Genomic DNA, 1,153,433 nt, shown 5'->3' on the forward strand with positions numbered 1-1,153,433 from the left:
GATGGGTCTTGCTTTTTTATCCACTCTACTACTCTGTTTTTTGATTGGTGCATTCATACCATTTACATTTAGGGTGATTATCAATAGATATGTACTTACTGCCATTGCAGGCTTTCGATTCGTGGTTACCAAAGGTTCAAGGGCAGCTTCTTTACTGTCTAACTGTCTAACTTAACTCACTTATTATGCTAATATAAACATAGTCTGATGATTTTTTATTTCTCACCCATCTTTTTCTTCCTCCTTCACTCTTTATATGTTAGGTGTTTTATTCAGTACTCTTTTGGGTTTCCCTTGACTGATTTTGTAGATAGTTGATTTTATTTTGCATTTAGTTAGCATTTGGTAGGTCTACTTTCTTTGCTGTGGTTTTTTTTTTCTGGTGACATCTATTCAGCCTTAGGAGCACTTCCATCTAGAGCAATCCCTTTAAAATACACTGTAGAGTTGGTTTCTGGGAGGTAAATTCCCTCAACTTTTGCTTATCTGGGAATGGTTTAATCCCTCCTTCAAATTTAAATGATAATCTTGCTGGATACAGTATTCTTGGTTCAAGGCTCTTCTGCTTCATTGTATTGAATATATCATGCCATTCTCTTCTGGCCTGTAAGGTTTCTGCTGAGAAGTCTGATAACCTGATGGGTTTTACTTTGTAGGTGATCTTTTTTCTCTCTCTGGCTGCATTTAATACTTTGTCCTTGTCTTTGATCTTTGCCATATTAATTATTATATGTCTTGGTGTTGTCCTCCTTGGGTCCATTGTGTTTTGAGTTCTGTGGACTTCCACGGTTTGAGAGACTATTTCCTTACCCAGATTAGGGAAGTATTCAGCAACTATTGCTTCAAAAACCCTTTCTATTCCTTTTTCTCTCTTCTTCTTCTGGTACCCCTATAATGTGAATACTGTTCCATTTGGATTGGTCATACAGTTCTCTTTATGGTCTTTCATTCCTAGAGATCCTTTTATCTCTCTCTGCCTCAGCATCTCTGTATTCCTTTTCTCTGATTTCTATTCCATTAACAGTCTCTTGCACCTCATCCAGTCTGCTCTTAAATCCTTCCATTGTTTGTTTCATTTCTGTTATCTCCCTCCAGAATTCATCCTTTCGCTCTTGCATATTTCTCTGTAGCTCTATCCGCATGTTTATAACTTTTATTTTGAATTCATTTTCAGGAAGATTGGTAATTTTGGTCTCACTAGGCCCTCTCTCTGGTGTTTGAGGGATTTTGGACTGACCAAGGTTCTTCTGCCTTTTCATGGTGATGGAAGTGATCGCTGACAAGTGGCACATGTGTCAGCTGGGAGAACAAAGTCCCTTCTGCTTGCTGGTCATCTTGCCCATCGCTGCTGCCTGTGTCAGTCAACCACACTCAGGGAGTAGCCTCTGGGTTAATCCCAAGCTTCCATGCATGGGGTGGCCCTCTGGGTGGCCTACAGTTTCTAGTCTCTAGGTCACTTGCAGGGGTCGCAGGTGAGCAGCGAATGTTTACCATGAGAATAAAAGCCCCTTTGTGCCTTCCAGACTCTGTGCTGGTCTCTGCTATCATGGCAGTTGACTGCAGGCAGAGGCAGCCTCTGGGTCTAGCCCACTTATCCGCATGCTCGGAGAAGCCTCTGTATGGTTGCTGTGGGCAAGGCTGCTCCCCATCTGCTCCACAGTAATGGCTGGTCAGCTGGGTCACTTGCAATGCCAACAGGGGGGAATGAATGGCAGGCTGCTTATTGCTGTGACAGATTTCAGTGCTGCATTGCCACCCAGGGGGTTAGGGCACCTGAAGTTCCTTAAAGTTCCCAGCCTGCTGGACTGAGTGTGCCAGGACGATTTTGTCCACCTGTTAAACCCTTGTCCCTTTAAGACTTTTAAAGCACCCGCTTTTCTTTTGTATAAGGGCAGCCAGCTGTGGGAACCTGTTCACAGTCTTAGTCTCAGATTTTGCTTTTCTATTCCTCCAATATCCAGGACACTATGCAATGTGTGTCTGTGCTCCCGGTGCAGATTACTAGGGCTGGTTATTTATAGGTCCTGTACTTCCACTCCCTCCCCACTCTGATTCTTTTCCTCCCATCGGTGAGCTGGGGTGAGGGGAGTGATTGGGTCCCTCCAGGTCACGGCTTTGTATCTTACCCTTTTTGTGGGATGTTGAGTTCTTGAAGATGATGTAGCCTGGCTGGTGTACTGTATCTTCTGGCCAGTCTTTTAGGAATAGTTGTATTTGCTGTATTTTTAAAAAATATATGGTTTTGGGAGGATATTTCTACCACCCTACTCATGCCACCATCTTAAGAATCCACTCTCTTCCTTTATTTCTAGGCTGTGATTTTTTTCAGCCTCACTTTTAATTCCATGAGCTATCCAATATACTTCCAACACAACCTTCCTCTTCCTGCTCCTACATACACACCCTGACATTAAACAGAGTTGATTCTTGATTGTTTGGAACCAAACCATACAAGGACCTTGGGATGGGCCATGACCCATATACTCTCACCCTTCCAGACCCCTCATCTCTTCCTTTACTTTTCTAATAGTTTAAATAACTATTAATTCAACATTTCAACCTTCACTATTCATTTCCTTCATATCAAACTCTAGCCAGTATCCTCAACTTACCTGTGGGCTATCTTTATTTTATTTCACTGTTTGCCTAGTAAAAGCTGCTTTCTCTACTCCTAGCACTGGGGGCTGCTGGAGAAGACATTACAACTATTTAGATTATTGTCAGCTCATTTACAGTTTCTAGTCTCAGTTGGATCCTCCATACCGCTCAGAAATCTTTCTCATTTTTCTTGTTCATTTCACTTTCTTATTCTATACAGTTATTTCAGGAGTGCCTCTACTTTCCTCAAGTCTCCAACTAAATCACTGCCATCACAGAGAAAGAAAATTCACTCATATTCCATCCAGGAAACACTAAGACCAGGCTGTGTTGAGCCCATTCTTGCCTCCCACTCTTTACTAAAGTGGGAACATGAACTTTTCTCATACTTAAAAACTAGTCCTCAGAATTGTGCTCTAGATTCCATTCTTTTCTACATTCTGAGAGAAGTGGATTTATCAATTACCTGTGGCTCTTCTATATCTTAACCTCACCACCTAGATTGGTACCATATCAAAAATAGTTCTTTCCTGATGAATCATCTTTAAACTACTCCACTATCTTTCTCTTCTCATTCATGACTAAAAAAAAATAGTTGTGAGGGGCGGAACCAAGATGGTGACGAGTAGCCCAGTGGATATCTCCTCCCAAAACCATATATATTTTTGAAAATACAACAAATACAACTATTCCTAAAAGAGAGACCAGAAGACACAGGACAACAGCCAGACTACATCCACACCTGCGAGAACCCAGTGCCTTGCAAAGGGGGTAAGATACAAGCCGCGGCCTGGCGGGACCCAAGTGCCCCTCACCCCAGCTCCCGGTGGGAGGAGAGGAGTCAGAGTGGGGAGGTAGAGGGAGCCCAGAACTGCTAAATAGCCAGCCCGAGCCATCTGCACCAGACCACAGACACACAGTGAATGGTGTGCTGGATACTAGGGAAACGGGACAGTAAGACCTGTGAGAGGGTCCCTGCAGCTGGTGCCCCAGGGACAAAGAAAAGAGAGTGCTTTTTGAAAGTTTTAAAGGGACAGGGAACCCACAGCTGGACGGAAGCTTCCCAGGACACTTACCCCAGCAGCTGGGAATCCCAGGGAACTCTGGGCACCCTAACCCTCTGGGCGGCAGTGCAGCTCGGAGGCCCCTCACGGCAATAAACAGCCTCCCGCCTGTTTCCCCTCGGATGTGGCTCCACCATTTTGGAGCAGCAGACTGAGGCTGGCCATACCCACAGCAACTGCGGAGCTTAACTCCACAGCATCCGGGCAAGAATCAGAGGCCCCGTCTGTGTGCAGCTGCCCAGCACAAGCCGCTAGAGGTCGCTGTTATCCCAGGAGAGGAAGCAAGATAGCAAGATATCCCACAAAATAGCAAGAAGGGATGTTCTCCCAGCCGACACACGTGCCAGCTCCCCACTACTACCTCTACTACCATGAAAAGGCAGAAGAATTTGATACAGACCAAAATCACAGAGTCAACCCCTTAGAAGGAGATAGACCTAACCAATTTTCCTGAAAAAGAATTCAAAATAAAGGTCATAACCATACTGACGGAGCTGCAGAGAAATATGCAAGAGCTAAGGGATGATGACTGGAGAGAGATTATAGAAATGAAACAATTTCTGGAAGGATTTATAAGCAGAATGGATAAGATGCAAGAGGCCATTGATGGAACAGAAAGCAGAGAACAGGAATGCATAGAAGCTGACGCAGAGATAAAAGGATCTCAAAGAATGAAACAATATTAAGACAACTGTGTGACCAATCCAAAAGGAGCAATATCCACATTATAGGGGTAACAGAAGAAGAGAGAGAAAGAGGAATAGAAAGTGCCTTTGAAGAAATAATGGCTGAAAACTTCCCCAAACTGGGGAGGAAATAATCAAACAGACTATGGAAGTACACAGAACTCCCAACAGAAGGAATCCAAGGAGGACAACACCAAGACACATAATAATTAAAACGGCAAAGACCAAGGACAAGGAGAGAGTTTTAAAGGCAACTAGAGAGAGGAAAAAGGTCACCTACAAAGGAAAACCCATCAGGCTATCATCAGACTTCTCAACAGAAACCTTACAGGTCAGAAGAGAATGGCATGATATATTTAATGCAATGAAACAGAAGGGCCTTGAACCAAGAATACTGTATCCAACACGATTATCATTTAAATATGAAGAAGGGATTAAACAATTCCCAGACAAGCAAAAGTTGAGGGAATTTGCCTCCCATAAACCACCCCTACAGGGTATTTTAGAGGGACTGCTCTAGATGGGAGCACTCCTAAGACTAAATAGATGTCACCAGAGAAAATAAAATCACAACAAAGAAAGCAGACCAACCAAATACTAACTAAAGGCAAAAAATAAAATCAACTACCCAAAAAAGCAGTTTAAAGGAAACACAAAAGAGCACAGAATAAAACAACCAACATATAAAGAATGGAGGAGGAGGAATAAGAAGGGAGAGCAATAAAGAATCACCAGACAGTGTTTATAACAGCTCAGTAAGCAAGTTAAGTTAGACAGTAAGATACTAAAGAAGCTAATCCTGAACCTTTGGTAAGCACAAATCTAAAGCCTGAAATGGCAATAAGTACATATCTTTCAATAATCACCCTAAATGTGACTGAATGCACCAATCAAAACACACAGAGTAATAGAATGGATTAAAAAGCAAGACCCATCCATATGCTGCTTACAAGAAACTCACGTCAAACCCAAAGACATGCACAGACTAAAAGTCAAGGGATGGAAAAAGATATTTCATGCAAACAACAGGGAGAAAAAAGCAGGTGTTGCAGTACTAGTATCAGACAACACAGACTTCAAAACAAAGAAGTAACAAGATATAAAGGACATTACATAATGATAAAGGCCTCAGTCCAACAAGAGGATATAACCATTATAAATATATATGCACCCAACACAGGAGTATCAGCATACGTGAAACAAATACTAACAGAACTAAAGGAGGAAATAGAATACAATGCATTCATTTTAGGAGACTTCAACATGCCACTCACTCTAAAGGATAGATCCACCAGACAGAAAACAAGTAAGGACACAGAGGCACTGAACAACACACTAAAACAGATGGACCTAATAGGTATCTATAGAACTCTACATCCAAAAGCAACAGGATACACAATCTTCTCAAGTGCACATGGAACATTCTCCAGAGCAGACCACATACTAGGCCACAAAAAGAGCCTCAGTAAATTCCAAAAGATTGTAATTCTACCAACCAACTTTTCAGACCACAAAGGTATAAAACTAAAAATAAATTGTACAAAGAGAAAACAAAAAAGCTCACAAACACATGGAGGCTTAACAACATGCTCCTATATAATCAATGGATCAACGGACAAATTAAAATAGAGACCAAGGAATATATGGAAGCAAATGACAACAACACAAAGCCCCAACTTGTGTGGGACACAGTGAAAGCAGTCTTAAGAGAAAAGTATATAGCAATCCAGACATATTTAAAGAAGGAAGAACAATCCCAAATTAACACTCTAACGTCACAATTATTGAAATTGGTAAAAGAAGAACAAATGAGGCCTAAAGTCAGCAGAAGGAAAGACGTAATAAAGATCAGAGAAGAAATAAACAAAATTGAGAGGAATAAAACAATAGAAAAAATCAGTAAAATCAAGAGCTGGTTCTTCGAGAAAATAAACAAAATAGATAAGCCTCAAGCCAAACTTATTAAGAGAAAAAGAGAATAAACACACATCAACAGAATCAAAAACGAGAAAAGAAAAATCACAGCAGACTCCACAGAAATACAAAGAATTATTAGAGACTACTATGAAAACTTATCTGCTAACAAGCTGCAAAACCTACAAGAAATGGCCAACTTCCTAGAAAAATACAACCTTCCAAGACTGACCAAGGAAGAAACAGAAAACTTAAACAAACCAAATATGAGCAAAGAAATTGAATCGTAATCAAAAAACTACCCAAGAACAAAACACCCAGGCCAGATGGATTTACCTTGGAATTTTATCAGACATACAGAGAAGACATAATACCCATTCTCCTTAAAGTTTTCCAAAAAATAGAAGAGCAGGGAATACTCCCAAACTCATTCTACAAAGCCAGCATCACTCTAATACCAAAACCAGGCAAAGACCCCAACAAAAAAGTAAATTACAGACCAATATCCCTGATGAACACAGATGCAAAAATACTCAACAAAATATTAGCAAACTGAATTCAAAAATGTATCAGAAGGATCATACACCACGACCAAGTGGGATTCATCCCAGGGATGCAACGATGGTACAACATTCGAAAATCCATCAACATCATCCACCACATAAACAAAAAGAAGGACAAAAACCACATGATCATCTCCATAGATGCTGAAAAAGCATTCGACAAATTCAACATCCATTCACGATAAAAACTCTCAGCAAAATGGGTATAGAGGGCAAGTACCTCAACACAATAAAGGCCATATATGATAAACCCATAGCCAACATCATACTGAACAGTGAGAAGCTGAAAGCTTTTCCTCTGAGATCGGAAACAAGACAGGGATGCCCACTCTCCCCACTATTATTCAACATAGTACTGGAGGTCCTAGCCACGGCAATTAGACAAAACAAAGAAATACAAGGAATCCATATTGGTAAAGAACTTAAACTGTCACTGTTTGCAGATGACACGATATTGTACATAAAAAACCCTAAAGACTCCACTCCAGAACTACTAGAACTGATACCGGAATACAGCAAAGTTGTAGGATACAAAATTAACACACAGAAATCTGTAGCTTTCCTATACACTAACAATGAACCAATAGAAAGAGAAATCAGGAAAACAATTTCATTCATAATTGCATCAAAAAGAATAAAATACCTAGGAATAAGCCTCACCAAAGAAGTGAAAGACCTATACCCTGAAAACTATAAGACACTCTTAAGAGAAATTAAAGAAGACACTAACAAATGGAAACTCATCCCATGCTCTTGGCTAGGAAGAATTAATATCATCAAAATGGCCATCCTGCCCAAAGCAATATACAGATTTGATGCAATCCCTATCAAATTACCAACAACACTCTTCAACGAACTAGAACAAATAGTTCAAAAATTCATATGGAAACACCAAAGACCCTGAATAGCCAAAGCAATCCTGAGAAGGAAGAATAAAGTGGGGGGGATCTCACTCCCCAACTTCAAGCTCTACTACAAAGCTATAGTAATCAAGACAATTTGGTACTGGCACAAGAACAGAGCCACAGACCAGTGGAACAGAATAGAGACTCCAGACATTAACCCAAACACATATGGCCAATTGATATACAATAAAGGAGCTGTGGACATACAATGGAGAAATGACAGTCTCTTCAACAGATGGTGCTGGCAGAATTGGACAGCTACATGTAAGAGAATGAAACTGGATCACTGTCTAACCCCATACACAAAAGTAAATTCGAAATGGATCAAAGACCTGAATGTAAGTCATGAAACCATAAAACTATTAGAAAAAAACATGGGCAAAAATCTCTTGGACATAAACATGAGCGACTTCTTCATGAACATATCTCTCCAGGCAAGGAAAACAAAAGCAAAAATGATCAAGTGGGACGACACCAAGCTGAAAAGCTTCTGTACAGCAAAGGATACCATCAATAGAACAAAAAGGTACCCTACAGTATGGGAGAATATATTCGTAAATGACAGATCCGATAAAGGCTTGACATCCAAAATATATAAAGAGCTCATGCACCTCAACAAACAAAAAGCAAATAATCTAATAAAAAAAATGGTCAGAGGAGCTGAGCAGACAGTTCTACAAAGAAGAAATTCAGATGGCCAACAGACACATGAAAAGATGCTCCACATTACTAGTTATCAGAGAAATGCAAATTAAAACCACAATGAGATATCACCTCACACCAGTAAAGATGGCTACCATCCAAAAGACAAACAACAACAAATGTTGACGAGGTTGTGGAGAAAGGGGAACCCTCCTACACTGCTGGTGGGAATGTAAATTAGTTCAACCATTGTGGAAAGCAGTATGGAGGTTCCTCAAAATGCTCAAAATAGACATACCATTTGACCCAGGAATTTCACTTCTAGGAATTTACCCTAAGAATGCAGCAGCCCAGTTTGAAAAAGACAGATGCACCCCTCTGTTTATCACAGCACTATTTACAATAGCCAAGAAATGGAAGGAACCTAAGTGTCCTTCAGTAGATGAATGGATAAAGAAGATGTGTTACATATACACAGTGGAATACTATTCAGCCATAAGAAGAAAACAAATCCTACCATCTGCAACAACATGGATGGAGCTAGAGGGTATTATGCTCAGTGAAATAAACCAAGTGGAGAAAGACAAATACCAAATGATTTCACTCATATGTGGAGTATAAGAACAAAGAAAAACTGAAGGAACAAAACAGCAGCAGAGTCACAGAACCCAAGAATGGATTAATGGTTACCAAAGGGAAAGGGACTGGGAAGAATGGGAGGGAAGGGCGGGATAAGTGTGGGGAAAAAGAAAGGGGGCCTTACGATTAGCATGTATAATGTGGGGGGGGCATGGGGAGGGCTGTGCAATACAGAGAAGACAAGTAGTGATTCTACAACATCTTACTATGCTGATGGACAGTGACGGTAATGGGGTTTGTGGGAGGGACTTGATGAAAGGGGGACCCTAGTAAACATAATGTTCTTTATGTAATTGTAGATTAATTATAACAAAAAATAATAGTTGTATAGCTGCCCTGCTTGTGGAAGAGGCACAGGAGGAGGAAAAGTGGGCGCAGCATGTCATTCAAAGCCCATCTGATACAGGGTGAAGATGGCTTCACACAAAGGTCAGTGCAGAGTGGAGAGGGTAAGCCTGAGCTGGGTGAGGAGGATACGTCCATGTGAGGTGCAATCCTCACAGGGGAAGAATGCTTCTATATAGGAAAGGGGATAGCAGTGGAAATGAGAGATTGATTACTTACATGGGGATTAATCAAATAAGTATATCTCATTAGACCAATGGGAGCCAGGCTCCCAGCATCAAGGAAGGGGTTCACATACAGGAAAGGGAGAAAGAACAAACCCTGGGGTGCTACATTAGAACTGATTGATGGTATCAATGTGCACTCATGGTTTGAGAAAGATGAATAGCTAGATGCAATGCAAAACTGCTTATTTACATTCATATATACAGGCATATATAGCCTGGCTCTTTCCATTGACAGAGCTCCAAAGCACAAAACTCCAAAGGCAAAAAGCACAGCTAGTGCCCAGATCTTGTCTTCTAAATGTTATTCTCCACTATAAAGACTCAGGGCTAAAATAACTGATTCTAGGGCTAGGACAGAGAAAGTACAAGATGAACTTGTTATTATCTTGTGCTAGAAAGGAAGTAGTCAGAATGTGATGGAGTCAAGAGAACACATGAGTCACCCAGAAGGGGTTTCTACTAGCTAAATTAGGAACCATTTGAACATCAAGATAAATAATGACAGTAATGAGTTATGGCCCATATTAGTCAAAAGTAGTACAAATAAACAAATGAGTAAATTGGAGTTTGATTAAGAATGGGATACTTGGAAACTTACCAAGAACTTCCCCACAAAATATTAATTACTAGGGGAGAAAAACAACCAAAAAAAAAAAAGAAAGAAAGAAGAAACTTAATAGTTGAGATTACTGACAAATTCTTAATCAAGTGATGATTAGTAATGGGACGAATCAAAATTGTATGTCATCTGACAGGATTCAATGAGAAGAAACCAGCAACATTTTTTAGGTGTTCCTGTCAAAAATCTAGTAATGCAGCCTTTTTCAACTGAACTACAGAACATAGTGACTACTTCTTCAACTCTCAAGAATACCACATACATAATTCAAATCATTCAAGGTATACTGCCTTAGAATGGTAGGGCTTAATTCTCTCTCAGGACACTGCTTAGAAAAGGCACAAAGGTACATTCTACAAAACAACTGGTCTCTAATTAAGGTCATTAGAGAGTAGGAAAGATTGTATAGCTGCTCCCAACTGAAGGAGACTAAAGAGGCATGACAACTATATACAACAGGTGATTCTGAGATGACACCTTTTGCTTAAAAGGAAAATACTGAGACAACTGACAAAACCTGATTGGAATTTGAGGATTAGATGGTAGTAATATATAATGTCAATGACTATTTTTCATGGTTGTAGTATGGTTATGTAAACAAATGTTCTTATTTGTAGGAAATACACAGTAAAGTATTCAAGGGAAGTGAAGCATCATACTGGCAAATTACCCTCAAATAATCCAGTAAAAAAAGGTCTGTTTACTGTGCCTGCAAACTGTCTGTAAATCTTTTATTTGAAAATATTCTAAACCAAAAATTTTTAACTGGACAACTACAAAGCTGAATAAATATAAATTCATCATCATCCTTATTCCTTCCCGTTCCTCATTTCAGTGAATGACTCCATCATTCACTTACCAATTTGCTAAGCCAGAAATCCAGTACTATCCTTGATTCCCCTTTCCTCACTACAATATACATCCAATTAGTATGTTTCCTCCTGTACATATCCAATTACATACCAAGTCCTATTTATTTTACATCCTAAGTATCTCTTTAGCTTATTCATTTCTTTCTAGTCATTCCGAAAGTACACAATTCTGGCCACCATTGTCACTCTCCTGTATTACTCAAACAGCCTCCTAAAATAGTCTCAAGTGCTCCAATCCATTTTCTACACATCAGTCTAAATTACTCTAAAACACTAATCTGTTCATATTATTCCCCTCTGGTGTTCTTTTTTTTTTATTTTTGTATCATTAATATACAATTACATGAGCAACACTGTGGTTACCAGATGCCCCCCATTATCAAGTTCCCACCACATACCCCATTACAGTCAGTGTCCATCAGCATAGTAAGATGCTATAGAGTCACTCCTTGTCTTCTCTGCTATACTGCCTTCCCTGTGTCCCTACTACATTATGTGTGCTAATTGTAATGCCCCTTATTCCCCTTCTCTCCCCCCCCCCGCCACTGATCCCACTCATCCTCCCCAGTCCCTTTCCCTTTGGAAACTGTTAGTCCATTCTTGGGTTCTGTGAGTCTGCTGCTGCTTTGTTCCTTCAGTTTCCCTCTGGTGTTCTTGATTGCTCCTACAATGAAGTCCAAACTCCTTACACTGCCATACATCCTGGTTTCCCCAAGACAGCTGATTTGAACCAACAGTTATCAGCCTCCCTTTTGCTCTCAAAAGTATCCCAACTAGGACAATTAGTTACATGTTCTAACTAGCTCTAAGGTTCTGACAATCTGGCCTCTGTTTACTTCTCTAGATTGATCATTAAGCACTCTCATTTCCCTCTCTTCTCTACTGAGTCTCAACTTCTCTGGGAAGGCTGTGCCTGAGCTCTGGATCAGGATTCATTACCTTTGCCCACTGTTCCCTAACACTGCACTGAGCCTATCAGTCACACACACTATCTACAGCACACATACATCTATTGTAGCTATTTGTTTATATTCCCTGTTAAAGTCTAAAGTCTGTAAAGGTAACTCTGCCACTTAGGGTGTGACCTTGAGTAAGTTACTGGCTCTCTCTGAGCCTCAGTTTCCCCATTGTAAAATGAGGACCCTTTGCATTATTGTTCAGTTCAAATGATATTAAACATGTAAAGAGCTGAGTCCACCATCTTCATCATTTTGTTTTAAGAATTACATAGTCAAATGTACTTTTTCCCTCCAGAGCTCTTTTAAATTTGTCTTCTTTTCCTATCTAATTTTTTAATTTTGCTTTACATACCCTATTTAATAAGCAGGTAGAAACAAAACAAAAGATTGTTTCTTAACACAAATAGTAAGTTTCTCCATGATAGTTATTTTTCTTGTTATTTCCTTTTTTAAAGAAAACACAGGTTCTTACAGAAACTTATCTTCTGGAAAATGAGAAAATCCAGAAAACATTAGCACTACTCAAGCACAGAATATTTCTTTCTTCTCTGTCCTAGTGAGTAAATACACGTAAGTCCCCATAGCAAATTCTACATATACACTGTATAGTAAATGTATTTATTAAAATATATACTTTTAACATATTACATAACAATGTAGGCCAAATATATAAATTTGTGGAAAACAAAGTTTTCTATCACTTAAATAATTATTAAAAACTAAATATTGCTTTGAGGAAGAAAGACCTAAAGTAAGAAAGAGTAATGATTCAGTTGTGTGATTGTGTGATGGGCCCTACACTGACAGACCACACATTGTATATAACAGATTTAAAGCTCTTTTGAGTCTCATAATTGTGAAGAAAAATATATATTTCCTAACTCTCTATCTTATATTGTGTTTCATTTATAAATTTTAAGCTAAAAGTTCTGGCTTCCAGAAGTGAAAATTTAAACTCACATTGATTATACTTTTCTACTGACTGACCACACTTTCTCTAAATTTAACTATCATGTTTTACCTTTAATTGTATGATTTTATCTTAGATCTCTGTTGTTTAGAAAAGTATATGAGATTATACACTAAACAAACTCCAAGAGCTTTTTTTTTAATTATTAAAGAAAAATTAATCCATTTTTTTTCTGGAGCTAAATTTATACAAACAAATTTAATCCACAGCACTGTCTACTGCTCATGCTTTCTAATAACTTCTAAGCACCTGGAATGTTACATTGTATTCCCATTCACAAATCCATAAAAATTTGCTGCTCTACAGCAAATACTGAATATTTTTAAATGCATATAAATATTTTTTTTAGTTATACTTTTAGTGACCAGGGTTTCACATACCTGATCAATGAATTTACCAAACCTATTAATGAAAAGTACTTTTTTTCAGAAATGTTTTTAATGACTCTACTTTCTAAGAATCAACTATATACAATCTCAGTATATATAAGTAAAATATTATATAATCAAGACTTTTGAAATTAAGTATCTTTCTAGTACCTACTTACAAATCTGTTCAGAATACTTGAGTATCAGCTGTAAAATTACGTTAAAACTCAGATAAACAGTATTGCAAGTCTCACTTAACTTGCCCAAATCCTTACAGTTGCTCTCTGCTATGGCACATAATAGCATATTTCCTAAGCCGTCAGAAGCAGGGTGGAAGACTCTTTATCAGCTGTAAATATAAGTAATATAAGTAGAAAAATGCTGAAAGGGAGTATCTGTATTTTTAATAAGGTTAATATTTTACAGCATAAAACTTCATTTAGCAAAGGCCAATAATCTTCATTCACTTGAACTGGGATTGCCCAATACATCATGATGGTGACCTTGTGGCAATCACACACATTTATAAAATGACAGCTTGAATTAATATCTTTTTAATTCATCAGTCTTATGTCGTTTCATGTGGTTATCTAGAAAAACTTCCCATAAGACTCTATAACCTTACAATGAAAAACTTCTTTAAGATAACATATCAAATATCAACAAACATACATTGAGTAGTATTATTTGCCAAACACTATGCTAAGTGCTGGAGATACAAAATGGATTAATACTCATGCACTAGATAAGACACGGAGAGTGACCTTGAGAGGCTTGGAGTATTATGGAAGAGATAATAAATGTACAAACTACATAAAAGACTGTGAAGGAATAAGGTGCTGTGAGCAAAGAGAAACACATAATCCAAACACATAATCCAAACTTCTTGGGTGAGATACTAATAAATAAGTCTATTGACTTGCTTGCAATATGGCCTAGTGATTAACAGCACAGGTTCAAATCCTAGCACCATCTGTTACTAGCTGTATGAGTTTGGACAAGTTACTTCACCACTCCAAGTCTGTTTCGTTTCCTTGTTTATAAAATGGATATACTAGTGTTTACTTCATAGGGCTGTTAAGAGGATCAAAAGAGATAATGAGTAGAAAGCACAGTGGCTGCCATATCATATGCTAGTATCCTGGTTGTTATAAAGATGATCTCTTTCTATTTCTCACACACATACCCAACTTAGCATACAACCTGGTGGTTTCTGGACTCTGTGGCCAGTGTATGCATGTCCTATACATCTACATCTCACCAACCCTCCTCCCCCCATCTTCTGTTATCAGCTAGGCTTACCAATCCCCTGGAAGTCTTCTTGACTTGCTGTCATTACCTAACATGTCTGAGGATACCCACTCTTTGAAAGTGGGCTTGATCGCTGAGCATCTCTGGACTGCCTGTCTACTGTAACTGTCTCCTCATCTTTCTCTGTCCCCACAACCGCCACAGGACAGATCTCTTGCCTTTCATCTTCTCATTACTCTCTGAAGAGTCTTTCTTATTCATGTTTTGGTGATTTTTAGGAAGTTTACCTAATCAGCTTAGTCCTCTTTTAGCCACGACTGTCTCAAAAGCCAGTGACGAACATTTCATTTCATCTGGCGTGAACTTCACTGTAGAGTGAGAGATATGGAAGCAAGCACTGCAATTAGAACACAAAACACTGAGGTTTGTGATGATGAGAAAGGCTAATTCTAGAAACAGAGTAACTGTATGGCCTTTCCTTCTCCCCCACAGTCCCTATAAGATCATGACTGTATTTTACATCAGCCTTGCAACACTCTCCCATTTGCTGCTTGCCTATCAAATGACTCTTTCAAACGGTTCTTCTCTCCTTCCGCTCCATTTGCACAAAGACCAAAGGGGAGGTCCGAGCTCAGCTAAGTTTCTTCTTATACATTCACCTTTCTGAAAGCTGCTATCAAGTTTCACCAAAAAGGACCCAAATATAGCAAAAATAATAATACTAATAAATGAAAAGCTAAAGTTAAAAGACTTCTTCCTATTCAAGTGTCCTTTATTTCTAACAGTGTAAAAGCTATGATTTGAACATTAGAGTTATTATGTAAAATGGTATCTACTGTAGCTTCCAAATTTTGTTTTTAATGTGTACCTTATAAAATTATTTTGGCTTTATCAAAGCATTACTCCCACTTTCTAAAGATCAAGACAGCCTATATTATTTTAACTTGTAAAATATTCATGATTTAATTCTGTTCCTCACTTTGGATAATGTTTTGTGCTTCTTTACAACAGCATGAGTACTTCCATGTCCACAAAATCCTTTACATGTTTCACAGTCCAAAATACTAAAGCATTTAATTTCTTTTATCAGATTCTCCACAGCAAAATACCTTGAAATTCATACATGACTAAAGAAATGTTCTAACAGTTTGGGGAAAAAACATTTCAGTTGCCTCATGCTTCCACTGAAATACTTTAAATAGATTATACATGAACTAAAAGGGTATTTATGTTACAAAAACAACAAATACAAAACTAATCGCTGATTTTCCACATGTGAATTTACTAGATCATATTTTAAATGTGTGATTTTTAAAGTTCAGCTATCACCTGACCTGTTTCCTGACCCTAAAACAAAAGGTCATTTGAAACACTTAGAAATCTGGAGGCAGTGAGCCCTCCACAAACTTTTAAACTTAACTTGCCCCTCCTCCTCACAGCTTTTCCTGACAAACACTTCCTTCACCATAGCTACTTCTTCAATTTGGTAGCAAGTAGAATTCCCCAACAGGAAGGACAGTAACATGAAAACTGAGCCAATTACAGATGCATGAGAGACAGTAATTTTCTCTTACAGTTTTTAAGTTATGGTATCATAAAGATAATAATTAACGTAAATAAAGCTAACCTTAGGTGGCAGACCCTTGGAAAATGCTTCCATTAAACAGCATTGAAAAGGTAGAAGCAGTAAATAACAAATTTGGGGGGTTTTAATCATTTAAAATAATGATCCTCTTCATCAACTGAGAAAATGCTGACAAGTGGAAGTGCAACATTGTCCAGGTAAGATAAGGAATTTTATATTCCAGTTAGTCAAATAATTTGATGTAAGAAACTGGGAACAAAAAAAATAGAAACAAAAAAATACTGGGAACTAGGGAACTAGTTTCTTTCAATTATACTTTGCCACTAGAACTCAATATCCATCTGAAAATATTAGTCATTGTCATTACAGTTTTTTTACTCCAGTTACACAAGCTGTGCCTGGTCAAAAGTCATAATAGTTCAGAAAAGAAATTAAGCATTTCTGATCCTTCTTACAGGCCTCATCTCACTTGAGCCTGGATGAATACATTTTGCCAACTCATCTAACTTAAAATGTGTTGCAAATTCATTCAAAAGACCATCCCTTGACTCTCCTCATCATATCTGTTGTCAAAAAATTCTACTTGATTAGAAGCATTGTCATAGCTTAACTGGCAATGCTTTTCTTACTTAGTTGTACATCTATATGGAAACATACCAAAATGTAACAGTGGTATCTCTCTGGGTTGACAGAATTATTTTACTTTAAATCAAGAAATCAAAAAATAAAAGATTAAATGGCATTCATATAACACTCATCACATTATTTCTTAATGAGGAAGAACAAAAACCATATTGGTACACAAAATGTGAATGTCTATTAAATACCAAAAACATAACACCAAATAATTAACTATCAAATATGAAAAACACATCTTACTCATTTTGCTAACAATATAGCAAATCATACCTTCAGTTTCCATATCAAAGTCAAATTTGTTTCATTTTAAAGATGTTAAAGAGTTGTCAGAGTTTCAAAATCTTGAAATACAGAATTAAGACTTAACAAAAACTTCCCTTAGTTCTACAGCACTCAAGCCTGTGAAGTATTAGTTAAGATAAGGATTAAGCATGGATTTCACATTTTTCTTTAAGAAACAGGTTCTAACTGCTGGTCTGGTTTGTCTTACCACACAGGAAAACTTTCAGTTAAGATGGCTTGCTTTTTTTTTTATAACAATACTGAGCATTTTGATATGTGAAAAAGTCCAGACTTGGCAATAATTTTGACATATCACCTCAATGTTATATATCTTGATAGCAATCAGCATTGATCAGTTTTTGACAGAGTTCTCAAGAGCAAACTTAAACCTTTATACAGCAAGATGGAATAATCGTTGTTTAAAATTCAAGAAACAAATGCCATATAGATTCCTATGTTAGTTCTGAAGAAACTATAAAAAGGGGAGGGGAAGTCAGTTATTCTGTCTAGTTGGGATTTTATTCATTTGCACCAATTGAACCTAGTGGAGGGGTTAGAAGAAGGGGAAGGAGATAACACAGCAGTAGAATGTTGTTCTGGGCACAGAAAGCAGCATGTAACTGCACATTGGCAACAGTAAGACACGCTAACAAAAGGGACAGAAGATGTACTTGACAGGAGTATAGAGAGTTAGCAGATGAGTAGGAGGAGGTGGCATATGAAACGTAGGCTGGGGTGCAGTAAAAGAGCCTTGGTGGTAAAGACGAATAGCTTAAATTTTAATGCAAAACACAGTAAGGGCCCAGTGAAGCAAGTCCAAAAGTCCAAGATACTGGATACACTGCAGCCATTTCAAGCTGAGGAGACTGAAAAGGAGAGGTTATAAAAGTCACAAGAGAAAACATTCAAAATGTAGTCCACTTTCTTTCTTTTATAAATGAAAGCATAAACAAGGATTTAGGGGTGCCAAAACTGCTGGCTGAAACAAATAGTTTCTGGTATTTTCATAGTTTGAATAAATAGGAGGAGGGAAAAAAAATGAAGCAAGTAAACTCACGTTCAGGCACTTAAGAAACAGCCGGTCACCAAATTCAAAGAGAAGAAGGTGATAATTAAGGCAAGTAGGAGCTTAAGTAAACATGATAGCAGATAAGAATTTCTTGGCATTTACTAAATGTTTAGAAAGATACAACAAAAAATAAAGAGAAATAGCAAAATAAATAATAGAGATAATGATACCTAACATCCAAAAAGCTTCAAACACAAGGAAAAATGTAATATAGTGACAGGAATGAATCATTTAATGTGCTCAAACAATTCTCCAAACTACAAGTAAATCTCTTGGGATTATTTTTGGTTAAATGCAATTCTAATGTATTCACACAACTGATTCTTACTTTTTCAGAGATAAGTAATATTCACCTAGAGAACTTTAAAAACTCTGAAGAATTCAGCCATTATTCACTAGTACCTAATTTTTAAAAAATAGTAACTTCAGGCTTCATTGTGTACTGCACTTTTAAATTCGTTCCTTGCCCAATGGCATATGAATGCTTAATACCTTAATGCTAAGACGCTGACATTTTAGCAAATTCATCACTTTTACCACTAGGTGGCGAAAAAAGCCTAGTAGTATCGTTACCAAAGTTAGCACAAAATCCCTTAGTACCTGACCAACTAGAACTTCCACCAGGTGTCAATCAAGAGGGGGACAAAAAAAAAAAACTTTTGCCCACTAAAATACGCGAATTCATAGTTTTAAGCATAACCAACTAAACTCAATTTAGAGATAAATGGCCCCCCATTAAACTGTCCAAATAGTTTTCATATTTATACTCTATATTTAATGCTGTTGAGTCTAAGCTATCTAAAATCCAACTAAATAAATTTTGGAAAACATTTGGGAAAAAAAAGCAAGCAGCAAGACCAATTAGTTTAGTTTATTGCGACTCATAGGTTCAACGTATCCAAATATACTGCACAAAATAATCTAACATGTTTTAGACATAGCCAAAAATCTTCCAGTGTATTTGGTTATGTATATAGTTTCAAATTCACTTTTTTCTGTATTTCTCTTATAAAAAAGTTCTCGACTGCAAAAAATCAAATAGGTTTATGCTGCTATACCTCGAATCCCAGTGATTTTATGAAAGCACTGCCACTTGTTACCAAAACGTTCACAATGAAGAGACAAATGTACCAAACTAAGATGTAATAGAATTACTGTTGAAGAGTCCAAGGCTGAAAATTTAAAGTCTTACAGAATTAAGCCCTATTTATATACAAAATCAAGCTTTTTAACAAACATCTTATGTGCTTCAGTAATTTCTAACAAAGATTTTTCTATCTTGTGTTTGTCAGCTAAAACACTATGTCATACTGCCTCTTTAAAGGCCGAACTCTATTCTTAATTCTCTGGACACAGGAATTATAATCTTGTCATACCCTGCAAATTTAGCTGTAGGTGGTGTCTTTAAAAAGGACTTTTTCTTCCTTCTAGGAAGTGGTCAAGCCCTTTTCTCCCCCAGGTGTCATCATGCAAACAACTTGGTTGTTTTTCGTTGCTAATTAAGAGGTGGAAAAGAAAGCAGTTAAGGAGAAAGCAAAACCTATTGATTAAATCATACTTGTTTGCCCTACTTGTTCCTTTCATTTTTTTGGAGTTTCCCTTGGCCTCGACTGAGTTCATTTCCACTCTGCCTACAAAGCAATGGCTTTCTAAAATCTCCAAGCCAAGAATGCTCTTGTCTATGAACACTATTTCTTGTCTGGCTTTTATTACGTTTTCTTTTGAAATTCGTTAGATTATGCTCAGCAACCAGCCGCTTGCCCAACCGGTTCCTCCCCTCCCCCATCTCTCTTCACATCACTTTTTCCTCCTCACATCCAGGCAGTGGGCAAAAGCCTTAAGTGCCGGTACCGTACTCTTCGGGCCTGTCACTCGGCAGTTTATCCTTACTTGGCTTTGCAAAGGACTTGCCACCCAGTCCTCGTCCCCAAGAGCCCCCTCGGCCGTTATCTTTCTATTAGAGTGTGCGCGGTAAGGGGTTCCAGATCCCACGTCGAGAGTTTACGGTAGCCTGCCTACCAATAGGAGCGCACAATGAAGAGAAGTCAGTTCGGCCTCCCAGCCGCTCCAGTGTCTTCCTCCCCTAGCTGTACACCTACTGTACGAGCGAGCGAGCGAGCGAGGGAGCGAGCCCGGCGCGAGAGGGGGCGCGCAGGGAGGGCGGACAGCAGCCGCGGCGTGCGCATGCGCACCGGGGTTGTTTTTCACAAAGCTGCTCTTAAAGTGAGCTGGCAGCCTCCAGCCGCCCGTCTTTGTAAGGAGACCACTGAGACTAGCGGGAGCGCCGAGCAGCAGCCTCTCCGCTGCCCTGACTTTTTAAGAAATCTCAATGAACTACTTGTAAAGAATCACTGATCTGCCTGCAAGCTTTCTGCACGGCAAAGACATCGATCAGTGTTAGGTGAAGATCACATTTTACGTGTGATCTTGACTTTTTTGTCTTACATTATATTTTTATAGATTTTGTTATAAACATGGTGCTGGGAAAGGTGAAGAGTTTGACGATAAGCTTTGACTGTCTTAATGACAGCAATGTCCCTGTGTATTCTAGCGGGGATACAGTCTCAGGAAGGGTGAATTTAGAAGTTACTGGGGAAATCAGAGTAAAATCTCTTAAAATTCATGCAAGAGGACATGCAAAAGTACGCTGGACCGAATCTAGAAACGCCGGCTCCAATACCGCCTATACCCAGAATTACACTGAAGAAGTAGAATATTTCAACCATAAAGACATCTTAATTGGACACGAAAGAGGTAAGTTTTTATATTCAGAAATCATTAGACTTTTTCTATGGGAAAGTACCTTTTCAATTTTTCTGAGTTAATGTAATTCTCCTCCTAGCCTAATACAGCAGTTTGATAAAGATTAGCAAAGTTGGAAGATTTGGGTTCTCCTTGACATTCATCGTGTGTTAAGCCGTATACCTGCAGGCATCTGCAAAGAGACTGCAAACTGCACTTACTCAACTACCTTTATCTATACCAGGGTTGGTGTATGCTATACGCACTTGCAACCCATTTGCACCTTACTTTAAATTCGAACTAGTAATTTTACTAATTTGCCCTCAAATGAAATGTTAAAAGCTGCAGTCCATTAGATTTTTTCCTTGTATTCTGCAGCTTTATTTTAAAAACTAAGGTTCAATGAAGAAATGAAATAACATTTTTAAGTGGGTTAATAGGTGTATTTCATTTTTAATACATGCACAGGACTAGAAAATTGAGCATTGTTTTTTGATAAAGGGTTTCTGTGGCTTATTTTGACATATGGTATCAACATCCCACGTGTTTTTTTCCCTGTTCTCTCCAGTCCCTTTAGAAATTTACACAAACATTCAGTCTTTTAAAGAACAGTATCTATCATTATGATAGGTTTCAAATCAGTAGTAGAAGCCATTTCGGGTAATTTTCTTTTCCGAGCATCATGCCTAACTTTGGGACGTGCATTCAGTGAAACCCATGCCAGTCAAATGGAATTGAAAAGTATTCAGCACATTGGACTTGATTTTTGGTTAGGAAAGGGAGATAAAGCGTTGCCAGAGGGAGAAGGGGTCCTGAGATTTCCTACCTATTGTTTAATGGGTTACATTGTGAAAATATAGGAGGCTCTAAGCTTGTTTTTCTAAGTTTCCACCCTTTGTTAGAAGCGGTTCAATCCTGTTTCGGACCAGTTCTGGGGGGTGGTGAGGAGGGGCGCTTGTTCTGCTCTCAGCAGATTGGTTACACGCGTCAGGTGGTGGCGATGACTTAATTCCTAGCCCAAGAAGAATATAATGTTAAAACTGGTTATGTAATTTTGTGCTTCTCCTTTATAATGCAGTATGTAGTTCAAATGTTGACGATTTTTCCAAGTATAAAGCATTTTTACCTTTTTTGTATTAAAACTATACATCCATGAGGAAGTGCTAGTAACTAAGGCAAGTGTAGAAATCACGGATGCTTTGAATTACAGCATCAATGCATTTTTTTAAATATTAAGATGAACCCAATTCTTTAGTTGGGTTTTCAGTTATACGTAGGTAGTTTGCTTACTGAAATAACTTCCAGTTAATCTCTCTAAGCAGTAACTGATAAAAAACACAAATGTCTAATGACAGTCCTGCTGTTTGTTGAAAAGCAGACGCATAAGTTTGTTTTAACCTTTCTGGACATTGTAGTTTTTCATAAAATGAGTGAGAAGAAACAAAGGTTTTTAAGTAGTTGAGGTTTGCAATGGGGTAAAAGTATGATGATGACTTACGTGGACAGACACAAATTCATTAGTTGCTCCATGAATTCACGGTAAAAAAAAAAAAACTATATGCCCCGCACCCCATGAGATACCCCTGAACCCCTGCAAAGCGTGGACGAGCCCGTAGCCTGGAATAGTTTCAATGACTTAAAACTGGGATCTCTCAAACTAGCCTGGTGCCTGAGACCCCGCCCCGTGCGGTTGGCGATAGGCGGAGCCGGGTTTGTTAGCCTGTTGCTAAGGCGATGCCAGGCTCTGATTGGATTGGGTGCGTGCGGGTGGGGAGAGAAGGCTCGCGCCGGCTGGGGCGAGACTTAGAACCGGCGTGCGCCGGTAAAGGTCCCTCCAGAGCTGCGCCCCCGCCCCTACTAGCGTCCCTTCCCGGGCTGCTGAACGCTCTCGGGACTTGTGTCACATAGCAAGCATGTCGCCCCTCACTGCGGGTTGCACTTGGCTTCCCTAAGAAACGACTTGGGGTTTAACAGAATAAAGGGGAAAAATCTCTTGCTGGCCTTACAGGTGCCTGATGGCCCTGGGCGCAACTTTTGCTGACAACCCTTTAATGAAGGAACGTGGGGGAAGGCGACAGTATTAGGACCCCATTTTATTTTTCGGGTGGACGATACCAGATGGCTTTTGTAAACGCTCTTTTTACGTTGGCTGAAGCAAAGCGTGTTTCCTTACCTGTGCAGCTTCCTGATTTGACCTGAGAGGAGAGACAGCAAAGGCTGGCTGGTAGGGGCGGAGGAAAAGTGACACTAACATCGGGAGATGGGTGGGGGCCGCGGCGAGTGTTCCCCGCTCCAACTCCATTGTTGACTGGGCCTTCCCTCCCCTATTCCCCCTACCCGCTTCACCGCCCCACTTTCTTCTGCCGCAACTGTAAAGGTGTCAGGGTGGCCCGAGCCAGATCGAACCGGTCACCGGCTGGGGCGTGTACAGCGGAAGCGCTGCGACGCAATGGTCCCGCCCCTCGTCCAGCAGGCTAGGGTGTGCGGGCGCGAGCGCGAGCGCCGCGCGACGTATGCCGTATGTATAGCGGGGTGCGCGGGCGGCGGCGGCGGCGGCGCGCGGGCGGGCCGGCTGGGATCTGCTCGCGCCGGTTTAGGCCGGTCCTCTCCTGCTCCGGTCTAGTTCTTGATTGACAGCCCGCACTTGTTTACCACGGCGCGGGCGCCGCCGCTGCTCTCCTCAATGAGACTGCTGAGCTGGCACAAAAAGCGAGAAGGGAATAAAAGGAGAGGGGAGCAAACTTTCGTGCGCTTCGAGAGGGCGAATTTAAATGGCCCCCAACTCACCCGTTAGTTTTCGGTGCTGAAGTCCTCCAGGGGATTTGCACAGGAGAGGCGAAGAGTAGTGAGATATAAGCGAGTCATCCGGGTTTTTAGAATATAAGTACCCACGTATAGGCACTTTTTTTTCCCGTCTTCCCTTAAGATAGAAGGGAAGTGTCACGTTTTTTGGGTATATTCACTACTTTTGGTAGAGGAAAGTTAATGCTACATCAAAAAACTATATAGATACGACGCTGTAATTATATCATTTAGTCAAAACGCTAAAAAAAAATCTAGAATTCCCTCCCACATTTATTGCTAATATACCTGTGTTGGAGGCATTTAAAAAATAACCTGTTTGGCCAAAATAAATTGGTCATAAAAGGAAAGGTCATTCATTTTTGCTGACAATTGGAAACGACCAAACTAGACCTCGTTTTTCAAGGTGTGGGACGGTGGTGGTTCCCAGTAACTGGCAGGCACCTTTTAAATAAAAGGTATATCCTTTATATATGCAAATCTTTAGCTGTTGCTAGGATTAGACTGAGGGCGTTGTCATCATTTTAGATTCAATAAAGAGTTTTTACTTTGTGAAATAGAAATTAGTTTTTTTTTTAAACTCCAGCATCTAATGTGACAACATTTTCTAATGGCTTTAGAATTGTAAGTAACATTCACATCTTCTGCATCAAAACTGACATTTTAAAGGGTTTACATGAATAGTTTTCATTTTACATAGTTTTAATATAAATTTAAGCAAATTATTGGAGACAATAGATAACATCTTAGTATGAAATTTGTTGAGATCTGAGTCTTTTTTTTTTTTTGATGAAAAAACTGCCTGTGGAGGTAGAAGTATTAATTATCTCTATATTACAGATAAGGCAATTGAAGACTGGGGATTTTTATTTTACCCAGAGGGAGTGATGAAGTTGGGATTGGAGCTCAGATCTTTCAGACTCTAGAGCATGTGGCTTTAAGCATTTTTAAAGTTATGACACCATGAAAAGTGTGTAAAGTTTTAATGACAGGATTTTTTGTTTTCTTTTTCCGTTTTAGATGATGATAATTCTGAAGAAGGCTTCAACACTATTCATTCAGGAAGGCATGAATATGCATTCAGCTTTGAGCTTCCACAGACGTAAGTATCTTAAGTAACAAACATTTTTCATAAATATCCATTCTTTCAAAATAATTATAAATTTAAATATTTTTAGCTAAAAAAAACCCTTTTCATTACTGAAACATGCTGGAAGAAAACAATAAACTAAAAAAAGAAGCTATTTTTTAATCTAGTGTGGCAAAATTATAGAAAGTACAGCTCAATTCTTAGAATTGTGTCTCAAGATTTATGAGGTTTTTAAAATTTGAATAGTACTTCATTTCAGGTAAGTAAATTGGAAGATGCTAGCCAAATAATAAGCACTTTATAAATACTTGGCTTATCATCATCAGTCAACATTAGCAGGAAATGTAGAACACAAAGGGAACTCACATTTTTTGGGTATATTCTCTACTTTTGGTAGAAGAAAGTTAATAGTTTTTTGGTGGTTAATACAAACTGCTACATCATAAAACCATCTCATGGTAGAATACCATCTCTTATTCAGAAATTCATAACAATCCAATGTTCTATCTTTTCTGCTAAAACTAGCCAATAGCAGTAAGCTAAGAAGGTAAAAATAATTAGGACTATCCTAACTCCATAAGTGGTGTTCTTATATGAATTCAATAGCTTCAATACAAAGAGCTCTTGAGGTCACACAGATACTATGACCTGGACTTCAAAGGAAATGTCCATTAAAGATACTTTCAGTAAGGCTTGGAATCTAGTATGAAAGGAAAGAGGAAGGTTATATATTTTACTATAATAACAGATAGACGAGCTCTACAAATGAAGCTTTGTTAAATGCCTTTAACATATTAAAACATGCAAAGTGGCACTTGTAAAGATTATTTTTTGTATTAATAATAATTTATCAAGTGCCAAATGTACATAATTCTATATTCTTGTTAATTCTAGTGCTTGGGTTGTTAGGCAAATAGAGTTCAAAAGTGATATTTTTCAGAGTGTTTCTATTGACCATATTAAGAACATTCTGAATATAATCTGCTTTCTGAGAGAAGTATTCTATGTCTGTGAATACAATTAGGGTAATATTAGGCCTAAATATTAAGGATGGAAGTAATTTAGTATGCTTTTAAAAAAATCTATGTATAAATCAAAATTATTTAAAATAAAATCTAGAATAGTAGCATAAATACCACATTTTATTTCGCTGTGCTACAGAAGTTAATGCAGGAGTCTATAATACCAAAATATTGTAAAAACACTCTAAGCTAGTACTCTACCTTGTAAATAATTTAAACATCAGGCATTTTTCTAATGAAATTATAAAAATATTAAACTCACTAAAATAAAACCTTTCTCAAGTAATAAAATGTGGGAGAACTGAAAACACAGTTCTGATTGTCTTGATATACCATAGGTATATTTTTCTTTTTAAGCCCATGGAATAATGTTAGAAAACAGTGCCAAAGAGTTAGAACATGAGTAAACTGGGAAATGTAATAAAACAGTTTAGAGTTTTAATGCACTTTATGAAATGTGAAATTTTTGAAACGATAATTATTTTAGGCCTTTTCTAGACCTTCTTAATTTGTTGCTATAAAAAGAGATAATAATTCCTAGCTAATGAAAAGTAGAGACTACAAGGAATTCAGTCTGAATGTTTAACCAGTGTCTAGAATTTCTCAATACAATTAGGTGTAAACCATTCTTAACTCTTACTTTTAAATTAAATTCTTGACCTTTCCCAGAATTGTTCATCTCCAAACTTTAATAATTTTGCCACCAGCATTAAAAGTAGCCTCTTTGTTTAAAGAGATTGTATTCTTCTGGCTTCTTACAGCAAAATTTCTATAATATTTATTTACTACATTGAAACAGAAGTTTTTTTTCCCCAATGACTTATCCCTTTGGAAATCTTTAAAAATTGCATATTGACATATTGATGGTAAAATGGATAAACAGTACAGTGTAGTAGCAGTTCTATGCTGACCTTTGCATAATTATTAGAAAGAGGTATAAGAGTAATATATTGCCCTTTATATTCTGCACAGACCACTTGCTACCTCATTCGAAGGCCGACATGGCAGTGTGCGCTATTGGGTGAAAGCCGAACTGCACAGGCCTTGGCTTCTGCCAGTAAAATTAAAGAAGGAATTTACAGTCTTTGAGCATATAGATATCAACACTCCTTCGTTACTGGTAAGGATTGACATAATGCTTCACTCCTTGTTTTTGGCATATAAATACTAAAGAATAACTACCTAAACTATGCAGTCTTTGTAATTTTTAAATAGTGGTTTTATTTTAAAACTCCACAGATACTTTTTTTAAAAAAGTATGGTCAAGAGCACACAATTTAGTGAAGGATGTGCTCATATTTTCTGATAATGTAATAACTAAGTAAATTTGAATAGTAAGAACTAGTATATGGTATGAAATCTCTCTTACTCAGAAGGTAACAGCAATAACAAAAAAAATAGGTCTGTTCCCTGGATAAATTTAGTAGCGGAGGAACAGTAATATAAATTATTATAAGATAATATCACTTACCTTGAAAGTATCATAATCTAAAGTTTATACTGCTTTGTATTATTCCAAAGTAGGGATAGTTGTCAAATGATGGGGAGATAATCATTTTCATAAAAAAACTTAATTCCATTTTAAAAGAAGTATTTTTAATTGTATTTTTCACAAGATTCAAATTTGACTTTATTTGGTTTTAACCAAATGATAACATCTTTAAGCAAATACGAATTCATTTTAAAAAGCTTTCCTCTTTTTTTTTTTTTTTTTTACAAATATTTATTTTTGCATTCTCTAAAAAAGATGTTAACATTTGGGATTATAACCAAGTTACTTTCCAAGCTGCCTTTTTTTTAAGGCAATTAAATGAAATGTGGAAAGGGTTTTTTTTTTTTTTTTGGTTGGTTGGTTGGTTTTTAATTAGTATATATGTAAATGTGTGGGCTAAAACTGTGTTTGTGGAATATGGCATTAAGCCCTGTACCCTTTTTTCTTTAATTGAATGAACTTACATAAAGACAAAATAATAATATAATTCAGAAGTCATTGGTTTAGTTTTTTTTTCAAATGTATATTTGAATACGGAAGGGAAAAAAAGCAACCCTGCCTTTCCTTTTAAATTCTCCAAGAATTTAGGATTGTATTTTAAAACATTGAATTACTATCCCAACATACATTGATGTTTTTCTCTAACTTTATTTCTTACAGTCACCCCAAGCAGGCACAAAAGAAAAGACTCTCTGTTGCTGGTTCTGTACCTCAGGCCCAATATCCTTAAGTGCCAAAATTGAAAGGAAGGGCTATACCCCAGGTATGTATGAGGTGTAGTCCCACAAAAAATTGTCTTTCTTCACTTAGCTTTTGTATATAATGTTATAGTATTTCTACTAAATGCAAGCATGGTACAGTATTCTGTGATAAAGTTTAACATAAATTATACATCCAGTTTCCTTTTCTAAGTTGGAATATAGTCTCCTTTTTTAAGTAGCAATTGTAAATGAGTAGTTCATTTTACAGCTTCAAGTTACTTGTCCTTAGGACAGTTTTTCACCCACATAGTTCTTTAAACTTTTGAATGTTAGCCTAAAAATTTATATTTGGTTTCAGTTTGGGTTTTGTTTCTTTTTTAATTGTAGATATGTATTTTTTCCCTTTAGGTGAATCAATTCAGATATTTGCTGAGATTGAAAACTGCTCTTCCCGAATGGTGGTGCCAAAGGCAGCCATTTACCAAACACAGGCCTTCTATGCCAAAGGGAAAATGAAGGAAGTAAAACAGCTTGTGGCTAACTTGCGCGGGGAGTCCTTATCATCTGGGAAGACAGATACATGGAATGGCAAGTTGCTGAAAATTCCACCAGTTTCTCCCTCTATCCTGGACTGTAGTATAATCCGTGTGGAATATTCATTAATGGTATGTGTGTAGATTTAAGTTTTGTTGGGTTTTAAGTCAAAGTCATGAGGATATAATTACCCAGGATTTGATTTTTATATTCCATGTATGATCTATGCAAATACTTATAAATCTTTATCTAATTTAAGTTAAACTATTAATTGTACCTTAAATGATGATGTAAATGTACCTAACAGTGTGGTACATAATGGAGAAACTTCTTGAATATCATATCATATGCATATAAGTAAAAAATGAAGTAAATGAGGGCCTCAAATAACGTTAAAATTGGGTTACTAATTTTTAAGAAGGAAATAATACTTGGCATTCTTAACCTAAAATCTCCTTTCAACATTAGGTATATGTGGATATTCCTGGAGCTATGGATTTATTTCTTAATTTGCCACTTGTCATCGGTACCATTCCTCTACATCCATTTGGTAGCAGAACCTCAAGTGTAAGCAGTCAGTGTAGCATGAACATGAACTGGCTTGGTTTATCCCTACCTGAAAGACCTGAAGGTAATTTGATAATATATACCTAAGCTAAATCATTTGTGATTATTTTCAGTAACATAATTTTGCTTCTGATAATTTGATTAGATAAGCATTGTCTGTTGTCTATACCCAAAGAGAATATGTATGTCCATAATGTTAGATTTAAAATGTATATCCCCCTAGTTTTGATCATAAAACGAATTATTATTATTTTACCTTGACATTCCTTTTTAATACCTACTATTCTGTGTATTTTGACATGCATAAGAACGTGCTGTTCGAATTGCGTGTATCTTTTTCCTTTAGCACCACCCAGCTACGCAGAAGTGGTAACAGAGGAACAAAGGCGGAACAATCTTGCACCAGTGAGTGCTTGTGATGACTTTGAGAGAGCACTTCAAGGACCACTGTTTGCATATATCCAGGAGTTTCGGTTCTTGCCTCCTCCTCTTTATTCAGAGGTAAGCACCAATTCCTCAACTGTGAAATGGGCTGGCTTTCTTGGGAAAGAGCACTGCAGACTTTTTAAAAAATACAGTTGGGTTTGATTAACATGATAATAGAAAAGCAAATAACAACAGATTCAGATACAACACATTAAAAATTTGATTACGGTTGTCATCAATATTTACTAAATTTGACCCAGAAGTAGGACTCTTCACTTACATTATTGGGGAAATAAAGATAATGATTTAACCTCATGCTTGCAAAATGCCAGTTAAAGGAATAATTAATATTTCAAATCATCCGTAGAACTGGAATTTTGTAAGCATTGACTAAATAGCTAGAATTTATCTTACTCATCACCCTTTCCAATTTAATTCTTGCGTATTTTAACAGTCTCAGTGATAGGGGAAATAAAATTTGAAATAACATCTTAAACAACATTCTTACATTGTTGGATTATTTTTATTCATTTCATTGATGACAACTAAGCACTTAAATGAATTAAACATGGCCCTTACTTGGGAGAAGCTCACAGACCAATGAGAGAAAAAACTTAGAAGTAAAATAATACATTGAAGAATAAGTAGTCCTCATGAGGTGGTTGAGTCCAGGCAGAAAGACTAGCATATGCAAAGGCAAGAAGGCGAGGGAGAACAGCAATTTTTAGGACACTTCAGAATGCATGTATACACACAGTACATGTGTATAGAGGGGCTCTAAAGTTGGCCTGGATAATACTATATAATACCAGATAATTTTGTACATCATTAGAATCCGTTTTTTCCTTCTGGCTCCTGTAGTTCAGACAGCTATTCTACAATGAAATATTACTCCCAAATAAGACATAAGAGGGATTATTTCACTCTTGAACAAATTGCTCTTTTTTATACTGGAACATTCAGTTTTCCTTGAATGTGGTTAATAGGAGATCCGCTTTATTCATTGATTATAGGATATTCAGAACCTGTTCTTGCGAATTCTTGATTAGACGTAATTTTTCTATCCCAATTCAAAAATGTTCCATTAGATGTTAAGCATTCTCCATCTTGTTAGAAATTTGAGATTGCATTTTTGTTCTGACATTTCTGATTTGATCTGAGGCTTCCTGGCTGGCCGGCAAGCATTTTTTAAAAATGGCAATCTTAAGTATCTACTTTTAAGTAATTTGTCATAAAATTCTACTTCCTCCTTTAAAAAGGAACTGAAGATAATTAAGTGAATTAAAAAGTTTCAAAACTTCGGATTCTCCCACATTTAAGTGCAAGTAAGTGGGTCTTGTCCAAAGGTTCTTTCAGTAAAAGTGATTTATTAGACCCAACAATTTGCTTTCCTGTACCCATTCTGTTTATATCTGAAAAGCTACTAAAATACATTCACTTATATGAATATATGTGCACATGTGTATATGAAAGTCACTCCAGGGGTAAAAATGGTGGGAAACCTCTGGGACATTTTGGGTTCAGCATTGAGGGTTCTTGAACACTGTATACCTAGGCCCTCTCTGGGGTTTTACACCCTTTAGTTACAACCTCAAATAAGCACCAGAAACATTGTTTACACAACTACACTCTTCCCAAAGCATAGAAAAGAGTTGACTTTTTGTAGAAGAATGAAAGGAATACTTTCAAGACACCATGGCCATGAAAACGTTCTCCATTGTGTATATATGAGTCTTAAGTACTACTAATTGCTGAGTAAAAACTCCACCGTCTGATAAAATTTTACCATTAGCTTTGTAAAAGAGAACTATTGAACATACCATTTTAAATATTATTAATCTAATAACTGAATATCAGGCACTTAATAACAGAACCCTTTCCTCCCCAAATTGTGTACTTTCTGGTTCCATTTCTCAACTAGTACTCAAAATCTTCATTATTTTATTCAAGCTTTATCAAATAACTCTGTAGATTTTTTCTGTCTTCTTCCTAGATTGATCCAAATCCTGATCAGTCAGCAGATGATAGACCATCCTGCCCCTCTCGTTGAAGGAACACTTGGTTAAATCAAGTTGATGTGGTTTCCGAACTGTATCTCTTCCCGGCTGAAGACAGAAGAATCTTGGAGACACGTTTTCAGAGGAAGTGGAATTGCTTTTGCCCAGAAAAATGGCGAATATATGAAACAACCAGTGATCATGCTTTAGAAGCCTACAGCAACATTCTGGGACTGCTCCAATATGCTTGAAGATCTAAGCTTTTCTCCTTTAAAACTGGCACATACTAAGAACAGTCTTCTTAGCCTATGGTTATACGTGTCAACACACCACGTTGTAAAGAGGGACGATTTCCTTCTTTTGATTTGAAAATTTGCACATGCTCAATGCTTACATTGTGCAGTTTGATGTCACTACAGCTTTTTTTTTTTCCATTTATGCCAGACTCGATACTCTTAAAACTTGTCTGTGGTCAGCACAAGGAACAAAAGAAAGCTTTGAAAAAACTTTAACACGAAAAAAAAACGCACTGACATTTTTTTTTCTAACTTAATATAGCCTGGACTTCACCTGCGTATGCACATGCTCAGAATTGTCCACTAGGCTGACCGTGTATCACCTCTTCAGCTTGGATCCTATTGTGGATTTATTTACAAACATCAAATGCCTTCAAGCCAATCCTTCTTGCTGTATGTTTTGCAGCCTACTGTAGTAGATACGCAACAGATCTGTGGGAAAAGAGATGAGAGGAGGAAGCTAATACGAGACTGTCAAGATTGTATACCTTCTTGATTTCTTTTAAGAATTTGTTGCCTTTCTACTATTACAGCAAAGCAGCATTTTGTTACTGACTGCCTAAAATCACTTAATCTCAGGTGAACGCATCACTTGCCAAACTGTTGGAATGCTATTTGTGTTTTGTTGCACTGTTATTTTTTTGTTTGGTTGGTTGGCGTTTTGGAGAGGGAAATTTGAAAAAGGGACATACACAAAAGTGATAGCCCACCCGCATTCCCTTTTTATCATTACATATAAGAAGAAACTAGCAGAGCTAAGAATGGAGTAAAGCAAGGCAGTATGGCAGGCACCAGCAGAGAGTTAAGGCTGTTGCTCTTAAAAATTACTGTTGTTTTTATTATGATTTTCAAAGTGTGAAAGTTTCCCAGTCACTGGAGAAGAGGGAAAAGTACATTTATTTTTATACAGTTACTTAATTACCTCCAAAACATTAATGTTGGAAATCATTTTTGCTGGTGCAGAGTATTTTAATGAGCAGGAATATATATATATATGTTTGGGTTATGATTAGAGAGCTCAATTTATGCATTTCCTATCCTGCTCAAGCTTGACAGAGCTTGAAAACCCAAGTTGATTCTACAAGTACATAACTTCAAAATGACAAATACTACAGTGTGTGCTGGAATATAATAACTTTTGTATTTTTGTGGGGTTTTTTAATGAAAATATTTTTTCTCATTACATAACATTTTGCTGAACATGAGAAATCACTCACTGAGTATATGTAGATAAGATAAAAAAGTGAATACATTGGTAAATTATAGTTTACATTAAAGATAATTTACAGTTGTCTCATACCAGCATTCATGATAACACTTTAAAACTGCTTTTTACAAAGTACCAAGTGTACTGATTGTCTTATTTTAGAAGGAATTCAGCTCTGATGTTTTTAATGGGAAAATTCACATCTCGGATGTTGTAACATACATGTGAAATGGGTGTTACATCTATCCTGCCTTTTAACCCCACAGTTAATAAAGTGGCTGAAAATAATAGTAACTCTGGCTTGGTGCTTGACCTGGTTAAATACTGTCTTAAAGCTTCATACAAAACAAATAGGCTTTTCCATAAGTGGCCTTTAAGAAAACATGGAAGACAATTCATGTTTGAAAAACGCTGACAGGGTGAAGAAAGCCCAGTGTAAAAATGAATCGCGTTTTAAGTGATTCAGTTAAAGGGTTTGGGCTCCCGTAGCAAACTAATACTAGATAATAAGGAAATGGGGGTGAAATATTTTTTTATTGTTGTTAAATCATTTTGTGAATGTCCCCCTCAAAAGAAGCTAGTGGAATATTTGGCATAAAGGGCATTTGGTGGTTTTATTTTTGTTTTGGGGGGGATTGTCTGAAAATCCCTTTTCTCTCATGTCTAACTGACTAGGGAACAATTGTTGATATGCATAGCATTGGAATACTTATCACCACATACTGTTATAAATAACACAAGAAGCAAGAATGACCAATATTCTGATAATTGGCTTAGAGTCACAAAATGTGATAAAATTTTGAATACATAAAACTTTATCAAAGTTTTATTTTTCCCCATTAAAGTATTTCTTTACTTTTCTTAGAGGCATTAACTTTACTCTTTTCTAAATATTGGTCAATTCCTGACATATAAGATGTGAGGTTCACAGTTGTATTCCAGTATTCAAGATAGAGTCCTGATTTTTCAATTAGGAAAAGTAAAATCCAAAATGTTAGCAAAACAAAAGTGCAATATTAAATGTTTGCTTTATAGATTATATTCTTTGGCTATTTGTAATTTCTCTTTTTTTTTTTTCCTTTTTTATTTGGTGCTGAATATGTCCTTGTAGGCTCTGTTTTAAGAAAACAATATGTGGGAAATGATTTAATTTTTCCTATTGCTCTTGTGGAAAATAAAGTGTTTTTTTTTCTTTTTTATAAAATGGTTGAGTTTTATTTGAATATTCAGTCATATTAGTAACTCATCATACATGCAAGACTATGATTAAACTCTAAGCCATTCTGTGTAAGAATTCTAGATCTCTAAAGGAAATTACTGAAGGCTTAGAATTTTAATTTCAAATTATTGTTTTAGTTAATTCATTATTATGCATGCTTTTTTTAATAAATAACTTAAAGTTAGAAATATATGAACCAAACTTTTACCCAGGTACTTTAACATACCAATTCCCTCACTGATTTGTCCATGTTTCTAGTATTTCATGAGCACATAAATTTAAAAGTTACATTAATCAATCTTAGGAAAACTCAACTTTTCTAAGTTTTAAAGCTAAGTATTTTTGTCAGAACATTGAACTTCATTTTAAGATCAGAAGTACTTTTGGTCTCACATTTAGAAATTACCTTTTTTTTAGTGTTTATACATTATGGATGAGCTATCAAGTTGCCTTACTATATGATTCTCCCTTATTTCTCAAATGTATACAAAAAACATTAAAAAGACACAAATATATTTATAATCAATTTTGTAGAAGTATACTGTCATCCTTGTTAACTAAAAGCCAGCAATCTGCATGTCTTAACAGAGTTAAAGTGGCTGGTGGAAGAGGAATTATAACATGAGAAGGGGAGATGTAGATTCTGGATTCTCTGATATTAGGTGTAGTTTTGAAAAAACACAAGTTTTGATTTCTTCATCTACAAAGTGAAGCTGTCCAAAGTCCTTTTCATCACTGCAGGCATGAGATTGTAATACATCTTCAAGTAAAGAAATAATGTACTTTAACACTGGTAATTAAATATACTGTTTCTGAGTTTGCATTAAATGCATTTGAGTTCAGTACATGCTTCAAGTTACGCGTGACACAGTTACATGGCTCTTTTTCACTGAATCATCTGTACTTTGCAAATTTCCCTGGTCATTAATAATGACAATGAATTAATGGCTGAGTTCTGTATATTTATCAAGACTTGAGTGTAACAGAAAGACTAGCTTAAGCAAAAAACCATTAACTAGTAATTTCGGGGGTGAACTATATAAAGTATGTTTGGATCCAGAAATTCAAATACTTACATTATTGTTTCTAACCTTTGTCACTTGCCCTTTTCATATTAGCCTTACTCTTTCCTTATCTTTTGTGTTAGACGGGCAAGGAAAGATGACTCCAGCTTTTACAGCTCACAGAAGGAATGCCATCTAGAATCCCCAAATCACTTGTTACAGGAGATTGATTGGCCAATCCCTGGGTCATGTTTCATGCCACAAAAATGGGCTTCCTAATAGAGAGTTCTGTCACCAGAAAAAGGGAGAAAAGAGCTCACTATACCCTTGCTATTTCAAGTGTTGTCCAAACCAGCATCAATGACAACCTAGGAACTTGTTAGAAAAGTAGATCAAGATCTATCCTAGAATATTGACCCCAAATACCTGTTTACATGATTCCTAGGTGATCTGTAAGTATAGTAAAGCTTAAGAAGCTCTGTGGCACATCAAAGAAAAGACATGAAAACATTGAATAAGTAACTTTTCATGAATCCCAAGCTGTAACTGAACTGAGGATTTGGGACACTGAAGTGAAAAATAATCATGCGTTTTTAATCCCAAAGCATATTTATGGCTTAATATTTTTGAGACAGAAAACTTTGTGACTGTACTACTGAGATGGTGGCAATTATACCTTCAAAATTATGATGTTAACAATCAGCAGTTCTCAAAATTTACATGACTGAATGACTAGTTTGTCTTTTTCATTCCTTGATTTCAAAATCAATACAGAGGGAAGACACATCATTGCAATTTATGGGAAAAAAATATTGATATAAAAACATTTATTTTGGCTTTTGAGGAATGCAGTCTGCAATCTTTTTATGATAAAAGACATTTAGGAAAATAACCAGGAGATGTGGTAAACCCATGAACATTGAAAGGTCACTTCAAATTCAGACAAATTAGTTTAAAAATCCAAAAGCGCATGACCAACTGGCAACAGAACCAGTATCAGTTTTTGTTGACCATCACAAAGTTAAACATACAAGGAAAAGACTTGTTCAAACCAGCCTCACAGATACCAATTTAGACAAATGATATTAAGATATCACATAGAACCAAAAAACAAAGTTGCTTTAGAATAGTTTTTGGCATTTACATGTTAAAAGTTTGTAGCCTAATGTGATTGAAGAAAATAAATGTTTATGCCATTTACATTAAGAACTTCTGCTATATCAGAACTACTTCTAACTGGAAACAGATTCTTGCTACTTCTAAATTCAAGACATATCAATTTCCAATTCAAACAAAATGATTATGACCTCTAGCAATCATAGGTTTCTAAGAACATTAATAAAATTAAAATACTGAGTTAGAACATCACTTTGTATAGTTTAGAGGTCTGTTTACTAGTTCTATAAACAGTCTGACTAGTGAATAGAGGGATGTGAAAGATTAAAATACACTGTCCTAATTTTTAACCTTATGGAATGATGTCTATTTTGCCAACTCAGATCTAACAGTGATGATACAACTAATGAAAGTCCAACTAATGAAAGTAACACTGTTACTACTTTACATGATATATATTTTTGCCAAAAGGAAAAGCTATCTAATCCTTATTCAATATAGGAATGTATACTTCTTCGGTCATTTTTTCCCAAATGAATTGATAGTTTAAATAATGATAGAAATGCAAAAAATTATTAGAATAAACAGCCAGTTTCTGCTTTATTTGCTTTTTTTTTTCTTTTAAAGGAAATCAACATTTCCACCATCTAGTGCAAGGCACATTTCATAATCTAGACATCTTAACAGGTCTGAATCCCTAAGAGTATAACTCAAAATGTTTAGAAAAACAGGAACTAAGATATAGCACATGCATCACACAAACAGGATGCTGGCAGCCTATACAACCATACCCAGAACCTATAAAAACTAAATCAACATGCTAAATTCCAAAATGACAAAAGAGGAGAAGCTATTCTTTTGCTGAAACTATCCCTTCACTATTCTAGAAAACTCTTGTGAAGAAACAGCCATCGGGGTATATGCTGTGCAGAGAAGCAGTAGACAAATGCTTCCGGCTGGTGAGCTTTTTTATCAGTGCCTCAAGCAGACCGATCAGGGAAAGTCCAATAAATTCCCTCATTACATTGTCCCCTGTGTTAGGTTCCTATGGCTGCCTTAACAAAGCATCACAAACCAGGAGACTTAACAACAAATGAAATTTATTCTTTCACAGTTCTAGAGACTGTAAGTTCAAAATTATGGCAGGGCTATGTTTCCTCTGAAGCCTGGAGAGGAAAATCTTTCCTTGTTGCCTCTTGCTTCTGGTGGTGCCTGCAATTTTTGGCATTCCTTGGTTTATGTATGTCACTGGAATCTCTGCCTCTGTTGTCTAATGGCCATCTTTTCCTTTGTCTCTTTGTCTCTTCACACTGCATTCTCCTTTCTAAGTCTCTCCTCTTCTTATAAGGACACAGTCATGTTGGAATAAGTGTCCACCCTACTCCAATAGGACCTTATATAAATAATTACATCTGCAATGACCCTGTTCCAAATAAGGTCACATTGTGAGATAGTGGAGCTTCAACATATCTTTTTGGGAGACACAATTCAAACCAGAACATCTTCCTCCCCTCCAAAAAAAGAAAACATGTTAACAATGTGGTATCTGCAAGGAAAACCTACCTCTTTAGGGAAAATACAGTTAGCTATTTCTCATTTTATATAGCAGATTTAGTCCTGAACTGTAAAATCAGTAGAGACCAAAGGAAACTCCCCCTCTCCCCCAACACACATACCTTTTTTCCTGTGGTGGGTGAGCACTCATCTGGGAGCTAAGAAACCAAAATTCAGTTCTGCAGATACTAAGTGGCTGAATGAACTTGAACAAATCTGGGGCCTCGTTTCCTGTTTCCTCATGTAAGAAACAACTCTTCCAGCAATACCTTTCTATTTACAGTACCTGATGTAATTGAGTTCAAATACCGTAGCTTGTGTTCAGGCTCTGGTCTTTAAGATTTTATATTACTGTAAAATTTATAATTTCCCTCTACTTAAACCAATACCATAGTTTAAAACTTAAACAATTGAATTCACTCTAGAAAACAGTTTGGAGTATTAGATAGGTTGGTACTTTATTTCAAACAGTAAAAACAACCCTTGTTCTTTTAAAGCTAGCCACAATATCATCCAATAACCTCAATTTTTTTAAGAAAACAATGTGTCAGGAATCAAGAATCCTAGGTTCCCCTCTTCCTCTAGCTAGTTGATCACTGTGTACATGTCAGTAAATCTCTGGACCTCAATTTCTTCATTCTATATCAATAAGACTGAAACTTCCCCATGACTTCTGTGATTTCTTCTAGCCACATAGTCTACCTTCTATTCAATAGGGGTGAAATTCAAGTAAGATTCTACTTTTGGAGACTGGTTTGGTTATTTAAGCTTAAGTCACTTTTCAATTCTAGAATGAAGATATGTAGTTTTACCTAGCATTGAGCAACTTTACTATATACTCTTAATGCCATGATATAGGTACAGACTTTAAAGACCTCAGGACTTGAGTAAGTCTCTTAATAAGGAATATATTTAGTTGCATAAAACTTAAGACAGCAAACACTATTTCATAGGAAGAACAGTTGAGTCTTATTTATAAGAGTCAGAAGACAGTAAAACTTCTGAAGAAGATTTGGCTAGTGCTGAGGAGCAGCTGCAAAGTCACCTGTCCTACTTATTTATGGTAAAGATACTGGTGACTCTGGCTTACATAAGTGGGGGTTGGAAGACAATAAGGCAAGTTGAAATGTTCCTGTCCTTTGAAGGGAAGTTGCATTGTTTCTCTGTTCACCTTAATGTTGTTTACTTCAAAGATAATCTCTAATTTAGTGTCAACACTGCATACTCTCAGGATGAAAAAGTGAACATGGATATTCTGCTTGGGACAATGCTACTAAGGTATAAATAAAGAAGGAAAACCTGGAGAAAAAATGCAGTACAACGTTTTAGCTACAGTCCCCCCTTATTACACAGTGAAATTTCCTTCCAAAATACCCTTGGCTCAGCTCTAATGGAATACAACGTAATAGAGTTTTGTTACCTTAGGGTATTAGCTACACCATTCTATGCTTCTTTGACAGTTAGTTTTCTTGATTCAATAAAGGAGAAGAAAATTGCTCTGATTTAAGGAAAAATCTATTAACTCCTTTAGTTCTCTAAGGTACTATTCTTCAGTACGCTGAAGCACTAGCTTACAAAATAACATCATAGAAATCGAAAAACTCTGACCAAGTAGAACCTGGAGTATATATTCCCAAATTAGGGGGAAGATTGTATGTCTGTCTGCCTTAATCTTCCTCCTAAGGCCATGTAGAGTGGTTTGTATAAGAGAAATGGCACACATATATTTTTCTTCAGCCTTTCATATAAATACCATCCTGCAGAGCTCCTACAATATGGCAGTTACTGTTCAAGGTCTCTTTATGTATATTTATCTTATTCACCCTAACCGTCATTTTCAAAGATCATTATTACATCTGCTCTTTATTTGGGGAAACTATTTTCAAGGGCTGAGCAACTTTCTCAAATCACACACCTATCAAATTAAAGACTAATGATTCACATCCAGGATTATCTGGATTTAAAGCCTGACATTTTACTATCACACTACATATATTATTAATTAACCCCTTATCGGAACCAAGGCTTGTCTTCAGAAGTCCCAGTTTGCACAAAATCCACTCATCCACACCAGAGACCCATAAGAAGTAGACACTAGAATGGTAACTATTGTTAGTAGAAGAGGAGAAGAGGTTGGAGGATCTATAATAGTAGGTAGGTATGACTGTGAGCAGCTCTGAGCCCCTAAGGGAAGAGGAGGGAATATACAGGCATACCACCACACATTGTCTTCACAGATATATCGAGATCCAACCATCAACAGTCGCTGCTGTTACAGGGAAAAAGGTCAGTGAGAGCTGAGCTGACAAGGGGAGAGGACCAGATAGGCCCAGGAGAGAGGACCTGATTTCAGGGGGAAAACTAGGTCACAGCACAGTGCCATGCTCTCCCAGGCACCTTGCCCAGTGGGCATGCCTCATGATGGTACCTGGACTAGTCTGACAGTCAGATGACTCCTCTGAAAACTGAGCTAACTAACCCCTCATGTGAGGGGAAAACCATCTTAGCTCATCAGGTCTTTGGTGTATGAGTGATAAACAATGCTCAAAACATGCAATTAAATGGAAGTGGGAAAGACACTTGACTTTAAAACATCTCTGAGGCACACTAGGCATTTTGGGTTTTAAACAACTAACAATTATCCATTCAGTCATCAAGCTAACCACAAATGTTCATTCCTGAGAAAATCAGAATGAAATCCATTAAATTTCCAAGTCTTCAAGCCTTACACCATTATGTCGCTCGCTATTGCTCAATCCTTCAGGGTGATGATGACACTATCAGCTCTCTCCTTCCCATGCACCTCTCTATGCATTTTCTCAAGGAGATCATTCATTTCCTTAGCTTTGATTGTCAACTCTATGACAATGATTCAACTCTCCATTACATCCAGCCCTACTTTTCTTATCTCTCTGCCCTTCTCGATGGCATTACTGATATTTTACTCAGTAAATTCTCCATTCTCTAAAAAACTGGTATTTCTAAAATGAGCTCTTTATCCTTCCCCATGTACCTGACTCCACTCCCATGCCTTCCTCCTTCTGGAGTTTCTGATCTCTGTCAAAAGAGCCACTCTCCTCACCCATTCACTCCCTGCCCCAAATCTTCTCCATTCCAATCATTTTTTAAAGTTTTCTGTCTTCTCTGGGAGACCACTATTATACCTGGTCCTTTCCCTGCATTCCCATTGCTACCTTACTGGTCTAGGTATTTATCCTATCACACACTTCTTACTTCCTTCTACCCATTCCAAAAATCCCTGCTTAAGCCTCAATTCCTGCATGAAGTTTTTTTTTTGACCCATCCAACCCTCATTGATCCCTACCGCTCTGGAATCCCCTCCGCATTTATCTTACCTCATAACATTTTTTCTACTTTCCATTTGCCTCCTCACTAAGTATTTCAGCCCATCCCACCCCACTCTCAACTATGACAATGCCTGGTCCAGCCTGAGTACAGGACAGATGCTCAAAAAATTTCTCAACAATGGTTAACATTTGGACACTGTTATATATAATGAGTGTGTCCCCTATCCCTCCATTCATAAACCTTAATGCCCAATGTATCTGAAGATGGGGTCTTGAGAAGGGAATTAGGGATACATGAAGTCATAAGAGGGAGACCCTAATCTGATAGGACTATGGCCTTATAAAATTAGGGTGAGAGACCTCTCCCTCTGTCTCTCTGTCTGCCATCTGAGGACACAGTGAAATGACAGCCATCTGCATGTGAGCAAGAGAGTTCTCACCAGAACCCAACCACCATGGCACCCGAATTTGGACCTCCCAGCTTCCAGAACTGTGAGAAATTAATTTCTGCTGTTTAAGCCACAGGGTCTAGGTATTTGTTATGGCAGCCTAAGCTGATGAGACAGGCACTGAGGAAAACTGGTGTTACCAGTACTGCTTTCATTCTCCTTTGACTGTTTCATCCTCATGAAGAAAAGGGAAGAAGGACTACCATGTGACAATCCTAATTGATGACATTCCTTCCTGGCTATGCAACAGAAGTGTTTCCGTCCAGCTTTCTACCTCTCCTTCATGATAATAGTTTTCTTTATGCCACACCTTTCAGCCATGAGAGTTGGATGAGCTAATGAAGAGTAAGCCCTGGTTAGCTTAGTCTTGTTACCTTGGCCACAGTGAATCATTCAAGGATGAGCAAATAACCTAGTGCTGACCAGAGGGATGTAAGAAGAATTTTTTGAGTATTCCTGGAAAACTTCCTTGCTCTCACCAAAAACTTGGCAAGACAGACATTCTCTCTTTCACAGGAAAGTGTTGTATGTGGAACTACTTCAGCTGTTCATTTATTGTGTAGGAAGCCAGGCTAAAAATGAAGCCAACCCTGAGAGGCAGATCTGAGAGATTCAAAAGAGAAGTAGAGCCAGAGCCTTGATCTGACATGCCTGAAGCCTGCATGACCTCTCCCCACACTTGCACTAATAAATTTCCTCCATTGCAAACTTGAGTCTGGCTTTCAGTTACTTGCAACCAGAAACATCTTTCTTACAGAAGAGAGAGTTAAGCCCATGACAATGAGGAAATTATTATTCACAGGAGAAAATTCAAAACTTCTCACTGTGTGTCAATCTGACCCAATGCAAACCCCAGTGCTATATACAGACATTTGCAGCTATTCCCCAGTACTGTATCTCTGTGAGCGCTGTTCCAGCCCACAGCCTGACACACTTTATTCCAGTACACTGTACTGACATTATATTAATTTGCCCTTTCAGAACAGCAAACTAAAATCCCTGACAGAATAAATAGAACAACAGAATGAATACTTGGAAAGGCAACACAAAGGCATATATTTAGGAGGACCAAAACTCCACTAAGAACTGAGGAAAGACACAGAAAATCCTGAGTTCCACTTTCTTAGCCGTAGAATAGGAGTCAGCATTTTAACAACTGTGGGAGCCAACTGCAAGCAGCTGGACTTTTGTTGTAGTTGGGATAATACCCCTAGCTAAGCTCTGTTAATGATTCAGGAGTCAGAAGCCTAATTTTTTTAAAAATTATTTTCATCAGGAAAGTCCAAAGGAGGGATCTAATAACTGCAGATTAAGATCTAGGAAGAAAACTTTAAAGCTGGACCCAGAGATTATAACATCAAATGCCTTTAGAGACCAGCCAGGTACTATGTAGTGAGTTGTGTGCAGTGAGAAGTGAAATGCACGGAAGCTACTGCTCTGTCCATAGTGCCCAGGGGCTACTCAGATCCAGCTGAATGGTGCTCTGTACAAATAACAACCTTGTGTTATTAGACTTACAATTTTTTTCAGGATAAGTTGGAAACGTGTGTGTGTGTGAGAGAGAGAGAGAGAGAGAGAGTGAGTGAGAATGAGAGAGAGAGAGAGAGAGAGAGAGAGAGAGAGAGAGAGATCAGCTATCTGAAAAAAGCACTGTTCAGTACAGAAAAGGAAAGAAAGAAAAAGAAAGTCAGTGAGCTATTGCTCTGAGTGTTCCTTTAAAGAAGTCATTTTAGAGGAATCTGGGGAGCAGACCACCTGAGCATCATTTGCAAACTATGATCTCTTCTCTCCCCACACACCTTGAAAATACTCTGTGCAGAGCACATAAAGTTGGGCAGGAAACAGCCAGCACTAGAGCAGGGCTGCTTTACCATCAATGTGCAAATAAGAACTCCCTGAGAATCTTGTGAAAATGCAGATTCTGACTCTAGCAGGTCTAAGGTGGAGCCTGAGATTTGCATTTCTCAGGAGCTTTCCAGAAGCTGCTCCTTCACACTTTGACTGGCAGGTTTGTACAATAGGTTTTTACAACTTGTTTTGACCACAACCTAAACTGAGAAATACATTTTACTTGGCAAGCTAGAACACATATACAAAATAGGCATATATTTGAAACAGAGATAAAAGTTATTTTATTACATGGGTTGTACCTTGGTATTTTTTATTTGACTTTTCTTTTTTACCCTACCATGTTTTATTATATTTTATTCTTTTTAAACTCTGGTTGTGATTCATTAAGTAGTAGTTTTCATGACCCACCAATCAGTTATGATACAATGTTTGAAAAACAGTTCTATTAAAGTTTCATTCAAACCCTTTCTATTACATTTTCTTTGATGTATCCTTCTATCACTCCAAAGGACAGAACAAAAAAGAAAAACTGTAACTGTTTTTTGAGGAATGTAGGTCTGCTGAGATGAGCACTTACTATTTTCCAAGAGTATGATTAAGCACATGAGCCCTAGGACCACCCTACAGGATTCTAATCCTGGCAGAGCCACCCACAAACTGTGAAGCTTTGAGCAAGTTATTTAATCTTTCTTTGTCCACTTTCCACATCTGTAAAACATTCAATAATACAAACTCCCTATGGGGCTTTTGTGAGGCTTGCTGTCTATGTAAAATTGTGTATGTATAGGAGAATGTATTGCACACAGCACATGCCATTGACGTGGCTGTCATTGTCATCACTATTACTAATTATTTTGTAGGAGTTATATCATTTAGCTTTCAGTAATCTTATGGGATAGATAATATAACAGAACTGTTAGATGGCCAGTTTACAACCATTCCCATCTACTTCTTTATTGAATTCCTATTTATTCAGGGCTCCCATCCCTCACAAGTGACTCAGGAGTGAATCCAAGCTGGTAAAGTGAACACAGTCAACCCTCTCCCCTTGCCAGCGATAGGTAAGGAAGAGCATGTGAATCAGTTCTGGCCAATGAACCACAGGGTATCTGGGAAATGTTTCCTCTCCCTTAAAGTAAAACTGAAGGAAGAAACATCCTATTTTCTTTCACTGTATGCTTTTATGTCTAGATGTACAGAAACTGCAGCATGTATTTGGCAACTATGTGGGAAGCCAGTAGAAAACAAAGTGAAAGCCATGCTCGTGGATACAGGTAGGCATGGTTATCCTCTCCAGAACAGGTGGGGAAGGTGAGGGATAAAACAGGTGTAGGAAATTTCCAGAGGACACATTCAGGAAGTTGCCTATTCTTTATCCACCATTCTACAATAATCCCACTTTTTAAAAAATACAATTATTTTTTAAAGTGCCCTGAAGATATTAATTGATGGATATGGAAAGCATTTCCGGAATCAGCTGTCCACCTTAAGATTGTTAAGGTCAGTTAAGATGGTCATTTGTTGAGGGTAGGTAGGATGTGATCCTGTTAACACTATATATTTACTTTATGCCATACTCTGCCAGTCTGTACATGTTTATTACTTTGCAATTACTTTTTTTATTACATGTCTATGGATTAGTTTCTTTCTAACTAGGCTGTTGATTCCACAATTATTCTGATAAACAATCTTAACCAGAGCTGTTATTGACTAGTAACAGGTTAACACATCCCTGTTTCCACACTGTTTTTAACATGCATCTTCCTTAAAAGAATTTAAATTCTTTGGAATTTCAGAGACTGTGACAGGGATATAAGAGTTATTTGGGGACAATGTAACCACTTTAAACTCTAAAAATAATACCCTATAAGGAGTTACTGTGGACTCTAGGTCTGAAATTTTTCTCTAAAACCTATCAGGCATAATATTCTTCATAGCATCCTGTCTTATTATTCCAGTGAACACAGGAATATCTAAATATAAAAAGTATTATATAGGCATGATGTTTAAAATCTATTAAGTCCCTTTACTAATTTACAACCACCTCACTCAGTTTCTTGAAACAATATTTTGATTCTAGGAATTTTATTTCATATTTCAACTTCTCTGAAATTGGATAGTATCTTGTAATCTTTGTTGGCCATGTAGGAATCATGATGCATTTTCCAATGATTGTATACAAACTTTTAGTTCATCTGGAGGCAAGACTGGAAAACTATGAACCCATGTCATTTTAGGATGACTTGAGTCATGGTGATTGTCTAAAAGCCTTCTGCTGACACCATTTGGTAAGACAGAAGAAAGCTACAGCGTCAAAACTTGTTAATAGGTGTCAGAAGCTTGGAGGAAAAAAAGCATACTGAGCATAGTAGGGCAGACTTTTTGAAAATGCTGCCCCATCATCTACAGGCATTGATAAATCTGATTCAAAAGTGAATTTGAAAATCTGGACGCCAAGGAAATTTTAGTAGTACCTTAACTAATTATTTGGTTTCCATTTTCCTTTTTTTATACACAAGCGTAAAATGTGACAAAAGTCTTTAAGTCTAAAAACACTCTTCCAAATAGCAAAAACAAATAATAATTCTAGGTGATAAAAAGAATTGTGTCATCATTTAATTGGCATTATGTTTTTCTTTCTTAATGATAGCTAAGATAATGGTGCATCTTCACGTCAATGGCTAATTGAAGCCTATGAATATGATATTATTCATAGAAGAGAAAACATGATCAGAAAGGCTAAATGACTCATACACACACACACACAGTTTCCATAGGATTAGAAGACAGGTCTTTTCTGTGCACTGCAATATTTTGCCTCTCCTTTGATGGTTATCTGGGTATGAACCAGTTCCCTAAGGCTCATTCGAGTTAAGCATTCAATTTGGAGATGATGTTTGCCACCCCTGGAATGTTAAGTGTATTTTTTCTCTAAGACACAGTGCATATGAAATGTAAAATGACATGGCAGGGATGTTTTCTCTCAATGTAAACTACTGTGAAAGAACTTGATTGTCCAGACTGTAGGCAGAAACTGCAGTCCTGTGAGACAGAGGCTGTATATGTTAAAGGGAAAACCACATTGTGCACACATGCTCAGTCTGCTAATACACATATGTTCTATCAGAGCCTATCAGCCCATGAAGAAAGTCGCAAGCTTTTGCTAGGTTAACATGCAAGGCACATGGTGTAAAATGTTCTGATGTCTAGATTATGTTTTAGAGTTGAGCTTCATTGATCAATTGAGTAAAGGAGTGATCAAAATTTTCCAAGGTTTTAAGATCTGAAAGTGCCTGAAAGGGAATTCTAGTCTGATCCCAGTGTTTGTAAGCTCAGATTATTACAAGCCCCTGCTGGACCATAAGTAAACAATTCCTTGAAAGAAAAAAATGTTCTGGGAGAAAAGTTGGAAACAATATACAAACTCCTAGACTGTGTGGTGGTGCTGAAGACCTACCAAGATTTAACTTATACCCTATGTTCAGAATGCAATGCTTTAAATTAAAAACAATAAATCTTTCTAAACTCCAGTTTTCTGCCAATAAAGATTTGGAAACTGAATCACGAAGCATTCAATTGAACAGATCTATGGAAGGGAAAGAACAAAATCCAAGAGAATTTACCCTGCTGGGAGGCCTTTAAAAACAATTTCAAAAACAATTTGCCAAAGGGACAGTTTATGGGTGTGCTGACTTGGGGAAGGGAGAGGATTTTTGAGGAGGGTGCAGACAGGGACAACAGAGAGCTTTATATACTATAAAAATACTAACAGAACCACTCTCAATCAGACCAATAATATTAAAATCCTTATACTAATTTAATTTTACCTTCTTTAAAGCAAGTAAAGAACTATTTTTTTTTATTTTGGTATCATTAATCTACAATTACATGAGGAACATTATGTTTACTAGACTCCCCCCATCACCAAGTCCCCCCAACAAACCCCATTATAGACACTGTCCATCAGCGTAGTAAGATGCTGTAGAATCACTACTTGTCTTCTCTGTGTTGCACAGCCCTCCCTATCACCCCCCCATTATACATGCTAATCATAATGGCCCCTTAGTTATGAACTATTTTAATAATAAACTAATTTAGGGCTAGATTTTTTCCCAAGGTGATTTCAATGGCTAGTCAAATTTAGAGATTTTGAGGTAGTCACTTATTCAACACAATTTTTTGCAAGCCCTAAGTTTAAAAGTGTTAAGTGGAATCTCTAAACATTGATTATTTCTTTATGAATTATTTTTCATGTAAATCTAAAATATCCAGGCCTTGCACTAAAACATCTGCTTAAGTTCTTTCATTTGTATTATTCCTTCAAATAATTTGGTAACCTTAAAGCAAACAAATAAATAAATAAAATAAAATGAAATATCCAGGCCCTATGTCCAAGAAGAGGAAAAAATAATCACCGGCCTAAACTGTTCTAAGTTACTGTCTTATATACATTTGCAATGTTCCTGCTTCCTCTTAAGGAAATATTATGTAAATAATCAGAAGCATATCTCAGTCATTCAGGGAGATTATGTAGAGTTGAAAGAAGACTTTGAGAAATATGTTCTTATAAAGTACAGGCAAAAAAGATTTTTGTTGTATTTTTTTTCTTATATTGATCCAAGTTTGTAGAAAACAAGTTTGAAATAATTAAACATTAATTTTGATAATGGAAAAAACCCCTTTTCCAAATCAGTTTCCATTTTTCCTTAAGATCCACACAAATTGAAATGTTATCATAGAATGCTCCCAAAAGAATTCAATTTTGTTGTGATTTTTCTATCAATTATTTTCAGAGAAGCCAGTCTGGAAATTTTTCACATTTCATGGATAATTTCAAACAAATAGTATCTACGTTCATATAGACCAGTGGTTCTCAACAGGGGCAATGTTTGCATCTCCTTTAATCTTGCTAAATCACAAGGGACATTTGGCAATGTCTAGATGCATTTTTGGTGTTCATAACTGGGGAGAGGAGGAGCCATTATGACATCTAGTGGGCAGAGGTCAGATAAACTGCTAAACATCATACCATTCACTGCACAGTCCCCGTGACATAGAATCACGCCATAGAACGCTGATAGTGCCCGGGTTGAACAACCTTGATATAGACATATACTTGTTTCTCTTTTTTTGAAACATGCAGAGTGCCACAGGGCCCCTGGGACATAACTGCATGCACAGAGAAAACGATCTAACACACACCCTTTCTACTGTGTGTACTATCGGCACCCTAGACTATTCTACCATAAATTCTTGCTTGGACTTCAACAGCCTCCCCATTGGCCTTCCTGTTTCTGCTTCTTCTCCCTCTAGTCCATTCTCTCTGGAACCAGCCAGAGTGGCTTAAATGACGGGTGGTTTCCCTTCTTGTACTCTGCATTAAGATGAATATCCTATGAGACCCTGTGGGGTCTACCTCCTGTCTCTCTCTGTAGGGTCAAACCACACCAGCCTTTTAGTTGTTCATAACGCCATGATTCCTTGCACCTCAAGCCTTCCAGCTTTGCCCCTTCTCTTACTCCTTCTTACCTTTCAGATCTAATCTCAGTTCCAGGAAGCCTTCTTTAATACTTCTTCACTAGATGAGGTAAATCTGCTAGATACTTTCAATATCTTCATAATTTCCATTATATACTTGTATAAATTTTTACAGATAGCACCCATCTATGCCAATTGACCATAAGGTTGTGAGTTGCAGAGTCACTACCTAATTTTCTCATTGTTGCCTCTCCAAGACCCAACACAGTACCTCATACAGTGGCTCAGTTAATGTTATTGAATGAATGAATCCCAGGTTTTATCTTCTAGGATACATAACACAATTGATGGAGGTTGGAATAAATGTCTCTTGATTTATCAATATACCTTAATGCTTCTGATTGCTATGGAAGGGGAAACATTGAAAGCATAGTTTAGATAGGTAAAGTTTAGTTCAAGTATTAAACTGCTTTGCATAATGAAATAGGAATTAGAAAGTTAGGGGATGGGAGGCTATGTAGAAGAGGAGAGACCTGGGGCCTCAAAAACACAACTGGAAGCAATATATTAAGGAGACATAGGAAATGATATGACAGGAACTAACTGCTAGACTTTAGGAGAGTGATGGTAATGATTTTGAAGTTTCCTGCAATATGCAGTGCTGTAACCCTTTATTGTTGACACAGATTCCAGTAAAACCTTTGCATACTTGACCTTCTAATAGTAGTGCTTGGTGAAATGAGAGTAATCCAGGCTAATGTCTTATGTTGGGAACAAGATGGAAAAAAGAAATCAGAGTGGGGAGAGCCTGAGATCTGAGCGGATAACAGCAAACTGGAGTAGAATGAAGAGAAATGGAAGTTTCTCGAGGGTCACTGAAGATACTGAGAGAGAGACAGATGCTGAGTCCCCTGGATTTATGGAAAAGGTTTGAGTCAATTTTATGTCAATATTAAAGGTCTAGTTGCTCCCAGACGGGTGATACCTGGACCTGGCATCTGGGTTACATAACAATGTGGAATGAACAAAGGAAGGGTTAAACGAGATGATACCTAAGGTCACTTTTGAACACTTCCCCTCATTATTCTTTCTAACATAATTAAAGGCTGCAGCATAAATCTGAGAATAATTGCTTTTAATCTTTATATTTGAATGTGTGTACATTTCCTTTGGCATGTCCAAGTGTTATTTCTTTTGTTCCTTCAACACTCATCTGACAAATAAGCAAATGGAAATCATACCCTTTATTCTGAAGTTCCCAGAAAGGTTTACAACTTCCTAACTAAAAGTCAGCAAGTGACTCATTATGGAAAGAAATGGGAAAAACCAGCTCTAATGGGGTATGGGAAAAAGAGTTGCAACTTCTTCACATCTGGTGTTCAAATTGTACTGCTGGCTGACATCTATATGCCAGGTTCTATTTTTAAGTACTTTCATATGTCAATTCACTGAATCAATTCACTGAGGTAGGTATTATTATCCCCATTTCACAGAAAAATATTCTGAGGCACAGAGAGGTTAGGTAAATTTTTCAGTGTCACAAAGCCAGTAAGTGGTGAGCCAAGATTAGAACCTACACAGCCGGCCAAGAGGCTGACTTAACCAATGGGCATTCAAACTTCAATTTGATTGAGTTCGTATTGATTGGTAGGTTTTTTAATGTGGTGCAGTACTATATAAAATACAGGACGACACCTCAGTTAATGCCACCTGTGTCTTCTGTTCAATTGAGCAATTGAGAGAAATGTCCTTGAATTCTTTCTCTTACATCCCACATCCAATTTGTCAGGAAAATTCCATGGCTCTGCCTTCAAAATATACCTAGACTCCAGCCACTACTCACCATCTTCACTACTACCATCCTGGTCTCAGTGACTGTTACCTCCCCACTGGATTACTACACTAACCTTCCAAACATTTTGTGCTTCCACCCTTGCCCTCTAACAAGTCTTCAAGGGCAGTCAGAGTGATCCTTTAAAAATGAAAATCATATAAGAACAAAGGAAAAACTGAAGGAACAAAACAGCAGCGGAATTACAGAACCCAAAAATGCACTAACAGGTACCAAAGGGAAAGGAATGGGGGAGGATGGGTGGGCAGGGGGGGATAAGGGGAGGGAAGAAGAAGGGGGGTATTAAGATTAGCATGCATAGTGGGGGAGAAAGAGGAGGGTGGGCTGTACAGCACAGAGAGGACAAGTAGTGATTCTACATTTTGCTATGCTGATGGACAGTGACCGTAAGGTGGTTTTTAGGGGGTACCTGATATAGGGGAGAGCATAGTAAACATAGTATTCTTCAAGTAAGTGTAGATTAAAGATTAAAAAAAAAAAAAAGGAAGAAAGAAAAGGGGGATTACTCCTTGATAGGATAAAACAATTGGTAAATTAAAGATTAACGCATGCTTTAAATATCATTAATGTTGATCACTTAAAGGGTGTCAGATGATCAGGTATGGAGGTACTCTTTTCTGATATTATTCCTTTCTCTTAATAAAAATTAAAATAAATAAAATAAATAAATAAAATAAAAAAAGCAGTTCCTGTGTGCTGACCTCCAATGAGTTCTTCACAGTGGTATAGAGGGCATGTCAAAGTGTGGGCAAAGGGTCTGTTTGTTTCTGTGCAGAAGATCAAGGCCTAGCTTGGCTACCCAGAAAATGAACTAAGATACGATATGAGGAGGAGCTTCTGGCATCAGCACTCTCTGGAGGACTCGTGCCAGGGGATGATCATCAAAAAGCCTCCACAGGGATTCGGGCGATGCTGCGGTTATGGCTGCGTCCACCCCACCGTTTCCTGGACTTGCCATTGGAATGAGGAGGGAGATGTCTAGGCTGGCATATGCATACAGTGAGACAACGAATTTGACCAGATCTGAACTGTTGGAACACAATCAGGAGTTGGGAGGGGTGCAAGTTGTAGCACTCCAAAATCCTACGACTATAGACTATCTACGGTTAAAAGAACATATGGGATGTGAACAGATCCCAGAAATGGGTTGCTTTAATTTGTCTGATTTCTCTCAGACTGTTCAAGTACAGTTGGACAATATCCATCATATCATAGACTAATTTTCACAAATGCCTAGGGTGCCTAAATGGTTTTCTTGGCTTCACTGGAGATGGCTGGTAATTATAGATTTGCTTTGTTTATGTCACCGTATTCCTATTATGTTAATATGTGTGTGCAAGTTAGTTAGTAGTTTAAAACCTATACATACTTAAGGTACTCTACAAGAAGATATGTCAAAGAAATAATCAATCCTCCCATGTTTTCTTCCATATGCTACCTCTATAGCTTTTCTTCTTCCTTCCTAATTACAACCCTTAAATAGAATTCGTGCCTCATATCGAATTTACCGAGTATCATAATTCATTCAGGTGGTAAAGATACCTCGAGACAAGTGCTGGGCATAGAAGCCACAGGGGATAAATCTGCAAAGAAGTAAAAAGCTAACCTTTTCAAACAATATGGCTTCTCTCTCACTTACCAACTTTACATTTCCCTGTATCGCCCCGGAAGATGACTGGTTAGCCAGAGACGGGTAAGATTCCTCAAGGGAGGAACAACCTAAGACAGGCACAGTCGCAGGGGGGCCATCAGGTGAGAAATTGGGGATCAACGGTGGTGAAGCTTAGAACCTCATCCCCCCCCACCGTGTGTTGAGAGAAAGCTTCTGCATGCATGGATGTTTTATTGCCCTTGTCTAGCTCAGATTAGCACATAGTCTACAGGCACACACCTGATCATCTACAATTGCTCTCTTACAACACTAAACTATATTTTCTACCTTTATCTTGCATCTACCTACCACTTCAGCAGTTTATTAAAAATAAAAATAATAATAATAATAATAAAGGGAGAAATGTGGGATCCACATATAAATGAAGTATAAAAATCAAACGAATATTCATATTTGACTTGATTGTTTATAGTTCATAATGCGTGATCAGAACCGAAAGTTTCTGTGATGAATGCCCTTGTACTGTTCACCATGTAAGAACTTATTCACTATGTAAGAATTTGTTCACTATGTAAGAACTTGTTCGTTATGCTTCAGAAGATTGAAGACTGACGAGAACTAGGCTTGAGATGGATTAATGATTGTGCATTGAGCATTGACCCCCCTATACAGAATTTTATTGTTGTTAACAACCATTTGACCAATAAATATGAGAGATGCCCTCTCAAAAAAAAAATGAAAATCATATCAAGTCACTTCTCTGCTCAACTGTTCAATGGCTCCCTACTTCAGATCAAAAGCCAAAATTTTCACTGTGGCCTAAGAGGCCTGTGCTCTTCTTTTTCATCCTCTCCCCACCACTGTCCCTCAGCTGCATCCTGACTACTTGCTCTTCCTTTCCTTGAACATTCCACACAGGCTCTCTGCCTCAGGGCTTTTGCACTGGTCAGTCCCGCTGTCTGCAATTCTGCATATGGTCATTTTCCTCACTTCCTACAGATTTTTATTTAATGGCAGACGTACCACGAAAACCCTATTTAAAATTATAAAATACAATTGCCCATCTCTGAGCCCCATCTCTCTTTCTCTTTCTCTGTATATATTTTCCCAGGGCACTCAATATACCTTCTAATACAATATATAATTTATGACTTATTTATTATATTTATTGTCTGTGTTCTTTATTAGAACTTAAGCTAATCAACATAATGTTTCTTAAGTGCCATACAAATTTGTTGAATGAATGAATAAATGAGAGAGTAAGTGGTCATAGTTAGTGACCCAAAGGAATGAGTATCAGGTTTTTAAAATCAGGAAACTGTCCGTAGAAGCAAGTGAGATACATTATTATTGGGCACATCAGTATTTTGGCATGCAGATATAAGTGTATGCTATTTTCGGGACTTATTTTTTTCCCCATGAAGCACCAACATTAAAATATAGGTATAGAAGCAATTTAGATCACTTTAATCATGGAATGCCCCATTCCATCATAATACCTGCATATCCGCTTTCCATTTGCTTCACAGGCCCCCAAAAGGAACAGGAACAGTTAAATTAAAAAATTGTACACAAATTCTGTTTTCAGAGTCCTTTGACCTCCCAGTCTGCTCCACACACCCTTATAAGTTTTATTCTCCCAGAGAAGCACTCCATTTATGCATTATATCCTTGGGATAATGCCTAAGAATGCATTCAGATGAGTGGTGAGGAAGGGCTCTGTCAGCACACATCACAGCTCTCCAGCCGACTGCGCCCCCCCAACCCCCGTGGCATCAGCCCCTGAAGTGTGGCCCAGGGCAGTCTGCATCAGGATTCCTGGGACCCCAGCTATTCTTACTGGGTTAGAGTCCTGGGAGGTGGGGCTGGGCCTTTGAATTTTAGCTTGATTCTGGTGTGATTTGTAAATCCCACTGATGTTTAAGAACAACTATCCTGGTCTAGACCTTTCCTGACCTTTCTCCCAGGTACAAATATGCCTTTCTTGATTCATACTTCCTTGTGTCTCATTCTTTGCCAAGGCTAATCGTCTGAGAGATGTTTAAGCAATAATTATGGATAATACTTTAATGTCTTAATTCCCAAGATCCCTTCTTAACAATTTCATTGACACCCTTATGCACATTAGTACCCAGCGTCAGGTACTGTCAGCATACTTGCAGACGCATAGGGAAATCTGTGACACCTCTCTCCCATTCAGTGCAACTGTTCCGCTTTAATATCCTGTCCTGGGTGTAAGTTTCACTGAGAGGAAGGATATCTTTCTCTGTAAGGAATATTTCATCTTTCCAAAATGCCTTCTCATTTAAGTCATCTATTTGGAAATAAAAACTATGTTCTTGTTTATCAAGTTTATGTTTTTATTTTACTACCTACCAGGTTGACCTACACAAAACCAGGAGAAACCTAGTTAGAGTGGCATAAATCAATTTTGGCCTTGATCCTTACTATTTGCTGCATTACATCAAATACTGCTATAGAAAGAAACTTGTGCCTTTGTAAGAATAAAGCTACTCTGAAAATTGCTTGTGTAGAATTCAACCAAATAGCAGGTGTTTTTAAAACAAGGCTGCAATATAAATACAGTTGACTTTCATTATTCATGGTAGTTTTGTTCTATAAAATCACACAAAAAACATGAATTAGTGAACACAAAATCACTGCTCCTAGGGGAAACTCAGGATTAGTTTCTTGTAAGTCTTTGGTCACAATATTTTTATCAACTGATCAATACATAACTGTGTTTATATGTTTCCTGTTTACAGACATTAGTAATAATGTCATGGCCATTGACATTGTAATTCATGCCTCCCTGAGGCTCATCTAACATGTAAGACACATCACAGCCTTCTTGCATTTAGTAACAGCCCTTTGGCACTATGCTTGTGGTCCACTTTAAACAGTTAAATCTCTAAAAAAAAAAAAAAGCACAATAATTAGAAAAACTCAGCACTAAATAGACCATGAAAAGGACATTTGTTTACCCTATGAGAACTGAAACAAGAAGGCATAGTGTCACCTCGTTCAAATTCAGTTAGGAACATGCATTTCCAGTAGCTCCAATTTTTACTGCTCTGAGGATGCACATGCCTAAAAATAACAGTGGAAGTGCCACAAGTATTGTAGGGTTACAAATAAATTGTAGTGAGTAGCCAAATTTGTAAATATGGAATCCATGAATAATAAGGATTAATTATATTTCAAAAAGAAAACACTAACAATCATAATAATGCAGCTACCACTTATTGAGGGATTATGTTATGCCAAGCACACTCATGAACTCAGTTAAAATTTAAACAACCCACATTTATAGCTAAGAAAATGTGATTCAGCTAGATTATTAGTTTTCTCAAGATCACAGCTCTTTGAATAGGAAAGTGAGATTCAAGAATTCAAGACTTTCTAAAGACAACTTAAATATTCTTCCAAGACCCACAAAGGGCTTGTTTGGCTTCCTTTGTTTTGTTTTGTTTTTTTCACTCACATTTAAAACCTTAATTCAAACATCATTCATTTGAAGTTAATAGAAGGAAGTTTTCTGACATTTCTTTATATAAGTGGGAAAATCAGAGCACAAAGACATTAAATTACTAACTAGGCTCACAAATTCAATGTGTAAGAACAAGAGTTTCAACATCCTATTGAAATGGCACAGTCTGGACATAACGACAAACCATGCTCTGTGGATAAAAACAAGTGGTACTTCTACAGAAAAAAGTGGCATGTCATTTAAATTTGAATTTGCCAAACTATTCATAAAATCATATTAAATTAGGCCTGTAATGCTTTTCTGAGGATGTATGAAGAATCATTGTAATCATAACAGAACAAAAGCTTCACAATTTAGTACTTTTACCAAATCAAGATACTAGATAAGATATAATACTGTTGGTGAAATTGTTCATTACATATTTCAGAACGAATTCCTCTCTCTGTGCCACTTCCACAGCATTTTGTAGCCATCTCTATTTTATCATGCACTGCAATGGTACTATAATTACATGCCCACAGTTCTTACTGTCCCACCACGATATGGGTGCCTCAATGGCCAGAACCTTATTTTACACACTTCTGCATTGCCTAGTACAGTGCTTCACTCAAAGTAGATACTCAGTGAATGTTGTTGGGTGGATTTGTGAATGAATGGGGAGATGAATGGGTTAATGATTGACTAAATGAAGTTTGTCTCTCATCATATTCAAGGTCTTGAAGAGTGAGACTGGGCCAAATGTTTCTTTCTACTTTGTTCATATTTTGAACACATATTTCTTGAGCACTGCTATGTCTTGGTCACTGCACTAGACACAGGAGAGAACACTGTGCAAATGTTCAAAGGTCCCTGTCTTATGACACCTAGTATTTTAATATTTTTTTAGTTAAGAAAACAATAAGTAAACACACCAATGACTTCACAGAGAATGGATAAAAAAACCAACAAAGTCGTATGAGCACAGACTGGGCTACAGGTGAGGGGGGTCCCTGAGTGGGTGGCATTTGAGGCAAGGCCCAAATGGTGATGGGGAATCAGTCATGCAAAAATCAGAGGGCCCTCTGCCTTGGCTCAAAAGTGATACATCTTTCTTCTGCTCACATTTCATTGGCTCGTCATGGCCTCATGGCCTCAACCGACTGTAAGTGAGCAAGGGAGTAGTGTCCTGTGTGCCCAAGAAGGAAGGGAAGACAGATTATAGTGAAGGAGCAATATCTACCCAGTGGCTCAAGAAAAGGGAATGGGTAAACAGTAACTTCGCTGTTTGAAAATGCAAGCAATATTTAATACTTAATGTGGCTTTAAAAATCAGAGGGACAGTTGTTCCAGGCAGAAGAAGTGGCAAGGACTGGCCCATTAAAGGCACAGGGAAAAGGCAGCAGACAGCTGGGACAGGAGGAGCTAGAAGCTATAGCACAATGTGGGCCCCACCAGGGGGTATGGCCTTTCCTCTAAGTACAGTGGGATGCCTTTATGAGGTTTTGAAAAGGGGAGTCAGGTAATCTGATTTAAGCTTTTAAAATATCTCTTTGGCTATTGTGGGTATAATAGATTACAGGAAGCGCAAGCGTAAAGATGGGAAGACAGTCAGGGAGCTCTACATGACTCCAGGTGAGAAAGGGTGGTAACTAGGTCTGGGGGACAGTAACAAAGAGAATGAAGGGTAGATCGAATACCAAACAGACAGGACTTTTTGGTAGATTGGGTATGAGTGGGTGGAAAATGGAAAAATCCTTTACCCATTAGTGGTGCTGGACACTTGCTTTCCTCCCCATCCTTACATCCACCTATTCATAAACTTGAGGTTGCCTGAACAAGTGCTGTGCTATGATTCTCACTGCAAGGTTTATGAACTGAATGACAAAGTACCTGAGACACAGTAAAGAGTGGTAGCAACCGATTTCAAGCTCAAAAGTGAGTTACTCATCCTGACCAAGCCAATTGGTATCTTAAAAAAATAGAAACTATTTCTGAATTTGGATTTTAAAATACACCTTATCAGCTTCAGTAGTGAGAGGAAAAAAAAAACATATATACATATATATACTTTATGACTTGGGGTGCACAACTGCAGAATGTTTGTATTGAATGTTTTCTAGAAGTTAGTTTATGACTCCCCCACGTGCTCCAGTATTAGAGCAGCAATTGAATTCTTTAAATCTCTGCATTCATTGTCAATGCCAATCACATGCTACAAAGGCAGCTTCCTATCTCACTACGACCATTGGTGACTTTGTAATTACATTATAAGAGCAATGTTCCTAACATTATTTTTAGAAATGCCAACTATAGTCTTTTATCCTTTTACATTCTGTATAGAAACAAGAGGTTATTGTTACCTAACATTTTTATTTACTGTTCACAGTTTTTAATGAATGGGGATGTAGGTAAAATGAAATTTAAGCATGGTTCCTCAAATATATTTAGGTTTACATTTGTATTACATTAAGGTACAACAGAACAGGCTATTTGCCTCACAAACCACAAATATATGAGACTAGACTGAAGTAGAGCTATGGAAACAATGTTAATTTTGTTGTGTAAGGTGACCAGATGTGTTTAATATGCAACAGAAGCTGAGTCAGGTCTTCCATGAGGCTGAGCACCAGTGTGAAGCAGCTGTATGATGCTACCATAAGACAAGGCTCACAATAAGAGGCTGCAATATTTTACCTATTCTTCCATATTTTAAACAAGGATTCCCCCAGTTCTGGATCTATCTGTATGCATTTTTATGAAGCCCATTATGAACCCCTTTCTTATCAGATGTGGAAATTGTTCCAAGAAAGCAGAGAGGGTCCCAGACAATCCAGAGACATGCTGTCCCATCTTGCTGTTTGCTGGTGAGATCCTGGCTGAGTCTTGGAGTTAGCAGAGATCATTCTGTTAAAGGACCACATTGCTCCCCAGGTTGCCTGGCTTGTGCTGGTGAGACTAGACTGGTTTCAATAACACTGTCTATGAGAAAAACTTTTTAAAAAATTAATTTAATATAGTGAATATCTAAGGGGATTTGCCAAGATGAAAGATACAGTGGGAAGAAAAATGAAATGCCAACATTGAAGAGGAAAGAGAAATTAGGGAGAGGAGACACTCCAAGTTTTGAGGATTTTGTTTTGGTTTGGTTGGTTCTTTTGAGAAATGATTTTGAGATTCATTTGGGGGGAATTTTATATCTTCCTCTTTTTAAAATTTGGAATGTGTATTTCTGTGAAGTAAATAGGAGCTACTGTAAACGCACACATCTATTCCTCCTCTGTTTGCTAAGAAAATTGCCATTAAACATGCCACTGCTGCTCCCTTATTTGGCACCAAGTAAATGTTTAAATATTTTAAAATAAACATGTTTCAGCTGACTGCTGGGTGAGATTCATTACAGCCAGAAGGAACTCGGTGGAACTGTTCACGGAGATCTGGTTAATACCCCACGATTTATGCCTGCGGTAGAAATTTCACTAATATTTACATGAAGAGCATGGTTTGGGGCAATGGCAAGGCTTGACTGAAGTGGGTATCTTCACAGTCAATGCCCACTAATGAAAATAGCTACAGTTCAGTGCCCTGTCCAAAAACATAATTAGACCCTTCAAATGACATGGTATTTTCACATTTTTACTCTTTAGCTGCAGCCTTTTTCTTGCCATCCAGGGGCTGCATTGAGATGATTACTTTGCAAAAATAATTAAGCAAGATAATACTAGGCTACTGGATAACTTTTAAAAAATGCATTCTAGTTTTCTTTTAGAGGCTTTACCACTGGGGAACAACATCATGATTTTCGTAATAGTTATATTTCTTTTAAAAAGTGATCTATGAGTTCTCTTTATAGTGCCTGGGTAACATTGTAGCAGTACATTTCTTGGTACTCTAAACACTTGAATGAGTTCCATGTGGGTGGAAAGAAACTTCAGATCAAAAGTTATACTGAAAACATAGCTCTGCTGAAGTCCTTAAAGGTTTCCTCGTTTATGTGATGAGTGAGCCAGGGGAAATCTCTGTGACACTGGTTGGCTATGTTTTTATTTTTTTTTGTTCTTGCTTTCCAAGCTCAATGGTTCTCTAATGTGCTTGGGAAGCAGAACATCCTGGAAGGCAAGGTGCTCTTCATGTTGCATGATAAACTATATACATATTTATTCCAATCCAAAAAACTGACTGAATACAAAAAGACTTATCTATGTATCTGTATCTAGATACAGATGTCTATTAGATATGTAAATATTTATGCATATTGTATTTATTTTTCCAGAATATCCAGTGTTGGTATTGTAAATTACACTCCCTTGCTCTTATATTTATAAATAAAACAAGGCTGCTTCCTGGTTTCCAATTAGGGCAGTTTCCATCTTTTCCTGTTAACATTAACAGCCTGTGTTGGCTACATGTTCACTCACTTTTGTACCCAGCAGATAAGATGTAATCGCTGATGTTTTAAGAAATATTCATGAGAAAAAAAAATCTAAAATTTTAAAGATTTTATCCACTTATTTGAGACTTTTCTGAGAGTTGGGAAAATTCCATTATTTGATTTTAGCACAGAAGCCATCACTCCAGATCATAGTCCATCAATAATAGGTTTGAGCATAGCTTGAGAACTGTTCTTCTAGTTTTGAGAGCATATTACAATATCTAACTGCTGCTCAAAGATAGAGGATATTAATGTAGACTAAGGTTAACCAGAAGTCAGCTCTGGATAGCTTTTTTTTTAATTTAAAAATCTTTATTGAGCTCTGTGTGCCAGGCATGATTTAAACTTTTTACATGTATTAATATTTTTAATCTCCAGAACTTTAAGAAGCAGGTAATATCATTTGTTCATTTATTAATATAGTCATACTAAGTGCCAGGCACTATTCTATGCCCTGGGGCTAGAGCACGACCAAAACAAAGCCCCTATTCCACTACGGTTTATAATTCTCATTGGGGGTATAATTCTGCATTTCAATCTCCGTCCATTGCTTGCAAGCTCTGTGACCTTGGGCAAATTACAAAACCTCTCTATGCTTCAGCTTCTTTATCTGTAAAAAGCAAATAAAAACAGATTGATATGAAGGGATATGATACAGTATTAATGAGCTAATAGCTGTAAAGCTCTTAGAACAGGGCCTGGCAGACAGTAAAGCATCACTTAAGTGCATGGATATGGTCCTCATCACTGTTGACATCAAGTGCTTCGTCTGCGCCAGTCACTTTTCTGAACATTCAACACATACATGTGGTGGTAATAAGTGTTATGAAGAACAATAAAACTGGGCAAGAGAAATAGAGAAAGACGAGAAACAGAAGTGAGGGGCTCATTTTATACAGGTGGATGGGAAAAACCTCACGGTGGTGATGAAGTCTGAACAGAGGCCTGACAGAAGTGAGACAGATCATGTGGCCTTCTAGGGGAGGAGCGGTCCAGGAGGAGGGAACAGCATGTGCAAAACAGAGGAGTGAGTGTGAGCATCGTGTTCCCAGGCCAGCAGGGAAGCCAAGCCAAGGGAGAAAGGGAGTGTGATGGGAGATGAAGAGAAGGAACAAGCCTTGTATCAGGCAGAGCCTTGTATGAGAACTTTATATTTTAACCAGAACTTTACTCTGAATAAAGTTAAAGTCCTCAGAAGAGAACACCAATAAATTGTACCCATTTTCCCCATCCAGATTTTAAGTAGTTGATGAAATATAGCAAAGGGTTTTTATGTTTTTCTGAGCCTCCCCTCCTTTCATGTATCCCAAGAGCAGAACAGCATCTGGCAAATTACAGGCTTTCAAAAAATACTTGGTGAGTGAATGAAGGAAGAAATTCTGTTTTAAAGCAAAGATGGCCTCTGACCTAGTAGCTTTATTACTGATGGAGGTGCAGTTGTTAGATGCTGCTTTGTGTTGGTGAGCCAAGTAGACTTGCTAATACTGAACCTGAATATTAGGCAGAAAGCACCACTGAGCAGTACATTTATTGACGGGGGCCAAGGCAGCCCAAGGAAGACATAGAAGGTGGCTGTTCTTCTAATTTTAAGAACATATTACAGAGTGAGTGCCCACTCTCTGCTGGTCAGCTCACTCCCAAGGGGTGACGTGCCAGCCTGGAGCTCTGTCCCACTCTCAGCAATCAGCTGAGTCAGTCCATCATCCCAGGAGCAGTGTCTAGAGGGAGGAGCGAGGGAATTGTTTAGGAATACTACCCCCCTGAAAGAAACGTTAAGAGGGGAAATGTATGTCCCACTGATCATCAGATGGCACACATTTAAGGGGCTGGCATAGGGAAAGAAATTCTCTGATTTATATTTTTAAAGGATTCCTTCTATTTGCCCCTCTAGATGTACTCTCTACTCTCCTCCTCCAGCTGAGCACCCAGATGAACAGGATGGGACTCTAGGGAGGGCATGAGAGAACTTGGGCTGGCTGAGGGCTGGGTATTCCCCTTTCTGGATTCTGGTAAGCACATTCTGCTTCCTGGGATACCACCTTATTCCTTTTTGATTTCCCTGAAACCTATCCTTACCTTTTAAAATTGTTCCATTATTAAACAATAAAAAAAATAGCCAATTTATGTACTGCATCTGTTTCCTGCCCAGATCCTGATATAGAGATATAGCTGCCTTGGCTGTTCTGTGGGGAAAAGATTATTTGAGTGTGTGGGGGCCAGGTGGGGAGGAGGGACAGGTCAGGAGGAGGCAGCCAAGTTTGAAAGTAGACCAGTTAGGAGTAGCCAGCAACATCAGGTGAGCGGTGGTGCTGTGCAGCACAGTGGTAACAAGAGAGGTAGTGGTAAATGGGCAGAGTGGGGATTTAATTTGAAAGTAGAGCCAACAGGACTTGCTGATGCGATGGATATGGGCTCTAAGGAAAAAAAATGGGTCTGAAAAGACTCCTCATATTCACAAATCTGTGAAACAGAATGGTGCTATTTAGAGGCCTGACAGAGAGGGAACTGCCTGTTTTTTTCAGAGGTGGGAGGATATCCTCCAAGAATTAACAAGACTGCTTTAGCAAGTTTTTTCCTCCTAGTAGTATTCATCTCAAAACCGTAATTCCTAGAGCCTATCCTTTGGCTTTTTGCGATTTCTCCAATGATCTCTAGGTGGTTGCAGATATTTCTACCCAAGGGAATAAGTTTTTATCCACTTTAATTAAAAAAGCAAACCTGTATATATGCCTTTTAGCCTTTTTAGGAGAAAGAAGGAAAGGGAGTATTTTAAACCATGTTACCAATGGATACTGCAATTGCAAAACTCTTGGTAGCCCACAGAATAAAATCCTAAATTTCTGAGTGCTGAATCTTCTCACTAGACTACAAACTTCTGACTACTATTGTCTACTGTGACTATGCAGAGTATATTTAGCAATAACCTAATAATATATAAGATGGACACACACGTGTGTGTGTGTGTGTGTGTGTGATGAAACAAAAACCAAAAAGATAATAAACTGAATTGCTAGGATTATAAGTTACTTTAAATTTTCTCTTTATACTTGTCCACAAGTTTCCTGAAATAATCAGATATTAGTTTAGGAAACAGTTTGCATTTTGATGTTGCATCTTTATAGTGGGCTTATATAACCCTCTATCAAAATTAGTGATGCATCCTCCCCACCCCACTTTCACACAATGCATGCACACACTGCTTTACTCTTCTTCACAGCTTATATCACAGTCTGAAATAATATTATTCGCCTATTGTTCAATTCCATCAATAAAATTTAAGCTGAGACAGGGTCCTTGCCTGCCTGCTCACTCTTCTACTGCCCGGAACACTGCCTGGCATTTAGGAGGTTCAGTGTTTGTTAATTCGCACACACACACACACACACACACACACACACACTTTTATTATAAAGGTATTTGGCAGCAGAGATTGTCATGGTGATTCTAAAATATCTATATTCTTATAGGAGTATAAATTGATATACCTTTTCTAAGGAGACATTGTACCATTTATTAAAAAGAACTTAAGAAAAATCATGACCTTCAATTCAGAAACCCTGCTTGTAGGGTCTGAGTAAGAGATTCAGACAAATATTTATTTACAAAAGTGTCTTTGTAGCATTCATATAATAGTGAGAAAAATAAGGAAGACCAGTTAACTATATTATGAAAAAAGCCATAAAATAATAAATCACTATAGCAATTAAGTTGCTATATTAAGAGGTTCATCACCTATTATTAAACTTCAAAAGTAACAAAGTAGTATGTTCAGTATGATTCCTTGTACATGGAAAAACTTTGGGAACTCCAGAATATTAATTGTGGTCATTTCTGGGTTGTGAGATTGTAGATGTTTCAGGGTTTCTCTGTATGCATATCTACATAATTTTAAATGTCTACAATAAACTCATGAAACAGTGTTGTTTTATTTTATTTCACTCTTCAATAGAGTTAAAAATTATTATAAGCAATCCAAAATGGATTTCCTAAGGATGCCAAACCACTGCATATCTCGAAGGAGAAAAAATGAAATTTGCAAGTGAATTAGAGTCACAAAAACATCTGAATATTTTCTCTCTTTATTTCTGTTACCCAACATTTATCTCAAGTGGAACATTTCTCTCTAAGCTCCAAAAGGGATTTGTAGAATTACACCGTTTGCCAAGTGAAATTATTATTGCAAATAATAATTAAGTTGACGATGAAAACCCTGGGGGTTAAACACTAAAGCCACAATTCACCATTATCGTTGCATGCAATCTGCAGAGGTTGTAGGCAGGTGGAGAGGTCCTCTTTCAAATGCAAATCAAATGAATAATAGTAAGTACCAATACCTGTACTGGACCTACTCACCTAAGCTCTGAGGAAAGACAAAATGTGTGAGCAAACCCTTGCTCGCCAGTGACTATACTGGTGTGGCTGAGAAAATTCTCATCAGAAAGGCTGTTTTGAGGGAGTGGGAAGATGGTATTAGAGATGAAGAGCAGAGTTTATAGACAGTAAGCATTACTTCCTTAATTTGAACTAGGGGTTACAAAAATGTGATCTGAAAGTTGAATCATCCCTGCAGGCGTTTAAACAGAGTGCTTAATTAAAAATAAAAGCTTCAATCTTAATTCTTTTCAGGCATAGCACTTTGCACAGCTAGTCCAATTCACAAATTTAATTTATAGAATCCCGCAGTTACAGTTTTTGACCCTTATGTTTGTGCTATTCTTGGATCCCAAACTTGAAAGCTGGCCAGCATTTGTCAAACAGAAAATCCAGACAACACTGCTTTTTAGTGACCAATATAAAAGGGTGTGCTGCTAGATTTTAATAATGGTAACTTCTGCAATTCTCAGGAAACAGCTACTAGATAGGATTTCCTCCCAGGCCTCTTTCTTAAAGTTTTGTCCTGCTGCTGTTTATCTGCCAGGGACAAAAACAGAGAAACAAAAATGTAGCAAGCCAGTGTTAAGGGAAAGCAACAAATAAAACATAGTGAGACAGGGACAGTGAGATTAGGCAGAGTAGGGTGAGGGCCTCTGGAGAAAAAAGCAGAGCAAGATAATTACCATCAGAACAATGTAGCAACGTGCAAAGAAGTCCCTATTGAAACTCTGTGATAAGCATTAAGCAAAGTCAGAGTCACACTAATTCTCTAGGGTAAAGATACCAGACTAGGATTATAGACATCTTCAGTGAGATCAGTTAAAACTCAAAAGGCCAGCAGCAACTTGGCCTGGAATGTTTGAGTGTTCTGCAGATAAAGAAAAGTGTCTCAGCATAACCCATGACTTCATTGTATCAATTTAAATCATGACACTGTAAAATTTACCTTAGCCTGCTAAAAGACCCAGTTTATTTTAACCATACCTATGTACTATATATATTTCCTTCTCTGATCCTAACCAAGTAATCTGCAACCTAGGAAAAAGACTAATTTAGTAAGCAAGCCCAACTATAAACAACCCAAGAAGTTAAGAAGTAAGATTCTTAATTTACTTCAGCAAACAGGCAACAACCCAGCCCACCTTTGGGGCAGGGTAGGCAGTCTTAATTGACATGCTCCCAGAGGGAAACTGATTATCTTGAGAAAGAATCAGAGCAGAAAATTTCTTCTGTTACTCACCAAGAATGGGCATTCTGGGACCACTCAACAAGTCTGCACCCCTAACCCTTTACCCTCATTCCTGAAAATCCTCAAGGGCGCATAAAACCCCTAGACAACGAGCCAACCACGGACTCTCTTGTCCCCTCCTGGAGTGAGCCGGGAGCTCTGTCCTCTCACTTTCTCTCTAAATAAAAGCCTGTACCTTGCTCTCCTACCTTGAGTGTTTGTGAAGCTCATTCTTCGGCTTCGTGAACAAGAACCCCGTCATCAATAGTTAGGAACTACGGTACTGAGAAGGTGCTCCTTTATTAGTTTCTGCAGGACCTCAATTGCCAGGATTTTGACTTTATCCTGAAGACAATCAAAAGTTCTTAGTAGGAAGATAAAATAAAAATGTTAAAGCAGTTTCTAAATTTCAGAAATGGAACCCATTGTTAAGTCCATTTTTCAGAGGAGCCTCTACACTTGAGGCATAAAATTTTGCCAGTCAAGCAACTCACCTACCTCCAGATTACCACTGGGTGACTGGGCATCCCAGTTGATGGGCTGGCAAGAAAGGAGCTATCAAGTGTCATATCAGAGACCGCCACAGACACCCAGGGCGAAGGGATTTGTCACTTAAAGCAGGAGGCAGCCTAGGAGTGTTCCATCCTCCCGCTGCTGAGTCATCGCACTCCGGTAGCTGTTTAACCAGAAGCCTCCAGCAGACACACAATCAACACGCCACTCAGACAATGCCCAGACCTCCAGAAATCCTGTGTCCGGCTTGGACTGCCCAGAAGTGCAATTTTCAAAACGGTTTCCACCCTCTTTTCCCCACATTGTCACACTAGGAGTTCTTCTGACTTCTGACTCCTTACCTCAAAACAAGCTATCCAGCCCGTGCTCCTAGGGGACCTGGGCCTCAGAAGCCCCCTGTTTCAAATTTTCTCATGGTCTTTCTGGCTTCAACTTCTTGTATTTCTTTCCTGTTAGCAAACATTGGTTGAGCACCTGTTATGGATTAGGCACTGAGCTACAGGTAAGGGTTGGTTAAAGGATAAAACACATTCCCTGCCTTTAGGGGCTCACAGTCTAGTGGAAGAGACAGGTACCAGGCAACCACAAGATATGAAGTAATGGCTCTAAGACAGGTAAGTACAAGATGATGTTTTCGACCTTAATTTTGGGGGTGGAGAAGGGGACTACTCTTTTCTAAAAGCCATCACCCTCTGTGTATGGCTATCTGGGAGGACCTGAAGGGCTATGGAGGCATCACGGGGTTATGGGAGGATGGATGTTGCCGAAGAGTTTTTCAAATCTAACAGTGCGTTCACATTTCTGCCTGTCTGCCAGCCGTCGCCGCCCTACGTGACCTGGGTTCTCACAGCTGCTCTGTCTGGCCTGTCAGTGCTCTTGATGGTTCTCTTCCCTGCCCTTCCTCTAGGTGCTGCCTTCAGTGTGTCAGATAAGGACTCCCTTCACACTTGGCTGTCATCTATCAGACACAGCTGTCCTGTACAGAAGATCTGGCTTTGGCTTTAAAGGCTGCTTCCTGGCTGGGCTGCTCCAGCACTCCATGAAGGATGCCATTTGGGATCACATGTGCTGCGGGCGCTGTTGATGAAAACGCTAATGGAGCTGGACGGGACTGACGTCTGAGAGAAGGACGAGACCTAGTGTGCTCATGCAGCTGGGTCCAAGTGCTGTTCTTACCTCCCAATAGAAAGGTATTGTAAATAAAGAGAAAGGGCACAAGTTTATTTTAAATACCAAATATGAGCTAGGAGCTGTCCGAGGCACTATGTAAAAGCTATATTTAGTTTTCTCACAGTAATAGTGTCCTTATGCTAGAATCCCATTTTACAGACTGAGAAAACTATGGCCCAGAGAGGTTGAGACTTACCCACGGTCACACAGTTCTACAGTTTTTTTCTTGAGCTTTAATCTGAACACAGGTCTATGTGTCTTTGAATCTTGTATTCTTTGTTGGAATAGTTTGCAGAAGGAACTGTGGAATATTAACATGGCAGTAAGATTTCTGATTCTAGACTGGTTGTCAGTCTTCTAAGAGTGATTACAAATACAGGATGTATGTATAATGTGAGTCTCTGAATCTTAGTTCTAAATCATGAACCAATCTGAACAAATTGAAGTAGAAGGGAGCAAAGAACTCAAAGTAAAATCTAATTAGGCAGATGAAAATATGGATAAATATGTTTCCATTCCCAGAACTATATTGAAGAATAAAAGACACACTGGGAAAAGGATGGGGGGAAAATATGTCTGTTTTTATGACTTGTTGATATCCATGGGGCTTTTCTTTAAGCCTCAAAACAATTTACAGCATTGCCAGCAGCATTCAGTACATTCAGAACAGGATCATTTCACCCACGGCTGAACTAGGGCCATGCCTGGGACAGCACCAGAGCAGCCTTCCAGCAGACGAGGTGGGGAGTAAGCCAGGGTCAGGGAGCGAGGAGAGCAGGGCCATTTAAAGCAACACAGTTTATATAAGTGTGATCTAATTGCTTCCACTGGAAATGGGTCAGATTCAAGTCAAGAGAACCAGGGACCTTAATAACCCCAGTGAAATCTGATTATGGCTTTTCTTTCAATCTCCTGGGTGAATATGGCTCTCTGATGAAACAGTGATGCCTGGATTCATTTCAGTTTGCCGTGTTTCCCACTCCCTTCTTGCCTCCTCATAGTTGATTTGCTATTTTTTTTTCTTTTCCTTTTGGTTAAACACATTAAACTAAACAGGATATATCATATGACAAACTGTGACAAATTTACTATTGGGAATAGGGAAAAACTGGGATAAAGAAATGGGTCTTTTTTGCCTCTCACGGCCATGATTCAGTTCTGACTCAAAAGGAAGTGTGCCACCTACTGAATCACGGAAACCACTTCCTGTAGCTGTTTGGTTTATTCTGGAAGGGCATCAGGCCAACTACTGCCCTGCCCTGACCCTGACTGGCTCTTCAGAGCCAAGACGTTCACAACTTGAGGTGGTTTGGCCTCAGAGTCTGAGAACATTACATATTAAATTACAAGTGTTTCGTTTCCTAGCACGGAGTCTTTAGCAACATGGAAATGAACATGTGTTATTTGCAAACCAAGTGTGTCATTACTTAACCTGAATAGCCTTACTTTTTCATGGGTATATATTCTGGATGACCACTCTCAAGATCTGAATGTACACTCGTTCTGTTTTTCCTGAGGGAGGGCAACTTGGGCAGCCTGAAGGGTGGCATTAACCAGATGAAGCTTCAGGAGTACCCTCTCATCAGTGAAGCAATGCTAGACTGGTATTCATTCATTCAATGTATTTTTTGAGCACATGTTCATTGCCATGTATTATGCTGGGCAGGTGCACAGGATACATGGCAAACAAGACTGTGCAGCTCCTGACCTCATGGTGCTTGTACTCTGCACTGTACAGAAATTATGTTCTCCCCTCTAGAGGTAGAGGTCTTCTACACCCTTAAAAGGAATATCAGCTGAAGGAAAACTGTTGTTTTCCTCTCTACTCATAGAATACTCCTGACACCAAATGTGTGGGTTTTTCCACACCCAGGAATTCTTCAACTCTCAGCACATGCTGAGTATTCTATGATTTAACTCAGTTGTGATACAAACGACCTGAACTAGCATAGAATCCTCAGACTTAAGGGCTCAATCCCATAGGCTTGCCCCCCAACTTCAGATGCCAATCATAAGACCCGTATTGTCACTTGTATTTCTGACCGACTGGGTATAAATTGAGCTTTTCCACCATCCCCTCCTCAGGTGTAATAATTAGCTGGAATGGTCACAGAGTGCAGAAAAACACTTTACTTTTGTTTACTGGTTTATTATAAAGGATACAACTCAGAAACACCCAGACGGAAGAAGCATACAGGGTAGGTTTGGGGCAAGGGAGCGTGCCTCTCCGAATGCACCACTCTCCCAGCACTGTGATGTATGTGTTCACAACCTGGAAGTTCTTTGAATTCCATAGCTTAGAGTTTTATGGATACTCCATTACATAGGTGAGATTGATTAAATCATTGCCTCTTGGGGATCAAGTCAATCTCCAGTCTCTTTTGCCTCCCCAAAGGTGGGGGGAGTTGGGGATGCAAGTTCCAACCCTTTGAACTCAGGGTTGGTTCTTCTGGTAGTCCCATTCTCCAGTAACCACCTCCTTAGCATAAGCTCAGGTCTGACTGGGAAGGGCTTATAATGAATAACAAAAGATGCTCCAGTCACCCCCATCAAGAAATTCCAAGGGCTTTAGGAGCTCTGAGCCAGGAACAGGAGAAGACCAAAACATATGTTTCTTAGTACATCACAATCACACCGTCCCAGCGTCTATCATTAGGCCTTGGTACAAAGAAGCCCCTCAGTACTTGCCTGTTGAATAGATACACAGAAGAAAGGGAGGGAGGGAAGGAGAGAGGGAGGAAGAAAAGAAAGAGAAAGAGAGAGAGAGAGAAAGGAAGAAAGAATGAAAGCAAGCCGAGGAGGGAGGGAAAGAAGTCACCTCACTATCATGTTTTGGTGTATTTGCAAGATGACAGCACCTAGTTATTTGTTTTATTCTGGAATGAATATTTGAAATAAAAGTTTTCTGATCCTTGGTGGAACAAGAGAGCCTATGGTGCCTCAGGACATATGTGGGCTCTTAATTAGGGAATTTCTGGAAACAAGGAGGCCCATTCTGAGACCAGGTCAACAGTAGAAGTCCTGAGAACCCCCTCTAAAAGTAAAGGCTTTTTGTCCTCCTCAGAATGGGCCAGAAACCCTAACAATAGAAAATCTATTATTCTTCTGGTAGTCCAAGGGATGTGTCAAAGAATGGCTACAAATCTGCATAACACTGAGCAAGTAATTCACCCACCTCACAGAAGTGTGAGAATTCAACGAAGTTACCTCTAGAATGGTACTTGGCCCAAGTAGACTGCGTGGAAGTAGAAGCCATCACTACTGCAACTTTGCTTATTGTCATTACCATTACTATTTCTACTGCTATTTACTCAGCAAGTAAGGCCAGCAGTTTTCCAGGTGTTCTGAAGTTTAATAATAGAATTCCATGGTTCAGTGTGTCTCAGCTTCCCTAAACCACTTTCATGCTCTTCTTTTGACAATTATAAAAACCTTAAATTGGCCTCCAGTTGAAAATCCTTGTCAAGAAGATACTGTCTAGGTTACTTACAATGTCTAGTTTATGAGAACAATATTTTTTTTCCCAAATATAAAATTATAATATTGAATGTTTAAAAAAATTATACCTAACCCCACTATAACTAGTGTTATAAACAGAGGCATATTAAAAGTTTTAGAGTTTATTTGAATAAAAGTCAAATCAAATTGGCCAGTGCCAAACCAGAAGTGATCAGAAGCACTACACCCACAGGAGCTAGGGGCAAGATTTTTTTTAGAAAACAGTGAAAACAATGCAAGGAAACCATTTGATTGGCTGTAACTTAAGTGCTTACATTATTTGGAAAAGCCTATTGGCTGTTTGTGGTCGTTAGGTTTCCATTTCTTAATCTTGAGGCATTACAAACTTTGGTTTGCTTACGTAGGCTGCTAAGGCATTAGACATACGTCAAACTAATGGCCTCCAGTTTAAGTAAACCCACATTGTTTTGCCCCCTGCCCTAAGGATATTCTCTACATGTTTGACATAAAAAAAGAGGCACCTGCAACAACATGGAGGGACGTAGAGGATACTATGCTAAGTGAAATAAGCCAGGGGGATAAAGACAAATGCCATAGGATTTCACTTGTAATGTGGAATCTAAACCCAAACCAAGACAAAGTGAACAAAATAGCACTCCTAGACACTGAGAAGGGACTGGTGGTTACCATGGCGAAGGGGTTCAGGGTGAGGGCAATGAAGGAGCACAGAATCTCAATCATAATATAAGTTGGTCACAGGGATGGAAGGGCAGCATGCAGACTACAGCCAATGATTCTGTAACGTCTTCCTATGTTGACAGATGGTGACTGCACTAGTAGAGTGAGGATTTAATAACGTGTGTCGCTGTTGAATCACTGTGTTGTATACTTAAAATCAATATAAATACTGTGTATCAACTATACTTCAAGTAAAAAAAAATAAGAGGAAGGCGAAAAGGAAGAAGAGGAGAAGTAGGAAGAGATATAAGGAGGAAGAAAATCTCTGTGACAAATAATGGAAAGAGATGGAGATTTTATTGACGTTTTCTTAGGTACTGCAGAGCTATTTGTAATATACCTCACACCACAATGATAACTAGTAACTTGTTTCAACTTTGGCCAGTTTCCCTCAGAGCTCCCCTTTCTATAGAAATCCCAACATTTTCTTGCACATAGATTCTTCCTACTTGAATGACACTTTTCTACTCCGTTTCCTCCAAATTATTGCAGAGTCCATCCCGGTTTCTACAAAGATCCATTTAACTTCTCTGCTTCCCTCGTTTCCCTCACTTATATCATTTGGCTTAACAAAGGGCAGGAAGTTAGACCCTAACTGAAGCTCTCAAAATCGAGGCAAGTTGTTTAGCCAAGAACTATGACGGCAAGTACAGCAAGCAAGTAAATCAGATCACATGAGGGGTCCCCAAAACCAAACGATATTTCCACATATAATTTTATTACTGTTTTTGTTTTGTTCACTGGTATATCCCAAGTGCCTATAAGAATAACTAGCATAACTATTTATTGAGTAAATAAATAAGCTTGAGAATTAACATTCAAATTAAAACAAAATACCATTAAACTACCTTTTCTACTTTTTCTCTTAAATGTTCTACATGTGACAAATAGTCACATACATCCACAGGAAAGGATACAATTTCCTGTCATTAATTTTTTATTATGTCACTTTAGGTCAAGTGTCACAGAAAATTATATTGAACTCTTGACCAATCTATCTATTTTTTCCATTGGAATATTGGCCCAACTAAGCAATAACATCAAGGAAAAATTATTTTTGGCAGGAAAATATCTTCTCTAAATTCTTGTGTGTTTTGTTTTGATTTTTCCTTAGTGACTAGAGGTCAGTTTCAATCCACTGAAATGCAGATTCCAAATTTTCAATCTGGTTTTCTTGAGTACTGACTGAGTGCCAAGAATGAGGCAATGACATCACCACAAAGACACACACACACACACACACACACACACACACACGCATGCACGCACACACACACACCAGAGTCCAGGGCACGTTCTGGCAACATCCCTTTAAAATTTACTCCCCAAATCATACTTTTAAATTTCAAATGGATCTATTCCCTCTCTCCCTAGCCAGTTCTTATGAAATTTTTTGTCTAATAAAATGGCCAGAATGTTCCAGACAGTGAAAAAATACCATAATGGAATCATTATTGATTAAAAATCATGTGTCCTCTACTTATCCTTTCTAGCTCTTTTTTAAAACTTGAATTTTAATATGCTTGGGAGTGGATTGATTATTATAAACATTATTATTGAAGAAACAATCATTTTGTTTTAGCCTAGTAAAAAAGGAACTACATATTTGTTGGCAGCCTTGAAAGGATCACATGTTTTGTCTAGTGGAGGGCAGTGCCCTCCAGGAAAGGGTGGCATGCCAGAGAGCCAAAGAACAGACGTCCACTACAAGTAATATGAGCACCAGGTCTGGATGAGACCCATCTTTCCTGAGACTGGAGCCAAGTCACTTAACCTGAGCCTTTGTGTCTTCAGCTATGACAAGGTATCAATACCCGTCTACCTATTTTGTGAATCTTCTTACTGAAGTTAACTGTATCCACTGTTCTGTGATTCTATAAATCTAAGAAAATCTTTTCCTGTTATAGCCAAGTTCTCCATCATAGCTTCTCTATCCTGCTTGTGAAAACACTTCCGAGGGAACTTTTGGTCAGGAGCTGACAATGGCACTTAAGGTCACTTCTGCTCTTAGGAAAGAAGGAAAATTTGAAAGGAGACCAGGATCTAACTACCAATAATTAATTTTTTTATTGGGACCTAGGGACTTCTCTGATAATTATATTAAGCTTGTATTTGTTACATCATTATTAATACCAAGACTTTGTATTACCTCATTTAATTCTTACAGTAATCCTTTAAGATAGGGTATCAGTAAGAGTATTTGACTATAAGTTATATTTTTAAAAACACTCCAACTGATTAAAACAATAGGGCCCTTGTTGGCTCACAGTGTCCCAAGGCCCCAAGGTCCTGACGCTGTCCTGACATGCCATGCTGAATTCTCTCTAACACCAATTTCCCTCAGCAGTGCTGGCCATCAGTAGGGAACATGCCTCTTTATATATATCTAGCAAAGGTGAGAGAATGCCCCCACAAATAATGAAAAAGATGAAGAAATGGCCTTCTCCTCCTTATCCCTAACTTCAGTCAGCTGCTTATCGCTGAAACAGGAGCCACTGGGAATAGAGATAGGGGAGAAGAATTACTATAGTATAATTAACTCATCTTCCTAAACCCAAGATGATTAGAATTATTTTGATTGATTTGGATGACTTAGAATTTATTCCTGCAGCTAGGGCAATTCTCTAAACCACACTGCCTACTATACAATGGAAGATGGATAGATCAAATTTGAGGATACCAACTACAGAGTACAGTGCATATAAATATTAATTCCCAATTTACAGATGGGAAAATTGAGGCATGGTGGAGGGAGGTTAAGCAATCTACCCAAGATTATAATTTAACCTGAGCAATCTATATCCATTCTGGAAATTCAACTATCTCCTGTATGCACTTCTTGAAAGCTTATGATGTATATAAGAGGAATTCCAAGATAAGAAGACAGTAAGGCAAAGACCACGGCACTAGGGTTCAAGAGATGAGATTCCAGTCTTGACTCTCCCACTTACAAGCTGTGTGAGTATTTTGAAAATGAGAATAATGAAACCTATTTACTCAAATAGAAACCATGCAGAAGAATGACATCACTTGGGAACTTGTTTGAAATGTAAATTCTCTGTCCCACCTCAGACCACCTAAATCAGAAACTCTGGGGGTGGGGCCCAATAATGTGTACTTTAAGAAGCCCTCCAGTTGATTCTGATGCTTACTAAAATATGAAAGCCCCTGGTCTAACACATTGTGTGGTGCATAAATTTATATATTTGCTATTTTGTTCTAAAGACGATGAGTATATTGACTTCTATTTCCAAGAGTTCACAATCTAGGGAAAGACAACATTCTGCATTTTCTTTAATTCAGGTCCATACTGATTTGATAAAGCTCTAATAAAGGTTTAGTGCCCTTTGAAAGCTTATAAGGGGTTGAGTCTATTTCAAACAAGATGAATCTCAGGAGATTAGGTTAGATAAGACATGGAAAGGCAGAAAATATGAACTGCAAAGCAGTACAGATAATTAAACTTTTAGGGGTTACTGCAAGTTGTATCTAGAAAGTTAACATGTTTAACATATATCAATACACACTAATAGATTAGAGACCTCATATTGCACAGAAATAAAAAACCATCATATGTCAGAGGATAAGGATTTAGTCTTGATGTTACATTTACCAGCTGGCCCTCCATGTACTAGTTCATTAAAAAAGAAAGATTGGTCTGGATCCTTGGTTCTAAACCAAGGGAAAATAAGGTGAGGCTAGGGCCTGTGGAGACTTAAAGTTTCCCCAGGGGAGTACAGACATACCCTCAGTAAGGAGCCCTGGACTAAACAGTCTCTGATTTGTGAATGTAGATTCAGTGTCAGGTTAATATACCTAAGGAAGCATGTAAATATTATTCAAAACTTATAAGCCAATCCCTGTTGTTTTTTTTTCCTTAACATCTCTGAAAGTACTCCAGTACCTAAACATCCAATTAATCAACGGGAAACATTTGTAATATGCAGCAACTAAAATGTCACCTTCCCTGTGTGGATCACAAAGTCCTCGGCAATTGTTTCCATACCAGACTAGTGACCATTGTTGTTCTTATTTTCTAGATGGATGAATGGAGGATAAAGGCCTTGTTCAGTGTCACACATTTCAGTCACCAAATGAGACACAATGAATGTCAGTCCTCTCATCCCTTCAACAATAAGGAGCTTTCAAGCTCCCGCAGTCCAACAAGAACTTTTGGAAAGCTTACACTGGCAGAAAAGCCATATATATGGATGACATCCACAAATAGGAGGAAAATTAGCTTGAAGCTGGGTGTCTAACATCACTGACTCTTAGAAGAGACAGAAGAAAAGTAAAGTTTTAGTGAAGAAGGGGCTAAAAGAAAATAAATATAGCTAATTATCAGGTGCTGTTTTTACACAGTAAAACAAGGGCAAAATTACTCTTTAAGTAGAAATTCTTTTTTCTTAATTAATTGGTCATCATTCATTCATTCATTCATTCAATAAATGCTTATTGATTGCCTTTTAGGTATCAAGTACTCATCTCTCTACTTGAAATGCAACAATGACCAAAGTGGATAATAATAATAACAATAATATAGCAGTACCAACAATATTCTAATAAATAATAATTGTTTGTTGAATAAAATGTCAAAATTCAGTGAGAACTAGGATTCTCTTTGGGCTACATCTATTGACTATAATACAGCTCATGTACTCTGAAATTCTCCAGTATTGGGCTGTCAAAAGAAGCTGTTGTTGGACCTGCCCGGTGTTGATGCATCCTTCAAGGAGAGTGGACTTAAGCTCACTGTCCTTGGAAAGGCAACTGGAACTGAGAACACTGTGACCTTTCTACTGTGATTTTTAAATTACTAGAACCAGCACTCCTAACTTTCTTCTGTTCCCTACTTACTCAAATACTGTAAAAGATACATAAAATAAAAGGAAGGCCACCTCAATATTGATTTAACACAAAACAACAGTGTTCATTTCAACTCTTTTTGAGATGGAATAACATACAAGCATATCTGAGATTAATTTTCAGTGGTAAATTCATTCCATATATGATTTTTAAGAGGAAATACTTTGGAAGTTTTAAAAAACATCTCTTCATCTTTTTAAATGTCAGTTTATTCACACTGATGATGCTCTCAGATGTTAGGAAATCCTTTGAGACAGAAAGTGGGAGGAGTATGAGGGGGGCAGGGAGAAAAGTGAGGCAATATTTCTGAGTGTCATGTGATTTCACAATTTGTTTTTCAATCTGTTTGGACTTCCAAAAAGGAAGAGTCTCATATGTCAACAAGCATATGAACTGAAGCTTTAAATACCAGAAACAAAACCTTAAGAGTTTCAAATATATGACATGTATATATTCATATTCTTTGATAGGATGTTGGCTGGCATTAATGCTTGATCTCCTGAGAAATGTGAATTTTTCCCCGACAGATGTACTAGCTTGCTTCATCTGAACACGGGAACCATAAACAATGCCTAAAAGAAAACTCTCTGTCTTCTCCAAGGTCAAAGTTGGAACAAGTAGAGGGAGTTTAGTTTTCCTTACTCATCAGCATTCATCATTCTTATAGTCAGTATGCTCGGGAAGAATGCAAATCTCTTAGAGTAAGTACAAAGATTCAGCACGTTTTCAGAGCTGAAATATAAACTGGTGAAATTGAGAAGATGTAAAAATTCAGTTGTTATCCTCTTACAGTCCCAGATTTAAGGTTTAAACTCTATGTTCTCACTGTTAAGATAAAGTCAATGGAATTGTAAACAGAAGAACAGATTCTTGTTCTTTCATGTTGCGCCAGTCCAAGCACCTATGAGAATTTTTGTGGGTACTTAGCTGTTAAACTATTTATGCTTTCCAGGGTTCTGTGTATTTTTTCTACCTTCTGTTGAGCAGTTCTGGTACAATATAGAAAGCTCAGTGATAACAGTTAAGTGAGGAGGGAAAAAAAAGTTGAGGTTCTGAAATGGCATTAAGAAGAGTAACAATAAAACATAATTGTCTGGAAATGACAGCCTTGAAGGCAGGCTGGTCAAATAAAATGTGTACTTGGTTTGTCAGATGGTTGGAGTTTGTCTCTATTGAGTATTTATTGGGCAAACTTTAGCCAGTTAACTTCTCTGTGACTCTTGATTTTTAGAAAAAACCTAAAAGTAAATGAAACACAAATTTATTTTTAAAAGTGAATTTGCCAATTAAAAGTAAAATGGCATGAATAGAGTATATCAAAACAAAATGCAAGTTTAGTACTTTGTTGCCAGATCCAAAGCAAGGCTTTGAGATAATCTTCATTATTGTAATCATAGAATCCTTCACTATGTATTCTTCCAATATTCTTAGATTTTTCCTATCATTAGTATACCCCATTGTATTAAGGGGTACCTAAACATATTTATTTCAAGTCATAGTCAACTTTTCCATATAGATTACAAATTATTCTCCCATATAGCTTTTCACAGCATTTTAAGTCCTATGCATTTGATACTTCTGTATAGAAAAAGAACACCACCACACTAGAATTACAGTGATAGAATGAGCCACATGTCAGTAGTAACTTATATGAAGTCTTAAGCTCGTAGAGTAGATAGGGTACTAAAAATAAAATCCCATCCCCCCTAAAACTCTTTTAGTTGCCAAGGCCATCATTTTAAAATAAATGCCACATGTATTTCTGTCATATCTTGCTATTGTAAGATCATTATTACACTTTGCAAAGTGTGCAATTCTTTACCAGGTAGTAACTCGAGCAAAGGAAGAAATCTGGCCTGAATCACAGGAGGTTGGTCTTTGGTGTAACCTCTTGCTCCAGAAAGTAAGAGGTGGTGGTCCAGTGAGCCAGAAATTGCCTGGCAGCATCAACATCCTGGCTGTTGCTCAGGGTAGGTTGCATTTTTTGGCTTTTGCTCCTGAACCAGAATTTCAAGTGTGAAAACCAGGACCGAAGAGTCTTCTGGGCTGGGGCCAAGACACCCCCAGTTCAGCCAGAAGTTAGTTTGAGGGTGTAGTGACCTGGCATTCCAGGAGCGGCACATGCCAGCGGGAAGTGTGCCAGGGCTGTGTCCCAACTGAACTGGGCTTGCCACACATCCTTCATTTCATTTATATACTAGGTTTCTGGGCAACTGGGCACAGATACTGTTGAGACAGAATCAAGATGTGACTTACATGCTGAGTCTATTATCTCAGCTTTGGGAGGCACACATTAGTGAAGAGTCAGGGTGTTGCCTGCATATTTCAACCTCCTTCTCCAGTGTACCCAAAAGCTTCTTCTGTACCCTTTTGTTCCATCTTGAGAGTAAAAAGCTCATGTTCCTCCTTTGCTCCTTTTGTATACTCAGAAGGTATACAAAGGCTTCTACAATAGGGGTTCCCATAGCTGATTGAATTAGAAGGAAGGAAACACCTCCCAACTTACCCTTCTGACATGACCTGTCCCCTTATAGTGCTGGCTTTGATGTTCTCCTTCATAAAAACAATTTTTAAAAAATGACAATGTAGACTGTACTTATGGGTCAAAAATCATAACAGCACAGAGTTGTATATAAACAGAAAGCAGAAGTCTCCCTTGCTGCCCTTCTGTACCCCTGTCCTCTGACAGTAATTACTGGTAACATTTTGGTGTGTTTTTCTAGACCTTTCTCTGAACTCATGCAAATATATATATGCATGCAGGTATTTGTATGAGTTTGTGCTTCTTTGGCTTGGTTTTGTTTTTACAAAAATGCGCTTGTGCTGTTCTCTTTATCTGCTAAAACGTCTGTGCAGATGGCAGCTGGAGCCACTGCAGCTGCAATTTGCCTTGTTCCCCTCTCTCTCAGGCTTGCTCCACTCCTGGGCTCTGTATGATCTCACAACAGAGGAGAGCTTCCCCATGTGGCATCCAGGACCTGCACCATGCAGCCGAGGCATGGCCTCTGACACCAAGAACATCTGGTTTTCAAATACATGTCATACAGCCGAGACTCAGGTACTTGTGTTCCAGAGCCTAGCACAGTCCAATATCAGATTGGTTTTAATTAGTTAGTGAAGAACATATGAATGAATTTGTGATACATGATTCAGCTGAAAATGTCAATGATTGGCATGCAATGAGATTGGAACGAACCCGCCTAGTGGGTAAAATTTTACAGCTCCGTTTTGCACGGCTGTTAGCAGAAAAAGCAATTATGCTGCATGTGCCAAAAGGTAGCCTGATGAGTTGTTCACACACATACACAATACAGTGCTTTTCACACATCTTAATTGCTTTTCTGCTAAGGAATGTGTTACTGCAAATCATGAAAGTATAGCATCCCCTTACATATTAGTTCCATTTCTTTAACAGGTAATATTCCTGAATATTGTTGAAAAGTGAGTACAAGACACATATTTATAGGGAAAGTTGAAGTTTAGACAACTACAAAGAATTACTGTTCACACTCATACATATCTCTGTACAGAAATATTATGAGTTACTATTCTGAGATTATGTCTGAGGTCTTTCTTTATTGTGTTTCTCTAGTTTGCCCACATCAACCAGTAGGTTGAGGGGGAATGTTGCCTCAGAAAGAGGCAGGACACAGACTAAAGAAGTAAATTAAAGAAGTCAATAGTTTTTCTGAAGGCTAAGATAAATAAAATCATCTTGAAAGCCAACACTTACAAGAAAAGAGTAAGTTTTAAATTCCATAAGACTTAGAGCCTGAAGGAGCCAGAGCCCATGGGTAACACAGCTCGTTTCCTCACCACTGAAATGGGAGATAAACGTTTCACTAGCTTAAAGGAGGGAGAGGCTCAAAGGGAGCACTCATTAGTGCCTGCATTTCACCTCTGAGAGAAGTCCCTGAAGACTTAGGAAGACCGGAGATGGAGAATGTGGGCAGTCTGCTTCAATTTTCAGAGGACAGCCAGAGGGGACTCCAAGCCTTTCAGAGAAATGTCACATCCCACAAGGCAACAGACACGACAGACGAAAGAGGATCCGGCTGGGTGGCACTGAGGGGAGCCTCATCCTGCACAAGGGGGAGAGTACATACAGTTTTCAAGAGGACCACCAAGGCGGCCAGGAGTAGCCAGGGATCCAGAGGAGCCTGGGGTAGATGAAGAGGATGCAGAATGCCTGGGTATGGGTAGAGGAGGCACTACAGCATGCAGTCATCACCACGGGGGAAACCGGATGATGTGTACCTCAGAGGGAGAGCTGGTTAGTGCCCACATGCGGCCTCAGTAAGATGAAGAGGATACCGAATGGGTGGTCATGGCATCTGCAGTGTCTGGACTGTGAGAAACAACAGCGGAGGTCAGCTGGGCCAGACTGGGTTCTACTTCAAGGTCAGCAAGGACAGGGATGATAGAAGACAAGGCCTCCATTTCCACGGGATGTCTAAATGATATGTATGCATGTATATTCTCCTTCTCCCTCCACTATCTCACCCCTAGACAGAAAAGGGGATGGGAAAAGAGAAAAAAGAGCAATCCTGCATTAAGGGAGAATTACTCAAAAGAATATGAGCTTCAAATTAGCAGAGTGCAGTTTTCTACAGGCAGTGGCAATGGAGCAGTGGAAATAGGCTAAGATCAGTGATAGAGAAACAAAGCTACATGTTAGCATACCTGAGTCTATGTCTGGAATTCTCATGCCCACCATCTATATACACACATACATATGTGCATGACTAAACAAGTATTTCGATCTGAGTCTTTTTTCCATAGTATCATAGATGCTAGAGGCAAGCACACCTGGGCTGGAATCTTATCTCATCCTTTTAATGGCTGGGTGACTTTAGGCAAATTTCTCAATCCAAGATTTTACTTCAGTGAATGAGGAATGATCATGTTTTTGTAGGCTTGTTGTGAGGATTAAATGAGATACAGAGGTTACCCTAAAATCTAACTTATGGTGAGCCCCTGTAACTCCAGGCAGAAGATATGTTCCCAGCCCAGGGCAAATAAATGTTTGAAACTGAAATCAGTCAAAGGAAGAAATAAAGTGGGAGAAACCCATTTATTGCTTACAAGCAGTCATCTACCTCTGCTCGCCCATGTCTCTCATGCCCTGGCTGCAAAAAGTCCCCACCTGGGTCCATGGGCTCACTTGCCCCTCACCCCATGTTGTAATCACCTATAAATATGGAAATGAACTAAGGCCAGACAAGAGATTCTGGAAATACTGCAATTTTACCCACAGTCCCTAAGAAATGCTATTTGTTATTATCATGATCATGATAATAATAAAAATTACTGTTTGCTCATTGTGACTATGAATCTGAACTTTTGATTGGCAGGACTTTATTACCCATTGTACACAAAGCATGGTATATCCAGCTACCAATACTGTAAGTGCTTAGAGGCTAAGAAGACTGTCCTTAACGATAGTATTTAAGATGCACCCTGTATTACATGTTTATTTCTGTATTTGTGTGAGTTTGCTTTCGGGAAGGGATATGTGCCTCTAGGTTTGGGGAAATCTGAGGCAAAATTTCTTTAGAGCCAAGATAGATACCTAAGTTTTAAACAAGGAAAGTCTGTTCCCCTGCCCCATTTCCTGTCACTTAGGTGGAAGTATGGTGGGTGGCCCAAAGTTTTGGGTTACTCTTTGCCAAGCTCATCAGAAGCACAGTGCCCTTGAGCCTCACCCTAACACTCACTGAAGAGCCCACTTTGTACATGGGATCCTGAAGTTTCCTCTAGGAGATTCAGTCATGTAGTAGTTTTATTAATGTAACAGCCCGTATATAGTAACTGAGTATTTACTATATTTCAAAATATTTGATGTGGCAGCAACATCTACAGCAACGTCTCTGGGGTTTCCTTCTGATCTGAGAGATTTCACTAGACAATGAGTCCAAGATGCCTGAGCATCCTACACCTCTTACTTGAGGGTGGATCGGCAGTCCTAGTTCCATCCCCTGAAACTACTAAGTGCAAAGCCTGTAGAAAACCTGTCCCCAGTAATAAAGCAACATGGGTAATAAAGTAATAAAACAACACAGCTGCAGGGGCTAGTAGGGGCTAGTAGTCCCTGCTGTATTTGGCATAAGAGGCAGAAAAACATCTCTGCTTGATGTCTGGGTGGCCTCAAATAAAGAAGCTAATCTCTTGACTCAGTTCTCTTATCTTTAAGAGGGGGATAATGACATTGTGCCAGTTTGCCTCAAAGGGCTATTACGTAAAGTTAGAGATTGCTCTGTTGAAGGACAAACCATTGCGCAGAGACTGTGATTATCGCTAACCAGCCCTGGCTTTATCCATAAGTGAACCAGTTTGTTCAGCCATTCCCTGTATTTACATAGTATGGGCAACAGCATTTTCACTGTGAGCCTCTAGATTTTATTCAGGATATAGACCTAAAATTCATTTGGGTCTTTGAGCCTTTATCCAGATTCTGAAAAAAAAAAACATTATTTTCCATTAAAAAAGAGGTTCTGTCCTATGAAGTGTGCAGTGTAGAGGCATAGCCTTGGCCAGATGCAAGAGGGTAAGGGCAAGCGGCCACTGTCGGCTGAATTAGGCCTACCCTCACCCACTGATCTTTTGCTTCATCTGTTTATATGGGTGAAAAGAAAATTTGTGCATGTATCAACATTTGGCAAGTACGTTAGTGAGCAGAACTGTGTTTTCTTACAATTATTAATAAAAAGAATGTTCCTTGGCATATACATATGTTATTAGAATACAGAGAAGTTCCTGTGTCTTCAGAACTCAACTAGAAACGTTGGTGAATTTTCTCCAGCCACACTTACAAAGACATATGTTGTGTATACTTGTAAACACACACCAAGTTGCAAATGATCGCTTTAACTGTAAAGGCAACTCCTTGACATTTGAAACCATGAGAAAGTCTGATTTTTGCTATTACTCAATTTTCCTCAGGGTCTGTGGAATGGAATTGCTGAGGAGACTTAAAAGAAGCCCTGGTCTACTGGGACAAATGCCAGCTTTATCCTTTCGTCTGGCTGTGGAAAACCCCAGAGTTCATCTAGGAATATCTTGGTTTGGGATGCTAATTAGATCACTGCCATTGTCATGCTTCTAGTGCAGAACCCTCCCTCCAATATTGTTTCTTTCTCACAGGGCTCTCAGGAGGCCTTCATCCCGTTAATGCTTCCCATACTGACTTCAGACCTGAAACGCAAGAAGGCCTAAAAGGCTGAGTGGCACCCAGGCCTGCCTGGCTTCACAGAGCACCCTCAGCAATACCATTTCAGGGAGCTTATTCAAGGGACACACGATAGTCAAGGATGGTCCTGTTAGGCCCTACAATTCCTTTCTTGACTTTGTTTCCTAAAGTAGATTACAGACTCCTGCAGGTGGGCGTCCATGGTGATCCTTCATGCATTTCAAGGGCTGGCCTTCTCTGAGGAAAAGTGCACTCTGGGACAATTCATAATTCGAATTCAGGGCAGGCAGCTGTTTGTTCTTCCTTGGAGATAGTGATGATGTGAACTATCATTATTCCTTGTTGATCTAATGAATATAATTTTTATCCTTCTACTTTTCTCAATAGACTGCCTTACAAAGTTTTGTTCATACAGTACATTAACTACCACCCTGGTAACTGGTGTATTCCCACAATTATGTTACTGTAATCTTTATGGGATACTTGTCTTTTTTTTTTTTTGCCATTTTATTATGAAACTAATTGTGGTTTCCTTAATTAACAGCTATTGGTTTTAAATACTGGGTGGGTTCAGGACACACTATTCCAAAATGTGACCTATGGCATACTGAATTTGAGAAACGTCGTAAGTAGGAAGTACTCTCTGACCTTCCCGTGAAGCAGGCCACAAAAACCTAGGTGAGGAGTGCCCTCCCTGTAGCTGGAGAAAAGGTACAGCCTTATCTCCAAGACGCTGAGAAGAATCCAAATGAACAGGCCTTGTTGTTTCCTCCAATTTTCCACAGAAGTTCACACCCCTTTTTGTCCTTTCACATTTTCCCACAACTTTCCACTCTTCATCAAACTTAGCATAAATGCACTCAGGGTTAGCATCTTCAGGTCTTCATTTCCTTATGAAGGCTCCCATGTCACATGACACTTACAATAAATAAATGTACAAAGTTTTCTTTAGTGAATGAATCCTTTGCTACAAGAGTTCCAACAGAGAGCTTAGAAAGGTACAAGAAAAAGCATTTTTCCTCCCTATATCAGCAAAGTAGTAACCAGGTAATAAGTTGTCAACATTTGCCAAGAAAGTGGAAATTTTTAGAAGGTGAAAATAGTCCCCCTGTGTCAAGTATTAACTGTCAAGGAGAGAAAGATTATTAGTAGTGGGGGAATGATACCACTCTCAGAAGTGACCTTTCCCATCTCTGAAGTCTCCTAGTTTGCTATTATGCATTAGAATTGTTCCCATGTGTTTTCTTCGTGATCAATACACATGGATGATTTTGTACACCATAGCTAGAACATTTTTAATAATCACTGAGTAATAACTAAGCTTGGTTGAAGTCTTGTATCATCAAATCACCAAACACAATAGCCACATCTTTCATAGTTTTGTTAGGTTTAATCTTTCTGTAGTCAATTTTTAAAGATGTATTTTTTTAAAAAACAGGAAAACTTTTCTAGTTACATTATATGGACTATCATGGGTCTCTAAATTCAAAGAACTATGTGTTAGAAAATGTTCCCCTCCACATTCCCACATTCATGGGTAATCTCTTGCTAATTTTTAACATAGTAAAATAAACCAAGGAAAACACTTTTGGAGTATATGTTGTTTCTTTTTTTAGATATAATTGACGTATAGCATTATATTAGTTTTTGGTGTACAACATGACTCTACATGTGTAGGTACTTGCCTTTTCGCTGACTTCTACTTTGAATTGGTGAAGCATAGATGTACTTTGGAAAACTTTTTTAAACTAGACAATAAACTCATTTATTTATTCAACCAACACAATCAGCTATATTCATTGTTGAATTATATTTTACACTAATATACTCATAGAAATAAGCTAGAACAACCCAGATCTAAATATTCTTTGGTATAATAGATATCTGAAGCATATTACAAGGAAGAGAGCTGGTATTGGAATCCAGGCCTATTTCTACCAGTTCCTGAAAGTGAAGTTCTGGGTAAAACATCTAACGTTTCTCAGTCATAGACTCTCTGAAAAAAGGAAGAGTGTAGAAACGAGGCATAACAGCATCATGATTAAAATCTAAGCTTTGCAGTAGGACAGGATGATTCAATCCAATTATATTCTGCTGCTTACTAGCTGAGTACCTTTGAGAACAGGAAGGCAATGGCAGGGTGACGCAGAAAGAAAGTCTGAGCTAGCTTGACCAGCTGGACATGGGAACGCCGGGCCAAGCTGGCAGAGGGGCTTGAAACTGACAGACAAGTTGGGGAACACACCAGGCGGAACTAGGCCAAGCCCTGATGGCTCCCAGTTTTACTGGGAATAAATCTCTGACTTCATTAGAATCTCATGCCATGCCCATCAGCACCATGACAGTTTACAGTTGTCATGACAACCCCTGGAAGAGACCTAATAAGGGAAAGACCCCATCTTGTAAGAATCATCTGGGAGATTCTGCCCCATTTTCCATACCTTTTATACTTCCTATAAAGGAGCTAGCTAAGGGGGTTGGGGAGATGTACTCTGCCTATGAAGTAGTCAACTCCACTTTGCTATATAATCTATATTTTTCCTCTTAATAAATCTGCCTCATACTGTACCTGGAGCATGTTTGATTTACATCCTGAGCATAGCCAAGAACCCTCTACTGCCATGGAGGCCCAAGCTCTAGGGCCTCCCACATTCTCCTGTAATACCCTTGGACAAATCTTCCTATTTAGTAATACCATTACTAAATCTTCTTATTTCTTAGTTTCCTTATCCGTGAAAATAGGAATAATACTGCTTCACCTCACTAAGTTGTCTTATAGGAATTAAATAAAAGGATATCTACAGTGCTTAGTTCAGTATCTGGCTCATAACAGTATTCAATAAACTGTGGTTTAAACAAGAAATCCTGAAAGACCTTTTGGGATCATGAGGTATAAACCACTTCATTTTTCAAATTAGAAATGGAGGCTCAGAAGCTAAGGATCTTGCCCAAGTCCTCTGAACTCACAGGTTTGTGATCTGTATACTTACTAAACTTTTATTAGTTCTATGATGGAGACAGAGTGCTATCTCTTTATGACCTATATCCCATTTACCAAATATATGGACCATTAACTGAGGTGAACACCTAGTTTCTGCCCATGTAAAAATGCCAGCGCATTGCAATTTACTGAACCCCTTCTTTCTTCAGGGCATCCTACCAGATATTGTGGGTATGTGAGATTCAGTCTCTGGTCTCAAAAGAGTTTATAGTTTAGTGGGAGGGACATTTATATAGACATTTATGAGATATATAAGCCATTGGTGTAGCCACATGACATGACCAAAGTTCTAGTGTCAAAAGAACTGGACATGGACAGGGGATGTATATTACAAAGTCCTGCAGAGAGTGAGATCCATTTAGCTTGGGAGTTAGCGATGGCTTCCTAGAAAACATAGAACGTTACCTGTGCATCAAGTTGGAGCTGGATTCGAATGTAGAAAGACAATAAATCAGGGCATTATGTGACTTGCAACAGCTTGTGCAGAAGTACAGAGGCAGAGAAGAGCACCATTAAGTGTGGGGCATTCACTTAAGCACTGGTTCAATCATTTCTTATATCAAACTTAGTCCTCTCAGTGTGAACCTCTACTTTCACAAGTGCCAGAGGGTGTTTTCATAAGCATGCGCGCATGTGTGTGTGTGTGCATACATGTGCCAGAACTCTTGACTTTAAATATTGGCCAGGAAAACAACACCAAGACCTTGTAACTTTCCAAATGCTCAACTCAGAATCTAAGTAGAGGTCATCTTTGATTCCTCTTGCTCTTGACTCTCCCTCCAATCTATCAGCTCATTTTGGCTCTTCTATCTCTAGCATACATCTCACATACCTTCACTTCTCTTTACTTCTACTGATTATCAGCCTTCACTATCCACTCTTGAATCTGTGCTACAGATGTCCTCATTCCACTCCTGTCCCCTGCAATGCATTCTTCACATGACAAGTCTTCTGACAATGTAAATCACATCATGAAACTCCCTGCTGAAAAATCTCTCAATGGCTGCCAATTCCACTGAGCATATAATCCAAACTGTGTATTACGGCCTTCAAGGCTTTGCAGGATCTGGCCTCCTTACCACTTAGAACTGCCATGTTACGCATCCTCTCGCTTGCTGCTCTTTGAACAAGCCAAGGTTCTTCCTCACTCTAGGTCTGTGTGCTTGCTCTGTCCTCTGCCTGAAATGTTATTACCCTGCTTTTGCAACTTCCTTTCCCTTCAAGCTTCAGCTTAATGTCATCTCCTTAAAGAGGTTTTCTTTGATCTGTTTAAACTATTTCCCTGTGCTATTCTCTAATACAGCACTCTATGAATTTACCTTTCTAGGATTTACCAGTGTTTTGAGAATTTTCGATACTTACTGAATTTGTCACTTAACTTTCTTAATGTTTGTTTTCCCTAACAGAACATAACCTCTCTGATCATATTTTGTCTGTCTTGCTCATTTTTCAGTCTCCAGGCTCTAGTACCAAAGATTGCAGATTACTGAATGTATTATGAAAGGAAATAAATGGAAAAACATTATAGCAAATAATTCTCATCAAATATAGTTGCTTTCATGACCATGTTCACCTGTTGATTCTGTAAATAGGAGACTACTGTCATTTACAAAGCAGTTGGAATTCTAAAAGAAATGTTTATCTTATTATTTCAAGGAATGGTTGCTACGTCTTATGAGCAGGGAGCTCAGAGCTCCTTGCAGAGGTTGCTGGGAGAGTGGTCACCAACCTCCATCAATAGCTAAGCAGCTTTACACTCAGAAAGAACCAAATTTCTGTCTCCACAAAATGATGAATTACTACATGTTAAGGGAATTAAAGTATAATTTAAAGGGCAAATGTTGTGTTCTCTCTGCTTAGTGACTGCTATGCTGCTGTTAAGTTGTACTCTGAGGACAGAAAAAAAGGGCTCTTGCCTGGATGACTTACCACTTTTCTGGCCAACTGAAGCTTGTAGGCATTCTTTTGATTTAGATTTTTTCCCTTCGTTCTCTCTCAAGCTCTCCTCACACAATCAAATGGTATGAAACGCTCACCCATGTATTTTACCAATTTTATGCAAGGATCTTGCCCAAGATTACTGAACGAAAGTGTTTGTGATATATATTCCCAAAGCTTTTATTACCTCTGTGATCTAGACAACTAATACATCTTCGTGACCCAATCAACAGTTTAACTGAGTTCAGTAAAATGACAATAGGATACAAGCTTTCATTTACTGAGGGATTTTTCTTTAATGTGCCTGGCATTGTGCTAAGCCTTTTATAGGCATCATCTATTTCATCCTGCCTACAAGCCCATGAAATAGTGAGCATAATCTCCATTTCACAGAGGAAGAAACTGAGGCTTACTAAAGCTAAGTAACTAGCCCCAGTTCACACTGTTATAAAGTGAACTTGGGTTGCAAACTGAAGTTGGTCTGCTCTGTAAGTGCCAAGGCAGCATCAATATGGTTAAGCTAGTAACAGTGAATCTGCCTCAGGTACATTTTCTTGAAACATCAAATCATGTATATACTTAAGTTTTAAAATATTTCATATGAGAGCAATTTGACACGTATTTGTTTTAAAGGGTAGCATATAAGTTTATCTCTGGTTATGAACAGTTCAGTAGACGATTCCATTTCTGGTCCATACTACTCATTCTGCTTTTCTAGGCTCTCTTTCATGTTTCCTTGTTTTATTTAATTGGTGGCTTTTCACTCCTTTTAAAAAACTGAGTAGTCATGCTGCTCTGCAACATTGGTGAGCCAGTTCAATCCCTAATTACTTGTCTCCTTCCCTGTAAGAAAAGCTGTCAAAATACAATACTCTCATGTTCTGCATCATCTCACGCTCACGGGGATAGGGAGGGATAGACAGAATTCTCCCAAACCAGCACAACTGGTAACAGCTGGCACAACTTCTAAAGACTCTGAAATTCAGCCTCTAACTGCCCCTAAATAATTACTCCACCTATACCAGATTATCTGACTGACTACGCTTAATGATGTAATACCTGCTATCAACTTTCAGCATAGATGTAATCATTGCCATTAATACTTTTTAAGACCAATTAAGTTCATTTGTAAGTCAGGACAACTATACATAAGTTAAGGTATAGGACACACAGAGACACAGCACCCTTGTTCTTTGTTTACCCCACATCAAATATAATTTCCAATCTTTAGAATAACAGCTATTAGAAAAGATGACTGGAAAAGAATAGCAAAGATATGAGATTTTTTTTAAATTAAAGAGACAAATCGTATAAGAGTTAAAACATCTTCCCCCGCATTCCAAGTTATAACTGTAGCCACATTAAAACTATTTTAGACCCCAAAGCAGTGTGACGATTTGACGCACGCTTTTCAACACGTTTTATTAATCCATTCTTCCTGTGCTTCATTTTTAAAATACTGGAAACTATAAAAAGATAAGCGTGTTACTCCACTGCCAGGAAAACGATAAGAAAAAAAAAAAAAGCAGCAGCAAAAAGAAATGAAAAAACCTAACAGATACTAAAAAAGCCAGAGCAACTGGAATCCAGATTTGAGGAAATGAAAAAACCTAACAAATACTAAAAAAACTGGAGCAACTGGAATCTAGTTTTGAGGAAACACATGGGATTAAAGCATCCGCCGAAGCTGCGTAGCCGACTTTCACGTGGGATCTTCCCCTCGGGGTGAATGCTGGACGTCACCGGGCTGGGGCGAGGAGGCCGTGAGTGCGGGCGCGCGTGCGGCCGCGGGGGCCCCGGGCGCCCGGGGAGGGGACGCCGGCCCCGCGGCGCGGGGGAGGGTCTTCCCGGAAGCCGGGAGCTCTGTCCACAGCGACTGCGGGCCTGCGGGCCGCCTCCGCCGGCACGTAGCGCCCAGCGTGAGTCAGCGCTGACTCACCAGCCGCGCCGTGGATTTCCCCCGTCGGCGCGCGTCCGTCCGTCCGTCCGCGCAGGCGCCGCTGCCCCAGTGCTTTCCTGCACGCCAGACGCGCTCGGCCGCAGCGCGCGGAGCCGCGCAGTTTTACAGCTTTTGAATCCAGACCAAGCAGGGAATTGACTGGCTTTGTTTTAAAAGCTAAGTAGTCCACTTATCAAACTCATCAGACGCTTGTTGGAACCAGTCCCTCACCACGTCCCTCCACAATGACTTAGAGATGACCTCCACTCTGATTTTGCTTCTGGCTTACCAGGCTCACATCTTATTTTTGTCCTACATTTTGTGAGGTTATCTTTTCAATATGCTTGATAACTGGCCTTGGCACAAACCCACAATGGCGATGATGTAAATCAGGTTGGAACTTTGGCATCATGTGCAGGCTTTGGGTGACTTACTGTAAAAGCCAGGGTACACTTCATAAGACATTCCTATCTGCCATCTCAGTTGCTGATTAGATGCCATGCTCATTTTCAGTCTGTCACTAACCTCTGAAAGATCCTGGGATAAAATCAAGTTGGAAAAATCTGGATTCTTGAGTGATCACGCTCATTTGTTCCTCTCCGGGATTTGACATGGAGAGCAACAGGGAGGCAGGATTGCTCCATCTGTAGCCCACCGACCACCCAAATGAAGAATACCGTATATATTTGCAAAAATGCAGGTTCTTAGACTCCACTCTAAACTACAGACTCAGAATGTCTTGGGGTGGGGCCTGAAAGTCGATCTTATTAAGCAGCCAGTGAGGGATTCCTATGTACACTCAAGTTTGAAAATCACTAGCCAGAGGGTGAGGGTTTGAGACGTTATTATGTGAAGACTCTAGAAGAAATCCTTACAATTAAGAACACTTTGTTCTAAAATTGATCTTGATGCCAGGCAATTATACTTCTAAAATCGACTTTATATATAATATTGTATTTGCTTTAACTGTGTATTAATAAAAAGTTTCCTTTTTAATTAGAAATTTGGGCATAAATGAAAATGAAGTACCTATAAATTTTCATCTTTCAGACCAGTATTTCCCAAACCTGATTTTGAATTACCCATAGTGCTTGAAAACACTAATTCCTGGGCCGGACTTCTGGTTAAAGAAATGCTGTCTCTGAAGGTAAAGCCAAGAAGGGGCAGTCTGAAAAGCTTTGCAAGTTACTCTCTGACCTTTGCAAATATCCACCATTTCAAGTACAACAGAAACTTTCTTGCCTCTTTCTAGCTTCTAGTGGAGGCCGTGGTCCTTTGTGTTCCTTGGCTTATAGCTGCATCAATGTCAGTCTTTGTCATCACATCATCTTCTCCCTGTATATCTTTGTGTGTATAGCTCTTCTTATAAAACTGGACAAGGGCCCACCCTAATGAACTCATGTTGACTACTTCTGCAGAGACTCTTATTTCCAGGTAAGTCACACGCACATGCACTGGGGATTAGAACTTCAACATACTCATGAGTTTGAGGGACGCAATTTAACCCGTAACAGGGAGATTTGGAGATTCTGTTTTTAACAAGTAAAAATATACTAAGTGAAAAATTACATTAAAAATAAGCATTATTTTAAAATAACATGATATTTTATAAAAGAATTATATAGCATTCTCTCCTATTGACTGTATTTCACACTTTTTATCTTGTATTCTTTCAGCTATGAAGTCTTTTTAAGGACAACTTTTTTTGCAACCTTGTAGCATGATACTGAGTTTATAGTAAGAACTCAGTAGTTATTACTTCTGATAATCAAGCTATGAAATATTACTGGACAAATAAACAAAAATGCCATGTTTTTAACCTATGGCACAAGATAAGACAAAATTCTATCACAAAGATTAGTTTCCGTAAAAATTAATTCCTAAAATAAAGGAAAAAAATAACTATAGCTCCAAATATAACCTGAAATATCTTAGGATCAGGGCAAGAATGTGAAGGGAATGCTTATAACAGCAGGAAACGATAAGAGTACACCAGAGAGGCAGCTCCAAGATAGTAATGTCTTTTTAAAAGCTCTTGACAATCTGTAGTGGGCATCTGTTTTTGTTTGCCCAGCATTCAATCTCCTGCTATCCTTCAAGAAAGCTCTCCTCATCAGTCTAATGTTTCTGTGCAGGGTGTTAACCACAGTGTTTCCCTTCCCCCTTCCTCCCAAGGGTGAAACACATGACTCTTTACTTTCTGTCCTGCGCACCTAAATCTGGGTGAGTCTCCAAATGTTGAAAGTGGTTGAAGCTGAGTCATTTCAGTGGTAGTGCTCAAAGACACCAACCATGTATTTTGTTTGTTTTACCACTAAGAAAACCAGAGTAACCCTAGTTGCTGTCCTCTGTAAGTCCCATTACTTAACACTTCCTTTTGTTCTAAGACCTACCCAGTATCTGTCCAAATATTTATTACTTCAAAAAAATTTTTAATTTCAAGGTTTTTAACTTAATTTTGGATTTTATTATTTTAACTTATTGCTAGTTATTTTTTTATGGAGCCAGGAGTTAGCCACAGTCAGTATCTATCGCTTACAACCAAAGGAACTTCACTGCTACACAGATATTGCTGGGAAGAACACATAGTGCCCCTAGCCACCCCACTAAGACAGCTTGAAATGGTTGTCTTCATTTATGTAAGTAAAATATGGATTCTTGAAATAAAACGAAGATCTTTTCCATTTCTTTCAAGTGATTTTACCAGCTATCCTGACTGCCCTGGATTTCTAGCTGAGTCATTCTTTCCATCTGAACCACTCAAATTGCCAGGGAGTACAAAAGAGAGAATCACTCTTGTTATGCTACTTGTAGACACCAGTAATCTTCTTTATGATTCCTTTGATTCCTCATTGGGGTTTTCATGATATTTGCAATATTAAAGAGATTAAAGAAAAGTACTCCATGGTTTCTAATTAGAGCTCTTTTACCAGGGAGCTAATTGGCAAAGTCAAGTCCCTATTATGCCAGGCTAAACGTGACCTTTTCTTTGCAAGCAAAGATTAGCCTGAAGCCTTCATACTGGCCAACTCTAAATACAGGTCTTCAGAGAACAGGCTGGTGGTTGCCATAGGTGAGGGTGGGGGTGAGGGGATGGGTAAAACAGACTGTTTCAAAAGCTTGATACCTTCATCTGGGTGATGGCTACATGAGTGTATACAAATCTTAGTGTACAGCTTGATGAATTTTGACATATGGGTCTATCAGCTTCTCAAAACCCTTACTCTTTGCTCTCATTAATCTCCCTCTATTCACATGCTTATGCCAATGGTAGATATGGTCTCATCTGGCTGCAGTAGGGGGCATACAGGAAAAGCAAGCTCAAAATGTAGCTGTTTTGAAATTATAGTTGATCATGACGATCCTGGTGAGGACTCTGTATTTAAACATAATTCTTTAATGGTTTTTGAACAAGATATAAAAGGGACATATATTGAGTGACTATTATGTACCTGGAACTACATTATCCATTGATATCCTGCTTATGAAAGGTTAGCACTTAGCTTTCTTATACCACCTATGATTTTAAGTAAAATGTATTTAAGCATCAAAAAGACTTTTTTGATCAATGACAAACAGTATGACTATGCATTTTGTTAGAAGAGAGTATATGTTCCCCATCTTTCTCTTTATATCCTTTTGTCATTTATATTTTTAGTTCCCAAGGATTCATACTTAGTGACTGATTGTTCTTTTATTATAACATCCTATCTGCTTGAATGTCTCTGATAAACTTATTAGAGCCTTTTTAAAACAAATAGAGTTATTTGTTTCCTGAATTATTTATGTTTCTTTATGCCAGATTTTCTGTTGATGGATTCCTTTCATTTTGCAGGTTTTTCTCAAATGTCCACATATCCTTGGCTATGTTTGTATATTTAGAATGAGGTAACAGAAAGGCATCAGTTATGATACATAAGCTCTTAAGTCCTCAAATTCCAGAATGATTTTATTTTAGGGCATCAATAACCCACTGTAACACTCACTGTCCTAGTTTCCCCCAAACAGTATTTTCAATGCCTCTAGATGAGAATCTTCAGTTTTTGTGGATCAGGGCAAATTCCTGACTGTCAGATGTTCTAAACTAGGGGGTTGGAAGTAGGGAAAGGGAACATATTCACTGTGGTTCACCATTCTCAGTAAAGGCCTTTAGTTTATCTGGATGTTTTGGTCCCATTGCTATTACCCTTTTTTACATCTCTCAGTCCCTGAGATGGGAGGCTTTCTAGGTGATGCATGCAGGCAGCCTTCTGCATTTTCTTAGAAAGCTCTCAAAAAGTATAAATTCCTGGGCTTTACCTAGGGATCCTGATTTAGTGCTTCTGGGATGGGCTTAGATATCTGTATTTTTAAAAATACCTTCCCTGGCTTATGTATACATACAGTTTTGGATGCCAAGAAGTTACTAGTGACTTGGGGAAGAGGTAACTATACAAGACAAAGCAGAGATAGACGCTTCATGTCCTGGCAAATGACTGGTCCAGGGAGAAGGGGAAGAAATCAAAAACATCTACCAGGTTTCAAACCTGAGTGACTCCACGACTGCTAATTCCATTAGCATGAATAGGAAAGAGATAAAGCAGATTTTACATCCTTCTTGACTTTTTCTTCCAAATATTATACTAAATGCCACTCCCACAAAATATTACTGAAGTGTTATTTATATAGAAAGATTGTAATAAGAATGATATGTTAGATTACAATACAATGATGAATAAATAGATGTATAAATACATTTTCTGGCTGGAGAACCTTGAATTTACTTGCACAAGCTAAAAAATCTATCCACTTCTTACAATTTATGAAAGTAGTTAAAAACATGCATAGAGCATTCCAAAACTGAACATGAGCAATCTACAGGTGGAAAATTCCTGGTCTCCTTTTAGTCAAGCGTCTTCATTTCTCAAAAGTAAAAGAGCAAAATCAAATTTTCAGTACCTCTTATGCTTCCTGTATCTGACCACAAATGCAGGAAAGCCCACAGTAGGATCTATAACTCTTCATAAAATGTATATCCTTACTAAAATACTGCTGTTCACACAGCTCAGCTTCTATTAATAGAACAACCCGGTGACTCATTCTGTACATTTAGAGTCTAAGGAGGATTTTTAGATTTGCAATACCTGTGATGACTATTTATAGCTCCTTCACATTAAAAACACATTTATTTTTGGAAAGAGTTCTATGAAAATATTGATCTTTTTTAAAATTTAATTTATAGACAGTAACTTTTAGTCTTTTTAGTACACAGTTCTGAGTATTGAAGAATGCATTCATTCATATAGCCATCACCACAGTCAAAATACAAAGCAGTTGCATCACTCCTCAAAGTTCTCCTGATACTCATTTGAAGTCAGATCCTAACCTCTGCCCAGCCCCTGGCAATGACTAATCTATTTCTTCTATGTGTAGTTTTGCTTTTTCCAGACTACCACATAAGTATCAGGCATATGTGTCTTTTCAATTTGATTTCTTTCATTTAGCATAATGCATTTAAGATTCATCCATTTTCTTGCATGTATCATTAGTTTGTTCCTTTCCATTGCTGATAACATAGCATTGTATGGATGTACCACAGTTAACTTACTCAAATATTGATATTTAACCACTTATCAATAACTTTGTTTTATAGAAGAGGATGGTTTCATGACTATGAAATGATGTATTTATCAAGGTAAAAAGTAAGGTAAATTTCTTTTGTGCCTTCAGTTCTTTACTTTAGATTTGTTTTACTATATATTGGGTGTGTTTTAAAAAACATTTTTCCTTATAACTGAAAAAAGTATAGATATTTTTCCTACTCTTTAATTGTGGGTATGTATTTGAAGTATGTGTTTTGATTCAAAAGGTTTTCTCTACTTCGAATGGGAAATAACACATACAATTATTATTGCTAACACCAGATAATATTTTGCTTAAACTTCTGAAAATAAGTGCTCTCTGAAGACCCTATTCAACCTAGACCTCTGAAATGGCTCACTTCCCACTGAAACCCTGTTAATCTTGTACTCCATGGAGGAAACAGGTGTTTAGAGAATAGCCAATAAGAGAGACAATTCTTATCCTTCTGGGATTGATGCCAGTGGAAAAAAAATGACCTGAAATACAGATCTCTGCCCTGACAGATGAAAATCTAATGCCACAGCTGTTGTCTCTCACAACTGTCACTCATCATGGTTTTAAAAAAATATTTTTTAATTGAAGTGTAATTGACATATATTAGTTTTAGATGTACAACATAATGATTCAATACTTATATACATTGTGAAATGATCATCACAATAAGTTTAGTTATTGTGGGTTACCTTAGACCTACAAGTATTTTTTCCTATGAAAGATCTTTGTTAAGCAACTTTCAAATATGCAGTACAATATTATTGACCACAGTCACCATGCTATCTATGCATTATATCCCCATGACTTATGTATAACTGGAAGTTTGCACCTTTTGATCTTTTTCACCCATTTAGCACCCCCACCCCCACCCCCCAGCAACCACCAGTCTGTTCTATATATCTATGAGTTTTGTTGCTTGTTTTTTTTCTTTGAGTCCACATATAATGAAACCATATGGTATTTGTTTTTCTCTCTCTGACTTATTTCACTTAGCATAGTACCCTCAAGGTCCATCCATGTTGTCACAAATGGCAAGATTTCATTCTTTGTTTATGGCTTAGTGGTATTCCATTGTATGTATATACCACTTGCTCTTTATCCTTTCATCCACTAATGGACACTTAAGTTGTTTCCATGTCTTGGCTATTGGAAATAATGCTGCAGTGAACATAGGGGTGCATGTATCTTTTCAAATTAGTGTTTTCTTTTTGTTTGGGTAAAACCCAGAAATAGAATTGCTGGGTCATATGGTAGTTCTATTTTTAATTTTTTGAGGAACCCCCCTCCATACTGTTTTTAATTTTGGCTGCACCAATTTACTTTCTCATCAACAATGTGCAAGAGTTCCCTTTTCTCCACATCCTCACTGACACTTGTTATTTCTTGTAGTTTTGATAATAGCCATTCTAACAAGCATGAGGTGATATCTCATTATGGTTTTCATTTGCATTTCCCTGGTGATTAGTGGTACTGAGCATCTTTTCATGTCTCTGTTGGCCATCTGTATGCCTTCTTTGGTAAAATGTCTGTTCAGATCTTTGCCTATTTTTTTAAATTGGATTTTTGTTGTTATTGAGTTACGTAAGTTCTTTATGTATTTTGGGTGTTAACACCTTACCAGAATAATTTGCAAATATCTTCTTACATTCAGTAGGTAGCCTTTTCATTTCTTGATAGTTTCATTTACTGTGCAGGAGCTCTTTAGTTTGATGTGGTCCCATTTGTTTATTTTTGCTCTTCTTGCCCTTGCCTTTGGAGTCAGCTCCAAAAAAATCACTACGAAGACCAATGTCAAGGAGCTTACCACACGTTTTACTCTGGGAGTTTCATGATTTCAGGTCTTACATTCAAGTCTATAATCCATTTTGTGTTAATTTTACTATATGGTATAAGGTAGTGCACCAGTTTCATTCTTTTCTGTGTTCCAGTTTTCCAAACATCATTTTTGAAAAGACTGTCCTTTCCCCATTTGGGCCTCCTTTGTCAAAAATTAATTGACCATATATGCATGGGTTTATTTCTGAGTTCTCTATTTGTTTTATTGATTGATGGTCTATTTTGTACCAATACCATACTGTTTTGATTACTATAGCTTTTTTGTTTGAAATCAGGGCTTATGATGCCTCCATCTTTGTTCTTCTTTCATAAGATTGCTTTGGCTATTTGGGATCTTTTGTGGTTCCATATAAATTTTAGAATTGCTTGTTCTATTTCTGTGAAAAATGCCACTGGAATTATGATAGGGATTGCACTGAATCTGTAGAATGCTTTGGGCAATATGGACATTTTAACAATATTAATTCTTCCAATCCATAAGCCCAAATGTCTTTCCATTTGTTGTGTCTTCTTCAATTTCTTTCACCAATGTCTTACTGTTTTCATGTATGGATCTTTTACTGCCCTGGTTACATTTATTCATAAGTACTTTATTCTTTTTGATGCAATTGCAAATGGAACTGTTTTATTAATAAATCTTTCAGATGGTTTGTTGTTAGCATATAAAAATACAACAAATTTTTGTATATTAATTTTGCACCCTGAAACTTTACTGGATCTGTTTATTCTAACAGCTTTTTGGTGGAGTCTTATGGTTTTCTATATATAAAATCATGACCATACACAAATGGTAACAGTTTTACTTCTTCCTTTTCAATTTGGATGTCTTTTATTTCTTATTCCTACCTATTTGCTTTCACTGGGACCTCCAATACTATGCTGAATAAAATGGGAGAGTGGACATCCTTGTGTAGTTCCTGACCTTAAAGGAAAAGCTTTTAGCTCTTCACCATTGACAATAATGTTAGCTGTGAGCTTGTCATGTATGGCTTTTATTATGTTGAGATATATTCTCATTCTGTCTAATCCACTTTGTTGAGAGTTTTTATCTTAAGTGGATTTTGAATTTTATCAAGTGTTTTTTCTGCATCTTTTTAGATGCTTGTATGATTTTTATACATTTTGTTAATGTGATATAATCATGTTGACTGATTTTCAGATATTGAACTATTCTTGCATCTCTGGAATAAATCCCACTTGATTATGTTGTGCAATCCTTTTAATGTATTGTTAAATTTTGTTTGCTTATATTTTGCTGAGGGTTTTTGCATCTATGTTTACCAGGGATACTGACCTGTAATTTTCTTTTCTCATGGTATCTCTGTCTCTGGTTTTGGTATCAGGGTAATACTGGCCTCATATAATTAGTCTGGAAGCAGTCCCTCCTTTTCAACTTTTTGGAAGAATTTGAGAAGAATAGGTATTAAATCTTCTTTGAATGTTTGGTAGAATTCACTAGTGAAACCATCTGGTAATACACTTTTGTTGAGTTTTTTGATAACTGATTCAATCTCCCTACTAGTTCTGTCTATTCAGATTTTCTATTTCTTTATGATTTAGTGTTGGAAGATTGTATGTTTCTAGGAATTTATTAATTTTTTCTAAGTTTTCCAATTTGTTGGTGCAGAATTGTTGATAGTAGTGTCTTAAGAATCTTTACATTTTTTATATCAGTTTTAACTTCTCCTCTTTCATTTATGATTTTGAGTCCTCTATGTTTCCTTTCTTAATTAGTCTAACTAAAGGTTTGCCAATTTTGTTTTTCCCAAGAACTAGCTCTTACTTGCATTGATCTGTTCTATTGTTCTTAGTCTCAATTTCACTTATTTCCACTTTGATCTTTATTATTTCAATCCTTCTAATGATGCTGGACTTCATGTGTTCATCTTTTTCTAGTTCCTTTAGTTGTAATGTTAAATTGTTTGATATTTTATTTTATTTCTTAAGGAAAGCATGTATCACTATAAACTTCCTTCTTGAACTGCTTTTGCTGCATCCCATTGATTTTGGTATGTTATATTTTCATTTTCATTGTCTCAAGGTATTTTCTAAGACTTCTCCTTTGATTTCTTCATTGATCTATTTGTTGTTCAGTAGCATGTTAATCTCCAAATAATTATTTTCCCAATTTTCTTCTTAAAATTGATTTCTAGTTTCATAACAGTGAAGTTGGAAAACACCCTTGATATGGTTGCAGTCTTCTTAAATTTATTAAGACTGCTTTCTGGTCTAACATATGACCTATCTGGAGAGTGCTCCATATGCACAGGAAAAGAATGTGTATTTTGTTGTTTTTGGATAGAATATTCTGTATATATCTATTAAGTTCATCTGGTGTAATGTGCCATTTAAGACTGATATTTCCTTATTGATTTTCTGTTTGGGTGCTCTATCCATTGATGTAAGTGAGGTATTAAGGTCTCTTCATTTTATTCCTATCAATTTCTCCCTTTAGGTTTGTTAATATTTGCTTTATATATTAAGGTGTTCCTATGTTGGTTGCATAAATATTTACAAATGTTTTATCTTCTTGTTGTATGAATCCCTTTGTCACTATGTAGTGACTGTCTCTGTCTTTTATATAGTCTTTATTTTTAAAGTCTATTTTGTCTAAGTATAGCTACTCCAGCTTTCTTTTGATTTCTATTTGCATGGAACATCTTTTCCTATCACTTCACTTTGAGTCTGTGTGTGTCCTTACATTTGAAGTGAGTCTCTTATAAGCAGTATATAGATGGGTATGTTTTTTTATCCATCCAGCCACTCTGTACCCTTTGATTGGAAAATTTAGTCCATTTACATTTTAATCAATTATTCATAGTTCTGTACTTACTGCCTTTTGTTGTTTTCTGGCAATTTTGTGTTTATTTTCTGTTCCACTTCTCTTGGTTTCTTCCCTGTGGTTTGATGACTTTCTTTAGTGTTCTTTTTACTAACTAGTGTCCTTTCTTTTCACCTTAAATAAGTCTCTTTAACATTCCTTGTAAGCCTAGTTGAGTGGTTATATATATATATTTAGCTTTTGCTTATATGGGAAACTTTTTATCTCTCCTTCAATTCTGAATGATAACCTTGCCAGGAGTTCTTGGCTGGAAATTTTTTCCTTTCAACACTTTGAATATATCAGTCCACTCCCTTCTGGCTTGCAAAATTTCTGCTGAGAAATCTGTAGTCTTATGGGGGTTCCCTTGTATGTAACAAGTTGTTTGTACTGTTGGTGCTTTTAATCACTCATCATGTTTTAATTTCACAGTTTTGATTTAATCTTTTCTAAATACAGTAACTGGGTAAATAAAGAATAGGATAACATGAGTTCCCAGTAAAGGAGCCAGATTGGTATTAGCACGATTACCCTTTCATCACAAGGGCCAGAGCTTCTGTACTACCTCATAAGCTTAACAAGAATCATAGACTTTTGATTTCATGGTGACTTCTTTACCTTTATTACCATGCCAACCAGAATACTTTCACTAGTCATTTTAAGGTGTAACCCAGACTGGAGTTGAGTTTGAGGATAAAACATCAGATTTGTCAATGGTTTATCCTAAGATTCCTCCCTTTTCTAAGATCTATAATTGAAAATACTGTCTTCAGCCATGGATTACATTCTTTTCCTCATGAAACCACCATTTAAAAAATTAACCCCATACTGAATTATACCTTACATTCAATAAAGTACACTCACTCTAAGTGTACAATCTTGACAAATATATATACTTGCATAAACCATCACTACAAATGTAGAGCACACCCCTGACCCACTCAAAGCCATCCTGGTGCCCTTTTCACCCATTCCTCCCTTCACCCAACCTCAGGTAATTGATCTGCTTTGTATAATGATAGATTAGTTTTGCTTTTTCCAAAACTTCCTGAAATAGCTGTGTTCTTTTGGATATGGCTTTTTAACTTAGCATAAACTTTTTGAGATTCATCAATGTTGTAGCATGTATTTGTAACTACTTCATTTTCCTTGAGTTGTATTTCTGTTGTATGGATATACCACCATTTGTTTATCCATTTGCCTGTTGATGGACATTTGCATTGTATCTATTTGGGGGGGGTATTATAAGTAAAGTTGCCATGGACATTTGTGTATAAATCTTTGTGTGCTATTCATTTCTCCTGGGCAGATATCTAAAAGCAAATGCCTAAATTATATGATTAAGTACATGTTTAAGCTTTTAAGAAACTGAACTGGTTTCAGAGTAATTGTATCATTTTAAATTCCCACTAGTAATTGTGGGAATTCATGTAGTTCTATATCCTCAACAACACTTGGCTTTCTCAGCTTTCTAAAATAAATTTAGCCACTTTAGTGAGGTTGTAAAAGTATATCTCTGTGATTTTAATTTGTAGTTTTCTGAAGTCAAGGAGATGAAACCATTTTTCATGTGCTTATGGCCCTTTGGATAGCTTCTTTTGTAAAATTTCTGTTGAACTATCTTGCCAATATTATTTTGGATTGTGATCTTCTGAGTTGTAAAAGTTCTTTGTATATTTGAAATACCAGTCCTTTTTCATATGTAAGTACAAATAAATTCTTGCACCTTTGGGCTTGCCATTTTTAAATGGTGTCTTTCACAAAGCAAGTTTTTAATTTTGAAAAAGTCTAATTTATCAACTTCATTCTTTTTGATTTGTGTTTTACACCGTAAGCAACCATTGCCAATCCCATAGTTGCAATGAACATTTATGCTTTCTTCTAGAAGTTTTATGATTTTAACTCTTATATTTATGTCTCTGATCAATTGACTAGAAGAGGCAAGGGTGAAAATAGGCAGACCACTTAGATGGTTATATACAATTGCCCAGGTTGAAGACTGGACCAACACAGTAGCAGTGAAGCTGGAAAGAAGTGGTGGGATTCTAAACATATTCTGAAGGTAGAGCTCACAATATTCCCAATGGATTGGAAGTGTCCTGTGAAAGAGGAGTCAAACTCAGGTCAGTCTAATTCCAAACCCATACTTCTTATAAGTACAGGGTAAAAATCCATTTAAAGAAGAAAAGGAGAAAAAAATGCAGTTTGAAGGGTAATTCAACTGGTAACTAAGTTGAAATCAGGGTCACTGGCAAATCCAAACTGCTTTAAACACTCAAAATATCTTCAGTCTAAATAGCTCAATGTGTCTACCTGAAGTAAATATAATGTTACAGAAAACTGTAATATACATATTATATGCCAATTTATGAACACTCAGAATTCTGAGCATATAAGAATACTTTACTCAACATTTAGAAAATAATAATAAAGTAAACCAAGAATCATAGCAATCCATGAAATTTGAGTTGAACAACTATTAGTCCTACTATTCCATAGGTTATAAATTTAAAGTCCAGATAAATATATGGCCCCTTTGGTTCAAATCTAATGAATCAGTAACTATGATCAGCATCTACCAATTAAATTCTAGCACAGATATTCTCTTTGATCAATTGCTGACTCCTGCTCAAGGCTGCTTTTCTGCCTGTTTTAACTAAAAATATCAAGCATCGATACCATTAATACCCTGAATATATACATCCTGAAACACAAGTAGATGATTATATGAAGATCTTACTTGATGTTATCAGATTTAGAAGGGTCCACCAAACAATATCTCAATAAAGTACAAAGACCTTGGAAGAACCAATTTCAAAGAAAACTTTATGATCTACATCAGTTACCTTCAGTATTTTGAAATATCTAACGCTGCTTTTATTGTATAGATTTCTTTACACTTCTTTTGCAATGACAGCATGTCTTTAAATATATATGTGTGTTGTAGGTATGGGGATAAGGGAGGTTCACAGAGAAAGAACATTTGCAAATATATTTAAACAAAGATTTGGAAACTGTAATTATTACTTCTTTGATGCTGAGTATATGACAATTACTTTTCCTCTTGAAATAAAAGGAAGGGGGATGTGCTGTAGAATTTATCTGTACCAAGGCATTTGGGTTGTGTAGATTCTTTTATTCCATGGTAAATATTTTATGTATGTCTAGAGCAAGCACCATTAATGAGGCCATAATGGTAACTTGTCACTCTTAAACACAACAATTGTGTGTATTTGGAAAGATTAATGACAACTACATTGTACAGTAATTCTGGGAGGCTTATTTACCAAGCTTAGATGGCCATCAAGACTCCTACTATTTACTTGATATGATGTAAATATATTTTATTGAATATTAAATATTTAAAACTCATTTAAAATTTTATAAAGAAAGCTTTTTACCTCATTTTGAAGGAATTAAAAGACAACTATTTATTTCTAAGGCTGCAATTTTAACTCTCTTTATAGTGCCTAATAATGTGCCATATACAGTCTGATGCTTGATCATATTTTGGGTACTCAATCATGACTCATTACATCTATAAACACATGTATATTTTAGTATTAGAACTGGTTTTCTTGGTTGTTCCTTAAAACTATTCAGGAGATACTATTTCTATTTTATAGACAGAGGTATAAATACTTAAATGCTGTAAAACAGGCTGAAAATCACATATGTGGCAGAATGAGTACCAGAACATGATTCATTAATTTTGTATTTATAGATCAGTAAGCCCCAAAAATCTCTGTTTCTAGGCTGTTCTTTTGGCAAGATGTATGCTGTGTTTATTGATGTAAAAACTCCAAATGCACATTTTATACTGATATAAGTTGAGAGCAGAATAAATTGTTAGTGGGAAGGACTACCTTTTCAAATAAAATCCAGGCTTTGCACAAACAAAATTGGGGTTCATATAATTCTGGAACATCAGAATAGGCAGAATAAATAAAATGACAAATAAAATAATAAGCAAAATAAAGTTTCTTAGTGACTTGTCCAATTGATATGGCTGATTGCACATCATGCTCATTTTTATAAACAACTTTGGAAAACTTACTAACGACCCATCTTAATATACATTCACAATACACAGGTAGTAAATTTCAATAAAATCCATTTTAAATTGGAAAAGGTGAACCCATTTGGAAACTGCTGTCAATTATTTAACCGACAAGGGCATTGAACATCTATTTTATGCCCATGAATGATCTAGGGTGATGGAGAGTGAGAGAGAAAATGAAATGTTCTTTGCCCTCAGAGGATTTATAATCTGGTTTTATATGTCAAATTCCAGACAATTTTGTTTCAGATGGGTAGGTAAAAAGTTTAGGTATTCCTTGATAACCTTTAGAGAACCAAATTTTGTCAGACACACACAATTTTTGGTGGTATCATGGAGTGAATAAACAATACTGAGAAAGTTTATTGCAAACAGGATCCTTGTTTTTATTCAGCGAGCGAACATTCAATACTCCTATTTAAACATCTCAGTGTGGAAAAACCCTGACAAGCCAAGTGACCTCTGAGAACTTCTTCACCCTCAGAAAGGAAAGCTAATACTGGTCCTGCCTCCTGGTGCCAGCAAGGAACACATGAGATAATGAGTGTACAAGCGCATACCAAAGACTTCACTGTCATTTCTAAACAGATTTCCAAAGCATCAACAAGCCAAGCATTTTAACCAACTAATTAAATTTTAGGAAAATAGCTTAAACATAAAATTTGAGTAATTTTATTCAATTTTGTTGGACACGCTGTCCAATCATCTCTCCTAGTGCCTACACACTCCAAACTGCTTCCTCTTGGTGTTGCTTAGAAAAAAAAATTACAGGCATACCTTGGAGATATTGTGGGTTTGGAGCCAGATGACTGAAGCGAAGCAGGTCAAATGAATGTTGGTTTCCCAGTGCATGTAAAGTTATGTTTACACTATATGGTAGTCTATTAAGTGTGCAATAGCATATGTCTAAAGAAAACAATGCATATACCTTAACTTAAAATACTTTATGGCTAAAAATGCTAACTATCATCTGAGCTTTTAGCAAGTTGTCATCTTTTTGCTGGTGGAAGGTCTTATCTCAGTGTTGATGGCTGCTGACTGATCAGGGTGGTGGTGGCTGAAGGTTGGGCAGGCTGTGGCAGTTTCTTAAGGCAACAGTGAAGTTCGCATCATTGATGAACTCTTTATTTCATGAACGATGCTGTTTGATAGCCTTTATCCATGAAAGAACTTTTTCCAAAATTGCAGTCAATCCTCTCAAACTCTGCCAGGGTTTTGTCAACTAAGTTTATGGAATATTCTACATTCTTTGTTGTCATTTCAACAATCTTCACAGCATCTTCATCAGGACTAGATTCCATCTCAAGAAACTACTTTCTTTGCTCATCCATGAGAAGCAACTTCTCATCCATTTTAGATTTATCATGAGGTTGCAGTAATACAGTCACATCTCCAGGCTCCATTTCTAATTCTAGTTCTTATGCTGTGCTCTTTCCACCACATCTGCAGTCTCTTCTTCCACTAAAGTCATGAACCCCTCAAAGTTATCCATGAGGTTTGGAATGAACTTCTTGCAAACTCCTATTTTTGTTGAAATTTTGACCTTTTCTCATGAATCACAAATGTTCTTAATGGCATCTAGAATGGTGCATCCTTTCCAGAAAGTTTTTGATTTACTTTGTCCAGATCCCTCAGAGGAATGACTAAGGCAGCTGCAAATGTATTTTTAAATAATAAAATACCTTACAAAATGTGTTCTTAAATAATAAAAGTTGGAAGCTGAAATTACATCTTGATCCATGGGTTGCAAAATGGATGTTGTGTTAGCAGGCATGAAAACAACATTCATCTCATTGTCCATCTCCATCAGAGCTCTTGAGTGACCAGGTTTGTTGTCAATAAGAAGTAATATTTTGAAAGGAATCTTTTTTTCTGAGCAGTAAGTCTCAACAGTGGCTTTAAAATATTCAGTAAACCATGTGCTTTTATAAACAGCTGTGCTGTCAGACTTTGTTGTTCCATTTATAAAGTATAGGCAAAATAGAATTAACATAATTTTTAAGGGCCCTAAGAATTTTGGAATAGCCAATGAGCACTGGCTTCAACTTAAAGTCACCAGCTGCATTAGCCCCTAACAAGAGAGTAAGACTATTTTTTGGAGCTTTGAAGCCAGGCACTGACTTCTCTCTAACTAACTATGAAATCCAAATTGTCATCTTCCAATATAAGGCTGTTTTGTCTACAATGAAGAATCTATTGTTTAGTGTAGCCACCCTCATTAATTATCTTAGCTAGGTCTTCTGGATAACTTGCTGCAGCTTATACATCAGTACTGGCTGCTTCACCTTGCACTTCTATGTTAAACAGACAGCTTCCTTCCTTAAGCCTCATAAAAACCAACCTCTGCTAGCTTCAAATTTTTCTTCTGCAGCTTGCTCACCTCTCTCAGCTTTTATAGAATTGGAGAGTGTTAGGGCCTTGCTCTGGATTAGGCTTTGGCTAAGGGAATGTTGTCACTGGTTTGATCATCCCCCAATTGAGTTTGCCATATTATAGGGGTTCGTGACACCCCAAAGCATTACAATAGTAACATCAGAGACCACTGACCACAGATCACCATTACAAGTATAATAATAATGAAAAAGTTTGAAATATGGCGAGAATTACAGATATGTGACAGAGACATGAAGCGAGCAAATACTGCCAGAAAAATGGTGCTAAGACTAGTTCAATGCAGGGTTGCCACAAATCTTCAATTTGTGAAAAACGCAATGCCTTTGGAAGCTCAATAAAGTGAAGTACAATAAAATGAGATATGCCTGTAAATCGTTTTTCTGGTGCCAATTTTTTAATAAAAATTACCTGAAGACTATTATTAGACTATTATTCATCTGTTAGATAGCATATATAATCCTGACTCATGATCATCTTGCTGAATATCAGTTGTGCTTCAACAATCATTTACTGTGTAATTCCCTGTGCTACATATGGGGAGAAACACATGAACATAGTAACTTATATTTGATGTCCAGATGCTTACCATCTAGCAGAGATAAAGTCACAAAACTTTAAAATTAATTTGTACTGTTAAAATGTATCTGAAAGTTGTACTTTTGTTTATCAAGGGAAACAAGCTAATATTTTCATTCTTATTAATTAAAAATAGCACAGAGACTATAAGGAAAACACAGTGTTTAGAGCTTGCTGGTTGTCTACCTACCATAAAAAAAGCAATTTAATATATATTAAAGTATTTTGGTGAAAACAGAGTTAAAAATAACTTCGCTTACACAGTGAAATAATCTCTTACTAAATTCAAAATATGGTGGAAATTATGTATAGAATAATTCAGTTTTAGAACCTACATAATGGGAGGGGAGCTTTTTCAGAGTCAATTTAAGAAATCATCAACTGCTATAAAAGTTAATAATAGCTCAGTAAAAAATTGAAAGCCAAAAATAGAATTCTCCACAGTTTACTGAACCCCAAATAGAAGTTAGGGGTTCCATGCTAAAAGCATTTTAAAAGATATCTATCTTCAGCTATTTTATATAAACCTAATACCTACAGTTTAAGATTGCTCAGTATAGAGCTAAATAATGACTAGTGAAGATTAGACTACCAAGTAAAGAAAAAGATAGATTACATATACTTTTGTTTGCTACCTTTCTATAATCTCACCAAAACCACAGAAAAATGATTTAAAAAGAACGAACTCCTAAAGATGGAAGAGGAGTCAATACAAGAACATTTTAGGACCTTAAAAGCAGACACAGAAGTGGTGACCTATTAAAACTTCAGAAAGTAAGTGTAGGGAAAGTCAGGACACAAATTAATTTACATTTCAGATTTCCTGAAGGCTCAAAATTGTTGGCACTAGGTGCTTTTACACTATGGTTAATATGAGGCTATACACAGCAGAATGAGTCAAAACCGTTTGTAGGCTGCAGTTAGACATCTACCCACCTGAGAGCTCTGCCCCTGCTCTGTAGAATGGATCATCTGTACATCCCAAACTAAGACAAGAGATTGCAGGTTTATTCTAGAGCAGATCTTTGAAATGGAAGATACCAGGCCAAATAGAAATTAGGGGTTCCATGCTAAAAACAGTGGAATCAGATGAACTTTAACATAAGGAATTCAGCCCTTTTGTCTTCCTGCACTTGGTTCCTAGAATGCTCACTTCCAGCCTCTACCTTCCAGGCCTAGCAATGGAAAAGTCACCTCTAGGGAATCTCATCAGCCAAGAACTAAAGATCCTGATGTAAGGGTGCCTTCAATGAAATGGGTCACCCAATTCACCCACAAAGAGTAAGTAAGGCCTCTTTGACATACTGCAACCAAAGGTGCTAGAGCTTCCCGTCAGCTTCCTAGTCCCCCCATTTAGAAAACTGAAGGTCATTCAATATATGAGGGGAGCCTGTGGGTGAAAGACAAAGAATGGAAACAAGCAGATAAAAACACTGAAGAGATGGGCCTCGGCCAGACAACAAAAACAGAAATACAGTTGACACTTGAACAAATTGGGTTTGGAGTGCATCAGTCCACTTAAAAGATTTTTTCAATAAATATATTGGAAAATTTCTTGGAGCTCTGCGACAACTTGAAAAATTCACAGATGAACCTCGTAGGCTAGCAAAGTCAAAAAATTTAAGAAAAAGCTAGGTATACCATGAATGCATAAAATATATGTAGATATTAGTCTATTTTATCATTTACCAACATAAAATCAGCAGTAGGGTATTAGTAGTTATGTTGCTGGGAAATCAAAGTTTATATATAGATTTGCTATGGAGCCAGGGGTCAGCATACCTAATCCCAATCTATCTAACTCTTAAAAGAACAAAAAGGACTTTTAAAAAATTTAAGTTAGGAGAGTAGAACTTTTTAAAAATTGTAATTAAAGGCTTGAAAGATAAAGATATGTTGAGGAATTCTCTTTGAAAGTAGAGCAAGAGACAATGAGAGGCTATGAGAGAAAAGATCCAGAAATCAGAGGACTAAAAGACCAGTCCAGGAGGTCCAATATCTGAATAACTAATTTTAGAAAGGCAGATAAGAGAAAATGGATAGAAGAAAATTATCAGATAAGTAAATCAAGAACATTTTGCACAACTGAAAGACATGAACTATTCCACTAAAAGGGACTACCAAGTGCCCAGAACAAAGATTTCTAAAATTTTCAGTGTTCTTTTTTTTGAGGTGGGTGGTCTTAGAGGGTTGATAATTCTTTGCCCTGTTTTAGAAAATTTGCTAATTTTGCCACTTCTGGTCTTTGAAGCTTTTGGCATTTTCTATTGACTTCCTAATGTGGCAGATATGGATTTAGTGTTGTTTTCCTTTGTACATCTTTGCACCTTTCTCTTCCCATCCTCACCTCCACCTCACATAATTATTGCAACTCTGATTAAATCAATATTTAATATCTACGTTATTATGACTGTGTAAAAGCTCTCACCACTGAACCATGTAGCATTTTATAATTTGTTTTTCTTTCTTGCATAACCTTTTGTGTTCTTTAGAGTTCATTTTTGTCTTGTTTTTTCATTTGCAAAATTGTGAAGTTCATGGTTTGACCTATTTCAGATACAGTGACTGGTCTGCTTTCTTCTGAACTGCCTTCTTTCTCAGGCAAGCATTCCTAGCAGACAGGCTGTAGGCAACTCCAAATTGACACACCAGAGGCTTAGAAACCCCAGCAGATAAACAGAGTCTTTTTCTCAACAGCTCCAGTAAGAGAAACAACCTCTTGCCCAAGAGGACGTACTACTCTTCCTGCTGTCCTGAGTCACCACTTCAGCCAGGGGTGGCGTCAGTTTTATCTGAGCCTCATAGATTTAGACTGAGAGGGGTCTGGACAGACAAAAGAGATAATAGACTTCAAAACACTTTAATGCATTTTACATTTACACCTATAATTATAGTATAGCTCAAACTCAGAAAAGTCCTAGAATTGGACAGGCTAGAAAGACAAGAGCTCATTTAGTCCATTCTTCTGATTCAGTCAGGATCATAACCAAATTATTCCAGATTTAGCACCAAAATTCACTAATGTTGAGTTCCTTAAGTGAAGCTCTGTGAAAACTTGTCCAGTGGATAACCACATTATGATTTTAGAGCTAATTCAGAGATTTTGTACTAATATTCAAAGGGTAGAAATTAATACATAAATCAAAATTAGGACAATATGCATTTATGGCATCCTTCAATATCATAAACATGTTTTGAAGTTCAGTTGATCTTTTAAATATTGGATCTAATTATTTTTGAAAAGTAGTGTGACCTATGCAACTGTTAAGGCAACCATTGACTATATGAAATTTAGTATTTAGGCTACTCAAATGGTTTGTGAGAATTTAGCTAAACAATTTCTGTTTGGTAGAAATAACTACAATTTTGGTTTCCAAGGAGGCAAGGCCATCTTCATATTTTCCCTTTTTTGGTCATGTATTTTTTTTAGCAAACCAAAAGTCCTTAAGCTGTATTTCAAATACCTTGTACAGAAAGAAGGATCAAGAGTGTTGACTGAAAAAACAAAAAACAAAAAAGACCACAGTAGGAGTATTTCAAAACTAATGAACAAATCTGTAGTTGAGAGATCCTTTGAGTACTATTATGCATCAATCTTTAGTGTTATCATATTTCTATTTGTTTTAGGGTTCTTTTATTATTGCTCTGCAGTGTGATTATGCTTTTAAGCTTTCAAGTAAAAATTCTCATCATGCATTGATTGTGTTAGAGGATTATGATGACCACTTTCAGTTTATGACAATACAACCCTGTCACTTGCAAGTAGTGATAATAATAGCTACCATTAACTCTCACAAAACCCCTTATAAGTTAGGCACATTATTATTTCCAGTGTACTGATGAGGAAACTAGAAAAGAAGATAGACAGAACCTTACACAAGGCAATACATCTAAGTGGCCAGACGCCAGCTGGTCTGAACCCAGAGCCTACACAAGGTAATAGACTGTAAGAACATAGGGACAGCAATGGTCAGGTAGGTGGTGGCAGCCCGCCTACTGCTGATGCAGAATGCCTAAAGAAAGACTCCAGCATGAATTTTGAATGGCGTAATGGAATAAGCCAAGAGGTTTATAATTTGACAGAAAAGACCATGTGATAGTTGTTTGTAAGTGGAATCAATTACTCACTGAGTCCAACTGCTTAGGACTGTACCTATAAAAATGATAAAGGTAAGTTGTTAGAGATCAGAGCCCACCACGATAAACAGTATTTTTAGATGTCAGAAGGGAAAAAGTGTTCTTTAGTGTGCCATCCCTCATTCTCTCTTTTGCCACATTACCTCCCCTCCCAACCTTTATTCTTTAAAATTTTTTAAAAATATTTTATTATAATACATATTTATATTACATACATTCATATTAACAAAATGCATAATATAGTATATAATTTTATATAATCATATATTATTATAATGTATTAATATAATTATATACATGTATTTAATATGTAATATAATATAGTATACATTATATCTTAATGTATACGATATAGATTTATATAGTCATAATATATAAGTATAGAAAAAGTAGAGAATAACATGACATACATGTACCCATCATTCAATTGCATCATCCTAACATTTTGCCATAACTGCTAATTTTTAAAATTATTCTTCTAAATTATGTGATAGTTTAGACAGTTTAAATAGTACATAGAATGTATCTGTATGCCTTAAGGAATAATAAAATGAATATTTATCCATTTTATATACTCCCCAGAAAACCTAAAAAAATAAAGCATTCTCCCGGTTTAGGAGCATCCTGTGTTTCCCTCTCTAATGCTGATAGTTGAAAATCATTTTACTGCAGAATTTTGAAGACACTGTTTCATTGTCTTCTGGCTTCCAGTGTTGCTATTCATACAGCTGATGCCATTCTGATACTTTATTCTTTGTGTGTAACCTGCTTTTCACCCTTGATATAAGTTCTTTTATTCCATTATTTTGAAATGTCACAGTGATGAATCTTGGTGTGAATTTATGTGTACCCATGTGCTGAGCATTCTGTGAGCCCTTTTAATCCGGAAATTCATGAACTTCTGCTCTATGAAGTATTATTAGATTATTTTGTGATGATTGTCTATGTTCCCTACTCTCATGTAAAGTTCTGATATGATGGGTTGGTGTCCTTTCTTTATTTTCTTATTTTTTAAATCGCTTTTTGCTCTACTTGCTGGGAGAATTTTTAAATTCTATCTGTAAGCCCTTCTAATTTCTACCATGTTTATAATTTCTAGTGGCTCCTGTGAGATAAGAGAAAATACATATGTTCCTGGCTCAGAGCTCCTAAAACCCTTGTAAATTTCCTAAGTGATAAAAGCAGTAGGCACATTGCTTGTTCTAATATCTGGTCTTTGACCCTGTCCATAATTCAGGGCTCCTAAAACCCTTGTAAATTCCTAAGTGATAGGAACACTAGGAGCATCTTCTGTTCCAATGAGGTGGCTCTCAGTGGGCTCCTGGATAGAGACTAGTCACCAGAAAGACCAGCCATGAATAGAAGTTTGGAATTTTCAGCCCCACCCCCCAACTTCTCTAGAAAGGAGAGGCTAGAGATAGGATTAAAAATTAATCATGCCTAAGTGAAGAAACCTCCATAAAATTCCAGTAGTACAGAGTTTGGAGAGCTTCCAGATCGGTAACAGCCACACCTGGATTGTAACCTACTCCAACGCCACAGGGACAGAAGTTCCTGTGCTTGGGACCCTTCCAGACCTCACCCTATGTTTCTCTTCACTTGGTTGTTCATTTGTGTCACTTATTACATTCTTTAATAAATTAGTAAATGAAAGTGTTTCCCTGAGTTACATGAAAACTCTAGAAAATTAAGTGAACCTAAGGAGGGGTCATGAGAGCCTCCAGTTTGTAGCCAAATTGAACAATAGTAAGGTAACCTGGGGACCTTCTACTTGCAATTAGCATCTGAAATGGGAGGCAGTCTTGTGGGACTGAACACTTAAACTGTAGGACCTAACACCGTCTCCAGGTAGACAGTGTCAGAACTGAGTTAAATTGTAGCGCATCCAGCTGGTGTCCTGGAGAACTGCTTGGTGTGGGAGGAAAACCTCCACACATTTGGTGACCAGAAATGTCATTGAGTTGGGTTTTTTTCTCTACTATCATTTTGGAGTAGAAAGCTTCTTGAGATCTGTCAAATTCATCTAGTTTTCAGATTCCTGTTCAGATCTTCCATTCGTTTTGTTCTTGTGAACAAATCTTTATTTTTGTTTTTGCTGTTTTGCAGCTTAACTATGACAAGTTTAGGTGTGGGTTTCACTTGTCTTGATTGGGGTTCCTTTTGTTCTTAAATGTAAAGAGTTGTATCTTATCAATCCTACTATATCCTGAGCTACATTTTTAAAAATTATCTTCTACTCACAGTTTAATGGATGTATCATTGTGCAGAATTTTGGGTAATTTCTTCAGATTAATCATCTAGTCCACTAATTCACTCTTCAGCTTTGTCTATAAGCTACTTTTAAACTGTTAAGTCGAATTTCTAGTTTTAATTACTATGTATTTTATTTCTAGAACTTCTATGTAGTTCTTTTAAAAATAATTTATTTAAACACATTTAACATGTTTATTGGCACGTATTCCATGGCCTATAATTTTGGTATCTATGGCCTTTACATGGTCATGCCATTTGTTTTCTTGTTTTTGTTTCTCCTGCTTGGAGTAGTTTGTCTTGTTGTTATGTTTAGCAGTTTTTAAATTCCATGCTCTTATTTTTGTATTCTGTGAGGACTCCTTGAGACCTAGATTTAAAATATCTACATCTACTTCTTTTAGTGCTGTGTAGGAACATTGTCAGCTAAGGACCACTTTAATGTAAAATTTAAAGTTGGGCATTTTGAGCTATGCAGAGAGTGTAAATTCAGACCCAAACTCAGACTGAGGTGTGGCTTGAGGTCGAACATTATCAAGGAAGACATCCTCACTGAGAGTTAAGGCCAAGGGGGACAAGTTTCTTCACTATTTCTATTTTTCCTAATTATCTCACTGAGAGGAACAAATATTATTATTGTTGTTGGGGAAGGGTTGCAAATAAGAATTTCTATGTTCAAAGGGCCTAAAAGTTTATTTTCATCACTTGTATGAAGCCAATAAATCTGAAGCTGTAGGCTCCCTGGAGTTAGAACAGTCTACCACACCCCTGCTTGCCCAGAATTCAGGAAATTAACCAACTCCTTGATTGACCTCATAGCCCTGTTCTTTAGTTCACATTATTGTGAATAGATCACTTGAGTTATAGGGGAAGAGGAAGAGATGATCTCTAACCTTTTATCTCTAAAGACATATAAATACATCTAAATACATATACAAATATACAAACAAGGTATATTTATATTTAAATATATGAATACTTATTAAGCATAAAGGAGGGAAAGTTGTTGCTGACTGGTAGACAAGGAAACCTATAATGTTAGGCGACTATACTCAGGCAACTGTGGCAATGTACCCAGCCTGGCTGTCCTCATTTAACCCTCAGCTGCATGTTGACAAAAGATTCACTTCCTTTGTTTGGCAGCTGGAACATTTTTAGCAGCATTGGAGTCCAGATATACATACATTTAGCTCTTCAATGCTACCCCTGATTTGACAGTCCCCAAATGGAAATCTCTGGAAATTTGGTCATTTATGAGTCTAATGTCTCACCGGAGACAACTAAAAAGTAAAAAGTATTGTTCCATTTTCCAGGCAATGTTATTCAACTACATTCCTCTACCATGTAGCCTTAAAATTATATAGTGCTAAGCATGGATTTTCCATTGAATGAGGAAATCTTAACTGTAATGTTAGTCTGTTTTTCAATGACCCAAGTATTAAGGAACAGTCTCACCATCTTTGGAGACAAAGAGGTGGAGTTAGCTACTAGAAAGAAACAACTTTTCCTCTGAAGGAGTTGAACTTAGAGGAAAAAGGAACATCTGTTTTTTGTTTTACTTCTTTTTGCCTGATATGACTTAGCAGAGTAGTATGAATTTATGTGTGTGGATGCTTGGACCACTATAACTTGATACGTGCCCCACAAAGTCACCCAATCTCTTTTCCTATTTTCCCACCTCCCATCCCAATTCGAGTGTGTGTGTGTGTGTGTGTGTGTGTGTGTGTGTGTGTATAACTTGATAGGCTGAGTCTCTGATTTCCATGAAAATGCAAAAGGTCAAGTGTAACTAAGACATGAAGAACAAGATGAGAATTCTGGTATACATCACACGAGAAAATACAGTGTAAGAAGTGGGAACCTTCAAAACATCAACTCTTAAAGAGAAGGTTAAAGGAGAAAAGCATTCAAAGGGAATTTCATATTGAACCCTTAGAATTTGGGGAGAAGGCTATAGCAATAGTATCTGAAATACATAATACTTTCCAACAAGCACTTAGAAAATGTTTGGAATTTATAGTAAAAAAAATAATCTGATTTTCAATTCTAACTAGTCACATGTCACAAGCTTTCTTTCATCCCATGTAAAATGGGGATGATAATTCTAGAATCACTAGAGCAAACATACTTTAAATGAAAAGTATTATTATTATCGTCATTATCATTATTACTCTGTCTCCTTTGAGAAAAGATCAGTAAGAGATTTAAATGCATAACTTTTATGGGAAATGATGGCTAGTCTGCGAGAAAATTCTTTGAAAGTATTTGGGGTGACAGGCCAATATAACTAAATGAATTTTTTCCACATTTTTCAGATAATTTTATTGGACATTCTAGATGGAAATAATTAAACAAATTAATACCTGTCTAAAAAACATAACAGATAACTAAAATTGTTGTGTTTTGGTCTATCTCCAGTTCATAGTTCAAGTAGTTAATAGTTGAAATGAGAATAATTTTTGTATTTCCAATAAGTATGATATTAACAAACATTTTCTAAATAGTTTCATTGCCAGCTCAACACATACAACCTTCTATGTGTACGTATTGCTTGTGTTTGCATGCTGCTGTGTGACACTGATACACAGGCCACTATCAACTATCTTGTCTCTCCCACTTATATGCAGGGACTACAGTTGGAAGGTCATACATCTGTGCAATGACAAAAAATAGTGTGATTTCATATGTAATTTATAAGCATGACATGGAACTTAATGTATTATGTAATATTTTGGAAGTTTAAAATGTTGCTATTTCTAAACTCAGTTTGCCAGAATTGTCAAAACATGTGTTATTGGAGATTTTGTATAAAATTACAAAATAACTCGTTATGAGTTATCTTCAAGAAAAATACACTTCTCTCCTTCAACAATGAAAAAAACCCAATGTGATTATAATTAAATCTTGCTATATTTATAATACTTTCTCTGTTAATCATATACTGGCCAGCTGATGGTGAACTGGCTAGTACTTCTGTGTAGGGATTCCAAGAACAAAATTTCATAAGGCCTTTACCTCTCAACAAGAAATATAGTTTTTTACCAATTAAGAATGGGTCTAGGGGAATTGAAACATCAGGAATTTATAGTCCAAATAAATCTTTAGTTCTTTCTTTTGAAGGGTAAAATTATCGTAATAATCATTATTATTGATACTAAAAAAAAATTGTACCTGGGCAGTTGTCTTGTTTATAAACTAGATACCAGATCCAAATATCTTATGTTCAATCTCCTCTACTATAACACAAAAGGCTGCCTGAAATAGTTAAACAAAAGTTTTTCACAGGTCAAATTCTGTGGACCTTTCAGTGGGATGTAAGAAGGTATGTTATGTTAATGGTGTGCAATGCTGATACAAACTGACTCACAAGAATTGATTGTGAGCATGTCTTTCCAACTCCTTTTTCAGTGATATCATATGGGTAGTTAGAAATTAGCCATGGCAGGAGTAGTTAAACCTCAGAAATGGGAAAATACTATAAGCGAGATCTTACCCTGGAGCCCCAGCTATTAAACATTCATTAGCACACCACTATTTGAGGGGGATGGGCAGGATAAAAAGAAAAGGAAACACGGATGTGGTCTTAGTACTAAGAAGGCAATGGAATTTGGAAATGGAGTTCAGAATGACTAGACAGATTTAGAATTGGAAAATATTACTCAGAATGTCACGTATTTGAGGAATATTTTCATGTTTTATGAGAGCAGCTAGTCTTAGAAAATTTGGAAACAGTCTACTAGGAATTTTAAGTTATAGGAAGTCTTGAGAAATATAGTGTAAAAGGGATACACAATATGATGAAATGAGTAATCAAGTATATCAATTCTAGTCTGCTCCAGGTTATCCTAATTTGAAACAAGAACAGTCTTTCCTAGAACCAGAGCCAAATCTGACACGAAGGGCCGAAAGACCTTCAAATGTAGGATGTAGGTTGGTGTAACTCTGGAAAGTAAATGTATGGTATCATAGGCAGGGGTCAGCTTATTATATTCTCCACTTTGTAGAGCTGACAAAACCCAGTTTTCACTTTAGAGCAATGAACATAGACAAAAATATTATAATTTGACCCCAGATGAGTTCCATAGAACTTTACAAAGAAAAACATATTCTTGTTATTATAGCTCATCTTCAATATGTAATTTGATTATGTATAAAATATAGAACCAGTTATTCTGAATATAATGAAACCAGAGGACATCCTAGCTTTTACAAATACTTATAAATAGGAAATAGATGTATTGTCAAGTATATAAAGCCACAGTGATATCCAGATGATAAGTGGACCTATTCTTGTAATTACCATTTTATTGTTACTCAATACACCATATCCCTTTCTTGGATTACTTTTTCTTCATGCATTTATTCACTATGTCATACTACATATTTTTCTGAGTATTCTTGTACTACCTATTTCCATCCACTAGAATATGCAGCCCTACGTAGGGAAGGGCCTTTTCATTACTTTATTCTGTTTATTCATTACTTTATCTATGCTGCCATGTCCTTGCTCTGACTGGCACGTGATAGATAACAAATATTTGCTGACTAAATGAATTAACTAATTCACACAAAGAGAAGTTCCAATGATTGAAACTACTTTGTGTGAGATTTCACAGTAAGCATTAAAGTCAGAAAAAGATGCATAGACAATCTTGATATAAAAAAAGTTACTCATTTCTACCTAGTTTGCTAAGCATTGTAGTATTTGAAAGTATCTTTCAGTTATCATGTCTCAACAGAATAAATAAGAAAATATCTTGCTAGCATTTTAACTAATAAGAAATGGTAACTTCCTACAGTGAGATGAGATTAGCATTAACTAATCTGATTTTAAGGAACCAACTCTGCCATCCCTAAAAATCCCAGGAATAGGACACTTTTCAATAATGAAATGAAATAGGATGGTTTTGCTTCCTTATTTTGGAGGTACACATTTTCACTGAGTTTCTTTAAAAATATTTAAAGGTGGCCTCAGTGAAATTTATATTCCTACATAAATATGCTTTTATTTTCAACAACTTTCCATATTTACTTATTCTTATAGCTATTATATTATAAAGGAAATTTACAGAATAATTGTAGATCCACTGTAGAAACAGGTTAAGAGAAAACGGATGACTAATTAGCAGATAGGGGTTGGATAGTGGGAAAATAGCAACCCAGATGAATTCAGATTATCCAGATTTACAATATATGATATTAAAATCAATTAGAAAATAGTCTTTAAAAAAACTTGGCTTTGATTATATAAAGCTAGCAGTAAATACAGCTATACTTCTACCTTCCTTAGATGATATTTTTGAAGTTATATGTATGCATTGGGACGTGGGGGACAAATTGCTGAATTATTAACAAAAAGTCTGTATCTGATAATCTGATAATAAGTTCCTTGGAAGGCAATGGCTTTGTCATCCATAACATCTAACATGGATCTGAGACCATAATCAGTTCTCAATAAATGTTTATGGGATACACATTGCCTAACTGATTTAATAACAAAGTGTCTTTCCAAGTAGCTCTATAGCTTTGAATTGAGTGCTAGGCTGGAAATTTTGGTCCCTAAAACCCGTTGTCTTCACTGATCTTCCTTTTATTTGTTTGCTTTATGAAAGAAATGTAGACTCTGGAGCCAACAAAGGAAATAGAAATGTACAAAATATTATTTTTAATTCAAGCATCCATGTGACCTTTAAGAAGAGCCCAAGCTCAATTGGCTGAAACATTTTCTGTGGGCAAAGCATTTTCCCAAGGTCAGGAGGGTTCAAAGAACACAGAAAACTTTGAGGAACATGCCAGTGAATTTTGTAAAAGTTGTTTTTGTGTGTGTGCAAAGACACAGGGCTTGGCTGGTCATTCTGGTCTCCAGATGGTCACAGGATGCAGCCAGTAATGACCGTGAAACATCCTGAAACAGATGATTAGTTTAATCGAGCAGCACAGTCTCATTTGTTTGCTTGTAAGAGAGAATTTGTCAAAAACTTTGTCTGTTCTCTGTCATTCCTTCTACCACCCCAGGCTAAGTGACCATTGCTTTTCATCTGGATTATTGAAATGCCTTCCTAACAACTTGCCTCTTTAATAATCATGCTTCCCTGATATTTACACAGTAGCTGCAGAATCTTGTCATTTCCAGACTTTAAAGAGTTCTTAGCTTTCAATTGTAGTTAGGTTACAATCCAAAAATCTTCACCATAATCTACAAGACCCTGCTTTTTAGAACCCCACCTTCTTCAATTTTTTTCTTATGCCACTGTTACTTTGACCCAGTGTTCCAGCCAAAATATATTCATTTACAGTAGTGAAACTAAATCTGCTTTAGGGGCGGAAGGAGGGTGATACTGAAATACAGTTTTTGAGGGAACAATTAATGAAACAAAATATTGCAAGATGGAGTAGGGGATCTGCATTTGAACCAAGAAGAATTAACTTTTAGTGGAGAGGCAAACTCTTGAGATAGAAAGAAAAATGAGTCATGGGTTTGTTACACATCTGTTCACTGCCCTTCTCTGTGAGGTAGGATATATGATCACTGCTAAGAGGCCGAAGATGTGAAAAGTAGCAACTTGATCTCCATAATTTTACTGATATATCTGAATGGTACAAAACCATAGTGGTTTTATTTGTCCCTGGTTTATGGTTTTGAGTACTTGACTGACACATAAATATTTGCACAGATACATGCACATACCCTTGTGCAGTCTCTGCTGGATCAGAAAGAGGCATGCAAGGCCAGAGGTTTGAAAGTCAAGGATGTGAAAGTAGCTGAGATAGTCGGTGAATGCTCTGAGCTGTGAACACCAACAGGCTGATTCTTCTTTGATGTGGGCTCTGCTACTGCCTTCTTTTTGCCATTAGAATACATTTAAGAATCACTACAATTCTAGGCCACTATCTGATAATGCTCGACTGTACCTCATATTTGAGCTTTTAAATGTTTTCAAGTAACCATTTAATTTTGAGAAGAATGAGAACTTTTGGGTGAGGGGTGATATACTGAATTGTCTATCATTAAAATAAATAGCCATGTCATCCTATAGTTCTCACTGGGAAGTAACAATTAAAACATTTATAGAGTAATTTATCAATATATTTAGCATACGTTTGATAGGTACACTTAGTTTACATCAATAGATTGTAGCTGTGAATGATTCTTTACTTGTTATATCTGAGAACAAGTACTTATTTCCTACTTGTGGTACTCAAAGTTTCTTCAATGTAACATAATTTTTTAAATTCAGTTTTGTTATTTTGCCTTTTTTTTTTCCTTGCTTCTAACTTTTTTCCTTTGCCTGTGTTATCCTGCTGATTTAACAGCTTCTGGACACAAAATAAACACTGGGTAAGTACCTGTTGATTGACTGACCCAAATCCCAAAGCAGAATGCTCCAGTCACAGGGTCCAATCAGGAAAATGACATTGCCAATTTAAACTGTCTTCCCAGTCGCTTCAAGCCACCCATTCGTGGCTGAGCATCTTGCTGAGTGTCTTGTAGCATTGCTCACAGTGGCCATACTAATGCTGTCAGGAGGAGAGTAGGGAGAATTTACTGGTGTAGAAATCTCTGGCTGCGGTTTTCTTTGTCTCCAGCTGTTAATCTTAATTACACTGTCAACCTAAAGGATCACTGACACACACCATTTCTTTCTTTCTTTTTACCTGTAGTGTCATTATCAGAAACAAAAATTCTTGGGATGAGGCCAGTGGGTTAAAGCTAAAACCATAGGATGAGAAATTGTCCAAAGCAACTGTATCTGAACACCTACTTTTTAAAAAATCATCTATTAAAAGGAATGTTTTGGGTGTTTCTATCATAAATAGTAAGCTAAGGGCTTTCCCTTTCTATGTATTTCTGTCAAAGGTATGCTATGTATTACTCTGCTGTGTTGTATTTTTAGCACACTGTTTGACTTAAAATGTTACTGACTTCTAAAAAGTTTTTCTTATGCTTTTTAATATGTAGTTTAAAAATTTTTGCCTGTTGTTTCATGGCAATTTTTTAAAATCATGTATGGCTTTTTAAAAACAATGTCTGGAAAGCTAGAATTTTTTTCCATAAGAATGTGCTAAACTACAAGACAGACTAGATTCTTGCTCTTATGGAGTTATCTTCCAGTGGAGAAGATGTTTTTAGAAGAACAGTAAATGATAAATATATAATATAATTTTATGTGGGGATAAGCATTATGAAAAAGAATTATAAAACAAAGTGAGAGGATAGAGTGACAGGGTGTGGGTGGGAGTGAGAGGCTGTTTTAGACAAGGTGATCAGAGAAGACTTTTGTGAAAAGGAGGATTTTGTGCAGAAATCAGAATGAGGTGAGGAACTGAGATGTGAGATTTGGGAAAGCTGACTCAAGCAGAAGGAAACCACATGCACAGCCCTTGGCTTGGGAATGAACTGGGCACAGTGTTTTAAAGAACATCAGAGGGCAGAGGGCCTTGGTGCTAAGGGAATGTGGGAGAGGCTGGTCACAGTGTAATGTTGGGCCCTTTAGGTCACAGTGAGAATTCTTGATTTTATTCCACATGTGAAAGTCAGCTCAGGCTGCCATACCAAAATACTATAGATTGTGTAGCTTAAACAACAGAAATTTGGTTTCTCATAGTTCTGAGTCTGGAAGTTCAAGATCAGGGTGTCAGCATAGTCAGTTTCTGTTGAGGACTGTTCCTGGTTTGCTGATAGCAACCTATTCATGATGTCGTCACATGACCTTTCCTTAATGTGTGTAGGGGGCAGGGCCGGGGTGAGGGTGAGGGGATCCTGCAAGCACATGCCAGCAAGCCCCAGTTTTACTGAGACATGATTGACACATAACATTGAGTGAAATTAAGGTGTACAACATGATGATTTGATATACTTATATATTGCAAAATAATTAGCACAATATGGCTAGTTACCACCTCTATCAAGTCACATAATTACAACTTGTATGTGTGTGTGTGTGGTGAGAACATTTAAGATCTATTCTCTTAACAATTTTAAAGTATATAATACATTACTGTTAACTATAGTCACCATGTTATACCTTAGATCCCCAGAATTTATTCATCTTCTAGCTGGAAGTTTGTACCCTTTGAATGACATCCTCCCATTTCTCCAGGCCTCCAGCCCCTGGCAGCCACCATTCTACTTTCTGTTTTTATGAGTTCAACTTTTTTAGATTCCACACATAAGTGGAATTGCACAATTTTTATCTTTCTCTGGTTTATCTCACTTGGCATAATGCTCTCAAGATCCATCCATGTTGTAGAAAATGGCAGGATTTCCTTCTTTCTCATGCCTGAATAATATTCCATTTTATGTGTGTGTGTATGTCAGTATATATACACACACCGCACCTTTGTCCATTCATTTATTGATGGACACAGGTTGTTTTCGTATCTTGGCTAGTGTGAATAATGCTACAATGAACATAATAGTGCATATATCTCTTAAAAATCCTATTTCCATTTTCTTTTGATAAATACTCAGAAGTGGCATTGTTGGATCATACGGTAGTTCTACTTTTAATTTTGAGGAACATCCATACTGTTTTCTATAGTGGGCCTTATCCTTATGACTTCACTTAACCTTAATAACTCCTCAGAGGCCCCATCTCCATATGTAGTCATACTGAGTTTTACGACTTCAGCATATAAATTTGGAGGGGTGGGGACATAAACATTCAGTCCATAATAGGAATGATGATACGAATTAAATTTCTAAAATGTCATTTTGGCTGTTATGTGCTGGATAGACTATATGGGGAGATAGTCTAGTTAAAAGTCTAAGGCAATAGTCCAGGTATGAGATGACAAAGCTCTGAATAAGATGATAGCAGTGGAAACTGGAATGATATGTGGTTTCAGGTCATATTTTGAAAGCAAAGCTCTAAGGACTTGTTATATGTGGGTGGATAAAAGAATAAGAGGAAGTAAGGAAGAAAAGACCATGGTTTTGAGTCTGAGCAACAGGGAGCATGGTAGCTTCATAAAAGACTGGAGGAGGAAAGGTAGAAAAATCAAGAGTTATAATTTGGACATGTTAAGATTAAGATGCTTATTAGATAGTCACCTGAGTAAGCAATCAGATGAATATTCAATTTGTGGAATGTTGATTCATAACCAACCTTCATAAAAGCATCTATTTCATAAGGTTACTTCTTACTTAGTTACACGCACTTAAAATTAACACTAGTTGGATTAGGCAGTACAGTAGCATATTGAGTAGCTCACATAATCATTGGGGAAGTTGAAGTACCAGAACTAACAAAATAATCAAGTAAATGCCCCAAAACACCACAATAAAGAACTAGCTCTGAGAAGAAAACTGCTAAATACATTATTTAGGATGATATTGCCCGCAGCTGGGCTTGAACTACCAACATTTCAATTGCTATCCTATCTGGAGATTAGCCAGCCTCCTGGTGACCTATTGATTAATTGAACTCCTTCCATAATGAAGAGAATAATTATTTGGGAATAGATTATTAGACAACTATTCATATTTTATTTGCTTTGCCCACAACGTTTTGCCAGACTCACCATTCATAGACTTACCAAATATATTCTCCATCATGAAGTACCATACAACATAACTTTTGATCAAGAAATTTACTTTATGGTGAAAGAAGAAAATGGACTAATGTTTATGGCATTACTGGATTTACCATGTAATTCCATTATCCAGCAACAGTTGACCTTACAGAATTTTGGAATGGCACACCAAATACTCAGTTCTGGTACCAGCTTGGAGAAAACACTCTGTGAAGTTGGGGTGCTTGTCTATAAAATAGAGTAGTATGTGTTTTGAACGAGTAACTATTTATGGTACTGATGCTGCCATAGCCAGAATATGTGCATCTGGTAAACAAGGAGAATTGACAGTGACACATCTCAGGAATTGACATAATCCCTCACTCACAAAAACTCTGCATCCTAATCCACTCCCTTTAGGCTCCGCTGGTTTAGGAATCTTGGTAAGAGAGGACTGCTTCCACAGGGCATAAAGTAAAGACTGCTCCAATTGATTTGGAAGCTGAGATGCTACTTTTTCATTTCTGATTCTAAAATCACAGGATGAAAAATCCACAAGGGGATTATGGTATGACAGGAATGATTGATTCTAGGTATAATGAGGAAATAGCATTGCTTATTCCATAGTGGGTTTCAAAAGGTGTTAATAGAAACCCAGTGATCTTCTGAGATGCTGCTTAATACTGCCATTTCCATGGTTAAGAGTTAAAGGGAATCCACAACCACCCAATATAGGAAAGCTGGTTAAGGGGTCAGCTTTCTCAGGGATGAAGGTAAATAGATAAAAACACTTTGCTGAGGGTAAAAGAAACATGAAATTGATAGTAGAGAAGGCAAGTTAATAACACATATAGCACCAAAGATGAGTGGTAGAAATAAGGACTGTAGCATCTACCCATATTTTCTGTCATGTGCATATATTTTATCAGGTTTTCCTACACCTACCTTCCATTTCTCCTTTGACTTATATAGTGTATTTTAGTGGTGGTTAATTTAAATATTTGTACAGAGTTTATAGAATATTGAGACAAGGCCATGGCACAACTCCAGGAGAACAGGATATCTTCCAGAAAACAAGGATTTCAATCTGGATGAGACTTGAGATCATTCCTTTTATATGGGGAACAATAGTTACTTTAGGTTAAGTCAAGCATTTTTTTCCTGAACTTTCAGTATGAGAAGCTTGTGAGTTGAGGTTGAGCTGCAAAATGTTTGGCTTATAGTGGACATCTGTGATTCATTTTGGCTACAAAGCAACCAAGCCCCTTTCTATATTTGGGGAATTATGTCCTTAGGAGTCTTGATGTGGGGCAAAGAAAGTCTATTTCTACAAAGGCCAAGAAAGCTAGGTACTTAGCAGCTTCCCTTGAAGACAGAACACTTTCATAAGCCTTAAGTTCAAAGCTGGACCTTGACCAAGGAGTTAGTGATGCAAGAAACCAAGAGCAGGAGTTGTGTGTGTGCATGTGTGTGGCCTCAGCAATGATGGCAATTATTTCCTTATGAAAAACAAGGCTGAGACTTAAGTCTGGTGCTTTTCCTTAGGATTTTTGACCTGAAATTGGGCTCTCCAGCCCTCCCAGAGTGTCTATAAACTATACCCTTTTAATAAAGTTTCCATATCCTTTTAGTGAACTCCTTTTCTGCTTAACTCTAGCTAGAGTTGTTAGAAATCAAGAGTCCTAACTAATACAGCATTTGTTGAGGTAGTTCTCAGCATTATGCCAATGTTATGAATTCCCTTTCAAATAATCCCTTTTTAAAAAATGTCTTTAAAGGCCAGTTATGGACCTCATAATTTTGAACTATTTTAATATTTAAAAAAAATATGTTTATTAAGTCTGTGCAACTTCAACTCAGGTAAAATTAAATTGTGTTATTCATCAATGTAAAAATTTGAAAATAACTTATATGCCTTCATCATAGTTTTTAGTGGCTCTGGGCCGAGGAACACCAGGTTGAGATAAAGCACACTATGCAATTAAACCTCATTAATTCAAATGAAATGGGAGGAAGGACTGTCTGCCTCAATGTAAAGTATCAATTTTTAAAGCAATGAAGTTTTATAATTTCCAAACACTTACGGCAAGTAACTGCATCTAAATACCAAAAAAGCATTACTAGAAATGCTATGAATCTATTAGAAATTACTAGAAATCTGCCAAGCTAGAGTTACAGAGTATATGATCATACAATCAAGTTTTGTTATAGGGATCCTATATTATTCAGTATTATTTCTTTTTCAGATAATAGAAACTCAACTCAACTGCCTTAAATTTAAAAAAAAGGAACATGTTGGCACACAGAATTGAAAACAGTGTTAGTCTGGCTTCAGGCTTTGCTGAACGTAGGGGCTAAAAAGAGCACCAGGACTCAATATACCTCTGCATCACTTGGCTATGCTCTCTTCTGTAACGATGTCATTCTCAGGCAAGCCTGATATACACCAGCTAGCAAGGTGGCTGCCAGCAGTTCTGGGCCTACATCTCATTCTTTTAGCAAAGGATTCCTGTCAAGACAAGACTTTCTTTTCCCCAGCAGTTTCTAAAAAGTTTTAGGACTGACTCAGAGTTGCCTAGCATGACCCATGTGCCATTCTTGGTTAAGAATATGGAAGATGCTGAATGCCTCTATCAGAATCACTTTCCCATTACTGGATCCTGAGAATGACTTTAGCTCAATCCAACCTCAAACCTCATAGAAGTAGAGGTGAGGTGGTTCAACAAAGAATATTCGAATGCTATTACCAGAAGAAGGAATGGGATGCTAGCCATATAGAAATAACAGCCATTTCACTAGAGGACCTTGAATTTCCGGCACCACCCTATAGCATCAAGCTCCTCTACAATGCCACTGATTGTTACCAAGCTCTGACATGTCTACTCATTGGGTTGGCATATTTTCTTTCTCACTTGGCAATCTATTCTATTGCCAATAGTGTTAAAGTTCTTCCTTACATTAAATTAAAATCGCTTCCTTGGATTTTAAAAACATTGATTTGCCTTTGCTCTGCTCTCTGGTATACAGTATTTGCCCCTTCCTACTTAAAAATGATACTCTTTCAAGTATTTGAGGTCAGGTATCACCAAGTCATGCTTCCATTCCAGTATTCTTGTTTCCTCAGCCATTGCTCAAATAACACATTTTCCATGACCTTCACTGTCTTGGACACCTACTTTTCCTCAAGGCATTATCATATTCATCTATGTTCTTTTTACTAGAGTATCCTAAAAATGCACTTTCCTAAGAGAATGTTTTGGGGGGATAAACAAAACAACAAAGAAACAAGATTATACCATGAAAACACAGACTATCACTGGGTTAACTGTGACCTACCTATCTGCAAACAGCCCAACTTGGTTAGAATACCAATCCCTGGATTTGGAGGTAAAGCCAATGCAATAAGCCACTTCATATTTTGTCCTGAATAGAATGACCTCAGTCTGCATTGTCTAGGATAGGCCCAAATTCAATTTATGCCTATTAGCCTAGTGTCAACATTAATGGTGTCCCCTTTCACTTTCAAAATCTCATTTTGGTTACTCTAGTCTTGAACCACTATCTGCCACTGCTGGGTCATGTATCCCACAGATACATGTGCACAAGGATATTAACTACCTGAGAAACTGTATTTTATTTGGCTTTGTATTCCTAGAGCTTAGCTCAGTTCCAGGTAAATAGTAGATAAATATGGAGATGAATAAACCCAACCATATTAAGCTTAAACATAAACTTTGCACTTGTCCTTTAAAAGTATGTATATAACAGATACATGCTTTAACACAAGTGATATGCTTTGATATGTTTAAGTGCTTAAAAATATTTCTCTATATATTTTTCAAAATAGCCCTGATATTTCATAGATAAGGTCATAGACAATGAACAATGACCAAATAAATGAAATTGAACCATAAAAACTTAAGTAGTAGAGTATTCATAGGCCTAGCATAGCTTTACAGATACTAAATATTAAATAAATATTGGTAGAATCAAGACTCTCTTCAAAAACTTAATTATCACATCTACAGATAATGATGGTAAAGTAGATATTGAATAAAGTGAATTCCTTTAGATATCTATGAGGTTAGTTTAATACAGACAATGCAGAAGTGTAGAATCAATAAAACATTGGTTTAAAAAATGGTTTCAGAAAGTAGCATCTAGACCCACAGATTCTCACTCAAAAAGACTGTAGAGACCACTTAGTTCAAGTCACTTTTTGCAAGGGAGAAAACTTGGGTCAGAAAGGTTAGACTTCTAGTTCAAGATTTCCTGATTAGTTACAGCAGAAACATAAAAGAATGCAAATCCTCAGCTGGAAAGTTTGGGGTTTTTCACTTTTTTTAAAAAGTGGGATTTTCTGTATTAATAGAGTTAATCAGAAAAATATTTTAGAAATTTTGTTATTTTGTTTTTAAAAAAGAAAGGTTGATTGACATTTCAATGATGGCATTTTCCTGAACAGTTATAGGAGTGTTCTAAATAACTATGGAGTGTTCACATTCCAATCATGAGGTTTCCCTATAGGTGTTGAAACACAGATTCTGTGAGCTATAAGTAGGGTGTCAGATAATTTATCACCCAAACTGAAACACTTTTGAGAGTGGGAAGGGGTGTTATTAATAATTATACTGCAACAAGAGGGACAAACCAGGCCTGTCCTGGGCAAACCAGGATGTATGTTACCTAGACAAATACGTACTTGTTTTGCAGTTGTTTGCTACTAGGGAACTATGGGCAAGAATTCTGAAAATGGAAGTTGGGGGAAGGGGCTTTGTTGTATTTGCTTTATAAAACATGTACTTTAAATAATAAATGAATTTCAGGATTTAGATTTAGTCCAAGCAAACTATACCTCCAGAATTTACACATCCAGAAATTATACATCTACTATCTCATTTGGGAGCATTAGGTTTAGTAACTAGAACATGAATCAGGTCTCAAATAGGTTGGGAAAAGGACAAGTTGTTTTGAGACATCTCAACCCTTCTCTAATCCCATTACTAATTATGAAAGCAATGGAAGTGTTTTTGTTTTCTTCTTGACTTGGGTCACATTCCATTGTGGGATGATATAAGAGTTTTAACCGAGCACAGAATAGTAATGAGTAATTTGGGATACAAAGTTCTAAAACCTTGCCTTTGGTCACACACAGCAAGCACTTAGAACATGGATCCACTTGATTTGCAAGGTTAATCATACACCTGTTTACTTTTGGCATATTTTCTAAGAGGTTAAACTGGAAAAGCAAAGAGTAGGTTATGGTCCACTTGTCCAAGAAAAAAAAATATAAGCCCAAGAATCTTCTAGTATTTTTCCTATCACACTGAAATATACAGGCTTGGCCACTATAGCTCTCCTCTGCAGACAGTTGACATCTCTTGACTCTTGCTTGTAGCCAGTACTTTCCAGTTTGGCTGCACATTAGAACTACTTGGAGGGCCTTTTGGAAATCTTGATGCACAGGCCACACTTCAGGTCAATTAAATTATCGCTAGTGGTCCCCAGGCATCATCATTTTTAAAACACTACAGATAATTCCAATGAGCCAACAAGGCTGAGAACCTCTACTGTAGACTCAGTTTCATCCCCAGGTTTGCAGTCATTTTAGGGCTGATTTGAGGAGTTCCAGCCCAGTGCTCTGAGGGGTCTCCAGGACTAAAAAATCAAGTTACAAAGTTAATAGGACTTACTAGTTCCAGGGACTATTGTAGAGCTGCAGACCACAGTAAGAAAAAAGAGAGAATTAGTTTTGGACTTAGGCTTTCCTTTTAAACCGGATTGGGTACTTAATTAGCTGTATGGCCATGGATATGTTACTTATTCTCTCTGAGCTTCAGCTTCCTCATCAGTAAAATGGGCCAGTAGCAACTGATGCTGAGCGGCTACTATTGCTTGTTAATGAAACCAAGCCTCCTCTCCCATTGGCCCTGGCTGTGGAGGCTTCCGTTCCTAGAATTATCTGGAGCCTTGTCTTGATAACCTTGTATTCTGGGACTTGGCCTTGCCTTGTTTACGTGGATGGCTTCTCTATGATCATAATCTCTCCCTGACACCGGCCTAATGTAATTCAGCTACCCGCTGACAGATTGTCCTGACTCTCGTTTTCCAAGTCCATATACATTTGTGTGTAGATTTCTCCCTTCTGGGCTTCTGACACCTGACCACTGGCATGTTCCAAAGCTTCTTTCTGGATATCACTGATAGCCATTGCCTCTAAGTACACACTGAGCACCAACCTCCATTGGCCTAATTAGATTTGCTCTGAGTACCTCCAACTGGGCTGACTCCCCAAATGTTGCCTCAACACCAGGGACTATATTGGGTTTGATTAAATCAATGTCTGCAGATCATTTATCAAATCTAAGCACTTTGGTTCTCCACTCAGACAATTCACAGATAGTAGGAGCAAGTGAGTGACAAGAGGTGGAGTATGTACAGTGGCAAGGGGCCGTACTAGGCCCCGGTCATCCCTGTATCTTCTTTCTCATTCAAATTTAACACTTCTATATTTTTTTTATGTCACAAAATAGGGTCATTGTTTAAAAAATTATTTTAATATTTTGTTGGGGGAATGGCACAGAAAATAGTTATTGGCTATATTATACTGGATACTCATTTTTCTCTATAGGATTGGAATTATTTGGATTATTAATTCTGTTCCGATAATTTTTCAGTTCATTTGCACAGGGCAAATATGCCCTCAGTTTTATTTTGGGGCCATGAGTGTGAATCTAAAGTGAATTCCAACTTTTCTTTAGAAACAATTTAGTATGCTGTATGGATGAGGAAACCTCTGGCTCTTTAAGCACTAACTAATCTGGTTCCACCTACTAATTTTTATTAAGACCTTACATGATAGTGGTGGAGGTGATGGTGGTGGTGCTGTTGTTATTTTAGCACTTCATAGAACTGAAAAGTAATCTGCTGCTTCCTGGCCTCTCTACTTATGACCAGTTAACCTCGAAGTTGTCCCATTTGCTCTGTGGTGATCAGGGCTGGTTTAGCAAAAATTACAAAGGAGAAAAAGGTTTAGTAAATCTGTTTCCACCATTATGTATCTAATCTCCTCATGCTGGTTTCCTAGGGTGCCCTCTGCTGGGCTCCAACCAGGCCTTCTGATTCTGGGCCATAGCCCACAAAACGCACGCCTCAAATCTCATTAAAAACTTAGCCATTTTATGGCATACGTCATGGGAATCCTAGTATTTGCCCAAAGGTGACAATTAATCCAGGTAAACTAATCTATGTCAATGAGTTAATGTATTTTGTTGCATAAATGGGGGGAAAAAAACCTCTCCCAGATCACTTGTGTATATTTCCACAGTGACTTTATGGGGATAATACTTTTACTTAGTGTCTAATTTATTGGTGACTAATGGAGAGAATGGAAGCCAGGCATATGGGGAAGGCTATGTCTTGAGAAATCAAAGAGGAAAATATTTCCCACCAGCCAAAGACCTTATAGCTCCCCTCATATTAAACTGTGTGGGCAGATGTCTACTCTAAGGATGTATATGGTCAACCCCACAAAGGTAATTTTCACTCTGAAAGCAGGAAAAGAATGAATATTATTGTTTACTTTTAAGTTTATGAAGAATGCCCTGAGCCCTTTGGAAGGTATTATCTAAATCCGAATAACAAGTGACTATGTCTGATGGATCAGTTTGTCCATAAAGATGTGCATAAGGTGTACATTCATTGGCATGACCTCTGTTCCCCTGTGTGCTTTCTTGTCTGCTGAAATCAGTTAAGCAATCCTTGTCTGTAAGCACATTTCCCAAGAACTGGTTAAAGCCAGTCTTCATAAGAGGAACCTATTATGAAACCAGCTCCAGAGGATATTTACTTTGTTGAAGATCTCCTGAAAGATACACTTACTTGAAAATGGAATTGCTTGCTTTTGGCTCCTACCCACCCCTTGAAAACCAGAGGCCCTTGGGGCTCAGTTAGAATTACATAGAGAAGGGAGATGACAGCTGGAACTGGTCTGCATTTTTTGATAAACCTTGTCATTATTTAAGCTGGTATTTTCACAGCTGTTGAATGCATGCATTTCAAGAATATCAGCTAAATTAATAACATATCAAGTTAATAATGTGCCCTAAACTGGCAACTTGGAGGACATAGCACAAAATATTTTGAAAGCCCACCTTTTTTTCTTAAAATTTCATGTGAATTTAATCTTTCTTTTTAACATATCCATGATTAAGACAAAAATAACATTTTAGGTTGCTTTCCCGCTATTGAATCTTAAGTTAAATAGATGTCTTAGTAAGAAACATCATCTTTATCTTGTGGCTTCTGATTTAAAATTGTGCATCCCAGGGATATATGCATTCAAATCTGAGAGGGATGAGCTCTGAGGAATGGTGAGGGAGAGCATCTAGTTGGACAAGAATGTGTGTTCATGATCTATCAGGAATCTGTGCCTACAGATTCCCCTTAGGTAATTAATTATACTTTGTTTTTTTCTCACTCAGTAGATAAGGAAGATTGACCTGAGATTCATTGTGGGTGACTTTCACAGGGAATCAGGGGCATGTGATAAGATCTAGTACATAGTTATAATGAGATAGGGATGTTAGCAGACTCTAGATAGCACTGGAGTTGAAGAGAGAACTTAAAAATAAAATAGTCATCAAAATGGATGTGAAAGAGGCAGAAATGTGATTAAAGTAATGCAGATTTCCTGGGTTCCTTATAGACCTATCCTAATTGTGGATGCATGAGGTTAATGGTACTGCAAATAAAAAAGAGGAAAATTATGCATATTAATATTGGCGTGATGGTATCTTTTTCCTTTCTGTAATTCTAAAGTGACTATCCTTTTAATCTTTGAAATGCTACATATTTGTTATGAATAGTGTTTTATATTTATTAAGTGGAATATATTTATTCCAGAAGTTAATTTATCTATAGATCATTTGAAACTCAGAGCATGTTTTCCAATAGAAACTGTCTTTTTAGCAGTGAGTTTTCCATGCCAGTCCCCTAAGTGTGTTTAATACAAAGTATCTGGAATAGGTAAGGGGAAAAGTCCTGAGTATCTGAAAAAAAAATTTTTTTGTAAACACTCTGAAGCAAATGATCTGAATAATACTGTTAGAAGCACTATTATAAGAGGTTGAAAACCATTGTGATAAAGGTAGAAGACTGAAGACTGAGACACTGGCTGAAAGCCCAGGACAAGGTTGCAAGGGGTGTAGAATATTAAGCTGGGTGTCTGGCCCACAATACCTGGTACCTATCCACACATTCCATAAGAGCAGTTACTTTGGCAATTAGGCCAGGACTGATGGCAGCATAGGTGGACACCAGACCTAACCTAGGTCAACTAGATATTATGACTTGAAAGCTTGCACCTGGAGACAGTTGAAAATAACCCGTGCTGGTTATTTGAGATGAAGAGATTTCTAGGGGCTACAGTCCTGTCAAGAGAATGGACTGGCAGAGGGCCAGCATACAGAGGAAAGAATAAGAGACACAGAGAGATGAGGAACCATGTGTTGGGGGTAGAGAGGGAAAGGGAGAAATAACCAAAAAAAAAAGAAAATCAGAAAGAATTTTCCTTGGAGCCTGTCAGTTTGTTACTGTAGATGCCAGTCCCTCCTGTGCTTTCCAGAAGATAGTGTGTCCTTCCAGTACTGAAGCTAATTTGAATGTGTTCCTGTGGGAGAGCACAACCAAGAGTTAGGGAAAAGAAAAGACTGAGTGAGATGTATCTTATTCTCCCCGCTGCCTCTTCCCTCCTGTCTTTCTGCTTTCTCTCTTCTCCCTTTCCTCTCTCTCCAACGTCTTGATCCTTCAGATGTTCTTCTATTCCTAGTTTTAACCTCTTCTCTCCTTCCTTCCAAAGAGGAAGAGAACCTCCCCTCCTGTTCCCACATCTGTGCCTGTCCAAGCCTTGACCATCTCTGCCCGAAGTAGAGGTGAATGGCCAGGATGGAGAGAGCCGAAGGACATTCCTAGGACCACTTGGGCACAGAGAAGAAAGTGACTGCTTATACTCTGTGGAGCATATTTATTTAAAATAGCACATTTGTTAAGGACACTGCATTTTAAGAGGCAGCTTCAGGCTAGCTTGAGAGTATTTATATGTAACAAATAAAAAATGCTTATTACTTCCTTTGAAATTTAACCTTATGTAACATTTTACTTGATGAAACACTTCTCTGTTCCATCAGCTTGAGTTGTTCTAACTGGCCTTTAAAATTAGATGCTCTTCATTGAACTGAGAGAAAGAACTGCAGATGAGGAATAAAGGCCTAGATTTGTTAATAACTTGAAATATAGTAGAGCAGACATAAGACTTATGACTTCATATCACTATGCTGTGAAGGCTGAGCTGAAAATGCTCCAGTTTAGGCTTGGGTTCATTTTATGCAGCTATGGGCTGAGTCATAAACTCACCTGATCGGGGAAGACAACATCTTTGCCGGAAGAGGAACTTCAGTGGGTTTTCCTCCCTGCTTTTGTATGAGAACAGGAGAGACGGAGCTTACTGTGAACTGACAGAGAAGACAGCTTTGATTCTACCTCAGTTCTGCAGCTCCCTGGCTGACCAGAGGAGTCTGATTCCTCCACAATTTCTCTGGGTATAAATTTTTCTCATGTTTATAAAATGTGAAATCATTTCTTTAAACAAAGCCACAAAAAAGACTTTTAAGTGAACTTGTGGTCTAAGTGCTCTAAAAAAACCCCACTAGAAGTGCTAGGTTAAAATGCAAGACTATCCTTTAAAATGCATATCTGATTTTATAGGAAAGTAAGAGAAATCTCCAGTGTTTGGAAAGAACTTAATTCCATCTACTGTTTCTATCTCCCCTGCATGCCTCTGTCAAAGGACCACAATCTCCCACGCTGACCACTTTATGTAAAAAATCTGGTCTCCCTCAACAACTCTTGTCTCCTCCAAACCATTCGCCTAGTTGTAACCAGAATGGCTAAAATGTTTAAATACAAACAAAATCAATGGACTTCCTTGTTTAAATCCCTTCTATAATCTGCTGTTGTTAGGATAAAGACCAAAATCTTATGGCGCCTGCCTCCAGATGGTATAGCCAGATTCCAGCTATACTGGTTCTTGGTGGGTTTCTGAGCAGACCCCTCTGCTGAGTCACCCCATACTCTCTCCGTCCTGCCCCACCTTTCTCTTAGTTACTCCAGCTCGTCCTTCAGAGCTCTGCTCAGTGTCATTGCCTTTGGAGTCTTTCCCTGACCCCCTCAAACCAAGACATCACCCTTGATTATATTTCTATCAGTTTTCTGTACTTCTTCCTAGCATTTGTTTTAAGTCCAATTAAACAAATAATTAAGAGTTTAGTTGTTTTATATGTGTCTTTCCTGCTAAAATTTAAGCTCCAAGAAGGGAGAGACTGTATCTATCTTGTTCTCTATAATAATCCCTGTGCCAAGCATGGTATCTTTCACAGGTGATTAAAAATATGTTGAGTGAATGATCTACATGTACATGAGATTAGAATTTATATTAATTCCTCTCCACCTCACCCCTTACATCCCACCCACTGCTCTAAGGTAACAATCTCTTTAAATAAAAAATTGTTACCAGTTTCCTTTTAGCTTTTCTTAGAATGCACATATAAAGAAATTTTTGCGCCATCCTCCCCTGACAAACTTTGATCACTACTGAAGGAAATATCTAGGGCAATATACTTCATACACTGTAATTGTTGGAAGACCTATTATTTTAAGCTCTTATTTAAAATCACTATGAGTAAGTTTAATTATTTAGGTTTTTCTCTGGACAGTAGTTGTGGTTGATGTAATTGATTTTACTTTATATCTGAAGCAAGTGTGTGGTCATAATTAAAATATTTAATTTTGCATTATAAGCAAATTGTGTATGTATGTGTATGTGACCAGCTCCCCAATTTAGGATAGCATAATTTACTAAGTTTTTCCTTGCCTATAATCCTCTTATTTTATCAATTCAGATATGATATTCAAGATGTTTAAGATTGGAGACAATGGAAGAAATGATTGTATAGAAACAGAAGAAATTCCGCTTTGCAATTACATAAACCATTCTCATGTTTAATAATCCTAATTAATGCAAAAGACATTCTTCAGCATATTAATAACCCATTTACTCATGTAATAATTTTTTCTTTGTGCCATGTATGTATGCTATGCTATGTATAACATCTGTCATGTAAAGTACACTATGTAATATTCTTGAGATTGTTTACAAGTTCAATGTTCATGGGGCCTATTTCTTTCAAGCTACATTATTTGCCTACAAATTAGCATCAGCAACCAGATGAATGCAGAATTTTTTAATGCATATGATAAAAAAGTCAAGTGTATAGACTGGAAACAAAGGGCCAGTGCTAAAAGTAATATCAATTATCCCATCTTAACTCTCAAACCACCATTTGCAATGTAGTGGGTCATTTTATTATACCTTCATTATCCTTGTTTTCTGAAACTTAGATTAAGTAATTTTCCCAAACTTCATAGATTTAGTGTATGTTAGGGTCAGGAAGCAAACTCAAATTTATCTACTTCCATAGCCCTACTATACTCTGGTACTCATATATAAAATCCCTATATTGCCTAGTATTAAGATGTGTAGGATTTATAGCCATGACTTTTAATTAAAATTGAAGATTAATTCAATTTTATACTTGTTCGGTTACGTTGCTTGTATCAGAAGCACCCAAGTGTCCTGATTCCCATCCCAGTGTTTTTCCCATTATACTATGCTACTACCAATTACAGAGCTTATTCATGTACATTTTCCTTGTGACATATACTAAAGCAATATTACTGTGCTCTGTGTTTAAAGAGGTATACATGCCAGAAATTTCAAAAAATAATTTCTAATTTGAAGTTTTCTAAGTCTTACTTTTACATATTTAATTGTCATTAAATTGGTTAACATGGAATTCTAAAACCCTTGACCATGATGTTGGAAAAAGACATCTTCTGGGACTAAGACCTCAACCTCAGAGCTTTAGACCATCAAGGTATCAAGCACTCTCTCACTCTCTCTTTTTTCTTCCCTCTAACTCTCTCATACCAGAGGGAGAACTGCTAGAGAGAAGAGAATCATATAGAAATTCTACCCTAGTTCATGATGCCTAAATTTTCTATTTGTTGCACAAAGAATCACTACATAGCATGAAGGAAGTGAACTCCTATTTCAGATATTATTTTTAATCTGAAAACTTTCTTTCCAGCACTTAAAAAAATGATAAATATCTCTCTGCCTGGCATATCCAAAGATCCATAGATATGGTGTTATATGAGATGTACATATCATGACCTTCTTTAGCAAATCTCATAGAACCTACACATTTTTAAATAATGTCATAAATACTATTTCTTGTTAGGAATCCTAGTTCTACCCAAAAAATCCCTTTAACAACCAACAAAGAAAGTTTGGTGGTGGAATAAGTATAATATTTGAAGTATTAGGCTTTGATAAATTTTAAAAGCATCATGAATTTTTTTCTCAGGCTATTTTATTTCATGAAGAACTAGTCCAGAACCTTTCATTGTGCCACAGAGCATTTCCAATTCCTTAATAATCTCTTCTTGTTCTCTGATCTCTCTCAGTTCTCTATGGGCTTCTATTTTATGGATTATTGTTCTAGCCTCCTCAATCCAGAGAATTATAAAATCATTACCTTGTATTCACTCATTTATTCAATGACTCTGGGTCAGGCCTAGGATAGGCAGTGGTGCTAGAGATTAAAAGCAGTAGGTAGCTTTAGCAGAGACTGGATGACTACCACCAAATCATCTCCTTTTCTTCCTATGTGCACAGCTCAACTATTTTTCCCATCCTGTCTAGGTGTGGCCATGTGCCTGAGCCCAATAGCTTGTGGGCGTAAGTCGTGTGTGACACTAGCAGTCCTGGCCCATAACACTTCCTTCCCCTTTTTCAAAGTAAACATGTATCGAAACTGGCTGAGCTACGATAAAATTTGAGACCCCAGCTCATGTTTGGAAAGAGCCACCTGACAATTAAGAACATTTGTTTTGGATTTCTATGAGCAAGAAATAAATCTCTGTTGCATTAAACTACTTAGAAGTAGAAGTTTATCTCCTACAATAGCTAGCAGTGCCCTAACTGTACTCTAGACCATAAAAGAAAATAGATTGAAAAACCCCTATGCAGTACAGTGTTTTTTTTGAAGTACTGTTCATATATATTATGTTGTTTTCAAATGTACAACACAGTGGTTCAACAGTTACCCATATTATTAAATCCTCACCCCCCTCTAGTGTGGTTACTGTCTATTAACATAGGAAGATGTTACAGAATCATTGTACAATATAGTGCTTTGGTAGAGGTAAGACATGCTCTGATCCAAGTATAGAGGGAAGCCTGGAGAGTTAGGGTTGGGTAGGTAATGTCTGAACTAAGTTTTGAAGGCTGAGCATCAGGCAAGCTAAGCCAGGAAAAAGTAGTGTTCAAGACAGAATTGTGTGTACAAAGGTCTCTAGCACCAAGAAAGAGCAATTTCAGAGGACTAAAAGTTATTGGGGAGTTTGCTGGTTTAGGCTTACCTTAAGGAGAATGGTGAGACATGAGCCTAGACAGAAGCTAGCTAATGGAGGAGGAAAAGACATTGGACAGGCAAAGAACAGGTGTGCATAGGGCATTCTGGGCTGAAAAAAAACCCCAGAAGGCCTGATGTCCAGAGTTTTTCAGGTGATCTCTGGAAGTGAGACACAAATTGGCAGAGATGGAGTGAGGAAGGAGTGGAAAATAGGACAGGCAAGAAGGTGAGACCAGATAAATGGTAAGACCTTTGTTCTCCTTATCTCAATTCTGAAGACAATAAAGTGTGGTTGAGGGGTTTTAAGCAGGAAAGTAGGGGAACATATTTTCACCTTACACTCCTCTGGCAGGAAGTCATGTGGAAAACAGTTTCCAGCTTATATAGCCTCTTAACACAGCGGTGTTTTTTTTTTCCTACCAAATGTTATTGTCATGCATTTCCCATTGAATTCTACCTTATCACTGGTAAGATATAATAGTTTCAATGCTTAGGGGTCATCATCAGGATGTACTGGATTAGGAAAGATTGAAAGTTGGGGAACAAGTTAGGAGGCAAGCAGTACTGCCCAGAGGTGTCAGCTCTGGACATCCTGAACCAGGGTGGAGTCAGAGGAAAGACAGGAGGGGGAAGAATCTGAGAAACATATTAAACAACTGAAAGAGGGAACTTAGGTGGAAGCAAACAGCAGAAATGACTTAAGTTCTTCATCGTGGACAAATAGGGAAATGGTAATGCTATTCACCCAACAAAGGCCCAAGACAGGAAGAAGACAAATTGGGGGAAAAGAAAAGTTTGGTTTTTGGAATGCTGAGTTGAGGTGACCACAGCACATCAAGTGGAAATGCTGGGTTTTCATCTGGAAAGAAATACAGGTTTAGTCTCACAAAGATCAGAACAGGGGAGGATAAATTATGGAGTGTCATCAGGGTGTAGAGGTCCTGAATGAAAGCAAGAGAGTGTCCAGGGCGAGCAGAGAGAGGAAGGCCAAGTACTGACACTTAGGAGCCATGGACATTTCAGCACCCAACCAAATAAAAGGCGAGACAGAGGAGGAGGAGGCAGGCAACTGCGAAGCAGGCTCTGCATCCAGAACGGCGCAGTCGCCACATGTGATCAAGCAGTTTAAATGCTGCAACAGTCAGGACCAGAGGCTTCTGTATTGCTCACACAGTAGTCCTTGGAGAACTTTTTGGGGAAAAGTTCAGTAGAATGGAGAAGTGAAAGCCAGATTATGGTGAGAGGGAGGCATTGATAGGGAAGCATTGAATGTCACTATTCTTCCTAGAAATTTTGCAAAATGCTTGGACATAGGTAGGACAGAGAAAAAGTTCTAAGAGGAAGAAACACTTGAAAAAGTCTGTAAGGATAGGGGTTTGTTGCAATGCAGGGGACAGCAGTGAAGATGAAAAAGCCTGTGGGCCAGGGCAAACTCTTAAATGAGCCGTGGCGTGCATGAGGCCTCTTTTTCCATTGCTCAGAGTCATTTTGGCAGCTTCCATTACTTTGGCTCTGAAATGAAACCGCTCCTGACTGAGGGTTCCACAGAGAAAGTCCCTTCTGAGCTGTCGTGTGATGTGGCCAACTTTGGAGCCAGTTGGGCCACTAGCATATAACTGAAAATGGGGAAACACTTACCAGAAAGAGATACAGACTCAGCATACGCATTGAACATTGACTGATTGGATACACCTGACTCATCTGAAAAGGAACCCGATTTCAAAAATCTGAACTTAAATGAGCTTAATGTGGAGAAATTAATGGTGAAAGGATTGTTTTAAAGGCCAAATAGAAGTAACACATTTCTTTTTCTGTTTTCTTTAGTTTTCACAAACCTCAGAAAAAATGTGTATCTGAGGTATAAACCAAGTGTATTTTATATGTTTCTTTGTTTTGAAAATTAAAGTTGAAGAAATAGGCCATTTTTCATGGGAAAAACAATCCCTTTTTAGACTATCTGTGGATTCATGTTGCTTCCTTCCTACTTTACAACTGGTTCTTTAAGAACTCTGTTAATATAATCCATAATTTAAAGAAAAATATTTTGTATTTTAGTGCTACTAACTTCGTGTGATTTTCAAGTTAATAAAAAACCTAGCTTATTCTATTTTTGTCTCTACTTCTCTATGTTAAAATAGGTTACCTGCTACTTAACCTGCTCTGCTGAAGTAGACACTTAAGATAATTTTATTCTAGTTGTAAATGCTTCATAGAACAAGAGGTGACAAGGGATCTAGAGTCAGAGAATTCAGGGTTGAGCCCAGCTCTCACACTAAATGTAAGCAGGTTCCCTGTTGGTATCATAGGAATGATAAATAAACTTCCAGACTGGACTACTGTGAGAAACTATCTGTGAAAAAGGACTATGTAAGTTAATTGAGACTTCTACAGTTCTAAAAAAAGTAATGTGATAATAGCCTTAATAGTCAAGCAATAACCTCATTTCTAAAGATAATATATATTTCATGAGGCAAATAACAAAAATCAACCAGCAAAGTTAATTGAGTTTCAACAAAACCTCCTTTGAAGTTCCCCATGGGGATTGCTGATATCTAAGCGCATATAAGGAACATGTGATTTGGACAAAAAGCCTTTATCCTTCAGATCAAAATATTGACATCGGTGAGGATTTAAAGCATAGATAAAATATAAACACATTGATCCAAAGAAATTAAGCTTCTTTGTGGCTTGACATTTTATGTATTTTTTTTACATAAACAAAAATTTGACTTAAGGATTACCTTCATTCCTTATTTTTATTCCCGTTTAAACCCAACACTTGACTCTATTACATCAGCTGCCCCAGAGCTCATTTCAACTTTGAACTTCAAACAATGTATATGCTTCATCTCACCTATTTATTATCTACTTGTTATCTGTTTCTTCTTTCACTGCCTGGAGTCTGTGTTTTTATTTTCTTAGAGGGCAAGGCAACATGTGTGACATAGGCAGCTTGATACATATTAGAGAATCTTAACAAACTCATTTCAATCAAGTTTATTTGCTTTTACAAATGTTCACATTTATGATGCAGCTAAATCAGTCATTCTGATTATTATCGTATGAAATTAGAACAGTAGTATGTAGGGCATATTTCTAGGTTTATATGTTTAGGACAATCTATTCTTGAACTAAAATGAGCTCATACTGAGATACACTCCCAATATTGGGCTCTTACACTTAAAAAAAAAAAACATAGATCTTTACATATTCCAAAATCTTGATCAAGTTTCCTGGGAAAATACCTGTTGGATTTTTATTGAAACAAAAATTTGTGTACTTCACCTTTTCCAATTCATAGTGTACATTATAGTCATATTCATCTTCTGGAAATGATTTAATTATCTTTTCCAAAGGGTCTCTCAAGTAGTGTTTGTGTTTTCTCCAATTTATTGTTGGTATTTTGCTCTTTTTGGGTTGCCTAGTTACATGTTGGTGCTGTTTGTAAATTATTTTCTGAGAAGTTGTGGTATGAAGTAAGGACTTTGAATGTAGGATGGGCTCTTGATTTTTAAAAGAACTGTAAGCCATTCTATGGCTTAAAGGACATAAGTTTATCAGCTTTGAAAAGTGTTAGCACCCAACATGACTGGATCCCAAGAGAACTACCTTCTTTAGAATCCCTTAGATATTTACAGGGTTTTTTTTTTCTTTTTGTTTTATTTGGTGCATGCCTTTGACTATACCCAAAGATTCCTTGGATAAGTCCAACCCACACTGGTCTTTCCATATTTTGAATTTCTTTACAAGAACCACTGCTATTCAACTGCTTATCTGTTAACTGTCTTATTCTTGCCTCTCACATAATCTCCTTGAATGCAGCATAAACATTTTCAGGGTTTCCCACCATTTTCAGCTCATTGCTTTTTACATATAGTAGTATGTAATATATTTAACTGTAAGCATTTAACTGAGTTTTCCCACCCACTAGTGAAAGCCTTAACATTCCTACTAGTACTTGAACATGGCAAGATTATTAGTACTTGCTCAGACTGGCCAAGCACAAGCTACAGTGGCTGAATAACGATTCAGTGAGGCAGCCCAAAGAGAGGCTAGATTCGTTGGATTACCAGTGTTAGTAGGCATAACACACAGATGCCTAAAATATCAGTGGTTTAACACAACCAAGATATGTATTTCTCCCTTGCTCTCTGGTCTGATACAGATCTGGTGGCTTCCACCATCTTACAGTTAAACAAGTGTTCTGGTGCCTTCAGGGGGAAAGCAGAGAAGAGCTGGGGGATGGGGCGTGTCAAGGAGCCAGAAGCTAATCTTCCTCTGCCCTCATCCTATGTGCAGGTTTGGTCATCTGGCCTGGATATGTGAGGAAGGTTGGGAATGTGGAAAGCACACAGACACCGACCACTATAGTTTCTGATCCTCTCGTCCAGACCTCACCTTCTTTTGTTTTTTTTTTTTAAACTGAAATTGAGAGAAGCAACCTTCTCACTGTAGCCCCTTTAAGATTGAGCAGCATCAGGAAAGGTCACTTTCCATCTCAGAGGGTTCCCTGAGCTAAGGGTCTGGGAGCTAATAGAGACAGAGGCACATGGGGGCCGGGGGCAATCCTGAGTTCAGGACCGCACAGACGGCATCCAGAGCGCTGCATCTTAGGACCCCTTCAGGTTCTGTGCTGACGACAGGAGAGCAAAGCTCGACGGAAATCCTAGATTTGGGGCTACCTGTCAGCTTCTCAGTGACCTAGGATCGGTTGGCCAGTGAATCTGGGCTGCCGGCTTGACGACCTCTCATTCTTGAGGTCAAAGGCGCCACTTGACTCAGTACTGGGAAAGTGATTAGAAATCGATTGTAATTCACTTAATTTGACAGGTATAGGATTCTTTTCTTTCAGGGATCTGGATTGAGAAATAACTGGTTCAAACATCCAGCAAAAAAAAAAAAAAGATTTTTTTTCAGGCCTCTGTACTCCTCAGAAGGAAAAACAGATACTGGGTGCACTGATGTGAAACAGGCACCCTAGGAATAGTCTAGAATAATAATGTACCTGTGCTCACTACAGCCTCGTGGTAGCCTGCTCCCCAAAGTGTGCTCACAAAATCAGGTAGGATAAGTCAGCCTTCTTACAGTTTTGCTTCACTGGGAAATTTAAATAGTTTAAAATTAACTGATTTGATTTCCATTTGATTTAGACTCACTCTGTTACATAGTCCAGCAAAGAGATGGGCAGCTGGCACGTGTCTGTGGAATCACTCTCCAGGCAGTAATAATCATCACAATATCACCTTTCATTCACAGCAGGTGTCTCTGAGGAACGCCAGTACCAGAGTTCTGTTTGACGGGTGGAAATACAGCCCTTTAATGTGCTCTGTGCGTGGAAAAACAAGTGAGGCACGACTGTGATGATGGGCAACCATTTTATGACATGGCTATTGCATTATCTCTATTGCTGCAATGGCATATCATTGGCTACCACTCATCAATAGATTTTTATGGCTCAGAGTGATCCAATAAATAGCAGCAGATGGAGTTTTGAGTCTCCTTAGAGAACTGACTAATCCTATAACCTGTAGAACTGCTCTCTTTACATTTATGGCTTGGCCTTTTTCAGAGACAGAAAATGAATATGACAGGGAAACTGACAGAAGGAAAACTAGTTGCCAGGGCTTAGAAGCTGTTCTTCTGTCTGTACTCTTTGGGAGCTGAATCTTATTCAAAATCATACTAATTTCTTTCCCATGCCAAGCAAACTCACTACTGTTGCTCACATTGGAAATTAAAACTCTACATGGTGCCAGATCAGCTAACTCAGTCAGGGGTTATTTCTGGTCCCTACAACCTTCTGACTGTATCAGCCTGCTCAAGCTGCCATAACCAATACCATAGACGAATTGACTTAAACCACAGAAATCTATTTTCTCACAGTTCTGGAGGTTGGGGGGTATGAGATCAGGGTGCCAGCATGATTCAGTTCCTGGTGAGGGCTCTCTTACTGCCTTGCAGGTGGCTGCCTTCTGCGGTGTTTTTACATAGCAAAGGTAGAGACAGAGAATAAGCTCTCTGGTGTCTATTCTTCTGAAGGCTCTAATTCCTAATTCTTAATTCTTATTAGGGCCCTACCCTCATGACCTCATAAACCTAATTACCTCCTGAAGGCCCATCTCCAAATACTTCACAATGAGGGGGTTAGAGCTCCAACGTATGAATTCTGGGTAGGATACAATTCAGGCCACAGCAATAACATAATATATAAATAGCAGTACTCTAGTACTCTCCTGAAGGATCTCCTTGTTCCTCACCAGACCTGGCAATATATTCTCAACAGACATACATTTTTGAAAAACATAAATGAGATAATCACTCCCCTGCTCAAAATCCTCCAGTGACTTCCCATCTCAATTAGAAAAAATACTCCATGCACCACAAGGCTCCATATGGTTCAGGCTTCTCTCCCTTCCAGTTCCTTCATTGTTCCCTTCCCTCCTACAGTACCAAGTCCCTTGCTGTTCCTCAGGCCACCATGCTTACTTCTCCTCCAGGCACTTTACAGTTGCTCTCTCCTTGGTCTGGAGCATACTTTTCCAGAGCTTTGAATGGCTTGTTTTCTGTCTTCATTTTCAACTTAATTGTTACCTTCTTGAGGTACTCTTCCTTTTCTAATTCTAACTGTATATTCTGGTTAGTGTATCTACTGTGTCTTCAAAGGACTTCATATATGAAACTTCATTTTTTCCTTCTTTACATTTTCAGTGACCAGAACGGTGCCTGACATATAATAGGTACCAAATCAGCATTTATTACAAAAAGATAAATATGATGCACATGCCAATAACTTCCACATATGTATTGTCATCCCAGTCTTCTGATTTCTAGCCATGCATACCCAACTGCCTACTTGATGGCCCCACTTGGCTATTTAATAGGCATCTCAAAAGTTTTCAAAGTTGATTCATCTATCCCATGAAACCTGTATCTTCTATGATCCCCTTCATATAGTGATTCAAGCAAAATCTGGAGTCTCCTTTAATGTTTCCCTCCTCCTGACCTCCTCACTCCAGCCAATAACCAATACCATCATTTTCTCTGTAAAACATTTCATGACTCTGTCCTCTGCTCCATCTCTGCCACTGCCACTGTCTTGCCAATGGGTTTCAGCCCCAGGCAAGTTCACTATGGATTCAGTGTGACCAAAGAAATGACAGTCGAATGTTCTTGGGGTAAAAGAGTTATACCCAACTTTACTTCCCTGGTGGCAGGTCAATCACTAAAATCCCGTTCACTCAGAGCGAGCCTGCATGTAGCAAGCCCGTCTCTGCCTCTGGGCCTCTGTCCTCCGTGCTGCCACCACTCCAGCCTCTGCTGTGCTCTCCTGCAGCTGTGCCACCACGTTGCCCAGAGCACTGGGCAGAGCTCTTTATAGAGTCAGTAATGACATACTGCCCACATGTGTGTAGTGAGCTAGCCAACCAGGGCCAGGTGAGAATCCTGGCCACAGGAACTTTCATTTTATCCACAGCCACCCTTGTCCAAAATGCCACCATCTCTTCCTGGAGCACAGAGTCTTACAACAACAGGTCTCCCCACTTTCACTCTTGGTAAACACACCCCTATTTTCTAAGTGGTAGCCAGTGATGCTGGGTATGTATTTTAACAGCAATAGTAAATGTGCCTTGGCTTCTACTATGTGCTTCTCTGTTGATACTTGATGAACAAGCCAGAGTCTGGGCCTTCTGAAGAAGAAGAAAAACGCCAGTCTGTTCATGTCATGACCTTACATGAAAATCCTTAAACATGTATTCTCGTTGCCCTTAGAATAAAAGCCCACATGCGTTCCTGGCCACCAGGCCCTGTGTGACCTAGTCATACATACCTCGCTGCTCTCAGCTTATGCACCTCTCTACCCACCTCTCTGGATTGAGGTGGCAGTGACCCTTTGAAACTGCCATCTGCTTTTCCCCTTTAGCATTTTCATGCATGATCTTCCCTGTCTGGGAAGGTGTTTCCTCCACTCTTGCCCTGAGTAACACTGCTTCTTTTAGGCATCACCTAAATGTCATTCCTCAAAGAATGCCTCCCATGAAATACCTATCAAAACTGAGTTTCCCCAGCACAGTCTGTTCACAGCACTTCCCTTTGGTTCTGTCACAGTAATTACAGATTGTGGATAAAATGAGAGTTCCTGTGGCCAGGATTCTCACCTGGCTCTGGTTGGCTAGCTCACTGCACCTGTGGGCAATTTGACTCTATAAAAAGAGCTCCATCCAGTGTTCTGGGCACAACAGGGTGGCAGGGCTGCAAGGCTGCAGGAGAGCAGAGGCTGGAGTGGTGGCAGCACGGAGGACAGAGGCCCAGAGGACAGCTGTGCGGACAGAGCGGCCCAGAGGCAGAGACCAGCTTGCTGCATGCAGACTCACTCTGAGTGAATGGGATTCTAGTGACTGACCTGCCACCTGGAAATAAAGTTGGGTATAACCCTTTCATCCCAAGAACGTTTTGCTATCAATTTCTTTGGTCCAACTGAATCCATAGCAAACTTGCCCAGGGCTGAAACCCATTGGCAAGACACACATTTATCTGTAACTGCCCAAGAGCTGCCTCTGCCATTGGATTGTAAATACCGTGAGTTCAGAAGTCATGGTCTGTTTTTTCAACTGTCGTATCTTCAAGAGCTGAGCAGAGTACCAAATACACAGTCGGCATCCTATAGATATTTATTATTGCAGCCAAAATAAGTGGAAAACTCTTCCCAACCCCAAAAGTATCCTCCAGGCTTTTCCCTGTGGTCCCTGGAGTGACCTAAAATAAGACGAACCAACAGGTTGCTGCAAAATGTACAATATGCCAAAGCACCGAGACAAGGGGGGAGCACTTAGCCATGGCTTTCATTGAAATTTCGTTTTCTGTTCAAGAACAATACTTTTCTATAAATAATATGAAATTACCATACTTTCTGGTAAGAAACTTACTTGCATTTGGTAATTATTTGTCATCAGTTTTTCATTTGCAAAGCATATCTTTTAAATCTATTCTTACAATAAACTCCCGCTTCATTAAGGAAGTGTTGGCATTTCATCAAAGTGAAAGGCTGCTGCGCCAAGTATGAAGAACACTGTTCTAAGCAGTGATTCAGTTATTCTTAGCTACAACTACATTGCCATGTTTAACACAGGACTTTGACACAGATTTTTAAAGCCCAAAATACTGTTTTGTTTTGACAACAACAATCATTATTATTACTAACAACCACAAAGGGCCTCACCCTCTAAACCCAGGTGTTTTTAATCAAAATACAAAGGATGAAGTAGCCAATCATAACAGGAGACTATTTTGGGACTAAGCCTGAGGCAATTGGTTGTAACTGAGTACATCAAATTGAGGGTCAACTCCACGAAGGTATCTTAGGGTTGGTTTGCAATTTACACAGGGCTCATGGGCTACCAATGATCTTATATTTTTACATGGTTGAAGAGCAATCAACAGAAAATATTTCATGACATGTAAAAACTATATGAAACACAAATTTCACACAACAATGCCTATTCATTTACATATTATCTGTCTACTTTCACACTATAACAGCAAAGTGAAATAGTGGCAACAGAGACCTTTATTTTGACTGTAGCCCTCAGTAATATATTTCTCATTGATAGCTGCACATCCACATGAATACACAGCTGAAAATTCACAAAACTATTTATATTATAATGTACTGTACTATGTTTTTCTGCTCGTTTCTATGTCATTAAAACAATATTTTTAATGTTACTTCAGAATCCAACCCACTAATGATTGCTACTCAGTTTGAAAAACCTTCATTTGATTTGTTTTCTCAATCCTGGTAACATAAATCACCTAGAAGTTCTTTTAAAAATACCAGACCCCACTCCAGACAAGTCAAATCAAAATCTCTGGGCACCTGGGTGGCACCTGGGTATTGGTCTTAAAAAACAAGCAAGCAAACAGCCTCTCAGGGTGGTCTTACTGAGGAGCATGGGCAGAGGGCTGATTCCCTTGCTACTCGAAGCTGCTCTTCCAAGCAACATTATCAACACGTGGGGGGTTGTTAGGTGACTCTCAGGCCCAGACCTAGCCCTACTGAATCAGAGTCTGCATTTCAACAAGATCCGCAGGTAATTTACCAAGAGCATTAAAGTGAGAGAAGCACTTCTCTAAACCAAGAAAGATAGGTTAAGTGCTGCAGTAGGAGGCTACACTCTCCACTTTGTCAGGGAAAGGAAAATTAACATATTTGTGTTAAGTATTGGATGTGAACCTACAAGGCAAAGTGTGAAATGGCAAAGAAAATGCATCCAGACAAAAGCTATTTCATATGTGGGAGTTCCTACCTGTAGGAAGCCAGCTAACTCCACAAAAGGGGAGTCCAAGCTGGATTCCATGAAAATAACAGAAGTAGCTTTCATGTGCCAAACCCAACCGGACTCTAAGCTGGGTCCAAGGGTGTGCGCCCCGCCCTCCCTCCCCCTGCAGCTGCAGTGGGACCCGTTACACAGCTTTCTCTCATCTCAACCTTTGCACCTGGGCCAGAACCAAACTGACTTCTAGGAATCACAGTGTAGGCTCCGCTACTGTCTATTTGATCAGAAACATCCGTGTTTTAGAAACCCAAGCTCTCTGGTGCACTTCATCCCAGGGAGATCAAAGGCTGAGTTTCTGAGAGTTCTCTGGTTGCTGAATCTGAGGCTTCCCAGGGACACAGTGAGTCACAGAGGAGGCACAGAGGGGTGAGGTCTCCAGCAACCTACACAAACTCCTTGGCAACTGGAACCTTGGACGGAAAGTTTTCCCTCTGTAATTTCCTCCGGCCTCTTCTACAGTTTAAACTATTTGTGTTCTCACAGCATTTCCAAGTGCTGGTTTTACCCTCTACTGACCTGAGCAATTCTGTTTGGCCCTGTTGTTAACTTTTTAAGTGCTGGTAAGAGATCACAACATTTAGTTTAGATTTTTTGCTTTGTTTTATTTCTGCTGGAAGGAGAGGATGTGAGCAGAGGTACTGGATTTAGAAGCAGGCATTGACAGAGATTTAATCAAATAACACTAGGTCTAGACATGTGTATTAGAATCCATCTCTTTTTTTCTTTACTACTGCCTTCCAAAACAAACAAACAATAAGAAAACAAACAAATAAAAAACAGATCTAATTTTAAATGACCACATCTTAACCTCTCTGGGGATGTTTTTACAATTTCCCTTGGATGTTATTGCCCTTAGTCCTACTGGTGAGAGAGAGCTTTCCTAGGGCAGTGGTTCTCAAAGTGTGGTGCCAGGAAAATCCACTTCACCTGGGAACTTGATAGAACTGTACATTCTTGGGCCTCACCCAGACCTGCTACATCAAAAGCTCTGGAACTGATGTCCAGCCCTCCGGGTGATTCTGAAGCATGCTAACATTTGAGGACCTCTGTTCTAGGGAACAGCTAAATTCATACTAGCTACAATTTAAGTTGGTCTTAAAGACATATTGACCTGTTTTGGAAAACAGCTCATTACTAATCCATACTATCTTAAATAAAACAAAGGTGAGTTTATGAAAGAGAACTCTTATTCTGAGTCTAAAGATTGACTTTTTATGGCCACCATAGCACTTTCCCAAGAAGAGCTTAAATAAAAAGTAGTACAGAACAGTACCAAGCCTTGTTTGTCTTCAGTTACCTTTGTGTCGATCACCTTTTGTTGAAGATGATCCATTCTGATGGACATGAATCTGTCAAGAAGGAAGAGAACCCATTGCTCTAGCTTGCATTTGAATGATAACTTCTAATCAATAAACAAGATAAATTAATGCCTGTCTGGAAAGAATTAAAATGCCTCCAAACAAGACAAAGTTCACCTGTCAGGATTCAGTTAGCAGAAAGAAACCTGTTCCCACAACTGGTTCTTTGAAAGCTAGAAGCTAACATGCATATAAATACAAAGACACAGGCTGTGTCTGAGACATGTTTGTTCAGTGAGCCATAAAATGTGCCCTAGCAGGGATTTCTGAACAAAGTGAAGGCTGGAGGTTGCTGCCCAATCCTCTGGGACAGCTGCAGTTCCTAAAGGATCCTAAACCCAACATCTCTCTAGGCACTAAGTAGACATATCTCAAGATGACACTAATATGTATTAAGGATTGCTAAAACCAAAACAAAAGAATTAGAGGAAAAGTTTTAAAAATGATTTTCCATTTAGAAAAATCAAAAAGAAAACAAAAACAAGGGTTAAATTTTGGGTAATATTTTAAACAGAACACCCTACATGGCTCAGGGGACAAACAGCATGAGAATATCCAAGTGAAGAGAATTCCTTCTTAAACTTTACATATCCTGTATTACTTCATTTGCCAGTCTTTTATTTGTTCATTCCTTCTCTTCATACTTTGAGCTCTCCTTGCCTAAGGAATTGAAAATCATCATTGGTGATAAGCATTCCGACCTACAATTATTGATCACCAAGGAAACACAAAAGGCATGGCTATAAGCTGTGTGACCTTGAACAGTTTAAGTTCTCAAGAGCACATCACCATCAGTTCTGCAACAATTTTTATAAATTGTTGGATATATAAAGGAAAAATTATATTTCCTTTAAATGGTTCTTGGTAGTAGACGTCCTGTACATTCTACCGATTTCCTCCCAAGGGAGAAGAACATAGTGAAGAAACACGGGAAATGTTTATTTGGATATTTTGTTTTGCTTTGCAAACTTAATGTGGATATGCTGAATTTGTTTATTCTAAGTATCCTTTAAATTCAAAGTGTCCAAAAAGAAGTTATTCCCCACCTCACAAAGCCTCCTTTTTGTAAAAAAGAAAAGCAGTGTTTACCAGCCATATTCCTATTGATCAAGCTAATCATGTCTTTTGCCCTCTTTACAACCTGACAAGTCCAAAGAACACCACAGTCCTCTGGTATCTACCTCGCCTACCCTCTGGCGGCTCCTGCTGCCTCATCCTCCGGGGGTCTGGACTATTGCAATGCAGTTACATAGTTGTCCTGCTTTCAGCATCTTTCCTAGTCAGTCCAGCCTTGATGGGTGGTGGAGGATCAGACAATCTTCAGCACTATTCTGCACGGGTTTGACTCCACCTCTCCCCTTTTATGAACTTGGGCAAATCATTTCAACCTGAATAGCTCCCATTTCTTCATCTGGAAATGGTATTATAAAAGCAACTATTTTGCATATTTTTTTGGAAAATTCAGTGATATTATTGATATAAAATACAGTACTTGGTTCAGAGCACACATTATATAAATATTAGCTTGTTATTCTATGATTCATTGCCCAACTAATCTTACTATAGCATGTTTTATCATGCCATTGTCCACTCAGAAAAATCCAAAGTTGCTTCCATGGTATACTAGAAATTCTATAGAGTAACGCTCTGATCTTAAGCAACCATTTCAATTAATGTAGAAAGGGGAGCTATTATTTGGACACTAATACAGGAGAGAAAAATAGATAAATCAAGAACACCTCATAATCCAACCTGGAGGTTCCATGTGCGAGGCATCCTCTCCATTTCTTGCAGGGCTATGCCATCATTGCTCCCAGCTGACCACTGCTTAAACCTCTACCTTCTCCAGTTCTAAACCCCCAGTTTCCTGCCCCTATCACAGCCTGAAAGTTTGTTTGTACTTCACCCGCTTCCAAAGCATCTGAGGCAGCTTACAAAAATGTGTATAGCAAAAGGAAAAAAAAAAATACCCGGTTAAGTAAAATTAAAATTTAAGATGTAGCCAAATGAACCATCTTAAAATCTGGAGTTGTCAAATGAATTTCCCCTGTATTATCTATGTTCGAATTAGGCCCAATAAAATGCAGCCCTTTACCTACCTACCTGCCTCCATCTATATTTCTACATCTCTACCTATCTATATGTAAATTAGGGGGGCAAACTGAGATTAATTTTGGGATATCTAATAGTGAATAGTAATTTGCTGATGTATTCAGGTACTCAAGGTTTCTTCTAAAAGGTAAATCCACCGCTCTAATAAAAATTGGAGAATTTTAGAGAAAAACTGACACTTTGCCTCCAAAATAAACTTTGCTGTGTTCAAAATAAAGCTAATTATTTTTGAATAAATGTTGAAATAGTGGGAAGGACTGCAGGTATTTTAAAATAATCTTCTGGAGGGTTCACAGAAGTTTAGATACATGGAAAACATACATCTCAGTTTCACAGAAATAAAATGTGATGTTCGAAACAGACTAGCTGAGACCAAAAATGTAGGATTATTTTATAAGAAAGTGGAACAAATCTTATAAGAAATGAAAGCAAAAAAAATATTATGAGGAACAGAAAAAACTGTTTCAAATATGCATATATGGGTGGGTTGACACATGTCCTGTTTTGCCCTGGATGGTCCAGAAATATATCTGTTGTCCTGGTTGTGACCTTTCACTCTTAAAAATGTCGACTTAAAAGATAAGCTTTAGGCTCACCCTAGATAGATAAAATTAGATGAACATTTTATATGTTGACTTATTTGCCTGATTTGCAAAAACAGAGCTCTAACTAAAACTACCTGCTTGAGTTAGAAGCAAACCAATTTACCTTTCTAAATGGGCGTTGCTTCTAGAAGGTGTGAGGACATCCCAACTTTGTTTTACATGTATGTAATAGTAATGATTCTGTGTGGATCTGGAAATCCCAGTGTCCGGTAGGAATTATCATTTTGTTTTTCCATTTGATAAACCACCTGTAAAGGACTTCTGGGAAGGGCTGGGCCTGCTGGGAACAGGAGGCTGAACACGAGTCCCCTTGAGATAGAGATTAAGGGTAATGTATTAATCTCATAAAAGTTTTCACAAATCCTAGAGATGCCAATGTATTCATAGGTCACAAGCCAACTGTGAAGATTAATTAAACCCTTAGGTTAATGCTCCTTATCCAGTTCCCCAATTTTCCATAAAAATAAGCCTTTCCAAGTCCTTGTACCTTTAAGAACATCCCCATTTATAAGCTGTCTAGAAAAGCAGTAGACTTCAAAGAGGTTATAGCGAGAGATCTTAAAAGCAGCCAGTACAGTCCAACATTTCTGTGGAATATTGTCAACTTGTATCTATTGGGGGAAACTACCCATGGCTCTAAACAGGTGTCTCCACAGAAACGAGGGCCACCAAGTCCTTTCTGTGTTTCATGAAACTGCATTAGAAAACTATTAAAATGGACAAAAAGATAGGATTTTTTTCAGCAAAGTCTAAAGCTATTTGAGGTCTCAAGCCATCTTCACTTTTAACTCAAACTTAATTAACGTAAACTTCAATGAATAAGGTAACTTAAGTGATTATATGAGATGACATGTGAGAACAATTTTTGTAAAGATATTATACAAATAAAAGGTATTATTATTAAAATTTCACGTTTGAATCCTCCAGATTCCTTGGGGTATTTGGCCCCAGGCTAATACAGTGTTAAGAACTGAATGGCAACTGGACCAGTAAGGTGATGTTTACCATCCTGCTCTCTGAGAAAGTGGGTGGGAAGTGCACAATTATTTTGCAAGGCTAACGTGCTCACTTCTCCCTCCTCAAACTTGTTTTGGCAGTTGGGTGGGTGAGCTAGCCAACTCCTCTGGGAAGAAAGTAGGCTAGTGGGGCCGGGGCCGGGGCCGGGCTGGGTATATCATCGTCCTGTTGACCTGGCTTTTTACCCCTTTGCACAGCAATTTCACGTCACTCAGGTTGTACTTGTCTTTTCTTATTTAAATTCAACACTTATGCTTCTAAGACTCTGAACTCTTTACTCCTGAAGCCCCAAAAGGCAAAATAAAAGGAAACCAGAAAAATGAAGGTGGAACAGAAAGAAAGCTAGAAAAGAAGATATAGAGAGGAACTGATTGAGGTGGAAATAATTATTGGGTAAAGTTCTTAATTGTTCTTGGTTTCAGTTTCTCTTCTGTAATACAGATAACCAAGGAAATAGCTTTTAGGAAAGTTGGGCGAATTCTGTAAGCATATAAAGTACATGAAGCAGTACCTGGCATATTAGTGGTGATCAGGAATTATTGTTAACAAGAGACTTGGAGAATAAAGTATAATTTTTAAAGCACAGTATTTTCATCAATCCATCTTTGGCTAAAGATAGCTCCATTACTTTTTCTTTTCTTTCTCTCTTTGTTGTTGTTGGTGGTGGTGGGAGAGAAACCATAATCCCCACCCTTGCTGAAATGTGTGGTAGAGGTGATCTGACCCTTTCTTTCTGGTCATCATACTTGGTGCCTTTGATGGAAAGTGTACATTAAATATACACAGATCTGCTTTCCCCAGGTCTCTATTATGAACCTATGATTCTTATGTGTGTGGCCACTTTCAATAAAAAAAAATGTGTGGTTTACTTTTCAACAAAAATCACATGATTCACCAAGCAATTCAGGGCCTTTTGCAATGGAAATAATTAGAAAGGAGCCAGAGATGCCTCATGGGTTACGGCTGATCTCAATGAAGAGTCAGGCCCTGTGTCCCTGGGCTTGTTTGATGCCAGGCCTGAGAAGCTGCCACCTGGATTCTGGATTCAGCTGGTTTGATTTTGGATGGTGTAAGAGGCAAAAGAAAAAGACATATCATAAAACATCTTAAGAAATCCTTTTCAATTGTAGGTGTGGTGTTTTCAAAATTACTGTTTTCAGTGAGTTCAGCTCCACCCAGAGGAGAGGAGTCTGTATCCAGCCAAAGAGAGATGACTTTGTTAAAGTTCTGCGTATAGAAACAGGGAAGAAGGAAGCTGGGGAAAGAAGCTGATGCCTCTATCTTTATTCTCGGGTGCAGTGTTTATATGAATCAGGCCGTCATCTAGTTATATGCAAACCCCAATAAATGTATTTAGGGAATACCAGGTCCTTCCTTATGGTAAATCTCTGAAGGATACTTTCTGGTCTCTTGAATTCCTGTTTCTATCCCAGCTAAGAGAAATTTTATGCCTCAATTATAATCTTAGTCACAATCTAGCTATAGAAGGAAATGCAAGTGGTATCCAGGATATTCTATCAAAGGAAAGAGTTAGCAATTGGGAATGTAATTTTCATATACCAAATATCTAAAGACACAGTGTGCTGGGAGATGGAGAAATACCTATTATTATTTTCTGGACTGTCTCTTGGACTTTCTTGGGTATAGATATATCCATTCTTGTATACGTCGTGCATGAGGGAACTACTATAATGCCAGAAAACATATGAAACAATAAATCAAGGAAAGTTGGAGCTGAAAAAGACACCCTAAATTATCTAGTTTAGTGGTTATTGTTGCTAGTTGAACATTAGAATCACCAAAGAAATTATACAAAATACCAACACCTAGCCCTACTCTCCAAGAGATTTTGATTTGTCCTGGTTTGGGGTCCATGCTCAAATAGCAGTTATTAAAGGAAAGGATAAATAGATTAATAAATGCATAGTTAGTACACTTAACTCATTAATAATAAACATGTAAATTAAACATTTTTCTAGAAAGTTGCAAACAAAAGCAAATGTTTTGAGATATCTTGATTTGCTCCTTCTTTTGGTGTTCCCAGTTTCCAACATAAGGGGGTTCCCCACCAACAGTTCTCTGGGGACACAGCTACAATTCAACTCAATTCTGACACTTCGTCTTTTCAGAGATAGCATCAGATTCCACAGAATGGCTCAGTCCCAAAAGATTGCTCTAACTGCCACCCAACATCTCCCACTCCGCACCCACTTCAGATGTCAGTAGCAAGCCTAGGTTGTTAAATCCTGTGCTTTTGACTGACCATCTATAAAGCCGAGGTTCCCACAAACTCCTCCTTCCTTGGGTTTGAATAATTTGCTAGAGAGGCTCAGAGAACTCAGAGAAATATTTTACTTACTGGATCACAGGTTAATTATAAAAAGATAAAACTCAGGAACAGCCAGAGGGAAGAGATCCACAGGACAAGGTATGTGGAAAGGGCAAAAACCTTCATGCCCTCTGTAGAGGTAACGCTCTCCCCAGTCTCCACATTTTCATCAACCACCAAACCCTCGCCTCCTAGGTTTTTATGGAGGCTTCATTACGTAGTCATGATTGACAAAATCACTGGCCATTGGTAACGGACTCAAGCCACATGCTTCTCCCCTTCCAGAGGTTGGATGGTGGGACTGAAATCCCATCTCTCTAATCCAATGGTTGGTTCTCCTGGCAACCAGATCATCCTTAACTGGAGTCAAAAGGTCACTCATTAATGTAATATGCGACACCTTTGTCACTCTCATTAGGCAATTCCAAATGTTTTAAGAGCTTTGCGCCAGAAATGGGGGGAAAGACCAAATATATATTTCTTTTTGTAAGTCATGACATCACACTCCTATGCCTCACTTTGGTGAATTGTACAATGCAGTCAATCAAAAAAATTAGAAATTGAGAACCAGCTCAAAGATAAACTCTGAAGATGCCATTAAAAATTAATGGTAGTTTAAAAAATATGTCCACAGATTCTTTAATATTCCCATCTTCATGAGGTCAAGCCTAATGTCCCCCCACTTGACTATGGGTTGGATTTAGTGCCTTGCTTCTAACCCATAGAATAAAGCAGAAGTTGTCAGGTAAAAGGCACTGCGACGTGCTCCCCACACTCCCCTCCCTCTCTCTTTTCCTTCTTCTCCCTCTCTTTCTCCCTCATTAATTACTCTGGGGAAAACAGCTGACATACCTTGAGCATACTCAGGCAGCCTGTGAAGCCCACGTAGTGATGAACCGAGGCCTCGTGCCAACAGCAATCTGAGTGAGGCACCTTGGAAGTGGACCCTCTAGGTCCAGCCAAGCCATCGGATGGCTTCTCGAGAGATGGCAGCTCTGGCTGACAGCTTGAATGCAACCTCATGAGATCCCTTGAGCCAGAAGCTCCTAGCTAACCTGATCCCAGATTTCTGGCCCTCAGAAATTATGTGAGATAATAGATGTATGTTCTTTTAAGACACTAAGTTTTTGTGTAATTTGATATATAGCAACAGATAACTAATACAGTAATACAGGATCCCTGGCCTCCACAAGACTGCAATGCAATTGGACAAGTAGGTTACAGCACAAAAAACCAGCAGGCTCTAAATGTTCTATCATAGGAAGAGGGCTGCTGTGCAGGAGCACTCCAGAGGATGTTATCCACTCAGATCACAATCTTCGTGAACTGAGAGCCCTGAAGCTGAGCAATCTGGAACCTGTGTGGTGGTACAGAAAAGTGGACTAGATAAATAAAGATAGATAGATAAGTACATAGAGAGATATGTGATATGGACAGACAATGATATATGGGCTATGTCTTTGGGAGTCTTCCTCATAGTTGCGAGATGTCTGAGGAAACCAATAATGGAACTAGGACATTAACCTGTATTTTTAAGTAGTTTGTTGAGATTTCATGTAGCATGCTGCTACAGCAGTTACTCTGTCAGATTAATTATAAAGTTCAGTTAGCTGCTTAATCATAGTGTAGGTTTACTTATCCAGTGTTTAATGCTAACATCATTCTTGCCATTGTTTATTGCTATCTATCATTTTCCTTGAAGTGCACCAGCAGTGGGCTATTAATCCCCATTTGTATGAAATGACCTAGCCCCTGCCAAAATTCACTGGAATAGAGGTTGAGAACCTGATTCAAAGTGGACAACCTGATCCATTTGCAAGAATTGAGAATTGGGACTTGGTTGAGGTAATCTCTTAAATGGAGGAGAAGTTGGTATTTGTTGTCAGCCACTTTTCTTGCTTATCAACCCAGGAAGCACAGAAATCTAGTCTGGAAAGAGACAGAGGCAGAATAATAGAGAAGAGAGTTCCATGGCATGATCTGTAATTTTATAATCAATTTCCCCTTATCACTAAAGCTGATTACAGGTAGATCTTTTCTGGTACTGTCAGAATCCAACTATCACATTATTCATAATTTTATGGTTCAGACTACTGACACTGAAAACGACTTGAACTTTGTCTCTTGCATATTTTAATAAGGTCCTGATGGCAAAGCATCTATTCTTTTGCACTTTAAATGATTTTCTTTTTCCAAAATTGAATAACTTTCCAGAGAAATGGCACAAGTGAAAGAATTTATAAACAACATCTGTCTAGCTCATGTTATGGGTTATTTGTGTGAAAATTTGTCTTATTACTCACACAAGTTTTTTTTACCCTTTGGAAAAGAATAATCCATGATTTCCTGTAAGTAAAAGAGCTAGGGAAAACTTTTATTCTGATCTAGGTTGTTTCTTTACTTTTAATTATAATACCTACTATTGTCCCATCCAGCCAAGAAAAATCTGACTTGGCGTAAAAGCTTTAGAATAATTTTTATTTTAAAAAAGTTCCAATAGCAACATCTCAAATTAAATCAAAAGTATAACTCACATTATACTTCCATAAGTCATTAAAGAGGTATAGATTAAAAAACTGATAAGCTAAACCTAAAAAAAGTCTGGAGAACTATAACATGCCCTGAAAGAAAACGTGTCATTATACTATAACTGAGTCAAATAGGAACATTTTTATTTCACTGTATATTAACTGGGCGGATACCAGCAAAGACTAAAAAAAGACCAGCAATACTCTATTATTTCTTATTCTGTTTATTTTTTCTTGCAGTGTTGAGATGATTCTGAATTCCAGAAGGGCAGTGAGGTCTTTTCATTACAGGGTTTTTTTTCTTTTGTTTCTGGGGAAGAAAAATATCCGGCTTAGCAGTGATGTCTAGTGAAAGAGATTGTTTTTCAGAGTATTTCAACTCCGCTTTGGGTCACTGACCTCAGGTCTGAAAATCGCAAGACGTCTCCTCGTGCAGCCTGTTCTCTGGCGCGCTCCTGGCGCTTTCCGGTAGTGTCTATCCCTGGGCTGTGTCTGTTCTGGCACAGAGCAGTTTCTTTTCATCTCAGGGAATTTTGAAGGATTCTAAACATGTACCAGAGTATCAGAAATTATTGTGTTAGTCTTTTAGGAAAGATGATTCTTATTACAACTTCTGTCTTCCGTAGATTTTTCACTGTAGTCATTTTTATTGTTTCTTATACTTTTTATTCATGTCTTCTTATGGTAGGCAATGATGATTGTTAGCTTTTTTCTATCACATTTTTTCCCCAAACATTGAAGGAATGCAATCTGAGGGATCGATATTAACTTTGGAAGCTTTTGATTCCTATTGGAAACCTGAGATAGAGTGGTGAGGTAGATGGCAGGCATTTATTTTCTCAGATCCTTGGAGTAGCTCTGGGTGAGTTAAAATGATGATACCACAGAGGTAAGACAGAGGGAGCAAAAGGGTGGCGGGAATGGTCGCATGAAAACATGCCCTGGATAAGGGCTGCTCACAGGAGATGGAGAGCGAGTGTGGAGGGCATCAAGAGGCTCACCACGTGGTAGAGCCTGGTGGTGTTCACCTATACCTGCTCCTTCATGGCACACAGCTCAACACATTTCCTCAGTAGGGCCATCTGACTGAGTCCTGGTCCGCGAGCTTCTAGTTCTGATCACAACATATTCCATGAAAGCTTCCACTCTGTCTCCCTTTCCCCGGCCACCCTACTAAAAATGGACTCTAGATGCTGCACAGGGTCTAAAATATGATGTGACCACAGACAGAAGGAGCTGGGCCTCCTGAGTCATTGCTTAGAGGAGAAGCATACTGGACTTCGCATACAAGAAATAAACTATGTTAAGCCACTGAAAATTGGTGTTTATTACAGTAGCTAGTATTACGTATCCTGACCAATGTAATAGCTCTTTGGTTCTGATATTGTGTTTGATTTTGTTGCAATAAGAGAATAAAGGAATAAAGAAGCAGAAAGTATTACTCAGCAAGTGGATATTCAAAGGGGGGGAGGAGGCGCAAGAGAAACAGATGGCATTGGGCATGGAGGGCCTCCCAAGATAGAAATCATTTTGTGGATGTACTGATCTAATTTTAGAACTGAGCAGGACACCTCTAAATGGGCCTCAATTTGTGTAAAAGTAGACTGACATATTTTTAACAATTACAAGGATACTTATTTGTACAACTGTAAGTGCAATACAATAAATCATTTATTTGAAAATATGGGACAAATCAGAAATCAAATATCAAGTTCTTAAATATACATTTTAGAAGAGAATTTTGAAAAAATTCTCAAGTGCACTACATGTATTTCAAATTACCATGGGGAGAAACAGGAAAGACGAACCCCCTGAGGTTGCTGAACGGAGGGTGCTGTGAGGGTGGGCACTGGGTGTGGAGAATGTTTAGATTGTGTGCAGGTAAACATGAAGGGTGCTGAGCCCGGGAGACCACAGAAAGTGGCAGGAGAGAACTAGTGATTCCCTTTGCTTTTTAGTTCTTAAGTACAGTGACTCAGAAGTCAGTTTCTATGCAACAAAAGAAATACTTAGTGATCAGCTTTGGAGTAATTATTTGAAATATCCAAACATCTGAAGGGTAAAAATTTAAAGCTAAAACTTCCTTTGAAATATAGCATAGTTTTTTCTGGAACATGGACTAAATCCGTAAGTCTGAAATAGTACCTGAAGTGTGCTCACTTATCAGTGAATGATTCATCAGTGGCTACTATGTAGATGCCTTTATCTGACACTGTGATGCCAGTTAATGGGGATCGAGCACTCCTTTGTTTCTTGTATAAACTGCCAGGGAGAAATCTTTCCTGTGGCTCCAGGGCTCCCTCTTCTTTTCCCCCTTCTTTTCCATGCCCGAAGTAGATTTCCTTAGGCCCAGGGGAAAGTCTCGGATTTCACAAGGAGAGATGCCACAGGCTCTAGTACCCGCAGTTCCTGTGGTCCCGAGGCCTCCAGTGGTCACTGGCAGTCACTCATGGTCATGTAAGATCATCTATGGGCAGAGTATACAAGCATGGCTTTTGCACTAGCAACAGAGTGCCCAAGGTCTTCAGACTCCAAACATCTCACCAGCCAGGAGCAGGGGCCAGTGGGGGAGGGATAAATGGAGCACAGAGGATTTGGGGGGCAGTGAAAATCTCTGTATGATTTTATAATTATGGGTTATGTCATCATACATTTGTCCAAACCCATAGAATGTTCACCACCAAGAGTGAGCCCACAGGGAAACTGGGTGATGATGTATCAACAGAGGCTTATCACTTGTAACAAATGTACTATTCTGATGAGTTGTTGGTAATGGGGTTAACTATGCGTGTGTGGGGGCCAGGGAGTCTATATGGGAAATCTTTGTACCTTCTGCTTAGTTTTGTTGTGAACTTAAAACTTGTCTAAAAACATTCTTAAAAAATAAAAAAATCTCACTAACTGTAGCTGTTTCATTAGAAGTTGACTGAGGAAAAAAATAGGCACCTTAAACCTCCCCCATGCTAAATTCAGGGCTTAAATAACTTCCAACCAACTTCTTTTTATGCTTTTGAAGATAGTACATGTTCTTTGTAGAAAACTTGAAAAAATACAGAAAAGCCAAAGAAGAAATTGAAAGTATCTGAACACTATTAAGGACTTGTTATAGAGACGTGTACATGTGTATTTATATGTATGTATGCATTTGTATGTATATGAAGATGTATATATATTTACATTATGTGTTATATATTTATATACATAACTGTATTTATATTATATATTTACATATATAAATATATAAAATTAAATTATACATATTTTTGTTAGCTTTAAACTTTGAGTTGTATTATAGAAATCATCTCCTTTATTAATATTTTTAACTGTAAAAATACTTTCTCTCAAGTGACTGTCTTCCTACATTTATTTCATTCTCCAAAATATTTGTACCACAGAAGGGTGTATTTAACTGTGCAGACATCTAATCTTACCACTGTTACATGTTTCTTTAAAACAGATAATATTCTCTTCTTTGAAATAAAGCTTTAGAGTTATCAGGTAGGCCTGTGAACTCTAACTCACTCATCATCAAAAGGAGGCTTATTACTTCTTTTATCATGTGCACTTCTTTGTATAACACAGGCATGTGTACTGCCATGGGGGGTCATTGCAGAAGCCATATTTTAAAAAGACTATGCATTTGGTAATGAATTTAATAGTTTGGGCCACTGTTTATGACTCTTTTACAGTCTTTGAAGGGTCAGTTATTGCCTGAGGGGAATCAGTGGTCTTTCTGTTCTTCCCATACTGAAAATAATACCTGGTAAACCATTTTAATGGTTTCCTGTTTCATTGGAAACCTTGGCACTCTCAAAATCTATTTATAAAGAAAGCTCATATAAGTCACTTGAAAGTGTGTGATGACAGGCTGAGCTGAATTTTTACTTTGCCTTGAAGCAGGCAGAGTGTAAGCAGTTCCCGTCACTGCTTCATGTTACACAATTTAGTCTGAAAACAGAAAGCAACTATTGTTTATTCTGAGAGCCATACAGGGCCTTGAGTTCTACAGGTTATATATCACATGACAACTGGAATCAAGATGATGAAATGCATGAAATTTATTATAGTTCTAATTGGCATTTTTCCACACTGAAGTTCTAAGTCTTTAACTATGCTTAGGTGAAGGTGTGAATGCAAAGAGAAGTACGAATCACTGACGTTAAAAGGCTTGTCATCTGTAGAGGGTTTCTAAATTGTGGTCACAGTATTATTTATTACAATCTAAATCCTGTGAAGAAAGTTTGTTCTCCAGGAACAAAATTGGTCAAATAGTTTAAATACTGAAGAATAAAGGCATCTTATCATGCTGGATGGACAACCTTGTATTCTAAAAACCTCGTATTCTAAAAACAGTATTTGAGAAAAATACAAAATCCACTGAACGTTGACTATAGACTTCTATTGGTTGGATGAAATAGGAGCTTATAATCTCAAGTACAGCATCAAAAAAACCAAGTAAAGTATGTAGTCATATGTGTTTTGTTAATAGAAAATATAAGCAAATCTCACTGTAAAAATGAAGCAGCATCTGAGTTCACTTACATGGAATCATGGCATACTAAATGTAATGTAGTTTTAGAAAATGTTGGGTGTTTGCAAAGGAAGGTTTCCAGAGTAATCATTTAGTAAATAATTCTGTCTTAGTAAGATCACCTGTAAGTAAAATAGGCAGACGTTAATCTAGAGTTTCCAATCTCTTAGTAAATCTTTTATGTTCCAAAATTGCCAAGTGTTTTCCAGTGCCTGTGTCCTTTACTACTTGACTTCAATGTTTGTGTTGCAGAAGAAATCTAGTTTATCTCTTGTCTTTAAAGCATGTTCAATTCCTACTTTATTTCTAATAGTTCCATCTATTTATGACCCTTCAGGAACTAATTTTTCCACCTGATTAGAATTCCTTTTATTATTTGCTCTTAATATAAGGCCTATTATGAAAATCCAGTATATGTTCTATACATTTTCCTTTAGTTGTAGAGTTCAGAATTGGTTGTATTTATTTGTGTAAATTCCTTTGTTTTACATTCAGAAAAGTACTCTCCTTTATAGAGTTTTCTTCACTATCGGCAGGCAGGTCTATGAGTCTGAATAACAAAGCGAACTGATTACTGTGTAAATAAAACATTCCTGAACCTACCATGGATAATTGTTTGGACTTATCTTGTTACTAACCTCTAACAGCTACTTCAGACTAAAAATTTTTAGGCTTGTGTTGATTCCAGAAAAAGAATCACAAAACCTTTCTGAGTTGAGGATAGAGCAAAAACGTTCATCCCCTTCTGCCCCTCACCTCTATCTTATATCAAAATAATTTACCCATATACAAAAAAAAAAATCCCCTGCCTTTGCCACAAATTTAAGTTGCATTGAGAATACTTACAGTTGAGTGTTTTTCTACCTCATCTTTGCTGAAAATGGGGAAAACATTAGAAGGTAGAAAATACCAACTGCTCTCCACTTCTCTAAAGGCAGGAACAGAACTGGTATTTATTAAATGACTTTCTAAAAGTCCAGTATTGAATATATAACTCATATCTCAGCACCTGATGGGGAGGATATACGTGGGTATTGTGTGAAGAAAAATGTATTCCTATGTCCAGCTACAAAGTAGAAGGGATGTGTATAAAAAACATGTCTGAGGGGTGAAAATATGCTGATCATTTTGGTTATGCCCAGGAGCAGTGCTCAGAAGGGGGATTTCCCCAGGCTGGCACATGCCAAGCACCTGAAGCAGGAAAGCAGGTGGTGGCACAGGGGTGGGGCTGAGCGGGGCTAGACAGGAGAGTCTCATTCTGTGCTGCAGACCTCCAGACTCAACTGTTCTCTGGACTCAGAGGACCTTATTCTCCATGAAGAATTTAGTGACTGAATACTCTGAGCCTCAGCTCCAGTGGCTATTTCATCTGCATCAACATCTCTGGTTTAAGAAGTTACTAAAACATTTTAGAGCTGCTATTGGTCTTAAACCCTGGTAACAAGATAAAAATACAAAGAGGGACATATTTTTCATCACCCCCCTTTCCCCGTCTGGCCTGTGTAGCCTCTAATCCATGCCTTAGCACCTGAGTCTACATACCATCTTCAGCAGCTAAATCATTATAAGGTGCTGACTTAGGCCCTGAGAACTGGCTAAACATCACCCACCTTCATTTTTTTGACATTTCTTTTTTCTTTTTGGTGAGCAGACAGATGCACTTCATCTCAGTGTAAGTTAATCTTTTATCAGAATCCTTATTCATAGTAAGATTTTCCCATATAGAATGAAAACTGTGATAAGCTTTAATAAAAAAAATAGAGAGATTTTGTAGGATTAAACAAATGTTTTTGCTCTTTCAAGATATTCTATACTGTTTTAGTTCACACAGTTTTAAAATACCTGGTCCAAAGATAAATTCAAATAAAATCTGTTCATCTTCTTGTTCAGCCCTCCAATCTGGCAGTTCCGTTGTACACACTATACTCTCTTACAATGGCAAATTGTGATTTTAAGCAATTTATCAAATTTTGGTTTCAGCAACTTTAAAATGTTTATTTTTTAAAAAATTAGTTGCTTTTTTCAAACATATATTGTGTCCTTTGCCAGAAAGAAAGTCACTTTCCACAGTTCAGTCTTTTATCTTGGCGATAAGCAAGAAGCAATGACTTTTGATTCATAGCCTTTGTGTTACGTTGAGAAATCACAATGTAGCTAGATAAGGGAAGGTCTTGACTCTTATTAATGATTACTTCCTGAAAGCATGGGATGGAGGCATCGCTCAGTTATGAAGGTGAGAGTATATTCTTCAGAACCTTGGACACTGATATCTTAGCTTCAGATTACAGTCTTCTTTCCTTGGCTCACTAAGATTAGAAATGACATTATCTAGGTTTGAGTGTTATAATATAGACTGTTATTTCAAATGCATTTAGTACAGACATAATCAATCAACTATGAAATGACAAATACACACTTCTTTGACATCCTACTCTGGAACCACATTTAAGTATGATAGAAATTGTAGATTATAAACCCTTTGGTTACAAAATATTCATGAATATGTAATTTTTCACACACAATGCCCTTATGACTGACTAACAGGCCATGGAATAATAATGAGATATAAAGAGAAAATATTATCTCTTGTTTTCTATTTGCTCTTCGTTTTACCTCCCCCCTTGCCCAGTAATCCTTTAAAAACTACCTTAGTTTGAAACTTGTTATATAGACAACTGCCAAATGAAAACAAGTTTATCACAGGTCTTCAGTAGTTTTCAAGACTCCTTGGATAACTAGGAAGCAGAATGAATTAGATATAATTCAACAATTTACAGCTTTGTAAATGAAAACTGTTTAATAACATGAAGATGATATGGCATCTGACATGTTCAATAACTACTAACCATTTGGATTTTTAAAGGTAAAACATCTGTAATTAAATCTACAAAAGATTAATTAATTATACTCTTATTTAAATATCAGGATAAAGATGAGTTCTTTTTCAATATAAGCAAATATTTATTGGGCATCAATTTTGCTCCAGGCATTGTGGTAGGTGCTTAGAATATGAAAACAAGTATGATGTAGTTCCCACTCTTCATGAGCTTAGGGTCTAGTATGGGTTTCCTAATTGGGGTTCTGCAGGTATCATTAGAAGTTCTGTGAGAGGTTTCCAGTAGGAGTTCCAGAAGAGATTGGAAAACATTTAAAATACTGAACTTCCTTCTCCATTCAATGCCAGCACTTACAGTGAATAATAGTGATCAAGGAGCTCTGTCAGAAAATTTACAAATTTTTTTTATGTTACTGTGGTAAGAACATTTAACATGAGAGCTACCCTTTTAACAAAATTTTAAGTGTACAATAAAGTACTGTTGACTATAGATACAATATTGTACAGCAGATCTCCAGAACTTATCTTGCTTAACTGAAACTTAATGCCCACTGATTAGTTAACTCTCCATTTCACCTTTCCCTCAGCCCCAGGAAAGCACCATTCCATTCTTTGATTATGTGAATTTGACTATTTTAGATACCTTACAAAGTAGAATCATGCAGATTTATCTTTCTGTCACTGGCATACTTCATTTATCAAAAGGGTAAAAAGGCAACCTGTGGAATCGGGAGAAAATATTCACAAACCATATATGTGATAAGAGGTTAATCTCCAAAATACAAGGAACTCTTAAAACTCAATAGTAAAAAAAAAAAAAACCTGATAAAATTTTAAAAAGGGCCTAAGGACTTGAATAGGCATTTCTCCACATAAGACATAGAATGGTCACAGGTATATGAAAAAATGTTCAACATCACCTATCATCAGGAAAATGCAAATCAAAACTACAACAAGACGTCACGTCACACCTGTCAGGATGGCTCTTACTAAACTACCAAAAGACAACAAGTGTTAGTGAGGATGTGTAACTCTTGCACACTGTTGGTGGGAATGTAAAATAACATGACACTGTGGAAAACAGTACAGACGTTCCCTCAAAAAAATTAAAAATAGAACTATCGTAAGACCAAGCAATCTCACTTCTTGGTATTTACCCAACAGAACTGAAATCAGTATCTCAGAGATACTAGCACACCCACGTTCAATGGAGCTTTATTTGCAACAGCCATGATATGGGAACAACCCAAATACCCATTGAAAGATGAATGGTTAACGATTGTGTGGCATACACATATAATGGGATACCATGAGGCCTTTAAAAAAAGAAAGTAAATTCTGCACTCTATGACCATTTGCATGGGCCTATAGGATGATCTTTTAAAAGAGGAAACCATTCATTAACTACATCCCATTTACTATACAATACCTGTGTATTATTTGATAGGAGAGAATATTCAGGAAAAGAACCACGACGCCCCTGATAGCTCTTGGGCACCTTTCTAATTTGTCTTACTGTTCTCACTACTCTTTCAGCTCTTTTATTAAATGATTGCTTACTTCCCTCCTGTAATGTGGCAAAAGTCTTCAGAATGATTTTGATGTAAGGACATATACTATAGGGCAGGATGATGGACAGTTTCATACAATTCATTAATCAGCTTTTCAAAGTATCTTTAAATCATGCATTGTAAAAGGTAATGGAAATTGTTATTATCACGATTGTCCTTGCTTTTCTTTCTCTGAATTCCAAGAATTCATTTATGCCATCTCTATTTCTGACACACACTCAAGTATACACCCTTACCTTTCAAATGAATGTCATCATACTCTAAACCCAAAATGAGTGATGCTGAAATGGCTTGCACTGTCTCCTTCCTTCATTCATGGTAGAAAACAAATGCTTTCAGTACATTCCTAAATTTAAAGAATAAAACCAAATTTCTGGTTTTGCTCATAAACTCCTAAAGGCTGACCACAGGCATAGAGAATGGTTTACCCTGCTTAAATTGGAATCCTCTTACTCAATTAGAAAAGAGTGATTACTTATGTTTTTTCTCAGGACTAAAACATTATTTCATGCCCTGAAAGTGCTAACAATTTCTTTGAGCTGAGTCATTTTTAGGGAATTCACTTTAATCTTGTGCTCAGAGCACAGTCAAAACAGTTAGGCCCAGCTCTTGCATCCAGGCCAGGCGGGGAACTGAGCTGAAGCATCCAAAGCACTCCCAGAGACCGTGGCCACAGTACTCGATAACCACATCCCAGTGTCACGGGGAAACATGACAGAAAACAGAGTTATTTTCCAGTTGCTTCTTCTCCTGAAACGATGTAATTTACTTAAGGAAAAGATGTCTGTTAACCATAAATCAGTGATACTGAAGTGTTAAGTGAATATCTTGGTTGTTTTAAATATATTTCTTGTTAAACTTCTATCTCCAGTGTAGTAAATTTCTTATTAAGGGGGTTGCTGAACTTGTCAAGGTGATTTGAATAGTTATAGTTACAGACTGCAATACAACATTTCCATAGGAATAGTGTGTATGCATTCATTGTATGTACCAGCTAGCATGTGTTATAGTTACATAAAAAATCTGGGGTTTCCTGAATCTTTGTAAAGGTTAGTTTTCCCACTATAGTGTTGAAATTATTTTTATGGGATAAAAGTTTGGTTAGGAGAAATGCATTAGATAAGAATTACTTCAGTGTACCAGTTAAATCTTACCAATAAGAATGTTACTCATCTGAGTTGTACTTTATTTCATTAGAGATTTGAGATACTGGAATCTCTGGCCTCAGTGGCTTGGTCCATTCTTCAAATGCCACTTATGGAGAGTATGGTCCTTTGGCTTACATCCCGCTAGAGAAGTATCGGGGAGACTGGATCCATGCCATTAACAGTTAAATGGCAATATGAAACACGGACAGGAATGTGCTTGCTGCTTTGTTTCCACCAAGGTCAGGCTGTGCAGAGGAGATCCACTCTGGCGACCCAGCAGCTTTGAAAAGGTCAACACCACTTATCTGATTGAGACCTATGCTCACTCAGATCTGCCCAGGGGCGTAAGGCTTAACTCAAGGAGGATCTTAAGCACTGGTAAATACAAGATGAAATTTTTGGGAGTGATTTTCCTGAATAGTATTTTTTTTTCCCACTTACATCCCAATTATGTGTTTAAATTTAAATCTCTCTGGTCAGATTTGACAGATACAGAAAGTATTGATTAAACTCTAGAACACCTCAAGAGTTTGAACATCAACTCAAAGCTAAAGTTCCAGAGTAAAATCCTGTGTTTTACTTACTAAGATTTTCATTTGCCTGGTCTCCCACCTTAGGGATCCAACCAACCCCACTGCTGCCTGCACCTCGATGACATACCTGTCTGCACTTGCTTCCAAATTAGGAAATCCCTTTTTTTTCAACATTCTAAGAAATGACAGTTGAAAAAAAACCTAGAACAGAAAGAAACACAAGTTTAAAAATCACAAAAATACAGAAGCAGGGACAGTGTCTACTGACAGAGGAAAGAACATGTCGTGGAGATGGGAATAAAGTGTTTCTCTTTGGGGTGATTAAAAAGTTTTAGAAATAGAGGTGATGACTGCCAGTTTAAAAATACACTTAAAAGTGGCTAAAATGGCAAATTTTGTTACATACATTTTACCACAATTAAAAGAAAAAACCCCAATGGTGTCATATACCCAGTACCGCTGAATCGCACTTTAAATGGGTGAGTTGCATGGAATATGAATATATCTTAATAAAGCTGTTTAAAAAAATGTCTTGGAGAAAAAGAGGGTCAGATTTTCTGAAAAAAGAAAGACAACAGTTGTAGTGTTATAGTCCCAGCCTTCCCGTTTTCATTTTAAAGAATTTGGTCTGATTTGCTTCTTCCTACATAGTACTGTAATTCCCTGGCAGATGTCCCATTTATTCTACATATGGAGGAAACAGGACCACAAATTATTGCTGCTGTTTGAATATGAAGCTTATTTGTTTTAGCGCTGCTGCTTCTAGAGCTCTTCCTATATTTAAAAGAATCATGCTGAACAGTGGCAGGTGGCCCTTTGATTCCTTATCAAGAGGGTGTTTCTGACAGTAATAGAAATCCAGTAATCAGAAGAAAGATGTCCTTGATTGATCATGTTTTTGGCCAGATTTCCCCAAAATCTGACATGTAGAAATGAAAGTAGCAATTGACAATTCATGTTGTTGGAGAATTCATCATTGGTGAAGCTATAATCCTTTTAGGAACATTAGAAATGATGGTAATAAGATTGAATTTGCTTTAAGTGACAAATAAGAATCTAGTCATCTGCAAAATGTTACAATAATTATAATTCATGGATTCCACACAATGAAATCTCACATTTCTGTAATGATGACCTATGCCACACATTCATTAAAACCTATTAACAATTTAGAATGCTTACTCATTTCATTGTTTTCATCTCTAATTTTAAATATTATAACCAATTTCATCCGTTGCTTCTACCCTATCATAGAACAGACTGCAATGCAATGCTGTAGGTTGAAAAAGACAACCAATCTCTTTCACTTAAAATAAACTCGATCTTATTATCACAGTTGCTAAGGTTCTGAAAAAGGATTATAACTCCTCAATGATGCAGCCTTTGTCTTGCTGTTGGCTTTTTGTCATTGTAGCTTTTGTTTTCTATCTACAAAGACAATCCACTGATCAAACTCAATCTAAGAGGGAGGAGATGGAAGTTGGGGAACAGGAAGAGGAGTCATTTTATAATTTATCAAGATAAATAATGCCACCTCAGGTTTTATAAAAAATAAATCCACTTTTAACAATGATGATAGAGGACTGATGTTTTAATTATGTCTCTAAAGGAAATTAACAGAACAAAATTATTTTTTATTTTAATTTTTTCTTGAGATCATACTGATTTTCTCAAAACTACTTAAGAACTCCAAAATAAAAGGTCAAAAAGAGTTCCTTAGGACAAACGTGTTCTGTTCCTAATGATTCTTTTGGAACCATAGTCAATGAAATCATCACGAACACAATAGTGTTTGTTCTGGGATAGACTTTCTGATTTCTCATTCCAAGACAAAGGAAGGCTGGAAAATCCAAACCAGAAAACATTTCTCCCAAACAAACTGTACTGTTTGAATCCTCCTCTTTTAAGCTGTGCTAAAATGCTTGATGGAGTTATTTTTAACTGGGAACAGAACATTTATTCTGGAAAATGTTCAGATCCCCAATTTTATCATGAGCAGAAATACATACTTTTGATGAAAGACTATGAAAAATACAGTAACCCTATCAATCCTTAGGTACAGAATCATTAACAGACAACAAATTTTACGGTTTTAGGAAAGAACACTTTCTAGATGTTGTTTAGTCTTGATTCTGGATCACCTGTATGTATCAATGCTGGAACAGGGTGCTTGACATCATCTAAGAAGGGTTTGTTTCTTCACTCATGCACACCATTTCTTCATAAATAATGAGCCGGGTGATGCCAAAAGGATTCTATGGTTTTTATTGATTGTTATTACTTTTATTAAACAATGTTAGCCATGTAGGATGACTAAAAAACAACTATGGAATATGTGCATTATTAACTATTAATTGACAGAAATCAATCCAGTCTTTCATTATAGCAGTAAGCTGTTGGGTTTCACAAAAATGTAAGTAATTTAATATTCCAAAAACAACAGTCACTTCTGGGTTAATCATCCAGTACAATCCATGTATTTCTGTTATGTGGCTGTATCTACTTATGAAATGTTAGCACAAAGCCAATACAAATACGAAAGTATCCTCATTCTGATGGTTACTGAGGGGCTAGAGGTGGGTGTCGGCGATGGGTATCCTCCGGAGTTCTACGATCTGGGAGTCAGTCAAGGTACCGCCCTCCTGGCTGCCTTGACCAGATTCATTGTCACTGACACTGAGACCAGCACCTACAGTAGGAAAAGAACACGTAACTCCCAACTCTTAGTGCAGTGAATTAAGGGTCAAGTCACATTAAGCTAACACAGATTTATTTCTATTGTATTAGTAACAAGTGAGCTATAGAATAAATATTAATATTTAAAAATTATAAAATTATATTTTGAATTTCTTTCAGTAGTTTTTATAAGTGAAAATTAATTTCTGGACACAAGTTTGGGCTTTCAATCTTTTTTCCTGTTTCTACATGGTTGACAGGTATAAATACTCCCAAGAACGGCATTTCCCAGTTATGAGCTTACTACAACTAAAAAAAATTATAGGGCAGATTGTTAGGATTTTTCAACAAGGAGGATAGGATTTGCTGTTAGAAAACAACCTCCAGGCCCACATGTACTAAATCTGGTAGATCCTTCAGCTGAGACTCAGTGTGGGCAGAGATCTGAGCAGACAGACGGCACGGACAATACCTGCATCCTCTCGGCACCTGGAAGACACTGGCTCTGACTGACTCAGCTCTGATCCCACGATAAAAATAATTACATAACCCAGTGCCAAAACAGATCCACACAAGAATCCCACACGGCTGGCTGTTCATTACAGATAGGGCTCAGAATCTGTTTTTGAGGAAGCTCCACTATTCACTTTGTTTTTTACAACTCAGAATAATTTTTAAAATGTAACAGTGTGTCAGAGTAACACCTTGTTCTTTTCTTCTCTACCACACAGAGTTTATGTACACTCTCCAGGGCTTGTCCCCTGCCTTTCACACACAAAGGCAGAAAGGGGATGTGGTTGCAGGGCGTGCTGCTGGTCTCAATCACCAGAGATTACAGCTCCCAGCTCCTCCCTCTCTGCCACCAGACTCTGTGAACAAGGAAAGTGAAAAACCAGTTGCTGGGCACCTCAGCTATCTTTCTGTCTGAGACATAGGTAAGGTGATTCTGCAGCACTGGTAGCTGTAGGAAGATGGTCTTAACCTCTTTGGAGATGGAAGCAGAAGCCCACTAACAACCTTCTTCCAGCCAAACCCTCCGTCTTCTGGATCTCTGTCTTTGGCACCCTCTCTCTGTTAAAGGCTGCTGTTGAAACCCCACTTCCTCTCTCCACTTTCCTGACACAGCACTTGTGCATCTCATCTTCTGATCTGCTGCTTCTTTCCAGAGCTCTTCTGCTTCTCTTGAATCTCTTCCTGTCTCACCACGGGAAGCTTTCCTTGCCTTCCCCAAACGATCCGCCTGACCCCTGCCTGCTCTCCAGCTTCATGTCTCACTACTATTTCCACACGTGCCTGGGATGCTCTTTTCATTCCCTATCTCCATCATCTGGCTGCCTCCATTCTTCCTATAAATACCAACTCAGGTATCACTCCTGCTACCCATGGAAACATGATGATTCTCTTTTGAAACTTCTGACTCCCCCACTGGATTATGTCCTTTATATCTTTGCATCTCCCAGCTCACAGGACAGTGCCCAGCCCACGGGGGGTGTTCAATAAATGTTTGTTAAATGTATTAATGAACTATGCTCTGCCTTCTAGCTCTTGAACATGCCCATTCCAGCTTTATTGTCTCTGTCCCTCTGATCCCTGCTGCATTCCAGGGCCATCTCTTTCTCAATAACAGACATTCGTTCCCCTTGCCAGTGGCATGAAGTATGGAACCTTGTGCACTGGCTTTAAAGGCACTTCCTAATCTGCTTCCATACTACCACACAGACATATTTCAACCTTTGCCCATTGAGGAGCTTTCTCAAAGTGCAGGTCTTTTGGTCCTGCATGTATCACGTTAATTCCAGCTTGAGTGTCTTCCCACCCCTTTATCGAGGCCCATTTCCACAGCCTTTCACAAACACGTCTTTCACCATTCCTTCAAAATGAGGAAGAGGATATTTGAAATTATTCAAATAATATTTGAAGAGAAAGCCCTAGTTTATACCTGAAAAAATATTAATCACATCCCGTTTACTCTCTCAAATTGCCCTGGTTTGGATGACAAAATAAATGGTACCTCTACATACAACGTATATGTAAACCATGAAGCAAAATGTGCAACAAACACCCTTGAACTCTCTTCAAGTTAAGAACTAGGTAGGATATTGCCACTGACAATGTAGTTTAAAAACAACTTAGTTACTTGCCAAAATTAATACATGTCACATAAAAAATACCAGATTTTTGTTATTTCTTGAAAAAGCAGAAGGCAACACAGGGCCTGCATTTCTGGATTGAAGAAAAAAAAAAAGAAACAAACACACAGATCTGGTATTCCTTCTGATTTGCCACTGTTTTCATCCAACTCTCTTGAATCATTTATGGTATTTGCTTGGCCCTTGAAGGGAACCTTTGAGTCCTCCATCATGCCTTAGAAGGACACAGGGCCCATGCTTCTCTGCCAGGGGAGCAGGGAAACTGTCCATCTTGTAATAACCTCAGTGGTTAGGTATGACATTGGCTGCTCTGTAAGGAGAAGGTGACTGAGGCCCAGAGGCCTATAGCGGCTCGATCTGAGTGAGAAGAACTAAAGGGCTAGGTAACAAAGTTGCCCAATACAGGATCAACTACAGAGAAATAGAGAGGACCCCATGATTATCATCAGGGCAAAGTGGGACTTCCTGACTGAAACTACTGATTTCCGTGTTGCCTGCTCTAAATCTCATTAGGATTACATATGCATTTGCCTGCCCTGGGGACACAGTACACAGGGCTGGGAGGTTATCACAGCCTGCAGCTTTGCAAGTGAATGGGTATGACTGGATTGGTTAATAGCCCAGAGCCCTGTGAGCGTCACCAAGTTTTAGATAGAGCCTCCCATTGAACTACCACATCTCCATGGCCCACCTCATCCTCCTTCTCAGTTTCAGCCCAGTTGAGAAAAAATGCATAATACTCAAATCCCAATCCCTCATTGAGACTCAAAAATGGCACATATTACACACAGTAGTAACATGACAGACTGGGAGCACAGTACATCTCTCGTCTGCTTGTAATTCATTAGTCTAGGAGGGCATTTTGCAGTGAGTATTGTGATTTCCTGAAAGGCATTTTGAGCTTAAATTTTAAGCCAAAAATTCAAGAAAAATCCAGTAATTGTGATCATGGTAAAAGTTACTCTCCCTTTGGTAGACAGACAAGGCAATATCAAAGGAACTAGAAATGATCATTTACATTTACCTAGCATCTCGCCTTTCCTCAACATTTCAACATGCTTTAGTCAGGAAAAGGGATGTTTATTAGTCCTGTTTTAGAGCTGCAGGGATTGAATCAGGATCAGACGTGTTCATGGAGTTATTCACATCATACAGCAGGAAAGTCACAGAATGAAGATATCCAACTGGCTTCTGATCCCAATGGAGGGTATTTTCTTCTACATCATTTATTGAAGTATTGTTGATAGACAACCTTACATTGGTTTCAAATATGCAACATAGTTCAAGAGCTACCCATATTATTATCACCCCCTCTAGCATGGTTACTATCTGTCAACATAGGAAGATATTACAGAATCACTGACTATATTCTCCATGTTGTACTACTATCCTCATGATGAATTTGTATTGTTGTTCCTTCTGCTTTGCTTTATTTTTATTTTCCACAAATAAGTGAAATCATATGGTATGTGTCTTTCTCTGCCTGGCTTATTTCACTGAGCATAATACCCTTTAGGTCAATCCATGTTGTTGCAAATGGCAGGATTTCCTTTTCTTTTAATAGCTGAATAATATTCCATTATGTATATGTACCACATTTTCTTTATCCCTTCATCTACTGATGGATACTTAGGTTGCTTCCACATTTTGGCTACTGTAAATAATGTGGCAAGAAACATAGGGATGCATATATCTTTTCAAGTCAGGGATTTTGTTTTCTTTGGGTAAATTCCCAGAAGTGGAATTACTGGGTCAAATGGTATTTCTATTTATAGTTTTTTTGAGGAAACTCCATACTGCTTTCCACAGTGGCTGTACCAATTTACATTCCCACCAACAGCATAGGAGGGTTCCCATTTCTCCACATCCTCACCAACACTTTTTTCTTGTCTTTTGGATAGTGGCCATTCTGACTGGTATGAGGTGATATCTTACTGTGGTTTTGATTTGCAATGTGGAGCATCTTTTCATGTGCCTGTTGGCCATCTGCATTTCTTCTTTGGAGAAATGTCTGTTCAGGTCCTCTGCCCATTTTTTTAAATGGGTTGTTTGCTGCATGTTGAGGTGTATAAGCTCTTTATATATTTTGAATGTTAACCCATTATTGAATGGGTTTATAAATATATTCTCTCATACTTTAACAGGATGTCTTTTTGTTCGGCTGATGGTGTCCTTTGCTGTACATAAGCTTTTTAGTTTGATGTAGTCCCACTTGTTCATTTTTGTTTCCCTGGCCCTAGGATATGTGTCCAGAAAAAAACTGCTCATACTTCTGTTCAAAAGATTTTTGCCTATGTTTTCTTATAAGAGTTTTATGGTTTCATGACTTACATTCAGGTCTTTGATTCATTTCAAGTTTACTTCTTCTCTATGTGGAGTTAGACAGTAACCAGTTTTGTTCTCTGGCATGTAGCTGCCAGTTTTCACAACACCAGTTATTGAAGAGGCTTTGTCTTTCCCCACTGTATGTTCATGGCTCCTTTATCATATATTAATTGACCATATATGAATGGGTTTGTATCTGGGCTCTCTATTCTGTTCCATTGATCCATGGCTCTATTCTTGTGCTAGTACTGTACTGTATTGATTACTGCAGCTTTGTAGTATAGCTTAAAGTCAGGGAGCATAATACCCCCAGCTTTGTTCTTCTTTCTCAGTACTGCTTTGGCTATTCAGGGTCTCCTGTGGTTCCATACAAATTTTAGGATTATTTGTTCTAGTTCAATGAAAAATGCCATTGTTATTTTGATAGGGATTGCACTGAATCTGTCAATTGCTTTGGGCAGGATAGCCATTTTGTAAATATTAATTCTTCCTATCCATGAGCATGGGATAGGTTTCCGTTTACTTGTGTCTTCTTCAATATCTGTCATCAGTGTCTTATAGTTTTTAGAGTACAGGTCTTTTGTCTTTTACCACCTTGGTTAGGTTTATTCCTAGGTAGTTTCCTTTGATGAAATTGCAAATGGAATTGTTTTCCTGATTTCCCTTTCTGCTAGTTCATTGTTAGAATCCAGGAACACAACAGATTTCTGTGTATTAATTTTGTACCCTACAAATTTGCTGAGTCCAGTTTTAGGTTTAATTGGTTTTTTTTGGTGTAGTTTTTAGGGTTTACTATATATATAGTATGTCATCTGCAAAGAGTAACCATTTCCTTCTTCCTCACCAATTTGGATGGATTTCATCTCTTTTTCTTGTCTGATTTCTATGGCTAGGACTTCCAGTACTATGTTGAATAAAAGTGATGAGAGTGGACATCCTTGTCTTGTTCCTGATCTTAGAGGAAAGCTTTCAGCTTTTCACCATTGAATATGATATTAGCTATAGTTTGTCTTATGTGGCCTTTATTGTGTTGAGGTATGTAAATCTATACCCATTGTATTGAGCATTTATATCATGAAAGAATGTTGAATTTTGTCAAATGATTTTCTATTGAGATGATCATATGGGTTTTATCTTATCTTTTGTTGATGTGGTGTATCACACTTATTGATCAATGAATATTATACCATCCTTGCATCTCTGGAATAAATCCCACTTGGTCTTGATCTTTTTGATGTATTTTTGACTTTCGTTTGCTAATATTTTGTTGAGTATTTTGCATCTATGTTCATCCAGGATATTGGTCTATAATTTTCTTTTTTTGTGGTATCTTAGTCTGGTTTTGGTATTAGGGTGATGCTGGCCTCATAGAATTTCTGAGTTTGGAAGTATTCCCTCCTCTTCTACTTTTTGAAATACTTTAAGGATGGGTATTAGTTCTTTTATAAATGTTTGGTAGAATTCAGCTGTGAAGCCATCTGGTCAAAGACTTTTGTTTGTTGGGAGTCTATTACCAATTCAATTTCATTGCTGGTGTTAGTCTGTTCAGATTTTTTCTTCCTGGGTCAACCTTAGAAGGTTCTATCTTTTTAGGATTTTGTCCATTTCTTGGGAGGTTCTACAATTTATTGGCATATAATTTTTCACAGTATTCTCTATTAAGTCTTTGTTTTTGTGGTATCTGTTGTGACCATTCCTTCTATATTTCTGATTTTGTGTACTTTTTTTTCCTTGAAAAGTCTTGAATGGGGTTTTCTATTTTGTATATTTTCTCAAAGAACTAGCTGTTGGGTTCACTGATTTTCTTCTGCTCTATTTTATGTTTTATTTCTGCTCTGATCTTTATTATGTCCCTCCTTATACTAATTTTGGGTGTCAATTGTTCTTCTTTATCTACTTTAATTGCAAGTTTAGACTATTTGAGATTTTTCTTCTTTCATGAGGTAGGCCTGTATTGCTAAGTACTTCCCTCTTAGTACCACTTTTGCAGATCCCACAAATTATGGACTGTCAAATTTCTGTTTTTACTTGTCTCCATGTATTGCTTGATTTCTCTTTTAACTTGGTCATTGATCCACTGATTATTTAAAAGCATATTGTCTAGGCTCCTTGTGTTTGTAGGCTTTTTTTCCTTGTGGACTTTATTTCTAATTTCATACCATTGTGGTCTGAGAAGCTGCCTGAAGCAATTTCAATCTTTTTGAATGTATTGAGGCTCTTTTTGTGATCTAGTTATGTGATGTATTCTGGAGGAAGTTCCATGTACACTTAGGAATGTGCATCCTCCTGCTTTTGGGTGAAATGTTCTGTAAATATCTGTTAAGTCCATCCAATCTAATGTATTATTTAGTGTCTGTTTATTTTCTGTCTGGTTGATCTGTGTATTGATGTGTGTGATGTGTTAAAGTCTCCTAAAATAAAGGTGTTGCAATCTATTTCCCCCTTTAATTCTGTTAGTAGTTATTTTACATATTTGGGTGCTCCTATGTTGAGTGCATATATATTTAAAATGATTATAGCCTCTTGTTGGACTGACCCTTATCATTATGTAATGTCCTTGTCTTGTTACTTTGTTTTGAAGTCTACTTTGTCTGATATCAGTACTGCTACTCCTGCTTTTTCTCCCTATTGTTTTCATGAAATATCTTTTTCCATCCCTTCACTTTAGTCTGTATATGTCTTTGGATCTGAAATGAGTCTCCTGTAGGCAGCATATAGATGGATCTTGTTTCTTTATCCATTCTGCCACTTTGTGTCTTTTGATTGGTGCATTTGGTCCTTTTACATTGAAGGTAATTATTGATAGGTATGTACTTATTGCCATCTTCTTAATTGTTTTTTGGTTGTTTTTATAGCTCTTTTCTGTTCCTTTCTTCTTCTCTTCTCTTGTTATTTGATGATTTTCTTTAGTGCTGTGGTTGGATTTCTCTTTTTTAATTTTTTGAGTATCTATTAAAGGCTTTAGATTTGTGGTTACCAAAGGTTCAAGGATAGCTTTCTGACTATATAGTAGTCTATATTAAGTTGCTGACTGCTTTATTTCAAGCACAATTTAAAAGTACTTTTTCTCTTCTTCCTCCTCCATACTATATTAGATGTCATAAACTGCACTTTTTGTGTATCTCCTGATTTTTGTGTATAGTTTGTTTTACTACTTTTGTTTCATTTTAATTTTATACTTCCTTAGTAATTAACTGGTCTCCTTCCTTTAGTGTGGGTTTATTTTCACTGGATAAAATTATTTAGGCTTAGGAACATTTCCATCTACAGCAGTCCCTTTAACATATCCTGTAATGCTGGTTTAGTAGTTATAAATTCCCTGAGGCTTTGTTCATCTGGGAATTGTTAAATCTCTGCTTCAAATCTGAATGATATTCTTGCTGGGTAGAGGAATCTTGGGTGAAGGTCTTTCTGTTTAATAAATTAAATATTTCCTCTTTTTCCTTCTGGCCTGTAAAATTTCTGCTGAGAAGTCTGATGATGGTCTAATGGGGTTTCCCTTGTAAGTAATTGTTTTCCTCTCTCTGGCTGCTTTCAATATTCTCTATATCCTTAATATTTGTCATTCAAATTATTTTATGTCTTGGTGTTGTCTCCCTGGGTTTCCTTTTGTTAGGGACTCGCTGCACTTCCAGGACCTCAGTGTCTATTTCCTTCCCCAGATTAGGGTGTGGGGTTTCAACAATTATTTCCTCAAAGAGACTTTCTATCCCTTTGTCTCTTCTTCCGGTACCCCTAGTATACAAATATTGCTTTGTTTAGATTTACACAGCCCTCTTATCATTCTTCCTAGAAATTCTTTTTTCTCTCTGTTCCTTAGCTTCGTTGTGTTTTTGTTCTCCAATTTCTATCTCATTGATTGTCTCCTCTACTTGTAGTAATATATTATTCATTACCTTCATGTTGTATTTCATTTCAGGTGCTGTATTCTTAAGCTCTGAGTGGATCTTTTTCAACTCTTGTATCTCTTTTGAAGTCTTTCCTGAGATCTTCAATACTTTTCTGCAGATCTTTGAGCATATTTGTGACTTTTACTTTGAAATCTTTATCAAGAAGATTGGTAATCTCCATTTCGTTTAACTCTTTCTGGTGTCTTATCCTGTAGTTTTGGTTGGAACAAATTCCTTTCTCTTCATTTTGTCATGGTTTCTGCATTTCTTCCTTTGTAGTAGATAGATATGCTTTGCTTCCTGGTCTAGAGAGTAATGACTTTGTGAAGAAAGAGTCCTGTGGTGTCCAGAAGTTCAAGACTCTTTACTGTCCAGTGCATGGTTCTCTTTTATAGTGGAGCCCCAGTTGCTGTTGGTGGGCAATGTGAAGGCTGACTTCCTGTCTGCTGGAAATGCTCTCCGTCTGCTGTAGCTGGCAGTTTGCCTCAGCCAGCCCTTTGCGATCAGGACAGTGGCTTCTACTGGGATCATTGTGGGTTGGGTGAGGCCTCCCTCTGTCTGCTGTGCAGTGATGGTGGGGATGCCCTGCAGTGAATGCAGGGTGGTGGTGGTAGCTGGTACTTCTGGGGCAGTTTGGGGCATGGCAAGTCGCAAGGTGATATGGTATGCTGTGTCAGTGAGTTACATGGGTGCCCCCTGGTGGTGGTGAGGTGTGCAAGATGTGGGTTGGTCACTGGTGGGGAGGAGGAGCGCTTGGAGCTGGCTCCTTCAAGTGTCTCCTCAGTTGGGTTGAAACATGGCCTAGAAAGCTGGGAGAGCCTTTATGCAGCAAAGTGTGATGCTGATGGTCTGAGTGGGCTGGTGTACTAGCAGTGTGCAGAGAAGTGCCTTGGGGCTGAACTGCCAGTGAGGGGGATGGAGCCTCTGGGAGTTCTGGAAGTGCTCAAACTTTTGGACCAAGGGAGGGCTGGGGAGATATGTTCACCTACATTTTCTCCTACTTAGAGAGTTCTATCCAACCTTCACTATTCTGGCACTGCTCCCACTGCTGGCAAGTCTTTCAAACTGCCACCTCTGCTTTGAGTCTCAGGACCGGTGGAGCATGCCTGTCCTTCACAAGCAGTTGGATTCTCATCTGCCCAGAGTGTTCCATCTGTCTCTGGTGTCCAGCCCCACTAATCACCAGAACCCAGTGCAATGAGGACTCATGTTCCCAGAGCAGATCTCCAGGGCAGGTGAGTGGAGTTCCTGGACTCCTATCCCCTCCCTGCTCTGTTCCCTCTTCTTCCTCCCGATAGACTGGAATTGGGGAAGGGCTTGGGTCCTGCTCAGTTGTGGCTCTTCCACTTTACCCTTTTCTGTGTGGTCTCCTCTTCTTCCACAGGTGTAGCTGGTCTGTTCTGCAGTCTTCAGGTCATTTTCAGGTTTAGTTGTATTTGCTGTAGTTGCTTCCTTGGGGTGTTTGGGGGAGGAAGTTTCTGCCTTACCTTCCTACTCTGCCATCTTAGAATGACTTATAACTGGTTTCATTTAAAACTATTTCATTGCTTAGGGAACAGGCTTGACCAAGTGTTTGTTAATAAGTTTATGCAAATACTCAAAGCTCTAACAATGGTTACTCCCAGGATGATCTGAGTATCTGCCAGCAGAAGTTAATACTCTGGGCTGCAGTTCTTAAAGTTAAATAAGTCATTGTGATTTTATGTGGTACCTCTGAAAGAGAAATTTTTAATGAGTTTTTTGAGTATTAGGGTCTGGATTCTGAATGTTTTTCACTTGTGTTCAAAGACTTGTTATTTATCTTCTTCTGAATGAAACAAACCATTTAAAGGAAATGTTTACCATGACATTTGTGTCATTGGTCTGCTGTAAAACCAGTAAGTTAAAGGACTAGGGATAATGGGGAATCAGATTAGTCTTTCTGGGAGAAGCCTTCTGTGAGGAAAGACCCTAAATCTAAGCCCATTATGCCCCAAAACTGACATATTCTAGAATCTTGTCAGAATTGGGTTGACAGAATTGCCAAGTTTTTGTAGGCCAATCCTACATTCTTGTTAGGAATGTAACTAGAGTACACGCCTTTCCATTCTACCCTCACTCTCTGGTAAACTGAGTCTCTGAAGGCTGTCCTAGAGTGACTGTTCTGGTTCTCCTGAAGTCTTGGTTGGGGACACTGATAATACCAGGACACCACTAGTCTAGAACTGAGTTGTCTAATTCACCTGTGGAAAGGCTGATGTGTTTCAAAAGCAATCAATTGAAGGATATTATGTTCTTCTTTTAGAGTGAAATGTAGATTTCTCATAGTAAGACAAATAATTTATTTAACAAATTAAAAAAGTCAATAGTGTTTTCTCTTTCCCCTTCTTCACTCCCTTTCTCTCTCTCCCTTCCTTCCTTTCTTGAAATCAATATGGTTAAAATTCAGATAGAAAAATGTCCATGACTGCTTGGGACCAGGGTTCCTGTTTTATACCAAATCATTTTAACATACTTGCCTTTGTTATTATTTTAAAATATGCAAAAAAGTGTACTCTAACACACTGGCTTGAAAAACAATGTCTTGATCACTTTGGAATTCAACTGTAGCTGTTAAACAGGACCTTGGAGCCTGCTGACACATTTGTAAATGCTTGTAAAGAAGTGATGGTTTTCCAATTTGGAAACTGGCTACCTGGGCTTTTCCTCTTAGAAGTCCCCTAGAGCAATGGCATTCTGATATTTCCCTTTACAGTACCCAAGATGTTTTATCTACTATGTTAAAAGTATTTTAGTATGTGTTTAAATCTCTCAAAATTATTCCAGGTTGAAAGCTGATGAGTTCTGAGAGTGATTAAAAGGGTAAAGAAATGGTATCAACACAGTTACTGTTAAAGACCTGAGTTATCCCACTGCCTGAAATAATTCCATGCATTTATCCATTCACTTATCTATCTATTCATCCTATACAGAGCATCAACCCAGCACTGTTATATATCCAGGTTTACTGAGATGAATTCTAGTCCTGTGTACCATATGCCTTAGTCCATCAGGACTAGCCCTGAATTTTATTTCAATGTGTTCATCTGGCCAACCTTTCCGGCTATGTAGATTTTGTGCTTAGATGGATCATGCTTCCTAGGCTCTTCCAACTGGCCTTTGTGACTTATTTGTGGCTTACTGACCTCTATTCTGCCTGTTATATACTCTGTGACACATATTTTAGTGCAGGACCTAGAGAAAGAGAAGTACACAAGACAAAACTGATGTGTAGGTGCAATTCAGAGGGGACAAATAGATCTCTTCCCACCTCGTCCTACCAGTGCCTGAAGTCCCACAATTAAGGAAGCACTTTCTTTTTTCACCTTTAAGGTAGTTCTTAAAAGAGTTTTCTATTAAAATACAAAAACACAGAAAATGCTTTTACCTACCACCTGTGCATAGAATGCTTTATTGTGAATGACCCTAAAACTAAAAAATAAGAATGTTAAAAAGAAGGGTTATCTAATGCCAAAGGCCTATTTTTATCTTACATTTCCAGTATTGCCAAAGGTCAGCTATAGATCTAAGAAGTGGTGGAAGGCCCAGAAAGCCTGGAATGCAGGGAGCAACCTGTGGCTGACTATTATATAAACTCTCAAGGAGAATATCCTTAGGTACACTCCAGAAATTATTGAAAATAAGAAAATATTCTCAGGTACAATTTTTGAAATAGAAAGGAAAATAGCAGTTTGCTAGCCCAGCTATTATAGATGAGAAAGTATGTTAAGTGATTTAGCTAAAGTCTATGCTAAATCTGGGAGCTGGCTGCCCCACCTCATACTATAATGCTATACTGTGCTCCAGGTTAGTGCTTTTGGGGTCCTTCATAAAGTGGCTAAAGCAGGAGCTTCAAATTGAGATTCCTTTAACTCGTGGTATATGAAGCATTTACAAAGGATGCAAGGTGACGTAGCAAGTACAGCTTTCAGAAAATACACTCCCAGATATTTAAACTGCCCTATTCACTCTTCTGAAGAGAATTTTTAAAAATAATTATTTGCCAAAACACCTAATGTTTTTGTTATCAATGCTGATTTATTCAACTGTAGACTAACAATAATTTTAACGATAAGTTCATACAAAAGAAATTTTTGATACTTTGAAGTCTTTAAAAAAATTTAAGTTGAAATATATATATATATATAATTGGAGAAAAGTATGAGTGGGTGAAGATTAAATGAACTTGCAAGCATTAAGTATATTCCATTAGGTTAGGATAAAATTCTGTTGTAGGAGTGGAATGGAATACAAGTTCAAGTAGAAAAGAGAATGATGCAAAGTTTCTGACTGTAAAAGAAAAGTCTGCTCATATATTTTTTAAATGAAATCATTGACAGTGGGTATCAAATTGCCATGGTATTTAGGCTGCTTTGAATTTGTTTAAAAGAACAACATAAAATACCAAAATTTATAATACAGTGGAATTACATTATTTGATTCTATTTGAACTTCTGATGAAAATCTTCAGATATTCATTTAAATATATGTAAAGGGTTATATAGCTTTTCAAATTTGGGGCTCAAATAAAAAAGACTTAAAGACTACTCTTCCTAGTACTTAACTTGCAGTGGCCCACAGGTAAGGTGGACCTGAGACAGATCAAGGTTTGCAAACCCAAATGTCACAAAGACCAGGGAGGCTGGCATAAACCAGGGATACACATCTGACGAGAATCAGGCAAACTGGAGAGTTCATATTCTGTCTCAAGGGGCAGTCACTACTCAGCTCCAATCAAGCAGTGTTGTGCTAGATTTATTTATTTTTTGAAGAAATTCTGGGTTTTTAATGAGCTCTCAATGTCTACATTTTTGCTCAAAAACTGTTAAAATGCTATAAGGATTCAAACAAAACCCCTGTTGTTCCAAATCTGGCATATGTGTCAATGGCAAATTCTGCTGTAGATGGAATGACATGTGGACTGCTCCTTTGATTTGACCATATTCCATGATGGAAAGTGTCTAGGGGGTGGTGCTTGATTATTATAGTACCTTTTCTAAAAATAGAGGTAATGAGTGTTACAGTCTGCTATTTTGGTTCTTTTAAGAATTTAATTCCTAACTAGTTTAGTGAACTCTAAGGAATGCGAAACTCAGTATATAAGTAAGCAAGTCATTCCATACATTCCTGAACTGAATGCATTTAATACTTGGTTTTATATATATAGGACCCACACTAATTTAATTATGCTACAAGAATTTCTTTTATGTTTCCAGTATTATAACATCAACAACTGACCACTTTGTAGTGTTGGGGACATAATCTTCCCTGAGGATTATTTGTAATCTGAAAGCTTCTTTTTAGTCCAAACACTAATGAGCATTTTATGCAGTTGTTCCTTCCCTCTGGCATGAAACCCTCTTCTCTCTAGTTCTTTTTCTCACTGAGGGACCCTCTTGTCATTTAAACACGGGTATCATCTCGAGTGTTCTTGTTTCCCTTCCTCACTCACGTCTTTTCTTTCCCTCTCAGCTCTCTCTTTCCACCCTCCCAGAGCAAATTTACTCATCCCCATAGCTTCAAATATAATCTTCACACTGAGACATTTCAGATTAATACCTCTGACCCTGATCTCCTGCTTAAGATCTTTTAATCTGAACATTTAAGAGCTACAGGTCTAACAATCAGTATGCCCAAACCTGAACTCACCAGTCTCCCCCTGCGAACAAATAAATGAATGACTGCTCTCCATACAATTCGTGTTGTGTTGGTGACAGGCCTGAGCCTTGGCCGACTGTCCTCTTAGGGCTCTGCGAGTGTTCCTCTTGTGCTCATCTTCTTTTTTATTTCTAATTCCCAAATCTGAGGTCTGAATCTCATTCCCTTAGACAACTGTAACAACCTCCCGGCCTTCCTGATTTGGCTTCTAAGTTTATTCTTCATACTTTCATAAGAGTTATGTTGCCTCAAAAACCAGTGGGAACATGCCATTCCTCTCTTCAAAAACCTCCATGGCTCACTAGGTTCTATAAAAATTCCATTCCATAGCATGGCATCGGAATAGCATTTTAGTATTCTACAAAATACCAGTAAGCTTTCTGCTCCCCTAAAATAAATTTATCACCAAATGTGTTTCAGAAACACCAAGTTAAATTAAGTGAAGTGGGTTTCTTTACTGTCGAACTTTTTAGAGCTGCTAATATACCGATGTGAATTATGAATCTCTGCAGTTTCTCAAATATATTCAGTTAGAGGATCCGCCCATTGAGGATGACTAGAAATGTCTCAGGGAGGGTGTTCACTGAGACCCAGCTGGGGCACTGCAGTAAATTATTAACAACGCATTTCAGGCCTTTCTCCTGTTGCCTGGCCCACTCACCCTCCACCTCAGCCACACTGTAGTGCCTGTTTGCCCTAAGCAGGCCATGTACCTGCAGGTGCTGGACTTTGGCTAATTCCATGCCATCAGTCTGTAATGTCTTCCCCTCTACTCTTACCTGTTTAAAACCTACATATTTTTCAAGAACTCTCAACTGAAAATTAAAGAAAAAAATCTTGATCTCAATAATTAATAACTCTTTACACTACTTATTTTACTCTTTCTTCTTCCAAGAAAACTCTAAGTTTCTTTCATTCATTCATTCACTGACTCTCCAACAATATCTACAAAAGGTTTACCAAGTACAAAGCAATATTCTGAATACAGGGACATATATATATAAAGTAAAACATACTTTTGAATAATTATTTCAACAGGTTCATTTGACAATGGGCAAATCTTGTTGCTTGTTCGTACATCTAGAAATGAAAAGTTCACTGAAACTTTTATAACAGTGACAGTTCAATGTTTTTCTGAGACAAAGAAATAACAAAAAACTGCATTTTTGATTTGAAAACAACTATCCATTGGAGTCACAGTTGAGTGTGGTGAAACATATAGGAAGAGCCAATTAAATACTATATGTGTTGGCACTTCGGAATCTGTAAAACTACAGGAGGCCCATTATGTTGCCTTTCAAAGTTTCTGCTTCAAAAATACCCCGTAAGAAAGTCTTCGGCAGGTTGGAGGCAAAACTCGGTCCCTACGAGATTGCCTTGTAGCGCTGAACTTGTCTTAATAGTATCTTGGGGTTCTAGCAAGATCCCAGAACAGAGAGATTTACATTTAGTATGTCTTTTCCTAAAAAGCAAACTGTATTTTTAGGTTGTGTTATATTTGGTGCCAAGAACAAAATATCCTAGAGTTTGGCAGGGGTTAGGAATTGATCATGAGAATCAGGATGTGCTCAGGGCGACTGATTATACTTCTGCAGCTTCATGGGAAGAAGACAGAATTTGTAGCACAGCAAGACTGCCTACTTCTAATGTGGCTTGTGGGTTCATACGTACCAGTTTTTAATGCAAATATCAAGTCATCAAACTCCTGGGACTCTTCGTCAGCTATTAGTGACCCATGGCCATATCCTCCAGAGGAAGGGAAAGTGGCACCATTCTGTGGACTTGGCTTTAAGTCAGAGCTGGCCTGTCTGGCTTGTTGGAAGGATGCTCTCTCCCAGTCAGGCGGCACCTTTTTGGGTTGGGGTGGGGAGAAAAGGAAATCATAATATGAGTATGTACATACTTACTCTGAAATCTATATGAACAATTTATCTTGCATCTCATCACAAAGGCCAAATGAAGGGGCTGTTGAACTGTTTAGAAGTGAGACCATTTATTTACACCTTTGTTCTTTAAAAAAGTATGTCTCTCCATGAGATAGTCTTAATCTGCTGATTCTAAACGCTTTCTCTATTTGAATTACTTGTAGATTTCTGTGCTGTCATGTGCAGGTGAAGAAAATAATTTTTTAACTCAATCAAAACTGGTTTTTTGTAAGATGTGTGCAAAGAAAATTGCTAAAAATCTAAGAACTGGAGAAGAACTCTCCTAATGTTTAATCAAAGGTACAACACAGAATTTTAAATAGAATAGCTATCTATAAGGACATACTGAACTGAAAAATAAAAGTTCTTTGATAGTATTCTAAACTTTCTTTTAATTGAATGATTAAAAAGATAGTTCTATCCTAAAAGGATTAAAATACATTCACTTCCTTCTTGGTGACTGATAAACAACCCCTTAATCCTTCCTTTCCTAATGGTTCCCTTCTCCTGGATGGCTTTCTGGCATGTCCCGGACAGTCCCTCACTGACAGCTGGATCAAGGCCAATTCTAAGCCTCTGAGGAATGTAGAGAACACTTTAGGGTATGTCATTGTGCAACACTCTAAATGAACAGTCAAGTAATGGCTCAGGCCCAGGAACTGAACTGTCACAGCTGCTGCCTCTTAATGCATGGTTTTCTGAGATTGCAGGAGGGTCTCATACTGAGAAAAGGGACCTAAAGATTGTCGAAATAAATATGTGAGAAGATACCTTAAAAATTTCACTTAGAAGTCGCACATCCAGACCAGCACTGTTCAACAGAACTTTCGGTGATGGTGGAAATGTTTTATATCCGTACGCTCCATTTGGGGAGCTACCAGACACATGTGCTTACTGAGCGCCTGAATGTGGCCAGGGTGATCAATGAACTTAATTTGTAATGTTATTTAATTGTAGTTAGTTTAAATTTAAATAGCCACACATAGCTAATGGTTATTGTATTGTGTACTTCAGATCTAGACAAAGGGTAGCTTGGCTAACCAATCAAAAGACAAAACAAAAAAAATTTACTCCTGAATTGCTGATGCTAAAGGTTTCCATTCCTTTTGGCATCTACTGTGATGTGGAAATAATTCAGTTTTAAGAACTTTGGAGTACAAATGAGACAGGGACCATGGGCTTAGACAGAGTAGGGTGAGGGCCTCCAGTAAAAGCAAGGCAAGACATTTACAGTCAAAGCAGTGTAACAGTGTAAAGTCCCTGTGTTCAGCATTATGCAAAGTCAAGGTCACACTAATTCTCTAGGGTAAAGATACCAGACTAGAATATAGACATCTTCAGTGAGATCAGTTAAAGGTAAAAATGCCAGGAGCAGCTTGGCTTGGAATGTTTGAGTGTTCCCCAAGGGTATCTCAGCATAACCCGTGACTTCACTGTAAACAGCCCTAGCAAACAGACAACAACCCAGCCCACCTTAGTGGCAGGGCAGGTGGTACAAGCCTTAAGTCCTCAGTTCCCCCAAATCCTCAACTGCCTATAAATTCCCTAGAATATATTTAATCCTTTCAGGATAGAACTATCTTTTTAATCATTCAGTTAAAAGAAAGTTTAGAATACTATCAAAGAACTTCTATTTTTCAGTTCAGTATGTCCTTATAGATAGCTACTCTATTTAAAATTCTGTGTTGTACCTTAGATTAAACGCACCATCCCGGGCTCTCTTGTCCCCTCCTGGCGTGAGCCAGGAGCTCTCTCCTCTCACTTTATTTCTAAATAAAAGCCTGTACCTTGCTCTCCTACCTTGACTGTTTGTGAAGCTCATTCTTCGGCTTCATGAGCAAGAACCCTGGCATCACAGAGATGGTTTTAGATTTTTAAACATTAAACAAAGGGCACTAAAGACACAATAATTTTTAAATATTGTAGTTGATTGGTGATCACTTACCTTAATTATAACCTGACATGAATAAAATTACTTTCTATATTAACACGGAAGACAAAAATATTGAGCAGGTAGATTATCTTTCTTTCTTTCTGCCAACCTGCCTACTTACTATTTATCAACCGTTTCTTTTTTAGACAGATGTACTTAGATTTCTTGCCAATTTTCAGGATATAAACACAAATACTGTACCCCCTGGTTCTTTAATACAGAGGGCAACATGAGCTATGTGAGGAGCGGTGGGTAAACACATGTCAGGCACTGCAGAAACTGTTAGGGACCTGCACACCACCTCTTCCTGGATAAATGTCTTCAGGTGTGTTTTAAAATCCGAGCGGCCAGAGCTGACGGTGGCATTACTGACAGGTTGGTGGCACTGTGATTTAGACACAGGAAACCAGAATGCAGAGACAATGGGAGGTAGATTTGCCAGCGAACATCCTGCAGAGATTTTCCTGGTAGTGCTGCTGAAGCACCCTTCCAAGCCTTTATCCTAAAATACTCCTGGTATTTAAAATAAAGAGTTTTGGTGTATTTTCTTTTCACTGAGCATTTGCTGAGATGGAAGGAGTGAGTTGGGATAGCTGAAGCAGGAGAGTTGTCAAAGTATTTTAGGAAGAAAAGTATTTAAAAAACACTTTCTGAGGCAGATTAAGTCACTGCCATGTCCAATTAGGACGACTTTGAAGAAAGAGATAATATATGATGCTATGACTTCCCAGTACAAACTGTGGGGTAGTATAGGTCACAGGGGCAGGGAAGAAAAAGAATTAAATAAGAGGCCTGATACCACATTTTCCCCAGTGGCATCTGGGAAACCTGCCCTTTAACAAACCCATTTTTATTTGGTTAAAACATAAAATGCAGATTAGCCAATCAAATACCATGGATCAGAGGATATCAGTAGGGAAAGGATTTATAAGTCACCTAGCGCTGTTTAACTTGAACCCTTTGTGAGACAGGAAAGCTGTAGGGAGAGAAACAAGAGGGCATGGCCAAGGGCAGATACCTCCTCCACAGCACTGATAAGATTCTGGGTGGACTTGTTGATTTCCCCTCCAGCAGGAGGCATTCCACTCCCCGGTGTAAAGAAGGCCTCGCTGGGTCCTGGGTGCCCATTCATTTCCACTGTGTAGCTGGCCTTCATAGGGCAACATGTCTGGTTGTGTAGAATGAAATAAACCACAAAAACATAAAGTCCCTGCAACGAGAATAACACTTGCATGTTAAAGGTCATGTTATGTCCCGCATACATAACTGAAAAATAAGCATGGTTGTAAGCAGAGCAGATTTACTACAAGTGTTCTCCAATTCCACCTAAAGTTGGGAGTTACTGAACATGCTAGAAGTCTAGCAAGAGACCACCGTAATTTCTGAATGTCAGAAAAATGTTATTCAATGTCATTTGGGAAAGCTGCCCTCTAACAAATCATTTTTACTTGGTTAAAACATTAAGTAACTCTGAAATCTGGCCCAAACACATGAAAACAGAGTTGCAGAAGTATATCTGAGTAGCTGTATATGTTTTGTTTTAGAAAGCAAATGTCTTGCTTTCCAAAAAATTACTGGTTTTTCACATCTCATTTTTTTTCTTAGCAAAATGGTTGAAGTGAAGTACTAATGTTCCAAGCACCTTGTAGGCTTCTGGAAGGGCAACACTAAATAAGCCTTCTGATTTTATTTATCACCTTTTTATCTCGTTTGGAAACAGAACCACTGGGTAGGGACTCAGAGGAATTCTGTGGATTGTTTAACATTTAGCACGCTTTGCATCCCAGCAAATGTTACTTAAGAACAATAAAGCTATCTTGTACTTTCTTAAAGATCTGCTGGCCCTTTAAATTCTTTGCAACTTAGTCAAACTCTTGACAACTGATTCCGTCAGAGACAACAAATGAAATTTTCTATTTGTCTTCCAGACACTGCCTACACTGCCTTTCCTTCTTGATTTCCACAAGGGATCTACTGTATCCTTCTAATGGTGCTTCTATGAAGCTTGGTAATTTTGACCTTTACAGTAAGCCAATAAAATATGTTAAATTGTGCCTTTTGTGTCTCTCAGTCCTGGTGTTTAAGTTTTGGAAGAAAATAAGGATCTCCTTAGTTACTAAAAATTTTAAATTAATCCACAAAAATGAAAGCAAGACACTCAGCTTCTTTAAGAAGGAAAGGAGTTAATGTCAAGATTTTTTATAAAACAAATAAGTATCTTCATTTTGTGAAGTTTGAATTCTCTCATGGTTCTTTACATTTCTAGGAGTGTAGAAGGAACAAAGCAAATAAAGTACTTGTGAGTTTGCAACTCGGTTGGTATAAATAATAAAACATCTATTAGAAAATACTCGAGGAATAAGAATTATAATAAACTTCTAATGTAAAATGAAATTAGGGACAGTCTGCAAGGCAGGTATGCTAGCATTTATCTCTGTAGCCATTTCTGGAACACTTACAAGTTAGGCCTTTCTCCCCTCACACAGAATGGCCCCTTTTCCAGTTGGCATCTAGCCTATATAATTAACAAACATGTTGCAAAATCAGTGGTTTAACTGCTAAAAAATATTTTAAAATGTAATTACTCTAACCATGATATAAAATTAGTATCAGAAACATTTATTTCCTTTTGTATTAGGGTTATTTCGTTATTTTGGGAAACAACATTAATATCTTGAATTATGTAGGACAAGTGAATTAGTTTCATGTGCAAAAGGTGTTGTGAACATTAGCAGAAACAAATCTTCCTGAAAACACATATACACATCCGAAAATTTTCTCATACAAGTAATTTTTCACATGGGTACAACCTAATTACACAGGCCACACTAGAAAAAAATAAAACTGTCAGCCTTGAAAACTGAGAATGTCACTGATTTATTTCAGAATTTCTCTAAGTGTTACAAAGTGATATGGTAAAAGTTAGATTAGGAGGCAAAAAAAAAAAAACCCCCAAAAAAACCTATGCTTTAAAATTTATCTCTAAGGACCCATTTGTTAAAACAGTAAATTATCTTATGTTTTTTTAATATCCAGCCTTTCCTGCTTCAGGAAAGGAACTGCCTGCAGAAGAAAACTTGCATGTGAAAACTACATGTGCTTTTTTTCTTAAAAGCACATTTACATATACAGTAAATAGTTTGAGTCTTTTAGATGTGCTCTAGGAAAGATAAACACTTAAAATGGGAAGAAAAAAAATGTTTAAATGCAGGTTGTATGACATTTGCCTGTGTCCAGCCCAGGCTGGGCAAATACAGAAAAGCAACCTTTATTATCTAAAGTATTCAGTTGTAGAGGTTTCTGATCTCAGAATAAAAACATGTCCCTATTCCAAATGCTGCATCTTAAATCTCAGTGTCTTCTTTGTATGCTGGTCTGTAAGAGAATTTTAAGAGAGAATCTGAGAATCTCAATTTTTCAATACAACATGCTCACTGTCCACTATGTGTGGGCCAGACACTGAGATGCATGGATAAAACATTAGGCTCCTACTTTCAAATTGCTTACAAACACAGCAATATCCTACAAAATAGTAGGTTAATTATTTTAGGAGAAAGATACACTTAATTTCTCTGTTCTTCCTGTTCCTTATCTAGCTCAAGCTTACACAGAAAGGAATTCTTTTTAGATTATTTTGTTGGATCTCCTACTACAATGATGAAAAATGCTTTCAAAAATCTAGGGATTATATCTGGATTGACCATACCCACTGGCCAATTCTGTATTTCTTTTGATTCAGGGACTTAAATTCATTAGCAAACATCCAGTCAGACACAAATGAGACTATAATATTCTAATGAAATTAATAAATGCTCTTAACATCATCAAGGAACAAAGTAAGTCCAGATTTTTGCCACTTATGTCAATAATTTCTGTCAGTTCCATAAGAGGTGGGAAAGAATAAACATTGTCATTTGACAAATTTAACTGAGAAGCAGTGGCAGAAGAGAACTGGATAAGACAAGAAGTTGACTGAGCTGCCTATTTCTAAAGGAAAGGAAATATCAGGGCTTCACACAGATTTGGAGAACTCATCTGAAACCAGAACGCCCCCCCACCCCCAGGACTGAAATATAGCCCTCAACTCAGAGCAGTTAAGCTTTGTATGACTTAAAAAAAATTCTCAGAAGAGGGTAAAACCCAGATATTCAGATGTTGAATACCCAGATATCAATACCCAAGTATTGATAACAGATTCCTTAATACCAAACCACAGCCTTAGTAACTTTTGAACTTTAAGATGTTCAAGCAAGAAAAAAAGCCAATCTTTTAATACATGTTAAAATTTAAGCTTGCTACAGACTTCATGTCAATTTTCAGTGTTAAAGGACAATGGAACAATATCTATCAAGTTCCAAAGACAGAAATGGTCAAGAACAATAATATTACACCCAGCCAATGAGTATTTGAAATGATTAAATGTAAGAAGAATGCAGCAACCATGGATCTTCTTGGGGAGGAAACCCAAACTACATGGTAGTAAAATATAACCAATAAAGAAGAACCCATACAGAAGAAAAGACAGAACTCAGTACTGAATATGGCAAAAGAATCATGTAAAAGGACCTGAACATATGTACTTAGATATAGGACCAATACTGAAAAACTATGAGAATTACAGTTACAGAGTCAAATGTAAATGTTAGGTATCTAGACAATGTAAAAAGCATAATATTAACTAAAACAATATATCTTAAGTTGGGAAGAGTGGATATGGGAGGAGATCTGAGTATTGATGACTATCATCTCTTATAGCAAACAATCAATACTATAAAGTTGAAATACCTAGGTGATAAAAAACAGTGATTCCAATTCCTTTATGTATTTATAATTTCTTAACTTGAGACCATTTATCTTGTAGTGATTAGAATGTCTTCTGTAGTATAAAAGTGTTTTCTGATATTCAACAATTACTTCTCTACCATTTTAGTTTTTCTTGTGAAAAATTCAAGTAAATTGAAGTTAAATGTACATTATAGCAACCATAACATGGTCACATATTTAATACCTACTTATAATTAGGTACCCAATCATACTTAATTTGCCTAGAAAGATGTCTGGAATGATGTTCACTTAATGTTATTTTTCATTTAGAAAAGTAAATAGTCATTCATTAAGGAGACTTAACGACACACACACACACACACATACACACACATGTATAAAATAGGAATGATTTTCAAAATGATTTTAGTTAATGACCTATCTTTTTTCTGGTATTCTTTATTCCTTTCTGCAAAATCAGAATTTTCTTCTAACATTTCACTTTTCTACAGAACTTATTATTTCTTGTAGTTCAGATGTGTTGGAAATGAGTTCTTTCAGCTTTCATCTGCCTGAAAATGTCCGTATTTGCTTTAGAGGAATATTTTCACCAGATGTATATTATTCAACATTAACAGGTTTTTTGTTTGTTTGCTTCTTGGGGGACTTGAAAGATGTCATTCCATTGTATTCTGGTTTCCAGAGTTTCTGATGAGAATAGTGTTCATTTTTAACACTATGTTCTTGTATGCGTGTGATATTCCCTTCACTGCCCTCCTGATTTCCTATTTAGATTTCAAAATTTCAAGAGTTTGAGTATGATATGCTTATGCATGGCTTTTTTTTTTCTTTTTTGTAGTTTTGCTGTCGAATTAAGACAATTCCTAGCCACCATTATTTCCATTATGGTTACCTAATGTTAATGAGGGTTACCTATAGATGAAGTGTGAAGGCATTTAAAAAGTTTTTAATCTTTATATTTTTAGTAATTTATAATAAATATTTATAATTTTTTCCAAAAATGATAGTAATAAAAAAAGTTCCAAGCAATTTTGTCAGTATATTAGTAATGATCAATTGTATTTAATGGGAACATGGAAACATGGACCATTTATTATTGTTTTTTCTCTCTAGTTTTAAAACTCTGAAACACAGAGATATTAAAATAATAGGAATATTGCTTTCAAGACAGGAAAAATGTATAATTTCAAAATCTCCAGGTATGTTAACTCATTTATGAAAAATAGTTAAGAAATAGGCAGTGGACTCATAAAAGTGGATCAAAACTTGTTACCTTTCAGATAGCCTGAGAAAGTACAAAAAACAATGCAGAATAAGGGACTGAGAGGGATGAGATGAGATCTTCATTAAAATTAGCCTTTCTTTAGCTAAAAACTTCCAAATTTGGGATTAAAAAAAGACTATCTTCCACTAAACTCTAACTTCCTAAAAAGCAAGAGACTATGTCCAGTTCACGGTGGTATTTTTTAGTTTATAGCATGGTCCCTAGCACACAGAAGGAGTTTAAGAAATATTTATTAAGTGGTTTAAAATTTCATCAGTAGGATGTGATGGGGACTGACATGGGCTGAGGCGTGTGTTGGCTTTAGTCTTCTAACTTTCTCATTATAGTTAGATAATTCAGTAGTTGGTCAATAAAATTCTGTTTCGGCTTAGTTTTTCTGTTTCACATTTTGTGCCAAGACTCTCACGGGAGAATGAAGCATCCACTTCCGGCTGGGTCTCTGCTTTTCTGGGTCGGTGCCCCTCTGGTGGTGGGCTTGCTTCGCACTGGGACCAGGTGACTTCTGGCTCCTCTGCTGGGGTTGGGTTTGCCCAGTTCTGCTACTCCTTGTGGCCACTTCTCCTTGAACGGCTTCACAGCTTTCTGCCTTTGCTTTTCCCTTGACAGACACCCGAGAAGTGTCCACGATATTGTATCTGGCTCTGTGCTGCTCGTGGGATGCTGGCCCACTGTTGTTTTGTATCACTAGTGACTTAGCAGAGAAGACAATGGATTTCATGACAAGGACAGAATTGAAAAGACAAACATGGTATTTTGTGCATTGCTACATTTTTTTTTCACGTGCGAGAAAAGTAGGAATCTTGTCTTTCATTGCTTCATAATTTTTGACTCTTATTTTTCACAGTTGAAGTTGCGTTAGCTAATGTTCTCATTTATAATAAGAATCCACAATCTAATGTGTACATTAAATATACAAAGAAAGGAAACAAGTGAGTTCACCTTGATGGCCATTGGTTAGACAATACAATTCAAATACTTAGAAATCCATGGAATCTTTATAGCCCAAATGCTTTTAAAAATATATGGAAGGTACAGGTAATTCTCTAGTGTTCACCATGGGTTACGTCAAGTTCTTCGAATACTTCTTCTTAATTTAAGGAACACTTTCCCTTCAGAACTAATAGAGTTAACGGAGGTTCCATTGGCTTAATCTGCTGCCTTCAGACATGCGTATGACCAAAGTATCTGGATATCAGGTCTTCACTTTCAAGGTCTAGGCTTAGAAAGATGTCTATTCTAAATTTTGTAATCCCCAGGAACAAAAATTTCATGTTTTTAATCATAAATATCCAGAGTATAGACAGACTTTTTTTCTTCTTTGTAACCAAAGTTTTAATCTACAATTTAAGAACATATTTCTCTGCATATCACTTATGGACAGAAGACATATTTGGTCAGTCTGCTTTGTCATAAATATTCATGAATCTAAAGACAGTTTAATATTAGGTCATTCTCAGCAATCTCCTCTCTGGATGAGGTGATCTCCATTGCTGCAGCTTTTCCTCTTAAACTTTGTTTAATAGTGCTTCATTTCTGAGACTTTCAATAGTCTTCATTCGTGAAGCATTAGTCAGTCGTGATATTACCTATTAGGAGCCAGACTATTTCTGACAAGATAGAAGGAACTGAAAATTAAGTTAAAAAAAATTTTTTTTACAAGAACACAAACCCGTGACCCCACCAACACCCTGCTTTGAGTTCCTAAGTTAGAAAATTTTCAGAGGTACAAACTGAGTTGGGTGGTAGGACTGAGGGGTAGAGAGGACTGGAGGGTATTGGAACTAAAAAGTACAGAGATTGAGAGATGTAAATGGATGGAACTAAATAGTGTAGAAGAGGTTTGGAATATGAGAGTAACTTTTTTTAAGGTTTTAATAAAAAGTGGAGAAGAGAATCAAGTTAAAGTAAGCTCTGAATATGAAAAAGAATTAAATTAAAATTATTATAAAAATACCAAACTGTACCATGATTATGTATTTAAATCTTGTTATATTTGACTACTTTTAAAGATTTTAATTTAAAACCAATCTTTATTTTGTAGTTGATACACATTATATTTGTTTTAAGTGTACAGCAAAGTGATGTGACAATTATATACATTACAAAATGCTCATGGTAAGTGCAGTTATCATCTCTCATCATACCATGTTATGAAAATACTATTGACTATATTCCCCATGCTGTACTTTTCCATCCCTGTGACTTACTTATCTAATAGCTGGAAGTTTGTACCTTTATATATCCTTTACCTGTTTTGCCCTTTCCCCTTTCTCCCTCCTTCACAGCAATCACAAATTTGTACTCTGTATTTATGAGTTCTATTTCTTGAACTCACCTTTGTTTATTCCATAAACACTGGAAATACTCAAAATCTGTAGGTTGAAATAATATTCATAATAACAGAAATAATAAAATAGTTAAAGTGAGTTTTTTTCATACTCTCTAGGGTGGTTTTTCTATGCAGAAAAGATTATCCAGCAAACTGTGGCCATGGGTCAAACTGGCCCACTGCTGATTTGTATATGTATCTCAAATCACCATGAGGCACACTTTAAATATCTTACACTTTCATTTGTCAGTAATTCCTCAATAAAGGTATATATATAAAAAAAAAGACCATAACAATAAATAGGACAAACTACTGACACAACAACGGGAATGGATCTAATAAAAAGTGGCGAAGAGACTCAAGTTGAAGAGAATTGGTATGCTAGATAAAAAAGAGCAAGACACAAACAAGTACTTACTGTATGATTCTATTTATACAAAATTCTAAAAAATACAAATTAATATTCAGTGACAGAAAGCCGATCAGTGGTTGCCTGGCTTTGGAAGCAAAGGGAGGGATGTTCTACAAGGGGACCTGGGGGATCTTTTTTGGGGTAATGGAAATGTTCTGTATCTTTATTGTGGTTTCAGGAGTGTGTAAGCACATGTTTTTTAAAAACAGAACAAATTTATTTTATAAATTGAGCATGAATTTTTTTTAACAAGGGTCAGCAAACGTTTTCTGAAAAAGAGTCACATAGTGAATGTTTTAGACTTAGGGCATGGGGTCTCTGTCAAAACTACACTGAAATTTAAATTTCATACAATTTCCATATATCACAAAACAGTATTCTCCTTTCTATATTTTTCAACATGCATAAATGTAAAAACCATTCTTAACTCTGTAAGTACTTTCAAACAGTTTTTGTCAGCATCCTTTAAATTGCCTTTATGTTTAGACATCTGCTGACCACTCTGTGGATTAAGCTGAATTGTCTGGGCCGGTGAGAGCTGACCAAAGAACAGTATTGATGATGATGAAAAGGGAAAATTGGGTGACACAGTGCCAATAAAAATAAGAGAGGAAAAGGAATCACTTTGTTGTGGAAACTAAATTAAATATTATACCTATTAAAGTGAAAATAAGTCAGATTATTTTAAGTACTAGACTGGAGACCAGGAGAGAAGGCAAGGTTAGAGACATACATGTGGAAATAGCTGGGCACTGGCAAAAGCTGAAGCCATATGGGCATATAATTTTTCTAAAGGAAGACACTATGTTGAGAAAAAGCTGAGTGCTCAGAATGAAACACAGCTGGAGGACATGAACAGGAAGAGGAACCAGTGAAGTAAACAAGGAACAGTAGACTGGTCAGGAAGGTCAGATAAGAGGACAGCCACAGCTAACCATGCTAGGGGCACCAAGAGAAGATGCTGTTCCAGAAAAACGATGTGGTCTGCATTGCCAAAAACAGATGACACAAAAAGATGAAGCAGAAAGAGGCATTTATTCATTTCAGCTATAACTGTCTTTGGGAAAATCACAGTGAGAATACAGAGAGTAGTGAGAATAGATAGAAATATATATAGAGAGATGTCAAGAAAAAGGTGCACTTAAGTTAGGGAATAACCTGAGTCATGACATGAGACCAGCCAGTTTAATAACTCTAGGTCAACACTCCATGGGAGTGTTTTCCTCTTTCCACCCCACCTACTTCATTCATTATTATTCTTACTCAGAGCAAAAGAGCAAAGAATTCAATTCTTTAAACCACAAACTGAATTGGGCATTCCATCTGGAGATACTGAACATTTCACATTTTCTACCATGCTGGATTAATGTGGGTACCCTCCTGTCATTTATGTTTTCAGTGACACCAAGGTCCCTTCTGGAGATGCCCCATTTTTGTATTCCTGACTTATTCCTGTCCCATAAGTTGCTGAAGACAGACTGTCACCTAAAGACATAACTACTGGCTTCTAAATCTTTTATATTGCTTTTAAAAGCGAGAGAAAAATCTAGTAAACTTTAAGAAATTATTCATTTCATCATAACATGGTTAATCAAATATCAAAGATTATCTAAATGACTTTGTTTTAAAAACATTCTCAGATGAGTCAATTCCAAAATAATGATATAGTCTGTGTAGACTTATAGAAATATGGAACTCAAGGTCCTATGCTCTGCTATATTGAAACACAGGTATAAATCAGGCACTGAGAATACAGGAAGAGTTTCTCATGATAACTGGCAAATCTAGAAAATTCTGGAACATTTCACCAGCAGTTAAAAACTTCCTGAGGTATCACAGTTGTGGGAATCTTTGCATTTATAGATTTGAGATAGTATAGCATTTAAACAGAAATCAATAATGATTCCAGATATTAAGAACCAGAATATACTATCAAAATATATTTTGTTATTTTTTTCAAGTACTTTTTCCTGACAACTAACAAGCTATATGGTAGTGACAAGTCACTTAATATCTCTTTGTTGCAATTTTTCTAAACAGTAAAACAGGACACTAGTGTTTCTCCAGGGATGCTCGATGGACTAATAACTGGTTCACTCACAAAGCTCTAAAAAGTGTATGGATAATTTTAAAAAGCAAAAATTTAGAGTGGCCCAAGTCCACTGTTAACATTTATTTCAAAAGGAGGGAATAAAAGAAAATACAGAGAAGTAAAACAAAACAAAAAACAAAACCCTAAGATTTATACCAAATCTTAACACTCAGAAATAATACTCTATCCTGTATATGAGCTTTCTTACAACTACAATTACTAGAAAGGGTTTATTTTCCCCAACTTATTAATTACATAAGGACAAGTTTTCGTATGTAACCATTTTTACTGGAATTAAGAGCAGATGGTTGGATTTGTAGTTGGGCAGTATCTAGGGTAACCTCAGATCCTGGTTTGATTGAGACAGTCCTGGTTTACTTGGGATTCCTGGCTCAGCCTGTTTTCTCAGCATTTTTATTAACATCATGCCCTTTCACTTACGTGCCATTGAGAGTGAATTATATGGCAATTTAGTAGGGCTGATAGGACTCAGCCAGGGCCCAGCACTGTGGAAGCTGTCCTATTCGATGCAGCAGAGCTATCAAGAGGATACTAATAAAAACCTCGATTCTATACCCAGTCCTCTTTAAATGACAATGGCCTGCAACTTAAGTTCCCTCCTCACCACCCCACCCATTCACTGAGTCAATACATGACACCTGAGGGTCCACCTAGTCATGCACCGCAGCTCTGTGGGGGAGTGAACAGGCATGCTCAGTCCTTTCCTCAGAATCCTTCCTTCCCATTTGTGTGCTTCAAGGCTTGGAGCTCTACGGGGAGTTCCTCTGCTCCCCAAACCTCGGATCTCAGATCACTGCCTGAAGGGGGAATCAGTAAAGTGAAAGAGGGATCCAGTAATGGGCCCTTTCTGAATTTGAGATTTTTCCAAATATTTTATCTTTCTCCAACAAAATAATTTTGTATACTATTCTTTTAAAAGTTTTTGAAAGTCTAATGAATGGGACATTAATTCTGTGATGCATAAAATAATGTAACAGAGGTAGTAATCAGCTTTAAGGAGCTTACACTAGTGTAGTCGCTACGTGCTAAATACTGTTATGTTGACCTATATGCTTCATTTATATGAACCTTAGTTTTTCATCTGTAAAATGGCCATATCAACACTAGTTACCCCAATGGGTTAGTATGAAGCTCATATAAAATAAATGTAAGGCCTGTATTTGTAACCTGTCAATCTGCTTTAGAAAGGTGATACTGTTTTTCTTGATGAACAGATTTGCATTAAGTTAGTCTCCTGCTTAACCTGGTTGGTTTATTTCTTTGTACTGCACTCTCCTACCTGCCAGTTAAGGTGGCCTGCCACAAGGTTGTGTTCCCAGAAATAATATAACACATAAGGCTAAGCAGGATCTTCACAGTCAAATATTTTACATAGCTGAGAACCACTTCTTTCCCAGAATTGGTAAAGAATAGAAACAAAGGTGTTGTTCTGCCTGAAGTGTGATTACATACACAATTATTGACCATCTTTCTTAAGGCATGGGCATCAGTTTCTTCACTGATAGGGTTTATTCTTTATTGAATCATTTCATCAAGTGGCTCGGGGGAGGGTGGTGTTAATGCTTCAGTGGTTCCCAGACCTTCGGAATAGAGAATATAATTTTGTGATTTAGCTTCTAATTTCAGAGTGGAAAATATAATTTTGTAATAAAGCCATCTGTTATAGGTCCTTGTCTGTCACCACTCCCAGAGTGTAGCCCACACCAGGTATACTCGAGTGCCAGGCTCGCCAGTTCTCCAGACGTGCTGCACTGGGTCTCAGGCTTGCCTGCGGTGGCGCTGCTCCCTCCGCGGCTCTTCCTCCCTGCCCGGCTAGCCCCAGCCGCGAGGTAAGTACCAGCCTCCTTCAGGACCTTAAGATGAGTCTCTGGCCTCCCCTCCACACTGGGTCAGGCAAACATGCCCTCGGTCTCCACACCCTGCACTCCCTTGGACAGCACTTCTGCTCCATCCTAACTGCCAGTTTCTAGTTGGTCTCCTACATCCCCCTGTAGCCCGGGAACTTCTTTAACCGAGACAACTGGATTTCCTCACTGCCGTCAGTGCAGCGCAGTGCCCTACGAGAGCACGTTCATCATAAATACTTGTTGAGTTGATGAGCAAATATATATCAAGTCCAAAAAAACTTGTTTTCCCGGGGCCTAGGAAGACACAGGCAAGAAAAACGAGGATTCTCTATGAACAGCTTCTACACCTTAAGGGCTTACTCTTAACTAAGAAGTGGCTATAGTTGCACCATCAATGCCATTTCCTTAATATATCTTCCCAGAAATTCTAGAAGACTTAAATTGGGTGTTCTCTTTGCCAGCTGCTCCAGTGACTCAGATCCCAAGTAACTAAGGGTATGAGGGTATGTAATCACAAATTTTTATAGGCTGTTAAGTTGGAACAAAAACCACCTACAGTGGGAGGGGATGAAAAGCATGTTATGGGAAAGGCAATAAAAGTTGAACTCCGTGTGTGTGCGTATGTGTTTAAAGGCTTTGGAATATATGTAAAGGCATGACACATTTTACTATTTTATTGGTTTAAAAATAAATTTAATTTATGTCTATGAGGCAATAGTTATGTCTGAAAAGAAAATTTGCTAAAATTAGGGAATAAATTCCAAACCCCAAATTTTGGTTTCCTTTAGGTAGTTTTGCAAATTTTTCATGCAGAGATTGGTTTGTACCTTGGCTTTAAATTTTACCACCCTTATAAGAGTATGCATATTTTATAACATTATTCTAACCTATGTTGTAATTTTTAGAACAAATAAAAATGTGGGATTCTAAGACAAAGAAATAAAGTCCCATATTCTCTGAAAAGATAATCTTAAATCTGTAAGGAAATATTCTAGGTTTGTGTGAGGAACTGTTCTAACAGTTAATAAAAACAATCTAGGAATATTTATTTCCAGGTTTTTGGGGAAAAATAGTCTGTAAATTCTACCACATGGCAAAGGGATGATTGTGATTCTTTATATGACTTGTCAATAACAACAAAGTCCAGACAAAGAGAAACAACAGGCTATTTCTTTAAGATATGTTACACAGGGAAAATAGATTTCTATATTTTTGCCTACTTTTTCTCTGAGAAATCACAGACACTTATCTGCACAGTTTACATACTGTTGCTTTTTTCCTACATATTTATGCATATATGTAAAATTAATAGGCTTCAGATATTAGTTGGCTCTTTTTCATTTTATTAGATCTTTAATATATGAAGGTGAAGACAGTGGTATACTGGGCATTTCTTTTTTTTTTTTTAAATGGTAGCTACATTTTAGGAAAGGGTCACCCTCTTGGAGCTACAAGCAGAGCTATTGTGATTTATAGTAAGAAATACGTATTTGGTCTGTGTCCCTGTTTCTGGCACAGAGCTCCTAAAACCCTTGGAATTTCCTTGGTAATCAGAGCGATAATTTATTATGTTACTCAGGTGACTTTTGGAAAGCACCTGAGGATGGGGGCTGGTTGCTGCCAGTGGAGCCAACCATGTGATCAGAAGTTTGGGGCTTTCAGTTCCACCTCTTGACCTCTGGGAAGGGGAGAGGGGCAGGAGGTTGAATCAATTGCCAATGGCCAATGATTTGATCAATCACTCCTTTGTAATGAAGCCTCCCTTAAAATCCAAAAGGAGAGAGTTTGGAGAGCCTCCAGGTTGGTGAACACATGGAGATTAGGGAGAGTGGCAAGCCTGGAGAGGGCATGCAAGCTCTATACCCTTTCCCCATGCTCTACCCTATGCATTTCTTCTCTCTGGCTGTTCCCAAGTTATATCCTTTTATGATAAACCAGTAATCTAGTAAGTAAAATGTTTTTCTGCATTCTGTGACCTGCTCTAATAAATTCAATGAACCTGAGGAGAGGGTCTTGGGAACCTCTGATCTGTATTACTGTTTGAGCCTGATAAAATGAGTGTTGTATTAAAAATATATTAATTTGTTGGAGCAGCTAATCAGACAATTTAGTGGGATTTCCAGAATTGTAAGACACAAGAACCAGCACACAAAAGAAGAAAGGTCATTTCTATCTCGTTGCACTTCTGTATGTGCCACACATCATATTAGAGGCTTTGCAAACATTGTTATTCCAACAATTTTATGAAGCATGTATTGTCATCATTCATCCTATGAGCCTTCCTTCAGAAAGTTCAGTAACTTCCCCAGGTACACAGTTCTCCTTAGCAGGCTCAGAAACCTAGATATGAAGGGGCTGGAAGCATAGGGGCTTGCACTTCCCTTATGTTGGAACAGTGAAGTAGTTCAGGATATGACAGTCTGGGTGGGACCAGGTGGCATCAGTGTGGCTGGAGAGGACCAAGAACTGTGGAAGGCAGACGTCTACACACACTGAAGTCACCCTGGGTGACTCCTTCTCTCTCTTCCTTCTTATCCTCCCACAATCCTATCCATCCCAACATTATCTCCAAAATATCTGTTGAACTTGGACCCACTGCTAATATGCTAGTGAAAATCACCACAATCTCACACCTTTACCAAGGCAAGAATCTATCAGCATAAGCTGACTCTCTTCCCCTCTTCTCCTGCAGTAATTCTCCATAATAGAAGGTATCACTTCACTGCTTAACAACCCTTTAATGCTTGCCGCTACTTGAGATAAAGGCCCCAGTCCTAAGATGTCTGTAAGCCTCTGCGTGACCAGTGTACCCACTTTTCCAAGCTGACTCTGCTGCCCACCTGCACTCTCCACATCCGGGTGCACTAGTCCATGTTCAAGGCCTGTGCATACTCATTTCATGACCATTCCATGAATGCGTCAGGCACAGTCCTAAGTGCCTCTCCCTCACATGCTGCCTCCTTTGACTAGAAACCTCTTTGAGAACCCATAATCTCTGTGGGCCTGGCACCGGTCACTCCCAGCCTTCTGGTTTCACTTCCTCAGGAATCCCCCAAAGAAAGAAAGACGGTTTGTCTAAGCTTTCACAGTACCCTGTACTACTCTCCTATAGAACTCATCACAACTTTTAACTATGTTAAAGTGATATTTTTATTGAAATCTGCCTCCTGCAGTCGAGCAGACCCTGGTCCTATGCATTCTGTTTGGGACCATTCCTGCTGGGCTCTGCACTATGCCCTCAGAGCCTGATGTGGTGACTGACTTAATGTCTTTGAATGAAAAAATGATGAGAGAGACTGTTAAAATCTCAGAAATAACTAAGTGTGATTTGTAAATGTATTGCTGATGAAGGTAATAAAACTCAAATTTCTCAGAAACTCTAAAGGGACTTCTAATTAAAGACTCATTGATTTACAATATAAATAGTTAAAACAATTTGTTCTATAAAGATAAAACATTCAGGAAACCCATGACAAATGATACTTAGGCAGCCAGTGAGAGTCAAGAATCTCTCAGAGATTCTTTACCACTAACCAGTGACCCAGATGTTATTTTTTGATGTTCTCTTTCATTTTTAAATTTAGAAATTTACCAGTCCCTCTACCCAAAGTGGAGACAAAGACACTTTATCAGATGACTTGGGCTTAATGGAAATATTCCTTTTGAGCCTTTTTTTTCTTGTTTAATTTTAAAAGTCACTGAAGAATTTAGACCATCTATAGGTCCAACTTCTCACGACCCATCCCACTAAAAAATCAGGTAGGCAGCAGGGGTTGTGAAAAGTACATGCATCTCTATCCAGGAGACCTGGATTCCAGATTCAGCTCTGTCACTGAACAGTGATGATGACCCAGGGTCCCAATTTCTCATCTGCAAAATCAGGATATGCTAGAGACTGGATTATATGAATCTTTCTAGAATTAAAGTGTGTTTTTCGGAAATAGATGCAGAACATAGTATAGTTGCCGGTATTTTGTCTCCTCTTGTGGTTTATCACAAAGAAGGTCAAACCTATGAATTTACTTTTTGTAAACAACAGGTCCATTTGCCCAGCTACACACAAATCTCATTGTAAATTAATGCACCATGAACACTTGATTAGTGAATTAGCTTTCTTGAGCCTTATCAAATTCAACTTTTTGAGCCTTCAAAGTTAAGGATCAAACTTTGACCTATGGTGCTCCCCAAAGATAAAGGCTCTAAAATATATTTGAGGGAAAACAAATAAAATCACATCCTACACATCATTAAAATACTGCTGAATACAATCATGGCAAATAATTATAGCATTCATAGGAAGGAAAGAATTCTTTCCTCTTTCCCAAGTGCTTTCTAATTTAGCCTGGCTCATGGCTTACATGAGAATAGTAGTAAAGGAAAATTAAGAAAATAGATTTTTAATAGTGATTTTTGCTCTTCTTGCTACAAAGATCACAATTATATGTGTTACAGAAGAGCATCTCTAGTAAATGTTGACCACATTTGTTTATAAAGGAAGTGACTTGCAGAGCTAGCTTTAGCCCATAAATGCAATAGTGAAACAGTTTACATATATCTGTCTAAATAAGTTTGATACTACAACACCCACAACAGTCTGCATCAATTTCTTAGTCCACAGAAAATGAGATATCTTAATAAACCTAGGCTTTTCCTATTTTAGGTTGACTATTGTTTTTCCTCATCTGTGCTTTTGGTTTTAATTACAGATATATTGTTTTATTTTTCCAACACTAAAGAATCCTTGCCTCACTCTGCAAACTTTAAGGGAACATTAATTTCCCAGATCTGTCTTTTCAGATTTGCTTAGGACTGAACAATGAAATGATTCTAGTGCTAATATCTGAGTACCTGGAATAGACCATTCTGGAATTAGTGTGGTTACCATCAGTTTACAGCAAGAACAGCATAATGGGCCTTCAAGTCTTCACTGTTTTTTTCCCCAGTGTGTGTGGAGAGGGAATGGTGGTGGTAGAGTCATTTAAATTTAGGATACATCAATATATGTCAACATGCTGGAAAAGTACAATACACCTTTAATTATTCTTAGCGTTCATTCAAGTTATTTATTCAGTCATGGATCCATTCATTCATTCAACATTTACTGAGCATAGGGATTGTTAGAATTCAAAACAGAGAGATACAATACGTAATACCTGTCCTCAAGTGGTTAGCAGGTCAGAGAAAAACAAAAGTACTGATAATATAGCATATGAATGCCATGATAAAGAGAAAAATCATATTGTAGGAGTTCAGAAGACATACGTCAAAAAGTGTTGGGGCAGGTAAGAATCCTTGTAAAACTTGACTTCTAAGTGAGTTTTGAAAGAACAAATAGGAAGCCAGGCAGCAGGCAGGAGGGAGCAGGACAGGTCTTCAAGAAGACCAGATAAAGTGTCCGTGCTAAAGTAATAACCAGTGGAGAAGAGCAGTGACGCTTCTTCTATCAGACTGGATAAATCTTCAGGTAGCACTTTATCTTCAGTGTACAATGAAAGGGATCAGAGATGTTTACATAAATGGGCCAGATGGGTTCCCACTGAGTATATTTCCATCCCCAAATGAATCCTGTTCATTGTTCGATATCATAACTGCAAAGTATGATCAGATCTTAAACTATTGAAGAATGCTGCTTTGAGGGGGCACGAGGGACTCTGAAGACCTGTAAAGCTAGTACACTTCTAGTGAGTTCAACCTTCAGTGATGTTACTTAAGAAAGAGTTAACAAAGTAGTTTAAGTTGTGATCAACAGCATGACAGTCCTTTGATTTCGAAAGTGATTCAAATTTGTATTATGAAAACAGAAAAGACTTAAAATGGTTCAGAAAGTACTGGTGTCACCTATGAGGTTAGCTTCCTAAATTTTACCCAGGACTCAAGCTGCCAATAAGATCTTGCTTTTGCTTTGTCTCCTGTGTGACTACATGGACTATTTACTCAGCTGAAGAGGTGTTTTTTTAAGACATAAACTCTTTGGCAGTCCTTTTTGTAGTAACACAAATCTTTTAGTAAGATTATTACTAGTTAACAAAGTCTCAAATGCTTTCAACGATGCCTGCAGAGTAAATTCAAGGAATAATAATAAATAGCCCTGACTGGTGATGGACTTCCCTGGTGTAATGGCTAGTTCATCTCTGACCCGAGGGAGTTTGTATGAAGGGTCAAACCATAGCACCTACAAGACAGCACAAAGGTGCTCTTTGTCCAGGTAATCGGAAATCCATTGAGGTGAAGTGAGGTGATGTCAGGTATTATCTGGTTCCCACAATTCTGGAAACAAGTGACTGTAGAATCTATCAGATGGACACCTGGGCATTCAGCAAGGTTGGCTGCCTGCCTGCAGATGTGAGGAAGTAAAAAAACTTTACAGTATGGGTATGTTGCTTGCTGCCTCTGTGAGAGGCGCAAACATTCAAACACCAGGCATTTCTCCTGTTGCTGCCAGACACCTTCCGTACAGAAGTGGCCCATAAATGAGAGAGCCAACCAAGTCACAGAACAAATCCTGTTTCCAGTTCAATGCTGCAAACACAGATTAAGTCATATCTTGGAATGCTTCCACTGAGAAAACTTACAAGAAGCAAAGCAACTTTTCAAAGCATAGCAAAATAAACATTTGCTTCATGACTTACTGACTTTGGCACACAGAAGATACGTACTTCCAGTAAATGCAGTGACTTAACTGAGGCACCAGCTTCACCTTCCTGGTTGCTTAAGGCCACCAGACTGCTCTGGGAGGTTAACCTCACTTCTACCCCTAGCCCCACTATGGAGTCCATTATTTGAGGCCAAGCATGTAACCACTAGCTACTTATACTTGCAAGTGGGACATTGCCGCCGGCTATCACCACAGTGCTTAGGGCAAAGGCTAGATAATTAAATACGTTCTTTTAATATAAACGCTGTTTTGGTAGCACACACTGGAAAACTATGAAACATGTAAACAATTTGGAAATGTCAGTTTGGGATGAGGTGCTAAAACTGGTGAGTCATTTCAAGAGACTTCCTTAAATTGAGGGGATTTGTGAGAGGGGAACAGAAGCATTGGAAATTTCAAATAAGATTTAATTCAACAAGAATTTACTGAGGACCTTGTGCCAACCCTGTAATTAAGCTTTCCGGGCAGCACAAAAGAAGCAGGGGAGTGGGTCTTCAGGGAACTGGTTGGGGAACAGCCCCAGGTGGTGGAGAAAGTGCCAAAGGAGTGGAAATACCAATACTATGTGGGATTTGGCACTGGAAGAGATTACAGTAAACTAGTGAGGCACAGAAAACGTCAAGAAGTGGCACATTTAAAGCTGAATCCTTAAGCAAGGTAAGATTAGGAAAATATCTTAAAAGGGGATTAGAGTTACACATGAACATAGCATCATGGTTGAAGGTAAAAAAAAAGATAGGAATGAAATAAAATCCCTCTATATCATTCATATACAACTACAGCCTCAGTATTTGTTCATTCCAGACAATATATCCAAGTAGTAAAAGCTCTAGCACAAAATGCATTCACTTAAAATAAATTTGGGGAATTATTTAAGGTCATGTAGCTTTTTTCCTCTTCTTTTTTCTTTCAAAAACAAATTAGGAAAACTGCTCTTTATTGAATGTTGACTTACATGAGAACAACTTTGAGTGTTATTTCATTTACTAGGACTGAGGGATGGCACTGCACCTGAATTCAAACTCAGGCCTGCCCAATTCCAAGTCCTTGACTCTGTGTTCTGATTCACCAAGACTGTATCATTACCTGGGTTCTCTTGGGGCCTTACAGGGTGTCAGAGCATTCTCATGGATATTGTTATTTATCCTAGTAACTCTGTGATGTGATAGCCCAGATTACAGCTTTCATTGTCTTCTGAATGCACTCCCGACCCTTTCAGAGAGGTGTATTAACATCTACTTTTTGGGCAAATGGCATTACACTACATGACCCACTCAGAGTGAGTGATATGCACTTTTAAAGACCAATATTTATGTGTCATGTCCACAATATAGTTTAAAAGATTGTCCATCATTGGTTGCACTTCCCTATTCCCACAGATTTAGGGGGGTCAGGTTGTGAGTTGAGAATACGGGCATTAGGGAGTAGAGAGAAAAGCCGTGTGTGATGGCCCCTCTGTCCACTCTGTTGGTTTTATTTTAGACGGCCCTACTGAATCCTGGGCTGAGCCTGGTCACTCTGAGGTCTGCACTGCCCACTGACAAAAGGTGCCAGAATCCCACGTCTCTGAGGGACTGTCTTCAGCCCTCCCTCTTCTCCCTTCTCCTCTTTTTCTCACAAATATAGACAGTCCAGTTCTGGAGATTTAAAACCTATAAAAACTCAAACTCAAAAGAGAGCATTATGGAAAATGCTGGAGTCACATATTTTCATGTAATTTCTCTGAACTAAACCAGTCAATCTAAGTTTGTCTTCCTGACCTGTAATGAAAATGCTAGTTTGTTATGAACAGATTTTTTTGAGGCAAACTACATTTTACCATGAAGTTTGGTTTTGTCCCATCTGTCAGTCTCTTCTACCCTTCTTTATGTTAACTTCGGGTGTCTACACCAGAAGGCTACAGTTTTTACTACTACAGCCAAATTAAAGTCACCCCTGGGACTCTCCAACCTCCAGATCAGGTATTTTTGTTCTACTTTTGCTCACATTACACCCACTTTGGTAAATGATGTCAAGCAAGTAAGTTTTAACTTCCTTTTGATGCAGCAATATTAGATTGGCCTAAGGTGGTGATGAAACCTTACATAATGAACCCTACTTAACTGTGAGAGAAAAACAAGACAAACATTTTAAATTTGTAGTGCTTGTGGATAGATGAATGCAAAATATACAAGAAAATAAATGCAACAGTAAATTCTAGAAAAGAGGCCACAAAATACAACAAAAGAGCTGGTCTAAGAGACATTCACTTTGTGATACTAATAATAGAGTTCACTGATGGCTACTCAAAAAATACAAATGAAAAGTTCTATTCAGGAAAAATTTAAAAAATAAATATATGAGTCAGACAAGGAAGTAACTGCAACTGATGGACTCTGAGACCTTCCCTTGTTCCCATCTAGATGTGGTCATCACCTGCCTTCTCAAGGAGCTCTGCCAGCACCTATTTAAAACCTATTTAAAATTGCAACCCACCTGCCTGCCCCTCACTCTCTAGACCTTGGCATATGTCACCTTCTAACATACTACATAATTTCCTTATTATGTTTATTTGAATAATCTATCTGCCCCCGCCTCATTAAAATTCAAGTTTCCCAAGGGCAGGCACTTTTCTCTGTTTTGTTAACTGATCTGTCCAAAGTTCATAAAACAGTTCCTGGAACAGAATAAGTAAGTAAAAAATTGAAGTTAAGCATCTTCTAGTACTAACTATAATAAATTCATAGTTCAGGGAGGAAGAAGTAATTATAAGTCAGTTCAGTAAATATGGTTTGTAAAGTAGGAGTGGGAACATTGGAAATAACAGTAATAACATAAACATAATTCCCATTTATCAAGGGCTTACTATGTTCTACTGTTCTTAAATGCTTTATGTATTGTGTCTCATTCAATCCTCACAACACTGTGAGACAGGTCTCATTATCATTCTTATTTTATAGGCGAGGAAACTGAGGTACAGGAATGTCAAGTAACTAACTTGTCTAAGATCCTAGAACTAGCAAATGGCAGGGCCAAGGTCTGAGCCCAGGAAGTGTGGGGGAGACTGTGTGCTTGCCATCTGCATCCCCTGGAAGGTGGATTACTGAGACTGAGGCATGTTCACTTTCTCTAGAGGAGTAGGAGAAATGAGAGGAGTCTGAAGTCCCTTTTTAAAATGCCAATAACCTGGCAAGAGGCACCCTGGAAACTAGCACTGTGAGACTGTCAGTGGGGGATTAACTGACCTGAGCCACACTTGGCAAAGGAGCACAAAGGAGGGGGCAGTGGGCAGGAGGCAAGAAAAGGAAGAAGATGGGAAGGTGAGTGGAGGGCTACTAAAGGCAAACTGTTGCATATTGTACTTTGAAAATGTCGCCAGAATGTGTTCTTCAGTGATAGCAACAATCACTTCCTGACCTACATTTTGCCAGACCACTCTCAGCCTTTGCAATAGGATTAGAAGATGCAATTGAATAGAAACTTAGTTTTGCACTGTTAAATGATGCTGTTTTTTTATTTTTACTTTAAGAGTAAAAATTTAACAAAGAGGTTAAAAGGTTGTAGCACATCATGACCAGGTCAAACAGTGCTAATAACAATGGTTCTTTGGAAATAACCTAGAACAAACAGTGCTTTCTCTTTAGCTGGGTATATGACCTTAGTCTTCTATCACTGGTTAGGAAAAGGAGATGACTTCTCTGCTTAAGGAGCAAGTTCCTGGTTACCATTTGGTAAATGCCACTATGAAATGTATTCATTAGAAGAACTTTTATTTCCACAACTATATTCTCCTGAAGACCATCAAAAGGCAGAAAAGCACATGGGGAAAATTATAATGTCCCACCCACATGACAACATATATTCCAGATATATGTACATATAGAGTAATCTAAATAACTTGCTGTCAGGCTAGTTTATTCCTTGTTGTTTTCCACTGAAAGAGGAGGATTGTAAGACAAAGTCATTCACTTTATTGCAATCTAGTCTGTCTTGTTTCAGAGCCACCAAAACATTTTTAGATTAAATTTTACTGGTAAATAAAATACTTCTGAAGTTCAGTAACTTTAGAATGGTCCAAGTTTGGGCTACTTTCCCCCCTCTTTAAGCCATATTGACCTTTATAGAAGCAAATGAACAATATTTGACATTTTGTAGAAAATAAATATAATTTAGCAATTTTTAACCAATTGCCACTCTCTACAGCTTCAGAGTTGCTCAACTCTTTCCAGACACAAATGTCTCACTAGCATGCTTCGTATTCTTTCTAAACTCACAAGCAAATAAACAAAATCTTAATTGGATGAGCCTGCATTGCATATTTGGCTGATGTCATCCTCTCCTCTCAGGGGGAAAAAAAAAAATTCGTTAAAAAAAAAAAAACACAAGACACAGATGACAGCGGATGAGCAGGACGTGCTCTGGTTCCAGAAGCCATGCTGCAGTTTTGAAAGGCTGCTCGGGAAGCCAGCCCTGTGGGTCCTGACTTGGTTATGCAGACTTCTGGCCTGGTTCCCACACCGTAAAACAGAAACATGCCCGTGAGCTCAGGGGCTGACATTTCTTTTGACTTGCCTCACGTTTTTATCTGTGCATGTGGCCTAGTCCTGCATGGAACAAAAACAGTCTGTTGTCTCCAGCTCAACGGTCGGGTCACTGGCATTGCTTTTATTTTTGGTGAAGATTTCCAAGAGCCTGGTGGATGGATGGGCACATTCACGGCACACGTTAGGAAGGAGCACTGAACTTTTCCCATGGTCTGATTACTTAGCTCTTCTAATTTTGATGGCTTCCTCTTACAGTTGAGGAATAGGAATAATTACTATTCCCCTCCACTGTTCATGCTATGCCTCCTTTGTATTTTCTGTCTTCCATAGCCTCTCACTCCCTTCCAACACAGACACACCTCAGAGTACCAAGCACAGCTGAGGAGGTTCTGGCCCAACTTATGCCCGGCATGAGCCTTTTCTCCATCTGTCAAGGGGAACTGGATGTGTGCCTGCTTTGGGGGGCAGACCTGGGCAAAGTTGAGCCTAGTGATCGGCAGTTGTGCAGAACAGGCCCAGCACGGCCAGCCTCTCTTTCCTTCCCCCTCAGATCAGTCATGGACTAGAGGTTACTTGAGGGCCTGATCATCTTGAGGCCACCCTGGGAGTTGGGGTTGTTCCAGGCTATGCTCAGAAAAGGGGTCCAAGAATTCTTAGAACAACTTCTATTTTTTTTAAATGTTCAATATAAAAAATTTGTGAACGATAGACAAAGCCGGAAGAGTTGCTTTTCCCTGATCCACACACACTATGAGGGAGGGCTTTGGTCCATTATAAAATCTTCAGTCAGTGCCTACTAGGTAAGCCAGAGGTCCAAAACTGGCAGCTTGAATAGCGCCTGCCAACAGGTTTTGATTGACCTGCACAGTATTTAAAGGTTGTCTTTGAACAGCTGCCTACATTAACAAATTAGAAGCTTTCACATAAAAATCTGATTTCTGGCTTCTCTAGCAAAATCAGAAGATCTGGCTGACGCTGCATCTGCTTCCTGTCTAGCACATGCTTCACTGGAGCCAAATGGCTGCCCCCCCTTTAGACAAAGCATCCTGGCTGTTGACCATGGGCCCCAGCCTGGCCTGCCTTCAGCCCCGGGGGACCTGGGAGTGTGCACTTCATGCGGAGGCATCCGAAGTACCTGGTACCATGTTCTCTCATCAGCAGATCTCGGGCAGGCTTTGGCTGATGCTGTTCTCTCGCCCTTCCTGTCCCCTTCCCACTTGCCTCTGGGCTGCCCTGACGCTGCAGGCATTCACTACTAAGAGCGTTTTCCTTTGCCAAAGGGTCAGAAGGCCAAGCAAAGCCAAAATGTGACTCTTCTCTGATGTCCCTGTGTCTGTGAATCCAATTTGTGCTTTGGCTGGAAAAGACCTATTACTGAAAAAGATATATAACTCATATAACTGAGCCAATTATTTGCCAATAAAAAAAATAGCTGTGACAAGGGAGAGAGTTCTATGGGCCAAGGGAGAAGGGAGTGTGTGTGCGGTTTTTATTTTATTTCATGTCTTAGTGTGTGCCCAAAACTGGGCTGCAAAGTTGATAAATATAAGGCATGATGTCTGAAGTCAAGATAACAAGGGCTCAAAGATTTCCTTTGCTCCAACCTGAGGCTATGGAGGTTACATTTAGCCTCCATATGCAGGCCAGTTGCCAGCTTTCTACTTCTAAAACAGCAGAAGCTGGCTATTGGTCACACACAGGAGGAAAACCACTGCAGGGCTGGGTGTTAAGTTAGTAACACAGAGGCAAAAGACAACTAGGGGCGATTTTCAAAGTGCTGCAGGGCCTGCAGCTGCAGGACACCTGTGGCTTGCACAGCAGTGGTGTAGCTCCATTTCTCTCTCTCACACAGCTCTAAAAACATGAGCAATCAACTCTTGGCTGACTTCAGTGATCTGGTTGCCTATGTATGATTCCTCACAGCACCTGCCACTATTAACTGCTATTAGGAATGTGCACCAGCCTTCTAAAGTGACACAAACCTGGCTTTGTGGTTCTTTTTTACCCTTTCTGAACTGGGAAATTCACCATGTCTGCAAAAACAAAATAAGGCCTGGGTGACCACTAGTTAGGGAATGTTTTGGTGGTGTTTGTCTTCTTCAATGCGAAGAGATGTGTCCTTGTGCACAGAAGGCTTGCCTTCTCAGAGGATAAGCCCTACATAGTTAGCTCTGGATTACTGACATGTGAGAGAGCCCTGAATGTGTGAGAATGAGCAAGATAGATAAGAGATGAGAACAACGGGATACAATAGAAAACAGATGCTGAAAGGGAAAGAAAAATGGCAAGAAATTCCAGCTGATGAAATAGAGATGGAGATAGGAAGAGAAAAAAAGAGAACTGCCAGTGATTTTAGAGGAATACCCACAGTGCTAAATTCAGAGGGCCCCTACATGGAACCGTTCTCTAGCCTTGAAAATTAGACAAGAAGGTTCTTGTGCTTCAGCGCCCATTGTGCAGTGTCCCAACAGCAAGTGCTCCCGGAATTCAGTTCAGTAGGTTCACACTATGGGAGGGGCTATGGCTGGGAGATGCATGGCAGATTTATAAATCAGAGCCCCCAGTCTCAATATTACACTCTGGATTATGATTTTATTTTATGCATTTATGTTTTATTGATTTACAGTCTATGGCTTTCAAACTGTTCTGAGCTCACTCCTTTGGAGTCAGTGACAGGAAGAGAAGCAAGAGCATCTGTGATTATGCTTCTGTGTTCCAGCAAAATAAACTCTCTGGTGGCTGTCTTTGAACTTGTCTTTACAGATGGAATGCAAGAGGCCGAATTAAAATTTGAAGTATTTAAGGTATTAACAAAAAAATGATTTTTTATTAGTTTTTTTTCTTTTAGCTCTTTAAGCTCTTTAAGCTGTTTTAATAGTCCTCATAATAAGAGGCACAAAGGCTTTGCTCATATCACTCCACTCCCTACCTCAGGGCCTCGGGAAGGCTATTTGCTATTTGCTACTTCCTTTTATTCTTCTACATGGAAGTTGTTCCAGCTAGACAAGGCTAACCCTTCTCCCGTCTTGTGCCTTTGCTCATTCCTTTCTTCTGCCTGGAGAGTCAGAAGAGACTTTCCCTCTTCTCCAAACTTGTTCCAAATTTAGTTTCACTTGCAGCCCAGCTCTAGAACCACACCTTTCATGAAGCCACCTCTGGTATTTCTAGACCTTTTTATGAACTTCTCTAATTATGATTATTAGTACCAAGATTAATTACAAATAGCACTAGATAACAACCACCATCACAATGAAAGTAACCAGTATTTTCTGAGAGTTCTTTCAGCTCCACACAGTTGGCCATGCTTCACATACATTATACTATTCATGTTGATCCTATCAGCAATCCTAATGCGGGTGTTATCATCGCCATTCTTCAGAGAGTGAGAGAGATAAACTCAGGCTTAGAGAAATTGTTTCCCAATGTTATCTATTAAGTGCTAGGGAATTTTGTCAGTACCATCAATTTAGCATTTAATCTTGAAGTAATCATTTGCATCCCCTGAGTTTGCGATTTGTTGCCCATTCATGCAACTATTTTAAATGTTCTGCTTGGGCGAAGAGTTTTAGTAAAAAGCAAAATCTGGGTTTCAAATACAAAATGTACTCTTCTGCAAATCTCATGATTGGTATTTCAGGGTTCTGGGAGATGGAATTTTGAGATATCCGAGATGAGCAGAAATCAACTCAGGGAGCACCTATGAATGAAGAGAGAGTGGAATCCCAGATCACTGGGGCATCACCAGGGCCCAGTGGTTGTTGCTGGGAATCCAGGTGTAGTTCCCAGACCTGTGCTCTCCTGTGTGATGGCACACTCTTTCAGGCCTCCATTTCCCAATTTGAAACAAAAGAACAGCAGAGAACATGTATACTTGCAAAAGTTACAAAAAGAATGAATGGCAAAAACAATGTCTCTGAACTTTTTTGGGTTCCTTACACAGATCATTTATTCATTTTTATGCTGTTGGAATGGAATCATGAAGTTCTAGGGTTAGGTAAGGTACTGTCTGATTCCATTCATTTTATAGACAAAGAAATTCTAGCATCATGACTTAGCTAAAGTCACACCATTACAGTGACACATTTGTGCTTCCTAATTCATCATGACCTGCATGTATAGCTCATTCCAGTGGCGAGTCCATACTTGTCTGTATTTGGGCTCTATAGTAATAAACTTGCAAATGATTTCCTTTTACAATGGTGTTCCCAAAGACAATTTTGGCCCCAAATGAAAAGAAATAGGAAAAGTAGAAATTTTAAGAAGCAACGTTAATGACTTAAAGCAAGTCAGTCTCTCCCAGCCTTGGTTCCTTCATCCATAAGATGAAACAGTTGATTCAAGATCACGAAGTCAGTGACAGTCTGACAGGATGACCAAAACACTTTTGGTGCCTAAGAATTACCCAAGTTATTGTAGGGAAAGGAGCCAAAAAGGCAATACATGTCATGGAAGATAATAATCCAGAGGAGCAGGAAACAAAGAAGGAGGTTAGGCAGGGGCTGGTGAGTGCTACAAATGGAAGAAGGGAATTATAAGAAGTTTGGGTACCAATAAAGAGAAGTGTAGGACCTCCCAGAATTCCAGATGTAGATGATGAGAGTGAGGCCTCTTCAGAAGAAGAGGAATGTGCAAAAGGAAGAATGGGGCTGGAACGAATCCTATAGATGTGAGGGTGGTACTGGCAGCCAGGGAGGATTCACCGTGCAGGCAGAGGGATGGGCATAGCCCCACGTATAGCATGACAGAACCAGCCTCTTTCCCTCAGGTCAGTAAAGAGAGGCAGGAGATGGGAACACTGTTACTTAGCATCAAGATAGGAATCCATACGATTCTGACAATTAACACTGATTAACGAACCCATTTGGTGATTCAGAGCCAGAATTTCAATCTTGGCTTCTATTCACTTTTGCATTAAAAATATGCATCCCATGCTTGAGAGAGGAGCATATGATGAAATTAAACATCAAGGACTAGTGAAATGAGGGTTGTTTTGGTAGAGGGTGACCTGCTTCTCTGACTCTACTTTTCCTAATAAAACATTTGATTTATATGGTTTAGAGGCAAAAAAAAAAAAAAAACCATTGTGGACTTTTTCCAAAGATTAAGTACTAAATTACAGTGGACTGAGAGAAACCTACCAGCTGCAAAACACTGTGGCTTTTATCATTTATATGTAAATAACATATTGAGGTATAGAAAAAGAGGACAAAATGAGGATTTTACAAGCACATCTTATAAAATCAACAAAAATTGGGGGGATAAATACAGCAAGTACAGAAAATTGGCAGCAATGATTCAGAGGCACCCATTCTTCAAGATACCTATCTTTTCCAGTTTCCAGTCATGTCTGTATTATGCTTTTACATAATGTAAAATGTTATTCAAACATTTTTCTGATAATTTAATTTTGAAGTGGAGCTCACAGGTAAAGAACAGAAATGAGAAGGGGATTTAGTATAGAACCTATAGTCAGCTACTGCAGTCAAAAGGAACTTGTCAATCTTCACTTCGTTGTAGAATATTACTTCATTTTACTGAAGACTGAACACATGTAAAGTCAGATTGGCAATGCTGAGAGTCATCCAAACACTTTATCTTAAGCCAGTATGTATTTAGAAATAAAATGGTATTTCTCAAAAGCATCTCATAGGAATATAATATGATACTGAGAAGCTTTCACAGGGATAATTATTTTTCTTAAAGTTGTTTCAAGCATGAACATTTCCAAAAGACCCTGAGAAATACATAAGAGTATTAATAATAGGGACATTATTAATAAACTTATCACTAACATAATTATTATAATAAAATAACAGAGACACAGATTCCTCATGGACTCGGGAACCCCCAACTACATTTTTATACTTGGGATAAACAGTGGAAAAGGTGGGAATCCATATACAACCTCCCTTTTCTTTTTATAGTGCATCTTCATGAAAAGTAGACAACCTAAAAGCATATCCTCTGAAATTCAGTAACATTTATTACAATTGCTATAAAATTCATTTAGCAAGGCTTTACCACCTCCAACTCATTGTAATAGCTCTGGTTACCACAGGAATTGTTACTCTGCCAGACTATGAAGGGGAAAAAGTATTCAGGGGCTTTTTTTGGGGGTGGGGGATAAATTATTCAGGATTAATTTGCCTACTAATCTTCACTGAAAAGAGAAAAAAATCTCTTGAAAAACTTCCTTCTAGACGATGATCAGGTCACTGACTCTGTTCTAAGGAGCAGGTTGGCCAGTTCCGGTGAGCCTCTCTTCTGCTCTCTTCCACCTGAGACTCTCCAACTCTTGCTAGTACTGGAGATAGAGGTGAACACTCAAGGGTAAAAAACAACTCCTCAGTACAAAATGGACAACCACACCAACAAGAGGCTTGCACATACGCCCAAAGAGAGAAAATAGAGAAGCAAAAAGGAGACAGCGACTTCTCAAGCACCAGTTTTCTCACTCCATTTTAGGAGAGCCAAGGCATTTGGGACAATTGCTCACCAACTTGGACAGATGAACACAGCCAGTGAATCCACAGTTTCTGCTCTCTTTTTTGCAATTTCCTCATTTCAGATGGCCTGTCTAGCCCCAGTTAGTGTTAAGTTCACTATGTCTTTGTCTTCACACATCAGTAATCAATTAAGTAGAGAAAACTAAAGCTAGAGACTTCTAGTGTTTTACTAGAAAAATGTTAACTGGTGACTATACTGTGCATTTGCTGCCATGTTTAAACCCAGCTGTTATTTGTTGAAAAGTAATGCGTGTTAGGGATTTCAGAAAATAATGGAGTTCATCGGTAAGAGTTGTACCAGAGGTTTGGGAAACTGACCCCATCTGGCCTGTGTAGCTCAATGCATATGGCTTGGGGTCCCCTCCCAGGCATCCTTCCAGGTGCAGAGAGCCCGGGCCACATGATGCAATGCTTGATTTCCTCTAGCCCTACCTCGGTCTCTAACTGTGTCTCATATGTAAGTTTTTTTCTCCCCAGTAAGGTCTATATGATATTTAAAGAGACAGATTAGGCAGTGGGTCTAGGTGGAAGGCAGCAGCTAAGAGCATGGGCTTTAGAGAGCCAAGGGGATGGTGAGACATGGGCCAAGAAGGCAAGGAGACCGGAAGGGAACCTAGACTCAGTACTGGCTTCACACTTGTTTCAGAGCTCTTCTTGCCTTTGGGGGCAGGACTCATGTTTTTATTTCTGTTCTAGCTTTTTCAGTGCTTATATATAATGTCCTAAGCAAGCAAGAGGAATCAGACTTACTAACTTGACTTGATTTTCAAGGTCATTTCTCTTAAGACTGGCTAAATCACTGAACTAGGGAAATGAAGGATGTAAGGTAACTTAGGGGGAGCATACTGACTGTGGAGTCATCTGTCTAATCTGCAGCCTGCTGCGTGGTACTGCTGCCCACCAGCTCCCTCAATAAAGATCTTCAGCTAAGCCAAAATGAAACTGCTCTTTGGGAGAATGTGACTTTCTAATGGTTATACAATGTTAAAATAAGAGTATTTGTTGAAATGCATTGATTTTTGTAAGTGAAAGATAACCAAACAATAATTCATATGTTAACTATACTTATTCATTTAAGCTCATTTTACTTTTTAATGCATTTTAATTTAGCAAAATTGTTCATTCAACAAGCATTTGTTGAATAGCTACTATAAGCACAGATTTCTGCTAAGGTACTGTATGATACATAAATATAAGACATTCAGTGGTCTAGCAGCATTACGTAACCTAGGAGGGGATCTGATCATAGTTGATAGAATCCCAGCTCATGAGTTACTGGGTATGTGGCCTTGCCTAAGTTACCTAGCTTCTCTACATAACTGTTTCTCTATATGTGAAATGGCAAGGGTAATAATCTCTACCCTGCGGGACTGTTGTAAGGATTAAATGGAATAAGTACAATTCCACATAATAACCACTTAATAATTATTAGTTATATATTTTTTACCTGTTATATATTTTTAGTATAATATATATGGAGCATAGAGGCATGGGGATGTGTAGACTAATATATACATACATGAATACATTCCAGATAGGTTCATGTTCTTGATGAATGAATGTAGATTTCCAGTGTTAAGATGTTGGCTCAAACATTATGGTAAAATATATATAATCTAACATGTCTGTACTTTTATCGAAACGGACAGAGTCTAAAGTATCGCCTGAAAGTGTTTCAAATTGTTATGGAACAAAGGACAACGATAACTAATAGATTTTGTCTACATCACTCTTATATAGTATCTATACATTGGGGTCTTATAGCCAAATACAGCCACTGAGATGGTAGCTCAGTGAATGTGGTCTGTGACATCACCGGGGTTCTGAACAGAGTGAATAAACAATTAGAGAATTAATAATAACTGATCTCGGTGATATGCTATGAAGATCTGAAGCTTAGACTTTTTGTTTGTGTGAAAATAATCTTAAATTAAATCCATGTGCAATTACGGCAATAGATCTGTTTTTAAACTAAGCACTGTGATGGTAGATAGAGGGAGCTACAGCATCTGCATGAAGGTAACATTTATAAGGGAGTAGATGAGATCATTCAGGACAACCAAAAGCTTAAGGGAGGGTTTAAAGGCAAAGCTTACAAATCTCCTCTTTGGCGTCTCATTTGTCTTTATATAGCTCCTGAGACAACCATTTCTTTTTGTCCATTTATTCTTTTGTAATATTCTGTATTTGTAAAACATTATGTAATTTACAAATTATATGTTTATACATGTATTTTTACACAATCTTTAGGATGAAACGTAAGGCAAGAACCAGCACCTCTGTTTGGAAAGCAGATAACTAAAGCCCAGAGATGTCAAGTCACTTGGTAGAATAGTGGTTATGTAACACATAATTGCATGTACCTGTCAGCTCACCATGAATGTCACCATAGAATATGCATATGAAGTACTTACAACAAATGTATTCTCCCTACCCCAATATCTGAGTACAATAGATAGGAATAAAAGTTTAGACCCTGGAAATAATTATAAACGAACACTAAAGGCACAGACTCTGAATGACCAGGTGAAAACTGGCCCCAGATGTCACCTGCTTACTTTTTTCTCCCAAAACTGTTTTAATAAGAAGAGGTTTGTGACTTGTTTACTCTAATTCTTGCAGGCTTGCTATTTCAAGAATCAGAATGTGGTAGTTTTTTTCACATGGAAAGGACCACCGAGTCCAGGAAGGCCTGCTATGTGGTTAAAATGAAAAAAATGTGGTCACAGAGGACACAGGAAAAAAACTTCTCAAATGGAAAAATCATGGTGTAAGAAATTAAGACAGGATTAGGGAAGGAGAAGGAGAAAGGGAGACACCTGTTTTGCAAGTATGAAGCCAAGTATGAAGGTAGCCTATACAATCCATTCATTATAAAAGCTGTATTCGTGGATGATAATCACTAGCAGATCAGACCCTGACACTCTCACTTAGGAAACTTAGCCCAAACAAAAGTGAAAATCCTGCCATCTATCTGAAAAGCCCTGCCTGGCCAATCAACAAGCCAAGGAGGAGGCAATGCCAGATGCTGTCATTCATTGTCAAATGGAGTCAGAAGCTTACTGCGTGAAAACACAAAGACATTTCACCAGCCCAGATTCTACTAGCACTGGGCACAGTGGCAAGGCCTAATCAAAACAGTTTAAATATACCTCCTTGTCTCAGCTTCTGTGTATTTATCTGTAAAGTTGTAGAAAAGTTTTGGGATATTCTGAAGAGCACACAAGGCATTCATTAGTCTCTCATTCTCACTCTACAAGTGTAGAGATTTATTTTTGCACTGAACTTGGCAAACTAGTGATAGAGTTCCAACCTCCCCAAGCTTCTACATGTTTATTCCAGGTTTTCTGGGAAGATGCCTTTCCCCTTTTCATGAAAGTTCATGTGCTAATCTCCAATGGAAACAAAGTGACATTTCTTATAACTGCTGGCTGTTGGGAAGCAATTGCAAAGGGAGTGCCTTGAAACAATTAGTTCTCTGTAACTGATTATTTAACAATGTGTATTTCCCAAGAGCTGTTTAGCTTCAAAAGGAAGCAGCTAAGACTAAATATGTACTGCATCTAAGCAGACACCTGCACTAATTCTCACAGAAGAAAATTAAAGGAGGATCATTAATTTTCTATTCCATTTGCAATGAGCTCTATATGTTTTCATGAGCAAAGAAACATATTCCATTTGTTATGATACCTCAGGACTATTTGCATTTGGGAAAATCTCTTCACAGAAGATGGCTTTAGTTTTAAAACTGAAATTCAACACATAACAAGAGATACACTGAAAGCAAGGAAGGAAGAAAGCAAAGAAGGAAGGAAGAGGGAAGTTAAGGAGAGAGGGAAAGAAAGGATGGGGGAAAACTGGAAAGAAACACTATTTTTCTGTGTAAGAAAAATGGTTTAGGTGTTGAAGGTATGCTAAGTGGCCACCAAAGAACAGTAAAAAATGTAGAAGAAACTGTTCCCACCTTTGAGTCACTGATCTTCCAGCCATTTAGCCATTTAAGACATGAGGCTGGGAGTGAGAATGATTTTAATTGCCGATCTTAAACTGAACATAGGCTGCATATTTTTAGCTACAAATTCCATGTTGTAACTCCCTTCTCTGAAATAGCAAATGATTCGAAAACTGCCAGGGAACAAACATCTCGAGACCAGATGCTTTCATAAACAAGCCTGTGTAAGCCTGTTACAGAGACAGTCAAAGAGGACTCAGAAGAATGTGGTCTCATAACTCATATCCTGAGAAGTGTCATACCCAACACGTGGAGAGTGCTACTCCCTTGCCAGCTTATGCATTCTAAGAAAAGTGCATTTCAGCTTTCGGAAAGCTTCTTCTATGTATATGAATCTTCTCCAAAAACGTATTTTCCAGCATCTCTAAGGAGCTCATTCCTGGTACTGCTGGCTATCGTCTTTCATGGGATTCCCCACATGTAAGAAGAGTGAACTTTTGACATAGCAAATGTGAGAAAGTCCTAGAAGAAAACCTGAAATAAATGATATACATAATAAGCCTGAATCTGCCTAGTTCAGGTTAAAAATAGTAAACTATTTCAGAATGTAATTAAGGTAGCAGTGACATGTAAAATGTGCAATGAGTAGAGCATAGGCATGGACCCATCAGCATGGCTGTAGGAGCACTGGAGGAGGGTCCTTGTGGCTCCCAGGCTGCCAAGTCGCTTTAAAGTTCTTAGAAGTCTGGAGATGCTTCTAGCTTAAGTGGCCTGAAGCCTGGGACACATGCAGGGGGTTTAACCAGTAGCTTTTTCAAAATTTTAAAAACTGCTAGGGTTCTTCCTGTGCCTACCAGCGGAGTTATCAGCCTTGGTGATTACTCCTGTTAACTGTTATATGAATTTAGAAATACCCTGCACTGAAGAGTTTAAGAAAGTTGTAACCTGTAAGTATTAGCATAAATCTTCTTAGATATGACAAATGCATTTTTTCAAAAAAAATAGAGGTTATTGGATTACTGGGTTAAGGAATTAAGAAAAATATTAAAACACTTCTTTCTAAATTTCTTGTGGACCATATAGAGACATTTGGTTATATGATGGATCCCAAGGTTATTCATAATAAAGTGATGTCACATGGATGCAGTTTCCTAGTGGCTTGAAAAATAGCTGTCTTGGCCTTGTCCAAGCTTGTATCAGTGAACAAGAAAATTTAGGAAATATGTATAGTGGGCTACTGTTACTTTGGCCTGCCTAGCACTGTTGCCCCCTTTCACTGGGAAGGAACCCTTCCCCCTGGGGGGAATTCCATTCCATGTGGTTTTTGTGAGATTAGCTCAATCCCTCCCACCACTGGAGTCTGCTTATGAGCCAGTCCTGGCCAGAGTATCTGTCACCATGTGGCTGGCTTCTGGATGGACTATTGCCTGTGCAGTGGTTTGACAGGTTGCATTGGCTACCATTTTAATCTTATGGTTTATATTTATTTAATTCCCACTGGTTGGTTCAATTTCAGATTTCAGGTGTCCAAACTCCATTGCATCCCACTAATCTCTCTCTAAGCAATTTTCTGGCCATCTTCCAACCTACCAGTCTGTTATTTACTCTCTGCCTAAAAACTGCTCCACACTTTTTAGATTTAACTTGAGCTTTCAACTCATTCCTCTCAACAAATGTCTTTGCTTTCTGACTTTCTAGAGAAAAGCAAGGACATTAGATGCAAATTCCAACTTTCTACATCTTTGCTCCAAAAAAGTTTTTCCATGTTCACCTATCCTTCCTTCTTTCCCTAGCCTCAGAAAAAGAAACAGCTCTTCTCCTCCCTCACATAAGCTTTCTATCACTTCTGTTCGGGCTCTGTCCATGAGCTTGCTGGGCAGTGAGTCTTTCTTCTACTTATCAGTTTCTTCTTCCGTGTTGGTTCTTTTCACAAGAAAACAAAAATAGTCACCTTTGAACCAACCAACCAACTTTCCTTCTGAAGCTATTTCTATTTGTATTCTCCAATAAACTGCTTGAATAATACAGAAGAACTGTGCTTTACTTCCATTATGCCATTCAATTAAATCAAACCATAATTCTAAATGGCATTTATCCCCATTTCACTGTTGAAGAAAGCAGAACTGAGGGAGTATCCATGACTCAGCTGAAGTCAACCAGACCTAGGCTGGTGGGGGTAGGGTCACGCTCTTCTATACCAGTGGTTCTCAGACTGTCCCTAGGCCAGCTGCATGGGCTTCATCACATGGGAGCCTATTAGAAAGGCAATTTCTCAGATTCTACCCAAATCTACTGTATCAGAAACTCTGGCTGTGGAGTATAACAATCTGTGTTTAGTAAGTCCTTCACATGATTTTGATGCAAACTACATCCAGGGAATCACTGAACTAGACCACGTTGCTCCTCAGTTCTCATCTTATTTATCTCTCTGCTATACTTTGAAGTTAGATATTCTTTTATTTTGAAGCTTTCTCTCCTAGCAGCAATTTAAAAACACCCTATCTTGATTCTTATTCTCTAACAATCTCTCACTCTCTTCCTATACCTCATTACATTGGTAGCTTTATTAAGTCTCCCAAATCTCATCATATTGGGATCCATCGTATAACCAAATGTCTCTATATGGTCCACAAGAAATTTAGAAAGAATCGTTTTAATATTTTTCTTAATTCCTTAACCCAGTAATTCAACCTCACTGCATATTGGCTAGGACCCTGCTCCTGATGCAATCTCCATGCTGACAAAGGTGTCAGTGCCCAGCCATTCACCCAGCCAGGCATTTCTAAGTGACGTCACTCTCTGGCACTCCACCTGCCTACATTTAATGGGCTAGCCAAATTTCATTAATATAATTTTTACAACAATTCTCAAACCTGTCACCTACTCTGTACTCCCAGGTGTGCCAGAACATCATAAACTGGACAATGGCCATAGCCTACCATGCCTGGAGCTTCTCCCCTTTTCAGTACCCTCCTGAACAATGTTTCCAGCTGTTCTTCCACAAACTAGGTATGAGCATGCCATACCAATTTAACATTAAAATTTTTTTAAACTAACAAAAATTTAAAAATCAGAACAAAGTAAACAAAAGCCCCAACTTCAATGGCTTTTCACTGCTTGAAAGCTGAAGTTTAATATCCCATTTTGAGTATGGTAATATGGCACTGAAGCCAACCTAACATACTGTCTTCCCCTCCCACAACTGCCTTTCTAACTACAACCCCCTCCATCCCCCACTGTAACCCTTTGTTTAACCTATACAAAATTAATCACTTTCTCTGTTTGCAGCCCAGGCTAACACTGTTTTCTCTGCCTGAAATACCCATCTCTAACCACACACTCATCATTTATTTCATGAACATTAAAGGTGTTACAAACTCATGAGCAGGTAATCTGAATGAATGAAGCCTATTAGATGTGATGAGGTCACACGTCCCCTCCAAGGGGTTGGTGAAGGGTCCCCACCAGTAAGATGGCGAACTTCCGGCTTCTTTTCGGGGTCCTCGGTTCCCGCCGGCGCCACCTGAAGCCCAATCACCTCTCGCCCCCCTCCCAATCCCAGCACCTAGCCAACAGCCACCAGCCCTGTAGAAGTAACACCACAATCACCCTATGCCCCATCCTATATAACCCAGCACCTTTCCCTAATAAAGTGGAACTCTCCGGTGAATTGCTGTTGTGTGTCGCTCCTTTCCTTTCATTGGTGCCGAAACCCGGGAGACGGGACACCCCAACTGGGCCCCGTCTTCCCCCAACACCAGCAGCAGCTTGCCCTCGTCCTCTTTTTCCGGCGCTGGCTCATCACTCTCACCACTCCTCTCTGGCCTTTAGGTAAGTCCCCCCCCGCCACCCCCCCCCCCGGGGTGGGCCACTCTTCCCTGAGCTATCGCAGTGCCATTGACCGTGATCGTCCGGCAAGGCCCTGACGCTCGGGGACGAGGAGGGAACGCTCCCCGCCTCAGGCCTTCACGACTGCGGCGGACCCTCAGGCCCCTCCTCCAAAAGCCATAAACCCCCGCCTCAGCTGAAACTTTTTAAGCAAAATTTCCCCGGGGTGGGCCACTCTTCCCTGAGCTATCGCAGTGCCATTGACCGTGATCGTCCGGCAAGGCCCTGACGCTCGGGGACGAGGAGGGAACGCTCCCCGCCCCAGGCCTTCACGGCTGCAGTGGACCCTCAGGCCCCTCCCCCGACAGCCATAAATCCCCGCCTCAGGCCTTCACGGCTGCAGCAGACCCTCAGGCCCCTCCTCCAAAAGCCATAAACCCCCACCTCAGGCCTTCACAGCTGCAGCAGACTCTCAGCCCCCTCCCCCTCCAACAGCCATAAATGAGGTGACTCCTTTGCGGATGAGAACGCTCCCTTTCCCGCCCCCTCCTCCTTCTGTTCCGTCCGCAGAAACCTGTTCAGTCTGCCGAAAACGCCTAGCGCTAGGTACCTCGTGACTCCGGCACTCTGCCTTCTTAGGGAAGTCTGGGTGACGACCCACACTTCCCAAGAAATTCCGACTCGTATACGAGTTTCCGCAGACCACCAAGGATCATTGGGGACGCCCTTTGTCTCCTTGTGGTCTGCCTCCAGTCCGAGGATCCCCGTTCGTCTTCCCCTGTTTGTCTCCCTCTCTGTCCTTTAGCCATTTTGTCTCCTTGTGGTCTGCCTACAGTCCAAGGATCTCCGTTTGTCTTCCCCTGTTTGTCTCCTTCTCTGTCCTTTAGCCATGGGAGCCTCCTCATCCCTCCCTGAAAGTTCACCTCTTGAATGCCTGCTTAAGCATCTGGCTACCCTCTCCCTGACGCCTGATATAAAACCAAAACTTCTCCGTAAATATTGCTCCCAAGATTGGCCGACATACCCCCTAGACAATAACAACCAATGGCCCGCAGGGGGAACTCTTGATCCTAACATCACTCGCAATCTCTTTAACTACTGCCAGCGCCTGAAAAAATGGAAGGAGATTCCCTATATCGAAGCTTTTCGCCTCCTAGCTCAAAATCCCAGCCTCTGCACCACCTGCTCCCCGCCCCAAGTTCTCCTAGCCTGCAAGCCGTCTCCCTCCCCTCCACACACTCCCAGTCCCTCTTCAATTACCTTTGACCCGGCCGACGAGCCTCCGCCATACAGACTTCCCCCTTCAGCCCCTCCCCCTCCTACAACCCCTCCACCCTCCGCTGCCGCCGCCTCTTTCCCCATGGCAGAAGCCTCCCGTCCTCTCCCTTCCCCTTCTTCTCCTACAACAGCCCCTCCCCCTTCCTCTACCGCCACCACCGCTGCCGCTTTCCCCCCGGCAGAAGCTTCCCATCCTCTCCGTTCCCCTTCTCCTCCTACAACAGCCCCTCCCCCTTCCTCTACCGCCGCCACCGCTGCCGCTGCCAGCTTTACCGCCGCCACCCCCGCGGCAGAAGCTTCCCATCCTCTCCCTTCCCCTTCTTCTCCTACAACAGCCCCTCCCCCTTCCTCTATCGCCGCGGCCACCTCCACCCCCGCAGAAGCCTCCCATCCTCTCCCTTCCCCCTCCTCCACCATCTCCTCCTACACCTCACCACCTCCTCCTCCGTCCCCCTCACCTTACCCCCTCCCGCAAATCGAGCCTGAGCCTTTCAGCCCCCCTCTAACTAAGTTCCAAGAGCCTCGTCCGTCTTTGCCCCCTCAGATTCGGTCCCGAGAGCCTCCCAAAATTATCGCGGCTTTGCCCCCATTACCTGTTTCCCCTGCAAAGACTGAGCCAGAACCCTTCAGTCCCCCTCAGACTCGGTCCTGAGGGCCTCCCAAAATTATCGCCCCGCTCCGGGAAGTAGCAGGATCCGAAGGCATCTTGCGCGTTCACGTAACTTTCTCCTTAGGAGATTTAGCCCAACTAGAGAAACGCCTAGGTTCCTTTCCCACTGATCCCACGACCTACATCAGGGAGTTTCAGTGGACCCTCAGTCTTACAGCCTCACGCATCATGACATTTTCATGCTCTTGGCCAATACTCTCCTCCCTGAGGAGCGTAGACGAGCTTGGGACTTCGCCCAAATGCATGCTACCGAAACCCACAGGACTGACCCCACCTGTCCCCCTGGTCCCACTGCTGTCCCCGAACAAGACCCACACTGGGATTATAACACCGCTGTGGGTCTCCACTCTCGAGATATTTTTGCCTCCTGCTTAATAGCAGGTCTAAAAAAGGCAGCTCGTAAAGTAGTCAATTTTCAAAAGCTCCAAGACATAATTCAAAAGAGAGACGAAACCCCCTCCGAGTTCTTAGATAGACTCACTCAAGCCCTATTACAGTATACCAGCCTGGACCCAGAAACACCTGAAGGAAGACAGGTTCTTATGACATACTTCCTAGCTCAAAGCTACCCCGACATTAAAGCTAAACTCAAAAAGTTAGAACAGGGCCCCGCTACCCCACAGACTGAGATCGTAACAGTGGCCTTTAAAGTCTTCCATAACCGGGAGGAGGAGAAAGAACGCCGTAAACAAAAAGCTGATCAGGCCAATTTCCAGATGTTGGCCCAGCTGATAAAACCACAACCTGGGCGCCCCTCTACAGACAAGCCCCCCCCAGGAGCTTGTTTCAAGTGCGGAAAAGAGGGACATTGGTCAAGGGCATGCCCCTCCCCCAGATCTCCTACCACCCCATGCCCCAGATGCCACAAAAAGGGCCACTGGGGGTCTGATTCCCCAACCACCCGAAGGGGAGGCTGGACGAACAACCCCCATCCTAAGCCCACCCTAGTGGGGCTGGCAGAAGAAGATTGACGGGGCCCGGGGGCTTCTCGCCCGACCATTTCCATCACCAAACAGGAGCCCAGGGTTACTTTAACAGTAGACAGTCGCCCCATCTCCTTCCTCCTGGTTACAGGAGCCACCTTCTCAGTCTTGCGAGAATATCGGGGCCCTACCACGCCAGCCATTACTCCTATAGTCGGGGTAGGAGGTAAACAGATTTTCCCATTAAAAACCCCCCCCTTTTATGCACAATCCTAGACAGTCCCATACCTTTCTTCCACTCCTTCCTAGTTATGCCCCAGTGTCCCATCCCTTTACTAGGACGGGACATCCTTTCCCTCCTCCACGTTTCCATAACTATATCCAATCCCACAGCCCCCAGTACTCCCTTTCTGATGGCCCTCATAGCCGACAACCCCCCTCTACCCAATGAAAGCTCCAGTTCTGCCCTTATACACCCTGTAAATCCCAAAGTTTGGGACATTACAAGCCCCTCCATGGCCCTGTCCCCCTGCCTCTATCAAATTACGTGACCCCTCTCAGTATATCTGTCAGGCCCAATACCCCCTAACCACTTCAGCCCTCATAGGCCTCCAACCCATCATTCAAGATCTCTTAAACAAAAACTACCTCAGACCCGCTCACTCCCCATTTAAGACCCCCATATTAGCTGTGAAAAAAAACAACGGATCTTTCCGCCTTGTCCAAGACCTTCGCCTCATCAACATGGCCGTTGTCCCTATCCATCCCTTAGTTCCAAATCCATACACCCTTTTATCACAGATCCCTGCTTCTGCATCCCACTTCTCAGTCCTAGATCTCAAGGACGCATTTTTTTCTATTCCTCTAGACCCTTCCTCCCAAGATTTTTTTGCCTTCACCTGGACGGACCCATACACCAGACATTCTGTACAGCTTACTTGGACAGTTTTACCACAAGGCTTCCGAGATAGTCCCCATATTTTTGGACAAGTCCTAGCTCAAGACCTCAAACAGTTTCACCATGATCACCCCGAGTCCACTTTATTACAATATGTAGATGATCTTCTGCTCTGCAGTCCCTCGTGGGAACAGTCTCAACTTGACACTGCGTCTCTACTTAACCTTCTAGCTTCCAGAGGTTACCGAGTATCCCCTGTCAAAGCTCAAATCTCTTCCCCTTCTGTCACTTACCTTGGATTCCTTCTGTCTCAGCAAAGAAAGTCCATTACCTTAGACAGAAAACGACTCCTCTCTGACCTGCCCGTTCCCAAAACCAAGACAGAAATCCTTTCCTTTCTAGGCTTGGCTGGGTATTTTAGAGCGTGGATCCCTAACTTCTCCCTGTTGGCAAGACCCCTATACGACCTCAGCAAGGGCCCCCCTGAAGAACCATTATCATCCTCACCCCGACACTCCTTCATTAAGCTCCGTCAAGCCCTTGTAAAAGCTCCAGCTCTCCATCTCCCTGATTTGTCAAAACCCTTCTCATTATACATTCATGAGAGGTCCAGTCAAGCTCTAGGAGTCCTAGGCCAATATTATGGCCCATCCTTTGCCCCAGTAGCTTATCTCTCCAAGCAATTAGACCCCACAGTTCGGGGATGGGCCCCCTACCTACGGGCATTAGCCGCTGGACAGCTCTTGCAGAAAGAAGCTCACAAACTAACATTCGGAGCGCCCCTTACCATTCTGTCCCCACATCACCTAAAAGATCTCTTAACCTACAAAAGTTTACAGACTCTCCCCCCCTCCAGACTCCTGACCTTACTGTCCTCTTTCCTCCAAAATCCAAACATTTCTTTCCTCCCCTGCCCGCCCCTAAATCCGGCCACTCTTCTTCCTCTGCCCTACTCTCCTCATACTCCCTCGCATGATTGCCTGGAAGCCCTTCACAACTTCCTTCCGTGCCACTCCACGATCTCTGAAGGAGCCCTCTCACACTCCGACCTCATCTGGTTTACTGATGGGTCCTCCTTTAAACATGAGGGCATCCACTACTCAGGATATGCAGTAGTCTCCCTCGAAGATGTCATTGAAGCACGAGCCCTACCCCCTGGTACAACCAATCAGCAGGCTGAACTCATTGCAGCCACCAGAGCTTGCACTCTGGCCCGGGACACGTCTCTCACATTGTACACTGACTCCAAGTACGTATTCCACATTCTCTTGTCCCACCCGGCAGTATGGAAAGAACGAGGCCTCCTCACCACAAAAGGGAATTCCATAACTAATTCAGCCTTAATTACTAAACTTTTAGAGGCTTCACAACTCCCACACCGACTAGGCATAGTCTACTGCAAATCACATCAAAAAGACGACTCCCCCATTGCAAGAGGTAACAACAAGGCCGACAGAGTAGCCCGGTCAGTTGCCCTATCAGAAAACGCACCAGACAACAATCCGTCTGCCCTTGCAGTTTTAGCCTTATCACAAGACGCCCTCTGCTCTCAGGACAAAGAGTCTCTCTTCCGCCTCTTACATGACCTGTTCCATCCCAGCCCCCAATCCTTAATTCATTTTTTACAATCTTTTTTTCCTCTTTCTCCTGAAGACAAAACCCTACTTAACCAAATCACCTGCAAGTGCACCATCTGCCAACGCACTAACCCTAATACCCCCGTCAAAGCCCGACCCTTCCCAGCTCATCAAGCAAGGGGTAATGTCCCCGCTGCAGATTGGCAAATAGACTTCACTAACATGCCCCCTGTACGACGTACCAGATACCTACTCGTGCTAGTAGATACATTTTCAGGATGGGTCGAAGCTTTCCCCACCACTAACAAACGAGCATCCGTAGTTGCCTCTATCCTCCTCACCCAGATCTTTCCTAGGTTCGGGATGCCCACTTCCCTCCAATCAGATAATGGCCCTGAGTTCACTGCCCAAATTATCCAAAACCTCTCCAAGTCACTCTCGCTCCCCTGGCATTTACATTGTCCTTATCGACCACAAGCTTCAGGAAAAGTAGAAAGAGCCAATAGGACTCTAAAGGACATCCTGACCAAACTATCTCTAGAACTACACCTTGACTGGGTTCGCTTACTTCCCTTAGCTCTACTCCGCATTCGAGCCCTCCCAAAGAAACCTTCCTTCTTGTATCACCCTTTGAAATCATGTACGGCCGCCCGATTCTACCCCCGGGGCTCCCTTCCCACAAAGGACCAATTCCTCCCAATATAGCCCTTCCACTACTCTCTCTCCTCCGCACCGAATTGTGGAAATATCAAGATTGGCTCCTTCCTGATCCATCCGCCTCCCAAAATCCTCCTGTCTTACAGCCCGGCCAACTAGTGTTTTATAAGCCGCCAGAAGATCAGCCCTCTCTCACCCCGAAATGGGAAGGTCCACACCCAGTTATTCTCTGCACCCCCTCGGCCGCCAAGCTCTCACTGCCTGATAACTCTGTCACCCCTTGGATTCATATCTCCAGGTTGAAACCAAATACCCAAGACTCACCTTCTCTGGACACCCAAGACCCATCAGTCACAATCCAGAGTCCTTCGGATACAGCCCAAGACGCTGTCTACTCTACCACGCCTCATCCCTCTGATCCCTTGAAGCTCTGCATATCCCGTGCACCCTCTTTGCCATCCATACCTGAATCATGACTTTTTCCTCCTTTACTGCTCTCTCGCTTTTTTCCCTCATTCCTATTATCTTCCCTGCCGCCCCACCCTCCTTTGTATGGCGATTCAAAGTCAAGCAGACTTACGCACAGCATCAAACAAAAGTTACTGCCCTCATTGCCACATCAGACTGCCCTCTGAAAGGCTGCTCTGAGCCTTTGTACCTCCACTTTCCTCCCTTCACTGAAGTATTCATTTACAGCTACCTTTATTCTCCCTACCTCTGCTTCCTCTATGACCAAAGACAAGCCTATTGCAGGCGATGGCAAGACACCTACGGGGGATGCCCCTACTGGTCTTGCACCATTCACTACATGGGTGACTTCCAGTACCCACAGTATTACTCCTCCAACCGTTTCATGAAATATCCCAACGGCTCATTCTCCTTATTAATCCCAGATCCCTGGGACTCTCGATGGGCTGCTGGAGTAACAGCCTCAGTTTACTACAAGGGGTCCTCGACCCCCCATGGTACCCTTCATATCTCTCGAGAGTATGTTCCCTCTCGCTCCCAGATCTCTCAAGTTGCATCAGATATCAGACATTCCGAAAAAGTCATTATTCAAACTCTTGACGGCGCCTCTTCATCTTCTTATTCCTCCTACTCTTGGTTACAGCTCATTCAAGACACCACCATCTTTCTCAACCACACCCTCAACACCGCCAATTGTTTCTTGTGCGCATCACTACAGCGCCCACTGCTGGCCGCCGTGCCCCTCAATATTTCCAACTACTCCTTCCATGCAGAAGGACAACCCCTCCGTCCCCTGGCAGACATACCCCTGTGGGAACCAGAATACCCAGATAATCTCACCATCCACCACTGTGTAGGCCCAACTCCACCCCCCTCCAGTGCACTTCACTGCCTCTCTATCTACACCCCTACCTCCGGCTCTAAGACTTTTACGCAACCAGGACACTTCTTTTGGTGTAATGGCAGCCTTTTCAACTCACTACCTCTCAACTCTGATACACCCTGCATTCTCGTCACCCTAATCTCACAGCTTACACTTTACAGCATGGCAGAATTCCTTGAGCTCCAACCTCCCTTGCACTCGCGCACAAAAAGGGCTGCTTTCCTTCCCATCATGGTCGGTATCTCTTTAATCACCTCAGCCATTGGGGTGGGGTTTTCGGGAGGAGCCTTGGGTCACTCTCTATGGGCAGTTAGAGATCTCGACGCCAAACTTGAGGGAGCCCTGACATCCACTGCCGATTCCCTAGCCTCTCTCCAAAGACAGGTCACTTCGCTAGCTAAAGTCACCCTTCAAAACCGGCGGGCCCTAGATCTGCTTACAGCCGAGAAGGGCGGCACCTGCGTCTTCCTCCAGGAAGAGTGCTGCTATTACATCAACGAATCCGGCATTGTAGAAACTGACATCACCAAACTCACTGACCTTGCCTCCAGCCTCCACTCTGCTTCCAATTCCAACCCATTCTCTTCAATACTAACAAACCCCCTCCTCACCTGGCTCTGGCCCATTGCAGGCCCCATAATAGTCATTCTTCTCGTCTGTCTCTTCTTACCCTGTATAATAAAGTTCATCAAATCCCAAGTCGGAAAAATCTCTAATCAAGCTTTCAACCAGCTTTTACTCAGGAACTACCAGCTTCTGGCCACGGAAGACCCCTCACCCTCACGTGACCTCCTCACCACATGCTGAGATGGACCCCTCTCTCCGCTGGAAACTGTTCCTGGAAACAACGGCCGCAGACGCCTGGCTCCTGACACCCGTATCCTCTTGGCACCATTGGAATCAACAGGTCCTCGACCTATGGTTACAGGGAACCTTCATTGATTTCCAACCTGAAGAAGTCCACATCTACTCATCCTTACTGTGGGGAGTCCTATCAACCCTTTCCTCCCAATCCTCAAACCCTCACTCCCTTCTCCGCCCCTGTTCAGCAGGAAGCAGTCAGAGAGAAAGCAACGTCCACAAACCCACAGAGGAGAAAGTGGGGAATGAAGGGTCCCCACCAGTAAGATGGCGAACTTCCGGCTTCTTTTCGGGGTCCTCGGTTCCCGCCGGCGCCACCTGAAGCCCAATCACCTCTCGCCCCCCTCCCAATCCCAGCACCTAGCCAACAGCCACCAGCCCCGTAGAAGTAACACCACAATCACCCTATGCCCCATCCTATATAACCCAGCACCTTTCCCTAATAAAGCGGAACTCTCCGGTGAATTGCTGTTGTGTGTCGCTCCTTTCCTTTCAGTTGGTACCTACTCAGGACTCAAAACCTGCTGCCAAGCAAGCACAGCTGTTAAAGAAAGGTCAGAAATTCAAGTTTTTATGTGAAACCTCTCAATTTAAAAGGTTTGCAGCAAATATTTAAAAAAATCTAAAACACTGTGTGCCCACCAAATAAAATGCATCGGCAGGCTGCTAGCGCGGACCTTGGCGTTGGTTCCACTGGACTCCAGGGATTCAAAGGTGGCTGCAACTGGGCCTCTGACCTGAGCGGCTCACTTCTGGGGCTCACCTCAGAGGCTAGCACGGGCAAGGGTAAACGGGCTCTTATAACTCAAACCAAGCACTCGGCTCTCACAACACTTTGTTTACATGGCACCTGACATAGTCGACTCACACAGTTAATTAGTCATCAGATCATAGAGGAGCAGGGCCTAGTCTTCCGGCAGCAGCTACCACACTGTGCTAGTAGTAGGTGCTTAATTACCATTATCGCTGTTGAGAACCGTCTAGGTATCAACTTGAATCACCTTGATTCCAGACTTTTAGGTTACTTTTTGTTTTTCTCCTTCCTAAATCAATACAATGTTTGATTAGGCATCCTGCTGTAAGATATGATCTCACTAAAGAATTTGTCTCCTAACAAGCCTACCTAAAAATGCTTTTAAGTGGTATGCTATAATTAGTTGTATGCTCTAATACTAATAAGTTCTTCTACACATGCTCCTATTGCAAGATGGTGGTCAAAATAAGGTCTGTTTAGTGGTATCTCTGGTAAATTCAAGAAATTATTTTGGTCGAGGACAGATCTTTTCACTTTGGAAAGTATGGAAAATGAGTTCATCTGTTCCATTTGTTAATTTCAGGGTGCGACTTTTTTCCATTTAACAAAAGCACTAAACAAGTCAGCTTTAATTTTTGCTACAGTTATATAATTTCTAGTTATGCTATCCAATTACCCTCACAAAACGAATTTAAGCTGGGCACTGCCAGACTTAGAGGGTGTCAATCATGTTTCAGTGAACCAAAACACTCTCATTTCACTAAGCACCAGGCTTAAGAGAGGACTGCTTGAACATCAATGTCTATTCCGTTCCTCAGCTGATCTAATTTCTACACAACCAAAGATAGTGTGTAGGTTCTCCATGGCTGCTATCTGTAAAGTTTATAGCCATCAATCCTGCTGGAAAAGAAATATGTTTTTTGTAGTTACTCAGATGTTCTTAAAGGAGGGTAAATATTTTAAGTCTCCCCTATTTGTATAATCAACAAGTTAGCAGCTCAGCCATATTTTAGGTGTTAAATATTTAGCCCTCTACTGTTTTATTCTACAATTGTGCATGACATTACTGTGTGCATGAATTCACTGTTTGGACACTTGATTTCTTTATACTGAAACCCCAGGCCATGTTTTCTTTAGGGTACATGTGTGCCATTAGTAACCAAACCGTAAGGCTTACCTGCAGACTGTTGAAAATGACAAAAAGGACCAACATCCAGAAGTGTCTGTAAGCCATGTGCAGGCCTCCCCAAAGCCATGTCATAGAAATCAGGGCAAACAGATATAAAACCAGTGGAACTTCTGGAAATGATAAAGAAAAGAAACAAAATTTTTGAGCTTTGGAATTCTGCGTAGTCACACATATACCTAAAATTATTTTTGGCTCTGTTCCTGTGCTACTCTCTATGCCAAAGTACTCATTTTGAAAGAACAACCTTGGAAATCTAGTTCTTATGCCCAAGAAGAGAAGGCACATTGCTGAGTCCACATTCCTTCTGTTCTGCTGGTAGGCAGGGGGAAGGGGAAGAATGAGAACTGTTCCTCTCCTAGATCCCCACCTGCTGGAGGGTTCAGGAAGTGCCACAAACAACTGTGGACTGCAGTCACATTTCAACCCCAGGTAAATCTCCTTGAAAAAGGACTCCACCAGAAAATGGTAGGCAGCAGTGTGCTCCTGAAATTAGTGTAGTCAAACCAGACATTTTAAAACAGAAATAATACAAAAACCTGTTTGTGTGTGTTGGGAAAGTATGTGCCTGTCTCTTTTTTCTGACTGAAAAGACACCAAACTTCAAGGTTAAAAGCAAAGATGAAAGGACGGGTTCCCTACTGCCAACACTAAGCTTACTCTACCCAACATTTTCTCGTTCAATTTTGTTGAATAGTTTTTAGAACAGATTTCTTCAGGGCCAAGGGATTGTAATACCCTTCACACCTGTCTTTGATATCTGGGTTTTAGAATAATAACCTTAAAGAGGAGATTTTAATATTTAAATGACAAGCTGTATAAGATCCAGAAAGTGAATCAGATCTTAGCAGTTGCAAATAAACACATTTTCAAGCCATTGAAAGACAACGGGATGATGAACACCACCACCCCACTGCCACTCTCATGACAAACCTCAAAATCTACATATACCCACCTCTATTAGTTCATGCCTGAAATCCACATGTCCTCTGGAAATGTGACAATTAAATACAACAGTAGCAATTTTTAAATTATGTTTTGAAACTCAGAGTTACAGAAGAGTTGCAAGTACACTATGACAGTTTTTTTCCCCTGAGCCATTTGAAATTTGCCAACCTGATCTCCCATCATCCTCTGAATACATCAATGTGTATTTTCTACAAATACTTAATGTTTTCCTACATAAACACACTACAACTATCAAATCAGGAAAGTAACACCGATACGTTACTACCATCCTTTGATCCCATTCAAGATTTGTCAATTATTCCAATAATTTCCTGTGGCAGAAGGATTCAGCTGACATCACCGAGTCTGCTTTCACAGCAAACGGTCTCTCATTGGACTTTGGCTTTCCTGACTCTGCCACTTTCGAAGATTACCAGTCAGTTTTTCTTCTAGAGTGTGCCTCAATTTGGGTTTGTCTGGTGTTATGATTCAGATTATAAACTTTGAAAGAAATCACAGAAGTGATGCTGGGTTCTTATCAAAGCATTCTGCTGGGAGTCACAAGCATTTAGTGTGTCCCATTACTTAGCATGCTCATTGGGTCATTTGATTAGGGTAGTGGTTACCCAAATTCTCCACCATAAAGTTAGTCTACTTTCCTTTGTAATTAGTTAAGTATCTATATGGTATACTTCGCTAAGGGTTATGTAATAATAATAATGCTCAAATTGTTCTGAGCTTGATTGCTGAGAGCCTGTTCAAGATGGTTTCTGTGACTTTGGCTATGTCCTGTGGCATTTAGAAACCAAGATCTGGGGCTACATTGGCTCATTGCTCCTGGCGTGGTCCTGCTCTGTAGCCCTCTCGAGCAAGAGAATAAATGTCTGTCCACCTTTGCATTCACACACATACATTTTTATCTATATTTCTGTATCTATCTCTATATAATGAAAATCATTACTTTACACCAGTACTTCCAATTCCAATCCAACACCAATGGTTAATTCTAATTTTTCCCCTTTCCATTTTTGTAACTCCCTTCTCTGTTGTTAAGAAATCTCTTTCTCATCATTCTTAATATATTTACCTATTTGATCACCTGCCCTATTTGCCTGTACCTATCTCCTGATGCTGTCATCCCTTCCCTTGTACAGACGGCCTCTTAAACACACTCAGAGCCAGGCTGCACCCCTCATACGAGTGACTTCCTCACAGTGATGGGCTTCTGACACTCCATGCTTGAACACCCCCTGTGGATGCATACCCGGGATGGAATGTTTGGGAAGGGAAGAGAAAGGAAAGAAGGGAATGAGGGAGAGGAAACCTGGGCACTTTCATTTTTTTGAGAAGGAAAAAGAGGCTTTTAAAGGAGACCATGCTGATACCTTGTCAGATAGCCCTTCATAGAAAAATATGAAATTGTCTGAGTTATTATTATAACTGCACAGAGAAAATAAGAATAATACAAGACAAGGTTTATACAGATGAATAGTTACTTTGTCATTAATGCTGTATAGCAGGACAGGATTTAATTTTTATAAAATTTCATTTTTGTTTAATGAAATCATACAGTTTGATACAGAGCCACAGGCTTATTTTTACTTCTGACAAGATACCCAAATACTTAGGAAGCTGCCTCAGTGATGCTCACGAAATTTTTCAAAGATTAGGTATTGAGTATGGCAACTGCATTCTTTGCTCCGACAGTGAGAGTACAAAATTCTATTTATGGCTCTGTGCAGAGTACAAAAGGACATACGTATTTTGCATGAACAAGTAGGAACCAAATTTCCAAAATTTGGCCTGCATGGTTCTGTAAGTTTCTAGAGCCAAACAAGGGCTGTGTGCCGACAGAGCTCAGTGGGGAAGCCAAGGGTTCATACGGGGCCTGGCTAGAAACACCTAGGGCGCATGTTTTTCTGGAATTCTGAGAAGTGTGGTAGCTTGGTACCCCAGGTCAGAAAGTCTGCAAGGAAGAAAGCCAGTCACAAATAACTCAGCATACTGAACAATACACCCTGGGCTGCTTTTCTAGCAGCACAACAATTAAGACATTGTTTCAGGTAGAAAAAAACATACATATCCAGAGGCACATGCAGATTTCATAAAGTTTACAAAACTTGGAGAAGCTTCTTAAAAAAAAAAATTGCAAAAACATAATTAGGTATAAGATCTTGGGAGAGGCCCTGAAACTTAAGCTTTATCAGCTTTACGGTAAATCCACCCGAGGAGGCACCTTACCCACCTCTCTGGGACCTAGAGTAATAGTGCCCAAGGTAGAAGGCCTGCTGAAGTTGAGGGGGCGCTGAGGGCTGGGGGAAGGAGTGGTGATGGGGGGAGGCTGTTGTTGAACAGCTACTATGAATTTCAAATTGAAAATTAATGCTCAATTTAATGAAAATCATTTCCCATTTGCAAGCTGACATTCCACATTTGGTGAACTAGTAGTAGTAGCTTTTCAGTTGTCTATGTAAGTGAATGCTTAATGAAACAGGCATTTATAATTGGCAATGTTAGAAACTTAAGTTTAGTGCTGAATTAGTTAACAGAAAACAGAATCATTTCAATGGTTCTAGGTAGTTTTGCCTTAAGCATCTTTGTCGCAAGCAGTTCGCAGCAAACATTTTTGCACCATAACTAATTGACCGTAAGGTAATTTTGCCATAAAAGATTAAAAATAACCAGTTGACAGTTTGGTTTGACAGTTTGTTGGTGACATCAACTGGCTGGTAGCTGGGTTTCATTCCTCCATTGACTCAAGGCTCCCATGCTCATATTATATAAAGCTTAGCCCTCATCATGGTCTGCACCGTGGAGAAGAGTTCTGGACACACATTTCCCATAGAACTCTGGACTGTCTATCAACAGACATGTGATAATATGCCAAGAACAAACAACAGCTAGAAGGTTTTCACAATGCCTACAAAGCTCAATGACAAATATGCATCCCAGTATTTAGAAAATGGTACCTCTTTTAAGAAATTCAGATGGTCAACAGGCACATGAAAAGATGCTCCACATCGCTAATAATCAGATAAATGCAAATTAAAACCACAATGAGATATCACCTCACACCAGTAAGGATCACTATCATCGAAAAGACAAACAACAACAAATGTTAGCGAGGTTGTGGAGAAAGGGGAACCCTCCTACATTGCTGGTGGGAATGTAAATTAGTTCAATAATTGTGGAAAGCAGTATGGAGGTTCCTCAGAATGCTCAAAATAGAAATACCATTTGACCCAGGAATTCCACTCCTAGGAATTTACCCTAAGAATGCAGCAGCCCAGTTTGAAAAAGACAGATGCACCCCTATGTTTATTGCAGCACAATTTACAATAGCCAAGAATTGGAAGCAACTTAAGTGTCCATCAGTAGATGAATGGATAAAGAAGACGTGGTACATATACACAATGGAATATTATTCAGCCATAAGAAGAAAACAAATCCTACCATTTGCAACAACATGGATGAAGCTAGAGGGTATTATGCTCAGTGAAATAAGCCAGGCAGAGAAAGACAAGTACCAAATGATTTTCCTCATTTGTGAAGTTTAACAATGAAGCAAAACTGAAGGAACAAAACAGCAGCAGACTCACAGATTCCAAGGAGGGACTAGCAGTTACTAAAGGGAAAGGGGTGGGGAGGGAGGGAGAAGGAGCTCAAGGGGCATTATGATTGACACACATAATGTAGGGGGGTCATGAGGAAGGCAGTATAGCACAGAGAAGACAAGTAGTGACTCTGTAGCATCGTACTATGCTGATGGACAGTGACTGCAATGGGGTGTGGGGGGAGACTTGATAATATGGGTGAATGTAGTAACCACAATGTTTTTCATTTGAAACCTTCATAAGAGTGTATATCAATGATACCTTAATAAAAAAAAGTAATAAAAAAGAAAATGATACCTTTTTTAATGAATGAAGAAATTTTAGTGAAAAAAGGAAAGTATGATACCAGACAAGGAGATGAATCAACAAGAAAAAAAGTTTTAAAAAGGTATAATACTATAAACAAAAAACAAAAGACTTTGAAGACAAGTGCTTAGGTACTATCGAATCCACAAAACCAGTTATTTGTTCAGTATTGCCATGAGTCATCATATATTTTAAATGTATTTAAATACTTTGTATTTTGCAAAAAAGTTTTTAATTTTATTATTCATTTTCCATGTTTCATTATGTCCTTTTTAATGAATGATCCTCTTTTATTTTTGTGATTTTATCTCTTATGGCAAGATGCCTTATAACCAATTAGTTATATAGCAAAGACACTTATGGCAAGCTGCTTATGAGGAAATACCTGTGAAAATATGCAATTCAATGTTCTCACTAAAAGGAAGCTCTAAAAACACAGTATTAAGGTAGGGCAGGGATATGGGACAAGCATGATGATTAACTTCTCCTGCCTATGATGAAAATGCCAAGATATACACATTATAGTAAGACCAGGAGGGACCCATCTTAAGACTAAGATTCCATTTTAAAAACCAGGGAGTTAGGAGGTAAGATTCCTAACATACTTTATGGTAATCAGCCAATAATCTACTCTATCTTAAGGTGGGGCAAGCAGTCCTAAATAATATATCCCCACTGCTGAGGGTAACCACTATCTTGGAGAAGAACAGGATCAAGAAAATTGCTTGTGTTTATCTTACAGAACATCTAGAGGACAGACTATGGATGGTGACACAATGTCTGCCACTGGAGAAAGAGGTCACGAGACCACATGTCATCCTACACCACCCCCACCCACCCTTTGCCCCATTCTTGAAAGCCTTAAAGACAGAATGCTAAGCCCTTAAGTGAGCCTCCTGAGGTTTCCTACACTCCCCTTTCTTCAAGTGTGTACTTTTTGCCTTAAATAAGGACTTCTCACTGCTCACCTTACTAGGTTTTGTGTCTGTGCTTTTCTGCAGTAAACACCTTTGTTACTTCATTCAATTTTCTAGACTTAAGTGCAAGTCTTCTCTCTCTCTCTGTCCTACTTCAGACAAGAAGGGACAAGCTACTAAGATCTCTGCTCTGATTTGGGGTTGCCAGTTCCTGTCACCTGGGTGACCCAGACTGGACTGCAACTCTATGATCATGCTCTTTAGTATCCTGCCTGAAAATCTCATTTCTCTGCTTTGGGATGTTCTCAGAACATAATCTCACTCTATCCAGTGCTCTGTGGCTCCCCTAAATCCTGGGGTGGAAGGGGCTTAATTCCCATGCTGTGCAGATTCAAGTGGACACAAACATCAGGTGACTCTGGCTTTAGGAGCTGGCAAGGGATCTGCCCTGTGCCAAGCAGGAGTACAATGAGGTTCCCTTTCCTCCCTCCCTCTGTTCTTCCTTGCTCTCTGCTGCCTGCACAGCTGCTGCCATTCACTGGTACTCTCACATTAATGAATTTCTTCCTTACCTATGCTTGTCTGAAGTGTTTGAGAATTCTTTCTCCTTCAGAGGCAAGAACCCTCCCCTGTCCAGGTTGAAGTTTCACCTAGTGTACGTACAGAGAGAAACCTCCCCAGATGCAGATGCCTGACAACGGTATTGGGCCCAAGGAATAAGGGTATCTGTATAAAAGACTGCTATCCAGAATATATGAGTAACTCCTACAATTCATCAAAAACAACCAGCCCAATTCAAAAATGGTCAAAAGCTAGAACAGACATTTTTCCAAAGAAGATAGACAAATGGCCAGTGAGCATATGACAGGATGCTAAACATCCTTAAGTCATTAGGGAAATGCAAATCCAAACCACAATGAGGTATCACTTCACACCCACTAGGCTAAAGTCAAAAATTTAGACATTTACAAATGCTGACAAGAATGTGGAGAAATTGGAGCCCTTGTACGTTGCTGATGGGAATGTAAAATGATGAAGCTGTTGTGGAAAGAAGGTTGGTGGTACCTCAAAAAGTTAAACGCAGAATTATCATATAATCTAGAGATTGCATTTCAAGGTATATACTCAAAATAGTTGAAAATGGACTCAGAACTTGTACATCAATGTTCATGCGCATCATTCACAGTAGCCACAAGGTGGAAACAACCAAAATGTCCTTCAACAGATAAATAGACAAAATGTGGCATATACATATAATGAACTTTTTTTCAGCCTTAAAAAGGAATGAAATTCTAGTACATGCTACATGCATGAGCCTTGAAAGTATGATGTTAATTAAGTAAACTAATCCAGACATAAAAGGACAAATATTGTATAATTCTACTTATATTAAGTGCCTAGAATAGAATATTTTACTTTGAGCAAGTACAACAGAGGTCACCAGGGATTGGGAGGAGAGGGGAATAGGGAGTTTCTGTTTAAAGGGAGCTAGAAGAGTTTATGTTTGGGATGACGAAGAAGTTCTGGAAATGGACAGTGGTGTTGGTTGTACAATATTGTGAATGTGCTTATTCCCCCTGAATTTTACACTTAAAAATGGTTAAAATGGTAAATTTTGTTCTGCATATTTTATTACAACTAATTAAAGGCAGGCTAGTGTCATGATGAAATTACACAATAGGTAGAAAAAAAATCAAATGCACAAAGGACTTGATTTAAATACTTAAATTATCAGGGAGTCACTAATGTGAAAAATGCAGTAGTTTGAAGAGGTTTTAATGAAAGAAATTACTTGTGGAAAGGAAAAAAAAAACAGCAACTGGATGTGTCAATTCTATCTTCACTACTACCATTAAGACAGTCTACTTATGGGAGTCAGTAGATTCCACTGAGAATACACGAAATCTGTATTTTTTAGTGGAAAATATTATTTCAATGAATTTAATTGCCATTTTTAAAGAAAGTATGGTGCTGTATTCTCTCTTTTCCGTAATTGCAGCCTTGGCTTTATTGTTATGCACCAATGACAACAATAATGTCTTTATTATGGAAATCACATCTCATTTACGTGCCTCTGAAATTTATTCTGTGTTTACAATCTTCTAAAGTACTCGTTTTAATTTTACCTCATTGACCTTCTGATTCTAACAATTTGGATGTGCTATGAAAACAAATTCATCAATGTAAAACAAGGAACACAGTTGTGAAATAATGCGGATTTAAGATATTTATCGGCCTATTTCCAACAACGGGCATGCATTTTTCTTAAATTAGAAATGAAGGTAATCAAAAAAAGGTATCAAGAGTCCTTATTTCCAAATTGTGGGCCATATTCTGAAATTAACAGATACTTGGAGGCAAAGAAGTTTCACTGGTCTGACCCATTTCTTGGTGAGAAAATATTAATTGTATTCTTGAGCTTTCTTAACAAGGGTTATCACTAATCCCATAAGGTATGGTCACCACTGGTGTTCTTAACAAATAAACCTAGCATCATAGAAGAAATATAACAGGACACATATTGCAAAGAACTGCCAAATCAGCATTATGCAATTATAGGTGAACTGTATGGATTAGATTTGCAAATTGAATGTTCTAAGAAACACTCCACACCTCATTTGGGCAGCTTACATTCTTAAACTTTGGTTACACTAGTGCTATACTTGGTTCCAGTTTTAGAATTTTCTTCCTGCTTCAGGATTTCAACACATTTCCATAAGTGCTCTTAAAAACCCATATGGAGAACAGGGAACCCACTCTAAATACTGTGGCTTTTGTCTGTAGATATAGTTGCAAATGTTTATTGCAGCAGGCTAGAGTTTGTATATTTCCATTCTTCACTATGTGCCAGGTTCACTTAATGTAGCCATCCTTACTAAATTCATGACCTATTTATGGCCATAAGGACATTAGGGCCAACAATTTCCAAATATGCATCTCCCCTGAGCTCTAGAACTCTAGATCTCCAGATGCCTGGAGATCCCCAAAGCTTCTCAAATTCAGTTTATTCAAAGTTGAATTTAGTATCCTTCCTCTGGATCGTTCTCTTTCTTCTGATTACTAGCACCACCATTCACACAGATTTACCCTATGCCTCATTGTCTCTCATGCTGCACCTACTAGGGGGATAGAGACCACCACATAAAACTGTTAACACAGAACCCGGTGCAAAGCATATATTCAATAAGCCTTACATACCATCATCCTCATCTAATCATCATCATAACTTCAGTCAAGTTAAGGAAATAGTGCTAGTGCATGGCTACAGACAACCCCTTCTAACATATCTGAAGTGTCAAAATATCACATAAACATGCTGAACTTCTTTAGTATCCGAACTTCCCAAAGTAGTTTGGCTACAGAACCCTTCTGTTTGCTTGATATAACCTGAGGATAACACTTGGACAGCTGCTTTCAGTGTGGAGACTCTTAAGTTCCATCACATCCAGACTGGCACTGGAAACTTCCTGACCAACCTATTTAAAGTGAACCTCTCAGCATCTTCCACTTTCCTGCCTCTTCCTTTGGTATTTTCTTTTCATTTCTATTCCATTCTACTATATTCTGTTCTATTTCATCCCATCCCACTTAAAAATGCTGACATGAGTCTCACCAATGTGGTGTGACCCACAATTTATAAACTTCTCTAAAAGGTAATTTAAGTAGCTTGAGGGTATCTTAGACATAAGGTCGGTACAAACACACATAACCAGGGTGGATGCCTACACCCACTACCTTCTGACATGGATTTATCGTGATTCTTACTGATATATTGAGGAAGCAAACCTAGTTTGGAAGGAGCTGTACAGGTGAGAACCTGAATCTACAGGAAGAGGAGATAGTCATTACTGGCTTAGAGTAGGTCTTCCAGAGGTAAAAAGGAAGAATGTGAGCAAATTATTAAGAGTAGTCTCAAGGTCTGCTGAGAATCTAAATAGCAGGACTTTGCCCATCGCTGACTTAGGGCTTTCCTGGACGCTAAAGGACAGTCCAGTGTCAGGCCTACTTTGAGTGTAGTTTATTGGGATTGGAAAAAAAGACAGTATAAACCGAGAATTATGGTCTTGCCTTGCAAAAGCTATATATAATTTTCAATTTGCAGGCTATAATTATGAATCTAAGGAGAATAATTGAGTTAGATGAGATACACCCACATGGACCTTGCACAAACTGTTCTTAGAGTAATTCCATGTACAGCATGTATTTCAAAGTTGCTAAATAATATGCCACTGAGGAGGTCAAACAGGTCTGTGATTCTTAAAGGAAAGGTTAAACGGCCTTTCTTCTTCTGAGGAGAATGTTTGGAACTATGGGAAGGAGAGTTATCATTTGGGTTCACAGCCAACAGAATGATTCATAAAACATACTTCATAAATGCTCCATAAAATGACATTATGATGAAAGTTTTTAGAAGGTCAGAGATCTAAAACAAACATGAAGTCAGCCAACTAACAACTCAAGACCAGCTTAACTTTTTTTTTATAAATTTAATTTTTATAAATACAATGAACATGTAGAATGCATCTTTCAACCTGCCTAAATCTATATTTTGAATCTTATTAGATGGCCTCATAATTTTTGGAAATCAGGTTACTATTTATTTGGCCATGAATAGCCAGTTATGTTTTATAGACAGTTTCGTAAGACACCACACAGCAGTCAGTAAGACTTAATAGGCTCAAATTCAACAATGCAGTTTTGAGTCAATTCTGACACAATGTCTCAAAAAAATTAACGCTAAAAATAACTCTGTGTCTAAGAAAATATTTTCAGTGTGTTAAATTTATCAGTTCCCAGAACTGTTATCCAGACCCTCAATCTATATAAATGTCAGCTCACCTCAGTATTTTTTCCTTTCTTTACTTTAGTTCTCAAGTTATTACAAAACTGTACCTCAAATTAAAAATTTTATTTTACTTTCATTTCCTTTGCCATGTCACTACTCTAAAAATTCTACTTGAGTGAAATCCTTTGGTTTTTTCCTGTTGACATGATGAATTGCATCTCTTCTTTCAACAGCTATCAGATTATCAGGGCATTGTCTCATTTTAAAAATAATGTTATATATTTCACAGAAGCTTTGAGGATATTACTTACTCTCTGTTGTGAAATAACTTTACCTGTAAACAGAGAAAATTAATACTCAACCCACACACAGAGCTGTTTTCAGAAATATACAATACCAGACCATAAAGTGGTATGATATGTGTTATATAAAAACTTATCATTATTCATTTAAACAATGGCACAGTACCCACAGGTGTGGCTGGGATTTCATGCCTATGAGAGTGAACTAGTATCTTATTGCTCATTCTTACTAACAACCTTGGACCAAGACCTTACAGAGAAAAGAAAGGGAAACCATTGTAATAAGAAAGAAAGGCAGTCTCCAGGGTGAATGTCATGTGTATGATCTAGGGAGAAGGAGGCTGTACAAAAAAAAAAAAAAAAAAAAATTCAATGACATCTGCATTCACAGTATTTGTGTTTACTGATCACAGTATTTTGATTGGAGTGATGTGTACCTGATGATACCAACTGTGAACATTCTCTTTGTGCATCTGTTTGTTAGTGTCATATGCAGACCTTAAAATGTGTAAGATTTTAATTTCAGCTTTTTTTCTCTTTTTCTCCTCTTTCATTTGGAATTGAAACTGTTAATGGTTAGATTGGTTCACAGGTATTGGATACTTAGCAGCAAATGTAAGGCAGATGATCTAACTTATTTTTTCCCTAGGCTCAAAACTGTACGTTTCCACCTTTTTTTTTTTTTTTTAAGAGTGAGGGCACTAGAATTTTAGCTCTAGGCACATGGGGTTGGCATTAGTAAGTAAGACTAATGAATGAGCATTTTTGTTGTTGTTGTTACAGTGCTTTTTTACTGTGGAACTATTTTTACTATCAATTACATCTTTAATAAGCTAGACAGATTCTGCTACATTTTTTGTTTGTTTCTGTTTGTTTTTTTCTCACCAGGTAGCTTATTCTGTTAACAGAGTTTGCGAAACACATCTGAAGAAAACAATTTTTTTTTCATAGTGGTAAAGCACCTTTAATATAACCATAGGTTAAGTGCTTATTTGTAAATACTCTGGCCGTGGGGAAGAGAGAAATGATGGAGAAAGGGAAACTATCACACTTCTAGGAAACTGTATAATTAAATGAGTGTAAGACTCAAAACTGGTCATTTCAATTACTTATTTATTTGTAACCACAGTGATTTACCCTGTCATTATGAAACTGTGCAACAGGCTTTAAATAGCTCTTTGACACCTTTAGTTACTTCCTACAGTCCGATTTCTACTTCTTTCTGGAAGTTGACGCATCCTAATTATAAATCATATCATTTACTTTTAATAACCTGAGGGTTATTTATACTAAATTTTGTAACTTGCTTCTGTCAAATTCTATTAAAAAGATCTGTTTTGTATATGGGCCCTCAGCCCACTACATTTTTTGAAAAAGCATGTACTGAGGTTAATTGAGTGGAATTTATCTGTAAAACTGGCCGAATGGTAGAGTTATGAACATAGACTCTGGGGCCACATTACTTGAGGGCCATTTACTAGCTATGTGACTTTGGTAAGTTACTTAACTGTTCTGAGACACAATTTCCTCATCTGTAAAATGAGAATATTTTCAGTATCTCTCAAATAATGTTTTGTGGATTCAGTGAGGATTTAATGGTTCAAATATAGAACACTTAGGACAGTTTTGACTTTGACTGCTATTTGTAATTCTTAGAAAACATCACAACTGTGTGATAGATAAAAGGACGAATTACATGTATACAGACTCATACATCCACCCACACCCTGTGATAAATGGTAGAAGGCAAGTATTAGAAGAGAGAGACCAAGTTGTATTAAAAACCCAGGTAAAGCAGCAGTTACTTCCTGTTGACAGCATCACGGACATCTTTGTGAGGAAGAAAGAATTTCAGCTGGGCCCTGAAGATGAGCTATATCCAAACAAGTCAGTACTGAGGCTAAGGCAGTGACAACACCATAAAGAGAGGTGAAAAATGCATGGGCTAATGTCAAGTAGTCCTCTGATTGAATTAAAGGTCCAAGAAGATAAGGAGTGAGAAGAATGTTTGCAGCAGCAGCTCGTGAAGGGCCCTGGAGGGCCAGGTTCAGCATTACAGAATTATTTTATAGGAAATGGAGAGTCACTTCTTTTGAGAAAAGGTGTGGTCCAATAAAAACAGAGCTTAATTTCACAGGAAAGTAAATAGATCAGAGGGAATGCTGGAGGCAGGGATATCAGTAAGGGGACTATTGCAGTGGTCAAAGTGAGCGAAAATGAAGGCCTGAGGTGAGGGGATGGCTGAAGAGCAGGTCCCACAACGGAAAGAAGGGGACGGACACAAAAACATGAGAGTGCGTGTATGGTGGTACCCCCAAATCAGAAAACAGTGAGAAACTTTAAAACTATACAGATATTGGGACTTTATTACTGGAGATTCAGTAAGTTTGTAGAGAAACTCATCAAATTATAAATTACTGAAAGTGTAATTTCGATGATAAGTCAGTTTTGACAACTTCTGACCTGAAAGTCTATGACTAAGAGTGAAAGCACTACACTGGCTTCAAGGTTAGGGAAATCAGAAAAGAAGGGAATGAAGGGGGAGAAGGAGTAACAAGAAATCAGAGCTACTGGGGCAGGCAGAGGAGCAAAGCTGATGACAATTTTTGTACTTCCTGAGGACAAGATATTATTCTCAGGAAGATGATAGAGGAGAGAGATGGAGAGAGAAGTTGGACTCAGGCTGATGGATTTGAAAATTACCATTCTGACATAAAATAGGCAAAGGAAATCCCTGAAAAACAATATTCTCCAGAGTTATGAGTCACAAGAAGAATGAGGCATGACCTGGGACTTAGCAGGAAAAAAAAAAAAAAAAAAAGAGAGAGTATCATAAAAACCAAGGGAAATAGCCTATTAAAGGAAGGGCAGTTATCAGTATTAATTTATGCAGCCAAGTTCCAGGATAAGGACATGAGAAGAGAGGTCAGAAGACTTGGTCTCTAAGGCTACAGGTAATGAATGAAAGAGAATAACAAGCAAGGGACTCCCAAAGCTTAGCAGTGAACAGAAGGGAAAGAGCATAGGGAGCTTGTATGGACTTCTCTTCAAGAAATTTGTTGGTTGAAGGAGCGAGGCAGGGAAGTAACTTGGTAAGGCAGCAGTGTCATGAATAAGCACTTTTAGGTAGTGAGGAGAGAGGAATGTGTTTAGACGGAGAGGAAAGGCCCAAAGGAGAGATGTTTAAAAGGTAAAGCAATTGTGGGAAATTTAATGAAACAAGGTCTGAGAGAAGGAAACGTAGATGAAGGGTACAATAAAGGTTGGCTTTGGTGACAATTATTTACTTCCTTATCTAAAATGGGAGGAAAGAGGCTGAGAAAGGAGACAAAAAGAGAAAGGAATAGGAAATAAGGAAAAAAAGAGTGAGAAAACACCTTATTAAATGCAAAATTTAAGAGCAGTGGAATCTGTTCCAAAGGTTACTTAAGAATCAGTGAAAGATAATCCATCTGAGAAGAAGAGATGGCTCAGTTTAGGTTACTTAGAATAAACGAGTATCTACCACAGAGTAGCAATAGCTGCCTGGTACAAAAGAGATGTGTAGCACAGACTTGACCAGTGATTGGTGAATTGCTTAAGGAAGGAGCCAGGTTGGTGAGAAAATCAAGTGAAAAATCAAAAACCTAGTGAAAATGTCTTTGGAATGCTCAATCAGAGGGTCGAGGGAAGGGCGGTCACAGTGAGGATAAAGAACAAGCAGGGGCGAAGAAGGAAAGGGGGACAGAAAGAGGTTGTGTCCACAGAAGATCTGGAGAGGGAAATGGCCCCCAAGGGAGGATAGCATGAGAAACGGTGACCACAATAAAATGAATAGGAAAAGGGTGGTGTAAGCAAAACCACATTTAAAAATAGGAAAAATTATTAAGCAGGGACATTGTGACCTTAAAGTGCAGGAAAGAGCAAAAGTATTTTTGACATCCAATTAGTGGAGAGGAGTGGCCTCTTTCACCCAGTTTTAAGGAAAGTGGTCTTTTACAAGACAGGCCATTTCAGTTACAAGGCAACTAAAAGAGTCCTTTTGTGAAAGGATCAGACCAAGTCTGCTGGTGTCCTGGCCAGGTCTGCCTCTGGCCCAGAGAAATTCAAACTTCACCTTTGATACAGTGTAATTTTCTTCTAAAAGGAAGCAGTTTATCATAAATATGTCACTTTCAACTTTCTGAGTTTCATAATATGTAAACTATTAAGTATGGCATCATCGCAGGTATTGTGCCAACTATATATTTTAAAAGAAATTTATGATGCTGTCCAGATTTCCATCCCCCTTTTCTATTTCTCTAGTCCTAGAAGCCCTATTTTCTTTTATTTCTGGATCTTCTTTTTAAGACAGTACCAGTTAATTAAAGTGTGATCAAACCACTATTTTGTGACTATATACTTTTTAAAGAACTGTATACACCCTATCCCAGTTAACCATTAAATTGGAAGTATCTCTAAATAGGGAGAATGGCAATAAATAATACATGGAAATACTTGCAAATCAAAAATGGAACTTATAACTGAGAACTGGGGTTTGGCTAATTAGAGACAGTGTGGTGCATTGTAAGCTCATCATACTGATACCAACTGAAGTGGCTCATAGATAAGATCAAGGGGGAATACAGGGTTTTCAATGCCATAAATATGCTAAGAAAAAACAGTCTTGAAAAACTGACTTTTCTACTCTCTAGTAGAGTTTTATATATATATTCTTGGCAATGGACTGAAAATAAATTTTAGAGAGCAACATAAAAAAAAATCAGAAATTATCTTTCATCAGCCAGGAGTTGAATGGAAGACTTCAGCCATCCATTAAAAAAAAAAAAGTGCTCTTAGATCAAAGCAGTAAACATGAGTAACTGTTTTATGTAGCTTTCAAAGGAGTTCAAAGTAATGCCTCATCAGGAATTTTTCCAGAATAAAAAGAAGGACTTGAGGAGGAAAAAGTCCTTTCAGAATAGAGTACTCCAGCAAATTTAAAATATAAACTTTTTATTGATTTGGAGAAAAAGCCCCAAGGAAATAAACTGGAAACTCACTTAGCCTATATACAAAAATGATAAACAATTGGGTATTATAAAAAAATATCAACAATCATTAATTCTCTGGGTCAAGCTAAGGCCTGGCAATGGGAGGCATGCCAACAGGAGATGCCAGACACACTGAAGACCATAGTGCGCAGCACTCCAGCGCAGCAAGGCCCCTGTAGTGCTCTTAGACCCTGGCTCTAAGTGTACACTGAAGTCCCACTGGAGCTGATTTACAATGCGTATCAGCTGGAAAGGAATTTCAATTCCATTCCCTCTTCTACCTGGACACCATACATGAACTCAGCAAGTGAGAGTGAATTCATTGTGCCGTTTGAGTCCAGACTTTTAGGCAACAGCACCTAGTTCAGTATGAGAGTACTGAGCATAGAGAGTTTGTATGTGCAAGTAGTGGAACTTCTTTTTTATTCTACAGTGTAAGGATTGCTACTGGATGATTTTAATGTTGTGATCAATTTCATATGATATGATGGGGGATAGAATCCAGGTACTATGGACTGAATTGCATCCCTCCAAAATTTGTATGTTGAAACCCTAACCTTCAATGTGATGGTATTTAGTGATGGGGCTTTTGGGAAGTAATTAAGTCATGAAGGTGGAGCTCTCACTATGGGATTGGTGACCTTATAAGAAGAGACAAGAGATCTCTCTCTCCCTTTCCCATGTAAGGATACAGCATGAAGATGGCCATCTGCAAGCCAGGGAAAGGGCTCGGATCAGGAACTGAACTGCCAGCACCCAGACTGTGGGACTTCTTAGCCTCCAGAACTGTGAGGAATCACTTCTGTTGTTTGAGTCAGGTAATCAATGGCATTTTGTTATGGCAGCCTGATTTGATTAATATACACCAGGTATAATCTGAAGAAAGGAGGAGAGAGGCCTACTTGAGAGACATTTAGGAAGGGCACAGAACAAAGGAGTTAATATCTGACTCTATTCTGCACCAATTACGCACTGAAAGAGTTGTTATACTAATCAAATTACCAACACACATTGAGTGCTTGTTATGTTCCATAGAGTGTACTAAGGACTTCATATGAATTGACATTAATTCTTCAAACAGCTCTATAAAGTTAAGTATCACTATTACACCTGCACCACATACGAGAATGGTGAGGAAAATGAGGCATGTTTTAGGACCGCAAAGAGAAGGGGCAGTCATCCTTAGATATCTGCCCATTCTTACCCCAGATTCTTTCTGCAGAGTGAGGTCTGACACCTACTTTTATGGAATTAGAGTTCTCCAGGTTTAATTTAATGTGTACATGTTGTTTTTCTCAATGAAAATTCCTATTTAAAATAGTAAGGAGTGAAGTGTTGACACCAGCAGCAATGGCAGCTCGGGAGAGTGTGAGAGTCAAGCTGTGGTTCTAATCCCAGCAACACAATGGAACGACTTTGCAGACTTGGGGGACACTTTTCTAAGCTTCTCATTTCCTTGATTTTCTTGTCTGACTGTGAATAATAATACCTGCTTCATAGCATTCTTGTAAAAACTGGGATAGTACATACAAATGCTCAGCACAATGTCTGCCAGATGGGCGTCTTCACTAGTAGTGGTGATGGGGGTAATGATTACGACCACCAGGGCCTAAGAAAGTTTCACCTGCCACTTACACTGAGTCCAGCCCTTTACTCTTTCTTCCAAACCTACCATTTTTATAAACTATGCTATCTGCCCAGTAGAAAACAAATGTACATGGATCTTGACAGTTTAACACTGAAATAGCCTTAATAGAGAACTACCCCTGTCCTAATCAGTATTCAGCTGAGATTAGCTAAAGGCCAGTTCACTGGGGTAATGTTTAGGAAACTTGAGATCTAGGAAAACCCAGCTTTGCCACAAATTATCAGTCCCTTTTCTTCTTTGGTTACATGTGTAAACCAGGAGTTTAAACAGCAATTTCAGCTTTCTTTCAACTGTAAGATTTTATTTTTTATCTGGATGGCCTAAGGCTCAGTAAACTAAGTCCTGATGTTATTGTTCTAGGAGTTTTTAATGCACAACATCCAACCCTAAATGTTTTCAAAATCAATAATGAAGAAAATAAATGAACACTGAATGACTACAAATTATCTTTCAGGCTTAAAAGATTTCTGATTTGAATCTCTGAAGACTGAGGTCACAGATACAAAGCTAAGCAGAGGGTGAGCAGCCATAATAATTCCTTAAATATTTTGAATTTTTCCCACTACTACTGGCGAAAGGTGGGAAGACTGAGCTCACAAAGACTTTCCAAGTTCAAGGGGAAGAACTGTTCAGGGCCTAGTGAGAAGATCTGGGGTTTGCTTTAGGTCCTTAGGCATTGTTTTTTTATATTTTTTCAGCAGTGGAACTGATAGTAGACTGCAAACAAGCAGCTTACTGCCAAGGACATGTGAAACCTGTTATGTCGGTCATTCTGGATCCTATTCAAGCATGTCCTGTTACTAGGTAAAATTACTTTTACTTTGCTTTACTGGAAGCCTTAATTTTGCTTTAGGAAAAAGAAATTATTCTATTTTTCCATTTTTATTTATAAACCACATATGTTTCTGCAAGCAATAAAATTTAAAGTGCCGATGACATACTTGCAGTTTTGACATGGGAATAATAAGGATACTACTAGAACCACAGTGCTTCAGTTATTGATCGCTGTATACTAACCACCGTAAGATTTAGGGGCTTAAAATAATTTATTATTTCTGACAATCCTACAGTCTGGCTGGGTGCATGTGGTATATACTTGGGCTGGAACCTTCACGAAGGCTTTTTTACTCACATGTCTGGAATCAGAGCTGGGATGCCTGAAACAACTAGCCAAGCCTGTGGAGTCACATGGCCACTCCACACGACTGGCTTGGGGTTTCTGACATCATGATGGCCTCAGATAATTGGACTTCTTACATCATGGCTGCCTGCCAAGAGAAAGGAAGTGGAAACGGCTAGTCCTATTTTTAAGGCAAGACCCATATCCGTATGGGACAGTATCATGTCCATCGTGGTACATGGGTCTCAGCACATCGGTCTCAGCATGCCCAAAGCCAGCCCAGATTCACAGGGAAGGGAAAGAGATCCCACCAATGACGTGAGGACCGGCATGCGTGCAAAGGGAGGGAAATCATCGATGGAAGCCATCTTTGGAGAAGGACACAGAGTGTATTGCATTTACCAGAAGCTCTCGCCTTTTCTTCTTTTTCCTTTGGATTTCAATGAATTCCTCTGAACTCTTCTTGAGATTTTTTAAATGTCAGGAGAAAAATTAGAAAAATTTTAACATCACTTAGCATTAAGGATGAATATTAACTATAACAAGTTTTCAATGATTTATATAAAAGCAATGTAATCTTCATTTATATTACCATTGTTTTTACTCTGAATATAAAGAAATAGAGCTCAGAAAAAATGGAAGTATTCATCCTCAAGTATGTCCCCAAATAGGAAAGTGGCCTTTAGAGGACCAGGAGATTCCAAATACTTCAGATACATGTTATACTCAGCTAGCTGGATCAATCCTTTTACATTTGTATAAATCATATTGAAACACATGTGTGGGATTCTTATAAGAAAGGGATTTGTAATCACCTACTTCCTTTTTTATTAAAATTAATTTTCCTTCCCTGATCCATGAATCATTCCTCGCTGAAGAACTGGCTGATGAATCAGAAAGGAGCCAGTAAATTCTGAAGGGTCCCCACCAGTAAGATGGCAAACTTCTGGCTTCTCTTCAGGGTCCTCGGTTCCCGCCGGTGCCACCTGAAGCCCAATCACTTCTCGCCCCCTCCCAATCCCAGCACCTAGCCACCAGCCACCAGCCCTGTAGAAGTAACACCACAATCACCCTATGCCCCTTCCTATATAACCCAGCACCTTTCCCTAATAAAGCGGAATTCTCCGGTGAATTGCTGCTGTGTGTCGCTCCTTTCCTTTCATTGGTGCCGAAACCCGGGAGACGGGACACCCCAACTGGGCCCCGTCTTCCCCCCGACACCAGCAGCAGCTTGCCCTCGTCCTCTTTTTCTGGCACTGGCTCATCACACTCACCACTCCTCTCTGGCCTTTAGGTAAGTTTTCCCCCAGAGTGGGCCACTCTTCCCTGAGCTATCGCAGTGCCATTGACTGTGATCGTCCGGCAAGGCCCTGACGCTCGGGGATGAGGAGGGAACTCTCCCCACCTCAGGCCTTCACGGCTGCGGCGGACCCTCAGGCCCCTCCTCCAACAGCCATAAACCCCCGCCTCAGGCCTTAAACTTTTTAAGCAAAATTTTCCTGGAGTGGGCCACTCTTCCCCGAGCTATCGCAGTGCCATTGACCGTGATCGTCCGGCAAGGCCCTGACGCTCGGGGACGAGGAGGGAACACTCCCCGCCTCAGGCCTTCATGGCTGTGGTGGACCCTCAGGCCCCTCCTCCGACAGCCATAAATCCCCGCCTCAGGCCTTCATGGCTGCGGCGGACCCTCACGCCCCTCCTCTGACAGTCATAAATCCCTGCCTCAGGCCTTCACGGCTGCGGCAGGCCCTCAGGCCCTTCCTCCAACAGCCATAAACGAGGTGACTCCTTTGCAGAAGAGAACGCTCCCTTTCCCCCCCCACCTCCTTCTGTTCCATCCGCCGAAATCTGTTCGGTCTGCCGAAAATTCCTAGCGCTAGGTACCTTGTGACTCCGGCAAACTGCCTTCTTAGGGAAGTCTGGGTGACGACCCACACTTCCTAAGAAATTCCGACTCGTATACGAGTTTCCGCAGACCACCAAGGATCATTGGGGATGCCCTTTGTCTCCTTGCGGTCTGCTTGTCTGCTTCCAGTCTTCCCCTGTCTGTCTCCTTCTCTGTCCTTTAGCCATGGGAGCCTCCTCATCCCTCCCTGAAAGTTCACCTCTTGAATGCCTGCTTAAGCATCTGGCTACCCTCTCCCTGATGCCTGATATAAAACCAAAACTTCTCCGTAAATATTGCTCCCAAGATTGGCCGACATACCCCCTAGACAATCACAACCAATGGCCCGCAGGGGGAACTCTTGATCCTAACATCACTCGCAATCTCTTTAACTACTGCCAGCGCCTGAAAAAATGGAAGGAGATTCCCTATATCGAAGCTTTTCGCCTCCTAGCTCAAAATCCCAGCCTCTGCACAACCTGCTCCCCGCCCCAAGTTCTCTTAGCCTGCAAGCCATCTCCCTCCCCTCCACACACTCCCAGTCCCTCTTTGATTACCTTTGATCTGGCTGACGAGCCTCCGCCATACAGGCTTCCCCCTTCGGCCCCTCCCCCTCTTACAACCCCTCCACCCTCCGCCGCTGCCGCTGCTTCCCCGCAGAAGCCTCCCGTCCTCTCCCTTCCCCTTCTTCTCCTACAACAGCCCCTCCCCCTTCCTCCACCGCCGCCGCTGCCTCCACCCCCACAGAAGTCTCCTGTCCTCTCCCTTCCCCCTCCTCCCCTCCCTCCACCACCATCTCCTCCCCCACCTCACCCCCTCCTCCTTCATCCCCCTCACCTCCCCCCCTCTTGCAGATCGAGCCTGAGCCTTTCAGCCCCCCTCTAAGTTCCAAGAGCCTCGTCCGTCTTTGCCCCCTCAGATTCGGTCCCGAGAGCCTCCCAAAATTATCGCGGCTTTGCCCCCATTACCTGTTTCCCCTGCACAGACTGAGCCAGAACCCTTCAGTCCCCCTCAGACTCGGTCCTGAGGGCCTCCCAAAATTATCGCCCCGCTCCGGGAAGTAGCAGGATCGGAAGGCATCTTGCGCGTTCACGTACCTTTCTCCTTAGGAGATTTAGCCCAACTAGAGAAACGCCTAGGTTCCTTTTCCACTGATCCCACGACCTACATCAGGGAGTTTCAGAGGACCCTCCAGTCTTACAGCCTCACACATCATGACATTTTCATGCTCTTGGCCAATACTCTCCTCCCTGAGGAGCGTAGACGAGCTTGGGACTTCGCCCAAATGCATGCTACCGAAACCCACAGGACTGACCCCACCTGTCCCCCTGGTCCCACTGCTGTCCCCGAACAAGACCCACACTGGGATTATAACACCGCTGTGGGTCTCCACTCTCGAGATATTTTTGCCTCCTGCTTAATAGCAGGTCTAAAAAAGGCAGCTCGTAAAGTAGTCAATTTTCAAAAGCTCCAAGACATAATTCAAAAGAGAGACGAAACCCCCTCCGAGTTCTTAGATAGACTCACTCAAGCCCTATTACAGTATACCAGCCTGGACCCAGAAACACCTGAAGGAAGACAGGTCCTTATGACATACTTCCTAGCTCAAAGCTACCCCAACATTAAAGCTAAACTCAAAAAGTTAGAACAGGGCCCAGCTACCCCACAGACTGAGATCGTAACAGTGGCCTTTAAAGTCTTCCATAACCGGGAGGAGGAGAAAGAACGCCGCAAACAAAAAGCTGATCAGGCCAATTTCCAGATGTTGGCCCAGCTGATAAAACCACAACCTGGGCGCCCCTCTACAGACAAGCCCCCCCCAGGAGCTTGTTTCAAGTGCGGAAAAGAGGGACATTGGTCAAGGGCGTGCCCCTCCCCCAGATCTCCTACCACCCCATGCCCCAGATGCCACAAAAAGGGCCACTGGGGGTCTGATTGCCCAACCACCTGAAGGGGTGGCTGGACGAACAACCACCATCTTAAGCCTGCCATAGTGGGGCTGGCAGAAGAAGATTGACGGGGCCCAGGGGCTTCTTGCCCAACCATTTCCATCACCAAACAGGAGCCCAGGGTTACTTTAACAGTAGACGGTCGCCCCATCTCCTTCCTCCTAGATACAGGAGCCACCTTCTCAGTCTTGCGAGAATACCGGGGCCCTACCACACCAGCCATTACTCCTATAGTCGGGGTAGAATGTAAACAGATTTTCCTATTAAAACCCCCCCCTTTTATGTACAATCCAAGCCAATCCCATACCCTTCTCCCACTCCTTCCTGGTTATGCCCCAGTGTCCCATCCCTTTACTAGGACGGGACATCCTTTCTCTCCTCCACGTTTCCATAACTATATCCACTCCCACAGACCCCAGTACTCATTTTCTGATGGCCCTCATAGCCGACGACACCCCTCTACCCAATGAAAGCTCCGGTTCCGCCCTCATACACCCTGTAAATCCCAAAGTTTGGACATTACAAGCCCCTCCGTGGCCCTATGTCCCCCTGCCTCTATCAAATTACGTGACCCCTCTCAGTATATCTGTCAGGCCCAATACCCCCTAACCACTTCAGCCCTCATAGGCCTCCAACCCATCATTCAAGATCTCTTAAACAAAAATTACCTCAGACCCACTCACTCCCCATTTAAGACCCCCATATTAGCTGTTAAAAAAACCAACGGATCTTTCCGCCTTGTCCAAGACCTTCGCCTTATCAACATGGCCGTTGTCCCTATCCATCCCTTAGTTCCAAATCCATACACCCTTTTATCGCAGATCGCTACCTCAGCTTCCCACTTCTCAGTCCTAGATCTCAAGGACGCATTTTTTTCTATCCCTCTAGACCCCTCCTCCCAAGATTTTTTTGCCTTCACCTGGACGGACCCATGCACCAGACATTCGGAACAACTTACTTGGACAGTTTTGCCACAAGGCTTCTGAGATAGTCCCCATATTTTTGGACAAGTCCTAGCTCAAGACCTCAAACAGTTTCATCATGATCACCCCGAGTCCACTTTATTACAATATGTAGATGATCTTCTACTCTGCAGTCCCTTGTGGGAACAGTTTCAACTTGACACTGCATCTCTACTTAACCTTCTAGCTTCCAGAGGTTACCAGGTATCCCCTGTCAAAGCTCAAATCTCTTCCCCTTCTGTCACTTACCTTAGATTCCTTCTGTCTCAGCAAAGAAAGTCCATTACCTTAGACAGAAAATGAGTCCTCTCTGACCTGCCCATTCCCAAAACCAAGGCAGAAATCCTTTCTTTCTAGGCCTGGCTGGGTATTTTAGAGGATGGATCCCTAACTTCTCCCTGTTGGCAAGACCCCTATATTACCTCAGCAAGGGCCCCCCTGAAGAACCATTATCATCCTCACCCCGACACTCCTTCATTAAGCTCCATCAAGCCCCTGTGGAAGCTCCAGCTCTCCATCTCCCTGATTTGTCAAAACCCTTCTCATTATACATTCATGAGAGGTCCAGTCAAGCTCTAGGAGTCCTAGGCCAATATTATGGCCCATCCTTTGCCCCAGTAGCTTATCTCTCCAAGCAATTAGACCCCACAGTTCGGGGATGGGCCCCCTGCCTACAGGCATTAGCCGCTGGACAGCTCTTGCAGAAAGAAGCTCATAAACTAACATTCGGAGCGCCCCTTACCATTCTGTCCCCACATCACCTAAAAGATCTCTTAACCTACAAAAGTTTACAGACTCTCCCTCCCTCCAGACTCCTGACCTTACTATCCTCTTTCCTCCAAAATCCAAACATTTCTTTCCTCCCCTGCCAGCCCCTGAATCCGGCCACTCTTCTTCCTCTACCCTACTCTCCTCATACTCCCTCGCATGATTGCCTAGAAGCCCTTCACAACTTCCTTCCGTGCCACTCCACGATCTCTGAAGGAGCCCTCTCACACTCCGACCTCATCTGGTTTACTGATGGGTCCTCCTTTAAACATGAGGGTACCCACTACGCAGGATATGCAGTAGTGTCCCTCGAAGATGTCATTGAGGCACGAGCCCTACCCCCTGGTACAACCAATCAGCAGGCCGAACTCATTGCAGCCACCAGAGCTTGCACTCTGGCCCGGGACACGTCTCTCACATTGTATACTGACTCCAAGTACGTATTCCACATTCTCTTGTCTCATGCGGCAGTATGGAAAGAACGAGGCCTCCTCACCACAAAAGGAAACTCCATAACTAATTCAGCCTTAATTACTAAACTTCTAGAGGCTTCACAACTCCCACACCGACTAGGCATAGTCCACTGCAAATCACATCAAAAGAATGACTCCCCCATTGCAAGAGGTAACAACAAAGCCGACAGAGTAGCCCGGTCAGTTGCCCTTTCAGAAGACACACCAGACAACAATCCATCTGCCCTTGCGGTTTTAGCCTTATCACAAGACACCCTCTGTTCCCAGGACAAAGAGTCTCTTTTCCGCCTCTTACATGATCTGTTCCATCCCAGCCCCCAATCCTTGATCCATTTTTTACAATCTTTTTTTCCTCTCTCTCCTGAAGACAAAACCCTACTTAACCAAATCACCTGCAAGTGCACCATCTGCCAATGCACTAACCCTAATACCCCGCTCAAGGCCCGACCCTTCCCGGCTCATCAAGCAAGGGGTAATGTCCCCGCTGCAGATTGACAAATAGACTTCACTAACATGCCCCCTGTACAGCATACCAGATACCTACTCGTGTTAGTAGATACATTTTCAGGATGGGTCGAAGCTTTCCCCACCACTAACAAATGGGCGTCCGCGGTTGCCTCTATCCTCCTCACCCAGATCTTTCCTAGGTTCGGGATGCCCACTTCCCTCCAATCAGATAATGGCCCTGAGTTCACTGCCCAAATTATCCAGAACCTCTCCAAGTCGCTCTCGCTCCCCTGGCATTTACATTGTCCTTATTGACCACAAGCTTTGGGAAAAGTAGAAAGAGCCAATAGGACTCTAAAGGACATCCTGACCAAACTATCTCTAGAACTACACCTTGACTGGGTTCGCTTACTTCCCTTAGCTCTACTCCGCATTCGGGCCCTCCCAAAGAAACCTTCCTTCTTGTCGCCCTTTGAGATCATGTACGGCTGTCCGATTCTACCCCTGGGGCTCCCTTCCCACAAAGGACCAATTCCTCCCAATATGGCCCTTCCACTACTCTCTCTCCTCCGCACTGAATTATGGAAATATCAGGATTGGCTCCTTCCTGATCCATCCGCCTCCCAAAATCCTCCTGTCTTACAGCCCGGCCAACTAGTGTTTTATAAGCCACCAGAGGATTGGCCCTCTCTCACCCCGAAATGGGAAGGTCCACACCCAGTTATTCTCTGCACCCCCTCGGCCGCCAAGCTCTCACTGCCTGATAACTCTGTCACCCCTTGGATTCATATCTCCAGGTTGAAACCAAATACCCAGGACCCACCTTCTCTGGACACCCAAGACCTATCAGTCACAATCCAGAGTCCTTCGGATACAGCCCAAGACGCTGTCTACTCTACCACGCCTCATCCCTCTGATCCCTTGAAGCTCTGCATCTCCTGTGCACCCCCTTTGCCATCCATACCCAAATCATGACTTTTTCCTCCTTTACTGCTCTCTCGCTTTTTTTCCTCATTCTTATTGTCTTCCCCGCCTCCCCACCCTCCTTTGTATGGCGATTCAAAGTCAGACAGACTTACACACAGTATCAAACAAAAGTTACTGCCCTCATTGCCACATCAGACTGCCCTCTGAAAGGCTGCTCTGAGCCTTTGTATCTCCACTTTCCTCCCTCCACCGAAGTGTTCACTTACAGCTACCTTTATTCTCCCTACCTCTGCTTCCTCTATGACCAAAGACAAGCCTATTGTAAGCGATGGCAAGACACCTACAGGGGATGTCCCTACTGGTCTTGCGCCATTCACTACATGGGTGACTTCCAGTACCCACAGTATTACTCCTCCAACCGTTTCATGAAATATCCCAACGCTCATTCTCCTTATCAATCCCAGATCCCTGGGACTCTCGATGGGCTGCCATAGTCACAGCCTCAGTTTACTACGGGGGTCCTCGACCCCCCATGGTACCCTTCATATCTCTCGAGAGTATGTTCCCTCTCACTCCCAGATCTCTCAAGTTGCATCAGATATCAGACATTCCGCAAAAGTCATTATCCAATCTCTTGATGGCGCCTCTTCATCTTCTTATTCCTCCTACTCTTGGTTACAGCTCATTCAAGACACCACCATCTTTCTCAACCACACCCTCAACACAGCCAACTGTTTCTTGTGTGCATCACTGCAGCGCCCACTGCTGGCCGCCGTGCCCCTCAATATTTCTAACTACTCCTTCCATGCAGAAAGACAACCCCTCCGTCCCCTGGCAGACATACCCCTATGAGAACCAGAATACGCAGATAATCTCACCATCCACCACTGTGTAGGCCCAACTCCACCCTCCTCCAGCGCACTTCACTGCCTCTCTATCTACACCCCTACCTCCGGCTCTAAGACTTTTACACAACCGGGACACTTCTTTTGGTTTAATGGCAGTCTTTTCAACTCACTGCCTCTCAACTCCGATACACCCTGCATTCTCATCACCCTAATCCCACAGCTTACACTTTACAGCATGGCAGAATTCCTTTAGCTCCAACCTCCCTTGCCCTCGCGCACAAAAAGGGCTGCTTTCCTTCCCATAATGGTCGGTATCCCTTTGATCACCTCAGCCATTGGGGCAGGGTTTTCGGGAGGAGCCTTGGGTCACTCTCTCTGGGCAGTTAGAGATCTTGACGCCAAACTTGAGGGAGCCCTGACATCCACTGCCGATTCCCTAGCCTCTCTCCAAAGACAGGTCACTTCGCTTGCTGAAGTCACCCTTCAAAACCGGCGGGCCCTAGATCTGCTTATAGCCGAGAAGGGCGGCACCTGCGTCTTCCTCCGGGAAGAGTGCTGCTATTACATCAACGAATCCGGCATTGTAGAAACTGACATCACCAAACTCACAGACCTTGCCTCCAGTCTCCACTCTGCTTCCAATTCCAACCCATTCTCTTCAATACTAACAAACCCCCTCCTCACCTGGGTCTGGCCCATTGCAGGCCCCATAATAATCATTCTTCTCGTCTGTCTCTTCTTACCCTGTATAATAAAGTTCATCAAATCCCAAGTCGGAAAAATGTCTAATCAAGCTTTCAACCAGCTTTTACTCAGGAACTACCAGCTTCTGGCCACAGAAGATCCCTCACCCTCACGTGACCTCCTCACCACATGCTGAAATGGACCCCTCTCTCCACTGGAAACTGTTCTTGGAAACAATGGCTGCAGACGCCTGGCTCCTGACACCCATATCCTCTTGGCATCATTGGAATCAACAGGTCCTCAACCTATGGTTACAGGGAACCTTCATTGATTTCCAACCTGAAGAAGTCCACATCTACTCATCCTTACTGTGGGGAGTCCTATCAACCCTTTCCTCCCAATCCTCAAGCCCTCACTCCCTTCTCCGCCCCTGTTCAGCAGGAAGCAGTCAGAGAGAGAGCAACGTCCACAACCCCATAGAGGAGAAAGGGGGGAATGAAGGGTCCCCACCAGTAAGATGGCAAACTTCCGGCTTCTCTTTGGGGTCCTCGGTTCCCACCGGCGCCACCTGAACCCCAATCACCTCTCGCCCCCCTCCCAATCCCAGCACCTAGCCAACAGCCACCAGCCCCGTAGAAGTAACACCACAATCACCCTATGCCCCTTCCTATATAACCCAGCACCTTTCCCTAATCAAGCGGAATTCTCCGGTGAATTGCTGCTGTGTGTTGCTCCTTTCCTTTCAAATTCTAATGAGCCCTAAAGGATAGACAAGCTTATCATTGCCAGAGATCAAAACCAAACCCTCAAATTACAGGCTTTGTTTAATGCTGTTTGAGGCACTGAAATTTAGCGCAGGGAATGTACCTTCATCCCCACTCATTCTCACTGCACATTCACCCACTGAAGGGAAGAGGAGGCCAGTGAATCTCATTAGGAGCCACTGACCTGTGAAAATGTGTTTCATAGCAGTTTGACAGCAACAAGGCCAACCTGTCATCGCTGCCCAGGCCACACTCAGAATGGGAAGGGATTGATGAGACCATCTTTGGGCGATTACAGCACCAGGTGTATTTTATTTACTACCAGCTCATTCTCTTTTCCCCCTTTCCTTTGGATTTCATTGAGTTTATCTGAACTCTGAAATTAAGGAATAGCAGGAGCAAAAGTATTAAAATAAAGAGATTGAGAATTAGCAGTCATAATAACACAAGTGTTGATATAAAACTGCTCTTGTTAGGCACATTTAATCTGCAAAAGAATGATTAGTTTGGAGAACAGTTCTATAGAACTATGGAAGATTCCAGGCCTAACAAAATGAATGATGCAAGCTCTTCAGTTATTTAAATACATGTGATTCTGATGCTAACTAACTGCATCTGTTTACCAAAACTCAAACTTAAAGGTAAATAAATAATCATAATTATTATAGCTTCTAAAGACAAAAACAGCTTGGGTATAAGGAAACTACAAATTGACTTTTCTTTCTCTAATGCATCTTATGTGCAGTTAAGAGTGATTTATAAACAAAGAAACCCTTGAGAACATTTAATAAAAAATACTCAAAATTTAACATAATTTGAAAACTAGGAAATTGTGCTTTTGTAAGAAAAGGGGATTTATTTTCAATTCCTGATTTAATACTTGAGCATATATTTCTCATAATAATATCTGATATATGTAAAAATGCTCATTCAATTAAAAAATGCAAGGCAAACTACACTACAAACCATCTGAGTTGCCTTAAGAAAAAGAGCTACTTTTGTATGCTTGGAATTGCAGAGAATTAAGCTGGATCTGCTTGAGACTAACAAGAACTACCCTACTTCTCTGGTATTAAGTGGGGTGTAAAAAGCGCAGTCTTCTCAGAGGAAAGTGAAGAGGCTCGGTACCAGTCTGTGTGTTACCTCTGAAGCTTAGGTTTGCAGAGAACTAGCTTCCTCTGCTTGTACGACGTAATCTGAACTGGGGTTTGTAGCACTTGTAACAAGAGAATATTAAAAGCAAAGGTACTCACTACCCAGGTTTCAAAAACACAGAACTTCCAAAACATACTGCATATTTTGCTTATAGACTATATTCAGCATTCTCCTACCACCCCCATTTTTTTACAATTATTTATTTTATGTGTAGTTATGTGAAATATTTTCTTTAATTTTGGAAATTCTGAAAAAATTACTTCTTTAAGTCTCACATTTTCTTCATTTCCTGTATTCTTTCCTTTTGGCAATCTATTCTTATACCTCTTAGGCTTGTTTTCATCTTTTCCATTTTTGGTTCTTTGGTGAATTCCCCAATCCTAGCTTCAGATTCTAATTCATTAATTCCCTCTTTTCTGTGTCCCACCTAGAGTTTATCTCAAATATTAAGATAGTTTAGAGTTTCAACTTGTCTATTTTCATTACCAAGATCTGAAATTATTTCATTTTCATATTTGTCTGTTTTTATTTGCTTATATCTATTTTTGTTTTTTATGCTTAAGTGCTTTTAGTGGATATATCTTCCTTTCTATCAGGAGTTAGTCAATCAAACTTTTCTGTAAAGGGCCAGATATCAAGTATGTTAGGTTTTAGAGGCCACTTGGTCTCCATTGCAACTCTGCATTCTCAGCTCTGCACTCTGAAAGCAGCTGAGGATATATGTAAACACATAGGTGTGGCTGGGTTCCAAAAGAAACTTTACTTACAAAAACAGGTCACTGTAGCCACTTCGGAATACAGTTTGGCAGTTCCTCAAAATGTTAAACATAGAGCTACCATATGACCCAGCAATTCCACTTTGAGGTATACACCCAAGAAAAATGAAAACATATGTTAATATAAAAGCTTATATATGAATGTCCACAGCAGCATTCTTCATACAGTCAAAAGGTGAAAACAATCCAAATGTCCATCAATGGATGAATGGATAAGCCAAATGTAGTATATTCATAGGGTGGAATATTATTTGGCAATAAAAAGGAACTAAGTACTGACACATGCTATAACACAAATGAATTCTGAAAACATTATGGTAAGTGAAAGGAGCCAGACACAATTGATGACACAGTCTATGATCCCATCATATGAAATGTCCAGAACAGACAAGTTTATAGAGACCAAAAGTTGACTAATTGTTACTTAAGGCTCAGGGAAGTGGAGAATGGGAAGTGACTAATGGGTATGGGTGAAATGATGAAAATATTTAAAATTAGGTTATGGTGATAATTACATACCTACATAAATATCCTAAGGACCACTGAACTGTACAATTTAAATAGATGAACTTTATGGCATGTAAATTATATCTCAATGAAGCTATTAAAAAATAAATAAATAAAACTGGGAAACAGGTGAGTGGCTGATAATATCATAGTTTGACAAGTCCTGCTTTACATTTTTGAGGGTCTTAATATACCTATCAAAGTTATTCATAGTTTATTCTATTTCAAATTTTTTTCTGGATTAAATTAATCTCTTTGATTAACTGGCTGATTTTAAGTACTGCCTTTTTTAGTTTTCCTCCAATGTTTGGCACTTTTATGTTGTAGCTAATCTTGAGTAGAAAGCATCTGTTTCCTTGCTTGTTGTTCTCTGCCTATCTTTTCTGTCTAATGGTTCTGTGCTTGCCTCCACTCAGCCCTCCTGTCCAAAGAGGACTAGCTGATGTCCTGGGCCTCCAGTCCACATGGTGACATATGGAACTGCAGACAGTCTGAACTCCAGAAGGCTTGGCTCAGGTATTTATTTAATGAGATGCTTTGTCTACTCTCTCTCCTTGGACTCTCCGATTCCTGTAAGCCACAGCCCAAGCTCCTGTGGCAGCTCATTTTCAGTCTCCTTTTATGCAGGTGCTATTGCTCCAGTCTGCCAATCCTGGGTGGGACATTTACTTCCCGAATTACTACCACAGCAGTTGAGACTCCTGCATCCACTGGCTTGCGGACTCAGAAAATGTTGGGTCTGTGGCTATAGCCCCGCTTCCCAGTTTGTATTCCTGCTCTATTTCTGACCTGCTGAGATATTCATCTTTAAAAAAATTTTCCCTCATTTATCTTGACTTTCACTGTCATGGACAAGGAGCAGGGCAGTGGGCAAAACATGAATTATAGTGCCATCTTGATTGATTATTTTTCAGGTCAATGCAATGGAATTTTATAATCAAAGAGAGGATCATGTGCTCCTCGATAAACAGACTTTGTTTTCCCGTAAATTTTGAATTTGAAATAAGTGGAGTATATCCAAGTAGAGGTGAGTTATAGTAGGTTGCAAATAAAATATGAAATATCAGGTCAGAGGTCAAAGCTGAACACTTAGTTTTGGGAATCACAGAAGTGAAGGAAAAAAGAAAAGTTCTAATAGTAATAACTTTCAAAGAGATATCTAAAAACAGGTGGGAGAAATCCTTTAATTTCTACTTTTTATGATATAGCAGATTTCTCTTTTTAATGCTATATTTAGCTTGGGGATATAGCCTATACTTATAAAATTTTTATAGTGCATTGATGATCATTAATTTATCTAACAAATATTAATTATGCCCTGCTATCCACTGAGTACTCTCCAAGGCCCTGGTGACATAAAGATGAGTAATAAATGGTCCTTGCCCTTAAGGAACTCGTAATTTATTAAGGAAGTCACCCCAACACACCAAAACAGGTCACCATTCCATTCTAAGATAAGTGCTATGATGGCTGTAGGGACAAAGTGTTTTAATGGCATAGATGAGGGAATGAGTAATTCTTAATCGGTGTGATTCTTGAAGGCAGTAATTCGAAAGACTGTGCAAAAGAGAGAGCATACTGAGAGCTTCCAGAATTTCTATAAAGGTGTGAGCAGTTATCTTGGACAGGGGCATGTAGGGGAAATTAAACTGTATTTATCTAACACACCACTTTTACTAGATTATGGGCTTACTTTTATAACTGTGGGGAGATTATGAAGAATATGGGAGAGTGACAAGACCCTTCCACCTCCCTCATCCACATTCTCCCACAAACCTTAATAAGCACACGGGTTTTATCTACTAATGGTGACAAGGTCAAAGTAGAGGGCTTGTTACATGAGCAAAGATGGTGGTAGTGGGTCAATTTTAAATACATGCCCTGGTCAGGATACAGGATAAACGGTAACTAATATAAGGATAAAAAGATGGCCCAGAGGTGGACTATAGAGACTCTTATACTGGTGGCTGGAGAGACTGGACCTCTTTTGGGCAAAGAAAGAGACCCTGAATGACTGTCATGATGGAGAGTGAGGGGATCCACCTTATGCTTTTGAAATGGAGACATCTGAAGAAGTGAAATGGGTTAGAAAAAGACTAGAACTAATGACCAATCAGGAAAATATTGTAAGAGTACAAGTGTAAAATAATGACTATTAGCTTGAATTATCATGAGAATAGAGGAACTAGAAATATCACACATATATTGTTTTTGAAAAGCTACAGTAACAGCAATGTTGTGAGAGGTTTCCCTAGTCAAGATACAAATGTGCTAGAGATTTTAGCATTATATTAGTTTGAGGGCTATGTTTTCTAAAAATCAGAGTATTGTTTTACCTACTATATCCATGATGGATCAAATCTAAAAGGCACAGGGGTGATTAGGGATGAGAAAGATTAACTCATTAGGTTAGGCCCTTCTGTTATCAGCACTGAAACATGTGAACATTGGCACTTTTATGTTCTACAGAAAACAAAACAAATCTTGTCACGTGGGGAAAGAAACAAACTTTCCCTTCAGAAGACAAGATGCATTTAAAAAAACTAAATCCCGAGTTGAATAATAAAGCATAGCTTTTGGATAAATTCTATGTCCCATGAAAAAGTAGGATTTCTACATTAAATCTTGCATTGTTATTGGAGAATTTAAGATTAATCATAACCTTACATGATATTTCTGCCCACACAATGTGTGTTAAATGAGAGAGAATAAAGAAGAGCTGCCTAGACACAGCTGTCCTACAAGTTACCCCACAAACTAATATAAAAGAGTCCCTTCTCTTTACAACAAACAGGAGGAAAATCTTTTCATATCTTCCCTGACCCAATTCAGGAACTAGAAGGCTTTTCTTACATGAGAGTGACTCCTTTTATTGTAAGTGATAATATCTACTGAGCCCCTAATAATGTATTAGATGCTATTCTAGGGATTTCATATATGGTACCTTGCTTAACTCTGTAAAGCACTTAAGATGTGAAGAATTCCTCTCATTCATTTGGCTTTAGACTTGTAAAAGCTTAGAAAAAAGGAGACTCTTCTTCTTCATTGTCTCAAGAGGGATCCCCACACCCAGCTTGTAAGATTGTCTCTAACATCCCAGTCCCTCACACCATTTTAGAGAGAATTTTCTATATATAGGTGTGTGATTATTGTTCCTTGTTAAGAAAATTCCTAAGAGACTCTAATCTAACAACAACAAAAAAGAATCACATTATAAAAACCTGTGTTAAGTATGATTCAAAGGGAAAAAATGAGCTGCACTGAAAGCCAGTTTGAGCTGGAAACTCTTGCACTCTTAAGTAACCAGACATGTGTAGCCAGTTATGAAGCTGTCTGATCACATGTGTTTTTAAACATCTGTCAGCACAGTCAGAACTTCACATGTAAAATACAGCACTCACAAGCCTTACGAAGGTTTGTTTTGATGAAGTCTCAGAATCTGAAAGGAATGTACAGATTTTACAGGATGAACACAGGCTGTTATTGCTTGAGTTGAAGAAAGCTTGGGGAGCAGTTCCCAAAGGCTGTGAGTCATTTACTTGAACATTAGTGTCTTAGGGACAAAACTGGGACCAGTGATAAAACCTCGGGAGCCCTAGAGAGAGAGAGAGTTGTTACCAAGTACCGAGAAGCAGGAGAAACTGGAGAGCTATTGGTTAACTTAGGGCTTCAGAGCCGAAAGCAGTCTAACTTCATTCCTTTTTGTGATAAAAAATACTCGGTGACATTGTCCCATCATTAAAAAGTTCCCATCTCCAAAGTACAAACACAGCTCCTTCCAAACCTGTAGCATTTGTTCTTCCTCTGAAGACGTCATCGTATGCCTTCCACTGTGGCTTCACCTGGTAGGCGTGGATGAACACCACAAACACCACCACAAGGCACATTAAAGGAACAAGGGCTGCAGTAAATAGGGCTGCGTAGATGTTTGGAATGAAACACCTGGACGAAAAGAGAAAAGATAACAGACAACTTTAATGCAAACATTTCTAGATTCAGAACACATTACATCACTACTCTATACTAACTTGTTGTTCCCAAATGCTGGCAAAAGCAAATTTTTGGCTTGCTAAATCGAAGCCTTCTTTACTCGTAGAGGCTACGTGATTAAATCTAACCCACTGCTTCAAAAAATAGGTTCCGGGGAACCTATATGCTTTTCCAGCTTTATCTTGGTGGCCTAATGAGACCAAGGTCTCGGTGGGGACTGCACGAGAGGAAGTGTTAGGGCAAATTTGAGGACTTCCAGGACTCAACTCTATTTCCACAATCTTGTTTTCTGACTGAATGACAGTTTTGTCATTATTAAGCTAAACATTTCCCCAAGAACCATTAATTCTCTTGAAAATGATGACAGTTTTCCCTTTAGTAGCTATACTGCACAACAGGACCTATTATTACTGAAGTTCATTTAGATCAATGAGTCCCAAGGTAAACTTACATTATTTATTTTGGTAATGCTGCAATTCTGTGGAAAATGGTTCTAGAGATGTAACTGGAAATTTTTACTCATGGGTCATAAAATGCTCTTGTGTTTTACACAAAGTCTTTCACAAAAACATCTCAAAGTGGAGGGCTTCGGAAGAGTTTCTCAATATCTGAAACTGGTTTTGAGGTACTTTATAAAGGACATACCTCCTACAACTTGTAAGACTATACTACTTTTAATTACAAAACATTTTAGCAGTAGGGAGTGTCTCTTTGCAAGTATTTTCTCCAACTAGTACATTTTTTAAGTACCTAATATCTATAAACCTAGATTACAATGCAAACAAAAATAATAGATTCTAAAGAAAACTCAAGGAAAAAAAATAACCTGTTTAGAAGGAAACCTCAAAGTCCGAATACAGGTAGTCAGGGGAAACAGCCATTCTGACAACTTGGGAAAATAATGTTTTGATTTGAGACACATTATTAAAGACCTTAGTCAGATATTATTTCTAATTAACATGACCTGCTAAATGCAATCCTCATGTAAATAAAACACATTTCAAGAAATACTTCAATACACATTCTGCATCTTCCCTGAACACCCACCTGTATGTCAAAAGACCTGTATCTTCCAGGTAGAAGGCATATGATTAAATAAAACAGGCAAACATGAATGGCCTTGATTTGAATATATTTCTGCACTAATAATAGTGGGCATGCTGGCTACTCACTTTTGTGCACATTGGCATGAAATGCTTTCTTACTGCTTTCATCTGATTTATGGATTCACAGCCATAGTCTGGCCTAAAGGTACTTAGACAAATGAACTGACAAAGGAACTCACACAGGCTTCGCTGCTTTACTTTTACTCTGAAAACTGTCATCACAATTCAATTTCAGGCTGTAAAATGGGGATAATGACAGAATCTACTGTGAGCTGCTGGAGGAATAACAAACATTTTTCACAGTCCTATGGTCCAGGTTTGTATCTATACTTTCCAATGACTGACCAAGTTTGGTTCCCACTTTTCTATTTGACGTGCTCTCCTAAAAACTTTCCTGTACTTCACAGGATAACCTTTGAAAGCTGAATCCCAATGAATGGCACACCTTCCTGGTTAAACACTTATGGGCAAGGTTAGTAGTGACCAGGCATGCTGGCAGTGGCTCTGGGGAAGAGAAGTGAATTTCCTAAGTGCCACAGCTCTTAAAAATCTCCCTTGCAATTCTCCCTGCTTGTACATGACTTGGCTATGCTGGCCCATTGTTTTTTCAGAGAAAGGGGCAAGAAAATTATCCTATCCTGAAGTGACCCACTTTCCTCCCCGTTTCTTCAGAGCACCACAAGTCCTAGCCTCTCCTAAGTACAGGCTGCTGAGAGGGCCCTGTCTGTCCCTCACATGGTCAACACGGCACCAGGTCATTAATGAGGGCTTTGGACCCACAGCATAGCTGCCTGTGTTGGTGGCCCTCCTACCTTCCCCTCTACCAGGCGCTATCGTACTCAGGGCCCTTCCCTGGCCCACTCCTGTCCAGCTATAACTCCATCCCAGGTTCCCTGCAACAAAAACATACCACCTCTCAGGGACTAGGGGGTCAAACAACTCTTCTGAAACACTATTCTTTGCAAGTGAAACAGAGCTGAAGGGGTAACCCACAAGCATAGACAGCAGTTAGGACCCCACACTTTGCATGACCCTGTCCTGGGAAGTAGGTGAAGCAGACTGTTACTCCACACCCCACATTGTATCTCATATAATAACAACTGCTTGTTCTACATTACTTATATTTTAACTTTTCTCTTAAAGCTAGTAGGTATTAGTCTAATTTTCTGATCACTATTGTCTAATGGGATTTCTACTGGTCCAGAATAAAACTTCCTATGCATATTTAAAATTACCCAAGATAAACGGAGCATATGCTATCTTAAAAGAAAAACAAAAAGGCAGACCTCATCAGCCAGAATTTCCTTCAGTCCAATCAAGTAAGAGGCACAGTACATTCACGTAGTTTGAGGATTAGATCACCTGGAAGTGATGTGGGAAGTTAGGAAATTGTGAATATCACATTAGAAATAGTTCCTGAAATAAGGCTGAGAACAAATTCTTGGAAAAACTGAGCATAATGTAAGAAATGAGCAGGCAGGATGCTCTGCACACACAAGGGCTGTGGAAGCAGTCAATTAACAGGCTGGCAGCTATGGCTTCAAGAACAGATCTGGCAGTCACCAGACAATGAGACAAAGGCCGTGTGGATTTGCTTTCTTAAAAAGGGCGAGGAAAGTGTGTTCCTTGTAATTACCAGCTCATCCAGCTTCAAAGTACTCCTGAGACCTTTCTTTTGGTGTCGAGTATTCTTCTGGGTTCTTACAATCACACAACTAACTTTTGCTGTTCCCTTTTAAATGTCCATGGGTAAATTTTCTTTCCTATTATAACCCCAGACAATCCTAGTTTATTTCAAAATCTTGTCAGGACTTCATTTTTAGTTTTAGCCAGATGAAACGAGTAAAAACTGTTTCCCAGTTTTTCCTCTTCCAAGTCTACCCTTGGAGCTTGCACAAAGCCAGACGTCACTTTCTTAGTAAGAGGATTACCTCCCCTAGGTAGCACTTTGCACTTACGCATTTTCAACTTGCAGTACCTAACTTGATTTAAAAAAAAACGTATGTGGGTGGCATGAGGTATTTCACTTTCCTTGTTACTGCAGGAAATCAGAACAAGTGGCAGCCCAGAAGCAAAGGAGTCCAGGAGAAACATAAGCTCCATTTAACAGCTGCTGGAAAGTACTGGGAGGGATGCCGGGGACTCCCTGTACATGACACTGTGATTTGAGTCCACTTAAATTATATTTTAAAGAACAAGTTGATCCTGGCAAATGGGAGGACTTGAAGAAATCCAGGCAGATGACATCTGGGTTACATCTGGGTTACACAGGTAATGAAAAAGGATCTAGGTAATGAAACAATGATAAATCTCTTTTTTCCAAGTTCTTCTTTACAATAAGAATGATAATAGTTATGATTCACAGGCTCATGTGTCAACCGCCCCAGGTAGGTTTCAAGATTTCTTTAATGATGGCATCTGTACAATAGCTACACTTTTTGCTTCAACTTTTTCCTCTCCACATGGAAACTGATGGTGAGGCCTACTTTATCTGGAGATAAGATAAAGGAGATAGTCTGTTTATTCTAGAAACATATTTAATGTATGGTGGATCAAGAATTGTACATTTACTGCAAACTGGTTTCTACTTTGTGTAGAAACTACAATATATCTGTTTATTGACCCTATTAGTTGAAGAATACAGATGTTATTCATTTTGAAGATGCTTATTATTTGTAAATAAAATCTAAGCCAATACTTACGATTTCAATATTCCTTTCCTTTCATGCCCAACTTCCTTCCTTCCCAAATAAGATGTTTTCTTATCACACACGTTTTTATTCACCTGTGAATTTATGTATATATGTATGTATGTATGTATTTCTGGGTGTATGTATTTCCTGTTTCATCCAAAATGGCTGGAGAGAAACACTTTAAGCACATTAACTGTTCCTAGTGAATAAATTTATGATGACATCAGAATGAAGAGAAAATAACAGTCTGGGTTTAACAAGCTGCAAGGTAGGAAAATATATCCTTTTTTCTTTCTGTTGTAGAGCATACAGAGGTTTTTGGACCAAGGGAAATCAGTTGAATTCTAAAATGCATTTTCCTTTAAGTTTAAACTTTAAACAAGTTAAGATTACAGATAAGCCTTAAATTGCAGATAAGCCTTATAAAGTGAAATCACATATTAGGATGACATATGGGCTTAAGAGAGGAAGGAGAGGAACAAAAGAGTTCCCTAAGCTGAATTAGCTGGATAACACGAGCTGTCTTAAATATCAGTACCATTCCTACTTTCATCACCACTGCTGATAGTACCAGCAGTGATAGTTTACTATGTCCAGGCAAGAAGCTCCACCCTCAAGTGAGTCGTCACACACAAACGTCACAATGAACCCATGAGGCTCACTGTACATATCGAAAAATGACACCTAAATTACAAAAGGTCAAATTGCTAGTAGCATAAACAGGCTTATTTGCTTCCTACAATTCTAATATTATTTCCACAATTCTAGTAATGACATATTAGAGTTAGTGGCAAACAAGACAGTTTTCTTGAGGCTCATGACACTAATATTGTCTTTCTATTTCTCCTAGGGCTCTGCATAATCAGACCCTTAAGAAAGGCTTCTTGAGCTAATTTTCAGCAGTCTTTGAAAAGCATTCACTTAAAAAAAAACTAGGCACAGAAAGTCCTGCCTTTCAAAAGTGCACTCAGTTCAGTCACAATCCAAGCAACATTTGAGTATCATATCCAAGGTGTGTGGAACATAGACAAGGAAGGGCATATGAAAGTGCCTAAGGCATGGTCCTTCCTATCTAAAATATTATATTTACAATAAATGTATAGCACTTCAGAATTGAGTCTTCTATGCAAAGTGTTGTCCTTCCATCAGCATCATCAGCACGTTCCATCATTTGGAAGCTTGTTAAAAACACAGAATCTCCTGCGTCATGACAGAGCTCCTGAAACTGCATTTTAACAAGATCCCCAGGTGTACATTGTACATTCACGTGTACAATGAAAGTTTGAGAACATTCTTTTATCACACTCATGGGACATAAAGGAGCCTAATGTAATTAACAAATTAATCCATCTTTACATCTCTTTGGCAATGAGCCAAGGGACTATGTAGCTCCAAGAAGAATAAGATCCAGAGACTTCACAGCACATGGTGATCACAGCAGCCTGAAGAACCAGGGGGAAAGCAAAGCAGCTGGAAGCAAAAGGAATAGAGAAGCAGAGATCTGTCATATTTGGAAACTTCCGTTAGCAACCTGAACATTCTAACAGCAGAAGTGGGGAGTGCCCGCAAATAAAGTGAGAGAGGACACCACACATCTGCAGACTGGTGGAAGGAAAGGAGAAGGGGTGTGCTGGGATGGGGGCTTGAGGATGGAAGGTAAATTTCAGCCCTGTTGCATCTGAACAACCCTGGAAGGAATGGATTTCTGTGAGAGTGCAATAGACATGCTCCACAACTGCCCACACCACTCAAGGTTTCCTGAAAAGGTCATCCCATGTGCCACGTGCCTCTATCCCCACACCCCACACACAGGTGACTAGCTCTGAGATGGATATCTGGCCCAAAGACAGCCATCCTTCTGGCTTGTCCTGACTTGTAACTTGGTGACTCTACCCTGAAAGTTGAGCAGAACCAATTAGCTATTTGCTCTTGAGAATTTGCATGGATAGTTGCCAGTTAATAGTGGGCACTAGAGCTGATGTAAACTCAGGGCAAACAGCCATGCAGTAGTAAGTACCTGATGAAGGTACCGATGAAATGGACAGAAAAAGGAAGAAGAGCAGAGGGTTGGGAGGAGCACTCGGATGTTCCCCACAGGAAGTGAGAGGCCGTGGTTGCTGGGAGATGAAGAATGAGGTCTTGGTTTTCCCATTCCAGTTTTGGGGTCTCTGAGGACCAACGGTACCTCATTTCTTGCTTTTGAATGACTACAAGAATGCCTGGAGGTACACGTGCTTCAATAACCCCCTCCCCTTTACTTGAGGTAGTTTTGGTGGATTTTTACATGCAGCTATAATGGCTATAGTAAAAACAGAGCTAGTGAGTGAGTGATAAAGAGAGAAAGGGGCATGAACACACAATTGTTCTTTAAAACAATGCTGCTCTTGAAGATGGAGAAGCCTATCACTGCCATGTCTACCAGTTTTAGAGCTCACTTTGCACGGTTAGCGTGGCTCTCTAGTTCTATGCGTTGACAACTGCCACAGAAGCAGCCAGAGGACCAAAGAGTAATAAGGATGAGGCTCATCTTTTAGTACTTAAACTGTACCCATAAGCTTATATAACTTGAAAAGATGGAACAAAGAAAAATGCGTACATCTCTGAGAAATACTTCTTCATCTACTTCAAAACAGATTATTTTAATTCATTGAATATTAGATTGTCTAAATTTTGGAGTAGTCAGATACACTGTATACACTAAAATACAGTTGTCTATAGTATGTAATTAGCTCTTGGTCGATGAGACCATTGCCTGGGCTCATTAAAAAGGTAACATACATTTATACCTCAATTCCAAAGATGAATAATGGGCTCTAAGTATTAACAGAGTAGTGACAGTTGATTAAAAATAGTCTGCAAATCCTGATACCCCAAATGACCTTTTTCTTTTTCTAAGAAACTCAGGTCTGAGCAGTTCATTGCTGGAACAACTTGACAGCACTGGGACAGTGTTTGCCAGCTTCATTCCAGGCAGATTCTAGTGATCAAGCCCTTTCAGAATTTAATCACCTTAAGGTCAGGGTGACTTCTGTTTTTTGCATGTCCGTATGCTCTATGTTCTAGTGCTCTATCAAACAAAATTGTTTGGTACTGGAAGATGTCATTGTCCTAAGGCATTCAAAGCTCTCCTTTCTTACTTCTTGCTCACCAAGCCTCTGAATAAATGGCTAAAAAGTTTTTTCTGACTAATCATATCTCCTTCTCATATCTGAGGAAAGTTAAATTATAGGTTTCCCAAGCTTATAAAAAATAGATTTACAAAGGTCACCATGGGAATACAAGATTCACGTCCGAAAAAATGTATTTTTTCCATACCCCACTCTCCACTTCCATGTATCATGATTGCCCCTATGGACAATGATCCTCAGATCACCATCATGAGCAGGAAAGCATCTTCAGGTGAGGCTAATCCCTCATTACACAAGGCAGCATGCGGTACTTTCTGATCTTAGGCTAATGTTGGAAGTGCAATTTTTACTTTTAGTGCCTTAAATCTGCGATTTCAATAAACTCAAGTGTTTAGGCATAGCTTAGAAGAAATTGGGGGCCATGTATCATGTTAGCATAAAGGTTACTTCCTCTTACTGATGAAGATGTTGTGGGCTTTTGAAGTGCTCCCTCCCAAAATACTTTCATAATACACTTGTATATGTTTCATTTAGAACCTGTGAAAAATAGAAAACAGAAATGTACATCTATGTTGACAAGAGAATCACTGTAGCCACTCTATTAATGATGTAGATGTAAGTGGCAAAAATCCTGACAGCAATGGTGGTGATTTCTCAAAAGGGCAAAAATCAGTTGGGAGAAGGATAATCCAACTTTTATTCAGCTATATTTTTCTGGACAGTAACTATATTACACTGTCTGGAAATTATGGTCACAGATTCCTCTAGCTTTATGTGAAAGATGCAAATGTTCCAAGGGAAAAAAGAAAAAAAAACTTCTAGAGCATTCCCTTCCAGAGGAACAATAAGTCATACCTACATCTTGTAGTCATATTAACATTTACAGCACATTGCAGTAGCTGATGTTCCTAAATGTTGACTTAAAATCATTAAGAAACTGTTAACTGAAGTTGGTCATATTCTGTTTAAAATATACTATACCCTTCTTTGCACCATTAGTAAAATTTTAATCTTAAAATTCTGAAAATAACAGGATTAACTTTTAATTATTGAGAAAACAAGAATCATGTAAGTAGATGAGGTAATATGTCAATCATTTTAAGGTCATTACCTCAAGTTGTAGATAACATAGTTTTGTTTCAACTCCAATACTCAGCTTTGTTGCTGAGCTCACTTCAATCCTGATATCCTGATTTTTTATTGAATAAATATTTAAGGATGTTGGTCTTCAGAGTAAGGAGTTTACAAAAAAGATGTGTTTCAAGATTATCTGAACACTCTTAATATGCTCATACTAGGTGGTTGCTAGAGCTGGCTTATAACACTACTAGTAATTAGTATTTATTGAATTTTTTTATATGCCCTGCAATGTTGCAGTTATAGCTGGAAACTTAAGAAATGTAAATGGCATACCTCCTAACCTGAAGGATCTTGGAGCAAGAAAAATACAATGTAATTATAAGAGAACATTACACAATCCTATAAAACACTGCCAACATGTGAGGGATATCTAATAAATGTTTATAAGGTTAAGAAATATGGACCAAAATACCTGGGGAAAATGAAATAGAGTTCATAGATTAGTTTCAGAAAAGGAAAGTAAAACTGGAAGTAAAGGATACAAACGTCAAAATTCTATTCACTCTTTGGGGAATCCCAGTGTTGATAAGGAAATGACACATTTCATTTTCCTTGAAGTTCTGGTATCTTCAGGATCAGATAATACAGACTGAGAAGCAACATTTGAAAGTCCCAAGTTGGAAAGTCCTAAGCTAGACACCAGACAGGCAGATATCCTTTATGATTTATGTAAAGAAGTTTGTCAAAAGAAAATGATGTTGTTATTCATGGTATATGTATTTTGGGTGGGGGGGAGGGAGACAAAATGGGTAGAAGTCTCTTACTGGATTAGGATAACGCTGCCTACAAAAAACATGTACTGTTGAGAAATGAAGGCTCTGGAACCAGACTATATTTGACTCTATACTAGATTCTCAATCCCAAATCCTCTTGTGTACTGTGGATAAAATGAAGGTTCCTGTGGCCAGGATTCTCACCTGGACCTGGTCGGCTAGCCCACTACACACGTGTGGGCAATATGTCATTATTGACTCTATATAAAGAGCTTTGCCCAGTGCTCTGGGCGACACACAGTGGCAAGACTTAAAGGCTGCAGATCAGAGCAGGGGCTGGAGTGGTGGCAGAGCAAAGGACAGGGACTGGGACGGCTGCGCAGGCTGAGAGGCCCAGAGGACGGCTGTGCGGGCAGAAAGGCCCAGAGGCAGAGACCGGCTTGCTGCATGCAGACTTGCTCTGAGTGAACGGGATTCTAGTGATGACCTGGCACTGTGGAAATAAAGTTGGGTATAACCCTTTCCCCCCAAGAACATCCTACTGTCATTTCTTTGGTCACATGAATCCACAGTGAACTTGCCCAGGGCTGAAAACCATTGGCAAGACATGTATATACAAGACTTAACCTGTATTTAAAATAGAAAATACCAAATCGTAGAGAGTGAAGTGTGAACATCTATCATCTTTCTTTATGGGTCAAGGAAAAGTGCTGAACAGTATGAGTTCTATGATAGAAAAATCCTTTCCCCAAACAGGGAAGACTTCGTGGAAGAGGTGGGGTTTGATGCCAGCCTTTTCCCTCTTGAATTCCTTACCAATCAGCAGATATTTACTGTGATTCAGTCATGCAAATATTATGACCTGCCTGTGTCCATAATGGCTCTGCAAGAGGGGAAAGAGGAAAACTTTCCCTTTGCAGCTTTTCCCCATGACTCATGTGTGTTCCTGCAAAACCAGTTGTTGAATTTTGGTTTTAATTTGAAAAGTCAAGGTAATTATAGGGCATTCAAGAAAGAGGCAGGTAATACTCAAAGAAGTCCAACAAAACATGATGGCACCCCACAGGGGAGAAGCAGGCCTGGCCTAGAAGTGTCAGCAGCAGTAGACTGAACTGTTGGTCCAGGGGCTTCTCTAGGGATTTGAAGTGATGGCTTCTTGCCTGCTGTACACCTGTCCTCATCCCCTCTCAACACTTCCTCCAAACCCCAAAAGCCTCCAAGGAAAGGGCAGATGGTGCTGGAGGGGAAGGCCAATTTCCTGATGGTTTTTTAGGAAAGGAAGAATGTTTAGCCTCTTGGAAGCCTGCATTCCAGACGGGGTGACGCTAGATGTTTCCCAATGTTGATGGCTAGAAAGCAAGGCATTGAGAACATCCCCATCAACTCGAGTTTCCCCGAGAAAGGTGACTCCACTTCCTCCTTTAATTGACCAATGTCTTTCCTTCACAGAATCTTAGAGCTGGCAGTGCGGAGGTCAGCCCATCTTCCCTCTAGCTTTATGGGTCAAGAAACCGAGATGCAAGGACTTCGACAGCTTGCCCAGAATCTGCCCGTCTGAACTCCTACATAAGTGCTCTACATAAAGCCCGAGCAGAAGTCAGACTCTAGAGAAAAATAACCAAAAATGTTTTCAGGGGCAATATTCTATGAATAATCTAAAAATCCCTTTAGGAAGTGTTCCCAGTGTTTTATTTCACTTTGCATGAGAATTCCTAGGGTATAGGTGTCTCCTGAATAAATCATTTGAGTCCAACAGTACGTGCCCATATTTCTGAATATAATACTCAGTAGTAATGACCCAGGCAGCTAGAGCATACTCACTCCACCCATGGAAGTTTTTAATGATACCACACATTAAAATTTCTGGAAAATATAAAAATTCATACAAAAGAATAAATTTCATTTCAGAGATATAAAAAAGATATGAGGAAAGGGCAGTGAATCCAAAATGATATTTTGTCATTCATTAAGCACCCCCTCCCACGGAGGGCTTCAATCCCCATCCAAAAAAAATTGGCTTTAGTTGAATCAGTATTTTATCATTAGGAATTTATTTTTGACAACAGGATGTTCCTGTTATTTTTCAAGTCCTGTAGTTTCAACAATAGGATTTCAGGGGAGTGAAATGAGATGGGAACAGCAGAGTAATATTAATTCCTGAGCATAATTATGAATGTGTGTGAAAAATTCCAAATAGTCTACAACCTGCCTTAAAAATCTAACACTATCTCATGAACTTCCTGAATTTCTTTTAATTAAAAAGAAATCACAATCTAACATGCAGTAAAGATTTTCTGGGTGACAGTCTTAACTTTTTAATTGTAGTTAAACTTACTTGTAGAGCTAGGCCAGTTAATGTCTTCAAAAACTTCCCTTTGTGATGGTGACCTTGTTTGTTCTTTTCTTTATTTCTTTTTCTCTCTCTTTTCAAATAAATGTTCCATGTGCCACAAAATGGAAATAATTTTTAAAACATGCTGGAAATTCAAGAGTAGGATATGCATGCCATCTGGGAGGGTATCCCAATCTCACCAACTGCAGGACTGTCATTCACGGCTCATTTGGAGCCTATTCCTTAGGTGTGTGGAGAGGAGTCAGGAGAAATCATCTCCTCTAAACTAAACCCTTGCTTTAAGATTCTGCTACCTGTGATTACCAAGAACAGAGATAATCTAACTGGGTTTGATTATGGATGAAAATGCGTCAAAACCTACTACTGCATTAAAAAAAAAAGCAAAAATAGGATGATTTCACAAAACAGAGACTGAGAAAGCCGAGTGCGTACGGACATGGACTTTGAACCTTGGCCCTGCTGTTTAATAGATATGTGACTATGGGTGAGGGAAATTACCTCTTTGAGCCTCCGTATCCTCACTTGTAAAATATGGATAAATCTATTTTTTTCATAAATGTGCTGTGAAATTACATTAGATTAATTTGATTAAAGGGCTAATCATAGTGCCTAGCATGTAGTAAGGACTCAATGAAGGAAAACTATTATCATTCACCTTAGCATGTGAATTGGTTTAATTACTTCACTGAAACACTGTAACACTTACTCATGTATAGAAATTATACATGGCATTTAACTGTATTCATATTCCATTTCATATGATACCCAAATATTTATTTAATGGATCATTGATTTTTTTGCAACAGCAAGCTTATCTACAGAGTCATCACCTCTAACACAGTATCTAACACTATTTCTCAGGAGAACAAGCATTTCTGTGAACACCAACAGCAGTGACTTAAACATGAAGGCTCTGGTAGATGTTCAGTCATTTGAAAGCAAAAAAGACATACAATGTTTAAAAAATATGCATGCGTTTAAATCTCTGGTTGGTTCTGCTAAGGTAACCTAAAATTGCCTATACTAAATCCTAGATTGAAAATCACAGAAAGTTATGATTGAATCTTTATGCTGGAATGTTTCTCTATGGTTGCTGTTTGAAGGTTAAAGAAGCACACACCATCCCAGTGGCCTCCTCTGCTATGACTGAGCTATTATTTTTACAACTATGTTGGAAGACATTTGTTTTGCCAGTTAAGGCAACTTTGTTAAAGGTTCCTATTATGTTATTTCAATATCTGGGTAACAGTAAATAGCATCTTCATGACAATTTTTTCTCCTATTTTCCTCCTCAGTAAAGAGATACTGAACCTTCCTTATGCTTCCTTATTAATTCTATGAAATACTGAAGTTTAACTGATGTTCTTAAAAGGGTTTTAAGTAGCTTATTAGGACATATATGCTACATAAAATAAAAACAACTAAGACTGAATCAGGAGTGGGGTACCAAAATGTTATTTACTAAAAATGGGCTATACAATTCATCCCAGTGTATTCTCTCTGGCACAGGAGAGAATACTACACACACAGTAGTTCAAGAGAAGCACAACTCTTTCCAACATGAGAGAAACATGCCTACTATGTCATATAATGGACAGTGTTCTTGATCTAATATTCACTGCAAATCCAGTATTGACTTTCACATGACTGCTGTTCATTCATTTACATGCTTTTTTAAGCAGCAACTATTTACGTGCTGTTTGCTATGCTCTGGGCCTACAGTGATGAATGACACATGCCTCCTGACCTAGAGAAGATCAGTCTGTGTAGAGGAGAGGCTAATGCCAAATCTTAATGCAATGTGTTAAGTGTGACAGCATAGCCACCTGGAGAGGTGGCAAGAGCTCAAAGGAAGGAGTGAGTTATTGTCTGCCGGGGAGCTGGACGGTGAAATCATATTTTCCAAGAAAGAAAAGAGATGAGAATCAAGAAGGACATTTGTTACTTAAGTGACCTGATAGGAAAATGATCTGGACAGCCTTGGAAGAGTCACACTACCTTCTTGGGACAATGGCAACAAAAAGACAATACTCAATAACTTCTCAGCTTTGTTTCCTGTTGCTTCAGGAATCATCTGTGCTCTTAAAAGGGGAAGCAGGTCTTGAGATTTTCAGGAAGAAACATAATTAGGATTAATCTTTGTTCCTCTGGGGCTATAAAACTTCCAAGGCCAGGGACTTGTGTATATGCCATGATTTTAGGGGGCAGGGATCAGAATTAACAATCACATAGCATTAAAAATACAGGTTTGGTTGGCACAAAGATACATGGACTATGTATTTCACTAACTTTAGTTAGAAGCCCCAAGTGGAAGGGAGACCCTTCATTTCACAACCTTCCCAATACAGTCTGTATGAAGGACAACCATGAAGTAAGGCTCAAGAGAGCCGCCACATAGCAATTTCAAAAGAACCCCAGGCAAAGAGAAATCACAGCTGCATCAGGAAGGAAGCAGTTCCTGAACCAATACTCTCCCCTCCCAGGACCCTTCAACCAAGGAAAATGACCAGCTATGTCCCATTCAATCAGCTGAGGGGAGGGGGCTTGGGAAGTGGAGCAGAGGTATAATTCACCACCTCTCAAAAAATTCCACTTTCCTTAATTAGCCTAAAAGTAAGCTGTGGGTAAAATTGTAATATTTCCAGACTATCTCCCCTGGCTTTGGTACATCTGCATATCAACAGGCATTCAGAGGTGTAAAGAAGTAGGCTTTAGTGCATTTGCATCTTTCATCTCTATATCAATAGATAATTACCTGGGTAACAGAGGGCTTATCTGTACCAGAGAGGTGAGGGGGGCCGGCGGGGGTTGCTGCTTGAGCAGGAGAGAGAGATGGGCCGGATGGCAGTTTTGTAAGACCCCTTCACCCCAAAGAGTGTTTTATGGTCAATTTCGTTGGTCACACTGAATCCATAGTGAACTTGCCTGGGCTGAAACCCATTACCCAGACAATTGGTGTAGTCGGCAGGATTCACTGTTGACCAAGGGAAAAGGCAGGCTGCCCTTATGGGAGGGGTACTTCAGTGGGCTGCCGCTGTGAATGGGGAAACAGTGGATTGTCCCCCAATGGGTATGTGGTCTGAGGTGGCTTGCCTCCTAGAGGACAGGGCCCCACCCCAGGACTGGAGGCAAGTGGAGGTGACACCTGAGGCAGTAGGGGTGGCTCTTAGTATAGTGAGCCAGAGCCTTTGAGAAGCAGAGTGCCTGGGAGGCAGCGGGGACTGTGGGTTGGCTGATTCTCAGTCTTAAAAAGGTCTACAGAGGAGACTCAAGAAATGGTGGCGCGAGAACGTGAGCTGCAAACTTCAGTAGATTCCCCGAGGAGGGAAGTGGCATTGTTGCAAGAGGTGACATGAGAAGGCGAGCTGCAGACTTCTGTGGATGCCCTGAGGATGGAGATGGTATTGATGCAGGAGGAGGTGGCACGAGAGCGCCAGCAGCAAGGAGCCATTGGAGATGAGACAGCAGTGCTGCTAGGTGTTCTGAAGGAGAAAGAGGCCATCAAGGAAAAAGACAAGCTCCTTAGGGAAGCACAGGTCGAAGTGGCAGGAGAACATCAGCTGCGAAGAATTGAGCTGAAGGTAAGAGAGCTGCTGAAGACTGAGGCAGCATTGCTGCGAGGCACAGTAGAAAAGGTAAAGGCTGTAGCAGAGGAGGCACTCAGGGGAGGGGAGAGAAAGGTGCCATCAGCCCCAGAAATGGGGGAGCTGGGGAAGGATGAAGAGGTGGTGCTGGAGGCACTGGCGCCTCCTGTAATGAAAGCACGCCCAGTGGTTGTAAAGAAAATAAAGACCCAGCAGCTGAAAGTTCCCAAAGGAGAGGAGCAGCCCCCTCAGCAGGTCATGGAGCACTCTATGGTCCGCCCCTATACTCAGGCTGAGCTGGTGGATTTGGGCTCCCGGTTTAGGCAGAAGCCCTCGGAGTCAACATCAGCTTGGCTCCTGCATCTGTGAGACTTAGGGGTGGATGGAATTGTTCTGTCAGGATCAGAGATGGGAAAGCTGGCTTCCCTGACAGTGCAGCCTGCCTTGAGGCAGCGATTACAAAATGCACATCAGACCCCAGGGAGTCACCCATTCCTTGACTGGCTTATGGCTACACTTTGTGCTGTGTGGCCCAATCCGAGTGATCTGCCATCCTCTCCTGTTAGATGGCAGACATATGCTGAGCTCCAACAGGTGCTACAAGAGCTAGGCATAAGAAGTGCCATCTATAGTCCAGACAATTATGGCCCAGATGAAGAGGTTTTCACTACTGGAATGAGAAATACTGTACTTCAAACGGCTCCTACATCCCTCTTTGGGTCTCTAGTGGTCATTCTTTCCCCTCACTAAGGGCATCCCATAAGCGAGGTGACACATACAGTAGCAGACTTAGGAGAGGCAGAAGCAATGAGAAGCTGGAAAGAAATAAGACCTGTTACTCACAAGAAGAATTTACAGGGCCCTATGAAGGTTACGAGGACACAGATGTGGGTTGATTTAATATGGGCAGGAGCAGATGGAAAGAAATTAGATGGAAAGTCCAACAGGATCTTACTAGAGCTATGGCAACAACTGAAACCAGAGCAGCAGTTCCAGCCATTAAGACCAAAGAGGCAGAGGTCAGAGACAGAGCCACAAGTCAGGCCTGTGTGTTTGCAAGAATTCCTGCTGGAAAACGAGCCAACCTCACTTGAGCCCACACAGGAAGGTGATCGGGGAACACGGTGTGACTGAGGGAAAGGTCAAGGTATCTGCCCTGAGGAACCAGGGGGGGACCGGAGGCCACATGTTGAAATAGCTATCCATTGGTCCCCAGTGAACATACAACATGTCCTGGCTCTAGTGGACACAGGGGCTGAATGTTCACTGATTCATGGTAACTCTGAGCAGTTCCCTGGGACCCCCCACTATCATAGATGGATATGGGGGGAAGGCTATCAGAGTAAAAAAAGCCCAAATCCCTTTGGAAATAGGGCATCTACCCCCAAAGGACTATACTGTGTATGTATCTCCTATTCCTGAGTATATTTTGGGGATTCATATCCTACAGGGTCTATGGTTGCAGACCACTGCAGGTGAGTTCAGATGGAGAATATGTGTGGTGAAGGCAGTTCTGAGGGGACATGCTAGGCACCCGCCCATAGCTTTGCCTGTGCCTCAGTGGGTGACTAATACCAAACAATATAAACTGCCTGGAGGACATAAAGAGATTGGAGAAACTCTCCAGGAGCTGGAAAAGGTGGGTATTATAAAGCCCACCCATAGTCCTTTCAACTCCCCAGTGTGGCCTGTGAAAAAGCCAGATGGCTCCTGGCATATGACTGTGGATTACAGAGAACTGAATAAAGTCATAGCCCCTGTGCATGCTGCTGTCCCCTCTATTGCAGGCCTGATGGATACCCTCAGCCATGATCTAGGACCATACCATTATGTGGTAGATCTTGCTAATGCCTTTTTTTTCCATTGACATTGAGCAGGAAAGTCAGGAACAGTTTGCCTTCACGTGGCAAGGATGGCAGTGGACTTTCACCATCCTCCCACAGGGATACCTCCACCGCCCCATCATCTATCATGAACTCGTAGCCCAGGACTTGGCTACATGGGAGAAACTGCCAATGGTGCAGCTATACCATTATATTGATGATGTCATGCTCACGTCCCATTCTTTTTCAGATCTAGAAGGTGCAGCACCTAGACTGCTGCAACATCTACAGGAGAAAGGATGGGCTGTTAACAGCACCAAGTTTCAGGGACCTGGCTTGTCTGTTAAATTCCTGGGGGTCTTCTGGTTGGGTAAGACCAAAGTTATACCAGAAGCAGTTATAGACAAAGTCCAGGCCTTTCCTACCCCTACAACTGTAGCATTGCTACAGGAGTTTCTGGGTCTTCTAGGCTACTGGAGAGTGTTTATACCACACTTGGCACAAATTTTGAAGCCCTTATACCAGTTGGTACGAAAGGGTGTCAGGTGGGACTGGGATGAGACATGTGCATCTGCCTTTACTACCGCAAAACGGGCAGTTAAGGCCGTCAGGCCTTGAGTGTAATAGGCCCATCAAGGCCCTGTGAGCTGGATGTTCATGTCACTGAAGATGGTTATGGCTGGGGTCTCTGGCAGCGGCTTGAATGAATTCACCAACCTGTTGGATTCTGGTCACAACTCTGGAAAGGGGCAGAGGTACGATACACTTTGATAGAAAAACAACTGGCTGCCGTGTATCACACCTTGCTGGCTACAGAACCCATCACTGGAATGGCCCCAGTAAAGGTAATAACCACCTATCCCATCTTGGGGTGGGTACGAGACTGGAACCAAAAGCGAAGGAGTGGTGTTGCACAAACACCCACACTAGCTAAGTGGGGTGCTTACCTACAGCAGCATAGTGCCCTCTCTAGTAGCCCCTTGAGTGAAGAACTCCAACGCTTGTGGGGCTGGTGACATATACTAGTGAAAAGCAGGAAGAACTTGCTTTCGAACCATTAGCAGCAGAGAGTCCCTTAGTAGCAGAGTCCCTTTCGGGAAGGAAGAGCCCCTATACCTGAAGATGCATGGTACACAGATGGCTCCAGCCATGGGCATCCCCCAAAATGGAGGGCCGTAGCCTTCCATCCTAAAACTGAGACAATATGGATGGAAGATGGTGAGGGGAAGAGCAGCCAATGGGCAGAGTTGCAGGCTGTTTGGCTTGTGATCAACAAGGAGCCCTCCCCTATAGTTGTCTGCACTGACAGCTGAGCTGTCTATCGGGGCTTGACCCTGTGGCTACCAACTTAGTACCATGCCAATTGGCTGTTTGGTCACCAACCCCTTTGGGGGCAAGAATTATGGCAAGATTTATGGGCCTTTGGTCAGACTAAAATAATTACAGTATACCATGTGACAGGTCACTTGCCACTGGCATTCCCAGGAAAATATGAGGCAGATAAACTGGCCCAGATACATTGGTTAGAAGGAAAGCCTGCCTCTGATGTAGCCCAATGGCTACATCAGCATTTGGGGCTTGCAGGTCAAAAGACAATGTGGGCTGTAGCCCGTCGGTGTGGCTTGCCTTTGACCTTCAAAGAAGTTAGTAGAGCCCAGCAGGAGTGTGTCATGTACTCCAAAAGGGACTTACACTGAGTTCCACAGCATCATGGGACAATAGCTAAGGGGCCTATACCCCTCATCAGGTGGCAGATAGACTATACTTGGCTTCTACCTGTGTCAGAAGGATATCGGTACGTGATGACTTGTGTGGTCACAGCTACTGGACTTCTGGTTGCTTTTCCTACCTGTTATGCAGACCAGCAGGCAACCAAAAGAGGCTTGGAGCATCTCTTTGCTGCGTATGGCCGACCACAGGTGATTGAGAGTGATCAGAGCACCCATTTTACTGGACATACACTGCAAGAATGGGTATGACAGCTGGGAGTCAAGTGGAAGTTTCATGTGCCATACAATCCTACTGCAGCAGACATGGTAGAGAGGCACAATGGCTTGTTAAAATCCGGACTAAAGTCAGATACCAACAGTCTGCAGGGATGGTCAGTCTGCTTATGGACCATGCTACAGTGTTTGAATGAGAGACCCCGAAAGGGAGCCCTGAGCCCCATTGACACGTTACCACATGTTGCTGCCTCCCCTATACAACTGCAAGTACAAACCAAGGAAGAATCACTGAAGCCAAGGTTCGGCCACCAGAATAACATCTTGCTGCCAGCACCAACTGCACTGAACCCCGGAGACTCCATTGAGTGCACATGACCTTGGACCTTTTGACACATGGACCAACGATGGCTGGCTCTCCTGGCTCCTGAGGGACAAGGCCTGGAAGCTGGCCTCCTGTGTAGTCCTGGAATAACAGCAGAGTGGCCCCCAAAGGTCACAGTAGTATATCCTGAATGGCCAGAAGGTAAGAGCATCTTACCGGGGAGTTTTGTTTTATCATTATGGCCAGTGCATGCACCTCCAGTAGCACTATATATAGACCCCTTCAGGGACCCCCATGGGGAAAGGAGTAGAAGTATGGTATACTAGACCTGGAAGGGACCCCCTTCCTGCTACAGTCCTATGACAGGACCACTCTCTTTCATGCATCCTACCTGGTGGACAAGATTTATCTATGTTGGTGACATTAAAACATGTGTCTTATTTCCCCTAAAGTCTTTGTGGACTGGAACCTCCTCTGGCTTGAGGATTATTATAATTTTTGTATCAAAATCTTGCTGTATCTTAATTTTTATTATCTCTAAGTTGTTGTTATCCTCTGTTGCTATTGTAGAATCTGGTTACAGTGCTCCAGCTTTCTCGCACAGGGACCATTGCGGAAGATAGAAAGCATGTAGATTGTAAGGTGAGAATCCTGGAGGGGTGGAGTGTGGGTAAAATTGTAATATTTCCAGAATATCTTGCCTGGCTTTGGTACATCTGCATATCAACAGGTGTTCAGAGGTGTAAAGAAGTAGGCTTTAGTGCATTTGCATCTTTCACCTCCATATCAATGGGTAATTACCTGGGCAACAGAGGGCTTATCTGTACCAGAGAAGTGAGAGAGGAGGGCCGGGGGTTGCTGCTTGAGCAGGAGAGAGAAATGGGCCGGATGGCAATTTTGTAAGACCCTTTCACCCCAAAGAGCATTTTGCGGTCAATTTCTTTGGTCACACTGAATCCATAGCGAACTTGCCCGGGCTGAAACTCATTACCGAGACATAAGCAAAATTTAGTAACTTAAGAAAGCACTAATACTGGATAAAATAGCAAACTGAAGAACATTGAAGCAGCAGCATTTCTGGAGGGAGAAGAGGTCTCTGATTCTGCTTTTCCCCCCTATCTTTCAATATACATTTATTCCTTATTGATAAATAGAATTTCTCCCACAACTGTAGCTGGAGTCTGATGCAGACATCTTTAACAAGACACAAAATATTTAAAATGCTAGGCCTAAAAGCTGGACTCTCCTGACAGCCCAACAGCAGTGTAGCCATCAGCATGGACTTGTAAAAAAATAAGGCAGAGATTGTCCTGTATTTAAATGCTATCAACAATAACAGAGAACAGAGCACCGCTATCCATACAATAAATGCTACTACTATGCAATTTGGGAAGTTACATCCCAAGATATATCTTTTTGAGGAGAAAGGTTCAAGAAAATCGAGGCCATCACACATGCTAAAATCAGGTACCTTATGCATTGTAACTTTTCTCCAATCACTGTAAAAACTCACTGCAGAAACCCTGATGTTAACATTTGCATTTGTTTAAGAGTTTCCTGTGGAGCTAATGGAACTATGGCCTTCCTGGAGGTTCATTTTAAAAAAGAAAAGCAAAGTCAGAGAGTCGTTCTGTGGTTTTGGTGTAATTATTATCAACTAAACAGTGCCAAGATATTGGTCAAATAAAGTCACAGTAGTTCTCAGTTTATGGTTAGGTATGACATTTTGGATTTTCTTCCATCTTTTACATGAGAACAGGCTAGATATCTCTTGATACTTTTTGAGAGAAAGAAAGTGTGCCAAATTGTGCTGTGTAGAGCTCCATGACTCCTTTGGAGCTGGGGGTTGGGGAAGGGATGAGAGATTCTGGTACTGATTCCCACTGGGAAAATCAAACAGGTGAGAGACTGGCTAATTTGCAACTCTAATGGCAGGCTACAAGTGTCTGGTTGGTTTGGGAACCTGAACTTCAAAAGTTTGCTGGTCCAAGTATGCATTGATGTTTCTGGTGCATTGTGCCAGAGCTGGAATGAGATGATTCTAGCTCTTTCCAAGAGGCTCTCTTAGAAGCGCCAAGAGGCCTCAGCAGAGAGAAGCTGAAGGTATTACTGAGTTCCTAGAGACTGGGCAAACAATAAGTACCTCTCCAGAGGAGAGCAGCTGACTATGACAGTATCAGTTCAATAAATATGCCAGTACTTTCCTGTCTCCCTTTTCTCTCGCTTCCCATGTTCCAACACTGAAGAATGAGAAAGAAAGATTAACTAGCAGAGGTGAAAAGGCACAAGGCTTTAAAAAGCAGCTAACTCCACCCTCTTCCCTTCTTTAAGCTTCCTGCCTTAGTTACTGCCTACTGTTGGAAGGGCAGTAGTTTTAACTAACGAAAATTAGTAACTTGGCCATTCCATGAGTCTGGAAATCATTACATAATTAAATCAAGATAATTACATCTTTGTGATGTAAAGTAACCAGAGGACTTCTTAAAATTTCCTAAGACTGATTAGAAATGTCATGAGGTTTCCCAAAGTTTTATCCAGGGGCAGAAGACTTCTACTGAATGAATTTTAAGAAACAGTGAGTGGCAAATGATGTGGTTTAATGATGAGATTTCATGAATCATAACAATAGCTATTATTGATAGCTATGGCTATTGGTCAAAATAAATTGCCTATTTATCAAATCAGTATACATCAAAGACCTATCACTTGGCTTCACATAAGGTTCTTAATAAGGGACTAAACGATGTGGGAGATGACTTACAACCATATTCTTATAGAGTGTTTCATGGTTTACAAAGCACTTTCACATGCCCTATCTTCCTTTTATACCTCAGGGCAGTTATTATGATGATTCCTTTTATAATGACACAGAAACTATATGGCTTACAGTTATTAGGTATGGAAATTAATGCTCAAATCCAGATCTCTGAACTCTCAGACTGGTGCTATTTTTACTCTGCCATGTTCACCAAATTTTGATTGATGAGATCTAAAATGAGTCTCTCTCATAATGAATCGTACTAAAAGCAATTTGGCCACAGATCTGTTTGTATTTTGCTTGCTTGCTTTGATGTCCATGAGTTTCTTATTGTATCCTTACAAGAGTATCACTCTTTACAGATTTACCTTGGGTGGATGCCTTTTGCTTCTGACCAAAAGACCTCTAGCTAAATATGAGTAGAAATATATTATATTTTTTTTAAAGTTAAATATTTGCTAACTTACTAAAGCACATGCCTAGCATTCATTGGAAAACTTGAACTAGACAGGGATAGGGATCTATTTAGAGAAAGATAATTTTTACATTTATAAAGTATTGATAAACTGGTAAAATATGCTCAGGCCAATGGATGATCCTGGGTTCAAACCATTTGCTCTGGCCTTTCAGCCATTGTAACTTGCCCATTTTCATCTATGCTCAAGCTAGCCTGAAGTTCATGCATGGATTTCCTTCCAAACTCCTCTCCTCCCAAACTACCTGGTAAAATCTCTACATCTGTAGCATCAGCCTTTCCTCAAGTCCTTCTCTGACCATATGTACTCACAATGGTCTTTCCTTCATCTGAATTTCTTTATCACTAATGATTTACTCACCTGTACTGGTCTCTTACTGTTTTTGTATCTTATTACTACAGACTATAAGCTTTTCAAAATCAGAGCTACAGTTTGTTTTTGTATCATGTTCAAAGCTTAACATAATGGTTCAATAAAGGTTTAGGAAACAAATATTTATTCCACTATCTTTATGGAACTGCTATTCTGTTCTTAAATGAGATTTCAGAAGGCAAAATCAACTTATTTTTATTTGAAAATATTTAAATAACAGTATCAAAGCAGGTGCAATTTGGGTGTGGGTTAGGCGGTCTTCTATTTTTCTGACATCTCCATTTTTTACTTAATAACCTGCAGATTAAAGAGCTCTTGGCTATTTTACTCTTGAGGTATGTTTAAAGCAAAGCAATGGCTTTAACAATTCTTTTGAATTATTCAAGATTGAAAATGAGGAAGTACTTGTAACAGTAACTGAAAAAAATGCATACTAAGTTATTACTACTTAAAAAACTCTTTCTTTACCAATGATAGAAAATATTGCTATCTTTGGGTATGTGGAAATATCTTAAAATTTTCAACTTGTAACTCTGCCTTTTCCTGTTTCAAATGTATGCTAAACTCCATGTACACTGAAAATAAAATTGACTTTGAAATTGACTAAAAGGTTAGGCTTATGTTGGGAATCGTTAAGACCCTCCTAAGTGTGGAGTATGAGCATATTGTTCTTTAGTTCACTGTAGGCATGATCTGAAACCAAGACCTTGCTCATTTTGGAGTATTAGTGATTTTTTTTGTGCTTTTGCGTGTTCTAGTAGAAAGATTCATATATCTACAGAAATGGATTCTAACGTAAGTATCTTTCTATAGTGATTTCTTCAGTGATTTGGTGAAAACTAAATATTCATTGGGTGCCTACTATGTATATACCAGACACTATTCACAACTTTAGGAATACAGTGCTACACAAAAGACCTTGTTGAGATATTCATTTTGGAGAAAAAGAGAGTTAGAAAGATGAAATAAATATAAAATACAATATTGGGTGGAATCAGGGCTATAAAAAATAAAGCAATAAATAGGGATAAAGAGTGAAAAAAGATGGTCAGGAAAGGTCTCTGCGAGGAGTGACAACTGAAGTGAGAGCATGCCAGGCCAGTGTCTGAAAGAGGAACATTCCAGATGGTAGGAACAGCAAGTGCAAAGGCCCTGAGATAGGGAACAGCTGTAAAAATATGTCACACACAAGTGTTATTTACTAAATGCTAGGTAGTCTTCTCAGTGGTAGAAAAGTAGAATGAATGCTCTCCTAATGCTTACAACAATCTTAAAAGGTTCTTACTAGTACTATCATCCCCATTTTACAAATAGGAAACCAAGGCACAGAGATCTTAAATAACTTGTTTGAGGTTAAAACTCTATGAGGAGACAGAGTTTGAACCTAAGCAGTTGGTCTGGCTCCAGAGTCCCTACTCTAACCACTCTGAGCACTGCCTCTCAAAACAAGAGGCTCTAGGACTGGGCACTGAGCAATGTCTCCTTACAAAGTTTAGAGCAAGAACTTTGAGGACTTCAAAGAGTATCACCATCAAGACAGAAAAATATAAACTTTAATTTTAAAAAATTAAGGTTTATCAGCTTGAACCAATATAATACTTAATAGAAGTATATCTGAAATAGGTTCCTCTGGAAAGAAAAGGAAAACAGATGGATCTGTGTTCAGACTATGAACAACTCTACCGTATTATAGCCAAGAACACACCATAGGTTTGCTCACTGATTACATCTGAAATAATGAAGCAGAGATGGAACTTTGGTGCTTCTTCTCAAAAGAGTTACATCTGGTGTAACTCCAGATGGTAAACAGGAAATTGCAGATACATGCTGGACTGTGGATAAAGCAATCAGACAAGGCTCAGGCTGTTGCTGAGCATACATTAATAAAAATGCTTGCGGTTACTGTTGGCTGAAACTGTAACTTATTTGTCCTATTGGGAAGGAAAAAAAGAAAAGCCAGAAATGGAGTTTTAAGGATCTAAATAAAGTGTTGGAACAAAACAGTGAACCCTTTAAGGATTTGGAATCACATGTAAAACCATCATGGAGGCTGCTTTCTAGGGTGCCTCCCATTTATGTCTACAAGCACGAGTTTGTTAAAGGTCTCATATATATAATTTTAGAACTATATGAAGAAAACAGGACAGAGACTGGTTGCTAATGTGTAGGGTATTATTTTTTTAAGACTGCTGTTATTTTTATTCAGATTACGTTATCCTGATTTAATAAAGATAGTTCTCTCTGCAATATGATTGGCTGCAAACCAAAATATATCATGTTGAAGTAAATCTAACATTCGTTTTAATGGCTCAGATGGTAGACATGTCTTGTGACGTCCAAATGGACAGTGTTGGCCCAACTGTGACTTATTAAAACAGTTTACTTTATGACTGTAATAAAGGTGTTAAATTTTTATATACCAACTGTATTCTGATTCAGTACCATTTATGGTGACTCCCAATATGACTACTGGATTTTTTTTATTATTCAAAATTTAAAAAATTGTCTGTGGCAAAGCACAATCTTCATAATGTACTACCTACTTAGCTGATTTCAGAGAAGTTTGGGCAGAGTTTGGGGAGATCCGCCTTGAAATGAATGAGCAACTTCCTGGGCCAATGGTATATGGATTAGAGTAATTAGATCACAGGTAAATCAGTACAGTGAAGATCCTCAAGCTTAAAACCTCTGTGAAGCAGTAAACAACTTCAACATTTCTTCACTCTTTAAATTACTTTCTAATGGAGAGCTAACACAGTGTAAGTTTTCCTCAAATCTATGGGGTTTCTTATATAAAGAGGAGGGAAAACAAAAATATTAAGCATGTGTTTATCTGCATGTGTTGAACTTGTTTTCAAAGCATCATGAAAAGGAAAATGAAAAATCAAAGATTGAGGTTAACATAATATTCATTCATTAATATAAATTAATTAATTGATTAGCCAGTTGCAATTCATATTTCTACTAAGATATGGCCTCTGAGAACTTTTCTCTGGTTTCAGGAAATTTTCCTCTCTTTTTAAGTAGGCTCTAGTCCAGGTTCTACCATAAAAAGGTTATTTCATGTTGGGTAAGTCACTTAAACATAGCTAGGTCTCTATCTCATTGCCACTTAAATAAGAAGATAAATTATAGAAGGAAAGGTTAAGCAGAAGATGGGCCTTCAGTTCTTCTACTGAACCCCAATTCTATTGTTCAATTCCACTCTGACTTGGATTCAATATTCAATCTTTCACAAAGGCGCTATGAGCATGTGCTTTCTATTTAGTTTAACTTAGGATTTAATAAGCTCCATCTTTCATAATTACTGCTCAAATGACCTTAGTTGTGATAATAATAGATGGAGACAATGGACCAGATGATCCAAAATTGCTGATAATTGGGAATTATATCAGTATCACATTGCCATTAATCTTTTACTAGGATTAATACTGTATTTCTATTTACTGAAAACACAGTAGCTAAAAAGTTGGCAGTTTAACAGTCTGCTATACATGATGACAATACCAGCATAAATATACTATTTGTTTGGTAGATTCACAAAACAGTTTCCATACACAGGTAATTAAGAATTGAGTGTAATTAGCATCACCACACATTCACTCAGCAAATATTTAAGTTTATTATGCTCAGCCTGTAAGATGCAAATTTGCACTGCACTGATTCCTGCCCTCATGAAGCCTATACGCACCTAACTCCTCAGTCTGACTGAACAGCACAGGGCCCCAGCCAAATATACCACAAAGAATTTCATTTTAAAAGATTCCAGAGAAAGCATCTAATTCAGTCAAACACTTACTATCCTCCAGTTTAAGTTTTCCTATCTCTAATCCAAATGTTTCATGCTTCTGTTCAAACTCCTTTTATTCTGCTTTATTTTGAGTATAGATGAAGAAAATAGTTTTTCTGAATTAGAACAATATGTATAAAAATATTATGTTTCTTTTACTATTGCAATAATTTTAACATCTTTCATCCACCTCAAAAGGCTTTATTTTGCATAGACAATGCACTACATGCATGCTTACTGATTTTTAAATTTCATTTTCTACCCAGTACTCATTTTCATAAAACTCTTCTGAATCTTTTCCCATTTGTTTACAGTCTACTTTTTTCGTTGAAGAGCTCAGATTCAAGCATCTAATTTAGAGGTAGTAAAATAGTAAAACTAAATCATCACTCCCACTTTCTATATACACTTTTTACTCATCTTTCTATTGCTTTGCTTTTAAAACTTTGACACCTACTGATTTACAAGCAACACACTCGTCTTTTCATCCTTTAATTATATTAGTGCATAATTACCTCTTCTCCATCTTACATTTATCATACCTTGTTTTAATTTTTTAGGCCTGCAATTCTACATTTTCCCTTATTAAAATCATTCAGTAATGTTTCAGCACTCTCCCAACTTTCCTACCTGAAATGGACACCTATTATTTGTTAGTTTGTATGCCCACCCATCATCCTTTACCTAGCCCCACCTTCTTGCGGAAAAAGATTACACAAAGTTCTGGTTAAACTGGCCAAGACAGACAGATGATTTGAGGTGGACAGTCAGTGCTTCTTCATTTTATGGCCACACTGAGTCTTCCCGGTTTTCAGAGTAAGAAAACAATACACTTTTCCACTGGGAAACCAGAAGGACCACATAGGCTAGGAGCTGTCAGTGGCCTCTATTCCAGCCTCACCGAGAAAGGCTGTCAATAATGAAATAATGAAAGTAACAGAGGAACCCAGAGGTTAAGTCATCACGTGAGACAGAAACTTGATGCCATGTTCTGTATTCAGAGCTAGCTGAATCATACCTTGCTCTGAAGGTTTTTACATACAAAAACTGTATGTTTTCTTATGCTAGTTTGAGTTAGATCTGTGTCAACTGCATTTTTAAATACTCCAAGAAGTTGCTTCTGGGAGACCCTTAGTCCTAAGGAGTAAGTCATGCATTGTGAACATCAGGCTACACACATACTTGATATGGTTATCTGTCTACTATATATTCAGAATGTCTGTAGGCAGTAAGACAACAAGAGAAAAGAACACAAGCCTCAGAATTAATATACTGGGAATTCAGAGTTAATTTTGAGAGTTAATGATGGCATTATACATTAATTTAAATTGCACAGTTTGGAAGGGATCTACTGGTAGGAAAATCTGAGGTGTGATTTTTTTCCAAACTGATAGCATTGAGGGTATTTTTCTCCAGTGAATTCAAGCAAACAAGAGTTGTATATTGAGGTTAGGAGGTATATGTGACATCTCAATAGTCTACCGCTCATCTGTCATCTGCACCAATGTTAATTCTTAGAGCTCTGGAGAGAATCAGGTTCCTTATGTATATATATCTAAAATGCCTGCTGTCACTGAAATACAAGTGACTTTATGAGATAAATCTGCAAGAGGCTAGTTAATTCTTTCTAGGAACTCTGCCTGGGCAGTTGCCCACGCCAGAAATCTGAGAATTGTCCATGACTTTATTTTTCCTTCCTCTAAATCAAATCGATCAACGAGGCCTGACAGCTATACTTTATATTTTTTGAATCCATCCATGCCTTTTCATCTATACTGCCACTGCCTATAGACCAGATCACTCTCACCTCTTGCTTGGTTTACATAAATAAGCTTTCAACTCCACTGTTCACATACACCTATTCCCCTACAACCTATTCCTCACACAATAATAGGACTGGGTGGGGCTTTTAAAGATGCAAATATAATGATATTCTCTTTTAATCCTTCAATGATTTTGTGTTGTCATCAGAACCAAGTCCAAAATCCAGTCTGGTCCCTGCTTATTCTGATCTAATAAACCTGGTCTTTTGGTAGCTCTCCAATAATCCAGGCTTCCTTCAGCTAGTAGGCTCTCCTTTCCACCCAGAACACTGCATTCCCTACTTATTTATTTATTTATTTACTTACTTATTTATTTGGTATCATTAATCTACAATTACGTGAGGAACATTATGTTTACTAGACTCCCCCCATCACCAGGTCCCCCCCCACATACCCCATTACAGTCACTGTCCATCAGCATAGTAAGATGCTGTAGAGTCACTACTAGTCTTCTTTGTGTTGCACAGCCCTCCCGGTGCCCCCCCCACCATTATGCATGCTAAAAGTACTACTTCCTTTCTTTTCGCACCCCCCTTATCCCTTCCTTCCCAGCCACCCTCCCAAGTCCTTTCCCTTTGGTAACTGTTAATCCATTCTTGGATTCTGTGAGTCTGCGGCTGTTTTGTTCCTTCAGTTTTTTCTTTGTTGTTATACTCTACATATGAGTGAAATCATTTGGTACTTGTCTTTCTCTGCCTGGCTTATTTCACTGAGCATAACACCCTCTAGCTCCATCCATGTTGTTGCAAATGGTAGGGTTTGTTTTCTTCTTATGGCTGAATAATATTCCATTGTGTATATGTACCACATCTTCTTTATCCATTCATCTACTGATGACACTTAGGTTGCTTCGATTATTGGCTATTGTAAATACTGCTGTGATAAACATAGGAGAGCATCTGTCTTTTTCAAACTGGGCTGCTGCATTCTTAGGGTAAATTCCTAGGAGTGGAATTCCTCGGTCAAATGGTATTTCTGTTTTGAGCTTTTTGAGGAACCTCCATATTGCTTTCCACAATGGTTGAACTAATTTACATTCCCACCAGCAGTGTAGGAGGGTTCCTGTTTCTCCACAACCTCGCCAACATTTGTTGTTGTTTGTCTTTTGGATGGTGGCGATACTTACTGGTGTGAAGTGATATCTCATTGTGGTTTCAATTTGCATTTCTCTGATGACTAGCGATGTGGAACATCTTTTCATGTGTCTGTTGGCCATCTGAACTTCTTCTTTGGAAAACTGTTCAGTTCCTCTGACCATTTTTTAATTGGATTATTTGCTTTTTATTTGTTGAGGTATGTGAGTTCTTCATATATTTTGGATGTCAATGCTTTATTGGATCTGTCATTTATGAATATATTCTCCCATACTGTAGGATGCCTTTTTGTTCCCTTGGTGGTGTCCTTTGCTGTACAGAAGCTTTTCAGCTTGATATAGTCTCACATGTTCATTTTTGCTTTTGTTTCCCTTGCCTGGGGAGATATGTTCATGAAGAAGTTGTTCATGTTTATGTCCAAGAGATTTTTGTCTATGTATTTTTCTAAGAGTTTTATGGTTTCATGACTTATTCAGGTCTTTGATCCATTTTGAATTTACTTTTGTGTATGGGGTTAGACAATGTTCCAGTTTCATTCTCTTACAGGTAGCTGTCCAGTTTTGCCAACACCAGCTGTTGAAGAGGCTGTCATTTCCCCATTGTCTGTCCATGGCTCCTTTATCGAACATTAATTGACCATATATGTTTGGGTTAATGTGTGGACTCTCTATCCTGTTCCACTGGTCTGTGGGTCTGTTCTTGTGCCAGTACCAAATTGTCTTGATTACTATGGCTTTGTAGTAGAGCTTGAAGTTGGGAAGCAGGGTATTCGTTGTTCTCAGGATTGCTTTGGCTATTCGGGGTCTTCTGTGGTTCCACATGAATTTTAAAACTATTTGTTCCACTTCATTGAAGAATGCTGTTGTTATTTTGATAGGGATCTGCATCCCTACTCTTTTTTTTTTTTGAGAGGGCATCTCTCATATTTATTGATCAAATGGTTATTAACAACAATAAAATTCGGTATAGGGGACTCAATGCACAATGCACAATCATTAATCCACCCCAAGCCTAATTATCATCAGTCTCCAATCATCTGAAGAGTAGCGAAGTTCTTACATGGTGAACAAATTCTTACATAGTGAATAAGTTCTTACATGGTGAACAGTACAAGGGCAGTCATCACAGAAACTTTCGGTTTTGATCACGCATTATGAACTATAAACAATCAGGTCAAATATGAATATTCATTTGATTCTTACACTTGATTTATATGTGAATCCCACATTTCTCCCTTTATTATTATTATTATTTTTATTTTTAATAAAATGCTGAAGTGGTAGGTAGATGCAAGATAAAGGTAGAAAACATAGTTTAGTGTTGTAAGAGAGCAAATGTAGATGATCAGGTGTGTGCCTGTAGACTAGGTGTTAATCCAAGCTAGACAAGGGCAATAAAACATACACGTATGCAGAAGATTTCTCTCAAAACAGGGGGGGTGAGGTTCTAAGCCTCACCTCTGTTGATCCCCAATTTCTCACCTGATGGCCCCCCTGTGACTGTGCCTGTCTTAGGTTGTTCCTCCCTTGAGGAATCTTACCCATCTCTGGCTAACAAGTCATCTTCCGGGGCCATACAGGGAAATGTAAAGTTGGTAAGTGAGAGAGAAGCAATATTGTTTGAAAAGGTTAGCTTTTTACTTCTTTCCAGACTTATGCCCTGTGGCTTCTATTCCCAGCATTTGTCTTGAGGTATCTTTACCACTTGGAAGAATTATGATACTTCGTAAATTCGATATGAGGCATGAATTCTATTTAAGCGTTGTAATTAGGAAGGAAGAGGAAAAGCTATAGAAGCAGCAGATGGAAGAAAACATGGGAAGATTGATTATTTCTTTGACATATCTTCTTGTAGAGTAACTTAAGCATGTATAGGTTTTAAACTACTAATTAAATTGCACACACATATTAACATAATAGGAATACAGTTACATAACCAAAGCAGACCTATAATTGCCAGCCATCTCCAGTGAAACCAACAAAACCAGTTAGGCACTCTAGGCATTTGTGAAAATTTATCTATGATATGATGGATATTGTCCAACTGAACTTGAACAGTCTGAGAGAAATCAGACAAATTAAAACAACCCATTCCTGGGAACTGTTCACATCCCATGTTCTTTTAACAGTAGACAGCCTGTAGATGTAAGATTTTGGAACGCTAGAACTTGCACTTCTCCTAATTCTTGGTTGAGTTCCAACAGTATAGATCCAGTCAAATTTGTTGTTTTACTGTATGCACAAGCCAGCTTAGATATCCCCTTCTTCATTCCAATGGCAAGTCCAGGAACCGGTGGGATGAATGCAGCTACAACTGTAGCAGCGCCTGGATCCTTGTTGAGGTTTTTTTGATGATCATCTTCTGATATGACTCTTCCAGAGAGTACTGATGTTGAAAGTTCTTCTTCACATCATATCTTTGTTTATTTTCTGGGTAGCCAAATTAGGCTTTGATCCTCTGTATAAACACAAACAGACCCTTTGCCCATACTTTGATATGCCCTTTATACTATTGTGTAGAACTAATTGGAGGTCACCACAAAGGAACTGCTTTTTTTTTTTTAAGAGAAAGGAATATTATCAGAAAAATGTACCTCCATAGCTGATCATCTGACACCCTTTAAGTGATCAAAATTAAGGATATTTAAAGCATGCATTAATCATTTGATTTACAGTTAGTTTTATCCTATCAGGGAGTAATCCCCCTTTTCTTTCATTATTTTTTTTTTTTGCTTTCATTAATCTACACTTACATGAAGAACACTATGTCTACTAGGCTCTCCTCTATACCAGGTCCCCCCCACAAACCCCCTACAGTCACGGTCCAACAGCATAGCAAAATGCCGCAGAATCACCACTTGTCCTCTCTGTGCTGTATAGCTCTCCCCTTTCTCCCACTCCCCACATTATGAATGCTAATCTTAATATACCCCTTTTTCTCCCCCGGCTTATCCCTCCCCACCCACCCATCCTCCCCAGTCCCTTTCCCTTTGGTACATGTTAGACCATTCTTGGGTTCTGTGATTCCGCTGCTGTTTTGTTCCTTCAGTTTTTCCTTTGTTCTTATACTCCACAGATGAGTGAAATCATTTGGTATTTCTCTTTCTCTGCTTGGCTTATTTCACTGAGCATATTACCCTCCAGCTCCATCAATGTTGCTGCAAATGGTAGGATTTTCCCTCTTCTTATGGCTGAGTAATATTCCATTGTGTATATGAACCACATCTTCTTTATCCATTCATCTACTGATGGACATTTAGGTTGCTTCCAATTCTTGGCTATTGTAAATAGTGCAGCGATAAACATAGGGGTGCATCTGTCTTTCTCAAACTTGGTTGCTGTGTTCTTAGGGTAAATTTCTAGGAGTGGAATTCCTGGGTCAAATGGTAAGTCTGTTTTGAGCATATTGAGGAACCTCCATACTGCTTTCCACAATGGTTGAACTAATTTACATTACCACCAGCAGTGTAGCAGGGCTCCCCTTTCTCCACAGCCTTGCCAACATTTGTTGTTGTTTGTCTTTTGGATGGTAGCCATCCTGACTGGTGTGAGGTGATACCTCATTGTAGTTTTAATTTGCATTTCCCTGATAATTAGCGATGTGGAGCATCTTTTCATGTGTCTGTTGGCCATCTGTATTTCTTTTTTGGAGAACTGTCTGTTCAGTTCCTCTGCCCATTTTTTAATTGGATTATTTGTTTTTTGTTTGTTGAGGTGTGTGAGCTCTTTATATATTTTGGACGTCAAGCCTTTATCAGATCTGTCATTTACAAATATATTCTCCCATACTGTAGGGTTCCTTTTTGTTCTACTGATGGTGTCTTTTGCTGTAAAGAAGCTTTTCAGCTTAATATAGTCCCACTTGTTCATTTTTGCTGTTGTTTTCCTTGCCCGGGGAGATATGCTCAAGAAGAGGTCACTCATGTTTATGTCTAAGAGGTTTTTGCCTATGTTTTTCTCCAAGAGTTTAATGTTTCATGACTTACATTCAGGTCTTTGATCCATTTTGAATTTACTTTTGTATATGGGGTTAGACAATGGTCCAGCTTCATTCTCCTACATGTAGCTGTACAGTTTTGCCAGCACCATCTGTTGAAGAGATTGTCATTTCCCCATTGTATGTCCATGGCTCCTTTATCATATATTAATTGGCCATACATGTTTGGGTTAATGTCTGGAGTCTCTAGTCTGTTCCACTGGTCTGTGGCTCTGTTCTTGTGCCAGTACCAAATTGTCTTGATTACTATGGCTTTATAGTAGAGCTTGAAGTTGGGGAGTGAGATCCCCCCTACTTCATTCTTCTTTCTCACTATTGCTTTGGCTATTCGGGGTCTTTGGTGTTTCCATATGAATTTTTGGATTATTTGTTCCAGTTCATTGAAGAATGTTGCTGGTAATTTGATAGGGATTGCATCAAATCTGTATATTGCTTTGGGCAGGATGGCCATTTTGACGATATTAATTCTTCCTAGCCATGAGCATCAGATGAGTTTCCATTTGTTAGTGTCCCCTTTAATTTCTTGTAAGCGTGACTTGTAGTTTTTCAGAGTATAGGTCTTTCACTTTTTTGGTTAGGTTTATTCCTAGGTATTTTATTCTTTTTGATGCAATTGTGAATGGAATTCTTTTCCTGATTTCTCTTTCTATTGGTTCATTGTTAGTGTTTAGGAAAGCTACAGATTTCTGTGTGTTAATTTTGTATCCTGCAACTTTGCTGTATTCCAATATCAGTTCTAGTAGTTTTGGGGTGGAGACTTTAGGGTTTTTTATGTACAATATTATGTCATCTGGAAATAGTGACAGTTTAACTTCTTCTTTACCAATCTGGATTACTTGTATTTCTTTGTTTTGTCTGATTGCCATGGCTAGGACCTCTAGTACTATGTTAAATAACAGTGGGAAGAGTGGGTATCCCTGTCTAGTTCCCAATCTCAGAGGAAAAGCTTTCAGCTTCTCGCTGTTCAGTATAATGTTGGCTGTGGGTTTATGATATATGGCCTTCATTATGTTGAGGTACTTACCCTCTATTCTCATTTTGCTGAGAGTTTTTATCATGAATGGATGTTGAATTTTGTCGAATGCTTTTTCAGCATCTATGGAGATGATCATGTGGTTTTTGTCTTTCTTTTTGTTGATGTGGTGGATGATGTTCATGGATTTTCGAATGTTGTACCATCCTTGCATCCCTGGGATGAATCCCACTTGGTCATGGTGTACGATCCTTTTGATGTATTTTTGAATTCGGTTTGCTAATATTTTGTTGAGTATTTTTGCATCTACGATCATCAGGGATATTGGTCTGTAGTTTTCATTTTTGGTGGGGTCTTTGTCTGGTTTTGGTATTAGGGTGATGCTGACTTCATAGAATGAGTTTGGGAGTATTTCCTCCTTTTCTAGTTTTTGGAAAACTTTAAGGAGAATGGGTATTATGTCTTCTCTCTATGTCTGATAAAATTACGAGGTAAATCCGTCTGGCCCCGGGGTTTTGTTCTTTGGTAGTTTTTTGATTACCACTTCAGTTTTGTTGCTGGTAATTGGTCTGTTTAGATTTTCTGTTTCTTTCTGGGTCATTCTTGGAAGGTTGTATTTTTCTAGGAAGTTGTCCATTTCTCCTAGGTTTCCCAGCTTGTTAGCATATAGGTTTTCATAGTAGTCTCTAATAATTCTTTGTATTTCTGTGGGGTCCGTCGTGATTTCTCCTTTCCCGTTTCTGATTCTGTTGATTTGTGTTGACTCTCTTTTCCTCTTAATAAGTCTGGCTAGAGGCTTATCTATTTTGTTTATTTTCTTGAAGAACCAGCTCTTGGTCTCGTTAATTTTTGCTATTGTTTTATTCTTCTCAATTTTATTCTCAATTTTATTTATTTCTTCTCTGATCTTTATTATGTCCCTCCTTCTGCTGACCTTAGGCCTCATTTATTCTTCTTTTTCCGATTTTGAAAATTGTGACATTAGACCATTCATTTGGGATTGTTCTTCTTTAAATATGCCTGGATTGCTATATACTTTCCTCTTAAGACTGCTTTTGCTGTATACCACAGTAGTTGGGGCTTTGTGTTGTTGTTGTCATTTGTTTTCATAAATTGCTGGATCTCCATTTTGATTTGGTCATTGATCCATTGATTATTTAGGAGAGTGTTGTTAAGCCTCCATATGTTTGTGAGCCTTTTTGCTTTCTTTGTACAGTTTATTTCTAGTTTTATGACTTTGTGGTCTGAAAAGTTGGTTGGTAGGATTTCAATCTTTTGGAATTTACTGAGGCCTAGTTTGTGGCCTGGTATGTGGTCTATTCTGGAGAATGTTCCATGTGCACTTGAGAAGAATGTGTATCCTGTTGCTTTTGGATGTAGAGTTCTGTAGATGTATATTAGGTCCATCTGTTCTAGTGTGTTGTTCAGTGCCTCTGTGTCCTTACTTATTTTCTGTCTGGTGGATCTGTCCTTTGGAGTAAGTGGTGTGTTGAAGTCTTCTAAAATGAATGCTTGCATTCTATTTCCTCCTTTAGTTCTGTTAGTATTTGTTTCACATATGTTGGTGCTCCTGTATTGGGTGCATTTATATTTATAATGGTTATATCCTCTTGTTGGACTGAGCCCTTTATCATTATGTAATGTCCTTCTTTATCTTTTGTTACTTTCTTTATTTTGAAGTCTGTTTTGTCTGATACTAGTATTGCAACACCTGCTTTTTTCTCTCTGTTGTTTGCATGAAATATCTTTTTCTATCCCTTGAATTTAAGTCTGTGCATGTCTTTGGGTTTGAGGTGAGTCTCTTGTAAGCAGCATATGGATGGATCTTGCTTTTTTATCCATTCTATTACTCTGTGTCTTTTGATTGGTGCATTCAGTCCATGTACATTTAGGGTGATTATTGAAAGGTATGTACTTATTGCCATTGCAGGCTTTAAGTTTGTGGTGACCAAAGGTTCAGGGTTAGCTTCTTTACTATCTTACTGTCTATCTTAACTCGCTTGTTGAGCTATTATAAACATGGTCTGATGATTCTTTATTTCTCTCCCTTCTTATTCCTCCTCCTCCCTTCTTCATATGTTGGGTGTTTTGTTGTGTGCTCTTTTTAGGAGTGCTCCCATCTAGAGCAGTCTCTGTAAGATGCCCTGTAGAGGTGGTTTGTTGGAGGTAAATTCTCTCAACTTTTGCTTGTCTGGGAATTGTTTGATCCCTCCTTCATATTTAAATGATAATCGTGCTGGGAACAGTAGTCTTGGTTTGAGGCCCTTCTGTTTCATTGCATTAAGTATATCATGCCATTGTCTTCTGGCCTGTAGGGTTTCTGTTGAGAAGTATGATGATAGCCTGATGGGTTTTCCTTTGTAGGCGACCTTTTTTTTCTCTCTGGCTGCCTTTAATACTTTGTCCTTGTCTTTGATCTTTGCCATTTCAATTATTATGTGTCTTGGTGTTGTGCTCCTTGGATCCCTTGTCATGGGAGTTCTGTGTACCTCTGTGATCTGAGAGGCCATTTCCTCCCCTAGTTTTGGGAAGTTTTCAGCAATTATTTCTTCAAAGACACTTTCTATCCCTTTTTCTCTCTCTTCTTCTTCTGGTACCCCTATAATGCGAATATTATTCCATTTCGATTGGTCACTCAGCTCTCTTAGAATTCTTTCATTCCTGGAGATCCTTTTATCTCTCTCTGCATCAGCTTCTCTGCATTCCTGTTCTCTGTTTTCTAGTCCATTAATGGTCTCTTGCATCTCGTCCATTCTGTTTTGAAGTCCTTCCAGAGCTTGTTTTATTTCTGTATTCTCCTTCCTTAGTTCTTGCATATTTCTCTGCAAGTCCATCAGCATGGTTATGACTTTTGTTTTGAATTCTTTTTCAGAAAGACTAGTTAAATGAATCTCCCCAGGTTCCTTCTCAGGGGAAGATGTAGCAGATGCCGAAGCTGTCTGGGTTAGTCTTTTCTGGATCAGATTTTTTTGCCTTTTCATGTTGATAGGTGCTATTTACTGTCAGCTGGGAGAGCCAAACTTTCCATTTGCTACTGGCCTTTCTTTACTGCGACAACTGCGACCCCTAGTGGCTTGTGTTGGGCAACTGCATTTAGACTGGGTCTTTGTGTCTTGCCTGACTGGTATGGAGGAAGCTCCCTTGCTGAGAGTGTGGCCAACCTTAGGCTGCTTCTCTGCTATGGCCGTGCCCCGAGGGGTAATGGACGGGGGGCTGTTTGGCTGTTTACCTCTGTGAGGGGTCTCAGAGCTGTTGCCCAGGGAGTTAGTGCACCTGGTTTCCTTGGAATTTCCAGCCGCTGGACTGTGACCTGGGTTGTTTCCGTCCAGCTGTTGCATCCCTGTCCCTTTAAGACTTTCAAAAGCACTCGCTTTTCTTTGTCACAGGGGCATCAGCTTTGGGACCCGCTCAGAGTTCTTGCTGCCCTGTTTCCCTAGTTTCCAGCCCTCCACGCATGCACTGTGTCTGTGCTCTGGTGCGGATGGCTAGGGCTGGGTGTTTAGCAGTCCTGGGCTCCCTCTCCCTCCCCACTCCAACTCCTCTCCTCCCGCCAGGAGCTGGGGTGAGTGGTGCTCGGGTCCCGCCGAGCCGGGGCTTGTATCTTACCCCTTTCACCAGGTGTTGGGCTCTCGCACATGTGGATGTAGTCTGGCTGTTGTCCTGTGTCTTCTGGTCTCTCTTTTAGGATTAGTTGTATTTGTTGTATTTTCAAAAATATATGTTTTTGGGAGGAGATTCCCATTGTCCTACTCATGCCGCCATCTTGGCTCCGCCTCCTGCATCCCTACTCTTATCCTGATGATTCGTACTATTCTGTTAGGCTTTATTTTCAAATGTTACTTCCTAAGGGACATCTCTGATATCAGGAACTAGATCAAGTCCCCCAGTAAATAACTTCATAAATCCATTGAATTTCCTCTAGTGGAATTTATCCAAATTGCAATCAATCATTTTAAGGCTCATCTACTTAAAGCCTGTAAGTTTCCCGAAGGCAATCACTATGGGTTGATCTTGTTCTTTTTATATTCCTCCTGTTATAGTGAAGAGATGATTGATTATCCACACAAACTAATTTTATTCCCCTACCCCAACTAACATGACAGTATCTTTCCCTCTTGACTTGATGGGGCAAATGTTGGGAGAGTTCTCCAGGGGTCTCTCTGTTACTGTGTGGCTTGCAAGCAGAGGCACTGACAGGTTTTGTCAAGACTATCTTTTCAATGCACAGATAGCCTTGGAAGATAGGGATAGTGGTTCCCTCCGGAGCAGAGGGCAGATTTATTTCCTGTCTAGTATAGTAAAGATGTGTCTTTCCAGGGCAAAGATCATACAGGTTTTCTTGCAGCTCCTTAAGAAAGACTGGGGTTTCCTAAGCTTAATCCAGTGTGTTCACAACATCCACCTGGGCTGCTTTGCACTGCTCCTGTGTCTTGGGAGGGCAAGGGGGACTGATGTGACCCTGAGCTGTACTGCTGGTTGTGTCATGAGTATTAAAGTTGATTTATCTCTGACTCATATCTGCAAATATTCATGAACTGTGGCATGCTAATTTGTTAGCTAGCAAGGAGGGTCAAATTTTAGATCCATTAGAGTTTCTGACAACAAGAAGGTCATCTGCATTTTTAAATCCTTAACATTTTAAAATAATTTAGAAAACTATTTTTGTGTATCTGAATTCCTACCAGAAACTCTTAAACCATGAATTCTTTACCTGAGATACCAGGATGGGCTTCATGAAAATTACAATCCAATATATAAGCAATATTGTTTTAATATAGTTCTTAAAATGAGTTAATTGATTTTTAAGAGATTTTTCAAGGGCCAGAAAAAATATTAAAAATCACTTAAGGGTACATGCCTAACCCCTTTATGACTATTTGAAATTTATTTCACATATATTAGATTATGTTGAAAGATAGTGATTTCTTAAGTATATTTTAAATGTCAGATATGTATGATACTTACTCTAAAACTTTAATCTGTCAGCCTCCTTCTTACATCACACTTTTGTTCTCTAATCCGAGATGTGTGTGATGTGAAATCTTAGCTAAGAAGATGCCAGGCATTGGTCTAAGAGCTTTACATGCATTAACTCATTTATTACAATGTCTATATGAGGTAGGTACTATTATGTTTTTTATTATAATTGGATACTACAGATTAGATTATTGAAGAGCAGAGAGGTTAATCGCTTATCCCTGGTCATAGGGCTAGTAAGACATGGGAGAAGATCTGAAACTAGACAGATAAACATGTGAATTTGTCTATGATATTGGTGCCCAAGCTATACTGGCTTTTCAATCTGATTGAAAACTCACAATCTTCTTGAGTTTCTTTTGCTGTTACAAATTGGCTTAGGGGTGCTATGTGATATAACCCAACTAAATTGGGCTAGTTAATAATACACTTACAAAATAATAATAGCTTGCCAATCACATTCTTAAACTTTTTACTATTTAACAAAATCAGAATTACTCAAAGCATGTCAGAAAATTGGAGTTAAGTGAAAAGTTGTAAATTGGTTCTGAAACATATGTTGTGGAAGAAAATGTATTAATTCACAATCTGATAAATGGAATTCTTTTTAGAGATATAATTTGGTTAGCAAACCTTCCTAATAAGCTACTGGGAGGTAAACGCGTGGGCCTCAAAAGAAGAAAAGGCGAGACCAAGGGAAAGCTGATTTGCCTTCAAAGAAAGTGAGAAAAAACTGGTTTCTTTCCAGGAGCAGCCAAAGTGGGAGGCTGTGGGAGTTGAGGACAGAAAGTGGGGTAGATGCCAGAGAATATGTGAAGGACAGGGTTGGAATAAGAAATAGAGCCATTGAGAAAGTCTCTATGTTGCAGATGACGGAAGAAGCTTTAAAAAGGATGTCAAATAAAACATCTCTTTTACCGTTTTGTCTGCTCTTCACCCTGACTTGTACTCGTGGAATATGGCAGGATACAAAAAAGCAAAATAGTCTATGTTACATGTCTGTGTTGGTAAGAAACAGAGAGAAGCAAATGTGTGAAGTAAGCAAGATGCGGAGTGGAGAGGGGGAATGGAAATGCAGGAATCCACGGCACAAGTGTTCCCAGAGAGCCAAGCCAGGGCCCTACACTCCTCACACTTCCAGTGATGTGGAATCAGGCCAAGCCCTCCAGACCATTACATGGAACGAAGACCCTGGGAGGATGGAGGATTTGATAAATACAAGTTCTATAAGGATAGTTTTCGAAAACAAAACTGATTTTAACAATCTAGTGACATGTAACACTTCTTGACTCTCTCTTCAAATGTGCACAGGTAACCTTGTTGTGATTCGGACATCTACTGAGAGATGGTCTGGTGAGTTTTCTGTTACTCAGATTTTAACCTGCTTAAAGTTTGTAAATCACATCTTACTGGATTGAAATGTAATATGCTTTGTATTTAGACGGACCTTGACTAGTTTTCACCAGTCAATGCTTGGGTAACCTTCTGACCTACCCTGGGCTTGATCTTCCAGCTACATTTTGGAAGATTCAGAGGAAGCAGTCACTGTTCCCACGTCCTTAGGAGCACTCAACGAAACGTTAAATAAAATGTTTTAAACTTTAGTTTGGTATTCATATACAAAATCAAGTTATCACAAAACTGCAGTTGCTTATTTCTACACACTGAACTTTATTCCTCTTACATAAAGGAATTGAAATATTTAGTGCTTCAAAACAAGAAAAAAAAAGAAATTTTAAATGAACAATGTCTTTGAATAAGGCAGCATCAGAAACACAAAATAATATCAGTAATACTTTGAATATTAGTTTGAAATAACCATGTGGAGGATGGATTTCTATATGTTGACTGTACTGATGTGTAAGGAGCCCCCCACTCTGCTCTAAATAAATAGCTTACAAAATAAATAAGAATAAAAATTTAATTATACTGTCTAACTCAACTTAGGAAACTACAAATCCTCATGAGCCAAAAATAAATCCACATGATGGTCAATGGGGCTGCAGTCCTGTAGCTCACAGAGCAACTGGAACTAGGAAGGCCCAAGTTCAATGCCTGTGTGGAGGTGGTAGGTTCCTGTCTGCAAGGTGGACTGAGTTATCTGTAAAATCTAGGAGCTCTGAATGGATGCACGAACAAGGAAAATCTTTGCTTGCCCTAAGGAAAATAGTTGCAGCTAGAAATCTAAACTCTAAACCTCCCTGATTTAAATGTGGCATCCAAATTCATACTATTCATACAGATCAGGAACATCAAGGTGAGAAATTAAGGTAAAACAGGTCAGAACCTGTGAATTGTGTAGGATCCCACTAAAGAGCTGAGGGGTTCCTACAGGAAACAACCCTTGTATAGCCGAACTTAAAATTATGAACCACACGAGGAAATAAAGGTCCTTGTGTGATTAAAGAAAATTATTAACATTACTAACTTTAAATTTTTTGCTATATATATTTTACAAATGATACAAACTTGTAAAGAAAGTGGATTCTTTAATCAAAGCAATGAGAGGACCTCAAAAAGGAAGCTAACAAAAAGCTTGATTTGTAGAAAATACAAAGTGAGTTAATAGAAATAACTCAAAGTTTACCAACAATCATAATACATGTCAATGTTTTAAACCCACTAGCTAATAGGGCTCCAGATTTGATTTAAACAAATCCATATATATGCCACATGAGAATCATCTAAAATTAATGATCCATAAAGTTTAATAGATGGTTTAATTAATAGAACAAAATAGATAAGAAAAGGTGGTTAATTGTTCAACTAAAGACAACAAGAAAGATAGAAGCGAATATTGGTGAAACAGAAGTACACAAAAACAGCAGGGAGAGATGATCCCAAATTCAGCTCTGTGTCCCAAGTGCTACCACCTTAGGCCAAGTGGCGATTACCTCTTGCCTCTATTATTGCCAACAGTTTTCTCACTTCCCTATCCTGCTTCTACCTACATTTGAAACTAAATCAGATCATGTCATTCTTCCCATTGCCTTCCCAATACAAACCCAGAGTGATCACACCTTCTCTCTAACTTCCCCTTTCCCCTTTCTCTCACTCCCCAGCCACACCAGGCATTCTACTGCCTTAGGGCCTTTGCACTGGCTGTTCTCTCAGCCAGGATATTCCTTCTCAGATACCCACATGCCTAACTTCCCTTTTGCCTTCAAATCTTTGCTCAAATTGCATTCTTTTAATCCCTCTTCTCTGCTACCTCACATCCTACAGCCCTTCTGATCCTGCTCACCCTACTCCATTTTTTCTGTAGCATTTCTTTTCTTATGACATCCAATGTAATTAACTATATTTTGTGTTTGTGTTTTGTCTCTGTCTCATAAACTCTACAAGAGCAGGATCTAGGGTCTGCTTACTTTTCACTATTTTTTTTTCTCCATTCTAATCACTTAGAGTTTGATAAACAGCAGTCACTCAATGAAGTTTACTGATCACATGGATGAAATATAACTGTTCAAAAAACTACTCCTTTGAAACACCACTAACAATCATCGGCATTATTGGTAAGAAAAAGCACAAAAGCAATGTTAAAGAATGAGAAGGGGGATATGCCATTACATATAAGAAAATAATATGAAGCATTTTATGCCAATAAACTTGAATACTTAGTGAAATATATGATTTTCTAGAAAAAAACATTCAAAAGTGATGCAATAAAAATAGAAACCATGAATATACGAAAAACTTTAAAGAAATCAGAGTAGTTTACAGGAGAGTGTTAAACAAACCTTGATAGAACAGATAATTCCATCTTATATAAACGATATCATAAAATAGAAAGTTCTCCACTTTCATTGCTTGATGCTATCATAACTTGGATAACTAAAGACCAGAAAATAAATGAGAAAGAATCACAGACCAATCTTGCTTATGCATACACAATGCAAAAAAAATCTAAGTTAAATATTAATCGTTTGAATTCAAGAATGGGCTAAAGCAAAATGGATAAATGAAGGGTTTATCCAAGGATTTCCAAGATGAGTTCATGTAAGAATATCTATCAATATAATCTCATCATTAAGAGATTAAAGGATATCATGCAACAACTAAAAGGGTATGGATTGCTTTAGGGTAAGCAAACAGAACTGAAGAGCGAGCTTACCCACATGTCAATGTGAATTTTAGTAAATGAAATTACTGGGGAAAAATTACTCACTCATTAAATGGTATTGAGATAATTGGCTGTCATTTAAGAAAAACAAATCCCTCCTGACACTACTTGCAAAAATATATTTCAGATAAATAAAATATCTAAATAGGAAAAGTAAAACTTCCAATATTTTAGAAAACAAGTAAGAGTTTACTTTATGATATGGGGATAGATTTTTTTTCTTAAGCAAGAGACGAAAACAAAAGCAATTAAGGAAAATATTGATTAACATGGCTGCATCAACTTGAACACTTCATTTGATGCACAGAATTAAAAAAACAAGGGAGACACTAGAAGTGGGTATTTCCAACCTATTTAAAAAGTGTTATCATGAAAAAAGTTATGTAAAAGTCCTACAAATCAATAAAGGACAATTATTAGAAAAATGAGCAATTACTTGCAAGGACATGGCACTAAGTATCTATGACACTGTGGAGAGATGCTCCTCCATGTCTGGTGGAGTAAAAATTGTTGCAACCATTTTCAGGACCAATTTGTCGATGTCAACTAATGTTCAAGATGTGCTTACACAAGGTCCAGCAATTTCTAGTTTTATATTCCAGAGAATTTTTGTACACATGCATATGCAAATACATTCCCTGAACCACTGTTCATTAACAACAAAAAATTAAGGAAGCCCAAAGCAATATACAGATTCAATGCAATCCCTATCAAATTCCCAACAGCATTCTTCAACGAAATGGAACAAATAGTTCAAAATTTCATATGGAAACACCAAAGACCCTGAATAGCCAAAGCAATCCTGAGAAGGAAGAATAAAGTCGGGGGGATCTCGCTCCCCAACTTCAAGCTCTACTACAAAGCCACAGTAATCAAGACAATTTGGTACTGGCACAAGAACAGACTCACAGACCAGTGGAACAGGATAGAGAGTCCACACATTAACCCAAACATATATGGTCAATTAATATTCAATAAAGGAGCCATGGACATACAATGGGGAAATGACAGCCTCTTCAACAGTTGGTGCTGGCAAAACTGGACATGTAAGAGAATGAAACTAGATCACTGTCTAACCCCATACACAAAAGTAAATTCGAAATGGATCAAAGACCTCAATGTAAGTCATGAAACCATAAAACTCTCAGAAAAAAACATAGGCAAAAATCTCTTGGGCATAAAAATGAGCGACTTCTTCATGAACATATCCCCTGGGCAAGGGAAACAAAAGCAAAAATGAACAAGTGGGACTATATCAAGCTGAAAAGCTTCTGTACAGCAAAGGATACCATCAAGAGAACAAAAAAGCATCCTACAGTATGGGAGAATATATTCATAAATGACAGATCCAATAAAGGGTTGACATCCAAAATATATAAAGAGCTCATGCACCTCAACAAACAAAAAGCAAATAATCCATTTAAAAAATGGTCAGAGGAGCTGAACAGACAGTTCTCCAAAGAAGAAATTCAGATGGCCAACAGACACATGAAAAGATACTTCACATCGCTACTCATCAGAGAAATGCAAATTGAAACCACAATGAGATATCACCTCACACCATTAAGGATCGCCATCATCCAAAATACAAACAACAACAAATGCTGGCAAAGTTGTGGAGAAAGGGAACCCTCATACACTGCTGGTAGGAATGTAAATTAGTTCAACCATTGTGGAAAGCAATATGGAGGTTCCTCAAAAAGCTCAAAACAGAAATACCATTTGACCCAGGAATTCCACTTCTAGGAATTTACCCTAAGAATACAGCAGCCCAGTTTGAAAAAGACAGATGCACCCCTATGTTTATCACAGCACTATTTACAATAGCCAAGAAATGGAAGCAACCAAAGTGTCCATCAGTAGATGAATGGATAAAGAAGATGTGGTATATATACACAATGGAATATTATTCAGCCATAAGAAGAAAACAATCCTACCATTTGCAACAACATGGATGGAGCTACAGCTCGAGGGTATTATGCTCAGTGAAATAGCCAGGTGGAGAAAGACAAGTACCAAATGATTTCACTCATATATGGAGTATAAGAACAAAGAAAAACTGAAGGAACAAAACAGCAGCAGAATCACAGAACCCAAGAATGGACTAACAGTTACCAAAGGGAAAGGGACTGGGGAGAATGGGTGGGAAGGGAGGGATAAGGGTGGGGAAAAAGAAAGGGGGCCTTACAATTAGCATGTATAATGTGGGGGGGGGCATGGGGAGGGCTGTGCAACACAGAGAAGACAAGTAGTGATTTTATAGCATCTCACTACGCTGATGGACAGTGACTGTAATGGGGTTTGTGGGGGGGACTTATTATAGGGGGGAGCTTAGTAAACATAATGTTCTTCATGTAATTGTAGATTAATGATACCAAAAAAAAAGATTGTATATCAATGATACCTTAAAAAAAACCTAGGTAGTTCTAATGTAAAAAAATTAAAAAAGATGTTAGTAAGTCCCAATCATTTGGCAGTCAGTAAATAGTAATTATTTTTAAAAGAAATATAATTCCTTAATAAAACTTTGTAGCTTAAAAAAAAATTAAGGAAAACCCTACACATCTATCTATTGATAGGTAATAAACTGGAGAAATAAATTGTATTATATTCATATGTTGGTATACAGAAAAACAGTTTAAACGAGTGAACTTAAGGTATGTGCATCATGTTGGAATAACTTCTACAACATTGTATTGATTAAACACACAAACTGCAGCAAGATATGTATGTTTATGTAAATTAATACTCTATGTAGTGCATGAAGAATATAAAAATATGGGTGGAAAGGATATAACTAACCTGAATAATATAAAGGTATGGAAAGGAGAGTTCAATTGTACCTATGCATTATTTCTTAAAAAAGAAAAAAGGAACTAAAGGAGAAAAGTCTAATGTTTTTATTTGTGGGACTTCAGCTCAGTTATGTTCAATGATGTGTTAAATGTGGAACAGGTGTGTTTAAAGAGGCTGGTCCTTGATAGTAGAGGGTTCTAATAGCGCAAGGCATCACCAGGTGATTAGGAGAGCTAGTGTGTCAGGTAAGTCTGGTCATGTATAAATGGGCCTTATTCCTGGGAGGATAAGCTTAGGGACAGGGTGTGGGTTGGGTCAGATAAACAAACTGCAAAATAAAAGGATACCAAAAGCAACTTTAAGGATATCAAAGTCAGCTTAAAGTCTTTTGCAAATACAGCCCTAAGTAAATAAGCAACCAGTCAAGAAGGAATGGTGAAGGAGATTTTGGTCAATGAAAATTTCTTGCACAAACCAGGACTGTAATCCAGACCAGCCTGGGCTCTGCTTAGAACTCTGCGTTCTATAGGCTCAGGGCCTCTATCTAGGTTGATGCAGATAACTGGGTAGGAGGGAGAAGAGGCATAATGGAAGTGTTCATAGTTTCATGGATTTTGGTAGGAGTCCTTCCCTACACCATGATCCAGACACCCTCAAAACAGACTCAGAGTAGGGATGTATAATGCTATTCTTTACTCATAAATCTGTCTTTCAACTTCTTTTTAAAGAAACACAAGAAGAGAACATTGGAAATTCAAGTATTTGTTGGTGTAGAGAATTCAAAACAAAACAGTACACTGGACCTGAGTAGCAAGTTGGGTCTCTTGTGTCTTCCAGCACAGACTGTTATTTAAGAAATCCTGATTGAGAAAACAAATTATATTAACAACAAAAGAAGGTCTGCTGGATTGGTAAAGCTAGGAACCAGCAGGCTATTTAAAACATTCATTGTAAGACTCAGTATTTACCCCACCAAAAATATTGTCAATAAAGTAGACTTACTATTGTACAACACAGGAAAAAGCAATGTTCCCTGTTTATCTTTGGCTTCTGTTTACTTTTAGCTGTGGGAAAAGACAACTCAAACAATGCTAAGCTTTTCCTTAATGAGATCCTGCTTAGACAGCCTGGGCCAATGTATACTGAAGTAGGAGAGCAAAAATTACGATCTTTGCCCTGTGCTCACAAGTAAAACTGCCAAGTCTCTCAGTTTTTCCTCAGCACTGAGCACCTGTCCTGACTAACCCAGTTCCTTCTCAACCCCCCTTTCTCATGCTGTTCCCATATCTTTTCATATTCTGGCTGGCTTTGTGCCTTGTTCCCAAACAAGAACACTCACTGTATCTCAAATTCTCAGCATTACAAATTAAAAGAATCACCAAATGGTGAGAGATTTAATCTATAAATTTTTAACCTCAGTTCTGTGACAAGGTTTAGGTACCCAAGAATTCCCTTGAGTTTATGCTTGTATATTCCTAGAGAGAGTTTTGTTCTTTTATTAGGTTATCAAGGAGGTTAGCAACCATTAGTTGGTCCATTAATTATTTTATGGATTGGAAAATGAACTGGGAGATTGTTCTCTTCCTCTAGTTAGCTTATTAATGGCAGAGAGAGGATTAGTTTGTAATCCTCTGGACTTCCAGTCCTACCTTCATCATACTAACTATAAGAGCTGAGGTTAACTTATCTTTTGGAAAATATTTTAAAAAATTTTTTTATTAAGGTATCATTGACATACACTCTTTGAAGGTTTCACATGAAAAATATTGTGGTTATTACATTCACCCATATTAGCAAGTCCTCCCATACCCCATGGCAGTCATTGTCCATCAGTGTAAGATGCCACAGATTCACTACCTGTCTTCTCTGAGCTACACTGTCTTCCCCATGATCCCCCCCAAACAATGTGTGCCAATCATAATGCCCCTCAATCCCCTTCTCCCAATCTCCCCATCCACCCTTCTCCACACTTCCCTTTTGGTAACCACTAGTCTCTTCTTGGAGTCTGTGAGTCTGCTGCTGTTTTGTTCCTTCAGTTTTGCTTCATTGTTATACTCCACAAATGAGGAAAATCATTTGGTAGTTGTCTTTCTCTGCCTGGTTTATTTCACTGAGCATAATTCTCTCTAGGTCCATCCATGTTGTTGCAAATGATAGGGTTTGTTTTCTTCTCATGGCTGAATAATATTCCATTGTGTGTACATACCACTTCTTCTTTACCCATTCATCTACTGATGGACACTTAGGTTGCTTCCATATCTTGGCTATTGTAAATAGTGCTGCAATAAACATAGGGGTGCATATGTCTTTTTGAGTCTGAGATCTTGCTTTCTTTGGGTAAATTCCTAGGAGTGGAATTCCTGGATCAAATGATTTTTCTATTTTTAGTTTTTTGATGAACCTCCATACTGCTTTCCACAATGGTTGAACGAATTTACATTCCCACCAGCAGTACAGGAGGGTTCCCCTTTATCTGCATCCTTGCCAGCATTTGTTGCTTGTCTTTGGATGTTGGTTCTTTTGGTTCAAGGCCTTATTACTTCATTGCATTTAAAAATATATCATGCCACTCCCTTCTAGCCTGTAAGGTTTCTGCTGAGAAGTTTGATGATAGCCTGATGAGTTTTCCTTTGTATGTGATCTGTTTTCTCTCTCTGAATGCTTTTGATACTCTGTCTTTATCCTTGATCTTTGCCATTTTAATTATTATATGTCTTGGTGGTGTCTTCCTTGGGTCCCTTGAGTTGGGAGATCTGTGTACCTCCATGGCCTTAGAGACTATCTCCTTCCCCAGATTGGGGAAGTTTACAGTAATTACCTCCTCAGAGACACTTTCTATCCCTTTTTCTCTCTCTTCTTCTTCTGGTACCCCTCTAATGTGAATATTGTTCCATTTGGATTGGTCACACAGTTCTCTCAATATTCTTTCATTTTTTGAGATCCTTTTTTCTCTCTGAGCCTCAGCTTCTTTGTATTCCTGTTCTCTAGTTTCTATTTCATTGACCATCTTCCTCTACTTCATATAATCTGCTTGTAAATTCTTCCATTGTATGTTTCTTTCAAATACTGAAGTCTTCAACATTTCTCATTCCTGAATTCCTCCCCGAGTTCTTGGATATTTTTCTGTAGCTCAGTGAGCATGTTTATGATTTTTCTTTTGAAATCTCTTTCAGGAAGATTGATAAGTTCAGTTTCACTTGGCCCTCTTTCTGTTGTTTGTGGGATTTTGGTTTGAATCAGGTTCCTTTGACATTTCATATTTGCAGGTGGCGTCCTCTAGTGCCCAGAAGCTCTACTCTCTGGAGCTGCTCAGCCCCTGGAGTGAGGGCAGGGGATGCAGGCGAGCTGCGCTGGTGCCTGTCAGGAGGAAAGAGGTCCTTACTGCTTCCTGCTGCAGTGGCTGTCTTCACTGCCAGGGCCAGTGGGCCAAGTGTGCAGGGAGAAGCCTCTATGCTTTGCACTTGTAGTTGCCATAAGCAGACTGCCCTCTGGCTGCCCTGGTAGAATGGTGGGGGCAGCTGGTTTGCAAGCTGGTGCCGACTGGGAGGAAGGTGCAGCAGGCTGCGTATCGCGGTGGCGGGCCTTGGAGCTGCATAGTCAGCCAGGAGGATGGAGCGACTGAAGCTCCTGAAAGTTCTCAACCTGCTGGGCAGAGTGCGCCCAGACAATTTTGTCCACCTGTTCTTTCTCCTGAGCAGGAAGCTCTGTGCAATCCTTGCCCATTTAGCAGCCCTCTCCCTGTTAGAAAGTCTCTCAGACTGCCTGCCTTCTTTTGTCCCAGAGCAGCTGGATGTGGATCCCTGTTTTCCAAAAGCTGCTGGAATCTTAGTCTCTCCAGGTACTCCACCTGTCTTAGCTTCCAACCCCACTAATCACCAGAGGACTATGCAATGTAGGTTTGTGCTCCCAGAGCAGATCTCCAGGGCTGGGTGTTCAACAGTGCTAGGCCTCTGCCCCCTCCCTGCTCTGTTTCTCTTCCTCCCTCCAGCAGAGTGGGGTGGGGTGGGGTAAGAACTTGGGTCCCTCCGGATCACGGCTTTGGTACTTTACTCTTTTCCTTGAGGTCTGCTGGTTTCCCCAGGTGTAGACAGTCTGCTGCAGCCTTCTTTCCTGTTGCTCTTTCAGGATTTGATGTATTTGCTATATTTTCATATTATATGTGGTTTTTGGAGGAGGTTTCTGTCTCACCTCTCACACTGCCATCTTTAATCCTCCTCCTCCAGAAAACATTTATTCTTATTGATAGAGTAAGCATTTTAACTGAGGCCTTCAGCATTCCCATCTCTTACCTGCCAGGTCTTTTTGGCACACCTCTAAATCTACTCTCAGGACAGATGGCTGAGAATTCAGGAATGTGTTCACCTATGAGTTCAGGAATGTTCATGTTCAAAGAGCTATTAAACCTCCCTAAGAGCTTTATACTGAACACATTCCCTCTGTTAACCAAATCGATGGAGGCACCAATCCAGAGTCATCTCTGATTGGCAGTATACTACCATTACTTCCTTCTACTTCTACTCAGTATCAAGCACAGAGGTTTAATCTTGACATTTTCCACTTTTCAGGACTTGTGTTGGAATATAGGGAAAAGGAACTGTATCAAGATAGAAAAAATATTATTTAATAATTAAATTGTAGGATTTAAAAAATAGTGGTTTGGTTAATATTTCCAAAGCAATAAAGTGGTCAAAAGGTCTTGGATTGTCTTATTTTTCAAAAGGCATTTTTTTATGCCTTGCTCCATAGAAATGTTTTATATTTCATTTGCTGGCACCACCCCTACTCTGCTTTAAAACATTTGCAAACACTGAATCTTGTTTTTTAAGGCACAGAAGTTCACTAAAGGCTAACAGAAGTATAGGCTATTACATTGACCTTGAAGCAAGTTCATACATCCTGGCTAAGCCAGTTGCTAGCTGGGTGACTTACACAAATGTCTCGGTTTTCTCATTTCTAAAATGGAGATAATAATAGTAAGTACTTTGTAACAGCACTCTGTAGCAGGCACTTAGGTAGTATTATTTTTATATGGCATTTTCTTGGTTATAATCTTATCAGTATAATGTGCCCAATTCATTAAATTTGTCACCTCTGCCTTGTTGAGAATCAAGGTGCTTTTACATGTGGAAGTTGACCTGCCAAGCTTTTCTATGTACTAAGCTTTATTTTTTTAGTAGTATAGACAGAGTTCCTGGACCAATCACAATGGAACAACAGTATTAAAGCAATTATGTTCAATTCTCCATTCAGGCTATGAGTGGAGGTAAACAGAACAAATGCCCATCATGGAAACAAAGGTTTAAGGTTTGTGTGGTCTCTTCACTGTTGCTGACTGATGGCCCTGGTCCACAGTCTACCATTTTGAATGAGTAGCAGAAAGGATAGGGCTTTGTCTTTTTCCTATAACAGTGCATTGATAGATCAGCTGAATAAACCATCTTATCTGAGAGCATACCTTTCCTCAGTGTCTCTCACAGCAGAGAAAAGATCCTATATATCCAGAAAACGATTTCTCTATTGTTACAACTGTATGTCCACAAGTCATTCAGTTTTACACTAATTCAATCAAGTTCTTTTTCAGGCATTAATGCGTCCGTTTTGATACCTGGTATTATAATGCCTATCAGGCTTTGACAAGACAAGCCTCGAAATCTTCTTTCTGCCCCTAGGCAACTTTATTGTTTTTGCACTCTGCTAGCTCCTGATTTTGTCCCTAATTGCTTGACTTTTATGCACATTAGTTACTGTATGGGGGAGAAGGTGAGGAACTATGAATGAGAGGAGTAAATGGAAAACTAGAACAGAAAATCCAGGCAATGTTAAGAGAGAAGAGAGGGAGAATTATGCAGAATAGTAGGGATACTGTAATTTAATGTGCAGTAGGTCTTCTGTGATGGATTGGGAATGATCTCAAGGTTGCCAGGGTTGGTCAGAGAAGCTTGCTATAGGCTATCAACTTTCCTAGACTAATGAGAGCTCAAAAAGCCACAGTTTATAATTCAGAAGTAGCAATGGAAACTGTAAAGCCCTTTATCTTGGCACAATTCCCAGGGAAGTTGATGTGGAGACCCACTGGCTATGAACACCATTCTGTGCAATTTGACGCTTTTCATTTGGTAGAGTTTTGTTGCCAAGGCTACTGCATCAAGTTACTGAAATCTTAGTAGATGCAAATTGTCTCATCTGTCACTTAGCCTGGCAAGAAATTTAAGGGGCATGCTTTCTACCGAAAGGAAAGGTTTAACCTCTTTCGCCTATTAGGCAGTGAGCAGCACTCTAAGCCCTATGGAAATGCTCATGCTAAAACTTATGTCTAGGAGAACAGACTGAATCGTTTTTTAACCAAAAAGGGAAAGTTTTAGTAGAACCTAGTTCTCATTATGAAATATGCACACATTTTCTAGTGATTACAAATTTTATTTTATATCTTTTAATCATTTTGTGATTGTTCAGTTTTTTAAAAAAAATTGTAAATGAACACAGCTTTTAGTTAAATCCCAGGAGAGAAACAAATCAGTGGTGATTTATAGAGGATGTAAACAAAGGTTTAATGTTTTCAAATCCTAAGTGTTGGCAGGATAAAGACTAGCTAATAGAGCATCTTAGGGTTTATTAATCTACTAAAATAATTCAGGGACATAGAGAATGCTTCCCTTTCTAAAACAATTTATTATTAACATAACTTCCAGAGGAAGAAAGCTTCATCTACATGGGAAATTCTCAAACCTTCAGCTTCACTGGCATTCTTCTCTGTCTCAAAATCATCATACAGCAGACAAGGTTGGTAATACAATGGAGGCAATGGCTAAGATACATCAAGAAAATAAACAGCTGAGACAAAGCAATGCTACAGGCTTGAATGTCTAGAGGAGGAATCACACATCAGAATCAGCTAGGGAGTTTTTTGAACACATTCATATCTGGGCCCTAGGTGCAGAAATTGGTTTAGGATTGGGCCTATGCATTCATACTGTAGTCCTCCTTTAATTACTGGGGATACATTCCAAGACCTCATCGGATGTCTGAAACTGCAGTTTGTACTGAGCCTTATATATACTATGTTTTTTCCTACACATACATATCTATGATAAAGTTTCACTTACAAATCAGGCCAGTAAGAGATTAACAACCATAATTATAAAATAGAACAATTAGAACAATATACTATAATAAAAGTTATGTGAATGTGGTCCCTTTTTCTCAAAATATCTTATTGTACTGCAGTCACTCTTCTTGTGATGCAGGATGATAACACTGCCTGCATGATGAGAAGAAGTGAGATGAATGCCTCAGACATTGTGATGTAGCATTAGACTACTGCTGAACTTCTGACAGTTTGTCAGGAGATTGTCTGCTTTCAGATCTATGGAAGATAAATGAAAACCACGGAAAGTGAACAACAGTTAAGGGGGGACTCCTGTATTCATCTTAAAAGCTTTCCATTGGCTTATGTACTTGGCAGAGGGGCCAATGGGGTGAAGCTAACATCTGTGCGATTATGAATGAACACCTCTAAGGTCAGAATCCTGCCCAGGCAGAGCGACAAGACAGCGGGCATCACACAGTGCACATTGGTGGGGAAGAACTCGTTGTAAACCGTTCGCAGGCAACCTGCTTCTGAGTTGGGGATGTATACCTAGCAGAGCAGCTTCCTTGCTTTGTTCTACTGAAAGTCGATCAACACAAGGGTTTGTTAAAAAAAAAAAGGAAAAGGGAGAAAGAAAATAATAAGATGAAAAAATAAATAAAAATAAAAAGCTTTCCAGGTGATTCTAATGTGTGGTCAAGGTTGAGAACCAACCATTAGCTTATAAGAAGAAATACATAAAGGAATAAACTAGCTTGTGAAGGTTTATTACGGGTAGTTATTAGTTACTGGATATATTTTTATATGTAGGTTTTGAAAATAAACAAAAATAATATTTTCAAAGCATTTTAGTAATATTCCCTGATTTTCATCCCATCTCTGTCAGTACAAACACTTGAATTTTCAAAAATGGAAATGTAGCTCTAACAGCCTCACTCAGGGCTCCAGGGCGACACAGTGCGAGGACCCCAGGTCCCCAGCCCCCCAAGCCACCATGGAGCTTGGGGGTAGTTCTAGGATCCTTTTGGAATTATGAAATAGAAACTATGGGTGGGGACAGCTGTGAACAGCTGCAGATCAATCTTAATGCTCAGAGTATGTAGCACTTGTATTAAACTCATAGTTTAGCCACACATTATACTGTTTTCAATCACGAGAGTGTTTTTAATATTTAAACACTGGCTTTATTAGCTGTAAAACTGTAACATCTAAGTTTGCTTATAAATAAGGGTTTCTGATTAAGAATCCCCTTTAAAATCATTAGGCCTTAAATTTATCTGCAGGATCTTCAATAGGGAAAATGAAATAGTTTCTGTTTTAATTCATACAAAAAGGAATTAAGACCTGAGACAACAGGAAGCTTAAAAATTATACAAATAGCCACAAGATTCCAAATTTCTTTTCAAAGGTCCCAGGATTTCACACCTAAATTTAGTTATTTTAGCTCTTTTGTCTCCTTTCAATGTAACATCTTAAAATAGCAACACAGAGCTGCAGGCTAGAACTGTAACTTGTAAACCTGCTGGAACAAATTCAGCCCTCACATTAAGGAAAACAAAATTACTGTACTCATCTCCCCAAATTTTTTCCCTACAAGTAATCAAGCTTATCTATGACTCAATTCTAGTTGCTCATAAGTGGGAGTAGTGTTCCACAAACCCACACAGTGGAAACACTTGAAGGATGTATGAGCCTATAAATGGATGTTAGCCATCTCAAGAACACACAGGCCAAGCCAAACTCTTAGCTGTCTGTATTTAGCTTTGATTACAGGGGTTACATAAATAAGAACCCAAATGTATCCAGGACTTAGAAAATTGCTTAGAGGCCTTCCTTTCCATAAATCTTAAAGCATAGGCAATACTCTATACTGAGTCTTTGAATCAAATCTTTCAATTTTTTTTCCCCTGCTGCCTATTTTCATGGCAGCAGCAAAAAGAAAAAAAATGTCTTAGGAGCCACAGAAAAATTTTGCAGCTTAGTATTCATCTCTCTTGGATGAATAAGCTTAAATCTAGCTTTAGCAGAAATATGTTGTTTATTTGGCTATAAATTCTACTCCTAAAGATCTGTTATCAGAGAACCTACATTGCACTGATATATATATATATATAGTGGATAGCATCTGCTAGGGTTGAATCAGGTAGGTAAGGCTAGAAGAAAGATGATGATTATACTATTTTAATTAGCTCAAAATGGAATTGTTTTGAGGGTCATGAATCAAGTGGGATAATGTAAACCAAAGTAGTTTACTGTATGTACCATTCCACTGTTTTTTTTAATTTCAAAATGTTTTGCATTGCTTGCTCTATCAATTGCTTGCATAATTTTAGAATCTGTATTCATAACCTTATCTGCCATCTTTGCTAATTGAAGAGTAAAACTAATGGTACTGACCCATCTGCACAGGTAGGCAAATATTTAAAAATGATCTTCACTGGGTTTTCCCTGGATGTATGATATCTTTATTCACATGAAGCATCTAGATCAAAAGTCCAAGTTTTTCAGCTGCTCCAGGTGCAGATACTACTGCCGCCTACCTAGATGCTGTCTTTCTTTTAAAATTTCAGAAGTGTATTTTCTGAGTATATTGGACAAGGATCACTATGGGTCTGTGCCACCCAGATGTAATGATTCAGGGGTTCAACCATACTATAACTTACCTCTGTTTTGTACCTTCTTGGTAAGGATTCACATGAAAGCTGATGAGATGAGACGGAACTATTTTCACACAGGAAATGTGGAAGATAAGCAGTTTCTAACCTGGTTCTCTGTGTGGGCTTAATTAGGTGTCTGATTCTTTCATGGGCACAGAAATTATTAGTCTCAGCTTTGATTTCCCAACTTAATATAAATAAAGCTGAGTTCATTAAACCATTTGGTCTGCTTCCAGCCACTCAAACTGGATTTTATGTGCTTAACTTTGTAAATACAACATAGTGAGGAAATTGAGAGAAAAGTAGCATCACCACGGGAACAGGAGGCCTGTTATAATTCAAGTCCCATCTCACTTACTGATGAATGAAACTGACAACCTTATGCCATTTTGCATTACAGCCCTTCAAAAATATCACTTGTGGCAGTTGTAATTGATATTCTTTGAGAAAAACAAAAATGAGGTTAGATAAAATATTTTTCTTTTTCAATTCCAAGTCCTTACAATAAATTAACTGACTTAAAATACCTGTTCTTAAGGACCCAAACCACTGATTTGTGTCTCTTTCTGATATGGAAATATGTGTTTAGATTTACGCATTAAAATTTGAAAATATATTAAAAGAAATGAAAAGGAAAATTCTCATTTATATATACTGGTAAAGAGGGGATAAAAAGTTTGAAAGAATTCCAAGTTAAATATTACCTATTTCAAATTAAGGGATAGTCAATGAAAATACAGTTGACCTTAGACAACACAGGTTTGAACTGCACAGACCCACTTATATACAGATTTTTTTCCAAAATATTTTGGAGATTTGAGACAATTTGAAAATTTGTTTTTCTCTGGTTTACTTTATTGTAAGAATAATTTTATTTTATTTTCTCTGACTTTGTCATAAGAATACAGTATATAATAACACATAAAACGTAAAAATATGTGTTAATTGACCGTTTATATTATTGATAAGTCAATATTAGGCTACTGGTAGTTAAGTTTTTGGGGAGACAAAAGTTATACCTAGATTTTTAACTGCACACAGCAGGGCCCCTAAACCCTGCATGTTCAAGGGTCAGCTGTATTTCTTTTATTTGTGAGACAAGTAGTACAAGAACTAGCTTGTACCCAAAGTCAGTAGTATCTCTTAAATATTTTTCAGAGATTTAGATATCAAAGCAATAGCATTCAGGAGGTTTAATGTCCTTTAAAATGCCTCCTGCTGGTTCATTCCTCTTCTGAATGTCTCCCTGATGTCTTCATTTCTGTCAGGCCCCTATACCTTCAGCTGACATACCCACACATTCCTCAGCCTTTCAGTCTTCCTCATGGACATGCGCAATGGCAATGGGTCTTTACACATGCTTACATCTGCCTCACATTTGCAAATGCCAGAATGGATTCCAGGCAATGGCATGACGGAAATAATACAGACTCGGTCCAGAGCCTGATTCTCTCATTTCCTACTTAGACAACTGGGTGCAAGTCTAAAGGTCCTCAAGCTCTAGTCTTTGCTTGAAAATTTAGAATAATGATACCTCACCTGTTGTGAGAATCAAGTGGGGTAATGTAAACGAAAGTAGTTTCTAAAATGTAAAGCTATATACAAAAGGAAGCTATCTAGCAAGTTCTTTTTTCTGTGGGTAATGCAGAGCAGTGAATAGGTCAGAACTGAGAAAGTAACATAGTTTAGACGACTGAGCATGGAACTGGACACATGTTGGATTCCTAGTCCCCCACCTTGGTATCAAGGCCAGCTTACAAAGATACACACATGTGACAGCCTGTCAAGAATGATTACCAGGACCAGCTCAGAAATAATGTGAACCAGCTAACAATACACAGAGTTGTATCATGTGCAACCTATAGGGAAGAAATCATAGCTTTCCTGCCATAAGTAAAAGCTATAAAAATTATAGTTAGAAACATTATATTTTCTCCTAAGTTTTTCTTGGACATGACCTATTTTGATCACCAGGGGCAAAACAGGCCCAATTATTTGATGAGAATTTTAAAGCTCCAGCTTCTCAAATGATAATTATACAAGAAGAAAGCATCAGAGATCTGGGGTGGGAGAGGTGCAGAGAGTGAGAAATAGCTAGACGAATGAGTAAGAACATTTTCTAAGAGAGAGAAATTAGATTTCTTTCCACACACGTTGAAATAGATATATGAATCTTAAGAGTTAAAATGTGAAGAACTAAAAATACTCATTTTTTTGAAGGCCATTTGCTGCAATGACAGCACTAATAGACACCCATTATATTTGGATGACAGCTATCACTGAGAATGCCAGGAATTTTATAATTAAAAAAAAAAAAGGCAACAGAGCAGTTTCCTAATCATCAGCCTCCTATGAAAGAAGTGGGGAATCTAATGGCATCATTTCCAATATCCCCCCAGAAAAAGAGAACCTAAGTGAATTAACAGCATAGTGTTTCTCAATCTACCACATCTATTACCATTAACCAAGGGTTCAAAAAGAGCAATCTTAAAGTTGGTTTCATTTTTTTACTAATTTAAGGCAAGAAGAGATGATTAAAAGTGCTCTAGTAAAGAGCAGTCATCTATCTCTGAACAAACACTTCTCTAAAGAAGAAATTCAGATGGCCAACAGGCATATGAAAAGATGCTCCACATCACTAGTTATCAGGGAAATGCAAATCAAAACCACAATGAGATAGCACTTCACACCAGTTAGGATGGGCAACATTCAAAAGACAAGGAACAACAAATGCTGGTGAGGATGTGGAGAAAGGGGAACCCTCCTACACTGTTGGTGGGAATGTAAATTAGTTCAACCATTGTGGAAAGCAGTATGGAAGTTCCTCAAAAAACTCTCAGTAACTCCACTCCTAGGATTTTTTTTTTTTTGAGAGGGCATCTCTCATATTTATTGATCAAATGGTTGTTAAGAACAATAAAATTCTGTATAGGGGACTCAACGCACAATCATTAATCAACCCCAAGCTTAATTCTCAACAGTCTCTAATCTTCTGAAGCATAACGAACAAGTTCTTACATGGTGAACAAGTTCTTACATAGTGAATAAGTTCTTATGTGGTGAACAGTGCAAGGTCAATCATATCACAGAAACTTTCGGTTTTGATCACGCATCATGAACTATAAACAATCAAGTCAGATATGATTATTCATTTGATTTTTTCCACTCCTAGGATTTTACCCGAAGAAAACAGGATCCCTGATTCAAAAAGACATATGCACCCCTATGTTTATCGCAGCACCATTTACAATAGCCAAGACATGGAAGCAACCTAAGTATCTATGAGTAGATGAATGGATAACGAAGATGTGGTACATATACACAATGAAATGTTTTTCATTCATAAAAAGAAAACAAATCCTCCCATTTGTAGCCACATGGATGGAACTACAGGGTATGCTCAGTGAAATAAGCCAGGGAGAGAAAGACAAGTATCAAATGATTTCACTCACTTATGGAGTATAACAACAAAGCAAAACTGAAGGAACAGAACAGCAGCAGACTCACAGACTCCAAGAAGGGACTAGTGGTTACCAAAGGGAAGGGGTGGAAAAGGTCGGTGGGGAGAGAGGGAGGGGAAGGGGACTAAGGGGTGTTATGATTAGCAGACATAATATAGGGGGGACACGGGGAAGGCAGCATAGCACAGAAAAGACAAGGACTCTATAGCATCTTACTACACTGATGGACAGTGACTACAATGGGGTGTGGGAGGGGGACTTGATAAAAGGGCTGAATGTAGTAACCAGTGTTGCTGATGTGAAACCTTCATAAGATCGTATAGCAATGATATCTTAAAAAAAAAAGAATGGTCATCTATCTATATCAGATCAAAGTAGTCAGCAATAAGAGGAATGGGTGTCAAAAAGCCCACTGTGACTTCCCTTACATTTTCTTAACCCTAGAACTCTATTCATGTACATTTTTGCATATTACTTACTTAATATGATGTACTAGATATGGATGCCGGTTGCACACCCAGAATTCATTCTGGTAACGACACTTCAGAACTTGCTTTGAGATCCATGATTTGGCCAGAGCTGACCTCACTCTTCCCTGCTCTAAGCATGGGCCTAAGACCTGGCCTATCAATGTTATTGCTCCCCTGCCCACCCGGGAAAAGCTCTGGAAGGACCTTGACTCCAGGAAGGCAGTGAAACGCTTATTTAGGACTTTTGTTGGAACTCTCGGAAAGAAAATCTTTTAACTGGATTGGTTGGCTGAAAAGACGAGTCTGAAGCCAACAGCCATTATGCTGCCACCCTGAGGGGAGCATTCTGCAGTGATGCAATGACTGAAAGACTGATCCCTATGACGTGGGCTTGATCCCTGAATGTGAAAGTCAAAGCGTTGTGACATCTTGAACCCCTGGTCTCCGATGCCCGAAGCGGTCATTACAGACAATTAATTTACCTAATCTTCAAGGCTTATGCCATAACAGTTTGCACTGAGTTTCTGTCATTTGTGTTAGCATGAATTCTGAATAATATATATAAGATTCATAAAATGTGGGGATTTTTATTGAATCTGCATTAATATGCTTTAGGACACTGCTTTTGAAAGGAATCTCAATGTGACTCCTTTTATAAAGGATTTAAAACTCACTTTGTAATTTATTTGTATGAAGTACAGTGCATTTTTCCTTTTAGAGGACTTAAACCAAATAAAATGAAAGATTTAGTATCTACTCCTTTTTTCAAGGGCAAAAGGTGTCTTTCACACCTAAGAACCCAAAGCAAACATTATTTGAGGTCAAGATACTGAGGAACATAAATCTCAACTTCTCTTTCAACACCTCTCCTAAAGAGGCTCTGCCAAAAACTCTGTCCTACGACACTGCTATGCAAACCTACCGTATCCCGTTCACTCCTGGCATCTGCTGTGGAATCTCTGTCCAGGTTCTGTGACAGCAGAGGGAACTATTCGAGAAACTCAGCTGGCTACCAGAGCTGTCTGCAGGCTCGATTAACTCACATATTTAAGGGCAGGAAAAGCCGGCAGAGTATGAAATTGCATTCCCGGAAGCCCACCTGGGACTTCCTGGAGGACACGAGGCTCTTAAAACAGACAAGGTTAGAAGGGGAAGGAAACACTTCGGAGGCTTGCAAAAAAAGGTTTTCCTTTCCCTTTCAGAACCAAGATTTTTACGAGGTCTCTGTATGTTGCTTTCTTTTCCCAAGTAAATATGGAAAACCCAGCATGTGCTTGGTAAAAAATGGGTAGGATTGATTATGAATACTCTCAATAAAATAAATTTGTTTTACACTGTGTTTTGGTATGTTATACATATTCTGTACTTTTGAACATGTAATATAGTTTTATTAGTATTAACAATGTAGTCATACTGACTGATAAGAAGAGATTTTATTCCTTGTAGGCCCATAGCTTTCAAACTTCAATTTGCATTCAAAGCCTCTGAGGACGTGTTCAAAGTGCTGACCCTCAGGGCCTACCCCAGCCCTGCAGACTCAGAATCTCTGTAGGCAGAGCCTAAGAATCAGAATTTTCAGGTGACTTACATCATCTGAGAACCACACACTGAGAAACATTATCATGGCAGTAAACTCACATCCAAGGGTATACATTCATTTATTTTGCAAATCTAATTAATAACCATTCACATCACTGGTGCCATGTCTGCAACTTGATACTTTTATCATAAAATCTTATTTAGCAAGAGCTACAGAGTTAAACAGCGTTTGTAATATTGCTCTGACTGGTTATTGTGTCTGCAGTCACCCCTGTATTCATGCCACAGGAGGATAAAGTGTTCCTGACTCACTGCTGAGGTGGTAGCACAATATAAACAACCAGCTTCAGTTTCCCTTCAGGTGACAAAGCAAAAGACATTTAATAGATGCTGTGGATCCACTGATGCATTTTAACTTGAAAAGTTAAATACTTTGGGGGGCCCTTATTTTCTACTTTAATTTTTAACAAAGAAATACAGGAAAGTACCTGATGTATTTCATTTACACTAGAACACACTCTGCCAGCTGTGATCTAAATCTAGTTCATATGCTTTGGTAGCTGATCAATCATTATTGCAAGATAGAACATCTTTTAATGAAAAAAAAAAGATGTCAAAATTGAATGGTTAGCAATAGCATATAAAACAAGGCTCTTCATGAGTCACATATATCCACTTTGAAAGCCATACTTACAATAAGTCCTTTTTGAAATACGTAACAGTTCTTGTGAACTGCTAAGTACCATTCAGTGCAATGGGACAATAGTTTCATAAATAGTTCACCCACTGGACCTCCTCAAGTTATGTACTAAACATCCCTAGGTTTTAAAATCACACAACAGTCTTGACTAATGTCAAAGTCCCCTTCTCTGTTCTTTTCTTTTCTCTTTATCCTCCGCTTTTCATTCTTGTCCCTTCACTCTTTTTACCATCATCAGGAATAATGTCAGGGACAATTTTTATTACTTTACCTTCAGTGTCTACTTACGTGCTTGGTACATAAAAGGTGATTAATAAATACTTAGTAAATGAATTAACTAACAAATGAATAAATCAACTAATGTCCTTCTCTTCTTTGTTCACATTTTTATTCCATCTTAACTTTACTCAGTCAGTCTGTCTACTCAAGCGGGAGTGGGCGAGAGTAAGCTCTCATTCTTACTATGTCACTGGATAAAATTCATCAACTTGGCCCTTGGTAGGCTTAGGGGATTGATGCCTGCTTCCTCAACTGATGATCCAGGAGAACAGAGAATGTTTTTTTTTTGTAGAATACTGGCCAGCATTTCCCCTCACTCCAAAGGCCTGACGTTTTATTTCTATAATCAATAATCAGCTTAAGGACATTCAGATTGGAGACCAAGAAGGAGACTTGGGTCACAAGTGTGAATCCACACATGTGGAGGCTTTGTCTCTGCATGTGGGCATGCATGTGTGCCTGTGAGGCTTGCGGGGCTGGAAGCTTAGGTGTGGGGAGCATGTACAAACAGGAACCCTCCAGGGTCTCGTAATTTCTGAAGAATTTCCCACCACACAGTGCCTAGAAACACAGAGATGGTAAACAAATCTTTGCTGAATGAATAAAAGTTTTTTTGTTGTAAAAGTAAAGTGTGGCCTAAATCAGTCATTTAAAGGCTGATTAAAAATTACAAACAGGTGTATATTTGAGTTGTCTCAACTTTAAACATGTTTTAAACATTCATGAATATACTTTGTCACGGACACTCACTCAGGCAGGAAACAACTGCTTCTTGTTTTTCGTTATTCCCTTAACAGCAAACTACTTGACATATAGTAGGTGAGTAAAGTAATACAGAAAGAAAAGGCTATGTAAATGATACAGAAAATGTGTTAAGTGTCAGAAGAATATTTACTTAAAGAGAAAGCTATTCATAAAAGCAGGAGAGTCTATCTGCAATTAAAATGAAGCAAAGCTTCTAAAAACTCATGGAATTAAGCCCAAAGTACATGTAAGATTTTAACAGACAGAGAGGTAGGAAGAAAAAAAAAGACTGAAGGCAGTTTATTAAAACAAATGATATAAGCAAATGGGTAGCAAAAGGAAAGAGTAAGTTGTTCGAAGAGGAATAATAACAAGTATTCCAACTAGACTGGAACAAATGGAATGTCTAACAGTTACAGACCAAGCCGAAAAAGGTATCTAGGGACACTGAAAGTTGTGCTGAGAGAAATAAAATTTTATTTAGGGATAAGTAGGAAACCAGTCATCAGGAGAATGGCAACAGGGAATGGTAGACCAACCTGGTCCCACGGTAAGGAAAAAATTAAGGGGGCCAGTAAAGCCTTTGAAGTGTTTTTTTTTTTGGAATATTTTAGGTCATGGACTTAAGTGGTAGTAGTGGGAACGGAAAGGTCAAATTGAGAGGTATTGTGAAGGAGGAATCAAAAAGGAAAGGGGATTTTTTAGATGTGAAGAGTGGAGCACACAGGGAATGGAGTCAAGGTAAGTTCAGATGCCTGGGAGAATTCTCAGAATTGAAGGAGGTTATGGCTCATTTCCCAGGGAGCAAAGTCTTTTAGTTTAAATGGATAGATCAGTTAATTGGTACTACTATCAACAGAAAGGAATTCAAAGACAATAACGTAGCTTTATTAGGTGGGAAACAGTGTCTGTTAGCACCACTTTTTTTTCTTGCCTTACCAAATCTAAAGAGGAAAAGCCTTTGGGAAAGGAAAGCATAAGCCATGTCATGAAGAGAGAAAGAGATAATTAAGATGGTTGTGAGAGGAAGAACAGAGTAACTTAAAATTCATCATTTCTTAGTTCTATAGAAGAGAAATACTATATATGTACTTTATATGTACACAATAGTGCACAGTATATGCTATTACATATAAAGGGTCCACAAAAGTAATATTCTGAATGTAACAGTGTTTTGAGTGAATGAGGAAAAATGTGGAGTGAAATCTAAGATCTAGGCTGTAGTGTTTTTTCCTCTTAATAAGGTGATGAAGACTAAATGTAGAAACTACAGAAAAAGAGAAATGAACACAGAACTAGGAAGAGAAGTTGAATCTAAGAAATCAGAAAAGAGGTAGAAATGACATGTTCCTGATTACAAGCATGTTCAAATTGAATTCTCCTCCCTTTGAAAACAAAATAAATGGTAACAATATCAAGCAAAGACTCCAGTATAAAGTCACAAAGAGGTATTTGCCAAAGTTTTCCCATTTACAAAACTTTAAGGTGCCACATATTTTGACCTTCAATATTTTTATTATGAAAGTTGTAAAACCAATTTTGTGGTAAATATAATCAGAAGAATCCAAGGCAGAAAGTAAAGGCCTTCTGTATCCTTTCCCCAACTCATTCTCTAGAGAAAATTACTTAGTGGATTGTTGCATATTGTTATGGATCTTTTCAATGCATATTAACATTTGTAGTGTAAACAGCATTCAATAAAGCATGCTATCTCTAAGAAATCAATCAAATAGTGAGTAATTGTGCACTATATGCTGAGAATCTAAAGTCAAATTATGTTTGAGCTAATTTTCAGGAATTTACAGTCTAGTGTGAAAGAGAAGTAAGCCAACTACTGGAATACAGAACTCAGTACTACCACTCCTTTGGCTAACACTTATTTCCAAAATATCAGAAAATTTTCAGAAATTAAGATTAATATACCCTATTTGAACAAAAAGTGATTTCTAGGATACAAATCTAGATCAAGCGATAGAAGACTTTTATAAGGCTTCTATTGCAAGCAGTATACGAGTTAATCGGACATTTTCAGATAAGGCAAGTAGAGTGTTTATATTACAGAGTGACTATCACTTAAAGTGTTCATCTTCTGGTGATTTCAATAACCAAAGCTATCTTTGACCTAAATTTTTCCATTTTATTTTTGGCCTATCAAAAATCCATTTGAACAAATATGAATACTGATTTCACTATTTCCAAATATTTTGGGACTCAAAAGAAAAACTGCAGTTCACTTAGGATTCCTAACTGTCTGAACAGGGCAAACAAGAGTGAATGAAAAGGCTGCAAAGACTGTCTGATCTCTGATACAAGACTGCTGTTTTGTTCAAGCATTTCCCTTGTTTTAGAAGACAGATGAGTGCCCACATATAGGGGGTCCTTTTGATATGCCCTAGGAACTGTGTATGAAACTACCACTTCTCAGAAATGCTGAGTGAGATCATTATTTATTACTTAGGAAGCCCATGTGTCCATGATGCATTTGGTTTTCATAAATCCCCATTCATTTTGTTTCATACAGCTACTTCCTAACCCAGCCAATATTTAGAAACTCTCATTTAAGGACAATATTTTTTGTGAGCTATCATAGACAAATTTTTATGAATGCAATGCTAAGATGATGGTAGTATTACTGGGGTGACCCTGATGTAGTCAATGTTTGTTTATAATACCTTAATTTAGAAATTAAAGCAACTTGTGGTGTTTCAGAAACACATGAAATAGTGTACCTATAATTTGTAACTTATTGAAGCATGATATTTAAGTGTATGCCCTTAATTTTCTGATGCTTGTCATCTCTTTTTCTCTTTGATTCCAAATACCTGAAAGGGCTGTTTTGAAATCCATCCAATTTAGTGCTGTAGGTATGACAGCACAACTTAATATACACATATAACTTAGGTTTGTGGCACAACTGACTGGCCTTCCTTTCACAGGTACAAATGGCAAAAGAAAACTTAAAGGGGGCTCATTTATTAAAATCACACCCAAAAGTTAGAGCTTTGACAAAATAAAATTTTAAATTATTTTTCATTATTTGGACCTAATTATCTGTCACAGATATTTAATATATGGCAAAGCAAGTATCAGAGGGATGAACACTTGGAATAAAAAGTAAAATTTATCCTGAAATTTCCCAGGAATATCCTATTTCACATCAAGGGAAATCATCAGTAGGTCATTCTGGGGACATGCCAGAGCTGTATGATTCACCTTGCCTCATTTTTAGTTTTCTCCAGCAGAACCAGTAAGTACAATCTGAGGATTTGAGGCCTGACTGTAATGCTGAGCTAGCAGAAACCTTATCAGAGGAAATACTGACAGCTCTGGTTATCACATCCATTCTCTTCATCACTTCCCTGATGAAAGATCATTTCGCAAAGATTGTGAGTGAAAGGTCATAATTGCTTCCTTTCACCTTTTATATGAGGGAAAAGTCACAGTAAGAGGAAACTTAGGAAATGATCAATAGTCTTCATATTACACTGTCTGTGATTTGTCCCTATGGACTATACATTTCGAGGATTTTTATGAATTGAAGATATAGCAAGTCACATAGAAATGCAATAGTTATCTGAGGACAACATCAGTATCAAGTTAAGAGAAGTAATAGTGAGTAATAGTGTTCCTACTCTACTACCAGCACAACTTTTTTCTAGAATCCTCTGAAATGGATCATTAGGATTTGTCAACATTTACCTCTAAGGAACCACAAACAGTGCTGTGTTTGTGTGGACTTATACAAGCTCATGAGAACTGACTGTTAAATTTTCAAGAATTTTGTGGACCATTGTTAAACATAGCTATTATTAAAAATGGAATTGTACAAACTTATAATTAACTGTGGTAAAAGCAAAGGTAGTAAAGTCACCACTTTCTAATTATTTTCACTGTTTTTTATTATTTTATTATTACCCATGCATCTAATTTATCTGTGTGGTGGAACTGTCATATAATGGTGTGCTATTATGCATCTCTTTCCACCTCTGTGTTTAGTGGTGTCACCTTTGTAGGTTGACACTAGCCATAGTGGGAGTATTTACAGCATGGGAATTAACCAGTGCTTTCAGTTGTCTCCTGCCCCCATCATCCAGTTGTTAACCATTTACCGATACAACGCTTACAGGTAGGTTGCAGAACTAGAAGGACATAGTAAGATCTTGCCTTCATAGAAATTATGATCTAATTGGGAGAGAGGTAAATACTTAACTGTTAAGATATTTTATCAATGACAAAATAGGGATTACAGGTGTTTTAAGAAAAGAAAGAGATGTAATTAATTTTGCTTGAGGTGTTCTGAGAAGATCCCATAGAATAAACAACTTTGACCAGACCTTAAAAGGTGAGTAAACTTCATCTGGTAAAGAAGAAGGAAAATGCTCTTCCAAAGAAGCACAAAGGCTAAAGTATGACATGCCTTGGCATATTCTGGAAAAGGTTAATAAGTATGTCTAGAGCAGTGTTTCTTAGACTTTTCTACTTACAAACACTTATGGCAAAGAATGATTGGGTAGTTCTGGTGATCTGAAGCAGCTTGAAAAGGCTCAGTGCTAAGAGGAATTTATCTATTCCACCTTAAAATTTTGCCAGAACTTTCCATTTCCTTCTTATGTATTTTTACTTGGCCCAGGGTTGTCTTCTTCACCTTATTTTTGCCATCTCAATCTCTCTACTAGGATGGAAAGGCCTTTCAGCACATGGCCATATTTAAAAGTATGAGGGACAATCAACATTGTCAAGAAAATGTGAGTATTCTTCGTAGATGGTCTGCTCTGAAGATGTAAGGATCTACCATAACCTCCCAGGCTGGAGAGGGAATTGGGCAGGAAGAAAAGATGCCACAGCAGAATGGAGGAGGGCCACAGGATAGAGGAGGAAGCAGGCAGACCATGGGAGGAAAACCTTCTTGGCATGACTCTAAGCACTGAAAGCTACACTATGGGGATATGTTTTCTACTATTGCCTAGATGCCAAATGTATTTATGATCAGCTATCAGTCAAGTGCGGTCTTTCTTCTAATGAACCAGAGGTAGACGTACCATGTAGCTAATGCAGCTTAAGCTTCGAGGCCACTCATTTGCACAGGATGTTTCCAATCTGCAAGTAGCCCTAGCAGTATGTTCACTTGGTCATGAGTTTTTGTAAAATCAACAAAACTAATATATTTTAATCACAATCAGTTAAGAACACTGTCTTTTGAATCCCAATTTCCCTAATGTTACACTGCCTTTTGCATTAGGTGGTCCTGGAATGACATAACTTGGGATGTGGCTAAGGGGAAGTTCAGATAGGAATAAGTTTTGCTGGAGGGTATAGGATGTAGTCATGGGGCTTAGAGTCACTTCCATGTATCATCAAGTTGCTGTTAGCCTTTACCTACTGTACCACCTCCCTTGGCATCAGTGACAAGGATATGCAGGGTCAGATTTTATACAGAAATATGAAAATGTGCAGCTGAGTCCAGTCACAGAAGAACATGTAGGGGAAACAAGGTATAGAATGTATATCCCAGATATGCCGGTCTGTGGAAAATGCTTCCAATTATTATTAGACCCCTATTTCTCTTCTGTCAGAAAAATATTCAATGTATAAGATTATAAATGGTCTATATACTTGTTTTCTACTAAGACAATTCTTCTGGAGCAGTTTTAGGTTCATAGCAAAATTAAAGGGAAGGTACAGAGATTTCCCATTGATCTCCTGTCCCTACACATGTATAGCCTCTCTCCATTAACCACATCTCCCATCAGAGGGGGTTCAGTTGTTATAACTGATGAAGCCCCTATACCAACACATATTTATCATCCAAAGTCCTTGGTTTACTTTAAGATTCACTCTTGGTGTTGTACATTCTATGGGTTTAGACAAATGTATAATGACATGTATCAACAATTATAGTATCACACAGGGTATTTTACTACCTTAAAAATCCTTTGTGCTCTACCTAGTAATCCCTCCTCTCTCCTCCAATCCTGGCACCCTCTGATTTGTCTACTCTCTCCACAGTTGGGCTGGAATCTAGATCTGCCTCTGTAAGGATATATATGCAAATATTCCCCTTCAAATGCTGCCGGGCATAATATTATGGGTCTAATATAAAAATAGTATTTTAATTTACTTAACAACTAATCTACTTTCTTTTTTTAACCCTAGATGTTTAAGTAAAATTAAAATTCAGGATGATGAGCCATATCTATCCTGAGGCTCCATGACTTTGGGGCACTCTATAAATACCCTAGCTTAAAAAGTATGTATGTCCAGGGCTTAGTATGCATTAGTGACTACGAAGGGCTAGAAAAATATAGGTTGGGCCAAAGCATTAAAGGCATCATCACCTGCTGTGTACAGGAGTTTGGGCTTCTTTTCCCAGACAATCACTGAAGGGTTTTAAGCAGATCTTGTTTCAGAATCAACTTTGGTGATAGTACAAGGAAAGGATTAAAATGGGGAGTAATTATGAAAACCAACTTGGAGGCTATTGGAACAGACTTGGTTCAAGATCATGAGGCCTTGAATCAGGCCTATGAAGTAGAAAAGGACAGGAGGGAACAGGTTTTAAGTGTTATCAAAAGGATCAATAGCTCTGTGACTAACAGGATGTGGAAAGTGGGCAAGAAGGAGCTGCCAACGATGACTCCCAAATTCATAGCTTGAGCACCTACAGGATTAACAGTGCTGGTGATTAAGTTGGAGAAAAGAGCATAAGCAGATGGCTCACAACATAAATAGCAGTGGCAAATAAACTGGAATTGCTGACTTCAGAAAGTTTTGGTACACTTAAAAAACATATTTAAAAATTACTGTTGTTTCTTTTTTATATGAGTATCTCGGGGTATCTTATTTCCCTTAGGAGGAGTCAAGTTTTAGATTATCAGTAATAGCCTAGGTGATATTTTAGCCACAACTAGAATCTTAAAGCAGACTAGTCAACCACATTCATTTTTTACTGAGCATTTATTCTAAAATCAGTACAGATAAGCTATGAAGTATAAAATGAATTCTGAAAAAAATATACAAAGTATGCTCCTTTAGTGTAGGATTGATATTACGTGTTATATTTAAAAGCAGTTTAAAAAATATATACATCCACGTTTCAGGTTTCTGAAAGAGAATCAAATTCTAATAGACCAAGGGGAGAGGAACTTCAGAGGTCGCTGAATTAAATTCCAATCAATGCTGGACTCTTTCAGTTGACTCTCCCGGTCTCCCTTTGTTGTTAAGTCAGTTCTTCACACACTTGAATATACGGTGTTGTGTCCCCTAAGGTTTCCCTTTTACAGACAGGGCCCTGCTTCTATCCACAAACCTCCAAATCATGTCATTTGATACCCTCCTAAACATCATGGCCATTCTCGTCCTGGTATGCCATTGTTTTCCAGCATTTTTCTTTAACTTTAGAATGCAAAATGGATTATTAAATCAACATTTTTGTATACCTTTATTAAGTAAGCAGCAAACAACTCAACTACATTCGGTTCATTATTTACCATCTTGTCCTTAAGAAAATCATGGGAAAAGATGTCATAGATTAGATATCTACAGTGTTCTTCATTATACTGGTATATTTCTTATAAAGGAAATTGTTCTCATTAATAGGATATGTGGCTTATCAGCACTTTCTTTTCTCTGAGCGCTCCAAAATAATCAATTTAGTAAAATATTTGGGCAATTGTTTTCAGGACTAGGAAGGTTGAGAATGCAATTTGTGAAGCCAGGGACCATATTGGCTTATTTTTCCATTTGTTTTCTATTACCAAACCTTCTTCAATACATTCCACATTCCTCAGTGTCAGCTCATCAAATCCCCCCATATCTGATGATCATTCATGCAGGAAGAGAAATATGAAGTTATACAGAACACCTATGTGCTCTGATAACAGCTCATTTCTTTCAGATTTTAAAGTCTTTTACTGGTAGCCTTTTATTCTTCCTCTAGACATTCCTTCTACTTGTTAGAGAAAAAGCAAAAATTGATGATGTTTTCTTTTTCTAACATTAAATACCTGCCTATACTAGAAATTTTCTCCACTATTGACTATACCTTTAACCTGAACAAAAACTTTAAATGGGGTCTCCTTTCCTGCAGTTGTTTTCATCATTTTTAGCAAGTATCACTTCATTTTTGGTTTAAGTTTCCCTTTTTCTTACATAAGCCATTCTCCTATTAATTATATATTCCTTCTTTCATTACATTTGTCCTTATTACATCTGAGCCCATCAGAAATAATACATACACCCATTTTGATTTTGATGAGTGCTTTCCTTTATTCCCTCTTTAAAATAATATCCAACCATTCCACTTGAATTTAATTTTTAAAACATTCATTCCACTGGTATTGTCTTTCCTTTCAGAGTTTCTGGTCATAAAATATTACCCAATTTTTGTCAGAGTGTTTCAGAATTGATCTTCCTAAGTTTTAGTGTACATATATATCTAATTACATTCAAGATTCCCCCACCCCGTTATCAAGGGCCCCATTTGGCGAGAGTTACCTTCTGCTGTATCTTATCATTTCTATTTCTAGAACTGAACAGAATTATGTCAAGCAGTTTGTCTTACTGCTTCCTCTATCTTCTGAGAGACCATCATATATTCAAATAAAAATAATCAATTACTCCGTTTTAAGCAAAATAGCATTTCCTGTGTGGGGTGGGGGTGGGGTGGGGAGAGAGAACAGCTATTATCTATAGATAAGTCAGACTCACTAGGTTTAATTCCAGAACCTATCATTGTTCTGACTTGGCACCTCTCTGCACTTTGACGTCCCATGAAGAAACAAGTTACCTAATGGTTTACATGATGTTCATTCAGCTAAAACCAGTCAGGATCTCTATCAAATAGAAATTAGGGCAGTTCATGTTAGGTTATGGTACTCTGAGAGGTATAGTTCTAGGAAAGACATATTACACAGGCACAGAGAGGGAAGATCCTGGCAGCAGGATCTACTGAGGCTGACATTTTCCATGTATTCTACTGATTTAAAGTGTCAGACAACTAATTACACTATGAGGGTAGATGATCCATCTTACAGATCTGTAGTAGATGTATGCTATTAACCACTGTTAATGGGGCTATTGCTATGTACACAGACCTTAAATCAAGCCTGATACTTGAAAAGAAGATTCCAACTAAGAACAAAGTAAGCCAGAAATCATAGCTTCAGGTATTGGACAACACAAGGATCCACAGAGCTCTCATTCTAGAATGAGTAAAGAATAATTAAAAAAAAAAAAAAGTCAACATGGGATACATGAGAAGGAAAAGCAAATCACCAAAAATCCAGAGAAAAGATGATGATTTAAAAAAATTATTATGGGAGCCAGAAAAAAATTTAGAAACTGTTTAGTACTCTTAAATAAGATACATGAAGACACAGCCTAAGAGAAAGAACCAAAATAAGGTCGAGACTAAAATCTGAGGGAAATAACAAAGGAGCAAAAGGAATGGAAAAAATGCAATAACAACTGAAATCCGCATTGGAGGCAGTGAAGAACAGGATGATAATGGAGAAACCCGACTGACTGACAGAGCAGACAAACTTGAGAAGTTGTGATAGGATATATGGGGAAAAGTCCAAGAGTTGAAAAATGATTATAAAGTGTGACTATTAAGGTCATAGAAGATAAGAGATAATGATAAGTACTCAAAATGCTTTGGTATTTCTGATTCTAGAACAGGCAAATAACAAATACAATGTTCAATATTGGAAATTCAAGTGAGCAAAACACACTGTTGGTGGAGCTAAGGGCTCACCAAGTAATGGACAAATTAAAAAAAAATAGCTATAACTATGTACATTGAGCCCAAACTTTTACATTAGAGAAATATAATTGTAAGGATCTACGAGCATCTAAGAAGGTGAAGAATAAATATCCCTTTATAGAAAAATATTATCAGGCTACTTTCTGTAACACAAGAAACAATATAATATTTCCTGAGTTTTGATGTGAAAAATCTTATCAAACACAATGTCTTAACAGCACATGAAATTAAATAAATATAGCTTCAAGTAAATTACCAAAGTAGGAAACGTTTGAGAGAAAAATACAAAGAGGAAAAGAGAAAAGAAATTAGGGAGAATACAATGCATAAATGGGGGATACAAAGATCCAGTAAGTTAATAAGGTACTCAGCAAAAAAAAAAACCCCTACAATGGAAATGATTAAAATGGCATTTAAAGATATAATTGAAAAATTTTCTGAAATTAAGGAAAAAGTAAAACTTCACCCTGAAAGAACACAAAAGGCTTTTCTAAAGTACACAAATAACATATAAGAAAAATGTACCAGAACACAGATTTTACAACAATCTAAATATGTAAACCACAAATTGTGACAAATATTTCATCAAACAGTACAAAGGATGACATCTTTAATAGGAACAAAAATAGAAACATAAATCATATGAGCAATTTATAAGAGAGGTCTACAAACTGCCAATAAACATATAAAAGTGTCTTTGAACTTCCTGGTTTCAATAAAGAAATAACAACAAAACAGTGGTATTTCACTGCATGTGATGGCTAATTTTTGGTGTTAACTTGACTGGGCCATAGAGTGCCCAGTTCTGGTTATGTCTTTGAAGGTGTTTTTGGATGAGACTAACATTTAAACGGGTAGATAGGGCAGACGGCGCACATTATGTGGGTGGGCCTTGCCCAATAAGTTGAAGTTCATAATACAACCGAAAATACTGGTTCTCTCCTGAAGAAGCAGGAATTCTTCTTGCTTGAGGGTTTTTGAATTGAGACTTTGGCTTTTTTTCCTGCCCTTAGAATCTAACAGAACCACTGGCTCTTGCTGGGTCTCAACCCTTCTGGCCTCTGGACAGGAACTAAACTATTGGTTCTCCTAGGTTTCCAGTTTGCTGACTTTCCCTACAAATCTTGGTAATTGCTGGTCTCGGTAATCTATCCGTCCATCTATCCATCCACCCACCTACCCACCTATCTCCCATTGGTTCTGTTCTTCTGGAGAACCCTGACTAATACACTGCATTTACTTCTCAAAATTGTAAAGCTCACAATCAAGACTGGCATTGGTGCTGGGAGACTGGTACTCCTCAGAAATATCATTTAGACTAAATTTTCAACCTTCCTGGATGACAGTTTGGCTATTTCAATACTTCTAAAACTGCAAGTCTTTAATCCCATAATTTCATTTCAAGGAATCTGTGATGTGGAAATGTGACACAGCACATTCAGTGAAGGTTCTTTAAACATTAAAAATGGGGATAGGGAAGAATTTAAATGTCCAAAGCTATGGAAAGGTTATCATGTTATGATAAACTTTGTGAAACAGACATTTTGATGCCATTGAAAAAATGTTGGGATATACCTAATGATACAACACTAAGTGAAATAAGGAAGACATAAAACTGCATGATCCAGTTTTTGTATTAGAAAAAATATATAAATCTAGACATAAACAGAAACATATCAACAATCAGAGGCACTTACATTTGAATGATGGGGATATATCTGATTTTTATTTTTAAAATTGTATTTTCTATGCTTTCCATATTAGTAAAACAAACACTGACTAATTCTATAACAAGGAAGAAAACATTACTTTAGGGAAAAGAAATAGCAGGCAGATACCCTGCTCCTGAGAAGCTACAAAATAGAATACATAACCCCAAAATCAACTGTCAGAAAATCCTTTTAAGCCAAGAATGGTTTTCTTAAGCTGTACTAGGTATCTTGTTTGATAAATTGTGTATATGTACGGTCATTTCTTTTTTTCCTTGGACTTGTTTTCAACAGAACTTCCTCTATAAATAACTGGGCTTGTTTCCTGGACTAATACACACTTGACTGTGGCTGCCTGAGCTTTTTCTGTTTTCCAAATGAGACTTTTTGAGACACTGCAGATTACCTTGTAATATGGAGCATCTGAAATGAAACCTGACCAATTTTTCCACCTTATTTCTACACATATTAAAGAAGATAAGCAAGATGAAATACAATTTCCCAAGCATCTCTATCAATACAACTCCACCTCCTGCTGTTTGACACTCACCACTTCTCTAACACTTTATGCAGCTTGGTATTTCACATGTCTAAGTTCTCACCACTTTGCATTACAAAGAAATCATTAGTTTTCCTGATTCTGCCTCTAATTAATAAATTAGGATGAACACAGGGTGAAGTTCTTCTGGAAACATGTTACCACCGTTCTGACCCTGAGTAAATCACTTAAAATATTTTCAGCATGTTAAATGTACTATTACTGCACTTGGAAAAAGTAATTAATTGGCACAGAAAACACTTAAAATAATTCTCCAAAATATTTCAACATTACACAAAAGCCCATCTCATATATTAAAATGTAAATTTTCCTTAAAAATGGATAGGAGAAAGCTGTGTTAATAGAGAAATAAAAATTCAAAGGAGACAAGAGCTTATAGCCCTCAAAAAAAGGAAAAAAGAAAACATCTTTGAGAAAATAAACAAAATAGATAAACCAACAGCCAGACTTATTAAGAGAAAAAGAGAATCTACACACATTAACAGAATCAGAAATGAGAAAGGAAAATCATGATGGACCCCACAGAAATACAAAAAATTATTAGAGAATACTATGAAAATCTATACGCTAACAAGCTGGAAAACCTAGAAGAAATGGACAACTTTCTGGAAAAATACAACCTTCCAAGACTGACCAAGGAGGAAACACAAAATCTAAGCAAATTACCAGCAATGAAATTGAAGTGGTAATCAAAAACTACCCAAGAACAAAACTCCTGTCCCAGATGGATTTGCCGCTGAATTTTATCAGACATATAAAGAAGACATAATACCCATTCTCCTTAAAGTTTTCCAAAAAATAGAAGAGGAGGGAATACTTCCAAACTCATTCTATGAAGCCAGCATCACTCTAATACCCAAACCAGGCAAAGACCCCACAAAAAAAGAAAATAAGAGAACAATATCCCTGATGAACATAGATGCAAAAATACTCAACAAAATATTAGCAAACCGAATTCAAAAATACATCTAGAGGATCATAAACCATGATCAAGTGGGATTCATCTCAGGGATGCAAGGATGGTACAACATTTGAAAATCCATCAACATCATCCACCACATAAATAAAAAGGACAAAAACCACATGATCTTCTCCATAGATGCTGAAAAAGCATTCAACAAAATTCAGCATCCATTCATGATAAAAACTCTCAACAAAATGGGTATAGAGGGGAAGTACCTCAACATAATAAAGGCCATATACAACAAACTCACAGCCAACATCATACTTAACAGCAAGAAGCTGAAAGCTTTTCCTCTAAGATTGGGAACAAGACAGGGATGCCCGCTCCCTCCAATGTTAGTCAATATAGTACTGGAGGTCCTAGCCACAGCAATCAGACTGTATCTATTTTATGATATAATTATAAAAACTATAAATACATCTTAGTGTGTTAGGTATATATTGTTATATGTGTGTGTATACATACATATGCATAAATATATGTATTTTTATATATGTGTGTATATATAACATAAATATATAAATACATATATTTCATATTGGCAAACACAGAAAAGAAAACTTATAATGCCTTCAGGTGGCAAGAATGTGGGGAAACAAGGTTCTATCATAATTTGTGATTTGAATATAAACAGATGCATCCATTTTGAAAACACTTTAAAGTAAAAAAATCATATATGTATCCTTTGAATGATACACTGCTCAAAATTCACCCTATGGAAAATATGAACACATGAATACAAAGATATATGTATAGGGATATTTATTATAACAATGTTATAAAGAAAAACTTGAAATAGTCTAGAAGTCTACAAATAGAGGGTTGGTGAAATAGAACATTATAGTACAAAATCTGACCAATATATACTGACATAGTCAATTGTCCCATAAATAAAAATTAAACTGCAAAACAGTACAATTTAATTTTCTATTTTATTTCTATTGGTATTCTATTTCTGTTGTGAATCTGTGTGAGCATGTACATACACATATATTAGAATACACACAAAAAAAGGTAGAAAAATATATACCAAATATATTTGAATTATGTTATAGGTAAGGTTACATATTATTATAATACTGTTAAAAAAATAAGTATTAAGACTTGCAAAAAGCTATTACTAATACTAATGAAGTCCTTATAAATGGAGAACACTATTTTCTGAGAAAAATTTCAGAATAAACCTACCTGTTTCTGAGAAAAATTTCAGAATAAACCTAGTTGTTTCTGGATATAAAAGGAAACAGTTCCTCATCTTTCAACACAGATGAAGCTGAAGTACTACTTTTACCAAAAAAGACTCCCTAGAACTAGATGGAGTAATCTTTCACTTTATATTGTATTTCCATGTAGAAAAACTGTAAAAATATCTGCTATGGACTAAATATTTGTGTCCCCCCTGCCAACCCCCACCAAATTCATATGCTGAAACCTTAACCCCCAATGTGACATATTTGGAGGCGGGCCTTTTGAGAGGCAATTTCTATTAGGGTAGGGCACGATTGTGGGGCCTAGTGATGAGATTACTGCTTTTATAAAAAAAAAAATAGGTGGAAACATGGGATCTCTCTGTGCACATTCCAAGGAAGGCCATGTGAGGACATAACCAGCTATAGGCACCCTCACTAAGAACCTGACTAGCCTCCAGAGCTGAGAGAAACACGTGGCTGCTGCGTAAGTCACCAAGTCTATGGTATTCTGCTCTATCAGCCTGAACTAAATGAGACAGTATTATAGACGAGTACAAGCTTTACAGGCATTTCCCCCACCTCATTTTTGATACACACGCAGACACAGACACAGACACAGACACACACACACACACAAGCACACATAAACCCTAACTCAGGCTGATAAAAACTTCTGAGTTTCAGAACTATTCAAGAGTATATTGTTTGCAATCCTAATGACAAAGATGCAGAAGGTGAAGATAGAAATAATTTAAATAACAGCTTCAGAATAACTGGAAGTAGTAAAATGGTAAGCTGATCCTATTCAAGAATTTATAGGGTTAATACTGTTTAGGCAGGCTTGTCCCATAGGTTACATGTAATTACTACTTCATATGAGACACACATGCACAGACTCATACATGAGGCTCTCACAAACTGGCCCCTTGCCTGTCAGGTAGTGCACATGTATCATCTCACTCAATTTACATCACAATCCTATGAAACAGGTTTTATTATACCTTTTCCGCAGATGGGGAACTTTGAGTTTTCAGAGGGTAATTTTCTCAGGGTCATAGAGCTACAACCCGGCAGAGCTAGTATCTGACTCCTTGTCTACATCTACTTCTATTGCCAAAACCCCTGCTCTTTCCACCTCACTCCAATCAAAAAAATTTTACAGTGATGTGCCCAGATTTATTTAGTACCCAGGTTTTCTAGAATTAAGCACATTTACTTAAGAGTTGGATGTTTATATACCAGAAATTAGGACTCAGAGTTGCTTCTGGCCATAGGTGCTTATTTACAAATATCATCTAGCTGGACAACTAAATAAATATTCTTTTTACCAAATGATGCTACTTGGTGATGCTATCTCCTTTTATAGAAGGATATTTGAGGTGAAGTTTGAGTGTTAGATAATGTATAATTTTTACTCAAATACAAGGCATGGTGGAACTGGTTTATCTGATATCCTATTCAAACAGTGTCCAGTGAATGTGTTAGGGCGAGCAGGAGTGAGAGAGAGAACATCAGAATTTCTTGAGTACTTAGGACAGGTTAAATTATCCTAGGGCTTCATTATCTTGAAGGTTAATTAGATCACAGGAAATTCTCATCTTCATCTTCTAATGGCAACTTTTCTTACTTGAATGTTTGCTATTGCATTTAAAGTATTATATTACCATGGGGACACAAATACAGAATACAAAAACCCTTGTAATTATTACTTACATTAAGACAAATACTGACAAATGTGTGCCAGACACATTTTAAAGCCATTATATGCCTTCCCTTCATTATCACAAACAGCTATCACATAACGTCATGCTATTTTACATTAGCTAGAGGTACTATGGTGAGATCAGTTGTGGAGAACAGAATTTCATGTCTGTGGGTTTACCACAAAGGAGTGATGAAGACTTGCAGCCCTCCATGAAGCTGAAAACCTACATGAAATGAGTAAATTCCTAGATAAACACAGACTACCAAAGTTGTTGTCATTTGATTTACAAAGTTTAACGAGACCCATCTCTACCAAAGAACAAAAATAAGTTGTGAAGGAACTACTTAACAAAAAAGAGGCAGGCTCAGATGGTTTCACAGGGGAATTCTAACAAACCTTCCAAGATGAGATTGTCTCATATTCTATATAAAAAGGAAAAAAACTTCCCAAGTCCTCTTATAAAGCAAGGGAAAATTGCTATATAAATCAAGTAGTGCCATACAAAGAAAGAAAAGTATACACCAATATCACACATGAACAGTGATACAGTACTAAGTGAAATATAAATAAAGAGAATACAACTCCACATTAAGAAAATAGTACAGTGACTAAGGGGTATTTCTTCCAGGAATGTTAGATATCTCTCCAATAATCGCACATATCATATTAATGTATTGAGATATGCTAATAAAATAATACACTTGTCTCCAAACATGCTGAAAAAGCCTCTGACAAAATTCAATACCCATTCACAATAAAAATAGTCAAGAAATAGGAATTTAGAGACACTTTCTTAATTTGATGAAATATGTATCTCTTTTTTCCTAAGGTCAATATCTTATTTAGTGAGGAATATAAAAATAGGTAAGAATCCTATTTAAGGTGTTTACACTAAAGGCATATCCCATCATGATCAACAAAAAGGTAAGGGGGCCCACTATCTATTCAGACACTGTTCAGCACTGTGCCAGAGGTATTAGCCAATGAAATTATACAAGAGAAATCAATTAATGGCTTAATAGATTTAAAAAAAGGTAAAGCTCTATTTGAAGTTGATATAACAACATCACTGGAAATACCAGAAAATCAATGACAAACTAAGTCAAAAAATAAAATAGTTCAGTAAAGTATACTACTTCATAATGTATAATTTACATGCAAAATCACATCTTGCATAATTTATACACAAAATACACATGCAAAACTCAATAGCCTTCCTTTTATACACAATAAACAGAGGATACAATGGTCAGAAAAAAGACACATAAAAACAAAGATTAAATATGTAGAAATAATTTTAAAAAGAAAGGTTCAAATCTGGAAGAAGATAATTTTAAAACATTCCTGAAAGACAAAGCTAGACTTGAACAAATGAAAACATAACCCTGATTCTTGGACAGGATGACTCAGCATTATAAAGATGGCAATTTCCTCTAAGTGAAATTATAAAAAATCACAGTAAGAATACCAAGAAACTATTTCATGGAGTTAGACTACTTACACATAAAGTTTACATAAAAAATTCAACATACAAAAATAACTGGGAAAATAATGAAGAGTAAAAAAATAATGCTATGAGGGTGGAGCCCTTAATGAGGTGGTTAGCTTTACCAACTAATTAAAACATACTAAAAAGCCTCAATAAAACTGTGAAATTGATATATGAATAGACAGAAGATGTGTGGAATAAAACAAAAACTCTAGATATATACTCAAGTACCCATGGCAATTTAGTATATGATAAAGGTGGCATCTCAAAGCACTGGTATAAACATAGGCTTTTATAGCAAAGGAAACCATCAACAAAAATGAAAAGGCCAACTATGATATGGGAATCAATATATTTATAAATGACATATCTAATAAGGGGCTAATATCAAAGATACATAAAGAATTGATATAACTCAATACCAAAAATTCAAATCATCCCATTAAAAAATGGGTGGAGGATCTGAGTAGACATTTTTCCAAAGAAGACACAGAGATGACCAGCAGACACATGAAAAGATGCACCACATCACTAATTATCACAGAAATGAAAATCAAAATCACAGTGAGTTATCACCTCACACCAGAGTGGCTAATATCAACAAGACAAGAAATAATGAGAAGAGTAGAAAAGATGGTGGAGTAGGAAGGCAAGGTGGAAACCTCCCACTTACACACCAAGGAAGCACCAACTTCAGCAAAAACAATGAAGCCTGACAATGACCTGAAGGCTGCAGATAGACCACCTACACCTGGGGAATAAGAGAGGACCACACAGAGAAGGGTAAAGTGGCAGAGCCACAATCAAGCAGGAACCAAGCTCTTTCTCCATCCCAGCCCAAGGCAGGAGGAGAGGAGTGGAGCAGGGAGGGGACAGGCTCTCAGAACTCTGCACACCTGTCCTCCGACATCTGCTCAGGCAACACGAGTCCACATTACATTGGGCTTTGGGGATTGACAGGGCTGGACACCAGGGAGAGCTGGGGCACTCTGGGAAGCTGAGACTCCAGCCACTTGTGGAAAACAGGCACACTCCTTTGGGCACATTTCATCTGGCCTGCTGAGACCCAACGCAGAGATGGTAGTTTGAAGGACTTGCCCGTAGTGGGGGACATATGTCAGAGTGTGTCAGGTGAATGACACTTCCCCAGTCCTCTCTGAGCCCAGCTGCTGGGGGCTCAAAGCAGCCAGCCCCAAACACTCTGTACCCCACGCTGGTGGCTCAGCCCTGGGGCATGCTTCCCTATGTACCCACCCAGGCACCCAGCCTGTGTAGCCCAGCAGCCAGCAGTCAGACGTTGCTGCCTGGCAGGCAGAGGGAGACTTTCCCAGCTTTCCCAGCCCTCTCTCAGCCCAACTGGTGAGGCACCTGTGGGAACCAACTCAAAACACTCCATCTGCCCTGCCAGTGCCTCAGCCCCACTGCGATGCTCCCGAGCATCTGCCCCACCTCCCCACTGGCGCAGTAGCAACAGCCACTGCTACCCAACAGGCAGAGGGTGTCCCTGTCCACAACGACACCAGCAGAAGCACTGCGGCACACAAAAGGCCTGGGGAGGGGAGCTGTGAGCTTCTGCTGACAGAGATCAGCCTCTGCCTGCAGGTTTGAATCATAATGCTTTTGAGGACATTTATTAAGGCAAGTTGGATATTTTCCAACCCTTTGATTCTGTGACTTGAAGACCTTGTAAGGAAGCACATTTTCAGTATCTGTTTATTTTGAAAACTGAATAAGTGGAAAATGCTAATTTCAAGTTATTTTATGTTCATGTATGTGTGTGTGCTGCTGTGTATGTGCATGTATGCAACCGTATGCCATAATACACGTCCCCTCTCCCACAATCTGAGCAGATCCATGAAGAGATCCTGACAACATTCCTCTTTCACAGATTTACAGCAGTAGGTAAATAGGCTTCCTCTATTGATAAATATGTTTTCCATGGTTCTCTTTTTAAGTAATTTCATGAAAACACAGACTCTCTCATACGATATTATACTTCGTATACAGTGCTATTGCTTCTTAGTTCCAATTTAGAATACACAGACTTATCCTCAATATTAACAATATTTTTCCAATATAGCAAGCAAAATTAGATTGTTTTCAGAGGACTGAGCAATTTATAAAATGGGTAATTCAGTTCAGGAGCAGAATAATCAGAATAGGTTATAATTAAGACTATTAGAATATGTAAAGTAAAACAGGAGGGAATACTAAGAAATTTAAATACTGAAAAACTAAAAAAATCAACCAATTTTTAAGTTTAGTTACGCATTTTGTCATTATGAGCAAATAATTAGTTTAAATAGAGGAGAGTTCACTTAGAAATTTGCATAGAATAGTTATTCAATAAGTATATGCTGATTTTTCTTTAAGTTTGAATTCATATGAATTAGCAAGAAAGAGAAAAATGCAAGTGTTCTGGAAGTAAAACACACCTATCGTCATTATGCTGTCACTTTTACTGTTTTTGACACTTATTAATTTGTCAGGGTCTTGCAGCTCTAAGGCGGGGATACTGCGATAAGCAGTATCTTCACTACCTTCCCTTCTGTATGGCATGACTCTGACACTCATTCTCAGTTACTCAACCCTTCCACAGTCACATAGTTGTGAATCCACATTAATATTATCTCTTTAGGGACAATTCTCAGGGCCATATTCCCCTTGCTTACAGAGACTCCTGACTCAGTCCTATATTCTCTTCCACACTTTGCATGGGATTCTCCTTTCACTTGGTTCCTGAAGCAGCCAAGAAAAATAGGTGACTACCTCTTAAGATGCTCACAACAAACTATTCAACAGAGACTACCTGTGGGAACTTTCAATAGAGTTAATTCTGATAACCAATGGAAACCAAATGAGGAAGGATTTCATTTACTTTTGCTTTATTTTAGGTAAGCACTGTTCAGTTATAAGAAGAAAGCTTAAAGAATTTTTAGTATTAATGTCAAATAATGATGAAAATGTCTTTAAAAATATTTTAAAGGTATGGAAAGCCTTCTTTTGTTAGCTTTGAGTACAGTGTGCTTCCTCAGGGTCACAGGACCAGTGGCTCAGTAACAAAGCAGCAATAACAGTACCACATGGGGTTTTCTACTCCAGAGACAAGTTTTAAATTTTGTAAGCTCTTTGGGCCCCTTCTTCAAATCATGTTATGTGACTTAAATCTAGATTTAAAAATCCATTAGTCTTGGCAAATTAGAATTTGCTCTCTTATGTATGCACAATAAAATGTCTTTCTTTTAAGATATGACATTCTTCAATTAGTACTTAAAATGTTGAGACATTTAGTATTATTTGGTGACTTTCAGGTATTTTAGAGATGTTTTGCTAACCATATTACTGTGAAACAATCTTATATATGCATTGCATAGAGAAAGCATGTTTTCTCTAAACGCTCATTTGTGTAAACTTACCTTGCATTGTTAAAGTGTCTCTATTTTCCAATTCAACATTTCCATTAAAAGGTAAATTAAGCTCCATATCATTCATAAACTTACTAAATTTTACCATATATTCTGTAATTAATCACTGACCTCGAGGTGAATATCAGTTTACATAGCTGACATAATCAAATATTTATAATATACTATGATTGGTGCAATATAGGATTTATGAAAAGTTCTGAGTCCCAAGGCTATATACAAGAGGTAGTATTTTAATTTGAAAATAGACACTTTACAGAGTTGATATTTAAATAGATGTTTATAGAGGAAAAATAGGTAGCTTCTAGGCAGACCAAGAAAAGAAAGCACTGCAGACATGAAAGATATATTTAAACTAAAAGCAGAAGAGCCCATGTGCAATATCAAGTGACTCAGTCACAAAGGATAACTAGAGGAAATGGGTAGGAGGGATGCTTAAAAGAACCTGGCTAGACAGTTTAGTGTCAAACTGTGGATAAGCTAAGAACCCATGACCTTGAAGGTAGTGATAAGCAACTGTTGGGTTTTAAGCCTCAGAGTACTACAAATATCTCTGTATTTCAGAATTTAGGAGATGAATTATAAAAGGATGAAATTAGAGATAGGAATACAAGTTAGGAGGTAATCCAACAGACCAAAGATAACAAGAGCTGAACTGAAGTGATGGTGATGAAATAAGAAATGAAGATGAAAATAAGAAAGTGGATTAGGAAGATTTTTAGGAGTTAGACTAGAAGATAATTTGTGATTAACAGGATGTGAAGCATAAGGGAAAAGAAGCAGCAAGTTCTCAAGGTTACAGCTTGGGTAGCTGGGTGGATGGTGGACCTTTCATATGGAATGTAGATCAAAGCACCCATTCAGACAAATTTTAAACACACAAAATATAAGACAGCTGTGTGGCATTCTGATCAAAATGTTTATTGGACTTCTGAATATATACTATAGGTCCCTAAACTAATACAAAGAGATCTTCTCCAAACCACATTATAATAAAAGTGTTAAAAATCAAAGACAAAGGGAGAATCTTAAAAGCCACAGAAACCTTACAGGCCGGGAGAGAGTAGAATACTATATTCAAAGTGTTGAGAGAAAAAAATCTGCCAATGAATGGTCCCCTATCTGCAAAAGCCATCCTTCAGAAATGAAGGAGAAATAAAGACTTTCCTAGTCAAACAAAAGGTGAAGGTGTTCACCACCACTACGCCATCCTGACGGAAAAGCTGAAAGGAATTCTTCAAGCTGAAATGAAAGATTAGTCACATGAAAACATGAAAATATTTTCACAACACAGTGGTAAAGGCAATTACACAGTCAAATTTAGAATGCTCAGTACTGTAACATGATAGTGTATTAGTCACTTAACCCTAGTATAAAGGCTAGAAGAAAAAACTAAAATAACTACAGCTATGCAAATTGATGAATGAATACACAATGTAAAAAGAGGTAAATTATGACACTGAAGACAAAAGAAGAGTTAAAAGGATAGAACTTTTGTATCTGACTGAAATTAAGTTGTCAGCATACAATAGACAGTTACATCCATAAGATGTTTTGTGTAAGCCTCATGGCAACCACAAAGCAAAATCTTCACTGGGCACATAAAAGACAAAGAGAAGGCAATCAAAGTATACTACTAAGGAAAACCATCAATGCATAAAAGAAGACAAAAAGAGAGGAAGAAAGGAACATGGCAACTACAAAACAGCCAGAAAACAATTAGCTGGCATTAGTAAGTTTTTACCTATCAATAAATGTTTAAAATGTAAATGGACTAAATTCTCCAATCAAAAGACACAGAGTGGCTGAATGTATTTTAAAAAAAAAGAACCAACTCTATACTACCTATAAGAGAGTCAGTTCAGCTTCAGGGACACATATAAGCTCAAAGTGAAGGGAAGAAAAAAGATATTCATCAAGTGGAAACCAAAACCATATGTTGCTATACTTCTATTACATATAATAGACTTTAACTCAAAAGGTATAACAAGAGAGGAAAAAGGCCATTATATAATAATATAAAGTCAATTCACTAAAAAGATATAACAATCACAAATACATTATGTACCCAACATCAGAGTATCCAAATACATGAAGTAAATAATCTGAAGGGAGAAATAGATAACAACATAATAACAGTAGGGAACTCCAATGTCTCACTTTCAACAGTGGATAGATCATCTAATCAGAAATCAATAAGGAAACATTGGACTTGAACTCTACTTTAGACCAAAAAAACCTACAGACATACAGAACATTCCACCCAACTGCAGGAGAATGCACATACTTTTCACATATACACAGAACATTCTCCAGGATAGATAGATCATAAGGTAACAAAACAAGTCTTAACAAATTTAAGAAGACTGAAATTATACCAAGTATCTTTTCCAACCACAACGGTATGAAAGTAGAAATCAGTAACAAGAGGAAAACTGGAAAATTCAGAAATATGTGGAAAGTAAACAAACTCCTGAACAACCAACGGATCCAAGGAGAAATCAAAAAGGGAACAAAAAAAATCTTCAAACAAAGATGGAAATACAACATACCAAAGCTTATGGGATGCAGTAAAAACAGTTTTAAGATAAAGTTTATAGTGTTAAACACCTACGTTAAGAAAAGAGAAAGATCTCAAATAAAAACCCTAACTTTGCACCTCAAGGAACTAGAAAAATAAGAATAAACTAAAAGATCAGAGTTAGCAGAAAGAATGAAATAATAAAGATCACAGACTGTTGGTGGAAATGGGAATTAGTACAGCCATTATGGAAAACAGTATGGACATTCCTCAGAAGATTAAAATAAAACTATCAGAGGATTCAGCAATCCCACTTGTAGGTATATATTCAAGGGAAAGGAAATCAGGATCTCACAGAGGTACCTGCCCTCCCATGTTCACTGTAGCATTAATTCACACTAGGCAAGGCATGGAAAAACTACATGTCTGTCCACAGGTGAAAGGGATAAAGCAAGTGTGAGATACACACACGCACACACACACAAAGACACACGCACGCACGTGTGTGAATGTTTTTTAGCCAGAGAAAGAAGAAAACCCTGCCAGTTACAACATGGATAGAGGGTATAATGCTAAATGAAGTAAGTCAGACAGAGAAGGACAAACACTGTGTGATCTCACTTACATAAGGAATCTAAAAGTAACAAGATTAGAATGGTTGTTGCTAGGTGCTGAGGAGTCAGGGAAATGGAGAAATGTTGGTCGATGGGTGCAACGTTCCATAAGATAGATGAGGTCTAGGGATCCAATGAATAGCATGGTGACTACAGTTAACAATAGCGTACATATATTTGAAAGTTGTTAAATCTTAAATGTTCTTACCACAAAAAAAAGGAGTTAGGTGATGGAGGTATTAACTAATACTATTGGGGTAATCATTACTCAATAGATACATGTATCAAATCATTACATTGTACATCTTAAACTTGCACAATGATATATGTCAGTTATATCTCAAGGAAGATGGAGAAATTAAAAAAAATAAATGCAAAGTTCCAGGCCCATAGTAAGCAAAAAAAAAAAGAAAAGAAAAGAAAAAGGAAACCTATATGTGGGATAAAACCCAGACAGTAAAACTAACAAAATTTAAAAATGACTATAGACATTGATGAAATTGAAATGAAACTGAAGACAAATGTACAATAGAGAGTACAAGGAAAGTCAAAAGCTGTCTTTGAGAAAAAACAATAATATTGATAAACCTCCAGGAGACTGATCAAGAAAGAAAAAAAAGTGAGAGAAGACACAAATGATCAATATGAAGAATGAGAAAAGATTCATCACTGCAGATCTTACCAACATTAAAAATTCTGAATAGTTAGATGAAATGGAAACATTCACGAAGACAATTTACCAAATTGACACAGAAAGAACTAGATATAGAAAATATGAATAGTTCTCTGTTTTAAAGATAATGAATCTGTAATAAAAAGTCTTCCTGCAAGGAAACATGAGGATTAGCTGGTTTCCTGTGTGACATCTTCTAAAATAATAGCAAAGATGTAAAATTTTTCAGCTAATAGGAAAAAAGAGATCACTTCTTAACTCTTTTGATGAAATTATCATAATCCGTTTTAAAATTTGACAAAAGCATTTAAAAAATAACAGCCTGTAAATATTAATTCATTAGAGATCTACTCAGTGAAATTTGTTCATTAAAAAGAATTTTATTACCACAAGTAAAGACCACACAACAGATGAGCTGTTATTTCACACAACCACAAATCCTATCATTACCTCTAGCAAGAAAGCATGTTTTTAAAATGATATAGGTATGCAATATTTTACATACATGATGTAGTATTTTATATGTTTATATTGAGATTAAAGTGACACTGAAAAATAAAGACTTTTTTAAAAAATGTAATAAATTTCCATGGGCATAATGTAGAAATATTCTATGTGAATGAAGTAGAAAAGTAACCCATGATACTTATAAAGGTTGGCCACTTTTGGTCTAATCCTATAATATTAAAATGAGGCAGACGTTAATATATTTTACATTTCAATTATTATAGGAACTGGCAATAAACAACTTTTTGCAAAAGGCTGAAAAGGCAAATATTTTAAGAGTCAGTCAGTTTGGACATTTTTATATAATAGTTTATTTCGCTCTTTGAAAATCCTTTTAGAAGCAATGAGAGAGTTTCTTCTAATTAACATCACTTTCATCAGGTCCATTTATCAAGGCTGGGTGGGTACACATGTAACGCTAAAACTGCTGCCAAATAGATCCTGTCTTGCCAGTGAGTTCATGAAAGGAATGGGTGGCTGGTCACCAGGGCTTGTCTCATGGTTCCTTTGTATTTGACAATGAATAATGCAGAACCTTCTGAAGTTAATTCTGGCAGTACAAGATTTAAACTAATGCCAGGGGTAGTAAAATATCCTAACATAATTTTGAAAAGACCCAATTATCTCTTTCTAGAAGATTAGGCTTTAAAATTTTCATATGAACTAAACAGTAATCAGTATGAGGAAATCTTATTGAATCTCAATAAAAAGACAAAATTATTATACATGGTATCTCAGTGGGTGTGTGTACAGTATATAGCTAGTCTCCTTCGGTTGAATGGTGTGTGGGGTATGTCTATGATTGCCTATCGGTGAAATATACTGCATACATCAATAACACATATTTATTGAATATATAATGGATGATCAAAATAGATTAGAGGCAATAATGATATTAAAATGGCTTCTGTGTGATAATTAGGTAATATGTTCTCAAAAGATTGGCTAATTCTTTCTCATTTAGAAATGATACTTTTTCCTTTACTCCTGATTACATCAAGGGAGCTAATTAAGCTTTATAAGTATAAAGGTTTTTTTCTGCATGTGAAGTCAATAGAAGGGACTGAGTGGTCCTCAGAGCTGTCAGATACCAGATTCAGGATTAAGGCATGTATATACATGTGTGTATAAAGACTTGTTAGATTTCAAGACTGCTAATGTACTTTAATAAGAATCTATTGAAAGAACCCAGTTACCCTTGTCTCCTCCCAGGTACTTTTACACTCTCCATTCACTCTGAGCCATCTTTTGATATTCAAGGATCTTGTAAATGATGGTGCCTGCCATCCTCCACCCTCAAAAAATACCACACTCCTTAGATAATGTGCCACACTCCAAGTTTTCCACTGATTCTATTCTTTATCAAAATTTTCATAGTTGCCTATCTCGCTATGTATTTTTGTCTCAATCTACTAAGCCAAATTATGCTAAGGCACAAATTACTGTCAAGTGTTTGATACACCAACTCAACTTAGAAAATTACATTCATTAAAGGAATTGGGAGGTACAATGCTTTCTTATTTAAAGGAATAATTAGAGGAAGTAGAGATTCAGATGGTATAGCAGCAAAGCAAAGATCCTTGGGTACTACTCCTCAGTCATACTTAGTCAACTGCCTCCACCGTCTACTAATATAGTGGCCTGGGTACATGAAGGCTCAGATGGCAGTGTGTTCTGCCGGGGTGTACTTACAGGTCACCGTGGATGAGGCCATAGATCTGTGGCATGCTCTGATGATAGATTCCTCTCAAAATAACTATGAGGAGAATCACCACAAAAGCTGGAAGTCCCCAACTCAGAAGGAAGAACAGCAAATATCGCCTTTCTGTGTGTTCATCATTCATCACCAGTACGTACCAGAAATTCACAGACTGAGGAAGGACACAGAACATAAAATGAGCAGGCTCTGGTCTAACAGCACAGGACACAAACTTCACTGGCATAGGGATAAAGACTTACTGACCAACAAAAGGTCTAGGATCTACTTAATAATTATACTTTTGAATTGATTTTTTTTCTTAGTTCACACATTCATTCTTTCATACATCCACAAATTTCAGTAACCTCAGAGGTCTAGAAACATTGGGGAATCTTTGTTCATTTATTTTCCTTATTTGCTTTGATTTACTGTCATAATCATCTATGATTATTCTGAAAATGTGTTTTCTGATATTCAAACCTACTTCCTATGTGAACGTCAGGGTGATGATGAAGTAAACAGCCCTATCTTTCAGACTTTTTGAAAATTTTTAGTTATTGAGGGCTTTTCATTTGGCAGCGCCAGTCACCGTTCCAGGGAATGGGGATCTAAATGGGAGGATAGCCCCAGTCTCAGGCCTCAGCAGAAGATACAGACACAGGAACACAAACTGACTGCACAGAGAAAAGAAGACTCAGATGGGGCAGGTTTTGTGGCTGTTTTTCTTTCTCAGTTTATACTGTTTACTTGACAAGTATTTATTGAGTGCTTACTAAGTTTCAGGGACCAGTATGGGGACAGGGAATATAGCAGTGAAAAAGGTGGTGGAGGTATTTACTTCCTTGAATCTGAGTTTCCAAACAAGTGGGAAGAAATCATTTAAGGAAAAAATTTATTCTATAATCTATTTTATATGTGTTATTTCTTATCTTACGATGATAAAAATATAAAAGGGGCAAGTATGTAGAGAGTGTGGAGGCTGAGGGGACAGAGTGGATAGAGAGAAAAGGAAACAGGGGCTTGGAAATATTATTGGTTCCAAATCCCACATATAGCTTGTATCTCAGACAAATCTAGAACTTCTAGTGTTCTCTTATGTTTAATTAACATTTAGCACAAGAACAACATTGAATATCATGTCATACATTATTTCATACAATGATACTTATTCCCTAGATAAATTCCCTTTTTCAGTTTCCTATATTGAAAAGAATATGAATACAAATGAATTATACACATGTACAGATACATGTGGGAGAATCTTATACAAGTAACAACAATCCCAGAGCCTAGGTTCCTTCATGTGTATGAAGTTATTCTAAAAATTCGATGAGATATTACATCCAAAATGCTGAGCACATAGTCACCATTGGAAAATGTTAACTGCTCTCTTGAATCTCCTATGAGGATGTCAGGCAGTGTGAAAGACAAAGGATAAACAGTTTAAGACCAAAAGCAAGCAGTGATACAATGGAAACTCTATGTGACAAACAACCATGCCTAAGGTTCCTGGAAAGGCTTTCAGATGCCATTTACTGAGGCTTCCAAGTAAGATTCTATCTGGACCAAGTTAGCCTTGGGGGGGTTAATACTGATTGGGTTAAATAAAGAAAGGATACAAATGTTTGGTTACTTGAGAGATTTCTGTCTCTGGATGTTGTTTAATGTCAGCCCTTCTTATCTTTATGTATATCTGCTTTTACTATAATTATAAAGCCTGACTTGAGTTGTTGCTTATATAAATTGTTCTAACTTCTTTTTAAATATTATTAAGTTCAAAAAGGGCTGTTCCTCCTCTTTCTATAATTAGTATGGGTGCATGTGGGCAAATAAGTGGGAGTGCATCAAGAGTCTGATGCCGAGGTGATCAATGCTGCCTGTTAGATAACAAAAATTCACATCAAGTAAGGATGATTATTAGTTTACCTTCAGAATAAAAGTATGAAGTATTTATAAGAATTAGATGTTTGTGTGAACCATGTAACGTGGTGACTCAGTGGTGCAGTTAGTACAAGAACCAGGAAGGAGGGTGCAGATTGGCAATGTCTTCTAAGTTGATCCATCATGATAAAGATCGAGACACGTCCAAAATGTCTGCTTTTACACAGACGGACATTAGTTTCATCAGTTAGAATCACTGAACCGTTTAGCGATTGCCTGACCTTTACCACAGGCTCAGATAAGACTGAGACAAGCGTAAACGTTTGTTAGAATTATACATGCAATGCCTTTGCTCCAGAGAGCTCAAGGCACAGTGTTTCTGAATTTGTGTATACAAAATTAAGCAAAGCAAGCTCCAAAATCACAAGCTTTTGATAATTTAAGGAAAAAAAACCCTTTCCTTCTCAAAAACACCTATTTATTGAGGTATACTCTGAGGACAGTATTTCCTATTACATGTCTCTTTTTTGTGGGGGCTTGAAGGCTATAGACGGAAATATTATGTAATGAAATAAATAACATTTAATTACTCTAGAAATACCATATGGCACAATTGTTAAGATTTGTTTTGACTAACTCATTTCAAGTTCTACTTGAATTTTAAAATATTTTAATATATTGTAAGTGGGTACATTTTGGGTTATACCTAGGTCATGAGCTCTCCTTCTCTGAACCCTGTCTCCCTATTCTTCCTAGCCCCAACACATGCAGAGTGGGCTCACGATCCTGCTTCTCTGCCTTCAGCTGATCTGATCTGGGGGAGAAGCCTGACCCTGGCTGGGCCAATCAGCTCTCACTGAATTCCTTGAAATTCAGGGATAGACTATGCTGGTCAACTGAAAAAAGACATATGAACTTTGGTGGTGAGAATAGCCCAAAACACAGTGTGTTTACTATAGAGAAGAAGAATGGGCTGACACAGCCTTCTATTCATGTTCACATCCCATGTGAGGTCCAACTATATTTACAGTTCTTTGGTTCAATGAGTTAATCTTATATGCCTATTAATTCCTTTTATTATTTGAATGCTTGCTTAAATTAGCTCAACTTTGTTTTTCTTTCTTATTAAAAAAACTTGACTGAGCAATATATAATTAAACTGGATTAGAACCTCCAGCTATGGCCATTGTCTAAATGAGATGACAGCGGAGCACTGACAGTTTCTTTTCCCGATAATCATGGTTCCTCCCTTGTAATCTAAGGTAAGAGTATTAAGAAACCGTGATGTTTGCATAATAATTTTGTGTTGACAGAGACATAGCATATGTGATCTGTGTGCCTTAGTCTGTGTGATTATCCAATGCTGAAAGTAACAGAATTATGGGAACTCAATACAAATTAAAAGGTGTCACTCACATTTCATGCGGACTGAGCACGGTTCCCAATTCACTGCTCATCATACAATTTTCCCGCTAAAGACTAAATGTGAACTGAAATTTTCAACACCTAGGTCTCTATTTATATTTCTACCTCTATGTTTTAAAATTTTTGTTAGAAGCATCTTAATGGACTATATCCAGACATCACCACTAAGTACTAATGTTACGTTTTTAGCCAACATATTATCCCCAAATTTAGCCAAGTATATTAATTTAACTTGACTACAATTCATATGCACTTAGAATACAGGCTTTCCTAGCATTAATGTGCAGCAGGCTCTAAACATCCAGAAAGATTTAAAAATGTTTTCAGCATGAGTAACCATCAAATTAGCCACTTTGAAAGGGAAAAGTGAATAAAATGTTCTGCACTGTGTTTAAAAATGAGTGACGTTGCCACAGAAGCATATCTAAATGTCAACTCGCCATGTTAGCATAGTTGAGTTAACACCTTATTTGTCAGTTCTTGTCAGTGAATGATAATGCATTTGAGTTTGCAGACTTCTCACAATTATCAGCGTTTCAACACTACTGGGGTGACTATAACTTGAGAGAACTTAAAAGCCCATTTTAACAAAGAAAACTAACTAACGATATATTTTTAAATGTCCTATTATAACACAATCTATAGAAAAACAGAAAAGGAAGATTTGCAAAGGCATACACACTCTCAAAATATCAACTTTTGGGTGAGTAATGAATAATATAATTATTTTCTAGAAGTTTATAAAAATTTGAAGACATGCTCATTAGTGACTAGATTTGAGTTTTTGACATTGTTCTGCATGGATAAGCTGTCTACTTTGGCCAATATCATTTGGCTCTTCTGGTGAAAGGAGAGTTTAAACCATAAGTTAATAACAGTTCCTTCACTCACACTTTGTGACTAAATTATTGTAGAGATTCTTCTAATAAAAACAATGGATGCACAGACTATGAATTTTAGCAGTGCTCCAGGCCCTTACAGATCTTCTGACCATACCCTTTTATTTAGAGACGAGGAATTGCAGGCAGTGAGAGAAAAGCATTGTCTTTTCAAATTCTGGTTAGTTATAGAACTGGAAGTGGAACACAAGTCCACAGCATCTCGTGGAGACTGAATAAGTTTCAGATTTATTTCCACAGCAGTTCATACAAATATTGGCAATACTATTATTTGCATGAGAGCTTAATTTTTTGTCATTTTGCCCCACTCACTTTATATGCCAGTGGAAAGGCATTTTCCTGGCCTCTCTTTATCTTTCCGTTTTTGTTGACACTAAATGAAAACTTTTAAAGGTTTATCAGAATGTAAATGGCATAACTGTGAACTGTGGTATATTAATTTTTGTTTACCTCACAGTACCTAGTGAAATGCTTTGTATATATAATCTTTATTGACAAATATCAAATTAATGAAGATGTACACAATTTCAATTAACAATTTTTATTGATGTTAATTTCAGTATTTGGTTTAGGTATTAGGTTTATTCTTTAAATACTACCTTGCCAGAAGGAACTTTAGGAGGCACAATAATTTTAATTGATTTAATTGAACTCCTAAGTGGTGGAAAGTTAAAAATATTAAATGCAGTAGTTTTAAGAGAGGGAAAATAATTTCATATTACTAACTGGGTAATAAATGTAGAGCCCATATTAAGCTATATCTCATGTAATCAAGACAACTGTTCTCTTCAGTTTTATGGTATTTTTTTTCTACACAGGAGTAAACTGAGGAAAGTGGAAGTATGTTTTTAGACTTAGTACTGAGGCTGTTAGGATTTAAGCTGAGTAAGATGTAAACCAATCTACTAAAATACTCAGACATAATTTAGGTCAAATATCAATAGGAATAAACTAAAAGGCTGTGTGCTTATAAGCATATTTACTTATATTCTTATATAGAGATATCTATTTATTTTTACAATAACACTTTCAATGACTACTATATACTATCTTTCAAGTGTCCACACAGGAAAATCGAAGACATACCTTGTTAACTGGTTATCTAAGTCAGAATTATGCTTTCCTATGTTCCATGAACAGAAATTCATTGACTTACTCATGTAATACATATGAGCATATGCATCTTAGCAGATCTGTTAAACATAAGAGAGATGTGACTTTTCTTTAAGTTAAAAATAGGCTCTTTGAGAGCCATAAATTTTCATAGTATGTGGAATAAAATGGGTATCTAGTCTGTCATTTAATATTTGGTTACTAACTGTTCTCCAGAAACCCTGGATTGATTTATAGAATCACATTTAGTCGGAGATCACGAATGCTATTAATTCTGTCATCACCACGTTCTTAGTCATCCATTTCAGAGGAGAGTCTAAGCAATGTTACCACATGTCCTTGCTCCAGTTATCCTCTTCCTTTCAAAATTTTTTGCATGAAGTAAACTGCAAGGCTTTTTTGAGGGTTGGAGAATTCAGTATTTCCGCTGTATATCATTTTTATCTTGGTAATGACCAGTTTGTTGTCCTTAATACCTTTGATGTTCCCAACAATTAAATCAATGATGAAGGAAAAACACAGCTAATTTTAGCCTTTCTCTCCCTGTTGTTAGGCTCTGATGCTATGTAGCCTTTCTTCCAAGGACTAAATAATGCGCATGTTTGCTCCATCCTAGCCTGATTACAGGGAAAAATGAGGGCTCAAGATGTGGATACTTGGGTACAGTTTTAAATGATTTCTAACTTTTTTCTACCATTTAAAAAATACGGTCTCAAAAAAAGCATTAGTTTCAAAATAAAGTATTGTGTTTGTAAAGTAAGCTGTGTCCTTAAGCGTGAGATGAACAGACTGGAAGGACAATTAAAGGTTTGGATAATGTTCATAACTGAAGCAGACTGTTATAGTATTTAACAGGAAATGATCACAAAACTGGGCCACACAAATATACAGAAAAATTAAGTTTCTACTGATCTATATTATATGCTAGTATCTCAAATAATTTACTTATGGCTTATTTCTTTCATGGATTAACTCATGGTCTGGAAATCCATCTGGTAGCATATTTCATGTAGCTGTTAACAGTAATGGTGTAAGTTCTAGAAATTTATGGATATTCCATAAGTAAGCAAATATTCAGAGTGCAGGGATGTTGAAGGAAACCTTGTTTGCAACAGCAAAAATACCTAGAAATAACCAGTACTTTGTTAATAGCAGACCAGGAAAATAAATTATGAAATAACCATATATTATAGAAGAAAAGTATGTCTGTACTTGTGGCAAATATATTGATGTCTAAAAGTTTTTGTACATTATACTATATAAGAACACAGAAGAACATACACATATGTGCTTGTTTATATATTTATAAATATTTGTGTATGTGTGGACTACTTCTAGAGGGACAGACGAAACCATTGACAGTGTTTACTGCTGGGAGTAGGGCTGTAGGGCTGAGGATAGAGCAGGAAGTAGAGTGTGTGAAATACGGAGAAACAGATGAACTTCTCAGTTTCTATTTTTTTGTACTGTTTGATTATGTTTTATACCATCATTATATGACATTTCTAAAATGAAAGCAAATCAAAACAGAAAATGGAAATGAAAATAGAACAATAACAACTAGGAGAACAGAGTAAAAATATTGCAAGAGCTTAAATTCTCAATGTCAGTCTTAAACTAGACATAACCCTGCTGTTTTAAGGAAGTGGGAAATTATTTCAGTACATTTATGAAGTGTCCTATGAACAATAAGCATAATGATAACTCAGCTTCCATGGCCAAAGAGGGAATCTGTGAGTTGTTTGGTTTAATAAAAAACAAGCAACATAATTTTTTACTGTATTCCCATCATGCACAGTGGGACCTCCTTGTTAAAGAAAGGGGAAGGCTAAAGAAACCAAGTCAAGGTCACCAGTTAAGGAGCCTGCTCTGAGCCACGCATGTACTTTAGTAGGAAGTTAGAGGGTGTCCAGCTTGCTAAGGCTTTGTAGCCTCTGAGTGTCTGCCCCACTCTAAGTCAGCCGTCTCTTTCCACTGTACCAAGTTATCTCTCATTTGTAAAAAAGTTTTAGATTATATATACTCTGGAAAAGCAGAGTAGTCAATATGTCTCAAAACCTATGAAATATTTGCCATATATATTTGGTTAGTCAGTAATATGGGTAAATATGTGTGGAGTGTGCAGTCTGTGACAGGCAACATTCCAAGCTCTTTCCATGTATTAATTCACTTCATCTTTCCACAACCCTCAAAGAGAGCTATTTTTATAAATCTGATTATTCAGATAAGAACATCTAGGCTCAGAGAAGTCATGTAACTTGTTTACCAATAACATTTTTCATTAACTACTCTACAATATAATCCAATTTGAGTACATTGTATTTAAAGTATATGATATAGAAGTAAAGTAACTTTTCAAAATAGTCATTTAAATGCATTTATTCTAAGATTGAAGGTATGATGCAGGTCAAAATAAACTATAATTTTGACATACTTATCCCAATGAGTAAAATTTAATCATGAATTTTTTGTCATTATAAGTTATGCACACATGTACATATATCAAATTCTCTTCTATACTGCTAAAAAATATGAAGCAGAATCATTAAAATGTTAGCATTCTTTCAATTTTTTCAACCCCATTCAACTAACAGGATTGGATTAGCAGTAGCCTAATCTTTTACATAATGTTTTAAACATGGATTCTAGTTTTAAAAACAGATTTTAGCAGACAGTATTGTATAAATGGGAAAACACAGGTTGGTAGCGTTATAACCTCTGACCACAAATTAACTCATTACAACTAACTTACCTAGAATCAGAAGTTATTGAATTTCTCCCTTGTGGTCACACCACAAACCATGAAAAATGTGTGGCATACCATCTAACATACATTAAACGTTACTGGTACTTTAAAGAGGTTTCCTAAAACATTAGCTATGGGGAGATGTAACTGTGCATCAGCCACATCATATTTACTTAAGACTTGAAGAAGAAAGATAAAATACACCAATCTCTATCGAGTGAAATAGTATTTGCCATCTTGTCTACTACTCTCCCAAAGCAGGAAATCTATCTAAAACATGTTTGAAAGTTGGTCATTTCCCCTTTTAAACGTATTTCACTGACTGGATGCTCTCTACTTTAAGAAACAGCCTCTTCTGACAGTTTCATTGCTATAAAAGTTCTTAACAGGAATCAAAATTTACTTCCCTAATTTTTCACCTATTTGTTATGGTTCTTCCAAATGGAGCTATATAGTCCACTCTTCCTTTCCTGGAGCAGCCCTTCCAGTTCTTGTAAACAGTCATCATTATCTCCCTAGGTTTTTTCCAGGCTACTGATCTCCAGCTGCCTCAGTGTTTCTTACAGAACTGTTTTCTGACTTCTCTTTGGCTGGTTAATGTTCCCGCTGAAACATGATTCATCAAAGTGGTTGCGGATCCAAAGGCTGTCTGAACATCACGGATCACAATGTAACCATGGCTCCCTCAGCTGCCTCCATACTGTTAATGTCACTTAAGGTCTGGGCTGTTTTGCATTTACTATAGTTACTGTTTTCAGCAAACTGGTTCCACATTTGATTGCTTCTGAATTTGTGTTAAGATTTAAAATTGTTTACATTAACCCTTATCAGATTATGTCACTTTCATGATAGCTTTTAATCTGTCACAGAACAGTTTCTCTATATTAGTTCTACCTGTACTTTTAACACAGGCAGCTTGCTGTTTTAGCTATCTCTTCAGCTCTGTATCATTTGCATACCTGATAAGATGTTTCCTGCATTTTCATTCAAGTCATTTATCAAAAACTGAATAGGTCAGGGACATGGACAAAGATTTTCAACACACCATGGGGGACCTTGGTCCAGGCAGAGAAATAACAGCATATACAGGGCACATAAAATAAGGTTCAGCTTAGATAAGCTCCTGAGGAATTTTGTAATCAGAGAACCTAGCAAACGCTATTTTAATTTCAGCAGATATTTAAGTTTTACATTATGAAGTTTAGATTTATCTTTACTTTTTAATTGTGGGTGGGGGCCTAGAGAACACCACAAACTTTGATAATTAGAGCTATTCAAAGAGGTATGAAATAATAATTCTGTGAGGTAGGAATTATCATCTTCATATGCAGGTTTAGAAACAAAACTTGGAGAGAGTCAATAACTTAATGTTACAAAGATAGTGGCAGAGCCAGAATTCAACCCCAGATGTAGGGCTGTAATTTTTCCAACCAATTCTATTAACTAAATAGTTCTCTTTCAGCACCCACTCATAAAGTCATACCAGGGGAAATACCCATTTCTTGAGGCTGTATGGTATCTTCTTCATCCTTCCCACATCCTTCTTATTCAACAAGATAAAAGAATATGCAAGTGCCTGGGTGCATCTCTTTACATAAAGTAATTCACATGCATACTCAGAAACCCATAAGAAACTATTTTATCATATGGAAGATTGAACAATATCATGTTGTAGAAAGCACTACCAATGGCAGCATTTTGGCTGAGCTGTTCAGTTAGTGCCATTGGTACTGCTAGTGTGGATCCAACTCTCTCAGCCCTTTAACAACAACTCAGCATAGGACAACAGGATTTGGGATTACAGTTGGGAAAGGAGAGCTCAAGTCCTTCCCCAACGTTCACTAGTTCTGAGGAGAATACGCTGCTGCACTATTTGCGTCTCACTCTATACTCCCTTCCAAAGTGATTCTTCCAAGGCAGTGATTCTATTTTTCAACTCTAAATCAGTTTTGTACTGCATTTCTATAGGGCATCCATTTATGAGCTTTATCCCCATGTTTCCCACTTTTCTTAAAAGATCCCATTGGAGGGCTCATAGGAACTTCATGTCCTACAAAAAACTCATCGTCTTTACCCCAGTTACAATAATGCAAGTGATCATTATTTCAGTTCAAGATATCACCATCCACTCATGCCAGAAACATGGGAAACATCCTTGGTTCCACCTTCTGCTCATTACCAATGTCTATATTGTATAAGCTCTACTTAAAAAAAAAAAGAAATCTTAAAAGCTGTTCATTCTCATTCTCCCTTGCTTCTTGTGTTTACTCCCCAAGTTCCATGATCTCTCCCCTGGATACAGTTAACACTACTTAACTGACCCCCTGTCAGCTCTGTCTTGCGTCCAGTTCACTCCAAACAGGAAGATCTATCGAAAATGCAAATCTTATCATGTCACTTCCCAGCTTAAAATAATTCAATGACTTCCCCTAGAAAGAAGTTCAAGTTTCTTACTGGGCCTTATAAGGCCCACATCACAAGCTTCATCTCTTACCACTCCCTCATTTTTTATCCTACTGGATTTCTTCTCATTTCCTCAAATTTCAACATGTGTTCTCTCCTATGTTTAGGGATTTTCTTGCATTGATCTCCTGCTGATGCAGTAATGGATATATGGAATTATTTCCATTTTGGCATAAAGAATATCAGATACTAAGACCACTCCACCTAGATTTATTGGAAAGTTGAAGTTGGAGGGGGGAAGAAATGAAGTGCCCACCTGAATGAGCATCCAGCTAAACTGGCAAAGATACAGGTAATGTGTGACAGCAGCCATGGCCGAACAGCTCTCAGCTCTGAGTTGGGGACTTGCATATGCAGATGCCAGAAACATAATCTGTAAGAAAGAAATACTTTAGTTTTTAAATCATGCTAAAATCAATCAAGAAAATTAAAAAACTAAAGTGTTTTCCTATCTGAATCTATGATTCAATGACTCAAAGGGGAAATAAGTTGATTTGTTGCCCAAACTGAGACAACTAAGAGCCATTCTAAAATGACAATATATAGATTTTTATATTTTTAAGAAACCATGAATTATACATAATTATACATATTGCTATATATTGCTTTGGGCTGTCAAGAGGAAATTGTCAAAGTAAAACTTGTTTTTATCATGGATGGACAAAAATCCATAACATACATTTATTTTAGCTGAATAGAAAAGAGAAAATAGAGTCGAAATACCATTCCTTGTTTAAGTTAAAGCTAATGGGAGAGAAAAGAAAAAGAAGTAAAAACTCTGACTTTAGTATCATCTGCATCCTCTTGTTTGGAAGTAACACATATAACAAAACAGGTTTAAAATAAATGAAAAATTTCAGAGCCTGTGATTACCTTAATCCTTGGATTTTGAGTTCAACTGCCTTTATGCCTTTGTTCAAAAGTAACCTTCGCAATGAGGCCTCTCTTTGCCACACTACCTAAATTTACACCACTTTTTTCTTGCCTCCTTCCCACACATGTGATGCCCCTGCCTCTACTTTTCATTTTCCTTTTTTTAAACAACACTTACCACCTTCTAACATGTTCTGTAATTTGTTTACTGAGTTTCTTGGCTATGGTTAGCCTCAGCCCTAGAATGCAATCCCTAGGAAGGTCGGATCACTGAGTGTATTACTCACTGATGCATCCCAATCACACAGCCCAGGGTCTGGCACACAGCACTCAATAAATATTTGTTCAATAAGTAAATAAATGGAGTAAAATCCTTGTGATTTACCTATCATTTTGTATTTTCTCCAGAATGTGACTACTTTGTCAAGTTTTTTAGTGAAAAGTGTAGGTGGCAAGGGAAAATTTGGAGCAGAAGTGCAGTGTTGTCTCTCAAGAACAAACTCTCCCTCTTCAGGACAGAGATCAAGTTTTTTCAACTTTACATTTTAATAAGCTACCACTGTGCCTGGAATATAGAAATGTTTAACAGAAAGATTGTTAAAAGGAAGAATGACTGATTCCAAAAACCCAAAGGGGTGTTGCAAGGAGAAAACCAGCTGACATGGCTCTAAATCCCTCAACTTCTAAAAAGGAAACATCAATAGCTTTAATGCTATTCTTTTTTAATGAATAAGGTGCTCCAAGCCAAATCAGAGTAATGGGGTGAAGTACTTTCTTTTCAAATGAAATATGACCCTCCTCAATCATTTTGTCCCAAAGGTGTGTGCATTACATCTCCTTGAAAATTTCTGCCCAAGCCTTGTTTCTAGGGTAGCATCACTGTGGTGAATTTGCCAAGAATCTGGGGTGAGGCTTTGCATGCTTCCAATATCTCTATTTTTCAGGGAGAGGCTCACCTTCACCAGCCTGCTTAGCCAGTTATAAAAGAACCAAAGGGCCAATTAACAAATTTGCAATAATATGTATCTCCTGCCATGATGAAGTGACTCTTCCCTCTTGAGAATTATTTGTTGAGTACTTTCTGCACCAACTGCACAAGAAAAACCTTTTTTTTTTAAAGCTATGGGTACTGAACAAGTAAGTTTACCGTTCTGGGACTAATTCCCTCATCAGTAGGAAGAGAAGATGGAAAAGATGAACTCTAAAATCCCTTTCTACTCCAAGATTCCAGGATTATGTTTTAAATAAGAAACATTCCTGACTCAACTTTCTGTTTATTTAACTCTAGATTTGGAGCATTGTAACACACTCTACTAAAAAAAATAAAGCAGATGCTAGAAATTTATGTCTCATTATTTCCTAACAATCTGGTACAAATGAGTCCCTTGAAAAAATAATGCCAACAAATTCTCTTTCCCAGAACATATCATAAATAGCTTCTGAATTATTAGAGCTTATTTGAAAAACATGCTTAAATTTTCCTAGATTTTTAGCTTCTAATTCCTGAACTGTAATATATAATAGGTCACAAATTTAATCTTCCTAAATTCCACAAATATTCCTTGAACAAATACCTTGCGAACACAGTACTGTCAGATTCAGCCAACAATACAAATAAAAAAGGAGTAATTTTAGCATTTTATGTTCCTTCTTTTTAGAAAATGGCATCTATATCCATAGTCTATAAGCATACCTACAGTAAATTTCAGTCTAATTCAGATTCCATAATATGGAATATGTCCAACTTTGTTTGGTAGTTTGTTTTAATTAACCTGAATAGCTTGCTATGTGTAAATTCAACTTGTAATTGAATATGCTTAGTTTTAAGCACTCTATGAAATGATTTCTAAATGACATGCTAATCTAAGTAATTATAATTCTTTTCAGTTTTTTTGAAACAAATTATACAAGTTAGTGCTTAAACTGTACTTTCAGTATAGTTTTAATGTGCAAAACTCTGTTAAGATGACTTATTTTATTGATTTAATCTCCTTTTCTAAATCGTAAGAAGAGCAAATACAAATCCGCTTTTGTGAACTATGAACATTCTTCCAAAAAGTTCTCTGAATTGTAAGACATCTGTCTGTATGTGAGATGATTAGTCATCGAGAGACACTGAGCTCTCACAATGCACATCACTACAACAGGAATGAGCTAAGAATCTTTGTGAGAACTAGCTATTACATGTAAGTAGGTCTATCAAAATTAAATGAAATTAAAATAGAAATTAAGTGATCAAAGTAAAATAAAACCAAATCTCCTAGCATATTTGGCTCACACATCTTTAAGGCACACAGCCTAAGAGATGAAGATTGTTCATTTACTCAAACACATAGCGAAAACCAGGAAAAAGGTAATTTTCACAGTCAGCTCTCTGGATGCATTAAATTGAATACTGCAATGGAATAAAAGGAATATTTTAAAGGTTCTCAGTCACTCATGTGTTGATACACTTATTCATTCAGCAAGTGTATGAATATCTACAAAGCATTATGCTATCTATGCAAGATGGAAGACAGCATGGCAGAAAATTATTGTGGATCAGCAAGGTGCTACTTGTTTTCCCGTGTGTGTGTGTGTGTGTGTGTGTGTATGTGTCACCCACATATTGATGACATGAAGTCATTACTGTTTTTAACACAATCGAATAAATGATGAGAGGATCTGATAGGGGAATTAACCTATTTGAAAGTCAGTGAACAAATTTTAAAGTTAACATAGGAGTCAAATCCTTGTGTTCTGATCTGTAAGGCCAGTGTTCTTCTTAGAATACCACACTGCTACCTATGAAGCTAAATCAAGTACAAGTTCTGTGTCAATGTGCTGAAATTCTAGTTCACTGTTTCTCAAGTCTCTTTAACCAAAAACTCACTGCAGGTTCATAATGGCAATAGAATATAATGTCAACAGCAAATATAATATTATTATTAATTTTATATTGTTGTAAAATATATATATATATCTTAACTAAAGAGAAAAAATATATATTTACCAAAAGAGAGTATCTGATACATTTTGTTAACATAAAATCCTTTGCTTCTTCTGGGTGATTAGAGCTCTGCTGTAATCACCAAGGGAGGAAATACCTATCTTTTCCCACTTTTAATATAGAGCATGTGTCTCTGGATGAAATAACAACTAATAATAAAAACTGGCTTTCCTGTAAACATCAATTCACACACACACACACACACACACACACACACACACACACACACACTCTCTCTCTCTCTCTCTCTCTCTCTCTCTCTCTCTCTTTACTAGGGACATTCCCCCTCCTCTATGACATGCCATTCTCTCTAGTCTCTCCCTTACCCAAAACCTACTCAGGCTTTACAGGACCAGTTCAAATTTCACCTGCCTCTTCTGATGACAGACTACCAGACTTTCCTATTTTTGAAAGTGGACAGCACTTGTTACTGAGCATTTGTAATGAGCCAAACGTCTGTTCTAATAGGAGAGTGGCTAGCGGTAAAGCCAGACACACACATGATGCAATGTGACAGGTGTTACAGTATGGTGTGGAGTAAATTATCAGGGGAATGCAGAGTCAAGATTGATTAGTTCTGCTTGTGGGAGTCAAAGAACTATTTAGAGGAAAGAGAATTGCCTTGGCTTGGCCCATGTGCTCCACCTTCTCTCCTCCTACACTTATATTCCACAAGACCCTTTGCACTCCAAACATTCTACTCTCAGTGCCTCCACTGCACTCCCTAAAACATGTTTCATCATCTCTCAGTTCTGTCTTGTTTTTCCACTTCCTTCTGGCTAGAATTTCTGTTTCTCATCTTCCTCTGTTGAAATCACGTCCATTTTTCAAGTCGTGGTTGCAATATTAACTCTATCATGAATGTATGGTTATTTCTTCCAACCATAAACAAACTTTTCCTCTGAATTTTTAAAATAGGATTTTATTAACATCAGGATTGGTTTTCCTATAAACCTCAATTCTCTCAACTATTAGATAAAATCAGCTTTAATCTCTTGGAAAACTGCCAAGTCCTTAAAGGCAACAATTTGATTTTATTCTCTAGTATAATTATTTTGAAATGCACTTTATTAAAAAGAAAACATAGCTAGTATTCACCATCCTGTACAGACCCATCATGGGTTTAAACAGAGCAAGCATTTTTTAAACAGCTTTACTGAAGTACAGTTGACAGACAATAAATGGCAGATAAAGTGTATGATCTATTAAGTTTCAACACACACATATATATATACACACACCTGTAGAACCATCATCACAATCAGGATGATCACATCATACCCACAAGTTTCCTCACGACCTTCACAGTACCTCCCCAAACCACCACTGCTTCTCACATCCCAGGCAACCCATTTTTTTGTCACTACCTATTAGTTTGCATTTATTAGAATTTTGTATAATTGGAAGCATATGTACACTCTCCAGTTTATTTCACTCAGCTTAGTTATTTTGAGCTTAGTTATATTCTTCCAAATAATGATTCATCCAAAAAATTCATCCATGATTTATTCAGTTTTTATTGCTGAGTAGTACCCCAATTATGTAGCCCTTCACCTGGTGATGGATATGTGGGTTGTTTCCAGTTTTTGACATTTACAAATAAAGCTGTTATGAATGAATAAAACTTTGTAAGGACATATACTTTCATTGAAGCTCAGTAAATATCTAGGAGAGGAATGACTGGATCGTATGGTAAGTATGTACTTTATAGTTTTTAAAAATTGACTTTATTTTCCAATATGGTTGTAACATTTTACATTCTCACCAGCAATGTGTGAGTGCCCAGCTGCTTCACATTCTCACTTAAACTTGTTATGGTTAGTTTATAAAATTTTAGCCTAATAGGTACACAGTAATTCCTCATTCTGGTTTTATTGTACATTTTCTGAGTAATCATGTTGATCATTTCTTCTTGTCCTTACTTGCTATCCATACATCTTCTTTGAGGAAATGTCCATTTAAAAACTTGGGTTGTTTGTGTTCTTACTATTGAGTTCTCTGAGTTCTTCCTATAGCCATGACACAGTCTTTCATCATATATTTCATTTGTAAATACTTCTTCCCAGTCTGTGGTTTCCTTTCTCACTCTCTCAACAGTGTCTTTCTGACATTGATGAAACCTAATAATGGATTAGATTATACTTTTTTGTCTTTTAATGATTACACTTTTCATGTCATAGCTAAGAAAATTTTGCTTGGTTGAAATCCACAAAGGTTTTCTCATGTATTTTTCTATAAGTTTTATGGTTTTAGGTTTAAAAATTGGGTCTTTGATTGATTTTGAGTTACTCTGAATATGACTCAAAGTATGGTCCAAAGCTTTTTGTTTGATTTACATGTGGACACCCAATTTTTCCTGTATCATTTTTTGAAAGGCCATCCTTTCTCTACTGAATTGCCTTTGCATATTTGCCGACATATGTGGGGGTCTATTCCTTGGCTCTCTGTTTCCATCAGTTTGTCTATGTTTACAATACCACATCATCTTGATGGCTGTAGCTATAATTCTTGAAAACAAGTAGGGTCAATCTGTTCCTTCTCAAAATTGTTTTTGTTATTCCAAGTTGCTTGCATTCCTATGTAAATTTTAGAACCAGGTAGTTGTTATCTGCAAAAAAAGGCCTGCTGGGCTTTTGAATAGGACTATCTTAAGTCTCAGGAGAACTTAACATTTTAACAATACTGACTCTGGAGTTTCATGAATACAGTTTATCTTTCCACTCAGAAGTGTTTTATAGTTGTTCATATACAAGTTCTTTGCATATTTTGAAAAAGATTCCTAAGTATTAAAGATTTCTGCTGTTTAAACTGATTTCATTAAATTTTATGATTGTTCATGACTAGTAGTAGAAATACATTCATCCTTGTATATTGATATTGTATCCTTCAAACTTACAGAACGCACTAGTTTGAGTAGCTCTTTTGTAGAAAGCGTTTTATACAAAGGATCATGTCATCTCTCAATAAAATGAAATTTTACTTATCATTTATGTTTTCACCAGAACAGCTTTAATTTTTCTTGCCTTACTTATGCTTGCTGGAATAAGATAGATAGATAGCTAGCTAGACAGAAATACAGACACAGGTACAGTGTATATACATACACACAATATTGAAAAAGGTAAAAATAAACATCCTTGTTTTGTTTCTGATTTTGGGGGATAACATATGGTTTTTCACCATTAACTACTTTTATGGGTTGAACTGTTTCCCCCCAAAACTGTAATCCTAACCTCCTCCAGTACCTCGCAACGTAACTGTATTTGAAAATGAAGTCATTAAAGAGATGAGTTACAACGAGATCTTTATGGTGGGGCCCTAATCCAACATGAGTTGTGCCCTCATAAGAAGAAGAAATTTTGGATATAGACATGCACATAAAGAAATTGAACTTACCCTTAAAAACATAAAGTAAGAAAACTGTATGGTTTTACTGAATTTTAGCAAACATTTAAAGAAGAAAAAGGAAGAAGGGAGACATATAAAAGCAAGGAGACAGGTCTCAAAATGAAATCAACCCCACCAGTATCTTGATCTCAGACTTCTAGCCTCCAGAGCTGTGAAAAAAATATTTTTAATTTTTTGTATTTAAGCTATCCAGTCTGTGGTATTTTGTTACGGAAGCCCTAGCAAATTAGTACAAGCATGAGGTTAGTTAGAACATTTTTGTAGATGCCTGTATCAGACTGAGAAAGTCCCCCTCAATTCCTACTTTTTTGGGGTTTTTTTAAGCAGGAATGGATATTGAATTTGGCAAATGCTACTTCTCTACTGAGATTATAAAAATACTGTTCTATTTTTGTTTGTCAGTATGATCAATTACACTGATATTTGAGTACTAAATCAATCTGGCATTACTGGAATAGTCACTTTGTTGTGATGCATTATCCTTTTGATTTGCTAAAATTGTATTAAGAATGTCTCCATCAGTGTTCATGAGGAACACTGGTAGGTACTTTTCTTGCAATTTCTTTATCGCATTTTGGTATCAAGGTAATGCTGGTTTCAGAGAGAATTGGGTATTTTCTCTTTTTCACTTTTCTGGAATAATGTATGTAGAATTGGTGTTTATTTTCTTTAAATGTTTGCTAAAATTCAGTAAAACCATACAGTTTTCTTACTTTACGTTTTTAAGGATAAGTTCAATTTCTTTAATAGATACAGAGCTATAGAGCTAGTCAGGTGATCTCTTCTTGAAAGAATCTTGGCTATTTGTATCTTTTAAGGAATTTGTACATTTTGTAGAAATTGGCCCATTTATAGATATAAAGTTATAGATAACATTCTCTTATTACCTTTTTAAGATCTTTAATATCTGTAGTGATGCCACTTCTTTCTTCATATTGATAATCCAGTTCTACTCTTTTTTTCTGATTGTTCTGGCTAAAGGTTGATAATTTTATTGATCTTAAAGAACTGGCTCTTGCTTTTACTGATTTTCTCTTTTGCTTGGCTGCTTTCTATTTCAGTATTTCTCCCATGTATTTTGATTTTAAATATTTTTCATTTTGAAACCTTTTTCCACTATAATATTTAGCTCTAAAAATTTCCTCATAAAATTGCTCTAGCAGGGTTCCTCAAATTTTGATATATTGTTTTAATTTTCATTCAGTTCACACTACTTTGAAACTTTCTTACTGATTTCTTTTTTGACCTATGGGTTATTTATAAGTGTGTGAATTCATTTCCAAATATTTGAGGATGTCCCAGAAATCTTTGTGTTGTTGATTTCTAATTTAAATCCATTGTGGACAGTGGACTGGCTTTCAGTGATTTTACTCTATTTTGAATTTACCATCCTATGATCCATGTGCACTTGATAATAATGTGTATTCTGGTGTTGATGGATGGAGTCTCAACTAGATCAAATTGGATAACATTTAAAAAATATTCTATATTCTTATGATTTTCTGTTCATTTTTTTTCCTATCAATTATTCAAAGAGAGGTCTTTAAATTCCTAAGCATAATCATGGATTTGTCAAAATTTTCCCTGAAGTTCTCTCAGTTTTTGCATGGTATATTTGGAAACTGTTATTAAGCACATAAGTATTTATCATTATTATATCCACTCAGTAAACTGATCCCTTATCATTATAGGATGACTTCTTTTTCTCTGGTATTATTCTTTACTTTGAAATCTACTTTCATGTTAATAGAGTCAATCCAACTTTTTTCCATCTTTTTACTTTCAACCTGTAGGTATCTTTATATGTAGTGTGTTTCTTGTAGGCAGCCTACAGCTGTGTCTTTTTTATTCAATTTGAAAATCTCCTTTTAAATGGTATATTTAGACCATGTGCATTTAATGTGATTTTGTGTGAAGTCCATCACGTTGTTGATTTTTGCCACATCTGTGAAAATTATCTGGTGATAATTTCTTTCAGTTTTTGTATATTTGAAAATATGTTTATTTAACCTTTATTTTGAAAGCTGTTTTGGTTGATAGGTTTTATTTTTTCTCCTTTGGTACTTTAACATGTCCACTGTCTTCTTACCTGCACTTTTTCTGACAAAAAACTCTTGTAATTCTAAGGTTTCTCCTTTTGTATGTCATTTTTTCCTTTACTTTTTGCTTCTTTTAAGATTTTCTCTATCACTGGTTTTGAGCAATCTGGCCATGATGTGCCTTGGTATAGCTTCTTCGTGTTTCTTATGTTAAGGGGTTTGTTAAAGTTTGTTGAGCTCTTTGAATCAGTAGGTTTACAGTTTCAATAAATTTGGAAATTTTTATATCATTATTTTTTCAAATGACTTTTTTTCCAAACATATTCTCTATCACCTCACTTTCTGGTACCTCAGTTACACATATTTGAAACCCTTAATGTTTCCCCCACAACCCACTGGTACTCTTTTTATTCTGATTCCCTACTGTAATTTTCAATGCAGATACCTTACATTGCTATCATTTTCAAATTCAGTTATTTTTTCTTCTGCTATCTTTCATCTGCTATTACTCTTGTCCAGTGTGGTTTTCATCTCACATATTTAAGCTTTCATTTCTAAAAGTTTGATTGTGTTCACTTTTACTATATTCCATACTTAACCTTTTGAATGCATGGAATTCAGCTATAGCAAATGCACTAATGTCCTAGTCTGACAATTCAATTATCTGAAAATGTTCAGTATTAGTTGATTGATTAAATCACCTCAATGTCATATTTTCTTGCTTTCTGCCATATCTTATAATTTTTTAATTGAGTATCAGACATATGACTCTACTTCTTTGGGTGCTGGATATTCCTACAAATATTTCTGAGTTTGTCCTAAGATGCAGTTGGAAGTAATTTGATCTTTTCAATTCTTGCTGTTAAGATTTTTTAAGCAAGACCTAGAGCTCAGGTCAATTTCTCCCTGGGATGTATGCAAGACTCTTCCATGAATTCTACCCAAATGATTGCTAATCTTGAGGTTTATTGATCGAACTAGCCCAAACAGATACTATTCTTGGCCCTGGGTAAGCATCTGGCATTGTTTCCTTTTATTCCTTGGGTGATTCTTTTTCTGGCCTTGGGTAGTTTCCCTGCATACCTGCGCTAATCAGTACTCGGCTAAGTGCTGACAGCCCTCTGTCTAACCTCCAGAGTTCTTCCTCCGTGCAGTTCTTTCTTTTCAAGTATTCTGTCCTACAAACTCGGGCCACGCATACCTTACCGTCAGTTTTGTGAGTCTGCTGGACTCCATCTGGGTTCCTCTTTCTTGTGCCACAGCTTGGAAAATGCTATAAGGCAGTATTCCAGGGCAATTATTAAGCTCATCTTGTTTCCCACACCTTAGGGATACCTATCCTTCACTGCCTGATGTCCACTCTATTGAAAATTGTTTCATATATTTTTCTATTTTTTAAAATTTGTTTAAGATTTTAGGGTAAATCTCATCCCTGTTATTTCATCTTGGCATGGAACAGAATCTAGTAGTTATGGGATGGTTTCTGAATCCTGTTATTAGTATTCCGTATTTTTTTTAAATTAAAAAATTTACCATTATTATGGTGCTCTGTCTTGAGCTCAACTAGAAAGCACTTAATCTAAATTGTTCATATACTCTACTTTGTGAATTTTATAGCTCACATTTTCTAATTCGCTTAGCTTCTCTTGACCAGAAAAGTTAAAATATTCTCTTAATCAACATTAGCTGATGAGTAAGCTATTATAAACATTAATTTCAATGACAAAAGCAAGATATTTTAAGTTCAGAAAGAAATCACAAAATGCTGAGCTCTAAATTATTTCTACTACTTGTAAATCATTTATGTCTGCAAAATCTCTTTCAGTGGAAAGGAGTGTATAGCTTAAATCTGATGCTAAAAACAAGAAGACCTTCGCATGCTGCTGATGTACTGGCCAAGGTGGCAGTGGCAATGACCGTGGTATTCACAAGTGTAAAGATATTCCTGAGACACTAAATCATCATTCTGCGGGGACAGGCTTCCTTTTGTTTAACTTTCTATTAGCTTTACTGGTACAACTTTTAAAATTATTTGAAGAAACATTTAAAGCTACCTGGAGACCTTTAACAAAGTATTAAACATAAAACATCAATAGAACTTAGTGATAATCTTTAATTCCTTATGCAATAGAGAAGAAGACAGAAATGGAAAAGACACTCTAAGGAAAGGCTATCAATTCTGCCTGCTTAACTGCTCAGCAGAGACTGTCTGCAGCATGTTCCTATAAACAGAGCACTGGGAATAATGTCATAACTTAATTTCTTGTATCTTTTCTTCATTACCTTATGATCAGGTATTATATTTCCAGCTTTATTTTTCTGGGCTTGCATCTTTTTCATTGGTATTTCTACGCTATCCTTTAAGAGAATGGTAAGTATCAGCAATATTCTGTCATTAGTAAATCTAACTTTTCTCTATTATTATAAACATAATAATAACAATTTTTACTTTTTTCACTGATTTCACAAAGCTATCCCTTTTTTTTCATATTGGCTAGAAGACTTTAAACATTCCTGGATAGCCTTCCTATGGTCTTCATTTCAAGAAATGTAAAATCTATTAATGCTCACTTTCATGACTTTCCTTCCTTGCCTTCCCTCCCTCTCGGCCTCCGGTCTTTCCTTCTATGTCAAACAAATCCCCATTCCCTGTATTTTATACTTACTTTGGCTGTTATATAAAATGTATGGAATCAAAAACCCTGAGTGCTAAATATGCCACTGAATGTTTTGGGTGTGTCATGAATGTTTTGGGAGGTGTTTTATGCAATGCCATAGGTTTTTGGCAACTACTAAACGTCAAAAACTGGTCTGAACAGGCTTTTGTAATTATTACTTTTTTATAGTTGCCATAGTGAAAATACAATACAAAAATCAATCAGCATATTCACAGTTTCCAATTGGCACATTCTGTATATGGCCTGTCGTTAGTGTATCCTTGTCCCTGCTGCTGTAAATAATACTGGGTGCAGATCTCCCATTAATGCCATGTGTTGCTGTCAGAACATTAAGCTTGTTGTTTTCTCACCGTATTCAACAATTAAAACATACAAACCCACACCAGTAAGTAAATCAGTAGCTGTTACCCAGAATCAGAAGTACATGGAGAGTGGAAATGCCCACTTAGATTTTATATGCACAAGGTCAGATTAAATTACTTGTTTTTAGTACCTGATTTAGAGTAAGTCAGTCAATCAAATGATGTCAAGAATCATTAAAAAAAACTTTGGCCCATCTATACACATCTCAATTTTCATCTCAGCTTATCTTTGGTAAAGTAGGCTGCTTGGGATATCTGCCACCTACAGATAAAGATACTTTAAAAAGCCATTCTATAAAAGACAATAGAATTTATTCTCCCCCCCCCCCACAAAAAATCTCTTAGCATCCATTTCAGAATTTTTTGTGTTTTATTGTGCTCTTATTTCTCTTTTCTTTAAAAAGTAATTTTTCCCTGAGACAGAGATCTTTGAGTCACTAGCAACAAGGCTAATCTCTTTTGTATGGTACATAGCCAAAGAGTACTAACTTATTTTTATCAGTAATAAGAATAACAATAATTACCATTTAATGGATGGTTATTATGTGCCAGGTACTAAGCTAAATGCTCTATGAGACATTATTTCATCTTATCCTTAAATTAAGCCATGCAATTAAGAGATCACTGCCTCCATTTTATGGAAGAGGAAACTGAGGCTTATTAAAAAATTTTAAAAACCTTAGAATAGAAGCCCTACTGTATATAGGGTTTACATAATATGAGGATATCTAATCTATTCTGTTATTAAGAATCAACTTCAGCTTAACAATGTTACCTCAATACTTACTTAAATATAAAATGTACTTAATTACTATTGATAATTATTTGAGCAGTCCATTGTTATAGTCAAAATTAAATGAGCACAAAATTAAATGATTCACAGCAGAAGAACTTCAAGTCACAATTGAAAAACTAAACTATTTCTACTGGTCTTGAAAGAAAGCTTTTGTCTTTTATCTAAATTTTTAAGGAATACAAAATAAATTCCCACAACCATTACCATACTCTTTCTCTCTTATTATATTCTTTGCACCATTTCTCCTTTTAGAATTATGCAGGAAATTTTGTTAACAATTGTTATGAAGGAAAGACATTTTCCTAGTTAATTAGTTTCAATTCATATTTTTACTTCAAATTAAATCAAAAGCTAAGTTTTTATATACAACTTTTTAAACTTTTCACTTGAATTAGTCCTCTTCAAGACCTGGCTAAGTTGCACTGGCTTTTTCTGTAATTTCATAAACGTCATTAAATTCATTAGTAGCAAAACAGATGTACTGGCAAGGCTGAGAGCAAGACAGTGCATCTGCAAAGTGACATGACTGAACCAACTCTGGTGAGGGTTACTATTCAGAAAATACAGCTCAAACAAATGAAGTCTGCCTTACATTTAGAGCATCAGGCCCTTCAGAAGAAAGTGGGCACCTGTGATCTAGAGTGGAGGCCATCTGAGGTATTACAGCAGTTTATAATCTCATTAGCCAGCCCACAATCACACGCCTGTAAGGAACTTGAGAAGCTTAGTATGACATTAATAAGCTGTGTTCTTTGATGAGACACCATAAATCTATGATGAAAATAAAACCAAGACTATACATTTTATTCAAATCAAAAGAACACATGGGTGTGCCTAGATTTCTTCACTGCACACTCACCTGAGGAGGCTGTGCTCTGGAACCACAAACGAAGCTCCCTGTGTGGGGGAATGAAGGAAAGGGCCAGGACTGCAGAATTTAGGGTGGAATATTTTACCATTTCCAGTTCATAAGCTCTTTGGAAAAAAACAGAGGCCACAAATGCAGATTTCATCTCAATGTTGTCATAAGAATCTGCTAAAGACATTTAATATTTAAAATTAAAGGGCTCTGAGAATTTCAGGTTTTCAAGCCTTCCAGACACTTCATGAAAACGAAAACAAAATAGTATAAAATGGTGATTAAGATCAGGATAAGCTTAGAGCCAGAATACTTTGGAAAATTACCTCTTTGTGCCTCTCTTTTTTCATCTGTAAAACGGAGATGATAAGCCTAATGACTACCTTACAGGGTTATTATGAAGATGAAAGGTATTACATGTAAATTTTTGTGTCAGCGTCTGTCATAAAGTAAACATGAATAATTTGTAAGTAGATGCAATTATTTACATGAAACTGGACAGGCTGAAGAACAGCTAGCAACCTCTTATTTCCAACTGGTATATAACTTGGAAGTAAAAAAAAAAATCTTATTTTAAAGACATAGTGGATTTTATGGTATAAATGAGGTCACAACTTCCTATGAATTTCTCAGATTTGGATAAGTTTAAATTGTGTTCTACTTTTGTGTAACTCTTCTTGAAACAGAAACATCAGGATGTTTATGAGTTGTCAAGAGCCTACATTATCTGAGTAGGTTGGCTGAAACAAAAACAAAAACGAAAAGTGATTGCACTGAAAATAAGCTAGGTCCTCCAAGAAGACCCAGTATTCATGGAATTGTAGAAGTGAGCATATGAATCCCAGAACTGTCCTAAAATACTGAGTACTGTAGGTACCTGATTCAGTGTTTTGACTCAAACTAAAGGGGAAGGAAGTAATGAACATTTATTGGGTTCCTGAAGTGTGATAGGCTTCCAGAGCCTTGCTGTAGAAAGGTTATTTCATCTTAATCTTCACAGTAACCTATGAGGTTATTATCCCTGAGTGACAGCTAAGGAGACCGAAACTAAAAGGTTTTACAGCTAATCAATGACAGAGCTGGATCAGTCTTACCTGACCCCTAATTCAATTCTTTTTTTTTTTGCTCTTCTCTGCTGCTTTTATGCTATCTCATGAAAACTACTAAAATCCAGACAAGGGCTGCCATTAGTTCTTTGAATGTGGAGACAGAATTGAGATTTGCCACATAGCTTTCAAGAATACTTCTGTTAATAACTTATTCCATTTCCTTGGTCAAAGCTGGCAACTCTCATAAGTAATTCAAACTGTACTTTTCAATGAATACATTTTATTACACTGCTTTTAAGTGTATTTTATAATAATGCTAAAATTTATATTCTCAAACTGATAAAAAAGATGGCACAATTTTCAGCAGAAAATCAAAGTGCCTCTCTTAAAAAATTTTTAAATGAAAAGCTACTATTATAGACAATACAGAAACATACAGGAAATAAAAGAGGGCTATGTACAAGTAAACAGCTTAAAGCACATAAACAGGTCAACATCTACAGAAAAGTTCACTCCTATATCTAAATGGTAGAAATCTGAGGGGATGTTTTGGCACTTTCCTCTTGTTATGTATGCAAAGAGCTCACCTGAGTTCGTGGCCTAAAGGAGAAAATTTGTTACTCCTGGACAGGGTTATGAAATACTATGGAACTAGACAAGGGCTTATGGGAGCTGAATTGTACTTTGATTCTATTACATATGTTGGGTGGTATATGTAAATTAGCCTTCTGGCAGCTTCAGGAATCCAGACTGCTCTAATCCCCAAAGTAGCCCACCCTTCCACACATTTCATGCCTTCTCACAGCCCCATCCTCAGGTACAATTGTGACTTAACACAAGTGCATCATCCTAGAACAGAAGTAGCAAGGAAAATAAAAAGGGCTCAGAGATAATTAATGACAGCCCGACTATCTGAGCAGAAGCAAAAGGGCATGCCAACAGTTTGATGATGACTATAAGCAATCAGCTGTTTTGAACTAAAGTGATTCTTTGGAGAAGTGGCAGAAATCAAAAGAAAGAGTAAAACAGATGGGGGCATTAATATTTTGCATTGATTTTTTTATTCAGTTAATCTTAGCATCCATAGGAAAAAAGACAAGAGATAACAGAAGAACATTATTTACAAAGTAGATCATTCGTGACAATGTGAATTAATGAGAGATATACACTCAGGCATAACCCCACTCTACAGGTTCCTCACAGAAATTTTGGTCCTCTCCTATGAAAGTACCCTATTACACCCCAGTGTTGTGTGTCCCATTCAATGGCTCCACCATCTATTCAGTTACCCAAGCCCTTGATTCCCTGTATTTTTAATCCAATGCAATTAATTCTCTATCAGTTACACTTTTTAAATATGTCTTGAATATGTCAGCCCCATCTCCTTTTCCACTATTATCTCTCTCATGGACTACTTCCTCTCCACAGTGATCACTGGGGTGTAATTACCTTAATATTAAGCAATATATACACCATATATATATATAATCTATGTGTTACATATATGTACACACACATATACACACACACAAAGATATATACACTAATATTTCTTAAAGGTAGGAATAAAAAGATGTTCATTTTGATCCAGGAGATAAACACAGTTTAAAATGAGGTAGGAAACTAAATCTTGGTCATGACTCCATTTTTCATTGAAATGACTACCACACTTCAACAAATGTATTGGTAGTTCTCCTACATTCTCAAACATTCAGTTGTTAAGATGCTGAAAGAAATCATGGCCCAACCATTGTACAAAGTTCATATTTAACAATGCATTATTCTGGAGACGGTTAATCAAACATGAGCAAAGGTGTCCCTCCTTTGTCAAAGAAACTTAACAACAGAGCTCTGTGTACTCTACTGAGTCACTTCAAAGAGTCAATGGAATACAGTCCATTTTAAAATCAAAAGGTAGTGCTGGAAGAAAGCTAGCATATCTTACTATACGGCTCTAAGATACAGTAATTTTTACTTTTTGCTTTCTTCTGACTTATTCAAAAATGTCTCTGAATACCTGGGTCAGAAGCTAAGGCAAATCCAGCCACTACCTTCAAGGGCACCCTGTGATGCAGAAAGCCTCGTTTCCCTGTAACAGGCAAAGCCGGGTCCCCTCTCTTTTCTTCACCTGTGCTCACAACCGAGTCCCTCTTCTTGGTTAGAAAGGTGGGAGGTAAGTGGGAATGGCTGACCCCTGGCTCTAGTCCTGCTAGCTTCTCAGTCATTGTGGGGTCAGTTTTCCCCTCTTCCATCATTAGTGCTGATACGTTAGAGGGGAAAAAAAAAGAAAAAGAAACAATCTGTCTGTGGAACAGGAAGTAGTTCAACTCATTGTGAAGGAAGTGCCTTGTATTATTTTGCTTCTTATCCTCAACATTTAACCGTGGATTAAAATGTACGAATTGAACTGAACTGAAGGCATATGATTTTTAATGAACACCAAAACCGTGACTATGTTAGGATTTCCAGAAAGATTAAAAAATGCTTATTAATAGCTTTAACACTCACCAAAAGAAAGAGCCTAAAAAATATTAATGTAGTCAGTTATTTACCATTTTTATTCCACAGTTATCTTTCCTTTTAAATTATAAGTGCTTACAAGTTTTGGACTTGCATTTTTAAAAATAAACATTCTAAAATTTAATGCAAAGTTGCATTTTAATCAAAAGACTGTCTATTTTCTCAGTAGAATCAAACGGATTTCTTTCCTGATGGCATTTAAAAGTCCCAAAGAGTATGCTAGAGCAGTATTGTAGTGTTCCAGGTGTCAAAACTGATCACAAATTTCCATTTGTTTTCCAGTTGAATAATTCAAACCCTGATAAATTAACTTCCATGAGGAATAATTGTCCCACATCTTCTTAAATTACAATGAAATGACTCATACTATACTCCCATGAAATAAAACTGAAGTCTCTTGGGGCATTAATCACTCTGAATATAAAAGAAAACTACCTGAAGTACATTTAAATTTTAGGTCTAGTTTTTTATTATCTGGTGTATTTATTTTAACCCAGAATGAATGTTTACTACACTTAAAACATGATAAGAATATTCAATTTGGGAGAAGGAAAAAAGTGGCATGAGAAGTGAGGCAGAAATCTCCTCCCAAAACTGTATGAAAATACAACAAATACAACTATTCTTGAAAGAGTGACTAGAAGTATGATTGCACCAGTCACTCTACATCTGGGAAAAGAGAACAGAAAATCTACATCATGGAAGAGCATAAAGTAACAAAGCCACAACCCGGTGGGACCCAAGCCCTCCCCTCATCCCAGCTCACCAGCAGGAGGAAGAGAAACAGAGCAGGGAGGGAGTAGAAGCCCAGGACTGCAAAATACCCAGCCCTAGAAATCTACTCTGGGAGCACAAACCCAGATTGCATGGTGCTCTGGAGATTAGAGGGGTTGAAAAGCAAAGTCAGGGACAGATTCCAGCTGCTTATGGAGAAAAGGTTACCAAAACTGGCTGCTCTGGGACAAAAGAAAGGTGGGCACTTTGAAAGACTTTCCAACAGGGAGAGGGCTGCTAAAGGGGCAAGGATTACACTGAGCTTGCCACTCAAAAGAAGGAACAGGTGGATAAAATTGTTTCAGCACACTCAGCCCAGCAGGTTGGGACCTTTTAGGAGCTTGAGACCCTCCATCCATGACTGGTAACGCGAGGTCCCCAATGTGATAAGCAGCCTGCTGCTGCTTCCTCTCCTCCAGCACCTGCATGTAAACCTGCATACTCCGCCATCACGCCAGGCCAACAGGCTGGCAGCCCCACCTACAACAACTATACTGGCTTAACGCTGAGGCTGTTCCTTGTGCATGGGTCACTGGCCCTACCAGCGGAGGCAGGCAATGCAGCTGGGAAGCAGGAAAGGGTTCTCTCATCCCAGCAAGCATCAGTGCCACTTGCCTGTGACCCCTGCCATCACTCCAGGCCAGCCAGAGGGAAGCCCCACTGACAGCAACAGCACAGGCTTAGCAGAGGCTGCTCATTGTGCTTGCGGCTAACTGGCCCTGACAGCAGAGGCAGGCTTCATGGCTGGGGGGCAGGAAAGGGATCTGTCCTCCCAGCAGGCAACAGAACCCCTTACCTGAGACCCCTGCCATTACTCCAGGCCAGCTGGAGAGCAGCCCTGCCTGCAGCAGCTTAGGGACTTAAGGCACAGGCTGCTCCCTGCATGCAACTCACTGGCCCAGACAGCGGAGGCAGACACTGCACCCAGGAAGCAGGAAAGAACTCTCTCTTTAGGGTAGGCACCAGCACTGCTCACCTGTGATCACTACCATTGCTCCATTTCCTGAGCAGCTCTGAAGAGCAGAGCTTCTGGGCACTAGAGGGTGCCGCCTAGACAAACCCAATATTTCTCATTAGCCAATAGGATTATGAAAAGGGAGAAGAACCTTGTTCAATCCAAAAGCTCTCAAACACCAGAAAGAGAGCTCAGTGAAACTAAAATCACCAATCTTCCTAAAAAAAATTTCAAAATAAAAGTAATAAGCATGTTAACCAAGCTACAGAAAAATATTCAAGTGGTAAGGGATGAATTCAGGAGGGAGACAGACACCTTGAAAAATACAGTAGCTGAAATGAAACATTCACTGGAGGGATTTGATGAGGGAGAGGAAATGGTAATGGAATAGAAATTAGAGAAGAGGAATACAAAGAAGCTGAGGCAGAGAGAGAAAAAAGGATCTCTAGGAATGAAAGAATTTAAGAGAACCATGTGACCAATCCAAATGGAACAATATTCACATTATAGGGGTACCAGAAGAAGAAGAGAGAGAGAAAGGGATAGAAAGTGTCTTAAGAAATAATTACTGAAAAATTCCCCAGTATAGGGAAGGAAATAGTCTCTCAGGCCATGGAAGTGCACAGATCTCCCAACATAAGGATGCAAGGAAGACAACACCAAGACATATAATAATTAAAATGGCAAAGATCAAGGACAAAGACAGAGTATTAAAAGCAATCAGACAGAGAAAAAATATCACATATAAAGGGAAACTCATCAGGCTGACATCAGATGTCTCAGCAGAAATCTTACTGGCCAGAGGGAGTGGCATGATATATTCAGTGCAATGAAACAGAAGGGCCTCGAACCAAAAATACGCTATCTGGCAAGATTATCATTTAAATTTGAAGGAGGGATTACACAATTTCCAGAGAAGCAAAAGCTGACGGAATTTACCTCCCACAAACCATCACTACAGTGTATTTTAAAGGGAATGCCCTAGATGGAAGTGCTCCTAAGGCTAAACTGTCACCAGAGAAAATAAAACCACAATAAAGGAAGTAGACCAATTAATTACTAACCAAATGAAAAATTAAATCAGCTAAACACAAAGTCAGTCAAGGGATACACAAAGAGTACAGAATATGACACCTAACATACAAACAGTGGAGGATGAAGAAAAAGAAGGAAGAGGGGGGGAAAAAACCTTCAGATTATGTTTGTAATAGCATAATAAGTGATTTAAGTTAGACTGTTAGATAGTAAAGAAGCTGCCCTTGAATCTTTGGTACCCACGAATCCAAAGCCTCTAATGGCAATAAGTATATATCTATCGATAATCATCCTAAATATAAAAAGACTGAATGCATCAATCAAAAGACACAGAGCTACTGAATGGATAAAAAAAAACAAGACCCATCTAATGCTTCCTACAAGGACTCACTTCAAACCCAAAGACATACACAGACTAAAAGTGAAGGGATGGAAAAAGAAATTTCATGCAAATAATAGGGAGGAAAAAGCAGGAGTTGCAGTACTTGTATCAGACAAAATAGACTTCCAAACAAAGAAAGTAACAAGAGACAAAGAAGAACATTACGTAATAATAAATGGGTCAGTCCAACAAGAGGATATAATCATCATAAATGTCTATGCATCCAACACAGCAGGACCCAAATATGTGCAACAAATACTAACAGAATTAAAGGGGGAAACAGAATGCAATGCATTCATTTTGGGAGACTTCAACACACCACTCGCTCCAAAGGACAGATCAACCAGACAGAGAATAAGTAAGGAAACAGAGGCACTGAACAACACATTAGAACAGATGGACCTAACAGACATCTACAGAACACCCCACCCCAAAACAGCAGGGTGCACATTCTTCTCAAGCGCCCATGGAACATGTTCCAGAAGACATCACATAGTAGGACACAAAAAGAGCCTCAGTAAATTCAGAAAGACTGAAATTGTGCCAGCCAGCTTCTCAAGACCGCAAAGGTACGAAACTAGAAATAAATTATGCAAAGAAAATAAAAACACCCCAAAACACATGGAGGCTTAACAATATACTCCTAAATAATCAATGGATGAATGACCAAATCAAAACAGAGATAAAGCAATATATGGAGACAAATGGCAATGACAGCTCAATGCCCCAAATTCTGTGGGACACAGATAAGGCAGTTCATAGAGGAAAGTATATAGCAGTTCAGACCACTTAAAGAAGGAAGAATAATCCCAAATAAACAGTCTACATTCAGAATTAATGAATCTAGAAAAAGAAGAACAAATGAGACCCAAAGTCAGTAGAAACAGGGACATAATAAAGATTAGAGCAGAAATAAATAAAATTAAGAAGAATTAAACAATAGAAATAATTAATGAAACCAAGACCTGGTTCTTTGAGAAAACAAGCAAAATAGAAAAACCCCTAGCCAGACTTATCAAGAAAAAAAGAGAGTCTACCCACATAAACAAAATCAGAAATGAAAAAGAAAAAATCACTATGGATACCACTGAAATACAAATAATTATTAGAGAATACTATGAAAACTTATATGCTAACAAATTGGATGATCTAGAAGAAATAGACAGCTTTCTAGAAAAATAAAACCTTCCAAGACTGATCCAAGAAGAAACAGAGAATCTGAACTGGTGAATTACCAGGAATGAAATTGATTCAGTAATCAAAAACCTACCCAAGAACAAAACTACCAAACCAGATGGCTTCACCACTGAATTTTATCAGACATTTAGAGAAGACCTAATACCCATCCTCCTTAAAGTTTTCCAAACAGTAGAAGAGGAGGGAATACTCACAAACTCATTCTATGAAGCCAGCATCACTCTAATACCAAAAACAGGCAAAGACACCACACAAAAAGAAAATTACAGACCAATATCCTTGATAAACATACATGCAAAAATACTCAACAAAATAATAGCAAACTGAATTCAAAAATACATCAAAAAGATCATCCATCATGATCAAGTGGGATTTATCCAGTGATGCAAGGATGGTATAATATTTGAAAATCCATCAACATCATCCACCATGTCAACAAAAAGAAGGACAAAAACCACATGGTCATCTCCATAGATACTGGAAAAGCATTTGACAAAATTCAACATCCATTCATGATAAAAACTCACACCAAAATGGGTATAGAGGGCAAGTACCTCAACATAATAAAGGCCATATATGACAAACTCATAGTCAACATCATACTTAACAGTGAAAAGCTGAAAGCCTTTCCCCTAAGACTGGGATGAAGACAAGGATGCCCACTCTCCCCACTTTTATGCAACATAGATCTGGAGGTCCTAGCTACAGCAATCAGACAACACAAAAATAATAAAAGGCATCCAGATTGGTAAAGAGGAAGTTAAACTTCCATTTGCAGATAACATGATATTGTACATAAAAAACCCTAAAAGAATCCACTCCAAAACTACTATCTGAATTCAGCAAAGTTGCAGGATACAAAATTAATACACAGAAATCTATTGCATTCCTATACACTGATGATGAACTAGCAGAAAGAGAAATCAGGAAAACAATCCCATTCACAATTGTATCAAAAAGAATAAAATACCTAGGAATAAACCTAACCAAGGAAGTGAAAGACCTATATCCTGAAAACTACAAGACACTAGAGAAAAATCAAAGACACCAATAAATGGAAACATATCCCATGCTCATGGATAGGAAGAATTAATATTGTCAAAATGGCCATCCTGCCTAAAGTAATCTACAGATTCAATGCAATCCCTATCAAAACACTGACACCATTCTTCAATGAACTGGAATGAATAATTCTAAAATTCATATGGAACCACAAAAGAACCTGAAGGGCCAAAACAATCTTTAAAAGGGAGAATAAAGCTGGGGAGATTACGCTCCCCAACTTCAAGCTCTACTACAAAGCCATAGCAATCAAGACAATTTGGTACTGGCCCAAGAACAGAGCCATAAATCAATGGAATAGAATAGAGAGTCCAGATATAAACCCACACATACATGGCCAATTCATATATGATATAGGAGCCATATATGATACAATGGAGAAAGGACAGTCTCTTCAACAGCTAGTGTTGGCAAAACTGGACAGCTACATGTTAAGAGAATGAAACTGAATTACTGCCTAACTCCATATACAATAGTAAACTTGAAATGGATCAAAGACCTGAATGTAAGTCACGAAACCATAAAAGTCTTAGAAGAAAACAGGCAAAACTCTCTTGAATATAAACATGAGCAACTTCTTCATGAACATATCTCCCCAGGCAAGGGAAACAAAACCAAAAATGAACAAAAGGGACTCTATCAAGCTGAAAAGTTTCTGTACAGCAAAGGACACCATCAGTGGAACAAAAAGGCATCCTACAGTATGGGAGAATATATTCATAAATGATATATCTGATAAGGGGTTAACATCCAAGATATATAAAGAGCTCACATGCCTCAATACCCAAAAAGCAAATAACCCTATTAAAAAATAGGCAGACAATCTGAACAGATACTTCTCCAAAGAAGAAATTCAAATGGCCAACAGGCACATGAAAAGATGCTCCATGACATAATTATCAGAGAAATGTAAATTAAAACCACTATGAGATATCACCTTACACCGGTTAGGATGGCCTACATCCAAGAGACAAGAAGCAACAAATGTTGGCTAGGATGCAGGGAAAGGAGAACCCTCCTACACTATTGGTGGGATTGTAAATTGGTTCAACTGTTGTGGAAAGAAATATGGAGGTTCCTCAGAAAATGAAAAATAGAAATACCATTTGACTGGAGAATTCCACTCTTAGGAATTTAGCCATAGAAAACAAGATCACAGATTCAAAAAAAAATATGCACACATATGTTTATCACAGCACTATTTACAATAGCCAAGAAATGGAAGCAACCTAAGTGTCCATCAGTAGATGAATGGATAAAGAAGATGTGGTACATATACACAATGGAATATTATTCAGCCATAAGAAGAAAACAAATCCTAACATTTGCAACAACATGGATGGAGGTAGAGGGTATTATGCTCAGTGAAATAACCCAGGTGGAGAAAGGCAAGTACCAAAAAATTTCACTCATCTGTGGAGTGTAACAACAAAGCAAAACTGAAGGAACAAACAGCAGCAGACTCCCAGAACCCAAGAAGGGACTAGCGGTTACCAAAGGGAAAGGGGTTGGGGAGGGAGGGATAAGGGGATTAACTTGTGTTATGATTAGCACATATAATATAGGGGGGGCAAGGGGAAGACAGTGCAGCACAGAGAAGACAAGTATTGACTCTATAGAATCTTACTATGCTGATGGACTGTGACTACAATAGGGTGTGTGTGGGGGACTTGATAATATGGGTGAATGTAATAACCACAGTATTTCTCATGTGAAACCTGAGCGTAAGATTGTGTATCAATGATACCTTAATAAAAAAAAAAATTCAGTTTGTCTTTTACCATTTTCTTTTCAATATCAGGTAAACTAATGTTTTTCCAGTGTCATTTGTTGTTTTTTTTTCCTTTTTCTTCAAGTAGAACCTTATTAAAAGATATAGTGTAATTTGAAAAACATCTCCTGTATGCAAATGCGTGCTGCACTGATTCACAGACCAACTTGGGCTACCAAGCGTCTAAAGAAAGGCTTGAATCACTTATTATTAGAACGTCATCTGCCTTGAAGATCTGTAATTCCAAGTCCATCATGTCACCAATGAAAAAAACTATCCCAAAGAAAAAAATTATTTAATTCACTGAATAAACATTTTGATTAGCTTCTAGGTATCAAAAATTACATAGCACTGAGTGTACAGATGTAAATAAAATAGAGTTGATACTTGCCCTTACAGAACTTCCATGTCAGGAAGATAAACCAACTGTACATATAACTACAAACATGTCAGTGCAATGAAGGAAAGAAGTAAACAGTGGGCTTGTTCTGGTTTGAAGAGTGCCACCCAAAAATTCATGTCCACCTGGAACTTTAGAAATCAGGTCTTTGCAGATGTCCTTTGTCTTGATGAGATCCCACTGGTTTAGAGTGAACTCGCAATCCAATGACTAGTGTCCTTACAAGAAGGCCAAGTGAAGAGACACAGACACACATACTGGGAAGAAGGCCAGGTGACAACAAAGGCAGAGACTGGACTAACGAAGCTTCAAGCCAGAAATGCCGAAGACTGCTGGTAACCACCAAAAATGGTGAACAGGTAAGAAGGATTCTTCCCTAGAGCCTTTAGTGGGAGCACGGCCCCACTGACACCTTGATTTCAGACATTTATCCTCCAGAACTGTGAGAGAATCTATTTCTGTTGCTGTAAGCCACTCAGTTTGTGGTATTTTGTTAGAGCAGCCCTAGGAAATAAGGACAGGCTCCACTTTGAATGTGAAGGTCCTGAGGGGCCCCTCTGAATAAGTGACATGTCAGCTGTCATCTTAAGGACAAGGAAGTGACAGGCAGGTAAAAGTGAGAAGACAGGTTCTTCAGGCCAAGGAGACACAGCATGTGCCATGGCCCTAGGACAGGGAAGAAGTCCTTCCCATAGGGAATGTTTAGTCAGAGTTAGATAGCGGTTTCCACTTAGAAAGGGCATGCATTTACCAATTATCGCTGTACCTGCCAGTCCCTGGAGCCTCAACCTCAATAGCTTCTCTGGCCTCTTGTAGGCTTTGGATAGGTGAGCTTTGATCTATAAGGATTAACTGTACAATCTTCAACCTGAATTTATTTGTACAAACCTCTGTCATTAGTCTTAAACTTGGAACCTACTATTAACTTGAGAAATTTCTTAATCTTCTGTAAATACTTCATATTCATTTCCCTTCCTCATCTCTCCTTACTCAATTCTACCACTCCTGCAGGGAACAACCCAAATTATGGCCCTTTCTCCAAATATAACTAACCTGCTATTTTTACAGAAAGAATTCCTTATTGTGTCTGCTATTTAGAGTTTTCTTAATTGAATGCTTTCTGGCATTGTTAGTTAATTATCAAATATGTATGTTTAGCTGAAGATTATAGGGTCATCATGAACTTCTTTGCTATCATCTTAGTACTTAACACCTAAAATACACATAGTTAGTTTTCATAATGTGCTTGGTGGGTAAATGGTGCCAATGAGTCATCACCAAAGAAAGGCACACTAGTTGATAATTCTAATTATTCACTTTTGGATTAGATTAGCGATGCTTTTTCCTTCACCCTCTTATTTCTAGATTAATTCCTTACTTGATGGGTATCACCAAAGAGTGGGGAGAACAGCAAAGGGGTATGTTTTTCTTACGAATTGCTCTAATATAAGGCTTTCTTGGGCAGAAAGACAGATATGAGCAGTATACAAAGAGGGTGGGACCCACCAAGAACTCAGGGAGTTAATCAAATAAAGCCAGAGAGCCAGAAAGGATACACAGAGTTAACGCCCTTTGCAATGTGAGTTCATCCCGCCTGCTCTGAATCTGGGTTGACCTTGAGACTTGCTCTAGCTCATGCAAGTGAGACAGACATCATAAGACCCCATGACAAGCCCATGCCCCCACACCCTTTACCTTTATCCCATTCTTGAAAGATAATGACAGTGTCTCTCATCAGAGATAGATATCATGAGACCACAAGACAAACCTATACCCAACAGCCCCCACCCCCACCCTTTGCCCCATTCTTGAAGGCCTTAGATGACAGAACCCTAAGGCCTTCAGTGCACCTCCTCTCTGACATTGCCCGCACTCCCCTTTCTTGGAGTGTGTATTTTTAAAAAACTTCTTATTGCTCAACTTACTACATTTTGTCTCTGTGCTCTTTCAGTGGTGTCTTTGTCACTTTGCTATTTCATTCTGTTTTCCAGACTTTAAGCACAAATCTTCACTCTCTCTACTTCAGATAAGCAGGGAAGGGCCACTGAGAGCTCTAATATGAGCTTGCAAGTTCCCATCACTGAGCTTCCCCTTCCTCTCTGCTTTATTCAAGTAAACTGGCCTTTATCTCCCTTGACTCTGGCCTGTTCCTCCCTTAGAGTGTATGCAAATAAAACGTTTGGTCCAGTTCACTACTGTCTCTGCCCTTCAACTCTCTGCTGCGGTGGGAGCAAGAACCTAGGAAAACAAACTCAAGCCCCAGGCAGCTTCATGAGAAGAAACATTGCAATCAGTGGCTAACATGAGATTATTAGATTGCCAAGACTTTGTGTAATCACAATTAACAATTTCAAATCAATTGCATCATCATATTTTGACTTCTAAAATCATTACAATACTATGAATTAATTCTGGATGGCTTCCACTAAATGAATGTCAAGATGCAGTATTAAAAGTGAGCTATGGGTTTTATTTCATATGTACCTGAATTTAGACTACCCTTGTTCTGCATGAGAATATGCCCTGAAGTTGAATTTTTAAATTCCTAAGGATATCTGTATGGCTGAGAATTTGGGTTGGATATTCCCCCAGCTGTCTCTAGTCCCTATGTTATCAGCTGGGCAGACTAAGCTGGCAATGACTACTCAAGTGGAAACCAGCTAGCAGGTTTTAAGCCTTTTTGGCTTACTGCCTAGTAGTAGTAAAACCCTAAATTAATAAGACAGAACTGATTTGAATATGATGAGTTTGAAACATACCAGAAGCCCCATGTCTACCCTTCTTGGCCACTCAAATTAACTCCTTCCTGGAGGTCATTCTTATTTTTTAAAATGGCTATTTATTTTACAAATTTTCACAAGCTTGATCATTTAATACCAATGAGTTTCATTTCCTTCACTTAAGACAATCTTTTGTGACTTTAATCCTCACAGAGGGTATAAGTGATTTCCTGTCTCTGTTGACTTAAAGCAAATGGGCATCCACAATGCATATTCTACAGGATTATTATAATTAGACATCATCTTGAAGTGAAGTTTTATTTGCTTTTGATGGTGATAGCTGCTTATAATATTTAAAACCAGTGCTTTTATTTGGCACCATCTTATTAGGGATTCTCTAGAAACAGGTTTTGTTTATCTTTTTTTTCTTAGAACTATTCAAAACTAAGGATGCTGTTTTACTTGTATTCATATTCCACTCTAAAGGGGAGGCAGGGGGAAAGGCAAATCACAGGGCAAAAATGCAGAAAGCTCTGCTTTAGCACAAACAGCTATTTCTGTGTTTCTCTCACAGAAGAATAAGAAGTTTGTGGGAACATTATGCCCATGACCACGCATTCAAAAGCCAGCCTCTAAATGGCCTCTGCAGTGAGGCACTGGCTGCTGTAATTCTCCTCCTGAATGCTCCTCATCTCTATTGGTCCCACCTCTTCTCTCTGACTAGTGCCAGTTCAAACTGGCTGGCTCCGGGCTTTGCAGGATCCTTCCTCTCCTTGTCCAGCTTGTGTTTGTGTTAGAATAGAGCATGGCTTCTGCTTCCATGCAGCTTGTGTAATTAACTCACTGAAAAACATCAAGGCCCATCATTCAATAACCTATTAATGACCTAATTATCTGAAAAGATAATAGTAATCTAATGCAAATATAATTGTTTATTATTATATATATTCTTATTTCATCTATTCTCTCAGTCTGGCAGTTCAGTAGCTTTTATCCCTTGGCTAATCATAAGTCTTTCTGTATAATTATTCTGCTTGCTGTTTATGAAATCTTACAGAAATATTTACAAAAAGAATTTGAAAAGAATCCTAGGAAAGTTCATTCAAATATCCGAACTTTTTCTGTTTTTCCACTGGATGCAAAGAGTAAACGGGCCAGTCCTGAGTCATCCAACAAAGGGAAAACTGGAAAATGTCACTGATCAAGTAGGCATCACTTAAAGCAATGCACTGGTCCCAGAATCGATTCTTTTTAAGCACTGTGTATGTTACTTCTTTAAAAATACATATGGGAAGGAAAACTATTCCAAAACAATTTTTGTTTTTGGCATAAATATATGTCATCATCAAAATTCAAAGGAAATACAAGTAATTTAAAGCATATAAATATCATATTCTGATGAAATAAAGATTAACATTGTTTAGCCACACCAAACAGCTGCCACCGCATATTAACTGTGTTTTCCCTGCTAGAGCTGTGAGTGGAGTTATGGCCTCATGCTTCTGCATTTCTAGGCCTGTGTGTGACCATGTGTGCTGTGCATGTGTGACAGTGAGTGTGTGAGTGTGTGTTGTGGAAGGGTCAGAAGGAATGGAGAAAAGATGAGGGCAGTATGATGGGGTCAGTGGGTCTTTCAGTCACGGCTTTAGAACCCCCTTAATGCTCACATACACTTGATAAACCCAATGGTATCTAGCAGGCTAAGCCAGCAGAGAAACTGAACTTGCCTACCAGCAGGCTTCACACACTGGAAAGTGAACTTTGGCTTGCACGTGTGTTTTCTTCGTCCAGTGTAGCGTTTTTCATAATTTGAATGCAAGTGTCCTTAAGCAAGGCAAGTAATCCTGGTGTCCCCAGTCACCATTTTCCATCACCTGATACCTGTCTTCATTCCTACATTTATGGCTCCTGAAGGCTGTTGAGTTTGGGACCCTACTTCAAAAGTTAAGAAGAGTCCTATGACCTGACATCTCCACTGGCCACATCCTACAGTCTGCTCCAAACTTTTGACACATTTCCCTCTCTACTTCAGGAATTCTGTCTCAGAAGCAAATTCACTCTGGCAACAGACGTGGCAACGTATAAAAAAATCACAGTCTATCCCCCATTTAACTGTTTCAATCAAACAGCGTTCTACTGAAACTCAGCCAGCTCACCTATGCATGTTCCTTTGCCAATGACAGAAAAACTCAGAGTAAGAAATAACATCATCAAAATCACAGATGACTCGACAATTCAAAGGAGACATGAGCTCCACTTTGACTTTTGAATTACCTTGGATTCTTAGAGAAGACTATAAAATGACACAGTTTTTTCTTTTGTTCAATAGTTTGAACACTGAGAGTGCTCCTATGTATCATAAAATAAAAGCAAATTATATTTTGGATAAGACTGAATCAAATTAATATTCAAGTTCTTAAAAGACAGTCAGTGGAGGGTGGTAGATTTTTAAGCCTATTTGCATTCCTTCTTGGAATAAATGCATTTCCTTTGCTGTTCTGCTAGCCTGCAATAAATGCTAGGAGCTATTTACAGGAACTCTTTTTAAGGAGAAAAAGAAGTCAACAATGGTGTTTTGAAGGCCTAAGGAGAAGAAGAACACCAAGTTGTATGCTTGTGAAAAATGTTATTTCTGAACTACATGAAGAGGTGAGGTGAGGTGAGGTGAGAATGACAGGCCCATAAGGACTCCTCTGAAATGACATCGCTATGGAAGATGAAATCAATGTGTCCAATCTCTCTTAAGCTGAGAAAAGATAATTGCTTTTCATGAGGTTGCACAAAAACGGTCTAACCTGTAGGGCTTTTTGGGGAGGTAAGGATCACATGAAATTAGAATAAGAAAGTGCTTTAAAACCTGGAAATCACTATTCAAATGTTAGGTATCATGATTATTTTAAAACCAAGTAAAAGGAAATGCTATTCTTCCATATGTAAAGCACAGTACCTACATTTCTAGTGAAGAATTATCAATTCTAAATATTTCCAGGTGAACAAGAGAGGTTTCTTTCCTCTAAATCATCATTTTTTTCACAATGTAATTTCACAGTACTTTATATCCTTTTCCTTTAATCATCTCATTCACAGTAACATTAAACCACAAAATCTCTACAAGGCAGGAAAAAAATTCAAGTTGCATGAAAAATAAGCAGTGGGCCTAGAATGGAATCATTAATTCCTGACCTTCAGCTTAGACCCTGGTATTTGAATAATGAACTTAAATTACCCTAATTGTCATTGCTCAAAAATTCATTAATCACAGCAGCAAATCAGAACAAAATGAGTAGGTCATGAAATCTAATACCCTAAAACTGCTTTTAAGTGTCATTCCTCACACAGCTACCTAACTGATGAGAGAAACACTAATCCACATCGTGTACCACATTAAAAATGGGTCTCTTTTTTATTACTACACTTTAAAGCATAATTTCAAAGCTTAAGCTGACAATATGCTTTTCTTTCACTGCCTTGGTTTAACTGTTTTCTAAGCTGGAAGATTTGAGTAAAGTTTTCTAAAACTGGCACTTTTGGTTTATAGAAAAATAAAATACACTATCAATCTTTTGGATTAATTTGAAGTCCATAATGATAGCATTAGAGTAACTGACATTAGAAGCCTATGCTGATGACCTCTTACCTCAACTGAAAAAAGACTGAAGTAGTTACTTCCAGCTGTTGCCTGTCTTCTACTAGTGTAAATTTACTAGAGAAAAATACAGAGAGAAGCACCATGTACGGATGGATATAGGTTGCACTGTGTCAGTGTCTAAGGCACATGACAAGAAAAATAAAAGTGAGTTTCTCTGGATATCTTAGCTTCTGGGTAGAAAGAGTAAAAGTAAATCCTTGAATCAGCAAACCGTAGTGTTCCTACCAATAGTGTACATATTAACTGATCCCAGAATTACAACTTTCCTCAGAGTTCACAGACTAATAAAAACCCTTACTGATCAAAGCTATTATAAACAATAAACTGAAAGGAGATAAACAAACAAGAAGGGAGAAATTTTACATGATTTGTCTGCTGTCATATCCCCACATTTTGTGCTTAGAACAGTGTGTGGCATGTAATAGGTACTCAGTAAGATACGTGTTGAGTGAAAGGCAGTGCGGAATTACACGGAGGCTCTGGATGAGGCAGCAGTCATACGATCCAGAGAAGACCACAAAAAGCCTTGATAGAGTTCAGTGGGGAAACTTTTAATAAAATAATATCTCTTTTTTCACTGAAACATTACCAGCTTCACCGTTACCCTTTCTTCTAATACTTATGGTAGAATGTACTAAATCAGGCAATAAATTACAAGTCAAAGCCAAGCAGTTCTAAAACTGTGGCAATCTAAATAAGAACAGGTTCAAAGTAATCAAAACAAATTTTTCAGAGCAGTAAGTACCACAACTGGAATGAAAGCCTGTAAATGAAAAGTGGGTTTTGCCCTAATTGACATTAAAAACTACTGAATGACAACTCCAATACAATTATTTCTCATTTCTCCCTTTGTCTCAAACAGGCTATTTGGGACTTCCAGTTTAAGATATGCAATGACTTCACACAGGAAAGCAGGGAAACCTACTCTAAACACAGACCAATAATGAAGTAAAACAAAAAACACAGGTGAGAAGAGCAAAAATTACAGCCAGGGTCAAATATAATCAATTACTTTTGTGAACTAGAAATGGAATAAAGAAATCAAGAGACTGGACAAGTACTGAAATAGTGATCAGATTGCGCTGTGGGTCTGGAAGTAGGCTGAGAGAGCAGAAATCCTGGCTCCTGTTGGGTGAAGAGAAAGTAGAATGTTTCAGAGGAAATGGGGGACTGCAGGAAGCCTATGCTGATGCCCTCCTTACCTCAACTGAAAAAAGACTGAAGTAGTTACTTCCAGCTGTTGCCTGTCTAGTACCCTGTAGAGCTGTAGTTCTGGGTGTGTGAAAGTAACAGTCTCCTCACCAGAATATGAGCTAAGTCACGATTTTGCTCCAAGACAACACTGACCATATCCCAGTAGGACTTTGTTCTTTTAAGTCTGAGTTCCAGAATGGCAGCTCTAAGTTTTGGGTGGAAGCTACTGAAATACTATTGGAAACAAAGAGGTGATGGAGGGAGGAAAGGAGAGGAGGAAAGCAAACAAAAGAAGCTGCCACACCAAACGAACCTGCCAACCAATATTTCAAATCACATGAATCTAATGCAAATCAAGGCCATCTGTAAAATCGACAATTTACACATAAATGCACCCAAGATACAATTTCATGAAACAACCTGACAAAGATCTTACAAGTATGTTAACAGTGGCCAGTAATTAATGAAGACAAAACTATCCATAAAAAGTACAAGAGTCTGTAAAAAATCCAGTCAGAAATGAAGTAAGTGTAGGTATGAAAAAAACATAAACCTTGAAATTAAAAAATACAGTTATTGAAATTAAAGATGCAATAAATGGGGTTACTTTAGATTGGGGTAAAAGAACCAGTTAATGAGAGGGCAGTGAACCCTGAAGAGCTGGCCTGGAACGAGGCATGAAAAGGGAAGGCCAAATTCACGAGAGAAATTCACGGGGTAAGCAAGTGTCCCAGCATATCCTCCAGAAAGGAAGACATGATAAAGAAATATGCGATGAGGCAACTGATGAGACTTTTTCAGAATCAAGGAAAAACATGTCCTTAGTTGAAGTGCACTACAAGTACTTAGAATAAATAAGAAACAATCTAGACCTAGATACATTGTAATGAAACTGAGGAATCTTAAGAACTGCCAGCGGGGCTAAAATACGTATTATCCTCATCAGAATGGTAGACAGACTGACAATAAACTTCCCAGTGGCTACAACACATGGCCAGAAAACAGTGTTCAAGATGACAAGGAAATAGAACTCTTAACCTAGAATTTTATACCCAAACTATTATTCAGGATTCAGGGCTAAATAAAGATATTTTAGACATAAACAAAGATACCTGGCAAAGATATCAGAAGACTTGTTAAACTAGATTCTTCTGGAAAAAGAAAAACTCACCAGGAAGGCATAATATGCAAGAAAACAATGGTAAACACAGGGAGTGAATATATACGTCAAAACTTTCACTTATTTACTAAAAAAAAAAAGATAATTTTTGTTGAAAAAAATCTGTATAAAACAAAAACATTTATACGGTTCTTTTTATAGTTAGGGCAAAAACAGTAACCATAGACATTGTTAATTTTTTTACAATTAAATATACATGTCAAAATTTATAAGCAAACATTAATATCAACATCTATTTCTAAATTATCAGAGAAAAATAAAACACTAAAGAAAACTATAAACTCAACAAAACTGAGAAAAATAAGTAAGAAAAAATAGATGATAAACAGAAAACATGAAATAATATAAGGCCCATCCAATATATCAGTAATCACAATAAATATACATAGATTAATTTATTGAGAGAGAGGATACCTGATTTAACAAAATCCAGCTATTAATTGCTTATAAGGAATACATCTAAAATAAAAACACAAAAGAGGCTGAAAACTGAGTATGAATAAAGATATACCACACAAATACACTAAAAACAGCAACACAAGGCTATCTTAGCAATAACAGTACCAGACAAAAAATAATTTAAAAGAAAAAAGCATTAAAAAGACACAAAAGGATACCTATAATAGAAAGCAACTATTAAAAATATGTGGAAATGTATCAATGTAATCTTACACCATACTTGGCAAAGCCTGACAGAATGAAAAATAGAAATACCCAACAAAAAAGATTTAAAATTATTCTAGCAAATATTGATAGATTAAGCAGATTAAAAAACAGAAAAAGAAGTTTTTTTCTTAAAAAAATGAAAATATTTGAACAAGCAAAAAGTTTGATAAGTTTATAGGAAATATTTATAAAAACTGACTATGTACTATATTCACCTAAAATCTCAACAAATATACCCTGTGTTTTTGACCCAATACTATTAAATTAGAAATCAGCAAAAAGGAGTGAAAAATAAAAAAACATACTGAAACACTATTAAAAAATATGCTCCCAAAGTAACTCAAGAAATTAACATGGAAATCACAAAACATGTAGAACTAAAGTACAACCAAAGTACTAAAACTTGTTGGAAACTTGCTACAGTGATACTTACAGTTAGCTTTAAGACTTTCCTTATTAACAAAACTAAAACTAAAAAGTGCTCAAAAGGCAATTAAAGGGAAAAAAGAAAACAAATTAGGTCAAAGAAAATAAGTAATAAATAAACAATAAAATATTTAGTGGGAAAAAACTGAGACAGTAAGCAAACCCATAAGCTTGTTCTTTGAAAATATCAATGAAATAGATAAACCTTGAGGAAGGCTGATCAAAAGAAGAGGTGCAAATAAACAATATTGATTATGAAAAGGGGAAGATTTTTATAGGTATAATTGTCACTTTAAAAATCATAGAGATAACAAAATATTCCTATTAACAAATCTGAAAAGTTACAGGTATAGATTTAGATACAGATAGAATGTGTGTGTGCATGTAAGAACACAATTGATGCTAGAAATAAAGATAAAATTAAAAATGCAACAATCCAGTAATAAATAACTCACTTTGATCCATATCCAAAATATCTTGGCACAGAAGAAATCAAAGAAGATTGTTTGAAAGAACACTGCAGAGCATGGCTGTTGTCTTTCTCCACCACTTAAAACAATGATTTACAAAGTTTAGGGTACATAAGAATCACTCTAAAAATTTATGACAAATTACAAATGCAAACTATCTGGCTTCCCCATGGGAATGTTTAATTTAAAAATTCTGAACAACTGCATTTTTAACAAGCATTTCTGGTGACTCTGATAGACGTGGCTCTCAAGCCACATTCTGAGAACATGCTTCAAGACATAAGACACTGGACACTCATCTATGAAAGCTCAGTACATCTTCCTAACTATGGTGAACACCTTCCATAGGTGGGTGTTAACGGGTAAGGGTATAAATTTTGTGATGCCCACAGACTCAATAACTAAAACCAACAAAATAACTATTGGAAATTCACATGACTATTTTCTCAGACTTTTTTTCTGTTGAACATATAGACTATGAATTTCCATAATTCTCAAGATCATAATCAATCTCTCTTCTCTGTATCAGAGTGTAAAACTTGCCCAACTACGTTACAGCTATTCCCCTCAGTCCACTGCTGCCAGTCACAGCCCAGAGGGAACAGAAACTGGGAGTGGGTATCCTGGGGAGACGCAAAGCCCCAGAACTACTCTCCCCTGAGAAACAGGGAGTACAACCACTCACTGTAAGAGCAGAACTGAAGACTTTAGTCCCTGACTTTGGGGCAGCTGAATGACAGACGTCTCCGGGGTGCCACCAACGAGGAATTGCCAATGATTGACCACAGAGGTCAAGACTGAGGGCGCCCTGCCTTCCTCCCGCAGATGGCTCACTATTACAAGAGTCCGCTGGAACCCAAGTACAGCTTCAAGAAAACGTCAAGGGAAACCAGAATTGCCAGATTATGTTTCCACTGTCCAGCAGAACGGGGCTCAAGTTAACTATGATCAAACAGAGTTATATTCCTCATATCTGTGTGGGTGGACTGAGATCCATATGCTCAGCATTCCAGGCAAAAAGAACCAAAATCAAACAAGAGGATTAGAGAACAGGGCATTTACAGGAAATAGCAAGCAGTCTGGCATTGCTTAAACACCGGGGGCATGAAGCTGAGTTCTAAAAGGTTTTCGAATACTAATTCAAAGTTAGAGGGAACCATCACGGGTTTGTGAATTGGGGGTGGATGTGCAGGCAAAGAAACACATACTCAGAACTGTGTTGAGAAATACAGTTAATGTGGAAAATGACAGAAGAGAGAGCACACTGGAGGAACAGTAAGTAGATTGACTCTTATGATAAAGGATTCTGATTGGGTGAAACAGATCAGTATATATATTCTCAAGTGTGCATGCGTGCACACACGTGCGTGCGTGCATATGTGTGTGTGCATGTGTGAAGCTCTGAAAATGATCTTCTGAATGAATCAGTTTCACAAAGGCTTGGCCAAGTGGACCCAGCATGTTCTGTCACTTAATCCTCAAAACAAGCTGATACACGGGTCTCATTATCCTCAACAGCCTCAACAGAGTTAAGGAACTTCCTCAAGTTCATGCAGAGCCACCATCTCTTGCCCAGACAAATGCAAAACGACTTATACCAGTCTTCCTACTTTCATTCCAGGTCCATAGAATCTAGATTCTAACCTCAGAACTTAAGAGTAAATCCTCTGAAAAGTTAGGCAGGTCAGTTCACTCTTCCGCACAAATCCCGCCAAGGACTTCCTGTCTCACCTGGAGGAAAATTCTAGAGGCCTTCTCATATCTCTCTGACTTCCTCTGTTACACCCTCCTCCACATTTCAGACCCAGGCTCTCTCACTATTCCTAGAATAAACCTCAGGCCTGCATTTACTTTTCCTTTTTATCTGGAATGTCTTCCCCCAGCAATATGCATGGCTCTCTCATTTCTGTCTGATCTCTGCTCAAATGATACCTCTCTGAGAGACCTTCCTGGGCCTCCTTGTATTAAATAGCTCGACTTCTATTACTCTCAATCCTTTACAACCACCTTACCTTTTCTCATTGTACTTCATCCTGACCCATTATGTATCCCTGACCCCCACACTGCCACCACTACCAAATATAAACACCCCAAGTAAAGGGATTTTGTCTGGATATTTACTAACTCTAAACAAAGCTGGAAACAGGGCCCGACTCGTAGTATACACTCGGTAAATTAAAATGAACCAATGCAGCCAGATCTCTAACTCTAATGTAACACATGTGAGAAACCATGCTTTTTAAAGCAAACCAACTGATTTCGATATGAAGTATATTTTAAATGTTCAGTTATAATCTCTGGTAACAGAAGCTTGAAATTATCTCAACATTTAACAGTTGTATTAATTACTACCTCTAAGTGCAGAATTCTTTCTGACATCATTAATAACTTTAATTTTATGTATCATTATTATCAGGGGCTTGCATATATCAGTGTGAGAGAGCAATGATGAGAATGACTTTCATATATCACTAAGGAAATATTCCCTATAGCCTGGTCATTCTAATCTTTGTGTAGGTACATGTATATATACGACAAACCAGACCTACAGTTTGATGATTTTCTGAGTCTGAAAGAAAGCTCTTTCTATACAAGTCATGTTTGCTTTGGGTAACACTGCATTCTATTGTGACTTAATGTGCTCAACTATTCACAGCTGAGATATACTTAAGGCTCTGTACGTTTTTATCTAAGAGAAAAAAATCAGGGAGAGAATCACTATCTTAAAGGTTATTATTAAAATGCTCAATGAACATTTGATACCAAATAAATTAACAAATTATCTCCACAAAATAGTACCTAGAAAAATAGGTACCAATAAGACATTTGGAAGTATTTTCTTTTTTTTCTTTTTTTTACAACAATAAAAGCCCACCTCCACTAGTAGACAGACACTGAGTGCAAAAACCTTTAGCTTAAAAACAAAAATAGAAAAGGCAAATAAAACCCACTGGGTTTATTGGGGAAGTTTCCTGGTGGTCTGGGAGAGCTTGGAAAGAGTGCCTCCTAGTGGGTAGACTTATACAATGTAGAAGTGATAATATGGAAAAGTACCTTTTAACACAAAAATAAAATGAGATATTTGGAAAATCATACCACTAATGAAAAAAAATTCACAGCCTTGCAAACTCATTTCCTAGCAAGTCACCACTTCCTTGAATTCTCTCACCTGCTAAAATGATTACATACAGATTTATACATGAGGAAAATAAGCTAAACTGTCCAGTAATACTTGAAAAATCCTTTCTAGCAAGTGGAAAATTTATAACAATTTTTGTGCGGAAGGAAAATAAGCTAAACTGTCCAGCAATACTTTAAAAATCCTTTCTAGCAAGTGGAAAATTTATAACAATTTTTGTGCAGAAGGAAAATAAAACAAAGTAGGCAAAATAAAAACCATAAAGCTCGAGTTCTTCATGGTTCTTGCTGTTCTGACTTTGTACCTCTGCTCCTATGGATTAGTTGTTTTATGTCCACTAGACAATTATGTTTTAAGATTTCATGTCCCAAATGTATTTAGCTCAGCAACGAACTGCCAATGATTGTTTTTCTGAGTTAATATAGAGCAAAGGCTTTCCAAGCATATCCTGTCATATTTCCAAGCTCTTCTGTGATAGCTGTTTCATATCTGCCTATCAGTTAGGAAACATACCTAGTTATGGACTAGTGAAAAATATTAGGAGTGGACATTAAAATATTTCTCTTAAAAAATTGTGTTGCCAATCTAACTGCATATTTGTTGAATCATACTTTACTTTTCATACTTCAAACTAATGATTTATATAAAATTTAGCACAAAAGCACTGATAATAACAAAAAGTTCTTTTTTTTCAATTTGATTTTAAAGATTCACTAATATCTAAGCAGAAATACATTACTTCTAGGAAAGTAAACATTTTTGCCTAGTGAAATTGACCAATTTGGGCAGCAATACAAAAATGGAACTAGAAAAATACATTTGTTTTATAGAAGCTCCATTAAGTGAGCTCTATTCTTGGACAAATGACTAACGGATCCCTTTCCTATCACCCCTCACTCTAAATCTCCACTATCTTGCCACCAGTGGTAAAACTATAGGCTTCTTTGATACCTGCAGCTTGATGATTAGCTCTTGCTTACCAGTCCAGTCTTATCCTCGACTTCTGCCCTATTTTCTTTACATTCCAGTCATCTTAAACTGCTGTTTGATAATCTCTTCTCCATAAACACATGGCATATTCTGGCAGGGCTATCTGCTTTTATGAATGTTACTTGCTCTTCTCTACCTGGACACATTCTAACAAGTATATCCTCTTCACCTCCACTTTTCACTTCACCTGTAAAAAATCTACAAATCCTTCAGTACTCAGCTTGGACGTCATGTATTCCAAGTCACTTTGGGATGAACAAACCATCCCATTCTTAGAACCCTCATGGTGCAATGTCAAAAGTCTTATCTTAGCACTGAAACCCTGCACCAAAGTAGTCTGTTTAGGTTTCTCCTCAAAGTTAGGCACTTGTTCATTCCTAGCTCCCCACCCAAAGAGGATACTCTACAAGTGTTTATTGAGTTGAACAATCTGTATTGTATAGGTTCTTACATTGTAAAATATTATTTCTTTAAAGCCCAGGTAAAACTACTATTAGACTTGAAACTACAATATTTCTTCATTTCCATTAAATAGAGTTATTTCTATATGTGCAAGACCACGTTGGCTAGGGCAATAAAAAATGATCATCTAAGCAAAGAAGAATTACAGTTCCTATTCAGAAATTGAGACTTAGGTAAATCTTGAAATAACTCTCCAATATTTAAAAATTAAAAGTTTGGCTGACACCAATATGCCTTTTTATTTGGTTTAAAAAAACCCAATATTCACACACAAAACAATTAATTGCATTTATACATCTATTAAATTCATCTATTAAACACTGACTATAAAAATCTGCATACAAAACCATCATAAAAATCAGAGTATTACTGTATGTTCATGAATTTAGAAGACTATATAGGAATGCTCCTGGACAATTGAGCCCATATGAAAATAATTTTTTTTGAGTTGGCATTCTCATTCACTGTATCTGTTTGTTTTTTATTCCTACTTTGCCAACAGGACCCATCACATGCCTCTAGTGACATATCAATTTTGTAAGACCAACACTGAAAGTAAATATTGGCATTAAGTGTTTCTAATGAGAAAGTTGTGCATCTGACCCTGTAGCTCAGGAAATTGTTGTTATCAAGAATCATGCTGTCATCTGTCCTTAAAATAGTACTGATAAAATACGTATTTCTTTGCCACAGACTTTTAGACAAACCATATTAAAAGAAAAAAGAAACAACAAAAGAAAGCTTAACAGTTGCTGTGGACATGAACCACAAAAAAAAATTCCCACTAGGTTTTCTTTCTGCTACCTTGTTAGTATTCAGCCTTTTGGGAACATGTTATTAACTGTTCCTTGATTTATTTCCATTGCCTGCATTAGCACTGTCCAATATAAACAAACGAACCATATTTGACTCTGTAAATAGCCACTGGTAATCACTCAGATTTGTACAACAGACATATTTCACATTTTCACTGATCCAAACATGGCTAGTGGCTATCATATTGAACAGGGCATGCCTAGTTCTCTGGAGTCTTGCAAATACCCTTTGCCTGGTCAAATCTCTGGCTTCACTAGTAACCAGGTAAATTATAGAGCACACACACCTGGCTTCAGAACTTAAAAGGAACCTTAACTTTATACTTCCATTACATAGGACCGACTGATAAAAATTGTGGATTGAACAACAGTTGATTTTAAAAGGACTGTCTTGAAGATCATGACTCAAACGTTGGAGGAGCTAAGGTGATTGGCAGTGGAAGGAATCACAACATGTGAAATTCCTTAAATAAAAATTTACTGACTTAATTTCACCTACATTACACACAGTAAGTAAAAACCCTTCTTTACACTTCATGTAGAAAGTAGGAAAAAAAAAGGAATCTTAATAGGTCAATCTATTCAAATGGAAAGTCAGCATCATGGCTGAATTTAATGCATGCTTAATCATAGACTGACCACTTACCATCATACAGAAAACAATACTTATATATCTGTACATTAGTCAACAACTGAAATATACTCAATGCTGTATGATCTACATTGGACCAACTGAAAGTAATTTAGAGATTTGCCTGATCATAAATAACAAAATAAAAAGATCAATACTAACAATACCTTTAACTTCTAAGCTGGCATATATATTAAATATTTATAATATTTATATAAGATAAACATGAAATATAAGTATATATATTTAAATATATGATAATATAAATTTAAATTTTAGATTATGCTTCCCTTTACATACTCTATTAAACTGAATTCACAGGAAACCTGTAACTTGTGATAGAATTTTATTTGTTGTTAAAAAGATACATTATCTTTTATTTACATCATACTACATGTTACTCTAACATTTGTTTATGAAACTATCCTTCTGGCTAATGGCTTCTTTATAGGCATAACAAAAAATTGTGAGTATACACTGCAATTTTGTTTCATCCAATTTATGTGACCTATATATGTAATGTTCACAAGTTTAAAAGGACTTGGTCTGGGAAGGGCAGAAAACTCTTCTGTTTCTCACAGAGACCAACAATTTGGTCGGTATAGAGCTGAAAACACCGAACCCCAAAGCAAGATGTCCTGTAAGACTGTGCGTGTCCGGAGAGGACAAGACTGACTATGACTCCAGATGCTCAATACACAGGTACGGAGAGCCACTCTGTGGCAGACGCTCTGCAGAAGCTTTTGAGGACTCCACGCTGAACAAGATGCAGTTCCTACATGAGGAACTTAAGGTCTACACGGGACGATGAGTCAGCAATCAAGTGCGCATGTACTATTTCTAAAGCCTGGGCACCAGCAATACCAAATCACATGGGAGCTGATTACAAAGGCAGAGGCTGCTCAGTGGGTCAGGCTGGGCCCAATATTCTGCATTTTAACCAGTTTCCAACTGAGACAAATGCTGCTGGTTGGAAGACCGCATGCTGAGCAGTGAAGCTTTACATACGTGGCAAGGTGAGTGCAGCAGCAATGAGCTCTGCTCGGTGGAAGGTTAGCTGGGAAAGCCATGGATGGGAGTAACAGTCCTAAGGAGAAGGAGCTCTCCTAGCAGGAAATTCCAAAAATAAAGACATACTGCTGTGAAAATACAAAGCATGGTAAGTAATAGTGAACTAAAAGTGTTCAAAGTATAGAATATATGGAAAGAGTGTCAGGGAACAAGGTTAAAGAAGTTACCTGAGGCTAGGTTGTGACTGTTCTGTTCATCTTTCATGCATCATAGAGTTTATCATAAGAATTGCAGAAATCCCAGAGGGATACTGAACTTTCAATTTTTTAAATTGAATATAGTTGACATAAAACAAATTTAAGGTGTATATGTTAATTTGACACATTTGCATATTGTAATATGATTACCATAGTAGAGATCATATTACATAACTATCCTTTTCTTTTCAGTGGTTGGGATAACTAAGTTTTAGTCTCTCAGAAAAGTACATGATTTTAAGCACAATACTGTTGTCTTTATTCATTACACTGTGCACTAGAGTTTTTTTATTTTCTGGATGGAAATAACAGAGTGCTAATTTTTTATAGAGATAGTTTTGACATTAGCATTGGTAATAGCTTAAATAGGAATAAACATAACCAGGCCAAAGGTAATTTCAAGTAGTTTAAGGCAGAGATGTTGAAGCCTTGGACTACAGCAGTGGCATCTACATGAGGTGAGGAAAGGAAGCCCATGAAAGACATCCACGAAGCTACCTGTGGCACAGACAGGGCCTGTCCACAGGCTCGTTCCCCTGTGCCGCCAGGGTGTACAGATACAGCTAGGGGGTGACTACTCACTTGAGACTGTTTCTTAGACCCTTGTAACACAAAAAATGTACATGGTAGGGATTTGAACAACTTACATCGCTTAAGATTCTGTTTTTGACCCTAGATTTCCACTCTCTCTCCCCCACTGGCTGGAACGGTGACCTTGGAAGTAATGTTGCAGATGAAAGAGCTCTTACAGTCAGTCTCAGAAGAGCTACACTGAGCCAAGCTGCCCACTGACCTGGGCACTTGGCTCAGACCGTATGTGAGAAAAAACAAAGCCAGGCAAAACTTCACTGGCTTACGTCTTCCTTATAATGTGTATGTATTATTATGGGTCTTGTTCCAGCAGCTTGCTTTCTGCTTTTAGCCTTCAGAGGATTTAGTGATTTGAGTCATTGTGAAGAGTAAAGAATATTAGGGATTTCAAATGACCATTTAACATCATGGACCACAGATTTGATGGTGTGTCCTTACCCAAATGGAAGAAAAGCAGAAGAAATTGCATCTAGGGAGAAGATAATGAACTCACTTTTTGAGGGATGAAATTTATGGTACTTGCAGGATATCCTGTTGCAGATACCCAGCAGGTTTTCAGACAAACAGATCTGGATATCAGGAGAACACAAGAGCTTTGTAGAAGCCAAGTGAGACAGGGAATACACATGGAAAGGCTGTACAGTAAGAAGAAAAGACTGTCAGTTACAGGACCTCAGAACAAAACCAATGGAGGAACAAGTCCAACCCAAGGAGATGAGAAGGCACAGTAACAGTGACAGCAAATAGAGTCCAGTGCTCCAGAAGTTTTAAAAAAAAATTAATCTCATAAAACAATGTCAGTGGAAAATACAAAATAAGGTGAAGAACACACACACACACACACACACACATACAGTATGATGTCATTCATACAAAGGCTAAAAATGTACAAAAATATGACATATGGCATATCGCCTAGGAGTACACATATGCACAGTACAAAAATGCGTGAGAATGGTAAATATCAAATTTTGGATAACAGTTACACACTTCTGATTGGGCAGGAAGGAAATTACAATTGGAGGAACAACGGGGAACTTGAACTCTGTTGATATTGTTTTATTTATTAAACTGGAAAATATCTACATGTAAGTGGACCCAAACAGGTCAAACCCATGTTTTTCAAGGGTCAACTGTATTATGGCACAAAAAAAGTGGTTATGGAAAAAAAACAGCACAGAAATCAATGGAATGCAAGCAGTTGGGAGATGTGCCTTGTTCGCTAAAGTTGACAAAATGGGTTGGGATTAGTATGTTTAGATACAATATATATATCCCTGAATCCCTATCAGCAAAAGAGGTACTGGGCAGATCATCTGGTGGTATGACCTAGGAATCAATTAAGTCCCTGGGTTATGAACACTTAATTCCTAAACTGAGCAGAGACACAAGTAAAGGATCATTTGAGAAGATCCTGACAGCTGGTATAATACATACAATCCACTAAGAGGTGAAGAGAGGAATGCCTTGGCTATAGTAACATTAGAACTGGAAATGTAAAAGTCACTTAAATAATCACTGCAGTTAAAAATTCCAAGGATGAGAGTCTACATGTGCCAGACACTGTAGAAAATATATATATACAGATATTTCCTTTAATCTCTATAACAACATGGCAACTTTTATTGCTATGCAGATTTTAAAGGCAAAAACCACAAGCACAGAGACATTAAGTAACCTAGCTGTCCAAAGTTACAAAAGTACTAAGTAGTGGGGCTGGATCTCAAACCCAAGTATAGCTACATTCAAAGGCTATGATCTTTTCACTAATCTTTGTACCTCTCTCTCCAACTGAACTTTGGGACTCATGGACATACAAGATGCAGGGGATAATATCACTGGGAACAGTCTACAGATTAAAACCTAGTGATGTGTGTGTTAATAAAAGAGAACTGGTCTTTGGGAAATAGATGTTTAGATCATTTCTTCCTGGATGTGGGTCTTTGTTCAGTCTAGTAGATGTGACCTCTCATAAAACCACCAGAGGCTTCCTGAAAGTTGAGGAAGGCCTCTGGAGAATTGTGAGAACCAGAGCTGGCCCAATACTCTGGTCTACTTCCTATGAGAATTTGCACCTTCCACGGCCATTAGGTTGGGCTGATTCAGCATCTAAACCACAGATCTGTGAGAGATGAACAGCTCTAGAAAGTCCACTTAGATGTTTGACTGCAGGGCCTGGAAGGATAGACTCTGGGATTTATACACCTTGGTGAAGCATTAGCTTCCACTTTTACTGGTTGCATAACCTTGAATTAGGTGTTTATACACTCCATGCTCAGTTTCTTCATCTGAAAAATGGAATAGTGAAACACATCTCTCTAACAACTACGATAAGATTAAATAAGATAAAGCAGGGAAAGTCAGCATAGTAAGTACTTTACAAATGCTCCCTTTACAAAAGTGTTCATGATGATAAAAACGATGATAGAGAATGAGGAAGAAAAAGAATCAAATTCAAAAATTTAGAGATACTCTCTGAATATCTGCTTTTTCTGGTATTTGTTAAGCAACAGCCTACTTTCTGCTTGGAAGCGTGCTATCTATAGTCAAGGGGAAAAGACATAATATGGGACTCTAGCTAGTTTATTCTTTGAAGGGAAAGAAGTTTGTTCTCTCATTCGCAGATGATCAGTTTTGAAACTTATTTCCTCAGCAGTGTGTCAGATTCGGATTCAGATATAAACTTTAAGAATGTGAGGCAGGTTATATCTGTTCTTTTTTTTTTTTATTGATTCACCAGTCTTGTTTGCTTATTTTGAATATTCCAACTGCTAGCACATAGTTTGGCATGAGTCACGGTAGTTAATTTTTATGCATTCTTGGTTGCTGTAGATAATTTACATTAAGAAAATTCTTGTTGGTAATCATTTAGAAGGTCACTTTTAAATTAGAATAACCTACCTGTATCTTTCTGATTAAACACACAGCACTGTTTACATCCCCCTGCTTCCTGGGAATTGCCCATGGCTCTATTTATAAATGTAGCTATTTGTAGCATTTTCCCCCCCTCTTCTCATTTTTGAAGTCCCGAAAACAATGATGTGTTTAGTAAATGGTAATTCCCAATTCCAGGAAAGTGTGCTGAAACAAGCACTCACTGCTGATAGTATTATGATTGCTACATCTCTTATGAAAGCAATGTGGCAACTATGAACCCCAAGGTTTGTTCATTCTCTTTGATTTGGTCTGGAAATGACCCAACAGGAATCATACGATACTGCATCATTGTTTTCTATTGCCTGACAAATGAAACAGTCAACAGTATAGGACTGATTTATGATACACAAATACACAGAAATTCTAAAGAAAAATTTGAAGATGATGAAGGTACATCGAAAATATTTGCTATAACATAAGTAAACTAGAATATATAAATAGAATATAAAATAATACCTATACTGTGGTTAAAGCTGTATCAAATACTGTTTGTTCACCTGGGATATATGTAAGATTGTCTGGAGAGTTTCCCCAAAATTCAAATGCCTATACTCCACCATAAAAGGGGCCTGACCAGTGATCTACTGGTGATGAGACTGTTGACAATCTACATGCCTTTTAGATATTATTTAGTGTAATGATATTATCAATTTGAAAACACCTTCATATTCTTAAATGTTATTAAGTCACATAGTTATTAAAGTATCACCTCAAAAGAAATGAAAATTTGTTATATTAAATCTATGTTTTTTAAAATTGTCGTTGCCTTAAATAAAATTCTTACTTTGAGTTAACTCACTGGAATGGGATTCTAGAAGCAATCCTGTAAAATATAACGAAGTGGCTTCACTGAATACTCAGTGGGACGCCAAAGGCACAGTGCCTCTAAATATCCCTCCACATTTCTCCAACCCTCCAAGCCGTGGTGCTAGCCCATGCCCAGAGGAAATCTGGAAACACCATGAAGAGGCCCGGAGTCTCTCTCTGTCCCTGTCCACCTGAACTACCAAACATAGGTCACCCCAAACATAAAAGGATCAAGAATGTTTAAGGGTTTGAAAATATTAGTAAATAATACAGAAGTGTTATCATTAGAGTCGAAGTGTTTACACATATGAATGATGAAATGTTGAAACATATATATATATTTATGAGTAAAATCATCAAATCTGTTCTTCTGGAGTTGATCTGGGTAAACTTTCTAAGATGAACACCCCCATGTAGTACACGGTATAAGGTCAAAGCTGAGCCAGGAGGCGGGGCTCTTCCCCTGGCACACCCCAGGCGGGCAAGGAAGGGTCCTCCCAACCCCAGGCTGGCCAGCAGTCCCTGGTGGGCAGCGCATTGATAACAGTGGCTAATTTTAGAACTTCATGTGTACTTTTTTACTTTGTTCCCACCCCGTTTTCTACCTCTCTCATAGTCAATGTTCAGTTTTTGCAGAGTACTTTTGCATTCCTAAAAAAGTTTAGCCTTCAGACACAATGGAAAAACCAACAAACAAGGTCACGGACTTCACCATGCTCAGTTCATGTGGCCCTTCCCCAGATGTCTGACCAAAGGCCGCAGGATTAATAAGTAAATCTAAAATCAGGGGAACTAAACAACCCTTTAATTCTTAAGCCAAACTCCATAGTCACTCAACCAAATCAATTTCAAAGGAATTATTTTAATATCAAGTGCTTTTAAACCAAAATAATATTTTTAATTTTTTATTTGTTTTTAAATGATAAACAATGACCTATGACAAGTAATTAAAAATAAGTTATCCTAAACTATATCTGAACATACTACCTTTTCTAAGACTACTTAAAGAATGCTCTCTTGCAAACTTAGTATTCCCTAGGTAATAATTCCCACAAATTAATGATAGTAAGTATTAAAAAGAAACTTTAAATTTCTCAAAGTTAAAAGAAAAAATTGAAAACATCACCACTTATCCACTTTTGAGGACAGAGATAGATATCATAGAATCTCTTTGTTAATAAATATTCCAATAGTTACTTTGAAAATTTGTCTCTTAAGAGATCTTGACAGTAATTAAATATCATGATCACATGACTACTGTTAATTAGAAACGGTTTCTTGAAAAAAATGCTGTTTTTGTTGTTGTTAATAAATAAATGTAGCTGGTAGTTTGCAAGGCCTGTTTAAGGATTATTAAACATCAGACCTATAAACTTAATGAAAAGGACATAGCAGAGGCTGGTAAGTGAAAATCAGTGAGAAATGGGGGAAATATCTACTTCACTAAAGGTTATTAGATAAAATAATACTCTCAACATTTGTACTTATATTATGTGTAGTAGTACACTTGCATATAGTTATGCTTCACTAAGCATGACATCCAAATTCTTTAAATTGGAATTAAGCACCAACCACTTTATCACCACTTAATAGCTGTGTGACTTCAGACAAGCTAAATAAACTCTCTGAGCCTCAGGTTTATAATTTCTTAAGTAGGGACAATAAAAGTAGTTCCCTCAAAGACTTGTCTTAAGGATTAAATGAGATGGTCTCCATTAAAGGTTTAACACTGTGGCCGGCACAAAGTAAAGCCTCAATTAAGGTCAGTGTTATTATTCAGCTACATTTGGATCCATTAAAACAACCCCATCCTCTGCCACACACACGGGACAAAGAATTAGATTTTTACTATTAAAGTAACCATGCTAAGACAGTTTTATTACATTTTTAAAACTCATGCCATGGTGACAAAACACAATAGCATGATACCTACAAAGGTTTATGATACTGAGGCAAGAGAAGTATCATGTATCTATAAACAACTAATTTTTAATGTTTCCAAATAAAATGAACACAAGCATTTTGAAAGTGCCTTTTGGTTGGCTTGGTTTTCCCTGTGGACGCTCACATGGAACTCATTTCAGAATGAGGTTCTGTAGAAAGGAAGCTTGCCCTTTGTGATTATATTTAGCAAACACTGCAATGGGAAGGGATGCATGCACGTGATAAATGGGGCTTATAAGGCTGAAAAACTCTGAAGGAGGATATCTAGGTTTCCTCATCAAATTTACATTTCCTACAATCAAGAAAAAAATAAAACCTGAAAACATTTCTTCAAATTTTATTATAATCCTAATACTACTAAAGGCATTTTATAATTTCATATGTATACCAATCATTAAATCCCAAACTATTTTTATGCTACCACTTTTAGAAGTAAAACATCTATTGGATTTCATTGGTTAGATAACTTCGACCAAAATGTAAAAATAAGAATTCTAAGAAAATGGTGAACACTGATATAATAGGATAATTATAGTAAAAAGTTCACAAATTTAGGCTTACACTTTGGGCTAGCAGTTAAAGTTATAAAGTGCTGATTCTCTGATTGCTAGTCTAATTGCTGCTACTGTGAGAGAGGAACACCTCTCCATTGCAGAGCTGGACCTGGAGAAATGTGAAGCACTGCTTCTGCCCTGCGCTCAGGATGGGAACTGAGAAGCCACCGGCCACTCAATCCTAGTCTCTAATGCACATAATTTGCCTGGGGCCAATTACCCAGGCAAAACCACACACTTCTGGTTATGCGTAGCACATCATTTTTCCATCTAGCCTTCTAATGATCAGAAATACATGTATATGTTATTAACATAGAATTGGGGTTAAAATGAGTGGACACAGAGGTTCAGACATGGACTCTGTAGAACTACCTCCTAAGCACTTTATGTTTGACATCAGGAGAATTAAGTTCTTTGTGTCCCAGTGTCTTATTAATCTGTAAAGTGGCAATAATAAGTACCTACTCGTAAAGTAACTGTGAGGATTTTATATATCTATATATCTATATCTATATCTATATATATATATATATTAAGGGTTTGAACAGTGCCTAATAAATCATTAATATGCATTTCTAACAACACATGTGAATATTACAATTCTCTTCATCATATGGAGGAATGGCTCCCCTTCAGTTTTAGGGTTTGCTTCTGAACAACTTTTCTTATTTAATTCAAACTAGAAAAAATTTGTTCAAAACCTACTATGTTTGTCAAGTCTTGTATTTTTATACAGTATAAACCTGGGAGGGGCATTATGGAAAATGAAAATATGCTTCAAATTGAAACATCAAAGTTCCAAATTTCTCCTATATAGAAATAAATGTGGACAATATCAGGTTTGAGACAAAATAGGTTCTAATTAACTTAGAGCAAAAGATGCTGGTAGAGGGTCAAGGGAAATGCTTGGTACTGATTTGAAATCACAAAGGCTATGCAGGCCTCAGGTGGACTCAGTTCCACCCACTCGCTGCTTTTCCTTTCCCTGTCCCCTTCCTTCATTATGAGGGCAGCTGGTATCAGCTCTGCAACAGGCTTTCTGCTTTTCACCACTGGTCATGTTGGGAACACCTTAAACACCCATTAACAAAGCCTCTCTTTTCCGGAATCACAACAATATTAACAGCTTTTATTTATCAAGTACTTACCATGTATCAGCCACTCTGCTTATATGCTCTTCTGCATTTTATGCTCATAATGACTCGCTGAGATTAACTCATTATATCAACTGCCATTCAGAACTGGCAGAGCCAAGATTTGAACCCAGGAATTTGCAATGTAGACCAGGCACTCTGATCATTATTGGACTGCTTAATAGGAGACGTTGCAACTGTTCTCTTACATATAGTGTATCCTCAACCTGAGCTACTGGGAGACACCTTTTGTGAGACTTGGGACAGGTCCCATTTGAATTAACTTTCTGAAAGGGGGAAAATGTCTATGATGCTGTTTCTGAGTCCAAAAAATTTAGACTTTTTTGCAGACACAGAAAGCTAAGGTGGAAGGGGCCAAATACATAAATAAAGGGGGGTTTATTATATAGTTAATGTTTAATATTTATTTGAAATTCAGCTGTAATAATATTAACATTACTAAACAACAAAAATACGAAGCTTCAAGGTCAACTTTTGTGTGATTCATTTTATAATAATAAATATTAACATAGGCTAAATTAAATTTTATCTCCTAGGTAAACCAGTATGTAAATCAATACTGTAGACCAGGTTTTTAGTTTCTATAGAAATATAGTAAGAGAATGAATCCAAATCACACCTTTTCGTGGATCTGAATGAACAAAGGTAAACTGACGATGGATTCAGTGCGTGAGGCCTGGATGGGAATGTATGGATCAGGAGATAACTGGTGCTTCCTAAAGTTTACAGAATAAGAAAGAGTTCAAAAGCTAAATACCTAGTTGCCTAGGGTCACAATGTTGTCGATACATGAAAGAAGCAACCTAAATTACAAATGGAATTTTCATTATGCTGCCTACCCTCTTTTCCTGTAGAAATTCACTTAAAAATAGAGCCACTGATTTTTAGCCATAATTCAAATGCATTTTAGATGTTACAGCTCTCTAATAAAACTCCTTTACTTGGTTTATTTGTAGAACAGATAGAACAGATTAATTGGAACTCTATTTCTCAATATTAAATAAGAAGTGACCAGTACTTAGTTAATAATAGGACCATCTCAGACTAGGTTATCATTATCTTTCTTTCTCTTGTGAGCGTCAAAGTTCAAATATCTGACTGAATTTGTAATAGGAATAGATAGGAACACTCACAAAAGAGCTTGCTATCACCACTGTCCAGAGTATATTCCCATAAAAACATCAGATGTTCAGTCAGTAGTCAATTTCTTGCTGTTAAAGATAAAATGAAATTGTCAAATGTGTAGGTGTATATGTATATTTATACCTATATAGATTGATGGATAAATAGATAATATATACACAGGTTTCTCCCACACACTGATAGTATTCCTATAAAACCTTTCAGAGAGTAGTAGAAACTTGTGTATATATATCTTGTAAAAGATCCTTGCCAAAAACCTGCAGCTTGGTATCTCATGTCAAAGCTGATACTTATACTCCTATTATAAACTCTCCTTTAACTACACTTAGAGCAAAAATTAATGATACATACGTAAGTACACAAAGTATATGTATCCTCTTCCCCCAAAATTAATTTGTTCACATAAACCTATATTGAGTATTTGGGAAAATGGAATACAATTTAATTTGCCAACAGAACTGAATTCCTTCCTAAAAAATTCTTTTGGGTTATGATGTCAAATGAGAATCTAATGATTCAATAAATGGTATTCTCTATTCAACCTCTTCAGAATGAACTTCAGGAAAGTGTAAACTCACCTTATAATTCCCAGATTGAAGCCATGGAAGTCCACTGAATACCCCTCCTCCCTCCACTCCCCCCACACTCTGGGGATACCTGTAATCTCCAAACATTTTCAATCAGAAGAGCACAGAATAACCCCAAAGAAGAAAAAAATTGATGATATACTCAAAATATGAGTATTACTTATGTGTAAAATATATATGTCTTCTCAGAATTAGATACACATGTTACTAAACATGGCTAAAACTGGAAATTTTAAAGGTTGAGCATAAAAATTAAATAAACAGTACTTTTAAAAGATTAAGACCACACAGTGCTTATTACCTGAAAATGGAATACACACTTAATGGTGAGATTCTTCATCAAATACATTTTTATCTACCACCTTTCTAATAGTCTTCTTAGGAATTACCAGTACGCGTTTGGTGGGATTTCTGTTACACATGATGAAAACAGCACTGATTTTTGCTCTAAGTGTGGTAAGGAAGAGTCTGTACGAGGAGTGTGAGTCCTGACGTGTGACTGCACCGTGGCAGTACCTTCAATTGGTAAGGTCTTGGCCATAGTCTTTGGAAGGCACTCGATCATTTTGTGAGTGCTGGTTTGAGTTAAAGCTATAAACTAACTGTAAATCTAGGCACAAATAACTGCAGTACCCAACATTTGTTCAAAGCAAATAAACAAATATATTCCTCACTGTTTAACCCTTCCAGGTTGTGGAGATTAGACTCCTGTTTCCAGAAACCTGTTACACACTGGATATGAGACCATTTGGCATACAGAGTAACCTGGACCAATCTATAATTTAAATATTTTATTTTTTAGTTGTTTTTATTTAATATCTATATTTTTCCTTTCTTCTGTATTTTATATAACTGTATTTCTTTAAAATAATGTTAAGATTAAAAATACATTGAATTAATCACTATAATTTTGTCCATACCTCAAAGGACCATCATGTGTATTTTTGAGGTGCAAACTCCTCTCTTTGAAGATCTCTGTCCCAGAGAATGCAATGTAAGCTTCAACCATCTTAAAAATCCCTTGGCAGCACAGCTTTATGATATGTATTTTTTAGTATTCCCACAAAGGTTTTTCAGTATTCCCACAAATGAGTCCTTCATGGCAAGCAAGCTGGTGGTTATGACAGAACAAGAGGCAGGACAAGAAACTGAGACTAGGATATTCTCTGGTTGGAAATGCAGTGTAACTAGATAGATACTAAGTCAACTATACACAACCAGATGTCGGCAACTAAATAGATGGCAAACCATCTGTACTAACAGGCCAAGGGTCTTGGTGAGAACAGCAAGTCAGGAACCGCAGCCAGGCAGACATTAGAACACACAGGCCATAACTGCTCAGAGACCGAAGGTAGGAGAAAAATCAGGCAGGCAGATGAGAACCCCAAGGCACAATGGCAAGGCTTCAGGAACGGTCAAAAGGTCAGGGAGTCAGCAACCAGGAGATCCACTGTGACGAGCACAGAGGTTGGTAAAAGGGCAAGGAAACAGATGTGAGGCCCAAGCAACAAAGCAATTTGATACTGAACCAGTTTACTGTTATGGCCAGGAAGTTTCTTACACATTTCCTATGGGATCCTTTCCCAGAACTTGGCTGATGTGACCCTGTGCATAGCAGCAGACAAATGGGAATGTCCGGAGAAAAGGTGGACTAAGGAGGAGGGACCAAGGAAACAGTCTCCATAGCCTCTACCTCTGCTGGGATGCTCCCAACCTCCTGGAATATTCTCCTCTTCACCCTTAAAATCATGCTGATATCCTACCTCCTCTCTTAGTTCTTCTTAAACTATCACAACGCACTATTCTCTGAATTCCTATAGCAGTTATAGCTGACCCTTGAACAGCGTGGCACTGGAGTGTAGAAAATCCACGTATAACTTTTGATTCCACAACAGCTTAATGTCCTACTGTTGACCAGATGCCTTACCGCTAACATAAACAGCCGATGAACACGTATTTTGTATGTTACATTATCTACTGTACTCTTACAATAAAGTAAGCTAAAGAATATGTATTTTCAAGTTGTTGAAATCTACAAAAATTTTTCTAATATATTGAAAAAAATCCTTGTGTAAGTGGAACCACACAGTTCAAACCCATATTGTTCAAAGGTCCACTGTATTTTATTCTCTAAGCATTTTAATGCAACTGTGCGCAATCTTATTTTTTCTTGTTTCCTGTGTCAGCTTCCCCAAAGAGGTTCCAAACACCTAGAGAACTATTAACTCATGCTACACTTTGAGTTTTAGTTGAATACTTCTGAAATGATCCTGAGTGTTTCTTGGATATGGTGATACCACTCTTTACGTGGACAAAAGCACAGAGGAGCATATATGTAATTTTTAGTATATAGTTATATGAGATCAGGTAGTCTACCTAAGGTAATATAATTCTACCACAGAATTAAAAGCAAAGATGAGCAAATAAAAAAAGCTCCTGCACCAAAATGCAATAGGTAGAGGTTTCTTTCTTCACTTGTGTGAAATATAATAATCAGAATAGAAAATATTGGACATAATAATTAAAATGCTGATTACTATCTATCAATGGATGGATTACCATAACACTTATTTATTAATTTATTGACAAATTCCATAAACAACTATAATATCCTTACTAGCAAATGCCTAGCAGATACTAGGGCAGGTGCTAGATGAAGAGAAGGATATACAGATGAATAAAGCATCATCTCAGCCTTAGAAAAACTCAAACAATATTAAGTATTTCAGGGCCACCTTAATCACCCCAGAAAGGCTGTCCAGCCATTTGATGTTGGGCATGAAGGATGAGTAGCAATTCACTAGGCAAGGAAAGGGGAGAAGTTGTAGGAGACAGCAGACTCCACAGCGTAGATGTGAGACCACTGGAATGTGGGTCTGGGGCAGGAGGGACATGAGAGAAAGAGAAGGGAAGGAAGGTGAGACCAAAGCATGGCTTGGCATGGACACATACACTGTGTTAGGAAATTCGGACTTCAGCATGAAGGCAATGATGAGCCATGGCAATTTTTAAGTGGTAAATTAGTAGATTTTATCTGGGTAGTGGACAAAAATTAATATTTAGTAAGTGATTATTTAAATGCAGGCTGTTACTAAGATAATATGCAAATCCAACCGAATTAATGCATCACGTTGGGGCTTATTTTCTTTCCTAAGTAACTATTTTTTTTAAGAAGTCAGATAATTTCTAAACTGTCTTTGAGAATAATTCAAAATGCGTACACCATTAGATTGAAAGAGAAATGTCCATAGTCGCACCATTTAATGTATTTTAAAATGATGTCCTAATAACTAAGTTGTTGATTAATTTAGACTATTTGCTAGTTATATTTTCTAGATGAGTCTTAACTTTGAAAAAAATTAAGTCCTAGCTGGACTGTCATCTGGGAATTATGGGTCACGGCAGAAGTCACTTGCTGAGAGGTCTGACAAGTCCACATGTGTATCTCCACATTATGTGAGAATATAAATTATTATTTTATTATCCCAGTTATTCATGTCCCAGTGGATTATCTGTCTACCAATTCTGCCTCTTTTTATTAAAAAAATGGAAAACCCCAAAAGAAAACAAACCCTAATCTGCCTACTTCTCAGTTTAGGGTGCATTCTACTTTCTCTATAAAATGTATCTGACGAATGATCCATAGTCCAACATATGTTCCAAACAAAACATCCCTATTCCAAAATAATAAAGTTACTCAAGTAAAATACTGCTATTATTTAAACTTATAAGGAGTTAGCACAACTTTCCCATTTGAGAAAAACATTGCTCAATATAAAAAAAAACTTTCATGTGTATTATAAAACAAACACAAAGAATTTATCTCCATCTGAAATCATGCATATTATACTTTCATGGAAATATTTTGGGGTAATGACTTTCAAATGAACACAGGAAGAATGTTATTAAAAAGAACAAAGATTAGGAAATATACTGTAGCACATAATACTGCAGTGGGGAAAGGAACAGTCTATTATGATCTAATAGGATTTTTCCATTCTTAACTTGGTTAATCTTAGACACAAAGCAAATAAATCATTCTTGGTTTCTGAAAGTCCATGGTGATACTCAAAGGAAATTAATTCTTTTTGCTAAACATGGTGCAGAAAAACATATCATTTAAGTCAATGCAATGAAAATTCTAGATTACTGAAACAAGATGACAAATTTTCGTTAAATAAGGGATTTTTCCATCCTTTTCCAGAAGGTTTGTAACACAAAAGTGATTTTCCAGTATTAAGAAATATGTGGCGAATGTGGTAGAATGGCAAAGGTCTGACAGTGGTGTAATGGAGAGCTTGGTAATAAAGTCAGTGTGGTTGAGAATCCAACCCTTCAAAACTGAAAGCAGACTGCTGCCTTCCAGAAAACCCAGGGGTATTATCACTTTAAAATGGGGGGGATGGGGGAAGAGCCTGATTACTGGTAAAAGTGTGATTAAAATTCTTATCAAACACAGCCACTACATTGGAATAAAAAAGTAATCATCATGTTAAAAATATTTACTTAGAACCTAATTGCACAAGTATAAGTCAGGTTTGCCCTTTGGGTATTAAAAAGCAAAGACAGGCACTTACATGGGATGCACATATACTGAAACATGGAATTAGGCTGGCTGAGTAAATACATGAATGGAAAATGAGATATTAGTATTTCTCAGTTAAAAGCTGTACACTGTAGCATAGGGGCAACATACCTAACTGAGTTGAGGACAGGACAGCTATGGAAAATTACCTTCCAACTGAATAAACCATGTGGCAATAGTCTGGTCTTTGGTCAATCAGAAGAGTTTGATGAAAGAGCTAGGATTTCAAAATCTTTTAAAAAGTTCACAAAACAGGTGTCATCTGTAAGCTTCCAGAGGTGGTGGTGACAGAAGTGATGAGAAGCAACTGAGTAATGGAGTACAGATCAAAGTTGATTGCTCAGAGGAAGGAGTAACTTAGATAACTGGTTGTGGAAAGGAAAGGAAATCAAAATTTGAATGACTCAAACCAGAGGTCTAGACTCCTCTTTCGATTTTTCAAATTCATCTTTAACTTAAGAACAATAAACATTTGATACTCAACAGAAAGACATACCCAAACAGCCTAGGCCTGTGGGTGAACATGTTTCTTCTGAAGCATGAGGTACGTGCACTAACACTGCATGGATGGGAGCAAATAGGTCAGAAATGGTAAAAAAAGAAAAATGGGGAAAGAGGTACATCACGATGACAGAAAGTACCAAACATACCACGTGGAGCTGGGGTAAGCAGAGGACGAAGGGATCCAGTCTGATTCCAAGGTGTGAGAACAAGGATCCCATAGTCAGGACGCAGCCCATTGTCACTGACTGTCACATACACCTTCCATGCCCAGGGTTTGTGGCTGAGTAAACAGACTGCCAGAATCTCTGCATCCTTCCTAACATATGTATCATTTATGTCACAGAATACACTTTCCCGCAGAAACTATGCTATGAGGTGGTGAGGCTTCCTGAATAAAACACAGAATCCAATGTCATCCATGATATTGCTGGGATAATGTGTATTGTTTAATAAGAGAGAAGTGGACATCAATTGAACAACAGTTAATACCAAATTGTTGAGCTATATACTTTAATTGAAAAATCCATTTTATATCCTAGAAATATATTTATTTTTATATCACAGCCATACTATGGATTTAGGCATCTTTGGGGAGTAAGCAAAGGTGTCTAACTTCTAGTTAAAAAAAATTTCTTGCAGCCTAAACACCTGAGTATGGTCGAACTGTTAAAATGCACAGCAAATACAAATCAGAAGTTGATAATTGTGTAAGCTGTCTGACAAAAGTCAAATGCGCTCACACTCCTTACCAAAGGGAGGGGTCCTGGGTGCAGAGGTTTGGAGGCAATGGAGGGAGAGCTATCTTCTAACACAAAAGTCATTTTTCAGTAATGAGAAATATGTAGTGCCTGTGGAGCATTTTAGCAGTTCAGCCATACTCAGGCTGACTTTCCCAACTTTGGCCCAGATGAATACTTGATTGTTGTCATCTCTTACTTCCAATGGCCTGAAGCTGGCCAGAATCTGTGATACTCACTTTCCTAAACAGGTAAGGTCAGGACTAAGATGAATCCAACTGCCATGAAATATTACACATATATGAATGCTCACAAATTAATTTGTTAAAAGGACTTTGAGCTGTGGTTTTGTCCTATTTAAACGGCTATCAAATCAATTGACAACTGGGTTTTCTATTTTGGTCTAGTGGCCTAAGAGAATCCTGGGCAGGAACCAGCAGAGTCCTAGATGTGGAGAAGGTCTAATGCCCTAGCCACAATCTGACCGAACTTTGCAAATCTGAGATTAAAAAGCTAGTAAAATCCTGAGGAAAAAACCAGCAAAATCTTAAAGAATGGGGGAAACTTCTGGAGCGAGAAATTAACTCTTTCACATGGCAATGAAATTCTACAGGATAATTAATGGTGTGGACAAGGAGAAAAAAACCCATAAGAGTAAATTTCCCAAACCTTAACAGTGACTTATTCTGGATGCTGGTATTACGACAAACTGTTATTTTATTCTCTGTAATTATTTTGTACGTTTTAGTTTTTTTAAAAATGTGCTGCTGGGTGGAAATCTATGCCTTTAACACTTTGGTTCCAACCATTCTCCTCCTTTCAAGATAAGGATCACAAAACTCAAATGCCTAGAAGGCCCAGCCATTAATGTGAATGAGTGAAGCCTGCAGGATGGGAATTGAGTCAAACCAGTGAGTACATCCTCATATCTAGAGGCAGATGCTTCTTAGCACCAGCACACAGCTGCTCCAAGAAAATGCAGGTAGGGGTGTTGCCAGATTTTAAATGTTTTCAGTACTGAATATCTGGATTTGTGTTGAAATTTCCTGATTTTTGAATCTCAGCAAATGATTCAATAAAAATAATAATAATTCTGTGAGGGTCCAAACAAAAACATAATGGGCTTTCAGGGGTGATTCATCAAGTATAAGGTACATGTTTCTTTGTTTGTTTTGTATACGAACTCATATTCACAGTAAAGTGTGAGAGCACAGCTCGAGATTAAAGAAAAGCATTGTAGTCTGTATATAGAAGTCTGGGCAATCAAGCAATGCCTTTAAGAGAACTTTTAAATCCTTATCTAATAGAAGACATTTCTGAATTATTGCTTCCTGCTAGTGAAATGTACTCCATCCTATTTATAATTAAGTCTCTATCATATGTTAACAGATTAAACAAGATTAGTGGAGTGACATCTTATATGGGGGTGAGGTGGTGTAAGTTTACTAAAATAGTAAATCAAAGTAGTATGTGTGTCTGTCTTAAATTTATATCCAACATGAAATCAGTGGTGAGGAAAGGTGCAAGGATTAGGTGAGACAAAGAAAGGAAACCACAGGCATCAGTCAGGACAAATCCAGAGTAAGAACTCTCTCCTCACGAGCTGGCAAGGAAGTCACCCCAGAAGGTAAGTTGATAAGGTCTATTAGGTGGAGGACAGGGGGATGTTAGCAGGCCCAAACTCCACCAGGCCAAGATGCAAGTGGCTCACTACTAATACCAGACAGTTCCGGTGAGGTAGACCAGGAAGGGGCATGGTGGGGGAGTAGGAGGAATGGATAGTGAGAGTCTGGCAGGTACAGCAGACTGGCACACCACCCATGGAGGAACACCAAAGTCCATTCAAAGAAAGGAGAAAAACAAAACACATCTGGAGTGTAAAGATTAGTGGTAGGGTGCAAAGAAAGACAGTGAAATGAGGCAGAGAGAGGTAAGTCTGAATTCTTAAGATACGTGCTGAGGTCAAGGTCAGAGAAGAACAGTGGCTTGAAGTCAGACCCTGGGAAACAAACAAGAACGCAGGCTCTTGGTACAGGAAGAAAGAGACTAGTAACAGGCTTCCAGATTCAGCCAAGTTTTTCCAACTTTGTTGCTTTTGGCCAGCAAGGAGATGTTTACCTGTTAAGGGCCAATGGGGTAGAGAACATGACCCGGGAGAGATATGTAGAATGATCTGTTCCCTAAGTAGAGTGGAAGCCAGAAATATTGTCCAAGGGTCTAGAACTGACCTGGAACAAAACAGTGCATCTTCACTGCAGGCAAGCCAAGTCATGATTCACCTGCCAGTGAGTTTACTCTCTAATATGTTTCTGCTGGAACCCAGCATTCAGGAAGTTCAACTGTTTCATTTACTTTGCAAATATGGTGTGATCAGGAAACTATTTAAAGAAAGTGTTTCAAAAGAAGTTTTGCAGAAGTACCTTTTTTATAGGTCATGCATGACCCTTGTACTTCATTTACATAAAAAGGCATCAGCAGAGTACCTTCCATCTTAAATCATAATTGATTTCCAAGAATCAGTGCCACCATTCCAGTTCCTTTGGTTCAATTACTCTGAACCAGTTACCAGTATTTAAACTTACTAAAGCATGCCTGAAAATCAGACACATTGAAAATACTAACCTACATTAAGCTGTGAAACTTCTTATTCAGAAAGAAAGCAACTGTTTTGGTATAACAGATCCCAATGATGATATTCCTGTGAAAGTGAGAATACAGTAATGGGTCAATATTGATTAAGGGAATTAGGCCTTTGAACTGGTCTGTTTATCAAGATTTATAAACTAATTTCTATGACCAGTATGAAATGTAAGAGCTAAATTAAAATATGTTAACCACTTAAAGGCAATGAAATGACCATTGATGACCTAAAAAAGGAGACTGAAGTGTGAGAATCCTCTACTTTTTGGAAGAACAATAGGGATTGAAGTCATCAAAAACTCTTATGTTCTGGTTCTGGACATAAAGTGTTATCCATTATTTTGTCCTTTTCTACAAAGGATATCCAGCACCAAATAGTCAAATACGACCAAGGGAAACCAAGTTGAAACTCACGTTACATTTTATAGTGTTTTCATGGATTAATGCATATAAATATACCTAGCGAGAATGAAATTGGAAAGACTTGCAAAATCAATACTGCACACATACAAAAGAAGTGTTTCTTAGGGGGTATGTAAGCAGTTCTGTTCACCTAAAACAGGTAAAAACTTATTTTCAAACTGATTTAGCCCTTTTATAATATTAAAATAGTAGAATGCAAAATGGCCAGTTACCTCTTGCGGGCAAGAGAAGGGGAAACCTGGCTGTTAGTGATTGTTAATACACACTGAGTGCTGATACTTCACTGGCACAGTGTTAAGCTTGCAGTACTTCAAGGACTCTGCATATGATGAATTCAACTGCAAAATACGTGTGCATTATATACATATATACTTACATCTACACTTTACTATTCCAAACACTTAACATTATATTATTCAAATTTTATAGCTGATGAAACAAACACAAAATTAACAAGTGGCAGATCAGGGCATAAAGTCCAGATCTCCTTAATTCCCTGTCAGTACAGAAAATCAACTGTTTATCCCTTGCCTTTCTTTCCATAGGTTAATTTACATCTGCCTGGAATAAATTAGTTCATAAGATTAAATTTTAATTTGTATTATAAATGTGTCTAAATGTACTAAACTTTTTGCTAGCTCAGTGTCATTCTGGACTTTATTCTAGTTTCTAAGGTAAGACATTTTCCCCTTTAAAAAAACATGTACACAAACAACAAACCAGTAAGGAGTTTTAATGAGAAGTCGCTATTTCAGAAGCAAAGACATGAAATAACTCAGTCCTTAAAGCAAGGCTACACATTTCATACCTGCCCATAGATTAGGTCAGTGGACTTCACAGTCCCCCCCCACGTGTTGGTCAGCAAGATTGCGCCACAGGGGCACTTGGTCTGGCCCTGGCAGTCCCCTCCTTGTGCTTTTAATGCTGCTTTGGACTGGTGCGGTAACAAAGAGTTCAGGTCAAATGTTTTTATGGGTTTTTTTTCTTCTCGAGAAACCATATTGCTTACTTTTCACTGACATGGGATATTTATTTTATTATGTTAGCTTCACTTGAAATATATGCATCCAGAAGCCACACAAACAAAACACAGCAGTCAGGGACCAAGTGCACTGAACGAGTGTCAATTGTTGGAGATATTAGCTACAAATGTAAATTGTTTTCTAACTCTAGTCTTAAGAATGAACCCTGATGCTTACACAATGAGTAACAAATAATTCACTGTATTCACTGTAACGTCAACTTTGTTTTTAAATTTCATCACTTCAGGCTAAACTTCTAAGTCCAAGAAACACAGAGGAAGAAATTTCTTTCTTTAGATTTTCTCGCAATAAATATTTAGAAGTATCTCACAAAACAACATTATTAGATTTACTGCATATAAACTAATTTGTGAGAGTTTTTAAAAAAGTATGTGGTCCAACAATTTACATTTTCAACTGTGGTAAAATCCACATAGCTTGATCATTTGATAGTTAACCATCTTGGAGGCTGGGGTTCTGGACTGACCTGCACCCCTATCAGCACTGCTGAGCCTAGACACATCAGAACATACCTCATTCTAGTGAGTGGCACAGATCTATAGACAAAACAATATCCAGTTCAACTATTTGCACAAAATTAACAGATAAATGCAGTGTTCAATTAGAGAAAAATGTGGATACTATCCTTTCTGATATGCTACTCCTGACTGCTTGCTGGCAAATGCCTTATTATTTTGGCTGTATGGTCCATGTCACAATACATCTCCCAAACCAGAAACACCAGCAAATTAAGTTATTTCAACTCTCAGTAGCCAAAATAATGCTATTCTCATCAGCTAGTCCTCTAAGCTGAAATGTACTCTGCTGAAAAGAGGCAGGTAAGTCTATGTATTTATTAAACTGAGAAAAAAGAAATGTTAAAGTCTAAAGACATGCTGTACCAAGGCCCTGCCCACCTCTTGACCACATTGTCTAAGGCTTCCCATCTTGTTCACTTAGCCAACAGCTGCACCACCCTTTTTGTTGGTCTAGCATTCCAAGATTATTCTAGCCTCTGGGCCTTTCTTCGCTCTTGCTATTTTCTCTGCCTAGAATGTCCTTGCTCAAATCTTTGCTTTTCCTCTCAGTTCACATGTCACCACCACAGTGATGCCTTCTCTGACTCCACATTCCTCCAACTGATCTTCACCCTAACATTTCACAAGCACTTAGCTAAAGTGTGCTTATTTACCCCTTTATACCTATCTCAAATGCTCAGGCATTTACACCCAGAGAATAGAGACCTTGCCCTTTTTTGTTCATCACTGGGAACATGGTTTCCTAGCCCTTATTAGAGACTCAATAAATACAGATTAATGTAATGAATGATTAAAACTGACGTAATAAAGGCATTTTGATTTAAGGATCAATAAAGATATTGTTCCTTAACACTGACATTCCCCATTTAATCAAAACTTAACCTGAAGAAATTGAATATAAAGAATGAGCTAGGCTCCACATTGTAAAGACAGACACCCTACCTCTGCAAGGTGTTGTGTCCGTGTTGGTAAATCTATGCCAGTTACACTCAGGGAACCCACTGGAGTCTAGGAAGTCAAAGAACCTTGCAGAGTCAGTGACTAATATGCTCTTAACAAAGCCATGAAATATCAGTGAAATAAAAAATTATTTTGAGACTAGAATAGTCAAAACTTACAAGTCTGCTCAGTTTTGTCGCCTCCCCGCCCCTGCCAACCCTTACCTCCAACAAGTGAGTCATCAACTCACTAAGCAAAGGTAAACTATTTCACTTACTCGTTTTTATATGCTGCTTTGTTTTGGGGTACAGATCAGTAAGAGCAAATGAGGAAGTGGGACAGGGATATGAAAAGAATAATGAAACTGAACACGGATCTAGGAGCTTGAAGGAGGTCTGAGAATGATGAAAACCTTTGCAAAGCCTCAAGAGTCTGCTGTATTTTTCCTGGGGACAGCATGTGTTACAGGGTAGGGCACAATCATTTTACTGCCAAGTTTTTTTGATGCTGTGCTCAACTGAGGTTTCATGGTTTGCATTTGGGGGCTTATTTTGAGTCACATACTCTATTATGTTAATATGTGGGAACATCTATTAATATTTTGAGTCTTTAGTAGAGTTTAACTAGGCTATAATTTAGCTTTAAATGATCTTTTAAAATAATTTCTAAGTGGAATTTATTTTTACACTCAGATCCTCCTCTTTATGTCTCCCTATACCAGTTTTCAAAGCAACATTTTCAAAGGAATTTTTTAAATGTATCTACACCTTAAAGTTTGGAAATATGTGGAAAAATATAAACAATACAGTAACAATCTTCAAAACAATTTTTTGCTAAAGTAAGGCTTGAAAAAAATAAACAATAAATAAGCTAGTCTCTTCATTTAATGTTTATTATTAAGCATTCTTAGTAAAAAACTACTAACAACAGATTCAGATTCTTTTATAACATGAAGTTTGACTAATATAGATGGTTCTCTTTTGTTCTGAAAGTCTTATATGTACTTACATACACACTAAAAAGAAAACACGAAGGGATGAAACCCACCAGTTGTAACACAAAGTTCTTGAAATATACAGGACATTTAAAGGAAATACAACATTATTATTTTTAATGGCTGGTAGTAAAGTATTAAATAAATATGTGCTTTTAAAAATCATTATTCAATAAGTTATAGGACGGTCATATAATCAGCCTGTAAATTACATCAGCAAATGGATGCAACTAAAGTGGATATTATGGAGTGATTATACAAGAGTCTTAAAACTTGCTGAAAAGTTTGATTTTAAATAGCCCATTTTGTGGAAGCCAACTTTCAAGATGGCCTTAATGAGGCCCACCTCCTAGTACACTCTTGTTCAGTCCCCTCCCACGTTGAGCAGGGTTGTTCTGAGTCACCAGCAGAAAATGGGAGAAAAGATGGCATGCCATTTCGAAGATGACTGGCATTCATCTCGTTCATACTCATTCTCTCTCTTGTAACATCCACTCTGTAGGAAGTCTGATACTGTATTGAACAACCCTATAAAAAGGCCAAAGTGTGAGGATCTGACTTCTGTCAGTAGTGCCAGTGAGGAACTAGGGGTTTTGGCCAATGATCACCTATGTTCACCATCTCAGAAACAGAATGTCCTGCTCAGGTCAGCCCTTCAGGTACCAACTGCAGCCCCTGCTGACAGCGTCACTGCAACCTCATGAGACAGGCTAGGCCACAACCACCCAACTAGGCCACTCCTGGATTCCTGACCCTCAGAAATAAATGTCTGCTATTTAAGCTAAGTGTTGGTATAAGTTGTTATGCAAGGACAGATAACCAATACGCATATGGTCTTGCAACACATTTCTCTCTCTTTTCCCATCTTGGCCAGAAGCCAGTCAGTTAGACAAGTTTTGATTGAAGATTATGGCTGGAAATAAGCTGTGTTGTGGACATTCTTCAAGGACTGAATGAGTATATGAGAATTATTTAGACTTAGTATCATTTTTACTGCCTGTGAAGTATTAATGAAAACAGTCAATAAGCAAAAACATATATGTAAATGTCTTAAAAATGCAGATGCATCTTGTATGACAGTAAACTCCTCAGTGGTTGACTAGAAATGGGGTGAAGGATTACCAAGAGGTAAGAGGGAATTTTGGGGAGTGATGGATATGTTCACTATCTTGACTATGTTCACTTTACAGTTATATCTATATGTCAAAATTTATCAAACTGTACACCTCAGATGTATATATTGTTTTTCAATATTTCAATAAATATTTTAAATATATGATTACTGCAACCACAATTTACCTAATTTTCAAATTAACATGATTTTTAAATTAACATGATTTTAAAATTGTCAGGTCTGAATGATATTAGACTTTTGTCACTTCATGATCTGGGAAGTTAAGAGCCCAATATTTTTATTAGATATTATTTTATCCGTATATCACTAAAACAAGTTTTGCAAGCTACTGCAAAACTGTACTGGAAAATTTCAACCAGAATGCTAGTACAATTGAATAGAAAATCTTCTCAAAATAATAAAAATTATTATATGAAACACAGAAGTATGAAGGAAAGGTAATTTCATGCTCACATGAAGTCTTACAATGGTAAGAAAAGTGGGTACTTCAAAGCCAAGGCACTGGACAAATCTATGACTGATAATTTTTTAAATCCACAAAAGATTACATGAGATTCTTCCTATAATCTCATTTAGAGTTCTAGATAACTTTTTAAGGAAAATTCACTCTTTAGCCTTTAAAATACTAATGGATAAAATTTAAATTGCATTTTTTATTCTGAACTCATAACTTTTCAACATAGACTGGAAAACTAGGTGATATAATCACATGTAATTTGCCATGTTACAATCAAAGTATCCTTATTAAGTTAACTAATTATTAAAACTATTGCCTGCCCAAATTAAATGTTACATATATACAGATATGCAATGATGGCAGGTAGTTTATGGGACTTGCTTCCTTACATTAGCAATAACATATACTCTACTTTAATAATATACTACAGAAACCATTCTAAAAAAATTAAGAAGAAATGTACTAGTACACTATATCCAAGTAAAATTTTGCTGATATAATTAATTTTGGTAACAAATTCAGTAAAGCATTTAAAATGGAATCTATAGGATATTATTTTATCACACCATAATCATCCTCTATTGTCAGGAAGCTGGAGTTTTTTCCCATTTTTGCTATTATTTCTCTCCAAATATATTTTCCATATTTTAAAAATCAGTTGAATGTTATAATTATTTGAATTTTACTATTTATACTTTTTAATTAATATTTTACTGTAATTTTCTCATAGTAACATGTACATTATTTCCTTAATTGATGTTATTTAGAATATTGTTATCACTTTTTATCAGTTAGCTATAGGAAGGTGACTTCAAATGAAGGCTATTTTAAGACAATATCTTTCAGTTTTGTGTGACATGACAGAGCATGACTACTCTTACACACATATCTACTGGTACCTACTTTTAAAGATCCTAAGAAAACCAATCCCCACCCCCAAAATAAATGAGAAAGCACATCCAAAAAACTCCACCCAATCAAAAAGTTTGAATCTCAAACATGATTACCAGTTTGATAATAAAACCTAAACTTTTTTTTAAAAACACATGAAATATTGAAAATTATTATGAAAATGACAAATAATATAAAATATAACCAGCTATTCATCACCCAGATATAATAAATGAAAAATTCCCAAATTCTCTTAAAACTTTTATCCCTTAAAGAAATAAAATATTACAAATACGGCCATACCCTATTTTCCCAATCCACTCCTGCTGCTTCCTCCTGGAAGTAAAAAGTGAGTCCCCTTATATTTTCATTTCATATGCTTTTATCAAGTATTGTATATTTTGATTTGAGCCAAGAATATTAATGGCAATTCCAAGAGAGGCCAATTAGAAAAGATTTTCAACTTCATTCTTTATCAGGAAATGCAAATTAAAATAAAATAACAGAAAGATATTCTGTCACCCATCAAACTGGAAAAAATTAGAAGTCTGATAACACAGTATTGGTGAAGATGAGGATAAATAGGAATTTACACAGAGCAAGTAGAAGTGTAAGTTGGTATAATGCCTTTAGAGAACAATTTAACAAATGTTCAGTAAAACTGAACATGTTTCTATGTGAATGGCCCAGCAATTACCCTTCTAGGTACCTACCCATAAGAAAGTATCACACTTAGTCCTCAGGAGATATGTAAAAGGACATGTTAGTAAATGTAATAGCTAACACCTGTACAGTGCTTCGTACATGCCAGGCACTATTCTAAGTCCTTCCTAAGTTTTTCACTCTATTATCCTCATAAGATACCCACCACCTTACAGATGACTAAATTGAGGCACAGAGTTTTGACTTGCTAAAATTACATAACTAGTAGCGGTGGAGCCACAAACCCAAACAATCCACTTCTGGAGTCTGTTAACTACTACTCTCTATGGGTTGCTGAAATTGTATGGGTCACCGTATGGAAGAGTGGAAGTCGTTAGAGAGTCCATCAAGAGAAGAAGGAACAAACACACAACAGTACATTCACACACAGCAGAACAGCACAGCCAGCAAGATGCGTAAGCCAGACAGCACAAAGCAGTTTGCATCCATTTCAAAAACCTATCACAGAGAGAAAAGGCAAGATGCAAAATGATCTGTACTGTGTGCTACCTATAGTCATCTTCATGATTTATTTCCACTAGTTAAAATAGTTAAAGCAATCTTAGGCTACATTAATAAAAATAGAGAATCAAGAACAAAAAAAAAAAGAGGTCTTCTATTCCTTTTGGTGTTAAGGACTGACAATACCTAGTAATGTATGAATTCTGGGAACTGCAAAAGTGATGAACTAGACTGACTCCGCAGTGAGCAGCTGGGATGCTGAGGGACTTTGCTGCTGTTTGGAGCATCCATGCAGTGTCTCCAATGAGGGAATCAATCTGCTACGTGCAAAACGGAAAATGTTCTTCATCATCCCTCCTTTTCACCATAGGCTTCCCATCCTAGTATGTGTGGTTCTACACCTGAGATAATCGAAGACAATTACTTTCATACAAAACATTTATAAACAGTGTAACAATTCACTTAATTTTATATACATTAGATACGGTTTTCTCAAATACATGGAAGGGTTTTAAATACTTTTTTTTCACACAGAAATATTTATAGAAAACTATGTAACAGGAAAAAAAAGCCTGGCTACTTTTGTATGACCAAAAAAAAGGTGAACAAATGACTGGGAAAAAATGTGATCATTTTTATCTCAGAAGATAAGTCTACCAAGGGATTTCCCTCCTACTGAAAGAGACTATCAACAAAAAGCAATCTCTTTAAGAATATATGCTTAAGGGGAGATTTTAGCACTGAAAACAATTACCTCTACAAGGTCATACAGCATTGAGCTTTTCTTCCTCACTCCACAACTGAACTTTCTCTGTGTGATGAACAAGAGAGGCCCATAAAGAGACCACAATGTTGATGTTAGTTCACCCAGGTCCTCAGCCTCCGCCGAGTAGGATTGCTCTTTATGGAAAAGGAGTTAATGTGAAAGACGATCTTTGTTGAGAAAAGACCAGTCTAATAAAGACAAATCTTTGAAAGATGAAGAAGTTAAAGTGAGCCCCGACACACAAGGCTAAAGTGTTAGTTTTCATGGAAACTTAATGGACAAATAAGGGGGATATATTAAATGTTAATTACTCTTAATCTTAGCTGTTAAAAAATGCTTTAGGTTTGGGTGTGGCAACTCCTTTTGAAAAGCGTGTTGGCACTCCACCACAGCCCTTGCTATGATTTCTTTCCAACATGGGACACACCTTGTTCAGAAGACAAATGACTCATACGAGGCCACAATCCAAAATGTGATATTCAGCATTTAACTCGCTAATGATACCCCAGATGTAGCCACAGCTTCTACTATGAGAAAAATAGTAGATGGGGGATTAAAAACCATGGCTTCTCTATTTCACTAGAATCAGTTGTGCAATAAAAATAAAAATACAGTGTCAGATAAGGTAATGAGGAGAAAGGCCACAGGGAGGTTGTGAAAGTGTGCCAACATCAAGAAACGTTACTCAATATTTGTACCACTTAACAAAAATAAGCCAAGCATAAAGGTGAATGTGGCTAGATAAGAAAGGAGAAACAAAGGTAACAACTCTAAGAGTGTAAGCAAGGCTTTACTACAATGATTAAAATCACCACTACAAGAAATACTCCTTTTTGCTCTTAGGAGCTCACAGCATAGTTATTGGGGCAGAAACCCACACAAATTATTTCTGGTTAACAACGAAATTATATTATCATAGAGTTATATGGGGATCAGTGTTTTCACGAAGTTCATTTTTCCTGCTAGAGGAAGAAGAATTATTTTAATGCTACCCAGTTTCACCAGTCAAAACAAAAGTGATGGAACAGATCTCATGTACATTGAACTTTGATAATGTACACTGAACCCCCTTCAGGTATCTATGACTTCAATAGAACCTCATGGGGAAGGCCATACTCAAAATGGTGAAATTAAGAGCACAAAAATAAAGAGTTAAAGAATACTTCTTAGCTGTTCTTGCTTTCATAACCTCCCTCAAGTGAGAGCATCTAGGCAAAATGGCCACATAAGACCTATATTTAACTTCCGGGAATTTTGAATTTTTAAAAATTGTGGTACAACAGTCTTACTGTGAATTATGCAAGTAAAGGAAGTAAGTGTTGACTAGTTAATGTTGTTAAATACTTACAAATATACAAAAGTACGACAGATGAGGGGTGGGATAGACTTGAATTACTGTAACTCCATGGCAGGTTTGAGTCTGTAGGTTTCCACTTTCAATATAAAATCAGTTGCTTTTAAAAATCTTACCCAAATTCTATTTCCCATCTAACATTTCTTGGCCCTACATTAAAGACAAACAAAAAAAACCTAACCATAATTCATTTAATAAATATCCAGTGATGCTTACTATTGGCCAGCCACTCTTCTAGGTATGAGTGTACAGGCATGATGCAAACAGCCACAGTTCTTGCCCTCTTGGAGTAAATTTCATGAGGGAAATAGAAATGAATAAATAAATAACCACAACATGCCAAGTATCATAGAGAAAAGGAAAAATGAACTGAGAGAACAGTACACGTTGAGGATGAGGAAGGAATAAACAAAATGAAGGAGGGTGTTGAGGAAAGCTTCCCTAAGACAGTGACAGTTAACCTGATTGCTGCAGTGAATTAAGGAACCTGCAATGTGAAAAGCTAAGGACTGGAGGAAATGTTCTTGGGGGAAATGCTAAGAAGAGGCCCCAGCACCCACAAAGGTTCCAAGAGAGGGGACCTTCAGGGAACCAGGGAAAGGCCAGTGTGGCCAGGGCAAGGTCAGCAAGGAGCAGACTGCTGGCGGTGGGGGTAGACTGGCAAGGCAGACCGAGCTGGCCATACACTATCTTTCCAGCCATATTAAGATGTTTGAGTTGAATCTGAAGAGTAGAGAGAAGCCACTAAAGGGTTTCAACAGAGGACATTACATGACATCTTTAAAAGCTGACATCGGCTCAATAGAGAACAGACTGGAAAGGAGCAAGCAGACCAATTAGAAGCCAATTTCAATAGTCATATTAAGATGTGTAGTGGGTTGTACAAAAGGCAGAGGATAGATTTGGAAAAAAGCAGATGAAGTCATGGCATAATCTGGAGGTAGAATCAATAGAACTTGCTGATGGATCAGATACTATTGGGTGACACAAAGAAAGGAATGAATAATGCTTGAGAAACTCTGGGAAAGATGGTTTCAATTACTGAGATACAGAAGACTATGGGAGGAACTGGTTTCAAGGGAATCTTAAACATTTTGTTTGGACATGTTAACTTTGAGAGACCTATGAGACATCCAAGAGGATATATTAAGGGGAACAAAGTATATAAGACCAGAGCTTCAAAGAGTGGTTTGTACTGGAGATAGAAATTTGCAAGTCATGAAACACACATATGGTCCTTAAAGCTATAGCTCATGATGAGATCACTGATGGAGAGAGCATGGAGTAATACTTCTATCATTTTAGTATGTAGAAAAACTTCCTGGGGAGATTCTGATTCAGTACGTTTGGGGTGGAGACTTAAATCTGCATTTTATAAACTCTCTAGCTGAGTCTCATACTAGTACCATTTGTTAAATATGGCTACAGAGACAGAACATAAGTAAGCCCAGTAGTAAATCGAGAAACTCTAGCAAGTGGTAGTTGGCCAGAGTAGTTGTTTGAGAAGTTGAAGCCAGAGACCAAACTGGAGAGAGTGGCCTATGCAATTCACACCATTTTCACAGGGAGACTAAATGGTATGTATTAGGTACTACTAGCAGGTATCTGGTCAGAGTTCCTTTGAGCAAGCAGCTATAAAACACTGCCAAGAGAAGGACTGCAGAATAGGAGGGCACAAGCGCTCTGTGCTTTTCAATGAATCTGTGCTTTATCATTATAAGAAGAAAATATGGACAGTATCAACAACAGGACTGTTGATGCCTTCTAAGTATAACTACTGCTGTACTAAAAACAGGAGGAGTGGGCATCTTGGGATTAGTGCTGGTCACGCTGGAGTTAAAGAGACCTTGACCAACCTACTTTGATTATTACTGAAGGTAGGAAGTGAGTACCACCGTCTTCTCTCCTTTTCTCTCCTGTCACATGCAAGTCGCCTCAAGACCCTAGTACTTGTTAACTCCTTAAAATAGGCGAAGAGATGTAGGACCAGACAAATTAAGAGGCAGATTCATTTCTATCTTTCTCAATTTTACATTCTATTAGCAACTCCTTTCTTAGCACTCCTTATCTCCATACCATATGGTACCTGCTTAGAACTGTCACCATTCCATCCTTACCTGTGTCAGACACACCAAAATTCTGAACTCTTAAAGCTACTGAATTTCTCCCAGACTTGGTTAATAACCAGTTGGTCTACATGATTATTATATGCTATTGGGTTTGTCAGTGCCCACAAATTTGCATTTTAATGGTTTTTATGAATACAAACTTGAATTTGAAGGAGTTAGACTACTGTTGGAGCATTCCTATATTTTTATGGAGAAGATAATTTTAACAATCCTTAATCAACACCCACACGGACTGCTATCTATTTCACCTGTAAAGTCTCAACAATTTAGTAAGTCTGAGTTAATTACCTGAGAGTATACAACCATTAAAAAAGACTTCCAAGAGATTATAAACTGCTTCAGAAAGCTGATTTCATGTTATGGTATAGATAAAAGAAATCTTAAACAGGAAATAGATCTATCAGTCTGCCTTGTGAAAAATCCACATAAAGCCAATTATTTTCTTTATTAAATAATAAAGCTGGAAGCAGCCCTTAAATGAAGGGCTGCAAATCAAAAACCATCAGGTACAAGGCAATCAACATAATGTGCATAGAAACCAGATATAAAACAACATGGGGTCAGGAAGTCCACAGCAAACACTGTGAGACCACACATACCACAATTGTGGTCCAACTTGATCTCCCAGGACCTCAGTGTCCTGGCACTAAGTTCCCCATGCCATTGTAGAACAGAAAGTAGAGTTGCTCTGATTGCCAAGGAAATAAAACATAGTATCAAGTAGGGTTTACCACCATCCTGGGCTTCAACTTTCCAGGACTGAAAGGTTTACTGGGATGCAGAACTTTTCAGACCTAATACCACAACAATCCTGGGGACAACTGTTCAGCCTAAATCAAGATGATTACTGCTTAGTGCTTTGGAGCTGCGGGAACAAAACAATGACAATGTGGGATCCAGTTATTACAAAAAGTTGAAATTGGTAGCTTGGTCTGAAAAACTGCCAGGCACATTAGGAGGAAGGCAGAATCGTCACCAAGATACTCTCCAAACAGCAGCGAGAGTGATAAGCAATCAAGGTCGTTGGCACCTGCTATACATCACTGATATCTTTTCTGTGTCTCACACAAAACAACGCTGTGAAAATGTCCTAGCAGGTCCTAGAGAATATTATATGAAGCAAAGGGATCAGAGGCAATTTAGTTGCTCAGTAGTGTTGAAACCATTATCTGAAGTCAAGTGAGGTAACTTCCGTAACTTAAAAACAACAGGATAATTTCATAAGCATGTAGAGAAAAAATGACAAAAGGAATAGATTGGTTGTCTACAGTTGGCGGCTCTCAAATGAAGGAGATTTTTATTTGATGTATTTGATACAGCAAGTACTTGGTAACACTTGAAGACAACTTCAGATGTCACAATTGGGGAGCACTTAGTAAGTAGGGGCCAGAGATGGTGCTAAACATCGTTATAATGCACAGGATAGGACAGTCCCTTGCAATAAATTTTCTGACCCAAAATGTCAACAATGCTGTGGTTGAGAAATCCTAGTTTAGGGCCATAAAACTTTTACAAAAACAACTTGGTTAATGCCAATAAGGTTGAAGTGCATGGAAAGTACTTTTATTCTATGAGACTGACTCCTAAATTGACAAGAGACAGAAAAGGGGGACTCAAAGGGGAGCAAAGAGGCAGAAGAAATGCTAAGGATAAGGCATTTAATAAGGGAGAGGAAGGGGACTCATCTATCATGCCACAACCTTTCTGCTCATTAGGACCCCCCAGCCCCAAATCAACACCTGCAGAAGCCTGTTACTCTTTCCACTCAGGAATGTGGAGTTCTAGTTACTACAACTCAACTCCCCACGTCACAGCTCCAAGAATAGAAGAATGAAATGCATAAGGACACATGGAGCTGTCACCAAACGCAGGATAACAATGACAGACTTGAGGTGGGGAGTCAGGAAATGAGGGTGTGAGACGGTGAAGTCCCAAAGTAAAAAACAGAAAAGTGGCAGTTAGGGATATTCTGCAAGTGCAAATAGATCTGAGGGGGCCAAACGGAGCAAGCTAGCATTGTACCAGTACTGCTCCCAGTTAAACCCAGCAGCTGTGAAAGGGAATTATGTACAAGAATGACCAATTCATAAAGAGACCGTAATTCAAAATGAAAATCTTCGAAGTATACTAGCATTTTCTGCATACTTTAATGCTGGATTGTACACTTGCTGAAATAATAGGAAACTGAGGGGAAAAACATCAACCATCAATGTGTATTTGCTGCCTCTCAAGCACAGAATCCTCTTCAAGGCCTATTCTAGAAAACAGAAGCAAGATATGGCCTTCTTTCTTGTTCCAAAAGATAAATATGTAATTTTTAGCATTCTATTACTAAATATCTGCGAAGGTTCATCTGAAAATAGAAAGCAAACATGGTTCTTCACAGTCATATCTTGGACAAACAAATCAATGCAGAGCTAACAGAGGCTAAAACAGTTTTAGGGACACACCCACTAAGATTATGTTCCAAGCCTAAACTTTCAAAACAGAGATGGAACTTTTTTCCTACTAAACTGCCTTTTTGAAGGCATTACTACCAAAAACATCCATCTTAATTCATAGATCTCTAGTTACTAACAGAAAAATATGTAATAAGGTCACAGCCATTTTTTAAAGTGAATATTTTTAATTCAACATGATCTGAAGGGCCTGGTAGTCATTTCTGAAATTTTTAAATCACAATTTGATTCATGTTAAAAATCATTTAATTGTTATATGTTCACTAATTATGCATTTATGTATTAAAAACATCTGTGTACTTTGGGAGGCTGTCTCTCATCTTCCATTAACTTGATCCATATACCGGTGTTTCCTTAGAAAAAGAAAAGACATTCATTTTCTGGATGTGAAATGCAAACACAGTGAGCAATGCATCATGTCCAAGCAGGCAGGTAATGAGTGCATCCAAAGGCCTGTCTGGGCACAGGTGGAGCCTCCCCAGCCAGAACAATAGCTTTCTTGACAATTTTAAATAGGAAATATCACAAAGAGGAACTTTTCGAAGTCCATTGTGCAAGATATACATAGATCTATGTGTCGTGGAAAAAACAGGCTTTGCAATGAGCCAGATGTAAGTTATATTTACAACTTCATCAGTTGTAACCCAAGAGACTGGGGGTAAGTTTGTCTCTCCAACTGTAAAATGGGGACTTACACAAGGTAAAATACCTGGTTCTCAAGAGTACTCAATAGTGGTATTTCTGTTCTCCCTTCCAAAATGCATTAGAAAGACACCAAAAGAAGCACTCCAGAGCCTTGTAAAACTGCTTTAAAGAAGGAGAAAAAGTCTGTCTTTTAATATAATTATACTTAACCAAAAAAAATCTATTTTAAAATCTAGAAAAAACTTTCCATTTGGAGGCAAACATACTAATGGAAAAGGTAGTTGCTCTCACACCTATAAGAAAATCTGCAATTTTCTCCCATACATGCATTTTAAGATGGTCTTCCATTGGATTAAGCCTTAGGAAAAGTTAGCTTGTAGTCAAAAGTTAAAGATAAAATTGCCCCCATATTTTATGACTGGTGTCTCTTCTTTCTGATTTCTAATTTTTCAGATTTGTTTTTCACAATCTGCATTAATACTGCAGGAGCTGCTGAGAAATATTACAAATTTTGAACTTCTCTCACACACAGTACCAAAACTTCATCCTTTACTGTGACCCACTGGCCAAAGTCCACCTTTCTGGAGTTATCCAAGGAGATGAATTTTATGGAAAAATACAAGATTTAATAAAAAAAAGACCTTTCTAAGACTTTTAATGAAGGTTTGTGATCAGACAAGTCTATTAATTGTAGCACATTTAATGAGTAGTTAAATTATATTATTAACAGCCCAATAATCAGACCTCTTTGCCACACACACAAAAAATGTCGAAGTAACAGGGTCATAATTTCCGGCAACACTGGTTACAAGTGCTTTGGTCTTAGCTGTTTTTTAATTCTTTCTCCTTAACTTGATTAAGCCAGAAATAATGAGTAAATGTGAACCCTTCCTGGAATGCATCATTTAATTTCTTTTCAAAATTGCACAGGTGGAATCCAGCAGTTTCTTGGCAATGTACTAAGACAGGATCCAAGAAATACAAAATATTCCATCAATTATCAACTAAGGATAAGATGCACAACAAGGTTCTTCACATTGGTATTTACTCTCAAAGGTCTGATTCTGTTAAAACGCAGCCCAAAATTCATCCAGCCATGAAGAGAAGGATGCATCACTGAGCTGACTATTGCCCCAAAGATTGAAAGCAGTGGATGTCAGAACTCTAAGTATGCCATACAACCACAGGGTCTTAGAGCAGTCATTGATCAGCAAAGGTCATTGCTAACATCTACCCACTTTTCAGCACAAGCTTACTGATAAGGATAAGAGACTACTAAGGAATGGGAAATTTGAGATTACTATTATAGTGTAACATACTGACAACATTCTCCAGAAAAGTGACATATTGGTATGGTGACTGTTGTAACCAGCTAACAAACTGTGTAAAGCAATAATCTCTTGGTGTTTGGACAAGCTGAGGTAAGAGTGGCTCCAGACAGACCTGATCATGTCACTTCTTTGACAGAAACCTTCTGGAAAGTAGAGCCTTAACATCTAAATTGAGCTTTCAAGGTTTCCCACAGCTCATCTGAATCTGCCTTGCCAAGCTTTCTCCCCTCACGCATGTCAGTCACAATGTCCTACTCTGGGGTTTTGAAAACACATTCTGTACTTTCCTAAACCCAACATGTCACTGATGCTGTTTTCTTAGATCAAAATGCTTTCTCCCCACCGAAAGGTACACTTCAACTCTGTTTAAATTTCATCTGTTTGGCTAAAGCACTCAGTAGGTTTCAGGAAAATGTGAAGGTAGCTGCTGTGTCTGACACATTCATGCACATGGGACATACATATGCATGCACACAGCTGTGGGTAGTTTAGTGGATTTAGATGCACATGGGTTCAAATTTTAGTTCTGCTTTGTAGTTAGGGCTTCTAGGGCAGATTTAACTATATCTGTGAGACTTAGTTTACCTGGCTATAAGGCAAAGATTGATAATGCCTACTGAGAGCACTACTGTGAGAATGAAATGAAGCAGCATATACTTAAAAGCCTCCACACTGTAACAGGAGCTCAGAAAGAGTATTATTAATAATACCACTACCTCTCTAAGAATTATATAAAAACAATTTTTTAAAAATTGAAAATGACTTCATGCAAGAATATATTTTAACTGAAATAACACTTTAAATAAATGTGACTGACCATTTAGGAAAATGAAGATACAGAATCAAACAAATCAAAGCAGCACAATTTTTAAAAAAATTAAATATCAAGAAACAACATCAGACCTTGGGAGGAAGTGGGAAAAGGCCATTCTTCCTTTTATATATATATATATATATATATATATATATATATATATATATATATATATATATATATATCTCACACATTTTAAAATTAAAAAAAGAATTTAAAAACTTGGACAAAATATCTTGACTGCTTTACTTTCATAATGTCGTAACTTATTTGTTCTTCTGAATGACAATTCTTTGTTCTTTCCTTTTCAAATTTGTATCTCTGTTTACTGATACTTCTCTTGTTTTCAAAACGTACCCAAGGATCATTTTTCAAATGTATCTGCTAAGTGGGTTTACTTGTAACTGTAAGGGTCTATCTTTCCCATGGACCTCTGAACAATTTTCAGAAATGGTAGGAGATGGGAATCTTGGGTTCCACTGTAGAGAGTCATGAAAGTGAGGTTGGGGTTCTTTTTCTGGTGGATGCTCCCTTCCCTTGCTCCCGCTTGCACACTGGGAGTGCAAAAACAAAAGCCTTATTTCAACCATGTTTGAGTCTGTGACCTCATTTCTACAATGCCTTCCCCAAGCCATTCTCCACTTGAAAGCTGAAGTAGGTTCATTCAGGGGAAAGAATTACTCACATAGAGCTGCTCAATGGTTTCTTATCCTATTTCTTCCAGTCTGTCTGCAGAAGGAGACCTGACAAATGCAGTTAAGAATCCTTCCACTCAACTAAATTATCATCTGCAAATGGGGAAAAGCATGTATGTACAACAAAGAATGTGTGACAACTACATCACAGCCACGTAGCTGATTTCTTACATCCCTTGTTTTTTCTTGTTTCACATCTATATAAATAGCACCAGCACTCCTTACATCATAATCTTCCTGAGGACATGACTGTGACTACCTTGGGATCTGTTAGTCATTATAATTATATGTTTAATCTTACATAGAATTTATAAATGACTGTGAACATAAGAGGTTTTTATTAAACGTATATATTTGACTTTTCATAATTACTGCTGAAGAGTCGTATGAAGGTGCCCTTCAGAATGAGATCTCAATTAACAATTAGGACTAGCTGCTAGGGGATCACTATTTTTTTAAATTTATAAAAACAGCATTCCAACAGTGTTCTCAACCACTTACTTTAGCCTTCTAATTCCATGCTAAACCAAAGTGGTAAACAGTTTCTTTCTCAAGTCGCTTACTCTCTCATGGCCACCACTGACGCAGACATCGGTGGGGAAAGAGGCCTCTGAGGATTACGCGGTGTGCATTATACGCAACTTGGCAGCCACTTGTAAACTCCAAAGAGAGTAAATCAAGTATCAGTGACCAATTGTGAAGCTGAATTGCTTCCTTTTTTCTGGTTTCTCACAAAACTGTTTGAATTCAGCTTCCCCTCTTCCAAAAGGCAGCCACCCTGACGGAAGTCTGTTCTCTGAGACTTGTTTCTATTTAGGAGAATTGCTTATATTGTTGTTCTCCAGCCTATTAATAACTTTGAGAAGAATTACACATTCTGAATTTTAAACACAAATATTTTCCTGTGATCTTTTCACTGTATTTCCTATGCTCTAAATTCTGTCTTTACCTCAAGAATATGAATTCCATGGTAAAATCACAAAGGGTAATACAACAGAAAATACACACAGGATATATTTCCTACAGTTACACAGTTGGAATTATCACAATTTCATTGTGTTTCTTTTCCTGAATTTTTGTCCCTAGGGTTTACATAAAGAGCCTAAGAAGTATAGCATTGTATTAATATTTTTATGTAGATTTAAATACTGAAATATATAAAGCTATACTGATTTATGCCTTTATGGGTCTTTAACAAAAGAATACAGTAAACTGTATTTGAAGTTACACTGAAAAATACACTTTGTACCTGATTCACTTTTTCTTCACTTGAACTAGTAACAAAAAGTTCACTGTAGCTGTTTTGAGAAATTATTCTTTCAAATATGAAATAGGTTTTCATCTCAATGCATAATAAATGCTTCAATTTCTAAGAGTTATTACTCCATGATCAAGAACAAAAAAAAAGTTTTTTGAAACCCTACTGACATGTTACACAACAGAGACTTCTGATATTTTATGCGATAGTATACAACTGGATAACTTGGCCTTTCCAGATTAGAATATTTAACATATTTATAAGAAAAATGATGATGAAACATGAAAATCTATCTGTGGCACCCAATTCTTACCCCATAAAAACCTGTAAGAAATTATCATTTCCTGTTATTTCACCAAACATCAGTTTTGCTTCGGCCTGGAGACTACTCTCCATTTCGCCCAGGTGTGTAGAAGTAATTTTCCTTTCCTCATCATCAACCCTTAACCAGCTGAACCAACCCGGAAGTCTTGCAGAATAAACAGAATATAATCCAGTGCAGAGCAGTCCTTTTTGCACCGCTGATCCTGCCAGACACAGCCCATTCCTGTACCTTTACTAATGTCTGTATTTTAATTATATGTAGATTATACCTGGTGAAGCATTCTCATCTCTATAAAGATTTTCCTGACCCCACCCCTTATCTTGGGTAGAATTAACCTTTTTTTCCATTTTCTTGTTCTCACTGTATGCTTATACTGACTGCTATAAAATGCCTATCTAACACTCCATTACATTCATTTATTTACATGTTTATCCCTTTCCTAGTACACTATAAATTGCTTGAGGATCTAAGCTATGTCTTATTTATCTTCATGTGTGTGATTCCTAGCAAAAAGCTTGATATATTACATATGACAATAAATATTTGCAGAATGGGAACAGTGAATGGCTGTTGTATATGAGGAGATAAATTTAAATTGGACTTCCACAAATATGTCAGAAAAAGTCCTCTTCAGATTTTTCTGCTGCTCTAAAATGTAAATGGGAGTGGGGAGATATGCATGCTTGCCCTCATCTGACTTTTCTGTATTCACACAGTCTTCAATAATTAACCCTGACAGGCATTTTCAAAAGCACAATTCATAATCCTTAGAGTTGAAGGTTGCTCAAGTGTGGACTGTTTATACAACAGGCCATTTTTTTTACGGGGTCTTATATGAACCTAATGAGTTAACAGTAACAATGACCATGACCAGATTTAAAACTGGCAATCCAGCCACTCCGATTCCTGGGGTTAACCTCTTAGACTCCTCAGCCTTTGCACCTCCATAGAGTGAAGAACCTGTGTAAGTTAATACCTACATACCTCTATTTACATAATTTAAAATGCTTTTATTACCCTTCTAGAACAAGTATTTATTGAACACTCCTCTAGGCAGATTCAAAGAAGCAAAGAAAACTATCCAACACTTGTACTTTCTATCTAATTTCCAAAGTACAAAACCATACTCCTTAAATGCAAAGACTTTCATTTTTGAAATATATTTTTGGGAGAGAATAGGGTTTTGCGATTGTTGTACCTCATTAACTCGCATGTTTTCAAAACACCAGGTATTATAATGAATGCTTTCAGCTACTCATAGGTTAAAAGGCTTTTGGGCTGTGGTAGCAGATACAATAAACTCACAAACTAACAATGGTTTCATCATAACTATAAATGTGACCTAAACATGGCATGATTGTTCATTATGTCTAGATGTATCATAGTATGTTGCGATATTTCATCTCAGCCCTAATTCCAATTCTATCGATGTGACAACCTTGTTACTTATACCCTTATTTTAATGGCACACATTACTTTGGCACTAGAGACATTTACTAGTTAACTGTTAATAGAATTAGCAATTACAGTTAGTTATTATCTATCTTGAGTGTCTACATGCAATCTCAACACAAAATTGTATTCCTTTGGAACACAGAAACATCTTAGTTCAGAAGACTTTTTTCTGCACTCCCATAGTTGTTCTCTCATCCTGAACCTCGTTTCTCAGTAACAAGTTAATAAAGCTGCTCTGAGAGCTAAATCTCTATGCACATACTATGTTCACAAGATTCAGAGACCTTCACATTTCCTATGCAACTCCCTTGCAGAAGCAACTACCCGAATCAGGAAACTGGTTTCCAAAGCTGGCCTTTGGAATTAGACTTCTAATTGCACATCTCCACTGTGCTGACCCCCTTGTCATCTGCTCCTATGGGTTTCTGAAGGAAGGAGAGCCATGTAACAGGCTGTGGAGAGGCGAGGGTGTTCCTGGGAGTTTCCGATCAGAAATCAGAATGTATTTGAACATGAAGAAAAATTACAAAGCACAAGTAGGATCAATATTAGCCAGATTAAGAATTAAACAGGCTCTGGTGGTTGGCCTGGGATCTTACCTTCTTTTTATAATTATTTCTCTGTAAAAACTAACTCTGAATTGAACACATTTAAATTATAAATCAAGATTTGTAATGCAATTTTCTTAAAAGTTGTAGACCACTACAACATTACAACTTTCTAAGAATATAAATAACCTTTTTTTGTAAATTCTGATTCTTCTTTAAGGAATTGAGAACATAGAAGGAGCTTATTTTCATGAGAGGTTAGTTTAAAATTGCTGAAGAATGTTTTTTAGAAGCAAGCCTACAATTCCCTTTCACCTCATTGTTTTTCTCATTATTTTAACCAGTTTTTATTGGAACTTTAGTATGTGCCAAAAAGCTCTTTATGGATGCTAGAATAACACAACAATTAACAAGATAGGCAATTCCCAATCTGATGGCGTTTTCGTTCTAGGAGGTGAGAAGTAAGGAGTGAGGAAGAGGACAGAATACAATAATGAATAAGAGAGTTCAGATACTGATATACAAAATGAAATAAACATAACAATGATGTGATATTAGGGGGCAGGGGCCCTTCTCAGGGAGGCGGTTCTGAGTGTGAATGAAAGATGGATGAATGAACACATGAATATTAGAGCAAAACACTGGGGCAGAACTTCCCAGGCTTGGGAATGAACTGAAACCCAGAACCAGGACAAGAAGGAGGTGGAATGCTTAAGGAACTGAAAAGTGTCCATTGTGGTTGGTGCTGGGGGAAGGGCTGGAGATGGTAGGAGGTGCTTTCAGAGTAGGCAGGGATGACTCTCAAGGGTCTGTTGGATGGAGGTCAGAAGTTCCTTCATTATGTACAACAGGAATTCACTGAAGGATTTTAGTTGGGAGAGTGACTTGAGTTGACAGTCTTCAAACAACTACTCTAGCTGCTGAGAAGAGAACAGATTATAAAACCACAGGGAATAGTCTGGAGGCTACTGGAGAAGAGAGATGGCTTAGACAGGCTTGATCAAGACAGAGAGAAGGGGCACGGTGGGAATACACTCCGGAAGCAGTGAGATAAAATGCATTCAATTACCAAATACAATTAACTCCTTGCATATTTTTTAAAAAGAATATCCATACTAAAATAGTTTTAAAATATGCAAAAATTGAATATATCAATTAGAGGCTGACTTTCATTTAAGTTTAATTTCTGTATCCCAGAAGGGGCAAGGACATAAACTGGGTTGAGGTGGGGCTCAGAGGTGAGGTCTGGGGCTGCTGTGGCATTCTTCAGCTTCCACACCAAACTCCATAAAGTCAACTGAACATGCCAACTTCTGCAGATGATTTTTGGCCATGAAATGTACTTGGTTGTTGATATGTGACATATGAATGTTTAAATTTGGCAATAACATTCACCCTTATAACCAAAACATAGTGCCTGAAATCAAGTTCCTCCCCATCCCTGGCAGAACACAGAGTATATGTTCCTGGGAGACAGGATCCAAATGGGGCTTGGCTACAAAGGCGGTTCTAGATGGCACATGACTAACAAACAGGCCTAACGGCGAGGCTGCTCTAATGTTGTAACTGTTGTCATTTAGACCCTCTTAGTTACCTTTTGGCATAGTATATGATATTAAGAAAAACAGTCTCTGCTCAGGAACTTTAGGGTCAATTTGGCAGATAGGCAACTAAATATAAGAGACTCAGTAAAGAAAGGAGCTAAAGTTGGAAGACACAACTTCCTGGCACTTACATGCATTTATTTACATATATATATTTGTAAATTTGAAAACCAACTTTGTAAGGCCCCATCATGAAAAGATTCATAAAAGGAAGCAAGACATCAGAGAGGTAAAAAGGAGATTGAAGAGAAGCCTACTAACATAATTATTGCACAACTAAATGTTAACCATACCTCAATAAAGCTGAAAAAAAAAATGATTGTGGGGATGGGTACACAATTCTGTATGTATTAAAAGCCACTGAATTTGATGCCTTAAATGGGTGAAATGTATGGTACATGAATTCTCTCAACAAAGCTGTTTAAAAAAAAACTGTCTGCAAGAGCCCATGCTGTTATGTTCCATGGCAGTGGATGAAAGGCGCCCCTGAGGGGTTCTGAAGGGTCCTTCCCAAAGGGGCAGAGAGGGAGGTGAGGACTTTGGAGTTGACAGACCTACTTGATATGGGATCTGGGGCAAACAATGTAACTAACTTCTTGGGGAGTCTCAAATTTCTCATATGCAATACAGAGATAATAATGATTATCTCATAAAGTGTTGCAGGGATTAATGGAATGATGCTTATCAATAGCTTATGGTTTTCCTCAGGAGTTTCATTAAATAGTGTTTCTGTTTCTGTGTTTTAAAAGTTACACTTACTTCAAATTTCAAATGTATACATATATACATGCACGAGTTCACACCCTATCCTCACATACACACACACACACAGCTTTTTAAAAATGGGCATATATATGTGTGTGCAGCTGTTAAAGTTGTAATCATTCAACACAAGCAATAAAGGCACAAACACTTATAAAACCCTCGAGGTTGGGGGAGGGGGCATTCTCATTTGAAAAATATAAACAAAGCCAAATGACTATAGTATCTACAGATAACACTGACGAGAAAGAGAAGAATTTCTAGGACACTATCTAGTAATAGAGGTGTGGTAACAGCCGTGATAGAGTTGATTGTCTGAAAAGGGTGGTGCTGAAAGAACTGCCACCTCCCCTGCAGTTGCTTTAGGAAAACCTCAGGATCAGAGAGCCAAGTGTGGTTTTCCAGGAGGTGCTAGGGACTGCCTGACTCCGCAGACCCCAGTGGGCCTCTGCAAGGCTGTGGGCAGCAGTATTATTCTCTGCCCTTGTTCTTTGTCCCCTGGCTCCCCAGACTGTATGGGGAACGTGGTCTTTCACTCTCCTACCAATTCTGCAAGGCAGACAGTCTTGTTAGTTTTCCACTGGTTTCTCCAGCACAGCCCAGGGACATTACCCCATTTGTCTTTTATTCCAAAACCGGGACTCTTCCCCCTACACTCCACATTTGTTCGTCAAAGTTCTTTAGAACCATCATTAAATCTTCATAAGAACAGTTTTTCTCAGATACTGGTTCTCCCTAGTTAGGGACATCAAAGGAAGCCTTTTAGAAGTCAAGGGTAGTTTATGTTTCTGAGACTGTAACAGAAGATTCCAAAGCAGTGTTTTCTGGCAAACTCTGGATTTGCCTCACAAATTTTCCTAGTAACAAAAGCTCCGCAGCAAACATGATAATGGCACTGGGGCCTTATTCAGCATATTACTCACTCTTTCTGTTGCTTTGCTACTTCAGCACTTGGGAAAGTCTAAATTTCCCAGTAGTGTGACCATGATACTATTTTTGTATCTTCAACATCCACTTATTTTCAATTTAGTGAGAACAATCTACAGTTTAGTGGAATTTTGAAAGCTTGCTGAAGAAAAGGAGCTTTAATATGTTAAACCTTAAAAATATTATAATACTCATTACTAAAATATTTAAAGACTGAAAAATGGATTAATATGAAGTCTATACTCAAGAAGAACACAAAAATAATGGAATTTCTCCTGAAATTCAATACTTGGATCAATATTCAAGCTTCACTCCATTTTGAATAGCAATGTTGTCTTAATCCCTCACATACTTGTGAATACTGTGATATTAATATTTTCAGTTGTAGATAGGATTATAAAATTATTTGATAATCAGGAGTTACAACTCTAGGTCATGATCAATTGCAAGTTCATGAAGAATTCAATAAAAATAATAAGAAGAAAAATGTTAAGATCAACAAAGAAATTTGGATTCAAGACATGGGGGCAAAAATGCTCAAAACAGAGCTCTAATCTTCTGGACATAACACAACTAGGTCAGGCATGCTAGGCAGGCTGTCATTTGCTTGAGGCATAAAAATGTCAAAGCTATCAAAAAATATAAATAAAAACAAGGACCACAGAGAAATTTACTAATTCCTGCTACCCTTTCATTGAATTTCTACAGGAAGTTCTCTTTCAAGAAAAGTAAAAAACCAACGTTGAAAGGTAGGGTAGGAGCAGAGACCTGCGCCTCCGGCCTGCCCCTACTTCCCTTCAGCAAGCTCTCTAGGACCAGAAGCCACAGGGCCATCCCCTCTTCCTGGGCCCCACTTGCCCCCTTCTCTCACAGCCGGACTGCTCACAGGTATGGAGGGTATGGGCTCAAGCAGCCCCTTTGTTTCCTTCCCTCTCCACTCACTCCCTAACCTTTTATGCTTAATTTTCATCTTCTCTCTCCAAGGTCTCAGGGCCTTTCTCTAGCCGTACTTGACGACTAATCTCCCTTCCATTTGAAATCTTTTTTTCCTTCCTTGGCTTAAGAAACTACGCTGTTATTTGCTCCTAATGAGCCTTCTCATTTCACATGGAACAGTGTTTTAAACACATGGGTTTTGGAGTCAGACAGACTTGGGTTTGAATCCTTCTTCCATCCACCACATCCTACCCATGAAAGTTAAGATAAGTAACTGAACTTCTCTTAGTCCCATTCTTTCCATCTATAAAACAGGGATAACAGCGCTCATCTCATCTGTGGTTATATGGAGTAGATAAGGCAGCACATGGAAATCACTTAGCTCAGTGCCATAAAGGCGAGCCCATAATGACATCAGCTATGTCTATTCTAAAACCGCAGGTTCTCTACAACATTCCTCAAAGAACCTAGTTTACAGTGTCAAGGCCTCTATGTTTATGTAGCTAACATCTGAATCATGAGCTTAAATGTGCTGTGGAAACTTTAAACCCAATGTCCAAAGCTGCATGTATCCCTCTCCATCTATTAAACCTTCCAGCCTTTTCTATTTAAGTCAAATGAAACTGCCAGTTTCACAGGTACCTTAAACTTGTCTATGTCCTTTGGTGATAGAGTAAATCTCACTAATTCCTGACTCAAGAGGCAGGATAGGTAAGTGATTAAGAGCGAGGACTGGGGCCTGGCTGCCTGCATGCAATGACTGGTTCTGTCACCGCCATGTGTGTGACCTAGGGCAAGTAAAACATGTTTGTGCCTTAATTTCCTTATAAAATAGGAATAATATTAGTACCTATCTCATAATCCTTAACTCATATAAATCTTACCAATATTATATTAATATTTAATAAATAAAATTCACAATGTGGCCTTTTTATTGATTTAAAGAGAGAAGTGGATTTGAAAAACTGTCCTAAAGCAAAACAAGGGGTTGTCACTAGCTCTCATTCCCTGCTTTGAATTCACCACTACCACTGTCCAAGTCACAACCCATTGTAACCAGATGACAGAAAAGCTGCTCATCTTGCCTCTCTAAACGTTTCTCCCTAATTCCAGCCTCTTGGCTAATTTAACCCATTTTTCATTTATCTCTAATTGCCAGATTAACCCTTAAAAATACTCCCTTTCATACGTGTCTTCTTAGACTAGCTCCATCGTTGCCTCCTCCCAGTTCTCAGATCTGATGTTGGCTTCTTTATCTATGCAGCTGGCAGGCCTGACCTAGGTGGAACTCCTTAGGTTCACTATAACCTCCATGCCCTTATTCTTATCATTTTTCTTGCTTAGAATGTGCCACGTTCTAACCACCAGGCAGATTCCACTTGCTACATGGAGCCTTTTCCAGCTGAGACCCCCATCCACAGCTTATATACTACAAAAGAGATCATCTTCTATGTACATGCTGGGCTTTCACCATGAGGTCACTGTTTTAGGTTGTTATGTATATACTTCATGTGTGCATATTTTGCTATCTCCCATTACACAATCTCAAAACTGTGCATATGGTGAGCAGTGACTGAGCTCACAGATGAACGAGGAACCTCACTTGGGATAAGCAAGGTTTGCTCTTTTTTGTTTGTTTTAATTTCACTATAATTCTATAAATTCACTATAAACTCATCAACATGAATGTGATAATATTTTGGCCACACTAATATACACACCTAAATTAAGAGCAAATAGTTTCAAAAATTCAAATTAAATGTATTCATTAATCTCTATATGAAGAAAAGGTACAACCAGACTTCAGATTTTTTTTTTGTATAAAATATAAAAATAAAAGCCTTACAAACTTAAAACCATTCAAATGGAGGCATTCACATACTCTTCAAGGGAAAAAGAAGTATCTGGTTGGGGGCTGCTTCCACTTTTTTCCCACTGGTTTATATGTCCAAAAACAACACTAATAGGTTCTGCCAAGTGTGAAATGCTATGAAAAAGACCAAAATAAAAGCCTAGCATATACTATGAGTTTGCCTGTCTAAGGACCTTTCCTTTCCTTAGTCACACAGATGAGGGGGGAAAAAACGAGAGAGAAAAGGAAGCAGTGGCACGAGTCTTTCCTTCAAGGAAGAAAGATAAATATTTGTTAGTAGTTTCAAAGGCAATGGCACTTTAAATAAAAGTAAAAAATTTAGATAGTGTAATTTCTTAAACAAATACTTTCTTACAGCAAGAAACTGGTTGACTAGGTTGCAGACTCCAGCTGAGCAGAAGCAGGGTGGCAGCAAGACCAGAGCCGCACCTGGGTCACACGCAGCCGACCTTGCCCCCCTCACAGGCGGCTGCAGGAACCCACCGCAAACTTACCCACTCAGCATGTGCTCTTCAACACGATGCCTACATCACAGTTTAGGAAGCATGTTCCTAACGCATTTGCATCTGCACTAATACATAATCATAAATGTTCTACTAAATAGTGACTCTTTGTGCTTCTCAAGTTCCCAGTCCTCAAAGGAAGACCCAATTTTGATCCTTGTACATTAACTCAAGTACTTTTTTTTTTAACACAAGTAGAAATAATAAGGGATACTCAGGTTAACAAGTGGTTAACTAAAACTTCCAACCAAAGAAGAATCTGTTCTCATGAATGGATTTATTTTACAATTTCGTTAAAATTTAAAATTTCTATCTCATTCTGCTTCAATGGATAAAAATATGCTTGTTAGATAGATACATGTTTTGTGACTTGACACACATGGCCCTTTCTTGGGCTGGTAGCCTCCATGAAACAGTACAGGTTGCAAGGAGAAACACCAGGCCTTGTAGTAGCCAGACGGAGCCTGTATTTGAGAGGTTACACACGATTTTGGCTTAATTCATATGCAGTCAATGACTTTAAAGAGTCTCAAGGGTAATAGATATTCAAAGTTAAAATGACATAAACTTCAGGTTAAAGCAGAATTTATTGGCAGAAATATTTGAGCAGCATCTTGCTTGCAAAACAAAATTATGTAGTAAAATGACATCCCAACATGTTGCAGAATGAGGAAACTGGACAGGATACTGACAGCCCAACTTTTGCTAAATTACAGAGAACAGTCCTCTGAATTTTAAGGCAAGTCTGTTGTTCTGTTCTATGGAGAAGGCCGATATAGCTAAATCTCCCACACATCCAGTGGCAACCAAAAAATTAAATTTAAGTATTTCAACTTCTCAGATATTCAGTGACATCTGGATTCAGAAAATGTATAGACTGGCTGATATATTTAATTTCTACACACAATTTTTTTCTACACAAATTTACCCTTCAGTTTCAGAAAATGTGCTTTAGCCATACAAAGAAAAATCAGAGAGAAAAAAAATTTCCCCTCTGTTAAGTTTATTAACCAGAGTAAATGCTGTTCTATCTTATCATCGTGTTTTCTATGAGGAGACTTCTGTTCTTTCTCTAGATTTGGAGGACTGCTTCTCTTGACAGAACCCCCAGAACTGAGAACACTGAACTGCAAACTTGTCCTTTGTCCTAGTTGTTTACCAGCCTTATCAGGGTACACATGGGTTGGCAATGTGATTCTAAGATAAAAATTCCAAAGACATAATTAGATGTTTTTCCCAGAAATATCACCCAATGCCATGAAAATCTGCTTGCTGTTTTTTCACATCATACTTGCATTGGAACGGTCTTGCTATTTCTTGCCATTTAATTATTCTCTTTTAGACAAGTGAAAAACAGTAACTTGGCATTGAAGAAAAATACATGCTTTTTAAATTAACAATACTGAAAATACAGATCTTATCTCAAAACTTCTACCTAGGACATTTCAATAAACATATTTTTCTATCAATAACATACTTCTTAAAAGTTTATCACAGCATAAAGACGAGAATAATGTTATACCCCTGAATTTAACTGTAAGTGATAAATGATAGAAAGATATATTCCAAGCTAGTGATGTACATGCTTTCTTATGGAACCCTAGATTCATTCAGTTCAGTTCTGAACAAAGGGGATAGAAAGACAATGGTAGGAAGCCATAAACGTGCATTTGCTATGTTGCAGAAGGATATGCTCCAGTCATGTCAAAGAAGTGCTGTGAAAACGCCTCTCAAGTTTTCTCCTGAACTCCATCTTTGCTAGGGACTGAAACTGTTTTGCAAAACAAAATCTTCTACTGCCATCTCCTGGTAATTATAGTCAATGATCCCTAAACAAGCTGGAGTGATGCAAGCTTCAGATTAAAGCAGAATCGTCCTTCTGACTTTTAAGGCAAGATTAATCTTTGGATTCTTGTCTATCTTCTTCCACTTACAGACATATATATATAATAAATAATATATTATGTATAATACACACACACACACACACACATTATATACCTATTTCAAGAAGTAGAGAAGGAGAGCCAGACTCCTGGCTGAACTTATGCTGCTCTAGAAGGAAGTCAGAGACTTAATCATATCTCCATTGTTCCTTTCCTCACAAAAGCATTCAACTTAGTTCTAGGTCAGTAATAAAGATTTGAAACAAATAGTCTTGCCAACTTATTTATTCACAACGCAAACACTCTAGGTCAGTTAGAGAAGATTCACTCTCAAAGCCCAAGAAGCGCAGGCCAAACCTGAATTTCTTAAGACTGCTCTAGAGGCAACTGTACCTTCAGGGATGTCAACAGAACATTGATGGAGGATTCTAAATGAGAGAGCTGAGGCTGGAACTGCAGTACCCCTGTTGGCAAGTTGCTATAACTGGAGATGTATGACTTTAAAATTTGGAAAGGTGGGCCCATGTTCCTGCAGTCAGTGTCCTTTCCTTTCTTGGAGACTCTAAGAATTTTAAAAAGCCTTTGCTAAAATGTTTTAAGGGAGGTAATTATTCTCTTTAATTCAGAGGGTATTTTAGAAATCAAAGTACACAGGCAAGACATTTTAAGGAACCAGTACTTTTAACAACAATATTCCAATTCTACTGCCAAAAATAGACTATGGAAAAGGTTTTTAGTTATTTCATGTTGCAAGTCGCATATGTTATAGGATTGTTCATGCTACATTGCTTCATCTGTTCTAAAATTAAACTGAAAAACATGGATTTGACTAACCATTTTTCCTAAATTAACTTGAAGTACAATGTGAATCAGAAGACAATGTCCCAGCATAAAAATCCTCAGTCTTTCTTTCACATCCCTAGACATGAGCAAATTTGTCTGCTAGGACACTAAAGAGCTGTCTGTAATTCTACAGTGCTATAATTAAGACTTGTACAAATTCTGCTGCCAAAAAGTCACCAGAGTGGGTGGTTAATACAGCCAAGTAAACTCTAATTATGGAAGGCGGGTTTTCTACGATCTTACATACAAGAAGCAAAGGCAAGATCAGACAACTAAGATGGGTTACCAAGACAATATAAATAGCTTGTCAAATTCAGTGTTAAGCTCTCCTTCAGTAACAGCTGTTACCTCTTATAGTTCATAGGTAATTTAAAAACACAACCTGGAATCCTCTGCTCGGAATCTAACACTAAATTGTTCCCAGAAAAACAGAGTTATGAAATTTACACATGTCATTTTCACTCTTGGGAGGAAAAAAGGCAACAGAAATACAATGTCCCAAAAAATTTTCCATTTTTCATTTCAGCTCCTCCACTAGTCTTGGTTTTTAAAAGTTCTGTTTGGAGTTCAACAAAAGGTCATCAACATTAAAAAAAAAATAAGAGTGTAAATTTTATGTATACAGCACACGAATCTGGGTAAATTGACCACATACATATACAACCAGCACCCAACCACGAAGCGGCATTTTCTACAATCCAGAAATGCTCCCATTCACCCAGAAAAGGGGACATTTTATTTTATTAAACAATATTAAAAATTCTCTCAATAATATTATATGCAGTATTATGACCGTCTGAAGCTGTAATCACACACCTAAGGTAGACGTGATCACATCTTTCCCCGTTTGCTTACACACAGCCATGTCCGTCTCTCCCCTTATCAAACTGCATGAACCTCTCATCTGAGTCCCACAGCTCAAAGATCAGCGCCTCTGGGAAGACTTCCTCGGCCTTCACAGGAAGATGAACATCCTCACTTATATTCACAGAGTAGCTAGCAAGTGGTCTATCATTGCACTCATCACACTGAATTACAGTTATTTATATGAACATTTACTTATTCTAGACTGTGAGTATCTCATGGACAGAAAAGGCATTTAATTTCCTCTTTTGATCAGCCTCTGTGCTTTAAAACAGTATGCTTTGAACTTCATGCTAACGAATCACTCAATGACTCTCACACTATTTCTTCTGCACAGACACTTGAACAATTTTTCAAAAATGAATATTTTACCAAACTGTATTCTGTAGCATTAAATGAAGCAAAATATATTATCCAGGTATTTTTAAATATATTATCATTTTAATGCCCTCCACATAAAGAATCTGTAACAGAGCATATGCTATTCAAACAAATTTTTTTTAATATGCTAATTTTAGTATATACACACATTAGTAATAGATTAAGCATATATAAGTTAATAATATGCTTCATGATAATCAGAAGCTATTTTCTTATAAGTGATGATATTGAGGTACTTCTCTGTGGAAAGAAGTTCACAAAATACACTTTTTTAGGCCTGCATCTCTCACCTCCTTTTACCTCCCTCATACCCCATCCTTTTCTACTACAAAATTAAACAAGCTTCTTTTAACTAGATTGAGATCCAACTTTACTTATACATTCAGTGCAAGGATCATAGAAGAGGAAACATGAAAATCTTATGAAAGTCAGAAATTCCAGAGCTCTCCTACCTGTGTACCTAAGCTGGCTGCCATCATGTGAGTCAGAAGTTTAGCTGCAAACATGGCATATCTGGCACAGAAGATATGGGAAAGAACAGCCAGGCAAAAACCTGTAGGAACAAAAAAGTCCACGTGTGGTTTTATGATCCATGAACAAACAATAGCAAAGGGAAAATCTTTGGAATGGTTAAAATCCTAACTGTAGTCTGCCTATGCTGAAGAGCACAGTATCTCTGGGAAAGATTATGTTGCAATTTTAACCTATTTCATTTTACATGATTTATAAAATCTTCACGGTTATCAATTAAGCCCAAGGGTAGCTTCATCTTACAAATATCTACCTGTTCATTCTCATAGGAAAAATAAAGCACAAATTAAGCACATTAGTAATTTCACAAAGCTTTTGGTTTTGTTTCCATTAGACAAGTTTTACTGTTTAAGAAAAAAAAATTCCAATCTAATTTTCTCTGAACAGGTGGCTTGGCTAAATAGTTGTTTAGGGAGGTGAATAGAATTTTTCAGGCATAAAATTGTGAATGGTACTACCAAAACTCAGGTTTGATAATTACCCCTTTTTATCTCCTAGTAACAGTTACGTAATTACAACAGTGGTAATTATGAATTCTGGTGCAACCTTATGCTCCTGGAAGCCAAAACCAGGAACAAAATGTATTATTTTCCCCCTGAATTGACTTTAAACTGAATATCTACATTTCTACGTGGGATGAAGAAAATTACTGATTTTTTAAAAAATCTACTTGTAATCTCCTATCTCCAGAATTTTACAGAGATACCTAAAACCTCAGCACTGACATACAAATCTTTTATCTTGCAATGAATATAAATTTCTTTTCATGCCATATTTTAAATGCAGTATACGTTTGTAAAATATTTCCTGGCTTTTAAATATCAAATGTGCTGCACTTTTCACTTAAGCATTTTACTCCACTCTCATCCTCAACAGAGTTACTTTGTCTAAGAATTACCAAAACATAACAATTGGCATGTGTATACTGTTTTTCCATGTACTTTGCATGGATTAGCGCATTTCTCAATGCCTCATTGGCAAACAGGAGACATTGCATTTATTTAATATTTTGTTTTCTCATTATCTTCTCTGAAGTCATGGAACAAACTTGTAAAGTAAACCATATGTTGGCCTAAGTGGACTGGGCATCTGCAAAATGCCTGCATGGGGTCTATGACTAATCTTCTGTATAGAAATGCCTCTTATAAAGGCTTTTGGGAAAAGCTTTCACTATGTTTAGATTTTAGCAAGTTAGACAAAATTCCACAAAGGAAGTGAGGTTTTGCATTGGTCAAAGCTTTTGGCCTAGAAATTTAGCCAAGAAATCTGGAGAAATCCTTTTTTAGTAAAGCTGCCATGGGGTGTCTGAGACAGGTGTGTAGGTCCTGAGGCTGCCTCCAAAATCCACCCACACACATATACAGGATAGCCAGAAATTGCAGAGTTGTACCTTTACTTAGGTTGTTTATAAACCATTGAAACTGATGCTCTGAACTCGTTAATAATACACTTTGAAATTCCTATGATGATCAAAGTTAGCTTAAACTCAAGATTTGAGTGAGAGAGAGAGAGAGAGAGAAAGAGAGAGAGAGAGAGAGAGTGTGTGTGTGTGTGTGTGATATACTGACTTAAAAGAAGCCCTTGCAAGTTTTTTTCAATATAGGCCTCATGATCACAAATATGTACTTTATTGTAAGTTACTGTGGTAGGTGATAAAGGTGTGAGGCAAGGGGATTAGTGTTGGGCAAAGAAGAACTACACGAGCCAAATGTTTTTTCAGTCCACAAAAAGAGGTTTTTCACAGCCTTTTCCCTTAACTTAGTAAAATTCTCTATATACTTATTTCATGATATAAATTTAGTCCAGTTACACTTCACCAACTCAAGAATATTTAATTAAGTAGATTAAGCTTCAATTAAAATGCTACCGTGACACCTGGTGGCAGTCCAGGATTCAAAACCAGTGGCAGTAAAATGGGCTGGAACCTATTAGCCTATACTGTAATATATGATGGTTAATTTCATACTATAAATAGGTAAATCAAAAGTTACCCAATGTTATAGCTATAAATAACATGCTTCTTAAAAATAAAGTATAACAATTCAAGTATTAGCTAAAAAGTGTAAACAGTTTTTTTTAAATTGATTTTTTGGCAATTATGTGGAAAAAAACAAGCAGCTAATTGAGTAATTTTCCTTAGCCGTATGTAGGTTATAGACTCAGTTGGAAAAGAGAAAGTAATTAGTTCACTAACACAAATGACTTTTCTGTATGATTAGAAAATGAAAGGTAAATTATCTTTAATAAAGTAACACTGATAATCTTTGATTTAGGTAAGAAAAACTCTAAAGAACAGCTAAATTCTTTTGCTATTAAACTGGACCAAAGATCTTCTTATCTAACTATACAATATTTTAATGTTTGTATGTATAATATTTATACATGAATATGCATGTCAAGTAAACATCTCTATTGTTCAGTACTCCCTAAGGATGGGATTCACTTTCCAAATTACTGAAGTATATATATCCTTCCACAAACCAAATATTAGTACTCTTTGCCATGACATCTTCAAAGTATTTACTTGAATTTTGTATCCATGTATTTATGTCTTCTCTACAGATAAACCTAAGCAAAACCGAATGATCACTACATTAATAAACCTGCTATTAGTGTCAGCTTAGTTTTTTTCTATTTTCCTACCTAATGCTTAGCTGTAACTATCACTTTTTCTACTTTTTATAGCTAATCTCTCTACCTACTCACATATTCCTGCAGCTCTCTCTTCAGCACAGTGCCTCCTGTTTACTGCTACTAATAAGCCAAGTGCAGAAAAACAAAATTATTAAGCCTGAAAAGTACAACAGGTTGACCAGAAGTCAATCTGTGTCTCAGGGGAAAGGGTTATTCCAGAAGGATGTGGTTGCCAGGTGACCAGCCTCCAGATAATCAGGGTATTAAACCTGAGAGGTTCAATATAATAGCCAGTAGTTATCTATTTAAATGTTAACAGAATTAAATAGAATTAAAAATTCAGTTCCTCAATTGTACCAGCCATATTTCAAAGCCCAATAATGGGGCCAGTGGCTCCCATACTGGACAGTGCAGAACATTCCCACTGTCACAGAAAGATCTGTTGGAGAGTGTGGTGTTAAACTCTCACAAGTGAGAGCCAGAAAGAGTACGTTACATTTCAGAAGAATTTTCTATTAAACATGGACAAAGTGACGTGGTTTGAGACCTCAACGTCTGAACTTGATTTACGCAGCTCCAAGTGCATCTCGTTACAGGAGGATGTCAGATCAACACTGTGTATTTATCAACTTAACAAGTAGCTACTGAAAAACTACTATATGCCAGGGGGTTGTGTTGGGCAGTGGAGACACAATGTTCAAAAAAGTGACTTGCTCTCCTCCTGCTTGTCTGTGTTTCTATCTGTATCTTCTCCCAGAGACAGACTGGTTTATAAAAGGTCATGAAACAATTCTGGTCAAAGAGGTGTGCAGGAAAACATTCTGGGCGGTTTTCAGGAGGGTTTCATTGCTCTTAAAACATGATCCAAATAAGTGTTTTTGCCCTTGGCAAGCCCAGACATTATTGTGTGACGCTTACAGCTGCTGTAGCCAGCTTAAGGCCATGTAGGGGCAAGACTGAGAAAATAAAACAAAATCTTTGAGAAGAGTAAAACAGAAACATGAGAAGAGGCTGGGCCCCTGATGACAGCACTGAGGTAACTGAATTAATCAACCCTGGGACCAAATCTGCTTATTTAAGACATTTAAGTTGTCCAAGCTGATCTTAAATAACACACCTGTATGTACACAGCTAGAGAAATCCCACATATTTATGCCATGTCAGAATTAAAACTAAGCTCCTTTCTTACCACCCACAGTTATCCCTTCAAATTGCTTTAAGTTCTTACACAATATTCCTCTTATGAGTAACTTCTCATTTGATAGTCAGAATGAAGTTGTTTGATATAACCCTTCCCCATAATCATAATGGCTAACTTAGAACAATTAGAGTGAATACGAACTTGATAGTTTTGGAAGAATTTAACACAAAAATTTTAAATATTCCTTATTTTAAAAAATAATTTTAAATGAACGGATGGGATCTGGCAAAGGGATAAAGTGGTTTTTTTCCTCTGAAAAAACTGCAAGAATCTCTGCTTGTAAAATATAAAATGAACAACTAGAATGTTCTTGCAGCTTAATAAACCTTGAACAGAAGAATAAGTATGCTTCAAAGGCCTTTGCATTGTGTTGATTTACTTATCCTGTAAGTCTTATTATTTAGCAATTTAGACAATTATTTTCTGTTACTTCACTGTAAAATTGGCATTTACACACTTGGTAATCTGTAAATAAAACCATTAGCCATTTAAAAGGGAAAGCTTTAGTTTAATTTGTTTTCTCTACTGTAAGAGAACTAAAAGGATTTCTTCACCATATGGAAACAAAGAACCAATGAGATAAATGTAAGGTCTGTAGTCCATATCTAATCTCAGCTTAAAGCACTACAGAGGAGTCTTTAAAGTGTATCAGATATCACCTGGTTCACATATTGTTATTAAACCTAAAATGGATTATGGATTGTTACAGGGTCTCGTTAAGATTACAGGGACACGGGAAATGTATTTAAAGACAAAATCAGATGATTCCAATCCAATAATCTCTCTTTGATAATACAACATCAACAGTTAAAGGAATAGAGTAGGCCTCTTTGATGTTATCTCCCAAATAGTAATGTGTACCTCAAACCATGCTTAGTTAGGTTCCTTAATAACTGTACTGTAAAATCATGGCATTATCTGCTAAGGGTATTTTAAGCTGTATTTCTCCCAAGTCATCTTTGAAGTGAGTTCCATAATGTAATCAATAATGTGCATTCTTATGTTTTACTGGTCTATCTTTCATAACTTCAAGAGATAAACTTAGATTAATTTCTTGGAGTTTGGTAAACTGGCTTACAATTTTAAAAGTCACAAGCATAGACTCACATCTTGCATCTTTCGAAGTTGAGGATTACTAAACTTTTTAACCTCTACACCCATTTCACACACTTTGATCATTTCAGTTATTCTGTAACCAGAACTCTGAACTAGAATTGGAACAGACACATTGTGTCTGTTTAAATCTATTCTGATTTAAACAAAAACGTTTGATTCCTGTCTAATTATATGTCATCACACTACATGAAAAGAGCCAGTCAGACTGCTTCCAAATTCAGAGGCATATCTGTTATGGCCTAATTGAAATTATAGAATGTATATTCAAGATACATGAAATTTTCTTCTCCAGTTCCTGGGGGCCCGTCAGAGAGATGGACAATTACCCTTCCCAGAAACTGAAACTGAGACACAAAGATGGGACTTTATGTCTCCTGATCTACAGAAAATGCAATGTTCATTAACAATATGTCATGGAAAGAAGGGGAGAAAAACAAAAATCTCAAATATGACTCCATGTCAAAAGCCATAAAAGTAGATATTGATATTTACATGTCAATTATGAATACACGACCACATCTATGTAGCCTTTTCTAGAGTGAGCTGCAAAAAATATATATTACTACTTCTTCCAGGAAATATTTTAAAGTCCTGTTGCTTCTAACATCTGTCTTTAGTTTTTGAAGCTGTTTTTATGTTCAGAATTTAGAACAAGAAAGAGATTTTTGTGGTCATAGCAGCACTTGGCTTTATGTCTGTATGGAAATACATGAAATGACATCTAGATTTTATTTCAACATTTTACTTTTTGGTTTTATTTCATCTATCTATGAATTTCTATAAACACATTAGCATTAAAGTAAGAAGGATATCTCCTAATTTTGGAACTCTGTGGACCTAGAAAATGCATTAAGCAAGAAATGTCATCCTTATGAAATATGTTATTAAGAATAAGAAATTACTAACTTTTGCTATTGAAACTAAGTTTGGTTCAAAAGTACCATACATTAAGGAAGAGGTCAAACTTTATAAAATAAAATTGTAGTTAAAGGATTTTAAGAAAGGACAAAAAACAATATTTAATCGCTTGCTTCTACCTCCACAAAAATTTCCTAATAGATAAAGATTACTAGGGGGGACTGTTTGCACACCAAAAAGACATGAATTTTAATGATACATTTACAGACAAAACATATAAAAGCAAGATATCAGAAATGTCTGGGCTAGTATATTTACCACACTGTTACATTAATATAATTTACAATCATATATTATAGGTGGGGAAACTGGGGAATACAGAAACTAAGTACTTTGCCCCAGGTCCCATGACTAGCCAATGGAAGAATGAGGATTCGAACCCAGGCAGTGTGGCTCCAAAATTACCCTACATGCAGTTCTCTGTACAGCACATTGTACAGAGGAACAGCTCTGGGCTGTATAAGATGAGTCAGGGCATGAGATGGGCAAGGATTGGGGGATAGGAATAGTTTAAGGAATCCTCAGATTCTCAACCATGTAACCATACAGCAAATAAGGATAATTCTATAGTTAATCAAAGTTAAGGTACAGGTAGTTTGAGAGACATTAATGCAATTCAAGTTCCAATTCCTGCCAGAAATGGGGCCTAGGTGTGGAAGGTGAGACTATTTTTAACACAGTGGTTGAGCATATTTAGGGCTCCTAGGTTGCAGAATACAAATCAGCGGGGTAGGTTTGTTTTTTTTTTTAATGAAAGTACAAAATGCTTTGTGTATATTCTCTCACAAAACCCTGACATTCTACTGTGGAACCTGCCCTCCAAATTATCACACTATGAATTATATTCTTTCCTAGGCCTAACCCTAACCCGAATTCGATCATCTCCCTTCTATCCCGCATTGTATTTTATATTCCAAGTTGGAACCATGTCTTGTTCTCTCCTCTATCCTCAGTAAGTTGGCCACTGTAAATAGTTATTGTATGAATTAATAAGACAATGGGAAAGTTAATTTTCTCCTAGGGCTGATGAATTACAGTATGTTTGCACCTTGCATATATAAAAAGACTATAGGAAAACAGATTTTCATTCTTATCAATATTTAAAGTTGTTGATTCAAAAATGCTGCAACTGACCTGAGATACATATAAATCCAGAAGAGAAAAAGGCTTCATTGTATGAAGACAAGTTGTCAGTCTGGGCATAGACAGCATACACGGACATGTATGAACAGGTACATTCCACGTAGTCTGAAGTGTCCACAACCACTTTGCAAAACTGACTGTCAGACAACCAGCTAGGGCAAAAAAACAGTCGTCGGTACTCTTCTTTCATCAATACTTAAGGTACTGAGATAGCTTTAAAAAATAATAATAAGTTACTGAACCTCATCTTCTTTTGAGTTTTGGAGCCACTTATATTATGTAAATGTTCCTCAGGGTTCTTTATAAAGTGTTTCCTTCTGTAAGTCTGGCTTTCAACACAAATATTTTGTCACAATTATAGCAAATAGAGCATCACGTGCAGAGCCTTCTGCTTGTTCCCGAGAGACAGCTGCTTGAGCCTCTTCCCTTTTGGTGCCTCTTGATTCCCTTACCTTTCTAAGGACGTAAAACTTCTTAATCCCAACTACAGAGTCAAGCTTGAAACAGTCATTACAAATTATATATTGAGGATTACAGAGCATCTATATATTAGGTTTATGATCTGTCATCAGATTTAGAATTTCAACTGAAAAATTTTTTTTTCGCAAAAAAAGAAAGAGAATAACCAGGATTTTGTTGTTTGAAGGACAGATGGTTATCCAACTAAATCATTAAATCAATTTAGAATTTTAGTTTGTGCAGGTGTAAGTCAGTAATAAACAGATCTAGCGACTGATTTGGACCCTAGACCTGCTGGGCCAGCAATGCCTGACCCTAAAGCACAGACTAAGCTCCAAGTGACAGAGCTACTAAGGAACTTGAGGCCTTAGTCCACAGAGATTCAAAGAACTGTTCTCTTTTCCCCATTCCCGTACATTGCTTTAATCCTAGAATGTACTCCAAGCCATATGTGGACTAGAACTATAAATCCCTGCTAATCCCTCATTGAGCATCAGATCCCAAGCCACAAGCCCAGATGGAAAAGGAAAATAATTTCCCTTACTGCCCAGTAAATTAAACACTAACCATAGGAAAGTTATCTAATTGAGTAGAAGTCATGCTTAATTCCATGAAAACAGTAATAATAAAGAAAGATGAATGTGTTAGAAACTTAAATCATCAGGTTGCATCTGCCACCTACAATGCTAGACCATTTCCTATGCAGTTTTGTCTTATTTATTATAGAGGTTATTCTCCATCTAAAGTCTCACCTGAGGCAGCCATCTATGCTCAGTACAAAAACACTGGGCTTTCAGTGGTCCTACAGTAAGGAAGAACCAAATCCTGATTTTAAAGAATTATTAGTAAGCACCTTGCAGCAGCCTGATTCCAAAGGAGACACAAAGACGTCTGGGGAACAATTCTAGGCTTGGCAGCATAAATCCTGTACAGAACCTCATTGTTGTCAGTCAGGGATGGTGAACTCTGACCCTCCACACTGAAAGATAATACCTGTAATGCCAAAAAGAACAGAAAATTTAGTGATATTGTCAACATCATGTTGTGACTGAATCTCCCATTCTGAATTTTGATTCATTTTTCTCGCCACTTTAGTTACTTGCTTTAGTTACTGCCAGGATTTAGTTAGCTTAGTTACGAATGTGGAGAATCTGATTTTTCATTGCAAACATTCTACCTCTACGTCAGTTACTAAACAGTCGTCATGGGACAACACTCATTTTATAAATGTCTGACTTCACCAAGAGAGGGGTACATAATAGTATGGTATAAATTAAAGCTCTATTTTGTACTTTTCCCAATTTGACACATTATACTCAATAGAACAGAAAGGAAATGTAGTTTTGAGACTAAACATTCTAAAAATAGTTCAAAAAGATGGGACGTTTCACAGTTAGCTCACCATGTGTAGCATTTACCACAGATCTGAGCAAGCAAATGCATTTTGAGAAGTGTGTCTGCTGAGGAAAAATCAGATTCCAAACATAATTCTTCAAATGAAAGATTACCTTATTTTTCAGGGCATGAAGACTGTTTCCGGTTAAAAACCACTGCTGGCTGCTATACTCTGTGAACTGGACTAATTCACATGCACTTTTCTCAGCTGTTATTTCTGCATCTGGAACATCCAATAACCTCTCTGGAATTCGAATATAATCGCCTTCTTTACCTTCAAACTTGTGGCCATTGATTTGCTGCGGATACCAGCGAAGAGCCAGAATGGACAAATACGGGCAACTGTCAAGGATGGTCTTGCTTCTGTGACAAAAAGCACAGGCTCTGCTAAAATGGAATGCATGTGCACACACATATCCATCTCTATTTACTAAAGGCATTACACTGCAGCTCTGTCCTTTATGTCCAACCGTGACACTACCAAACCAGAGGCAGGAAGGATAATGTGCTTCCAGTTATTTTGTGGTTAACTGCCACGATTCTTTGCACAATTTTTGCATCCTCTACCCAAGCCCACTTGTCACCTGAAACATGCGGACTTCTGAAAGTTGTTTCACTGATGTTAGATGTAATCAGTGGCTATAAAATATACTTTTCTGTGTCAGTAGTATCAGCACTGATGGAACAGGCTGAGGAAAGGGCACACCAATAAAGAGAAACCCTCGTCTTTATCTGAGAATTTACCATAAACCTGATAGATCCAGAACCATGTATTCATCAAGAGTTTACTTCACCCCTTTTGAACCTTTCAGAGCATTTAGAATTTAACCATGTAACTGGTTAAGAGAAACATCCCTAAACAGTGATCTTTATCCATTTAACAATTCTGGTTTTGAGTATCTCCTAGGCATAAGGTCCTGTGCTCAGTGTAATTGCTTCCAAACCTCAGTGTGTGTTGAAATCACTTGGAAGCTTGTTTTAAAATATAGATTTCTAGATAACACCGCAGACTTAATAAATCAAAATTTTTGCCTGAGGAGGAGGCTAGGGGTTCTATAAATCTCTATTTTTTTTTAACCAGTTTGCTAAAGAATGTGACAGTCTTGTGTGTGGATTCATTGTGCTTGCAAACAGTGAGGAGATACAAAGATGAATTAGATCTGAAGCCTGCCTGAAAATGTTTGGAGAATAATAGGATAAAAATTAGGCATCAAATATTAAAACTTTCATAGGTCACAACAGAGTATAATATTATATCATGGATCTAAATGATAAGCCTGTCAAGACCCCTAACCTGGGAAATGGCACTGAGGATTTTAAAAGGAAGATTTGAGAAAGAAAAGAACAGGATAAGAATTAACTTTTCCCTCTAGCTATACTCTCTCTCTCTCTCTCTCTCTCAAAAAAAAAAATCACCTCTATAACTTTAACCATATTTGAACTGGTGCCTTCAAATACCTCTCTCTAATCCAGTGATTCACCCAGGCTCTAAACCTCTGAGTCCAAGCCGTATGAGACACCTGGACCTCCCAAACAGCTCACCAGAACCTCATCTCTTAATCTCTCCACCCAGCCTCCCACACCTTCACTTTCAGCTAAAAGCTGTCACAGTAGTCTCCCCTCACCCACAACCAGGTGCAGTGTGACTGAGGCCAGTGAACCTCAGCCACATGGCTACACACCCCTTATCCATCCTCCCTAGAATCTACTGAGATTAAGCCAGCCCTTTGGTGCCATCATGAACCCCCATGACCTTGGCAGACTGAGACCTGCATAACATGCACAGTGACTCCACCCAGCCTTGACACAAGTATGCCAAATTCCCTGCCTCACTTACCTGCTGATGGCTATCCTCTTCCTGTCACTTTAATGTCCTATATCCATGCCCTTCCACTGCGCTCACTCTGACCAATCCCACAGTCTGCTTTACACCCGGGTAAGGTTGGAGGTGAAACATTCGCGTGTAGATAGGCACCACCACAAATCCATCCGCCAGGACCAACCTCAGCCAGCCCAATATCACTTGACATTGTTTTCACCTGGCTTCCCAGTGACTCTTCTAGACTCCATTATTCTTGTGCTCAGTTATCCCTGCTCAATTCTCAAACCCTTCCCTCTCAGTAGATGCCCATGAGTACTGCTTAAGACAATGTATGAATAATGTATTTTCAGAATGGTGTAAAAAAACTAGTCTTGATCTCTCTTACTTTCTATGTTCAATCTATCACCCATGTTAATTCTACCACCTAATTATTTTCAAGGTACCACCATCCCTGCCTCAATTTCAGCCCTCATCTTCTCTTACCCAAACAATTATCCCCTGTGCAGCGTTGTTTCTTGATTTACCCTATTCTTTAATCCTTAACACTTTCATCAACATGATGCCTCTAAAATCCTAAGTTTGACACTTTCTCACACACACACACACACACACACACACACACACACACACACACCCTACATAGCTTATTCTATGTTCAGACTTTAAAGGCCAACAATCTTGCCAACTGATCTCCCCAAGTGCACCATGTTATTCTTGCATGACTGTCACTGCACATGCTGTACAATGCTGTTTCTTCTTCCTGGATAACTAAGAAGTAAAGGTAAGTCTATGGAGAGGAAGTACATGGCAGAAAACACACTGATTCATTTATTCATTCTGTTCCATCATTATACCATAACTATTGAGAATCTATCACGTATCAGATACTGATCTAGGTCCTACAAATATATTAGGTAAAAAGACAGACAACACATTTTGGGTATCTTATACTTTCTTGAGTTCTCACTAGGCCTTTCAGGGCCCAGAGATGGGAACCAGCATTCTCAGTAGGGTAGATGGTTCACACCTGAGAAAATCTTGATATCCTAGTGATCTTGCAAAAATATGGAAAAACAGATAGGAAGAACCAGAACTATGAAGAATGCAAAGCTATGAATGATTTGACTTCATTGGCCAGCATAGTTGAATACAATCCAAGAGGGAAAAACAATACAGAATATTTCTTAACTATACACATACACACACACACACACACACACACAGACTATGGCCTCCAGTGCAAACTTGAAGAAATGATGCATCTCAGAAGTTTCTGAGAACATTAGAGACATTGTGCGAGGCACTGAGGAGCTTATTCACTGGGTTCAGACGAACACTTAGGAGCAGCGGTGAGGCCTGGAGGGGGACCTCCTGACAGGGCAGGCAGAGCTTTTCAGATGCTTTGCTGATGCTCCTTGTTAAGGAAACCTCAGTCCCTCGGACTCACTCATCAGGGTTAAAAGAAGAGTACAGTAAGGGGATGCTGGTTCTGCTCCTTAACCTCGAGTCACACCCTGGCACAGACCTGGGATGAAAGGCAGGGATACTTTGCAGCTACGGGGCTGGGAGTGGAGACTTCGTTACAAAGCAAGTGGTTCTTCCAACATCTTCTGACCGAGGGCATGGTGGTCTGCAGAGGCTGTGGAGTCAAGCAGGCCCGGATGGAGGCCTCACCTGGACTAATCAATCATGGGACCCCTGGCAAGCTGTGCGAATCTCAGTTTCTACATCTGTGAAGAGGAATAATAAAAGCCCTAACCCTACCCTTGAACAGCTAGGTTGAAATGATTTTTCACAAGGATAAAATATGTAGAACTTTTAGTAAGGATTAGGTTGAACCATATGAGTTTTCCAAAATATCATACTGTTTTTACCTACAAAAAAAGGGCAAATGAAATGATTCAACCTAATAACAGTGTGAGGACTACAGCGAGGTACAGTTAGTAACAATTATTATTACATTTCCTTGATCTCTCTCATTACCCTTATATAGCTAGAGACTATCTCTTTGAACTGCATGAGTCTCGTGATTTACAAACTAAACTTAAAAGTTTTACATATCCAAACAATATTTTAATTAACTTGCCAGAGTTCATAAAGTCATCAAGAAACAGAGATGACTTAAGTTATATCAGATTTTAAAATACAGTCTTCAAAATATCTCTGAATTTCAGTGTGACTTAGTACTGATGAAGGAATTCACCAATAATAATAAGCTTTATAGAGGTTTACATAAACACTTAGAATCAGGCATATCCCATTTAATAGTAGTCATTGTTTTTTAAATAACATATATTAATACTCTGAAAGAACTGGAAGAAAAAATCTCAATTTCCAACCGTGTTCTATTATCAGCCATTTTATATAAAATCAAATAGGAATGAAACATTTTTAGGTCTTTGGATTACAATGATCTAATTTACTTTAGGAAATGTAATTTAAAACACCATGACTTTTGAAGAATATTAATATGCAGTCATCAAATGTAAGTAGTTAATAATGAACATGAGCTCTATTTTATTTTTCCCTTTTCTTCTTGTTTGCTTTCTGCCATGAAACTCCAGTCATGTAACAACTCGTCTAAAGTTCAACAACATTCAGAGAAATGCCTCCAAGTGGATGAAACTGATCTACAAATCCAGGGGAAGCACAACGAACCATGTCTAAAACATCAAAACAGCCTATCAAAACATGCCTAAAAGTTGGAATCACCTTCATTATTTTTTCTATTCAGAATGTATCCTTTACTCGTTATAAGTAAGAGTAACCAATACAACTTTTTAGTTTTCAAAGACCTTTCAAAATCAGAACAACTTATTGGTGACAGTATAAATTAATTTTTCTTGATATAGTTGCTATGTTTTCTTCAAATAGTTAACTGCATTTGCCCACTAGGTAAAATGGATTGACAGTGTAATCCTTAGTTACATCATCTAAATGTCAATTTGATTCCATATGACTTTATAATAAACTGAAGGAATCCATGTAAGGTACTTCTATGATATTAACGGATACTTACTTTTCACCAGGAGAGCCACAGGTAATGTCAGTCAGCAGAGAAAAGGCAAAATTCTCAGTCACTTCGGTAAAGTGACTGAATCCCCTTGTGTCCTTGCGCTTTGGGTTAACAAGAGCACAAAGAATTTCATACAAAAGATTTCGGCTTTCAATGCTGAATGCTTGTTTTTTTCCTTCAACAGTTATCTGGAAAAAAAAACCCAAGTATAAAAACGTATCTTCAAAAATAAATGCTTAAGTGACATGTATAGTGTAACATGTTCTTTATTAAGTTACTAACATTACCAAAATAAGGATGAACCTATGAAGAACTTGAGAGAAACTGACATCAAACTTATACTTCAAGTACACTTGCCCTTTAAAAGAAAGCATAATCATTTATTTAAAAAGGGAATAATCACCAAAGTATTTTCTATTTAATAACTAGATAAATCCTAAAATGGTTGCCAGAATCACTTAATTTTAACTTTAACAATTTAACAACATCATAAGCCAAAATTAATCTCACTTTTGTATCTATCCCAAGTTTGACCAACAAATAAGGAAATAAATACATTTGTCTATAAGAGAAGCAAGATTATTCTTGAGTATCTGTTTTTCAATGAACAGAAGCCACACAAAACACCACATAACACTAAATTTCTAAAACATCAAATGAGAAAATCCTTTTCCAACCAAAATTATCCAAGGACTCCTGGCACTCTTGCCTTAATTGGTAAGTAAGAGGCTTTCTATCTGAAACGTCTAGGTTGTGTGTTGTTTGAGGGACAAAGAGAGCTAGAGGAATAACAACATTCATCAATATTTTTTCTTACCATAATAATAGGACCACATGTTTATTTTCTGAATAAACATGGGTTTGAACCCACTGACGTGTTATTCCACTAATCTGAGAAGCCCCTATTAATTTTCCAAAATCCAAATTAGTCACCGCTTTTTCTGAGTTCTACACTGTGCCCCACCTGCCAACATACATGATCACTCTCTTTGTAACTGGCACAAACCTTTATTAATGAACTTAAGGTAACACAATGATCTGTCTGCTACTCCTTCTAGTTGAGCTCATTGAGGAAATGGCTTATGATCCCCATGCTTTCTAAGCTGATAGCTTAGAAATATGCCAAGCTGATAGCTGAACTCAAGATCTAAGTTTATACGAGTAGCCATCTCAAAGTAAATGGGAAATAATCCACAGGGAAAAGATGATAAAAGGTAAATCATAAAATTTTAATCAAATAACAATTACAGTGGAGACAGAATAGCCCATTGGCTATTCACTCAAGTTCAATACATTAAAAGGTAAATAAGCACAAGAAATGACTCCAGAACTCGGAGAAAATGTAACACACAGGACAAATCCATAAGATACATCAAGCATGTAAAAGAGCTGGTGGAAAAAGGAAACACAGTTCCTTGATAAGCTAAAGAAATACTTGTCTAAAAATGCTAAACTTGCTTTACCAGAAAATTAGGAAGAAACACCACCAGATATATCTTGGTGATTTTTTAAAATATTATTTCAAAAGTTAAAAACCAATTCCTATCAGAAACTAGTTAGAAAAAAATTACTAACATAGAAAAACAAAAATTCAGTTTGACATCAGCCTTTTTTGTAAATGGGATGCCAGGAGCCAGCAGAGCAATGCATGAAGTTTTAAGAATTAAAGGTTGTGATCCAAGAATTCTAAAGCCACCCAACATTTCATTCATATTCAAGGGCATTAGAAAGTTTCTTTAGTAAAGCACACACACACAAAAATAAAACAAAAAGGCTATTTATTTATAACCCTTGGTTACGGGCGCTGTTCTCAGCATGGCATTAACTTCTCTAATTCGCACCAACAGTCCTGTGAGGGAGAAGCTAATGTCATTTTGTTTTGTATTCCAGAGCAGGAAACTGAGGCAGAAAGAAGATGCCTAATTCATCTAAGGGCAGGGAGATGTTCAATGGCCAAGCGCAGGTGTGAATGACAGCCACCCTGCCCTGACTCCAAACATCCTCCCACTTTCTTATCCTAAAATAACAGCACAGATGGACTGAGTTTGCAGACAAGTCAGTCAAAATTATTACAAGCATGAAATATAAAACCAGGCAAGAAAATATAGAACTACATCTAAATCTGTTAGAATGACTACAAAAATAAATCAAATATAAAAACTAATTTTTGAAATATAAGGATATATACTATTAAAAAATATGATAAAAATATTCTGGCTTTAAAAATCCATTTACATAAACAACAATAAAAGAACCTCTAAAAAGATCAAAATTGGCTTAAGAGAAAGTAGAAAATCTGAATTGACCATGGGGAAAAATATTTTTAAGCTGTCAGGAGGGGGAAAAAAAATGGGGACTTTTGTCGGGGGTGGGGAGGAGGAGTCTATCAAATTTTCACAGAACAAATTATTCCTGTGCTCTTTCAAGTGTGCCGATACCCAAATGTAGAGGCAACGTGTCTTGACTCAGGTTTCACTGACGTGAAAACCAAAACCCAATGAAGTTTAAAATTTGCGTATCAAATCCAACAATCTTAAAAGAATGATACTATTATTAAGGCATCTGACAGCATTTTAATAATTTTCACTGCACCCTGTCTAGGAAAATCAAGAGATAATTATGTCATAGCAACAATTTGCCCAAAGCCAAAGCTGGATTTTCTCCTGAAAATCTTTACAGTGAGTCATTTAAAGCTGTTGCTTTTTTTTAGCACAGTATTTGTTTCTTCTCAACATAAATAGTTACATTTCTAGGGAGTTTAATAATAGTACCTCAGATTTACTGAGCTCCTCCTGTAAAGAAACATACAGTATAGAGCAGATTCTGTTTCAAACAAGTTAAAATCTGGGGGAAAATAAAATAGGAAGCAATTTCACTTAAAAACATAAGACCTTATAGAATGAAGTTCTATCTAGTACTTGAAAATTCTATTCTTTAGTTCTGAATTTGAGGATATCTTAGAGTATTATTTTAAGTACATTTAGGATATATAGATGTTTGCCAGATAAAATATAGATGACTCTATTTGAATTTCAGTTAAGTGACCAAAAATTTTTTTATATAAGTATGTGCCAAATAGTGCATGCAGATAAAATATTTTTAAATTGATATACTTACACTAAAAAATGTATTCATTGATTATCTGAAATTAAAAGTTAACTAGACATCTTGTATTTTGTTAAAATTTCAACTGTACTGTATGTGATTATGTACATTTTCAGTACCAATTTCATTCCTGTCTTTTATCCTCATTAGAAATGTTTAAAATATGATTTTTTTTACATTTATGGATACATACTCAGGCCCCTCTTAATGGCTATTATTTTTATCAATTGTCACAAGTAACATTCTAGTTATACATGTTCCTCATACCCATTAGTTATCTTTTTTTCTTACTTGTTTCCCCAGTTTTACTGAGATATAACTGACATATAAGCATTAGTTGTCTTTTGATTTTGCTTGTGGTATATGCAAAGAGAAATTCTGTGTAAGCTTTTTGTAGTTGGGTTTGTGGATTATTTCCTTTATGACCTTTGGATATGCTTTTTGAAGACTTTCCCCATTTCAAACTTACATATTAAAAATGATTCATATATGTTTTCTGCTAGTATTTTCATGTTTTCAGTTTTACAGCTAATCTCTCTAATCTGTCTGAGATTTATCTGGGAGTAAGATTTAGGCTAGGGATCCAGCTCTATTTTTCTTTCAAATGGTTAAATCAGCTGTATCAACAGCATTTACAGATAATAATTTTGACCCATTGATCTGAAATGTCACCTTTATCATTTTACATGTACTTGCATTTATTTCTGCACTTTCTGTTCTGTTCCACTGATCTGAATGCCCATGCCTGCACTGCACCTGTGCCACCCTGTTTTAATCACTGCAACTTTATAATATATCTTCATATTTGGTTGGTCCCTATTATTTTTCTTCTTTTTCATAAAACACTTGCCCATTCTCACATGTGTATTCTTATGGGTGAACTGCAGTATTACTTTTGTCCAGGTTAAAAACATCCAAGAGTAACTTAATGATATTTTGGTAGGGATTACATTGCATTTATAGGTTAATGTACAAAATGTTGTCTCTATGATATTGAGTCTTCCTATTGTTGAACAAGATATAGATTTCTATTCATTTAAGTATTTTATAATATTCAGAATTTTCTACTTTTCTTCATGTAATACATATGATATGTAATATATATAACATACAATTACTGAATAATAAGTCAGTTACTCAAATCACCAGATTTCAGTACTGATATACATATAAATATAGTATCACAGAAGATAATATGCTATAACATTAAAAAATTTTAGTAACAATAACATGATTTGAAAATAATCAGAGCAAAGGCAGCTTCGTTTGGAATATAATTCTTTAAAGAACTCAAAATAATTGTCCATTTGAATTTGTAATATTTTGTAACACTGAGGAAATATTTTCTTCCTCTAATAATCCCCAGGTTACTTATTTCATATAGATTAATATATGAGAAAAAATTTTACTGTTTGCTAATAGTTACTCAAAGAAAATTACATTTTTCCATAGGAGCTTCTTTCATAATTCAGTTTCATTATTCATGATAGATGCAATCTATCATGCACAAAACAATCAAGATACACTACTTGACAACTGTAATTAAATAAGGGTCACTCTTTTACCAAAAAATGTAGCTCTTTCTATAACACAATGAGGGGTAAAATAGTGGCATAATGTCCTTATATCTTCTCTAGATCATCTGACATGGGCTTCTCTTTTCTAAAATGTAGTTACTATACATTATCTACCTTTTCTTGGCCAAAATCAACGCGTTATGGTCCTATGCCATTTCATCATTAGAAATTTTAAGTTAGAATATTTCCCAGAGGAAATTCTCATCTCTAGTACTTTGTCGGAACAAAACAGCAGGCACTTCTCTTTGCTGTACCCGCTATTTGGCAAGGCCTCCTCTTCTTGTCTGTGTACTTTATAATTTTTTGCTCTTTAGACATTGGATTTTAAGAGATATGAAAAGAAATAAAATAGGCATGACAATCTAAAACCCCACTGTAAACATTTTAAGTATTTAAAGATCACTGTGTACGAGTTTTTATAAACACATGTATGCATTTCAAATTTTGTATATTTGTATATATTTATAAGAATTATCATAACAAGCCCTCAACAGCCCCCACAAGAGTTAGTGTCTTTAGTAATAATTCTTTTAAGTACATTTCATTTATATCCTTAGGACCATTTATCTCCACTTAATTTCATCATTTGCAGAAGTGTAAATTAATAAATTGGTTTAAAGTAAAACCTGTTTGGTCAAAGTCCACACCAGTTTGAATGCCTGATATCACCTGGTCATCCCTGAGTTCTCTCCTGTGAAAGTTCTCAGTGACCTGGGGGAGCAAGGGCCAAGGAGGGCCATGTTCAATAGCATTTAAGCCAGAAGAACTATGTCATCTCATCCAAAAGACTGAGATGCAATATCAAAAGATATTCATCCAGCTTCTGGAGAATCAAGTTTGAGATTAAAGCTTCCAAACAGGCATCAGCCACATCCAAGCAAAAGTACGGTGTCAGATGTGATCAATTCTGTTGTTAAGTTCAGAAATTTTCCTTTCTCATAATTCCTAACTGACATTATAACTGTTACGTGGTTCTTAGTTTTTTAATTTATGAAATTAAACCAACTGCTCACACTTGTGAGGGCTCCTTACCTTGTCTATTAAGTGCATCACAGCACCAAGCTGTTCCTCCGTGTTCTCCATGGCCACTTTTGTGCTGATGGTGTGGAGCACTCTGTTGAGAATGTCCCCATCCAGGGGCTGCTGCAGCTGATCCGCAAGCCCCCAAAAGGCCTGCGAATCTGCGTCGGAGACGAGAGTGACGTTGGCAGTCCCATACACTTTATCAATCATGGCACCACCTTTTGGGTCAAAAAGCATAATCTGGAAGCGTTTAGGAAATGGACTTAAAGATCCTGCCTCTGGCGTTAGGATAACATCCAATAAGGTGTTTCTCTGGCCAGGTTCAAAGACCAATGTACCTTCAGTTCTCACAAAATCCTTCCCAGAAAGAGCTGGAGATACGACAGTACGACCAATTCTTTCGGCACTCCTCAACTCCTAGAATCAAACAGCACCACAGTTGTGAAACTACACCATCTCTGATCTTGTCCTAAACAAATTCTTATTTCTAAAATTCTAGTTCTTCTAAATAAACTGATGGGCCATAACATTACTCCTGGGGTATTACAAAATGTGGGGTTTTGTACTTTTTCTTAAACTAGTGAGATAAATACACATTATACAGTGATTAGAAAAGACAGAGGCCTAAAAACAAAATTTGTCAAAGACAAATACCATACGGTTTTACTTGTATGTGGTATCTACAAATAAAACAGAAAGAGACTCATGAACACAGAGAAGAAACTGGTGGTTGCCACAGAGGAGGGAGGTGGGGTGATGGGTGAAATAGGTAACAGGGATAAAGAGGAACAAAGTTCCAATTATAAAATAAATAAGTAACAGAGACAAAAAGTACAGCATGTGGAATATAGCCAGAGGGAATACTGTAATAACTTTGTATAGCAAAAGATGGCAACTACACTTATCATAGTGAGCCTGTCATAATGTATAGAACTGTCGAATCACTGTTGTACACCTGAAACCAGTACAATTTGTAGATCAACTGTACTTCTATAAAACAAGAAAATTAGAAATGTCTCTATTGCCTCACAGAATTCCTTCAATTGTGAACATGCTAAAAATTGTGCTTACATAACACAGGCTGCATAATGGAAGCATGGAGAAATAGAGGGAATATTTACATTTTAGTTCTCACCAAGAAATTTGGGGGATATGGAGTTTGGAGGAATAAAGAATAGGCAGAAGAGAGAAAGGAGGAAGAAGAAGAGACTGATCTCTTTTTTATACTTAGATATAAAAATACTCAAAGGAATAAATGTCTGGAGCATATACCATAGTTTCTTCAAATTGTGGTAATCACAAGTTATTTGTAAAGTGGAGCATTATGATTTAGTCAAGGAAGAACCAAAGAAATGTACACTTACTACTGAGCCAACAAATCCTGAACTCCTATTACTGCCTGGTGGCACAATGAACACCTACATTCATATTCTAGCAGAAATCATAGACAGGACAAAAATTATAGAATGAATAATAAAACTTCACCTGAAGATGAATTCTCTGAATAAAAATAAAACTAGGTGAGGGAATGCAGGGTGGAGGTCAGGGTATTATTTAAAATCACGCTGGTCACAGAAGCTCTTGATATGGTATTTGAGCAGAGACCTTAGTGATGTAAGGGAACTGGCCACATAAGGACCTGGGGGGAAATATTCTAGGTACAGGGAACACGATTACCAAGGGAACCACCTTAGAATATTAGAGGAAGAACCAGAAGGGTAGTAAGATTGGAAGAAGGATGAGAGTACAAGCTGCTGACATTGGAGAGGTAGGTAGAGGTCAGATCATATACATCCATTATACAAAGTGTGGCAGGAAGACACTGGAGGATTCCAGCAGCAGAGCAACACATTTCATTTCATATTTCCATGAGTATTTTGGCTCTTTTGCATAGACAGGCTGCAGCTGGGAATGAGCATAGAAGCAGGGAGAAGAGAGAGTTTTCTGCACTAGTTCATGCAAAAAACAACAGTAGCTTGGAGTAGGGGTGTAAGAAGTACTCACAGTGGGAATGCATTTTGACTGTACAGGCAGTAGGATCTCCTAGTTAATTCAAAGTTAGGGGGAGAATAAGGATAACACTGAGCTATTTGCCTGGATGAATGGTGGAAACTGGGGGAAATACTACTAAGGGAAAAATGGAGTTATTTATAATACATATTAAGCCTGAGATTCCTTTTAGATATTCAGATAAGGATATCAAAAAGGAGCAATCAGATATATGAGTCTGGATCAGGGGTGAAGAGGCTTAGTGATAAATACTCAGGAGTTTTCATTTTATAGATAACATTTAAAGAAAACAGGTTGGGATGGTATAGAGAGAGAGTGAGTCTTGGTGGACCTCGATCTAAATTGGTCAGAAGACCAACACAGGCAAAAGGAAGGTGCTACCAAAGTGAAGTGTTAAAAATAGTAAAGGGTGGTGTTCCAGAAGCCCAAAGAAAAAGGGTATGCTTCCAGGAGGAAGTGATCAACTGTGTCAATATGTGAAAATTCAATGAAGATAAACTGTTTTGAGTCGCATGGAATGTGCAATGAGTGAAGAATGTTCTGCTGAAGGAAACAACACAATTATCTATTGACTTCAGAATGGATACAGAATCCACTGGACTAAATACTATGTAAGAGCATAAGAGAGAGACCTATACACATTGACATGGTGTTTGTCAAAAACATATTGTTAAGCCAAAGCAGCATACCATAAAGCAATACAACTGGAAGCAGCTCATTTGCATAATTTCCTAAACAGGTGTATATGGTAGGTGGTAAAGCTATAAATAAAAGCAAGAAAATAATTCAACATGAAATTGAGGAAAGAGGTTATCTTTAAGATGTTATTCTGCCAGGAAGAAACAGGCCAGCATGGGGAAGGGTTCACAGCAGCTCATTCTATGATCCCGGTAAAGGTGGAGTTCTTAAGAAAGGTGTTGGTGAGTTTATTACTTACTATAAACTGCATCTATACATTCCACCCACTATTTTCCAGTAGGATTAATTTCACAATGCAGATTTTTAAAGGAAATGGAACTTTTCAAAATGTTGTGTTTATAAAATACATATAACACAAACAAGAAGCACTATGCAATTTAAAAGCAATGACAAAAAAATACAGAAATAGCCTCTGAGTACAACAAGCAATGTGAGAATGCAGGAAAGGCATGTTCTTTCCTGAGCTTGTGTGCTCCGGGTTAGCACACACACATACACACATAATCAAAGTATTTAGGAATGGTTTTCAAATGGCTTAGCTATAGGCCTATTTAACTTAAAGTCAACTGGAATAAATGATATTTCCATTGTCTCAAATCTTTATATTACAAATACATAGTTATAAGGGAAATTATACTAAGACTATAGTATTTATGTACAAGGAAATGCTGGCCTGAAAGGGTATGCATACTAGAGCTACTGCTTCTACTACATTATTAAAATTTATTTAAAGTAGAATGAAAATTGGTATCATTATAGCAGAATAGCAACTTGGTTCATAATTATTTTCTCATCCTTGCCTACTACTGGAAAATAGAATTACATGTCTTTGTCTGCTAGTAATATGTCTGGCATTCATAGAGGGAAATGCAGGGGCAGGGAAGCAACAGGAGTTAAAAAAAATATCAGAGAGGTAAAACCTTTATTTCTAATCTTTTTTTTTTTTTTTTTTAGGAGAGCAAGGAGGAGGCTTTTATTTAGAGATAAAGTGAAAGGACAGAGCTTCCAGCTCACGCCAGGAGGGGACAAGAGAGTCCCTATTTCTAATCTTTTAAATTAAACTTTCATTTTGAGATAATTGTAGATTCACATGCAGTTAAAAGAAGTAACAAAGAGTGACCTCACCTCCTGCATCCTTTAGCCAGTACCCCTTGTTGGCAACATCTAGCATAGTTATAATATATCACAACCAGGATATTTACATTGATACAGTAAAGGTAAAGAACACCTCATCAACACAGGGATCTTTCTTACTGTATTTATAGTCATATAAAAATGCTATGAGTTACATGCTAGTGAGAGCATGTGTTGTGCAAGGAATCATTTATGAAGAATCTAGAAAAATATAAATGAGTATAATAGAGATAACTGGCATTCAAATTCTTATTTTGGCAACTTCAATTCCCCTCTCATCAGAGTGTATGAACTAGTCTGAAATGTGCCTCAAATCCCTTTATCATCTGTTGTTCTCCAGTCTCCTTCTTGTACTCTACAAAGTAGTGAGCTTATGACGATAGATGTCTTATGGGTGAAGAAGATGAAGAAAGCACGTATTTCTTCTCATTTTGCATCCTGTCTTATATAGCCAAAATTTAAAAATACTAAATCTCTCCCATTATGAATCAAAATACTTTTTTGTGTGTTCATATATTTCAAGGCTATTTAGACTGGAATTTATTCCTAGAGTCTCACAGGATAGAGTTTTTTTCTTCTTGTTTGCCAAGATGTGAACTCTGTCATAAAGAAAAGGCTTTTCTGCCTGGCAAGCTTCCAGAACAGCTCTCCTCCTAACCTCCTGTCCCTGACACAGGGACTGCTACACAGCAAACTGGCTGGACATATGTCAATGTCATGCACAGAATGTTCTACATGGTTGAGTTACCCAGTGATGACATAATCAAGCACATGCTAAAGAGCACTTTGAAAAAAAAAACCAACTTTGAAAACTTGAGACCTACAGAGTGACCAGGTTTGGAATCTTGAAACAGAGGAAATGGCAGAACTGTCCAGAATAACAAACTGGGTTTATTGTACTAGTCAAGGGGAAAAACAAAGAGAGGGTTAAGGTAGGAAAGTTCCCATCTCAACAACGGTGCTTCAAGCAGAGTGCATATACACATTTGTAACATATTAAGAGTCTTGCTGCTAAAATAAAGTTTAAAAAAGTAATGCTGGGAAGATTGTATAGTGCTCTTTGGATCAACCCCCAGGATACTGTCACAGCTTTACAAGCATTATTCTTCTGAGTCCCTGGATACTCACCTGCTCCCTCTCTTCCCTCTGATGTCACCTACCAGAAAGGATGTGAAGAGCAGGGACCTCATAAACTCATGGGTTAAAAGGAACAGGGAGGTCAGGTAGTGTTTGAAGTTATGCAGAAGGAGATTTTCATCTAAGTCATACAAAGACTCTTACTTTCTGTTTCTGGTCTACTACAACTACATTCTGAAGAAATTTTAACTCTCTAGAGATTTTACCAACAGATTTATGTAAGACACTTTGCATTGTACAATCATCAACTTTTCCAAAATAAAGAAAAACAAAAGACTGTCATTGTAAAACAATGATATAAGTGAAAAAACTGTTTCAAGGATAAACCTTAATGTAATAAACATAACATGAATTATGATGGTGACATCAGAAAACAATGTATCGATTATTGTTTCATTACACATGCTCCAAGTAAAGAATAAAACCTTAATGTTTGTTAATCTATATTCCATGCCTACCTGGGTACTGAAGTTAACAGATATCATTTGTCCTATTGCAGAATCCCGGGCCACCTGCAGAGTGACTGAAGTGGCTTTCTTATGAGCCACTGGCAGCCGAGAACCCACAGAAAAATACACGAGGCTTTGAGGTTCATCACTGTGTAAGAATGTGATCTGTGCGAATCGGGCACTATTGTTTATTGCTGCTCCGGCAGTTACTTCATACAGTTCAACATAAAAATGTATTTTAACTTGAGATGCAATCTGACAATGAGAAAAAGGAAAAAAAGATGATTACAAATACATTTCTATTTCAAGACAGTTCTGCTATTAGAAAATAGCATTCTTCATATACATAATTATAGATATGAATATTTACATTATGAATAATTATAGATTAAACTTTAGTCAAAGTATAGTTGACATATAGGTGTACAACACAGTGATTCAACAATGCTGTCACTATGACATGCTCACCACAATAAGTATAGTTGTCACTGTCACCACACAGTTACTACAGTATTGACTATATTCTCTAGGCTGTACTTTTCATCACCATAACATCTTTATTTTATAATTGGAAGTTTGTACCTCTTTATGTCTTTCAACCATTTCACCTGCTCCCCACCCTACCTCACCTATGGCAACCACCAATTTGTTCTGTATTTGAGTCATATTTCTGTTTTGTTTGCTTTTTTAGATTTCACATGCAAGTGAAATCACTAATCTTTCTCCATTGGCTTATTTCACTTAGCCCTTTTTAATGGCTGATTAATATTCCATTGTGTGTATGTACCACCTCCTCATTATCCATTCCTCTATCAATGGACACGTAGGTTGCTTCCATATCTTGGCTACTGTTAATAATGGTATAATAAACATAGGGGTCATATACCTTTCTGAGTTAGTGATTTTGTTTTCTTCTGGTAAATACCCATAAGTAGAACTACTAGGCCATACAGTATTTCTATTTTTAATTTTCTGAGGAACTCTCTTGTAACGCCAGAGGTAAAATATGTTCCCAGCCTGGGACAGATGACCTTTGAAACTGAAATCAGTCAAAGGAAGAAATAAAGAAACCCATTTATTGCTTACAAGTAGTCATCCACTTTTGCTCACCCATGTTTCTTGTGACCTGGCTACAAACAGGGACCCCACCAAACCTCTTGAGAGTAGTCCAATTATACCCTGGCTCCCCCCACCCTTGTAGTCACCTATTGATATGGAGACGGGCTACTCTTCTCCACCCCTTGGAAACACCTATTGATATGGAGAAGCACTAAGGCCTGACAAGAGATTCTGGAAATACTACAATTTTACCCACACCTCTGTACTGTTTTTCATAGAGGACAGACCAATTTACATTACCACCAACAGTGCAAGAGGGTTCCCATTTCTCCACATCCTTGCCAACACTTAATTCTTTTCTTTTTGATACTAGCCATTTTGACTAGTGTGGGGTGATATCTCATTGTGGTTTTGATTTCAATTTCCATGATGACTGGTGATGCTGAGCATCTTTCATGTGTCTGTTGGCCATCTGTAGGTCATGTGTCTGTAGGTCTTCTTTGGAATAATGTCTATTCAGCTGCTCTGCCCATTTTTCAAACAGATTATTTGTAGGTTTTCTTGGTGTTGAGTTGTATGAGTTCTTTATGTATTTTGGATATTAACCCCTTATAAGATATAGCATTTGCTGCTGGGCATAGAAGCCACAGGGCATAAATACGCAAAGAAGTAAAAAACTAACCTTTTCAAACAATAAGGCTTCTCTCTCACTTACCAACTTTACATTTCCCTTTATGGCCCCGGAAGATGACTGGTTAGCCAGAGACGGGTAAGATTCCTCAAGGGAGGAATAACCTAAGACAGGCACAGTCGCAGGGGGGCCATAGGTAAGGAATTGGGGATCAACAGAGGTTAGGCTTAGAACCTCCCCACCCCCCCGTTCTGAGAGAAATCTGCTGCATCCATGGATGTTTTATTTCCCTTGTCTATCTTGGATTAACACATAGTCTACAGGCACACACCTGATCATCTACATTTGCTCTCTTACAACACTAAACTATGTTTTCTACCTTTATCTTGCATCTACCTACCACTTCAGCATTTTATTAAAAATAATAATAATAAAGAGAGAAATGTGGTATCCACATATAAATCAAGTATAAAAATCAAACGAATATTCATATTTGAACTGACTGTTTATAGTTCATAATGCATGATCAAAACCGAAAGTTTCTGTGAGGACTGCCCTTGTACTAATCACCATGTAACTTATTCACTATGTAAGAATTTGTTCTCCATGTAAGAACTTGTTCGTTATGCTTCAGAAGATTGGAGACTGACGAAAATTAGTCTTGGGGTGGATTAATGATTATACATTGAGCATTGAGTCCCCTATACAGAATTTTATTGTTGTCAACAACCATTTGATCAAAAAAAAAAAGGAGAGATGCCCTCACAAAAAAAAATAAATAAAGTACACACTTCCAATTGTAAAATAAGTAAGTAACCAGGATGTAATGTATAGCATAAGGAATATAGTCAAAATATTGTGACAACTTGGTATGGTGATAGCTGGTACCTAGAATTATCATGTATATAGATGTTCAATCACTGTGTTGTACACCTGAAACTAATGTAATACTGTATGTCAACTACCCTTCAATAAAAAATAATTATCTAAATAAATAAATAAATAAATAAAAATATAGCATTTGCAAATATATTCTTCCATGCAGCAGGTTCCCTTTTCATTTTGTTGATGGTTTCTATCACTTTGCAGAATCTTTTAGTTTGATGTAGTACCACTTGTTTATTTTTGCTTTTGTTTTCTTTGCCTAAGAAAACATATCTAGAAAAAAACTGTTAATGCTGACCTTCAAGAGCTTACTGTCTGTTTTCTTTCAGTAGTCTTATGGTTTTAGGTCTTATATTTAGATCTTGAATCCATTTTGAGTTGACTTTTGTGTAAGGTGTGAGAAAATGGTCCAATTTCATTTTTTTGAGTGTGTCTTTCCAGTTTTCCCAGCACCATTTATTGAAGAGACTGTCTTTTCCTCACTGTATATTCTTGCCTCCACTGTTACAGGTTAATTGACCATATAAGAGTGGGTTAATTTTTTCACCATTGATCTATTTGTATATTTTTGTGCCAGTACTATGCTATTTTTGATTACTATAGATTTGTAGTATAGCTTGAAATCAGGAACATGATACGTTCAGCTTTGTTCTTATTTATAGAATTAAATTCTGATGTTAGATTACCAAGAGATTGATTTTTTTTGGTGTTTTAAGAAATAACTTTACTCTTGCTAGTTGAGCTTCTTATTACAAAATCAATGTCAAGAAACAACTTATGTGTACCTCAATAAACCTACCAAAGGATAAATAACATATATTCATCCAATGAAATGCTAATTATTAGTTAAAACAAATGTATTTTTCAGTACTTTTCAACATGGATGGATCAGAAAAATGATCAGGAGAGAAAAAATCAAGTTGCATAATATGTATAGCATGATGCAATAAATGTAGAGTTAAAATTACATAAAGTCACTATATTTTGTTAATGGTACATATTTATTTAAATATTTAAAAGCAAAAAACCACAATGACAGTAGTTGGCTTTGGAAGAGGAGTTGGACTGGGAAGAGGACAGGAGGTGGAGTTGGAGAATGACACTGGGGACAGGGGAAAGCTGCCTATAATGTTTTATTTAAAGGGTTTTATATATAAATATGACCAAATATTGATAACAGTCAATTCTGTAATTTTATGTATCAATAAGTCTAAGTTTAGTCCGCTGGCTATAGTTCCCTCATGTTTCACTTCAATTCTTTCTCAACAAGCTCAAATAATTTATTGTCTAAAGCCTGAATTTAATTTTATAACATACTGTCTGTCACCTGTTTTTACTTACTCACTCTTACATAATAACCTAAAAATCTGAGTATTGTTAGCTTCCTGGCATGACTCAAAGAAGCTAAGTTGATGCATTTTTCAACTGCATGTGTCACTGAATCTCTAATTTGATATATCATTTTTATCTATCAGCAAGGGCCTTCTCATTTGTTTTGTGATCATTTTAATGAGAATCATTACATCATAAAACAATACAATATACTCTTTAGTATTATCCAAGAATAAGTACTGTCTTAGCCACAAAGTAAATGAACTTAATTCCCTTTTATTGTCTGAAGAAATATGTTTAGCTTTCCTATAGCAAATAGCTATATTTTTGCTGATGCACTGTCAATAAATATTGAAATGTGGAGATAACTATACTCTTCCCACTTTTGAGAAACTAAATTTGGCAAATACAATAAAGTAAAGCATTAGGAAAGCATGGGTAACTACATTCAATAGCTATTATTCCCTGATGGCCAAGTGAGCTTGAACTCACAATAGTTTAATTTAACTAAGGATTCTGGCATATTACATTCCAAAACAGAATCTTGTATTTTCCAGTAAAATATTTCTTTTCATTGTGATTATGATGAGAACATTACTTATAACCACTTAGAGTGAAAGAATATGTTATTATCTAAGTAAGGAGCCATATAAAATTGAACAATGTATAGATGAGTGCCAATACAGAATTAGACTAGAGACAAAGGGACTCCTCAGTCTTACAACTGAATACTCTGTTCAAACAACATGCCTGAATTGTATTGGGAAAATAAAACTCACAGATCACATCTGAACCTCTCTAGATTTAAATATGACTGGAGACCTCACTAAAGGTCTCAATGTAATTGCCAGTAAGTTCTACTCCTAGTGAGGTCACAAACATTCCAGGATGATCTTCTGCCAAACTAATATAAAATTATTTTTCATGGGCCCCAAATCTGCTCAGAAGCAGACTATCAAAGTAATGATGAAACAGTATCTTACTCAAGTACTTTTTAAACATTTTCAAGAAATATTTAAACAATCTGTGCAGTTTAAGCAGATTTTCTGGGTTAAGAATATGCTTCGTAAGTTAACTATTACCTTTATCTATTTTGTTAATATGGAACCATAAGTTAAAGCCGCAGGGAAAAGGGAAATGAACTAGACTTCAACATATGAGTTCTAATCTTAGCCAAGTAATTGACAAGGGAAAATTAAATTCTTCATATGTTGAAAATGAAAATATTAAATAACTGTAGAGATAATCATTAGATATATGATTAAGTAGAAAAACTTTGAGGTTCGTAAGACTGGACCAGGTTTAGAAGAAACCACTATTATTAATCAGTGCTGTAATTCTATGGATGAATGTGTTGTGTTTGCTGTGTTGTAACTTCCCTACCACTAAGGCTGATGTAGCTACTACTCCAGTCGCTGAACTGCCTTGGGCTCCATTCCCATCCATTCTGAACAACAGATGGATGGTAATACCAACCATCTCTTAGGAAGGGCCAACTCCTTGCCAAGAACTGGGCAAAGAACTTCTCATTTGCTGTCTCATTTAATCTATCCACCCCATGAAATACGGGAGGCTCAGGAGGGTGAGCAAATGATCAGTGGCACCCAGCTAATAAGCAGAAGAGCTTAGATTTGAACCCAGGTCTTCTATCATCAGAGTCCAAGCTCTTAACCACCATCTTACCTCTCATAGTAAGCCCAGTATCCTTATAGCACTTCCTCTGATAAAAAATAAAGAGACAGTTCTTACATCAAAAGCCAAGGAACAACTGTGTGCTCTGCTGGGACCTCCAAATAATCTCTCAAAGCCAACTAGAGAAGAGCGTGGCCGCAGGATCAGTCTCATTCATAACTCTAGGTAGCAGTTTATCAGACATAGAAGGAATTGGAACTGGATTAGTAATAACATTCCTTCTAGTCACAAAATGTTAGATGCTAAAATGCGTATTAGAAGCTCACAGTATTTAAAACAATTTTTTTTCATTCTTCCAGTAATATAATCTTCATCCCTCTTTTTAAGTTTCCTCTTACTGAGGCTGGAATGTGTACTCCTCTTGCCTATACTTTGCCTTTTTACAGTGGGAAGATGACGAGAGCAAATGCCTTGAAAATTAGCTGCTTCTGAGGATGCAGAAGAAAACTCAACTCTATTATTCAAACATTACATTAGAAAGAGAAGTAAGAAGTGACACCAAATTCTTTCTCTTGCCTAACTGACATGACTTGGATATGGGCTCAGTAGCATTTCCTGAGTTAGGAAAAAGGACAGACAGAGTTAGCATCCTCTGGACTGCCTAGTACATTCTCTTATCCCTTACCTGTGCCATGTTTATTATCTAGGAATTCCCTTAACATTATCCTACAAGAAGGGCAAGCTCAGAGGAATAGTCTCTTCTCCCATCTTCATTCAATGGGCCTATTTCTTTTCCTCTCAGCTTCTCTATGACCACCCTTTCCCCTGCAGGTAGAGATCAAATTTCATTGAAACTCAATTCTTTATCTTTCAGCATTTTTACCTACTGTACCTGGCTGCTGTCACCAGTAAGATATTTCCACTCTGTAAAAATTAATTTCATCTCTAAATACAAACAAGTCTCACTTTACAAGAGCCAAGTCAGAAAAAGACTGATAAACACATATATCCAAAGAGCAATACAGGAATGAACTCACTCTGATCTCAAGAGACTTTTCTTACAATTTTGAAGTTAATATATACTGTATAAGATAGCTGTCTTAAGACTAATGAGACCTGTCCAAGATTCTAATTCACCAGAAATCTTGAGATAAAATGCACAACAGAATTTTCAATAACTCATGTGTGCAGCACATGCTTATGGAAGATGATGGGAAGAATGTCAATATAAATAAAACCATGTTCTAATTTTCCAGCAGATGGAAGTCCAATAATCAAAATAAAATATATATTAGTTTTGATCCTGAATGTAATCAGTAACTTCCATAAGAAAGGTGCAGAAAAAGTCTTTGTAAATTTAGAGGACATGGGAGGCATCATGGAGGAAGTGATACTGTGATTTGCCCTTAAAGGAGAGCTAGGAAATGTGGGGTTGTGCTGAATGAACTCCTTACACAAGTATAAAACTCCTTACACAAATGCAGGAAGAGGATTTAAATGTTTTCAAGTAGAGTAACAAGACCAAATGTTCTGAATATTGAAATTTCAGTTCCTTCTTTTATGTATGATAGAAAGTATTAGTACATGATGAAACTCCCACTCAAGAAAAATAAAATACACTAAAATGATTTGTTAAATTAGGGAGGAAAAAACACTAGGAATTCAGTATTTTTGAAAACTTACTTCCTAGCTGTATCACTACTATCATGGCCCACAGCAGCAGCACTCAGCCAACCACTGACTTTCATGCATCTCTCTAACACCTAGGTTTAGATCTCTAACACTGTCTGGAGCAAGAAATCAAGTCCTATAGCAAATATGCTTCCAGAGATTTTTAAAGCAGTATGAAAGACAAAAGGTCAGCTTTTACCCTCAGTGGCCCAGACATGACTATTTGAGTCACAAAAAGAAAATCACTTAGTAAGTAATTAAAATCAGTTGAATTTGAGTCTATAATGGTACTTAAATGAAAAAGCTATTGTACTGTATAAAAAAGTAGTTATAATGCAAAGTAAGTGTGCCTCTACTAGTGTACTTACACATTTATTAATATATATGTGTAGGAGAGTGCTAACATATCAAGACATTCATGTCTTTTATTAAGCATGTGTTCATCTGCTAAGGAATGATAAGCATTCTTTTCTCTGTATGTAAGTAGGGAGGGGTTAGTAAAAAAATTGTGTTTAAGACAATTACCTAGAGAAAGTAAGAATTGTACCAAGAATAGGAATCAGTTATTAGAACCTGTAAAACACATCAAATGAAGATGAAAGTGAGTCAGACGCAAAGAGCACTGGGAGTCACACACAATTTTTTGAAAGATTATGCAGTTGTGTATTTGTTCCAATGCGACAGAAGGACTAAAGAGATGCACTAAGAACACAGATTTGTTATCTCATCTCTAATGAGATGAAGCCCCTAAGTTGCCCTACCAAATATAATCAGATATTAACAAGGCAGGCGTAGATTTCTAATACTTCTAATAGAGCAGCTCCATGTTCACTGAGGGCAATGACTAATGTAAATTCACACTGAAAAATTTAAAGAACAAATAATTCTGTGGAAAATCACCCTGTAAGGCATGAACTTAAAAAACTTTCAAGTGAAGCTATAAAGTGGATCTCAACCAGGTGATGAGCAATTTTTGTTTGAAACAGCTTTGGACAAGATCCAGGACCCACAGCCCCAACAAAGAACGAAGTAATGATAACCAAGGGCATGTATGCTTAGGGAAACTGAGACAAGTATTCTTTCTCTGTGGAACCAGTCAAATTATCACAGTCCCAGTGTGAGGTAAATGGTAGAATTTCCAGAATCTCCCACCAAATTTCCAGAATCTCCCACTTGGCCTTAGTCCATTTACATACCAATGAATATTTCAGAGCCTCTTGTCGATATGGGGCAAGGAGGGGAGAGAAAACAGCCATTCTCCTCCCCTGTGTCCCTGGTTCCTAACTGGACTGGCGTTTGCCAGTCACCAAGGACCTGCCAATGGAGCTCCTCTCAGAAGGGGCGGGAGGGGCAGCAAAGCCCACTCTGCTGCGGGCGGGGACAGGTGGATGGGAGCCTGTCTGGTGGCTGACGAAATAAAAGCCTTTCACCCAACCTGCCCTTTCCTTTGACTTACTTCCATTTCACCAAATTCATAGGGAACTCACCCAGGGCCAGGAACAAACACCCTTCCCCCTGGAGCTATACCCAGGAAGGTATTAAAAATATGTAACACTGTAACCTTAGAAAAGATCAATATAACTATTACAGCACTTCTCAGAAAGTGAAAAATAAATAAAGAAAAGAAAATCTCAGTTTGTGATTTAGGATGAGTGTAAATACATGTTTTGAAATAATTGCAATTGTGCATGATTTTTCTGCTGTTCACAGTGTTTGACATGTACAAAGAAGCCATGACATTTTTTTAACATTCATAACATTATGGCTAGTTTTTGTATTAATATTTAAATATTTAAGTTTACTACATTAAGTAATACACTGAACAAATAACACTGAGTGTTCCTTAAGCATTAAAGTATCATGGAATAATAATTTAAAAAAAGCTACAATTACTAAATGACTAAAGCTCTTTTATGTCTTCAGTAACCAATGCCATTTGAAAAATGCAGATTCCTTTGGGAAGAAGGGTGAATTATCTGTCTGCTGGATGCCATGTATAACATGAACAAATAGAAATTTATCCAAAGGCTCACCAAGCCTAGCCTCTATGCCTCTTCAGTAGATCAAAACTGAACTTGCTAACTATATGTTAATAGAGAATGAGAGTGCTTTCATTCTATGGATGAAATCTATGGATATATGATAATCAAATCTGTGGATATGATAAAAGCAAAACACAACATTCAGAGTAATCAGAGATATTAATCTGGCAGAAAATGACTCAAGGGATCATTCACACAATGAGCACCAGGAAGAAACTTGGAAATGACAACAGAAATGGAAAAAAACTGTTTAGCTCTCTTAAAATCATTATTGAGATATAACTGACATATAACATCGCATCAGTTTTAGGTGTACAACTGAAGAGCATATTTACAAAAATTTATAATGTAATAAATTCTAAGTCTAAAGTCTGTTCCCCAGCAAAGACATTTTGACATTATGGCTAGACAAGACATGAAGAGTCTCCATATAACCAATGCACAAGTTTCAATAAAGTGGCTTTGAAATCACTAATTCTAAAGAACTAAAATTAGAATCTAACAGGACTGTGCCTCATCATTTCTTACCTTCCCTGGTTTGAGCTCAATGGTGATAAAGCACTCTGTCTGACCCACTGCACAGGTTGTGCTTCCCGACACAGAGAGAAGTTGATCCATCAGACTCACACCATTCTTCTCAAGCTCTGTAGCTGTTTTGTTAAATGTGACTCGCCAGAAAATCTGGACATCTTCGAATGCCCTGGAACAAAGCAAGACCTATGCAAATGCAGTCATGGAGTGTGTTACCCTGTGTCTTTCACTGCACCTGAGCCCAAGCACACTTTCTCACCCAAATCACAGCACTTACATCACCAATGAAATGCTGCTACTAATGTATCAGGAATGTGAAAACAAATAGTTGTTCTTCTGCCACCTATACCTATTACATACCAGAAATAAGAAAAATAAACAACAACAGAGACTCCCTACCTTGAGGTGAATGTTCCTCCTCTGTCTTTTAACAAGAAATCTTCTAAGGGAGAAACACTACTGCTAAAAATGGTTATTAGTATAAAAATAAAGGACAAGCAATGACCCATATTTTTGGAGACTATTTAGGCCCAAAACCAAAAAGGTAACATACACACATACACGTGTGCACACAAAGTGGATGTATGTGATGAGCATTCAGAGGATGTGCACTATATCATATTAGGTTGCAAGAAAAACTTTGGTACTCCAAGTCTCCCTAACAGGAAATGATTTTGTAGGCAGAGTGATCAGAGAAGAGTGAATCTGAAGGGATGACTTACACAATCTGACATTATGTCAGATATAATATGGTCCTTTATGAAGTACAAAATGTTCAAAGTAGCCCCAAGCTATGCCCATTAACCAAGTGTGTTAAACAAATAAAGAACTACAGCATCTGAGCAGTAACATACCAAATCCAATACTACCTTCTATCAATATTTCATCCTGCCTTTACCATTTCATGAATTCAAATTAGGTACTATATAGACACACAGGATGTTACATTTCCCGCATATATATAAACACACCTGTTTGGCTGCCTTGTGACAGTTAAATGCCATCTGCTCATATCCGCTCCTTCAGCCAGCTCCAGCCCATGCTGGGACTCCTCACGGAACCCTATGATGCCATTCTGAAGATCACTCCCTGAGAAGACAAAGGGAAGGGTTACATTATACTTAAGACTTTAAAGGTTCAATGCTTCATTAACCTTTCCAGCTCAGACGGTATGAAAGTAAGAAATTCACAAGTGAGTTGGGGAAGCTACAATTTTCAAGGATCTTTACTAAATACAGACTAGGATCAAAATGATGACAAGAAGAAAGAAAACATCAAATTCTACTTCCCATGCTGACATACACACTCATCTGTCTCTGATGAGACTCTATTTGCTAGTCCTTGACATTTTATGTATGTTTACTGTTTAAAGCCAGCATATCCTCATAGAATGTAAGTTCTACCAGAGCAGCATTCATTGAATTTATTGCTGTATCCTCAATACCAGAACATTTGCTAGCATATGGTGAATTTTTAATAAACATTACTGAATAAAATGAACACCATTGAACTGATTTACCTTCTAAATGAGGTGGCCAAAGGACCATAACATAAATGGTCATGTATTCAGTTATTTGCCCCAGAGAAAAAAAGAACCATTAAGGAACTTCCAAGTACCTCTGAGCAAAAGAAACTCCTCTGAGCAACACTTGGGGTTACAGGCACCATCATACTACAAAATTGTGTTTAAAGAGGGACCAGGCTAGGGCTCAAGATACACTGAGTCACTCCAAATCCTCGTCAGCATGTGAGCTTGATTCTCAGGACTATAGAAATAAGTAAACAGTTCTTGCTGCTTTTTCTTTCTTGAAGGTCCAGTTTTGCAATGTGATCCTAAAAGCAATGACCCCAAAGCAAACAGCCTTAAAGCCCATTTGTACCTATTTCCCTGAAATGCTACTCCGGAGGTTTCAGGGACACAGAACTTCTGACAAGATAAGAAAACAGAAAACCACTGAACTGTCCTGATGGGGGAGAACAAATAGTCATCAGCCTTATTTTGCAGGTCTGAAGTGTGAATATGTGTGGGGCCCCACTGATAGGGACACATGCGTGTGATGAACCACTTCTGTCCTGTTGTCTCAAGTTTGTTTTGTCTCTCCCAGATTGCTAATTCTTATCCTCAGCAATTAATCACTATGCTCACTCTTTAGCCCTGCACCAGAACCTGATGTCTGCTTTTTTCTTCAGTAGCAGTGGTTTTCATGTCACTTTGAGCAGGAATTTGCTCTCTCCAAATAGATAAGTCTCTCACAAGCAGAATTTTACTTTTCAAGTATGAGAGCAACTAGCATGGTTCTCATGAACAAATAATGCTTCCCTTGCCGCATCTACAATAATAAATTTCAATGTCAAATTTCTACTAAGAATTAAGACTTCTAATGTGCCAATGATCAAAAACAAAACTAAACTATATTTCCCAATGTACTTTGAACATTTGTTCTAATATCTAAATGTGAAAAGACTGCAGAAATTAAAGATAAGAGCAATCAGCAAACTTAATAATACAGTTAAAAGAGAAACACTGTTAAAAGTAAAACCCAGGTGAGAAGAACATTTGCAGAGAGAATAAGGGAACTCAGGGCATATGACTGTGCTAATGCCCGGGAGATGTTTTCGAGTAACTTATATCACGGGACGTTAAGAGGTAGATACGGTGAGGAGGTCATCATTTGCCGTATGTGTATAATCAGTATGCCTTATGTAGGGAAGGTTCAACATGGGAGAACCTCACTGAGCACAGCTGAGTGACCATTTGCTTGAAGATTTATGCTCAGGGCTGACAGACTGGTAGGCCACTGGTGTGCCACACTGGCCAAGCAGCACACCCATTCCAGGTGGTATGCAGCTGCTGTCCTGAGACCCTGAAGAACCCCCTGTCACCACTCTGATAAGGACCATAAGATCGCCCCATGATCCAGTAAGTAATGGAGTAATGACTGGGGCAGCAAGGCGCCTTTGGCAATCATTTCCAATGGTCTGTGCCTCTGCTGAACTTACTGCTAAATATTTTTACTATAAGCCCTGATCACATTCAAATAGCTGTAATAAATTATCTATGTCATGGGATGGAGAAAAGGCTGTTGAGTGTCAAAATAATTTTAATAGAAAAATGTGGATGGCATTAAGCTAATATGAATCAAAATTGGTAAATAATTTGGAGACTAGAATTAGTTTACAATAACTTAATGAATTGAATAAAAAGAATGAATGAAAATTCTGATTGGTATAAATGTGTAGGCCAACATAAATGGGATGATGATGGATATAAAAGGATACTACACAATTACAAAATTATGACTGAATTACCACTGAATGGCTAAAATGTAATGAAAATTCTAGGAAGTAATTAATACTAAGAGTGGATCATACAGATGCTTATACTAAAAAGTTTCTTTTATAAAAGACAAAAGCAAAGACGTTAAATAATTTCATCAAGGCACCCCTAATTAATGGCTGATCTGGGTCAAAAATATAGACTCAATGAATTTTAGCTTTCTTTCCACAAGGCTGTTTTATCATAGTGGCATGTGAAACTCTCAAGCACTGTGTAAAACTCATAAACGTTTGTATAAAAGAGAAGGTAAGAACTACGACATGGCTTTGTCAATACTCTGGTGTAAGATATTAAAAAGCTGAGCTAATCTACTTTAAGAAGTACAGTATGATTTCAGAGGAGGACTACAAACTGTCACCAAAAGATTTTACAAGGTGCCTGAGGAACTCAATCATTGCATTTTTAAGCTATTGCAATATATATTCCCAATAACACAAAAGCTGTAAACTGCAGTGGTTCAAAAGTAGGACAAAATGCAATAACTTTCATCTATTTCCCAACAGATGAAAATAATTTCCTGATAATGAGATATGATTTTGGGATTACCGAAAGTAGTTAGAATGAGGTTTCAAAACAGGATAAGCAATCATGTGTTTAGATGATTAAATTAAGTATTGTCCAGAGGAAAAGCATGGACTTAAGTATTTTTAAGGTTTTCCCTATATTGTGAAAGTACAGATTTATAGATTAACTGGATCTGAGCTACATGACATTTACAGTCCATTAAATTCTAGCCTGCCACCTAGAACAACCTTATGAGTTCATGAGTGAGTCCAATGTATTAATGAATTACTATGTGTCATTCAAGACATTCACCCTCTTAAATAAAATTTTAGATAGAATGATCTCCTTTCAAATTCTATATTACAGAAGCACATTTTTATCTCCGTCACTCCAAGACATACCTGTAATAATGATCACGGCAAAAGCTGCAAACCCAGTGTTGTCCTTTCCCTTCACAATCTGGGCTCCCCCTTGCGGCTCTGTGAGAAACACACAGAAGAACTCCTGTCCCTCAGGCTCATCATCATCCAAAATCTGAATGAGTACTTTACGTTCTCTTTCCCCATCCAAGAATGTAAGGATATGAGTTTGCTCTTTAAAGTCGTCTTCTTCAATTGCCCACGTTAGGTTGGAAATTCCACAGATATCATGAAAGGGCAATGCACCTGGTTCCTTCTGAGCAGATTTTTCACCAAACATTTTAACTGTTACACTGACATTACCGGCAGACCCATCAGTTCTTCGGATGAGAACTTCCACAGTGCTAGGCGTGCCATTCCTCATCTCCTCGTCAACATAAACAACAGGTGGCCCAAGACTAAATGTTCCATGAATGGGAACGTTTGCAGGTACAGTGGCCACATCAGGCTTCTCAGACGTGACAGGTATACCAGGGAGGGTGACAAGTTTCTCAGGGACGGTAGATAAACCAGCTCCCTCAGCAACACTCATGACCATTCCGGTTGGCTGTGGAACAGCAGTTACCTCAGTTCTGTCAGGATACATGGTGGAGGAGTCAGTTTCCACAGGCATGAGAGCTGTGTCAGCTGCTAGAGCCACAGTTGTGTGGGGGAAAGAAGCAACCGTTCCTGCCAGGTTGTCATCATCCAATATTCGGATCACTGCCACACTGAAATCTAGATTCAGGCGTGGACTCCAATCAGCATCAAACTTCTGAAATCCTTTCATTTCTACTGAAGTTAGATTAATGTAAAAAATTTCTTCTGTTTCAGGAAGCTTGTCATTAATAATGATTATTTCAAAGTCAACCTCAGCTTGGAATTTTTGAAAAAGCAGTTCCCCATTCTGAACAGGCTCAAAGTCCTCCAGTGGCTGGGCACTTCCTGCGGTGGTCTGATAGGAAACTGCAGCAAGATCGCCGTGGAACCCAAACAGCCTTTGTACATGTAATCTGATCATCTGTGTATCCTCTGACACTATGATCATTCTTGAACCAGGAGAAAACTGAAAGACTCCCATTGGTTCAATTTCAGCAATGGTAAAACCTGGCCTAGAAAATAAGTCATGAAAGAACTGATGAAAAATAGGAACATCACTGCAGAGATTCACCTTTCAGATATTTGAGATGCTGCTCATGAATGCATCTGAAAAACATGTCCTTTTGAATTCCACATGACCCTACTTACTTATTGATGAATATACCAGAGCACAAGAAATGTTAAGGATGGGAGCTTTAATCACGAGTGATGAGACCTAACAAATTTTAGAAAAGTGAAGAGCTCATAGGTCTCTGGTCCTTTTTTCTAGTCATCCTAGAGCAGCTCTCAGAAGGATCTGAACCATTAGGCTCCCTCGTATGGTCGGTACACAGGGAACCAAAAAGTCTTAGGATGCTCTGGATAGCAGCCAGATTTCTTATCTAACAAACATACATAGCTGTCCCTACTGCATGCAAAAAAAAAATACCTTGCCTGTTCCACCTGACCAATAATGGAATTATTCTCTCATGCAAATGTTGCTAAAATTTTTATATATACATGAATTGCAAGAAACATCTGTGATTGATTTATCCTTAGCTTTCTCCTATGGAGTGTGTGTGTATATGTGTGTGTGTATCTATGATTGATTTATCCTCAACTTTTTCCTATGTGTACATACACATACACACACACACACCTTAAAGCAATACCTGGCCTATGGTGAACATTATAACACTGCTAGCTATTATTGTTGTTAATGGCATTTGAATTCTGCCACCAAACATTTTTTTTAATGGCATATGTATAAAAAGCTATATTCAGTTCTGCCAACCAGTATTTCCCACACATAAACATGTATAAACATACTTAAGCATGCACTGGTTTTGCCCTACATTTTCCCCATTTTAAAAATAAGTAAACTAAAGAACAGAAAGATCGAGTAGCGCTCCCAAAGTCACTCAGCAAGTAAGTGGCAGAGCAAGGACTAAATCCAGCACTAGCTCTAAGGTCTGTTCTCTGCTGTTCTGATCAAGCCCATCCCAGGTATGAGAAAAGTAAGGTGTTTTTGGCTGGGATATATTTATCTGCAAATATATTACCCTATTATAATGCCTATTCTTACTCTTAGTCCCCTGGGGAAATCAGGTATTTCTCAGTTGCTTCTCAGAAGACAGCCCCTATTAATAACCAGTGACTTTGTCTTCACTGGAGGGGTTACCCTGGGCAAGAGTTTCGAGTTAGAAGTTGCAGTGAACGCTTTTCAACACAAAAAGTGGGTGGTGACTTTATTGAAGTCAGCCTCCCTCCACGGCATCTCTGGCATGCAGGCCATATGTTGCTCGACACTAAAACTGTTTTTGCATCTGTTACAAGGAAAGTGATCCTTGTGTCTTTTTCTGTTTCAACTGATAAATTCCAGATTACTCCTCAGAGACTTTTTTGGTTGAGCTGGTCTCACCGAAGCTGAGCCCCACCGGGGGCACTGCTCTGCACTCCTGAGAGGTGGATAACAAAAGCTTCCGGCCGACCAGGGCTGGGAGACATCCGCAGCAAGACTCCTTTGCTCTGCTCTCTGTGGGAAAAGGAAAGGCTCCCTGAAGGGGACATGAAAAGGGAAGCAACGAATCATTTCCAAGTTTTTAAATGGGGATTCAACTCTTAAAAATGCAGTGAAATTATTTTTCAAAATTCTGTGACAGTCTACAAAAGGTGAAATATTTAAAAGGGGGGATGGGCGGGCAAATAAACTTAAGAGGAAGTTTCCGGGACAACACAAATCTTTCCTTCAACCCCCGTCTACTCGACACAGTAGATGTCAAACCATCTACCATTTGCATCTCACAGACCCTCAGAGCACTAACGGTATAATTAAACAATAAAGTACTTAAAGGTACGGTTGTGCTACTGTCAGAAACATTCAAGTGAACATGCTGATGGATACATAGCTGTGTTGTGTCCTTTATTATTATTGCATAGGCCAAACTGGGTTTTTAAGACTCTTTTTAACAAACTCCTAATGTATCAACAGAGCAGTCTGCTTAGTGACCACTGTTATGAGGAGAGGTATGAAGTCTTTAATTTGACTGAATAAAGTATCTCTCATTCTCATCAAGCAGACTGTTGAAATCTGGTGCACCACATGAGAAAACAAACAGCTCACTGTCCACAGTATAAGGGATCCAAGAAAGTTAGTGGCCATTACACATCTCCACGTCCCCTAGGGCAGATCCTAGAAAAGCTGCCACTCACCTAGTTCTGGAGTCAGGTTGCCAACAACACTGAACTCAGGGATTCCTAACCCAGGAGCGTATCCAGCCGCCCAGGCAACCAGGAGTGAGCCATACGTGCCCTTCCTAGAAATCACAACGTGGCTTGTTCCAGCAGCAATGTCCGTGAGTGGAAAGGCAGGAGATTCAAATCCAACCTGAGGAAAAACATGCTTAGAATGTTTTTTTTTCCCTAAAGGTTCTTATTTTCTGAAGAGCACATTAAAAGTCAACTTTCTCTTTGTTCACACAATATATTTCCATTTGAAAATATTTTCAATTACAAAGAGTTTATGAAATGACATATGAGATTTGAAGATTTATTCTATTTTATATTCTAATTATAGTTTATAGTTTTTATCAAAATGCAATCTTTTAACATTATTCCAAAATGACAACTATAATTATGGTTTAATGAGAGCAAAAGATTTAACAATGGCATTTTTATGACTTGTTCATGGGTCTTTATAAAGAATTTGATTTGTCCAGAAATGAAATTTAACTTCTGTATAAAGATATAATAAATTCTTTGTTTATAAAATGAGATCATAAACTAGTTTTCTATTAAGGTTATTTTCAGCTTTGACTCAATTTAATATCTTTTTTTTAGGATCAGAAACCTTCAAAGAATTTTTAAGTAATCATCTCTTTCATTCACATCAAGTAAGATCTTGTTTTAAGGTTAACCTTCCCAGGGTACCCTAGGATTTACAGATGCTTTATAGATGAATAAGGTCTGGTCAATTAGAAGGAATAAAACCAGCATCCTAGCTTCACTCTGTGATTTGAACCACTCAGTTTACCTCTTTTGGTTCCCCAAATCTCTAAATTTGGGATACCATATGATCAACAGTTCTATTAAGATTCATCCTCCCATTTTAAATTGGAATGGAGAGTAGCAGAAAGGTGACAGAGGGTGTCACAAGATAGCTTCTGGAGACACAGAAAAGACAAACAAAAACAAAAGAAACTTCAACATGACACCAGCCCAGATGCCCTATTACAGTGAGGCTTCTGCTTAGCAATTGCCAAAAGCTTTGGTCTACCTGACATCATGCTTGCTACATGGCTGGAGGCTGTGGTAAAGTGTCCTAGCCACCTCACATTCACACACACACACACACACACACAAAAAAAAAAAAAAAAAAAAAAGTACTGGTAAGGGACACAGAGGATACACCAGTACCCGTGACTGGCCCCGATCTTGCCCTTCAAGGTTACACAATATTGTGACAATGTGCATGGACAAGCAGTAGGAAATATTTTACTACACCAAATGACTGATTCAGATTGAAAGAAATTTTTTTTTGTAATAGCCTGTGAGCAATATTAAATCCTATACCCTCATTCTCCTTGAACAGAGAATGTACAGAAAGAAAACTATTCCTCTCGGTTATTTTTAATGCTGGTGGAGTCCATTTAGGGGACAAAGCAAATTCATTCCCTGTGGAGCAGCAGCCCAGCAGGAAGTAACCGAAGGGCATCCCTGTAATGGCCAGATACCCTGTTACACAAGCAGCTGGCCAGAGTTGCCCACAGTCCTCCCCGTTTTTCTGCAGACTCTACATCTGCATCTGAGGCCAGGCCTGCCTCAGTCAGGTGGGAGAAGTTCCCAGCCGGAAGAGGAGGAGGCGGCAGTAAAGATACAGTGATTTCAAATATATACACATCATCACAGCCAGAGACAACAGCCTAGTCTTATTCCTGCATTGACAGACTCAGCCTACACTGGGAGTAAAGCCCTCAAAAGTTGTCCTTTGTTCTCATGTAAATTTAAGAACTGATTAGGAAATGATCTTTCCTACAATGAACTCAGGTGGAAGATTCAAATACTTAGGTGAAACCATGTCATAGGATCTCACCCACTAGCATTTATCCACAGCAGTACAAACTTCCCACAGTAAAAAGAGCCCCGAAAATTAAAGACAAATATTCAGAATGCTTTAATGAAAAAGTCAGAATTTTAATGGATGGTTCATTCAAATTTTAATTGTTTAGCATAAAATACCTCAATATTAAATATCTAATATGAAGAAAAAAACATGGAAATTTTAACGTTGAGTGAGTGTTCTTTTAAAAATTCAATACCTTAAAAATTCTGCATGATACAAACTTTCTAAAACTGAAAAGAAAATATTTTTCTACTGTATGTCAAAAAATGATAAATTAATTTCATATAACATATCCATAAAGTCTGCCTTGATATTCATGGGATTACTTAGATTTTCGGAAATAGTGGATCGCAGTAAGAATCTTAGTCTCTCCTGCACGAGCCGCCCTCTTGTGGTTCGCAGACACTATCACACCCAAGGCAGATTACCTGGGAATTGGCCGCATTCTCAGGGACAGGAAGGGGAGCGGATTTTGCTTCCCGGAGAATTTTTGGCATGCCATAGAGACGTCCACCAACAAGCTTCACAGCTACCAGCTGCAAGGTGAAATTAGAGCCCAATGACAGGAAGACCTATGAACAAACAGCATCAATGAAAAATAACTTAAGGAGAAAAATACTGACATTGGCATGAATCATTAGCGCACTGCTTCCGGTTCCTTTGGTACAGGCTTCAATAACATAGCCCTTTCCCCCGTGTTGTAAGGCAAATCACCAGTATGAAGACTGTGAGGTGAAGAGTGATGATTGTACAGTATAAAAAACATAGATGTGTAACTTTTCCGTGTGCGCTCAAACGGCCTCAGTAATGAAGAGAATCACAGAAGTAGCATTAGTAATAGAGTCATGTGCCACAGGCATGAAAAATGCTCCCTGGTGAATAGGCTCAGCTCCTAAAACCAGCAAAACTTAATTTCCTTCTCTTCAATTGAGTAATAACTAATAACTCAGATTTACTCAAAATGAATAATGATCTAGGTGTACTGATTATCTTAATATTTTACATAAAAATTTACTAACAAAATGTATTCGATTACCATTTTTCTAAGTTTTAGAATGCAACACAATAGGGGCAATCCTGAATTTAAAAACTGGTGTTATTCTAAAAGGTTTTTTTTTTGAAACTTTTTCCCATATGAACAGTGCTATCAATATGGATAGGCCCCCAAGTTATCCCATAACTTGGAAAACTAAAAACTCTGTACATCTTCACTGAACATGAAAATAACCATTTCTGTGGAATCTGACCCTTTTAAATAAAATATACTTATGTGTGCATCACAAACCCCCAAAATGTGCAAAATATGTAGCACAGTAGTTTCAAATACTGTGTTACATGAGGGTAACAGATGTTTCATTCATTCAATCATAGTTTCTGCAAAATGACATTCAGTGACCATGAATCACAGATCAAATGCTAGAGCAATAAAAAGGAATCACAGTGTCCTGACTTCAATCATGTGCTCCCACTGCTCCTCTGAGGGTGTAATGCAGTTCACTGGCTGGGCAGCTGATGATTTTCTAACCCCATTTCCTAAAGAAGGAAGGCAGGAGCCAGGTGTCAGCTTAAAGCACCCAGTCATTTATTCCACCCCTAGATCGCAGGCCCCTGGCACACACAGATTTCTGTGATGCAGCAGATGCAGGATTCGGTAATTAAACATCACAGTTGATTGAACATGAGTAGAAACAGACTTGAGGAAAAGGTAGTTTACCTGCAGAAGACATGCAGGTCGATTAGTTTCAAAAGTAACTTGAAGGTCGATTAATTTGAAAAGGAACCTGAAGGTTTTTAGAAGCTGATCACATTCTCCAGTATGCCCTTCCATTTCCTTGGACTGCGAGATTCTACATATTTCTCATCATTCTTGATGGCATTTAGGGACGAACAGAAAGAGCTTCCAGCCCCATAATATTCTCTGCACATCTCAAACATTGCTTATCCAACTTACAACAGGCTGTTACTACAACAGGCTGTTAATGGGCCTTCTCCAGCCCAGACTGGGACAATATGACAACAGGGTCTGGGTCCTTGTCATCTTAGTAGCTCTGTGCTGCTCACAGCAGTTGACACACAGTAAGTGCTCATCGATAGCTGAATAAATGGCAACCACAGACATAAAATTCTTGCAGTCTAACTTCAATTCTTTCACACTTAGACTTGTTTCTTTAGTGTGCCAATGACTCATCTTTGTGTGCCCACGCAAAAAGCTTGCTGTCAACCAAGTGAGGTAACAGTTTACACTCACTCCACAGTCCAGGTGTTAAACCATCAAGTCTTCCAGTTTTCGGAGCCTAATGAAAATTTACCTGATCAAAGATCCACTGGAAGGTCCTTTTCTCTATGGAAGACCTGTCCAAAGTCCCAACTTTTACTAGGAGGGTGGAGCAGACAGAATTCTATGTAACTCTTCTTACATCCCAAACTTCAAAGAGCAATGCATTATATTCAGGGTATAAGGGAAGAAGGGGACCACTGAAAAAAAACCCTACCCATGGTTATGTGCATGTCACACCCTGCCCCAGTTACCTTAGAAGTCTACCTCACACAGCAGCACTGAATGATCTAAGTGTAGTCCCTGGAATGTGAGAAAGAGGAGAATCCATGGGATTTTAAATATATTCATGAAAAATGTTAAAGTAAGCAAATAGAAGGAAGCTTTCACATACGCATAAACTAGGAAACTTTTGCTACTCTTACTGAAAATAGAAATCAAAAAATTAAAATAGGCTCAAAGAAGATGTTAAGAAATTCATAGATGGTAATTCAAACAGATACTAGGAAAGCTAAGTATCTCAATGAACTTTACCATTAGGCTTTCAAAATGAAATGAAGAGGATTACCATCTTTGAAAATGTTTCAGGTACCACGCACTTCAAAAGAAGGTTAAGAGTCAGGTGGATCAGCAGTTTTAGTCCGTATAATATATGTCATATATTCTGGTCTTCCATACATAGTCTGAAAATAATTTTGTACTACCCACATTGATTAGTAAATAGAATAATGGAATTGATACTGTGGTAAGTCTTACTGTCAAATGAAATCTTACTATAAAATAATACAAAGCTATTCCTAGAAAAGCTAAAAGAATATCTGCTGGTGTGCCTTGTAACTTGGGTATGTTCAGAAGGTGATTCTACGTATATGTATGGCAAACTGTTTCAGTTATATAATTTAAACTCTTCTGATTTATAAAGGAGAATTAATACAATGATATACTGGCTAACTTAATCTACCACTCTTCTCCCCAGCTTTGCACTCTTTACTACACTCCTGAAATTTTCAAATATAGGAAATGGAGATTAGAAATTGATACAACAGGCATGGCACTGAGTCAGTTTCCCAAAGGACTACAGGGGTGTGGAACCCACGTCCCACTGAGTCCTCCATTTTCTCCTTCACTAAACAAAAGTAGATGCCGGTACACAAAAGACCAAAAGGTTCCAGAGTAGGTGCAAATTAGTGTAATATGCTTATTGCTTATTCTGAATGGCAGCCTATTTTCTAAAGATTATAAGCTTATATGAAATTAAGATGATCCATTACGGAGTGGGCTAAACGTAGTGGCCTGCAAACAGGAAGCAGCATTGTTTTTCTCCTGCTACAGATTCACGGGGTTTCTTTCCACAAACCTTTGACGTTATGGGGTAGAGCTTGAAGCTTCCTGTCACTTTCAGGAAGGTAAAGGCCAGACCATCAATCACAACTCCTAGCTCACCTCCACTTTAAGCTCCTATTTACCCCAGTCCTTGCCCAACCTGAAGCTCAGGATCTGGGTGGGAAAGAGGTCAGGGGCTGATGGGTCAATACTCTACTAGTCCCACTGAGACATTTCCATCAAGCTTCTGGCACTTTCCAGTTTCGGACAGGGGGAAGCTTGCTTTGAGACACAATGACACAACTTCTGCCTTGCTCTGTAGTCCTTTCTTGGCTACAACAGCTAGCCACACCCCTCCAGGCAGGCAGGCACCCAAGTTACATCAATGTGGGTGTTCCTTAAAGACCAGAACTCCACTCTTCACCACTCCTCCATAGAGACAATGGCCTTTCCGTCCTCTCCTGGCTTCACAGTCCACCCAGCAGATTTTTCTCAAAATGACTCTAATCTGGTTACTTTTGTGGCAGTCTTTCTCACCATGAGATAATTAATTCCCAGTGCCAAAGGCATCTTACGTATGAAATAAATTTCTTTCCTGTGCATATAGAATCATACTAGTTATATGCCATCCTTGGGAGGATTAAGACAAGAGTCACTCAAATCACTTTCTGTGGTTCAGACAGAGAGAGTTCTGGCATATCTACGTGACCCCCAGGAAATCCACACATTCTTACCATCCTCATCCTAAATGCTGGCAGAGCGGTCTGCTGCCCCCCCTTCCTTCTTCCCATCACAGAAAAGCAAACCAATCTCCTGTGTTCCAGATTTCCAAGGAGAGAGGCAGGTACCAACCCTTGTGTTCACACAGTCCCTCTCACCTACAGGGAGCACAGGTCAGTCTCTCTCATTGCACTGCATTTTGGTAGGAACACAAGGAAGCCTACAAATTAGTCCCTTTCCATAAGCATCCAGTCCATGTGTATGCACATGTGCACACACACAGGATGTCTGGGTGGGTGTGTATGCATAGCCCTTGGAACAATTACTGAAAATCTGTAAGTACTAAATAAATGTCTGCTACTATTTAGAAAAAAATAGCTTGTCTCCAAATAAGAATATACTTAATTCATTTATAATCTGCACATATATTATCTAATAATTACTATGCATTAATATGGCATTTTTTATGTTTACATTTAAATTAAATCTGATAAGATTTTAAACTGATCATTAGATAAGCAGTGGCTCTCCGGAAGAGTTGTACTGGAATGATGAGGAAGCTAAAGGAACACTACAAACCTGATTCTTTACTGGCACCACATCCACTTTGTATTTGGCACCATCTGTGACTACCAGCTGCCTCTCTGCATTTTCAGTAACAGTCGGCTGATCCCTTTGATCGGATGATAGGCGAAATCCAACGGCCACATCTCCAAATGTTCCAGCAAGCCGAGTTACATTAATTTGGATGAATCTACTAAGGTTCTGCTCTACAAGTACTGATTGATGATCTGAATACACTGCAAACACTCCATGTGGGTCATCATTCGCAGAAACAGAGAAGCGTGTGATGCATTTTTCTGGATACAGTTCTGCTCCTCCCTCTACAGAAACAAGCTGAATCACATAATCTTCCTCTATCTCAGGTACATCATCTGGTAGCAAATGAACATCAAAGCTCACTTCACTCTTTCCATCAGCAATGGTGAAAAACCCTTTTGTAGAAAGAAAGTCTCCAGTAATATCAAACTCACTACTTATTTCCCAGTAAACCTAAAAGGAAAAAATCCAACAACATTATACTAGTCAGTATACTGAATCAAAATCTTGTATATCATGTTTTTCTTGATAATATAAAAAATAAACTCTGTGCATCATTATATTCAAAGCAGAAGTTTCTGAGTAGTTAGTTTAGAAAGTATAGAGGAATGACATCAGTATCGTGAAAGTATATCAACTCTTTCAGGCTGTCATATACAATTTGCAGGATAAGATTACAGAATCTCATTTTACCTATTTCTAAAATAATCACATAATTTGAAGAGATAAAGAGGAGGCAGTTAACTTTAAAATGCCAGGTCTACAAAAACATTCAGCAGTGAACCATAAACAATACTTGAAGGTAAAAAGTGAGTATGTAATTTGATGCTTCATATTGGAATTTTTGTTTGCTTTTAAAAAAAGGAATATAATATTTACAAGATTTCAAGAATTAAGAAGTTATTTTCCATGAACTATTGGACTACAAACCTAAAGTTTCAAATTAAGAAGTACCAGTTAATCTCTGATATACAAAAAATATGTTAATAGAAAAATTTCACAAAATTTGCTAGCAAATAACCTTGGTCTGTTTGATGAATGCCCCGATGATTTACAACAGCATTCCCAAATGTTCTTTATCAGTATGCACACAGATGTAATCACTTAAACATGAATTACTAAACAGAAATATTATATTGTAAAATAGAGTCCTGAAGAATATATTAAGCAATTTACAAAAATCATTGAAAGACTTAAGTAGGAAAAGCTCTATGTTACAGTAAATAAAAAAATACAAAATAGTTGTCATACTCTTCATGATTAAGCATAAGGACAATCTTTTAATATAACTATAACTGAATTCAGAAAGACAGCTAAAGCCTGATGCTGGCAGAAAAGCCCAAAGGTGCTTAAATGAACCTTCTCAGTTTCTCTGAAAACTATCACTTCAGTTTATCAAAAACTTTAATCAGAACATGCAATTTCTCTGTTCTTTGCAGCCATATTTGTTAAGCAAATTGTCATTCTATTTAAAAATCAAATGAAAAATGATACCGTAATCTCTCCAAAAATGCCTCTGACTCTTTTGACAAAGAAGGGAATGATCAGGGGCCCCTCCAGAGCCGGCGGCTCAGAATAGGTCTTCTCAGATAAAGACTCAGGAGCAAACTGAACAACGCCATTTGGGTCACCAAACTTTTGTATCTAAAATAGAAACAGAAACAGAGTGAATACCATATATAACAACTATGGATTAAATTACAGTATCCAAGTTATCAATACACAGATAGACTGAAGAAATGAGAGGAACCCAGATATATCTGAATCCAATCTACCGAGCTACCTGATTTTTAAAAGCCTTCTTTACTACATTGCTTATTATCTAAAACAAGTAGGTTTTTATTCCCCAACGAAATGGGACTTAGTTTCAGAAAAATACAGTTTGTACAATCTCAAAATCATAATAGTCCTTCAATAGCTCAATTTAGCTTTATCTGCCTCATGATTGTGTCATTTAATCAGTTAATTTTAGTTAAAGTCCTACTGGAGGCGTGACAATGAGGAGTGAGGCAAAGGTCCTGCAATGGTTAATTTATGTGTCAACTAGATCATTCTACACTGTTTGGGCAAAAACTAGTCTAGATGTGGCCAGGAAGGCATCTGGCAGATGTGATCAATATTTACAATCAGTTGACTTGAAGGAGATAACTGTTGATATGTGGGTGGGCCTCACCCAATCAGCTGAAGGCCTGGTGAGCAAAAACTGAAGTTCCCCAGAGAAGGAATTCTGCCTCAAGACTGCAACTCAGGAATCCTGCTTATCCTGCTTGAGCTGCCAGCCTGCCCCACAAAATCCAAACTCAAGACTGCAGCTTTGTCCCTTTCCTGAGCTTCCTGTTGCTATTCAGCTCTACAGACTGTGGTCTTGTCAGTCCCCACAGCTCTGTGAGCTGACATCTTAAAGTCAGTCACTCTGTACCTCCAACCCATCCTTCCTTTCTCTGGAGAAACCTGACTATTACAGGCCCCAGACAACAGTATTTCCCCAACTTAAAAAACTAAGTGCCCCTTTCTGCACTGCTGTCAGTACCCCTGGTCCTCATCACTCTCTGCCCATAATGGATTGCATGGTCCTTACCAAACATGCTGAACTCAGATCTCAGCTGGGACATCATCACACTACCTGGACAAATACCATTCTTCCTTCCAACATCTGACTTGTGGCTAGTTAGTGACTTTATGTACTTTGATGGCAAAGCTATCCAATTAGGACAGAACAAATACCTCCTCTCTAAAAAATGCCAAAGTATTCCCAAAACACCAAATATTATCACAGCACCAAATAAGTATTTATCACCATATTAAAGCCTTTTTAAAAATTACAAATAATAGGCTATATAATGAATGAATATAATAACCAGAAAGTCTGACCCAAAGTAATTATTGTGACATCATTTGGTTTTATAATTTTCAATTTATCATAAGACCATAAAATTTCAACAAATGTAAATGTATTTTGTGATAAATTCATTCAATCCAAAACTTTGTGAGAAAAATAAAGTCAGACTTACTATTAATGTAACATCTTTAGCTCTGGAGTCTAATTTAGCTTCTCCCCTCACAAGCTTAAGTTTAATGATGAAAGTCTCTTCAACTTCAGTGTCTTCATGAGGACAGACTGTCAGAACTATGGTTCTCACTCCACTTTCTCCCTCTCTAAAATAGAAGGACCCGCTCACTGGGGCTGCAATGTCTCCGTTCTGTGGCAGTAAGGTTTCCTGAGAATTGGGTCCTACTATCTCCCAGTCCACCTGCAGAATATTTGATTTTTTAGCAGAGACAATTGGTCTTAAAGAATTACTTTGCAGGATATGTATTAGAAAAAAAATACACGTATATATGAAAATTACTCTAAGATCTCACCTGCAGATTCCTATGTTATTAACTCATGCTTTTTAAAATAAGGAGATTCAGATATAAACTACATACCTACAGAATGTCAGTTTGCATAGATAACAAAATGTCTACCAAATAAAGAAAAAAATATGAGCACGTGGTCACTTGTTATCACCACAGTATTACAAAAATATAGAAGTACATGTTTTAAAATACACACATGTATTAGAGATAAGTAAGAGCACGACACTGTCTTGTGAATGTGCACAGGTTCTGTCAATCCAACCTGTTTGAGTAAGACAATAAAACCATGTGAAAAGTCTGCTGGCTATGTAACCTCCTCTTAAATATACTGAGATAAATTTCTAGTGCAAAATGAATATAAATTTTCATAAATTGTTATAAAAACAAAATTTTTATATTATGATAAATGCATTTATGGAAGTTCCTAGAATATAAAATGGTGTATTTTTTCCTACCCAGGAAGAAAGAAACTCAGGTGCTTCCTTTCGCTTCTTCTGTCGTTGGTCAGCGCTGGACACAGCTGACCACTTCCTTTTTCACAAAATGCTGCACCCTACCTTTCAGGGCTTACACAAGACGAGATAAACACTCCTGGTTTTTCTCCTCCTTTACTTCCCCACCCTCTTTGCTGGCTCTCCCGCCTCAGATCCAAAAACGCTGGCAGCCAGGACCTGGGTCTGAGTCTTTCACATCCCTACGTGCATGCCTTGGGCTGCTTAGTTCCAACTGCCTCCATATACGTCAGCATCTTTTGAACCAGGGTCTGCAGCCCTGACCTCCCCGCGGCCACACTCACACATCCCGCTGCCTACCTGACCCCTCCGATGGAACGTCTAGTAGCTATCTCAAATTAACAAGGCCAAAACAGAGCCCCGAATTTTCTCCCAAGCCTCTTCATCTCAGTAAACAGCACTACAATTCAACCAGTTGCGCAAAGAAAATGCCAGCACTTATCCTTGATCCCTCTTTCCCTCCGCCTCCACTAACCCAATGAGTATTTCCTCTAAAACAACTCAGTGTCTCCTCACATCTTGCCATCTGATCTCCACCCCATCTGCACCATCGTCAGCTCTGCTCTGGATGACTGAGTCCACAGCCTAACTGCGTGCTCTTCTACTCTGGCTTCCAGACAAGCCATCTCCCTCACAGGTGTAAGGGAGCTCCTCAAGCCTACAGCCTGCCGGCACTGACGGCACCTCCCTGCTTACAGTTCTCTGCCGGCACCCTAGCTGCATGCAGAACAATCCTTCGCGTGGCTGAGGAGGGTCTCTGCAATGGACACCACTAGACCCCTCTGATCTATCTGCTGCTATTTTCTCCTCACCTACTAGTCCCCTACTGCATGGAACTCTCCACATCTCCAACATGTCAGATTTGTACATCTACACTGGCGACTCCCTCTTCCCAAATGCTCACAACCTCATGACCACCTCTTTCTCATCATGTAGCTTTCAGCTTAAATATCACACCCTCAGCAGCCAATCTAGAGAAGCCAGCAGATTGCTTGTGACTGTCTCTCAGTTTTACACTCTTGTAGAACACTAGTTATTAGACAATTTTCTTTTTCTCATTTGTTTATTGTTCTGAATACTCTATGAGACCAGAGATGACATCTATCTTGTTCACCAGTGTGTTCTCAGTGCTCAGAAGAGGGCACACAGGAAGCACCCACCAAATCCTTGTTGAATTAATGCATTTTATCAGAATCCTTCATTTAATTTCTAACTTGCTCTCAAGAGTTCCCTGAGGTCAGCTGCATGCCTCATACATTTTTATGCACTTCATAAGATTTGGAAGCCACTTTACACATACTAGGTAATATTAAATATTATTGACTCTGAATAAATAAATAAATATATTTGAGGAGTAAGAAGATCTGATACCATACTCAATCTATCAAAATTATTTTTCAAATCAACAGAAGAATAACTCTACCTGAATATCTCCCAAGCGTCCTCCAGTCCGCTCTAACATGAAGGATAAATTCATTGTGGAATTGGGATTAGGAACAGAAATTTTGCTTTGATTGAGAAATCTTATAACTCCAAAGGGAGAGTCGCTTTTGGCAATCGTGATTCTGCACACTAGGTGGCGCCCAAGGACCGCTCCACCAGTAGCGCCAACAAGCAGAATTTCAATGGACTCTGCGTATTCACTGCATAGCAAGAAGGAGCAATTCTGTGAGTCTAAACATATTAAAATGCTTCTAAAGCCCAAATAACTAGTCATTTTCCAAATTGGTCATACATATTCAAGGCACAGTATTAACACACCATGTGGTAAGAACAGGGCGCTCAGCTAAAAACATGAATGATCCACTTCAATATTATACAACCTGCATTAGTTATTAGACTTTTCCCCCTCTTTTTAATTGCTTAACCCATTAGGGAAGTGAACTGCAGGATGTTTCCACTTTTTGATTAGATTTTTCAAATGTGAAAGAACAAAAATTACTTCCTTTATTTGAAAAAGTGCCATATACAATCAAAATGGTCTCCCAATCCTTTCCCCTGCTCCAGCAACCCTCAATAGTTTATCACTTGTTTCTCAATGGCCACATATGAAATCTAAAATTCTATTATTCTATTACCTGAAATCTAAAACACAGAGAAAGACTGAACACAATATGCATGCTTTAAATATTCCCATATTATTTCTGGTATCACTGAATATTATTACCTTTCACTGTTATCAATGATGGAGACATTTATAAAACTTAAGTTCTGCCCATGCTGGAAAATGACTGAACTACCATGCAGCACATAATCTACACCAGGAACTGCAGAGGAGCTCTGAGAGAGGAAATCGGCTGTAACACGGCCGTCTGCTCCCCGCAGCCTCAGCACTGGAATCACGATTATTCCGACATCTTCCTCCACTGTAAAAGGAATGTATGATCAACTGGCATGCCAGACAAAGCAACTCACTTTTAGAAGATTCAGTCAAATTAAACACAGCAATTATATGTAACAGTAGACTGCATGCACTCAGTATTTCCACAGTTCATTTATCACTTAAAAAAAATGATTAGTGAAAATTTCAAAACTTATTTTTTCAGGAGAAATATAGTTTCTCAAAAGTTTAAAGTTACAGTGAATGGTGTAAGTTAGAATTTAAAAACCTATTTTAATCACTAGTGTAGGTATTCTTCCCTTGTGTGCTATATACAAATAAATGACCCTTGCTTTCCAAGATACTGTCATGTTCTTTCCAAGAAGGCACTCTGGATTGCTTCTAATTTAGCTGAAACATAAGTAATATAGCTTAATAAGGTTTATGTTATTTAGAGCATATGAATGTTTTGAAAGTCCAGTTATAAATACAATTCTATTACATTTTCAGTTTCTATGAAAACTATTTCTGAACCTGAAAATATATCCTCGATGTTTCACTTTAGAAGCTTTCAAAATGGATTTCTTCCTAAGCTATACTAATCTCTGTATATTAAAATATCATTGAACAGAGTTCACATTTGCTATGGCTAAATAACGTTGAAAAATAGGAAAAAAAATTCTGTCTGATTTATTTCTTGGTGCAAAACATGCATACGACTCTTCCTTGCTATGCTTAAGTTCACTAAGTAGTGATGACTTCCATGGCTTTACTCGTAATATCAATATACATCAACTCCAAAGTGATTTTTGATGAACTTTAAAACTGGCTAGATAACCAAAGAAATCGACAGAGGCAATGAGGCTGACAAATTAATTAGATAACATGTTTACTTTGTAAGGTTTATTCATATTCTGCCTTTGAATCAAATCAGAAAAGCAGCCACCCCTTTCTACCCAGGAGGGAATATAACCATATATTCTGCATTCTGTTTTTATAAGGGGGGAGAATTGGCAATATTAGGCAAGCTGCTATTAAGAACTGTTACAATACAGCATGATCAGGAACCCAGATACTAGCTGCATCAGTAGTCCACTGAAATATTCATCTCTAAGGTCATTTCATGAGACAGTGAATATTTACTGATTTCTAACCACAAAGGAAATTAAATATTTCATTAATTAGACATTCATACAAAAGTTTGAAATGCAAACATTTCAATAATTCTAAGGTTGAATACTTTCTCTAAATTGCCTCATTCCTAACCATTCAGCTTTGCCATACACAAGTAAGGTCAAAGACTGCCCACAGGTAACTCAAATGTATTTTTAAAATAAACACATAAATTTAGGCACACATATATGTGTGTGTGTGTGTATACACATACCTATAAAGGCATATATAAATACACATAAAGGTGTATACATACATATGCATATACACACACATCAAAAGTGAGAAAATTTTCATATGGGGACCCAAACCGACAATGTCATGCACAGATACTCTGTAAATCAGAAAGTGGTGTTAAATTTATTAAGGTTATTGAACCTACCTTCATAGTCAGTATACCTTGGGTCAAATTCAATGACACCCTCTGCATTATCATTTTTCATTATTATGATTCGGACAATGGAGATGTTTCCTATTTCAGGAGGTTGATCTACCTGAAGTCCATTTTCTTGGATGGTAAAATCATACCCTCTTACAAAGTCATAAAAAACAAATAAAATAAAATAAGTACATAATTACTTAGTATGACTGAAGGGTCCTCTTAGCTCCTATAACTTAATCCCATTAAGTATTTTGATCATTTTAAAGATCCCAACATTAAAATACATTTTTTTTTCCTGAAATGGTTTAAGATAGATTTCTATACTGCTCCTAATTATCACTGCCTACAAGAAAACAAAATATAAAGCTATTAGACTTAGGCAATGGAAAACAATAAAACTATTAGGAAATTGGGAAGAAGTTGCAAAATGAACCTCTGGAGTTAAGAGTACACTGATGGACATATTCTACAGTAATGGGTAAAGAAGGGAAGGTACTAAACTGTAGTGCTCTCAGAGCTAGAAAACCAGCCGGGCTGGGGAGTCCGTGTTAGGTCAAAAGGGTTGCTTTAAAGAAATAACGAGTGCATGCCACTGAAGAAATGTAAGATTCAAGGAAATATTCTAAGTTCTGTGGACACCAACTACAATTAATGCCTCTAGTCTTTAACATAGATTTTACAGTTTATCTGCCTAATGACATATGTCTGCTTAGGAAGTTGCTCTCTCTGGTTTTGAGCCCTTCAAAGAAAATTTTTGACCTCCAGGGTTTTTATCATTTTAACTCCTGAAATTAAAAAATGGCATAGTCCTTACTTCAACTCCCAAAGTTTGAAAAGGCTGAAAGCTAGTTAAAAAGATTATTTATGAGGGAAAACTAGAAAATTGGGGAATTTTATGAGTAAATAGGTTATAGCTGATTACCATAATACCAAAGCAGTTTTTGCTATTTTTCTGAGACTTATCCAGAAGGAAAAACTTGTTTTCTCAGAATTAAACTTAGGCAGGAACTGTTTTTTTCATTTTAAGGGTAGCAGGGAGGTAAAAATCTCAAAGCCTTAGGTAGTCAACAACACAGACATAATCTCATACTTAATAAATTACTTTGACCAAAATTCACCTACTTAATTAAAATAGTGATACCCCTAATTTTCACACAAAATTCATTCCCTTTGCCAGATATAGACTCATCTCTGACAAATTTAAGATTTGAAGTATATGCAAGCCCACAATTTTTTTTTCCAGGTGGAGTGATATACACTTTACCTTAGTCACTCAGTGATATAGTTTAGCCAAAAACAAAACTTTTAAATCATAGCATTTAAACGACCAATGAAAAACCATTTTCGTGCACAAAAAATTCCCTTAAGGCTTACATAAACGCAAACATCGTTCTAGCTGAAGGTTTTGTGTGAGCTCTGGGGGCACAGGTGCTCGCTTGGGCTACTCCACCCAGAGACTGCTCACTCTCCATGCATCAGCAAGTTAAGGGCATTCCCCACTCTGGTTAATAAACTCAGCTCCCACTAGATCAGAGACCGAGAAAGCCTCAACATGGTGGATTCTTGATCTTCAATGAAAACGTGGTGCACATTTACAGCTGAGTATCTCTGACTTAAATTTCTTCCCATTTTTAAACTGCCACTGGGCAAGCATCTACCTCATTCCCCCACAGAAAAGACAATACAGGCTTCAGAGATACCAGGGACAGACATCTGTCATTCCAGCCCTTTCACAGGTATAGAGACAGAGAGATAAGGGACCATAAATTCCACCACACCAGCTGACCTTTGGCCTAGAGAACAGTGACTCTCTTTCCTAACTGAATTACTAAAAGCCCACATGGTGTGCCATTCTCTTGATTGCTTGGAGTGATTCATACAACAAAAACACGTCTTTTCAAATTTCAGGAAAAAACTGTGATGTAGAACTTTGTGTAACTGTTAGTCTTCACCATGACTTCCTTACTAGGCCTGGCTCCAGTGTCACGCAGCTGAGAAAGAGCAAGGAAAGGGCCGTTTCCCGCTCAGCATCAACCCTTATCCAACACCGCCTTTACCCGTCCTCTCTCTTTCTCGTGTTCTGCTTTTTCCTCCTTTTCTTCTTCATTTACCTTCCCAGGAGCTCCACCTTTGTAATTACTAGAGAAAATTCCTCAGGGCCGTCTTTGAGTATTTCAACAGGCAGGCTTTTCGCCGTCTCTCCTGCTTCAAAGAGGAGCTCTCCGGCCGCAGGGACGAAGCCCACGCCCGCCTCCGCCGTGCCGCTCTCGATGGCGTACCACAGTCCCACGGGGCCCAGGGACCCGCCAGAGCGCAACACGGCGACGACAACCTACGCAAGAAGCAGAGCTTTTTCATTTGATTTGGATGTTTAATCTACCAAACAAGACTTAAATTGTAACTGTCTCTAATTAAATATTCTATTTGTCAAAATTATGCTAAAATTGCAGAAAATTTTATAAAAGTAGATACATTATATTTTAAAATAATGATATATAGTAGCAAATTAAGCCTTTTGAGCAAACCCTGGAATAGGAACAAGGAAACACTTTTTAGATATCACTCAAAATTTAAAAACCAAAAACGATATTTAAGATTGTAAGCATTTCACACTCTACCCTTTGCGCTGCTTCTGACACACGGAGTTGCTCTTGTGAGAAGGTAAATCGGCCATAGGGCAAGTCACTGGCCACCACAGTGATACTGGCAGAGGTGCTGGACTCACTCAGCATTCCCCGCTCCCCGACTCCGGTGAGCTGAAACTCATAGAAACTCTTTTCCTCAGGAATGTCATCATTCAAAGCCTAGACAAAGACAAAAAGAGCCATTAAGAGTGGACTCTGTAAGACTTAAAAGAAAAATACCTGTCTCATAATCAAGCACCACCCCAGCCCCTAAACACACCCACCCAGCCACCCAAGCACACACACACACACACACACACACACACACACACACACACACACACACACACACACACACACACACACACACACACACACACACACACACAGCAAATGGCACTACAGACACCAGCACCTGTATCACTACAATTGCTGCAGACTGTCCATCTCGCATTGTCAGTTTTCCTGATGTTTCAGCAAATTCCCCTATGGAAGGAGGGAATATCCTCCAGTACACTGTGACCTCCCCGCCAATCGCAGGGCCACGAATGAGGCTGCAATATATAAATGTACAATCAGTACATTTTTGTTTAAGTAAATTTTCCTAAATATTTTGTGTCTTTAAACAATAAACAATTTTCATTTACTTTAAGAACACTATGCATTTAAGTAACATCTACCAACTGTAAACCAAAAGGAAGTCTTTTACACTGAGCTTGTATAAGTCTACTAGACAAGAATACAGGCAAAGCCTAAACACTAAAAGTGGAAGGATTAAGGGAATTTCTTGAAAAGCATTTATAGACTTTTCAGTTAATACACAAGGTACAAAATATAAGAAGTCCAGCAAAAGCTCTGTGAAGTACAGAAAACACTTCATACATGCAATGCTAATGGAAGTGTTAATTCCAGTTCAGAGACCTAATAGTGCTGTCCAACTCCTCATGAGAAAATCTGTAATAAACGAAGTTGCCTATGATCATACTACTTTTGTTGTATAATAGGCCCTGATTTTAGAATCAAGTTTGCCCCAAATGACTTTCTAAGGAATGCTTTTATAGGTAATATACACAAGCTTACAGAATTGAAGTAACTCTTACATTATGTGGCAGTGATAGAATGGGGCTGAAAGCCTACGATCTCCCCATGTAACTCAATGTGCTTCCCATAGCAAGAGTTGTGCAAATCACCCAAGAAACAGTCACGATCCAAATTCAAAACAGGTAAAGCTCAAATGTATAATTGACATATTTTTGTTGAAGGAACTTTTCCAAAACATTCCTCACAATCTAACTTCAAGATAGGCAAGGATATGTCTTCAAGTTTTAACAAAAATCTGTTCTACTTTGCAAAGGATGTTACCAATATTTAAAATGCCAATGTTTGATTATATATGTAATGAGAACAATGTATTTAAGGCAGAAAAAAATTAAAGCTATTTAAACGAAACGTCAAAACCTCCACCTAGGCAAGGAAAAATTATGAAGCCCTTACCTGATAATAGCAGTACCATTGTATTTTGCTGACGGTTCCCCAATGAGGACGTGCCTAGATGATGGAGCTATCCCAACTTCTCCGGATGCTCCCTTATCTCCCCGAATGACTATTGATGCACTACCTAAATTGAAGTTCATATATACTGCTTATATAACAAACACATGTATTCACTTAGTATATGCCTGACAATGTTCTAAGCACTTTGCATATGCTTATCTTATGGAAAGATGACAATCATGTTAGGCATTGATGTTATCCTCATTTTACCAAGGAAGACAAATTTAAGCACATCAAGGCACTGAAGACACTGAGGCAAATAATTGGCCCACAGTTATATTTTAACAAAAGGAGCAGGAGAAAGTGGGCAGTAATTCCAGCATCACTCCAATGATAAGCAAGTGCTCTTCTGCCATTCGCATTAATTCACTTCTGCAGTAACCACTCTGCAGCCCACTGAAATTGGCTATGTGACCATGTCTATTTGATATATGGAAAAAGCAAGAATTCTTGTGGTACTCCTTTATTTTTAACTTTCTGACTCTACTGTTTGCTTGTAAACATTTATAAAGTGAGTCACATATTCCTACTAAAATGGAATTAAAAACCATTATCAGGGAATTTGAGTAATTATATTATAATTGAACAGTAACTTCAAAAAAATTGTCTCCAGAAGCACACACTAAGGGTGCATGAAACAAAGGACAGGATTAGCACACCCTTACTTTGCCAATGGATGAATGGGACCAAGAATAGTTTGTCATGTCCAACTATGTCATAGTTGCAAATATATTATGAATTTTTTATGTTTAACAATTTATCCCAATCCACTGGTATATTCTTGGTCTTGTGTCTAGTCTGACATCAACCCTGACATTTAGCATGATGCAGACAACTGACCTAACTTATGGAATAATACAGACAATGATTCCCTCCAAGCTTGTTAAAAAGTGCTCCAGATAAAAATACAAGAGAGTTAACTGTGCAAAGCACAGGCAGTAATACTCTACAGTCTTAGAATTCCCTTGGCCATGGAATTCTGCTTTTTTGGCCAAAGACCCTTGCACGGAATGGAGTTCTTGATGGTAAAAAAGGGCATGTAATAATAGTAAGCTTTCATATAAAAGTTTGCCAGGCCATTTCTGTGGTTTGTACCGAATGAAACCATTAATCCTTTTTCTCCAGATCTATTCTAAGAAATGAATTTTCATATAGATCATAGACAAATGGGAATTATGATGCCTGTTTCTGAAATGCCAGAACATCTAAGTAATTACCTACAGTTGAAAACAGGTATATATAAGCAGAAACAGACATAATCATATATACTAAGTTTTAAAATGAGGACGTTTTTACAAAAGTAACATGTGATCATTATAAATATGTGTGGAAAAAGTAATCAAAAAACACTATCAATGTAAGGGGATTGCATGGAACATGTTATTATGAAGTCTACTTTATTAACATAACAGTATTCTATGCAATTTAAGAATTCTTAATGAAATTAAGAGTATTTCTTAATTTTTAATGAAAATTAAGAGTATTTCTGCCACATTCTTTCAAATACTTACACAGTCGTCTGTGGTATTTAACCAGTCTCCTATCGATGGACCATTTAGAAAGTTTCCATATTTTATTTTATAAACACTGCTACAATAAACATTTTTACTATTTAAAAATTACACAAAGTGACTGTAATGGGGTTTGTGGGGAGGACTTGGTGAAGGGGGAAGCCTAGTAAACATAACGTTCTTCATGTAATTGCAGATTAATGATAACAAAATAAAACATTTTTTAAAAAAGGCAAAAAAAAAAAAACAAGCAAGCCAATGACAGACAAGGATGAGGATGGCAGTTGCCTTGAACAGGGGAGGCAGGCAGTGGGCTCAGTGAGGACACTTTAGAATTAGAGGATTTTCTTCAAGTCCTGGCTTTTAATATGGGTGTGGTTTGCAGGTGCTTGTTGCATTATTCAAAATTAAATAAAAATGAATGATTAAAAAAAATTACACAAAGTATTATGAATCTTTGACACATAACTTTACAAACAATGGGCATTATAATTTTAATTCCAAAAATTCTTTGGCTGTAATACAGATGGGATATGACATCTTTATATTTCAGCAAATAGTTAAGGAATTATAAACTTAACACTATCTTGGTTAACTATTGATGATTTGGTTATATTTTTATTAGGATATACTTTTTAATTTCTCAAAATGGGAATTTCTCTTACCTTTGAATGGAGATATTTCCACCTCACCAACTGGTATCAGCTGAATGGTGAAATGCCTGTCCTCCTCCAACACGGAATCTTGAAGTGTGTGCAACAAAATGGTCTTCTGGGACTCAGTCTACATCCAATGAGAGGAATGATAAATTTTCCACATTGATTAAAGCCAAATGTTCTCATTAGTGGAAAAATGTTTATGTCCATAAGCATTTTTAAAAGCATTTCTTAAGAATGTGTCCTTTTCATCCCCTAGAATTATGTGTTGCTTCTGCAGAAAATTACTATATAAAGATTAGCTCCCACCACAAATTCCATTTAAGTTCTTAATTGGAATAAAAGGTAAAAATTTAACACAACCTCTAAATGTACTGAAAATTTTCAACCACTGAACGTCCAATCTCTTAAAGAGAGACTGTGTGATATAGAGATCAAGGTCACAGATTTAATACTTAGAAAGGTTACTATCTATTTTGACTCTCCTCTCTACCCATTCCTGCTTCCTACCCATTCCTCCCACAAGATCCTTCCATGGATCTCGAGTACTCACTATAATTCCTTCCTTCTCTAGTCTTACACTCAACTCAATAATTTCTTGGAACATTTCTTAAGTTTTCAGTGGCAGATGGAAGTGAAGGAATAGAGGAAAGCAAATGCACAGAGGACAACTAGATTAATACTATGAGACATAAACATCACAGACAATATTTTTATCTTTATCTTCTCCTTGCACTCTGATAAATCAACTCCAATTTATCCTATGCATCACTCATTTTCTACAGTTTGAATTCTGTTTATTGCTTCTCATGTATATCTTAATTCTAAAATTGCATTTTTTCTTTGGTATTTTTAATATTAAAAAGCATTATTTTAATCTCTTCACTCAAGTTATTCTCCCTTCGTAGTTTCTTATTTCCGTTGGTTATTTCTTAAAATTTTTTAAGAGGTCCTAGGAAAATACATACTTCGTACTGCACATCTTATTAAAATGAACTTATGGAAAATCATGGGATGCAGTGAAATCACTCCTATTCCTTTTATTCTCCACATACTGTGAATTGTGTGTCTTAGCTACAAAATCATTCTTTAGGATGGAGGCATGTACGTATGTCAGAGCTGGGTACACAGGAACAATGGAGCTTAATGCAGCTTTACTCCAGTAAGAATATAAGAACAATACAGGAACTGTGGAATTAATGCAGTGGTACATAAAAAGTGCTAGGTCGGCAAACAAAAAACTAGATGGAGAGGATCAAATCCAGAGTGATCTACAATCTCATCACTCTTGAAGCACTCAGTACTCTGAAAAAGGATGGCCTTACTCTTTGGGGAAAAAGATTGTCATCTTAGTATGGATATCTTGCTTAAACCCAGAAAATCTTCCTAATCATCTGGGAATGGGATCTACCAATTAGATTCTATAACTGGGAATTTACTGCTCATTATTACTGAGGAAAATATGGAAATTTGAAGTAATATCAAAATTCTAAATTCTTTTCATGCCAGATGAGGAGTTTTCAGATCATGACTATTGCATGTGTTCCTGATGTTTTCTGAGTCATCACATATCAGAATCTGAGAAATGAGTGGATGAAGTATCTGTGACACTTGGCTTAAGATCATTAATGACATTCAAGTAACCAGCACCTTGAAAATGGTGGCAGAATATCTAGGTGGCAAATGGAATGCCAGAGGGCATTACTGATTAATTTCTTAATCACCTATCAGACAACTGAAAAAAACAAAGGTATTTGCTTCCGTGTTTGGTGTAGAAAGGTCAACAAACTGCAAACGAAGTAGATGTGGAGCACGCAGTATTGGGGTCACCTGATTTTTATACATTCAACTCCCATTCCTTTGGAAAACCACCTACAGAGCTTATACTCTAACTGTTTTCTATTTCGTATGTGGAAATTCTTCTTTTCAGACTTTGTGTATCTCCTACAGCGAATTCCATACAGGTTTTTACATTTATTTGGCTAGACTGACAAAGAAATCTTTTACAGTTTTCAGTATTTTCTCTCTTTTACTGGTTATTTCTTATCATTTCTTATTTTGTGAGGTTATTTTTTGTGCTTGTTTTTTACTTATTCATCTAATCTATTGTTTTACTAGTTTTTAACTAATTTTCTCTGCTTTCACCTTTACTAACTTTAAAAAAGATATACGCATGACCCTAAAAGAAAAATGATAAAAAGAAGACAAATCTGGACTCTCCATTTTCTTCTCTTGTGATCTATTTGTCTATGCCACAGCCAATATCACACTGCTTTATTTACCTTAGCTATGTATTGTCCTAAATTGGGTTAAGCAATACTACCCTCCATGTTCTTTATGAGTTGCTGGTCTTTTGAAATACATATTTCCGTACTTATTTTTAAAATAAGCTTGTTAATTCTCCTTCATATCCCCATCCCTACATCCAGAAACAGTTGAGAGTCCGATTGTTAATAGCACTTTGCTCTTGGTAAAACTGGGGTTATTCATAGTGAAACTCTGTGCTCAGATTAATTGGGTACCATATTCTCCTTCCCCTAAATTCTTTAGGTTATTAAGAGCTGGCCAAGGAGCAGAGAAGGAGGAGGGAGCTGGGCGGACATAGGAAACCCAGCAAAATCACCCCAGAAAGAGTTGTTTGATGCTCCAGCCAAGGTCTGCCTGGCTAGTGTTAACAAAATGTAAACAAATACAACATTTACAACCATTCTACTGGATTTTGTAAAGAGTCATTATCTTCAGGAGTTGTAAAAAACAACTACTTGGACAGAGAGATCTTGATCCTCTTCAAAGTTATCAACTGTGGGAGGCTGGGACACACAGATGGCTTGTAATGTGATTTCCATTTTTAAATGATTTATTTTGATTCAGATTTTGACTGGCTGAAACACTACCTCAAACATTTTTTTCAAAGTGTTATGTGGATGTTAAAAATTCTTAGTGTCTATAAGGTTGAGATTGGTTTTCTGCTATTATGGTACACAGTATTTTGACTCAGTATAGAAGCTCTGAATCACACTTGATTTTTAATTAAAGTATAGTTGATCTACAGCTTTGCATATTTTTTTCCAGTTCTTTTTATTGGAATAAAGTTGACATGCAATCTTATATGGGTTTCAGATGTAAAACAGAGTAACTCAGTAAGTACATACCATACTTGGTGCAGCCACAGTGAGTGTAGTTACCCTGTTACCATATCGAGATATTACAGTGTTATTGGTTATATTCTCTATGTCATACTTCCATTCCTATGACTAGCTTATTTTATAATTTGCATTTATAGTTTGCACCTCTATCCCCTTCACCTATTTCACCCTTCCTCCTAGCCCCCTCCCTATAATAACCAATGGTCAGTTGTCATACAATTTTATATTGGTTTAAGTATACAACATAGTGATTTCAGTTATCTACATTACTAAATGTTCTTCTCAGTAAGTATAATTATAATCTATCAACACAGAATATTACACTATTATTGACTATATTGTCTATGCTGTACTTTCATCCCTAATGACTAATTTACCACAGTTTCTTAAAACATCTTTTCATTCATTACAGAAGAGAAACATTTTTGTAATTTTCTCATCCATTTTTTCTTCATACTTACATTTTTTTCTGCCTCAATAATTGTGGCTACTTCTCATCATCCTTGAAATGAATGTGTTTTTTCCAAAATAAAACTTGTTTGGGGTCTTTGAAAAATGCCTGGGATTGACTCAGTCCCTTCTAATCTAAAAAGTGGACTGTTTTTGTCAACTCAGGAAAATTTTACCCTAATCAAGGAATCAGCTGTTAAGGATAAAACTCCTCTTACTGTCAATACTCCAGGAAGAGGTATGCCAACAATCACCGGAAGTTTCCCTAACATTACCTAATTCCCAGAAGGTCAGGCTTGGGTCTCAAGAAGGGAATTAGAATAACCCACGTTCTGTGTAATGCTCAAAATGAAGAGCTCCAAGGTGTATATGGAGACTGAAATGTAAGTAATTTGTAAATCTTAGCTAAAGGAGACTTCATTCTTATAGGGGAAGAAATACAGGAACATTATTGGGTTTAATTATTTGAAACGACCACCTTGTAGAGCAAAATGGTCAAAGAGCAGCAGTTCCATATGGCTTGACCTAATAATTCCTGTAAACATGTAAACAGGTATAGAGCTACCACACAAGGATATGTTTAACGCTATTTAAATCAGAAGGGAAGGTTTCAGAGAGGAGGTGACATAAGACCAAAAAGAGGAGGAAACAACACCTGGGTAGCAGCAAGCTCTGAAATGGCATAGGGTATCCTGAGGATTGTAAGGAGATTGCTATCACTGAGGCACAAATGATGAAAATTAAGCAGTAAGGGAAGAAAAGGTGCAGGGACAGCCAGGATTGACTCATGAGAGGCTTCAGGTACCATTACGGAGTTTGGACTCCTGTGGTTAAGAGGAAGTCACTGGATCATTTTAAGCAGGAGGTGGCAGAATGTGATATTCCTTATAGGAAAATAACCTTATCAGCAGCATGGATAATGGATAGAAAAGGCAAAAGACTTGCAATGGGAATATCAATTAAAAGACTACCCAAGAAATGAGGGTGGCATGGACTATCACAGCCATGATAGAGAAAGAGGAACAGAAAGGTATTTAAAAGAGAAAATTGACCAGACTCAGTGGTCAAATATATGTACGGAACAGGAGAGACGGGGATGGAACCCAGATGGCCGACTTGGCTGATGGTTTTGCTCTCAACTAGGAGAAGAAATGTTGAAACAGGAGTAGTTTTGATGATGGGACAGAGGCAGTGTCTGCATTAAATTTAATTTCAGACATCTAGGATTTTGTGTGTGTGTGTGTTTGTGATTTCCCCACAATGCATATGATTTTTTAAAAATTCCAGACATAGTGAATACTGCCATATGAATTCATAAGAAATACTATAGAAAAGAAAAATCAAATGACAAATTAAAAAAGAAACTAGAGTCCTGATGCTGACCATACCTCATCAAAATGAAGTGTCCCATTCAAAGGACTGAGGTCACCTTTAGCTGTCTCATCTATCATCCACTGAAGGCCGATGGCTCCTTTTCCTCTTGGGGACCGGACAACTGTCAGTGTCACATACGAATCAGGGTCATCAGACAAAAGGGATTCATCAACCATTACCTGAAAGGAAGTAAATCCAGTAAGGTGAAAAAAGGAGCAGGAAAACCACAATCTTCTTTCTATATATGAAGACTGAAATTTTTGAATTTAGAACTTTGGTCATGGCATGTTACAATTATGTAGCAGAAAAAATATTTCACCAAACCCCATTTCCTTTTTGTCCTACACACTCACCTACATGGCATTTCCTAGCCTCTCTTGCAACCTGAGGGGCATGTGACTGAAAAAAAAAGACTGACCAGGATATGGGTGGAAGTGAAATAGCTACTAAAAGTTCTGGCCATCAACTTCCCACACAATGCTCGCTCCTCATTCCTCTTGTCCCCCTTTGCTGGGAGACCAGAGAGGACTCCCAGGACCTATGGGAGGAAATAAGCCACAGACAGAAAGAGTCTGGTGCCCAAGATGCCAGTTGGAGAAATGTCCGTAAGACCCAAACCCAGAACACTGGTGTAGGACTCCTGACTGAAGAAGAAACAAATCCTTATTATGTTAAGGAAGTTGGATTTGGGGGTTCTTTATTACGGCAACCAGGATCCCTACATAAAACAGACCTCAACTGCCCTTTCAATGATCTATAGTTTGCAACTTTAGTTAAGTCCAAAACCAAGAAGTTTTATTAATCAGACATAAATAGATAAGGAAATTCTCTATGTTAATTTACCTGTACTATTCATTTTTTACAGAAGATCCTTTATTAAGAGACACCCGGTTCAACTGAATTACATATATTGACTCAGTGAAGCAAAGTCCAAAATGAGCCCATAATATCCACCAGTTAGGTAAATACAAAAGTATAATACAATGTTTTCCATTTTCAGGACAGACAGACCCTTAAACATCTAATAGTCTTGTTCTGTTTTTACATGAGATTTTGCACTGGTGCCAAGGGAAGAGATTTGGAATCAATTGGTATTTTTTGAGTTTCCATTATGTGTCAGTTCTGGCATATACTTTATGCTACTGAGGACCCTCAGAACATCTTAAGAAATCTGAGGGATGGATATATTTTAAATTTGGAGAAGAGGAACCTGGAATCTAGTTCAGATGTCTTGACTCCATATCCAGTGCTATTTATATCACTTCTCAGAGGTCAGAAATATTATATAAGAAAGAAAACTGACAGAGAAAAAGCCCATTATAAACAAATTGCATATGTAAGTTCTTTTTGATTCCAGAGATAATAACATTTTAGTGTAAGTTCACAAGCAGATTCCCATGAGTCTCTGTACTTTGTAATTACTTTGGTAAACTTACCACCCTGACCTTGTGAGAAACTCATTAATTCTGACAGATTTATACTAACAATCTCTTCTCAATATTCAGTTCTGAATCTCATCGGTTTCACCAAATAATGCTAACAAAATGTTCACAGTATGCACAATATTGTATATCTTAGACATAATTAAAAGATACAATTCATGGTATCAAGAAGCTTTGGCAGTAAGAAAGAATGGATATGAAGAAAATAACTACAAAGGACTGAGCAACACTCCTACTTCTGCCAAAAATAAAATTTGCAAGACCCCTACTGAGTGCAAAGCCTAGTTCTAAGTACTTTATGTATATCAACTCATTTGCCCCTCACGACAAGGCTTAGGAGAAATAACACAGTAGGGAATGGGTGACCTAACTCTTACTTCTAGACTGTAAGACAAATTGGAAATTTAAGATTATTAAAATAAGATATGAGATTCCAGAATACAGGTGCACTAGAGTTTATGACAGGAGTTAAGATAAAATGAACAAAGAAAAGTTATGTATGAATGGTAACATGACTCTTCATTTTTCCTAACAGTGAGACAAAGTTACTAACATACTAATGACAGAGTCCAAACGTGTGTGATGAGGTTAAAGCAGAAATATTATAAGGTTTCACTAACTGAAGATTTGACCAAAACTCTGAACCTTTTATCTAACCTCAGAAGCTAACAGAGACATTTTACAAAAATTAAATTATGTATTTACACATATTGAAATATTTTTCTTTGTACATATGCTGAGAACGAAAGCCTGGATAGAAATACAAGAAAATATTAATGATGTCTATCTCAGGCTAGTCATATTAAGGAGACTTTTACTCTCTCCTTTATATAGTTTTGTGTTTCCCAGACTTTTCATGTTGCCTAGGTAACATTCACGGCTACTCCTCTGTGAATCTATCACTCCTTACAACCACTTGTGTTTATTCCTTTCCCAAAGAAGAAAAAGAATCTCTAGGCTAAAGAAGTAGAAGGATGTCTGTCCCTCTTATGGATCCCATTTTCTTATGAAACTGAAATTTCAATGGATCACATCATTAAGCAATCATTAGTTTATTTAATTTTGGAGCATCTGGGAAGCCCAGACCTGATGGGAAAATTGTAGGTCTAGCCTTGCATCCAAAAGTACAGAAAAGCAAATGGGCATTAGACTAATTTATTTGTTATTTTAAATGATCTATGGTGAATTACTGATTACATATTAGTGATCAAAAAAAGGAATGGTGACATATAGAGCTAGAAAAGCTGTTATGGATATCAGAATTTTTAAAAATATTTTTATGATTTAATATTTTTAAGATTTAAATATTTTTATGATCATTACAACTTGGAATTCCCTTCAAAAGGTAAAGTCATAAAAATTATGACACCCACAATGTACTTAATAACTATGATACAGTGTATAACATTTTTATATTTCTGATGTAGAGATGATTCAGTACTAGTCACCAAACCTGGCTGCATAAATGATTATGCTTTTCTTTTCTCCCTCAGTGGTTGAACCAACAATAATCAAGCTCTCTCTCTTCCAGGTCATAGAAATAAATAGCCAAAAAGAAGTAAGAGAAAAGAAATGAAGAGAAACGGATGAGCTGGGGTGACTGTGGTGTTTCGTTTAATAAAGTTAGGACAGAGCACCAGAAGGAGAGGCACTAAACACATCTTGGGGTGTAACACCCAGATCCGTAACAGAATCCTGCCTTGGGACCAGGATGACAACCTGGCAACAGGGCAGAGAGAGGACAGAATGGATGGACAAAAGTAGATCTTGATCTGTTACACCTAATAGTTTTATTAAGAATCTGTTCTCCTTTATCACTGCCTGACAGAAGAGTTCTCATTACTAACAAATTGTGTGCACAAATTGGAGGATTGTTCCCTAATTTGACAGCCAACTTAAAACACTCTTCAGAAGAGAATTTTGAGGGAGAGGCAATGAAGAGTTTTCTTAAAAAAAAAAAAAATGAAAGATACCTTCTACTAAAAATTACATAAAAAAATTGGCCTGGGGAAGCACCCACCCCAATATATTTAACTTACAGTCTTTTCTTCAAATCCAAATATTCCAAATGGAGAATCATTTTGTGGAATAACAACAGTTACTCCAACATCATCGCCAAGCCTGCCCCCTCCAGCCACCCTGATTAAGGAGATATTGAACATTTCCATGACTTCAAATTCAGCATCATCAATTATGGTGATTTCTATCATTGCAGTAGCCTATGAAAGAAAACAAAGAAGGAAGGAAAAGAGGGAGATAGAGAAGGGAGACAGTAGGGGAAGAAGGAAGTGTAAGATGGGAGGAGGACATAATGTAATTGCAATTTTTGATCATATATATTTTAATTTGTTAGCTGAAACCTAGAAACATAGCACAAAAGAAAAAAAGCAGTATTTTTTGCCTGTGATGTTCATAATACTATTTTAAATATTTAAGTATTTCAAAGTCAGAAATGTACAGTCTATTATTCTCAAGATAGAGGAAATTACATATGTAATAAATGAAGCCTTATTCTTGAACAAAAATATTTAAAATGCCATTCAGGCTCTAATAACCATTGCAAAAACATAAATCTTGGTATAACCAGTATTAATATTACATGATATAAAATGATAGCATAGAAATGACCATTGTCTTCTGTAATTAGTATATAAATCCATTTTGTTTCAAATACTGTTCTTATAAGGCAGGGGAAAAGAGAGGAAGAAAACCCAAATATTCTCTGTTCTTAGATGTTTATGATCAGGATTAGTTCATTTGTCTGGGTCTAGGCTAAAAGTTTTTATAGGACATGAATAGGTAAAACTTGGTCCAGCTTTTGATTTCACTATTGGTCATAAAAATATTCCAGCTGTATCTCCATACTTAAAATCTTTTCCTGTATCCCAGAAGGCAATTCCACTAATGTAATACACACATTTACCAAAAATCTTCATAGTTTTTCTATCAATTCACCTAAAAGGTTCAATTTAGTAACAGAGAAAAGTGAGAAATCTGGGCATCACACTGAGGCCAAGACCCAAATCAAATGCTACAAAAAAGCTTATTAAAATGTCTGTACCTAAAATCTATACTGTAAAATAAGGAATACCTTCCCTATATACAGGATGCTAACTAAGAATAATATGATCTTAAGGATGCTGCTAAAGGATGGGACTTCAGTCTTGTGTACAGAATAAAGTGCTGCTAATTGAACTGAAGTTAGAAAGCTACTTCAATGAAAAATCTACTTGTTGCTGCTTTTAATGTAAAAATCAGCATGTCCCCTCTTTTAGTAGGAAATGTTGTAAAGTTCTAAATTTGTTAAAAAATCATGATTTCAATTACCAACAATAACAGACCTTTATGTGTAGGAAAATCCAGATCTGTATGTTTATTTTTTAGCAACATTTACTGCCCAACTAGGGGGAACTATGCAAATTTGTTCAGGCAAAATCAGACTTCATGTAGACAGCACACTGCTATTTGAGGTTACTAACATTTTCATGGTTGTTCACAAGATTTTCCACTTACTGATTTAGAAATTTAAGAAAACATCTTATTCTTACAAATCAGAAATGGCCAGTGTGCAAAACTTTTAACTCTTAGGGAAATATTTTGTAATTTCTAACATTGGCTGACCCAGATTGAGATTATTTTTCTCTAATTTTTTCCAGTCTTAACTATTGGTTCCTTTCCTATCATTTTAGCCTTTTTTAATTGTAAAAAATATTTTGGATGTTAAGTAATAAATGCATACACTTTTAGGGCAAACCCTAAATAAATGTCTGTATTTACAAGCATTAAGAAATAAATAGAATAAAAGAACCTAGAAGTCACAGGAATAGTGTAGTTTATCAGTCATTTTTTTACATTCTTAGGCACGTCTAAGCCATATCCTCCTTTATAACTTCTATTTAAAATAGAATCAGGTGGGGAAGTTCAGAGACTCTTGCCTCTTCAAGTTCTCTTCCTTTGTCTATTAATAAATTATAGTACATTAATTAATAATAGTTCTGTTTAGCTTGACACAGAAGCAGAGTTTATTAATAAATTCAGCAATCACTAATGCACATTCATTTAACAGATGCCTATAAAATGTATGGTGTATGACCAAAAATCACTGATATGTTATTAACTAGCATACTTGTTTATCTGCAAATTCAAGAATCCCACGAGGTGGCTTAAAGTCTTCCAAGCCAGCACTGTCCAATGTTGCTTCCCAGTAAACATGTACTGCCCCAAAGCTTCCAGCCAGCCGGACTACAGGAACTTGAAGAACATTCAGGGGTGGAGGCACCTCATAGGCAGTAATAACTCCACCCACATCCTGTAAATAAAGAATATAAGTTGAAATGCAAGATAAAAGTAACATCTTATGTCATAACGTTCTATTTGTTATTTCTTCTTGTATTTCAAAGTAGAAATCAATAGATATAATTATGCATAATAGGTCTTCAGAATTCTTGTATTTAAATTTAATGAAAATAAATGTGCTTAGTCTTCATCTAGCTCCAAGAAAACTAAGCATTGGTTTATAAGATAAATTTTGAGACATATATTTGTAGCTATATACAAGTAAAACCAATTATTTTGCTAAAAATACATAACACTGACCAAATTAACAGGGACAAGCTTCTGTGCTACAATAAATACATTAAAGTTTATCTCACTCTGGTAATATGAAACTTAAAAATTCCTCTGGGATCATCATTTTCTTCAATCATTATCTCAGCTATTTCCATCCCAGGCCTCCGCACACTTGGCTGTCCTACAGAGAAGTCAGAGTTCATCAGATACACGTCGGTAATGTTGACAATAAATCCTTCCTCCAACTCGGGAGCATTATCCTGGTAAGGAGAGTTGGGGGAAAGATACAGCATTTTACTTTATAAATATATTGAATTTGCAATGGAAACCTGATATTTTTCAGTAAGGAATAAAGATCCACAGGAATGGGCAGCTCTATCACACACAGAAGATTCCATTTTATATTTTAATATATTCCTCCTGACAACTTCAGACTCATTTGAAGCCTCATACCAGCACTGGCAAGTAAAATAATTTTTAAAAATCTATCATACAATTTTCACCATATCCTATTGAATAAGTTTTACACATATAACACCCCCACCCCAAATTTAGAAGAAATGGCAAATGCTATATACATCTTAAAAGGAAAGCTCTAGACTTGTAAATCTAGACATAATCCTACATTTTAATTAACTTTTTAAAAAATTACAGTAACAAGAAATTTCAAAGAAAAGGAAACATCCATTCTGCCCCATTCTTCATGTCTTTCACAGAATGTCCTCTCCAGAAGCCACTTTTTCTAATACCACTATTAGCAACACTTGACACTATCTAATAATATATGTAAATGTTAATAATATTACATATAAGAGAAATGCAACATTTAGTTATAACATTATTGACAACACTACTAACCACTTTCAGTTTCTTCTGTATCATTACAGATAGACACACATATTCTCTTTATACAAATAAAAGAGAAAGAGAGGGAGAACACTAACACCAGACCTGAATCATCGGAAGATTAATCTTGATTCAAGTAATCACATCATGAAATGAAAATACTGCCCTATCGAACCAACAATAAAAAGAACCAGACAGATTTGGGCACTGTATTCATTCAGTCATTAGTTTAAAACAACAACCAACAAAACAGTGGATCCAATCACATGTAATCAATCCAAATTTAATGCTTCAAAGTTCACTAAAAAAATACTCCAATTCAAAAATAAATAGAAATAATTAATTCATCTGTTATTTTTACCAGTCATTAATATCCACTCATCATTAAATATTAGGATGGCTGGGAAAATTAGAGTACTCACATTTTTACATTTTAAAGTATTCTTTTTAAAGATTTCTACCACCAAGAGCATCACATTTTTATCTTTAAGAGTATTTTTCTTTATTTTACATCATATCCACTGCAGCCTCCACTCACCGGCAAAATGGCAACTTTGACATAAGTTTCCTTGATGCTTTCTTTCATTGCTATTATTGTTTCCTGCAGTATATAATCTTCATTCTCAGTAGCTTGATTACTGATGTGCAGTAAGAAATTGGGCTTAGCTATCACGTGAATGGCAATGTCCCCAAGTAGTCCTTTATCTCGAACAATTGGTAACTGAAGAATGGTGGTGTTGTCTGAGAGACAGACATGTCTCAAGTAAGTAAGCTGTTCTATTGCTCGCCCATTCCAAGCCCTTAGGGTGGAATGTTCTGCACTATCCCTTTTAGACAGTTAAGGGAAAAGATAATACAAAGACAATGGATACTCCCAAGGAGTATTTCTGGGCTTTGACCCCTGTCCCCAGAGTTGTGCTGAGAAATCGCCATACAGTCCTAGCATTATAACCTAGTTCTAAATTCCCACATCTGGCTCTCTAATGCATCCTCCCTATGTTGCACCTATCAGGCACTTTAACAAAAATTGCTAAAAATCTTAGGAAAGTGCATAGGTGCAGGTTGACAGAGGTGCCAAGTACAAATGCTAAAATGATTCTCTGCAAATCAAAAATTAAGCACAGTCATCATTTAATAACTAACCATTAGAAGAAAAGCAGTTTTGTTCATACAGTGAGGCACCAATCACAAGGCTCGAACTAATTCACAGCACCTATTTTTTTATTTCATTTCTTATGTTTTTAAATTTTAATTTGCCATAAATGGGAAAAAAAATTCTTATCCATTTTCCCTACTGGTCTGTGAGTTTCTAATGACCAAATACACAGATATGTGACCATGCCACAATTTCTGGCACTTACTAGGCATGTTTGTTGAATGATTTAGTGAACAGATCACTTTAAGTCCTACTGCTTCTGTTCCCATATAAAAGCCCAGGTGCATAATCACACGTTATTTTTTTCCCCCATCAACTACTTAAACAAAAGGTCCTTGAAACATGTCCATGTTCCTATCAGAAAACATTAAAGCCTTCATGTAGTATATTCTAGATACATACATATTATATATAATCTTTATTCACATAAATCAAATTATCTTTATCTACAAAAATGTATCCCACAGCTGATTTAAAAAGTTATTTAGGCAAAAATTTCAGCACTAAACTCAAAGGGGATAAGAGCTGACCACTTACACTTCACAGAAAAAAATATTATTCTTATTACTGCTTTGGATTTAACAATTAACACCTTGAGTACCACATACAGTTTGTGTTGCTCACTGTTCCCTGTAACTATTGAAAACCTGTAGAGAGAAAATCTGAAGAAAGAGAACAGATAAAGGATGAAAAAGAGAAAGTAAAATAAAAACCAGTCACTTCTACTGCAATGACTAAAATATTAATATTTCTCTTAGGATAATTAATGTCTCAAAAAAGCAAAAGTACTTCTATAGCATTACTGCTGTGTGATCATATGACCAGAGCATTTAACAGACAAACAGAAAGAAAACAGGATTGAGTATGACCCATAAAACTGAAAAACATCATCTAAAAAGAGAAATTTATATTCCTAGTAAATAACAGATTCATCCAATAAAACTTAATAGAACCTGAAAAATATTTAACAGCATTTACCTTTAGGCTCTGCCACTCTAATGAAGAGTGACTCAGCATGCCAGCCCACCAAGCCATACGGTGAGTCATTGGGCAGAGTGGTTACCACTGACTTGGCTCTTTGCTGATCGATAGTGGCACCTTTTGAGGGGTCCTCAACCCCTTCCGTGGTAATATGGATGAGCATTATGATCACAACCTCTGATAACTCGGGTACATCATCAGCAAGAATAGTCAGAGTGATTGTAGACAGTGCCTGGCCTTCAGAAAATGAAATCTAAAATTTTAAAGGAAGATTTTATTTATCTTATAATCATCATCATACAATAAGAATACCAAAAGGTTAGATTTTCTTTTAATACTAGCCACAACTTAAACAAGAGATATTTAAGTAACACAATATAATTCTATAAATCACTCAAATGCCTCTTATGTTAAAAGTGGAAGACTATTAGAAAAAAAAGGAAAATATTAAAACTTAACCTAATAAAATATATAGTCAAAATGTCGTATCTGTTAAAATATAGAGTACATAAGTTTCTATGAGTCTAAATCCTTGGTACCATTTACTTTATTTTTTAATCTACAAAAAAGAAGATGGCAAAGTAATTTAAATGTTTTTCTTCACAAAATTTTTGCCAGGATTGTTATTTCCTTTGGCTAAGCTCTAAATAGATGTATGACTTACAATGCCTTGCCCAAAAGAGAGGTAGAGAAAGAAAGAGACACAGATCAGAGTGCCTCTCTCCACCTGCGTGTCTCTACTGTCTGAAGAGTCAAAGCCAGATTTGCTAACAAGCATCTGAAACCCTTTCAGACAGGGCGTCCAACTGCTTCTTCAATGTCATTGCCCATTGCTCTCCACCTCATATCCTGTTGTCCAGCAATACAGCTACAAATTACAATTTTTCCAACTAGCACTGCAGGCCTGTTGTGCCAATAGTCACCCTCTCTACCTACAGAAGGTACTTGAGGATAAACACAAGAGCTTTATTAATAAAATCTGGGGTCAGAAAACTACTGCCCTCTGGCCAAATCCATTCTTTTGTAAAAGAAATTAAATTGGGACACAGCCAAGTTCATTCAATTTCATACAATCACTACGATGGGTGCTACAGAGGCAAAGCTCAGTAGCTGGGAAAGAGGTCATACAGCTCGTATCTTCAATATTTACTATCTGGCCCTTTACAACGTTTACTGACACTTGAATAAAATGATTAATTCTTCCAAAATACAGTCTATACTTGAGATGCTATTATGCATTTAACTTAGAAATAATTTTAATCATATTTATATAAGAACCATTAACTGGGGAAATATATTTCTGAACATACAGAAACTGAGAGGTACAACTTCAAGTTTTGGTAGATTGCATAAAGTAAATACTCAATGCAATAAAATTTGTCATAACATGTTTAAGACACCAAACTCCAATTCCCTCTCAAATGATACAGAAACCTAGAAATGATGGGCCATAATATACATCTGTCTTTTTTTTTTTGAGACAATTTCATGAAAGAGAGGTCTTTTCAAAGAACTCTTCAAAGAAGCATTTGAGCAAAATCACAGATTAACCTATGAAACCTAAGACAAGTCAAGGAAATAACCCATTTTTCCATTTTGACCTAAAAGCCCTTTATGCCCTCCCTTTGTGTGTCATTTAATTCTTTGGATCATTTTGATTCCATTCTTGAACCTGTGCTCAATTTTATCCTTTCCTCTAACAGTAGAGAATGGGATCTTCAGCCCTTTCTTGAGCTAATGCATCTACTTCCCAGCAGCTGGAATAACAGCTGCTGTGCTTCTCACTGGGAATGGCCCTCTGCTGCAGCAAACTGTTTCTGCCCAGATTATGCTCCACCCAGAAGGTGGCATGAGGTTGTGGACAGCTCAAATTGGAATGTAACATCTCGGTCCCTTTGCCCCAACTGGAAACAACTCCAAAGGGCAGCTCAGCTCCAAAACACCCTCCTGAGTTCAATCTCAGGAGCTCCTGCCCATGGGTCATCACCTCCCTCTGCACATTCTTGCCTTCCTCATCCTTGTAAGTTTATCTCCCTAGCAAACTGCCAATTCTCAATCTTGGAGTCTAATTATTAGACACTCAACCTATACCACCCAACAACTTTGATCTGCTTTTACATAAATCTGGCTATTTTACATAGCCTTGTTCCCCATTTACTGCTTCCATTTCTCTCAAACTCTTTAAACCACCTTTCCATTCATCGTCTGATTGGTTTTATCTTTCTGATGCAGTACACCCACAATTTGGCCAGCTAATGTACTGACCCTCAAAGGATGACTTTTGTGCAGATAATTTTGGTCTTTAGATAAAAAGAACAATAATCACAATAATAAAACTAACCTTAAACCTCTACTATGGTGATTAGTAGGAATCCAGTGTTAAAATGGTCAAACTCAAAACACTTCATCAGTAAAGCAAGGTTTGGGCCCATGCATCAACACTAACCATAATTAAAAAGTAACTCTCCTATGATGTTTTGAATTACATACCACTCCTGAGGTAGGAAATATATCACTAATACTTCCATCAGATTCCCATGCTATGGTTATACGACCACATGTTCCTTTTAAGCGCTCAACATTTAAGGTTACAAGGCTATCTTGCTCCATTTCTTCCACTTGCTTATATAATGAATTCTGGAAAATACACAGGAAATCACAAGGGATTATTTGAAATTACCTAAGCAGACTTTTATTTAATGCTACTGTGCATGTACAAGCTTCACAGTAATAAGCAACATATTATGTGAAAAACAATAATTAAAAAACAGTATTATAGGATAGTCATGATTTTATCCTAAAATATGTATGTTTAAAAGTAAAGGCTAACGTAAAGCAAAAAAAATATATATTAATTTTTATAGGATGATCTTGTCATCCTGTTTCTATAATTTTCAAATTTTCTTCAATGAACAGAAACTTTTTTGTATTATACAATAGCTTGTAAAAGTTTGAAGAACTGAAAGAACATAGAGGCAGGAGATGAGGGAAACCTTCTCCTGTGTAACCTCTGGTAATCCCTCCAGGCCTTTGTTTCCTATTTGTAAAATAAGTGTTTGGGCTACATGATTTCTGAGATCCCACCCAAATGTTAACAATGTTATGGGAATCAACAGGGCCTTCTTTCTGATCATTTATGGAAGTCTCTTACCCTTAAATTCATATCCTCTGAAATGTTTCCACAGGCTGTGCTGTTTCCACTAATGCTGTTTCAACCTTAGCTCATGGTCTTTACAACTATTTTGCCTGCCAGAAACATCCCTTTTCTTAAGTTAGAATTTCGTATTCTCTCCTTCTCACCTATACTCCTTGTCTCTTCCCTTTGTTCCACATTGTATCTACTTGTGTGTGATTGTAACGTGCATTGTCTAACACTCGCAACATATCTGGCCAGCCGCTTCATCAATTTTTTCTCAATGTTAATACTCCAAAGAATCTCTCTTTACAATGCCACTGATTTCTCCATAAGCAAAAAAAGCAATACTATGGAGTTTAAAGGTTTTTAAAAATCTTTCCAGTAAGATCTTTCTTTTTCTTGTCTTTTTACTATGGTAATCTGAAAAGAGACTCCCCTATTAATTTCTTAGAGCTTATAAAAGCTTCTATTTATAATGCTACTTTGAGTAGATATCCTATCCTACAGCAATATTTTACACAGCATTTTAACACATTGTTACAGATGTTACAAAGTAATAAAATCTTGCTCAAGGTTATCAAACATTCCCACAGAAAATGTTTTGATTTTAAAATAGGCATATAATTTGTTCACAAAAAATAATGCCTCTTCAAAGAGAAGCCTCTCTCTGGATCTATGCCCTCTATTAAAAAAGATTAGCAAAATGAGTTTGACTGCCAGAAAACATTCATGGAACTCTCATTATCTAATAATCTTAATTTGGAAAAAAATCATCCAGATAGCAAGAAGCCTGTATTGAGGAACTCTACTGGACAGATTGGAAGAACCCAGAAGACTAGGTATTGGCAAAGACATGACTGGCAAAGAAAAATTAATGGGGGAGTCTCTTTTCAGACTACCATAGTAAAAAGACAAGAAAATGTAAACCCAAGTGGATTTTGGACACTTTATGTCTCTAGAACAATTCTGGAAGGAGCTTCTTAAAGAGAAGTCTATCATGCTTAAACAGTTGAAGGACTGAATGTGCTCTCCATCTGCAGCAAGGCTTCAAGGTAAGAAGATGAAATTGAGCCGCAGAGCACATCGGTTCTTGCCCCAGGGGCCCAAGTGCTGCCCTGCATATTTGTATGAGATCCCGAGAAGGCCACATGAGTGCTGTTTCCTCCCCTGGGTAATGACAGGGTCATACTAAGCACCTCTTGTGTGCTTTGAGGTGCAGGAATAAAGCTGTGAACAAAGAAGTATCCCAGCTCTCACAGCCTTGAATTATAGCAAAAAGAAACTGACAAAAGACAGATTGAGCCATTTTATGTGCCATAAAGCCCATGACAAGATATAAGTAAAACATGACGGTGGGGAGTGGCAATTTTCTACCAGGGAGGGCCTGTCTGGTAAGGCAGCATTTCAGCAGAGACCTGAAGAAAGTGAGGAAATAAGTCACGTGAATACCTGGTGAGGACAGAGGTTTTCTTCTTCCTTGGAAGCCCTGAGCCCACAGCTCATGCCTTAGGGCAGTACTGTCCTACAATATAGCTGCCGGCCACATGTGGCTACTGAGCACCTGAAATGGGTCTAGTCTGTAAGTGTGAAAGTGCAGGTGATGAGTGTAACACGGTGTACAGTATATTTAGAACTGGCTTCATCATTACCCTCTGGAAACAGGACACACAGCAGAGCAGAACTCCAGGTCCAAGGCCAAACAGTAACATTTTAAATGCAATTTTATAAGAACAATCAGTACAAAAAAAGGTTTAGGACAGAGTTTAATCCAGGGGGTCCAGTGTGGAAAACTGTAAATTTCAAGACATTAGTAGAATTCACCTCAGAATGCAAAAGTGGGGACAGAAACAGGAAAAGGAAGGGGAGAGAGGCTTAAGATACTCAAAATGTGACTCCTGGAATGCTACTAACAGCTAGTATTTAAATACAGTGAAAATATTACTTTTACTTCTCTGTGTAGGATCCTTACCTGAGCAAATCCAACAACTCCATAGGCATCATCATTAGACAGAATGGTGATTTTTACATAACCATTAATACCAATCTCTGCTCCTCCTTTGGGATTTTTAAGCTGAACTCTAAAGGATTCGTCTTCTTCTGGAACTGTATCATCAAGGATATTTACTGCTATTACAGCTTCTCTGTCACCAGGTTCAAATAGCAGTTCACCTGAACTAGCATAAGAAGTATATAAAATAAGTCAACTACAACAAATTTCAGACATAGTATATTACTCACAAAACTCACAACACTGATTATATTAAAAGTTTGAAAAAAATCACATCATTTCATACATAAAATTTCAATCCAAAATATTCATATAATACTAATTAACTTGGTAGAACAGATATTAGAAATATGGATAATAACTAAATTTCTGGCTCATAAATAGCTCTTATTTTGTATACTTATCAATCACTAAATAACAACTTAGAAATCAGATGCCACATAAAATCATGGTGAGCATAAAGACATTCAGCATAAAATGTTGAACCTACCTAAGAATAAAGTCGGACTGGCTTGAGATATAGGTCAGCTCATACATGTGTGAGTAGGTGGCTCCCGCCAGAGCAATTAAGTTCTTGCTTGAATTAAGGGACTTTACTATAACAGAAGCTGCATCATGAGCAGAAGGTGCTTCCAGAATAAAAGAGAACCGATTCACCTCTGAATTCCAGCAGTAAAGAGCAGACACAGCTTGGCCAAGAAGAAGTATGTGGACTGTTTCAAGGCAAGAAAAGGCAACCAGAGGGAAACATGAATGCCACTTTACGTGCGCCCCACATCAGTACTAAAGCAAAACCTTTCCAACTCTCAATGTTCCATTTTGATTTCTGAAATGACTAAATATGATTCAATTTCTGAAAAAATTAAATGTAAATAATAATTTTTAAATGCTGTGGAATGATCAGGCCAGTCTGACAATGTACTCACAATTCACTTAATAAATAAGAAATTTGGATCCCAAGTGGATTTTGGACATTTCTGTATTCATCTCAATATTTATTCACTCAAGATCATGGTAGGATATTTTTTAAAGTGAAAAATACCCATAATCCCACCACTAAATGATTCATTTTTATATTTTCCTTTCCAGTTCCCATCCATATGAATTTCTATTTAATGTAGTTACAAAGTCTAAATAGAAAAAAAACTAAATTAAAAAGCTTGACACTTTATTTATAGTATTATCTTATATACATAAATACAGTTTTATATCTTGCCACACAGCATTCAAATTTATAATTGAAATATATAGATAACCTATAGGGCTGAGATTTAAAATATACCTAATAAGTTCTCTACATTGGATGTTTATTATTGTTTTTTAATTTTTCAATATTAACTAAAGACAGAGTTCTTCATTTTCATAATTTTCACTTAATAAGTTCTTAAAGGTAGTTTATTAGACCAAAGAATGTGAGCAAGTTTATGATCTTGGAAGGTATTCTGCCAATGTTTTTTGAAATATTAGTAGGAAAACATGCTTTTAATAGTTCAACGCAATAGCACATGTTCTTATTCACAGAAAGTAGGAGAAGAAAGGGACTCACTATGTTGCATATACCACTAAGCAATCTTTACACTTAAAGCTAGGGAGAAAAGTGAGAACCCCTAGAGAGACATGTACACATTCCAATATTTGCAGAATACCCTGGAACATAAAGATACCAACTAAGATGACTCGGTACTAACATGGCATACAGAACCAGAAACCATAAGTCTCTTCTCAAATTTTCCTGATGAGTTACAATGGAAAAAATCCCATATCCTTACTCTTAAGTATCAAAAACTACTGATTAGGTTTACTTATGGTATTTAAGTTCTGTTGCAGTTTAGTAAATGTTACATAAAAGGTAAAGATCACGAAAAGAGTTGTTATTAGTAAATTTGCCTTTTAAAAATCATATTTTTTCCATAAGGCTTTGTAAAACTGGAGATATTCAGTGAAGAGGAAATTCCTCAGACAGATCTCAACCTCTCCCAAGTAACTGATTCTGTAGTCTCAACCCAAACCATAAAGTCTTCTGAACATCACTGATTATGCACCTTATCCCTTGGCGCTATACCCTATTCACTTCCTCACCATCTAATCAGTATGAGAAAGCAACAAAGATAGACATTTGGAGGAGGAAATGTAGGGGTCCAAATCTACATATATGTATGCAGAACACGTTTCCTCAGAAAACAGACATCTGTGCTGGTCAAGATCATGAAGCTGGGCCAAGAAATTTATAAAGAAAAAAACTCTATCTACTCTGGGGCAACAGGATTTAACTAGTACTGATTATAGAATTCCCTTCCAGTTAGCAAAACTGTAAAGAGAAAGAAGTATCCCAAAGAAAGGCAACTTACTTAAGGAGTAGATGAAGATAAGTTCAAGGGCTAAGCGTTAGAGCAAGCCTTCGTTCATAACGTGGAGAGATCTGGGGAAAGAAGGAACCAGTGAGAGGGTCTTCTCTCTCACTGAGGGGAAATAGCCAGAGGGTCTGCATGGGAGGCAGTGTCCTTAGGAGAGAGCTGAGTTCCAGGGCCAGAAGATGAAAGAAAAAACCTGAAAAAAGCTTGAGATGCAGTGTACCTGCCCAGAAGGGCACTGCAGAAGGATTTTGGGAGCTGAGTGAGGTGAGAGTTGAGCAGTTGATCTGGAAATAGGACTTGCATGGTCTAGAGCATGTACAGACCATACAGGATGAGAGGCTATCCCCAGGACTTCTTATCGTAACTAAATGGGGGTGAAGAGAGTGTTGAATTAATCCCCATGATTTCCGAAAGTGATGATTTCCAAAGGTGATAGTTTTGGCAAAGCCAAGAGCGTCACGAGACTAGGGAGGGAGAGGTAAGCGTCTTTCCAACAGCACAGAGAGCTTTGAGGATTAAATGAGATAATAAAGTAAAAGACTAGAACAGGACCTGGGACATAATAAACATTCAGCAAGCTGTAGCATTATCTGAGAATACCGTATTTCCTCACTCTTTGTCCATATATTCTCCTTCACTTGCTCTGTAAAAAGTGGAATTCAGAGAGGCTTGCTTCGAGGACTCCTGTTCTCACAGTCACACTCTCTAGATAATTTCATCTCTACCTGAAGTAAAATGACCTTCTGTACATAATGAACCTCCAACCAGTTACACTTACTCAGCATCTGTACATGGATGACTCAAAGACATCTCAAGTTATCCCAACCAATCTCATTATCTCTGCCCTCTAAAGCCAGGTCTTCCCCCCAGTGATCACTGTAACAGCTGACGGACTACCGTCCGACCATGAAGACAAGCCCCACCTTGTGTTCAGACACCGTCTCTTACTAGCATCTATGCTTTTGTCCCCACAGCAGTCAAGGCTTCCTTTTTTAAACACATGACGCACACACACACACATAGACACACTCACACAGAGTCTCTGTCTCTCTCCCCACTTCTCTATTTCTCCATCTCCTCATCACATTCTCATAAAAGGTACTCCAATACTTTCAGGATAGAGACAATAGCCCTTTACCTCCCCACCTGGTCTGATAACATCACCTGCCAGACCTTGTGCCACCTGTCCCTCACTGCCACACTGGACTCCTGATGGTCCTTCCAAAAGCACATGCTCACAGCCACCCTCTGACCACTGCGTATGTTGTTCCCTCAGGCCTCATTAGCCTCTATTGATCTCACAGTTCACAATTACATGACTCTTCTTAAGGAAGCTTTCCGGGCATCCCATAGACCAGGTCAAGTCCTCTCCATCCTGTGTTACAAGAATACTTATTCTCTCAGAGCAGTTATCTGCTTGTCACTAGAAACTAATCTGTGCGATTATATGTAATGCCTCTCTTCCCTAATACATTCAAACTTCTTCAGGACAGGGATTAAATCTAACTCTGCTTACTCTTGTTACCTCAGGGTCTACCATTGTGCATGGCAAGTTAACTGGCACTAAAAACATCTATGAAATAATACAGGAGAGAAGGGAAGGGAAGGGGGAAGGTGAGAAGTGTGCCCTTGCAGTCTATGTCACGTTCATTCTCCCTCTTCCATTTAAAGAATTCAGTCCCCACCCAATAATCTCTGTCAAGTCATTAACTGGAATAAATATGTAATCCTCATAGTCATCACTCCACTCCAATACTTTTAATAAAATATTTGACATGTTCCAAATAAGAAAGTCCTTGAATATTATTTAGTGCATAATTCCAGCTTTCAGGTGATCTATAATAAGCCACTCTAAATACTTGCTTATAATCTTTTCATACTTCTACAACCTCAAGTCACAGAAACAAAAGCAACAAAGAGAACTCACAATGGGTCCCTTAATAAGCCTCTGGTAGAATTTTTCAAAAATTATTTTACAAAGGTTGCCTATTCTATTTTTTTTAAAGATCTTTGAAGGGAATTCTGTAACTTCAATGAACAGCCCATTCAGGCAGCACTTGTCATCCTTAAAAACATTCATTAGGTAACTATTTTGAATTATAATAAGTGACTCAAGTAGATACAGTTAGTCCACTTGAAAACCTGAGGTATAAGGGAAGCAAAAATGATGAAGGCACAAAATTAAAGGACAAGTAGACAAAAACTAAACAAATACATGATGAAAGATACCTACTTCATTCAGTAAACTGCTGAGAATGATAAGAAAGTCATGGAGTTATATAATCACAGGATAACGTCACAGATTGAAGGCCCATGAGAGGCTGACACATGGAAGTTATTTAAGAAGAGGATGTGCAGGACATAGGCAGACACAGGACACTGACAGCAGGGTAAACCCAGTGGAGAGGCCAGACAATGATGGGACAGTCCAGGTGGGAGAATGTTGTGTGGATGCAGGACTGAGGAGGACAGAGTCAAATTCTGTCCCCACCACTCTTGTCTGCTCATTGTGCCCTCAATGCCACAGGCTCTCTAGCTTTTCTCTTTCACTCAGACCGTCCGCCCACCAACAGTGTTCTCATGGCTCCCGTCAGAGATCTCTTACCCACTCCAATTCTACCACTCACACAGCAAATGGGATTGATACTCTACCTCGAATTATGATCTTAATATTCTTTCCTGCTTCCCAAGCAGACATTAACCTTTGAAGACAGGAATTCTTCATAACTTTAGGAGATGATTTACATATAATGTCTAATTAATAAATGGTCCGCCCAAGTGATTCCTTACCTATCCTCAAACAACCCTAGAGCCTCCACACAGCATTAGTCCCTTGGGTCTCACTAACAGACTTTGTTGTGGAAACCACTACGATTAAAAATACTGCTTATGTTTCTGATGTACAGATTCAAGTGCAGAGGGCCAAGGAGGGTCCGGGCTGCAGAAGGCCGAGTGAGGGAGCAAGGACGGCACACTTCTCACAGCCGTTCTTGGACTTTTACAATTCTTCAAAGCAGATAGTTGCTCTCTCCTTATAAATACTTGCATACTTAAAAATATATATGTAATGTCACTCATTTTTTCTCTAGACAAAAGAAATATATTGTCTTTTTTATTCTTCACTAATATTTAACCCTGTATTTTAGTCATTCTGACCCTTCTCAAGCACAATGCCCATTTTAAAGTACCAGTCCTCTGGAAAGTCTAGGATTTCTGGAAATATTATTGTAAAGATTTTGACTTGACATCCTTATTAAAATACCCAGTGTCCAGCAATGTGAAACTACCACTAATGCAATAAGATTATTCTAGCTTTCCATGCTGCCTTTAGGATTAGTTAGTGGTTTAAAAATCATTACCAATTCCTGAGGATGATGTGAAGGAGTGGATTCTATGAACGGTAGCAAATCCCAGGGACTGAAAATATCTGAAAGAAGGCTGTCCTGTCTCCCAGATGAATATATCAGTTGAATTCTGATCTCCTATAATAATGGAATAAGAGTCAAATCTGAAGGTAAAAGCTACAGGAAAAAAATGACAAAGTCATGTTAACAAATTTAATTAAAAAGTAAATTTGGTAGGCCATTCCTCAGAATTCATTTAGTTTAACAAGACTACAGCTTCACAGGAAACACTTCAGAAAGTCTTCTTGCATTTCTATATGAAGTATATACATGGTTAGCCACTAGTCAGGATCTGGATACTACACCAAAAATAGTGACAAATGTTTTATTTTTTCAGGAATACTGCAATTTTATCTATGAAAGTTCCACTAAGCAGAAGAAAGCATATACTCATGTTCAGAGAACATTTTGAAACAGTCTTATCAAAAATTGCTAAGCACTGTTTATTACTACTATAAATTATCCATGTGGAATCTCAAGTATAAAAAGTTATATAAAAAGTAACCTCTTTAGGTGAGGCTCAGAACCTCACCCCCCCTGCTTTGAGAGAAATCTTCTGCATCCGTGGATGTCTTGCTGCCCTTGTCTAGCCTGGATTAATACTTAGTCCATAGGCACACACCTGATCATCTGATCATCTACATTTGCCTTCTTACAGCACTAAACTATGTTTTCTACCTTTATCTTGCATCTACCTACCACTTCAGCATTTTATTAAAAATAAAAATAATAATAATAATAGGAGAAATGTGGGATCAACATATAAATCAAGTACAAAAATCAAACGAATATTCATATTTGACCTGATTGTTTATAGGTCATATTGCATGATCAAAACCGAAAGTTTCTGTGATGAATGCCCTTGTACTGTTCACCATGTAAGAATTTATTCACTATGTAAGAATTCGTTCACCATCTAAGAACTTGTTCGTTATGCTTCAGAAGATTGGAGACTGACGAGAATTAGGCTTGAGATGGATTAATGATTGTACATTGAGCGTTGACCCCCCTATACTGAATTTTATTGTTGTTAACAACCATTTGATCAATAAATATGAGAGATGCCCTCTCAAAAAAAAAAAAAAAAAAAAGCTACCTGTTTGCATTTTGGATGTAAGATCTTCATACATTTTTTCCACTTTATTCACCCATCCCCAATTTTGTTTTAATATAACTTCAAGTAGTGTTCATAATCTAAAGATTATGCACATAACCCTTAAATTTCATTCCCCAAATTCATTTGTACTTCACAGTCAATACTTATTCATCAAGAAACATTCTAAGGATTAGCTAAACAATTATTACAAGAGTATTTTCATACAGAATATACTGTATGAATGCTAGATAATTCTGATAGTTATAATGTATTTATTACAAACACTAAATTTTCTCACCTAGAAAGATAGTTTTGGCAAAAATTAAGTAAATATCATCGCCTGAAGCCAAGGCCTCGACTTGCGTTGTCCCACTGATCAGCACTTCTTGAAAGTCAATAAATTCACTGCCAGACCACCTGAGTAAAAGGGCATTTGGCCTGGCATTCACCTGGGAAATGGCTAAGAACACAGAGCCTCCTCTGGCGAACAAGGCCGCACTCAGCACGCCTCGGACGGGGAGTGTCTGGTGCAACACAAAGCTTCCTCCACTCCATCTGAAGACCTGGAGGGAATGTTCAAATACAAAATCCTTCATGACTAGGCATTCAGCACTTGTGAAAATTAACCAGTATCATATGCTTACTCTCCTGGACCCTTTATTTAGTTAGGAGGATACTTTTCTAAATAAGAAAATAGAAAACTGATGTTCTCTGGCTTTTTTCCTTTTTTCTTTCTTTTTTTTTTTTTTTGTGTGTGTGTGCGTGTGTACATGAGCACACACACAGAACAAGTGAAAGAGAAGTTATTAGAAAATAAACCCACTTCAGATATATATCTGGGCAGGGGTCAGTGACAGCAAGAGAAAGGGATATCCAAACACAAGAGAGAATTAATTTAAATATGAAAAACTTAGAACTATACAAGAAACTTTCTGATTCTGTCATATCATTCTATACCCACTGCTCAAGCAACAGAATATAAAAAGAAACACCTAAACTGTTTAGTCCTAAAGATATCAATGCATACAAAGTTTTAGGGTGAATGTCCATATATTAAAATGAAACGCAAATCTCAAAGCTACCTGGTGTATTATACAATATGATCAATTTCAAAAGAATTGTATTTGTTCAGTCAACAATGGGGGACCTTATATGAGCCAAACATGATGGTAGGAGTGATGGACAGAGTGGCTTTCTCCCTTTATGGATATAACTATAGGAAAAGACAACAAAAACATCAATAATTAAACAAACCATGATTACTACATTGAGACAATTCCTGAAGATAACAAATGGAAGTGTGTGACAGAGAATTATGCATGTACTAGAGAAACAGGCCTCCATGGCAAAGTTTCTAAGGCAGAAAGTCTGTCATAAGCTGAATAAAGACTGGTCCAACAAGAAGGGAGTTGAAATTGCTGTGGAATAAAGACAGGTAGAACTGGAAAGATGAGAGCATAAGGTACCTTTCATTAGGGTGACCATAAAATTTATCACAGGGATCCTTTAGGGATCAAAGGGACAATATTAATAATAATATCAGGACAACAGGCATAATCTAGTACTATGCTGGGCAAATAAGGGTTTTAAGGTTATTCCACTTACAGTCCACATTAAATAACTTAGAATTTGTTCTAAGTATAACTGGAAATCATCGGATGGTTTTAAAATGAGGAATAACATGAGCAATTTAGTATTTTAGAAGATAACTCCAGCTTCCTGATGGAGAATGGACCTGGGGAAGTCAGAGCGGTAGCTCAGAGACCAGCAAGGAGGCTGACAGTGTGAGAGAGAAACGCAGCAGAGCTGGACTGGGGAGGGAGGAGCAGGGTCGGAAAAACATGTCTGTACTCAAAATATTATTGGGACATTATCACCAGAAACGTTTAGTAAGAGATTAGATGGGGGTGAATAAGAAGAGTAACATCCCAGAATTCTATTCTGAGCAACTGAATTCATGAGGTTGTTATTTCCCAAGAAAGCAAGCAAGTTTCATTGCAACAAGCTTCACAGAGAAAATCAGAGTTCAGTTTGGGATATGTTAACTCTTAGGTACCAGAAATATAGTTAAGTGAAGATGTCAATAGGCACTTAGATAGTTAAGCCTGGCATACAGAGAAAAGGCTACTGATAAATTTGGAAGACAGCCTATAGCTGATATTTAAAGTCATAGGACGGGTACTTAGAATGAGTAAAGAGAAAGAAAAGAGAAATTTGAGCTAAAACTGAACGATACTCTCCAAGATATTTAAGTTCAGAAAAGGGAGGAGGAACTGGCAATGGAGACTAAAAGGGATGGGCACAGAAAGATAAACAGGAAATCCATTTGATATCTTAGAAATCAAAATTTGAGATGGTTTAAATTTGAGGATCAAGTGACTGTCATATGCTAATGATGGCAGAAAAAAATCCACTGCATTTGCATCACAAGTGTGATCAGTGGCAATGAGCAGGTAAAGACAATGCAAGGTGTCTCACTATAAAGTGAAGAAAAGAAATGAAACCGGAAGGAGGAGATGAAATCAGGGTAGAAACTTCTTTGAAGCTCAGAGATCCTGCACTTATGTTGACTGTAATAATCCAACAGAGAGGGAAAGGCTAGTGATGCCAGACATAGAGAGAATAACCAACCCTTATGAAGGCAAGAGGAGCCGCGCTTTTACAGAGGGAACACCTCCTCCTTTGTAACAGGAGAGGGGACTGAGACTGGGTTCCAACAGGGTTTCTGAGTAATCTCCTTTCAGTAGCTTTCATTTCAGCAAAGTCATTAGCTGGAAGTGAGGAGGTGAGAAACAGGTGTGGAAGCCCAGTGAATGACAGTAATTATCAAATAAGCATTACTGGATTATGAGATGTAGATTACTAGGGAAATGTGGGATTTCTGGGGTGATGTTGAGGGCCCATTTGGCAATGTGAATCATGAACTTTCAGCGATACCATCTGTCCAGTTGTTATTTTTCTCCAAAATGTTTTCCAACTCAATTAGATTTTAATTAAATGCTGATGCTTATTACATTTGCTCTAGCTCTTGAAGACACTATAATATTCATAACTCCATTGTTTAAAAATTAACTGCAACTAATCAATACCTATATTCTACTTCACTATTCTCCCACAATCAAATTATGGGATTTTTTAATAATACTCTTAGAGACTGTATCTCTGATGAGGTTCAGTTATACTATAGAAAAGAAAAATTCATTTTAAAAGAGTCAAACCTGGGTCAATTCAGAATCATCTCTCTGACTTGCAACAATTAAATAATGTTCATTTTCTGAAGTAAAGTATCTTACTTGAGAACTTTCAGAAATAATGATTGTTTGTACCTGCAAGGAAGACAGAATAGCGGAAATAAAAATTTAAAGGAGAATTTAACTAGAAAAGCCTCTGAATACAGTAATAGTATGATTTAGTATTTAAAGTTCAAAACTGGAAAAATCGTTCTGATCCCTAGGTATGAATACCTAGGTGTCATTTCAAGACTGACAAATTATCCTTGGATTAAGACCCTTACTAAAATGCGTATGACTTGCAAAAAGCCCATTTTAACATAACATAAAACATATATTATCTTCCATTTATATCACTCTTACAAATCTGATTTTTCTTTTAAATAAGCAATATACAAAAAAAAAAAAAGGTTTTTTTTACCAGGAATAATTTGAAGCCAGATGTGAATGTATACACACTGTTAACAGAAGACTTTTCTTCATTTCTTCCTTGATGAGTAATCACAAAATAGGGGGAAAGACCAATATTAAAGGCCTCACAAGTTTTAGGATTCTGTATATTTAAATCCTAGGAAATAATGAAAAAAAAAACAGTAATTTATGAGTCCTCCAAAATTTACATGTACATTTTATTCGTGCACTGTAAAATAAGTGACATTTACCTCGAGTGGAATGAAAATCCCTTGCCACCGATAAAGAGTAGAAGACAGTTTTCTTAACATTACACCATATACTGAATCTTCCAAAGTAAAGAAACACCAACCAGAAGGAGATGCATCCAAAAAACTTTGAAAAATGGAAAACACAACATCCACTCCCCCTGAAAAACATAAATCAAGATTTGCTAGTGTATAAGCCCTTCTAAACTTCATCTATTCTGAGTTTATTGTTAAAACACCGAGATGAGTGAATTTGTTACCAGAAAGAAAAATCATTCCATGATGGGTGTGTGGAAGAGGGAACAGATGAGCCAGAGAACTTAAAACTAAGATAACTTTTTTTAAAAGAACAAAATTTGTTGAAATTCTCCTCTTAACACACAGACTTTTCCAAAGTGTATTCATAACACTAAATGCATATTTTAAAGGAAAATATGTCCAATGTGATCTTTATCAACTTTCATAAAGATGATGAAAACATAACTGAGATATTTTTAAATACACAGATTTATAGAAACATGCTAAATATTAGGTTTCAAAAACTGACACTATTCATTTGAAACATACCCCTCCAATGCTTTCTCAGTTTATGTGTTATATATTTTAAGAATGCCACAGCAGATTCACCTACTTCAAATGCCTGTCAAGCTTTCATCAACATGCTGCAACAGGTACCTGTCCTAAAATTCTGTACTACAATTAAACGAAGACACAAACAAAAATATCCCTAGCTAATGAAGAATAAATTTTTTTATTATCATGCATTTGCCTAAAGAAAGTATTTCCTTTTTAAATTTTAGTCAATGGTGGGAACATGGTACAACATGAACAAATAAACATCCAGGTTGAAATCTAGGCTTCTTCAGGTGGAGAAAGACAAATGCCAAATGATTTCCCTCATTTGTGGAGTATAACAATGAGGCAAAACTGAAGGAACAAAATGGTAGCAGACTCAGAGACTCCAAGAATGAACTAGTGGTTACCAAAGGGGAGGGGTGGGGGTAGGGGGCCGGTACGGAGGGAGGGAGAAGGGGACTGAGGGGTATTATGTTTAGTACACATGGTGTGGGGGGTCACGGGGAGAACAGTGTATCACAGAGAAGGGACATAGTGGATCTCTGGCAACTTGCTGCACTGATGGACAGTGACTGCACTGGGGTATTGGTGGGGACTTGATACTAGGGGTAAATGTAGTAACCACATTGTTTTTTCACATGAAACCTTCATAAGAGTGTATATCAATCACACCTTAATAAAAATTTTTAAAAAAAGAAATCTAGGCTTCTTGTATTTCACTGATCATTTTTACATTACCAGTTCAAGAAGTCGTAGTGTCAATGCCTTATATGTATTATCCATTAGTGATTTCCTTTCCTAGAAACCCAGTATTTTAAATCCCTATTTTGCCACCTTTTAAAGGTATGCTACAGCTTTTGCATTAAGAATCTGAATGTTTTACATTAAGGTCCTGACCATAAGGCCAAATTCTTCCCTAATACAGAAAGATGGTGAATGAAAAATAAGCAATGCTGACATTTAAGAATCTCTAACATACACTTTTTCACAGGTACTTACAAAACATACATGCAAGGCCCAAACAATAATGAGAATTAGAAACCATCTGAATTAGAAACTGTCATCTTTTTTATATCCTATCTATTCCTGCCTTCTAGGCAATCGTACCACTATTAATCATCCCATCTCTCTTCTAAATATTCTGTCTTTCTCTACCAGTAAGGTCTTTTCCATCAGAGTGTAGACATGCTCCTCTCCAAACTAAACAAATAAACAAAAAAACAACCCTGAATCCTATACATCACTACCTTCATTAGGTACTACCTCCTCAGCTAAATCTCTTGAACTGGCTGCATATATTTGAGGTCTCCATTCCTTCACCTCCATTCAAAAATGTTATTCAGTTCCCATCTCTCTCTACAAACAGCTCTTGCTATTTTATGTCTTCTATATTGCTAACTACAATGGGTATTTTTGCATCTCATCTTACTGAAATTCTAACCAGGAATTGACAGTTCACCACTCCCTCCTTCCTAAAATTCTCCTCTGTTTCTATCTGTAATCCCATATTTCCTGGGGTTTCTCACCAGATCTTCTAAGTGTGCTTTGCTATGTCATTCTCCTGTCCTAGAAATTCAAAGGGAGACTTAGTGCTCAGTCTGGATCCTCTTTCCTTTTCTATCTACAGTCTCTCATCCCAAATTTTCACACCAATTTCCATGACTTTAAATACCATACACAGCTAAAGTTCTCAAACTTAACTCCGCAGAACACACCTTCCTTTGAGTGTATATACATGTCTTCTCAAAAGTAACTCAAATTCAAAATGAGTTAAATGTCATGTATTTTACTCCCCTCACCAAAATACACCCAGTCCTTATGCAGGAATCCTGTTCTTAATGACATGACTCTCCATCCACCTGCAGAAGCTGGGAATCTAGGAGTCATCTCTGGTACCTCCTTCATATCCAACCCATCACCTAATCCAAGCTACCATCACCTATTACCTATATTACCTTTTTGTTTGTCTTCTTTCACCCTCTCTTTTCTTCTCTGCCAATCCATTCTTTACATGGCACTGAGAATGTATCTTCGAAAGGCACACATGATTATACCACCCCACATACACACATGGTAGTCCTCCCCAGTGCCAAAGCCACACAGACTTTCCATTAACCTGACAAAAAAGACTGCAGTATATATGTAACACAGTCTTCGGTTCTTGAATATCTGTTCTTATATGCAGCTCTCCAAATGTATTGCCCTCCCTTATTTCTAAACCCAATTGTCCACTTTTCTTCATTTCTTCACTTACATGCTTTTTAATGCAACCAGACTTTTGTCTCAGTAACTCCCCACATTATCCTCCATGTTCCTCCAACTTAGGACTTTGCATAATCAAGCCCTACTCATCATTCAGTCTTAGTTCAAACACTAATAGCCCTTTGACACATTCCCTTATGTTTTCATAACACTTAGAACTCCCCCTTTAAAACATTTTTATAGTTTAAAATATTCACTGATTTTTGTTTATTTGATTTATTTCTGTCTCTCCCTAAATTCTAAGCTCCATTAGTTCAGTATCATGGCTGGTACATGATAGGCTCTCAATAAATATTTCTGGGTGCAATAAACAAATTAGGTATCTTTTCTCCACTTTCAGTAGATCCATAAGACACAATTTATGGAGAAAAATGTAAATCTCATGCATACAATTTTTGTTGGTTATACAATTTTATTCTTATAAGCAACTACACATACTCATGCCAAAAGCTGTTTCAGATATTGTCTCCCACTCCACACTGACAGCTAAATCAATGCCATTAGTACGTGACACCTTTAAATAAACAGTGCTGTTGGCTTCTTCAATGTCTACAGAGGTGGCTCTAAAAAAAAAACAAATGGATTGCAGAGAGCAGAAAAAGAACATAATATCTGCATATTAAATATATATATCACATTGCTAGCATATATTTAATACACTTTAAATTTACACCAGACAAGATAAGATCCATCTGCAAATTTTATACAGCAAGAAGACTAGATTCTACTTCAAAAATATTCAATTATCAAGATTTTTTAAAGTGCTACAATCTGATACTGAGAGTTAGTTAACTTCAGTAACTTCATAGTACATAGTCTACAAAACAATAAAGCTTTGTCATTCCTAAGTTTCACATGAACTAAAAATATTTTATGAAAAAAAATGAATCAGGAAATTCTTAACATATTAATAAAAGTATATCAACAAAGAGGTTATTTATTAATTTAGGTTTATCAGATTAAAAAACTAGAAATATCAGAGTATTTGTAAGATTTAAAAAATATTCATCAGCATACAAATTTTAAAACTACAGTCACATTAATAAAAGTTTGAAAAATCATTCGACTTGAGCAGCTAAATACAATTTATACTATTTCTCCCTTTTTATTATTATTGAAAATACAAAATAGCACAAGCCTTTACCTTAAACTGTGAATTCTGAGAAAATAAGAATTCTATTAACACCATTTTATATATATGTAGGACATGATGAGGCTTTTGATACTCCTTGTTACATTAGAGGGCATGTGGACTCTCTGAATCTGTCACAGCTCATTGTAAAAGTTGCCTTTAAGATAGTAATAGACCAATTTCCTTCTGCATTTTATGTCAAAAGATATTTCTTACATAGCTTCAGGAGTGACAATTTCCTTATAAAGAACTATACCTATTTGCGACTGTAGAAATACTGAATAGCCCCAGAGGGGCCTGGTTTTGCAAAACTGTTATCAGGGTTTGAACACGTGCCCCTAGTCTAGCACCTCCAGTTGGATTAAACAAGGTGCAAACAAAATGCTCATCCATTTCTGGTTCTGTGTCCAATATGGCAGATATGTGTAGGGTCTGAAAACAAAATCAGAAGATACAGTTACTAGACTATAGTATTTCTGCAACACACACACAGAGACATTTACTAGACATTTTTTACAACAAAATAATACATTTTAGAAAAGATCACTTCTTTTTTATTTTATTACTGATCCTTATAATGCAATCATTACAACTATTTGTTTCAAGATACTATTTTTAAGATTTTTAACATTGTGCTATATTGCACTGAAGTGTATACAAATAAATGTTTATGACATTTAAGATTAACGTTGAGATTAAAAAATTAAATTTAGGTCTCATGTTTGCTAGCTCATTATCCGTCCCTAGCTACATAACTGCATTAGTCTCACTCTAGGATTCACTATTAAAAAGCAGTTTAGCCAGAGCAGTCACAAACCAGAAACAATCCTCCTGTTTATCAACAGAATGGATAAACAAAAAGTGGTCTACTGAATGAAATGCTATTTCGCAATAAAAAAGAACCAACTACTGATGTGTCAACCATAAAAACATCAAAAATTATGTTGCACAGAAGAAGCCAGACACGAAAGAGTATACACTAGTATGACTCTATTTATACAAAGCTCAAGAATCAGCAAAATGAGACTGTGATGATAGAAATAGGCAAGTGGTTTCTTCTGGGGAGGGCAAGGGACAAGGAGGAAACTCCTAGATGATAGTAATGTTCAGTATACTAACCAAGTGGTATTATGAGTATATACAGAGTTTTAAAGTCATTGAGCCTTAAAATTTTTAAGGTTTTTGTATTTTACTGTTTATACTTCAAATAAAAATATATGGTGAAAAAATTATATGGGTGAAAGAAAAATCTATGTAATCCAACTTGCTCTAACATTTAATTTGCCTAATGAGCAGGAAGTCCTTTAAATAACACTTTGAAAAAGACTTTTAAGGAAAAAAAATCACAGTAACAATATAATTAAAAATATACAAAATATTAAAGTAAAATTTAAAACATTTTTAAAAGAAAGAAAAAGCATATGAATGTAAAGCAATGGCAAATCATAAAAAACTGCAAATCTGATATGCCTCTGTCAAGACGGGTCCCTGAACAAATCAATTAAAGGTTCTAAGAATATAAAAAAATAGACTTGGAAATGAATATGAATCCAAAAATGTTCAAGATTTTTAACATTGTGCTATATTGCACTGAAGTGTATACAAATAAATGTTTATGACATTTAAGATTAACGTTGAGATTAAAAAATTAAATTTAGGTCTCATGTTTGCTAGCTCATTATTATTGCTAGCTCATAATAATAACTTCATTATTGTTGAAGTTTAAACAAACTGATCATAAATAAAATTACCTAATTACTGAATGTACTATTTTTAGATGAAGTGGTTTTAAATATATTATTTTAGAATTTAATGTTTTATGAAACTAGCTTGAAGAATGTCTTAAGCTAATGCAATTAGTTATTTTAACCTGTTTTAAAAATAAAGTTTAGTAACAGGAACAGAAAATTATTAATATATGAAAAAAGAAGTTCTGAAGGTAAACTGCAAGTTTGGATTACATTTGTAACTAATCCCAAATCTAGCATTTTTTTCTCCAATAAGCCATTGGATACTTGTAGAAAATACCTTACTTACGATACTTGCCTCTCAAACAAGCAGTCTGAAGTAAGCAGTTACACTTTGTTTAACGAAAATGTAGGGAAGAAGGAATGATTGGCTAGGACTTAATGGCTGCAATGAATGCGTGGAATCTCTTTTATGTTTCATAGACAATATAAAATGCAGTATGCATTTAAATATACTTGACACAGCAATATGTGTATTTTCTTTATTATTTGTACATTCCACTACCCTACTATGAGCAAATTTCTCCAGGTGCACTCCATACAGACTATACAGCATTATTATAGCACATTCACATGTACACTAATCATCTTTACCTGTCACCTAAGCTGGGAGTGCGTTTCCTTCTTTTTAGGCAATTCCTTCCAGAGAAAATAATTTTGTAAATATTATTCATTCTCATTAAAGGTTCATACTGTACCTTGAAGCGAATACCTTCTGCTAAAACAATATAGCCTTTGGAAGGAGACAGATCTTTAGACTCCAGAGAAGAATTTACTTCTGTCACAATAAACTGAACTGTCACAGTTCCAAACAGTCCTTGTGCAGGTTCCCGAACAATGTGCAGTACTGCAACGCTCTCCTCTACATAGAGAGCTGTGGGTTCTGTCAGGAGGAAGTGCTCACTGTTGTTAAATGACAGAACTCCAGGGCCATCATCATTACCAAGGACAGTAATTGAGGCTGTCAAAATAAAATTAAAGCAATAAATGGAAACAGAATGGGTTATAAGTACTGGAAAGTATGTAGATGTCTCACCCATAAGCTAGGCTAACTCCTTTCTAGGTCACCTTAAAAACAAGGGAAATTTTGAAAGGCATCCAGTAAAATTCCATATTTACTCATGATATAAAAATATTCAGTAACCTTGGAAGATAAGACAGCTTTCTCAACCTGATGAAGTGATATATCTCAGATGCCAATAACAAATAGAAAAATAAATGCTGAAACGTAAGAAGGGTTGTCACTAAAAACAGAAACAAGACAATGATGCCTGTCATCACCGCTACTATTCAGTATCGTCCTGGAGCTGTCAGCCAGGTAACAGGTGAAAAGTAATGGAAAGGAAGGGTCAGAACTGTCACTATTTTCTAGATGATAACTGACTTCTTAGAAAATGCAAAAAAAAACAATTATTACAACTATTATAAGAGTCCAAGCTATCAGCTGAGTACAAGTAACCTTCACAAATCCAGAGCCTTCTATTTTTTTGCTACCACTAATGTTAATAACAATGAAACAACTAATGCTACTGAGAATTGCTTAACCTATATTAACTTAGTTTATTCTTACAATAACCCCATGAGGTTGATTCTATTAGTATTCTCATTTTACAGAACCACTGAATGAAGCACAGATGGGCAATCTATGGAAACTCGCAAGCTAGAAAGTGGCAGGACTGGTGCTCACAGCTAGGAAGTCAGTTTCAGAGCAAGCGTTCTAAAGGTTATTATGGTGTCTCTATTCATTAGCTGTAACTATTTTAAAAGCATAACAAAGAGGTAACCTCATTCATATTCAAGCAATACTTAGGGGTCAAGGTAAAAATAAGTCAGACCTATATGAAAAATGACAAAATGTTAATGTGGACAGAGGCAGATGCTGTCAGCGCCTCGGCCATACCCGTTTGGCCCACTCGAGTCACCTTCAGCAGCTCCCTGGGCCCTTGGTCTCTCTCTGAAGAACATCAGCTCATGCAAGAAACAGGCCAGAACTGCTAGAGACTTAACACCCAAGAGCAATCCTCAAGGAGGCCTACAAGTTGGTGAATGAATACCCCAACTTCCTTCCTCCTCAGAAGGACAGCCCTGAGCTTTGTCTAAGAAGGACCCCAGCAGGACTATTCATGACACACCTATCAGCTTTCCTCTCCCTGTGCCTCGCTTCATTTCTCACTATGCCTCCAGAGGTGACTGCCCAAAATAAATTAGTCCCATCCAAATCCTTGTCTCAGGGTTTACTTTTGAGGGAACACAAACTAAAGCAATGATATGAAAGAAGACCTAAACGAATGGAGTGGCATATTGCTAAATGGAAAAACACTATTATAATGATGTTGAGTCCACCCAAATTGCTCTAAAATTTCAATTCAGCCCCATTCAGAAGTTGTTTGTGGAGCTCAATTTGTCAATTCTAAAATTTACATGGAAGAGACCATTTGAAAGAAGAGCTGAGATGATTTAGAGAAAGAAAAATAAAGAAGTATTTGGTCTAAAAAATAACAATATGTATTTTAAATCTATGGTAAATATAAATAAAACAGTATGAACATATAACAGGCAAACAGAACAAAATATTCTCCAGGAAACACAGACAGATAATACATAAAAATAAATTTCACATTGAAAGACAATGGCAAATAGATGCCTCATGCTCTGTATTGTATTAGGGTACTCATTATACATTTTAGGAGAAAAATGAAATTATATCCTTGCCTCACTTGCTACCAGTGAATAAGTTCATGGTATGTGAAATTATTAAATGCAAATCAAAACTATGAAAGTATAAGAAAAATACAGTAAAATATTTCACAGCTTTGGAATACAAAAGATTCAAATAAAGAGGATTTTAAAACCTATCATAAAATACATGATGTTTTAAATACTCTAAAAATTTTGTAAGAAAAGAGACCACGACATACTTAGAAGATAAATGATGGACTGAAAGAAACTACAAAATACTTAAATAAACAAAGGATTGACATAGGAATAAACTATTCCTATACACCAATAAAAAGCACAAACCACACAAAAGCACATTAAGAGATACAAAAAGCTACTCACAGAAAGAAAAAAAAATACTAGTGCCAGAAACAAGTAACTAGTGTCAAACTCACTAATGAACAAGGAAATGAAAAAAATGTACAATACAACCACATTTTTTTATTAAGGTATCACTGATATGCAATCTTATGAAGGTTTCACATGAGCAACATTGTGGTTACAACATTCACCCATATTATCAAGTTCCCCCCAATAACTCATTGCAGTCACCATCCATCAGCATAGTAAAATGCTATAGTCACTAACTGTCTTCTCCAAGCTATACTGCCTTCCCCATGAACCACCTACATTGTGTGTGTTAATCATAATGCCCCTTAATCCCTCCTCCCTCTCTCCCCACCATCTTCCCTTTGGTTAACTACTAGTCCTTTCTTGAACTCTGTGAGTCTGCTGCTGTTTTTTTCCTTCAATTTTGCTTCATTGTTATATTCCACAAATGAGTAAAATCATTTAGTACTTCTCTTTCTCCACCTGGCTTATTTCACTGAGCATAATACCCTCTAGATCCATCTATGTTGTTCCAAAAGGTAGGATTTCTTTTCTTCTTATGGCTGAGTAATATTCCATTGTGTATATGTACCACATCTTCTTTATCCATTCACCTACTGATGGATGCTTAGATTGCTTCCACATCTTGGCTATTGTAAATAGTGCTGCAATAAACACAGGGGTGCATATATCTTTTTGAATCAGGGATCTTGTTTTCTTCTGGTAAATTCCTAGGAGTGGAATTCCTGTGTCAAACAGTATATCTATTTTTAGTTTTTTGAAGAACCTCCATATTGCTTTCCACAATGATTGAACTAATTTACATTCCCACCAACAGTGTAGGAAAGTTCCTCTTTCTCCACATGCTTGCCAGCATTTGTTGTTCCTTGTTTTTTGGATGTTGTCCATCCCTAACTGGTATGAGGTGATATCTCATTGTGGTCTTAATTTGCATTTCCCTGATAAAATAGCAATATGGAGCATCTTTTCATGTGCCTGTAGGCCATTTGAATTCCTTCTTTGGAGAAGTGTCTGTTCAGATCCTCCACCCATTTTTTAATCAGGTTATTTGCTTTTTGGGTGTTGAGGCATGTGAGCTCTTTATGTATTTTGGATGTTAACCCCTTTTGATGTAATTTTGAACTTGGTTTGCTAATATTTTATTGAGTATTTCTGCATCTATGTTCATCAGGGATATTGGTCTGTAATTTTGTTTTTATGATGTCTTTGTTGGTTTTGGTATTACAGTGGCCTCATAGAATGAGTTTGGAAGTATTTCCTTCTCTTCTACCTTTTTGGAAAACTTTAAGGCAGATGGGTATTAGGTCTTCTCTAAATGTTTGATAAAATTCAGTGGTGAATCCATCTGGTCCCAAAGTTTTCTTCTTAGGTAGTTTTTTGGTTACCAATTCAATTTCATTGCTGGTAACTGGACTGTTCAGATTTTCTGTTTCTTCCTGGGTCAGTCTTGGAAGGTTGTATTTTTTTAGAAAGTTGTCCATTTCTCTATGTTATCCAATTTGTTAGCATGTAATTTTTCATAGTATTCTCTAATAATTCTTTGTGGTGTCTAATAATTTCTGTGGTGTCCATAGTGATTTTTCCTTTCTCATTTCAGATCTATTTACATGTGTACACTCATTTTTCTTGATAATTCTGGCTAGAGGTTTATCTGTTTTGTTTATTTTCTCAAAGAATCAGCTCCTGGTTTCATTGATTCTTTCTATTGTTTTATTTTTCTCAATTTTATTTATTTCTTCTCTGATCTTTATTATGTTCCTCCTTCTGCTGACATTGGGCCTCATTTGTTCTTCTCTTTCTACTTTCATTAATTTTAAGTTTAGACTGTTCATTTGGGATTATACCTTGAGGTAAGACTGTATTGCTGTATACTTTCATCTTAGAACTGCCTTTGCTGCATCTCACAAATTTTGGGGTGTTGAGTTGGTGTTCTCATTATTCTCCATATATTGCTTGATCTCTGTTTTTATTTGGTTATTAATCCATTGATTATTTAGGAGCATGTTGTTAAACCTCTATGTGTTTGTCAAATTTTGTTTTCTTTGTATAATTTATTTCTAGTTTCATACCTTTGTGGTCTGTGAAGATGGTGGCACAATTTCAATCTTTTTGAATTTATTGAGGCTCTTTTTGTGACCTAGTATATGATCTATTCTGGAAAATGTTCCATGTGCCATTGAGAAGAATGTGTATCCTGCTGCTTTTGGGTGTAGAGTTCTGTAGATGTCTGTTAGGTCCATCTGTTCTAGTGTGTTGTTCAGTGCCTCTGCCTCCTTACTGATTTTCTGTCTGGTTGATCTGTCCTTTGGAGTGAGTGGTGTGTTGAAGTCTCCTAAAATGAATGTGTTGCAATCTGTTTCCCTCTTTCGTTCTGTTAGTATTTGTTTCACACACTTAGATGCTCCTATATTGAGTGCATAGGTATTTATAATGATTATATTCTCTTGTTGGACTGACCCCATTATCATTATGTAATGTCCTTCTTTATCTCTTGTTACTTTCTTTGTTTTGAAGTCTATTTTGTCTGATACTAGTACTGCAGCATCTGCTTTTTTCTCCCTGTTGTTTGCATGAAATATCTTTTTCCATCTCTTGACTTTTAGGGTGTGCATGTCTTTGGGTTTGAGGTGAGTCTCTTGTAAGAAGCCTATGGATGGGTCTTGCTTTTTTATCCATTCTATTACTCTGTGTCTTTTGATTGGTGCATTCAGGCCATTTACATTTAGGGTGATTATTGAGAGGTATGTACTTATTGCCATTGCAGGCTTTGGATTTGTGTTTATCAAAGGTTCAAGGGCAGCTTATCTACTATCTAACAGTCTAATTTAACTCCCTTATTATGCTATTCAAACAAAATCTAAAGGTTCTTTTTTTTCCCCTCCCTTCTTTTTCTTCTTACTCCACTCTTTATATTAGGTGTCATATTCTGTACTTTCTGTGTATCCCTTGACTGACTTCATGGGTAGTTGATTTACTTTTGCATTTGCTTAGTAATTAATTGGTCTACTTCCTTTACTGTGGTTTTATTTTCTCTGTTGACAGCTATTTAGGCTTAGGAGCTCTTCCATCTAGAACAGTCCTTTTTAAATACACTGTAGAGATGGTTTGTCAGGGCTAAATTCCCTCAATTTTTGCTTATCTGGAAATTGTTTAATCCCTGCTTCAAATTTAAATGATAATCTTGCTGGATATAGTATTCCTGGTTCAAGGCCCTTCTGTTTCACTGCATTAAATATATATATCATGCTTCTCCCTTCTGGCCTGTAAGGTTTCTACTGAAAAGTCTGATGACAGCCTGATGGGCTTTCCTTTACATGTGATCTTTTTTCTCTCTGTGGCTGCTTTTAATACTCTCTCCTTGTCCTTGACCTTTGCCATTTTAATTATTATATGGCTTGGTGTTGTCTTTCTAGGGGTCTCTTGACAACCACATTTTTTTTTTATTCATTAGAATTGGTTTTTTAAAGAATGTTAAAAACCAAAGAAAACTCCTGGTGAGGATGTGGAAAAACAACAATTTTATATGCGCACTTTGGAATATAAGTAATATGGAAGGCAGCTAGTGTCCTTTCCACTCAACATCCACCCATTGCACTCAACAGATAATCCTAACTGTCCACATATACAAAGACTTATATACAAGGATACTTACTGAGACTTTACGAAAGTTTGAATATAGTCTGAAAGTTGATTAATGGTGTATAGCTTAAGAAATTACCCACTATCAAAGCACTTACTGTTGTGAGGCAAATTTTTATACTTAAAAGTGGAAAATTATGAGCATCAAGTAAACTTGACAGAACCCAGTAAAAAATTCTTTCTTCCTCCTCATAGTGGTGGGCATGTAACCTACATAATTCTAATCAAAATTTTATCAGGACCTTTCAGGAATGCTTTATTTTGAAAACTCTATCCTGTTACATGGAGTATACAAGAATGCTGCCTGTGACCATCTTGTGACAACTAACGAGCCTTGGGATGAAGCTAACACTCCAAAAGGCAAGGAGAAGAGACACAAAACAACAGGGTGTTTTGGGTACCTGGCCCCACCTCATCTAAAACTATGTGTCTCTGGACCATTTCACTCAATGAGCCAATACATTACCTTTAAGTCAATTTGAATTGGGTTTTCTGTTGGTTATACACAGAAGATTCTTAACCAATATAAAGAATTCATTCCTACAACCCTTTACATAAACCTACTAAACTTTATAACAAAGAAATCTGAATCAATTATCACAGTCCCCCAAGAAGATTTTGAGGACTTAGGAATAGCAATTTATTGTATCAATATAGCAATAAAAGTAAAAACCAGTTCTTCAGTTATTTGAAAGTCTTTCATGTTTTTTACAACAAATCAGATTTTTTCACATGAAGAACAATAATTTAGGAATACAAAGGTTAGTTAAATTAAGGGAATCTCAAACTCTCAGCCGCTAGCTAAAATGGGAGGTTGAAGAGTCATCAACACTCAGTCTTCTAAATCCACCTGATTTATCTATCACCACAAGGAACTGAATTGACTTTTTAAGAGCTCTTCTAACCCTAAAATACTGTATTTCTCTGCAGTTTTTTCGTCTCATTTTTTTGTCTTTTCCAAGCAGGAAGCATGATATCTAACGAGCGATGAACTAGAATGCCTTTTTGTACCAAAGTCAAACTGTTCCAACCAAAGAATTATGACTCCTATAATCCATATGAGGTATCAATACACTTCAACTCTATGTAGAAAAAAATAGAGCAGTTAAATGGCACTAGAACAACTACCTTATTATATTCTTTATAGCTAAACAGGAAACCAGTGCAGAACCAAATTACGAAGAAAAAATATTCACAAATTAAAACCTACAATAACTGCAGAAATGATTTGATATTATCATTGCTATCAACAGACTTTTTCATTTTACACACACACCCACATAAACACACACACACACACACACACACACACACAAATATACACAACCAAATGCAGACTAGAAGCATTGTTAACCCTTGACAGGAATTCCAAAATGCCTGTAAGCACAGAAAACTATTAAGATTCTTCTCAACCCTTTACATCTGTCTCCATATTCAGAAAACAGTGCAAGCGAGAAGGTACTGTCAGTAAGAAATTATCAATTACCTATTGTACTTTCCCCCAGCTCTAGTCCAGGAGAAGGATTTGTTAGTATCAGCTGAAATGTTTCATCTGCTTCTGGAATGTCATCATCAAGAATTGTGATGTCAACATTTTGATACCTTTCTCCATCAGCAAAATAAAGAACCTGGTCAAAAAAGGAAAAGTAGGCAGTATTATATGTAAATGCACTCTGAGTTTTTATAGACTGTTTAGAAAGAAATAACAGTTGTGAATTTTGTGAAGTAAGTTATTTTACAGCGATTTCTTTCCCTTACTTTTTTACATGGTCTCTTTTTATTAAATTGACAACATTAAGTTAAAAAAGTAAAAGTTGTGGAGTAAGAGAAAAAAATTAAACATTTGACTAAGGAATAAAATGCATGAAGAGACAAAGTAAAAGCATTTTAAAACACTAAAGATATCTCAGTAAATTAAAACAAACAGAACAGTTAAAACTTTCAAAAAGCGTAAGAAACACTCTAGGAAGTTGATCTAATGATATAAATTCTTTAACATGATAACTTGTGCTCTTCAATATCAAATACTGCACTATGATACTGAGTGAATAAAATAACATAGAATATTGCAATAAAATAATGAATGAAATAAAATGTAGAATCATCTTCAGTACTGAAAATGCAATTTATCTATGTTCCTAAAATAGCAAAGTAAGCCATTCTACAATGTGGAAGACCTCTGCTCTAATTTACTCAGAATATATAATAGCTTATTATTTTAAGATTAGTTTGATTATAGAGGACCTAAACCATTATAATTCTCTATGAATTCACCATTGGGGTGAAGCTGTAATCCAGCCCCAGCTGGGCTTCCAAGTTCTGGGCATACACAAAGAAAGAACCGTGGCCAAGAGCTCCTTTGCTCCTCTGGGCTACTAATGTTAAAGTTGCTTGGGTTTCATTTACTTCAAACCTACAATAAAGAGAATCCATTATTTTTCCTTATAAGCTTTTGTTCAGTTGATAATAAAAAATCTGAAACACAGAGAAGGGCTCTCACGCAGCCTTGGGTTTACCTGCTGTGCTGCCATTCAATTATGCCTTGAGCACCATCACTGGCGTCAATAACAATTTGTGCTGTCAAGCCCTCTGAATCTGAGAAAAAAATAGAAACATATCTTTAAATAAATAGAAATGATTAAAAGATTTGATAGAGAATTTAAAGACTACCCCTTTGTGATAACATAATTCCCAATAAGAGGAACTGTGAACATTACTCAAAATATTTTAAGAAAATAAAGATATAATGCTTATAACATTTGAATAAGGGAACTTGTTGCTAACAAGAGCCAATGACTTAAGGAAATCTTATCAATTGAGAGCAGTATAAAATTAAGCAACTGTGATTATGGTTTGTTTCTACTATTTTAATCCATTTCAAGAGGAAAGGAAAATGGAGACAGTTGGAAAGAGTAGAAATAGCAAGAAAAAAAGACATGGGAAGTGATGTTTTCTTCCATCTGCTACTCCTATAGCTTTTCTTCTTCCTTCCTAATTACAACCCTTAAACAGAATTCGTGCCTCATATCAAACTTACAGAGAATCATAATTCTTCCAAGTGGTAAAGATACCTCAAGACAAATACTGGGCATAAAAGCCACAGGGCATAAATCTGCAAAGAAGTAAAAAGCTAACCTTTTCAAACAATATTGCCTCTCTCTCACTTACCAACTTTACATTTCCCTGTATGGCCCCAGAAGATGACTGGTTAGCCAGAGACGGGTAAGATTCCTCAAGGGAGGAACAACCTAAGACAGGCACAGTCGCAGGGGGGCCATCAGGTGAGAAATCGGGGATCAACAGTGGTGAGGCTTAGAACCTCACACCCCCTGTTTTGAGAGAAAGCTTCTGCATCCGTGGATGTTTTATTGCCCTTGTCTAGCTCGGATTAACACATAGTCTACAGGCACACATCTGATCATCTACATTTGCTCTCTTACAGCACTAAACTATGTTTTCTTCCTTTATCTTGCATCTACCTACCACATCAGCATTTTATTAAAAATAATAATAATAATAATAATAATAATAATAATAAGGGAGAAATGTGGGATTCACATATAAATCAAGTATAAAAAACAAACAAATATTCATATTGGACCTGATTGTTTATAGTTCATAATGCGTGATCAAAACCGAAAGTTTCTGTAATGACTGCCCTTGTACTGTTCACCATGTAAGAACTTATTCACTATATAAGAATTTGTTCACCATGTAAGAACTTGTTCATTATGCTTCAGAAGATTGGAGACTGATGAGAATCAGGCTTGGGGTGGATTAATGATTGTGCATTGAGCATTGACTCCCCTATACAGAATTTTATTGTTGTTAACAACCATTTGATCAATAAATACGAGAGATGCCCTCTCAAAAAAAAAAAAAAAAGACATGGGAAGAGAAAGGCAGGAAGTGCTACAATAAAAGTACAGGTGTGAGAAAGAGATGTAGAGAAAGAAGGACACAAGTTGAGACAGATGGGGAGGACAGTGAAACCATTAGGTCAAACAGAGACTAAGACTGAGGTAAATCTCTCTTATTCCTTTTTATTTTGTATCCTATCCACCATGTTCAGATGTTACAATATCCATTATTCAGTCTTGAAATAGTAACCAGCCCTGTTATTGTTTTGTTTTTAAATATTTTTGTCCTTTACCTTTTAAAGTTCAGAGACTCTACCTTACTCTAGGATACTTAAGACAGCTGCCTGGGAGAATTTAATTCTCAAAGTGAAGAGAACAACATTGTCAAAGAAAGAGTATAAAATCAGGATTTGTGTCCATCAGACTAGAAGCTACAAAGCAGAAGCTGAGCTCCACCATTTCCTAGCTGTGTGACTCGGGATGCATTACTTAGCTTCTCTTAGCCTCAGCTCCCTCATGTGTAAAATGGGAAAATAAACAAATGATGGTACTACTATACAAAGCACTTCAAACAGGAATATTAGAAGGCACTCAACAGAAGTCAGACTATTCAAATTACCTCTAATGTGAGTATAAATAAATACGAAGTAGTTTGTTTCTTAGCATGAACAGTAATTATCTTGTAATAATTACCTGAAGCAAACAGCCATGATGATTCCCTTTTGCTATTTTCAAAGTTGTTATACTGACCCTAGGAAGTAAATAAGGAATCCCTGCCCTTGGCCATGCTGCCCCTCCTTGAGCCGATTTCCCCTCTGACCAAGGCAGGAGGGAAAGGCGGCCTCAGTGCTGCTCAGCACCACCTCCCACTGGGCCATCACACCTACAAGTTTCACACAGGTCCCAATATTAAACGTCCATATGCAAACAAGAGTTTGCATTTTAGAAACAGGAATACATCTTTTTTAAACTACATAAATTTTGTACTAAGTTTCACATTTTACCTTTCAGTCTGTAATGAATTAACTGAGTCTTTTCTAAAGCATGAATAAAAAGAGATAAAAGATCAGAAATGTAGAGAATACAACAAATGAAGGATCCACTTAGCCTAAAAGAAAATCATCTGATAGTTTGGAGATCTATAAAAAATAGCAATAAATTTTAAAATGAGAATGCCTTCCTGAGAATTAATCACATTTTGAAGTTTACAAATTTAATAGTAAAATATGATTGTAAAATTTTAAAAAGCATCACACAGCAGTTCTTAAATATGCTTACACTGTCCAATATACAAAATTTCAGTGCATGATAGTCTCTAAATGAAAATAAACCCAAAAGCCCACCATACTTTCATACATAACTGAGATTAACAAATGTCACAATGATCACTCATTACAAAATGAAGTAGATTTACTTTGTTTTAAGTAAATATAAACAAGGAAGGAAACAAACAAAAGACCCCATACCTAGTCTAGGAGGAAATGAAGGTAAAGGAGCCATGAGTTCAACATGAGTCAACTTCACGAGGAAATATTCTTCTAGTTCTGGTATATCATCCTGCAAAAATTACATCATTAAATGCCCTATAATCATGGTCTCAAAGTAAATACTTCTCACAGCTTTTTTAAAAAATCACCCTATAAATATATATTTTTATATATACAGAAATATAAAAATGCAATGGAGAGTAGAAAACACTTATATCAGAAAAAGTACATGTCCTAAAAATGATTTTTTTTGGATGGGACACCAAAAGCAAAGCAAAAATAATCAAGTGGAACTACATCAAACTAAAGTTTCTGCACAGCAAAGGACATCAATAAAATGAAAAGGCAACCTATGGAATGGGAGCAAATAACTGTAAATCAAGTATTTGCTAAGGGGTTAATATCCAAAATATATAAAGAACTCATACAACTCAATAGCAAAAAAAAAAATCTGATTTTAAAAATGTGCAGAGGACCTGAACAGACATTTTAAATGGCCAACAGGTATATGAAAAGGTGTGCAGCATCACTAATCATCAGGGAAATGCAAATAAAAGCCATCATAAGAGATCACCTCACACCTGTTAGAATAACTGTTACCAAAAAGGACAAGACATAACAAGGTTGGTGAGGATTTAGGGAATAGGGGACCACTGTGCTCTGTTGTTGGGAATACAACTTGGTGTGGCCACTATGCAAAACAAGAAGGAAGCTCTACAAAAAATTAAAAATAGAACTACCAGAGAATCCATTACTTCCACCCCTGGGTATATTTCCAAAGTAAAATGAAAACAGGATATCAAAGAGATATTTGCACTTCCATGTTCACTGAAACATTATTCACAAAAGTCAAGATATAGAAACAACTTAAGTGTCTTTCAATTAAGTACCAGATGAAGATGTTTTATGTATACAATGGAATATTAGTCACGAGAAAGAAATCATGTTTGTGATAACATGGATGGACCTTGAGGGCATTATGCTAAGTAAAATAAGCCAGAAAGAGAAAGACAAAAACTGCACGGTAACACTTATATACAGAAAATTTTTTAGTCAAATTCTTAGAAACAGAGGGGAGGAAACTGGTTGCTAGAGGCTGGGAAGAATGAGGGAAATAGAGGTTGGTAAAGAGTACAAAATCAGCTACAAGACAATAGGGTCTGAGGCTCTAGTGTAAAACATGTTGACTATACATGTTTTACACTAAACATGTTAACAACTGAAACAGTTGTTAACACTGTATTGTATAACTGAAATTTCCTAGGAGAGTAGAAATTAAATGTTCTCACACATACAAAAAGATAAGTATGTGAAGTGATGGATGTATTAAACAGAGGCAGGGGATCCTTTGACAATATAAACATTTATCAAATCACTACAATATATATCTTATAATTTTATATATTTTTATATTCTACTAATCAGTGATACCATGCAGTATTTAATTATACTTGAATAAGGCTGAGGTTTATAGAAAAAACACAAATAAAAGTATTAAACTTATATCTGGTTGTTGATAAGTTCTTAAGTTAAGCCAAATGACAGTGCAAACATTGTATGATTTTTTTACCTAGACTAATACAGTATGTAAACAAATTACATACATATACAACCTAATATGTTTTAACATACTAGGAGCAAAAGATTTAAAATTATCTTAGTAGCCAACGAATACAATGAATAATAGAATGATACCATAAAAAAATGCAAGCTTTGCATTTAAGCAGACCCAGTACCAAATTTTATCATTTTATGTGAGTTTATAATGATAAAAATTAATGTGTATAGAGTACCTGACCTAGAGGGAGTCCTTAAAAAATGATAGCTGGGGGGAGTTGGGGGTGGGGAGAGGAAAAATGGCAAGCAGGAAGGCAAGGCAGAAACCTCCCAAATACACATGAGTGAAGAAAATACAGCAAATACAACTAAACCTGAAAACTACCTGAAGGCTACAGAACAGACCACCTACATCTAGGGAAGAGAAGATCTCACAGAGAAGGGTAAAGTGGAAGAGCCACAATCGAGTGGGACCCAAGCCCTTCCTCAATTCCAGCCCACAGGCGGGAACAAGAGGAACAGAGCAGGGAGGGGATAGGAGCCCAGGAACTCTGCACACCTGGCCCTACAGAACTGCTCCAGGAGCATAAATTCATATAACATTGGGTTCTGGTGAGTAGCAGGACGGGACATTAGGAATAGCTAGAACGCTCTAGGAGGCTAAGACTCCAGCCAGTTATGGAGGACAGGCACATGCCACCAGTCCTGAGACCCAAAGCAGAGGAGGCAGTTTGAAAGACTTCCCAGGAGCAGGAGGGGTGCCAAAGGGGAGGAGTGTTATATGGAGCTCTCTCAGGAGAAAGCATAGGTGAAGGATACCTCACCAGCTCTCCCTCGGCCCAAAAGGTCAGAAACTCATGTGAGCCCCAGATGCTCTGTCCTCCGCCCTGGCAGCACAGCCCCAAGGCTCCTTCCTGTGCACACTGCCATCAAGGCAACCCACTTGGCCCAGCAACAATGTCAGACTTTGCTGTCAGGCAGGCAGAGGGAGACGTTCCCAGCTTTCTCACCCTATTTCAGTCAAAATGGGAAGGTGCCTGCAGAAGCCAGCCACAAGAGATCCTTCATCCCCACAGGTGCATGGGCCTGGTACTGTGAGTCCCACCTTGCCACAGAGCTGCACATAGGCCCACCCACCCCATTAATCCTGACGCTCCACCATTGCTGCAGGGCAGGGAAAGGGTGTTTGCAACCACAACAATCCCAGCAGAGGCTTGTGCATGGATCACAAAGGCTGCTGTGGCAAACTGCCAGAACTGCAAACAGATAGAAAGGTGCTCCCACCCACTGCACACCAACATCTGGGGCTCTGGAAAAGTAGAACCAAGCACTGGAGAGTGAAGAGTCTTGAGCTTCTGGGCACCATAGGAGGCCACCTTCATAATGCTACTGATCTATACACCAGGAAGCTTAGCAGATCCATCTAATACAAAGGAAGAAACACAGAAACCCTGACAAAAATGAGGAGGCAGAGGATTATGTCCTGACAAAACTATAGGACAAAACACCAGAAAGCGGGCTAAAAGAAACAGAGATCACCAAACTTCTTGATAAAGATTTCAAAGTAAAAGTCATATACATGCTCACTGATTTACGGAGAAATAGTCAAGATTTCAGAGAGGCCTTCAACAAAAAGACAGAAGAACTAAGAAAAAAGAGACACTCAGAGCTGATAAATAAAGTAAATGAAATGAAACATACAATGTAGGAATTAAAGAACAGATTACTGCAAGTAGGTAGAGGAGACAACGAATGAGATAAAAATTAGAATATAGGAACAAAATGGAGCTGAGGAACACACAAAAAATTTACAGAAATGAAAGAATGATAAGAGAGCTATGTAACCAATACAAGCTAAGCCATATTTGAATAATGGAGGAGCCATAAGGAAGAGAGACAAGGGGATAGAAAGTCTCTTTGAGGAAACAATTGTTGAAAACTTTCCCAATCTGGGAAGGAAAAGACACCCAGGTCCTGGAAGCACAGAGAGCCCCTAACAAAAGGAGTCCCAGGAAGATAACACCAAGACATTTAATAATTAAAATGGCAAAGATCAAGGATAAGGAGAGAATATTCAAAGTAGCCAGAGAGAGAAAAAAGATTACTTATAAGGGAAACCCCATCAGGCTTTCAGCAGACTTCTCAGCAGAAACCTTAAAGGCCAGAAGGGAGTGCGATGAAATATTTAATGTACTGAAACAGAAGGACCTTCAATAAGAATCCTCTACCCAGCAAGATTATCAATTTGAAGCAGGGATTAAGCAATTTCCAGATAAACAAAAGCTGAAGGAATTCATTACCACTAAGACAGCCTTACAGGATATGCTAAAGGGACTACTGCATATGAAAATGTTCCAAACCTACACATTTTTCACCTGAGAAAATAAACCCCTAGTAAAGGTAGTAGACTAACTAATTACAAAGGAAGTCTGAAATTAAAACAAAAGAAGCAAAATCAACTATACACAAAATCAGTCAAGGGATACACAAAAAGTGCAGATTATGACATCTAATACATAAAGTATGGAGGAGAAAGATGAAGAAAAAAAAGTACTTCTAAATTGTGTCTGAAATAGAGCAATCAGCAACTTAGTATAGACAGTTATACAGTAAAGAAGCTAACCATGGGCCTTTAGTAACCACAAGGAAAAAGTTTTCAACAACAGATATAAAAAAAATTTTTTTAAGAAAAATTAATAGTAAATCTAAGGAAAAGCATCAAATAACAAGAGAAGAGTATAAGAGAGGAAGAAAGGAACAGAGAGGAGATACAAAAACAACCAGAAAACAATTAATAAAATGAAAATAAGGATATTCCTATCAATAATTACCTTAAATGTACATGAACTGAATGCACCAATCAAAAGACAAAGAGTGGCAGACTGGATAAGAAACAAGAGCCATCTATAGGCTGCCTACAAGAGACTCATTTCAGACCCTAAGACATACAGACTAAAAGTAAAGGGATAGAAAAAGATATTTCATTAAAACAATATGGCAGAGGGCACAGCCAAGATGGCGGTGTGAGTACAGCAGCAGCAATCTCCTCCCAAAACCACATATATCTATGAAAATATAACAAACACACTCTTCATAGAATAAAGACCAGAGGACACAGGACAACATCCAGACCACATCCACACCTGCGAGAACACAGCGCCTTGCAAAGGGGCAGCCTGTGCCAGGGCACTCCCACAGCAACAGCGGAGATAAACTCCATAGCAGCTGGGCAGGAAGCAGAAGCCCTGTCTGCATGCAGCTACCCAGCACAAGCCACTAGAGGTCGCTATTCTCCCAGGAGAGGAAAGCCACAAACCAACAAGAAGGGAAGTTCTTCCAGCCATCACTACTCCCAGCTCTGCAAACTATTCCTATCACCATGAAAAGACAAACTTACAGGCAAACCAAGATCACAGAGACACCAGAGAAGGAGACAGACCTAACCTGTCTTCTTGACAAAGAATTCAAAATAAAAATCATAAACATGCTGACAGAGCTGCAGAGAAATATGCAAAAGAAATGGGATGAAGTCCGGAGGGAGATCACAGATGCCAGAAAGGAGATTACAGCAATGAAACAAACTCTGGAAGGATTTATAAGCAAAATGCATAAAATGCAAGAGGCCATTGATGGAATTGAAACCAGAGAACAGGAACGCATAGAAGCTGACATAGAGAGAGATAAAAGGATCTCCAGGAACAAAACAATACTAAGAGAACTGTGTGACCAATCCAAAAGGAACAATATCCGTATTCTAGGGGTACCAGAAGAAGAAGAGAGAGGAAAAGGGGTAGAAAGTGTCTTTGAAGAAATAATTAGTGAAAACTTCCCCAAACTGGGGGAGGAAATAATCAAACAGGGCACAGAAATACACAGAACCCCCAACAGAAAGGATACAAGGAGGACAACACCAAGACACATAATAATTAAAATGGCAAGGATCAAGGACAAGGAAACAGTTTTAAAGGCAGCTAGAGAGAAAAAGGTCACCTATAAAGGAAAACCCATCAGGCTAACATCCGACTTCTCGACAGAAACCCTACAGGCCAGAAGAGAATGGCATGATATATTTAATGCAATGAAACAGAACGGCCTTGAACCAAGGATACTGTATCCAGCACGACTATCATTTAAATATGATGGCGGGATTAAACAATTCCCAGACAAGCAAAAGCTGAGGGAATTTGCTTCCCACAAACCACCTCTACAAAGCATCTTATGGGGACTGCTCTAGATGGGAGCACTCCTAGAAAGAACACAGAACAAAACACCCAACATATGAAGAATGGAGGAGGAGGAATAAGAAGGGAGAGGAGAAAAGAATCTCCAGACAGTGTATATAACAGCTCAATAAGCGAGCTAAGTTAGGCGGTAAGATACGAAAGAGGCTAACCTTGAATCTTTGGTAACCACGAATCTAAAGCCTGCAATGGCAATAAGAACATATCTTTCAATAGTCACCCTAAATGTAAATGGACTGAATGCACCAATCAAAAGACACACAGTAATAGAATGGATAAAAAAACAAGATCCATCTATATGCTGCTTACAAGAAACTCACCTCAAACCGAAAGACATGTACAGACTAAAAGTCAAGGGCTGGAAAACCATATTTCAGGCAAACAACAGTGAGAAGAAAGAGGGGTTGCAGTACTAATATCAGACAAATAGACTTCAAAACAAAGAAAGTAACAAGAGATAAAGAAGCACACTACATAATGATAAAGGGCTCAGTCCAACAAGAGGATATAACCATTCTAAATATATATGCACCCAATACAGGAGCACCAGCATATGTGAAACAAATACTAACAGAACTAAAGGGGGAAACAGACTGCAATGCATCATTTTAGGAGACTTCAACACGTCACTCACCCCAAAGGATAGATCCACTGGGCAGAAAATAGGTAAGGACATGGAAGCACTGAACAACACAGTAGTGCATATGGACCTAACAGACATCTATAGAACTCTACATCCAAAAGCAACTGGATATACATTCTTCTCAAGTGCACATGGAACATTCTACAGAATAGACCACATAGTAGCCCACAAAAAGAGCCTCAGCAAAATCCAAAATATTGAAATTCTACCAACCAATTTTTCAGACCACAAAGGTATAAAAGTAGAAATAAATTATACAAAGAAAACAAAAAGGCTCACAAACACATGGAGGCTTAACAACATACTCCTAAATAATCAATGGATGAACGAACAAATTAAAAAAGAGATCAAGGAATATATAGAAACAAATGACAACAACAAAATAAAGCCCCAACTTCTGTGGGACACTGTGAAAGCAGTCCTAAGAGGAAAGTATATAGCGATACAGAACACTTGAAGAAGGAAGAACAATCCCAAATGAATACTCTAACATCACAATTATCAAAATTGGAAAAAGAAGAACAAATGAGGCCTAAAGTCAGCAGAAAGAAAGACATAATAAAGATGAGAGAAGAAATAAACGAAATTGAGAAGAATAAAACAATAGCAAAAATCAATGAAACCAAGACTTGGTTCTTTGAAAAAATAAACAAAATAGATAAGCCCCTAGCCAAACTTATTAAGAGAAAAAGACAATCAACACAAATCAACAGAATCACAAATGAGCAAGGAAAAATCACGACAGACTCCACAGAAATACAGAGAATCATTAAAGACCACTAGGAAAACCTATATCCCAACAAGCTGGAAAACCTAGAAGAAATGGACAACTTCCTAGAAAAATACAACCTTCCAAGACTGACCAAGGAAGAAACACAAAAGTTAAGCAAACCAATTACGAGCAAAGAAATTGAAATGGTAATCAAAAAACTACCCAAGAACAAAGCACCCGGGCCGGAAGGATTTACCTTGAAATTCTATCAGACAGACAGAGAAGACATAATACCCATTCTCCTTAAAGTTTTCCAAAAAATAGAAGAGGAAGGAATACTCCCAAACTCATTCTATGAAGCCAACATCACCCTAATACCAAAACCAGGCAAAGACCCCACCGAAAAAGAAAATTACAGACCAATATCCCTGATGAATGTAGATGCAAATATACTTAATAAAATATTAGCAAACTGAATTCAAAAGTATATCAAAAGGATCATACACCATGACCAAGTGGGATTCATCCCAGGGATGCAAGGACGGTACAACATTCGAAAATCCATCAACATCATCCACCACATCAACGAAAAAAAGACAAAAACCACATGATCATCTCCATAGATGCTGAAAAAGCATTTGACAAAATTCAACAACCATTCATGATAAAAACTCTCAGCAAAATGGGAATAGAGAGCAAGTACCTCAACATAATAAAGGCCATATATCATAAGCCCACAGCCAACATTATACTGAACAGCGAGAAGCTGAAAGCTTGTCTTCTGAGATCAGGAACTAGACAGGGATGCTCACTCTCCCCACTGTTATTTAACATAGTACTGGACGTCCTAGCCACGGCAATCAGACAAAACAAAGAAATACAAGGAATCCAGATTGGTAAAGAAGAAGTTAAACAGTCACTATTTGCAGATGACATGATATTGTACATAAAAAGCCCTAAAGACTCCACCCCAAAACTACTAGAACTGATATCGGAATACAGCAAAGTTGCAGGATACAAAATTAACACACAGAAATCTGTAGCTTTCTTATACACTAATAATGAAGCAATAGAAAGAGAAATCAGGAAAACAATTCCATTCACAACTGCATCAAAAAGAATAAAATACCTAGGAATAAATCTAACCAAAGAAGTGAATGACCTATACTCTGAAAACTACAAGTCGCTCTTAAGAGAAATTAAAGGGGACACTAACAAATGGAAACTCATCCCATGCTCATGCCTAGGAACAATCAATATCGTCAAAATGGCCATCCGGCCCAAAAGTAATATACAGATTTGATGCAATCCCTATCAAATTACCAGCAACATTCTTCAAAGAATTGGAACAAATAATTCAAAAATTCATATGGAAACACCAAAGACCCTGAATAGCCAAAGCAATCCTGAGAAAGAAGAATAAAGTAGGGGGATTCTCACTCCCAAACTTCGAAGTCTACTATAAAGCCATAGTAATCAAGACAATTTGGTACTCGCACAAGAACAGAGCCACAGACCAGTGGAACAGACTAGAGACTCCAGACATTAACCCAAACATATATGGTCAATTAATATTTGATAAAGGAGCCATGGACATACAATGGCGAAATGACAGTCTCTTCAACAGATGGTGCTGGCAAAACTGGACAGCTACATGTAGGAGAATGAAACTGGACCATTGTCTAACCCCATATACAAAAGTCTAACCCCATATACAAAAGTCTAACCCCATATACAAAAGTAAATTCAAAATGGATCAAAGACCTGAATGTATGTCATGAAACCATTAAACTCGTGGAAAAAAACATAGGCAAAAACCTCTTAAACATAAACATGAGTGACCTTTTCTTGAACGTATCTCCCGGGCAAGGAAAACAACAGCAAAAATGAACAAGTGGGACTATATTAAGCTGAAAAGCTTCTGTACAGCGAAAAACACCATCAATAGAACAAAAAGGAACCCTACAGTAAGGGAGAATATATTTGCAAATGACAGATCCGATAAAGGCTTGATGTCTAAAATATATAAAGAGCTCACACGCCTCAACAAACAAAAATCAAATTATCCAAATAAAAAATGGGCAGAGGAACTGAACAGACAGTTCTCCAAAAACAAAATACAGATGGCCGACAGACACATGAAAAGATGCTCCACATCACTAATTATCAGAGAAATGCAAATTAAAACTACAATGAGCTATCACCTCACACCAGTAAGGATGGCTGCCATCCAAAAGACAAACAACAACAAATGTTTGCGAGACTGTGGACAAAGGGGAACCCTCCTACACTGCTGGTGGGAATGTAAATTAGTTCAACCATTGTGGAAAGCAGTATGGAGGTTCATCAAAATGTTCAAAACAGACTTACCATTTGACCCAGGAATTCCACTCCTAGGAATTTACCCTAAGAATGCAGCAATCAAGTTTGAGAAAGACAGATGCACCCCTATGTTTATCGCAGCACTATTTACAATAGCCAACAATTGGAAGCAACCTAAATGTCCATCGGTAGATGAATGGATAAAGGAGATGTGGTACATATACACAATGGAATACTACTCAGCCATAAGAAGAGGGCAAATCCTACCATTTGCAGCAACATGGATGGACCTGGATGGTATTATGCTCAGTGAAATAAGCCAAGTGGAGAAAGAGAAATACCAAATGATTTCACTCATCTGTGGAGTATAAGAACAAAGGAAAAACTCAAGGAACAAAACAGCAACAGAATCACAGAACCCAAGAATGGACTAACAGAGGACCAAAGCCTAATTTGGCTACACAGAAAATGAACTAAGATACGATATGAAGAAGAACTTCCAACATCAGCACTCTCTGGAAGACTCATACCAGAAGATGATCATCAAAAAACCTCAACAAAGATCCAGGGGATGCTGCAGTTGTAGCTGCATTTATCTCACTGGTTCTTGGACTTGCCATTGAAATGTATCCACAAGCTGGCCTGTGCATACAGTAAAACAACAAATTTGACTGGATCTATACTGTTGGAACTCAATCAAGAATTAGGAGAAGTGCAAGTTGTAGCACTCCAAAATCTTACAACTACAGACTATCTACGGTTAAAAGAACATACGGGATGTGAACAATTCCCAGGAATGGGTTGTTTTAATTTGTCTGATTTCTCCCAGACTGTTCAAGTACAGTTGGACAATATCCATTCTATCATAGACAAATTTTCACAAATGCCTAGGGTGCCTAACTGGTTTTCTTGGCTTCACTGGAGATGGCTGGTAATTGTAGGTCTGCTTTGGTTATGTAACTGTATTCCTATTATGTTACCGTGTGTGCACAATTTACTTAGTAGTTTAAAACCTATACATGCTTATGTTACTCTACAAGAAGACATGTCAAAGAAATAATCAATCTTCCCATGTTTTCTTCCATCTGCTACCTCTATAGCTTTTCTTCTTCCTTCCTATTACAACCCTTAAATAGAATTCGTGCCTCATATTGAATTCACCGAGTATCATAATTCCTCCAAGTGGTAAAGATACCTCAAGACAAATGCTGGGCATAGAAGCCACAGGGCATAAATCTGCAAAGAAGTAAAAAGCTAACCTTTTCAAACAATATGGCTTCTCTCTCACTTACCAACTTTACATCTCCCTGTATGGCCCCAGAAGATGACTGGTTAGCCAGAGATGAGTAAGATTCCTCAAGGGAGGAACAACCTAAGACAGGTACAGTCACAGGGAGGCCATCAAGTGAGAAATTGGGGATCAACAGTGGTGAGGCTTAGAACCTCACGACTCTTTTGAGAGAAATCTTCTGCATCCGTGGATGTTTTAATGCCCTTTTCTAGCTTGGATTAACACATAGTCTACAGGCACACACCTGATCATCTACAATTGCTCTCTTACAACACTAAACTATGTTTTCTACCTTTATCTTGCATCTACCTACCACTTCAGCATTTTATTAAAAATAACATAATAATAATAAAGGGAGAAATGTGGGATTCACATATAAATCAAGTATAAAAATCAAACAAATATTCATATTTGACCTGAGATTGTTTATAGTTTATAATGACTGATCAAAACCAAAAGTTTTTGTGATGACTGCCCTTGTACTGTTCACCATGTAAGAACTTATTCGCTATGTAAGAATTTGTTCACCATGTAAGAACTTGTTTTTTATGCTTCAGAAGATTGGAGACTGATGAGAATTAGGCTGGGGATGGATTAATGATTGTGCATTGAGCATTGATTACCCTATACAGAATTTTATTGTTGTTAACAACCATTTGATCAATAAATATGAGAGATGCCCTCAAAAAAAAAACAATATGGAGAAAAAAGGAGTAGCAGTACTTATATCAGACAAAGTAGGTTGCAAAACAAAGAAAGTAACAAGAGACAAAGAAGGACATTATATAATGATAAAGGGGGCAGTCCAACAAGAGGATATAACCATTATAAATATCTATGCACTCAACACAGGAGCACTAAATATGTAAAACAAATACTAACAGAACGAAAGAGGGAAACAGATTGCAACACATTCATTTTAGGAGACTTTAACACAACACTCACATCAATAGACAGATCAACCAGACAGAAAATAAAGAAGGAAACAGAGGCACTCAACAATATATTAGACCAGATGGACTTAACAAGTATCTACAAAACATTCTACCCCAAATCAGCTGGATATACATTTTTCTCAAGTGTACATGAAATGTTCTCCAAAACAGATCACATACTAGACCACAAAGGAGCCTCAATAAATTCAAAAAGAATGAAATTGTATCAAGCAGCTTCTCAGACCACAATGGTGTGAAACTAGAAATTATACAAAGAAAACAAAAAAAAACCTATAAACACATTGAGGCTAATCAACATGCTTCTGATTAATTAAGGGATCAATGAACAAATCAAAACAGAAATCAAGCAACAGATGGGGGGAAAACAGAAAAAGAATGTCTGAAATATATGGGACACCACAAAAGTGGTTCTAAGAGGGAAATACATAGCAATACAGGCTTACCTAAAGAAACAAGAACAATCCCAAATAAAGACTGTAAACTCACAATTTAAGAAACAAGAAAAAGAACAAACGAACCCCAAAGTTAGTAGAAGGCAGGACATAATAAAGATCATAGCAGAAATCAATAAAATTGAGAGGAATAAAACAACAGAAAGGAAAAAAATCAATGAAACCAGGAGCTGGTTCTTTGAGAAAATAAACAAAAGATAAACCTCTAGCTAGACTTATCAAGAAAAAAAGAGTACACACATAGACAAAATAGAAAACAAAGTAGGAATAATCACAAAGGACACCAAAGAAGTACAAATAAGTATTAGAGGAGACTTTGAAAAATTATATGCCAATAAACTGAAAAACCAAGGGACAAGTTTCAAGGAAAACATAACATTCCATAATTGACTCAAGAAGAAACAGAAAATCTGAAAAGACCAATTACCGACAATGAAATCAAATTAGTAATCAAAACACTCCCAAAAATAAAAAATAAAAAATAAAAAATTCCAGTTCCATGTGGTTTCAGAGCTGAATTCTACAAAACAATTAAAGAAGAGCTAATACCCATCCTTCTTAAAGTATTCCAAAAAGTAGAAGAGGAGGGAATATTTCCAAACTCATTCTATGAGCCAGCATCACTCTAATACCAAACCAGACAAAGACACCACACACAAAAAAATTACAGACCAATATCCCTGATGAACACAGATGCAAAAATCCTCAACAAGTATTAGCAAACCAAATTCAAAGATACATCAAAAGGATCACCCATCATGACCAAGTGGGACTTATTCCAGGGAGGCAAGGATGGTATATATTTGTAAATCAATTCAGTATCACACACCACAGTAACAAAAAGGAGGACAAAAACCACATGATCATCCCAACAGATGCTGAGAAAGCATTTGACAAAATTCAGTATTTATTCATCACAAAAACTCTCTCAACAAATAGGCACAGAGGGCACATACCTCAACATACTAAGGTCATGTATGACAAACCCACAGCCAAAATCATACTTAATAACAAAAAGCTGAAAGTGTTTCCTCTAAGACTGGGAACAAGACAAGGATGTCCACTCTCACCACTTTTCTTCAACATAGTACTGGAGGTCTTCAGCTATGGCAATCAGACAACAGAGATAAAAGGCATCCATAGTGGTAAGGAAGAAGTTAAAACTGTCACTATCTGCAGATGACATGATATACATACATAGAAAACCTTAAAGAGACTACCAAAGCACTATTAGAACCAATAACTGAATTCAGCAAAGTTGCAGGATACAAAATTAATACACAGAAATCTGTTGCATTCCTATATACTAACAACAAACTAGCAGAAAGAGAAATCAGGAAAACAACTTCATTTACAATTGCGTCAAAAAGAATAAAATATCTAAGAATAAACCTAACTAAAGAGGTGAAAGAGCTATATCCTGAAAACTGTTAAGAGACTAGTAAGAGAAATTAAGGAAGACACCAATAAATGGAAATCTACCCTATGCTCATGGGTAGGAAGAATTAACAGTCAGAATGGCCACCCTGCCCAAAGTAGTTCATAGATTCAATGCAATCACTTTCAAAATATGATCAGCATTTTCCCACAAACTAAATCAAATAGTCTAAAATTCACACAGAATCACAAAAGACCCCAAATAGTCAAAGCAGCCCTGAGAAAGAATAACAAAGCTGAGGGGATTATGCTCCTTGACTTCAAACTGTACTACAAAGCTACAGTAATTTAAAAAGTTTGGTCTGGCACAAGAACAGACCCACAGATTAATGGAACAGAACAGAGAATCCAGATATTAACCCAAGCATATATGGTCAATTAATAAATGTAAAGCAGCATGAATATATAATGGGAAAAAGACAACCTCTTCAACAACTGTTATTGGGAAAACTGGACAGTTACATCTAAGAGAATGAAACTGGACTACTGTCTAACTCCATATACAAAAGTAAACACAAAATGGATCAAAGACCTTAATGTAAGTCATGAAACCACAAAACTCACAGAAGATAACATAAGGAAAAATATCTTTAAAAAAATAAAAAATATCTTTAAAAAACTAAAAAGGCACAATAATTTTTAATCACATTATAAGCTGATCATGGGAATGGTATTGAGATATAGTCAATGATTCTGTAACGTAATACATAGACAGATGTAACCAAACCAGAGGGGGTGAGGATTTAATAATATGGATAACTGTTGAACCACTGTGTTGTATATTTTGAAACCAATATAAGATTGTAGACCAATGACACTTCAGTAAAAAAAATGATAGCTATTCATGATGGTTAACTTTAATACACTATTACTATTGATCAATAGTCCACATAACAGCCCTGAAAATAAGGCTCAAAACATGAGGGAACTAACAAAACCCATGTCAGTAGAGACCAGACAGCCAACAGCATTTACACAGAAACACAATGGTTACATGAGTATATATACACCAACATACACTTCTGTCTTCCTTTTATTTAATGAAGATATATTTCCATGTGAAGAAATAAGAAAAAGATCACAATCTCTAAACCATCTTATATAATATACAGATCAATGTGAATGACAGAATCAGTGATGTAAAAGGGACCCTGGCCCACCTACCCCCACTATGCTCCACCCCCATGGAACAACTCTTCCCTTATCACCCGCAGTCTGACTTATATCTGGGGGTGCAGTCTCTCAATCTCATGCTATTCAGGGAGCAGGAAGGGCTACAAATACCTAGGGAGAAAAAAAAGGAACTGGTAGCCTTGTCTTCAACAAACTGGACTGTAAAGAGAAGAGCAGCTATACATTTCCTGCTTTAAGAACTAATGTAACTGAGGAATAATCAACTTATTTATATTGTTACATTGATTATATAACTTAAAAAAAAACTTAAAGTTTTACCACGTCTGTGTTGTATGTTACATAGTGACATACTATTACTTTTTATCTTATGGCTTTAGCGTTCTCATACTATTATATTAGGTCATAGTGCCATGGGAATCAACAAAAGCTAGTGACTTCAAATGGTGTATGGTTTATACTACTTACAATTTTGGAAAAGTAAAAAGCTTTGAGGAAAGAAAGCCTTTTTTAAATGGAACCTACAAAAATACATAGTAATTGAAAACTACTTTTCTAAGGCAATGTTCATTCCCTCTATTTCTCTTTCCTTCTCCCCACCAAATACCATTTCCTACCCTACCTATATGTACTATTTTCATAAACCTCTTGGAAATATACTCAAGGAGCTGAAACACTAAGTCCCAAAACAGCAGAAGATCTCATAATATAAAAAAATCATTTAAAACATAATTTCAGTAACCAATGATTAAGTTCTCTGGTAATCACACTTTATGCATTCAGGATCTAGTGAGTTTCTCACTATCCTTAACTTAACCAGTCCTAACTAAGTTGCTGACCTACATGGATTGCTCATCCAATGAAACCTTTGGAGTAATCAAAATACTCCTTAGGAATTGCTTAGGCCAATGGCATTTTAAAGAGGCGTACCCTAAGAGAATTCTCTATCACAAGATGTTTCTATAATAAAATACCCAAAAGCAGATCAACATATCTACATAAGAAATTCCTGTATGGTTAAAAAAAAATCACAAAAATAAGCTGATTTAAAGGTACAAGAATATTCCATCAGTTTCTACATTCTGTGAGGTTATTCAGGTTAAAAACAGTAATAGTGGAAACAAGAATCTTACCTCAAGAATGGTAATGTTGATGGCTGCTGCTGTTTCCCCTTCTTCTAAAATCAGAAAGCCAACTACTGAGACAAAGTCAGCATCCGGCTCAGCTAGGTTTCCTTCTGTTTGGTTCTTTAGACTCAACATCCCAGGAACTGTGGTATATGTGACATTAACTGCTCCTAATTGAATTGCATGGGAAAAGATTTTACATTTATTTAAACTTTTAAAATAAAAGTATCTCTCAGTATGAATTTCTTGACTTTCCTTAAAGCACCTGTAATAGCTTCTATTTGCCCCAGTTCCTCACCTATTCCTGTACCTTTGGCTTTTACCATGTAATGACTCAGTGATGCCCACATGTGGACAGGGCACACTACCCTGCCTGCAGACTCTTATTTTGGCTGTGTGACTTGCCCTGGCTGACTTACAAGGTAAAAGCAATGATATGCTAGTTCTAAGTCCAGGCCTCAGTGGACCTGCAGTGTGTTTGTTTTCTTGTGCCTTTACTGGTTCCAGAAGAGTGAGAGGCATATGGAGTAGAGCCACCCATGGTCAAGCCCAACCCACATTAATGGACCCATGAACAGCCTATTATTTGTTGCTGAGGTTTTATGATTGATTATTACATAGTATTTTTGTGACAATAGAAAACCCCTTCAATCTTTCAAAAATAAGTAAGTTATAAAGTCCTGTCCTGAATTAATGCTATATTTTTCCCTGACCCTGATTAATTTTAGCAATGGCTTTTATCCACACAAGTAGAACATTAAAAAAATAAAAACTATCTGCCTGAAAACTCCATTTACTCAAGAGTAACACAAACCTAGAGATCCAAATTCTCTGTTGATGAAAAGTTGAATTGTTACATTAGACTCTTGCAGGAAAACAAATCTTGATGAAAGAGCAAAATTTAAAACTCCATGTGGTTCATCACTGGCTTCTATAGTCAGGGCAGCTGCATATCCTTGAGCATCAAGCAAAGCGATTCCTGCTGGCGGAACTCCTAAAAATGTCAGGGACCACAAAAATCAAACAGTGGTTTAGCATTAACTTCTAAATACTGAAAATATAACCCCACTCTCTGAAATGTATTAAAGCAACCAGAACATGTTCTACTGTGTTCACTCCTCAAAAGAAATCTTCAGGTTGACAAATACAATCCACATTTTAGTTTTCTTCTTCTAGACAGCAAATCAGGAATTCTTTCCCTTGACGTATTATTGTCATTATATTGCTATACTGGACATCTCTTACAGAAGTTGAGTAGAAACTGAGGAAAGTACCCAGATAATTTGCTCAAAATGATTATATTTAAATTATCCATATAACTGGTCCAAGCCCAAATCAGTCTGGTACTATAATTACAGAAAAATTCTTCCTTTGGAAATGTATTTTATTCCATAGGAAATTTTTTCAGAGTTTTTTTTTTTTTCTGAGTCCACAAAGGTATTTCTATTCTGAGCTGATGTTTCTTGCTCTAACATTTTTATGGGACAGATGGTATTTAAAGTGACTGTGGAGAAAGTGAAGGTTCCTATGGCCAGGATTCTCACCTGGCCCTGGTTGGCTAGCTCACCACACGTGTGGGCAATACATTTCTATTGACTCTAATTAAAGAGCTCCACCCAGTGCTCTGGGCTGCACGGCTGCAGGAGAGCAGACTGGAGTGGAGGCAGCGCTGAGGACAGAGACTGAGATGGCGGCAGGGATGGAGAAGCCCGGAGGCAGAGGCCAGCTTGCTGCACACAGACTTGCTCTGAGTGGACAGGATTCTAGCAACTGATCGGCTAACCGTGGGAATAAAGTTAGATATAACCCTTTCACCCCAAGAACATCTTACTGTCATTTTTTTGGTCTAATTGAATCCATAGTGAAATTGTCCCGGGCTGAAATCCATTGGCAAGACAGTAACATTTTTTAAATGGCATACATCTAATTTTGCCATTTAAAAATAGATAAGATAGCAGCTATTGTTTTATTTTCTTCAAAGCATACACAAAATTATATACTAGAAAAAAATATTTAAAATTGAATTGAATTACCTTGTGTCTTAACATCATACAAAATGACTTGGTATACTTCTTTCTCCTCAGGAATGTTATCATCCAACAAATGCACAAATATTGTTCTATTCAATGATCCCTGTGTCAACAGAAACATTCATCCTTCCATTGACATTGAACACAAAGTATCTCCAGCCTTTGTTGGCCTTAGAGAGTATACATCCAAATACATTTTCACTTAGAACTCTCTGGCTTAAAAAATAAGCAAATTCCATTGACTCATGGGAAACCAGGCTTAAAGCAGATTTGGAGGTTCTTGAATGCTGAGCTGATGAATGTAGATCTTATCCAATAAGTAATGAAGCACTATTGACAATGTCATGGGAAGCAGTAAGTTGGGGAGAATTCTATGGCAGTGGTGAATGGGGAAAACTGGAGCATGGAAACAAAGACCAGTGTTGCAGGAAAATCAGGTGTGAGGAAAATGGAAGTTCCTATGGCCAGACTCCTCCCATGACCCTAAACTACTTGCTGATGTTATTGGCCTACTGTTAGGCTAATACTTCCACACTACTAGGCAATCAGCCCTTATTGACTGAGTCACTATATAAGAAGGTCTTCCCAGTGCTCTGGGCAGAGGCAGAGACAGAGTGGATTACAGACCTGCAGACTGCTGGATGCAGATGTGATTCAAGTGCCTGACCAACGCCAGGAAAATAATGCCAAGTATAAACCCTTCTACCCCAAGAATGTTCCATTGTCATTTCTCAGTCTCATAGAATCCACAGTGAACTTGCCCAGTGCTAAAACCCTCAGGCAAGACACCAGGTATTAGGAATCCAATTCAATACTCAAGGCAGAAGGTTACAGGGAGATGGCTTATTGTTGAGGCAGTGGAGTGGAAAGAACTAACTATATTATCAAACAAGAATTCACACCAAGTAAGTGTGGAGAAAAGAAGATGACAGAGTTTCGAAGAAGTGGTGCTGATTTTGTATCCACACCTTTACATAGTTATTTCCCACCAATCACCTTCCCTCAAACAATCAGGAAGAGCCCCTAAAGGGAATCTGAAAAATATAGTATGAACAGGACATTAAAATGACATTTGTTTTTAGAGCTAAAAACATTTGTTTCTTCTTGCCACTGTATTCTTATTGCATTTTTAGCACTTGATCAAGCTTCTATAATTTTCTTTTTGAAGTATTCCTGGAGTTTGTGATTTATAAAAATGCAAAAACCATGACTGTATAAACCATTTTTTAATTGTGTCATCATACCCAGTTGTGATGATGCAGCTTAATAACTCCAAGGCTCTCTTTATGTATTTCAGGAATAAACCCTTGTTTTTCAATACAAACCTGATGATCTATGAGAAATTATGCATGCTGTGCAATAGAGAGACTCTAGGGTTTCATACTAGTACCTATATTCATTTGTTGTCATGCACTTAGAGCCCCAAAACAGTAAGGAATTAAGAGAAGAGGGACAAGCTCTGTCATCAGAATGACGTAGGTGACAGCAAAAGTGTGAGGCCAGGAGATAAGGCAGAGAGCTTGGCTCAAATACAAAGTCAACATTTTGTTTCCTTAATGATCTACCAAGTACATATGAAAAAACAAACCCACTCCTTAAGTCTTACAAATTCTTTAAGTAATGTTTTTCCTTTAGGTTTCTAAGCAAGAGGCTCTCCCATCAGCTTCTCTTAATCCTTATATTACATAATCAGAGTTTTCTCATTTTCCTCAAAATACACTGTTTTCTCTGGATATGTATAGTAAATCTTCTATTTGCAGTATTACCTCAGGAAAGAACAGTTGTCCAGTAAAGTTAGCAAAACTGACTTCTAGATTTTGCCCAGTAATTTTCCAGTTAACAGTAACATTTCCTCGACCTGGGGGTGTTCTTAGCACATGGAACTGCAAAATTTCTCCTGCAAGAGAAATATACAGATTGATAAATGATTAATGGAAGATGACTTTAACATCTGAACTCAGCAAACCCAAATCTCAAACATGCAACTATAAAAGCACCTTTTCCAAGAATATTATATGGGTCTTCTATTTTGACTTTTCTAGAAGCGTTATACACACTTACTGTTTACTAACACAGGGATCCCACTTCTAAATACTTCCATTTAGTAGAACTTCAGGAAGTTCAGTATGTAGAAATTACAAAAGCACATGCTAAAATGGGAAACACAAACTTTCATACACTCCAAAACATGCACCAAAACACGAACAAATGTTCTGTAAATTAAATATAATAAACTCCTCATGGTCAAAACTAGTAATGACACAAGTAAATTATTCCTTTATTTCTCAAAAGGATACAAATGCCTTACACTGATATGTAATGTGATTTTACACAATGCATGCATAAAAATGCTGGCAAATACCTGAAAATCACAGTTTTAGAATTTTAACTTACATATACCATCAGTGACTTTGTTTTATAAAAAAAAATACAAAGGAAAGGTGTCATATCTTTACATCAAGCTCTGTAACTTTACTAAAGTTACAGTTATCTTTCCTGGACACCTGAGGTATTTTAGATACTTTCCATTTCTGGCTTTTATCCTCACATAATACTTTGTATAATTGAAGAAAATCGTGAAAGTCGTTTATTTCCAGTTGCTGTAAGTGGAAGGTAAGCTCCTAACGAGTATTGCTGACTGCCATGTGGCTTGTTGAAAATATGCTCAATTCAAGTCTTTTATAGTGATGAACATACTATATAAAAATGATCTATATCATGAAAAGGTAATTATTATTATGAAAACATAAATGAATGGTGTTTAAAAGGCTTTAAAAGAACACACCCTTATTTAAATTTTCCAACAGACACATAGCTTAATCCATGTATGTTTTCTGAAAAATATCACTTCTACTTAGTTATTCAAGTAAGAACTTCTGACACTTTTAAACAGAGTAGAAATAAAATATAAATACCATTTTCATATTTTTTAAGCTACCATAATTTTTTATTTCTGAAGCTAATACAACTAAACAAGTATTTCTAATAGGTTTCTTTAATTACCATGTATTGATTAAGAGATTATCTTAATTTCAAACAAGATGAATAAGATGAATAAAAAATGACTAAAATTTTTCATACTAAATTTAAGCACACATAGCTTTAGTACAATGAAATACTTTGGGAGAGTGGAGAATATAAGAAGGAAGAGCATTAGAAAGACTGGGAAATAGGTTTCCTCAAACACTTTAATGTTTAATGTATAAATTTTTCAGTGTTTCAGTATAAAAAACATTTACTATTATATTAATAGACTACATCTTGGGGCTTTTTTGAAACACTTAAGGGACTGCTAATTAGGAATCAGATTATCCAAAGACTAGGATGTAGCTGAAAGACTGCACGACCAACCATAACTGCCAGCATATCATTTTAAATTGCTCTATTTGTGTAATTCTTATGAACAGAATATAGGTACTAGTATGAAACCCTAGAGTCTCTCTATTGCACAGCATGCATAATTTCTCATAGATCATCAGGTTTGTATTGAAAAACAAGGGTTTATTCCTGAAATACATAAAGAGAGCCTTGGAGTTATTAAGCTGCATCATCACAACTGGGTATGATGACACAATTAAAAAATGGTTTATACAGTCATGGTTTTTGTATTTTTATAAATCACAAACTCCAGGAATACTTCAAAAAGAAAGTTATAGAAGCTTGATAAAGTGCTAAAAAATGCAATAAGAATACAGTGGCAAGAAGAAAAAAATGTAGGTCAATAAAGATCCATGTTGAAGGGGAACCTGTAATCATCATAATAAAAAAATGTTAACAAGATTACACAGAGATTTGGCAATAAATATATCATTATAAGGTAAAAAATTAAAATGAAATGCTAAAGGAGAGAAAAAGTAAAATCCTACAAATTTACAGCAGTGAAGTCTAATACCACTTTATATCACCTTTGAAAACTTAACAAGTTGCCATATAACTTGAAATAAACAATTTGAAGCATGATGTGTGCACACACACACATATATATAAAGCATTCTTTAAATGCACTCTTGTAAGCCTATTGCAAATCATGTCAACAGCATGAATAGTGTGAAAATTTTCCTAATGAATAATCAAAATGGGGGTATTCACTTTGTATTTTTAAGGCAGACTTTCAGGGACCAGGTCCATTGAAAACGCCTCATGAGAAAAATTACCAGAAAGTAACCTTCTACCTGGATGAGGAGTCAAAGAACAATCACTGGAAATGTAAAACTCAGAAACAAGTGCTTAGTCTTGTAAATGTAAGGGGAAGGACAGGAGGAAGGTTCTAAAAAGGGTAGGTTATGATTTTCACATGACATCTTACTAGGTCCTACACTGACTTCTAGTTGTTGCCCAGAACAAAAGCCTAAGAAGGGCCATCACCTACTGAAGAATCTGACTACACTCCTAGAGGATCATCCTGAAATGAAATCCACAACGTCCACCAAAAGTCAGTGATATATTTTAACATTAAAGAAGAAGATCTATCATATAGGATCAAGGCCTAGTCTAAGGCAGATAAGAAACATGAATGTAAAATGCATTTTAATAGTCCTGTTTTTCTCCCAAAACAAGCCAGATTCATTATAAAAGATAAATATCAACTACAGTATGTGTAAAAATAATGGAAAACTGAAATATAGGAAACATTTTAATAGATACACGTATATACGTGGTGTACATGAACCATCCCACATTAAGGGCCCTCTACAATAAATAGAAGATGATTTTAAACAATTACAGGAGTATGACTAATGTGCGACAAACTGTCAATCTGGACAATTTAAAAAAGTTGAGTGTTTCTACTAGAGCAGTTCTATACTTTTCAAAAAGAATCACATTTCTTGTTCAAATCTTTGTCTAAAAAAACTACATCCTGTCTCTGAGAAAAGGAAAATTTCTAAATCCATAGAACATGACATGATGATTACGATGCTGCTGAGCTGGGGGCCTGCGTGAAATGTCTAACACAGATTTATAAAGAGCACATTTACACATAAGTTTGCAACCGGAGTAAAAATCTATTGTCCCTCAAACGATACCGGGTGTTTTTCCCTTTTATTTATTCTTTTTGGCGGGTGCTTTTTGGAAGACTTGAAGGGACAGGGACCCCAGTGCTAGGGAGGCAGGGCAGCAGGACCGGTGAGCGGGTGCCTGGGACCGGTGCCTGAGGACAAAGAAAATTGCGCGTATTTTCCTTTTTTTTTTTTCTTTCCTTTTTCCTCTTTCGTTGTTGCTGTTGTTGTTTTGGTTTGGAGAGTGCTTTTTGGAAGTCTTAAAGGGGCAGGACAGGACACTTAGACCAGAGGCAGGGAACCTGGGGATCTCTGGGCACCCTAACCCCCTGGGCAATAGGGAGCACAGAGGCCCCTTACGGAGATAAACAGCCTCCCGGCCACTCCCCCTCCAATGGGGCTCCACAATTTTGGAGGAGCAGCCCCAGCCAGGCCACGCCCACAGCAACAGCAGAGATAAACTCCATAGCAAATGGGCAGGTAGCAGAAGCCCTGTCTGTGCACAGCGGCCAAGCATAAGCCACTAGAGGTCGCTATTCTCCCAGAAGAGGAAGGTCACAAACCAACAAGAAGGGAAGCTCTTCCAGCGGTCACTCGTACCAGCTCTGCAAACTATCTCTATCACCATAAAAAGGCAAAACTACAGGCAGATAAAGATCACAGAGACAACAACTGAGAAGGACACAGACCTGACCAGTCCCACTGAAAAAGAATTCAAAATAAAAATCATGAACATGCTGACAGAGATGCAGAGAAAAATGCAAGAGCAATGGGATGAGATGCAGAGAAAAATGCAAGAGCAATGGGATGAAGTCTGGAGGGAGATCACAGATGTCAGGAAGGAGATTACAGAAGTGAAACAAGCCCTGGAAGGATTTATAAGCAGAATGGATAAGATGCAAGAGACCATTGAAGAAATAGAAACCAGAGAACAGGAATGTATAGAAGCTGACATAGAGAGAGATAAAAGGATCTCCAGGAATGAAACAACACTAAGAGAACTATGTGACCAAGCCAAAAGGAACAATATTTGTATTATAGGGGTACCAGAAGAAGAAGAAAGAAGAAAAGGGATAGAAAGTCTCTTTGAAGAAATAATTGCTGAAAACTTCCCCAAACTGGGGGAGGAAATAATCAAACAGACCACGGAATTACACAGAACCTCCAACAGAAAGGATACAAGGAGGACAACACCAAGACACATAATAATTAAAATGGCAAGGATCAAGGACAAGGAAAGAGTTTTAAAGGCAGCTAGAGAGAAAAAGGTCACCTATAAAGGAAAACCCATCAGGCTAACATCCGACTTCTCAACAGAAACCCTACAGGCCAGAAGAGAATGGCATGATATATTTAATGCAATGAAACAGAACGGCCTTGAACCAAGGATACTGTATCCAGCACGACTATCATTTAAATATGATGGCGGGATTAAACAATTCCCAGAAAAGCAAAAGCTCAGGGAATCTGCTTCCCACAAACCACCTCTACAGGGCATCCTACAGGGACTGCTCTAGATGGGAGCACTCCTAAAAAGAGCACAGAACAAAACACCCAACATATGAAGAATGGAGGAGGAGGAATAAGAAGGGAGAGGAGAAAAGAATCTCCAGACAGTGTATATAACAGCTCAATAAGCGAGCTAAGTTAGGCAGTAAGATACTAAAGAAGCTAACCTTGAACCTTTGGTAACCACGAATCTAAAGCCTGCAATGGCAATAAGAACATATCTCTCAATAGTCACCCTAAATGTAAATGGACTTAATGCACCAATCAAAAGACACACAGTAATAGAATGGATAAAAAAGCAAGACCCATCTATATGCTGCTTACAAGAAACTCACCTTAAACCCAAAGACAAGCATAGACTAGAAGTCAAGGGATGGAAAAACATATTTCAGGCAAACAACAGTGAGAAGAAAGCAAGGGTTGCAGTACTAATATCAGACAAAATAGACTTCAAAACAAAGAAAGTAACAAGAGATAAAGAAGCACACTACATAATGATAAAGGGCTCAGTCCAACAAGAGGATATAACCATTCTAAATATATATGCACCCAATACAGGAGCACCAGCATATGTGAAACAAATACTAACAAAACTAAAGAGGGAAATAGACTGCAATGCATTCATTTTAGGAGACTTCAACACACCACTCACCCCAAAGGATAGATCCACTGGGCAGAAAATAAGTAAAGACACGGAAGCACTGAACAACACAGTAGAGCAGATGGACCTAATAGACATCTATAGAACTCTACATCCAAAAGCAACAGGATATAAATTCTTCTCAAGTGCACATGGAACATTCTCCAGAGTAGACCAGATACAAGCCCACAAAAAGAGCCTCAGCAAAATCCAATATACTGAATTTCTACCAACCAATTTTTCAGACCACAAAGACATAAAAGTAGAAATAAATTCTACGAAGAAAACAAAAAGGCTCACAAACACATGGAGGCTTAACAACATGTTATGAAATAATCAATGGATCAATGAACAAATCAAAATAGAGATCAAGGAATATTTAGAAACAAATGACAACAACAACACTAAGCCCCAACTTCTGTGGGACGCAGCAAAAGCGGTCTTAAGAGGAAAGTATATAGCAATCCAGGCACACTTGAAGAAGGAAGAACAATCCCAAATGAATAATCTAACAGCACAATTATCAAAACTGGAAAAAGAAGAACAAATGAGGCCTAAAGTCAGCAGAAGGAGGGACATAATAAAGATCAGAGAAGAAATAAACAAAATTGAGAAGAATAAAACAATAGCAAAAATCAACAAAACCAAGAGCTGGTTCTTTGAGAAAATAAACAAAATAGATAAGCCTCTAGCCAAACTTATTAAGAGAAAAAGAGAATCAACACAAATCAACAGAATCAGAAATGAGAATGGAAAAATCACGACAGACTCCACAGAAATACAAAGAATTATTAAAGACTACTATGAAAACCTGTATGCCAACAAGCTGGAAAACCTAGAAAAAATGGACAACTTCCTAGAAAAATACAACCTCCAAAGACTGACCAAGGAAGAAACACAAAAGTTAAACAAACCAATTACGAGCAAATAAATTGAAACGGTAATAAAAAACTACCCAAGAACAAAACCCCGGGGCCGGACGGATTTACCTCGGATTTTTATCAGACACACAGAGAAGACATAATACCGATTCTCCTTAAAGTGTTCCAAAAAATAGAAGAAGAGGGAATACTCCCAAAGTCATTCTATGAAGCCAACATAACCCTAATACCAAAACCAGGTAAAGACCCCACTGAAAAAGAAAATTACAGACCAATAACCCTGATGAATGTAGATGCAAAAATACTCAATAAAAATATTAGCAAACAGAATTCAACAGTATATCAAAAGGATCATACACCATGACCAAGTGGGATTCATCCCAGGGATGCAAGGATGGTACAACATTCGAAAATCCATCAACATCATCCACCACATCAACAAAAAGAAAGACAAAAACCACATGATCATCTCCATAGATGCTGAAAAAGCATTTGACAAAATTGAACACCCATTCATGATAAAAACTCTCAGCAAAATGGGAATAGAGGGCAAGTACCTCAACATAATGACCATATATAACAAACCCACAGCCAGCATTATACTGAACAGCGAGAAGCTGAAAGCATTTCCTCTGAGATCGGGAACCAGACAGGGATGCTCACTCTCCCCACTGTTATTTAACATAGTACTGGAGGTCCTAGCCACGGCAATCAGACAAAACAAAGAAATACAAGGAATCCAGATTGGTAAAGAAGAAGTTAAACTGTCACTATTTGCAGATGATATGATACTGTACATAAAAAACCCTAAAGACTCCACTCCAAAACAACTAGAACTGATATTGCAATACAGCAAAGTTGCAGGATACAAAATTAACACACAGAAATCTGTAGCTTTCCTATACACTAACAACGAATCAATAGAAAGAGAAATCAGGAAAACAATTCCATTCACCATTGCATCAAAAAGAATAAAATACCTAGGAATAAACCTAACCAAAGAAGTGAAAGACTTATACTCTGAAAACTACAAGTCACTCTTAAGAGAAATTAAAGGGGACACTAATAAATGGAAACTCATCCCATGCTCACGGCTAGGAAGAATTAATATTGTCAAAATGGCCATCCTGCCCAAAGCAATATACAGATTTGATGCAATCCCTCTCAAATTACCAGCAACATTCTTCAATGAATTGGAACAAATAATTCAAAAATTCATATGGAAACACCAAAGACCCCGAATAGCCAAAGCAATCCTGAAAAAGAAGAATAAAGTAGGGGGGATCTCATTCCCCAACTTCAAGCTCTATTACAAAGCCATAGTAATCAAGACAATTTGGTACTGGCACAAGAACAGAGCCACAGACCAGTGGAACAGATTAGAGACTCCAGACATTAACCCAAACATATATGGTCAATTAATATTTGATAAAGGAGCCATGGACATACAATGGCAAAATGACAGTCTCTTCAACAGATGGTGCTGGCAAAACTGGACAGCTACATGTAGGAGAATGAAACTGGACCATTGTCTAACCCCATATACAAAGGTAAACTCAAAATGGATCAAAGACCTGAATGTAAGTCATGAAACCATTAAACTCTTGGAAAAAAACATAGGCAAAAACATCTTAGACATAAACATGAGTGACCTCTTCTTGAACATATCTCCCCAGACAAGGAAAACAACAGCAAAAATGAGCAAGTGGGACTACATTAAGCTGAAAAGCTTCTGTACAGCGAAAGACACCATCAATAGAAGAAAAAGGAACCCTACAGTATGGGAGAATATATTTGAAAATGACAGATCCGATAAAGGCTTGATGTCCAGAATATATAAAGAGCTCACACGCCTCAACAAACAAAAAACAAATAACCCAATTAAAAAATGGGCAGAGGAACTGAACAGACAGTTCTCTAAAAAAGAAATACATTGGCCAACAGACACATGAAAAGATGCTCCACATCGCTAATTATCAGAGAAATGCAAATTAAAAGTACACTGAGGTATCACCTCACACCAGTAAGGATAGCTGCCATCCAAAAGACGAACAACAACAACAGATGTTGGCGAGGCTGTGGAGAAAGGGGAACCCTCCTACACTGCTGGTAGGAATGTAAATTAGTTCAACCATTGTGGAAAGCAGTATGGAGGTTCATCAAAATGCTCAAAACAGACCTACCATTTGACCCAGGAATTCCACTCCTAGGAATTTACCCTAAGAATGCAGCAAAAAAGTTTGAGAAAGACAGATGCACCCCTATGTTTATCGCAGCACTATTTACAATAGCCAAGAATTGGAAGCAACCTAAATGTCCATCGGTAAATGAATGGATAAAGGAGATGTGGTACATATACACAATGGAATACTACTCAGCCATAAGAAGTGGAAAAATCCAACCATTTGCAGCAACATGGATGGAGCTGGAGAGCATTATGCTCAGTGAAATAAGCCAAGCAGAGAAAGAGAAATACCAAATGATTTCACTCATCTGAGGAGTGTAAGAACACAGGAAAAACTAAGGGAACAAAACAGCAGCGGAAATACAGAACCCAAAATGGACTAACAGGTACCAAAGGGAAAAGAACTGGGGAGAATGGGTGGGCAGGGAGGGATAAGGGGGGGGAGGGAGAAAGGGGAGGGTGGGCTGTACAACAGAGAGGACAAGTAGTGATTCTACAACATTTTGCTAAGCTGATGGACAGTAACCGTAATGTGGTTTTTAGGGGAGACCTGATATAGGGGAGAGCATAGTAAACATAGTATTCTTCATGTAAGTGTAGATTAAAGATTAAAAAAATAAAATTAAAGAAAATTAAAAATAGAAAGAAAGAAAGAAAAGGGGGATTACTCCTTCATAGGATAAAACTATTGGTAAATCAAAGATCAACGCATGCTTTAAATATCCTTAATGTTGATCACTTAAAGGGTGTCAGATGATCAGCTATGGAGGTACTCTTTTCTGATAATATTCCTTTCTCTTAAAAAAAAAAAAAGCAGTTCCTGTGTGCTGACCTCCAATGAGTTCTACACAGTGGTATAGAGGGCATGTCAAAGTGTGGGCAAAGGGTCTGTTTGTTTATATGCAGAAGATCAAGGCCTAGCTTGGCTACCCAGAAAATGAACTAAGATACGATATGAGGAGGAGCTTTCGGCATCAGCACTCTCTGGAGGACTCGTGCCGGGGGATGATCATCAAAAAGCCTCCACAGGGATCCGGGTGATGCTGCGGTTGTGGCTGCGTCCATCCCACCGTTTCCTGGACTTGCCACTGGAATGAGGAGGGAGATGTCTAGGCTGGCATGTGCATAAGTGAGACAACAAATTTGAGTGGATCTGTACTGTTGGAACTCAACCAGGAGTTGGGGGGGGAGCAAGTTGTAGCGCTCCAAAATCTTACGACTATAGACTATCTACGGTTAAAAGAACATATGGGATGTGAACAGATCCCAGAAATGGGTTGCTTTAATTTGTCTGATTTCTCTCAGACTGTTCAAGTACAGTTGGACAATATCCATCATATTATAGACAAATTTTCACAAATGCCTAGGGTGCCTAACTGGTTTTCTTGGCTTCACTGGAGATGGCTGGTAATTATAGATTTGCTTAGTTTATGTCACCGTATTCCTATTATGTTAATATGCATGCGCAAGTTAGTTAGTAGTTTAAAACCTATACATGCTTAAGGTACTCTACAAGAAAATATGTCAAAGAAATAATCAATCCTCCCATGTTTTCTTCCATATGCTACCTCTACAGCTTTTCTTCTTCCTTCCTAATTACAAGCCTTAAATAGAATTCGTGCATCATATCGAATTTACCGAGCATTATAATCCCTCCAGGTGGTAAAGATACCTCGAGACAAGTGCTGGGCATAGAAGCCACAGCAAAGACATAAAAAGCTAACCTTTTCAAACAATACGGCTTCTCTCTCACTTATCAACTTTATATTTCCCTGTATGGCCCCGGAAGATGACTGGTAAGCCAGAGACGGGTAAGATTCCTCAAGGGAGGAACAACCTAAGACAGGCACAGTCACAGGGGGGCCATCAGGTGAGAAATTGGGGATCAACAGAGGTGAGGCTCAGAACCTCACCCCCCCTGTTTTGAGAGAAATCTTCTGCAACCGTCGATGTTTTGCTGCCCTTGTCTAGCTTGGATTAATACTTAGTCCATAGGCACACACCTGATCATCTACATTTGCCCTCTTACAGCACTAAACTATGTTTTCTACCTTTATCTTGCATCTACCTACTGCTTCACATTTTATTAAAAATAAAAATAATAATAATAATAAAGGGAGAAATGTGGGATCCACATATAAATCAAGTATAAAAACCAAACGAATATTCATATTTGACCTGATTGTTTATAGTTCATAATGCGTGATCAAAACCGAAAGTTTATGTGATGAATGCCCTTGTACTGTTCACCATGTAAGAATTTATTCACTATGTAAGAATTCGTTCACCATGTAAGAACTTGTTCATTATGCTTCAGAAGACTGGAGACTGATGAGAATTAGGCTTGAGATGGATTAATGATGGTGCATTGAGCATTGACCCTCCTATACAGAATTTTATTGTTGTTAACAACCATTTGATCAATAAATATGAGATGCCCTCTCAAAAAAAAAAAATCTATTGTCCTGTATTTCTAAATTCTGCCCATTCCATTTGAAAGAAAGTAGTATTTACTACTGTGCATCGATCTAATCGCTTTAGGACAAAAATGGACAAATAGGATTCTATAGAATTCAGTACACTGTTGAACAAGATGACAATTCCTCCTCATGAATTGAAAATATATCCTAGATTGTAGTCCACATTTTAAATCTAATCCCACAAATGAAACTCCAACACAGACCAAAAGCAATTCTCATTGTTAAAGGCCTACATGGCATGACTTTTTCAATCCTGTTTGTTTTGCAGTTATCTTTGAAAAATCACCATGAGGTTTTCATTAATTCACTTTGGTGAAACTTATGCACAACACACATTTCTCTGGACAATTTTGTGATAACATACAGAGTATACACACAAAATTCTGAATTCTTAAAGTTCAACATGTTTTGAAAAAAGAAAACTTAGACTCTAGGAAAAGGCTTGCAAAGAAGGGGAAAGAAAAATGGGTAAACAATAGAAATTGCTCCCTAATTTTTATTTAGAAAAAATAAAAATAAAAAAATATATAGGGAAGCATTCATGCAATCAATAAAAGCAATGTTTTATTTCCTGTACCAAACTCATGCTCATAGATTAACATGATAAAGCAAATTTTTTATGAATAACATATGTGGACCATTGTTTTTAATTACTAGTCCTTTTTCCTCTTTGCATCTCCTGCAGATGTTTAGCTGTTGGAAACTAAAGAGACCCAGAGTCTGTTTTCAGGTAAGATCATCCAAGTGAAAGCACCTGGCCAGTTCCTGCAGCTTCTGCAAGACCCGACAAGAGAGCCAGTTTCCACAGAGCCTGCAACCCACCACTACCATCCCCACCCAGACTCCCCAGGGGATGCACTGTCATGACACTAACTGCTTTATGGTTAAGATCCCTTTAAATTCACCCTGGACATCCAGATTTTTTGTTTCCTTTAAAAGAATTTTCCATCATTTTTTCTGGAAGTCATACACCTAAATCTAGCTCTAAGTCCTTCCTTAAGCCTAATCTTTTCTGATCTGATTTATACCCTCCACACCACTAGAACTTTTATTCTCTTCTTTCACATTATGTGCTTTCCTATATTTCTTCAACAAAAACAAAAATCCAAAATCCTCCTCTTTATCTGTATTCTCCAATTTTTCTCCTTTCCTTGTTCTCATAGCCTAAGCAGACAATCACCAAAGGCCGTGCTTCTTAAACTAACGCAGTGAAAGACAACAGGTTTCTGCTTTGTTCTCTTTTATTTGCCCCAATCTATCATCAACTGACACTTTAGTAAAATACAATAAAATGAATGACTAAATGAGTTAAATAACAAAAGGAACATATAAGCCCATAAATATCACTTTTGGATATCACAGCAAAATGAACTTTTTATAAAGGTTTCTAAAAAGGTTATTTCAGCTTCCGACTTTGCCACACTCAGCAGCACTTTGTGGACTGGCTTCAGCTTGAGGGTCATACTTTCAAGAGCACTGTCCAAAGGCCTCTACATCTTTCTGTCATCCTTAGATATTTGCTTCCCATCACAAGTTGTCCTTAAAGATTCTACAGTTACTACAGTTTCTTTCAGTCCATTAGGAAATCTAACCTCACTTGTTGTCCACATTAGTATGAGACACATCAACTTTCTTCTCCTGATAACTAATGAAAACACTCTTATCTTTGGCCTCTTCCCACCTCTCTGGCAGAGCTTCTCTCTCTTCTCAGGTCTTTTTCCTTTCCCAGCACCTTAGTCTGCTGTTCCACAGGGCTCCATCCTCGACAACTGGCTGTTGTTCTTCCTCTAGCCACAAAGATTTTACTAGTTTTCCTGATTTCAACTATTATCCCTCAAAATCCAATTTCCATCTCTAACCTGAGATAAAGACAGGTTCTCCCACCAGTTTTCTTCTCTCACATAGATACTGCCACTCAAATTCATTATTCTTCCAACCCGACTTCCCTGAAGTATTTCCCAGAAGTTCTTGCATTGTCCCTTTTTTCAGCAGATACAAGGTCAAACAAAACAAAGTCTCTTCTCATAAACTGCCCAAAAGCATGTGCTTTGGGTTCAGAAAGCACTGGCTTTACACTCAACCATGAATAACTGTGGGCTAGTTAGTCTAAAATTCAGTTTCCTTATGTGAAAATCTGGTGTTTAACGTTATACCCACTTCACCAAGTTAAGTGAAATAATGGATGTGAAATGTCTGGCACATAGAAAACACTCAATAAATGTTTTTGTTCTTGTCATTATTAACTTTTCCTTCAGTTGAGTTTTTACTTGTAATATGTTACGAATAATTTTTTGAGAGCTGACAATCTGTCTTCAGATTGGATTTACAGCAATCTATTAATCACTTCTATTCACTACTTCCATGACACCATGAGATTCTAAAGCATTAACAAAAGGGAAGAGTATTGAAAAATGATTCAGACATTTGGAATGGTAGGTAAATAATCTTGCAAGCAGGTGAAAGGTAATGCACACTAAAATGTATTTAGTTTCTAGCACAGCACCTAACATGGCCTTGTCCAGTCACTTAATCTTTCTGTCTCAGTTTTCCCATCTGTAATATAGAAGTTCAAATGCATGATACATATACTTTTCATTTCTTATCTTTTTGGGCACAAATCTTTTTTAAATTTCTAACTACAAACTATAGGGAAACATAGGCTATAAATACCAGCTTTATCTGAAAGTCTTATTCAAAGTCAAAAAACACTGCTCTGTTTTAAACAAAAACTGGCTTATATATGCAAAGTCCTATATATGATACAAATATAAAAGAGTCAAAAAAATTATTGTTATTAAGAAAAAGAAATTGATATTTTATAATTTTTACTAGTTTGGCACTTCATTCATAAAACGTATGAACACAATGTAAAGTTCAGGCCAAAATATTCTCTGCTTACACCCTGCTATTTGTTTTGAACAGGGAGCAAGTTTTCACTGCTTAGTATCTATAGCTATGACTGAGCACATGCACACTGCCAGGAACTATGCTAAGCACTTTCCATTTATTAGCTCATTTAATCCTCAGAACCTTATGGAGTAAATATTATTTCCCATCATTTAACAGATGAGAAAGACGAGCATCTCAGGTTTGACTAAACTCCTTAAAAATCACACCAGTGGGGGTGGCAAGCTAGAACACAGCACCAATTTGTAAGACTCCTAAATATAGGTAGAACAGTTCACTCAATAGCCCTCCCCCAAGTCAGTTCCATGCACGTTCACACACACAGCTCTGCAAAATAATGAAATGATAAAAAAACATTGGAGACTTTAGAAGATTACATAACGAAAATGACGTCCACAGAAAAGAGAACAACAGTGCCCAACAAGAAAAGGAACCCACCTTCGTGCCCTATGACAGATCTGGAACCTGTCTGAAAGCCGACAATTCCTGCCACATTGTCATTGGCCACAATGTCCACTCGGACAGTGTCAGCACTGGGCAAAATCCTACTTCCGCCTTCAGTGTGCACCAGACTGACTAGGATGCTTTCATTGTCCTCAGGCTCGGAATCGTCCAGGATGGTTAAAATGGCTGTCCTTTTGGTTTCCCCTATAAAAAAAATTAATGGAATCAAAGCCAAAGTAATAAAATCACCAACATAGAGAATTCTCAAAAACCCCAAATTACTTTGATTTTTAAAAGTTAAGTGAAAGTATGTAAGGGAATTATGATAGTTCAGTATAAGAAGCAATATTACTGCCAGTACAAATGTTGTATGTTAATCTGTATATCCTTCCACATATGAAACACTACATTTTTATTAATATAGACAGACTATGGGGAATATTTTAAATTACAGAAAAATTAAAGGGAAGAATTATTTCAAAGAATCATGGTTTTACTCCTGGCCTTCACCCGAGAACAATGACCTAGCTAGGGAAATAGCTTCTGAAGCAACTTCTGTCTAGAAACAGCTCCCTCTAGAGGTCTCAGTCTCACTCTGAAATTACTGTTTCACTCTGGAATTACGGTACTTTCCAGTAGGTAACTAAGTCAGTAACTCCCTGAAAGGACAGGAACACTTAGGGAATGGGGACCAAAAGGGCAACAGAAAAGGGATGGCAGAATCTGAGTGGAAAAACAAGCCTGAGTGAGAAGAGTCTTTTGGTAACTAAATGAGATGACAGCATCAAATACCAGTTTCCAGGATATTGTGCGATGAGGAGGCAGAAGAGGAATTCAAAGGATGAGTGACAGCAACAAGGGCCAAATAATCTATTTTTGCAACCTAGAACCCTACTAGTACACACAGAACCCCTGAGCACCCCTAAACCTACTACTGTTTCTGCTGTTCAGCCTATGGGATCCCACAACTAGTTCTTTGCCACCTTCTGAAAAGAAGATGAAAACAGAAGAGGCAGGAAAAAGGAAAAAGGGGATATGAATATATGTTCTCTCTCTCATGACCCTGGTGCATTTCATCAATTCACAGAAACTAGAGATTATCCAAGAATTGGTTAGCTGTGTAAAATATAGTCCAAGGATAAAATTCAAAGTAATACTAATTTATATAATGCTACTACTTTATATGATAACTTTCTTTGTAGTTACTAAAGCCACCGGAAAACCTAACTTGAATTTTTCATCTCAACTCTCTCCTAAGTTTTCATCATTTCCTTTGAAATAGGGAGAAATGTTACCAATTAACAACCTGTACCCTGGCTCTATCAAGCATATCATATTCCATTATTCCCAAAGTCTCCTAGTAGGAAATAACTTTATAGAAATGTTTTATACTATTTTAAAGTTTTATTCTAAAACATAATGCTCATTAATGTTTCAAAAAGTATACTTTATATGTATCATGATCAACAATTACTGTTTCCAGAAAAGTATATGCAAAAAAATTATAAAGATACAATGAATTGTTCTGTGATACAGAATTATGAGAAACATTTCCTTAATTTTGTCTATCATGAAGTTTTTGTGAGTATATATGACTTTCAATCAGAAAAACACTACATTTAAAAAAAGTGTATGGAATCTGTTTTTGCTCAAATGAGGATTTAAACAATGATCTCAATAAGGATAACTTTCCCCCACCTAAAAAAAAAAAAAAGATTTTAAACATATAGGCTTTCCAAATTTTCCAAATGTATTAGATTCAACCAGTCCTGGAAAAGAATCAGTGATTTTGACCCTAATTTGTTGGCTGAGTTATCTACAATTATTTTGCTCATGAAGATTTACAATAATGATCTCCTTTAAATGTAAGAGCAGTATTATAAACAGATGTATCAGTAGGCTTAATTTAATATGAATGTTTAATATGAATGTCAAAGAAATATGAATTAATTTAATATGAAGCCACCGAAGTCCATACTATTTATACTTACAAATTGCTTTCATAAAAGATTATCCCAACTTGTCTACTGCATCTTAAAAGTATTCCCAGTTAATACTCATTTCTCTACCAATACTTCTTATGCACATTTTTGGTTGTAGATCCATGGCTCATACTTGTAATTCCCCTTACAAGATCAGAAGTTGCCTTAGAGTTGCCTGTGTATTTCCTTAAAAGCACTGCTATCACATAAAATTCATAAATTCCCTGAAAATTTTCATGTCTTAATAACTAAAAAGATACATATATAGGACCATCTCAGCCTAAATGATTTGTCAAGCATTAACAAACCAAGTTCTATTTTTTCAAAAATCACACTGTATTTTTACATATTAGCAAAAATGTATAAAGTAAGTAAGAATTCTTATGTGCATTATCATAAAAACTGACGATAATGGCTTCACCAGGGGAACTAAAATCCATTTAGATCCATCACTCACCTTCAGCAAAAGTCAGAATGTCTCCAGCACCTATAAAATCTAAACCTTCAACAGCAGTCCCACCAACTACGTGCCATTCGACTGTCACCTGACCTAAACTGCCCCCTGTCCTATGAATCACCAGCTCCACTGAAGTTTGTGGCTGCTCCTGAACTTCGACATGTAAGCCATCTTCTGAAGTATTGGGATGAACACCATAGATCACAAACTCTCCGAAGGCGTCACCATTTAATCCTATGACAACAGTGGAAGTGTTTGGCTGCCCTATGGTTGGTTGGTTTTTAGAACTGGCTGTGATGTTCATGAGGTGAACTTCAAGGAGAGAAATTAAGAAACTCTCATCCATCTCTGGTAAATCATCAGGAAGAATAGAAACTGTGAGGTTTGCAAATTCATCGCCTTCCAGCATTGTGGCCCACTGCCTTGTCACAGGCTCATAGTCACTACCAGCCACGGCCAGACCACTAAAAACAGACGCTACCCTGGTCATGTTTTTCCTGTAGGTCCAGAAGTCTGAGTTGTTAACAACTGGGCTGATCCATGATGTCATCCAAAAACACTGGGGGCCCCCAGACGTGCTGAAAAATGAAAACGCTGAGCACGCATGTTCTCTGAGGCACCAAGTGGCACAGGTATACTGGGGCTCCCCCACTGCAGAGACATTCACCCAAGTTCTCCAGAGGGGGTCAGGTACCCCTCGAACTGGCAGTTCATAGTAGGACAGTAAATCTTGACCCTGCTCAACTGCAAGGGCCACCGCATCGATATCCGTAGTGCTGTAGAACAACAAGAGCCGACCAAAGTGCCCTCCGCTAAAACGTGGGGTGACAATTAAAAGACAGGTTAGGCACTTAGAGTAATCTGTGAATGATATATGGAGATGTGAAATGCTGACTGTGGTTTTCATGTTTTTAAAAATATATAAAGTACTAGTATAAACATAACCATGGTTCTTAATTACATGTCATTCAATAATTGTTTTCTCATATAAGGAAAGCTTGTTAGTCTTTGAGCAAATATTTATTTTTAACCAGTTATGAGAGTACCTTGCAAAAATGCAAATCATGTCCATTTCACATTTAACAAACAGAATTAGGAAATGAGTTTTCAGTACTCAATTTTACTGAAACAAAGTAATAATGTTAACAGCATGAGTACATTTTAAAGAAATGTATTTGCCACAAGTTCCCAAGACCCCATTTCTGAAGGAGCTCAGTGAACTGTATGCTACCTCATGAAAGAAACGCAGAAAAAAAAGAACCTGAAAATCAACTTCATATAGCACCTAAGTATTCTTTAATTTAGAAGCTTAGTGCAATTAAGCTCTAATTCAAACAAATCATAGATTAAAGCAATAACTTTCTAAGATTAGAAACCCAAAGATGTATAATCTATTATCCATTTCACTAATAGGCATGATAAATATAATGGGCACTATTAATAGGCATAATTCAATTAACAAATTATAATAAGCTATAAAAAAATCTGAATTATATAGCCACCACCAAACTTAAATGATTTAGCTCCACAAGAGATCCTTCCCCCACACCCCACAATTCCCACCACCCCACAGATGCAGGTAGTTATCTCATATACCTTCGTCTGACAGTTATGTTAGCACAGGAACTTCGCTCCAGAGGCTCTTGAACGTGATACACTGACTGAACAAAGGCTACTGTACCATAAGGATTATCATTGGCAGGAATAATAATATTTGCCACTCGCTCTAACCCAATAGTACCTCCACCAGAGGCATCAGTTAGTAGTACTTGGATGACCTAAAAATACAGCGAAAACTTCCTTAACAGAATCCCAATTCTGAAATTAATGCAAGAACAATACAAGAAAAAAAAATCAAATATACAATCCGTACAAGTATAATTATGAAATGGAATGTAATATAAATAGACTCAAAGAAACCCGCTCATTATATTTACAAACCCAACATGTAACAGAATAATCCACGTTAATTTTTAATAATACAGCATATTATACATAAGACATATAGGCTGTAATTTACTTAATATACAGTTATATAATCTTGTGAATCAATTTTAAGATACTTATTTATGTTTATCATTTCAAGAACAAACATTTATGTCTTATAACTTTTCTATTTAGGGAATATATTGCATACATATTTTATGAATAGTTAATCTATGATGTTTTATTCCCCACATTATCGTAAATGGAAATTCTCTGACAAAATTTAAAACCAAATCATCATATCATCATGCCACCTAAATGTAGAGAGAAGCAAGGGAAATGTTTTATGTGTATTAACTAATATCTAATATTTTAGAAGTGAATAATGACACAATTAGCATTGAAATGAAATTTGATACTATTGAAGAATAAATGCTATTAGAAGTAATTTTATGAGATTGAGACTTGAACAATACTTGAATTTCATAAAATTATCTGCAGCCAATATACATTAGTGATGAACCGGCTTTCCCACTGAGCCTTTATTTGCCACCTTGCTTCTTCACCATAAAAAATAAATATTGGCAGATACATCTAGCATGCTGCCACGTGGTAAATTCTCAACACTCTTGAAGAACAAATGAATGAAAAAGTGGAAACCTGAAACCTATACTTAAATAATTAAGATTGGCCCATACTCACACCAATAGGGAATATGAATACAAACATCTTAAGGGTTTATATGTAACAACATAGCAAAAATTATGATAGATATATATTAATCATTTAATGAAAATGTTGAAAATACAATGTAATTGTGAAAAACAACTTTCACTAGTAAACTGGTATGTGTACAAGACCTATTCCCAGAATATTCTTATCTTTGTTATCTGCAAAGATGACTCTCAAACTACCATATTTTGAACTTTCTCCCAGAAAAAAAATTTGACATCCTATATAAATGCCACAATAACAGCCATCTGTTCTAGTCCTATAAGACAAGGTATGATTTATAGTGTCATTCTATACTAGCCATTCCTCTCACCTCTTCAATCTCCGGAACGTCGTCAGCCAGGACCTCTAACAACAAGGTTTGAATGGTTTCCCCAGGGGCAAAGGTCACATTACCTGAGACAACTCGCAGGTCGCCAGTAGCAAGCTGTCCATTAATGGTGGCAACCCACAGAACAGTAACATTGCCGAGTGTCCCAGAATTTCGAATTATTGGCAGGTTTACCTTCACTGAGTTAAACTCAGGTTCCTCTACAGTAAGTTTAGTAATCTGAAAACCTGAAGGGCAGAGCAGAGTTTATTGCAAATACAAAGTGAAACACAGAGCTAACCAAATACTACCCTAGAGTTGATTTTTTTTCCCCTCTGTAAGCAATCTAAATAGCTAAACCTCACAAAAATCAGAGTAATGTACAGCGATATGAATTGGTCAGGCCTACCAAAACTTCCAAACTATCCTTCATTATGACAGAAGCAGAAACCAAATCTCAGACACCCACAGGGGTCAGGCATATATAGACCAGTTATAAGCTAAGCAGGTCTAGTGATTTCTGTGGCTAAATGCACAGTGCAATCCTGGCTTCAAAGAGGCAGCTGTTGTTTTGCTCCTATGGTTGATGCTGTGCAGGAAAGAGGTCTCAATGTTGCCAGATTTTCCTACTTATCAAGAAATATCAGAAATATAGATTTTTGTGTCAATTTCTAAAAATTAAATTAATTTTTAAAGACATGTCTAAGATTCACTAAACCTATCTAGGAACTAGATAGGACCTAAAAGCCTGAAAGTACATGACTCCCACATTTATGCTAGAAGATTGGTTTTTCTCTTTTAATAACCATTAACCACTGCTCGTGAGTGTGCATCAGTATCCTATATATCAGTAACAGCACATTAAAAAGGAAACATGAACAGACCCATAGACCAGTGGAACAAACTAGAGAGCCCAGATATTAACCCAAGCATATATGGTCAATTAATACACGATAAAGGAGCCATGGATATACAATGGGGAAATGACAGCCTCTTCAACAACTGGTGCTGGCTACATGCAAGAGAATGAAACTGGATTACTGCCTTACCCCATACACAAAAGTAAACTTGAAATTGATCAAAGACCTGAATGTAAGTCATGAAACCATAAAACTTTTAGAAGAAAACATAGGCAAAAATATCTTAAATAAAAACATGAGCAACTTTTTCCTGAACGCATCTCCTCAGGCAAGGGAAACAAAATAAAAATGAACAAAAGGGACTGCATTGTGCTAAAAAGCCTCTGTACAGCACAGGACACCATCAGCAGAAGAAAAAGTCATTCTACAGTATGGGAGAATATATGTGTAAATGACATATCTGACAAGGGGTTAACATCCAAAATATATAAAGAACTCACATGCCTCAACATCCAAAAAGCAAATAACCCTATTAAAAAATGGGCAGAGGATGTGAACAGATAATTCTCCAAAGAAGAAATTCAGATGGCCAACAGGCACATGAAAAGATGCTCCTCATTGCTAATTATCAGGGAAATGCAAATTAAAACCACAATGAGATATCATCTCACACCAGTTAGGATGGCCAACATCCAAAAGACACGGAACAACAAATGCTGGCAAGGATGAGGAGAAAGGGGAACCTTCCTACACTGCTGTTGGGAATGTAAAATAGTTCAACCATTGTGGAAAGCAGTATGGAGGTTCCTCAAAAAACTAAAATAGAAATACCATTTGACCCAGAATTCCACTCCTAGGAATTTACCCTAAGAATGCAGGAGCCCAGTTTGAAAAAGACATATGCACCCCTATGTTTATCACAGCACTATTTACAATAGCCAAAAAATGAAAGCAACCTAAGTGTCCATCAGTAGATGAATGGATAAAGAAGATGTGGTACACTTACACAATGGAATATTATTCAACCATAAGAAGAAAACAAATCCTGCCATTTACAACAACATGGATGGAGCTAGAGGGTATTATGCTCAGTGAAATAAGCCAGGTGGAGAAAGACAAGTAGCAAATGATTTCACTTATCTGTGGAGCACAAGACCAAAGCAAAAACTGAAGGACCAAAACAGCAACTGACTCACAGAACCCAAGAATGGACTAACAGTTGCCAAAGGAAAAGGGACTGGGGAGGGTGGGTGGGAAGAGAGGGAGGAGGGGAATAAGGGGCCTTACAATTAGCACACATAACATAGAGGGGCGGGCATGGGGAAGGCAGTATAGCAAGTAGTGACTCTATAGCACCTTAATACACTGATGGACAGTGACTGTAATGGGGAATGTGGTGGGGACTTGATAATGGGGAGAATCTAATAACCACAATGTTGCTCCTGTGATTATATATTAATGGTACCAAAATAAAAAAGTTAATCAGAAAAAAAAAAGGAAACAAGATTAAATCAATCTTGAGTCTCTAAAAATAAAGAAATGTATAATCTACACAGCCAAGTAAAAGAGAAAAAACTAGTTTGGTTACCGAATAATCCATAGGGGTCATCAGAGGCCTCAATAATAATAATCGCCTCTGTTAATACCCCTACTTTGGCTCCACCTGTTGTTTCATTCAGCAGTTGCACAAGAAAAGATTCTTCCAGCTCAGGGTAGATGTCATTAATGATATATATTGGCACAGCTTTACTGATCTCCCCTTCTAGCAAGACCACATCCGATGAAGCTATACTATAATCTTCACCTATAAAGACAAAAAGTAAACTGCTAAGACTTATCCAAAATATGATAGTAACATTCCATACACTGGGGAAACACTAATTTCAAATTAGTATCAAAGACAGTGTCAAATTTCATGGATATATTTGGACAGCTTTTTGAGGATATTGACTACACTTATTTTAAATAACATTTCACTTTTCTTGCTCATAAAAATGGGTTTGATATCACAGAATAATGAAAAGGACATCCAAAGGGTGTTCAAGTTCACTCTTTCATTTTTAGAAAGATATAAATATGTGTATGTGTATATGCGTGTGTGTGTGTGTGTGTGTATATATATATATATATACACACACACATGCATATATACAATTTGTTCTATTTGTCATATAGAGATAAATATAGGGGCAGGGAGAGAGACAGAGATAAGGATAGGGACAGAGACAAGTATACAGGTATGGATATAGACATAGATATAGAAAGTGATTCATTACCCCAAAATAAACCTTTATCTACAAAAGAAAAATGTGTATAATGCTTTAAAGACAAAAAATAAGATTAGAATTTTGATCTCACTGGAGAGATAAATCATACTGTTATACAGATTTGAGCATGTCCACCATCATCAATGTTATAGCTGGAAACTATGGACTTTCCTACAAAGTTCGATTAATAGCTCCTATTGCATACTGCTCAGAGTGGCAGGAGCTTTGCTCCTGGTCAAACAGTGGGCAGGGAAGGAGGAAGAAGAGGCTTCCTATGGAGCCTGAGGGCTAATTTCCTACAACTCTGATTCATCCTCCCCATCTGTCACCATGTAAGGCCTCCAACAGACAGTCAGGCATTCCTGGGCTACCCACCCCAAATGTGCGTACATGTGCACATGCACACATATAGACACACACAAACACATCCCACTCAGGGACTAGGTGAGCCTGGTTTACTATCTTTTCAAGCAAGTATCATATCGGGATGACTTATTTTTAAAAATCAAGCATGCCATCACATTCTTTCACACTTGTGTTCCTTTGAGTATATTGAAAGATTCTAAGTGAACAGCTTTTAGGCAAACCTCCTAGACGCTGTAACTGCATCGTCAAAGGCGGTGGTCTCCTGATGTTTGCATTTGGCAATGAAATTATACTGCTTATGCATAAAACAGTTAATGCTAACCATCTTTTACATGTTCTTCATAAATAAACTACCAGACAAGATAATGGGTTAAGAGACAAGACCGTTGCCAAGCACAGCAATCATATGTCTGTGCATTTAATCCTGCATTCCACAGTATCATTTACACATGAATCTCTTAAAAAAAAAAAAAAGAATACACACAGAGAAAACTGAACAATGCTTTCTTTAGTTTACTTTTCATGGGTTTTATGCATATTCTGATCATCACAGCTTTAAAGTTCATATACAATTCTGCCAACAGTTTTCACAAACTCTACAAAATCACTGTCACAGATATATGAGAAAAGCTCTAGGTTTGGGCCTTAAAAAGGAGGCAAGAGTATTATTGTTCTCTGGGCGATTTTTCTAACTACATCTTTGAATGGCTTTGTTAATGAGAGAGAGGATTTCCTTCTAAAACACTTCACTGCTCCTCAGCTCTTTTCTCACCAGCTACTGCAGTCACTGGCACGGCTTTAAACTTCACAGAAACATCTGCAAATGCTCCCCCTGCTCTGGTCACATTGATAATGGGCCCAACATGATTTTCTGCCACTCGAACAACTGGTGCTGAGAGCTGAAGAATTCCAAATGCATCATCATTGGCGATGATAATTAGATGAGCAATCGTTTCTATCTTAGGCCCAAGGCGTGGAGAATTTGGAACTGAAAAACAGAAGAAAAACTAATATATCATAATTCTCAGAACTGACTAAAAGTCATCAGAAAGCGTTGGCAAGATTCCATCAGCCAAACAGGATCACCATTTGGTGTTTTCTCTCTACTACTTATATCAAAAAATATTTGTTGATTACTATGTACCAGCACTACTTAGACACTGGGGATTCAAAGACAAATCAAACAGGAAGTCCTTACCCCCTTGTAGCTTTACATTCTGGGAGGATTTTTATTCCAGAATCCTCAGCAAAGGAAAAGTTACCCTACAGGGATATCTTAATAAGTACTGGAAATTTGTCAAAAGGCAAAAAATTATTAGAGCATAACTAATCATCACTCACATAATATTACAACAGATAATGAGGAAACCTACATAATTATGCTCTCCTAATCAGTTATAAGTATATCATGAAATTTTTTAAAAACAGCATTTCAGTCACAAAATTAAGTAGAAAAGTAATTTAGCTCCTTGCCCTCAAAGACCAACAGCAAATCATCTTACTCTAATTAAATTACCACCTCTCTGCTTCCCTGTCCTGCCTCACAAATCTATTCCTCCCTGCCCCATTTTAGTTAATAGTCACTCAACCACCTCATCAGAAAGGAGAGTCAGCCTCAATGCTACCTCATCTGATACAATAGAGTGTGCTCATACTTTTAAAGCTCTCTTACTTCCCACTGATTTAAAGAGAGCAAAACTTACTTTGAGGGCATTTAGGACCTTCCACAAACTCCCTGATTTAGTTTCTGGGTTCATTTCCAAACAGCACCCTTGCCAAAACAGAAAAGTGACCTTCTTACACAAACTAAGTATCACCAAACTGAAGTAAACAATTTTAAGTCCATATTTAGAATATCTATAACAATTGATAATAAATAAAATTTAACCTTTTTAAAAACAAGTAATTTCAATGATATATAGGCCAGACCATGCTAACTTATGTCATAGTTAAAATCAAAAACTATTAAAAAATGTAATTAAACTAAATTAGAACAAGAGAGGCAGTGACAGAGAGAGCTGTAGCAGCAGACATTGTTTCACTGTGTACTATTTGCCAGCCACTGTTCTAAGCACTTGTCTTGTATCAAGTTATGTGATGCCCACACCATCTCCCCACCTCTACGTGGTAGGTACCACTGTATACTTTTACAGATGAGGAATCAGAGGCACAAAGATATTAAGGACATCACCAAAAGTTTCACGCTAGTACCTTGTGGACACAGTCAAGAAGCATTCTTAAGGGTTTGTCAGATCTCTTGCTCCCTATTTACAATTCCTCACCAAAACAGGTATAAAACCTTCATCTTTTACTTCTGTTCATTCTGTCCTGCGCTCTCACCCCGGTGCTGCTTGCCAGTCTTCTCACACTGCTCTCCTAAAAGTTGACGATTACACTCAGAGTAACACAGACCCTATCAGGTTCTACACTGATTTTACTTATTAAAACTTGAGTCAATATCACACAGATGTGAACTTAATTATTCCACACCATGGCTTACTCCTATACTGAATTGCCTAAAGCATGGTGCATGGTTCCAGAAACATACATACCAAGAATTAAAATTCACATTGATTGTTTCTCCCATCACACAACACACTGATATGCCATATGCCATGTTATTAATAATAATCGTTTATATTTATGGATACTAACAATGTACCAGACACTGCATGAATTTTCTTATCTGTTACCCTATTGAAGCCCCTTGACTTATTTTCCAATAGAAGCTGTTGCAACAGATCCTCTGGCCAACGGGGATCACTCCTTATTTTGCACTCCTGTTCTCAACCAATGCCTTCTTCTCAGCTCCCACAGTGCCTACAAGTTTACAGGATTTCTTTCTGCTCCACAGTCCTCTCCCCTTTCCCTCACACATGCTCCTTAACAATACAAAGGGCCTCTACTGGTTAGGTAATCTTCCAGAGTAGATCAAGACAAGAGAAGCTCAGAATCTTGCTAGCAAAATTGATTCTAGAATCTTTTGGAAGCTACTATATATATATATATATAGTACCGTAGTACTAGAGGTCAGTTACACAGAAGCTTCTAAAAATTTAGTCTGTGAATGTAATGACTTTTAAAATATGACTTCATGTTTTCAAGCGTCCCATTTCCATCTGCCTTATAAATTTTTATAAGATGGTGCTTTCAAAGTTAGAGCTTACCATTTTTATAGAATTTTCTATTATATCCAATTCTTAATTTGTTGTTTTATGATTCTTACCTACAATAATAATAATAATAATAATACACTAATGGTTACTTACTTGGGCGATTCTGCACTCTCTCTACTAAAGTAGCATTGAGTAGTTCAATAAACACCGACTCTGATCTTTCTGGTTCATCATCATCCAAAATTGAAATATTTATTGTTGCCTCACTCTGGTTGGCTCTAAAAAAAGCAAATCCAGAAGCTGGTGTATAGTCTCTTCCTTGAGTTGCTCTGGCTAAATTAGGTGGAAAATAAGGCAGTTTTTCCAAATCATCCAGTGTTGCATATGTGACTCTGACTTTTCCCATGAGGCCTTTTAACCGTATTATTGATAATGTGATGTTCCGCATTGCCTCCTCAACTTCAATAGGTCTCGTTTTCTCAGAAAAGATGAAGACCCCATAAGGATCGTCACTAGCCAAAACTGTTAAAGTGGCATTAGCACGAGCTCCCAAAGAGCCGCTGGAGACACTGAGGATGGACACAGAGAACGCCTTGTCTAGTTCTGGGTCCTCATCTGGCAGCACTTGCACTGTGATGTCGGCAGTCTTCTGCCCAATCTCAAATGTGACGTTGCCAGAGGTGAAGGCGAGATCACCATCAGGATCAGAGTCGATGCTCCACAGCAAAGTCACGTGAGACAGAGCTCCATGACTTCTTATAATCTATAAAATATTTAATATTAAAATGAGTTAAATAGGGATTAATATTATCCATTCAGAGGTTTGTAAATACAGAATGATAGCAGCATAGTATAGTTTTATTTATTTTATATAAGTTGTTCTCAAAAATGTAAGATTCTTGAAGCACTACGCATCTTTCAAGACCTCACCAAGCCCTACTTAAAAAGTGACTGTTGCATAAAATTACAAATTGAACAGTTTGAGCTTCTTACTAAATTACTGTTGTATGTGCAATCATATATTAGTAATAAAACAAATGATTATATTTAAGCAGACTCATTAAAATATTTTATATTTACTGCAAAGATGGTATATATATACTTCACAGTAAGGAGTGATATTTTTCTGAAAAGCTAGCTATAAAACTCATTCTTAAAAACATTATATTTCCTTTTATCTTCAATTTAATGAAAAACAAACTCACTGAAGAGCATATTTGCCCAGTTTAATACATTTAAGAAGTAAAAAAATGCTTCTGTCACTAATACTCTAAGAATAAAAAGTTTTCGAAATACTCCAATAAGTCTCAAATAATAGTAACTTTTATTTATACTGGAAATATGAATGTTAACTAAAAACAAAATTTGAGACAGGGATTTTATAAAACTTGATCCTTTCCCTTCATTCTTTTTTTTCTTTTTTGGATAACAAGTTAATCTTTTTAAAGTTGTTTAAATTATTCCACAACAGTATATTTGAGTACAGAAGGGATATATTTTGAGTGATCTTTCTTCATTATTTGTATAAAATCCAAGGAAGCTGAGGCAAGCCTCTAAGTGCTCCTTTCAATTATTTAACAACAGAATCCTACTTAATTTCTACTGGAACAAAGCAGAGGAGTAAACACACACACACACACATACACACAATAGAGAGTTATTAGTATTGGTGTTAATATTTTGGAATTTCTTTCCTTTTGGAGGAGAGGTAGAATTGTATTTCTCTACCCAGTGACATTAGGCATGTCCACATGACTTGCTTTGACCAATGAAGTGTAAGTATAAACGCTGTGCATGGCTTCCACAAAGAAGCTGGAAGAGAAAGGATGCAGTTCTCTCAGTCCACATCTCCCCACTTCATGAAGATAAGAAGGCCTGTTGAGTGTAGCCTCTGTAAGCCCTTGACCCATAAGTGACTGATGACTGCCAATTTAAACTGGACATATACCAGGAGCAAAACACAAATCTGTGTTACATTGTCACTGAGCTTCAGAAGATGTTTCTTACCACAGCCTATGTGAAATTATACAAAATTCTACTAAAATAACTCTTGTGGTACAGCTCCATTATATTCTTTAAGAGCCAGGAAAATTCTCAGAATCATGGTGAATTTATGTACAAAGCTAAATACAAAGAAAAATGCCAAATCACTTTTCAATGGTCAATTTGTATTGTCTGTGCCACTACGCTCATTCCCCTTCGACCTACATAGGAAAATAAATTGACATAAAGCATACCTTCATAATATAAGTTTTCTAAGAACAGAAAGCATCTGAGACTGGAGGAAAAATGTACTCACATTTAACACAACAGTGCTGTACCCATCTTCTGGCTCCGTTCCATTGACAAAGAGTGACTCAGGGCTAAATTCAAATATACCATGAGCATGGTCAGAAGCCGCAATTGTCACTAGAATTTGGGAAGCCACTCCTAGGCTGGCTGCATGAGTAAATTTGAACAAGAAAATGTTAATCAGTAATTTACAAATCAAATGAAAAGCCAAGGAACAACTTTTTGAAGACAGCTGTATCATTCATGAGTATGTTCCAATTTGTTTTAGAAAGAAAGGCAGGCACAAATGGTTGCCACAATATTCATGCTTTTATGACCTTTCTCTATTCTGGCACCAATGTGATATACAAGTGCTGCTTAAGCACTTGGAGAAGAATAAGGGAAAACTTGTTTTTCCTTATTCTTCTCCATGAAAGAGAACATTCCTCCACGCAGAGCACATGCAGAAAGTCTCCCACGACCTTTGCTGAACTCAGAAGAACATGAGCCAAATGACTTTTACCTTTAAACTGAAACAGCAGCTTCCCTGGGATTTTCACCAATCTGACTTAACAGATTCTTGGTTTCCAGATGTGCATTAATTCTAGGCCTATTTTTCATCATATTATGATATTGTAGATCACCCTCTTCTGGCCCCAAACAGTCCAATCTTGTAACTAAAAAGGTACCAATATCTACAGACGTACTTAATGTTTTCCTGATAAGTGTGTTCAACTTTTATGTTACATTAATATACGCAAACAAAAAAATGAAGAATCCTAAATGCAACTGAGTAATTAAATACAAGTTTACAGGAGGCACTGGTAGAAGTTAGGAATGAGAGGACTAGGAACATGAGTTCTAATCCTAAAACGTAAAGCCAAACATTGTGAAAAAAGAACATTTGAGAATCAGAAAGTTGTCCCTCAAAAAATAAGTATTCTACACATTCTCTCCTCCTATGAAATAATATTTGAGGTAAAATGCTGAATCATGTTTGTGTATGAATCTACTTCAAAAGGCATCCTCTTTTCAATATTCCCCCCATTAATTGGCAATTTTTCTCCCACGTGTTTTAATTAAGTGCTACATTAAACACTCATGGTTCTTTTTATAAAGAAAATAAGCATGATGTATTTAACGTGAAAATACAGATACTCTGTCTCTTTTTAGGTGTTCAAAGCTATATAAAATGCTTTTCAAAGAAAATTATTTTTATAAGAGATATTCAAGCATTTCTATTACAATTAGAATCAATTAACTGCATGAGGCTCCTACAAAGAGGAAAGTCTAGTCTTTGAAGGCAGAGGCAAGAACCTGACTCTGACTTGATCACTTCCTAGCTGGGTGACTATAATACTTTGAAAAGTTGATGTTATGGTTAATGAGATAAAATATGTTAAGGGCCTGTACATAGTAGGTATCAAAAAAAATGGTTAGTATTGTTGTCTCTAAAAAGAAAAGTTAATAAAGGGCCTTGGAACAGGTGCTTACCACGTCTGTGAATAGCTGGAAGGAAGAAGTCCATGTCCCCATCACCACTACCACTGCCATCAACCCTAAAGAGTTCAGTCACTTCACAGGAAGACACACAGAGAGACAGCCCACACAGCACACAGTGACACAATGAGAAAATTGAGAGCTCTTAAAACTTATCCAACAAAGAGCAAAATGCAGTAATATTCACCCAATGACATACATTCTTCCATGGAAAATTAATTATTTTAAGCAGTGAAAGTATAACGTATAACATTAGTCAAGCTACCAATTAACAAAATTTTCATTCATAACATCAGGAAATATTCCATAAAAGTTGTGTTTGGTATTTCCCATTTCTGCAAATTTAACCAGTTTTATTTTTAAATTTTCACTTCTTGCAGCAATGTGATTTGTTCTTAACATTTTAACTATTTTTAAAAGAATTTTGTGTGCATATAATCATGTATTTAGGCCTATATGCCTATGAAAATCACCCTGCCACTCACAACCACCAACTAAAATTTAGGGGAATGCATCTAACACTCCAGCTGCACATTCAAATTCCCACCATATCCACCATTCACAGGCTTGATTACCCTTTTGCCCCTGACACTGTGCAAAGAACCCTAGACAGGCAGTCTGAAAAACTGCTTCAGCCCTGGCTCTGAAAGATACCAGCTGTAAAGCCTTCAACAAATCACACCTCTTAGTACCTCAGTTTTTTCTCACCTATAAAAGGGGCTGCCTTTTTTAAAAGCTGCTGTAAAGATCAAATAAATCATATTGTGAAAAATAAAGTACATAGGCAATATATAAGGACTATAATAAAGATAAAGTGGCTTTACCTTCACTCCCAATACATCTTACACTCCAACCATTATTTTACCAAATGCCTGCAGACAAAGAAGACAAGGACAGAGATGGCAGCAGTGGAAAAGGAGAGGAGCAAGAGAGGCCAGGCCACATCCACACCTGTGCAACCCCAGCAGTAGCCTTGACTGACATGCAAGGGTAACAACTGCCCTGCTCTTCTGAGCTTCCGCTCAACAGGACTGGGATATACCAGAGAGGAGAATTTATGGCACCCAATACCTAAACTCTTCTTGGAACCTTAAAAGGCAAATGGGAGGCGGAGCCAAGATGGCGGCGTGAGTAGAGCAGTGGAAATCTCCTCCCAAAAACACATAGAGCTATGAAAATATAACAAAGAAAAATCTTCCTAAAATAGAGACCACAGGACACAGGACAACATCCAGACCACATCCACACCTGCAAGAACCCAGCGCCTTGTGAAGGGGGTAAGATACAAGCCTCAGCCCGGCGGGACCCGAGTGCCCCTCCCCCCGGCTCCCGGCGGGTGGAGAGAAACCGGAGCGGTTTTTTTTTTTTTTTTTTTTTTTTTTTGGCGAGCGCTTTTTGGAAGCCTTAGAGGGACGGGCCCCCGTTGCTGGGGAGGCAGGGTGGCGGGACCGGTGAGGAGGTGCCTGGGAACGGCGCCGGAGGACAAAGAATATCCCGCGTTTCTCTCTGCGAGACCTGGGGGCGGGTGCCTGAGACCGGTGCCTGAGGACGGAGGAGGTCGCGCGTTTTTCCCTTTTTTTTTTTTTTTTTTTTCTCTTTTTGGCGAGCGCTTTTTGGAAGCCTTGAAGGGACGGGGACCCCAGTGCTAGGGAGGCACGGTGGCGGGACTGGTAAGCGGGTGGCTGGGACCGGCGCCTGAGGACAAAGAATATCCCCCGTTTTTCCCTGTGGTACCGGTGGGCGGGTGCCTGAGACCGGCACTTGAGGACAGAGGAAATCGCGCGTTTTTCCCCTTTTTTTTTTTCTCTTTTCTGCGAGTGCTTTTTGGAAGCCTAGAAGGGACAGGGACCCCGGTGCTAGGGAGGCAGGGTGGCGGGACTGGTGAGCGGGTGCCTGGGACCGGCACCTGAGGACAAAGAATATCCCGCATTTTTCCCTGTGGGACCGGTGGGTGGGTGCCTGAGACCAGCACCTGAGGACGGAAGAAATCGCGCGTTTTTCCCCTTTTTTTTCTCTCTTTTTGCCGAGTGCTTTTTGGAAGCCTTGAAGGGACAGGGACCCCGGTGCTAGGGAGGCAGGGCGGTGGGACTGGTGAGCGGGTGCCTGGGACCAGTGCCTGAGGACAAAGAATATTGAGCGTTCCTTCCCTGCGGGACCGGTGGGTGGGTGCTTTTTGGAAGCCTTGAAAGGACAGGGACCCTGGTGCTAGGGAGACAGGGCAGCAGGACCAGTGAGCGGGTGCCTGGGACCGGCACCTGAGGACAAAAAAAAAAAAAAAAAAAAAAAATCGCTTGTTTTTTCCTTTTTTTTCCTTTTTTTTTTTTCTCTTTCTTTCTGTTCCCTCTCTCATTGTTGCTGTTGTTGTTTTGGTTTGGAGAGTGCTTTTTGGAAATCTTAAAGGGGCAGGACAGGTGACTTAGACCAGAAGCAGGGAATCTGGGGATCTCTGGGCACTCTAACCCCCTGGGCAGCAGGGAGCACAGAGGCCCCTTACGGAGATAAATAGTCTCCTGGCTGCTCCCCCTCCAACGGGGTTCCACCATTTTGGAGGAACAGCCCCAGCCAGGCCAAGCCCACAGCAACAGCGGAGATAAACCCCAAAGCAACTGGGCAGGAAGCAGAAGCCCTGTCTGCGCACAGCTGCCCAGCACAAGCCACTAGAGGTCGCTATTCTCCCAGGAAAAGGCTACAAACCAACAAGAAGGGAAGCTCTTCCAGCGGTCACTTGTACCAGCTCTGCAAACTATCTCTATCACCATGAAAAGGCAAAACTACAGGCAGACAAAGATCACAGAGACAACACCTGAGAAGGAGACAGACCTAACTAGTCCTCCTGAAAAAGAATTCAAAATAAAAATCATGAACATGCTGACAGAGATGCAGAAAAAAATGCAAGAGCAATGGGATGAGATGCAGAGAAAAATGCAAGAGCAGTGGGATGAGATGCAGAGAAAAATGCAAGAGCAGTGGGATGAAGTCCGGAAGGAGATCACAGATGTCAGGAAAGAGATCACAGAAGTGAAACAATCCCTGGAAGGATTTATAAGCAGAATGGATAAGATGCAAGAGGCCATTGAAGGAATAGAAGCCAGAGAACAGGAACGTATAGAAGCTGACATAGAGAGAGATAAAAGGATCTCCAGGAATGAAACAACACTAAGAGAAATATGTGACCAATACAAAAGGAAAAACATTCGTATTATAGGGATACCAGAAGAGGAAGAAAGAGGAAAAGGGATAGAAAGTGTCTTTGAAGAAATAATTGCTGAAAACTTCCCCAAACTGGGGGAGGAAATAATCGAACAGACCATGGAATTATACAGAACCCCCAACAGAACGGATCCAAGGAGGACAACACCAAGACACATAATAATTAAAATGGCAAGGATCAAGGACAAGGAAAGAGTTTTAAAGGCAGCTAGAGAGAAACAGGTCACCTATAAAGGAAAACCAATCAGGCTAACATCAGACTTCTCAACAGAAACCCTACAGGCCAGAAGAGAATGGCATGATATACTTAATGCAATGAAACAGAAGGGCCTTGAACCAAGGATACTGTATCCAGCACGACTATCATTTAAATATGATGGTGGGATCAAACAATTCCCAGACAAGCAAAAGCTGAGGGAATTTGTTTCCCACAAACCACCTCTACAGGGCATCCTACAGGGACTGCTCTAGATGGGAGCACCCCTAAAAAGAGCACAGAACAAAACACACAACATATGAAGAATGGAGGAGGAGGAATAAGAAGGGAGAGAAGAAAAGAATCTCCAGACAGTGTATATAACAGCTCAATAAGCGAGCTAAGTTAGGCAGTAAGATACTAAAGAAGCTAACCTTGAACCTTTGGTAACCACGAATCTAAAGCCTGCAATGGCAATAAGTACATATCTTTCAATAGTCACCCTAAATGTAAATGGACTTAATGCACCAATCAAAAGACATAGAGTAATACAATGGATAAAAAAGCAAGACCCATCTATATGCTGCTTACAAGAAACTCACCTTAAACCCAAAGATAAGCATAGAATAGAAGTCGAGGGATGGAAAAACATATTTCAGGCAAACAACAGTGAGAAGAAAGCAGGGGTTGCAGTACTAATATCAGACAAAATAGACTTCAAAACAAAGAAAGTAACAAGAGATAAAGAAGGCCACTACATAATGATAAAGGGCTTAGTCCAACAAGAGGATATAACCATTCTAAATATATATGCACCCAATACAGGAGCACCAGCATATGTGAAGCAAATACTAACAGAACTAAAGAGGGAAATAGACTGCAATGCATTCATTGTAGGAGACTTCAACACACCACTCACCCCAAAGGATAGATCCACCGGGCAGAAAATAAGTAAAGACACACAGGCACTGAACAACACACTAGAACAGATGGACCTAACAGACATCTATAGAACTTTACATCCAAAAGCAACAGGATATACATTCTTCTCAAGTGCACATGGAACATTCTCCAGAATAGACCACATACTAGCTCACAAAAAGAGCCTCAGTAAATTCCACAATATTGAAATTCTACCAACCAATTTTTCAGACCACAAAGGTATGAAAGTAGAAATAAATTCTACAAAGAAAACAAAAAGGCTCACAAACACATGGAGGCTTAACAACATGCTACTAAATAATCAATGGATCAATGAACAAATCAAAATAGAGATCAAGGAATATATAGAAACAAATGACAACAACAACGCTAAGCCCCAACTTCTGTGGGATGCAGCGAAAGCAGTCTTAAGAGGAAAGTATATAGCAATCCAGGCACACTTGAAGAAGGAAGAACAATCCCAAATGAATAGTCTAACATCACAACTATTAAAACTGGAAAAAGAAGAACAAATGAGGCCTAAAGTCAGCAGAAGGAGGGACATAATAAAGATCAGAGAAGAAATAAACAAAATTGAGAAGAATAAAACAATAGCAAAAATCAACGAAACCAAGAGCTGGTTCTTTGAGAAAATAAACAAAATAGATAAGCCTCTAGCCCAACTTATTAAGAGAAAAAGAGAGTCAACACAAATCAACATAATCAGAAATGAGAATGGAAAAATCACGACAGACTCCACAGAAATACAAAGAATTATTAAAGACTACTATGAAAACCTATATGCCAACAAGCTGGAAAACCTAGAAGAAATGGACAACTTCCTAGAAAAATACAACCTCCCAAGACTGACCAAGGAAGAAACACAAAAGTTAAACAAACCAATTACAAGCAAAGAAATTGAAACAGTAATCAAAAAACTCCCCAAGAACAAAACCCCGGGGCCGGACGGATTTACCACGGAATTTTATCAGACACACAGAGAAGACATAATACCCATTCTCCTTAAAGTGTTCCACAAAATAGAAGAAGAGGGAATACTCCCAAACTCATTCTATGAAGCCAACATCACCCTAATACCAAAACCAGGCAAAGACCCCACCAAAAAAGAAAATTACAGACCAATATCCCTGATGAATGTAGATGCAAAAATACTCAATAAAATATTAGCAAACAGAATTCAACAGTATATCAAAAGGATCATACACCATGACCAAGTGGGGTTCATCCCAGGGATGCAAGGATGGTACAACATTCGAAAATCCATCAACATCATCCACCACATCAACAAAAAGAAAGACAAAAACCACATGATCATCTCCATAGATGCTGAAAAAGCATTTGACAAAATTCAACATCCATTCATGATAAAAACTCTCAGCAAAATGGGAATAGAGGGCAAGTACCTCAACATAATAAAGGCCATATATGATAAACCCACAGCCAGCATTATACTGAACAGCGAGAAGCTGAAAGCATTTCCACTGAGATCGGGAACCAGACAGGGATGCCCACTCTCCCCACTGTTATTTAACATAGTACTGGAGGTCCTAGCCACGGCAATCAGACAAAACAAAGAAATACAAGGAATCCAGATTGGTAAAGAAGAAGTTAAACTGTCACTATTTGCAGATGATATGATACTGTACATAAAAAACCCTAAAGACTCCACTCCAAAACTACTAGAACTGATATCGGAATACAGCAAAGTTGCAGGATACAAAATCAACACACAGAAATCTGTAGGTTTCCTATACACTAACAACGAATCAATAGAAAGAGAAATCAGGAAAACAATTCCATTCACCATTGCATCAAAAAGAATAAAATACCTAGGAATAAACCTAACCAAGGAAGTGAAAGACTTATACTCTGAAAACTACAAGTCACTCTTAAGAGAAATTAAAGGGGACACTAATAAATGGAAACTCATCCCATGCTCATGGCTAGGAAGAATTAATATTGTCAAAATGGCCATCCTGCCGAAAGCAATATACAAATTTGATGCAATCCCTCTCAAATTACCAGCAACATTCTTCAATGAATTGGAACAAATAATTCAAAAATTCATATGGAAACACCAAAGACCCCGAATAGCCAAAGCAATCCTGAAAAAGAAGAATAAAGTAGGGGGGATCTCACTCCCCAACTTCAAGCTCTACTACAAAGCCATAGTAATCAAGACAATTTGGTACTGGCACAAGAACAGAGCCACAGACCAGTGGAACAGATTAGAGACCCCAGAAATTAACCCAAACATATATGGTCAATTAATATTTGATAAAGGAGCCATGGACATACAATGGCAAAATGACAGTCTCTTCAACAGATGGTGCTGGCAAAACTGGACAGCTACATGTAGGAGAATGAAACTGGACCATTGTCTAACCCCATATACAAAGGTAAACTCAAAATGGATCAAAGACCTGAATGTAAGTCACGAAACCATTAAACTCTTGGAAAAAAACATAGGCAAAAACCTCTTAGACATAAACATGAGTGATCTCTTCTTGAACATATCTCCCCGGGCAAGGAAAACAACAGCAAAAATGAGCAAGTGGGACTACATTAAGCTGAAAAGCTTCTGTACAGCGAAAGACACCATCAATAGAAGAAAAAGGAACCCTACAGTATGGGAGAATATATTTGAAAATGACAGATCTGATAAAGGCTTGACGTCCAGAATATATAAAGAGCTCACATGCCTCAACAAACAAAAAACAAATAACCCAATTAAAAAATGGGCAGAGGAACTGAACAGACAGTTCTCCAAAAAAGAAATACAGATGGCCAAGAGACACATGAAAAGATGCTCCACATCACTAATTATCAGAGAAATGCAAATTAAAACTACAATGAGGTATCACCTCACACCAGTAAGGATAGCTGCCATCCAAAAGACAAACAACAACAAATGTAGGCGAGGCTGTGGAGAAAGGGGAACCCTCCTACACTGCTGGTGGGAATGTAAATTAGTTCAACCATTGTGGAAAGCAGTATGGAGGTGCATCAAAATGCTCAAAACAGACCTACCATTTGACCCAGGAATTCCACTCCTAGGAATTTACCCTAAGAACGCAGCAATCAAGTTTGAGAAAGACAGATGCACTCCTATGTTTATCGCAGCACTATTTACAATAGCCAAGAATTGGAAGCAACCTAAATGTCCATCTGTAGATGAATGGATAAAGAAGATGTGGTACATATACACAATGGAATACTACTCAGCCATAAGAAGTGGAAAAATCCAACCATTTGTAGCAACATGGATGGAGCTGGAGAGTATTATGCTCAGTGAAATAAGCCAAGCGGAGAAAGAGAAATACCAAATGATTTCACTCATCTGAGGAGTATAGGAACAAAGGAAAAACTGAAGGAACAAAACAGCAGCAGAATTACAGAATCCAAAAATGGACTAACAGGTACCAAAGGGAAAGGAACTGGGGAGGATGGGTGGGCAGGGAGGGATAAGGGGGGGGAAGAAGAAGGGGGGTATTAAGATTAGCATGCATGGGGGGGAGGGAGAAAGGGGAGGGTGGGCTGCACAACACAGAGAGGACAAGTAGTGACTCTACCACATTTTGCTAAGCTGATGGACAGTAACCGTAATGTGGTTGTTAGGGGGGACCTGATATAGGGGAGAGCATAGTAAACATAGTATTCTTCAGGTAAGTGTAGATTAAAAATTTAAAAAAAAAAAAGAAAGAAAGAAAGAAAAGGGGGATTACTCCTTAACAGGATAAAACTATTGGTAAATCAAAGATCAACGCATGCTTTAAATATCCTTAATGTTGATCACTTAAAGGGTGTCAGATGATCAGCTATGGAGGTACTCTTTTCTGATAATATTCCTTTCTCTTAATTAAAAAAAAAAAAAAAAAAAAAAAAAAGCAGTTACTGTGTGCTGACCTCCAATGAGTTCTGCACAGTGGTATAGAGGGCATGTCAAAGTGTGGGCAAAGGGTCTGTTTGTTTCTACGCAGAAGATCAAGGCCTAGCTTGGATACCCAGAAAATGAACTAAGATACGATATGAGGAGGAGCTTCCGGCATCAGCACTCTCTGGAGGACTCGTGCCGGGGGATGATCATCAAAAAGCCTCTACAGGGATCCGGACGATGCTGCGGTTGTGGCTGCATCCAGCCCACCGTCTCCTGGACTTGCCATAGGAATGAGGAGGGAGATGTCTAGGCTGGCATGTGCATACAGTGAGACAACGAATTTGACCGGATCTGTACTGTTGGAACTCAACCAGGAGTTGGGAGGGGTGCAAGTTGTAGCACCCCAAAATCTCATGACTATAGACTATCTATGGTTAAAAGAACATATGGGATGTGAACAGATCCCAGAAATGGGCTGCTTTAATTTGTCTGATGGTTCAAGTACAGTTGGAAAATATCCATCATATCATAGATAAATTTTCACAAATGCCTAGGGTGCCTAAATGGTTTTCTTGGCTTCACTGGAGATGGCTGGTAATTATAGATTTGCTTTGTTTATGTCACCGTATTCCTATTATGTTAATATGTGTGTGCAAATTAGTTAGTAGTTTAAAACCTATACATACTTAAGGTACTATACAAGAAGATATGTCAAAGAAATAATCAATCCTCCCAAGTTTCCTTCATATGCTACATCTATAGCTTTTCTTCTTCCTTCCTAATTACAAACCTTAAATAGAATTCGTGCCTCATATCGAATTTACCGAGTATCATAATTCCTCCAGGTGGTAAAGATACCTCGAGACAAGTGCTGGGCATAGAAGCAACAGGGCATAAATCTGCAAAGAAGTAAAAAGCTAACCTTTGCAAACAATATGGCTTCTCTCTCACTTACCAACTTTACATTTCCCTGTATGGCCGCGGAAGATGACTGGTTAGCCAGAGACGGGTAAGATTCCTCAAGGGAGGAACAACCTAAGACAGGCACAGTCGCAGGGGGGCCATCAGGTGAGAATTTGGGGATCAACAGAGGTGAGGCTCAGAACCTCACCCCCCCTGCTTTGAGAGAAATCTTCTGCATCCGTGGATGTCTTGCTGCCCTTGTCTAGCCTGGATTAATACTTAGTCCATAGGCACACACCTGATCATCTGATCATCTACATTTGCCTTCTTACAGCACTAAACTATGTTTTCTACCTTTATCTTGCATCTACCTACCACTTCAGCATTTTATCAAAAATAAAAATAATAATAATAATAGGAGAAATGTGGGATCAACATATAAATCAAGTACAAAAATCAAATGAATATTCATATTTGACCTGATGGTTTATAGGTCATATTGCATGATCAAAACCGAAAGTTTCTGTGATGAATGCCCTTGTACTGTTCACCATGTAAGAATTTATTCACTCTGTAAGAATTCGTTCACCATGTAAGAACTTGTTCATTATGCTTCAGAAGATTGGAGACTGACGAGAATTAGGCTTGAGATGGATTAATGATTGTACATTGAGCATTGACCCCCCTATACTGAATTTTATTGTTGTTAACAACCATTTGATCAATAAATATGAGAGATGCCCTCTCAAAAAAAAAAAAAAAAAAAAAGGCAAATGGATTTCAGGGAATACCCAGGGCATGGTTATGCCACCCATATTATCCACAAGTTATAAGAGAGAGAAGTTCAATACCAATGCACTCTGCCTAGTGCATGACATCTATTCAGGTGGCCATCTTTCATAGACTGCTTTACAGACAAAACAGCATTGAATAAGGGTTGTTCCCTTGACCCTCAAAAGAATTTAGCTATACAAGATATTTCACTTCTTAAGCAGTCTCTAGCTCTGACTCAAGGAGTGGAGGCCAGGGTCTGGATTCCTTTACCTCTAATCCCAATTCACTGAATGAAAAGTCAGATTCTCTGCCACTACAGCTTCTAAGAAACTGCACGATTTGTTTTCCAATGAGTGCTCGTGCCCAATTAATACACAACAGTGGGACATGTGTGAAGAAGTTCATACATAAAATCGTTATGTATTACTGTAATTACAAGTACTATTTCTGAAGAATATCTGATGTTCCTTATTAACCAATATTAAGTAATGATCACTAACATTTTCTCTACTACATAAGGATTTCAGCTCCATGTGATATAAAAAATAACTTTTCAAATATTTTAACAGTGACCTTTGATAAATGAAGTCCTGTCATGAAAATGATTCAGAGATCTGAGGACCTGTTTCTGGAGCACAAAAAAGCTGTTATTTTTTTATGCCACCTGCCAAATAGGTTGCCCAGCATATTTTTACTGTTGTACACAGCCAACCGAGCTGTGGTGCTGTTTAACCATTTCCCTGGCTCAGCCTCCTTTGCTTTCACCCAGGTTTTGGGAACACAGAGAAGGGAAATATTGGAAAACTTTGCATACTTAGCCTAAAGTCTCACTACATAGTAAAAGACAATTTTAATATTTCTGTCCAACCAATTCCCTCCCTTTGGATGGCTTTCATAGTACTCTGACTTTCTTCATTACAACATGAAGACACAGTAAGACAATAATACCAGGTTTTGCAATAGAGGGAATTGTCTTCATGAACACCATTCCAGCTCTCAGTGTCTTACATATATAAAGTAATATGACGCATATCACATGTATTCTGTAACACACCCTGAAGCACCTGATAATCAGACACACTTCTGCAAAGAAACATATAAAAAGTTTACCTAAATGGGATAAAGATTATAAATAGCCTCTCTTCAATACAAATGAGTTTTGCCACAAAATGAATTTTGACTCCAAAAAATATTGGTAAGAAAAGCTTTTTGAATATCAGCATTAAGGATAAAGGGGTGTTGACCTGTATGATTGATAATCACCTCCTAGTAGGTTACCTAAAAGGACTAGTTTTTAACTGTGCTATACCTGAAGATAGCGCTAAAAAAGCTACTGTGAAAATTGAAAAAGGAAGAAAGGAGAGAAGTGAGTTTTAAGGGCACCTAATATGAATGACAACTAAAATTAGGTGATTGATACTGTACAATTACACTATTTCATTCTAAAAGCACATCACTTTAGGAAACAACAATGGATAATAAAAGGGGGGAAACAGCACAATTGTGGTGTCTTTAACATAAACATTAGAGATACTAACTCAGAATTAACCAAACCTCACTCCATCAGAAACTGTCTACCATATAGTTAAAGTAATTATTAACATTCAGGCTGCTCTTTCCAAAAACTAGTCATTCATTCATTTAAGAAAAAAGTAAGGTTAATTAAAAGGATATTTCCTTAAAACAATCTATTATCATCATGGTCTGGGGACAAGCAAATATTTGATATTTTTGAGTCACCAGTCTTACCTCCTCCCTCCAAGTTTAGCAATTCAACTTTAAAAGATTTTTCCAATTCAGGTATAAAATTATCAGTGATGTTAACAGAAATGTATTTATATCTTTCTCCTGGTTGAAATTCTAAGGTACCAGCCACACTCTGAAATACAAATAAAAGATTCATCATTAGATTATAGTTATTCTGTATATGAATGCACAAAATGAAGTCTTCTCCATGCCCCAGACTGATATACTGAAAAATAACATAACTAAAATATAAAATTGAAAACACTTAAGTGAATACAAATAGTGCTCGATATAAAGTTTAAACAAATATTCTCAAACTAAATAAAGTATATGGATTTTTATTTCTCTTATTGCCTATTCATCAAAAAAGTACTCAAAGCAAATGAAAAATCTAAATAGGTAATATCCACAAATTTCTAAATTAATTCAATGATGTGCAAAGAACTCTCCTGACCAAGTACATTTCAAACTATTCAAATTATATCATTGAGTGATTTAAATATTCAATGCATAATACTGCCATTTTCATTCTGACAATTTTTTCAAGCAATAATAAATATCAGTCTATTGGGCATTAACCTTTCCCTGATTATACTTGATACAGATTCACCATCAGAAAAGTTCACATACAACAAGAAAAACAAAAAGTTACTTAAATTACAAGTCTTAAAACCCTTTTTCTCCTATTCTCTCTTATATGAGCATTTTTACCTCAATTCATTTATAATTTTTTAAATTTCTCTAGTGGTAGGTGTGTGGACAACTGTATTTCATCTTGTGGAGCTACTAGTGATCTTAAAGCTAAATTGAGGAACCCAAGTACCATCTCACTTATTCATTCATACATTAACTTTTTAAAATATTTATCAAACACATTGCATGTGCACACTATCACCTTAGATGCTTGGGATTTGAAAACAAGCAAGACAAATCTCTAGCCCCATGGAGAACATTCCAGAAGGAGTGTTAGGCATGTAATAAAATAATTTGAATAGAATAACTGCTTTACAAGGTGTACATTTAGATCAAGAGTAATTAACTTTGCCTAGAGAATAGTTGTCAGTGGAACAATTCTACAAGTTTTAACAACAGAAATCACATTTGACTGCTACAGGAAACCATCTTACTTGACCTTAACAAGATCTTACACAGTTAGCCATTTCTTCTTCAGGAAACATGTTCTTCTCTGGTATTCCATATCACACTCCTATTTTTCCTACCTTTCTAGCTCACCCATTCTGAGATTCTTTACCTATTTAACATTGTCCTGATGCCTTCTAAAAACTGTTGTTCATCAGACTCTCTCTAGACAAGGCTAGCGTATACTAGGCTTTTAATACTACTTACATGCTCCCAATTCCCAAATTTCTATCTCCAGCCCCTAATAACTTAATTTGGATCTTAATACCTATTTAAAAGTTTTCTTATAATTTCTGTCAGAATTTTTAATTCATGATCTTCCCTTAAAATCTATGCATTGCCCAATCCTTTCCACAGCAGTAAATTAAATTGTAAAACAGCAAGTTGCTTATGCCCAGAACCAGGGAGTCACTTTGATACCCGTCTGCTTAACACTAACAATCTTCAAATTCTGCCATTTTCACTGTTAAATATTTCTTGAGCTCACTTACTTCTTTTCATCTACACTATTATGTGCTTGCCCCAGGATACTATCACCTCTTGCCTTGTTCCACAGAATGAACTCCTTACTGGTCTTTCTGTATCAAGTGCCTATGTCTTCTAATCCACTCTGCACAGTTTAGCCTAATGACCTTTTATAAATATGTTAACACCTTTCAGTTACTTCTCCTTTGTTTCTAAAATAAAAGCCACAACATGTAGCATGATCCCTAAGGCTCAGGATGCACCAGTCCGTGTACATTTTATCTTTTATCTCCACACCTGGCTCTCCAAGTTCCAGAAACATTGGTCTCTCTGTTCTTTCCGACAACCTGTGCTCCTCCCTACATTAAAGCCATCTTACTATTTCACTCATGCCATTCTACTAGTCTCAAGTAATTCTTCCCCCTTCATTGAATTTGCTAGTTTTCCCCTACTTAAACTTCAGAGCCTAGCAGAGATATCACTTGCCCTCCTCCTTAGCCACCCAGACTATGTCAATACCCACCCCTCCCCCAAAGTACCAACTCTGAACATTTCCCTCAACCATGATTCAGTCATTAATTAGTGTTTAATATCACTCTTCAGAGCTGGAAGTAAGCCCTTAGCAGAGGGAGCATCTGTACCTTGGTTTATGAGAAGCAGGTTAAAAACAGTGGTATCTGATACTCAAATTGTCTCCTCTTCTGCAAATGATCCCTCCTGGTATTTCCGCTCCATCCCCCCAGCAAATACATGCACATATACTCACATACACAGCCTAAAAACCCAGACTTGTACGCTAACACAGAACAAACAGAACTGAAGCATCACAGACAAGCGGTGATGTTAGACATCATAGACAAGAAGGCAAGTTAATGAGGTTTTTAGGGACAAGCAAACATAATTGGTTCTAAGTGGGAACAGGTCCCAACAGGCCATCTGAGCACCCCTGGAAAGCCTCATAACTGTCTCCAATGGTTACTAGCTTTCTGACAGTCATGAAAGATGGCTGTGTAGGTTTTTTGTTTTAATTATTAAAGAAAATGATAATCCAACTGGAGATTGAGGGTGTTCATACTACCTAGAAACTGAAGACCATCAAGTTTAAGGACTGAAGTATTTTTTTAAGAAAATGCAGAGAAATAATACTAAGCCATGTTGAAATGTCTTGTGGAATATATTACATACCAACTAATTCAAAACCCAAGAAATGTCAAGGTGAGAGAAAGGTAACTTGCCCAAGAAAAAGAGTTTGAGAAAGAAGAAATCTGAGTAAATTTTGCTAACTGGATTATAGCCAGATTAACTGAAATCTATTCAAGGTTTCTGAAGTTCAGCTAAAAAAGTATATACAAATCACTGAAAATGCACCATTATGTGTGTCTTACTAGAAAGAAGGGGAAAAACAGGAAAGCTAGTGTTAAATTTAAAGAAAAAGACTCTTTAGAAAAACAGAAATGTTGAAGGTTATAAAATACTCCCTAAAAAGTATAGCTGAGGGGAAATGAGTATTTGCATAATATGAGTATTGCTGATAATAAGCACAAGTAGTGGTTACTAAGTGTTACTTTGTAGGCACCATATACAGTACACAACACTTCAATGCTGCCATTAACCCTCGGAGTGATCCTACCCGGTAGATTATTATCTCTCTCTTATTATCTCTTCCTTACTGAGATTAGGAAGATTGAGTCTCCCAAGGCCACACATTGAGCAGATGGGTTTAAATCCAGTTCTGTCCAGTTACAAATTCTAAGCCTTTTTTTTTTTTTTTTTTTTTGCCAGTACCATGCTGCTCTCACATGGAGAAAAATAATTAAAATTGAGAAGAGATGTCTGGTGACAAATGGTAACTACACTTACTGTGGTGAAGATTTTATAAAGTATATAAATTGTCTAATCACTAAGTTGTGACTAGTCTAAAATACTTTAGTCCTTAGACTGATGGTCTTCAGTTTCTAGGTAGTCTGAACACCCCCAATCTTCAGTTGGATTATCATTTTCTATAATAATTAAAAAACCTACACCCCTATCCTCATGATTATCAGAAAGCTAATACTGATGGAGTTCTGTACTCCTGAAACTAATATAATATTGTATATCAACTATACTTCAATTTTAAAATTTTTTATTAAAAAAAGATAGGGACATAATTTCTTCATAATTTTAGTTTTGTTTGATGGACAATTTTGGTTTTGTTAAAACAAGTGAGAAACATAACTTTACATATCTGATCAAAAGCTGTAACATTAAAATAACACAAATGAAACCTATGACACATATAAACTACAAGAGAAATCAGTAGGACAGCTATTTAAGTGACAGGCTTCAAGACTGTAGTACTTTATGTAAATTTAAAAGTTGTAATGCCATCAGTGCTTATTTTCCTTGTTTAGCATGTCCCGGGACAGTGCAAATCCCTTCCAACCCTCCCAGAGGACTGTGTCTGTTTTATAAATGCAAACATTGCTTCAAAAGGAGCAAGGGATTTAATACCTGGTAGTCCTCAGGACTGAATGCTGTCAGGGACACTGTTCTAAATTCTGCCGTAACCCTCCCCAGGAGTCCCTGTGCGCGGACGATCAATAACCTAGCTTCCCCATCTTCCTCCTGCACAGTGATGTGCGGAATGCTGCTTGCAGGCAGGGTCATCGTGTCCTCAGGCTGGGGAGGCAGCCCTGTGGAGAACTGCAGCAAGCCTGGGAGATACAAAGAGAGGCAGGGCGTCTTGCGCCAGTTATCTGTGGAAGAATTTCTTATTCATTTGAAACAATCTTACACAATTACTCTGATCATCAGGATAAAACTCTGAGAGCTTTTACACAGAACAGACTTTTAGTGAAGACTTGATAAACATGCTTTTGACATGGAACGCATTAATAGTTTTCAGAATGTTGAAAGTTTAAATGATAGTTTCCCTTGTCTCTACCCAAAGAAAGTTTCCTTCCTTTTTTACTTTTTTTACAGAGGTATCAACAAAAAGAATGGTGATGGAGTTTTAAAATATATGCACTATGAAACATTTACTCATATTTGACTCTCAAATTCATTTTTAAACTTACAGCAGTATATGACTAATGGCACCTAAAAGGATTTCCAACACACTTTTAAAAAATAACTGAAAATCAGAGTTGAACAGCCTGCCAGGTTTTCTATACAGACCTCTCAATAGATGTTTTTGCTTTGTTCCTACCAAAGAACTTCTCCTTTTCAATGTAGAGAACAGTCTCAATTTATTAGGACAAACATCTAAGACGGTTCCCTAATTGAGAATGTTATCACTTTTTGGCATAAACCAAAAAGAAATTAAAATAAACAGTGATGATTCCACTTCTTGAAGCTTAATAAAGTATAAATGCCAAAGTACTTCAATTAGTTAGGTGTTCACATATCACAATAGGATAATTTTTAAAATAAAAAAATGTGATACCATGAAGAGAAATACTTTTTCCATTTTAAATTATCTTCATATAATTTTCAAAATATATACGAACTTCAGAAAGTAATCTTCATTTTTTCCTTTATAAGCAATATCCCTCAAAATGGCAGCTTACAGGTTCAAGAGCTTACAAGTCAGAGAGTCCAAAGGTGGTCTGCTTCAATTATTTGCAATAAAGACCTTAAGAGGTTCTCAACAAGACCAAGTAGTCCCGGAGCTGAGTGTATAAAAGTGTTGGGTTACCGTATGGATGATCACTAGCTTTGACGGTGATATCTGTCACTTCCTTTTCAGGATCTATGCTTGCACCACTGGTGGGAGTTGAACCTAGTTTCCCATCTCCAGGAATTGCAGAAACCAATGTCACACGGAAATATTCACTAAGTTCAGGAATATCATCATCAAGAACATATATATTCAGGACCTATAAATATAAAAATCCAGAGGCATTAGGCACTGAGACATATAGAAATTATTTTATCACTTACTGGAAGAAAACAGCCAATTAAATTATATTTCATTGAAGTTACTATTTAATGTGACTTATTTCTACACAAACATTAAAACCCAAAGGAAGAGAGATCTGAGAAAGTAATTCTTTAAACAATAATGGGTACTAAGCAGTAACATTTTCTCTAAATATCATGTTAATATCATGCCATATATAACATTGACATATTATATATATCTGTCAATATTATATCATATATTCTTTGTACCAAAAACAGTGGTATTACCAACTTCCCGGTACTGAGTTCCTAACTTAGGAACTCGTGCTCCCTGAGAGGATGTGGCAGGGTAGTAGGAAAGGGCAACATACGTGACTAGTTCCTGACTAAGGAAAGCCTGACATACTTACCATAGCATTTTACAAAACAGATTCACAATAGGTCTCAGAATTCTGACATCAGCATGAAAGAATGAGGCACACAGGGAACTACAATTAGATAACTAAGGCTGGAGTGGGAGAAAAGGCTGGGTGGTATCAGGAGTCAAAACATAGGAACCTTTTACGTTGTCATAAAAAAAAAATGCTCCATGGAGTGGAGCAAAATTAAAGAATCATAAGCAGGAGACTAACAAAATGAGAATTCTTAGAATAAATACCATGGCAGGGTAAATGGAGTGGAGAGAGCAAGAAAGGATGTTATGGGCTCAGTTAGGAGATGACTACCCAGACATAATGAAATCTTGAACTAATGCAGGGACAGTGGAGATGAATAAAAATAGATGGATTTGAGATTTGTTCTGGAGATCGAAGAAGACCCAGGCATTGATGACCACTTAGTGGAGGGAGTAAGGAGAAAGGAAGGAAGAGTACCTTCCTGGTTTCCCCAAGAAGGAGGATGAGGACAGCCTGAAACAAACTCTCACTCCAAATGCAATCTCCCAAACACTAGTGATTGGGCCTAAAGGCAGCTGAAGAACTTCTTGCAAGTGTAGGTTTTCTATTTTGGATTCAGTAGGTCTGAGGTAGACTATGAATTGGTTTTAATGTTCACTCTATCAGACTTTTAATTAAGAAAGGAATGCATGGCACAGCCAATGTGCTCAGAGAAGTGTAAAAATGACACCTACTACTACCCAAATCATGTCATTTTTCTTGAATTAAAAAGAATAATGAGCAGTCTGAAGATTTAAAATGTCTTGCTCCTAGAAAGGAAGCTGACAATGTTGCCAAAACATCAAGATATACATTAAAAATCATAAACAGAATTCTTAAAAGCTTTGAAGCATATCAAAGTAATAATTTGTTTTAGTGAAATGAAGAGTTTGAAACTGAAGATCTTTTCAAGGCATAAAAAAATGTATTTTAACAGTAATAGGGGGCGGAGCCAGGATGGCGGCGTGAGTAGAGCAGTGGAAATCTCCTCCCAAAAACACATAGAGCTATGAAAATATAACAAAGAAAAATCTTCCTAAAATAGAGACCACAGGACACAGGACAACATCCAGACCACATCCACACCTGCAAGAACCCAGTGCCTTGCGAAGGGGAGTGCTTTTTGGAAGTCTTAAAGGGGCAGAACAGGTCACTTAGACCAGAGGCAGGGAATCTGGGGATCCCTGGGCACTCTAACCCCCTGGGCAGCAGGGAGCACAGAGACCCCTTACGGAGATAAATAGCCTCCCAGCCACTCCCACTCCAACGGAGCTCCACCATTTTGGAGAAACAGCCCCAGCCAGGCCAAGCCCACAGCAACAGCGGAGATAAACCCCAAAGCAACTGGGCAGGAAGCAGAAGCCCTGTCTGCGCACAGCTGCCCAGCACAAGCAACTAGAGGTCGCTATTCTCCCAGGAAAAGGCTACAAACCAACAAGAAGGGAAGCTCTTCCAGCGGTCACTTGTACCAGCTCTGCAAACTATATCTATCACCATGAAAAGGCAAAACTACAGGCAGACAAAGATCACAGAGACAACACCTGAGAAGGAGACAGACCTAACTAGTCCTCCTGAAAAAGAATTCAAAATAAAAATCATGAACATGCTGACAGAGATGCAGAGAAAAATGCAAGAGCAATGGGATGAGATGCAGAGAAAAATGCAAGAGCAGTGGGATGAGATGCAGAGAAAAATGCAAGAGCAGTGGGAAGAAGTCCGGAAGGAGATCACAGATGTCAGGAAAGAGATCACAGAAGTGAAACAATCCCTGGAAGGATTTATAAGCAGAATGGATAAGATGCAAGAGGCCATTGAAGGAATAGAAGCCAGAGAACAGGAACGTATAGAAGCTGACATAGAGAGAGATAAAAGGATCTCCAGGAATGAAACAACACTAAGAGAAATATGTGACCAATACAAAAGGAATAACATTTGTATTATAGGGATACAAGAAGAGGAAGAAAGAGGAAAAGGGATAGAAAGTGTCTTTGAAGAAATAATTGCTGAAAACTTCCCCAAACTGGGGGAGGAAATAATCAAACAGACCATGGAATTACACAGAACCCCCAACAGAAAGGATCCAAGGAGGACAACACCAAGACACATAGTAATTAAAATGGCAAGGATCAAGGACAAGGAAAGAGTTTTAAAGGCAGCTAGACAGAAAAAGGTCACCTATAAAGGAAAAACAATCAGGCTAACATCAGATTTCTCAACAGAAACCCTACAGGCCAGAAGAGAATGGCATGATATACTTAATGCAATGAAACAGAAGGGCCTTGAACCAAGGATACTGTATCCAGCACGACTATCATTTAAATATGATGGTGGGATTAAACAATTCCCAGACAAGCAAAAGCTGAGGGAATTTGCTTCCCACAAACCACCTCTACAGGGCATCCTACGGGGACTGCTCTAGATGGGAGCACCCCTAAAAAGAGCACAGAACAAAACACCCAACATATGAAGAATGGAGGAGGAGGAATAAGAAGGGAGAGAAGAAAAGAATCTCCAGACAGTGTATATAACAGCTCAACAAGCGAGCTAAGTTAGGCAGTAAGATACTAAAGAAGCTAACCTTGAACCTTTGGTAACCACGAATCTAAAGCCTGAAATGGCAATAAGTACATATCTCTCAATAGTCACCCTAAATGTAAATGGACTTAATGCACCAATCAAAAGACACAGAGTAATAGAATGGATAAAAAAGCAAGACCCATCTATATGCTGCTTACAAGAAACTCACCTTAAACCCAAAGATAAGCATAGACTAAAAGTCAAGGGATGGAAAAACATATTTCAGGCAAACAACAGTGAGAAGAAAGCAGGGGTTGCAGTACTAATATCAGACAAAATAGACTTCAAAACAAAGAAAGTAACAAGAGATAAAGAAGGCCACTACATATGATAAAGGGCTCAGTCCAACAAGAGGATATAACCATTCTAAATATATATGCACCCAATACAGGAGCACCAGCATATGTGAAGCAAATACTAACAGAACTAAAGAGGGAAATAGACTGCAATGCATTCATTGTAGGAGACTTCAACACACCACTCACCCCAAAGGATAGATCCACCGGGTAGAAAATAAGTAAAGACACACAGGCACTGAACAACACACTAGAACAGATGGACCTAATAGACATCTATAGAACTCTACATCCAAAAGCAAGAGGATATACATTCTTCTCAAGTGCACATGGAACATTCTCCAGAATAGACGACATACTAGCTCACAAAAAGAGCCTCAGTAAATTCCAAAATATTGAAATTCTACCAACCAATTTTTCAGACCACAAAGGTATGAAAGTAGAAATAAATTCTACAAAGAAAACAAAAAGGCTCACAAACACATGGAGGCTTAACAACATGCTACTAAATAATCAATGGATCAATGAACAAATCAAAATAGAGATCAAGGAATATATAGAAACAAATGACAACAACAACACTAAGCCCCAACTTCTGTGGGATGCAGCGAAAGCAGTCTTAAGAGGAAAGTATATAGCAATCCAGGCACACTTGAAGAAGGAAGAACAATCCCAAATGAATAGTCTAACATCACAATTATTAAAACTGGAAAAAGAAGAACAAAGGAGGCCTAAAGTCAGCAGAAGGAGGGACATAATAAAGATCAGAAAAGAAATAAACAAAATTGAGAAGAATAAAACAATAGCAAAAATCAACGAAACCAAGAGCTGGTTCTTTGAGAAAATAAACAAAATAGATAAGCCTCTAGCCCAACTTATTAAGAGAAAAAGAGAGTCAACACAAATCAACATAATCAGAAATGAGAATGGAAAAATCACGACAGACTCCACAGAAATACAAAGAATTATTAAAGATACTATGAAAACCTATATGCCAACAAGCTGGAAAACCTAGAAGAAATGGACAACTTCCTAGAAAAATACAACCTCCCAAGACTGACCAAGGAAGAAACACAAAAGTTAAACAAACCAATTACAAGCAAAGAAATTGAAACAGTAATCAAAAAACTACCCAAGAACAAAACCCCGGGGCCGGACGGATTTACCTCGGAATTTTATCAGACACACAGAGAAGACATAATACCCATTCTCCTTAAAGTGTTCCACAAAATAGAAGAAGAGGGAATACTCCCAAACTCATTCTATGAGGCCAACATCACCCTAATACCAAAACCAGGCAAAGACCCCACCAAGAAAGAAAATTACAGACCAATATCCCTGATGAATGTAGATGCAAAAATACTCAATAAAATATTAGCAAACAGAATTCAACAGTATATCAAAAAGATCATACACCATGACCAAGTGGGGTTCATCCCAGGGTTGCAAGGATGGTACAACATTTGAAAATCCATCAACATCATCCACTACATCAACAAAAAGAAAGACAAAAACCACATGATCATCTCCATAGATGCTGAAAAAGCATTTGACAAAATTCAACATCCATTCATGATAAAAACTCTCAGCAAAATGGGAATAGAGGGCAAGTACCTCAACATAATAAAGGCCATATATGATAAACCCACAGCCAGCATTATACTGAACAGCGAGAAGCTGAAAGCATTTCCACTGAGATCGGGAACCAGACAGGGATGCCCACTCTCCCCACTGTTATTTAACATAGTACTGGAGGTCCTAGCCACGGCAATCAGACAAAACAAAGAAATACAAGGAATCCAGATTGGTAAAGAAGAAGTTAAACTGTCACTATTTGCAGATGATATGATACTGTACATAAAAAACCCTAAAGACTCCACTCCAAAACTACTAGAACTGATATCGCAATACAGCAAAGTTGCAGGATACAAAATTAACACACAGAAATCTGTAGCTTTCCTATACACTAACAACGAATCAATAGAAAGAGAAATCAGGAAAACAATTCCATTCACCATTGCATCAAAAAGAATAAAATACCTAGGAATAAACCTAACCAAAGAAGTGAAAGACTTATACTCTGAAAACTACAAGTCACTCTTAAGAGAAATTCAAGGGGACACTAATAAATGGAAACTCATCCCATGCTCATGGCTAGGAAGAATTAATATCGTCAAAATGGCCATCCTGCCCAAAGCAATATACAGATTTGATGCAATCCCTCTCAAATTACCAGCAACATTCTTCAATGAATTGGAACAAATAATTCAAAAATTCATATGGAAACACCAAAGACCCTGAATAGCCAAAGCAATCCTGAAAAAGAAGAATAAAGTAGGGGGGATGTCACTCCCCAACTTCAAGCTCTACTACAAAGCCATAGTAATCAAGACAATTTGGTACTGGCACAAGAACAGAGCCACAGACCAGTGGAACAGATTAGAGACCCCAGAAATTAACCCAAACATATATGGTCAATTAATATTTGATAAAGGAGCCATGGACATACAATGGGGAAATGACAGTCTCTTTAACAGATGGTGCTGGCAAAACTGGACAGCTACATGTAGGAGAATGAAACTGGACCATTGTCTAACCCCATATACAAAGGTAAACTCAAAATGGATCAAAGACCTGAATGTAAGTCATGAAACCATTAAACTCTTGGAAAAAAACATAGGCAAAAACCTCTTAGACATAAACATGAGTGAGCTCTTCTTGAACATATCTCCCCGGGCAAGGAAAACAACAGCAAAAATGAGCAAGTGGGACTACATTAAGCTGAAAAGCTTCTGTACAGCGAAAGACACCATCAATAGAAGAAAAAGGAACCCTACAGTATGGGAGAATATATTTGAAAATGACAGATCCGATAAAGGCTTGACGTCCAGAATATATAAAGAGCTCACACGCCTCAACAAACAAAAAACAAATAACCCAATTAAAAAATGGGCAGAGGAACTGAACAGACAGTTCTCCAAAAAAGAAATACAGATGGCCAAGAGACACATGAAAAGATGCTCCACATCGCTAATTATCAGAGAAATGCAAATTAAAACTACAATGAGGTATCACCTCACACCAGTAAGGATAGCTGCCATCCAAAAGACAAACAACAACAAATGTTGGTGAGGCTGTGGAGAAAGGGGAACCCTCCTACACTGCTGGTGGGAATGTAAATTAGTTCAACCATTGTGGAAAGCAGTATGGAGGTTCATCAAAATGCTCAAAACAGACCTACCATTTGACCCAGGAATTCCACTCCTAGGAATTTACCCTAGGAACGCAGCAATCAAGTTTGAGAAAGACAGATGTGCACACTCCTATGTTTATCGCAGCACTATTTACAATAGCCAAGAATTGGAAGCAACCTAAATGTCCATCGGTAGATGAATGGATAAAGAAGATGTGGTACATATACACAATGGAATACTACTCAGCCATAAGAAGTGGAAAAATCCAACCATTTGCAGCAACATGGATGGAGCTGGAGAGTATTATGCTCAGTGAAATAAGCCAAGCGGAGAAAGAGAAATACCAAATGATTTCACTCATCTGAGGAGTATAGGAACAAAGGAAAAACTGAAGGAACAAAACAGCAGCAGAATTACAGAACCCAAAAATGGACTAACAGGTACCAAAGGGAAAGGAACTGGGGAGGATGGGTGGGCAGGGAGGGATAAGGGGGGGGAAGAAGAAGGGGGGTATTAAGATTAGCATGCATGGGGGGAGGGAGAAAGGGGAGGGTGGGCTGCACAGCACAGACAGGACAAGTAGTGACTCTCCAACATTTTGCTAAGCTGATGGACAGTAACCGTAATGTGGTTGTTAGGGGGGACCTGATATAGGGGAGAGCATAGTAAACATAGTATTCTTCATGTAAGTGTAGATTAAAAATTAAAAAAAAAAAAAAAAGAAAAGAAAGAAAGAAAGAAAAGGGGGATTACTCCTTAACAGGATAAAACTATTGGTAAATCAAAGATCAACGCATGCTTTAAATATCCTTAATGTTGATCACTTAAAGGGTGTCAGATGATCAGCTATGGAGGTACTCTTTTCTGATAATATTCCTTTCTCTTAATTAAAAAAAAAAAAAAAAAGCAGTTACTGTGTGCTGACCTCCAATGAGTTCTGCACAGTGGTATAGAGGGCATGTCAAAGTGTGGGCAAAGGGTCTTTTTGTTTCTATGCAGAAGATCAAGGCCTAGCTTGGATACCCAGAAAATGAACTAAGATACGATATGAGGAGGAGCTTCCGGCATCAGCACTCTCTGGAGGACTTGTGCCGGGGGATGATCATCAAAAAGCCTCCACAGGGATCCGGACGATGCTGCGGTTGTGGCTGCATCCAGCCCACCGTCTCCTGGACTTGCCATAGGAATGAGGAGGGAGATGTCTAGGCTGGCATGTGCATACAGTGAGACAACGAATTTGACTGGATCTGTACTGTTGGAACTCAACCAGGAGTTGGGAGGGGTGCAAGTTGTAGCACTCCAAAATCTCATGACTATAGACTATCTATGGTTAAAAGAACATATGGGATGTGAACAGATCCCAGAAATGGGCTGCTTTAATTTGTCTGATGGTTCAAGTACAGTTGGACAATATCCATCATATCATAGATAAATTTTCACAAATGCCTAGGGTGCCTAAATGGTTTTCTTGGCTTCACTGGAGATGGTTGGTAATTATAGATTTGCTTAGTTTATGTCACCGTATTCCTATTATGTTAATATGCGTGCGCAATTTAGTTAGTAGTTTAAAACCTATACATGCCTAAGGTACTCTACAAGAAGATATGTCAAAGAAATAATCAATCCTCCCATGTTTCCTTCATATGCTACATCTATATAGCTTTTCTTCTTCCTTCCTAATTACAACCCTTAAATAGAATTCGTGCCTCATATCGAATTTACCGAGTATCATAATTCCTCCAGGTTGTAAAGATACCTCGAGACAAGTGCTGGGCATAGAAGCCACAAGGCATAAATCTGCAAAGAAGTAAAAAAGCTAACCTTTGCAAACAATATGGCTTCTCTCTTACTTACCAACTTTACATTTCCCTGTATGGCCCCGGACGATGACTGGTTAGCCAGAGACGGGTAAGATTCCTCAAGGGAGGAACAACCTAAGACAGGCACAGTTGCAGGGGGGCCATCAGGTGAGTTGGGGATCAACAGAGGTGAGGCTCAGAACCTCACCCCCCCTGCTTTGAGGGAAATCTTCTGCATCCGTGGATGTCTTGCTGCCCTTGTCTAGCCTGGATTAATACTTAGTCCATAGGCACACACCTGATCATCTGATCATCTACATTTGCCTTCTTACAGCACTAAACTATGTTTTCTACCTTTATCTTGCATCTACCTACCACTTCATCATTTTATTAAAAATAAAAATAATAATAATAATAGGAGAAATGTGGGATCAACATATAAATCAAGTACAAAAATCAAACGAATATTCATATTTGACCTGATTGTTTATAGGTCATATTGCATGATCAAAACCGAAAGTTTCTGTGATGAATGCCCTTGTACTGTTCACCATGTAAGAATTTATTCACTATGTAAGAATTCGTTCACCATGTAAGAACTTGTTCGTTATGCTTCAGAAGATTGGAGACTGACGAGAATTAGGCTTGAGATGGATTAATGATTGTACATTGAGCGTTGACCCCCCTATACTGAATTTTATTGTTGTTAACAACCATTTGATCAATAAATATGAGAGATGCCCTCTCAAAAAAAAAAAAAATGTATTTTACATGGTGACTCATACACAAAACAGTATTTACCTTTATTTACTACATGCTATACATTCTATTTCTATTCTATTTAAAATCTTAGTCATAACTCAATTGATTTCATAATCAATGGGTCATTTAAAAAATCTTGAAAAACACATTTCCAGTGTACTTCCCTGTACTGCGCGCGCGCGCACACACACACACCTTTCAGACTCCCTTGCAGCTGCAATCTAGATGTGATTGTTAAGTATATTCAGTTAGATGCATTCCCCAGATACATGAAAGATAGTAGCAAACTGAGGCCACCTTTCTGTTGTTTGGGTTGGAAAGCACAGCCAGGAAGCATTAGCAGACATCTCAGTATCCAGTCAGTATCCATATCTCTGGATATGCAAGACTGAGAGGTGGTATAGACCTAGCTGATATGGTATTATAAAACAACTCCACTATTTAATGTTACTATTTTTGCTTTAAAGGTCAATTATTTCTTAAATTTAAAAATCACAGAAAAAATATTTTAAGTCAATCCTGACAGAAACATATACAACTATTTTCCAGACCAAAATTTGAGCAACTTTATCTCTTCTAAAATGTATATGAATCCACTTTGTACAACAATGGTTCCCAGTTACATTTTTATTTCATAGTTGGTAAATTTTCCAAAGGAAAATTGGGAGGATCAACTCAGTTTTCCAAGTAGGAATATTAAAATAATATCACATACTATCATTATTACTTGGTGAAAGAAAAGAATACTTTAAATCCAAAAGAGAACTGGAAAAGATGGTCCTTTAAATTGAAAAATGTTAGCCTTATGAAAACTTACTAGTTGTCCTAATTTTCCTCTTTTTACCAAGACCAGTAAAACATTTATCATGGATCTATCTGCAGACTGCTATTAGGGAACTTTTGTTATAAACTATTTAATTTGTTTCCTCACTCCCCAAAATTATAGAGATATGATTATTCTTCTTTAGCTTCAACTCTTCAAATCTAAATGTTTTAAATCTTCCCTCAATTTTTATCTTTTCATCAAATAAACTCCTAGCTCCCATAGAAATTTCCTCAGATTATATTTGCAAAAGCCTTAGTTATTTTACTATTTACCCCTGATGAGCAATAGGCTATTTATACTTTTAATGAAAATTTATATTGATAATGAATATTCTACCATGACAGAATAAAAGAATGTGAAAATATTCTGATATAGGAGGAGGTTTCATCCCATCTCCACTTATAAGAAGTATCATTTATTTCTGGATCATCTATTCAGACATGAGACTATGATTTGTGGAAAGTGTTAAAACTGGAGATCACTTGTACTTTCAAAACAAAGAAAAATTCATTTTTTTCAAATTTAAAAATAAACTGAGATTATAGTTACAAGAATTTCTCATTGGCTGATCAGAATTATACCATTAAGTATTCTGCTTAAGTTTCCCTTTACATGAGTAATAACAAAAACCCACAATGATAAACCTTTGGCATACCATTTTCATTATTGAAATCCTTACTTTTTCTTTTGCATAAATAAATACAAAAATATGTTATATTATGCCATAAAACCTAATCACCTAAATATTTTTAATTACTTAAATAGCGAGAAGCTGTAAATAAATTGCAGAACAAACACATTAGGAAAAGCTTTCCAGGAGGCTTTCAAAGAAACAAAGAAGGTAGGGTTTACCTCTGATCTCTGCCAAGGAAGGAATGTGATAGCTCCACTGGCATTAGCAAAATCATCGACAAGGTAATTCATGCCATCAGATTCGATCTGCGAGATGGTGTAAAAAACATGCACATAGTCCAGAGCTCCTCTGGTTCGCTCCACCACACATGAAATGGTGGATCCCTCCTCTGCAATCTGAAATTGAACATAAATTATTGAGAAGTATATTTCGATTCGAATCAGTGATAAATTACAATGCTTTCATGAAATCCTTTTTCTATAAACTTAATTCTGTAACTTCCAAAAACTCTATGGAGCTTTTACATTCCTCCAGATATATTTTTGACTGCTAAGAAATGTTTACAACCATTCATTTTTCTCTCTCCTTTACAAGCAGAAAGAGTTATACTCGGTTAACTGTACATGTAATTCACTCATTGATACCTGCTGTGTGCCAGTCTCTACATTAGATGCTATGGTTACAGAAGATTTTTCTAAAAAGCATGTATGTGTTGATTTTTTCATGTGGATAATATTTTCTTCTAAATATGTTAAGATAATGCTTAAAATTATATGGAGCAAGTTAGAATATCTTCTTAAGTAAGGTCTTCATACTCTTCAGTTCTTAGTCTCAATTCAGTATTTGTATGTTAGAAAACTTATGTAATTCATAGAAAAAAAGGACTAAAACTAAATGGAGCTCAAAATGAAAATCTTAATATATATAGTCACTATTTTTCATATCAACTATAAGCACCTCTGGTCAACATTAGATGGAGCCAGTGTGGTATTAACATTACGGCTAGAGGAAACAGATTTGAAATTTGCCTACAACTAGAAAATAGTCAAAACTGTCAATGAGCATGGAAGCACCAGATGTTCCAGTAAATCCTCTTGAGTTTCACTGAAAATCAGCATCCCAAGTCCCAAGTGCAGCAGGAACTCTAGGGCCACACAGTGAAGATCGAGCACCTGAGGCAATACTCTGCCTGTTCGTTCACTGGCTGGAGAAGACCAAATTGACCTGGTGGCTGTCCAGTGCATCTCCTGGCGGACACTCCCAGACCCAGCCAGAACCACACTTCAAATCCAGTGGTGCCTAAAGCATGGGAGCAGGAAACAAATTCTGGCAGCACTGGGAATGCTGGAGATAGGCCAATCTTACTTCTACCTCTTGCTTCCTAAGCCCTTGTGGTCTAGGTCCTGGGACACAGAACCAGGTATCAGCCATTGGATACACACACTGCATCCTGGAAGACAACGTATCACCCCAACAAGATGAGCTCAAGTCCCTGAGCTAGCACCTCGGCTGAGTCTTTAACAGGCCATCCCACTGTTGTGCTAGACCACTTGCTTCAAGTGCTATGGCAAATAGTAAAGCCAGGGCTGTGGCTGAGTACCCACTGTTTAGCTCCCTCACATAAAACAAGTCCCTTTGAGGCAATGTACTGCAGATTCTCAGGAGAAAAACTAAGGCCGGCATTCAGCTTTCACCTGGTGGTGTGGCAGATGTCATAAACAAATACACTCACATGCTAAATTAAGTATTAATTCCAATAATAGTGAGTTACTCCCACCTCTTGAGTAAACGGGCCCAACAGATCTATCTATCACTCAGTAGCTTATTGGAAGTGCTTAGCATTGGTGTTTGCTGCTTGCTGTTGGGACATTTAGCAGCAACAGTGTCCAGATTCAACTTGGGAACAGAGATCTCATCCTGTCAGGCCCATGCCTAGCCCCAATCCCTGCCACCACCCTGTTAGGGTGCCTTGCTGGTGGGGCCTGGCTGACATCTGATGGATACCTCACCCTAACTTTCCAGTTGCTGAGAGCCTTTTGGGAAATGTCCCCTCATACTTAGGGTCTATTCCCAGTGGTCTCTTCACACATACCTCTTTACACAAATCTCCAAACTTCCTTAAATAGAGACTTGATTCTTCCAAGCCCCTGAGCATCCACTACGTCATTAGTACTGCTCAGAGGCACAGGTATCTTCATACTTCAAACCACTTCTCCCTCCACATAAAATGGCCACATGGGCTGTTCACGGCTTTGCCCACTCCTGAGTGGGGCAGCAGAGTGGCAGAGCCACTGTCAGCCCCAACACGACACCCCTCAAACAGCTTCCAGCTACCTCAGTTCAACACGTGTGTTACCGGCCACATTTACCTGTTTCTGTCTGCATCTCCGTGCCCTCCCATTTCAGATAATCTCCTTCCTTCACTTAATGAGAACACACAAGCTACAATTCCACTGGTGCCCACTTCCACAAGCAAACTTAAGGTCTTTTTCAAGGTTGCCCTTTCTTTTGCCCTATTTATTGTAGTATTTGAGTATTAAATCATTTCTCGTATAAAACTATTTTTTAAAATTAGGTCCCTATCTTTCTTAAATGTCACTGAGCAAGAAGTACTTGAGCAGTGTTCTAACCCATCTTCCTTGTGAGCTGTTTTCATTACGCATCTTGGGTGGTGTGGTGACTAGTAGGAACTCATCTATCACATATGGCAGAGCTGACTGTTCTGGGGTGGAGCCCCCAACCCTGGAGAGAAGGGGTAGCAGCAAAGAGACCCAGGAGCTCAATACAGCTTTGAATTTAATTCCCACCTGGGCATCTACACTAGCATTTTCATTGTAGCCAAGTGGTACACCAGCAAACATGAGGTGGACAGAGTAAAGCCAAACAGTCCTGAGCCACGTCACTCCACCACTTATCACGCACTCCCAATCTCAGTTATCTCCTCTTGAAATGATCATAATATCCCAACATGTGAATATGCAACCTTTCCCTTTTTAGCCAGAGGCATGGATGAAACAGATCCAAAGATACTCTCAGGAATTTAAGATGTTTCCATACAACTTTTACCAAGTCAGTGAGCACTACCACATCCAGAACTAAGAAAAGGGATTATTCTTAAAGCAGTCATATGTAGAAAAGTTATCTAACCATACCTTCATTTAGTAAAACTTTCATCAAAATCTATCATCTATTGTTTTTGGTTAAAAACAAAAAACAGAAAGACTGTCCATTTTCAATACAGTTGTGTGCAAAAATGTGCTACATATCAAAACTTTTTAAAGAAATTAAAGAATATTTTATACAATAAAGTAAATTCTATTAAGTTCTAATTGGAGAGGAAACTTCAAACATCAAGGGTCCATCGAAAAATTACATATGGTTCTTGGCAAAAATCCACCTTTACAGAGAAATGACATAATGCCTAGATTTGCATTAAAAATTACTTCAGCCAAAGAAAAAGTAAAACAAGATTGGCAAACGGATAATTGTTGAAGCTAGGAGATGAGTTGCTGGGATCCATTCCATTTTCTGTATTTTTGTGCATGGACAAAACTTCCAATTTAAAAAGATTTTTGCCTCCCAGCCCATTTCCCTGTCAGAGATTTTGATGCAGAAACAAGGTCCTCAATCAGGATAGATGCCTAGGAATAAGCATTAGATATTTCTGACAAAGCTGTCCATGCAGAACACTTATGGTAATATTGGACTGAGGATGAAATTATTAACACCGAAAGATTAAGACATAGAGAATAAGTAAAACATTTTCCTCTACTATTAAAACGTTCATCTAATTTACTTTAGAATCATGATACAAGCAAATGTTTAGGCCAAAGGTACATAACCAAGTAATAATAATCAGAACCACCATCATTCAGTTTTTTACAAGAAACACCAGGAGCCACTACTCTGTTTTCTCTTTTCAGTCAGGAATTTGTTGAAATTTCAGATCAGCAGAAGAGTAATTATAAAGTTTAACAATAAGAAATTTTTCAAACACATTTTCCTAGAAAAAATAATGCACTATTCTGAGCCAAGAATTGGCTTGCTCTACTGAAATAGGAGATAAAAACTAAATAATTATGCATCCAATTAATTTTTTATTTTGTTTCATGCTTGGGTGATGACTGTGATATCAGATTATATTGGTATCACTTGTATCTAAAAGAATCTATTCAAGTAACATATGGCAGGCACTTAAAAACACACACAGTCCACAGTTAAGTCATATTCTCACTTTTACATCTCAGAATGTCTGGAAATTAATTCTTAAGCCATGAGTTTATAAATACAAAACAATCCCAGTATAAGTTACAAAAGTAAAATAAGGAGACTAGTTAAGTTTTATGAATTATATTATGAAAAGCAATCTCATTATTTTATAACTATGGGGCATACAAAACTGCAGGTCATACAAAAATACTGGCAAAATTGGTGGATAGAAACACAACATAACAAAAGTGCACAGAATAACAAAATATGGGAAGGCAACATGAGAATGTGGTCAGTAGGCTAAATCCAACAAACATCAGTCATCTGTTCAATGCAGATCCTACTTGGAGTCCAAAGAACTCTGTGGCATGCCCCACCAGGGCTCTAAACTGTGCAAGTTTATTCATTCTTCAATTATAATTAAGCACCTGCTATTTACCAAAACATGGTATACCTGGCTGAAAGGGAACAAATCACAAAATAATTATCATCTCTTTCATTATGCTAAGTAGTAGACTACATCATAACCTACATATTTTCATTATCTGTTCAAGATGTGATTATGCTTATTTTAACTTTAATACTACTTTATCTCATATGAATCAATGAAAAATGTAAAAGCATAACACAACTCAGAAGTCTTAAAGGGACCCATGGCCTTCAGCATTTTTTGAAAGGTTAAGAAAAGTTAACTTTTCAATGTTACTGCAGCAACATAATGGGGAAGAAACAATCTATGGACGTGACAGTGGTTTTTAATTTGTGGAAATGAAGCAAATAACCACAAAATTAAAACTGTGAAGACAATTCCAGGCATAGAGTAAGACTGCAGCTCTCAAATATTTTGGTTTCAGAAACTCTGGACACTCAAAAAATTACTGAGAACTTCAAGGAGTATTTTTCTTATGTTGGTAAAATGTCTTGATATTTACCATTTTACAAATGAAATCTGAAAAAAGTCAAATATTTATATAGTAACTAATTTTAAAATAGTAATAATAAACTCATATGTGCTACCATAAGCAACATATTTTATGAGAAATAACCATATTTTCTAAAACAAAAAAAATTAGGAAAAGGGGGCATTGTTTTACACTTCTGCAAATCACTTTGATGTCTAACTTAATAGAAGACAGCTAGATTTTCACATGGAGCTAAACCAGCATCAACACAATCTATCAGTGGAACTTGTGAGACAAGCCAGCACTGAAAGCTTATTGAAATGGTCCAGAAAGCCAGAGAAACACACAAAAATAATTCCTCATTTTAGGCAGGTTTTTTTAATTTTTGAATTTTTTTCAGTTTGGTTGTCTATGCATTTTAACTGAATCTAAATATGTATTATTTGAACTATGAGCCATTTCATATCTTGGTATTAAAATACATTCACAAGTCAACAAAGATTTATTGAGTACCTACTATGTTCCATTCTAGGTGATAGAGATACAATAATGAACAATAAGACCTTATTACATTCAGAGCTCTCTCACCTTTGTTGTAGGGTAGAAAGGAATAGCCACTAAATACGCATACTTATAAATAACAAAGGGAATTTAAAAGAATGATCAGTGCTACAAAGAGAAGTAAAACTAGGTGAAAGGACAGAGTAACCAGTTGGGAGAAGGGGAGGCAAATCATTTTAAATAAGAAAGTTGTCTTTGAGATGTCTCTGGAGCTCACACTGGAATGACTGATACTGAAAATCTGGATAAGAATGTTCCAAATAGAGAAGCTAGGAAGTGCTGGTGGCCTGAGACTGGAACCGAAACATGCTGATGAAAGGGGAGAATTACACAAGAAGTCAGAGCCACAGGCCAGGTTGTGAAGGGAACTGAAGGGAAGCTGATTTTACATGGTACCGTAATAATTATCACAAACTGTTGGAAGCCACCTGTCTTTTTTAAAATAGAAATGATGATACTAAGGGGAGACAATAGATTAGAAATCACAAGATGTAGGTTCAAATTCTGGTTCTTCCTATTGTATCTCAGGAGCAAAAAAAGAAAAAAAGAAAGAATGGAAAATGAATATTTAGGAAGTACTAGTAACTGCCAAGCTTTGAACCAGGTAGTTGATCCTGTCTCACTTAATTCAACTTCGGTTGATTATTTCCTTCAGGTCTCTAAGTCTCAGTTTCTAATCCTATAAAGTGGAGAGAGTAATAATATCTGTTGCAGCTATGTTATGAATTGTCAGAGGTGAATTAAAAACTTCACATGTAAAGTTCCATGATGACTGAACATCATTTAAGGTATCATTATAGATGAAGATACTTCTTTTTTAACTTATAGATTTGTATGACATTTGCCCTCCCTAATCTAGGATATTATTTGTATTTCTGGTGTGGACAAAGACCACTATTTGCAGATCTCTTATGATTGCCACCACACCAAAGAGCTAAGAGGGGCAAGAAGATAGTCTAGAGAGCTAGGTACCCCAATGTGAGGTACAATAAGGCCTCTGACCTAGATACGTTTCTCAGGCTCTATCCAGTCATGTTTTTCTTAATTGCTTCATTTTGCATATACATCCTTCTAGACCTATGAGACTCAACTTGCAAAGAAAAAGACTCCTTCCTGTTCCTTGGCATCCGTTCATGGACATGGAGCTGTTGCTGTCACACACACCTGTGGAGTAGTTTCATGAGATCTCACATTACAGAACAGGAAAGCAAGATGATTACAAATCTTTGAAAACTTGGAAAGAACTGATAAGGAGAGTCAAACAATCTAATGAATTACTCTGACCAAGAACGTTGATAAGAAAGGCATTTACACCCCATGTGGAAGAACGCTGTAACTAATTTAAGTGCATTTCACATGGGAAAAAACGCTCAAAATATTTTATTTTAATGAAATTTCAACTAAAATTATTCATAGAAGCTTTCAGTATATATTCTCATTTACTTATGCAGCATTCAAATACTAGCCAAAATTACACTGCATGTAGAATCTAACTATGCATTCTGTGAAATGCATTACACTTAAAGATAATCTTCAAAGTTTTGTTTCCTAACTTGTTACAACTTCTATCAACTCACTAAGCTTCTGATTCAAATTGTGAAGTTAAAAGAGTAAAGATCTTAATTTACGCTTACAGCCACTTGCTCTAGCATACTTTTGAGCTTAGAATACATTCACAAGCAATTTTACCAAATGAGAGAAAACCCACTCCCAAATAAATCTACCTGCAATGAATTTTTGACTCCAAAATTCTCCAAACTCACCACTTACCTCTGGAATACAAGTTCCTGTGAAACCAAACAAGCCATTGGCATTGTCACTTTTTTGTATTATTAATCTTGCTGTGCTTTTCTCTTCAGAAATTCGAGCTCCTCCATATACAGAGACTAGTTTAAGAATGAATAATTCTTCTCCTTCCTCTTCATTGTCATCTCTTGCAGAAATAATGAATGATTTGTTAGTTTCTCCCTGTCTGAATTCCAAATATCCAGAAACAGGGTGCAAATCACTCTTTGCTGGCATGGCATGAAGTTCAAAAATTTCTTCAAGGGTCAGTTTTCGCTCATAGGACCTCACATCCTGCATCAAACCTGTAAATCGGTCCCTGCCATTCATTCCTGCCCCAATTCTCAGTATTCCAGGACCTGAAATTAGAGATGGTTTAAATGCTACCATATTCACAACTATCCAAGGTTTAAATGCTATAATATTCACAACTATCCTGTCCTAAACTATAAATATGATTAGGAAAGTGAAGCAATTTTATTGAAAGGTTTTAGTAGGTAAGTAAAGCTTTTGCATAACTAAAATACAATCAAATGAAAGGTATTTTCTGTTATGAAGAAAATGAATCAGTAATCACTGGTATTTAAGACATTCTGTACTGAAGGATATTTTATACATGTGTATATACGTGTATATATTCGGACTGACATTTCTTCCAGTAAATTTTCAGATTTCCTTGCCCACCTACAAATGCAGTTAAGCAATGGATTTATTATTTTAAACTTAGTGTTAAAATTCTTTGAGAACTTCAAGGTTCGACCAATTAGAAATTCATTTTGAGTTAAAGTTGTGAGAATTCAGCAAAAAAAGCTTTTGTGGACCAAACTTAACTCTTTACCCAAACAACTACTGCAATGGATGTAGAAAAAGGAGTACTTCTTCCCAGAAACATCATTACATGCAAATCTTAGGGACTGTTTCATGATAACATGCAACCCAACTACATTACTATGTATAGTTAATACATATCAATAACAACTCTTTTCAGGAATTCACCAATTCTTATTTATTTACTCATTCTCTCTCTCTCTAATAACTCAGCTAAAATATTTATGTTGAGATGAAAGTTTGGCAGTGGTTTGGGCAAAAAGTACAATATTTCTTATCAACATCATCAATCAAACTTTTATAAGCACCACTCAGAGAGCTCCTTTAGGGTGGTCACAAGCAGACTGCACATCATCATCACAGTCACCCCGGGCCTCCTTCTCCAGTGGTTCAAGACTGACCACATAGTAATGGGAGTGAAATACCTACCACAGGCAAAATAGGGACAAACCTCATAAACAGACGTTCAGGTGGACACACTGCTCAATTCTGTTTACATAAATTTAAAAACAGGAAATGCTTATCTTATGGTCTTAGAAATAGCAGTAGTGGGTGGGCAGGTCAGTGTTAGTGACTGAAGAGCCAAAGGGAGCTCTGGGTTGATTGTTTTTTTTATCTGGGTGCTTGTTACATGGGTGCTAAAACTGATGAATATGAAGTGCTAAAAATGTCATCTACCTCTCCACAGTTTTATATATTCTGTAATATATAACATATACTATGGTTCATTAATAAATTTAATACATATATACATATCAATTTTCTTAGGTCACAAATTACAAAAACAATCTAAATTCCCTGCAGTAAGCTAAACAGAGAAAAAAGATACCAGTTCTCACTTCCCCCAGTCTTTCCCATTCTCATTCTACCATGATGCCATCACCAAGAAATAATGTTAACACACATATGTATATATTCCCACAATCAAACGATGAATAATTTAATGCCATTAAGGTTCTGTGAGCACAGTCCTTGGCATTAGTCAGCAATGTGTTCATGTTGTTTCTTTCGCCCATCTCTTTTCCTACTTAAAAAAAAAGAAATATAACTAGACATCTAATGCAGGAGGTTTAGAAGGAAAATATTCTATTAAGCTATAAACATATAAACTCAGCTCCACTCTCTTACTAAATAAAGAACAGAATGAAATCATAGGGCAGAGGGGCTAGAAGGAATTGGTGATTACAATGGAGACCACCAATATTTGTGGGTAAACATGCACACAGATGTGTTCCTCAAGGAAAAAGCACATGACCCATTTTAAAGACAACAAAGATTGTCTCTTCAAAGCATTCCAGAGAATTCACCAATTTACCTCTTGATACTATACACCCCTATAATTGCTGGATTTTTTTTAAATGTAATTTTATTCTTCTGATTCCTCTTTAATCCTAACCACCACCACCAAGAACCCCACCACCCTGCAGCCGCCTGGCCTGCGCCCTGCCTCCAGCAATACTGAGTCAGTTGTAATTCCCCAGATTCACTATGCTAGTTCACATTTCTACACCTCTGCTCTTTTCTCTACCTGGAATGTCATGCCCCATCCCTCCTACTACCAGAAGAGGAATAAATGTTCCTCCTGTATAATTTTTTTCCTTCTTCTAACTATGTACTGAAGTGATCCGTATGCACATCTTTCTTCTAGAGCCTTTGTCAGGCACCTCAAGAGCGAAGACTCTGCCTGATCCATTTCTGCCATACTCAGTACAGAACTCTGAGTCTTAGTGCGCACATAGCTTTAAAGAAATTAAACCAATACACAAGCAGATTTTTAAATACCTGTTAGAAATAAAAACATTTATAATTCCAAATTTGGTGCACTACATGTGAAGATGACACTCACCATCAGTAATGGCTTCTCCTTTCAGACTCTTGATTCCTCTGGGCAATGCATTTCCATCAAGGTAGAATTCAATTATACCATCGTCCAGGGTAATTAGAAGATGAAGCCAAACATTTTCTTCTAAGTATTTCATAACTGTTGTCTTGGCAATATATGTAGCATTGGAACCCACAGTTTGGTAATGAAGGGAAAGTGTCACATGGGATTCATTGGTTTGAATTTTTACCCCATAGTAGATGCTTCCATTACCATCATCCTTCGCTATAACAAATCCATTTGTATTGGCACTGGGCATCACCCAAGCTGAAAATGTAAAGTTGGCGATTGAGTTGTTACGGGAGGGACGGTATTTGGGATTCACAGTTCCAAATGCCCCCTCTAGCCCACTGAAGTACAAAGCGTCTGTTCCACTATGGTGACGCCGCAAGCGCGGCTGTAAATGCACAGTGCTGGGGAAGATTCCAACCAGCAAAAAGTCTATCATCGGAGGCAAACCAGCAGTAAACTCACTGGACAGTATTTCCCAGCCTACTCGTACATCACCAAAGGTACCCTGCTGCCTCAAAATGGTAAAATTGGTAATATAAGACATATCATCTTCTGAGAGGACATCTTCTGCCACTTCTCTCTCCAGGCACTCTGGATCCAGGATGAAAACTCCAAAGGGATCATCATTGAATGGAATCATTACTGTCACCTGGAGGTTGGTTCCTGCTAGTTGGCCTCCAAGACCTGGGGACCCACCTGTGATAAGAAAATTTATAATGAATGAGAATCCAGAATTTGATGCACTTTCTCGCGTAAGATGAAGACAAAAGGAATTTGTTTAGCAAACTTCTGGTTAAATAATTTGCTCAGTGATCAATGAACAGTAGAGTCACTATAAGGCTTTCACAACACTTTCTGTTGTATTCTGGTTCAGCATAGATTCATTAATAGCCACTCAAGCTTGAAATGAGGATATTAATGAGAGAGGGTTTAATTCCTGTGCCTAAAACCAAGAGGGGTTGGAAAACTGTTTAAATTATGGCACAAAGACCATAGTCCTTTAGGCTACCAAGAATCTGTACTTCCTAATTTCCATCAATGTTTGGTTGGAAAAAACCTATTTAAAAGTCTGAGAATAGATTTAAGTTTCCACCCATAAAACTTAACCAAGCTAAAGCCAGAGAACGAATATTAAAAATTAACATTTCTATGAAAAAGAGTACTGCTGACATTTAAAATCAGATCATCAAAATACACTTAATTTGCTATTAATTGGCCTTTTTATTTGGCTCTAATTACTCAAATATGAAATATCAAGTTTTGGTGATAAAATAAAAAAGATGGGAAACACAGCACCTGAAATGTTTACAAGCTTTAAAACATAAAATTCATTGAATTCAGGAATTTTATCTGGAAAAGCATGGAGAATTATTGGCTTGGCTCCTTCTCCCTCCATAAAATTAACAGTTCCTGAAGTTTCGTAGAACTCTTGTCCAGTTTGCAAAGCAGAATCATTCTGAAATAGCTGCCAAGCCACAGAAACACTGCCGAAGTGTCCTCGGTGCCTCAAAATCCTACATGACAAATTAAGGAAAATTAATTTTTATGTAAAATGCTTAAGTAGTGGATCTAACTCTAATGAAAGCTTTCTGTGTTCTATCAGAAATACGCTTTTTTTCTGTTTATCATCTTTAATATAAACCAGCCAGTTAGTCCTTACTTAGTAACCATGAAGACTCTCGGAGAAGGGGAAAAAGGAGGTAGAACTTTAAGTAAGGAAGATAAGCAGTCTTAAAAGTCATAATTGTCTTCAAAGTCCAAACCGAAAGTTATGTTCTAAGCCCAACAGAAAAATATTGAGATGAGAACTGGCGAACATTCTTCAAAAGCCAAGTACAGAGTGAGAGTAGCCACACATCATGTGAGAACGAGTCCCAGGAGGCCCTGGGTAATTCAGGACTCCAGTCCTGACACAGCATGGAAGTTGGGAGTGAGGAGGGTGGGGGCAATAATTTCTGCTTACCAGCTAAAATGCAAGGATTTTTTTTTTTTAACAAAAAGCAGTAGCTTAACCAAAGTTTACAATTCAGTCAGAATACCAACTTTGACATTATTCAATTCTTAACCATTTATTATAATTTTGAAAGATTAACAACATATCAAATTTTTGCATATTTAAAGCTTTTATTTTATCTAATTTTGATTTTGCTTTATCCAAACATGCTTACCAAAATGCATTGGTCTTTCCTTCTTCTACTGCTTTGTCTAAAGCCTCCAAGGAAAAAATACCATTTGGGTCATCATTAGCTTCAATTATCACTGTAGCTAGTGGATATTGATATACTACTGTATCACCTAAATCAAAAGTGGAAAAGCCAAAACAACAAAAAGTAGTTAACTTACTATTAAATTTGTGTTTTTAAATTACAAAACAGCTTATAATTAAGTTCAAATTTCAGCAAAAATTTCCTCACTGAAGGTCGTAAATGAGATACCTAAATAAGCTTTTCTTTGAGAAACTGTTTAATTACAGAACTACTTTCCTGAAAAACGTAGAAGATACTTTTCTTCACAATATGAATATCATTTCAGTAATCTGGTTAGAAATCAAAGACATAGCTTTACTTAATTTCAAATTTTGAGGTAGATTCTTTAATTTCATAAAAGATAATGAAAGGATTACACAATAATATATTAATTCCTACTTAAGTATAATCACAAGCTTGAGAGATTCCTTTTAGATCTCTGCCTTCAGGCAGTTTAATATGGTCATACACAGACCAATGCAATGTTTATGATTTTGAACATGATTCCTCTCTACTCCAATTCTTTCACAGGTTAGCATGATTACTGCCAACACTTTAGGTCCCTTCTCATCACTTCTGAGGTCCTCTTTGTGCCAGTTCTTCCCTACGTAAGCATAAGTCCTTCCCATCTTTACTTGCCTAATTCTTATCACTCCTCAGGACCCAGCTCACACAACACCTCCTCCGGGAATTCTTCCTTGAAGTCCCAAGATAAGCTAAGTGTGTCTCCACTGTGTTCCCATAGCACTTCAGACTCTGGCAATTCTATCACAATTATTGCACTATATTAGTACACACACACACACACACACACAAATTTTACTGTAAGCTCCTTGGACAAATGCTTCTTAATCAATTCCATGCCCTAACAAAGCAGATGTTCAGTAATTGGTACACAGAAGTTATTTATGAATGTTAGCCGAATTGATGGAAATAAAGCTTTCAGAATTAGATGAAGACAACACCTATAACTAAAAGTATAGGTTTTGTATAGTACAGAAAAAGAAACTCTAAGTAGCAAACCAGCATATTAAAATAATTTACATAAATATACAACTGTACTCAGCCTTACTTGACTATTAGCTAATGAAGGGAAAAAAACACATTAAAAATACATAGTAAATCATTGTATAGAAAATGCTGACAATATAGGGTAACAAAATAACTTAAAATATCATAATAAAAAATCTAACAAAAACAAAAATAGTAAAAGCCAGTTTGGGCAGGGTTCTGCTATCACGTGCACTCTTCATGCAACATGTCATGGGTGGCACTAAAAAGTCATTCTGTTTCTCTGCAGGGAGAACTGAATATATTTAACAAAAGCTCTAAGGATGGCCTTATCCTCTGATCCACTAATTCAGTCTCAGGGTAGATACTGTGAACAGTAACTGTAAGGCATAAACACCCTCTGCCAGTTTCAGTCCAGTTAGAAATGCTGTTTTCTCCATCTCTCCCACCACCCACCCTCTCAGGCCCTCCACATTTTTTTTTCTTACATTACATTTTTTTTTTTGAGAGGGCATCTCTCATATTTATTGATCAAATGGTTGTTAACAACAATAAAATTCTGTATAGGGGACTCAATGCCCAATCACTAATCAACCCCAAGCCTAATTCTCGACAGTCTCCAATCTTCTGAAGCATAACAAACAAGTTTTTACATGGTGAACAAGGTCTTACATAGTAAATAAGTTCTTACATGGTGAACAGTGCAAGGGCAGTCATATCACAGAAACCCTGCGACTGTGCCTGTCTTAGGTTGTTCCTCCTTTAAGGAATCTTACCCATCTCTGGCTAACCAGTCATCTTCTGGGGTCAGGCCCTCCACATTTTAACATCATAAAAGAGGAGAGAAAAGAGCGAAAGAACTAAGAATGGATGCAAAAGTCACAAATTCTAGAGATTTTTATTACCTCAATCTGCCTAGCTAAAGCCATCAGATCCTCAGATGCCTGGAAAAATACTGAAACAAATGCAGTGGACATAAATGTACACCACAGCTCAGGCCAGTCCTCCAGTCACATCTTGCAAAGTTGGTCTCTGTTCCACCCCCGCTTTCATTCTCTCAAAATCAAATACATATTTCTCCAATGGAACATCTTACAAAATGGAACATCTTACAAAAAACTCATTAAACCTTTCCTTGCAGAGCCACTTTCATTTTCTTTACAAGAGTCTCAGGATGTTTTGGTCCACTGTTTTTATCACTGTGGCATTCCGGTCCTGACAAGAGCTTAACCCCAGGACATTTTGGCCCCAAGGATACCTGGAGTACAATAAGATTCACTAGAATTACACCAAATTAATAAGTGGCGTCAAGAACTTATTTCTAGAGTAAACACAACTAAGACAATGTCACTTCTTCATCAACTTTCTCTACCTCACAGCAAACCTGTTTTCCACTTTCACTTCACAAAAATTATTTTTATCTGTAGCAATTTCTTTCACTTAAATTTAAGGACAATGCTTGGATTCACAAAAATGTTTTTGATCTACATAAGATCTGTGTCTTTTGCAACTGTGAAGTTTCTTCTGCAGCTACTACAAAGACACATTTTTCCTTATCAGATGGTATTTTTTAGCTTTTTCTTTTTTGATATTCTCAGTTAAGCTGGGTGAAAAATGAGAAAGAGAGAATAACAAGAGAAACACAAGTAGAGAGAGTCAAAGATAAAGGAGAATGATAGGGAAACACAGCAAAACAAAATTATGTGACCTCTTCCTTTTCGTCTTCCTCTTTTTGAATATTTCAGTCCAAAAGGCACAAGGTAGGGCACAGGGGGTGGGGGAGCAGGCACTACTGTGACCCAGCACAAGGTCTAAGAGCTCACGCAGGGTGAGGAGGGCATCTCCAGCCGAAAAACACTGTGTTGGGATGCTGGGTACTAAGTAGAGTGGGAAGATACGCACATGGGGCAGGGGGTTTGGCCTAGAGCAGAAGGTAGGTCCCTGGTAGGGAAAGAAACCTAAACTCACTGTGGGAGGGAGGAGGGTAAAAGAAACAATGTGAAAGCAGTTACATATGGGGGAACTGATCAACTAAATAAACATATTAAAAATAATGGGAACTAGATTTGTTGCTATCAGAAAAGAGGGACAAATACGGAGGAGAAAATGAGAATGAACCATGTGATAACGGACAGAAATGGAGATGCTGGTGTGAACTCATGGTTTGCAATATATACACATGGATACAGAACTCCAGATGTAAAAGTGTGGGTGTATTTACACATAAATATATACTTACATACATACATATATTCCCTATATAAAGCCTGAGGGAAACAAAACTTCAGTAACAATAAGCAGACCCAGTGACCACCCAGATCCTGGTTTCTAAATAATATTCTTCACTAAGAGGAACTATGGCTTCTTGGAAACATGGCTGATTTCAGAGTTGTGATTGGAAAAGTAAAAGATGAGTTTGGAAAAGCTTTACTGTACCAGGAAGTAAGAAAATGCTCAAATAATATGGACAAGTCAAAAAGACAAAAGTCATCTCATACCAGCTACCACTGGCCAAATCTGGGACAATATAACCATCCAAATGCACAATGAAAGTTAAATATAACCTACTGCATTAAAGAGAAATCATGAGTCTATACTGATAAATATTTCAATATAAAAACTGCAAGTTAGATAGTTAACAGGATAAAGTATCTCTCCAAAAAATAATTATTCATTAGAGTAGAGACAGAAGAGAAGCTTGACAGTCACCACCTAAGTTGTTCTCAAAGTAGACATCACAACAAAGGGACAAAACAAATCATGTGCCAACTGAAAGGATATGACAGGAACATAGAATCACTTCTATGAAATTCCTACCATAGCTGCAAAATCTGAATCTAATAATGAGGAAATACCAAACAAGCCCCAAGTGAGGGACATTCTACAAAAACAACTAGCCTGTAATTTCTATATTAAAGGTGATGAAAGCCAAGGAAAAAGAGGAACTACACAAGACTGAAGAGATTAAAGAGACACAATTAAATGTGATGCATGATTTGGGAAAGGATCATTTTGCTAGAGAAGACATTATTGGGACAAGTGGAAAAGTTTGAATGGGGTCTGAGAGAATGTATTAATGTTAACTCCTAATTTTAATAGTTATATTGTGATTATGCAGGAGTGTCCTTGTTTATAGGTAAAACACACTACAGTATTCAAGGGTGATGGGGTATCATGTCTTGATCTTATTCTCAAAAGGTTCAGGGAAAGATAGTGCTCTTTACTCTAAAAAGAATAACATAAAAATCAAAATACATTATAGCCCCTCCAACTTACTACAGATGGGACCAAAACATCCTCTGGGCACAAATACTGGGGTCAGAACATCCTGCTTCATTTATAGTACAAAGAAGAAGGAAGAGCCTATCTTTTCCCCCTTGCAAATTATCATTCTACAGTTCCAGAGTCATCAAACACAGCCACCTACAGAATGCAGCTTCCCAACCGGCAGACCCAGCACCCTACTAGGAGGGCAAGGTGCTACAGAATACTGAGGTCCTAAGCTCTTGGGTGACTAGATAAAGCTTAAGGTAGCTTTAGCTAGAAGATTTTTAACTTACATCATAATTTCATATAACACAGTATCATAATTTTCTAGGTATGCTATTTTGTGAAAAAGATTAAAAGTAATGTCATAGAATATACCTGGTACATAAAGGTTCAGCACATATATTCTCCACCCCTTCGTCAAGAAAGCAATGAAACAAACAGTTTTGTGCTTGAACTGTCACAGATGACAGTTAAGTACGTCAAGTCATCTTGGTAAAAGCAGTGAAACAACAGATCTGCCAGAGAAATATTATTTACCTGTTGAATTGGAGAGGAGTACATAAAAGCGCTCAACTGTTTCTGGGATATCATCTTCATTAACAAGTACAGATATGCTCTGCTCTCTACTTCCGACCACAAAAACAAGCGTTTCTCCTTTTTCAATGGAAACAAAGTCTCCCTCTCTTGCAGTAGCCTCCCCGTCCTGGGTAGCATATTGGACAGCGCAGGCAACATCAACAGATCCGTTTCTGAGAACAGTAAAGCCAGCAGTGTCACCTTCCTGAACCCTCACTACACGAGGTTCTGAAATATTCACAAAGAAAAGAAGTGCGTAAGTTTTTCTAATCCCATCTACATGCTTTTAGGTCACTTTACATTTCTCCCTGCCGTCCACAGTGTCTTTGCTCAAAGGCACAGTTCTAGTCCCAACTCCTGTAGGAGGCCTCCTCTGTTTGCTTCTAATCAGCGGCCTTCCCTTTGCCATACTTCCTACAGAATGCATTGTCTTCAACACCCCATCTGCCAGTGAAATACATACTATCAGAAATTCTGTGCCTCCCGTTTTATACACCTCATTTCCAAATTTACAATGTAAGTTCCTTGACCACAGGCTCTGGTATCTTGTTTTATTTTTGCCACAGCAGTTAGTAGAAGGCAGAACACAGGACTAACTCATTAAACACATTTTAACTGAAGTTTAAGAGGATGAATTAATAAAAATCAAGAGGTTTAAAAGATTTCTGCAGTTGTCCATTGAACAGCTGGCAAAAAGGGTTTAAAAAAGAGTTAGACAACAATTAGGTCTCATAAAACTAAAAGTTGTTTCAGGTGTCAAAAGACAGTTTTAAAGAAAGAATTAAAGTGGCAACAATAAGGAATCCTTTTCATATGCCCATTAAATATTAGTTATTATAGGAAGTGACCATCCACCAGGTACATTACTCAGACCCTCAAATGCCTACACTGTATACTGGAAGAGGTTGTTCATTTTTTGCCCACAGGAAATGAAATAGCTTGGAATTTGAAAGCAGGGGGAGAATAGAGCTAACAAAAGGGCACTTACATTCTTTTTCCTTCAGAAGAGATTTAAAAATATTTGTTAAAATGTCAGATTGAATAACAATCATCCAAACAAATCATGAAATCATACTTAAACAAGCATCAATTGTACTTTTTCAAAAATGTTCAGTTAAAGTATTGAAAAAAACCTATCTATACTGTTTAAGAAAGATGTGAACTCACTCAAATAAGAGAACAATACCACCTGCAAAATAAATGGGGTCATCATTTCTTAGAATCCACAGAGTTGCTGTAGTTTTATTTCCCATTTTAGCTCCTCCAGTGGCATTAAGTAGGGTAATGGTAAATTCCTCCATTTCTTCTGGAATCTTTTGGAAAATGTTACACATGCTTTAAGTCAGGTGATTTGTACAAATAATTCCATTACATATTTTAAGTCATTTTTTTAAATAGCTCTATTCATAACCAGTACTAAAGTTCATTTCTGTTTCTGAGGCAGAACTACAATAAACCATTCAAGTAAGACTCAGATGGCCCCAAAATTTTTAAAGTGCATGCATCCAAACGGCAGCCACTTCAATCTGATTCAATATAAAACTTAATGGAAATAGATTTTACCTTATGTATGCTAAAAATAGAAATATTACATAGCTCATATTCTGTAAGAAAATGGAACATATGCTGCTTACAAAAGGAAAATAATTTTTGACACATTTAGAACAGAGTTCATAATAGTAACCAAAGCCCAGCAAGCTCTCAAAGGCTTCTTAGAAACATCACTGAAGTTTCACGTGGGTGTGTCATAAAGACCTCATGTCCATGTCTTAACAAGATGAGATTCCCCACATCCCTCAGCCTTCATAAATCCCCAGGTGGATACTGTGTCTCTTTCACTTCACACACATGAGCTGCTGTCTTTTCCACATCCTAAAACAAGAGTGCTGGGATTTTGTCCTCAAGGGACCAGTTTGAGGGAAAGGATACAAGCTTCCCCAGCTGTTCAAGCACAGAAAGATCCACACTCGTTGATAGTAAGTTCTTCCTCTTCACTACTGGGAAGACTAGCACCCTGGACCCATGAACCATCTGGCCACGGTCCTGATTCAGAAAACTCCCCACAGGACACCTGCTTGGTGGTGCCCTTGCCTTCAAAGGGCCTCAGTCCAAGCCAGCACTTAACCTTGCCCATAACTGCTCAATCGCTGATACTGGACACCCACATAGTGTCCCTGGGGGTTCTGAGAGATAAAAATGCCCTAAGGGAAACCAAAAACAGTCTTCTCTTTTGGCTTAGAATCAGGTATTCTCATGCCTGAGTTCTTCATCACGTACTTTCATGATAAATAGCCTACCAAATACTTGTATTTAATAAAAATTATTTAATAAAAAATAATTATTAAGCAAAGACAACAAGAGTTATATATATGCAACATTTACCTCATCTGGAAGGGAGTAAATGGTGATATTTTTTGAAAATTCCTGATCTCCAAAGAAAATAGTCCCTTGGATAGGAAATACATCTTGTGTAAAGTCCGGATGAACCACCCACAGTACACTAACATCACCAAAGTTGCCTCGATTTCTTATTACACCATAAACAGCTATGAAATACAAATGTGTATAATACATATTAAACAATTTTAAATGATGAGTAAAGAAATTGCTCAAATAAACAAAAGTAAAAATAAGAACTCTTTTTAATAAAAGCCAACTGTCTGCCTAGCATAGCCTCAGGTGTGTGTGTGCGTGTGTATAATATACATATGTACATATAAGATATATACACACAAGTATATAAACAAATGTATTATCAATTTTATACCTACAGGGGGAATATTAGGCTAACATAAATGGACTCAATCTTTCCTATCAGTTTGGGATTTAAGAGTCATTTTGCATAGGGAACAGAATGGTGATTAATTAGGTACACCTATCACAAAGTCCTACAAGGATATTTGTTACAGGCAGCTAGAGGAAGCTACACACTCAAAAGTGCTTTTCTTACCCGGTCAGACATTGCTCTAAAAATCAACTACCTCTCATTTCATGCCACTGCAATATTTCCCTCATAGTAACTCTAAGTTTTAAGGTTTTCCTATTTGACTTGATTCATTCTTGAGTGTTTGAGTTCTACTGAATATGGTTAATCGAAATTAAAATATAACTGGTGTCACCAATATCATAATACTATGTGAGAAGTAAAAATGGCAATCCTAAATATGATTTTGTAAAAACACCAATTTCCATACTACATGTAATGTCTAAGGCAGATGGACAACTAAAAATAACTACTTAACAAATAAACCACATGAGCAGTACAGAAGATAAGAGGCAGAATAAATTACCACTGTAGGTATCATCTCCTTTACTTTCGTTTATCATTACAATTAGATAATCAGAAACAAATTCTATAATCCCATGAGGATCATCATTTTTTAAAATCGTTATGTTGACGACAACAGCATGTCCCAACTTGCTTTCCCGTTCACCATGGCTGCTGAGGACCACCCAGTAATGTTCATCCAACTAAAATAAATGTGGCAAATTAGAGAAAACATGAAGTTGAAATGTTCAGAGTAAATAAAAACACATATTCAAGAATATTAATTCCATCAATTTTTCAGAAGCATACTACTCACTGAAAGGACAAAAAAGCTGATATTATTCCTGAATGATTCTTTAACATTCTCCCATCCATGAAGAGAGACATCAGATATAAGTTTACATTATTCAAAAAGGGAAAAGATAAGCTATCACACTAAACCAAAAGAGTAAGAAGACTGGACTTTATCACTGATAATCCACTCATTGAAACTGGTAAGAGTTAAATAAAATAAAATTAACTTAAAAGCTACATATGCACTGGTGTGCAAACATAATGGAGTAATAGCTACTTCATTAATATAAAACGTTATTTCCTTTAAAAAAATAATTGTATGGACAAACTTCCTTCAGTTCAAAACAATACTATTGAAAGTTCAGTCAGTACAGGTTACATAAAATAAGACAACATAAATAAAGGTAAAAGGTGGGGAGAACTGATCACCCATGGAAAGTTTCAGATCCTGTGGCATTTCTTTATGTAGGACAAACATGTGCAATTCAAACGTGAATGAGTCTTTGTTTCTTAAGCTTGCTTTGTTTCTTTTCCAAACATAAATACCTCTCAGTCCTTTCTTGCCCACTTCCTTTTCTGTATCTCCTTCGTATTTACAATATAGCAGATACTGTGAGTTTTCCACAAAAGCACAAAGAAAAAAATTAAATTCCATACCTCTGGTATCCCATCCAATCTTGTCAGCAGGGTGATTACAATCTCCCTTTCCCCAGGTTTAAATTCTAATACCCCTGTGTTTCCATAGAATTCATTGCTTTCTCTTGGCTCTACTCGGTAGTGTAGAAACTGCTTAACCAGAGCTCCCCTGGATCGGATGATATGGAGCTCTACAGAGTCTCCTTCCTTAAAAAAAAAAAAAAGAAAGAAAAAGTAAAGAAAGAAATCCACAAAGGTTCAAATCCTTCAAGATTGTTCTTCTTAAATTGCAAGTATGGAATAGACTGAAGTTTCCTTCACACTTACTTTAATAACATAGGGTCCTCTGGAAGCAGGAGAAAATTCAAAAATTCCCCCAGGATCATCATTTTCCAAAATAATCAGGTCACGGCTAGTATACCCAGATTTCAGTATTTGATTTTCCAAAGTGACCCTGGAGGAGCCAGAGGGAAAAAAAAGTCATCCACTGCCTGTAATCTTATTTCTGAATTGTGCAGCCTTATTTACAATATGTACCACACTTCCAGGTAATAAGTATGAAGGTTATTAGCAGTTAAATTGAATTTAAGTATAAAATCATTTAAGATCCAACAGTTCTACTTATTTACAGAAGAACTTCTATTTCTGAATTCATATTTTATACATGACTGCAAACACTCCATATGTATAGCAAACATATAGTAGTTAAAGGTTGTAAATATATTTTTATAAAGTATCAAACAGAAAACCTGTAACACATAGTTAGAAAATATTTTAAGTAAAATTGTACACTTGATTTTCTTGAACCACATTACATACAATAATACCAAATGAATAAAAGTTGGGTAACTGCATGGATTAAAGTAAGCAACACTGATTGAAAATACTCAAAATTATCACTAAATTTTAGAAACATTTTGTGACCTTTTATATGAATCTATTCACCTCAATTTTAACCTCCTACATTTTTTCTTTTATTAAAAAATAAAATGTAGGACATGTACCAAAAAAATGGACTAGAATGAATCTGAGATGTATGAAATGTTATAAAAATACCTGTACATATCTTAAAATAACATATTAAAACAAGACATTCTTTTATTTCTGGTTTCTATGCTCAGAATATAATTAAAATGATCAAAAGGCCTGGGACTGCAAGGCTCTAAGAGTTTAAAAGCCAGCATACTCCTTGAGAATTCTCAATCCTGCAAGCTGCTCTAACCTTTCCAAATGTCACTTTCTGTTGAACCAAAAAGTACTTGTGATCAGACCTCAAAATTACAATGAAGTCACAATTAATACGTAGAAAGGACGGCACACTTCCTATGTAATAGATAATCTGAATTAACATCCTTGCCTAGCTTTTGGAAATCTGACAACCGACATGTAGCACAATAGTGGCCACAGAAGAGATAGTCCAAATAATAGGACAGTCACTTGTTACATTGTTAGTGCAGTCATATGATTTTCATACCAAATCTGCCCATATATCATTTACATCAATTTCATTTTCATTTATTAAAATTTCCCATGTCCACATAACTAGGAAACAAGAAAACTGGATCAGAACATGAAATACAGAAATCCGTCCTGAGCATTAAACACACTTATTTATAAACTTTCTGCAAATACACTAATGTAAAAAGGCAAACTTTTGAAAAGTTCTTTATACAACAACTGAGAAAATGTAGGCAAGAAATTGTTTAGAGGCACTCAAAAAGCCAATGGAAGAGATGAGAATATTTAACAGAGAATTGGTGATCAATAAACTACAGTGTTCATACAAAATATTAGGTAAGAATCTCACAAGCAAAGTGCACTAACTGTTCTCTAGGTCATGATGTGTCAACTCTAAGTAAAGTTAAAAAGTTAAGTTCTTCAAAACATGTAATTACATTCATTCTCCAACTTTTCATCAGGTATCTTAAATGCATTTATAATTTAAAACTGAGGACAAAAAATACTTCATATAAGCTCGCCTTAACTTTAAAAAATGAAACTACACACAAAGCATGCACAGGCTAGAGTCCACGCAAATCTCTCAGGACCTGTGGTCATGCAGAACAGAGGCCTCGTCCAAAACAATGGCTTGCAAAGCAAAACATTCAGTCACCAAAAACAAGGCATTATTTTGTACACTTACCCAAAATACACGACAGACCTTTCAGTTTCTACCCTGTCAACATAGAAAGAAGCGTGGGAGGTGGAAAAAGGAGACAAGAGAGGGAGACTCCATTTGCCAAAATCTCACTAAGACTGCTAGAAATTTGAATGGCAGGATAAAAATAAAGCTAAAGAAGTCTTTCTTTTTCTTCCCCCAAGAGCTGGTAATGTTCACTTTATGGGAATTCAGCACACTGGGTTCTATGCTACTAACAAATGCTAGCAAGAGGTCCGGCAGTTCCCACTTAAAGAAGATGACCCCATGGCCAGCCAGCGTGTCAACATCCATTGAAGACATGCCTTTCCAGGTCTGCTCCAAGGCATGGGGGCCTGCCAAGCCCTGGGGCATGCTCACAGACTGCAGCAGCTGAGCAAATTTCATTCAGCCCAACTTAGATTTAATTAGGTTTGAAAAAAATAAAACCCTTCATCCTCAGATCTAAAGCCAGTTGTGCTTTGAAAAAATAAAAACCTTGTAAGCAGAGAAATATATGCCTTTCATCATTTGCATCAGAATACACTCAAGAAGCCACATCGTTGCATCTTTTAATTATGACAAATATTACTTAAGTACAACTTTATATCAGGAAATCAAAACATTTTTCCAAATCCCTAACATACTGAATTTTCAAACAGTTTTAAAAACACATGTCAAAATGTACAACCTTAGAGCTTCATTTTTGAGTCAAATAACATCATTTATGAATGTGAGGTTATACACAACGTATACCAAAATTTCCCTGAAATAAACTGGCATAACAAAATTGTTTCTGATTTAGGGAAAACTAGACAGTAAAATATTTTAAACTGGTATTGAAAGCATCATAAATTGTTTAGTACCTGAGCAACTCTAATCTACATTTACTGAAATATAGAGAATTTGAATTTGACATTAGAGAAAACTATAAACTATCATAATAAAGTGTTAGGTTTTTTTATTGTTGCAATACAGTATTATAACTTACTGTAACCAAACTAATCAGCATTCATTAATTCATTCTTTCATTTTAGTTTTGTTAAAAATTTGGCAAAGTTTTGATAAAATATTACTGCCAATTGTAGATTTTATTCCCCATTTATTTAAATATGTCTTAGAATATTCAAATGTAATTTGCTTAGTCTTGTTCATGCACAAACGAATTAATTCCAGTATGCACACTGGTTACTAATTGAATTAAAACATTTTAATGTTAAGTTTGAACTAACTTCTTCCATTTGAAGAGATGACTCAATCATTTCTGCAATTCTCTATCCCAGGATTTGTACTTCCTTGTGTAATGTTTATAGCCATAGAAAAGCGAGAGAAAAAAAAAAGTTTTAATTATATTTAATTAATTTAAAAGTCTTGCAATGATAAGGCTAAATAACTATTTTGAAAGAATACAAAAAATAGTCACTATCAAACTTGCAGAGGTGTAATTTCAGTCATTCTTTAAACACTTTTTCGTTCAGAGCAGAAACTGTCAGCTGAGCTAACAGAAGTTTCTATTGATTGCTACATCTTTGGTTTATAATTACTGCTCATTTTTCTTTAGCTTTTTGTAAGATTGTCCATTGATCTAATAACTACTGATACCTAATTTAAGAAAGGACATATGTGAAAAAATCATCATTTTCAGTTTTCATTTCCTTATATTTCACTGATTTTTTTCATCATATGAAATACTTTTCCTTAAGAGTTAATGTTAAATATGTATTAAAACCATAAGTCTTTTTAGACAGAATGTGTGTGTGTGTGTGTATGTGTTGTATTTGGTTTTTGTTTTTTATTTTTTGGTTTGGTTGGTTGTTTGATTTTGCTTTACTTCTTATGTAAAAAGGAAGTAATCATAATGTGGTTCTGAAACAAATTGAAGAGAAAACATTCAACAGATCTGATTCCTATATTCTGTATTTTTCTTTCATGTAAAAAAACTAATCAGGTTTATGAAAATAGTTAACAAAAAACACCTACCAAGAAAATCCTACAAGAGGCTAACTATAAAAAATAGAACCAAAGGGTACATAAAATAATTGTTACTACCTTCAGTCCTGATGAATATAATACAAAATAATGCCTACTGAATCTATCTGAATTTTGCTGTTTCTAAAATATAAATTTTGCAAAGTCCAAGTCACACTATCTAGTATGTATCATTAATATAAAGAGGTCTGTAGTAGATAAGCTTGGTTTTGACTTTTTTAATTAATTAGCATCAATACAGACAGCTTTTTTCATTTTTGTAAAAAATTTTCTGACAATGAAAAATAACCCTCTTTTAGAAATTGTGTTGTTTTATTAATATAAATTACCCACTGGGAAATATTAAGGAAATCCTTATTACTATTATTGAAAATCTCTTAAGTATGTATTATTTTTAATTCTCTGGAAAATAAGTATTTAATGTTTAAATTCCAAGTAAAAAGAGAATTTCATTATATGAAGATTAATGTTTTCTTTTTACTCGCTCAGAAAAGTTCTAATCCTCTTTCCTGTTGAAAATGAAGTCAGCAGAGCTACTTGCTTAACCTAGCATTTTAGATTTTTTTTAATGTAACAAAACATAGGACAAAATATAACAAAACAAAAAACTACACATAAGATGTATCTGATACCTTTCATAAATTCTCTATGTAATGTTTCTTTTTCACAACTTATAGCACGGTAAAAGTTCATTATGTCATAATATTCATAGTCCAACCAGACGCCATCATAAAATAAATGTCAGCATAACATTGCCTACTGTTTTTTCTCCTTACTTTCTATGAAGAAAAAAATTAAAACAAATTTGTTTCAGAGAATTCAAACATACAAATGTTACCAAACATTACCTAAATGGGTTATTACCTGTCTAGAGAAAGTGTTACTGTCTCATTCATTTCCGGTATGTCATCAGCTTGAACAGTGATGTTGATTGTGGTGTCACTTTGCCCAGATAAAAACACAACAGAGCCATTGAAGGGACCTATATCTTCCAGAGTCACTGCTTTTGAATTAAAGCCAGAGGGCTTCAAACTCCAAAAGACGGTAGCCTGACCATCAGTCCCATCCCGATGTAAGGAAATGTATACCTTATAAAAAGAGAAAACAGAGCAATTTCTTCTGAAATATCTGCTCACAAATCATAAGCTTTTCAGTAAGCACATGCATATGTTACATGAATACATGTATTCTGTATAGAGAAGCAAACTAATAAATGACAAAAGCACAATTGAACATATCTTTTTTATGCATGACAATAATTTTAGATATAACTATTTTCATTAGTTTTTGCTAAACTAAATTTATTTACAAGATTCCCCCCACCCAAAAATGTACCTAACCTGGGATTTGTTAACAAAAATAAGTAAATATTTTAAAAGCCAAAGAATTATGAAAACCATAAAACAATTTGCTTAAGAATAAATTTCAATCAGAGGCTCTCTTAAAAAAAATTTAATATCACACTAAAAACTGAAAAATACACTTTGGTGATTAAAACTGGAAATTTTTACATTATATAAAATGCATCCTAAAGTGGTACGGACAAAAAAGAAAATAATAATACAAATAAGAATAAGAAATGTTTCTAACCAATTCAATAAATGCAGTAGAAACGCAAATCATGGTTCTGGGTTACCTCGGACAAGTTATTTAACTTGTCTGACCTCAATTTCCACATGTGAAATGAAGCCTGTGGTTCCCTATTTTGCAAGATTGTGGTGAGGATTTAGAGTGCCTCTCCAAAGTAGGAGCTAAATAAATGGAAGCCATTATAATAACTCTGAAACAAATTGTATTTGGTAGTTTTATCTAAGTACAGTACATCTGAAATATAATATAATATATAATTGTAAGAGGATCATTGTAGATCATGATGCTTTTTCAAAGAATATAAATAAGTACTCGATAGTAGGTATGCTATTCTTTTTAAACTTCAAGGAAAGTACCCTCTTTGCTCTTTAACACAGAAGAAAATGGAAGAAATTTTGCTCACTAACCATCTTCTTAATTTGGCTACCAATGGTCACGGTTCAAGACTAGTGAGAAAAGATTCTTAGGGATGACAAGAAAAGTAACAGAGGGCTGAACTTTTAAATCACTCTAGGGAACAGGTGATCTAGGCTGCAGAAGAGACAGAGGGAATGAAGAGCATCTCCCCCTCCTGCTATCTCCCAGAAGGGGAGGACTGCAAGTTCACAGAACTCAAAAATTTCCCTAAAGGCTAATTTCCTTCAAGGGAAAAATACAGAATTGTAAATTTACAGCTTTATAAAAAATAAATAAAAGCAATCCACATTTAAGAACAAACTGAATGCTATAACTCCATATTCAAAAGTAAACTCGAGGATAGGAGCCAAGATGGTGGCGTGAGTAGAGCAGCGGAAATCTCCTCCCAAAATCACATATATCTATGAAAACATAACAAAGACAACTCTTCCTAAAATAGAGACCAGAGGACACAGGACAACATCCATACCACATCCACACCGCGAGAACCCAGCGCCTCGCAAAAGGGGTAACATACAAGCCCTGGCCCGGCAGGACCGGAGCACCCCTCCCCCCCAGCTCGCGGCGGGTGGAGAGGAGTCAGCAGGGAGGGAGAAGAAACCCAGGACTGCTGAACACCCAGCCCCAGCCATCCGGACCAGAGCGCAGACAAAGTGCATGCGTGCAGTGCTGGATACTAGGGAAACAGGGTGGCAGGACCAGTGAGCGGGTGCCTGAGGCCGACGTCGGAGAACAAAGAAACAGGAGAGGCCATTTTTTTTTCCTTTTTTTTTTTTTCTTTTTTGGTGAGTGCTTTTTGGAAGTCTTAAAGGGACAGGGACCCCAATACTAGGGAAACAGGGAAGCAAGACCGGTGAGTGGGTGCCTAAGACCGTCACCTGAGGACAAAGAAAATCGTGCTATTTTCTTTTTTTTTAAATTATTTATTTATTTATTTTTTGTTGTTGTTGTTGCTGCTGTTGCTGTTTTGGTTTGGAGAGTGCTTTTTGGAAGTATTAAAGGGGTACGGCAGGACACTTAGTCCAGAGGCAGGGAATCTCGGGTTCTCTGGGCACTCTAACCCCCTGGGCAGCAGGGAGCACAGAGGCACCTTATGGAGATAAATAGCCTCCCGGCCGCTCCCCCTCCAACGGGGCTCCACCATTACGGAGCAGCAGCCTGAGCCAGGCCACACCCACAGCAACAGCGGAGATAAACTCCATTGCAGCCCGGCAGGAAGCAGAAGCCCTGTCTGCGCACAGCTGCCCAGCACAAGCCACTAGAGGTCGCTATTCTCCCAGGAGAGGAAAGCCACAAACCAACAAGAAGGGAAGTTCTTCCAGCCATCACTACTCCCAGCTCTGCAAACTATTCCTATCACCATGAAAAGACAAACTTACAGGCAAACCAAGATCACACAGTCAACACCTGAGAAGGAGACAGACCTAACCAGTCTTCCTGAAAAAGAATTCAAAATAAAAACCATAAACATGCTGACGGAGATGCAGAGAAATAAGCAAGAGCTAAGGGATGAAGTCTGGAGGGAGATCACAGATGCCAGGAAGGAGACTACAGAAGTGAAACAAACCCTGCAGGGATTTATAAGCAGAATGAATAAGATGCAAGAGGCCATTCAAGGAATAGAAACCAGAGAACAGGAATGAATAGAAGCTGACATAGAGAGAGATAAAAGGATCTCCAGGAATGAAACAATACTAAGAGAACTATGTGACCAAACCAAAAGGAACAATATCTGTATTATAGGGGTACAAGAAGAAGAAGAAAGAGGAAAAGGGATAGAAAGTGTCTTTGAAGAAATAATTGCTGAAAACTTCCCCAAACTGGGGGAGGAAATAATCAAACAGACCATGGAAATACACAGAACCCCCAACAGAAAGGATACAAGGAGGACAACACCAAGACACATAGTAATTAAAATGGCAAGGATCAAGGACAAGGAAAGAGTTTTAAAGGCAGCTAGACAGAAAAAGGTCACCTATAAAGGAAAACCCATCAGGCTAACATCAGACTTCTCGACAGAAACCCTACAGGCCAGAAGAGAATGGCATGATATATTTAATGCAATGAAACAGAAGGGCCTTGAACCAAGGATACTGTATCCAGAACGACTATCATTTAAATATGAAGGTGAGATTAAACAATTCCCAGACAAGCAAAAGCTGAGGGAATTTGCTTCCCACAAACCACCTCTACAGGGCATCTTACAGGGACTGCTCTAGATGGGAGCACTCCTAAAAAGAGCACAGAACAAAACACACAACATATGAAGAATGGAGGAGGAGGAATAAGAAGGGAGATAAGAAAAGAATCTCCAGACAGTGTATATAACAGCTCAATAAGCGAGCTAATTTAGGCAGTAAGATACTAAAGAGGCTAACCTTGAACCTTTGGTAACCTTGAATCTAAAGCCTGCAATAGCAATAAGTACATATCTCTCAATAGTCACCCTAAATGTAAATGGACTTAATGCACCAATCAAAAGACACAGACTAATAGAAGGGATAAAAAGCAAGACCCATCTATATGCTGCTTACAAGAAACTCACCTTAAACCCAAAGACAAGCACAGACTAGAAGTCAAGGGATGGAAAAACATATTTCAGGCAAACAACAGTGAGAAGAAAGCAGCGGTTGCAGTACTAATATCAGACAAAATAGACTTCAAAACAAAGAAAGTAACAAGAGATAAAGAAGGACACGACATAATGATAAAGGGCTCAGTCCAACAAGAGGATATAACCATTCTAAATATATATGCACCCAACACAGGAGCACCAGCATATGTAAAACAAATACTAACAGAACTAAAGAGGGAAATAGACTGCAATGCATTCATTGTAGGAGACTTCAACACACCACTCACCCCAAAGGATAGATCCACCAGGCAGAAAATAAGTAAGGACACACAGAAGGAAAGCTCTTCCACACTAGAACAGATGGACCTAATAGACATCTATAGAACTCTACATCCAAAAGCAACAGGATATACATTCTTCTCAAGTGCACATGGAACATTCTCCAGAATAGACCGCATACTAGCTCACAAAAAGAGCCTCAGTAAATTCCAAAATACAGAAATTCTACCAACCAATTTTTCAGACCACAAAGGTATAAAAGTAGAAATAAATTCCAAAAAGAAAACAAAAAGGCTCACAAACACATGGAGGCTTAACAACATGTTATGAAATAATCAATGGATCAATGAACAAATCAAAATAGAGATCAAGGAATATTTAGAAACAAATGACAACAACAACACAAAGCCCCAACTTCTGTGGGACACAGCGAAAGCAGTCTTAAGAGGAAAGTATATAGCGATCCAGGCACACTTGAAGAAGGAAGAACAATCCCAAATGAAAAGCCTAACATCACAATTATTGAAACTGGAAAAAGAAGAACAAATGAAGCCTAAAGTCAGCAGAAGGAGGGACATAATAAAGATCAGAGAAGAAATAAACAAAATTGAGAAGAATAAAACAATAGCAAAAATCAACAAAACCAAGAGCTGGTTCTTTGAGAAAATAAACAAAATAGATAAGCCTCTAGCCAAACTTATTAAGAGAAAAAGAGAATCAACACAAATCAACAGAATCAGAAATGAGAATGGAAAAATCACGACAGACTCCACAGAAATACAAAGAATTATTAAAGACTACTATGAAAACCTATGTGCCAACAAGCTGGAAAGCCTAGAAGAAATGGACAACTTCCTAGAAAAATACAACCTCCCAAGACTGACCAAGGAAGAAACACAAAAGTTAAACCAATTAAGAGGAAAGAAATTGAAAGGGTAATCAAAAAACTACCCAAGAACAAAACCCCGGGGCCGGACGGATTTACCTCGGAATTTTATCAGACACACAGAGAAGACATAATACCCATTGTCCTTAAAGTGTTTCAAAAAATAGAAGAGGAGGGAATACTCCCAAACTCATTCTATGAAGCCAACATCACCCTAATACCAAAACCAGGCAAAGACCATACCAAAAAAAGAAAATTACACACCAGAATATATAAAGAGCTCACACGCCTCAACAAACAAAAAACAAATAACCCAATTAAAAAATGGGCAGAGGAACTGAACAGACAGTTCTCTAAAAAAGAAATACAGATGGCCAAGAGACACATGAAGAGATGCTCCACATCGCTAATTATTAGAGAAATGCAAATTAAAAGTACACTGAGGTATCACGTCACACCAGTAAGGATGGCTGTCATCCAAAAGACAAAAAACAACAAATGTTGGTGAGGCTGTGGAGAAAGGGGAACCCTCCTACACTGCTGGTGGGAATGTAAATTAGTTCAACCATTGTGGAAAGCAGTATGGAGGTTCATCAAAATGCTCAAAACAGACCTACCATTTGACCCAGGAATTCCACTCCTAGGAATTTACCCTAAGAACGCAGCAATCAAGTTTGAGAAAGACAGATGCACCCCTATGTTTATCGCAGCACTATTTACAATAGCCAATAATTGGAAGCAACCTAAATGTCCATCAGTAGATGAATGGATAAAGAAGATGTGGTACATATACACAATGGAATACTACTCAGCCATAAGAAGAGGGCAAATCCTACCATTTGCAGGAGCTGGAGGGTATTATGCTCAGTGAAATAAGGCAAGCAGAGAAAGAGAAATACCAAATGATTTCACTCATCTGTGGAGTATAAGAACAAAGGAAAAACTGAAGGAACAAAAAAGCAGCGGAATTACAGAACCCAAAAATGGACTAACAAAGGGAAAGGGACTGGGGAGGATGGGTGGGTAGGGAGGGATAAGGGGGAGTGAGAAGAAAGGGGGTATTAAGATTAGCATGCATGGTGGGGAGGGAGAAAGAGGAGGGCTGTACAACACAGAGAAGACAAGTAGTGATTCTACAACATTTTGCTATGCTGATGGACAGTGACTATAAAGTGGTTTATAGGGGTGGCCTGGTATAGGGGAGAGCCTAGTAAAGATAATATTCTTCATGTAAGTGTAGATTAAAGATTAAAAAAAAAAAAGAAAGAAAGAAAAGGGGGATTACTCCTTGATAGGATAAAACTAATGGTAAATCAACGATTAACACATGCTTTAAATATCCTTAATTTTGATCACTTAAAGGGTGTCAGATGATCGGCTATGGAGGTACACTGTTCTGATAATATTCCTTTCCCTTAAAAAAAAAAAAGAAAAAAAGCAGTTCCTGTGTGGTGACCTCCAATGAGTTCTACACAATGGTATAAAGGGCATATCAAAGTGTGGGCAAAGGGTCTGTTTGTGTTTATACAGAGGATCAAAGCCTAATTTGGCTACCCAGAAAATGAACTAAGATACAATATGAAGAACTTCCAACATCAGCACTCTCTGGAAGAGTCATACCAGAAGATGATCATCAAAAAACCTCAACAAAGATCCAGGCAATGCTGCAGTTGTAGCTGCATCCATCCCACCGGTTCTTGGACTTGCCATTGAAATGAAGAAGGAGATATCTAAGCTGGCCTGTGCGTACAGTAAAACAACAAATTTGACTGGATCTATACTGTTGGAACTCAACCAAGAATTAGGAGAAATGCAAGTTGTAGCACTCCAAAATCTTATGACTACAGACTATCTATGGTTAAAAGAACATATGGGATGTGAACAGTTTCCAGGAATGGGTTGTTTTATTTTGTCTGATTTCTCTCAGACTGTTCAAGTACAGTTGGACAATATCCATCATATCATAGACAAATTTTCACAAATGCTTAGGGTGCCTAACTGGTTTTCTTGCCTTCACTGGAGATGGCTGGTAATTATAGATCTGCTTTGGTTATGTAACTGGATTCCTATTATGTTAATGTGTGTGCACAATTTAGTTAGTAGTTTTAAACCTATATATGCTTAAGGTCCTCTACAAGAAGATATGTCAAAGAAATAATCAATCTTCCCATGTTTTCTTCCATCTGCTACCTCTATAGCTTTTCTTCATCCTTCCTAATTATAACCCTTAAATAGAATTCGTGCCTCATATCGAATTTACTGAGTATCATAATTCCTCCAAGTGGTAAAGATACCTCAAGACAAATGCTGGGCATAGAAGCCACAGGGCATAAATCTGCAAAGAAGTAAAAAGCTAACCTTTTCAAACAATATGGCTACTCTCTCACTTACCAACTTTACATCTCCATGTATGGCCCCAGAAGATGACTGGTTCACCAGAGACGGGTAAGATTCCTCAAGGGAGGAACAACCTAAGACAGGCACAGTTGCAGGGGGCCATCAGGTGAGTAATTGGGGATCAACAGTGGTGAGGCTTAGAACTCACGCCCCCTGTTTTGAGAGAAATCTTCTACATCCATGGATGTTTTAATGCCCTTGTCAAGCTTGGATTAACACATAGTCTACAGGCACACACCTGATCATCTACAATTGCTCTCTTACAACACTAAACTATGTTTTCTACCTTTATCTTGCATCTACCTACCACTTCAGCATTTTATTGAAAATAAAAATAATAATAATAATAAAGGGAGAAATGTGGGATCCACATATAAGTCAAGTATAAAAACAAATGAATATTCATATTTGACCTGATTGTTTATAGTTCATAATGCGTGATCAAAACCGAAAGTTTCTGTGATGACTGCCCTTGTACTGTTCACCATGTAAGAACTTATTCACTATGTAAGAATTTGTTCACCATGTAAGAACTTGTTCATTATGCTTCAGAGGATTGGAGACTGACAAGAATTAGGCTTGAGATGGATTAATGATGGTGCATTGAGCATTGAGTCCCCTATACAGAATTTTATTGTTGTTAACAACCATTTGATCAATAAATATGAGAGATGCCCTCTCAAAAAAAAAAAAAGTAAACTCGAAATGAATCAAAGACCTAAATGTAAGGCATGAAACCATAAAACTCTTAGAAGAAGACATATGCAAAAAAACTCTTGAACATAGCATGAGCAATTTTTTCTGGACACATCTCCCCGGGCAAGGGAAACAAAAGCAAAAAAGAACAAGTGGGATTACATCAAACTAAAAAGCTTCTGTACAGACAAGGACACCATCAGCAAACCAAAAAGGCATTCTACAGTATGGGAGAATATATTCATAAACAATTAACAACCAAAATACATAAAGAACTCATATGCCTCAACACCAAAAAAAAACCCAAATAACCTGATTAAAAAGTCCGTCGAAGACCTGAACAGATATTTGTCCAAAGAAATACAGGTGGCCAACAACACACATGAAAAGATGCTCCACATTGCTAATCATCAGAGTAATGCAAGCAAAACCACAATCAGTTATCACCTCACACCATTTAAAATGGCCACTATCCAAAAGACAAGAAATAACAAGTGTTAGTGAGGATGTGGAGTAAAGGGAGCCCTCCTACACTGTTGGGAGGAAACTAAACTGATGCAGCCACTCTGGAAAGCAGTATGGAGGTTCCTCAAAAAACTAAAAATAACAATACCATAAAACCCAGTAATTCCACTTCTAGGAATTTATGTGAAAAAAAACAAAATCCCTGATTCAAAAAGATCTATGCACCCCTATGTTTACTGCCATATTATTTACAATTGCCAAGTCATGGAAGCAACCTAAGTATCCCATCAGTAGATGAATGAATAAAGAATAGGTGGTACGTATACACAATGGAATATTATTCAGCCATTAAACAAAAGAAAGAAACCCTGCCATTTGCAACATCATGGACGGACCAAGAGGGTATTATGCTAAGTGAAATAAGCCAGGCAGAGAAATACAAATACTGTGCAATTTCACTTGTGTGTGGAATATAAAAACAAAATAAAACGAACAAAACAGTAGTAGACTCATAGACACTGAGAAATGACTGGTGGTTACCATCGAGAAGGTGGGTAAAGAGGCACAAAAATTCTCAATCATAAGTTGGTCACAGGGTGGTAGTACAGCATGGAGAATATAGTCATAACAATTATCTAGTAGTAGATAGTAACTGCACTACGGGGGTGTGGACTTAATTAACTGTTGAACCGTGTGTATACTTAAAACCAATATAAGATTGTATATCAATAATATTTCAATAAAAAAACTAAATGCTCTTTAGTTTTTAGCTTTAGAAGGGAACTATATTAAGAAAAATAAAATAAATCAAAACCATCTTGAAAAATAGAGCTCTGCCAATTTACAGAATTGTACAAAGGAAGCTGTGGTCACCATATTTTGATATGAGACTTTGACAAAAAATAACTCTCCTCATTCCTGATCTGAACCCCAACTCACTTTAAATCAAATCTAAGTATGAGAGATTGGGAGAGGGTTTTAGGGACAGATTGTGGCTCAGGCAATGATAAAGCTAAAGGCCAGAGCCATCCCTAGGTAGATGGTGGGAAAACTCAACCAGGGCTGGGGTTGGGAAGGGTGCTATATATGTGAATATGCTTTTATATGTATGTGTATGTATGTGAATGCAAAATTTGCCCATATACATAATACAAAATTCCTAAAATTTGGCACTTCACAACTTTGCACCATCACATCAACCACCAAGCACAGGACCCAAGGCAGCCACCCCAATCCTCCACAAGCCAAGCATGAGGAGCGCTAAAGAATACAACAGGTCAAGGACATTGATACCTATGACTTGGCCAATAAAAAAAATTATGTTTGTCTATCATTCCATCAAATGTCATAGCATTATTTAAAAGCAGCCGTATCAAAACAAAATACCCTACCCTAACTATGAGCAATTCTAATTTTTTCCTATCATAGCAAAAGATGATAGAAAATCACATATTCACCAGTTACTGATGTCAAATTACACACTGAAGTCTTGATGTAAACGGTAAAGCTTTTCAAGATCTGTTAATTCTAAATACTAATCCTACCAAAAAAAAAAATAATAATGTCTGTACATTATCTCAAATTCATTAGGCCCCATCAATTAGAAAATAGCCTACTTACCACTTCAGCAGCAGAATCTTCTGGTTCATGCAAAATGATTGGAAGACTGCTGATAAAGCCAATTTCTCCATTTGCAATGTCTGGAGTAATCAGTAAAGAAATATTTCGAATTTTTCCAAATCTAGGACTTATAGGTGGGATTGGGGGAATTATGTTCACCAACTCCACAGTTTCCAACTATAATAAACAAATTTTTAAAACACAATAAAAATCAAAGAACATAAATTTTAGGTTAAAAAAAAGTCTTAATTGCATGCGGCAACATAATAAACATGGGCAAAGATCACCAATAACTTGGCAACTCCATTCTCCTTCGTTTGCAGCCCTGTTTCAATCTTCTGCATTATCTTCTTGACCTCTTCTTTTTCTCACTTATTATTCACCAGGGTTCTTCCCAAATCCTTTTTAATTTCATACGCTCTACCTAATAATCTTTGGATTGTTCCTTTAAACTCCAAATCAACTGCCATTGGACCTTCATAAAAATGTCACACAGAATGTCCAAGTAGAATATCACATTCTCTGTTCCACAATCATCACTAGCACCGCCATCTGCTTTTCCTCCTTGTTGCCTACAGCCAACTACCTTGATCTTAATGCCAAATATCAGAGAGTTGTCCTCATCTTCCTCTCTTCCACTGTCCACATCTTCAATCAATCAGCCACTCCCCATCTCCACCAGAGAATATTCAGTATCAGAAGACTACTGAGCACTCCAAATGTAACTTAACATGCCTTAACCTCTAAAAAAATGCAATACCTGTGTAACACACAGTATTCCTATAATTAATGAATGTGACCACTAGAGGGGCTTTCATGGTATTCTCAATCTAGAACGGCTCCCCTTCATCACCTCACAAACTAACATGAACCCACTCTAAAGACCACTTGAACTTCCCCCTCGTCCATGAAAATGTCCTTGGATTCTCCAGCCCTCTTTTTTCACTCTGAACTTCTACTGTTACCCTCCCTAAACCTAGAACCTAATAATAAATTTCACATATTGTTTGCTTGTCATCATTTCATATGTTCCAGACCTTTACTTCCCACCAGGACTGCACCACTCTCGTGTTTCAGGGTCCTTCTCAGCATTTTCCCAACAGATGACATAGCCCTGAAACTACAGATAAATATTTGTTGATTTATCCCTTCAACACAGAGTTTGTGGGAATTCTGATAAATCACAAAACTCATCATCTTAATATTCTAGCTTTTCAAATCCAACTTATCAAGCCATACAGTGTTCACCTGAGGAGAGTAGGAATAGATAATCATTACAGGATTGCAAAAACCATAGGTATTTTAACATGAAAAGCAATATGGAACTTAATGAGACATGATAGATATCCACTCAATAGAGCCTGTCAGGCTTATAATGTGGAAACAAGGCCACTAAGTTACCACCAAGAGAGCCTTGTGATTTCAGTTGGTTTTCCACAAATACCAGAACTGGTGCTGGTCCCACACATACTCTCACATTTTGTGATGAACAATTATATATTTTAAAAAAGAAAAGTAAATGTCTTTTTTAAAATGTCACACACTAGGCTTTGAAACCCATATATAGGAAAAAGATATGAAAAATTCCATATTTGGTAAATATTCACTGTAGAAGAAAAAAAGAAACTAGACTGACATCATATAAATGTCACACAGAATGCCAAATTTTGCCAAATTTGCCAAATATTGGTACACAAAGTCAAGTAAAACATGTGATTCTTCAATATATTGAAATTGCATTATAAAATTAAATGTAAAGACAATTAGCTAAAACCACATTAACTGTCATTTTTTTCTAGAGAAAAGGAAAATGTATACCCATATACATGTATTTATCTTTAAAAATGGCACAAAAATAAATAAAATATATATTTGAATCCCAAAGAAATACCAGGTGTGCATTGTTTAGAGGCAAAGAAGTTTTTAAAATACCTGGTCGTGCGTGAGTCAGCATGTGCTTGTGAATGAACACACATTCCCATGTATTCACAAGGAGCCAAACTGCTTATACTGTTTAAAACACCAAATAAAAAAACCTCAAGATATTTTTTACTTCAAGACTTTCCAACAAGAAATGAGTCATATTTAACTTACATTTACCAAAAAAAAAAGAGTTAAATAATTCTAAAAATAGTATTTGTGAAAAAGATAAAGAAAGATGATACAGAAGGCTATAAAATGAACTGATCAAAAGGAAAATGCAAATCTTCCATGGCTTATTTCCTAGTCTCTTAAGTCTTTTTGTCTGGATTCCTTAAGCATCTGTTAAATAAAACTGCTTCATTCATAAAGAGTGGTTCTTTGCTTTCAGACAGTTTGCAACTGGGAGAGCACATTGGTAACCCCAACCCTGCCAAAAGTGGTATCTCAGACTAATGTATTTAGCCAAGAGGGTTACCAAAGAACGGGGGCTCATGTCTCAGATTTTCCTTTCTTCAGGTTCATTCAATGTTCCATGCAGAGTCTGATGTCTCCTATTCTTAAGTTGCTCATCCATTATGCACTATGCAAACTACACAGCCTTCTAATTCCAACCAGCCTTCCAGAGTCTACAGCTGTTTTGAACCTCAAGGAATTGTGTCAGTGACTAATAATGCCTTTTTTTTTCTAAAGTGATAAATTAACTCTCTGCACTGTAAGACCTTTGTTTCTTAACTGAATAAAGAGATAGATAAAGAATTGAGTCAGGAATCATTGGTGTCAACAGATTTCAAACCTGGGATCACCAAAATTCAGATGTTACACGCTTCCTCAAGTATTTCCTTACTTTTTAAGTGTCATCAAAAATAAATTCTGTTACCTTCATATAAATGTTGAAATAAAATAGCTAGGATAATATCTGACTCATACAAGGCTCTTCAACAGATTTTATTTATATAGGGATTCTCTGCAGCTCCTTGGATAGAGATATTGGATATTTTCAAAAACCTGAAGTCTAATATAAAGGTTACTAATATTGGCACAGATAATAAGGGGTCTCTATCCCAGTAAAAGCTGTCCTTAAGGCAGTGTGAGGAAAGAAATCAGAAAGCTAAAATGGAAACAGAAAAGTTTTCTGTAACTCAAAACCAACATTTCTGCATCATCCGTTGTCAAACTCATGCTATGTCACTGCAGCTACAACAGGAATCCCAGGACGCCCAGACATCCCTGAAAGCAAAACAACTGTGTAAAAGCTTTGCTTCACTTCACTTGAATTAATAATTTGGATCTCATATAAATTGAGACCTACACAAGTTGGAGGCAGACTTAGTGAGAATGGAATACTGAGATACTAGAGACAGAAAACCCTTAAACATATGTTATGAATTGAATGTCTGTGTACCCCCAGAATTCATATGTTGAAACCCTAACTCCCAATGTGATGGTATTCAAAGATGGGGCGGGCCTTTGGGAGGCAGGTAGGTCATGATGGTAGAGCCCTCATGATGGGATTAGTGCTCTGATAGGAAGAGAGACTGAAGAGCTTGCTTCCTCTCTCTCTCCGTATGAGGACACGGTAAGTAGACACCAGTCTGCACACCAGAAAAAGGGCTCTCACCAGAACCCCACCAAGTCAGCTAACTGACCTCAGACTTGCCAGCCCTCAGAACTATGAGAAATAATCATTTGTTGTTTAAGCCACCCAGTCTATGGCTCTCTGTATAGCAGCCCAAACTGACGAAGACAATGTATATTCAGGAGAATGTTCTGAATCCAGAGGCCACCAATGGCAGAACAGGTAAAGGAGAGTGCTGACACCAAAAATAAAAATAAAAATAAACCGTCCATTAGATTCTGAAACTCCATTCAACAACTTACTCTCTCCCAGAGACTCTTAAAATCTCCTATGTTGAAAAATGCTACTTAAGTGCAAACTGGTGAAATTATTATGCATTTCCAAATATTAATAGAACCAACTTTAAAAAATACATAAGTTACAAAGTTACAGCATGTTTTTACACCAGGCCAAACCTAATGATTTTTTTTTTTAATTTCTAAACATCTCTCTAAAGGTGTTCTGGTGGCAGCAGTCTAGCTGTCTTACTTCCTGCTCAACATGGCCAGGGCCATGGGCTTGACCACTTGCTCCATTCCACCTCCCAGAGCCAGATCCCTCACCACGGGGCCAGTCATCTCGTAAGAACATTCCACAAGCCATGGGGGAAACTGACACAATTGTGAGTAATGCCATCCCTCCAAGAAGAGAAATTCCAGGATCCCCGAAAGAATGGGTTATCCTCATAAACAGAATTATGCATAATTTCACATTTTGAGAAGACACAAAATAATTAATAATAATAACTAAAAGAGGAAGAGTAGGATCTGCCACCAGCAGTAACAAAGCCTTTGGGGACATTGGCAAATGGTCTCCCTCCAGATAGGCATATTACAGAAAGGCACCCCCTATATATGACAAATCATATATCCTCATTACAGACCACCCACTACATGCCTCTGCCTGGAGCCATCAAGAAATGCACAAATGCATGAGCAGCGGCCCAGCTTAAAAAAAAAAAAAAAAAGACAAGAGTCTTCATAATGAAAGGACCCATCCCACTGAGTCTCAGCAACATAGAACACAACCCTGTGAAATTCATAAAAACTAAAACATAATCCAAAAAGAAAATGGTAAATCAGGAAAACTACAAGTTCAGTTAAAATGGACCAAATAACAATTGTGAAGCAACATTGAGTATTTGCTAAATTCAACATTCAATATATATAAAACAATCGGAAGATGTAACATAGTGAGGGTGACATGCAGAAATTGGGCAATAAGAACTCCAGAGGATACAATTAACCATAAAACCAAGCCTAAGCAAAATTATGAAAATAATTTAAATGTGGCATGATTCAAAGAAATAAATGGAGTATGAGATTTTATATAAACCTCAGTGGGTAAAATGTATGACATAAAATTCTAACTTTTCTTTATCAATCCATTCATACTACCTGATTCTGCATTAAACTTATTTACATAACCAAAACTGTTAAGCAACTTTAACTGCTTCCCATTTTCAGAATCAACCAATAGCAAATGCATGGAATACATAACCACAGTATAATAAGTGATGCAGGTGTTTTAAATTTTGACCAAAAAATAACATTCTGGTTAATAAAAGTTAAGAAATAAGAGTTTAAGATGGAAGAATATTATAGGGTCCTTATTTCTTAATAATTAGATGAAAATCCAAGGATTCTATCTATAGTTAATAGGCAATGAAACAAACTTTTTAGTATTACCTTAAAGTATCTATATAATTTTCTCATATTCCTTTTGTTTCCAGAATGCCTTCCTTGCAGTATCCATTATGAAAAATATACTTATCCTACAAATCCCATTCCCATGTCACAATTTCCCAAATGAACCAAAAGAATGGCCTCTCTCTCTCTCCTCTCTTTCTTCTCACCTCTCCCATTAACAGTTTGTGAGTTACTATTATCCATTATATTCTGACCTGCATTTCATGTCTGATGCACTTTTATTATCACCTACTTAAAATATTACCTTTAAGAGGACTCTTGGTTTACTCACCTTTACATGCCTTAGAAACAGACATAGTCTCTCTCTGGACTTCCTCAACAACTTTTAGTAACCAATAACAGAATCTAAATTATAAACAAGGGCAAACAGAGACAAGTATTCTTGCAGGATAACCAAAGTTGAGGTTACTTTAATCATTAAAGTACCTGTACTAGGAAGTGGGCCCCATTTTGAAGGAATGCATCATTTCTTATTGGTAATTTTACAGTGACTTGGGTTTTTTGCTCTGGAAAAATGAGGCTGTTTCTCCTGGACACATTTAAGATGCCATCTTTTGCTCGCAAAGGGTCCACAGGTCCAGCAGGAACATGAAGCGCAGAATAAAACATCTCCACATCTCCTTCAGTTCCTCCTAGTCTTGTGAAACTCAAGGATAAACATCTTTCACCTGGACTGCTTTCAATCTTCTGGTTTTCCATAGGAAAAAATGTGATTAGGCCATAAACATCATCACTATCCTGAATGTAGAACAAAAGCTGCAGATAGAGGAATAAAATATTACAGTGCAGAATTCTCCCATCTGAGATTAACAAACTGTTTATTTTCTAGGTTATCCTGATTTTTAATATTTTTATATATCATGTCTAAAAATGTCACTTCTTATACATAACAGAGCAAAAGATGAATCAAAAACAAATTTGAAATTTTCTAATTTTTTGTGGAACTTATTTTTAAGAGTTTTTTATTTGCAGAAGGGTCAACCTTGGGAAAGGGGAACAATGATCATTTCTAAAACCAATCAGTGTTCTTCCCATCACATCAAGCTAAACATAAATATTCACATGAGTCCGGTGTAACAAGGGATCTACCTGGGCTGGTTCGCTCACTTCTGCACCTCCTCGTATTGTATGAGGCAGAATCTGAAGTAGGTAAGCTTCTGCCTCTTCTGGAAGATCATCATTAACAAGAGTAAGAGGAATTGATGCCAACATCTGCCCCTGTGCAAAGTTGAGAACTCCAGAACTTGGGCTGATATCTGCTGTTACCGGTGAGGGATCACTGCTATTCCGTGTCAAAACCCAGTTCACAGAAATATTCCCATGGGTGCCACCATTTCTAACCACTGTAATTTCTTCATATCTAGAATTTTTTAAAAGAAATATATTCAGTCACATAATACACTCTATTTCCTTTAGGCTTTTCCAATGTCAAGTAGCTACCATTCCCTGGTAAGAGCAGAACCCGTATCATAAAGAATGGTTGTTTTTAGTATGAAGGAATAGATACACAGATGTGTCCTAGGAAATTATCATAATATGAATTCACCTGCACCTTTAAGTCACCTCCAAAATAAGAAAGAAAACAGTGAAACCAAGGCAGAAGAAATTATACCTACCCAACAGGTCAGCATGTGTCCAACACCATAATAATTAAGACTTAGAATAATTTATTATTATGACAACTGCACCAGTAGGTTTAACATAAACCATACCTGGATGTTGTATCTTCATCAATTACAACTGTCCTTTCAAACAAGATAGTGTTGAATGAGAGAACTCCGTAAGGTTTGTCATTTGGCTTAATGGTGACTTGAACAACAGAAGGACCCAACAGTACAGCATCTCCTTGTAAGGTATCTTTTAGTAACACAATATGAAACGATTCAGCAATCTCTGGTATGTCATCATCAACTATTTGAAATTTCAGGTGTGATTCATGAGCAAAAGGTGCAAAAATAATAGTTGTGTTTGGCTGGAGATCAATGAAGTCTACATGTTGCTGGGCATGTGCTGTTAAGTTCCCAGTTATCACAACATAACTGATCGAAACTTCATATTCATCAGAGCCAATTAAGTTTCCATTATCATCTTTTCCACGAACCACTGGAATGATGAGTATGTGGTCTTCCTCAGGGACCAAATAAACAGTCTGAATGAATCTCACCGGACTGTCATTTTTCTTAATGATGATCTCAACTGAGCCCCTAGAGATGTTGATCTCTGCTCCTCCTTCTACACTTCTCAGTTGAATAAAAAATATTTCATCATTTTCTGGTACCTGTCAAAGAAATATAAACAGTGGCAAAACATCAACAGCCAAAACATTGCAAAGAAACAAGTGAAAAAGTCACTATGTTTCAATGCAACTACACAGAAGAAAAAAGCTTTCACTGGAGCAGAGAGAGGCTTGCTTGCTTACAGGGCACTTACTGAAGGTTAGTAATGTATTTCACACAGGGAATGCAAATTCAGAAAACGATGGCATGAAAGGTAACAAGGCATAAACTTGATCAATCTTTAGATACTTATGTCTTTCAATCTTGACCAAATCTTTAAAGATTTGATGGTAAAAATGGATATAAATTCCTACTAGTTTTGCTGTGCTGGTGAGGTCAGAAGCAGCATTCAAGGTCTAATAATAACTATGATTCAGGAAAACTACATTAAATGTCAGTTTTCAACCATATGAGTTATCCTTGCCTTCTCTTTAAATGCTTTCTAATTCAAAAGTTAACTTGTGATACCAATCATGATTTCCAAAATACACCTCACACCTCTCTGGAGAACAAGCACTGAGAGTCACTGTTGGGCAAAGTGTTGACATTGTTAAAGCGAAACCTTTTTTTTTGTTGTTGTAACTGCACAGAAATCTTAGGAATAATCTCCACTGTCCTGCTTGAACTTTTCTTTCACTATAAATTTAATCTTTCAAAAAGAAATAAAAAAATACATCTTTATACCTCCATCAATAGCAATATAAAAGGCAAATTTATCTCAAAAAATAAAATCTTATGATTTGATTGATGGTCTTTTTTTCCCCCAACTTTACTGAGGAATAATTGACAGATATAATATATATAAAATGTATAACATGGTGATTTGATACACATATATATTGTAGAATGATTACCAAAATCAGATAATTAACATATCCATCACCTCACATAGTAACTCTCTTTTTGCATGTGGGGTAAGAACGCTTAGGATCTACTCAGCAACATTCAAACATGCAATACTGCGTTACTAACCACAGTCACCATGCTTTCCTTTACAAGGTAAACTGACCTTACAAGCTTACTATAAAGCGTATAACTATTGCCCCCAATTACAAAAGGTTTTGGTTAGGTTCCAGAACCAGATGAATTAGAGTTATCAATGCTACTGAATTTTTTTTTTTGTTTAAAGAGAAATAGTCTTTTCTAATAATGTCTTCTAATTATTGTTTTTTCTCTTGAGATTTGTTGTGAAATGGTTTCATGGCTTTTTGTAGGAAAATGGAGGGATGGTTATAAGTTCCCAGCTATTCCCTTTGTTTTTTCTGATAATACAAAGGCTAACTTATTAAAAGTCATGTTTTCCCTTGTTCAGCTCATGGTGGATATTCCTGCATATTACTGTTTAAGTTCATTCTTTCCTCAGCAGGTAAGCTAGCGGGTCATACCTCTCAGTCCTTGGGAGCTTCAATGTGAAATGTAAACATAACAAAAGCCTTCCTCTGAATGTGAACATTTAAAACATCCAAATGAAGGAATATTAACTGCAGTAGAATTTTCTTTGCTTTTATAGTATTTATGCTGAATAAGTAGTACTGTACCTGCTCAAAACTGAAATCACTAACAAAATCAATCATCAGGGTTTACAAAACACTTAAATTTTTGTGTTACGGGTGGTTGGCAGCCATAGTCAGGTTCATCAGCTTTAGATATACAATTTAATGTAAATTAAATAAGGTAGATATTGAAAAGAAATATTACAAAGGAGCTATTTGAAGCTAAACTACTATTGGCCACAATACACTCACTTTATATTAAAACTATGCTCTGGAATAGCTTCAAATACTGAACACAATTTAATACTTGACATAATGTTCTCTAACAGGTCTGTAATACAGGCAGTCCTTGTCCCCTTAAGCATTTAACGTCTCCTACCTCATCATCAAGTACTGTCAGGTTATAAACTACTGTTGCTCCACCAGGGGGAAAGGTGATATTTCCTTTAACTGGATTCAAATCTTCTTCAGGTGGATTTGGGCCACCCTCCACCTGAAAGGAACATAAAGTGCCATAAATAAATGCAAAATATTTCACAAAAGTAAGAAAATATTGTAATGTTAGCTGACAAAAATCTGAAGTTTACTTAAAAATGTTTTGCAAGAAGGATTATACTAATCTGTATTAAGTCTTCCCTTCTGATTAATAGTTAAGGCCTATAATATAGAGACTTTCACACTATGATTACATTAAACTACATGGTTTCTAAGAGCTTTTACTTTTTTACCCTCAGCCATTACATTAAACCTAAAAAAAAAAACATTTTTTTCTTGAGATAAAGGTATTAAAAATTAGTTAAGTTCTCTTATGTAGTGGAGTCAAATACCAGTTCCACCACTGACTGTGTAACCTTGGGCAAGGCATTTAGCAACTCCATGCAGCATTTTCCTCATCTTTAAATGAGGAAAATCTTTAAAATAAGCACAGTAATACCCACTTTATGGGCTAGATGAGATTTAATAAAATCATTCCTTTTGAAAAGTATTTATTAAGTACTCTGTGCCCGACCTCTTTTAAGGACTAAGGATACAGCAGTGGACACAGCAAACTCCTTGCCCACAAGGACCTGCCATTTAAGGCAAAAAGGGAACAGATGATAAACAAATAAATGTGTATGTGTCAGAGGATGGTAAGTATTATAGAGAAAAAATTAGGGGTATAAGGGAGACTGAATGCTGGGAAGAGCTGCTCTTTCTATGCAGCGATAATCAATGTAAAGCACTTGGAACAGTGTGTGGTGACACTAAGTGCTCCACAAACAGCTGTAACTGCATCAACAAAACAAAAGGCTCAAGACCCCATAAAACAACTTAAGACATCCACAGAGAGTTTGGGAACACTATAACCTAAGATGCTTTACCCTTTCACATCCAATTTTTTTCCAGTCTTTTCTATATTCCTTATCAGATATGTATTTTCAAAAATGTATTATCTAAGTGCACATTACTAACATGAATATTGCTTAAGGCTTCCTGCATAGAACTTGCAGGACTACTGCACATTTAAGTAGTGTTTACTGTGTTTTCATGCATTATTGTGTTATGCCATTTTATTTTCTTATGTAATTAACATAACCTTCTATGATATAAATCCCCATAGGGCACAAGTAAAACTTGTTTATGCTTCAGTAGAATTACATTACATACATCGAGTTATATACTACATTCATATTATTATTAATAATTAAGATAGAAACTGGTCTCAAAACTTTCTAATGCTCTCATGTCTGAAAGTAGCCTACGATCATGTTCTGGATCATCTAAAACAAAAAAAAAATCAGTTGAAGATTTAAATATGTGTCTCAAAAAAACAGCAATATGGTGACACAGTGGTGTGCATGCAGTCAGTAAGCAATAAAATAAAATGGTTACAGCCAGCATCCTAAGAAATGCACCTCACCTGCTGCCTATCTATTCCTGTCAAATGCTGTGACGTCTATGGACCCCCAAGGTGGAGTGCAACTACTATTAACCATCCATCAAAGGTAGTTTTACAAATGGGAATGTAAATGAGGGAAGACTACATATTAAATAAATTTATATAAGCCTAAGTATAGGCATTTTTTAAATTTATATACTCTAAAAGGTTTATCATAAAGGTTCTATGAATTTTATAGAACTAACATTACTTTTATTCTATTTTGGTTATTACCCCCAAGTCCAAAATGATATGTTGTGTTTCACAGAAGCACAGTATACTCAAGCATCAAGGAAAATGGTTTTATATTAACCATGAAATTTATCAGATAATAAAGGTCTCTGCTTTTGTTTCATTTTTATTAAGAATCATGCCTATTTTACAAAAGACCTTGATTTTTAAAAAAGTCATAGCCATCTGGTACGAACTCTAAAATGTTACCATTTAAAATAATTTCAGAATAAACTTACCTCAAAAGACACAATGACCATTCCAAAGGTTCCTTTTTCTCTGATGAGAGTAAGAGGCACAGATTCATTTCTGCCTCTGGGCTCACTCACCATGATTGAGAAAGGCTATTGGGAAGAGCAGAAACAATCAGGTGCTGATCAGTCAGAGGTAGGAGGTGGTACAAACTGTTACCTTAGAAACACACTGAATCCTCACAGATAAATTGATCTACCTTGTACTCGATTTACAGATAAGAATGTAGCATTAACTGTAGCTAATAAAAATGTTTATGAGGTTAAAAATAATAGTGTAAAGGGAACATAAAACAAATGAGGAAAAAATCTAGGTTCTTGTCCTGGTTCTACCATCAACTAGCTGTTCTACTGACACATCTTAACAGTTCCCTAGTCAAAAGATGACAAACACAAATGCTCACAGGAGCCCAGGAGGTCACAGAAATGAGTTAGTTGCACCTCCAGATCAAGACAGCTCACTGGGACGCCCACTCAGCCTTGCTCCCAACCACTATTTTGTCTTCATCAGTCAGCTGGCCATTGAAAAGCAGACAACTGCTAATGACTTTTTTGGAACGTGATCACTGAGAGGAAGAAAGAGCCAGGACTTCCAATGCTGAAATGTGCTGGCCTGGTGGGGTGAAACTCAGGGTGGAAGTGGAGGAAGAGGGAAGGTGCCAGGTACCCACCAGCTAGGGCAGCAGTGCCCATCTCTTGACACTAAGTCTCAGGATCCCCATCCACAAATGGGGATAGGAATGCCTGTCTCAAAGAGCTGTGATGAGGTTTCAATGAGACAATTCACATCAAGTGATTATCCTAGTCCGGCACATAGGAAGGCCCAGTAAATGGCTATGATCATCAGTGTTATCTTCATTATCAATATAGCCATTGTCCAGGCCAGGAACCAAAGCAAGGCGATTTAGCAACTACTGTGAGCTCAACAGTTACTTAATTTTAATAAAGTAGGGCAGGTGCCCTGGCAGCACTGAGACCATAAAAGCCAGGTACTTGAGATCAATGCTAGAGACCAGGATTCATCCCCAGAGACTGAGATGTATAATGTTAAAAAAACAAACAAACACCAAAAAACCTTTAAACAAATCATTATGAGGTTGGAGGTGAACAGTTAGGAGCATGTAGAGGAAAGGAGGGAGAGAAGTTAAGCAATTAAGGGAGCATGATTCATAATTAACTAATAATTCCCTTTCATTCAAATAAAAATGACTGATTAATTTAGTTAAGTTTTAAAAATGATGCTATAACAGAAGTTATAAAATGTTTGCTACAGTATTGATGTTATCCACATATCCTTTTTACTAAAGACCTGCAATTATAAAGATCATATTTATCTACAGACCACCTTGTCTAAAAGATAATTTAAGGTACTGAGAAAAGGACATACAATAAATACACCAATTATAGTAGCAATCTAAATTGGAGAATAAATAAAAAGCTGGGAGTATCCCATCATCTCCTATTAGTGGCAATTAATAATATGATTCAAAAAGATTCCATATCAGAAAGATTATTGTAGTCTAAAACTTAGTGGCAAAATTGAATTGCATTTGAGATAATATTGTTTGAAGAGCTAGAAACAATTTCTCTCAAGGGAAAACCTGTCTTGCATGTTTGTTTCTAAAAATAAAATCCTCTGAACACAGGGCCGGCTAGGGACACAGGAATTTGGTGATAATGAGAAAAAAAGAACTGCTGAGCAAAAAACTAAGGGAGAGGACAAGAAATTTTAACCCTCAAGAAATATGAATTAATGGGAAAACCTCAGGGTGGGGATTAACTACATAACTTTTAAGAGCCGTAATGTCTGATGTTCCATTTTAAGTTTATTATAGATTTTTTAAAATATTCTTCCAGTATGTTTTTCTCATGTCCAAGTCACTGTAACTTTCAGAAGCTGACAGACAATGCTTTCAGTGGCCATCAGGGAAATCAAGCAAAAGGAACTAGGTTACTACATCTGCCAAAGACTGAAAGTTTGTGCCAAAATTCATGTTTGGGAGGTGACTAGGTCATGAGAGCAAAGCCCTCATGAGTGGAATTAATGCTCTTCTAGAAGAGACCCCAGAGAGAGCTCTTCCACCATATGAAAACAGCAAAAGAGCCATCTATGAAAGTGGAAGTGGGCCTTTACCTAACACCAAATGTGCTCTGTCCTTGATCTTGGACTCCTCAGCCTGCAGAACTGTGAGAAATAAATTGCTATCATTTTTAAGTCACTCAGTCTACGGTATTCTGTTACAGCAGACAGAACCAAGTTAAGACAACACCCAAGTTAGAGACTACCACAGGAGGTGACAAATGAGTCAGGTGGAATAATCAGCAGGAAGAGATCCAGACAAGACATGACCATTATGGTAGGCTTCCTCTCAAATCTCAGGTAAAACAAATGTACAGCCAATGGAATGTACAGATGAGGACAAAGCAAATTTATTCAAGTACCAAGAGACAGGATAATAGGTAACGTCAGAAAACTTGATAAACTATTATCTAGCAACCACAAAATGAATCAAATTGTAACCATACCATATTAAATGAAATAATTCCAAATGCATTGTCATTTGATAATATTGTCACAGTAACAGTCCTTGGCCATCCAAGTTTCACATTTGCTGAAGGTTTCTAAAAGCCCAAAAATAAATTAATACATTAAAAATAAGAGGGAAAACAATCATTTTAATAGAATTTGTCATTATTTGGAATATGAATAAAAATACAAGCATGTTTTTAATGAACAGATTAAGAAAATGTATTCATACTAAGTCAACATGGCACAAAGTTCTAAACAAGAATTCTTCAACAAAGTTTTGAAAACCATTAATCACTGACTGTTATAAGCAATTGCTGGCTAGTAATATTATAGTTACTCTAATGTCATTACTAATATAACAGAGAACTAAGTAAACAGCATGAAATTCTATTCAAACATGATTCTTTTATTACACTGTAGAAGGTGCTGAAAGTTAAGAATTATTCTGTAAATCACAGAGCCCACTGAAAGATAAAATATTAAAACAACATTTCTAATAAATATGGGAAGGATTTTCTGCAACATTTCTATGATATCCAATAGCAGCATAAAGGAATATGAAACAAAAATTCACAAAATCAAAACATGATGGCTTCAAGCATCATTTTCATAAAAATTTTAGTCACACTGATACAATCATTCTTAAAAAATTCTCAATGTCTTTCAAAAATTAACTAAAGCAACATTAGCAGTCATTGCCTCAACCCAACAGATTAAGTCATAAAGGACAGTTAAACCTTGGGCTGTTCATGCATCTTTCCCAGGGGAACTACAAATTTACTTGAATGCACAAGAAACCCCCACTTCCATGCCTGTTTTCTATCCTTCTTCCTTGAACTCAGAGGGCATGGTCATTCTTTGTCCATCCGGTATCAGGGAAGGGATAAAAGACAAAAGGGCTAAAGGGAAGACAAGGTTTTCCAGGGCACCTGTCATGGCAATCCCTACAGTTGAATGGATCCAAAAATTAGTTGTAGGATCTTCTGAACAAGATTCTCTGTGGAATAACGAGACCATGGAATGGCCAAAGAGGTTGGCAGCCTGGCTTCTGTGAAACCACCACCAGTCGCCTAAATTGGCTTATCTCAAAAGATACAGATTTTACACCTTTCAAGTTTATGAGTTTAAAGTTGAGGCAGCAGGAAAAGGACTTACCTGTAATGTTAGGTGAAAAACGAAAGTTTCATCAGGCTCCGGTAAATCATCATCACATACTGCTATGTACACTGTCCTATTTGTTTCTCCAACAGGTATAAAAGCTGCAGCATACGTGTCAAAAAAGTCACCTGTGTCCTCTCCATACAGCTATCAAATGCGAAAAACAGATGGTTCTTATATAACACAGTGTTAGAACAAGCAAGCAAAACTGATGCTAACTGGAGCAATCAAAAGGAAAAACATGAATCAGCAACTGACACTGATAAGTACAGATAGGATGTACAAAAACAAAACAAATATTAAACTGATAAAAATCACCTTCAAAAAAACAATGCAAAAAGAAACGATTCTATGCAAAACATTCATTTATGCTCTGAAAGGTAAAGGAATTAATACATTAATAAGTAAAAATCACAATAATGTGAATTTTTTTTTCTCTGCCTCTCGACTGATCTGAAATGGATTACAGCAATCCTAACAAGAAGACATATTGTAGCTAAAATTCTCCCAAAGAAAGGGTAGAAGTAGCCTGTCAAAACATGTCAGGAAAATCAGTTATTTTTCCTATCAGTTTCAAAGAAACTGTTCTTCCTGAAACTTTCAGCATGAGGTTTTATTTATATTCTCTTATAACTACAGTGAAGACACAAATCCTTTAGCATTTGAAATTACTAGTCTTTACAAACTGTTTCTTGACTTTTTAAAGCTTCATTCCGTACTACCAGCAATTGCTAATAAAATTCTCAAGGGAGCAAATAATTATGATATAAGAGAGCAACTTCATGTGCAAATCTAAATGAGATTACCTTTGCAAAAGAACTCAAAAACAGCTACCAGAAAAAAACTATGATTTAGTAGAAGTAAAAAATGAAGTACATGCATAGGGAAATTTTAATCAATTCAATTTCTAGTTTTCATTTATAAAAATAAAGCTTTAAATCCTTAAGAAAGCCCAGTAGTCTGTCAAGAGTATTGGAAAACTAGTACTCACATCTTAATGTTAAAAGTGGCACCATCTTTTAGAAAGCATTAAATATCGACTCATTAAGCAAAGAGAAAAATACACTATTCCAACCCAGAACATCATTCAACAATTCAAAATATGAAAAATCAACATGTATGTAGAACGTTTCATCAGAGCAACATTTATAGCAGCAAAACTTGGAAGCAACCTCAACAAAAATCAACTGAGGAATGATTGGGACATGATGACACCACCATTAAGAAAAGTTGTGAAAATGACAAAGCAACCTGAAAAATGTTTGGATACAATCAAAATTATATGTAACAGATTATCAAATATAATATATACTCAAACTAAAAATGGATTCAATAAATATATGCATATATGTCATGAAAACCAAAAGCGATGGCACAAAATCACAATAGTGGGTTTGTTTCATATGTAAGTTTTTCTTTCTCTTTTTACAATGTTTCAAAGTATGATAATTTAACCTATGGCTTAAAAACATTCTTTAAAACAAAAACTTCAAGTGCTTTGGGCCTCAAACATAGTATCTTTAGTGGTCATATGACATTACTTTCTTGTTAAACAGGGACACAAATAACACAATCCAGCCAATGAATGGCCTGTGTGCAAGACAGATCAGTAGTTTAATGAATTCTAACTTCTACTTCAATCAGTATACTTAATTTCACCCCGAAAAAAGGGCCCCCCTGACATACCTGAGGTTTTTTATTTTTTTTAATCGGCATTTTTCTACTTCTAAGTAATTCACTTATTTCCTCTAAGCCACATGACCACAGATAATATATTTGAGTGGAGATATCTAGAATCCAAACTACCTAAAATGTACTTTTACTTAGAAATACTTAATAATTATTATTTGTTTTGTCTTAAAATAAATATATGATCATTTTTAAATAAATAGTCTATATCTTTAAAATACTGTTATTATCAAACACACATGCTACCTTGGAACCCTCTCTAATCCCATAAGCAATATCAACAGTGTATCTGCAAATCATTTATCAGAATGAAGCTACACAGCATCTCAAACAGTTAATAAAAAATCCTTGTCACTGAAACTAAGAAATTTCATATCTACTTCAGGAAGAATAGAACTACAATCATTCCTTACCGACACAACTGCAGTGACATTTGCTGGCTTTCCTATTCTTTCGATGACAAGACGAACAACTGTTGTACTTGTTTCGTTAACTACAAATTTTGTTTGTCCGGCAAACCTTATTTCAGTTTCTCCATACACAAAAGGGATGAATAAAGCTGAAAGAAGATTTACTAATAACAGTGCAGAAGGCATCCCTATAGGGAAAAAAAAAAGATCTTATTCACAAAACAGATCTAATATATTTTCATTAGTTGCTGTCTAGAGCTATAAATACAGAGTGGAGTTAGACAGTAAGCAACTAAGACAGAAATACACCAACTATTAAGCCACCCAATTCAATAGTGTGATCACACAGATAAGTCAAAAAAATCTGTCTCTTCTATGGTTCTCTTTTACTTTTCATAACTACTTTTTGATCTTTAACTTATATACCACAGCAATATATATATATAACTTGTGAAACTTATTTATTAGTTTTTTAAAAATTGTCCCTCCAATTTACTCTAAGAAAAACCTAAGCAGCAGTGTGAAAATTGAATCAAAGACCATCTTTCCCCAAAGGAATCTGCAAAATACAAGACAAAACTAAGAAAAAAAATCAAATGAGGCTTATTCAACTATTTAGTAATGATCATATAAATATGAGCAAACTCTTGAAACTGGTATATAAAGCAGTTAAAGCTAAACTTTATTAATATAATTATTTCTTGGTTGTGTCTACTTTTCCTTAAATTTGTTTTATTGGGATGCTTTTTAAAATTTGTTGTTATTGGAAGGAAATGCTTTCAAAGAACACAAATATTTTCAGGACTTAAATTTCTCCCATTTTACTAGCTAGAATACTAACACCACTTCTTAGAAAATGTCCATTTTGCTTTAAAAATAAGTAAATTTGGTAAAGTGAGTATTGCTTTTCCATGACTTCTATTGTTTTCATATTACTGTGTATGTTTATAAGTCACCAATATCCTTCTTGCTTTCAGAGCTGTGTGACTCAAAGGCTTTCAAAAGCACAACAGCACAGTGGCCTCCTGAAAGCGCTGTTTTGTAATGTAGATGTACCTCTAAAAATGTGAACAATTTATCTCACGGATCATTAAGATTCCAATGGATTATGTGACCAGTCACACGAACATAACAAGTTCATGCGTTTGAAAGGAGAGCTGCACTACATACACAATGAGCCAGTACGCTTCCTATCAATCTGTACATTGGTCAAGAAGTAATAAAATCTTCATGTATGTGATATTTCCACATGGCTTTATATTCAGGAACCACCAAATATAAATTCTTGATATACTTTTCCAGTTTAAATGCAATTTTGTCATTTTTATTCAAACAATGCAGTCTGCGATTGCTTAATGATGCCCTGCATGGTTACGGCAGCCAAGTCCATAGACAGGTATGCAGAGTTCAGATGGAGTCCAGGGAAGAGACAGGTCAATAGGGACAGAGATTCGGAAGAACTAGGGCATTTCTTACAGCTGTGCCTTCTTAGGAAAGCCTGCCATGGGGTTAAGGGCTTTGGGAGAAGAAATAAAGCAGTTCTCTCGCAGTTGCAACTCTTTCCTGACTTGTAAGCCAGAAACGTTTACCCAAGGAAAGAAATGAAAAAGATGAGAGAAAGGGAAGGAAAAGGGCAAAGTCTGGGTGAGAAAGGAAATTATGGGCAGTTCAGGGCTAAACCAAAGACAACTGAACATCTGTGGTATTTTAAAGTCAGAATGATTTCATACCTCACTTAGGACAAATAGTGGGAACAAAGTGAGCTAGGGATGAGAAAGAAAATACAGAATGGAGGAGTCAGGAGACAGCCAGCCAGGCCTCGGATGTGTAAGAAAAAGATACGGTCTGTTATGGTTTTGAAAGCAAAACTCAATTCCCTGAACACAACATATTATAGAACCTCGGGCTGAGTGAAACAAGAAGATACCTCAAGTTCCAAGTAAGAAAGAGTAAAGGTTAGATGCAGCATAAATAACTGAGAACACAGGTCCCCAAAATTTGTTCAGCATAAGAATCGACTCAGATGTTTGTTAATACTGATTTGCACATCCAGCGATTCTGATGCAGTGAATTTAGGGCAGAGCCCCATAATCTGAATTTAACAGGCAGTCGCGCTGATTCTCATACATCTGATTCTTGGGACACCCTTTGAAATGTACTGCCCTACAGTGTGAGTTAGAGTGTGAGGAATGTATCCTGTAGTGGACATACAACAGACTACATTTGTAGTTTTAACTTAATTACTGAATTTTTCAATGCAATATGCTTTAACTTATTGCAAACTTCCTCATAAGTTTTTCTACGTATTACTATAGTACACTTTAAGATTCCATATACCCTGAAGACAAACTGTAATGACCTATATAGAAAGTAATCATAACAACAAACGCTTAGTGTTGTTCTGCATACTTTATATACAATAAGCATTCAATCTTCACAATATCTCTATGATGATGGTGCTAGTATCATTAACCCCATTTCATAACTGAGCAGACTAAGACACAACAGGTTAGTCAACAAGAGCAGAGCTATTATTTAGCTAAGTAAGTAGCTAGGCAGGATGTGAACCCAGGAGTCCACCTCCAGACTCTCTACCCAATAAACACCTCTTAACATTTTATTCCTATAAATCACAGATCCCCACCTTGAATAATATGGTAGATTGTTTATGCTATATGTTTCCAAGCATTCGAACATTTTAAACTCATGCACAATACCCAAAACTACCACCAAACTGCATAATTAATGGGTCTCCTCAAAGTTTGCACCTTATTATTCTGATAAAAATTACATTTATTTACCTGAAACTTCATTTTTCTTGACTGATTTAAATATTTATATTTAACAGCATCTGGTAATGTCAGGACCAATGAGCTCAAATGGTGCATTCTTGCAGCTTCCCAGGCAATTAGAGCTCCAAGATCTTGTGGTTAAGTCAGCAAAATTCATTTTAAATTGGAGCACATCAATGAGTTTTGAGATAATGCAAAATGAACAAACAAGCATGACTGGAAATGCCCCAAATTCTGTAACATCATTGATAATAGAATCTCCTCTGCTTTCATCTTTTCAACTTGTAAGAAAAGTTGTTGAGCCAAAATTGGCAATCAATAGAAATTAAAAGATGAAGGAAATGCTTTGAAAGTGCAGTTCCCACTCAAAGACAAGCATAATTACACAAATGCTGAATAGTTTCTTTTTTAGAGTAACTAGGTACATTTTCTTCTACCATATTAAAAATCTAGTCTTTGGAACTCCACTTTATTAAATTCAGAAGACAGCATTAACTGACACCACACGTAAGTCTTGCATTTATTTCATGCAATTATTACCTCCATCTGTATTATTTTGCCCTCCACCTAGAAAAAGATAATGACTAGAAGATGTAGGACATGTAGACAAACCAAAAGTGTCTTCAAAAAAGAACAAAGCAGGTCTGTACAACAAAGGACACCATCAGTAGAACAAAAAGGCATCCTACAGTATGTGAGAATATATTCAGAAATGACATATCCAATAAGGGGTTAACATCCAAAATATAAAAACAGCTCACATACTTCAACACCCAAAAAGCAAATAACCTGATTAAAAAATGGGTGGAGGGTCTGAACAGGCACTTCTCCAAAGAAGAAATTCAGATAGCCAACAGGCACATGAAAAGATGCTCCACTTCGCTAATTATCAGGGAAATGCAAATTAAAACCACAATGAGATATCAGCTCACACAGTTAGGATGGCCAACATCCAAAAGACAAGGAACAACAAATGCTGGCGAGGATGTGGAGAAAGGGGAACTCTCCTAACTGCTGGTGGGAATGTGGATTAGTTCAACCATTGTGGAAAGCAGTATGGAGGCTCCTCAAAAAACTAAAAATAGATATACCATTTGACCCAAGAATTCCACTCCTAGGAATTTACCCTAAGAATGTAGGATTCCAGTTTCAAAAAGACATATGCATTCCTATGTTTTTGCAGCATTATTTACTACAGTCAAGACATGGAAGCAACCTAAGCATCTATCAGTAGATGAATGGATAAAGAAGATGTGGTACATATACACAATGAAATATTATTCAGCCATAAGAAAACAAATCCCACCATTTGCAAGAACATGGATGATGGTAGAGGGTTTTATGCTCAGTGAACTAAGCCAGGCGGAGAAAGACAAGTACCAAATGATTTCACTCATTTGTGGAGTATAACAACTAAGCAAAAACTGAAGGAACAAAACAGCAGCAGACTCACAGAACCCAAAAACGGACTAGCGGTTACAGAAGGGAAAGGGGTTGGGGAGGATGGGTGGGGAGGGAGGGAGAAGGGGATTAAGGGGCATTATGATTAGTACACATAATATAGGGGGTCATGGGGAAGGCAGTATAGCACAGAAAAGATATGTAGTGACTCAACAGCATCTTACTATGCTGACAGACAGTGACTGTAATGGGGACTTGATAATGGGGAATTTAGTAATCACAATGTTGCTCATGTGAAACCTTTATAATATTGTATATCAATGATATCTTAATAAAAAAATGAAACATAAGCAGGATAGGAGTATACCAATTGGCTTGGTATTCTGGAAGAGTAAATGTTCCTCTGATTTTCACAAGGTACCCCACCGTCATGCTTCTTTAAATTAGCCTGCCATTACTTCCTTTCTCTTGCTCTTTTCCTAGATGTTCCTAGTTCTTTCCTCTTGAAAACCTAGTGGTATTTGCGAACTTTATCCCACACTTGGATTACTTAGCATATAAGCATATTGAATAGCATTTCTAAAACAACACTCACCAACACAATATGTCATAATAACCACTGAATTCTAAACTCTGTTTATGCAGGATATTACCTTCCTAGTACCTTCTCTCTTATTATTGGGTACCTTAGGAAAGGTAGCCAAGTATAGTATATCCTGAGTAAATAGCAATAGGTTCCATTTTAAGTTTCAGTCAGTCTTCAGAAACAATAGGATAAGGAATAGAATAAAATAAATAAATGAGAATTAGGACCCAATAGATGACAATGTAAAAAAAAAGAATTCAATTGATTTTACTGATTTTGCAGTAATCAAATTTCATACAAAACCTTTCATCAATTTGAAAGTTAACTCACTTTCTAAGTTTCAGAATAAACAATGGTACAACCTCTGTGAGTAACAGGACAAGTCAAAAGACTAACTTTACTGCAGAACTGAAGGGATGCATGGGGCTTTCAGCTTCATATCTGGTCCCGTCAATGCCGTAGCAAGCATCTTCCCACGGTGTGACCCACCGGGTAAGTAATACTGAAAATATGATCCTAATGGAGCAAGGTTTTCAAGTTTAGGATTACTTGAATTCTATTACATTTACAAAAGGGCATTCTAAAACTATAGAATTACTCCTGTGGAATAAGAGAAGTTTGTCATTCATATCATCAATTATTCAGCCTCTAAGAATTCTTAATCTATGTTATGTGTATTTGGAGAGTACTACAAAAAATGACCTTTTCCTTCTTCCATACCAAAACAAAACTTAAATTCGTGCCTTTAAAAAAAAAGTAACCTAATATTACAAATACAGGTAATACTAAATATTTTTAAGTGATAAAGATAGCCTCTTACAGTTATTCAGACTGTAAGTGATGTTTACTGCTTTTGTTTTTTATTTTTCATTTATTTTCAATTTTAAAGAAATGCATTTTATTTTATTCATCATTAAATAACATCTACACACCTGGTACAGTGTTAAAAAGGAACCAAAAAAGTAAACAATGAAAAATCTTCCTGACACCACCCACCATGAGCCATCTACTTTATCTACCCATAATCAATTAGTTATTGTCTTTAAGATGTATGTCTATAGGAGAACATTCCTGTGACAGATTTTGTTTTCTTCTGCATATACACTATAGTAACCAACAGTTTGTTAAAACAGAGATAGATGCTTGGCTTCAGTACAGACATTCATGATGGGAACACACTTATCATCTCAGCTACACACCATCATCATTGCAGAGCTCATCGATAAAATGATGATTCCCACTAACTTTCACCAGACCTATCGATTCACTCTCTAAGGAGGGGTAGACAGATCTGGCAACTTGCACTTGCCAAGACCACACATTGTCAAATCTACATTAATCAGAATGTTTGACCTGATCAAGAGGACTGCTTGACCTCAACCTGCACCCAGAACACAGGAGTCACCCTGGGTCCCCCATTACATCATCCTGGGGTTCTATGATTCTTCTCCATGTTTGATCTCCTTTTTGTTGATTCTGTTTTCCTCTTCTTGATCTGCTTGGTCTATTTCCTTGCTTTGATAGAGAAAATTCTCCAGTGACTTCCTGATTAAGGGTGTGTAGAAATAAACCTTTTAGGTCTTGTATGTTAGAAATTGGTGTGACAGTATTCTTCCACTTGACTAATACTTTCATTTTCACAGGGCATAGACTTTGAGGTGAAAATAATTTTCTTTATTTATTTTGAAAGCCTTATTCCACTATTTTCAAACTTCCAGAATGGCTCTTAAAAAATCCAAAACCATTTCAATTCTTAGGTGTTATATGTGTTGGCTTTTTTATGTTGCCCCCCCCTGAAATTATTCACTTTCTCCTGAAATACATGAAATTTCATAGGATTTTTCTTGGAATAGGTTCTTTTGGCTGAGCAGTCCCCTTCAATCTGATACTCATCCTTAAGACCTGCAAATTTTTTGTTATTTACACTGATTTCTCCCCTTTAAGACCTGCACATTTTTTGTATTTTCACACTGATTTCTCCCCCTTCCATTTTCACTGTTCCCTCATCCTAAAATCCTATTATTTGATGATGGTAGTCTGGGAATAACCCTTCATTTTTTTACCTTTTATTCTACTTTCCAACTGCTTGATTTTTGCCCTACTTTCTGAGAATTCATTAAATTTCAGTTCTCCTACTAATTTTCTTGACTTAGGCTATCATGTTTTCAGTTTCTAGGAATTTAATGTATCTTAGTCTTTTCCACTGATCCAATACATTCATTTATTTCTCACAAAATACTGATTTTTTTATAAGTTTTCTGTTCTTTTTATAATCTGTTCCCTCTAAATTATTTTGTTATTTATTCTAGAATCTATCTTCTGTAAAAGGTTTCTTCAAATGTCTAGTAATCCTTGGTTATTTGCATACACCTAAGTGTAGGAGACTAAAATGATGATTGGATGCTCGGAACATATGGATCTGTATATCTGTATATGATTAAGAATAAGAGACCAGACAATTTAAAGCTCTGAGCATGTGTGAGAGGGTGTAGCTTGTCAACACCAAGTGAAATGGGTAAAGCTTTTACTGGAAACTCTCAATTTTAGTATCTTTATAAGAGACTTTTTACTCTCAGGTTGATTAGGTTCCCTAAAGAAAAATCTCCTCTTCCCTTACCTAGAAGATATATACACAACTCTGAAGACTTCCAGGACCAAGGGCAAGAAAAGGACTGGGGTCTCAGCACTCAGTAATCACATGGTCATCTAATATGTTTACTTTACGGCTCCTCACCCTCAAGCATGCCCCATATCCCCAGTCAGCAAACCACGTTTTAACCATTTCCGGAGAATAAATATCAGGGAGTGTCGCATGGAGTCACGAGCAGTGTGCAGCTGAATGATCATTTAGGAATCCTTCTCCTCGAGCAGCTTTCACCGAATGAGATGCTCACCCACCACCCACAGTTACAGAGGTATCAGATGCTACCATTTCCAATACCTACTGAGGATTCCTCTGTGCAAATCTGGATATTTCTTGGCCTGCTAGCTTCAGAGTTAAGCTGCCCTGGGTTTGCTAAACCAATTACTACTCATCTGTCTGCCTTCTGGCTCAAAAACTACATTGCTAGTGTCTCCTCTTCCCTTCTATCCTTGTGGGCTTACTTTTCTCAAAACAAAAATCTCTTTACTATGAAGTTTTAGATGGTTTAGCTAGACCCAATATTAGAAATACATATCTAAAGTTCACATTGTCCCCAATTTTCTTAAACACTCAAGATCACTTTAAATCTCATCTGTCATGATTCTACAAAACATCTGAATTTCCCATTAAATGCTACCAACAGTTTCTTTTCATCCCCTTCATATTTTCTACTACTTAATGTTTTTACTCATTTACCTACTTTGGTATCAATCCTGCATTAGGAGTCAAATTACCTAGCATCTAGTCCCAAACTGGGTGATGGGTTTCTAAGGGATCACTGTATTACTCCTTCCATTTTTGTGTATGTTTAAAGTTTTTCCATAATAAAAAAGCTTGTATAAGAAAAAGATCTTTAAAGGCCCCTAACTGCTCTTAGAATAAAATGCAAATTACAAGGCCCAGTATACACAGATCCTATCCTTTCTATGAAGTACCGCCGTCCCATCACTCCCTAAGCCGCACTTGTGTTCCAGGCCTTGAATCAGTCAGACCCCCTCCGTCTGTGCCTTGCTGGTAGCTCCTGGGGCCGAGGACTCTCCTTCCTCCCACCTTTCACATAACCCTTTCTCATCTTTTATGTTTTTTCTTTAATGTCATCTTCTCAAAATGACCTGTTATCTGTATGTAAAGAAGCTTATCCTCTGATATCCTTCTCTCAGGCTTTTGTTTCTTTCATTGTACTTAACCACAACTTGCTTTTTATTCCATCTCTCTCCTTGGAACAAAATACCTTTGGGACAATGACCTTGCCCATCTTGGATATCTATGCATTCCCAGCACCAAGTACAGACCTTGGAATATAATGGGCCTTTAAGACATTTATTTAATGAAAAACTGAGAAGGAATAAACTAACCCATCTTCTTAGAGTAACGGGAAGGAGGGAAAATGTGGTACCATAAAGGAAAGCAAGAGAATTCCTTCAAATTCCCTTGTCTTATTTTTTTTGCCAGGACCAAATACAGTGGTCTTACTTGGACTTTGATTCCCCTAACATGGGCACAGACATGAAGCTAATCGATATTGATCATTTTTAAGGAAAATTATCCAAAACTCAGATAGAAGGCAAAAATGGGTGTGGCATGTACTTTCAATATTATACAGGGCAGACCCATCCAAGATTGACAGAAACACACTTTGCTGAACTAAACAATTATATACCTTGATAAAAGGTTTCAGATTTAGTGAAGTTACCTGTCAATTTGGAAATTTTCATCCACAAATAATTTTTGTCCAGTGAACAGATAATCCAAAGGTTTTTATTGCCCAGTAGGGCATTAACCAGTTTTATAACTTGCAAATTATAACATTCCTTTATTAATTATCTTTTAGACAGCCCCTCAAAAAGCTCTTTGAACCGGTATTAACACCCTACTGGTTCCCTCATTAGTGGTTTGAATAAAATCTTTGACATGTGCTCATTTTATATTTGTATGACACTCATATTTGTAAAACTTTTGTGAAGCATACTTTAACACAATAATCTTCCACAGTAACTATTACACTAAACAAGCATACAGTCAGGAACAATACTTCAAGGAAAAGCAACATGTCACTTAACACAAATGAGATCAGTAAACAGTGATACAAGGCATAAAATATTTTTAATGTTGTATACAGACTTCTGATTTCTATCTTATTTCCAAAATATGTAAGCTTGACATGTTTCATGAGACCAGGTGCTCCCATATGCAGGAGTCACCAAATAAACAGATCACAAAAGCCACTCAAGCTGCTCATATTTGGATTATAAACACCCACCCAAGGGAACAGGAGGAACAGGGTACAGAAGCTTCAGTTCTAGAGCTTTGTGGGACTCTAGGAGATTATGGATTTCAACTGTGCTCTTTTTAATCCACTTTGGCAAAGCACAAAATGAAAGAATTCAGAAGCAATAATGTAAGTCAAGATTTGTTCATGAAGTAGCCAAATGTGAGTGTGTGAAAAGTATCTGTCGACAATTAAAACACACTTTCTGTTTTCCTTTGCAATCTAAGAACTATGTGTCTAAAAGAAAATTTCTTGGACTACCATCAGATGGCACACCTCCATTTCCAAAATCAATCAATCAGCAATGATTTCTCGCATAATGAAGAGATTGTAGGAATTTAAATATAGATTTTTGCCACCTGTAACTCTTCACAAATTTGTAATTCCTCATAAAACTCAACAACAAAAGCCACAGAAACAATTTTCTTGAAATCAAGATCTCACTGAAAAAAGAGCTCTAATTATTTCTAGTCTTCTTTCCTCAGTATTATCTAAAAAAAAAAAAAAGCAAGTTCTCTCAGCCACTTTCTGGGAATTTCTTTCTATTCTGTACCTATTTATTGAATACTGAGTGTTTTTACTGAAGAATCTAAATGAATTATATTCACTCATGGCAGGTAAGGAAAAAAGCAAAGAGAAATAGAGCTTCATGTTACAAACCTAGAGGTTTCAACCCAGAGAGGCCTGGAGATGGCTTTTAATCCAAACTCTGTTTACAAAATAATATTAAAATAATTTTTGATAGGGGGGAGGGAGAAAGGGGAGGGAGGGCTGTACAACACAGAGAGGACAAGTAGTGATTCTATAACATTTTGCTATGCTGATGGACAGTGACTGTAATGTGGTTTTTAGGGGGGACTTGGTATAGGAAAGAGCATAGTAAACAGTATTCTTCATGTAAGTGTAGATTAAAGATCAAAAAAAAAAGAAAGAAAGAAAGAAAAGGGGGATTACTCCTTGATAGGATAAATCTATTGGTAAATCAAAGATTAACGTATGCTTTAAATATCCTTAATTTTGATCACTTAAGGGGCTCAGATGATCGGCTATGGAGGTACTCCTTTCTGATAATATTCCTTTCTCGTAATAAAAATAAAAATAAAAAATAAAAAATAAAAAAAAGCAGTTCCTGTATGCTGACCTCCAATGAGTTCTACACAGTGGTAATAGAGGGCATGTCAAAGTGTGGGCAAAGGGTCTGTTTGTTTTTATGCAGAAGATCAAGGACTAGCTTGGCTACCCAGAAAATGAACTAAGATACGATATGAGGAGGAGCTTCCAGCATCAGCACTCTCTGGAGGATTCGTGCCGGGGGATGATCATCAAAAAGCCTCCACAGGGATCTGGGCGATGCTGCGGTTGTGGCTGCGTCCATCCCACCGTTTCCTGGACTTGCCACTGGAATGAGGAGGGAGATGTCTAGGCTGGCATGTGCATACAAGTGAGACAACAAATTTGAGTGGATCTGTACTGCTGGAACTCAACCAGGAGTTGGGAGGGGTGCAAGTTGTAGCGCTCCAAAATCTTACGACTATAGACTATCTACGGTTAAAAGAACATATGGGATGTGAACAGACCCCAGAAATGGGTTGCTTTAATTTGTCTGATTTCTCTCAGACTGTTCAAGTACAGTTGGACAATATCCATCATATCATAGACAAATTTTCACAAATGCCTAGGGTGCCTAACTGGTTTTCTTGGCTTCACTGGAGATGGCTGGTAATTATAGATTTGCTTAGTTTATGTCACCGTATTCCTATTATGTTAATATGCGTGCGCAATTTAGTTAGTAGTTTAAAACCTATACATGCCTAAGGTACTCTACAAGAAGATATGTCAAAGAAATAATCAATCCTCCCATGTTTTCTTCCATATGCTACCTCTATAGCTTTTCTTCTTCCTTCCTAATTACAACCCTTAAATAGAATTCGTGCCTCATATCGAATTTACCGAGCATCATAATCCCTCCAGGTAGTAAAGATACCTGGAGACAAGTGCTGGGCATAGAAGCCACAGCAAAGAAGAAAAAAGCTAACCTTTTCAAACAATATGGCTTCTCTCTCACTTACCAACTTTACATTTCCCTGTATAGCCCCGGAAGATGACTGGTTAGCCAGAGACAAGTAAGATTCCTCAAGGGAGGAACAACCTAAGACAGGCACAGTCGCAGGGGGGCCATCAGGTGAGAAATCGGGGAACAACAGTGGTGAAGCTTAGAACCTCACCCCCCCGTTTTGAGAGAAAGCTTCTGCATACGTGGATGTTTTATTGCCCTTGTCTAGCTCGGATTAGCACATAGTCTACAGGCACACACACGATCATCTACAATTGCTCTCTTACAACACTAAACTATGTTTTCTACCTTTATCTTGCATCTACCTACCACTTCAGCATTTTATTAAAAATAAAAATAATAATAATAAAGGGAGAAATGTGGAATCCACATATAAATCAAGTATAAAAATCAAACAAATATTCATATTTGACCTGATTGTTTATAGTTCTTAATGCGTGATCAAAACCAAGTTTCTGTGATGACTGCCCTTGTACTGTTCACCATGTAAGAACTTATTCACTATGTAAGAATTCGTTCACCATGTAAGAACTTGTTCGTTATGCTCCAGAAGATTGGAGACTGACGAGAATTAGGCTTGAGATGGATTAATGATTGTGCATTGAGCATTGACCCCCCTATACAGAATTTTAACAACCATTTGATCAATAAATATGAGATGCCCTCTCAAAAAATAAATAAATAAATAATTTTTGCCAAAATTTAACATTTGAGTATTTCACATTTTTAAAAACTGATTTCTGTCTTCTGCATCTGTGGATGTTTTGTTGCCCTTGTCTAGCTCGGGTTAATACTTAGTCTATAGGCACACACCTGATCATCTACATTTGCCCTCTTACAGCACTAAACTATGTTTTCTACCTTTATCTTGCATCTACCTACCACTTCAGCATTTTATTAAAAATAATAATAATAATAATGGAGAAATGTGGGATCCACATATAAATCAAGTATAAAAATCAAACAAATATTCATATTTGACCTGATTGTTCATAGTTCATAATGCGTGATCAAAACCGAAAGTTTCTGTGATGACTGCCCTTGCACTGTTCACCATGTAAGAACTTATTCACTATGTAAGAATTTGTTCACCATGTAAGAACTTGTTCGTTATGCTTCAGAAGATTGGAGACTGTTGAGAATTAGGCTTGGGGTTGATTAATGATTGTGCATTGAGTCCCTATACAGAATTTTATTGTTGTTAACAACCATTTGATCAATAAATATGAGAGATGCCCTCTCAAAAAAAAAATTGATTTCTGGATTATTTTGAACAGTTACCCCAAACTGGCAAATCTTAGTCCACATAGCTGTATGACATCAACTGGCAGGAGCTGAGCAACAGCTGTTATTTACACAGAGAATTTGCTTTCCAGGACCCTGCCAGTGTCTCCCCAGACTACAGTCAAAGAAGAAAGTAAAACATTTCTTATGTTCATATCATTCAAAGTTGGAAAAGCAGGCACAGGTGTGTGCCCACACATATATGAGAACATGCACACACACATGCACACACACACACGCCCTGTGGGCTGCCTCCTGCAGGGTCCCAGGAATCTGATTTTATAGGTCAGTGGGAAAGCATTCCTGGCAGTGTGTACCTTAAGGTCCTGTCACAGATGGTATGGAGCCTCTAGCTAGATACCAGTGTCCCTGGGGCTGTTGAGCCCCCAGTCAGCTCTAAAGCAGGAGGCAGTATCAGTCCCAAAGTCAGGCCCTTGGGACCCTATTCTAGTTTCTGCCATCTTCTCAGCTGTTGACTTCAGACAAATCAACTCACTTCTCTGGGCCTCAAGTCTCAACTGCTAAAGGGAAGAAATAGGAGCAGCTACAGCACAGGGGCAGGAGTGAGACGCAGGAAGGAATTCATCCCAGCAGGCCACAAAGTGCCAGATCCCAGGCTCTAGGCCTTCAGTGTCCACATGGGCAGGGGCCCAAAGAACACGAGTGGGCATCCTAGACCACCAGTGAGGTCTACCCCCCTGCCCACTCTCACAACAGCAACACCAGAATGAAAGGAGGAGGGTCGAGGCAGATGGAAACATGAAGAACCTAGACAAGCTTGAGAAGCACAATGAAACCCATCCTGGAACTTCGAGATCAGAGGGGGAATACTGCAGCATTGTGTGCGAAGAACAAAATGATGGGGTTTCTGATGACCCACAAACTTTGAACCAGAGTTATCAGCTACCTCTGCACACTGCGACTGGTACAAGAAGCACAGGGAGAAAAGAGATCTGGGAACTCTGGAAATGCCCCCTCCTGGTTGCACCTAGCACACCAGAGAGGGAGAAAATTTCTTTTTCTTTTCAGGGCAAGTCTGTATTCGATCCATAATAAGGTGAGGTTCCTCCTGAGGAAAAAAAGAGTAGTAAAACGAAAGACTAAAAGGCCCTGAAGGTATTCTGAGATCAAAACCGCTGCCACAACAGCTCTGTGGGGGAGCCCAGTGTCATCTTCAGCCTTAAGTACCCACAAACCTTTTAACCCCCCAGCTTCTGCTAAGCCACCACCATGACTTTATATCATGTGTTTTTTTAATGTTTACCAATTATTTTCATAATAAAATAGAAAAAATGCATAATGCAGTTTGACTAATTAAGGTCAATACTTTATCCATATTTTGTTTTTTTTAGATATAGTTATCTACATTAAATGCTCACCACAATAAATATGGTTTTATCTGCCCACCATCTGCCAACACAGATATTCAGTATTACTGACTATATTCTCTATTCAATACTTCCGTCCCCATGACTAGATATATATAACTGACATTTTGTGCCTTTTTATCCCCTTCACCTATTTCACCTACTTACCCCAACCCTTAGTTTCTTATTTATTATCAGACTTCCTTTTTCTGTCTGAAATTTCTGTCAACCAGAATACCATATCACACTTAATTGTCATGTTTTCTTAGGCTCCTGACTGTTTCTCAGATTTTGCTTATTTCTGATAACCCTGGCAGTTTTGAGTACCGGCCAGGCTTTTTGTACAATGTCCCTCAACTGAGATTTGTCTAATGTTGTTATGATTAGACTGGGATTATAGATTTGGGGAAAAAGACGACAGAGGTAGAGTGACATTCCCATCACATGTTATCGAAATTACACACTATCAATACACAGAAATCTGTTGCATTCCTACATACTAACAACAAACTAGCAGAAAGAGAAATCAGGAAAACAATTCCATTTGCAATTGCATCAAGAAGAATAAAATACCCATAAATAAACCTAACCAAGGAGGTAGAAGACCTGTATCCTGAAAACTATAAGACACTCATAAGCAAAATTAAAGACAATAATAAATGGAAATCTATCCTGAGCTCATGGAAAGAAAGAATTAGTATTGTCAAAATGGCCATCCTGCCCAAAGCAATTTACAGATTCAACTCAATCCCTATCAAAATATCAACAGTATTCTTCAATGAACTAGAATGGTTATATATGGAATCACAAAAGACCCCGAATAGCCAAAACCATACTAAGGAAGAAGAACAAAGTTGGGGAAGAACAAAGCTCCAGTCATCAAAACAGTATGGTACCAGCACAAGAAGACCCATAGATCAATGGAATACAATAGAGAGCCCAGCCATAAACCCACACACATATGGTTAATTAATATATGATAAAGGAGCCATGAATATGCAATGGGGAAAAGACAGTGTCTTCAATAATTGGTGTTGGGGAACTGCACAGCTACTTGCAAGAGAATGAAACTGGATTACTGTCTAAGTCCATACCCAAAAGTAAACTCGAAATGGATCAAAGACATGAATGCAAGAAATGAGACCATAAAACTCTTAGAAGAAAACATAGGCAAAAATCTCTTGAACGTAAGTATGAGCAATTTTTTCCTGGACACATCTCCTCGGTCAAAGGAAACAAAACCAAAAATGAACAAGTGGGACTATATCAAACTAAAAAGCTTCTGTATAGCAAAAGCCACTATCAACAGAACAAAAAGGCAACCTACAGTATGGGAGAATATATTTGTAAATGATTCATCCAGTAAGTGGTTAATATCAAAATATAAAAAGAACTTGTATGCCACAACACCCACAAAACAAATAACCCAATTTAAAAATTGGTGGAGGCCCTGAACAGACATTTCTCCAAAGAAGAAATATAAATGGCCAACAGGCACATGAAAAGATGCTCCACATCGCTAATCATCATGGAGAAATGAAATCAAAACCACAATGAGGTATCACCTCACACCAGTTAGGATGGCCACTATCCAAAAGACTAAAAACAACAAATCCTGGGAAGGATGCGGAGAAAGGGGAACCGCCCTATATTGCTGGTGGAAATGTAAATTGATACAACAGCTGGAAAGCAGTATGGAGGTTCTTCAAACTAAAAACACAAACACCATTCAACCTAGCAATTTCACTTTAAGGAATTTACCTGAAGAAAACAAAATCCGTGATTTGAAAAGATACATGAGCCCCTATGTTTATTGCCACATTATTTCCAATTGCCAAGATATGCAAGCAACCTAAGTGTCAATAGATGAATAGATAAAGTCAATGTGGTACATATACACAATGGAATATTATTCAGCCATTAAAAAAGAAATTCTGCCATTTGCTCAGTGAAATAAGCTAGGTGTAGAAATATAAACACCATATGATTTCACTTACATGTGGAATATAAAAACAAAGCAAAACAGAAGGAACAAAACAGCAGCAGACTCATAGACACTGAGAAGTGACTAGTGGTTACCATGCAGGAGGGATTAGGGTGGGTGGGTGGGGAGAGTGTGGGAGATAAAAGGGCACAAAAATTCTAGATCATAAAGAAGTTGCTTATGGGAATAGTAGTACAGCATGAAGAATATAGTCAATGATTCTGTAACATCAGTGTTAACAGATAGTAACCACACTAGTGAGGGTGAGGATTTAATAATATGGGTAACTGTTGAACACTGTGTTCTATATTTGAAACCAATATAAGATTGTGTGCCAACAATACTTCAATTAAAAAAAATACATATTATCATGAACATGACTTATTGCTGCTGATGTGGACCTACTGTTGATCGCCTAGCTTAGATAGTATTTGTCAGGGTAATCCAGTGCCCTTTTTGTAAAGAACCTTGTTGCTTTCCTTTAATCAAACAAGCTCAACTTCCTTCCATTCATCTGCTTATTAAAGACTGCACCAAGCACTAAAACACTGTCTAGATGTTGTATTGTAAATTGTATTACTTGGCAGTGAAATCTAATCAAAAGATAAACAGGATATATCTGGGAGTCTAATAGCATTAATGGAATACAGGGTCATTATAGCATATGTCTATGAAGATGTGTTGTCAGAAGGTTAATTAGCAATTTCAAATTTTACTTCTCAATTTCCCTGAAGTCATATGTGCATAAGCTCATTATTTCTTGTTAATAAAACTCATGATCATATTGTCCTAGGTTGCAGTGATGTTTATGTGCCCTTCTTACTGTCCAAGCCTCCAGCGATCTCCACTCAACAACTGACTTTTACTATACGTCCTCAACTAGTTACTGGAAGCAACTGTAACATCTCCAGCAGTATCATTTGCAAACCACTTTCTAGCCATTAAGGGTCTTAACTGTTCACCAGAATTCAGACTAATGGTTAATGTCAATCTTCATGCTGAAGAAAGTATAGCACAGCCCATCAGCCAACCCTATCAGTACTCTGCCACTTACTAGCTGGGCAACTTCTGGCAATCATTTAACCTTGTGACTCTACTTCATCACCTGTAAAATGAAGCAGTAAGACTACTGAGTTGATCTGGCTGTTTTGACCTTTGATTTATTACCAAGTCCACAAATTTTCTGTTTTCTAATTTCTCTTTCTTCTTTAATCTTTATCCATCCCTCTACTCTGACTGGTCACATGTAGTATTTTTTAATGACTCATAAATTGAAAATTGAAAATTTAATTTTAATTACTCCTTAGTCCTAGAAGCTATGGGTTTGCTCCAAGTATAGCTTTGGCTGCATCTCATGTTTTGATAAACTGAGTTCTTGTGTTTGATATTTTTTGTGAAGAATAAATTGATATGCAAGATGTATTAGTTTCAGGTATGCAACATAGTGATTCAATATTTATATACATTATGAAATGGTCACTACAATAAGTCTGTTATCATCTGTCACCATACAAAGTTGCTACAGTATTACTGACCATATTCCCTATGCTGTTCACTACATCCCCATGCCTTATTTATTTTGTAACTGGAGGACTGTTATCTTTTTTTATTGTAATATAGTTGATACACAGTATTATATTGATTTCATGTATAGAACACAGTGATTCAACAGTTACACACATTATTAAATCCTCACCCATATTAGTGCCATTACTGTCAATATAGAAAGATGATTCAGAAAGCAGTTATGATATTCTAAAAAGTTTGTTACTGCAGATATTAGTTCCTCTATAATACAAGTATTATTGAGAAGAGTTTGGTATTCCATTGTTTCCAAGTAGAAGGGAAGATTTTTTTTATATTTGTTACTGGTTTTATGTGTTTTAGTAAAAAGCTTTTATTTAATTATGTTCATAACATTGTTTTCTGGTGATCACTTTCACTTATTAGTTTTGACACAAAACAGAAATGTGTGAATTTAACAATGATACGTAAAACAAAAAACCTTTTGTTCTTTGGTCTTGCCAGAACTGTGTTAAGATAAAGTAGTTTCTTTAAAGTGAGTACACTGGCTAAGTACCTGACATAGCACCTGACATTCAGATGTATCAGGTGAAGTGCTGCAACATTATGGTCCAGCTAAGTCAGTCCTCTGCCCTATCTGTAAGATATTTATGTGCCTTGCAAGCTACTGTCACTGCCAGAAGCCATTTTCCTAACTTAAACAAAATACTCCTTTACATATTCAATCCCTCCAGTTAACAATTTTCTAATTTTCCAGTCTCATGTACTGCACAAAATTCTAATATTAAAATAAAAGTCTTAATTCGAAACCAAAATCTATCTACTCGTCCCCTTTCACAATCTTCCACACCTTTGAAACTTATAAAACTTAAGCCTGGATTACAAAACATTTCCATCCCAGGAAGTTTGAAGCCAATGACCTTACAATCTTAGTTTATTTCTCCACCTGTCATACACATTAACTTGTAAGAAATAAATTTAATGGCATCTCAATATGTGACAATGTTTTGTCGATATACTTGTACCTCTGAAGAAAATCACTGAGATTGAGCTTCTTGCTGTCATCTAATTACAGAGTGGTTTAAAAACAAAAAGTATCATTGTAAAGCCTAAAATCCATTTTTTATAAATCTCTATCATGCTAGGTAAGATTACGTAAGTATCTCCAACAAGCAGGTCAAAATTTTCAAGTGCTAAAATATTCTTCACCAAATCCATTAAACATTATCAAGCACCCTTTGGAAGTGCCACCAGCTCCAAAGCAGACTCATTTCAGGCTGGCTTTTTACTGATTATAACTGTTTAGATACATATCTGTAATTTTATTACTGTGAACATCTATCAGAACATTAAAAAACTTCAATGACCAAGCCTGAAATTTTTCCAGTTCAAAGAAAGCCTAGGAATTTATCAAAAACAGATCATTGAAATGAGTCTGAGGTATAGAAAACATTTTGCAAAGTAACCTGATTTTTTATTTTAAATAAGGTGTTTGGTTTGACTTAAATTCATCTTTACAGAAAAGTGAATGCCTAATAATATGCTGACTTAACTCTTTGTTTTCATGAACATGCTTTGTAACTGTATCTGTGCTTTTCTCAAAGCATTCACTCTAATTCACCTAATTTTTTTATTTTCCTAACTTAAATTTCCACTCTTTTGGGTCTTTCATGATCATGATCTATACATCATCTTCCAAAATTAATTGTTTCTTTTCTTTCCTTCCTCTTAAAGGACATAGTGTTTGTTTTTGTTTATTTAAATGTAGCCCAAACTGTTTCAGCACTGTGCTGGGGGCTGGCCAGGGTTAGATTTGATTACAATTTTCTTATGGCCATGATGTAATGAAAATTATTATTTCCTTGGAATCTTTAATATGTAACCAGTATGAGCTGGTCCACAACACCCATGGTGCAAATATGTCACTGCACCATTATTTCTACAAATTAAATTCTCAAGACACCATGTACCATGCTGGAACACAATCCAGTTTTACCTCTCGGAGGGCCCCTACTTGTATGTGCCAAGAATTCCAGTGGCTAATACATTCCCAGAGTGAGTTCTGTGCATTCCTATGCAGTCCATCTCCCAGACGACAGGACTCCGCTGCCCCGGAGGCTCAGGCCCTGGTGCCTTATCCAGACCCTGCCATCTGCCGGGGCCTGCTGCTTCAGTCAGTGGCCCTCAGGGCACTCTGGCCCCAGCTCCTTGCATAGGTCAGCACTATCTTTCTGCAAAGAGCCGCTCCACTGCCTATACCACTTCTGTAGTGTTATCTTCAGCCCACAGGGACCCTAACACCAGCTCCCTCCTGCTGCAGAGTTTAGTGCCAAGTCATTTCAAAAGCTTAGTCTTTTACTTCATGTGCACAAGTTTGAAAGAGTTTAAAGGAAACCTATGTGTGGCATGTGGACCCTATTGATGTGCTGTGGCTGTGCCTAACATTCATTCATCACTCAACGACATTCAAGATTACTTATGAGTCTCTACTTGTGCCAGGCATTGTCTAAGTCCTGGGCACACAGCAGTAAACAGGACCCAAACCAAGACATGAATAGAATTGCATCTCCACAGACGGTCTCCAAAAATGGAACACCTATACTTCTCTCTTAAGAATAATCCACCATCTGTGCTTCTGACCCCATTTTTTCATGTATAATACCTTACTCCTATTAGTCTCTCAACCTCTTCTCTTCCTTTTCTTTTCTCTTCTCCCTTCTTCCCTCTCTCCAGTTCTCCCTGTCCCCCAAATGCAGTCTTCTTCCCTAAAAACAATTCCTGATCCTCACCTTGCATCCTCTTCAGGCTGCTACCTCAAACCTATGCTTCTGTTCAATATCAAATGTAAATTTCCCCATCCCTATAAAAGACTCCCAATTCCAACATTAATTTTCAGGTAAGCTCTAACCAATATTCCCCAGTGTTCTGTACAATGTCATGCCTGCATTTTAACCAAAGATTCTGCTGTGAATTACATTTAGAAAGTAAATTTATATGGATACTACACATACTGTCTTAAATATTCAAAATACTTGGAAGCATACAACAAGAAACAAAGTCTAAGCACAGACTTAACTTTATTTAATCCTATAATGACCACAGGACAACTTTCCCCTATTGACAGCTATGTGCATCCTGCAGACCTAGCCCTAGCGGCAGACCACTCCATCTAGCAAAGTTTCCAGCAAAGCACTTTCACCACGGTGGGCAATAACTCATCACCATCAGCCCCAGCCCTATGTGCTAAGCTTAGGATGCTTTCAACTGACCACTAGGCATCTCCACACAGATGTGCTACTGGTCCCTCAAACACATCTCAAGGCAAAACGAAGGGCCACACCTCCCAACCTACCCTCTTCCTGGTCCCCAGCCTCTGCAGTCGCAAAACAGAGATGAGTTGCACACTCTCTCTTATAAATCATTGGTAATATTATTCCTTGACTCATAACTACACCCACCCTCCACCACACTTTGGTCTCCTTCACAAGAAGCATGCTTTTTCTATCTTAGCATCCTCTCTGCATTGAACCTAGTCTTATTCTAGATCACTGATCAATACTTTTGTTTTAAAGAAGAGACTGTATTACCTCTAAACACTTGTTCTGAGGTCACACTGCCTAGGTTATATCCAGGCTCAGTTCTTTCCATCTGTGTTAGCATGGCACATGGTTTAGTGTCTTCAAACCTGTTTTCTCAGGAAAATGTGGAATTAAATTATCTGCCTCAATGGGTAGTCATGAGGTGTAAATAAAATAATGTATGTAACTCTTAGCACATTGCCTAACTTATGTTAGGTATAAGTAACTACTTGATAACTGTGCATTGTTATTCATGCACTCAGTTCATATTAACAAAATCACAGCTTTCACAAGAATGTATCGAAAAGTAGGACTTTTTAAAATTATTTTTACTGAAATATTTTATTTGAAATATTTGAATTTATTTGAATTATTTTAATTTGAAATATTCTTATTATTATTTTTAGCAACTTTCCCTAGCAATGCTCACTCCAGCAGAAGCCAACAATGACTGATCAGGATGTCTGACTCCCTTGAGACCACCAGGCTTTGAGGAAACCCAAGCTAGTCACATGGAGAAGCTGCATGGAAAGAGAGGACCTGGACAGCTCCCAGCTGTCCACACGTCATGTCCAGACATGCCAGCACAACCCAGACAGCAGACACGTGAGTGAGTAAGCACCAGGTTATTTCATCCTCAGCCCCTCTCTAGATGGCTGCAATTCTGTGGTAGACCCCTGGCAAAAAGGGCCCAGCTAAGCCCTTCAAACCCCAGATCCCCAGAGCTATAAGGGATCATCATAAATTAATTTTACCCACTAAGTTTTGGGGTTATTTACACAGCAAGAGATAACACAAAAATCTCATTTGTGATCCAGTCATTTTAATATATATTAATTCCCCAAATCAAATACAATATTACATATTTAAAATAATGAAGAACATCACATTATGAAATATCATAGTATATTTTAAATACATTTTATGTATATAAGTGAGTATACACACAGGAAAGTACAGGAAAGTACAGCAGTTACCACAGGTAGAAAAGTGGCCATTATTCTATTTCTTTGTGCTTTTCTGTTTCCTGCAGTTTCTGCATTGAATATGTTTTACTATGGTCAGGTCTGATAGTGTTTTTGAAAAGCAAAATACCAAAGACTCTGAAACTGAACCCTAAAATTAAGATACCTAACACCTGCACTGCATATATAAATTCTCAAAGCTTAATTACAACCTTGTAATTAGAACTATATCACTATATTCTCAACCCATTATCAAAACAGGAAACTTCTAGATATGTTTAGTACCCAAGTGTTTTTCAAAACAAGAATACAGACATATCTCTCACTGTCCTTGTACATGTCCTAAGCTGTTTCCTTCCTTTGCTTCCATTCTCCATTTTCTTTCAGTTGCAATGCATTACTTGAGGAGAGCAGTTCCCCCCAACACACATGTATTTCAACTCCTATGAAGTCATTTATACCTCAATCTTACCTTTGAAGAAAATTCACAGTGAAAAGGAACCTTTAATAGAATTCATGGTGTGCATCAACTATGTATCTTTAACCTCTTGACTCTGCCTTAGGAGATATGGTGTCATGAACTAAAATACGGGGAGTCTCTTTCTAATAACTCAGTGACTCCCTCAGACTTGCTTTATTATTTCACATTTGATCAGTGTGTCTATGGTACAGAATACTTTGAAGTGGTATCACCCACTGTGCCCCCACTTTCTACCATGGTAATTGTCCCTTACCATGTTTGTTCAATCATAAAAGTTAGGCTTATCAATTGGCTTAAAACAAAAAGGGATCTATATTATTTTCTCTGTGTATTCTTTTACAATTCATGAAAGACAATGCTTTGTTTATTCTACTTCCTTTCAACTTTAAATTTTAACTTGATCCTATTTTAAATCCAGAGTTCCATTTAAGTTTATCAAAATCAGCTGCGAGGGTGGAGGTTATAAAAAGGTACTTAGACCAAAAGTTTTATGAGAATTGTCTTGAATTTGTCTTCTAACTTGGACTTGCTTTCCCATTATCAGATCATATCCTCCCAATCTAAGTAACTCCCACTTCCCTAACTTTAGCTACCTACTATAATTCTTTTAATATCCACCTGTGGTTTGGGATACACTGGAAGGATAGTGATACAAAAAGCAACTGAAAAGGCAGAGGGTCCCTTTTCTCTTCTCTGGTCACCTCCTCAGGTGGCTTCCTGCCGCCACATCCATCTGGTTTTCCTTCTCACAAACCAGATACCCTATAGCCTCTTTTGCTGGATCCTTGTCTCCTTCCTGACCTCTGCATGACAGAATATTCCAGTGCTCGGGCCCAGACCTCTTCTCTATCTACACTCGCTCTCACTGTGATGCCATTGACCTCGCTGCCTTAAATACAGTCTTGCAAGTTCACATCTCCAGCCAAACTTGCCCCCTAAATTCCATACTCATCCATCTAAAAGACTGTTTGGCATCCCCAGGTCTCCAGGTATAGGGAATTTTCATCTGATTTTTATTTTTGTAATATATAACACATTTACATGAATCTAAGCTCAAACCAGTATAACAAGGCATACTCAAAGAACTCGTTTCCATGCATCTCTTCCTTTCCTCCCCCATACACAACCATAGCCCTTGAATTATGCCCCTTGAATATGTAGATTAATTATGTATTGCTTTGCAAATATTACTATATATAGGCAAACAAACTGAAATGAAACAACTGTATATCAAGTGATGATAAAATCACACAGACAAAATAATTATTTCTAGTAGTTTTAAAACAGTTTTTCTCTGTCTGCCCTTAGAATAAATTCTAAGGACAAATATGGCTACAAAGAAAGCTTGTAGTTCATTCAGTAGTCTTAATGTCAGTGGTAATATCAGTATTATGTTTAAATTTTTTTACTGTAGGATATGTTTTGCAATCATATTTAACATGTTGTATAATACAATTTTGAAACTATACATATTATAGGATACAGCAAATAATAAGTAATTATGTAAGTGAAAAAGGAAATGACAATAAAACCAAAGAAATGTAAAGTCTCTATAAGGTTAAACTTAAATTGGAAATGTCAGTTTTACAAAGAAGAAAAGTCATGAAGTGATACTATGCACTTTTCTGACTGTCCACTAAAAAGCTTAGAAACAACCACTCAGTAACAAGAGCATCATTAGTGTCCAGATTTCTGTCTCTAAGCAACATTACCCACTAGAAGGAACCAGGGCTCCTTAGAGAAATAACTGATGTCTGTGGAGGGAAATATGCAAAAGGAACCCAAGTATCTTGTACAAGCAAGGAAACTATCAAAACTTAATGGGGTCACATTAATGCGACACAAGAATATAAAAAGGTGCCCACTGGCCAAGACTAAAATTTGGTGTAACTAAAAGGGTAATGACTGCACTTATTTGAAACCAATTGAATGTATAAATCCTAAGGATACTATATCAATCAATCAGTCTCATTGGTCACCACTGAAAGTAACTAGGGCATCAACTCCTTACTCTGAAATTAACATTTAAAGGAGAAGAATTAAATATTTATACTGTCTATCCTGGGTAAAGACCTTTTAAAGGTAACCAAATAGCCTAGCTGTTAAACTAATATAATATTGTATATCAACTATACTTCAATAAAAAAAAGAATTCTAGCTGTGGCAAAAGTGACAGAAAAGCACCTGTTTGTAACTCCTTTCTTAATTTATTTCATTAAATAATTAAGGAATTAATCATCTGTGGATGAAACAATTGGATAAAAATCAACTCAAATGGATTAAAGACCTGAATGTAAGACATGAACCCATTAAACTTCTAGAAGAAAACATAGGGGTATGCTTCTTGACATTGGTCTTGGCAATGATGTTTTTGGATTGGACACCAAAAGTAAAGGCAACAAAAGCAAAAATAAGCAAGTGGGACTATATCAAGCTACAAAGCTTCTACACAGCAAAGGAAACCAACAAAATGAAAAGGCAGTCTGCAGAACGGGAGAAAATATTTGGAAATCTTATACATGGTAAGGAATTAGTATCCAAAATAAATTTTAAAAACTCATACAACTCAATTCCAAAACACAGGCAATCTGATTTAAAAATAGGCAGAAGAACTGAGTAGACATTTCTCAAAGACATACAAATGGCCAAGAGGTACATGAAAAGCTGTTTGACATCATTAACCATCAGAGAAATGCAAATCAAAATCACACTGAAATATCACCTCCCTCATACCTTTCAGAATGGCTATAATCAAAAAGATAAGTGTTGATGAGAATGTGGAAAATATCAATTGTGACCTGCTAGTGGGACGTCCATTGGTACCCCTATGGCAAACAGTATGAGGTTCCTCAAAAAATTAAATACATGCAAAGAAATACTATTTAGCCATCAAAAAAGGAAATACATCATTTTGACAACATAAATGGATCTTATGCTAAGTGAAATAATCCATACAGAAAAGGACAAATACATGATCTCATTTATCTATGGAATTTAAAAATCAAACTCATAGAGGCAGAGAAAACAGATTGATGGTTGCCAGAGGTGGGGGGAAGGGAATGGTGATGATGGACAAAAGGTATAAACTCCCAGTTATAATACAAATAAATCATGGGATGTAATGTACAGCAAGGGCACTACAGTTAGCAATACTGTATATTTGAAAGTTGCTAAAAGTAAATCTTAAAAGTTTTCATCATAAAAAAAAATACTTGTAACTATGTGAGGTCACAGATGTTACCTAAACTTACTGTGGTAATAGTTTTGCAAAAATACATATATTAAATCATTATGTTATATACCTTAAACTAATGCACACTGTAATACGTCACTTGTATCTCAGTAAACTGGAGAGGGGTTAGTTAATGGGAAGCTTGTGAGTGGAGGAACTAGGCTTTCACCACCAGAACCCACTGCTAACTCTCAGTGTCACTCAACTGAGAGAACACATGACATGATATGATATAAAGTTTATAGCACCCCCTGCACAACATTCTTGCCCAAAGAACAGAACCTGAAACAACAGAGGCTTCAGAGCTAACTCCCACTTTACTAGGGGAGACAAACGCATTCCGTATATCAAAAAGAATCAAATCCAGAACATAGACATTCTATGGGACAAACTGCCCCAAGTTTCTTCAACAAATCAATGGTATAAGGGGAAAGGAGACTCAAGAAGACTTTAAGAGACTGTCACATGGAATATCTACATATTATTTATGTCCTAATTAGAAGAATCCAACTCTAAAAAGACATTTTTGAGAAGGAAATTTGAATATGGACTCATTATTGAATGATGTTACATAAGTACTATAATTTTAAGTAAGATAATAGCATTGTGGTTATGTAAGAAACTATTCATATATTTTATAGCTGCATTCTATAATATGCAGAGATGCATGAAACAAATATGGCACATTCTTGATAACTGCCAATTCATTCTACTATTATATTAATGTGTATGTTTGAAAGATATATTTACTGGCAACCCCTACATAATAATCAAAGCTCTTACCTTACTTTAACATAAACTCTACTTTTTCCCCAACTAGGGCCTGCTGCAGGCCAGTGGCCTACAGGTGGAGAATGGTTATTGACCTCCTTTTGTCTTTGTCCATCTACATATAGTTCTCTTCCTCCCTCAGCTGGCCAGCTGGTTTCCCATCCCCACTATGGGCAAAGCAAGGTGGTAGGCAGGATGGAGGCAAGGTAAAGGAGTTAGAAAGGTCCTTACTTGATTACACTGCAATGAGATGACTTTGTTCTCCACATCCCAGCTGCGTGATTCTCATGGACACTGATGAAGGCTGCACAGAGGCCTCACTTTAATCCACATCAATCCCCAAGATGCAGGCTGTGCTTCCTTTTCAGCTGGCTAATCCAGATCCCCCTCACCTTGTGCCCCTTCTGCACAGCACATGACTACTGGACTCCCTTCGCCCTGTCAGGCTGTCCTCTCAGGTTAAGATCCCTTTCAAATGACACAGGCTAACATCCCTCTCACGGGTCTCCTGGCCAGCCCCTGGGGTTCACTGCCCTCTGCCCATCTGTGGGAGGTGGCGCAGGTCAGCCCAGACATTATCCGTCCGTCCTGCTTCCTCAGGCTACCTTAGCTCAGAAATCATTCAGGAACTTTTTTGCTGTGGGATACTCACAGGATACTCACAGAGCTTCTACCTTTCTCCCAGTATGAACTCTCAGACTTTCACTGTTCTGGACTTTTTTATGAAAGAAATTTTTAAGAAGAAATTAAAAAGTCATGCAGTTTTCTGTTATCTTCAAAATTCTGAATTTCAATTAATTTCTCAGAACTCCCTTTGACATTTGATTTTTTTTTTGGTGCCTCAGTGGAAAATTCCACTTTAAAAAAATGCATGACTATACTGTCATCAAGAAGTCCAAAAGTGGCCTCTTCTCTGCCAGACTGCTACACCTCAACAGAGTAGTCTATGCTAGCTTCCTCGCTTATTATTTTTATTAAGAGCAGTGATGGGGATGGTTTTAAAATAGGCCCCACAATTTCTTGACAGCTCTTCATTGAGAGGTGAACTATGTGTCCCTCTCTTGACTCCAAGCTCTCTTGCCCCTTGGCTACAGAATTCAGTAGAAGTGAATACTGTACTACCTTCCAGGCCGAGCCTTTAGATACTGGCAGTTTCTACTTCCTGTCTGTTTACCATGGTTGCTCAGTGCTTGTTCATGGATGCTGATCACCAGGCTGTGAGGAGTCCAAGCTTCCCGTAGTATGGTCCATGTAGAGAGGAACTGACAGCCAGCCTCAGTTTGCCAAGCACATAGAGTGAAACATCCTGGAAGAAGATGCTCCAGCCCACCAAGCACTACCTGTTACAAATCCACAAGCAATGTAAGTGGTTTTAAGCCACTGAGTTTTAGAGCACCTAGTTATGCCTGAAGCATATGTAATTTGGAGCTCCTCTTCACGTAAAAGAGTACAAAATTATATACAAATTGTTAAGAGCTGTTATCTCTTGGCATTCTCTGGCTTTCAACCTTTCTGTATCCTTATGTTTAATGTGCGTCTCTTGTAAACAACATGTAGTTGGTGTCCTTATTTTTTTGGTCTTTGATAATCTGTTCTTACTGAAGAGTTCAATTTATCACTAATCGTAAGTGAATATAAATTGAACTTATACTTTAGATTTTTTTCCTGCCATCTTATTTTATGTTTTTTTGACCTAATGTTACACAGTTTTTTCTTCTCTTGCTTCCCTTGGTTGTGCTTGTGGATTTGTTTGTTCTTTGAGAGATTTCATTTTTGTCCTTTAAATGTTTATAAGTTTAAAGTTAATATCTTCATCCTACTTACATATGAAGCCAACATAATATTGTATATCAACTTTATTCCAAATAAAAAAACAGCTTGTAAAAAAATGTATCTTCATCTTACTGTTGAATAAAAGGATCTTTGAATACTTAAACCTAATCACTGTCAAAGCCCACTATCATGCTAATTATGCTGATATAAGTTATATGTTGCTTTACTTAACTCTCAATATTTGACATTAGAATTATAGAATTTAATCATTAATGTTTTCTTCACTTATCCAAATGTGTATTCTCTAGTCAACATTTCTTAGTCCTTCTAGAATCATTTCCTTCTTTCTGAAGTTCATAAAAGGCAAACAACTGAAGTGGCATGGTGTCTGTTACTAACAGATAAAATAGCCTTCAAGGCAAAAAGCATTTCTACATATAAGGATAGTTACTACATAACAGCAAAAATGTCCATTTACCAGGAGATCATATAAGCTAAAAACATAGCTTCAAAATATATAAAGCAAAAATTCCTACAACTCCAAAGAGAAGTGAGGGTTTTTTTATTTCTCATTCTCTCTCTGTGTGTGTGCATGTGTGTGAGTCTTTCTCTTTAGTTGATATGTCAAGAACATAAAAATTAGGAAGGATATAGAGGATCTGAACTACACAGCTAATAAACTTGGTCTGATGGGCATGTGGAATATATTCCCAACAACCAGAGACTACAATGCTCTTTTGAGCACACAAGAAAAAAGGTTTATAAAAAACTGAGAGTAAATTCCAAAAATTGGGTATCATATAGACCTTGTGTTCTGAATACCATAAAACTCATTTATAAACTAACAATACCCAAACCCAAAATAAAGCACCATCACTTGGAATATTTAACAAACCCTACAAAGACTCATGAGCAAAACAACGATCATTAACAGAACAAGAATCTAAATGATATACAACCCAATTACACAAGAAAGTGTATATATTAGAAAATAAAAAAGCTAAAGATTAATGTACTAAGGATCCAAAACAAGCCTATAGAAGTAAAAAAGAAAAAAAATTGTTAGGGACTGAAACGAGCTCCAGTAGCTTCAAGATAGATTTAAGTCCTCTGAGAGAATCTAAAGGAGGCAAAAAGAACTATGGTTTCCCTCAAGTACCCTAATCGCAATAATTTGGATCTGATGTGTGACAATATTTGCTAACAGCAGCTAACTTTACTAAGTGATTGGTGTTCTAATTGCTTTACATGTGTTAACTCATTTGATCCTCATAGCAACCATTTGAAATATAAACTAGATACTATTACACTCATATGAGGCTCATTGAAGAACTGAGTTACAGAGATTAAAAATATTTTATTTGTCAAGATTACACTTTGGAAATGCAAAGCCAGAACACAAACCCAAGCTCTCAAGGTCCAGATCCCATGCTCTTAACTAAATACTAGATCAATATTCTCTATTAACAGAGGAGCCTTGCTAATAGTCATATAGGGAAGACAATTTTAAAAGTCACTATATTTATACATCCTAGCATATAAAAAGAGTCATTAGGTGAAAAGTACACATACTTATTTCTCTATAATCAAACTCAGCCTCTTACTGGCAGTAGAACCTACTCAACAGCATAGTCTAGTGAACAGAACAGCCCTATATGTAACACTAAACAACATAATAAGAATCTTATATTACACATACAGTTTCACATCCACAGTGATTTGCCATTTGCAACGTAATTAGCTGTCGGTGTAGATTTTATTTGTGGCTGACATGATACTTTTCTAACAAGAGCAGAAGCAGTGAAACAAAGCAAGTATGCTGCTCTGATTCTAATCCTTGTTACATTCATCCCGTGCTTAAAGAAGGAGCCTGCCACAAGAAAAGGATGTTGGCTAGAAAGAAGGGCAGGGTTAGGATTTTTAAACATATGGTGCCATGAAATCACTGGAATTTTCAAGTATTGTTAAAGATCACTATAAAATCTGAAAAAATTTGGAGGTCAGGAGCTATAACATTTGAAAGTAGAAATCACCAGCTCAGTAAGATTTTCAAGTCCCTGGTAGATTGCCTCAGTAAATGATGCATGAATGCATGACGGACCCCCAATATAATGTCACTCATGAATAACAGTGAAAAATAAAAAGAGGAAGAAGAAAAATCCTTTGCAAGCTTAAAGTGATTCTGGAAACTCCGCTAATCACATTATTCCAAGATCTTAAGTAGTAGGCATAGTATTAACTTGAAAGGCTACGTCTTTCTAAAAACAAGAACAATTCCCAAAGTTTGCTGAATTTCTCTAAGAAAAATATTTATGTAAAATTATCATACAATAATCAAATTGCTTTACACTGATATTCAGAGATTATCTACATTTTTTTATAATTTTGTTAACAAATATTCCAAAAAAGTGAAGTCCTGGCTGAGGTTTGGAAATATTTTTAATACACTGAGGTTTTCAATGCACTGCTACCTGATGAAAGAGCTTTATTTAGGAGATTTAAGATGAAATTAATTTTAAACTTGTGGAAATACTTTTGTGAAACACCAAAATAACAAAATATATTATGATCATTATTGTGATGACTGAGTGGACAACTTTTACTGGACATTAAACTGAAGACCTGGGTGTGTTTTTAATTATTTTTGTTGATTTTTATGACTCATTTAATCTATAGAGTAAAAAGTAAGCACCTTACAACTAAGTGGTTATTAAGATTACCTGAATTAATGTGAACACATGTTGCAAATTATAGGACACGAAGCAAATATATTTTGTTAGGTTTTTTTCAAGAACTTAAAATGTTTTGCCTCCACCAAAATTAGACAAATTTGTTCAAATGTTAATTTATTTTATAAAGTACATCAGACCCTCGACAAATGCTGGCAAGGATGCGGAGAAGGGGGAACCCTCCTACACTGCTGGTGGGAATGTAAATTAGTTCAACCATTGTGGAAAGCAGTATGGAGGTTCCTCAAAATGCTCAAAATAGAAATACCATTTGACCCAGAATTCCACTTCTAGGAATTTACCCTAAGAATGTAGGATCCCCGTTTCAAAAAGACATATGCACCCCTATGTTTATTGCAGCACTATTTACAATAGCCAAGAAATGGAAACAACCTAAGTGTCCATCAGTAGGTAAATGGATAAAGATGTGGTACATATACACAATGGAAGATTATTCAGCCATAAGAAGACGACAAATCCTACCATTTGCAACAACATGGATGGAGCTAGAGGGTATTATGTTCAGTGAAATAAGCCAGGCAGAGAAAGACAAGTATCAAATGATTCCACTCATTATGGAGCATAAGAAAAAAGCAAAAACTGAAGGAACAAAACAGCAGCAAACTCACAGAACCCAAGAATGGACTAACAGTTACCAAAGGGAAAGGGACTCGTACAGTGTGTGGGAAGGAAGGGAGAAGGGGAATAAGTGGAATTATGATTAGCATACATAATGTAGGGTCGGGTGGGGGGCATGGGGAAGGCAGTGTAGCAGAGAAGACAAGAGGTGACTCTACAGAATCTTACTATGCTGATGGACAGTGACGATAATGGGCTATGTGGTGGGGACTTGATAATGGTGGGAATCTAAACTACAATGTTGCTCATATGATTTTTATATTAATGATACCAAAATAAAAATTTTTTTAAGTACATCAGACCCTCTCAAGAAATTAAGGTCTCAGATTAAAAAATACACATAAATGCATACACACACACACACATACACACACAACTATCTGACTAACTATACATTAGTGAATTGGCCTTGTCTTTTACTTAAAACCCAATTCTCAAGTGATTTACTTAGTAGCCATCATTAACAAACTAATTTCAACAACAAATTGTTCTCATTTTGTCTGTTCAACTAGTATCAGGTAGGAGAGTCCCTACCAAAAAAGACAGAAGTCATCAGAGATCAGTGCACATCAGGTAACACTAATCACAGTTCTGATTTTAGCATATCCAAAATAGGTCAATCACTATTCTGCCATTACCAGACTTCCCTTCTTGGGAAAACCTACAGGCAAGGGTGAGAAGTTTGCAGCAAACTTCCTTTGTTTTGCTTTCTCACAACTTGGTTGTCTTAAATGCCTTAGCTAACTGGCAGTGATCTATGCAAGGAGAGTTCCAAGCAAAACCTTCGAGCAATACCTAATGCATTTGCCCCATAATGTGACCCTAACCTTAACATATAGTATAGAAGGAAAGGATAAGTGTCCTCTAACTGCATCCTGACTATTTTCTCCACCCTCCCTAGTCCTCCCAGAAATTCCACCCCACAATGTATAGCCAAGAGAACTGAAAATACATGTTCACACAAAAACGTGTACACAAATATCCATGAGTCAAAAAGCAGAAACAACCCAAATGCCCATCAGCTGATGAAGGGATAAACAAAATGTTGTATATTCATACAATGTTCAACCATAAAAATAAAATGGATGCTACAACGTGAAGAATCTTGAAAACATTACGATAAGTGAAAGAATACACAAAAGGTCATGTATTGTATGACTCTGTTAGATGTAATGCCCAGAACAAACACAGCTGTAGAGAAAGAAAGGCGACTGGTTGGTTGCCAGGGACTTCGGGGTGGGGAAAGGATGGGGAGTGAAAGCTAATCAGTACAGGGTTTCTTTCTGAGGTGATGAAAATGTTCTAGAATAGACAGTAGTGGCAGATATACAACTTCGTAAATATATTAAACACCACTGAATGGTCCACTTTAAAATGTGACTTTTTTTGTAAGTGAATAAAATCTTAATTTAAAAAAAAATTTGACCCACTCTGAACTTCCAGTTCTTCTTCTTTCAATAGTTCCAGTCAAGTTGATCTAATATGTATCTGGGGCAAGTCACCTGGATCATTCTTACCTCTGCACCTTTGATCCAAGCTACTCCCCAGGCACATCTCTCTACTCTCTCCACTCCCTCTCCTCCACCATCCTCAAAGTCCAGATCAAGTCCCACTTTTTCCAGAGTACTTTCCATTCTTAACTGACTAGTCTGCCAGAGGACAGGTAAGCCTTCTTTTATTTCATTCATGCTCATCAAGACTGCTGAATTTAGTTGAATAATATGCAAATGACTAATTACAGCTGCAGATAGAACAAGTGATGGTAGATATATCTATCACAGATACATCACTTTCTCTTTATGTCACAGATTGGATATAAAGGACAATAGCAGACCTTCCACATATGCTCTCAAATTATATTTATCATCTGTAAGACTGGTTATCTAAAACACTTCTATTATGCCTTTTTTCAGTTAAACATTATTTGAAAAATGAGAAATGTATTATTTTAGCTCCAAATCATTACCTAAGTACAACTCTGCAAAAACAGTGGTGCATTAAAAGTTGAGCTAAATTGAATGATCCATGACATGAATGAGAGGATATCATTCCAATAAAAGGATTATCATAATATATATTGGTTCCTTCAGAAAAGATGAGTATACACATGAAGTATATTAATATTACCTAATTATCAGAATGCACGACTAAAGAAGCTAACAAAATCTTATTTTCAATTAGACCACAAATGCAAACCCTTGAATTATTTCCACAATATGCCTCAAAACACTTGTTCTCTTCTCTAGTACTATAGTCCCCACAGAATTCTTTCTTGCAGAAAGAGCAGTCAGTATAAATAATTAAGACTTGCTTCTTGTTAATTTTGAGCCATCTTATTCAATTAAATTCCATATACATACAATTTATTGTGCATACTGTATGCAGAAATAAACTATTGAAGGTGCCACATCATGTCTTTTTGCAGTTGCGCTTTGAAGCTATTGTATTTGAGGCTGTTCTGTATCTTTCAACTTGTGCCACATTTCAATAACAACTATTTAATAATTACAATCATCTCCTTATTAGCTTGGCATTTCATTTTCCTTGCCCTATGGCACCCTACAGCTGAAGGCAAGAAAACTCTGTTGATTAGTTATTTAAGACCAGCAACAATAACTATGCTGGAGAGAAGGCTACTTGGAGAGGATTACGTAAGAGCTAGAGCTCAACAGCCTCAGAGAGCAGCAAATTATAAACCCAAGTACTTCATTGCATGTAACCAAATTGGTTAGTTGAAATGCTAATTGCCTTTCAGTAAAACCAAAGACAGACAGGGAACCTTGTGCCTTAGAGAATGAAATGCATTTTTACTCCACTTCTGCACTATTGTCTTGCTGAGAATCATTTGAAAGCTATTCATAAAGGTAGCTCTTTCCCTAACTTTTAAAATGTGGGAAATTTATTTAGCCCCTACCAGCACCTCCAATGTGCTGATGTGCCAAGATCGAACAGATGGTTGGATTTAAGCTTTGTTAAGCCCCTAATAAAGAATGAAGAACTCTGTGCTCGAATATATAGTACAAATCAAGAAATTGTGCTCAGGGAAAAGGAATTTTGAATAGCAAGTAAATTTATTAAATTAAAATAATCAAATATCATCTTTAAAACATGAATATTTTCAACGTGATTACATTCAAATGCATATGAAAGGGCTATCATTGTCTCTCTCAAAGAGGCCCCCAGCCTACCTCTATGCCTAACCATTTGTATTAGTTCAAAACTCATTTATGGGCAATTATTTCAACAGCCAGGTTTTCCTCTATGTGAAAGAGAGTCCATTCTGGGTTTTCAGAATCTTGAATAAATGAATGAGAAATGTCCTATCTGCATCCTGCCCTCATTTTGAGGTACAGCCAGACTTAAGCCCAAAAGGCCCCATGACCACCTGCCCAGCAGCTGAGGGCGGGCCTTGGTCTGGTACATTTTAAAGTGTATAGTGGTCACAGTGAAGTCAGAAAACACAGCCTTTGTATTTATTACTAGAGCCCCCCATGTCCCCGCTCCACCCTTTTCCTCCTCTACCACACCTCTATCAGGACAACAGAGCTCAGTGCTGTGGCTTCCTGTGTGGCCTGACACCCTGGCATACTGGGGAACCCGCCATACCTTTGCAGATGCCTCCTGTCACCCAAGCCTTGCCTTGTGAAGGGAGAAAAATACACATGCATGTGGGGAAATCAACTCTCTATGCTTCATTCTGCATGAGACAGAGTCAGGTTTATTAGTAGTATATTTACATTTCTCAACAATCATCTTTATTTATAAACAGTTTGAGCTGCCTGATAGTGATAGAATACTAAGGCTAAATAGAGCTTTAAACCGTAAACGGTTTCAATAAATAATTCAGCTCTCACCCTGATTCAGCAGGAGTTAAGGGACGAAAGACATCCCTCTGGCTGGATAGTCACCAAGACCTTTAGAGAGAGGAGTTTCTGGTGATTTTTATTTTCTTCTGTACTGTCTGAATTGCCTACATGACTTTGTATTATTTTTACAATCAGAAAAAAAGTTATGTCCAGGTCAGAGAAACTGCGCACATTCACCTGCGTGTAACACTTAGCGTCGTGACTTTTCCTGCAAAATCAGGGAAATGCCCAATCAAATCTCTCCATGGTAACACACTATATTTTATAATCAAATTAAACAACCATCACCGGAGGACTCCATATGCTTTCTAAGCATCTGCAAATTGCCTAGTTGCCCTCTAAATGAATTCAGTGGTGATGACACAGTGCTCCCATTCTACAGATTTCGGACCCAGTGCATAAAATGATGAGTTGTCACAGGTAAATAGGTACAAAGCCACTTATTCAATATATTAATCACTCTGCTGAACCCCAGAGGTACTATTGAAACACATAAGTCACTGTCTTCAAAGATTTTGTATCCTAATTGGGGCTACCTTGAAATTTTCAGTAACAGTAGGACAGCAATTTAAAAAAAGGGCATGAAGCAGCATTTGGGTGAGTGGCAATAAATCACACATTTAATGATCAAGTTAACCTGTTTACATGCTTCTCACTTCTTAGTTTACAGGAACGTACAGGTGACTAAAGTCATAAAAGGGAAAATAGAACATTGACTTTAAGTGAGTCTCTTAACTTCTCTAGGTTTCCATGTCCAAAAATATAAAATAAATGGGTTGGTCTAGTTTGGCTCCAATTGCCTCCCAGTACTTAAGGATTTCAGTGTTGCATTCACAGCCTGTGGATTTCTGAATAAAGGATCACACATCTAGTCTAAGGCAAAATGTATTTCTTTATGGTTCCCCCCAGAGCATAGATCTTTCTGATTAGTTTCTTCCTCTGCAAATCAGGATAACAGTATTTGATGATTAGATATTAACACACTCTATTTTAAAGGCCTATTAGAATCTTGGCATATTGTGGATATTCAATAAATGTGGCATGCTATTAACATTCACCATAGGAATATGAACCAAAGGGTTAAGTCACAGCTAATTCTGCTGTAAACACTCTTTTTCCTTGGATTTAGTACGGGCAAGATTACCTCTAAAGTACAAAGATTTCTGAAATGCTTTTGCCGAACACCAGCCTCCACCTTTCCATGTTATTTCTTATTGTTATTTTTGCTATCATAAAAGCATTTGTGTTCCAAATACATCTCATGTTATCATTTTCTGATGAATACAACTGGCCCCTTCAATACCTGATAAACCTATATACAGCATAAAACTATATTTATTAAAATACAATAAATGTTGACTATACACCATTTCTATATCTGATATCAAGACACTATTACACAATTTACCTCTACTCCATAAAGGATTTACATTTTACTCTTAGATTATTTCTTAGCTGGTATTTATGGGTGACTTCATTTCTTAATCATCACATTCAGTATAGTTTAGCTATTCAGAGCACTCAAATTAAATCTTTGATCCAGCTTTTACTAATTAGGGAACTGTGGACAAGGAGCTTGAACTTTCCATGCCTCAGTGTCATTATCTGTAAATTGGGATAATTTATGGTGGTGGAATGAGTGTCAAATAAAATAATCCGTATTAAGGGGTTCTGGGAAATCATTACAGAACAGCATTCTGTACAGGGGGACTGATACTCATTCACCATGGGAAAAAGAATATGGAAATAGGATTCAGCCATATACTTTTTTAGTGCATACATTTTGGTTACTTCTTTTAAAAAGTTATAATCTTGAAACATATAATTTCTAGTTCAAATAAGCCTTTCCAATCATCCAATCACCTAGTCTTATCCCTTTACTTTATAAATGAAGAAACTAAGTCCCAGAAGGACGGGCGAATGTCTAAAGTCACCGAAGTTTACTGCAGAGCCAGAATGTTACACCTACTTGCATATATTTTATGTATTACAACACAGTTCAGAGTGTATTTGGCACTGCCCTGTACCCTAGGAAATTATCCAAAAATAAATCGCTGTGTTCATTTGTACCCTGAAAATCTTTTTTTTTACTATACCTTGCTCTTATGATAAATGACACACAAAGGGGAGGAAAAAGCGGAGGAAAAAGAACTTTGATGATTTAAGGTAATAACTTCAAAAAGAATTTTTCTATAATTCTGTATTAGGTACATTTTTTAGCTTTATCATTGTCAATAACTGTCACTCTTAAGATCTGACACCAGTAATTTCTAAAAGACTGTGCAGCTTATAAACACACCACACACATTTTTAAAGGTTCTGAATTTCGTGAAATGTGAAAAGTTGGTTTGAAACAAAAGTTACAAAATTAATATTCCATATTAAAAGGTTTTTGCCCCTATGAACAATGCATAATTTCTTAGTTTGGGAATTAAGAAAAAATTGATTTTAAAGTAGTTGGACACATTGAAAGTGGGTATGCTTTCTAAAAAATATATGATTCTACAGCTTCAAGCTAATTCCAAACTCCCAAGAATCAATGTATTTCACTTAAGTTCTTCGACGCTGTGGTTATTTGGAACTTATGATTCCTTCACGTTGATCTCAACCTTCCCATTATTGTTACCTATGGCGCGCCATTCTGAATCGGTCACTATCCAAGCAGACTTTTTAAAATTAAAGCTAGAATTCGGGTTTCAAACAAGCAGAACGAGAAGAAAAAACTTTTCCCTCTGCGCATGCACTTCTCACCTTCTTTTGGAATAAAGCATCTTTGGAAGGCGCGGGTAGCAGGAACGCAATGCTCACAGCTCAGCCGCAGCCGCCGGCCGGGAAGACGCCGGCTGCCCCGCAGGCTTAGCCGCGGCCCGCGGCGCCCTCGCCTCCCACCTCCAGCAACAGGTGCCGGAGCAGCGACCTCCCGCCGCCGCGGATGCCGCCGCGCTCCTCTGGGGCCACGGGTTGTTCGAAGCACCATCCCCCCACCACAGCCTACCTGGCCCCGGGGACACCACCATCCGGTCCTCCATTGGCACACGCACGCTCTACCTCTCGCCCGCGACCCCGCGCTTCGCGGGGACTGCAGAATCTTTCTCCCGCTATCGGGTCAGGAAGGTTGCTCCGTTCCCCACCCATCCTCCGCCTGCTCCAATAGGACTCGCGGCTGCCAGGGCTGCGCTCACCTGACCAGCGGAGCGGGGGTGGCTGCCCACCGCAGCGCGCCCTCGTGGGCGCAGCGGGCAGCCCGGCCCGAGCTCCGGCGTCCGGAACACCCTGCCTTGCCCATCCCTAATGGACTCTTCCAGCAGCCGGGCGCCGAAACTGACCTGCTCCCCGCACCAGCGCACGAGTCCTGCCTCTGAGGGTGCGTCTCGTTTCGTGAATTGAGGAGACCGCGTACCAGCAAAGTGAGCAGTCGGTGCTTTCTAGTCGTCCACTTTGGATGAACTTTCTAGATTGTCCCCTTAGACACAAGTAACCACCACCCCACCCCCCAGAGAGAGGGACACTTGGCTCGGGGTACTCCGTAAGCAATTCTCGGTTTTCCTTCTGGGAGAAAACCCATTTACTGAGTTGTGTTCCTTTCTACAGACATAATTTTGAATCACCCCTGAGATGCTCATCCCATGAGAATTTGGACATAAATTGATAAAACGTTAGAAATGAGTACTCCACTCCTACATACACATAAGCCGAGTGAGGTAAACATCTGGGTAAATTATGTCTCCCCATTTATAAAATAGGATTATTAATACTCATATGGCTATTAGGAAGATTAGAAAAATGAGTTCGTGTACAAAGTGCAGCTCTTCACAGTACACCTGACAGGTGGTAAACCCTAAACAGTTGTTGGCAATTATTCCCAGGGGTTTACAAGTAAAGTCCTCAAGGTTACCTTGTCAATGGCAACGTGCAAATCCCCATCTGTACCAGCGATTTTTAAAGTATGTGGATAAAATGAGAGTTCCTGTGGTCAGGATTCTCACCTGGCCCTGATTGACTATCCCACTGCACACCTGTGGGCAATTTGACTCTATAAAAAGAACTCCGCCCAGTGCTCTGGGCACGACGTGGTGCAAGGCTGCAGGAGAGCAGAGTAGAGGCTGGAGTGGTGGTAGCGCCAAGGATAGAGGCCCAGAGGGCAGCTGTGCAGACAGAGGGGCCCAGGGGCAGAGACCGGCTTGCTGCATACAGACTTGCTCTGAGTGAACGGGATTTTGGTGACTGACCTGCCACCTGGAAATAAAGTTGGGTATAACCCTTTCACCCCAAGAACGTTTTGCTGTCATTTTCTTTGGTCACACTGAATCCATAGTGAACTTGCCCGGGCTGAGACCCATTGGCAGGACACCATTATTACCAGGTGTTTAGGAAACAGAAGACACCTGAAGACACTGTGGGGGAAAAAAGGATGTTCAAAATACAATCCTGAGTTCACTGAGCTTGCACTCTCTCTAGTGTGAAAGTTTAATGAACCAGAAAGCAGAGTATTCCAAGCAATGAGCATCCCAGAGAGTATTCCAAGAGGTTATATGGAATGGTAAAGGCTTCTCCATAGAGCTGATGATCTTTACCTTGAAAAATAAAACTACAGGAAACAGTATAACTGGTATTTTTAGCCCTAGTATTCGACAAAGTAGCATAGATAATATCAATTGCTGAAAGTATTCAATGGATGCCCATCACACCTAAATCCAGACTCCTCATGTGGACGAGAACCACATGATTCTATCCCCTTTTCCTCACCAGCTTCACCTTGCACTGTTCTCCCTCTTTGCACTATATTCTTAGCACACTGACCTTCTTTCTTTGGCTCAAACACAGCAAAATCATTCCTACCTGAGAAGCTTTGCACAAGCTTTCCCCTCGCCTGGCACACTGCTTCCAAGATCTTCACCTGGCTGGCTCCTTTATCATATCCTTCATTTGAGGGATAGCTCAACTATCCCTTCCTCAGAAGCGTCTGCCCTAATAACTTCCATAGGCATTCTTACCCCTGACCCTGTTTTATTTTCTTTATGTCATTTATCCCTAATAAATACCTTTTTAGGTGTTTTGTCTGCTCATAAGTGTCATAGCAGGCAAATAGCCAGATATGCACAGGGAGGGTGTTGGGACTTTGGCTGGTGTTTACATTCAATTAGATGTTTGTTTATATTCTAACCATTCTGTGTAAACTGTACTGTGGGGAGTAAGGATATAGATAACAGACCTGCAAAGAGGGAGAACAGTGCAAGGTGAAGCTGGTGAGGAAAAGGGGATAGAATCATGTGGTTCTCGTCCGCATGAGGAGTCTGGATTTAGGTGTGATGGGCATCCATTGAATACTTTCAGCAATTGATATTATCTATGCTACTTTGTCGAATACTAGGGCTAAAAATACCAGTTATACTGTTTCCTGTAGTTTTATTTTTCAAGGTAAAGATCATCAGACCTGCCAAAACTGATGGGTTCCAAAATGGAGGAAAAGTTGACCATGACTTCACCTCAAAGTACATTATATGCTTATTAGCATAATAAAAATCACACCCATTGGAGTCATGACAGTTCCAAGGAAGACCATCTAAGGAAAAAAAGGGTGTCACCTGATTTTCCCAGTTTCCCAGAAAGCCCCTCTCCATATTCTAAGAAAACCCCACCTATCCTAATGAATATTTCACCCCCTGCTTGAACTCCAGCTATAAGACCACCCAATATGAACCACCGTGTTGCTCCTCTACGGAGTACACCTGCACTCCCTTCTTGAGTGTGTAATTGGTTTTACTAAACTACTGTGCATGTTGTTCATCTCTGGAGCATGCCCGTATGCCCAACTTGAGGGTGTACTTGGCTGTATTACACTACTCTTTGGTTGTATCTGCTTGACCTGTTCATGACTTCTTTCTCTATCAGAGTCAAGAACCCTCTCTCGGGTTGAGGTCTCACCTAGTTCACAGGAAGAGCTCCCTGGACTGGATCAACCGGCAACACAAGGACAAAAGCTCACTGAGGATAAAGTCCATATCTCCTTCATTCACTGCTCTATATTCAGTAGCTAAAATAGGCTCTGAGATATAATAGAAACTCAATACATATGGGAGGGAGGGAGGGGAAGCCTATATAATAGGGCTCAGAGGAGAATCTGGAAGGTTATCATATCATAAAGATTCCCAGAGCCCAATTCCTTGTACTTCACAATCTAACCTTAGAAAACATGATGGAATCTCATGTTAAAATACAAAAATACCTGAATTGGAGATATTTTAAACTTCTTCCACCACTTACAGACTTTGTTCTTCAAGTCCTGCTTTGATAAGGAAAGCAGAAAGGAAGTGATTACTGGGCATCTGGAGGTGGAAGGTAGCAGGTGAGTGAGACTGAGAGAGAAGAGTGTTCAAAGTTCTGAAGGCAAGGTTGGCCTAATTCCTAGTTCTACTTAAATGCAGCCCCAATCAAGTGTCAGCTTTTTCCTCTAGTAATCTTCAGCCAAGCAATTCAGTAACTCTATTTACACGGTAAAGGGTATTTTGTTTTCTTAAACCCTCTAAGCAAAGTACTGGTGTCATACAATTTGTCTTCCTTTTCCAGTTTAGTTTTGTATACTATGTAAGCCTTACAAATCTTCTCCAAAGGTCTTTGTAGCTCCTTGAAGAAAATATTTCTCATACTTGATGTTCTGAGTTCAGATATCTAAGGTTAGGCATTGTTGGGGAGGAAGAAATTTCCTCTACCCCTTGAGGTTTTTCTAGATGGTCTAAGAATCAAATTGACATGAGACAGACTAAAAGGAGGGAAAAAAAAACAGTTTAATTACATACCTATGGGAAATCCATAGACATAGATTCCAAAGACAGCCAGGAGAAAGAGGGAATCCATAGACAGATTCCAAAGACAGCCAGGAGAAAGAGGTATATATATGTCATCCTAACCAAGGAGAAGGGGGGGTAGGGGTCTGAGACTTAAAAGAAAAAGGGAAGTAATTCACAGGGATATGAAAGGAGTAAACGTTTGGTAAACATAATATCTGATGGGACATAGAAATTTTAACAAGCAGGCTTAGTCACATGCCTTCCTCTCTATCATCCCTGGTTTACATTATAATCTAGCTAGCTATGGCTATAATGATCCTCCTAGAGCAGTTCCTCCATAGAAATTCTTTTTATGCAGTTGTGTGTATATGTGTTGCCTGTGTGTGGAGAGGGGGTGTCAAAGTATCTTCCCAAGTCTTTTGGGCTTTGATGGTTTCCAGCTCAGAATAATCTGTATGCCAAAGTGACACATCTTGGAGTGGCCTACCCTTGGTCCCTCGAACAAACATAAAGGAATTTCATCAAAGGAACAAAAACAACTTAGGTAGTACTTTTCCTCCCCTCCAAAAAGCAAAAGCAGGATGTTATTTCAAAAGTGCCTAACTGTCTTCCTGAAACTTCTGTTTGGGCCCTAGGTTCCAGACAGGAAAAAAAATTGACTTGTCAGGAGCTTGCCACAGACCTGGGCCTCCTCTTTCTCTCCACATTCCTAGGTTCAGACCCACCTAGGCTGCTGGTCACCTAATTCTCCTCCCTTGCACACTAATATGTAGTTAAGTTCTCAATAAAATTAAGTACTTGTTTATCAACTTAGCACTTCAGAATACAAGAACAAACAGAACTTAAATCCATGTTCTCAAAGAGCCTGGCACATAGTACTAGATTGTTAAACGTCTGTTGAATGAGTTACATAACTAGAAAAATAAGCAAGAAGGAGGCCCCACTGTCAGACCTAGAATTGCAATTTGTGAGCCAAAGGAAATAATTACTTGCTACAAAGGGATCAGAGAATCCATTTAATAACTAAGAATACTTTAAGCTTCAGATTCTGCTTCTGGGTCAGAAAAAAACAAATGCTGTTGGGCTTTTAGAAAGAAAAAGCCTCATAAAATCTGAATGATTCCATGAACAGTATATCACACAGAGCTATCCCTTGGTGTTACCACTTACTTAAACACTGTAGTTACACTGATTTTCATTTAATTGATCTGTTGTTTACTATGCTTCAAAGCTTACTGCCTCTGAACTGCCACACCTTGCTTTTTCTCTTCCTCAGACAGTACCATAATCCTGCTAGTTGCAATACATATTTTAAACAATTACCTGTTTAACCAAAAGCATCTCTAGGCACTCAGAATACAAACATGGACAAAACTCAGTCTCTGCCCTTGTGTTGTCCACCTTGACTAAGGAAAAGAAGACGTAAATTGTGATACCCAAAAGTATACTGTGACCAGTGCCATCAGAGAGATACAAAGATGGTTCAAAGAAGGAAGAGACATTCCTGGTGGCATCAAAATGACTCTCCTCTTGGCTCTGATAGATCTGTCACACCCACCCTGCTTAGATTCCCTGGACTTGCTATTATCATTTCTGGCAGAACAGCCAGGTGTTCACAATCACGTCTGGACCTGACTTATCCATGATGTGACTGAGTCACACTCAACGGGAAACATATATAAAAACAGTTTTAAAACTTCATGCCAGGGATCAGAAAACTTTTTCTATAAAGGGCCAGACAGTAAATATTTTAGACTTGTGGGCCATGCAGTCTCTGTCTACTCAACTCTGCCATTTTAGTGTGAAAGCCAATATGTAAGCAGATGAGTATCACTGTGTTCCAATAAAACTTATTTACAAAAGCAGGCAGTGGACAGAAATGGCTAAAGGGCCTTAGTTTGCTACCCCCTGCTCTATGCAAAAACAAAAGTTACTTTAGTTATCAGGTCCTTTTTTTAATAGTTATCCTGAAATGATTGAATCATTCAACAAATATTTGTTGAGTGCCAACGATATATGATGCTTCAGAGATGTAAAGATAGGGTCATTCCTGTCCTCAAGCTTTCTACAGCAAAATTTGCTGTCTTATTTCACAGTGTTCCTTTATGAATTACATCTTTTATATATATATATATTCTAGCCTTGATTCTTTGCAAGAAATCTGGAATATTCCCTGGACTACATTCTCATTTTTGTAATCTGCAGTTTCGTATGTTACTGCCTAGTTTCTGATCAATCTTTTCATCTAACCTTCATATCACCTTTGTATTTTGGCTTCTTGCTTGCCCTAATATAAAATTCTGACTCTTAACATTGAGTTCCTCATTTTCACCCTCTTTGAAAACAAAAACAAAACAGAAAAAAAAGGAGCAGCTATCAACTATCACCAATTTATATACCAACTGGGGCTTCTCGATGATCTGCCATGTACATTTTTCAGTATTATAGATCAATGTACTGAATGGGCCATTTTCTGCTCCCCTAGAACAGGTAATTTGGCCCAAGCCAAGCCTAAAGAGACAATTAGTACCTTTTTTTTCTTGGTTGTATATTTTATTTATTTATTTTTCTTGGGTTTTTAAAATTAAGATATCATTGATACACAATCTTACCAGGGTTTCACATGAGCAACATTGTGGTCACAACATTCACCCATATTATCAAGTCCTCACACACATACCCTATTGCAGTCACTGTCCATCAGCATAGTAAGATGCTATAGAGTCGTTATTTGTCTTCTCCATGCTATGCTATCTTCCCTGTGACCCGCCTTCATTATGTGTGCTACTCATGATACCCCTTAATCCCTTTCTCCCTCCCTCCCCACCCATCCTTCCCACCTTCCCTTGGTAACTGCTAACCCCTTCTTGGAGTCTGTGAGTCTGCTGTTCTTTTATTCAGTTTTGCTTTGTTGTTATACTCCACAAATGCGTGAAATCATCTTGCACTTGTCTATTTCCGCCTGGTTTATTTCACTGAGCATAATACCCTCCAGTTCCATCCATGTTGCTGCAAATGCACCTGAGTTTTTAAGAAAGCGTCTGCATATTGAGACGAGACTGCCTATTGGGATTTTGACGAGGTGGAAAGACAATACAGGACAACCCCCAGCCTCCAGCCTCACCCCAATGGAAAGAAGAATCAGCCTTGACTAGTTAGCTGGGGCAGATTCTGGCTCTTCTCTCTCTTCCAGGAGAACTGTGATAGAGATGGAGATCCTAGCATAGAGAGGACTGGCAACCCATTTCCCATGTCTCCTTGGGGCATAGATTCGTTGATTTGCCTTGACCCTACTGCAAGAGGAAAGAGAACTGGGCAAGAAAGAGTACAAAGGAGCAGCATCACTCTCACCTTTGTCCAAGGATGTGTGAATGAATCTCCTGCAGATTGTGAGATCATGGAACCTGCACTTTAGCAAAACCTTGCCAACACCTGACCCAAGAGATAGCCTATGCAGTGGGAAGATTCCAGGACACAAAGCTGTTTACTTCCAGGCAGTAGCTGAAGGAAGAACACACTTCAAGGAACCATGCAATGAGAAGGGCTCACAGAACCCACCAGAACTTATCCATGTGCAAGTCACAGAGAAGACAGCTAGTCTGTGTTATCCAAAGAAGCAGACAGACCATAAAAAAGGGCACTATGCCAAATGAGCAGTCAAAGAGATGTTTGTCCATTTTCCCTCTCAGATCTCAGTATTAGAAGAGTTAGGTCTTGAAATGGAGCAGACAGCAAAGAGAGGTATTCTAAAACCAGAATCACCATACACACACATATACACATGCATGCACACACACACTTATACACTTCAAAAACTAACCATGTCTCCTCCTTATTACAGGCCCTTGAAGCCAACTGTCTAGCCAGTACTGAGGACAAGAAAGCTCTGAATATGATCTGAGATTGGCATATATTGAAGTTATGGAAACGCTGCAATAGATTTTCTACCCAGAGGGAAAAGATGACTTGACATAGGACACTAGGGAAGAGAATTGAGACAATAATACTGATTAATGTTCATGTTTGAACCCTGCTGAATTAAAACCCCTCAGTAAACAGTTCAATCAGCATTTCTGAGAATGTGTACTGTGGATTTCAGTTCCCCAAGCTTGCCAAGGGCAAAAGGCTCAGTAATCAAAAGATAAATGTGCGCAACATTCTTAGCTATCACTAAGCACAGTAAAATATTGAATGATCTTCCCAAGGAGAGTTAGGTGGGAGGATTGTTTCAAGCCCTGGTTGGTTCTGGTTCCACAGGTTGGGGCCCCTAAAAGCCGCTACCCTGATGGACTCTGGGCGAGCCAAGGGAGGAGGCTGAGGAGCCGCCGGTGTCACGGTCTCCGTACTTCCCGTCTTTCCCGTCTTAACCTGCATCTTATCTAGAGGTGATGAATTTGTCATGATGTATCATGATTGTTTTGAAATCTCTATTCTGCCGTGTCACAACGTTCTCTGTAAATGATTTGAGTGGTTTTTCCTTAATTTAAGACTGAGATATTTGACGAGGTACCAGTCAGCCCAGAACATCACAGACAACGCAAGTTGAGGAGGCATTTTAGAATTTTTAAACCGGAAATGTGATGACAAAAAAAAAAACACAACCCAATAACTACATCAAAACCTTTGTTTCTCTTGTTCTTTATGTAAAATTAATATTTCATTTTTGTACTTTGTTATGTCTCCCTTTTAAACATTTCAATACTCTATTTAATTTTTCTAAAATTAAATAAAAAGCAAAGGTTGAATTAAGCATATGGTTTTTACATTCTATTGAAACTATTTTAAACCTTTACCTTCCTAAGTTAAAAATGTTTTTCCTCAGGAAGCCTATTTACAGGACATGATATCTAAGACTTTGTAAGATCAGTAGCATGGTCATTATTTCTAAAGGCATACAAGAGCAAAAATAAAAGTATTTCTCAATATGTCCAGGTGATGCCCAGACATGGTATAAATAGATTAAGCACATCCAGGTAAATTTATTAATCTTTCACACTTCAGTTTCCTTATCTGCAAAATGGAGATTCTTACAATACCTATTGCATAAGATTGTGTATGAATTGAATGAGATAGTGAAGTCTGATATATAGCAAGAATTCAATAAATGGTGGCAGAAAAACAATTAAATAAAAATAATGATTTCCTACTCTAGCTGTATTTTAGATAAAGTTTGTCTTCTGAGTTGACCAATCCAATATAGAAAACACTACAGTAATATTATACATAAATACATTTATAAATTCATAATTACATGTAAAAGCATCTTCCATTAAAAGTTTTACATAATTTTTTTTCATTGCTATGATGTGATTATATCTGTCTTTAAGTATCTGGATATTTTTTACTAATAAAGAACATACATGTAACTGGTAAGTAGCTCCAGCAAATGAATATTAAGGTCATGTAGTAGCCAAGTGTACACATTGCTTTCTAATAAAGTCTCATCTTACAAATTTTAAATATATGCAGTAGTAGTATTTGATTACACATTTTATTTTTATTATGGCCATATGTAATATTTTATTACATTATTTAGTGGAGGATGAATTAAGTACAATTCCTGTGGAATTTTAAATCTTTCTCTTACCAAGTTAAAAATATTTTTTTGTCTAGAAATTAGTTTACAAAACATTTTCAAAAAATGCCATCTAAGTAAAATCAATAATAGTTTCTATTTCTTAACAAGAAGCATGTCTCAGAAGTTTCTCTTATATTTTAAAAGGAATTTCCCAATAAATCAGATATGAATGTGTATGGGATTTTTAATCCTTTAAGAACAGCTAATTAAATCTTTTTTTTCCCCCTAGTTGCTTCTGGTTTAGGCACGCTGTGTGTGGTACTTCCCGTGGTTTGTCATTTTGCTTTAATGGCAAGGGGAGGAAAGCAGCAAAGCTCAGTAACCACCCTGCATATCAGAATGTCACCATGGCAGCATTTGTCCACTTGTCAGAGTCCTTCTGAAATGACTTGGCCATTCATCTTGTTGAATCAATATTGAAGCTTTTGAGATTTATTACTTGAGGTTTGAGAGCAGGTGAAGCAAACAAATCCTTCATTCCTAACATCAAGTTCTAGTTGGGCCAAGACAATGATTTCTGTCTACACTTTATTTATGAGGACAGACTAAGGTTTCCATTCCTTGCATAACTGTATTATAATAAGCTTTCGTTTACATGCCTGATCATATAGTGACAAAGAATTTAAAGTTTCTAAAAACATTCTGTGGGCTGCAGTAAACTTATCAAATGCTGAATTCAAATAGCTACTTTCTTGTGAGGTGTGGGGTAGGGGGACAGGGAGGGAAAATATAAAGTTTTTGGTGAAAATCTTTAAATCTTTGATATATGACTAAATTCCATATATATACATCCCATCTTGAAGTGTAATAAATTAGAACCAGGATAAGCATGTTATCTATCAAATCTTTCTGTTCAATAATATCCATTTATTGATACTTTCTCCATTCAACAAGTATAAAATTATAAAACTGATCATTTTTGTTTTAAAACACTGAGATTGCTTCAAAGACTTTTTATAACCATGTAAATTTTAAGTGGATCGGGTCACAAAATGAATCTGATTCTCAACCCAAGCACTCAGTGCGTATGTTTTCTGTCATCAATGGGCTTAATTCAGTGCAGAGCTCACTGATACTGTCCAAACATGAAATTATGAGAAATTTTCCTAAGTATAGATCCGCCTGACAACTCCTGACAAGCCTCGTGAGCTTCATTGACATTCTGGGCCTGGCTGAAGTGAGCGAGGGTGAGCTTCTCCTCAGTGCTGCTCTGGGTCTCCTTGCAGGGCCAAGGGTCTCCCACATCCCATCCCATGAGGCAGACCAAGCCATGGCATCTTCCTCAATGGGGCAGCACCATACAGTCATCCTCAACGAGATGAATCTACACCAGAACACATGATGAGGTCATCTGTGTCGGGTTACAGGCTCTGCTCTCCCAGGACCCCCAAGCTCTACAGTGACTTCTCAAGTCTGAGCTTACGTTTATTTTACCAACGGCTGCAAGCAAAGCTCCCACCATCTATTTCCTGCATGGGAAAATATAGCCCAGTGGGAAGAAAAGGTTGACTGATCTATTTGGGGACCATGCAGAGCCTTGCAAAGTTTATAAACATGTGTGGGTGCCTGGTCCACTTAACACAGACAACTCTGCCAGCAACTTTACACTTAAGTTGGGAGTGTTCTACCTTTCAAATGTCCAGTCAGTTTTCTTAACTTTATACCGCCATGAGAATTTCAAATCATATTGAAAGGTATATAAGAGGACCCTCAGTAGTTTCTGCTTAAGGTGATAACAAGTTTTGGGAGTAGATAATAGTGATGGCTGCACTACACTGTGAATGTAAGTAATGCCATTGACTAACACACTTAAAAATGGTTTAAATGGCAAATTTCGTATTTATTTTACCACAATTTACAAAAATTAATAATGTTATATATAAAAAAACCACTGAATTGCACATTTTAATGGGAAAATTGTATGGTATGTGAATTGTCTCAAGAAACTGGTTAAAAAGGAAAGAAAAAGAAGTGTAGGTCACTCATATCAGGAAAATTATAGTGGAATTGTCTCACTTTTCAGAAAATCAAAATTCTTTTTGAGTTTTCTTTTTTATGAGGTTCTGAGCCAATAAATAGGTTTTTAAGATTGTGCTTGGAAGAGGGCCATGCAGACAAATATAGCATTAGCTTTGCATTAGAGCAATCCCACATGGAATACTCCCAAATGAACTCGAGTCCTCTAACACTCCTTAGTTTTTCTTTCTTTTATTTTCTTCTTTATTCTTTTCTCTTTTTTTTCTTCCAAAAGCAAGGAAGTGAGTTGTGAATACTTCCTATAGGAAATGCTGAGCTGGTTAACTTCTAATAATTATAAAATCATGGGTGGTCACCAGTTCAAAGAAAATCTTTCCCATATAAAACCAATTATGAGCAGAGACTTTAACTGTGTCCCTTTATCCACTGCCAAAATGCAGTATCAATAGAACAGAATGTGAAAGCTGCAGCTTTGATATGAAAGGTACTGAGAGTATTCATCTTTGGGTAGTTGTGCTGCCACCATATGGAATGGAATAAAAGGAAAACGAATTATGCAGCATCAACTTGAATTATACAATTTGAGAAAGAAAAGGCAAATCATAACCAGATGCACCTATGCATATATTTCATTATAAAAATGTTCTTTGGTATCACCAGGCACCCAATGCACTCTACTGGCAATGTGAAGTAATTGAAAATAATATAAATGGAGATCTTAGATATAAAAGAAACAGATATTATCATTCAAATAGAAAAGCATTTACAGCAGAGAAATACTATCAGAAATGTCTTTAAAACATCAACATGAGGCTGAACCACATGAAATTGACATTTTCTTACATTAAAATGGTGAAACATTGGCAAAAATGTTGAATAACAGCAATTTCATGTGATGGGATTTCAATTTAATACAAAATTTCCCTCCTAATTTAAAATAGCAGCCTTTCTTTTCTTTATCATCAATAGAATAAGAGACATTATTGTGTATGAATTTTTATTTCATTTTATATAAAGTTATTTAACATTTTTAGCCACCTCATATGGAATGATTGCATAAATACATGAATCAATTAAAGTTCCTTTCCCCCACTTAATCATGAATTTTTTTTAATGGGATATGCCACTCCCTCCTCACTCTGGAGGCACCTCCTCTCAGCTGGTCCTGAGGCACTTGAAGGAGGGCCCTTCCTTCAAGTGCCTCAAGCCTTTGAGACAATGATAGGAGGAGGACATCGTTGCACAGGCCAACTCTGCTCCTGTATCCACAAAACAGTAATGTAAGCGAAGTGCCAGGCTTTCCGCTGGTACTTTGAGGGCCCCAGGGGCAGGTACTGTGGCCACGTTGAGGGACTAGAGGGACGCCTAAGGCTGATGGAGTGAGACGCAGTGAAACTTGAAACTAATGACATAAGAGGGCAGAGGCCAATCCTACCTATAGATAGTCACTTTACTTCCAGTCAGAAATACCCTTATCTCTTCTAGGGTCTAAGAGAAAGCCTTGTGATGGAAATAGAAGTTAAAGCCAAAGATTAGAAGCTGGCTCACATTAGGAACAGTACTGAAAGGAGGGGAGAAGGGAGGTGAGAAGAGGGGCAGAATGGGACTGAGTTGAAAGAGAAAAAAGAACTGTGCCACTGAGTGCCACCTGTACAACCTAGTTTACATAGATACCACTGGGGGTGGAATGGCGAAGCAAACAGGCACTGTCCATTACTCCAGAGGGCAGCTGGAAAGCAATCAGTTCCCAAACAAACTCTTGGCCTATGCTCAGACAATTACAGTTGACCCATGGTAGGGGCAGAATCTGGGTGGCAGTACTGAAAAAACTTCATGTTGTCAGTGATAACCTACTCCATCAAACAACTGGAAGGGCTCTGTTTGCAGTTCACACAAGGCAACATAGCCCACAATTCTGGATAATTTTACAAAAGAATGAAAGGTCAGAGGCAGTCTGACAGTGACTGAGAAAGTTGTTCTTTCCCAAGGTTCAGTAAAAGACTATCCTGAGAAGGACACATAGGAAAGGGGCTCAATATCTACATTGTCAGTTTACTGAATTAACACAATTATGTTCTTTCTCACCAGGGACTCATTAAACCTGCACTGTTAAACCATCTTTCTGTTCCAAGGATGAAATATTGGGTGGATCCCATGTTTCACATTCATTTTCAATTATTAGCACAGTTTCATTCTAAGAGAGTATGAAGATGGTACAGCTTTGCTTGAGCCTGACCCAGATTATAAAGTTTGTGATGGGGAAGGAGGGCATGGTCATTCATAATCTCAGTTCTTTTCAACTCTTACACTTTTTACTACGCACTTTTATGGCTCCTTCAGGATTGGGAAGCAGGCAAAGAGACATACAGAATAAGGAAAGGTTCTTCTTAAATGAGTTATTTGGAGACTGTCATCAGTGGGGATACCTGACATGGGCTGTTTCCCTGGGCAAGCTGCTGGCAATTAACCCCCCAGTCCTTACCTTCTGGCAGTCAGTTGGGGTTGCTTCAGCCTTCCAGATAGGCCTCAAAGGTGTGTACATTTAGAGTTTTAGACCCTTCTGTTATGTTTGTAACTGACTTTCAGAATGCCACACCTTTCCCCTGCCATTATGCTGACTGTGAGGCAGAGTCCTACTCAGTTTTTCACTTCTTCAGAATGAGTGAGGTACCAGTCATTCTATCCCTCAAACTCCAGGCCGGGCTTTCCAAGTGATTCTCCGATTCTCCACCACTTTTGTCTGGGGATGGTGGAGATGGAATGCATAGCAAATGACAGATCTTTTCATAGGAATTCTGACTACAGGCCTCAAGATGAATCTTCTAGACTCTACTTCTATGCCCTGAAGGTGGGTGATGAGTTAAGAATCACAAAATCTGTTAACACTTTCTTAACAATGTAGCTAGTGGTTAATCTTGCAGATTCCCAAACACCTATCTGAGTTCAGAACTCTGCTCTACTATTTACTAGCTATCAGACCTTAGACAACATACTCAGTCTCTCAGGGTCCCTATGTATAAAGTACTGAAATCTGTAAGAAACAAAAGCAATAGCTATAGCATAGCCTATTTTAAAATTAAATAAGCAAGAACCAAAACACCTAGGCACCAACAATGAAGTAAATTGGCATTGTGTGTCCTTTGGAATGATGTGCTGAGAAGTACCTAACATCACCAATGTAGGTTCTTGCCAAAAGACATTTAACCTGAATCTAATTATGAAGAAACAATCAAGCAAATCCAAATTGTGGTATAGTCTGCAAAACAACAGCAATCTAGATTTTTATCAAAGTCATGTAAAACCAAAAAGTTGAGATGGGGAAGGAAGCTGGGAAACTATATAGATTAAAGGAAACTACAGAGGCATGACAATTAAAAGTAAAGATGATCCTTGATTAAACACTGGATCTCATTTTGAAATCATTAACACAAACACACTCATACAAAAACCAAGATAAAGGACATAATTAGGGCAATCACCTATTTAAACAAAAGGTGAATATTAGAGAATTGTATCCATATCATATTTCTTGAGGAGTAATAGTTATGTTGTAGTGATAGACAAGACTGTCCTTGGTCTTCAGACATATGCTCAGGTATTTATAGATGAAGAGTCATGATGTCTTTAATTTATTCTCAAATTGTTCTTCAAAATATTGCATTAAAAATAAAAACAGTGTCATACACATAATAAATCTCTTTAGAACAATACCTGGCACATAAACAATCAGCAACTATAAATTACGTATTAATAGATGATCCCTACATAACTGGAAAGATCACATTTAATATTATTATACATTTGTCAAATTGAATTAATGTACTAAATCACAAAGTTCCTAACACCCTCTTCACCCACCACTCACCTTTCCCAACTCCCAACACCTTTCTTGAACTTCTCCACTACTCCCTTCAGACCATGTCTCCCACTAATAATATAGTTTTAACCTTCTAATTTACATTTTGATAGCTTATATAATAAGAATTTTTTTTTCGGTAATGTTTTAAACATAACATTTAGATTCACAGCTGACTTATATTAGAAAATCTTTGTACCTTAAAACTCACACAGTAACTTGGCTTAGATAACTTTGAAGCTATACCTTACAGCATAGCTTAGTGGTTCTCAAATGTTTCAGTCAGGACTCTTATGCTCTTAAAAACTGAGGACTTCAGCTTTGATTATGGTAGTTATAGCTATCAATATTTATAATATTAAAAATTAAACTAAGAATTATTCAGAATATTAATTCAATTAAAAGCAAACCCATTTCATGTTCACAGAAATATTTTTATGAAAACTATATTTCCCAAAACAAAATTAGTGAGATCAGTGGCATCAGTTAACATTTTAAATCACTTTCATGTCTGGTTTAATAGAAGACAGCTGTATTTTTTTTAATAATTGTGGTAATATACACATAAAATTTACCATTTTTACTATTTTGTGTACCGTTCAGTGGCATTTAGTACATTCATAGTGTTGTGCAACCCTGAACATTTTCAGCCTCCAGTAGGAAGACTGCACCCATTACGTAGTCACTTCCTATTCCTCCTTTCCCAGGGCCCTGGCAGCGTCAATTTGCTTCCTTATGGATGACCAGGAATTTTAGTACTTAATGTTTTTAATTTTAAAATAGCCTACATTATAGCTATTGCTTTTATTTCCTACAGATTTCAGTACTTTGTACATAGGGACAGAGAGATTAAGCATCTTATATAAGGTCACATAGTCTTTTCGTCTTCCTGCTACAGTTAATCTTCTTTGTTTCTCTATGGATTTGCCTATTGTGGACATTACATATAAATGGAATCACACAGTATATGCCTTTTCTGTCTGGCTTCTTTCACCTAGCATAATATTTTCAAGGTTCATCCATGTTGTAGTGTACAGCAGCATTTCATTTCTCTTTGTAGCTAAATATCAGTTGTATATACCACAATTTATTTGAAGTGCATGTGTACACACTTTGTTATGAGTAGCATCTCCTTGTGATTTTGATTTGTATGTCCCTAGTAATTAATCATGTTGAGCATCTTATTCTCTGGAGAGAATTTATGCATCTTCTTTGGAGAAATATCTACTCAAGTCCCTTCATCCATTTTAAATTGAGCATTTGCCTTTTTGTGTTGAATTATAAAACTTCTTTATATATTCTGGATATTAGACCAGCATGTATAATTTACAAGTATTTTCTCCCATTTTGTGGAGTGTCTTTTCACTGTCTTGGTGTCTTTGGTCCCCAAATGTGTTTAGTGTTAAAGAGGTCCAATTGATCTATTTCTCTTTTGTTGCTTGTGCTTTTGTGTCCTAATTTTAGAAATCATTGCCAAATTGCAGATCATGAAAATTTATGCCTATGCCTTTTTCTAAGATTTTTATAGTTCTAGCTCTTGTGTTTAGTCTTTGATCCCTATTGAGTTAATTTTTGTATATGGTGTGAGGTAAGAATCCAACTTTATTCATTTGTATATGGATATCCAATGGTCCCATCACCATTTGTTGAAGAGATTCTTTCTCCATAGAATGGCCTTGGCACCTTTGTCAAAAATCAGTTGATGTCAGATGTATAGGTTTATTTCTGAACTTTCAATTCTATTCCATTGGTCTATATATGTCTATTCTATGCCAGTACCACACTGTTCTGATTAGTGTAGTTTAGTAGTAAGTTTTAAGATTAGGAAATGTGAGTCCTTCAACTTTGCTTTTCTTTCTCAAGATTGTTTTGACCATTTGAAATCCCTTGTTATTCATTGTTAATTTTAGGACCAGCTTTTTCATTTCTACAAAAAAGTCCTTTGGGATTTTGATAGAGATTGCAGTGAAGCTGTAGATCACTTTGAGAGGCATATTGTCATCTTAACAATATTAAGTCTTGCAATCTATGAACATAATATGCATTTCCATTTGTTCAGTCTTTATTTCTATCAGCATTGTTTTGTAATTTTTTGTGTACAAGTCTTGCACCTTCTTAGCAAAATATATTCCTAAGTATTTACTCTTTTTGATGCTATTGTAAATGGGATTATTTTCTAAATTTCCTTTTCAATTGTTCACTGCTAGTATATAGAAATACCAGTGATTTTTTTGTATTGATCTTTTTTTTGCCAGGGTAGAGGGTTTTATTTAGAGATAAAGTGAGAGGAAAGAGCTCCTGGCTCACACCAGGAGGGGACAAGAGAGTCCCTGTATTGATCTTATACCCTGCAACTTTGCTAAAGGCATTATTACCTCTAATAACAGGTGAATTCTTATATTTGCTTTGCATTTAATCTATTGCTATATATTGTTTTGGTTGAGGTATATGAAAAGAATCCAGCCTCTCATAAATATTTGATTAAGATAGGCAGGATTTTAATAGGTTTTTCAGGTAATCGTGGACCTTTGTCTTTGATACTCTATCAAGTCTCAATAAGTGATAGTTTCTTAAAGAGTAGTTGCAATGTGGCATCTAAAATCATATCAATAAGTATTTTTTACTTGGTCATATTAAAATCCTTTGGCCTTATAGTCTGAATGGATCTTTTTATGTGTGCATGATTTTACAACATTGTACATTTGAAAAATATTGGCACATGGAGTTATGCAGATTTTCCAAGTGTTAACACTTTTCATTATATGATATTTGAAAACATTAATATCACCACCAATTTTATCACAAAATTCTAATTTGGGGAAGGTGCCAAGGCAATAAAAGTTTTCTAAAATCTAATTTTGCTTGAGATAAAACTTGAGTATTATCAACAGTAGCAAATTCTGTCTTATTTTCCTTGAAGTAACTGGCTTACTCTGTTCCTTCTCAAGAAAATGTCTGCCAAATATCTAGGTCCTACTGACCATAGTTCTGTCAGTCATTCTTTCTATTAAAAATTGTGCCCTATGATAAAAATGGCTTGTTCAGCTCCCAAATCAAATAAGAGCTCAAAAGCATTTCCTTCAAGACAACCAATGTATTTTGATATGCAGAAGAGCTTTATACATATTTCCATTTCATCAGAAATCATAATAAAAAAACATTTAGTCAATGGTTGAGATTCAATAATCAAGGAACATTCACAATAAAACTTTTTTTAAATGAGTATGTAGCACTGGGCATACAACAACTACTGATATAGCTTGGTGCCACTCCCTCAACTCATGCTAAGGATTCACTATGAGTACAAATTACAACACAGTGAGCACAGCAAGTAACTTCTGAGAATTACTTCAAAAATGCTTGTGACTTTGATGACTCTATGAAGGAGTCTTGAGAATTGGCAAGACCACACTTTGACAACAGCTGGTATAGCTATGGAAATGTCAGTTTTGCACAGACTACTTTCACTTTATAAATGTTGAAAGAAGTAAATGTTACCATTCTTATCATAATCTCCTTGATGAAATTTTCCAGTCCATTAGCCATGCATTTGGGTGTTCTCATTACACAAGCTCAACCAGCAATAGCAGTCCCTATGACCAATTCTTAGGAAAATGGAATTTTAGTGGGTACAGGACAGATATTTAGAGAAAGGGTGAATCTGGCTCATGGAAGGTTGGACAAGGCAGGAAGAAAAAGAATTCATTATAAACCCTTTTGCACATTCATATCACATTGACCTCTAAATTCTAACCCCCCATCCAGCTTGTAAGACCCAGTAGAGAAGGGTTAACAGATATATTTTATTAGACTAGATTATTATTTTCTTTTGTAATTTTTTAAAATTTTATTTTAGTATCATTAATCTACAATTACATGAAGAATATTATGTTTAGTAGGCTCCCCCCTTCACCAAGTCCCCCCCACAAACCCCATTACAGTCACTGTCCATTGGTGTAATAAAATGCTGTAGAATCACTACTTGTCTTTTCTGTGTTGCAGAGCCCTCCCCGTGCACCCCCCACATTATACATGCTAATCATAATGCCCCCTTTCTTTTTCCTCGCCCTTATCCCTCCCTTCCTTCCATCCTCCCCAGTCCCTTTCCCTTTGGTAACTGTTAGTTCATTCTTGGGTTCTGTGATTCTGCTGCTGTTTTGTTTCTTCGGTTTTACTTTGTTCTTATACTCCACATATGAGTGAAATCATTTGGTACTTGTCTTTCTCCGCCTGGCTTATTTCACTGAGCATAATACCCTCTAGCTCCATCCATGTTGTTGCAAATTGTAGGATTTGTTTTCTTCTTATGGCTGAATAATATTCCATTGTGTATATGTAACACATCTTCTTTATCCATTCATCTACTGATGGACACTTAGGTTGCTTCCATTTCTTGGCTATTGTACATAGTGCTGCAATAAACATAGGGGTGCATCTGTCTTTTTCAAACTAGGCTGCTGCATTCTTAGGGTAAATTCCTAGAAGTGGAATTCCTGGGTCAAATGGTATTTCTATTTTGAGCATTCTGAGGAACCTCCATACTGCTTTCCACAATGGTTGAACTAATTTACATTCCCACCAGCAGTGTAGGAGGGTTCCCCTTTCTCCACAACCTCGCCAACCTTTATTGTTGTTTTAGACTAGATTATTTAATGATTTATAGGTTTTTGCCTTATGAGCTACCATAATATTTTTATACAAAAAAGTCATTCTTTGTCAAGCTAATACCTTTTTACATCAGCATTAATTATAAAACCTATATAAATTGTCTTTTGCAATGGCAAGAATAAAATACAAGGCATTTTTTTTTTAGGACTGGTGTAGTAAAATATTTATATTTCAATGAAAGACTAGGACAGTAAGAATTAGAAATCTTTACAAACCAAGTACTCATTTATACTATGTTAGACTATAGACAACTACATCTGTAGTATGACCTTAAGGACAAGGTAATGAAAGGGAAGTTAACCAGTTTTCTATTGATACAAATGGAGTCCTACAAAACAACAGGTTAGACTTAGAATTGGAAAATACTCCAAAGGAAAACAAGTCCTTTTCAAAACAAGAACAAAAAAAAAAAAAAAAAGAGTTTCAATGTGCTTCCTAAGAGACTGCTCACTGATAAGCATATATTGCCACAGATACTATTTTGAATGGAAAGGAAAGAAGGTTCCATCACTCTTGATATATATCCCACTGAATAAATCCAACTGTGAAATACTCTTTGAAGTCAGCAGGCATTTTTTTTGCTTCAAATCATTTTGAGGGGATTTAGAAGCTAAACAGGATTTAGGCTTGAAAAAAAAAGTGGAAAAAATCAGCTCAGCCTTAAGTGTAAATAAAAGAAAACATGGTGAGAAGGGAGAAAGGAAACTTGACAATTGTTACAGTGGTAAATCAGGCTTGTTTAGAATTATTGGTGGGAGAGAGACTGTAGATAAAGACTCACTAATCAAAGTATGCAGGAAGGAACCAGTGAAAAATATCTTTAAAACCAAAACTGAGCAACCTTATGACTTCGAATGCTTTGAAAAAATTTTAAACCAAGTATTTAGAATCCAAATCTGTCTGATATTTGATGTTCTGAATCAAGCCAACCAACCTCCCTCTTGGCTGAGTTACTGCAATAGCTTCCTAACTGATCTCTCTGCTCCTACCCAAGCCTTCCTAAGTGGTCCTTTTAAAAGGCAGATAATGTCCGCTTTTGCTCAGACCCCTCCCATGGATTCCCATCTTGCTCAGAGTAAAAGTCCAAGTCCTGGTACCAGTGTACAAAGTCATGTCTGATCTAGATCCATCTGACTGTATCCCCTACTGCCCTCCCACTTCATGCAATCCACTCCAGCTCTGCTAGCCTTCTTGTCCCTCCAATACACTAGGCACACTTCTCAGGGACCTGACACCTGGCTGTTCCTTCTGCCTGGCAAGTTGTCCACCCAGGTACCAACATAGCTCACACACTTACTCTCTTCAGGCCTTTGTCAACTAGGCCTTTCCTTACCTACACTATCCCAAGTACAAACTCCTCCCACCCAAAACACTCCAGCCTCCTTCCTTACTTAATTTTCCTCCATTCATTTATCACCATCTAACATACTGATGTTTCTTCTATTTTGTCTCTCTTCCACTACAAGACTGTAAGCTCCATGAAAGCAAGGATTTGGGCCTGTTTGTTCACCACATATCTCCAGTGCTGAAACACAGTAGTTTTTCAAATTAATGTTTGTCAAATGAATAGATGAAATTTCTATTTTATCACATAAGCATTACCTTCACTTTAGGTATACACACCTCACTGCTTGGGCATGGAAGCTTTGCTTCTGAACTTTCAGCTTGGATTTTCAGATACTGTTGGCCAGTATTTTCTATATGCACCAACTACCTAGCTAAAGAATTTAAGAATAGTATTTGTGAGGCTAGTTTTCATCTAGCAATGTTTCTAAGAACAGAGACATTAGAAGGGTCATTTTCAAGTCATATTTAATATACCTGAATTACCTACTAACGCTGATAAGCAACTCTGGATTCCTGAAGTACTGTTGACTATTCTCTGATCCACATTTATGGCAGAGCTGTGATTATGATAACTGCTGTATTTTAAAATCACAGGGGGAACACCAACTAGAGAGGACTTCTCATTCATCTCTAGCAGAACATATCTAAATCATGCAATCTGTTTTATTTTAGTTTTTCAATATTTGCAGTGAAGAGACACAATAATTTTCTTTATATATGGACCATTTGAAGATCAGAGATAGGGGAGTTTTTTATGTTTTATCCCATAATCCAGTTTTAAGTTCATTTGAGTTTACTTTAAGCATTTCCTAGTGTACAACAGTCTTTTCCAGTTTTGCTTCTATAAAGTAGAATTAGAAAGATAGGCTGATGAAAGGATACAGGAAGAAGCAGAGAGTAAAAGAGCATGAATGAAAGAAATCTGGCAGAGGGAAATCAAGAAGAAATGTAAGAAGAATTCAAGGTTCTGTTACTCTTTCATTTTTTTGATTTCCAAGAGTCTTGAACTAGTTCTTTTCTCTGGGTACTCACTACTTGAATACAAAGTACAGTCAGACTCAGTAATGGTTAAGAGACAGATGTCTGGCTATTGGTTAACTGTGGAAAAAAGCAAGTCCAGTTATTCAACAACAAAATGTGTCAGGATTTCTTAATAGTAATAAAAGCATGTGGTAATAAGAATTCAATCTAGAGAGAAAGGTCTAAGAAGAAAAAGCAGTCTCCTGCATAATCTCTTGCCACATTTATTCCTTTTCAACCACTGTTAAAAATTCCTTTAGTAATTTTCCAAAAGAAAAATTAAATGCATCTCCCTGCATTGATATAAGAATGTGTGGAGTGGGGCTGGGGAATGTGTATTAAAATTTCATTTCAAAGAATTAAATTACAGCCCCTATATAGCAACTTACATTTTAACAATACATTTTGGAGATCTTTCCACGTGCCTAGTCATGCAAGCTCGGTGAAGGATACTTTTCTTTCTAAGCACTGTATTCCTGATGCCTAAAACAAAGGTCTCATGTATACCTATTTTCTAACAGTGATTTGTTAGGTAAATGAATGAATAAATGAGACAATACAGAGTAACTTCCTTGTTTTCAGCAAAAGCGTACTTTTACATTATTTAAATGTATCAGAAGTATCCGGTCTGCTATTAATGAACATTTAGAATATTTTCAGATTTTTGGCTACTACTATAGTAAACTTTCCTGAATCTGTTAATCTTATACATATGTGTCTGTAAGTGAATCCAAGGTAATTACTTAGCAATGTAATAGTTAAGTCAATTGCATTTTTTACTTCAATAGATACTGCAAAGTAACAATCCTAACAGGTTGCATCCTTTTAAACTCTCATTACAATTTTTATTCTGAAGCAAATCACAAGACCCAAACATTAGTGACATACACTTTCCTAGAAATTACATTTCTTTCATCTACAGCCTTTTAATGAAAACAGTGTCAGATGAGAGCTCAAAAAACCGAAAATCCTTTCGGCTTTGCTGAGCACTGGAGACATCCTTTTTTTCAAAAACAAAGTCCTTGTTCCTACTGGCCAGCCTTTTGGAACTTGGCCAAAATTCATGGGTAACTGCTTCTTTTGTATATTTCAATAATAAAATAAAATTCTATTATCTCTTTATAAAATTTTCAATAACTGCACCTTTGTTAAACATAAGTAATGATTCAAGAGCACGCAGATAATACTGAGAAAATATTTATATAAGGGAACAGGTAGCAGTCCTGGAGAAGTGCTTCAAACTCTAGCACCCAGGCTCTCATATGGATTCCACTGCTTATTGACATTGAAATAAGAAAAGTTGCCTACATGCAGAAAGAAGGTTGTATTCACATTAACATTCATGAAGGCTGAGCAGCTGAAGCCCTACATATAAAGTAGGGAATATATCCTTTGTCTACGGATGAGAAAATGTCTCAGTGATAAATGGTTACAGACAGGGGTGTCACAAGGGCAACAGCCCACAGAACAGCTCTGACAAACTTAAAAAAAATATTTTGAAGTCTTCTACTGCAGTTCTTTTTGTATCATTGTGGATCACAGTGTCCTCTCAAATACATATAAAAGAAAAATATTGCAATGCAGAATCCCTAACCTTTACTGAAGGCACTTTTCAGAAAACAAAAACAATATGCTCTTTGAAAAGAATTTAAAACAAAGCTTCAAAGGCATCATGAGGCATAAATATTCAGATATATTCTGAAAAGAAGTGTTCTGCATCCTGCACCCTGGCTGTTAGGATCTCAGCTGTATATCGTTATAAGACAGCAAGGTCGTCAAAGTGCAGTCTGTAACGTCAACACTGTGAGACATTAGGCATATCCTTAAAACGCTTACATCGATCATTTACATAAATTCAAACCCATTAAATGGTCATTTAGTAAATCTGTGAAAAAAAATTATAAACGAAGTCATGAATTTGTTATTCAACAAACATATCTCGCAGACCCCAACAATGGAAGTAACCAATGACTTTCAGTTATAGTCAAAACAAAGTAAGTTAAAATTTGTAGACAGCTTTGTTTCACTGAGAACGGGAAGCCTGAGAACGAGGGCTCGAGGGCAAACATTTCTTGAGACCTGACTCTAGGTGGCTCACTTTCCTCATCTATAAACAAAACACTTAAATAATCGTACCCCGCTGCCCCAGCGTTTCCCTCCAGTATTTTGACTCTTCTGCAGAAGTCTAGTCTTCAGCAGTAATGAGAGTACAATTCAGTTGTGATACGAAGAGTAGTAAGACCTGTAGAAATTTTCTAAAGCACAGATGTCAACACTGCTTTTGGGCGTCCTTCCCCCCGTACAGAAACCTCAGGATGTAGGGCAAGAAACGCACAACAGCCCGGACAAATCCTCAGCACCTCCTCACCCCCTCAGTGTTCTCTAGACAGTATTTGCCAGTCCCGTTGTGTGGACGGAGGACAAAGGCGCAGCCGGCAGGTCGCAGCGGGGCGTGGAGTTAAACGAAGCACTCGGCCAGCACCGGGGCTCTCCTGCGGACGGGGGGCGGGGCCTAAGGGGAGGGAGCAGGGGCGGGGCTGAAGCGCACCCCGGGGGCGACCGTGCGCTTGCGCGCCTGGTAAGGGCCTGTGGATGGAGAGCCCGCCTTCGCGCCCCCGCCCTTTCCTACCTCCGCCCTTTTGACGCGATGACGCACGGCAGGTTTGCGGACGTGGCGGCGGCGCACGGCCCGGAAGGCGGAGACGTTGGCGGAGGCGTTGGAGGCGGTGTAGAGGGACGTCCAAAAAACGGAGGCTCGGCCATGAACTTGCCCTGGACCGGAGCGTCGGCGGCGCACTTGGCAGCCGTCTCGTTACGTCCACCCTGCTAACGGGACAGGTAAAGATGGCGGCGAGAGGTGGGGGTGCCTCCGACCCGGCCTGCGGGCTGTGGGCCCAGGGGCGCTCTCGCGGGGAGCAGCACTGGGCCGTCGGCCGCAGGTGTGGTGGAGGGTGGCCAGGCCCGCGTGGAGGAGACCCCGAGGCTGAGGAGATCTTCAGGGCTAGCCCCACCAAAACACCCCATTACCCTGTCTGGGAAACAGGCTCAGAGGAGAGCCTGCTACCTACCAGATTCCGAGCAGCACACTTCCCACCCAAGCACAGCTACTGTCTCCCCACAACTTCGTGTTCGTGTTGAATATTCGTAGATGGCGTCTTGTCTACATCATCCGGCTGTGATGGTGTGACATAAAAATCTGAGATTTAATTCAGGAAAAACCGGGGTAAAGAAAAAACTAGACATAATGGAGAGGGAAGGGAGTTAAGTTTTAAAAACTGAATTGGCCCTGGGGGATACGGTCTGTGTGATACTGTCCGGGCGCTGAACTAGTTTGTGCCCTTTGGCCCTTTACTAGCTGGTTGAGGAAGGTCAGAACGAAACAGCCAACAGCACAGAAACACCCGACAGCACGTAGGTGTTTGGGATACCGTCTTCACCCGCAGGCTGAGCGGACGAAAGCCTTAACGCCGTATCCATGGGTAATTTTTGTGACTGCTTGTAATCTATGTAGCGTGCAAACTTGTTTCAGTTTTCTGAAGAGGATATTTGTGGTTTTTCCCGCTGCTCTAGGAGAATTACAACAGGTGAAGAAAATTAAGCCAAATGACTTAAAATGTGTATAGTTGGCTTAGATAATTTTCTGTCAGGGCCAGAATCTAGCTTTTCCCTTTCAATTAGAGACATGAGCAATTCTTGATCATTCAGAAACAGAATACCTTGTTTGTTTTATTACTCTTGCATTTCATTACAAAGAGGATTCTGTGATAAGTTCTGGTCTTTAAAATTATCTGGGAATATGTCTTGCCAATGGGTTTCAGCCCCAGGCAAGTTCGCTATGGATTCAGTGTGACCAAAGAAATTGACAGCAAAACTTTCTTGGGGTGAAAGGGTTATTACCCAACTTTATTTCCAGGTGGCAGATGAGTCACTAGAATCCCGTTCGCTCAGAGCGAGTCTGCATGCAGTAGGCTGGTCTCTGGCTCTGGGCCCCTCTGTCTGCACAGCCGTCCCACACAGCCATCCTCCAGGCCTCTCTGCACAGTCATCCCACACAGCCGTCCTCTGGGCCTCTGTCCTCGGTGCTGCCACCACTCCATCCTCTGCTCTACTCTTCTGCAGCCCTTGTAACCCTGCCACCCTGTCACCCAGAGCACTGGGCGGAGCTCTTTAAATAGAGTCAGTAGCCATGTATTGCCCACAGGTGTGCAGTAAGCTAGTGAACCAGGGCCAGGTGAGAATCCTGGCCACAGGAACTCTCATTTTATCCACAGAATATATCACAGAGAGAGGTTGATACAGATACCTAAAATGGCATTTGGCCATGCTCAGTAAATTTCAGCTGTACTAAGCCAGTTTGAGTTTCTATGGGCACATTATGAGGGAGAAAAAGTCTAAAGGGGGGCATAAGTGGGTCAGTATAGCACATGTAAATTGCTGTATACTAAGAAGTTCTTAACTTTTTAAGTCATGGACTCATTTTGAAACTATGACAACAGTAAATACTCTTCCCAGAAAGATGTTGATATGTATAAAATTTTCTCTATGAATCCACAGGATTACCAGACATTTCCTAGATTAAAGACAGGATTGAAAAGATTTGGCTTAGAAAATGGGAATAAAATTACTAATTTTAAGTGAATGTGAGAACGTTTTCAACTTTTTTGAGAATTAAGTAAAAATAAGGCATCCTTAATTTATTATGGTATTTAAACAAGTTTAGTCTTTAAATTGTTAGAGTTGTCACTTGTTAGAATTCCTTGAAGAAAGACTTCAAAACTGCTTTTAAGATGTAAAATACGGGTAGGTTTCTTGAGTTAGGTGACTATCAAGTTAGGAATCCGAGTTCATGGTAATACATAATGTAACTTTTGTGGGAACAGGTGAAATAATCGACTTTATAGCTGTAATTATGTATGTTATCTGAGTAGAAACTCTTGAGGTTTTAAGGCATTACTATGTTGTCATAGAGTCAGAAACTCGTTTTCAAGGTTTGGATTCATTTATATAAAATAGTTCCAAAATTTTTATAAGTATGTTCCTACATAAATAGTATAATCTATATAATCCATATTACAAATTCAGCCTTTCAGAGTTGTCTTTTCTGATTTTCTTTCCTTCTTTTTTACTTGGTACATGTGTAGTGTTCACAACTGTACTAAGTCCTTTGAGACATCATTTTTGCCTTGGCTTCTGTGACACAACATTTTCATGGTTTCCTCCTCTGCACACTTCTTTTCCATCTTTGCAGGCTGATTTTCCTTCATCCAAATACTAAATGTAGCCATTCTTAAAAGGTTAATTTGTCTCTGACCCTCTTAGTATGTATTCTTTCTAGAAAATCTAATCCATACCCACATTTTCACTTTCTACCTATGTGCAAATGAATAAGGAAGTTGTATCTCTAACCCAGACCTTTTCTGAATTGGTTATATAGCCCATTTGGCTACCTGTCGCTTTTTGGCTGTCTTAGAGGAATTAATAACCAGAGTCATCCCCACCCACCCCCTGCCTCCAAGCTCTTCTTCCAGTGTTCCATGTCTTAGAGAGTGACACCACCATTATTCAGTGACGTAAAGCTGACCTTTGGGCGTGATCTATCTTTGCTCTCTTCATATCTGAACATTATTAAGTCCTAAGTATTGTATCTGCAGAATGCCTCTTAGTACCTATCTATTTCTTGCCATCTTTCACAACTGAAAGTAATCTACTGTCCTATTATGAACTATTAGTATGAAGCTAAAACTGTGACTGTCAAGTTAGTTTATGTTTTCATATTGTTTGTTTTTAATGGCAATTCTTCAGCCTGATGAGGGTGAGGTGAATATGTGTTGGGAATTAATCAATGTATGTTTTTGGTTTCAGCTCTCAGTTTTACAGTGTCTTTTCTGAAGTAGAAATGTAATTACCTACAATCTGTTCAGTCTTTATGGACCATAAATTGAGTTTAATGAGGACTTTGGTAAACTAAAGTTTGGTTAAAAGCTTCCAGGGAAGAAAAATCCCTGGTGGAGGGCAAAATCATGACCTATGTAGAAGGCACATACTGTACTAAATATAAATACTGAAGTCAGTGTGACCCCAGGGAGGTAGGCAGGTAGTACAAAAGACATGATCTTAAAATTCAAAACAAGCCAGGAAGTTTTGGGTTCATAAAAATAATGTGTGTTTACATATAAAACATATACTTCATTTTTTCAGAACTATAAATTATATATATGATTACAAGTTTTTAATACATAATACAGAATTATTTCTCTTTTTTCAGATACTCAGAGTAAGGGGAACTTAATTTTTACCTAAAAAAAAAAATTAACAGTAATTTGTTGCTTTTAACATGTAATCACCTCATTTTATGATAATATGATAAGAATGGATTCTCTTCCATCCCATTTTTCATACCCAAATGTATTCGTTGTACTTCAGCAGTTATAAAACTTGAATCTGAGTTTTGAAATAAAACCACACTTAAAAAAACAAAAGATAAAGTGTTCTGACTGTAAGATTTATGCAAATCAGTCCAGTGGGTCAGCTACATTCCAAAGTTTTGTCTTCCTTCTTTCCTCCCTAGATTTTTACATTATGGCAGGGAGGCATCAGAATCGTAGTTTTCCTCTTCCAGGAGTTCATTCAAGTGGTCAAGTACATGCTTTTGGGAATTGTACAGACGGTGATGTGTTGGAGGAGGATGCTGAAGTGTATGAGCTTCGATCCAGAGGAAAAGAGAAAATTCGAAGAAGTACATCAAGAGATAGACTTGATGACATTATAGTATTAACAAAAGATATACAGGAAGGAGATACTTTAAACGCAGTAGCCCTTCAATACTGTTGTACGGTAAGTTGTAATCTGATTTTGGATAATGCAGCCCCAAATAAATCATTTGCTCATTAGCACAAATTGAAATAAATTCCATCCCTTTTATCTTGTCTTTTTTTTATCTTCTTTCTATATCTTTCTATATCTATATCTATATCTATATCTTTCCTTTTTTTATCTTCTTTCTATAGAAGTCTGTATTACACTGGTAGATGTTAACTTTCTAGATTTTTAAGTGGATACTTGAATTTCTGTCTTTTTCTAAATCCATGATTCCATTTTCAGTATTGAAAAACACCCAGATGGGTTATTTATTTTTTTTCCTTATTCAAATTGTGAGAAATACATGAGGAAAAGTTTTTCCCTGCTCTTCTTTCCTGAAATAACAGACTTTGATATGATTCTTTCCATGCCTCTTTTCTGCTTATAAAAACTATGTACATATATATGTATTATATAATTATATAATGTATTTATATATATATATGAAATACTTTGGGGTATTGGTGCTTTTGTGTTTTTAAAATTGGTTTATACTATGCCTATTACTCGGCAAGCTGCCTTTGCCTTTTTCATGTCTTAGTATATCATAGCATCCCTCATACAGTGCTCATTATTTTATATAGCTATATAATGTTCCATGGTATGGATGTACTATATAAATATAATAAATACTAAGCTTTTCCACTTATGTGTAGTCCGGATTTTCTCCATGTTTGCTTGGTGCAGTGAATATCATCACAACTATATCTTTAAGTGGTGGTACCTTTATATCTGTGGAATAGAGTCCTAAAGTGGGATTGGTAAGATAGAAGAAAAGGTACATTTTTTATTTTAAGAGATATTAAACTGTTTGTTTAAACCTATATATTTATTTGTGTTGTTATGTCCTTCTTACATCCTTAGCATGAAATTTGTTTTCATGTAAACATTACTTTGGAAACCATAGAACATTTTTCCAAACTCCCAATAGAATTTTTGAAATATATGTGCTCTGTACCTCTTTGCACATTTTAAAGTGAACTTTTAAAATATTTCCTAATAACTTAAAAGGATATTATTTCCAGAATGTTACCGAAGTGATATTTCAAAGTAATACTGTGAGAATACTCTTTAAATGTATGCATGGAATTCTAAATACCACTAGGATTTGCCCCCAGAAATCTATCATCTAAAGTATGTATAAATGAGCTTTTTTAATAGCATAAAATTCTGTAGCATTCCTTTTTTCCCCTTGATTAGTATTTTCATTCTTCTCCTAAATCTTTCATAATGTAAAATACTTTTATATTTGAAAACCTTTTATTACCTGTCATAATTCTCTAAGACAAACACATCATATATTTATAAAACACATACATTTAAAGTGAATTTCAAAAAATTTCCAATGACCATGAGGGTCTATGTATAATTTTTTTTTAATAGAGTAATTATTGGTATCATTCACAGTTAATCAAAACATATTACACATTTTTTGAAAATTTAATAAAATATTGAAATGCATTTCTTGAGGTAAGAAGAGCTGAGTCTTGTAAGGTTTTTTTGCAACTCGTTCGTGGATGGCAACACCACTTTGTTAGAAAAAACCTGGGATCAGAAAAAACCTGATTCCATCATTTAATGCAAATGAACGTGAATATGTGTTTTGCAGAGAAATAAGATCGTTGAAAAATAAAGGAATGTGTCTTAGAAGGTCAATGATAGAAAGTAATAAAGACTTTAAAATTAGGGGCAAGGCTAAAAGTATCAAAGCGGAGATCAAGAGAAGAGTGTGGTCCAGTAACTTTATTGAAGAAAGACATTAGTTTTCCTTTAATGAACCTGGAAAATTTTCTCAGAAGAGAAATTTGAGATACTATCTGAATGATAAAAAACAGGTCATATTTCTTTTTTTTTTTTTTTTAAGGTATCATTGATACAACCTTACAAAGGTTTCTCATTAACATTGTGGCTACAATATTCACTCATATTATCAAGTCACCCCCACATCCCATTGCAGTCACTGTCCATCAGTGTAGTAAGATGCTATAGAGTCACTACTTGTCTTCTCTGTGCTATACTGACTTCCCCATGCCCCTACTTACATTATGTGTGCTGATCATAATGCCCTTAATCCACTTATCCCTCCCTCCCCACCCCCAAACCTTTGGGAACCACTAGTCTCTTGGGAGTTTGTGAGTCCACTGCTGAAAAACAGGTTATAATTTCTAATGAGGTAAAAGGAAAGTATTTCAGGTATACGACAGTGATGTGGAGAAGATACCAAGGAGGTAATAGGGTGAACAGAGGGAGTTTAATAGGCGTTTCAGAAATGAGTTGCCACTGATGGATGCAGGACTGTGTAGTAAGAGAACACCACTATAAAGCTTTAACGAGAGTGCTGCAAACTGCAAAATAGTCGGGGAGCCTACTGGTGAATAAAGAGATTATTTGAATAATTCAAATGAAGATGATCAAGGCTTAGATTAAAATATTTGTAGTAAGGATAGAGGAGATGCTGATGGAAAATGTATTTGGGATGTATCAGCTGATACCTTATTTTAAATGGAAGAATGATGAAAGGCAATTACCTTATTAAAATTAGAGGAAAGATGGCATTGGCCTCAGTAGTGGGAAAATTGATACAACAAAGTTAGGGAGTTAAGAGAAGCAATGCTCACTTTTGCCAGGAGCTCAGATAGCAAAAAAAAAAAATGGTTAACTCTATAAAAGGACTTACTTCAAACACAGTAGTTAGTGCTATATTCCACTTATATTCAGTCTTAGGAATTATTAAAAATATACCTGTTTTAAAACAGTGATAAGAGGAACGAAGTCCAAGGTTGGAATCCTAAATGCAATCAAGGAAATTAGCGTAACAAAGTACAGGGATATTCAGAGAACCTAGGTAGATAGTAAATTTCAGAAGCTTAGTTCAGAAAGAATATTGAGTTGTTACTAGAATATACAATACCAAACAAAAGAGCACGAAAGAGAATAGGGCTAGGTTGGAGGTTTGTTAGTGGATCTTCATTTGCCTTAAGAAAAAACATACTCGAGGTAGTAAAATGACAGCAGCCTTTCTTTTCACTGTCTCATCTATTCTCTTCAGTTCTCCATCCTTGTCCGATGCATCCACTTCAAGGAATTGATTTTTCCAATGAGAATTCATACATTGGACTTGATCAGTAATCTGTACTTGATCCAGTTCATCAATCCCTCCTAAAAACCTCCTTTGACCTCCCTAATTTTGCAGATTTCTTATTTTCCTATTGTTAGTATTTAATAACAGCTAACATTTGCATAACACACTCTGTCACTATTCTAAATGTTTCACATATATTTTAATTCACTAATTTTCACAACAGCCCTCTATGGTACATAATAGTATTACTGTCATTTTACATCTGTGGTAACTGAATTGCAGAGAACTACTACTTTGACCAAATCACACAGTTAGAAAGTCAGAGCCATCCTTCGAACTCAGATAGTTCATGCTTTTAGCCACTATCATATATTGCTTTTCTGGCCGCTCTTGCTTAATCTCCTCTGTTGATTTCTCTTACTTATCATACCTTTCAGATGTTGGTATACCTATGTCACCATTTCCTCCCACTCTTTCTAGTGAATCTATCAATGGTCCTTACTTCAGACTGGTAGTCTACAAATCTGTATCTCTAGCAGAGATTATTATTCTGAATTTTAGACACACATCATTAGCTGCCTATTGGACATCTATTTGCATATTTCAAGCTACTCAAAGTCAACATATATGAAATCTTTGTTCATTCTCTTTTCTTCCGCTATAGTGTTCCATATCTCAGTGAACGGCATCATTATCCATTGAGTTGACCAAGCCAGAAAAGTTTTATCCTAGTCTCACTTACCTCTCTGACATCAATCAGGTAGTAAGTGATCAGGGTTTATGTTAAAGCACTGATGGAAATGATGATTCAGATTAATAATATGAAGGTGGTGGGAGAGCCTGGCATAATGATTGGTAAGCTGAGAAACGCTCCCCTGCTATCCCTCCCTACAATGGCAGGTAGACAGGATGTACAGACAGGTTGAAGACCATAATATAGGAAAAGCTTAAGCTTATAAAAATGACCGTATCAGAGGTGGTTGAATAGTGCAACTAGTGAATTTACACTGACAAGTTCAGAGAAAAATAGCTTCAAAGGACAGGTGAGGGAGGTAAATTATATTACTAATTCTAAGGTAGGTGGTTTTAACACATTTTAACATCTCTGAAATTAGAATGGTGGCATCAGTATTTGGTGGTTTTCTCCTTAATGCTTTATGTATTAAAGCAATGGTACATCTTAAGAGTTGATGGCATCTTAGTTTTGATAAATTATGGTAGTTTTAGTTGGGTAAGTTGATATTTGCCTTTATTCTAATTGCCCAGTTGGAATAAAGAGCACAAGTATCTGTAATCCATCCTTCACAAATTGTTCACAAGCAACAGAAGTGTGGTTTTTTGTGAATGATGTACAAAGAAATTTTATCAAAGGATCCTAGAGTCTATTTAAATCTAGCATTAGTGTTAATAATATATAGGTCATAATAAAAAAATAATTGATTTCCTAAGACCAATAGATCCAAGTAGTATAGAACTGTTATCCACAAATAAAATAAAAATCTCTGGGTGTGCTAGCCTGATATTAATAATTAAGGTCAGTTTTTTTCCCCATCCAGAACTGGGATGAATGAATAATGCTATTTCTGTTTTCATTTAGAATTAAGTTGAATGTTGGTTTTTGTTTGTTTGTTTTACAGGTAGCAGATATTAAGAGGGTTAACAATCTCATCAGTGATCAAGACTTTTTTGCCCTTAGGTCTATCAAGATTCCAGTAAAAAAGTTCAGTTCATTGACTGAAACACTTTATCCTGCAAAAGGAAGACAGGCTTCACGTCCTTCATCTGTTCAGTATGTCCTAGAACAACAGGAAATTTTGTTGGCGAATAATTCCCTTTCTTCCAGTGAATCAGCTGGTAGCTTTTTAAAAGAAGTAGACCGAGACATAGAACAAATAGTAAAATGTACAGACACCAAAAGGGAGAACCTTAATGAGGTGGTGTCTGCCTTAACAGCACAGCAGACACGTTTTGAACCTGATAACAAAAACATTCAACGTAAGGATCCTTATTATGGAGCAGACTGGGGAATAGGGTGGTGGACAGCTGTAGTGATAATGTTGATAGTAGGTATAATAACACCAGTATTTTATTTGCTGTATTATGAAATTTTAGCTAAAGTGGATGTTAGTCACCATTCAACAGTGGATTCTTCACATTTGCATTCAGGAGTCACACCCCCATTACAACAGAAAGAAATGGAAAATGAAATTGCTCCAACAAAAGGAATACCCTTTGGCCAACATGATGATCATAAACTGTACAGCCAAGGTTCTCAGTTACCTGCTGCTCAACACAAAACATAGCAATTAGCTCATAATTACAGTGTTAATGATTACATGTACTTCTGGGAATATTCAACAACCACTTCACAGGCAGAATTTAGGAAGACTGGAGATGCTTTTTTTTCACCTTTTTTGTTGTTGGGCCATTTAAAAATGGATTGAGTATAAAACCCCTAAAATTGCTGTTGCTGATACTGGGAGTGGCACATCAATATGTCTGTTGAATCAATGCTGACAGCAGAAATGAATTTTAAAATGTGTCTTGGAAGTTTTTAACTTGGAAAATGCCTCATTTTTCTTCTTTGAGATTGGTTATGTTTAAATATTGTTTTTTAAGTAATCATTTTTTTGTATAAGGTTATTAAATTTATTAAGCAGAATAATGATAGTATCAGATGTCTGCAACTGAAGAAAAGTTTACTACTGTAAACCATCAATATATTCAGTTGTAAAAAGTTGATTCTAAAATTATTTGATAGCACATACCTAATAGTCCATTTTAAAACTTTAAAAGACACATTTAGCACATATGCTGTGAAAGCATAAGCAAAAACAAATGGGAAAGTAATGTGTAATGGCTGTAATAGAGGCTAAGAAATAGATTAATATTTTTAAGTTCCAAAAATAATGTTAGGATTGGGAAGTTGCCATTTGGTCATTAGAACACTGGATTAGGTCGAGACTTAAAAGTAATCTTTGTCTCTTAAAAGAATGCTGCCTTTCCTTGTTTTTTAAGTGATTATATTTGCTTCTGATATTTGAAAATACTTCTGCAATTCTTTGATAAAAAGTTACACATATACAGCTTACAGTTATTTAGGAAATACATTTTTTACATACTGTGATAAATTGTTGCTGTGTTACATGTAACAGGCCTTAATTATATTTAATGCCTTACTACTTTATGTAAGCTTATAGAATTTTAGAATTAAAATTAAGCATTATTTCACATGGTCCAGTTGGATATATAAATTCATCTTCACCTTTGCTATCAAGCACAAGCTAATAATGGGGTCAAAACAAATTTTCACTGTCTCTTAAGTCTGTTGCAGAAAATGGTTCATTAATAAAAGAACATGGTTAAAGGGAACTTTTCATTAGCAGTAATAAACTGTTGATCCTTAACCTGTTTTCAAAGAGAGAATGTCCAACCTAAACCTTTTTTTTTTTTTTCTCTGAACTATAGACCATCAGATTGGGGGGACAGAGGCCACAGGTGTCTGGATTGGTCAGAATGGCTTGATAGTGCTCCTTTTTTAAGATGTACTATGGATCAGGCACAGTCTGGCTAAATAAGTATTTACATACTGATTCCATCACTTAATTTTTAAAAGTATGTGTTTTAAAAATGTAACCAAAATGAGTCATTAGAGTCTGGACTGCCTGTTTTGTGTATACTAAAGTATGTACCTTAAGATATATAATACCACCTCAATTGTCTGGGCATTATTTCCTAATTTTTAGTGTTTAAGCTTTTTGACCAGTCTTTTTATATTTCAAATTCGAATCTTGATACAGTGGGGTGAATAAATAAATATGGTAAATGAGGTTTTATGTACTTTTAGGAGCAAAGCATCATAAAAAGACAGTCCAAAAAAGTTAAACATTAAAGCCCTCGCATATATTAGCAGACCTTAGATAATTACCAAAAAGTGTTAATATGGAAGTTTCAGCAAATTGATTTTTTGAATAACTTTTATAGTTTAAAATCTTAAAAGTTGTTTAATGTGCCTTGGGCATCTTGAAAAGAGTATGATCTTCCTAATTTTGCTCAGTGTTAATAACTTGGTTAGTTTACATTGTATTTATTAATAAGCCTGCTGAAAAAATCAAGTTTTAGGACAAAAACACAGATTATTTTAGGGTAGAATGGGCTAGATGTCCTTTTTAGAATTTTGTTTACATCAAATTGATGAAATTACAGTCAGTGATTCCTTTTTCTATTGATACTTTGAAATTGAGATAAAGAGGTCTGATTTCCAAAATAACATTTTTTATAAGTAGTAAGGTGTACTGTGCAGTTGCTGATGAAAAAACATTTCTGTCTCGCAATATCCAGTTTCTTGAAATAGAGCATATCCTTATGACATAATCATGCAGTTTCCTCTTTCTATATATTTGAATTAATTGAAAATAATCTGAATTATATATAACTGTCATACAGAATTATAGATTCTAATTGCTCAGTGTTATTTAGAAAAGAAAAATAATTTCCTAAGCATTTAATAGATACAGAATAATTTTAGCCTTTAAAAAGTACCTCTATACATCAAACTTTGTAGCAAATACAGATTTGTTTAAAACTTAATAAAATAAGATTTATCATTTGATACTGTGGATTTTTGTGTTGAAACCCTTATTTGAATTTATTTTGACACTTTACATAATTGTGCAGAAGATGCATGTGTGCAGATGTAAAAGTAACAACTGAATCATTACATTTGGTTCACTGAAATTGGAGTCGCAAGTGAAAAATCTGCTATTTTTAGGGCAGATAAGTCTGGATACAAATGGTTAAGATTGTTTTGAACAAATGGTACCATTTAAACATGTTTTGCCATCTTACTCCTAGAAAATTAAGGGATTCTTGTCTTCAAAAGATAAAGTAAAATAGAGAGTCCGCTGGCCACATTAAGCATTAGAAGACAAATGTTTAAATTATCTATTCCAGAGGACTTCTTGTTTTTTAAAGTTTTTTTTTTCTGAACTCTTGCTCGTTCAGCGGCCTGAAGAGTTCTTTAAATGAACCAGTAATTAGTTCTTTTTAAAGTATCTACTTCTAAAATGACCTTTTTGGGAATATGAAGGATACAGTTAAGAGTTTTAGAAATAAATGGAAGCAAGGATCAAGTCAAAGTGTTGGGTAAAGGTGCAGTTTTTAGATGTATTTAAATGGTGCATTATGATGGGAATCACCCTTATTACTAATACAACAATGTTGCTCAGGAAATAATTATTTTTCTCCCAAGTATGTGTATATTGCATTGTTAGGACATAAAAATATCCGAAAGCTTTATTTAATTCTTTTAATGTATGCAAATACTATAAATCTTTTGTATAATGTATTTTATACAAATGCAAGGTGAATTGTAGGTTGTTAGTATGTACATCTGTAAAACTTGTTTTTAAAACTTTTTGCCCTTATTTTTCATATTTTAAAAGATCTACAAAATGTAATAAAATTTCTATTTTATTATTCAATCTAAAATGGAAGCCGGTGAATTTAATTGAATAAATCAACCATTTCTCTTCTTTAAACCAGTTGATCTAGAGGGACACAATGTAGAGTTCATTGAATAGTCAAAGGTTTAGCAATTCAGATTTCCCCCTTGTTCTATTGAAACAAAAATTCACTGGGTTGTTAATAGGATGTAAATGGAGTGAAATGAAAACAAATGGTAAAAGAATATTCTTTGGGGGAATCTTTGACCTCAGGGAAGAATACTTCAAGAGACATGGTCCAGGTGGATCAGTCCTATAGCAGTATGCTCTCATTATGTGAGAAGTTTTCATGAAACAGAAACTTTCACTTCAAGAATATTAATTTTTAATAATTACTAGTAGCAAAAAGAACTGAGAAAGTATTAATGGAGGAGTTTGTGGTGCAGTCTTTGTTTTTTCAATTTTTAAAAGCATCCAGATCTTAAAATTGTATTTACAGTTATTTATTATAAAAAGCAAGTTTTTACTAACGCCAGAACCTTTAACCATATTAAGGCAAAGACACTACATTTGAAAGTGGTGGGAGGAAAGGTAAATAAGATCCTTCTATCTTAGCATTGTCATGCCCAGTGTGAGCCCATGACACCCACGGTCATCATGTTGCATGCCAAGTCTTCGTTTGCTCTTACACCTTCAATGACCTGGAGTTTTCTTTTGGTGGTGATAGTGGTGGTTTAAGAATATTTGATACTGTCATCCCTGCTCAATAAATATACAGTTTTTTATTAGGGAAAATCTGTACTAACAAATTGGTTTTCTCTATCAAATATAGATAGGCTCACAATAAAATATTTTAATATAAAACAAAACAATTTTCTTTTGTAAGAATTTAATGTGTAAACAAATACAGAAAAATAAGCATTATAGCAACAAACCTTTGGCCTTTTAGCAATTTTAAAGACATCAGGTATTTTTTTTATGTACAGATATGAGGCTATCTCTGCATTAAAATTTACCTGTCTGTAGAATAACTTACACAGTCTGAGATTTTTCAGCCAGAAAGACAAGATTCATGCTGGTAAAGCAACCTGCAAATAACTCCCTGCCTGTTCTCACAATTAAGGCTACTTGAAGCTTGTAGGATCCTGCAGAGGAGGAAGACAGTGCATGTAAGGGAGATGGAAGATGGCCAGGGCCTCCCAGAGCCAATCCTTACCCAAAGGGGCTGTCTTACCATCAACAGGACTGAAGTGGTAGAGGCAAATTGACAGCTAGGAAAAGAAATACCTGTATCTTTGGTGTATAAGGTCAATTTAAGCAATTACCTGCATATTTATAAAGCAAGTAATTAGAATCAGAGATTATAAATTAAATGGTATCTGGCTAAGGAACTGAGGTGAGGTAAAATACCTATGTTAATTATCACAAATTACTATATTTTCCCATTATAACTGAAAACTTTATGTGAAGTTTCTACCCCATAGTAGATTACTGCTTTAAAGTAGACTTGTTTGATTTGTGTTTTTCATTTAGTTTTACAATTTTTAATAAGCTCTTCTAAAGAAATTACATGATCAACACAGCACTGAACTAATAATGGTTCTCAAACCCATCTTGAATTATCTGAGGAAGTATTAATATTGAAAGTGATCTTTTTTCCTGAGAAAGCCATTTTAGCAAATAGCACAATATTATAAATTTTCTCCAATTTTCTGTACCAGAATACTAGATGGGGAAATCAGATTATATTTTCTGAGGAAAACATGTTTGTTTCTCCAAACTGTTTTCAGTCACTTTACAAGCTACAATTTTTTAGAGGGTAAGAGCCAAGTTTAAACTAAGAAGTGATCATTTCTATAAGGTAAGAGAATGAATATATATGGCAAATTTTGGTTTAAGCAGTTTTTACAGGCTATTCATCAGTAGAGAAACTAAGGCACAGAAAACTTAACCAAGCTGAATTTCAAGGTTGAGTTTAATAGTCAAAATAGTATTTAGGGCTCTGACTCTCAGGTTAGAGGGTAATGGGTACTGTTTTCCCAAAAGGGAAAAATAGATTTATTTCTTTTGGTGAGTAATATTAATAAGTCATTTTTGAAATGTATGAAAATCTTTGGCATTTGTGAGTCTTTGGAGAATGAGGTGTTTAAGTATCATCCCCCACCCCCCACCAAAATATACAAAGGCAGGGGAGCTAGTTTTTAATTGAAACAAAACATACTGATTTCAAAATGACCTGAGTTTTTTCTGCATTTTTATGTAAATATATTGGATAGCTATGAGTGCTAGGAAGTATAAGAAGCCACTATGCCTCAAAGATTTCACACACATGCATTCTGCAGTGAGATTTATGACTAGAACTTACTCCCATTTTTGTAAAGAACAAAATTAAGATGTCTCAGTCTAATTTTTCATAAGCCCAACTATTTAGAGATATCAAACTTGTTACAAAGGAATGATTAATTCACATATATGGGTATGAAGTTAGCCCCAAATTCAAGTATTTTTAATATTCATCCCAGGTCTTTGTACTTGCTGAGATGTTACCTGTGAAATTTACATAGTTTAGATTGGCATTTTTCCCTGTGTCTGTTTTTGATCACAAAACTTCTAAAAGCTCAGATGGGTTTATATAGTCAGAGTAGCAGCACAGAACATAATGTAAAAATAATTTTCAAGTTTCTTTGTTTCTAAAGTGCTCCATGTGCAGTATTAAGTCAACATTCAGATTGTGGAAATCCACTGTGATGACTAGTTATAGTTTTACAACAGATCAGCAGTTAAACAAAATTTGTTCAAGTATGAAAGCAGGTTAAAAGATGCGAAAAACTCTTTAGGCACAGTCTATTCCAAATAACACTAAAAAGGAAAAATAATCCATTTGTATACGTAATAGGAATGACAGTTGTTGAGAAGGAAATGTCAGAGACTAATTTGGTAGTGTAACTAATATGTAAACTCAAAAGTGGTCCAACAAAAAAGGAACAAAAATAAAACAGTTCTTATCAAAAATAAGATAGAAGACAAGCTGTCCAAATGTTTAGAAGCTCTATCATAAAAATACTTTTTGAGAAATTTCATAGCTAATAGGTTGCTTCATCCATGTTGTCATCACTGTCTGCACCAAAATCATCTCCATCTTCAAAGTATGAATTTATGTAGTCATTTTCCTAAGTGAGAGACATATTCCTCAGGAAACAGTAAAATGAATGAGTAGTAACAGTATTATTAAAGAACATAATGTAGGCTGTCCCTTTAAATTGATAAATAGCAAGTTTAGGTAATAAGAAAATATACCAGGCTTAAAAGAAGTCTCTACTATTTCATCCCTTAAAAAACACCTTAGCATTGATTCCCATCCATCTGTGCTGCTTTCCTCGAAACTACAACCTTCTCCTGTTCTCAGGCAACAACTAGTTAAGAAAAAATGAAGGGATGCCCATTACACCCTAATAGGATGATAAATCTAACTCATACCATAGTGCGGTGTGATACATGGTTTAGTTAGCTAAACCACTACACACTCCAAACATGTACAGACACTCTAAGAAACAAAGCCAATTTACATGAACATTCATTAGAGTATACCAGAACTGAGGTTCTCAGTCACCCTGCATAACAGAACTAAGTATAGGGATGTCTGCTTCCTATCAAAAACAGGCCCCAAGACACCAAATCAAACCTAGAGGATGCCATCTCACATTCCATCTAGGGCCAGCTTCCTATAGTTAGGAGGGAGTAAGCCCATGGGAATAGAAGAATATCCAATTCTTGTGACTGAGTAAAACTATTATCAAGTAAATGATTCGTGATAATCTCTGCTTTCTATCAGAAACACAAAGATCTGTTTCACATATGGGTTTCATTGTGTTAGGTGTAATAATGATATTATGATGGTGTTGAAGAGGCCTATTTTTGAGTATATACTGAAAAGTTTATGGATTAAATGACACAATATCTGGGATTTGCATTACAATAATCCAAAGGCCTATGGGGGGCTGGAAGTGGGGGAACGAGTGGATTGGGTAGATGAATGAATGATATCGTTGATGAATGAATCTAATGAATGATTTATTATATTTTTATATATCATTGAAATATTCCATTAAAAAATTTTATCTCCACTTCCACACTGTCTATAGCAGGAGTTATGACAGAGTAAGAAATAAAGACTATTTCCCAAAGAAAGTCTGGGTATCAGCTTTTTTAGTATCTGCACAGTAGGATTTTATATATAAATTTATATAAAAATGCAAGGTAATTTGTATCACTCAGATGTGATATTTCATTACTTTGTCTTCCCTAAATACTCTATTTCTGCATCCAGCTAAGACTCTTACCGTGTCCAGGAGTTAGCCTGGTTTCTCTGGTGTCATTTGAAATCCAATAATGTCTGGAAACCTGGCTCAAGCCTTGGGGCCAGTGGACCAGGGAGATGTGGCATGGTTGAGGGTTCAAAAGAGGCCACCTTGACAGTTAGATGTTGGCAAGGACTCTTGTGTGGAAATATAAACAAGACAATCTGTACATAAAAGTGGAAATGAGTAAGAAAGTGATACTCTACTAGTCCAAATCAAGCATATGCCACTTGTGTTTTGGACATGAGCACCTCCAAGAATGTTCAGTGATTCACATCCGATGTTTTTTGTGATGTTAGTAATCTTGATACAGATTCGGAATGAGAACTTGTTCAAACTGATGGCTTAAATGGTTCTTGGCTTTTATGTGAGCCTTTGTTTTTTTCTTAACAACATTCAGAAGACTAAAGAAAGTCTGTATTTCCTCAGTTTTAGTAACATAGATAATTTGCACCATTTTACTATTTAAGACAAAATGCTTATCAAATTCTCAGTACATTGGTAGGTTAATTAGCATGAATTTTTCATTAATTGCTGAAAAAAGCAAAGAGGATTAACTCTTAAATCTAGAAAGAATTTGAGCTCACTCTGCCTCCCACTCAGAACATCTATCATTTCTCTATTAAAGTAGAAAGTTTTTGCTTTTTTGAAAATGAAATATAGTTATACAAAGACCCTGGTAGTATACAGTACTCTGCTAAGACCCAACATAGAATTCCAAAGCTACTAGAATCCTGACGCCTACTGCTTATTAGGGGAAATCGTAATTTCAACCCAGCTCAACTCAAGCAGACTTTATAAACAGCATTTAAAAAGCCAGTCTTGTCTGGAAAAGTAGCTACTACCCACTTAGAGCTAAATGCATGCCACCACCCCCAAGGCTAGTTGTGACAACCAAAAATGGCTCCTGCTATTACCAAATACCCCTTGGAGAGCAAAATCACCACCAGTTGAGAACCACAGGTTTACAGGGACTAACTTTCAAACACAATCTAACCTTGGCTCCTTCCAACCCAAGCAACTAAGCTTTCTGAAATAGAAATATGATCATACTTCACAACTTAAAACCCTTCAGCAGCTCACAGCACTCAGGATAAAGGCACATTTCTCAGCTTGCCATTCAAGACCTTTCAGTCATCTCTTCAGCCTCTCTGCTCCACAATCTGCACTCACACTCTAGGCCAGCCCTACTGGCCTGCCTGTCATTGATACCACCATGCCACACTCCCATCACCGGCAAGTCTTCTCTGTGCTCTTTCCTCTGTCTGCTAGTCTCTTCCCACTCCACTTCTCATCTTGACCTGATTAACTCTGCAGATCTCATAAATTGTTTTCTCTGAGATAGTTTCTTTGACATCCCTAAAATGGAGTTTGGTGCCCTTCTAACTTGCCCCTGTAGCATCGTGTACTACTACATCACAGCATTATTCACTGTATTAAGTTAATTAATTCCCAGTCTCCTTTCTGTGCCTCTCCCTAGACCCACCTCCTTGAGGGGAGAACTGTATCTTGTCTTGATATTCCCCTTGCCTAGTACAATCCCAAGCACATACTTAGCACACAACTACAAAAGGATGAATGGAAAAAGAAATTGGGAGTCATAAGCATACATAAGGTAACTAAAACTTTAGGTAAAGATGCAGTCAGTCAGGAAGATTATATAGACAGAAAAAGAAATCCAAAGAACTCTGAAGAATACTGACTTTTAGAAGAGAAGAACTCAAAAGAGACCATGAAAAGGTATCAGAAAAAGGAGAAAAAAAGAAGTGTTGTGTCACAAAAACCAAGGGAAGCACCATGTTTCTCTCTTACCAGGCACCCAGCACAATGCCTGGCACAGAGTAGATGCCTACAATTGCCTTAAATTGTTCAATTTAAATGGAAGAAAAATTATATTTTAATAATCAAGTTGTGAGCCTTGTTAAATGTTACAGAAAAGCCAAGTGAAATAAGGACTGAAATGCACTCATTGGTGAACTTGGCAATAATTTCAAAAGCATATAGGTATATATCAGATTTAAAAGAGAGCTAATTGGGTCGGGGGATTGCAGGGGAGTGAGCGAGTGAGAACAGCTCAAGAGCTTTCCAAGACACAGTACGAGAGTTGGAAGAGGAATCTGAGGAACATATTTTAAATGGGAGATGAACATGTTTTAATGCATGAATGGAAGAGATGAGTAGAAAAAGAGGTAGAAAATATGGAAATGGAAATAACATGAGGATTATGGTCCTTAACAAGGGCAGGACAATTAGCCTCAAACAGGATGAAGGACACTTCTCCCATCAATGAAAAAACGAAAAAGATGGAGGAGGAAAGCCATTTATTTTGAAGGCAGAGGACATGAAATTAAGAGAGTTTCCTCTTGATGGCTTTACTTCCTGTATAAAGGTGCTATTATCTGCTAAGAATGAAAGGAAAGGTATTCAAGGAGAGGGATAGAGAAGAAAGAAAAAGGTCTAAAATACTTGCTGTAGTGAGCTGACTTGACAAAAGGAACTGAAAACATGCAAGCCAGCAAAGTGGGGCTAGTATTTCTTCAGTGGCATCGGTTTCTGTGATTCCTCATTAAAGATCAGAAACCAGGCAGCTTTGGAGGGGAAAAGAAGATACAGTGAAACTGATGAAAAGTTGCTTTTGGTACAGAGTGTGTGCTGGGAGGACAAGGGACACGAGTAATGCAAGAAAGAAGTTGGAGGCTGAGCAAGGGTCTAGGTTCCTTAGGCAAGAAAATTAAAACAGGAAACCAATAAAGTGGAAATAAAGGATGAGGGTCTGGCAGTCTCAATTATGTCAGAGTGCAGGGAAAACAAAGTGAATGATATGGGAAGTTGGAGACAAATGTGGCATGTTTAATTTAAAAGTGTTTGGAGTTAAAATTTACCTAGAAGAATAAAAAGAATACTCAGGAAATTTCTGAAAAGAAGGGTAATATACCCTAAAAATATTAACAAATAATCAGAAGCTTCTACTAATTGGAACAACTTAGTGATGGTTCAGAAATAGATCAGTGGAACAGAGTCCAGACATACATCTAAGTAGATATAGAAATCTAATAGCTGATAAAGGAGAATTTCAAATCAGTGAAGAAAACAAATTATGGATGAGTACCTCTGTCTTTATACCAATACAAATTTCAGAAGAATCCAAAACTTAATGCAAAATAATTAAAGCATATAATAAAAATTTCATAGTTGGTGCGGTTTAAGTGAAGAAAAGATTCAGAGTGTGGTCTGAGAAGCTGAAATGGAGCGAGGAGAAAGGTCATTAGAATGGAGAAAACTCAGCCTAGGGTTACTGCACAGGTGTTCACAAATCCCAAACATGACCAACAAAGTTACCCTGCTACAAAATAACTTGATTAACTACAGCCTATTTTGAAACATAACCATGTTTCCAGAAGTTAGAAATTCCAAATCCCAGCCACTAAGCCCTGACTCAGTCATATACCTCAGGCTGGATTATAAATGTCCTCTGGTGGTGTCCACATGAGGGTAACTGCAGGGATCTCTCCCTCAGACCTCCTGACTAAGTCCTGAATTGCTGCAAATTTTACGTGGATAAATTTTAATTAAACTGGTCTGATAATTTCATTAACTTGTGGACTTCCACTTCTAAAGCTGCCTATCAAGTTACTTTTACCTTCTACACTCAATTTGGTATCATTATAAATTTCACTGCTACTATAATTCTGTGGATACCAAGGAATTAATGCCAGTGGTACTTATAGGCCCCTGGTTATCATCAATTTGGTTTTTTTTTGTTTATTTTAATTGTATATCATATATCTGATTATTAGATAACCCTTAATCTTAGTAAATTTGCCATCCTTCCCCACATAGACCTTCACCTCCTCCTGCTCTTCTTCATCACAGTCCTCTTGCTCTGCAGCAGCATCTGTGTCATCGTCGCTGTCTTTACTTTTCTCACCGCTTCCTTCTTTCTCTTCATTTTCCTCATCTGATTTTTCACCATCACCTCTCTGTTCCAATTCCTGGTATAAAAGAGCTTCATTAATTTAAATGGAAACCACTAGACTTTGCCCTCTCTGCTCAGCCCCAAGAGAACACCTGTCACCTATTCTAATCCTCCCTTACCAGCTATCCAGGCCGCCATCTGGGAAACTGGGAGTTGACTCAAGAAAGGGGGAACTCGCGTTTTCTTTGATTGTGTTCTTTCCTAACTGGGTCTCAAGTATGATGTGGTATCAATCACTAATGCATAATGGTTTATTTTTATGATTTCTGTCCTACCTCCTTCTAAAATATTGAGTTGACTCAGTTTATGGAGAAGTATTTTCAGAATATTATTTTGTTTTCCTTCTAACATGAAAGGAGAAAAGAGAATGTAATGGTAAAGAATATAATGGTAACATTTCAAAATGTTTGTTTTGCTGTATAAGTGAAATCACTTAATATGGTCATTTTAGGGTGAATAATCCTATTTTTAGGTTATCCATGTCCTTATCTGTTTTTCCTCATTTCCAAGAATTTTTGCTTCTTAAAATATCTGGGAGATTGACAAGAAACAATTAAAACTTAAATCAGAGTCAACTTTAGCACTTAATAAGAGAAGAGGCAAGGAGACACTGAGTTGGAAAAGCTTTGATTGACTGGCTTTTCCAGTTACCCACCCTGTTAAAATCACTATGGTACCTTCTTGTAATACACAAATTTAACTAACATCTTTCTGTTTCTATTATGACTATCAACAATTTTTTTCACTTGATAAAAAAGTTACCCATTTGTATTACTATCACTATCCATTCACTAAATTATTATATGCTTAATTTACAAGATTGATAGAATTTCACAAGTGTTCTAGGAAGTGGGTAAAGTAATACGTTCACATGTTAATATTCATAATTAAGGCATAAAATCACTTTAGCTAAGATATGATTACTCTTAAATAGCAATCAGAACATGGATTCATAAATCTGCAAATATTCCACCCTATTATAACATTTTTGCTTTGTAGATTAGATAAAGAGAGAAAACCCATTTTGTGTTTGTAGTGACTACAATTTAGCTCTTCTTTTATTGGTTCTTACTTATTTTTAAAAACCCCTTTAATTACATTCAAAGTTGAATTTAAGGAAATCAAATCAAGAGAAAAGCTACATCAGAAAGATTCAATTTCTCATCAAAATTCAAACTCCACCTTTCCTATCACCTCACCCCATTCAGGGAGAACAAGTTAAGACCAAGGTAATAGACTTAAGATTATTTATCTTCATACAGACTAATGTTGCCATGTATGAGTTATTATTACAATATAATGTACACACATTTTTCCAATTGGCAATCCCTTTGGAAAACTACAGGTAAACAAAATAGTTTTTGTAGATCTTTTGAAGTGTTTCCAAATACATCCACACATGTAACAATGTGTCAGTATGAATTAATGTACTGAATTGTTTTTTTCTGTTTTAATCAAACCATGGTATAAAGGCCTACAACCCATAGGTTTGTGAGGTTAAAAATGAACTGTAGTGTTATATTTATTTAACTCTGTGCAAGATATATACTATATCTGAAAAATAATTCTATTAACTATTATTTCATAACTAGCAACAAAAGTATTTAGACCATTTTTAACAATGTGTGTACTGAAAAAGCTGTTTAAGTGTAGGGAATACAGAAACACAATTTGTTCTAATGAGAAACCAAACCCAGAGGGCCAGATCAATCCTCCTTACAGCACATGCATCTTAGCAACTTCTTCTCAGGAAGTTTTAAGAACATCAGAATCTGTGTTCAGTCAATACAAGTTGTTCAATCAATACAGTTCTACAACCCCATCCATCATTCTACCATAGTTAAATCTGACAGTTATCACTATTCCTTCAACAATCCTCCTGGCTTTATTTCCAGACATGTTATCTCCAGCTCAAGTACTGGTCAAAAAATAAAATAACAAAAAATATGAGTTTCAGTTACTGTGTAGCTAAACTAAATTGGCCAGTCATATATAAGTTTTAAAATCTTGACTTCCTCATCCCTAAGTCAGGTATAATAATACTCATCTCTTTTTGTTGTTTCGAAGTCTTAAGGACATAATGTACGTGAAAAGCTATCAAAAAGCCTGGTGCATACTAAGTTCTGCTCATGAAGAGCCAGCTGTTATCACCAGCATCACCATCACTGCTGTGCAAGTTAACACACACTGACAGAGGGAATAAACTGGTGTAACCTCCTCGGAGGGTGATCTGTCAATGTTTATCCATATCATATAATACACATAAGTGACCCAGCAAATCTTCTTCAAGAAATCTCCCCTACATGTGTGAATGACACACTTAACATGAATTCACTGCAGCATTATTTACAATAGTGAAACATTAGATGAAACATAATGCCTGTCAAGCATGGGTATTGATGAAATAAATGATGGTTCATTCCTACAGTGCAGCGCAAAACAAAAAAGGAATGAGGTGACTTTGTAGAGACTGACATGAAACCATCTCCAAGGTACTTTCAGTATAAAATGAAAATGCAGAAGAGTGTAATATGCTACCTTTTATCATTAAAAAGAAAAAGAAAAAGTCTGTATTTGGTAAGTATAAAATATTCCTGGAAGGATATACAAGAAACTGGTAATGTTAGTTGTCTGCAGGAGGAGAACTGGGTGGCTGGGACAAGCATGGGAGAGCAAAATTCCAGTTCGTTATCTTTTGGATTTTACATCTTTTTATTTTTAAACTAGTTAAAAAAAGATATAAAAATAAGCTCCATAAAATATAGTTTTCCCTCATTAGAATATTCTAAACTTAACATGAGACAGGCAAAAAAGCATTTAAAAAGTACATATACAATAATAGGAGAAAAAAAGAAGTTTTTAAAAGAAGTACATTTTAGGTGTGTAACTCTTTTCATGTTTCTTTTCCATGCATAATTCAAATGCAAGGGAAAATAAGAGTAGAGTGGAAAAGGGAGCAGGTGATAGGTGAGGCAGTTTGGCAGGTGAGTGATAAAGAAGGACAGGATGGAACCCCCTTATCTCCCAGCCAACAACATTCAAGCCTTTCCAGTTACTCTGTGTACTGGACCCGGTTCTACCAAATCCATATATTGTTAAAAAGTGAGAGAAAATGGAAAGTTTGCAGAAGGCAAAAGGAAGTATGATATTTTCTTTCATTTTAGTTTGTTTTTATAGTAAGAAAAAAACCTTACCTCTATTTTTTTCAATACATCTGCAGCATTAGTGAGTGAAGCACCTTTTCCTGTATCTTTCACCTTTTTGGATTTTGGACCTGCTGAAGTAAAACCAGTTAACACATTTTTCTATAACAGAAACCGTGTATTACATTTCTTTGCCTTTTCATATGCTAACAGTGGTTATGTCATACCCAGCAGTTACATCATTTACAAACTGAATTAATTTTATTAAAGAATTAAAAAAATTAGCACACCTCACCAATTTTCCATGGTGAGGAGTAATCATAATCCTTTAATAGGATACTTTCTAATTCTGCACACAGGTATCTTTTTACTAGTACTGAAAATCTGTACTGGCAGTTAATGTCATTAAAGCCAGAATTGCTAGTGTTATTTCAGGTAGAAGAACCAGAGGGCCAGTGAAAGGTTCTCACACATGTATTTTCTGCACTGGCTTCCTATTCACTGATCAGAGTGCTTTATTTTGACTAGTGTAATTTTACCAGCTTTGGAAAATAAAAACAAGCATAGAAAAAATATGCATTTGCCAATGGTTAAAGAGATGAGAAAGAGGTTATATTCAGAGCAACAAAACTTTATCTTTGGAATGGAGATTTAAATGGTTAAACTGAACACACCTATCGTGTGTCTCTATGTGTGTATTTATCTGCTGGTTCATCTGTATTCTTTATCATATTCTTTATTATACAATAAACTGGTAAGTATGAGTAAATATCGCCCTAAGTTCCGTGAGCTGTTCTGGCAAACCAGATCCAAGGAGAGGAGGGTCGTGGGAACCTTCAATTTGTAGTCAAGTCAGACAGAACTTGTGGGTAGGTAACCTGGGGACCTACTGTTCGTGATTGGCATTTGAAGTGGGAAGCAGTCTTTTGGGATTGAGTCTTTAACTTGTGGGGCCTGTTACTCCAGTTAGTGTCAGAATTGAACTAAAGTGTAAATTACCCAGCTGGTGTTGCAGAGAATTGCTTAGGTGGGAAAAGGTCCACACATCTGGTGTCAGAAGTGTTGTGAATATGGTAGTAGTATGAGAGTAAAGGAGAAACACACAGCAGGAGTGTTTTTCCTACAGACTGTTATCCAAAATATACAAAGAACTCTTAAAACTCAACAGTAAAAACACAGAATACCCAATTAAAAAAACTGGGTCAAAGACCTTAATAGACATCTTGCCATACAAGATATACAAATGCAAGTGAGAAAATAAAAAGATGCTCCACATCATTTGTCAACAGGGAAATGCAAATTAAAACAGTAATAAGACACCACTACACACCTACTAGGTCAAAATCTAGAACACTGACAACACCAAATGCTGACAAAGATGTGGAGCAATAGGAACTCTCATTCATTGCTGGTGGGAATGCAAAATGGTACAGCCACTTTGGAAGACAGTCTGGTCGTTTCTTACAAAACTAACCATACTCTATTATATAGCAATTATGCTCATTGGTATTTACTCAAAGGAGCTGAGAACTTGCGTCTCCACAAAAATGGATGTGTATAACAGCTTTATCATAATTGCCAAAACTTGGAAGCAACCTTTCATTCAGTAGGTAAATGGATAAACTGCAGTATATCTAGACAATGGAATACTAGTCACTGCTAACAAGAAAGAGTTTTCAAGACATGAAAAACTGGAGAAACTTACATGCATATTACTAAGTAGAAGAAGCCAATATAAAAAGGCTACCTACTTTATGCTTCCAACTATATCACATTCTGGAAAAGACAAAACTGTGGAGACAGTAAAAAGAGCAAGGAATGCCAGGGATAAGGAGAAGGAAGCGATAAATAGGCAGAGCACAGAGGATTTTTAGGGCAGTGAAACTATTCTGTATGATACCATAATAATGGATACATGTCATTTACTTTTGTCAAAACCCACAGAATGTACAATATGAAGAGTGAACCCTAATATAAACTATGGATTCTGTATAGTAATATTGTAACAATGTAGGTTTGTTGACTGCAACAAAGATATTCTGGTGGGTAACATTTATAATGGGGGAGGCTATGCATGTGTGGGGGCAGGAAGTATATGGGAAATCTCTGTACTTATTGCTCAATTTTGCTGTGAACCTAAAACTGCTCTAAAAAATAAAATCCATTAAAAAGCAAAAAAAAAAACAAAAACAAAAAGAAAAAACAGGGCCTGAAAAAAATGAAAAGGGTAAAGGGGACATTTCTTCTCTACTAGTTGCTAATCCCGTTGTTGTTAATTTTTCTGCTTTCTTGTTTTTTTCTTTCTTTATTCTTTATAGCAAAATTCCCCAAAGACTCATCTATGTTGCCTGTTTCCTTTTCCTAAACTCCCATTTACTGTTTAACCCATTCCAATCTGGATTCCACATCTACAGATCTTTTAAAAAACTCTCACTGAGGTCAACAATGATCAACATGTTAAAAATTAGTTTACATTTTCCCATCTTGATCCTATTTGACTTAGAAGCATTGTTTAACCTCCTTTAACACTGTTGACCACCTTCTGAACGCTCTCAAATTCTGTGTACTTTTACCTCTGAAACTACACTCTCTTCAGGTACTCCCTGTTCTATCTCCTCTCTTTGCTGACTCAATCTCTTCTACCAGCCCATTACATTTTGGCATTCCCCCAAGTTTGGGGTTAGGCTCTCATCTCTTCTAATTTTCTAATTTCACACTGGACAATCATCTTTCTCACAGTCTCAATTATAGGATCTATGCAGGTGACCAGCATTTCCATTTTGAGGTCCATCCCCCTCTACTCAACAACATAGTATTCAATATTTCTATTTGTATATTTCAAAGGAAATTTAAGTACCACCTGTGAACTGAACTCATGACTTTCCGTCACAGGCTTGGTCTTCCTCCAATACCCCTACCCAATCACATCCTCATAAACTCCTACTCATCCTTCAGCCTGGACTCCGATTCCATTTCCTCAAAGAATCCTTCCCTGACCTCCCAGTGAGGACAGTGTTTTTGTTTAACGCTTATATTCTCTATGACTGTAAGCTTCATGAGGTCAAGGATTATTTCCTTACTGTTCACTGTTTTATTCCTCTTGGCACAGTACCCAGCAATAGCAAATGCTCAATAACTACTTAAACAGTGGAATTATGAAAAGAACAATACAATGGGAACTTTTACTTTGGTTTTTGATGTACAACATAAAGTTCTATGTTACCAGTTCCCAAGTTTTACCAGTTATGAATGCCTTAGTTAAAAACTTAAAATATACCAAATATAACCATTAAAAACATTTCAAAAATGCAAATGAAAATGTCTACATAACTGAAAAGTTTTTCCTAGGACATCAGAATTCCATAATTCAAGAAAGGGAAAATAACTAAACAAAAAAAACAAAGCAAAAATAAGCAACAAAGAGCTTTACCAAAACAATCAAAATGTGAAACATTTTGCAAAAGCACCCAGAACACTGAATGGAACTTCAGGTTGACAATTCCATATTAGGTACATTTGAGCAATTACCTTTTCCTATCTGGATTATTATTAGTCAATGTACCTTTTTTGCACTTTTTCTTTGGCATCATCTCTCTTGGGAGTCTTCTCCAATCTGTGTGTATGAGAGAAGAAATACAAACATTGCAGTTTCCTTTAAGAATTAGTAGCACTGGACATAACTATTTACAGGACATGACAGTTGCTCAAGCAATGAAAATAAAATTTCTTAATGTCTAACTGGATTAGGAAGACTTAGCCTGGGAATCAAAATATTTTCTACCATGAAGAATAAAATTCATTAGAATAGCTTTGAAATAGTGCTATTAAATTTCTACAACATTCTTTCAGCAGCTATATCGTATTTATATGATCAATTTTAAATACAGAGATTTTCATAACAAGAATGATAATGTAGGAAAATATTTATGGGCATTAAAATCTATTCATGATATATTATTGAATAAAGAGTTTCTAAAGCAATATGTATAGAATCTCATTAAAAAATAAATCTAACATAAAATACTTTTACATATATAACACAAATATTTCATATATTTTTATGCACATATGTTTGTGCAGAGAAAGCTCTAGTGGGAAACACACTATTGTAGTAATTCTTTGTGGGTGTTAAGATTGCAGCTGTTTTTCTTAAGTCTTATTTATTATTTGACTACGATGTGTTTTGTAAGTTTTCTGTAGTTGTTATGCACTTATGTAATAAAGGATTTTTCTTTCAAAAGTTAAGATATGTGACTATAATCCGAACACATGCAAAATTAAATTATTTTAATAATTATCTGAAAACTTTATAATCTAAAATATATATAACTGTGGAAAAGCAAATTTCCTCCAATAAATTATTTTGCCACATTAGCTTAAAATTTCTCTAATTTGTCATTTCATTCATTTTTAAGTGTGGAGTTAATCAGAAAAATAAAGCAACATAAAAATGGATTAAAAAAAACTGCCTGCCAATAAAACTCAGCATGTTTTGTAGAATTCACATTTACATCTCAAGCTCTTTTACCAAAAATGATAAATTTTGCTTTGAATATATTTGTTTTAATAAACAACTCATAGATGATTATGAGAAAGTATATAAAAAGAATCACTTAGGAGATGAATATTTATGAAATGGAGCAAATGAGAGATCTAGGACAGCATTTTCAGGAGGACCCACTCTTATCAATGTTCAACCCTGAAAAGAGAAAGCACTGCAACCAGTGAAGGCAGTGATGCTGTAAATGCCATTTATGCTTTTACACAAAGGCAGTTTCCATAAAGCACCAAGGACAGAGGTCAATGGAAAGTGAGTTGAAACAAGGAGATACGGGTTCTTGTAGTACTGTCCAAGTCACTTTATTTCTATGGCAACTGTTTTTTATCTGCAAAATGAATAAGCTAGATGAGAGGTCTGTAGCCTCTTCCACCGTGTTTGTATCCAAGGCAAATACGTAAATGTTGAAAAAAAAAATCTCTCTTAAATATCGTTCTGTTGGAAAAGCATATTAGCAACTAAAAATAGTCTATTTCTGCTTGAAAGAAAGGAATATCCTTACGACTAGACTTGTTTTCTCCTCAAAAGCTGTAGAATCACTCTGGAGCACAGAAATGAGTACTACTGGTACTACAGATTAAAGTTGTGATTGTGGCAAATGAAAACAGAAACCCCAAATGGGTTTGGTAAGTCTTCCTTTATAAAACAAGTATATTAAGAACTTCTACAAGAACACTTCAACTCTTCCTTGTTACAGTATACAAATCTTAGTTTTCAAAATATATACATTCCTAAATAATTATGGGAAAAGAACCAGATCATTATTTTTCTATGGTGAAAATAGAAAATTTGTCCAAACAATATGGGGCACAGAAATAGCCTGTAAAAATTATTTAAACATTTTGTTTTATGATTACCTGGTATCCACTCTTCTTTGTACAACTTCATGTATCTTTTGCTGTATCTTTCAATATCTAAAGAAAATGAAAAAAGGGTGTTCATTAGAAAAATCAAGAATAAACCTGCATTTAAGCTATTTCTTTAAAATAACAGAAAAAAAACATCTTTCATTTCACATACAGGGAGTTTCCTACATTTGTACACAATGCGTTCTGAACACACACTGAAAAGTTCAATGAGCATTAACCATGTTTAAAGAAGTGGCAAGCAGCAACTGGGTACGAATGGCTGGACGAGCAGAGACCTAAATTATAATTATGGTTCTTGGAATCAGACAACCTGACTCTGAGAATATTCACAAAAGCTCTGAGCCAGGTCAGAAAGGCACTACCTACAAGGGTAGGGAGGTCTATGTGGCATCTCCTATTTTCTTCTTGTGACACTGGCCTGCAGCTCCCCATCTTTAAACCTTATGTCTGGAATCTATTAGGTACCTAAGTGGACATGGAAGGCTGTTTGCTTAGTACACACATTCAGTTAGCCTTCTCAATGAGCTACTTTTCACAACCCACTGGAGAGGATGGGCAAAGGGGCAACAGGCAAGGCTGAAATTGATGGAGCATGGATGAACCATGTCACAGCTGACGTGGAAGGCTGTTAGGAAGAACTCTGCAGGGACCTTCTGAACTTGCCAAAAACAGGAGAGCCACAAATGTACCTCTTGCTTCTGCTTTGCCCCCTTTGCCCCAAGATACTCTTGACAAGGGCCCAAACCCTTCTCAGCAGCATAAGATGGCCAGCATGTCATTAGGCAGTAGCTTGAAGCCATGGTTCATCTTAAAATGTGGGTTAGAGGTAGAGCTACTAAAAGATGACAGTGGTAACAAAGATGAAAAATAAAAATCAAGGCCCAAATATGTATTGATTTTTTTCCAAATAGTAAAATGTTTCCAAATAATACTAAGACCATGGTTTTAGACAAAGATAAATAAAATAAATAGTAGATTGGAGACCAAGAGATCAAGGTTTTCTAGGTATTTAACTGTTTGACTTCAATCTTACTCTCAAGTTTTTCATCTGTAAAGAGAGGTCAGCACAGATGAGAGATTCCCAGCATTTTCATTTCATAATTTTCTCCAAAACAGATTACATATCTTGAAAAAAATGTAACTCTTAGTATACTAAGAAAAATAGTTATTACCATTTACTATTTGGGTCCAATGAGCCACTCTTTATATTTTTAAGTTACTTTCAAATAACTTACAGAAGAACAAGAGATACTGAAAACCAACTACTGGAACCCAATTACAAAGAGGCAAATAACTTGAATAGACATTTCCTAAAGATAAACATGGGCAAAAAGCATAAAAGATGCTCTACATATTAGCCAACAGTAACAAGCCTTGGCGAGGATGTGGAAAAAGTGGAGCCCTCATACATTTTTGGTAATGTAAAATGGTGCAACCACTTTGGAAAACAGTTTGGCAGTTCCTCAGAATGTTAAATATATACTAGATATATACCCAGTAGAGATGACATATGCTCATACCAAAACATGAATGTTCATAAAAGTATTGTTCATGATGACCCCAAAGTGAAGCTTATCCAATGCCTATCACCTGATGGATGGATAAAGACAATGTGTTATACATAAACAATGGAATACTACTCAGTCACAAAAGGGAATGAAGTACTGATACATGCTGTACCATGGATGAACCCTGAAAACATGCTCAGTGAAAAAAGCAGCAAGAGGACACATATTATGAGTCCATTTATATGAAATGTTCAAAGCAGACAAAACACTAGAGACCAAGCAGGTTAGCAGCTGCCATGGCCTGGGTGGAGGGGAGTTGGGGAGCGATACTAATGGTATTGGGTTTCTCTTCAGGATTATTAAAAGATTTAAGTTAGTAATGCTGTTTGCACAGTTCTGTGACTACACTAACACCCACTGATTAAAAGTGAATTTTACATATGTGAATTTTATCTCAAGCAGTTATTTAAAAAGAAAAATTACTGGAAATTTTAATAAGAAATTTAGTAAACTCAAATTTATATTACATTATTTTCCTGGTTTTGAAGGTAAACTTTTCCAAAATGGGCAACATCCTTTGAATGCAGCTAACTGTGCATAAAACGTGCATTTTAGGTTTGTCATGCACAAACCTTGAATATATGCATTTCATATATCTTGATGCCAGATTTCAAATACATCTTTAGTAAGTTCTAGCTTATTACTTCGAGTTCTTCTTCTAACACTTGCAACATCCAAATGATTCTAGATTACAAATACATTTTTAATAGGTTTTCCAATTCTTCTTGTACTTGCATCATCAAAATGTGATACTTTAAAAAACTTTGATGGACCACACATTTGTTGAAGAGGTTAACCCAGCCATTGTTTTGGTTTATAATTGCAAAACATTTTTATTATTAAATTCATAACTACAAATTAACAGCATCTATCTAATAAATTCTTTCATTTCTACATAATCTACTTCTTTTGAAATATTTTTGTTTTGTTTTTGCCTTCAGCATTTGTCCACTTACAAATTACATCAAAAAATTTTGGTACAAAAATATCATAAAAAAATAAAATACATGGTCATATGTCATTTTAGCAAGGAGGCTGTTCCAAGCTCTTATCACAAAATACACAATACTTCCTTTTTATCCTTAGAGATATATCACTCATTCATTGGTTCTTGAGTTCAAGAAAATTTCATCTAAGACAATGTCATCTGAAGAGAGCCTGGAGATTTTGCTTAAACAATTTCACCATCAACAACGACCAGAGAACTGCTATCTGTCTCTTTGAATTCCTCTTCTGATCTGTCCAGTAATTGTGAAACATCTTCCTTTGTCAATTTTCTTCTCTTTGCCATCATGGGCAGAAAATGAAAAATTTTGAATTCTCAACTGTATTCTAGGAAAGCTAAAACAAAAACAAAACAAATACAGACAAGAGTCTCTCCAGACTTCTTTTATATCATCTTAGAAATTAATGCAATACTTTGGATAACACAATAGGAAAACTGAAGGATGTTACAGTGATGGTTTATTTTAATGCTATTCCATCTTTCTCTGCACTTTCATTTTTCCACTTTTTTATAGTTTTTTTTTTCAGCATATTGGGGAAAAATTGATGTCTGATGAAACAGTATCTATGATGATGAAACAGCAAATGTTTAAAGATGCAGGAAAAATAAGATCAAGAAGATTCCAAATACATTTTAGATTTATAAAAGGGAGCAAAAGGCTGAGATGGTAATGGGCTAAGATAAAATTAGATTTTTTTCTTTTTAAAAGTAAATTCTTCTTGTTCTTAGGTAGATCGCCATGAAAGAATAAAATTTATAATTATCAATCATTACATATGACAGGAACTGCTTAAAATAAGATCTCATGGATCCTGATGGTATATCAAGAATTAATAAACCAAACTCCATTTATTAAATTATAGATCCGGCGACCATGTTGCAGGTGAATATATAATTTTCATTAAGCTTCTGAAGTTTTGAAAATGGTTTACAGAACCAGCACCACTGTCACTCCTGTTTCTACTTCAGAGGATCCCAGTAGTTCAGTAGCCTGGGCTGGGAACCACTGGACTTGATGCTCAATGTTTCCTGGCAGCTAAAATATATTAAAATAATATTCACTGGTGTTTTTTCTTAATTATTAAAATAAAAAATTTCACTGTGAAGATAATACCAATCATTCTTATAATTCTACTTGAAACCATCATAAACAAACCATGAAGACATCACAACACAAAATATGTTTATTCTGTGCCATCAGTTTGTGACAAATCTCAATGCCCTGAGCCACCAGCTACTTGATTATCAGGAAGTCTTGAGATCTGTGACCCTATTTGTTTGCCCTAGTCTCTAGTGATTTAGTTCTTAATGTTAGTCTGTAAGTCTCTCTTTCTTAAAGCACACAAGTGGTGCGTGAGTGATGGAAGAAGGCTAGAGAAGGTGCAACACTACCTAGAATGTGGCTCCCGCTGACACTTAATGTACTTCTGCTCAGTCTGGACAATTCTTTTTCATTCATGGCGTATATATTATATAAGTACATGTATATACACATGCATATATATACAATGTATATTAGATTAATCTGTAAACACTCATGTATGTCTATGTTAATATTTTAACCTGTAAACACGTATGTAAAAATTTAACCTGTAAAAACTCAACTATATCTTTTGTAAAATACATCAGGGAAGAGAAGTGAAGACTTCAAGGAGAATGTGCTTTTATCAATGTGGAAAATTCTAGAATACAAGTCTTCTGAAATACAAAAATTTTCTTCTGAAAGTAATAGAAGCAAAAGTTTCCTTATATTTTTAAATACTTTATTATTCTGTTCTCAAAGATAAAGAGTTCCCTGATACAAGTACAAGCCAACCACTCCTAGAAACCAGCAGCAAAATTGTGTTCTTAATATCCTGGTTTAAAAGATTCACATATATGCTTTAATGATGTGACATAGTTTTAAATTAAACACGTCTTTAGTAACAACCACATTTAGTTAAGTAAATCTGTCACATAATCTACAGAAAAGACAATTTTAAAAAGACTAAAGTATACCCTACACTATGATTTTTCTAATAAGAATACTTAGTTCATTTAGTCTTACTTTGTTACATTTTAAAATGAGAGCTTTAATTTCATTTTTGAACTCAAATAAAAGCATGCAACATAATCATTAAGTAAAAAGAATTGGTTTATTTTGGAAGTAAAAATATCTTATCAAACCATTATATGACTTCACGTAGCACATTGAAAAAGATCAAGTTACTTGTCTAAAATGCTTCTTATAATTACAAGCACATGTAATATTACTATATAAGACTTCCTTTCTGACTCTCAGCCAATGCTAAGTCTTTTAGAGGGAAAATGGAATGCACTTTTAATACTAATGGAATGAAATCATACTATGTGAATTTCTCATGTTTTAATGATGCTATTTTGAGAACTCAAGGATGATATTGATCTAATTTTCAACACTGAAGTACAGAAACTAAAAATCAATATAGTTCTACCATGCTAAATAAATATTCAGGAATGGGTTCCCTTCCTCTAAAAACACTTCTCACTTTCAGTCTGAAACTGTCAAGCCTTTTCCAACTGTAATTTCTCCTCTGTACTTGGCATAACCAGGAAGTATATGTTTTATGTTTTATATTTTATATTATATCTGATATATAAATGGTAAGCCAAAATATAGTCAAGATGTAAAAAAAAAGTAATCAAAATATTAAATTATCAAAGAACTGCATTTATATATATATACACATATATATGTATGAGCAAAAAACTAGAAACAACCTTAAACCTAACAGCAAAGAACTAGTTACAATTAATAGTGCTATATCCATACAATGGAATACCACAGTCATTAATATTTTCTAAGGAAGGGTATGTAAAAATGCTAATAATATGCTATTGAGTAAAAAAAGAAGATACAAAGTAATAGGAATGCAATTTTATAAAAAGGATACACATCCAGAAGAAAAAAGTCTGTAATATATAATATAGTAGTAATAATAGTTCTCTAGACAGCATTATTGGTGATCTTTACTTTTTAAATTTTTCATAATTTTCACTGAACATATGAAACTTTAATTGTGAAAGTTAATTATAGAAATAAAATATTGAAAAGTCTTAAATATATTTTCTGTTAAATTAACATTAGAATGCTTTTTTGGGTTTTTGATAACTTCTGATTGAACTGAATCCATCAGCATTAAATGATCATATATCTTGTGCCAAAACATTATTTTATGTATACACATTGAACCACATAATCAGAGTCTAATACCCACCTTGTTTTTCTTTAGGTGTCTCTATAAAATAAGGCAGTCTTTTCATAGTTTCTCTTATCTCCTGTTTCAAGGCCAGCATATAATCTTCACCCTCTCCTGTTTTCAGTGGCACTGGTTTATAATCTGTATCCTGTTTAAGACACAGTTTTTAAAAATAAATTAAATATTTAAATATCCCTTTTGTCTCTATTTTGAAAAATGTCAGTTTTATTGAAAAATTACATTTTACAGTTACTCAGTTTTACAAGCAACTCAAAATATATTGAGCTTTTATAATATATTTGTCCTTTTAGCCCATTTCCAATTTTCCCCTTTTTTAGAGGTAGGAAAGATGCTTAATTTTCCTACTGGCATGCCAATAATATTTGCCATGCCAATTTCCTACTGACCATGCCAATAATAACTTTGTTATATAGTCTGCTGACAGTGATTCCGTATTTTAAAAATCAAGGCACTGAAATGAGAGCAAATGCTAAAGACTGCTTAACAGTGGCAGTGGTACTGGCAGGACTAGGAGCATTAAAAAAAAACAGCAGCTACTATATAGCAAGTGTTTACTATAACTGGGATATACTCAATATTTAACATCCATGATTTCATTTACCATATCATCAATATTTCCCCATTTACAGTGAAGAAATTGAGAGACATGAACAATCTGTAAGCCCATAGAACATGTTAATGACAAAGCAGGAGCCTGGACTTACATCTTCAGTTTTTAAAAATCACACACACACATATACACGTATATGTGTGTATATACATAAAATATATATCTTCATGAAAAAGTGGATCCTCAGGATACATAGTAAAGACATTTCTGGTTTCAGAGACTAAGTACATGGTAGGTTTTCAAGTTTCACTTCAAATTTACTCATTCATTCTACAATTACTCATGGAGTGTCCACTATAAGCCAGACATGGTTAGAAAACAGAAGATGGCAAGAGGAACTAGTCCAAGTTTGTGTGGAACTTACTAGGGAAGAAAAACACAACTACTAAGTAAACAAATGAGGTAATAAATTATTCAGATAATGATAAATGACATAAAAAATGAAGCTTGGTAATGGAAAGAGTGACTGACAGTGTACACGGAGGTTGGAGGTGGCTGGTCTAGACAACAAGCAGATGTGACCTCTCAGAGAAGTCATGTTTGAGCAGAGATCTCAACAAAATTAGGAAATCATCCAGGCCAGACTTGGGGAACAGATGGGTCCAGCCAGGGAAACCAGCAGAGGAAAACATTTAAAGAAACAAGGAGGCCAGGATGGCTAAGGAAAGAGAAGGCAAGTGGTAGGGAAAGGATTAGAGCAACATCAGAAAAGTCACATCACACACACTGCCTGTTAGCTAGTAGTAAGGAATTTCAATTTTATTCCAAGTGTAAAACAGCATGCACTAATATTCCCAATGTTTAGAAGTAATCTCACACGTGGAGAGGAGCTTGTTTTAAGAAATCAACAAAAGTGACATTATACCTATGTATGAGATATTTATCTTTCTTTTTCGTTTGTACTGAATGTCAGAAAGGTAAAATATCAAGAACAAAAGGTAGAGACTCCCAATGTGAGACATTTATATCCCCAGATAATATTTCTTCAGGATCCTCTACTTACATAAATCTTTCAAAAAAGGACTTTTCCTTTTGAAATAGGGAAAAGATTCCTGAATTGAAGAGTACCTGGTTATTTATGACTTTTTCATTTTGTATAGTGTGCACAGGCACATCTGGAAATGTAAGCTACATTTTGAGCCAAGCACAAAGCAAAAGCATTAGATTAAACATTATGTCAACTAAGCTGCATTAAATTTAAAAGCAATGCTAAATGTAGTAGAACACATATTTTGAGAAAGAGTAATAAAATTTAAATTGACTTAAACAGAACAGGGAAATAAAAAAAGTTGTTCGGTGGGAAAAAAGACCATACTAGGCAGTAAAATTAAATTCTATAGATACAAGAAGAGAAGAAAATTATTAAGTGTAAGTCTGGTAGACTGGGCAATGATGACTTGGTAAAACCTAATCTGACTTAAAAATATTATTTTGATATTAGAATATATCAACAACAGCAATAGAAATGAAAGCATTGAGAAAAAATTTATCTTAGTTGACATAGTACTGAGTATATTCATGGAAAGGTATATACGATTTTGTTTTCTGTATTTTAAGAAAGCACTCTGAAAATTAGAAATGTTCAGGGAAGAACAGTAGCAATATTTAAATTAAAGGTAAGTGAAACACATCCACTTTCTTACAATGGAGGATGTCATACTAGTATTGTATATTCAAGTCTTATATAGACTTGTTTTCTCTGAAACATGAAAAAAAAGAGTGAGAATTTCCATTAATGTACTTACAGGAAATAGTGGTGGTGGTTTTAATACTACATCAGGTAACTTTTCTCCTCTACTAAATCCAACTGCCTCAATATTAAAAGTATAAGCAGCACGTCCTCTTCCTTTATTCCCAGCCATCAGAACTGCTGTACCCAGAAAAATGGACAAATTCTGAAAGACATCATATGAAAAATGAAACCAACATTTTAAAGTAAAGTATAAAATTCCACCCCTTATGTAGAACAGCTGATTTAAAAGACTTTTGGAAAGCAAAACTAGTAAAAAAATAAACACGGTTTTTGTCTTTCTCTGCCTGGATTATTTCACTAGGCATGATATGCTCTAGGTCTCTCCACACTGCTGCAAATGGCAAAATTTCCATCTTTCTTTGACTGAGTAACATTCCATTGTAGATATGTACCACATCTTTGTCCATTCATCTTTCAATGGGTGCTTGGGTTGCTTCCACATCTTGGCTGTTGTAAATAATGCTACAGTGAATATAGTTGAGCCTGTATCACTTCCAATTAGTGATTTTGTTTTCTTTCAGTAGATTCCCAGAAGTGGAATTGCTGAGTCATTTGGTATTTCTATTTTTAGTTTTTTGAGGAATCTCCATACTGTTCTCCACAGTGGCTGGACCAAATAACATTCCCACCAACAGTATAGGAGGGTTCCCTTGTCTCCGTATTCTTGTCAGCACTTGTTATTTTTGTCTTTTGGGTAGTACCCATTATGATTAGTGTGTGGTGACATCTCATTGTAGTTTTGATGTGCATTTCCCTGATGATTAGTCATGTGGAGCATCTTTTCATTGTACTATTGACCATCTGTATGTCTTCTCTGGGAAAATGCCTATTTTCTCAGTTGGGTTATTTGTATTTTTGATGTTGATTATAAAGTGATTCCCAAACCCCTCACATTTAGTCATGTTTCACAGGTGAGATGATGATAGCCACTCCCTCACCCAGGTCCTAGGTGAAGGGCTGCTGCCCTGACCACTCCGTAGCAAACTGATACAAATTCTCTCCATCACTCTATGATTTGGCAAAAAGATGTAAGAAGTGTGGACAAAGAAAGGTGGGGGTAATGAAGAGAGTACAACTTGAAACTATATCATACATTCTTCACATTTTTAAATCTTTTATTTATCCTAGAATTTGAGTGTTAGAAAAGATTGGATCCTTGAGATCTAGTCCAATTTCCTCCTTTTAGAAATGGGAACAGGCTTAGTAAAACTCTGAAGTCTATCCAAACAAAAAAAAATTTTTTTAAGTTTAGAGGAAAACATCTAAAATAGTTCAATTAAAATTAAGGTAAACCTGTACTCTCTTCAACTTTGGGGACAGTAGAGATGTCACATAATCAAGTCCTGTACTGAACCTCTGTATTATCCGAAAACATGCTTACACTATGACGTGAGAACTGAGCCAGCAGTGTTACCAATGGGATTCCTACCCCTGGGCTCCTTCACTACAATTCTGCATTTGACTGTAGTAACATGATGATTAGAATGCATGTTTTTTAAACCTTTTTTCTCACTGATAATAGTATTATTCAAACCTGTGAGCCCAAGAAAGCATTAATAAATCCTCCCATACCTCTTACTGATTCCTTTCCCTTTTTTTCCTTACCACTTAGTGAAAAAATAAGGTACAATACTTCTATGACTTTAAGGCACATGCAAATTACCTAGTTATCTTGTTAAAATGCAGATTCTTATTCAGTTGGCCAAGGACAGGGACTGAGGATTTGCATTTCTTAACAAACTTTCTGGATATATCAATGCTGCTGGTTTGCAGACTGCACTTTGAGAGTAACAAGGCTGTACATTTCCCCATATTCTGGATTTGAGCAATTGCATACATGAGATGCGGTTTAACACATTCCCCTATCTCTGTTTCTTCTGTAAACAGGTAGACAAGAGGCCTACTCAAATTTGGGTTTGATTTTTTGCAAGACTGCTTAGAAGAGATGCTCTGATTTTCCTGCTGCATCATACCAGGATGCACGCGAAGTCTCTCAGTGACGTTCTCTGGTGGTCAGTGCGTTCAGATGCTGTTAGTATGTACTTTATCCAGTATAAAGTTCCCCATCAGTTTTTACCTAATTATTTTATCAACCATTGATGATTGTAGCCTAGATATAATGTGGTGACATAAAATTATATCCTTCTTTCTGTACTTATTAACTGGAATTCTACCAGGAATCAATTCCCTTCACCCACTATTTAGTCACTATGAAACACAATTCATAAAAGAAAGGTACCTTTTTTTAATAACCAAGCTCATCCCATCTATTCACATTAAAAGGGAAGGAAAATATCCAAATGGCCTTATTTCAATGCTGAGTCCCTGAAGCATGTGCTGAGCCTACAGAAAGCAGTGTCCCAAGTATGAAAAGTGCCAAGCAGAAAGGCTTAGACCTTCCCTCTAGGAAATGGATGTGAGCCCAAGTAGACCCAGCAGACATGGTGGACACCACCAGGCTGAATTCCAGGCTGAGATCTGCCATTAACTAAAGATTAAGAGTAATTTTAGGTAACATCTCCCAAGTTTGCCGGATCATGAGAATTACCCAGAGGACTTCTTAAACATACAGAGTCCCAAGCAATCCTCATGTCCTCAAACCTACTACCTCAGAGTCTTTGGAGGAGAGCACTGGGAATTAATTTGGAAAACTCATCCCCAAAGAGTATATCAGCTACCATTGCTCAATGGAATATCCCTAGAGAAAACTCTGCTGTCTCTAAACATCCATATCTATCAAACAACTGATATAATTAGGCGAATATATTGTATTGGCAGAAAAATCAATCCAAGCTCTTGAGACACCCGTAATAATTACACGGAATTCTGGCCTACAAAATCATCTCTTTTTAGTTTGATTACCTTTAAGTCAGTTCTCCTCGTGAAGAAGCTCTTAAATTCAATTTCTTCTCTTGCAGAGCTGAGAGGTAGTCCCTGGACTCTGGTAACTACTCCAGGGAAAGATGGCTCTTAAGTAAGGCCTAAGCATTATTCTCTGAAATCCTTTTAATTGACTCAACCACTGTCTCACTTCTTTTTCAGCCTGCCAGACTTCTTGAACGAAGGCTTTTTTATATCAGCTTGCCCCATTTCCTCATTCCTTCAAATCTTCCTCTACTTCATGTGAGCCACTATCACTGAGTCATTCATTTAACCAATGATCAGCATTCCAGGTACCATGGCAGGACCCAGAGATCACTGAACAAAACCAGGTCACTGCCCACAGGGCATGCATTTCAGTGGATGAAAGAATAGAAACAGTAAACAAGTAAGTGTGTGACATAATATATATTCTTGTAGGCTGAATTGTGTCCTCCCCGAAATAGGTTGAAATGCTAACCCCTGTGAATGTGACTTTCCCTATTTGGAAATAAAGTCCTTGCAGATGTAATTAAATTAGGATGAGGTCATACCACATTAGGGTGAGCCCTCTTCTGATGCCTGCTGTCCTCCTAAGGAGGAGATTTGAACAGAGACAGAGACACATATGCACAGGGAAAACACCCTAGGAAGATGAGGGCAGAGAATGAAATGCTGCAGCTACAAGCCTCAAAATCAATACAGCTGTGAAGAAAAAAAATCATGGTAAGAGGATAGAGAAAAAGAAAGGGATATGGAAGTGACTCATTCACACAAGCAAGTTTTTCCATAGAGGATAAATGTGAGCAGTGTGCTGGACAAGGCAAGTGAGCCAGAAGATGGAGGGCTGGGGTGGAGATGGCTGCAGAGAAAGGGACAGCAGGGCAGAGGAGGAAACCACAAGTCGGGAGCGTCTGAGGAACAGGAAGCTCACGTAGCTGGCGAGGAGCAAGGAGTAGGGAGAGGCTGATGGAGGCAGAGCTCGTGGAGCCTGTGTGAGCTGTGGTAAAGGGTTTCGGCTTTTTTACTTGTGATGGGAACCATGTGCAATGCTGAAATGTAAAGGTCCCAGAGGTCCCAGTGGACAAAGATCCACTGGCCTTTGTCCTTGCTTATGCTCTTGGGTTTCCAAAGCACACTGTTCATTATTGCCTCCTCCCTTTTGAAATGCTCTCTTCCCAAGGCTTTATTAAAACTCTAGATTCTATTCCATTGCCCATTTTTTTGGTCTATTTCTCTCCGTAAACCCCTTAAGTATGCACTTCCTTGAGGTTCCATCTTTGGTTTTCTGTTCTTTTTTTAATCTTCAGAAAGTACACCCACTCTCAAGGTTTGATGAGCTCTCCCTCACCATTAACTTCAGCACTGACCCTTGTCCTGAGTTTCAGTCCATGTTTTTACTCCCAAGAGGATAGTTGGACAGCACCTGAGACTTAAAATACTGAGATCATCTTCCCCCCACACTAATTAGCTTGCCTTTCATGTATAAATGTCCCTATTTTAATCCACGGTATGTTATTTTCCCTGTCACTAACATTTGAAGATTTGGAGTGAGTCAGAATTGATTCCTCATTTGATTCCACCCCTCCTATCAAATCAATCACCTAGTTCTTCCTTCAAAATGTTCCTTCATTTCCATTTCTTCTACCATAATCCAGCTCAGCTCTTTTCCATCTCAGTTTTGAGTGACTGCAAATTTAAAGGTATCCCTTGTTTTCCTGTTACTATTTTAATTTATTCTCCCACATTATTCACCTTCAAGCATAGTTCTAATGATCGTACCACTCCACTCATCTTCTCTTTTGGCTACAGAATTAAATCCAACTCCTTACCCATATATTCAGAGCCCGTTTAAGATGTGTGCACCTATCCCCTGGCTCACTGTTCTGTAATCATGTCATGACTACCATTTCTCCATTGCAGCCTACTCCCTCTTCCTGCCTGTCTGGCTGCATCCCTTTTCACCTTAAGATCCAGTTTAAGTCCCTCAACATCCACAACAGTTATTTAACCCCATCTTGCTCTTGAAAAGATACCCCTGTTAAAATAAATGGATTTTTAAAAATCGAGGTGATGCACGTTGCTCCACCTTCAAGTGTGGAAACAATATAGCCAATGCACCATACGGGAAATGGACTCTTTCTAAAGGGAAAGAGTTTCACTTATGTTTTTTGTTTATTTCTTCTATAAGACTAACAGTAGCGATTTTATATGCCCCACTGTCTAGCATAGTGCTCTCTATATAGCAACAGCTCCACATTTAATGTTAAACTTCCTTCCTTCTTCCTTCCTTCCTTCCGTTTTTTCTTTCTTTCTTCTTTAACGTGATTTCATGAGTAAATCTACTCCCAGAAGTACAATTTAATCAGCCTGCAAAGTTTTGTTTTTTGTTTTAATTTCTAGAACTATAAAGTTTGGGTGTTGGATGTAGGTTGGAATCATCAGGAGTGTTAAAAACAACTTAGGCCTCACCCCAATGAAATCAGAATCTTTGGAGGTAAGATTTAGGTATTAGGACTTTTTAAAAGCACCCTGGAGATTCCAATGTGTAGACTAAATTAAGAAATGCTGTTCCAGATTAAACTTCGATTTTATGGAAGAGGAAAGTGAGGCTCTAAATGGTTAATGACTGCCCAGATACACAATTCTTAACAAAGACAAGACTGGGTTAAAGCCTCAGATACCCTTCTATTGTCCTTTCATCTATATTTCACAGCCTGAAACACACTTCTAGACCAGTTGAAGACCTTTTTAATTCTATGGATGCTTTTAATATTTACAATGAAGTGAATTAGTAATAGCAAAATTCGACTGAATTTAAACATGTAAAATCAGAAGTATCACCCCTCCATTTTGGGATGTCTTCTGAAAATTCTTATTCAGAATTGTTCTGAGATGATTTGATGGCTCAAGCATCCAAGAGCTGACATGCAAAAGCCCATACTAACCAACTATAAAAACAACTGTGTGGCAGAGACTGAGCTAGTTTCTGAAATTCCTCCTAACTCGAACATTTTATGAGTTATGATTGTGGCTTAAATGCATTGTCCTCCACATCTCACGCTGTCCCTTGCACAAATTGGCTAGCAGAATAAATGTACAAACAGATGTAAGCAGGCACAGAAGCTCAGAGAGCTACTGAAAGCCACGGCACAGTATCTTTCCTGATGAATGACACCTAAGTTGCCCCAATCAGAACCCAGAAGTCACGCTAACCTCCTCTGCATCTCCCTCCATCCCCTCATCTAATAGTAGAAGACTGTCAGCTCTGTGTCCTCCTTCACATGTTCACCCACCTTCACCTCTGCTTTAGTCCAGGCTTTCACCATCTCTTGCCTAGACCTCTAATACAGAATAAACTTCCCACAGCCAGACTTCCCTTTTCAATCCACTCTATAGTCATCTTTGTGGAACACAAATCTTGATGTGTCACTTACCTTAACTAACAAAGCTTTTGAGTCTTTCTGCCCCTTGCCTCATGCATCCCCCACTCCAGCCACTCCCAATTCTGCTACACGGCTCTTGCATTTGCCTTCCATATCCACCCAGTAGCCTCAGCATCATTTAAAATGCTATGCAGATGACACATCTCTGTGACCATTTCCTCTATCCTACATGGAGTAGGACTCTCCCTTTTCTGTTTCTCAAGCACTTCACTGCTTTTATTACCCTTTTAAAATCCATGTTGTAATCGTCAGTTCTTGCCTGTCTCCCCAGTAAACTCTTCAATTATCTATTCATCAAGTGTTTATTAAGCACCCTGTGTCAAACCATCTTCTGTGTATTGGGAATATAGGAGTGAAGAAAATAAAGTCTCTGTTCTCATGGAGCTCATAGTCTAGTATGCAAAATTGAAAAATACACACTTTTATAGAAACTGTCAGTTAGTGATCAGTGATATGAAGAAAAAGCAGAAAACAGGGGTGCTGTTGTGGGAAGGGTGGTTGAAGAAAGCCCGCCACATTTTGTAATATCCAAGCACAAACTTGACAGAAGCGAAGGCAAGAGCCATGCTGAGAACTAGGAAAGGAAATCCAAGGAAAACTGGGATGCGGACAGAGGGGTCTGTAAATGTGAAAGCCTCCTTGAATACTATTTACCTTCCCGTGCCCTATCACCAACCAGAGCAGAAGTATAATAAACATTGGGTGAATTATTGCGGAGATCATACGGCCTGGTAAGAACATCAATCCAATTTCCCTCCAGCGGCTCCCCTCTGCCTAGAGGACAAATACCCAAACTACAGAGAGCTCTGTACCTCCTACTGAGAATATCCTTACCAACAGTGGTCTTCTAAGGCTAGCTCAAATGCCACTCCTTAATCTCCTTAATTCCTTCCATCTGTATTCTTGTAACACTTAGTTTTTACTTCCTTTGCGATAAATATCCCAGTTGGTGCTTTATATGTGTGTACAGATATTATCTTCCCCCAAATTCTGGAGAACCCAGATCATGACTTTTATGTTACACAATTCTGTTCTTCACATACCATCTAGCTAATGAAGATAGCCGTGAACAGAGTGACTGAATAAATTCTAACTACATTGGGAAAATACTGAGAAAGGCTGCATCACCCCCCCCCCGACAAAAGGCTTCAGGATTATAGGGGAAGATGGTACACCCCTCCTTCTATGAAGGCTTATTAGTAGCTGCCACAAATAAGGGTTTTCATAATTACCTTTTATAATGCTGTCTCATGGGTCTCTATAATTTTTCCTGGCTGCGTAGGGAGGTTAGTCAAGTTCTCAAAGGAATTTTTCAAGACTAAATTGATATTTCAATAGCTGGGAGATGTAGGGTGAGATCAGGGACCTGGCATTAGCAGTGGGGGCGATGAGTTTGGCGAGGCCACACCCAGTCATTATCCACTTTTCTGTCCTCACAAGGTGCGGCAGGCTCCACCTTTCTTTTTGAGCGTTTTCTACCAACTTTCCTTGCTCTTCCACGAGTGGACAAACTAACCAAAAAAAAAGGGAGGGGGGTGTAGGGAAAGAAATATAGATTAAAGCTTTGTTAGCAACTCCTCTCTCCACGGTATAGAGTAGAAGGCCAACAGTTAAGAAAAAATACTGAATAGCCTGTCCTTAACAAGTCTGCGGCAATGACTCGTGCCTGAACCAATCACACAGCCCTCGGATTTGAATATCTACCATCAATAGGAGTATAAATTACCTTCTCATTGCAAACAGTCCCAGGAAATGCAGACTATGTAAAATCTGGAGACGACGATTAAAAGATTGTGAAGGGATTATGAGATGGGGAAGTAAAGCTCAGTCCAGCCCCTCAATCCAGAAGCGCCTTAATCAATCTCCCCCCTGATTTGCCCCACCGTCTCCATGTGCCCCTTTAACTCCCCTCTACCCTCTCCATCTCCTCCCAAGCCCTCAACTGCTTCCTCTGTTACCTGCTCACTAAGTCTCGAGGCTGGGGTAAAACTGTGCAGCCGAAGCGCCGGACAGCATGGAAAGGGTGCAAACAGAAGGTGCAGGCGCTAGAACGCCGGCTGCAGCTCAGGAGAAGAGTGCTCCGCCCTCCACGCGGCTTCTGAGCTCGGTTCCGAGCACTACCAGATAGCCCCGCCCAACCGCACTAGGTCCCGCCCACCCGCTAAGCCGCGCCCACCGGAGAGAGAGCCTTTTAGCCCTTGGCAGACGCCGTAGTCGTCCAACAGGCTTGAGCAGGTTCTGCACCGGCTGGAGAGAGCGCATCGCAGCGTGCAGCGAGGGGGCGGGCTTGTGCCTCTGGCGCCTAGATGCTTGCCTCTGCAGTCAGACCCCGGGGGTGGGAAAAGTGTCGCCTTCCCCAGTGTGTCCGCAGTTTGCTGCAGTAGCCCCTGCGTTGACGCTCCCTATCCTGCTGCTACAGAGGCTGCACTGCCCCAGCGCCCCGGTGCGGACAGAGCCGCCGCTCTCTCTGCGGACCTGGAGAGCGCGTGAGGGCACACACTCCGGGCAGCGTCTCCGTGCGTCCCCGTCTCCCCAGTTCACCTCCCGCGTGCCCCGCCCCTCCTCGCTCTACGCCTCCTCCTTGGCTGCGGGCCGACAGCTCCACACCGCCGCAGCGCCTCGCTTCTGGACAGCCTGCAGTTGGCACACAAGCCCACACCCACTCCGCCCGGCCGCAGCCCTGCCAAGCATGTCGGCGCTCGAGTGGTACGCTCACAAGTCCCTGGGCGACGGCATCTTCTGGATTCAGGAACGCTTCTATGAGTCGGGCAACCGAGCCAACATCTGGCTGGTACGTGGCTCGGAACAGGATGTGGTGATTGACACGGGCCTGGGGCTGCGAAGCCTCCCGGAGTACCTGTACTCCTCCGGCCTCTTGCAGGACCGCGGCGCCAAGGAGGACGCTGCGTGCAGGCCGCTGCTGGCCGTGGCCACACACGTGCACTTTGACCACTCCGGAGGCCTCTACCAGTTCGACCGGGTGGCCGTGCACCACGCCGAGGCCGAGGCATTGGCTCGCGGGGACAACTTTGAGACCGTGACCTGGCTGTCCGACAGTGAGGTGGTTCGGGCGCCCAGCCCTGGCTGGAGGGCCAGGCAGTTCCGAGTGCAGGCGGTGCAGCCCTCCCTCATCCTGCAGGATGGTAATGGGCCTTCCTGGGCGCGCGCGCTCTCATTAAGGGAGGGGACTGGGGAGAAACTGTCCGAGGAATGCATGTTGCAGACGTTCGTTTCTGTAAGGAAGCGTGTTTTGTCACATTGCAGAAACACCACTTAGGTTTCTCCTTTCCCTGAGTAAAATCCCGCTAAACTGGAGCCAAGGCCATCGCAGACTTCACTACCTTGTAACAATGCTGAGTACTGGAATGAAAGCCGGCCCCAACTCCCTAGTCCGTTTCCTGTGTAAGGTACAGTAGTAACACTTACAGAGGCTTGTGAGTAGGCATTTCCTGGCCTTTTTCCCCTGAACACCTATGTGATACTTCCAGGCGCTTTTCTAGCAAGGAGACTTTTAAGGAAAAATGCCTAACGGAGAGTGCATGTCATGTTCTATGCTTTTGAGAATTGCTGACTTCATCCACTGTCAGCGGTCACCGCCGAGTATGAGCAGGTACCACCTGTAGGCTTAGAAAGCCATTAGAAAGCAGTGATTCCAGTCGGCTTGTGCATCCTCATCTTCCAGATAGGTTTGTGTTCTTGATGTTGCCTCATCAAAAAGCTTGTCAGTGAACATATAAAGTGTATGTCAGAGGCGTACAGTAGAACAGATAATTTGGTCTGGTTGAAAGCAAGGCCTGACAAAGATTAATAAGAAGGTTATTTACAGTGATGGTGAAGTGCGTGGACTAATGTATAGGTAGTGTTGGGCCTCTGGCTCTGTGAAAGACAGGATGAGGATTAGAGAGAAACTAATGGAATAAAATGAAGTAGAATAGGGCCCCAACCCTCCCAATCTCATGCAGGCACTTAAATAATTAAGCAAATAAGCAACAGCAGCAGTATTTGTATATTAACTTCCTTTTTTCTTTTTAGAGTGTGTCTGTTGATTTCATTTTATCCTCACAACCTATTTGATGTAAGGCAGCTGACCCCTGATTAAATGGCTTGCCTAGAGTCTGCAGAGCAAGATTTAGGACAAGAGCTAGGATTTGAACCAAGGCAGAGTAGATCAAGGCATGCAGATTGTACATAAATCCTATTTCATAAATATATTATGGTAATTCTGAGTAGGATGTGAAACCTCCTTCACTCCTTTCTATCTTAAAGCCTCTAAAGAAGTAGAAAAATCCAATTCCTGCAGTACAATAACGCTCACTTTATGACTGATCCATATGAAATAATTATTTTACAAAAATTAGTTTATCTTACAGATAAGATCTTGATCACCTGAGATATAAAAAATAGAAAGCAATATTCCATACCTTATACCTCATCCGAAAAGTTTTTCATTAAAATTTTAAATATAAAGATAAAAGAAAAATACTGGGTTAGATGAGAGTCTTACATTACTTGACAATTTGAGATGATTACTGCATTTCTTGATGAAATTAATACTTCTAGAGGTAGGGTTTCCATGCATTTGGTGGGTGTTCAGACTAAATTTAGTTCAGACTAAATTAATTCTGGCATTCTGACCAAAAAATGTTGACATTAGTGTTTAAGATATATTCAAATTGTCTAAAAAAATGACTTCTGATTTATTTACTTTTGCTCCTGTGCCAGCAATAGGATATTTAATGGTGAAACAATGATAGGAATTACTTTTCTATAGGTGAAGCATCCAAGCAGGCCTGAATATCATGCCTGAGGTTTCATAGCCAGTTTGGAAAAAAGCTAGGACTAGAATCCTAAATCCCAGTTGATGAAAGAATGAGAGCATTTTAGAACTGTAAGGGGCCTGCAAACTACCTGTATGGTGCTTTAAGCCTTTGAATGTGTGAAAAGAAACCTTAATATTTACCAGACACTTTGAAGTTGATAATGCTGTGTTAAATTAGAAGTTGTTTTTCATTAGGAGCTAGATGCCTCATTTTCTCAAATAGTGTCTAATATTCCCTTTTCTCATTAATGTTAATTTTCTTTCTCTTCAGAATGGTGTGGCTTGCTAACTTACTGTTCTCATAATCCAGATGCCTGGAAGGAGACATAAAATATTTATATTAAAAATTCATACACACATGAACAGAACAGTTTTGTACACACATGAATAACATACCAAAACACTTAAAGTCTTCATTGGTTAGAACATAAGGAAGCTGATGTTACTAGTTTACTACATTTCATTTAGTGAATTGACAGTTGCCTGTCATGAAGAAGCATAAATCTGTGCACTGTATCACTAACCCAAAAGCTGACTTGTAAATGAGGGTCAAGGAGGACAAGGAGAGATCATTATCTAGTGCATCATCTTTGATGGAAAAACAACTCCCCTTACTAATAGTGAAATAGTATTGTCCTACAAGGAGAGAGCAGTCAACCTTAGATTGTTATAGTACATTCTTATTGAATGGGCATATGTCATTTTGCCTGTTTCTCACAATTTTCAAGTGATAGGAAGTATAAGCATTTTGGCCCATTATGCAAGTTTAAACAGTCTTCTAAGAGATACCAAAATATTATAGCAGTTGTTTCTTGTGGACTTGGATTATTTAAGGAGGTTAAAAACAAAAAATGGATTCCAAAAAGATAGCAGATGAACAAACATCTAATGTGATTCCCTACCCACATTCCACTAGTATAAAGGGACTGAGGTTTGTCTGTTTTAAGTATAAATCCACATTGATTGAAGGACTGTTTCAGATGCTAGAGAGTAAATGTGTGACTGAGTTAACAGTTTTATTCTGTGCTAGCAATGGGAAATTAAGAGCTAATCCAGTTTGTACTCTAGGAGCCATAAAAGTCTCAGGAATTAGTAGTACCTGGTACATTAATGGAGGCAAAGGGAGAATACTAAAATAAGTAGAATTAGTTAGAAGCCATTTACAAAGCTGTTAAAATTCTAGAACCCTTTTCCCTAAGTGAATGCCCATATAGTCAGTTTGTTTTCTGGGAAGAGTAAAACCTAAGGGTCTCATGATTGAGGGATACTAAGTACTGTTGAGCTCAGGGGTTCAGTATGCAAAATAGCAGGAATAGCAGTGTGCAGATATAATATATATATTCTTTACTAGTTTCCCAGAAGGATGAGAGCCAGGCCTATATGCCCCAGGTAGGAAATTGGAAGAATTTTATCTGAGAAATCTGCCGAGCCCTAGAGGAAAGACGAAGATGCTGATCCTTAAGGAGTCCTTGGTTTGATCTCTCTACATTGAAACCTGGGTCACTAGGCCCTGTGCATGTGCTTCAGGCAGCCTTTTAATTCCCTACTCTTAAATGGGCTACCAAGCATTATAATGAAAAATATGAGAAAAATCCTCTTAACATGAGATCAGGTGCTAAAACAGCATTAAGTAACTCAAGAGGAAAGGACTGTCATTAATATCAGCAGGGGATAACAGAAGCTATTGCATTCAAGATATCCAAGAGACAATAGGATGCTTTAAAAATAAGCAACAGAGAAAAATATCTGCATATATACACACACACACAAGAGCTCTTAGAATTTAAAATATCCAATGTTACTTACTAAAAAGTCTGGAAGATAAAATTGAAAAGCTTACAAAGAGCAGATAGGCAAAGTGAAAACTAGGAAAGAACCTGTAGAGGTCCAGTTTGGAAAATCCAATGTGAGACTCATAAGAGCACAGATAGAATAGAGAAAGTGGAGGAAAAGAAAGTACAATAGAGATAATTCAAGAAAATATCCCACAATTAAGGCATGTAAATTTACAGACTGAAAGAACCCAGAGTTTCCAGCACAATGGAGAAAATATATCTAATCTAAGGCACATTATTGTAAAATTCAGAATACTGGGATCAAGCGTCCAGAATTTAAACAAAAAGGTCACCTGCACAGATCAAAATGGTTTTGGAGCTAGAAAAGAGGAGCTATACCTTATTTGAATAAAACTGAATTCCAGCTTGAATTCTTTATCCTTTATCCATCTGACTAATAATCAAGTTCTTAAAAAATTATTTCCCACATGCTGTTACTTAGAAGCTCTAAGGTATTCCTTTATCCTATTTACTCCCTTCAAAACAAGGGAGTAAACCAAGAGGAAAACAGGAATCTACAAGAGAAAGTTGAAAGGAAGCATCAGGATAATGGCAAAGGATGACCCTCTGACAACTGTGGTACCCCGGCATAGAGAGCTCTAGATTGGTGCAGTTGAATCATCATTACTCTTTTGAAGAGAGAGGATGAAAAATGTATACATGTGTGGTGATGGTAGGTGGACAGTGAGAAGTAAAGAGAGCTAAAAATCCTTATAATTCATAGTAGAAGTCAACATAACATCTAAAACTTAAAACCAAGAAATGCTATTACATGCATGAAATCAGTACAGTTTATGTAATTGATAAGTCAAGAAATACAGTATAAACATTATTTAGAGATTACTACATCTAGTAGAGGCAAATAAAAAAGAAATAGCTGAAATTGTTAAAAGTGATTGACTCTTGGGAGGAGGATTGGAGATAGTGCCAGAATAGGGCAAGTATTTTTACTTATATTTAAGCCCTTCTTGAATATTCTGCTTTATACGTACACACACACACACACACACACACACACACACATATATGAAAAAAAAAAAATTTTTTTTTTAATTAAAATGAAAAATAAAAGATGTGGGATGCCAAGGTGGAAAAAGGTATTTGAGAAGCCAAGACAGTTCTAGTATGGCTGGAATCTGACAGCTGTCTCAGAGCTTAGAAGGTAGTATGTGTGTGTATGTATCAAATATTTATTTAAATATGGATATATTTCATAGGCAGATCTGTTGCTGATAAGGGAGGTATTGATGAAATTATATGTGTGAACATTATAAGCTTATGGGAGGCATTTATAAAGCTCCAGGGTAATGGCAGATGTAATGATATTAAGCTAGTATACCCTTAAAATTACTTACAGTTGGTATTTGTTTTGATAGGAGAGTGCTTATGCCTTATCTCTTGATAAATATTTTGAATATCATCCGGATATAACCAAAGATCAATAAGACTGTGTCCCTGCATATTACATTCTCTTTACATCTTTTTTTGGAATTGAACTTCTCTAACTTCCCTCCTTTCTGTACATTTACTAAAACAATCCGTGTCCAACAGCTGTACTTTTAAATCCATTCAGTTATAATTTCTTTATCTTACCTGCCAATCATACAGTAAATGGCAGTGGTTTGTGATCCCAAAGGCACCTTAATTATCCTGTCAAGAAATCTGGCCCCTTATGACTGGAATGCAGGGAATGTCGGGAGTATCTGACTCCATCTTAATAAACTAATTGAATTCAAGACAAGACCAGGATAATCCCTGCTCCCACCTCTGACCCCAGTTATTTGTTTTGTGTTACTATAATTTTGTTTTTATGAAAACTTTCTACAAAATGCAGTTGTATACTATATGTAGTCTTTTATGTATGTTTTCTTTCATTTGGCATGATGTTTTGGAGATTCATCCATGTTGTTATATCTATTAGTAATTCGTTCCTTTCTGTTAATGAGAAATAATCCATTTGTAGATATAGCATTTTATCTATTCACATGTTGAAGGAAATTTAAATCTTTCAAGTTCAGGGGTGTTATGAATAAGGCTGCTGCTAATTTTTGCATGTAAGTCTTGGATGCATGTTTTTATTTCCTTTGGTGGATACCTAGGAATCAAGTCCTGGGTCTTATGGTGACTTTACATTAATTTTTTAAGAATATGTCAACTGTTTTCCAAAGTAGTTACACCATTTTACATTCCAAACTGCAGTGTATAATGGTTTTAGTTTCTCTCCATGTTTGTCAGTGTTTCATTTTGTCACTCCTTTGGACATTAGCCATTCTGCTGAGTGTGTAGTGGTATTTCATTGTGGTTTAATTTGCATTTTCCTAATGACTAATGATGACAATCATCTTTTCAGGTATTTATTTACTATTCAAATATATTTTTTATTAAACAGCCTGTTAAAGTCTTTTCTTCTTTTAAAAATAAATTTTTGTTTTCATTATTGAGTTGTAAGAGTTCTTTTTATATTCTGAATTCAAGTCCTTTATCAGATATGTTTTGTACATGTTTTCTCCCAGTGTGTAACCTACCTTTTCATTTTTTTAATGGTGTCTGTTGAAGCAAAATAATTCAAAACTTGGGTGAAGTCCAACATTTTTCCTTATGTTTTATGCTTTTGTGTCATATCTAAGAACTCTATGTCTAGCCCAAAATGAAAGGTTTTCTCCTATTTGTAATCTAGACGCTCACACATTTAGATTTCTGATCCATTTTGAGTTAATTTTTGTTAATATTTTGAAGTTGAGAAGTTCTTCTTTGTATATGGATATCCAAAGTGCCCCAGTCCAATTTGTTGAGAAGATATCCTTTTAACCATTGAATTGCCTTGGATGAATCCTTTGTCAAAAATCCATTGGCTATATATATGAGTGTCTCCTTTTGGACTTTATTTTCTTCCACTGAATGTATCTATTATTTATTTAGCCAACACCCTACTGTCTTATTTTTAACTTTATTATATTTCTTGAAGTTATGTCATGTAAGTCCTACAACTTTTTACCTCTTTTTCAAAAGTTTAGCTATTCTAGATTGTTTGCATTTCCATATAAGTTTTTTAAAATTTTTTATTAAGGTATTATTGCTATGCACTCTTATGAAGGTTTCACGTGAAAAAACAATGTGGTTACTCATTCACCCATATTATCGAGTTCCCCCAAATACCCCATTGCAGTCACTGTCCATCAGTGGAGTAAGATGCCACAGAATCACTATTTATACCTTCTCTGAGCTACACTGTCTTCCCCATGATCCCCCATACCATGTGTACTAAACATAATGCCCCTCAATTCCCTTCTCCCTCCCTTTCCCCCCACCCTACCATACCCTTCCCCTTTGGTAACTGCTAGTCCCTTCTTGGAGTCTGTGAGTCTGCTGCTGTTTTGGTCCTTCAGTTTGACTTGGCTGTTATATACCACAAATGCGGGAAATCAGTTGTTACTTGTCTCTCTCCACCTGGCTTATTTCACTGAGCATAATATCCTCCAGCTCCATACATGTTGTTGCAAATGGTAGGATTTGTTTGTTTCTTATGGCTGAATAGTATTTCATTGTGTATATGTACCACATCTTTATCCATTCATCTACTGATGGACACTTAGGTTGCTTCCATATCTTGGCTATTGTAAATAGTGCTGCAATAAACATAGGGGTGCATACGTCTTTTTAAATCTGAGATTCAAATTATATTCTTTGGGTAAATTCCTAGGAGGGAATTTCCGGGTCAAATGGTATTTCTATTTTTAGTTTTTTGAAGTACCTCCATATTGCTTTCCACAATGGTTGAACTAGCTTACATTCCCACCAGCAGTGTAGGAGGGTTCCCCTTTCTCCGGCATCCTTGCTAACATTTGTTGCTCTTAGTCTTTTTGATACTGGCCAACCTAACTGGTGTGAGGTGGTAACTCATTGTGGTTTTTATTTGCATTTCCCTGATGATTAGTGATGTGGAGTATCTTTTCATGTGCCTGTTGGCCATCTGAATTTCTTTTTTGGAGAATTGTCTGTTCATATGCTCCACCCATTTTTTTAATCAGGTTATTTGCGTTTTGGGTGTTGAGGCATGTGAGTTCTTTATATAATTTGAATGTTGACTCCTTGTCAGATAAAGTCATTTACAAATATTTCTCCCATACTGTAGGACACCTTCTTGTTCTGTTGATGATGCCCTTTGCTGTACATAAGCTTTTTAGTTTGATGTAATCCCATGTGTTTATTTTTGCTTTTGTTTCCCTTGCTCGAGGAGATGCATTCAGGAAAAAGTTGCTCATGATTATATTCAGGAGATGTTTGCCTATGTTGTCTTCTAAGAGTTTTATGGTTTCATGACTTGCATTCAGATCTTTGATCCACTTCAAGTTTACTTTTGTGTATGGGGTTAGACTATAATCCAGTTTCATTCCCTTGCATGTAGCTGTCCAGTTTTGCCAACATCAGCTGTTGAAGAGGCTGTCATTTCTCCAGTATATGTCCATGGCTCCTTTATCGTATATTAATTGACCATATATGCTTAGATTTATATCTGGGCTCTCTAGTCTGTTCTATTGGTGTATGGGTCTGTTCTTGTGCCAGTACCAAATTGTCTTGATTACTGTGGCATTTGTAGTAGAGCTTGAAGTTGGGGAGCATAATCCCCCTGGCATTATTCTTCCTTCTCAGGATTGCTTTGGCTATTTGGGATCTGTTGTGGTTCCATGTGAATTTTAGAATGATTTGCTCTAGGTCGTTGAAGAATGCTGTTGGTATTTTGATAGGGATTGCATTGAATCTGTAGATTGGTTTACGCAGGATGGCTATTTTGACCATATTAATTCTTCCTATCCATGAGCATGGGATGTATTTCCATTTATTGGTATCTTCTTTAATTTCTCTCATAAGTGTCTTTTAGTTTTCAGAGTATAGGTCTTTCACTTCCTTGGTTAGGTTTATTCCTCGATATTTTATTGTTTTTGATGCAATTGTGAATGGAATTGTTTTCCTAATTTCTCTTTCTGCTAGTTCATCGTTAGGGTATAGGAATGCAACCAATTTCTGTGTGTTAATTTTGTATCCTGCAACTTTGCTGAATTCAGATATTAGCTCTAGTAGTTTTGAAGTGGATTCTTTAGGGTTTTTTATGTACAATATCATGTCATCTGCAAACAGTGACAGTTTAACTTCTTCTTTACCAATCTGGATGCCTTTTATTTCTTTGTTTTGTCTGATTGCCATGACGAAGACCTCCAGAACTATGTTGAATAAAAGTGGAAAGAGTGGGCATTCTTGTCTTCTTCCCGATCTTAAACGAAAGGCTTTCAGCTTCTCACTGTTAAGTATGATGTTGGCTGTGGGTTTGTCATATATGACCTTTATTATGTTAAGGTACTTGCCCTCTATACCCATTTTGTTGAGAGTTTTTATCATGAATGGATGTTGAATTTTGTTGAATGCTTTTTCAGCATCTCTGGAGTTGATCATGTGGTTTTTGTCCTTCTTTTTGTTGATGTGGGGATGATGTTGATGGATTTTAGAATGTTGTACCATCCTTGCATCCCTGGGATGAATCCCACGTGATCATGATGGATGATCTTTTTGATGTATTTTGAATTCAGTTTGCTAGTATTTTGTTGAGTATTTTTGCATCTATGTTGATCAGGGATATTGGTCTGTAATTTTCTTTTTTTGTGGGGTCTTTGCCTGGTTTTGGTATTAGAGTGATTTTGGAAGTATTCCCACTTCCTCTACTCTTTGGAAAACTTTAAGGAGGATGGGTATTAGGTCTTCACTAAATGTTTGATAAAATTCAGCATTGAGAACATGTGGTCCAGGGGTTTTGTTCTTAGGTAGGTTTTTGATTAACAGCTCAATTTTATAGCTAGTAATTGGTCTGTTCAGATTTTCTGTTTCTGTCTGGGTTAGCCTTGGAAGGTTGTATTTTTCTAGAAAGTTGTCCAGTTTGTTAACATATAATTTTTCATAGTATTCTCTCATAATTCTGTGTATTTCTGTGGTGTCCATAGTGATTTTTCCTTTCTCATTTCTGATTCTGTTTATGTTTGTAGACTCTGTTTTTTTTTTATAAGTCTGGCTAGGGGTTTATCTATTTTGTTTATTTTCTCAAAGAACCAGATCCTGCTCTCATTGATTCATTGTTTTATTCCTCTCAATTTTATTTATTTCTGTTCTAATGTTTATTATGTCCCTCCTTCTGCTGACTTTGGGCCTCTTTTGTTCTTCTGTTTCTAGTTTCGTTAATTGTGATTTTAGACTGTTCATGTGGGATTGTTCTTCTTTCCTAAGGTAGGCCTGTATTGCAATATACTTCCCTCTCAGCACGGCCTTCGCTACATCCCACAGATTTTGCAGTGTTGCATTTTGTTGTCATTTGTCTCCATATATTGCTTGATCTTTGTTTTTATTTGGTCATTGATCCATTGATTATTTGGGAGCATATTGTTAAGCCTCCATGTGTTTGTGGGATTTTTCATTTTCTTTGCATAATTTATTTCTAGGTTCATACTTTTGTGGTCTGAGAAACTGGTTGGTACAATTTCAGTCTTTTTGAATTTACTGAGGCTCTTTTTGTGGCCTAGTATATGATCTATTCTCAAAAATGTTCCAGGTGCTCTTGAGAATGTGTATCCTGCCACTTTTGGGTGTAGAGTTCTGTAGATGTCTGTTCAGTCTATCTGTTCTAATTTGTTGTTCAGTGCCCCTGTCTCCTTACTTATTTTCTGTCTGGTTGATCTGTCTTTTGGTGTGAGTGGAGTCTCACTCCAAAGGAGTTGAAGTCTCCTAGAATGAATGCATTGCATTCTATTTCCCCTTTAATTCTGTTAGTATTTGTTTCATATATGTAGGTGTTCCTGTGTTGGACGCATAGATATTTTTAATGGTTATATACTCTTGTTGGATTGACCCCTTTATCATTATGTAATGTCCTTCTTTGTCTCTTGTGACTTTCTTTGTTTTGAAGTCTATTTTGTATTATACAGGTACTGTAACTCCTGCTTTTTTCTCCCTATTGTTTGCAACTTTCTTACTATCTAAGAGTCTAAGTTGACCTACTGAATATGCTATTACAAACAGAATCTAAAGATTGTCTCTTTTTTATCCACCTCTTCCTTTTTCTTTCTCCTCCATTCTTTATATATTAGGTATCATATTCTGTACTCTTTGTCTATCCCTTGACTGACTTTGGGGGTAGTTGATTTAATTTTGCATTTGCTTAGTAATAAACTGTTCTACTTTCTTTTCTGCGGTTTTATTACCTCTAGTGACAGCTATTTAGCCTTAGGAACACATCCATCTATAGCAGTCTCTCCAAAATACACTGTAGAGATGGTTTCTGGGAGGTAAATTCTCTCTGCTTTTGCTTATCTGGAATTGTTTAATCCCTCCTTCAGATTTAAAAGATAATCTTGCTGGATAGAGTATTCTTGGTTTGAGGCCCTTCTGCATCATTGCATTAAATACATCATGCCACTCCTTCTGGCCTGTAAGGTTTCTGCTAAGAAGTCTGATGATAGCCTGTTGGGCTCTCCTTTGTATGTGATCTTTTTTCTCTTTGACTGCTTTTAATAGTCTGTCCTTATCCTTGATCTTTGCCATTTTTTTTAGTATATGTCTTGGTGTTGTCTTCCTTGGGTCCCTTGTGTTGGGAGATCTGTGCATCTCCATGGCTTGAGAGACTATCTCCTTCCCCAGATTGGGGAAGTTTTCAGCAATTACCTCCTCAAAGACACTTTTCATCCCTTTTTCTCTCTCTTCTTCTTCTGGTACCCCTATAATACAAATATTGTTCCTTTCGGATTGATCGCACAGTTCTCTCAATATTCTTTCATGCCTAGAGATCCTTTTTTCCCACTGTACCTCAGCTTCTTTGTATTCCTCTTCTCTAATTTCTATTTCACTTACTGTGTCCTCTACTTCATCTAATCTGCTTTTAAAACCTTCCATTGTATTCCGTAGTGATTGGATTTCAGACCGGCATTCATTCCTGAGCTCTTGAATATTTTTCTGTACCTCCATGAGCATGTTTATGATTTTTATTTTGAAATGCCTTTCAGGAAGATTGACAAGACCTGTTTTACTTGATCCTTTTTCAGGTGTTTGAGAGATTTTTGTTTGAAACAGGTTCCTTTGGCATTTCATGTTTGTATGTGATGCCCTGTAGTGCCCAGAAACTCTGCTCTCTGGAACTGCTCAGCCCCTGGTGTGATGTCAGGGGTCATGCTGGCACCTGGCAGGAGGAAAGAGCTGTTTCCTGCTTCCCAGCTGTTATGCCTGTCTCCACTGCCAGAACCAGTGGGCTGAACAAATAGCTGTAAGCCTCTGCTTTGCATTTGTAGTTGCCATAGGCGGGGCTTCCCTCTGACTGGCCTGATGCCAGGGCAGGGGCTGCCTGTTTGCAAGCCAGGTGTGGGCTGGCCGGGAGAAATGTGCAGCAGGGCTGCATATCATGGTGTGGGGCCTTGAAGCTTCATATCCAGCCAGGGGGATCGAACTCCTGTGACTCCTTACAGATCCCAACCTGCTGGGCAGAGTAAGCCTGGACAATTTTGTCTACCTGTCCTTTTTCCTGAGCAAGCTCTGTGTAATCCTTGTCCCTTCAGCAGCTTTCTTGTTGTTAGGAAGTCTCTCAGACTGCCCTCCTTTCTTTTGTCCCAGAGCAGCCAGATGTGGATCCCTGTTTTCCACAAGCGGCTAGAATCTCAGTCTCTCCAGATATTTCATTCCACCTGTCTTAGCTTTCCAAACCCACTAATCAAAAGAGCACCATGCAATGTAGTTTCATGTTCAAAGAGCAGATCTCCAGGGTTAGGTGTTCAGCAGTCTCAGGCCTTCACTCCCTACCTGCTCCATTTCTCTTCCTTCCACCAGGGAGCTGGGGTGGGAGAAGGGCATGGGCCCCACGAGATCTCGGCTTTGGTATGTTACTTGAGGTCTGTTCTTTTCTCCAGGTGTATGCAGTCTGGCGCAGCCTTCTTTCCTGTTGCTTTTTCAGGATTAGTTGTATTAATTATATTTTCATATTATATGTGGTTTTAACAGGAGGCCTCTGTCTCACCTCTCACACTGCCATCTTTAATCCAATCTCTCCCATATAAATTTTAAAAGCATTGAATATTCTATTGCTACCAAAGTGCATGTCAATATTTTGATTGAGACTGTGTTGAATCTATAGATCTCCAGTGATCATTATAGTAGCCACTAGCTACATGTAGTTATCTAACTACAAATTTAAATTAGTTAAGATTAATTTAAATTAAAAAGTTATTTCTTCATTGGACTAGCCTTATTTCAAATGCCACTTGCCATAGGTAGCTAGTGGCTACTGTATGGAAAATGTTGATACATAGTATTTTGATACTCTAAGACAGTTTAATTAGATGTCACAGCTTTAGAAAAAATTGTATTTAATTACCATCTTAACAATTTTTGGTCTTTGGTCAATGGACAGCGCACATCTCTTCTTCTCCTGAGGTCTTTTAATTTCTCCTGAAAGGATTTTTATAGTTTTCAGTGTACAGATACAACTAAGCCTCTTTTGTTAAATTTTTTCTTGTTTTATTCTTTTTAATGCTATTGTGAATGGAACTTTTTAAATTCATTTTTTTGGTAGTTCATTGCTAGCATATAGAAATACAGTTTGTTTCTGTATGTTTATCTTGTACTCTGTGACATTGCTAAATTTGCTTTTTAAATTTTCTAGTGTTTTCTTACATTTCTTAGGATTTTCTACATATAAGACCTTGCCAGTGAAAAGACAGACTTACTTTGTTTCCAGTCTCTGTGACTTCACTCTTTTTTCTTGATTTATTGTGCTTGTTAGGATTTTTAGTACAATGTTGAGTAAAAGTGGTAAAAACAGACATCCTTGATTTGTTACCATCTTAGGAGGAAAGCATCTAGTGTTTCTATTCAGTGAGAGGTTAGCTGTAGGTTTTTCATAGATGCCCTTTATCAAGTTGAGGACCTTCCCTTTTATTCCTCGTTGCTGAAAGTTTTAATCACAAATAAAGGTTGCATATTTTCATGTGAATTTTCTGTATCTGTTGAGATGTTCAGATGGCTTTCTTTTTTATTTCATTAATATAATATACTCATTGATTTTCAGAAGTCAAACCAAGCTTAACATTTCTAGGATAAATCCCATTTGGTCATTATCCTATGTATAAACTGCTGTATTTAATTGCTAATATTTTGATAAGGATTTTAAGATTACGTTCATTAGGAGTATTGGTTTGTGGTTTTCTTCTTTTTTTACATTGTTTTGTCTGACTTTTGTTAGGGTAAAATTGAATTAGACAGTTTTTCCCTCCTCATCTATGTATTCTGAAAGTTTTTATGTAGGGCTGATATATTCCCTGTCTTAAGTGATTGATAGTCTTACCCAGTGAAGCTGTCTTTGAGCAAGGACTTTTCTTTGTGGGGAGATTAAAGTTATTAATCAATTTCTTTGCTTGATATAAGTTCATTTAGAGTTTCTATTTTTTCTTCCATCACTTTTGGTAACTTGTCTCTTTCTAAGAATTTGTGTTTCAACTGAGTTGTTAAGTTTGTTGGCTTAAAGTTGTTCATAACATTCCCTTATACTCCTTTTTAATTTCCCTAGGGTCTGCAATGGTGTTTCCTCTTTCATTCCTAATATTTGCAATTTGTTTTCTCAAATTTTTTATTTGTCTAGCCAGTGAGTATCAGAACTACTGATTTCTTTGAATTTCTCTATTGTTTTTGTTTCCTATTTCAGTTATTACTGGTCTGGCTTTTATTATTTCTTCCTTAATACTTATTTTATGTTTGATTTGTTCTTTTCCTAACTTAAGGTAGAAACTTTGGTTATTGATTTTAAACAGTTAATCCTTTGTGAGTAAGCATTTAAAGCAATAAACTTCTAAACATTGCTTTAGCTGCAGTTCATAAGTTTCAATCATTTTATTATTTTCATTCAGTTCAATTCTAGAGATTTTCTAATTTGTCTTATGATTTCTTCTTTGATCCATAAGTTGTGTAGAAGTATGATGTTTACTTTGCATGTATGTGGATAATTCCCACATTTATTTTTGTTATCAATTTCTAATTTAATTATGTTAGTAGTCAGATAACATACTTTGTATTTTGATCCTTTCACCTTTATTGCAACTTGAGTTATGGCCTAGCTGTACTGCCTGGTGAATATTCCATGTACAGTTGAAAAGAATGTATACTTCACTGTTTTGGGGTGAGGTGTTTTATATGTCAGTTAGTTCAAGTTGGTTGATAGTATTGTTCATGTCTTCTGTATATTTACTGATTTTCTATCTACTTGTATTAGGAATTATTCAGAGAGGGATATTGAAATCTCTAAATATAATTCTTAAACTGCTTATTCTTATTTCAATTCTGTCAGTTTTTATTTCATGAATTTGTAGTTTCTGTTTTAGATACATATGCATTTATAATTTTAATTTTTTAAGATATTGACCTAATATATAGCCTCATAAAAATAGTTATTTTCTCTAGTATTATTCTTTATTTTGTCTGATATTGATATAGCCACTCTAGTTCTCTTACCATTAATATTTATATGGTATAATTTTTTCAACCACTTTTTGACTCTGACTGTATAGGTCCTCTCTTGTAGACTGCACATATATCTTGCTTTTTAAAAATCTAATCTGGCAATCTCTGCTTTTGATTAGACTATTTGTGCCATACATAGTTAATGTAATTATCAAAATAGTTGTATTTAGGTCTGCTATTTTGTTATTTGTTGTCTATATCTCATTTCTTGTTTATCCCTTTCCCTCCTTTATTGTCTTCTCTTGAAGAAGTCCTGATTATTATACCATTTTAATTCCTCTATTAACTTTTTAAATTATATTTCTTTGATTTTTTTTCTGTGAGTGTTTGCATTATAGATTAACATGAAGGTTTTAACTTTATGATGATTTACTCAAGTTAGTACTGACTTAAATCAAGTAAAACAGCAATTTTTACTTACATGGTTCAATTTTCTGCTGATGTCAAATAACTGAGAAGAATATGAAATTTTACCCTACTTGAAAGATAGCAAGTTAGCCTGCCTCAGTTTAATGGTTTAATGGATTATGACAGGAAACAAGAGGTTCCTGGGTCAGAGACTAAGGGCAGTTTATTACTCACAGCAACAGCTATAGTCAGAATATTATCATTCATACCAATTGTTTAAGATGTAATTGCATCACCAGGATACTGGTACCATGGATGTTCTGAAAAAAGATTTATGGTCAAATAAGTTTGAGAAACTGTACAACCTATCTCCCTTATGTATCTCCATAATGAATAAAGCATATTAAAAACTGTAAGAAGCCTTGAAGAAAAGAAGCGACTTAATTTTCTTTTAAGGAAGATTTTCCAAAATTTCTTGACTACAGAATCTTCTTTATTTTTTCTTTTTTGTATCATAACAATCTGCAAAAACAGTGTTCCACATTACTTTCACAAACACTAGTCTAGGAAACAACAGAAATAAAATATGGTCAACTTATTTTTCAATCATCATTAAGAAATATGGTATTTTTGAAATAAAAAATATCATCCTTCCCAACCTCTTTGAAACCATTTAATGTTTTTCCCTTTTATTCTTTAAATGAAGTGAAGAATGCAATATGTTTATCTGTAAACTCTGTTTCCATTTGTAGGGGATGTGATCAACCTTGGTGACCGACAGCTCACTGTTATGCACATGCCTGGTCACTCCAGGGGCAGCATTTGTTTACATGACAAAGACCGAAAGATTCTCTTCAGTGGAGACGTCGTGTATGATGGATCACTGATTGATTGGCTCCCATACAGCAGGATAAGTGACTATGTTGGAACCTGTGAACGTCTGATAGAATTAGTGGACAGAGGTCTGGTAGAGAAAGTGCTTCCTGGGCACTTCAATACCTTTGGTGCTGAAAGGCTTTTTCGATTGGCTTCTAACTACATTTCAAAAGCTGGGCTATGTCACAAAGTTTCTACTTTTGCCATGCGCTCTCTTGCAAGTTTAGCTCTACGTGTAATGAATTCTAGGACCTCAGCCTAGTAATCTATACTGATAATCTATTTTGATTAATTCTGTAAATTAAACCAGTTCATTTTGTTGTATTTAAAATGATTAATAGTGAGCATTTCAGGAAGTGTTTTTTATACTACTGTTAAAGAAAAAAAGGTTGAGAAAGAATAAGCCAAAAAAAGGAAGTTCTTAGTTTAAATTTTTTTCTTCCAAAAAAGAAACTACTTAAATAAGCTTATAATTTGCCAAGCTGTCATCTTACAATATTTGCTCCAGAAATGACATAAAAATATATGGGGAAGAAAGGAGGCATTTTACAGTAAGAGAAAGAATTGCCCTTGCCTCCCGTTTGCCCTATTTTATTTCCTAAATGACCTAGAAAGAGGCATAAAGAGTTTTATGTTTATACTACAAATTCGATATTTTTAGTATATTATTTTAAAAATAAAGGTTCTTGGGTTTAAAATATATTATAACTCAATACAAGCATAAAAGTAACATATAGAATGACAGCTGAAACAATATGGTACAGAATTTTATGCTTTATTCTTAATGTAATTATAATGTGCATTGTGTTGTGTAATTTTACTTAAAAAAGGTACAATGAATTATGTTTATTGCAAAGCTTTAATATAAATTGCAGAATGCACCAGTAAAAAGCTACTGTATATTGTTGTTTATTATGTATATGTAATATTTTCAGTCATGAAAGTGAAATTCAGATGTCTGTAATCTAACTGCAAATTGTCAGATTTCTCAAAAGGACACTGTCAGGCAAACTTGAAAATATACACATTGAGAATAATTTTTTATTATATCCTATTTTAATATTAACAGCTACTATAACAAAATTTTTCTTGTTAAAGAACATCAGTATATGTGTCATATTTTATAGTATCAAAACTACTATAGAGATCTACAACATCCTGATATAAACCATTCTCTTATTTAACATATGTATGTACCACAGAAGATTTTTCAAATTACAAAATGTGCATTAGATATTGACTTAAAGTGAATTGCCTTTTTTATCCTGATTCACAACACCTATTCTTTGTCTTGAATATAAGTCTACATTTTATACTTACAGGTAAAGCGATCCCACTATTTAGTAAAATGCTTTGGTTTGGTACTTTTAATAGTTTATTTAAAAGCCTTTTGGAAGATTTCATAAATGTTTTATTAAACAGTTTATTCACTGCCTTTTTTATTATTGACATGTCCAAAACCAAACTGACATAGCTTTGGAAATCAGATTTTTTAGTGTTAAGAAGGTTTAGCAATTTTGATTTCCGAAGTTGTGAAACTTTTCCTACCCTACACCTACCCAGGTTCTTAGTCTTTTATTCTTTCAACATACATACACACATAACACACACACACACACACACACACACACCACATGCATACACAGTCACATACATACATGCGCAGCATTGTGCTAAACACTGTGGAAGCTTAAAATGTCAAAGAGACTACATCCTAGCTGGAAGTAGAAGACAAAGCATAAATAGTAATAATATATGTAATTTGAAGTTAATAGAAATTACACATGCATGTCAGGGACATAAATGGAGGTGTGTGAAGTTTGGTCAAGGAAAGGTTCCTGGAGGAGGGGTTTTTGAGTCAGATTTGGAAGGATGATTTGTTAGGTGGTCAGGACAGGAAACAAAAAGATCCAAGAAGAGGGATGGAAGCATTGCTGTCTAGGCTATTTCCGATGACATTAAATTTCTATTTAAATTTAATTTTCAGGAATCTTAGATCTTCCATAACCAAGTATTTAGTATGAGGAAAATGGGTTTGTGATTGTGTATATAAGAATCATCCTTAATGACAGAAGAGCTATACTGCCACATGCCACTGAGTGGACCTTTACTTAAAATTAGCAAAGATTAGCCATGATTGTTCAAACACATAATATCACAGGAGTTTCTCTGTGATAGTCATTGAAGGCAGTAGGTCTGTTTCAATTGATAGTGCAACATCAAGAATATAGATTTGGTTCAGGGCATCTACAATCACTTAATGAGCCTTAAATATAGCCATTATTTTTATATCAGCACAAAAGAAAACCAAAAGTCCTTAACCACTGACCATTTTATCATACTTTAGGACTTATTTTTTAATCAGGGTATATAGTAGGCACTAAGTTTTATTGAGAAATATTTAAATCTGATGAAGGCTTTCCTTACTTCTTAAAAGTGTGATTTTTTTCAAAACACGTTGATTTTAATTTTAAATTTCCAGAATTATTTTTGTTTTTCCAATTGTATCAAAACATAGACTGATATTTTGCTATTGCTTCAGTGTGAATAAATTGGGGAGTGGATCTATCATTCATTAGTGCCCATGCTATGCATTTTTAAATATGCATTACTTAACTTAATCCTGGCCCAGTGCCAAGAAGTAATTGACCAGCTTCACACAACACATATTTGGACTAAGTTGGTGATTGAGTACAGATCTGTCTGCCTCCCAAACTGTGCTCTTTCTCTTATACCTGCACAACAACAAAATTGGCCAAGTGTATTTTTCCTTTCCAAGATGCCATATGTGCCAACAATAAATCAACTGATGTTAAAGCATAATTATAGCATATTTTTTAAAAAGCTTTAAAAATATGTATTTTCATCCTGACAGTGACCCATGCTATAATTTATGGTTTTTGGAAATAATAGTATGTAAGCATAATTCAAAGTTGTCAAAATGTAATACATTTAGAAATAACATATTATTTATGTTGCTAACAGCAGTCTTTGGAAATTGATTTTCCTTATTTGGTGTTTTAACTGAACTCTAAAACAAAAATCTGTGTGCTATCCTGATATAGTTATACAAGTGATTATGTGTAGTTGTTCTTATATGGATAGTAATATGAATGTGACATGCAGAAACTGTTCTCATAATTTTCAGATAAGTGTAAGTAAACATTTGTGTCATAAATATTAAAGTGGACATTTTATTTCAGTCTATAATTGATTTTTTTATAGTGTTAGCAAATTCTCATTTAATTTCTTGCAAGGATGTTTCCTATATGAAGTGGTTTTGAAAAGCTTATGATAAATATTTGCCACAGATGTCAAGTCTGTGGGTAAGAGTAGAGAACCTAGAAAATACCCATAGAAGCTTTTAGTATTTAATAAATATGGCATTTCAAATCATTGGATGGACTATTCAGTATATATACCGATTGTTGATGTGGGGAAAAAGGCCCTTGTCATAATAAAAATAAATTCCAAATGGATTAAAGACCTGAATGTGAAAAACAGAACCATGTGTGTATTAAAAGAAAAATTTAAGTCATGTTTAAGATATTATGATAAGGAAGCTCTTAATATAGTAACAAAAAGCACATTATATTAAATTTTTAAATGTTTTAGAATACAAATGTCGCAAAGAAGGTTAAAAAAGAGAAAAATTAAAAGAAAATAATTCACAACTTATATAACAATTAAAAAAAATGTAAAGATGCCTACAAATCAGTAAGAAAAAGGTAAACAACTGTAAGGGAGGAAAGACATTTCATCTACCCTGCCTGGTTCTCTGACTGGGCCTAAGAATTAAACTTAACAAAAGACAGCTTAACAGGAGCAAAGCATACAAATTTTATTTGTTGTTCATCTTTATACATGTACATGGAGGGCTTCATATATAAAAAATAAAAACCCAAACATGTGGCTAGGTTTGAGAGTTTATCTACATACTAACAAAGGACAATAAATTATGGAGACTAACGAAAAAGAAGTTTGGGCTAGGATTGATAAATTGTGGGAAGGTGACTAGGAAATATGTGGAGGAAACTAATGAAAGACAAGTGTTATTTTTTAGTAGGTTTATTTATACAGATCAATCTTGATGGTGGCTCCTGAAAGGGTATCTTGCTGTCACCCTCCTTACCCAGGACGACTCAGGAGACACGGGCCCATGCAAGAGATTATATTATCTGAAAGAGAAAGTGGCTGCCCCCAGAGAGAGAGCAGGGGGACTGGGGGACAGAGAGCAGCAGCGCGGTGCAGAGAGCTGTGCCTTTTATTGTGGTGGATCCGCTTGGCCTATTGCCTTGGGGGAGGGTCGGGATGTTTAGAGATAAGGTGGGGTAAGCCCAGGCATGATTCTCACCGGCTTATGTGCTTGAGACCATGGGGTAGATGGAGGATAAATTACTATATTCTTATAACTCCCATCTCAGTGATATGTTCTCTTGCTGGTACAAGGAAGAGTAGCTGTCTCACAAATTTTATGCCCTCCTTAGGTAGAAAGGGGAAGTTCAGAGAGCCCTTCCTGTATCTTTTCTCAATTACCTTCAGCTCAATCAGTATGCCAAAGTGGCATGTTTTGGGGTGCCATATTCTCATCCCCTTTATTATTAGAAAAGATGGGTAAATTATATGAATAGGTTATTTACAGAAGAGGAAACAAATGAGGCAAATAAACAAAATTATGGTGAACCTAAGTAGTAATCGGGGAAATGCAAATTTAAATAATGAGATAGTTTTACTCTAACCAGATGGGGAAATTTTGAGAACACGGAGTGCTGGCAAGGGCAAGGGTGGTGCACTCAACGTCCGCTGTGCTGCTGGGATGTGAAGCGCTGTAGCCGTTTGAGGGGGAGGCAGCTTTGGAGAGTGATTTTGGCACATCGCTTTTGTGTTTACAATAGCAGGGGGAGCACACACCTTAACTTCACCTTTTTGAAACTCAGTAAAATGACATGAAATTCTTTATTTAAAATGGCATAAATGTACAAGAACATCAAGCATGGTAAAAGGGACAACAGCATCAACATTTTAGACCCTGAAACATTGATAGATGAGTGAAAACTGCTTTGGTAAACCCAAGAAAGCTAGCTGCAAACAGGAATGAGGAAAGCCAAGAAACAATCTTACAACACAACCCCCACTAAAAGGCTTAGAAATTCATAGTACCAGGTATCTCTAGGAATTGAGATAAAGGTCTTTTTTTATTCAAATTTTGTTTTCAATTTAGACCCCCAAATGCCTCCCTAATTCTACACAACTAAGCAATTTCCTCTCCCCCACTTCAGAAAAATCGGAGGTTAATTTAGATTTACCACAAAGTTAAGTAATATTTAGATTTAGGGCCTCACACCTGAGTGCGCCCCATCCAAGGCATTAGGGGGCAGGGGCAGGTGGTCCCAAGAAATGTGTTCAAGTGGCATTTTGTTGGTTTTACTTTGCAAAACTAAGTTATTTTTTATTTTTCCTCTCAAAGCCCCACATTTACTTAAATTTCAGATCTCATAAAACTGGAATCTGTTCCTGACTAGAGGATTGTTATAAGGGGAAGGTAAAACAGGATCTCTATATCAGGAAAATCAGAATATACTAGAAGTTCATACTCCGACTTCAATCTAGCTCAAAGAATGCTAGCAGCTAGAATTGCACTTTCCAGCCAGGAGACTGAAAGATCCTTTCCTTTGAAATTTTACACCCAGAAGACCTAATTATATTGAATTTGGGGGTCTTCAAGGAAAGGGCCTAATAAAATCACCCTACAATGCAGCCCATAGTTGCTGAGCCTCCCTGCCTCACCACTCTCCCACCTAGAACTATGAAGTCTTCCACTCTTAAGTTTAAATACATATATACTAAAAGCCAGCATCTTATGGAAAAACCAAAAGAATAAATGTAAATAAATGGTAAAACCACTTAAAGCAGTACAATAATATAAAAAATAAGGATATAAAATTAACACTTAAGATCTAGATAGTCTTTACCAAAGAAGATATACAGCTGGCAAATTAACATATGAAAAAACATTCCACATCTTACATCATGAGGGAAATGCAAATTAAAACAATGAGATACCATTACACACTTATCAGAATGGCCAAATTCCAGGACACTGACACCACCAATTGCAGGAGAGTATATGGAGCAACAGGAATGCTCATTCATTGCTGGTAGGAATACAAAATGGTACAGCCACTTTCCAAGACAGTTGGCAGGTTCTTATAAAACTAAACATACTCTGAACCATATGATCCAATTGTACACCTTGGTATTCACTCAAATGAATTAAAAAGTTATATCCACCCAAAAATCTGCACATGGATGTTTATAGTAGCTTTTATTCATAATTGCCAAATCTTGTAAGCAACCAAGATGTCCTTCAGTAGGTGAGCAGGTAAACTGTGTTACTTCTAAAAAATGGAATATTATTCAGCATTAAAAAGAAATGAGCTACCAAGTCATGAAAAGATAGAGAGGAGACCTAAGTACATATTCCTAAGTGAAATAAGCCAATCTGAGAAGGCTATATACTATATGTTTCTAATTATATGACATTCTGGATAAGGCAAAACTATGGAGACAGTGAAAGATCAGTGGTTGCCAGGGATTGGGATTGGGGGCAGGGATGAATAGGTGGAGCAAAGAGAATTTTTACAGTAGGGAAATACTCTATATGATACTATAATGATGGATACAAGTCATTGTACATTTGTTAAAACCCATAGAATATACAACACCAAGAGTGAAATCTAAAGTAAACTATGGATTTTGGATGATTATGATGTGTCAGTGTAGACTCATCAGCTTTAACAAATGTATGCCACTGATGGAGAATGTTTATATGGGGAGGCTATGCATGTGTGAGGGTAGGAAGTGTATGAGAAATCTCTATACCTTCCACTCAGTTTTGCTCTGAACATAAAACTGCTCTAAAAAAATAATCTTTAAAAAAAGTTATAGCCTTCATTTATACAAAAATGACTTCAAAGAAATAATTTATAATACATAATTACATATGTATTTGTAATAAATAAGTTTTAAATATGTAAGAAAATATATGTAAATGCATAAGGAATACATATGAATATATATAAAATATATAGAGAGAAACTATTCATTAAAAAGATACTATGGACTTGGATGGAAATATTAGGAAATAATTCTCCATGGGTCTGTCATGTTTCTGCATGTCTGGCAATCAAAGGCACTGACTGACACTACACATTTTTAAAGTGTATGTATCTTTTTAAAAATGTTTATTATTGAGGTATAGTTTACATACCATAAAATTCACTGTTAAAGTGTAATACTCAGTGATTTCAAGTATATTTACCAAAGTGGGCAACCAACACTGCTATATATATATATCCAGAACATTTTTATTACCCCATAAAGAAACTTTGTATCTACTAGCAATCATTCTCCATTCTCTCTTCCTCCCAACCTCTAATAACCTCAAATCCACTTTATTTCAAGGGATTTGCCTACTCTGAGAATTTCAGATAAAGGGAATCATACAGTATATGTCTTTCGAGTCTGGCCTCTTTCACTTAGCATGTTGTTTTCAAGGTGTGTCCATAATGTAGCATGTATCACTATTTCATTTCTCTTTATTGCCAAATATATTTCATCATATATAATACGCCACATTTTGGTTATCCATTCATCAGTTGATGGACATTTAGGTTGTTTCTACTTTTTAACTATAAAAATAATGCTGCTATGTACATTTGTGAGCAAGTTTTTGTGTGTATGTATGTTTTAAATTCTCTTAGGTTTATTCCTGGCAGTGAAATTGCTGAGTCATACGGCAACTTTACTTTGACTTTTTGAGGAATTGCCAACTGTTTTGCCAAGTAGCTGCTCTATTTAATATTCCCAATTGTATGTTCCATGAGCAATGTATTAGAGTTCCAATTTCTCTACATCCTCACCGGCACTTGTTAATCATTTTTAGTATACCATCTTAGTGGGTATGTGAAGTTTTAGTTTTGATTTTGATTTGTATTTTCCCTAATGACATGATATTGAGTAATTATCTTTCCATGTGCACATTGGCCATTTGTGTATTTTCTTTGGATAAATAATTATTCATATTCTTTGCCAATGTTTAATAGGATTGCCTTTTTATTGAGGTTTAAGAGATGTTTATATATTCTGAATGCTTGTGGTTTTTCAGATATATGATTTCAAATACATTCTCCCCTTGTGTGGATTGTTCTTTCACTTTCTTTATAGTGTACCTTGAAGCACAAAAGTTTTTGATTTGATGAAGGCAAATTTGTCTAATTTTTCTTTAGCTGCTTGTGCTTTTGGTGTGGTATCTAAAAAACCATTGCCAAACCCAAGATCATGAAGATGTATGCCTGTGTTTTCTTCTAGAAGTGTTAGCTGTTACATTCAGGTCGCTGATCCACTCTTGAGTTAATTTCTGTACATGGTGTGAAGTAGGGGCTCCAACTTCCTTGTTTTTCATGAGAAGAGCCAGTTGTCCCAGCACCATTTGTTTGAAGAGTATTCTTTCCCCGTGACATTGTCTTGATACCTGCATTGAAATAAATTTTTCAATTATGTTTGTATTGTGCACAGCCTTGGAAAATAGAGATGGTATCTCCTCTACAGCAAGGGACAAGTTTTCTTACTGTCTAGCATAAAAACTTAGGTTCCCTAAGCTAATGGGTTCTCCCCTGTGAAGCAACTCACTGCATGTGCAGTTGCCACCTGGCCCTCTTCACATCACCTATGGGACCTGGGACTTGGGAACCAGTGCAAGAAAAATCTGACATTCTAGCTACTGCCAATGTTTTGAGGAATTAAATCCTTTGTTCTCTGACCCAGAAGTTTCTTCTGCCAGCATCCATGAAACTGTAATAGGCTAACTTACTAGTTTGCAAATGCAGTAAAATTTCATACCCTTCATAGTTTTGGTAAGGAAGACACCCTATCATAAAGATATCTATACTTTCTATGTTAATTTATAAATGTAATATGACCCAAATAGTTGTAAATACCAAAATAATTCAAAGTTAAAGGAATTAGAAGTTGATGCCTCTGGGAAGCAGGAATTAAGGATGTCAGAGTTACATAATATTGTTTTTCTCAGATTTTTGAACTCATTTAGCTTTAAAAAAAACTGCATATGTATCTTTGACTTAAAAACAAAAGCAGGATTTTTTTTCATGCATGCATTGTGGAACCTACTTCTTGTGATACACTTTAATGATACATTCAGAAAAGGCCATGCCAAAAATATTCATTACAGAAGTTATTGAGATAGAAAAATATGAAAAAATAATTTCTATTAATATAACATGGTGTAATCATAGTATGAAACCAATGAGATACTTAATGTAGCACCTAAAAATAATAACATCCAAACTTCATCATGACTTATAGCTAAGTGAAAATAAAAGTAGCATGTAAATAGGTATACAGTAAAATGTCTTTTATGTAGAAACAAAAATAATAAGCAGCTATATATAATATGCATAGTTGTTTTTTGTTACTGTAACCAATTACTCTAAGGCTTTAAACAACATACATTTATTGTCTCACACTTTCTACCAATCTACCCCCTTACCTCTCTAATCTCTTCTACCACTTAATCCAAGCTCACTCAATTCCGGTCCCATTATCCCCCTCTTTGCTCTTTGAATATGACAAACATGTTCAGTAATATATTTATTGTATGACTGACTGAGGAAGCCAGTAGAAGGCTATTTCAGGCCAATCTTTGTCCTAGGCTGGAATTATTCAATGTGGTAAACCTGATTATTCCAAATTAGCCCGATTATTCCAAACTATTGACATCTAATAGTGTAGAAAAATAATAGTTGCTGCTTCATCACTCCAATTTAGACAATCTTGTCACAAACCCAACTCTGTCTATTTCTCCATTTCTGTCACAGCTACTCAGAGTCAACCACTCAGTTACAACTTTCTGCCTCTTTCCTAGTAAGAATGCTGTCATGTTCATGATGTCTCTCAAGCTTGTCCCTTCTACCTTCCACCTTCCACTGATTTCAGGGTTCTATCATCTCACACGTGGGTTACTGCAGGAACCTCTTACAGTGCTCCCTATCATCTCTCTCTCTCGCCAATCCTTAACACTGCCATTAGAACAACTTCCGTAAAACTGGGTTTAATGGTTTTCCAGTTCAATGTCATCTAATACTTACACATTTATTTACTAATGGTAAAAACTAATGTTCTTTGAAGCCTGTTAGTAGAGGAGTCTATTTTTTCTTTTGCTATACTGTAAGCTCATAGCAAAATAATAATTTCATTTAACTATCTGTAACATAATTGTCCACATAGTTGGTATAATTAAATATAATTATGAAGGTACTTGCCGGTACAATATGTGAAAAAGTGTTTTTAAAAAACTGTGTCATATGCTTATAAATGCATCCTCTGAATTCATTTCAATTCTTATTTAATACTTGCCAGATACATAATACTGAACTAAATACTGTTAGATCATAAATATAAATGAATACACAAATAAAAAATACTGGGAATGTGTTCTATATTATCAAGTCATAGAGATTTTGGTAAGCTATTGGAGAAAATGAAATACAGTGGGGAAGACAAAAAGTAATTGAGTAACTGATCAAGGAATGAAGAGAAATAAAGTTATAATGAGGTGATTTTTTCCATTGAGCTATTTAGATTATTTCAAGGTTTTAAAAATAACCTGACCATTAAAGAGACAATAAAATGGACTGATTTTTGAATATTAAAATGTTGTTTCTTATGGCTAAATGAGCAAAAATCACCACCTTTAAATGCAGGCCTAGCAGTCACCAAGTGTTTGATATTTTTAGTAAAAATATATGTGTGTTGAGAGAATTACATAGGAAATGATAAGGAAGACTCAATTTGACCCTGAAGTCCCATTTCATTTCTTTTTAAGCAATATTTTAATTTAACCTTTGGGGTCATAATGATAAAAAGCACTCAAGAATCATTTATAAGAATCACCATGGAGACCATATTCTGCAGTCACATTAATGAGGTCTCTCCATTCTGCCAAATTTCATACATCTGGCAGCGCTACAACTAGTAGGCAGGCATGATCAATGGTGGGTTGCAAGTAGCAACTACACACTCAAATTAGCAACAACAAATGGCTTATCAAAGGATATAACTGACCATTTCAAAACCATTTGAATAAATAAAATATAATTGGGCCACCTGGAAAATGGAAGAATATTAGAAAACCAACACTTTCTTTCATTTCTTCAGAGTAGTTTGGTCTCTGGGTTTATTTTACTTGTGGCATCTCTGCTCCCACACAAATTATCTTGTACTTGGCTTTAATTGCTATCCTTTGTTGGTCTTGTCCTGACTTTTTGGCTCAAGTATTTAGCATCTTCAGACTTATTGGCTCAGTATCCATATTCAAAAGTGCCATGGAAAAGAATCTAATTGGTTTGGTTTAGGTCGGTAGTCTCCAGGCAGCCCAACAGGCTGTGGTGGTTGTCAAGACTTTAGCATATGTCCTTATGGGGGCCATGGCCCATTAGAACATCCATCTACAGATTTGTGAGATCCTCAGAGGGTAAAGGAGTAAGGCAGGCTGTGGTAATAATATAGCCCTAGTTCAATTCTGGAATCTTACTGGTAACAGTTTATTCACCCCTGTCTTTCCTACTGTTTTTAAGGAATTAAGACAGGAAAGACACATATGCACACACACATGGGCACACACAAAGTGTCTGAGTTATAAAAAAAGTTGCCTAAAATTTGAGGTTGCTATGTGAATCCTTGCAACTCAATTTATTATCTGAATGACAACTCAATCAGCAAATATTTATTGATTCTCTTCAGTGTGCTCAGTACTGGACATAGCACTGTGGTGCCGGTTGAAGAGGACAGTAAGTAACAAAACTGATCTTTAGTGCTCAAGTTTTCCTGTTATGAGAAATCTAAACCTCCAGAGGATTTCCATTTCTGGTTGTTCCCACTTGGTTCACAGATATATATTCTACACATTCTTATTGTTTACCTGCTCACCACTGCCACTCAATTTTTGCCACTACTTCTTCAATAGCACTCATTTCTCAGAACTTGCCTCCTCAACAAACTCCAAATGGGAGATGGACTCTAGAAAATTTCTTATAGGTAAATTTTTTGGGAGGAGAAAGGACAGCAGACACATCAGGCTTATTTATTTATTTATTAGTTAAGTGGCTAGCATCTACAAAAAAAAACAAAAAAAATCCCCAAATCAGGAGAAATCAATGTAACGATTTGTCTTTCTTATTTCTCTTGAAAAAATGAAAATATGGCACTTTGGGACCTGTATTTCCAATTATTGGACCCAAATAGTAGTCTGTCTCTTTAGATGGGACATGAGCTTTCCAATTCATCATAGCTGCCCTAGTGTGTGCGCCTGCTTCACTCACTTTCCCTATCTGCCCTATGTTTGTAGGCATTTGTGTTTACAAACCTTTATCTTTCTTAGTTCATGAGATGTACTGGGTTTTTAAATTTTTTTCCAGATCTAATCTCTGGAGAACTTGGGACACATATCCCCAAATTTGAGAATATTTTGTGACACCACATCACCCTCAAAACAATGAGCCAAGTCTGAGACAAGTCATTTCCATTCTCTCTTAATTTACAATTATTTGCTCATATTCTGTGACATCTACTTGTAGAGCTAAGGAAACCCATTGTCACAGATTTAATCATCAGTCCTTGTTACCATTTGTGCAGGAAATCTGCTGCAAAAAATGCCTCTGTGTGGTTGTTCCTAATATTGCAGTATACGGAATAAAGCTTTTTCTGCAATTATTGCTCAGTCCACCAACATAATTATTTTAAAAAATGGTAATGTTAGCAAAAATTGTCAGACACTTGAAATGAGCAAAAGAGATTACCAAGTTTAGCAGATACCCTAGCAACTGTCCAATTATATAAGATTGTGTGGCTTTGATTTACTTTTTGAGAAATTGTGGAAGCTATTGTACACTTCAATATGGTAGAAATTAACTTGTACAAAACTAATTAATAATAATCTAAATGATTCTTGTACATAGCAATGCAAATTAAATAATTTTGTCTTATAGATATAAAACTGATTTCTCCTTGTAGAAAAGATGTCTACAAATATTAAATTTTGTTACCCTATAAGTTATTAACCAGTTTGGCATCTATCACCAAATCCTTTACAGCATGGCTGATTGTGTGTGCATGTATGTATATTTAAGAATTTGTCTTTTAAACTGATTCTTTCATTACTAATGAGTTGAATAAAATATTTCACAAGTATTCACTTGATGTTTACAGGAGTTTTTTCTTCTTCAATATTATACTGCAGCAGTCAAATACCTAATAGATACAATTAAAAAAGAAATTCAGGTTACTAAATATGTAAACTTAAATTACACAAAAATTAGTGGTAATGATCTTGAGATAAAAAGAACATTTTGAATGTAGTGATTATGGGTTTTACAGTATGTGAAATTTTTGTGGTAAAAGAATCTCCTCCAGAACGTTTCTCTGCTCTCGAACTCTTCCTTCCACACTTGGTTGTGTTTTTTAATCCATAAGGAGGAAAAATAACTTTTAGAATTGGTGAAACTAGATGAGAATGGAAAAAATTGAGTGGAAAGAAATTAATTCAGATTTAAAAGTACTACCGCTTGGTGGTGTCTTCCTGTACGGGGTCTCCTTACAGGCCTAAAATCTTGCAAGTGTTTGTTCCCCAAAGTGAAGCCATTCCTTCCACCTAAGTGGTCCAGTGACCTCTCTGGTTATTAAGGAAGGACGTTAATTTACTACAACCCAAACATAAAAAAGTATGCTTTATCTGGACTGGAGTTTTCTGCTCTGTAATTATCTTTCTTTAAAATTGAGGAATGGCAATTTGGGAGCTGAAATTGGAGCTTTAAAATATAAAATCGAGCTTCTGGTTTGGTGAACAGGAGGTCTGAGGAGGGGTACCTTTAAGGAGGCGTAGAAGCTCCGCGCCCTTTCCCTATCTTGTGCTGTGAGATTGCTTCCATCTGGCTGTTCCTGAGTAAAATAATGTAACAATATATCCTCTTATAAGAAACCAGTAATCTGAGACTAGAGAAACAAGTTTGAATCGAAACAAGAAAGAAAAGTTTAGAGAAAAAGAAAGAAAAATATATTCAGGTAAAGTTCCTACACGCTGCTGAAGCCCAGAAGTCAAGTTCGGTTTAAGATGTTTGAATTCTTAATTTGTCACCTTGTTTTTCCTGGGTAAGAGTTTGTGTACGTAGGTAATTTATTAGGTGATTTATAAATAAATAGTTTTTTAGTAAAAACAAAATTCAGCGTTTTTAAGAGCCATTTGACTAGTGGATACACAAAGAAACAAAGATACTGCCATCTAGTGGTATGATTGAAGAAATTCAGTAAAACAATTTTTCTCATAAAAGTTCACATTCATATTTTAATGTAGCTCTAAATAAAAAACACACATTTTTAGAAAGCAATTATTAATATACTCTTTCAAATTAAGGTTTAAGATGTGTCCAGTCTTCTTTTTCTTTTCAGGTTATATTCCCTATCTGTTAAGATCAGTAGAATAAGAATTAGAACTGGCAAAGATATTTTCATAATTGAAGAAATGATTAATAAAAGACAATGTTTCACTGAAGAAATTGTTATGCAGCCTAAAAAAATCATAAAATCAAATAAATGATAAAATTAATAGTTAATATCCAATTTTTAAGAGAAACTATATAAAAGAACAAGTTATCTATTATGTACAGTTATAAGAGCAATATTCTCTAAAGCATGGTCTAAAACTAGTTTTTTTTTTACTTTTTATTAAATAGCTCCATTACAGCAAAACTGGCTACAAAAGAATATTCCATTAAATAAAATATTATTTTATCATTGACTTTGATTATAAAACAAGACATGTATTTTTATAAATTCCCATTCTAAAAAAATTGTGACATTTAAACTTAAAAGAATTGTTAAGTCCAGTAAATTTGTATTCACAGATAAACAGAAAATTCACAGGTACTATCATCTATATTCTTTATTGGTATACATTTTTATAGTCTTACACAAAACAGAATCACTCTGTTATATTATAGAACTATTTCATTTCTAATAACAGCATGAGAAACAATAACACCCACAGATATCTGTTTCCATCTGGCCATGATGGGGATTTCCAGGTTTCCCTTGGATTTTCAGATCATCATGTACATGGGTATCATCAAAAGGATACTTTCTTTTTCCAATTTCTGAATATTCTAATCCCACTTTTAGAGCAAATTTTATACTGAGCAGAGTAGAGCTTCCTTCTCAACAGTGGTCAGGAGAGTGCCATGATGGAATCCATCCTGGTCTGGATAAACAAGATAAAATGCCTTTTCATGGCATCTACTAGGGTAAATATAAAAGTGCAGGAGTAGATAGAAATTAGACAGAGGGACAAATAGACTCAGTTTATGTTCCTGGTGTAAAATGATAAAACCTTCTCTTTTGAAAATGGTCCAGAGGCAGACATTGCCAGGGATGCCACCCCTGGGTGACGTGTGAGCGGTAAGGAGAAGGAAGGGGTATTACAGTGCATATATGTCCTCCTTGTGCATACCCCCAATTGTTGTCCTAGTTCAGATTATTACAGATCCTGCTATGATTGTTATAGAAAATAAGAATAGACTCACAGTTTGGAGTAAGATTTGATTTTGTTAGCTAGTAAGAAGGTTGTATGCAGGAGAAGTCACATGGGCACACATGAGCCAGAGTTGGAGACCACATTTCCAATTTCTTGGCTGATTTTGATAAATATGCAGTCTACCTTTATATCTACCAAGAGTGAAGGAGAAAGATTAGACAACGGGTTTTCTTTAGGTACTTTAAGTTACTAGGGAAGCCAATCAAGACAATATATTACAGCACTGCTAACTTCAAGAGCTGTTTGTAAAGTGTGCTGATAATCTCTTTTGAAACAGGTCACAGTATTTGTCTAGAGGAAATAAAATGTTTAATGTCTTTCAGTTTGTGGACATGTCAACCTTTTCTCTATTTAAATAATACATAGATCTATCTATTTATTACAGGGAATAATTTCTTTTTCAAGATCTTATTAAAGATCTCAAATATTTAATTAGAATCTATGAGATTCAGGGTCAACTATCTCTATTTCTAACAATCTCTCCAGTCTTTCTGGTGTATCTGAGTTTGAGAATCACTCCTCTGAGACTTCATTAACAAAACCAATAAGGCTAAATGCTTTTCATGGGAAAGTTTTAAAGGTAATCAAGGGTGAAAAAGTGGAACAACAGGTCAAATTTAATAGTCATTTATCTGGAGGACTGTCAGATCACCAAGGCAATTCCCAATTTAAATTACCATCAGTATGAGGAATAATTTTCTGATAAGCATTATTACTACAGGTAGCAACCTGATAAAATCTCTGTGAAAAAGTGGAAATACTCAAAACTTAAACACTTGTATTTATTAATTCAAGAGTTGCTTACTGAGTACCAATTTCATGCTAGGTGCTACGTTAGGCACTAGAATTTCAGAGAAAAAAGGTTTTTCCCCTTAGGAAGTTCTCAGTATAATAAAATGATCCCTTCACTTCAGTGGGAATATAAATCATCTTGGGTTCTTGTTAAGAATGCAGATGCTCAGTATCTGATTATGAAGACTACTGGTCTAGTTAGCAAGACAGAAAATAAACACATTTATCATATAACTTGTAAGTTTTAAAATATTACACAAACATGCTATTTGGTCACTGATTCAGACCAAGAGGAATGGGTAGGTATCAGGGATGGTTTTTCATGTAAGGTGATGCCAACTTGAATTTCTGAAAGAAAACTAGCAGTTTTGAAGATGAAGAAAGGAGAAGAGCATGGATGATGGCAATGAAGGATGAGAGGGTGTGGCCTTCATAAGGAATCACAAAGGTTTCTTATATCTGGAATTTAAGAGGTAAAAGTAAGGCACAAGGGCAAATGGGATTGGAGGTGTAAACAGAACTAATCCTAAACTAAAGAGTTAATTCACCCAAAGAAGTGGTGAATCATTGAAGCATTTGAAATAGTGAAGGAGAGGATGATTGCATCAAAGTTGGGTTTTAGAAAAAGCATTCCTATTTGTCCACCATGTGTTGAGAACTACAGTCCAAATCACTTCTCTAACAATTAATCCTATAGTCTATGCCTATTGTAATGTCTCTAGCATTTTCTTATGCCACAAATGCTAAGTGCCATTTGAATGAGTGGTGTAATATTAAATGCTTGGGGATTCAGAGGAAGGCGTAATTATTTCTGCAATCATTAAGACAAAGAATTTGAAAAGTTGGGTTGACATTTTATGAGGAGAAAGCATTCCAGATGGAAGGAAAATCAAAGGAAAAATGTATATAGTTAGGATGTTTTTTGGGTGCAAAATATATGTAGAGACTGGGAAAGTACACTAGTATATTTAAAGCTGAGGCTCCATTCAAGTAACTCTATTAGATGAGATAGAAAGAAATATTAAAACTGGAAAGGAACTTACAGTTACCTATACTTGAAACCCTTCTTCTCACAGATGACAATCAAGATTTTGAGTAAGTTAGGTAATTTGCTTATTGTCACACTGGTAATGGGGAAGGAATTGAGACTGGATCTTCTGATTTCTAATGTTCTTCCTCCATATTCCCTGTAGTGCAGGTTATTTACATTGCATTATAGCAAGGAGGGGAGAAAATGCGCTGCTGCTGAGTTCTGGACATGTTAAGTTTAATGACCTGAAGTAGCAGTTGCTCTTTTCCTTTCATCACTCACTTCTACTTCAAGTTCTCAACCAGCAATTAAGTGCTAAGGGAATCTGACAAGTAGAGCAAAGGGTTAAGAAGAGTTGATGTATCATACCACTTTGGGCCATTATATTTACTCTCATTCAAAAGTGATCTGCTTAACTTCTAAATTCTACATGACTACCATACTCAGTAAGGGAAATAAACTACATGATGCATTTTCAGCTCTCTACAGTGGGAAGAGGAAACATGTTCTGGTAAGCAAGGCTCAGGCTCAGCCTTTATAATAAATAAGGATCAGAATCTGACAACAGTTGTCAGTCTCACTGTTGCCTAAAGGAGACTAACAAACTGCCAAAACACATTTGTTATTTCTTGTCTTTTGGATAGTGGCTATTCTGACTGGTGTATCTCACTGTGATTTTAATTTGCATTTCCCTGATGATTAGTGATGTGAAGCATCTTTTCATATGCTTGTTGGCCATTTGTATTTCTTCTTTGGAGAAATGTTTGTTCAGGTCCTCTGCTAATTTTTTAATCAGGTTATTTGTTTTTTGGGTTTTGAGGCATACAAGTTCTTTATATATTTTGGATGTTAACCCCTTATCAGATGAGTCATTTACGAGTATATGCTCCCATACTATAGGCTGCTTTTTTGTTCTGCTGATGGTGTCCTTTGCTATAAAGAAGTTTTTTAGTTTGATGTAGTCCCACTTGTTTGTTTTTTATTTTATTTCCCTTGCCCAAGGAGATATGTCCAGGAAAAAGTCCCTCAAACTTGTGTTCAAGAGATTTTTACCTATGTTTTCTTCTAAAAGTTGTATGGTTTCATGTCTAACATTCTGATCTTTGATCTATTTCAAGCTTACTTTTGTGTATGGAGTTAGGCAGTAATGAAGTTTTATTCTCTTGCATGTAGCTATCCAGTTTTCCCAACACCAGTTATTGAAGAAGCTGTCTTTTTCCCCACTATATATTCATGACTTCTTTATCATATATTAATTGACTACATATACATGGATTTATGTCTGGACTCTCTATTCTGTTCTGTTGATCTATGGGTCTGTTCTTGTGCCAGTACCATATTGTTTTGATTATTGTATCTTTATAGTAGAGTTTGAAGTCAGGAAGTGTAATACCCCCAGCATTGTTCTTTCTCAGGATTGTTGTTGGGGACAGCCTTTGTCTTCTCACATGTTTGTAGGCAGAATGGGAGAGCACCTTTCCCCATGTCTGAATGCAGCACGGGAAAGCACAAGCTTGAGAACAACCGGTGCAGTCCTTGGAAGTTATCTGCCCACCAAAACATATCTTGTCCTCTAAGATGGGCCAAGACTCCTCACTCTGAAAATAGGGAGACCTTGAGGATGTGTGAAAACACCACCCTTGCTTCTGGCCTGCCCCCCACCCCCTGAGAAGGGAAGGATGAGTATAGCACTTGACTGAGGTCCGAGAAAGGCAGTATAAAAATAAAGGTGCTGCACCACATCGGGGCTGCAGCCATTGTCTGTCTATCTGTGTTGTCTATGTTTTTGTTCTCTCATCAGGCGCCCAAACGTGGGGCATCCTCTCAGAGTGAGTTGTACATATAATCAGCTCCACACCTCCCCTTCAGACTGTTCTACTTCGACGGCAGGCACCGTCAAGTGGCGCCCGAACAGAGACCTGAAGTACGGAGGAGAATGTGAGAGCCACCGCGAGATAATAGTGCGCACGAAGCAGGTAAGGGGCGGTGAATCATTTAACCTCCGCCGTATCATGGGGGCCAGAAACAGCTGAGTCCTATTTGTACAGATACTTAAGCATATGCTGTGGACACGTGGTGCAAAGGTAGGGCAACAACAACTAACAAAATTTTTAGAATTTATAGAACAAGTATGTCCTTGGTTCCCCAAAGAAGGTATCTCATTTAAAAGATGCTGTTTTTTGCAGCTTAGGAGGTAGTCCTGCAGCTAACACGATGTAAATAGAGCCTGTAAAATAATCAAGCTACACCCTCAAACCAACATGTAAATAGCTCTATTCTATTAACTCCTTTCCTTAGAGGCAGTCATCCTAGAGCTAGGCATTTCCTTGTCTGCAGCCCCAAGGAAGCGAAACAAGCTTGTAACTGAATCAAGGCTCTAGCAGTGAGAAGTCACACAGTCCCTACACTTATCAGACAGGCAGGGGTTTCTCAAGAAATGACTAAAGCTCAGGCAGAAAAAACTAGGAAAACTGAGAGTAATTCAATCTCTAAACTCTAAGAAAGAAGTGTCTTATCTTCTGCACACAAACCTGGCCTCAGTACAAACTCTCTGATTGGAAAGGCTTGGCCTGTGAGAGAATTATGCAATATAATGTTATGCAACTAAAAATATTTTGCCACAAGGAAAGAAAATGGTCAAAAGTTCCATGAACTACTACAATATAGAACTAGTTTTCTAAATTCTTTCAGTGAAAATCTATTCTACTTACTAGGTTCATCATTATCTTTGAAAATTGGGAAGTTTTAAACTAGAGTGCCTGAGATAGAAGAAATTTATCTTTTGCAATACAGCCTGGCTTTAAATAACTCGTGCTAGAATTGTCCTTGCATTTCATTTCCAGTCCCCTAGACACACACAGTCCCTATTAGTTCAGAGCCTTCTTCGGCCCTTTTAGTCTGCAGCCATCTAAACCTTAACCCAGTTATGTCAACTGCTTGCCCTTAGAATGTATTCTTGAAAACTGAAGTACTTTCAATCAAATAAACTAAGAAGAAAGAAGACAATTGAATATTAGAAACTCAAATCTTTATGTCAGTTTGTCTGTGTATATGCTTTTATATGAAAAGTGTTGCTAACTCTAGTCATTATGTCTCAGTCTGTATCTTTGTGTGTCTAAGTGTGTAACTAAAAAATATTTTCTACCTCCGGAGGGTATTAATAAAATTGATTTAAAGACAAGCGCTTGTGAAAATTGGGCATTCTAAAATTTCCAGAAAATCTAATAAAAAATATTATGCATTAATGCTAATTTAAGCTTAACTGATATGAACATGTCCTTATAGTTATTAGCTGCCAAAGTTTACTTTAAGTCATTTAAGTTGATGTTACCTGTTAAACATTTCAAGAAGATGGTTAAAGAAAAGCTTGACTTTGTCTAATGTTTGGTAAAAGTTTTATAAGTAATCTGGCATGGTTGCTAAAAATAAGTAAACAAGTGCAGCAAATAAACTTTTTAATAATAATACTGTATTAATGTATAACAGTGTATATATCTGCAAACAGCCTGAGAATTTTTGTGGTAACCAAAATTCTTAAAGTTTGCTAAGCTGTATAGACATATTTTGTACTTAGTGAGAAATTGTGCTGCAAGGCACATTTCCAAAAATGATAAAATATGTTCATAAATGTCTCAATCTGAAGAATGCTGGTGTAACAGTTTACAGTGGCCTATTTTTCAGTGTTCACTGAAGGTTAAAGTATCAAATGGTTTTAAGTTCTAATGAAAACTACTTAATATAATAAGGAAAATATTTTGGTATGCTAAAGATGTGTGTTTTAATAAGAGAAAGTATAAAGAATGGAAATTCATTTTGTTGAGGTAAAAGAAGGTAATTGCTCTAAAGTACAGCTATTTATTTAAAGGGGGAGAACACTGAATGTAAAAGGAAAGTTGTAGAAAGCTTGTGGAAAAGTTGATATAGTCATGCTATGTGAAATTAAAGCAAGTGAGTCTTGATATCAAGTACACAGCAAAATTAGAATTTTGTTTTCAGTTAAAAAGACAAAGTTTTCTTTAACTGTTAGTCTGCTCTTAATATTGAAAGATTGCAAAAAGTTCTCTAATTGTCTTATCAAAACAGTTTCTCATGCTTAAAGCCCTAATGAATTGTTTGAGTATTTAAGAAAATGAGATCTTAATATTAAAAAGACTAAGCTAAGTGTTGTTAACAACTGTGTAAGCTACTGTATTTGCTTTTAAACTTTCTTATTATCATTCTGGTTAAATAATAAGTGTTATTTAATAACTATAATTCTATTTAGGCAAGTGCCTTAAAAACTTTTGACAACTTCCCAAGACCAAATTTAAAAAAGTATTTTTATCTCTCAATTAACTCTGATATTTTCCAGAGGGCCCCTGGAACATATCAGTAGAATTTCTTCTCCTCATCAAGGAAAATATTTGACTAATTTGACTTATTTACCTGATATATATTTACCTGGAAAGCACTGTCAAAAGGAATAATGCTAAACTTTATTACTGAATGTTTTATGTTACAGAAATGTCACTCTTCCCCCTAAGACTCTTACTCCTGATGCCTAATTAAATTTACCTATTAGTACTACTATAATTACTGACTGTATATGTATTAATTGTACTCATGTAGCCTCTTACTGTAATTGTGCAATCAATGTAAAATGGTCTTCTAGATATAGACTTCCAAATAGTTGGGTATTTTTGTGTGATAATGAAACATATCAAGCCCTTTCTCCACACTATCAAGGTGTTTGTGGTGTGGGATGCATTCTTCCTGCTCTACATCCTGAATATAAGCGCAAGAGGCTTCTCCGAGCTCTGCCATCTGATTGTCATGAAAACTTGAAACTTTCAGATCCTGCCGCTGTTGCAGTTGCAGCTGCATTCCTCCTGCCGGTTCCTGGACTTGTCATTGGAATGCAGAAAGAGATATATCTAAGCTGGCCTGTGCATATAGCAAAACAACAAATTTGACTGCTTCTGTATTATCTGAACTCAACCAGGAACTGGGAGAATTGAGAGCTGCGGTGCTTCAGAATCGCGCTGCTGTGGACTGTCTGCTGTTAAAAGAGCATGTAGGATGTGAACAGTTTCCAGGAATGTGTTGTTTCAATTTGTCTGATTTTTCTCAAACTACCCAAAATCAATTAGATGATATCCATCTTATTGTCAATAAGTTTTTACATATGCCTAACCTATCTAACTAGTTTTCTTAATTTCATTAGATATAACTGGTAATTGTAAATCTGCCTTTGTTATGTATCTGTATTCCTATTCTGTTAATGTGTGTATGCAATTTAACTAGTAGTTTGTTAAAACCTATACATATATATATATTCAAGTTATGTCTGTCTTTCAACATGTTCGATCTCAGCCATATAATGTATATTTCCCACAAAAGTGGAATACCATATAATCCACAAGGCCAAGGCATTGTGGAATGTGCCCATGGCACCCTTAAAGCTCAATTGGAAAAAACAAAAAAGGGGGAGTTATATCCCCAGTCACCACAGAACCATTTAAATCATATCTTATTTGCAGCCAAAACTGCATCTGATATATTAAATCAGATAAAAGACATGTTCAAAGAACCCCTGAATAGTGTCTGGCACGCTGTCACACCTCTCATAACCCTAGGCATTTTATGTCTTCTGTTGCTGTTACTAGGGCCTTGTGTCCTTTGCAGCATGTGGAAACTCATCCAACAAGCCTTAAGAGACCTGCATTATTTGAAATTGCAGACGGCCGCCCCAACTTGTAAATCATAAGGTCTAAAGTCAAGTATGGTAGCCAATGACAGGTAAGATATGGTTGAATTGTAAATACCAACCTAAGACAGGAGTGGTCAACAGAGGACTATAGCCCCATGACGGGTAAGGATTTACTTCAACCATACAACCTAAGACAGGCACATACCTTGACCCAGTCTGAGTTGGGCTGGTTGTTTTATTAAAGAAAAAAGGGGGAGATCTTGGGGATGGCCTGTGTCTTCTCACGTGTTTGTAGGCAGAATGGGAAAGCACCTTCCCCCATGTCTGAACGCAGCATGGGAAAGCACCAGCTTGAGAACAACCGGTGCCGTCCTTGGAAGTTATCTGCCCACAAAAACATATCTTGTCCTCGAAGATGAGCCAAGACGCCTCACTCTGAAAATAGGGAGACCTTGAGGATGTGTGAAAACACCACCCCTGCTTCTGGCCTGCCCCTCCCGAGAAGGGAAAGATGAGTATAGCACTTGGCTGAGGTCTGAGAAAGGCAGTATAAAAATTAAGGTGCTGCGCCACATCGGGGCTGTAGCCATTGTCTGTCTATCTGTGTTGTCTGTGTTTTTGTTCTCTCATCAGGCGCCCAAATGTGGGGCGTCCTCTCAGAGTGAGTTGTACATATAATCAGCTCCACACCTCCCCTTCAGACTGTTCGACTTCGATGGCAGGCACCGTCAGATTGTTCTGGTTATTCAGTCTTTTGTAGTTCCATATATAACTATTTGTTCTAGTTCATTGAAAAATGCTGTTGGAATTTTGATAGGGATTGCATACAATCTGTAAATTGCTTTGGGCAAGATAGCTATTTTGACAATATTAATTCTTCCTATCCATAGCACAGGATAGGCTTCCATTTATTGGCATTTCTTTAATTTCTCTCAGGGGTGTCTTATAGTTTTCAGAGTACAGGTCTTTCACCTCCTTGGTTAGGTTTATTCCTAGGTATTTAAGTCTGCTTGATACAATTGTGAATGGAATTGTTTTCATAATTTCTCTTTCTGCTTAGTTGTTGTTGGTATATAGGAATGCAACAGATTTCTGTGTATTAATTTTGTATCCTACAACTTTGCTGAATCCAGTTATTAGTTCTAATAGTTTTTTGGTGGAGTCTTTAAGGTTTTCCATGTATAATACCATGCCATCTGCAAATAGTGACAGTCTTTCTTCCTTACCAAATTGGATGTCTTATATTTTTGTGTTGTCTGATTGCTGTGGCTAGGATCTCCAATACTATGTTGAATAAAAGTGGTGACAGTGGACATCCTTTGCTTATTCCTGATCTTAGAGGAAAAGCTTTCAGCTTTTCACAATTAAGTATGATGTTAGCTGTGGGTTTGACAGATATGGCCTTTACTATGTTGAGGAACATACACTTTATACCCATTTGTTGAGAATTTTTATCATGAATAGATGTTAAATTCTATCAAATGCTTTTTCAGCATCTATTGAGATGATCATGTGGTTTTTATCCTTTTTGTTTCTGTGGTGTATGATATTGACTGGTTAATGAATATCATACCATCCTTGGAATTAATCGCACTTGGGCATGATGGATAATTCTTTTGATGTATTCTTAAATTTGGTTTCCTAATATTTTGTGGTTGATTTTTTTATCTATGTTGATCAGGGATATTGGTCTATAATTTTCTTTTTTTGTATTGTCTTTGCCTGGTTTTGGTATCAGAGTGATGCTGGCCTCATAATGAGTTTGGAAAGATTCCCTGATCTACTTTTTGGAAAACTTAAAGAAGGATGGGTATTAGCTCTTTTTTAAGTGTTTAGTAGAATTCAGCTGTGAAGCCATCTGGTTCTGCACTTTTGTTTTTTTGGGAGTTTTTTGATTACCAAATCAATTTCATTGCTGGTGATTGGTCTGTTCAGATTTTCTGTTTCTTCTTGGGTCAATCTCAGGAGGTTATATTGCTCTAGGACTTTGTCCATTTTTTCTAGACTGTCCAGTTTATTGGCATGTAATTTTTCATCATACTTTCTAACAATTCTTTGTATTTCTGTGGTATCTATTGTGACTAGTCCTTCTTCATTTCTAATTTTGTTTATGTGTATACTTGTTCTTTTTTTCTTGGTAAGTCTGGCTAGGGGTTTATCTATTTTGTTTATTTTCTCAAAGAACCAGATCTTAGTTTCAGTAATTTTTTCTCTTGTTTTCTTCTTTTCTATATTATTTATTTCTGCCCTCAGCTTTATTATGTCCCTCCTTGTAGTAACTTTGGGTTTCATTTGTTCTTCTAGTTTCTTTAATTGTGAGAGTTCAGACTGTTTATTTGGAATTGTTCTTGTGTTTTGAGGTAGGTCTTTATTGCATGTACTTTCCTGTTAGAATGGCTTTTGCAGTGTCCCACAGATATTTGACTGTTGTGTTTTTGTTTTCATTTGTCTCCATGTATTGCTTGATTTCTGTTTTAATTTAGCCATTAATTCATTGATTATTTAGAAGCATGTTTAGCCTCTGTGTGTTTTTAAGCTTTTTTGTTTTCTTTGTGTAATTTATTTCTAGTTTCATACTATCAATAATTACCTTACATAAAATGGAATGAATGCACCAAAAAAAAAGACATAGAGTGGCAGAATGGATAAAGAAACAAGACCCATTTATATGCTGCCTGCAGGAGACTCATTTGAGATCCAAAGACATACGCAGGCTAAAAGTGAAGGGATAGGTACGTACTTACTGTCCTTTTATTAATTGTTTTCTGCTTTTAGAGATCCTCTCTGTTCCTTTTCTCCTATCTTATACTCTTCTATTGCTATTTCATAGTTTTCTTTAGTGTTGTGGTTTGATTTCTCTTTTAAAATTTTTTATGTATCTATCATAGGCTTTAGGTTTGTGGTTACCAAAGGTTAAGGGATAGCTTCCTGACTATATAACAGTCTATACTGAGTTGCTGGTTGCTCTATTTCAAACACAATCTAAAAGTACTTTTTTTCTTCTTTGTCTTCCTCCATACTTTATATATTAGATGTCATAATCTGCACTTTTTGTGTATCCTTTGATTTTGTGTATAGTTGGTGCCTACTTGTATTTTGTTTAAATCTCATACTTGCTTGGTAATTGGTCTACTACTTTTACTGTGGGTTTAATTTCATTGGTGAAAACTATTTAGGCTTAGGAACATTTCCATATACAGTATTGCCTTTAATATATCCTGTAATGCTGGTTTAGTGATTATAAATTTTTTGAGCCTTCATTTATCTGGAAATTGTTTTAAATTTGAATGATAATCTTGCTGGGCAGAGGATTTTTGTTTGAAGGTCCTTCTGTTTCAGTATATTAAGTATTTCATGCCACTCTATTCTGTCCTGTCATTTTGTTCAGAATATATTCCTCTGCCTCCTGATTTTGTCAGGGTTTCTGTGTTTCTTCCTTTGTATTAGATGGATCTGCTATGCTTCCTGGTCTAGAGAGTAATGACTTTATGAAGAAGGCATCCCGTGGTGCTCAGAAGCTCAGGACCTTTTCTTCTCCAGTGCCTGATTCTCCTTTGCTGTGGAGCCCCAGTTGCTGTTGGTGGATAATGGTTGGGTTGCCTTTCTTTCTGTCTGCTGGCAGTGGTTTATTTCAGTCTTCTGAGGCTGGCAGTTTTCCTCAGCTGACCACTGTGATCAAAGCAATGGTTTCTGCTGGGTGGGGCTGCCCTCTGCCTGACCTGCAGTGTTGGCAGGGCGGCTAAGCAATGGGGTGGGCAGGACAGTGGCATGGTGGAGTTGCAGTGTGGCCGGGTGCACTGCCTTGCAAAAATGGCAGGTTGCCCAGTTGTGGAGCCTGTGGGTGCTTGGCAGTGGCAGCCGGCTACACGGTGGGAAGACCCACAGGCTCATGGGGCAGCTGTGGTAGCCAGTATTGTGGTGGGATGCTGTACTCTTGGTGGAGTCCACTAGTCATGCTGCAGTGGCATTCAGCTGCTGCAGTGAGCCAGGCAGGTGCCCTCTAGCAGCAGTGTGGCACACAGCCCTGGGCTTGCCACCCATGGGGAGCAAGGAGCTCTTGAAGCTGGCTCCTGCAGGTGCCTCCCCAGCTGGGCTGAAACAGGGCTGAGAAAGCTGGGGGAGTCTCCCTCTGCCTGAGAGACAGCAAAGTCAAATGCTGCTGGGCCGAGTGGACTAGTGAGTCTGCCCAGGGAAGTGCCTCAGGGCTGAGCCACCAGTGAGGGGAACAGAGTGTCTGGGGCTCCTGAAAATGCCTGAGCTGCTGGGCTGCTGGGCTGAGGGAGAGCTGGGGAGGATTGGAGATAGTTATGTCCAACCCTAGCCCCTCTGGCTCCCCTTCCATTGCTGTCAAATCTTTCAAACTGCTGCCTCTGTGTTGGGTCTCACTGGGACCAGCAGACCATGCTGTCCTCCACAGGTGGCTGATGTCTAAGCCTGCCAGGGTGTTCCAACTGTCTCTGGTATCCAGTCCTGCTAATCACCAGAACCTATGCAATGTGGACTCATGTCCCCAGAGCAGATTTCCAAGGCCAGGTGTGCAGAGTTCCTGGGTGCCTATCCCCTATCTCCACTCCATTCCTCTTTCTACCACCTGTGGACTGAAATGCAGGAAGGGTTTGGGTCCTGGTTGGCAATTTACCCTTTTCTGTGTGGTCTTTACTTCCTCCCCAGGTGTAGGTGGTCTGTTCTGAAGTCTTCAGTTCATCTTCAGGTTTAGTTGTATTTGCTGTAGTTGCTTCCTTGGGGTGTGTGTGGAAGGACATTTCCATCTTGCCTTCTCCCTACTACACCGTCTTGATCCTCTCTCCTGTATACATCTTTTTCTAAATCTTTAATCCTTTAAGGGAAGCCAGAAATCAAAAGGGTTTGTTCTTTATTCCTGGCTTTTAAATGTTAACAGCAAAATCAAACATTTTAAACATATCTTTTGTAGGTCTTACTTAGCTAGTGGTGGTCTCTGGTCATCTCTTCTTCACCCCATAACAGTCTGGCCTTTTCAGTAAGATTACTCTTCCAAAAGGTACTAGTTACAAACTTTGTGAAACAAGATAAATAAAAGCAACTTAATTTGTTCCAGCACCAGTTTTTTTGTTTTTGCCTATGATATTGGCCTCAGAGGATGTATAAACAGTAAATAAGAAAATACATATAAGACATTCACACAGAAATAAGCACAAGGTAGCCCGTGAACTATTTGTTACTATTATGCTTGACCCACACTGCAACCTGCATTTCTCCAACAACATGGTATATCTTTAATCACCCACAAGCCAATGCACATTCTTTCCCCTCACCCTCTGAGCTTTAACTCCTTGAACAAGGTGCCTTCTCAGGTTGTGTGTTAAGCTTCTTGATGGTATGAAAACTATCATAGCCTTCCACCCAATATTTAAAAAATCTTTTTACTTTAGAAAATTTCAACCATTCACAAATGTAGAAAGAATAGTATAATCAACTCCTGAGAACTTAACTATCCTCAACAGTTTTCAAGATATGGCCAATTTTGCTTCATCTACATCCTCACCAAATTCCTACTCTCCATCCTGTACACATACTGGATTATTTTGAAGCCAATTGTAAATATCACATCAGCTCATTTGTAAATACTTCAATACTTTTAAAGTTTTCTAAGGACTGTGTAAGAAACAGTGGAGAGTCTTGTGGAGAGATTCTTATTGATAATGGGGAGGGGAAGGCTGAGCAGGATGGGAGAGACTAGTAATATGTATTAACATTTAAAAAATTTTGTGTGCGTCAACATGATGCAGCTGAACAAAATACATCTATGGACAAAATCTGGTCATAAGGCCATAAGTTTGCAAATTTTGCTATAAATAATAAATTCAGGAAGGGACAAATAGGAAGGGATAGACTTGTAATAGAACTTGGTTAAAGGAAGAAATTATTTCTCCTGTTACTAGGTAAATCTGTGAGTTTAACTAGTTTTCCACCTTATAGTGTTCTCATAATTAGAAGAAAATTTCAAAATGCATTTTGCATACATTTTGGTTGACAACAGAAATGCTATGATTATTTTAAATTAATCCAATCTGTCTTCCAACACCAACATTTCATTAAATGTGCTTGTTGAATTTACTAATATTACCAAGTCCAACTGAGTTAATCACTTCATCTTGCTTGGTTTCTAGCACATTTATCCCAGTTTCTTTCTACTACATTGGCTATACCATTTTGCATACCCAAGATTTGGTCTTGAGCTTTATTATTATTTTTTTAACACACACACACTTTTTCTAGTTGATTTCATCTAGTTAAATGGTTTTAACTGCCACTTAAATACTGATGACTCAGAAATTTACACCTAGCCTTCACTTTTCTCTGAAGGTATATATATATACCCACATACATGTGTTTATACATCCATACATTTTAGAATAAATTTTGACAGAAGAAAGGATATATTGTACAAACTTGTAAATAATAATAAAGTACACAATACTTTTTACTGTAAATTCTACATAGCAGATCAGTTTTTGCAGAATTCTTTCACTGATTTTTGCCAAATCTTGTATCTGTAGTCAACATATGGTTGCAATTGGTGAACAAGTATAATTTAAAAATGAATGTTGGCTAATTCTTTTGATTATGTCAGTAAGTAAGATGACAGTAGCTAACTCTAGTACTCCACTGATACTAGAATTCTCTTGGTTCCTAGATTATACCAAGCTTGCTCCTAACACAGGTCTTTGCATTTACTCTTCCCCTGCTCTTCTTCAGTTCTTCACAAGACTGGCTTCTGATCCCAGCTCAGGTGGCAGAAAGGCCTTCCCTGACCCCTCTAGCCAAGCAGCTTTACTTCCGCTATTCTGTGTCTCATTGTTCTTTTTTATTTTTTTTATAGAGATTTTGCAATTATCAGTTCTGAAAAAGCAAAGTATGTTTCTGTGTATACATTTACTTTTTGAATGGATGATTCTTGCTAAAAAAATTAAAAATCACAGTGTAAAAATATATCCAGAGGACCTCCACTTCCAGGAAGATGGAGTGGAGCTACTTTTCCAATTACAACTAAAACCTCTGGGCATAATACATAAAACAAATATATAAAGATTCTGATAGGCAAAGAGAAAGCATAGCAACTAAGGACTTCAGAATCCAAAGAATAAACAACATGGTGTTGAATTCCCTGTTGTACAGGTTTTTTTTTTTTTTTTTGCTGCATGGAATGAGTACTGGAGAAGCCAATAACCTGAAAATGCCAAAAGGCACCAACAGAAAAAAGCCCAGCAAAAGCCTCCTTCCTTGAGCCAAAAGACCAGGAAAAGGGCAGCCTAGCAGAAAACTTTTAGAAAATAACCAATTTACCACAGAAGAAACTATGGCTCCACCCTGCCCATGCCAGCAAAGGCCAACTGAGGAGCCTGGATTTCACCCAATTATAGCTTTATCCTCCTATAGGCTGCCTTATGTATACATAAAATTTGTTAAAATACTCAATTGTATAGTTGTCCCCACTTCCTTGGACCCCGTCAAAATTCCCCCAGCCAAAGTCAAGTACTTCCCTACATTTTTTTTCTGAGACACCTCACAGTTCCCCCACCGTATCTGCTGAAAATAAGTAAATAAATAAATAAGTAAATCCGATTTGTTCAACTGCAGGTATTTTTGGTAGTCCTCTGCTAAAGAACATTGACAATGTGAACTGGCTGCCATTCCTCTTAATTATATTGTCATTATAATGATATATAATTAATTTAAATACAAATATAAATCAAACATAATTTTTATTTTATATTACATAATTTAAATATAGATATATAGTAATTATTCTTATTAACTCAAATGATACTATGTTATATACTTTGGTCTGTATTTTTAAATATTTTACTTAATGATATATTTTGAACAGATTACATATTAGTACATATGTATCTTCTTTTTAACAGGTGTACAATAGTTCCATGCAATGGATGTAAATTAGTATGTTAGCCTGCCTTCTGTTCATGGACAGTATTTTTTTAATCTTGTTCTCTTATAAGCTGTGACAAACAGCTTTGCCCATACTTTATGCACAAGAGCAAATATATCTACAGGATAATTTCTGGAAAGTATAAATGCTGGTTCAGAGGGTATGTGCATTTAAAATTTTGATACATATGATATTCAAGGCTTTCCAAAGAGGTTGCCCAAAATTACCTAACCATCAACAATGTTTAAGGAAGACTTTTCCTGCTAATTCTCCATCTAAGTTTGTAATTCCAAACTTAGATCTTTAAAAATCCAGTAGATGAAGATTTATACCTCATGTTAGTTTATTTGAGCATATGCCTTATTTTTAGAGAAGCTAGCAAATCATTTGTTTAAAAGTTGTTTGTAAATGTTTTTATGTGGTCTGTCTACTCATGTATTTTTGATTCTGTTTTAATATAGAAACATACTGAAGGGACTAGCGGTTACCAAAGGGGAGGGGTGTGGAAGGGAGGGTGGGGAGGGACCGAGCAGGGGATTGAGAGGTATTATGCTTAGTACACATGGTGTGGGGTTCACAGGGAACACAGTGTAGCACAGAGAAGGCAAATAGTGAATCTGCGGCATCTCACTACAGTGATGGACAGTGACTGCAATGGGGTGTGGGTAGGGACTTGATAATATGGGTGAAGGTAGTAACCACATTGTTTTTCATGTGAAACATTCATAAGAGTGTATATCAATAATACCTTAATAAACATATATGTTGTGTATAACAACATATAATATATAATACATTATATAACATTAATCTTTGATCTTGTTTCACATATTATTTTATTTCTATTAAATTTTTACTTGTAGGGTTTATTATATTATTTGGAAATATGTATATATTTCCTCACCCTATCCTATGCAAACTACTGTTGTGATTCTTGGCTTTTATCTGTATTCACAAAGTTTACCTTTACTTTAATATTCAGATACTCACTGGTTTAAGCCTTAAACATATTTTTTTCAATGTTTCCTTTCTCTTATACTTACCAGTTTTCACATTTTACTTTTCAGTAAAAATACCTTTTTATTTTAATTATATTTTGTTTAATAGGCTAATTCTCCATCCATCTCTCTCCCTCCTTCCCCTCCTTTCTCTCTTTTTACTTTCTTCATATCTAAACTGTTGCCACAGTAATCACATTATTTAATTAGATGCCCCAATTTGGGGAGGAAAAGAAGAATTTTTCAGGAACATTATGATTTATTAAACTAAAAAAACCATTATTTCTCTCTTGCTCTTGATGTTGTCTGCCTACGGTATGTAGGTGGTAGCTAAAAATAACCCCATTAATCTTCTCCTCTATATTGTATTCAGTAGCATGTTTAGTGCCTCATTACTAATGAGAATTCATCAAAAAACTGCAAAATCCTTTGTTTCTGACTGTTGTGATAAGAACACCATTTGGGTCCAAAGATATCCTATGAATCTACAAACATGAGTATCTAAATAGAACTTGTTCGGTTTTAAGAACTATAAAGCCAAAGAGGTTATGAAAGTTCTTCTTCCCTAGTCAAAGCTCACAAAAGCTGGTTACCAGACTACTGCTGGCTAATAAATATCCTGATTTTGAAGAGTAGACCTGACATTAAAAAGTCATTTTCAGTTTTATGCAATGCTTCATAGGGAAGCTTTCAATCCATTAGAGTAACTCAAATTGCTTGATGGCTTATTTTTAAAGTGGAAACCAGTCTCTTAATAAGGATTCATAGGTTCTACTTCTTTATTTCTTCATTTTTTCAGTATAGTTTGGCCTTGAGTCTTTTGCTTTTTCAAGTTTATAGTGACAGAGTCCACCTATACTCACTGCTGGAAGTGGAAAGTTGGATAATCCAGACTTAAGTGTGACTAGCCTTTAGCTCTAGGCACAAGAGGCCCCTGATTGGGTCCCATGCTTAGGAACACACTCTGGCTCTTTTTAGCTGTGCCTCACATGAGATGAGGTGCCTTAGGAACCTAAGAAGAGAAATCTACCAGAAGGATGGCATAATATGCTACCTCAACATAGGTCCCTTCAACATAAAAAGTATTTTGAGCTAAAGGCAAATTAAGCAGCAGCAAATGGAGGAAAAGCTCTCTCTACTTTCCCCCTTTTCTGCCTAAAGACTGGATATAAATCTTCCTTTTACTGGAGACAGACTCTTATTAGCACAGAGATGACATCAGAGGAATCTACAAACAAACCTCATTCTATTAGTTTCCTTTGATACATATTCACCTTCCCACAGATTGCTGTTCTTGGGAACCTAAAATTGCTTTCCATTGTCTTGTTTCTCTACAAATGTATTGTTCTTTGTCAAAAATGCCATCTAAGCTGGAGTTCTAAGCCAGCTCTTTGAGTTACTCATTTTTCCCTGGGTATCTCCCATGTAAACATGAGGTAAACATGTTAATAAACTTCTGTTTGATTTTCTCTTGTTAATCTATATTTTATTACAGGGATCTCAGGAAAGAACTTGAAAGAATAGAAGGAAAATTACTTTTCTTCCCTTACACACCCAAAGCCTACATGCCCTCTTCTGGACCAAGCTCCAGATACTTGGGACCCCAGAATTCCTGCCTGAATGACTCTGAGCCTACCTCTAGGGATTTTGCATGGCAAGGATAATGCCACTGGAGTGTACAACCCTGAGCACAAGGGTGGCCAAGTGGTTGCTCTTTGCCAGTAGTGAGAATGGAGTTTGGATTTTCAGGCTGGAGTATCCGCACATGTACAGTGGTAGTGCTTCAGAGGGTGGGACTGAGATGGAAGAAAGAATAAAAGGATGATTGATCTGGCTCCTCCGTGTAGTAAATGTTATTCAGATGCAGCAGTATGGAACACCAAAAAATCAGAATTCTAACTTTAGACTTCAGGTTATATGAAGTTATATTTGTCAGTGTAGGAGGATAGAACATACTTTATTTAACAGCTTGCTAGCCTGAATCATAATTTTTAAATATTTATACATAAAGTATATGGAGTCCCATTTGCACTAGCCCCAACACATGTTAAGAAAATGTCTGGGGACTAGGTTCTTTATCCTCCACTGGGTCCTTTATCCTGACTCTGTATTATTCAATTTGTTTTTCAGGCTATTCATGGAGGGTAAATTTCAGCAACTCTGGTCCTTTTTAAGGGCAATTAGCATTCACTGATTGTTTTATATGGATACCTTGTATAATTAGTTTGTTTATTCTTCATAGTGATTATGAGGGGAGTGAAATCCTTATCACAGGTATGAGGAAACAAAAAATATAGTAACACCTAGGATTTTACAGCTAATGAAATAGCTAATAGGCTTCATCAAGCCCTCTGTTCTATCTCCAGTCATCTTTTCCTCCACCTCCTGACTTTTAGTGGATGTCCCTACTTTTTACTATGAAGATTGAAATCAGGTACAGTGAAAGTCCCTAAATTATCTTCTGCATCACTGTCTCTTAGTTTCTTCACCCTACCTCTCTTTCTTTGCTCTATCTCCCCTCTCTTTATTTAGACAATTCTCCATTTTAACTCCAAGACATCTAGTCTTACCAACTTTTTCTTCATTCCCAACTTCAGTCTGTAGCTCTTCACTACTTTCTTTTCCCTGATAAATCATTCCCTGTTCTAAATGGATTTTAAAAACAACTTTTTAACTTGTTAATATCTTTATTAATTTCTTAATCTTCTTCTCTTCACAGTCAAGTTTCCTCAAAGTGAATTCTTACTGCTCCATCATTCCTTTAAACCTTTACAATTTAGACTATTTTCCTTAACTCTACAAATACTGCAACCAAAGGCCCTGTGAAAAGCCAAACATCTTTGATGGATTACATACCTAACAAAATGTATAAAGTGCACTAATCTTAAATGCGCAGATAGACGATTTTTGATCACCACATAGATCTAGATACAGAACATTTCCAACAGCCAATAAAGTTCCTTTGTACTCTTTTTTAGTACATACTGCCACTACTACCCCATAACTACAAAGTCATGAAGATGTTCTGTTTTCTTTTAGAAACTTTGTAACTTTTTCTTTCACATATAAGTCTATGTTCCATTACAAGTTAATTTCTGTGTATAATGAGACATAGGAATCAGTTTCATTTCTTTTTGTGTGATATCTGCTGCAGCATCATTTATTGTTAAGGTCTTGCCATTGAATTGTACTGGTGCCTTTGTAGTAAATCAACTGAGTAAATGAGTTGGTCTACTCTACAGATATATTTTCATATTCTTTCTCCAATGCCATGCTTTCATAATTATTGTGATTTGTTAAGTTTGAACAACAAACTTTTTGTTGGTTCTGCTCATCTTCTGTGCACTACTTGAATTTGCCAATTACTCACATTTTTCATGGGGAAAAACAGGCATTGAAGTCAGGCAAATTTATCTTCCAAGTTCCATCACCACGATAGTGATGTAGGATCAAGGAAAAGTGTAAGAAAAAACACCCAAAACTTGGAAATAATGCCAAAGGAGAACTGTATATCATTCTGAAACACTGCTTCATAGATCTACCCAATGATTATTTAATTCTCCAAGAGGTATACCTTAGTTTGACTTGTTATTGCCATGATTAGAGCTTAGATCATGTAAAATGTTAACTTGCAGATTTTTCCCTATAGAGATGCAGGTGATTTTTGTCTGATGTGACTACAAAGGCTCCAGTTTATTTTGACTTGTAGGACATTGACCTGTAGGGCACTGTAACTGAGTCAACTTACTTCAACATGCTTTTGTGATTGCTTATGTATATGCAGTTTGTCTAATTTTTGTGTGAACCAGCTTTATCATCTCGCTGGATTCTTTGTTAAGGAGTTAAATAGATTTTGGAAACTTTCTTTCTGTATTTGTATAATAGTCATATGTTTATACTTTGACGATCATGAGAATTTAAATGCTATTCCTAGGAATTATGTGAACTGTGTGTTTGCTGATGCCATTATCCCAGATACAGAATACATGAGAAGTATTTTAGAAGAAGATGATTATTTCTCTTTTGGTGTTTTTTTTCTGTTAAGATGGAAATGCATGACACTGATGTAAATCTAAGCTGGGAGACTGAGAGCAGAAGGCTAGAGTAAAAAATCTGAGAAACTGGAAGTCATCAACATGTAGGTGATTGTTGAAATTTAGGTGAGAATAGGAATATCATGAATTCTAAAAAAAACCCAAAAAACACACAAAGAAAAATCTATTTAGGGAATGGATGAAGATTAGCCATTAAAGGAAACTAGTAAGGAGTAGTAAAAAGCAGCCATGAGAGCAATTTTAAGAAATGAATGGTCAATGTACGTATGTGACCCAGGAGACAACTAGGATGGGAATTGAAAAGAAGCAACTGAACTTAGCAATTAAGTCTTTGGTGACCTAGTGAAAGCACTTCCAGTAGAGAAGTAAGGATGTAAATCAGAAGTGTTGTGGGTTGGGAAACAATGAGACATGAGGAAATGGATTCTGTGAATACAGATTAATGTTTCAGGAAGTTTGGCTCTACAACCTAAGTCATACCATAATAATTCATTGTTTAAAACCTGCTGATGGATTTCCATTACACTTGAGATAAAATTCACCCCTTATCATGGTCTATTAGACCTATATGATTAGTACAGTTTATCAATCTGACTTCTTGCACTACTACTCTGCCACTTCCATTATGCTTCAAGCTTATTGAATTCCTTTTTCCCAATATGCCAATTTGTTTCTAAGTTAGAGTGTTTGCCTTTACTATTGCCTCTTTTTGATACATTTGCCCTTCAGATCCTTGCAAGGCTTGTGACTAATGAAGGTGCATTGGTCAGATTTCCTTCTGAGAAAACCTGCTGTGAGAATAGTTAACCTTCCAGCAGCCACACCTTCAGGTCCATTCAGCCCAAGGCTGCACTTATTCTGCACTGTGCCTAGCAGATGACTGAGTACAGCAGGGATATTAGAGTCCAGCTATTCCTGCCTAAGATTCCTCTAAAGGGCACTTTTGCTATGAAGCTCCTTATTGGCCTAAGATTTTCTCCCAATTACATTGCACTCTGAATTCTTACTCCTGCTCCTCTTTCCCAGGTGACAGAATTGTATTTTAGTTTGAAAAATTCCTGTCTTCTGCTTGCCACATCTGTCTCCAGATGCAGTCACATGGAGGCTAGGGCTTCAACATACGAATTTGGGGGAGACAAAATTCATCCATAACACTTCATAGCATCTGGTTTGTGATATATTTAAGCAGGATTTCACCACTCTTATAAAAACACTTCCTCACACTCTGATAGTACATTTTAGATTTCATGGTTTTATTGTTATAGCATTCTTCTATTGGGAATTTATCCTGGTGTGAAGTATGTAGTATGGACCTACCTTTATCTTTTTTCCACATGGCTACCCAATTGTCCCAATACAACTTATCTATTAGGGGAAAAGCAATGGGCAAAGATGTAGCTTTGCCATAGACTAAATTAGACCTTTTGATACCTGAAAGGGAATCATAATTAGAGAAGTTGAATTTACTCTTCTAATCAACAATGAAAATAAAGTTACAAGATATACCCTAGACATAAAGCAACAGGGAAGAGAGATTTGAAAAAATATACATGAAAGCACTGAATGGAGAAAAAGAAAATAAATTTTTTGGTCTAGAACAGGTCAAGATCATATTGTAAACAGGTTTCAGTTGTATCAGGAAAAATAATAACCTCTTATCCTTCATGTATTTTGCAAATATCTTTCCTACTTCATTATTTGCCTTTGATTTTTTTTAAAGTCTTGGCACTTATTTGCTCTTTATTGGTTTTATTATATTTATGTTCATTGTGAGGGTTTTTCTTTTTCATTGAATATGTTAAAAATACATATTTGTATTGGACTACACCTGGAGTGTACAATCTAGAGTACACCTCTCAGAAAGTGTATATGATGATTGAACTTTCTGAAATCCTTATTATGTTTTCACACTGGATTTTTTTCTTGAAAGGGAATAAAATTCTAAGTTTGAAGTAATTCTCCCTTACAATTTTGAAGATATTGTGGTATCTAATGTCTCTGATGAGAAATCTGATGCTAGCTCAATTTTTTTTTTTAGTAGGTCAAATTTTCTCTGCAAAATCTCTAACCTTTTTCTTTCTCTGGATTTTCTCTAACCTTTTTCTTTCATTTTTGATGTTCTGAACTGTCTTGTTGATGTAGCTAGATGTGTTTTTTTTTGTTTTGTTTTTTTATTATTTATTTTGCTCAGTACTAGGGATGCTCTAGCAATCTGGAAACTTGTGTTACTTTCCAGTTCCTTGAACATTTTCACCTATTTCCTTGATATTTTCCTGCCTCTCCTCCATTTGCTGCTCTCTCTTTCTGAAATTCCTATGAGTTACATAATGGACCTATTCATGCTTTTACAGTTTTTCTGTGTCTTTGTCTAAACACTGGGATATTTCGATTAAATCATCTCACCATTCCAAAAAAATTTAAATTTCTGCAATCACATGTGTATTTTCAAGTCTTTTCTTATTTTCAAAATGCTCCTTTTTTTTTTTAAAGCATCCTATTCTCTAATATTTTTTTGACCACCTCTTAGGAAGCTTAATTTTTTATGAATTTCTTTTGGTTCCTAAGATGACTCAGTCTTCCTAGATAGTTGTTTGTTTTCTTTAGTTTTGTCTTTCATGTTGTTGATTTTCTTCATATCCTTGATGGTTTCTGATTTGTCATTCATTTTTTAAATGGGGTTCTATGCACATGTAAAGAGAAAGAATATTGGGGAGGGAAATCTGAAAGAACTGAAATGCAATGGTTTCTGAGTTTTTAAAGAGATTTGTATTTAACCCTCTTCTCATTTCCACCCTCTACTGTACAAGACAACTCTAAGCGTAAGGTCTCTCTGGGACTCTGCCAGGCAGATCCACTTGCTCTGAAGCTTTAGTCGCTTCCTGCAAATTCTGAGGTGCACTTTGATGATCTGATTTGTCAACAGACCTCCGTATCTCTTTTGATCTTTCAGATATTTTCTGAAATACCTTCTCTGCTGAAGACATCTCTTCAGGTCATTTCAGTATTAGAAATTAATTTCTCAATTATTTTTTCTTAAGGTTTCAGGAGGAAGGCTAAACAAATACTAATGCTATTACCTTCTTAAGCCAGAAGTGTTACCTACTTTTTTGGCTCTGGTTCTGGACTTTATTACCACAGTAACAAATATATTTTAATATCCTGTAAAGCAATTTTTGTATTATTCTTTTTATAATTTTTTAAGTTGTTTTTATGCAATTTTTCTTTACTGACATCCCATGCTCTTTAGTTTCTTTTATGCAATTATTCTTGAGATGATCTTTAGAATAGTTTTGGTGAATTCAAGAAAAATGTGAAATTTCTTTTGGTTACATTAAATTTACAGGTTAAGATAAGATATAACTTACAATACCGACTCCTCCCATCTAGGAGTATAACATCAATTTCTTCAAATCTCATGTCATTTAGTAAAATTTTCTGATTTTCTACAGACTGCTCCTATAGATTTCCTGTTAAGTTATTGTAGGAATTTCATATTGCTATTTTATTTTGCAAATGCTTATTGATTTTGCAATTTTTTCACTGATGATCAGCTACTTTACCAAGTTCTATCAATTCCAATAGCTTGATACTCTTGGATTTTTCAAGGTAATCCTATCATCCTCACATGTTAATTTTATGTATCACTTCTTTTTCTTGTTTTATTTCATCATTGGTTAGAATTTCAAAGAGAGCGTTGATAACTGCTTTAATAGTGTCTGTGGCAGAACTGATTATCCCATCTTACCTTTACTAATAGATGATCTGACTCCATGTTTTAGCAAGGCACATGGTTTCCCAGATACAGATTTCTTTTCCCAGCCTCCCTCGTAACAAAGGAGGGGACATGTCACTGATTCTCACTAATATAAACATAAGCAGAAGTGATGCATGTAACTTCCCTGTTATTCCCTTAAAATAATACCCTGTTGAAAACATTTTAGTTTAACATTTAAAAATCTACTTTCCCAAACTATGTGCCCACAAAACTCATTCATGAAATAACCATAAACATCTCACAAAACTGGTGTTTCAGGGACCAGGTTTGAGAAATCAAACACTAGCATTTATTAAGTGTGATGGTCAAGTTAAAAAAAGTACCTTCTGTATCTGGTTTATTAACATGTATTTTATTAGGAATGGGTGTTGAGTGTCTTTCAGTACTTTTTTAGGCATTGAGATGATCTCTTTAACCTAGAATTATGATTAATAGATATATATTTTAAACTGTCTTTGTTTTTTAAAAATAAACTCCATTTGGTTATAGTGAAATGTTCCTTTAAGACAACACCTAATTCTGACATCTAGGATTTTTGCAAGTATGCTCACTAATGAACATTAAATATGAGCCAGGCACATATTACGGTGAACAACATGCACACTCTCATCACGGAGCACACACTCAGTGATCTAAACTTTTTTTATTTTGAGTGATTTTTGGGATACTAAGGGTTGTGCTAATTTCAAAATTTAAGCTAAGAAGCTCCCTGTCATGTTTTGAGTTTGTAACACAAGAATTAGCTCTTCAAGAATTTAAAAAACCCACCCATAATTCTGGGTGGGCTGGATGCCTTTTTATTTTGTGGTACAGAACTTTGGCATCATTCTTTCAATCCTATTTTAGTTACTGATCTAATTTGGTTTTTGTTTTGAATCCTTACCTTTGTTTTCCTTGAAAGTCACTATTTCGTTTTGATATTGACAGCATGAAGTTGTACATCTAAATAATTTTTAAACCTCCCTTTTAAAACACAGCTTATTAGTGGCAATGTTGTCTTTTTTGTCACAGTTCCATAAATCTATACATTTTATTGGGGTTACCAGAACCAGGTACACCTGGTTAGAGTACGTGAATATCTTGCAAATTTATTATTTTAACAATTTTCTCTTAAAAATTTTTCTAATTCCCTTGTGTTTTATCTTTAGAACTTTTTAATTTTAATGTTTATTTTGTTCTACACTTCTAAAAATCTTCAAATAAATTCCTGACTTACTTTCGTTCTTATTTGATAATAATTTTCTTCTATAGCTTCATCTGTATCTTACAATTTTAATATGGAGTTTTTTCATTGTCACTACATTCTAGTGTTTAACTGCAATTGAGAGGTATTTTAAAATGTAGTTTTCTATTTTTTTGGTGGGGGCTATCCTTTAGCTATTAATTTTTAGCATCATTCCATCATAAATACCTTTACTTGTCCAATTTAGGTCATCTTTCTAGGACTATCATTTATGCCATCTCTTTCAAGAAGCTTTTCTTCTACTCTGTGTCCTGTCCCTTCTCTAAACTCATATATATATATATATATATTATATATATATGTATATAGTATAACATATGTAAATAGTATACATATACATAATACACATGTATATAGTGTGTATATATATATATACTCCTTTATAATAGTGTTTATGTATCTTCCCCCTTCCCCTGCACGATCCCCATCCTCAGTCTATTTCACTCCTTTATGAAATTTGCAGCTTAGCTAGTGCTTTGTGAGTTTTCACAAGATTCCTTCAATGCAACAAATATTTATTGAGCACGTACTCATCAGGCATTGTATTAGGCACCAGGAATGGCGTTAAATGAAAGATGCAATCCTAGTAAGAAATTCGGCCTAGTAGGGGAGATGAATAAGTAAACGTAATAGCCAAGGGAGCTTCAAGAGACACGCTTTGGTAGTAAAGATTACATGTGTATAAGCAGTTTACAGCACTAGAAAATAAAGGACATAGCGAACAAAGCCGTTTGATGGGGAAGGTGGTAGCTAGGGGCGGTTTGGGCAGTTTCACCGTAAATAGCCTAGTGATAGAACCCAGTGATTATCCATGTATAATAGCACCTGCCTCACCATCACTGGACAGTTTGCAAATAAGGCAAGAATGCAGATTAACACTTACTGGAATCAGAATGAATTAAAGGAACGTGTAAATAATGCATTTTAAACAAACTCCCCATGTACTTAGGCTGTCCAAGGTTTTATAATACAGCGGGGCGAAATTTCGTAGATCTAGCTCCCCAGCTACTACTTCGTTCTAGCCGGAGGATATAGTGTGGCGAGTCTCTTCTCTGCCCCTCCCTTCCCTCGGTCTCAGGACACTTATCCACCTTGCGTGAGGCCTGCAGGGTCCAGCCACCCGCCGCCGCAGCCGCTACACAGGCAGCCAGAGCTTCGCTCCGCAAAGGATTCGGGGAAATAGCAACAGGCCAATCTACAGGGCAGGAAGGAGAGCAGCTCAGAGCCGGTTCTTTGATTGACGCGAAAGATGTCCAATGAGAGCCTAGGAGTAGCGACGCTTCCGCCTCAAAGGACAGACTTCAGCAATTTCAATCAATCGAGTTCGAAAGTATCTTCCTTGTGGGAGGTCCTTGAGGTCGCTGAGGTCGTTGGTGACGCCGAATGGTTTGTGGAAGTCGCGGTCATTTGGATAGTTGGCTAAAGTCGTACTTGGGAGGAACGTCTCTGTCCGAAGAGAAAATGAGTTTAGCTTTGAGGTCGGTAATGAGGGGGCCGCAGTGCTCTCCACACCCCGCAGCGGGCCCCAGGTTGGGTTTGTGTGGAAGGGAGGCCGTGTGGGGCCGAGGGGAGGAACGGGATGCAGTTCTGGAGGAGGGAAAGGCGCCTAGGCCAGCCTTCCTGGGCTCGGACCCTTCACCCTGGGAGCAGTGGGATATCGCCGGTGATGAGCCCCTTGTGCTTTCGCTGAGGTAGTCATATCTGTCGGCGCGCTGGGCTTTGGACCGCCAAACGGGTGGGTGATTGTGGGTGTGAGAAGGGCGTAAAATATCGCGAGGTTTTTTTCTTGCGGTGTTTCTGCGAGAAATGAGGCCACGGAGCATCCCGTCGTTCAGTTCCACCTTCCTGGTCTACGGCCCCCGCGTCAGCCATTTCAAGCCTTTCTAGCCATTTCAAGCCTTTGTATTTTGCGTAGCCTTTAGAGGACAAACCAACTTCAAATGTAAATAGATTAGAAGTGGCCTAAGAAAATCAACTGGGCTTTACATTTTAAAAGTTCTATAGAATTTTTTTCAGTTTCGAAACGTGTTTTTATATAAGTGTTGTAGCCCCATTTGAAAATTTGGAAAACTTAGATAGGCATCCCTTAAGATATTTCTGGCTTTTAAAACAAATTTGCTTTTTTCTTAAAAGTTTTTGCTAACTTTATAAGAGTTTGTTGATGTTAAGTGAGATTTACCAGACTATTGACGCCTTAACATTTATTACATAGAATTAGCACAAATACTCTGTAGTTTTTTTTTATTGTTAATTGTGGTATGTTTAGACTCAGTATTTTGGCTGATTTCCTAGTAACAATGAAAGAAATTATAATGTGCCAAACTCTTAGAAACGTGTAATTGCCAAAATAGTAAATTAATTGATAAATCATATATATTTTTTTGGTAGTAATTTTGTAACTTAATTTTAAACACCATTAAAAATAAGCCAGATATATAGTGATCATCATTGATGAATTTGACTTTCACTTTTTAAGACTCTATTGTAGAATGATATGAGTGATAAGTATTGGTGATTTGGTTTTGTTGGGGTTTCTGACATAAAAGTAATGTCTCTTATTCACAGTTCTTGTGTCTTCCATAGTACTATTAGAGGGAATAAATAACAAAGCCAGAGGAATGAAGGTTAGGCCCTCATTTCTTTTAATAATCTGTAACACTCTTAATTTTTGGGAAGTGCAAATTAATGGCAGATTAGACAATAGAATGAATTGGGCTTTGGCTTATCATGTAAACAATATTTCTTTATCTTTCTCCAAATACTTCCTTTTTGGAAATTTAGAAAATTATTCATCTGGATAATTTTTGTTGCATTTTGGAATCTTAGTCATTTGAAGGCATAAGGGAATAGGATTAAAGTGGACTAAATAGACTTTTTTTCTCTTTCCATTTCATAGAAATGAGCTTGTAGTAGACAAATCAAAGAGGAAAAAAAGAAAACTCTCTGAAGAACAGAAACAAGAAATTAAAGATGCCTTTGAACTATTTGACACAGACAAAGATCAAGCAATAGATTATCATGAGTTAAAGGTAATAGTATACTTTAGAATATTTTTCTGTGAAAATGATTTTACATTTTTGTCATTTGGTTAAAAATCCATCTCTAAAGTACTTTAATTAGGTTTTGGAAATATGAAACCATTTTAAACATTCATAGTTAAATGCTATAATAAAATTAAGTCATACTCCCTATATCTTTACAGAATCTCCTTTTCACATGATAAAATGAATAGTATTTTAAATGGAAAAATACATTCCTTGAAGGGGCTTATTTTTCATTCACATAATAAAGTTTTCAAACTACAGGATTTAAATACTTATTACTATATTCATCTGTTCTTCTTTTATAACTTACTCTTTTTTGAAGTTGATTGTTATTTGTCCTTTAATTTGAACATGCTAGTAACATTCTCAATCTACTTTCTCAGCTGCAAGCGTAATGCAAGTGATAGATACCCCTTCTTTCTCAATTGCAAATGTAACGCAAGTGATAGATACCTGATGTTGACATGGTGCTAATGGGGAAATGTCAAATTAAAGGCTAGAATAATTTATAAAAACAAAAGGGTAGTATGGATCTTACATCTAGCACAATGAGAAAGGCAACATTTTAGTAGCTCTGTTGCTTCTTTTTTCTTTTGTTACCAACTTTTATCAATTCTTCCTTTATACTGTTGCTTCCATTTGTTGCTCTTATTTTCTTGGTTTGGGATATTTCATACCCACCCAGTACCATTAGCTTCATCTTTCTAAAAATTTTTCATCATGTTGCTCATTGCTTATAAACCTTTAGTGTCTCCTTATTGTATACTGCATTAAGTTCATTTTCCTTTGATTTTTATTGAATGCTTTCCACACATTTACTACTAGCTGCTTTTCTTACTTGTCAACTACTTGCTTCCTTTTGAGCTCTTCTGATCAGGTAAGTTAAATTGTTCTGTGCACTGTTTTTAAGCCTATTCTTCATTTTGGTGTCTGTTTTAATTACCTGTCATCCTTTTCTATATGCCCTTCTACTCTACTTCATCCATACATCAAGGAACAACTTGTATTTCTCCAAATAAGGCTTTTAAAATCAATAACATTGTCTCTTCTTCCTTGTTAATAGTAACCAGATCTCTTCTATCTCTTCTTTCTCTAAACTCAGGGCCCATTATTACTTACTTGGTAAGTGATCACATAGGGTCTGATGATAATTTTTTAATTTCTAAAAATCTCTCATTGTAGAGCTTTTTAATATTTATGCTAAGATTTTTTCCATTTTGGTTGTTAATCTTTTGAGAACAAGTAACTTGTTAAATTATCTGTGCACAAGTTTGTGCATTGTACAGTATATGCTATAAACACTCATTGATTGGTTTGTCATACAGAAGGATAAAATGGAAAAAATTGCCATTAAAATTCAGTAGTTAAGAAAAACTATCACTGTTATTTTAGAGACAGAAAATGTATAAAAGAATTGTATGTTTTATTAATATCTCTTAAATTGTAAAAACTTACTTAAGGATTGGAAATCACTTTTTTGAAAGAGTGCCTTATATTTTGCTTTTCCTTTTTAATCCAAAAGGTGGCAATGAGAGCCTTGGGGTTTGATGTAAAAAAGGCTGATGTACTGAAGATTCTTAAAGATTATGACAGAGAAGCCACAGGGAAAATCACCTTTGAAGATTTTAATGAAGTTGGTGTGTATTTTAATAGTCTTTGTAATGAGCAGTTGTTAGGAAATTGTCTAGTTTAATGACAGTATTATTGAATATTGCTGTATAATGTGTATCTTATTTGGGTTTTTTTGGCACTCTTTTTACTGATTTTCAAAGAAAAAATAAGATTAACAGCTTTGCTGTGGATTTACCATTTTGTCTTTTGTTCTAAAAATTCTGGCCAGGGAATCTTGTGTAGCTTTTTATGGAAAGATGTCTTTCCAAGTAATGTGCATTTATGTTATATGATAAAATTAAAGAGAGTGATCAAGAAATTACTTTCTCACAGTAAAACAGAAGACTTGGTATTCTTTCGTTTGGAAAACGTTTCCCAAGACCATTCTAGAATGTAATTTTTGTTGGCAAAGTAGGAGAAGAGGAAACCTGTAGTAGTTGGTATCGTTGGCTGTAGATGAAGAGCATGCCTTTTGGTTGACAAATGTGTAACTCTGGATGACCTTAATCTTGGTGAATATAATCATCTCTAATTTAAAGTTGCAGATGGGATGATTGTAGTGAGGGAGGCAGTTGGCAGACTGGAAGCAGGAGAAAACATTTTAGAATGCCCAACTGAAGATAATGTGTAATGTGCTTAATATGGTTGAACTTTTGTGTAGTTGATGTTAATGAATTATTTAGAGTATGTATCAGGCTCTTTTAGAATGGAGAATTCTGGAAGGCAAGGACTTTGCCATTATAACTTAAATATATTGCCTAAGGAATTGTATATAGAAAGTACATAGATCAGATTTATATTTATTAATTTTCTAAACCTATGATACCACTTCATGTGGGTCATAATATGAGCATGTCATATAGTTATTTTTAGATGTTTTAAAAATGTAGGAACAAATTCAGTTATATACACACACACACAAACCTTAATACTTCTAAGTATTTGGCAAGAAGCAATCTGAGAAGCAAAAAGAAATGGCAATTAGGACATATAGGAAAAAAAAGATTTATACCATTATATAGTTGTTTTGTTTTGTTTTAACCTGAAAACTGAAACCAAAAGCAAGGAAGAGGGAAGTTAAAGGATAAACCTCAAAGTGAAAGAAAGCACAGCACAGAGGATCCGCAACTTACAAACTAATGCCTGTTTAGAGAGGCAGCTTGTCCGTTTGGGAAGCACATTCCTTTTTTCCCTTTAATGTATAATTAATTACTTGAGAGGCTGAGAGCCATAGTCTCCCAACATTGAAGCTCCTCTGAGGTTTATGATCTTAGTTCAAGTTTCAACTTAGATTATCTATAGAAACAAGGTTTTAGGATATAGTGGAAATGGTACTATTAAAAGAGCTATAATTCAGGTTGGAGATAGTTGTGCTGTCTTGTAGGGTTCTTCTGAGGAATAATTAAGTTAATAGTATGTAAAGTGCTTAGAAAAAGGTCTAGCAGACAGTAAGTGCTAATAAGTATTCGTTATTACTGTAAAAAAAGTCTTTGTTTCATTTGTGTCAATGACTGGAACATAAAAATTCTACCTCATGTATTTATATTTTTCTGATTGCCTTTTTCTCATAGTTGCAGGCTCTTATCCCTAACATTTTAATTAATAATTTTATCTTAAGTGGATATATTATTTCATCTTAAGTGAATATGGTTTTAATATATATTATTTCATAAGTGAATATGGTTTTAAAATTGCCATTTTATTAGCAGTTAAAGCCAGAGTTCCATGCTCAGTCCACCATTTCCTGACTCTCATTCTTTTCTATGTTTTTAACAGAGCAGAAATAAGGTTTTTTCCAGAATAAGTGGTCACGGTTAAACTTCAGCTCTGACTTTCAAAGACAGGCAGAGCACATACTTTATTATTCTAAGGCTACCTGTTGAGAATAGCAGTTGTCAAATAAAAAATGATTACTGTTTGGAAAACAGAAACTATGTATTCACCCCATTTGTTGATTATTTTTGTATGATAACTAACCACAAATGAATATATATTTTATACTTTGGGACAGGTAACTCCAAATCAGAACATTTGAGACTTGGTGTTATATACCATCTATTATTGTTTAAGGGTACAATCCAAGTATTTTTGGATGAAGTCTGACACCTAACCAGATTTTTCCCAATGTTAGAAAAAAATATTAAAATATTCTTAGTACAAGTGTAGAATCTAGACAGCCTGAGGCTACTGAGTAACAAAGGTATTTTAGGAATTGCTGCTTTAAAGTAAAACCAAGATGTCAGATGTTTGTACTCCCATCTATTTCTGGCATGAGCTACTTACTATTTCATTGCCTATTCAGAATAGATTATTGTGTTACTGTTTTTCTTTTGTTCATTTAACAAACCTTTGCTAAGTATTTTGGCATTGGTACTGTGATGGAGTGAGGAAAGGAAATTAAGAGTTACTAAGAGGTTCTTTCAAGGAGCTTATCATTTAAATGTAGGTGACAACAAGGTATGGTGGTATGTGGTAAATTATAATTTTGTCTAGGGCAGGATTTGGCACACTTGCACTTGGGCTAAATTCAGCTGCTGCCTCTACACTGCCACATCCATTCTTTTATGCTGCTCTGTGGCAGAGTGAGTAGGTTAGATGGAGACATTATGCCCACCTCCAAAACCTAAAAAATTCACTATCTGTCATTTAACACAAAATATTTGTCCATTCCTGGTCTAATGCAATTGAAGAATTTGCAGAGGGCATTTCTAATTTAGGCCTTGGGAATGTGCATAGGATTTCATCCCAAGGAGAAAATTGTAGGAGGAGTAGAAAAAGGCATTCCAGGAAGAGGAAACAACAACGAATGGTACCAGAAATGTATGTTTGGGGAGTTCCCTGCTCTAGGAGATATGGAAGTGACTGGAGGGGTAGGATGACCCGGTCAGATAGGTAAAGTCTTACATATCATGTAGAGTTTGGACTTTAGAGGATCATTGCCAAGTTTTAAGGAAGAGGAGATAATATGTTTTAGAAATGTAACTCTGTTGAGAGTATTAAAGATGAGTTGGAGGGAAGAGAGACTGCAGACAAAAAATAATAGATTTTTTATGTTAAGGGTGGTGAGAACGAAAAGAGATAACGTTTTAATTAAATGAGTAAAAAAGGTAGTATCCTCAGCACCCTAGGACCTAATCTCTGATTACGTTAATGGATTGAAAATGTTAAGACTTTTCAAATATGGGAAACTTACCTGTTAATGGTGCTGTTTGTTACCTTTTTAGGGGTGGGGCATCGACAGCTGTTTTGGTGATAATGGGAGGGGTTTGGATTCCACAATGTTCACTTTGAAATAACTAGTATGCTTGAATAGAAACTTCCAAAGGGCAGTGAGAAATACAGTGGAAGCTATATTTCTAGCATAACCTTCATGCTTTTTGATAGATATGTGATGTTAATTTGTTGTATTAAGTGATTTTTGTAATGGATAAGGTATTATTTTGAGGAAGTATATTTCTGGTAGTATAATTATTTTAAAATAGTTATATGAACAGAGATTTGTGAAATAGTACCCACCTTAACTTCCTGTATGTTAGTTGACTTATTTTCATTGAAAAAAAAAATACATTTCTTATAATTATATTTTACTTTGTAGAACAGGAATAGAACGAAGGAGGCATGGAAAGTCACTGTAAAATTAAAATGTTTTAGCTGTCCAGAAGGATGGGTATTTGTGGTTCCCAAGAAAAGTTGCATTCTAAGGCAAAGTATTGATAAAAGATTATATAGACACTTAAGTGTAAAGTAACTAACACAATTAAAGCACCAGTGGGATAAGAATTTTTGCATCTTGGAGCCCCATCTGTTCCCCAGATTACCCTGTTGCTTCTTTAAGTACATTAATACTTTCAGCAAGCTGCTTTTCTGGTTCACCTGTCATGTAAATTATTTAATTGGTGAAGAAAATTTCTTAACACTTTTTTTTCCTTGTCCTGCTTTTTTGTTGGGACTAAATTCAAAATAAGTTGAGTATGAGCCACAGAGTTAAGCATGGTATTTTATTTTGGTGTTATGGCTGTATATATGCCAATTCCTTTTTGACTGAATATTTATGAGCTTTGATAATTTGCATACTTATAGTAATATACTTCAATTAGTTACTTGGAAGACTTTTTGGATGAAATTAATGGATAAAAGAAAACTATTGAGATATGTGTAGATGATTTAGCATTAGCTTGCATGGGTGCTTATTCTAAAGCTTATTCAATCAAATATGATGAAACAGCAAAACAACAAGAAATTGTGGATTTGAATTGTATTTTTCCTTTTGGGTGCATTAAAACATTCCAGTACTTTACATCTGCAAGCATTTGCAAGGTTTTAATGATTCTGTAAACTTCACCAGGACTGAGTTATTTTTAATGGCATAGTGAAAGTCATAAATACCTGTTGTTGTAGTGGTAGACTTCTGAGATGTCTATTTAGCCATTTTTAGAATTTTTTCTAGTAGTTAAAATTTTTATATTACAGATTCTTATTTCAATTTTTGTTACTGTGGCTGTTAATTAAACACTGTGGTAATATTGAAAATATTGTTTATTACCTTTAGTATATTAAAATGTTATTATAGTCTGAAATTACCTTTAGTCTTAGTTGTCGAAGAGTTATTATCTTGCTGAACAAAATGGATATGACTTCAGAGAGAACTCTTCCCAGACCTGTTTTTTTTTGCGGGGGGCTTTCTTAATAAAATCAGATTGAGTCCTTTTGTGGTAACTACTTTTCGTATTTTGGAAAATCAAGAGTTCTTCTAAGCAAGAAGATGTCAGTGGAATTTGCATCTCCTCTCTGAGATTGAGTCTGTATCAGTGATGGCAGTGCATTTTGTTAATTTGTCAGGGTTATTTGTTTGTTTTTATTTTAGATTGGATTAAATTTGAGGAACAGTGTTACATTTTTTTTAAATTGAAGTACCATTGATACACAATCTTATATTGGTTTCAAGAATACAACACAGTGGTTCAACAGTTATCTAAATTATTAAATCCTCACTCCCACTAGTGCAGTTACTATCTGTCATCCTAGGAAGATGTTACAGAATCATTGGCTGTATGCTCCATGCTGTTCTACCATCCCCATGACCAACTTATACTATGATTGAGAATTTTTGTGCCCCTTTATCCTCCTCATGCTCCCTACCCACCCACCCCAACCCCTCCCCCATTGTAATAACCACCAGTACCTTCTCAGTGTCTCACTGAGTCTGTTGTTATCTTGGAACAGTGTTACTGTTAAGTTTAGCCAGCAAACAACTTACATATAGTTAGCATTGTTTTGTTGGTATCTCTACAACTAGGTTATAAACTCCTAGACCTGTGTCCTTGATGTCAGAGGAGCCCAGTGCAATAGACTTTCAATAAATATGGTATAAATATAGTCCTTTTTACTTTGTCTTTGTGTCATATAGTTTTTCTTATTTATTTAATAGGATAAATTGGTGATAGTTTAAAGGTTAAATTTTAAAATACAGATTTGTTTTTTTTAATTTCAGGTTTATCTAGGTTTTTGGGCTCTGATTTGTCTTTATTGTCAAACTAAACAGCAGATTCACACCTTTGATTCTCATCTAATACTAAGTTGATACCACAAATGAATGCCTTTGTTATTATAAAGGTTTATTTTTTATATTTTTGTTTTTTTTAACTGTAGTGACAGACTGGGTATTGGAAAGAGATCCACATGAAGAATTATTGAAGGCATTTAAGCTGTTTGATGATGATGATTCAGGTAAAATAAGCTTGAGAAATTTGCGACGTGTTGCCAGAGAATTGGGTGAAAACATGAGTGATGAAGAACTTCGAGCTATGATAGAAGAATTTGATAAAGATGGTGATGGAGAAAGTAAGTTTTGAGTAAAATATACATTCCAAGTATTATTCATGTACAAATATAGTAAATATTTCAAAACTCTTTCAAATCCCTTTGCAAACTATATTTATGGTAATTGTTCATCCTATAATGGGCTTTTTGCATAAATATTTCACATATTTAGAATGAAGCAAAAAAAATTACAATGAAGTAGACTTTTAAAACCAAATATACAGGATGTAATATCAGGTTCCACCCTTCAAGAAGGTGCTTTACTTTTCCTTGAGGATGAAACATCACCAAAATTTCAGACACCGGTAAAATTGCAGTCCTTAAGGCCTTCTTAACCTACATGAACTCCTAAACTGTTGCTGAGTTCTACTGATTCTGTCCTTCAGATGTTTTGTGTCTGTTTTATGTCTTTGCTTACTGCTGTGTCCTAGTTCAGGTCCTGCTTTCTTTGAAGAATATTATCCTAGCTGCATTCATTTCTCCTTGGATGCCTGCAGGGTGCAGTGTCCTGTGTGCTGACTGGTTCTACACAGAGAGAAAGGCAGATGTGGTCCCTGCCTTCACTAACTTTACTATCTCTTGTAGCTTCCTAATTGCCCTCTATGCATATAAGCCTCTACTTTCTTCCTAATTCAGTCTATTGATAGCATTCTTTTCCTAAAATACAGGTTTGATGATTTAATTTTCCCGTTCAAACAGAATGATTCTTCAGTGCCTACAGAGTGAAGTTCAAAGCCTTATATGATTTGTCCTATCTTAAGTATCTACTTTCATTTCCCCCTATAGTCTTTCACTCTTCTGCTTTAACCTTCACCTCCCCTACATACACACATTGACAAAATATACTCTATTCTGAAAATAATTTATGCTGGGCCTTTCATCATGCCATTTCTTAATCCTAGAATGCTCTGATTTCCAGTTGCTGTTTGCCAAAATGTTAGTTGTTCTCTCAGATACATTTAAACTTCACCTTCTCAAAAGCCTCCCTCCTCTGTTTATATAAACTAGGAGACTTGTATTGAGGGCACATAGCATATAAAGAAACAAACTATTTTGATACTTTTATCCACCACCCTCTGATAGTTGCATACATGTCTGTCTCTCCAATTATATTGTAAGCTGCTCAGGTGCAGTATGGAATCATATAGTGTGCAAGTCCTGAGGCTTTGGTATGATGCAGACCTGGATTTGAATTGAGTCTCTACCACTTAGTTTATTTTGCACAAGTTTTCAATGTTTTCTGAGTCTCAGTTTCTCCATTTATGAAAACGAGAATGGTAGTATCTTTCAGGGTTGTGAATATTAAATGAAGAAATTGAAGGTGCCTAGCATTAAATAGAAGCGTGTTTTCCTTTCTTGTTAAATCTTTGTCTTTTTCCTCTGCATTTTCTTATCCATAATTAGTGCTCTAATGTTTGTTGATTTTTAAAACCCTAAGCAAGAGTGTTACAGTAGATAGTGTTGATGTAGTACCTACTACACACGCACACACACACATATGTACCCATAAAAGCATACATATATATATATATATATATATATATATATATGTATGTATGTATGTATGTATGTATATTATCTTGGAAGTACTGGCATGCTTTAATAAGGAACTAGCTATCAGTTCAGATTTGTAGATTGTCCTTTGGTTGTGCATTATTGTGCTTTCTTACAATGTGAATATTATTTGAGCATTATAAACTTTCTGTTTTTTAATACTACCTTTTTGAAGGGTATTGATACAGTCACTTATATTTGAAGACAAAGATGATTAAAACTTGATGAAATTTAAATGGTTTAAGCTGTCACTCTAATATATGGACTTAAAATCTACTGCCTTCATATTTTTAAAAAATTTGTGTCTTTCCTAGCTTTTTATTACCCTAAATTAGCTTTAAAGGAACTCTCTTCTGTAAAGATACTGTCTTCAGTGGCATAGAGAGTCTTGGTGTCTTTTCCATAAATCTTTAATAACGGCTGCAACTTGTTTTAAAAGATGAGAGTTATAAACTTTTTTGTACTAGGCACATGCAAATTAGATTTTGGTTTTTACCTACATTTTACTTAAAATATCAATTATGAAGCTACCTCTTAAATTCAAATTTGATGTGAAACTTGGTTAGAAAATATGTCCATTTCTTGTATCATTTGTTAGATGGCTCTGTCTGCTGCTTTTGAATCTCAGAAGAGTTTGCACCTGTGCTCCATTGCTTGATTTATTTTAATGCATACTTAAAATAATTCTTTGGTCCTCACTGCTTTTAATACTCCATTTTAAGTCACCATACAACTATTGCTTGGGCATCCTACTCTCATTTATTCAAATGACTAATAGGCAAATAACATTTTTTCTCTTTTCCAAGTGATTGACTACAGATAAAATATAGGTGATGCATAGTTTTTTATTATTAAAGTTTGTCTTTTTTGGGAGGAGTAGCGTGGTCTTACCATTTTAAATAGTCTAAATCAGTAGTTTCCAGTTTGGGATGTGGGTCTGTGGGGATGGAGGCTGTCTGAGGTTTTGTGTGGATTCTGGGTGTGTGCATCAAATTCTGTCTGTAAACCATATGAATAATAGTATTGCATGAACTTACATAAACTACTCTCATTTATATCAGTAACTTATTGTGATTGATAAATACACTTATTTTGTGGAACTTACAGTAGCTATTTGACATGTATTTCTCAAATAAGACATACTAACTATAGCTGTTACTGTGGCAAGTCTAGGAAATTACTGTTGAAAGGCATATTTTCAGAAACAATGAGAACTACCACTCTGCCTTAACTTATATGGGTCTCTGCCACTATATGAAAATCTGCCCATTTTTAAAAAAAGTAGGAAGTTACATTTTATAATAACTTGTTAATCTGAGCACTTAACTTGGGTTCTTTTGGCTGCAAACAGTGCTGTTTAGCTATAACCTGCTTTCTTTGTACATGTCAAGCTGGTAAAGGTCATAATACTAGGCTACTTTTTTGGGGGGCTTTAGTAATTATTCTGTCTTTATGAATTTCTCACACTGTTCAGTATTTAAAAGCAATGAAATATTTTTTATTGTGTATGTAGAATAATAAACATAGTGAATGAGGAGTTAAAGGAAAAGAAGATGTAATATGAAATATAAATAAAGCTGTGGCAATGGTATAGAAAGAATCCAGTCTCTATCATCCCTCCCAAGATATATAAAATAAAACATAGAAATCTTTTTGGAAAAATGAGCAACATTTGAAAAGCCAAAGTGGATCATTTTTAAATAATTATGATGAGTGTTAACATTTATTTTGTAGTTAATACATGTTAGATTCTGTACTTAGCATGTTACATTGTGGATTATATCACTTAATATTCATAATAGCTTTTGGGAAGTAAATACAATACCCATTCATGCATATTGCATAGATGCATATATAGGTGAGGAAACTAAAGCTCTGAGGTTAATCACCAGTCTAAGGTTACCACAAAGCTAATACATGGCAGAGTCCAAACTCACACTCAGATCTCCATAATGACAAAGAATGTGCTTTTATCTGTAAGTCACACTGTATTGCTACTTATACTGTAAAGTGAAATATTAATTAGGTTTCTATGTTTATGGAGTTTTAAAATTACCTGTTACTATAGAAAGCATGATATTACTAAAATAGTCAACTGGTACTTCAGATACTAAAATTTGTTTTTTTCGTTTCAAAGCCAGATGGTTTCTCAGGTATATAATCTACTTAATTTCACTAAAATTCTCTATTTAAATGACATGTAATATTTACCCTGTGGATAGACGGATTGATTTATGAAAATTTTGTTTAAAAAGGCAGTGTAAAAAATGAAGTGTTATGTTTGTTTGAGTCAATAAGTATTTTACTAAATGCCTATTTTTAAGGTAGATATTATGCTAGACTTATTAGATACAGGAATTTGATATAAGATATTATTGATAGAGATGGTTATAAAACCACATGTACAAAGACATCGCAGATTCTCCTGTCTGGAAGACTCACTGTACTAAAGGAGCTAGTTTAATTTCCTTAGCCTCTTTCTTCCCTTTAGCTTCCCCCTTCTTTGGATTTAAGTGTTCTGTTTGTAGATGTGAAATTATAGAATAGTTTAAAGTACTTTTGAAATGCTATCATGCTTTAAAGTGTTTATACATAAAAAATATAAAAAACTTAATTTTTTGTGCTTCTAGAACTATATGAATCTTTATTTGAATTTGAGTATTGAAATTTTATATAGTGAAAAGTTCTAGATCTTTAACAAAATACTTAAGATTTTGAATATTTTAATCATAGATCTATTATACTGTTAATGTAATTTACAGTCGATTCACCGTCTCCATTATGCTGTTTTTCTTAACATACTCTTGTTTTCTGTTTTAGTCTATATGCTTTCAACTGGATTGACTAAATCAGGGGTTCCCAAATGAAGATGTAGAAATAATTGTTTAAAATTGTTATATATTTTAATTTTTTTAACTAGGGAGAGAGGGGGCTGTAGTTTTCCTAAGATACTGAAACATGTTCACTTAACTGCAAAGGTTAAAGATCACTACTATGATTTATAAGATCACTGAAAGTATTTTAAATATAAATTTTGTATTTTGTTGTGCTGTGTCTGCCATAGTGTCTTGTAGATCTTTAATATTGAGTGCATGGATTAATTCATGGTTCTTTATCAGCTTCTGTTCAAGTGCTTTCTTTTTAATTCCTTCCTTAGTGTTTTTGCACTGTTTTCTTTCTTTAACTTACATTTCTGATGATACTCTACTACCTTAGCTTTCATTCCATCCCATCAAACCAAATCCTATATTTTTATTTTAGAGCCCAAATCAAAATTTATTTTTTGCTTAATTTTTCTCATCAGTAATGGTTTTTCCCATTGCGATGAATTTTTTTTCAACACTGACATGTGTTTTTTATTTTAATAATCATGTTATGTTACAGAGCAGTTGCTTTCTGTTTTAGGTACAAAATGTGACAATATTATTGAAACCCCTCCCAATTTTTTAGAATTCCTCTAATAAGAATAAGGACATTATCTTTCAAAGCTGTGATACCACTGTTCTAAGAAAATTTACAGTAGTTTTATAATGTCACCTGATATCCTCACTTAAATTTCAAGATACTCTAGGATAGGAACTATATTACCTGTTTTGATATATTATACAACTCCTAGTATGGTGTCGGGATTCATGATGCACTTAAAAATGTTTGATTCAATGGAATGTTTTCTTATATTATGTTTTCTTGGGTATTTAGTACTTGGAAACAACCTAAAAGGTGATCTCATAGTTCAGTATTTTCAGATGAAGAAATTGAGATGCAGAACGGTTCTCTGTTAGAGCTATAATGGGAATCTAGATCTCTTTTTTCTCATCCTTGTGTTCTTGTTACCTTTACTGAAATTATCCTTCATTAATTTATGGCTTGTTCAGGTGGTATGTGTTAAGTTTTGGGGTCCATGAACTCAACTTGCTTTACAAAAAGGAGGCATTCTTTTCTGAATGTTTCTATTACTAATTCATGTGTATGTGTGTATATTGGTTTATAAAAATTAAAATTTGAATAAGATGAACACATTTATTTCTAGATTGCATTCTTAAATATTACACTTTATACACTGGAGATTCTTACTGAACTTTATAATTTTGGTAAACTAACAGTTTTTATAAGTATTTCCTACATTTACCTCTATATTTTGTAGTTGCTGTATTACTTTTGTAATTAAGATTAAATCTGTATCTTTTAAAATTACCATTTCTCCAGATGCTTTTGAGGTATGGTGACCCTAGTTTCAATTAAGTTACCTTTAAAATAGGCTCTTGAACATATAAAAGTTCAAAAAACAAACAGTTTGACTTTTTTTCTAAATCTAATATATTCACCTTTTAGAATTCTAATTTATATGCATGATATATTTAAGCTTACTCATGGAAGGGTTTGTAGAATAAAGATTATAAAGAGAGTTTAACCATCCAAGAAATTAAAAATTGCAAGCTTTTAAAACTATATTTTTCTAGATGTGTATAAATATTATAATTAATAATATTTTATCATGTTTTTTATATTTTTGTATATGTAAAGTTCTGTTTAATAAACATGTTCAACTTCCTACAAAGAAATTTTGGTTTATTAAGAACTTTGTATAATATAAAATGTAAAGATACTTAGTATAACATGATAGTATTGTTCTACAACATTTGTATTTCTGACTTACATTTTTTTTCTCACCACAGTAAACCAAGAGGAGTTCATTGCTATTATGACTGGTGATATTTAAAGAATTACAAGGATAAACACTAAGAATCTTGCAGTTATCATCTTGTATTCTGTTTTTATGCCTGGAGCCATGTAAAAAAAACCAACTTAGTTCTTTTTACCAGAAGGACCAAAAATAAGCATCTTATGTCTTCATATTTTACTACCGTTAAGTTTTGTATGACCAGTATTGTTAGCACTCTAATAGTTTATCTTTGTATTTATAATACAGCTTTTATATATGTAAAGTTTTAAAAATTGAATCATGTGATAAACATTTTTTGAGATTTTTAATTCAGCATTAGTAGTCACTTTTGTTTTGGTGCACATGTTTCAGATTTTCCTTAATAAAGTTTATTTTGTTAGTATTTTAAAGTTTGGTAAATTTTCTGTTTTATTTTGGTTTGAAACATCTGTTAACCCTCAATAGTGTATTTCTTAAATCTTTTCTCTTTGGTGTCAGAAACAAAAATTGAAATACAAATATCAATAGAATAGCATATTTTCCATTATAATTTTGACATTTATGTCTTAGATACAAGATGGGGACTCTCAATCTAAGCATAATTCCTCTTTTAAGAGTTATGTTTTTCAGTTTGGAGGGAAAAAGCATTGTGCGTATAGATCCATTTATCCTGGTGTATTATGTTCTATAACACCTTGGGTGTCAATGTAAGTTATGACAGTTAAATCTGGATATTTCCTTAAACTAATTGACTATAGTTTGAATCATCTAACCTCTTGACAAAGTAAAAGATTTAAATTTTGGGATTTTGATCTGTTAAGATAATTATCAGTCAATTAAACGTCACGGTGATGAAAATAGAAAACTGTAAGCCACAGAAATTATTTAAGGCTATGTTTTAGCTGTATAAAGGAACATTCTGTGATTCATCAGGAAACAGAGTCAGAATTTCCAGGTGTTGGTGGGCTCTTCTGCCTTGTAGCAATGTATGTTAGGGGGAAACAACTGGTTATGGGAAGTAGGTCATAGGGAAATGGTACCTGTATGGATCCCTCACTAATAATCCAGATGAGTTCTCCAGGAAGAAAATTTAATTGTTTTATTTCAGTGATCTTTCTTTAGATTTCCTGTTTTAAAATTAAATTACAAAAATAATTTTATGCACTTTAAATGTTGTGAGCCCCTAGAGTATTATAGTATTATATAGAACTTTAACGGTTTCTAGTGGTTACATTTCAAACAGTTAACATAGAAAGCAAGTTGTTTACCATATTAAAATTTAATTTTGAATATTAAATCAATGTTTATAGTAATAACTATGCAGGGCAACAGATAGACTTGGAAATTTAAAACTATCATCCTTACTGATGAATTGCCTTCTATGTTTGGATCACAAAATATGTTGACTTTCAGGAAATTGAAAAAGAAAGTGAAGAATAAAACATACAAATAAATCTGGGCTTACTATTCTCCCACTTTTTTGGAACAAATAACTAAGCTGCTTTTTGTGACTCCTTTTTTCTTTATATAAATCCTTACTCCTTAAGATACCAGCAGTTTTGTTTTTTCTGTTTTTACTGTGGGTTGAGAGGATAGAGCTCACCTCAGTTCTTTATGTTAGCTTTCTCCTATAGCAGGGTATCAGTTATTCTCACTTTTTTCCAATGTTAATCAGTAACTGTAGAGTTGAAAGGCTGATGCACTTGGCTGGTAGAGGTGGCAATAAGAAAGGAGTCAATATGCTTTAAAAGAGGGAAATAGAGGTGAGTATTAGTCATATTTATCACAGTCATATTTCTCATGTAATGGCATTTATTACATAAGAAAATACCTGTATTTTGCTAAACTTGCCTCGTGCATTGTTCTGGTGTGCTGGTAAGCTTTGATAGTTTGGGATTTGCCAGTTAAGAGCTTTTCTTCAACTTTGAAACAAGCCAAGCACATATCTTCTTTAGAAGGTATTCACTGTTATTATGCACTTAATATGTGATAGGTATTGTTCTAGGCTTATTTAATCCTTTATTGCAGGAAATTCATACAGCACTGCTAATGGAAGACTTTCAAATTCAGTTGACGTGCTTATGTTAATGGCCTTATATTAGTAAAGACCATAGTGAGTAGATTCTCCAGTTAAGTGGCTACTGGCCTCAACTCCGTATGTCATTTAACTGATGCTAGTCTCTGGAAGTAAATTGTTTTGGAGATTTTTCTAGTGATGTGTTCTTAAAAAAGATGATTTACAATGTTCTGAAGACCAGCATGAAAAGGCAAGATAATTTTTAAAAAATCACTTAAAATATATCATTAAATTTAAATCACATAAGTAGTACATAGAAGTTATATGTAAAGGCAAGCGTTTTTTTTAACCCCCAATCCCATTACCATTCTGTTCTGAATAGTGCCAATGTCATTTAGGCTTCAGACAGAAGGAAAAGCACAACTGGGTATTTTAACAAAGTATATTAATAAGGAATAATTAAAGTTGGCACTGGAGAATCAAAAATTAGAAAGGGAACACTGAGATAGTTAACTGCAGGAAGGAGCTACTACCCCTAAAGCTGAGGGAACAGAAGGTGGAGGTTATGATTACTAGAAACTAGGAGCTTTGGGGAGAGGTCCTGTAGAGCAGGGACTGGCAGATACATGAGGAGTGGATACTGGTAGGTAGGGCTGGTATTGATGGGGAGTGATCAGAAAGAGCTGTAGACTTTAACCAAGTGCCATCTTTGGAATGAAGAACTGTTGCTTTGGGGTGCTGACAGGCACAGTAAACAAATGAGAAAAGGCAAGATTGTTTTCCCCTCCTTACCTTCATTAAACTCTTCTCCTTCTATTGGTGGAGTCCAACAAAAATTCAGCTGGCAAAGGAGAAAGTTAAACTTAACAGTCCCAACCCCGGTATTACACAGTGGAGTATAGAATAGTGGTTCGGAACAATGGAAAGACATAGCTTAGTAACAACTGACTATATATTTTATATAGTCTGAACCAGGTTATTTGAGAGCAAAGGGGCTTGGGGAGACTAATTTATGTGGGACACGTATAATTCAGAAGTGTCCTAAACAAAATAAGATAACGTTCACCCTCATCTTTGGGCATAGTAACCATTGTTATTTTATTTTATTTAAAAAATTTTTTTTATTAAGGTATGATTGATATACACTCGTATGAAGGTTTCACATGATAAAACAATGTGGTTACTACATACACCCACATCATCAAGTCCCCACCCACACCCCATTGCAGTCACTCCATCAGTGCAGCAAGTTGCCAGAGATCCACTATGTCCCTTCTCTGTGATACACTGTTCTCCCCGTGATCCCCCACACCATGTGTACTAAACATAATACCCCTCAGTCCCCTTCTCCCTCCTTTCCCACCTGCCCTCCCACACCCCTCCCCTTTGGTAAACATTAGTTCACTCTTGGAGTCTGTGAGTCTGCTGCCATTTTGTTCCTTCAGTTTTGCTTCATTGTTATACTCCACAAATGAGGGAAATCATTTGGCATTTGTCTTCCTCCGCCTGGCTTATTTCACTGAGCATAGTGTCCTCCAGCTCCGTCCATGTTGCAAATGGTAGGATCTGTTTCTTTTTTATGGCTGAATAGTATTCCATTGTATATATGTACCACATCTTTATCCATTCATCTACAGATGGACACTTAGGTTGCTTCCATATCTTGGCTATTGTAAAAAGTGTTCTATAAACATAGGGGTGCATATGTCTTTTTGAATCTGAGAAGTTGTATTCTTTGGGTGTATTCCAAGGAGTGGGATTCCGGGGTCAAATGGCATTTCTATTTTTAGTTTTTTTGAGGAACCTCCATATTGCTTTCCACAATCATTGAACTAGATTATATTTCCACCAGCAGTGTAGGATGGTTCCCCTTTCTCCACATCCTTGCCAGCATTTGTTCTTAGTCTTCGATGCTGGCCATCCTTGCTGGTGTGAGGTGATATCTCATTGTGGTTTTAATTTGCATTTCCCTGATGATTAGTCATGTGGAGCATCTTCTCATGTGTTTGTTGTAACCATTGTTATTTTAATGATTATTTCAAACTCTTCATTTACACTTAGAGAAAGATTTTTGTTTTTGCATGAATATTGTGTGCATTCTGCAGCTTTTTTTTATAAAGGAAATGCCTTTTAAAAAATAAACATTAAATGCTGCTTTGTTCTAGGCACACATAGATACTTACATGTATTATATATTTTAACCTTAACCTTTTGGGCTATATATACTGTTGAATTGTCTTTGTTTTACACATGGGAAGACCAAAGTTTAGAGAGTTTAAGATTATAAGGATTGGAATTGGAATTTGATCCTAGAGCCTTCTGACCCCAGAGCTCACTCATATGTATTGTCTTTGTACAATGACCTTTATGGTTTATTTCAGTGTATGAAGGATCAGACCTTTAAAACTACAAAACTAAAAGAGATAGAACCTGGAATTCAGAAGCTCAGCAACAAAAGTGTTAAACATTTATGCTTAATTTAGCATGACATTCATTGTGTTATGTGTTATTCCGTGAAGCTGATATTCTATAATCAGAGGTGACACATTAAAAAAGTAGATGTTTGGGAAAGAAATAAAATTATTAAACAAATACTTATTGAGAAAGTGCACATTTTCGGGTAGTGCAGATTCATAAAGGTTTTCATTTTGAGTAAAATTTAGGAAAATTTTTTTCTAATTAACCTTGGTGGAGAATATTTTATGGATTGCTTGAATGAAGAAAGAACTCTTAAATTCTTAGGGATTGGAAGGAACCTGGACTTCAGAAGTGTGGTTGCTAAAAGGATTTGTTGGGAGGGTCTTTGAGGCTTTGAGGCATCAAGCTGGAGAGGAGAAGGGTTTATGGACCTGGAACCCAGTAGTCTAAAGCAAAGCTCTTACCGGTCTCTGGAGGTGCACTGGTCAGAGAGGTGGTCAGTAAAGTTCATTTTAATACAGAATGGTGAGTTCTTGAAGATTTAGGTTGCAGGCAGGACTTCTTGGAATGAAATACAGTAGTCATCAGGATGACAGCTTAGTTGGGTCTTGAAGATCTTGGTTAAACAGCCTAGGCTCATCCATTCAATTGAAATAGGTAATTGGCACTTTCTGATTCTGAGTTTGGTCATCTGTCATTGCCTAGTTAAAGCATTCATTGAAAACTTCACTCAAGATTCTCTGAAAGATTGCCAAGTTAAATCTAAAACTAGTGAAACCAAATCTCTGGTTTATCTAGAGATAAACATATTTATGTTAGAGTTGCTTCTGTGAGGTATACTCTAAATTTTAAGTGTAATTAATATCTAATTATAAAGATCCAAATTATCCTTTTTAGAGCTGGAAACCTGTGTTGTCTTGTGCTATTCTGAGAATATGTGAAATATTTTTTCATCATAATTTAGGAAGATTACTGACATTTTATAGAATAAAAGATCAGCAGGGTTACTTCCATTTTATACTTAATTAAAAGTATTTGTAAATGGATTTTCTTTATTCTGTTATAAAAGAATTCAGGATATTTAATAGAATCCCTGGAGTCCGACATTTCTAATTTTAATATGCTTGTAACATTTGTCCAATATGCCACTGTGTTCTCTGAAAAGAATGATTATTTTCACTGTATGGCATTACCATAGACTGTCTATCACCAGGGTCTTCCAAAAGGTCCATGTGAACCTGACAGCTAGGAAATGTGTACTGTTGTAGAACATAAATTCTGGCAACTTACTGATGCAAGCCACCTCCCGATGGCTGGCTCTTTAGAGGAAAAATCACTGAACATGCATCAGTTAAATGCTAAGTGATAAAAATATTTCCAAATCATATTCCCTACCATGGAGGACCTCCTTAAATTTAACAGCAGGCTAAAAGATTTGGGGTTGGCTTACTGAGGAGCAATCTTTCATTAGAAAATACGCATTTTGCTTGTCTTGAAAGTTCATGCATTTAAAGTCTCTGCTAAGCAGGTAGGATTAACCATATTTTAAGCAAGATCTACATTTTCCTTTTTCATTTTCTATTAAGATAAAAATTTCATTTAGATCTGAAATAGCAGGCCAAAACTAAACTTTTCAGGAGACCTTTTCTATCCCAGTCTTGCTGGGAGATAATTGTTGCTAATCTAAGTCCTAACATTGTTCAGCATTGGCAATAAAACCAAACTCCCTCAAAGAAAATAAAAAAGCAACATTAGGATTCTAAGAATCTTCTTTATAAAGAAAACTTCCTTCAAATCTAATTGGTTGTATTCACTGCTAAAGCAAAGATAAACTGGGAAAGATGAAAAGCTAGTAAATTTAATATCTATTCTAACAACTTTATTTGGTTTTTGGAAAAATTAGGTTATACTTGTGAAAATGCTTTGTGAATTGCAGAATTCTATTAAAATATAAATTGTTGTAATTAGGCTTGTCCTGTAGTTGGAATTACTGGTCTATGGGCCCAAGTGACCTGCAGTTGTGCAGTCTGATCCCAAAAATTCTGAGATCTTCAAGACCTCAAGGGCATTCTTGGGTGCGCCTAGACCCCTGGGCTAGGATAGTGCCTTGGGGTAAATTCTAAACCCACATTAGTTTCTTCTTTGGACTATGCATACATTTGCAGATAAGCCAAGTGTTCAGTTCATCTGAAGGAAATAGTTCTTTAGAGAACCTGGGATATCTTGAAGTAGAGAACTATATAAAATCATATACTGTTACTATTTGGTCAAAATAATGATAACTTTCCATTTGGTCGAAATAAGCTTAAAAATCATAACAATTTATATTTCTACTTGTTACTGTCAAATAATTTTTTAAAAATTATCTTGATTTAAAAAGCTAATCTTGATTCCTAGCAGCTCTTAGGGTCTTCTAAAGGGTTAACTCATGTGAAAAAGAATTAAGAAAAGGCAAATCTTAAAGAGTTCCTTGTCTCTCTTATTCGCAATTTATATCTCATCATTTTCCAAAGAACGCTTTATAGCAAACTTCAGCACAAATACAGTAAGATTATTTAATTAGAAATGATCACAAAACAGATGGAAGAAAAAAGAGAGGCAACTTCAAGCTTTCAAATTAACTGTGGCTAAGACAGCAGAGACCTGGAACAAGGCCTATCTCCCTGTTACAAAAACTCCCCATTTTCTACTTTTGCTCTCTTCTTTCTCTTGTCTCCCTGGTATTAAAAAATGCTGAGAAGCACTTCTGGTTGAGGTACCTACAGTAAGGCCTCTTCATTCTCCAGTGCATTGCTCCCAACTCCTAGCACCGTACGTACTCCTGCTATGCCTTGCTATTAATCTACGGACTAGCTAACCTGTTCCTACATAATCAAGAAACTTGTTCCAGGAATCCAGACTGAAGTGAACGATGAGTGAGAGAAGAGAGTTTGATTTAGAATATGACCTTTATAGGACTGATATAGAAGTTTCTGAAGTGCAGATTAATTCACATACTTATTGTTATTAGCCCAAGGACATACACAATATACTATTTTCTAAAGAAAATCAGTAATGTGAAATTCAAGGAAGTTAGGATTGCTACTATAATGTACGGCTCAGTATCTTAAAACATGGTTCAGGATTCTGATGAATTAAACATTGAAAATACCCCAACCCATATCAAAAGTTGCTTGGGGATTCCTAAACCTCAAGAAAGCCAGAGACTTTGGTGAGGTATGGGAGAAGCTGGCAGGAGACGTAGGGAAAGATGAGTTGACAGGAAGGCACTGATGGCAAAGGACCACTGAGTAGTTACTGACTTTAAGTAATTTATGGATTTACAGCCTGATCCTGGGTATTGTGGGATCTCCAGGATCTCTAGGATGTGGGAAACAGCTAAAGAAAGACATTGTCATCTAAATTTCAATGTTTACCATGGAACTCAGTCAGCTTGACCTGGTGTTCAAAAGAGCAGTAGAATGAAATCTGAGTTGCATATTGTTATGCAAGGTGACTGGGCGGGCATCTACTGGTGGAACTGAATGGGATTACCTGGTTCTAGTTTCATTTCAAGAAGTTCTGTTTCATTCATACAGAGAAGGTAGCGTGCTTACTTCTTCCATTATCACTTATTAGAGTATACCCCATGTAACCTAACAATGAAAAGTTTATCTTTTGGTACATCAATTTGGTAATATTCTTTTGAGTTTTCAATGAACAGTGATTGTGCTTTCACATTTAAGGAGGCATTTGTCTTGTGTACACAGAGAAGAGAAATCATTAGCTAGATTCTTATATTCTATGAATCTGATTTCTTAAAGTTTCATTATGTTGCATATTCAATTTTGTTAATCTTTTTTAGTGGGAGGTGTTTTGATTCTTGGAATTATGAGTTTACACTCATAATTATTTACATGTAGAAAAAATTTACATGTAGAGCAGATGACATTCAATCCACAGGCCTTCCAACCTCTTTTTATGAGCCAATTCTTGTCTTAAACATTTTCCTATTTATTTCTTCAAGGAAAAATGTAATTAATCTGTCAAATTAGAATGTTATTTGGAAAGAAAAATAGGACAAAATGTATTTTCAACATCCACCAGGGGGACCTATTGCTGCAACTAAAAAATTGAATTTGAGGAAGAACATGAATTTCACATGATAGTTACATGAATTTATTTTTTTGTGAGTATACATACATTTGAAAAAAATGCTTTTATCGTCCATCTAATGGTATTTTCCATGTTATAATTTTATTTTATATTACATATAAAAATAGAGAAGGTATGAGGTTTTCTCTTAACACCCTTTTTAATAGAATGACTAGATGAAATATAAGTTCAATCTTTATTTGAGAATAATTTGTATTTAAAATATCTATAGGATGACCTTCATAAAGCAGAAAAAATCTTCACAAAATATGTTTCTAAATTTTGCCAGTTCAGTATATTTTTTTATTCCCTACTTTACTGGCTTTTATCTGGGATTTATAGGCCTACAGTTTTCCTGAAGCATTTTCAGTCATACCATGATATTTGTAATCACAAAATGGGTAAGTTCTGTAATTACAAAATTGGTAGCCATTTTGCTTCACTTCTAGTCATGAGGACACTATATTTTGTGCTTTTAGATTATACCTGCTTTCTTAGCATCAGGTGATAACCCTATTTACTTATATTCTTATATCTCTTAATATTCCTTAATATATTTTTATCGTTCAAGTAATTCTGTTTTCTAGATATTTTTACCTGACTCGTTTGACTACTTTCTTCCTGATTTTATTGATTAGAAGTAATTTATATTAATGGTTCTCAGTGGTGAACACAGTTACAAAATCTGTGGGGCAGACATTGCTATCCAATTTTTCAGATCAGGAAATTGAGGCTGAGAGTGATTACATTATTTGATGAATATTCTCTCCACAATATCACAGTTGGTTTTAACATATCCCAGGTATGGATTAAGCATTTGTCTCAGCGTATTTCCTCAACCTAGACTAGTAAACTCATAAGTTGAGTTAGTGTGCCTTCTGACTAGACAAGATCTGTATGAGAAGTACCTTGCTCTAAGTAATGTATTTGGAGAATTTCTATTGTTCTTAATAAATACCAACACATGGTATTTTACATGTAGGAAGACATTTTTTTTGTAGATACTGTAATGATACATTTGGTTCAATAGTGTTGTAATAATGCCTTTGAATTTCTGCTTTCACACACACATAAACAAAAACACCATTTTTCTTCCCAAAGAAGTTTTACCTTTCATTATGAAGAATGGAATGTTAATCAAAATGAAATGAAAACATGTCTGAGGCATATGAAAAGTTTTACTCATACTAGGAGAAATGCAAAGTTAAAATACACTGATATGTCAATTTTATCTATTCAGTTATTTTTGTAATATACTGTCAAATACTAAGAGGTAGGAGTAATATATAAATACACAAATGAGCCATTTCTCTGCTGATATATACAAAGAACTTTAAGCAATATTAAAGGAAAACTGCAAGGTGCGTAAGTCTTAACCTATCTTTAGTGTCAAAAGATAGGTTTATATTCATATTTCTTTTTACATAAACTCATAGGATACACAAGGGACTAACAAAAGTGATTACCTGCTTGAGATTGGAGGCAAAACACAAATGGGTAGCTGAGAAATGGGTAGAAGAGACACTTACTTTAGAACCATGAGAATATTCTACCTATTTTAAAATGTATGTATGAGAAAGAGGAAGAAAGAATATACGTCAAAGGTTAAGTAGATGCATACACTTTTGCTTCCTAAAATGACAGTAAAGGGATACTTTAAAAAAGGCCTATACCTGCAAGGACAGAATGAAAGAGGAAGAAACAGCAAATTTATGGAAGCTTGAAAGCAGATGAATGAACGGTACTGACTTAACAGACCTAGAAAGCCTAATTCTTCACCGACAGTGGGAAAAGCTGAGGTTTTCACATTGCAGAGTGTCTGAAAGGTTCAGGAATTGGCTTCTCCAGGACCTCTGGAAATGAGATTGAAGGTGGGACTAAAAATAGGATTGGGTGGAAGCTTCTTTAAGAAGCAGTTGAATTCCCCATTGCACAGCCAGGCATATTCCATTCCCTAATCTTCAGGTTTAGTCTCTGGAGTGGGTAAAAAACAAAATAACCCCCTGACAAAATTCTCTAAGATATATCAGGAAGAGGTGGAGAAGGGAGCAGTATTGTGCAAAGAACAAAGTGATTAATTGAGCATCTGCATACTGAATATCAAGATTCTTCATTTCTCTTTCCTCCTTTGGTGCCCAGAGTGTTAACAAGCTTAGTTGAAGATCCTTCTTTATGATATCTGACCAGTGAAGAGAAAAGATATTTAGGGAACCTAATGAAATGACCAGCCAGAAAACCCTGTAATAAAGCTCACAGTTAAGAAGTACCAGCATGAACTTGGAGCTTTCAATCAACTTATTTAGTACCTTACTTTTGAGTCAGAAAAACCAAAGATCACTAAGTAACTGAGGAAAGCTTTTAACATGAAAGATAAAGACTGTAGTTTATGCTGTATTGCACTGCTCAGCTCTGCCCTTTAAGCACTGAGGCATTCTTTCTCTAGCTGGTAATGTGGACTTCTGAGAGCTCACAGCTAAATGGCTGAATTGTATCACTTTGCCCAGAGTTACAGCCCCTCCCCAGTGCAGCCCACATCCAGTGCGGTTGAGATGTGTGATGTGATTTGGTGCACAAAGATGTGGTTTCCTTGCCTCAGTTGGGCACAATTATAGAACATCTCTAAAGGGCCATCATGGTTCCAGAGCTCCCTGTGGGATTGGTTGTTGCAACTGCATTACAGTTTAGCTTTTCAGTCTGCCCAGTCTTGCCTATCGTATTTACTTAAAGGTATTGAACCTGAAGACACTCCCCAGTTAACTCCATACCCCTAAATCTCAGGAAACCCTAAGATAGAAGCCAAAACAAATAGAAAAAAGTGGGAAAGAAAAAGATTATAACCCAAGATAAATAAGATATTGCATCCATGATACAAAACCAAGACACCATAGAAGAAACATGGAAAGAACATAAAAGAACTTCTGGAAATTAAAAGAAAAATGATGGCAGAAATGAAAAAACTCAATAGGTAATTTGGGAGATAAAGTTGAGAAAATCGCAAAGAAATGAAAAGACAAGGCAAAGAAAAGGTTTTTGGAGGTAAGTCTAAATATCTGGCATTTGAAAAAAAGTTTCAGAGAGAACAGAGAAAATATGTATAATGGGGGAGGATAAGGACAAAGCAATTATCAGCAAAGTAATTCAATAGCACTTCTTAGAACTTAAGAATATGATTTGCCAGGTTGAGTGCCTAGCCTGATGATGAATATAGGGAACCTCAAAGCAAAATTTCAGAACACTGAGGGGCAAAAAGAAAATTCTACAAGTTTTCAGAGAGAATTGATAGGCCACATACATAGTATTAGGAATCAGAATGACTTCTTAACAACACAATGGGAATTTGAAGACTGTAGATAAATAGGTTCAAATGGTGAAGAAAAATGACTTCCAAGCTAATACTCTATATCCAGCTAAATTATCAATTAAGTGTGAGGTAGAATAAAGAAAATTGCAGGCATAAAAGGTATCAAAAATTTTGTTTTGCCATATTTGTTTTCTCTGGAAACTCCTGGAAAATAATACTCCCCTAAAAAGAGGTAGTTTAATCAGAAACTTAAAAATCTGGTATCCATGAAAGAAGGATCCAACACGAGCACAGCAAAGTCTCTATGACGTAGGTTAAGGGCAATACCAAGCTGCTGACTGTACTTATGCTTACAGAGTGACCAGTCCAGGTTGGAGCAGTTCTAAACACTTTAGCAGAAATTAATCAAGAAAATAAATTACTGGAATAACTAATGTGAGTAAAACATTGGGAAAAGATTAAAAAATTTTCAGAATATGAGGTTAAGTTGGTGATAACTGTACAGAAAACCAAACAAAAGTATTAATAAGACCATTATTAACTCCAGGGAAATGAAAATTTATGCCAGCAAGAAAAAGTAATAACAATGTCCTTTATTGCTTGACTGTAAAAAGCATAATTATAAAAGATATATATTGAATATCAATCTAACCAAAATTTATGAAGTGATATTGGGAGGATGAGAGAAGTGTGTGTATGTGCAGGTGTGTTGCATGTGTTCGTATGTATTTGCTGGTTAGAAAGAGAACCAAATACTCCTCTTCTATAGATAGAAGTAGCAGTGTAAGAATGGAGTGTACTTTGATATTATGAACATGAACATTGGGCCCAGATTGCATAGGTTTGAATCATAGCTCTGCTACTTTTCCAGTAATATGACCTTGGGCAAGTTACTTCTTTGTGCATCAGTACTCATCTATAAAATGAGGATGAGATAATACATATCACACAGGGTTACTGTGAAAATAATATATATGTGAGCTTAGAGTACCACCATACTGCAGTATAGTAACTGCTATATAAATATTTCCAATTTGTTATCTGTTATTGACTGAATTATGTCCCTCACAAATTCATATGTTGAAGCTCCACCCCCAGTACTGAGAATATGACTATTTGGAGACAGGGCTTTAAAGAAGGAATTAAATTAAAATGAGGCCCTTAGGTTGGGCTCCAATCTAATTTGCCTGGTGTCCTTATAAGAAGAGATTAGGATATACAGAAAGAGAGACACAAGGGATGCATGGACACAGAGAAAAGACCATGAGAGGAAATAGCATGTCCTTTTCACAGATGGCACATAGGGAAGGCAGACATCTTCAAGCCAAGAAGAGAAATGCCTCAGAAGAAACCAAACCTGCTTATGCTTTGATCTTAGACTTACAGTTTCTAGAACTGTAAGAAAATAAACATGTTATTTAAGCCACCCAGTCGGTGGTATTTTGTTATGGCAGCTCTAGTAAACCAATACATTGTCTTATTGAGAGACTTGGGATTGAATACCAAATATTCCATTTAATGAGCTGAGAGTGGTTGCCTCTGGGAGGCAGGATGTCATGGTGGGGAAGAGAGATTGGTTTTTGTTAAGTGAAAACTTTGTAGAATGCACTGACTCTTTAAACTATGTATATTTACAACTTTGATAAAAGCACAAACAAAAAAATGGAAGGCAGCATCTGGTAAATCAGTTATCTCATTTTTTTTTTCATCTGAGTGATTAAGAATTCTCTGGATTTCTCTTTCAAGCACTGTGGACATCTGGAGCTCTATCAAAGATGCCATCAAATAGGAACCAATGGCACTTTGGGCACTCTTTACTAATTCAGGCTAGATTTAGTCTAGTCTCAGTAATATCCAGGTAGCTAACTGGGACTCATCGCTCCTGGGTAGAAACCTGAGTTCACCAAATAACCTTTGTAGCTGAGCTCCCTCAGAGAAAATTGTGAAATGATACTATATGTCTCTTGTATCTCTTGATAAAAGGTGCTATATATTTATTATGGGATGCTCTTTTTTTATATTATATTTCCATGTATTTTCCTTTGTCTGGCCTCTGTTTTCTCTCCCTTGGACCTTCTGATATTTTACTCCAGGGAAGATACAATGAGTTAGTGTGCTTTTGGCTGGAAAGCCAGCTAGATGTGCTTAACCAAAAGGCAATATTCTTTCACATAGAAAGACATGTTGAGATGATTAGTTCTAGGTAGGCTGTCTAACTCAAAGGCTCAATGATGCTATAAAGGGCCAGGTGTTTTATTTATCCTGGGCTGCCGTTCTTAGCATGCTATCTACTCTTCTCAATAGGTGCAAGACAGCTGACTGCAGCTGCAATTCCAGGACTCATGTGCCCATAAATAATATCCAAAGGTGGCATAGAAGAAGAGGCATCCACATTCATGTCCCTCCTTAAGAAAGGAACATTTTACCAGAATCCCCAAGCACACTTCTCATATCTCATTGACCTTAACTGCATAACATGTCATTCCTAAACTAAGTAGCCAGAGTAATAGAATTACCAGGGTTGGCTTAATCCAAATAATACTTGCTCTCTGAAGCTGGGGAGGGACTCAGGGTCCCTTGAAACACACTCTGACCGACACTTTGAATAAAGTCAGGATTATGTTAGCAAGGAATAAAGAAGAAGGGCAAATGCTAAGAAATAAGTTGGAAGAAATATACATTTTAGTGATACTTCTGGTGAGATAGGAAGGGAATGCTTTGAAAACTGGGAGGAGGAGAGAGAGAAAGGGAGTGAATGGTCAGGGGTGAATGTCCTTGCTCACCATCTTGGGGTTTAAATTTAGGAAGAGGTATTGTAGGGAGAGGGTAAGGGTGATAGAAATATCTTTCCTAGTGAAGGGACCCTTAGTCCTGGCTTCTCAAGACATAGCCTAGGGAATTACAAGTCTTTAAGAGAAGTCCTGAAATTGAAATGAAGCTCAGCCAGTATGTCACTGTGTAAGAGATTAGATTGCTGAAGAATTGGGTTAGGTGAAGGGACTGATCTCATGTGCGAGTTCCATATAATCTGAAATTCCTGCAGAAGATGTATTTTATGCCTGGGACTGTGGTCCAGGCCAAGGACTGTCTGGAAGGCATCCAAAAAGAATTGACAAAATCTGCTGCTGTCCAGGGAAGCTCCCCTAAGCTACTGTCTGAGGATATGAAAGTTCACTCTTGACTGTACTCTCCCAGTAAGGCAAAAGGAAATGGAAGGATCATGGGGAAAGGGAGGTGAAAAACAGTTCTGACTCAGACTTCAAACTTTGCCTTGACTGAATATTCACAGTGTAAAATATAAATAGACTGAATTACATTTAACTGGCAAGTTTCTCATCTAAAGGAATGGAACTCTAGAACAAGAGATCAATTATAGAGAAATCTATTGCTCTTCTTCACCTCAAAAGAAATGAATTTTGGCCTTGATGTGTTTTACATAATTTCAGGATTATCTTCCTTTTTCATCTTTTAGGGGAACATTGTGGAAAAATAATAAAGGAAAGAAGGAACATGAAGGTGGAGATGCATAGGGCTTTCCTGAGAAATGGCTCACACTAGATTTACCTGGTTTTAGAGAACATAGATTAGATTATGCAAAAATGACAAAATTATTTAGGTACTCACTTTAGCAAGTTAATATAGTTGATAAAATATTTTTAGTATAAGTAAACAAAATATGATGTCATTTAACAGTTTTTAAAAATGCAGGCATTAAAATGTTTTTTATTATGTAAAGATAACCATGATTCAGTACAGAAACAAGCAACCAGGTTACAAATGTTTATTTTGTTTGCATTATGTTTTCTTTTTTCTACATATGTTTAACCAGGTGGAAAACAACAGAAAATTTCCATTTTTTTAAAAACAAATATAACCTGGTCAGGAATTGAATTTACATTCTAATTGCATTATAATAAACCAGGAATGTTTATGGTCTCACCCAGCTAAAACTTAACACATGAATAACAATAATAAAATTTGTTGGCCAAAATATTGTAATAGCTACTAAAAATACATGAATAAAATTTTAATATCCAGACAGGCAACAACAGACATGCAGTGTGTATTTGAGGCACATGTATCATTTGAACAGGCGCCAGTTATGTAGCTAAAGATTAAAGTGTGATTAAGAGATAGATTTCCACCCCATATGCACTTGCATTGCCTCCATTAACAATAGTAGAATTTACATGCACACAGTTTGAGGATAGAACTGAAATTTGTTGAAAGGCAAAGGAGGAATGACTTTTAACTTTGCCTGTAATTTTAGGAGCGTAGGATTGTATTATTAAAAGCTCTGTGAAAGGCTTTAATTTAGGAACTGGGATATAGAAGCTCTATATCAAACTACTACATGTATATGTCGTTTGTATTATTAGAGAAAAGTGAGCCAGGCAAGCTAAAGGATTTGTCAAAGGCTGTTCTGGGATCATGGTACTGTTTAGCAATGAGAAAGAATATATGAATTTTGGGTGTAGATTAATTTGAGGAACATGAACAATTTTTAATCTGGGACAAAATGTAATTGATGGTATTGTGGCCATTACCAGGCCTGCACACACCCACCCACCAGTAACATATTACCTATATTCACCTATAAGCACCTATTCCCTACTGAGGATTTAGGGAAATAAAAATACTTTCAGCTTACTGAATGTATTTATTTTTCTTGTTACAAGAATAAATAAATTGAATATAAATTGAAACTTGAAGTCCTAGAAAATTGTGGGGGGAATTGGAGGGAGAATTAAACTTGTATCTTCCATCTACTACTTAAGGAAATGGCTCTCATTAAATATACCTATTCCTTTACTGAGTATCAGGAAAAAATAAATTAGCTAAACAATGAATCAGACCAAGATGGCTGCAAGTGATAGACTTAACTTTCTGTGGGAATAATTGTGTTTTAAAGTATAGTTTATTTTGGAAAGCCCCTGGGCAATATATTCATTCATTCATTTGGCAAATTCTTCGTGAATGTCTACTACGTGGCAGTAACTTTTCTGGCTCTACTGACCCAGAGGCAAAGAAGATAAGTTCCTGACCCTGTGGATTTTCTATGTGGGCAGTATGCATTAAGAACTTTACAAATGTCCACACTTTTTGATTTAGTTGTTATGTTTTTATTGCTCTAATCTGATAAATACTTAGAGATTTGTGTAAAGATTAATGTATATGAATTCCCATTGCATCATTATCAAATGCCTAAATACTTTTGCATGTTTTGAAATTCTTTATAATAAGAAATGAACATTTCTAGCTAGTGCAAAGGAGTACTTTTAATTGTCTTGATGCTTTTTTTGCCCTTTCTGAAGTTTCTGAGCATACATTGCTTTTTATTTACTTTTATTTTTAAAAATTGAATTACAGGTGGTATACATATTGTAGGTTTCAAGTATACAGCATACTTAATTTGACAGTTATTTTCATTATTAAATGCTTGCTCTAACTAGTGTAGTTATTATTTGTCAGCACAGCATGGTGTTACAGAATTATTGACTATATTCTCTATGCTGTACTTTCATTGCTGTGATAAATTTATATTATGACTGAGATTTTGTGCCTCTTTATCCCCTTCACCTATTTCCCTCAACTACCCTAACCCCTCCCCCACTGTAACCACCAGTCACTTTGCAGCATCTATGAGTTTATTTCTATTTTGTTCATTTATTTTGTTTTGTTTTGTATTCCACATATAAATGAAATCGTACAGTATTTGTCTTTCTCTGCCTGGTTTATTTCATTTAGCATAATGCCCTCTAGGTCCTTCCATTTTGCTGCAAATGGCAAGATTTCCTTTTTTTTTTTTTAAAATGGCTGAATTATATTCCATTATACATATGTACCACATCTTCTTTATCTATTTATCTTTTGATGGACTCTTTGGTTGCTTCCATATCTTGGGTATTGTAAATACTGCAACAATAAACATAGGGGTGCATATATCTGTTCGAATCAGTGATTTTGTTTTCTTAGGATAAATTCCTAGAAGTAGAATTACTGGGTTTTATGATATTTCTATTTTTAATCTTTTGAGGAACCTCCATACTGCTTTCCATAGTGGCTGACCAATTCACATTCCTACCAACAGAGCAGGAGTGTTGCCTTTTCTCCACATCCTTGCCAGTACTTGTTATTTCTCGTCTTTCAGATAGTGGCCATTCTGACTAATGTGAGGTGGTATCTCACTGTGCTTTTGATTTACATTTCCCTGATGATTAGTGATGTAGGCACATCTTTTCATGTGCCTGTTGGTCATCAGTATGTTTTCTTAGGAAAAATATCTATTCAGGTTCTTTGTCCATGTTTTAATTGAGCTTTTTGTTTTTTTGGTGTTGAAACATATGAGTCCTTTATATATTTTGGATGTTAGCCCCTTATCTGACATGTCACTTGTGAATATATTCTTCCACTAAGTAGGTTCTTGTGTCATTTTTTTTTTTTTTTTTTCAGTCACGAACTCTCTGTTTTATTAAATAATCACGTGACAAGCCTAGGCTTTGTAATATAAACTGCTACAAAGAGTTTTTTTTTTTCTTTTAAATTGGCAATGCTAATATGTTTTTTTTGTTTTTTGTTTTTTTTTTGTTTTTTTTTTTGAGAGGGCATCTCTCATATTTATTGATCAAATGGTTGTTAACAACAATAAAATTCAGTATAGGGGGGTCAACGCTCAATGTACAATCATTAATCCATCTCAAGCCTAATTCTCGTCAGTCTCCAATCTTCTGAAGCATAACGAACAAGTTCTTACATGGTGAACGAATTCTTACATAGTGAATAAATTCTTACATGGTGAACAGTACAAGGGCATTCATCACAGAAACTTTCGGTTTTGATCATGCAATATGACCTATAAACAATCAGGTCAAATATGAATATTCGTTTGATTTTTGTACTTGATTTATATGTTGATCCACATTTCTCCTATTATTATTATTATTTTTATTTTTAATAAAATGCTGAAGTGGTAGGTAGATGCAAGATAAAGGTAGAAAACATAGTTTAGTGCTGTAAGAGAGCAAATGTAGATGATCAGATGATCAGGTGTGTGCCTATGGACTAAGTATTAATCCAGGCTAGACAAGGGCAGCAAGACATCCACGGATGCAGAAGATTTCTCTCAAAGCACGAGGGGTGAGGTTCTGAGCCTCACCTCTGTTGATCCCCAAATTCTCACCTGATGGCCCCCCTGCGACTGTGCCTGTCTTAGGTTGTTCCTCCCTTGAGGAATCTTACCCGTCTCTGGCTAACCAGTCATCTTCCGGGGCCATACAGGGAAATGTAAAGTTGGTAAGTGAGAGAGAAGCCATATTGTTTGCAAAGGTTAGCTTTTTACTTCTTTGCAGATTTATGCCTTGTGGCTTCTATGCCCAGCACTTGTTTCGAGGTATCTTTACCACCTGGAGGAATTATGATACTCGGTAAATTCGATATGAGGCACGAATTCTATTTAAGGGTTGTAATTAGGAAGGAAGAAGAAAAGCTATAGATGTAGCATATGAAGGAAACATGGGAGGATTGATTATTTCTTTGACATATCTTCTTGTATAGTACCTTAAGTATGTATAGGTTTTAAACTACTAACTAATTTGCACACACATATTAACTTAATAGGAATACGGTGACATAAACAAAGCAAATCTATAATTACCATCCATCTCCAGTGAAGCCAAGAAAACCATTTAGGCACCCTAGGCATTTGTGAAAATTTATCTATGATATGATGGATATTGTCCAACTGTACTTGAACCATCAGACAAATTAAAGCAGCCCATTTCTGGGATCTGTTCACATCCCATATGTTCTTTTAACCATAGATAGTCTATAGTCATGAGATTTTGGAGTGCTACAACTTGCACCCCTCCCAACTCCTGGTTGAGTTCCAACAGTACAGATCCGGTCAAATTCGTTGTCTCACTGTATGCACATGCCAGCCTAGACATCTCCCTCCTCATTCCTATGGCAAGTCCAGGAGACGGTGGGCTGGATGCAGCCACAACCGCAGCATCGTCCGGATCCCTGTGGAGGCTTTTTGATGATCATCCCCCGGCACAAGTCCTCCAGAGAGTGCTGATGCCGGAAGCTCCTCCTCATATCATATCTTAGTTCATTTTCTGGGTATCCAAGCTAGGCCTTGATCTTCTGCGTAGAAACAAACAGACCCTTTGCCCACACTTTGACATGCCCTCTATACCACTGTGCAGAACTCATTGGAGGTCAGCACACAGTAACTGCTTTTTTTTTTTTTTTAATTAAGAGAAAGGAATATTATCAGAAAAGAGTACCTCCATAGCTGATCATCTGACACCCTTTAAGTGATCAACATTAAGGATATTTAAAGCATGCGTTGATCTTTGATTTACCAATAGTTTTATCCTGTTAAGGAGTAATCCCCCTTTTCTTTCTTTCTTTCTTTTTTTTTTAATTTTTAATCTACACTTACATGAAGAATACTATGTTTACTATGCTCTCCCCTATATCAGGTCCCCCCTAACAACCACATTACGGTTACTTTCCATCAGCTTAGCAAAATGTTGTAGAGTCACTACTTGTCCTCTCTGTGTTGTGCAGCCCACCCTCCCCTTTCTCCCTCCCCCCATGCATGCTAATCTTAATACCCCCCTTCTTCTTCCCCCCCCTTATCCCTCCCTGCCCACCCATCCTCCCCAGTTCCTTTCCCTTTGGTACCTGTTAGTCCATTTTTGGGTTCTGTAATTCTGCTGCTGTTTTGTTCCTTCAGTTTTTCCTTTGTTCCTATACTCCTCAGATGAGTGAAATCATTTGGTATTTCTCTTTCTCCGCTTGGCTTATTTCACTGAGCATAATACTCTCCAGCTCCATCCATGTTGCTGCAAATGGTTGGATTTTTCCACTTCTTATGGCTGAGTAGTATTCCATTGTGTATATGTACCACATCTTCTTTATCCATTCATCTACCGATGGACATTTAGGTTGCTTCCAATTCTTGGCTATTGTAAATAGTGCTGCGATAAACATAGGAGTGCATCTGTCTTTCTCAAACTAGATTGCTGCGTTCCTAGGGTAAATTCCTAGGAGTGGAATTCCTGGGTCAAATGGTAGGTCTGTTTTGAGCATTTTGATGCACCTCCATACTGCTTTCCACAATGGTTGAACTAATTTACATTCCCACCAGCAGTGTAGGAGGGTTCCCCTTTCTCCACAGCCTTGCCAACATTTGTTGTTGTTTGTCTTTTGGATGGCAGCTATCCTTACTGGTGTGAGGTGATACCTCATTGTAGTTTTAATTTGCATTTCTCTGATAATTAGCGATGTGGAGCATCTTTTCATGTGTCTCTTGGCCATCTGTATTTCTTTTTTGGAGAACTGTCTGTTCAGTTCCTCTGCCCATTTTTTTAATTGGGTTATTTGTTTTTTGTTTGTTGAGGCGTGTGAGCTCTTTATATATTCTGGACGTCAAGCCTTTATCGGATCTGTCATTTTCAAATATATTCTCCCATACTGTAGGGTTCCTTTTTGTTCTATTGATGGTGTCTTTCACTGTACAGAAGCTTTTCAGCTTAATGTAGTCCCACTTGCTCATTTTTGCTGTTGTTTTCCTTGCCCGGGGAGATATGTTCAAGAAGAGATCACTCATGTTTATGTCTAAGAGGTTTTTGCCTATGTTTTTTTCCAAGAGTTTAATGGTTTCATGACTTACATTCAGGTCTTTGATCCATTTTGAGTTTACCTTTGTATATGGGGTTAGACAATGGTCCAGTTTCATTCTCCTACATGTAGCTGTCCAGTTTTGCCAGCACCATCTGTTGAAGAGACTGTCATTTCCCCATTGTATGTCCATGGCTCCTTTATCAAATATTAATTGACCATATATGTTTGGGTTAATTTCTGGGGTCTCTAATCTGTTCCACTGGTCTGTGGCTCTGTTCTTGTGCCAGTACCAAATTGTCTTGATTACTATGGCTTTGTAGTAGATCTTGAAGTTGGGGAGTGAGATCCCCCCTACTTTATTCTTCTTTCTCAGGATTGCTTTGGCTATTCGGGGTCTTTGGTGTTTCCATATGAATTTTTGAATTATTTGTTCCAATTCATTGAAGAATGTTGCTGGTAATTTGAGAGGGATTGCATCAAATCTGTATATTGCTTTGGGCAGGATGGCCATTTTGACGATATTAATTCTTCCTAGCCATGAGCATGGGATGAGTTTCCATTTATTAGTGTCCCCTTTAATTTCTCTTAAGAGTGACTTGTAGTTTTCAGAGTATAAGTCTTTCACTTCTTTGGTTAGGTTTATTCCTAGGTATTTTATTCTTTTTGATGCAATGGTGAATGGAATTGTTTTCCTGATTTCTCTTTCTATTGATTCGTTGTTAGTGTATAGGAAAGCTACAGATTTCTGTGTGTTAATTTTGTATCCTGCAACTTTGCTGTATTCCGATATCAGTTCTAGTAGTTTTGGAGTGAAGTCTTTAGGGTTTTTTTATGTACAGTATCATATCATCTGCAAATAGTGAGAGTTTAACTTCTTCTTTACCAATCTGGATTCCTTGTATTTCTTTGTTTTGTCTGATTGCCGTGGCTAGGACCTCCAGTACTATGTTAAATAACAGTGGGGAGAGTGGGCATCCCTGTCTGGTTCCCGATCTCAGTGGAAATGCTTTCAGCTTCTCGCTGTTCAGTATAATGCTGGCTGTGGGTTTATCATATATGGCCTTTATTATGTTGAGGTACTTGCCCTCTATTCCCATTTTGCTGAGAGTTTTTATCATGAATGGATGTTGAATTTTGTCAAATGCTTTTTCAGCATCTATGGAGATGATCATGTGGTTTTTGTCCTTCTTTTTGTTTATGTGGTGGATGATGTTGATGGATTTTCGAATGTTGTACCATCGTTGCATCCCTGGGATGAATCCCACTTGGTCGTGGTGTATGATCCTTCTGATACATTTTTGAATTCAGTTTGCTAATATTTTGTTGAGTATTTTTGCATCTATGTTCATCAGGGATATTGGTCTGTAATTTTCTTTTTTGGTGGGGTCTTTGCCTGGTTTTGGTATTAGGGTGATGTTGGCCTCATAGAATGAGTTTGGGAGTATTCCCTCTTCTTCTATTTTGTGGAACACTTTAAGGAGAATGGGTATTATGTATTCTCTGTGTGTCTGATAAAATTCCGAGGTAAATCCGTCCGGCCCCGGGGTTTTGTTCTTGGGTAGTTTTTTGATTACTGTTTCAATTTCTTTGCTTGTAATTGGTTTGTTTAACTTTTGTGTTTCTTCCTTGGTCAGTCTTGGGAGGTTGTATTTTTCTAGGAAGTTGTCCATTTCTTCTAGGTTTTCCAGCTTGTTGGCATATAGGTTTTCATAGTAGTCTTTAATAATTCTTTGTATTTCTGTGGAGTCTGTCGTGATTTTTCCATTCTCATTTCTGATTATGTTGATTTGTGTTGACTCTCTTTTTCTCTTAATAAGTTGGGCTAGAGGCTTATCTATTTTGTTTATTTTCTCAAAGAACCAGCTCTTGGTTTCGTTGATTTTTGCTATTGTTTTATTCTTCTCAATTTTGTTTATTTCTTCTCTGATCTTTATTATGTCCCTCCTTCTGCTGACTTTAGGCCTCCTTTGTTCTTCTTTTTCCAGTTTTAATAATTGTGATGTTAGACTATTCATTTGGGATTGTTCTTCCTTCTTCAAGTGTGCCTGGATTGCTATATACTTTCCTCTTAAGACTGCTTTCGCTGCATCCCACAGAAGTTGGGGCTTAGTGTTGTTGTTGTCATTTGTTTCTATATATTCCTTGATCTCTATTTTGATTTGTTCATTGATCCATTGATTATTTAGTAGCATGTTGTTAAGCCTCCATGTGTTTGTGAACCTTTTTGTTTTCTTTGTAGAATTTATTTCTACTTTCATACCTTTGTGATCTGAAAAATTGGTTGGTAGAATTTCAATATTTTGGAATTTACTGAGGCTCTTTTTGTGAGCTAGTATGTGGTCTATTCTGGAGAATGTTCCATGTGCACTTGAGAAGAATGTATATCCTGTTGCTTTTGGATGTAGAGTTCTATAGATGTCTATTAGGTCCATCTGTTCTAGTGTGTTGTTCAGTGCCTGTGTGTCTTTACTTATTTTCTGCCCGGTGGATCTATCCTTTGGGGTGAGTGGTGTGTTGAAGTCTCCTACAATGAATGCATTGCAGTCTATTTCCCTCTTTAGTTCTGTTAGTATTTGCTTCACATATGCTGGTGCTCCTGTATTGGGTGCATATATATTTAGAATGGTTATATCCTCTTGTTGGACTGAGCCCTTTATCATTATATAGTGGCCTTCTTTATCTCTTGTTACTTTCTTTGTTTTAAAGTCTATTTTGTCTGATATTAGTACTGCAACCCCTGCTTTCTTCTCACTGTTGTTTGCCTGAAATATGTTTTTCCATCCCTTGACTTTTAGTCTATGCTTATCTTTGGGTTTAAGGTGAGTTTTTTGTAAGCAGCATATAGATGGGTCTTGCTTTTTTATCCATTCTATTACTCTATGTCTTTTGATTGGTGCATTAAGTCCATTTACATTTAGGGTGACTATTGAGAGATATGTACTTATTGCCATTGCAGGCTTTAGAGTCGTGCTTACCAAAGGTTCAAGGTTAGCTTCTTTAGTATCTTACTGCCTAACTTAGCTCGCTTATTGAGCTGTTATATACACTGTCTGGAGATTCTTTTCTTCTCTCCCTTCTTATTCCTCCTCCTCCATTCTTCATATGTTGTGTGTTTTGTTCTGTGCTCTTTTTAGGGGTGCTCCCATCTAGAGCAGTCCCTGTAGGATGCCCTGTAGAGGTGGTTTGTGGGAAGCAAATTTCCTCAGCTTTTGCTTGTCTGGGAATTGTTTAATCCCACCATCATATTTAAATGATAGTCGTGCTGGATACAGTATCCTTGGTTCAAGGCCCTTCTGTTTCATTGCATTAAGTATATCATGCCATTCTCTTCTGGCCTGTAGGGTTTCTGTTGAGAATTCTGATGTTAGCCTGATTCGTTTTCCTTTATAGGTGACCTTTTTCTCTCTAGCTGCCTTTAAAACTCTTTCCTTGTCCTTGATCCTTGCCATTTTAATTACTATGTGTCTTGTGTTGTCCTCCTTGGATCCTTTCTGTTGGGGGTTCTGTGTAATTCCATGGTCTGTTCGATTATTTCCTCCCCCAGTTTGGGGAAGTTTTCAGCAATTATTTCTTCAAAGACACTTTCTATCCCTTTTCCTCTTTCTTCCTCTTCTGGTATCCCTATAATACGAATGTTATTCCTTTTGTATTGGTCACATATTTCTCTTAGTGTTGTTTCATTCCTGGAGATCCTTTTATCTCTCTCTATGTCAGCTTCTATACGTTCCTGTTCTCTGTCTTCTATTCCTTCAATGGCCTCTTGCATCTTATCCATTCTGCTTATAAATCCTTCCAGGGATTGTTTCACTTCTGTGATCTCTTTCCTGACATCTGTGATCTCCTTCCGGACTTCATCCCACTGCTCTTGCATTTTTCTCTGCATCTCTGTCAGCATGTTCATGATTTTTATTTTGAATTCTTTTTCAGGAGGACTAGTTAGGTCTGTCTCCTTCTCAGGTGTTGTCTCTGTGATCTTTGTCTGCCTGTAGTTTTGCCTTTTCATGGTGATAGAGATAGTTTGCAGAGCTGGTACAAGTGACCGCTGGAAGAGCTTCCCTTCTTGTTGGTTTGTAGCCTTTTCCTGGGAGAATAGCGACCTCTAGTTGCTTGTGCTGGGCAGCTGTGCGCAGACAGGGCTTCTGCTTCCTGCCCAGTTGCTTTGGGGTTTATCTCCGCTGTTGCTGTGGGCTTGGCCTGGTTGGGGCTGTTCCTCCAAAATGGTGGAGCCCCGTTGGAGGGGGAGCGGCCAGGAGGCTATTTATCTCCGTAAGGGGTCTCTGTGCTCCCTGCTGCCCAGGGGGTTAGAGTGCGTAGAGATCCCCAGATTCCCTGCCTCTGGTCTAAGTGACCTGTCCTGCCCCTTTAAGACTTCCAAAAAGCACTCTCCAAACCAAAACAACAACAGCAACAATGAGAGAGGGAACAGAAAGAAAGAAAAAAAAAAAAAAGGAAAAAACAAGCGATTTTTTTTTCTTTTTTTTTTTTGTCCTCAGGTGCTGGTCCCAGGCACCCGCTCACTGGTCCTACTGCCCTGTCTTCCTAGCACCAAGGTCCCTGTCCTTTCAAGGCTTCCAAAAAGCACCCACCCACTGGTCCCGCAGGGAAGGAACGCTCGATATTCTTTGTCCTCAGGCACTGGTCCCAGGCACCCGCTCACCAGTCCCGCCGCCCTGCCTCCCTAGCACCGGGGTCCCTGTCCCTTTTAGGCTTCCAAAAAGCACTCGCAGAAAAGAGAAAAAAAAAAGGGGAAAAACGCACGATTTCCTCTGTGCTCAAGTGCCGGTCTCAGGCACCCGCCCACCGGTCCCGCAGGGAAAAACGTGGGATATTCTTTGTCCTCAGGCGCCGGTCCCAGGCACCCGCTCACCAGTCCCGCCACCCTGCCTCCCTAGCACTGGCGTCCCTGTCCCTTTAAGGCTTCCAAAAAGCGCTCGCCAAAAAGAGAAAAAAAAAGGGGAAAAATGCGCGATTTCCTCTGTGCTCAGGCACCGGTCTCAGGCACCCGCCCGCCGGTCCCGAAGGGAGAAACGCGGGATATTCTTTGTCCTCAGGCGCCGGTCCCAGGCACCTGCTCACCGGTCCCGCCACCCTGCCTCCCTAGCAACGGGGGCCCGTCCCTTTAAGGCTTCCAAAAAGCGCTCGCCAAAAAAAAAAACCGTTCCGGTTTCTTTCCACCCGCCGGGAGCCGGGGGGAGGGGCGCTCTGGTTCCGCCGGGCCGGGGGTTGTATCTTACCCCCTTTGCAAGGCGCTGGGTTCTTGCAGGTGTGGATGTGGTCTGGATGTTGTCCTGTGTCCTGTGGTCTCTATTTTAGGAAGATTTTTCTTTGTTATATTTTCATAGCTCTATGTGTTTTTGGGAGGAGATTTCCACTGCTCTACTCACGCCGCCATCCTGGCTCCGCCCCCTCTTGTGTCATTTTGTTGATGGTTTTCTTTGTTTAACAGAAGCTTTTTAGTTTGATGTAGTCCCATTTGTTTATTATTGCTTTTGTTTCCCTTGTCCAGAAAGATGTAACCAGAAAAAAAATTACTTATGTTGACATTCAAGATTTTCCTGCCTATGTTTTCTTTTAAGAGTTTTATGGTTTCATGTCTTGTATTTAGGTCTTTAATCCGTTTAGAGTTTACTTTTGTGTGTGATGTTAAACTGTGATCCAGTTTCATTCTCTTGCATGTAGCAGTCCAGTTTTCCCAACACCATTAATTGTAGAGACTGTCTTTTCCCCACTGTATATTCTTGTCTCCTTTGTCATATATTAATTGACTATATAAATACATGGGTTTATTTCTGAGATCTGTGTTCTGTTTCATTGATCTATGTCTATTCTTGTGCCAGTATCATACTGTTTTAATACTGTAGCTTTCTATTATAGCTTGAAATCAGGGAGCATGATATGACCAGATTTTTTTTTCAACATTGCTTTGGCTATTTGGGGTCTTTTGTGGTTCCATATGTTTTAGGTACATTGCTTTTAATTACAAACTAAAAATGCTTTAATTTTTTAATTTAATTTTTAATTTAATTTAAAAATGCTTGTAATCTAAAGATGCAAAACTGATAGACTTTGGTGGTAGATATTTTCACAAATATTAGAAGGTATTCGTATGATATCTTCTTAGAAGATATTTGTGAAAAGAAAGTCCTCGCTATTTCCTTTGCTTGCATAAGTCATCTTCCCTGGATTTCTGAAAGGTTGCTAGTGCCTGTGCCAGAATTCATTAGTGGATTCTTCTATGTCATAAGAAGCTAGTTCAGAAGTGTTTGAAGTGCTGGGTAAAAGTAGAAATGTTTGGAACAGAGCTGAGCCTTAAGTAAGAAGAAACTATGGAGGGAGCCTGCATGTCTTCCTACTTCTTATCAAGAAAAGTGAATTGTCAGGTGCTCAAATGAAAATATGCCATAATGTATTCCCAGTTATCCCATTCTACTTCCAGGCATACAAAAGGATTAAAATTCCTACCCCCTCTGAAGTTAGGTAGACAAGATTACATGTTTTGGCTAATGAAATCTGACCAGAAGTGATATGTGTCAACCAAAATTGCATTGGTAAAAGCCTATGTGCAGTCTATGGTTTTTCCTTGCTATGATGATTATGAAGCTATATATTAAGATGTAGCTTCCACAGGCTGAATTTTTTAGTGACCTAGTGACACGACGGAAATCTCCTGTGATCCTCCTTTAATATTTAGCATGGAAAAATTAAACTGGTTGTGTTAAGTTACTGTTTTGGAGGTTGTTTACTATCACATCATAGTCCAGTCCCATTGAAGTAATAAAAATAGAACAAAGATTATGATGTTCAGGTATCTTAACAATACAGATTTCCATCCACAGATCACTCACTGAATAGTTGGTCTTTCAAATTAGTAGTCTGATTTTTTTAAACCCGAAAGATTATCATACATTAATGAGTCAGGAAGAGTTGAAAGCTCAGACATTGAATAGTTTATACCTTCAATGTCCACACCTTCTGTGTTCTACCTTATCTTTGTCTGTGTGTCAGTTCACAAAATGGTGGAAGTTGTTCCAGCAAGACTGTGACAAACAAAACAAAACAAAACATTAATCTCTGCCCCCATCCACACCCCATTCCTGACACAGTGCTCCTAAATCCCTTGTAAACAGGGGTGCTAATAGAATCTTTTTTTCTAATATTTTTCTTTTACCCCAGTTCCTGGCACAGAGCTCCTAAGACCTTTGTAATTTCCTGAACCATAGGAGTTTCTGACACTCAGCTTCCTAATCCTTGGAATTTCCTGGGTGAAAGGGCTAGTTTTTTTTTTTTCCCCTTTTAATAAGTTTTTAAAAAAATTTATTTTGTTGTCATTAATCTACAATTACATGAAGAATATTATGTTTACTAGGGTCCCCCCTTCACCAAATCCCCCCCACAAACCCCAGTACAGTACTGTCCATCAGTGTAGTAAGATGCTGTAGAATCACTACTTGTCTTCTCTGTGTTGCACAGCCCTCCCCGTGCACCCCCACATTATACATGCTAATCGTAATGTCCCCTTTCTTTTCCCCCACCCTTATCCCTTCCTTCCCTCCCTTTCTTCCCAGTCCCTTTCCCTTTGGTAACTGTTAGTCCATTCTTAGGTTCTATGATTCTGTGGCTGTTTTGTTCCTTCGGTCTTTTTTTGTTCCTGTAGTCTTTGGGTTTGAGATGAGTCTCTTGTAAGCAGCATAGAGATGGGTCTTGCTTTTTTATCCATTCCATTATTCTGGGTCTTTTGATTGGTGCATTCAGTCCATTTACATTTAGGGTGATTATTGAAAGATATGTACTTATTGCCATTGCAGGCTTTAGATTCGTGGTTGCCAAAGGTTCAAGGTTAGCTTCTTTAGTATCTTACTGTCTAACTTAACTCACTTATTGAGCTATTTTAAACTCTGTCTGGTCATTCTTTATTTTTCTCCCTTCTTATTCCCCCTCGTCCATTCTTTATATATTGGTTGTTTGATTCTGTGCTCTTTTGTGCTTCCTTTAACTGCTTTTGTGGGTAGTTGATTTTATTTTTTGCCTTTAGTTAGTATTTGGTTGGTCTGCTTTCTTTGCTGTGATTTTATTTTCCCTGGTGACATCTATTTAGTCTTAGGAGTGCTCCCATCTAGAGCAGTCCCTCTAAAATACCCAGTAGAGGTGGTTTGTAGGAGGCAAATTCCCTCAACTTTTGCTTGTCTGGGAATTGTTTAATCTCTCCTTCATATTTAAATGATAGTCGTGCTGGATACAGTATCCTTGGTTCAAGGCCCTTCTCTTTCATTGCATTAAATATATCATGCCATTCTCTTCTGGCCTGTATTGTTTCTGTTGAGAAGTCTGATGATAGCCTGATGGGTTTTCCTTTGTAGGTAACCTTTTCCCTCTCTCTGGCTGCCTTTAAAACTCTGTCCTTGTCCTTGATCTTTGCCATTTTAATTATTATGTGTCTTGGTGTTGTCCTCCTTGGGTCCTTTCTGTTGGGAGTTCTGAGTACTTCCATGGTCTGATCGATTATTTCCTCCCCCAGTTTGGGGAAGTTTTCAGCAATTATTTCTTAAAAGACACTTTCTATCCCTTTTTCTCTCTCTTTTTCCTCTGGTACCCCTATAATGTGGATATTGTTCCTTTTGGATTGGTCATATAGTTCTCTTAATATTGTTTCATTCCTGGAGATCCTTTATCTCTCTCTGCATCAGCTTCTATGCGTTCCTGTTCTCTGGTTTCTATTCCATCAATGGCCTCTTGCATCTTATCCATTCTGTTTATAAATCCTTCCAGAGATGGTTTCATTTCTGTAATCTCCTTCCGGACATCATCCCTTAGCTCTTGCATATTTCTCTGCATCTCCATCATCATGGCTATGAGCTTTATTTTTAATTCTTTTTCAGGAAGACTGGTTAGGTCTATCTCCTTCTCAGGGTTTGCCTCTGTGATCTTGGTCTGTATCAATTTCTTCTGCCTTTTCATGGTGGTAGATACATTTGTGTGGAGCTGGCGTGTGTGTTGGGTAAGAGAAAGTCCTTTCTTGCCAGTTTATGGCCTTCCTCTCCTGGGAGAACAGTGGCCTCTAGCGGCTTGTGCTGGGCAGCTGCGTGCAGACGGGGCTTCTGATCTTGCCCAGCTGCTATGGAGTTTATTTAGCTCAGCAGTTGCTGTGGGTGTGGCCTGCCTCATGCTGCTGATCCAATATGGTGGAGCCGCGTTGGAGGGGAACAGGCGGGAGGCTGTTAATCGTGCTGAGGGGCCTCCGTGCTGCGTTGTGGGGGTTGGGGTGCCCAGAGTTCCTCGTGATTCCCAGCTGCTGGGCTAAGTGTCCTGGGGCACTTTCGTCCAGCTGTGGGGTCCCTGTCCCTTTAAGACTTTCAAAAAGCAGTCGCTTTTCTTTGTCCTGGGGCGCTGGCTGCAGGCACCCGGTCACAGGTCTTACTGTCCTTTTTCCCTAGTTTCCAGCACCCCTCGCATGCACTGTGTCTGTGCTCCGGTGTGGATGGCTAGGGCTGAGTGTTGAGCAGTACTGGGCTCCCTCTCTGACTCCTCTCCTCCCACTGGGAGCTGGGGTGAGGGGCGCTCGGGTCCTGCCGGGCCGCGGCTTGTATCTTACCCACTTTGTGAGGCGCTGGGTTCTTGCAGGTGTGGATGTAGTCTGGCTATTGTCCTGTGTCTTCTGGTCTCTCTTTTAGGATTAGTTGTATTTGTTGTATTTTCAAAAATATATATGGTTTTGGGAGGAGATTTTTGCTGCTCTACTCACGCCGCCACCTGGGTTCTCTCCCTGAAAGGGCTGTTTTTGTTCTAATGAAGTGACTCTAGGTGGTCTCCTGGATTGGGGATGGTCACGAGAAAGACAAAGCCATGATTAGAAGCTTGACATTTTCAGCTCCACCCTCCATTCTCCAGACACAGGAAAGGGACTGGAAACAGAGTGAATAATCTATTATGCCTGTATGATGAAGCCTCCATAATATTCCCCATAATACAGAATTTAGGGAGCTTCTGGGTTGGCAACCACATTACTATTGGAAGTTGGTACATCTCAGCTCCATGGAGATTGAACCTCTTGTGTTTGGGACCCTCCCAGATCTTGCAATATGTATCCATTGTTATATTATAAACTGGTAGACATAATTGTTTCCCTGAGTTCTGTGAACTGTTCTAGCAAACGAGTGAATCTGAGAAGGTGGGTTAAGGAAACCTCCAATTTGTAGGTAAGTTGGACAGAAGTTGTGGGTAACCTGGGAACCTACTACTTATAATTGGCATCTAAACTTAGGGGCAGTATTGTAGGGCTGAGCCCTTAACCTGTGGGGTCTGCACTAATTCTGTTTAGTCTCAGAACTGAATTGAATTGTAGGACACCCCCAGCTGGTGTCATAGGAAATTGCTTGGTGTGAGAAAAACCCCATGTATCTGATGTCAGAAGTATTGTGAGTGTGTTATTAGAATGAGAGTAAAGGAGAAACACACAGAAGTTAAGTTTTTCCTTTCAAAGGACCCATTACCTACAATCAAATCTGCCTGTGAGTTCTTCTGTGGCTCAGCCACAAAAGCCATCTTTAAAAATAGGGCCATTACTTTAGATGTGGGTAAAGGATATCTTTGAAATCTTGACCTTGGAGGATGGAGAATCTTAGTGTTTTTATTTATATGTTTACTTGTTTTTTATTTATGTTAAACTAGAAGTTTCTGATTCTATGACTTACAATTTACCTACTACTTTATAACCATCCTATTATATTTCAATTAAGTTGTGACAAACTGGACTTTTCTTTGTTAAATCTGTATAGCATCCATTATAAAAAAATGCCATGCTTTTATACAAAAGATAATAAAGTATCTTTTATACAATAGATAATTATTGTTCACATATTCCTTGGTGTAGATGTTTTATTTTCTCTGAAGATTGTTTTTTTTCATTTCCATTTAATGATCCTTAAGTCTCCAAATTTATATGGACTCAGTTTTTACCACCAGCAGACAAACTAGAATTGCTTAATGCTAAACACAACTTTTTGGAAAGAGAATCTGATTGTAGTAGCTTTAGTCTAGTATCCCAATCTGGCTCAATTAATTGAGGCCTGTGCTTACCACATCACTGAGTAACACGTGGTTACTATGACCATTTCTGAATGGGGTGAAATATTTGTTCTCAGGGAAGGCTGATAACCTAGGATGTGTATACTGGAGGTAGAAGTTGGAATACAGTGTAGTTAGAAATCATTGCCTGATGTATTATTAGGATGATTAAATTATTAGTATATTCTCAAGGATTTGACTATCACAGTTAGTTTATAAAATTGTTACCTTGAACTGTTCTGTTAAAAATGTTTCTATATAGTGTTTATTAAGTTAATAGTACAAAGGGAAGATACTGATGTGACTTTGGGCATGTCATTTTAATAACCAAGTTGTATTTTATAATAAAAACAATTACTTTGAATATAATAATAATATCAATGAATATATAATAACATATAGAAATGGAATGGGTATTGAGTAACGTTTATAGAAAGTATATGAAACAATGATTTAGATGATTAAAGTATCAGATGAGATAAATTTATAAGTCAAACCGTTTACTTAAAATTTCAAACTCAAAGAAGTAAAGAAATTGTTTAAGATTTACACTAGGGCAGTGCTCCTAAAGTGTTAGCTTTACAAGCTGTTCCCCCAAAATTCCATGCTTTTTATTAGTTTGGGAGTTGCTCTACATTCACCTCTTAAAAACTCACATTTCACATTAGCATATCAAGGGCTCTGATATGTCTACTAGGAAGAAAGTTGCAACCCAAAATTATTTGAGTACAAATTTTAAAAATTTAACTAATTAAAAACACTACAGAATTAGTGTTATGAACTCAGCAAGTTGGCTGACTTGAGGGCTTCAACTATCTTTTATTTTTTGTATACTCCTATAGTCAATTGGAGTTTCCATATTCTAGTAATACATGTTGCAGAAAGGAATGGTAAGAACAAATGTCAGCAAATGTTAGCATTTTCCAGATTCCTCAAATCTTTTGGTGTTTTAACAGCCCCTGAAAAGGACGATATGACTAGGAGGGACATACCGTACATAATTAATAATTGATGTATTATCATTCAACAACTCCACAAGTCACCTAACTGAGCATCTGTTGTAAAGTCAGAGTTAGTCATTTCAATCTCTGTTTTTATATAGTACAAGCTTCTCATCTCCATGGATACCATAACAAACAGATGTTGTTGGCTGAGTCACATTGAAAGAGTTCAAGTGATGATAAAAAAGGAAAAAAGATGAGACTTAATATTAATCTTTCTCAGACCATGGTTATGTTTTTAGTTATTAATGTATTCATTGAACACTTATTTATTGAACATTTACTATGTGCAGGGCACAATATGGAGAAAGGTAGTCTCTGCCCTTTTGAGTTGACATTTTGTTATGAGAAAAAGGTTTGTCTGCAGTCTGATGCTGAACTATCATGCTATAGTCCAAGAATAAATACAGTCTTCTTGGGAGGTGGTAATAGGGGCTGGTATTAAGGAGGTTTAGGTTATTGGCCAAATTACTAAAGGCTTAGAATAGTGGTTCCCAAACTTTGCTGTGCCTTAGAATCAACTAGAGGGCTTGTTAAAACACAAATTGCTGTCTCTCAGCTCCACAGTTCTTGGTTCAGTAAGTCTGGCATGGAGTCTGAGAATTTGCATTTCAAACAAGTACCCAGGAAATACTGAAGCTGCTCATTTTGAATCTACACTTTGGGAATCACTAATATAAAGAGTGTATTAACTACTACTGCTATAACAAATTTTCTCAAACTTAGATGGCTTAAAACAGTAAGTACTTATTCTCTTACACAGTTTCTGTGGGCCCAGGAAACTGGGAGTTCCTTAGCTAAGTGTTTCTGCCTTAAGGTCTCTCGTGGGGCTGCAGTTAAGATACAGGTGAGGGCTGCAGTCATCTGAAGGCTTCAGTGGGCCTGGGGGTTCTGCTTCCTAGGGGGCTCATGCGCAAGACCCTTGGCAGGAGGCCTCAATCCCTCACTGGCTACTGGCAGGAGGATTCAGTGTCTTGTCATATGGATCTCCTCACAGGGTGGCCTGAGTGTCCTCACATCATGATGGCAGGCTTCCCCCACAGCAGGTGACCTGAGATAGAGAACAATGAGGAAGCTGCAAAGATTTGTCACAATGTCACTGGTCACAATGTCACTTCCATCATATCAAAAGTGAGTCACTAAGGCCAGCCTGTACTTAAGGGAAGGGAAATTAGGATACATCTTTTGGAAGAAGGAGTGTCAAGAAATTTGTGGACATATTTTAAAACTACTATAGAAATTAGACTCTATAATTTGTACTTAACTAATTATTAGTTAATTATTAGTAATTAATTAGTGATTGTTAAACCTTCAAAGATGATAATATGGTAAAAGAATGAAGTAGAAATGCTGAAGTCAGAATTTAATAGCCAAAATTCATTATTACTATACTTCTAAGTTTTAGTGATTTCAAAATGTTTTGAAAATAAATCAGTATAAATGCTAATTTTTTTAATCGAAGTATCATTGATATACAATCTTATATTGGTTTCAAATATACAAGACTATGGCTTAACAGTTACCCATATTATTAAATCCTCACTCCTACTAGTGGGGTTACTGTCAACACAGAAAGATGTTACAGAATCACTGACTATATTCTCCATGCTATACTACCATCCCTGCGACCAACTTATATTATGATTGAGAATTTTTGTGCTCGTTCATCTCCCTCACGCTCCTCACCCATCCACCCCAGTCCCTTCTCCATGGTAACCACTAGTCACTTCTCAGTGTCTATGAGTCTACTGCTGTTTTGTTCATTCTGTTTTTCTTCTAACATTGCTGGTATTTTGACTATTACTCATATTTTTATTATTTCTATTTTATAAAAATATATTTAGCGTAAATGTAGATAGTAGGATGTCTTTTTATTTTATGTATGTATATATATATTGATTTAGCTCTGAAGATAAGTTTTATCCAGTAAAGGTTTATAGCCTGAGTTCCTGGGATTGAATCCTGGCTCCATCACTTACTCCACAGCCTAATAATATACTCGGGCAATGATTTCTAACTACACTGTATTCCAACTTCTACCTGCAGCATAGCAAAATGATCTTGGGTATATAAGTTACATCTTCTCTAGAACTCAACTTCCCCATCTGCCAAACGAATTTAATAGTAGCACTTATTTTATATAATTGGTCTGAAGATTAAATGAGGTAATAAATGTTAAAGATCTTAGAAAGTGCTTGAATATTATTGTTTTTTATGAATATATATGTATACATTAAAAATAGAACAATTCAGAGGGCTTTAAATGAAAAGTATAAATTTAATTTTGAGCATAGCAGACTTCAGTGAATGTTTGGAAAGATTTTAAAAAGTTTATAACTCAGCCAAACAGATAATTTTAATTGTTTTAAACACTGCTAGCACTACTATGATTAAAGAAAAAAAACCAGCCTCAGTTGTTTCTTGTAATTTTCACTCTGGCTGCTGCCATACTGCTTATCTTTTTCTTGGTCCATTCTTCCTCCACTCTCAAGAAACACCTCCTTCCCCCAAACTTCTTACATTTTTCACACAGATCAATTTGGCCCTCCCTTTTTTCTTCTGACCTATGTTTTCCCATCAAAATAGCTGAGCAGAATATTTTCCTGAACAAAGATAGTTTCTTCCCTATGAACAAGTCTGGTGCCAGCTGTTTAACATATATTTTAAATTCTGCTACTTATAGATTAATTCTTAAGCTATCCATTAGTGACACATGGCAAATGACCATGCATTGTCTGTTGTAACCATAAATATACTGAGCCTATGATCTACTCAGATAGGAAGGTGTGAAATAGTAGGTCTGCTGCACAGCATGTGTAATGCTTGCATATTCTTAATAATTCCTGAGGAATGATGTATCATAAACATTATTTTCAATAATCCCAATTGTCACTTTGTATGCTATGTCCCATAAATCTGACTAATGAAAAGTTCAGAACCTCAATTTATTAGAAGACAACTAACCTCAGTGAAGTTTTAAAATATACTTTCCTTTCCTTAGATAATGTAAAGGTAAAGGCTAGATTGACTTTTAGCTTCAGGCCCAGGATTTTGTGCCTTCAAAATCTAATTTCGGAGGTTTGGAAAAAATGATTAGTGGTCAGGATGATGGTTGAGGTGCTGTCAAGTGTTGTCATCAAAAAAGATTTTATTATGTTCTGTATTCTTTACTTAATGCTTCTCAGTTTCATCTTCAGATTGGAATCAGAACCACTCCAGAGTTGTCCTCCAGACATGCATACCAAATTAGAGTGGAATCTCTTGAATTGGAGCCTGAGAATTTGCTTTGTAGAAAGTTCACCAGTAATTGTTCTGTACAATAAAATTTGCTCTCTTAGTAAAACTGTGTTAGGAAAGATTTCCAATAGCACTTTTGAATCTACAAAAGGGATTGTCTCATTTGTGATTAGCCATGGATTATTAAAATGAAAAATCTCCTAATTGTTCTAATTGAATTTTTATTCTAATATGGTTTGTTGATTGATTTTGGTTTAAGGATTCCACTTGTTATCTTTTTAGTTAGATAGTGAGTAAGCAATGCATATTAATGACTGATTTTGATGAGCCAGGTATTAGAAGAGTGGAAAGGTATAGGGTAAGAAATTCTAGAACCTAGGTCTCCCTACGTCTAGTCCAGTGTTTTGTCTTTCCAAGATCACCTCTCATGCTCTGTTTTTTTTAAAAATTTTTTTATTAAGATATCATTGATATACAATCTTAAGGTTTCACATGAGCAACATTGTGGTTACAACATTCACCCATATTATCAAGTCTCCCCGCATACCCCACTGCAGTCACTGTCCATCAGCATAGTAAGAGGCTATAGAGTCTTTGTCTTCTCCATGCTATACTGTCTTCCCCATGACCTACCTACCTATATTATGTGTGCTAATTATAATGCCCTTTAATCCCCTTCTCCCTCCCCCTCCCTCCCTCCCATCTCCAACCCCTTCCCTTTGGTAACCACCAGTCTCTTCTTGGGGTCTGAGTCTGCTGCTGTTTTGTTCCTTCAGTTTTTCATGCTCTTTAAAATTTTAAGGTAACTAAAATTTCATTCAACTATTTTGATTTTATCTTTTTCAGAATTTGTTAGGAATGTTTCTTTTTGTGGTAGAGTAGAAAGATCACTGGCTTTGAAATCAAACTGAATTGTGAATTGCAGCTCTGCCAATTATTAGCTGAATGTATGCAAATTTAACAATTTCTCTGACCCTCAAGTTCCTCATCTGTTAAATGGGATAATAACTCCCACAATATAAGGTTATTGTAAGGCTGAAACAAGTAAACGCTTACATTCCCATTTGTTTTTTTCTCAGAGAATTTTTTGCCAATTTAAAAAATGGTTTAAATTAATTTACTTGAGTAAAATATTTATCATTTTCAAATTCTCCTTTATTTTTACATTTTTCATTAGGCAGTTTGAAGATGACTAAAGGTGTTTTTTATCTGATTAATTGTCATTTCTATTCATAGTATGTGATACTGATCTATCTTCAGTTATAAGGAAATGTATCAAAATTGCAAGGTAAAGGACAGTTTCTTATTCAAACTGTATCTCCTTCTTTAAGCAAGTGCTGTGATACATTCTTTAGGAGGTGTAAAGAAAAGAATCGTAAGGTATAATCTGTGCCCTCAAATATCTTGGATTCACCAATGGAGAGAAATGATAAACAAATGAAAAGGTAAAAGAGCTGCCCAGATAGTATCTGAGTAATTGTGAGAACACCCACAATTAGCATGAATAAGTGCTAATGCAGCTTTCTTAGGAGTGGGCAACTTTTACTTGAAATAAAAGCATCCATATATAACTGAAACTGGTAACAAGAATTACATTCCTCCCCCTCATGTCTCCAGGGCAACCCAGGGAGGGCAGAGTAGTGCTGTCTATAGTTATTTACCAATCCCTATCGTAAGGTCATGAAACATAAAACTGGATCTTCCTTCTTAGTGTTGGAAATTATTCTTGAGAATAGCATTGAAGTATGCAGTATTTAATCTTTATTTTTATAATGACCATTATGATCAAGCAGATGGAATGTTTCCTTTTTCCCACTTATGGTATTATAGCACATGATATAAATGCATCCTCCAAAGAGTTGATTAGGAAGCTGCATCTGTACAGCCAAATTAAAATAAAAAGATCAAACAAGAGTTGGATGAATTAATTAATTTTAGGCACCTAATTAGCATAGTATTGTTTCTCCACACCTTCTCTTGTCATCAAGTTTTTTTTTCATCTATTTTCTACCTTGTTTATTTCACTTAGGTTTTGTGAAACTTGTGTATGTGAGTGTGTAGGGACTATATGTCAACATTATCTATACCAACACTGCCATATTTCTGGTTCCATTGGATGTCCTAGGCCCATATTGAATTTTCCTTGCTCCAGCCCTGTAGTTAGCCACTTATTCAAGGAATTCCAGTTCTTTTTATTGACATCTTAAGAAACCAAGATATAGGGTCTAGGTGTGTTCATTACTACTGAGGTGTCATTGCTTCTAAACCCTTTTAGTGAACAGAACAAGGAAACATATACACATATACTCTCTGTCTCTCTGTCCTCTCTGTCTAATAAAAACCATGATTTCATACTGGTATCTCTGATTCCAGTCTAGCACTACAGGGTCCATTCTAGCCTTCCCCTTTACTTATCAATCCTTTCTCCAACAATGAGATAGATATCTGGCTCTCCCTATCCATAATATATTTGCTCAGTCCTAAAATGTATATAGTTCAGAATAATTTATTAATTAGAGTTTAGTGTATCTGTAGTTTTTTTGTCTGTAGACTTAAAATATGTATTAAAAATATTGTTTACCAAAGTTAGGTTAGTTATTTTCTCCTTTGTTCTCTTAGAAAGGTTGTGTTATTCCTTTCCAATATAATTAGACTCATTTGTTGCTGTTTAATTGTCTTTTGAGTTTTCTCCAAGTCCTGGTTGATTTTAATCATTTATTTGCATTTTGTGTATGTGAAACAATGGCATTATTCTAAAATTTAGAATTCTATAAGAATATATGCTTAGAGATATTCCCTCTCATCCATTCTATCCTGTTTCTATTCCTCCATGCCTTCCCTTCTGTTTCCACCTCTTATAGTTAGCTAATTTAATCAATTTCTGTTCTGTGTTCTGTGTCTTTGCAGATACATGTATATTTTCTTATATTTCCCTTTTCTTTTTCTTACATGAATGGCAGCATTCCATAAATGCTCTTTTGCATTTTGCTATTTTCTTTTAAACATGTATCCTGGAAATCACTCTGCTCATAGAAATCTTTTTCTTTTTCAACAGCTACATAATTCTCACTTTGTGGATATAGCATTGTTTATTCATCAACATTCTATTTATGGATACTGTTTGTAATATTTTGCAATTATAAACAATGCTGCAATGAATAACCTTGTGCACATGTATTTTTCTATTATTGTAAATGTATCTTCAGGGTAAATTCCTAGTAGTGGAATAGTTAGGTCAAAAGATAAATGCATATGTAGTTTTGTTGAGTATTGTCAAGTTCCCCTTCCAAAGGGTTCTTCCAGTAATGTATGAAAGTCCCTGCCTTCTCGCAGCCTCACCAGCAGAATGTGGTCTCATACTTTAAAATTTCTATTAATCTGGTTTGTGCAAATTTTAATTTTAATTCTCTTAAATTGTACTGTTGATTTGTAATTAATATTTGGAGAATTCCTCTTCAATTTTTAGATGACTTTTTGAGATCTGTCAAGTTTTATTATTTTTTTGTCCCAATCATAAGATTTTATCTATCCGATCACTCACTACCATTTCAAAAAATATCTTGAGTGAACCTTTATTTCTCAGACAACATACTAAGACATAGTACTTTCCCTCAGGTTGCTTACTGACAGGAAGGATAACATAAGCAAATAAATGGACAATTAGAATACAGTGTCATAAGTGCCTTACTATAGGGGGTGGGGTGGGATGATGGAAATAAGTACAAAGTACTAAGGGAGCACTAAAGGGGAGGCTTTCCTTCATGTTTGCAAGGGATTCTTGGAGGAACTGATTTCTTAGCTAAGGGGATCTTTAACAGGAGTAGGAATTAACCAGTGGAAAGGGGAAGGAAGAAATGTTGGTGAGCTTTCCAGACTGATATAGCTCTTCATACACAAGACCTTCCAATGCAGGAAGAGAGAGGCAAGTATATTCTGGAAAGTAGTTTAATGTGATTGGCATATAGTATTCATGTGTGTGAACTTCACCACATAATAGATTTAAACAGCAAAACAATATGATCAGGATTTTATTATGGGAATAACAATGAGGTGTTTACAAGAACACTGATGTTTATCTAGTGTTAAACTGTGTTACATACATGTAGATATATCTTAGGTCATGTAAAAGGAAGGAATGATCTCTAGGCTGAGAATTGACTGTGATCTTGCTGAAGGTAGTAACTTCTTTAAGAAAGAATGGATGAATCTGAATGTGGTTAGCAATGAAAGAGGGTTCAAGAAGTGGTATTTGAGAAGGGGCTTTTGCTGCTTTGGTGGCTTACAATGAGTCCTTTTCTCAGAAAAGGAGCTGCTCTTAATGTCTGGGCTTTTCCATTGAATTTAAATAAAACTGCTCATTATATGTGAATCAAATTATAATTATACTCACAACCCAAACCATGTATACCCATAACAGCTTATGGTTTACATTAATGTGACTACTATTCAGATGCTTCATTAAGATGTCTTTATTATTTCATTGTCTTCATCAACCTGATTTTACTACTGCTGAAAATTCTTGTTCAGTAAGATGAAGTTACTCATAACTTTATTGTTCATTTCAAAGTTCCCCAAAACAAATATAAGGCTACTCAAAGGAGCACCAAACAACTTTTTACTCTTCAAGAATTGCTTTGAAAACTCTATTTTCAAAACCTTACCCTCTTTGTATCTATCAACTCTAAACTGTTAGATCACAGATTTACCCAGTCAACATCAAGTCCTCCTTCTCAAACCAGAAAGATGCACCTTAAGCCAGATTCCCCAAATCTTACATGTGTCCTATCCTTGTCTGAAACACAGTCAGGATTTGTTCAAGGTAGCAGCTTCTTGTAAGTGGTAAGCTTAACACTTTTGCTTTTGGTGTTATTTAACAAGTTATTTTGGTGTTTGAGAGTAAAGTACATACAAAATTCATTTCTTAGTCCATCTATAAATAATGATATTTGTATAAATGGTGACCCATAATTTGGAAACATAGGCCTAAATTAACAGTTCAGGATTATTATCTCAGTTAACTTTCTGTTTTTTTCCTTCAACCTGGCACATGACATTTACAGCTAGAGAGACCTCAAGGAATGTCATTGTCTCAGTCATAATTATTGTTTTTCAAACTAGTGAATCTGGAACTGTATTATGGTTTCAGGAATAATAAGTGAATTATGTATCCCAGCCAATCAGCCTACATCAACCAAGAAAGATTTTTGAAAAAAGCTATATAGATTTTATGTAAATTTGGTATTTATGAGCACCAAACTTGTAGCAATGACATCTGCCTGAGAAGAAACTTCATTTACAGCAGTGGCAGAAATGAAGTTCACTGTGAACTAGTTTTGGATACCATATGCTTTAACATGCTGAAGAAGAAGGGGAAAAGAGGCATTTTAAAAACAGATTTTTCTTACTCTCACTGTGGATGATGTTGCGTGACAACATTGTGACATCATAACTTACGCTATATTATTTGCTGTTGCACCAATATAGCATCAAGGCATGTAACAGCACCATGGATGTATATAGTGCTTTCCCTCCATGGAACTTAAGGCACTTCACAAGCATTTTCTTTCTAAACCTCACAACATCTCTCTAAGGTATTGCCAAACTGGAGACAAATTTCACAGCTTAATCATGTGGAACACATTGGTAAATATAGATGTGCCTTTTAGAAAGTTGCTTCAAAGTGTATTTTGCAGCTCACGCGACGTTTCTCAGGGTGTGAACCAGTGGTGTAATGTAAAGCTTTTGGCCCTCCCCATGCGAGCTGGGAGGATAGACGTGTTTGGCACCGCACGGCGGTGCAGGAGGAAAGGAAGGTCGTGTGGAAAAGGCAGGCTGACTATTTTGTTACACATTCTCCCCTTTTCTTCATATCTTCACATAGGGGTGTGTCCTTTTCCTCCATCTCCTTAACTTTTCAGCATCAAAAAAGGAAACTGAGTTATAAAATTTAACTTGTAATTAAGAGTCTGGTTAGATTTTCAGGGCAGAATACAAAAAATCAATTTAATTCACAAGACCTTTTGATTATAATCTTGGCAATCTAACCAGTACTTCAGAGTTTTAATGAAAAATGAATTCTTATGAAATGGAATGTGGTAACATTGCAGACATGCCTGATTCTTGCTCCAATCTCTCCAAGTCACTGTGAAAGGGAATGGGCTCTTTCTCAGAATACTTCTATCTTCTAGACTCTGCTCATTTCCTTCCCAGAGCTTCACATCTCCCAGTACCCTAGTAAAGATCTCTTGATAAGGATCAGAGACCTGGACTGAGACATCGTAGTGTACTTCAGCAGCCGCCAAGTCTTCTCCCTGAGCCTATTCCCTTTTGTAATTTATATGTACTATCTAAATCACAATGTTGTTGTAAAGACTAAATAAGGTAAAGTGTGTGGAAGAGCTGAAGATCTCTCCAGCAGACAAGAATGAGGCCAGTCAGAAACATTTTGACCATTCAGTTTCCTGGAGGTAATTTAGCTCCACCCTTTTGGGTATCACCCAAACCAGACATTTTCTAAGTGAAAGAGGGATGTCCAAGACAAGAACAGATATGAAGTGAGACTGTCCCAGGCTAGCCAGCATGTATGATGCATCTACACAGAGGGAACTTTTGGATGGGAATTGCCTATGCCTCACTGTCGATACTACTGTACATGGGGATGCCTGCATTTTATGAAAAATAACACAGTTTATTCCCCTTATACAAATTGAAACTGTACCACATATATCTGATTGTATAGTTTGTATTTCCCTAAAAGTACTACAGGGACAACAGTTGGTACACGAGATCATTTTCAGGAGGTATACAGCAAATAGTCATTTGTAAAACTATCATGTTAAATCTGTAATTTTGAAAGTTAAAAAATTATTTTAAAATAGATTAATTTAGACCAAATTTTGAGTTATTTAAAGAGAACAATTAACTAAACCATACCACAATTGCATTGCAGATATAGGAAGGCTGACCTGGAATGACTGATATATGGACAGCCCTGCTTGATAAGATACAACCACATAAGAATGAAAGACTAAATTACTCAGCATTGGAAAAAACAATGTTATAACATATCACCTTTTGTTCCAGGAAAAATGCTTTGCAAGAGTTGGAGATAAGATAAATACCCGATTGTGGTCTAGGTAAGGGGAATAGAAATGAAGTAATTGGAGCTGAACATTAATTAGCCTTGAATACATTTCCTGGTAAATCCTGTGTCTCACCACCATTTTTATACATTGCTAATGTAAACTGTGTATGAAGAATTGATAAAACTTGGCAAAATGTAATACATACGCTGCCTTCAACTTTGTAGGACATTTTATTCATGCTTATTCTTTGAGAGGCATGGTTTAGGATGGAGACTTGGTCTTGTCTTGAGAATTTTAGGAATCAAGACTCAAACTGATTAGTTCATTTAATTCCCTGGTAATCAAAAAGGTCTCCCTGATACCTTTAGGGAAATCCCAGTCCTTGTAGTTTAAGTAAGTACAGTCTCCAAAGAAACAGAAAATTGGGCAGGTGTTGCCATCCTGCCTCTTCATGTGTTACAAAGACCCTGACAGCAGTAGATTTTCTAACCCCCACCTCGCTTTGCTTACATTCAGTTTTCTTTTTATTTGTGATTTCTGTCAGTGGAAACATGAATGCTTCTTATTGTTTTCATTTGTTTGCTTAAAATGGAGACAATTTAGATAATGTATCAAGACACTCGGTCATGAATGCTTAAAGGTCAGCCATTAGCAATTCTACTCTTTCCTAAACACATCAAAATATTTGAGAGATGGTCATTCACGGATACCTGTGTGCACTTGAGTTCAGGGTTTGTAAAGGTTTGCAAGTATTTATGTATGATTTTATGTATGTTTTCAGAGCTTAGTGTGTGTGTGTGTGTGTGTGTGTGTGTGTGTGTGTGTGTGTGTGTGTAACTTTGAAAAATGAAGAGAATTAAGTTGTTTCTAAAAAGCCAAAGCAGCCTGCCATCTCTTTTTCTTTTCTGGGCTATGGTCCAATTTGCACAGCAGTTGCAAAGAAAAAGCAAACGCATCACTAGATTCAGCGAGAAATATTGTAACAGTATGTAATCTCTGTCAAGATAAAATTGCTTTGTGATTTACATTACAATAAATCCTGACCTTTAAGTGCTGCAGACTAAGCTAATCTGTGAAGTACTTTATTCCAACACTGAATCAGCGAGTGAAGCTCAACCAAATTGACTGTATTAGTCCCACTGTGGTGTGGTTAAAGAGCCTATATATATCGGAGCAGATTACAGAGCATTGTTCTATGTGTACTATAATAAGTAGAATAATTGAAATATTCAATCTGTTTCATCATTGTGAAATAATAGAATTATTTTAACCTCCCTTCTGTTTGCCTATTATGGGAATTACAAGTAGCTGTGTTTAAATATCATTAGGGCCTGATTTAGATAGATGAGAACAAGGAAATTCAGAATAAGGCTATAATACCAGATGACATTTCAACCTTAATTCACTTCTTATAGCTGTTATTTATTTTCTTCTTTCTTTCTCTCTCTCTTTTTTTTCTTTTTTGGTAAAATAAACAAGATGATATATTGAATTTATCTGTACTGGCTTTGAATTTTTGGCTTATTGTCTCCCTAAGTCAAGTGTTAGGCTTATCAGTCATTGAGTGCAACTTTTTCAGAGACATTATGAATTTAAAAAATAATTAGAATTTAGTAAATTTGTAAGACTTTTAGCCAGTATTACTTCAAATATTTCTTTCCTCCCCACTCTTGGCTTTCCTCTGGATTTTGATTACACACATATTAGACAACTTTTATTATCCCAGAAGTCTCTGATGCTTTTTTTTCTTTTTTTCAGTCTTTCTCTTTCTGCTTCATTTTTGACAGTTTCTACTGCATGTCTTTGAATCCACTTTTTTTTTCCTGTAGTACCTAACCTGCTCTTAATCAGATCTAGTTTATACACATTTTTATTTTAGGTACTCTATTTTTCATCTCTAAAGTTCCATTAAAAATATCTTCTATTTCTCTCCTTATCACACTCACGTTTGCTAATTTCATTATCCTTGTTATGAATGCCTCCTTTGGTGAATATTGATTGGATGCTGGGTATTGTGTTTTTATTTTTGGGTGCTAATTTTTTTGATACTTCTTTAAATAGTGTTGCATTTTCTCCTGGCATGCACCTCAGATTTCTTTCAGGCTAGGTTTAAGCTCTGTTAGGTAGATCCAGAACAACTGTTAGTCTAGGGCTAATTTGGCCTTGTGGCTAAGGCAGTGTGCTCTGAAGACGCTTCTTTATGCATCCTGTATTCCAAGGCCTTTCCCTTTTGGCTGGTAGGGACATGGACCATTGCTGGCCCTGCACAACTGTGAGGTTGGCCTACTGCTTTCTGCGGCTTCTTTATTTGGTCAGAGTTACTATCTTCTCTTGCATGTACAGATCAGTACTCAGCCAAAGATCTGTGCGAAATACTCTGAAGAACCCTGGAAATCTGTCTGTGTAGCTTCTTCCTCTCTGTACTTTGCTCCAGAAATTATACCTGTTTGGCCTCTCTGAATTCCAGCTTCCATCTCTTCAACTCAGCAGACCACAGGGCTCAGCTTGGGCTCCTATCCCTTCTCTGAGAACTGGAAACTACCATCAGGAAGTTAGCTGGAGCAATCGTACAGCTCCCCTTGCTTCCCTTTTCTCAGGGCCACATCTCTGCGCTCCTTATCATTAAATGACTTAAAACCATTCTTTCCTGTATTTCTGACAAATTTTTCTCATTGTTTAAGGTGGCTGCCTGATACTCTATCATGGCCAGGAGCAGATGTCTCAAATAACTAGAGTTTAAAAGGTAGTTTAAGATTTTTATTTAACTATTTGTTAAGCAGTTCTTGCCAGCATACATTTCTGGAGACATAAAGTGATAAGAATATTAAAGCACAAGGTTATTAAAAATCTGGGCACAATTAGCTGTAACAATTTTTAATGCTCATTGTCCAACCGGAAAACAATGTAATGACTGAAAAGCACTAAGATACCATATCACTTTAGCACCTGAAAATCAGACTATTTTTTACTTCTTTCTGAGTTATATACAAGAAACTAGTGCTAGCATCCTTTTTCCTAATAAAATGGAATCTCCTAATAAAATAGTGCTAGAGGCCTCTTCCACTGTATCTTATGGTAACTGTTGTTCTGCTCTATTTTAAAGTTATATGAGTTCAGGGGAATAGTTTTCATTTTAGTAAGGCAAACTGTCATTTTTTTTTTAATTTTAGATTTTTATAATAAATTTATAGGGTGCCTTGAGGGCAGCCCAATTTGCATCATAAGGGGGCCACCTAAGAAACTCACCTGGGACAGACCACTCTTTTCTGCCTTGGAGCACTATTGCCTAGAACCAGAATTGTTCATGCAATACCCCACATTATAAATAGAGACATCCTTAGGGCACCATATTAAGTATACTGGAGGGTCTTCTCATGCATTTCCAGGGGAAAATAGCAGTTTTGATATCCCCAAGATGAGAGAACTATTCCTGGTGCTAAAAGAATACCTGAGCACTTAGCTGAAGCGCTAGTATTTTTAAAGGTCAGTTTCATAGATCCAAACAATTTTAAAATTGAAATACAGTGATTTTCTAGAATCATTTGCTTAGTGCCAGAAAAGAGCACACAGCTAATAGTTTGAAGGAAAGATATATAAAAATGTTATTAGATTGATATTGATAAGGTTTCATATACATATGAAGGATCTTTTAGGCTGCTATTATTTTGTCACCAATTTTAAAAAACTGCCAGTCAATAGACTGTATAATCTGATGATTTAGCAATATTCAAATTTTCTGTGACCTAGTCTGCAGTCTAGAGTATAATAGCTCACTGGTCTTTTGTGGTATCAATTATATCAAGAAACACCTCTAAAATGAAGATTTTATTTTTGTTAGGAGGAAACTGTAAGTCTTGTCCTGCAACAATTTCCACTGATTTTGGGGGGTTTTGCTGTTCTTGGGTCTGTCAGATCCCCTCCACCTCCTTAGGCAGAAATGCTGACTCCACACTGGTCTCCTTCTGCTTGATTTGAGGGTCCAATAGGACATCTTATCACCTATTTTTAGATTAGTCTGTGGGTTTTGGTTTTGCTGCCGTTAACTGTTTTCTGTTTTTATGACAGAATTTGGAGATATTAAAAACTATCTCACTGCTAGGACTGTCTTCCAAGAATTTCTCCCTATCTAAATTCTTAAAGCTACTGTTTCTTCATTTGTTAAAACAAAGAGAACAAAACAATCTTCTAATACTCCTGATAACTCTAAACTCTGTGACACTGTATAAGGTAACGCTATTTGGACCCAAAATTGTGGAGGAAGGTAGCATCAGAGGTACTGCCTCGCTCTCATTTTTCAGAGCCTGCATGTCTAAGATTAAGTTGCTGTGTGCTGTGATTATGTTTTATTCCCTGGGTCAATACTCATCCTTATATCCATCCACCTAATATCCTAACAAAATAATATCCATCCTAATAAAAAATGCTGATCCTGTGCGATATATGAGCTTTGTTTCTCCAGGTACTTATTGGGTTTGCTATGCTATTTGAAGCTATAAATAGCCTAACTATAAATGTCATTTCACATCTATGACCACCTAAGCAGACCTGATTGTTACTTTGAGGTGGAGTATGAGTATTCATTTTTTTCGGGGGTAGGAAGGGGTAAACTATTCCAGCCTTTTGACATAGAGGCTTTTTTTGCCTTCCACCACAATGTGGACCACCTAGCATGTTCTCCAGGGCTTGAAGTTTTTCTAGGACATAATTATCTAAAGAACTCCAGTTGACCTCACCATTGCATTAGAGGTCAGAATCTCTGAACTTGAAAGAATTTAATAAATCTAGGCCTATGGCAGATCACTGGGGAATATTACCTACAATGACAGTTTAGTGTTATCAAATAGCCTTGTTTAGGAAGCTGCCCACTCTGCTCTGAAGAAAAACATTCCTGCTGACTAGTTGTCAGGAGAGACTCCAGCAAGTGGGAGCAGAAGATACACTCAGGGAATAGACAAGAGCATAATTTCAGGCAATGCTTCATTTCTACAGAAGGATCCTGAGCTCAGTATAGGTTACTCACCTTTTACCACATTCCCTGAGATGTACAGTTTACATAATAAACACTTATGGACTATCTAACATGCACTGGTCATTTTATTAGGTAACTTCTTTATCTTAATATTTTTTTTTCTTATTTAAATCATACTTGCACATACTTAAGAAATCAAGTAATACTTCAATATTCATAAAAAATGACTGACCGCTATTTTATTTTTTTCTCCTTTTCTAATTCCTTCTCACCAGAGGCAACTACTTTAAATTATATTTAGTGGTTCATTTTAATATTTACTTCCATTCATCTAGATAAGTTTTTTTTTTGCTATTTCTTGATTTGTCAGTTTTAAATATTTATTGACTTCCTACTCTAGAAAACTATGGTTTAGCTCTTATATATCCCCATCCTTGCGACACAGTATTATTTCTCCTTCCTTGTCCTTCCAGTAAAATTCTATTATCATTTTAAATCAACATTTGTTTACATTGTTATGATCATATACATATTGTGCATAGTGAATCATATATTATATTTCATTCTTTCTGATATGACTTACATTTCCTCTGAAATGAAACATTCCCTCCATTTTGTTTCTTACTTTTCTGTGTAAAATCACTAATTCACCCCTAATTCTCTGACAGAAGTGAAATTCTAACACTTTAGGTAAGCGTCCTATTCAGCGCATTAGAGATAATCCTCTCCAGAGGCCCCTGTCTTGCTCTAATCTGTGCTGGTTGTTGTATGGGCCTCCCGCACAGTAGTCATCTCCCGATTTCCATTTATAAGTTTGTTGCACCTTTTTATTGTGCCCTATTCGACTCTAACGCTTTTTCTGAATTTTCCATTCTTCTATTCTCGTTATGTTTCAGTTTGGATTTTTTTTCCCTAATGCGCTATTTTTCCAATTCATTAATCCTTTATCTTTTTTGCTTGTTTAATGCACTGTTACACCCATCTATTGATTTCTTTTTTTTATTTATCTTTGTATTGAAGTATAGTTGATAAACAGTGTTACATTGATTTCTGTAATAATGTATGTTCTTCCACTTTTCTTTCTACTTTCTGCAGTTTCTTATATTTTGATATTGGATCTCCAGGATAGATTCCTTAATTTCTAACCTCTTTCTCTCCCATTTTCATTCCTCTCTCTTCTCCCCTGGGCCAGTTTATTTATACAACACATTGGTTCAACATTTACACAAATCATTAAGTTCTCACCCTAACTAGTGCAGTTTCTACAACACAGAAAGATGTTACAGAACCATTGTATTCTCCATGCTGCACTTCCATCCCCGTGACCAGTCCATACATTTCTTAACTGAGTCATTTTACTTTTTAATTATGGAATTGTCATTGAATTCTCTTTAATATAGACAGTTCTGATATTTTCATCTTATGGATTTTTTTTCTTGAAAAATTAGTGTTATTTATAAAATTTCATATTATTAAGGCTATTTTGAAGTACTTATTGATAACTGTAATATGTGGACTACCTGTGAGTCTGTTTGTATTTTTTTTTTTCTCTTTGTTTTTACTCATTGTTATCTTCCTGGCATGTCTGATGATTTTTGACTTAATGTTACATTGTAAAAAAAGATGATTTTATCTTTTTCCAGAGAATAATTTCTTTTTCCTGAAAGGCAGTTAGAAAAGGGATGGATCACCTTGGTACATTGTGGGTAGTCTATTTCCAGTTTGTTCTTACTGCTAGAATATTTCCTTTGGGGTTCTCCACTAAAAATATGAAGGTGTTTCCCACGACCTCTTATCCTTGGTGGGCTTTGAACTCCAATTCTTTTCTTCTTGACACTGTGGTCAACTGAATACTTGGCTTCATTTTTAGCTTCTAACTGCAGATTTCTGCTTGATTTCTTGGCCTCTAATCCAGTACAATTTAAGAATCTGCAAATGCCTTGAGTAGAAAAATTTCTAAGGAATGTCAGGTTTATTTCCCCCTGTGGTCCTGTTTTCTTTAGGATATTGGATCCTCAAGTTTTGAAATGCTCAGTATCCCTGGACTTGAATTTGGATCTTTCCAAACTATTGAGACTGACAGAAACTCTAGGCCCACTCTTTTTTCAGGTCAGTGTCCCATAGTGCAAATCAACAAATGCTCTGAAGGAAAAATCATCAGTGCATGTAAGACTTCCCTTCTCTATGACCTTGGTTCTTCAAGTTTTGGCTGCCTTAGTTGTTTTCAGTGCCTTAAAAAGAGGTATATTTAATCAGCTTTAGTTTGGAAACTCTAGACTGTACGATTTGAAATTTTTTCTTGCATTAGTTCTGTGATAATGTATATTCTTCCATTTTTATTTTCCCTTTCTACAATTTCTCATATTTTGATATTGGATCTCCAGGATAGATTCCTTAATTCTTAACTTCTTTCTCTCTCATTTCCATTTTCTCTCTCTTCTCCCTTGGGCCAGTTTATTCAGAGAAGAATCTTCAATCTTATGTTCTAGGTTATGGAGTAAATATGGTTGCTGGTATTCTGAGAGCCAAGCAGGGGATGGGGTTGAGTATAAAACACATTCCAAATGTAAACTTCCACTCAGTACTCCTGTTTCACCTTGATATCTTGCCCATGCCTTCAGCTGTAACACTTCTTCCTGAATTCCTAATCTCTCCAGTTCATCCTCTCCAAAGAGTAAACTTCCACATGGATGGAGGAAAAAGATTTCTCTGTAATTTTGTTTTCAGTCCTTCTCCAAATCTAGCTTCAGAACTACTTGGCGCTGTCAGATCTTGAGACTTCATAGGTTCTGTGGCACAATTAGATTGTAGACTTAGGTTTCAGCTTTCTCTGATATGTTAAGACTCTTACCTTTCACCCCTTTGCTTTTCAGCTTTTGAAATTACCTTGTCATCTCTTGTCTTCCATATTCTTCTCTTCTGTTTTTGTTGTCTTTTTGAATTTATATTTAGAAGTTTTTTTTTCTTTTCTTGTTCTTATTTTAATCTAGAGCTTTGAGGAAGTACCAGAGAACAGGAGTGTTTAATCCACCATACTTAATAGGAAGTTTTAACTGCTTTATATATGTCAAAACACATTTCCATTGCAGATATTAATATATATAAGGAGAATAGTGAATACCATAAATGACAAAGTTAGAATTAAAACTCGATCTGTCATCAAAGCTGTCATTTTGCAATGATTTTTTTTAACTTTAAAGTATGAACAAACCCAATCCTTTTCAAAATCAAGTGATTCATGAAATAAGAATTTTTGTAACATGCCTTTACCTTCTCTATTTAGCAGCAAATTCCTATATTCTTATCACAGTATAATGAATTATACATTTTCAAAATCGAATGTAATTTTATTAATACATTTTTTATTGTAGTTTTGATTTTGTTCTTGCAATTACTAAAACTGAACTCTGGAGAAATTATTCTCTAATTGAGACTCTTCTTTAAATCAAGACTATTCTGTCCAATAGACTATATCCATTTTATTTCATAGAGAAGAAAGCTTCTTCTTTAACCCCTGTGTTATGGTTTATATTAAAGCATGATATTTCTGGGAAGTTTCTTATTCTGTTTCCTTTTGGGACATTCCAGAATTCCCTTTTGCTTCCTTTCCTCTCAGCATATCTTTGACCCTGGGAAGCCTTGGTGAAAAATTTCCCTGTTTATTCACCAATTAATGATTAACTCTTTCTTATGGGAAACAAATACAAGTCTTTTTCAAAAGACAATTTGTACATTTTGTAATAAGTGGAACATAGAATACTTGGAAAGTCTCTGTAAGAAATCTCCATCTAAGAATTGTGCCAGATTCTCATATTTCTATTAAAGAATGGGCAGGGCCCTATCAATAGAACAAATTTACATGAAGAAGTGCAGTTATGATGGACTGTCATTACTTTCAAACATTTTTATTCCATGAGAGTTATAAAGGAACATATTTCCCTTTTGAAGTTATCCTCTATTTGTAGGCAAAACTTCTTCATCTGTATGTCCTTCACTATATTCAAGAGGTAGGACACTTATATCTGCTAAGCATTTGCAGGAAAAATACCCAGATGACAGGGAACTGAAAGTAATGTGGAAGCATCTGATGATGTATAATATTGTTTGAACTGACAATAAGTTGTGTCTCAAACCATCTCATTGGTCTCTAAATTTCTTGGCACCCTGAAACCTCCACATTATTGCCTGTTTCAAAAGAATCAAAATTAGTTTATTTTGTTAAATACCTAATGGAGTTTATCACATATTTTAAACATTTCTACTCCCTAGGAAGTAGGAGTAGTACGTATATCCACTGTTAGATCAGAAACTCACTTGCTCTGTATCCTCTTTGAGTGATTTGGATATTCAGTTTATTCCATCATATTTAAACTTTTTTTTTTGGTGATTTCTGAACCATTTCATGGTGTTCTGTTTTTCCCAACTAGACATTACATAAAAGTATGCTCAATAAATGGTGTTCCCCTAAATATAGAAAATGCATGTTTGTATTTTATTTCTGTAGTGTGTATTCTTTAGTGAAGGAACTGATTAACTGATTAAAGATCACCATTTCCACATGAGATCCTGGGTTGTCTGCCATGACCAAAGAGACAACAGATGGCTCTGATATGGGAGTTTTTCTAAAATTAGGATAGTGATATTTAGGTTATTTCCCCTAATATCTTACTGGCATAACCAGACCAGATGAAGATGAAAAATAAATAAATAAAAGCAAACAGTTTCAAAGTAAAGTACTGAAATCCTAGCTGAGTAAGTGATCAATTAGCAGATAGAAGCAGATTGAAGAATTTTCCAAAATATGTAAGCAAAGGGAAGTCTAGAAGCCACAAAAGAATACATATCTAGATCTAATGTAAGTCATGGTGACCTCTTTTATAACTAGAGCAGCTTCCAACAAGCAACTCTGGGTAAGAATTTAAAAATTGGTTTAAAGCGAAGTAGAGAAAAATAAAAGCATAAGCAAGAATAGCTTTAAGATGACTTTGTTTCAAAGACTTTTAATGATAACAAAATAGTAGCAAAGAGGAATAAATCCCTAAAGGGAGAAAGGTACAAGTAAGGATTAAAATTACAAATATTAGAAAAAGAAAATCAAATTAATGATGCAATTTCCCCCCAAGTGTAGACAAAAAAGAGATTTAACTAATTTTAAGGAATTCCTCACTGATACAGAAATTATTTTTCTCTTTTAATACATATATCCTGAAGAAACACAAATTCTTGATTCAAATTTGGATTATCTCCACCTTGTCATGTGTCTATCTTCCTCATGTCCTTTTTTTTTTGGTCTATTAGGAAGAAAGCTTGCATGACTTTGTGCTGACATGAATTGAGGACTTGCTGATATTTTAGCCCAGACTGGAGTGTGAGACATCAAAAATTACAGGGAACGTAGAAAAAAAAATTGAGGAATAGCAGCTAGTAATCCAGATGGTTAGAATGAGTAAGAGATGGCTACTGCCCTCACAGTGCTGACTGTGCATTTGAAGCCTCCTGACCTTTCTTGAAGTTGCCGTGTTATTTCTTGTCTCAGGACCCATAAGTTTGTTAGTCTCTCTTTCAGGAATGGCCCTTCTCTCCCTTTGTCTTTCTATATGCCTAAGCCCTATTTCCTACTCATCCCTCATTTTACACAGCACTTCCCTGGAGCCTCCTGCTTAATACTCTCCTGGCCCTTGTACTTCTTTTATGGCACTCAGAGCACTTGGGATCTCGCTTCCCTTCTGAATGATCAGGTCCCTGAAAACAGGAACTGCATGTTTAACTTGTGGCTTTCTCCTCAGTCCTTAGTCCAGTGCCTGGGTCTTGTTAAGGCTTCTTTAAATATTTATTGAATTAATAAAGAGTGGAATTAGAAATGTGAATTCAATTTTGAACCATCCTAATATACTCTGAATTTTCTACCACTTGAATATATTATTAAAACAAAACAAAGCAAAATAGAACCTTCAGCATATGGGGTTACAGCAGCTTTGGATTGACCAGCAAGAAGAGAAGAAAATATATTATCAATTTCAAGCTGAGATGCACAGAAGTTGATTTGAAATATCATAAATATATTCTTAACATAAATGTTATAATACTTGAACATCATCATTTTCACTAGAAATCAATAAACTGACCAACATTTGTACAGTAGGTTTTGTGTCTTGACAAATTAGATCATATTCTTTCTCTGCTGGTTTAAAGGCTTCCTTCTCTTTAGCTCAGTGGTTTATGCTTATGAACTAGTTGTAGATTCAATTCCAAGTGGTGAATTAGCCTAGCACTCTAGATATAGTCTGCTGTCTGCAAACATGGGTCCACTTATATTTCCTAGAAGGCAATTTAAAAAGAAGCTTATTAGTGTCATCTTATTTGGAAAATATAACATGTTTTCATTAGTGTTCAAAGAAATCTTTAACTGCTTGTTTTTTCTATGCTCTCTATATAAATTTTCTTAAATTTTATATACGCTAGTTCATTATGCAATTGTTTCTTATAATTGTCTCCACATTTATATATCTATAATCTTCCTCTGTATTATCAATGACAAATTTGAGAAATAGCCAAAAAAAAAAACCCCCTCAAAAATACCTTACCTTTAAAATGTTCCACAATAAGTACAGAAAGAAATACAACTTTAGGTTTTCTAGTTATTGAATTTTAGCTCTCCTCTTTTTAGTAACGTCTCCCCAGTTCCTTGGATGAAAGGGCTATAAAATGTGAAGTATTATTACCACAACCTATAGCAAGAAACTACCTCAAGATAGGAATAATTAACAATAAAATTCTTATAACCACATTCATATTCAAAGATCTTGTGATATAAGCCAACCCCTGTGGGGGTATTATTTTCAAACATAACAGGTTGACATTATATAATTATACACTGCTGGATATTGAAATATCAAAAAAGGAAAAAGTGCTTATAGGAATACTCATACCACACTATTATGAATAGTCACATTTATCTACACATCTTTAGAGAATTATTTCTAGTCACATATTACAGACTTTAGCAAAGATTTAGTGATTTATTTAATATCAATATTAGGTTTTGACATGCATGTCTTAGCAAGCATAGGGTGGCATGGCCCTGAGACTCACTTCCATTCAATAAATTTATCCACTGTTCTGCATTCAATTTGTTAAGTAAACATTTCTTAGATGTATGTGTATATAAATATTCAAAATCCCATTCAATTATTCTTACAATTTGTACTCCTAATCTACTTAACTTCCCTCCTTACTGATTTTTCCACTTTTGATGATGACATTGTTCTTTTCTCAGATAAATTCCTCTTTTTTTTGGTCCATCTTTACCATCCACTTTTTTATGCATCTTCTATAGAAGTGATAAGGATTGGTCAGCATTTCTGGTTTCTCAGATATCTTTTTCATTATACTCAATGTTACCTTCCCCCATTTAACCTCTAGTTTGTAACCAACTTTTACCTTTCTTCCTCTCAAATGTCATGTTTCTAATCTTTCCATTCTGTTCACTTAACATGAAGTTTTTGGTCTGTGTGGTACACTGTGAAATGTTTAGGCCCTAAATGCCATCACTCTTGAATCTTACCTAGTCTCTCTCTCAAATTGGTCAGATTAATAATCTTAAGTCTTTTCTTCCTACTCTGTTGTGTAGGTACAATCTATTGGTTGTTTTGGATTTCTCTCCTTTCCAGACTTCTCTAGAATGGTACGTGTATATTTATAGGATGTATCATTTCATATTTAATATTCTCAGCAGTTTTTTCTAAAGAATTACCTATGGGAGAGTGGGATTGAAAGAGAGTAAAGTCAGAGAGCCAGAGCAGGAGACAGAGACACAAATATAATATATTTTGGTGGGGAGCATTAAGGTAATATTTAAGAATAATCACCATTTAAGAGTAAATACTAGTAAAGCAACAAACTGGTAGTATGTGTAATAGTCTAGAGAACTACTCTCCCCCTCATTAACAGAAATCAACCAACCAGCCAACCATGCAGTTACAGAATAGGCTCTTCCAATTAACAAGCTCAGCTTTAAGTGGCTACCTGCTCAGAAAAGGTGAGCCAAGATCCTTCATGGTAGTTTCAGAGGCTCAAATGGGCCTTGGAGTTTACTAAGCTAGCTTTGGTCACCAACTTTGTCATCTCTCCTTAGATGTCTTGCTCTTTTTCTCTCTTGGCACAAGCCAAGGGTCCAGGTGCTAGGATGCAAGATGAAAGTTTTTAACTACCACTTCTTCAACCCCCTGCCCCTAACCTATACAGGGGCTTGAGTCATAACCACAATAAATTTTCAATAAACATTTATGGATAGGAATGGTAGCTTGCAAAAGAAATTTAGTTAACCTAGTTCGTTTGCTTGATTTTAATAAATTATGCTTGGATAATCCTTATTAGGAGCACCTTTACTGGCCTTTAAAAACTTCTGTAGGTGTGGTCTTGAGGTATGCAGCTAAAATCTTTGTCTTTCATCAGAAATAAAATTGGAAAATCCTATTGTCACCAGAATACTAGAAATAAATAAAAAGAAGCATCAAATAAAAACTAAATGCAAATACTTTGGAGATATACTGTAACTATTCTGATTTATCTTCTGTAAAATCTGCTTTTCACACCCTTTATGGCCTCTTTGGGGTGTTGGTGTTCATGAATAAAAATATTACTTTAAAAACAACTTTCTTTGCTCTAATTAGGCAAAATGAAAGCCTTCTGTTACAATTTATATTATTAAAATTTTGACATTTTCTAATGGCATAAAACAAGTTCTATTTTTAACAAAGTCTTATATTAGAAAAGTGCTTTAAGGAGATTTCCAAGTTCTAGTGAAGCTTGAGTCTTTGTAATTATTTCATACCAAAAATTCTGGTATAATAAAATAAGTTTGGTAGTCCCTGTTCCCATTTTAAATAGTAATTGACCTCTTGAATATATGCACCCAGAATAATGTGATTAGTGATTAAAAATTTAAAAGATAATAATTATTAAAAGCTTCATACATAATAGAACTCATCATTTACAGGCAATAGAATCTTTAGGATAAAACAGTAAGTAGGATTTACTTACATCAAAACTACTTTAAAGGATTGTTTAATCTGGAACTTTATGAACACTAAAAATATTGAGAATGACTGAACTGTATAACTGTGTAAGAACAAGTAACTGTAAAGGACATAGAATGAATTAAGAACATAGAATGAATTCTGATCTCCATGTTTAGTTGTTTCTCATTAAGAGACTGGTGATAACTCTAGACAATGAGAGTAAGAGTACAGTCTCTGCTGTAGGCCTGATTTTTTTTCTTCCATAGTTTACATAGTTGTTTTTTAAAAAGTATTTATTTTATAGCACAAATATGTATAAGATCTATCATGTATTTTTCTTGATATATGATTTTCCAGTGCCTTCATTATAAATTTTGAAATATACAATTACAAATGCTCAAAATTTGCTCAAAGAAAGGCTATTTCACTTTTTCCAAAATGTTTCCTATTTACTTTTCTGAAAGGAGTGGCTATTTTATGCTGCATCTCTCTGTTTTGTTCTATTCAAAACATTATGGGCCTGTGTTTATTCCACAATTATTTTCTGAGCACCTATAATGAGCAGACATTGTGTTAGGTATTATGGATGCAATAGTGAATTATATATCATCCAAGCCCCAGGGGAACTTACATGCTAGTGGGGAGTTGTGGGGTAAATTTCAGAATTTCAGAATCTCCCAACTAGCCTTAGTTCATTTACATATCAATAGGCGTTTACCACTGCAGAGCCTCCCAACCATCTGCGGCAAAGGGTGGAGGAAAATGGCCATTGTCTCCTCCCCTTTGTTCCTGGTATATAATTGGTCTGGCATCTTCCAGTCACCAAGGACCCACTAATGTATCTCCTCCTAGAATGGGCAGGTGGGAAGTAAAGAGTGCTCTGAGGGGGCAGAGTACTAGCGGCACCTGGAGGGGACCAATGGGGGTGGGCCTAGCTAGTGAATTCGAGCAAGCTGTGAGCAATAAAAATTGTTTCATCCAACCTATCCTTTCCCTTCACTCATTTCAATTTCACCAATTTCATAGAGGATTTCCCCCAGGCCAGGAACAACCTTCCCCCTGTAGCTACAGGAGTACAAACAAATAGAAAAGTATTGCCATATAATAGAGAACTGGGGTTGGGGTAAATTGAGAATGCTATGGAAACAAGAGAAAGGTATCTAGTCTAGTCTTCAAGGGTCAAGAAGGGCTTTCCAGCAGAAGAGGCAGTGAAATTGAATCCTGAAGAGTGAGTAGGATTCAGCTAGATCAGGTGGAAAGACTTCCAGGAAGATAAATAGCATGCACTTTCTTAAACTGATTAGATATTCTCTTCATAAATATTTTTTGTGGAGTGTGGTGATGGGAATGTTGTTTTAAACTACTCCTAGCAGGAGTCACTACTTGCTTTGTATCAGTGCTGATACCTTCATATGGGGAGGTGTGAAGACGTTCACTGTTGATTACCATCCAAGTAACAACAACTAGCTGGACTAATCACTTGCATGTACACAATGAATGCAAACTTTCATGTCTGAGCTTTGTAGTACCTACCTAACAGGTCTGCTCATTAATAAGCTGCACAAAATAGACCACTTTGAAGGAATATGGCTGTTAATAGTTATGATATGCTTGGCTTCAAGTAACAACAACAAAGATCCAAACTAAATTGGATACCACAACTACACAATTATGAGATTTATTTTATATAATTGTCAAGTTAGGAGTAAGGCAGGCTTATTGTCATACAGTTGCTGGTGTGAAGTCATTACGGATCCCGGATCTTTCTGCCTCTGCTCTGGCATACACAGCATCAGCTTCATCCTGTTCCTGTTTCCCTCTTGCGGTCATCAGGGCTGTATGATCTCTCATTCACATTCACCAGGAGAGAGTGAGATCCTCTACCTCAACTATGGAATCAAGTCATTTCCTTTGGTTGCTATGACTTAGGACCCATCCTACTCCGAACCCAAAACAGTTGCTACATTTACACAATATTCTGTTGGCTCAGTGGAGAGTATACTCAGAGAGGGTGGTGAATCAGGGTATCCTCCCCTGAGTCACGGAGAGAAGGCATGGATATCTAAGAGCAATCCTTCTGTAGGAAGGGTCATGGGAGGATGGGTGTGGGAGAGACAACAGCAGTTTGTCCAACCAAGTGTCTGCTGCTTCTCATATTTGTTTAATTTAGATTCAGTCTTCTGACCAGAGAAAAAATACTTCCACTTCATTGGGGGGAAAAGGGCATTATTCTAGTGAATTCTAACTCCTGGAACTATGTGTGGATTGGTAATTAGGGAGGGATGAAGTAAACCTTGAGTTGTGGAGACCGCTGTTTTGTCTTTCCTTTCCTCTGCTTCCTGAATTGTACTTTTGAATTTCTACATTGGTTTTTGTGGTCCACATTTACCATAGGGTAGAAAGAAATTGTAGCTATTTATTTTGCTGTGAAAGTATTTTTAGATGTTTTGTGGGCTGTATATCAATTATGTATAACATAGAGTTAGGAAGGAATGTGCACAATATATTTAGCAATCTTTGATAATATTTTAAGAGCATTTGATTCAGACACATGCTATATAATTTATACAGATGCAGGTTACATCTTTATAAGGTTATATATTGGTAAATCGACAAAAAAAATTCCTTAACAAAAATACCTTCTTGAAACACAGACTGAGGAATGATCCTTTAAAGGAAAAATATAAGATGATTGGTCAGGTTTTTCTTTTTGAACTTCCTATGCAAGTATAGTTTTGTGGCTTCCCATTATGACAAATAGATGACCAAGCTAGAAGTTTGTGTCAGTAGGATGATTGACCCTTATTTTTTATTCAGGACTATTTTTTCCCTCTGGCAACACAGGGTGGAGTGATGTGCTTGCCAGAGGCTGGACAAAGATAAACATACTCTCCTATGGAAGTAGAAGAGTGCAACTACATAAGTAAATGCAAAAGACTTCTTTTTGCAGATTTGTTCAGGGCAATCTTTGATGGACAGAAGAGAGAAAACTTTAATAATTTTAATACTAGAAAAATGATTTGTCCACCTAATATTTGCACAGTAACATTTTGCAGAGTGTTTTTGTATACATTATCTTGCATAACAAAGTAACCCTGCAATAAGAGGATGGCAATATTATAACCATTTTACAGATTAGAAAATCAGGATATGTAAAAGTTAAATGAATTGTTCACAATCTCAGGTAGAAGAATGAGGTTCAAGAACTTCAACTTTTTGTTTCTTTTCCTAGTGTGTGTACATCTGGGTGTGTGTTTTCTAGTAAAATATTTCACTCCCCCCTATTTCTTTTAAATAAAGAGAACCAAGTTCAAGAAAAATGAAAGAAAAGAGAGTTGAACAAAAACCCTCCACTATGTTAAACATAAATAATGATCAATTTCTAAAGAATACATATTTGCTGGATTGTGAACTCTTGCAAGGTAGCAATTGTGAATTTATAGAAATTGAATGACTTAAAATACTTTAAAAAATATCCTCTGAAATACAGCATTTCCACTTTCCTATCAGGCTGAGATCTTATATTTCACTATCCCTCAGGTGCATTTCTTATGCCTTTATCCTCTTACTCCCTCCGCTCCCAGACCTAATCTCACCCCTCTCATAAGGGCCTTCAGGCCTCACATTACTTATGGAAACTCCACTCAAGACCTGGAGACCATAATGGGCCCTCTCACCTTATTTAGAAGGCATCAGTTTAGGAAAATACATTAAGGTGGAAGGTTATTGCTGTGAGTTTTTGAAATCCTATGTGTCACCTGGTGGTACCCTCTCCGGGAATGCCCTCAGATGCATTAGAAGCTTGATAATTGACACACATTTGGTTTTCCATAAACAGCTATAGATAACCATTGAGTTTGCTGCTGGAGTGACTGTGTTGCATGATTTTGTGCTTTCTGAATACAAAATAGATCTTTGAGTAAGGTAGGCTTTTTGACAGCTGCTGATAACATCTGAGAGACAATTTAATTCATCTGCAACTAAAGCAGCAGAAAATAAAAAAAGCAAGCAGGCTACATCACTATTCCTGCTTATTTGATGAATATCAATAAATATGGATGAAACACCTGAAGGAGCACACAACTGCCTAGTTAGCATATTTGCCAAGTATGCAGACAATGGGTGTACTGTGTGATTATGTTTGTTGAAAATAAGAAAGAGAGACATAAATAGGGCTAGTGAGAATGAAGATTCGGTGACAGCATCGCATAATGCTCATAAAGTATCTTTCATCTTGGGTAGTTGAAAGCATTTTAAAAGTGTCCTCATGACACCCTTTCTGGAGTGAGTAGATGGTAAAGAAATATCAATCCATTTAAATTACAAAGGATGCTGAAATGGGAGTTGAAAAGTTAAGTGAACTGCATGGTGTCTCAGTCTCAGAAGTGGTGGCTGTGTCTATCTGTGGCAAGTATATTGTGTCATTTGCCCTCAAGCAATCTTTTTCTAGCTCTGTATAAATTATCTACCTGGCAAAAAGAAGACTGAAGCTAGGAACAAAAATATACTTCTGTGGGTGTAATTGTATTCTTGGCCAAATAGAATTTGGACTTCTTCCATTAGCAGGAATGCCTGGTGGTAGTACTAACTTTAAAACCCTGAGTTGTCAACAAACAGAAGGAGCCTAGTTGAACAGGATTAGAAAGGAAGAACTGGAGAGACGGGATAAATATGCAGGCACTTCCAAGGATTTAACCTGAAACTTCCTTGAGGAAGATGGACTTGAGGGAGGGACCTTTTTCTTGGGGCTGGACTCGTTTCTGTCTGTCTCCTTCCCAGCTGCTATTCTTCACCCTTTTGCTCCTTGGTTTCCCCAGAAGTACCAGAAGTAAGAACAAGGGCCAGTTTCTTCCTGGGAAGGAGTTGTAGTACTGATAATTTTCCTTCATCCTGCTGAGGATACTGAGTATGTCCCTCAACCACCTCACTGAACTGTACTGTCAACTCACCTTTTACTTCTCTTATGATTTACTCACACCACCTCCAACCACACCAGCCTTTGGTTTTACCCTTCAGATAAAGCTAGGTATGTTTTCACTTTGGTCTTTGAACTTCCCTTTCCTTTACCTAGAATACTCTTTTCACTCAAATGATATCTTCCTGGTATGCCTTCTCTGGTCACACAATCTCTATTTAGAGAGACAAAGTATCCTCTTTTGCCTGGGACTGAAGATTCCTAGGATATAAGACTGAGATTTTTTTTTTGTGTGTATGTTTATTTTGGTATCATGAATATAAAATTACATGAGCAACATTGTGGTTATCAGATTCCCCCCATTATCAAGTCCCCACCACATACCCCATTACAGTCATTGTCCATCAGGGGAGTAAGATGCTATAAAATCACTATTTGTCTTCTCTGTGTTTTACTGCCTTCCCTGTGTGGCCCCCCTACATTATGTGGGCTAATCGTAATGCCCCCTTTTCCCCTTATGCCTCCCATCCCACCTATCCTTCTCAGTCCCTTTCCCTTTGGTAACTGTTAGTCCATTCTTGGGTTCTGTGATTCTGCTGCTGTTTGGTTCCTTCAGTTTTTGCTTTGTTCTTATACTCCACAGATGAGTGAAATCATTTGATTCTTGTCTTTCTCTGCCTGGCTTATTTCACTGGGCATAATACACTGTAGCACTATCCATGTTGTTGCAAATGGTAGGATTTGTTTTCTTCTTATGGCTGAATAATATTCCATTGTGTATATGTAACACATCTTCTTTATTCATTCATCTACTGATGGACGCTTAGGTTGCTTCCATATCTTGGCTATTGCAAATAGTGCTGTGATAAACATAGGGGTGCATATGTCTTTTTCAAACTGGGCTCCTGAATTCTTAGGGTAAATTCTTAGCAGTGGAATTCCTGGGTCAAATGGTATTTCTATTTTGAGTTTTTTGAGGAACCTCCATACTGCTTTCCACAGTGGTTGAACTAATTTACATTCCCACCATCAGTGTAGCAGTGTAGGAGGGTTCCCCTTTCTTCACATCCTTGCCAACATTTGTTGTTGTTTGTCTTTTGGATGGTGGCCATCCTAACTTGTGTGAGGTGATATATCATTGTGGTTTTAATCTGCATTTTTCTAATGATTAGGGATGTGGAGCATCTTTTCATGTGCCTGTTGGCCATCTGAATTTCTTCTTTGGAGAAGTGTCTGTTCAGCTCCTCTGCCCATTTTTTAATTGGATTATTTACTTTTTGTTGGTTGAGGTACATGAGCTCTTTATACATTTTGGATGTCAACCCTTTATCGGATCTGTCATTTATGAATATATTCTCCCATATTGTAGGATGCCTTTTTGTTCTATTGATGGTATCCTTTGCTGTACAGAAGCTTTTCAGCTTGATATAGTCCCACTTGTTCATTTTTGATTTTGTTTCCCTTGCCTGGGGAGATATGTTCATGAAGAAGTTGCTCTTGTTTATGTCCAAGAGATTTTGCCTATTTTTTTTCTAAGAGTTTTATGGTTTCATGACTTACATTCAAGTCTTTGATCCATTTCAAGTTTACTTTTGTGTATGGAGTTAGACAGTAATCCAATTTCATTCTCTTACATGTAGCTGTCCAGTTTTGCCAACACCAGCTGTTGAAGAGGCTGTCATTTCCCCATTGTATATCCATGGCTCCTTTTTTGTATATTAATTGACCATATATGCTTGGGTTAATATCTGGACTCTTTATTCTGTTCCACTGGTCTATGGGTCTGTTCTTGTGCCAGCACCAAATTATCTTGATTACTGTGGCTTTGTAGTAGAGCTTGAAATTGGGAAGCTTTATTCTTCCTTCTCAGGACTGCTTTGGCTATTCAGGGACTTTTGTGGTTCCATATGAATTTTAGAACTATTTGTTCCAGTTCATTGAAGAATGCTGTTGGTATTTTGATAGGGATTGCATTGAATCTATAGATTGCTTTAGGCAGGATGGCCATTTTGACAATGTTAATTCTTCCTACCCAAGAGCATGGCATGAATTTGCATTTATTAGTGTTCTCTTTAATTTCTCTTAAGAGTGTCTTGTAGTTTTCAGGGCATAAGTCTTTCACTTCCTTGGTTAGGTTTATTCCCAGGTATTTTATTCTTTATGATATAATTGTGGATGGAATTGTTTTCCTGATTTCTCTTTCTGCTAGTTCATCATTAGTTTATAGGAATGCAACAGATTTCTGTGCATTAATTTTGTATCCTGCAACTTTGCTGAATTCCAGTATTAGCTCTAGTAGTTTTGGAGTAGATTCTTTAAGGTTTTTTTTAAGTACAATATCATGTCATCTGCAAATAGTGACAGTTTAACTTCTTCCTTACCAATCTGGATGCCTTTTATTTCTTTGTGTTTTCTGATTGCTGTGGCTAGGATCTCCAGTACTATGTTGAATAAAAGCAGGAAGAGTGGTCACCCTTGTCTTGCTCCCAATCTTAGAGGAAAAGCTATTAAGTATGATGTCAGCTATGGGTTTATCATATATAGCCTTTTTTATGTTGAGGTACTTGCCCTCTATACCCATTTTATTGAGAGTTTTTATCATGAATGGATGTTGAATTTTGTCAAATGCTTTTTCAGCATTTATGGAGATGATCATGTAGTTTTTGTCCCTCTTTTTTGTTGATGTGGTGGATGATGTTGATGGATTTTTGAATGTTGTACCATCCTTGCATCCCTGAGATGAATCCCACTTGTTCATGGTGTATGATTCTCTTAATGTATTTTTTAATTCGCTTTGCTATTATTTTGTTGAGCATTTTTGCATCTATGTTCATCAGGGATATTGGTCTGTAATTTTTTTTTTTTTTGGTGTCTTTGCCTGGTTTTGGTATTAGAGTGATGCTGGCCTCATAGAATGAGTTTGGAAGCATTCCCTCCTCTTCTACTTTTTAGAAAACTTTAAGGAGGATGGGTATTAGGTCTTCACTAAATGTTGGATAAAATTCAGCGGTGAAGCCATCTGGTCCAGGGTTTTTTCCCTTGGGTAGTTTTTTGATTACCAATTCAATTTTGTTGTTGGTAATGGTCTATTCATATTTTCTGTTTCTTCCTGGGTCAGTCTTGGAAGGTTGTATTTTCTAGAAAATTGTCCATTTGTTCTAGGTTATCCAGTTTGGTAGCATATAGATTTTCATAATATTCTCTAATAATTCCTTGTATTTCTGTGATGTCCATCATGATTTTTCCTTTCTCATTTCTGTTTCTGTTTATGTGTGTAGATTCACATTTTTTCTGAATAAGTCTGGCTTGGGCTTTGTATACTTTGTTTTCTCAAGGAACCAGATCTTGGTTTCATTGATTTTTTTTCTATTGTTTTATTCTTCTCAATTTTATTTATTTCTTCTCTGGTCTTTATTATGTCCCTCCTTCTGCTACCTTTGGGCCTCATTTGTTCTTCTTTTTCCAGTTTTAATAATTGTGAATTTAGACTATTCATTTTGGATTGTTCTTCCTTCTTTAAATAGCCCTGGATTGCTATATACTTTCCTCATAGAACTGCCTTAACTGCGTCCCACAGTAGTTGGGGCATTGTGCTGATGTTTTCATTTTTCTCCATATATTGTTTAATCTCTTTTTTAATTTAGTCATTGATCCATTGATTATAGGAACATGTTGTTAAGCCTCCATGTGTTTGTGAGCCTTTTTGTTTTCTTTGTACAATTTATTTCTAGTTTTATACTTTTGTGATCTGAGAAGTTGGTTGGTAGACTTTCAATCTTTTTGAATTTACTGAGCCTTTTTTTGTGGCCTAGTATGTGGTCTATTCTGGAAAATGTTCCATGTGCACTTGAGAAGAATGTGTGTCCTGCTGCTTTTAAGTGTAGACTTCTGTAGGTGTCTGTTAGATCCATCTGTTCTAGGGTGTTGTTCAGTGCCTCTGTGTCCTTCCTTATTTTCTGTCTGGTGGATCTGTCCTTTGGAGTGAATGGTGTGTTGAAGTCTCCCAAAATGAATGCATTGCATTCTATTTCCTCCTTTAATTCTGCTAGTATTTGTTTCACATATGTGGGTGCTCCTGTATTGGGTGCATATATATTTATAATGGTTATATCCTCTTTTTGGACTGACCTATTTATCATTGTAATGTCCTTTATCTCTTGTTACTTTCTTTGTTTTGAAGTCTATTTTGTCTGAAACAAGTACTGCAACACCTGCTTTATTCTCCCTATTGTTTGCATGAAATATCTTTTTCCATCCCTTGGCTTTGTGTCTTTGTATGTCTTTGGGTTTGAGGTGAGGCTCTTGTAAGTAGCATATAGATGGGCCTTGCTTTTTTGTCCATTCTGTTACTCTGTGTCTTTTGATTGGTGCATTTAGTCCATTTACATTTATGGTGATTTTCGATAGATATGTACTTATTGCCATTGCATGCTTTGGATTTGTGGTTGTGTCAAAGGCAGCTTCTTTACTGTCTAACTGTCTAACTTAACTCACTTATTACTCTATTATAAACACAGTCTGATGATTCTTTATTTCTCTCCCTTCTTTTTCTTCCACCTCCACTCTTTATATGTTAGGTGTTTTATTTTGTACTCTGTGGTTTTCCCTTGACTGATTTTGTAGATAGGTGATTTTATTTTGCATTTAGTATTTGGTTAGTGTACTTTTTTTGCTGTCGTTTTATTTTCTCTTTTGACATCTATTTAGCCTTTGAAGCCCTTCCATCTAGAGCAGTCTCTTTAAAATACACTGTACAGATGGTTTGTGGGAGGTAAATCCCCTCAACTTTTGCTTATCTGAGAATTGTTTAATCCCTCCTTCAAATTTAAATGATAATCTTGCTGTATACAGCATTCTTGGTTTGAGGCCCTTCTGTTTCATTGCATTAAATATATCATGCCATTTCCTTCTGGCCTGTAAGGTTTCTGTTGGGAAGTCTGATGGGTTTTCCTTTGTAGGTGATCTTTTTTCTCTCTCCAGCTGCTTTTAGTGCTCTGTCCTTGTCTTTGATCTTTGCCATTTTAATTTTTATATGTCTTGGTGTTGTTCTCCTTGGGTCCCCTGTGTTGGGAGATCTGTGGACTTCCATGGTCAGAGAGGCTTTTTCCTTCTTCAGATTGGGGAAGTTTTCAGTAATTATTTCTTCAAAGACACTTTTCATCCCTTTTTCTCTCTCTTCTTCTTCTGGTGCCCTTTTTAAGGTGAATATTGTTCCATTTAGATTGGTCACACAGTTCTCTTAATATTCTTTCATTCCTAGAGATCCTTTTGTCTCTCTCTGCCTTAGCTTCTCTGTATTCTTGTTCTTTGTTTTCTATTCCATTAACAATCTCTTCCACCTCATTCAGTCTGCTCTTAAATCCTTCCATTGTTTGTTTCATTTCTGTTATGAACCTCCGGAATTCATCCCTTAGCTCTTGAATATTTCTCTATAGCTCCATCAGCATTCTTATGACTTATTTTGAATTCTTTTTCTTGAAGATGGGTGATTTCAGTCTCATCAAGCCATCTCCCTGGTCTTTGAAGGATTTTGGACTGAACACGTTTCTTCTGTCTCTTCATGGCAATGAGAGTGGTCGCCGGCAAGTGGCGCATGTGTCAGCTGGGAGACCAAAGTCCCTTCCTGCTTCCTGCTTGCTGGTCACCTTGTCTGTCCCCGCTGTCTGTGCCAGTTAACTGCACACAGGAAGTAGCCTCTGGGTTAAGACCCTAAGCTGCAATGGACAGGGTGGCCTTTGAGGTGGCCTAGGTCAATGGCAGGGGTTGCAGGCCAGCAGTGCGTGTTTTGTCCCATGAACAAAGCCCCTTTTTGCCTCCTGGTATCTGCTCCCATCTCCGCTGTCTGTGCCAGTCAACCACGTGCAGGGGGCAGCCTCTGGTTTAGTGAGCTGCTGTGGCGGGGCTGCCCTTAGAATCGCCTAGGGGACTGGTGGGGGTCACAGGCAAGTGGTGCATGTTCTGCTTCGAGAATAGAGCCCCTTAGTGCTTCCTGGACTCTGCACCTGTCTCTGTTGTCTGTGCCATCAGCTGCATGCAGGGAACAGCCTCTGGGTTAATCCCCTGAGGTGCCATGCATGGGACAGTTCTTGGGATGGCCTAGGGCACTTGCGAGGGTTGAAGGTGAGCAGCGTGTGTTCTGCTGCGAGAACAAGGCCCCTTTGTACCTCCTGGACTCTGCGCTGGTCTCTGATGTCTGTGCTTGTCAACCGCGTGCAGGGAGCAGCCTTTGGGTCTGGGCCAGTTAGCTGCATGCAGGGAGAAACCTCTGTATTAAGCTGTGTTATTGCTGTAGGTGGGGCTGCTCCCTGGCTGCAGCAATGGCAGGTCAGCCAGTTTGCTTGCAGGGCTGGTGTGGGGAAAGGAACAGCAGGCTGCTTATTGCCATGAGGGGGTTCCGAGCTGCATTGCCACCCAGGAGGTTAGGGCGCCTGAAGTTCCTTAAAGTTCCCAACTTGCAGGGCTGAGTGTGGCAGGACGATTTTGTCCACCTGTTAAACCCTTGTCCCTTTAAGACTTTTATAGCTCCTGCTTTTCTTTTGTTCCAGTTCTGCTGGCTGTGGAAACCTGTTCACAGTCTTCATCTTGTATTTTGCTTTTCTGCTTCTCTAATATCCAGTGCACCATGCGATGTGTGTTTGTACTCCGGGGAAGATTACTAGGGCTGGTTATTTCGCAGTACTGTGCTTCCATTCCCTCCCCACTCTGATTCTTTTCCTCCCACCGGTGAGCTGGGGTAGGGGAAGTGCTCAGGTCCTGCTGGGTCACGGCTTTGTATCTTATCCCTTTCTGTGAGATGTTGGGTTCTTGCAGATGTAGCCTGGCTCATGTACTGTATCTTCTAATCACTCTTTTAGGAATAGTTGTATTTACTCTATTTTCAAAATATGTATTGTTTTCCACCACCCTACTTGCACTGCCATCTTGAGAATCCTCTGAGACCTAGAATTAAAACTTGGTCAGCCTGGGTGAAGCGGAATGCCTTGGTCACCTACTTAAATTGCAGCTCATTCTGTCTGGCTTCTCTCCTTTTCCATTTTTCTTAGAATTTATCACCATCTAATGTACTATACATTTTACCTATTTATCTTATTTATTATCAGTTGGTTTGCCTCTTACCCTAGTGCTGTCTCCATGAGAGCAAGGATTTTTTTTCACTAATGTATCTTCAGTGTCCTACATGGTGTCCTACATACTGAACAGGTGCTCAGTAACTATTCTGAGTGAATAAATAAATGAATGAGTAAGAATTTTAGAAATCTTCTTCATACATGAAGAAGCTGTGTTTCTTATATTTCCTGAAGTGAATTATTGAATCTGTAGAGTCTTGGTCAAATGTAATTTGACCCTCAAAATAAATGCATTATTTCCTAATGAGTGATAAATTTCTTGGGAAATATAAACAATGTTTTTGTTTATAACTTAAAATCAAAGGGTTATTTAATTCATTTTTAAAATAAGTTTTTGTAAAAACCGACTATTGATAGAATGTAGTATTATACTTAAATATCCTGTTGGTGGATCTCTAGTGTGGATTTAGGTCAACTGATTTCAGTATATTGAAATGTACTTACATTGGAAATTCAGTTAGTTTTAACCCAGATCAGCCTGTAATTTGCTCCAGTGAAAACTTAGGCATATGTCTAACAAACATAACTCTTTTCTTAATATCCAGTTAGTAAGTAACTGGAGGAATCGGAAGATGACTTAAAGGCAAGTATACAGAAATTAATATGAAAGTTAATTAAAATTTCTCTAGTGGACAAGAATTCAGAAATCATGAGCTATCATATACTTAGGGTGGCATTCTAGGGCATCTGACTTTTTTGATCTTAGACCTAACCTGAAAAGCCTGGCTGAGTTGTCCCATTGCTCTATTATACGCAAGCACTGGGGTTGTCAAACACATGGCTACATTGGTGAGGTGCTATGGGAGAACACCAAGTCTGGGGACAGAAGCTCTAGGTCTTCATCCCTTCTCACCATTTAAATTTCCATGTAGCCTTGCATGATCACTTAGCCTCTTGGAACCTATATCGCATAATCTGTGCAATGTGGACGATTAAGGCCCACCTATCTTACCCTGTTGGCATAAGCCCAAATTAGTAGTGTGTGGAAAATCACTAGGCGTATGTAACAATGTAAGATGAGGTAAGATGAGGAGAAGTGAGACAATCTACTGGGTGCATGTGTTGTTGGTGATTGAGCAGCTGCTCCCAGATGGTGCTGAGTGTGGTTTTGGTTCTTATCTACTTTCCACCTCACTGGTAAAGGTTCTGCCTCTCACCAGTGACATCCAGAGAGTATCAGGAATCGAGCTGGTATTTTTCCCTTCAGATCTAGAGAGTCACTTAGATTTTGTCCCTCAAGTGTGTGATTAGGGAGTTATTCTCCTAGTGGCTTCTTACCAGTTTTAATCAAGTCACCTTCTAGAAGCAGATCACCCACTACAAGTAGAGTTTTGTTCTCTCCCTTAAAATAGGCCTTAGTCCTCCATTTTTTGAAATGACCATCCTGCCCAAAGCAGTTTACAGATTCAGTGCACTCCCTATCAAAATACCAACAGCATGCTTCAATGAACTAGAACAAACATTCTAAAATTCATTTGGAACCACAAAAGACGCTGAATAGCCAAAGCACTTCAGAGAAGGAAGAACAAAGGTGCACCAGACATAACTAATAACAGTGTTGAATGTCTAGAGAACACAGTAGAGCTCAGTACTCAGGAAGAAAGTATAAACCAAGGAATATGCATCTAGCCAAACTCTTCTTTACATGTTAAAATGTCAGATAAAAAGCGCAGAACAAGAAGTTAAGATGTACTTTTGCCAACCAGGAAGCTGTGGCAAAAGGACCATAGTAAGCAATACATAGATATAAATATAGTACCGAGAATAAAACAAACATATAGAAGGATGTGAGTGATATGATAGTATATAATTGTTATATGCTTTGACAATATAAGAATTGAACATCTGAGAAAAAAGGTGAGAAGGAAGACAGATGATACAAAGTAGAATAAGATTAATAGTGCCTCATAATAATAATAGGAGGTAAAGTAATATTACTTTAAGGTGGCAAACAAGTAGTAGAAGTGTGAGCCTATTTAAGATTACAAAAATAAGCACTGTGAAAAATAATTTTTAAATAAATTGGGTGATGGAGGTAAGGAAAGTGGTGTGATGAAGAGTTTAGGATACATAGAAAATTGGTCAGGGTTATCTCTTAAAGTATCACCAGGGCCAGATATTTTCTAGGCTATTTAAACTGTTCCAGTTTAACAAGAAAACACAGGTGTATGTCCAAATTAATTTATGATGTTAGTATAACACATACCAAAGCTACTGAAGTTGCACAAGTCAAAAACCCCTATAGATCAATATCACTTCTAAATATTGATGTAATTATATTAAGTAAAATATAAGCTAACAGTATTTAACAGTATAATAAAAGATAACACTTCATAACCAAGTGGGGTTTATCCCAGAAAAGTAAGGATGGTTTGATATTAGTAATATTATGAAATTTAAGGGGAAAAAAAGCACATGATTATGTCTTAGATGCTGAAAAAACTTTTGGCAAAAATTCAATCTCCGAATATGATTTACAAAAAGATGTTAATTCATGGATTAATTGTATATGTAATGTATAAACATATATATGTATAGATATGTACACATTTTCATACATATATGTGCATATTTGTGTTAATCATCTTCCCAGAAAATCTTAAGCAATAAAGAGGCATTGGAGGCATTCTCAGTAAAGTCAGGAATAAGACAATTAAAACTTGTTTTCAGCACTACTATTTAAAATTGTACTGGCAGTGTTAACTAGCACAATTAGTTAAGAGAAGAAAGTTAAAATGATAGGAATAGGAAAAGAAAAGCCCGTCTATAACTGTATAACTGGAAAATTCTAAGAGGCTCTATTAAAAAATGATTACAAACAAAGCTCAGAAGGATTAACACGATATGGAATTAACATACATGAATAGCCTTAATAGGCATTTACAAAAAATGAGTTAGAAGATATAATTGAAGACAAGGCCCCTTTACCATATTAACAAAAAGGATAAAATACAGTACCTAGATAAACTTAACAAGAAATGTACAAATCTTGTAAGTTGTTCTATAGATTTAAAGTAAATCCAGTTTGTTTCTCAAGTTTATAGAGAAAAATAATCAAGATGTGTCCAAAAAATTCAACATTTCTTGTCTTTTTCAGAAGAAAAATTGGAATTTTTACTAGACTTGTATAAATTCGTAAGCTAATTTAGGGAGAGTTTACATATCTTAGAAACTAAGAAGAAGACCAGGAACCTAACAGAAAAATGACCACAGGTCATGAGCAGACACAACACAGAACAAAAAATGCATGTGATCCCTAGATATATGAGACCATCAATCTCACTCATAACAAGTGAAAGGCAGGTTAATATGACACCAGGTGCATTTCTCATCTATCATCTATCATTTAGCTCAGAAGGCTAAATGAATATTACCCCCAACCCCTGCCACCCCAGTCTTAATCAGTGGTGGAAGAACGGTCTCAGAACTCTTTGTCTCAATTGGCCATTTAAGTTTAATAGTAAAAGACTGGTCAATGATAACAATGCATCGTAAAACCTTCAGAAGGAAAGGAGAATGTTTTGTGGACCATTTGTTTCTTTTTGTGTGTGTGGCAGTTTTAAGTTATTAGTTTTTAAAATCAGTACTTTTTAATGGAAACAACTTGACCAAAAATCTATCACAGAATTTTGAGACCCATTAAAACAACAGTTTAATGAAAAAAAAAAAAAAAACCCAAAAGTTTGGCAATTAACTATGTTGATAAGCCTGTAGAGATAGGCATTTTGTACACTGCTGGACAAAGTGGGCATAAAATGGTACAATTTCTTTGGAAGGAATTTGGCAATACCTAGCAAAATGACCAGTGGCTTTTTCCTTTTTACTCAGCAATGGGAATCTTATGGATAAATCTGTACAAACTGTTGGTCTTCCTGTATATTGTCATGGGAAAATCTACTGTTTCAGCACATTGAGGCATGAGAACCATCAGCAGAAAAGGAAGGATCCAAAATCCTTGTGCATTGTATAGCACAAAAATCATTAAATATTGTGAATCCTGCACATGTTTTGTTGTAATATGTTAATTTTCAGTGCTGACATGCAGATATCATGGTGATACACTTTTTATTTACATAAATGTACCTTTATCATGACTCTGAAACAACCTGGAAAGTCATGTCCATTGTCCATGTGAAACTGAACACAGCAATTGTTGTTTCAGCGTAGCTGCTTCTGTCAGGGTCTGAAGCACATGCAAGCAATTGGGTTTCCTCTTTGACTACCTGTGGAGAAAGTGTTGAATGCCAAGAGTTCTCAGATAAAACTTTGTTTCATTTGTTTGTCCGGAGGGTAAAGGATGTTTTGAACTAGTGAAGATTTATAGTATCTTAAATGGAATGATCTTTGTACTAAAGTGCAGAACCACATTTAGCAAACTCCAACACACACACACACACACACACACACAAAGAAACAGAAGGGTAACTTGACAATTTTGTGCATATTCCGTGCACGTGTAACTTAATCTCTGAGTGTAGGTGAAGCTGTCAGTGCCCTGTTCATTCCTAAGTGTTTTCTAGTCTGGCTTCTGGTCTACTTCCACGAATGAAATTCAATTTATCCCATAGGCAAGAGCGCCACCTAGTATGTCTTGATGAAGGTCCTTTATTCTGAACGATAGGGCCCAAAGTGGGCAGAGACTGGATGGTTCCCGGTCTCACAAGTGCTGTCTCAGTTGAACTCCCTTGTTCTTGAACCTTCCCACTTCTGTTTCTTTCTAGGGAAATTCCAGTCTTGGAACATTCCTGGTGTGTCTTCGCTCAAACAATCACATCGGAACATAATAGCCCAACATTAGATTATTTTCAAAGTCTGGGTTATTTAATCTTAAAATAGACCATGAGGGATTTTCCTACAACCCGCTATAGTAGAAGGCTTTTCAGACCTGGCTGTGCTTCAGAAGCATGCATGGAACTTTCTAAAAATATGGATGTGCAGGCTCCATCCCCAGAGATTCTGCCTCCAGTTCACTTTTATATCCTTGAACAGTGTAATACCAGGTATCTTTTTGATATTTCTAAATTTTAGTTCCTGCTATTCTGTGAGCACTAATTAGACTTATCATACTTCCTTATTCACAAGGAAAACAGCAGCTTGCAGGTGTGCGGCAATGAAAATGCGGATTTGAAAGGAATTTTTCTTTAAAGGAAAGAATCAGCAGAGGTCAAACTCAGCCTTTTCTGTGATCTCAGTGAACAATTTAGCTCTTTGGAGCCACAGCTTCCCAAACATTGCTACTTTATATTTGTATAGTGAAGGGACTCATTGTGGTACTTTTCCAAGAACAAAGGAAAAAGTGGTATATAATTTCCACATTTTGGAGGACATAAAGTTGCTCATAGTTCTGAAATGGCAGTTTTTCAGCTTCAAGGATCCAAATTGCTTAGAGACAATGTAGCTCAAGGTTTCCATGCACTTCTCTCTTTCATCCCTGGACCCACAAACTAGCATGTTGAGATGATATTGGGGGAGAGAGTTAAGTCAGGAAGAAACACCCTTTTCTGTTACACAATTAACATCTTACAAACTTTGCCTAAAGGAACACAAATAGGAATAAAATTTTTTAATGCTCACTATCTTTAATAAGAGGGAGGAGGAGAAAATAATACTGCCATTCAGTTTTAGAGTTGGCAGAACCTGCAAGTTAAAAAGAATCAAATGATTTTCTTAATGTTAACAGAAAAGACCCAAGAAAATAATGCACATTAATGAGAAATATTATAGGATAAACTACTTCTCAAAAATTGAGAATATTCTTTAAAACTTTTGGGTTGCCCTATAAACCAAATAGTTAGAAATTTTAATGATAATCTGAGTTGCTTTGTTGAAACCATGTTCATCTTCAACTACATAGTGTATAGCATTTTAGGCCAGTTGATCTCAACATAGTCTACTTGTATCATAATTAATGTTTCTTACATAGTTATACCAACCCAATTAGTTTTTTTCTAGAAATCAATTCGTCTCAAGTTTATTTTGTTCCTTTGGAGAAAGAAGTGTTTTAGGTTAGAATCATCTTTTATGAAAAGAATATTTTTAAAAATTGAAGAAATAATTTATATCATTCTTATAATTTTAATTAAACCTTCCAAACTGTTATTTAGAAAGATCACTTATTTAGTCCCTTAACTAGCTTGTTATGTTTTTGTATTAGTTTCTAGGCTGGATTTCCAAGGGTTTACCTATCCCCATTAAAAACTAAAAATTCTTGTGGAATAAGTTAAGTCTATTCAAGAACTTGTGTTTAAGATTTGGGTAGTATTGTCTCAAGTCGTTACCAAGATAACCTTTTTTCCATGGCCTCTGTGCCCCTCTCCTTAGTGAAGTTGCTTTCATGATAAGCCACTTAACGAAAGCATTTCCTTGATAAGAGATAGAGCTGATAGAGCTACAAGGCCAACTTGTTAATAAGCAAAACTCAGTCCTCCTCCAACTCATCTTTCTTTTATTGATTACTCAATTCATTTTCTCATCATAGATACTATCATGACTGAGGAAGAGGACTGCGTTGCTAGACTTTCTCTGTTTGCCAGGAAGGCAACAAACACTGACAGAGGGGAGTCGTTTAAAAACAAATTCACATGCAACTTTGAGTAACATTTGTAAGATGTATGTTTAAAAGAAGCCTGTCTTCTCCAGAATATCTTATGTTGCTACTACAGTGGAGATGGAACTGGATAGAAGATACACAGATAAATTCCACTGAAACTGAGTAATCATATCAATTTCTTCTTTTGACCCCTTTCAGTAATTTCATTACTGTTTAAGCTTTAAAAAATTTCATACTTCATTACAGTTGAATTCCAAATTCTAAGGTCATATATGTTTCAGTTATTTTTTGTGTATGAGGAAATAAATTTGTACATGGTATATAGAAGTGTGAAACGTAATTCACATGTAGTATATATTTACTAGCAAAAAGTCCTTCCTAGGTAGTGCAATTACCATTTATTTTATAGATTACTAAATTGATAGGTCAACAATATTTCATAGTATAGAGTGGCTTGGTCATTTGGCAACCCCTCTTCATGTACTTTCTGAATAGGTGATGAAATGTAGACTTGGGGATAACACAATTAACTGAAATTGTATAAAATTGTGCAACTAAATACAAAGAAGTTTGATTAATTAATGCACCCATGTCAGTTTTTAAGAACTTGTCTAGTGGAGTTTCATGATCCTCTAGTCTCACTATTAAACATTGTTTTTACTGCCTTGGAAATAGTACCCATGCAAGCTTATAAAAATTACAATTAATATAAACTCTAAGGCATAGTAAACATATTGGATAACAGGATCAATACTCATTGGAAAGGTGGTCTAAAACCAATGAATTAAAATTTGCAGATATTAATGTAACATTCTATGATTATTAAAAGCATATACAAAATCAGAAACTAAAATATTGCAAAGACCTTACCATTATGGCTAACCCTAAATGCAATATGAGACCAATAAAAAAATTGTGATATGACTGATGTGACTGTTCAGGCGTACAATTACAGGCTTCATTAGTTGAAGCACAGTGTTATCCACACCAAGAGAGACACTTCTCCTGGAGCTATGTCTGCTGGTTAGACCAAACTTGTATTATATTCAGTTCTAGATATCACACTCTGAGAGGACCATTGACACAGGAGAGGATCAAAATGAAAAGGGGAAGATAGAAGGTGGAGGGTCTGGAAAGTATGTTACAAGAAAACACTTGAATGATGTGGGGGTGTTTGGTTTGGAATGAAAAAGAACCTGGGCATATAGCAGAAGCGTTTGAATTTTTGAAAGGCTGCCATGCTGGGGAAAGAGACTTTTTTCATTGCTGCCGTTTGCTTTGGAACAACTGGGACAAGGTATGGGGGCCAGTTGTTGGAATGAGAAAAACTTTTCCAGTAAGAATTAAGACTATTGAACAAGGAACTGCTGGCTGTGAATTCCCCATCACTTAGTGCTCACCCAGTTCTTCAGTGTGAATAATCCTGTCACACACTGTGGTGGGAGAAATGCCCTCTGTTACTGAAAGCTTCTAAGAGCCTTCAGTCCTGAAGAGTTTTTATTTCTACTTTCAGATGTTTGGTGACATACAGGCAAAGTATCAAGATGAGTGATTGCATTTTTACTTTTGCATTTGGATGTTTTTTTCATTTTTGTCACAGAATGGCATTACCGAAATTGTTAAACAGGGTCTTTTATAATTTTTTTAAAGTTGGAACTACTGATAGCCACTTGGGCATAAATTTTAATGATGTTAGACAAATGAAATAGTGTCAACTATGATATAATGTCTGGAATTTAGGAACAATCACTGGTTTAAAACAAATCTAAAAATCTCATGTAGAAATAAAACATAATAATAATTGGTTGAATTATATTTTCCCCCTTTTTTTATCATAGTTTTTCATACATCTGATACCTCACAATCACAGAGTTGGAATGACACTCAGATTATTAACTCCTGTTTATGCTTCTGTGGATTATTTGGAGAGGCTGCAATCTTCCCAAGAATATGTTCCTTGATTTAAAAAAGTGACTTCATTTTCAAATGAAAGATTTTTATGTGAATCACAATATGTAATTATTTATCACTATAAGAAAACATTATGCTGTGTTATATGATTTACATTTATAATTAATATCTATTAATTAAATGGCAAATATGTTAGCTGGTTTATTATTTATGTTTATTGCATTTTTTAGTATAATACTGGCTTTTTCTCATTTAGTCAACATTAAAAAACAGAGCTACATTCCTTAAAATTTTTTTAATAGGAAAAGAGACTAAAATGAAGGCAATAATAGTACTAAAATTTTTGTTTTGTTTTGTTTTGTGTTATTACTGAGGGAGAAAGACCCATATTGCCTTGACAGAGCACCTAACAGTTTTTATTTCCCCTGCTATTATAGGTGCTCATTTTCAAAACAACTGAGAACAGAAAATAAAGGTACAACAAAAGGTTTTAGGAATTAAGTGAAAACTTTTATCAGAGGCTTTTAGGCATTCAGTCTTTGACTGGGTTTTATCCTTAACAATTTATTTTCACCAGAGGCAATGGGCAGCCTCCTTTATCCCACACTTTTATCTTCTATGGTAATAGGGCATTGGGTGAAGCCATCTATATATTCCATAAACATAACTGTTATTGACGTAAATGTAGTGGAGCACAAAAGCTAGCAATCATTGTTGAAGATCTTATAATGTTTGCCACTCACCTAGACTTCTTGTTTACAGTCTATGTGGACACAATGGAGGATTTAGCATTAGTCTGACTATATATATTTTTCTTCCTTTCAATTGTAGCCATTCCCTTGCGAATTCAGTTCTACCCCTGAGGTTACATCTTTTATTTTACATTAGCAACTCACCATTTCAAATATTTATATATTCAGGTTATCAGCTGTCTAGGGAAAAATAGTGTATGTATACTTACATCCTTTTTTACCTGCTCCGGTTTTTTATTTCTTTTTTATTTTTTGAGGCAACCAGGCAGGTAGCATGACCTTCTTTTTGCAATGTGTACTTGGAAGAGATGCATATAAAAAAATCATCCTAAGAAGAAATTTGGCCTGCTTAATTGATTTTAAGTTATACTGAAGGCTTAAAAGGCACTTAATTAAAAAAATTTAATGTTCACATGATTCAAAATGAGAATTTATAAAACTACACAATTAAAAGCAGTCCTCCAATTTTTATCTTGAACACGCTCAGTTCCCACTTCGTTCAGGTAGCTACTGTGAAGTTTTAAAATGTGCCTTTACAGAGTTTTGTTTATGCATATACATGATACAAATATAGATATTTATCTTTTCTTTATTATAAAACTGGCATTATTATTATACACACTATTCTGTATTTTTTAAAACTTAGTAATGTATCTGTCACTCAGATCTTTCCCTAACTATGTAGAGTACTTTCTTATTTTTTGTAGCTACATAGTATTCTGTTATATTAATGTGTCATAAACAACTGGTCTCATATTGATGGATGTTTATATTGTCTCCAATCTTTCACTATTACAATGCATAATGACTCTATTTTTACATCTACTTTACACTTAAGCAATGATAAATTCCCAATAGAATTGTAAAATTTTTTGATTTTCTTTTTAAGAAATAAGTTACTATTGCTTCTTGAAATTCTACAAGATTGACACCAATCCCTCCCCCCTTTTAAACTTAGGCATGTAGAATCAAAAAGTTTTCTGTCCCTTTTATAAATGCCTGGCTTAATCTCACAAACTTTTCTTCTTTATCTGGTCCGAGATACTATAAGTCTTCAAAGCAGAATCCCAGGTTGGGTCCAGTTGAGCTTCTGCATTCTGAAAGTATCTTTCTTGTTCAGGGAGGTACTTTTATAAACTGGCTCTCTAGCTGATACATGTCTCCTTGAATTACATTTCATTGTTTAAGAACAGGTCTCTCCTAAGCATGAGAGGAGGAGTTCTTTATTCTTTTACTAAATTGGTCAGCCAAAGAACAGCTTTTGGTGAATAAAAGATATTCTCATTTTAGCAAATGAAGGGGAAGTTCTATTCCCTCCAGTCCAATGCAAAATGTTGTTATTCCTTAAAAATGTTCTAAGTGCTCAAAGTGCTGGAAACTGTTCAGAACTTACCACAGAACCCATTTTCCTCCCTACATTCAAAATGTTTACATTCTAAAAATGACAAGAGAGGGAAGGTTGGGAAGGTAGCTAGATCCGGAACAGATGGGCACATATGCCCTCTCTCCTTACCAAATGCAGCCTATGGATGGCTCAACAGTTAATGTAGATTTCTCTTTACTAAGTTTTATAAGTAACTCTGCTGTGCACAGCCAAATGACTTGAAATGTGAAGATGTAATGCCTCTTTGCTGTGCCCTGCTGTTCAAATGTTCTCAGCTTTGACAATTTATCTTGCTGGAAAATGTCTTCAGAATGTCAGTCACTTCAGTTTCCATGCTTGTCATTTGCATGTTGCACACCTGCTGGTATCTTTGGTTGTGATCTATTGTTATTTTTCTGTGCGGGTGGGGAAAGCACAGTATTGCATTTGCAGACTTGGAATTTAGTTTGCATGCAGTTTGGAAATGATTCTTGTAGGCCCAGCTATTTTGCTTAACACCAATATTACTTAAGAACAAGTATTTACTGAGTGAAATTTTAGTGCTACATTTGCCACTTGGGGAGGTAATTATAGATAAATGAAAAGACAAGTTCTTTGTATCTAAAGGATTAGGTCCCACATGAGGATACTCCTAGGTACATAGGTACACAGGCTCACAAAAGAGTACTCAAAATAATATAATCTGGGCAAACAGGTGCAGATATTCCAATAACATTTAAACCAAAATGTGGTAACAGTGGTTGCGTCTAATAAGGAGTGGGAGGTGGAAGGCATGAATGGGGAATAATAACTCTGTACCCTGCGTTCTCCTCTGTTGGCTTTTTTTTCAGTGCTCTCGTGATAGCTTGTTTCAATGAGCATGTAATTACCTGTTTAAATTAAAAAATGATTTTAAAAACAGCAATAGCATGTTTCTTTATAACATTTTGTCAATTAGGATAATTTTGGCCACAAATAACAGGAAACCCATATTCAAATTAGATGAAATAGTAAAACATTTGTTACTGGGTACAGTAAAATCACAGAATAGAATGGTTTCAGGGCTGGTCAGTTCAATGGCTCAATGTCGTCAGTGACCAAAGATGAGGCAAAAAATACAGTTTAGAGGAAAGCCAAGTTCATAGTCCAGAGAAACTGGTATAAATACAAGCTGAAAGGGTGAGGGGTGACTGTAATGGTAGAATGCATAATAGTCATATGCCAGGAGAGTTGGGAGAATAATATCCAGGTAATTTTTACAGAGCATTGTAATGTCCCAAGCCAGGACCTTAGCACTCTGCATATATTAATTTATACACTGTGAGGTAGGAATATTATTCCCATTTCTTTTAGATATGTTTTAGGCCACATACTCTAGATTCCAACTGTATGACTTTCTGAGAAAGGCAAAACTATGCAGACAGTTTTTGTCTGTCAGTGTTTACCAGGGTTAGTGGGAGGGAAGGATGAATAATAGGTGGAGCGGAGAGGATTCTTAGGGCAGTGGAACTTCTCCGTATGACACTGTTATGGTGGATGCACGTCACTATGCATCTGTAAAAACCTACAGAATGTACACCACCAAGAGGAAACCCTGATGAAACTGTGCATTCTGGGCGGTAGTGATGTATCTGTAGATTCATCAGTGGTGGGGGACATGGCTAATGGGGGAGGGTACTTGGGAAATCTCTGTACATTCTGCTTAATTTTGCCATGAACTTAAAACTTGCCTAAATAATAAAGTTCACCATTTTTTTTCTTTTTTAAGGAGCTTTGTCGTTCTCTGGAAATGAACATTAATTCCTGCTCCTGTGTTCCCATAGTTGGACTTCTATTTTTCTCATGACCTGATGGTTCATCTTTTAAAAAATTCTATGAATTTGTCTATTATCTTTCATTAAGTTACTTTTTATGATTAAGTCAGCCAGAGTTGGCCTCTATTGCTTGCAGCCAAGGACACTACCTGCATAACCATCACACTCGTTCCTGTTTTACTGCTCATTTTTTGAAAAAGTATTTGGCTTACAAATTGCAGTCACACTTGGTCCAAATGCAAGGAAGCTTTAAGGTTATTCAAAATCTATTGAAATTTCAACATAATCTGAACATGACTTTTCAATGTTACCAAAGTGAAGTTACCTTCATTTTTCACAAACTCGATACAATAAGAACATTAGAAAATACTTATAATATTTGTAGGTAGACATACTGTTATATTGTATATTCTGTGTACATAAAATTTATCTACAAAATGACAATTTCATGTTGTTGAACTTATTTTACACATGAAAAAGAACCAATGCTTTTCTTCTCATTTTCTTTTCTATGTCCTCAGGAGCAATATGTGTAGGCAATAGAATGGGTGAAAGAGAACTGAAAATAAAGGAGAAGAGGAAAGTGTGCAGGTAGGATTTAGATAGGAAGAGTTCAAGGATGCTTGAAGAAACAGCCAAAAGAAGAGGAAGGGAAACGTGTGAAGTGGAGAGAAAGGAAATAGGGAAAGGCCAGTGTCTGCCAGGCTTACCTAGTCTCTCTGCACTACCTGCTCACTGGATAAGTCTCTGGTGTAGTGAACTCTAGTTTTAGAACTTGCTTATGGATATACTAATCTCAAAGAGGAAACTTATTTTCAGGTAGAATAAATTATATTTTTTTATTAGTCAAAATTTTAAATGCTGCCCTAAGAAAACAGGATTACAGATTCAAAAAGACATATGCACCTCTATGTTTATTGCAGCACTATTTAAAAAGCCAAGACATGGAAGCAACCTAAGTTTCCATCAATAGATGAATGGATAAAGAAGATGTGGTACATATACACAATGAAATATTATTCAGCCATAGGAAGAAAACAAATCCTACCATTTGCAAGAATGTGGATGGACTTAGAGGGTATTACGCTCAGTGAAATAAGCCAGGTTGAGAAAGACAAGTTCCAGGTGATTTCACTCATTTGTGGAATATAACAACAAAGCAAAAACTGAAGGAACAAAATAGCAGCAGACTTACAGAACCTAAGAATAAACTAGTGGTTACCAAAGGGAAAGGGATTGGAGAGGGTAGGTGGGAAGGAACGGAAAAGGGGACTAAGGGGTATTATGATTAGCACACATGATATAGGGGGGGCACAGGGAAGGCAATATAGCACAGAGAAGTCAAGTAGTGACTCTATAGCATCTTACTACGCTGATGGACAGTGACCGTAATGGGGTATTTGGTGGGAACTTGATAATAGGGGGGAATGTATTAACCACAATGTTGCTCTTGTGAAACCTAAGCATAAGATTGTATATCAAAGATACCTTGATAATAATAATAATAATAATAATAATAATAATAACAATAAAAAGTTTCAAACCGTTTTTGATAATAATATGGCTACATTTACTCCATTTACTAAGAGTCAACAGTAGGCTAAAAACTCACTTAATTCTCCCAACAAATTAGTGTGCTAGGTTTTATTACTCTGATTGTACAGATATGAAAAACTGTAATTTAAAGAGTTTAGCTTTCCTATATCTTCTGCTGGCCAGTAGATGCATAGTACTGGAACACTCATCTTCGTTTTCCCTCTTACCTCTCTCACCAGCTGCCCCTACCACTTTTCTTCTCATCCTCTCTTTAAATTCTCTCTGCATGACTCCCTTATGCCACATGTGTAAAGATTCTCCACCTCTGCCTCTGTGTCCCATAGCCCCATGATCTCCTGCTTTACTGAGTAAATTTTAACTTTTCTAATACAAGGGAGGGCGATGCCCAAGATGGAATTCTTGGAGTAAGAATTTTGGAATAAGGCCAAGAGGCTATGAATTTTCATACATCAATGTTTGTTCCTATTATGTTTGCTCAGGGAGTTTTTCATGATTCTAACCATCAGTGTTTTAAACTAATGACCTAATCAAACACTTAACTGCCTTATTATTTGTATCTCAGTGTCTAAGTTTTCTATATATTTTGATAAATATTTTCATTTTTTAACTTTAAAGTGGTGAATAAATTCTGTATTTCTCAACTTTTTATAACCTCATGAGGCCCTTTTGGTAGCAGGCCAACCTAGAACCAATCAGCTTGTCAAGTAATCATTAAGTGCAAATAATAATGTGCTCACTCCTGTAATAAGTGTTGTGGGGAAGCCAAAGTTAGAGATGACTTGTTTCCTACCCTCTGGGAGCCTGCAAGCTAGCTAGGATTACAAAATTAACCAAGGGGAAATTATGACAAGAGGTATAGGACAGTATTTACTGACGTGTGAGGTGGAGATGAGAAAACCTGTAGAGTTTACAGAACCTGTAGAGGTTGCTGGGGTTTGGAGCTGCTGTGGGGGACTTTGGATTTCACTTGGGTCTTTAAGGAAAGCATCCCTTGGATGGATGATGAGGGGACAAAATATTCCAGACCAGAGAACATTAGCTAATGTGAAGAAGCAGAAATGCCTCATAGTAGGGAATAATATTGGAGTAGTAGATAGAAGCCTTTCTGCTTGCACGCTTGTTTGTTTAGTATATGATGTGTGCCAACAATTGTCTTTCCGAGCCTTGCACGTTTTGGTGTCTGTCAGCCACAGTTCTGTTGCTTTTCAGTATGGTCTTTATTACTTCTAGTTTGCTTTCCTGTATGGGTTACATACTTCGGACTTCATTATTTTACTTCATGGTAATGAAATAATATTTTTTGGCTCATAAGTTGTTTCATGTGCATATCCCAGCATGTAGCACAATTCTAGGCATATTATTGGTGTGCAGTTAGTGTCCTTAGTGGGTTTATTGATTGCATGTGGTATGTGAGGCTTAATCACATTTAAAAAATTGTTCTTTAAAGTGACCTCTTCTATATAATCACAGTGGTGTGAGAAAGGACAGACTCAGGTATATGTCACCATCCCAACAATTTGTAAGAGAGGGCTGAAATGCTTTCTTTTCTTCTGTGTCTGTGAAGAGGAGGGGAGGTGAGGGCAAGAAAACATTGTCACTTTAGAGAAAACCCTGGTAAGGCTCTAAGTGTGAGGAGCTTTCTAAGTGACAGGAGGGTGCAGGCTTTGCTTCCCGTTTGCTAACACCGCAGTGTTGTGACAAGATCCTAGATTCCAGGGCAGACCTGTGGTGGCCTCACTTGCAAGCACCTCAGAGATGGGGCTCTCCTTGTAACCAAGCCATGAAATCAAATTGTGTTTGGGAACTGATGACAGACATCTATTTGAAAGTAAGCATGTTTTAGGTATTTATTTCTAGCACAACAGCTTCATCGGCCATACTAATAAATTCTTTACACTGAGACCAACTTTACTAAGCACTGGCATGTGTAGGAAGTGTTCCTGGAGTGAAGACATTTCAAAGACATTTTACTACAGTGGCACCATGTGGAGGGCATTAATCTTTCTTGTGATTTCCTCTTATTGTAACAGTGGAAAAGCTTCTAATGTGCAAACGTCGTTAAATCAATCATCTTGGGAATTTAGATGCACAGTGTGATAAAGGCAACAACTTTTTCTACTTTAAGGCAATTTTCCATATGTTTTGGAAGTTGGGATTTAGGGAAAATAAGCTCTTTGATGGATTTATTATGATTCAGCTTCAAATGTAATATTTGAATTATTCACTTGATTAGTCAAAAGTAATGGCAAGTTCTAAATAGCTAATAAATTGTGTTTCATTTTGGATAATATTTATTGTTTATAAGGCTTCTTTGGACACTCCTTTTATGTCCTTTAAGCTGTAACTACACTGACAGAATATAATAGATGTATTAATTTGGAACAGGGAGCTGTTTATACAGTTCTTTATTTATTTACAATTCTCTGGTATTTCTGTTTAAGAATTTAACTCCTTTTATTTGCCAGAGCAATTTTATGAAGATTAAAAAGGGTGAGGAAAATGCTTAAGACAAAATGTCCTAAGAAATACAGATTTTGCGTAGAGTTAACTTCTTACTGTTTGTGTATATAAAAGTACATTGAAAGGAACACTGACTTCCAGAATATTTTAAATTTGGACCTAAATGTACATGGGTTATGCCTACATAACTACAACATTAGTACTGGCAGGTGGGAGTGACAAAGTCGTGGGAGGCACTGTTTTAATGCTAGAATGAGATAGGCCAGAGGAAATGCACAATTACGGCATTCACTTTAAATCTCAGCTGCAATATTAGGGAAAGAAATTGATTCAAAATGTTCAGTTTGATTTACTTTTATTAAGTGCCATCCATTATTTACCTGGCTGCTTGAGTGTATCTAGGCATTTCACAACAAGGTAGGTAGTATGGGAAGGTGTAATGGTCTCAGGAATACATTGGCTCCATTGTGTGTGGACCTATGTCTAAACTGTCTTGTAATTAGTTTGGTCCAAGATTATATTGCTACATCTCTGGCGAGCTCTGCCTGTGCACTGAATATTGGTTCCAGGAGTACCTAGATTGGATCTATAGAACATGTGGGGAACTCTTGCTTTGAACTCAAGAATTCCACAAATCAATATTATATTGAACCGGTTTCTCACTGCTTCCCCATAGTTCCTAGTTTGGTATTTTTGGAAGTTGTATTGATGCTATGTCTGTATGAAGCAAGTGTTTTCTAATTATATTGTACTGTGTTATCTAGTGGTATTCCAGTTTGAATTGCACTTATTATATGGCACTAAGGTGTTAAAAACAGAGACAGAAGAATTTACTGAAATAAAAGAACTATATCATTTAAAATTAACCTATGCTTAGTATTAGGAAATTTAAAATGTCAAGTAATTTTATTTCAAAAGTTATATATGTATATGTGCATACATATACTATAAACAGTTTGCAGAACTGAGATTATGTTCTGTAGTCTCAGAAAGAGGAGTGTAGAACCATTTAACAAATTGTATTACTGATTCTGTAATGTTTGAACATTTGTTAAACACTGGCTTTCCTCAGAAAACCAAAGTTTGATTAAGCACTACAGCTTTGAAAAAGTAGAACACTGTAAATATTTCTATGTGGCTTAAAGCTTACATGACTTCCAGATCAACTTAGATTATCTATTAATTGAGAATTTAGATCTCCATGGCTCAGAGGAAAGTGACAACTTTGGGAATAAAGTAAGCTTCCATGATAAGTGGTGGTCTGGAGTCTAACTGAACAGTGGTCATTTTCCAAATATACTTATTTCATAAAGGTGGTTTACCTACAGGTAGTATCATATGTATTTTCAAATAAGAGTATCATTCTCTTTTTCTTACTCCTCCTCTTTGCTCTTTCATCCCTCACCACCTCCTCCATCTTCGTACTTGTCTGTCTTCCACAGGGTTTGAACCTAAAGGTACCCCAGGGAGGGTATTCTGTGGCCTTTCCTGGCTATCAGCCCTTAACAAAACTTCCCTTCATGATGATCTCTCTCCCTGTGCATTTAACTGAAGTGGCTTACAATGCAGCATGTCTTTGTTTGCCATAGCTCTCTAGACGGACTGGAATGAGCAGGTCCTTATGCTCTATTCACTTGGTTTTTGCATAATTGTTGAGATTTGGAAATGTGAACTGGAGCTTACCTGGTCACATTCAGGAAGCTCTGCAATAGGAGCTTTGGTTCTACTGGCAAAACTTTGAGACAAGTTTAGATAAATGGGGAAAATATGTCCCTGAGCACTGACGCTTAGGTAATAATGGGGCTAGAGAAGCAAAAAGCAGCAGTATCATCAGTGGTTACAGGACTGGGTTCTTTTCTCAGCAGTGCAAAGAGCAGACATGAAGCAAGACCTCCACTGGGTGGAAGAGAAAGTACTCTTATGATCCAATCACAGGCAAGGAGGAGTGTGAGCAACTTAGAAGCTAGCCAGAGGTGGACGGAGAGAGGAAGAAGGTAGGTGCTTTGTGGATGGCTTGGAGACAAATACTATTTCATAGCATCGATTATTATATTATATTATACTATGTATTATATAGTCATTGTTATGCTATATAATAACAATATAAACTATGCATTATATACTACTTATTATTGTAAAATCAAGTATTTTGTCAAAAAGCATATGGTAAAAATACCATATAGAAATAATGGTGGTATTGTACTCTTATGCCTTCCCCCTGTTGCCAAAAATGCCCAGGAAACTTTCAGTGTAATAGAGAACATACTTGCTCCACGCATGCACATCTGATTTAAAGTAGGATAAGAACGAATTGTGTAGGAGTATGTGCCAATCTATCACAATGGAATTCCTGATTTATTTTAAAACAGCGAACGTGGTTTGTTAATAATGTGGCCTTATTTCCTGTCCTCCCGTCTGCTGTGAGGGCAGAGGCCTTCCATTCTGCTCTTGTCATCATACCGTGCTGCTGCCCGCCGCAGCTCAGCTCCTGAGCAGAGCACGCCTGCACTCCTACCCTGCTCTGCTTGCCTGGCCATCCTGATAGATGCGCGCTGTTCGCCGCTGCTACTCTGATATTTTTCCTAGTGACTGATGACTTTCCTACCTTCTTTGACGAGTATTTAAAATGTTTTCCAGGATTCTCCCGAGCTCAATTTGGTATCAGTAACTTTTTCTCCCCCTTCTTTGTGCCTCTGATATTTCATACCCTTTCCTTTATTAGGTTTTTCCACCTACTTAAAATAAAAAAAATGTAGCCAGCAGATCTCCAGATGGGGTTTAGGTTGAGAGACCACCTTGTTTCCACCATATTTGGAAGGATTGTGTGAGTAGCCTCACACTGTTAGGGCTACACATGGACATTGCAAACTCAGGGCATTTCCAAACTAAGCAGTTGAGGAGGTGGTTCTTGTCCCGCGGATGTTAAGAAGGTAAGAGCCTTCATGAAGATGAATGACTTTTGGACGATTTGATAGAGTAGGATGTCTACTGCAAATGGGAGGTGGAGTGTGTGGCAACTTTCTGGAGAACGGTAGAAGCTGGGAAGAACACAGAAGGAAACATGATAAAATTAAGCCAGGAATTGGAAAAAGGATTAGCAAGCCATGTTGAGCCCCAAATATGGCTGAAAATGTTTAGAAATGACCCCCACCTGAAGAAGCCAAGAAGACAGAGTGCCTGGTTAGGTAATAACTTTGGGGTGTGATGGGGACAGGATACCTTTCAGTGGTTGCTATCGTATCTCTGTGTGTGTGGGAATCAAAGGTGACTGAGACTTATCATTAAAGAGTAAATAGTATATTTTGCACTAAATGAACATCATCATAAAGCAAAGCCAAGTACAATTCGCTGTAGTTCAAAACACAGTTCAAATCCAAGTGGCCAGGCTAGAGAAGAAATCTTCACAAGGAACCAAGGTTATTAAAAATATACAAATCATCATGAGGAAGGCTGGGGGAGGGGAGGGAATCACTCCAGGGATGACAAGTGGACAGCTGCTGTTGTTTATTCATTGATGGCAGTCTGGGAAGTTAAAAGCAACTGGGGAAAAACACGTGGTGGGAATTTGTAGAAGCCAGTCCATGTGGCTATCTGACTTCTTTTAGAAATGGTCTGCAGTCTCAGGGCAGAAGCAGGAGAAGAGACTAAGTAGGGACTTTAGCCTTTGGAATTGGCCTGACAAATAATTGGAAGGGTTTGACGTGAGGTGATTAAAGAGATTAGTGGACTAGAAAACCTTTTGTTGATAAAATGAGGATCTGGTTTTCTTGGAGAGACTAATTGCTAGGAAATAATTGTCATGAGTGGGTAAATGATGTCGGCTGTCATGGTATAAATTCTTAAATAAGTTCTAATGAGATACTACCTTCCTCTTACTTGGAATCAACCCTCCAAAAATCACATTCAAAATAATTCGACCGTTTTCTTTGTTTTATATTTCAAATTATTGTAAATACACTGTAAAGGAAGTTTGCAGCATTAACTTTCATTCACCTTTGCAATATAATATGGCTCTGTTAGAGGTTTAAATATGTGGTACGTGTGAGACATGCATCCTCTACATTCTTCATGTAACAATCATGAGCTAGAAGAAATCTTACATTCTTGAGACACAGAAAGCTATATGACAACAGCAAAAAGAACTGATCAGTCCATTTTGGGGCCTGCTCAGTGACGTACATGTGGCAGTGCATGAGTGAGAATCTGGAGCCCTAAATTTATCTTCACGGTGATATTAAGATGAACCCCTGCAAATCATTTTATGGCTTCATGTTCAATTCAACCACAATGTATTAGGTTATTTTAAATACAAATAAAGAAAACACGTGGAAAATTTTGTCAATGTGCTCATTGTAACTAATCCACCTATGTGATTTAGAAACATATTTTTGAGCTGAACTTGCTGGAAATTGACTTGTATCAAGTAATTTTATGATCCCTTCTCCACTTACTCCTCATAATCTAAACCACCAGTCTACCCAAGTGGCAAAATTTTATTTGGATCAGAAAGCTTGGTACTCTTTGCTTGTCACAAACTTTTAAAGTGAATTTGGGGCTATAACACTGGCTTCTTCTGGTCAAAACAAGCGTGAGCCATGGATAAATGGACAAACTGCATGTCAAAAATGCCATTTTTTGAAAAAGTTTTAAGATTTACTGTCTGTAGCCCATATCTGAAGGACAAATAGTGTTTTTGAAAATAACCATTGGTATTTAGAGGTCACTTTGGGTCTCTACACATAGTAAATAGAGTAATATCCCTCAGGTTAGAAAATGGTAAAGATGTGAAAAGTTTAAGGTGGTCTTAGGTGGCAAAGGACAGATTTGGATCAGTGTCTGTTTGTAACCATGAAGAACCCTATGAGTTTTGTCCATCACCTCCTACACAGGTGCACAATTAGTACTGCCCAACCAGAAACAACTCCTCCTGTGTAACCTACTGAATTCCACTGGCTTCTGGGCCTTTATTTTCTGCTTGATGCAGATATCTGGTAGTTCCTTCCCAGGTGCCTGCTCTTTGTGTTTTCCACAGACTTTTCATCCTTGGTGGCCACCTGGTTTATATTCCTTTTGTTTGATTCCAGCTCCCATCTCCCTTGGTTCTCGATAGTTTTGCAGAGATCAGCATATTCTATTTCTTGCTGAATGCTTCCCTTTCTCTGAGTTGCATTTTGTTGTTTTTGTACACTCATTTCATCTTTTTCTTGCCTCTTTTCTAATTAACTCCACCGTTGCCTCCTTCATTATGCTTGTAATGAGGTCACAGAGGTGTCCCGAAATTTCTGCTTTTCCCATCTGCTTCAGGATTCCAATTAGTTTTCTTTGAAATCCTGTAGTTTTTTTTGCTCAGTGGACTCTTCCAATAAGGCTAACTCTAGGATGGCCTCTTTTCCTTCATCGGTTGACATGAAAACTTTCAAGATTATTCAGGCTCTCAGTGGTGTAAAAGGCATCATTTTCTCTAGCATAGAAATGGAGTTAGAGACAACAACAGTTGAGCTACACAGAAAATTTAAATATCTTTTGAAAGAGTGTGAAGTCTGTTCTTCCAGATTGCAAGTAGATGCAGGTGAGAAATTTCAGAAAGACACTTTTATCCACACTTGGACGTGAAGGGTATGTAGCTAACACAACAAAATGAATTTTAAAGAAAATTTGCAAATAATGTATTTTAAGGAAAAAGTCTCTTAACTTTACTATATTGCTCCTGGAACATTATTTTCATATAGAATTTTTCAGTGACTGTTGTTTAGCCATTATATGGACTGAATTGTGTAAACCTTCCCCCACTCCCAGCCAGTTCATATATTGGAGCCCCAACAGCCAATGTGACTATTTGGAGATAGGGCCTATAAGGAGGTGCTAAAGGTTGAATGAGGTCATGAGCATAGGGCCCTAATTTAATATGATTGCTGTACATATAAGAAGAAGGAGAGAGACCAGATATCTTTCTCTCTTTGCTTGTGTTCTGAGGCAAGGCCGTGTGAGGACCATGTCAAAAGGTGTCCATTTGCAAACCAAGAAGAGAGTTTGTACCAGAAAATGAACCTTGCCAGAGCCTTGATCCTGGCCTTTTCAGCTTCTAGAACTGTGAGAAAATAAATTTCTGTTGTTTAAACCACTCAGTGTTTGGTATTTGCTATGACAGCCTAAGCAGACTAATGCAGCTATTAAAAGTAAATCTTTAAAGAGAGAAACACTCGTGTAGTTTGGAAAGCAGGGCATAAGACTATATGCACTAAAATCTTAATTTAAAAAGTATGGGAGAAATTGGAACTTCTCATATATTTCTGGTGGGAATATAAAATGGTATAGCCAGTTTGAAAACTCTTCAGCAGTTGCTCAAAATGTTAAACACAGAGTTACCATATAACCCAGCAACTCTACCCCTTGCTGTATTCACAAAAGAATTGGAAACATACATCCACACAAAACTTGTACATGGATGTTCATAGAAGCACTAAATGCTTAACAGCCAAAAAGTAGAAATGACCCCAATGTCCATGGGTTGATGAATGGATAAATAAAATATGGTACATGCATACAATGAAATATTATTTGACTATACAAATAAATGACGGGGACATATACTATAACATGGATGAACTTTGAAAACACTGTGCTAAGTGAGAAGCAAGTCATAAAAACTACATATTACATGATTCCATCGCTGTGAAATGCCCAGAATAGGCAAATCTGTAGAGACAGAAAGTAGATTATTGGTTGCCTGGGGCAGGGAGGTGGGTCACTGCGGGGAATAGGGAGTGGTTGCTAATTAAATGGTACAGAGGTATCTTTGGGGGAGAATGAAAATGTTCTAAAATTAGATTGTGGTGATGGTTACACTACCCTATGAACATACAAAAAGACCAGAAGTATACATTTTAAATGGGTGAACTGTATGGTATATGAATTATATCTCAATAAAACTGTTAAGAAAGTGCACACCTACATAAACACATACACAGAAGCATACTCTAAGGAAGCATATCAAAATATTAATAAAGTTTCCCTGTGTCTTTTCAACTGATTTTCTTCTTGTGTCTTCATGTGTTTTTTATAATATTTTTTTTTCAAAATTTTTGTACTGAACATACTTTAATAACCAGAAAATAAATAAATATTATAAACAAAGTAAATATTCTCAAATCTCATGCCCCAGGCAAGGTTGTTCTCAGAGGTTTCCCAATTAATAACGTTTACAAGAACAACTGCTATTCACGCAAACTCTCCTTTCCACCCACTTTTTGAGTGTTCACTGTGTGGTAGGTTCTGTGCTACATGCTAGAAAGACAAGCTAAATGAATGAGGTATATTAGCTTCTTGAGGACAGGGACTCTATGCATGACCATAAAGAAAGAGATTGAATTAAAAAAGAAATGAAGACAGCGTTTCTTGTCCTTCATGGAGGCCACAATCTAGTTGGGGAGGCAAAAATTACATGGGCAATGGGCACAGCATGATAAACATAGAAAAATGGTCCTGTGCAATTCAGTGGAGAAAAGAGCCCAGCAGGAGGCATTTCCACAGCCTTCTTGTGGCAGGTGATTTCTAATTGAAGTCCTGAAGGAAGGAGTTGTGGGAGGGAGAGAAGAAATTCTAGGCGAAGAGAGTAGCATGTGTCTATCGTGGCCAGAGGCGACCAGAAGAGTGTTGTTCATTCAAGAAATTTCAAGAGCTGTGGTGTATCTTTGGAGTGTTGGGTGAGTGGAATTTGTAATGAGAGGTGAAGTTGGAGGTATGAGAAGGTACATAATGATCATAAGAGGTCCTCTGTGGAGTGCTGAGCAGTCTGGATTTTATCTGGAGGCAATGGTGAATCATTAGAAGGGGTTTAGTTCAGGAGGTTTTTCCATTACATGTGTACTTTTGTTTTTGAAGAGTCTGCTGTTTAGTTCCTTCGGTACAGTAGATAATCATGAGGCTTGGGGTCCTTAAGCAGTAGTTCTATGGCTTCTCTGTTTCCTGCCACCCTCACTCTTCCCTAACAGGAAGCTGGAAGCTTGGGTCAGGAGAAAAGGAGACATTTGAGCTTGGGTTCTGGATTGGCTGGCAGGCGAAGAGAGCTGTGACTCTCTGGAACTTCCCTCTGGAGAGATTTTACGGATGGCTGCTGTTACTTCGAAGAGGACAGAAGCCCCAGCTGGGCTTTCCAACCCTTTCTAGATCTTCTACTCAGCATGTGTGGTCTGGCCTTTCCTACTAGATAAAGCCACCCTCTCTGAGCTTTTGATATTTTGGAGTTTCTATGTGACAGGTGACTCTTAGTTAACATTATAATTAATTACTCTAGATGATATTTTAATTCTGGCTTGTATTTTAAATTTATAGTATTTAAACCATCTCTATCACTCTGGTAGGTAATAATGATTCGGTTTTCTATATATCTTGTCTAGTATAAATAACTTCTGGATTTTAATCTTATAATCTTCACACACATGGATATGTGCTATATCCCAAACCAACATTATACACAGCTATACAGAGGTGGAGTCCCTAAATGCTTTCATATAGAAAGGGGAGATTCATTGTGGAGAATGGATTTGAAGAAAGCTATTACAGTGATCCACGTGAGGGACATTAGGGGCCTGGCTGACTTAATTGAATGGCAGAAAGGATGAAAATAGTTAATGTTTAGAAAGTGCAGATAGTAATACCAAATGATAATAATGATAATAGAGAACGCATACAAGCCACTTTATTTGGTGTCAGGCACTGTGCTCTGTGCTTTACCAGGAGTGCCTCCTTTAATTTCTTTGATCCCTAAAACAGACTTTGGGAGTTAGAACTCCCATTGATTCAGATGCATCAACTTGCAGTGCACTGCCCTAACCTTCAGAGCAGTTACGGCATCATCACGTTGATTTTCTATCAGTTCCATCAACATGCCTTATTCTCCTGACTCAGGGCCTTTGTATATGTTGTTCTCAGTCTGGAATATTCTTTACTTCCATACCTCCCTACACCCAAATCAAATGCAATTACCAGTTAACATCTACTTCTAGATCTCAGTTCAAATGTCCTATTCTCAGAGAGGCCTTCCTTATCCCAAAACCCTGATGAGATCCAGTCATTTCATGATATTATAACACAGTGTACTTTTCTTCCCAACAATAATCTTTGTTATAAATTTACATGTATTTGTGTGTTCATTTGGCTCATTGTTATTTTTTATTTCTTTTGTGAGTGTGCATGTTATGTTCTTTTTTTACTGAAGCATAGTTGATATATAATCTTATATTGGTTTCAATCATACAACACAGTGGCTCAACAGTTACTTATATTGTTAAATCCACACTCCAGATTTAGCCAGTTACTATCTGTCAACACAGTTGTTATGACTATATTCTTCATGCTGTGCTATTATCCCTGTGACTAACGCATATTATGATGGAGAATTTTTGTGCCCCTTTATCCCCTTCACCCTCCCCACCAACATACCCCAATCCACTCCTCAGTATCTATGAGTCTACTTCTGTTTTGTTCATTTTGTTTTGTTTGGATTTTATATTCCACAGATAAGTGAAATCATATGGTATTTCTCTTTATCTGCCTGGCTTATTTCACTTAGCATTACCCTCTTTGTACATCCATGTTGTCCCAAATGGCAGGATTTCTTTCTTTTTTATGGTTGAATAATATTCCATTGTGTGTATGTACCACATCTTCTTTATCCATTCATCTATTGATGGACCCTTTGGTTGCTTCCATATCATGGCTATTGTAAATACTCCAGCAATAAACATAGGGGTGCATGTATCTTTTTGAATCTGGGATTTTGTTATCTTTGGGTAAATTCCTAGAAGTGGAATTACTGTGTTGTATGGTATTTCTATTTTTAATATTTTGTGGAACCTCCATACTGCTTTCCATAGTGGCTGTAACAATTTACATTCCCACCAACAGTGCAGGAGGGTTCCCGGTCTCCACATCCTCGCCAACACTTGTTTTTTATTGTCTTTTGAATAGTGGCCATTCTAACAGGTGTGAGGTGATATCTCATTGTGGTTTTAATTTACATTTTCCTGATGATTAGCAATGTGGAGCATCTTCATGTGCCTGTTGGCCATCTGGTATACTTTGGAGAAATGTCTGTTCAGGTCCTCTGCCCATTTTTTAATCAGGTGATATATCTTTTTGGCATTGAGTCATAGGAGTTCTTTATATATTTTGGGTGTTAACCCCTATCAGATGAATCATTAATGAATATATTCTCTCATACTTTAGGTGCCATTTTGTTCTGTTGATGGTGTCCTTTGACGTAAAGAAGCTTCTTAGTTTGATATAGTCTCCTGTTCACTTCTGATTTTGTTTTCCTTTCCTGAGTTGATGTGTGCAGAAAAAAATTGCTCATGCTTAGGTTCAAGAAATTTTTGCCTCTGTTTTCTTCCAAGAGTTTTAGGGTTTCATGCCTTACATTTCGGTCTTTAATCCATTTCAGGTTTACTTTTGTGTGTGGAGTTAGACGGTGGTCCAGTTTCATCCTCTTGCATGTAGCTGTCCCATTTTCCCAACACCATTTATTGAAGAGACTGTCTTTTCCCCATTGTATATTCTTGCATCATTGTTATTTCCTACACTAGATAATAAATTTATGAAGATAAGAACCATGCCTAAATTTCAGTTTTATATATTTACTTATTTTTGATCATCGTTATCTCCCCAGCACTTGGCACAGTGCAAGGCATACAGTAGCCACTCAATTAATATTGCTTAGATTGTGAACTTGGACACTTACACTCCCCTGTTAATTCTGAGAATCCATCAGTTTATAATGCTTCTCTCACTACACCTATGCCATCCCTTCCCAGTACTTACACTGACCACAAGCCCTCCAACAACTTAGGGTACTCAGGTTTCTCTTGAACAGTAATAGTCACCGTGCTACTGTGACTTCCAACTACATCTGCCTCCGGGATTCACTCCTCTCCCTGTTACTAGCTTTGCTCCAGTGAGAACAAAGCCTTTTAATTTTGTAGATTCATGATCAAACACAGAGATGTGTGCCTTTGAGTTGACCACTATTCAAGTCAAAACCTGGAGCAGGTATTTTTGAGACAAAAGGATGGGAAATGATCAAAGACTAGGAATTTTTAGTGCAAATAAGGGTTGGTTCATGCATTTTAAAGGCATGACATTCATAATATCAGAGTGCAAGATAAAATTGCTAATGTGCAGATTGCAGTTGGAGAAGGTAGTAAAACTTTCAGCTTCAAAGGCAGAGGAAGCCAGAAACTCAACCATTTCTTTCTATCTGTTTGAGGGAAATTTAGAAAGGAGACAGAAAAGGAGACATCTCTGAATTGAGTTTTCAAAAAGTCAAGAAATTACAAAATTGTATCTACTTTAGGATTTTCATTATGTAAAAATATTCTATATACATGAAAGGGAAATCACAAGATAACATTGTTTTTTTGAGGTAACAAGATTATAAGTAAATTTTTTTCTTTATTTCATTTTGATTTATGTTCATGTTGTCATATGCAGTACATAACATATTTTTCAAGGAACTCTAAACTTTTTGTAAAGTTCTGAGTTTATAATTATTGTATATTTACTATGTGCTGAGTTCCCTTTACATCTTTGTTTTTTTCTTTTTTTAAATTCCCAATGGCAATCCTGAAAGGAAAGTGTTGAACAGGTTAAAAAAAGAAAAGATAGGAACTTGCTCCAGTGAGAATTAGAGCTGGGATTTGACCCCTGCTAGATCGAGCTCTAAGGTTAGTTTTGAGCCATTGTCCTACTCTACCTACTTTTAGAGTCACTCAAGGTAGTTTTCTCAAACACTTTCCAACTTCCCTTACATTGTTGGGAGAATTTTTTCCTGTGCTGCTCTGCTACAATTAATTAATTATTTCAATAAATATTTATTAAATATTTGTTGTATGTCAGTGATTGTTCTGGTTTCTGGATGAAGAAAGGCAAACACAATGGACAAGGCTATTTTGGCAGAATAAAGATACTAAACTCTCAAAATAGCAAATAAAAAAGAGATCACAGCAAGTGATATGTAGAGAATGAATGTTGGCTATCTGATAGTGAGTAATTATTGGACTCCAGAGGCTGTTTATTAAATAACATAATGTGAAGATCTCCCTGAGGAGGAGGAAACGCTGAAGCTGAGACCTGAATGACAGGAATGATGCCAGCAGAGGGTCAAGCCTTTACAAAGGCCCCGTGGCAGAAACCAGAATGGTATTGTTACCGGTTGATTTCCTTCTCCTTGGCTCTTGTCCCCCTGCGACAAAGCACTGAAGGGCAGAGGCACAGTGGCAAAGCAGGGGAAAAGTTTCATTTGAATACAGCCCAAGGGAGGAGCAGGCCATTGTCAAGGTAGACAGAGGCACTGAACTTTTAGGGGAGGGTATATTTATCACCTAGCTGAGAGGCACTTCTTTTGATTGACAGGGTGAGGTCATTTGATTGACAGCTCTGGTTATACACCCACTCTTCTTGGTGTGCATTTCTTTTCCCAAAATGTGCAGAGAAAAGCTCATGGTGGAGTGGGGCGGGATGGTGGTGGGGGTGTGCAAAACTGCAATTTTATTTTAATGAGATTATGAGGAGGTATTGTTTAGGCAGTTCTTAGTTTTGTTTGATTGCACCTGGGCTGGGAACTGTCTGGCCTGGTCCTGATAAGCAAGAGTTATTTCCCTGCAAAACCTTTGTTGTCTTCATGGGAGACCCCCACCTAGGCAGAGTTTGGGCAGTTTTTTCCTTGAACATTATCTTCCCCTTCTCCAGATGCTCATGTCTATCTTCCTATGAAACAATATGTTCAAGTAATGGAAAGAGAAGTCCAGTGTCACTAGAGCCTAAAAGGTGGAGAGAGATGTAGTTGGAGAAGTAGGATGTAGCCACGTCATGTAGGGATTTGTAAATTAGAGTAAGGATAATGGATTTTAGTTTGATGCACATAGGAAGTCATTGGAGGATTGCAAGTCAAAAAATATTATTTCTGCTGTTTGTGCGGAAATGGATGTTATGGGAGCAAGAGTAAAAGCAGAGAGATGAGTTAGAAGGTCGTTTTGATATTCCCGTATTCTGACACTGAGAGATGACTGTGGGTTTGATGGGAGTGGTGGTTCTCAGACTGAAGTATTCATCAGAACCTCCTGGGAGGCCTGTCCCTTCCTTTCCTTCCCTCCAGCAGGGGTCTGAGTCAGTGCACCTGGGAGGGGCCTGGGAACTGTCCACCCACCCAGCAAGTTCCCCAGTGATGCTGATGCTGATCCTCCAAAGGACAAAGGTGTTAATTATGCAGATAAAAGGGGAAAGATTCAGAATGTATTTTAAAGTTGGATTGATACTTGTACTCTACTGCAGATACCAATCACAAGTCCTAGGCTGTTATCTGTGGCTCTGACCCACTTGCTATAAATCTGGGGATCTACAGCCCCCTCTTCAGGTCTGATAATTTGCTAGAATAAGAGCTCAGAGAACTTAGGAAAGCACTTTATTTATGAATGCTGTTTTATTATAACAGAGACAACTCAGGAACAGCCAAATGGAAGAGATGCATAAAACAAGATATGTGTGAAGGGGTGTGGAGCTTCTGTGCCTTCTTTGGGTGGGTTACCCTCCCTGTACTTTGGTGTGTTTACCAACCTGGAAGTGCTCTGAACCCCTTTGGTTTGGGCTTTTATAGAGGTGTCATTACACAGGCATGACTGATGAAATCACTGGCAGTCATTGGCTGACTTAACTCCCATCCCCTCTCCTCTACATGAGTGTTGCAGGTTGGGGCTGCAAGTGTCAACCTTCTGGCCACATGGCTGGTTCCCCCGGCAACAAGCCCTCCACCATTAGGGGTTTTCCAGAAGTCACCTCATTAACATAAACTCAGGCACAGTTGAAAGGGGTTTGTTATGAATAACAAAGGCACTCCTTTCACCTTTATCACTCTTGAACTATTTTAGGGGCCTGGGACAGAACCAAAGTCTGTAACAAAAGATGATCCTTTCACCTTTTTCAGTTAGGAAATTCTGAGGACTTTAGGAGCTCACAATTTCACACCCTATGACACAGGTATCATTATTATTCCAATTTTAGATGAGGAAACTGAATCTTAGAGGATAACTTACCTCAAGTCATGTTACTGGAAAATGATAGAGCTGGAGAGTTGGGATTCATACTGCAGTGCTATTGAATTTCAGTATATTTTAGAAGATTATATTCTACACACATTTAAGACATTTAATGGGGAGATTACATAGCTCTTTGCTGCTTAGGCTATAATATATTTAATGTCAGGCTCTAGTCAAGAATGTAACCTCCTTTCACCCTCTTATGACATTACTTCTATTGAAAAATCTAGATCAAGTTGTATGACTTCACTTGATAGCTCCTCCTCTGGGAATGTAATTCAGTATAAACTTGAGGACTGTTTGCGTGGTTTGTGTCTGAAACAGTAGTATGTTCAGCACAGAATCAGTAGTGTTTATATCACTAAGTTTAAAAAAATATTAATACGTTAATTATATGTATCGAAGTGTTAAATTTCCTTGAGGAGACTTTTTTTGCTTCCTAGGAAAGGGAGAAAATCATCACATTTGGAGATGCCAAGCTCTTTATCTACGTTCTCCCTCCTCTCCTTGTCTAGTATCTTTCACCTCCTCTTCTGTTTCTCACACCCTACTTTCCAAACTGATGTTTCCTAGTCACACAGGAAGAGAACAAAAGATAGCCCAGACCAAGACCCCTTAATGCCGGATGTGCGTGTATCTTCTGCTGCGCTCCGGATGCCTCCCTCTGCTTCCTGCACATCCCCCTCCTGGACCTCACTGCTGTTGGGGCAGTCCCCAGTTGTCCCTTATACAGCCAAGTAGGAGAGTTCAACAGGCTGCTTGGGGATCAGAGAGATAAGGTATTTTCTTAACACATTCAATTCAATTTTTTTTTTCCTGCCCACAGAAGCTTTCTAGGGTTGTTCACTTTCTATTTTCCCCATGTGTCCGAATGAGTTATTCATTAGGAAACCTGAGAAACTGACAAGGATAAGAATACTCAACTAAATATGAATTGAATATAGGCTCTTTGAGGGCAGGAAGATAGCTTTTACTAAACAAGTAAACTACTTAGCAATACTGTACTATCTAGGTAGCCATTTAGTAAATATTATTCAGTTTTTTAAGTTTCATGAAAACTCCTCTGCAGACTGTGCAGTAAAGATCACAGATATATAATGTGTTTAATTCCCTGCTGACTGGCCTTCATTTCTTCAGAAACGACTATCAATGCACCTTATGTTTGTAATTAAAATATACTTTTGAAAATAACTTTTCTTTATTGTATGCATTTTATGCTTTGAAACAGTTTATATAGAAATATAAACATAGCAAAACATATTTTGGTTGGGCATAATTTGTCTTAAATGGACCAAGAAAACCCTGAGCTGGTCAAGTAAATAGACAGAAATATGATATTGTTCCCAGTTGAGTGAGTTGTGTTTTCTTGGTCCTTGTCTTCTTGAAGAAAAGAATGCAATCAATAGACAGACTTAGAACAGTCTTAAACAGCAGGAGTTTATTAAGCAAATCAAAAGTACTTCTCCAGAAGGATGGAGAAAGGGCTATCTGGAAACCAGAAGCAGACCCACTATTAGGGGCTGGTTTTAGCCCCTGGATTAGGATTGGTTTTTAAAATGGTAGAAAGTCTCTCTCTGCATCTTATGTCATTTAATTGACATGTTGATTGACAGTTTCAGGTTATGTAACTTTCTTCCAAGTGCACAAGTGCACAAGTGGGCAGGGGGGGGACAAAACCACAATGTAAATTTATTATCATTATGGTATATTGAACTCCTAGGTAACTCTGGGTCACCTTCTCCATCTTAGTGTTCCTGCAGCCAACCTGTGTCAGTGGTCTGGAAACCATGTTGGGCTTTTTACATCTTGTTTGTTCCTAAAAAGGCAGGAGACCGAACCACAAACAGGAGAGGTTTGGGTATGTTCTGCCATCTGGTGACAAGTGGGTAGGTGGAGAGAGCAGAACCTTGTCCAGGACAGGGTGGGACCCACTCATGTCTGCATAGCTACCTGTTAATGTGATTGTGGGCCAGGATGTGCTTGGTAGAAGTTCTTGTTTATAAATATTTTTGTAATAGTATAGATAGGTTCCCACTAAGTTGCCATTAGCTGTGAGGAGTCACTAATGTAAATGTAATCTCCTGGGAGTAGCTTCAAGCTATTATTAACAATAGATGTTGGAAATATTTGATATCTAATTAAAAGTAAGAGTTAATGAAAATGGGATCCAGGATAGGTTGGAGCAAGAATGGAATGGAAGCATTTTTTCAGAAGAGCTAGCATTTCATGGATATGGAATGGAGTGAGAGGAGAGAAAATACAGAAGAAAAACTGCCCCAGCTGGGCATACTGAGTCTCTCATTCTGAGGGAGACTCCTTTACTTAATGCTTCTGCAGACATGGAGGTGATGGGATGTTAACTATACTACATGACCCAACCTTTCTTCTCTGGCCCAAACTTATCCTGGTTGGAGAGGGGGTGGTGCATTTGAAACAAGGGCAGTTGTCCCATACAGAGCCAATGCCCATGGCAGGGTCCAATACAGATGAATTGGACCAACTTGATTCTACCTTTAAGTTGTTAGAACTAAACTAATAGAAAGACATAGGAGCTGGAGCTGAAAGGATGCTAAGGTGTGAAGTTGGCGCCATAGTGGGCCATAAGGAAGCCACAATTTTAGGGAGCTTACATTCTGAATAAGCAAAGGAAGGCAGTGATTAAAACCACCTAGCTTAGGGGAGGCTGATGCAGAGATGGTTCTGCCTCTGATGGTTCTTCAAGCCTATGGAAAATCTCACAATGAACATTTTCCTAAAATGGCCTGTGTGATCCTCTGTTGTAGTCCAAGGAACCCAACTAAAATACTGCCTGATTAATTTTTGTTTAGGATGATCTCGACAGCAAATACTTAAGTATGTGACCATTATGCCACTAAATTTTTAGAAGAAATTTCTAGATGTATGAAGCAGACAGAGCCATTGAAGAGGAATGCATTAAATTTGAAATGCTCACTGGCAATTTAATTTGAAAACCATTCAGCCTGTTTCAATCTTCTTAGCCTATTTCTCTGATCTAATCTTACATGAAGATAGGTTCTGAGATGCCATAGGTTAAAATAGAAAAAGAAGAATGATTACTTGTTACCTAGAGGGATATTACTAAGCATAGGGAGACAACTATGAAGTTGTCTATAGCACTTGATCCCACCAAATAGATGTGAGTGAAATTTCATCCAGATTTAGCTCAAAACTACCATTTAGTAATATCAGGGTTTGCCCAAATTGAGGTTGCTAAGACATTTTTTCTTTTCTGCATTAGTCTACATTTAAAATTGTATCTTATAGAAAAGTCTGTTGTGGCATTATTCCTAACATTTTGGTTCCCACAAATGATTAGCCCTATTATAGGATATGAAGAATAAATAAGAGCATAAGATCATAAAATGAGACCATATTGTCCAAACATGCGATGTATGCTTTGGCAAACAGAATGCATATATTAGAACAAATCACATCTAACTTGCCAGAGAACTGGATCAAAGCTGGCACAAAAAAAGACTCCTGTTGGACAGATCAGGCAGGGAAGCTTAACAGTGGTCTCCGTGAAGTAGGGAGACCATAAATGTTATCATCCAGACCATGAAACTTTTGAGAGCAGTAGGGACACTGCTAATACTTACACTAGATGTAACTAGCAGTCCTCCAGGAAACGGGATCTATGGTTGCCCTCTAAGGAAGCCAATTCACCATTTCCTTTGCAAAATTTATTTTATCTAGTGGCCAAAGAGCTAAGCGTGGAATATCCTGAACTCGAAATGTTCTAAAATCCTTGTCCTTTGAACATGCATACTGTTAAAATGACTAATGAAAGTCAACATATCAGGGTTTTTCACTTCAGGGCCACAGATGCCACATTTTATGAGAGTGAACTTAGGCATTAAGGTGCTGCTGCAGGAACTTTAGCTAATTTAAAAACAGTGCACCTCCAGGACTGAGTCTTGGCTGTCAGGCCCTCAGCTCACTTGTTCCTGGCACATACCAATCCTGATGGCTTTCTGGGTCACATGACTGGAATTAATTTTAATTCCAGGTAAAATTCACATGACATAAAATTTACCATTTTAACTATTTACAGTTTTAAGGGCTTTTAATACACAATGCTGTGCAACCATCTGCATTATCTAGCTGCAGAACCTTTTCATTATCCCAAAAGGAAGCCTCACACCCATTAAGGAATTAGTCTACATTCCCACTCTCCTTCGCTTCTGGCAACCACTAAACTGCTTTCTGTCTCTATGCATTTGCTTTTCTGGCCTTTTCATATAAATGAAATCATCCAATATATGGCCTTCTGTGTCAGACTTTCACTTAGCAGAACATTTTCAAGTTTCATCTATGTAGTAGCTTGTATCAACACTTTGTTACTTTTTATGGGTGAGTAATATTTCATTGCATGGATATATATATGTGTGTGTGTGTATGTACATATATATATATATATTTTTTCTACATTCTGGCTATTTTGAATAGTGCTGTTATGACTATTCATGTAAAAATTTTTGTTTGAACACCTGTTTTCATTTTTTGGGTGTTATATACACAAGAGTGGATGGCTAGATTATATAGCAATTTTATTTTAAACTTTTTGAGGCACTGTGGAATTAGTTCTATAGGCAGGACAGCTATAAGAATATTCTAATAGAGTCACCCAGGAGAGGGAGTTGGGGATGGCTACAGGACAGCTATAAGAATATTCTAATAGAGTCACCCAGGAGAGGAAGTTGGGGATGGCTATCTACTACAGGATTATTTCTTCAAAAGACTGAGGCCCAAAGATGGATATCACTTCTAACACTTAGTGGGACTACATTTGTCTGGTTGTTCCTAAGCTAGGCAGACTCAAGAAGGAAGCCTTAACATCCAACCCATTGCTCCATCAATGGACTTGCTAATTCAATAAAGCTGAGTAGGAAATTTGGCAGGAATTTTTTGTCAAGAATTTCCTCTGGTCCTGTACTTCCCCTAGTGCTACTGAGTCTCTCTTATTTCCGAGATTTACTTTGAATTTCTCAGCCTTCAAATTTAATAAAAGAGATATCACTATACTTTTGTTTTGTATTTGTCAAACACCACTATCGTCCAGAGGCTGATCTTTTAATATCTTAAGAACAGGTTAGTTTCTTGTTTTGGTAAGAAACTGCTAATATAAAAAGAAACTGTCTTAAAATATACAATATAAGCACACTGTTTTTTTTCTTCCCATTCTCTCCTTAAGAGTGTTATTTTTATCTTTGTGAAATCAATTTTTTTTGTTTTTTTCCTATGAAATGTTCTATTTACTAGGAATAAACCCCTTCCTTGCATAGTAACAGAAGAACCACATGTCTTTGACAAGCTAACAGATAAGAGTTTGACTATTTTTCCAGTATTACTTCAGAAGTTTAAACAGAGGGTTGATTAGCTTCCAAAAAATTGGGGATACTTCTTTGGTTCCTCTTGGAGGGAGGGTTCAAGCAATATCTTTTCATCTGGGTTTTCTTGTTTTTCAACTAATGAACATGCATGGAATACCTAGGAGAGCTACCCACATAATCACCCTCCATGATGAGAGGACAGTGGTTTAAAACTGTTGCCTAGCTTCACAAAATCCCTCTCTGCTTTTCAGAATGTTCACTCAAAAGATTAATTATGTATTAACAGATAAGAGATTCTAGAGATCTGAACACTTAACTCATATGTGGTAATTTATTTGCTTTTAAAATAGCTTTTTAGGGAGATGAATGCATATGAAATAGTTGTGATTATACAAAGGTCAATTGATTATATTTTTATGCTCCTATATTCCAAGATTTCAGATGAAATTATTCTCCATTTTGTCCTTTATTAGGAGAACTTTGAGTATTTTTGTCTTTCCATTATAGTGGCATTTATTTTGCAAAACAAATTAACTTCTCATTTATGCTCCCAAGCAACATACCTTTATTGATTAAATAAGACAATTATGATTTTGCTTTATTAAATTTCAAATGTTTCTTGTGTTATGAAACTAGCACAGTCTATAAATAATAATCAGAATTCGAGATCATAATTAATACAATGGTCAGAGGCAATGACAATGAGAGGAATGAACTAATGTGCAAGACTAAGGTCAGGTAATGTTTCATGTAGATAGAGAATGTGTATCACACACTGGAAATCTTGCAAAGATGTTAGAGGTCGGCACTTTGGTCACATAATTAATTTTTATCATTTCAGTGATCTAGGTTAGTCATATTTGTGTGTGTGTGTGTATGTGTATTTATATATATATACATTTTTTTTTTCATTATGCAGGATCAACAATGGAATGTAGATTGTAATTTGTTCAAGTTTTTTTCCCCCAGTTTTGTTAAGATACTATCATTGTAAACCTTGAGGTCTGAGCATAATACTTTGATGTTCAACAATAGAAAGAGAATAGTTAGGAAAGGAAAATCATCCTGAAGTACCAGACTCTTTTGATTGGGAAAGAAATAAAAATAACCAGGAAGAGAGAATAGCAGCAGAGGGGCAGCATCTGTTTCACTTTTTTAGGAACTGCATCTCATGGACCCGTTCATTAAAATTCCAGTGTGCCTGTGCTTGATTTCTTTAAAGCCAAATTTAAAACTATTACATTTGGTGTAGAGAAAGAGAAAGAGAGAGCACGAGGGGAAGACTGAGGGAGAGTGTCCCGATTACCAGCGTCCCATATCTACTACACTGGATAATATCTACTATGGGGATTGTAAACTTTCAGGCATAGTGATATATTTTTGAACATCTGAGATACTACATACTGAAAACACCATGAAATAAAAATAATCTCTTCACACTTCCCAACTGGCTGTTTATCAACTTTTTCCTTTCCCACATTTATGCATGAAGTGTCCCTTCACAGCCAGAAACCCTGTGGTGTTTTTGGCTCCGATTTGGACAGTAACTTGCTTATTTTCAGAGTTAATGGTAGAAAGCAAAGAAAAACGTAGTCCATTAGTGTGTTACATTATGTAAAGAAAACAAGATTGCTAAATACTGCCATCCAGTATACTTTCCAAGCATTTATTTAAACCTTTTAATTTCAAATTGAACATCAAATTGAACAGCCCCCAAATAGAAGAGTTGAAAAAAAGTTAAGTCTCTGTATGTCTTAGAGTGATTAACCCACTTGTTTAAACTTTCTGTAAAGCCACCTTCTATCATGCAGCCTCCAAGGGGAAACATACACACACACACACACACACACACACACACACACACACACACAATCTAAAATAACCACAACAAATATTGAATATTGACTTTCCTGTTTTTCTTTCCTCCCTCAAGAGAAGAACAGTATAGGGTTTAATTCTCTCCATGGTTGTGTGTGAGTGTGTGTGCATGTGCATGTGTGTATGTTGCAAATTTAACAAGCAACAAGAAAATATGAGTAAAATGGGTCGCTGGACCAAAAGGGTATGTAACTTTAGAAACTTGCTTTAAGGTTAATCAGCTACAAGTTTTTAGTGTGAATGACATTGCTAGTTTGTAGATGAGCCTGAAGCTAAATATATGCTGTCTGTCTGAGGGCTGCGAAGGACATGATAGGGCTACTAAAGCAGATTTCTCTTCCTTAGGTAGGGGATGCTACTCCTAATAGCCTATTTTAGAAGCAAAATTCAAAACTAGCTTCCAAGCCTATAGTTCTAAGGAAATGTTTTATTCTGTTCATAACAATTAATCAAATAATTCAATCCTAGAATTAAAGAATATCTTCTCTTTTTATTTAAAACCAGCACATAATATATCCTGATGCATAAATATACACACATATAAAAAGGCAGTTATGCATTTATTATATATCTTTATAAATGCATAGGAAACAGTTTAGAAGAACACAATTGTAATTTGTATCAGTGCCTAGTTCTTAGGAGCTGATTTAGATTGGAGTGATAACTGAGACTTTCAGAGTTCTCTGTAAAATTTGTAGTTTAATGAAAATACATAAATGTGTAACTTGAGAAATTAAAAATTAAAATGATTTAAGAAGTTATTTTTTCTAGGTACTTGTCCTTAAACAGAATATCTAAGCTATTCAAGATAGCTTGTTATTTTTCTGATTAAAAGTTTTTATTGATAGAGAGCTTCATTTCTAGTCACTCCTGTTTTTTTTCCCCCTGTGTCTTTAAGCTAAATTAAAAGAACATTAATACCTTTAGGCATTTCTTTTAGTTCTGTTTTCTTTGTAAAGCGTCAATGTATGTGAATAATGCTGGGCAACATATCATGAAGCAACAGTGCATTGATGAAAATTTCTAAGAAGTAATGGTAGCACTCAGGAAAAATTGACTATCATCATGTTCAGTAGCATGAGTTTATTTATAAATAAAGTATAAAATCAAGAGTAAGAGTAGAAACAATACCAGATTTTGTATATACAGTCTTTAGTTGTAAATAACCCAGAACTCTAGATTTGTAGGTAAAAATTGCAAAGCAGATCAAGAGATGTGCAATGGGGTTTTCACCTTCATCTGCACATGTAGCAGTTAGCTTCAGTAGTGGTGTTTTTAAAATAGAAGAGACAGCAACACAAAACAGTACTTACATAATTGGGATAAACCCCAGGCTCTCTTGAAAGGACAGTCACATAGTTTTTCCCCTGCTGGGTTCAGGTAGGACCGGCTCGAGCCTCCACCTGCCAAATTATCTAGATGTACAGGATTGTATCCTTGGGAGACCAACTAGTTTCCAGGACTGTGCAATAATTTCAGGGATTATGTAAGCCAAAAGGAAATCCTTCCCCAATACCACTCATGTGTGCAGACGACCCCTGCACTGGCTTTATGGTCTGAAGTTTGCTTTTCACTGGCAGGTTCTGCTGCTGTTGAACCTTGGTCTTCTTCCATCTGCTAGTCCATGAGTAGCAAACTTCGCTGGCGCTCATCCACTTGATTCTTCAAAGGAGGATCAGAGGCAGAGGTAGCCCTGGATATTCTTCAGTGGGTTCTCAGTGCCCAGTCTTTTTTATCATACACATTGTTCTTCTCCTTTGAGGTCCCACTGTTGGGCCCAGAGTTGCTTCTTATCTGTCCATGGCGAACCCCACAACTCCCTGGCCATCCTTCTCTCCCATTAGACAAGGATATTAACTTCTGTCCCAAGAGTTTACTCTCTAAGCCAGGCTTTTCTTCCATCTTTTGTAGGGCCCTTTTGTTTGTTAGGCTATATCTCCTTCTGTTCTTCTGTTACCTGGCTTTCCTCCATGCTCACTGACAGTTCTTACTGCACCCCTGATTCCTCTTTACTTGCTTGCCTGCTTTACATGCTGTCCAGGCTCCCTGACTACCACCGCACTTTGTCTAGTATGACACAAAACTCTCTTTCTACTATATTAGCAAACTGTTAATGAGATAAACATCTTGAATTTCTCGTACCTGAGAATTCCAGAGATTGTGTTCCATGAACCACAATCACTAGGAAGAGTGCGATCATGTATTATTTAAGTTGTACAACCAGATTTATGAAGAGTTGATTCATACTGAAAAGCATTTTTGTAAAAGCACAGAGTAACTACTTTCAGATTTTTGGTGTTAAATCTCTGTTCATATTAGTAGGAAAAATTTCATTTATTGCAAGCTTTGTTTATGTCATGATCATCACTAAGTGTGGTATTCATGTGGCCACATCATAGTATAAGCAGTATAACTTCCTCCTTTAGAAAAAAATGTACTTAAAAATATGTTGGAAAACCAAAGGCTGTATTTTTAGTTTATATACTCTAACAATTTAACACTGGAGTGTTCATATCATTGTAGAAACTGATATACCTTCACAATAATTGAACACGTTAAGGAGCAATGGCTTTCTATATATTTTGTAAATGGCTTCTTCCAAGATACACCAGTATAGTCTTACTAAGAAGATGTTAGCATTAACTCAGAATTGATAATATTATTACCCCTTTGCCTTTAATTCTGCTAGTTGGTTGGGGTGTGCCTGGATGGCATTTAAGTTTCTCAGTTCAGAAGGCTTGATAAGCCTTCCTTGATAAGCTATCCTTAATAGCTGTATTGTTTGGAACATTTTTTTCACTTGTAGGTAGTATTCCTTTTGTAAAGCTTAAACATTAATTTAGTATTCCTTTTATGCAGCTTCTATGTCATCTTAGCTTGAATCTAGGCCCATTAGGCTTTATTCATGTCAAAATATCCTGTGACCCAAAGCTCTCTTGGAAAAGTTGCTAAAACCAAGACAAGGGGAATGGCAATTATTAGTTGGCCTTGACACCTATTTTTCCTTTCAAACCTTTGAATTATGCTTTTTAAACAGATCTATGGTACAGCAGATCAGTGAAGCTTGCACAGTTGTGGCTTAACCTCAAGTACTTTTGTCAAATTTGTTTTTTTTTCTTGAAACGTATTTCACTTCTGACATTGAGAAGATTGCAGCTTTGAAGAATTCACATGGACCTTCTGCAAGCATTTTATTTTGCTAATGAACTAAAATTGATCTCTTAATCGAAAGATAATGATACTATTTGACTATAATGACTACATACCAAGTGAAATTCTGCACAAGTGAAATTCTACACAATCTTGGATATAATATGACTGATTTATCTTAATTTTGAAATCAAACTGTATAGCTCCTAGCAATTGTTTAATTATTAAAGGAAAGATCAGATAAAATGAGTAGAGAGAAATATGCAGGGCTGGGTGTCTGCAGTCTTGAGTTTTAAGTTGGATTCTTTGCAAAGTCTTAGGAAAGTCACTTAATTTCAGTTTTTCAACTATTAACCTAGTAGAACAAAGTAATTAAGGTCTTGTCCAGCTCTCCCATCTCTAGAAGCTGAATCCCACAAAACTGATTTTTTTATAATCAGTAAAAAATCTGAACAAAGATGAACTGGGAAATATTTGACAGGCATTAATAGGACTGAACATCTTTTAGGTGTTCAGTGTTCTGTAGGAGAAAAGAACAGTTATGAACTACCCCCCCACCCCCATAAGTTATATTTCTTTAGATTTGAAACACGGTGCAATTGCTAGTTACTCTAAACTGATTTTATACTTCTTGGGTAAGGATGGATGGAGAGAGAATGCTCCAACTTATAATTTCAAAGGGCATGTTGTGCTTTATAAATTCAGTAATGAAGAGTGGATTGGGTTGGAGATCTGGATCAGCTGAGGTGGTAGAAAGTCCAGACTATATTTTACTAGATTTATCCCCGATAAACAGGGTCATGAATCTTAATTGAGATTCCCCCCCTGGGAATAGGAAAAAAAGAGACAGAAAAGCAAAACTGCCTGCAATATGCAATATCAGGGCACCTGCTTTATTAAATCTTCCCCAGGGAGGTTCATTATTAAGCTCTGTAACATAAGATCTTACTATAAATGGCAAATGGAAACCTGTACTCTCTTCATTTGTAATATGCATATTTTACTGATTTATTATTAAAATCAAATTTACCAATCAGCTCACACACACAAATACAGATGGGTAGTTACAGAATACTAAATTATACAGAGAATGGTCAGATATTCATTAATAAAGATTTCCCCATGAGACAAAACATGTTTATTTTTATTGCTTTTGCATTTCTAGAGTCTGTGTAAGATAACTGTCTTAAAAATATCAGAGAAAAGATTTTAGAAACAGGTAAAACAGACTTGTTTAAAATACCAGAAAATATCTACCTGTATGTTTACTGAGGGATAAAAATAGTATATGTACATATATTTTGAAATGAAAAGGTATAAATAAACATGCAGTTGTAGAGCAGATAATCCAAAATAAAAGATTACTATTTAGTTGTCTTAGTATTTACGAGGATAGCTTTTAGCCATTTACATTAATATACATTTTGCCAAATGATCTCTGAGTTATAATAATTGATCTCAGTTAAATTTTTGTAAAGGAAAGCATTGTTTTGTTTTTGAAGAAACAGGTATTCTATTGTGTTGTAAATAATCATATTCCTGTAGCCTTTTCTTCTGATTTAACAAATTCCATCTTTGCCACTCACGATATTTTGTAAAATGATGGTTGAAACACTAAATACTTCAGTTTAATTTGGACCGAGGAAAATAAAACTTTTGTTAACACAATTCAGAAATTTCAAAGCATTCAAGGATTGTGGTAGCAGAAGATCTATTTTATCTAAAACTAAAGAAGAAATGAAAAGGAAGCACCTAGGGTGGGACAGAATTTGGCATTAGGAGTTTATTAATGGAAGGCCTAGGTGAAATGGTAAGTATAAGGTTCTGGTGTGCCCATGTAGTAAACCCAGTAACACCCTGGATGCCCCTGTAATCATGACAAGCCTATATTAATTTTTCTGTGATTGGCTGGCTAATCTGTAAACTGGGGCCAATGGTACAAAAGTAAATATAAGATGGAAACAAAATGAAATCTACTTGGAAACCACCTATGTTTGAAAGCTATTTTGAACTTATATTTCTGTAGAAGTTTAAGTAATATATGAATGCAGATTTTAATATAATAACTTATTAAAGAACCTCAGAAATAGGGATGTTATTTTGTGAGGAAGGACTCTTAATATTCAGGAAAAATGCTATTTTATTTATGGTATGATTGGACTCAAATCTATACCATAAAATCAAATTTTTCTAGGAAACTGATAAAAGGTAGTTCACTTAAAAATCTTATGGAAAAGAACTAATTATACCCCTAAAAATTGGAGAGAGAACACAAAAATATGAAGGCTTCTGCATAATTAAAATCCTTTTTTTACGTCAGTCACTTTCATTTTCAAAATTGATACTATTTTAAAAACGATTAAAAATGTATATGTGTTTTTGTATTTTGGTGATTACCTTCATCACAGACATTCCCCAAACTAGGAAAAAAGGCAATGATATCACAACTTTTTTTGAGAGCAGAGTGCTGAACAGGTTTGTTGAATTCTGTGCAGTAGGCTAAGGAACCGGCAAATGCCTGGGTGAAATTCCTTCTGAATATGCTCCTGTGTTCTCCTCAGCCAGTTCTTCAAGCACAGGCAATTTCAAGTTCACTTACACAGGGTTCTTTCTTTCTGGCTCTTGTGACCTAAATTTGCTAATGTTATGTAGGCAATGATGAGTTGTACTTTGATTCATTAGGTCTGTGAATGCCATTTTATTTTAGAGTCTGGAAAGAACGTAATTTACGTGTTGGTCTAAATATTGGTAGCTAGTGGGGAAAGATAGCAGAGGGTAAGGCCATCTCCCCTGTATTTGGCTTCTAAGTAGATTGTGTTAGATTTAAGAAAACTGCTGCTCAGGGATTATTTTACACTCACAAAATAGACAAGGGATTGTGTTAAGACTTATGAAAAAGGGCAGCTGGAAAATGATAGAAGCAGAGCTGCCTTTAGTATGACTTGATAGATGTACTAGGAAATGCTTACGATATAAGAGATGTAGGGGCCTTTGAGGAGAGAGTGAGAGAGCGAGAGAGCGAGCACCTTCAGCCTTTTACACTGGGTATAGTTTAATGTTGCTTTTTACCTTGAGATTTAAATTGGTTGGGTTGGGAGAGCAATTCACCTCGGTACCATAACCTTTTCAGTGTTCGGTGTCCCCACCCCTACAAGCCCTCCTCTGGCTCTGGGTGGCTTGCCTGTTTTTTTCCCTGTGCCCTTCCAAACTTTTCATACTGCATACATCACTCCAAATCTGTATTAGAGAGATGATGGCAAAGTAATGTGGTGTTAATTTGAGTTTGCTTTGCTCGTGATGATGAACAAAGTCATTAGAAATAAGATAACAGTGGTCACACAAACTGGTTTAGAGAGCAGTTCTCAGAACGTGGCCATTGGACCAGCAAGAACAGTATCACCTGGAACTTGCTAGAAATGAGAATCTTCCCCCACCTCACCCCATACTGTATTAGAAGCTCTGGGTGTGGGCCCCCAAAGCTGTTTTTAACAAGCCCTCCAGGTGATTTCGTTGTGTGCTAAGGTTTGAGAAGGAAGGTTAGAGATCTGAGTTCTTTTCTCAGTTTTACCACTTTCTAGCCATTAGATCTTGCTAAATTTGCTAAACTTTTCTGAGTCTCTCTGTTTCCTGTGTCTGCAAAATGAGAGATGAGCAACAATGGGCCATCCTGCTCTAAGATTCTGCGAGCCTGGGGTTCTAATTACTTGCTCAGACAATGTAGTAGGGAAAGGTAGGGCCTAGACATCCAGTTACAGAGATAAATCTGATATTGCTCAGTTACATGCTCCTTCCACACGTTTAATATACAGAGATTCGTCTAAATCCTCATTAGCTCTGGTTCTTTCTTGTAGCGGTTACTGTAAAGTAAAATGAGCCTACTAAATAACTCAAGACCAATTCAATTGCAAATAAGTAGAACAAATTACAATGATCTAACTTTTAATTATTGAAGATGACACAAAACATCAATAATATTATAAATTGTAATTTAAAAATGGAGTGGCTTTCCCCAAATTCACCATAAACTTAGTGCTCAGAAGTATATAATTAAATCTAGAAGCAATAATAGGGTGACATTAGCCCCTTTTTACATTATATAACTTATTTCAAGTTTAAAAAGTGTTAAATATAATTTTTCATAGGGATCTGCTAAAGCACACTTCTAATAGCCTGGTGGAGATTACTTGCTCAAATGGCCAACTAGCAAATCAAATCTCTTACTTGTGGATTTTCTATTCTCCTAAAAAACCCTTTAAATTGTAACTTGTTTTTCAGTTTATTCAGAGGTATGTTACATCGTTTGGAAAGCTATAGCTTCTACTGAAAAATGATAAATGTATGTCTTTGTGTGTTCATGCAGAGATGAGCATGGATATTTATATCATATAAAAACTAGGATCCGAGTCTGTTCTATGAGAAAATGAATCCTGAATTCTCAGAAGTGCAGGAATTAACATTTTTTATATTTGGGTTATGTCAATACTGAGGACAAAGTTAGCCTCTTTCATCCCGTTATTGTACTAATCTGAGTCATTTTCTATGTATGTATATATGACATGCCACTTTTTAAAAGGTCCATCTGTGATAAATCTGCTTTGACTAACTTTAAATAATTGGGCAGAAGATATCTTATGGTAAAAAGAAAAATTAGCTCACCAGACTCCTGTGGCACAGGTATGATCTGACTTCCCTTGTCTGTGTCTGCTCATACTCTCATTCAACTGAGTTAAATACAATATACGCTTGGTTGCTTTGTGTAAGACTGTGCATATATATATTTTTCTTTATACAATTGAATGCTAGTAGTTGTAAGCTTGTTCATGGTATCATGGAAATAATATGAATATGAAAATTTTTTATTATTTTTGCTTATAATCTTGGTACATATAAATCAGGCAATTATTTTGAAGAGATACCTGTAAATGAGGTCTTAAGAGTAGCTTCATATATAACTATACAAGATCAAGCTCAATTGAGGGTGACTATTCTGTATTTTGCAGAAAGTTAACATATACCCTTATTTACAATAAATGGTACTACATTATGTCCTCCTGGTTTTAATGGACACTGAAATTTAATCTGTTAAAAATATAAAAAGAAGACAATAAATGGTCGGTTTTCTTTTAGAGTGGCAATGCTATTTGTCCAGAAGGGGGAGCTCTCAGTCCGCACGCGGCGGAGCAAAGCAGACAGTCTAGTGTCTTAACTGCTGCTTGGAAATTGTCTGACAGGAAAATATCAACACAAACCATGCGATTTGCCGCTGGAGCACGCTGGACCTCATCTGCTTAAAAAGATGCACGGATATAGTCATCACAGTTCATAATTTAATAAACTGCTAAAAAACCCACACATTTTCATTTTAGCGACTTTGGTCTCACAACTAAATTCACATTGCTACAAAGACATTTGAATTTTGCACTAATATGTCATGAGCACTGCACCCATTGCAAATTAATGAGTCTCTGAATAGCACTGTGCATTTGTCATTTGAATTTATGCTAATGCAATGAGGTCTCCTGGTGATGCTGATAGTCCATAGCAGCTGCTCGAACCACAGAATGTACCGGCACTTCCCTTCTACTTCATATCGTTACCTCTTTTCTTGGCTTTCCTGGCCTGTCACTTAGGCGGCAGTCTTGTAGCTGGTTATTGATAGGGCTGCTAATTATCTTTGACTTTACACTATTGGCCTGACCCCTAACACTAAGCAGAAGTAATGGATCAGTGCTGAGAGAATTATGTACATCACACAGTGACAGCTTCAGACCAGCAGGTCAGAAGGAGTTCACTGAGAACCAGTGGTATTTACAAAGGCTAGTTGGTATGGAAATTGGTAATATTTTTCAGTGATATTGTGTAATTTATATCAATAGGTCAACCTCAGGAAGTGACTGTAATTTTTGGAATCGTAATGAGCCGCATTTGTATGTGTGTGCAGAAAGACAGGGTGGTCTTTTAAAATTTTTCCTATTGAATCTACTCTATATCAATTAAGAAAATGGTCACAGCAATACTTCTGGGTTATCCAGGTGTTTGAGTCTTCATTATGGCTGTACAATTTGCCTGTTGGTCAAAGAGATATGGTGACACAACTGGACTTAGTGGAGGGATTATTGGCATAGGAGGCATGTGTATGGGAGGGAGATGCATAAATAACCATTTTTGTGGGACTCAAGTCAGGGAATAAAGGTTCCCAGTGTCAGTTATTTTCTTTCCCCAAGTCTTAATTGTGAAATTTCATTTTTATCTTAAACTAGTGTTTCCACTTGCCCTGCTTCTAGAATGAAGAATAAAAGTATGCAAAGTTTATTCTAATAGATTCAGGAAACTAGATTTGGTGTTTAGAAATGTCAGGGAAAAATTAAGCAGAAAGCGAAAACCTAAAAACAAAAGTAGACATTGGATTATGCACCTCTAAAACTGTTACTGAAATTAAGAAATGTTCTTTTTTTCCTGGGACAATGAAAAGCTTGAGAACATTTTTTTTTCAAATTAAAAACCATTTTTCTTTTCAAGGGACAAACAAATGCACACCCTGGTTAAGTCTTTGACTTGTTAGCATTCATTTCCTAAACTGTAAAAGAAGCCATGTTAAGAGTCAATTCCTCAATTATCTCCAGGGGAAAAAAGAATTCCAACGTAGATATATAATTATACATATACAATTATTTGTTAAGTGATAACAGGACTTCCTGAGTATAGAAGAAAAAGTGACCTATTAATCTCAAATAATGCCCAAGAGCAAGAAGGGTCTTTTCTTATGAGACTAATAAAAGAAAGAGAATTTTTACCCTGACCCTACAGCCTAGTAAGCTGCTCAGAGCACAAGCCCCGGAAGATGCAAACATTTCTCTTTCTCTCTACCTGTTGGCACCAACCTAAGGGGTAAAGGGCCACTTTTGAAAAAGAGACCTGACTGAGAAGGCAGAACAGAGACTCTTTACTACAAGCGCCTCCGTTTTCTGTCAAGGCGGGGAGGCGTTTTCACTCTTCTTGGAAAAACTTTGAAATGTAAACTGTTTCGATTGATGGCTCCTTCTGGCCCTGGCAACTCTTTTTGGTAGCTGGTGCTCTTTCTGTAATACTTGTTAAAAACGTCTCCGAAGCAAAGATGTTGTTTTTTATGTGATTTTTTTTTTAAGTCAGCACATGTGTGAGTACAGACAGGCTCTCATCTTGCACGGCGGAGACTGGCAGGTGAACACCTACTCCTGTTGCCCTTATTCATTTGCAATACTTTATAAGATTAGTCTCTTTGAAAGCTGTTTTCAGTCTAAACTGTCAATCCTCTTCGAATGTGGTCCCTTTCCCTGGGAATGACTTAGAACTTGTGAGAATGCTGTGGCCTGAAAGTCCCTTTCTTAGCCCAGAGACATTTCCGTGAGTCTCTGATACCCTATCTTCTACAACAAGGCTGCCTGGGGGCAACTAAAAAACTAGACACACATCTAAGGAATCATATGTTTTAAAACAGTCTTTATATATACAACTTCCACCACCATCCACATGATTGTAATCGTTTGATCTATCTTGTGTTGGAAATTCTAGTTTTGGCCAATCATTTATGAATTACTGTGGGTATATGGTTTTGTACATTCTTGTAACATTCTTAAACTACATCCATGTAGAAAGAATTTAGATGGTGAAATCAATCAATCTGCTTAAGCCCATTGATTTAGACAGTGAAATTGGTCAAACTACATTCACCAGTGAGTGTGAAAAATACCCATTTTAGTTTAAATGTTGACTGCTTATATTGATTTACTGAACTTATCATGGCTGTCCATTATTTCTCTAGCCTGTGCTGTATTGAGTCAGGTTCATGAGTTACATATTCTTATTTGTTGGAGACTTATTTTCCTTTGTCTGATCATCCTGGATGCAGTATCCTATTCTCTGTTTCACTGCTTTTGCTCTTCTGAAAGATTGTGCCCCCTTGCACACATAATGAAGAGGAAAGCCCTGTGCCCTGTTTCATGGTGGATCCACCCTCTCCCCCACTGTTTTGCACTCTTGAGTTTTCCCACTTGCCAAACACTTTACCCACCAACAGCACATTCTGAGGCAGCGAGGCAGTGAGGGTACAAATAAATAGAGATTTGATCTGCAAGTGTTAAGGCTGGTAACTAAGTGTATGATCTCAAGGGGAAGAGCCATGCTGGCTGTAGTCCTCTTCAGCCAAATGGCTGTTCAGGTGCTCAGAGATGCCTCTTCCCTCCATTCTCTCTCTTTCTCCCTCTTTCTTTCACACACACACACACACACACACACACACAATGTATACTGTATATGCACACACATATATATAAATATATATACATGTTACCTCATACACATGAGGGTAGACTGAAATTATCATTCTCTGTTATTTTTAGTTTTTAAAATTACAGGTAAGCAAGAAACATTTGTGGTATCAAAAAAATTTCTCAAACATATTTTAAAATCATTTACTGAAATACAGGTCAATTTAATCCCTCCTAAATCAACATGATAGATTTAATTTCCTTCTTATGGCACTAAAATTTTAACTAACAACTGGTTCTATTTCAAATCTTAGCATTCAAGTATATCTATACTTGGTGCATTATGATTCCTAAGCAGCACATACAAATCCTGCATCATAAGTCCTTGCCTTCAAGGCACTATTAATTGAGTATAAAAAAACTTATACATAAACAATGTAATATAAATATAAAAAGTATAAACAATATAAGATTATTCTTTTGTATTGAAGTGAAAAGTGCTAGTAACATTTCTTCAGAACAATGTTCTTGATTTCTTACATGTAATTCTAATATTCTTTGTTTTCCAGAATATATGAAAAGAGTGCAAATAAGAAACTAAATGACAAAGTGGTTTGCAAGGTCGGTGCTTTCTTTGCTTTTCTGTCCCCCAGCCCCTCTTTTTTCTTCCCCTTGGTCCTACCTTAGAATGACACTGAGACCATATCCCCATTACTGTGGCCACTATTTGAGCCATGTGGAAACCAGACAAAGGATGAGGCCTCTTTACAGACCCAGGTGGAAGTTCTAGAATCATTGGCCTTTTTCAAAAAGCATCTAGTTTCATCCAGTAAATTCCTGCCCTTACAAAGCTTTCTTTATTATAGTGGCTTCAATTTGCTGAGGAGAATTATGGCAATTCACTCTCAGGAAAGCCTTAATATTATCATTTGTAAACATAAATTTATAAAAATTTATAAACAGATGATATCTCAGAAACCTTCTAAAGAAAAAATTCTCTTTTCTATTCTTCCAAATGATAGCATCAAGGAATTCCAATATTTTGATTACTCTGGGGTCCTAGAGACTAATGCATAGCAAAAGAAAAATTCCTAAAAGTATTGAAATCAAAATATGTTTGAGACTTGATTAAAAAATAGTGGAAAGAAAAAAACCCATTCAACTTGGTAAGATTTTTATTTTACGAATGAAAGATAAAGGTGTGGAGAAAGTGAAGGTTCCTATGGTCAGGATTCTCACCTGGCCCTGGATGGCTTGCTCAGTACACACCTGTGGGCAATACGTTATTATTGACTCTATATAAAGAGCTCCGCCCAGTGCTCTGGGCTGCACGGCTGCAGGAGAGCAGAGACTGGAGTGGTGGCAGCGCCGAGGACAGAGACTGAAACTGTTGTGGGGGTGGAGAGGCCCAGAGACAGAGACGGGCTTCCTGCATGCAGACTCGCTCTGAGTGGATAGGATTCTAGTGACTGACCTGCCACTGTGGGAATAAAGTTGGGTACAAGTCCTCTCATCTCAAGAATGTTCCACTGCCATTTTTTTTCAGTCTCACTGAATTCATAGTGAGCTTGGCCGGGTCTGAAACCCATTGGCAAGACAATTGTTGACGAAGGGAGGATTCACTGTAGACTGAAAAACGGGACAGGCTGCCCTCATTGGAGGGGTGCTTCAGCGGGCTGCCCATATGGACGCAGAGACCTTGGAGTGTCCCGCAGTGGACGTGTTGTCTTAGGTGGCTTACTTCCTAGAGAACTGACCCCCAACCCAGGACTGGGAAGAGGTGGAGGTGACACCTGAGGCAGTAAAGTTGGCTCTCAGCAAAATAGGGAATTCCTTAAAGAAGCAGAGTGCCCGTGACACCATGGGAACTGTGGGGAGTTTCTCACATTATTGAGAAAGGCGGTAAGGGAGAAAGATGCCCTCTGCAGGAAGCAGGAGAAGAGGCAGCATGAGAATGTGAGCTACGAGGTGCTGTTGAGGAGGTAAAAAATTTGTTGATGACTGAAATGGCGTCACTAAGAGGTGCTGTGGAAATGGTAAAGGATATCATGGTAGCCCAAGAAGTAGCGGCCTGAGAAGCAGCAGCCCGAGTGCAGCCTGCCAGGTGCCATGGGGCAGGTGAAGGATGTAGTGGAGCCGACAGCCCCAGAAATGTAGGAGTGGAGGTTTAATGAACAGGTGGGGGTGCCTGCCAGTGCCAGAGGCATCAGCCCCTGCTCGGTTGAAACCCCACCTGGTTGAAAGCTGCTGGAGACCCAGAAAGAAAATAAAGACCCCAGGAGAGGTGCAGTCCCGTCCCCAGGTCGTGGAGCACTCTATCCTCTGCTTCTATCCCCAGGCTCAAGCAATGAAAGCACAAAAGGAAGTACAGTCTGCTACTGGAAGGAAGAATTTAAAGGGCCCCTTGAAGGTCACAAGTACCCAGATGTGGGTTGGTTTGATAAAGGCAGGAGCAGACAGAGAGAAACTGGATAGAAAGTCAAACAGACTCTTATTGGAGCTGTGGCCACAACTGAAACCGGAGCAGCGGTTCTTGCCACTGAAGACGAAGCAGAAGCCAGAGACAAAGTGACAAGACCAGCCTGTGTGTCTGCAAGACTTCCTGCTGGAGAGACTGGAGAAGGTGGGTATTGTAAGGTCCACCCATGGTTCTTTAGGTTAACTCATCTGAGTAGAACTGGTTTGAATACAGCTGGATGACCACTTGGTGGCAATGGATCTCCTCAGGCTTTAGGGTTATTTGTATATTGTCATAGCCTCTGTTGTATTATTGTGGAATTTGGTTACAGTGTGCCAGCTTTCTCACACAGGGACCACTGAGGAAGATTGAGGGTGAATCCTGGAGAGGTGGAGGGTGGAGAAAATGAAGCTTCCTAATGGCATTATTCTTGCTTGGCCTTGGATGGCTTGCTCACTGCACACCTGTGGGCATTATGTTAAAGAGCTCTGCCCAGTGCTTTGGGCTGCATGGGTGCAGGAGAGCTGAGGCTGTAGTGGTGGCAGCGCCAAGGACAGAGACTGAGACGGCTGCGGGGGCGGAGGCCCAGAGGCAAAACCCGGCGTGCTGCAGCAGACTCACTCTGAGTGGAGAGGATTCTAGTGACTGACCTGCCACCGTGGGAATAAAGTTGGGAATAAACCCTTTTATCCCAAGAATGTTCCACTGTCATTTTTTTTGGTTTCACTGAATCCATAGTGAACTTGTCCAGAGCTGAAACCCTGGGGCAAGACAATAGGTTAAAAAAAAGACAATGTGTGTGTGAGAGAGAAACAAGGATGGAGAAAGGGAGAGTGAGAAAAATGAGAGAGGGATGTGGAAGGGTGTGTGGATGAGAGAAAGAGAGAGAAACTAAGAAAAAAATATTATTGTGGTAAGACCATGTAACATGAGATCTACCCACTTTAAGAAATTTTTAAATGTACAATACAGTATTCTTAACTAGTAGTATATGATGTACAGCAGAGCTCTAGAACTTAATTTCCATAAGTGAAACTACATACCAGTTGAATAACAACTCCCCATTTCCCCCTCTCCCCAGTTCCTGCAATCACCATTCCACACTGTTTTTACTCTTTAGTCTTAGACAAGAGGAGGATTCTGATACATGTGACACCATGGGTGAAGCTGGAGAACATTATGCAAAGTGAAATAAGCCAGTCATGGCAGGACAGCTACGACACGGTTCCAATGGTATGATGTATATAAAAGAGTCCAGCTCATAGAAATAGAGACTGAGAAATGTTTTAGGGAGTGGAGGAGAGTAGAAGTGGAAAAGGAAGTGTATAAATCACTTCTCTCCAGTGCTTTGATGAATCTCTGGTGTCATCTCCCAAATTCTTCAGCTTCTTTCTGCTGTAGACACTGGGATGCAAAACTAAAAAGACTCTTGACCTCCAAAAGCACAGAACAAATAAGTACCATCCCAATTATGCTAGATAGGAGCAGGGACAAATATTTTAAAACTCACAAGTGCATTGATAAGAGAAATTACTGAAGTGAGGAAATTTGAGACTCCCATCTAGCATTCATTTAGGATCACTTGAGAGAATTTTTACATCATAAATGAGAGAGGGAAACTATAATGCTGAGAACATTATTTGAACAATGTCTGCATAATATAATGATAGGGCATTTGTGGGGCCTGGTCCAGTTCCTGTGCGGACATTAGAGTAAATTTTGACCTTCTTCTTTGAAACCTAGAAATAGAGTGTCACATGTGAACTAAGGTCCTATTATAAGAGGATGCAGCGGATCCTGAAAATATGATCCGTGGCCCTTAATTTTTGATTAGGTCACTAACAAACTTCAAATTCACAAGCCTGCCATGTCCAAATGACGCACCATGGCCCCTCTGTGTTCCCTGGAGGGCCCAATCTGAGGGTATGGTCTCCACAAGGTTGGGCATAAAGGAAGTGCTTGCCAAGTGATTTAAAATATGATGATTGGCTTAGTAGGACTTGGTAGCTTAAAAAATCATAAACAGTATGGAAAAGATGTCTACATTTCTGCATCTTTCAAAATAAAAAAGAGCCTTCAGAAATCTTATCTGGCTCTATGAAAATAGACTTCACAGAAGATTCCTCCCCTTCCCCCTCCCACTCCCCACTTTAAATCAACTAATTAAGAAAGACTGTAACTAGAAGGGAAAGATTAACTCATTAACTTAATCATTGTCATACTTGTGAATATGGACTTGTACTAGAGTTAAGAGGTTAATGAATTCAAATATATTGTCAAAACTGCCTATGATTTTCAAAGAGGAGGGTTTTATTCTGTAGTTTATATGCTTAGAAGTTAGAACTCAGCTGTGATAAAGTTTGACATAAAAATAAATTACTGAACTTATGCAGAAAATGGTGAGTAGGAAAAGAATAAGAATTTCTCTATATCACTGTTACTGGTACCTTCACTGCCACTGTCACCAATACTGCCATCATCTTCACATCGATTTCTCTTTTTTCATCTGGGTGCTCGGAACTGATTTGCTTGGACATAGGCTGTGCAGGCATAGGGATGTTTGAGATCCCTAGAATTCAGTCTTGGGCCATCTCTTCTTACTGTGAATGTTTCGTTGCAATTGTATGACTAATATATGCTAAAAAGTTCTACAAATATGTCTCCAGCCCAGTTCCCTCTGAGTTCATTCCCTACCCTGTTACCCATCAAATACAGCAGCCCTGAGCTAGGTGCAGTGGATCCAGTGGTCAACAGAACAGACACAGCTCCTGTCCTGGCAGTGCTTACAGTGTGGGAAGATGCATTCAAGAAGTGACACACAAAAATCTAATTATGAATTGTGATTGATATTCAGTAAAGCACAGGAGGTGGTGAAAGATTATCACTTCTCATTTCGAGGTCTGATTTAGATCAGATTTAGATCCTTCTCTGAGGAAGTATCAATGCATTGGAACCTGAACAACAGCAGGCGTCGCCTGATGAAAGGTTGGGAGTAAGAGAATTAAAGACAAAGATAATAGTACATGCAAATGTCCTGAGGCAGGAAACATCTCAGCACTCTGAAGTGCCTACGGGATAGTGAGAGTGGGTGACATGAGAACCGAGAGGAAGACAGGAGAAGACTGTGCAGACACTTTGCTGACCACAGAACTTAGGATTTTACCAGAAATAGAAAACCATTGACAAATTTCAAGAAGGGTTGACATTATCAGAGTTTAATTTAAAGAAGATCACTATGGTTATTTGTGGAAAATATACTGGAGCTGGGGATATAGTGGAAATATGAGAACAAGGCTCTAGCTGATAGAGGATGGTGCCTCAGAAAAGAAGATGGAGATGGAGAGAAGGATATGGATTCAAGATATAACTTAAATTGATTAACAGATTATATATATCAAATAGATATTGAATTGATACATAGAACTGATAGAACAGATGCCTATTACTGTGTAGGGAAGAGTTTAGGAGAAAGTATCATTTGTCAGAGATTTCCCACCCCACTAACTACCCACAAAATTGATCTATAATACCATCCTTGGAGGAGAAATACTGTGCAGGACGCCATGTGGCACAACTCCATGGGGAACATCACAAAATTTTCTCATGCTTAGTGTCCCCTGGAGTTGTGTAATGCATTGGCCCTGGGCTGTGGAATATTGAATGAGCTTTGTTGCCTGTGAAATTGTAAAACGGGATGTTATTTGTGTTGAGGGCCCCTGTATAGGGATATGATCTCCTGAAGGGCTGGCTGGGGACTGGAAGGTACATTCTAACATGGGATTGTATCATTTTCTAGGAAGGGGGGCATCTGTTGGTATGTGGTCTACCTCAAGCAGGGAGGCATTTAACAATTCACTGTCCAAAGTGTTGCTGATATAAAATTTGTATGTCTAAAAGAATGATCTTCTACTACTTATGTACTAGAAGTAGCCCTATTATCATTAGTCAGATATTATATGTGTACCACAAATTCACCTCTCCACACCATACAAGATGATAGTAGATGGGTCATTAGCAAAAATGATTGTAAGTTGGGGATGGAATAGACATCAGAGGAAAGCTATCTGTAGTATAAGAAGGAGCCATCTGTCAGGGTAGGAGATTTGGAGTCCAAAGCTTCAGGCAATCATTTTCATATCCCAATTACACTCACTTGAGTATGTAAAATCTTTATGCAAGCTGCCCACACATCATCACAGACTGCTTTCACCTTGGAATTCTAGGTCAGGTGTCCCTAGTGTCCACATGGGCACAAGTGCAGCTCGTTCTTGCCACCTGTAAGAGACTTCCTCCTTTGCTAATAAGAAATTAGTCAATATAGAGAGAGTAAACTCAGAGTATTTGTCCCTCTCTTCCCCTTCCCTATGCCCTCAAAGTCTAAAGGGGATGCAGGTCTAGACATCCAAAAGCTGTTGTTTCTACTCCTTTGATTTCTGAGTTTAATAGGCCTCAGAGTAGAAAGCTAAGGAATCTTGGTTAGATCTTTAAAATTCAAAGTAATTCAAATCTTTGACTTTAGATCACAAAAATTCAAAGGAGAACAAAATGAGTATGTTATCTCATAGTTGCTCTATCAACTGCCTTCATTATTGCAGCAAATGCAGCAGTGAGTCTCCTGAATCCATCTTCTTTCCTCCATATCTGTATTGCCAGAGGTTTCCAGCTCCAGGCAAGTTCACTCTGGATTCAGTAAGACCAAATAATGACAATGGAATGTTGGGGGTAAAAGGGTTTACACTAAGTTTTATTCTCAGGTGGCATGTTAAATACTGGAATCCTTTCTGTATCCTGCAAGTCTGCAATCTGTCTCAGCCTCCCCACTGGGAGCACGGGAGAGCACTGAGTGGGGCTATTTATATAGCATCACAGACAATAATGGCTCATTGCCAACAGGTGTATAAGCCTGCACCTATGCAGTAGGCCACTTACATCATTACACATGCACAGTGGCCAAGAATATTAGGGTCAGGTGAGGATCCTGGCCATAAGAACTTCCATTTTCCTTACAATATCCATTGTCTAATAAAAGCAGCTGGAATGATTTTTCTTAAATGCATATTTGAGCATTTCATTCCCTTGCTTAAAATTCATCAGTGACTTTTTATTATCTTCAAATAAAATTCAAACTTACTGGCAATTCAGTCTTTGATGACAACTGATGCCTCCCAGCTACCTGCTTGTTTTCACTTCCCACCATTCCCGCTTCAGCTACACTAAAATGTAGATTCTTACATACACCTGCTCTTTTATAACTCTGTGACTTTTCAAAATATCTTTCTTCTTCCTGGCTCTCCCCTTCATCTTTTGAACTCCAAATTATTCTTTGATATGCAGATCTAATAATTACCTCTGATAAGCACAGAAGTAGCCCCTCTCCCTGATTCAGGCATCCTCTTCCCAGGTGGAGTTAAGGGCTTTCTCTTGCATTCTGTGCTTGACACTAACATATTACTTTACTGTATTATGTCTTTGGTTCACCTCTTTTATACACCTGTGTAGCTCAGGTATATAGGTGACTAGGAATGTGGGTGTCCCTAGTGTTCACATGTGCAGACCTACTAATCAAATGTGTGATGAGGCAAGTCTTGGTTTCCATATCTCTTACAGTGCTGTAGAGAAACTGGAGTCACTATTGCCAGGATGCTTGCCTGACCCACTGTGCATGTGCTTTGCTTTCTCATGCTTATGTAATACTTGGCCCTCTGTGCATATGCATGCCTACACATGTGCTAGTGATGAGCCTCTGTTGTCTATGCTAGTATAAAAGGGCAACCACTGTGCACTTGTGTGTGGATCCACGGATGTGGACGTTATTTCTTTTATTTTTTTATTTTTTATTTTGGTATCATTAATATACAATTACATGAGCAACATTGTGGTTACTAGATTCCCCCCATTATCAAGTCCCCACCACATACCCCATTACAGTCACTGTCCGTCAGTGTAGTAAGATGCTATAGAGTCACTACTTGTCTTCTCTGTGCTATACTGCCTTCCCCATGCCCCCCCTGCTACATTATGTGTGCTAATCGTAATGTCCCTTTACCCCCCTTGTCCCTCCCTTCCCATCCATCCTTCCCAGTCCCTTTCCCTTTGGTAACTGTTAGTCCATTCTTGGGTTCTGTGAGTCTGCTGCTGTTTTTTCCCTTCAGTTTTTTTCTTTGTTCTTATACTCCACAAATGAGTGAAATCATTTGATACTTGTCTTTCTCTGCCTGTCTTATTTCACTGAGCATCATACCCTCTAGCTCCATCCATGTTCTTGCAAATGGTAGGATTTGTTTTCTTCTTATGGCTGAATAATATTCCATTGTGTATATCTACCACATCTTTATCCATTCACCTACTGATGGACACTTAGGTTGCTTCTATTTCGTGGCTATTGTAAATAGTGCTGCGATAAACATAAGGGTGCATATGTCTTTTTGAGACTGGGATCCTACATTCTTAGGGTAAATTCCTAGGAGTGGAATTCCTGGGCCAAATGGTATTTCTATTTTTAGTTTTTTGAGGAACCTCCATACTGCTTTCCACAATGGTTGAACTAGTTTATGTTCCCACCAGCAGTGTAGTAGGGTTCCCCTTTCTCCGCATCCTCACCAGCATTTGTTGTTCCTAGTCTTTTCTATGTTGGCCATCCTAACTGGTGTGAGGTGATATCTCATTGTGGTTTTAATTTGCATTTCCCTGATAACTAGAGATGTGGAGCACCTTTTCATGTGCCTGTTGGCCATCTGAAATTATTGTCTGTTCATATCTTCTGCCCATTTTTTAATAGGGTTATTTGCTTTTGGGTGTTGAGGCATATTAGTTGTTTATATATTTTGGATGTTAACCCCTTGCCAGATATGTCATTTACAAATATATTCTCCCATACTGTAGGATGCCTTTTTGTTCTGCTGATAGTGTCCTTTGTTGTACAGAAGCTTTTTAGCATGATGTAGTCCCATTTGTTCATTTTTTATTTTGTTTCCCTTGCCTAAGGAGATATGTTCATGAAAAAGTTGCTCATGTTTATATTCAAGAGATTTTTGCCTATGTTTTCTTCTAAGAGTTTTATCGTTTCATGACTTACATTCAGGTCTTTGATCCATTTTGAGTTTACTTTTGTGTATGGGATTAGACAATAATCCAGTTTCATTCCCTTACATGTACCTGTCCAGTTTTGCCAACACCAGCTGTTGAAGAGGCTGTCATTTCCCCATTGTATATCCATGGCTCCTTTATCATATATTAATTGACCATATATGTCTGGGTTTATATCTGGGCTTTCTAGTCTGTTCCATTGGTCTGTGGGTCTGTTCTTGTGCCAGTACCAAATTATCTTGATTACTGTGGCTTTGTAGTAGAGCTTGAAGTCAGGGAGCATAATTCCCCCTGTGGACGTGATTTCAGTGCTTGACCTGATGCCACAAGAATAAAGCTTTGTATGAACCCTCTTTCCAATGTTCCATTATCATTTTTTTGGTCTCGCTGAATCCAGAGTGAACCTGCCAGGACCTGAACTCCTCGCTACAGATGGATTATATATCAAGTAAGATGCATAACTGTGCCTCATGCAAGTAGTGTCTTTCATCCATAGTTTCTAATGAGGTGTGTATCACTTACTAGATACTCAGTAAACATTGTTTGATTGAATAAATAAGTATATACCAAGGAAAGCTAGGTTATATAAAATCTTGAGGATAACTTGAATTTCTTATAGAAAACTGTCTGAGGTTCAAAACAGTTTAGATACTGAGCCATTTTCACATTGTCTTGTCAAGGATATGAGTATGGAAACCTCTGCATTTCATAATTGCCACTTGATTTGCAGGGTTAGGAAACAAAACCTGTAAGTATTTATTTAATTAAAATTTTTGGCAGAATTCTAATATACCATAAATTATGAGTGATATAAAGAAAACTTCTGGCAAATATTTTTTGAGTTACATGGGATAAGGATGTGTCCACTAGATTATGGGGTTCATATCATGAATTCCCAAATATCCAATTTCTCTATGGAGTTTGTTAATTATTTTTTTCTGTGAATCAGCTAATATGTGAAAGTTTGAAGGCTGTTTTTTTTCTTTAGCTCTCTATGTGTATTAATGACCATTAGCATACCAAATTAGGTTGTATTTAGAACTCGATTAAAATTTAGACTAAATATAATAAAATCAAATTTAGAAAAAATTTTTATTATCTATAGGTATTCTTTGTTATAACCACTATAAGTAAGTCTTGGTTATACACACCAAAACAGCAGGTTAGAGGTGTGAACAATCCTGTGTTTCTATTACTGAAATTTGTAATAGGCTTTGTGTTATCACTTGAATAGTAAGTAGAAGTATTTGGACGTAGAAAAGAATTTGAGCCAAACAATAAAGATACACTAAACCACAGCCAGGTCTGCAAGTGTACAGAGGTGTGCGTCATGACTGGCATTGAAATTAGGCATTTAGGCTCTGAGGGTTGGAAAGGGTGTTAGAGATTGTTAAGTCCAAATTTCCACATACTGGATGATTCTCTTTGAGCCTTGTCCCACAAGTTGTTATCTAGTGTCTTTTTGATTGTTTCCAGTTTCAGACACCTTGATTTAATGAGCCTTCAAATAGCTTTAGTGAGTTTTTTTAACCTCTTTTGAGTAAAACACTATTTTCCTGTAATTTCCTTGTTTTAATTGTTCTCTGTGAATGTGTTCTGAAAATAATTTTACTTAATGAAAAGTCACTTAAAATAATACTTTATATCAAAGATGGTTATTTTATAGAACATTTCTTCTAGAAATTCTGAAATTTCTAGGATAAAAATCATGACCTCTGTGATAGAAAAAAATAGATTCTTCTGAAAGTTTTGTTCACACTTCTTTTTTGGGAGAGAATTTTTTTTCCTCTTAACAAAGCAAAGAATTAGGCTATTTGAGTGTGAAAGTATAGGCCCCAGGATGTGGCCTGGATGGTGAGGGCTCACTGGCTCTGCATGAGAAAATGATTTTTCAAGGGCTTCCTAAAAGGAAGAGGATAATGGGCAAGTGAGGGAAGAAACCAGTAGCTATAAAGCAAGTGGGGAGAGGGTGACAAGGTGGCCAGAGGCCAGAGCCTAATGCAAAAATATGGCCTATGGAAAAAAATCAGTGTGGTGGGATGGCAAATGTATTTTTAACAGTAGGGATGTCTGGAATACATTTTTAATTTTTTGGTTTGTGTGATGCTCTCATGTATGCCTTCTGTCTTTACAAACATTACACTTAATCTTGTAGTTAAAATATACTTCATATACTACCTTTTATTCATTAGTGCCTTTTATTATTGGTACTCAGGGGAGAATTGATGGAAAAGGAGCCGTATCTCAGAATTGGGTCAGTTGGATGGGCAGGAGAGGAATAATGCAGCAGAGAACCGTGAAGATACTTGGGGGGTGGAGTTGACACTGGATTTTCTATTCACCATATTGTGATGTGAGATTAATTAAAAAAATAGATTAAGTGTAGGGGATATTAACCCAAGAAAGGTAGAAGAGTTGAGGACACCCAGGCGATTAAATACACGGTCTCACTTCACAAAACTTGAATCTTACGGTTGCAGTGGGGCACTCTGAATGTGTCTCGTTAGGTTCAGGTGTGAAGTGGAGGGATTATCTGGCCCTCCTTTGCTGTTAACGTTTTCTCTATTATTTGAATGGAAGCACTGCTTGTATTCTGTCAATGTAACTCTTGAAAATTGGTCTCTAGAACTGAACCTAACACCCTGGACCTTTCTTTTCTTTTTTAACAGAGACAAAGTAGAGTGGATGGTTGTTTCCCCTATTTTGGACTATAATATTTTAAAATAATATAAAAGCATATTTGAAGATACAATCTAAGTATTGCACTTTCTTTTTACTCATGGCCTCATCTCTTGCATAGATGCAAATCGTAGTTGCCCAAATTGTGATCCCCCTTGATTTGTGGTTCTAACTAAAGAAGTCCTGTGATGTAGGGGTAAATACACTAAACTTGGAGATGGAAGATCCTGCCTTGAATATTAGCTCTGCTAATCATAACTATACAAATACATAAAATGTCATATATTCTGAGTCTGAATTTTCTTACCTATAAAATTTGAATAAAAATGATTTTTCTATCTCCTTTACAGAATTGTGGTTATTGTCAAATGCCATGATATGAAAGCATCGTATAAACTCAAATACCACATAAAATAGGAATGATATCATTTTAAATGTCTATTTAAATTTTCTTTAAGAAATAGTGAGGCATAAGGAATAATAAAAGCATATTAGAGATGCTTTTGAAATCTCTTGTTTATAAAACAACCAGTTGGGAGAAATGGCGGTGGTATCTTTTGGTTTGTTGGTGAAATCATTATTTTGCTTATAACTTTGTAACACTCTCTGGTTGAATGAACCATGCAGATGACTGTGTTAATTCACATCATCAATCAACTAAATTCTTTAGATAAATTGCATGTGCTTTAAAAAATTGGTAACTATGCTGTACAATTTATTGCTTTAGTAAAGTAGCTACTCAAAGTGCTGGGTAACATTCTTTTCTGTGGAGGTCCAATAATCATTAGCCAAAATTAAGAAAAAAAAAACCCAAACCTCCAAGCCCAAGTACTTTATTTTCTAGTGAGAGACATAAGTATAAATTTTACAAGTTATACAAAAATACAATTTTATATCAATTAAGAAATGGAGACCCTGAAGGGAAAGAGAAAAGGGAAGAGTGTAGGAACAGAATCTTTCATTGTGCTTTGACTCCTTATATTTCTTTGCTCTACATCCTAAGCCCTGCCTTTCCAATCTGAAGGCTTAGAAAAGCATATTTCTCCTACTCAGCAGGTATTGAAACTCATGACTGTTGTCTGGCCAAGAAAATATATCTCTTTTTTGGCCACTGTGCTATAGGCAGAGGCCAGGCCTCTGCCTCTCCCCCTAGCCCTAGCCCTTGGAGGCTGAGATGCTCTCAGTACCATGGTGGGAATGTAGGATCCAGCACCTGCTTCAGTCATCTTTCTCCTGGCCAGTTAAATACTGTTGCTTCGGCCCGGCTCCTGTCCTTCTCACACCCAATCTTAACTTCTCAAACGGATACTTAGAACATACCTGTCCCTTTTCTGAGACTCTCACAGTGCAGTGTTATACATGATGTATGGACATCAATCATACAACTAAATTTTGGACATTTGCACTACTGGATGAGTGCTTATCAGTCAAGAAAGGGATGTTAGGTAGGCAATTAATAAGGAAGCTTGCCAGTGGCTTAATGAAATGAGGTTCATGATTGGTTTCAGTTTATTGTCTGGTTCCCCCTCACCAGTCTAATTAAAGCACAGATTTGAGAGCTAGTGGGGAGAATTGAACATTATCCTGATTAATTTTCATGCTGGTAAGACCTTGAACTGATTTCTTACCTTTTCTGGGCTTTAAAGTTCATAGTAATTTGGCATGCACAAAACAACTGCCTAAATGGTGAGACATTTTCCCGAGAGACTAAAGCCTCTAGAAAACCCAATGGATGGCGTTTCACATCTTGTAACCTGGAGTGAACTTCAGATGGTGCCACCAGTTGGAGGGCTTACCTACCTTAGCTGGGCCAGAAAACCAGTGAATGGCCAGGCTAGCACAGTAACGACTTAGTGACTGCTGCCGATTGCCTCACCCAGGCTGCTCGTGTTAAAGCAACTCCTCTGGAAACAGGTCAGATTCTTCTGTGTCTCTTAGGGTATCGAGAATTTTATAGTGTATGTTTATATTTGTGTAATCAGCACATTTTCTAATTAAGTGGGAATTAGTGTGTTTTACTAAGTATAGTTAAAGTTATTGTCTTTAAACACCAAAGTAGACTATAAAATGTAACTTCCAAAATTGTGTATTATAATAATAATAAATAAGATGGTGCTCACTATGTGTAAACACCGCTTTAATTGCTTAACCTATATTAGTTCATTTAATCCTCACTGCTCTATGAGATTTTCTCTTATTAACCTCAGTTTACATTTCAGGATATTAAGGCAAAAAGAGGTTAAGTGATCTGCCTAAATTATATAAAAACTCAAGGCTATACAAATATCCCACCTTTTTTTTTTCCTGGAAGAGTCTGGTATAACAAAATTCAACAGAACTCTATGTGGACTGATGTTTATAGGTGTTTGTGTAGGAGGAGACAAAAAAAATCAGGAGATGGGTGACCAATTTAGAGACTCATTGAAATGAGACTTAGTTAACAAAAAAGAAGATGGGAAGACTCAGATGACAATATAGAAAGTGTAGGAATGTTGGAAAATTGTTGGAAAATACACTGACTATATCTCTTGGAATTTTATGGTGATTGTTGATAGATAAAGCAGTGAGTAAAGAGGGAAAATGAAATAACTTGAGGAAAAGCAAGAAAGGTCAATTCAGGGAACTTGTGTGGATAGAGTACAGACCTGATGCTGACCCATCTGTGAGTTGTTCAAAGAAGACAACTTTGATATTTGATAGAAGAATTGATTGAAATCCTGACTTACAAAGACTGTGTTACTTATGACCAAAGAGATGTTATATAAGTGATTCTGTTCTTGTTGAGGTTTGGGGAAAAAGAGGACAAACTGTTGAGGACCTTACCTAAGCTATGAGATACATGTACAGCAGTCAGTGACTGTATGCATTAAGACTAGCTGCAAACATCTGAATCCAAAGGAATTATCTAAGACTGGGGAAGTGATCAACTGGATGCAAGGACAATATTTTCTTTTAAAATGCCAGCATTTAAAAATGCTTACAAGAATTTGATGAGCTACAGTGGATAGATTTTTCCTTCTGAGCTCAGTCCTCTCCCAGGCAAAGTTCTCTTTTTACAATATATATTTGGTAATGCCACCTCTACTTTCCTGAAATAAACCTCACAGATAATATAAAATCAATAATGCTACAACTTTGATATAAGTGAAAAATAAATGAAAAGAATAGTATTAAAATAGTACTTATTTTCATATGTAAATATTCTGACAAAGTGATGTTAGAAGACATAATGAGGTAGTTAGGTGTGTGCCTCTGTTTACAAGTTCCTGTGAATCCGAGGGTACAAGTGCAAACTGTCCAGTTGTGTTATACCAGCAGATCAAATACCATGAGTGCTGTTGATATCGGTGATGTGATTTTTCCAAAATAATCAATAACTGTAGGTATATTTTCAAACAAAAGAAAATACAGTTTTCGCTTATTTTCCATAGTAGTTGTATTCCTCAAACATCATGGATATCAAAACTGCATAAAGTGAGAAGTTTCCAAAAGCCTTTAAGAAAGTTAGCAACTAGGATTAAAGATGGTGGCATGAGAGGTGAGACACAAACCTTCTCCTAAAACCACATATAATATGAAAATATAATTAATACAACTAATCCTGAAAGACCAACAGGAAAGAAGGCTGCACAAGACTGCATATACATGGAGGAAAGAACAGGCCTCATGGAACAGGGTAACGTGCCAAAGCCATGACCTGGCAGGACCCAAGCCCTTCCCCCACCCCAGCTCACTGGTTAGAGGAAGAGAAACAGAGTGGGGAGGGTGTGAAGGCCTGGGACTGCTGAACACCTAGCCCTAGAGATCTGCTGTGGGAGCACGAACCTACATTGCATGGTGCTCTGGTGATTAGTGCGGTTGGAAAGCTAAGACAGGCAGAATACCTGGAAAGACTGAGATTCCAGCTGTTTGTGGAAAACAGGAATCGATATCCAACTGATCTTGTTGGGCAGTCTGAGAGACTTCCTAAAAGCAAGAGGGCTGCTAAAGGGGCAAGAACTGCACAGAGCTTACTGCTCAGGAGAAAGGACAGGTAAACAAAATTGTCTGGTGCACTCAGCCCAGCAGGTTGGGAACTTTCATGATCTTCAGGTGCTCCATTCCCCTGGCTGGTTACACAGCTCCAAGGCCCCACACCATGATATGCAGCTGTACCTTCCTCCCGGCCAGTCCGATCCTGGCTTGCAAACCAGCAAACCCTGCCCTGGTATCAGACCAGCCAGAGGGAAGCCCCATCTACAGCAGCTAAAAATGCAAAGCTTAGAGGCTTACACCTGTGTGTTTGGCCCACTGGTTCTGGCAGTGGAGACAGGCATAGCAACCGGGAAATAGGAAACAGCTCTTTCCTTCCCCCAGGCACCAGCACCACTCCCCTGTAACCCCTGAGATTGCTCTAGAGGCTGAGCAGCTCTAGAGAGCAGAGCTTCTGGGCACTAGAGGGTGCCACATACAACTATGAAATGTTAGAGGAATCTAGTTCAAAGCAAAATCTCAACAACACCAGAAAGAGGGTCCACTGAGACTGATCTAATGTCTTCCTGAAAGATATTTCAAATAAAAATCACAAACATGCTCCTGGAGGTACAGCAAAATATTCAAGAACTCAGGAACAAATTTAGGATGGAGATCCAATCATTGAGGAACACAATGGAGAGTATTAAAAGCACATTTAATATGGTGGAGGGGACAATAAATGAAATAGAAATTAGAGAAGAGGAATATAAAGAAGCTGAGGCATAGAGAGAAAAAAGGATCTCTAGGAATGAAAGAATGCTGAGAGAACTGAGTGACCAATCCAAAAGGAAAAATATTTGTATTAGGGGTACCAGAAGAAGAAGAGAAAGAAAAAGGGATAGAAAGTGTCTTTGAAGAAGTAATTGCTGAAAACTTCCCCAATCTGGGGAAGGAGATAGTCTCTCAGGCCATGGAGGTGCACAGATCTTTCAACATAAGGAACCCAAGGAGGACAACACCAAGACGTATAATAATTAAAATGGCAAAGATCAAGGATAAGGACAGACTACTAAAGCAGCCAGAGAGAGAAATAAGATCACATCAAAGGAAAGCCCATCAGGCTATCAGACTTCTCAGCAGAAACTTTACAGGCCAGAAGGGAGTGGTATGATATATCTAATGCAATAAAGCAGAATGGCCTTGAATGAAGAATACTCTACCCAGCAAGATTATCATTTAAATTTGAAGGAGGGATTAAACAATTTTCAGATAAGCAAAAGCTGAGAGAATTTACCTTCCACAAACCATCTGTACAGTGTATTTTGGAGGGACTGCTATAGATGGAAGTGTTCCTAAGGTTAAATAGCTGTCAACAGAAGTAATAAAAAGGAATGCACAGAGTACAGAATATGATACCTAATATATAAAGAATGCAGGGGGAAGAAAAGGAGGGGAAAAAAAGAGAACTTTTAGGTGGTGTTTGTAATAGCATAATAAGTGAGTTAACTTAGACTATTAGACAGTAAGGAAGTTACCCTTGAACCTTTGTTATCCTCTAATCTAAAGCCTGCAGTGGCAATAAGTGCATACCTATCAATAATCACCCTAAATGTAAATGGTCTGAATGCACCAATCAAAAGACATAGAATCACTGAGTGGATAAAAAAGCAAGACCCAACTATATGCTGCCTACAAGAGACTCACTTCAAATCCAAAGACATACACAGATTAAAAGTGAAGGGATGGAAAAAGATATTTCATGCAACTAATAAGGAGGAAAAAGCAGGTGTTTCAATACTTGTATCAGACAAAATAGACTTTAAAGCAAGAAAGTAAGAAGAGACAAAGAAGGACATTACATAATATAAAGGGGTCAATCCAACAAGAGGATATAACCATTACAAATACCTATGCACCCAACACAGGAGTACTTATATATGTGAAACAAATACTAGCAGAATTAAAAGGGGAAATAGAATGCAATGCATTCATTCTAGGAAACTTCAACACTCCACTCACTCCAAAGGACAGATCAACCAGACAGAAAATAAGCAAGGAGACAGAGGCATTAAACAACACATTAGAACACATAGACCTAACAGACATCTACAGAACTCTACACCCAAAAGCAGCAGGATACACAATATTCTCAAGTGCACATGGAACATTTTCAAGAATAGGTCATATACTATATGGCCACAGAAAAAGCCTCTGTAAATTCAAAAACATTGAAATTGTACCAAACAGCTTCTCAGACCACAAAGGTATGAAACTAGAAATAAATTATGCAAAGAAAACAAAAAAAAAAAGCCTCTGTAAATTCAAAAACATTGAAATTGTACCAAACAGCTTCTCAGACCACAAAGGTATGAAACTAGAAATAAATTATGCAAAGAAAACAAAAAATCCCACAAACACATGGAGGCTTCATAACCTGCTCCTAAGTAACCAATGGGTCAATGACCAAATAAAAACAGAGATCAAGCAATATATGGAGACAAATGACAACAATAACTCAACACCATAAACTCTGTGGGATGCAGTGAAAGCTGTGCTAAGAGGGAAGTACATTGAAATACAGGCCTACCTCAGGAAAGAAGAACCATCCCATATGAATAGTCTAAACTCATAATTAATGAAACTAGAGAAAGAAGAAAATATGAGGCCCAAAGTCAGTAGTGGAGGGACATAATAAAGATTAGAGTAGAAATAAATAAAATTGTGAAGAATAAAACAATAGAATCAGTGAAATCAGGAGCTGGTTCTTTGAGAAAATAAACAAAATAGATAACCCCCTAGCCAGATATATCAAGAAAAAAGAGAGTCTACACACAAAAACAGAATAAAAATGAGAACAGAAAAATCACTATGGACACCACAAAAATACAAAGAATTATTAGTGAATACTATAAAAGATTATGCTAAAAACTGGATAACCTAGAAGAAATGGACAACTTTCTAGAAAATACAACCTTCTAAGGCTGACCCAGAAAGAAACAGAAAATCTAAACAGACCAATTACTAGCAACAAAATTGAATTGGTAATAAAAAACTACCTAAGAACAAAACCCCTGGACCACATGGCTTCACTGCTGAATTTTATCAAACATTTAGTGAAGACCTAATACCCCTTCTCCTTAAAGTTTTCCAAAAAGTAGCAGAAGAGGGAATACTTCCAAACTGATTATATGAGGTCAGCATCACCCTAATACTAGAACCAGGCAAAGACACCACAAAAAAGAAAATTACAGACCAATATCCCTGATGAACATAGATGCAAAAATACTCAACAAAATATAAGCAAACTGAATTCAATAATGTATCAAAAAGATCATCCATCATGATCAAGTAGGGTTTATTCCAGGGGTGCAAGTATGGTACAATATTCAAAAATCCATCAACACATCCACCACATCAATAAAAAGAAGGCCATAAACCACATGAACATCTCCATAGATGCTGAAAAAGCATTTGACAAAATTCAACATCCATTCATGATAAAAACTGTCAACAAAATGGATATAGAGGGCAAGTACCTCAACATAATAAGGGCCATATATGACAAACCCACAGCCCACATCATACTTAACACTGAGAAGCTGAAAGCCTTTCCTTTAAGATCGGGAACAAGACAAGGATGCCCACTCTCCCCACTTTTGTTCAACATTGTTCTGGAGGTCCTTGCCACAGCAATCAGACAACACAAGGAAATAAAAGGCATCCACATTGGTAAGGAAGAAGTTAAACTGTCCCTGTTTGTAGATGACATAATATTGTACATAAAAAACCCCTAAAGAATCCACTCCAAAACTGCTAGATCTAATATCTGAATTCAGCAAAATTGCAGGATACAAAATTAATACACAGAAATCTGTTGCATTCCTATACACTAATGATGAGCTAGCAGAAAGAGAAGTCAGGAAAACAATTCCTTTCACAATTGCATCAAAAAAGAATAAAATACCCAGGAATAAACCTGATGAAGGAAGTGAAAGATCTATACTCTGAAAACTATAAGACACGCATGAGAGAAATTAAAGAAGATACCAATAAATGGGAACACATCCCATGCTCATGAATAGGAAGAATATTGTTAAAATGGCCATCCTGCCTAAAGCAATCTACAGATTCAATGTAATACCTATCAAAATACCAAGAGCATTCTTCAATAAACTAGAGCAAATAGTTGTAAAATTCATATGGAACTGCAAAAACCTCTGAATAGCCAAAGCAATCCTGAGAAGGAAGAATAAAGTTGTGGATATTGTGCTCCCTGACTTCAAGCTCTACTACAAAGCCACAGTAATCCAGATAATTTGGAACTGGCACAAGAACAGACCCATGGACCAATGGAACATACTCAAGAGCCCAGATATAAACCCAAGCATATATGGTCAATTAATATATGATAAAGGATCCACAGACATACAATGGAGAAATGACAGCCTCTTTAATAGCTGGTGTTGGCAAAACTGGACAGCTTCTACATGTAAGAGAATGAAACTGGGTTATTTTCTACCTCCATACACAAAAGTAAACTCAAAATGAATCAAAGACCTGACTGTAAGTCATGAAACCATAAAACTCTTAGAAGACAACATAGGCAAAAATCTGAATATAAACATGAGCAACTTTTTTCTGAATGCATCTCCTTGAGGAAGGGAAACATAAGTAAAAATGAACAGATGGGACTACATCATGCTAAAAAGCTTCTGTACAGCAAAGGAACCATCAGCAGAGCAAAAAGCCATCCTAGAGTATGGGAGAATATATTTGTAAATGACATATATGACAAGGGGTTAACATCCAAAATATATAAAGAACTCACATGTCTCAACAGCAAATAACCCAATTAAAAAATGGTTGAGGATATGAACAGACAATTCTCCAAAGAAGAAATTCAGATGACTGACAGGCACATGAAAAGATTCTCCACATCACTAATTATCAGAGAAATGCAAATTAAAACCACAAGGAGATATCACCTCACACCAGTTAGGATGGCTAGTATCAAAAAGACTAAGAACAGCAAATGCTAGCAAAGACGTGGAGAAAGGGGTACCCTCCTACACTCCTGATGGGAATGTAAGCTAGTTTAACCATTGTGGAAAGCAATATGGAGGTTCCTCAAAAAACTAAAAATAGAAATACCATTTGACCCTGGAATTCCACTCCTAGGTATTTTCCCAAAGAAAACAACTTCTCAGATTCAAAAAGACATATGCACCCCTATGTTTATTGCAGCACTATTTAGAATAAGCAATATATGGAAGCAACCTAAGTGTCCATCAGTAGATGAATGGATAAAGAAGAGGTGGTACATATACACAATGGAATATTATTCAGCCATAAGAAAGAAGCAAATCCTACCATTTGCAACAATATGGATGGAACAACATGGATATTATGCTCCATGAAATAAGCGAGGTAGAAAAAGACAAGTACCAAATGATTTCCCTCATCTGTGGAGTATAACAACAAAGCAAAACTGAAGGAACAAAACAGCAACAGACTCACAGACTTCAAGAAGGGACTAGCAGTTACCAAAGGGAGGGAGAAGGGAAGTGAGGGATATTATGATTGGCACACATGGTGTGGGGGGTATTATGGGGAAGACAGTGTAGCAAGAGAAGGCAAATGTGACTCTCTGGCTTCTTACTACACTGTTGGGCAGTCACTGGAATGGGGTATTGGGGTACACAATAACACAGGTGAATATTGTAACCACATTTTTTGTCATGTGAAATCTTCATTAGAGTGTATATCAATAATACCTTAATAAAAAAGCTGCATAAAGCATGTTTTGTATTTATATGTAAAGGGAACTTAAATTGTAGGCTCATGTTTGTTGTCTAATTGAATGTCTGGTAGGTTATTCTCAAGTCAAAAGAGATGTTGAATAATTTCTTGTGGTGAAAGGTGCCTAGCATCCTGGGCCCCATCCAGTACATGCTATAGCACCCTCCATCATTGTGGCAACAAAGTAATTAAGTGCCTGATCCAATCTTGGGCACTCATAGTTTTTAATCTGCAATCATATAAAGATCAGGCTCTGATGTCAGTAGTGCCTAAGGATGATCAGAAGACCATTTTTAGCTTGTCAGCCCTCGCATAGGCTACGTGGAAGCAAAACAACAAAATATCCCAAACCTGAATGGCTTGAAACAATAATATGTTATTTTTCACAGTTCAGTTGTTTGGTTTGGCAATTAATTTCTGTGAATGCCAATTAAGCCTCCCCAGTCATTGTGACAGTCCAAAATATCCCCATACATTTTCAAATTTCTTTCTGGCAAAGTTCTGTTTAGATATCTCCAAATTTCAGTTTAGATATCATTTTGTCAAGGAGACATTTCCTGAGTCCACATCCTATGATGAAGTTCCCTTGTCGTGCTCCCATAGCGTTCGTTTCCTAACACCACATTTTTAATTGCTCTGATATTTTCACTTGTCACACTCTGATTTCTGTGAGGGTGGGTCCTGTGTTTTGTTCATCGTTGTATCCTGGTTACTTTGTCTCAGATATTTAAAAAGTTTGTTTTTGTATTATCTTGCATTGAATTGATTGGAAATTCAATTTGTGGGTCAATTGCCAAAAAAAATGTGACCTAATTGTTTTAGAAAATGTTGGTGGAGTATTTAAAATGTCATTGTTTCAATTTAACTTGAGAGATTTACCCTTGAATATGAAATGACAACTTTTGACCAATGGAAAAATATCCATACCATATAACATACTTCCCCCCTTCCATGAAATGTCACATGATTATATTCTCTGCTATTCTGCTGGTGGAAACCTACCTAGAATCTTCTTTGGACATGCATCCTTACCCATCTGGATTATTAACTACTTCCTGTCTTATATTTATTGGGTACACATTCTGAATCTTGAACTTGGTTTCAATCTTTAGCTACTTGTACTAAAACCCTGGATATCTTTTCTTCCTAGGATTTATCCTCAGTTTTGAATAACCCTTCAGTCTCATTATAGCTTGCTCATTCCTTAATAGCTGATTGTTGGCCCTACTCTCATCCTGTCACTCATAGTCTATACCTGATCTTCATGGATGTGAGTCTCGGTCTTCATCTATGCATCTGACCCTGTGTTTTGTCCTGAGTCCTGGGAGGACCTGTGGCATCCACAAAATTGGTTGAAGGAATGAATTTAGAACATATCTCTTCATACTTCCATTTTCCCACTGTGGGCTCTCCAGGCAAATGATATTAGTTTATTCACATTAATAATATTTTAAAATACTTCCTTATCACCAATTTCTCGGCCATTTCCTGATTCTAGAATGATCAACTTTGGAAAAAAATCTGACCCTAGTTAATACAAAATCTTTTTTTCTCTGTTTGCTAGATTCAGATTACAGAGGCTTTATTGTTCTAGTATGTTAGTTTAACCACTGCAGTCTTGTTGAACTAAGAGTGGAGGTCTCCTTCTGAAAAACAGGGGTTGGTTTAGATTATTTCTAGAGTCCCTTACAAATGCAATCTTAGAAATTCTGAAATTCATCTTACCTTACTTCTTTGTGTGCACCCCATAAAAACTCTCTGAATTGTGGGTTTCTCTCTGCCTCTACTTGGTGCAGTAGTAATTTTTAGATAAGAAACTGGAACCTGGGAGGGTGAGGTGGGATGTGAGTAGGTAATTATTTTATTTGCATGCCGCCTTACACATATGCTTAATCAGCCTTGTAGTTTGAATAAGTAGTAGAAGAAATGCTATGTATTTTAGCTATTTTGAGACATTGAAAACATAGTGTCTTTTTTCAAAATTGGCCACGTCTTTTTTGATTTTCTTCCCACTCTGAACACAAAACAGGTGCACCAGCAATAGTTGGCACAAAGTGAAAAAGTTTTTGCATTAAAGATTGATCATTTCTTGTAGCTTACTTTATCTTAGTCATCAATGTTGATTCAGAGATATTAAGTATGGTAATAACATGAAGCCAAATCAGTCAAGATTTGGCCAGCGCTAACCAGGGTTTGCTTTAACTGTAGGAGGAACTTGCAAAAGGCAATATTGATTATGTCTGGGATATGCCAATTATAATTTGACATTCTGATTTCTGCTTTTTGTTTAACTTAGAAGCAGATTCTGCTTTGCTTTATTTGTGAAAGACAACTGGATGAGTGAACATTACTACATGCAACAAGACTAGCAATTTATCTGAAACTAGAGGCAGAGAGAAAATACTATCTACCTTTTGCTCGTTCTGACTCAAAATGAGCAGAGGTGAGGAATATCACTGAACAGTATCATCTAGGTAAAAAGAAGGATGAGAAGTGTAAGAAACCTAGTGATACTTGGCATGGAAATTAAAACAATATAATTAAGTACTTGGAAGGTTTCAAATATGATATATAAAGTGAGGATAAAAGTGAAGGGATTAGTTACCATGAAAAAATAATTGGGAAGTAAAAGGATGCAGGGTGAGCTGATATATAGAAGATGGGTATTTTAAAGACAAAAGTTGCCACTTTATGATCAGTACACTGTATAATCCTCAACAGAAATTAATTCTGTCTGCGGTAACTGCGGTTTAATATGCACAACAGGATGTTAAAGTGGGACTCTTCCACTCTTAGTTTTGATTGAGACATGAAGATATTGGGGCTACAATCAAGAATGAGTTAAGAAAATGACCCTTCCTCTGAGAATCAGAAAGATGACTCTGAAACCCATGCTGAAGACCAAGAAAGAAGGGAAAGCGCAAAATTTTGTAAGGAGAGATTTTTGGAGAGAACTATGAGTAGGCATTACCCCTCCTCCACATGGGAATGATTGGAATCTTGCAAGAGAGATTCAGCTCAGAGAACTAGATGTGTGTCCTTCACAACTGGGAACAGAATGGACCTATGTCTGTTTCACAACCTAAATTAAAGCAGCCTTTAGGGGAAAAGAACTATATCTGGGGAGTTTCTGTATATGCCTCTGTGAGGGGGCCAATAATGCATAAATTGTAGCCATGGGGAAAATTCAGTAGGAACATTAGCCTGAAGTCATTTAAACATGGGGTTATGTAAAAGAAGATGATGTATCAGGGTGAGGGGGCCCCAGGGTAAGGGGTCTGGGGTACACCAGCGAAGTCAGAAGCCATGGGAGGACCAGGAGCAGCCACAGCCATAGGAGAGGCACTGCCTTGGTCAGGCGGGTCACATTTGCGATGCTCAGCGTGAAGGTCTCCAAATATCTGCAAAGGCTCCTAGGAGACAAAGTCTGCCAGGCCTGAAGGATGTGGCACCTTTTCATGACAGTACAGTCAAGGAAGAACTTTTCTCTCTCTTTTATCTCTCCTCCCTCCCACTACACATTTGACCCTGGAAAGCAAGAAACAGCAGCTACTGAGTGAGGGAGAAGGAGAAGAAGTGAGGGAAAGAGAAAACAAACAGACCACATATTATTCCTGAAGGCAGGTGGCCCATCTGCAGCCAGAGTTCACTGGAGAGCAATGGGGAAGGTCTTACTTGTGAAAGACATTTGAAGGGTTAATTAATATTGGATGCAATATTGTATTTTCTGGATGAGGGGTTAATGTGACCAACAAAAGACTAGAAACTTATGGGTCCAATCCAGTGACAATGGTAAAACTTACCTCTGTAATCATGTTTAAAAGGACAGATGAAGACAGAAATCGTAGAGATAACTTTTGATTATGTGCCATGAGTACGTTTACAAAGTACTGGCTCTAGAGGAAAAAGCATAGGTCCTCTCCTAAAGGAGTTGTGCCTTTGAACTAAGAGATCATGTACTTCAGAATTTGTTTTAAAATCTCTGATCTGCTATTTCTTAGCTATAACCTGAAACAATTTGCTTAACTTCTCTGAACCTCATCTGTAAAATGGAGCTTATAATACTAACCTTGAAGATTTGTGACGATCCATAGTTCCATAGTTATGCTCAGAAAAATAGTTTTTCTTCACCTTTTGATTCCCCTTTCTAGATAGAATCAGTATTGATTGTTTAAAAACATATACTTCATGAAAGATGGGTGGTATTAGATGGTGTGGGGTATACAAAAACTCCAACAGGTCTTGGATAATGTTTATAGGTATATAACTCCACCCAAATTGCTTGAATTTGAAGAGCAGCAATATGATGAACATCATAAAATATGACAGTTAATGGGGATTATCAGAGTTACAGAGAAGAGATCACTGAGGTGGGTTATTAGAGATAGTTGTGGTGTGAGGTGGCAAATTCAGTTTATGGATAAAATCAGACTTAAACTGGATTTCATGGGATTATGGCCTAACACCCAAGTACAGGGAATAGAATTGTGAAGTATTTCCAGATAGAAAACAATAGCTTAAGCAAAAGTGGAAATAACTAGAACAACTAGGGATGGTGAACTGATATTTGTCATGGAGCAAAGGACTTGCATAAGCTTGGGAATCCCTTTATAGAAGAAGGAAAGAAGCCAGTTGATGAGAGATCTTTATGAATGTAACACTTTTGCTTGGCATGTATCAGTAGTCAAGGTGAAGACCTTGAAAGTTGAGGTGGAGAAAAAGGCATTGCTTGAGGAAAATTATGCAAGTTTACTTTATAGGATGGATTATCTAGGAAAGAGACTAGAAACAGTAAGACCATTTATAGATTATTGCAATAGCTGAAACATGTGGACCTAGAACTCAGGAAGTAATAGCTGTGAGAATGGAAAGAAAGATATGAAATATAATGACTGAAGAGTTGGGAGAGTTCAGAAAATATTTGCATTCTCCAAACACTACCCATGGAAAAGTCTCTAGACCAGCTCTATCCAATTGAATTTTCTGTGATGTTGGAAATGTTCTCTATACTGTCCAATACGGTAGCCGTATGCACATGCAGCTACTGATCACTTAAAATATGGCTAGTGAGACCGAGGAGTTGAATTTCAAATATTTTTTATGTTAATTATTTTAAATTTAAATTTAAATAACTCCATGAGGCTAATGGCTACTGTATTAGTGCAGCATCTCTTCCACAACAAATTGCCACAGCCACACTGAATTAGTAATTGGATATGATGAGTATTGCATTGACAGTATTGCCTCCCAGCTAGTGATTTGAGTTTGGAGCTAGTGATTTCTTTGGCAATTAATGCAATGATTTGAATATTTTATTACATTTTTCTCTGCTTTATGGAAATAGAGTGTGGATAAAATGAGAGTTCCTGTGGCCAGGATTCTCACCTGGTCCTGGTTGACTAGCTCACTACACACCTGTGGGCAATACATGGCTGCTGACTCTATAAAAAGAGCTCCACCTGGTGTTCTGGGTGCAACAAGGTGGCAGAGCTGCAAGGCTGCAGGAGAGCAGAGCAGAGCAGAGGCTAGAGTGGTGGCAGCGCTGAGGACAGAGGCCCAGAGGATGGCTGTGTGGAATGACTGTGCAGAGAGGCCCAGAGGATGGCTGTGTGGGACGACTGTGCAGAGAGGCCCGGAGGATGGCTGTGTGGGATGACTGTACAGAGAGGCCCAGAGGACGGCTGTGTGGACAGAGGGGCCCAGAGGCAGAGACTGGCTTGCTGCATGCAGACTCGCTCTGAGTGAATGGGATTCTAGTGACTGACCTGCTACCTGGAAATAAAGTTGGGTATAACCCTTTCACCCCAAGGACATTTTGCTGTCAATGTCTTTGGTCACACTGAATCCATAGCAAACTTGTCTGGGGCTGAAACCCATTGGCAAGACATAGAGAAATAAAAATGCTATTACCAGTCTTAATAAATGTGGGTCTCATAAATTAAGACACAGGTGGAAATCATGAAGTGCCCTGAATATGGTAAAACTTCTGTTTGACCTGTGAAGTCAATTGTGGAGATTTTTTTCTGAGACTAAAATGTTCCAATTCTTCAAATTCATGAAAAGAAGTACAAGAATGACTGTTCTTTGGTTCTAGTTTCCAGTTGTTGACAAGGAGCCACAAAACTGTAAACCCATCCGAAATAATCTTGCTCTTATCCATGCTTCTGAGAGCCTCCCATTTACTAAACTCCATACTGAAAGTCAACCAATCAGACACAGCTGAGTAGTGTCTCTCTGAACATGTCTCCTATTTTAGTAGGTGAGTGATGCCCTCCACTTATATGACTGGATGTGTTTGGTAGGGAAAAAATGACCAAGAGGTTATCTGAAAACCTGACTTTGTCTGTTTGCCTCCCAATTCTCATCCCCCTCCTGGGGAGGTTCAAAAGAACATGTTAAAAGATGAATAGAATGACTAATTACAACTAAAACTTATAAGGTAATAAATATTAAATGTCCTTCTTCTGTCTCCTCTGTCTCTTGTGGTTCCTCCAGTACCCACTGAGAATGGGCTGAGCTTACATAAGAGCCAAGAGAATTCTCTGCCTTCAAAGAAGAAATTGTTAAAAATATTTCTTTTATTATGTAAGATACATAAATTTTATGTATATATATATAATTGGTCTCTGTTATATATAATTGATAGAATTGATCTCTGTATCTTTCTGTTATTTGTAATTCCTTATGAGAGATTCTGGAATGTCATTTCAGCCCTTTCTGCTGTAAGAATAGCACAGCCCCTGCTTGATGGAGAGTACCTCATTCATGAACAATGGTCTACATGAATACATAGGCATTATAGTTGTTCCCTCAGGGTTACAAAATTCCTGGACCTGCAGAGCTAGGAGTAGAAATCTGACATTTGGCACAATATAATACCATAAAATTAGGCCCAATTTAAAAACACGTAGCTAAAATTCATCTTAAGAATAAAAGAATGGGATTGCTAATGGGATTCTTATGAGGGACTAAAAGTGGGGCAAGTGGTATAAAGTAAAGGATACAAATCTTGACTGGGGAAGTTTCTCCTTCAAGACATGTCTCCCCATGAAATGTAATCTCAATATAATTAGCATTTGTGAGTAGATAATGATTACTTCTATGGGATCAAACTTTTAGCACACATGCAATAGAGAATAAGTAAAGTAAACCAGATACTATGAAGTGATGGTGTGCTGAAATCACCATATATTGGCTCACTAGAGCCAACAGTTACATTTTCAGGAATTTTGCTAGTGATTGACATCACATTGGTATTTGAACTCTGCCTTAATGGGAGTATTTTCACCATAGAAATTGACAGATTCTGTAAATCAAGGCTCCCTTTCACCCCCCATCCTGTCCTTTGTGTCCTTATGTTTAATTATATTTATCTTTGTTTGAAGATAGATTTTGGCACCAGATCTCATTTCTCATTTTAGCTTTTCTCATTACTGTAGTACATTGATTCCCTCTCTGGCTGCACATAAGAATCACCTAGAGCTTAAAAACAAACAAAATAATCCTGATGCCTGGCCCCTATCCCAGCACAATTAACTCTGAGAGCAATTGAGAACCACTGCTCTGGAAGGTAAACTTTTAATGGGGTCAAGATAACTTTAATTTTGTTTCATCATTTAAGGAGTTAATTAATTTCTAAATTGATTGTTTTCCTAGCAATCACACTTTCATATGGTTCTCTTAAGTTTCTTTTTTTGTCTGTATGAAGTATTTTTGGTCAGATGACACCTACTGAATAAGCTGCTGTTTTGTCCAGGACATCAGTTTTACAAGTGTAAATCTGATAAGCAGTTGTGGTGCTGTTTTCCTTGGTATAAAAAAGAACCTACTGAGACATCAACACATCTGGGGAAAACATGCTTTTAATATTTAGGTTGTTATTATTCACTTTGAATAAAAAAAGCTATCAAACTTGACATGTATTTTTAAAAAATAGAAATGAATCCTTATGGGTAATAATGAATCTGATTTTAGAAAAAGCCACCAGCTAGGCAGAGAGCCTTAAGGAATTTTCCTCATTGCCATCTTATCACAGCAAAGGGCCCTTGAAGATATTAAAGTTTGACACTTGTCTCTTGACCTCACAGGAAATATAACTCCTGTTAAATAAGGTTGATTTCTTTTTTGCTTTTATTCTGCTGGTTTATGCAGCAGTTTGTTGATTAAAAAAAGAAATCCTCAAGACATGAGGTAAAATGAATGCCATGTTCTGGTGACTGGTATACCAAACTGGAGGCCAATTCACATGAGAAAAGTACTTGACAAAAATATTTCATCTAAGATATTTTCCAGCTGAGTTGCCTTCGCATTCTGTTCCCACCACATTCTCTGAATTGCACGGTGGAAAAGCTGAGACTTTTAACTTATGCTCTGCAAAGTACTGGGAACTTGGATAGAGAAACTGGTCATTTTTTTTATTGCTGTCTTTCTGCAAGGATTTAATTCTTTTTTATATTGTTTATGTAAGGGAGAACACATATAGGAAGAATTTCTTTCAAGAACTATAAATTAAGCCAGTTATATATTCCCATGCTGTATAACAATGTATCTTGTTATTATTGACACATTATATAGGTAAAATGATAATAGCCTTTGTAGGCCTAATTTGGCCTACATGTTGCAAGGGTTAATACAATATAGGAAGCCTCATATTGTATGTAAGAAAATGTTTATTAATGCCATATGTGCCAATCAATAGAGATCAATGTATTTTGTTGAAAGCACATTGCCTAAATTTTGGCTATCAATATTGATTATTTATTTCATGCCAACAGTGTGCTTGGGCCTCTACAGTAACATCGTTTCTTCCTTAACTGTTTACCATTAAAATTACATATTACTCAGCAGGACCCTGGAGGCGTGAAATGAGCATATTACTAGATTCTTCTGTGTTTATATTCTGTCTTCCTATTGAATTTAGAGCATGAGCCATTTGGCAATAGCCATGCTTAATCCTATCAACAGTTATAGAATAGTAAGTGAAGTAGATCCCTGCCAATTTACAAAAATCCATTAGGAGAGACAAAACAACTTCACCCAAGAGATTGTGTAGGATTTGAAGAAATCTGGGGAGTTTTGGAAAATAACCAACCTAGAAGATTTGTTGTTCATTCATGAAATATTTATTGACCACCAGTTTTGTGAAAGGCACTGTACTATAGAATATATATATATATACCCCTAAGAAACTCAGAGTCTAGTCAAGGAAATGAGATAACTACAAATACCATAAGGCAAGAAAGATCATGTAAAGTGTCAGGTTAAGATTTAAACTTACCCTTGGTTCTACTATAAACTAGTTGTGTGATAGTCGGCAGATCGTGTAGCCTTTCTGGGATTCAGTTTCCACATCTGTAAAATGAGAGTATGAACTACTTTGTCTTCAAGATCCTTTCCAGCCCTTAAATGAGCATTATTTAAAAAAGGACACATGTGTATGATGTAGATTTCAATGCACTGAAGACAGTCATTCATTAGTAAGAAATTCTTATTGAAATGCTGATAAAAACTGAGTGCATCAGTGAGAGCTAAAGAAGGCTGACACATGAGTAATCAGGAGATAATCCCTACCTGGGTTCTCTTTTTCCCTTTCCTGCAATGTTCTTTCCCCAGACTTTTGGGTGGCTCTCACCTCACCCCCAAGGTCTCTGCAAACAGGTCTCCTCTTCTGAGAAATCTTCCCTGACTAACCCATTCACAAAAGTCTCCTCACCCGCATCTTTCTATCATATACCTTGTATATTTTCTCTCACAGCTCTTATTACCTACCATTGCAGTATGTATTGGCTTATATAGTTTATTATCTGACTCTCCCTCTATGGTGCAAGCTCTATAATGAGAGAAATCTTATTTATGTGGTTTATTGCTGTTCACTAGCATCTGGAACAGTATCTGGCACATTGAAGTCACTTTATAAATATTTATTGACAGTCATTTATTATTATGACTCCAACTTTTGAACAATATACCTTTCTCTTTTTATACAATGTCTGTTTACTCTCAGAAGTATTGCACTAACTAACTAGTGTGCCAATTTGTGTTAGTCTTTGTAGAGGAGATTTGTTTTGTTTCCTCCCTTCCTTCCTCCTTCCATTTTATCATTCCTTCTTCCTTTCTTTGGAAATGTGGAAAGGAATTTTGAATTAAGTAGCAAAGCATGTGGAGCCTTTACTTGCTTTTTGCCTGAATATCAAACTGGAAACCTTTCTCATGAGTTTCCTCTTTATTTCCAAGCTGTATCCAAACAGACGTAAGAAACAATTCTTGCAGGTTGTTTTCCATATTGATTTTAGGACAACCTGAATGTACATGAAGACTAAATATATATATTTATATTTATTTTTAATATTAAAATTGGCTTTCTGAACTTTGTAAATTATTTGTGTCTGCTCAGGTCAAAAACAACAGATTGTATTTTTATTTTTGATTAATTCAAAAAAAGCATCAGTACAGTGAAAAGCTGAACTGTAGCTAAATTTGGGTCCCATCATGAATCATTAGAATACTTAGACAGTCACATTGTCACCAGCTACAAAGTCGAAGGGAGGAATTGCATAGGATGAGTTAACTCTTTAAGGACAATCTCCTTGGAATGCTGCAGGTGAAAAATAGTTTGTTATTTGGGGGAAAAAATGAAGTTAAATTGCTTACATCAAACTTCTCTTCCCTCCAAACAAAGGCTATAGAAGTGTGAACAAATAAAAGAAGTTTATTGGTTACTTATATGAATCTAAATGATAAATTTATAGCATAAGTTCAGATTATTTGAATGAAGTATGAAAAAAAGAGAAGCATAGTTTTTCATAAAGTCTGTTTCCAGCATAACTGACATTGATTTATAGCTTACATGTTTTATTACATCCAATCATATTTTTGCACTTTTATCAGTTATCACTAATATTACCAAATTTACTTCCAACTATGTAGATATAGTTTTAGACATAAACTTAGGTGATTGCATTTTGATTTTCTGAATTAATATAATTATAAGAGAAAGTACCTTAAACAGATTGGAATATCAGTTTTCATCTTTGGATATAGGCTTATTCCAACCCCTGGTACTGTACATATGTATTGCTGGTCCCTGTTCAAGAAAGAAGCCACGGACAAAAGCACTTCATGCAATTTGGTGCTGTTTGCTGCTGACCCACTAATGTTTTAATGTGGCTCCTGGCAATGAAAGATTTTGGTGGACTGTGTTCATACTACTACTGCTTGCTGTTAACATGAGCGAAAATGCAGGACTCCAATTTCAAATCATATGGGCTCCTTAATCTTCATAAGCACAGAGAAGTCAGTGAAAATATAATGCTTGTTTGCCACTAGATTTAAGCTTAGATTTCTGTCCTTTCCAAAGCTGTGCAAATTGGATATAAATCTAGGTAGTTAGGTTTATATAACCAAAGCAATTGTGTTTGTGCTGGGCGATGATTGCATTTTTAGTTCTGTTCACTTTAAAACTGACTCATGGCTCAATTATGAATGGGACTTTGGCCTAGAATTTACAAACAAAATTTTGGACCAGTGCCTCCTGGTTGTAGCAAAAGCAGATTTTATTAATTTTTGGACTATTGGTAAGTGCATAGGACTAAATAAAGCCTTCATTTCTCTAGTTAACAATATTAAGAATTTGTACTTGCTATGACTGAGACCAGCACAGCTAAACTTTGCTGAGTGTAGGCTGAGCCTAGGTTATTATCTGGCATGGCTTCAGATTCCTCTGTACCCATATGAGCTAGATTCATAAGTATCCCTTCTCAAGATATCTTGGTAGTCCTTACCAGATCCACCCTCTTGAGTTCCAAAACATCATATGTTTCAAAAGTAAAGTACCCAGTAGTAATTTAATAAAAATCCAAATTATGCAAATTCATGCTTGGGGTCTGTAAAAATGTATCTGGTTTATTGAAGAGTTTGATCTAAGTGGGTTATAAATATTTTAAAATCTGCCTTCAAGCATCCTGTCTGGGTTGTGGAGCCTGTAGATACGTCCTAGGCAAATAGCATAACTTTCTGGTCTGAGTCAGTCTAGTTCAGTTGAAATCTTAAATTCATTGACTGATTCTAATTATATCACCATCTCTCCTTCCAGGGCAGGGTTGGTCAGAAGTGAGGAAGGGAGTGAGGTTTCATTCTCACTCTAGCATGTTGGAAGGGAGGGTCTCACACTGTGTATCTTATATGTCTTCTGTTCTTCCTCATGCTGTTTTTTTTTTTTAGCTCCTCCAACATTTGAGGAGAGAGAAAGGAGGGCTGAGGGGAAAGGAGAAGTATCCTTTAACTGGTTTTCCTTTAGTTATTCTGCTTCTCTAACTTGTATATCAGTGGTCCCAGCATGGTAGGCATCTGAAGGCTCCTCTTTGGGCTTGTGTATGATTTCAAAGAGATCTGGGGAGGGCAGTGACCTCACTCTGTCTTCCCTGATCTGGGGGTGCAGGTTTGAATGATGGTCTCCCTCCTGAGTGGAATTCAGGTCAGGTAGCTCAGGCCTAGCTGTTCTCTGCAATGTTCATTTGACTCACAGAAAACTGGTGTGAACTTGCCAGCTGTTCTCACCCTACTATTCATCTCCCCAGCTCGCGTTTTCTCTCCTGAAATAGGCGCTGAGACAGATGAGCAAGTCTGCTGCCTCGGAAACTCTCATACTGAGCTGTGATATACCAGTTTGTGGCTCCATGTAGCCTTCTCTGAACTTCACAAGTGATTCTCTTGGATTCCTCCTCATCTGTCTGCTAGGGAGAGGCCCTCCTTTCCTTTCCCCATGAGGAGACTCTTTCCACACTATGAACTCTGAATTTCCCATGAGACTGACAATCCCAGTGAGTCGTCCTCCTTTGCCTGGCCATGGCTGAGATAGATGGCAGAAGCAGTGGTAGGAGGAAATAGTTAATTGGGTTGAGCCCCCTCAGTTGATTCTTAGTAAGTCTTCAGGAAAGTGTCTGTCCAGTCATTGATAAATCTCTTTAAAATCTGATGGCATTAAGTTCCTCCTTTTCCTTAGCTTTGAGCCCTAGTTGCTCATTTTGGGATTACAGGAAAACCCAACATCAGTTATAAACATCAATGAAGTCTCACTTTATGTTGAAAATTTGAAGCAATGGTTTTTGAATTAAAAAAAAAATTCTAACAATTCCACAATTCAAAACTGATGGGTCAAGTAGATCAAGTATGGAACCTGTATTTTCCTTATTTCTGCCTGGAGGTGACATGTAAGTATAAACATTAATACTCCTATCTTTTTAATATGTGAACTATGTGAGTATTTTCATTTATCCTGTACATAAAGTGTGACCAATGTGTACTTCTTAAGCATCATAAAAATGAAGGTACAATAGAAACAAGTTCTCTGCAATTAGATTCCAGTGAAATGAGAATTTCAAATAGAGTAATTCCCAGTTCTTATGGCTCTAAGGATTCTCTGGCTCTAGTTTCAAAATTAATGCTATTGCTAGTATGAATGGTACATACTTAGTCAAATATTAATTTAGGAGAAAATTTATTAGTTGTATTTGTTTACATTTAATTTTTGTCCATGTCATTTTAGTTTAGGTTTCTGAATAAAAACAGAGCAGTAATTTGACAAAGCAAGTTTAATGTACTTGAATGAGCTTTATAAGGGCAAAATTATATGGGGATTATTTCTTGCTCATGAGAAGAATATTTAAAGGAAGTAGTAAAATATTGTTGTGTAAGAAGGCTAGGCTAGGAAGTTGGTTTAAGAGGGAGAAAGGTGAATCAGTGATGTGTTGACCAGTGGTAGAAGGATGAGGGAAGGAAATAGAGCACACAAGACAGTCCAGGCCTATAGTCTGAGTGTGGGGGGAAAGTGGGAAGGGAATAGAATTCATGTAAATTATGACCGCTGACAGGGAATATATAAAAGGGCGTATGTGTTATTGAAAAGTGGAGAACATGAGAATGTCTTCACTGATAAGTTCCAGTCCCTGATAAATCTAATGTAGCACCATTATACATAGATTTAAATGTATATGTGTGTGTATATACATACATGGTATATACCACAAACATGCATACATGTATATGCATATATACATGTATAAGTATGTTCCTATATTTTATATTCTCGATCATACTAGGATTACACTAAAAGAACAGCATAACAAATGTGTACAGTTTAAAAAACAGTGTGAAGATTGTATTCTTTTGCTCTATCAGTGAGGGGATGTGGCTTCTTATCTTATGCTCCATATGCCTCACTTGTTCCCTGTTAACCAGGCCCCTTCCCATTCCTGTCTCCTAAGCAGTTTTTGCTCTTCCATCCTAGCTCTCTGTGATACTACAGTGGAGTGGAGCTGGGGTCAGTAAAGTATAGCCAGCCATCTCATCCTAATTCCCCTTCTGTTATGAAAAGGTTATTCTAGTTACAGCTTCAATTTCTTTCCACCTTACAACTATTCTGGGCCTCAGACATTCCTAGAGGCTTTTGTTCCTTTACATCTCCCTAGGAAAGGAAAACAATTATCTCTGACAATTGTACCACTTGAACCCGTGAGACAGCTCAGAGTCACATGGTCTCCCTGGAGGGCCTGGGGTTGGGGTGGGCCGTGAGGTTGGGTAGGACTGGAGTTTCATTTGCCTAGCACCTGACTATAGTGCTCACCTAAGGAAGGTTTGCAGAAGTTCAGTCAGTGTCCAAAGCACTGTGCCCCGGGCCTGACTGCGGTGGCAACTGTTTCAAAGTGCTCATGATAATCTTTATCACTGACTGTGGGCTGCATCACTCTGCCTCCAAGGAGGCCTGACCAGGTTATACAGGAATCTAGCCAGTACTCAGGTAAGGAAGCTGGTGAGAGAGACCCTGCTGCCAGGGTCCTGTTCCGACTGGACTGACATGGTCCCAGCAAAGCAAGGGTGGCGCTAGCCATGGGAAACGAGAGGGAAATATGGTCCGTGCTTGGGGGGGTTGCAGTTCAAAGGAAAGAGAAGAGTTGGAGAGCTCTCCCAGGAGCCTCTCACACCAAATTTAGTTCAGAAAGACTAGAGTTTTTAGATGTGACCTCTTGGCAGAGGAAGTGATGCCCCAACCACTGCCAAGCCTTGCTGGGGCAGCCATAGGGCCTGTGGGAGTGTGATCGCCAGCCTTTGCTGGGCAAGGCTAGGGAGGATAGGGGCCAAGTTTGCCCTTTGGTTTCGTTCCATTCAGGCCAGAGACATTTACTCAGAGGGCATTGTGGGTGTGTGTATGTGTGTGTGTTCTCATCATTTACATCTAACTGAAAAGAAAGGGTTTTAAGGCTTGTATGGGAGTTTTCTAATAACACATACAGTGTCTCCAAGGAGTTTAGGGGTAGGTGGAGCAGGTCTGTGGCACAGAACCTAGCAAAGATATGAGTTAACTCCTTTAAGACTGGGACTTAACGTCTTTAAACAAAAAGTGGGAGTGGATTCAGAGGCATCCTCTAGTGGCTCCTTTTTTTCTTTTTTAAGGATGGTTTATTCTTGCCTGAGAAATTTAAAAAAGTTCCAGAGGTTTGGGTCTGTGTTTTATTTATAGCCAATATCTACACTTTTATTCTGAAATGCTCTGGCTCAGAGCTTGGAAGGAGGAGGATTTACAGTAAAAAATGTACAGAAGTGAGAGCTATAAAAAAAACTCATGACAAAGGCACAAGTATTTGCATTTCATGTTTGTAAATGACTCATAAAGGATTGAAACTCTTTTTGGTATTTCCCCAAATGAAACTGAAGTTAAAAGGTTCTAATCAGGTCTGTCCTTAACTGCAGCCTTCAAAAATTTTGTAATGAATTCTTGGTTTTCCCTGAGAGATGGTAATATCTATTTGGATCAGTTGTAATGGAAGGGAAAAATTAGTTAATTCTCTCTATAGTGGGTGAAAATTGGAGGTTGCTGTAAGGACAAATGCACACGAGTGACATGCCAGGACTTCTTGCAGAGAGACTCATATACTTGGGTTCAGTGTTTGGCCTCAGGCCAAAGGCTGCAACTAACAGGAAAGTGTCAGCATCTCAATATAATTGCATGTCCCAGAGCCTATTATTGCACTAATAAAAATGCTTTTCAATAAATCTGAGAAAGGAATAGGAGAAAAAAAACACTAGGAAGAAAGGAATTGCCTGAAATATTTCATTATATTTAATAAAATTCTCATTAATAGAAAGAGTAGCTTTCTGCTAAATAAATGTTCTTTAATTTTATTTTTGATTAATTTGATTTGGGGGAAATGCAAGTAATATTTGTTTTTCAGTGTACTTTTTAAAGAGAAGAGCAAAAGGCAAGAAGGCATCATTGTAGGCAAATGTTTTCTCAAGGAGAGGGAAGGGCAGGAAGACCATGGCACTGGAAGCCCAGGGTTTAGCTGGTAATTATGTCACTGATGTACTGAGTAACCTTGGACAGATGACTTAACCTCTCTATCCCCATATGTAAAATGTTAATGTTTCATGCTTATATAAAAATCTCTGAACTAATAAGAACGTCAAAGGTATTTGACATGTGTACTATTATTTATAATAGTACAATAGCACATATGCATGCTCACTAACAATGATTATAAGAACACACAGTGGCATATCTGAGATAGTTTTCTCTTTTGACATGTTTTATATTAATAACGAATATTCAAAACACCCTTATGAAAAAGCCACCTGAGTGTCCTTATAGGAACAAGACCTAGTAATGCTAGTATATGAATGTAGTCTATAAGGCTTTTCTATTGTGCTTCCTATAAAACAAAGAAACACAAATGACAGGAATAATGGTAACTAAGTTTTGTTGCTCACTTACTGTGGACAATGTTCAGAATCATAAAGAAAAGGGAAAGAAAAGGAAAATTTTTTTGTATTATACTTCGACCACGAACCAGATGTTTATATACATTAGCTTTTTTCTTAATATTTAGCAAGATTTCTAGCACATAGTATGTGCTCAACAAATATTTGTTGGGTTAATGAATGCTTATTGTTCTTTTAAAAGTCTCAAGATAACATTATGAAACAAACCTTATGTTCATTGTTCAGAAGGAAGTAAAGTTGAAAATGTCCAAATATTTCAAATATTTGATTAAGAGCACACAATCAGCAATGGCGGAGCCAGAATAAATGCTGGTTTGTCTGACTTCTAAATGAATGTTCTTAATAACAAGACTTTGGTAGTATTTTGATTAATAGAAGATGCCATCCCAAAGTTTATCAACTATTAGGATGGCCTTATTGAGAAAGAAGTTGATATGATAAGACCACCCACTCACTTTGGACTCCAAGATCTGATTAGCACTTTACACTCAAGAGCTGTATCTGGAAGTGTGAGAGGAAGAGAGGTGCTGCCTGCCTTTCCCTGGGGGAGAAGCTCACTAGTGGGCGCGGCCCATGTGGGATCTCGTGGGCCACGACCGAGCCACAAGAGCATTTCTCACACAGTCCTGGATGTGAGATGCTGACGGGTGGAAGAGCAAGGAAGGCTGAGGTGCTATTGTGAGATGGGAAACAGGGAGGATAAGAGGGAAGAACAGCTGGTGAGTGGGACGCGGTCTGGGCAGATGCTGGAGGAAACCTTTTCTGTCCAGGCTACTTCGGTAAATGGCCAGGGGGAAGAAATGTTTTGTCTGTAACTACTAGAATTCTTCTTTGCCTGTGTGCTGGTTTTCACTAATTGTCTCTGTTCCCAATCCACTCTTCTGTGCCCTGCTTTGTACCACTGGAGCGAGAACCTATAAATATTTTTCCTTTAGCCAGCTGATCTAGTGTTAGTCTTTGTTGGTAGAAAAGCTGGAAGCAGGAGGAAGTTCTTCTTCTTTATCTTTTCAGTGTGTTTCTTTTTGCTCCCAGTCAGGCTGCCTGTCCTGCTACTTTTGCTAACACCGCAGGAGGTGGTTTCCTGGTGTGTTTCACCAGCACTCCAAAGCATGGCTTCCTGGCCAGTTTTACCAACAGCAGTAAACAGGAGGCTCCCTGGAGGGTCTCATCAGAATGCCACACAGCTTTCCAGAGAGTAATCCTGGGGACCCACAGGCCAACCTCCTCTTGGCACCCGACAGCCAGTTTCCTGCTGACCAGCCCTGACCAATGGCAGTCCAGCCAACTCCTCATCCATCCAAGAGCTGTAGCCACCCCTCCCTAATGAGGTTTGACTCTCAGTCTTGAGGACAGCTTTCTTGCAGAGTGAAGGCCTGTCAGAGGGCATCAGCTTGAAAGTGCCTGAAGCCTGCATAGAACTGGCTGCTGCAGTGGTGGTGAAGCCAGCAGAATGCGTAAACTTGAGAGGTGCTGGGTATAATTACAAAAATAAGAAATGGATAATAAAATTTTTTCCTTTTAAAGGGTATCGTAAAAATTCAGCTAAAATTTCAGGGTGAGAAAATTGAGTCAGAAATTTCAAAAATTCAAAACTGGTTGTTCTACAATTTGCTACCTTCATTTAAGATGTCTAGATCTAACAGGGTAAGGGTGGTGGGAGATCTGCCCTGTGTAGAATAGGCACGGAGCAGGGCAGTATGCACTGATGTTAAATTCTGGCATATTACTATAGGAATTTCCTAGAAGACATTGCATCTTACTGGGGCAGGAGGCCCACCAGTCCAAGAAATGACATCATCTTAGCCAAGGCCAAGAGGTCATAGACAGCTATGATGAGGAAGTGAGGACATTATCAGGAGCTCAGGAAATAGCAAAAGACAAGTTAGGTTGCTAACAGCTTAGGAAGCAGTTTAAAGCGAAGGCTGGAAACAAGTGTCCCAGGATTTTGCTATTCCTGGGGCTGTGGATGTGATTGGAGAAAGAAAACTGTGACTACAAGTGATTTTTGATATGGAATGGGGAGCTTACAGAGGAGTGGCAATGCCCTCTATTCTGTTGTCCTCTCCAGTAGGCATCTTCTGATCTCCCATCTGCTTTCCACCTTCCTTCTCAACTCGGTGGGAGAGGGGAGATGTCAACGTCTTCCTTACCTTTCCTTCAGCCACTTCCTGACCACCTGCCCATCACGTTCTCCTGTCTTCATCATCTGAGGCCCAGAGTATATTTTTCCTACAACTTGTTTTAACTTAACATTTCCATTTTCTACTCTGTGAGCCAAAATTACAAGGTTTGACAGTTATTTTGAAAATATTTATGCTTTTTGATTGGGAAAACTTCAAAAATATTTTTGAATCTTTATTTTTGAGATATATTTTTAAAAGATCTAGCATTTTTGAATTCCAGGAAGCTAGAATCATGGAGAAAGGATACACTTTTTTTTTTCAAAATGCTTAATTTTTCAAAATAAAATGAAGGTTAGGGTTGGAAGGAATTGGAAACAAATTTTGGAGATGGCAATAAGAACAAACTTTGAGAAATCAGGCTTTGTGTCAATGCCTTCATTTGATCTGCTTAGAAATGCTACCAGAAAGGCATTATCTTAGACTTTTAACTGAAGAACCTGAGTACAGAGAGGCAGAAGTAACATGCTCTAGGTCACACAGATCTGACTTTCCTAGACTCCTACATCCACAATAATTTTTTCCTTTCCTAAAATCCTGTTGTACATTTTATGTATAGCATGCTTTTGGCCATTCTGATATCCAGACCTATATCATCAAAATGTTTTTAGCTCAGTTCTTCGTTAGTTTAAAGACAAGGAATATTTCTTTAATATCACTAGATTAAAGACAAGGACTATTTCTTTAATATGCCTAGAGATGCTAAAAGGATGATGAGCTCTGTTGTGATACAGGGAGAAGAGGAAGATTTGGATTAATGCCGATTCTGTCACTTACCAGCTGGTGACTATAGGAAAATCACTGAGACTTTCTGTGTCTCAGCTTCATTATTTTATAAGGCAGGCATAATGTAACCTATTTGCAGGCTTTTAGGATGATTAAACAAGGTGTTGTAGCTCAGCAGTTCCGAAAGTGTGTTCTTTGGAACAGCAGACCCAAAAGGTACTCCTCTGCAAGAAAACTTCTTGCTTAAATTACTTTGCGAAGTATAATGTACTGCATAAGCCTTTGAATGAATCACTTTACAAATTAACACATTCAGGAATCTGCAAAGTTCAGCAAGAAAGAAGGCTGTTTACCTTTTTTAATGAAGTGTTTGTCATACATGTCTGTCCAACCATTTTTGTACTTAACAAATATAATAGAAGATACACTGCAAAACATAAATAACTTTGTGCCTCTGTCATGGTATTCAGATTTTAGGATTTGATCATTAGACTGCAAAGAATGTACGGATCAGATGGGAATTTATCCAAAAATGTTATTAAGTGAAAAAAAGTAAAATGCCAAAGATGCTCCCATTTGTGTTAAAATAAAGGATATATATTCTTGTATTATATTGAAATTTTGGAAAGGATGCAATAAAGTGAAAGGGAGTCATATGTATAGATATATTTACCCTTTTGTACCATTTCAGTTTTTTATTATAAGCAAGTGTTACTTGGTTAAAGAAATTGTTAAATATAATAAAGAGGACAAGCTAAAAATGTACCTTAATTTTTGATGATTTTTAACAGATTAGGAAGGCTTCCATAGTATTAAATCACTTGTTAATTATTTTATTTATAAAAAAGGAATTTTATGATCAGCAGGTCAGTTTCTTCATGTGTTATATGAGCTTGTCAGTGTGGTATCAGTTTTTTACCTTGTTATATGCATGCTTTAACAAAGATGCTAATCTCCCAACTCGGAAATTTACTTCCACATCTCTGACATGACAGAAACCCATACTAGAGATCCTTAGTAATATTGACTTGTAGAATTGTTTCCAGTTGATTCTTTAATCCATAATCAATTTACTATATAATGCTATCTTTGAGAATCTCAAAATGATTTGTGAAAATTTTAGTAGTTATATGAGATTTCATATTTCCTGGAAGTTAAAACTACATTTAGGCTAATAGACTCATTTAGAAAGGTCATACTGCATGACATCTTTTAGTTTCAAATCCAAAAGGTACAAAATGTTTTAAAATACATCCTATATATCAGTTTTTTACAAGGCAGAAGAGGTGGATTTGAATATGCAGTAATCGATAATATAAACAGGAAAGAAAGAAAGAGCTTCTGTTCCTATCCACAACATAAGGGAGGTAATTTGCAGTGTATTTCCAGTACATGAGGTACTTAAAGCACATTTGGCAACACTTAGCAGTAAATGGCTAATCGTTGTTATGTCTCTTGGTGCCCTACACACCCTCATCCATCCGGTGTTGGGGCATTAGAACAGTTCTGTGGCTATATCTGCTCTGTCAGTCTTGCCAGTCTTTGGATTTTTGAATTTTACCTTAAATCAACTCATCTGTTTATTTTTATTTTTTTAAAGTTGTTCCTTAGGCATAAATGGAAGCTATGGTTTCATCCCTAGTAGGGGGAAAAGAAATCAAGGTGGCTTCTTGTTTTACCAGTATCCATCCATCCATCCTCTGCCGAACCCCTGAACCATTCTCTGTTACTGATTTCCCAATGTGCTGCACCTTAAAATCTTTAGCTAGAAAATTCAGTTTCTTAAAGGAGTGGAATTCCCTGTTTGATGTCCATCTAAAAATAAAGTCAGAGGGAAAGAAAGGAGAAGAAGTTAAAATTAAGGTCAAAAGGAATGGTCTGAAGAACATCTCTTGTTCTCAGAAGTGACAGATTAGCATTAAACCAATTAATGGAGAAAGCAAAATAGCAATTTCTTCAGGGACCTTTTTAGTTTTCTGTCCTGTTCATTTTCTGATGCCTGAGAACTAGAAACAACAAATAATGTTTCTACAACCCCAAATCATCAATACCCCAAAATAATGTACTAAAAGCATGAGTGAGAACATCAGCTATCAGTTAGAATGTCTGTAGTGTTAGGAACAATCTACTCTTTATTCTCCACGTTGTAAACATTTGTTAAGCAATTATACATCTCTACAACATTAGGATGAATGCTGATTGGTGCTTAAACATTTTAGAAAATTATAAAGCAGAGATGAGGTAAAGATAATCTTTGCTGGTTTGTTTGACCATGTGTTAGGCACTATCTGAAATACTTTATGTACAATAACTCATTTAACCATCATATTAACCCAGTGACTTAGGTACTATGAATATTATTTCCAATTTGCATAAGGGAAATGAGGTATAGAAAGGTTAAGTAACTTGCCCACAGTCTCACATCTAGTGAGTGATCAGGATTGGGCCCAGAGAGTCTAGTTCTAGACCTAGGTTTTCCAATAAGAGAGGCTTTTCATAACCTCTTAACCATTATGTAATATAACACAATCCCTTGATGGATATAAAGAATTATAGACGTAAAGAAATACGATTTTCAGTAATATCTGCAAGTTTTGCTCACTGATTTTATGTATCCTATCATAGAATCTTAGAGAAGGAGAATTTAGCAGGAGTGGTAAAGAACTAATATTAAGTATTTGCTAAGTCCTGGGCTACTTACACCTTGAAGAGGTGGAGAGCATCTGTTTGGATGCTTTGATTGGCTGAGGGGTTAGCAAACTTTTGGTGTAAAGGGCTAGATAGTAAATGTTTTAGGTCTTGTGGGCCACATATCTGTTTCTTCCCATTCCCCTCCCTTACCCCTTCTTTTACTCCTATGTATTTTTTTAAAATGTAAAAATTATTCTTAGTTTGGAACAGTACAAACCAGATCTGGCTTTTAGGTCATGGTTTTCCTGCTCAGCCTCAAACATTAAGCTGAATTTGCTTGCTTATGTGTTTGAAGGTAGGATGAGCCTCAGAGGGCAGTTTATCAGCATTTTGGATCCACTCTGCTGAGACGCTCTGAGGCCCTCTTTGTACTGAGTTTGTCCTCAGCCTTCATCATATGAGATGACTATGCAGAACAACGAGGGTCCCATATTTCTATTCGTGTTTGAGGAGTGGTGAGGTGGGCAACAGAGGGCCTCTGCTGGTAAACACAAAGCCCAAATCCTGAGCGTCTCTCTGGTCAGACAGCTCTTAGCATTATGCTCAACCTAAACTGATTCCTGAGACCAGGAATTTTATAGCACCGATTGGCTTAGGTGTCAGTTGCATGAATTCTCAAGGATCATGTGGCAAGAGAGATGGAGTTATCTGTGGCTCCAACTCATTAGTCTGGAATGGTTCCGAGATTTTGCGTTTTTAATTAGTTCCCAGGTGATGTTGATAGCTTTTGGTCCATGGAAAACATTCTGAATAACAAGAATTATCAAAACCTAACCAGTATAGCTACTAAACAGTGGGGGATTGATAGGAAAAAATGTTGGGGTGATAATCACCCTACCCGAAAATTTCTTAGAATTGTATTTTCTGTAATGTTGAAAATAATGCATGTACAATGTGTGGGCAAGAATCAGGATATGAATAACAACTATCACCAAGGTTTTCCAATAAGAGAGGTTTTTCATAACAGAGAGGAAATTTAGAGCAACCAGGCTAATCCTGGAGGGAGGCCTGGCAGGACAGATGTGGGGGAGGAAGTCAGGAAGACAGAGAATTATCTGGACCATCTTATGTGATCATACTTTTACTTATGAATGCTTGTGAAAACTGAAATGAGGAAATATTCATGTGGTGTGAGGCAGAGGTAAAATATGAGGAAGCCAGATCCTCAAAGGCAAAGGACACCAATGGGTGTAATTGCCTCAGGGGTCATTGAAAGTCTTACAGGTACCAGCACAAAGGATGGGAGGATAATCACAGCCCAGGAAAGTCACTCAAGTTTTAACATCTCAGTTATAGGCAGTCTTTTATTAATCACCCTAGCAACATTGTGAGTTGGCTATTATTGTCATTGGTTTTAAAATGAGGAAACTGAAGTCAGAGATATTAAAGAATTTTCCCAGGGTTGTGAAAACTTATCATTAAGAAAGTAGACTAGGAATTTGAGTTCTAACTGGTCCAACTATAAAACCCATTCTCAGTTGATTACACTAATCATTTTCCCAAAAAATGGAGTGAAAAACACCAAAAAACTTTAAAAAATGGATATAGTAGGTGGGTGGCTTGAGAATTTCTATATAGAAGGGTTTGGGGGTGACAGACTATTTGTTGGTAAATTGTGGGTGGGGGCTTGTCCCGAGGCTGTGTTTACATAGCTAGCATACTAGTTTTACTTAGGTCCTATGTTTATTTGATACAGTTTTTGGGAGTCAGCTAAATGCCCTCCAACTTCCTTTTTCATGGTCTCCCTGTGTGGGGCCTCTCGTCATAAGAGAGACAAAACTGAGCTGCTTTCTTGCTGTCACTGAAGCATTTCTAAGGAACCTTCAAGGAAAACCGCTGAAGTATATACTTCGTGTCACTCCAAATTTTATGAGTGAGGAGTTGAAATCCAGAGATTTTAAAGTGAATTGTCCAGGCAAACACAGCAAGTTGGTGGCAGAGTGACTACAATGATTATCAAAGTACTTAGAGAGACCAATTTCTTCTATGTGTTTAAAGTACAGAAAGTTACAATCGCCTTAAGTGTTGAAGTATTTTGAAGTTCATGGAAAGCAAAATATTTTAGATTTAGAATTTGCTTTCTCCAGTGAAGCAGTATCAGATGAGGTATTTTAATGAGATGTATTTACAGAGTTTCTCTTGGTATAGTATAGTATAATTTTATTATTTATTTTTGTTTCATAATGTTTTTTGTTTCTTATATTATTATAGTTTCGAAGGTTTGATTAATGTTTTATGAGAGCAATGTTACTTCTCTTTAAATATCCAATTTTCTATAAGTAACTACATTCTTATAACCACCAGCCCATAAAGAGGCCATTTTGCGAGTAGAATGTGTATCTGAATTTAGATTAAAATTGATGACAGGTTAAAAGGAAATCACTTTATAAAAGAATGTTTTTTTCTTTTAAAGTTTTACTTTCTTTTAAAGTTTTTAACATATGTGTCTATGTTATTTGGTTTATAACTCTCAATTATATTGCTGTTAATTGCTAGTAGGGCCTTGTTTTAAAAAGTGCCTTTTAAAAAATATTGAAGAATAATTACATCTGAATTCAGTATTGACTCTGCCTTCTATTAGGCTTTTAGCCAAAATGTGACTCAATAGGGTGAATACAGTAGCTGGAGCAATCTAATAGCTTCACCCTTGGAAATCCTTTGGAGTGAAATGGTGACCACAAGGGCGAAGGGGCATCCCTTGACAACAGTGCCTTTCATGGCTGCAGACGGTCAAATAAAGGACAACACAAAATGTTACAGGCTAGATCTATAATTCTAATGGCTCAGCTGTTCAGCAGGAAGCATCATATACATAAAAACTTATGAGACTAAAATAAAAAGTATTCATGCTACCCCAAATCTTAGTTCCCTAGAAAGAAAAAAAAAAGACAAAAGACTGATTACAAGAAGGAGAGAGAGAGAGAGAGAGAGAGAGAGGGAGAGGACGGGAGGAAGAGAGGAGGCTGGGGGCTCCTATGGTGGGTTTGGACTTCTGTAATGCTGTTCAGAATCATCTATCTTTATCACGGTTTAATTTGTATCCTCGAGTTCTGTTGCTTCTTCCCCACAACTCATTGCCAAAGGAAGCACTGCACCCATTCTACTGACATTAAATGAAAAATCACATAAGATCTCCTCTAATACTTCTCCTGAAAAACATTCGTTTTTTTCATTTTTGAAGTAGGGATTCTTATTTTTCATAATTAGAAAAAAGTTACTCATCATTTCCTATTTTTTTTGTTTTTTTGTATGATGCCATTATAGCAGCTATAATAAATGAGAGAACCACCTTGCCAGTAAAAGGGTGTTTATTTATAAATTGTAAGTACTTTTTATTTGAAGACTTCAGGTCTTAAATATTTATTTATGTAAATCCCTAGTGAGGACAAGTATAGTAAGTTGGTTACATATGCTATAGATTGACAATTTAGGTATTATTTATATTTTTTAACTTCTTGACTTAGAGTTTCAAGTCTTATTTTCTGTGGAATCAAATATGACATATAATATAATCAAATATACGAGTGAAATAAAGAGTCATTACTTTAAAAGACATTTTCCAAGATCCAAGGCTGGATGTAGTAGTACCTAATGAGCTGTAGCATTTCTACTTATTCCGTATTTGTGCTGAATGGATCAGAATGGATCAGGGGATCAGAACATGCCAACAGAATATGCCACTTTGATATAAGAATCATTTTGAGTTGGATGCAATCAGGAAGCAGCAGACACATGAGGAACACTCTGCTCTCTTCCTTTCCACCTAAAAGCAGGGCATAAACTTCCCTTTGTACGTACCCCACCTCCTACCAGGAGGAGAAAAACCTTAAAACAAGAGGCAGAAAATGGGCATGAGATGAGTCACTGCACTAGTAGGGATGAGGATTTACTAATATGGGTAACTGTTGAACCACTCTGTTGTATACTTGAAACCAATAAAAGATTGTATATTGATACTTCAACAAAAAATAAATTGAAAAATGTATATGTAAGTCTTACTAACATAACTCTTATCCTCCATTAGTTTCCGCTCATATATATACCTTTCCATCGTTTACCACCCCTAGAAACCCAAATTGCTTTTCTTTTGTCTTATCACATCTCTATAGTTTATTGTCCTAACCTCTCTTTTGAGTTACTAATCACTGAGTTTACTTGTGTGTATGCTCATTATTTGTAAATAAAATGTTTTTTTCTCCTTTTAATCTGTCTTTTGTCAGTTTAATTCACAAGCCCTGACACTAAACCTAAGAGGGTAGAGGAAAAATTTTTTTCCCTCTTCTGTAATGCTTATCTAGAAAACTCAGATTTCTGTTACACAAGGAAATCTGTTGCCTATTTGTACTGCATAACTCTATGTGATCAGCCTGGCTAATGTAAAACTTAAGTTGTCATAAATTAGTCACTAAATATATAGCTTTAAATTAAAAACCAAAATAAAAGCTTAGTACTATATTTGGTTAATTTGAAGACCATATATTGGGAAAATTTTTTTTTTTTGCTATGTCAAGCTTTTTGTATGCCCTCTTTCCCCCTTACCCCAACTGGGAATTGGACACCTTGTTTATTATTTTCAATAATATAAATGAGAGCATTTACATCTAATGTGAAGGATGATGTGTAGATGAGTAGTTCGGAGATCTGGGTTCTGTTTGGTCCCTTCCAATGGATACAGGAATGGAGTAGTGTGTGGGTCTGGTGGTCAGGGACAGGATTGGTATCCAAGAATAGGGTGATGATAGTAGGGGGTGAAGTTCAAATGGGAGAAGCTGCCCATAGCCAGGGCATCTAGTCAGGAAAGTGAAATAGAGGAATATGGAGTAGGTGGAGAAGTCAGGAGTTCTAAGGGGCAGAATAGTGGACTAGATGAGTGGGAGGCAGGCTTGAAGAATGATGGAGAGAAAAAGTAGGCCTGTGGCTTGGACCAGCGTGCTGAGTTAACACAATGTTATAAGCCGGGGTGACACATGTTCATCTTGGTCTTATGCTCTGTGTGATTTTGGCCACATTTCCCTCTTCATGAACATTTATCATGTAAATTCAGCTTTCATCTCCGCAAAAGCAGATTACTAAACCTTTTTATAATTTCACTCAGTGACCAAGTTGATTTCGATAGAAGAAGGATTCCTTTTTCTTTCTAAATTCAATTTGAATCCTTGAGATAACTAGAAAGAGAGGAAACTCTGAGAAGACAGAAATTTAGCAGGCAAACACCAGGTCTAATATTGCTTAAAGGAAACTTCATGTTATTTTTGATTGTTTGCAGTAGTATTTCCCAAAATGCAACTGAAGGAATACTTGTACACAATAAAAGAGTACTCACTGGAACTATATAGAGTTTTTAGCTCAGGACTTCTCAATAAAACATTTTCAGCATTGAAAGAATTTATTTCTTGAGGTCATTCTCATCTTGAAGTTTAACAGAGCTATTAGAATCATATTACCTCAATATGGGTCCAAGGGAAGACAAATTATTTTTCAAATAATTTTGTTTCCCCTTTCCCCAGGTAATTAATTCTAGAAGAAAGCATCAGGAAGACTATGCAAGCAGTTAGTGGTGAAGTACTTGTCTTCTCCTGGGGTATGCGTCATTTCAGGTGAATTTGGGGAGGAGAGATTATTCTGTTCTGATTGGACATGTATAGAGCTTCAAAGGCTGTAACTCCTATGGTTCCCAAGGTCCCATTTCCTTGGACCAACTCATTTTCTTTCATTTTAGTTCAGTCACTGGAGATACTGGAAATTAGCACCTTGCCTCGGTTGCAGATTTCCTTTCCCATTCTGCTTCAGACACAGTCTTTGATTTTCATACTGATGGCTAAGAGGCAGGAATGAAAAAGAAATTGCTTTCTCTTCAAACTCACACTGCCAGTTGACTGACAAGTTGTCCTCTGCTTGGATATTTTCTTCTGAAGGGCCAAACCACTGTGAATGCCAAGAAAATTTTGCTCTGTGAAGTAACCCTGTTAACAAGAAGCTCTTCAAAGGTTTGTTTTTTCTTCTTTGTCCCTGAGAACAACAAAGTAACACCTACTGACGGAATACAATTGAGCATTTTTTTCTATTTAAAATATGATAAAATAAAGTCTTTTGTAGGCTTAATTTAGTTGAGTCTAAATATTGCCTATTGGTAAAAATTTAATCTACCAATGATAAATATGGGTTTATCAACCTGTCCAAGAAAATATAATCACATACTCAATACTACTTAAAAACAACCAAGTGTATTAGTGTGGAAGAAAAGTGAACCTTCTGCTTTCTCTTATTCCTTTAAGAAGTAAAGAATATCTTTAAAACCCTCTAACAGCTTTTCTTTTATTAGTCGCTGAAAGAAATCTCAACGAGAGGTGGATACTTTAAAAATAAAAGGAGCAACATGAAAAGGTGCTCATCTTTCTGAAACCTCTATTGTTCAGTAATGCCTAATGCTAGACATTAAAGGTTTGCATGTTCATCATCATATTTTATTGAAGTTGGTAATAATTTACTTATTATCTGCAATGGGTTTCTGAAAAATATTTCTCTTTCCATTAAGGATTTCATTTTCAGCATTTGCTTGTCAGTTAAATCCTCACATCATTAATGTAACTTCTCATCATAGGCAGAATTGAATATTCATGCCTAACTCAAATCACTGTTATTCTGGCCTCTTCTTTTTTTTTCCCCCCTGAAGTGTAGATTGTTAACCCATCACTTTACAGCTAAGATTGTTAAATTTCTTGAGACTGCTTTGGTTTGTCAGTCGAGCCTGAAAGTTACCTTTTGTCATTTTTCTATGGGTAGTAATTTCTGCTTTTAACCCTGACCAGGTCTGGGCATGCCATTTAACCTTTTGCTCTTTGTTAGCTACTTCACTAACGATTGGGTGCTGTTTCAGGCCCTGCAGCTGCGCTATTTCTGCCCTTCATACAGTGCCTTGCCTGCTTGTGTGCATGGCACAAAAACCCTTTAATGATGATCATGCTCTTAAATATCTGACCTTCACCCAAGGAATTTATTTCTTGTCTGAAAGACACTTGAAGGGTAGTTTTAGATGGTCAGCTTCAGATTAGGTGATCCCGCAAGCCCCTTCCAACCGTAAGATTCTAGGATTCTACTTGTCTTGTTGATTTATCTCACTTTAGGTGAATCAGCATTAATGAGGTTAGCCTTCAAATAAATTTTTTTGAGGTCAAGGACCACTTTTTCCTTAACATGTATTATTTCAGGATAGAGTTCGTCTTTCCGCTGTCCCCACATGTGCTGGTTCCTTGTACAAACCCACTGCCTTCTGAAGGCAGATTCAAACTGAGCTGGGGTGATAGGAAGAGACCTTTGGTGATGCACCACAAGGGAAAAGAGACAAATAACCTTTTTGTATAACAACTCCTAGGAGTTATGACATTCTAAGAACTGATAACCCTGGGCATTTTAAAAGTCTGGTTGTTGTGTACCTCCTTGATTCTAAATCATAATAATTGAAAGAAGCTTCTTTTCATCTCCTGCAGAAGGAAAAAAAAAACCAACAAACAAATATGCAAACCTTTTTAAAACTGGATGAACCACTGGCAACTAGTCCATAGTTGAACAGGAGGAAATGTGAAAGTAGGCTGAGGGGTAGGAATGGGTACTGGTGGGAAACGAATGGGTTTTAAGGAACTATAGGACCTGTCATGGGGGATACAGGGAAGAGGTTCTGGGGAAATAAGAAGACAGAGGATGCAAGCCTGCTGTACCTGTTTAGGACTGGGTATGGCTAGGATGAACTGAATATGTTGTAGAAGCATCTCTCGGGGGTTTACATTGTTAATGTGCTGTTAATACTTACTTAGGAGGTGTTTATGCTAAAACTTATATGGTCTCATTGAAGAATATCAGAGTTCAGAATGAAAGCTTCTAGAAAGTAAACATCCTACAGAATATGCCATTTTTGAGACTCAGTTCATCCAGTTCCCTTCTGCATTACTCCCCAATGACACACATATTGTTTCAGGTCCTGCTTAGCTACTTAATAGTGGACTTACTATTAGAGAGTTATTTGGGGGAAGTCACAGGGCAAGAGAGAGAACCTAATTAATATTAAACATCAACAAGAATTTGGGCTTGTTTTCATAAGTTGCCTGGTAAAGAACATGCCAACCCTGGGTTATCAGTATGAATTAATGGTGGCTTATTGTGCTGCTGGTAAGAATCATTACATGCTGTTTAGCATACAAATTATTAAGAATAATATTTTTGATATAGTAGAACTTGACTCATTCATTTTACTAATATGCAGATCCAATAATTCTCAAACCAACCTCAGCCATCTCTCTTTACTCTCAGTAAAGTTTATTATTAGTAGCAAAGAGCTGTCATGAAATCTCATATTATAGGGAATTCATTACTTTTACAAAAGATGCTAAAGTACATTTATTGGTCTATTATTAAATAATCTAATAAAAAATTAAAATGCAAGTCTATTTACCAGGTAGAAAAAGAAGTATACTTTTCTGATATGACATCATAGCAGTTCATCCTGTTTGTATGCACAGGAGGTACTTAATGGTTCATTTGGTTTGGCCTTTAATAAGGTTCTTCATTAGTATGATAGTAAAACTTTAGAAGAACATGTAAGTAGTAGAAGAATTCTGTTACTCTATTTGTAACATTCAGCAAAGTAGGAAGAGTGGTAAGGAGAATATTCAATGTGTGGAGCAAACATAAGATTATTACTTATGTGTTTAATTTTTATGTCAATACCAACATAATCCAGTACAATTTCTTACCAAATTTACAGTTCATGTAACAGATCAGACTGACAGAAAGCCAATAAATGTCAAACTATAATAAATTTTCCATATGAATGATGGGTTAACTCTCTGGGGTAAAAAAAGCAATAGGCTGGAATAACAGTGATTTGAGCTAGGCATGAATATTCAGTTCTGCCTATGATGTGAAGTTACATTAGTGATGTGAGGATTTAACTGACAAGCAAATACTGAAAATGAAATCCTAATGGAAAGAGAAATATTTTCCAGAAACCCACTGCCAATAATAAGTATATTATTCAATAATATTCAATCCAATTTCAATAACATATGATTATGGCATACCAGGTAATTCATTATATGCTACTTCCATTTTCATTGAATGATAGTATTTCTGTGTAGCTCAACTAAACACTTCACAATTTGTGTGCCTACAGTGTGTGTCCTATGTATGGATATCTCAGTTAAGATTGAAAAAAAATCCAGTTCCTTTCTAAGAGCTCTCCATCTTGTTTTAATCAACTGAGGGAAGTGCTAAGTAAATGCATTAATAACACATCTTTCAACAAATATCTATGGAATACCTGATGAATTTGCCCTCATTGTGACTGTGTAACAAGATGTTAAGCAGGAAAATTTGACTCAGGTACCAAGATATGGTAATAGCATAAGCCAACAGGAGGTGTACCACATGATAATGCATATTTACAATGGAAATGATAGAGAACTGGCTTTAGGACTCCTGAGGCCCTTGCTTATTTTGAGCACGTAAAAAGATGGAGAGCTGAAAATTTGAGATGATTTGGTGAGTAGCATTTCTTGGAAAAGGCTGCTCCCCTCCCCCACAGAGGGGTGGGGAAGTGTTTTAAAGTGTTTTCTAAAGTTGGAGGGACACAGTAGACTAGTCTTTCATCTGAGGGAAAATTTAAAAGCTTTTGGTAACTATATAGAAACCATGTGTAGAGATCATAACGCAGTACTCTTCCCTTCACCATAGACAAATGAACTTAAATTTCAAGGAACAGATGTGGATCTTTCAGAAGAAATGTTTACTGGTGACTTTCAAATAAGAATCCTGCCAAAGGGAACTCTTGCAGCAGGAGACTATGCACCTTACCACCTGGAATCTGTAGTTGAGGTGTAATTTGAGACTTCTGGCCAAAAAAGGAGGCATATCTATGACAAATGGGTAATATTCTGAGGGGCTTGGATGGGAAGATTCTGGAGAACCTGTGGAATACCCTTAAGGGAAAGAGTCGACTTTAAATATCCTGATGTTCTAGAGAGTATGATGCCATTTTATCTTTCTTTCTTCCAGTGCATTCAATCACAGAGGGGCTAGGAACTGTGGCTATCCAGCTGGTGAAGGTATATAAACCCCAAAATAGGGAAGGATAGGCAGATAGATGGATGGATGGATAGATAGATAGATAGATAGATAGATAGATAGATAGATAGAGATAGAAAGTATATTCACATCATAGATAGATAGATAGAGATAGAAACAATATAAAGAATAGGTAGGAAGGAAGGAAGGAAGGAAGGAAGGAAGGGAGGGAGGGAGGGAGGAAGGAAGGAAGGAAGGAAGGAAGGAAGGAAGGAAGGAAGGAAGGAAGGAAGGAAGGAAGGAAGGAAGGAGGAAGGAAGGAGGAAGGAAGGAAGGAAGGAAGGAAGGAATCAACCATTCTTTCTTTCCTGAACAAGACCTCTCGGCTGGGCAAATGAAAAATCATATAATTTAATTGAGGCATAAAAGTGTTGTGACTTGGAGGACTTCCTTTCCTGGAAGGTTGTAGTAGATATTCTATTCTATATTCCTCTAATTAAGTAGAGCTAAAATCTTTGGATGTTACATATAAAACAAACATACGTAGACTCTGAATGTTGGAGAGACGAAGGCAGACCAGCTAGAGATCTTGGGACCTAAGGGAAGACTTAATGGTGAGTTCCCCGGGTTTTTCTTTTTGCTTCATAGATCTCAGACTGAGTAATGGAGAGATCAATAATCCAGAAATGCTAATGGGTATAGAGGAAAAAAAACAAAACAAAAACACATTAAACAAATTCCTGCTCTTTCTCACCAAAGGACTAGACTGCATGACAAAACCTTTTAAGACAATAACTTCCCTACCCAGACAAACTGACAGAAAAATCTGTTGCCCCCCAGCACCTAAAATTAGAATTGAAAAGCCTGAGGAATCTAAAGAAAAGAAACTTTTAGCAATAATAAATGTATTCAGTGAGCTTGCAGGATACAAAATCACAAAATCAACATAAAAAAATAAACTATGAATGAACACATGAAATTAAAAGTACAATAACATTTAAAAAGGAGAGAATTACTTAGTTGTAAATTTAACAAAACATGTTAAGGACTTTTATGTTATAAACTGCAAAATTATGATGAAAGAAATAAAAGAAAATCTAAGTAAGTGAATAGATATGCTGTGTTATAGCTTGGAAGACTAAACATAGTAAAGATATCAATTCTCCCCAAATTGATACATAGGTTTAATGCAATTCCTATCAAAATTTCAGCAAGAATTTTTTGTAGGTATAGACAACTTTTTTCTTAAATGTATGTAGAAAGGCAAAGGTACTATCATAGCTAAAAATCTTTGAAAAAGAAGAATAGAGTGGGATCAATCATTTTACCCAATATCAAGAATTATTAGGTAGCTACACTATGATACAGGCAGAGAGATAGACTTCTGCATTAACAGAACAGAATAGAAAGCTCAGAAAGCCCCACAACAATCTGAAGGCCATATGATATTTGACAAAAGTACAAAAGCAGTTCAATAGAAGAGGGTAGCGTTTTCAACATAGGGTGCTGGACCAATTGGCCATCTATAGTTAAAAATATGAACCTTAACCTAAAGCTCACACCTTTAAGAATTAAGTCAAAAGGGATCATAAATTTAAGTGTAAAATATAAAACTTCCAAATAATTTGATGGAAGAAAATATTTGGGACCATGGGCTTGCTGAAAAGTTCCTAGACGTGACACCATGGGCACAATCCATAAAAGAAAATACTAATAAACTGAATTTCATCAAATTTAAAAACTTTTGCTTTGTGAAAGATTCTGTAAAGAGGATGAAAAGATAAGGTACAGACTAGGAGAAAATATTTGCAAACCATATATCTGATAAAGGATTAGTATCTGGAATATGTGAAGAACTCTCAAATCTCAACAATACAAAAATTTCAAAAAATTTAATAGAAAGTGAGTAAAATATGTGAAGAGAGATTTCACTGAAGAGGATAAATGGGTTACAAATAAGTACATATAAAGATATTGAGCGTAATTAGACATCAGGGAAATGCAAATTAAGACAAAGTGAAATATCACCACACACCTATTAAAACAACAAAAAGAAAACACATTAACAACACCAAAAGCTGTCTAGGATGAAGAGAAACTGATTTTCCTACATTCCTGTTGGGATTGTAAAATAGTATACCTATTTTGAAAAATAGCTTGGAAGTTTCTTAAGAAAATAGACATTTATGATATGATCCAGCAATCCCAGAGAAATGGAAATCTATGTCCACACAAAACTTGTGCATGACAGTTCACAGCAGCTTTATTTATCATAGTCAAAACCGAATACAACCAAAATGTCTCTCAATAGGTGAATGATTCAACAAACTAGTATATTCATACTCTAGAATATTCCTCAGCAATAAATAGGAATAACTATTGACACACACTACTTCAGTGGATCTTAAGGACACTATGCCGAGTGAAACAAGCCAATCTCAAAAGGTTACAGGAAGTATATTCTTGAATTTACAGAACTATGGAGATGGAAACATATTAATAATTGCCAGGGATTAGAGGTGGTGGTTGAAGGGCAAAGGTGTGACAATCAAGGGGTAGGTAGCTTAAGAAAGATGTTGTAGTAGTAGAATTGTTTGATCCCTTGATTGCAGCGGTGGTTCACAAATCTATACATGTGATAAAATGATGTAGAATTTTCCTGTTGGGGATACCGTACTATAGTTATATAAGATGTAACCATTGTGGGGTGGAGAACTAGGTGAAGGATACACGAGACCTGTCTGCAACTTCCTGTGAATATATAATTATTTAAAAATAAGTAGTAAAAAAGAAGTTTATGACTTTAAGTGATTGTTATAGTGTCTTACCTGAAAGTAAGCAGAAAATCATAGGACTTCTGAATGTTTATCCAGAGGGGTAGAATTGATACAGTCCCTGAGCAAATTTAAAGAACAGAGACAAGACCGAGTTGCTTATATGATTACATCCTGTGATATCCCCATGCTCAGTGTATCCATTACCTATAATATCCTCTTTTTTTTCTTGAGATGCATTAGTCTCTTGCTTTTGATGATATTTAAACAAACTGATATATTCCTTCTTATTTTATACTTCCTTATTTTACCTTTTTCTTCTGTCAAAGTCCGTTCTCTTTTTAGTACTCTCTTTCATTTGATGAAGACCTAGCCAGCTAATAACGCAAGTCATAGATCTTTGCCTTGTTAATATTTGTTTCTTTCACATTTTCACCATTCCAATTCCCACTCCTCCCCCATATAATCACTCACCAAATCTTGCTGACTTTACTTTCTAACATTTTCCTTACTACCACTTCCCTTCATTTTCTCTCACCTGAATTACTATAACATCACCGAAATTCATTTACTTACCTGCAGACTTGTTTTATGCCATAACTTGGTTCTCTGACAACCAGCCAGACCCATTATCTAAAATGCATTCGACTCTGTCATCTCAAGCCTAAAGCCTTTCAATGGTTACCCATCGCTTACAGGAAAATTTGAAGGCCAAACAAGGGTCCTGATGGTCTGGTCTCTGCTAACTTCTGTAGTCTAACTCTTCGCCACAGCCTGACTTACAGTTCTTACACAGATTCACATCTCCATGCCGTAACTGATGCTGTTCTCTGGCTTGAATGTTGTCTTTGCTTGGAGTACTATTATGCACATATACACTCCCTCTTACAGTTTTGAAGACTTGATCCAAGACCCAAGACTTCCAGGAAAACATCTCTGACCTTCTTAGGTTAGGTCAGGTTCTCATCTCTGTGCTCCCTGAATTGCTCTATCAGTTAGACTGTGCTTATGGTTTAAGTGTTGTCTTACTTTATACATAGATAACTGGATTAAATTATTTTAATGCCTTTCAAGGTTTGTTTTTTATGAACCCATAATATGCCTGTGTCATCTGGCATCTCCCATTCATCATTCTGTCACATTCAAGAAATATTAGTTAATTGCTTCTGTGGAGGAATTTTATTAGGGATAAGAGATGCAAAACTAAGTGAAACATGGCTGTTGCCCTTACTTACCTCAAAGTATATCACATGCATTTTACGTTTGTGGACACATGGGGAAAGCAGGGCATGACTCTCCTGAATGAATCATCAACCTGATTATGCTGTGTCGGCATCCGGATGGGCCCTGGAGAAGTGCTGTGTTGCTGAGTCATGCTGTGGGAGGCCTCGTGCTGGTGCAGAGATTTCCTGTGGTCAGCACATCTCCACCACTTCCATGTTTCAGAACGTATGGAGCCACAGACTCGGAGAGTGAGTTTGTGCCAGCTAATTCATCCTGAGCGTTCCAACAGTAAGATATGGTACGAGATGAGGCATTTGGAAGTCCACTCTTTCTCAGTGCCACTCTCCACAGTGTAATAAAAGAGCTTTCTGGACACCAAAAGGGTTTATGGCAGTAGTCAGTGGTAAAGTCAGAACTTAACATTTTTTTTTTATCATCAGAGAATCACTAGTTTTCTATCATTATTTCTAAACATTATTCTGTTTTTATTGTTATTTTGGTTGTAAAGGAGTAAGAAGTGTTATAGTAAAATGTTGTAGGAACTATAGAAGACAAAGTGCTTGGGGTAATGCCTGGTCCTTTTTATTATTAAACAATCTGTACAGAAACAAAAAAGGGTGTCTTTGCAATTTTGCTAAATATCAAAAGAACCCTTAGAAGACAAATTGGAGAAGCAATGCTGCCTTTCTTTTTATAACATGACAAAGAGCTAATTCAGCGTCTTTAACAGAAACTCAAATAAGCCCAGCCCTTTCAAAAAGCCTTTATATTCAATGTAAAGGAAAATGTGTCTTCAAATCCTAAGAGTTCAGCTTCTTAGCACCGGTTTCAATGGGAGCTGTACATCCAGAGCCAAGGGCTAATTTTGGTCTATGTGTTTCCCCAATAAGTTCTCTTGGGTGATCATTTTAGCTTCAGCAAAGTGTTTCCTCTAGCTATCAGAGCCAGTGTTTAAAAGTTTAAAGCAATGCGAATAGGCCAAAATTTAAATCAATATTCTGTAGAACAAATAGAGAGAAAAGAGATTTAGGCGGCAGGCACGTGGTATGTGCTCCAATTCCCTGGTAGGCAGATCAAGGAGGTTTCAACAAGAACTTAAATATAAAAGAGCCTAAAAAACAGATATTAACAAAACTATTCTCTTCCCCCCAGTGAGAAATGACTGGTTAGGTTTTCAGATCAAGGCACTGGGGTCACAAAGGGAGATACCACTGTGTAGTGTCAAGTGAGGTCTAAAGGGCAGAAAGGAGTCAGATCAATAGGCAGTACTTATTTATCTTTCTCAATGCTAATTATTTTAACAGAGTTTGTACTGACTTTGTTTAGCTTTTAGGAATACTACCTCGGTTCGTGTACTAGTTTGTATGGGAATTACGTGGTATGAGTGCTATGTCTTCTCCTCTTTTCCACATCCCATTCCTCCTTGTCAACCCTCCCTTAGAAGTCAGCTTACTAATAACATTGGTGGGAGGATGGCCTGCCTGTTGATCTCTAGGGCTTGGAAGATTACTCATTGTCTTTTGCCCTTTGATAAACTTCAGTGATTCAGGCTTCAAACTGATGATTGGAAAGATATACTACATTGAAAGAACACCCAAAGGCAAGTTCATCAGAGGCCCAGGTTCTCTTAGCATTTGATTTCACTGTAACAGCAATTTGAGATGCCAAGGCAGGAAAAAGGCAGGAATGCATACAGCCTTCAGTGCTCTTTACAAGAGGGTCTAGTTTAAGATGGTTTAATTGCTGAGATGCCAAATGCATTTTATTATGAGGAAAAACCACCTTTAAAAAATTTTTTTTTATTTTGGTATTGTTAATGCACAATTACTTGAACAACGTTATGGTTACTAGACTCCCCCCATTTTCAAGTACCCCCGCATACCCCATTACAGTCTCTGTCCATCAGCATAGTAAGATGCTATAGAGTCACTACTTGTCTTCTCTGTATATCCTGCCTTTCCCATGTCATCCCCCCCTGCTACATTATGTGTGCTAATCGTAATGCCCCTCGAGGAAAATCTACTTTTTAAGAATATTCTCTAGTAACTGTAGCATAATGAAAATAAATGGAATTTGTAGTCACTTACATTCCATAGCATATTTTTACATCTAGGATCTCATGAACCTCTAAGCAGTTTATACAAGGATTCCCTAGTTTTTTCTAAGATCTGTTCCTATTAGGCAAGTACAAAAGTCCAAAGAAATAATTTTTCTTAAGTGAACAAGAAATATCCAATGAGGAAAAACTAGGGAGGTCTGAATTGCAGAGTAACCACTCTTAAAATGTGCATTGATATATACACATATGTATATACATACATATGTATATATACACACACATACACACACACACACACACACACACATACACACACACACAGAGCCACACACACACAAAAAAAACCTTAAAGAAAAATGCAGTGATTTGACTATAAGTTACAGAAAACATATCATGGCAAAATTTCAGGAGATGGGTCCTTCTGAGATAAGTAGGGTTTACTGAGTCATTGAAAGGGTGTTGTAGGTACCTCACATGCCAGTTCCTCTGCCCTTCCTATTTTCTTTTCCTGTGGGAACTGAGTTTCCTGAATTTTTTGGCTCTATTTGGAGATACTATTACTCTATTCAATGAGAAAATGCATGTGAAAGTGCTTAAAAAAGCAAGTTATTTTTCATTCTAGATGATATCACGTACCATTCTCAGAGTGTAATTCTAATTTTTGAAGCTTTTACTTTCTTCCATTTTATCACTTCTCAATTTGTGTATTTATTGTGTTTGGAGTTATGGAGGCTATACAAAGTATAAAGTCCTATGCCTATTCTACAGCAGTGTGTTGCCACACTAGGAAGAAGAAACACACATGAGAAGTTAAATTACAAGAGGGTGTATGTCTGGAACAATAAAACATAGTAGGGAAATCAGAGGAATTCTTCATGTGGGGCTAAATTGCTATTAGGTCTGTATAGAGGTTTCTAGAAGATTTTGATAGAGGGAATGGAGAAAATGTTGATGCAGGAGTGAGTGAGGAGGTAGAGGTGATAGTAACAAAGGAGGAGGCAAACGTCACCTATTATGACACGGAAGCAATATGAATGAATGTGTGCATGAGAGACAGAGGTTGATTAACTTGTGGGTTAGCTTGACAGGAGAGAAAGGTTTGTTAAGGGGGCTAGAGAGAACCATAGTTGAGAAGAAGGTTGGGGCCCATCTCTGGAAAACAGAATGGTAAACTATGGAGTTTGAAAGTTCTTTAGCATGATGAGCAACTAAGGCTTCTGAGAAGGGACATGATTAGGTGAAAAAGTATTTTAGACAAATAAACCTGGCAGGAATGTTCAGAGTGGGGGTAAGACTATTATTAGAGAAAGAGCAATTAGGAGGTGGCCCCAGAAAGTCAGGGGTAAGAAAGGTCTGCACTTACTCCAGCTATGTATGAAACACATATTTTTGTGTTTTGGGAACACAAAATTTCCTAATGTTCCCCAGGAGTCCATCAGTTCCAGTACCTTTAAACCAAATAGAACACTTAAAAATTTGCCATAGGGATTATGGATGTATCTACATTGTTAACTGAAGAAATATAACTGTTACAGACTCCAATTTAACTGAAATGTAGAATTGCACAGACTAGGAATAGCAGATGCTCAATTTACATAATCCTTGAAGACTGTAAGTAAAAATTACTACTTTATCTAGGAGGGAGAGGATTTTTACTTCAGGATTTTGGAGATTGCCCAGATTTGCCATGGCTGGATCCTTTTTACTTTGCCCTAGGCCTTTGCTTCCCTTAGAAATACAGAATTTATATTGCCCACCTCTTGAATTCCTTTAGTGGACCACTTGGTCAATGAAATGAAGACTTGATGTGGCCTTTCTTGAGAAAGCAGGGGGGCAGCTAATCTGTGTTCTGGCTTATGACTTGGCTAACTGGCAGCACATGGCTCCTTGTTTACTTCTCTGGTGTTTTTTGTTTTTTTAAGGAGCTGTCACAGAGCAGAGGAGTTTAAAAGGAGATCTGGCTTTTCTAACTATTGGTGAGGTCAAATTCTACTGAACTTTGGGATTAGTAGTGATCTGGGTCTATTTTCCTTTTGGTACTTTTTATACCCTCTGCAGCTCTATTTTTTGTGGTCCTTACTGGTCCTATCTCTTTAAGTTAAGATGCTGTTTAAGAGTTGGTAGAGCTGGCATACTGTGACATTGCATGCTGTATTATCGATTGGTGACCAGACTTCATATCTTTGGCAAAAATAAACATGATGTCCCTCAGCTTACTTCAATCCATTCAATAAGCTTATGAATGGCTCCCTGTAACTGTGTGGCTCCCTTGGAGAATGGAAGGAATAGAAGAAGAAGAAGAGGAGGAGGAGGAAGAGGAGGAAGGAGGAGAGGGGGAGCAGGGGGAGGAATTCAGTATCCACCATGAAGTACACAACATAATTTTTAGAAGCAGGCTGAATGGAACTTCATTTTGCAGAGAAGTGTAACAATCACCTTAGCGGCACTCTAAACAGAGTTATTTTTCTTCAACAACCATAGCTTTTCTTCCCAGTCTATCATTTGGAAGCCATCATTTTTAGGTGTAGACCTCATAGGTAAAAACCAGGTGATTTTTCTCATTAAGATGGAGGAACTGATTTCTGGCTATGTTGGTTCATAAGTGTACCAGTAGGTGTTGCTATGCCAGCACTAATGTGGACTCTATAAAAACTAACTGGTCCCTTAGTGTTGAATGGGTCCCCAAAGAATTCTACGTTGTGTATTCCTTCTCAAAGATCAAAACAGTGCCACCAAGTACTGGAGGCTTACTGGTATTATTTTGACTGAAAAATAAGTTTCTAAATGAAGAAGATCTATTCTGCTGTGTCAGTTCACAAGACTGAAAAGTAATTTCGTTGACTTCCCAGTAGTTAAGGTATTTTGGACTTTGGGGGAGCAAGCAATAACCAATTTGAATAACTGGAAAACAGATCATTTTTTTCCATTCATTCTTTCTAATTTCTGCATTTCATTCATGATACATGTGATCATCACCCCAGTGTCCCAAGCCCACATTAAAAGGAATAAAAAGTTTGGTGGGGGGATTCTCTCTGCCTGGTATAACCTTTGAAACATGCTCTTATTTGTCAGACAAGTGAATTTACACAAGGCCTGCAGCTTAACTCTTCACGATATACCTCAACATTCACAAGTATGTTTACATTGAAAAGTGTTTTCATATTCTTATGTGTAGGCAGAAATAAAAGATTTCCTTATGTTAACCTCTGTAACCCTGCCAGCTGTACTAATTATTAGGCAGAACAACAGACGCTACTACTTCTGTTTTTGACTTAAATTTGCTAAGCAAAAGCTAAGACTTAGAAAAGAAAAAATATTTGCAATTTATATATGCAAAGGTGAGGTTCTTAAAATGACCAAAAAAAAAAAAATCTGATAATTGATTGCTAGGCAATAAGCCAACCACCTCAATGCATGCTTTGATGTAAACACTGCTTTTGGATCTGAAGTTTCCTCAGTTGTACCGAGTATATGAAATTTAACAGTGAAAATCTGAACCTGTCAGAGCTGCTTTTTTCTTAATTGCTGAACACAGCAGAAACCTATACACTTTAGATAAAAACTTGTGCTTTGATCTGAAAACAGTGTTTAAAGAATGTGAATGTATATTCTAATACCTGGTGAAAGTAATGACATTGGGTGAAGGAAAGAAAGAATAAAAAGTTCTAGAAGGAGATGAAAGGGAAGGCTGCAGGAAATGTGAAGAATGAATGGGAATGGGAAGCTTTTATATTTTGTTTTCATAGTTGCAACTATTCAATAATATGAAGCAATAACAATGTATTGAGCCTTTACTAGGTAGGGCTGAGTCGCATGAGCCAAAGAGGGCATGGATTTTTCTATAAATTGCTCAGTGTTCATTTAAAAATAATCTTTAATAAAACACTGAAGTACTTCTGTTGTAGAAATCTCTTACCACCTTCTAAATAGCAAAACAATAAAGCATCTTGAAGAGTAGGGTTCAGAGCAAAGTAAATAAATCTAAACATTTTCCTGTATTACTTTGTAATGAATTTTCATTGATTTTTATAGTCATATAATTTGTGATATATGATCTATCTATCTCCCTTGCCTCCTTCCCTCTCTCATGCCTTTCCTTCACGATCCCTTTTTTCCATCTCTTTGTGGTGTCATCTGGGGGCAACTTCAGTCTGTCAGATAGCTGAGCAAGATTATATGAGGTGAAGGAAAAACACGCAAACAGTTTTTCTCCCTGTAGAGTTTCATTAATGAAATGCTCTGAAGTCATGGGTGGTGAGTGTGAAGATGGAGAGATGTAGATTGGCTGGTAATCAACTCAGTGTTTGTAGTAACTGGAGATGTAGCATTCTAATCATTCTCTGTACCATCCCATGGAAGCTGGATTTAATTCAGCTAAATGGCCCATGATACGGACTTCACTCTCCTTCAGTTGGTTTCTCCCCTCTGGTGAATTCTTAATCAGAATTTCCTACTATTTAGTAACTAAATTAAAATCTGTAAATTGTAGGCCACTGCATATAGTGCAATAATATATCCATAAACATTGATATTACTTAGCAATTTCCATGTAATGAACATTTTAACATAGTTAAGCTTTAGTATGGAGAAATGATCTGGTTAGATATAGCATAAGGGATAAAGGATCAGTTTTCTGTATTTCTGAAGAAAAGATTTGAAAGGTAGATGCTTTTTCTCAAGAAAGTGCTTATTTAAAAGGAGTTAGGTGTGAAGTTTTCACTCAAGTAAAATTATATTTATGAACTGACTGTTTAATATGTACTAGTTGTTTAGCTAAACATTTTACATACCTTATTTCATTTAATCTTCACAACAATTTAATGAGGTAGCTACTGCTATTATTCACTTTTTACATATCAGAAAATTGCAATTCAGAAAGGTTAAGTAATTTGCCGAGTGTCACATAACTAGTGCTGGAGCTAAGATTGAAATTCAAGTATGCCTGACTCTAGAATTTGGGTTCTTTATATATGTTATGGCATTATAATCAGAATATACTTATACATTTAGTTTTTATTATTTTTATTTATTTGGTATGAAGTCTCTACCTTAAAGTGTGATCAAATCAAAGAGATAATTGAAGGTGTGGCACATTTACCAACTTTAAGTCTGACTTCCTGCTCTGCAGGTATTTGTAATGGAAAATCAGCAAGAATACATGAAGCTTGTGAAATAGTAAGTCAATAAAATGTGAGACTATAGAGAATTAGAGTAGATAGAGTAGGGGGGGAAGGCTTCCTGAAGGAGGTGAGACTTTTAACTGAATCTGTACAAATACAGAGGTGTCGGAAAGTTACCAAAATAGATAGGTAGAAGAACATGAAAATATTATAAAAGGTGAATGAATCACTGTCAGGAAAAATGAGGCAAACACAGTAGCTCAACATTTTTCACCCATGGTTGTACATTAGAATCATCTAGAGAGCTTTTTAAAAATACAGATGCCTAACACCACCCTTGTCAAACCTAAAAAAACCTTTGATGGAGAGTTGAGCATGGTACTTCTTAAAAGCTCTCTGGGAGGTTCTAATGTTCAGCTGATGCTGAGAATCATTGATAAAGCTGTATTGGTATATTTATTTTGGGTTCAAGTATGACATAAAATCAAGTAGGCACTGTGCAGCTACAAAAGATGGCAAGATATTGGACTTTGTAGTGTAGACACATGCTTATAAGACATGCTTATGACTACATATTTCTGAGCAAGAGAGGTCAATTCAATTCAATTTAGCTAATAAGAACTGAAAGCCTATGTGTAAAGTACATGAGGGATGTAATTAGATCTTGAAAGATCTTAATGATGAAGAAAAAATCTTATCTCTGCTCCTCACAGTTTCATAATATAGTAGGAGGGACACTGGTAAAAGCATGCACATATTAAAGACTATAAATGCTCTGAGATGACTTAGGAGCACTGTTTCTGGTTGGGAATATTAGATGATTTCAAAAAAGTGGTATCTATTTGAATTTTGAGCCCAAAGTAAGATGGGCTTGTTCAGAGAGACACGAGCAGAAGAACCTTCTTGGTATAGAAGGTAACCGAGCTCAGAAGCCCTGAATTTTGAGGTTGAGGGTGGGGTGGTGGAAGTGGAAAGGAGCTGGGTGAGAAGCAGAGAAGGCACAGAGAGAAAAAGGCTGTGAGACCAGAGTGCCAAAATGTCCACCCGAAGGTCAACGTGTGACCTCTGACACTCCATGTACTAAACTTCCTGTTCATCCTTAAACAGGTTACATCCTGCTCCTGAGGGAGGTGCAGGGTAAAGATCAGGTGGTGGAGAAAATAGTAGGAGGAGGGCTCTGCCACTGCAGGGTGTGAATGTACTGGCAGGGATGGTGTTTAACTTGCTATGCATTCTTATGATTTTTATCCCCCTTTTCCTAGCTGCTGATATTCTATCCTTTTCAATTCCATCTTCTCTGTTGAGTTTTTCTCTGAGGCTTTTTAAGAAAGACTTAATTTGAAATTTCATGCTAATCAGTACTTCATTTAAATGTGAGTTTCAGCATTTATGAAGTTTTATTAGTGTGTGAGTATGACTGGTTCTCCATTAGATATTGAGGAAAGAATCATTTTACCAACAGTTAATGCAATGTGCATACATGTGTAGGAAATGGTTAGTAGAGTGGCTTCTCTGGATCATAGAGAATATAAATTGCTTTCTAAAAACTGATATTTAAAAAAAAGTTATTGAGCTCTTATACACTAAACTCATTGTTCAAATTAATCCTTTCCATAAACCTGTTAGGTAGACATTATTAATTATATTTATCAGCTAAAATTATTAATTCTCTTGCAGAAAAATTTTAGAATATCCTTTTTTTTTTGGAGTTCTGAAATATCGCTCAGACATCTGCTATGACTATTTTCATTTATTTAATGATTTTGTTGTTTTAGTATGGTCTTTGAAGCTGGAAACCAATCTTGTAAACTTTGGAAACATTTTATACTTTTTAAAATAATTTCTTTCTCTCCATATGTCTTGTTCTCTCTATTGTCACATGTTGAGCCTCCTAGATCACAACCTTATATTTTGCATAGTTTTTCAGAATTTCCATCTTTTTTGTTTTTTTTTTTGCTTAATCTTTTGATATTTATATCTATATATGCACACAATATTTGTTTTTAATCTTTTAATTCATTGTTAAAGTTTTTATTCCACTAATAGTTTTAATTTGCAAGAGCTCTTTCTTGTTCTCTATTTCTTTTTTATAGTACCTCATTTATATGTTATAGACAATATAATGATTAAAGGGTTTAAAAATGTTTTCAGTATTTATTTTCTCTGGATTGATTTTTACTTTTTTTCTTGCATCTTGAGAGTCTTGCTCAAGTCTGATAATCTTGTCTATATTTAAAAGAGAGTTTCCCACCAAAATTGAATGGAAATCTGTGTTTTTGCATGTGGCTTTCAGAAGGGATTACTTTACAGTTATTGTTTGGGGAGCTGATGCTTATGCTAGAGAAGCCCTATGTGTCAGGATGTGGTGGTCTTTCTCAGGCTCCCTCAAATTTTCCAGAGGAAAAACATTCATTTTCCTTCCAAGGGTGTGGAAATGTAGTTGCTACTATTTTCTATAGTATATGGCAGATAGTCCAGAGTTTGTGGGAGCTAATTTAGCTCTTCATTAACCATATTCTCTTGTGAAAGCTTCATAATCTGTGGTTTAATCCATATCAGTCATTATTCCTTTACCTGCTTATCTTCTTCCATAATTTTGTCAGAATCTCTTGTCTGCCAGCCGACTTTCTCCAGATTCTATGCTAGCTGCCCTGGGTAGCATGAGTGGGATCTTTGCAGAACATTCCCAGAGTGTGGTTTGGTCATTGTTTCTTAATATGTAGTACTGTTACAGACTCATAACTTTTCACTATTTGTTGTTATATTAGTGAGGTCTTGGGAAGAACATAAATAAATTCATATGTGCTGACCCCATCTTTAGCCCAAACTTGAGGCCCAGTAGAATACTAAATTTTCTTCTATAGAATCTTCTTTTCTTTACTTCTTTATTTCATGATAGATCCCTCCTCAATATCCCTACTGTAATTAATTTTTACTTCATTAATTGATTTTCACAATTTATTCATTTCACCACTTATAATTCTTTAATTTTTTTCTGTACATTAATTTCAGAGTTTGGGCCAAATCATGGCTTGTACTTATTTTGAATCCCTGTCCCCCTCCAATTAATACTTATGCTGAACATTAGTGGATGACTTGAAAATAATTGTTGATTGATAGAATCCAGGAAATGAAGAAGAAGAAAGATACACACATGACTCATAGTAGAAACCTTGGTTATTTGGTAAAATAATAACAATATTGGCAAAATAGAGAAGTTGGGAAGGGAAGCTAGTGAGTGAATTTAGTGACATTTGTCAGACATTTTTCTTTGCACAGAATTCTTGAATACCTTTTCTAGTTTGAGGGTATTACTTACCTTATTAGACCCTCTCCAAAACTAAGGGCCATAATTCACTTTCCCAGCATCCCTTGCAGATATGATACAGTCATGTAACTGATGTATCACTAATTAGATGCCCCCCTGAGAGAATTCAATTCAGAAGTGAGCAATGGGAAAAAGTAGTCACAGTAAGTACATCATTTTAAATGAAGGTGGTTGCAGAGACATCTGGCCTTCCAGGTCAGTAGAATTTCTGGTGTCCTGTCCTGGGTGCCCTGGACTATGGAGGTGGGTTAGTCCTTAGGTTTGGGTACTGTTCCTGACTAAGTAGCCTCTAAGCCGGTCCAAGTGATCTTGGACACTCTATATGCAGTCTTTAAGAATACTTTTTATGTCTTTTTGCATCTAAGAACACTGAATGATAAAGATGTAAAGAAAAAGTATGTGTGTGTGTGAAATGAAGTATAAAAAAGACAAAAGTAATTCTCATAGTTTTTTCTGAAAAATGTAGACATATGCAAAAAGTGATTCAGGAAAAACAGGTCTCTAAGAAAAAAGTGGAACCAAAAATAAGAGGATAATTGAAGGGTAAGTTTATCATCAACCATAGTCAAGGAAAGGAAGGGAAACAGGTAGCTTCCCATTTTATAGCAAAATGAAAATGGAAGGAATTAGGAGTCCTTGTCTAATTTGGTTCTGGAGTAAAATGCTTTTATAAATATATTCATCTAAGCCTGACTATTTGAGCACATTACTTCTGGGGATTGAGCATATTACTTCTCCCTCTAATTCTTGCCAGGTTAATGTAGGTAGTAAATTAGGTAATTGCTTATTGACATGCCTTCATTTGTTCTCCCAACTACTTGGCACTACATGGAAGAAACTGTGCTCTGAGAAAGGGTAAATACTTGCTTTCCTGTTACCATGAGTTGTCACAAATTAAAGCAGCCAAAGAAATAGGTTGCTCTGATTGGGACTTCTGTTCCTACTACTATCTAGGAAGGCTTGGCTAACCTATATATATATATATAGAGAGAGAGAAGGATGGGAAGGTTAGTGTGCATATAGAGAGGGGAATAGCTAGGTAGAATGTGGGGATGTGAGTATGTATAAGGAAAATAAATGTAGTTTAGTTTTGGAGATGTTGGGATTTCAAGGGTACTATGGTAATGAGGTATAATGAAACTGAAGCTTGGGTAGAAATGTATGCCTACAGACAGAGACAGATGAGATTCAGTCACAAGAGATGATAATTGAATCCAGAACTAATGCTATTTCCAAAGGAAGAGAGTAAAGAAGTGAAACAGAGGACCTGGTACTGAGCATGGGAGAAAACCCTGGTTAAAGAATTTTAGAAGAGGGAGAACAGCAAAGAAAGAATATGGAATAATCAGAGCAGTAGTGTGAGAAGTCATTAATCACGGCAAGTTCAAGGAGATTCTTTAAAACAGTCCAATGCTAAAAAATGGTAAGACCTTTGTATCCCAACCCCTTTATTTCATGATGCAAGGGAGAAGCTCAATAAGCATTTGTTGAATGTATAAATAAATGGGCCAACAACATAAGGATTTGGAAAATAGAATCATTAATTTTTTGAAATTTAAGTAGAATGGAAGGAGGCAGTAAAGGTTTTAGGGGTCTAAGGGGAGAATGAGAAAGTAGGCTTAGAGACATTGACCTAGACAACACATATGGAAAATTTGGCAAGAGAAAGGAATATGTAAAATAAAATTATCGGAGGAGCACAAGAACCCAATAAAGGGATTTTACAAATTGGAATAGACCTTTTTGTGACTAAGGGTACAGGGAAGGAGCCAGTAGAAAGAGTGTAATTTAAAATATTTCAAAGAAAGTATTAAATGAAGGACATGCATATATTAAAAGTCTCCTTACTGGGAAATTATAGAAACAGAATTTATAGATGTGTTATCTTTTGATATAATGCCATGAAAAGTAATTGAAATCTGATCTACTTGAAGTCATAGCACAGTATAAAACCTTATACCACAGAATTTTGTTCATATTTTTAAAAATTGAAGTATAGTTGATATGCAACATTACATATCCAATGTAATGATTTTACAGTTATTTACTTTATTAGATGCTCAATCCAACTAGTACAGTAATTACCTGTCAACATAGAACAACATTACAGTATTATTGACTATCTTCTCTATGCTGTACTTCTAAGCCATGACTAATTATATTATGATTGAGATTTTGTGCCTCTTTATCCCCTTAACCTGTTTCACCCACTGTAGGGAAAATGGAAGTTCCATGACCAGGATCCTCACCTGACCTTAGTTACTTGCCCACTGTGCACTGCTTGCAGGCGCATGCTTGCACACATGTTAGCAATGAACTATTATTGGCTCTGTATAAAGAGCTCCTTTTGGTGGGTTGGGGCTGTGAGGAGGTGGAGGGACCTGGAGGTTGCAGATAGACTTGCTGCATGCAGACTTGCTCTGAGACAGATGTCATTCTAGTGCTTGATTTGCCATCAAGAGAATAAAGTATGGTGTAAGACCTTGACACCAAAAATGTTCCATTGTTGTTATTTGGTCTCTGAATCCAGAGTGAACTTGCCTGGGTGTGAAACCCTTAGGCAAGACACCCACCCATCCTAACTCTGCCCCCATGGAGACCATCAGTCACTTCTCAGTGTCTGTGAGTCTATTTCTGCTTCTTTAATGTTGTTGTTTATATTTCACATCTAAACAAGTGGATGGCCATTTTGACAATATTATCAAACTCCTATCAGTCTTCCTATCCATGAGCATGGGATAGATTTCCCTTTATCTGTCTTTTTTAATTTCTTTCACCAATATTTTACAGAGTAAAGTATTTCACCTCCTTTGTTTGGTTTATTCCTAATTATTTTATCCTTTCTGATGCAATTTTAAATGGAATTGTTTTCTTGATTTCTCTTTCTGCTAGTTTGTTATTAGTACATAGAAGTGAAACTGACTTCTGTATATTGATTTTGTATCCTGCAACTTTACTGAATCCATTTATTCTAATAGCTTTTAGGTGGAATCTTTGGGCTTTTCTATATATAGTATCATGTCATCTGCAAATAGTGACATATTACTTATTCCTTACCAATTTGGATGTCTGTTATTTCTTTTTCTTGTCTGATTGCTGTGGCTAGGACTTCCAGTACTATGTTGACTAAAGCTGGTGAGAATGGGCATCTTTGTTTTGTTCCTTATCTCAGAAGAAAAGCTTTCAGTTTTTCTCCATTAAATATGATGTGAGGTGTGGGTTTGCCATATGTGGACTTTATTACGTTGAGATGTGTTCTCTCTATACCCACTTTGTTGAGAGTTTTATCATGAATGGATTTTGACTTTTGTCAAATGCTTTTTCAGAATTTATTAGATGGTCATGTGTTTTTTATAATTCCTTTTGTTAATGTGGTGTATTACATTGGTTGATTTGCAAATGTTGTAGCATCCTTGCATCCCTGGATAAATCCCACTTGGTCATGATAAATGATCCTTTTGATGTATTTTTGAATTCAGATTGCTAATATTTTGAGGGTATGTGCACCTGTGTTCATCAGGGATATAGTATGTAATTTTCTTTTTTTTGTAGTGTATTTGTCAGGTTTTGGTATTAGAATAATGCTGGCCTCATAGAATGAGTTTGGAAGTATGGAGAGGGAACTGGAAGTCACTGTGTGACAGAGCATGGTGACATGCTACATCTTCTTAGGAATATTTTAAGAAAGGTGCTAGCTCTTCTTTAAAAGTTTGGTAGAATTCACCTGCAAAGCCATCTAGACCTTAGGATATTGAAATTCCAATAATGCTTATCCTCCTCATTTTACAACACAGATATTATGAACTAAGTTTGATCTTACAGACTGGTTCAGGTTCAAGGATTGGCAAGAACAAGGATTAGCTAAGGCCACTTTCTCTTTGGTTTACTAATAAACTGAACATTTCAAAAGACAATGTAAAATCAATGAAACAATGAATGGATGCAACTTTCTGATGCTCTCTTTGTTTGTATCCCCCCAGAACAAAGGTGGACTTCTGTAACAGTGCTTTATGAGTGATAGTACTGTATTTCTCTCTCATGGATAAGAATAAATGTGAAGATACAGGGTTGTCAGAGTATCTCTGTCACCCAAGTTTGCTCTAGTCATCACCATTTCACAACCAGTGTCAGGGGGACAGATAGAATTCAGGCAAATAGTCTATACAAAGGTGACTCCAAAGTTGTGTGCATTCCTTCTTTCACATCCTGCGAGCCTAAGTTTAGTCATATGACCACACTTAGAAAACATAGAGGCTGGCAAAAATAGTTTGTAACCAGTTGCAGTTGCTATTACTGCATTTTAAATTTTTTAGAGTCTTGGATAAATGTTCTTCCTCATAGCCTTATTTAGGTCTTTCAGATAGGAGAACTGAGGCAGTGAAACAGACAAGCAAAACGAATATTTAATGAAACATCACAACATATTGAATAAATGTGAGAGAGATTAAACACAAATTTACTAAGGCTTCTATTTAAAAATGACAATTCTATTTGGGTGCTGTTTGAGTTTTTACCATGTGGCATTTTCAGCCAGTGTGTGTCTATTGTCTCTGGGCAATTAAAATTATTCAGCATCAAAATCTCAGCTCTGGGACCAAAAGAAAGAATCTAAGATGCATTCACTGATAGTGTGATTCAGAACAATTGCATTTCCCTTTGGTCTATTCATGCATATTTCAACTGGCATTAATGTGAAGTACCTCATGGGCTCTCCTCTACATGAAATCCTTGTTCCCAGCTTGGCAGCAATCCTGGCACTAGGTTCTTAATGGTCATTCTGGGATGGTAAATCAGTAATCCTCAGCTGATGGATCTAACAATGAGGAGATTGCTAGAGGCAGGTGGTGTTGTGAGGCCTAATTCTGTTGGCATTAAGTGACAATTCATATTTGCTATAGGAGCAGTAAATTGCACTGTTTTAAAACAGGAAGTCTGAGTTAAAAGCTGTGTAAAACCATTATGCTGTAGCCAGCACTCCAGGCTTTTCTAATTAGGTCATTCGGAAAAAGATGACCTTTTAGTTTCTGTGCCTCATTGCTGGGGACACATGTTTCTAATTATCATTTGTATTTTACACCGCCAAAGCTGTTGACAAGCTGAGCATTTTTTTGTGTGCATGCTTGAATGTGTGTGTATGTGTGTGTGTGTGTGTGTGTGTGTGTGTGTGTGTGTATGGGTGCTTGCTTATGAAGTTAGTAACATTTCTGTGTTCTAGCACTGGGCAAACAGAAGAAGATAAAAGCAATGTGTAAAGTAATTTTAATGTCAGAGCAATCAAAAATCATATGGGCTTGAGTGAAGAACATACTAAGGAACATTTCTGATGTCCCCAATGTTTTAGGCCAACTTGACTGCAACTTTGTCTGAAACTGCTGTATCGACATTTCTTCTGTTTTGACCTGACAAGTGTGAATACACTGTGTAGATGCAAGGGAGCAATGGACTTTGGTTCACACTGTTTCTGGAAACAGAACTGCTGGACAGGCTTGAATTTCCATTCAGGGCCCAACCCCAAAATCTCATGATGACTTTTTAAGGTTCACTTGTCCTTCTGCATGCTATTTTTGGAACGTTTATAAGTGCAAACAAATGCTGTCTTCTAATGACCACTTCTTCCAAATGAGGTTCTGAATAAAGGAACAACATGATTATCTATAGTTCAAAAATATATTCCATATTTTAAGAAGTGAGCCATTCCCTAAGGCTGGCTTTTCTACTGACTTCCTTTTCTGTTGTGGGGAAAGTTTCTCAATGTGCTATCAGGTTCTTCATCTGAAATCATAAAATCATAAAGTCACGGAACTGGCAGGCCTTTGAGAAGTCTTCTAGCTCACTGTCTGCCTTGAGGCCTCTTCTGGAATATAATGGTCTCCTCTCTATTTAGCAATCCCTCACAAGGGAGACTTGACAAGGAAGGATGGTACTATCTAAATGTTTAATATATAAATTACTCTGGCAGTTTGAGTAAAATGTATGGAAGATGATTTGGTTTATTAGGAAATTGCTAATAATTTATTCAACTCAATTTTCTCTTCGATGTTCTATAGTGGGTAATAATGGGTCTCTAATGGAGCTGTCCCAAGTCTGGAGAGGGAACTGGAAGTCATTGTGTGACAGGGCTTGGTGACATGCTACAGTGCCCCAGCTAGAGTTTTGAGCAGCACAGCCTGGGTCCATCCCAGGTGAAATTGTTCCAGATTTGAGCACTCTCTGAAGTCTACTTGTTTTCTCCTACTGCTTTGGTGACCTTGGAGAATTTGGCTTTCCTTTCCTTCAAGACCCTGTTGGTTGGCAACTATTGACCTTTTTATCAAATATTAAAGCATCAACTGTAAGTGGATAAAAGGGTGGCATTTGAACAGATGATCAAGTTGAGGGTTGGTGTCCAGTAGACACCTACTCTTATCGGTTGAATAGCTAGTCTTGGCTATATTTGCGAGCTGCCATGAAAATACACCTCACAGACCTTTCAGTGCAGTGACTGTAATTGACAACAGTTCCCTGGCTCTTGCACTCTGAAAACTATTGCCATGCTTGCACCAAGGCCATACTGCCCAGCCAATAATGAATCAGGCAAGAATACTAAGGCAGACTCATGCCTGGGAGACAGACGACTCCTCTGACACCCACCTTTGGCTTGCAGACTTCGCCACTGCCTGCAGAACTTCCCTTAGGCTGTTAGGTGAGTCCCCCCACCTTTCCTTCTGTCTCACTCAAGGATGGCTTGTATGTGGATCTCATTACCCTCCAAGTCTCCCCTGGCTCTCTCCCCAACTTTACTTGTACCTGCCCTAATGAAATCCTTGGCTGAGTAATCTTTATGTCCTAAACACAACAAACTCTAGACTGTGGTATTTTACACAACTTCTTTGAAGGCTTTGGGATATTGTAAGGGAATAATAATTGAAAAAGGAAAACTTACTACTGGCTCAAATCTCATCAATTCTAGATGCCATCTGCCATGCACATCACAGGGAGCATCCTTTTAACTGGCTTTTCTTAGTCCCTGGCCTACTGTGACATTGCTGGGGGTCCTTTTATCTCCCATAGAAGAGAGTCTCCTCAAATCTGTCCTTCCTGGAAATCTGGGCCAGTTGTCTTTGCCTCCTTCCTCATTTCTCCTAGCCAAGGCATTTAAAAGGAAGTTAACAGCATACTGATTTCCACAGAGATGCTGTTCAATAGAGATGCTATCGTTCAACCTTAAGAGTCTGAAATTCCCTACTTTGGAATAAGACTTTGTCTGTTCTTTTGCATGAAACAATGGACCATTAAAATAATTTACCTCCAACATGACATACTTACTCTCTAAAATTATATAGAACAGGGTTTTTCAAACCTGACACTATTGACATTTGGATCTAATAATTCTTTGTTGTGGGAGATTGTCCTGTGCACTATAGGTGTTCAGTAACCTGCCAGTAGCACAACCACGCTAGTGATGAAAACCCAAAATGTCTCCAGGCATTGCCAAATATCCCCTGGGGAGCAGAATCACCCCCGGTTGAGAACTGATGCTCTAGAACAACAGGGCACAAACTGAAGGTAACTTCTAAAATGGCACTTTTGCCTCTGTAATGTGGATCTTGACCACCTTTATTGCATATTAACTGTAGTGTTAACCAACAAATGCAAACTCCAAGGGAGGTTGTCTGTATGTGTGTGTGTGTGTGTGTGTGTGTGTGTGTGTGTGTGCGCGTACGTGCACATGCAGTGATTCTCCTCTATTATTCTAGGAAAAGTGAACTAATTTACCATCTGAATAATATTGTTGACTAATGCAGAAAAAACACTAAAAATTCCCCACTCTCTACTAAACAAACCAGGCAGTCAAAACTTTGAAATGTATATAGAACTATGTATTATCTTTCAGATGTTAATTGAAACCTATCTTTACTTTTATTAACAGTGAGAAACTTGCTTATATGACATAGGTAAATGCCTTTTCGAGATCCTATCTCCTGGATGCATCAAAGAAATTCCTGTGCTCTGTGGCCATCTTTGTGATGCATGCTATTTCTGGAGGTAGATTATACCCAGAGGGAATGAGGGCAGAGTCTGCAGCTGACAGCGGCTGGGTGTTGATTTCCTCTGGCTATGATACATCACTGTTATCTGCTGTTTTGTGAAATTCCCACCACCTGGCCTTAGCTGGTGAAGCAGTCATTCTGCTACAGTAGCTCACCAGGGTCATCTGAGACTTGGCCTTCATTTTAGTATGACTCCAAAGGGCAAACAGTTTTTTGGTGTCTGTTGTGGTATATAGATAGAAGTGATGCACTATCTATATCCTCTGGTCATAATAGTTTAGACTTAGGACATTTCTGAAAGTAAATGATCTAAGAATTGGGCAAGATATAAAGATCTTATTTGCTATGTAGGCTTTTCCTAGTGTATTTCATTCTTTAGTTTATACATATTTCCTCCTCTCCATGACCTTTTGATCAAATCAAAGAACTAAGGCATGCAATGAAACAGTTACATGATGATGCAAAGCAGAATAAGACTAAACATCCGAATGAATGGCAAGCACAGCAATTGCTGTCAGAATTTACAGAATAAGATTATTGTTGAGGGTAAATTTAATATGGAAAGTGGTTTGGGAAGCTTTGGAGCTTGGATAAGGCTTTGAAGGTTGGGCTTTGTTAGCATATAGATGGGTGGAGAAAAGAGTTTGTGCACACAGAAATGGGGTGTGTTCGTGTGTTAAAATAGTATGAGTGAAAGTTTGGAATTGGAAATCAGCATAGTATGCAGTTAGGGAGGTGGCCCTGACAAAGAAGATTTTAGCAAAGAGGAGAGGGGAACAAATTTGGACAGATAGGATTAGGACCATCCTATACTATTTAATTTGGAGCTTTGACAATTTCTTACAAACTTTCTGCAGCTGCAATGACAATACAATGACAGAAATCTGACTTGGGGTGGTACTCACTGTTTTAGACATGTTTCTTCTAAAGAACATCATAGGAAAAATTTCTTTACTGAGAGGACAACAGGGGAACAAAAACTCAATTATTAAGGTTTGTTCTCTAAAAATGAACAGGAACTTGTGAAAAGCAATTCTTTTGTGAGTGAGGTGCATAAGAAATGAGTGAGCAAGACCTGAGTCAATGCTCGTGGATATTGTCTGGCATGGACTTTAACATCACTCAGAACATCTCACAATGCCAAGCATGCAACAGTGTCTGCAGTGGGAGAAATTGGTCCCACTTAAAAGAGGTAGAACTTGAATATTGACTTTGATAAGCTGTGGAGCTCAAATTGTAATAGGCTGATTTTATAGATACAAGGAATGTTGGCTAGGTTGCTTCTAGTTTCAGATCAAGTTATCTTAAGTGTGTATTATTAGCTCTGAAAGACTGGCAGTGAGGGTGGGTAATGATTTTTAAATTATTTTGTTTCCTTTTTTTAAGAATCTGTTTGCTTTTCATGTGCTTTGAATTCTACCACTTGAAAATTTGGGTTCATAAAATTCCAAAGGAGCCTGAGAAAAAGTAAGTTCCAACTTAGAAAACATAAATGTTACTTCCAAACCTTACCTAAGATAATGATTTAAGTATGACCTGTTTATAAACCGAATGTTATTTATTCAAACCTTACCTTGTTTCAAAGACAGCTATTAAAGGAGGCTGTTTAGTATTGGGAAACCTTCTTTGAAGCATATTTTGTTTCCAATAACTCATTATATTTAGTGACTCTAAAGCAGTGACAATTGATTAGACTAAAGAGATCAAAACCTGGAAAATACTGGAGGCATGCAGTGAGGAGGAAGGCAAATCTTTGTCTACTTTTTTTTTTTTGGTATCATTAATCTACAATTACATGAGCAACATTGTGGTTACTAGACTCTCCCCATCATCAAGTCCCCACCACATACCCCATTACAGTCACTGTCCATCAGCATAGTAAGATGCTATAGAATCACTACTTGTCTTCTCTGTGTTGTACAGCCCTTCCCGTGCACCCCCCTACATATGTCTGCTAATTGTAATGCCCCTTTTTCCCCCTTATCCCTCCCTTCCCACCCACCCTCCCCAGTCCCTTTCCCTTTGGTAACTGTTAGTCCATTCTTGGGTTCTGTGATCTGCTGCTGTTTTGTTCCTTCAGTTTTTTTTCATTGTTCTTATACTCCACATATGAGTCTTTGTCTATTTTTTATCTTTCCTCTTAGATAAGGTGAGAAAGTGAGAAAGGAAAAAAAACAGTATACCTCTTTTTATTAACAAGTGATGGCTTGGTAGTGGAGTCAGCCACCTTACTGCCACCTGCCTGAGGAATCACCTGCAAGTGAACAGTGAAGACAAGATGCCTGGTTCTATATGAGGATCTCTCGGTCCCCTTATGTTGCTGAGAACACTAGGGAAATAATTATCCTACACATTCAAAGGGTGGCAAGAAAAGTACTGGACTCGAAATCGGCTGACCTGGACTGTGTTAAGTAGCTGAAACACCTCCTAAATCACGTAGATTCTCTGTACCTTGGTTTCCTCTTCTGTTCCCTGAGGCTGCTTCTCTCAAAGGGTGCTTTTCTGCTCTAATTCCCTGTTTCATCCTCTAAACCTATGCTTCCCAAATTTCCTGATATTTTCCATTTTATCTTAAAAATTTATGATCTTTTGAATTCATCTGTGTATACATCTTAATATAAAAATAACCTTATGTTTTTTTCCCCTAAGAGTTACTTTATTTTTCCATCTTTATTGAGATGTAATTGACATATAACACTGTATGAGTTTAAGGTATACAATGTGTTGATTTGATACACTTTTATATTGCAAAATGATTACTACCCTAGCTTAACACCTCCATCATGCCACATAATTACTGTTTTCTGTTTTGTAGTGAGAACATTAAAGATTTACTCTTTTAGTAATTTTCAAGTGTAAAAATAACATTTAAAATGAATGAGTCCATTGGATACTGTGATAATATGGACCCCTTTTACCCTGCAACTTCTATAATCCCCTGGTATGTCATAGGTATGTAACAATGTAACTCAGAGGTACCTCAATTAGGGGGGCAGGAGATTAAATATTATGAGCTTTTCTCTGCTTTCATCAGTCTGAATGGGGTAGTTGTACTATAGTAAGAAATAATCTCAAGATTTCAGTGACATAAGATAAAAAATCTTATTTCTTTGACATGGCAAGTAGCTCCCACTGGTCAGCTGGGGAGCTCTGCTTATTCCCACTCGGGGACCAGGCAGAGGGAGGCTCCAGCTCTCTGCTTTCCTGACCAATGATGGCCAAGGCAGGACAACGGAAATATGGTGAATTGTTCACTGGTTGTTATATTGCTCTCAATTCATTGGCCGAAACAAATCACAAGGCCATGCCTAACTGCAAAGAAGAATGAGGGAATCCCATTCTACACAGTTCCAGAAGGCAGAGAGCCAGAAAGATTTGGTGAACAGGACTAAAGATTACCACATCAGCTAAAATCAAGAATGGGGCAGAAAGAGGTACCTGGGAGACAAGGGCAGTGTAGAGGTATCCCCAGAAGACTACCAGCTGTCCTGGAGTCTCTTCACAAAATTAACTCACACAGTGAGCTCCTGACTAATTTGTGTTTTCTCTTACTATTCACACACTTGGCTTCACACTCTTTCTCCAAAGAGTATGTGAGATTTTAAAGACTACAATCACATTGTAGTCTTGCTTCCTTTAGATTACTTCTAGAGAGTATCTTAATTGGAGTTCTGGGAATTTTTAGATCCCTTTGGCCATGCATGACAATTTCCTGTGTGGCTTTTTCTTACAACTGGTTAAACATAATTATTGTCGGTGGATTTTGAAACTAGTCTAAGTTTTAAAGGATCACCTTATCTCCAAGTTCTTAGAGGGTACATCATTATTGAAAGGAAAGGGCATTCCCCTTCTTTTGATACTAATGCTTTTCTCCCCACAGAAGGAGGAACAGCCCTGAAGACACGATTACTTTGGAGGTAGGCTCTAGCATGTCTCCTGAGAGTCCTTTTCAATCGCTCTGAATCTCTGCCTTCTGCTTGGGCCATAGCCAAGTGCTATGCCAGTTTTGAACTTCTTCCACCTACAGAATGCCTGTTGACCATTAGGGAACATTTTCTGAGCATTTCCTTTGTAGCATGGTGCCAGACATTCCAGACAATCTGGGGTAAACTGAGCCACTTCTCTTTTTTTGAGGCTCCTAGGATATTAAAAAATAAAGTAATTCCAAGAAAAGATCATAGAAACTGTGATGAATTTAAAGTTTTTGGATGGAATGCTTCTTTTCAAAACTCTTGCCAGCATGTCTATGAAAGTCTAGGTATAATCTCCTTTGGAGATATCATCAAAAATCTAAATTTGAATATTATTTTGAATATGAGGCTTATGCCAAATGGTTCTCTTGGATCCCCATTCCCACTATCCCTGTGGTAGGTTCTAGGAGTAAGCATAAGGCATTCTGTCTGCCCTTGAGGCATTCACAATCAATTTAGGGAGTCAGTTTTAAAAAATACAGTACAGTGACTAATACAGGTAGGTGTATAATAAAGTGCTCAGCTGGCAGCAGATACTCTATGTATTTTTAGGAATTCAGAGACTAGAGGGATCAGTTTGGGTTAGTCATGGAAAAGTTGGGATAAAAGGATAAAAGATTTCAGGAGCAACAGCAGCCAGCATTTTAGGATATTGACTTCCTCCTGTACATTTACATTAAAATAAAACTGGTTTTACCAGTTTTACTTTTTTGGTCCATCCTCAGTGAAAAAAGCCCCAGATCCCAGCTCTTGTGAAATCCTGGATAGTTTAAGCTCTGTGTTGCTGTCCCTTTGAAGCAAGCTAATATGTGAATCAACAGCCACCAGGATTGCAGATTTGAGAGCACACAATGGACTCTGCTTGCTTTTCCCTTTGAGTCCAGAAGGGAACTAATAACTCTCCTTCCCGGGCGTGTAAAGCCTAGCAGGGGATGAGCAGTTTGGATGGTGGAGCTGATGAAGGCAAGCCTTCTGGAGGGGCTTCTAAAGCTTGCCTCTCTTTGAAGTGAGTTAGGGTACCTCATGTGGAGCTATCCCAAGTGTGGTAAGAAGAGACACACACAACATTCTCACTGTAGTGGGGCTGTGTGCATCCCCTAAGGCCTCCCTGTTGGACAGGAGGATCCTGGAAAGCACACCCCATGCACGCCCATGGAGTCACCGCGTCTGCAAGACGGGTGAGAATAGTTACCACCCATTGACTCCTGCTTCCTTTTGTGGCACTGACTGGAGGGGGTGCTCATCAGGCTGAACTTTCTTCCTTTCTAAAAGGATTATTTTTCTTCTTAAAACCAAAGCTAGAATTTTTGTTTGGAAATGAATTCTTAGACTCTGGTTTTAGTTAGGAGTCTCCATAGGGAACAATAGAACTATAATGCATTTCTAATTTAAAACTTCACATTGGTGATGAAGTCTTGAAAATAACAAGTCTGTGCAAGCAAACGTCTGTTACTTTCAATATTTTCTCCCTTGACTTACAGCAAACTTGTGGCACTAGTCTTGGAATGTGGGCACTATGTCTGATCAGTATTTTGGAGGATTTTGGAATGTATAAGAATAAAGATAAGAGTCTCTGCTCAAAATTTATAATGCATTGCAGATTGCACTGTGGGTTTCTGAAACAACAAAAAATCATGGTGGGTTTTAAAGCAGTTGGAAGGAACAGCACAGCTCTTTGATGTAGGGCATTTAAATTAATGCAAGTCACAACACAAAGCTCAAGTTCAAAATTTGTGTCTTCTTTCGATTACCACACATCAAACTACTTGAAATGGAGACAAAATTTCGTATCTCTGGGGAGAAATGCAATGCTGTTTTGATGATCAAATGTGCTGGGTACAAAGGTTCTTGTTAGCCATATTGGGTGTGGTGCTGGGATGTTTCATCCAACTTGGCTGTGGACCAACTTTGGGGGCCGAGCAGGGTGACCGTTGCTCCCAGAAGCCTCTGGTGGGGAAGGTGGAGCCTAAGCTTAGTGGAGGCAGAGCCGGACTCCCAGTGCTCAGTGACCTGGGGTGTGGAATACACCTGCGGTCTTAGCCATGTCTTCTGAGGAAACAAGAACTGGCAGTTCACTCTGCATTGGCTCAGGAGAACCTTAGAGATGCAGCTCACCTCTGGTGTTGGTAAAGGATTCACTCTATGAATCCTTTATGAACATAAAAGGCAGTTGAAATACATCCTTTCGTAATGGAATAAATCCTTCTGTGCCACTATTAGTATTCTTATTCCTTTGGTAATGGAACAAATCCCTATATGCCACAATTATTATTATTAAGCAAGTAATAATTAATTTTTAATACTATATATATTGGGGTATCATGGGAAAAAAAGTAAATATTCTCCAAAAATTGTGATATTTGAGAGCTTATATACTGTCTTAATAGGGGAAGGGGAGGAGAAATGTAAGCACCCTAAGGGAGAGTAAATGATTTTTAGGAAAGATGAATGAGCTCTTAGAAGAATAGTTGGGAGGTACAATAGCTTGTGACAGAGTTTGTCTGGATATGGTGTGGACTTCTAGCTTCTGCTGTGACAAGTCAATTTTCCTTGGTTGATGAGACTCCAGAAAGGGGATTTATGACAATCGAGCTTCTCATTAGGCAAATAAGGGGAGTTCAGAGAAATTCTCCCTGAATTTGCTGTTTTTCATCTGCCTTCAGCTCAAACTAATCAATATACTGAAGTGGCATATTTTGGGGTGGCATGTCCTGACCTCACTCCTTCTGTGGCCAGAAGGTAGTCTTACCTGGCCATGTGCAGTGAGGGTCCTGGGCTGATCTGTGTGGGAGTGAAGGGTCAACGGGTGAGCAGGCTTGGTCTGGTGCAGTCTCTCAAGGACAGGGTAAAAAGATTTTGGTGTTTGAAGTTAAATGCTCTAAGTCAGCTTGGAGCTAAGGATAGAAAAGCAAATGCTTCTAAGCTTGTGGGCTTCTGCTGAAGGCTTTTCTAGACTGACCAGGTTCCCTTCTCCTCAGGGCTCTGTCCCTGGGGATACCTTTGGCTCTAACTAGTTGGGTCTACTCAGTGCTTCAGTTTCACCGTGCCCTAGTTTTTCACAGTGGGCCATTTCGTCTTGTTAAGGGGAGTGTTGGTCTTCCTGGGAACAGTAAGGGAGGGAATGTTTTTTCTCTTTTTGTCTCCTACATTTCATAAGATGTCATTCTTGACACTTTAAAAAATGAACTGTTTCTTCTTGATTCCTGGGGTCTAGGGTTGTTTCTTATTTTCTTCTCTTATGAAATAATAAGCTTCTGATATGTGTATATCATATTTCTAAACCAGAACTAAAAACTGGATCTCTATTAGTTTCTAAATCTAGGGTCTGGCACTTATAAAGACTAAGTTGTTTTCATCTCTGCAGAAATTATTGCTTAGTATTCTACCATGTTGGACTTTTTCCGTTGTATTCTTATGATGTCTGTATCCACCTGCTAACTCAACACGCACGATAGCCAGTGAGCCTACAGGATTGCTGTGTCAGTGTAACAAAAGCATTCCTTATCTCTGGTGTCAGTGTGAAATTTTTCCTACATGAGCAGCATCTCAAATATAGTTCACTCGTTTGGTACCATGTTTCATGACTAGAGAAGGTGGTTGAAATATAGGTTTGCCAGAGATTAAAGGGAAAATGACCAGCCCCTACTTTCTTTTGCTATTTAACTAAAAACAGTGGCATGGTTGCATTGTTAATTGCAACCCAAACTACCAAAATTTAAGCCATCTCCCATGCAACTTAGAAATATTTTAAAATAACTAATTTCACTTCAAAATGTTGAATTGAAAGGTGCAGAGAATTCCCAATTTTGGTAATTGCTTGCAATCAGTGATATATCATAGCTTATGTTTTCTTCCTATTCCCTCCATGTCTTCTCTCAAGAGCATGTGCCTCTCCGTCTTTGCACACCAATGACATCTTATATGCTCTAGAAGTATAATTTGAGGTCATTCCATTTTCACTTCCATTCCCATTATAATCTAACATCAACATTTACAGTATTTTTGTATGTAAAACCTGCTTCAGAGCATAATTTCTGGTGCCCTTAGGTGGTGGATGTCATCTTCCTTGCCTTTGTCCTCTTTGCCCTTAGTCCCCTCTCTTGGTTTTGCTCTCACAGATATATTCTCCCATACAAGATAATATTTATGTAATATATACACATTCATGCACATACATCATATACAAATTAATGTACACTGCACTCAATAAAATTTTGTTGAATCAGTTAATAAACATACACTGTAGAGCATGTGTCTGTGTGTGTGCATTCACGTGTGCCATGGAGGGAGGGGGGTAGCTTGTTTTTCCTCTGTTCTAAAGAGGCAGGCACTGAGAGGAATTTTCTTCTGTCCCTGAAGTTTTTCTTGTGTACCTTCTTTGATTTTCCTTTCTAGATAATTCCTTTTCAAAAAGTTTGAAGAAAATTTGCACAGCAATTTTGACTTACCTGTAGGTGGAAAAAAGGATAATTTTTACAGCAATTTTGCATTTTTCACTTGTGGATAATTCTATGAGCTTTCAAAGCAAACACTTCAAAATTTCATATTCTTTAGATTGAGATGGTTGAACATAATACTGTATGTTTGTATTTTACTTTTTTTTTTTTTTTTTTTTTTGAGAGGGCATCTCTCATATTTATTGATCAAATGGTTGTTAACAACAATAAAATTCAGTATAGGGGGGTCAACGCTCAATGTACAATCATTAATCCATCTCAAGCCTAATTCTCGTCAGTCTCCAATCTTCTGAAGCATAACGAACAAGTTCTTACATGGTGAACGAATTCTTACATAGTGAATAAATTCTTACAATGTGAACAGTACAAGGGCAGTCATCACAGAAACTTTCGGTTTTGATCATGCAATATGACCTATAAACCATCAGGTCAAATATGAATATTCATTTGATTTTTGTACTTGATTTATATGTTGATCCCACATTTCTCCTATTATTATTATTTTTTTATTTTTAATAAAATGCTGAAGTGGTAGGTAGATACAAGATGAAGGTAGAAAACATAGTTTAGTGCTGTAAGAAGGCAAATGTAGATGATCAGATGATCAGGTGTGTGCCTATGGACTAAGTATTAATCCAGGCTAGACAAGGGCAGCAAGACATCCACGGATGCAGAAGATTTCTCTCAAAGCAGGGGGGGTGAGGTTCTGAGCCTCACCTCTGTTGATCCCCAAATTCTCACCTGATGGCCCCCCTGCGACTGTGCCTGTCTTAGGTTGTTCCTCCCTTGAGGAATCTTACCCGTCTCTGGCTAACCAGTCATCTTCCGGGGCCATACAGGGAAATGTAAAGTTGGTAAGTGAGAGAGAAGCCATATTGTTTGCAAAGGTTAGCTTTTTACTTCTTTGCAGATTTATGCCCTGTGGCTTCTATGCCCAGCACTTGTCTCGAGGTATCTTTACCACCTGGAGGAATTATGATACTCGGTAAATTCGATATGAGGCACGAATTCTATTTAAGGTTTGTAATTAGGAAGGAAGAAGAAAAGCTATAGATGTAGCGTATGAAGGAAACTTGGGAGGATTGATTATTTCTTTGACATATCTTCTTGTATAGTACCTTAAGTATGTATAGGTTTTAAACTACTAACTAATTTGCACACACATATTAACATAATAGGAATACGGTGACATAAACAAAGCAAATCTATAATTACCAGCCATCTCCAGTGAAGCCAAGAAAACCATTTAGGCACCCTAGGCATTTGTGAAAATTTATCTATGATATGATGGATATTGTCCAACTGTACTTGAACCATCAGACAAATTAAAGCAGCCCATTTCTGGGATCTGTTCACATCCCATATGTTCTTTTAACCATAGATAGTCTATAGTCATGAGATTTTGGGGTGCTACAACTTGCACCCCTCCCAACTCCTGGTTGAGTTCCAACAGTACAGATCCGGTCAAATTCGTTGTCTCACTGTATGCACATGCCAGCCTAGACATCTCCCTCCTCCTTCTTATGGCAAGTCCAGGAGACGGTGGGCTGGATGCAGCCACAACCGCAGCATCGTCCGGATCCCTGTGGAGGCTTTTTGATGATCATCCCCCGGCACAAATCCTCCAGAGAGTGCTGATGCCGGAAGCTCCTCCTCATATCGTATCTTAGTTCATTTTCTGGGTATCCAAGCTAGGCCTTGATCTTCTGCGTAGAAACAAACAGACCCTTTGCCCACACTTTAACATGCCCTCTATACCACTGTGCAGAACTCATTGGAGGTCAGCACACAGTAACTGCTTTTTTTTTTTTTTTTTAATTAAGAGAAAAGAATATTATCAGAAAAGAGTACCTCCATAGCTGATCATCTGACACCCTTTAAGTGATCAACATTAAGGATATTTAAAGCATGCGTTGATCTTTGATTTACCAATAGTTTTATCCTGTTAAGGAGTAATCCCCCTTTTCTTTCTTTCTTTCTTTTTTTTTTTTTTAAATTTTTAATCTACACTTACCTGAAGAATACTATGTTTACTATGCTCTCCCCTATATCAGGTCCCCCATAACAACCACATTACGGTTACTGTCCATCAGCTTAGCAAAATGTGGTAGAGTCACTACTTGTCCTCTCTGTGTTGTGCAGCCCACCCTCCCCTTTCTCCCTCCCCCCCATGCATGCTAATCTTAATACCCTCCTTCTTCTTCCCCCCCCTTATCCCTCCCTGCCCACCCATCCTCCCCAGTTCCTTTCCCTTTGGTACCTGTTAGTCCATTTTTGGGTTCTGTAATTCTGCTGCTGTTTTGTTCCTTCAGTTTTTCCTTTGTTCCTATACTCCTCAGATGAGTGAAATCATTTGGTATTTCTCTTTCTCCGCTTGGCTTATTTCACTGAGCATAATACTCTCCAGCTCCATCCATGTTGCTGCAAATGGTTGGATTTTTCCACTTCTTATGGCTGAGTAGTATTCCATTGTGTATATGTACCACATCTTCTTTATCCATTCATCTACAGATGGACATTTAGGTTGCTTCCAATTCTTGGCTATTGTAAATAGTGCTGCGATAAACATAGGAGTGCATCTGTCTTTCTCAAACTTGATTGCTGCGTTCTTAGGGTAAATTCCTAGGAGTGGAATTCCTGGGTCAAATGGTAGGTCTGTTTTGAGCATTTTGATGCACCTCCATACTGCTTTCCACAATGGTTGAACTAATTTACATTCCCACCAGCAGTGTAGGAGGGTTCCCCGTTCTCCACAGCCTCGCCAACATTTGTTGTTTGTCTTTTGGATGGCAGCTATCCTTACTGGTGTGAGGTGATACCTCATTGTAGTTTGAATTTGCATTTCTCTGATAATTAGCGATGTGGAGCATCTTTTCATGTGTCTCTTGGCCATCTGTATTTCTTTTTTGGAGAACTGTCTGTTCAGTTCCTCTGCCCATTTTTTAATTGGGTTATTTGTTTTTTGTTTGTTGAGGCGTGTGAGCTCTTTATATATTCTGGACGTCAAGCCTTTATCGGACGTGTCATTTTCAAATATATTCTCCCATACTGTAGGGTTCCTTTTTGTTCTATTGATGGTGTCTTTCGCTGTACAGAAGCTTTTCAGCTTAATGTAGTCCCACTTGCTCATTTTTGCTGTTGTTTTCCTTGCCCGGGGAGATATGTTCAAGAAGAGATCACTCATGTTTATGTCTAAGAGGTTTTTGCCTATGTTTTTTTCCAAGAGTTTAATGGTTTCATGACTTACATTCAGGTCTTTGATCCATTTTGAGTTTACCTTTGTATATGGGGTTAGACAATGGTCCAGTTTCATTCTCCTACATGTAGCTGTCCAGTTTTGCCAGCACCATCTGTTGAAGAGACTGTCATTTTGCCATTGTATGTCCATGGCTCCTTTATCAAATATTAATTGACCATATATGTTTGGGTTAATTTCTGGGGTCTCTAATCTGTTCCACTGGTCTGTGGCTCTGTTCTTGTGCCAGTACCAAATTGTCTTGATTACTATGGCTTTGTAGTAGAGCTTGAAGTTGGGGAGTGAGATCCCCCCTACTTTATTCTTCTTTTTCAGGATTGCTTTGGCTATTCGGGGTCTTTGGTGTTTCCATATGAATTTTTGAACTATTTGTTCCAATTCATTGAAGAATGTTGCTGGTAATTTGAGAGGGATTGCATCAAATCTGTATATTGCTTTGGGCAGGATGGCCATTTTGACGATATTAATTCTTCCTAGCCATGAGCATGGGATGAGTTTCCATTTATTAGTGTCCCCTTTAATTTCTCTTAAGAGTGACTTGTAGTTTTCAGAGTATAAGTCTTTCACTTCTTTGGTTAGGTTTATTCCTAGGTATTTTATTCTTTTTGATGCAATGGTGAATGGAATTGTTATCCTGATTTCTCTTTCTATTGATTCGTTGTTAGTGTATAGGAAAGCTACAGATTTCTGTGTGTTAATTTTGTATCCTGCAACTTTGCTGTATTCCGATATCAGTTCTAGTAGTTTTGGAGTGGAGTCTTTAGGGTTTTTTATGTACAGTATCATATCATCTGCAAATAGTGACAGTTTAACTTCTTCTTTACCAATCTGGATTCCTTGTATTTCTTTGTTTTGTCTGATTGCCGTGGCTAGGACCTCCAGTACTATGTTAAATAACAGTGGGGAGAGTGGGCATCCCTGTCTGGTTCCCAATCTCAGTGGAAATGCTTTCAGCTTCTCGCTGTTCAGTATAATGCTGGCTGTGGGTTTATCATATATGGCCTTTATTATGTTGAGGTACTTGCCCTCTATTCCCATTTTGCTGAGAGTTTTTATCATGAATGGATGTTGAATTTTGTCAAATGCTTTTTCAGCATCTATGGAGATGATCATGTGGTTTTTGTCTTTCTTTTTGTTGATGTGGTGGATGATGTTGATGGATTTTCTAATGTTGTACCATCCTTGCATCCCTGGGATGAACCCCACTTGGTCATGGTTTATAATCCTTTTGATATACTGTTGAATTCTGTTTGCTGATATTTTATTGAGTATTTTTGCATCTACATTCATCAGGGATATTGGTCTGTAATTTTCTTTTTTGGTGGGGTCTTTTCCTGGTTTTGGTATTAGGGTGATGTTGGCTTCATAGAATGAGTTTGGGAGTATTCCCTCTTCTTCTATTTTGTGGAACACTTTAAGGAGAATGGGTATTATGTCTTCTCTGTGTGTCTGATAAAATTCCGAGGTAAATCCGTCCGGCCCCGGGGTTTTGTTCTTGGGTAGTTTTTTGATTACTGTTTCAATTTCTTTGCTTGTAATTGGTTTGTTTAACTTTTGTGTTTCTTCCTTGGTCAGTCTTGGGAGGTTGTATTTTTCTAGGAAGTTGTCCATTTCTTCTAGGTTTTCCAGCGTGTTGGCATATAGGTTTTCATAGTAGTCTTTAATAGTTCTTTGTATTTCTGTGGAGTCTGTCGTGATTTTTCCATTCTCATTTCTGATTATGTTGATTTGTGTTGACTCTCTTCTTCTATTAATAAGTTGGGCTAGAGGCTTATGTATTTTGTTTATTTTTTCAAAGAACCAGCTCTTGGTTTCGTTGATTTTTGCTATTGTTTTATTCTTCTCAATTTTGTTTATTTCTTCTCTGATCTTTATTATGTCCCTCCTTCTGCTGACTTTAGGTCTCATTTGTTCTTCTTTTTCCAGTTTTAATAATTGTGATGTTAGACTATTCATTTGGGATTGTTCTTCCTTCTTCAAGTGTGCCTGGATTGCTATATACTTTCCTCTTAAGACTGCTTTCGCTGCATCCCACAGAAGTTGGGGCTTAGTGTTGTTGTTGTCATTTGTTTCTATATATTCCTTGATCTCTATTTTGATTTGTTCATTGATCCATTGATTATTTAGTAGCATGTTGTTAAGCCTCCATGTGTTTGTGAGCCTTTTTGTTTTCTTTGTAGAATTTATTTCTACTTTCATACCTTTGTGGTCTGAAAAATTGGTTGGTAGAATTTCAATATTTTGGAATTTACTGAGGCTCTTTTTGTGAGCTAGTATGTGGTCTATTCTGGAGAATGTTCCATGTGCACTTGAGAAGAATGTATATCCTGTTGCTTTTGGATGTAGAGTTCTATAGATGTCTATTAGGTCCATCTGTTCTAGTGTGTTGTTCAGTGCCTGTGTGTCTTTACTTATTTTCTGCCCAGTGGATCTATCCTTTGGGGTGAGTGGTGTGTTGAAGTCTCCTACAATGAATGCATTGCAGTCTATTTCCCTCTTTAGTTCTGTTAGTATTTGCTTCACATATGCTGCTGCTCCTGTGTCGGGTGCATATATATTTAGAATGGTTATATCCTCTTGTTGGAGTGAGCCCTTTATCATTATGTAGTGGCCTTCTTTATCTCTTGTTACTTTCTTTGTTTTGAAGTCTATTTTGTCTGATATTAGTACTGCAACCCCTGCTTTCTTCTCACTGTTGTTTGCCTGAAATATGTTTTTCCATCCCTTGACTTTTAGTCTATGCTTATCTTTGGGTTTAAGGTGAGTTTCTTGTAAGCAGCATATAGATGGGTCTTGCTTTTTTATCCATTCTATTACTCTATGTCTTTTGATTGGTGCATTAAGTCCATTTACATTTAGGGTGACTATTGAGAGATATGTACTTATTGCCATTTCAGGCTTTAGATTCGTGGTTACCAAAGGTTCAAGGTTAGCTTCTTTAGTATCTTACTGCCTAACTTAGCTCGCTTATTGAGCTGTTATATACACTGTCTGGAGATTCTTTTCTTCTCTCCCTTCTTATTCCTCCTCCTCCATTCTTCATATGTTGTGTGTTTTGTTCTGTGCTCTTTTTAGGGGTGCTCCCATCTAGAGCAGTCCCTGTAGGATGCCCTGTAGAGGTGGTTTGTGGGAAGCAAATTCCCTCAGCTTTTGCTTGTCTGGGAATTGTTTGATCCCACCATCATATTTAAATGATAGTCGTGCTGGATATAGTATCCTTGGTTCAAGACCCTTCTGTTTCATTGCATTAAGTATATCATGCCATTCTCTTCTGGCCTGTAGGGTTTCTGTTGAGAAGTCTGATGTTAGCCTGATTGGTTTTCCTTTATAGGTGACCTTTTTCTCTCTAGCTGCCTTTAAAACTTTTTCCTTGTCCTTGATCCTTGCCATTTTAATTACTATGTGTCTTGGTGTTGTCCTCCTTGGATCCTTTCTGTTGGGGGTTCTGTGTAATTCCATGGTCTGTTCGATTATTTCCTCCCCCAGTTTGGGGAAGTTTTCAGCAATTATTTCTTCAAAGACACTTTCTATCCCTTTTCCTCTTTCTTCCTCTTCTGGTATCCCTATAATACGAATGTTATTCCTTTTTTATTGGTCACATATTTCTCTTAGTGTTGTTTCATTCCTGGAGATCCTTTTATCTCTCTCTATGTCAGCTTCTATACGTTCCTGTTCTCTGGCTTCTATTCCTTCAATGGCCTCTTGCATCTTATCCATTCTGCTTATAAATCCTTCCAGGGATTGTTTCACTTCTGTGATCTCTTTCCTGACATCTGTGATCTCCTTCCGGACTTCATCCCACTGCTCTTGCATTTTTCTCTGCATCTCATCCCACTGCTCTTGCATTTTTCTCTGCATCTCATCCCATTGCTCTTGCATTTTTCTCTGCATCTCTGTCAGCATGTTCATGATTATTATTTTGAATTCTTTTTCAGGAGGACTAGTTAGGTCCGTCTCCTTCTCAGGTGTTGTCTCTGTGATCTTTGTCTGCCTGTAGTTTTGCCTTTTCATGGTGATAGAGATAGTTTGCAGAGCTGGTACAAGTGACCGCTGGAGGAGCTTCCCTTCTTGTTGGTTTGTAGCCTTTTCCTGGGAGAATAGCGACCTCTAGTGGCTTGTGCTGGGCAGCTGTGCGCAGACAGGGCTTCTGCTTCCTGCCCAGTTGCTATGGGGTTTATCTCCGCTGTTGCTGTGGGCTTGGCCTGGCTGGGGCTGTTCCTCCAAAATGGTGGAGCCCCGTTGGAGGGGGAGCGGCCAGGAGGCTATTTATCTCCGTAAGGGGCCTCTGTGCTCCCTGCTGCCCAGGGGGTTAGAGTGCCCAGAGATCCCCAGATTCCCTGCCTCTGGTCTAAGTGACCTGTCCTGCCCCTTTAAGATTTCCAAAAAGCACTCTCCAAACCAAAACAACAACAGCAACAATGAGAGAGGGAACAGAAAGAAAGAGTAAAAAAAAAAAAAAAAAAGGAAAAAAAAGGAAACAAGCGATTTTTTTTTTTTTTTTGTCCTCAGGTGCCGGTTCCAGGCACCCGCTCACTGGTCCTGCTGCCCTGTCTCCCTAGCACCAGGGTCCCTGTCCTTTCAAGGCTTCCAAAAAGCACCCACCCACCAGTCCCGCAGGGAAGGAACGCTCGATATTCTTTGTCCTCAGGCACTGGTCCCAGGCACCCGCTCACCAGTCCCACCGCCCTGCCTCCCTAGCACCGGGTTCCCTGTCCCTTCAAGGCTTCCAAAAAGCACTCGCCAAAAGGAGAGAAAAAAAGGGGAAAAACGCGCGGTTTCTTCCGTCCTCAGGTGGTGGTCTCAGGCACCCACCCACCGGTCCCACAGGGAAAAATGCGGGATATTCTTTGTCCTCAGGTGCCGGTCCCAGGCACCCGCTCACCAGTCCCGCCGCCCTGCCTCCCTAGCACCGGGGTCCCTGTCCCTTTTAGGCTTCCAAAAAGCACTCGCAGAAAAGAGAAAAAAAAAAAAGGGGAAAAACGCGCGATTTCCTCTGTCCTCAAGTGCCGGTCTCAGGCACCCGCCCCCCGGTCCCGCAGGGAAAAACGGGGGATATTCTTTGTCCTCAGGCGCCGGTCCCAGCCACCCGCTCACCAGTCCCGCCACCCTGCCTCCCTAGCACTGGGGTCCCCGTCCCTTCAAGGCTTCCAAAAAGCGCTCGCCAAAAAGAGAAAAAAAAAAAAAGGGGAAAAACGCGCGACCTCCTCCTTCCTCAGGCACCGGTCTCAGGCATCCGCCCGCCGGTCTCGCAGGGAGAAACGCGGGATATTCTTTGTCCTCTGGCGCCGTTCCCAGGCACCTCCTCACCGGTCCCGCCACCCTGCCTCCCCAGCAACGGGGGCCCGTCCCTCTAAGGCTTCCAAAAAGCGCTCGCCAAAAAAAAAAAAAAAAAAAACCGCTCCGGTTTCTCTCCACGCACCAGGAGCCGGGGGGAGGGGCGCTCGGGTCCCGCCGGGCTGGGGCTTGTATCTTACCCCCTTCACAAGGCGCTGGGTTCTTGCAGGTGTGGATGTGGTCTGGATGTTGTCCTGTGTCCTGTGGTCTCTATTTTAGGAAAATTTTTCTTTGTTATATTTTCATAGCTCTATGTGTTTTTGGGAGGAGATTTCCACTGCTCTACTCATGCCACCATCCTGGCTCCACTGTATTTTACTTTTTATAATTATTACTGTATATGCACACTTATATATTTATGTAATAAAAGTTTTAAAGAATTTCTAATTGATTAGTTGCTTACTTTATTAGTGCATTTAAAAAATCTTTCTGAAATCTATATATATCTTAGGTACAAAGGAAATATTCTTTTCTTTTTGAATCTCTGGAAAATCCACTTATTTGCTTTTAGCACTGGAAAACATTTAATTTTTTTGTTCAAGTAGGCATTTATTTTAAGCTGAGAAGACTTTTTCCAAAAGCATACTTTCATATCACCTGCAACTCCAGGCAATGGGGACTGGATCACTGTCTTCCTCACCCTGTCCACTTACCCCAGAGTGGTCAGCATTTAGGTATTATCCTTTATGTAGGTGACAGCATGCCCAGGAAATTTATGGTAGTGTAGAGCCCTATTGAGGGGATTAGAAATTCTCTCCCTTTGAAAGTGGAGTGTCTTCTACTAACTGGTAAGAATCTCTTTTTTTTTTTTTTGTATTGAGAGAACTTTGGGGGTTCTGAAAAACTCTGAGAAAAAATCTTCACAGTCAGAGAATACTATGTTTGGGAAAATTTGACAACAGAATGAAAAAAGATCCTGCCTTAGGATTCTAAGGCTGGGAGTTAGCTGTGTTAGTGGGCTATTGAAATCTAGAGTAATCCTCTTTTATTTCTTGGAGAAATGAATCAGCTGTAAACAGTTAAGACTTTCAAGCTGTAATAATAAAGACTGAATTTTAACTTTCAGTAATCCTAATTCTAATTATCACTCCCAAACTGAATATCAAGTATTATTTTAGAGAATAGTGAACAAAACATGCAGCAAGCACACAGTCAAAATATTCTTATTACCTGAACCTCATATTTGGCATTCCCCTACTTCTCTGCGTGACGTCTTAACTAGGATCTAACTATCAGCAGCAGCATTGCATTCCTGAACACATGTGTCCCCAGATTATCTGTGACAGAGTTCACAAACCAGGACTGCAGTCTGGACAACCTCTGGCCCACACCTGCTTTTGCAAATAAAGTCTTATTGGATAAAACCATGCCCATTTATTTAATTCTTGTCTATGGCTGCTTTCATATTAAATAGCAGAGTAGTTGTGACATAAACTGTATCGTTTGCAAAACGAAAAAAATTATGACCATTAGAGAAAAAGTTTGCCAATCCCTAATCGAAGGATATCAATTTTCTTCTCTTTTGCTTCACTGATATCATATAAAACTTTAAATGCTGTATATTTACCCTCTTGTGACTTTCACTCTTCTTTTTGAAGGCAAAACTGAAAACAAAACAAAAAGACTGAACAACAGAACCCCCCAAAACCAAAAACAAAAGCCTTACAAAATTAAGAAGTACTTATGTAAATTAAACTCATAAGGTTATGAAATAGGCTCATTAAAATATTCTGACATTAATGAAAAATTTTATTCTTGTCGGGCAACATATGAGAAAAGATGACTGGTATATGAATCAGAAGACATGTGTTTCTGTGTTTGCCATTTTGTAACTCAGAGGTTGGCAAACTTCGGTAAAGGGTAAGATAGTAAATACTAAGATATTTAATATTTTGTGGGCCGTACTTATTTTATTTTATACAGAACAGGCAGTGAATAGGCTTTGGTGTGCAGCCCGTAGCTTGAGTGCCTGCAGGAGCTCTCGGTGCACCTGGTAAGCCCCAACCTCCATGGGCTGCATTTTCAGGAGACTGAAATCAATCATACCTTCTGGTTTTAATACTTTTCTGTCTTGTTATTTATGTTAGAGCCAGTGTTTACATTTGCTGAAAATTTACATTTTCTTATCATGTGGAAAGTAGAGTCAGAATAGTACAGGTAAAGTGGCATGTGATATGAACCTCAAATTTTACATTTCTTAGTATATGAATTTCTATTGCTTTGTGATAAGTAAGTTTGATTCCAAACTTTGAATAGTAACATAATGGCTATTTGATCTTACTCTTAGTTTTGTGGGTCAGAAATTCAGGAAGAGCTGGATTGGACAGTTTTCACTTGTGGTTTCTCATGTGGTTTTAGTTAGATGTCAGCCAGGGCTGTGGCCATCTCAAGGCTCAACTGTGTTGGACACCCAAGACAGCTGGCAGTTGATGCTGGTCATTAGCGGGGAGCTTACTTGGACTGTTGATTAGAACACCTATAGATCCTCTTCACTATGGAGGTTTCAGGGTGGCCAAACTTTTTACATGTTACTTGGCTTAACCCAGAGAGAGTATCCCCCAAGAATGAGGAAGGAGCTGCATACCTATCCTGACCTTCCCTGGGAGGTCAATGCCTATTCGTTAAAGCAGTCACAGGCTTGCCAAGATTCAAGTGGAAGTGAGGTAGACCTTCCCTTCCAATGTGAGGAATGTTAAAGAATTTGGGACCATATTTTTAAGTCACCACACCTAGCTATGGTGATTTTTAAGTTTAACAATGAATTAATAGAATTCTTATGCTAGCTATTATATAATTAACCACAGTTATTAAGGGCAAGGTATAATTAGAATATTCTCAGATCTCAGATGAAACTGATACATTTCCCACATTTCTTTTCCCTAGTCATCTGTCAGTGGACACTTAGAAGGTATACACATACACACATGCATTGCAATATTAAGCAACCTTAAGAAAGAAGGAAATCTTGCCCTTTGTGACAACATGGATGTTCCTGGAGAACATTAATCTAAGTGAAATAAACCAGACATAGATACATACATGATTTCACTTATATGTGGGGTATGAAAAAATAAAACAGAGTAGACTGGTGGCTACCAGGGCCTTGTGGGTGGAGAAAATGCATAAATATTGGTTAAAAGGTACAGATTTTCAGAGATAAGATGTATAAGTTCTGGAGACCTAATGCATAACATAGTCACTATAGTTAATAACAATGGATTATGTGCTTGAAACTTGCTAAAATAATAGATCTCATGTCTTCATACATAGAAAAGAAGAAAAAAGTATGTAGCTTTTTCAAATTAATGTAAATGCTTGAAAATGTATATGCATATAAAAACATCATATCCCTTAAATATGTGAAATTTTAATATGTCAATCATACCTCAATAAAGCTGGGGGAAAAAAACAAAGAAACAAAGATGAAGTCAGAGAAATGGTGGTGGGAAGCTTGTGCAGGCTTTGTCAGCCATAGGAAGGAGTCTGGATTTCACTGCACAAAGTGGCAAGTCATGTAAGTTTCAGGCAGAGGAGTGATATTCTCTGACTTAGATTTTTAAAATCACTATGATCCTTGTGTAGAGAATAGGGTATTTTGGGGTCAGGTGATAGTAGACAAGAATAGAGGCAGAGGATTCAACTAGGGGTCTTTTGTTTTATTTTATTCATAAGATAGTTGTGGGCTGGAATAAAGTTTTAAAAGCATAGGTGATTAGAAAAAGTTAAAGTAGATAAGATACTATTCCCATGTTCCAGATAAGAAAATGGAGGCTTAGAGAGTTTAATCCATTCTTATATAGATGGTAAACTGGTATTTAAATCTACATCTAATTTCACAGATCAATTTCAGCCAAATGTAATGTATATTTGTCACATTTAAAATTAATGAAGTCCAAATAGATGTAATTTTACTGTAATTTAGGTGTCTTAGACTAAATTAAGAGACATTAACCATGGTCCTATTTTTAAACATTTTCTATGATCATGCCTCTTCATTGTTTCCATGTAGAAAATACTTAAGATACAATAAATTGGATGAAAGTTAAATTATATCACCTTCTGTTATATGATTTTTATGGAAAAATGAGGAAATCACTGCAGATATAAAATCCACAGCTTCATACAAACATTCTATGTAATTCTGGTGACTGAGACCTAATAGTCAGCCAAAGAAAGTTTGTTATTACCAGTTGTGAGCATTATCAGTTGTGGGATAAATGATCAATGATATATTAGAAATTCTTTCCTTTATATTCAATAAGGATGGAAGAGAGTGCTGACAGTTGTGTTGGAAGTAATTTGGAACAGTGCATACTTTTCATTAAAACATAGACAAGACTAGCGCTGTTCACTGTGGTACCTTAAACCGTCTGGAGAGCCTCTTTTGATTAGAACTCTCTTCTTTTGAGCAAAGGATGAGAAGGAGACTCTTTGGTTCTATTTTTGCTGCAGTATTTAAAATAAATGTTTATTGAAGAAGGAATTGATTCCTCTATCATCAAGTTCAAGGAATCTTTTTTGTATTTTCTTCACTATGTTAACCTCCTCTGTGATCTCTCTGAGTTATTGGCAAGGTGATTTACTTCTGGCTCTGAAACCTCTCTGTCCCTTGATTTATAGGTTACATCATGCTTCCTCTCTTCCACAAGATCAGGATCTTCAAAGTAAGCATCTTTCAAAGGAGCAACAAGCAAAATACAGCTGCAGGATCAGTAACTCCCTGTTAAGCAGCTTTGCCTGCTGTCATTGTTGACTACAGGAGGTGGTGATCCATGTCAGTCACTAAAACGACACCTTGCCAAGACTGGAGTCTGCTCCCGGAGTTTTTGTGTATGGGAGCACTTTCAGATAGTGAGATTTTCATATATTCCCAGAACCTCACACAGTGCTTGGAACATAGTAAATACCCAGGAGGTACCCAGTAAATATTTATTAATATTAATTATAAAACTATATTTTGAAAATTTTGCTAACATGCGGAAGGTAGATTTGTTGCAGAATAGAGCAATGCAAGAATTTCCTTATCACTCCTTGATACATTTTATTAATACTAGAATAAATAACTCTCCAAGCAGGCAGAGATCTTTAGCAAGACTCAATGAATTGATATAAACTTATATTTTTAAGCCATCAAACTAAGAAGAGGTTAAGACTTAACGTTTACTTATTAAGATAATTTCCTAATCATTCTTATAAGAACTTAATGAGTGACAAACTGACGCTGGATATAAATTTATGATTTCCCAAAATAACATTTGATTGGTTTGAGTGATGTCTTACATCAAGTAATCATAGTTAATTTTTGCTTCTGGAGAGATTTGACTTTACCAGTCTATCATGTCATCAGATGTATTTCAAGAAAGATTTCTTTGTCTGTTGATACAGAGTTAAAGAATTCCTATGGAGATTCTTGAATATATAACTTGTATTTTTATCAGGGCAGATGGGACAAGTTCAGAATAGTGGCAAAAAGATTACATCTTCATCTGAAATATACTGTAAACACATAAAGAATGATTTCATATTGAAAAATATTTTTAGTCATATAAATCAAGGGCAAAGTTAGGATTTTTCTCATATATGAGTTATGGTACAAAAAGCAATGGTCACTGATCTTAAGTCAAAGGCAGGTCAATAAATCATGCGACCTCAATTCTATTATAAATATAAGCAGTTACAATGATGACAGGTTAGGAGTTATAAATTATATAAACTGCTGAAACAAAGTGAAAATTATTTTTATCATTGTATTTACTTTTTTGTTATATTTATTTCTTTGACATTCCGATATCTATAATTAAGACTGATGTTTGATTTTAACTGACAAAGTAATCCAAGTCTGAAAGAAATTTCAGAGAATAAAAAAATGGCCATATAATTATGTAGGGATAAAATTGTTAGGTTTGACATTTCCAGATTCTTTTTTGAAGGGTGAATTTTGAATGATTTACTTATTATTTTTATTATTTTTGGTAATGAACCAGTCACCCTAACAAACAAAGCCCTAACAAAATTAACAACCCCATCACAGAAGGCACTATGAAAATTGCAAGTAGGGTAATCCTTACTGTCTAGAAACAGCTCAGGCAACATGTAGAGCTTCACCTGGGTGAAGTAAACAATGTTCCCTGTATTGTCCCAGCACTTGCTGCCAGGGCTCATAGGAGGAGTCCGGGTCTGACTGTCTCTTGACGCAGACTCGGGTGTTTTCACTGGACCAGGCACAGCACAGTTCTCTCACGGGTCTTTGCTTTTCTCCGTAGCAGTGGTGGGCGCTTATTCTAAGAGCCACTGTGGTTGTTCAATTTACCCTTGCCCTGAAGATGTGGTAGTTAGCCCAGCGCACTGGTTCTCAGACTCTGCTGCACGTTCGAAGCACCTGGCCCCTTCTCCAAAGATTCTGATTTAGGTGGCCTGGCTGGGGCTTACTGAGGCTTTGGAGTTTTTGGAAAGCTCCTCTGGTATTTCTAAGGTACACTTAGAGTTGAGAACCACTAATCCAGTACTGCTTGGAACGGGAAGAGAGCACAATCTGTGAAGTTCTGCCTTAGTTCTCATCCTTAATTTTACATTTTTCCACAGGTCCCTCAGTACCTCAGAAAATGCAGTGGAGCCAGTCTCAGTTGATCCCAGTGACGGTGCTTTATAGTCCTGACTCTTCCCTAAACTGCATTTTGGATTCTCCTTGCCCATAATCTTTCCCAGGTGGGAAACTCAAAAGAGAAGCTGGGGAAGAATAAAGAATCCTGATGATATTTGGCATCATACTGTGACCCATTGTGGAATGGATTCTTTTTAAATGTTCAGTAAGTAAATTAAGCAGAATTGGAGGGTAATGGATTGGCATGCCAAAATACATGTGCAATAAAATTAATCAAAGCATTCTTAATTTTATCTAACAGTATGACAATAAATAGTAAACAAGTATTGGTATAGTATTCAGAAAGTCTTAGATTCAAGTGCTGGCTTCATCATTACTACTATTTACCTGCCTTCTTTGAGCTTCATCATCATCATTTTACCTCATTTTATGTCATTCAAAAATTTACCTTCCTTCTCTGAGCTTGAGTTTCCTTATCCGTAACACAGAAACAACATCTGCTGTACTTGCTTTACCTGGTTATTGTGAGGATCAAATTAAATTACAAAAGTGAAATAGTTTATATTATTAGGTGATAAACAAATGGTATCACTTTGTGTTGACCTGATTTAATAAGCATTATGTGAACACATTTCATGGTTCACTTTTTCAACAAGGGAATAATTCTGGGGAATAATAGTTATAAAACTATAATTAAACCAATGTGACCTAGTCTTCAACTGATCTGCTTGGGCGACAAGTTTATATAAAATGAAGAACGCATCTTTTATAAACCTGATGTTTCAATCTCACCTAGGGTATAATTGGTTATTGGTTTTGAAAAACAAAGATCCATATCATTTTCTCATAATTTAAGGGTTTCTATCCCAGTAACTCTTGAGCCCATTGCAACTCTGAAAAGGAGAAAAAAAATAGGAATGGAAACATTTGTGATTCCATTAGGTTGTGGAAGATGTCTTAATTTTGTCTTAAACTGTAGTGTCTCCATCAGTTTGGACAACTGTAACAAACTACCATAGATGGGGCAGCTTAAGCAACAAACCTTTTTCATAGTCCTGGAGGCTGGGAAGTCTTATATTGGGTGTTAGCATGTTTGGGCTCCAGTGAGAGCCCTTTTTCACACTGCCTGCTTGTATCCTCCCAAGTGGAAAGAGAGCAAGCTGCCTCTCTGGCCTCTTTTTAAAAGGGTACTAATCCCATTCTTAAATGCTACAGTCTCATGACCTAATTATCTTCCAAAGGCCCCTCATCCAAATATCACTGCATTGGGGATTAGATTTCAAATTGTTAATTTTGGGGAAGCACAAATATTCAGTCCATAGTGTGAGCCTACTGTTACTGGAATGATAGCTAATGTCTGTTACCACCATTTACCAAACCAATGCTCTATGCTGGGCACCATGCTTAGTGTGCCAGACACTTCATCTCATTCAGGCCCCCTACATTTCTGTGTGAATTATGTTCTATTATTATATCAATTTTTTTGTTAAAAAACAGAACAAATGGAGGTACAGAGGGCCTATCATTTTCCCCTTAAATCCAGTTAGTCCAGCTCATATCCCTTGCTTTTAATCACTGCACTACACTGTCTCCCAGTAATCACTGTTATAAGAGTTTTATCAGCATGTTGATTTGGGGGCAGTTGGTGAAAGGAGCTTAAGAGGGGAGTGGGGAGGAAGAATAGTGTAAGGTTTCTTTCAGAAATAGTTCCTTTGGCTCAGTAAAGGACCCATGACTGAGCTGTATGGAGGGTGGTGCTGCACATACTAGCTGAAAAAATTGTTCCCATAAGCAACTGGGGATGGCTGGGACTCAGTGACTCTGCTCCAGGTGATGGATGCAACATCACCAGGGCTTCAGGGCCTTGGAGCTTTGGGGGCAGCATACAGCAACATCAGAAGCTCAGATGTGAACTTTTTCCCAACAGCAGTGATACTGGTCTCCTCAAGCCTTGGCCCTTAGATATAACTCAGGGCGCTGGGTAGGAGAAGGAGAGCATGATGGATTCCAGGCTGTGGTAGACTGCATTTGGTCATGAGTACAGGCAGCAGTTCCTTGAGAGTTTCCAGAGGAAACCTGTGGGGTGTCAAGGGGAGATACATCCCAGTAAAATACAGCTGATTGCTGCAGTTGGGACCTCACAGTAACTGCAGGCTGGAGTAGCCTGAATAACAACTAGCAATAAGAATAACAACAACTAATTTACCATGTAACCTTCTAGCAGTTTGATGAGCTGGAGAGCTAGGTAGTATTAATACCACCATTTTACAGATAAGGATCTCAGACCTAAACAATGCCCAGGTTCACACAAGTTGACGCAAGGTGGGATTAAATCAGATCTTTCTGATTCTAGAGCCCATAACGTATATTAAACTTTGTTTTCTCATAAAAAAGCTAGTTGAAAAAGGTGTTGTACATCTTCCATAAGACTTATCATGAGTATGGGAAGTGGTTGAATGTCAACTAGTCTAGTACACCAAGAACATGAACACCAGAGTTGGATTCATAGTATAACAGGCACAGCAGAGCCTTTTTCTTTGACCTTGTCCATAGTTCCTTCTACTGCTCCTAGGCCTTTGGGAACTGTGCTACTCATTTAGAAACAACAAGTGAAATTACCTTCTAAATGCAGATTAAGTTAGAAAGATGCTTTGAATAAAAGGGTTTTGATTGTTTGTTTTGCACTAGGATGACCAATCAGCAATTCCAAATTACAATCACAAAGTTGCTTGATCTTGAATATCAAAGAAGCAGGTCTCTAATCCTGCTGGAGGCTACCTCAATTTGAGATTTAGGTGTGGTTAGAAATATAAACAGATTCTACCTAATTATATAGGAGATGAATGTTGAAATATTGAAAGCCATGCATCTACAAGCACTGAGAATAATAAAAAGGCAAAAGGGATTCAATGGCTTTATTAGAATCCCAGGTTACAACCTAACCTAGCATGTCACACTGTCATCTATCCAGAAAATATGGGCCTGCCTGATTCATTAGTTTCAGGAGCTGTCTTCTTTCATCATTAGGGTCCAATTGACTCATAGACACAAACCTCACCCAACATTCTGGCACTTGACATGAGGTCACCTATGCTACCAATTTATCTGTGACCTTGAGAGCTAGTTATTATTTAAACTTTTTCCTCATTCTTATGATTTTATACTACTCTGTCTTCCAGCTCTGGTCCCCAAAGCCTGACATCTTCTGTGGTAGACTCCTGCCTTGGTGATTTGTCCAGTTGTTTTCTTGTGTAACTGAAATCTGTGTTAAACTCCAATGCAGTGACTGAGAACCTTTTAGTCAAGGTTCTCAATTGCTGACTATTTTCTTGTACAGACTAGTGACCACCTTCTGCTGCAGGACATTGGCAGCCACCCACATCAAGGGACTGCTTGCTATTGCAGTAGTTCTCAAATCTCAACTCTTTTCAAAAGCACTTGAACTTTGATAATTCAGAACTCTGGGTTATACCCCCAAGATTTTCTGATTCAGGCAGGCTGGGGAGGAGCCTAGAAATCTGCATATTTAACATCTCCCCTAGGGGACACTCTGCAGGTGGGTAAAAGAACACACCTAGGTAGAGAAACGCTCCTCCATTGTCTGTTGCTATAACAATGCTGGCCCACATTGGGCTTCCTGTTCTACCAGATGGGTTGCTCTTCCCTAGTGTCTAATCACTTTATCGTACTCCAGTTGTCCTTCAGGTCTCATTTTAGATGTTGCCTCCTCTCCCCCCTGAAGACTCTTAGATATTTCTTGTATGTACTATTGTGCATTCTGTCCTTATCTCTGGCTACCACGTATCTCACTGTATTTCTTTATTTGTTTTTTTACATGAACTACTAGACTATAAACTCTGAGGGAAGGGCCAAGTCATGTTCACCTCTGAATCTTCACTACCTTGTGTAGTACAAGGCACCGAGGAGGAGAACAAAAAAATAGTTATGGAATGGTCAGGTTCCAGGTGGGGGCTGGTCCTAGTCCGTCTTGGTCAGCTAGGCTACTTCTCAATTCAGATTACTTTAGGGATCCTGGTCTAGACATGCCTCTGGGATATGAGAGAACTGAAGTCCAGGATGCAGTCTAGCCCAGCCTCTCCTGTTGATTACTAGACGATGGCAGGACTTCTAACACTGGTTCTCATGTAAGGTTCTGTCTCATGTAAAGATATGAAACCAAGCCCATGTGATTTCTTAAAATTCAAAATATCCTAAGTTTCAGTGTGAAATGCATTCTGGATGTGAGGTATTTAAACATTAGAGAAAATGGGAAGTCTTCATTTTGATTCTGAGATGGATCTAGTGTTTAGAGATGGTTGGTGATAAATTTCAGAAAGCAGCAGTTTCCTCATATTTTTTTGCCTTTCCAGTTGCAATTAGTCTCCGATTCCATGCCAGGGAAACCTAAAATCTTAGAATCATTGCATGTAGTTCTGGAAAGGACTTCAGATGATCGTTTTTACAAGATGAGTAGAGTTGAGTCAAGTAATTATTCAGTGTCTATAATATGCAAGAAAACTAAACTCAGACTGGAGGCTATCACATGCTCGGGTTCACACAGCTACTTAGTTTTACACTTCAGCTACATTTCTGATCTCCTGATCTCCATGACAATTCCTGCTCTCTCTAGAAAGTCCCATGCTGATGTGGAATCACGGAAGCCATAGTACATGTCTGATTCAGTCCTGCCCTGCAGCCACCTTATTTTATTCTTCACTGGGTTTTCATGAATTCTTTTTATAATGCATTATTTTTTCCAAGGTCTTGTATTATTTTAATAGTTAGCCTGTTGAGTGTGTATACTTCAGGGCTAATTATCTTATTACTTATTTAAGACACATATCTAGAATTGGCAATAAGGGAACATTTAAGTGGCGCTTAAGAAGGAAATGAAGGGCAGTTGAGAATGGCCATACTTAGGCAGTTAGATATTTTTTGGCTCATGTTTCATGAGCATAGATTTTATGTTTTTGTATATCTTCTAAAATATAATCAAACTGTTGCCAACTGCTGATGATTCCATCTAATGGAAGAAAGCTGAGGTTTGAGTAATTTAAATGGAGCATAGTCCAAAAATTATTAATATTTGGCATTCAAATGCTTTCTACTAATTTTTTTTCCAGCAAAATTTTGCTGAACATCTTTATGCAACAGGCACTGTTCTGGGCACTGGAGACATTTCTGTTCATCTGAATATAAACATGGAAGCCAGTTTAGAATTTCATCTTAGATGTTAAAGGCATAATTTTAAACAGTAGAGAAGCTATGGAGAGCTCTTTTCCATCCTTAATTTCACTCCTACTAGAGTTTACTCTTGGAAGGGACATGATTTTTTTCCCTTAGGTTTATGTAAGATTTGCTTTCTCTCAAACTGTCCTTGGCAGAATCCTCCTGGATTAGCTGATAATTTTGTGTGCAAATTGCATAGAGAGATTAGGATGTCCACAGAGCTTCATGCAGATTAAATGTTAGCTATTAATGTAATTTCTGAGATATAATCTAAGTAAGGATTTAGATAGAACCAGTGTTTTTGATACACCAGGAGGCAAATTCTGCCTTTGACTAGCCATATTGTATGGTCAGGTGCTTAAAATTGAATTGTACTGTAAAAGAGAGATCTCAGTAAGCATGAAAAAGATTTAATGATGTTGAATTTATGCTATTTTAGAATAGGAAGAAAGTAAGAAACAAACTAGTAAATGGTATTGGGTAACTATCTTTTGCCTCTAATAGTCAATATTTCTAAATTGTTAGAGTAAGGATATCAGAATATTTCTGATGCCTTTAATCAAACTCAACTGTGACTACAGTTTTCTCAAAGATGGAAACCAAGCATGCCAGATATCCACCCACTAAATAATAAATAGCATATAAAAATGCAAACTAATATCTAAAATCTAAATATAAAGGAAAACACAGAGGACATATGTATTGATGAAGGCTAAGAGTACAGAAGTAAAGACCTAGGAAATATCAGTCTTAAACTAAAGGGATACCTAGACACACAGAGAAATATATATATTAGATGATAAGAGTGAGAAATGGTTAAGCTTCACTCCAGTCTACCTAGTTTACCCAGTTTACCTTTTCACTAGACAGACCTGATGGTTGAGTAAAGCCTATGATGGTCTAATGTCATTTAAGAGACATTCACCAGATCCTCTTGCTTAAAGAATTATGCTTTTCATTATATTTGTATTTACAAATTATATTTATAAAGTCTCTGTCAAAATATAAATAGAAGGGCAACATGTAGGGCAGACTATGAACACAAAGAGTCTCAGATTAACTCCGTGTTGCTCAGCATATGGGCAAAAACATGGACTTCTAGAAAGATGAGCAAGTTTGGATGGAGGCTGAGGGGTGAAGGATGATGGGGGGCTCCTGTAGGTGGGGTGTCACCCTGAAAGAGGGAGTGAAGGTGCTGAGGAGATGGGATGGATGGGAAGGCTGGGGCAGATAAAGCTCATGGAGAGACTCCTTTCTGGAAGGCAGCGTGTCCTGTTGGGAGTCAGACTTGGTAGTGCTTCACTCACGCTCTCTTGCTTGTGTAAAGTGGGACATTTAAAACTGCAGAGCAAATAGTTCTACCTGCTTTATGTAGCTGCTTTGGAGATTAATGAGGTAATGTTTAAAAAGTGCTGGGGATGAAAGGTTCAATATAAATGTTTATGTACTCTGCCAAGAAGAGCTCACTTTCAAAGCTGCTGTTTTTTAAATAAATGTAAACACCTAGTGTTCTTGTGCCTTTAACCTGTTATTAGAGAGCTACTATGTTGGCACCTGGACAAAACATTGGTATTTGATCCTCTCTGATGTTTTTCTTACAGTTTCCCTGGGACATTCTGCACAGGGATGAGCCATGTCAGGTTGGGTTAGTCACTTCATTTAGATGTGAAGTCAGAGGACAAGCAGCCAGTCCAGGAGCAGTAGGCACTGATAGATTACACACTGATGCTCAAGACCCCAGCACTTAAGAGCCCAACAGAGACACAGACACGTACATACACACATTAGGAGATCTAGGCAGAACCTAATTTTACTTTTGCATGATTAGAATTCAGTGTAATTTTGAAAACTATGAACTAATAAGTCATGGTTTGGTACTGATTTTGTTTCTAGTGCTGTATTAGGGTTAGGAACAGGGGTCCTGTAGAGTGCTTAGGACATCTCAGGGTCATAATCCTGCTCTCGTCAGGTGAAATAGTTGAGAGCCATAAGTAGTTCTCTTGCCTGAAGGAAGAGTTCAGTAATTCTAAATGGGAAAGATTTCCTGAGTGTAATCAGTAATTTGTTCTTGACTTTTTCCCTCCATGTCAGAGACCTATGCTTTGATCTGTAATTTATAAATGGGTGCTTGAAGAGTAAAACCTGGACAAATCACCAGCTTGCTTCTTATTCTGCATCATGGCCTGATGGTACAGCAATGGTGTGATTGGGGAATCACAGAAGTAGTAACTTGCCAGGGAGAATATAACACATGAGAAAGACCTGGACAACCTTCTTACTTTGTTGGGCTACACTGAGAAGAGGAGATTGAAGGCAAGAATAGGGGTCTCCATTTCAATAAAACTAGGAAATGAAGGTGTTTATAGTGTATATGGGGAAAGAAACAGAATTTCTAGACATAATAGTTAAAAGTCAGCATTTATTTTTTTGCCTCGGGGTGCAATCTATTTTCTCTACCCCTTGCATTTCTTCTCTCAAATATTGGACATTGCATTTCAACATAGAATACTTAGGAATAATGTACCAGAAAATATATCCAGAAGGAAATGTCTATACCTGCCTTGCCTGTGCAGGATCCTAGGTAATAATTTGGCCTACACATCTTACTAATGATACACTATAACTCCAAGCACTGGGTTTCAGAATGGGATAAAGAATTTTTCAGAGAGTGAAAGAAGATAAAGAGGGTAGTTAAACATGGGAAATGTCTTTCAATCCTGGGGTTTTTGGAAGAGGGAAAGTGGATCTCTGAGTCTTCCAGGGAACAACACCAGAAGGCCAGAAGCACCTTTCCTTTTGTTCTTGCCAGTGTGCAAGAACCTCTGCTTATCCACAGAAAGAAACATGACAACACTTTGGCCTATAAACACCGGCATACCAACTGTACTAAATTGCTGCCTAGCTATTTTGAGTAAGCTAGAGGAAAAATAGCAGACTGCATAGGAGGAAGTTTGGGGGCCCGCCAAGGCCATGACGTACAGGTTTCCAAACAAAGCTATGGCTGAATCAGAAAAAGCATGTCTGAGTCAGGCTCGGATACAAGGCCTCCTCTTCTTGAATTTCTCAGCTTGTCACATAGGAAGAAGAGGTAGGGATTCACAGTAACTCTCTACCTCCCAAGTGGATCCCATAGGCCATCAAAACACATTTTGTTGGAAGTTTCATGAAACCTAGAAGGGGATGTTGGTGGAGGTGTTCTCTATCTTGTTTTCTTTTTATTCTTCCATTTGGCTATCAGACAACTCATATACCCTTTTCTGTGAAGCCAAAGGTTCCCAGTGGAGAAATAATTAGGACCACTGGTAATATCTTAAAGTTTTTTGGGGTTACAAAGCTCCAGTGAGTGGCTTCATGGTGGGAACATTCACTGATGTTAACATGAAATAAAAGAGACTTTGAAAAGAGTATTTTTGTTGTGTTAGGTAGTTGCCACTTTCTGGACCTGATGTGTGGATGAATGGTTTATTTTTCCTTTATCATATGTGGACGGAATTGGTAACAGGGTCAGCTATTAGATATTGAATAAAACAACAGAAATAAAATGTCACCAAATTTCAAATCCACATGTAAATAAATGTAGGGGCTTTTCTCTCCTTTCTTCTTGTTTTTCATGGGAAAGATCCAGGTTACATCTGTCGAAATCTCTCAGCTTTTCAGAAAAATGGTTTTCTATCCTAAATGATAAATATGGGATGTAATTTAAATAATGGATGTTTTAAATATAAGCATTTTAGGAATGTGTTTCTTCTTTGCCTGGGAAACATCTTAACCAAGGCTCTGGAAGTTCAAAGCTGTTCAGTAATGAGGTGAATGCTTATCTTGAAATCATACTGCTAACATTTTAAAGTATGAAATTTGCACATAAAGAAAAGCCACATTGTTAAGATTAGTTGTGCTAGTCAGCCTGGGCTACCATAACAAATACTGTAGATGTGGTGGCTTAAACAACAGAAATGTACTTCTCACAGTTTTGGAGGCCGGGAAGTCCACCATCAAGGTGCCAGCTGATTTGGTTCCTGGTGAGAGATCTCTGTGCAGACTGCCGCCTTCTCCCTGTGTCCTCACATGGTGGAAAGTGAGATGTCTATGGTGTCTCTTCTTTTTCAAAGGCACCTGTTGTATGGGGTCAGGGCTCCACCCTTATGACCTCCTTTAACTGTAATCTCCTCCTTAAAGGCCTTACCTCCAGTACAGTTCCATAGTGGGTTAATGCTTCAACATACGTGTTTTGGGAAGGACAAACATTCAGTCCACAGCACCAACTGTGGGTAGTGTAAAACCTTTCGATCTAAGTAAGCCTTGATTCAAGAAACAGATCATTCAAGGGCCACATAGAAGTAAAAAGCTATTTAGTTCTTTTGTGGGGGAAGAGACATAGACAGCCGGTCTATGGGTATATCCTTCTCTGATAATGCCAACACACTTGGAATTAAAAATGGATACAAAATGGAGTCATCATTTTGAAAACTTACGTGAACTCCACATTCAGTTTGACTTCGAGAGAGAAAAAGAAGGAGGAAAGTCAGGGAGAAGAGGAGGAGAGGAGAAGAGGAGGGAGGGAGAGAGAAAAGAGACGTGTTGAAAGAAGGAGACATAAATGGAGACAAAAATGGTCTCAGAAAAGGAAAGACATTTAGGAGAGAGAATGAGAGATGCATGCAGAAGAGTAGAAGGTGAAGATACATAGAAGGGTCAATCAGTGAGGGGCAAGGTTGGAGGATGAGCCAGTGGCTGTCCAGCACGGGGGTAGGTAGAGGCTCTGGGATCAAGTACCTGGGTTCAAAACCTTTCTGATCTCAATAGTTAGTCACTGTGTGGCCTTGAGCAAATTACTTCATCTCTCTGAGCTGAGTTTTCTATATAACTTGCTTATCTCATTATATTATAGTAAGGATTAAATGAGATAATACTTGGTGACTGACAAATAGTTAAAGCTCAATTTATGTTAGCTATTCCTATTACCACTTGTCCTCCTTTTACATATGTTCTGTAGATGTTGTTGATAGTCCTTACATGGGGATCACATTCAGGTTATTTTGCTCTTTGACTTGGAATCTATTAACCATGCTGGTTATAGACTCTGAGTTATCTTGCATATGATGTTACAACAGGCATCTTGATTTACTGTGGACCCTGCCTCCCCCACAATAGTCATTGAAGGTGGTACCCTTGATGGCAAGACTTTAAGTTATTAAACTCAACAAAGATCTCTTAACATATAAATATCACTTGATATATCCATTCATGTATTTAAGAGAATGATTTGGCTGTTGGATTTAAGGGGCTTTGAGTCTATTTGTGTTAATCATTTGCACAAATTACAGATTTTCTTGATCATAATTTTTCTCCTTTATTAAAGGGATACTCAAGATGTTTGTGAAATCTGATTCACCAAGTGAGTGGAGGCTCTAAATGTGTTCCTGTTTATCGTCCTCTCTTACCTTTTTTAGCCCCAAATTCCTGTGTTCAGAGAGAGGCCTGACTGCAACCCTCATTAATATGGACCAGCGTGTGTGTGAGAATTTGTGAACGGGGTATAGGTGACTGAAGGCATGACAAAACCCTGGTTCTTCTGTTGACTGTCATTCCTTCTTACTGTTCTCCTTTTTATTTTCTCAGATTTCCTCTTATCTTTGTTTTCTGTTCTCCTGCTTACCACCACATCCCCAAGAACACGGCCCATTTGGATGGTAACATTAGATCTGAGGAGAGACTTGTAACAAGGGCAGTGGGGAGAAGGTACGTGGACAAACAGAGCAATGGGAAGAAGGCAATTTGAGACAAGAAAAACTCTGCTTCTGATTACCTTTTGCCTCTATTTGAGGTCTCATAGCAGACACTTTGTAGTTTCAGTTTACATAGTGATTTCCTTTCTCTTTGATTTTTAAATTCTCTTCCTCTCTGCTCTTGGCCATATTAAAGGTTGCTTATTCATACGCTATTACCAGTCTACATGAATTAATATATTCCAAACTTCTGTCTTTGGATATATTACACTAGGAATGTCATCATTTGAATTTTATCTGGGGTCTGAGGGTGGCAGAATGGGAGGACACCTGCGGGATAGACTTTGCAAAGGTTATGGGAGGGCCGGGAAGAGAGTTCAGATTACAGAGCTCTGTTGTTCCCTGACAGCTGTTTATCCTCATTATGACTCTTGGCATTCCCTGCAAAGCGTCAGTTTCTCTCTTTCCGCCTGTCTTATTTTTCACCTGCTCCACCGCTGGGCCTGACCTGGCTGTGGATTTCTAGGTCGTAGTTCTGTGCCCGGGTGCTTGTTGCAAGGAGCAGCTCCCTCGGCTGGCTTGGTGGCTCTGCACTCGGGGATGTGGCTGGCACACTTTCTCTCCTATTAGTATCCTGTTCAATTAGTGTTGCATGACAGGCTGAGGGAGTGTCTATAGCCTCACTGGGGAGTTACAGCAGGAACCTGCTTTTTGTCTGGTGACCCTACAGGGACTTCTCCATCAGGATTTGAATCTCTGGTGCACAACTCACTGCGTCTCATTCTCTGCTAATTTGCATCTTAAGCAAAGCATCTTACTTTCTAGTCATCCATATTTATGATCATAGTACATGGGTGACTCTTTTCAGTGCCATTTTCCAGCGCCGTTAGTCTCTGTATTCCAAATTAGGGCCACCCTAATAAATAGGCAAATAGTTTAGCAGGTTTCAAACAGGAACTAGATAAACAGGGGTAAATAAGAATAAAATAACCCTTGTAATGAGACCAACTTAAAGAAAAAAAATGCATATTTTATGTCAATGTATGATCACCTTATGTGATATATTAATAGCAAATAAATAGTAATAAAAAGTACTTTAATATTTCTATAATGTTTAAAAATATGTAAGAACTTTCATATGTATCTTTTCATGTCTCCCCTTTAAAAAACCCTGTGAAATTTGGCAGAATGGGATTACAGGTGAGAGAACTGTCAGAGAGATAAAAGACTTCTCAAAAAGTTCCAGGGCAGACCTGAAACCCTAATTTTCTGGGTTTTAGTCTTATACTCTTGTCATTGTAACATGTTTGATAGAGTAATTTTAGACTGGATAAATGTTTAGGAATTCTGTTCAGTCTAACAAACAGTAATTGAAGCTCCTTGCTAGGCATTGTGTTAGGTTCCAGGTACAGGAAAATAAACTGAACCTTCATATGCTTGTAAGTACTAGGTTCTGCCACCAATATTCATGCTAAGAAATTAGCCTGGGATTGTATGGTCTGGATGCATAATTTAGCAACACCTCTTTTCAACAGCATTCCAAGGTAGAACCAACTCCTGTCCCAGACCTGGGGTTTCTGCTTTCTACTCAACCAAGAACTTGCATCCTAATATACACTTTCTGTTCCTAGATTATCAGGGACAACTCTTTCCATATGTTCATGAAGATGAATACTAGGGGGCCCTGGATGGCAGTTTGGTTATCTTCATGTCCTGTGGCAAGTGCGTCAATGTACTCTTAACCCGGTAAACTTTGTCTTGCTTCCACCAGAAAAGTGTGGCTGTTGTGGAGGATGAGTGTGAGAGAGGGTTTCAAAGCAGGGGGAGAGGTTGAAGAAACCTGTGGTTTAGGCTGGTATTAAGAGACTCTTGATCATTCCTTATGGAAAGGTTTTCCCCTACCTTGAAAAATACACTTCTCGGCTTGTTGTAGTGACCATCTGATTTCTCTCTTGTTTGGATGATTGGATATAGTGAATATAGTTCTAACACCAGTTTTTAATCCTCAATTCCTTCTTGTTAACATAAAATATGGCTTTTCCTCCTACTCCTTTCTTACTGTCTCAAAGCTACAAATACCAATAATTTTTTTCTCTTTTCATCTTCTATGACCTCAATATAATAACAAACAGAAATCATTAAACTCTTTTTCTTAAAACTACCCTTTTCTTTGGACTCACCATTTGTATTCCTGCTGTAAGCTCCTAAGTATGGACACTGGGACACTGCTAGATTCAGTTCTCTCTACATACTGGTCTGTCGTCTCACTGGATATTTCATTTATATCCATTGATGGAATATTCATCTAATGACAATGGTTTACAGATCGGTAGAGCCAACTACATCACTTTAGATGATAAGCAACTTCCACCAAAAGACCTGTATTTAAGAAGTCCCCCAAGTCCCAACCAAAAACACAACCCAAAACATACACTAAAAAAGACGTTATCTTTCCTGAGCTAAACTTTTTCTCCTTCCTGTGTGCTCTTTCTTAATGTTCTCACCAACTACCCCCAGTTGGAACTGAAACTGCTTGGACTTTTCTCTCCTACTCCAAAGGCAGTTATTTACTAAGGCTAATCTACTTTTAGGTGTGTCTCAAAGCTCCCTTTATCATTCCCAGTTTTCTGTCTTTCTCTGCTCCTTCATCATTTCCTTTTAGAATATTCCAACAGCCTTCTAACTGTTCTACAATTTATTTGTAACTTTTCATGTGGATGTGACTTTGTTTCCAAGTAGATAGCTAGAACTCTTGTAAAAATATCTTATATTTCCTGTGGTGACCAAGACAGTTCTTATACATCATAGGGACTCAATAAATATTCGTGAATTGGTTTTTTAAATCACAGTTGGGTTTCATTTTATTTAAGATGGGCCTAGAAGCAAGCTGATTCTTTCCAGGAAGAATTCTAATTGAATTTTCCTCTGATTTCCATCCTGGGGGACCTGCTGGTGTAGAATGCTACCCAGGCTAGACCTGCTCAGGCTTCTTCAGTGCATCGGGGAAAGGCTTGTTTACTGAGCATCTCCCATTGATAGTTAGCACTAACTTTTTGGATTTTACTAAAATATTAGGCAAATATCAAATTGCATTATGGATATGCTCTAATTGTATGTGAGACCTCTGAGATTAAAATATTCATATTTATCAGCATTTATATATTCAAATCAAGTTGCATTATGAATGTGCAATGTATTATGGGTATATAATGCTTCAATGTGAGATGTAAATATGCAAATATAATCTACTCTGCAGTGAGAGAAAATGTTTCTTGGCATTACTGAGAGAACTTGGGTATCTGTGATAATAGGTGGCTGCAGTGAGTTTAGGTACAGTGGCTTCTTTTATATATGGGTCAGGTTTTTAAACAAACAAATGGGGCAAAAATTGCAGAATCAAGATAACAATAACATTCCCTTATGATGTTGTTACAGGAGAGATGGGTATCACTTGTTGTCTCCTTGAGTCCAAAATATCTTTATTTTCCTCCCAGTGTTGAAAATATTGTTCTTTCCTTAGTGAAACAGATGACTAGCTAACTTTTGCTTACAGGTCACATTAACCTGAAAATGTGTACTATCAAACCTCAGAGACATACTCAGTCTGATGGGATGTTCAGATTATGAGAGGCAAAATGATCTGTGATGACTGTGGGGACATAAAGTCAACCTCCCATTTGGAGCATCCTAGTCTCTTCTACACTGTGTGCTCACTGAGTGTGAAAGTGAGTAAAATCACCTGCTCTTTTTATTTTTTAAATTGTTTAATGCATATAATTAATTTTGCACAAGTTAAATGAGCTTAGGTTTCGACTCCATTGAACATCCAATCATTTATGCATAGAAAAGATATTGGACAGCCTGATAATTTTTAAATGAAGTAATTAAATGCTATTTGCTGCTTGATTTGTGTTCAGAACACTTCTAACACCTGAAACAACTTTTAACTTTTTATCATTTGGAATGAGTCTTGAAAAATGAGACATAAAATTTAGATTCTCCAGAAATTCAAGATTATATAGTATTTATTATTATTATCATTTTAATAAAGAGGGATGTGCTGCACTGACCCCTAAGGACCTTGGCCACATTAGCACAGGCACATGACATTTTACTCTAAAATATCTCAGCCTCATAATTTTGAAAAGGTATAACTGTTGAATTTACTTTTATTGTGTAGTCCAATTTCTTTTGGAATGTTGGAATTTACTGTTAAATTATGGGTATATCTTGTCTCAAATTTCTGAGTGTATTTAAATAAATTCATGGGGCTCCTAAGGATGCAACATTCTCTACTAAGGAATTGCTAATCTAAGATGAGTTATAATTATCTAAGTAACTTTTTAACCTGGTCAAATTTTCTTAAAATAAGTGTGTGTGAGGTTCAGCAGGATCAAAGGTAATTAATGTTTTCCAGAAGTAAGTGCGCTAAATACTTGCTTGTTAAGTCAATTACATCAAGACAAAACTTGAATGTGAAGTAAGGGTGTATTATAAGTAAATTGCAAATAGCATTCATGTGACAGATCCACTAATTTGCTACTTGCTATTCCAGCAAGATTTGAAAAATTAGATAGCTGAGTTTGCTGTAAAGAATACTGCAGAGATGCCCCAAGAGAAAACTTTAGCCCTCCCTCAGCTATTCCCATTGACTTTTGCCAAGTAGTTACCCAGGGTCTGTTTTGAAACAATCTCTGATCATTCACACCAAAGTATTAATTGTATAGATATAGAAAAATTAGAAAGAAACACTCTACTTCTTGGTAATACCATTGCTATTTGCTTAAGATCTGCAAGTACTTGCTTCAGAGTATCAGTGATACTGGCCTAAAATACAAGTATAATAGGAAGATGCATAGAAGAAATGATAGCATTCTGCATTGAACTGAAATTTAATGAGGATGGTGAAGAGATGTAATTGTGTTCTACCTGACTCACCTTTTAATTTAACTGGAATCTGTAATATGTGTTCTTAAGTTACTGTACTTAGTAAAGTAAGTTACAATTTTTTATTTCTCCCCATTTACTTGGGATTAAAAAAAAATGAACTGAAGTTGTAAAAATAAAAAACTTTTGTACATAGTCCATATGTTTGCATTCACACTGTCAGGTATTTTTAAGTTGAAGAATTCAATTTATTTAAAAATGAGATATGGTTGACTTATTAATATATAAAGATAAATATTCACATGAATAATTATTTCTTCAGTGTCAGTCCTCTTGATAGTGTAATATACTCTTGTTTAGTATTTGGATGCCATCGTTTTCCCAGATATGGGTGTTGTCAACATTTGACATTTATTAATGGAGAAATTTAAAATGCCTAGGGAAGATAAGGAAGTATTTCATGATTTTAAGTAGCTGAGTTTTATTTTAAGTTTGATTTTATGTCTCAAATATTTAATTTATTCATATATATACATTTCTTTACTATCCTACTTATTTACTTGGTTTTATTTTTCATAGTTAACCTAAGTCCCCTTTTCACTTGGAAACTGTTTAGAGTAGGCTCTGGGAAATATTATAGTAGATTCCCAGCATGAGGAGAGCAATTTTAGCACTAAACTTCCCAGGAAAACATTCTAAAATGGTGCATAGTATTAATGATGAAAACCAAATACATTTCTGGAGGAATGGGTTTTTCTGTCATGGGATAATGCTTGGACAGTTTTGGCTTTTAAGTTAAAACTGTTGTCTCACAGACACCTTTTTTTCTTGTTTCTCATGTTTCTCTCAACTCTTCTTTCAAAGTTCCCAGCATCCCACTAGAGGTAAGAACCCACACCAGCCCCAGGCAGACCTAGATTCAGGTCCTCACAGTCCCTGTTAGTCATGAGACTCTACTCAAGGTGCTCCATCTCTATAGCTAAAATGTAGGTTGATAATAAAGCGGTGATGACAATAGTTTCTATTTTACAGGTGGTTGTGGGGATTAGCAAGAGCTAATGTTTGTTAAATACTTAGGACAGGATCACAGGAAGATGGCAGCGTAAGTAGTTCAGAGGAAATCTCCTCCCCAAAACATGTATATTTATGAAAATACAATAAATACACCTATTCCTAAAAGACACCAGTGGATGCAGTACAACAGCCAGGATACATCTACATCTGTGAGAACTCAACATCACACGAAGGGGTAAGATACAAACCATAGCCAGGCGGGACCTGAACACTCCCCCACCCCAGAAACCGGCGGGAAGAAAGGAGACAGAACAGAGAGAGAGTGAAAGCCCAGGACTGCTAAGCAACCAGCTCTAGAAATCCGCACACAGAGTGCAGACACAAGGTGCACGGGGTGCTGGATATTAGAGAAACAGAAAAGCAAAACCTGTGGGCAGGTCCTCACAACTGGCACCCCTGAGACAAAAGAAAAGTGAGTGCTTTCTGCAAGTCTTAAAGAGACAGGGACCCCATAGCTGGACGAAGTCGTCCTGGCACACTTAGCCAGCAGATGGAAATCCCAGGGAACCTTAGGCGCCCTAAACCTCGGGGAGGCAGTGCAGCTCTGAAGCCCCTTATGGCATTAAGCAGCCTGCCAGTCGTTCCTCCAACTGGCACGGAACCCGACACACTGGCCCAGTAGCGGGAGAGTGGCAGTGGGCGCCGGGGGCGGAGGTGCTGGAAGGGACTGGGAGCAGATCCGTGCGCCAACGGTGCCAGAGGGGACCAGGATAGGCTTGTGCGAGCCCGCAGCGGTGCCACCGAACAGCCTGGGTGCAGCTTGCGCGCACGGGCGGCAGTGGAGCCAGGGGAGCCTGGTAGAGGCCTGTGCGCACCTGCAGTGGACACCTCAACAAACAAAAAGCAAATAATCCAATTAAAAAATGGGCAGAGAGCTGAATAGACATAGACAGTTCTCTAAAGAAGAAATACAGATGGCCAACAGACACATGAAAAGATGCTCCACATCGCTAATCATCAGAGAAATGCTAATTAAAACCCCAATGAGATATCACCTCACACCACCAGTAAGGATCGCCATCATCGAAAAGACAAACAACAACAAATGTTGGCGAGGTTGTGGAGAAAGGGGAACCCTCCTACACTGTTGGTGGGAATGTAAATTAGTTCAACCATTGTGGAAAGCAGTATGGAGGTTCCTCAGAATGCTCAAAATAGAAATATCATTTGACCCAGGAATTCCACTTCTAGGAATTTACCCTAAGAATGCAGCACTCCAGTTTGAAAAAGACAGGTGCACCCCTATGTTATCGCTGCACTATTTACAATAGCCAAGATATGGAAGCAACCTAAATGTCCATCAGTAGATGAATGGATAAAGAAGATGTGGTACATATACACAATGGAATATTACTCAGCCATAAGAAAAAAACTGATCCTGCCATTTGCAACAACATGGATGGAGCTAGAGGGTATTATGCTCAGTGAAATAAGCCAGGTGGAGAAAGACAAGTACCAAATGATTTCACTCATATGTGGAGTATAAGAACAAAGGAAAATTGAAGGAACAAAACAGCAGGAGAATCACAGAACCCAAGAATGGACTAACAGTTACCAAAGGGAAAGGGACTGGGGAGGATGGGTGGGAAGGGAGGAATAAGGGCGAGGAAAAAGAAAGAGGGCATTAGGATTAGCATGTATAGTGCGTGGGGGGCATGGGGAGGGCTGTGCAACACAGAGAAGACAAGTAGTGATTTTACAGCATCTTACTACACTGATGGACAGTGACTGTGAATGGGTATGTGGGGGGGGACTTGGTGAAGGAGGGAGCCTAGTAAACATAATGTTCTTCATGTAATTGTAGATTAATGATACCAAAATAAAAAAAAAACACTTAGGATAATTCTTGACCCACAGAGTCAAAGCATACTAACAGTTCCTTCCAGGATCAAGAGCAAAGGCTCCACTTGTCTCAGCCTCATCAGTCACCCAGCGCTCATCTGTATCCCAGTAAGAATCTGCTCCACATCTCCCCGTTTGCAATGTAGGTGGAAAAAATACACCCTCCACATATTTTCATTTCCCTCCTCAATGTCATATCCTTTATCTGAGTCACAATTTTTCTTGCCTAATGGATGATGATAATGTTGAATAACTGAAATGATGATGAAAGCAATCCACTTTTATGAACACTTATTAGGTGCCAGGAACTACGTTAAGCATTTTGCCTTCATGATACCATTTAATTCACAAAGAATCTTGATCTAAAATTTTTTTCATGTATTTATTTTATAAATGAGTCATATATTTATAGAGGTGAATAAGCAATCTTTTTCAGCTTTTTATGAATAAACTACCAGTATTGGGTACTACATAACAACAAGAGTGGAAATAGGATTGGAATTCAAATTTTTCCAAAACTAATCCAGGAAATCTATTTCTAAATAACTACAACATCAGCAGTTACTGTTACTTGGTGCTTGTGTCAGGCATTGTATTCAACACTTTTCATGTTCTTTCTCAGTTCTTATGCCAACCCCATGAAGTAGGCACTACTATTATTCCAGTTTCACATGGGAAGAAACTGAGGTAAGTACCTTGCTGAAGATTATGAAGCTGGTGTCTGGGAAGGCCAGATTTTGACCTCAGCTAATCTCATTCCACCCTTAACCTTTATCCTGCCCTGTCCCCCAGTACTGTGAGGATATAGATACATAGTGGATAGCATGTGGGTTTTGTGTCCTCATAGCACTAAGAAAAATTTCAACAGCTTCCAGAAAAATCCTTTTTCCTATGCTTTTCCAATTTTGCAATTACTGTCCCTGTAATCAGTCTAATTCCACACTCTTCTCTGCCAAAACACATCTCTTTTGTTCTTCCCTGTACAGTTTGAATCTTGACTCCAGACAATCTTTCTGGACAGATCAGAAGAATAATAATGTGGCCCATAACTCTCATTACCAATAGCCCTTTGCCCAAATTCATGAACTTAACAAGTCTATGTGTTTGTGATTTTTGCTTATTTCTGTGCATAGCTGCAACATGCATAATTGCTTCTTTGCTTTACAATTTGTGTAAATCTTGAGTTCAACCAGGGGTCACAAATAGGTTACCTCTTGGTGTCCCTCTGAAGTATATTGCATGCAGTAGGAGTCCAGTAAATAGTTTTAGATAATTTCATAAATCTAAGAGGAGCATAAACAGAAATGGAAACTGCCTTAACGATTTAAACCTGTGTGAGCCATTTGCATATTGTCTGTGCAGAATTCTGCATACTAAGTGTTAATTTTGAGATTCCCTCTTACTCTGGAGGCAGAGTCGAAATGATTAGGTTGAGAATCACAACCCTGATAATTAGCTTAGAGATTCTGAATCAGGATATGTGTTACGAAAAAAGTGATTTTTGTAGCATTTGGCCCTAAGGGGTTGAATAGCCAGCTGTCTTAAATTTTATACCTGCCAACATCTGGTTTGGCCAATAGGTATCAGGAAATGTAACAGAGCAGGAGGGAGTTCTTGGCCCAACTCTGTCATGACCTCTGGAGAGTAGGACAAGGCCCTGATTCTCTTTTGGGAACAGTTGGAAAAATTGAGAATTATTTATATGTATAACATTTGCAAAGTGCTTCACAGGCATTTTTTTAAGCTTTTGCTCTCAATCCTGCTTGAAATGAGTTTGCACGTTATTCCCATTTTATAGAGTTTAGTAAGGTGCAGAAAGATGTAATTTCTCTGCTTTGGTACCCAAACGAGCTAATAGCAGTCTAGAACAAATACTCAAATACTTTCAAGGGCTGTTCTGTATTTATTATGTTATCATATTTCAAAGGAAAATTAAACCAAGAAGGGAGGAGAATGGAAAAGAAAAATAATAGAGTGACCATACAGGAAAAGTTTTTTAAAAAAGGCAATTATTTATGTACTTTTTTTCTTTTGCATCCCAAACATGTGTTGGTCCTGTAGTAGCTTACAAATATATTCATACTCCATTAGATATCCAAAGAAAGCATCACTTCCTTATTCTACAACTCATATAATCTTGCTCCCCCATATCTCCCCCATCTGACTCCAGCTGCGCTATGTAGTGGAGGAAAAAAAAAACAAAAACCATAACCTATAACTTTAAACTTCTAGGGTTTGTGTTATTTCAGACTCTCGTGGTTTAATTGATCTTTTTGATTAGTCCACAGGCCTTTTCCCTTTTTCCCAAGGTGGCTTTTAGATTCAGGAGAAAGATCGATGATCTCAGTGTCCTGTATTACAAGAGGGGAACCTTGATCTTGTGCTGGTCTTGGCTACAGGGTAGCTGTGTTGCCCTTGGGTGAGTATTGGCTTGTCTTTGCTGAGGTGTGGTTAATGATGCACTGGATGTCCTGGTCCCCTGCTGTAGTTCACAACTGGTATACCTCCTGTTTTATTAATGCCATAATTGTGTTCACATATTTATGTATATAATTCATATATATTTATTAAACACATATACACATATGCATGTCATATAAAATACATAAAACAAACATACTCACATATATATACAATTTAGAAAATCTAGTACAGTATGGAAATCCAAGTTCATAAGTGCCCTAAATTGTGGGGCTGCTTTCTTAAATAAATGAAGTAGGTTTGATATATATAGATTTCTCTTTGGTAAGAACTTCTTTCTTTTCTGTGTCATTAAGGGTCTTCTTCATATTTTAAGACACTTCTTATTTGGAGGTTTGTCAAAGCACCCTAGCCACAAAGAAACGTTATACTTAGCTGATCTCTGTAATGCTAGTTTCTAGGGACTCTTAGTTCCCAATCCAAAAAATTTTGCCTGACCTTTTACAGATAGAATCACTTAGTTTGTGTAATGGAGAAGGAGAAATCAGAGAGAAATACAGTTATAGCTAGATTGCTGTGATGATCTATATGATATGATGCATAAATATATATATACATATTTAATGTTAATCTCTGTATCCATAAATCCCTGAAGATTATACCTTGGTCAAAGGTAATGGTCTAGGAAAAATATTTTATTTAAATATCTGTTATAAAATCTATAGTACACTTCTAAGTAGACTTATTTTCAATGAATGAAAATGGTCTTAAAAATGAAAATTCTCTAAGCTACATACATATGCATTAGTATATCTTTGAAATGAAGTTTGGAATGTGTGCATTAATTTCAGAATTGTGCCTAATGATGTTGTGAGAAGTAAGAGAAAAACAAAAGTAATCAAGATGCAGTTTGCAAATTATATTATTTGTTGAAAGAAGTCACAATCATGAGCATCCGGTTTAGAATTCCTGACATTCTTTTGAATTTGTAGCAATTTGGCATTATATTGTAATATAGGGGACTTGGTTTCAAATGGCCTGAAGATCTATTTTACACTATTCTTCCAAAGATGGATATTTATAAACAGGAAAATAGCTTCACCTAATTTTGGAAGCATCATGGAAGATACCCAAAATGAATCACCAGGCTTCAAATTCAGAATTTCTTTTGAAATTGAACCAAAAGGAAGTTATATATTGCCTGCATAATTTTTACCTGGAGATTTGTTGTATCTCTGAACAAGCGTAATTCCAAGATCTATCGAGGTTAATCGTAAAAAATATGTACTGGGTGTCAGCACTGCGAGAGATGTTGAAATCTAGTATGTCTTCATATTTGGTTAAAGGGAATTATTTTTCATGATGGTATGTTAGGTCTATTTTTTCTTACTGAGTGGAAAATGTAGCAGCCTCATAGGTTAAACTAGGAAAAATGCCAGTTTTACACACATGCACAACTACTTGGAGGCATATTACACATTTTGCAATCCTTCCTGATTTCTTTGGACAGTTTCTTTCTTTGGTTACCCAACTTCTTCTTTGATGTTATCTAACATAAAAGATACAGATTTCTTGCACCTTTCTTCTCAAACATTGGCCTGATCTTAAAGCTATGTGAAGGTACAGCTTTACAACAGCACCTTTCCTTTGGCAACAATTCTTTTTCATTTTTTTTCCCCCTCTCCCTCTGCTTCTTCTTTTTCTCTCCTTCCTCACTTACTATTCTTTTCTTCCCATCTGGAATCTCCCCACTCCCATGAAAAGTAGTAAAATCCATATTTTATTATTTAAACATTTGTGAGTCCTACAATTCAAAATTTGTCAAAATATTTGAGAGCTTTTTTCTATTACCTATAAAAAGTAAAATACATTTAAAAAGTAACTTTCAGTATTCTTTTGAATGCTTTCTAGAGCACCATCAAATCATGTCCAAACAGTGTTCTGCTCTGGACCAGGGGTGGATATTTCTTCCATTAGATGCCTGAGACTCATCAGCTCAGAAAGCAGTTGGGTCAATTTGACATGCTGTGACTTTCTATAGTTTACTCATAGCAAAATCTTAAGTTTTTACCTTGATTTTTAAAAGTATTACTCAGAAAGACTACATTGAGAATAAAATTGATTCAGTGTGTTTAAAAAAAGTAATTTTGTAGCTCAGTGAAGTTGTATAAATAACTTCTACATTGGCGATTCCAGTCAACTTTCCTTTTTATTGCCCCACACCCACCCAGACCCTTCATCTCTAATTTTCATAATACAGATAATTATACTGAAGAATTGCTGGCCTGGGAAAATTTTGAAACCAGTGAAGATTATCATTTATTCCATCTTCTATCAAACTTCTGCTCATGTTAATTTCTAAGGAAATTAAACCTTTAGAAACAATGATAAAGCTTCATAAAGAAGTATGACAGACCATGGTTCATTTTGGAACTACACACTAGGGTGTTTTAACTAAAGTGTTGAGTATGGATGAGGGAGAGGAGGTCACAGAGCCTGCTAGTATTATCATGAAAGGCCCATTTTGTGCCAGGTGAAAGTGTTTGGACCTCCTTCTAAAAGCAATAGAAACCTGGATGACTTGAAGGGGCTAGAGGGTGTGGGTCGTGACCCTTTGGATTTACCTTTTAGGAAGTTCTTTCTGGCTGCAGTTATGACTGTGCAGTCACGAGTCTCTCAAGAAGCTGTGGTTGTGATCTAGGTTAGAAGCAGTGGTGACCTGACCCAAGCTATGGCTGTAGGCAGGGAGAAGAGGGAAGCTACAGCAGAGATGCTAAGTCCCAGGGCCTGGCATTGTGGTCACATTCTTGGGGATTGAGAGTCAAGTCATTTTTATTATTAGTTTAAGTGTGGATGCATTCTCCAGTCTAATATCTGGGTTTCTAACTTGTTTCAGAAGCTTAATCTCTATCTTACACTCCAGTTCTGATATTCAAGTATTATTATATCTTCAGTTATATGAGACATTTAGCTCATCTAATTAGCGTATTGTGTTAAAGAAATAAGGGGGAAAGCATGCTCTTCACAAGAACAAGCTTCTTTTACACCGAATACACAGCTTTGTTGCTGCAGACTAGGCTTCTAATTTTTAGAGGGCACTTCACAAAAAACTAGCACTCTGTAGGTTATAGATCAGGCTGGGCAACAGACTTTCTGAGGGCTTGGTACAAACGTGTCACCATCATGGAAATCAATGAAGTGAGCTCAACTAAACTATTCCCAAAGTGTCAGGGGCTGTTGAGAAGTTAGTAGCATCGATGTTCATTGTCAAAAACAGAACTTGGACATATTCTGTGTTTTTGGACTTGTACTAGAAATCTAGTGGGAGAGTTCTACCCCAAAACAGATTCCTATACAAATTAAACTGAGAAGGTAGATAGTCAAAAGATATCATTTCTTGAGTTACTTGGTAGCCTGGAACTGTTCGAAGCATGAGGAAGTCAGAGATATTGTAGGATCTAGGGACCCTATCCAGGATTTATTGTGGAAGAAGTTCTTGTCTGTCCTGCACAGTACTGAAAAGGGCCTGCCCAGAACTCTCCCTAACTGCCCGGAGTTGCCTTGGTTCCCTGAGTGGACGTTGTCCTGAGTACAGGCTGCAGCTTGCTCAGTCAGGCTCCTCTCTAAGCTCTCTTCTCTTCATGACGGAGGCATTGCAGCAGCTTTCCAATAGGGAATGAAAAAATTCAGATCTTGTTTTCCTAGTTCTTAGAAACAAGTGTTGAGAATAGAAATGGAAGAAATAACATCAAAATTGGTTGTCCAAGATAGCAGCAGTAGCGTTTGTTGGTGTTTTTGGATATAGAACTTTGATCAATGTGGTGTTAGGGAGTAAAATTAGTGAAGGAGAAAGTGGCTGTGTTGGCAGAGCAGAAAATACCTTTGCAGGAGCCTGAGTCTGAGAGATCCTGTCCCTGTGTTTGCTGGAGCAAGAACGTCTGTGTCCCTTCAAGACGTATCACAGTGAGACCTCACCCCACTGTGATAATGCTTGGAGGTGAACCTTCGGGAGGTGATTAGGCCAAGATGGGGGAGCCCTCATGAGTGGGCTTAGAGCCCTTATTAAAGAGATCCCTGAGAACTCTTGCTCCTTCTACTACTTGGGGATAGTCTGTGAGCCAGGAAATGGGCTCCCAGTTGACACCAAATCTGCTGGCCCCTTCATCTTGGACTTTACAGCCTCCAGAACTGTGAGAAATAAACTGCCACCAGTCAGTAATGTTTTGTTATAGCAGCCAGAACAGACTAAGACAGTGCTGGCATCAGCAGCTGAAACGGTGAGACAGCAAGGGCTGTGGTAGGTGGTTGGAGAGCCTTCAGTTGGTATATTCAGGTGACGTTTTCCCTGCGTGACTGAAGGTAGTTGAACATCAAAAGAGACTATGAGAGCATGGTAACCACATGAATTAGTGTATTAGCTCTAATTGTTCCAAGATTGTTTTTACTACCATACTTTGTGCTATACCTTTAAATCTAAATGTTAACTTTGTGCTCATTGTTATAGTTTTGTTAGATTGATGAAATGCCCATTAAGTGCTTAGTTCTAAGCTGGCTTTACTTTATGTCCAGAGTAGTAGGTAGAAGTAGGCTTTAAGCAAATCACTGGAAATTGCAGAAAATATTTCAATGTGTCTGGTGATTTAGGTTGTCAGGAAGGATCAGAGATTAGTTCAGTTACTGAATTTCATGCTTTTTCTTTTTTCTTTGCCAAATAAAACTGGAAAACAGAAGTTAGCTATTACTCTTATATTAATACTTCTCTTCTTGATTGGAATTGACGTTTTTATGGGGATCACAAAGCATATAAAATATAGCCATTTTCTTCTTTCTCTAAAAACAGGGTTACATCAGATAAAATTCTAACCATACACCTGTTTCTATTTCTTCTTCATTCTGATGCTGACAACCGAAGATCTGTACTTATTTCTTACAGAAGATAGTTTCAGTAATCCCTCTTCATGCTGCTGGAATACAGTAATTTAATGGTTATTTTTGAAAGTCTACCACATGCCAGACAGTGTCTTGGTGGTTGGGATACATTATTGAATAAAATAGACAAGGATCTCTGCCCTAGAATTTACATTTTTAGTAGGGGAAGGCAGACAATAAATAGTCAAATAGCAAGTAAGTAATTTATAGTATGTTAGAAAGTGACAAGTGTTATGTGTATAAAATAAAAAGTAGGGCAGGGTCAGGAGGATGGAGTTATAATTTCAGTTTCAAGCTAGTCTTCACTGAGATGACATTGGAAAAAAAAGCTTGAAGAAAGTAGAGAATATAGCCTTGAAGATATCTGGGTAAATGTCCCCAAAAAAGAGGTCCATGCAAATGTATATTTTTGCAAACACGGGTTTCACTTTGTCCAGCATTCCCTGTGAGGCATCTGACAGGGTGGGGAGTCAGGCCTCTTCCCTGCCTTCAAGAAATACACAGTGAATGTCTGCTCAGCACCAAGCACTCTGCTAGGCTTTTGAGAAGATTAACATGTATCCTGACCTCTCAGAGCTTCTATAGGGAAGATACACATCTTAGAAATAAATACATAAAACCTTAATTATAACTGTGAAAACTTTCCCAAAATGTAAGGATGCCACAGAGGAATATAATAGGAGAATTTCACTAAACCTGGCACTCAGCATTATTTTCTCGAGGAAGGGATTTTTCTGGTGAGATGTGAAGAATGAAGATGAAGGGGGGCAAGGAATGAGTATTATTTTTGAGGCAGAAGAATTAGCCTGTGCAAGAGAGACCAGAGCAGGAAGGACCCAGCAAGTTTGTGGAATTAGCAAAGGGCCATGTGACTCGAGCATGGAGAACAGGACACGTGGCCTGCATTGAGGCAGAGGTCAGATGATGCAGGTTCTTAGACTGTGTTAAGGAGTTTGGACTTATCCACAGGGCCAAATGAAGCCATCGAATGTGCTGCACAGGCTGTTGGCTGTACACACAGAGCAACTAACTAGGAATCCGCAGACTCAGATTCTAGTGCTGAGAGTGGTACTAATTGCTGTGTGACTGTAAGTGAAAACAACCTCTGGGCCTCAATTATTTTGTACATCCATATCTGTATATCTATGCCAAATCTATACTGTCTTCCATATTCACACCCAAACTAAGTTTATTTGCTGGATCACCTTATCTCTAGGCTGCTGTGACAGGTTCAGTTGTGTGTCCGTAAAGGTATGTTGACGTCATAACCTCTAGTACCTCGATTGTGACTTTGGAAATAGTGTCATTGCAGATTTACTTGGTTAAAATTAGGTCATACATAAGCCAATATGATTGATGTCCTTATAAGGAGGAGGTGATTTGGAGGCACACAGAGAGAAGACAGCTATGTGAAGACAGGCAGATCAGTGATGCAGCTACGGGGCAAGGAGTGCCAAGGATTACCTCAACTCATCACAGTGCAAATACCCTTTTTCCAAATAAGGTCATAGTCACAGGAATCAGAGACTGGGACTTGAACATACTTTTTTTAGGGCAAACAATTCAACCCACTACATTACCTATTGTTCCTATTCTCCAGAGAATCATCTATACTCAAGGTTTTGAATTTCTTACTGTAAGATTTAATACTTGATAGTTTGATTTCTATTTCCATTACTAAACTAGCTGCCATGACAGAAGTCAAGAATGATCTCCTAATTGCCAGATCCTTTAGATAATTTTTAATCTTCTTTATAGTTGACCTCTAGTGGACATCTGAATCTGTTGGCCACTTCTTTCTTTTTAAAGCTTCCTTATCTCTTAGTTTCAAACCCACATTCATAATTTTCTTGCACTTTGCTATATTTTTTATTTTCTTTGTGCCATTCTCTTCCTCTGCCTGCCTTTTAAGGAATGGTTTCTCAAAATTCCTGAGCACATTTTCTGGTTCATTCATTCATCCTTGTGTCTTCACTCACTGAGTGCAAGTTGATGACTCTCAAATTTGTATCTTTAGCCAAGCCCAATTTGAGCTACAGATTATGGTGTTGAAATGCCTATTGCATAGCTCTGCTTAACATATTTAAAGCTGAACTCATTGTCTTTACCCCCTAACCTATTCTGCTTACTGTATTCTTTATGCAGTGAGTAGCACTGCTTTCTACTTACTCATGTGAATCAGATACGTAGGAGTTGAATTAGGCCCCTCTGCCCCTGTCATTCCTCACAATCATTTAGTCACCAATCCTTTCTATTCCTTTTCATCTCCATGGCAGTGGCACTGGTTCTTGACACCTAGCTGGTCCCCCTACTCCCAACTTTGCACTTTGTCAATCTGCTCTCCACTTCACCATCAGAGGGACCATTCTTACCAAGAACCTCAAGATGTAAATCTGCTTAACCCCTTGAACTGTCTTTTATTGCTTAGAGAATAAAGTTTATACTCCTTATCATGGCATCCACTATCAGCTTTCTGCCTGTAGCCTAGCCTATTTTTACTTGCCAGCCCCTAGATTATGCTTTACTCACACCCAGGTGGCTGCAGTTCTCCAAACATGGCAGGTGTTTTTTTTCATAGCAATGCTTTTACTCATACTCAGGCCTATTAATAAAAGCTCCCTCCCTCAACCTGCCTTGATGAACATCCTTAGTCTTCCTTCAAATCTAACCTCTAGCATTATATTATCTATGAACTTCCCCTGATTTTCCCCATTCCCCAATGAAGTAAATTGCACTCTCTCTTCTTTGAGATTTTTCTATCATATCATCTATGGCACTTCCTGGACTTTGTGTATATGCATCTATTTACCTTCTGCACTGCAAATACTGTGAGGGCAGGAACTATCTTTATTCATCTTTTTATTCCCAGGACCTAGAGTGGTGCCTTCCCCAAACTAATGCTTAATGAATGCTTTCTGAAGGCATGGCATATAGTTTCCAAGTACTTTATTTTTAAAAGGAGCCACTGATTTTACCATGTTCATTTCTCTATGTACCAAACCATTTCTGAGTTATTTAAAAAAGGCAAATCTTAAAGAACATCCAGGAAAGGAAAAAAATATCCAGCCAAATATGAAATAACTTCATAGAGTAATAGATAATGAAATACTCTACCTTGCAATTTGCCATGATCTAAACCCCTGATCTGCTTTGTGGTTAATCACTTTTGCTTTAGAAATTCTAAATTGATCAAAAGGTTATCACTCAATTCTCAGTAGACACCTTAGGAGATACAGTGTTTCTTTAAGTCAGCAATGGCTGGTGCATTAGTATGCATTGTCTCCAACGGAAAGGAGTTGGCCAACTTTTCCACATGTTACCATCTTGAAGGACAGGGGGAGGGTAGTGGCTGTTAGCAGTAAGCTGCAAGTTCTACTTAAAGAGGGCCTGTCAATAAAGGCTTCCCCACGGCGAGGAGGCTGCTCCCGGCTCGTTTTGAATGCTTCGTGCTTTGTTATGTTGTTGCCTCCTGTCTTCTCTCACTCCTTGGGCCCCTCCTCTAGGGCTCAGTAACACGGTAGAGATGCTTTTTGACAGACAAGAGATAATCTTACACTTGACTTCGAATATCAAGGCATTTTAACTGGCACACTTTATATTGAATAATTCATGGGTATTCAAGCTTTACTTCATTCCACAAAGAGAGTGCTTTCTCTTAGCAGCCACAGTAGATATGAGCAGCTAATTCATTATTTAAAGAGATTAAGTATTAGCAACTGGTACTGACTCTTCAGCGCTCTCTTTATTCCCTTTGCTCATGTTATCCCCAGCCTTTCAGCTGCCTAGAACAGGTTTTAGATTGATTTTACCATATTTAAGTCTTTTAAAAAACGGATCTACCCCCAAACCTCACTATTTTCAGACTGCTTTGTCCTATTTTAAAAACGTACAGCAATGTCTGTTAGAACTCTGTGAATCTCTGCAGGCTCATGGGAATACATACAATTGCAACACTTTCTGCTTTCAGTTAAGAAAATGTGGCAGGTGGGAGGAATGTAAGAAATCTGAGTTTGCTCAGATTTACAGACCACTGGCTGCAATAGGCCAAGGAAGGCTTGGGTGTTTTACAGGTGGTGAAAGTGGATGAATCCTCAACTTTCAAGTATTGTTATTCTGAAAGGAAAAGTCCCTATGGAGAACTGTCCTCTTTATATTTTCAGAGAAAAAGAGAAAAGGTTTGAAATGTCTGTTTCTCTTTTGTAGATGGATACTCAGGTTGGGTCTCTTTCAGCACAGATTTTCACTCTTTCATTACCAGTCAAGAAGAGAGGAAAATTTATTAAGAGGTTATGAAGTTTCACTTTCTATAGACCTTGCCAGAGAGTAACACAATGACATAATCAAGTCTGAAATGGCAAAATAGTGAGATACATACATATATATATGAAACTTATTTTAAAAAGTGACTGATTCTAAGGAACTATTTTTCTAGGATTGAAATGAAAATATTGGCCATCATGTTGCTTAAAGCAGTAATAAATGCTTTTCTTAATTTTATATTTTAGAGTTAGACTTTTCTAGAAGTGTTTTAAAGTGGATATTTCATTAGAATGATAAAATAAGTTGATAGTTTTATTTTTACTCTATATGGCCTGAAAAACTGGGTGCCTCTAAAGCTAAGGAACTTTTAACTTCCATAGTTTTCTTTTTCCACTTAAATCATGGAAGGTATGCATTGTAAATGAGCTTCCTGTATCTCTAGAATGCATTTGAATTTTGAGTATCTTTTACTGACTCAATAGGGAATATATTATGTGCATTCTTCATTCATTCAAAATTTCTTGAATGAGGAATCAGAAAAGCATACAGGAGATGATCAATAAAAATGCATTTCTTGAATGACTAAACCTTAAATAAGCCCACAGTGTGAAAAACCTTGCTTTGAAAGGTAGAAAAATGAGTCCACATCAAAGATCAATTACCCTTTTATTGTGTTAAAGGCAAGATCCTGTGTACTGACAAAAAACAGACAGAAATAAGACACTATCCTCAACTCACAACACTTAGAGTCTGCACAAGTGTCCTGCTGATGGGTTTCAGCCGTGGGCAAGTTCACTACAGATTCAGTGAGACCGAAAAAATGACAGTGGAACGTTCTTGGGGTGAAAGGGTTTATACCCAACTTTATTCCCACAGTGGCAGGTCAATCACTAGAATCCCATCCACCTCAGAGCAAGTCTGCATGCAGCAAGCAGGTCTCTGCCTCTGGGCCCCTCTGCCACCTCAGCTGTCTCAGTCTCTGTCCTCCATGCTGCCACCACTCCAGTCTCTGCTCTCCTGCAGCTGTGCAGCCCCGAGCACTGGGCGGGGGCTCTTTATATACAGTCAAAAACAATGAATTGCCCACATATATGTAGTGAGCAAGCCGACCAGGGCCAGATGAGAATCCTATGGAACCTTCACTTTCTCCACAACGAGTCTTAGATCTATCAGAGAATGGAGGAAACTCATAGGAGTCTAGAAGATTGCCCAAGTTGTTTCTAAAGCAGAGATTCTATAAGCTCATCCCTATATGATATGCAAAGAGGAACCCAAACTGAAGATTTTTTCATGCAGAAGAGTGTACAATGGTAAGTAGCTTGAGTTTTGAAGTTAAAATGTCTTGTGTCTAAAACATAATTCTACCATGTAATAGCTGGTATGACCTTGGGCAAATGGTGTAATCTTCCCCAAACTTCATTTTCTCATCTGTAAAATGAGGATTTTAGTAGTATGTATTTTATAGGTGTGAGAATTAATGATGTAATGTTGAAAACCACTTAGCATAAAGCTGAGCACATAAGATTCAGTGAACCTCTTTTCAAAAGAGTGCTTTTCAAAAATTATCCTGACATAGAAATTTAATTTGCAGTTGAGATTATAGAAGTTTAGGGATCTGCTGCATTTTGTGAAAGTGGGACTTTTATGAAATGCTACTGCATTTTGTCCTCATTTAAATAGGTAGCCCAGATTAGTAGTGCCAAAAAGGAGGGAAAACATTTTCATACTACCCTGGGATATAATTATCTACAGCTATCAAAGGAGACCTGCTCAGTATGGTCTAGTAGCTACTGCTTCCATTGGGGTGCTGTGGGGAAATGTAAGTTCCTATGCTCAGGATCCTCACCTGACTCTAAACTACTTGATGATGTGCTTGGCCTACTGCTAGGCTAATGCTTCCACACCCGTAGACAGTAACCTATTATTGACTGAGTCACTATATAAAGAGATGGGTGGAAGCAGAGACAGAGGTGGATTATGTACCTGCAGACTTCTGGATGCAGATGTGATTCTAGTGCTTGCCTTACTGCCATGAGAATAAAGCTGGGTATAAACCCTTTTACCCCCAGACATTCTATGGTCATTTCTTGGTCTCACCGAATCCACAGTGAACTTGCCTGCAGCTGAAACCCTCAGGCAAGGCTGGAACTTTTACATATCTTCATTGAGGTAAAATATTTCTTAAAAGAAAAAAATATAGCCTTATTCCTTTTGCAAAGTTTTGTAAACATTTTAAAGATTTGTGAAGGTTTGGTATTATGTATTTATTGTCTTGCCAATGGGTTTTAGCACCAGACAAGTTAACTGTGGATTCAATGAGACCAAAGAATGACGATTGAATGTTCTTGGGATGAAAGAGTTTATACCTAACTTTATTCTTCTGGTGGCAGGTCAATCACTAGAATCCAGTCCATTCGGAGCGAGTCTACATGCAGCAAGCTGGTCTCTGCCTCTGGGCCTCTCTGCCCCCTCAGCCATCTCAGTCTCTGTCCTCGGTGCTGCCACCACTCCAGCTTCTGCTCTCCTGCAACCCTGCAGCCTTGGAGCCCTGCAGCAGCCCAGAGCACTGGGTGGAGCTCTTTACACAGAGTCAATAACAAATTATTACTCTCCGTAATGAATTAAGTCGACCAGGGCCAGGTGAGAATCCTGACTATAGGAACCTTCACTTTCTCCACAATTAAGTATTGATTATTTTAAGCATTCAACTGAGATGGGCATGGGAATTGAAAATTTTGTTTCTTGAATGGGAAAAAGGATTAGAGAATGAGGGTACATTTATTATGAGCTAACATTATATCTATTATAGTAATATTCCCTAGTTTTAAAAACTTATTTAGGAATCTGAATTGTGAGAAGCCTGGATTGAAACAAAATTTGTTCCTCAAGAATCAGAATTTAAATTGTGAATTCCAGGTTTTAAGATTTACCTATCATGTCATCATCCATCATTTGAAATCTACATCTTCAACTGGATTTCTTCCAGAGACATTTTTAGATGATATTACCTTTTTTCTAACACACACACACACACACACACACACACACACATGCATACATTTATAAACACAAAAATTTTCAAATTAGGCAGCTACCCCCACTTCTTCTGCATTGATGAAATCTCAATAAAAAGGAGACAAAATGGAGAAGACTAAAATATCATACATTTATTAAACATTTATAAGTCGCTCCAAAACTTAATAAAAGGAAGCTATTTTTTTTTCCTTTGTAAGCATGCTATATGGATTAAAAGTGCTGACAGCCAGTCTGGAGGAACAAACTGTCTTTGGCAGTTCTCATTTGCAATTAGTGAAGGAAGGCCATTTCTCAGTGGTAGGGTCACCCAACAGATGCCAAATTAGAATCCCACCCACAATTATTGAATGCTGACAGTGTGCCCTCTTTATACCATATTACCAGGATCTAAAGTAGGAAGGCTGGAAAACTCAAGAAGCTAAGGATCTCATGAAGGGGCTTTCAGCTGAGGTCAGATACTCGAATACTTGTATAATTTTAACATGTGTAGGAAGTTCTCTGTGGCTAATCATAGTCAAAGATCTAAAATTTGGAAATGACATTAATTTCCCATCTAAGAGAAGTCAAGGGTGCTCCTATAATAATATCACTTAAACTCATGTAGTCTGATATGATTTTGATGAAGGTGAGTTAAATCAGAAGTAGAGCCAGATCAACACAGATGCACCAGCTACTGGTGACCAACCATTACTGCTCTGTGGCTAACAATTGTGTGCTTAGAGTCACCTATAGAATTCATGAATTATGGTATTACAATTACTTCCATTGTCTTTTTAATTTTATCCATGAACACATTTTTAATGAAAAGAAGGTGAGACTAGATAAAACAAGAGTGCTTTGAGTTTATATATATGTCTTATTGAGAATAATGGTCCTTGTATAAAAATATTATAGCCTGCATATTCTATATATTTTAATAAAAAATGAATTATATTTGTGAATATTCCTTAGTATTACATAGTTGGTCAACTTAATAGTACTTTTTTCTAGAGAGTTTAAAATTCATATTTAAGAAAATGTAGTTTAAAATTAATTATTAGTTTTACTTATTTTCCTCTATATAAATCATTTTTTTGAGATCTTTAAAAGTACGGTTTAATTCTCATGCTTTAAAAATACTTTATGAATGCTATGCTAGTGAAAATAAGACATCAATACTATTTGGTATATTTTCTGATTTTCGTTTGTCTTTTTTTTTAATCTACTTTTATTTTTATTTTTATTTTTTTGAGAGGGCATCTCTCATATTTATTGATCAAATGGTTGTTAACAATAATAAAATTCTGCATAGGGGGGTCAATGCTCAATGCACAATCATTAATCCATCTCAAGCCTAATTCTCGTCAGTCTCCAATCTTCTGAAGCATAAAGAACAAGTTCTTCCATGGTGAACGAATTCTTACATAGTGAATAAATTCTTACATGGTGAACAGTACAAGGGCATTCATCACAGAAACTTTTGGTTTTGATCACACATTATGAACTATAAACAATCAGGTCAAATATGAATATTCGTTTGATTTTTATACTTGATTTATATGTGGATCCCACATTTCTCCCTTTATTATTATTATTATTTTTTTTATTTTTAATAAAATGCTGAAGTGGTAGGTAGGTGCAAGATAAAGGTAGAAAACATAGTTTAGTGCTATAAGAGGGCAAATGTAGATGATCAGGTGTGTGCCTATGGACTAAGTATTAATCCAAGCTAGACAAGGGCAGCAAAACATCCACGGATGCAGAAGATTTCTCTCAAAACAGGGGGGGGTGAGGTTCTAAGCCTCACCTCTGTTGATCCCCAATTTCTCACCTGATGGCCCCCCTGCGACTGTGCCTGTCTTAGGTTGTTCCTCCCTTGAGGAATCTTACCCGTCTCTGGCTAACCAGTCATCTTCCGGGGCCATACAGGGAGATGTAAAGTTGGTAAGTGAGAGAGAAGCCATATTGTTTGAAAAGGTTAGCTTTTTACTTCTTTGCAGATTTATGCCCTGTGGCTTCTATGCCCAGCACTTGTCTCGAGGTATCTTTACCACCTGGAGGAATTATGATACTCGGTAAATTCGATATGAGGCACAAATTCTATTTAAGGGTTGTAATTAGGAAGGAAGAAGAAAAGCTATACAGGTAGCATATGGAAGAAAACATGAGAGGATTGATTATTTCTTTGACATATATTCTTGTAGAGTACCTTAAGTATGTATAGGTTTTAAACTACTAAGTAACTTGCGCTCACATATTAACATAATAGGAATACGGTGACATAAACAAAGCAAATCTATAATTACCATCCATCTCCAGTGAAGCCAAGAAAACCATTTAGGCACCCTAGGCATTTGTGAAAATTTGTCTATGATATGATGGATATTGTCCAACTGTACTTGAACAGTCTGAGAGAAATCAGACAAATTAAAGCAACCCATTTCTGGGATCTGTTCACATCCCATATGTTCTTTTAACCGTAGATAGTCTATAGTCATAAGATTTTGGAGCGCTACAACTTGCACCCCTCCCAACTCCTGGTTGAGTTCCAACAGTACAGATCCGGTCAAATTCTTTGTCTCACTGTATGCACATGCCAGCCTAGACATCTTCCTCCTCATTCCAATGGCAAGTCCAGGAAACGGTGGGGTGGACGCAGCCACAACTGCAGCATCGTCCGGATCCCTGTGGAGGCTTTTTGATGATCATCCCTCTGGCACAAGTCCTCCAGAGAGTGCTGATGCCGGAAGCTCCTCCTCATATCGTATCTTAGTTCATTTTCTGGGTAGCCAAGCTAGGCCTTGATCTTCTGCATAGAAACAAACAGACCCTTTGCCCACACTTTGACATGCCCTCTATACCACTGTGCAGAACTCATTGGAGGTCAGCACACAGGAACTGCATTTTTTTTTTTTTTTATTAAGAGACAGGAATATTATCAGAAAAGAGTACCTCCATAGCTGATCATCCGACACCCTTTAAGTGATCAACATTAAGGATATTTAAAGCATGCGTTGATCTTTGATTTACCAATAGTTTTATCCTATCAAGGAGTAATCCCCCTTTTCTTTCTTTCTTTTTTTTTTAAATCTTTAATCTACACTTACATGAAGAATACTATGTTTACTATGCTCTCCCCTATATCAGGTCCCCCCTAAAAACCACATTACAGTTACTGTCCATCAGCTTAGCAAAATGTTGTAGAATCATTACTTGTCCTCTCGGTGTTGTACAGCCCACCCTCTCCTTTCTCCCTCCGCGCCATGCATGCTAATCTTAATACCCCCCTTCTTCTTCCCCCTCCTTATCCCTCCCTGCCCACCCATCCTCCCCAGTTCCTTTCCCTTTGGTACCTGTTAGTCCATTTTTGGGTTCTGTAATTCCGCTGCTGTTTTGTTCCTTCAGTTTTTCCTTTGTTCTTATACTCCTCAGATGAGTGAAATCATTTGGTATTTCTCTTTCTCCACTTGGCTTATTTCACTGAGCATAATACACTCCAGCTACATCCATGTTGCTGCAAATGGTTGGATTTTTCCACCTCTTATGGCTGAGTAGTATTCCATTGTGTATATGTACCACATCTTCTTTATCCATTCATCTACCGATGGACATTTAGGTTGCTTCCAATTCTTGGCTATTGTAAATAGTGCTGCGATAAACATAGGGGTACATCTGTCTTTCTCAAACATGATTGCTGCGTTCTTAGGGTAAATTCCTAGGAGTGGAATTCCTGGGTCAAATGGTAGGTCTGTTTTGAGCATTTTGATGAACCTCCATACTGCTTTCCACAATGGTTGAACCTAATTTACATTCCCACCAGCAGTGTAGGAGGGTTCCCCTTTCTCCACAGCCTCGCCAACATTTGTTGTTGTTTGTCTTTTGGATGGCAGCCATCCTTACTGGTGTGAGGTGATACCTCAGTGTACTTTTAATTTGCATTTCTCTGATAATTAGCGATGTGGAGCATCTTTTCATGTGTCTGTTGGCCATCTGTATTTCTTTTTTGGAGAACTGTCTTTCAGTTCCTCTGCCCATTTTTTAATTGGGTTTTTTGTTTTTTGTTTGTTGAGGTGTGTGAGCTCTTTATATATTCTGGACGTCAAGCCTTTTTCGGATCTGTCATTTTCAAATATATTCTCCCATACTGTAGGGTTCCTTTTTGTTCTATTGATGGTGTATTTCACTGTACAGAAGCTTTTCAGCTTAATGTAGTCCCACTTGCTCATTTTTGCTGTTGTTTTCCTTGCCCGGAGAGATATGTTCAAGAAGACGTCACTCATGTTTATGTCTAAGAGGTTTTTGCCTATGTTTTTTTCCAAGAGTTTAATGGTTTCATGACTTACATTCAGGTCTTTGATCCATTTTGAGTTTATCTTTGTATATGGGGTTAGACAATGGTCCAGTTTCATTCTCCTACATGTAGCTGTCCAGTTTTGCCAGCACCATTTGTTGAAGAGACGGTCATTTTGCCATTGTATGTCCATGGCTCCTTTATCAAATATTAATTGACCATATATGTTTGGGTTAATGTCTGGAGTCTCTAATCTGTTCCACTGGTTTGTGGCTCTGTTCTTGTGCCAGTACCAAATTGTCTTGATTACCATGGCTTTGTAGTAGAGCTTGAAGTTGGGGAGTGAGATCCCCCCTACTTTATTCTTCTTTTTCAGGATTGCTTTGGCTATTCGGGGTCTTTGGTGTTTCCATATGAATTTTTGAATTATTTGTTCCAGTTCGTTGAAGAATGTTGCTGGTAATTTGAGAGGGATTGCATCAAATCTGTATATTGCTTTGGGCAGGATGGCCATTTTGACGATATTAATTCTTCCTAGCCATGAGCATGGGATGAGTTTCCATTTATTAGTGTCCCCTTTAATTTCTCTTAAGAGTGACTTGTAGTTTTCAGAGTATAAGTCTTTATCCTGCAACTTTGCTGTATTCTGATATGAGTTCCAGTAGTTTTGGAGTGGAGTCTTTAGGGTTTTTTATGTACAGTATCATATCATTTGCAAATAGTGACAGTTTAACTTCTTTACCAATCTGGATTCCTTGTATTTCTTTGTTTTGTCTGATTGCTGTGGCTAGGACCTCCAGAACTATGTTAAATAACAGTGGGAAGAGTGGGCATCCCTGTCTGGTTCCCGATCTCAGAGGAAATGCTTTCAGCTTCTCGCTGTTCAGTATAATGCTGGCTGTGGGTTTATCATATATGGCCTTTATTATGTTGAGGTACTTGCCCTCTATTCCCATTTTGCTGAGAGTTTTTATCATGAATGGATGTTGAATTTTGTCAAATGCTTTTTCAGCATCTATGGAGATGATCATGTGGTTTTTGTCTTTCTTTTTGTTGATGTGGTGGATGATGTTGATGGATTTTCGAATGTTGTACCATCCTTGCCTCCCTGGGGTGAATCCCACTTGGTCATGGTGTATGATCCTTTTGATATACTTTTGAATTCTGTTTGCTAATATTTTATTGAGTATTTTTGCATCTACATTCATCAGGGATATTGG

At 37.4% G+C, this 1,153,433-nt stretch overlaps 6 protein-coding genes, 2 long non-coding RNA genes and 1 other non-coding gene across 14 annotated transcripts; 6 read left to right on the forward strand and 3 right to left on the reverse strand.

Moving 5' to 3' along the window:
• The first annotated feature begins 20,341 nt into the window (after positions 1–20,341).
• On the forward strand, positions 20,342–34,277 carry ARRDC3 (arrestin domain containing 3). Of its 3 annotated transcripts, none has more exons than XR_005059625.2 (8): positions 20,342–20,951; positions 24,762–24,843; positions 26,826–26,973; positions 28,006–28,108; positions 28,455–28,711; positions 29,049–29,211; positions 29,456–29,648; positions 31,567–34,277. XR_005059625.2 is itself a non-coding variant. In XM_017677180.3 (8 exons), the coding sequence occupies exons 1-8, from the start codon at positions 20,672–20,674 to the stop codon at positions 31,621–31,623; spliced, it is 1,245 nt and encodes a 414-aa protein (XP_017532669.1). In that variant the 5' UTR covers positions 20,352–20,671; the 3' UTR covers positions 31,624–34,277. The 3 variants fall into 3 exon arrangements, 2 of the variants coding, with proteins under 2 accessions (XP_017532669.1, XP_017532671.1); XM_017677180.3 differs by having other exon boundaries at positions 20,352–20,951; positions 29,494–29,648; XM_017677182.3 differs by lacking the exon at positions 26,826–26,973 and having other exon boundaries at positions 20,893–20,951; positions 29,494–29,648.
• A 30,229-nt stretch (positions 34,278–64,506) lies between these two features.
• On the reverse strand, positions 64,507–66,995 carry LOC118971278 (uncharacterized). The gene is made up of 3 exons (XR_005059647.2): positions 66,871–66,995; positions 66,226–66,361; positions 64,507–65,325 (listed from the first exon to the last, which is right to left on the reverse strand). It is a non-coding gene; the product is annotated as an uncharacterized lncRNA (long non-coding RNA).
• A 104,440-nt stretch (positions 66,996–171,435) lies between these two features.
• Positions 171,436–748,776, reverse strand: ADGRV1 (adhesion G protein-coupled receptor V1). The gene is made up of 90 exons (XM_037012118.2): positions 748,658–748,776; positions 709,707–709,891; positions 707,602–707,751; positions 706,443–706,538; positions 703,905–704,009; positions 701,896–702,009; positions 699,460–700,025; positions 698,837–699,107; positions 698,174–698,503; positions 692,501–692,677; positions 682,440–682,663; positions 677,777–677,903; positions 677,471–677,656; positions 676,542–676,722; positions 675,634–675,797; positions 674,441–674,564; positions 673,213–673,479; positions 668,317–668,443; positions 667,445–667,662; positions 666,101–666,844; positions 663,412–663,785; positions 656,188–656,364; positions 645,242–645,422; positions 644,056–644,258; positions 639,961–640,090; positions 628,304–628,384; positions 626,838–626,977; positions 624,692–625,301; positions 622,195–622,410; positions 620,378–620,593; positions 617,933–618,177; positions 616,558–616,739; positions 614,962–615,773; positions 612,517–612,726; positions 598,246–598,376; positions 596,483–596,582; positions 595,264–595,443; positions 594,456–594,619; positions 578,560–578,650; positions 575,750–575,828; positions 575,508–575,646; positions 574,720–574,861; positions 567,224–567,486; positions 565,034–565,209; positions 564,084–564,208; positions 560,811–560,968; positions 560,570–560,716; positions 560,137–560,244; positions 557,217–557,481; positions 555,778–555,900; positions 550,555–550,777; positions 550,026–550,230; positions 547,411–547,557; positions 544,918–545,173; positions 543,322–543,524; positions 542,021–542,197; positions 541,495–541,677; positions 539,408–539,587; positions 535,941–536,105; positions 530,966–531,083; positions 528,730–528,853; positions 527,651–527,789; positions 527,230–527,415; positions 526,723–526,943; positions 524,612–524,760; positions 522,904–523,102; positions 522,160–522,379; positions 519,876–520,115; positions 518,359–518,508; positions 516,844–517,317; positions 512,375–512,518; positions 510,038–510,212; positions 509,247–509,382; positions 506,750–507,858; positions 503,479–503,596; positions 502,505–502,676; positions 492,734–492,979; positions 487,305–487,712; positions 481,594–481,778; positions 476,866–477,115; positions 476,211–476,350; positions 474,890–475,050; positions 467,808–467,908; positions 374,748–374,864; positions 363,958–364,136; positions 274,018–274,175; positions 239,427–239,548; positions 192,064–192,255; positions 188,859–189,036; positions 171,436–173,159 (listed from the first exon to the last, which is right to left on the reverse strand). The coding sequence occupies exons 1-90, from the start codon at positions 748,689–748,691 to the stop codon at positions 173,041–173,043; spliced, it is 18,927 nt and encodes a 6,308-aa protein (XP_036868013.2). The 5' UTR covers positions 748,692–748,776; the 3' UTR covers positions 171,436–173,040.
• LOC118971294 (small nucleolar RNA SNORA32) lies at positions 415,217–415,371 on the forward strand. Its single transcript, XR_005059669.2, has one exon. It is a non-coding gene; the product is annotated as a small nucleolar RNA SNORA32 (small nucleolar RNA).
• A 24,751-nt stretch (positions 748,777–773,527) lies between the features above and the next one.
• LYSMD3 (LysM domain containing 3) lies at positions 773,528–785,448 on the forward strand. Its single transcript, XM_073234128.1, has 3 exons — positions 773,528–773,734; positions 777,465–777,730; positions 782,474–785,448. Exons 2-3 carry the CDS (start codon positions 777,476–777,478, stop codon positions 783,137–783,139), a joined length of 921 nt encoding a protein of 306 aa, XP_073090229.1. The 5' UTR covers positions 773,528–773,734; positions 777,465–777,475; the 3' UTR covers positions 783,140–785,448.
• Positions 785,449–787,152: 1,704 nt separating this feature from the next.
• Positions 787,153–819,839, reverse strand: POLR3G (RNA polymerase III subunit G). Of its 4 annotated transcripts, none has more exons than XM_073234161.1 (8): positions 819,624–819,839; positions 811,353–811,502; positions 808,995–809,124; positions 803,173–803,229; positions 801,320–801,370; positions 797,809–797,888; positions 794,487–794,630; positions 787,153–789,450 (listed from the first exon to the last, which is right to left on the reverse strand). In XM_073234161.1, exons 2-8 carry the CDS (start codon positions 811,467–811,469, stop codon positions 789,364–789,366), a joined length of 666 nt encoding a protein of 221 aa, XP_073090262.1. In that variant the 5' UTR covers positions 811,470–811,502; positions 819,624–819,839; the 3' UTR covers positions 787,153–789,363. The 4 variants fall into 4 exon arrangements, with proteins under 4 accessions (XP_073090262.1, XP_017499544.3, XP_073090258.1 ...); XM_017644055.3 differs by having other exon boundaries at positions 797,809–797,891; XM_073234157.1 differs by lacking the exon at positions 819,624–819,839 and adding an exon at positions 818,898–819,584 and having other exon boundaries at positions 797,809–797,891.
• An 84-nt stretch (positions 819,840–819,923) lies between these two features.
• MBLAC2 (metallo-beta-lactamase domain containing 2) lies at positions 819,924–840,474 on the forward strand. The gene is made up of 2 exons (XM_017644053.3): positions 819,924–820,808; positions 836,955–840,474. Exons 1-2 carry the CDS (start codon positions 820,355–820,357, stop codon positions 837,338–837,340), a joined length of 840 nt encoding a protein of 279 aa, XP_017499542.3. The 5' UTR covers positions 819,924–820,354; the 3' UTR covers positions 837,341–840,474.
• A 39,117-nt stretch (positions 840,475–879,591) lies between these two features.
• Positions 879,592–895,353, forward strand: CETN3 (centrin 3). Its single transcript, XM_017644052.3, has 5 exons — positions 879,592–879,729; positions 881,148–881,280; positions 882,818–882,932; positions 888,556–888,747; positions 894,957–895,353. Exons 1-5 carry the CDS (start codon positions 879,635–879,637, stop codon positions 894,998–895,000), a joined length of 579 nt encoding a protein of 192 aa, XP_017499541.1. The 5' UTR covers positions 879,592–879,634; the 3' UTR covers positions 895,001–895,353.
• Positions 895,354–1,112,101: 216,748 nt separating this feature from the next.
• Positions 1,112,102–1,132,971, forward strand: LOC140848422 (uncharacterized). Its single transcript, XR_012129256.1, has 3 exons — positions 1,112,102–1,112,602; positions 1,114,521–1,114,744; positions 1,129,048–1,132,971. It is a non-coding gene; the product is annotated as an uncharacterized lncRNA (long non-coding RNA).
• Positions 1,132,972–1,153,433: the final 20,462 nt, after the last annotated feature.

The sequence above is a fragment of the Manis javanica genome, chromosome 1 (genome assembly GCF_040802235.1).
Source record: "Manis javanica isolate MJ-LG chromosome 1, MJ_LKY, whole genome shotgun sequence".
Lineage (NCBI taxonomy): Eukaryota > Metazoa > Chordata > Mammalia > Pholidota > Manidae > Manis > Manis javanica.

What these genes read in the sequence shown, in the direction of transcription:
- ARRDC3 (XM_017677180.3), top strand. Translation starts at nt 20,672, where the DNA reads ATGGTGCTGGGAAAGGTGAAGAGTTTGACGATAAGCTTTGACTGTCTT. An exon ending in AGCTTTGAGCTTCCACAGAC is followed by an intron (nt 24,844 to 26,825) that starts GTAAGTATCTTA and finishes TATTCTGCACAG; the next exon opens with ACCACTTGCTACCTCATTCG. An exon ending in TCAACACTCCTTCGTTACTG is followed by an intron (nt 26,974 to 28,005) that starts GTAAGGATTGAC and finishes TATTTCTTACAG; the next exon opens with TCACCCCAAGCAGGCACAAA.
- ADGRV1 (XM_037012118.2), bottom strand. Translation starts at nt 748,691, where the DNA reads ATGGAGGACCGGATGGTGGTGTCCCCGGGGCCAG. An exon ending in TTTTTCACCTAACATTACAG is followed by an intron (nt 706,539 to 707,601) that starts GTAAGTCCTTTT and finishes TTGGGCTTTTAG; the next exon opens with AAACCTTCAGCAAATGTGAA. An exon ending in GGACACTTCATTTTGATGAG is followed by an intron (nt 531,084 to 535,940) that starts GTATGGTCAGCA and finishes CATTGGATGTAG; the next exon opens with ACTGAGTCCCAGAAGACCAT.
- LYSMD3 (XM_073234128.1), top strand. Translation starts at nt 777,476, where the DNA reads ATGGCAGGGAGGCATCAGAATCGTAGTTTTCCTCTTCCAGGAGTTCAT. An exon ending in CCCTTCAATACTGTTGTACG is followed by an intron (nt 777,731 to 782,473) that starts GTAAGTTGTAAT and finishes TTTGTTTTACAG; the next exon opens with GTAGCAGATATTAAGAGGGT.
- POLR3G (XM_017644055.3), bottom strand. Translation starts at nt 811,469, where the DNA reads ATGGCTGGGAATAAAGGAAGAGGACGTGCTGCTTATACTTTTAATATT. An exon ending in CAAAGAAGAGTGGATACCAG is followed by an intron (nt 801,371 to 803,172) that starts GTAATCATAAAA and finishes TCATACACACAG; the next exon opens with ATTGGAGAAGACTCCCAAGA. An exon ending in ATGAAGAAGAGCAGGAGGAG is followed by an intron (nt 789,451 to 794,486) that starts GTGAAGGTCTAT and finishes TCTCTCACTTAG; the next exon opens with GAAAATGACTACATAAATTC.
- MBLAC2 (XM_017644053.3), top strand. Translation starts at nt 820,355, where the DNA reads ATGTCGGCGCTCGAGTGGTACGCTCACAAGTCCCTGGGCGACGGCATC. An exon ending in CTCCCTCATCCTGCAGGATG is followed by an intron (nt 820,809 to 836,954) that starts GTAATGGGCCTT and finishes TTCCATTTGTAG; the next exon opens with GGGATGTGATCAACCTTGGT.
- CETN3 (XM_017644052.3), top strand. Translation starts at nt 879,635, where the DNA reads ATGGTTTGTGGAAGTCGCGGTCATTTGGATAGTTGGCTAAAGTCGTAC. An exon ending in TGAAGATTTTAATGAAGTTG is followed by an intron (nt 882,933 to 888,555) that starts GTGTGTATTTTA and finishes TTTTAACTGTAG; the next exon opens with TGACAGACTGGGTATTGGAA. An exon ending in TAAAGATGGTGATGGAGAAA is followed by an intron (nt 888,748 to 894,956) that starts GTAAGTTTTGAG and finishes TTCTCACCACAG; the next exon opens with TAAACCAAGAGGAGTTCATT.